Source organism: Penicillium macrosclerotiorum, assembly GCF_028827735.1.
Source record: "Penicillium macrosclerotiorum strain IBT 26536 chromosome Unknown utg000002l_segment0_segment0, whole genome shotgun sequence".
Taxonomy (NCBI): domain Eukaryota; kingdom Fungi; phylum Ascomycota; class Eurotiomycetes; order Eurotiales; family Aspergillaceae; genus Penicillium; species Penicillium macrosclerotiorum.
The window spans coordinates 2752869-3580743 of record NW_026643082.1 but is presented as its reverse complement, the minus strand read 5'-3'; the positions used below and the strand labels follow the sequence as shown (position 1 = coordinate 3580743).

At 49.8% G+C, this 827875-nt stretch overlaps 312 protein-coding genes across 312 annotated transcripts; 157 read left to right on the top strand and 155 right to left on the bottom strand.

The window, feature by feature from the left end:
- Nucleotides 1–2741: 2741 nt before the first annotated feature.
- Nucleotides 2742–4118, top strand: N7462_002430 (camp independent regulatory protein; the record flags this gene model as incomplete). Its single annotated transcript, XM_057074156.1, has 1 exon — nucleotides 2742–4118. One exon carries the CDS (start codon nucleotides 2742–2744, stop codon nucleotides 4116–4118), a length of 1377 nt encoding a protein of 458 aa, XP_056937797.1.
- Nucleotides 4119–10561: 6443 nt separating this feature from the next.
- N7462_002429 (uncharacterized protein) lies at nucleotides 10562–11341 on the top strand (the record flags this gene model as incomplete). The annotated part of the gene is made up of 1 exon (XM_057074155.1): nucleotides 10562–11341. The coding sequence occupies one exon, from the start codon at nucleotides 10562–10564 to the stop codon at nucleotides 11339–11341; it is 780 nt and encodes a 259-aa protein (XP_056937796.1).
- Nucleotides 11342–15684: 4343 nt separating this feature from the next.
- N7462_002428 (Zn(II)2Cys6 transcription factor) lies at nucleotides 15685–17759 on the top strand (the record flags this gene model as incomplete). The annotated part of the gene is made up of 3 exons (XM_057074154.1): nucleotides 15685–16220; nucleotides 16362–16450; nucleotides 16546–17759. 3 exons carry the CDS (start codon nucleotides 15685–15687, stop codon nucleotides 17757–17759), a joined length of 1839 nt encoding a protein of 612 aa, XP_056937795.1.
- A 2097-nt stretch (nucleotides 17760–19856) lies between these two features.
- Nucleotides 19857–20565, top strand: N7462_002427 (uncharacterized protein; the record flags this gene model as incomplete). Its single annotated transcript, XM_057074153.1, has 2 exons — nucleotides 19857–19986; nucleotides 20063–20565. 2 exons carry the CDS (start codon nucleotides 19857–19859, stop codon nucleotides 20563–20565), a joined length of 633 nt encoding a protein of 210 aa, XP_056937794.1.
- A 246-nt stretch (nucleotides 20566–20811) lies between these two features.
- Nucleotides 20812–22272, bottom strand: N7462_002426 (uncharacterized protein; the record flags this gene model as incomplete). The annotated part of the gene is made up of 2 exons (XM_057074152.1): nucleotides 20812–21126; nucleotides 21175–22272. The coding sequence occupies 2 exons, from the start codon at nucleotides 22270–22272 to the stop codon at nucleotides 20812–20814; spliced, it is 1413 nt and encodes a 470-aa protein (XP_056937793.1).
- A 14-nt stretch (nucleotides 22273–22286) lies between these two features.
- On the bottom strand, nucleotides 22287–25241 carry N7462_002425 (ankyrin repeat domain-containing protein; the record flags this gene model as incomplete). The annotated part of the gene is made up of 1 exon (XM_057074151.1): nucleotides 22287–25241. One exon carries the CDS (start codon nucleotides 25239–25241, stop codon nucleotides 22287–22289), a length of 2955 nt encoding a protein of 984 aa, XP_056937792.1.
- A 1517-nt stretch (nucleotides 25242–26758) lies between these two features.
- Nucleotides 26759–27273, bottom strand: N7462_002424 (uncharacterized protein; the record flags this gene model as incomplete). Its single annotated transcript, XM_057074150.1, has 2 exons — nucleotides 26759–26881; nucleotides 27073–27273. The coding sequence occupies 2 exons, from the start codon at nucleotides 27271–27273 to the stop codon at nucleotides 26759–26761; spliced, it is 324 nt and encodes a 107-aa protein (XP_056937791.1).
- Nucleotides 27274–28112: 839 nt separating this feature from the next.
- N7462_002423 (uncharacterized protein) lies at nucleotides 28113–29003 on the bottom strand (the record flags this gene model as incomplete). The annotated part of the gene is made up of 1 exon (XM_057074149.1): nucleotides 28113–29003. The coding sequence occupies one exon, from the start codon at nucleotides 29001–29003 to the stop codon at nucleotides 28113–28115; it is 891 nt and encodes a 296-aa protein (XP_056937790.1).
- A 989-nt stretch (nucleotides 29004–29992) lies between these two features.
- Nucleotides 29993–31294, top strand: N7462_002422 (uncharacterized protein; the record flags this gene model as incomplete). Its single annotated transcript, XM_057074148.1, has 1 exon — nucleotides 29993–31294. The coding sequence occupies one exon, from the start codon at nucleotides 29993–29995 to the stop codon at nucleotides 31292–31294; it is 1302 nt and encodes a 433-aa protein (XP_056937789.1).
- Nucleotides 31295–32176: 882 nt separating this feature from the next.
- Nucleotides 32177–33208, top strand: N7462_002421 (uncharacterized protein; the record flags this gene model as incomplete). Its single annotated transcript, XM_057074147.1, has 1 exon — nucleotides 32177–33208. The coding sequence occupies one exon, from the start codon at nucleotides 32177–32179 to the stop codon at nucleotides 33206–33208; it is 1032 nt and encodes a 343-aa protein (XP_056937788.1).
- A 498-nt stretch (nucleotides 33209–33706) lies between these two features.
- N7462_002420 (HpcH/HpaI aldolase family protein) lies at nucleotides 33707–34852 on the top strand (the record flags this gene model as incomplete). Its single annotated transcript, XM_057074146.1, has 5 exons — nucleotides 33707–33774; nucleotides 33888–34008; nucleotides 34077–34205; nucleotides 34288–34630; nucleotides 34698–34852. The coding sequence occupies 5 exons, from the start codon at nucleotides 33707–33709 to the stop codon at nucleotides 34850–34852; spliced, it is 816 nt and encodes a 271-aa protein (XP_056937787.1).
- Nucleotides 34853–35719: 867 nt separating this feature from the next.
- On the top strand, nucleotides 35720–39699 carry N7462_002419 (putative ABC efflux transporter; the record flags this gene model as incomplete). Its single annotated transcript, XM_057074145.1, has 2 exons — nucleotides 35720–38966; nucleotides 39026–39699. The coding sequence occupies 2 exons, from the start codon at nucleotides 35720–35722 to the stop codon at nucleotides 39697–39699; spliced, it is 3921 nt and encodes a 1306-aa protein (XP_056937786.1).
- Nucleotides 39700–42900: 3201 nt separating this feature from the next.
- Nucleotides 42901–43446, bottom strand: N7462_002418 (putative extracellular thaumatin domain protein; the record flags this gene model as incomplete). Its single annotated transcript, XM_057074144.1, has 1 exon — nucleotides 42901–43446. One exon carries the CDS (start codon nucleotides 43444–43446, stop codon nucleotides 42901–42903), a length of 546 nt encoding a protein of 181 aa, XP_056937785.1.
- Nucleotides 43447–46293: 2847 nt separating this feature from the next.
- Nucleotides 46294–49575, bottom strand: N7462_002417 (Sec23/Sec24 family protein; the record flags this gene model as incomplete). Its single annotated transcript, XM_057074143.1, has 7 exons — nucleotides 46294–46928; nucleotides 47008–47199; nucleotides 47259–47696; nucleotides 47754–48094; nucleotides 48148–48245; nucleotides 48308–48460; nucleotides 48526–49575. 7 exons carry the CDS (start codon nucleotides 49573–49575, stop codon nucleotides 46294–46296), a joined length of 2907 nt encoding a protein of 968 aa, XP_056937784.1.
- Nucleotides 49576–50540: 965 nt separating this feature from the next.
- N7462_002416 (uncharacterized protein) lies at nucleotides 50541–52543 on the top strand (the record flags this gene model as incomplete). The annotated part of the gene is made up of 7 exons (XM_057074142.1): nucleotides 50541–50687; nucleotides 50761–51161; nucleotides 51214–51329; nucleotides 51377–51554; nucleotides 51607–52251; nucleotides 52306–52377; nucleotides 52447–52543. The coding sequence occupies 7 exons, from the start codon at nucleotides 50541–50543 to the stop codon at nucleotides 52541–52543; spliced, it is 1656 nt and encodes a 551-aa protein (XP_056937783.1).
- A 675-nt stretch (nucleotides 52544–53218) lies between these two features.
- On the top strand, nucleotides 53219–54533 carry N7462_002415 (uncharacterized protein; the record flags this gene model as incomplete). Its single annotated transcript, XM_057074141.1, has 2 exons — nucleotides 53219–53869; nucleotides 53919–54533. 2 exons carry the CDS (start codon nucleotides 53219–53221, stop codon nucleotides 54531–54533), a joined length of 1266 nt encoding a protein of 421 aa, XP_056937782.1.
- A 441-nt stretch (nucleotides 54534–54974) lies between these two features.
- N7462_002414 (uncharacterized protein) lies at nucleotides 54975–56598 on the bottom strand (the record flags this gene model as incomplete). Its single annotated transcript, XM_057074140.1, has 2 exons — nucleotides 54975–56335; nucleotides 56394–56598. The coding sequence occupies 2 exons, from the start codon at nucleotides 56596–56598 to the stop codon at nucleotides 54975–54977; spliced, it is 1566 nt and encodes a 521-aa protein (XP_056937781.1).
- A 1455-nt stretch (nucleotides 56599–58053) lies between these two features.
- On the bottom strand, nucleotides 58054–59352 carry N7462_002413 (DUF2264 domain-containing protein; the record flags this gene model as incomplete). Its single annotated transcript, XM_057074139.1, has 1 exon — nucleotides 58054–59352. The coding sequence occupies one exon, from the start codon at nucleotides 59350–59352 to the stop codon at nucleotides 58054–58056; it is 1299 nt and encodes a 432-aa protein (XP_056937780.1).
- Nucleotides 59353–63449: 4097 nt separating this feature from the next.
- Nucleotides 63450–64571, top strand: N7462_002412 (Six-hairpin glycosidase-like protein; the record flags this gene model as incomplete). Its single annotated transcript, XM_057074138.1, has 2 exons — nucleotides 63450–63681; nucleotides 63751–64571. The coding sequence occupies 2 exons, from the start codon at nucleotides 63450–63452 to the stop codon at nucleotides 64569–64571; spliced, it is 1053 nt and encodes a 350-aa protein (XP_056937779.1).
- A 555-nt stretch (nucleotides 64572–65126) lies between these two features.
- Nucleotides 65127–66593, top strand: N7462_002411 (right-handed parallel beta-helix repeat-containing protein; the record flags this gene model as incomplete). The annotated part of the gene is made up of 1 exon (XM_057074137.1): nucleotides 65127–66593. The coding sequence occupies one exon, from the start codon at nucleotides 65127–65129 to the stop codon at nucleotides 66591–66593; it is 1467 nt and encodes a 488-aa protein (XP_056937778.1).
- Nucleotides 66594–66862: 269 nt separating this feature from the next.
- Nucleotides 66863–69967, bottom strand: N7462_002410 (cleavage polyadenylation factor subunit CFT2; the record flags this gene model as incomplete). Its single annotated transcript, XM_057074136.1, has 2 exons — nucleotides 66863–69755; nucleotides 69819–69967. The coding sequence occupies 2 exons, from the start codon at nucleotides 69965–69967 to the stop codon at nucleotides 66863–66865; spliced, it is 3042 nt and encodes a 1013-aa protein (XP_056937777.1).
- A 1419-nt stretch (nucleotides 69968–71386) lies between these two features.
- Nucleotides 71387–72328, bottom strand: N7462_002409 (uncharacterized protein; the record flags this gene model as incomplete). The annotated part of the gene is made up of 2 exons (XM_057074135.1): nucleotides 71387–71400; nucleotides 71476–72328. 2 exons carry the CDS (start codon nucleotides 72326–72328, stop codon nucleotides 71387–71389), a joined length of 867 nt encoding a protein of 288 aa, XP_056937776.1.
- Nucleotides 72329–74261: 1933 nt separating this feature from the next.
- N7462_002408 (uncharacterized protein) lies at nucleotides 74262–77567 on the bottom strand (the record flags this gene model as incomplete). Its single annotated transcript, XM_057074134.1, has 8 exons — nucleotides 74262–74420; nucleotides 74459–76290; nucleotides 76350–76395; nucleotides 76447–76531; nucleotides 76589–76627; nucleotides 76732–76858; nucleotides 76927–77473; nucleotides 77529–77567. 8 exons carry the CDS (start codon nucleotides 77565–77567, stop codon nucleotides 74262–74264), a joined length of 2874 nt encoding a protein of 957 aa, XP_056937775.1.
- Nucleotides 77568–77866: 299 nt separating this feature from the next.
- N7462_002407 (snoRNA-binding rRNA-processing protein UTP6) lies at nucleotides 77867–79115 on the top strand (the record flags this gene model as incomplete). The annotated part of the gene is made up of 2 exons (XM_057074133.1): nucleotides 77867–77956; nucleotides 78015–79115. The coding sequence occupies 2 exons, from the start codon at nucleotides 77867–77869 to the stop codon at nucleotides 79113–79115; spliced, it is 1191 nt and encodes a 396-aa protein (XP_056937774.1).
- A 231-nt stretch (nucleotides 79116–79346) lies between these two features.
- N7462_002406 (peptidyl-tRNA hydrolase domain protein) lies at nucleotides 79347–80083 on the bottom strand (the record flags this gene model as incomplete). Its single annotated transcript, XM_057074132.1, has 3 exons — nucleotides 79347–79437; nucleotides 79513–79811; nucleotides 79871–80083. 3 exons carry the CDS (start codon nucleotides 80081–80083, stop codon nucleotides 79347–79349), a joined length of 603 nt encoding a protein of 200 aa, XP_056937773.1.
- Nucleotides 80084–81748: 1665 nt separating this feature from the next.
- On the top strand, nucleotides 81749–84695 carry N7462_002405 (putative RNA-binding protein (Nab3); the record flags this gene model as incomplete). Its single annotated transcript, XM_057074131.1, has 3 exons — nucleotides 81749–82982; nucleotides 83059–83238; nucleotides 83299–84695. The coding sequence occupies 3 exons, from the start codon at nucleotides 81749–81751 to the stop codon at nucleotides 84693–84695; spliced, it is 2811 nt and encodes a 936-aa protein (XP_056937772.1).
- A 749-nt stretch (nucleotides 84696–85444) lies between these two features.
- On the bottom strand, nucleotides 85445–85939 carry N7462_002404 (cytochrome c oxidase subunit 6B family protein; the record flags this gene model as incomplete). The annotated part of the gene is made up of 2 exons (XM_057074130.1): nucleotides 85445–85567; nucleotides 85715–85939. The coding sequence occupies 2 exons, from the start codon at nucleotides 85937–85939 to the stop codon at nucleotides 85445–85447; spliced, it is 348 nt and encodes a 115-aa protein (XP_056937771.1).
- Nucleotides 85940–86415: 476 nt separating this feature from the next.
- Nucleotides 86416–87125, top strand: N7462_002403 (protein SYS1; the record flags this gene model as incomplete). Its single annotated transcript, XM_057074129.1, has 2 exons — nucleotides 86416–86660; nucleotides 86747–87125. The coding sequence occupies 2 exons, from the start codon at nucleotides 86416–86418 to the stop codon at nucleotides 87123–87125; spliced, it is 624 nt and encodes a 207-aa protein (XP_056937770.1).
- Nucleotides 87126–87444: 319 nt separating this feature from the next.
- N7462_002402 (uncharacterized protein) lies at nucleotides 87445–89489 on the bottom strand (the record flags this gene model as incomplete). The annotated part of the gene is made up of 10 exons (XM_057074128.1): nucleotides 87445–87776; nucleotides 87837–88122; nucleotides 88175–88490; nucleotides 88545–88682; nucleotides 88740–88770; nucleotides 88845–88865; nucleotides 88920–88988; nucleotides 89038–89147; nucleotides 89199–89268; nucleotides 89321–89489. Coding segments are annotated over 10 exons (1542 nt in total), but the record flags the coding sequence as incomplete, so codon positions are not given.
- Nucleotides 89490–90176: 687 nt separating this feature from the next.
- Nucleotides 90177–92174, bottom strand: N7462_002401 (amidase; the record flags this gene model as incomplete). The annotated part of the gene is made up of 7 exons (XM_057074127.1): nucleotides 90177–90677; nucleotides 90748–90897; nucleotides 90957–91111; nucleotides 91167–91316; nucleotides 91374–91644; nucleotides 91717–91857; nucleotides 91911–92174. 7 exons carry the CDS (start codon nucleotides 92172–92174, stop codon nucleotides 90177–90179), a joined length of 1632 nt encoding a protein of 543 aa, XP_056937768.1.
- A 658-nt stretch (nucleotides 92175–92832) lies between these two features.
- On the bottom strand, nucleotides 92833–93995 carry N7462_002400 (class II aldolase/adducin domain protein; the record flags this gene model as incomplete). Its single annotated transcript, XM_057074126.1, has 5 exons — nucleotides 92833–92907; nucleotides 92966–93134; nucleotides 93212–93344; nucleotides 93404–93664; nucleotides 93725–93995. The coding sequence occupies 5 exons, from the start codon at nucleotides 93993–93995 to the stop codon at nucleotides 92833–92835; spliced, it is 909 nt and encodes a 302-aa protein (XP_056937767.1).
- A 1353-nt stretch (nucleotides 93996–95348) lies between these two features.
- Nucleotides 95349–96785, top strand: N7462_002399 (putative Golgi transport complex component Cog5; the record flags this gene model as incomplete). Its single annotated transcript, XM_057074125.1, has 1 exon — nucleotides 95349–96785. The coding sequence occupies one exon, from the start codon at nucleotides 95349–95351 to the stop codon at nucleotides 96783–96785; it is 1437 nt and encodes a 478-aa protein (XP_056937766.1).
- An 8472-nt stretch (nucleotides 96786–105257) lies between these two features.
- Nucleotides 105258–107342, top strand: N7462_002398 (C2H2-type zinc finger protein; the record flags this gene model as incomplete). Its single annotated transcript, XM_057074124.1, has 3 exons — nucleotides 105258–105546; nucleotides 105596–107112; nucleotides 107169–107342. The coding sequence occupies 3 exons, from the start codon at nucleotides 105258–105260 to the stop codon at nucleotides 107340–107342; spliced, it is 1980 nt and encodes a 659-aa protein (XP_056937765.1).
- A 1810-nt stretch (nucleotides 107343–109152) lies between these two features.
- N7462_002397 (uncharacterized protein) lies at nucleotides 109153–109780 on the top strand (the record flags this gene model as incomplete). Its single annotated transcript, XM_057074123.1, has 2 exons — nucleotides 109153–109467; nucleotides 109580–109780. The coding sequence occupies 2 exons, from the start codon at nucleotides 109153–109155 to the stop codon at nucleotides 109778–109780; spliced, it is 516 nt and encodes a 171-aa protein (XP_056937764.1).
- A 1059-nt stretch (nucleotides 109781–110839) lies between these two features.
- On the top strand, nucleotides 110840–112282 carry N7462_002396 (DNA replication factor Cdt1 C-terminal domain-containing protein; the record flags this gene model as incomplete). Its single annotated transcript, XM_057074122.1, has 1 exon — nucleotides 110840–112282. The coding sequence occupies one exon, from the start codon at nucleotides 110840–110842 to the stop codon at nucleotides 112280–112282; it is 1443 nt and encodes a 480-aa protein (XP_056937763.1).
- A 444-nt stretch (nucleotides 112283–112726) lies between these two features.
- Nucleotides 112727–115646, top strand: N7462_002395 (mismatch repair ATPase MSH2; the record flags this gene model as incomplete). Its single annotated transcript, XM_057074121.1, has 2 exons — nucleotides 112727–112750; nucleotides 112839–115646. 2 exons carry the CDS (start codon nucleotides 112727–112729, stop codon nucleotides 115644–115646), a joined length of 2832 nt encoding a protein of 943 aa, XP_056937762.1.
- A 480-nt stretch (nucleotides 115647–116126) lies between these two features.
- On the top strand, nucleotides 116127–118959 carry N7462_002394 (phosphatidylinositol N-acetylglucosaminyltransferase; the record flags this gene model as incomplete). Its single annotated transcript, XM_057074120.1, has 4 exons — nucleotides 116127–116246; nucleotides 116654–116797; nucleotides 116861–118543; nucleotides 118615–118959. The coding sequence occupies 4 exons, from the start codon at nucleotides 116127–116129 to the stop codon at nucleotides 118957–118959; spliced, it is 2292 nt and encodes a 763-aa protein (XP_056937761.1).
- Nucleotides 118960–119830: 871 nt separating this feature from the next.
- Nucleotides 119831–120265, bottom strand: N7462_002393 (uncharacterized protein; the record flags this gene model as incomplete). The annotated part of the gene is made up of 4 exons (XM_057074119.1): nucleotides 119831–119923; nucleotides 119989–120059; nucleotides 120115–120152; nucleotides 120225–120265. 4 exons carry the CDS (start codon nucleotides 120263–120265, stop codon nucleotides 119831–119833), a joined length of 243 nt encoding a protein of 80 aa, XP_056937760.1.
- A 287-nt stretch (nucleotides 120266–120552) lies between these two features.
- On the top strand, nucleotides 120553–122832 carry N7462_002392 (exosome nuclease subunit RRP6; the record flags this gene model as incomplete). The annotated part of the gene is made up of 1 exon (XM_057074118.1): nucleotides 120553–122832. One exon carries the CDS (start codon nucleotides 120553–120555, stop codon nucleotides 122830–122832), a length of 2280 nt encoding a protein of 759 aa, XP_056937759.1.
- Nucleotides 122833–124192: 1360 nt separating this feature from the next.
- On the top strand, nucleotides 124193–124485 carry N7462_002391 (uncharacterized protein; the record flags this gene model as incomplete). Its single annotated transcript, XM_057074117.1, has 2 exons — nucleotides 124193–124271; nucleotides 124328–124485. The coding sequence occupies 2 exons, from the start codon at nucleotides 124193–124195 to the stop codon at nucleotides 124483–124485; spliced, it is 237 nt and encodes a 78-aa protein (XP_056937758.1).
- Nucleotides 124486–125365: 880 nt separating this feature from the next.
- On the bottom strand, nucleotides 125366–127055 carry N7462_002390 (uncharacterized protein; the record flags this gene model as incomplete). The annotated part of the gene is made up of 2 exons (XM_057074116.1): nucleotides 125366–126652; nucleotides 126738–127055. 2 exons carry the CDS (start codon nucleotides 127053–127055, stop codon nucleotides 125366–125368), a joined length of 1605 nt encoding a protein of 534 aa, XP_056937757.1.
- A 2693-nt stretch (nucleotides 127056–129748) lies between these two features.
- On the top strand, nucleotides 129749–130868 carry N7462_002389 (phytanoyl-CoA dioxygenase family protein; the record flags this gene model as incomplete). Its single annotated transcript, XM_057074115.1, has 3 exons — nucleotides 129749–129987; nucleotides 130053–130417; nucleotides 130468–130868. The coding sequence occupies 3 exons, from the start codon at nucleotides 129749–129751 to the stop codon at nucleotides 130866–130868; spliced, it is 1005 nt and encodes a 334-aa protein (XP_056937756.1).
- Nucleotides 130869–132338: 1470 nt separating this feature from the next.
- Nucleotides 132339–133253, top strand: N7462_002388 (uncharacterized protein; the record flags this gene model as incomplete). The annotated part of the gene is made up of 2 exons (XM_057074114.1): nucleotides 132339–132396; nucleotides 132469–133253. The coding sequence occupies 2 exons, from the start codon at nucleotides 132339–132341 to the stop codon at nucleotides 133251–133253; spliced, it is 843 nt and encodes a 280-aa protein (XP_056937755.1).
- Nucleotides 133254–133768: 515 nt separating this feature from the next.
- Nucleotides 133769–135137, top strand: N7462_002387 (tryptophan--tRNA ligase WRS1; the record flags this gene model as incomplete). The annotated part of the gene is made up of 2 exons (XM_057074113.1): nucleotides 133769–134160; nucleotides 134222–135137. 2 exons carry the CDS (start codon nucleotides 133769–133771, stop codon nucleotides 135135–135137), a joined length of 1308 nt encoding a protein of 435 aa, XP_056937754.1.
- Nucleotides 135138–135338: 201 nt separating this feature from the next.
- On the bottom strand, nucleotides 135339–136121 carry N7462_002386 (aminotransferase class IV; the record flags this gene model as incomplete). Its single annotated transcript, XM_057074112.1, has 1 exon — nucleotides 135339–136121. The coding sequence occupies one exon, from the start codon at nucleotides 136119–136121 to the stop codon at nucleotides 135339–135341; it is 783 nt and encodes a 260-aa protein (XP_056937753.1).
- Nucleotides 136122–136342: 221 nt separating this feature from the next.
- On the top strand, nucleotides 136343–138774 carry tom70 (putative mitochondrial outer membrane translocase receptor (TOM70); the record flags this gene model as incomplete). Its single annotated transcript, XM_057074111.1, has 6 exons — nucleotides 136343–136521; nucleotides 136609–136952; nucleotides 137008–137090; nucleotides 137159–137930; nucleotides 137986–138459; nucleotides 138527–138774. 6 exons carry the CDS (start codon nucleotides 136343–136345, stop codon nucleotides 138772–138774), a joined length of 2100 nt encoding a protein of 699 aa, XP_056937752.1.
- Nucleotides 138775–140154: 1380 nt separating this feature from the next.
- N7462_002384 (FHA domain protein) lies at nucleotides 140155–141882 on the top strand (the record flags this gene model as incomplete). Its single annotated transcript, XM_057074110.1, has 3 exons — nucleotides 140155–140170; nucleotides 140222–140653; nucleotides 140705–141882. The coding sequence occupies 3 exons, from the start codon at nucleotides 140155–140157 to the stop codon at nucleotides 141880–141882; spliced, it is 1626 nt and encodes a 541-aa protein (XP_056937751.1).
- A 3879-nt stretch (nucleotides 141883–145761) lies between these two features.
- On the top strand, nucleotides 145762–146218 carry N7462_002383 (uncharacterized protein; the record flags this gene model as incomplete). Its single annotated transcript, XM_057074109.1, has 2 exons — nucleotides 145762–145868; nucleotides 145918–146218. The coding sequence occupies 2 exons, from the start codon at nucleotides 145762–145764 to the stop codon at nucleotides 146216–146218; spliced, it is 408 nt and encodes a 135-aa protein (XP_056937750.1).
- Nucleotides 146219–147106: 888 nt separating this feature from the next.
- On the bottom strand, nucleotides 147107–147743 carry N7462_002382 (kinase-like domain-containing protein; the record flags this gene model as incomplete). Its single annotated transcript, XM_057074108.1, has 3 exons — nucleotides 147107–147154; nucleotides 147214–147556; nucleotides 147607–147743. The coding sequence occupies 3 exons, from the start codon at nucleotides 147741–147743 to the stop codon at nucleotides 147107–147109; spliced, it is 528 nt and encodes a 175-aa protein (XP_056937749.1).
- A 528-nt stretch (nucleotides 147744–148271) lies between these two features.
- N7462_002381 (putative MFS transporter) lies at nucleotides 148272–150033 on the bottom strand (the record flags this gene model as incomplete). Its single annotated transcript, XM_057074107.1, has 6 exons — nucleotides 148272–148857; nucleotides 148936–149410; nucleotides 149465–149506; nucleotides 149572–149824; nucleotides 149881–149955; nucleotides 150013–150033. The coding sequence occupies 6 exons, from the start codon at nucleotides 150031–150033 to the stop codon at nucleotides 148272–148274; spliced, it is 1452 nt and encodes a 483-aa protein (XP_056937748.1).
- A 1026-nt stretch (nucleotides 150034–151059) lies between these two features.
- On the top strand, nucleotides 151060–152676 carry N7462_002380 (putative monooxygenase; the record flags this gene model as incomplete). Its single annotated transcript, XM_057074106.1, has 6 exons — nucleotides 151060–151062; nucleotides 151111–151913; nucleotides 151971–152026; nucleotides 152083–152131; nucleotides 152188–152481; nucleotides 152544–152676. The coding sequence occupies 6 exons, from the start codon at nucleotides 151060–151062 to the stop codon at nucleotides 152674–152676; spliced, it is 1338 nt and encodes a 445-aa protein (XP_056937747.1).
- Nucleotides 152677–152827: 151 nt separating this feature from the next.
- Nucleotides 152828–153535, bottom strand: N7462_002379 (glutathione S-transferase family protein; the record flags this gene model as incomplete). Its single annotated transcript, XM_057074105.1, has 1 exon — nucleotides 152828–153535. The coding sequence occupies one exon, from the start codon at nucleotides 153533–153535 to the stop codon at nucleotides 152828–152830; it is 708 nt and encodes a 235-aa protein (XP_056937746.1).
- A 1203-nt stretch (nucleotides 153536–154738) lies between these two features.
- N7462_002378 (fungal specific transcription factor domain-containing protein) lies at nucleotides 154739–157008 on the bottom strand (the record flags this gene model as incomplete). The annotated part of the gene is made up of 8 exons (XM_057074104.1): nucleotides 154739–154936; nucleotides 154990–155131; nucleotides 155199–155373; nucleotides 155435–155769; nucleotides 155834–155854; nucleotides 155911–156022; nucleotides 156077–156110; nucleotides 156166–157008. The coding sequence occupies 8 exons, from the start codon at nucleotides 157006–157008 to the stop codon at nucleotides 154739–154741; spliced, it is 1860 nt and encodes a 619-aa protein (XP_056937745.1).
- A 1194-nt stretch (nucleotides 157009–158202) lies between these two features.
- N7462_002377 (cupin domain-containing protein) lies at nucleotides 158203–159307 on the bottom strand (the record flags this gene model as incomplete). The annotated part of the gene is made up of 2 exons (XM_057074103.1): nucleotides 158203–158937; nucleotides 159005–159307. The coding sequence occupies 2 exons, from the start codon at nucleotides 159305–159307 to the stop codon at nucleotides 158203–158205; spliced, it is 1038 nt and encodes a 345-aa protein (XP_056937744.1).
- Nucleotides 159308–160602: 1295 nt separating this feature from the next.
- Nucleotides 160603–162036, top strand: N7462_002376 (DUF3500 domain-containing protein; the record flags this gene model as incomplete). The annotated part of the gene is made up of 2 exons (XM_057074102.1): nucleotides 160603–160822; nucleotides 160961–162036. 2 exons carry the CDS (start codon nucleotides 160603–160605, stop codon nucleotides 162034–162036), a joined length of 1296 nt encoding a protein of 431 aa, XP_056937743.1.
- Nucleotides 162037–169717: 7681 nt separating this feature from the next.
- On the bottom strand, nucleotides 169718–171666 carry N7462_002375 (NACHT nucleoside triphosphatase; the record flags this gene model as incomplete). The annotated part of the gene is made up of 3 exons (XM_057074101.1): nucleotides 169718–170556; nucleotides 170857–171014; nucleotides 171143–171666. 3 exons carry the CDS (start codon nucleotides 171664–171666, stop codon nucleotides 169718–169720), a joined length of 1521 nt encoding a protein of 506 aa, XP_056937742.1.
- A 292-nt stretch (nucleotides 171667–171958) lies between these two features.
- On the top strand, nucleotides 171959–173386 carry N7462_002374 (beta-ketoacyl reductase; the record flags this gene model as incomplete). The annotated part of the gene is made up of 4 exons (XM_057074100.1): nucleotides 171959–172085; nucleotides 172303–172337; nucleotides 172395–172703; nucleotides 172775–173386. 4 exons carry the CDS (start codon nucleotides 171959–171961, stop codon nucleotides 173384–173386), a joined length of 1083 nt encoding a protein of 360 aa, XP_056937741.1.
- A 1282-nt stretch (nucleotides 173387–174668) lies between these two features.
- Nucleotides 174669–175427, top strand: N7462_002373 (uncharacterized protein; the record flags this gene model as incomplete). Its single annotated transcript, XM_057074099.1, has 1 exon — nucleotides 174669–175427. One exon carries the CDS (start codon nucleotides 174669–174671, stop codon nucleotides 175425–175427), a length of 759 nt encoding a protein of 252 aa, XP_056937740.1.
- Nucleotides 175428–175520: 93 nt separating this feature from the next.
- Nucleotides 175521–179797, bottom strand: N7462_002372 (CAZyme family GH18; the record flags this gene model as incomplete). Its single annotated transcript, XM_057074098.1, has 8 exons — nucleotides 175521–175886; nucleotides 175952–176047; nucleotides 176115–176363; nucleotides 176428–176694; nucleotides 176755–179121; nucleotides 179289–179442; nucleotides 179512–179625; nucleotides 179691–179797. The coding sequence occupies 8 exons, from the start codon at nucleotides 179795–179797 to the stop codon at nucleotides 175521–175523; spliced, it is 3720 nt and encodes a 1239-aa protein (XP_056937739.1).
- A 958-nt stretch (nucleotides 179798–180755) lies between these two features.
- N7462_002371 (CAZyme family GH55) lies at nucleotides 180756–185587 on the top strand (the record flags this gene model as incomplete). Its single annotated transcript, XM_057074097.1, has 11 exons — nucleotides 180756–181514; nucleotides 181573–181630; nucleotides 181688–181839; nucleotides 181907–181998; nucleotides 182092–182260; nucleotides 182313–182380; nucleotides 182437–182584; nucleotides 182642–183413; nucleotides 183462–183953; nucleotides 184021–184608; nucleotides 184677–185587. The coding sequence occupies 11 exons, from the start codon at nucleotides 180756–180758 to the stop codon at nucleotides 185585–185587; spliced, it is 4209 nt and encodes a 1402-aa protein (XP_056937738.1).
- Nucleotides 185588–187697: 2110 nt separating this feature from the next.
- On the bottom strand, nucleotides 187698–188657 carry N7462_002370 (uncharacterized protein; the record flags this gene model as incomplete). The annotated part of the gene is made up of 4 exons (XM_057074096.1): nucleotides 187698–187889; nucleotides 187985–188326; nucleotides 188385–188446; nucleotides 188558–188657. The coding sequence occupies 4 exons, from the start codon at nucleotides 188655–188657 to the stop codon at nucleotides 187698–187700; spliced, it is 696 nt and encodes a 231-aa protein (XP_056937737.1).
- Nucleotides 188658–190791: 2134 nt separating this feature from the next.
- On the bottom strand, nucleotides 190792–194817 carry N7462_002369 (U6 snRNP complex subunit PRP24; the record flags this gene model as incomplete). The annotated part of the gene is made up of 4 exons (XM_057074095.1): nucleotides 190792–191499; nucleotides 191555–191911; nucleotides 191969–192196; nucleotides 192253–194817. The coding sequence occupies 4 exons, from the start codon at nucleotides 194815–194817 to the stop codon at nucleotides 190792–190794; spliced, it is 3858 nt and encodes a 1285-aa protein (XP_056937736.1).
- Nucleotides 194818–195679: 862 nt separating this feature from the next.
- On the top strand, nucleotides 195680–196816 carry N7462_002368 (mitochondrial 54S ribosomal protein uL22m; the record flags this gene model as incomplete). Its single annotated transcript, XM_057074094.1, has 2 exons — nucleotides 195680–195764; nucleotides 195831–196816. 2 exons carry the CDS (start codon nucleotides 195680–195682, stop codon nucleotides 196814–196816), a joined length of 1071 nt encoding a protein of 356 aa, XP_056937735.1.
- A 285-nt stretch (nucleotides 196817–197101) lies between these two features.
- Nucleotides 197102–198202, bottom strand: N7462_002367 (phosphoglycerate mutase family protein; the record flags this gene model as incomplete). The annotated part of the gene is made up of 4 exons (XM_057074093.1): nucleotides 197102–197434; nucleotides 197530–197772; nucleotides 197826–198038; nucleotides 198113–198202. 4 exons carry the CDS (start codon nucleotides 198200–198202, stop codon nucleotides 197102–197104), a joined length of 879 nt encoding a protein of 292 aa, XP_056937734.1.
- Nucleotides 198203–199123: 921 nt separating this feature from the next.
- Nucleotides 199124–200627, bottom strand: N7462_002366 (uncharacterized protein; the record flags this gene model as incomplete). Its single annotated transcript, XM_057074092.1, has 3 exons — nucleotides 199124–199477; nucleotides 199566–199796; nucleotides 199860–200627. The coding sequence occupies 3 exons, from the start codon at nucleotides 200625–200627 to the stop codon at nucleotides 199124–199126; spliced, it is 1353 nt and encodes a 450-aa protein (XP_056937733.1).
- A 445-nt stretch (nucleotides 200628–201072) lies between these two features.
- N7462_002365 (uncharacterized protein) lies at nucleotides 201073–201321 on the top strand (the record flags this gene model as incomplete). The annotated part of the gene is made up of 1 exon (XM_057074091.1): nucleotides 201073–201321. One exon carries the CDS (start codon nucleotides 201073–201075, stop codon nucleotides 201319–201321), a length of 249 nt encoding a protein of 82 aa, XP_056937732.1.
- A 1829-nt stretch (nucleotides 201322–203150) lies between these two features.
- bud32 (serine/threonine protein kinase BUD32) lies at nucleotides 203151–203972 on the top strand (the record flags this gene model as incomplete). The annotated part of the gene is made up of 1 exon (XM_057074090.1): nucleotides 203151–203972. The coding sequence occupies one exon, from the start codon at nucleotides 203151–203153 to the stop codon at nucleotides 203970–203972; it is 822 nt and encodes a 273-aa protein (XP_056937731.1).
- A 214-nt stretch (nucleotides 203973–204186) lies between these two features.
- N7462_002363 (putative gamma-cysteine synthetase regulatory subunit) lies at nucleotides 204187–205116 on the bottom strand (the record flags this gene model as incomplete). Its single annotated transcript, XM_057074089.1, has 1 exon — nucleotides 204187–205116. One exon carries the CDS (start codon nucleotides 205114–205116, stop codon nucleotides 204187–204189), a length of 930 nt encoding a protein of 309 aa, XP_056937730.1.
- Nucleotides 205117–205703: 587 nt separating this feature from the next.
- N7462_002362 (oxidoreductase) lies at nucleotides 205704–206123 on the bottom strand (the record flags this gene model as incomplete). The annotated part of the gene is made up of 1 exon (XM_057074088.1): nucleotides 205704–206123. The coding sequence occupies one exon, from the start codon at nucleotides 206121–206123 to the stop codon at nucleotides 205704–205706; it is 420 nt and encodes a 139-aa protein (XP_056937729.1).
- A 1156-nt stretch (nucleotides 206124–207279) lies between these two features.
- yvc1 (putative potassium ion channel Yvc1) lies at nucleotides 207280–214805 on the bottom strand (the record flags this gene model as incomplete). Its single annotated transcript, XM_057074087.1, has 9 exons — nucleotides 207280–207739; nucleotides 207794–207930; nucleotides 207987–211275; nucleotides 211352–211509; nucleotides 212768–213078; nucleotides 213138–213278; nucleotides 213356–214290; nucleotides 214352–214679; nucleotides 214730–214805. 9 exons carry the CDS (start codon nucleotides 214803–214805, stop codon nucleotides 207280–207282), a joined length of 5835 nt encoding a protein of 1944 aa, XP_056937728.1.
- A 697-nt stretch (nucleotides 214806–215502) lies between these two features.
- On the bottom strand, nucleotides 215503–216640 carry N7462_002360 (translation initiation factor eIF2 subunit alpha; the record flags this gene model as incomplete). The annotated part of the gene is made up of 5 exons (XM_057074086.1): nucleotides 215503–215980; nucleotides 216053–216114; nucleotides 216180–216259; nucleotides 216329–216491; nucleotides 216563–216640. 5 exons carry the CDS (start codon nucleotides 216638–216640, stop codon nucleotides 215503–215505), a joined length of 861 nt encoding a protein of 286 aa, XP_056937727.1.
- A 634-nt stretch (nucleotides 216641–217274) lies between these two features.
- Nucleotides 217275–219773, top strand: N7462_002359 (SulP family inorganic anion transporter; the record flags this gene model as incomplete). Its single annotated transcript, XM_057074085.1, has 4 exons — nucleotides 217275–217750; nucleotides 217822–218451; nucleotides 218502–219021; nucleotides 219078–219773. The coding sequence occupies 4 exons, from the start codon at nucleotides 217275–217277 to the stop codon at nucleotides 219771–219773; spliced, it is 2322 nt and encodes a 773-aa protein (XP_056937726.1).
- Nucleotides 219774–220692: 919 nt separating this feature from the next.
- On the bottom strand, nucleotides 220693–221733 carry N7462_002358 (uncharacterized protein; the record flags this gene model as incomplete). The annotated part of the gene is made up of 1 exon (XM_057074084.1): nucleotides 220693–221733. One exon carries the CDS (start codon nucleotides 221731–221733, stop codon nucleotides 220693–220695), a length of 1041 nt encoding a protein of 346 aa, XP_056937725.1.
- A 330-nt stretch (nucleotides 221734–222063) lies between these two features.
- Nucleotides 222064–223474, bottom strand: N7462_002357 (F-box protein; the record flags this gene model as incomplete). Its single annotated transcript, XM_057074083.1, has 3 exons — nucleotides 222064–222682; nucleotides 222757–223272; nucleotides 223377–223474. 3 exons carry the CDS (start codon nucleotides 223472–223474, stop codon nucleotides 222064–222066), a joined length of 1233 nt encoding a protein of 410 aa, XP_056937724.1.
- Nucleotides 223475–224357: 883 nt separating this feature from the next.
- On the top strand, nucleotides 224358–225265 carry N7462_002356 (oxidoreductase, short chain dehydrogenase/reductase family superfamily; the record flags this gene model as incomplete). The annotated part of the gene is made up of 3 exons (XM_057074082.1): nucleotides 224358–224961; nucleotides 225044–225140; nucleotides 225199–225265. 3 exons carry the CDS (start codon nucleotides 224358–224360, stop codon nucleotides 225263–225265), a joined length of 768 nt encoding a protein of 255 aa, XP_056937723.1.
- Nucleotides 225266–225428: 163 nt separating this feature from the next.
- On the bottom strand, nucleotides 225429–226028 carry N7462_002355 (GNAT family N-acetyltransferase; the record flags this gene model as incomplete). The annotated part of the gene is made up of 1 exon (XM_057074081.1): nucleotides 225429–226028. One exon carries the CDS (start codon nucleotides 226026–226028, stop codon nucleotides 225429–225431), a length of 600 nt encoding a protein of 199 aa, XP_056937722.1.
- A 1127-nt stretch (nucleotides 226029–227155) lies between these two features.
- N7462_002354 (flavin-containing monooxygenase) lies at nucleotides 227156–229228 on the top strand (the record flags this gene model as incomplete). The annotated part of the gene is made up of 4 exons (XM_057074080.1): nucleotides 227156–227465; nucleotides 227543–227549; nucleotides 227609–227861; nucleotides 227942–229228. The coding sequence occupies 4 exons, from the start codon at nucleotides 227156–227158 to the stop codon at nucleotides 229226–229228; spliced, it is 1857 nt and encodes a 618-aa protein (XP_056937721.1).
- Nucleotides 229229–229495: 267 nt separating this feature from the next.
- N7462_002353 (LLM class flavin-dependent oxidoreductase) lies at nucleotides 229496–230950 on the bottom strand (the record flags this gene model as incomplete). The annotated part of the gene is made up of 1 exon (XM_057074079.1): nucleotides 229496–230950. One exon carries the CDS (start codon nucleotides 230948–230950, stop codon nucleotides 229496–229498), a length of 1455 nt encoding a protein of 484 aa, XP_056937720.1.
- Nucleotides 230951–231851: 901 nt separating this feature from the next.
- On the bottom strand, nucleotides 231852–233084 carry N7462_002352 (slipin family protein; the record flags this gene model as incomplete). The annotated part of the gene is made up of 2 exons (XM_057074078.1): nucleotides 231852–232819; nucleotides 232895–233084. The coding sequence occupies 2 exons, from the start codon at nucleotides 233082–233084 to the stop codon at nucleotides 231852–231854; spliced, it is 1158 nt and encodes a 385-aa protein (XP_056937719.1).
- Nucleotides 233085–235419: 2335 nt separating this feature from the next.
- N7462_002351 (uncharacterized protein) lies at nucleotides 235420–236520 on the top strand (the record flags this gene model as incomplete). Its single annotated transcript, XM_057074077.1, has 1 exon — nucleotides 235420–236520. One exon carries the CDS (start codon nucleotides 235420–235422, stop codon nucleotides 236518–236520), a length of 1101 nt encoding a protein of 366 aa, XP_056937718.1.
- Nucleotides 236521–236832: 312 nt separating this feature from the next.
- N7462_002350 (glycosyltransferase domain-containing protein) lies at nucleotides 236833–238778 on the top strand (the record flags this gene model as incomplete). Its single annotated transcript, XM_057074076.1, has 2 exons — nucleotides 236833–237003; nucleotides 237135–238778. The coding sequence occupies 2 exons, from the start codon at nucleotides 236833–236835 to the stop codon at nucleotides 238776–238778; spliced, it is 1815 nt and encodes a 604-aa protein (XP_056937717.1).
- Nucleotides 238779–239308: 530 nt separating this feature from the next.
- N7462_002349 (uncharacterized protein) lies at nucleotides 239309–240276 on the bottom strand (the record flags this gene model as incomplete). Its single annotated transcript, XM_057074075.1, has 3 exons — nucleotides 239309–239863; nucleotides 240098–240211; nucleotides 240271–240276. 3 exons carry the CDS (start codon nucleotides 240274–240276, stop codon nucleotides 239309–239311), a joined length of 675 nt encoding a protein of 224 aa, XP_056937716.1.
- A 529-nt stretch (nucleotides 240277–240805) lies between these two features.
- On the bottom strand, nucleotides 240806–242708 carry nop58 (RNA-processing protein NOP58; the record flags this gene model as incomplete). Its single annotated transcript, XM_057074074.1, has 3 exons — nucleotides 240806–242247; nucleotides 242304–242464; nucleotides 242584–242708. The coding sequence occupies 3 exons, from the start codon at nucleotides 242706–242708 to the stop codon at nucleotides 240806–240808; spliced, it is 1728 nt and encodes a 575-aa protein (XP_056937715.1).
- Nucleotides 242709–242976: 268 nt separating this feature from the next.
- N7462_002347 (H(+)-transporting V0 sector ATPase subunit d) lies at nucleotides 242977–244241 on the top strand (the record flags this gene model as incomplete). The annotated part of the gene is made up of 4 exons (XM_057074073.1): nucleotides 242977–243008; nucleotides 243061–243149; nucleotides 243208–244094; nucleotides 244158–244241. 4 exons carry the CDS (start codon nucleotides 242977–242979, stop codon nucleotides 244239–244241), a joined length of 1092 nt encoding a protein of 363 aa, XP_056937714.1.
- An 845-nt stretch (nucleotides 244242–245086) lies between these two features.
- N7462_002346 (ribose phosphate diphosphokinase subunit PRS5) lies at nucleotides 245087–246526 on the bottom strand (the record flags this gene model as incomplete). Its single annotated transcript, XM_057074072.1, has 3 exons — nucleotides 245087–245143; nucleotides 245208–245531; nucleotides 245603–246526. The coding sequence occupies 3 exons, from the start codon at nucleotides 246524–246526 to the stop codon at nucleotides 245087–245089; spliced, it is 1305 nt and encodes a 434-aa protein (XP_056937713.1).
- Nucleotides 246527–247415: 889 nt separating this feature from the next.
- Nucleotides 247416–248146, bottom strand: N7462_002345 (ubiquitin-like protein HUB1; the record flags this gene model as incomplete). The annotated part of the gene is made up of 3 exons (XM_057074071.1): nucleotides 247416–247437; nucleotides 247504–247642; nucleotides 247717–248146. 3 exons carry the CDS (start codon nucleotides 248144–248146, stop codon nucleotides 247416–247418), a joined length of 591 nt encoding a protein of 196 aa, XP_056937712.1.
- Nucleotides 248147–248419: 273 nt separating this feature from the next.
- On the top strand, nucleotides 248420–249152 carry N7462_002344 (PIG-H family GPI synthesis protein; the record flags this gene model as incomplete). Its single annotated transcript, XM_057074070.1, has 3 exons — nucleotides 248420–248756; nucleotides 248818–249020; nucleotides 249075–249152. 3 exons carry the CDS (start codon nucleotides 248420–248422, stop codon nucleotides 249150–249152), a joined length of 618 nt encoding a protein of 205 aa, XP_056937711.1.
- A 152-nt stretch (nucleotides 249153–249304) lies between these two features.
- Nucleotides 249305–251164, bottom strand: N7462_002343 (pseudouridine synthase DEG1; the record flags this gene model as incomplete). The annotated part of the gene is made up of 1 exon (XM_057074069.1): nucleotides 249305–251164. One exon carries the CDS (start codon nucleotides 251162–251164, stop codon nucleotides 249305–249307), a length of 1860 nt encoding a protein of 619 aa, XP_056937710.1.
- A 576-nt stretch (nucleotides 251165–251740) lies between these two features.
- Nucleotides 251741–252583, top strand: N7462_002342 (uncharacterized protein; the record flags this gene model as incomplete). The annotated part of the gene is made up of 4 exons (XM_057074068.1): nucleotides 251741–251829; nucleotides 251953–252184; nucleotides 252244–252363; nucleotides 252422–252583. 4 exons carry the CDS (start codon nucleotides 251741–251743, stop codon nucleotides 252581–252583), a joined length of 603 nt encoding a protein of 200 aa, XP_056937709.1.
- An 872-nt stretch (nucleotides 252584–253455) lies between these two features.
- Nucleotides 253456–254437, bottom strand: rps0 (40S ribosomal protein uS2; the record flags this gene model as incomplete). Its single annotated transcript, XM_057074067.1, has 2 exons — nucleotides 253456–254188; nucleotides 254268–254437. 2 exons carry the CDS (start codon nucleotides 254435–254437, stop codon nucleotides 253456–253458), a joined length of 903 nt encoding a protein of 300 aa, XP_056937708.1.
- Nucleotides 254438–254824: 387 nt separating this feature from the next.
- Nucleotides 254825–255774, top strand: N7462_002340 (mitochondrial 37S ribosomal protein uS15m; the record flags this gene model as incomplete). The annotated part of the gene is made up of 2 exons (XM_057074066.1): nucleotides 254825–254870; nucleotides 254945–255774. The coding sequence occupies 2 exons, from the start codon at nucleotides 254825–254827 to the stop codon at nucleotides 255772–255774; spliced, it is 876 nt and encodes a 291-aa protein (XP_056937707.1).
- Nucleotides 255775–256474: 700 nt separating this feature from the next.
- Nucleotides 256475–260290, top strand: N7462_002339 (uncharacterized protein; the record flags this gene model as incomplete). The annotated part of the gene is made up of 5 exons (XM_057074065.1): nucleotides 256475–256651; nucleotides 256704–258036; nucleotides 258091–258147; nucleotides 258216–259583; nucleotides 259671–260290. 5 exons carry the CDS (start codon nucleotides 256475–256477, stop codon nucleotides 260288–260290), a joined length of 3555 nt encoding a protein of 1184 aa, XP_056937706.1.
- A 242-nt stretch (nucleotides 260291–260532) lies between these two features.
- On the bottom strand, nucleotides 260533–262557 carry spb4 (ATP-dependent RNA helicase SPB4; the record flags this gene model as incomplete). The annotated part of the gene is made up of 3 exons (XM_057074064.1): nucleotides 260533–261646; nucleotides 261703–262209; nucleotides 262274–262557. The coding sequence occupies 3 exons, from the start codon at nucleotides 262555–262557 to the stop codon at nucleotides 260533–260535; spliced, it is 1905 nt and encodes a 634-aa protein (XP_056937705.1).
- A 440-nt stretch (nucleotides 262558–262997) lies between these two features.
- On the top strand, nucleotides 262998–264131 carry N7462_002337 (diacylglycerol/polyprenol kinase family protein; the record flags this gene model as incomplete). Its single annotated transcript, XM_057074063.1, has 1 exon — nucleotides 262998–264131. One exon carries the CDS (start codon nucleotides 262998–263000, stop codon nucleotides 264129–264131), a length of 1134 nt encoding a protein of 377 aa, XP_056937704.1.
- A 5921-nt stretch (nucleotides 264132–270052) lies between these two features.
- On the top strand, nucleotides 270053–272114 carry N7462_002336 (putative serine peptidase; the record flags this gene model as incomplete). Its single annotated transcript, XM_057074062.1, has 10 exons — nucleotides 270053–270229; nucleotides 270295–270412; nucleotides 270468–270622; nucleotides 270680–270802; nucleotides 270862–271031; nucleotides 271096–271183; nucleotides 271234–271339; nucleotides 271420–271579; nucleotides 271639–271836; nucleotides 271895–272114. 10 exons carry the CDS (start codon nucleotides 270053–270055, stop codon nucleotides 272112–272114), a joined length of 1515 nt encoding a protein of 504 aa, XP_056937703.1.
- A 79-nt stretch (nucleotides 272115–272193) lies between these two features.
- N7462_002335 (uncharacterized protein) lies at nucleotides 272194–273276 on the bottom strand (the record flags this gene model as incomplete). The annotated part of the gene is made up of 1 exon (XM_057074061.1): nucleotides 272194–273276. The coding sequence occupies one exon, from the start codon at nucleotides 273274–273276 to the stop codon at nucleotides 272194–272196; it is 1083 nt and encodes a 360-aa protein (XP_056937702.1).
- A 494-nt stretch (nucleotides 273277–273770) lies between these two features.
- On the bottom strand, nucleotides 273771–276556 carry N7462_002334 (crossover junction endodeoxyribonuclease; the record flags this gene model as incomplete). Its single annotated transcript, XM_057074060.1, has 4 exons — nucleotides 273771–274499; nucleotides 274589–275176; nucleotides 275227–276409; nucleotides 276543–276556. 4 exons carry the CDS (start codon nucleotides 276554–276556, stop codon nucleotides 273771–273773), a joined length of 2514 nt encoding a protein of 837 aa, XP_056937701.1.
- Nucleotides 276557–276977: 421 nt separating this feature from the next.
- Nucleotides 276978–278567, top strand: N7462_002333 (putative actin-related protein RO7; the record flags this gene model as incomplete). The annotated part of the gene is made up of 1 exon (XM_057074059.1): nucleotides 276978–278567. The coding sequence occupies one exon, from the start codon at nucleotides 276978–276980 to the stop codon at nucleotides 278565–278567; it is 1590 nt and encodes a 529-aa protein (XP_056937700.1).
- Nucleotides 278568–278919: 352 nt separating this feature from the next.
- Nucleotides 278920–280957, top strand: N7462_002332 (fungal specific transcription factor domain-containing protein; the record flags this gene model as incomplete). Its single annotated transcript, XM_057074058.1, has 3 exons — nucleotides 278920–278931; nucleotides 279015–279845; nucleotides 279899–280957. 3 exons carry the CDS (start codon nucleotides 278920–278922, stop codon nucleotides 280955–280957), a joined length of 1902 nt encoding a protein of 633 aa, XP_056937699.1.
- Nucleotides 280958–281270: 313 nt separating this feature from the next.
- On the top strand, nucleotides 281271–282172 carry N7462_002331 (enoyl-CoA hydratase/isomerase family protein; the record flags this gene model as incomplete). The annotated part of the gene is made up of 4 exons (XM_057074057.1): nucleotides 281271–281480; nucleotides 281536–281595; nucleotides 281654–282006; nucleotides 282061–282172. The coding sequence occupies 4 exons, from the start codon at nucleotides 281271–281273 to the stop codon at nucleotides 282170–282172; spliced, it is 735 nt and encodes a 244-aa protein (XP_056937698.1).
- Nucleotides 282173–282474: 302 nt separating this feature from the next.
- Nucleotides 282475–284287, bottom strand: N7462_002330 (uncharacterized protein; the record flags this gene model as incomplete). Its single annotated transcript, XM_057074056.1, has 3 exons — nucleotides 282475–282976; nucleotides 283044–283902; nucleotides 283954–284287. 3 exons carry the CDS (start codon nucleotides 284285–284287, stop codon nucleotides 282475–282477), a joined length of 1695 nt encoding a protein of 564 aa, XP_056937697.1.
- Nucleotides 284288–284655: 368 nt separating this feature from the next.
- On the top strand, nucleotides 284656–287018 carry N7462_002329 (Acyl-CoA oxidase; the record flags this gene model as incomplete). Its single annotated transcript, XM_057074055.1, has 6 exons — nucleotides 284656–285446; nucleotides 285497–286253; nucleotides 286309–286390; nucleotides 286449–286589; nucleotides 286662–286797; nucleotides 286859–287018. 6 exons carry the CDS (start codon nucleotides 284656–284658, stop codon nucleotides 287016–287018), a joined length of 2067 nt encoding a protein of 688 aa, XP_056937696.1.
- Nucleotides 287019–287252: 234 nt separating this feature from the next.
- On the bottom strand, nucleotides 287253–288506 carry N7462_002328 (aldose epimerase family protein; the record flags this gene model as incomplete). Its single annotated transcript, XM_057074054.1, has 1 exon — nucleotides 287253–288506. One exon carries the CDS (start codon nucleotides 288504–288506, stop codon nucleotides 287253–287255), a length of 1254 nt encoding a protein of 417 aa, XP_056937695.1.
- A 2321-nt stretch (nucleotides 288507–290827) lies between these two features.
- Nucleotides 290828–291562, top strand: N7462_002327 (uncharacterized protein; the record flags this gene model as incomplete). Its single annotated transcript, XM_057074053.1, has 1 exon — nucleotides 290828–291562. One exon carries the CDS (start codon nucleotides 290828–290830, stop codon nucleotides 291560–291562), a length of 735 nt encoding a protein of 244 aa, XP_056937694.1.
- A 413-nt stretch (nucleotides 291563–291975) lies between these two features.
- On the top strand, nucleotides 291976–293109 carry N7462_002326 (putative AT DNA binding protein; the record flags this gene model as incomplete). The annotated part of the gene is made up of 1 exon (XM_057074052.1): nucleotides 291976–293109. The coding sequence occupies one exon, from the start codon at nucleotides 291976–291978 to the stop codon at nucleotides 293107–293109; it is 1134 nt and encodes a 377-aa protein (XP_056937693.1).
- A 475-nt stretch (nucleotides 293110–293584) lies between these two features.
- On the top strand, nucleotides 293585–295680 carry N7462_002325 (uncharacterized protein; the record flags this gene model as incomplete). The annotated part of the gene is made up of 2 exons (XM_057074051.1): nucleotides 293585–294788; nucleotides 294863–295680. 2 exons carry the CDS (start codon nucleotides 293585–293587, stop codon nucleotides 295678–295680), a joined length of 2022 nt encoding a protein of 673 aa, XP_056937692.1.
- Nucleotides 295681–296823: 1143 nt separating this feature from the next.
- N7462_002324 (uncharacterized protein) lies at nucleotides 296824–297546 on the top strand (the record flags this gene model as incomplete). The annotated part of the gene is made up of 2 exons (XM_057074050.1): nucleotides 296824–297156; nucleotides 297280–297546. 2 exons carry the CDS (start codon nucleotides 296824–296826, stop codon nucleotides 297544–297546), a joined length of 600 nt encoding a protein of 199 aa, XP_056937691.1.
- Nucleotides 297547–297828: 282 nt separating this feature from the next.
- N7462_002323 (HHE domain protein) lies at nucleotides 297829–298551 on the bottom strand (the record flags this gene model as incomplete). The annotated part of the gene is made up of 1 exon (XM_057074049.1): nucleotides 297829–298551. The coding sequence occupies one exon, from the start codon at nucleotides 298549–298551 to the stop codon at nucleotides 297829–297831; it is 723 nt and encodes a 240-aa protein (XP_056937690.1).
- Nucleotides 298552–299122: 571 nt separating this feature from the next.
- Nucleotides 299123–300010, bottom strand: N7462_002322 (putative methyltransferase; the record flags this gene model as incomplete). Its single annotated transcript, XM_057074048.1, has 1 exon — nucleotides 299123–300010. One exon carries the CDS (start codon nucleotides 300008–300010, stop codon nucleotides 299123–299125), a length of 888 nt encoding a protein of 295 aa, XP_056937689.1.
- Nucleotides 300011–301053: 1043 nt separating this feature from the next.
- N7462_002321 (Sds3 domain-containing protein) lies at nucleotides 301054–302659 on the bottom strand (the record flags this gene model as incomplete). Its single annotated transcript, XM_057074047.1, has 2 exons — nucleotides 301054–302160; nucleotides 302225–302659. 2 exons carry the CDS (start codon nucleotides 302657–302659, stop codon nucleotides 301054–301056), a joined length of 1542 nt encoding a protein of 513 aa, XP_056937688.1.
- A 1054-nt stretch (nucleotides 302660–303713) lies between these two features.
- Nucleotides 303714–305644, bottom strand: N7462_002320 (uncharacterized protein; the record flags this gene model as incomplete). The annotated part of the gene is made up of 2 exons (XM_057074046.1): nucleotides 303714–304768; nucleotides 304846–305644. Coding segments are annotated over 2 exons (1854 nt in total), but the record flags the coding sequence as incomplete, so codon positions are not given.
- A 3197-nt stretch (nucleotides 305645–308841) lies between these two features.
- On the bottom strand, nucleotides 308842–309723 carry N7462_002319 (uncharacterized protein; the record flags this gene model as incomplete). The annotated part of the gene is made up of 1 exon (XM_057074045.1): nucleotides 308842–309723. The coding sequence occupies one exon, from the start codon at nucleotides 309721–309723 to the stop codon at nucleotides 308842–308844; it is 882 nt and encodes a 293-aa protein (XP_056937686.1).
- A 1385-nt stretch (nucleotides 309724–311108) lies between these two features.
- Nucleotides 311109–311333, bottom strand: N7462_002318 (uncharacterized protein; the record flags this gene model as incomplete). The annotated part of the gene is made up of 1 exon (XM_057074044.1): nucleotides 311109–311333. The coding sequence occupies one exon, from the start codon at nucleotides 311331–311333 to the stop codon at nucleotides 311109–311111; it is 225 nt and encodes a 74-aa protein (XP_056937685.1).
- A 1473-nt stretch (nucleotides 311334–312806) lies between these two features.
- Nucleotides 312807–314322, top strand: gel6 (putative 1,3-beta-glucanosyltransferase; the record flags this gene model as incomplete). The annotated part of the gene is made up of 3 exons (XM_057074043.1): nucleotides 312807–312945; nucleotides 313017–313228; nucleotides 313327–314322. 3 exons carry the CDS (start codon nucleotides 312807–312809, stop codon nucleotides 314320–314322), a joined length of 1347 nt encoding a protein of 448 aa, XP_056937684.1.
- Nucleotides 314323–314740: 418 nt separating this feature from the next.
- Nucleotides 314741–316929, bottom strand: N7462_002316 (protein kinase domain-containing protein; the record flags this gene model as incomplete). The annotated part of the gene is made up of 2 exons (XM_057074042.1): nucleotides 314741–315795; nucleotides 315840–316929. The coding sequence occupies 2 exons, from the start codon at nucleotides 316927–316929 to the stop codon at nucleotides 314741–314743; spliced, it is 2145 nt and encodes a 714-aa protein (XP_056937683.1).
- Nucleotides 316930–319959: 3030 nt separating this feature from the next.
- Nucleotides 319960–321751, top strand: N7462_002315 (uncharacterized protein; the record flags this gene model as incomplete). The annotated part of the gene is made up of 4 exons (XM_057074041.1): nucleotides 319960–320498; nucleotides 320556–320961; nucleotides 321033–321110; nucleotides 321170–321751. The coding sequence occupies 4 exons, from the start codon at nucleotides 319960–319962 to the stop codon at nucleotides 321749–321751; spliced, it is 1605 nt and encodes a 534-aa protein (XP_056937682.1).
- Nucleotides 321752–322222: 471 nt separating this feature from the next.
- N7462_002314 (Zn(II)2Cys6 transcription factor) lies at nucleotides 322223–324627 on the top strand (the record flags this gene model as incomplete). Its single annotated transcript, XM_057074040.1, has 2 exons — nucleotides 322223–322377; nucleotides 322446–324627. 2 exons carry the CDS (start codon nucleotides 322223–322225, stop codon nucleotides 324625–324627), a joined length of 2337 nt encoding a protein of 778 aa, XP_056937681.1.
- Nucleotides 324628–324695: 68 nt separating this feature from the next.
- N7462_002313 (uncharacterized protein) lies at nucleotides 324696–325453 on the bottom strand (the record flags this gene model as incomplete). The annotated part of the gene is made up of 2 exons (XM_057074039.1): nucleotides 324696–324958; nucleotides 325279–325453. The coding sequence occupies 2 exons, from the start codon at nucleotides 325451–325453 to the stop codon at nucleotides 324696–324698; spliced, it is 438 nt and encodes a 145-aa protein (XP_056937680.1).
- Nucleotides 325454–326017: 564 nt separating this feature from the next.
- Nucleotides 326018–327160, top strand: N7462_002312 (amidohydrolase family protein; the record flags this gene model as incomplete). The annotated part of the gene is made up of 2 exons (XM_057074038.1): nucleotides 326018–326640; nucleotides 326701–327160. The coding sequence occupies 2 exons, from the start codon at nucleotides 326018–326020 to the stop codon at nucleotides 327158–327160; spliced, it is 1083 nt and encodes a 360-aa protein (XP_056937679.1).
- A 299-nt stretch (nucleotides 327161–327459) lies between these two features.
- On the top strand, nucleotides 327460–329092 carry N7462_002311 (aldehyde dehydrogenase; the record flags this gene model as incomplete). Its single annotated transcript, XM_057074037.1, has 3 exons — nucleotides 327460–327869; nucleotides 327944–328167; nucleotides 328224–329092. The coding sequence occupies 3 exons, from the start codon at nucleotides 327460–327462 to the stop codon at nucleotides 329090–329092; spliced, it is 1503 nt and encodes a 500-aa protein (XP_056937678.1).
- Nucleotides 329093–329742: 650 nt separating this feature from the next.
- N7462_002310 (uncharacterized protein) lies at nucleotides 329743–331788 on the top strand (the record flags this gene model as incomplete). Its single annotated transcript, XM_057074036.1, has 4 exons — nucleotides 329743–330808; nucleotides 330876–331290; nucleotides 331350–331637; nucleotides 331722–331788. The coding sequence occupies 4 exons, from the start codon at nucleotides 329743–329745 to the stop codon at nucleotides 331786–331788; spliced, it is 1836 nt and encodes a 611-aa protein (XP_056937677.1).
- Nucleotides 331789–331878: 90 nt separating this feature from the next.
- N7462_002309 (NAD(P)/FAD-dependent oxidoreductase) lies at nucleotides 331879–334131 on the top strand (the record flags this gene model as incomplete). The annotated part of the gene is made up of 2 exons (XM_057074035.1): nucleotides 331879–332210; nucleotides 332733–334131. The coding sequence occupies 2 exons, from the start codon at nucleotides 331879–331881 to the stop codon at nucleotides 334129–334131; spliced, it is 1731 nt and encodes a 576-aa protein (XP_056937676.1).
- A 604-nt stretch (nucleotides 334132–334735) lies between these two features.
- N7462_002308 (uncharacterized protein) lies at nucleotides 334736–336527 on the top strand (the record flags this gene model as incomplete). The annotated part of the gene is made up of 3 exons (XM_057074034.1): nucleotides 334736–335365; nucleotides 335428–335692; nucleotides 335752–336527. 3 exons carry the CDS (start codon nucleotides 334736–334738, stop codon nucleotides 336525–336527), a joined length of 1671 nt encoding a protein of 556 aa, XP_056937675.1.
- Nucleotides 336528–337211: 684 nt separating this feature from the next.
- On the top strand, nucleotides 337212–338038 carry N7462_002307 (putative 2-haloalkanoic acid dehalogenase; the record flags this gene model as incomplete). The annotated part of the gene is made up of 2 exons (XM_057074033.1): nucleotides 337212–337843; nucleotides 337912–338038. The coding sequence occupies 2 exons, from the start codon at nucleotides 337212–337214 to the stop codon at nucleotides 338036–338038; spliced, it is 759 nt and encodes a 252-aa protein (XP_056937674.1).
- Nucleotides 338039–339968: 1930 nt separating this feature from the next.
- Nucleotides 339969–340290, top strand: N7462_002306 (uncharacterized protein; the record flags this gene model as incomplete). Its single annotated transcript, XM_057074032.1, is given in 2 exon segments — nucleotides 339969–340184; nucleotides 340195–340290. 2 exon segments carry the CDS (start codon nucleotides 339969–339971, stop codon nucleotides 340288–340290), a joined length of 312 nt encoding a protein of 103 aa, XP_056937673.1.
- Nucleotides 340291–341486: 1196 nt separating this feature from the next.
- rrp3 (RNA-dependent ATPase RRP3) lies at nucleotides 341487–342821 on the top strand (the record flags this gene model as incomplete). The annotated part of the gene is made up of 1 exon (XM_057074031.1): nucleotides 341487–342821. The coding sequence occupies one exon, from the start codon at nucleotides 341487–341489 to the stop codon at nucleotides 342819–342821; it is 1335 nt and encodes a 444-aa protein (XP_056937672.1).
- Nucleotides 342822–345584: 2763 nt separating this feature from the next.
- Nucleotides 345585–347578, top strand: N7462_002304 (uncharacterized protein; the record flags this gene model as incomplete). Its single annotated transcript, XM_057074030.1, has 2 exons — nucleotides 345585–346548; nucleotides 346605–347578. The coding sequence occupies 2 exons, from the start codon at nucleotides 345585–345587 to the stop codon at nucleotides 347576–347578; spliced, it is 1938 nt and encodes a 645-aa protein (XP_056937671.1).
- A 2565-nt stretch (nucleotides 347579–350143) lies between these two features.
- N7462_002303 (uncharacterized protein) lies at nucleotides 350144–350559 on the top strand (the record flags this gene model as incomplete). Its single annotated transcript, XM_057074029.1, is given in 2 exon segments — nucleotides 350144–350248; nucleotides 350263–350559. 2 exon segments carry the CDS (start codon nucleotides 350144–350146, stop codon nucleotides 350557–350559), a joined length of 402 nt encoding a protein of 133 aa, XP_056937670.1.
- A 1508-nt stretch (nucleotides 350560–352067) lies between these two features.
- Nucleotides 352068–354702, top strand: N7462_002302 (extracellular serine-threonine rich protein; the record flags this gene model as incomplete). The annotated part of the gene is made up of 3 exons (XM_057074028.1): nucleotides 352068–352130; nucleotides 352214–352396; nucleotides 352480–354702. 3 exons carry the CDS (start codon nucleotides 352068–352070, stop codon nucleotides 354700–354702), a joined length of 2469 nt encoding a protein of 822 aa, XP_056937669.1.
- A 496-nt stretch (nucleotides 354703–355198) lies between these two features.
- Nucleotides 355199–355654, bottom strand: N7462_002301 (RidA family protein; the record flags this gene model as incomplete). The annotated part of the gene is made up of 1 exon (XM_057074027.1): nucleotides 355199–355654. One exon carries the CDS (start codon nucleotides 355652–355654, stop codon nucleotides 355199–355201), a length of 456 nt encoding a protein of 151 aa, XP_056937668.1.
- A 560-nt stretch (nucleotides 355655–356214) lies between these two features.
- N7462_002300 (uncharacterized protein) lies at nucleotides 356215–357762 on the bottom strand (the record flags this gene model as incomplete). Its single annotated transcript, XM_057074026.1, has 3 exons — nucleotides 356215–356597; nucleotides 356672–357278; nucleotides 357352–357762. 3 exons carry the CDS (start codon nucleotides 357760–357762, stop codon nucleotides 356215–356217), a joined length of 1401 nt encoding a protein of 466 aa, XP_056937667.1.
- A 2494-nt stretch (nucleotides 357763–360256) lies between these two features.
- N7462_002299 (putative alkaline lipase) lies at nucleotides 360257–361278 on the top strand (the record flags this gene model as incomplete). The annotated part of the gene is made up of 4 exons (XM_057074025.1): nucleotides 360257–360394; nucleotides 360661–360951; nucleotides 361030–361048; nucleotides 361178–361278. 4 exons carry the CDS (start codon nucleotides 360257–360259, stop codon nucleotides 361276–361278), a joined length of 549 nt encoding a protein of 182 aa, XP_056937666.1.
- A 1070-nt stretch (nucleotides 361279–362348) lies between these two features.
- On the top strand, nucleotides 362349–363039 carry N7462_002298 (BTB/POZ domain-containing protein; the record flags this gene model as incomplete). Its single annotated transcript, XM_057074024.1, has 2 exons — nucleotides 362349–362479; nucleotides 362541–363039. 2 exons carry the CDS (start codon nucleotides 362349–362351, stop codon nucleotides 363037–363039), a joined length of 630 nt encoding a protein of 209 aa, XP_056937665.1.
- Nucleotides 363040–366503: 3464 nt separating this feature from the next.
- On the top strand, nucleotides 366504–367697 carry N7462_002297 (uncharacterized protein; the record flags this gene model as incomplete). Its single annotated transcript, XM_057074023.1, has 1 exon — nucleotides 366504–367697. The coding sequence occupies one exon, from the start codon at nucleotides 366504–366506 to the stop codon at nucleotides 367695–367697; it is 1194 nt and encodes a 397-aa protein (XP_056937664.1).
- Nucleotides 367698–368984: 1287 nt separating this feature from the next.
- On the top strand, nucleotides 368985–370246 carry N7462_002296 (DUF3712 domain-containing protein; the record flags this gene model as incomplete). The annotated part of the gene is made up of 5 exons (XM_057074022.1): nucleotides 368985–369154; nucleotides 369206–369630; nucleotides 369705–369719; nucleotides 369773–369897; nucleotides 369950–370246. 5 exons carry the CDS (start codon nucleotides 368985–368987, stop codon nucleotides 370244–370246), a joined length of 1032 nt encoding a protein of 343 aa, XP_056937663.1.
- A 651-nt stretch (nucleotides 370247–370897) lies between these two features.
- On the bottom strand, nucleotides 370898–372275 carry N7462_002295 (PARP-type zinc finger-containing protein; the record flags this gene model as incomplete). The annotated part of the gene is made up of 5 exons (XM_057074021.1): nucleotides 370898–371425; nucleotides 371488–371553; nucleotides 371649–371829; nucleotides 371895–372059; nucleotides 372181–372275. The coding sequence occupies 5 exons, from the start codon at nucleotides 372273–372275 to the stop codon at nucleotides 370898–370900; spliced, it is 1035 nt and encodes a 344-aa protein (XP_056937662.1).
- Nucleotides 372276–373572: 1297 nt separating this feature from the next.
- Nucleotides 373573–374157, top strand: N7462_002294 (uncharacterized protein; the record flags this gene model as incomplete). Its single annotated transcript, XM_057074020.1, has 1 exon — nucleotides 373573–374157. The coding sequence occupies one exon, from the start codon at nucleotides 373573–373575 to the stop codon at nucleotides 374155–374157; it is 585 nt and encodes a 194-aa protein (XP_056937661.1).
- Nucleotides 374158–374345: 188 nt separating this feature from the next.
- N7462_002293 (chaperonin-containing T-complex subunit CCT3) lies at nucleotides 374346–376259 on the bottom strand (the record flags this gene model as incomplete). The annotated part of the gene is made up of 6 exons (XM_057074019.1): nucleotides 374346–374429; nucleotides 374483–375120; nucleotides 375177–375767; nucleotides 375828–376036; nucleotides 376096–376162; nucleotides 376235–376259. The coding sequence occupies 6 exons, from the start codon at nucleotides 376257–376259 to the stop codon at nucleotides 374346–374348; spliced, it is 1614 nt and encodes a 537-aa protein (XP_056937660.1).
- Nucleotides 376260–376802: 543 nt separating this feature from the next.
- Nucleotides 376803–378388, bottom strand: N7462_002292 (uncharacterized protein; the record flags this gene model as incomplete). Its single annotated transcript, XM_057074018.1, has 6 exons — nucleotides 376803–377299; nucleotides 377364–377386; nucleotides 377458–377521; nucleotides 377580–377870; nucleotides 377921–378035; nucleotides 378077–378388. 6 exons carry the CDS (start codon nucleotides 378386–378388, stop codon nucleotides 376803–376805), a joined length of 1302 nt encoding a protein of 433 aa, XP_056937659.1.
- Nucleotides 378389–379605: 1217 nt separating this feature from the next.
- Nucleotides 379606–380974, bottom strand: N7462_002291 (uncharacterized protein; the record flags this gene model as incomplete). The annotated part of the gene is made up of 4 exons (XM_057074017.1): nucleotides 379606–379984; nucleotides 380042–380674; nucleotides 380737–380781; nucleotides 380850–380974. The coding sequence occupies 4 exons, from the start codon at nucleotides 380972–380974 to the stop codon at nucleotides 379606–379608; spliced, it is 1182 nt and encodes a 393-aa protein (XP_056937658.1).
- Nucleotides 380975–381498: 524 nt separating this feature from the next.
- Nucleotides 381499–383090, top strand: N7462_002290 (bifunctional AAA family ATPase chaperone/translocase BCS1; the record flags this gene model as incomplete). The annotated part of the gene is made up of 2 exons (XM_057074016.1): nucleotides 381499–381663; nucleotides 381726–383090. The coding sequence occupies 2 exons, from the start codon at nucleotides 381499–381501 to the stop codon at nucleotides 383088–383090; spliced, it is 1530 nt and encodes a 509-aa protein (XP_056937657.1).
- Nucleotides 383091–383667: 577 nt separating this feature from the next.
- N7462_002289 (uncharacterized protein) lies at nucleotides 383668–385732 on the top strand (the record flags this gene model as incomplete). Its single annotated transcript, XM_057074015.1, has 2 exons — nucleotides 383668–384425; nucleotides 384484–385732. 2 exons carry the CDS (start codon nucleotides 383668–383670, stop codon nucleotides 385730–385732), a joined length of 2007 nt encoding a protein of 668 aa, XP_056937656.1.
- A 779-nt stretch (nucleotides 385733–386511) lies between these two features.
- N7462_002288 (uncharacterized protein) lies at nucleotides 386512–387841 on the top strand (the record flags this gene model as incomplete). The annotated part of the gene is made up of 2 exons (XM_057074014.1): nucleotides 386512–386806; nucleotides 386880–387841. The coding sequence occupies 2 exons, from the start codon at nucleotides 386512–386514 to the stop codon at nucleotides 387839–387841; spliced, it is 1257 nt and encodes a 418-aa protein (XP_056937655.1).
- Nucleotides 387842–389092: 1251 nt separating this feature from the next.
- Nucleotides 389093–389895, top strand: N7462_002287 (uncharacterized protein; the record flags this gene model as incomplete). The annotated part of the gene is made up of 2 exons (XM_057074013.1): nucleotides 389093–389309; nucleotides 389387–389895. 2 exons carry the CDS (start codon nucleotides 389093–389095, stop codon nucleotides 389893–389895), a joined length of 726 nt encoding a protein of 241 aa, XP_056937654.1.
- Nucleotides 389896–390223: 328 nt separating this feature from the next.
- On the bottom strand, nucleotides 390224–391958 carry N7462_002286 (choline transporter-like family protein; the record flags this gene model as incomplete). Its single annotated transcript, XM_057074012.1, has 2 exons — nucleotides 390224–391570; nucleotides 391638–391958. The coding sequence occupies 2 exons, from the start codon at nucleotides 391956–391958 to the stop codon at nucleotides 390224–390226; spliced, it is 1668 nt and encodes a 555-aa protein (XP_056937653.1).
- A 607-nt stretch (nucleotides 391959–392565) lies between these two features.
- N7462_002285 (putative GTPase activating protein (Gyp3)) lies at nucleotides 392566–394728 on the bottom strand (the record flags this gene model as incomplete). The annotated part of the gene is made up of 1 exon (XM_057074011.1): nucleotides 392566–394728. One exon carries the CDS (start codon nucleotides 394726–394728, stop codon nucleotides 392566–392568), a length of 2163 nt encoding a protein of 720 aa, XP_056937652.1.
- A 1997-nt stretch (nucleotides 394729–396725) lies between these two features.
- Nucleotides 396726–398593, bottom strand: N7462_002284 (cytochrome P450; the record flags this gene model as incomplete). Its single annotated transcript, XM_057074010.1, has 5 exons — nucleotides 396726–396854; nucleotides 396934–397728; nucleotides 397791–397909; nucleotides 397992–398232; nucleotides 398285–398593. The coding sequence occupies 5 exons, from the start codon at nucleotides 398591–398593 to the stop codon at nucleotides 396726–396728; spliced, it is 1593 nt and encodes a 530-aa protein (XP_056937651.1).
- An 802-nt stretch (nucleotides 398594–399395) lies between these two features.
- On the bottom strand, nucleotides 399396–400067 carry N7462_002283 (putative ubiquitin conjugating enzyme (UbcB); the record flags this gene model as incomplete). The annotated part of the gene is made up of 3 exons (XM_057074009.1): nucleotides 399396–399716; nucleotides 399856–399972; nucleotides 400041–400067. 3 exons carry the CDS (start codon nucleotides 400065–400067, stop codon nucleotides 399396–399398), a joined length of 465 nt encoding a protein of 154 aa, XP_056937650.1.
- A 503-nt stretch (nucleotides 400068–400570) lies between these two features.
- sec11 (signal peptidase complex catalytic subunit SEC11) lies at nucleotides 400571–401320 on the bottom strand (the record flags this gene model as incomplete). Its single annotated transcript, XM_057074008.1, has 3 exons — nucleotides 400571–400771; nucleotides 400865–400901; nucleotides 400983–401320. 3 exons carry the CDS (start codon nucleotides 401318–401320, stop codon nucleotides 400571–400573), a joined length of 576 nt encoding a protein of 191 aa, XP_056937649.1.
- Nucleotides 401321–401354: 34 nt separating this feature from the next.
- On the bottom strand, nucleotides 401355–401626 carry N7462_002281 (uncharacterized protein; the record flags this gene model as incomplete). Its single annotated transcript, XM_057074007.1, has 2 exons — nucleotides 401355–401404; nucleotides 401482–401626. 2 exons carry the CDS (start codon nucleotides 401624–401626, stop codon nucleotides 401355–401357), a joined length of 195 nt encoding a protein of 64 aa, XP_056937648.1.
- A 294-nt stretch (nucleotides 401627–401920) lies between these two features.
- On the bottom strand, nucleotides 401921–404557 carry N7462_002280 (uncharacterized protein; the record flags this gene model as incomplete). Its single annotated transcript, XM_057074006.1, has 4 exons — nucleotides 401921–402847; nucleotides 402897–403024; nucleotides 403080–404145; nucleotides 404207–404557. 4 exons carry the CDS (start codon nucleotides 404555–404557, stop codon nucleotides 401921–401923), a joined length of 2472 nt encoding a protein of 823 aa, XP_056937647.1.
- Nucleotides 404558–405504: 947 nt separating this feature from the next.
- N7462_002279 (putative RTA1 domain protein) lies at nucleotides 405505–406685 on the top strand (the record flags this gene model as incomplete). The annotated part of the gene is made up of 4 exons (XM_057074005.1): nucleotides 405505–405526; nucleotides 405584–405683; nucleotides 405738–405887; nucleotides 405944–406685. 4 exons carry the CDS (start codon nucleotides 405505–405507, stop codon nucleotides 406683–406685), a joined length of 1014 nt encoding a protein of 337 aa, XP_056937646.1.
- A 166-nt stretch (nucleotides 406686–406851) lies between these two features.
- N7462_002278 (uncharacterized protein) lies at nucleotides 406852–408608 on the bottom strand (the record flags this gene model as incomplete). Its single annotated transcript, XM_057074004.1, has 4 exons — nucleotides 406852–407755; nucleotides 407810–408139; nucleotides 408277–408351; nucleotides 408412–408608. 4 exons carry the CDS (start codon nucleotides 408606–408608, stop codon nucleotides 406852–406854), a joined length of 1506 nt encoding a protein of 501 aa, XP_056937645.1.
- A 2704-nt stretch (nucleotides 408609–411312) lies between these two features.
- N7462_002277 (uncharacterized protein) lies at nucleotides 411313–411642 on the top strand (the record flags this gene model as incomplete). Its single annotated transcript, XM_057074003.1, has 1 exon — nucleotides 411313–411642. One exon carries the CDS (start codon nucleotides 411313–411315, stop codon nucleotides 411640–411642), a length of 330 nt encoding a protein of 109 aa, XP_056937644.1.
- Nucleotides 411643–412718: 1076 nt separating this feature from the next.
- Nucleotides 412719–418945, bottom strand: hir3 (putative transcriptional corepressor of histone genes (Hir3); the record flags this gene model as incomplete). The annotated part of the gene is made up of 4 exons (XM_057074002.1): nucleotides 412719–414119; nucleotides 414175–414330; nucleotides 414385–414607; nucleotides 414660–418945. 4 exons carry the CDS (start codon nucleotides 418943–418945, stop codon nucleotides 412719–412721), a joined length of 6066 nt encoding a protein of 2021 aa, XP_056937643.1.
- A 340-nt stretch (nucleotides 418946–419285) lies between these two features.
- Nucleotides 419286–421762, top strand: N7462_002275 (ChAPs family protein; the record flags this gene model as incomplete). The annotated part of the gene is made up of 7 exons (XM_057074001.1): nucleotides 419286–419308; nucleotides 419438–419567; nucleotides 419636–419760; nucleotides 419816–420096; nucleotides 420151–421094; nucleotides 421157–421531; nucleotides 421595–421762. The coding sequence occupies 7 exons, from the start codon at nucleotides 419286–419288 to the stop codon at nucleotides 421760–421762; spliced, it is 2046 nt and encodes a 681-aa protein (XP_056937642.1).
- Nucleotides 421763–422333: 571 nt separating this feature from the next.
- Nucleotides 422334–423124, bottom strand: N7462_002274 (uncharacterized protein; the record flags this gene model as incomplete). Its single annotated transcript, XM_057074000.1, has 3 exons — nucleotides 422334–422584; nucleotides 422672–422784; nucleotides 423045–423124. 3 exons carry the CDS (start codon nucleotides 423122–423124, stop codon nucleotides 422334–422336), a joined length of 444 nt encoding a protein of 147 aa, XP_056937641.1.
- Nucleotides 423125–423664: 540 nt separating this feature from the next.
- N7462_002273 (putative C6 transcription factor) lies at nucleotides 423665–425942 on the bottom strand (the record flags this gene model as incomplete). Its single annotated transcript, XM_057073999.1, has 4 exons — nucleotides 423665–424302; nucleotides 424360–425498; nucleotides 425605–425737; nucleotides 425798–425942. The coding sequence occupies 4 exons, from the start codon at nucleotides 425940–425942 to the stop codon at nucleotides 423665–423667; spliced, it is 2055 nt and encodes a 684-aa protein (XP_056937640.1).
- Nucleotides 425943–426746: 804 nt separating this feature from the next.
- On the top strand, nucleotides 426747–427700 carry N7462_002272 (SDR family oxidoreductase; the record flags this gene model as incomplete). The annotated part of the gene is made up of 1 exon (XM_057073998.1): nucleotides 426747–427700. The coding sequence occupies one exon, from the start codon at nucleotides 426747–426749 to the stop codon at nucleotides 427698–427700; it is 954 nt and encodes a 317-aa protein (XP_056937639.1).
- A 794-nt stretch (nucleotides 427701–428494) lies between these two features.
- Nucleotides 428495–429775, top strand: N7462_002271 (MDR family NADP-dependent oxidoreductase; the record flags this gene model as incomplete). The annotated part of the gene is made up of 5 exons (XM_057073997.1): nucleotides 428495–429046; nucleotides 429098–429236; nucleotides 429296–429365; nucleotides 429423–429480; nucleotides 429545–429775. 5 exons carry the CDS (start codon nucleotides 428495–428497, stop codon nucleotides 429773–429775), a joined length of 1050 nt encoding a protein of 349 aa, XP_056937638.1.
- Nucleotides 429776–429953: 178 nt separating this feature from the next.
- On the bottom strand, nucleotides 429954–432260 carry N7462_002270 (DUF3292 domain-containing protein; the record flags this gene model as incomplete). The annotated part of the gene is made up of 5 exons (XM_057073996.1): nucleotides 429954–430731; nucleotides 430792–431019; nucleotides 431099–431610; nucleotides 431681–431890; nucleotides 431964–432260. The coding sequence occupies 5 exons, from the start codon at nucleotides 432258–432260 to the stop codon at nucleotides 429954–429956; spliced, it is 2025 nt and encodes a 674-aa protein (XP_056937637.1).
- Nucleotides 432261–432702: 442 nt separating this feature from the next.
- Nucleotides 432703–434564, top strand: N7462_002269 (crossover junction endonuclease MUS81; the record flags this gene model as incomplete). Its single annotated transcript, XM_057073995.1, has 3 exons — nucleotides 432703–432794; nucleotides 432849–433018; nucleotides 433075–434564. The coding sequence occupies 3 exons, from the start codon at nucleotides 432703–432705 to the stop codon at nucleotides 434562–434564; spliced, it is 1752 nt and encodes a 583-aa protein (XP_056937636.1).
- Nucleotides 434565–434715: 151 nt separating this feature from the next.
- On the bottom strand, nucleotides 434716–438600 carry N7462_002268 (putative copper resistance-associated P-type ATPase; the record flags this gene model as incomplete). Its single annotated transcript, XM_057073994.1, has 1 exon — nucleotides 434716–438600. One exon carries the CDS (start codon nucleotides 438598–438600, stop codon nucleotides 434716–434718), a length of 3885 nt encoding a protein of 1294 aa, XP_056937635.1.
- A 1507-nt stretch (nucleotides 438601–440107) lies between these two features.
- On the top strand, nucleotides 440108–442414 carry N7462_002267 (transcription factor TFIIIB subunit BRF1; the record flags this gene model as incomplete). Its single annotated transcript, XM_057073993.1, has 1 exon — nucleotides 440108–442414. The coding sequence occupies one exon, from the start codon at nucleotides 440108–440110 to the stop codon at nucleotides 442412–442414; it is 2307 nt and encodes a 768-aa protein (XP_056937634.1).
- Nucleotides 442415–444521: 2107 nt separating this feature from the next.
- On the bottom strand, nucleotides 444522–445190 carry N7462_002266 (uncharacterized protein; the record flags this gene model as incomplete). Its single annotated transcript, XM_057073992.1, has 1 exon — nucleotides 444522–445190. One exon carries the CDS (start codon nucleotides 445188–445190, stop codon nucleotides 444522–444524), a length of 669 nt encoding a protein of 222 aa, XP_056937633.1.
- Nucleotides 445191–446563: 1373 nt separating this feature from the next.
- N7462_002265 (uncharacterized protein) lies at nucleotides 446564–446956 on the bottom strand (the record flags this gene model as incomplete). Its single annotated transcript, XM_057073991.1, has 1 exon — nucleotides 446564–446956. One exon carries the CDS (start codon nucleotides 446954–446956, stop codon nucleotides 446564–446566), a length of 393 nt encoding a protein of 130 aa, XP_056937632.1.
- Nucleotides 446957–449706: 2750 nt separating this feature from the next.
- Nucleotides 449707–451420, bottom strand: N7462_002264 (uncharacterized protein; the record flags this gene model as incomplete). The annotated part of the gene is made up of 4 exons (XM_057073990.1): nucleotides 449707–450403; nucleotides 450466–450581; nucleotides 450682–450980; nucleotides 451069–451420. 4 exons carry the CDS (start codon nucleotides 451418–451420, stop codon nucleotides 449707–449709), a joined length of 1464 nt encoding a protein of 487 aa, XP_056937631.1.
- A 1226-nt stretch (nucleotides 451421–452646) lies between these two features.
- On the bottom strand, nucleotides 452647–453770 carry N7462_002263 (uncharacterized protein; the record flags this gene model as incomplete). Its single annotated transcript, XM_057073989.1, has 2 exons — nucleotides 452647–453678; nucleotides 453726–453770. 2 exons carry the CDS (start codon nucleotides 453768–453770, stop codon nucleotides 452647–452649), a joined length of 1077 nt encoding a protein of 358 aa, XP_056937630.1.
- A 1431-nt stretch (nucleotides 453771–455201) lies between these two features.
- glfB (uncharacterized protein) lies at nucleotides 455202–456775 on the bottom strand (the record flags this gene model as incomplete). The annotated part of the gene is made up of 4 exons (XM_057073988.1): nucleotides 455202–455978; nucleotides 456062–456285; nucleotides 456365–456432; nucleotides 456648–456775. The coding sequence occupies 4 exons, from the start codon at nucleotides 456773–456775 to the stop codon at nucleotides 455202–455204; spliced, it is 1197 nt and encodes a 398-aa protein (XP_056937629.1).
- Nucleotides 456776–457340: 565 nt separating this feature from the next.
- On the bottom strand, nucleotides 457341–458023 carry N7462_002261 (uncharacterized protein; the record flags this gene model as incomplete). The annotated part of the gene is made up of 2 exons (XM_057073987.1): nucleotides 457341–457747; nucleotides 457897–458023. The coding sequence occupies 2 exons, from the start codon at nucleotides 458021–458023 to the stop codon at nucleotides 457341–457343; spliced, it is 534 nt and encodes a 177-aa protein (XP_056937628.1).
- A 2690-nt stretch (nucleotides 458024–460713) lies between these two features.
- N7462_002260 (protoporphyrinogen/coproporphyrinogen oxidase) lies at nucleotides 460714–462705 on the top strand (the record flags this gene model as incomplete). Its single annotated transcript, XM_057073986.1, has 5 exons — nucleotides 460714–460796; nucleotides 460867–460936; nucleotides 461067–461147; nucleotides 461258–461608; nucleotides 461692–462705. 5 exons carry the CDS (start codon nucleotides 460714–460716, stop codon nucleotides 462703–462705), a joined length of 1599 nt encoding a protein of 532 aa, XP_056937627.1.
- An 806-nt stretch (nucleotides 462706–463511) lies between these two features.
- N7462_002259 (RTA1 domain-containing protein) lies at nucleotides 463512–464552 on the bottom strand (the record flags this gene model as incomplete). Its single annotated transcript, XM_057073985.1, has 3 exons — nucleotides 463512–464149; nucleotides 464208–464300; nucleotides 464351–464552. The coding sequence occupies 3 exons, from the start codon at nucleotides 464550–464552 to the stop codon at nucleotides 463512–463514; spliced, it is 933 nt and encodes a 310-aa protein (XP_056937626.1).
- A 989-nt stretch (nucleotides 464553–465541) lies between these two features.
- N7462_002258 (Zn(II)2Cys6 transcription factor) lies at nucleotides 465542–467401 on the bottom strand (the record flags this gene model as incomplete). Its single annotated transcript, XM_057073984.1, has 3 exons — nucleotides 465542–467051; nucleotides 467267–467301; nucleotides 467360–467401. The coding sequence occupies 3 exons, from the start codon at nucleotides 467399–467401 to the stop codon at nucleotides 465542–465544; spliced, it is 1587 nt and encodes a 528-aa protein (XP_056937625.1).
- A 676-nt stretch (nucleotides 467402–468077) lies between these two features.
- Nucleotides 468078–470132, bottom strand: N7462_002257 (DUF4246 domain-containing protein; the record flags this gene model as incomplete). The annotated part of the gene is made up of 4 exons (XM_057073983.1): nucleotides 468078–468671; nucleotides 468728–469741; nucleotides 469797–469934; nucleotides 470064–470132. 4 exons carry the CDS (start codon nucleotides 470130–470132, stop codon nucleotides 468078–468080), a joined length of 1815 nt encoding a protein of 604 aa, XP_056937624.1.
- A 494-nt stretch (nucleotides 470133–470626) lies between these two features.
- N7462_002256 (uncharacterized protein) lies at nucleotides 470627–471808 on the bottom strand (the record flags this gene model as incomplete). Its single annotated transcript, XM_057073982.1, has 2 exons — nucleotides 470627–471451; nucleotides 471734–471808. 2 exons carry the CDS (start codon nucleotides 471806–471808, stop codon nucleotides 470627–470629), a joined length of 900 nt encoding a protein of 299 aa, XP_056937623.1.
- A 49-nt stretch (nucleotides 471809–471857) lies between these two features.
- Nucleotides 471858–472393, bottom strand: N7462_002255 (Zn(II)2Cys6 transcription factor domain-containing protein; the record flags this gene model as incomplete). Its single annotated transcript, XM_057073981.1, has 2 exons — nucleotides 471858–472271; nucleotides 472334–472393. 2 exons carry the CDS (start codon nucleotides 472391–472393, stop codon nucleotides 471858–471860), a joined length of 474 nt encoding a protein of 157 aa, XP_056937622.1.
- Nucleotides 472394–475155: 2762 nt separating this feature from the next.
- Nucleotides 475156–476309, top strand: N7462_002254 (HNH endonuclease signature motif containing protein; the record flags this gene model as incomplete). The annotated part of the gene is made up of 2 exons (XM_057073980.1): nucleotides 475156–475176; nucleotides 475227–476309. The coding sequence occupies 2 exons, from the start codon at nucleotides 475156–475158 to the stop codon at nucleotides 476307–476309; spliced, it is 1104 nt and encodes a 367-aa protein (XP_056937621.1).
- A 2019-nt stretch (nucleotides 476310–478328) lies between these two features.
- Nucleotides 478329–479438, bottom strand: N7462_002253 (uncharacterized protein; the record flags this gene model as incomplete). The annotated part of the gene is made up of 2 exons (XM_057073979.1): nucleotides 478329–479196; nucleotides 479257–479438. 2 exons carry the CDS (start codon nucleotides 479436–479438, stop codon nucleotides 478329–478331), a joined length of 1050 nt encoding a protein of 349 aa, XP_056937620.1.
- Nucleotides 479439–480290: 852 nt separating this feature from the next.
- N7462_002252 (uncharacterized protein) lies at nucleotides 480291–480566 on the top strand (the record flags this gene model as incomplete). The annotated part of the gene is made up of 1 exon (XM_057073978.1): nucleotides 480291–480566. One exon carries the CDS (start codon nucleotides 480291–480293, stop codon nucleotides 480564–480566), a length of 276 nt encoding a protein of 91 aa, XP_056937619.1.
- Nucleotides 480567–481256: 690 nt separating this feature from the next.
- N7462_002251 (ankyrin repeat protein) lies at nucleotides 481257–485279 on the top strand (the record flags this gene model as incomplete). Its single annotated transcript, XM_057073977.1, has 1 exon — nucleotides 481257–485279. The coding sequence occupies one exon, from the start codon at nucleotides 481257–481259 to the stop codon at nucleotides 485277–485279; it is 4023 nt and encodes a 1340-aa protein (XP_056937618.1).
- Nucleotides 485280–485796: 517 nt separating this feature from the next.
- Nucleotides 485797–487836, bottom strand: N7462_002250 (ankyrin repeat domain-containing protein; the record flags this gene model as incomplete). Its single annotated transcript, XM_057073976.1, has 1 exon — nucleotides 485797–487836. One exon carries the CDS (start codon nucleotides 487834–487836, stop codon nucleotides 485797–485799), a length of 2040 nt encoding a protein of 679 aa, XP_056937617.1.
- Nucleotides 487837–489781: 1945 nt separating this feature from the next.
- N7462_002249 (uncharacterized protein) lies at nucleotides 489782–490615 on the top strand (the record flags this gene model as incomplete). The annotated part of the gene is made up of 1 exon (XM_057073975.1): nucleotides 489782–490615. The coding sequence occupies one exon, from the start codon at nucleotides 489782–489784 to the stop codon at nucleotides 490613–490615; it is 834 nt and encodes a 277-aa protein (XP_056937616.1).
- A 77-nt stretch (nucleotides 490616–490692) lies between these two features.
- N7462_002248 (uncharacterized protein) lies at nucleotides 490693–493758 on the bottom strand (the record flags this gene model as incomplete). The annotated part of the gene is made up of 5 exons (XM_057073974.1): nucleotides 490693–491313; nucleotides 491370–491757; nucleotides 491807–492812; nucleotides 493134–493449; nucleotides 493513–493758. 5 exons carry the CDS (start codon nucleotides 493756–493758, stop codon nucleotides 490693–490695), a joined length of 2577 nt encoding a protein of 858 aa, XP_056937615.1.
- A 1418-nt stretch (nucleotides 493759–495176) lies between these two features.
- Nucleotides 495177–496053, top strand: N7462_002247 (uncharacterized protein; the record flags this gene model as incomplete). The annotated part of the gene is made up of 3 exons (XM_057073973.1): nucleotides 495177–495674; nucleotides 495766–495996; nucleotides 496039–496053. The coding sequence occupies 3 exons, from the start codon at nucleotides 495177–495179 to the stop codon at nucleotides 496051–496053; spliced, it is 744 nt and encodes a 247-aa protein (XP_056937614.1).
- Nucleotides 496054–499178: 3125 nt separating this feature from the next.
- N7462_002246 (Terpenoid synthase) lies at nucleotides 499179–499787 on the top strand (the record flags this gene model as incomplete). Its single annotated transcript, XM_057073972.1, has 1 exon — nucleotides 499179–499787. The coding sequence occupies one exon, from the start codon at nucleotides 499179–499181 to the stop codon at nucleotides 499785–499787; it is 609 nt and encodes a 202-aa protein (XP_056937613.1).
- Nucleotides 499788–500226: 439 nt separating this feature from the next.
- Nucleotides 500227–501237, bottom strand: N7462_002245 (uncharacterized protein; the record flags this gene model as incomplete). The annotated part of the gene is made up of 1 exon (XM_057073971.1): nucleotides 500227–501237. One exon carries the CDS (start codon nucleotides 501235–501237, stop codon nucleotides 500227–500229), a length of 1011 nt encoding a protein of 336 aa, XP_056937612.1.
- A 2985-nt stretch (nucleotides 501238–504222) lies between these two features.
- Nucleotides 504223–505044, top strand: N7462_002244 (class I SAM-dependent methyltransferase; the record flags this gene model as incomplete). Its single annotated transcript, XM_057073970.1, has 1 exon — nucleotides 504223–505044. The coding sequence occupies one exon, from the start codon at nucleotides 504223–504225 to the stop codon at nucleotides 505042–505044; it is 822 nt and encodes a 273-aa protein (XP_056937611.1).
- A 325-nt stretch (nucleotides 505045–505369) lies between these two features.
- Nucleotides 505370–505642, bottom strand: N7462_002243 (uncharacterized protein; the record flags this gene model as incomplete). The annotated part of the gene is made up of 1 exon (XM_057073969.1): nucleotides 505370–505642. One exon carries the CDS (start codon nucleotides 505640–505642, stop codon nucleotides 505370–505372), a length of 273 nt encoding a protein of 90 aa, XP_056937610.1.
- Nucleotides 505643–505860: 218 nt separating this feature from the next.
- Nucleotides 505861–506271, bottom strand: N7462_002242 (uncharacterized protein; the record flags this gene model as incomplete). The annotated part of the gene is made up of 1 exon (XM_057073968.1): nucleotides 505861–506271. The coding sequence occupies one exon, from the start codon at nucleotides 506269–506271 to the stop codon at nucleotides 505861–505863; it is 411 nt and encodes a 136-aa protein (XP_056937609.1).
- A 1232-nt stretch (nucleotides 506272–507503) lies between these two features.
- N7462_002241 (PDPK1 family serine/threonine-protein kinase) lies at nucleotides 507504–510028 on the top strand (the record flags this gene model as incomplete). The annotated part of the gene is made up of 2 exons (XM_057073967.1): nucleotides 507504–509615; nucleotides 509675–510028. 2 exons carry the CDS (start codon nucleotides 507504–507506, stop codon nucleotides 510026–510028), a joined length of 2466 nt encoding a protein of 821 aa, XP_056937608.1.
- Nucleotides 510029–511378: 1350 nt separating this feature from the next.
- Nucleotides 511379–513435, bottom strand: N7462_002240 (Zn(II)2Cys6 transcription factor; the record flags this gene model as incomplete). Its single annotated transcript, XM_057073966.1, has 3 exons — nucleotides 511379–512240; nucleotides 512302–512827; nucleotides 512895–513435. The coding sequence occupies 3 exons, from the start codon at nucleotides 513433–513435 to the stop codon at nucleotides 511379–511381; spliced, it is 1929 nt and encodes a 642-aa protein (XP_056937607.1).
- A 349-nt stretch (nucleotides 513436–513784) lies between these two features.
- N7462_002239 (uncharacterized protein) lies at nucleotides 513785–514217 on the top strand (the record flags this gene model as incomplete). The annotated part of the gene is made up of 2 exons (XM_057073965.1): nucleotides 513785–513820; nucleotides 513966–514217. 2 exons carry the CDS (start codon nucleotides 513785–513787, stop codon nucleotides 514215–514217), a joined length of 288 nt encoding a protein of 95 aa, XP_056937606.1.
- Nucleotides 514218–515976: 1759 nt separating this feature from the next.
- Nucleotides 515977–516753, top strand: midA (putative cell wall protein; the record flags this gene model as incomplete). The annotated part of the gene is made up of 1 exon (XM_057073964.1): nucleotides 515977–516753. The coding sequence occupies one exon, from the start codon at nucleotides 515977–515979 to the stop codon at nucleotides 516751–516753; it is 777 nt and encodes a 258-aa protein (XP_056937605.1).
- A 1752-nt stretch (nucleotides 516754–518505) lies between these two features.
- N7462_002237 (B3/B4 domain-containing protein) lies at nucleotides 518506–519246 on the bottom strand (the record flags this gene model as incomplete). Its single annotated transcript, XM_057073963.1, has 1 exon — nucleotides 518506–519246. The coding sequence occupies one exon, from the start codon at nucleotides 519244–519246 to the stop codon at nucleotides 518506–518508; it is 741 nt and encodes a 246-aa protein (XP_056937604.1).
- A 1273-nt stretch (nucleotides 519247–520519) lies between these two features.
- Nucleotides 520520–521409, top strand: N7462_002236 (uncharacterized protein; the record flags this gene model as incomplete). The annotated part of the gene is made up of 2 exons (XM_057073962.1): nucleotides 520520–521123; nucleotides 521210–521409. 2 exons carry the CDS (start codon nucleotides 520520–520522, stop codon nucleotides 521407–521409), a joined length of 804 nt encoding a protein of 267 aa, XP_056937603.1.
- Nucleotides 521410–521716: 307 nt separating this feature from the next.
- pex19 (putative peroxisomal membrane protein receptor Pex19) lies at nucleotides 521717–523025 on the bottom strand (the record flags this gene model as incomplete). Its single annotated transcript, XM_057073961.1, has 3 exons — nucleotides 521717–521839; nucleotides 521934–522736; nucleotides 522806–523025. 3 exons carry the CDS (start codon nucleotides 523023–523025, stop codon nucleotides 521717–521719), a joined length of 1146 nt encoding a protein of 381 aa, XP_056937602.1.
- A 3858-nt stretch (nucleotides 523026–526883) lies between these two features.
- N7462_002234 (uncharacterized protein) lies at nucleotides 526884–527685 on the bottom strand (the record flags this gene model as incomplete). The annotated part of the gene is made up of 3 exons (XM_057073960.1): nucleotides 526884–526940; nucleotides 527009–527509; nucleotides 527563–527685. The coding sequence occupies 3 exons, from the start codon at nucleotides 527683–527685 to the stop codon at nucleotides 526884–526886; spliced, it is 681 nt and encodes a 226-aa protein (XP_056937601.1).
- A 923-nt stretch (nucleotides 527686–528608) lies between these two features.
- Nucleotides 528609–529451, top strand: N7462_002233 (uncharacterized protein; the record flags this gene model as incomplete). The annotated part of the gene is made up of 1 exon (XM_057073959.1): nucleotides 528609–529451. The coding sequence occupies one exon, from the start codon at nucleotides 528609–528611 to the stop codon at nucleotides 529449–529451; it is 843 nt and encodes a 280-aa protein (XP_056937600.1).
- A 3771-nt stretch (nucleotides 529452–533222) lies between these two features.
- On the top strand, nucleotides 533223–534757 carry N7462_002232 (bZIP transcription factor; the record flags this gene model as incomplete). The annotated part of the gene is made up of 3 exons (XM_057073958.1): nucleotides 533223–533402; nucleotides 533648–534410; nucleotides 534480–534757. The coding sequence occupies 3 exons, from the start codon at nucleotides 533223–533225 to the stop codon at nucleotides 534755–534757; spliced, it is 1221 nt and encodes a 406-aa protein (XP_056937599.1).
- Nucleotides 534758–535404: 647 nt separating this feature from the next.
- stm1 (uncharacterized protein) lies at nucleotides 535405–536841 on the top strand (the record flags this gene model as incomplete). The annotated part of the gene is made up of 5 exons (XM_057073957.1): nucleotides 535405–535425; nucleotides 535560–535606; nucleotides 535746–535915; nucleotides 535988–536108; nucleotides 536271–536841. 5 exons carry the CDS (start codon nucleotides 535405–535407, stop codon nucleotides 536839–536841), a joined length of 930 nt encoding a protein of 309 aa, XP_056937598.1.
- A 1026-nt stretch (nucleotides 536842–537867) lies between these two features.
- Nucleotides 537868–540568, bottom strand: N7462_002230 (putative glutaminase; the record flags this gene model as incomplete). The annotated part of the gene is made up of 5 exons (XM_057073956.1): nucleotides 537868–538491; nucleotides 538565–538695; nucleotides 538751–539753; nucleotides 539816–540224; nucleotides 540297–540568. 5 exons carry the CDS (start codon nucleotides 540566–540568, stop codon nucleotides 537868–537870), a joined length of 2439 nt encoding a protein of 812 aa, XP_056937597.1.
- Nucleotides 540569–542320: 1752 nt separating this feature from the next.
- Nucleotides 542321–543163, top strand: N7462_002229 (uncharacterized protein; the record flags this gene model as incomplete). The annotated part of the gene is made up of 1 exon (XM_057073955.1): nucleotides 542321–543163. The coding sequence occupies one exon, from the start codon at nucleotides 542321–542323 to the stop codon at nucleotides 543161–543163; it is 843 nt and encodes a 280-aa protein (XP_056937596.1).
- A 1118-nt stretch (nucleotides 543164–544281) lies between these two features.
- On the top strand, nucleotides 544282–545444 carry N7462_002228 (uncharacterized protein; the record flags this gene model as incomplete). The annotated part of the gene is made up of 2 exons (XM_057073954.1): nucleotides 544282–544593; nucleotides 544683–545444. 2 exons carry the CDS (start codon nucleotides 544282–544284, stop codon nucleotides 545442–545444), a joined length of 1074 nt encoding a protein of 357 aa, XP_056937595.1.
- A 664-nt stretch (nucleotides 545445–546108) lies between these two features.
- On the bottom strand, nucleotides 546109–547755 carry dbp8 (ATP-dependent RNA helicase DBP8; the record flags this gene model as incomplete). Its single annotated transcript, XM_057073953.1, has 2 exons — nucleotides 546109–547168; nucleotides 547247–547755. The coding sequence occupies 2 exons, from the start codon at nucleotides 547753–547755 to the stop codon at nucleotides 546109–546111; spliced, it is 1569 nt and encodes a 522-aa protein (XP_056937594.1).
- Nucleotides 547756–548426: 671 nt separating this feature from the next.
- N7462_002226 (anion exchange family protein) lies at nucleotides 548427–550701 on the bottom strand (the record flags this gene model as incomplete). The annotated part of the gene is made up of 5 exons (XM_057073952.1): nucleotides 548427–549307; nucleotides 549365–549861; nucleotides 549915–550002; nucleotides 550067–550215; nucleotides 550370–550701. 5 exons carry the CDS (start codon nucleotides 550699–550701, stop codon nucleotides 548427–548429), a joined length of 1947 nt encoding a protein of 648 aa, XP_056937593.1.
- A 546-nt stretch (nucleotides 550702–551247) lies between these two features.
- Nucleotides 551248–553446, bottom strand: bbp (putative zinc knuckle transcription factor/splicing factor MSL5/ZFM1; the record flags this gene model as incomplete). Its single annotated transcript, XM_057073951.1, has 7 exons — nucleotides 551248–551793; nucleotides 551854–552071; nucleotides 552130–552238; nucleotides 552298–552521; nucleotides 552603–552943; nucleotides 553011–553224; nucleotides 553296–553446. 7 exons carry the CDS (start codon nucleotides 553444–553446, stop codon nucleotides 551248–551250), a joined length of 1803 nt encoding a protein of 600 aa, XP_056937592.1.
- Nucleotides 553447–553759: 313 nt separating this feature from the next.
- N7462_002224 (glutathione S-transferase family protein) lies at nucleotides 553760–554636 on the bottom strand (the record flags this gene model as incomplete). Its single annotated transcript, XM_057073950.1, has 3 exons — nucleotides 553760–554384; nucleotides 554454–554507; nucleotides 554557–554636. The coding sequence occupies 3 exons, from the start codon at nucleotides 554634–554636 to the stop codon at nucleotides 553760–553762; spliced, it is 759 nt and encodes a 252-aa protein (XP_056937591.1).
- Nucleotides 554637–555169: 533 nt separating this feature from the next.
- N7462_002223 (uncharacterized protein) lies at nucleotides 555170–555983 on the bottom strand (the record flags this gene model as incomplete). The annotated part of the gene is made up of 2 exons (XM_057073949.1): nucleotides 555170–555544; nucleotides 555621–555983. The coding sequence occupies 2 exons, from the start codon at nucleotides 555981–555983 to the stop codon at nucleotides 555170–555172; spliced, it is 738 nt and encodes a 245-aa protein (XP_056937590.1).
- Nucleotides 555984–556649: 666 nt separating this feature from the next.
- N7462_002222 (alpha/beta hydrolase) lies at nucleotides 556650–557420 on the bottom strand (the record flags this gene model as incomplete). Its single annotated transcript, XM_057073948.1, has 1 exon — nucleotides 556650–557420. One exon carries the CDS (start codon nucleotides 557418–557420, stop codon nucleotides 556650–556652), a length of 771 nt encoding a protein of 256 aa, XP_056937589.1.
- Nucleotides 557421–558616: 1196 nt separating this feature from the next.
- On the bottom strand, nucleotides 558617–560398 carry N7462_002221 (ferric reductase family protein; the record flags this gene model as incomplete). The annotated part of the gene is made up of 1 exon (XM_057073947.1): nucleotides 558617–560398. One exon carries the CDS (start codon nucleotides 560396–560398, stop codon nucleotides 558617–558619), a length of 1782 nt encoding a protein of 593 aa, XP_056937588.1.
- A 2790-nt stretch (nucleotides 560399–563188) lies between these two features.
- N7462_002220 (uncharacterized protein) lies at nucleotides 563189–565978 on the bottom strand (the record flags this gene model as incomplete). The annotated part of the gene is made up of 1 exon (XM_057073946.1): nucleotides 563189–565978. The coding sequence occupies one exon, from the start codon at nucleotides 565976–565978 to the stop codon at nucleotides 563189–563191; it is 2790 nt and encodes a 929-aa protein (XP_056937587.1).
- An 852-nt stretch (nucleotides 565979–566830) lies between these two features.
- On the bottom strand, nucleotides 566831–570776 carry N7462_002219 (translation initiation factor 3 subunit CLU1; the record flags this gene model as incomplete). The annotated part of the gene is made up of 4 exons (XM_057073945.1): nucleotides 566831–570391; nucleotides 570457–570512; nucleotides 570568–570642; nucleotides 570740–570776. 4 exons carry the CDS (start codon nucleotides 570774–570776, stop codon nucleotides 566831–566833), a joined length of 3729 nt encoding a protein of 1242 aa, XP_056937586.1.
- A 1557-nt stretch (nucleotides 570777–572333) lies between these two features.
- N7462_002218 (ATP-binding protein) lies at nucleotides 572334–574286 on the top strand (the record flags this gene model as incomplete). Its single annotated transcript, XM_057073944.1, has 5 exons — nucleotides 572334–572617; nucleotides 572699–573064; nucleotides 573126–573367; nucleotides 573428–573768; nucleotides 573840–574286. 5 exons carry the CDS (start codon nucleotides 572334–572336, stop codon nucleotides 574284–574286), a joined length of 1680 nt encoding a protein of 559 aa, XP_056937585.1.
- A 247-nt stretch (nucleotides 574287–574533) lies between these two features.
- On the top strand, nucleotides 574534–575672 carry N7462_002217 (uncharacterized protein; the record flags this gene model as incomplete). Its single annotated transcript, XM_057073943.1, has 2 exons — nucleotides 574534–574846; nucleotides 574942–575672. The coding sequence occupies 2 exons, from the start codon at nucleotides 574534–574536 to the stop codon at nucleotides 575670–575672; spliced, it is 1044 nt and encodes a 347-aa protein (XP_056937584.1).
- Nucleotides 575673–576137: 465 nt separating this feature from the next.
- On the bottom strand, nucleotides 576138–577177 carry N7462_002216 (RTA1 domain-containing protein; the record flags this gene model as incomplete). Its single annotated transcript, XM_057073942.1, has 3 exons — nucleotides 576138–576745; nucleotides 576819–576911; nucleotides 576982–577177. The coding sequence occupies 3 exons, from the start codon at nucleotides 577175–577177 to the stop codon at nucleotides 576138–576140; spliced, it is 897 nt and encodes a 298-aa protein (XP_056937583.1).
- A 1986-nt stretch (nucleotides 577178–579163) lies between these two features.
- On the bottom strand, nucleotides 579164–581978 carry N7462_002215 (putative phosphoketolase; the record flags this gene model as incomplete). Its single annotated transcript, XM_057073941.1, has 7 exons — nucleotides 579164–580057; nucleotides 580120–580740; nucleotides 580794–581103; nucleotides 581156–581330; nucleotides 581393–581605; nucleotides 581674–581748; nucleotides 581816–581978. The coding sequence occupies 7 exons, from the start codon at nucleotides 581976–581978 to the stop codon at nucleotides 579164–579166; spliced, it is 2451 nt and encodes an 816-aa protein (XP_056937582.1).
- A 351-nt stretch (nucleotides 581979–582329) lies between these two features.
- Nucleotides 582330–583896, top strand: N7462_002214 (uncharacterized protein; the record flags this gene model as incomplete). Its single annotated transcript, XM_057073940.1, is given in 7 exon segments — nucleotides 582330–582462; nucleotides 582474–582705; nucleotides 582774–583088; nucleotides 583141–583203; nucleotides 583273–583345; nucleotides 583414–583791; nucleotides 583858–583896. The coding sequence occupies 7 exon segments, from the start codon at nucleotides 582330–582332 to the stop codon at nucleotides 583894–583896; spliced, it is 1233 nt and encodes a 410-aa protein (XP_056937581.1).
- An 11108-nt stretch (nucleotides 583897–595004) lies between these two features.
- N7462_002213 (uncharacterized protein) lies at nucleotides 595005–595538 on the top strand (the record flags this gene model as incomplete). Its single annotated transcript, XM_057073939.1, has 1 exon — nucleotides 595005–595538. One exon carries the CDS (start codon nucleotides 595005–595007, stop codon nucleotides 595536–595538), a length of 534 nt encoding a protein of 177 aa, XP_056937580.1.
- A 435-nt stretch (nucleotides 595539–595973) lies between these two features.
- On the top strand, nucleotides 595974–596976 carry N7462_002212 (40S ribosomal protein eS7; the record flags this gene model as incomplete). Its single annotated transcript, XM_057073938.1, has 3 exons — nucleotides 595974–596129; nucleotides 596433–596515; nucleotides 596613–596976. 3 exons carry the CDS (start codon nucleotides 595974–595976, stop codon nucleotides 596974–596976), a joined length of 603 nt encoding a protein of 200 aa, XP_056937579.1.
- A 587-nt stretch (nucleotides 596977–597563) lies between these two features.
- N7462_002211 (putative dynactin Arp1 p62 subunit RO2) lies at nucleotides 597564–599514 on the bottom strand (the record flags this gene model as incomplete). The annotated part of the gene is made up of 2 exons (XM_057073937.1): nucleotides 597564–599073; nucleotides 599141–599514. 2 exons carry the CDS (start codon nucleotides 599512–599514, stop codon nucleotides 597564–597566), a joined length of 1884 nt encoding a protein of 627 aa, XP_056937578.1.
- Nucleotides 599515–600106: 592 nt separating this feature from the next.
- N7462_002210 (uncharacterized protein) lies at nucleotides 600107–601252 on the top strand (the record flags this gene model as incomplete). Its single annotated transcript, XM_057073936.1, has 2 exons — nucleotides 600107–600334; nucleotides 600410–601252. The coding sequence occupies 2 exons, from the start codon at nucleotides 600107–600109 to the stop codon at nucleotides 601250–601252; spliced, it is 1071 nt and encodes a 356-aa protein (XP_056937577.1).
- A 185-nt stretch (nucleotides 601253–601437) lies between these two features.
- On the bottom strand, nucleotides 601438–602070 carry N7462_002209 (actin-related protein 2/3 complex subunit 5 family protein; the record flags this gene model as incomplete). The annotated part of the gene is made up of 2 exons (XM_057073935.1): nucleotides 601438–601660; nucleotides 601712–602070. The coding sequence occupies 2 exons, from the start codon at nucleotides 602068–602070 to the stop codon at nucleotides 601438–601440; spliced, it is 582 nt and encodes a 193-aa protein (XP_056937576.1).
- A 645-nt stretch (nucleotides 602071–602715) lies between these two features.
- Nucleotides 602716–604500, bottom strand: N7462_002208 (uncharacterized protein; the record flags this gene model as incomplete). Its single annotated transcript, XM_057073934.1, has 4 exons — nucleotides 602716–603619; nucleotides 603676–604139; nucleotides 604197–604218; nucleotides 604283–604500. The coding sequence occupies 4 exons, from the start codon at nucleotides 604498–604500 to the stop codon at nucleotides 602716–602718; spliced, it is 1608 nt and encodes a 535-aa protein (XP_056937575.1).
- Nucleotides 604501–605005: 505 nt separating this feature from the next.
- N7462_002207 (lipid-binding SYLF domain-containing protein) lies at nucleotides 605006–606415 on the bottom strand (the record flags this gene model as incomplete). Its single annotated transcript, XM_057073933.1, has 3 exons — nucleotides 605006–606118; nucleotides 606174–606274; nucleotides 606328–606415. The coding sequence occupies 3 exons, from the start codon at nucleotides 606413–606415 to the stop codon at nucleotides 605006–605008; spliced, it is 1302 nt and encodes a 433-aa protein (XP_056937574.1).
- A 550-nt stretch (nucleotides 606416–606965) lies between these two features.
- Nucleotides 606966–611048, bottom strand: pmcB (putative calcium-translocating P-type ATPase(PMCA-type); the record flags this gene model as incomplete). The annotated part of the gene is made up of 6 exons (XM_057073932.1): nucleotides 606966–607761; nucleotides 607826–609254; nucleotides 609318–609463; nucleotides 609524–609954; nucleotides 610005–610913; nucleotides 610971–611048. 6 exons carry the CDS (start codon nucleotides 611046–611048, stop codon nucleotides 606966–606968), a joined length of 3789 nt encoding a protein of 1262 aa, XP_056937573.1.
- A 1822-nt stretch (nucleotides 611049–612870) lies between these two features.
- N7462_002205 (SDR family oxidoreductase) lies at nucleotides 612871–613848 on the bottom strand (the record flags this gene model as incomplete). The annotated part of the gene is made up of 3 exons (XM_057073931.1): nucleotides 612871–613315; nucleotides 613387–613512; nucleotides 613574–613848. The coding sequence occupies 3 exons, from the start codon at nucleotides 613846–613848 to the stop codon at nucleotides 612871–612873; spliced, it is 846 nt and encodes a 281-aa protein (XP_056937572.1).
- A 3448-nt stretch (nucleotides 613849–617296) lies between these two features.
- Nucleotides 617297–618460, bottom strand: N7462_002204 (glycoside hydrolase family 16 protein; the record flags this gene model as incomplete). Its single annotated transcript, XM_057073930.1, has 2 exons — nucleotides 617297–617591; nucleotides 617658–618460. 2 exons carry the CDS (start codon nucleotides 618458–618460, stop codon nucleotides 617297–617299), a joined length of 1098 nt encoding a protein of 365 aa, XP_056937571.1.
- A 2044-nt stretch (nucleotides 618461–620504) lies between these two features.
- Nucleotides 620505–621234, bottom strand: N7462_002203 (uncharacterized protein; the record flags this gene model as incomplete). The annotated part of the gene is given in 3 exon segments (XM_057073929.1): nucleotides 620505–620817; nucleotides 620831–621011; nucleotides 621075–621234. 3 exon segments carry the CDS (start codon nucleotides 621232–621234, stop codon nucleotides 620505–620507), a joined length of 654 nt encoding a protein of 217 aa, XP_056937570.1.
- Nucleotides 621235–622832: 1598 nt separating this feature from the next.
- On the bottom strand, nucleotides 622833–624756 carry N7462_002202 (MFS transporter; the record flags this gene model as incomplete). Its single annotated transcript, XM_057073928.1, has 5 exons — nucleotides 622833–622937; nucleotides 623002–623100; nucleotides 623185–623963; nucleotides 624036–624465; nucleotides 624580–624756. 5 exons carry the CDS (start codon nucleotides 624754–624756, stop codon nucleotides 622833–622835), a joined length of 1590 nt encoding a protein of 529 aa, XP_056937569.1.
- A 2154-nt stretch (nucleotides 624757–626910) lies between these two features.
- On the bottom strand, nucleotides 626911–628715 carry N7462_002201 (Amino acid/polyamine transporter I; the record flags this gene model as incomplete). Its single annotated transcript, XM_057073927.1, has 5 exons — nucleotides 626911–627715; nucleotides 627770–627938; nucleotides 627994–628272; nucleotides 628347–628423; nucleotides 628489–628715. The coding sequence occupies 5 exons, from the start codon at nucleotides 628713–628715 to the stop codon at nucleotides 626911–626913; spliced, it is 1557 nt and encodes a 518-aa protein (XP_056937568.1).
- Nucleotides 628716–629752: 1037 nt separating this feature from the next.
- Nucleotides 629753–631889, top strand: N7462_002200 (putative copper amine oxidase; the record flags this gene model as incomplete). The annotated part of the gene is made up of 3 exons (XM_057073926.1): nucleotides 629753–630087; nucleotides 630146–630719; nucleotides 630783–631889. 3 exons carry the CDS (start codon nucleotides 629753–629755, stop codon nucleotides 631887–631889), a joined length of 2016 nt encoding a protein of 671 aa, XP_056937567.1.
- Nucleotides 631890–632250: 361 nt separating this feature from the next.
- On the top strand, nucleotides 632251–634811 carry N7462_002199 (transcription factor domain-containing protein; the record flags this gene model as incomplete). Its single annotated transcript, XM_057073925.1, has 3 exons — nucleotides 632251–632330; nucleotides 632670–633393; nucleotides 633453–634811. 3 exons carry the CDS (start codon nucleotides 632251–632253, stop codon nucleotides 634809–634811), a joined length of 2163 nt encoding a protein of 720 aa, XP_056937566.1.
- A 566-nt stretch (nucleotides 634812–635377) lies between these two features.
- abnA (putative extracellular endo-1,5-alpha-L-arabinase) lies at nucleotides 635378–636569 on the top strand (the record flags this gene model as incomplete). The annotated part of the gene is made up of 4 exons (XM_057073924.1): nucleotides 635378–635644; nucleotides 635755–636231; nucleotides 636288–636373; nucleotides 636434–636569. The coding sequence occupies 4 exons, from the start codon at nucleotides 635378–635380 to the stop codon at nucleotides 636567–636569; spliced, it is 966 nt and encodes a 321-aa protein (XP_056937565.1).
- Nucleotides 636570–636950: 381 nt separating this feature from the next.
- On the bottom strand, nucleotides 636951–638375 carry N7462_002197 (uncharacterized protein; the record flags this gene model as incomplete). The annotated part of the gene is made up of 3 exons (XM_057073923.1): nucleotides 636951–637102; nucleotides 637164–638107; nucleotides 638152–638375. 3 exons carry the CDS (start codon nucleotides 638373–638375, stop codon nucleotides 636951–636953), a joined length of 1320 nt encoding a protein of 439 aa, XP_056937564.1.
- A 1062-nt stretch (nucleotides 638376–639437) lies between these two features.
- Nucleotides 639438–640486, top strand: N7462_002196 (class II fructose-bisphosphate aldolase; the record flags this gene model as incomplete). The annotated part of the gene is made up of 4 exons (XM_057073922.1): nucleotides 639438–639520; nucleotides 639588–639967; nucleotides 640031–640154; nucleotides 640213–640486. The coding sequence occupies 4 exons, from the start codon at nucleotides 639438–639440 to the stop codon at nucleotides 640484–640486; spliced, it is 861 nt and encodes a 286-aa protein (XP_056937563.1).
- A 355-nt stretch (nucleotides 640487–640841) lies between these two features.
- N7462_002195 (uncharacterized protein) lies at nucleotides 640842–642497 on the bottom strand (the record flags this gene model as incomplete). Its single annotated transcript, XM_057073921.1, has 5 exons — nucleotides 640842–640982; nucleotides 641034–641444; nucleotides 641518–642076; nucleotides 642136–642252; nucleotides 642310–642497. 5 exons carry the CDS (start codon nucleotides 642495–642497, stop codon nucleotides 640842–640844), a joined length of 1416 nt encoding a protein of 471 aa, XP_056937562.1.
- Nucleotides 642498–643317: 820 nt separating this feature from the next.
- On the top strand, nucleotides 643318–644368 carry N7462_002194 (uncharacterized protein; the record flags this gene model as incomplete). The annotated part of the gene is made up of 4 exons (XM_057073920.1): nucleotides 643318–643755; nucleotides 643809–643919; nucleotides 643982–644021; nucleotides 644100–644368. The coding sequence occupies 4 exons, from the start codon at nucleotides 643318–643320 to the stop codon at nucleotides 644366–644368; spliced, it is 858 nt and encodes a 285-aa protein (XP_056937561.1).
- An 835-nt stretch (nucleotides 644369–645203) lies between these two features.
- Nucleotides 645204–649387, top strand: N7462_002193 (LipA and NB-ARC domain protein; the record flags this gene model as incomplete). The annotated part of the gene is made up of 8 exons (XM_057073919.1): nucleotides 645204–645601; nucleotides 645657–645953; nucleotides 646019–646304; nucleotides 646981–647048; nucleotides 647111–647354; nucleotides 647408–647470; nucleotides 647528–647839; nucleotides 647894–649387. 8 exons carry the CDS (start codon nucleotides 645204–645206, stop codon nucleotides 649385–649387), a joined length of 3162 nt encoding a protein of 1053 aa, XP_056937560.1.
- A 287-nt stretch (nucleotides 649388–649674) lies between these two features.
- N7462_002192 (uncharacterized protein) lies at nucleotides 649675–650055 on the bottom strand (the record flags this gene model as incomplete). Its single annotated transcript, XM_057073918.1, has 3 exons — nucleotides 649675–649705; nucleotides 649764–649878; nucleotides 649947–650055. The coding sequence occupies 3 exons, from the start codon at nucleotides 650053–650055 to the stop codon at nucleotides 649675–649677; spliced, it is 255 nt and encodes an 84-aa protein (XP_056937559.1).
- A 1233-nt stretch (nucleotides 650056–651288) lies between these two features.
- Nucleotides 651289–653075, top strand: N7462_002191 (putative MFS transporter; the record flags this gene model as incomplete). The annotated part of the gene is made up of 6 exons (XM_057073917.1): nucleotides 651289–651494; nucleotides 651561–651737; nucleotides 651799–651912; nucleotides 651973–652170; nucleotides 652230–652673; nucleotides 652742–653075. Coding segments are annotated over 6 exons (1473 nt in total), but the record flags the coding sequence as incomplete, so codon positions are not given.
- A 1303-nt stretch (nucleotides 653076–654378) lies between these two features.
- N7462_002190 (uncharacterized protein) lies at nucleotides 654379–655392 on the top strand (the record flags this gene model as incomplete). Its single annotated transcript, XM_057073916.1, has 3 exons — nucleotides 654379–654465; nucleotides 654656–654715; nucleotides 654802–655392. The coding sequence occupies 3 exons, from the start codon at nucleotides 654379–654381 to the stop codon at nucleotides 655390–655392; spliced, it is 738 nt and encodes a 245-aa protein (XP_056937557.1).
- Nucleotides 655393–656239: 847 nt separating this feature from the next.
- On the top strand, nucleotides 656240–658048 carry N7462_002189 (alpha-N-acetylglucosaminidase; the record flags this gene model as incomplete). Its single annotated transcript, XM_057073915.1, has 1 exon — nucleotides 656240–658048. One exon carries the CDS (start codon nucleotides 656240–656242, stop codon nucleotides 658046–658048), a length of 1809 nt encoding a protein of 602 aa, XP_056937556.1.
- A 412-nt stretch (nucleotides 658049–658460) lies between these two features.
- On the top strand, nucleotides 658461–660372 carry N7462_002188 (putative MFS multidrug transporter; the record flags this gene model as incomplete). Its single annotated transcript, XM_057073914.1, has 6 exons — nucleotides 658461–658605; nucleotides 658662–658756; nucleotides 658822–659145; nucleotides 659211–659366; nucleotides 659414–659775; nucleotides 659829–660372. The coding sequence occupies 6 exons, from the start codon at nucleotides 658461–658463 to the stop codon at nucleotides 660370–660372; spliced, it is 1626 nt and encodes a 541-aa protein (XP_056937555.1).
- A 309-nt stretch (nucleotides 660373–660681) lies between these two features.
- tfb5 (TFIIH complex subunit TFB5) lies at nucleotides 660682–661049 on the top strand (the record flags this gene model as incomplete). Its single annotated transcript, XM_057073913.1, has 2 exons — nucleotides 660682–660700; nucleotides 660754–661049. 2 exons carry the CDS (start codon nucleotides 660682–660684, stop codon nucleotides 661047–661049), a joined length of 315 nt encoding a protein of 104 aa, XP_056937554.1.
- An 874-nt stretch (nucleotides 661050–661923) lies between these two features.
- Nucleotides 661924–662421, top strand: N7462_002186 (Hsp20/alpha crystallin family protein; the record flags this gene model as incomplete). The annotated part of the gene is made up of 1 exon (XM_057073912.1): nucleotides 661924–662421. One exon carries the CDS (start codon nucleotides 661924–661926, stop codon nucleotides 662419–662421), a length of 498 nt encoding a protein of 165 aa, XP_056937553.1.
- Nucleotides 662422–663064: 643 nt separating this feature from the next.
- Nucleotides 663065–663977, top strand: N7462_002185 (enoyl-CoA hydratase/isomerase family protein; the record flags this gene model as incomplete). The annotated part of the gene is made up of 2 exons (XM_057073911.1): nucleotides 663065–663177; nucleotides 663245–663977. The coding sequence occupies 2 exons, from the start codon at nucleotides 663065–663067 to the stop codon at nucleotides 663975–663977; spliced, it is 846 nt and encodes a 281-aa protein (XP_056937552.1).
- Nucleotides 663978–664667: 690 nt separating this feature from the next.
- N7462_002184 (rhamnogalacturonan acetylesterase RgaE) lies at nucleotides 664668–665469 on the top strand (the record flags this gene model as incomplete). The annotated part of the gene is made up of 2 exons (XM_057073910.1): nucleotides 664668–664779; nucleotides 664829–665469. 2 exons carry the CDS (start codon nucleotides 664668–664670, stop codon nucleotides 665467–665469), a joined length of 753 nt encoding a protein of 250 aa, XP_056937551.1.
- A 224-nt stretch (nucleotides 665470–665693) lies between these two features.
- Nucleotides 665694–668126, bottom strand: N7462_002183 (isochorismatase family protein family; the record flags this gene model as incomplete). The annotated part of the gene is made up of 1 exon (XM_057073909.1): nucleotides 665694–668126. The coding sequence occupies one exon, from the start codon at nucleotides 668124–668126 to the stop codon at nucleotides 665694–665696; it is 2433 nt and encodes an 810-aa protein (XP_056937550.1).
- A 791-nt stretch (nucleotides 668127–668917) lies between these two features.
- On the top strand, nucleotides 668918–670166 carry N7462_002182 (Ketol-acid reductoisomerase; the record flags this gene model as incomplete). The annotated part of the gene is made up of 2 exons (XM_057073908.1): nucleotides 668918–670080; nucleotides 670139–670166. The coding sequence occupies 2 exons, from the start codon at nucleotides 668918–668920 to the stop codon at nucleotides 670164–670166; spliced, it is 1191 nt and encodes a 396-aa protein (XP_056937549.1).
- A 359-nt stretch (nucleotides 670167–670525) lies between these two features.
- N7462_002181 (threonine/serine dehydratase) lies at nucleotides 670526–671704 on the top strand (the record flags this gene model as incomplete). The annotated part of the gene is made up of 2 exons (XM_057073907.1): nucleotides 670526–670862; nucleotides 670932–671704. 2 exons carry the CDS (start codon nucleotides 670526–670528, stop codon nucleotides 671702–671704), a joined length of 1110 nt encoding a protein of 369 aa, XP_056937548.1.
- A 65-nt stretch (nucleotides 671705–671769) lies between these two features.
- On the bottom strand, nucleotides 671770–673209 carry N7462_002180 (putative Rad51 family DNA repair protein; the record flags this gene model as incomplete). The annotated part of the gene is made up of 2 exons (XM_057073906.1): nucleotides 671770–673101; nucleotides 673150–673209. The coding sequence occupies 2 exons, from the start codon at nucleotides 673207–673209 to the stop codon at nucleotides 671770–671772; spliced, it is 1392 nt and encodes a 463-aa protein (XP_056937547.1).
- A 305-nt stretch (nucleotides 673210–673514) lies between these two features.
- N7462_002179 (uncharacterized protein) lies at nucleotides 673515–673889 on the top strand (the record flags this gene model as incomplete). Its single annotated transcript, XM_057073905.1, has 2 exons — nucleotides 673515–673732; nucleotides 673796–673889. 2 exons carry the CDS (start codon nucleotides 673515–673517, stop codon nucleotides 673887–673889), a joined length of 312 nt encoding a protein of 103 aa, XP_056937546.1.
- Nucleotides 673890–674112: 223 nt separating this feature from the next.
- N7462_002178 (TBP-associated factor 8 family protein) lies at nucleotides 674113–675224 on the bottom strand (the record flags this gene model as incomplete). The annotated part of the gene is made up of 2 exons (XM_057073904.1): nucleotides 674113–674888; nucleotides 674966–675224. 2 exons carry the CDS (start codon nucleotides 675222–675224, stop codon nucleotides 674113–674115), a joined length of 1035 nt encoding a protein of 344 aa, XP_056937545.1.
- A 476-nt stretch (nucleotides 675225–675700) lies between these two features.
- N7462_002177 (cytochrome c oxidase subunit VIIa) lies at nucleotides 675701–676274 on the top strand (the record flags this gene model as incomplete). The annotated part of the gene is made up of 3 exons (XM_057073903.1): nucleotides 675701–675781; nucleotides 675832–675874; nucleotides 676081–676274. The coding sequence occupies 3 exons, from the start codon at nucleotides 675701–675703 to the stop codon at nucleotides 676272–676274; spliced, it is 318 nt and encodes a 105-aa protein (XP_056937544.1).
- A 670-nt stretch (nucleotides 676275–676944) lies between these two features.
- On the bottom strand, nucleotides 676945–677736 carry N7462_002176 (NEDD8-conjugating protein UBC12; the record flags this gene model as incomplete). Its single annotated transcript, XM_057073902.1, has 4 exons — nucleotides 676945–677097; nucleotides 677183–677472; nucleotides 677566–677656; nucleotides 677716–677736. The coding sequence occupies 4 exons, from the start codon at nucleotides 677734–677736 to the stop codon at nucleotides 676945–676947; spliced, it is 555 nt and encodes a 184-aa protein (XP_056937543.1).
- An 843-nt stretch (nucleotides 677737–678579) lies between these two features.
- chsG (chitin synthase class III) lies at nucleotides 678580–681421 on the bottom strand (the record flags this gene model as incomplete). The annotated part of the gene is made up of 3 exons (XM_057073901.1): nucleotides 678580–680660; nucleotides 680746–681225; nucleotides 681340–681421. 3 exons carry the CDS (start codon nucleotides 681419–681421, stop codon nucleotides 678580–678582), a joined length of 2643 nt encoding a protein of 880 aa, XP_056937542.1.
- Nucleotides 681422–685516: 4095 nt separating this feature from the next.
- Nucleotides 685517–686874, top strand: N7462_002174 (uncharacterized protein; the record flags this gene model as incomplete). The annotated part of the gene is made up of 2 exons (XM_057073900.1): nucleotides 685517–685571; nucleotides 685637–686874. The coding sequence occupies 2 exons, from the start codon at nucleotides 685517–685519 to the stop codon at nucleotides 686872–686874; spliced, it is 1293 nt and encodes a 430-aa protein (XP_056937541.1).
- Nucleotides 686875–687553: 679 nt separating this feature from the next.
- Nucleotides 687554–689497, bottom strand: N7462_002173 (uncharacterized protein; the record flags this gene model as incomplete). Its single annotated transcript, XM_057073899.1, has 5 exons — nucleotides 687554–688497; nucleotides 688563–688920; nucleotides 688991–689229; nucleotides 689289–689397; nucleotides 689447–689497. 5 exons carry the CDS (start codon nucleotides 689495–689497, stop codon nucleotides 687554–687556), a joined length of 1701 nt encoding a protein of 566 aa, XP_056937540.1.
- A 619-nt stretch (nucleotides 689498–690116) lies between these two features.
- N7462_002172 (uncharacterized protein) lies at nucleotides 690117–690362 on the bottom strand (the record flags this gene model as incomplete). Its single annotated transcript, XM_057073898.1, has 1 exon — nucleotides 690117–690362. The coding sequence occupies one exon, from the start codon at nucleotides 690360–690362 to the stop codon at nucleotides 690117–690119; it is 246 nt and encodes an 81-aa protein (XP_056937539.1).
- Nucleotides 690363–690400: 38 nt separating this feature from the next.
- On the bottom strand, nucleotides 690401–690761 carry N7462_002171 (uncharacterized protein; the record flags this gene model as incomplete). Its single annotated transcript, XM_057073897.1, has 2 exons — nucleotides 690401–690591; nucleotides 690626–690761. The coding sequence occupies 2 exons, from the start codon at nucleotides 690759–690761 to the stop codon at nucleotides 690401–690403; spliced, it is 327 nt and encodes a 108-aa protein (XP_056937538.1).
- A 411-nt stretch (nucleotides 690762–691172) lies between these two features.
- On the bottom strand, nucleotides 691173–692523 carry N7462_002170 (NADH:flavin oxidoreductase/NADH oxidase; the record flags this gene model as incomplete). The annotated part of the gene is made up of 2 exons (XM_057073896.1): nucleotides 691173–692270; nucleotides 692353–692523. 2 exons carry the CDS (start codon nucleotides 692521–692523, stop codon nucleotides 691173–691175), a joined length of 1269 nt encoding a protein of 422 aa, XP_056937537.1.
- A 1747-nt stretch (nucleotides 692524–694270) lies between these two features.
- Nucleotides 694271–695467, top strand: preB (alpha-factor pheromone receptor STE2; the record flags this gene model as incomplete). Its single annotated transcript, XM_057073895.1, has 1 exon — nucleotides 694271–695467. One exon carries the CDS (start codon nucleotides 694271–694273, stop codon nucleotides 695465–695467), a length of 1197 nt encoding a protein of 398 aa, XP_056937536.1.
- Nucleotides 695468–696788: 1321 nt separating this feature from the next.
- Nucleotides 696789–698270, bottom strand: N7462_002168 (carbohydrate esterase family 9 protein; the record flags this gene model as incomplete). Its single annotated transcript, XM_057073894.1, has 3 exons — nucleotides 696789–697037; nucleotides 697088–697861; nucleotides 697923–698270. The coding sequence occupies 3 exons, from the start codon at nucleotides 698268–698270 to the stop codon at nucleotides 696789–696791; spliced, it is 1371 nt and encodes a 456-aa protein (XP_056937535.1).
- A 58-nt stretch (nucleotides 698271–698328) lies between these two features.
- Nucleotides 698329–698783, bottom strand: N7462_002167 (uncharacterized protein; the record flags this gene model as incomplete). Its single annotated transcript, XM_057073893.1, has 2 exons — nucleotides 698329–698418; nucleotides 698658–698783. 2 exons carry the CDS (start codon nucleotides 698781–698783, stop codon nucleotides 698329–698331), a joined length of 216 nt encoding a protein of 71 aa, XP_056937534.1.
- Nucleotides 698784–698785: 2 nt separating this feature from the next.
- Nucleotides 698786–699960, bottom strand: N7462_002166 (amphiphysin; the record flags this gene model as incomplete). The annotated part of the gene is made up of 2 exons (XM_057073892.1): nucleotides 698786–699678; nucleotides 699777–699960. The coding sequence occupies 2 exons, from the start codon at nucleotides 699958–699960 to the stop codon at nucleotides 698786–698788; spliced, it is 1077 nt and encodes a 358-aa protein (XP_056937533.1).
- Nucleotides 699961–700744: 784 nt separating this feature from the next.
- Nucleotides 700745–702625, top strand: N7462_002165 (IscS subfamily cysteine desulfurase; the record flags this gene model as incomplete). Its single annotated transcript, XM_057073891.1, has 2 exons — nucleotides 700745–701968; nucleotides 702203–702625. The coding sequence occupies 2 exons, from the start codon at nucleotides 700745–700747 to the stop codon at nucleotides 702623–702625; spliced, it is 1647 nt and encodes a 548-aa protein (XP_056937532.1).
- A 2256-nt stretch (nucleotides 702626–704881) lies between these two features.
- N7462_002164 (indoleamine 2,3-dioxygenase) lies at nucleotides 704882–706408 on the top strand (the record flags this gene model as incomplete). Its single annotated transcript, XM_057073890.1, has 2 exons — nucleotides 704882–705172; nucleotides 705245–706408. The coding sequence occupies 2 exons, from the start codon at nucleotides 704882–704884 to the stop codon at nucleotides 706406–706408; spliced, it is 1455 nt and encodes a 484-aa protein (XP_056937531.1).
- A 577-nt stretch (nucleotides 706409–706985) lies between these two features.
- Nucleotides 706986–707607, top strand: N7462_002163 (uncharacterized protein; the record flags this gene model as incomplete). Its single annotated transcript, XM_057073889.1, has 2 exons — nucleotides 706986–707087; nucleotides 707176–707607. 2 exons carry the CDS (start codon nucleotides 706986–706988, stop codon nucleotides 707605–707607), a joined length of 534 nt encoding a protein of 177 aa, XP_056937530.1.
- Nucleotides 707608–709054: 1447 nt separating this feature from the next.
- Nucleotides 709055–709730, top strand: N7462_002162 (uncharacterized protein; the record flags this gene model as incomplete). Its single annotated transcript, XM_057073888.1, has 2 exons — nucleotides 709055–709179; nucleotides 709268–709730. The coding sequence occupies 2 exons, from the start codon at nucleotides 709055–709057 to the stop codon at nucleotides 709728–709730; spliced, it is 588 nt and encodes a 195-aa protein (XP_056937529.1).
- A 1876-nt stretch (nucleotides 709731–711606) lies between these two features.
- N7462_002161 (uncharacterized protein) lies at nucleotides 711607–712039 on the top strand (the record flags this gene model as incomplete). The annotated part of the gene is made up of 2 exons (XM_057073887.1): nucleotides 711607–711921; nucleotides 711989–712039. The coding sequence occupies 2 exons, from the start codon at nucleotides 711607–711609 to the stop codon at nucleotides 712037–712039; spliced, it is 366 nt and encodes a 121-aa protein (XP_056937528.1).
- Nucleotides 712040–712460: 421 nt separating this feature from the next.
- Nucleotides 712461–713354, bottom strand: N7462_002160 (oxygenase MpaB family protein; the record flags this gene model as incomplete). The annotated part of the gene is made up of 1 exon (XM_057073886.1): nucleotides 712461–713354. The coding sequence occupies one exon, from the start codon at nucleotides 713352–713354 to the stop codon at nucleotides 712461–712463; it is 894 nt and encodes a 297-aa protein (XP_056937527.1).
- A 1097-nt stretch (nucleotides 713355–714451) lies between these two features.
- N7462_002159 (DUF3712 domain-containing protein) lies at nucleotides 714452–715888 on the top strand (the record flags this gene model as incomplete). The annotated part of the gene is made up of 3 exons (XM_057073885.1): nucleotides 714452–714711; nucleotides 714804–715228; nucleotides 715287–715888. 3 exons carry the CDS (start codon nucleotides 714452–714454, stop codon nucleotides 715886–715888), a joined length of 1287 nt encoding a protein of 428 aa, XP_056937526.1.
- A 1087-nt stretch (nucleotides 715889–716975) lies between these two features.
- N7462_002158 (lignocellulolytic auxiliary activity family 14 protein) lies at nucleotides 716976–718074 on the bottom strand (the record flags this gene model as incomplete). Its single annotated transcript, XM_057073884.1, has 5 exons — nucleotides 716976–717088; nucleotides 717142–717278; nucleotides 717344–717372; nucleotides 717422–717509; nucleotides 717572–718074. The coding sequence occupies 5 exons, from the start codon at nucleotides 718072–718074 to the stop codon at nucleotides 716976–716978; spliced, it is 870 nt and encodes a 289-aa protein (XP_056937525.1).
- Nucleotides 718075–719320: 1246 nt separating this feature from the next.
- Nucleotides 719321–721544, bottom strand: fbx15 (F-box domain protein; the record flags this gene model as incomplete). Its single annotated transcript, XM_057073883.1, has 2 exons — nucleotides 719321–721027; nucleotides 721389–721544. 2 exons carry the CDS (start codon nucleotides 721542–721544, stop codon nucleotides 719321–719323), a joined length of 1863 nt encoding a protein of 620 aa, XP_056937524.1.
- A 933-nt stretch (nucleotides 721545–722477) lies between these two features.
- On the top strand, nucleotides 722478–722909 carry N7462_002156 (uncharacterized protein; the record flags this gene model as incomplete). Its single annotated transcript, XM_057073882.1, has 1 exon — nucleotides 722478–722909. One exon carries the CDS (start codon nucleotides 722478–722480, stop codon nucleotides 722907–722909), a length of 432 nt encoding a protein of 143 aa, XP_056937523.1.
- Nucleotides 722910–723006: 97 nt separating this feature from the next.
- Nucleotides 723007–723348, top strand: N7462_002155 (uncharacterized protein; the record flags this gene model as incomplete). The annotated part of the gene is made up of 1 exon (XM_057073881.1): nucleotides 723007–723348. One exon carries the CDS (start codon nucleotides 723007–723009, stop codon nucleotides 723346–723348), a length of 342 nt encoding a protein of 113 aa, XP_056937522.1.
- A 1465-nt stretch (nucleotides 723349–724813) lies between these two features.
- On the bottom strand, nucleotides 724814–725695 carry N7462_002154 (WD40 repeat domain-containing protein; the record flags this gene model as incomplete). The annotated part of the gene is made up of 2 exons (XM_057073880.1): nucleotides 724814–725083; nucleotides 725123–725695. The coding sequence occupies 2 exons, from the start codon at nucleotides 725693–725695 to the stop codon at nucleotides 724814–724816; spliced, it is 843 nt and encodes a 280-aa protein (XP_056937521.1).
- Nucleotides 725696–725752: 57 nt separating this feature from the next.
- Nucleotides 725753–726553, bottom strand: N7462_002153 (WD40 repeat domain-containing protein; the record flags this gene model as incomplete). Its single annotated transcript, XM_057073879.1, has 2 exons — nucleotides 725753–726244; nucleotides 726269–726553. 2 exons carry the CDS (start codon nucleotides 726551–726553, stop codon nucleotides 725753–725755), a joined length of 777 nt encoding a protein of 258 aa, XP_056937520.1.
- A 34-nt stretch (nucleotides 726554–726587) lies between these two features.
- Nucleotides 726588–728833, bottom strand: N7462_002152 (uncharacterized protein; the record flags this gene model as incomplete). The annotated part of the gene is given in 2 exon segments (XM_057073878.1): nucleotides 726588–728169; nucleotides 728181–728833. The coding sequence occupies 2 exon segments, from the start codon at nucleotides 728831–728833 to the stop codon at nucleotides 726588–726590; spliced, it is 2235 nt and encodes a 744-aa protein (XP_056937519.1).
- Nucleotides 728834–728869: 36 nt separating this feature from the next.
- Nucleotides 728870–729566, bottom strand: N7462_002151 (uncharacterized protein; the record flags this gene model as incomplete). Its single annotated transcript, XM_057073877.1, has 2 exons — nucleotides 728870–728899; nucleotides 728958–729566. The coding sequence occupies 2 exons, from the start codon at nucleotides 729564–729566 to the stop codon at nucleotides 728870–728872; spliced, it is 639 nt and encodes a 212-aa protein (XP_056937518.1).
- A 3913-nt stretch (nucleotides 729567–733479) lies between these two features.
- On the top strand, nucleotides 733480–735119 carry N7462_002150 (caspase family protein; the record flags this gene model as incomplete). The annotated part of the gene is made up of 4 exons (XM_057073876.1): nucleotides 733480–733810; nucleotides 734017–734710; nucleotides 734864–735033; nucleotides 735094–735119. The coding sequence occupies 4 exons, from the start codon at nucleotides 733480–733482 to the stop codon at nucleotides 735117–735119; spliced, it is 1221 nt and encodes a 406-aa protein (XP_056937517.1).
- Nucleotides 735120–736810: 1691 nt separating this feature from the next.
- N7462_002149 (uncharacterized protein) lies at nucleotides 736811–737419 on the top strand (the record flags this gene model as incomplete). Its single annotated transcript, XM_057073875.1, has 1 exon — nucleotides 736811–737419. The coding sequence occupies one exon, from the start codon at nucleotides 736811–736813 to the stop codon at nucleotides 737417–737419; it is 609 nt and encodes a 202-aa protein (XP_056937516.1).
- Nucleotides 737420–739646: 2227 nt separating this feature from the next.
- Nucleotides 739647–741821, bottom strand: N7462_002148 (uncharacterized protein; the record flags this gene model as incomplete). The annotated part of the gene is made up of 9 exons (XM_057073874.1): nucleotides 739647–739861; nucleotides 739915–739980; nucleotides 740045–740109; nucleotides 740166–740873; nucleotides 740931–741132; nucleotides 741200–741246; nucleotides 741308–741574; nucleotides 741618–741673; nucleotides 741747–741821. 9 exons carry the CDS (start codon nucleotides 741819–741821, stop codon nucleotides 739647–739649), a joined length of 1701 nt encoding a protein of 566 aa, XP_056937515.1.
- A 1146-nt stretch (nucleotides 741822–742967) lies between these two features.
- On the bottom strand, nucleotides 742968–744382 carry N7462_002147 (uncharacterized protein; the record flags this gene model as incomplete). Its single annotated transcript, XM_057073873.1, has 2 exons — nucleotides 742968–744075; nucleotides 744141–744382. The coding sequence occupies 2 exons, from the start codon at nucleotides 744380–744382 to the stop codon at nucleotides 742968–742970; spliced, it is 1350 nt and encodes a 449-aa protein (XP_056937514.1).
- A 750-nt stretch (nucleotides 744383–745132) lies between these two features.
- Nucleotides 745133–746208, bottom strand: N7462_002146 (SDR family NAD(P)-dependent oxidoreductase; the record flags this gene model as incomplete). The annotated part of the gene is made up of 3 exons (XM_057073872.1): nucleotides 745133–745618; nucleotides 745686–745970; nucleotides 746041–746208. The coding sequence occupies 3 exons, from the start codon at nucleotides 746206–746208 to the stop codon at nucleotides 745133–745135; spliced, it is 939 nt and encodes a 312-aa protein (XP_056937513.1).
- A 5231-nt stretch (nucleotides 746209–751439) lies between these two features.
- On the top strand, nucleotides 751440–752227 carry N7462_002145 (uncharacterized protein; the record flags this gene model as incomplete). The annotated part of the gene is made up of 2 exons (XM_057073871.1): nucleotides 751440–751865; nucleotides 751922–752227. The coding sequence occupies 2 exons, from the start codon at nucleotides 751440–751442 to the stop codon at nucleotides 752225–752227; spliced, it is 732 nt and encodes a 243-aa protein (XP_056937512.1).
- A 1097-nt stretch (nucleotides 752228–753324) lies between these two features.
- N7462_002144 (uncharacterized protein) lies at nucleotides 753325–753804 on the bottom strand (the record flags this gene model as incomplete). Its single annotated transcript, XM_057073870.1, has 1 exon — nucleotides 753325–753804. One exon carries the CDS (start codon nucleotides 753802–753804, stop codon nucleotides 753325–753327), a length of 480 nt encoding a protein of 159 aa, XP_056937511.1.
- A 979-nt stretch (nucleotides 753805–754783) lies between these two features.
- On the top strand, nucleotides 754784–755758 carry efm7 (putative nicotinamide N-methyltransferase Nnt1; the record flags this gene model as incomplete). Its single annotated transcript, XM_057073869.1, has 3 exons — nucleotides 754784–754930; nucleotides 755013–755597; nucleotides 755672–755758. 3 exons carry the CDS (start codon nucleotides 754784–754786, stop codon nucleotides 755756–755758), a joined length of 819 nt encoding a protein of 272 aa, XP_056937510.1.
- A 1255-nt stretch (nucleotides 755759–757013) lies between these two features.
- N7462_002142 (putative RNA polymerase II Elongator complex associated protein Kti12) lies at nucleotides 757014–758368 on the top strand (the record flags this gene model as incomplete). Its single annotated transcript, XM_057073868.1, has 3 exons — nucleotides 757014–757019; nucleotides 757071–757424; nucleotides 757490–758368. The coding sequence occupies 3 exons, from the start codon at nucleotides 757014–757016 to the stop codon at nucleotides 758366–758368; spliced, it is 1239 nt and encodes a 412-aa protein (XP_056937509.1).
- Nucleotides 758369–758824: 456 nt separating this feature from the next.
- N7462_002141 (uncharacterized protein) lies at nucleotides 758825–759591 on the top strand (the record flags this gene model as incomplete). Its single annotated transcript, XM_057073867.1, has 2 exons — nucleotides 758825–759321; nucleotides 759369–759591. The coding sequence occupies 2 exons, from the start codon at nucleotides 758825–758827 to the stop codon at nucleotides 759589–759591; spliced, it is 720 nt and encodes a 239-aa protein (XP_056937508.1).
- Nucleotides 759592–760583: 992 nt separating this feature from the next.
- On the bottom strand, nucleotides 760584–762405 carry N7462_002140 (putative C2H2 finger domain protein; the record flags this gene model as incomplete). Its single annotated transcript, XM_057073866.1, has 2 exons — nucleotides 760584–761550; nucleotides 761630–762405. 2 exons carry the CDS (start codon nucleotides 762403–762405, stop codon nucleotides 760584–760586), a joined length of 1743 nt encoding a protein of 580 aa, XP_056937507.1.
- Nucleotides 762406–765590: 3185 nt separating this feature from the next.
- On the top strand, nucleotides 765591–766880 carry N7462_002139 (uncharacterized protein; the record flags this gene model as incomplete). The annotated part of the gene is made up of 1 exon (XM_057073865.1): nucleotides 765591–766880. One exon carries the CDS (start codon nucleotides 765591–765593, stop codon nucleotides 766878–766880), a length of 1290 nt encoding a protein of 429 aa, XP_056937506.1.
- Nucleotides 766881–766993: 113 nt separating this feature from the next.
- On the bottom strand, nucleotides 766994–768959 carry N7462_002138 (amino acid permease; the record flags this gene model as incomplete). Its single annotated transcript, XM_057073864.1, has 4 exons — nucleotides 766994–767694; nucleotides 767756–768117; nucleotides 768218–768635; nucleotides 768692–768959. The coding sequence occupies 4 exons, from the start codon at nucleotides 768957–768959 to the stop codon at nucleotides 766994–766996; spliced, it is 1749 nt and encodes a 582-aa protein (XP_056937505.1).
- Nucleotides 768960–769631: 672 nt separating this feature from the next.
- On the bottom strand, nucleotides 769632–770861 carry N7462_002137 (uncharacterized protein; the record flags this gene model as incomplete). Its single annotated transcript, XM_057073863.1, has 3 exons — nucleotides 769632–769860; nucleotides 769925–770157; nucleotides 770205–770861. 3 exons carry the CDS (start codon nucleotides 770859–770861, stop codon nucleotides 769632–769634), a joined length of 1119 nt encoding a protein of 372 aa, XP_056937504.1.
- Nucleotides 770862–772787: 1926 nt separating this feature from the next.
- Nucleotides 772788–773565, top strand: N7462_002136 (uncharacterized protein; the record flags this gene model as incomplete). The annotated part of the gene is made up of 2 exons (XM_057073862.1): nucleotides 772788–773347; nucleotides 773400–773565. The coding sequence occupies 2 exons, from the start codon at nucleotides 772788–772790 to the stop codon at nucleotides 773563–773565; spliced, it is 726 nt and encodes a 241-aa protein (XP_056937503.1).
- Nucleotides 773566–773837: 272 nt separating this feature from the next.
- On the top strand, nucleotides 773838–774815 carry N7462_002135 (palmitoyl-protein thioesterase family protein; the record flags this gene model as incomplete). Its single annotated transcript, XM_057073861.1, has 1 exon — nucleotides 773838–774815. One exon carries the CDS (start codon nucleotides 773838–773840, stop codon nucleotides 774813–774815), a length of 978 nt encoding a protein of 325 aa, XP_056937502.1.
- A 542-nt stretch (nucleotides 774816–775357) lies between these two features.
- N7462_002134 (FAD-binding oxidoreductase) lies at nucleotides 775358–776851 on the top strand (the record flags this gene model as incomplete). The annotated part of the gene is made up of 1 exon (XM_057073860.1): nucleotides 775358–776851. The coding sequence occupies one exon, from the start codon at nucleotides 775358–775360 to the stop codon at nucleotides 776849–776851; it is 1494 nt and encodes a 497-aa protein (XP_056937501.1).
- A 623-nt stretch (nucleotides 776852–777474) lies between these two features.
- On the bottom strand, nucleotides 777475–781076 carry N7462_002133 (uncharacterized protein; the record flags this gene model as incomplete). Its single annotated transcript, XM_057073859.1, has 2 exons — nucleotides 777475–780766; nucleotides 780862–781076. 2 exons carry the CDS (start codon nucleotides 781074–781076, stop codon nucleotides 777475–777477), a joined length of 3507 nt encoding a protein of 1168 aa, XP_056937500.1.
- Nucleotides 781077–782059: 983 nt separating this feature from the next.
- Nucleotides 782060–782506, bottom strand: N7462_002132 (mediator of RNA polymerase II transcription subunit 31; the record flags this gene model as incomplete). Its single annotated transcript, XM_057073858.1, has 1 exon — nucleotides 782060–782506. The coding sequence occupies one exon, from the start codon at nucleotides 782504–782506 to the stop codon at nucleotides 782060–782062; it is 447 nt and encodes a 148-aa protein (XP_056937499.1).
- Nucleotides 782507–785480: 2974 nt separating this feature from the next.
- On the top strand, nucleotides 785481–787369 carry N7462_002131 (Pal1 family protein; the record flags this gene model as incomplete). The annotated part of the gene is made up of 4 exons (XM_057073857.1): nucleotides 785481–785535; nucleotides 785773–786011; nucleotides 786077–786539; nucleotides 786612–787369. The coding sequence occupies 4 exons, from the start codon at nucleotides 785481–785483 to the stop codon at nucleotides 787367–787369; spliced, it is 1515 nt and encodes a 504-aa protein (XP_056937498.1).
- Nucleotides 787370–788662: 1293 nt separating this feature from the next.
- On the top strand, nucleotides 788663–789500 carry N7462_002130 (glycoside hydrolase family 134 protein; the record flags this gene model as incomplete). Its single annotated transcript, XM_057073856.1, has 5 exons — nucleotides 788663–788865; nucleotides 788932–788960; nucleotides 789018–789144; nucleotides 789210–789337; nucleotides 789400–789500. 5 exons carry the CDS (start codon nucleotides 788663–788665, stop codon nucleotides 789498–789500), a joined length of 588 nt encoding a protein of 195 aa, XP_056937497.1.
- Nucleotides 789501–790459: 959 nt separating this feature from the next.
- Nucleotides 790460–792865, top strand: N7462_002129 (fungal specific transcription factor domain-containing protein; the record flags this gene model as incomplete). The annotated part of the gene is made up of 2 exons (XM_057073855.1): nucleotides 790460–791896; nucleotides 792005–792865. Coding segments are annotated over 2 exons (2298 nt in total), but the record flags the coding sequence as incomplete, so codon positions are not given.
- Nucleotides 792866–794103: 1238 nt separating this feature from the next.
- On the top strand, nucleotides 794104–794872 carry N7462_002128 (alpha/beta hydrolase; the record flags this gene model as incomplete). Its single annotated transcript, XM_057073854.1, has 2 exons — nucleotides 794104–794490; nucleotides 794552–794872. 2 exons carry the CDS (start codon nucleotides 794104–794106, stop codon nucleotides 794870–794872), a joined length of 708 nt encoding a protein of 235 aa, XP_056937495.1.
- A 595-nt stretch (nucleotides 794873–795467) lies between these two features.
- N7462_002127 (MCM DNA helicase complex subunit MCM2) lies at nucleotides 795468–798423 on the bottom strand (the record flags this gene model as incomplete). Its single annotated transcript, XM_057073853.1, has 5 exons — nucleotides 795468–795564; nucleotides 795633–795802; nucleotides 795860–798168; nucleotides 798244–798356; nucleotides 798419–798423. 5 exons carry the CDS (start codon nucleotides 798421–798423, stop codon nucleotides 795468–795470), a joined length of 2694 nt encoding a protein of 897 aa, XP_056937494.1.
- A 771-nt stretch (nucleotides 798424–799194) lies between these two features.
- Nucleotides 799195–800939, top strand: N7462_002126 (putative metaphase-anaphase transition protein (Mlo2); the record flags this gene model as incomplete). The annotated part of the gene is given in 4 exon segments (XM_057073852.1): nucleotides 799195–799283; nucleotides 799340–799394; nucleotides 799448–799975; nucleotides 799986–800939. The coding sequence occupies 4 exon segments, from the start codon at nucleotides 799195–799197 to the stop codon at nucleotides 800937–800939; spliced, it is 1626 nt and encodes a 541-aa protein (XP_056937493.1).
- A 421-nt stretch (nucleotides 800940–801360) lies between these two features.
- Nucleotides 801361–803005, bottom strand: ssn3 (cyclin-dependent serine/threonine protein kinase SSN3; the record flags this gene model as incomplete). Its single annotated transcript, XM_057073851.1, has 3 exons — nucleotides 801361–802429; nucleotides 802495–802648; nucleotides 802951–803005. 3 exons carry the CDS (start codon nucleotides 803003–803005, stop codon nucleotides 801361–801363), a joined length of 1278 nt encoding a protein of 425 aa, XP_056937492.1.
- An 836-nt stretch (nucleotides 803006–803841) lies between these two features.
- On the top strand, nucleotides 803842–805376 carry N7462_002124 (putative MFS glucose transporter; the record flags this gene model as incomplete). Its single annotated transcript, XM_057073850.1, has 2 exons — nucleotides 803842–803940; nucleotides 804012–805376. The coding sequence occupies 2 exons, from the start codon at nucleotides 803842–803844 to the stop codon at nucleotides 805374–805376; spliced, it is 1464 nt and encodes a 487-aa protein (XP_056937491.1).
- A 1622-nt stretch (nucleotides 805377–806998) lies between these two features.
- Nucleotides 806999–810887, top strand: N7462_002123 (putative phosphatidylserine decarboxylase Psd2; the record flags this gene model as incomplete). Its single annotated transcript, XM_057073849.1, has 7 exons — nucleotides 806999–807142; nucleotides 807293–807337; nucleotides 807436–807651; nucleotides 807785–808226; nucleotides 808311–809831; nucleotides 809896–810647; nucleotides 810717–810887. 7 exons carry the CDS (start codon nucleotides 806999–807001, stop codon nucleotides 810885–810887), a joined length of 3291 nt encoding a protein of 1096 aa, XP_056937490.1.
- Nucleotides 810888–811687: 800 nt separating this feature from the next.
- N7462_002122 (Mis12-Mtw1 family protein) lies at nucleotides 811688–813667 on the top strand (the record flags this gene model as incomplete). The annotated part of the gene is made up of 5 exons (XM_057073848.1): nucleotides 811688–811898; nucleotides 812000–812587; nucleotides 812651–812818; nucleotides 812881–813049; nucleotides 813109–813667. The coding sequence occupies 5 exons, from the start codon at nucleotides 811688–811690 to the stop codon at nucleotides 813665–813667; spliced, it is 1695 nt and encodes a 564-aa protein (XP_056937489.1).
- Nucleotides 813668–816937: 3270 nt separating this feature from the next.
- N7462_002121 (uncharacterized protein) lies at nucleotides 816938–817412 on the bottom strand (the record flags this gene model as incomplete). Its single annotated transcript, XM_057073847.1, has 2 exons — nucleotides 816938–817093; nucleotides 817341–817412. 2 exons carry the CDS (start codon nucleotides 817410–817412, stop codon nucleotides 816938–816940), a joined length of 228 nt encoding a protein of 75 aa, XP_056937488.1.
- Nucleotides 817413–819515: 2103 nt separating this feature from the next.
- N7462_002120 (threonine/serine exporter family protein) lies at nucleotides 819516–822183 on the top strand (the record flags this gene model as incomplete). The annotated part of the gene is made up of 2 exons (XM_057073846.1): nucleotides 819516–821364; nucleotides 821426–822183. The coding sequence occupies 2 exons, from the start codon at nucleotides 819516–819518 to the stop codon at nucleotides 822181–822183; spliced, it is 2607 nt and encodes an 868-aa protein (XP_056937487.1).
- A 1368-nt stretch (nucleotides 822184–823551) lies between these two features.
- On the bottom strand, nucleotides 823552–825243 carry N7462_002119 (uncharacterized protein; the record flags this gene model as incomplete). Its single annotated transcript, XM_057073845.1, has 1 exon — nucleotides 823552–825243. The coding sequence occupies one exon, from the start codon at nucleotides 825241–825243 to the stop codon at nucleotides 823552–823554; it is 1692 nt and encodes a 563-aa protein (XP_056937486.1).
- Nucleotides 825244–827875: the final 2632 nt, after the last annotated feature.

Here is an 827875-nt window from a genome sequence, read left to right as displayed (position 1 = left end):
TTCCTGCGATCAGAGCGCCACCTTGGGAATCGGTCTGACACCAATTATTTACGGGGTCGTATGTTGCGTACGGAGGTACCGTACACCCGTGCCTGCCCAGTGCTCCGGTCGCTCATGAGCTACTCTTTACTCTCGCCTCTCAGCGCCGTCCCAAAGCTCCTGGACCAGTTGGACATTCTCGCTTTCCTTGGTTCTTAAAATTTTATTCAAAATTCTCGGGTCTCGGGTCTCTTTGGGCACATTCTCTCAGGAATGGGGATGCCTTGCGAAGGGGCAGCCAAGAAGCTTAGGACTATCCTTTACTGTGGGCTTTCCCTGGTCCTGCCGCTCTTCCTATTTCCTCCTAGAGTACCCATTATACCGCCTCCACCCCAGAGCCTTGTAGTAAGCCACCGTAAGCTTAGCCAAGGCCGTTCCAAGAGGTTCCAAGGCCTTGGGCGCTTGGCTTTCATCCAATACTCAGAAGTACATGCTTGGCTTGTGCTTGGCTTGGAATTTAGAATGACAAACAAGACAAGTTGTCTTGCTGATGCAAGCCTAGACCGAAATCTGACTTAGTACCCAGCAAATCTGTTTTTAGGATGCAAGGCAAAGTGCGAGTCATGGGGCAGGACATATGGACTCTGCTCGGCCCCCCGATCAGGGGAAGAAAGGGGCCCAATTCACTAGTCTTCACAAGGCATTGAGTGCGCCGTCAGATCCTCCAAAGTTGGCGGGGTCAGTCAATCGCCGTAAAATTCCAACGGCGCTAAATTAAAGGCCATTGTCGTCTCGGGGAGAAGCTATAGGCCAATAAGAAGATGAAGTATAGCCTGCTTGTTCATCCATCCCGCTGCTCCAGCAGTTTTTTTTGAATCAACTGAACACCAACTATAGATCTAAAACACCAAACAGCACCTAACAACCAACACTCATGTAAGGAACGACCTCATGCCCTAAGAGGCTGTCAGTGCGATCACAATGCCACATTTTGCTTCTTGAAAAGCCGCTGGTCACACTTTGGATCCAACATTACCAGATTGAAATTCCTCAGTATTTATTTGGTGCAAGACATATCCTTCATTCAGAATAGCCGCTATGCGCGTGTCTTCCTCTTATCACGCTCTTCTATAGCGAGTGTTATGAGGCTTCGGCCTTGCCACTGGCCAGCATTTCCAATGAGCACCCGCATTTTCCTTTTCAGTCTGTTGGACCCAAGGTTCGGTATAACAGTCAGGCCATGATAATGGCCGCATGGATTGCCAATCAACGACCGGTGGCTCTCTCTGCATTGGCCACGCTTTCTTTTTCTTTTTTCCTTTTTTTTTTCGTTTATGGGTTTTCCTTTTTTCCTTTTTCCCTTTTGCCTTTTCTTTCCCCCTGATTTGGCGTCTCGCCTGGTTTTTGTTCTATGTTCTATCACATCTAGATCATTTTTTGCTCTATCTGTCAACCTTAGTTGGCTGTCCCCACCCAACTCTGATTTCCCAGGCTGTCAGTTGATCCGTATTATTGCATTACTGGGAAATGATCCCTCCTGGGATGGCGAAAAATATAGACACACTGGGAAGGTGTTCTTTGTGCACAGCATGTGCTTCGTACTCCGTCGTTCTATAGTTGATTATGATATAGATTTTCTTTCACCTGAGAGGTTTCCCTGAACTGATTTGGATTTGCCTCGCCGATGCTAGGTCTGTGATCGGGGATGTGAAGCCGTCAGAACCGATCACCATCCTCGGTTTCTCCGGGTCCCATTCTTGGAATCTCGGCGTTTAGCAACTTCCGTCCGATCGTTGGCTCCCGCATTGACTGGCTCGGTTCCCTTATTTAATCTTCTTTTGACGAATCTGCCTGGTCTGAGTGCCATTTTGCCTTTTGCTGTAGAAGTTCTCGAGGGTTCTGGGTTCACCATCGTCCTATCTATATACCCCCCCTACTCCTTCTTTCCCCCTCTCTTCTCTTCTCCCTCTGCCATCTCTGCTTGCTCGCCACTTGATGGGCTTTTTCTATCTAGCCGCTTCTTGCCGCTGAGACACCCGTTTGAGGGCCTAACTCCACATCCTTCCAGTCTTGTGGGGTCCAAAAGGCCAGTGAGGCCCACTTAGCACACAGAGCCTTTTCTCTGTGTTCCTGTCGGCATTCTTTACGCCCAACCCAAAACCCACTCGGGAAAGCCCCACTACCAATCTCTGCAGGCTCATTCAGCCTTTTCTTCCCCAAAAAAGAATAATCTCAAAATTCCAAATCCAGAAAAAAAAAAGGAAAATAAAAAGAAAATAAAATCGAAAACGCCCCAGAAGATTAAAATCAAAAATACGCCCGTCTAACCCTGTTGGGTGACGTAAAAAAGCTCGGCCTTTACCCACTGGGAACCGCCGGCCCATACAAATACAACACCCACGATACTCAGCCTACCCCATACCCGATCATCACTGACTCGGATCCTGGTTCCTTTTATATGGTAGCCTCCCTCTCTTCTCTTCCCCCAATCCCGACTTCGACTCCGTCCTCGAACCCCGATTAACTACGGATCTTATCTCGCCTCTTATCTGGACCCTGCTCATCGCATTACCCAAACATCACCACTTCATCACTTGACTACTTCACTCCAGCTCTCATCGATCTTGACGCTACAACTAGAAGAACCAGCTGTCCTTGAAACTGTCCCTACCTTTCTCATCTAACATCTTCATCCTCTGCCAGACATCCTGGCCGTCAAGGCAACTCACCCATCCGGGTCTTCGGTCGACTTGCGAGGCTGGATGGAGACCTACTACGGGCATGTCCGCACCCCCGCGGACGCCATCATTTTGTTCGAGGCCTGTCGTATTGGCCTCTTGCCACGAGTGCAGCGTCGACTCTCCGAGAAGGAGCGCCAATCCATTCGATCTGGCTCCGTATTCGTATGGGACGAGCGAGAAGCGGGCATGCGACGCTGGACTGACGGCAAATCATGGAGCGCCAGTCGTGTGTCCGGGAGCTTCCTGACTTACCGAGAGATGGAAGGCAAGCGAGGTGGCGGCAGTGTGTCTCAGCCCTCAGTATCGCGAGGAGGAAAGACTCCCGAGAGCACCCGTGGCAGTGACGAAGACCGAGGTGACGGAACCGATGAGGGCCCCGATGGCTATCGGTATAAGCCTGATGGCTTGATGAAGCAGTCGTTCAGTATCACCACCTCCACTGGCCAACATCTTCACCTCATCAGCTACTTCTCCCGCTCCCACCCCTCGGCGGCCAACCTACAACAACCCTCCTCAGATCCCGCCCTTCGACATGTCCGACCCCAAAAGGGCCTGTATCCGGAGTCGACTGTCAACGACCAGCAGAACCTCCCAGTTGTGACGCGGGGGCCGATGACGGGAGCAACATATCCCATTACACCGCACCCAATGGGTACCTATGCCCGCGCGACACATCCCCCATCCTACACCCCTTCGTATGCCTGGCCTCCCACCCCGTTGGCCACTCCGCCCACAGTGGCCGTGCCATATCCCGGTGCTGCTGCCTACCTTCCCCCTGTGCCCGCTAGCAATGGTCCCCCTCCCGCCTACAGCCAGCCACAACATCAAGTGCCGCCTCATCAACAGCCTCACCACCATGCGCTACCTCCTCCACCTCCACAGGTCCTCTCCGGTCCGTATGAACGGCCTCACCCAGAACCATCGATGGCTGCTGGTCTTCCTGCGGGACCCCCATCTTACCCAGGGCGTTCTCCTCGGTTGATCCACGATGCACCCCACGAGCAGCGGAGCCCCCGAGTCTACGGTCATGTCGTTGCTGACAATCGCATGTCATCCCCACGAGTACCATCTGGTTCTTTATCACAAGCGAACGGAGCTAGCCGCAGCCCGCACTTGTTGAAACAGACTCCTCCAATTCCTGTGCGGCAATTAGCGGTTATGGGAACTCCCCCCAAGTCAGAACCCAACTCTGTTCCCGGCATTAGTTCATTGATGAACAGCGCATCACTGGCTCCGATCACATCTATCGGTAGCCCTGCGACTGGGCCTGGAAGCCCGCCTAATGCTCGGGCTTCGGTCACCGGAGATGGACCACGAGATATTCCGAGCGATAAAATTGGTTTCGGTGGCGAGGACATGAGAGCACTGCGCCAGCTGGACCGGGTCTTCACTGCATAAGCAGCGCTCGCTCGTTAACTCCTCTTTAAAGTTCATCTGAAATTGGTCTGGACTCTTAAATATGGATCTAGCGGTCATGTTTTATCTATGACACATTCCAGAGACGAGATTGTCGACCCTCTTCCCCTCGTCTCTCGCCGGATCCTTCGCTACCCCACGATTTCTTGAATGACATTTTTTCCTGCTTTGTCTCCCACCATATGCGTTTTTATCCCTTTTTTATAACGGAGCCAGGGAGTCTGTTCACTTGATATCCACCTCGTGCTTTTTGTGTTATGGCGTTGTATATCATATGCTGGTCATTCTTAGCATTCCTGCATGGGTCGGATGGGGTTTCTGCATTCCTTTCTTGTCTATTTATCTAGTATGTGTGTTACTGGGGCTCCAGTTATGGCTTGATGCGGGCTCCGTTTTCATATATTACACCTTGCATTGGGATCGGTCTACACGGATGGGTTACAGTTCTGGGCTTCGGATCATTTTACCCCGGCAAATGAACTTGCTTTACAACATCTCTCTTGGCCGTCTCTGGTCTTTGTAGTATCGTATTAGATTTGTAGTGTTGAGTACTCCCTGGACCATCCGAGGGTCGAGAAATTTATCATTAATAGACAATGTTAAAGACACCAGACCTACAACACGTTCTCAAAATTTTACATGCTTAGAAATAGCAGTACGTAGTCTTTCTTTATTCCTGCTTCATCTGGAACTCGTCACTGGCTCTTTTGTTGGTTGGATTTTCTGATCTAATATTAGATTCGGAGGTATAATAGACCTGTCACGGTAGTGAAGTCCATGTTGGCTGAAATATTGGAAATTGGGAATTTTGCCCATCTTTCCATGTCGTGCATGCCCCTGACTATCAGCATAAACTTACTTCTAGTCTATTCTATCCCAAATAGTTTGACCTCTACATATTTTAGCGGTGTGATCGAATTATAGCCCGAGAGAGACCACTAAAGTGAGGACCTACTTAGACTTAGGAGGAGTGCCAAAAATAGACAACGTGCGGCTAAACAGCTTGGAAAACAGAGAGGTAGTATCAGGTCAAATCAAAGGGGAGAAATAGGCATAGAGATATATAAAGATCGTTATATCCTGAGTTATAGAATGGCCGACCAGAAGATAGGATTGGAACCTAGTAGAGGATACAACCTTGACTGATTATGAAATAATACTTGAATACATACCCTTAGTCCCGTAAATCTTGACTATTGAATCTAAGTTTCGAAGGCGCTACTTGCAGAATTACCTAGCGGCCTATTCATCAGTCAAGGAGGAGGGTGAATGACAAACCGGAGGAATCCTGTCTTCGGGACCCTTTGCACACAGTCTCAGTAATAGAATTACTAGCAGTCACACATCCTCCCTTCCATGACAAGTATTCTGCTCTCGGGTGTGGTTTTACTTGTCATTACTCGGGATGGTCGTCTCGACTTAGACTGCTATCCGCAAAGAGATATCACAACTCATTCGCTCCGGCTTCTTGTCATAATCACTATCAAAATCGCCACCTCATACTGAAAAAGGTCCCAGTCATGCAGGAGTGCCCTCTCATCACGCTGTTCGTTATAATTTCAATATACAAATGCCGTCTGTGACAGCTTTATAAGACCCTATGAATGCTCATTACTCAGAAAAGCACTCCTTTGCAACAATGCCGAGATCTACCGGAGAGAAGACAAAAGGATGTTCAGTAGTCGTGTTTAAGCGCTTAGCTTACTAAATTGTATAGTTAGACCTCTATAAAACAGGTTGTGGGTACTAATTGTTCCTAGTAAGTGTTTAAATGTCCTTACCAGGACAGATAATGCACTCGCTCTGTGACCATGACTGCGGTATCTCATTCTGCTGACACTCGGGTGTATTTGGATATTTGGTGTTGTACATGATCTAGATGAAAGACAAAATTGATTGTTCTCTTGTATTATCTACCACAACAAGTGATTATCGACTAGTATGTCCGTCAATAAGAATGAAAGAACGCAAAGAGTGACACCAAATTCGGTATGTATTGTATGTAGTAATTTGGAATTTTGTTCTCTCATTCTACTGCATTATATTGATCCGACGAAGGCGACTACATATAATATAAAGTAACATGGAGAAGGCTGTTCTAATACGAAGGTTTTCTAAAAGAAAAAGTCAGCAGAGGCCGAGCCACTTTTGCCGATAGACCCAACATGTTTCAAAGGGAGCGTATACCGTGATGATTAATTGAGACTCATGGATCCTCACCAACCTGTAATTATAGGTTAATAGGCTAGACAACCTTGAGAAGCTCTACTTAATTAACTTGTTTCCTTCTCAAGCTGGCCATCCCCTAACAGCATACGAAACGCCATACTTTCTCAACTCTATGATTCCTCAGTCATAACCCCGTTTCACTTCACTTATGATATTACAATTTCTCTTGCGCCAGGAAATATATAATCTAGTTTTGACCCATTTAGAAAGACATTGTAGAGCATTACTTCTAACTACATCATTGTTCCGAAAATTTGACATTCGGTTGGTAATTATATATATCGCATGAAGTGATCAATTAACTTGACTAGTAAAAGGATTTTCTATTTGATTTCTAGACAAAGCATCTATGTCTTGAACAAATATGGTTATTGAGATGTGACTTTTTAATTATCCCTTTTAAGATGGTACAGGATTTTGGATATACTATACAGGAAAAAATGCATATATACAGACGCACGCAACCAATCCAATTTTTGCCTAGATGAAGGCAAAAGCCTTGGTCGAACACAGGACGTTGAATATGCAAGCCAAATCTTCAGTTGGTCTACCATAACACTAATCGCTCTACAGCCATCTAGTTGGAAAAACAGGGGAAGCAAAGCCCTACCAGCAGTTTAGAATTTTAATCTAGATCAGATATACCGATATACCACCTTTGATATGCAGCTCTCAACACTTAACATCCCAGCCTTTCTGGATCGGAGTCTATGAGCCCAAGCGGAGATTCCATGCCGTCATCAATCAGTATTTTAGATGGAGCTTCCCGTGCAGCCTGTAAGGATGGAGATATAGAAGGAAGAGTGAAAACGCACTCAAGCTGACATGGGTATGCGCGCGTGAACTGCAGATTCTGCTTGGCCCTTTCTAAAATGGCCAGACGACTGTCAGTGCATTCCGACTGTGATAATTGAAGGAGAGGGTGAGCTTTCCTTTCTGGCGCCGGTGCTTCAGACCTTCGGATAATTGCAATGGGACGAATCCATGATTATTGTATTTCGATAATGAATAGGATGGCAAAGAAGTTGCGGCCAGCATCGTCTCTCCTGTAAAGAATATCAAAAAAGAGGATATCGGCATTTTGGTTTTCCCCTTTAGTTACTGAAAATAGACCAAGTACTCGATTGATTCTGGATCAAGGAGACAATCTGCAATCTGCTCTATTGCTGTTGATTTCCCACGATGAAAGAATTAGAAGATAAGGAGTACAGAAGCTTGAAGGTAGAGCATCCACGTTCAAGTGGCACTTTCATGGCCAAAGGAATGTATGATAGGGCCAAAAAGCCTCACTGGAGGAGAGAGCCTCTCCAGATACGAGATATGTCAGACGAGCTGGCCAGATATGACGTGAATGATGAACAAGAGATCATCTCAAAGGAGAGTATGTGCTTCGGATTGCAGGAACAGTACTTTTTTCCAATCTCTGTGTCTGGCCTCCTCCAGTGATCTGATCGTGTTACTGGTGGGAATCAATGAGGCTCTGTGCTACTCCTCATGCAAGGCCATCCGAAGGAGATGTCCTTATAAGTCCCGGATTATATTATCATGTCACTAGATATCTGAGGTCAATTCAAAAGATCTTGTCGAGGGGTTGCTGTTATTTACTGAATTGCCAGCCACGTCTACTGGCTTTGATAAGGGAGTTCAGAGCGAATGTACGAGGTTGCAGCATGGCTGTCGTCTCGCAAAGTCAGGATCTGACCCAGCATCACCTGGAGAATCGACACAACTCCCGATTTCCCCTTTCCCATAGCCCTGGATCCCCCCACTCCGGTCCTGGCATGCAGCTTAGCCGGGGGACCTTGGGGTAATCTGGCGAATAGCGGAGGCCACTCGCGCGATCACGTCTTATCATCCCTGAATGCGGACCAAGATAAGGCGATCGTTGGCGGCACTGGCGACGACGAGCGTTTCCCGCATTTCCGAGGAGATGGTCGCTTTCGTCTTTTTTTTTATCGTCTGCCCAGCGTTGTTCTAACGTCGCTAGTCTTCTGCAGTCCGGAGCCGGAGCCAGAATGGCGGGCCAGGCAGGAGAATACGGAAAGATGTCTCTTGATCCATCTTGATCTGCGCGTCGATCATTGCTCAGAGGCAAGTATAGACTTGCCAATAGCCTCGCTGAATTGGACGTTCGCCCATCACCGGATTGCGTGATTTACCTGCTCGGCAGCAAGAAGAAGAAAAATAGAACCAGAAGAGAAGAATAAAAAGCAAAACGCCAGTACCGGACTGTCGGGTCAGGCAGAGGACGGACCATCGATGGCTGTGACCCGACGGTTGTTGGCTGTTCGATGTCTCCATCCCACTGAAGCTAGTTCGCTTGGCCTGTTATACCGTTAGTCAATGGTGGCACGCACGTCGAAGATCTCCCAGGCGAACCCTGGTAGTGACATCGGAAACGCACCTGTCAACCCGACGCAGCACTATTTGCCTTGCCGAACAAGAACGTCCACGGTTGACATCGATCCTCCTGCACTGCTGATCGCAATAGCCTCTGTCCGAGGAGAAAGAAGCTTCAGACGGGCTCAGACGGGCTCAGCCACACCTCACCTACTCCTCAATGTTGCCCAACTTGTCCCACAGGGCCAGTGGCCAGCTGATTCTTGCCACCGATTTTGTCGTCCCGCATGGGGCTATTGAGACCGAATGGAGAGAGAGGGGGCGGCTGAGGGATCATTCCGATGACCGAGAGACAAGAAAACGGAGGCGGCTGAGACGTGGGACTTTGTAGATCCGAAATGGGAGGCGAGCAACCAGGTGAACTCAGCTAGGGCAACTCGACGCTCTCTCCCTCCTCTTGGCACCTCCATTTCTAGTCCAGCATGGATAGTCAGAAAAGGGAAAAGCAAACGAGGAACCACCAGTGACGCGGCTGCTGTTTCAACAGGCCCGCAGACCGAGAACGAGACGGTCGTCGCGCTCGCGCTGAACACCTCCGATGTGGTCGACATATCCCTCGCGTCCTGTATCGTTAGAGGCTACAGATGCCACCGTAGACGCACCGTCCTTGCTTCGACTACGGAGTATCCTTTGAAACGAGCCATTGCGGTACGACATGCCTGTCTACCAGGCTGTACTCGCATGGCGTTTGACAGAGAGCCCGTCAGGGTTCTTGTATACAATCAAACCTACAAATCTGGAGTGCGTCCATGGAACATGGAACCCGACAGTCAATTATTTAATTGCCCTTTTAATTGCCCTTTCAATTGCCCTTTGTTTTTCAAATGTAGATTGGCTTTGGCTTTTGCCCCGGGACCATCGGCATATTGAGCGCCATAGACTAGGATCACCCTTGTCCTACCACGACCCCCATATGAATTCTCCATCGGCTGGATTGCCCTAGGCTCAAAATTCCTCACCGGCCAAGCTGACTAGAGGGGGCAGAACTTCGACCGCTCGCACTTTCTTCCATCGTCAAAAGCTCCGGAAATCGGAAGGGATCATCTGGGTCCTATTCCTCCCCTCCCCTCCCCTCCTCTAATCTCAGAGCAGGGGTCGTCGCTGTAGTCGCCTATGTCGCGCGACACCAGTTCGTCGTTCTGTTGCCCTTACTTGGATGTGATCGTAGATCCTGGAGCGTGTTACAATCTGGAAATAGAAACGATGGGCCCCGAATAGGGCCGAGCACACGAGTGGAGCCTCTCCATCACGGGCACTTGGCCAACAAGAGCAAAATCTAACGAGCGATATACATTCCGAGTCGATCGCAATGATCGCCGAGTGCGCTTGGCGTCTCTGCCGACCCCATCTGGGCGCTGGCTTCCCGTTACTTCCTGACCTCCAGCTCTAGTCTTATTCCCAATCGAAAGGAAAGGGGGGGGGGGGGGGAGGTGGTTTTTTTTTTTTTTTGGAAGCGATTGTTGAATTCGATGTTGGCTCCGATCGGTAGCGTGGTGAGAGGGTAGTAGACTCAATCTCAATGGCCCTCATACTTTATACCTCATATACCCCATACCGCATACCTCAGAGCATCAGATGACCATCCCCCGTCAACTCTGGGCAAACTCATTTTGTTTCTTTCTTACTTGCTTTTTTTCTTTTTCTTTTTGTTTTTCTCTCCCGTTGGCGCTCGCAATTCCCCTTTTAGGAAGAAATGGGGTCTTTTGCTCCTTTTGCTCGATAGTTCGGTGGATCCCCGGGGTTGTAATGAATTTTCTTCATGCCCGAGAGTCTTGAACCAACGGGGGGTTGGCTGAATGGTGCTTATGCGCAGCTTCCGGGGCCATGTTATAGGGCCGGAGGGGGGGGAGAGGAGGGGGGCCTGGGACCTGGTTCGTGCACACTTCGAGACTGCCATCGATGGGGCTGTCGAGGCTCGTGGCTGGGTTCCATACTGCGCCCGAGGAGATGTACGTAGGATCAGCGAGGACAGAAGGAAAGGGTTTCGTGGTGCCGTTTTAGCTCAGAGCCTTCCCCGGGTCATCTCCATGTCTCCACAATGGACTGAGCAGCAGGGGGGAGGGAGTCCACGGGCAGGCCAAGATCTTCGTTTCGGCAAACCTGCTGTGCTGGTACACGAGGTCAGGTGGATCGCCTGTTTAGCTTCCGGGATGGAGTCTGGAGAGCCCGTGGTGCGCGAGGATGCGAGGATGCGAGGCCGGGCGGATGGGGAGTGGATGGAGGGACGAGGGAGACGTGGGGCGGGTCGGATGGAGTTTAGCGGGCGGGTCGGGCTGTCGAGAGGCACCCGCACGAAGCGCCAGGCACGCACTGGGTTCTCTCGCACGTTAGTCTCATGCACCAGCCTTTCTGGGTCGCTGGGTCGCTGGGTCGTCTGGCCGTTCGGTCGTCTGGTCGGGTTTCCCCCTCGCGCTGTTCCCCCGGTGGCTCCAGGCACGTCAAAACCACACGGTGCGGCCGGTAAAATAACGAGCCTTTCGGCACCAGCCGATGGTTCCTCCCCACCCTCCCCCCAACGGATGCGGGAAGAACCTTCATTCGGCCCCGCTGCTGCTCCTTGCGGGCTCTGGGGTTGAGTCCATGTTCACGGAATCCTCTGTACGCGCCTGCGAATCAGTCCGGCGCGGTAGGTTTCAAATGCAACGCCTTGCCTGCTGGGCGTCATTGGGTAGCAATCTCGGCCTGGCGAGTACTTCCCTGTGGACTGGGAGATCGACTGAGTACTCTTTATAGTAGCACGGGGCACTCGGAATGAGCCAGACGCGATGCTGCGCATCATCCGGCGCATCAGACGGCGACTAGTATCTACTACCGACTATCGACTATCGACTGTCCAGCAGCCTACACCCAGCATCCACCACCACCGCCGAGTCGCCAATTCTCTCCCGGAAAAACTGCAAGTGATCCCCGTCCAGGGGGAGAAAAAAATTCATCGGCGTGCGGGTCAGCAGCCCCCCCTCTCTCTCCCCCCAATTCCAATCTGCGACACATTCCAGCGTCCCGTCATTGGCCTGTGTCCACTAGGGCCAGATCCCGGGCGATCGCGACGACGTAATTTCCTTCGTTTGACCGGGACCAGACTCCATCAAGCTGCAGTAGTGAGCTGGATCAGGGCGGGAACGTCCATCTTTATTCGCGAGCCTGCGCCCGAAAACCGACTCGGTCTTTTCTACGTACTCCATAGTATCTTCCATCCTCGTTCATAGACCGACGGGAGTATCCATCTGATTGTCCGGTGCCCGAGACTAAGAAGAGACTAAGAACCCAGGGCTTGACTCGCGGCGAGCTCGTCCACCGAGAGACGAATCACTGCGTTCCGTTCCTCTCGCATCCCCTCCCCAACACACGCATTTTGATCATGGACGGTCCCATGTTCAACCTGGTCAGCGGAGGATCCCGGTACCTGAGACCGAAACAAGAAGGCAACTAGCCAAGATCGCGGCTGAAACTTTGTCGGATTTCCCTTCTGGGGCACCCGGGGCCGCAGCTGATGCGCCAGAGTCAAAATGGCTAAAAGGCTTGTCCGTCTTCGACTCGTCTCGACATCCAGCGGACACTAGCGCAAGAGGAAGGTTGTTGCGTACAGTAGTGACCGTAGCTATTCTCGTCCCGGTTTCTCAGACGGAGAAAGCGAGTTGCTACCAAAACGACCGCGAAAGAGAGAAATACCCCCGTGAAGACATGGAGTGGCAATAGGGACAGAGAGGGTACATGTCTTTTTGCCCTCGAAGCCTCGAGGTGCGAGCACAGCAGGGCCATCCGAGTCTTACCCAGTTGGTCCAGCGGCAGGGGAGGAGGCCCGGGGGTTCCGTGGTGAATCCAAATCCGTCCAAAGCCCATCGCCACCATTCTCCGTAGTGGGATCGTGGGCTTGGACTACTCTACTCTGCCTGTGCCCTCCTGTCTCTCCGGCCCGCGTCCTCGGGGCCTGAGAAGGGGGGGGATAGCTGTCATCGGATCGAAGGACCGAGAAGAGGTCCATGGCCCTGCATCACAGACCTCCCTCCCCGGTGTCGGAATCCTTTTCCTTCTTCCCCATTTCCGCGGCGCGCACCCTCCCCCTTCAAGCGGGTCGAGTGATGGCCTGCTGATCTAGGCAACGCGACCGGTCAGGAATAGGAGGCGAGAAACCTGTCCCGCCTCATAGGTGGAACCCGCAGGAAGGGAGTGACCGACCTGGTCGATTCCCTGCAGCGGATGTCCGTGCTGGGCTCGCTGGGAAGACGATCTGGCCCACTTACCCCAGATTGTGGGTGTCGTACAAAGGGGGAAAAATTGCGTAACAGATTTCAATGTCGACGGACATGCTTCATTTTCACCGATGAGAAACGAGTCCCGAAAGGCGGGGGAGGAATGCGCTTAGGCCTGGTCTTCTAATACGGGGGGGGTTCAGTTTCCGCCGTCCACAGTGCCCTCCGCATTCGGTCGACTCTCGTCCGTGAAGAGGTTGGGGATCAAGCGGGAGCATACGTTGTTTGAGGACGATCTACTCTCGTCCCGTGCCAGGATGATGATCCAGAAGCTATGATCCAGAACCTTGAACCTTGAACCTAGAACCTAGAACCTAGCGCTGAGAGAGCGGGGCGTACGGGGTACAGACGACAGCCGTCGGAAGGTGCCAAAAGTACTGGTCAAAGAAAGGTTGAGGATTGGCGAGCGTCGGGCGTACGATGACTAGGACCAATTCGTGAAACCTGCCGCGCTTTCCTGGGCCGAAATTGGACTACTTGGGCAAAACACTAGGCGAACAGGGGCAGGTCGTCGTACCTAGGGGAGCCGTTGGGTCCTGGCGCGGACACGAATATGGAAAAGAACAGAGTCTGTTTTCCGGCTGTACGATTTGCCCCAGTAGACAACTCACTTTGTTGCCTATTACTAACCGCCCCCAAGAGGGGCACGGTGAGGGTCACAGGCTCGGGAAGCATGGGGGTAAGGGGGTCAAGGAGGGGGGCCCTCCGGGGAGGGGATGATGCCTGGTCTCCCTGGGCCTGGCGCCCCGGGAGCCCTGGCCCCTGGTCCTGGCTAGAAAAGCCCCCGAGAACCATCTATACATAGAACGGCGCCCCGGTGGCACCGAAGAGGAAAGCACATTGGGTCGGATTGGGAGGAGCATCGCGAGCATCGTGACCACAGTGAGAAGAATGATAGCATAATATGATTCATACTATATGGAGACTCTTCATCGGGCCTATAGGTTGGACCAGTTATAGGGGACCCATCCCTCAGCCCGTCATCAGAGGAACCGCTGGGACGGGACAAACACCGATTTGAGGCGTTTGCGCTTCCCTGTTAGTAGACTGCCTTCTTTTACTTCTCGTCCTGGCTGGACCTCCGGACAACTCCCGGGGCTTAGGGTTACTATAGGGTTACTATAGGTCAAACTTCTCCAGGGATGATTCTTCATAGGTCAGGATGTCCGGGGGTAAGCAGGCAGGTATTGCATGATTCGCCCCCGCTCGACCTGTAGCCTCCGCGACCTACTTTTTGGGGCCCGGGACTGAAGGAGAGGATGAAGAGCAAAGAAACAGCGACACAGCGGGATATCGGGATACAAGGATCTAGGGATCTAGGGATCTAGGAACGAGGCGCAGAGGAGGGATGGGCGTGAGCGTGATGGGCGTTGAGGGCCAGACGAACAGACAAACATCCGGAGCAGAGCCCAATCATCCTGCCAGCAGAGCGTCGGAACTTCAGAATGAGGGCCTAAGCTATGGATCGTCGCCACCAGCAGATGAGAGGGTTCATGGAGGCAACCCCCCTCAACCGGTCACTTGCCAATCGGGTTCAGATATGAAGAAACCAAAAAATAAAAATAAAAATAAACACAAAAATAAATACAAATAAATATAAAAAGAGAAAGAGAAAGAGAACGAGAAAGAGACAAAAGCCGCCATGGAAAAAAGGATACCCAAAGGAAAAGAAACGAAGGGAAAAGAAAAGAAACGAAAATCTCCATCGCTCGAGAATTAGAGAATTCAAGCATGGAGAAAAATGGGCGTGAACAGGCCACAAAGTAAAAAGTAAATCTTTCCCCAAGCGCAAACGCAGACTTAGATTGGTTTTATTTTATTATTTTACTATTTTACTATTTTGTTTTTATTATTATTATTATTATTATTATTATTATTATTTTGGTTGCGGCTTTCCCCGGTCCCCATTCTTAGACCCGTCAACGATCCTTTCGAATAGTCCCATAGCCCAATATGCCAAATCCCAAATATCCCAAGATCCCAATAATCCAATAATCCAATAATCTAATATTCTAATATTCTAATATTTTATATTTCCCGCATTGTTTTTTTTTTTTTTTTTTTCTCACTGCAAATCAGGGCGTCAGATCCAACATGCTTGGCAGCCTCCCCCGCATGGAAAGTTTAATGCTGGAAGAACGCAGTTTCAGGGCCCCAATTCGTATGACCTCAGGTTTTCCATGACACATTGAATTCTGTTGCGCAAATGCGCCTCTCGTCGTCTGTTCGAGTGCTCGAGTCCTCCAGTCCTCTTATAGTCTGTTATATCCGCGCCCCCTCCCCGCTTCGACTTAGCTTTCTCTCTGCTTGGCCTCACTTCCCCCTCTCCCTTCCCTCCCCCGTCCCCCTCCGACCTGCCTGAGCTGATTCTCTCTCTCTCCCTGACCTGCTCCGGATCGGCCACCCACAGTTTACCCGCGCCTCCTCCATCCTTCTCTGCCCCGGACCCAATCAGTGCATGCCATAACTATACCCGGCGCACCGATCCTCTTGGCCTCCACTCCCTGACCCTCTCCCCCCCTCCTCTCTTCCCCTCCCGCTTCCCCCGTCAGCAGCGCCGACTGCCCACAACTTGCGCTGGCTCCCTCCTAGTACCCGTCCTTTCTTCTAGGACGGCCCTTCAATGTTGTCCATGCAGAATCCTTCCTTCCTCGCGCCCTCAGATTTGAATGGATCAGGTCTTCAGGATGAGGGCCGCACCGCAGGCCTCTCGGATCTCCCCCACTCTGCACTCGGGGATCGCGCTGAGGGCCAGCACCTCTAGTACCAGCACCGGCGCCAGTCCCGACGACACCTCCTCCGACTCGCCAGACTGGATGGCCGACCCTTCGGATCGGTCGCCGCCCGAGGATCTCGATGCGCACAGCGAACTATATCCCCGATCGCATGCGTTCGATTGTTCCTCGGCCTCGGCGGCATTCGGGCTGGATCGGCATGCGCATTTCGACATGGACGATGCTCTACCCAAGGTGGAGGAGTTGGACGACGAAGATATACAAAGTATCAAGCCGTCGGATGTGGGGACTGAGCACGAGCATGATAATCCCGCGGGCGCTCCCGCCGCCGTTCCACGGAAACGTGGACGACCGCGCAAACACCCGCTGCCGGCACCAGGCGGCCAGGTCAAGGTCACCAAGGGTCGGTCCAAGACCGGTTGTATTACCTGCCGTCGTAGGAAGAAGAAGTGCGACGAGACCAAGCCAGCGTAAGTGCCACCCGGACCAGATCAAAGATCAACTGACCTTGGAAACCGATCCTTCCCGACCCGTCTCTGTGTGATCGATCTATGATATGAGAATCATTTTCAATTCTAACCTCTTTGTCCTGTGTTTTGCGGTCGGTGTAGGTGTCTCAACTGTCAGAAGAATGCCGTTGTTTGTGAAGGGTACCCGCCGAAGGAAATATGGAAGAGCGGACGGCAAAAGATGGCCGACGGTATGTTCCTGCACTGACCAGATTTCAATACGGCCGCGCAAGCACCCAACCAAACCTGTGACACTCGCTGACTGCATCCCTCTTTCGCCCTTCAGCCGTCCGAGGCCAGTCCCTCGTCACCGTCCCGCGCAACCTCCCCCTCCTCATCGATGGGATTGAAACCGAGATCGACCGCCGTTTTCTCGACCACTTTGTCTATGGATTTAGTCGGGTGTTGACTCTCATCAACGATGACTCGAACCCGTTCAAGGAAATCTTGCTGCCCATGGCAACCCAGCACCGCGGGCTCATGCATTCGCTCATGTGTCTATCAGGATCGCACCTGTCTGGCCTTGATCCAGAGCCCAAGCTGAAAGAGCGGAAATACTTTCATTTCCATCGAGCTATTCAGGATTTGAAGGATAACATTAATGCCTCATCATCTCAAAGCAAGGGCCAGGGCATGGATGAGGATGAACAACAGCTGCTCGTCGAGGATCCGATCATCGCATCCACCATTGCTCTCAGCCTGAACACCATCTGCGAAGGCGAGACCAACGGCGAATATCGACCACACATGGACGCGGCCCGGTATCTCCTCGTCTCGCAGCAACCCCGCAACGAAAAATTCCGGCAGTTCATCGTCGAGTTCTTCCAATATCACGATGTTTCCAATGCCCTCACATCTCTGGACCGCCGTCCCGCTCTGATGCATGGTGGGCTGCGCTTACCCGACTTCGTCCCCGGGGCCCAGGCCGGAGCCTTCCTGGGCGTGTTTGATGGCTTATTCAACTACATCTCCGACATCACCCAACTGCGAGACCGTATTCGCCAGCGTTTCAACGAGGGCTATGAGCCTGCCGTGGACTACCAGACGCTGAGTGAGGCCGTCCAGATCGATAGCGCCATCCGGACCTGGAAGACCTCGCACGAGGAAGACACCCCGAACTGGCTCCTCGCCCAAGTCTACCGCCAGTCCACCTGGGTCTACCTGTACCGCACGATCCGGCCCTCACGCCCGAGCGACAAGATTGCCCAAGTCGTCGACGACGGCCTATCCTATTTGGACCGCCTGCCGCAGGATGCCGGTGCCTACAGCATTGTCCTAATGCCGCTCTTCCTGCTCGGATGCTCGGCATTCCTCCCGCACCAGCGTGAACGCATACAACGTGGCTTTGAATCACTTAAAGCCTACTCCAATCTCCGCAACATCGAGCCCGCCTTCAAGGTAGTGGCTCGAGTGTGGGATATCATGGATACGAAAATCGAGGACAGCTGGGACTGGGAAAAGATCATTCATGACATGAACATGGACTTCCTGATCACTTAACGGGTTTTACCCCCTTCGCCCCGCAGCTCCTCTTCCCCTCTACCTCTCACGCCTTTATTTGATACCCTCTTCCTCTCACGCTTCACTTCCGTTACGCATTGTTTTTTTTTTTTTTTTTTACTTGTTCCAATCCGTCACAGTCGAAGGCGTGTCCATCTCGGTCACCTCTTCCTTACCTGGACGCGAAACTTTCCTTGAATTCCGGCTCAATATCGTGAATATCCGACATTGAGCATATGATGACCCTTTTCATCGGGCAGGCTGTACTATGTTATGTGGCGTTCTACTCTGTTCTGTGTGATTCACCATGCATCTGCATTGGAAAGGCGAGGGCATGGGAGGCCCGAGTGTTGAGCTTCTGTTTGTCTCATGGTCTGGTGTTTCCCCCCACCCCCTGTCTCTTTCTGTGAAATGGCGATTTGCAGCCGGTGTGTGCCCTACAGCAAGGGACTGTATGTGGGGGGATGGCATGCGGGGGGAGAATGGGGGGATGGGGAGGATGTTGAACCCAAGAAAAGGACAGGTCACGTCGGGTGGTCGATCATGTCCGCTTTGCGAACGCTGTCCGTGGACTGTGAACATTCTTTCTCCTTCCCACTGCGCTGGGATATGCACAAAGTCTAAAGCCTAAAAAAAGTTGGGGTGGTCGTTCTAGTTTCGCACAAGAGGATGTGTTCTGTGCTGGTTTATTATAATGATGACGAGTGGCGTTGTGTGCTTCCCTTGGAACGGTGCTATCGGTGGGAATGGAAGGAGAACCTTGAATATGTTGAGTTCTACGTGTATATCCTTTTATTGGCTTGGAGTGGCTCGTGTTGTATATATTTCCCCTTCATATTGCTCTGTATGTATTGCCAACGATTGCATGCTACGAATATTTTGTGTATTTTAAGACAATTGAGCGGTCAACATGAAAATGAAAGATGATTCCCCTTGAAGAGCCCCGTGACTACCCATTTACATAAATTAACGTAAATTGGAGAAGTAGGATCTTACGTGTCCGACAGGTCTAGACCAGGACAACGAGAGGAAAGAGCGGTGGCGGTAGACGAAAGAGCAAACGACTCGTATCCACGTCTCTGCTTCGTTTATGTGCCTGCACACATGACTATCGGAGATGAGCAATATCGAGTACTGCTCAGCGCCGTCGTTGCTCTTCGAGGTCTGCAATGCTCAGGACAGAAAGTTGGAATGAACAGACCAGCGACGATATCCAGTGCTCTTTCCTTCGTAAGAAAATGGGGGTGCAATGTTACCTTGGAGGAGCCTTTGGTAGAATGATAAGGCTGTATCTCGCTGGCTGATTAGTATCTACAAAGACCTGGGCTGGAAACCTTTCAGAATCATAGTTCTTCTCGTCAGGTTTAAGATCATACATCAGGATTGGCGGTTCGGTGGTGAATATATTTAATTTTACGAGTAGGTATTCCTAGGATTGCTTAGCGAAAATGATGACTTCCAAGTGATGTAATACATAGTCACTAAATCACGATGTCCTTCAATTGGTTGGCATTGGATGCAGTACTCGAGTTATTTGTCAGCCTGGAATTCTAAATATAATACGACTTTGTGCCCCTGAGGCTCGAGGATTAGAAGTATTGGTGACTGAGATATAAAATTCATCGTGGAAAGCCTCACAACACTGGTCCTTACTACATTGAATAAATTCACATCCAAAGCAATCATGCGATTGTCGATTCCCTTCCACCCGGGAAATACTACGTCAATGAAAAGAGAATGATCTTCTCTGCTGTCTCTTCTGGTCTCGTCTGGTCTTGCAGTTCTCCTCCTAGCGTAACTGGCATTCCTGATGTAGAGACAGATGGCAGCGAGCTTCCCTATCCGAAGGCGGGCGTGATCCGCGGGTTGACCGTCAACAGTCACTCAGCACTTGCGACATAGGGCACCATCCATGGAACCGATTAAGACGCGGCCCAGTCTTTTGAAGCTGACCAATTTTGACCTCAACGTTACACCTTAAATGTCAGTTTGTCTCGTGCTTCCCATAATCTGGAGGGTCGCAAGATCCCTCAACCCGTGAACCTCAAATATCCTCAACAACCAAGATCCATGTCAGCTTTCTCTCAATCAATGGTCATGGCGCCAGTCAACTCCCACTCGCGCCCACGGGCCATAGGATCTCCGGCTAAGATCTTCCCTTTGAAAGGCGACCAGTCAATCGGACCTCCTGTTCTCAGCGGCGGTCGCAAGATGCGCCGTATTGACAGTGAGTTTTGCTGCCTTTATCTCGCACAGAGAGTTCTCATAACCAGCAGAGCTGTTCATCGGGACTAACAATATAGAAACAAACTCAGAGGCATGGGGGCCGGCAACCTTCGCTAACCGACGTGCAAGCCTGGAACGGGTCACCGATAAGAACGAGGACCTGATCCGTACCTTCCATCCAGCCTTTCGCTCCGAGCCAGAAGTCTTTGCCCTGACACAGAAGCACTCTGGCCATCAAGTCTGGCTGATATTTCCACGAATGGGAGACAGCATCCCCTTCTGTCTAGTGGGTGGACGACCGCTTCACACCCAGCCCTTCTTCGAGACTCCTGCAGACTACGACACCAAGTATTCAACCCAAATGGCCGATCCTTTGCTCCGGAACATTGATGTGCGAGAACAGCTCACCACGGAGGATCTTACTCGAATCAAGTCGGCTCTCCCTAAAGCAAGCGGAATTCAGATCTTCCAATGCGAATGTGTGATCGTTTTCTTTGAGACCAGAGAGGATATGCTGCTTGCATGGGAGGCTGGCACTCCATCAACAATCGGAGGGCTTATGGTGGGTTATCGATGCTAGCACTTGAGTTGCCCAGAGGCCTCGAGGATCAAGATAGTAGAATTGCTATTTTGATTTTGCTGTTGATCATCTTTTTGCCGCGATACCTGATTTATGTTTCATGTCTCTAATCTTACCCTAGATAATTCTTAATAAATTCATTATGAATTCAAATAATTAATAAATGGATATTGATAAAATTTCCAGGTAAATCTGAGCAAAAATTGGGTAGCCCTGAGTGAACGAAACAAAGATTATGAGATAGCATCATGCAGGTGGATCGCCTTGTTTATCATACACGGAGTGGATTTCCTCTAGCAGCGCTTTCAAGTTCCCTTCGCTGTCCGGAGGATCATCAGTATAGGGGGGACAGGCACGAATTTCACGATATTCATGTCCCATACACCACATCACCTTCTGGGTCTCCTTCTGCTTCTCCACACAGTTTTCACAGAAGGAAGTGTCAGGACACATACGACACATCCAAACGACATCATAAAATGGCTCTTCACATAGATCGCAAAATCCAACAAATTTGAACTTCTTGGTATCGGCGTCTAACTCGGCTCTTTGCAGCATGCACTTGTTCGAAATTGATATATCTCCTAGCTGGGAGAGACACAGGCATACCTGCCACAGCAGGTGGTTTTTATTGCTGTCGGGCACATCAATCTTGCCGAGTATGCGAACAATACTTTCTCTGGTAGCCTTTTTCCAATCACTTTCATTTGTTGGTGACATCTGCTTCAACGAGGGGATGCGTTCATAGAATTTATCAGCGTCATGAAGAATCAGCCAATCGCGCGGCGTTTTACCAAGCATGTCTCTGCAATCAATTGATGCACCATGCTCAATAAGTACCGCAGCACCATCAACATAATTACTATGAATGCTCTCATGCAACGGGCTGAAGCCGTGGTCGGTGCATATATCGGGATCTGCGCGGTACTTCAAGAGCAGCCGGATAACGTTCAAGTGTTTGTATCTGATCGCTCGATAAAGAGCCGATTCGTTTGCTCGTCCCGTCACATTGACTTTGACGTTCTTGTCAAGCAGGTACTGACATACTTCAAGATGGCCATCGGATGCAGCGACTATAAGCGGAGTGAACCCGTCAGTATCACATGATTCGACATCTGCTCCTCGATCTACCAATAGTTTCACAGTTTCAAGGTGGCCATTGGACGCTGCGAGGCTCAAAGGACTTGAGCCATATTTATTTTTCGCCTCGATATTTGCATCTTGATCAAGTAGGGCCGTGACGACCTCCGAGTGACCATTGAGCGCAGCACTTGCAACAGGCGTCCACTTATCCTGATTAGCGGCTTCAACGTCCGCGTCATGACCTAAAAGAAATTTCACAATGTCAATAAATCCACTTGAGGCTGCAAGGTTCAGTGAACGCCATTTATGGATGTTAGCTGCCTCAATATTGGCACCCTTTTCCACAAGTAGTTTGACTATTTCGGTATGGCCCTTGTTGGCAGCTGTTGGGAGGGGTGTCCATTTGTCCTTATTAGGAGCCTCAAGATCGGCTCCCTTTTCCATCAGCATCTTTGCTATATCAAAATGACCATTCGAAGCTGCAAGATTGAGTGGACGCCATTTGAGGCTATTTTCTACCTCGATGTTTGCGCCATGTCCTATCAAAAGTTTTGATATCTCTAAATGGCCCTTGCTGACAGCACTAGCAAGAGGCGTCCACTGATCGGTGCTGGCGGCTTCCATATCTGCGCCCTTCTCTAGAAGCAGACGAATGATTTCCATGTTGCCTCCAATAGCCGCAAGATGCAGGGGGTGGAGCCAAAAGTATTCATTGCTTCAATGTTGGCTCCGTGATCTACCAGTATACTCGCTATGTCTGCATGGTCGTTGGTTATAGCAGCAGCAAGAGGAGTCCATTTGTCGTCATTTGCCTGGTCAATGTTTGCCCCACTCTCTAGGAGAAGTTGAACCATATCTTTGTGACCATCGAGGGCAGCCAACAGAAGTGGGGCGTTACCATATGTTTCGACCGCGGAAACATTGGCACCCTTCTCCAACAACAGCCTTGCAATATCGACATAGTTTTCTGGAATACTTGCAAGAAGTGCGGTATCATTATTTTTATCAATGATTTCCATATCCGCCCCGCATTCAAGAAGAAGTTTAGCAGTTTCCAGGTCTCCACGCGTGGCAGCATTTATGAGGGCAGTCGCTTGCGAGGCATCCTTTGCATTAATATCCGCTCCAGCAGCCACGAGGGCCTTCAAGGCTTCTCCATCACTATTTCGAGCGACATAGTGTAAAGGAGTCTTGCCATCTTCGTCGGCAGTATTGATAGCTTTGTCACTGGTCTCCTCAACGAGAAGAAGTACAATGGTATTTTCTCCACGGGCTGCAGCAATATTCAAAGGCGTTTTGCTTTCCTCGTTAGTTGAATCGCAACCACCAGTGCTTGCTCCGAGGAGGCTCTTCATGATTGCAGGGCTGCTAAACTTAGCAGCAAGATGGAGGACAGTATTTTTATCTTCGTTCGCCCCTGTGGCTTTTGCAGATCGTTCAAGGAGGGCATCGACGGCCGCCTCAAAAGAAACCCGGGCAGCAAGATGAAGTGGGGTATTACCGTCCTCATCCTTTGCATCAACATCGGCATTGGCCTCTATGAGCATTCGGACAGACCTTTCAAGGTCATCTTCCGTTGAAGTCTCCTCTTTTGCCCCAATCGCGGCGTGCAACGGTGTCCTGTCATCTAAGTCTGTAACATCAACATGAGCGCCATGATCAAGGAGCATGGCCAATATTTCCGGGTACTTCACTGCCTCGTGGAGCGGTGTTCTTCTCAGATCACCACACGCGTTCACGTCCGCTCCTTGGGTCAGCAAATATTCAACCAGTTGCACATGTCCCTTTCCAGCGGCATTGTGAATAGCTGAGTGATTCCCTGTTCGTCGGTTGACTTCTACTCCAGCTTTGCACAGCTCACGAGTGACTGCCAAGTACCCCTTAGATGCGACCGTCGCAAGAGCAGATTCAAGTTCATTATTTTTCGGATCAAGCTCTTGGTCAAGTCCAAGCAGATAACGGACCATCAGTACGTGGCCATTCTCGGCGGCAAGTCGAATATAATTGTAGTAGTTGGATGGATCAGGGCATTCTTGAAGAGCCTGGAATGTCGACAGATATCCTCCATCTGCTGCTAGTTGCGCGGGCGTCATTTTGTCGTCCTTGATTCCATTCGGGTTCGCCCCTTGTGAAATGAGGAGCCTACAGACCTCAACATATCCGTTTGCTGCAGCTCTGTGTAGCGGGGTATCTTCTTCTGGGGACAGTCCATCAATCGAGACGTTGTTATCCAAAAGCAGCTTCACCACCGCAAGATGCCCATTCTCGGCAGCCTTCGACAGAGCAAATGTCTCATTCAATTTCACATCATCGGCGTTCTGTGGATCAAGAGCTTCGAGTATCAATTTCATGATATCGGAATATCCTGCTTCTGCCGTAATATTGATCGCTTTGTGCGTGGGCTTTATGCCGTGTTGCAGAAGAAGGCGCACCATTTCTTCGTTACCGCGGCGGCAAGCACGATAGAGGGCACCTTTTTTCATGTCTTCAATACTCGGCTTCTCGTTTTCAGAAACAGACTCCTCATCTTCAGGCTCGGATTTCGACTCGACGACATCCTCGGATTGCGGTTCCCCAGCGGCTGCTTGCTGTCCACTGTCTTTGACTTCAAGATCATCCTCCTTGTCTTCTATTTTCTGGTCTTCATCAGAGATCCTCTCCTCTTGAGCTGGCGGTTCCTGATCGGCTTTCTCGGTCTCTGGCAACTCTTTTACGTATTGCAAGAGATAATCCAGAATCTCCATATGTCCCCTATCGGCTGCTTCTTCAAGTGGCAAGTCATGTACAACTTCGTACTCCTGAATTCCCTTGGTGTGGGCAAGGATCAACCGCACTGCCTCCAAATGACCATTTTGAGCAGCACTTTCTAGTGCTGCAGAAATGTCGGTTGTTGCAAAATGGAAAGACTTTTTGCGATCAATTTCGAGGAAGTGTTGCAGTATTTGGACCTTGTCCTGCTCCGTAGAAAATGGTAGTGCTGATGAAACCGAAACTTCCGTCTGAGTTATTAGGTTCACAATATTTCCATGGCCATATTTTGTCGCTAGTCGAAGCGATCTTTCGAGGACCTTGTCGTCGATTTCATCATTATCCCTGTTTTTGATAGCCTCGCCCACGATTCGAGCTAACCCTAGCTCAGAAGCCATTTCCAATTTTGTTGGGATGTCACCAGACTTGTCGAATTCTGTCAGTTCTGGGTGAACAATGGCATACCATGAGTCCCGTTGATCTTGCGAGGAAATGAATTCTTCGATAAGGCTTTCTAGCTCAGTCGAGGCATCATCTGCCTCATCAGAAACCGCATCTTGTATGCCTAAATGATAGTGCCGGGCCCATTGTTTTGCTGCATATGGAATGAACGCATCGCCTTTGTGTAATTTCTCCATGTGAGGTTGATATTCTGGAAGAAAGGTACAGAGATGTCGAACACACAGAGTTGCAAGCATGGTATGAGAAAAGATAGAAAATCCATCTTCCGCGGTTTCTTCTGAGTATTTCAGAATGGAGTGCTTCGCAGTATCGTGGACAAAGAGCATGGTCCGATTATCAACTCGCAGGAACAACCCAATGTGTTGATCCAAAAACTGCCACATCTTTGCAGTCATGTGTTTCATCACTTCTTGCTTCGACGATTTCGGTTCAGCTTGGCTGATAGCCAATGCTGCTTTCAACTCCTTCTTATTAAGTGGATGAGAGGCATGCAACATCCAGGAAAGGGCTTGGGAGCACAGGCGAGAAACTTCCGGCCCCCTGGCTGTGATCGAAGTCAACGCATGGTGATAAATCATTTCACGATTTACTGGAAACTTGTTGAGACTGTGCTCAATAGCAGCGGGGGTGGGAATGACTGTCAGACGTGAGACTAGCTCCAAATAGAGTGTTGCAGTAAGACAATCCCCAAGAAGTGGCTGAAGTAACCCATGAACCTTCTCCAGTATATCGGGATGATCGAAGACAGGTTTATTACTAATAGCCTCCTGAATAATATGACTGGAGCGAGATTTCCAAATCTCAGGGTCAGCTACATTAAATATGAATGTAGAGTCCGGGAGTTGGCTGAGATCTGGCTCTATGTTGGTGCTGATGATTCGGTGTTGGATTTTTGAAGAGGTTTGGATGAACTGCAAAAGTGGTCGGAGTGTCTGTGACCAGCTAGAGATATCAGAAATAAAGAGAACCAACTCGTCTGTCCAATCGCCTTGACATAAAAGTCGTATCAAGATCCACAAAGAGGACTCAGTCCAACCGTAGTCAAAATCATCCACCAAATTTGGCAGATGGGGCTGTAATCTAGACAATAGAAACGGTTTCTGCCAGAGAATCTGATGGGCGAATGCTTTCAAGACATAGACTGAGAGATTATCTTGAGATTTGAATTCTCTTCTTGATAGTATTAGGACCGTATTCTGCGGCTTTCGGTCTTCAATAAAAATCAGGTCGTTCATCAAAGTTCTTTTGGCGCAGCCTGTTGGACCGATAAGTTGGATTGACTGAGCAGAACTTCCTCCAAGTTTCTCCTCTAAAAGATGACGTAACATGGACTTTTCTTCTTTCAGCGTCCCATGGCCATCCATTGGTCTCCACGACCAAGACAGACCCTCTAGGATTCTCAGATAATACCGTTGCTCGTCGACATTTTCTATAGGTCATGTTAACTATGAATATGTGTATGTGTGAAAAACAGCAACTCAATGTCGATGCTTTTCTTACCGTATACTGTGAAGCGAGCAGGAGTCAGGCACTGATGCAGGCATTCTTGATCATTTATCTTGCCCCGAAGCTCGGGGGCAGTCAAAAACTTCTCAAATTCAATGTTCTTCTCGAATCGATATCCGAATATGCGAGTGTCAAAGCCATCAATCTTCACCGCCATTTCGTTAGTGAGAGAGCACAGCCTAAACAGAGTTCAACTAACTTTCAGAGAAGACTGGGGTTCCAGGAGATTTGTCATGTGGTATCTCCTTGCGATGGAGAGGAACGAGCTTGATATCAAGTCTACACAATTTGAAAGACCATCTTCAAGCTTTTGCGCATCCAGACGAGGTATTTTTCTCAGAACTGTAGCCCAGCTCGAGTCATTTTCAACTCGATGAGGTGTTCCAAGAAATATCTAGATCATTTTCGCATCAGGACGGGAGTAGCTCTGTGAGAAGGGAGGATACTTGCGAACCAGGTCTGTTATTATGCTGGACAATTCCGTGTATTTCTTGTGGGAGTTAACATGGATCATTGCCTAGAGTGGGAATTAATACGAAAATGATATTTAAGTGATAAGCATTTTTGAAACATGCCTGCTTGACCATAAAACCTGCAATTCCGTGGCTGAAGATAGTGATCTCGGGGGACTTTTCCTATAAATGGAGTTAGACAAGGCTGAATGATTTAGGAGCCATAATATAATTACTCTCTAGGATTATCACTTACACTTATGGGGGGATCTTCGTGAAGACCTTGGAGCAGATTTCGCGCACCGGCTTCGATACCTTGTTTTGACGGCGACGGGGCTGGGAAACTCAGGACGCGAACACCTGGAATGACATCAAGGAGTAGTGTCTCGATTTCTTCACCGAGCCCAATGAAAGCGACACTACATTTTAGAACATTCATCAGAACCCGAACTTGCATCACTATAACGTGAAGCTACTGACACATGTTGACAATCATCATCTCCCGCGGATAATACCCGTGTCGGATGATTTGCAGCCATTTCCAAGTCCGCTTCCCTCCAACAGACAGAGCGATGCTGTTCGCGTGGAGGAAATAAGGCAAGCAAGTGCTAGATGCGCAGTGTGTGCATGAAAAGCGGTCAGCCGCAAGAGGAGAACCTCTAGACGCGTTGCTTTTTTCAGGTCGGGGGAACTTCGTCAGCTTCGTTGCCTGAAAGTATTGGTTGTGCTCTTCTCTGGCACTGGGGTGGGGAAGGGTCAATGGGAGCGAACGTAGCTCGATTGCCTAAGGGGGGGGGGGGGCGGGTCAAAAGGAATAGCCGGTACGTCTTACCAACTGACCAGGGCCCAATGAAGTCTTAATCTCTTCTGAAATAGCCTCTTAGATGCGGGTGCTCCCACCCAAAGGGCTTCCTACGCTGCATATGCTTTGAAATCCTGCACACAAGACAAAATTTACGGTTCCTTAATATCCATCCTGAGCCTTAACCAGTTGGGCTTTCAATTTGACTACATAATCCCGCTGGTTGAAACGCTTTATCAAACATTGTTTCCTGTAACCAACTTGCTTTGGTTTACTGTGTTTCCACCTTCGCTTTTTCCTAGCCATTAAATCAACCCGACAAATGAACAGAATACTTTGTCAGCCTGCCGGCAAACTTAGTCCATGAAACAGCCCCATATGAAGTAACCTCCATTATCTGACAAGTAATAACAATTCAATACGTGCCAAGATTCATCCGTAAATAGAATGTTCTCCGTAAATTACTACATTGGTAGCCCCACTTGTGGCACATATCACGCCGCCGTTTCTTTTTGCCCGTCTGCAACACCCCGGATAGTCGAAAGAACGGTCGTGGAAATAATACTGGCTAGAGACTCTAGACTCTCGGCTGCCAAGTTCGAAGCGTCCTCGACTGCCGCAATGGTTGGTTCGCATTTGGGGTCGAACACCACAGGATCATTCAAGGGAGTCTTGCCAGAGAGCTCCCGGATCTTAGAGGCTGTTGCATATTTCATATCTGCCTGTGCTGTAACTTCGATTTGGGCAATGAAACGCTGAGTGGCATATTTGCGCTTCACCAAGATTGCTGTTGATAATGTGCTGACGATCCCTCCTTCCTGGCCACGATTCTCATCCAAAATCAAGCGCACCACGTTTCTTGCACCCCAATCACGCCCCTCAATTCGTCTCGCACCATTGATGCTGGCTCTTTCTTTCAATTGTCTACCCTGGGTTCGTGTCCAGGTGCCATTAAGCCCCATCTGAAATGCTCCAGCTCCTCCACTGAGGTTGGCGCCGCCGCTTTTACTGTCGCTCAAGTCCACTTGGGATTCATTGAAAGTGAAGTCGCCTTCTGGCCAGAGAGCTAAGACCTCTGGGTCCTCTTGAAGGGGTTGTTGCTCATCGGCAAATCTAATCTTGATCTCTGCGCTTCGAAACCGTCGCTTCTCTGTGCGGCCTTGGAAGTAAAATTTCACCACAAGAAGAGTCGCGGGATCTCCTCCACGACTAAGTGTTCCATGCACAGCACCCTGTAACTCAACTTGAAGCAGAAGCCCGGCACAGAGATCATCAATGATGGTTGGGCGCTGAAGTTCTCCTGGACCATTTCGGGTATGATAGCCAGCCCCGTCTTGTTCGGGTAATAATGGGATAGTAAGAGGGCTGTCTGTATTTGATGCCATTTCCAATGCAGATTCGTAGATTGGTAAACTCGAATAGTTCCTAGGATTACACTTGTAAAAGCAGCTTTATATGAGGGGGATGGCAGTATAACAATGATGTCTCTACGCTAAGACGATAGCCACGTATTCTAATCCGTGGAAATAAGATCTAGTCTTTCACTGCCCATACCAGATTCTACAACAAACGCCTTGAAGGGGGTCACCCAGAAGAGAAAAATGCAGCTGATCCCTCTCTCGTCTTAGTCTTGCCCTCATTCGTACTGGCAGACTTCTTGGATGACCAGGGCGTTTGGCCGTCTTGGCTTCCTTCAGCCGCAAGCCCTGGCTGCCTACTATATTCCCCCTTTCCTCCCAGTTTTGCGTTCGTCGAGTAGTTACTAAAAGGCTACTTCTGTTTGAAATTTGAGTATCGCGTCTTTCTTTTAAAATGCTTCCGTATACCTCGAAATTAACAGTCTCGGGATAGAAAGAAATTCAAGTTGGGTTCCTACCTGGCCCTCCGGGAACAAATGTGGCCTCTGCTGGCGTGTGATAGACCCGCCTTCGTGCATGTCAGCACGGCCTGTGCGCTGTGACTGCAGCTGCATTTCTTAATGGCTGGAGCGGCCAAATAAAGGGACTTGGGCCGACGGCTAAAGATTAGTACATGCTGTAGACCTTGTTCATTCCAGGAATAGTATTCTGAGCTCCGTATTTCATTTCTTATGCTTACATCGATGTGTAATATATACAAGGGGCTCTTTTTGGCGAGTTCACCTGTATTTTATTACCCGGGCGAACCTGTTCATAAGAAAACCGTTCGCAGAACGTGAAAACACCGCCTTTCACAACAATCTATTGGCGTTAATTGTGAACGGCCCAGACGTACATTCCGAACTCGCATTCATAGATCCTGGAAAATTGCTGTCGCATGCTGTTGGCCGCAGAAATTTACTCGGATGAGCAGATGAGCCTGGATCTAAGAGAGTTCTGTGGTGATACTCCTCTCAATGTCTGTCCAGACAGTTCAGCAGAATGTCCCAAAGCAGACCGCCCGTGGGCATTTTCCGAGCCATAGAGTCAACTACTCCGACTCTCCAATCTCAATCCAGGCTTCAAAGGTGGATTTACCTCTCAGAAAAGGCGATGTATCAATCCAGCCAGGCGATGGAGCCGCTTATCCAAGGAGACGAGATGATAGGGCCGACACTGATACTCAGAGCTCAACCGATGATCAAGATGTCATGATTCAACACAAGGCCCTGGTTACTCATTTCAATAATTTTCCTGACCACATGGAAAACCCCTATGCTCGCTTGGAACAGGACAAGTGGGTACTGGAAGTGGACGATGATGACCAGACCATCTTTCATCGGATGGCCAAGCAAATCAAAGATCTAGAAAAGAAGAGAGAAAACGTTCGCAAAGAGCAGTGGATAAGGGGAATCTATAAGATCATACCTTGGGTGATAGGAAAGAATCCCAACTTGCTTGATCATACAGGAGGAAACCCAAACCAGGGTGATCAAGCAGGCGAACCCAATGCTCTAGAGTTTGCTGCGAAGAGATGCGTCCCCATAGCCTATTGTATGCTGAACCTGTTGTTGGATCAAACCACTCAAGAGATTCTTCGACAACAATGTGATGGAACAGCTTGCCGAGTCAATCTAAAGCATCCACTGATCGCGTATGCGAAGGAAACAAGGCTGGAGGGCTCCGAATGCCCCCACGGAAAGGCAGATGAGATTTTGGAGTTTCATGATCAATTGAAGCTAAAATTGCAGAGAGCATCCCAACAAACGCAGTCAAGCAAGTCTTCTCTTCACTACATAATTGCCCGTTATTGTGAAGCTCCCGATTGCAATGCAGTGAAAGAGCTAGTTCGACTGAGCGGTGCAGATGTTATTGTTCCTCCAAGAGGAAACTCCAGTCAGCGATTGCTTCACTTGGCAGTCGAAAAGTTCCAAAGGCCAAAAGAGCAGGACCACGAAGCACTGAATAGTCTCAAAGATATAATCAAGACCATTGTGGAGGTTTGTCCTCAAGCTCTGTATGAGAAGGACGACAAACATAAAACGGCCTACGAGGCACTACTTCTACACAAAGCCAACCAAGAGCCGACCGGCAAGGGCATTGCCGGAGAGCTCCAGCGAAGAGTCCTGGAGGTTCTTAAGGAAGCCTACATTGGGGATAATATGGTAGACCATAACGTGAAGATCAACTCCCTGTACCCTGGTGGAGTCGAAGGTAACGTACCTCTATGTCTCCCAAGAGTAGTGTTGTTCTTTTTATGCAAGGGCAGAGCAAGTTGATATTGACTTATATAACAGAGCTTAAGATTTGCCTTGACCTCGGATCATCTAGGGCTATTGGGAAGAATTATGTCAAAGCGATCACAGATGAGAAATTTGATAAATTCCGATTTGAAACTTGCCTGAGTTATGTTTCCCTGCCACCCCGCAAATATGTCAAACTTGTTGGAGGCAAGCCAGATGACTCGGACTTTCTTGATACATACGAAGTAATTTTTGACTTTTTGGAGAGGCGAAAAGTCAAGAAGATTTTCAAAATCATTGTCAATGATCTTATTGGACCACCACACAGTGACCAATCAATTGTGGATTTGACGAAAAGGTTTCACATTGAACATTGGGAATGGAAAAAGCTTGATATCAACAGTGACACCATTCTCAAGGCAGCACCGAACGTGAAGACGGTTGTGTTACATTCAAGCGGAAACTTTTCGGCACTTCAAGGGTGGGCCTGTAAACATGGACTCGCCAAGCTTCAAAAAGTAGGTTTCTGATGTGACTCGGATTTCAAATCATCTTCTGACATTCAAACTATTAGCTGGAATCTGTTAATGTGAAAATTCACAAGGTATGTTGGTGATCGAGTCCGGGTGAATACATTGTCACTGACCGACGACCAGGGTCTTGAAGATGTCGACTCTTTAACAGACTATAGGGATGTTTTCAAAAAAAGGCTAGAAAGACGTTTCGCGAAGAATGCGAAATCTGTCAAAGTGAAAGTTGGCATTAACGACGCTGTTCCGTACAGTTCGATCTACCCCAACGACCCAGGGCATGAAGAGTTAGTGGGTCGTGCAAAGAAAAAGTATGCATCTATTTTACATAAGTCATACCCCTTGACTATTGTTTCATAAATTTGTCGATTTGCAGAAAGCTAACAGAATGCAATCTAGTCATGATTGGCTCAACCATATGAGCAAGTTTTGCGAGGGAATGCGCAATTACGACGCTCCACGGAATCCTATTGTGCGAGTGGCTCTTATTGACGATGGCATTGACCCAGAAAAGACCAACTTCAGAGTACATGAAGGAAGGACATTTGATGAAATGGGTGATACTGGTCTCGATAATTACTATGTTGACCCTGGTCAACATGGAACGATCATGGGAAGACTCATAAGTAAGATGTGTCCCAATGTTCATCTTTATGTCGCAAGGTTAAAGAGAGCTCCGGGTTCCGATATTCCGCCAACAGCGGCAAAGGCGGTATGTACTAACCTAATAACCAAGATGATGGAAGGGATAACTCTCGCTGACATTTTCCAGGCGATATATTGGGCGCTACACAAAAATGTGGATATCATCTCTATGAGTTGGACAATCCCAGCAAAGGGACCCAACCCTAAGGATACTGAAGAGTTTCAAGTTGCCATAGCCGAGGCTATCAAGCAAAAGAAACTTCTCTTTTGCGCTCTACGAGAAAGTGAAGATGCTTTAATTGAACAAGGCTTCTACCCCGTCGGTCTTGACCAAGTATTCAAGATCGGCTCTGCTACACGATCCGGGAACCTGGTGAAAACTAGCTCGGGAGACGGAAAGTCTGTGCAATTCATTCTTCCGGGTTTGGATGTGCTATCTGACAATGAGGAAAATGTCCAAACACTCAACGGGAGCTCAGTTGCCACGGCTCTTGCCTCCGGACTTGCAGGCATCATTCTTTTCTGTGCCGATCTGGTTGATCAGGATGCCGCAAGCTACGGCAAAGCTAAAAATTATAGTGAGAGCTTGCGGGACATCAATAAGATGAGATCAGTCTTTGAGAATATGAGTCGCAAGAGCAATGAAGGGAAATTCCCAGAAGTCCAGCGATATTTCAAGATCACCGGAAAAGATCCTAATATCGATGATATTAAGGATATCGTGACTTCCTTGACATCTGGTGTAAGTATGACATCTCCCATTCAACCAAACTGATACTCATAAATGATTATAGCTGCCTTGAAAACAATACTGTGTGATGTCTTACCTCTTGACTCATGGGATGATGAAAAGAGCTGCTGCGGCATTCAAAACGTCCATGTTTATGATCGGTCAGGAGAAAGGGATCCGATTAGAATAAACTTTTCCTGCAGACCTGTACATATGGGTCACTTTCTGCCTATGTCTAGACCTTTCTCTCCGAACCTGAATGTAGAATAAGTTATTGATTCAAATCTGACATCAACATTATGCGTGTGCGATTCGCAGCTCCACATTCTTCCTGTCGGCTTCGTGCTTGGCGCGGAGTTACCCCGAGTTCCGGCCGCCGACTCTGACATCCCGCGCGTACCCCATGGCGGGACCCGAGGTCGGGCGTAATTATCCCGAGTTGCCCCCCACGTTTGAAAAGTCCCCCTCTTTTTGACATCTGTGATCGCAAGCTTCTTGCGATTTCTCTTTCTTTCGTCTCCTCCTCTTAAAATAACTCACAAAATGCCATTCACTACTGCGATCCGCTCAACCTTCCAGGGCCCTTCCAAGGCTTTTGGCTTCTGGCTCACGTAGGTCTCAACCCATTAGCCTTGGACAGAATGTCGGCCAGGACGTTTCCTTCGTCATGGAGCTTAGATTGGCCTATTTGAGATCGCTTGTCAGCTAACAATGATCTTGACAGTCTTCCTAGTGCGGGCGTTGCCAAGACTATTATTCACGGCGCCTCCGGGTCTTCAACGCGGTTTAGCTGGGTTTTAGTTGACGCAGAGCACGGATTGATCTCCGATCACCACTATTATGAGGTATGGTTCCCATTGACTTGAAACTGTGCCTCTTTCATGTCAATGCAAAATTAACTCGTGATTTCTAGCTTAATAATGCCATTGGTTCCGAGGGTGCGAGCCCTATCATCCGAGTGCCCTGGGCGGAGGAGTGGATGATCAAGCGTGCCCTTGATTCCGGTGCTCACGGAATCATGACACCTATGTGTCATTCAGAAGTAAGTCCAGATGTGAAAAGGAATTCAGTGGCTCCTTAGCATCTACATACGGAACTGATCATTTCACTTTTCGCCTGATTAGGTTGATGCTGCCAATGTTGTCAAATATGCACGCTACCCTCCTCAAGGAACCCGTGGCTATGGCCCGATGTTCGCTCCCCACTCCCTTCCCGGCGTAAACCCCGGACCCGATTACGATGATCAGGCGAATGCAAGCATTACAGTATGCGTGCAAATCGAGTCACGACCCGGTGTCGAGAACGTGGAGAAGATTGCTGCCGTTGATGGAATCGACGTGCTCTTCATCGGGCCTTTTGATCTTTCCAAGCAGATGGGTGTGACCCGCGGTGGTGAAGAGCACGAGGCAGCCATTCAGCGTATTTTGGCAGCTGCTCACAATGCCGGCAAGAAGGCCGCTATCTTCTGTATGTTCCCCTAGTATCATTTTCCTATGGATTTAAGGCTTCTGTTTACTAATTAGGAGGGGCATAGGCACTGACGGCAACGATGCTCGCAAGCGCGCCGAGCAAGGCTTCGATATGATTTCGGTTAACACCGATGTTGGTGTCATTCGAACCGGAATGCTGAATGAGCTGAAGACTGCCAACGGTGAGCTCGTTCAGGGTGGTCCGCGTGAGGGTTATTAAACGACATAGAATCTAAAGAAATACCATGTGAAGTATATAACGCAACGAATGTTATCCTAAATATCTGATTCATCCAGTCCTTTGAGTAGAATTCAATGACCTGATAAATATATACGCCTTGTGAGCAATACATGTAGATACTATATATGCCTTGTTAAGCCGAACAAAAATGGTTTTTGCGAGTGTGAGGGATGCGATTCTTGACACTGATTTGACATGTCCCTGTGGTCAGCCTACAGACGAAATCTATAATGGACCTCGGATTTATTTAATATTCTCAACTTTCAATTGAACTTCCAGATGACAATATTGCTGCATGTTCGAGATGGTCCTGAGACAGCTTGTCAAAAACATGTTTTTCATCACTTCTCAAACTCCTCCCTGCGCGAATCATGACAAGTCCATGCATGCTTCCACGGTTCAATGGCACATTTTTATTGGTCAATTTATCTCGCTTAAAAGCAAGGAACCACGTGCGCTGAGTCAGTCGGGACGTAAGGGCGTCGAGCCAATCAAGTTTTTTGACGGGCGACGGGGCGGTTTATAGTCCGGGGATGAGGTGGGCCTTGGGTCTCGGGGGCTGTTTCAATCTCACTGGGGTTTTGACTGCAAGAAAGCTTTCAAGCCTGCACCAGACATACCCAGCCTGATTGCTGCTCTAGAGTCGCAAAATTTGGTTGACGGTTTCATGGTACGGGCTGGATCATCTTGTGCGCGTTTGACATCATTCGGCTGGACCCGCTAGATCATCTATTCTCCGAGATTTGATCGCGCAATTGGCCGATAGCACGGGGGGAGCGGGCATGTTGGAAAACTTCTCTGGAGTTTGCTGCAAAGCTAGCTGTTTCCTGAAAGTCCGTATCGGCGATGGATACGACCACAGACGATATCAGCACTGATCTCGCCATCCAGAAGGAGGCAGCGGAATTTGATGCAGTGCTCCAGGATGCGGTGTATAATCTTTCATTGCGCGCCGTCAACCCAGTTGATGTCGGTGTGAGCAACTTATCTCTTGATATAGAGACTGCACCGTCGCTATGGAAAACACCGCGCTCTCAATTCTGGCGTCGTCTTCGCGGCCAGAAGCTCGATGGGACTGCAAAGACCGTGCTGGAAGGCGTGGACGCCGCCATGCCAAGCGGGAGTCTGACAGCAATTATTGGCAGCAGTGGATCTGGCAAAACGTCGCTATTGAATCTCATGGCGGGCCGAATGTCTCTTTCACAAGCCACTGCGACAGGGAATACCACTTTCAACGGTAATCCCGATATCAAAAGTGTTCGCAGCGCCTATGTCATGCAGGAAGATGTCCTCATCCCAGCTCTCACGGTCCGCGAGACTTTGCAGTATTCGGCCGACCTCCGACTGCCGCCACCGACGACCCGAGAAGAACGACGTGCGATTGTGGAACAGGTAATCCTCGAGCTCGGACTCAAGGAGTGCGCTGATACGCGCATTGGAACGACAGCTCACAAAGGATGCAGTGGTGGCGAAAAGCGGCGTACGAGTATCGGCGTTCAATTGCTCGCAAACCCATCTGTCTTGTTCTGCGACGAGCCGACGACCGGACTCGATGCAACCAGCGCATTCCAGATCATCCGCACGCTGAAGCGTCTGGCGCAGGATGGTCGCACTGTGATTGTCTCGATCCATGCTCCAAGATCTGAGATCTGGCGTCTGTTCGATAATGTGATCCTCCTCGCTCGTGGCTCTGTGATGTATAGTGGCCCTACAAGCAAGACTTTGCCGTATTTCGAAAGATATGGCCATGTTCTTCCTCCATTCGTCAACCCCGCGGAGTTTCTGATTGATCTGGCGGCAATCGATAATAGAACCGAGCAACTGGAGGCTGCCTCACACATTCGTGTCGATCATCTAAGACAGACATGGAGATCTCAACCGTCGCCGAAAATTAAGGCCGATGAAGGCGAGAAGAAGGAAGCAGCGTCGACATTGGAATGCGTGGACCCTGGCGCCATGAAAAAAGTATCCTTTCAACGGCAATTCCATGTGCTTACCTCACGTACCTTCAGAACCACCCTAAGAGACCCGATGGGCATGGCTGGAAGCTTACTTGAAGCCATTGGTATGGCTGTGATCAACGGCTGGATCTTTTTACAGCTGGACGAGAGTTTGGCTGGTATCCGGTCGCGGGAGGGCAGTCTATATACTGCCAGTAGTCTCAATGGATATCTAATCTTGCTATACGAAACCTACAGACTGACAATCGACATTCGGCTCTTTGACCGTGAAAGGAACGAAGGGGTAGTAGGCGTTCCAGCATTTCTGCTTAGTCGACGAGTCGCCCGGTTCCCGCTGGAGGACCTTCCAGTGCCGCTGTTATTCACTGTCATCTATTACTTCATGGTCGGCTATCGCCTTGACGTCGGCCAGTTTTTTATTTTCTTCGCTCTGACTCTGCTCACACATTACATTGCGGTGACATTCGCAGCTGTCTCGATTGGGGTAGCTCGAAGCTTCCCTGGGGCAAGTTTAGTTGGCAATATGTGTTTCACACTCCAATCGTTTGCTTGTGGTTACTTCGTGCAATCTAATCAGATCCCCGTCTATGTCCGATGGCTCAAATGGTGTGCCTATACATTTTACATCTTCGGGGCGCTCTGTGCCAACGAATTCATCGGACCGAACGGCTCAGCGCTGGGTCAGTTTTACGATTGCCCGTACTCTGATAATCCGCTCGATGCGGCATGCAAAGAGTATACAGGTCGATATATCATGGACAGTCTAGGAATGCCATCGAATTGGATATGGCGCCCGATCGTGATACTTGTCGGTTTCACTATCGGACATTACCTCCTGGCTGGGCTGTTGTTACAATACAACCGCTTTGGAATCGATATCGCGCAAGCTCGAAGGTCAGAGGGGGATCCTTCTGGCAAGGCCAAGATGGCAGTTCGTCCTGCGGAGGAGGTCCGTCGAGTTGCGATCTCTCTGGACCAGTACGCCTTGGAGATTCGCAAGCGGCGATTGCCCTGGCAGCATACCCAGACTCTTCCAATTCTGCGTCCCATTACTGCGGAATTTCATCCGGGACAACTGAACATCATCATGGGCCCATCAGGAAGCGGTAAGACGTCGTTGCTTAACTCGATTGCTCGTCGGCTGCACGGATCGATGGGCACACAGTATTGCCTTGGCGGCCAGATGTTGTACAACGGGGCCGTACCATCGGAAAACGTGATCCGCTCAGTTACGTCGTTTGTGACCCAAGACGACGATGCTCTCATGCCATCGCTGACTGTCCGCGAAAGTCTTCGGTTCGCCGCTGGCCTGCGACTGCCAACATGGATGTCACGCGAAGAGAAGAATCGCCGGGCGGAAGAAATTCTGTTCAAGATGGGGCTCAAAGAATGCGCCGACAATTTGATCGGAAGCGAGCTGATCAAAGGAATCAGCGGCGGCGAGAAACGTAGAGTTACAATCGCGATTCAGATTCTCACCGACCCCAAAGTCCTCTTGTTGGACGAGCCGACGTCCGGTCTGGATGCTTTCACGGCCATGTCAATCATCGAGGTCCTACAAAGCCTCGCATCTGAGGGTCGCACGTTGATCATGACAATCCATCAATCCCGTTCAGACCTGTTTAGCCATTTCTCGCACGTCCTGCTCCTTGCGCGCGGGGGCTACCCCGTTTACGCAGGCCAGGGCCAGCAAATGCTCCCGCATTTCGCGACCTTGGGCCACGAGTGCCCGAAGACCACGAATCCGGCGGACTTCGTTTTGGATCTGATAACGGTTGATCTACAGCAAGAGGACCGCGAGGCCGTGACTCGTGCCCGCGTCCAGCATCTCATTACTTCCTGGACTAACGCAACGCCGCAGTTGGGCCGAGCCTCATCGCAGATTGCGACGCCGGCAGAGCTGGGAAGTCTGCGACGCCAGATGCTACCGTTTCGGGTCACATATCCGTTGGTATTACATCGGTCCATGATCAACTTTTGGCGACAGCCACCGCTGGTCATGGCGCGGTCGATGCAAATTGTTGGAATTGCTATTATCATGGCACTTTTCTTTGCACCGCTGAAGAATGACTACGCGGCCGTACAATCCCGTATGGGCTTCATTCAGGAATTTGCAGCGCTATATTTCGTTGGTGCGTTCTACTACTTGGGTGAACGGTTCATAAGAGGACTAATTTTAACCGATGAATAGGTATGCTGCAAAACATCGCTATCTACCCCAACGAACGAGATGTGTTCTACCGCGAAGAAGCGGACAACTGCTACTCTGCCGAAACATTCATGCTGTCATACACAACGATTGAGGTGCCTTTCGAGATTGCCTCGGCGCTGGTATTCGGTGTGCTCGCGGCGTTCGCCGACAACCTCAAGCGTAGCGGGCAGATGTTCCTGATTAGCGCATTCAACTGCTTTTGCATCATCAGCTGTGGTGAGTCCGTGGGAATAATATTCTGCACACTGTTCTCGCATGTTGGCTTTGCTGTCAACGTGACGTCGATTCTGCTCTCAATCTCGACAATCCTCGGCGGCGTTATGAGTCTGAATGTCAACTCTGTCTTGCAGGGCATCAACCACTTGTCGCCTATCAAATACGCGATTGCCAATTTGGCACCGTATTCGATGCATGGCCAGCATTTTCACTGCTCAGTAGTGGAGCAGCTTGCGGACGGGAGTTGTCCGATCAACACGGGCGAACAGGTGCTTGCGCTATATAACCTTGATAAAGATGGGCCCATGAACGTGATGGCCCTTGGTGTGTGCACCATAATCTATCGACTCATTGCATACTTGTTCCTCAAAGCAATGCGATCACATCGCATGATGGAACGGTGGCGTGAGTGGCGGCGGTCTCGACGATCGACATGATGTTCTTCGCTTTCTTTCAGCCTGCCCTGGTTTTATAAGATACCCCTGCTTTTGCTTTGATGTCACTTGGCTTTCTACCTTAAATATAATTACTATATTTTTCTTTTAATTTTCTTGCATATCGACCAATGTTGAGACCATTCCAAAGACAGCGCAGGGCCCGGGTAGCCATTGCGAAGGCCAAAAATGGTAAGCGACCTCGTAGGTCTCTGAATTGATGACCACCCGGTGAATATACATGACGATCAATAAGAACTCCCCTTTTACCTGACATAATCCATGTTCCTGCACCCCTCAGCCGACGGGGCGACGTGAAACCCAATAAATATATGAGATGGTCAAGAATTGAGCCCATCCCCACAAGCAACTCCAGACTTTCACCGAGTCAAAAATGTTCCACATTCTCTAAAATGATCGGAGTACATGTAGGGGGCGTCATCCATCGTGACACCGATATCGTGGAAGCTTCTTGCATGCGTGCCAAAGCTGTTATGATATACCATTTGTAGTATATTACAGACCATTAGCTCTATACAAGTGGGTACCAGGCCACGGTACTAGCATATTGGCACCGTTGAAGCTCTCTAACAAATATGTTATACGATTGGAGAATTAGACAAGAACCTCGCGGCGTCTTTATTAAAGTTGGACGGCGTGGTTGTCGATAAAGGGATAGACTTCATTTTGCAATGAGATAATTCTCCGGTACATGGAAACCCAGATGCCTGAAATGCCTGCCGGAATGATCTTGTCTGATGAACAGGCCTTGTTTCCGCCCAGCGTCGTTGTATTGCACATAGGACTATCGCAAATAGCCCCGACGGCCTTCGATAGGACATATAGCGCTGTTGAAAGATAAGCAGTTGCGTGATGAGCTTTTCTTTCAACTCTCTTTGAGTCCTATTTACTGTTTGCTATAGCCACGAGAAAGACAATAAAGCTCGTGCTTTTGGTCTCAAGGCTCTTCTCCACACTCTCGGATGTATCATATGTTCTTTGGTCCATACCGGACACCTTTTGGGAATTAATTGTCCTTGATTATCCATGTACCTGCCGGTAGATTCAAAGATGGAAAATTGGCATTACCTATTCATCTTCTGATTCTACTACCTCTGTAACAATAGGATTCATAGGTAATTCGCTCCGAGAGAAGCGCTTATAAATCCGGAAGAGGACCTGGCCATCCCTAGCTGTAACTCAACCGGCAGCAATAGATACCATAATGAGAAAGTTATAAGATCCCCCAAGACTTATTGGCAATAGTGTAATTAGTAACACTTCTACACAACGGCCTTTCAAAAGGATGAGGGAAGGACACTGGCGTTGGCCTCCTTGGGACGACTTTTCTATCGTCGCAAGAACTGCTGAGGCAAACCCAACTCCCTCTCGACCCTCAATATGAGGATAAATCACGTGATTGGGACTTCTCGAGAAAGTGCATCATATTCTCGACCCTTCTAGTCCGGCCACAAGGTTTAGACAGGAGCCTTGGCGAGATGTAGGCAGGAGCTTGGCGACGAGGCGCAGTCAGTGGTGAAAAGGGAGTAGAAACGAAGCCTATTGGATCCGACACTTCTTTTTCTCGGCTTCCTTTCTTAAAGCCCGCTCGGGCATTTACCCGATGGTCGGAGTAGGCAATTGTAATATGATTGGAGGAGCCAGTCCAACGGTTGTGGTTCACCCAAGTTTGCAATCGCTCCGAACCGAACAATTGTATTGAACAAAAGAGCAGAGTGGTCAGAACCGGGGTTTACCGTGCTGGTGGCCAGGAACAAAGTGCGATTATTGGCTGTGGTGACTAGGCGAATGGATAAACCCGGTATGTCCCAAGTTATATGTACCTTTTCTTTTTGGTTTCTTCTTTCAAGCCAAAGTGGTGGTACCATTTGTGTGGACAACGGATGTGCCATGAAAACGAAGTCTTGCCAGAGACGGCACTTCTTCGTGCCGAATTTTACAGGTTCGTTTCGGAAAATCGTGGAGGAACATCCTAGGCGTTCACCGAGACACAACCGTCGAACGCGATGGAGTTCGGCGGTGCCCTCAAACTATGGAGGACTATGGGAGCAGCTGCCCTGAAACACTGCCGGCGCTGCTGGATCTCCGATCATTCGCCCCTCCCCCTCCTTGGTGGAGCCCGCGACACGTCGCCCCCCAGCCCACCTGTAACGGTGAGGCGCTCAGGCTTGGGATCCGACTGGTCGCGGATCGACAGGGAAGCAGAAAATCGCGATGTGGGCGTGCAGCGGGTCCCTGGGCTCCAGTGGTGCCCTCTGCGAATCGGAGTCCGGGGGCGCGGTCGGGGCTGCATCGATCGAATCGCGGGCCTGCCCTGGCGGGGGTCCCTGTCTATCACTCGGTCTAGATGCGATCGTCTGGGTTTCGGAGTCTGAGTTTTCTTTTCTTCTACTTCTCAGAGGTCAACTGCTCGTCGCGCGCGCTCCACGACACACGGCGTGGGCGAATCATGCTCGTGTACCCAGTCTTTGCTTCTGTTTCTTTGTGATTTCCTGCTCAGAGCCTTTCACCCGAGGCATTTTGTGTAGCGTCCCTCGTTTGGTGTGCCGGTTTGAGTTTGCGCTGGCGCCCTTGTCCTGTGAGGGAGTGGAAGTAAGAAATCTGGAAGTAAGAAAGCCCTCTTAGCCGAGAGATTCTAGCCATTAAGCTGGACGGATAGCAGCATTGTCGACAGAAATAGGTGGTGCACTACAAGAATCTTATCAATACGAAATGGAGAAACGAAGAAATTGTGAAAGAAAGTGGGTTAGAATGTGGTCATTCAATCTCTATACAAGTCTATATCATCCCCAATAAAACTCCTGGAAGTTTTGATCTCCCATATTCCTGATCCGAGGGGGGTATTCATCAAAGACATCAAAAAAAGAAAAAGAAAAATCATAGCTCGTAAGACGACGTCCTGTCCCGGCGGCGGAAATCAACCGCGCCCAGAAGGGGGGAAAGATGATGTCGAATCAACCGAACATACAACAACGAAGTTCAACAGAGGGCCACCAACTTGGGTGGAACGAAGAGAAAAACGTTTCCAAAGGAAACAGGGATCACCAGCCCGTTAGGGTTTCAGGCGAGACGAAGAGAAAAAAAAGTAAGACCCTTCAAAGAACGAGTGCGCGGGTCAACCGGCAAGACAGTAAGGGATTCCTTCATGGGTAAGAAAAAAAGAATGTAAATGAAGAAATCCATTTACTGGCCGATAGTCAGAGCCAGACCAGTGTCGATGGGGCAGCCGTGAGTGGCATGGTCATCGGTGGGCTGGAGGTAGGCGGCGGCACAAGCAGAGTCACCAGCCTTGCAGACGGCAGAGGGGCAGGAGTCCGAGTTGCCGGAGTCCGAGGGCAGGACGGCGAAGCCGAACTCGGTGAACTTGGAATCAGACTCCATGTTGATGCAGGAGAGATCCCAGAAGATGGTGTCGGTGGCCTGGGTGTACTCGAACTGCAGGACATCGGACTGGCTGGGATCGGTGGCCAGCTTGATGGAGATACCACCGCCATTGGGGTTGGTGCGCCAGGCCTCAGTGTAGGTACCACCGTTGGCCGACAGGGTCTGCATGGGACCAACATCGTTGGACACGGACCAGGCGTAGACGTCCATGTTCAGGTTGTTGGTGATCAGAACAGAGCCGCTGGCGGGGACAGTGTTGTTACGGCGGACCATCATGCCGGAAGGAAGGGCAGACGCCAGAGTGGCGAAGGCAGCAGCAATGCCGAAGGTCTTGGTGAACATCATTTTGGAGAGTTGAAAGACTGTATAGACAATTGGTCCGGAGATTCGTAAATGTCTAGTATATAGACAAGGATCGTTTGGAACGTGAAAAGAATGTCTAGTCGATAGACTATAAAGAATGTGTCGAGACGGGATCTCGAAAGAAAGAGTGAAAGTATAGAGTGAGTGTCTTTGAAAGATTGACTTGATGAAAGAAGGCCCTCGAGAGGGACTGAACAGGGCCCTCTTATACCTTTGAAGGGACTCCCCGGTCAGGGACCCCGGATAGGTACCGATCCATAAAAACGTGTGTGGTGAGAGTGCCACGCACCTTCGATCCATGGATCGCACCAAGGAACCAAGTGGAGTCGCCAATGTCCACAGGCGAAAAAAAAAAGAAAGAGGGCCCAAACAGGCTAAAAAGGTTAAAAAAGAGAGACTCGAAAAAAACGACAAGGTGGGGCCCGTGAATGGACCTGGGAAAGCGAATCATTGTCGGGAGAATCTCAGTGACGGAGGGTCTCTCTCCTGACGTCGCATTGGGGGAGGGTGTCAGAGTCTGGGTACAAGGGTTTCAAGGGTTCGAAATGAAGGGACTTGGGTCCAGACCTACGATGATTGGCAATCGCTTGGTGCCAAATTGAGAAAGAGAAGGGGAAAAAAGAGATCCAGAATGTGTCATTTGCGCTGGCAACGTTGACCGATATGATAGGAAGGGAGATCTCGTATCTGTCCATGCAGTGTGATATACTCCGTAGACATAGGTCGATGGACGTGTCAGCCCTTGAGTGCTGATACCGGTGTACAGAGCACCATATTTCTCATTACGGTATAGTTTTTCTGTTCGCTATAGATCTGGTTGACTATCTTGTACGTGTTATACTTCGGACTAAATGGTGTTGGAGGAACCAGCGCGGTGCGTGACCCGAGGGTGTGTGAGCGGTGGCTGCGACCCAACTTCCACCCGCGTCCCTTCAAACCGACAGCCACCACCGTGGCAATACCATCGGCGCCCAACCCCAACGTCATTTCTTCCAGTTCTCCCGGGCGCATCCGCGGTTCTCCTTTGCAGAACCCAGGACCAACTCACTTGTCACTCACGCCGGGTCAGCACTTTGCCCCTGGCAAACTCGGTCGGCATGTGGCTGCACAGACTCTCCCCATGCTCTCATAGGTCTTTTTGCCCCTCGTTCCTATACTTGGATGTATAGAGTCACCTCGGGGACCAGAGCCAAGAATCCCAACCAGGGCCAGAGCCACCACCAGAACCATTGGCGTTGTCGCCTTCAAGACGCTATGTCCATCCGAAAATCTCATCTGCTGGTTTCCCGACCCTGTTCGCTAGAAATTGCTAATCCAACCGACCTCGCTCTCTGGGACCTGCAGCGGACGTTCGCCGGTCGACCTGTTCCACCGTCCTATCCAATCCATTCCCTTCCCTCTCTCCACCGCCGGGCAGGCCTATGAGATTGGACACGTCGACCTGACCATTCCCCACCATCCCGTCACTGTCCGTTTTTCATGACCTGTTCCTGAACGGGACGTGGCGGCCAAACCCAGACTTGGTGCCGGTTGGGTCTCCATCCAGATGTCAACACGACCCTCTGCGCCCCTGCCACCATCGCCGCCGAATGGCCTCTGACGTCGCAAGGCTTTTGTGTACCTTGCCGATCCAGTCTGGAATCATCGGGGCAGACGCAGGAACGGTGGTGGCAATGCGTGGTTTTTCTTCTTTTTTGCGTCCTGTGGTGGCCCCAGCTTCCACCCAAAGCGAAAACTTGAAGACCCTGAACCACTCTTCCTCACCCGGACGGAAGTCCTCCGGGTTGAATGATACTATCTCGTGTCTACTTCCTCAACTTGATGGGGTTATGTTATACACAACTAGTCCTGCCACCCCCGCCCTCAGTTGTTCTGCATATGCTGCCTTATGTTGGATCGCCCTTTAGCCTTGGGCTTAGCCTGCGTCCGTTCCACGGCCGGTGGTCACCTTAACCCCCGGTGGGCCGGGAACTAGGGCATTAGGACACTAGGGTAGTTTTGTTGACCCCATCCACGAGGGCCTGGCTGCGCTCTTTTTCCTGTCTTCTCACCGAAATGGGGGTCTGGCGCCGATCGCTCTGCTTCCAGAACGCTTGCGATCATTCTAGACCGCCTCTTGGGGCCTTGGTGATCGGTCGCCCTGACCGGCGTTGGCTTACCCTTGGAGGGGTACCTGGACACCCCGGTCTTCCGGTGCCCGCACCGCTGGTGGGCTGGAGGGGAGTGAGTCAGGGCCCACCGCACACACTGCGGGCAAGCCTGAGCTCTTACGGCGCCCGTACAACCGAACACATCACAGCCTCTATGGAGTACAAAATATACAGTTTATAGAGATTACCAATATTATTACAGAGGAAAATGGGCCAAAAAAGTAAAACAAAACCAAATCTCTGCTGTCCGACGCCTCGGTGGGCCGAAGGCCAAATGCTCAATGAATGATGACAAAAAGAAGAACCTGACCCGCTAGATATAGTCCGACGACTGTGTACAGATGCTCCGCTGGTCTCACTCGCCCCTGCTGTGGCACCGCGAGGGTGTCTGGACGTTCCCCACCACCTTACAGCGACCCAAGTCACCTTCCCCGTTCGGTGTTGCTCTTTCCGTCCTGTTTTCGTATCCTCATATGACTGATGCCCAGGATAGGACTCCTCCAGGGCCCTCCGAGGCCGTGCACCCAAGCAGCCCAATCATGTAGACCCGGAATACCAGGAGCATTAGAGGAGCCACGTAAAAAAGGCCATGTTCAATGTCCAAGTCCAGGCAGCCACTAGACAGACCGCGCACCCAGACGCCCTTACCTTACCTAGCCCTATTTCACCCCCATCTTCCTTACCAATACGGCGCTCGCATAGCCGACAGACTAGCCAATGTGCCCTCGTTGGTGGACTCCTCCTTCTTGCGATGACCGGCCAGCTCAAGGTTGATCTGCCGGTGCGTGTGTACCAGCCAGTCCACGTAGCTCTGGGCCTCGTTGTTCCGGTCCTCCAAAAGCATACGGGCAAATTCATACTCCGCCCCATCCAGCCCTTGTCGGGCCAACTGAATGACAACGGCCTTCGACCCGCGCACCGTGGAGAAGTACTGTAGCAGGTTCCGCACTTGCGCGTTTAGGTGTGTGTCCAGGACAGGCAGCGACGAGATGTTGGGGTTCATCTCTTGCAAAGAGTTGTGCCCCGGCCCGAACAGATCCTCGAGGAGATTAGGCGAGACCTGGGCATGCAGCCACAAGATGATACCTTGCCCATTGTCAACCAGGTAGGCACCGCCTTCTTCGATTTTGGAGAAACTGGCCCGCAGGGAGGGCGGCACTTGAAGCTGGCCGTGCTCGTTGGGGAATCCATCCTCGGGCTGCATGTTGTGGATGGCAATGATGCGGGGGTATAGATAGAGCGAGAGCTCGGTACAGCCGAATGATCGGATCATGCGCATGTCGTGAACGCGCCGGTCTGACGACTCAGTGCCACCTAATATAGAGAGCATAGGTCAACCAATTGTTCTCCAGACTGACCCGAGGCAGGTCGGCAGCGGGATGCTTTTACTCACCTTTGAATGCCCTCGACTTAATTAAACTAAGCATGTACATAGAGAACTCTTTGAGGTTCTCTGGCAGGACCAGTTGGCCAGGGGGGTGCGATCCAGAGAAGATCTTGCGGTATCCGCTAAAGATGTCAACGGTCTTCTCGGAGATATTGGCTCGAATGTCCTTGAGGGTCTTGTCAAGTGTTTTCGAGGCAGCTACACACGTTAGGTTAGCATGAGAACAAGGAAGTGAATATGATAATCAGTCAACTTACCCTCCTTGGCGATAACAGCCACAACGGCATCTTGATCTACGAATTTCATCGTCTCCATGCCACCGTCATTTACAGCTGCCACGACGTTGATGCACCGGACACGGCGCTGGCCATCCGCAGAGGTATACAACAACGCAGCTTGGAAGTGTGCATCCAACTTGGGGTCAAGCTTGCCATCATAGCTGAAAATCACACCAATAGCTTTCTCTGCATCGATCCCGCCAATCTCGAGGTCAGCGCCAAGAGCATGCTGCACGAAATTGCCGTGATAAGAAGACACCTGAAGGCCGTTCGAGCACCGAACCTTCATTAAGCATTGATAGCCTGTCTCTCGTTTGACAGCATGTGCCAATTCGTGCCGCACCTTGAGCAGGTCTCGCGGGGCATGGAAATTAGGGTAGAAAAAGGTCTCGCCTCCAGTGAGGCTCGACACGTATCCTAGAACATGGGTTAGTCGTGCTGCACATTTACCAAGCCGCCATGTTGCCAACTTACCGACGGTCGCAACATCCATGTACGCGCCACCTGGCGACGCAATGAAGAAATCAACGCCAACGCCTGCCTCCGCCAGTTTACTTGCGGTCTTCTTCCACGCTGCATCCTCAGTAGTGAACAGTTTGCGTTCCGCATCCGTGCCATGGAGTTTGGGATCTTCCCGCATAGACAGATGCCCAGGGCCCCACGTCGGCAAGCTTGCCACCGAACAAACAATCTTGCCTCCTGTAGGCTGTAGAGCTGAGAGGGCGGCTTCTAAAGTCGGAAGAAGAGCGGGGTCGGGGTTTTTAATCTGAGAAAAGAGATTGGGTATGCGATTCAAGAGGGAGGTAATCACAGATCTAATTTGGCCAATTAGCAAGATTATCAAGAAGCCAAGTTGGATGATGCATACTTCGACTCATATGGGTCAACGAAAAGGCCTTCGCTCAAGGGCACAAAAGGTTCTTCCAGATCGGTCATTACCATCATTTGCGCTCCATCCAATGTTGCCTAAAGGATCCTTAAGCTTCACATGCACTTCACACAGTAACGTTGAATCTTGGTCCACATACCGTAAGATTGTAAAAATGCACCTCCTTATCAAATGTAACAATGCCGATCTTGGCTTCGGCCGGTAGCTTTCGAGCTTTAGACTCGTCGCCCTCGGAGCCGTCCGCAGCCAGATCTTCGCCATATAATGCCTCCGCAATGCCGTCGCAAACACCCTTAAGGTAGCCCCGATGTACCGACTCCCGGCTTACGTCGATCAAAAAAGGGTGCGCAACCCCACGGGCTCCTTGTTCCAATATTCCTTCGGCACCAAGAATTCCACCGTGCCCATCATCAACTCCGGTCGCTGCATACGATCGACACGAGCGCCTGACGGGTCTAGGGGTGCGTAGTACTCTGCCGGCGTATCGTTCGGGAAGGTACACATGTTGCAGACAAACTTGCTACCACCGGCCCGGAAAGACATGAAGGGATTGATATATGTGCGGCATCGTCGGCATCGCGGGGGTCCAACATCCCCAAAATCCAGCACTGGGATGGGTTGCTCGCCGGGGTCTAGAGGGGCAAGTGGTTGCAGGACCATGCCCAGCGGCAGCCCAGTGGATGAAAGAAAGTCAGAGGTCGAGGGGATGTTGTTGAGCGTTAGACGGGCGTACTTGGGGGAGGAATTGCCTTGGTCGTGAGCCACGAACGGGATCGACGCGGGTGGAGGCAGATGGCGATCCATCGTCGGGTACACATGATTGAAGTAGTACTGTGCGGGCAGGTCGCGCGATCGCGGGATGCTGGGAATCTGCTCGGGATCAATCCGACCTTGTGTCGGCACGGACTCTGCTCCACTGGGCACCCCGGGCTGTGAGGCCATCCCGGGTGCTGGATGAGAGGGAACGCCTGGAGACACTGGTTGCGGAGCTTGATTCAAGCCGGTGTTGAGGAACTGAGATGTCGGTTGTTCACCTCCAGGAGCCATGGTATTGCTGAAGCCTTGTTGCGCAGGGGCTGCTGCTGTGCCAGTCCCAATTTCATGGTGGGCATGCCGATGTTTCTTGCGGTGTGTCCTCGCTCCAGCATCAGCGGCAATCCCCAATCCACTCATCTGAGAGGCGAGTCCTGCCACGTTCGGGTTTGCTTCAGCGCCATGGGGCTGATAATGCTGTTGAGGGGAGCCATAGGGTGGCCACTGGTTTGGCGACGTGTCCTGGTAGGGAGCCGGAGCTCCTGGTTGTGGAGGAGCTGTCCCGGGAGGGTAGGCTGCTGGGTGTTGAGTGTGAGGGTTGGCCGGGTCGTCACCAGCACCCTGGCCCATTGCGTGATACATCGGGTCAGCCATGGTGGATCATGCCGTACAGAGGGACGTGGTGGAGAGCTCAAAGCATGACGGGCGAAAGCGAAACACCCCGCGGTTGTTGATGATATACCGGATTGACCACCTTACCGTCACGGATTTATGTGCTTCCGAGGCCCTTCACGTGTCTTGTCTGGTCTTTATGCTTGCGAGACGTCGCTCTGCTGTTTTTTTTGCGCCAATCATCATCCACAAAGTATACAAAAAAACCAAAGTACCAGAATTGTGTTTTACTTGCTCTTGCATCTTGTTGTTTTAATTTGCTGGCCTTGACTTCACGGTAGCAGGGCTACGATGGCGGGACCCGAGTGGCCTCATACTCGGCCCTTTCCTTGAACATCCTCTTCTCCACCGCCATTCGTGTCGCTCGCACTTGATGGTTATTCACAATTCGCAATGCGCGATGCGCATCAACCGGCTTCGGGATGTGCGACCTCCGTGCTCAGGCAGGTTTAGTGACAAATTCGGAAACACATCCCTCCAATTCCATGCATGCTGTCCGATAAGCGTCCAGCCGTTCCACTTAGGATTCCCCCGTCCCCTGCCCGTTTCATCCCGCCAAACGTGTGGCTCCCCGGGTACCCTGTCGTCCACGAACCCCCTATCGCGACATCTACTGGCCCCAAATCCCGGTCGTCTCGAATCAGTTGATTCGCGCTTATCGCCTTGCACCCCATTTTTATGCTCGTCGACCGAGGGGCGTTCCAGTGGAGGGTCCCGGCTTTAGGGTTTCGACAGCGTGCGTCCTCACCGTCTCTTCTGTTTGGCTCCTCAATCGGACCTTAGCCCCTCCATCTGGCGTCACCATCTCGATGTGAAAAAAAGATCGCTCGGGGGAATAGAGGTATGTGGCTAGTCTTTAAGAAAGAGCTCCCTTATCAGAGCATTGCTATTTTGCTTTTTTTTATTCAACCTTATCTCTACCCTCTTTTCATTGTCCCACTTTGATCATGACAAACCTGACGGCGAAGGCCCCTGATCCAGATCGTAAAGGGAAGGAAAATCAGTTCGTGACCCCAGTATCTTCATCGCAACCGTCAATGGCGACCATTCAGGATGATGACGAGCGCCTGCTCGCTCGAATTGGCTATAAACAGGTATCCAACCTCTCGTGTCTCAAGGTGTATACATGACAGCGGCGATCTAACTTAAATTTCCCCCTTTTTTTAGGAGCTCAGGCGAGAATTCTCCAAATGGTCTACTGTCTCGTATGCCATCTCCATCCTTGGCGTCCTCGGCTCCGTTCCAGCGACGTTCGGCTCGCCGTTGGCCGCGGGTGGTCCGGCCACCGCTGTCTGGTGCTGGTTGATCGGCTCCTGTATGGCAATGTGTATCGGCAGTTCCGTAGCAGAGCTGGTCTCTGCCTATCCAACCGCAGGAGGGATGTATTTCGTCACAAAACATGTTGTGCCCCCGGATCAAGTCCCAATCTTTGCTTGGATTCAAGGCTGGTGCAATCTGCTCGGCCAGACGGCGGGGGTCTCTAGTGTCGCCTATACAGTCAGCCAGATGCTGCTGGCCTGTGTCAGCATGAACTCCGATCTTGTCAACGGCCAATACTCGTATTCCCCGTATGTTTGGATTACTGTAGCCCAATCCTTGCCATGTGCTAATCTGCAGCAGGTCAGCATTGGAGACGGTCTTGGTCTCTATTGGAATACTCTGCATTCTCGGCGTCATTTGCTCTCTCACAACGAAGACATTGCATCGGATCATCCTTTGGTTTGCTCCAATTAACAGTAAGGATCCCCATAAACAACTAGCACTTGTCATTAATAACGTCCAGTCTCTGCTACCATCGCCATCTGCGTTGCATTATTATACCTTACCCCAGATAAGCAGTCGGCTTCGTGGGTCTTTACCCACTTCACGGACGGGTCCGGGTGGGGCTCCAAGGGATTTTCCTTCTTTCTCGGGTTCTTGTCCGTGGCATGGACCATGACCGATTATGATGGAACAACACAGTCAGTCTTTCCTTATTCTCCAGTTTGGTTATCTTATCCTTACATATGATAGCATGTCCGAAGAAACCCATGATGCCGCCGTGCGAGGCCCAGTTGCCATCAAGACTGCCGTACTCGTGTCTGGTATCTTCGGCTGGCTATTAACCGTATGTATGTGTTTTTGCTTGACCGATTTCGAAGGCATTTTGGCGTCTCCGACTGGTCTGCCCGCAGCGCAGATCTTTATGAACGCGGGCGGAAGACGTGGAGGCACTGTAATGTGGGCTTTTGCTATCCTTGTCCAGTTCTTCACTGGCTGCTCTGCTATGTTGGCCGATACTCGCATGGCGTACGCCTTCGCTCGGGACAATGCTCTACCTTTTTCAAGCTTTCTGTCCAAGGTCAATTCGCGCACTCATACCCCCGTCAACTCAGTCTGGTTCGTGGTGTTTTTTAGCATTGGATTAAACTGCATCGCTATCGGGTCCACAGAGACAGCAACTGCCATTTTCAGTGTGACTGCACCGGCTCTCGACTTGTCATACATCTCCGTCATCTTGGCACACCAGCTTTACAAGAATAAAGTCAAGTTCATTGAGGGTCCCTTTACGCTTGGTAAATGGGGCACTCCAATCAACTACATCGCCGTTATTTGGGTGTTGTTCATCAGCACTATTCTCTTCTTCCCTTCACAGCTTCCTGTGACGCCAGCCAACATGTAAGCGCTCATTTATTCGTAAGACCCAGTCGCTTCTAACCGTTTATCAAATAGGAATTATGCGATTTGTGTTGCTGCCTTCATTGCCATGTTTGCTCTCATCTGGTGGTGGGTTGCAGCAAGAGGGTAAGAATTATTCCATGCATATGATTGATGCGAACATTTATTGACGAGCGTCGTTGTACTTCCCAACAGAAAATACACAGGCCCACAGACAAATGATATCATCAATGAAATTCCGACCGAAGACCACCAAGACAACTTTGATGACGATGATGAGATCACGGTTTAATTGACCAGAAAAAAACTTCTGCATTTGTGAAAATATGCTTGGCTTTGGAAAGCCTGTGTAATGACCTGGGCACTCTTATAGATTATTTATGGATAGACAAGGACTGGGACTAACGCATTTAATCCCATTAAATGGAGTTCTTATTTCATTTCCCTCTTTCTTCAGTTTTTGCAACTAAATTATGTTTTAACTGCCACTGGTAGTGATATTAGTGAAGTATTCCCCTGATCCTCTAATTGCCGGCTTTTATTGCCCCTGTAACCTGCTCCTCTAATTGTTCGTACTACTACTGGTAATCATGCTAGTATCAGATTGTGTGACAGCGTTTGTTGAGAGCGAGAAGTGATATAAGCCCTACTAGGTTGGGACTAGTTGTGAGTCGGATTTTGTTGAAGCTTTGTATGGGTAGAATATGCCTGTAGAGCCAAGGTGACCAACTACTTCATTAAAATTCACTCTGGTTTGTCCTCGGATGCCAAGCCTGTCGTGCCAAGACCGGCCCGGTCATCCCATCGCTATCCCATCATCTTTGCCAGTCGTCTCTATGCTGCCATATCTCTAATGTCGCCCAGAGATTCTAGTTCAAGAACTGAGTAATTATTTGATCGAGACGAAGAAAATCTCGAGTCTTGAACTTGAATCCTCCCATTTTGCTTCTTGGTCGATGTTCCTGCGATGACACCACGGTTGCTTTCTTTTCAATGCCAATTTCCAGGCTGTCGCTTGAGCTACCGCCGCAAAGAACACCTGACGCGACATGCGAAGAAGCATCTTCCCCCACAGTCTTTTAAATGTCCCTTTTGTGATCGGACTTTTTCTAGGAACGATACTCTTCGACAGCATGCTCGCATTCATCACAAGCATGAAGAACTGCAGTCCTCTCGGGCAATTCGAGCCTGTACGTCCTGTCGCTCACGACGGTCGAAATGCTCCGGACAAGACCCGTGTGATACATGCAACCAACGAGGAAAGAAATGTGTTTATTCAAACCACCCCACTAGCCGTGATCACCATGCAAAACCCATGTCATCATTAGATGAGGGCTCCTTATCTTCCCTTCGTCAGAACAGCATTAGCTCTCTCCCACGTTCGGAAATAATCGAAAACAGTCCGATTAGAGGTCTGCAATATATCGAGATCTACTTTGATAAATTTCATCCTTGTTGGCCATTCTTGCACCCTGCAACATTTGACTCTAATCGTGAACCGGCCTTTCTCCTTCAGTCTGTTATTATGATGGGTATGTGGGTGACAGGGATAAAGGATAACCAAGACGTCGCCAAATTATTGCATGAAAAGCTGTCCTGCTCGATATACGAACAGAGAGTAAGTCATGAGTTATTCTTCTTGGTTTAAACTAACAAGTACATAACAGGATAAATGGGACATATCGTGTCAGCAAACTATGCTACACCAGGAACTTTTGTTTGCAGAGCCTACGTCTTGGCCAATCGCAACGTATCAAGGCATTCTGTTACATCTGATCTTCTCCGTTCTCACTCAACGCGAGCTAGATCTGCATTTAACTCAGCCTCTTCCAGAGGTGCCGTCGCAACTCCTTGTTACTCTTGTCAGCAACTGTCTCCGACGAAAAATGTTTTTCTACCCTTCAATACTTGGCCAGTTCAAGTCAGAACTGCACCCGATTGTTCTTATTTGGCTTGGCATTGAAGAAATAAAACGCTTTGCTTTATCGCTATATAAAGTGTGCCAAAGCGCTCGAGTATATGATACCAAGCTCCTTGAGCAGAGGTCACCCTTGAACTCTGCACATCAACCCCCAACAAAGAGGACTAAGCTTCTCTCCCTCGCTGACTTACAGTTCGCATTGCCAGACAGTGATGATCTATGGAATGCTACCTCGAATCTGGCCACGAGTGTTGCAGAAAATTCAGCTGCATATGAGATGGCAAATATTGAAGACAATTGGATCTCCCAGGCCACGCACCTGTTGCAGCCTCAACATATGCAGTTTCGGTGGATCTGTTGAAACCGTCAAATAGACAGGATTGGCTCTTAATATTATTCTCTTCAAACAGAATCTAATTTGACGGATAATCAGTACCACGTTCCACAATTTCAGATCTATTTATTATTATACTGAGGCGGGATTATTTGATAGAGGTGAAATCAATAGTCAATCGGCAAATTAAGTACTGCCAGTTCCAAAGCTCTAATCATGTAGGCGAAGGGAGTATTAACAAGAGTGGTTTTTTGAATGAGGAGAAAATCAGTTCTTAGGATGACGTTATACATGGACATGTCCTATGTCGATATCTGTATAATGCTCGAATTCCAAGTTCTACATTCTACTTCAAGTAGTAGAAATAGTAGTAATATGAGCAGAAATTGTGCTTTAAAGAGATGAATTCAGTACTTCAGCTGATTGGGTCTTATAGTAAAGTTTTGAAGAATTGTTTTCCTCTGTTCATCAAATTGGTTTTCTCAAAGAAGCTTTCACTGGGTTCGGACTCTCGAAAATTTCCGACAATTCTTCAAGGGTGTGATTCTTGGTCTCAACAGACACAAAATAACTGACCGTTGCTTCAAACAAGTCCCAGACAATGAAAACAATATAGGTATACCACCCAATTCTCTTCAAAGCTACAGGAAAACAAAACTGGTTGAGCAGAGTGAATCCGTGGGCAATTGAGAACGTTAAACCAACTCCCTTCCCTCGAGTTTCATAGGAAAGAGCCTCCACAGGATAAAGCGCTTGAAGAGGAGTCATACCTGCATTATAGCAGAATCCGAAGATGAAAATGAAGGCGATACCAGCAGAGGCGGCCGATGGGGCATTTGTATGAGCATATAATCCAGAGCCAATCGTGATGCAGGCAAAGCATATCGAACAAGCCACAGCTGTCCATATGATAGTTGGCCGGCGGCCCATTCTTTGGATCTGACTAGCCCCCAAGTATGAAGCGACGGTCGAAACAATGGTATACCCAAGATTGACATTAAGCACTTGTTCATCTGCGGTGATTCCAGTCGTAAGAAGCATGGCGGGGAGGTAGTAAGTGACAACGGCGTTGCCCGAGCATTGCCCCCATATTCCGGTGACAAGTGCATTAATGAATCTCCATCTTCCTGCTTTTGTTTTGTAAAAGTCACTAAAGTCCCACCAGCGCTTATCAGATCCAGAAAGAGAAATAAATTCTCTGTATTCCTGAAGCTGGAGTTGTACTAGAGGATGATCAGGGTTTCCTTCGCCGTGGTATTTTGCCAAGAATTCTAGAGCTTTTTCTTCCTGGCTGTGTGCGAAAAGCCATCGAGGAGACTCGGGGAAAAATAATACTGTGAGAAGCACAATTCCTGGGCAAATCATCTGACACCATAGTGGGATTTGCCAGGACTTGTTACCGTCGTAGGCGGCTGATCCTCTTGTAACGCCAGCAGCAATTAGTGATCCAACGGCGTAGGTGCAGTTGTAGAAAGCCATTATTATTCCACGGTAGGCAGGCGGGCAAACTTCAGCACACCAGATAGAACTGGTAGATCTCATTATGTTCACACCAAATCCGAGAAAGAACCGCCCAGCGACGAATTGAGGCACGCCGCGAGAGAGTGCTGACACGAAAGTGGAAGCAACAACGATTATACATCCTATGAAGGTGCCCCATTTCCTGCCCCGGATATCACAGGCCGGTCCACTGAATGGCAATGAGCAGATTGCGCCAACAGTGTACATTGCTGAAATGTAACCGATTTTTGCTCCATTCTTTTCAACTCCGAATTGGCCCCTGAAGGATTCTAGGGCTGGAAGAGAACCAAAGATAGATCCATCATAGCCTAGAAGGTAATCAGTATAGACATTTCATTTATAGTGAGTCAAAGCAAGCATAGATACCATTCATTGTTGAGCATAGAAAGGCTATCACACAGAAAACGTAGAGCTTTCTCAGGTTTGGTGACCATGGCGATGGCTTCTCAGCTTGGAGAGCCTGTAGCAAATCTTGCCGTGTCGGAAGCCCTTCATCATGGACAAATGCTTTTTCTAACGGCTCCTTGAAGATACCATAGCCTCCATCCGTAGATTGCAAAGAAACCGTCATGGCAGTTAGACAATAATCAAGAACGATGGCCAGAAATTATTCTGTTGTGTGAGATAAGAAATGAGACCTTTCGGAAAAGCCATTAGATTTCGTTATATATTCCAATGGAACAGCTTCTCGATCACTAGTCAGTCTGGGAAGCCCGCATGACCGAACCGATTGGCGCGTATTCCGATCGACCCTCAATCTCGACGCTAATACGCTGCGGGCGGGGAATGCTCCGTTGCTCGGGTGAAAGAACCCTCCGACAGCAAGCAGCCTTGAGATGACACATTCCAGTGATTCCATCGGTCTACCATGGCATGAACTTGATCATATACGAAGACATCTTTGATAGGACATCATTCATGAAGATTCCTAAGCCTTTAGATATATTCCCTTTAAGTGTCTCACTAGCGAGTGGCATCAACAGACCAATGAACAAACCACCGCACATCACGCTGGAGGACGGCCTCTCAAGCGAAAAAAGAAGCTGTTGAATGACGAAAGTGAGTAAGATTTATTTCTGATCTCTCTGGGATATAGAGATAAAGCTGTTATGAATTGTGTATCAGAAATATAGTATCCAACGAGATCCAGTGCATCGTAGGTTGTTTTGCCACTATAATACGTAGATCCTTCGGTGAAAATCAAAGGATATGAGTTTCAATTTGATAATAGGCAAGAACCTTATAGGTATTTTCACAATAACCTAATAATTTAGCATCTCAACAACATTACCCAACTGAGGCTGTTGGCACCATCTTCGGAACAACTCCTCTCGCGTAAAAGTTTTCTTTCCATTAGCAATCGCAAACACTGCTGTGATTATTATCACTCGTTGACCTGGTCGAATTTTGGCTTTGTGCTCTATTGTAGGGATGAGAGCCCGAGGCTCTATCAAGTTCGTGTTAGGGTCGGACTTCAATATTTTTCCCTCAAAAACGGTTTCTGTATCATTAATGCTCTTCAAGCCACTTACACCAGCTCTGCTCAAGGCGAGTGCGCTGATGCTAGTCTCCAGAATCCCCTCATGTCCAGATCCCCTACCCCATTTCTGATCTAGAGCGACCATTTGCCTTGGGTATTTTGCTTGTATCCCAAATCCTCCTTCAACAATCTTTATGTCTTCTGGTTCAATAGACTCTCGCGGAAGACTTTTTATGCTGTGGATTCTGATGTGCCAATCTGGCCATTGATCGCATGGCGGGATAAGAGTCGTCTCAACTTCCATATGGCCTGTTCTCCATGGCTTCCATGTGCTCTGCACACATTGTAGTTTTGCGTTACCAAAAGCAATACTTCTCAGACGGGGGCTTCCAATAGTCTCCCATCTTGTGGCCCATGAATCTCCACCGTCGCGGCTAATGACAAGTGAGTTGTCTGGAGCGAGTTGAGTCAATAGGCGTCCGGTTGGAACGCTGAAACCGAATGCAGAAGAATAAGCAAACTTGCTGTATTTTGCTTCTGTTGCCTTCAAAGGCCACATACAAAACTGACCACCCGAAAGTAAGAAATGATGCTGGCCATTGCGGTGATTACACAGGATTTGAGATGGTGCAGGCAGAAATTCAACACCGGAAATAAGGCCATATTCGGGCGATGAGGAAGAAAGGGGTGCGCAATTTCAGCAGCAGTCCAGAATTCGTCGGTGCTTTCCAGGGCTAGAACCACAAAGCTTTTCATGGCCCAGTAAGGGGATTGTGGCGAATTGTAGTCCTCGCACATGAACATATTTGGATAAAGGTACCCGATGGTCAAAGTTCCATCGACGGAAAATATCTGTGAAGAGTTCTTTCCCCACCATCTCAGATGTCGTAGCAGCACCCCTTTCACGAAGCCTGGAGAAGTATAACGATTTGAACCATCATAGCATTTGGCAACAGCGAAGGCTGCATAAAAAGCTCCCATAGCGAATCGATAGGTTAACGATCTGCCAAAAGGAATGGCGGCGCCATCTTCATCGAAAAATCTCCAGAACTGAGCCGCGAATTGCCTTGCCATATAGCGATAGCGGGCTACTCGACCAGGATCAGACTTTGCAGCAACTATACAATATAGAAGCTGGCTATACTGGATTGCAAAGCTCCCTGAGTAGTAGTCCGCCTGTCGACTGTAGGCCTCCTTCCCCGAGCCCGAATCATCCCTCCAGATTCCGTCGGCGGACCACCCATTCACTAGCTCAAAGCGATCCAACATCGCAAAATCGTTGTCAATGTAGCATTGAACTTGTTCATAGGGTATCCCGCACACGCGGCTTAAAGCAAGATTCGAAAAAATTCGAAACCACCGCCAGTTATTTTCCGGCATTATCTTGCCATTGAGGCCAGATAGCCAGTCGATTAAGTGTGAGCGGCTTCTGTCTGACAGTCTTTCATAGAAAATTTTGGGTGCCATTAAAATTGCGAATGAGATTGGTTCAGCCTCCACCATTCGCTGATCCCAGTCTCCAACAGCACCCCAGTACTCGGGATGCGCTGGGTTGACTCCATTGGCAAGACCTTCTACCAAATTTTGGACATATGAGGCAATTTCCGGCTCTTCTAGATCGAAATTGCTTGCAACCGCGGCGGCTATTGCCCAGATTGGGCGCGCATAACCTTCAAGCTGCGCGGCAGTTTCGTCAAAGTGGGCGCCTGAATAGACTGGCAACTGGACGCGTGCCTTTCCAGGTGAAAAGTAAGGCTTAAGCGCGCAGGTCAGAGCCTTTGTTGCGCTCAGTATATCCTTTCTGTCCCGAAATCTATTGTCGGAAAATCCACGAAGAGGGGGCATCGTGAACAGCTTATGCAATTGTTTCGTTGTTTAGGTGCCGTGCCGGATAACGTTGGGAAGAGTAGCGCCTCTGCGATAGTATTCAGCCTGTCGCATGCCAAGCTCGAGTTCGCTTAGATTATAGCCCCGAATGCAGAAGGTTTTGCCGGTGGAATTGATACGAAACGAGTCTGGTGCGGTGAGGGGTAAAGGAGCCAGTTCGGAGGATTGACTCTCCCGGCAGGTGGCAGTGTAGCATCGCCGATCCCCACAATTTCCCCAGATTTGTGACCGTAGTACTCGTAGGCTAGCAAAACTACTGGAATGCATTCGATGTGAATTTGACCAAGGACCTGCATTGACTTACTGCACTTTACAAATTTCGTCCTTTCCCCGTGGCCCACGGTTTCTAACTCTTGCCGCACTATGGATTCCTCCGACGCCCGAGAGGGCTCGACACAGAACAGTAACGAGTCAGAAACACCTGCATGCCAGTCATGTCGAAGTCGAAAATTACGCTGCTCGAGAAATCTTCCGGCCTGTAATCGTTGCAAGAGTCTTGGTAGCCCCCACTTTGCATTCAGCCTCGCGAAAGACTCGAGATTAATCAGTGGCCAGGTGTTGAATGTCACTATGACTATACCAGAAACAAACCAGGCGTGAAGATCGGAATAATCCAAACATTGACACATAGAGTAGGTGAGTATTAGAAACTCATCAAGATATCAGTAAGTATTGAGTCTGGCACTCACATCATTACAGAGATACTGGAAGCCGAAGTGCGAGCGGTTCGAGCCGAGCAACGTCCAGTAAACAACGTTTCAAGCTCGAACAGTCCAGATAACGATTTAGATAACATTAGAGGCTTGGTATCATCATTGATGGAGGAATGGTGGAGCCATCGTTCGCTCTCGGAACAACCCCTTCAACGATCTAGCGGCCAGAATATGGAAATTGAAAGTAACTCGGAGTCAAGTCAACCAAACATTGCGGTACCAGAAAGCCGTACATCTCAGAAAAGACGACGTCATGAAGATAATGACTCAAACGAACAGGTTCCAACATCTCATCTACCTCCTAACAACTTGGTAGAAGCTATTCTTGACGCATACTTCTCCGTTGTGCATCCTTTCATACCGATTATTCATGAAATGCTATTTCGGTCTCGTTTGCGAGACCCTTCAGAAAAGTCAAAGCTAGTCATAATCCTCCATGCTATGGTGGTATGTGCTATGCGATATGTCGCGAATGAACGACTTGCGACAGAGTGGCTTGAGCTATATCCAACCGCTCTGCAGAGGTCTTTTGAACTTGTACTATTGTCAGGAATGGGGCAATTATCTGTTGAAAACGCTCAAGCACTTGTCATAGTAGCATTTGTGCATATTGGTGATGGAACCGCCAACAAGGCATGGCCAATCATAGGCATGCTTGCTCGAGCCGTGGTTTTTCTAGGGCTTCACAAAGAGCCAGAAGAAAACCATATGCAAGACCATTGTCTGAAGCCATTGTGGCACCTTCCACCGCCTCGAGTTTGGACAGAAGCAGAAGAACGAAGGCGCGTCTTTTGGAATGTCTTCTTGCTGGATCGGTTCTGTTCCATGGTTACAGGGTATTTTTCCGCACTCAATAGTCAAGGTACCTCCAATAATTCCTTCTCATAAACCAGGTGGAATATGAGCCTGTCCAGTGAGGACGTTCAAGTCCGACTACCCAGTGACGGTCTTTATTGGGTCAAGGAAGAGCCTGTGATAACTCCATTTTTGAACATTTGGGATACATCGATGGCCAAGATAGGGAAATCAGTGTCTTTTCTTCCAAGTCATTTTTTTTCCCTTTCTGACCGAGACAAGGACGATGGGGCTACAGCATCGACATCCGAACGCATCTCCCCTGTTTCCCAGTCCCCGGAAAAGAGAAATACAGACCTTTCCACTATAGGATCATTTGCCTATTGCGTGGAAGCGACAGAGTCCCTTAACCGTGTTGTCAAATACTTCCTTCAGCGGCCTGTCGATTTCAAAAACAAACACCAGTTCAGCGCTTGGCTGACTCGATTTAAGGAATTAGATCTACAGCTTATCCAGTAAGCATCAATTGGAGAACTATCGCATATTCATATAACATATCTCTAATCCTTTTATTCTTCCAGCTGGAAAATGTTCCTACCTCGAAGGTGGAAAGATTCTAACATTTCGAAAGAACCAGCGTTCGTGCATATGGACCCTAATCTCACTCTTGCACACATCACACACAATACATCAATGATACTACTCCACCAGACGATTGCGTATCCACACAACACTGTCTTTGAAAAGTTGAGATCAGTAAGCTCAGGAAGTGCTGAAACTTGCCAACTTGCTGCGTCAGAGACTGCCAACATTGTTCAAAAGTACTTGCAATACACACCATTTGTGGGACTGGTCAGCCCACAATTCTCTTTTTGTGCATTTCTTAGTGCTCGTGTTTTGCTTGGTAAGCTCTGCATTTCCTCTTAATTGAGTGCGGCTGACCCTGTGCTATTATGCAGTTCATTCGCACATTCATAATTCCGTTGTCCCCGAGGCGTATCATGTACTTCTGTCTAGCCTCCAGCAGATGTCTGACCGTTGGATATCGATGAATCCAGGCTTAAGACTGAATTGTGAGGTGAGGAGCTTTGCAGGCAATCTCTTGGATCAACTCCAGGCTCTACAAAATAGAGACGGGCCGCCCTTCTTGAGCACTTCTTCAATGGGCTATGTTGCGGAGGTAAATACAGCTCTTGGGATTCAAATGCCGGACTCCAATCTACGAGAAAGCCAATGGATCGAAGAGCGTCGAGGCCAACAACGCCATAGCATAATACCCGTTAGTGAGAGACAATCTCACTACATCAGTGGAAGTCGGTTGAGACCTGAAAACAGCCAACAGAGTCCCTTCAACAATACGTAAGCCCTCAGCTCCTGTCTTGGGATAGTGCTGTTTACTAATTGACCATACCCAAAGGCTACATACCCCATCGTCGGGTTCTTTCCACAGTACGAGGTTCGAAAGGGAAGATCATTTTTCAGCTGGACCAGGAGCAGTTCCCTCTCAGAGAGGACCAACTCCTCCACCGCAAGAGAGGATGAACATAGCCCTGGATGGCATCTTTCCTGAACCCCAAGCGACACTGCCCCTTGGAAATCATATAGAGGGACTTGGTACGTTGTCTGACTTTCTCCTCGATCCTCAGTATGTGGATATGGATCGAATAATCAGCTTTCAAGACTCGATCATGCGTAGATAAGTGCTTCTTGATATGAAAATTTCGACATAGTCGCAATATCTCTTTTTGAAAAGTAATAAAAATATTGTCAGTTCCCTAGTAAAATGAAACAAAAGGCGTTAAGATTTCTGTAGACTTGTATGAAATCCCTCGTGCGCTACCACCGGCCTTCGGGCGAGAGATCCACCCGATACACAACGCGGGCCGAGAATTGATGGTCATCTTGCATTTTGTACGACAATCCTCCATGAAATTCTGGGTAATCCGCCGCTATTAATTAGTCTTAGTTTTCCACTGACTCGTTAGGCTTCATCGTCCAGGTGTTTGACAGCTCATTCCATCCCGTTTTCGCCCTTGATATCATGGCACCTGAAATTCTTAGCCCGCGTCCTCTATCCATAGACCCAGCCATGGATATCGTATCCAAATCCTTGAGCCATATTGCAGGCGGTGGTCATGGATCAAAGACTCTCCTGGGCCTGGCACCTTTGTTCCAAGAAAATACGCTGGCGAAAGTTCTGAGAACTGGTTCGACATATTTAGAAAACAATGTAAGAAACAAGATGCACCATCGTTATTCAATTAGATTCCTTAACCCTAGTCACTTCAGAATCCACCGACCCGCTTCCCAGAAACAGTGCCTCAGACTGGTTCAAGCTATGGAAAATATCAATGCAGAGATGCTGAATTTTGGACTTGCGGGTTCTTTCCCGGTAGTCTTTACTGTCTTCTTGAGAGGTTTCGAAAGTACCCCGGATCAAGTATATCTACAATCGCCGTTGGGACCGCCCTTCCAAATGACTTTCATACCAAGCTTCTTTCCTATGTGACCAATCTGTGTTGTAAATGGTCTGAACCTCTTTTCTCTATGGCATCTCGAAAAGACACTCACGATCTCGGGTTCATTGTCCAGCCAGCTCTTCAAAGGGATTGGGAGCTTTTTGGTCGACAGAAAAGTTTGGATGCACTATTATCTGCGGCCGACAGCTTAGCTTCAAGATATGATGACCGGGTTGGGGCTATTCGCAGTTGGAACAGATTTTCAAATGCGCATCATGACATTGAAAATATGGAAGAAGACTTCATAGTCATAATTGATAGTTTGTGCAGTACGAAGTCCGAATTATCTTTTCTGTTATTAAAACATGAAACTAAAATATTATTGACAGATCTCGATCTACTCTTTTATGCTGCGAATTATACGCGATCTACTCGCCTTCTCTCCATCGGAAAAACACACGCCACTACTCTTCTGACTACACATCTTCGCAAAGAGTCTGTGCCCAATAGAGAGACGTGTTATTCAACTTACCATGCTGTCAACTTTTGTCCAGCTAATAAAGGGCATCTGAAACGGAAATTCACTGCTCAGGGCTATTCGGACAACTCAACCTGGGCAAGAGGGCAGGCCTGGGCAATCCTAGGCTACGCGCAGACATTCTCATGGACCAAACAAGAGGTCTTTTTGCAAACCGCAATGGGCCTAGCGGACTATTTCATATATCGCATGGAACTTTCGCCGAAAGTCATTGAAGCGAGCGGCCATGGACGTTACGTTCCGCTATGGGATTTCGATGCACCGATTACTTTTACCACTGTCAAAGGGATACAAACGCCTCTGAGAGACGTGTCTGCTGGCTTGATTGCTGCAAATGGTATGATTATTCTCTACGGGCAGCTTCTCAGTTTGGGCCGACCAGAGTGTGCCAGACGCTATTTGGAGTATGCCTTGGCCATTGCAAATGACACGATCGCATTAGCATATAATCGAGAGCAAGTGTGCCTGTCCTTTGACAAAAAGAGCGAAACAATCCGAGTTGTGTCATCTGGAGAATCTGAGGGGCGTCTTTTCGATTCGATTCTAGAAAGATCAACTGCGAATTTCAATGAGGATCACGCCGATCGACACTGGGACCATGGCTTAGTCTATGCCGACTACTACTTTCTAGAGCTCGGAAATCGGCTCTTGGATATGGGTCTTGCTTTATAATGAATCAAGATCTATATTAGAGTACTTATTGATAGAAATCGGGCAGCTATTGTGCCAAATCCAAGGCATTGAAATGAAATATATTCCATGGTTTCCATAAACATTCTTCCGAGAGAAGATATTAGCAAACGTCCTGAGATTTGGACATACTTGAATTTGTCGACCAGGCTCCAACTAATCATCCTAGTGAAGTCAGAAGCATCAAATCCTTCGGATGAGATAAATCACTGCATCTGGTTCCGTAGCCCGTAACCTGCACCCCGCTCCCAGAATGGATCGACGTTCAGAACGCTCGGTTCTTCGGGCAATCAATTCGACCGGCCAGGAACAACTCGGTCGAAGAAAAGGTCCGAATGATAATGTTCACAGACAAATCCACTTGCGAGGAAATCGTGGTCGCCCTTGTGACGCTGATCAATCATGTTTCCTGAGAAGCCTATGGTCGGCAACCGCACAGCCCCTATTTAAAGGGTATGATTGCTTTAATGTTGTCAACAAACTATCACAAAATATGTTTTGGAACAGGATTCTCTGCTAGAATCATTGAATACAAACATGTTCTTCCAGACTGTGCGATACGGTGTCGCCATTGCAGTCCTTTTGGGCCTCGCCCAACCATCGTTGGGAGGCAGTTTTTATGTCGACTGCAGTCAAAGTTCAGAGGGTAATGGGAGCAGGTCTCATCCTTTCAGTTCCCTTGCAAAGGTCAACGAAGCAATTTTGAACCCTGGAGACTCATTGGAAATCAAAGCTGGGACAACATGTATAGGCACGCTATCACCGAAAGGTAGTGGTACGCAGAGCAGCCCTATATATCTCACCAGTTACGGCGATGGCGCTTTGCCTATCATCAACGGTTCAGGAGCAGAGGAGGCTGTCCGTTTGACCAATCAGAATTATTGGGACATTTCCAAAATTTCAGTCATTAACCCTGCCTCGACGATTGCCTGGCGACGGGGTATTGCGGCGATATCGGAAGATGGAAATGTCCACCGCGGCCTTTATATCCACGATGTTACAGTCTATAATGTTGCCGGCGAAACGAATAAAGCAACCCAGTCAGCTGCCTTTATAGCCTCCGCGGGCATTATTGTGAACGGCACCGAGAACGGCAGTCGGTATGACGATGTTCGCATTTACGACAATACCATCTATGACTGTGGTGGAGGCGGCATCAAGGTCCGCGTCGGTCAGATGAATAACCGGGGCGCAGAAACTCATATTTGGGGGAACAACGTCTCCAACGTTGGTGGTGATGGAATAGTCGTATCATATGGCATATCCCCTATGGTTGAAAAGAATGTCTGTGGGTTCCTCGGCCACGGCAAGTATCCATATACTGGGGGTAACTTCGCCGGAATATGGGTATTAGGGTGCGAGGACGCAGTGATGCGCTTCAACGTGGTGCACGATTCGCTCATGTCCGACGTTGACAGTGAAGCATTCGACTGCGACTGGGGCAACGAGGGCACTTGTACGGTCGAATACAACTACAGCCATGATAATGCCGGAGGGATATTCTTGAATTGTGACGGCTGCGGAACAGCCGGCGGTGCCACTCAGATCGTGCGATATAATATCTTCCAAAACGACTGCCGAATGTACAGCAACGGAGACGATGTACAGTTGGAGTTCTATAATAATGTGGTCTACTGCCCAGATAAGCAATTTGAAATCTCAGTGCCGCCACATACCAACCTCTCGAATAATATTTGGGTTGGGACTGCGAACTCAACCTTACCAACTGGGGCCTTTATTGAATGGAATACGAATCTATTTCAAACAGTTGCAATGCCCTTGGATACGGCTGGAAGTACTGGTAATCCACAGTTCACCAATCCCGGAACTGGAAAGGATAGTCTTGACTCCGTTAATGGTTATCAACTGCGCTCTGGGAGCCCTGCTTTAGAAAGTGGGATCTTTGTTACTGACAACGGTGGCCATGACTTTTGGAATAACATCGTTTCTACTTCTTCGTCTTCGAAGCCCAACATTGGAGCTTACAATGGGAGAGGTTTATGAGGACAGACTCAAGAAACAAATGGCCGATTCGATCATTTTATACTAATATGATAGGTCACTGGGATTGGCCAGCTCTCGACGTTACATAAAATCAGACAAATAATTAACTACATCATTCTTGATCTTCCGAGACAATCTGGTCACCTTTATGTTTTCGCTGGAGATGCTTTACTCTAGGAAGTTTAGCATGGAAGTAAGAAAATCATGATTGATGTTGCAGCGGTTTTATTTAAAGTATAGATTGTTCCCTTTTAAAAATACAAAACATCCTAGCTTCCTGTTACAACAGCTAAACCTTCGTAAATCTTCCGTTTTACGGCAAGGAAACTGCCAACGCCACGACCCAAGGCACCCTGGTTTGCCGCCGCCTGGGCGGAGGCCTCGATCTCGATTTTACCGGTGCCGGATTTCCGCACTGCAACTGATTTATCAATCAAGAGAGTTCCTTCACCGCGGAATTCCGCTGTGTGCCCTGCTGCTTGCATGAGCTTGCGAAGGTCAGCAAGACGAAGGTCGCCAACATGGAGTGGTCGGGCCACGGAGCGGGTGCCAGCAGCCATGCTAGTAGGCAGGGTATCGAGAAGAGGCAATGCATGTGGCTTCTCAGTGCTGCTCTCAATATTCGGCGTAGAAGCGGACGAGGCAGCTTCATCTTTGATTAGCTTGACCTTCTTGCCAGCTGTTTCGACGTCGTCACCATCTCCAGCTTCATCTGCAGGGGGCTCGGGCCCTCGCAACTGTGCTGTCAAAGCAACGACGCCTAAGCTGCGAACATGCTGCCAGTTAAGTCGCCTGACAAGGTTGTTGCTCAGCTTCACAGTCCAAGCGTTCGTGTCGACGCTTGCATCAACAGTATCGCCGTTCTCAGGAGTAAAAATGATGGCAGATGCATCCGCTACGGCTGCCGAGGCGTCAACGCCGATTTTAGTAGCGAGGAGCTTCTTGCACTCGGCTGCCAATGCAAATGTTTCTTCTTTCATTCCGCCGACCAGGATGAGCTTCTGTGGCTGGATAAGAGGAATTAACATCTCTAAGCTGCGTTTGTCGTGCAAGCCCGTGAAGTCAACGAAGGCGATGCGGGCATTAATCGTGACGGACTCTTTGCTATAAATCGCCTTGGCTGGGCCCTCGAACGTCTGCCCATCAGCTTCGTCTTCGGAAGATACTGCAGCATCAGCACCATCGCCATCTGAGACAATACTGAGATCATCACCGGCACCTGCCGCCACTATTTGGCCATCTTTGGAAAGTTGTTGACGTTTGTTTCCAGCAGCACCGCCGGAAAGCTTACGCCCGCCAGCGCCGATATTCTCGTCCCACCGTCGCTTCTGGCCAAGCTTTGTCTGAGCATCAGAGTGACGTTGCTGTACGTCGATATCTTCACGCTCTTCCGCTCGAAGATATTCCTCAGGACGGATAAACTCTCCATATTCGTCGCCTTTCTTTCTCGGTGCAACATACGGAAATATGCGTTCGCGGCCTTTCTTGCCACGGACATCGTAATCGTAGACGTTTTTCCGTCGGAGGAGAATGTTGATACCCAAATCTTCATCACTGAGCGCCAGTTTGCTGCGATTCGAATGTGCAAGTGTAGTCGAAAAGTTAAGCACGCGGCCTTGTTGTTCCGAGTCAGAATCCTCGGAGGAAGTTGAGCTGGACCGATCATCAAGGGCATCCGCGGCATTCTCAAGATTTTCCTGCCCACGTGCTTGAGAGGCATCCTGGAGTTGTCGCTTGGTGGCCAGGTACTGCTGGTAAAGTAATTGTTCTCCTGCATTCAAAGGCGCGCGCTGGACATCAGTCCATGTCAATTCACGCCCGCCGCTGTGAACTTGTTCAAGTAATTCCCCTTCCGAAGACTTTTCGAGTGCCACGCCATCCCTCCGCTCCTCGTACCATTGCCAAAGAGTGGCCCCAAGAGAAATGTTATTGAAGAAATTTCCCGCTCCCTCGATTGCCTTCTTCCGGAAGGAGTCGGTCAAAAGAAGCAAGTTGTTTGGACCTTCGGCAACCCGTTTCAGTGATTCTTTCGAGAATCCCCAAGCCAAAGAGGTATCAGATGCAAGTATGACCTTGGGTCCCTGGTCGGCCAGAAGCTTTTCAAGTCGCTTCTTGCGCTCCACAGTCTTGAGGTGCTTGAAAGTGAAGGGACCAACACCCTTGCCGCTGCTCTTTTCCTGACTTTGCCCCCCGGTCTTCTGGCCGGTAGCTCCATCTACGCCCTCGGCGGCTTCAAACTCGCGAACAATGTTTTCATCCATCCATTCCAGCATACTTCGAGCAAGACGCATTGTCGTGTTGACCTTGCCTCCGGCCAGATATAGGCCGGCTGATTGAAGGACATCATCTTTTCCACCCGCCGCGGCATCGCGCCAAGCATGTTCGAGTGCATACGCCAGCTCCAATACTCGGGCGCTAGTATCTGTTGGGATAAGAACAGTGCCACCTTTCGCAAGACTGCTTCGAATCATATCAAGAAGCAGATCGTCTCTCTTTTTGCGACCTCCAGAGAGCGCAAACTTATCGCCTCCTTTAGTACTACAAATCAAGGCTGTGGGTTTGCGCAATTGTTCAATGACCTCCGTGCCGCTGGCTCCAGAACCGCCAAACCACGCAGCACCTGCAACGACGCTCTCGCGCGCCTGGTTCCAGTCCATCGCATAGACGATAGACTCCATCCCATGTTGAATATGCCAGATCGTTCCACCGACAGTATGTCCAGCGTTGTAAGCAGTAAGAGTGAGCCCGTCCAGGGGCGGCGAAAACGGAGATGGGAGAGGTTGATGAGGTTGTGAGTATTTAAGCGGCTGAATGAGAGAAAAGTATCGGGCAATTTCCTCAGTCGTAGGTGGCTGAAGAAGAACACGCCCTGTGCTGCCAGCAGCTTCGGATTTTTCTTCACTCTCTCCCGCCGAAAATACCGCCGACGCGGCCGAGGATGCGCCAGGTTCTGAAATGGAGGCCTGGGGGAGGAAAGTAGCGGCAAGGGGTGCTGATGAGTAGAGATCTTGCAGACTTGTACGGCCAAGCGCGATGATTGGGCTGGTAGCATAGATTGGGATTTGCGTGAAGAGAGGGAACGTTCTGCAGCAGTGAACGAAGGCACCGATATGCGCGGGTGTCGCGTGAGTCAGAAGGATAAGGGAAAGAGTTGGAATATGTCTATCGGAAGCAAGGAATTAGTTTTAAATTGTCAAAGACAGGGAAGATTGAACGGAAACCGACTTCTCAAGCTCGGCCAAGTCCCGGGTATCGAAGGTATCGTCCCAGCCAACATCCACGAGGATCTTGATGCCACCATCGAGCTCCAAGATCGACTGCGAAGCTCTCGAGGATGAGGACTGGGCTCCGAGTAATGGTGTGAATGTGAACATGATGGGCTCCTTTTGTTGAGTCGCGATTCATCCACCTTACTCTAGTCGAGGGAGTGTGTTCGCGACAAGGGAAGGACACGTCCAATCAAGCCAAATCTGAGTATTGTTGTTCAGGACACAGGATATCTCATGGCTTCATGATTTAAATAAGGCAGTCTAGTCCTCTGTAAACGAAAGAAAATGAGGACTGAGGTTAGATATTCGAGAAAGAGCATTTGACGTTACCGTCCGATCTGCTTTGTCCCGGCCGGAAACCCAGCTGGTGTGTTTGCGTTGTTTGGAGCTTCTGGTCATGTGATCTGTTTTGATAGCCCAATCACAAATCGAGATAAAAACTATACCTGAGATACATGGCTCTATCCTACATAGGGCCAGGAGAAAACAACTTAAGATGACTAAGTCCATATTAAAGCTTCATCCGAATAACTACAATTCATTCATGAATAGAAACGCATTTCAACAATACAAAACAATCTACCCAGAACAGAACAATTCAAGCACCATAGCACGCATATATATTTATTTCATGGCTGTCGCTTTCTCTCACCCTGCTATTTCTGTTTCATAAACCTACCTGATCTATCTCGAGTATATGCTCTCCTTGTCTCCGATGGGCTGAGGATAGAGGTATGCGAGTCAGCCGACTTTGTATCGAGTCAGCCCCTTATTCCACGAGAGCCAGTAATAGGTCAACTTACAACCGTAGAGTCCATGGAACTAAATGGGCGATAGGGGATACTAAAAGGAGGTAGAGTATTTCTCGCCTTCTGCTCAATGACTGGTGGCATGGTCGCACCTGCCCATGGCCGTATTCGACGGAAGCATTCGACTGCTGGGAAGAACTTCACTCGTTCTACGGGATCGTCGCAAATTCGCTGACATGATCGAAGATAATCCCCGTCATTAAATCCAAGCTTTGGGATTGATACAGATATTGAACGCTGCAGTGGTTCATTTTGGGATGATCCAGATTCTGAACTACACAGTTCTGCTTCCCTCGTGTCTGGATTGAGCAAGGCCCCGAAAATTCCCTGCGCTCTTTGGAAATTTGGGGCTTTATATTCAAATGAGGTCAGCATGTACAACTGCCTATTTCTTGTTTTGACCGAAAGGATTTAACTCACCTGAACCTTGATGGGGGGTCTGCTTTGATGTCTCCGGGTCTGAGAGAATGGAAAAGGTTAGCACGACTATCGCTAAGCCACCAGTAAACGGTTAAGCTTTGTTCTCAGGTCGGGAAAAAGAAGGCTTGGATATGTGCAAGGAGCCCCTCGGAAATGGAAAGGAAGTGAGTCCTTCATCCATTATCAAGAAAGCCTCAACGGCCAGCATGAGTTGCATGATAAGTGAGATTTTGCGTAGGGTCCACTCATCCAAGGCTAGGTACATTTATACATTGGCACATTCCTACATACATCATCAAATAATGTGCACTGAATACAGAAAGAGACATACGAACATGCAAATGACTAGGATTATAACGCCAACCCAAACACATTTGTACTCACCTATTCGAGCGGTTTTGGGCCCATGCTCAGGAGGCGCTGGTGACGACCCCCGTGCTTTGTGAAATTCGGTGGGATCCAATTCTTCTTCACCAGAAGTTGGTGTACTCAAGCTCTCAGTATCAAAGCTATTGTATTTTTCAGGTGGCAAGGTAGCTGCTTCTGGATCTAAGGATTGGCTGATGTGTCCGGGAAGTCCCTGGGTTCCTTTCATGGTTTTAAATATCCTCGAGGAGATAGGATGAGCTAAAGCTGACTTTGTTGGCTTGGATCGTCCACGCCTCGGAGTGACCAAAGCTGGACGCTTGTAAGAGTGGTAGAAAGTATGGCGTTTCTCAATCCGACGGGAAGCTTCCTTGACTGGTTCAGGTAAGATTCGAGCTTTAGTCGGCAGCTGTGGCATCGGCGGCAATGGGTCTGCAACATTGGCGACTGAGGCTGCGTACGGACCTCTGAAGATCAATTTGCGGAATTGAGCTCGAATTATGGGATCGCGCAGCGCATTTTCGAGTTCCTCCAGGGCAAAATCATGAAGCTGTGCGCCGTTCATGCTAACCCAAGACGTCCATGATCCTGGATCAAATACCCACTTAAGCTCGGCGAGACCGATTCTCGTATCCCCAGAAAAAGCGTGGGAGTCTGGCCGTAGACCACGAACAATAGTTCTAGCTGGATGGGTTCTGATTAAATCTCTCTCATTGTCTTTGCCAAGGCCAAAGCCACTTGGTTCAACTCGCCAACGAGGGAATGGTGCATTACTCCCAAAGTAGAGAGTTGGAGTCTTGTGCAAATTGGCATTGGAGGAAGTATGGAATTTTAGCGACGTCCCCGTGGGGTCCACAGTCCTGGGCACCATGGTGAGCCCTTGTGACTTTGATTGAGCTCCAGTGTTCTCTTTCTTGTTCATGGGAGCTTTGTGCGCCCCCTTCAGTTCAGATAAGACTCCGAGGGAAGCCATACCCGAACTTACACTAGAATCATTGACCATCCCGACAGTTGTCTTTGAAGTTGATGTTGGAGCCTCGTCCGAGTTGTTAAGTTCGTTTCTTAATTCTCGGCTGCCTCTGTTTGAAGATCGGGTCCTGCTCTGTCTCGCAGCCGGGGTGTCAGAAGGAGGTCGGGGGGAATCCCGAGTCATCTGCTGCGTCTGTGCTAGGAGAAGGGTGATGCGGTGCGGAATTTAAGGATTCGAAGATTAATTTCCAAGTGTCTGAAAATATGGCTTTGGTTATGAGTATAATGAAAAAAAATTATTTCGTTGCTTGGGATGATGCTCACTAGTTTTACAATCTTCCTAGTGGACGAAATATTATGCGAAACGTCACTATGCAAAGGAGGCAAGAGTCGAGAGAGAAACGCTTGGTCAAAGTACGTCTTTAGAGCACTCAATGACGCCTGATTATGTCTACTAATTCCCTCAAAGAAATGTGAGCGCCTGGCGGGCCAACAAAAATGGGTTCTTTGTATAGTTCTTCGCTCGGCCCCACGCAGCAGAATGCCCAAGGGACACTGGGGACAAAGACACGGGGTCAATTTTTTAAACCTGTCAACCAACTTGCTTTGAGTTCAAGACTATATTCAGTCTGACCTCTAGAATGCTGTAACTCAAAATTGCTCCGGAGACGGGTCAGAAGATCTGCTTGTTAATGTTCTCTGCTTTTGCTGATACAAGCTACGATACCTGAGTTCCTATATTGACCATGGGGATACGTCTTTCCGAGCAAGATTTGATTGCCAAAAAGACTGAATGCACCTTGACGAGATGGTCCTCTCAAGATCAAAATCTTTTCCCGAGGATCCTTAGGGTTGAGAAGAAGCTAAGATGGATTTGAGCTTGGTGGTATATGTGAAATGCCATCATCATTCATTCTTGCAAGATTAGTGGGATTACCTTTTTTTTTTCAGACCAAAGCGATAACTAACAGCGTCGATCATGAATCATAATTTCGGCGCAGAATTTGCCTTCTTTGAGTTATGGGGCGAAAGAGAGGCAAGACGGCTAGGGCGCGGTGTTCTTTGTATTGCAGTCGCTGGACAGTCCCCGAAACTTGCAAATGACTCGGTTGTTCTGTCTCGTGAAAGAATCAAGAGACCGGCCAGGAACATGTGATTAGGTATGACGTTTATCCCTTGGAATGTGAGGGTGCTACTCTACTGCCGTCATTGTTCTATTCTAAGGAAGAACTGGACTCCTGGAACGCGTTCCTAGGGGCATCGATCCAGCCTGTTTTGCGGATCTGCGCAAGAAAACAAGATCGGTAATCGTGTTGACTGGGCGGCTCGCACATCCGAGATCTCCAGACCTGATCTACCAGACCTGAGACCCCGGATTATAGTAAAAGGAACTGCCCTCGATTGGCGTACATTCCCCGGAAGGGCGGGGATTGAACACTGGCCGTTGAATCTGTTGAAGGAATCGAGAAGCGAGCAGATGAATTAGTTTCTGGATGTTTGACTACTTGATCTCACTGGCCTCGTTCAACTTTTCTTAGTCTACACCAGCATGATTTGTATACCGGTGGTCGAGCGATCTAGGTGCTTATATCAGGGTTTTTAATACTGACGGCTTTCGGAAGAGTTGGAAAGAAAACAGTAAAGCAAATAGAAACAGAGGTGAACAAGAGAAAATAGCATTAATTTGTTGCTAGTATGCAGCCACTGGGATATTGAAGTTTTCACCATTCCATTCCAATTTATTTCACCGCTAGAAAAAATCATGAGGTCTAGTCCCTCGAAAGCAACCATTTTCTGTTAACGCAAATATACCATCTTCCTGAGCTAGATACTGCTTACTGCCAGTACCGGGGCTCATCGAAGACATGGTAGCGGTGTCCACGGACACCATCGCCACGGAAGAGAGCCGGGAAGCGCCGGCCAACGGGAACCATGTCCTCTGGGACACGCATCTCGTTTTCGGGCTCGGGCTCGCCGACGACGAACTTGCCGACCTATATCTCCAGTTAGTGAAATTCAGAATAGACAGCACGTGAAGGAATGGAGAGTGACTTGCCTGTATCTCAGTATCCGTGATAGTGTCACGGCTGATACGAGCATAACCGGTGCGATGAATCTTCTTGTAAAGGACGTATTCGCACCAGCGGTCCCAATCAGTTGGATCGATATCCTTCATACCGCTGACATCGCTGACATAGGTGTTGTAGTTACCCTCGAGCGGCTTGGTGACCAGGTAACTCAACAGGATCAGAGGGCGCGGGGACGAGCCCATTAGTTTCGACAGATACTCAGTTTGGAGACGACGATCTTCGGGATCTTCCTCTTGACCGGAGTGGAAGACAACCACATCAACCATCTCACCATACATGTCCAGGGTGGCATGGATGGCAGGGGCAAGTTCACCAACAGGCGAAGGGAGCAGGTGATGGGTCGAGTTGACGATGGGGAACTTGGACAGCAAGGCCGCACCCCAGGTGTGCTTGTTGGGACCAGGCCCGAAGTCGGCGTAGTAGCCAAGATCTTCGGCGATGTACTGAGTGACATCCTTGTTACCCATGATAATGCGCTGATTGTCGGACTCAAGGAAGCCGATGACATCGAGCTCAAGCTCACCGATGACATCACGCATACGGCGCTCGGCAGCCCACATATTGTTGTCCAGGCCGAAGTGGACGGTCCAGATACCGGCAGTTACCACCTTGTCTTCCTTGTGGTGAGGGACATAGTCGTTAGTCGGGAAGCGGAGATAGGCCACCGACACGGAGAGCAGCTGCAGGGCAGCAAGGACATAGATGTAATATGAGCGTTGGCGCTTGCTGTTGGGGCTGATGGGCTTGTTACGGGAGCGAGTCGAGTTCGAGGTCGCAGCCGAAAATACACCAGCGCCGATGGCGAGCATAGTGGTGATCATGACCCAATCAGTATGTTCACGCACAAGCGGTCCACCAGGAACAAAGGCATAGGCGACAACCCAGACATGGAAGAGAAGCATGAAAACATAGAAAAGGAAGCCAACGCCAAACACGGTCGCCGGGGAGTGACGGACACCAGAACTGATCAGGACAGGAGAAACGGCCATAATATAGAAGGCGAAAGCAAGGGCTCCATAATATCCAGTCCAGTGGTGGTAGCAAGTCAAAAGAGCCGCGCCAAGCGAGCCGATTCCAAAGGCAGTCCAGCTACCAGCAGTAGTAGGGTGGAACACACCATAAACGAGACCGGCACCCATGACGAAGATAGTTACAGCACCATGGGGCACAGCAATCGGGCCACGGACGGGGTATCCCTCCCAAACCCACGAGATCATAGTGCTTGAGTCAGTGAGAAGAGACACAATGGCAAACATTAGTCCACCGAAGCCAATACCAGCCAGGATAGACGAGCCCTTCTTGCCGCTGGCAGGGAGATAGTCGCCGCCGCTAGTAGTGGTGGGCCGCTGGGAGCGAAGGACGGCAAAGACAGCAATGAAAAGACCGATCTTGTTCCAACCGCCATTATCGGCGTGCATAATCGGCCAGAGAGGATTATTGGTGGAGCACGCAAACTTGGAAATGGTGGACATGATGAGACCAATACCCCAGGCCATGATACGAGTCTCCAGACGAGGCGTGTTGGCACGCTCAGCAAAGAAGGTCGCAGTCCACGCTGCGCAGGTGGTCGAGAGAGCGAAGGCAGTGACAAAGAGCCGGTTAGCGGGATCCTGGAACTTGTAGGCCAGGAGGCCAGCCAGGGAAATCAAATGAAGAAGACGGAGGTTCTTGACGGCCAGCTGTCTCAAAGACGGGATGGCAAAAAATAGAGGCGACATGCATGCAGCAATGGCAACTTCATAACCCGAGATACCCATATGCCACAGTGGGAAATCTATAAATATAAAGTCAGCAGGGTTGTTCTCCAGTGTAAGAAAGACTGGTGTCACTAACACCACACAAGCACGGGTAGACCGGTCACAATTGTCCAGAAAACAAACTATAGTCAACCGTCAGCGAATTTTCAATACTATCAAGCTAGGCACCATACTCCGTTGTAAACGTCGGCAGCGGCGTCAATGATCTCAGTCCAGAAGAAGCCCTCGCCGAAGGTGTTGCCGACAGACTTGCCCTTCCTATACTACGTGGTTAACCTCCGAAGGGGTTTCGAGGAGCTTATGGGAAGTACACACTCTTTTTCAAGGACAGAATCCGCAGTCGTCTTCAACTGCCTGAGAAATGATAGCCAATTTAGAAAATGCTTTTTCTCATAACCAAACGTAACATGGCACTATACATTTGTTGTGGGTGTCATTTCGGAAGCCACGGTACATACCCTCTGCTGATTCCCTTCACATCGCGCACCACCAGCTCGAATCCCTCAAAGTCAAGCACCGTAATCGCATCAAAGCCCACATCGAACAAAATCAAAGACCACTCAAAAAAGGCGTATCGGGTGTAAGCTAGAGATATGTGTCAATAGAGCGAAAAAAAGTCAAGTGACAAAGATTCATAGCAGTGATTGACTTACCACCAGCGACCTTGTGGACCTTGTGCTGAATGAAGTAATAAATCAATGGCACCAGAGTCCCGAAGAACAAGCTCGCCATGATCTTGCGGTACTTTACAGCGCGGCGGTTGTTGGGGCTCAGGGCAAGGCAGCCTAGCGTCCACGGCAGCGTCGCCACGAGATACGAGATCATAAAGATGTCATGCCAGTCATGGTCATCGGTGGAAGTGACATAAGTCCATCCACCACAGGTCAAGGTACGGAAAACACCCACGCCTGCGACGATCTTGGGCAGAGTCGAGTTCGGGCGCGCGGTCAGGACGTACCACAGGAAGACGAGAGCGAAGCGAGGGCCGGAGGTAATAGCGATGAAGACTTGGAAGAAGGAACGCTCCGGATAGCGATCACCGATGGTTGCAGACACGGAGGGGAACCATTCATCGGGATAACCGTAGTGTTCGTTTTGGACGATCTTGTGGTAATGCAACGCACAACCGACAATCAATGCGCTGAAGAAGGCGGCATACGCGAAGATGGTGTGAGCCCAGGCAATCCATTTGCCATTGATCTGCATTGAAATTGAGTCAGTGGCGGAGAAGCTTATCGCGTGTCAGGGCACGTACGGCAACCACGGCATCTCCATCCTTAAATCTGGGGGCCATGGCGGCGCCGAGAGAGGGAGAACTCTTCTTCTCGGAGGTATATAGGAGACCGAAAGAGGTTACAAAAAGAGCGTCAAGAAACGAAAGAAAGAATGACAGCTTAGAGAGCGAAGGGCCCCTGAGGTAAGGAAAACATCGGATCCGCCGGTGCTCCAGAGTGTCCTTGTTGTCCGCCTAGCCCGTCTAGCCCGATCGGGTTTAGCTCAGACCCGGTGGTCGGTGCTTTGGTCCATGCGGGATGCCGACAACTTTTTTTTCTTGTGATCGTCCTGTGTTTCTGACCCTGCACTCTGTCCACCATGTCCGCCGCAACCGACAAGGCCCGGTTCTTCCTCGAGCAGTCCGTACCAGAGCTCAAAGAATACGAGCGCAAGAAGATTTTCAGCAAGGTGGGTGCGCCACTGGCGACCGGTGGAGTGGAGTTACGAGCTAACATTCATCTACCAGGATGAAATCACCTCGATCATCAAGAAGCGGTCCGACTTCGAACACAAACTCAACTCGCGGGGCGCAGCGCCGATCGACTTCGTGCGATATGTCGAATATGAAATGAACCTCGAGTCCCTCCGTAAAAAGCGAGTCAAGCGCCTCGGCATTCGGTCCGCGGGACACGGCGGTCAGCGTCGCATTTTCTTCATCCTCGACCGAGCCACTCGCAAATTCCACGGCGATCTCAACATTTGGATTCAGTACATTGAATATGCTCGCAAGCAAAAGGCCCACAAGAAGCTCTCCAACATCTTCACCGATGCGCTACGGTTCCATCCGACCAGTGCGGAATTATGGATCTACGCCGCCAAGTCAGTACTTGACGACCACGCCGACATGTCGCAGGCTCGAAGTTATATGCAGCGAGGCCTACGGTTCTGCAAGAGTGTCCGGTCGCTTTGGATCCAGTATGCCAAGTTGGAATTGATCTACATCGCCAAGCTGGTTGCCCGCCAACGGATATTGGGCTTGGACGAGGCCAGCCGCTCCCAGTTCGCCCAGGAAACGGCAACGGAGGATGCCGATGCCGATGCCGATATGATTGCGCTACCAAAAATCACGGCTGAGGACATCAATCCTACCCGGGGGGACGAGGAGGTGGACCAAGAAGCGCTACAGACCCTGAATGCCACACCCGCATTGACGGGGGCTATCCCGCAAGCCATTTTCGACGCTGCCATGAAAAACTTCCAGCAGGATGACCGGTTCGGGGCCGAGTTTTACGCGATGGTATTGGAGTTCCCAGATGTTCCGTGTCTGCGCAAGATTCTGGGACACGTGGTGGAGACAATGCGGACGCACAAGCCCGCCAGCCCCCGTACGCAGATCTGTTACATCAAGTTTCCGACCGCGGGTGTGATGGTCACGTCACCGGAGTTCCCACGCGCCCTTGGAAGCTCGCTGGCCCGCCTGAAGGAGTGCTCAATGACCAGCGATCTCGCCTCGGAGGTAGTGAGCTGGCTACAGCCAATTGCCAACACGGAGGATCTGGATCCTGCCTTAAAGAAGGTCGTTGTGGCGACCATGCGCAATGCGGAACGAGTTTCATCGAAAGCGTAATGTGAGGCATACCCGAAGTACCTTGTTTGATATAGCACTTGAGAGGCGTTTGGGATTGGATGATGAATCAAAAAAAGCAGAATGTTCGAGGGGCCCTCGAAAATTCCCATTATCTGTTTCTAATTTCTAATGTTGTTGTTGGTATCGTGAATATTAGTTCTGTAGGCAGGTAGGTGAGCGGTAAATTGACCCCCTAGAGGGGAGGCCACATCCCCCCCCCCCCCCCCCATATCAATCATCGTACTTGTTTCCCCGCCGATTACTCTTCTTGCTGCTATGAAACTTCTTGTCCTTCAAACGAGCTTCGTTCTGGGCCCGTTGTCTGTTTGTCATTGGTTAGGAGATCGACTTCCAATGTGGTTGGTAGTGCCAGTGGAGTGCATTGGAACGGGCCTACAAGTTGTGTACGCGATCCTTCTGCTCCTTGGAGGTCTCGCCGGGAATAACCTCCTTGGCCGATCTGACCAGGAGCTGGTAGAGCTTCGTATAGCAGGAGTCGACATTGATTGACTGCTGGCGCGACTCATCGGATTGGATCACCAGCGTTTGTGAGCGCTCGGAGACAAAGCGCGAGGTGCGCAGCGGGGAGTGTAGCAACCGTGGCACCAGCGGGAACAGCTCCACTAAGGGCACTTTCAAGGTCGCCTTAGAATTGACTCTGTTGGGGGGGTTTCGGGAGGCAGGGGCCCCCACGGTCTCGACGTTAGCCTTGCAGATATTACCGGAGCGCTTCGGATTTGCACCGACTTGTTCACGTTCTGTCCGCCCGGTCCGCTTGAACGGCTGAAGGAGAGCTCGCCAACCTGGCGGGGAATGGAATTGGAGTCGAAGTTCTTCAGCCACCTTCGCGCTAGCTCCAGTTCCTGCTGGTCAGATGACCCCGTCCGCGACGCCCACCGGGGCCCAAAGGGAAACGGCCGGATCCAGCGAATGGAGCGAAGCGCGCATGACCGCCATGGGAGCGGCATTTTGTTTTCCTGCTGCCCGACTCCGAGCAATAAATAATGCTCCAGTTGGAGGTGGGTTGGGGGGGAAAGGGAGATTGTGTACTCCGTCCAAAGTACAGCCGCAGAAGTTAACGGAGGGACGCTGGTGGAGATGTCCTGACTAATTGCAACGATCCTGCCGCGGAAAGGAGGTTCCCGACTTAATTGCCCAGTCTAAAACTTCTTGCCTTTCCCACCAGCCTTCTAGGACCCCGAGCTAGACGAAGGAATGCAGGAGGCGCAGAGAGGTGCAGAGAGGTGCAGGAGAAGAAATGATCATGCACCCCGCCCTCCGTCGGCACGGCTCCGTCCGGTTACATGGACTGTGTATATGGACTCTGTATATGATCTGTACTTTGTTGCTTAGAGGGTTCTTCCCGAACTCTCCATTTGTTACGAGAAACGACTCCGATCCATCCATTGATTTATCCGCACCAGTGATTATCAAACCCTCGGTATCGAAGGTATCGTCTGACGGCGAGATGTTGCGCACGGCGTTGAAGAAGCAAACATCCTATAGTGGACAATGCTATGTAGAATAGTCAGACCCTCTTGTCATGTTTTCAGCGCAAAGTGTCCGTGTTTGCATACGAGGCGTAGCAGAGTACCTCTTGGATGGAGAGCTAATGCTGGTCTGTGGAGGTCCCGATGTGAAATCTGTTTATTTCCCCCCAAGTTGAGGAGAGTATACGACCAACCTCCCGTTTCTGAGCCCGTAAAGGAATGTGTAAATGTCAAAGTGGTGGGGCACGGGAACAAGCACTAGGCCTACATCTTTTAGCTTCCCCTTCTTCGAAATTGCGGCGCGTCCACTGAGTTGAGAGGCGCAGACTTCCCATGGGTTTTCCTCTATAGTTCTTATTGGCGGGTACTAGGGGCGGGGAGAGGCAGCAATGTCCGTGAGAAAACCGGTCCTGGACACTGATCGTCGGGGACTCAGGAGCTCTGCGTGTTACAGGGGAATTGAGTAATTGAGTCAATGAGTAGTTAATGGAGCGATTGAGTGATTGAGTGTCCAGGACACCATCTCGATGGAGGGTCAACCCCAGACCATTGGCCAGAAGATCCGAGTCTGCACCCTGGTTCTCAATACCGCAATACACGATACGCGACGGTTCTGAACGGACCGGGTGGCGGGTCCTTTGTACGTGCATCCCGGCAAGTCACCATAATTCCAGTTCGTCGTCCTGCTAGTCCTACGAGTCATGCTTCTTCTGACAAAAGGAACCCACGGGCCTGACAGTTCGCCTGTCTCACGATCGCCTGATTAAACGGCCTTTGCCCTCCGAGAGCCTCCTTTTCTCTTGCTCTTTCTTTCTCACCCCCCGACCTCGTCCTGAATCCCCACCTCTCTTGCGCTCTCTCTCCACCTGCTCTCTTCGGCTTCTTTGACGCTCGGCCAGATCTGCCATATCGGGGGACCCTGACCGCCCTTCAACCGCCCAGTCCCAAACTTTACACCTAAAAAAAATCCAGCGGGCCCAGTCCATCCCATCGCCCCACCTTAGCTTGCGATTGCGAAAATTCACCTGGCGTTGGTCCTCCCCCCCCTTCAAACCCAATCCTCTCCAACACCTTCATCTACCCTCCCCTTCCCTCCCCGTCTACCACCATTTTTGTAGATGAAACGACCACCTCCTCGTCTACATGACGCCCAGTCCCCCTGATGAAGCGCTTCACTTCCGCGGCAAGACACTGACTCCGGAAAGCCCACGCCCACTCCATATCCCGGAGCCAGCCAATATCCCCGTCCTCGAGAATCAAATGGACCCCGTCTTCAACGATACCTCCACTTATGAACACTCGGTTTACGCGCAGACGCGGTTGCAGGGACAGCAGGGACAGGATGGATGGTCAGGAGCCCCTCAAGAGGGCCAGGAACTAGGACCCGGGCGGCGGCAGCAGCAGCAGCAGCAGCAGCAGCAGATCCCAGATAGCGTGCACGGTGTGCAGCCGCCGCCGACGGACCAGCCGATGAATGATATGGCTGCTTCGGCAGTGGATTTCTACTCTACCAATCCTGGGATGGACCAGCAGGCGGGACACATGAACGCAAACTTCCCTCTTTCCCATCCCACCCCTTCCCATGCATCCCCGGTTGTCCCGGCTCCGCAGGGCTTCGTCCCAGCAAGCGACTTAGACAATGCCAGCTACCCGGTCGAGTCGTCGAGGGTGCCCGATCACCTCGAGGGAGCGACCAAGGCGGGGGCTGGCGCGCCCACGGCCGGGGTCAACTTCCAAACCCTTCTGGATAATCTCTCGCGTCCACCAGCACCACCCGCGGCCTCGGGCTCTGTTGCTGCGGCCTCCGGGGCCGTCCCTCTAGCGGACAATTCGTCCTTCCATCAAGCACCGACGGACAAGCTTTTGCGGTCCGATCCCCAAGCAGCGCTGGATGCCCAGTCTCCAAATCTCCCTGCCCGCCCAACTATCCAAGACCCCTCCCTTCCCTCCGATTACGCCCCAAATGATGGCTTCGCCTATCATCAACCCCCTTCCGCCCCCACCGCTGCACCCCCCCTCGCCTATGCAGCACACTCCAGTAACAATGCCCATCAACCCTTCCCTTCCACTGTCCCACCGGTCGCGGCCCCAGGTACGGAGTCCGGTATGGGTAATCTGCCCCCGCCACCCATGCCGAGCTTCCAACAGACCCCTCCCGCGGCGCCGGAACCGCGAGGTTCCCCCGAGGCGCTTGCCCAAGCGTCAAAGAAAGGCCGCAGCGACAAGCCTGCCATGCGTACCGGGAAGGGCGGGGATGACGACTCGCCCTGGGGACCTGAGGTGCAAAAGAAATATGACGAGTTTCTCCACGATGAAAGGGTTTATGTGACCGAGGGTCTCTGGGATCGGTTCCCCGTCGGATCCAGACTCTTTGTTGGTCCGTACCTCCCCATGGCAATTCCTTAAATGACCTTGCTCGTGCAGTGAATTAATCTTTCCGTGATGTCTTTTAGGCAACCTCCCCACCGAACGAGTGACCAAGCGAGACATGTTCCATATCTTCCACAAGTACGGGAAGCTGGCCCAAATATCGATCAAGCAAGCCTATGGTTTCATACAGTTCTTGGAAGCAGGTGCCTGCCAAGCGGCACTGCAGGCCGAGCAGGGCGCTCTGGTACGAGGCCGAAAGATTCGTGAGTGCTACGAGAACGGAACGTCCATCCCGCCAGACACCGACCGCTAACAAGAAGTAGATCTTGAAATTTCCAAACCGCAGCGATCTACAGCCAGACCCGGCCCGAATGAGCCGTCGCGGGCGCCTCAACCCCGCCGTTCAAGATCCCCCGAATTCAGCCGCACTGGACCTGCGCGGAACAATCCACGCCCTGCCGGCGACCGTTATGACCGACCTCATGAGTCCAACCGGTTGCCATTCAGCGACTTCCGAGATGAGCCCTCACACCGCAGACGAGATGATTATCGCCCTCCGCGGTCTCCCTCTCCGCGACCCTTCCGCCCTCGGGATGGATATCGCTCCCGTGACAGGACTCCAGAAAGATTTGACCGTCGTGACCGAAGACGCTCCCGTTCCCCCCGCTCTCCACGCTCGCCGTATGCCCGCGATCGGCGGTATCGCAGCCCTAGCCCACGACCCCGTGGGATTTATGAAGGAGAAGCGGATCTACCCGTGCCTCGACGGGCATCGCGAGATGTGCCCGAGGTCCAAATCCTTGTTTTGGAGGAAGTCGATCGGTCAGTTCTCTCCAATGTCAATTTGATTACCCCCATAACTGACCTGTCGGATAGGAACTTCATTCTTCACGTGGAGAATGCCTTTCGCAACCGTGGCTTGCGGGTAGACGTGCTTGTGCTAGGTCCGCGCATCCCACTCGGGGCAGCAGTCCACCGTCAATATGTTGAAGGCGTCCTGGCCGTTGTGCGACTTTCTCGTCCCAATCAATTTTCTCGCAAAATCCCTCTCCAGATTTTCGACCGAAGTGCCGGTCCAGAGAATGTTCGGTTCAGTGGTGCGTATCGACCCTCCTCTGGCTTTCTCGTCTCTGCTACAGTCACTAACTTTGAATTAGACTATCCGGAAGTCGACCCCAACATCGCCGCAGAAGTCATGTTCCATCAAGCCCAGGCTATGCAACGAGGCCCACCTGCTACTTTCGTACCCAACCCGGCTTTCGGCGTGCCTCCAATGCAGGCCATGCCCATGGCTCAACCAACCTTGCCCGCCCTCACAAATCCTCCCAACATCGCCAACCTCATCGGCTCCTTGGATGGACCTAGCCTCCAGTCTCTCTTGTCGGCCCTCCAGCAGCGCCCGGGCCCTCAATCCCAGCCAGTGTCGGCAACTCAATCCCCCTTCTCCTCCCCCAATCCGCCACCCCCTGCAGATCTGGCAAGTCTCTTGACCAACGCCACTCGACCTCCGCTTCAACATAACCCACAACAACCAATTCCGCACTCACCTTTCACCCTACACCCTCCAAATCTTCCTGTGGCACAGGCTCCGATGGTCTCTGACCCAAACTTACTTTCGCTTTTGGCCAAGGGTCTCGGAAATCAACAGCCACAGGGACAAGGTCCTGTTGGTTCAAACGTCCAGAACATCATGAACCAACTGACCAAATGGAAACAATGATGTAACGATTCTTCTATTTCTTCATCACTTTATGCTGAGTTTAAATCTCGACTCTTTTTTGTCATTTGGCAGGTTGGCGTTTGCTTGCTATCGGCTTTCATGGACTGCGGTGGCTAATTTCCTCGCCGTCTTTTGTTCTCGTTTCCCACGCTCCCACAGTTACATATCTTTTCATGCTGGACTTTTTTTCCAGCCTCTTGCAGAGACAGGCGTTTTTTTTTTTTTTTCCTATTCATTTTACAGTTGCAGGGGCTTCTTAGGGTAACAAGATTCTAGATACTCAGGGTGAAGGTGGTTTCTAGGTCGGAGTTGTTGTTTATTTTTCCCCCAGTTCATCTCGGCGATTCTGACGAGGGCTTTCTCTTGCTGACAGCTTCCAACTACAAGCTTTTTGGCAAGGTGGATATAATATGACACTGTTCTTATAGGACATTGTGTTTTATAAACATATTTTTTTGATGTTGCTATCGTGTGCATTTCTCTATTCATAGACTTCCTCCAGCAGCCATGCTCTGTATATACAGCTTTGTTCTCTTTGCTCGGGTGACATAGTAAGCCCAGCTCACGAAATAGGCTGTGATTCTTGATATATTCCCTAATAACAAGGCTCTTGATATGCGAGTTGATAAATTTCACATTGCGATTGTTTTTGGCAGCATTAAATGACGGGCTCGTGTAAACCGTGAGAGGAGTGGATATGGTACATTGTGTAACAGGGTAAATCATTTGATACCAGCTCATCAAGCCATCTATTTAGCTTTCCAGCCTTGGGACTTCAGTTCCTGTACCGTGGCAGCGTCCTCCTTCTTAATGCGCTCAATGGTCATGTCCCGGTTATATTCCATCACCCGCTTTTCTTTGAAATATTTGACCTACAGAGGCGACCAATATCAGCATTCATTTCATCCAATGCATGTCATGCCCACATAGCAGAGAATTCAGAAGGAATAATATTATAATTTGGCAACCCGAACTCGAAAGAAAGAAGCTTCAGGGCCATAAGCGCAAATTAGACGTACCCAAGTTTTCGAGCAAGCTGCCTCGAACTCCGCAACCTCCTTTGCGCACTTCTGTCGTGCGGCCTTGTCATCTTTGATGCCGTCGAGAATGTCATTTCGATCCAAGCAGGCGAAGAAGGCGTCGCGGCCCTCCCAGCAACGAGCGCGACTCGTCCGATCTGGGGCAATGCGGCCGCCGTCAGAGGCTTTGCTGGAGTCGCCGGAAGACCAAGGGAGCCAGCCCATGTTGGGGGGTGAATTGAGATCGGTTCGAGGAGTAGAGAGAAGGAATGAGAGGGGTATTCGGCGGTGAGATTGGTCGGGAGTTGGAGTGGAAACGCGTTTGGCCGTGGGGTTCGTGGTACAGCGGTGGATGACGGAGTCGGTCATTGCTGGTCGTTGCTCCCGCGGACTCGGCAGTGCCAAGACTGTTGATCGTCGCCGCAACAGTGCCCCGTTTCCTTTCTCCCAACTTCTTCACGACGAGACGCTTCTATTGTTACCCCGTTTACCCCGAATATTCCTTGCTATTCCACACTCGATCACAAAGCCCAGTGGCTGGTGTGGTCCATCCTGGTGTGAGATCTGATCGTCATCGCATGTGTGCTCCGCCGCTCTAGGCTCCTCGCCTCCTCGCCTCGACACCGGAGCGCACTGCGCGGGACCACCACTCTTCCCGTTAAAGGTCGCAAAGGGGAGCTTCTCCCCTGGCTTTCTAGTTGATGCCCGGGCGCCGGCGTCTTCCAGCGGGGTCGCGAACTGACCTCCCGCCCTTGAAAATCATCCGCAAGATCGTCCTGCTCCAAGCGGCCTATTATGTCTGCGCCACGGTTCTCATTCTCTTCACGACGGTTGTCTACGGCACACCTTTCTCGCTGAACCTCGTTTTTGGATGGGATTACTTGCGGGGTGACACGACGGTTGGGTGGATGCTTGGACTGGTTTGGATGTTGAATTGCTTCATCAGGTAAGTTGCCGAGCTCGCTTTGGAATGGGGACCAAACTCCTTCCAGGTTACCAAGTCTCTGGCTGACTAGCTTGTAACGTCTACAGCGTTATCTTTCTTCTTCTTTTCGTTTCTCGCTCCAAACTAGTCCCCGACTTCGCCCTTACGATTCACTTCTTGCATCTCATTGCCACCACGCTCTACACCCACTCTCTCCCTACAAACCTGCTTTGGTGGGCTCTGCAGTTTTCCAGCGCTGCTATGATGACCTTTCTCGGCATGTGGGCATGCCAGCATCGAGAACTCAAACCCATCACCTTCGGCGGGTTTGGGAGCAGCAGCCAGGAAGGCTCGTCGTCACAAACAAATGGCGCCGATAGTCAGGCCGAGTCCAGCTTTGGTCGGGGCCGCGGCCGTGAGCGCAGCCTTCAGGCTGGAGAATACGAAATGGACGATATGAGGGAAACTGGTGAACGTGCTGTATGAGAGATACCACGGCCGCACCCTTTCGAATATCCTTCTTCTGTCTCCTTATTGGGTTATGATTTTATTTAGGTACCATTTAGGTACAAGTTTCTTTTGGTGCCGATGCTAAGCTAGCCGCCTTTTCATGCATCTCCCTCCTTTTGTATACCCTGTCACGGTTTCATCTCTATAGATGGCGTTTGTCCCGAAGATGATGGGAATGGATAATCCTCCTTTTTTTGTGTCCAATATAGTATCGCGATAATCTATTCTGGAGACTGCTAGTCTCCGTTCATGATCTAGTTCTTTTGCCGCAGCAAGAAACCCCTGCAACTTAGCATCAAAGCTTGTATCTGAAATTTGGCGCTTTATCGCCCATATCCAGCAGCTCCTCGTCCGTGTACCGGGAGGCCCTGTCGGCCTCGGCATCTCTCCTGGCGTTCACCTTGGCGCTGACAATATAATATAAACTCATACTTATCAATCCCAGAACAGTAAACACGAGTACCAAGATATGCCCGAGACGGTATCGGGGGGCATCTGAACTGCGGTAAAAATTAGAAGCAGCTGCGCCCCCCATGGTTCCGAAGCCCATCTGGATAGCCATGCCCACGGCTCGTTTTCCATTAGGGGCCCAGTTGTTGGAGGATAATACCAGCAGGCCAGGAATGGCTGGTAAACTTAAGTTAGTGATGCCCATAATGGTACTTATTTGGCGCATTCTCTGCCTACCTGGGTAGATCCCGCACGCCGCGATGAAACAACCAGCATATGTCAAGGCAGGGATGAATTTGGCCGGTGCCACAGCAATCAGGTATCCTACCATCACGGCACAATAGCAGATAAATGTGATAAAACTTCGCCGGCCGGTCTTATCCGATACATAGCCCACAGTAATACAAGCAATCGTTGCAGCCGCATAGACCGGAATCGTTAGCAATTGCGCATTGGCAGAGGTGTAGCCAAGCCCTTTGATAATCGTCGGGAGAAACAAGGATAGGGCGTAGACAGCACACGCCTGTTTATCGTCAGTTTGGTTCATATTTTATATCAGGAAGACTGCAACTCACCATTCCCCAATATCCAAGACAATGGAATATCAACTTTGGAGAGCACTCGTTAGCATACCTGGGACCCCGTTCTACACTGCAAATATGAAGACTCACCTGCCAGTCCACAAGCGCTGCACGGACGTGTTTCCATTTGAATGAATGACCATGGCCCAGCTGGGCAGTCGTCGAACTCTCCGTTCGGATCGGTTGTAGAGCATTTAGAAGCGCATTTTTCTCATGATCCGAAAGAAAGCTTGCAGTTGCCGGCTCATCCCACACGAAAAAGTAAGAAACAACTGCGACAATGACAGTGAATAAGCCCTCCAAGATAAAACTATCAAATCTTAGTATTCAATGTCAGGGCTGGAAACATCTATGCTTCGCCTACATCCATCGCCAACCTTCAAGACCGCCAACATTTTCCATTTTGACTATCAAATATGCAAGAAGGCCGGAAAATGCGCCGGCCATTGAAGCGGAGGCAAAAATCAGAGCAAGTCGAAATTGAGCGTCAGCATGTGGGTACCTGTTTGTTGTCAGTTCCATACAAACAGCCCAATATCACGAATGGGATTGAACTTACCACAATGAGACGTAAAATGCCAACCCCGGAACTAGAGAATTTGAGAAATTAGACTCATTAAGATAGAGCGTAATTTATAGTTTTCATGGCATCAGAAAGTCATACATAGTCCTGCCTCCGCCACGCCTACGAGGGGTTAGCAATATGTATAATTTGTCACCTGGTAGCGAACAGCCTCACCGAGAAAGAACCTGGCAACCATCAAGCCTGTATAGTTTTGTACAATCCCAGTCAATGTAGTAACAATCCCTATTGTGGTCAGTATTCAATGTTTGTTTATTTCGGCTGTGGTTGATACCCCAAGCGACCATAATAGACGGGAGCCAAATGCTAGGTTTGAGTCTCACAAGCAGCAAATTACACACAGGCTCAAGGAACGAATATGGGAAGAAGAATATTGTCAAACACCTGTCAGGTAATCGTTAGATTAAGCTTCTAGCCGGCTGGGTTGGCACGTACCAATTATATTGGTGGCCAACTAAGCCAAGTGAGGTGGAAAGGCCTTGGACATTGGCATTGCCGATATTACCTTATTCGATTAGTTTGGAGTTTTCAAAATCAACAATCGGGTGGCGCATTACCTCGATCCAGAAAGCTCAGAAGATAGAGTATCGTTAGTATGGGAATAATGTGTGCGTCAACTTTGCGCAGAAGCTTTTTATACTCTGCAGGAGCTAGTTCAAGGTGCGTGGCTTGCTCGTCGAGCTTCTCTAGGTTCGATTTGGTAGCCATGGATGTCAATTTGTTGAACTAAAATGGTTTGGCGGAGGGGTAAAGGGATTAAGAAGGGATGGTAGCACAAAAGCCTGGGTAGTATTATACCCCAGCTTCTTGTACCCCCACTTTCTTGGCAGGTCCATTCCCTAGTTCTCAATAGTACTTGCTTGTTTCCCCTCTCAACTACAAGAGTAATTCCGCTTCCTAGTTCTTACATAGGCAGATGAGTGGGTTCACTGTTCCGCTATTATCCCATTATCTAACCTTTTTCGGTAAGCCGATCCTGACCATACACTGACAGGCCTCGGGCCAATCTCCCTGGAATACATAAGAATATTTTGCAAGCCATGACAGTATGAGGGAGAATCAATTCAATTAAGAGGAGGTTTTACTGTTAGATACTCACATTTCACTCCTTTCGATTATTCTTATGGACGATTGAGCATCGGCTGCAATTAAATTATATATCTCCATGAGAGAAAATATCATTGACTACGTAAAGGTCAAGGAGTACATGTGAAGGTGAACGGTCATCGTCAATTGTCGTTAAAAAAGTGATGCTGACCCAGAAATAAAATAGAATAAAAACAAGTTCATTAAACCGAATTCAATCATAACTATAAAAATTAAGGCCAAGCCATGCTATCCAAAACAACAAAAATGCCAGCTCGAGGTGTCATTTTTCTAAGCAGGCCTGACCAGTATTGGGCTTAGAAGAACTCAATTCCCAATCAGTCTACCAATTTCTTCTGCGATAGCCAATGTTCTCTCTTCGCTTAGTCTATGTCCGATAACTTGGATAGCAACAGGGGCCCCATGGTATATATCAGGGTCGTATTCAGCCTGTACATCTGCATCAGTCTTGTTAAGCGGTTGGTGAGTCTCATTTTTGGGATCAAGCTTCTTGTCTGCGAATGTCACCGGCACAACAACACTGGTAAAATCAAGCAAGTTGATCACTGAGGCGTAACCATAATATCGAAACTGGTTGTGACGTATAGCAGCCGTGGCAGTGATAGGAGCAATTATCGCGTCCATATCTCTACCAAGACTGGCTTCGAGCTCACGCCATTTATTTAGATACTCCCTTTGATAGTTCCACTTTTTAAGATGTGTATCCCAAAGCTGGTTCATATCTATTTGCTTTTTGTCTGGGTTCAGGAGATCTTTGATGTTTGGTATCGAGGGCTCGCCGGAGGCATTGATGTCTTTGAACACATCCTAAAATCAAGTGTGAGTCTTAGTCTCCATAAATCATTTAAATGCATCCATATTAAACTGTTACACTCACTATGTTTCCATCTGCAGCATATATGTCATTGATGAGATCATGCCCAAATGTATGCTCATAGGGATTCCATGGCAGAAGAGTATGTCCGTTCTGTTTTAAAACCGAGACAACTGTCTTAATTCCTCTCAAAATTGGGGGGTGAGGAAGAACCTTGAAGAAGACAGAATTAGCAAGATCTGATAATAATGGTAAGCTTGATTGTAACTTACGAGACCATCACAAGAGTAGTATCCCAATACCAACCCATTGGACACCTTCGATGCGATATAATCCTCTTCTGCAGATCGCCAAGGAAGAGGAACAACCTTGGGGTCATATTTCCATGGTTCCTGGCTCAAGACAGACTTGAGAAACAATCTCAGATCTGTGACGATGAGTTATCAAATTTGGTTGAGTATGTTGATATAATACACACGAACCTGCCGCCGAATGCGCCATTGGGCCTACTACGCTATGCACAGTCTCCTGGCCTTCCATGCTATTCGCCATCTTTGCGTAAGGCATTCGGCCATGGCTCGGTCTGATGCCGTAAAGGGAATTGAATGCCGATGGAACACGGATAGAACCCCCTTTTTAAAAAAGTGATTAGCTGAATACGCGCTTATAGGTATGGCAATTCAACAGACCAATGTCAGTCCCTACTCCAATGACACCACCACGGAGACCAACCATAGCGCCCTCTCCGCCTGAGCTGCCACCGCATGACCAATTCTTGCTGCGTGGATTCAGTGTTCTTCCAATGATATTATTTACAGTCTCACAGACCATCAGAGTTTGTGGTACAGTGGTCTTGGTATAGAAAACGGCCCCAGCCTTTCTGAGAAGGGTTACTAGGACAGATTCCGTTGTGTCATACTTCCCTAGCCATGAGACGTATCCCATGCAGGTTTCAAGCCCCTATTCATAAAATTCAACGTTCCGTCCGGTTGAATTTCTCAAAGTGAATTAATCAATGAAAATCGGGCTTACCTTTACTCGTAGTTGATCTTTGAGTGAAATAGGTAGTCCGTGAAGGGGACCAATAGGCTTCTGATGTTCTTCAAAGTATTGATCAAGCTCCTTTGCCCGCGCGATCGCCATTTCAGGGAAGAATTCGTGACAGCAGTTTACCTAAAAAAGGTTAAACAACATGAAAGACATATTGGCAATGGTTTTCAACTTACTAGTTGGTGGGCTATTGCTGCCCTCTTGCAAAATGCTATTGTCACATCCACGGCTTTCAAATCTCCCTTGCTCAATTTTTCAACCAGTTCTGTAGCACTTGATTCTGTGATGAGAAGTTCCTGTGAAGATAGCATGCCGGAGATTCTTGGAAAGTCCAGAACTGAATCGGTAGTAGGTAGGTCTTTGATCTTCCATTCTTCAGGGATCGAGTTGCTGATCCGGTTTCTTTTGTCAGCTGCGCGCTCTTCCCAAGTAAGAGCCATGGTAAAGTTTGAAGAGAAGTTTGAGTAAAATCTCTTGTCTTATTTTCCTAATCAGAAGTGAATGACAATGCGCGAACAGTTGAAGAATGGTCCAGAGACGAGGAGGGACGGAGACAAAGATGAAGTTCAAACCTAGCCCCGCATCTTGGGGTCTTAAAAGTACTCATGCATTTTCTCAAACCCCAAGCTATGCAGAAAATATGTCCGTGCTACAATATAATTACCTTGTGGCGCCTTATCACTGCTCTTATCGGAAGCCTGTAGTAGGTTGGTTCACATCAGACCTCGGGTGTAAATTGGGGTCGTTGGAGTAGATGCCCCCCTCCACTCAGAAGTCTTCAACCTCAGCTTGTGTATCTCCTACATTAGGGTACCTCTTCACCAAGTAGGATTTGAAGCTCATATTATCTGATGATAGGCCTTTGCCAAGATCACATCTATCGACGAGCTGTTTCGTATCTTGTAAGTTAAAGTGAAAAGGCCAAATTAAGATGACATTTTCTATTTTGTCAGATTGTGCCTCTCAAGTCATTTTGATTTTCTCTGGACATAGGAGGTGAGACAGAGTGATTGTGATCGTATCTGCATTGGATCAACATCCTAGATCGACCAACTAAATTTGACTTATTTACTATAACGCATATGGTCTGATGAACTATTATTGCAATACTCTTCCGTTGGTCTCCTCAACAACCAAGTCAAACTCAGGTTGAAACTCAGTGTAAAAGTTGTGCTTGTATAGGTCAGTGCAGTCCTCTCTCTGTTTTTCAATGTTCAAGGGCGGCACTCACGGGGTTCTGGGCAAACTCGGCAGTATAGCGAGCCACTTCATCGTTGATGACTCGCTTGGGAATACCATTTGCTGCTGCTGCTTCGGCAAGAAGCTGGGAGTGGCAGGCATTATCCAGCATAGAATAAAGAATAGCAGCCTCATCAACAGTACGACCGACAGTCAAAAGACTATGGAAATTTTCACAGGTTAGTACCAGGCCATCATAGCTAATTGAAACGACTTGTCCGGGTAGGGTCTGGCTCACCCATGATTCTGCAGAATACAAGCAATGTTCTCTTTTCCTAGGGCTGCGGCGATCTGTCGACCCTCTTCCTGGGACAGGGCAATGCCGCCGTGATCGTCGTAGATGCCAACGCGGCCGTAGAAGTTGCATGCGTCTATTAAAAGCACAGATTAACATCCATAGATTCTTCAGTATCAATATATTTTGACGAACCTTGCGTCAGCATTTCAATTGGCTTCCCGAACGAGCTCCATGTCTTGCCATGAATGCTGTGGGTATGCGCTGCAGCAATCACATCGGGACGGGCCTTGTGAATTTCGGAATGGATCATAAATCCAGCCTCGTTGATAGGCAATTGGGCACCGCCTTCGGTAACATATCCCTCACTATCGACAAGAACCAAGTCCGAGGCCTTGATGGTCGAAAAGTGCTTGGCGAAGGGATTCATCCAGAAATGGTCCTTGAGAACAGGGTCTGGTCGGCGTGAGTAGCTGCTCGCCCGCAAACCTCACGCGAGACATTATCGAAACCTACCTCGCATAGAAATGTGTCCAGAGACACCTTCACCATATCCCAACTTGCCAAAGTAGCGGAAGGCAGCAGCCATATGCTCCTTCATCCACTTGCGCTTCTCAAGAGGGTCTGAGAAAGTGGGAATACCCCGTAGCTTCAGGGTACCCTGGCGGTTGCCGCGTGCCAGAGACTGGAACTTCACATCGTTTGCAGCTGACTTGATCTGTTCCTCGGCAGCCAGAAGAACAGCGTGCTCAGTCTGCTGCGTGGTGGTTGATGTTGAAGTCGTCATGTTGGCAGATATATAATAGAAGACGGTTGATATATGTGCGGTCCCGGCAATTGCAGTGGAGGTTTCCTGGCGGGAATTCAGTATAGACAGCGAGGAGTCAGAAGCAAAATATCAAGAAGTAGCCCGCCTTATCAATGTAGTGAGGACTGGAGAGGCCGCCGTCTTCTCCAAGGCTTATCTATTGCCCCACCCCCAAACCCCGCTTGTGTGTCATTGGAAGGCGGCCCTAGGGCAGGAAGGCGCCGAGGATTCTTTTCCGCTCAGAGCAATGCGTTTGGTCATCAGTTCCGTTGGGCTCAGATGGAACTGGCAACCGAGTCCGATGGTTGAAGTCAAATTCCTGGTAGCCGGTGTCCGCATTAATGCCTATACCCATCCATGCCGCTTTTTGTGTTGTGCGTGCGCCACGCGCTGAATTGCACCTACACTGAGAATTCCCTCGTTGCCCTACTGCGCCTATCTATCAACGCATCACAGCAGCATCTATACAGGAAGCTTGCCCATTTTGACGCGCTTCCTCTGCCCTATCTTACGATATCTAGGATTCCTGTGTAGGATCAGGTGGTGGTGACGTGCCCTACGCTTTCTTCCACTGCTGTCGAAGCCGCTTCTTCTCCGCATCAGCCTCCTTAGCATTTTTTAAGCAATCGATTAGCGCTTTTGAGAATGAAGCTGACCTTTTCTTGATTCCTGTGAGACACAGCACCCGAGAATTATGTGCGACTGAATTAAGAAAACATAAATTGCTCGTCAAGGTGCTTGATGGATGGCGTATTGGACTGCTCGTTCCCTGATCATCTGCCTTAGCTTCATCATGACAAAGATAGGGCCGTGTCAGCTCCTGTTATAAATAATTTTGATAGTAGAGAGTCATGCGAGTCGAATGACCAAGCACATCGACTTTATGATCAAATCAATGTTTACTATCGCGACTGAAGCGAACTTAAACCGGATGACTTTAATTTGAAGCCTGAGGCCTATCATGCATAAGGCCTTCACGTGATCATCTTTATCGGCGCCATGTGGGATTATCGCGGAGCTCACAACAGCTGGCTTCCAACACGAATCTAATCTCGCTGCACGCCCACAAGTGATAGACTGTGGCCCCCGAAAGCAGCATCGGTCTCAATTTTTGAATCTCTTGAATGGATCAATCCCAGTGTCAATTTTCCCAGCGCACTTATTGACATCCACCGCGATTTACGCTGCCTATCGTTCGTATCGCAATCCGCGATTTCTCCTTAATCACTCGAGCCTTGGACGTGTTTGATATGATCCCTGACCGTATTACTTGGCGAAAACCGACATATTATTGCATATAACGGGGCACTATAAGTGCCGGCGTCCTTCAACATGGCCGAAGGAGAACCTTCCTATATTGATTATGAAGCCTTCCTTGACCCCGACTTCTCACCTGCCGGCTTCGCCAACACGCTCGTGCAAAGCACCAATAATGCCACAGATACGCCATTGGATCTGTCGACACCATTGTCAAGGGTACTTTTCGATCTCCAGGAGATCGATACGCACATCCACGCCCTGACAACAAAGTCCGCGTTGCCATTGCTATCACATACACAAACCCAAACGGCCGCCGGCGAACGTATCTTGAAGGAATCGGGAACGCAGATCGCATCGGTGACCCAAGGATATGAGCGGCTACAAAAGGAGGTCTTACAGAAATGGAAGACTGCTGACGATGCGCGAATTGCTGCGGAGAATTCACTGGCGACGGTTCGGCTGGCACGGGCTGTTGCACGCTGCTTGGCGCTAGGGCGACAACTGGAGAGTCAAGTGGCTGAAATCACTGGCCGGCCAGGAGCAGGACAAAATCAAATCGGAGGTGCTGACGAGATGCAAACAGGGAAAGAGGGATTCCGAGCGTTGGAACGGGCTGCGAATACCATCCTAAACCTGCGACAAATGTTCTCGGCTTCAGACGAAAACGATGAAGGCTACGGTTTAGAGCGAGTCAGGGTTATGCGCACATTGCGCAACGAATTTGTGATCCCAGCCGAAAATATGGTGAAATCAAGAGCGCAACAGGCCATCAACCGGTTTACGATTTCGACTTCGGCTTCCAATGGTCACTCCGTGCCATTGAGTTACAAGCAAGTTCGAGATGCACGAGCACGCCTATCGACGGCTGCTAGTACACTTTATCTCCTGTCTCCGCTGCCTAGGGAAAGCATCACAGCCTCCACATACAAACCAGAGCTTCTGCTTTCAACTCTTCAAGGGTACATGCAAACCGCTATCATGACATCTGTGAATTCCTTGGCCAGGGCGTTGTCACAACTTCCCACCATGGACCGCACGCTCGGCGAGGTCTCCGCACGATGTCAGGACATCGTCGCGCTTGAGTCTATCCTGAGAATCCTTCAGCCACCCCATCATCCTTTCCTGAACTTTGCCGCCACTGCCGATCAATCCCCTTCGAACCTAGAGAGCGAGATGGAAGCTACGAAGACCAACCTTCTCCAACCCCTTCTCCAAGCATTGGACACCTCGTCCTTACCGTCCTATTACTGGCGCTCAGTGGCTTCTGCTCTCACCTCACGTGTGCAGGAGATCCTCAATCGCGGCGGCGTATCTGCTCGCACACTCCGGTCGAATCGGGACCGACTTAAAATGGAGATTAGAGAATGCGTGATGCGCGCATCCCATGTGTCTACCACCAGTCTCTTGGCCGAGAAGGGCCGGTCTGGACCGGACACCGTCAGCGTGGGTAATTGGGAACGGGAAGCCGCGGTAATGGTGAGCTCTGTTGTCGGACCCATTGGCCGGTGACGACTGGACGCGGCCCCTTAATTCTTTATTTTTGGCTTCCCTTCGCCTACGATAGCGTAGCATATACCATATAGATGTCACCACAGCACGGTTACAACCTCGAATCAAGGGAATGCACCCTCGTCTCTCCCTCACGCACACACACACACTCTCTCTCCCCCTCTCCATTTCTCTCTCTCTTTTGCGTAGTTCATACCCGCAAAGTGGACTCTACCGCGTTATAAAACCTCGCACTCTTTCCATCATCCATCTGTTGTATGTAACCTAATTGAGACCCACCCACGGTCCACCCGCGATCTTGAATCTTGCACCCGCACCACGGACCAGCTATCCCAGGAACCAGGGGAGAGAGGGAAGAAAACAAAAAGTAAAGAAAGGGCTAACCCGATTGACACAATTCCATGTCCCAGGTACCTGGCATCTCCGGGCCCGAGGCGGCGTGGTAACTCTTCAAAAGAAAGCCAAACCCATGGGGTGACACCAAGGTTACCGGATTCAGCATCGCTCACGAAGCATGGAAACGATCAAGACCTGGGTCTTGCGCTAGGGCCTCAGGATAACCAAGACGCGCTGTATAGGGTCAAGACAAGGTATCTCCGCCTTCGGGGATTAATAGATTGCTGGAGCGTGGGCGGGCAGGGATCTGGGTATTGGGTGGCCCCGGCACGATGCACCACAGATGCGAAGAGCCAAGCACAGGCAAAAACTGGGCGGCCTGGAGGCTTGGGGGCCTGGAAAGGGATGTACGAGGGCCGCGCAGACTTGGCTAGGCTGCCAGGTTAAAAAAAAAAGAAAGAAAGAAAGAGTCGATGCGCGGATGCGCGGATGAATAGATGAGCAGATGAGCAAAGGTGAGGATGCCAAGCTGGTTGTGCCGGTTCAGTCTGGAATCAGGAATCACATGTTCGCGACGACGCAAAGAGCCAGGGACCAGGAACATCCACGCTCGTGAAGAGCGGCCGGGTACCTGGGCACTTGCTCGTCTTATCGTTGCGGTGTGGACCAGATCCCATTATCTCTCGATCTGGCTGTATGCAGCTCTTCTTCTATACCTCTATACATTCTCCGTGTGTCTCCACCTTTGTCCCAACTATACCTCTATCTCACGGACCCTCGACCACAAGAGGTACCAGCACATGCAAGTCCTCTCTTTATCTGTCTCCCTGTGCACCTTGACTTTCATTCAAGTCTTCTCCCACTCCCCAAATCCCGAAGATGATCCTGGCCAGGGATCTGCTCGGCCCCAAATCTCCCGAGTGTAGCCGCCCATGTCCATCGACGCATCGCCTCTCCGTCTGACAAGCTGCCAACATCCCAATCCCCCAGCATGGAATCACCGACATCAGACCTCCTCGCGGGACCACTCAGCCCCTTGCCCCGTCGTATCTTCGTGTCTGTGCTCATCCGGAATGAGCGTACGTGGCCGCCCTCCCGCCTTGCCCCTCCCACCCTCTCTGGAGATACATGGATGCTCCCGGTCGGCCATGCAGAGCGACCGCCCACTAGAGCCCCCTGCGCATAAGAAAACACGACGGCCTTGCCAGTTGGACCTGTCATCTGTGCAAGGGAGCAAAACCCTCGACCAGTCTGACCGCTCCAAAGGCAACCCTGCGCTTCCTCTCTTTCCTTTTCCCCCGCCTTCAGCCGCCTTGATTTCTTCAGGAATGGGACCTCAGATGCACCTGACATAACCGTCAAACATGCAAGGATATAACAGCAATATACCGTCCTACGTACTACGAGACCAACCAAGTACAAATGAGGGGAGATCCCGAGCATCGGGACATCCCAGCCAGTCAGCATTCGAGGGCCTTGAAGGCGGGACAAGTCAACGACGTCAGAGAGGCGCGATCGCCGATCGGGGAAAAAAACATGATTCACGTCTTCCGCGATAAGTCGAGCGATAAGCGGACCCCTCTCCCCAGCCCCAGCCCTGCAGGTACCTGGACTTGGTCGACTCGGCCCTCGACGTGGCGCCCTGCAGCGGGTAGGGTGCCTGTGGCCAGTGAGTGGTACCTACATGTACAGGTACGGGTCCTTTTTACAGTGCCCATGCGCTCGGCCAATCAAGCGCTGGAAGGTCGTAAAGGCTCTTGTACAGAAAAAAATGCATGTACCGCGTCCGCCGGGCCAAAGGTTCCCAGGTTGCGAATACATTGGGTCCTGCTAGGAAAACGCCTTTGCGATGGGCGTGCTCGCGACTCGGTACCGCTTTCCCTGCAGGTGGTCCGAATCCTGATCTGGACTGCTGCATCCTCCCCTTTATCGTAACAATGGGAGGGGGATATTTTAGTGAAAGCCGATCAGCGGTTCGGCTGTTGCTACCGTCAAGTTAGAGCAATGGTATCCACGCGTTTCAGGATGAGAGTCGGCCATTTTGCACCCCCCCAACCCCCTCACTCTCTCCCCAGAATCCGGATTTCTGGTCTCCAGCCCGCTCGATCTACACGCATATACCGTGACTACCGGCTCGAGGAAGACGTTCCGTCTTTCTCCAGCACGAATCCAGTCTACGACATGATGTATTCAGCATCCACTGTCCCCAATCTAGCGTGCGTCTAAGCGGAGTAGTGCAGCACATCATCTACGCCGATGGTGGCGTCACGCCGGACTCTATTTCGGTTTCTTACAGAGCCAGGAGAGCATCCAGTTTCAATGGAACCACTGAGCATCGCAGCGTACAGTCGAGGGGCGAAGAGGAATGCAGAGGGGGGGAAAAGGTTCAGGCCGGAAGCCCGCGAGTCGAGTATTCCGTGGCGGAGAAGGTATACAGGATTGAGAGACGGGACATGGGACGGAATAGAGTACATTAAAGTGCCGGTGTACCGTGGGCGACAGGCAGAAGACAGCGTCATGGTCGCACCTAATTCCAGTAATCCGGGATAGCAGAGAATATCCCATAGCAAGTTGTGTATACGATGTAAGGCATGTACCAGCGTGTGCCGTTCGACTGGATTTCTGGGGGGGCAAGGGAGGAGGGGGTACATGCGCCGATCATCGAGATCAGCGTCCTGCCGTTTGCAATCAAGTCCCCGCCCTTCCTTCCCCCCACTTCGACTTGGCAGAGGCGGGGTTGGACGGCGAAAAAGAGCAGCACCTCGCTGGGAAGGTTTCTAACGACGCAGGCACGGCGCAATGGTCGAGTCGGCGGTCGGCGGGCCCTGAAGGTTCAGCTGGGGACGGGGATTGACTGGTTGAGTGGCCTGGTGATCGCTCTGAGGGCCTGAGGTGCGACTGTGAAGCACAAACGGAACGATCGGGATCGGTGACGAGGCTGGAACTCTATGTGGCCTCCGCGTTTCTTCAGGTAAGATCGTACCAGAGAAGATGCAGATGCTTTTGGTCTTGTGCAGAGGAAGAGGAGGGAGAGGAGTGAGCTGATCCCGTACAGTATTTCCGAGAAATGGTGTCACCACCTACAACTCTTTCATTGTTTCCTGAACCCCGAGGCAGGTAAGCCTCATTTGTTTCAGAGATGTAACGTAAATTACCGGACTATCTCAATAGCGGGGGATATGTTTATTACCTGTAAGGTCTGATCAAAATTCCGTCTATCCTGCGACTACTCGGTAGTGTCGAAGCCCCCTATCAAAGCTGGACTGCCACAGAGCATCATCACTCTGATTATGTTGGAAACCCTATGTGAAAATCTATTCGAATCCCCGACTATTCCCTCTTGATAGATCTGATGTATCCAAACTAAAGTCTCTAAATAGTGATGCCCTATATTGTATGAGGTATAATCTAAGAAGACAGCTCGATAGAAGGTAAAAGAGCGTGACCTAGATCTACATGATAATTACTGTTATATTAGCTTAAATCATAGCTTACACTACCTCGTCTACGTGGATAAATCGAGGTATGATAACTAGATAGAGTTTAGAAGAGATAGTCTGTCTTATTTTAATCTAACAAGTATGTAAGTATTAAGATTCTATCGCGACTAATAGTATCAAATTCTCTCTGTATATGTAGTAGCTTTTAAAATTAAGGTCTCATAACTTCTTTTCCGGGATAAATCTCTAATTAGACCTTAAATAATATTACTATTTTTTAAGACTACTTTTCTATAATACCTCTCCTCATTCTTCTGTAGCTAGACTTCGTACTAATATTTCTACAGCTTAGCTATTATTTATCTACTCGACTATATATAAAACGTAGTCGAAGAAATATTTCTTTAGATATAACGTTCTAGAAGTATCAGAGAGGCGATAAAGCCGAACGTAGCAAACTAACTGTTCTTAAAATTATAGAAAAACCTTTAAAGAATCCTAAAGGGAGTAGAAGAAGCTGGTTTCGAATAGCCCTATAGGTCCCGCGCTAGGTCTAATGCTTCGTTAGCGGCACTTTTAGTTTTAGGTGAAGTTCACTAGTCTAATTAATTATTTTTAAATAATAATTAAATTAGCAAGGGATTTATTCTAGCAGACGCTGCCTACCTGAAGCGACTATACTATAGTTCTTCGGGTTATTCTTGAAAAGAAGAAAAGGATTATCTCCTATAGTACAAGCGCCTTTCGAAAATTAATAAAAGTGTCTTAATATCTAACACGTAAGCCTAGAAATGTAGATATACCTGCTTATAGCCCCGAGTCTATCCTCGAGGGCGCGGGATAGAGAAGTTCAGATAGATTAGGTAGTAGAGGGACTACAAAGGGGATAGACGATTTTCCTCTTTTATCGCTTCTGCATAGAAGTTAATCATGCTTATGTATATTGTTAATAGTTATCTGAATTAGAAGTTTCTCGCCGAGACAGTAGAGATTAGTCTACATCAATAGCTAGAGCTGTGTAAATTGTTCGCATTTATGCTGGAAGTTCCTAGCCATCTTCTAGTACGAGCATGTGGTATATACCTTCATCCTGTAAATATCTGTATTCGCAAAAGACCGGAAAATCGTTGTTTCCATTAATTTCCCAACAAGGTTTAGTGCGTTCGAGCATGGGAAACAATGAAAGAGTGTCGGTGGTGACACCGATTCTCGGAATTACTGTATCCTATGTCCTATGTCCTATATACTATCTGCTACGTGCGAGGCCCGTGTTTTGATGTATACTGTATTCTGTATACTGTATGCTGAGAATCCCCTTCAAATCATCCAGTCTGGATGAAATGCAAGATTCGGGAATCTTGATTTCTCGAATCCGTGCCCCCTTCTCAAAGAATCCCTGCATCGATCAATCTCTACTTCAGGGAAAAATGTATATCGGAGGCGCGGGAGGCTGTACTGTCATCAACGGGATCCCTTCGACGCCTCGGGGGAGAGATCTGATATTTTGGGCTTCTCATCTACTCATCTACTCAGATACGTCCTCTGCATTTTCTGGAAGGAAGGGATCTCCCTGTATGTGCTCGAGGGTGGACTTTGGACCTCCCCGAGCCTCCGTCATGGCGAACAGGGCCCGCCTGCATCCAGGTCCAGGCGCTGCCTCTTTAACGGGCACGCGGAGATTTTTCTTTTCGTATCAGGGCGGACCGTTCGGAATTCACCCCCTACCGCGTAACCAGGCCCTCGTAATAGCCCTCGTACCAAGGAGAGGGCGCAAGTCCATGATTGTATGATTGTATGACCCTATTCTCACCAGCGCTTTCCTTCTCTTCCCAACCCTCTCATGTCCCCGGTATAGATTCCCTTTTGTTTTCCGGTTTTCTGTTTTTTCTGTTTTTTCTTTTTTTTTTTTTTTTTTTTTTTTTTCGTCTCTTATTCCCTTGGCCGCTTTAACTTTTTGTGTGTATTTTTCTTTTTTTGCTTTGCTTTTTTTTGACTTCCTAGGCTTTCCAAACGTTGCCTTCCCCCCACTTCCCTGCGAGTGACCTGCGGATGATACATCCATGCAGTCAATGCAAGGGGGCGGATGCCGCATGGGAAGGAAAATAAAAATCAGTAGATACACCAATGCGAACGGCCCTGAGCATTACTGCGCCAAACATAGAAACCAAAAGCAAAAAAAAAAAAAAAAAAAAAAAAAAAAAAGATTCATACTTCTCCGTTTCAGAGTCAAGTCGTAGTGGAGAGAAGAAGTAGAGGAAGAAGAAACTTGTGACGAACGGGTTCGGAGGAAACTAGGACTCTCTACGTCGTCCATCTATACGGGTTGGTTACTAGTTAGCCCCTCCCCCTTCGTCCCTTGTGGGGAAAGCCCCCAAACGCCCGCGGTCTCGACCGCGATCGATGGCCACGGACCCAACGACGTGGCGGGGCTGGGCAGCCCCGTCCCAGGGTCTAGGAGCGAAGTCAACGTCAAAGACTTTTTTTTGGAGAGGTTTTCCCCCTCTATGTAGTTTCCCCGGCCCCATGGAACAGTCTTCCCACAGGAGAGAACGTCTGGAAACTGGAACTAGAGCTATCACTGGAACTGGAACTGGGACTCGGGCCACCGGTCGCGGGTTGGTGGATTGGGTGGATTGGGTGGTTCCCGGGAGCTCGGGGCACTGGAGGCGCGCGCACACGCCGGGAGGACGAACGAGGACCCTGGAGAGTTGGATGGACTATGATTCACCATCCAATCTGGTGCCTGGTGCCTTTACGGGATCGCCGTGCCTGGGGATCGAAAGGTATCTCCCAGGTATGGTATTATTGCTGGTATCTATTTTCTGGTCTCCCTGGCTGCCGGATGACTGGACTGGTTGTTCACCGCTGTGGCCAGGCTATACTTCGTCGCGGGATATAGCATAGGGATGCTATCTATAGACCTGATGGACCCTGGAGAAGCCTATAGATCGGAAGAGGGCCTGCCGGGTCTATTAGCGCCTCGAGGCTTCGAGGGGGTGTGAATCACAGAGCATATTCGAGCATCGTATCATAGTATCATAGTATCATAGTATCATAGTATCATAGTATCATAGTATCATAGTATCATAGTATCATAGTTTTTATAGTACCGTAGCATCATCGCACCAGCGCATGTAGCCTCTCGCCTCTCGACTCTAGACTCTCGAATCCAGGTCGACGAGAGCCTCGCGATGGTCCGTGGATCTGGTGAAACGATGATTCGCATCGGTACGCCCGGAAGGGGGTTCGCGTGTCTATCCATGTCTGTCCATGTCCCTTCTTCGGGGGCTCTGGACTGCTCGTTTCGCCTCCCGATAAGCCTCGTTCTCGTCGTCACCATTCTGGCCGCCCCCCTCTCCGTCTCCGCGCTTACGGGTGTCCCGGGCGTATAACGGGTTTCACTGGTTGACTGGTTGACTGGTTGAACGGGTTCAACGGAATCGGGTTTCAACTCCATGTCATCGGTCTGTCGACCGGTCTTCTTTTCTAACTCCTGACTCCCTGAACTCCTGAACTCCTGAACTCCTGGACTCCTGGACTCCTGGACTCCTGGACTCCTGGACTCTTCGGCTCTCCGTTTCTTTGCTCGCCCGCGCTGCCTCGACGTGGACTCCAGCTGCTCCCTGACTGAGCGGACCTTCAGCTGTTCGCCAACCTGAAACACCTCCAACCCGCCCCCTCGACCTATCCGAACGAGTCCTTCCCTTTCGCCTCCCCCTCTTTGCCTCATTCTGACTCTTCGTCTCCCCATCTGTTCCCTCTTCTTCCCCTCTTCCTCCTCCCTGGAACTGCTTCTTCCCCTTCTGCCTCCTCTCCAGGCACACATTCGGGTTTCAGATCCTCCTCAGCCCACCGATCCTCGTCTCTATTCTCCGATCTCCCGCGTGGCGGTCTCTCGCAGGTTTTCGAGAGATGCTTGCGATCGACTAACCCGCGTTCTCTTTCCTCCTCCCCCTTCTCTCTTACTCCTTTTCTTACTCTTTTTCTTGCATCTCACTTCTTGACTCTCCCTCTTCCTCTCTCTCTCCCTCTCCTTCTACTTCTACTTCCTCTCTGCTGCTGCAACCCCCCCATCCCCCCTTCCCAACCTCCAAAGACCTCCTTGCGTCGTCGCTGCTTTGGCCCCAACCCTTTCCTTCAACTGAATCCTGCTTCAGGGCACATTCCAGCTGGCGGGTCCCTGCCCCCCTCCCCCACAGAAGCCCAGAATCCAGAGCACACACACACACACACATACACCCACACCCGTCCACCCACACATACACATATACACATATACTCACGCATACACTTACACACCTCGCCTCTTGCCCTGCGGTCCCGGGCAGGCCCTGAATATCGTATGTATGGAATATCTTCTCATCTACAGATCTTTTACTGCTCCCCCGTAGTGGCTCGGGTTACTGAACGTTCTTGCGCAAATCTGTACAGTGTCCGACCTTTCTCTCTCTGCCCTCCCGAGACCTCCGTAGCGCTGTGACGCCAGCCGGCGACGGATAGCACCCTCCCTCCAGAGTCGGGAATCGAACGGATTGGGTCCCCTTGCGACCGTGGGAGGATCGGGCGGCTCTCTTTCCCTCCCGGCTTTATTCCCCTCGGATTCGCCCCTCTGGCCCCTCCGATACGAACAACCTTGACATCACCCGCCTCCGCTCCCCTCCTCCTCCTCCTCCTCCCCCTCCATTACGTCGCCATCATGGCCTCCTTTCTCCCTGTCAACAACACGGCCACAACCGAAGACCACACCATGGACGGCGCGACTACCCCCCGTGCGACCCCGAATGGCGTGACAGGCCTCCAAGGCCGGCCGGCCCTGGCGGAGCAACGCCCGGATGCCGGCCTGAAGACAGCCAGAGAAAGTGAAGACCCCACGCGGGTGCCAGGACCGGGTCACTCCAGGACGACCTCGTCTGTCTCCGACGATGCGATGCACGGCGATTCCGACGGAGAGCGCGACGGCTCCGATCATGACGCCGAGCCGGGCAGTGCGCCACCCTCGAAGAAGAAAAAAAGGACAACGATTTTTTTGCACAGACTTCCCACCTTGCAACTTGAGTTTTACCCGCAGCGAACATCTGGCCCGGCATATTCGGAAACACACCGGCGAGCGGCCCTTCCAGTGTCATTGCTCTCGGCGCTTCTCCCGTTTGGACAATCTCCGGCAACATGCGCAAACCGTCCATGTGAACGAGGAGATTCCCGGCGATTCTCTCGCAGCCACGGGCACCCGCTTCCAGAGACAGGTGCGAACGGACCGAGTACGCCCACCGGGTCGGGCGCGAGCAGGAACTGTCGGTAGTCAAGGAGCGCACAGCCGTGGACATAGCAGGAATCTGTCAACGTCGAGTATTGCGTCGACCACCTCGACCTTCAGCCAGCCTCCCGAGCTTCGACGACGACCGCCGCCGTTGATCATGGCCAACGACCCGACGACGCGCGCACGACTCGGGCTTGACCCCATGGGAGAACCCCCGAGCACGCCGCCGGGTCAGATACGTGGGATTTCAGGACCCTCCGCCGGAGGCTCACCTTATACGCCCTCCAACGTTTACTCTACTGGCACGGGCGCCAGTCCATCTTTTACTTCGCCGATGTCGTCGGTGTCCCACGGATTCTGGGAAGGCAAGACCGCGGCCCGTCGCCTGTCGGTGCCCACCAGCAGCAATCCCTTTCTCGCCGCACAGCACGGAAATACGTATCCTCCTCCATATGCCAACTCACCCACCGCTCCTCCATATGCAACTGCTACGGGAGTGTTCGCTAGCCCGACCAGCAGCCACTATCCGCCCTCCCGAGATGAAAGTACCCTCAGCGCAGCCGAGGCCGAAATCCGGCGACGGACCTGGCATCCTTCCACCTATTCAGCATTCGGCCGGCCTTCGACCAGTGGCCTCAGCCAATATCATACCCCTGATACGGTCCAGACACCATCTTTTGCGGGTAACCACTCGGGAGAACAGCCGCCACGGCTGCCTGGCATTGAGAGCTTCGACAAGGTGGTCTCACAGCAACGACCTCTGACCCCTCCCACCCGCAAACCGAGCCCGATGCAGATTGACAGCCAGCATCGTCCACCCCCACCAACTGCTAATCATGGATTTGGCCCTGGGTACAACTATTCCCAGCCCTCCGTACGCCCGGCACCGCCCATCTCGGGTCCGGGGCATCGTCGCGGCCATGTATCATGGGACATGTCACTGCATACCAACCTGACAGGCCTTGATATCCGCGACCGACGGGCGTCTCGGGATGCCTCCCAGTGGAGCCAACAGACGATCGCCGAGCTCCAGAACGTCTCATCGCGTCCCTCGTCTTTCTACCAACCCACCTTTGGTCCAACCGCCGAACGAAGCCCCGAAGAGCACCGGGGTCATGCGCCCACCCTCTCGATCAGCAGTAGCCGCCCGGCCCAGACCTCTCCCGAAGACTCTAGTAGCAGCGAGGGTGTGCACACCCCGTCCACTGCCTCGATCGAATATCACCCTGCGATTGTGCATAGCAGTGGATATATTGAATCGCACGACTCCATGCCATCCGACCATACGCAACCGGTAGGAACTCCTCTTCGAACAGACGGCTCTCGCCCCGGTTACTAATGCCGTCATAGATCTGTGGTCGACGGGCCTCTCACGCCGACGGCTATCCGGGTCATGCTACTCAAGAGCCCCGGACCGATGTCTTCTCAGACTCTGCCGCCCCAGATTCGGGCATGGGCCGCCTGGAGGCGCTGGTTGCGGTCGCGACCAGTGAGAACAAGGGAGCTGCCAAATTGTTCTTGTAAATTGTGTATATGACCAAACCGGCCGGAAGGAGCCCTGGGCGGCTCTCTTTCTATATACCTTTTATCACTCTCTTGATCTCGACCGGGTAGATCATACCTCAGGTCATTTCTCCATCCCGACTCTCTCTCTCTCTCTCTTTCTCTCTGAGCCTCCGGGTTCATCGGGTTCATCCCATTTCTCACCATCACCTCTACCTGTCTCCCTTTTTGCCATCCCCACCTCTTTTTCTCTTTTGATTTTAGGAGGATGCGCTTTCATGCCCTCGTTTCTAGAGGTTGCAGAATCCTTTTGACGACGTAACGACAATGATGACTTTTCTCGCCCTCCTTCTCTTATACATGAACCGTTCTCTTATCAATCCTGTTCGGGAGTAATACGTGTGTGCCTTTGTGGTTTTCTGTTATCACTTCACCTGTTTGCAGGCTCCGGTTGACGTTGTTGACGTTGATGATGATGATGATGATGATGACGATGACGATGTTGTTGTTGTTCTCTCAGTGTCACCGGTTTCTCTGCTGCATGTCCTGGCGTTTCAAGCTGGAGCGTATGGATGGCATCGTGTGCAATGACGATACCCTCATGATGATCAATTGATGTTCCCTCCCACTTCCAAATTTACAACTCCATCTATTCTCACCTCTTTTCTCTATTTCCTCGGTCGCGGTGTGGTTTCGATTGTTCCCAGCACACGCTGCGGTGTCTTGTCTCTCCATTTCTGATTTCCTTCGACTTTGACGAGTTTCCTTTCTGTCGGTTCTCTGTTTTTCACTTCTTCTCTTCTTCGCGCGGTGGGGATCTTCTCGTTCCCGTTGTTGTCTTACTATACTCCCTTTTGGTGGATCCTGTCCTGTCATGTCGTTTATGTCGTTCACGGACGTTACCCGCACCTTTTGATGATATCGTTATGGCCCCTCAATGTGACTGCAAATGCCAATACCAATGCCGTTTTCTTCTCCATAAATGTAGCTCCCTCATTTTCTGCGAGTCCTGCGAACTGGGATTCTGGGGAAACGGGACCTTAGAGCAGCCACCCCTGCATTACGGTGCATTGCGGCCAGAGCTTCCAGCCCCGCCAGACCCCCGAGATCTCTCATTCGGTTCGTTCTTTCCCGTCTTCCCTTCTTCACGATGGAATTTTCCCACCGAATGTGTAGGGCTCATCCAAACGGAGCCCGTCAGTTTGAAGTGGGGGAACCTTGGTTCATGCCGTAGCACTCGGAAACTATACTAGCTCGGCGATGACCAGCCGGTGACGTCGTTGCAGGTCCGGGGCCGTGGGGCCCAGCCGGGTCCCGTCTGGCGCCGGGCTAATAATAATATTCCCCTACCCCGAACCTTCGAGCTGTTCGGGCGGGAAGGGGGAGGAGGGCTGTAGTGAAGAGGCGATGTAGAAAGGAACTCGATAGATCAGGGATACCACGACTGGCAAGGAACGAGTGGAACGCGACTGTGCAGCTGTCCAGCACGAACCCTCTTTTTCCCCCTCCCCTCGCCTGTTCTATTCTCGCATGTCTGCCGCGTCGAGCCCTGCCAGACGCAGGAATCGACCCTCGCGAAGCCGGTCTCGCCCAGCGCCCCCCAGCCCGGGAACACAGACGTCATAGGCCTCATAGTCCGGTGACCCCCAACCTCCGCGTTTTAAAGCGTTTTAAAGCGTTGATGTGCCGGCCCGACTTCTCCTCGCCATCTCGACTCGCTGCTCGTTACCACGCCTGTCATCCCAAATTACCCCAAATTACCTTCATCACCCTCCAACCACCCAACCGTCACCCTCCTCAACTCCGTTAATTCCCCCCTCGTTCCCCCATCATGTCCAAGAGCCGAACAGGCCTGTACATAGGTCTCGCCGCTGCCGGCGGCGCAGGTTACTACTTGTACCGCGCGGGCGGCGATGTGCGGGGCGCCAAAAATGAAATGAAGAGTATGTCGCCGTCCCGTCTGCCCTGGTCCAGATTGGGCCGCGAAGAAGTTCATGCTAATCAGAATCCCCCCTCCTCAGTCGACGCTGACAAGGCGCGCGAGAAGCTCCCGCGCGGCAGCGATGCAGAGAAGATGGGCCAGAATGCCGGTAAAGAGGCCGGTGCAACGGTGGATGAAGCGGTACTTGCCCCCTTTATTCGCCCCGTTCCTTTTGAGAAGCTCTCTTTGTCGTTGTCTTTCTCTCTCTGCTTTCCCACAGAGCTACATACATGTTGCTGAGAATTTCATACTAACTCCATGTTCGCCATCGAATCAGATTAACAACGCGCGCACCAAGACCAAACTGGACGAGCGTATCCCCGCAATGGCCGAAGACGGCAAGAAGAAGCTGGACGGCCTGCGTCAGGATGCGCGCGACCAGATCAACGCCACGGTGGACAAGGTCGACCGGACCGTGGAGGAGAAGGCGTCCGATGCGAAGGGCACTGTCTCCGGCTGGTTTGGAGGCAAAAAATAGAATTGGCCGCTCCTCTGTACCCATCTGAATGTCGCTCTGCTTTGGTTTTCATGTGACCGAGGGAGAGTGTATTCGAGCGCTTCTCTTTCTCGTGCGCGCTTGCTCTCCCTCCTGCTCATCCTCTGCCTCTCCCCTGCCATCTCTCTCTCTCTGTCTCCGTGATGGGTTTCCATGTGAAAGGAAAACAATCCTAAACCATAACCCTTTGATGTCTTCATCTATCTATCTTAAATGGAACTACGAATTGCAATTCTGATGGAATATACGCCCCAGTTGGGACGAAGTTTGTCTCGGGATCACAAGCGTTGAAAAGTAGTCGCAGATTACGGAGAGGAGTATAGTTAAGTTGGTCGAGTCTAGATCTTGCAGGACTGTGGAGCCGAAGTGGAGACCCGTTGCCCTTGCAGATTTGAGAAAATAGCATCAACCGCACGAAGCTATCATGCGATGCGAAACATCGTGTCATGGATCGTGTTGTAGCTTCATCGTATGCCGTCCAGCCATTATTTGATACATTGGCAAACCAATTTAATGATTGACCACGCCGGTCGGTGTGTCTTGTTCCGGTGGGCAACATTCCCATGCCGGACGATTACCATAGTGACGAGAATGCTGCTCCCCACCAATTCTGATGGTCGGTCATTTTGACATACGAGTATTTTTTTTATCTTAAATGCTCCTTCATGTTCATTGTGGTCAATTCGCGATTCACTTGTTCGTTTCTTCTTTTTTGGTGTCTCGATCGCGGTCTTAATCCTTCGACGCGTCATCTAACCGAAACGGGCCAAGGGCGTCTCACAACGCGACTCGACGCGTCTCAGGGAGTTTTTCGCCCTGTTTGAACTCGGGTCTTGTTAAACCACCTCCTTCCCTACTCCCTCTCTCACACACACTTTCTCTTCCCCATTATCCACGCTTTCCTCTTATCTCCCTCACTAATATTCGGTACCTCTTACTTGGAGTATACTTCCAGTTACATTTATCGGTCGCGATTTCCTCAGTACCACCACTCCACCCCTGAATCCGGCCCCGCGTCCACTACAAAAATTTGCAGTCGCGATGCTGCGCACCACTCGGCAGAGCAGCCTGCGCCAGAGTCAACCGGCAATTCAAAGCTTTGCCAGGGCAACCAAGGCTGGTGTCGTGCCGCAATTACCTGCCAAAAAGGTCGCATCTCTCCCCGTTTCACCGTCGAAAAAGCGAAAGCTGCAGGAGCTCGAGAACGTGGACACTGCGGGTCGACCATCCATCGAGGACGAGGAAGCCAACACCCCGTCCAAAACCTTGAAAATCAGCCAACTGTCGGTTTCCTCGCCCCGGAGCGGCCACTATGCCTCGCCCAAGCGCACCCCGAGTCGCCGCTCTCGTGTGTCCGCCGTCGCCACGATCGACGAGGCTCCCGCAACCCCTTCCAAGCAGCGCACTCTCCCCTTCGAAAAGATTGTCCCGGAGCCCAAGCTGGCACCCCGTGCCCCTTGTATCAATGAGTTCCTAGATCTACACTCCGCGTTTGTCCAGGCCCTCTCCATCCACGCAGCCCACAATGGTCCGAGCACCCCTGCCGACCTCAGAGAATTCCTCCCCAGCGTGACTCGGATCTGGAAAAAGCGCAAGGTGCAGACCAAGGATTTGCAACGCCTGTTGGGCGTTTGGGAGCACAGTCTAAAGGCGAAGGACGTGTCTTATCGTCTCGCCAATTACGGGCTGGGTAAAATCTGTCTGGAGCGCATGGTGCAGGTTAACGAACAACCTCCTGCCCTCCAGGATGCCTTCGAACAGGCCCTGGACCTGCTCTGGGCCCAAGCTGAACAGGCCCTTGAAGTCTCGAAGGAAGAGTACCGGCCAACTTGGTTCCTGGAAACCATGGATCTGGCCGTGATTCACGAATCTCTCGCCCCCTTCTCCGCATTTCAGCGTGGCCAGCAGCGACTACAGGACTTGAAAGGCGGCATCATCCGAATGAAGATGGAGAAAATGCGCGCTGACAAGGAGAACGTTGGCCCTCGATCCCCTGCAGCCACGAACACCCGTCGGCAGGGACTTCTGGACCGTCTCAAGAACAAGGAACTGCGTCAGTCAAAGCTGCCTCCTCCCCCAACGAAGAAGGAACTGGTCCGCCAGTCAGCCTCGGAACGTGTGGAGGAAGTTGCAAATATCCTAGCTCTCTTGCGTCCGGCTTGTTATAGCGGCACCGGCATCAAGGCGATGTTTGCTTCGCAGCGCAAGCCCTTCAAGCTGGAGACGATGATTGAGCATGTCCGCGATTCTGTCCGAACCCCGATTCCGCGCGACGAAGTGGAAATGTGTCTCGAAATTCTCGCGGATGCCCGAGTTGCCGGTCACTGGGTCACAATGGTGACTGTCAACGAGATGCGATCGGTCGTGTTGAAGTCCTGCAAAGACGTCGCGGCCAAGGAACTTCCAGCCAAGGTCGCTCAGTTGAACGCCGTGGCAGAGAAGTCTGCACCTTGTGTGCAGGCCCCTGTGTTGACTCGTATCTGATAAACTTGTGGTCGGTGGAAAGTCCGGATCTGATTTTGTTGTTAACCTCGCATCCGTGGAGCTGGTCTCGCATACGGTCTTGCATTTCAGCGTTTTTGTTTGATACCCTGTACGGCAGCGTAGTAGTTCACCTCTCTATTACGCTCTATTACCGCATGTTATATTAGCCATTAGCATACACCATAACTCATAATCAAGACTATCAAGAAAGATCAATCCCTTTCTTTACGAGTATGTAGGTATTTTCTGTATGACGTAGATATTGCTTGGTTACTGTCCGTCTCCATGGCCGTTGTCGATTGGTACTTAACGCGCGACGCGTCGCACGTGACCGCGTCGCCAACAGACCGCGTCTGGAGCTCATCCTAAACCATAGCCACAACTCCTAGGCCCAGCAATTATTCTCATCCCTTTGCTGCAGCGGATTGCAGAATTGCTGGCAAGATGTCTTCTCGGCCTGACCTGAAGGTAAGTAAATACTTGCAACCTAAATCCCATTTCGCCCCCCTTCCCCCAAAATTGTCGCTGATCAAACGGTTCGCTGGAACCTCGATAGGTCGACGACGAAGTCGGTTTCATTCGTTTCTACCGCTCTCTCCCCGAATCAGACAACAATGAGACAATCCGTGTCTTCGATCGCGGAGACTGGTACTCCTCCCACGGTGCCGATGCAGAATTCATCGCCCGTACGGTATACAAGACGACCTCGGTGCTCCGGAACCTGGGCCGCAGTGAGACCGCCGGTCTTCCATCCGTCACCATGAGCGTCACCGTGTTCCGCAACTTCCTCCGCGAAGCCCTGTTCCGCCTCAACAAGCGCATTGAGATCTGGGCCTCTGGCGGCACCGGCAAGGGCAACTGGAAGCTGGCGAAGCAGGCCAGCCCAGGAAACCTGCAGGACGTGGAAGAGGAGCTGGGCAGTGTTGGCGCGTTGTCCATGGATTCGGCGCCGGTTATCTTGGCTGTAAAGATTTCTGCCCGCGCCGCGGAGGCCCGTAACGTCGGCGTGTGCTTTGCGGACGCAAGCGTGCGCGAGCTCGGCGTCAGCGAGTTCCTCGACAACGACGTTTACTCCAACTTCGAATCGCTGGTCATTCAGCTCGGCGTAAAGGAGTGTCTGGTGCAGATGGACTCGACCCGCAAGGATGTTGAGCTGGGCAAGATCCGCGCTATTGCGGACAGTTGTGGCATCGCGATCTCGGAGCGGCCCGCGGCAGACTTCGGCGTGCGTGATATCGACCAGGATCTCACGCGGCTGCTGCGTGATGAGCGCTCTGTGGGCACCCTGCCGCAGACGGAGCTGAAGCTTGCTATGGGCTCTGCGTCGGCGCTGATCAAGTATCTCGGCGTCTTGACAGACCCGACGAATTTCGGCCAGTACCAGCTTTATCAGCATGATCTGTCACAGTATATGAAACTGGATGCTGCTGCGCTTCGGGCGCTGAATCTGATGCCTGGTCCACGGGATGGTGCTAAGAGCATGAGTCTGTTTGGCTTGCTGAATCATTGCAAGACCCCCGTCGGCAGCCGTCTCTTGGCGCAGTGGTTGAAGCAGCCTCTTATGGACCTCGCGGCTATTGAGCAGCGACAGCAGCTTGTGGAAGCGTTTGTTGTCAATACGGAATTACGCCAGACCATGCAGGAAGAGCACTTGCGTTCGATCCCGGATCTTTACCGGCTTGCCAAGCGTTTCCAACGGAAATTGGCCAATCTGGAGGATGTTGTCCGAGTATATCAAGTCGCTATTCGACTGCCAGGATTCGTCAATGCCCTGGGAGATGTTATGGATGAACAGTACCAGGCCCCGCTCGAGAAAGAGTATACATCCAAGCTTGGAGCTCACTCTGACAGCTTAGCAAAACTGGAAGAAATGGTTGAAACGACTGTGGACCTAGATGCGCTGGAGAACCATGAATTTATCATCAAACCTGAGTTTGACGAGGGCCTCCGGGTCATTCGCAAGAAGCTTGACAAGATGAGGTACGACATGGATATGGAACATCGCCGTGTTTCCAAAGACTTGAACCAGGACATGGAGAAGAAGCTCTTCATGGAGAATCACCGTGTACATGGTTGGTGCTTCCGCCTTACTCGTACGGAGGCTGGTTGCATTCGCAACAAGAAGGGGTACCAGGAGTGCTCGACGCAGAAGAATGGTGTCTATTTCACCACGTCGACTATGCAATCTCTCCGCCGTGAGCACGACCAGCTGTCTTCCAACTATAACCGCACTCAGACTGGCCTCGTCAATGAGGTCGTCAATGTCGCCGCTTCATATTGTCCTGTTCTGGAACAGCTCGCTGGGGTGCTAGCTCATCTGGATGTCATCGTCAGCTTTGCGCATGCGTCTGTTCATGCCCCCGCGGGATATGTTCGTCCAAAAATGCACCCCCGGGGAACAGGCAATACCGTACTAAAAGAGGCGCGCCATCCCTGCATGGAGATGCAAGATGATATTTCTTTTATCACCAATGATGTTTCTTTGATTCGAGACGAGTCCTCTTTCCTCATCATTACCGGTCCGAACATGGGCGGCAAATCGACCTATATTCGACAAATCGGTGTGATCGCCCTAATGGCGCAAACAGGCTGCTTCGTCCCCTGCACAGAAGCAGAGTTGACAATCTTCGACTGCATTCTCGCCCGAGTCGGTGCCAGTGACTCTCAACTGAAGGGTGTTTCCACATTCATGGCTGAGATGATCGAAACGGCCAACATTCTCAAGTCTGCCACCTCTGAGTCTTTGATTATCATTGACGAGCTCGGTCGTGGAACGAGCACCTATGACGGATTTGGCCTTGCCTGGGCTATTTCAGAACACATTGTGACGGAAATTCGCTGCTTTGGTCTTTTCGCCACACACTTCCACGAACTGACTGCTCTGGCGGACCGCTATCCGAAATCCGTCCAGAACCTGCACGTCGTGGCTTTCATCGGCGATGGCACTGAGCCCGAGGCTGATGCGGACGCTGAGACGAAGAAGAAGCGCCAGGTCACTTTGCTCTACCGCGTGGAGCCCGGTATCTGCGATCAATCGTTCGGGATTCATGTCGCAGAGCTTGTCCGCTTCCCAGATAAAGTCGTCAACATGGCCCGTCAGAAGGCCGATGAGCTCGAGGACTTCACAACTTCCACTGGGGAAGGTGCTGAACAACAGCAGCCGACTCCTTCGCTCGAGAAGTACTCCCAGGAGGAGGTCGAGGAAGGCAGTGCTCTCCTTAAAGACATGTTAGTGAAGTGGAAGGCACAGATTGAAGGTAAAGAGCTCTCGTCTGAGCAGAAGCGCCAGATTATGCGCGATCTTGTTAAGGGCGATGAAAAATTACAAGCGAATAAAGTGTTCCAGGGTATCAAGGCTCTGTAATGGTTATGGATTGAGATAGTCGATTATGCGGACGAGGCTTTGTCATGGAGTTTGGCGTTCAAACGGGACTCTAGGGGAAATTCATCTTATGAGAGTTTAAGCTTGAATCTCAATTTCAGGCGTTTTACTTCTTTTTGTAAACCTTAAGCTTTCCTCTATTTCGATTGTATCGTGCTTTGGACGATGTTTTCAGGTGTCGCGTCCCGCATAGATCCAGGGTCAGTCACGTGGGGAAACCTTAACGGTCTAGACGCCAACGCGCCTCGGAGCAACCAGGTCGGCGGCTTGTCCAAAGCTTGTCTGTTGTCGGTTTATTCGCTCGTTCATGACTTTCATCAGGCACACTGTTCCATCCGACCTATTTTGATGCTGTCTTGCGATCCTTTCGACCAGAACCCATAAAAATACCTCCAATCCACCTTCCACTCCGCCAGCTATGCGTGCTAACTAAACCGCGGACCGCTTGAACCACCCTGATTCATGCACCCCTTTTCTATCCTCACCCTTGGGATCTTTGTCGCGGGCTACATCACCGCCAGGTGGGACTTAGTCACCCGTCTCTACGAATTGGCCATCTTCGCCTGGGATCACGGTGTTGTGGTACGTAATCCTCGGAGGTTCTCGACGACCCAGCAGCCCCTCCTTTCCCCCCGTCGCCCAATTTCAGTTTGATGTATAGCGCTGTCAAGATCGTGTCGCTAATATTTCTTTGTCAATCACTTTCAGACAAGAACTTTGAAAGGATTCTTTTTCTTTCCGTATTCTTTTTCCTCCTGGTCCTGCCCATCAATCACCTGGCTGCCAAGGAGCGGAATCTCGTGAGCTTCCCTATCCACCAACATCGGCAGCGAGAGATCGTCTTTATGGACCAGCATGATCTTCTCGGCTGATATTTAGAGCAATGGCTGACATCTTCCCGATGAACTAGCACCCGCGCCACGTGAACCTCGGTGTCTCCGCGCGCGAACAGCTGCGCCGTCGAGGCTCGTTCTAGGGGTTGAGCGAAGGATGACAACATGCTCATGAGCGATGGCTTGTTGCGGGTATTTTGGCCATATGACCTTCCCCGATCGACGGCACCGGGCGTGATTGTCGGCTGGCGCAATTCGGAGCTCGACGTATTCGTGCTCACAGTTTTGGAAGATGTCGAGGTGGGTTTCAAATTCGGGTTCTAGATTCGGTGTTGAACGAAAGCTGACCGCCGTATTTAATAGCCGCGCAATGTTGACAATGCCCTGCGTGCTGGAATCCTCTTTCGAAATGCTCCCCATCCGATCGTTCGCATTTTCACTCTCTGTGGGCGGTCCCAAATGCATGTTCTCGGCTCAACGAACTCGGGCTCTCCTTCGACCCCGTTCAGCCCTTCCCATCTCTACGTGAAGACACCTCCGTCATCAAAGACGCCACAGATATATTGTCCCTCGGAAGCGAACATCTCAGTCCAAGTCATCATGTATGATCGCCCGCATCCGACCCGCATGGAGTATATGTCTTTGGATCCGATTTCTCTGGCTCTCGGGGATAAAGCGAATGCGACGGAGAAGGATAGCTCGATAACCAACAATATTGAGTCGGAAGAGGAACGAGAGAAAGCTCGATCTCGAGTCTTGGTTGAAAAGCTCAAACTACACACAGTTGTCAGGCACATTCCGTCTCAGAAGGAGCAGGCCCTTCCCTTGATCATCAACCAGGTCAATTGTGCCTATGAAATGGCACAGTTGATGCACAAGAACAGCCACCTCATCGGAATCCGTGCCAAGCGGAGCATGAGCGTTGGAGAGCGCGTCGTCGAATCCGCAACGACTCTGTGGGGGTTCATTGTTCTATGCATCGCTCATGTTTTCTGGCAATGGATCTGGCCGGTTGTCACCCGAATATTTGTGATAGGGCTTGTGGGTCATCGATCTGTTGCCGAAGTCGTCCTTCAAATTCTTGAGTGGCGGGCTCGACCTGATGCTGCTGCCCTGAAAGATATCTCCGCAACCGCCCAACAGGTTGACATACGGTTACAGCAATTTTGCTACTGGCCTATCCAATATGTCAAACTTCGGCAGAGAAAGGACAATTGGGAAAGTGTGACAACCAGCCATCCGGATTATATTCGGTTCTATAACAGTCTGTGGCTTGTTGCCAACGATGTGATCATCGGCATTGCCCTTGGGTCATATATCATTGACAATGCGAACTGGGTTGCCTCCCAAATAAACACTGTGCTTACTGGTTGGACTGTGGAGGGGTTGCAACGCACCATTTCCTGGTTGATGGACTGGCCCGCTGGCTTGAAGCTGAACAACGAGCTTGCAGCTTTCCTAGGTGACCTCTTCCTATGGGTGATTGAGAACTGGGCTGCCTGCATCGCCAACCTCCAACCGTACCTACCGCATGTCATTTACGTTGTTGGCTGCTCCAGCTTCGCCGGTGCCAGCATGCCTATTGCCCTCTTCTCTGATCTTCTTTCGATCCTCACCGTCCATATCTATTCCTTCTACATCGCTTCTGCCCGCATTTTCAACTGGCAGCTCACCATCATAATTTCTCTCTTCCATCTGTTCCGCGGGAAAAAACGCAACGTCCTGCGAAACCGAATTGACTCATGCGATTACGACCTCGACCAGCTCTTGTTGGGAACCATCTTATTCACCGTCCTCTTCTTCCTTCTGCCCACCGTCATCGTCTTTTACCTCACCTTTGCATCCGCCCGAATGTTGATCATCTCCATGAAGGCTGGCTTTGATACCTGTCTAGCATTTTTGAACCACTTCCCTCTGTTCGCATTGATGCTGCGCGTGAAAGATTCAAGAAGGCTGCCTGGTGGCATCCGGTTCGAGCTTCGGGAAGAACACGACAAGAACGCAGCGGGCACAATGCCCTCAACCGCTTCTTATATTCATCTCGAGGTTCGTCCGCAAGCTTAGCTTCTAAGTTTTATGACAGGTTCATCAAACACATACTGACCTCTTCTTTCCAGTCCATACCCCTGCCACTGCGTGCCATGTTTGACCAGTATTTCCAGCTGGGCCATCGACTCCGCAAGCACTATTTAGCTCCCCGCGTCATCTTCTGCCTTATGACTGGCCGCTTTGTACCGCCCATCCACCGCCGAAATCTGTACAGCATGCAGTATAGCATGCTTCCTGCTCGTCGAGCGGGCATGGTTGAGGTTTGGTCGATGCTGACCCAGCCCAAGAAAGGCAGCAACGGGGGCAGTGGCTCAGCCTCTATCGGTGGAGGTATGAGCACCCTCGGCAATCCGGTTCCGAAAGTCCCGCTGAACTTTGGGCAGGGCGATGTTCGAAGACGGAGCCATCGCTGATGTTGGGTCTGATCGGTGACGGTCTTAGTATATATATCAACCAGTTTTCCATTACTTTTTAATCAATTTCTCATGCCTTTACTGGACCAAAATATAACAAAACTCCTGTTCTGGTAACAGATAGTTTTATTGTTCTTGGCCAAGCGTTTCCCACATTAGGCTTCACTGCATGGCGAAAATATATCAACATTACGAACACAGGATGAACAACACAATCGTATGCTTCACAATTCTTGCTCATTCAAAACACTATTCCTAAAGTGGAGTCTCAATATTTCTACTCCCTCTTGGAGACTATTCTTTGGGGAGTATTGACACTTTTAGAGAATTTCAGCAAGTTGGTTCACATATATATTGAGATCTTAAAGGCTCTTCATTTGTTCTTAACAACACCCCCCCCCTCCCCCCAATTGAACATTTGAAGTGCATCTCTCTGTGGACAGTCTTGCCTTACCGACGTCTCTGGTAACTTTGTCATCTATTGATTCACTTATGGTTTCTAACGGCGTCTTGTGTTTGTTCAAAATAGTCAAGGACGGTCCTTGAGCCATAGGCTGGCGGGCCACCTTCATTTGATGGGAGTACATGCTATAAAAATCTTCCTTCATAGAGTGGTAAGGTAACTTTGCATTTTATACCGTCACCAGTGTAAGGAGGCTATCCAATAAGGGGGGTTTAATAATCCAGCTTTAGCTCGAATGCCCAATCTAAAATTATGCAAAGCTTTCTTATATGCATCAAATGCTAAATATTATACACAGGGGGGGAGAACAGAGGTTGTCTGTAGTATGCACCGAACCAATTCGCTATTGACAAACAGAAAGAGAAGAGATTAAAGAAGAGAGATGATTATGAAGAGCCAAAATAGGATTCACGACTTTTTGAGGAACTCAGAGTCAGTTTCACTGCTACTCTTTCGAGCATCATCCAGCATGGTGTCGATACCCTTGTCCTTAAGGGATTTCTGTACAAAGAAAAGTTCCATATTAGAATAATGAGGCCTGTTCTGATGTTAAAAACAGTACTCACAGTCAAGCAAGCCTTGTATTTCTTAAATAGCTCCTCGCAGTCGTTTGATGTAGTGTTGCCTCGAAGATATTCTGTGTTATCATGAGCCATAGGTAGCATATTGGAATATTTGACCCTTGAACATACTCTCACTGTACCATTTAAGGAAACAAGTGTCATATTTCCTGATAACTTAGAGTTAATCACTGGTCTTTTGGCACAATCGACAAAAGCTGAAAGATCGGCATGGAACCCACTCTTTGATGTCGTTGCACTCAGGAGCAATTGAAGCAGCCATATTGGTAGTATTGTATAGAGTTGACAGTGATATGTTTTAACAATTTTCAATCACAATAATTTCACTCCTCTCAATCACCCGTCGGAAGACTTGTTGCAGAGGAAAGTCGCCACGGAGGATGGATCGGAGGTCGGCCAATAAACCTTGGCAAATGGACTGCCACGGCCACCAGAAGGGGAAGGCGGTCAAGGCGGAGGCCTTCTTTGTTCACTTTTTTCGTAGCTGCATCGCTTTCTGTAACAAATCTAACAGTTGCTGCCGACAGTGAATCTGCAGGTTGAACTGCCATGGATTCTGCAGAGTTCAATCCCTTCCAGGAGAAGTTAACTTCTGCCTTGGTACAAGTGACCCGCACTGTGGGCCAGCTGTCGTCAGAGGATCTCAACTTCCATCGTACTTCCAGCTCGGAATTTGCCGAGTCGCTCGACGAACAAAGCGAGCGCATTCTTGCGCTGACTTCAGCTGTCCTTAAAGCTGCTACTGTCGGAACTGGTGTGGCTGCGCCAAGACTTGAAAATGAAGATTCAGTGGAGGATAACTGGCGTGGTGTGGTGGATGTGATCGACTCGCTTCTTGAGAAGGCCGATGCCTGCCTGGATGAGTTCACTGGGGTAATCAAAAAGTTGAGCCCATCGCAGGAGGAGCAGGCACCCGCAGTCAAGAAGACCTCCAAGTTCCCAACTATCTATGACTATGGTCCATCAAAAATCCCCAAGCCACAGCTGAAATTCGACCATCAACCTGACAATTCCGATTTGGGTCCCTTCCTTCCTCTCCTCAAGAACAAGCCGCATGCAAATATTCCATTAAAGAAATCGTTGGAAAAAAAGCAAGTCGGCGGTGCTTTCATACACCCTCATCCTTACGAGAACGAGATCCGCAATGCGCAGTACCCAAAGTCCGTATACCAGACCTCCCCACCCATCGACTACCTGGCTTTCAACAACACGACTGCGACCTTTGTTGATACACTTGATGGAGTCAAAGAAATGCTTGGAGAATTGAAGAAAGCACAAGAAATTGCGATTGATTTGGAACACCACGACGTTCACTCCTACCATGGCCTTGTGTCCTTGATGCAAATAAGCACCCGCGAAAAGGATTGGGTTGTTGATACCTTACAGCCATGGCGGGAAGAGTTGCAGATTCTCAATGAAGTATTTGCGGACCCGAAGATCCTGAAGGTTCTTCATGGATCTACCATGGATATTATTTGGCTACAGCGTGATTTGGGCCTATATGTGGTTGGCATGTTCGACACCTTCCATGCAGCTTCTGCTCTAGGTTTCCCAAAGAGAAGCTTGAAATTCCTTTTGAACAAATTCGTTAATTTTGAGGCCGACAAGCGATACCAAATGGCCGACTGGCGTGTTCGCCCTCTCCCGTCCGGCATGTTCGACTATGCTCGATCGGACACCCATTACCTCCTTTACATCTACGACTGCCTACGAAATGAACTCATTGAAAACTCATCAAATGACGCAAGCCTCATTGATTACGTCCAGGAGAACTCAAAGAACGAAGCACTGCAACGCTATGAGCGCCCAGTCTATGATGCGACGAATGGTCAAGGTCCTGGAGGTTGGTTTGACTTGCTCTCCCGAAATTCCGGACCTATTTCCAAAGAGCAATTTGCGGTCTTTCGGGCCGTTCATCAGTGGCGTGATGAAGTGGCACGGGCTGAAGATGAAGGTTGGCAGTGTGTGTTTCCAAAGCATATGCTTTTCAAGCTTGCTCAGGTCATGCCTCTTGACATGGGAACCTTGTTGCGTACTCTTTCGCCTGTGACTCCTATCACGAAGAATCGAGCCATGGACTTGCTAGCTATCATCAAAGAGGCGAAGGTCGCCGGGGCTACCGGTCCGGAGTGGCGCGATATTGCACCTCGCCCCAAGGCCATTCTGAATGATGTCGCAATAGATGCAGCGGAAATTGAGTTCCCTGTCGCCGAGCGTTACGAAACATCTCAGTTCTGGGGTGATGTCTGGGAGATCCAAGAAACCCTTGCTCCGAAATCGTACTCTGATATCGCATCAGCTGAAGCCCTCCGGCTTTCTCTTCCTTTGCCACCCATGCCGACAACTATCTCTGAGGCCCGCGAAAAACTCGGAGTTCAACCCAGCAGCAAGCCTGTCCCTGTCTCTGAACCAGCCCCAGTCCCCACTCCGGCGCCCGAAGAACCCAAAATTTTCACTGTTAAGGAACTTGGTGGTCCTCGCAAGAGGAAGGTTGCACAGACTGAAGTCCCGGATCAAGAATCATCAACATCCGATAGCTCAGAGAACATAAGCAACGACACCGACTCAGACACGAAGCAAAATGAGAAGTTGCGCAAAGAAAAGAAATCCAAAAAGTCTGCAACGTCCGCCTCTCAATCCGAATCAGAGTCGACACCATTTGATTATGGTGCCGCAGACTCCATTCTCAATGCACCCTCCGCATCAAACCGCGCAGTACAGCCAAGGAAAAAGCCATTCAACCCATACGCCAAGGCAATGGAAGCACCCTGGGGTGCACGCAAGCAAAAACGTAATGATGCTGGAAAGTCATTGACCTTCCGCAAATAGGCCGGTCTGGATCTGCAACTTACTTTGGTTTCACGAAAAAAAAGCATCTGTGTGGGGTTAGGTCTGATTAGATTTCTCAATATTTTGTATTTATTACAAGCATAGCGATACCCATGCGTCACCGAGAGGGTCCGGGGCTCTGTTCTTTTCATGGCACGTCAATCTAGGATTAATTCCTAAGTTCAAGCTATAGAATTGATAACCAAACGCGTAACTATCTCTTTCCGAATTTCACCGTATGAAAAAGTACTACTACTACTAAGAACCAAAATCATATTGCTTGTGAAACGAAATTGCTACTTAGTTTGGCTCATAATTTCGCTACAATTCATCTAGCTCGTAATGTACATGGATGGACCTCATAATATTGAACCTCAATCGTTGCGCAATTTTCATATGTTCGAGGTTCTGGATCTCAGCTATAACGAGGATAGGGCAGGTTTGTTAAAGTTTCTTTTCTCTAGTCGAAACAAAATACCAGGGACCCAAGCCGTCGTCCAAGAAACATCCCTGTTCCTTTGTTATACAGTTCAGAAACTTGAGAGTCTGCTGAAGTTGCAAGTCTCTCTTTTTGGTTCGCCGGCTGTTCTTCAACAGGTGAAAGTCTACCCAATTAGTGAACCAACTATTTGACAATAAGGCGTTTCCATATAGCTCATACCTTGGTCACTGAAACAAAGACCATTGTGTGACTTTTATGCCGTTTATATTTTCCGAACATGCTGCAGCAAACTTGAACATTAGCCAAGGGGTATTTTTTACAGCTATTCAATAGAAAGACCAGAAATTCAAAGTCCAACAAGAAATGCGCAATAAGATTTTGCCCACTTTGGTTTATTTTCAAGCCCGGGGCAGTTCACGGCTCGAAAGCGACACCTATCTTTTCATCGGTCCACGCCTGTCCTGCGTTATAGATTACCAAAATTCCTGGCAGCTATGATCCTTACATGGTAGACAATTAATGCCGGGAGGTATCACAAACTGAATTGAGGCATCAGACACGATTTGGCGGAATATTTTTGATGAGAAAATCCTTGACCTTGACCACGGTGTGAACTCAATTGTCGGGAACTAAGGAGTTGTTCTAACTGGCTCAGACTATGAGAATCTCGGGACATATTCATACCTTTGAACTACACCATGCGACAATAGAAGACTCGACTCTGAGTCATATAAATCATCTCGCGGTTATAAAAAGACACACATGTCGTTGAGTTCTCAACATTTTCAAAGCAACTGTGCTTTTATTCTTCATCAACCTAAGCACAAAGTAGGTGACACCTCTTTCAGCATCTCATTAAAGATGACTATCAAGTCGAGATAAATATTAATTTGGGGTTTTCAGTTTTCTGCTTGAAATATGCTGCTCAGTCACTTCTTTGTCCTCGTTGGCCTCGCAGGTACTGCTTTGGCTGTTCCAGCACCCGAGCCTGGGCCTGGTGTGTGATTCAATTCATCTCGGTACAGAGCGTTGCTGGCTAACCGAGTTCCATAGATGTTGAAATGATGAAACGAGCCGAAGAAGCTCAGCAGAACGGCCAAAATGAGAACTGGGGCCCTGGTTGGGGCGGCGGTTGGGGCGGCGGCGGTGGATGGCGTGGCGGTGGATGGAATGGTGGATGGCGAGGTGGTGGCTGGAGAGGTGGGTGGTAAAGTCAGTCAGTCTCTGGCAAGGACATTTACTTGCGTGGGATCTACTACATCAGACTACCTCGTTTATTAGTATAAGCAGGTATATGCACCAAAGCGGCAGGCACTTTGACGGAAGGAGGTGCAGCCGACTAGGCAAATACTCAACGCGTGGCCTAGTACTAGGAGAGTCTGAATGAGAAAGTGCTTTTCTTTATATTCCCAGATTGAGGCTTTTTAATTACTGTATCGATGGTACCTCTTAGGCTCATACACCGTGGCAAGAGTATCGGTTCTATTGATAGTTGAGGTCAAAAAGAAGATTAGTATTAATCACAGATTTTCTAGACTTTCGTCTACTGTGCAAATGGAGTCAAAGGTATGATACTGTGTCTAAAGATTTGAGTCTAAGACAATTGAAACTTGATCCTGAGATTCAATTTATACGCCCAATACCAGTCTCCCAATCGTCACAAACATCCTGAATTCGCAGATGAGCAAGTGGTCTAGTCATGATGAAGAGCTATCCTACAAGCTTAAAATATCCATCTGAATTGGTCCCAGTGAAGACATACATTTTGCCTTTGACTAAAAAGTTCATTAGATCACCCTAGGCGCCGTCTTCTTTGAGGCGATAGTGGATTCTGCCTCATGTAAAAGCGCTAATGAGAATAAAAGGTAGAACTTCCCTTTCTATACCATTTTTGGTAGAATCTATGATATGTCTATTTGAGATATAAACTAAATTTATCATTTATGGCCTGTGCAAAAAAAGAAAATCTCTTAACTGAATCCGACGATTCTATGGACCATAATTGGACTCGGTAGTGAATGTAGATAGAGTCATTTCAGATCTTGACACATGGAAATATTGGAAGGTGGCGTGGTCAAATATCCCTCAACTTCAATGTCCGGCGGGGAAAGACTTTTCTTGAGTCTTCAGTTGCTCCTTGATGATATTACTTCGTTCTTTGCGTAGATTTTTCGCATATCTAACACCAAAGCCATGTTCAAAGACTTCTTGGACTTCCTCCAGAACAAGTCCGGAAACTTCAGGATAGAAGAAATAAATCCATATATACCCAAATCCACAGATACCAGCATAAAAGCCAAATGCTCCAGAAGGAGTCATGGTTTTCATCATCGAAAGGAATGTGCTGGAGACAATCACATTACTACCCCAGTTAGAACAGGTGAGCCACATGGTACCCATGGCGCGCACTTCTAGGGGGAAAAAGTCTGTGCTCATCCAGGCGGTGTTCCCCACAGAAACACCGTAAAAAATAACAAACCAAACCATGAAAACAATCACGATGATTGCTGCTACCGACACTTGACCTGTTGATTCCACTTCTGCGGTGTCCATATCAATTGGGATCCATCTGAAGGAAACGGCGATCGCAATAAGCCCGACAGACATTCCCCAGGCTGTGGATAGAAGTAGACGCCTGCGTCCCATTTTGTCCACTACCATCATGTTCACCCATGTCATCACAAAATTGGTTCCTGCAACCACAAGACCAACGGCCGTGGGATTGTTGAAGCCAATGCCAGAGATAAGAGAGCTACTGTAATACATTAAACAATTGAAACCTGACAATTGGGATATTACCATCAGACCACAAGCGCTGATTAAAGCACGGAGGTTGCTAGGAACCAGGTGCAGCTGTTTGATCTTCTGGAATCGACTTCCATTGTCGTTGATCTCTCGGGCTTGTTCGCAGGCCGCTTTTATTGACATCGTTATCGACTCCAGTTGCACCTCCGATGCATTCTTGTAAATTCTCTGTAAAATAAGATTGGCCTCCTCTTCACGGCCGTTGTATGTCAAATATCTGGGAGACTCAGGGCAGAAGGGAAGAAGACAAGCAAGAACAATGGCAGGGACGGCCCCGAGCCCTACCATGTATCTCCATCCGTGATCGACTCCTCCAAATGCGGCTCCTATTGCGTATGATATGACTTGACCTCCAGTGATCGACATATTGTTCAATCCGATCAATCTTCCCCGAGCTTTGGCGGGGGCGATCTCTGCGACATATAATGGCAAGACCATCGCCGCCGACCCCACGCCTAAGCCAACCACCAACCGACCGACAGCCATTTGGGGAATTGTATAAGCTGCACATTGTAATACAGCGCCAACAAGGAAAAGGAAGCAACCGAGATATATCGCCATTTTTCGGCCGAACTGAAAGGAATCCGTAAGCGTGCGGCATAGAAGGAAGGGGGGATACATCAATAGAAAATCAAAATAGACAAGAAGAAAATCGTACTCTGTCTGCGGTATTCCCTGCAAATATCGCACCAACAAATGCGCCCCCAGAGCAGAGGGATGTAATCAACTCCTTCTCATTGCTAGTTATTGGTCTATTGTTGAGATCGTCCTTTAGGTATACAAGGACGGCCGAAATTATGCCTGTGTCATAGCCAAAGAGCATCCCTGCCATTGACGTGGTGACAGCTACCAGCCATACAAATAGGCTGACAGGAATGTCGTCAACACTTCTGACTATATCCTCCACCTTTGTTGACATATTGGTCTTTTCAATATCTGCATCATGGGGTAGTTCGATATGTTCTGAGTCTTCCATTTTGGACATGTCAGAGCAGTCGTGCATATCCCTTGTGCCTTTTTCGGTATAATTGTCGGTTTTAAACATGACAATGGATTTCATTTTTGTTTAGAGGTGCCAATTGGATCGTAAGCGTGATTTATCTGCAGAAGGATATATAATGCCATTAAATAAGTATTCCAGTAAACGGCACGCGAAGATTATATACTTGTATATATCCCCAGCTTTGCAATCCCCAATCAATTGCCCGGGTATTACTCTGACACTAAATGCACGTAAGATCTCCCGAAACCCCGCGTTCCGCAGCCAATATGCGGGGAACGTCAAATCAGCATTTCAAGGCAGGCCCGATCACTCATTTTTGAGCCCGTCAAAGTCTGTTCGTCGCCGCTAATTCCCCAGAAGGGTAATTTTGTATCCTTTATATCGGCTATCGCTATTGCTTCTTCAGGCTCGGTCAAACATCGGGGCCCGTTTTCCGAGGCAATTTTCTTCTTCATTACATCACGAGCTTGGCAGATGCCACAACACAGGGACTTTTGGGGATGAATTGAGGAGGCTTTCGTTCAGACCTACTATTCGAAGAGATATTCAATAGAAGATATGTTTGATGATCAGCAACACGGCTTTCATTCAGAGCAAAAAGACGATGGTTGCTGTAGAGCAATTATTTGTAAGTGCTTCCGTCCGAAGATTGCAGCATTCTACTTTCAGAAAGCGCACAAGGTGTGAGGGCCGCGGAAGAATTATAAGTTGTGCGAGGCTAACTCCCTATGGGAGGTTTATTTACAAAGTGCGCGGCCCATGATCATTTATTTATCATCAGTCTTTTTAGGCGAATATATACAAAATCTTCTCCTTGTTCTCTCGTTGCTCTCTCGTTTACTCTCACCTCTTCTATCACCTCACTACTATCATCATCACAATGTAAGGGAACATGTGAAAGTGAGGTAAAGGTGAGAGATACTAGGATAATGATGATCTCTGATATGGGAAGTGAGCGATAGCCATCTAGCTTCGGTTCAGGACGTGACACAGGTAGTCAGCAACCTTCTACTCCGCGCCAACCAAGTTGTCCTCATACAGCCCCTCGAGGGGTTGATTCCCGAGTGAGGATCAACGTCCGAGATACTGCTTACGCCTTCCCATGACGTGGCCTCACCAGCGCTTATCAAGGATGACGTCGACGTCGGCTCGGTTGGTGCCATCAGTGAAGCTTGGGTCGAATGTTGACTGGGGCTAGACCTGCGCGTCTTCTGTAAAGTCGGGAGTCGGGCCCGGAGCGCGTTTGAAGTGGTGCAGAGAAATGACGGAGAGCACTGCGAGCCCTGGCGGCAATTGCAGAGTATACGGGAGGCTGCCTGCCCGCTCGAGGACATTGCACCAGATATGGCCTGGGCGAGCTTCTTCGCAACTGCCGTCATTGGGATGAGGTACGAATTCTATGACGACTTCACATAGTATCTAGAAATATAAGCCGCCAGTATGCTATGCTTTTCTTTTGAAATTAAAATCCACACCAAATGACCCCTACGAGTGAGGTTTTTGACAGGATTCGGCCTTCGCATTTAGTTGCCCCTGCATATAACAACGAATTATATAAAATCACAGTAAATAGGAGAAGCTTATATGCTTTTTGGCTTTAGTATGCAAAAGCAACCACTTAAAATAGATCGATATGCCTACTTCTTAGGACTAGTTTATTTCTATAAATGGTTCAAAGTCAGCAAAGAATTGTGATGGAAACTCTTTCTCTCTTAATACACTACATTAACTTGAATTGTTTGTAGGGGAATTTTTGTGTAGTTAACTTAGTTTGGTTAATTAGTTAACCAAATTACTAGTTATTAAAAAGATTAAAAAGGCAGTCAGGATTCTACCGAGCCTTGAGATTCAGACTGTTCACAACACCAGAGTCACTTCATCTTCTCATACGTTCCTGTACTCTGGCTCCTCTATCATGGAACACTCCCTGGCCAAGTATGGGTCACCTTGCGCGCCACGTGAGGGATTCCTGCTATTTTAGAGTGAAAAGGTGCAGTGACTTGTTGTTCTATGTTCAACTTGGTGCACGTAGCTACAAAACCCCGGTTCTAACACTGTATAAACTTTTACTCAAAGTGAGTTTATATATATATATATTTCCTAAGACTCAATTTCTTGGTTGTTTTGGAGTGAGGAAATGGCCCTAGTTCAGTAAGCTCAAAGACGTCAATGTGTTAAACATTATTAGAATTGTGTACATATGCTATCTATCTATGGATATATATTTAGAAAAATCAAGTTTACCTCCGGCCCTCCGCACTTTGCATGTTTTTGATCCTCAAATGAATATGGGAGTTTGAGTGTGCTTCCCTAAAATAGGTCATACTCGCCGAATTCAAGCCAGAATAGGTAGAGTTCGGCGATTTTTGGATAAATATGGTTAGTGTACCAACGTTCCGATCGTGAAGTGGAGACTTCTCCTGCCAATGTGGGCGATCTATTATAGATTGCGCGGCACTTCCTGTTCATCCAGAACTTGCTGACCCCCTCCAAGTAGCTTATTGGTCTAGTATTCTCAAGCCTTTCAAGCTGGGTTGACAGAATGTATATATTATTGGGCAATATATAGATCGGCTGATCATACTTGCCCCGCCCAAGTTGAGTTCTCCAACCCGACACAGCAGGATGTGAAACTTTTTTTCCTTCAGATATTTCTTCTGCTCAACATGGCTGCAACATTCATTAAGCCCGCATCGGTTCCTGTTCTCAACAAATCTATAGAAAATTTTCTACCTGACGGACTGGGACAGAATGGTGGCCGAATATCCACGGACCACATTGGCCTCCTACGGCCAACGTCAACATCTCTGCCGATCGACGGAATGAGACACCGGCTGAAAGAAGACGGATACTTGTTTATCAAGGGATTGATTCCTAGAAATGATGTTCTCAGTATGAGAGAGAGGTAAATCTCTTCCAAAATCTCCGACAAATGCTCACGGCCACCCTAACAAGCATCTTTCCATTCAGCTATTTCCGCCAATATTCTCGTACTTCATTCCTAGAGCCTGGAACATTACCCAGGGATGGTATTTTTAACAATTCTGCCCATCCGGATGCTCACAAAGGAATTGGCGGACAAGGCCTTCCGGCAGATCCGGTAGAAGAGAAGATCCTCATCGACGCTCATAAAGACTTGGCATATCGACAATTCGTGGAACATCCAGCTCTGACTAGGTTCATCAGAGATCTTATGGGTTGGAAAGAACATCAAATATTGGATCGAACGATGCTTCGACACAATGTTCCATTTGGAATGGGAACCGGCATCCATTATGATAAATTGTTTCTAAGAGGAGGCAATGGATTCTTTTTGACAGCTTGGGTACCAATCGGTAAGCTTATGTTGTTCGGTTCAACATTCATCTAGTTGATTTCATTATAGGGGATATCTCTGTCAACGGAGGTGGCCTTTGTTATCTCGAGAACTCAGTCCCGCTTGGCCGTGCGATTGAGGAGGACTTTACTAAGCGGTCTGAAGCAATGACGCAAGAAGATCGCATCTCGGCCTACAACATGAGCATGCTTGGTGGGGGTATGATTGCATCGTCTCCTCAAAACTTCCAGGAAATGCACTCCGCTTACGGGGTTCATAAATGGCTTGTTGCAGACTATGAAGCAGGAGATGTAGTATTTCACGACCCGCACAGTATTCATGCTAGTGGACGGAATGAGGACCACACAGGTCGCATCCGCCTTAGTACAGATCTGAGATTCTATGAGAAGAATGATCCGGGTATTGATCAGCGATGGTTCAGAATATGGAGACCAGATGATGGGCTGTGATTTATTTGAAGAAAATTTCATAGTCCCTGGAAATTGATAGATCTCTTTTCACTAGTATCTGGCACTTGCTCCGATTATTACTTGGCTCGGTCAGAAATTTGACTTCTAAATAGTTACATAAATGGACATCAGATCTGGTGTTATCATATTCCAGTAGGTATAGTAGAATTAGACTACCGGCTATTGATATCTCAAATGTACGTTTTAATAGGAATTAACAGTTCAACTGTGAGTCTAGTCTGGGTCAGAGAAGGTCACCTGACCAGAAACATTCCCATCCCACCAGGTCATTTTACTTTCAATCAGTAGACGACTGTCCGCCAAACCCAACTCTAATGGCCCCGAGATCAAAGCCGTGGTATGTGAACTTGGATATGCAAAAATATATCCGACTCGGATTTAATATGATATACAACGCTTACTTTCTCCAGTGAGAACTGCCGCAGTAGGTCCTCCTGACCGAGTTCCCCACCGGTGTCTAGACCCTAAATTGACTCTAGTCCCTCGACAGGAAATCATTTGAAATGTAAACAGCTTTCCCTTTATGTGATATGTTCATCAATCTGAAATATTTATTCTGACAACTGATCGCCATGTAGGTGATAATATCAAGCCAAAATGCACCAGATGCAAGAAGCAAGGGCGAGCCTGCGTCCGTCAGGAGTCGAAGCTGCAATTTCGCAACAGGTCCTCTTCCCAGATAAATTCAAACCCTTCAGAATCAGGTTAGATCTAATATGTCAGGTTCCAAATGATTTCGGTATTTATATAATAATGTCTCTATAGTGCTTCAATACGTCGATGAGACCCCCAAGTTCACTGGGCATTGTCCTGAGATCGGCCCCTCCCAGCATACTTCTCGCAGCGAAAATGCCAAAATCACTGGTAATGATACTGTTCTTGATCGAAATTCGAAAGAACTAGTTTCAACCCAGTCAAATATATCCAGGGACACTGAACCGATTGTAGGTGAACTGATATAATTCCCCTCGTCCCTGGTTTTCCAGAAGATGAAAAGACTCTCACATTTGAACCGGATTCAAACTGATGTTGATAGATCCTACCTTTTTTTCAAAGAGAGGATCAATATCTTCCCTATCAGATTAACTTTGGAGAAGCATTTCTTTTAAGATATTTTGTGGAGGAACTAGCTAATTGGGTAAGTTTAGTAGGTATTAATATCAATAAGTCCAAATTGCTAATTAGTTTGTTAAGTTCGACATATGTGATCCTGAACAACACTTTGGGGTTGTTGTCCCCCAACGGGCACGTTCTTGCTCGCCTCTTTTCAATGCGGTCCTCTCTGCATCAGCCAGGCACTTTACGACATTGCCGAAAAGTCGTCAGAAGGAAAAGGCAGTTGAATTAGGCATCCACCGTGACCTTATTATCAGCGAAGCCGCGGTGCTTGATTATCATAGCCGATCTATTGCGCAATTGAGACTCCTTGCAAATAAGCCAGACGCAATTATGGACGAAAATATGCTCGCTGCGGCAGTGGTCCTTCGATTTTACGAGGAATTAGATTGTATGGTTACCCATATTTCAACAGCATTCTGTCTATATTATTCTGGCTAACACCGGCTTACCATATACGTAGCTCCATTTATGGAATTGCCTACTGATGCTGCTACTAGGGGACTGCAAGTATTCATTGAAGCACAAGCAAGCTTGGCACTGTTATCTTCTGGACTACGACACGCCGCATTCTGGGTCGGATTCAGACAAGAGTTCCATATGGCCTTCTTGCAGCAGCGTACCTTTCGTCTCTCTCTTGAAGTGTGCGATAGCTACCTCTCGTGGGACACTGCTCCTGACCATGTATTGGTCAACCGACTTCTAATTATTGCTGCGCATGTCGTAAAGTATTGCTATGAAGATCAAGATACGCAGTTACACACAGATTATGAGGAGCTAACATCAATCTATCACCGATGGCTCGAAAAGCGACCACCTTCTTTCCTTCCTATCTACTCTGACAATTGGAACGAAGAGAAGGCCAACTTATTTCCTCGGAAGTGGTACTTGAATGATTGCCACATTGTTGCCGAGCAAACAATTGGCTTGATCAACATATTACTTACAGCTTATGACCCGAGAGTGGTACGGGTTGGCCCGGGCCATCGAAGCGCAATGGAGTCTATGGATGCCAAACTCAGGTCGATTGTCTTGGACATTTGCGGGACAGCGATATCAAACAGACAAGAGCCGACCGCACTTCTGACAGCAGCTTTTGCCATTGCCATATGTGGTGATAGATTTTCTGAATTTGCAGAACAACAGGCATTGATGGACATCATTGTAAATACTGTTCGGGATAACAATTACTGGCCATCGACTGCTCTTGGGGCCAAGCTCAGAAAAGCATGGAGTTGGGATCTTTGAATGATGATATATTGAAATTCTCATTCTCAATGCTTGATCCAGCGTGGCACCCATTCTAAGCTTGCAAAAGTAGCTCAAGTCCAGTGATCTGGGAACAATCACAAGGACCAGAGCTTTTGCTCTAACTCGGTTTCCAGACGATCATAAATTCATTTTTATGACGAATAATATTTGTCACCTATCATGTTGCTGTATTGTTCTGATTTTCTTCAAGCGGGATAGATTTACTAGTCTATCTACATAAAAGCTCTACTAGGAGTCTGACTGCCTCAGGCTGAAGTGATATATGCCTCAGCTTCAAGTTAGTGCCACGTGATGTCTTATGATATAAACCAATCACATTGTGAATTGACAGCGAGTGGATCTGACTCATCGCCGGCGAGGGGCAGAAATTCCCCGCCAAATATTGAAGATTGTTGCAAGCCCACGACACGCACAAGGTAAGGATCAATTGGTATTCTTGAAGAAAATGGCGAAACTAATTGCTTACACCTAGTCCATATCGATTAAATATCATGGCGGACGAACCAGGACAGCCTCCGGCGCTAACAAACTTGAGTCTCGCCGAAAAGGCTCCTCAGTCAAAGGCGACAGGCCAAATCGTCACCCCGTTCGATGTCTCCGGAGGTGTTGATGAGTCCGGCAAGCTCTTGCCTGTTGATTATGACAAATTGGTGCGGGAATTTGGCGCCACGCCTCTGACCCCGGACCTTCTTGAGCGCTTCGAGAAAGTCACTGGTCATCGCCCGCACCGTTTCATGCGCCGTGGCATCGTCTTCAGTCACCGCGAGCTGAGCAAGATCTTGGACCGCCATGAGAAGGGTCAGCCATTCTATCTCTATACAGGACGTGGTCCGAGTAGCGATAGCATGCACGTGGGACACACTGTTCCTTTCGAGTTCACAAAGTATGCTCCTCGTGTCTCTTTTTTTGACGATCCGATCACTGATATGCAATGTTTCAATAAGGTGGCTCCAGGATGTCTTCGATGTCCCCCTCGTCATTATGATGACCGACGATGAGAAATATATGCATTCCCAGAAGATCGAGATCGACGATGTCAAGCGATTCACCAAGGCAAATGCGAGGGACATCATCGCTGTTGGGTTCGACATGAAGAAGACTTTCATTTTCAGCGATTTTGATTTTGTTGGCGGAGCCTTTTACGAAAACATTTGCAGAATGGCCAAGCGTATCACCATCAACCAGGTTCGCGGCACCTTCGGCTTCAATGATAGTAATAACATCGGAGAATTCCACTTCTGCGCTACCCAGTCTGCGACGGCCTTCGCGACAAGCTTCCCCCAGATCTTCGGCACTGACCGGAAGAAGGTTGCTTCAATTCCCTGCTTGATTCCTTGTGCCATTGACCAGGACCCGTACTTCCGGCAATGTCGAGAACACGCCGAGAAGATGAAGTACAAGAAGCCTTCGCTCATCCACTCTATCTTCCTGCCTGCCCTCCAAGGCCCCGGCTCTAAGATGTCTGCCAGTATTGATTCGTCTGCCATCTTCATGAGTGACGCCCCCAACAAGATCAAGAACAAGATCAACAAGTTTGCCTTCTCCGGCGGCCAGGAAACAACCGAGCTCCACCGTCAGCTCGGAGGCAACTCTAAGGTCGACGTGCCTTTCCAGTATCTGACCTTCTTCCTCGAAGATGATGAGGAGTTGGAACGTATCCGAACTGCCTACGAGAAGGGCGAGATGCTCACTGGTGAGCTTAAGCAGATCTGCATCGCCGAGCTTCAGAAGTATGTGCAGGGATTCCAGGAACGACGGGCGCAAGTCACTGACGATATTGTGGCCGAATATATGCGCCCACGTCCTTTGGAGTGGAAGGGAAACCCCAGCCCAGTAGTCGTTGAGAAGGAAAAGAAATAGAGACCAGGGGCAAGCTGAAAAGTCCAATATACTCCCCCAGAAATAAACATTTAGCAGTTCTTGACCATACCCAATCGATTTGTAAAATCTTAATCATGTTTAATTCGAAGTTTCTTACTCGAAGTAGAATTCTTGATTGGGTTGATATCCCAAAGTCTTTGGCCAAAAGCCATTCGTTTCAATGGGAGAGGCCCATGAAAGCTACCGGTCCAGAATGACTTTGCCACGCATGAACCCGCGGACTCCATTGCTGAGCCAACATTCATCGCCGTCTCTTAGCTGGGCCGTGCTAATCACCTCTTCTGTACAGAATCCCTGGGACAACGCATATCTTCTAGATGTTCCCGCGTTTCCACCACTTTGTAAGGGCGGCGTAATCCATTCTGGACCCGAAGCTCCACCACCGTCTCCAGTGTCGTGCCGTCGAAAGTAAGGAGTAGTGATGCTGCCTTCCATGATTTCGCCATTTGGGTTGACCACTAAAACTTCTGATGTTTCCGCTGGCGAGCTAATGCCGGCTCGTAGACGAGCTGCCGTATAGTCATTCCGCGCAGTGGTTTTGTGAGTCGTGAAGCCGGAGGGCGTTGTCGACTGTGTATCCAGATATACTTTCCACACAGGAGATCGCAGATCCGTATCTTGGGAAGGGATCACGAAGTGAAGAAGACTGCTAGCAGGAGCCGGATGTACGTCAACTGAGCCATTCCCCTCGGAATCCACCACAATCCTCAATCTCCATGGCTTGTGCTTGTCTGGGATAAACGCGTCTAGGAATTGTTCGAAATCGCCTAGGTCCCGTTGTAGAAAATCCAATGCCTTGGGCCATTGGAAGTGCTGGGCAGCACTTATAAGACGCTGTTGATGGTAGGCCAGGAGATAATAAGGCGACTGCGCTGGGTGAGGGTAGATGCTTGCATGTTGGGAGGTCACCGTCGGCAGATCGGGGTCATATCGAAGGGATGAAATGATCTGAAAGGAGGACATATTCGAGTATGTTCAACGTTGTTGCTTTGCTGCCATACCGTTAATTGTGTCCTGGTGGTTAGTTTGTAGCCTGCGTCATTCACTAACAGAGTGATGGTTGTCTTGCTTCGGAGATGCTAATGAAGCATTGGACCGGCGTGGGCTTTGAGAATCAACTCAATCATATGCACTCCACATGAGGGATTCTTTTTTCAAGCGCAGAATGCATCAGAGCCCTTTGCATGAAATGGCCGCATTTCGTTGTGCCGGGCAAACCGAATGAGTGTGGAGAAGCTACGTCGAAGCGTTACGGTCGCGCAGCGCGTGATTGGCCCGTGCCGGCAGCCGGAACTCTCGACTTTTCCTCCAAGCTTCCGTCATTTCTCCCTATCTCACACTTCCCGCCTCTGGCCAAAGACCGGTGCGTTTCATGTATCATTGGACATTTCCATCTCTTACGGCATTGATATCCCAAAGCTGACACCCTCTAGAATCAGGACTTTTACAGCATCGGTCGCCGTGTCCGGTTCCCTCACATCATGTCGAGCGAGTCGCCATTATCCACTCCCACCCAGAACATCGTGCTGGACACCGCGAAGCTTCCTGCTTCGTCATCAGCATCGATCTGGGATCGCGTGTCGAAGTGGGTGTCGGAGAACAAGGCCGTTGTCTATACCATTGCCGGTGTCGCCGTGGTCGTGACCGGTGCTGGTGTTGTCTACTACCTGTCTGACTCGAGCAAGACGACAACCACCTCCTCCTCCACACCCAAGAAGAGCAAAAATCAGCGACGCAAAGAGAAAAAGAAGGCGGAGGAAGAAAAGAAGGCGAAGACCGCCTCTGTGCAGGATGGTTCGTGATGTATCCTAATTGACACTGGCAGGGTTTGCGACTGACATGACCCTAGAGTCTACTGCTAAAAAGACCGAGGAGCCCGTCGAGGAGCTCCCGGAGGTCGATGAGGCGACAGTTGGCCAGCTGTCTGAGGAGGTTCGTATCTCATTGCCATTGGAGTTTCTTCACGCCGGGATGATAGCTAACAATCAAAATTGTGGAAGACTCGGAAGGAATATGCTGCCAAGTTGAAGGCTGCCGGCAACAAAGCTTACGGCTCCAAGGATTACAACAAGGCCATTGAGCTTTACGGCAAGGCCATCATCTGCAAGCCCGACCCCGTCTTCTACTCGAACCGTGCCGCTTGTTACAATGTTTTGTCCGAGTGGGAGAAGGTTGTGGAGGACACCAGTGCTGCAATTGCGATGGATAGCGAATATGTGAAGGCTCTCAACCGCAGAGCTACCGCATATGAGCACCTGGAGAAGTACAGCGAAGCCCTGCTGGACTTCACAGCCAGCTGCATTATCGATGCCTTCTCCAACGATATGAGCCGCAACTCCCTGGAGCGGTTGTTGAAGAAGGTTGCCGAGCAGAAGAGCAAGGCAATCCTCGAGTCACGTAGTAAGAAGCTGCCCAGCGCTACCTTTGTGTCCAACTATTTGCAGAGCTTCCGCCCGCAGCCTCTTCCCGAGGGTCTGGAGGAGTCGGTTGAACTAGGTGAAGACTCTGGCAAGGGTCTGCTCCGCAAGGGTCTAATCGCCATGGTCAAGAAGACCGGTGAGGGCTATGAAGAGGCTGCTACTTCCTTCGAAAAGGCTCTTGAGGTTGGTGACCTGGGTGAATTTGAGGCTTTGGCTCTCAACATGCGGGCCACCTTCACATATCTTGGCGGCAACGCCCAGGGTGCGTTGGTTGACCTGAACAAGAGTGTGGAGTTGCAGCCCACTTTGGTCCAGAGCTATATCAAGCGTGCCAGCTTGCACCTTGAGCTCGGTAAGAATCCGTTATAGGTCTTTAATTCTAAGGCACTGTGCTCACAGTCTACTAGGCAACAAGGAATCCGCCGCTGACGACTTCGAACTTGCTATTACTCACAACAAGGATGACCCCGACATCTACTACCACCGTGCCCAGCTTCACTTCATTCTGAGTGAGTTTGCCGAAGCTGCGAAGGATTACCAGAAGTCGATTGACCTGGACCGGTCCTTCATTTTCTCCCACATCCAGCTCGGTGTGACCCAGTACAAGATGGGCTCTGTAGCCTCTGCCATGGCCACCTTCCGCCGGACCGTCAAGAACTTCGAGGAGGTTCCGGACGTGTATAACTACTATGGTGAACTTCTTCTCGACCAGCAAAACTATGCCGAGGCCATTGAGAAATTCGAAAAGGCCGTTGAGATGGAGAAGCTGAGCAAGCCCATGGGTATCAATGTGCTGCCTCTGATCAACAAAGCCCTGGCCTTATTCCAGTGGAAGCACGACTTCCAGGAGGCTGAGAACTTGTGCCAGAAAGCACTGATTAGTAAGTCATCTCAACCCACCTCATTCCGTTCGCTCCGTTTGGCCTTGAAAACTAATGTTCATCCCAGTCGATCCTGAGTGTGATATTGCCGTCGGCACCATGGCCCAGCTGTTGCTTCAGCAGGGCAAGGTCTCCCAGGCCCTGAAGTACTTCGAGCGGGCTGCTGAGCTGGCTCGCACCGAGGCGGAGATCATTAATGCCATCTCCTATGCCGAGGCCACTCGCACCCAGCTGGAGGTTCAGGAGAAATATCCCCAGCTGGCTGCCCGGCTGAATGCTATGGGCGCTATGGGAGCTGGGGCACCTGGCATGTGAAAGCAACCAAAATCATCCCGTCTATTGCTTTTGTGACTTCCTTGTGTTCCATGCCAGCTCTCACTATTCCTACAATCTTCCCTCTTAGTTCGCTTCGTTTCTTCGCCTCCCGGATCTGGACTCGGGCGCATGTTTAATTATCCCCTTTTCGACTCTGGTCTTCGACCTTCTCTTCGTCTCTCGTCCCTGCGGTGCTCCCCCCGGCCATTTATTTTTTCTGCCCTCCTTGTATTTAGTATCCCTCTCTTTGACATATTCCCTCTTATCCGTTGTTTTGATGTTTGTTTATGGGCTCCACACCGAGATATCCGAGAGATGCGAACCGGAACGTTGGGGGCTAGCGCTGGGTCCGGACCATTTTGCATTGGGCTGTGAACATTGGAGAGTAATTTGTGTACCATAGAGGTGAATATGATGTCTTCTACTTGTTCTCTGTTGCCTTTGCTTCTAGTATCCTCAAGGGTGGCTGCAATAGATGTATAAGAAGAGAATTCACTAAATAGCTTGTCTGTGGCCGGTGATGTATTCCACCTCGTCACACCGTGGTGGGGCAGGATAATGACTCGATCAGAGCGACTATTTTCCGTCCAGGTTTACCTCCATTAGATATCAATTCACTTTTACGCAGTACCTTGTCGTGGTTAACTATAATCCGCACTCTCGTCTGAAAGCACCGGATGCTTGTAGATCTCCCCGGCTTTTTGGCCTGAGGCCTTGTCCCCACGTCATCCACGCGATAAGGAACTCGCTGCCCCACTCCTTCGCCCTTTGTATACCGCTCACATCGCCTTATCACACCGGCGCTTCTTAAACGCTCCTCTCTACTTCTACAGTCTGTCCTGTGTTGCTCCGATAGGACGAGGTCTGTTCCGCTTGGTCGGCCTTTTGACGTTGGTCCCGTGCTTGCTCGCCCAAGGGTCCCCTCTCCAAAGAAAGCCCCCCTCCCCCAACTGGAACTTAGCCTTGACAACCTGATTCATCATCACCTACCCCTCTTCCACTCCCAACCCTTCGGAACCTTCTTCTCCCACTCTTCACCTCTTAGGTTTTCTTCTGGTTCAACTGCTTTCATCCTTCGCTGTAGTCTTGGATTTGGTCTCTGGAAACATCTGCGACCATCAGCTCCTCTGTGCTAATCCAGCCGGACCAACCCGGTAAGCGCCCCTCCACCTCAGTTGCCTTGCTTACCATCAGGTAGTCTTGTGATGTCGCATAGGTCGCTATGGGCTTTATAACTCCTGATATCTCTGCTTCGTTGCCCTTGATACCCCTCTGCTAACATTCATCTCGGCAGATTCCAGCTTCGTCCATCTCTCTTATCCCGTTGAGCCTCACGTCGTACATGCAATATATCCGAACAACTGTCGGGTATCAGTCATCATGCCCGAACCACGAGGTATGTTCGAACGTCACTAAAAGCAATTTTTCGAAGTGCTCTCATATATAGCGGGTGTTGACTCCGTCTCTTCCATCAAAGTGTCCATCGTCCTAAACCCTCTCGCCTCCGGCGATTCGCTTACTCGTAATATCTCTCTCTCTTCCAGCAACCCATCCGTGGAGATCGGCCGGTCATCAAAGCGGGGAAATAAAAACCGCTCTCCGGCAGAGGATAACGGATGGTTTGATTCTCGGGTCATGTCGCGCTTCCATGCGGACCTAGGTATCTCACTGGAAAAAAGGGTAACTCTCCCTCTCCTACGGACCCCTTCTTACCCCAAGGACTATGCTGAGCGGGCGATCATCCAGAGCGTCTACATTTGCGATAACGGATCCACTCATGGCACTTGGCTCAACAACGTCAAATTGTCAACTGGAGAAAAGACCCCGTTGATCAGCGGAGATGAACTGAGATTTGGTGTAAACGTGGATCGTGGTGACGGTAAGTTTTCCTAGCAAGATTCTGTGACAAGAAATCTAATGATATCTATAGAAGAATTCCCAGCGTTGAGTGTTCAGTGCGAAGTTGAGTGGCTTGCCAGTGATGAAAAGGCTGAAGAAAGCGGAGATGTTTACGTGCCTGCCGACATTCAAGAAGTGCTGGACATCTCTCATGCTGAGCATTTTCCCAAATTCCCTGCGACAGATCCCAACTGTATCATTCAAGCCAGTACTTCCACAAATACATTCTGTGTCCCCGAGGATGATGACAGCGACATTGAGGAAATCCCAGCTACCAAGTTCAACGGCCATAAGGAGGGTTCACGCCTCCAAGGAACTTTTCTGGCAGATTATTCGGATGGAGAAATTTCCGAATCCAACGAAGAAGATTCAGATCTTGACTCAAACCCATCATCCTTCAGCGAGACCAGTGAACGTGTTTCTTATACCGAGCTTCTCTGTGTGGAGTCTAGGTCCGACGATGACTCTACTTCTGAATATGCTGAAGAGAATGAGTTCTTGCTTGGCCAAGAAGATAATGAGTTCATTAATCCGACAATTCTCAATAATAGTGATGAACCGGACTCCCCTGCGCTTGCAGGAGCTGCTCTGCGTACATTTTCGCATGAGAATGATATGACTGGCAAATCTTGCATCAAGGTGGAATCACCCGAGGTGAACGAAGTTCTTCGAACCCCTTTCCCTCAGGTTCCTATCCCCTCTGCCTTACCAACATGGGTAGAGAAGCGTGCTGAAGAGGAAGAATCTCGCCGTCTTGGCCGTCTGAGCATCAGTGATGTCCTCAACCCCTACCAGGATGGACCGTTTGCCTGTTCAGCCATGCCGGGTTCCAATGATGCCAGTGTCAAGAAACCCGTCGAATCGCAAGTCGAATCGGTTCAAGAGCCAGATATGAGGTCAAAATGCGTCTCCCTGAAGCGAAAGGCATCTGAGATAGAATTACAAGATGCTCAGATTCCCGACGTGGCCCTTTCACAGTCCGAAATGCCTGACTTCGAAAGTGTCACCAAATCTAAGGTAGCTGATGCGATTAGTTCCGCTCTTTCTGAAAACACGAGTCATGTGCCTAGCCCTCCTACGAAACGAATCAAAACTTCTCATGCTTCCAACATTGCGAGCTACACTGCTACTGCTGTGATTAGTGCCTTGCTTGGTGGACTGGGGACCATCGCCCTCCTAGCCGCTCTGCCTGCGGAATACTTCCAGTGATCATTGTGTGCGACCTCTTTCCTTCCACTGCTCGAAGTGTGGGGGCGGGGTTTACTTTTGCTGTTGATACTTCCGCCATCGACGTGATCTGGAATTTTGGGTATACCCAATTCGAAGCTTCCGACTATGTCAAGTCGCCGGCGAAGTTCATAAATTGTTTCTTTTTCGGCACGTGGAATGTTGTTTTCTCGCCTCTTTTTTTACCCTTGTGACCGTTTCAGCCTCATCCAAGATTCCTACCAGGACTCTGCTTTGTGTCACAAGGTGGGTTGGAGTTGTTAGGACTGGGGAGTTCGGATACAATGAACTCGGTGGCTACTTTTTATTCTGCCTTCGCTTTTCCTTTCTTTTTATTTCCCATTGCCCTCGTCTACCGACAATACCGACGTCTTGGGACGAAGGTATTGGCCGAATAGGCCTTTTCTGCGTCGCTTATGGTATCTACCCCCTGTTACAATCGCAATTACCTGCAGGCCATAATGAATAGCAAGAATGCCAATCATTTTCATTTTGAGTTTTTCCTGGATTATGCTTCTTGTGACCCATGATCTAGCTTACCCTGTTACAATTCTACGCAATTTCTGCTCGCTACAAAATAGTATTGATCTCAACATGCTTTCTTGCTCGTGGGATACTGCCAGGTACCGCTCTCTGCAGGCAGACTTGTTTGAAAGTGCGCCGTGATGTCATCTTGCCGGATTCATAGAATATGCACGACCTGGAGACTAGCTGTGAGTACTTGGGTTCTTCCCTCGCCCTTTTGCATGGTCCCCGAGGTGAGAAATATGCCGATAATCGGGAGAATAAAAAATTGATCACCATCAGCAAATAGGTTCTATCCCGAGCTTCATTCTTGCATTCCCACGGAGCAACTCGTGGTGTTTGGGCTGCTCGAGTGTCGTATACTGATCCCTTTCCCCCCAGGCTAATACCCTCTTCATCCAAGTTCCGTAATATCCGATCTACCTCATACCGCAAAGTAGTAGAACCCGAGCCTCCGAGCAAGCGGCGGTATACTTGCCTTGACTGGCCAAGTCAATATGGATTCGTCTCTGAGATTTAAATATGGACTACACCTCAGGCCCCTCTTAAGGCCAAATCAGATTACGTGTCCCATGGATTAAAACATCGGTGCCAAAAAGACTATCAGAACCCACCTCTTCAATCGGGCTGCAGAAAAAGGGCCCGTGGAGACCCTGGCGGTTTGTATCAGCTGACTCGGCAAGGTCCATGTGCGTTGCACCTTGCAAAGACCCCCCAGTCAGCTTCTGTGCCTCGCGAGGATGGATGGTTCCACAACCACGCCCCGTTGAAAGGGCTTCCAATACGGTAACCTGACGGGGTTCTCTCGGGCGTTCTCTTGACCTCGTTTCAGACAGCCCGTTTGAGGTATGACTCGAGGTGGGGCCATGTTGGCAACAACGTACGCTGCTGCCAGTACGAGACCATGATTCCAGTCCATTTTGAAATCCCGAACCTAGCGCGTGATGGGAAATGGATGGCTGCAGTTCACTCACACGGTTCCTCGACGCTCGGCTCAATGCAAGAACTACCTATGGGCACATTCATGCGAACGGCGGAGCTCCACGTCATGCTTTGTCCCACGAATCCAGGTACATTTCCTTAGTGCTGACTCGCTGCACGCAGCTTCCTGAACACCGGAAAATTTATGCCTCTTACGGAGTCGTCAGCTTCCAGCCATATCCCGGCTTTAATGGAAGCCAGCAACCTTGGATCCCAATGGTTACCAGGAATACCTTGCATCAATCATGATGCCGCCGAAGGTTCTAAGCGAGCTTCGATAACAGAGTCGAATTTTTTGGACAGTCTAATCCTAGGGTCAAATCAGAAGACGTCCATACGTTTCAATCCCCAATACCCACCGGTTGTCACTTTGGGCTGGGGGGATATCGGCCGTGTTGCATTTTGATCTCATGCTCGCTCCTTGGCATTTATATTGAGGACTGGCAGCGTTTAAATCCCGTATAAATCCCGAGCCGCTACTATTAGCCACGCAAGCAATTCTCAGCATCTCTTTCGGCTCCTCATTCGCTCATCATTCTGTCCTTTTCCCTGTATCCAAAATTCACATGGATCCACATCTTAATTGGAGCTAGCTGGGGGGATCTCTAAAACCCTGGTAGAGGCTACAGCTGCACCCTGATATACCACCATCACATTAGTCCCCGATCTTGTCTATTCAGGGCTGAGTAGGAAGACGCGCCAGCCAAAGCTCGCATTTTACTACAGTATACAGGTAAATGTTCTTTTCGCCTTCGACGAAAGATTTCCCGATGAATTCATGGGGCATTCCTTCGTCCTCATACGCTCCCAACTCATGCAGATGGACATCTGACTATCATTCTGACTTGCTGTTGCGAATGCTTCCTGCATCTTGGTCCACTGTCTCCAGTCAAGATGCAAAGCTATGTTTTTTCGAAGATGGAAAGCCTTTGAATGAAACCCGTGCACACAGCCCCATAAGCTGACAAAGGTCACCTTGGAAAGGTCCAGGCAGCTTTTGGCGTGTTATAGTCTACATAGTTTGGAAATGAGATCATCCACGTCCCTTCTCTGCCGCTATCCGTGGATGGACCCCCCCCGTTTGGGTCGCGCCTCGACTGCGGTATTGATCCACTTCTTTTTGCCCGGGCTCTCGAGCTTTGCTCCACTTACCACCTGGTACATGGCCGCATTCCAGCTCTGAAAAAACAATGAGTCTTGGTAAGAATTTGTAACACAAGGCTGTGGTGGCTGCCATGCGGCCGTGACTTATTTTCCGGGAAGATAGTCACAGGGGCTCGTCTCGGTGACTCGTCCCTCTCCAGGATTGAGTCTGATTTGAAGTCATAAAAAAAGCCCCGCTCTGGTCATCTCTGCTTTGTCTTGTTATTTCTTTTGGTCGCTTGGAACCCTCTAGATAGGTGAGAACAACCGAATTGCTCAGGAACACCGTTATAGTTTAATATCTACGATCGCAGTTCTCATCCGATCTGCTTTCTGAGCCACCAATTCAATAAAACATATCAATAATCAAATGGAATAAAACGCCCCCGATACCTAGCCCAAGACCGATGGCTCCTTTCCCCACCAGCTCGGTCCATTTCAGCAACCCTGGACTTGCGTCTTTGGGAGGCCTGGCTTAGTGATCGGGTGCGCTTTCTGCCGCCCCTCTGACGCACCCTGCTAGAGATTTGAAGCCGGGCTGATCCCATTAGAGCGCATATGCCGTTCTTGAATTATGCCAGATCTCTAGCTGCCGTTCTCATTGGCTGGACGCGTTTGGAAATATGTCGCCTGTCCTCGAGTGACCGGCCTCGCTATTGAACAATACTCAACATGACCTGCAATTGCTCCTTCCATTTCAACAGAGTGTCCTGCTGATCCATGGATTTGTCGGCGTTTATCTTGCTCCCTCGGTGTTGTCGATTCACCCAAATTTTTCTTTTTTTTTTTTTTTTAACAGAAAATGTAACATCCAACTTTGAGATTGTCGTGTGCCACCTCGACCTTGCAAGTATAAGAGTCAGTCCTCCTATGCCACCTATTTCCGGGCTCATTATACTTCGGCCTGGCAGGATTTTACCCTTGTCCGATCGTGGGATCCAACACGTTGTCTTTCCTTTTGTTCCGAAAGTCGTGTCTTTCAAGGACAACCTGCTAAGATATCTATTCCCTGCGGCGCCCCTCTGCCACTGCTCAGAATAAATAAAGGGAATCCCAGACGCAGAATAAAGTATCTTACAAAGTTTGAGATATTCAGTACGTTTCCCAATATATCGCCTTATCACCTTGCCCTTGCAGCATCTCCTATTCCAGCTTTGTGCATACGATTTCTCGCCGCATCGCCCCACTATTGTTTGCCGCAGTCAACACGCAATGGCCACCTCCAATTTATCTATCCTCGACCTTGATCCCAATCATATCTCGTGTATTGGGGGACGGACAGTAGTAACTTGCCGGCACTGTGCAGGAAATGCTCCAAGGTACGTACTAATGCCCTTGGCCTATCCTTCGTATGCTTATGCTCTATAGAGGAGCCATCTGCACTAGCTGCGATGGTCGAGGCTTCAATATTTTCATCTGCATGCATTGCAATCCCGCGGCCGCTGCGGCTGCCGTCCGATCGAGTTCTATTGCTGCCGCCTCGGCTACGACAAATACCACCCCGGGCTCATCGGCCCCGTCGTCTCCAGGCTCACTGAGCCGGAGTCCCTCCACCTCATACCCTTCACATCCTGACCCACGGGCAAGTAGATCCTTGAGACGTCCGGATGGCAGTAGAGATGGGACAAACTGTGGACGTGTTGAGACGAACACGCCTCGCAATCTATGATTCGGTCATTTTCTACCACCTGGTTGTGGCTTTTTCCATTCTCGAATATTACTTGGCATGCCTTTCTTGCATATGACCACACTGGATGTTCGGTCAATCTTTTTGTACATGTTATTATTTTTGGATGATCGGACTACCATATCATCTTGTGATTCTTGCTGTGACTGGCCTTTCTATCTTTTCTTTCCTTAAAAAGATTCTTTATTCAATCGACGTTCTTCACGTACTATTTTGCGCTTTGTATTCACATAGAAGCGATTGCCCTACCTCTTACCCAACGTTCAACTTCTACGCGAGTATGCTCCCATGTTTTACGTAGCAAACCAGGTGCTCTACGGCAAACCTGACATGCAGGCAGGATGAGGTGGATCCACGAACAAGCTAGCAAGGCACCACAAACCACAATGAAAGAAGGCATCCTAAAGGGTATGTAGATACTGTGTAAGCCAAAAGAATATTGAAGTGATATTTCTCCCTATCGAAGACGCGAAACTATATCTGTAAAAACTATTTGCTATAAAATATACCCTCCGACCAGAGATCACCTATCGCTTGTCCTTTCCCCACTACAATATATACTCATATTGACATCTTACCGGCAGTTCGAACGGGCGCTTGAAAGTAACGTAATATTTGTCTGTTGAATGCTGAACGCCAAATTCCGAGGCCGGAAGTACAGCCTCAGGGGCTCAGTATTCAACACATTCTACTACATACGCTCGCCCAGTTCGAAATTTAACGCAATGCAACTGCTTCTGACAGTGAAAACTCAGAACTTATCACTTTATACGCACGGACACCGCAGCTTGCGCCTACCATGAGCTCTTTGTTGTATGACCGCACAAATGCCATCAAATATTGTCAGATCATTCAAGGTCTATAAAACCCTCAATAAAATTTTGTATTCGGTAGAAGTCCCGCATCCTGGTCATCTCTCTGTATTCGTCAGTCAGTACTCTGGGTGTTTCCTAAAAAGGTAACAACGGAGCCCTTACCAGCGCATCACCAAGTCCCTTCACAAGCGCAATTTCGTAGTCACGGCGGGCCTTCTGTTCAGGTTTCAAGTTGGTGTAGGTTATTGCAACATCAAAGTCAATCCATACCAGCCTATCAGGGTTTCCATGAATAAGGAGAAGGTTTGGGGAGTAGATATCTTGGTGGTGAGCTCTAGTACTGTGTATCTCCTCCATGCCCTCAATTGCCCGGGGATACAGCGCATCTGAGTATTTCACGCAGTTTAAGCTCTCTGCTTTTGGGAGATATTCTAGCAATACTGCCCTCGGCTTCAACTTGTCTTGGGCGAAATGTTGAAAAGCAGGATGGAAGCAGTCGGATCCACTTGATTGATGTAGCCGTAGAATTTTGGAACGAAGGTACGCTCACAGGACCCAGAAGTGAAGATCTTCTTGTATGCATTGGATTCGGAGCAAAATCGATTCAGATCACGACCTTTCTCGTTATATCCAGGGTCAGCCTCATTGTAAAAGAGTATCGTGAAAGAGTATCCATGCATACTTTTGTCCATCCAGATCTACCTCAAATATTGAAGATGCATCGAAGTGCGTAATCTCCCTAATAATATTGATTCTGAAAGGGATCAATGTCCGTTAAGGGAGTGTTTGTTGGCTGCATTGTTATCCTGTTGGAAGTTATATTTCCAATAAGGAGGTTAGAATACGTAATTCAACAGGCACGGAAGGGCTTCGTTGATAATAATATCCAGACTTACGGAGATTCAGTGAGCCGATCAGTCTGCTCAGGCAGAAGGGAGGGCTCAGTGAGCAAAAGCGGCGAGAGGGCGAGCACTAATCCGGAAAGGGAAACCAAAATGTGCAAGGGAAAATCCAGTACCTAGGGCTCGTTAGGCTGAACTCATTCCATTATAGTCTTTGTACAAAGTCAGCTCTATATGCCTTAGGCGTTGAACATGTCTTAGACTAGTAGGAGCATAGTAGAGAGTCGTACACACAAAACCAAGTGAGGGAAACCTGATTTGGTCCAATTAAATTGTTGTCACAAAAACACAGATGTAAATTATAGGCCAGCTAAACTACTAAAATAATTTCTGGGTACGAGCTCGTAGCCACGGCCCAGCAAGGTAAAGTGGCAGTGCTAGTGCAATGCAGGCCCATTGGATACCAGCAAATTCGTAAAACATCTTGTCGACGCCCTGCGCCGCCATCCAGGAGTAAGCACCCTTAGCCAAGCCAAATGCAACCACATTCTTAGAAGCATTGACTAAGACAAGCGCCTCGCCGCTAACGCGTGGATAGGAGTCCACAACATAGGAGAGCATCACAGAGGGAACCAGCGTGAGGCCGGCCGCTGAGATTGCGGCGCCGACAGCAGGACGAACATAGTTCTGTTGCCGAGCAACAGTGTATCCAAAGACAATGAGGCCAATGGGACAGACGAGGAAAGGGAGAATAAGTGCGGGCAGACGGTGCTCTGGCTTGTGGACGTTGCCGTTGCGTTTGCGTAGGATGCGGGAGAGGAGATCGGTCAGGGGGCCGGCGATGGGCCAAGCGATGACGACGCCAACAAAGCTGCTGAAAGTGAAAAGACCTAGGTCGGCGGAGGAGAAGAGATATGGTGGAGGCATGAAAAGGTCAGGAGAAAGGGTGGATACAGCAACAATCCTGATCGTCGTTAGTAAGATCTTCGGATGCGAGGAAAGAAATGGTCACAAAAGTTCATGTGCGACCCGTGAAACTTACCCTCCGAGCACCACGCCATACATGATCGAAGCAATCAAAATCCCAGGGATAATCAGTAGGGGGAATGGGAGTACAAAAAGATACGCGAAGTATTTGAAGACACCTTTCTCTTTTGCGCTCTTGGTGATCTTGAATGTGAAAAGTGCCTTGAAGTAGTCTCCGTAGTCCATCTTGGCTCGGTCGCCGAATTGTGACGTGGTGGGGACAGTCTCGAGGTGGTTAGAGGTGTCCTTGCCAATGTCTTCCACGGTTTCAGGCTCGTCAACTTCATCTGTTTCGTAGATTGTCTCCGGCAGCATGAATATGGTGGTGACGAGGTTGACGGCCGCGATGATGGCACAAAGTATGAAGAACCACCGCCATCCACGAGCCTGGATGAGATAACCGGCGATCACTGGGCCAATCTGGGAGCCGCCAGAGAGGAAGGCAGCATAGGCTGCCATCGCGCTCGAGTAATTCCGCTCATAGAAGAGATCTGCAGCAGTGTCAGACAGGGTAGTGATGTATCTAAACAGTGACTAGAGCATACCTGCGAGGATGCTAGGCCCGAGGGACTCAATCGCTCCGTAGCCTTCATGTATTCTGAGTTAGCTTGCAAAACTTAACACCCCATATTCAATGCAAATCTCGACTTACCAAAACTAGCAAAGACTCTGGAAGCAAGCAGGCTATTGAAGGAATCGGCGACTGCACTCCAAATGATGCCGCCTAGGAACATCGCCATAGAGACAATGACAACGGGGCGCTTTCCAAAACATAAGGCGAGCGGCATCCAGAATAGATTGGCCAATCCCATCGACAACACGGAGTATGTGACTAGGCCAGCCAGTGTAGAGTTGTCGGCATGGAAGTATTTTGCAAGGGACTCAAAACCCGTGGCCAAGCCCGACTATGATGGAGAAGAGGTTAGAATCATCGCAACTCGATCGGAATCAGAGTATCTACCGAATACATGTTGCCCATAAAAACATATACATTGACCGTAAGCAGGGCGGCATACCGTACCCTTTGCGGGAAGAGCTGCAAAAGTTAGCCATGACCACAATATGCTTTGGTCCAGGGAGCCAGACTACTTACTCTGGGGTCCACCACAGTCATCCTAGCTATTGCGGGAACCACTGAGAGGGAAATGTTGAACGTGGGGAAGGAGGATCGTACGATAATCGGACAACCAGCATGGGGGGGAACGCGCCAAATATAACAGCCGTCGGCAGCCAAGCTCGGGAAATCAGCAAGCCACACCGGAACTCCCAAGAGAGCTATGACTGATACTAGCACGCTCTATGGGCTAGCTGCATAATGACAGGGTCATTACTGTGCCCGAAGTTTTGGCGGGTTATCCGTTTATGGGATGTCCGGATGCATTTCGGGACCTCATCCGTCGGCCCCACGGTAGGCCGGGGTACGGGGAAAGGCAGTAGGACCCCTATTAAGAACGGACCATTTTCAGCAATGGAACCGATTGCTGGATAGAAAACTAAATTATGTGTTCCATGCATTCGCTCTGGCGCTATTTTAGGAGCCTCACGATCATCGTCTACCCCTAGTATGCCCATGGGGGAGGTAGGCACATCGGCATACGGCGAAGCGGTATCAGACGAACCCAGTCTCATGACTCAAGAGGCGAACAAAGTGGGATTTTTCTAGCGAGTAGTCACACGACTCTCAAGGACCCATTTAACCATGGGCAAGGGCAATTAGATCGCCATCGAGTAGGTTCGAGATGCTGACCCATATAGACCGCCCCAGGTCTTGGTACCCCGGATTTTGAACCTGTCATCCCCACGGTGATATGCACCCCGGAGACAGAAAGTTGTAGAATCAATACCCACCGAGGGATACGCGTCCTCTCAATGCCGTGGGCTCTCGACTCGTACTGGTCCTCGGTGTTCTCGGTGTTGACGACCCACCGAAGCTGGGAATTCCGAGCATCGGCAATCCCGAGTGGACGAGGGGGTGGCGTGGACTCTCGGCCATTCCGGCGCAAATCAACAATTGCGGAGATGCGAATATCTTGAATCGCACTTGTTCTTCTCTTCCGTCTTTGCTTTATAGATTTCTCATCTGAGCCTTCATCATCTCCGAGTTTGGCTTAGAAGACTTCCTTCAATATATACATTCAAGATGGTAAGCCCCCGACGAGTGCCGTTCTGACAGTTTCACGGACATTAACAGCGTCATTTTAAGGTCCCCGAGGAAGCTCGTCTCCGCGTGGTTATTGTTGGAGCTGGTCTGAGTGGCATTGCAACAGCTATCTCCGCTGCACTCTCTGGTCACAGTGTCCAAGTCATTGAACAGGCAAAGGAGCTCGCCGAAGTGGGCGCCGGTTTGCAAATCACCCCCAACGCGTCACGTCTGCTCAAATATTGGAAGCTGCCGGAGTCACTATGGGAGGCAGCGGCAGAACCCACGAAGTTAACGGTGCACCGGTACTCGGGCGAGGTCCTGGCGCACGATAGCGCCTTTGACAAGGGGATCCGGGCCAAGTACGATGCCCCCTTTGTGGATCTGCACCGAGTCGACCTGCAGCAGGCGTTATATGCGCGCGCACAAGATCTGGGGGTAACCTTCCAGCTTGGGGAACGAATTGAGCGAATTGACTTTGATACCACCACTGTGCACTCCGTGGCCGGCAAGCGCTTCACGGGTGATCTGATCGTTGCGGCCGATGGTCTGTGGTCCAAGTGCCGTGAGGCCTTTGAGGGGAAGAAGGACGAGCCTCTCCCGACAGGGGATTTGGCGTATCGCATTGTGCTGACAGCGGACCAAATCTCGGATCCGGATCTCAAGGCTCTGGTCACAAATCCGGAGGTCCACTTCTGGATTGGACCCGGCGCTCACGCCGTGGGCTACTCCTTGCGCGGTGGACAGATGTACAACATTGTGCTGCTTGTTCCGGATAACCTGCCACCGGGAGTCTCAAGACAGGCCGGCTCGGTGGATGAGATGCAAAAGCTTTTTGTCGGCTGGGATCCGATGTGAGTACATTCGTCAAGGAATTGTTCTATTTGGTGCAGATGGTCTAACGAGGTCAGCCTCAACCGATTCCTCACACACGTTACCGATGTCGACAAGTGGAAGTTGATGCATCGTAAGTAAATTTAATTGTCGGAATGAATCGGAAGTGACTAATTCATGGTGTTTCAGATGGCGAAATGGAGAACTGGGTAAACGATACTTCCAATCTTGTTTTCATGTAAGTTCGCCTGGTTCGTACAGATCTATAGATTCAAGCTGACTCTATTTACCCAGTGGCGATTCTTGTCACCCGATGCTCCCATACTTGGCACAGGGAGCCAATTCCTCCCTTGAAGACGGTGCCGTTCTGGGTCTACTACTTGGAAATATGACCGACAAGGCACAGCTTCCCCGGGTCTTGCGTCTCTACGAGAGTCTGCGCAAGTCTCGCGGGGAGGCAATTGTGCGCGAGACATTCAAACAGAGACACGATTTCCATATGGAAGATGGTGAGGAACAGAAGAAGCGCGATGAAGTTTTTCTGTCCCAATTAGGCAAAGAGCTAAAGGGGGCTTTCCCCAGCCGATGGTATGCGAATACTCCATCTTCTGTACCCCTTGTTCTCTGCATCTCTAACCTATCTTCCACAGGACATGCCCAGAGGTCCAGCCTTGGTTATACGGATATGATGCTGTCAAAGAAGTCGAGAAGGCCGTTGCGCAGAACCCCGAGTTGTTCTCGAAACAATCACAGTCGCGTTCATCGTTCTGTGAAATTTTGTGACCAAAGTCGAATCAACGGATAGATTGTTTTCATATAGCCAAATCAATAAATATGCATCATCAATGACTGTCAATGTCATTTTCATCAGAGTTGAGTATTATATTACAGATCTCAATTACACAGTATGCAGATAAGACTATTCTCGTCCCGCTCATCGCTTCATCAACGAAAACTGCTCAGACTTGGCCCCGATCAAAGGCACAAAGTCATCGCCCTCGCAAATTCTCATCGCTTTCTGGTAAGCTGGTCGCTCTCCAATCCGTTTCAGATATGCCAGAAGATGTTTGTTCTTCTCTGTATCAAAGTCTACGGGACAGAAGCCGCGCATTGTGGTCAATGTAAAGGTGATCATGACATCCGCGGCGGTGAGTTCCTTGCCAGCAAGATACGCCCCCGTCTCGGCCAATCGGCTTTCAAGCATCGACAGATGATGATGCCATTTGTCTAATGTGCGCTTCACGATTGGGGAGTTCGGGTCAGTCGATGGCCCACGAGTCATTAGAACCCGGAATAGAGCGGGTTGAAGGCTACCGTTGGCAAAATGATACCAGTCAAGGTAGCTGGGGTAGTCGGTACCATCTTTGGGCGTACGGGCTAGGCGCCCGTTGCCGTATACGGCGATGAGGTAGTCTGTGATGGCGCCCGATTCCGCGAGGACCACCCTTGAGTTTGTCACTGGAGACGGATCATCTTCCATGACAGGGGCCGTGCCGGCCGGATGGAGATCTTTGATGGACTGTGGGGAGAAGACAGGGTCTCGCTTGTGCAAAACAAGCTGATAGTCAATGCCAAGCTCCTCTGCGAGCCAGATTATACGCTCGGATTGAGAGAGGCCCATGTGGTGAAGAGTCAAAGGCATGTTGGGCAAGATTTCTTTCGCAGATGAAAAAGTTTTTATAAAACGAATAAGAGTTTTGATATGCCCTGTATCTTGAATATGGAGAGATTGACTAATATCTCAATTACAAGACAACGGGGGAAATGCTCCCTCTTTATATAGTCTGCTATGCATCAAACCGGCTTTGCAGGCTGAGATGTGACGTTGTTTGAGTCGGCGGGAGCTGCCACGCACCACTGATTACTCAGTCGCTCGGTCCAGCCTGGGCTTGGTCTAACACGGTCAACTCCTGCTGTGCTGAACGTGAACGGCTACGAACTGTGACTAACATCAGACTTCAGGATGCGCTACCGCGACGGCGGTCATCCTGTGATTTTTGTGGATCTCCTAGGATCTCTATCAGCTGTCAATTCAGCTCTTAGTGCCACCATTCTATTACAAGTCATATTCTGCTTAGGTCGAAAAATACAATTTACAACCTCAAATCAACCGTGATATATTAATCCGCTCCCTCGCACACGGTTCACTTCTCTTCTGTCACATCTTTAGGAGCAAGGCCTCAATAAGAACTATTGATACCAAATAGACGCCGATGGAGCAAGGGCGACTCAATGTCACGATCGCATTTTGGGCGACTTTAGCGTGTCGCAGACTATTGGGGCAGCTGAAACATTGCCCGTCCAGACCATTCAGTCACTACAACAACTCGAAGGCGATTGTTGTAATTGAAATATCATTCGCTGGCTGGAAGTGGTGGTGCTCAGGAGCAAGCTCGAGGCGGCCGACCGATGAGCCACGATTATGACACAAGACCGTGGTGGATCTGAAGGATTTTCCAAAGGGGATTTGATAACCAATCAATCAAGAGATAAACTCCAATAAACACCGGAGGGGCCCTAACTCGAACTCTGACTCGGAATCAAAGGGATTCAAAAAGCAATCCTGCAACTCGCGTTGCCCAAATGTAGACGGCAGGATCAGAGTACCGCGGAGTTATCGGGGCTGGATCAGGTAGCGCAGCTTAGATAGCTCTTGTCCACAGCTTTGGCGGAGTACGGTCGCGACGCGGTGGCCCCCAAGACCGGAATTAAGTGACCCGAAAGACCCGGAGGGTAAGCGCTAGGTCAGAACGGGATCAGATTGAGCGCATTCTGTGGATCATTGATCCGTTCGGAATTTCATGGAATCATCATTAAGTAAACTACATGAAGCACAGCGGCAGCATTAACCATCGAGCATAGGCAACCCACCAATGTCGTCAAATAGGCGGGCAATGCCTTCGAAAGAGTAATCCGGGAAGCCGAAACCATAGGCCCACTCGGGAAATTCATATCCAGACTGACTAGACTCTGGCTCGGTTGATGCAGACAGCGCCTCACCCCCGAGCCAGTCCCCGATGTCTGGGTATGAGGTCCCGAGGTTCTGAAGTCCCGCAGATACTGTCTGATGATTTCCACTGACTTCCGTGCAACGACAGACTCGTCCATGGCTTCTAAAATCTCGACACCCATTTCTACGGAGCGAAGCAGCGGCATGGTATCGGCGCACATGCCAAGCTTCGACATTGGGAGGAGCAGCGTTGAAGTAGCAAACATGACATAGGTTGTATTGTACCACCTAGAAGTCGTCAGGATAAGAATTGCCGGGATCAGCAAGAGACGGTACTGTACAAGGGGTTACGTACCAGCACCGGAAGAATGTGTGAACCCGGTAGATATCATGGATCACTTCAATGGTCTTCATTGCTGAATCCAGGCCTTTGGTAATGGTTTCTTCAAGTTCACTGGGTGGGTGGCGGAGTTTGCGAGTGAAGTGGTTCAGGAAGGGCCGGAATAGCAGCATTTTCACATTATAGTAGCCTGGTAGGAAAGAAAATTGAATGAACACGTGAATCCTGACAGGTTTCAGTAGGATACTTACGGATTCCCAGTACCAGCCGCTGACGTCGAGCCCATTTCGGATCGCGAAGGGCACTTCGAGACAACCTATATGCACCAATGTCTGGTTTGATCTTCTCGGGAAGACGTGCGAGCCAACGGTCCATCTCCATTTCGATTTGAAGAGCTAACTGAAGCTTCTCCTGCAGCGATATTCTGGAGTGGTATATCTGGACAGAAACTCGCCGGATGATTTGCGCGAAGTCGATCATCCAGGGGATAATGGCGTATTCAGAGTCATCTCGGGGGGGTATGGCCCGATTATGATACTCGTCCATTCCGAGGGTATCAGGTCGTCCTACAGAGAAGCTCATTTCTCTAATAGTATATGTTAACTCTCTGGATAAATCCATAGCAAAGAGAACGCCGGTTTGATACTTACATTTCCAGTGAAAATAAGCCCCTAGACGAACAATTTCATTAGCCTCCAACCCAGGAATCACCGTCAAATCTGCTCACCACCAGGTTTTCGAGATCCAGCTCGAACGTTGGTCTTTAGGACATCGCACTTCTCGATTAAATCCAGCAGAGAGACATGTACGCACTGCCAGACCAAGGTACATATAGGCCACTCATCACGTTTAGCATCAAGTTCTCATTAAAGCCGCCCTCCAAGAAAACTCACGATTAGGGTTGAGTTCATTTTGGCAAATTTTTGCCTGAATACCCACATGTTAGCTCCATTCCCTTCTGCATAGTGCGATCTCCACATACCATCATATAAAGACATTGAACAGTTTCAAGATCGTTGGAAAATCGTAGATAGACCAAATATGCCTGGGCCTCGCTAAACAACTTTCGGCTCCACTCAAATCGGCCGAGGCCAGCGAGCTTATCTTCATCCCAAACACGTACAAGGGCCCCAATTGACAGAACGCTGAGATATAATGCCACGAAACTGGGTTCTGGAGTATGTTCCCGGTTAAACCATAGATCATTGGCACGAACCAAAAAGGCTTCCTTGTCAATGAATGGGTGGATGAAATGGATATTCTCGAAGTATCCATTCATGAAAATATGTGCCTGTTCGAAATAGTAGTTTTGATGTTCAATTGACGTTGATGTCGACTGTCCTGGCCCAGTGGTGCACGAGGGCGAGAAGCTTGGATTATGCAATGTCGAGATTAGCGAGAAGTCTGCTGGACGATGGTACTGTTCCTCATGGGTATCTCTGGATTTTTGCAGATGGCCGATAATAGCTGCTGAGGATGTGCTGCCGTGGAATTCAATGGCGTTGGTGTGGTGATTGAATTCATTGATTTCGTCATCAGCACTCTCGGCAGATTCCTCTTGCTCTGTGTCCCCCGATGCCTTTGTTATTTCCCGAGGAGTGGAGCCTGTTCGTGGCATGGAACATGGTGTTGTTTCATTCCCTACCAGGGTGGCTGGCTGGGCTATTTGCCCCTTGGTAGGTAGCGGTGAAGCCGTTATTCTAGCCTCGGCGGTGCGAAGCTTTGAGGCCAATTCCTCAACCTTCTTCTCGAGATCGATGACATAGCTGAAATGCAGGTCAGCCATGTTCCACATGTAGTAGATAGATCCATTGGTCTCATGCATTCCATCCGCATGGGCACGAGCAGGGATGCATATACCTTGCAGATCGATTGCTTTCGCGCTCTCGATAGGTCCCTTGATAGACACAGAGCAAGTTACTCTCTGAAAGAGTAGGTCAGCAGGCCGTCCTCCCACAGTTAACTTTATTCAAATGACAGACTTTTACAATGCGAACACGGATACTGTTCGTCGCACTTATACTTCTTCGTCCTGCACCGGTCGCAGGCCTGCGCAGCGCGCGGTCGCTTGGCCCGCTTGGGTGTTGGCTCGTCCACAGCAAGCGCAGGTGGACTTTGATGGGGTTTCATTATCTAGACATTGTCCTCGTCCACAGAGATCTGGGGTACGGGGTCGAAGGTTGAGGGGCCACTAGTGGGATGCAGATGATTGATGGTGGAAGGGACGCGACAACCCCGGAAATCCCGGACTGTTAGCCCCGGACCCACGTGACTCCCCCGCGGGGCTTCATCGGGTAGTGAAAAAAAACCCGGGTCCAATCAGTGAGGGGTAGTTGAGAGCCAAAGACCAAATTCTGAAATCGATGACTTGAAATTAAGAATGAGCGCTCGGCAAGCGCCCACGAGGACATGAGCCGTCGTAGCGAACGTCGCCCAGCGTAGTATAGCCGAAAATCACGACCCGGTGCTCGGAATGATCGTAGTGGCTATGTTCTCGAGCTTATTGGAAAGACCTGACTAGCACACAATTTAGATGAGATTAGGGTTTGCATTTGAGTTTCAAGTCTCTGTGATTTTTTATAGTGTCATATAAATCTCTAGTATAGTATGGTGTACATTTGCAATTTGGTCATCAATAGACTAGATTCGAGCAGCGCCTTCCGGTCGATACTTCGACCCTCTCTTCATCGCGACATGACCAGGAAGAACTTCAGGACGTCCCCATCATCCCATGGGGTGTGAATAGGCTGTCTGTGCCTCAGTACTCGGTAAATGTTTATCATAGGGCTGCTGTACATGACCCCGAGGCTAATAAATAAAAATGATCATTTTTCTATCGCTGGTGTAGTCTCAACACATCTCTGTGGGTGAAGCTGTGGTCGTTGGACGTTATTGTAGGGTCTATCCTATACTATAGCAAAAAATGGTGGATACAAGAAGGGAAATTGATAGGCGACTATTTACAACTTCGATCTATATACGTGAAAATGCTTGAGCGTCGTGACTGGCGTTATGAAGTTTAGAAGGAGACCTTCAGGCTCTCTGCGGCCGTGGCAAATTGAGAAGCATCGTGCTCCGGGGCCTGTTCCGGCAGAACAACATCGTCCACTTGCTTTCCTGCCTTGTGAATCAAAGCCTCGATGCCATCACCATCGGCGAATGAGTGGAACTTGACATATTTACTCTCGAAGCCCAGGGCAAATGCGTGGCCCGCCGGAATTACCACCGTCTCGCCCTCCCGGAAGAGAGAATCACCCGATCCTTGTAGGCTCACCTTGAGAGTGCCCTCCATGACGACGAGGCAGTGATCCACTGATTCAAAGGTCATATACTTCGAGAACACTGTTTCACCGTATTCCTTCGAGGATTCAATGCTGGAGATGGCACAGACGCCATCGCTCTGCTTCGTGGTGACGAACGGGCGAGACATCACGCCTCCCAGCATCCAGCGGGGGCCGGTGTTGGCGCGCAGGAAGTAACCCTCGTGGCCCTCGGGCAGCTTCTCATCGGCAGTTGACCACTCGCCCACTTCGGGGGGAACGTAGTGGGGCTGAAACACGACATCAAACTTCTCTTTCGCGGCCATGACCTTTGGGATCAGAATGGACTTCAGGTCGCGATTATCGTTCTCGGGGACGAGAATTCCCTCGTAGGGTTCGGAAACGTAGCGGAAGAAGTCGACCCAGTCGCCGGGTGTGATCAGGCCCTGTGTTTCCGTGTGCGGGCCAATCATTTCGGGGTTGTGAACGACTTTCTACAGCCCAGCGAATTAGCACGCATGCTCTTCCACCTCTATTTGAAAGGGGATTAGGAACTCATACGGGAGGAATATAAGCAAAGTCACCAGGAGCCATGATCCGGCACTGATCACCATTGTATAGCTTGAGGTAGCCCTTGGTGACCAGGAAGACATCGTGGGCATGATTGTGGTAGTGGAAGCCCGGGGCATCAGACAGCACCGCGCCGCTTGTGAAGACAGCCATCAACCCTCCGGTCTGCTTTGCCGAAGTCAGGATGCGAAAGACGCCTTTGCTGCCCGGGATGGTGATGCGCTCGCCCTCGAGCTGAGGGACAGCGTAGGGGACGCGCTCTGGCGGCGGTTGGTTGGAGAATGGAAGAGGCATTGTGCGAGAAGCTTCTGAGCTAGGCCTAGGCGGGATTGACGGAGAATAGTGTAGCAGGAAATGAGGATAGGAACAAGTTGTGTTGCGGCCGATCTGAAGATTTAAACTTATCGACACGTACGTCGGCATGCGGGGGACCTGCTGCCGAGCGCGGAGAAGCCGTGCCCGGAAGATCCGAGTTCGCCTGCATGACTCTCTTGTGGGTCAGAGTACCAGGGCATCTAATGGACATGGCAGTCGATAGCCCTGGGAACTCAATTGGCTACTTGAGAGAGAAAGAGCCATTAGTACACTCGGAGCTTGGCAAAGGCCGAAGGCCGTCTGCTTCATGAACAGACTTGTGTCCACTTGATGCCGATTATGCAATTGCCGTGCCGAGTCTTCGGCCGATCGGGTTTTTTGGCACTCACTCAACCGGAACAACCATGAGCTCTTCGCGTGCTGCAGTTGATACTCCATCCAGCAGGAACTATTGGATATTAGAATCACACCAAGGCATTTGACTGTAATTCGGGACTGAACCGAGAACAATGGCCACGTAGACGAATGGCGGGGTAAAAGAGGGCGGGGTTCCCCGCGTCCAGGACGCGTCGCGCAAAAACCAGGGCCAGTCGCGAGTATGCATGGGCAAGATGAGTAATATGGGCAAGATGGACAAGATGGACATGGATCTAGTCTGATCAAATTGTATGCTATAAAGGGTTGGGTTTCCTGGATGTCAATTGACTCAGGGTCAACATATGCCTCCGAACTCCCCAATGAGCTGAACAAGCATACTCCGTATTCGAGTGATCGATGCCGAGTCATTGCCTCGCCTCCCCCGCAGGACTCGATCGCCGGGATCGGTCTTTCCCACAATCAAAGTGGGAGAGGCACTAGCCGTTGGCCTGGTCGTATGGAGACCGAGGAACAGGAACTCAGAAGAACCCAGAAAACCCAAAGCCAGGATCAACCAGTAGCCACTGCCTGAAGGGCAATTACTTTACACAGGTGGCCTGGTCGGTGGCATCCAGTTCCAACCGCTGCTCGTAAATGCCTTTCCGGCGTCTCCGGATTGGTTCAGAAGGCCAGTTGTTGCCACCAAACGGCGGCCAAACCAGTGCAAACCACCGCCGGGTAAGATCTAACCCACAATCCCCACGCCGCGCGTGGGGACGCCGCCTTCCGAATCTGTGGGGTTGTGGCCAACGCCGCGGACTATAATATTCTTGGGGACTCCCGACCCCTCCGCGCTTCGTCAACTTCCCTCCATTGCTGCTTGGATTTCTGCTGCGCGGGTCCTTCACTTTTTCATCATGACGACGACCAATGCGAACGAGCTGGGAAAGCCCACGGGCGAGTACCGCCAGTATCTTCCCGACCTCAACATCCCGCGCTTCGAGGTGATGTGCACCCAGGATGCGCATGAGTATGCGCATGCCTTCAAGACCGGCAAGCAGCCCCCGTGGCTACACGCTCTGTATATGCACTGGCTGGAACTGTTGCAGGAGCCGTTCAAAGGCGTCACCACTGATGGTACGAGCCCCGATTATACAATCTCCCAGCGCATCCGCCTCACGAGGACTACCTAGTCTTGAGAGTGGGGATTGCGTTGACCGTTCTTCCTTTTTCAATTCTGTCTGAGACCTCTATGCTAATACATTGGACCATCAGGCAAGGTCCGTCCGGATCTTTTCACACTCCAGGATGAAGACGTTCCCATCCAACAGATCGTGGACACCACCCAGACCATGCTGGGCCTGCTAGACGACAAGCAGAAGGAGGCTGTCTGCTATCATATTGACTCACCCCAGTGGCGCACCTGGTCGAACCCGGAGTTCCTTCTGAGCCACAAGGGCGTCCGCCTCGACGAGGTATCCACGCAGATCCGCGACGCCGTGATGAACATCCTGAAGGCAACCCTGTCGCCAGAGGGCTACGACAAGGCCGTCAAAGCCATGCGTATCAACCACTTCCTCGGCGAGCTAGTCAAATCGCCGCGCGTCATGAACGAGTTCTCCTACAACTTCGCGCTCTTCGGCCGGCCATCCACCACCCGGCCCTGGGGCTGGTCCTTCTACGGCCACCACCTTTGCCTGAACATCTTCCTTTACAAGGGCCAGATCATCGCTTCACCGTGGTTCACTGGCGCTGAGCCGAACGAGATTGATGCCGGGCCCTATGCTGGCACGCGCATCATGCAGGTTGAAGAAAAGCTAGGCCTGGAGCTGATGCAGTCACTGTCGGCGGAGCTGCAGACTAGCGCGCGCGTCTTCGCACAGATGAAGGACCCGGCCATGCCGCCGGGCCGCTGGAACAAAGACGATCAGCGGCACCTGTGCGGTGCTTACCGTGACAACCGAGAGGTGCCGAACGAGGGCATTCTGGCGTCGACGTTCAGCGAGGCGCAGAAAACCCTGATGTACGGCATCCTGGAGCAGTACTTGCTCTATCTGCCCGCGAAGGCACGGGCCATGAAGTTGGAGCAGGTGCGGCGGTTCGAGTCGGAGACATACTTCTGCTGGATTGGCGGATTCGGCGACGAGGATCCGTTCTACTACCGCATCCAGAGCCCCGTCATCCTGGTCGAGTTCGACCACCACTCAGGTGTGTTCCTGAACAACGAGGAGCCCAAGAAGTTCCATATCCACACACTCCTGCGCACTCCTAACGCTGGCGACTATGGACATGCGCTGCGGGCTCAGATCCCAGCTATTGAGGGTCTGAATGGAAAAGAGATTGTTTGGTAGGTGTAGCTTGACCTGTCATGGCACGAAGAGAAAAAGAACAAGAAAAAAGAACTAAACATCAACTGGCATGTATTACTGTGTGTGATGAATCCTGATGAAGCATTTCTGTTGTCTATTTACCTGCGCGTTTGGGGTTTGCTGTGTTATGTGAGCATGAGAGGAGGTTTTTCTGTTACCTATCCCCCTACTTCTCACGATGTTTTTTTGACAACCGTTGCTGGCTGTTGTTATACCGGTCTGACTTTGCTATATAAAGGTCTCAATCTCGAACAATGAAGATATGATATGATTCAATTTCTGTTACAAAAAGTAAGGTGGAAGATGTCAAAGATGTCCATTGTAATACGTAAAGACGCAGCTGCTACAGAATATCAGGTAGTGGCTGACTAACTATAGGTAATCCCAACAGCCCGCCCGACGCAGCGAAATATTACTGCTCTCGGTAGTAATACTTCCACCGAGAAACAATGAAGCCTGCTCCAAGAGGGCTAGATAAAAAGATAGGCTTTTGTGAACTGTCCTGCTGCCAATACACAGCTCTCTATTACAATATCATGATTTGTCCTTCCCATTCACCACAAAAGTCTCAAGTCCAACTTCACAATTGTACAGAGCACTTCCTAGCAAGTCACATATGTCACGGGGTAACAAGTTGGGTTACCACTCAACTGAAGATGTCCATGCCAAGTTCCATCATGATGCATCACGCAGCATCCCGTCCACAGCTCCCTCCGCATTCAAAGCATTATCTCATTTGAGAAGATCGGTGATCATATGCGAATTCCTGCTGTTGTCCTGTATGTTCCTAGTCTTTTTTATTCGTCGAGGAAACTGCCCTTGCCGCCCTACTATTTAGCCCATTCACCCCCTACTAACCTTTAGTAAGGAAAGCAAAATTGATTCTATTTGAGCTCTATAATTCGTAATATCAGACGTAATCTTGGTAGATCGCTACTTAGGGAAGAGGTTCACGAGACTATATCGAGAATGGACACGCAGGCGGCCCGGTGTCACGGAGGGGTGGTTGGAAGAGCGATCTCCCTAGCATCAGTCTGTCTTAGCTGTCGCACCCGTCATGCCAAGAGAGCTAGTAAAGCTACACCGAGCGCATATACCTCAGGTTTCCGCTATTAGTATCGCCCCGGATTTAATCGCCCCGGATTTCCCCCACGCGTTACTGGACCGACTTACGTGGCACAGGAGGCCATGCCAGATCTAGGACCCATAGGCACGAATAAGGATTCGAGCCAAGTAAGCCACGCATTCCACAATGGGAATAGTGTCGGCTCTATGACCCTGGCGGACTATGAAATGACCGCTGGCATGAGCGTAAACGGTCTTGTCAATGTCCGGGATTGGGTCAGAAGGGACAACTACGTGGCCATGTATTATCGCTCGAGATGCTTCTTTCTGTTTTCTTTACGGAACAAGGGGAATATGAGTGAAACGCGCATACATTCGACTGTCTGGAGTTTATCAATCTTTCTTGGGCATCCAAGAGGAAGATAGAAGAAGGTAGTCAAGCAATCCACGGAAATTAGCAAAAGTAAATGTGAGTACTGAACAGAACAAGCAATCATCCAGACCAAAAAAACACCAGTCATAAGAAAAATATCCGATTCTTGTATGCATCCCAGCGGCTAAAGGCTTTAGTATAGGGAGAGAATATCATTATATTACGAGTGGCCGATATTGGATTTGGATCTTGAGCGTACTGCAAGTCCTACCAATTTACGATCCTAGGTGTCAATACTTGTCAGCTTCGAAAAACTCATATATGCGCTTTTTTCCTTTTTGAAGAGCAAAAACGAAGTCATAAGCTCACCTGAAAATCCCCCAAAATGGCTGCGATATCTTCATTTAAACCCAGATACACGCTATACTTAATTCCATGTCCCGGATCACCAACCCAACTGTAAAAGCCATCTTCGCCGGTATCTATCAATGGGCGAATGGCGATAATGGCGGGGCCCCTCTTCGTGACCTGGAATCCCTGCAAAATTTGACCATGAAGATCTAATGTCACTTGTTTTCCAGGGATTCTGTAGCCGAATTGTGTATCAAAGATATTTTGTCCATGGATCAAATCGAAACCAGATATATATGTCCGTTTATCCTCGACAAGAACAGAAACCGCAATTTTCAAAATCGGATAAGAGACCCGAATTGTATGTGTTTTTGTAATACACCCTTGCCGTCCACATCTACCACATTGAAGCGCACTAAATTTGGATTTAGGCAGAGATATGATATGGAAATGATCATCAGATTGCAGATGCTCCCTTTTGTGCACCATGCAATATGGCTGAATTATTTCCCAGCGAAAACTCCCATCGGGAGCTTCAACTTCTAGTGGTGAGCTGCTGTACGTCAAAGGACAGTTTGGATCTTCAAGCATCATATATCGATCTCGTAAATTCTCATTCACAAGCCATTGTCTTTTCCAGTCATTTAATATAAGCGGCCATTCGAACTTTGATGATTGAGTATACCGATATAAGAGTCTCCAGTCTCGAAAGTTCTCCTCTTCCAGATAACTGAAATAGCCTTGTTCTCCATCCTGAGAAAATCTCGTTCTCCAAAATTGCGGGCTCTCAAATAATGTGACTATGGCTTTAGATGAAAGTCTGAGACTGAAGAAATCAAGGGGGGATATGTATTGAGCGATGTTGAATCGAATTTCCAGCGGAAGGACCTGGAAACAATCTTGAGACTCCTTTTGGGAATCGACCTTCCCGCAGTGTTTTCTCAAGCTTGGAATGCAAGCTTGGCTTCTACGCGGACGGAGAAGCCTTTCCATCTCTATATCTTTCAACGATTTGATTCCCGATATGCGGTTTCTTGCCTTGCAACCTGGAAGTATGTGTCAAACGGGTGAAAGCCAACATGCTGAGAGGGTTGGTGAGATCTTGTTACTTTCTCTGTAATTTGGCGTAGGTGTCTCTTGTAGTACTTCAATCAATTTATCAAAATTTAGTGGCCTTTTAAAATGCTTTAGTAGCCTTTTCCAGCAGAAATCATGAACGAAAAACTCGCTCTCTGCATTACTGAGGTCAACTAAGATAACCTGTCTGAATAATATCATCAAACATACCGAGGGTGACTGTAGACTCTAGTGGTCCAAATGTTTGGACTGGTATCATCAGCTGTGGTTTCAATATCTGTGATAAGATATACTGACTATTCTCCAAATCGTCTATTGGATTCTGCCGTGCACACAATGCACAGCATTGCGGGGGAACCTGCATTTTGAATGATAGTTGTTGACAGACGAGAAAGACACAAGCCTTGTCTTCGAGGGAAAAAAAGAAGCAAAGAAATCTTCAGATAGTTGGACGGGTCGTATTTTGGATTTCGACATTTCAAAGTTGCGGAAAAAGTGAAATTATCATGCCAACGGCCAGGTATGCCCATCAGCGTTGCATCATCAGCTCCCACGTCATGCGATGAATAAGCCACATCTACTCTACACGACTCTTCGAACTAAACAAGCCTTAGATTTCCTACTACTACTTTCTTGGTCGACGCCACTAGCCCGTCTTGAAAGATATTGCCGTCGGGCGTAATTAATTTATCATTTTCGAATTCATATCGTAAGTATGAAAGGTCTCCAAGTTAGATTAAAAAGCTTAATCTAGAAAATGCTAAAAGCTGTTCAGAAAGTAATTGCAACAATAATTGCAAATTCACTTCTCGTAAGTACTGAAATCTAATAGATCTCGGTGATCTTACGAACTCCATGTTACAAGCCTGAGGTCGGTCCTAATCCTGAAGCCAGAGGCTGCAATTACAAATGCCGCAGGCTTCCTGTATCTGAATAGCTTCTTTTGCTTCAGTCAATATTCTCCATGAAAACACCTACTTTCTTTAGTATCCTGGTATCGTTTTTAATAGAATGACACTATAATTGGAGATTTAAAATCGACAGAGAACATGCTTATTGTAACACAAACCTAATTTCAGGTGGAAAACTGCATATATACAACTATTGGAAGTCCAAGCAACAAGTAAAAATCAAATTCATGTATCTCTTCATTAATTCCACGCGTTAGATATGAGAGTGTATGATTAATTTTACAATCTTAATTTGATTAGGAATCTGTTTCCTTATTGGTGACAAAGTAGTTTTTTGTCATTTTGATGCCTCTAAAAATAAACAATAATGACCTTCGTCTAACTTTGATTGTTGATTAATAGAAAAGTCCGATTTCTTCACGAAAAAGAGAAGATAAAAGCTATAAATTCCATCAATACAAGCCTGGAAACTCCAGGTGAAAATTATCGATATATGATCAGGGTGAGACCTCAATACAGACACGCCTGACAATATAGGGTTTTTATTTGTGATTTTAAAACCAAGTTTATATCTTTGCTTTTTCCGAGCTCGATATATGTTGAAAGAAAGAATCTACCTATGATTCAGAAGAGAAAGCTAATCCGAAGGTTAAGATCAAATTTCCTTTATTTTCAGATCAAATCAATCGATTAGACATTACCTATGACTTTATAGTTCTGTTAGTGATAATCAATATGATTTGACTTTACAATATCTTTCTCGAGGATAACGATTTGTTATGACTAAACGAGTCTAGTAACGGCTTCCATATATTCAATGTATAGGAATGACCAATAATCTATAATGTTTCATATCGTTTCAAAAAATTAATAGAGAAATCATGTTGAGGAAATTATGAAAGATCTGAATATGTTCTTAAAAAACGAAAGTAAAAAGAATTCCTCTAGTATAAAGTAACCAATATACTAGAGGCTATATTCGCACACAAAGGAGAGAAGAAGATAATAGATGAAACTATCTGGAAAAGAAGCTACCTAAATGGACGCCATGGAGGACTCAATCCTAAGCTCTAGCGTATTATAATGATTTGAATAACAATAATAATAAAATCGGCTTCGCACGCTTCATAATACATACTCAATTTCGTTCTTCATCAAAACAAGTATGGCCTGAACTTGATTTGGGTCTCTGTCAATATTCAAGGCTGTCAAATTGACCTCGAATTCCTCAAGGTCATCAGAGCTGTTTCTAAGACGATAGAATTTGGCAAAGTTGCCAACTCCAACAATCGCGTATATTCCGCAAGCCAACGGCTCTTGAGTTTGTCGATAGCTTAGCAAAAAGTTCCTTAGCTGAACTTTGGCCCCTTCCCACCTAGAAGACTGTACAAATATCACACTCAATGTGCTTGAATACCTCTCCAGTGATATTTGCCATTTCATCAAAAGATCTTCGGGATATATCTCTCATGCTATTTGAAACTGCACGGATGATGTTGGGGAAAAGCATTCCACTCTCAATCCGGCCTTGAACTATGTCGCGCTGAGCTTTGGCCTTGTCAGGGCCTTCTCGCCGTTGGAGTTATTACTTCATTTCGTTCATTCTGTCTGAAGCCTTGTTTGACTTGCCTTGAGTTGTAAATGCAGCTCGGTAAGCAGAAATCATCTCTTGCACTATGAACGACGCCTCATTAGACTGCAGAGTCTTGGCACGAATGCTTCTACTGATGATTAGTATGAAGAATGACACATTGAAGCTGTGTACAGTGGCGTACCGGATTTCTGACGTTAAATCTTTGCGAATTTTCGTATTGAAAATTGACTTCCCGCAGTCGATGGTTAAGGCTTTCAACTACTTAAGAGGAAAATCCATGGACTACAAGGTTACGTTAGCTGAGCTCATCGCTTTCAAACACAGCACGCTTATCTATTAAATGGAATTTCAAAGCCCCAAAATTGTACCGAATGGAAGCGCATAGGGTTTGAAATATTCCTGGAAGCTCATCCTCGAGTCCGTCCCATTGAAATTCGAATTACAACCGCGTTTTCCAAATCAGTTCACTGTTCCAGTCAATGGACTTGCCCGTGTCAGGGACATGTCGGCCGCTATTCAGGCAACAGGTTCGGTAGTTGACTTGAAGTGGATGTTAGCCTATGCAGCCCCTCCCCTCTTCAGAATTATAAAATTGGAGTATCTAAGTACTGTCAGAAGAGACCAATTAGAGAAATTCGTGGCTGATTAATGGCACTTGTCATTCGTCTATAATACAAGGGAATATACTACACATACAGCTATCTACCTGTATAGCAAGCAGGACGAAGGTTTTGGGCCATTCTGTGTTGTGGGTTTTCGGTCCGTTAGTGAATATTGAAGTCAGCCTCGCCGTTGATAATCCCAATCCTGGATTGGGATTCGATGGTATATGCAAGTGCCAGGAGACCAAGGTTTCGGTTAAATCAAAGTGAACCAAAATGCTACATCTGAGCAAGGTGTGAGAGGATCAGTGCGGTGGTCGCGCGTCGGAGGGTAAAAATCACCCACCATCACCCGGATTCTCACCCCGTCTATTGCGCACTCGCTCCGCTCACTTTCAGTTGTACGAAACTAGCGTGGTGCTCTATGGATTTATTGTAGTTGAAGTTACTTGAGCCATGGAAAATATAAGTATTCTCAGGGTGTCAATGAGCACATACGACCACAGGGTGTGGAGAACAGGGCTTCCCGTCCGCTCAGCCGTACTTAAGCCACACGCCGGCAGGTTAGTAGTTGGGTGGGTGACCACCAGCGAATCCCTGCTGTTGTATGTAAATTTTTTAGTTTTCGCTTTTCCTTTTTTCGCCTGTTGCTATGTATAGCGAGCATCCTGCGAGTGAGGATGTCCTTGGGTCACCAGGAAAACCCAATCAATCAGAGACCGAAGACTACCGCGAACAGTAACAACGATCTTTTTTTGACAACAATCTGCAGCATTGCAATATCATGTCGACAGTCCAAGAGGGATATACATTAAAGGCCTGTTGCCTCCTTCCTGCCTTCATACCTACGATTTATACAAGCTGGTCTTGGCTATCTAGATCAGAGATAAAGAAAGCTGGTGTATATGTCTCAACTACTTATTGAAAGCAATGGTGAGAATGTCGAGAAGAAAAAGTATTAGAGGAAGCTGTAGAAGGAGGAGGAGGAGGATGTAGAGAAGCTTCATTCTGGTCTGATATATATGGTGCCGCGAAGTGGCAAGACCAAGTCTTCCTAAAAAAAAAGCAAAATTTGTTTTCATAGAGTAGAGGCTTTTTCGCTCGTCTAAATATAACTTTGAAGGTTCTGTAGCGCGGCATTATTTAGTGACATTGTATGGGCCAGGGCGTCTTTGTAGCAGCTGAAGTCAAGAGAATCCTCGAACAAAGGTCAAAAGAAATACAAAGACATCCACTCGAGAATTCCACAGATCCCCTCCTTCTTAGGCCAAGAAGCAAACACTATTTGAATAGCTCCTCTCCTCAATCTGCTCCGTCAAAAATATCTTCATTATTAATCCATCAGGTTTCCCAAATAGCTTTCAAGGTAAGTCCCAGGATCCATCCGGGCGCTTCCTAAAAGACCGTTGAAGACAAACCCAATGACATTATGTCTTTCTACTATGTCAATATTTTTGTCAAGGACGAACACAAGATATTGAATGATTACTTTTTCCTCCAGATGATGCGAGACCAGATCATCGATCGTCGAGTGACAGTGACCTTGACCTCCTTAGCTGACAAAATCCCAGTGTGTATATCTCTCCATTTTCCAGCAGCTGATAATCCGGATGTTGCATGTGCATTGGCGTATCAAATACTCGATCTGTAGATCAAGGAGCTGACTACATCTCCTCGGATGTTTCCGCTTTCATCCGCTTCCATTCGATCGGGATGCTCCGGATCTGAGAAGATCCTGAGATAAGGACTTCTCTGTGAAGTTATGCCTTTGAGAAAGTAGTGCTGTGACCCACAATCGGATATCAGAGTCGACAGTCTGAATATCAAAGGTTAGACAATTTTGCTTTCTTATCAGTGGGGGAATGTGTCGCAGAAATTCGGGCTCAGGTCGACTGGCATAAAACAGCTTGACATGGTCTATTTCTGGCTGGGAGTCTATGTCCTTGATCCACTGGAGGACACTATCCCTTTTTTTTGACTCATCTAAGGCGTCCAGAACAATAAAGGTCTTCCTCTGGGTTGTGAGCATCCTGAAAACAGTCTTTGAGAGCACCTTCGTCTCAGGTTGATTACGGCCACCCTGGTGAGCTTCAGATAAAGCATCAAGGTGAATTGCAAAACTAGTCCTATCTAGATAAAGTTGAAAATCAAACGACCGCAGCATGCAATCCAAGCTCTGCTTTGTAATGTCGTTAAAGTCAAAGAAGAAGTTGAGGATAAGGGCATCGTTTCTGTCCGCGAGATGATCAAGCACAGTCACACTGAGAACAGTCTTACCACATCCAGCGAGTCCGTAGAGCCACACATGCTGATGCGACCCTAAATGCCATGATTGGAAGACAGCGCTTTCCAGAAGCCAAGCACCTGTGCCTTCATGGCAAAGTGTCCTTGCATGGTTGGCGTTTGTAGCTGAATCTGGGGGACTAAGCCAATGCTTGATCTTATCAGTATGCTGGCCAGACCTGATAAAATCAGTTGCAGCCTTTGTTGCAATTGTCGTCTGCGGCACGCCGTCAACCTCGTATTGAACTACTCATAGTCAGAACGTATACGAATTTCAGATTTGATTTGGTCTTGTGTATTTGCTAGTCTACCTAGTAAACAAGATAAGAACTAACCCAAATGGAGCATATCTAATGCTCTCTTAGTCTCTTGGACCTCCGTAACCGGCACAACGCTAAAACTCCTTGGCATAGGCAGCAGCAGTTGCGGAGGGATAGCATTGCTATCGATTATTCTTATGAGAATCGGCATAGTCGCAGATCCCTCGGATCACAAGACAGGGAAATTGATTCATCAGGCCGGCCGCTTCTATATCAAAGCAGATACAATCGCCACCGAGGTCAGTGACAATACGTTCGCGGGTAGCAGCATCTTTAACAAGTTTGTTGCCAGATGCAAGGGTCCCGTAATGGATATCAGGGTTGGTAGTCTCTCTGGGATCACGTTGAATATCATCAGATATGTCACATCTCTGACAATCCGGGCTAAAAATTTAGTCATATGAAGCTTTAAAGAGGCGGCCATTATCAAAGCCCTAGTGAGCATAGCTGGGATTTTTCTTGGTTCTCTTTCCATCTTTGGGTTATTCTCCAGCATCACTTGAAGAAGGAACGGAACGTCGGAGTCTTTCCGCTCGTGATAGTCCTGAATGCTGGCAAGCGCATTCAGGAGGACTGTTGGAGGACATCCAAGGAATCCTTTACGGTCACACTTATCACTCAACTTGGCCTTAATCAAGTAATACTGGCAGACACTGCCTATAGTCCCATATAGCTGGCTCAGGACAATGTCACCAAGCCGTATATCATGACCCCTGTCCGGACAAGAGACACCGCCGCCTAGGGCAACCAAGCGACCAGTACGGATAGATGGCAGAGAGGCAAGAAGGCTCGAGGCTGTGATAGCAGCAGAGGTAGTTCTATAGACACCGGAGGCGAGAGCGGCAATAACAATGTTGTGTTCTCCTACGCGACCCCACTTATAAACTTTCGTGTCGGTTTGGTGTCTGGCGAGGCCGGTTGGAGCAGCATGTTCCTCATCGAGCATTGCTTCTGCAGCGGCCCGCTCGATAGGAAGGGCAGCAATCCAGGCGATCGTATAGGAGGGGGGGCTGTCGAGAATTTTGAGGGATGCCATGGCGCAGAGGGGAGCACGAGGCCGCCAGATGAGGTTAGATGAAGGAGACACCTAACTGCAGAATATTGTTCCTCACCGTCAGTCAAAAGGGCGCAACCGTGTCAATTGTCGTATGGGACTATCTAGCTGTAGATTAATAGATTGGCCGCAGGGGCCTTCAGTCGGTCCCGTGTGGGGGGTAAAGATTAGAACGATCAGATTCAGCGAAATAGTCAGTCTGGAATATCAATCGAGCCATTTTCCTAAATCCCCTTCACAAACAGATCATTAGAGGCTCTTCTTCAAAACTATCATGCCAAGTGGCTACCAGAAACCGGCACGGTCCGTGGTGATCAGGGACCACTTCCCTTCTCACTGGCAGGTTGGGGGTGGGGGCGCGAACCACGTATTACACAAGGCGTCATATGCCTACTCCTTTGGTACTGCTTCCCCGATACCACTAATTCCTTGAGCGAAACGTCCTCGTGAATCAGAGCTTATTAGCGGCCCCTTTCAGAGGCAATGAAGAGAGCTGTACCCTGCGATTTACTGGGCTCAGGACCCTGAGGTCGTCGCCAGGTTGAAGCCTCGTTCAATTCTACGAGGAGATATTACTATGATGCTGCAAAGGACAATGACGCTAATATTCTCCACGAGTTGTCGTTGTTCCCTACCCCGGAGATCATGTCAAGGTAAGTGAACTCTTAAACTTGTTACGATAGTTGCAATTACTAACACATGTTTTGCAGGCTGTCACATTAAAGACTGGCCATGTTCTCAAGGGAGATGGATCTTATATTCTTATTGGTGGTACTGGAGGTCTTGGTCGAAGCATGGCTAAGTGGATGTCCGCCAGAGGTGCCAGAAACATCGTGCTTGTTTCACGAAGCGCATCTGTCAATGATAACGTGCAAGAGCTGATTGATGAATTGGCCGTTGATGGTACACACATCACCATCAAGGCCTGCGATATGAGCAACCGTGCTTCTGTGGAAAATCTAGTCAAGAACAACATGAAAGATCTTCCCCCAGTGCGGGGTGTCGTTCACGGTGCAACAGTTCTTTGAGTAAGTGACCCATTGACCAACTCATTTTGTTTCATCAAAACACTACTAACACGCTGCCACAGGATATTCTTTTCCAGAAGATGACTCTAGAAGACTTCCAAGCCGTCGCCGATAGCAAGGTAGAAGGAGCCTGGAATCTGCACGACATGCTCTCTGACTCCACACTTGACTTCTTCATGGCTCTCTCATCCGTGGCCGGTACAATCGGTAACAGGGTTCAAGCAGCTTACGCCGCAGCAAACGTCTTCCTAGATGAATTCATGGAATACCGTCGCTCGCAAGGTCTGCCTGGAACATCAATCGATCTCACCGCTGTCCGAGACGTCGGCTACCTCGCCGAAGTCGACAGCAAGAGTCAACAAGATGTTCTCAAGAACATCGGCACAGACGCTATGGACGAAGCCGAAGTGCTAGCCCTCTTCGCTGCCGCCATCACGGGAGATCTGACAAAATCTTGTGGCGAACACTGCATCACGGGTCTCGAGCTCGGCAGCACGCTGGACCACTTCTGGGCGCAGAACGCCAAGTTCAGCATTCTGTACGAGGCTAGGCGAAGCACGTTAGTTGCTGGTGGTGCTGGTGGTGGACCTGCCGTGCCGCTGAACACGCAGCTTGCAAAAGCCCCATCGAAGGAAGAGGCGCTGCAAATCTGTTATGAGGCGTTGGCGGCATAGCTGGCGCAGGTCCTTTTTGTCTCACTTGAGGATATAAATCCTTCTATTACTGTTGCTTCGCTGGGTCTAGACTCTCTGGTTGCGATTAAAATTCGCAACTGGATTGCCCATGAGGCGAATGCAAATGTTCAAGTTTTGGAGCTGCTGTCTAGTGGTCCTTTGATTGCGTTGGCGGAGATCATTCCGAATAAATCGCAAGCTTAATTGAGGTGGATTGTCGATTGGTCAGAGCTTGTGATGTGGTCAAGCATCATTTGTTTATTTCTTCTTATTTCTTCCTCTTCGTTTTGTTTTAAGTTCAGTTTGAATCTGCATCTCTTTGCATACATACTAGTATATGAATACCAATGAATGGAAACTGCTTTTGAAGTGATACTACTTTTGCGATGCCCAATATTTTCATCCCCACCTTTCATGTAAATTTACGGTGCACAGCAACACCTTGATGCCGTCCGAGAATTTTGGTTTCTTTTTTGCAACTATTGAATCTATAAGTACTAATATCCTTGGAAAACTAAGCGATGCTTGTGCTCATCCATTGGCTGATCTGTGTGTATCATTACAGCTCGGTTCAGTAGGCGGGCGATTTCTGAGCCAGCGAATCATATTTTCAACCTTGTATAAGTTCGTCGAGTGTCCTCGGCTATAATTAAATTCTCGTAGCTAAGACTCAGGACCAAGGGAAACCTAGATTGGCTTGAATTATTTATAGGCTACCAGTAAATAAGTATTACGGCCTAGTCATCGACAGGTGGAAGGCCTGAAGACTCAATCCAGAAACCCAAAAACAACCCAAAAAAAAATTTTGACGTAATTTTTAGACAGTATTAAATAAAAGCAAATCTTGGCATCTATTGGAGGAAATTCATAGCTCTGTTTCGGGGGACTGCTCACTTCTGCCAATGTCTACATTGTACTACAGTCCAGCACACTCGGGTGGGATCGTGTCTAATGCCAAGCAAGGGCTAGTAGCAGTAGTGACTCACCCGCCACCAGGGCAACACGACAATAAGCGAACTCTCACTGACATCCGTCACCAATATTTAAGCGATGCACCATATCCGCCTGGCTATCTGACGCATTTAATATCCCCTGGATTGTTCTACAGGAAAGCATGACCTCGGGCCTTTTCCACCACGACTCGTGGACTACACCATGGCAATCAGCAGAATTTCCCCCCGAGGAATCTCCGCGTGAGAGAAACAAACGATTCGGCGCAAAACCGGGATGGAGATCGGGTTGGCATCATCATTTGCCTCGATTTTTTCAATTTAACGCTTCGATGGAAGGTTGGCCGTGGGGATTTGTTATCTATCGCACAAGCTTTAGAACTACATCTGACCAGGACTGGACAGCCGTGATCGAAAAGATTGATCGGTATTGCCACAGGCGAATATTTCACACTCAGGAAGGATTCGGGGATCAGTTCGCACCCCAGCCAAATATTCGTGAGCTTGTTTGGGAGGGCTATCGAAATGTGATTGTCGAGGATCCAAATCTAGAATTTGCCCCAATAGATACCATTCGTAAACGACATATTGAATGGGTTGAGGGGCAGGGCTACGACCGTCATATTGGGAGGCCTCGATTTGACTACTGCATTGTTCTGGATGACCGCTCTATCCGGTCAATCTTAGCAAGTTCAGAGCCAGATGATAAATCTGACTCTGCTTTGGTCGGATACGTTAATGTGATCGACTGTGACTTTGACCCAAATGATCCTGAAAATGACTCCGGGGAGTTCTATGATGGATCATTGAGAGTTTGCTTAAAGGACATTGTCTGCTTTGCTCTCATGTGTGAAGATCTCCAAACCGGAGAACAACAATGGGGCGACTGGGGAATGGAAAGGCCCGGGAAAGTCATTTATACAGATGGATATGCGTCACGTCTTGAGGAACAAGATGTGTTTCTCTGTCCATCTGATTACGATATCAATTCCCGCTTCCGAGAACCCAAAATTCCAAGACACCCGATCGTTACGGAGTCTGAGTATCGTGAGCGGCAGAGTATCATAATTGAAAGCCAAGCTGCGCTCTAGTGATCCATGATTCATTTGTACGATCCATATTTCCATTGGAACAAACTGAATAAATTTGTATACTTTGCTGTTGAAAATCTCCAAATCAACTATTCAACTGAGTTCCTCAAGCTCGAGATCATCCATGTAAATCTCCCCAATGTGGCCTTCCAGCTCTGTAAGAGCATCGCGGACCGCACGAGCTCGGTCGTTCCACTCAACACTGGCGTCTGAATCTTGGGTCCATCTGGTGCGCATTCCCTCAATCGCTTCATTGACAAAGTTGCGGCCTGTTTCTATCATTTGATTCTTCCTGGATTTGAAAAAGCGGTCCCAACAGTCTACAAGGTCGATGTCCACTCCTTTCTGATCTTTGTATGCCTTTGAAGTGCGGTGCAGCTCAGCACGAATGCCATCATTAACCATTTTGAAGCGTTTCAGAACTTTGGGCATGTTCTGATAATTGTAAACCGAAATTGTCTAGCGATTGATAGTCAGTGAGATAGGCCTCATTTTGAGTTAGCTAATGTCATGCTGCCACATACCTCTCGGATTACACTCAATGCCCCACGCGGGTTATCATCCTGAACCCGCTCTGGCCAGGAGCCTGGTGCTCCCGGAGCTTCATTCAAACTCCAAAGCTAATATAGTTTGATTAATATTTTATGATGATGGGTTTCGGTTTATATGGACAGAAGTCAGACTTACATCACCTTTGATTGCATTGATACTTTGTTTGAGCATCCGGAATACTTCCTTGTTTGATTTGCTTCCAAATTGTTCCATGACACGATCAGCTGGCTTCTTCAGATTTTGACTGCTTCCTGGTGTGCGAGGTGCGTTTTCGATGACATCCTGGGTGAAGAAATCAAGAAAGAAATTGCAGTCAATACCACAGTTTCCGCCTTTAACAGCCCATTGCATAAACAGACTCATCATTTTAACCTCAATAAGATGCTCCGCTGTGACATATACTTGGTTAATATTGAAATTTCGTAGCAGTCCCCCATTTGATACTTACTGTTGATTTCTGGATTGCTATTATTCTCTCCAGGCGCCCGTTCCTCCGTAGAAGCTTCATGTTCCTCGACTTCGGTGTTTGTACAACTATCCGAATTCGCCAGAACAACGGCCTCTCTAACTTGAACAGCTGTTGCGGGCCACTCACTTGCTCCAGGATATGCGAACCGAGTATACTGGATTGTCTTTTGGTGCCATCTTCGTCTTCGCACTGAACGCTTTCCTTCTTTGCTTTGGCTCGTTTCCCCAAAAGTCTAAGCACGTCTCTCTGGCAAGTGAAAAATCTGTCAGCATATTAGAGAAATTGAGGGAGTCATCCATTGGTTACCTTTTCTGTCCACTCGGCCTGACGGCGTTTGAGGTCCAAATCGCTCTCATCCCGATCACACATACCATCTCCGTATTCACACAAATCTAATGTGCAGAAGATAGTGTCTTTGGAATTGGCAATCATCTTGTCATAACCTTCAGGCAATTGCAAAATGTGCATTGCAGTAACCTCATAGCCCTGTTGATAGAATTCTGGATATGTATCATTGGATGTTATCCATGGAAGCATGAACTTGGTACTGAGATGTTCAAATGTATCAGTGACCATGTTCCATATATTGGCGAGTCGATTATAGTGGCTTGTTCTACCACTCAAATTCAAGTAGCCAGCAAAAATTGCAGCTAGCTTGACTACTAGAGAATGCTTCGCGACAATCTCACAAAGATCCTCACGTACTTCGAGACCGCCACTTCTTTTAGCCAGATGCAGTTCACATTTGGCGTTCGTAAGCCAATCGCCAAGCTCATCTTTGAATTTTTGCAAATCATCTGATAGATGCTCTGTCTCCGTGTAGTCGGTGCCATCGCAGCAGTATGAGCTCGCACCGCTATATAAACATTTACCATCGCTGTTCGATGCTACCCGAATTTGACCCTCGGGACAGCCGTTCCAGCAACGGTTGTCGGTAACGGGGTGGATCAGGTCACTGCCATCGTGCCAGTCACAGTTTTCAAATTTCTTGTTCTTTTTCGAAGTATCACAACAGAGGTCGCGACCCTCTTTGTAGCACATAGAAACGCCGGTACCCCACATCGAATTGACCAGTACGGTATCCATTGTACCGGAGCACGACCCGGATGGACAAGTGGGCCAATCAGACCATTCGCAAGTGTTATATAGAGCCATGCTCTTCAATTCATTTCCATCGTCATCTGTGGAGGCGCAGCAAGCCGACTGATACTGCTGAGGCACAGAAAATTCACATCCCTCTAGTATTGAGCCAATCTCAAGCATTCCGTCAGGGCATCCAGCTGTACATTTTCCCTTGCCATAATCATACCAGCCACACTTTGGAAGCGGAGATGTTGGTGGGCAGCAAAATGAAGCGTAGCCGAGACCACCGCAATAAGTGGAGTCCATCATTGGCTCACCGTCGTATTTCCTCCATTTATCTGCTCGCTCGATCATTGACCACCCAGCCGGACAAGGTTGTGAACAATCTGTCCAGCGACATTGGCTATGATCGGTTCTCTCGATGACGGTATCGTTATCGCCGATTTGGTCGAATTGCATAGATACTTGTCTGTTGGATACCTTTGCCAAATCCCGGGAGAAGTCACCCGTGGAAGTGTCGTGGCTGATAGCCCAGACCATTATGCCACTGAGACATTGCTCGCGAGCAAAATCCGCCTTCAGGCCCAGAGTTTCTTTATCGTCTATAGAAACCCACTGGTCATCCCAAGTGACCACCTTGACGGTTGCCTCCTTATACAATTTAGGTTTGAGATTCTTCTCGTTGATGATGTCCATAATTTCGTTGTTGAGTAGGATGCCGGTTTCATGGCTGCATTTTCCAGCGAGGCCTCCCGATGCATATTCGCATCCAGGTTCGACGCAACCACCAATTGTGGTGTACGTACGGCCGTAAAAAGCAAGACCCATCACCACCTGGTCAGGTTTCACGTCATTGCGCCAAAGAAGGTCCATTCCTTGTTTGATCTCGGTAAGGTTGGTATGCGCATTGAGGTATGCACCTGTCCATGTATTTCCTTCATCCCAAGTACCATGCATGTCATAGGACATAATGTTAAAGAAAGAGACATGTTTGGCAAGGTTCTTCAAGTCGAAGTGTTGAAGATACCAATAGGAGGCGGGAAGTGTGATTGAAAGCGTGTTTCGCCCTCCTGTTCCATCTAGGGCGTTCTTCAGGTTTTTCATAAACGTCGGGAAGTTTTTATAGTCTTCAGGCTGTCCGCTGCGGTCGGTGGCTTCGGGATACTCCCAGTCTAGATCAACACCGTCAAAATCGTAGTTTGACAAGAAATTGGTCAAAGATTTGAAGAACTTCTTCTGCTTTGTTTCAGACGCAGCAAGGTCGGAGAAGACAGTAGCGGTAGAGCCAGGATCATTGAAGGTCCAGCCACCTAATGCGATTAGGATTTCCACATTGGGATCATATTTCTTTAAGGCGGTCAATCGCTTATAAAGATCTTTATCCCGATTGTCGGCTGGTAGAACTTCGTAGGTCTCAGGATCGATCGTGGCAAATGCGAAATTGATATGGCTGTACACGCCAAGTGGAATCTGCTCGGGCCAAAACCTATGGCAGGGACGCCGAGTGGACCATCCTTCATAGTAGCCTACTATTCTTGACAGATATCGATCTTTTGAGCAGGTCTTATGTTTCACGGTTGTGTTTCCGCACTATATAGAGTCAATATTAGCTTACATAGTAGCGGATGATAGTTAGGACCACGATATCGATATAACTTACAAATTCTTTAGTCGTTCCACAGAATCCCTAATTTTTCAAAGCGATCAGTATCAATTCTCTGATGACTTCCAATGAGTTGAAATCTTCCATTGCTTACAAATTCCGAGCAGCACACGTTCAAAGGGCAAGTCGAGCTTTCTGCCCACTTTGATCCGAAGCCGGGGTCACATTCCGATTTGCGATCACAATTGTTCACACAAACATCCTTGCCGCAAAAGTCTGGCCCATGGCCACAGAATCCGAAAGAGTTACTTGAAATATGAGAGTTAAGATGAAATTCTAAACTTATGGTACATCAACACAATAGTGGGCGATCTTACCAGCATCCTTTTTCGCAGGGGTTATTTGCGTCGCATCCGAGTTTATAGTCACAATTCGCGAGACATCCTTCGCCGCAATGCTCAGGTGTTGTTCCGCAGAATCCATCTTTTGAGCTGAATGAATTGTCAATAGGTACCACATACGTAAATCGTTGTTAGGTCATAAACTCAGAACCTACCAGCAACCAGTGGCACAAGGCTTATCTGCACTACAGTCCTCGGCCAGAACGGTGACCAGGAAGACACAAAATAAAGCAAGAAGCCAAACCAAGTTATGGCCTCGCATTTTGAATTAGTGGGACAATCTCTTTTCAGCAATATTGAAATTCCGGCAAATCAAGAACCTTTATACAACTAACTAGTTATAGCCCTTCAGGGTCCTACTTCCTCAATTTCATTTTTATTTGGCGTTTTTTCCCTGAAACAGGAGACTTCCGTGCTAAGTGACCATAGAAGCCAAGTACATCGCTTGCTCGGTATTAATTTTCCCACTAAACTAGCAGGGTAGTGTTCATTTTTATAGCTCCGTGGAGTGATTTTTAATCGAATCCTTGCCATATCCAATCAGAAAAGCAGTATCCCTGAGTGGATACTGCGCCTGCTTGAGTAGGGCCTTGGCCTCTTCTTCCAAAATCCCTTGGCATTAGACTAAATGCCGACCTAGTTAAGAGTTAGTGTCCGATTTGATCAAGCGCAACGATAAATTCCGCTCTTGGCGAAGCTGGACCCTTTTTTTCAACCGAGCCATTTTGTTAGCAGAGCCGCCACCAAAAATAGACGATCACCGGAACTGATTTCTATCCCCCACATCACCTACTAGATTTACTAATAATTTCAGAATCGGATGTTGTTCGTCGTTTATGTGTTAATATTTTGCCTAGTGTAGCCCATAAATGGAAAGGTGTGATTCCCATCCAGCTCGTATGCTAGCCTTTGTGCATTAAAATACCACACAAAGCTATATGCACGATCCAAAGAGTCCAAATAATTCATTCCACCGACATAAAATCAAAGACATCTCATTTCCACTCATCTCACTAGTAGTTCAAGCGATGTAACCTTCCAATGCGTGTAGGAATTAGGCTGGTATTATCACAGTATCTGCGGAAGAGCAGAGTGGTCACTTTGCATCCCTGAAAAACTTTGGCTCTTTATCTTCTACGGGTCTCCACCCTTTGCATTCGTAGATGTGAAGAATTTTTTTGGGATTGGTGGTATACAACATTTGACCTACTGCAGTCAACATGCAGGGCATGATATCAGCTGTGTGCTGCTTCCTGCTCATATGTCAAGCCACTGCTGTATGGGCCGGACATCATAAACATGATCATTTACATCGACACTTTGGCCGGGATAAAGTTACTTCAGTTGAGGTTGCTGCACCAAAGTCTACATCTGTCTCCCATGAGAACCACTTCGGACATACAGAGGCTGCCCAGAAAGTCTCCGAGGCTTTGAAAGCGCTATCGGTCATCAATAAGCTACGCATTGAAAATATCAATTTCAACAACTACACTCTGGATGATAAAATCAAGAGCTCCGAAAAAAGAGATTCTGCTCCTCCCCTGGATTATTCGAAGAATACTGTGGCCAAGCTTTCTGCTTCTCTTGCAAATGCTTCCCCCTCTGGATCCCTAAAGAAGAAGCGTGACACCGCATCCAAGAAAAGCTTTGCCTACACAATTCCAAAGGACCTTGCAGAAGCTGCTCGTGAGCTAGCGGAGTCATCACCTCCATCCCCTAGTAGGGGAGAGGAGACAAAGTTGGCCGCAAAAGTCAGAGCGAAGTATGGATCAAAGTCCAACGATACCAATAGGCCTCCACAGCGTCTCCAAAGTTCGAATGGATTGTTCGAGTATAATGAAGATGACGGCGTGAAGTATCTGGCTGCAGATGAGACCAATCAGGCTAAATTGAACAAACGTGCTACCTCCGGATCTAGCTACTGGCTGGCAAATCTTGAACAGAGAGGAACTAGCCCGTACGCTTCAGACGATTACAAGGTAATAAAGCCTAATACATCAACTTTAGGGCTTGCTTAACATCATGGTTTGTTTATAGGTCTGGAGAAATGTGAAGGATTACGGCGCAAAGGGAGACGGTGTGACTGATGACACTGGTAAGTTGACTTTCTGCCTTCCGATAGAAGAAATGTATTCTCTGATCAATTTCAAAGCTGCAATCAACAAGGCAATCTCAGATGGTGGTCGATGTGGAGCGAATTGTGGCTCTAGTACGATCTTTCCCGCAGTTGTCTTCTTTCCTCCCGGAAACTATCTTGTCAGCAGTCCTCTCATCCAGTATTACAACACTCAATTCCTCGGCGATGTAAGATCTACTCTGTTCTACCTCGGTATTCATTGATCAAACCTTCTCTAATGCATGCTTTTCAAAGCCTACGGACTATCCAACTATTCTTGCTGCTGCAAGTTTCGTTGGCCTCGGAGTGATCACCTCTGATGTCTATGTTGGAGACTCGGAGGAATGGTAAGACCAGCCTATGCCCCTCTTGAAGAAGACGATATCTTCCTACCTACTTCTAATACTAGTACTGACTTAAACGCTTTATACTGGATTTAGGTACCTGAACACGAACAACTTCCTGCGCAGCGTTCGTAACTTCAAGATGGATATTACTCGCACTGATCCTGGTGCCTATGTTTGTGCCATCCATTGGCAAGTCGCTCAAGGAACCACACTCGAGAACATTGACTTCTATATGTCTCAAGCAGCTGGAAATACACAGCAGGTACCTTTGCCTTGTCCCTTTATTTTTGTATATGCAGGCTGACACCAGGAAGGGTATTTATATGGAGAATGGAAGCGGAGGATTCATGGGCAACCTCACCTTTGTGGGTGGAAATTTCGGGTCTGAATTCGATTCAATACCACTTAGATAAGCTTTAATCTGACAAAAGATCTTAGTGCTTACCTTGGAAACCAGCAATTCACTACAAGCGAGTTGGTGTTTGTGAATTGCAAAACTGCTGTTCAAGTCCACTGGGATTGGGCATGGACGATGCAAGATGTTGTCATAGAGTCATGCGAAACTGGAGTTGTTATTGTTGGAGGAGTGAGTAAACTAATCTCTCTTGTTCCATAAGCTTGCATCATTTTTCTAACTGACTAGGCTGGTGGCCCAATGAGTGATGGCCAATCTGTCGGGGCTTATATCCTAGTTGATGCTATCATAGCCAACACACCGACGGGAATCCTCACATCCTCATACGAAGACAACTCTACCGCAGTTCTTCTACAGAATGTGGGTTTTTTCAATGTCCAGAAGGCAATTGTCTCAGACACCCGCTCAGAGCCTCTCCTAGCAGGCGGAGATGAAGTCATGCTTGACACTTGGGGCTTTGGCCTCTACGCCGACGAAAGTGGCATGCATTTTGCTCAACAGGTTCAACTACCATCTCTCAATCGCAAGAGTTCTTTAACTGGCAGCAAGTCCTATGTGGATGGGACCTTCAACTTCTTCACTAGGCGCCGTCCTCAGTATCACGATCTTGGTGGTGGGGAAGTGTTGGATGTGAAGGCCTACGGTGCAAAGGGCGATGGTGTCACAGATGACACAGCAGCTTTGAACAGTGTTCTGGCCTTTGCGGCGAATATTTCCGCAATTGTTCATATCCCGTATGGAGTTTATGTGATCAAGGATACTGTTCATATACCACTCGGATCCCGAATCATTGGTCAGGCTTGGCCGCAAATCATGGCAAAGGGTACCAAGTTTGAGGATATGGAGAGCCCCCATGTGGCTGTTCAGGTTGGAAATGAGGGAGATGTTGGAGTTATTGAGATTCAGAATATGATGTTCACTTCATCTGGGCCTACAGCTGGGGCTGTTCTCATGGAATGGAATGTCCATGAATCTAGTCAAGGGTCCGCCGGACTTTGGGGTACGTTATTTCTCATATATTCGCAAACCTTTTGCTAACATCAGAAAGATTCTCACTTCCGGGTGGGTGGCGCTATTGGATCTCAACTCCAAGCAGACAAATGCCCCAAGAAAGCTTCGTCATTAAACGAAGACTGTGTTGCTGGGTCACTCATGCTTCGCATTACTAAACGGGCTTCGGCCTATATGGAGAATATTTGGGCGTGGGTCGCAGATCACGATATGGACATAGAGTCACAGGATCAAGTCGACATCTACGTGGCACGAGGTATTCTTGTGGAGAGCCAAGGACCAACGTGGATGTATGGTACAGCGTCCGAGCACAGTGTACTATACCAGTATCAACTATCTGAAGCCAAGGACTTGGTTGTGGGGATGATTCAGACAGAATCTCCTTATTTCCAGCCTAGTCCTCCAATGCCAGAGCCTTTTACTCTTGGAAGATTCCCAAATGACCCCGTGGATGTTGATTGCGAAACTTGCACAAGCTCCTGGGCAATGAGAATCGTGGACTCAGAATCTATCTCTATTCTCGGGGCAGGTATGTTTTGATCTATTTGCCAATAGGTTTGAAATCCGGGACTGACACCTTAACCCTCTCTTTCTAGGAATGTATAGTTGGTTCAGGTCTTACTCCCAGGACTGCCTACAAACAAACAACTGCCAAGACAAGGCCTTCTATGTTGAGCAAAGCAGTGGAGTCTGGCTGGTCAATCTTGTGACAAAGGCAATTGTTCAATCTATCAGCCCTCTTGATGAAACAGCTATTTGGTCCAGAGATTCTCGAAACGGATATACCTCGTCATTGCTTGGCTGGTTCCGTGCGGAGGAAGATGTCATTGGCAAGCGCAACTTCACCGGATTTTATCTATTTGAAGATCAGTACGATGAGAATTTGCTGAACACGCTCCCGTCAGCTTGTCAATCTGCACTAACGCAGGTGATTGACTGTCCTGATAAGATCCAAGGATTCCAAGCTGCTAATTGGCAAGGCGGATTTGAGAATGATACACTCAGCAAGCAGGTGTGTTCTGCTGAATGCGAGGTTTCCATAAAGTCGTGGTTTAGCCATGTCACCGAAAACTGCGCAGACGTAAATCAGACCAATATCGTCCTTAATGCCAGGGGAGGCAGGCTCTGGGCATCATGGAATCAAACCTGTGTTCAAGACCCCGATACAGGGGAATATTGCGGCGGTAAGTTAGAAGACTTCTGTCCATTTTTTTTCCGAAAAGCTGCTAACTTCAATTACTCGGACAAACAGATGTCTTGAACAAACAAACTTCCTGGGACGAATCTACTGATGAGCTTTGCTCGTTCTGTAGAGTGGATCGTTACAAAAAGATGCAATCTAGTCCATACTCTTACTACAGTGAAATTTGGAAATCGAAATTGGAAGAAATCAACTCCAAGTGTGGACTCGATATACCTACGGATATCCCCGATCCGCTGACTCCAACCCTTGATCCCTATGAGCCTACAACGGATTTCTGTGCCTCTGATGTGACTTATACGTCTGTGAAAGGAGACACCTGTGACTCAATTTCCCAGGCTCACAAAGTCGCGTCTGCTGCTCTTTTCATGGGCAACGTCAACCTGAAATTCTGCGACAATATTCCTGTGGGAACGAAACTTTGCATCCCATTCGAGTGTGCCAATATCTATACTCTTCAAGCAAACGACACCTGCAGTTCCATCGAAAAGGCCCAGAATATCGGGTACCAGGATGGTCTTACTCTGAAGAATTATAATCCGTGGCTGGACAACGAGTGTACAAATCTGCACATGAACAGCAACGTGGCTTATGGGCATGTCATTTGTCTTGGTCCGCAGGCAGGAAATTCAACGGGGGACGCTCCAGATACAGACACCACCACGCCGGACTACAGCGATGGCTACGCCATTCCAGAAATTCCTCCTCCCGACAATGTACCCGTTGCCGATGGAACAACTCTGCGGTGTGGTAAGTGGCACGTTGTTAGCAACGAGCAGCTTGAAGAGACTTGCACAACGATTTGCGTTCAGGAATCGATACCTTGGAGTCTGTTCCTGGACGTAAATCCATCTTTGAGTGCGGATAGCTGTACCTCTAAATTGGTCGTTGGGACCGCATATTGTGTAGGACCAACCTATGGATGGGATTTTGAATTTGATGGTGCGGACGATGAATTATAAGGGGAATAGTTTGAAATTTAGACTTGATAGATTCATTGAAAGATGCTGATATACAAATTATGCAACTACACTGGGTGTTATTACAATTGTACTACCTAAATGCTAGGTAGTGATTATCGCCAGCGACCACCAAAGTACTCCAGGGCTTGTAATTGTAATGTGATCGATAGTCCGGTAACGTAATTCACTAGCGAGCGGAACAAAACACCCTACCACCTACTACATTTTGAATCCACTGTTTTTCCACTATAAAACTAGATATTTAATTCAACTATTTAGTAGGGCACCGGCTAATCGTATGCCCTATATAAGCACATCCAGAACACCGAAACACACGCTAAGTAGTAGACTCATCGCCTATAGTAGGCTGCTGACTACTACTAGTCTCCTCCTGTTGAATCTAGAGATATAGATTCGCTGAGCGTAAAACAGTACTAATTAGATACCTAGCGATTTAAACGTGTACGCTTTCTGACGTTTCTTCTCGTTGAATTCATGTAGTTGCCGAATCTCTTCTGCTTGTAAAGGAGTGTTATAAAACGCTGGTTTAGCACCTTTGATTAATTGATCTAGCGCTCTCTCTGTAGGGCTTGCGCCTCGATTGAGAGACTGTATAAACGCTTTAATATAGCAAAATATCCAATATCGAGAAGCTGTAGAAGATATAACGAATACGGTAGTATATAGATTAGTATAATATTAATTTACTAGTAGATTTAATTAAATTATAGCATTAAATAACTACTATAACTGTCTAATATTAATGGCCGATATTTGCCTTACGTATGCGGAGTAGTGGCCAGAATAAAGAGCTTTTCTGGCTATTGTAGGCCTATAATATCGCTAGTCTAACTGTTTAGTGAGATTTTAAATCGCTAATTGCTGGGAAGATTATTGAACTAGCTAGTTATATAAACCTTCGCTTTAAATATTATATACAGCGGAAGCGAGAAGCCGGTTGCTAAAGTAGATTTAATAGCTATTACCTACTCCCGATTCCCTAGTTGTAATAGAGGTTTCCGACTATAGAAATCTTTTCGTGTAACGATTCTAGTAGTAGATATTAGGCCTATTGCAAAGCCTAGTTTTATCAAAATTATAGATATCGTTTGATTAGATCCCGTTTTTATTAAAGGTACACTCTACTAGCCTAAACTACTTACGTAGGCTAGTAGGATCTTCGTTTTATATACTTTAATAGTCGTAGCGCTTAGAGAATCGTCTACGAAGCTTAGATCGTCGTTTAATATAGCATGTTATCTAATTAACACCTATAGTAGAAGGTATAGTATTACGGCGTATTACTAGTAGAAGATTCGCTATACCAGCAATTTCTATAGGCCTAGGGGACGCACTACACTTATCTAGCGATAGTATTTACTAGCAAAGCGAATCTTCTTCTTCTTGTGTAAGTTTAAGACATAGTGATCGTGTATCCTAGTAGAACACCCTTTATACGCCTTCGAAGCGTGCTCTCTAGCATATTATAAGCCGCTGCTGCTTTGCATATAGATAGGGTAGTATCATTTTGAATAGCTTTGATAGCGAGTATCCTACTCTCCCTATTTAGCGATTTTGAGCGCTTTTCGGAACGTTTTGGTGGCATAGTGTGTGGTGGAAGGTAGTAGGTAGAAGATAGGAGACGAGTTTTCAGTTGAGTGCGCACTCACCAGTGAATTACGTTAGAAACCTTATGCTCCATATAGCCCATTCGATGTCAAATATGTGACTCAAATTACTTGAGATGTCCCAGGTTGTATTAGCCTATCATTATTGAATCCCGAACAAATTCTTCTTTCTGGTAACAGGGTTGGTCGAATCAAATGGACCGAAAAGTCCTTGCACTGTCATGTACAGCCCCAACGCCGAAAGATATAACATATCGCAGAATGGGAAGGACAAACGAGAAAGTCAAGCAAAAGGAATCCCGCCAATCCAACATGTTATGAGAAAGATTAGTAAAAAAAACAAATCTGTGTGTGTGACAGAGACAAGAGGAAATCGGGTATTAATATCGTTGGCGAACCCATGAGATCGTGTGCCATGTATTTCGAATGCGCAAAATTCATATGAGACAACCTCTCTCCACCATGATCACAGAAGATCAAAATCAAGACGTAACCCTCAGAGTGTCGTGATCTGGGATCAATTCATAGCCCCCTTCTGAAGGTAGGGCATAAGCAGCCACAATGACTGCGCCTGCGCAGACAAGACTGAAGCACCAGCTGATGGTACAGAAGATCCAGGACTGATCCAGCCTCCATCCAACGAAGAACCGATCCTCGTTGTCGAAAAGATACGCCTGCAATAGGCACACAGGCACCCAAATCGTCAGTGAACATCCAAGCATCATGCTTCGATCGTGACCTCCGTGGCTCGCGAGAACTGAGAACTTACCACCACCGACATGGCCGCAGCTTGCACCACGGCCGACAAGATGATGAGCAGGCTGAGGATTCTCCAACCGTTTTCGCGGAGTCGCTTTCCGCCAGACAGGATAATGAGATAGGCCACCACGCTAATGCCCATCAGGACGACAGCGAACGACATCAAGAACCCAACAGAACGCCACATGGAGCAGAAGTACCGATCGTCTCCATGGCAGTCTTCACGTTGCGGGAAGCTCTCACAGGTATCGGAGAGGGATGAACAGCGTCGATGGAGGCCGTACGAGTAGTGATGGGCGGGCTGCTCAGAAGAAAGAACGAAAAAAAATTCAGGCGAATCAGGTCTCGCATTCTCGCAAGTTAGAGAACTGCCACAATCGGCTTGTTCTCAAGGCCCGGGGGCGACCTACCTTTTCGCTGTGGTAGCTGACCCATTTAGGGATAATGATCGAGCATAGTGTCAAGGCAAAAGCTGTTTACCATTCGATCGACTCGTTAATACGTGCTCCATCGGACCTGGTTCCCAGGACCAAGCCTTCCTGTCACGGGGTGGAACCTGTGGGGAGCGTTTTGCTCAACTTACAAGCCAGGAACAACACCAAGGTGCCGGAATAGACAATCGTCTTGGTGAGAAAGCCAGTATAATTCCGATCAGTACCCCGGGGCACCAGGTGGAAATCCATGACGGGCAGAGGTAGGAGGTAGAAAGATAGGGCCGATTGCGTCGGTGTTCAGGACATCTGGCCCGTGCGACAGGGCGGGCGGTACATCGGATGAGGCTGGAGAGGTGGGGAAGAATGCGGGAGACGCCCAGGCAGCAATAAGAGGCGAACAGCGCGAGAGTTTGATGATAAGATAGGAAAGGAAGAGGAGGAGGAGGAAGATGAGGAGTAGTAGGAGAGGAAGGAACCGAGATAAGGAGGGTCAATCGGTGTGAATGGAGGTGATGGCACCAGGATCGAAGTCGGCTGATGCAACGGGCAGAACGGGGGCGACCCACTGTCCCACTCGGCATCTTATCAAAACAAGGCAGACAACGTCCAAGCACCTGCAACTCGGGCGATCTTCCCCAGGTCGGATGCGACACGTGATCAGATGCTCGCATGCTCGTCGTGACTATAATCCGATCCTGCCCTAGGCAGGCATTGTAAACAGTGTTCTACATTTAGTAGCCTAGGTTCACGGATGTACTGCGGGTGGTCACGTCCTCCCTTTGGACAGTCGTCTGCCCTCTTACATCTCTCATACACTCCTCACCTTGCCCTCATCTTGCGCCCCTCTCTCTCACACACTTCTCAATCTCCAGCACCTCAATTCCCTCTCATCCTCCATCGGATGTAAACACATATACCATGGCAACCAGAAAGGCGCTGTTACCATCGCCGCCTGATTATGTCATAGGAACTAAGATTCTCGGTCATGAGTGTTCGATTACCGGAATCCGATCATCTGCAGACAAAATTGCAGCAATTGCAAATTGGACTCGGTCCGCAAACGAGCCTGAGCTTATGCGGTTTATTTATATGCACCTGTTTCTCTGCACCTATATCTCCGGCTGTACGGACCTAGTCCGAGTTCCCAAGAATGCAGTTATATCTGTCGGAAAAGGCTAGAACTGGAAAGTAGTTGACTTCCAATAGGGCAGAGATCAAGAGCGAGCATTTCAGCGTATTAAATATTATATTGCTCGTGCGAAGCTCACGGGAGGAGATCTAAAGATCTAATATTACCTGGCTACAGATGCATCAGGACAAGGCTTAGGTGGCGTCTTGTTTCAGATTGCAGACGTCCCTGTCGGAACTCGAGCATCGCGGGAGACACAAAAGGAGCAAACGGTCAAGTATATGTCCTACGCTCTTTCGGATCCGGAGACGCGCTATCACACTACAGAGAAAGAAGCACTGGCAGTCCTTAAGTGCTTGGGAGAATGTCGATGGTTAGTTCAAGGAGTTGAGCACCCAGTGATCTTGTATACAGATCATTTGGCGCTGAAAACCGCGTTTGGAAACACCAATTCGAATACTGGGTAACACACCCAACAGCTTGCTCGACACTGGAGATTGTTTAGGATCTCTATGTCCATTCAAAGTGAGAGTGCCATTCATGACTACTAGCCAGACGTCCAAACTTGTTTCACTTTTGCGAAGCAGCCCCCAGAATCAAAATATGGCGCAGCTTACGATTCCTGCTTGAAGTGGCGGGAATACTATCCATCGATCACGTATGAACTCATTCACAAAAAGGAAAAAATCTTCGTCAACATTCTAGAATGAAATCGTATATATGGGTATAAAATAACCGCTTATTCAAAGTGGCAGGAACCCAGGTTAGGGCTCCAAAAGAATATAATCATTTCTGAATGTTTGCGAACAATTACTACGCAAGCTCGCTAAGCATGATCAGGACTCACTGATCCAATCACTGAGCCAGAGGCCCTGTTCAGATCTACCCAGCAAGTAAAATCGGCGAGAGGGTAAGCACTAATCTGGAAAAGAAAGCCAAGAATCGTGAAAGGAAGTCCAGTACGTAGACGTAATATACAAGCAGGGCGTGCATACCCAGCAAAACATGAGGACTAGCAAAGGAACAGCAAAAAGGAAGTCATGGCACAAAATTTATATGAGAAAATGAGAAGCCAACCCGCCTGGAATGGGAAGGACTCTCAACAGGTTTGTCGGAAAGGGTCGAGAGAGGTGTGGAAGAGGGAAGGAAAGGTGGAAGAAGGGGGTGTCGAAAGAGATGGAGAAAAAGGTGTAAAATATTTGCGCCGGATACCGTCATTGCACTTGCCATAGCCCATACATAGCCATTTGCATCTTATTCCGTAGGCTTTTGCTGTAGCATCGCACGGAAATCATCATTGCTCTTCTTGGAGGGGCCACTGCCGTCGACGGTGGTGTCCATTTGATCCGAACCTGAATTGGCCGCTGCAGAAGTCGTAGTAGTGGTAGGGGCTCGTTTCATACCAAGTCCACCTCGCCGGCCCCGAGCGCTGGGCTGTTGTGGACGCTTGATCGGCCCAGTGGGCTGAAGCGTGCTTTTCGGTTTTTCCGGCTTGATAGACGTGACCCGATCGGTCTTCATCTCAGCATGCATCTTCTTCAGCTCTTCTACACTGCCAATGTGGAGTGGGCGGCCGGGGGCAATCTCTTTGCCCTCCAGGGCCAAGGATGCCTTGCCGGCATCATGCACGTCGGCATATTCTACAATGGCACCCTGATGGTCAGGTCGCAGAATGATCTTGACCAGAGTCCCAAATGGCTCCGCCAAGGCACGGATCCGAGCATCATTAACGGTGTCGGGCACGTTCATTAAGGCCAGGGTGCGGTTTGACCGCTCGCCAGTCGTTTCCACCACATCCAACCCATCACCGTTTACTTCGGCTGGCGGTGAAGCCGATGAAGCAACGCGCGAGATGATGGTACTAGCGATCCGCTTGGCACCAGTGTTTCCGCTCAGGCTTACAGTCAATTGGCGAGATCCCAATGTTTCATTGTTCATCGCGAGAGCCGCCTCTGCTTCGTCCTAGATAATATTGTGAGAATGGATAGCCTTCAATCAGATGGAGGGATTTTCTTACCTTGCTCGAGAACGTCACAAAAAAGAACCCACGATGGGCACCGTCAGTGTTTGTGGGAATATGCATTTTCTCGATGGTGCCAAATTTTGAGAACACCGCCCGGATGTCAACCTCCTTCATCTTCCAGTCCAAATTTTTACAAAAGATCTCACGCCCTTCTTGGAAGGCTCCAGTTCGATTTTTCTTCTGTGACGGGTCGGATATTTTCACCACCAGCCTGTGACCTTTCTCGTTCTCGGTGCCATCCAATGCTGTGGCCTGGCGCGCTGCACTTGGCGTCGCAAATTGCACGTAACAGAACCGTCGGCTGGTTTGATACTTGAGTGAGGGGAAGCGAACTTCAAGGACGTCGCCGTACTGAATTTTAGTGAGCAAACTGTCTCGAGGTAGAACAAGATCAAAGGAACGACATACCTGGCTGAAGAGATCGCGGATATAACCTTCATCCGCAGTGGGTGGGAAATTTGTCACCCACAAAGTCGTCTCGCTCTCGATTGTCACGTCAATAGTGTTCATGTTGAGAAGTTTTTGATCGCGAGTCATGGCGGCCAGGGCCTCTTCTTTGGTTTCGAATTCCAGAACTGCAACCAAAGTGTCCTTATCAGAGTCAGGCAGCATCTTGACGCCGTTGATTGTACCAGCCTAATCCATGCCGTCAGCCAAATGCATAATATTAAAGACAACAAAAAAAAACTCACATGGCGGAAGAATTGCCGAACCTGGTGCTCGGTGGTATCGCGGGGCAGGTTTTTGGCGAGTACAGTGGCATGCTCACGATCGCGGCGAGGAGCTTCGGGTTCGGTCGTGACTGGGGCCGCCACTTCGTCGGCACGAGCCTTTTTACTAGTAGGCTCACCATTTGCATCCTTCTCATCCTCACGCTTTCGCTTTTCCGAAGTAGACGATGCTTCAGCTGCTGCTTCCCACTGCTGCTGCTGTTGTTGCTGCTGGACGGCCGCTGCATCGCGGGCTTCTTTTTCTCTTTTGGCATTGACGGTCCTCATAGCCTTGCGGGTCTCGATCACAGCAAGCTGAAGCTCATCTGAATCTTCATAATCCTCGCAGTGTGCAATATAGGTCTGGACAATCTTTTCTGGCCAGTCGAGGTCGGTTCGCTTGATGGCCTGCTTGAGAACTGCAGTAGCGTAGCTAGGGTTGGGAGTCCGTCTCGCGGCATCTACAGTCGCCTCGCCTTGGACAAACTTGCTCCAAGAAATCAACTCCCAGCTATAATAAGTAAGCCAGAACTCGTAACTGTTTCCACGGCGAGGGACAAGGCCCTTGAAAGTCTCTCGAGCACTGTCCCAGCTTCCACTTTCGCTGAGGTATCGAATATAAATGCGCTCCAGCCGGAAGAGGGGATCTCCTTGGTAAGATCTCCCATACTTCTTCTCTCCCAGCTCTTGAACACTCTCGATGGCAGAGCGAATGCCAACTTCTGCCACATCCAAATCTTCATCGGTGGAATCTGACAAAAAGGCGCGACGGCGCAGATAACTACACCAAGTGGTATGAACTTTCAGAACTTCTTCCATCCCACCAGCATCGAGAAGGCCCGTGCTAGTGGCCTTGTGTTTAATGTTGGAAATAGTAGAGAACGACTGGCCCTCTCGCTCAGAGCTCAGGAGGTACTGCGACCAAAGGTTGCCAGACCAGGGACAGTGGCGGGTCCCACGGTCAAGAGTGGCAATAGTTGTGGTAGATGCATGACCATGCATAGACTCGCCGATGAGGAACATTACATAGTCTTCCCACAGAGAAACATCGGTCGGGAAGCGCAGAACGGCACGCTGATAGATAGCGTTGGCTAGTTCAAAGTGAAATTCCCTTCGGCGACGACTGCGATGCATTTCCCACTCAATGTATTCAGTATACACTGTCCACTCAAGGGTCTTGTCACCAGAATCCTCCGCCTTTTGCAGCCGAAGCTCAAACTCTTCGCGCGCACCATAGAAGTTCTTCGATTCGGACGACCTAGCAACCGTCTCGGACATGATCTCCTCGTAAGTGGACTCAAAGTATGTAGAAATGAACCCAGAGAAGTTTTGAAAGGTTTTGTCCCATGTAGCGTGTGGGGTTTGCAACCGAATTTCATAAAAGCTGCGAAGCTTCGTAATCTTCTCCTGGGATGGAGAACGGGTAAGATCCTGGGTGAAGAGATCCAGCAATCGATCCCAGACGAGGTGGCTGTTATTGATCCTCCACCGCGTCGCTTCAGCAGCTCGCTGCCATACATCTAGGACCGATTGCCAGTTAAAGACCTCGCGGCCAATCATTCGATCTTCCTCGGTCCACTGACCGGCCCCATGCTCACCAGCGGCCGCATTGTATAAGTACAACACCCACTCGCCATAAATGTGCCAGAGCTTGGTACAGCCAAACTCCTCCTCAACCGAGCGCTGGCATAGCTCCATCACAGCAATGCGCTCATTGACTGAGTGAGCAAGCATACTTTCATCCTGAATCCACTCTGCCCAGAGGTCTTCTCCCATTGCGAAAAGTTTGTCCATCTCCTCTCGCGCCGTCCTCAAATCCTTAAGGAGATCGTAACGGCGGGGATCACCGTGGATGTCTGGGTTATTGGGAGGATAGACATGATTTACGAATCCCGCGTGTAGTAACCCGATGAATTGGACGTGCGCGTCATAGGTGTGTGGATTTTCTTGGATCTTGTTGAACAGCTCGGTCGCTTGTCGTTGCGCATCTGGATCCAGCGATGTCTGCACATAGTTCCGCTGTGCACTTTCCCGAGGGCCCTCTGACATTGCAAGATCAAATGAGGTGCGGGGGGTCGGGGTGTTATGATTGATTGGATTCACATGAGGATGAATGGTAGACGGAGATAGTTGACTTTCGTATGTCTTGGTGTTCCGTAACATACTGGGCGCACCTGGGCGCTGTGGTTGGTGGTGCTGCATCGCAGCCAGGTCTGCCAATGTATCCATTCCCGGTGTCGAGGGTTGTCTCGATGGAGGCCGTTCGATGTTGGGGGACGATCCGTTTCCGCCAGCGCTCTCATTAGGACCAGCGAGTGGTGCCGTTACTGTTTGAGAAGACTCGGGGTGTCCGGTGGTAGTGTAGACTTGCTGGGCTAGAGGCGAGGATGTCTTCCCTTTGCGACCCGTACGCGTCCGTTGAACTGTTTTGTGGGGGGATGGGCCTGCAGCTGTGGTCGGTGCGTTGTTCGACGTAGGACCAGGCACGGGCGTCGAGTTTCCAGATTGCGGATTTGAGTCCGGGGAAAGCAAGGAGTTGATGTCCATCTTGGTAGGTTCGTGGGAAAAGTCTGCGACACGCTCCAGATGGTCAAGGAAGGGCGGAGCGATCAAGCTCTCAGAAATCTTGTCAAAGACCAGAGGTTACGGATAGTGCTAGGGGAAGCAGAGATCCAGATCAAACGAGAGCCACGAGATCCCTTAACAGGTCCATTCCCGCAGTCGTTGAACGCCGCTTTAAGTCCAGTTCAAATCCCGTAACGCGGTGTCGAATTCCAGGGTCGCGAAAAGTGCTTTTTTATCGGCGCGATAGCGATCGCGCAAAAGATTTCTGGCTGTTTCACGGCGATATGCACTGCGACTGATGAAGGGAGACTGAGGTACGGCGAGAAGTAACGTATCGAAGGAGCGGGAGAAGGCGCCAGGGTGTGGTCGGTCGACCGGTTGGAGGAGAAGTTAGAGCTCGAGACGAACGAGAAACACGGCCGGAGGATGGAGAAGGAGGAGAAACCACAGGCAGGTAGCCTGGGAAGGTATAAGGAGGGAAGGATGGAAAAAGGGAAATATGCTGATGTGGATAAAAGAGAAGGAGAGCAGTGAAGGTCTTGGAAGAGGGAAGTGAGGGCTAGTGGATCTTCACTGTGGAGATGACGGTGAGAGAGGTGAGGGAGAATGTGAAGACTCGAGAATGGCAGACTATGCATTTCCAGAGGGGTCTTCCCTACGAGTTCGGTGATTCTACAGGTTCCTGGCTTGAGCTACGGCCTCCTCTGGCGCCGCGAGTGTGTTTCCTTCTGATCGATCACGTCGCGACTGCATGGTTTAGTTCGCCGGTAGCCTGAGGCAGCTACGGCAGTCCGGATGAGCCAGTTGCGCAGCGGAAGTTTGACCTTTTTTCCAATCCCGCTACATGCCCGAGGGTAATAGATCAACAACCACCTCTGCCATGGCCACAATGGGCGCTGTCACTCCTTATGGGCAGTTGGTTCGGACTGGTCAGTGCCAATTCCTTTCTCTTCAGCTTATTTTCACCCGTGCATGATTTTGCTGACTCCCATTAGCGGCCCGGACTCGTGTTTCCTGCATCCCCCGAAGAACATTGACCTCGAGCGCCATCTGCCGTGCCCCAAACGACAATGACGGTGCCAACCAGAAACAGAGCTCTGGAATTTTGTCCTCTATGAAGGATTGGGTCCTTGGTAGCTCTAAACCCAAGGTGACGCGCACACCTTCCGCTCCCAAGCCCCAGGAAGGTGGCCTCGGTGCCAGCTCTATCTTCGCCGACGACGTGGCCACCCCGTCCGGCCCCAAACCCAGCAAGCAGAAGAAACAGATACAAGACGAGCAAGATCAAGAACCGACCTCCGTATTGCTAGAGGAACGGGAACGGGACAACCTGCAAATGGCGCTGAACCCCAACCCGCGGGCCCAGATACGGTGGGAAAAGAAGATGGTGATCCGCGAGATCCGAAAACGCGGCCGCATTCCGAAGGAAGTCCAGATCAAGCGCACAGAACGTGAATCGCTCTCCAAGTCACACTGGTTCAAGACATCTGTGAAGAAGCTGGGTCCGCTCGCCCGGCAGATCGCGGGCAAGAATATCGACGAGGCCATCCTACAGATGCGCTTCAGCAAGAAGAAGGCCGCACAGGATATCCTGGGACACCTGGAGCACGCAAAGAACGTCGCCATGGTCCGTGCCGGCATGGGCCTGCCGGACCCCAACGGCGAAAGCCCCAAGCCAATTACTGTCACCTTGAAGTCAGGTGAGCGCAAGAAGATCGCCGATCCGACTGCGATTTATATCCAACAGGCATGGGTTAACCGTGGTCCGTACGGCTTCGGCATGGACCACCGCGCTCGTGGCCAGATCAACCGACTGCGGCCCCCAGCGACTGGTCTGACCGTCTTGCTGAAGGAAGAGAAGACCCGGATTCGGGAGTGGGAGGATCGGGAGGCGAAGGAGCTGCGGAAACGCAAGGCTCAGCTTTGGACCCAGCTCCCAGACCGCAAGGTTATTGCTCAGAACCAATACTACAGTTGGTGATTGTTCGAAAAAGGGGGGTTCCTCTTTTTGGCGTTGCGTTGTACGATTTTACACCCGGATTCTCCGCACTGTCTTTGGTAGATATAGCGGTCTCTTTTGTTTCATTTTCCCTTGTTGCCATTGCCTGGACCGTGTGTCAAGAAAGTTGCATTCTGAAGTCGAGAAAGTTGGGCAAGTCGCCCTTGTACAATATACAAGAATTCAATACGAATCTCAACCCGAGACTCTCAGTTCTCTTAAAGCAGACCCTATGTATCCACAATATAATTATGACGCCTCTCAACATCACATCCGCCCGTCCGCTTTCACTATCACCGGAATGACAGCCCCAGTCTCCAATCGAAATTCCCGGTGGCCAGTTACCTGTAAGATACTTGTGATAGCGCCAGAGTGCGCGGTCAAGGACAGAAAGACATTCTCATCATTAACAAAGATATCACCAAGCAGCTCCCGCAGCCGCGCATCACGATGCTCATTCGACTCGCGGATCTTCGGGTCCCACAACTCATCCTCCTCGGCAAACCCAGGTTCAAACCGGAACTGTGGAAACTCGGTCGTGATAGCAGACCGGGCAGACCGGCGGTCACAGGTGTGCTCGCCCATGGTTTCTCGGAGAAGCTGTTTGGTACGGCTTAGTACACAATCTCTCATAGAATTCAACCCCAATGGAGGTTTCCGAAAGCAGAAACACGACAGGAGGAGGCAATACTGACCTCCTTGACCAGCGGCTGGAAGGGAGTAGTTCGCGGCATTGCCAAGCCCTCAAACGTTACCTGCGCTGTCTGGCAGCACCGATGCAACGGGCTCACATAGTAGGACTCCGGTGCCGGGATATCGTTTTCTATCTGCTGTGCCCACGCCTCATGGGCAGTCTGGGCCTGAGCGATGCCCAGCTCCGTGAGGTGTGCATCGACCCATGTGCCGTATTCGTCGCCATCAAGGAGGGACCAGTACTCCTAGAACTCTTTTAGTGAGCCACACTCTTTGACGCACAAGCGGCCTCACATACATCCCACGCCTTGGTGCCATAGCGACGCTCGGCCACATTGTGCACGCCTTCGCCGTGCCGTCCGAGAAAGAGGACTTTATACCGCGTCTGCGGTCCCGCCGTGGAGTTCAGGGATTGAATATGCTGAGCGAATCGTTGCCACTGGGTATCATTTTGGTGATCTTCGGGAGTGGAATCATATGCCCTGGAGATGAGACCGAAATTCACGGCTGCCTGGTTGCGAGATGAGTTGTTTATCTTATGTTTTGGCGGGTGTGGTTCCTGCGAATCTGGTTGGGGGGGCTTACATAGTCGAAGGTATCCGGGTCGGTAGCTGGGTCATCTTGGAGAAAGTAGCCTGTCACTGTGCTGAAACTGAAAGATTTCTTCTCTACCATGGTTATGCTAGACCTTGATGTTGTAATTCAAGGGAAAAGGGCTTTATGTAAGGACAGCCACGAAGACCGATAGGTTTGTCTAGCTTCGACCCTCGTGCGTAGTGGGGCAGTGGAGCCGCATCGGCGATGGAAAAGCACGTTCACAGCCAAAAACAGGGGGAAAACCCACTATAGACACCCTCAGAGCGCTATGTATTGTGCCAAGATTTGATAAGCTGACTTTTTCTAGAATAGAAGCAAATTGTTAAAATCATGATAACTTTTCTCGTAATTTATATATGCTATACGCGAATCTCTCGCATATTTATATGGACCAGAAGAGCTCTAAAGCCAATGTCTCTATTCGAGAAGTTGTTGTATCATCCACACCAATTGAACTCCAATTCAGGGTCTTGTCGCTGAATTTGACACGCTAACGGATAAACCGCAAAGCAAGAAAAATGAACACCATAGAGGGTCTCTTTCCTTGTCGGGGAAAAATTCCACGCCTATTAAGGCAAGGTCGAAGATGCAAACCATGCGGGTCGCACTTTCGATAAGCCGAGCCCGCCACGTGCAGACATGAGTTGCCGTCCTGCCCAGGACAGACATTTGCCTATTGACTGCTCAAGACCAGAACGGACGACCGTTGCTGGCCTGATACCAGCAGTGAGCGAGGCCACCCTCGCCCATACGTCGCCAACTTGTTGAGCAACCGAGCGAACAATCCTATCAGCGGGATACCCAATGAAGGAATTCGTCGAATCTGGTGCAGTGAATGAAGGCTGGGACATCGAAGAGATGGCCAGTGGCGTCTGGATTCTGTCTGGAATCCGGGTAGTGCTCCGACTTGGGTCAAACGCATTCGTTTGAATTCGAGATCTCCCAGGAGATTGAATTTGAGATTGAGGCGACAAAATCGCCAAGGGCTGTCTTCTGGTTTCATTTGGCGCGAAGGAAGTTGTGTCTTGTAGACGGACAGCTCCGTCTATCGCTGTGGAGCGCTTGCTGCTCAAGCTGAAACCCCTCACCGGAGCTGTTGTTGTTTGTACGGCGGGTTTCGTGTTGACATCCTTCTTCTTCTCCTCGCTGGAGAAAGAAGTAACTGTCGGAGAGAAGCCCATAAAGCGCCAGCACGTGTTGGATTGGCCATCTGCCTTGTAATCCGTATTGACTGCCGAAGGGGAAGTCGAAACTGGACGAGGGCGGTGGTAGACCGAGCTTGCGCTTGGGGCCGATGCCTTGACTGGTGATTGCGGGGTTGTACAGCACAAACCTTGTGCTGTGGATCGCGTTCTAAGACACTGCAGTTGCTGTTTACGCTGCTGCGGCTACGGTTTCTGGCCGTAGCGCTGTCGTGTGGCTGAACCACAGAGGGGCTGACAGAGGAGTCGTGACCCGGAGAGTGGTTTGTGAGTTTCTTGATCACCTTGACTGATGGGAATAGGGTTGGTGAAACAGACGACCTTTCGTGGCCTGGGATGCCAAAGGTGCGTAGATCGGGCAGAACTGGCGTGGAGTGGGATGATCGTTGCGATCGTTCTTGGAACGCGGCGTTCAGTGAAACATCATTGACGCCTAGACGGGCCGCTGCAGCCTTCTCGAGACAGTTGCACTGGTGGAAATGTTAGCGCCTGGCTCAAGAGAATGACGGGTCACCTTGCTGGGTTTGACTTACGCGTTTGTGCTGCTTCTTGTGCTTCTCGCACGCGCCATACTTTCGGGCCTTGATGTAGTTCTCCTTCTGTGCCTGAGAACGAGGTTTCTGCTTCTTGGGTAGGTTGGTGGTGGCATTCATATTCAGGTCGAGCACCAGCTCCAACCCTGCGTTGCCGGATGCCGGAGGTGGAGCCGATGGGGTCTGCGGGCTCGCACTGGCGGATTGAGGGGACGAGCTTTCGCGGATGTACTCTGACCAGGCTGGAGAGGAGAAGCTGGTGTTGGAGTCGGAGGACATGTCAAGGTCGAGGGCTGTGGCATCACATAATCGTTGCAGGTGTAGCGCAATGGCGGCTTCTCGGCGCTTCTCCTTGATGGACGCAACACGCGGGTCTGCGGCGGCCTGCGCCTCAACCATCTGTCGAAAGTCGAATGAGGGGTCATATTGGTGGTAATAACCGGTGAACATGGCGTGCTCCATGGCCGGGGTGTGATCGGGGATCATGCCCATGGCGGGGGACTGGTCGACGTAAAAGCCCTCAGACGGGAGGTCGAAGTTGACTAGGTCCGAGAAAGCGGGCTGCATCAGGTCCGGCAGGTCTGTGGCGAGCATCTCAGCCTCGTACGGAAGAGCCATGTCCGGGGAGACCGAAGTGGCGGAGGCCGAGGCGGAATATTCATCGCCATAGGCTGCGGGCAGGTCCAAGAATTGGTCGAAGTCCAGCCACTCTTCGGGCTGTTGACTGGAGCCATCGAGGTGGAAGAATTGATCGGAAACGGACGCCATTGTTACCAATCTTGCTGGGATTCCAAGAATATTGATAGTGGAGGGTGAATAGTGAGATGGCGGGATGGCGGGATGGCGGAATGGGAGGAAGATATCCAATGCAGAGTATGAGAGGGACGAGGTATCCGGGTCTCACATCCAGGGTATCTGCAAAATAGGGGGAGAGAGGGAGAGATTAAGATTGAGATTGATCGAACAAAGAGAAGAAAGACCAATCTCAGTGAAGGAGGAGAGGGAAGGAGAAGGATTTGACTTCAGGCACGAGGCCGTAGAATCCCGTGATAGTAGCAAAGCTGGAAGTGGGGGAAATGAGGGCTCCGAGGGGAGAAAAGAAAAGAGAACCTGAGACGTGAGGCAGAGGGACAGGAGCCCGTATGTATAGCGGGTCCGAGGACGTGGATGGTACTGCTGTCGAGCACTGCTTAACCTCCTGTGAATGCTCACTATGTCACAATGTCGCTCGCAGTCAACTGCTAGAAACCGCGTCCAAGACTACTGTAAAAGCGGATCCAAGCGCGATTCCCATTTGGAGTCCCCGACTTCTGCTAAGCCGCTTTGGGACCCCGACGGTGCTGCGCCGGCGACTGGCAGCGTTGCGATTGGCTGCCGGGCTGGGCTGGGCCTGCCGGGCCAGCAGGGCTTGGAGGGCGGCTGTTCTCCCTTAAGCAGCGTGCTGGGCGGGCGGCCGCGCTGACTCCCCTTGGAAGGTCGCATGGGCCCCGCTCCCGTTGACTCATACCCTCGTACGCACGGCCAACCAGCACCCACAATGGCCCCTCCCGCAGGCCGCGGCACCGTGGCGAAGCCAGACTCCGCTGACTGCGTTTCTTGCGATCCTACTTTTTGCGTCCCATTATGTACTTTGGGGGTTTTTGGATTTGTATTTGGTTTTTATTTTTGCTTTTATTTAAATTCTTATTTTTTTTTTGGCTGCTTGATGGTTGTCTTTTCCCCTTGAATCTGCCTTCCTATAAGCATCATCTCCATAAATTAACTTCCAAGTCCAGTAGCAAGAGAAGAATTTTAATTAAGTGTCAACCCATCAATGACCCCCCAGATATGACTCCATCTATCATCTAAACCATGGGACATTGTAGGGCCCTCGTCAAATCACTCGGAAATAAAAGCCACTCGACCAGGTAGACACTATAACCACAGCCATGAGGATGTCTCTGATAGCAAGCATGAACCACAACCCAGGCCAACAGGCGTCCTTTTTGTTTCGGAGTTCATGACCTCATTGCAGGGATCTTGCAGCGAACTACGGCGAAGATCCTCCCAAGCTCAGCCTCATCTGAGTGCTGCCTGCTGGCAAGGCACTCTTTCTTCTCTTCACTTTTGCTTTCTTGTCTTGCAAGCCACTCACTGGGCTCGTCAGCAGAAGAGCTTATTTTACTAGTCTGCCGAATCAATTTGAATGCCCAGCCTGATGAACTATCAGCTCAGATCTCACTGGTGAGTCAGCGTCATCAAGGATCGGCCCGGGGTGAGTAGTTCCCACGAGCTAGAGATATAGTTGACCACTCCGAAGAGCACCCACACGCTCTCGGTCGCGAGGAGGAGATTCTCCAGGAGTTTGTCTCGGACCCCCTCTTAACCCTTGTGGGGGTGAAAATCCCTTGATTTGATAATATCTATTTTACATCGATTGCGATTGGGGGGATTGACTAGCTCCTGCTTAGTTGCACAAAGCTGAAGTCAGGCAGCTCTTGTAAGGCCTGATGATGAATTGAATTAGGCATCGTATTCTATTAGGAGAATTGGAGGGAAATACATGCCGCTCAGGTAGCCCCTGCAATCATTGGTCCCTTTTCTCTTGTTTTATATATTCCAGACAAGAACCCATGCCTCGTGCTTGAAAATGTGTGCCACGCAGTATTCCCCAAGCCAGAGCTACCTCCATACTCAGATTTCGGCTGATAAGGAAAGATACTACAATCACGTCAAGACTGACGCTGTTGCCATCGGAGATATCACGGAGACGACCAAATAGAAGAGTGTTGCAGGTAGCTCTCGACGAGACTGCCTTTCAGTTTGATATGCATTCACTATTCTTTCGCTATGTCTGAGAATTTTGGAAAGTAATACTCAATGTCCATTGACCTCTCCCTTTTACCTTGCTGAGCAGCCAGATCTAGGTGGTGTGCTGTATGAAAAGAAGTAACACGTAGGCCTTAGACTGCTAGGGTTTGTCACTAAATTGATATAGTTATGAGCAAGATGTCCATAAATATCCGGACCGATAGATCTAAGACATACCAAACAACGTAAGTTCCACCATCACTAGCATGCTCCAAAGCCCATTGATTGCTCAAATTCTGAAGAACATCCACTGCGACTGTAGGAAGACTACATATACAACTTAGAACTACACTACGACACTACCCCGTAGACCGCGTCCCTCCAGTCGGGCCGAGAGCCCCACCACCGGGAACTTTTTCACCTCCAAAGCACCACCAGCTTTCCCCAACCACAACACGCTCCTACATCCATTACTGGATCCAATTCGCCTGATCCTCCATAATGGCCGACGAATACAAACCTCCGGCTCTCCCCTCTCCCTTCACCAACACCTGCCCACCCCCCACGCTTCTCGTCCAAGGCGCCGAGGCCCACCTCTACAAAACGACCTCTCTCGACCCCTCCATCCCAGCAGCCCTCAAAGTCCGCCCCTCCAAACCGTACCGACACCCTATTCTTGACCGCCGCCTCACTCGCCAGCGGATCATTCAGGAAGCACGATGTATGGTGAAACTAGTCCGCGAGGGCGTCAGCGTTCCCGCCGTGCTGGCACTGGACTGGGAAGGCCAGGGCGGCGCGGAGAGCGGGTGGGGAGGGGCATGGCTGATGATGGAATGGGTCGAGGGCCCGGTTGTGCGAGTCGTGCTTGAGAAATGGGAAGCCTGGATGAAGAAACACGCCTTGTCTCTGGATCAGACGCAGCTGCAGGCGGAGGGAGACTTGGTGCGGGGCCTGCTGCGACGCATCGGCGGGACCCTGGCGGGCCTGCACAAGGCCGGCGTGGTTCATGGAGACTTGACCACCAGCAATCTGATGCTCCGCACGCCGGAGGACAGCACGACCGAGAGCGCGACGGGCGTGTCAATGGCGGGCGAGGTGGTCATCATTGATTTCGGGCTGGCGTCACAGAGCGCGCAGGATGAGGACCGCGCGGTCGACCTATACGTGCTGGAGCGGGCGATGGGCAGCACGCATCCGCGCTCGGAGCCCTTCTTCGAGGAGCTCCTACAGGGCTATCGGGACGGCTACAAGGGTGCTGCGTCTACGCTGAAGAAACTCGAGGAGGTTCGACTGAGAGGCCGCAAGCGGAGTATGATTGGATAGAAGAAAGACTGTCTTTTCACGGCCTGCCGTCCTTCGTCCCCATTGTCCCGGCCTTGCGGATGCAAAATATCTCGGCATGGATAGATTTGATCTCATTGGATCCTCAAAAATAACGCCCTCGCTGAATCATGAAAAGAAAAGAACTGTTTAACGACCACACACACACACACACTTTAATCGATATCTCTCTCTCTCTCTATCCCCGGCGCGCATTTCACGACCGGCATTTGACGCATGTGCCGACATCTGCTAGAGCGAAGTATCCCTTGTTCTCAACCACTCCGCGATCTTTGACAACTGCCGTGTACTTCACGACCCACTGGGGCTCGACATCACCCTGGATACCATCGTCGGCCTCCGGCGCCGATGCCAGGATTCCTGCGCCCTTTTCCATGGGCCCGAGCAGCTCTCTTGTCGTGCCACATGGGAGGATATCGTTGCAGTCGTTATGGGTAAGGAGCTGGATCTTCTCCTGCTTGGCATAGAGAATCAGGGACTTGGGCACGACACAGCAGTCCTTGAGGTTGATCTGATCGACGGAGGGCTTGATCTTAGTGTAGGGCAGGAAGCGCGCCAGCCGCTCGCTGCCGAATTCGGCGACACCCAGCTGGGCGATCATGCCCTGCTCGTGTAAAGATTCGAGCACCTGCCAGGTCTGCACCATGCTGTCGAAGTCGTCCGGCTCGTTGCTGCTCGTCTCCGAACCCTCGTCGTCGCTGTCATCTTCGGCATCGAACAGAATCCCCGGAAACGACACAATCAGCAAATCGATAGACTTTACATGTAATTCCTTCAATACCAAATCAATCGCCTCGCTAGTGTGCGCGCAACGCCGGGACGCTGGGATCCCCGGTAGATAGAATAGTTTCACCGTGATATCGTATTGATCGCGCTCTTCAGCCAGACCAGGCTGGGCGAAGTCTATGGCGGGGATATAGAGTGCCCCGTCGTGTTCGTTCGTCCATGAGCGGTAGGCTTGTTCCGAGCGTGAACCGTTCGTGTCGCCGTTTGTTCCGTTCGTATGCGAGGCTGCAGCAGAGTCAATCTGCTGCGATGCAAGGAAGTTGGACCGGAGGGAGTTGATCAACTCGACGTTCGATTTTTGTGTGAGAGGCTGCCGGATCACGGATCGGCCGCCTGTCATAATATTTCTAGTCGTGCGTGAGCGCGGTTCTGTCGAGCGGGGGTTGCGCCTGGGCGACTTACGAGGTAGAAAGTATCAACTTCATGGTGGCGGCGATCGGAAGATCTGGTTCAAGACGAGAAACCGAGTCCCGATCCGAAATTCCTGGGCTGATCCGGTTGGGACGGAGAAGTGAATATTTCGAAGACGAGGGCCGCAAACCCCGCGATGGTTCGGCCGCCCCTCCGAGAGTCCCTGACAAATCCACGGCTCCACGGGCTTCGACTCTCCTCTGCTCTGCAAACGCGGGCCTGACAGATTCTGATGGGACGAATTCATTGCATTCTAGATTCTAGACACACATACTATAATCATGTCCATTGTGATGTTCCTATAATCTACTCCCCTGCTCGTTAATCCTCATCTACCGTGGGATCCCAATCCGTGGGACTATACTCCCCCGTGTCCAGCAACTTCATGTCCTCCTCCGACAATTCGAAGTCAAACACCTCGACATTCTCCTGAATGCGATGTGGCGTCACAGACTTGGGCAGTGGCACAAATCCCTAGTTATAGTTAGCCTTTGACCCCTACGGCAATGCGCTCGATCAACAACCCACCATCTGCAAACTCCACCGGATCAGCACCTGCGCCGGCGACTTGTTATGTTTCTCGCCGATCCTTTTCAACACAGGCTCACGGAATCGAGTTCCATGCGCCAGGGGCGAGTACGCCTCTACGACAATACCTCGGCTTTGCAGCCACTCCGCGATGTCCGAGTGATCCAGCCATGGGTGGAGTTCGTACTGGCCCACGGAGATCTCGCCGCCGCCGCCAGTCTGGATATATTCCTCCAGCTCCTCGAGGTGGTGGATGCCGTAGTTCGAAACCCCAATCGAGCGAGTCTTCCCTGCCTTTTGCGCCTCAACTAGGGCGCGCCAGGAGCCGAGCCGAGCTTCCTTGCCCCCATAGGGTGCGTGGATGAGAATGCTAGATAGATAAATCAGGGTCTCGAGTCGTCGAAACATGGAGCCTTCGTAAACTGGGCTTACAGATCAAAGTACTCCTGGCTAGCCTCACCGAGGCTCGTCTCCACGGCACGCTTAGTCCGCTGGTAGCCCATAGACTCGGGAGGAATCTTGGTCGTTAGAAAGATCTCCGATCGATCGAGACCAGAGGCCTGGATTGCCCGGCCGCAACCCTTCTCGTTTCGATACATGATCGCTGAGTCGACCTAGGTCATAGGAACGTGAGACCGGATGAAATTCTTTAAATATGATCGGAATTCTGCACGTACATGGCGAAACCCCACTTTGAGAGCCTCTACCGTGACCTTCTCGGTCGTGGATGGCGGGCTGCGGCTGTCAGTAGATCTCTCGAGAAGCGGATCGATTGCGCGATGCGTACATCATGTATACCTGGTGGGATGAGTCAGTATTATTGTTTCAGTGAATATTAGTCTTTATCTTCATTTCTCTTTCAAACACCACATCGCCATTTGAAAATGTGCTTTGTCAATCGGTCGTCAAAGTCACCGAGCTCCGAAGTACTCACCCCATAGCCTAGAATGGGTATTTCATGGCCCGAAAGCAACTTGTATTTGGATTGGAGAGTCTGCTTAGCTGCCATATTGTTTAAATGGTGCTGGCGGTACGGCTCCTCAGTCTTAGGTGTTTGTGTAGAGCAAAGGAGATATCAAGAGACGAGGTGGGTGGCGAATGGGCCTTGAAAGCGATGATATCAAGTGGGGTCGTGGGGTGTGGGGGTTCTCTGCAAAAGCATCCTAGCGGTGATCCATGTTTACACAGATCGTTCCTCTTGGACTGAATGATTCTTGGTAGGTGAAAACAAATAAGTAATTGTGGAATAGAGTGATTATCTGGCGAGTTTGTACGCGAGAGAATGGAGATCAAGCGAAGATACTCCTCTAGTAGCTGATTGGCACTAATATTCGCATCCTCCGCCGGAGTAATGCCAGTTTTTCTCATGAGTGAGCGATGATTTCATGAATGGGTTTGGTAACACTCTTAGTTCTAGAACAAAAAAATGGAAAATCAAATAACATATCTAAAATAATTCAGAAATCATCGACAGAACCGTAAATTAGATGTCACGCAGTTCTATGAATCCAGCTTCACCTCTTATGTATACAATACACGACGGCTCTCGCCTCCTCGTCAGCAACTAAACCTTCCTCTGCTGCTCTTTCTCTCTCTCAGCCTCGGCCTCCTCCTGAGCCTTGCGCTCCGCCTCACGCTTCAGCTGATCTGGGCGGCGAACAGCAATGTCCTTGGGCCGGAAGTCGCTGAACAGGTGCTTGAGAACATTCTCAATCAACCAACAGCCACCATAGTCAAAGATCATGAGCAGAGTCAGGGTCATCTTAAACTCATTTGTGAAAGGGACCAGGCGCAGCTTCTCGTTGATCTCGGGAACAAACTCGGTGGCGCAGGAGAACGCAACACCAGAAGCAGCCACGAGACCCCAGTACATGGCCTTGTTCTCGCGGATAGATTCACGGAACGGACGGCCCTGGTAGTTGATAGAAAAGGTCGAGATCTGCTGGATCAGTTGCAGTAGGTAGATAGCACTGTTGAGGAGAGATGGCTCGAATTCGCCCTCAAGATCAACGTCCTTGTCTCGTCTATTGGCATTGTGAGTAACAAGTTTTGAAGGCCGGAAGGATGGAAAATCTTACGGTTCAGTCTTATACACATAGTTAGAAAGATAGATCAGGGTCACAATGTGAATGGCGAACTGGCCAAGAACGGATCCAATGATATAGACATTGAAGATGTTCGGTTGCGGACGCTCCTTGGACAGGCCCTCGACAGACTGGGAATAGCAGGTCAGCATATAGCAGTTCTATCAGCAAGACAAAAAGTAAGTACCTTAGCACGGGAGATAGACAGGAAGCAGACACTCATCAACATGCCGCTGATCGTAACCTGACCATCACCGAACTTGATGCCATCAAGATAGATGACACTCAAACTGTAGGCACTAATCAAGCAGTTCAAAGCAAGAATTTTGTACATCTGGATTGTTGCGACTAGAGTGCAACGACCTTGACGAAGAATGTTCGGAATAGCAATAACGTTGGCCAACTTGCTGGTGAACGGAGCAGCAACGGAAGCATCACCCAGCTTGATGGTGGGCGGCTCGCTGTCATCCAACTCTTGCTCTAGCATAGACGAGGTAAGTTTGTCGGCGAGACCGGCCGCAGCAACTTGGGCTTGCTGCTGACGCTGCTGCTGAGGAGTTAGGTTGGAGTTGGACTGCTGCAAAGCTTGCGCGCCAGGCGAGGTGATAGTGGGAATCTGTTCTCCAGGAGTGGCCGCAGCAGCGCCCTTCTTCTGAGCCTCTCGCTCGATAGCTTTCTGGTAATGGGGGTTGGAAGGACCGGGGGGATACAAGTGGGCAATCTGGACAGGAACGGGGGGAGCAGGCTGGTTGAATCTTTGCATCATACCAACCTGCTTCTCGTAAAGTTCCTTCATCTTGGTGGTCCGATAGTGTTCAGCAATCTTGGTGAGATCGTCAGGAGAGCCGTTCAGGAGAGCAACACCAACATGGGCCTGCTTCAGAGCACCAACATCGTTGGTGCCGTCACCGCACATCAGAGTAGTATACCCAGCATCTTTAAGGCCGAGAAGAATATCTTCCTTCTGCTTCGGGGAAACACGAGCATAGACCCAGGTGTGACGGAGCAGATCAGGTAGTGCCTTCTGGTCCTTGAACTTCGCCAATGCATAGCCAGTAATACAGATGTCCTTGTTCTGAAGAATCTCCGGATCAAGAGGCTTGGTCGGGTCAACATCAATGTTCAGCTTATCGTCAATGGTACGCCACACAAGTCTGGTGCCAGAGTTGTCATGCTCAGGAGCGTCGAGAATAACGACTTCACGATCCACAATCTCAACTTGGCGAGCAACATGGACAGCAGTGAGCGGGTTGTCACCGGTGATCATAACGACACGGTGGCTGCTTTCATTCAACATACGGACGGCCTTAATTGCGTCATCCTTCAAAGGGCACTGAAGAACAAGGAACCCGGCGAAGATCAGGTCGGACTCAATCTCCTCGCGAGCATAGTTGTTCACGCGGCCTTGAGAAAGTTCGGATTCCGGCGAGAGATATTTATAAGCTAGAGCAAGGACACGAGCACCATTGCGGGTAAAATACTTGAATGTTTCTTCGTAGTTGGGAGGCGTGTTGACAAGCATGGTGCTGATAGTCTCAGGGGCACCCTTGACACCAACAAAGGTAGCCTTGCTCTTCTTTGAAGTCTTCGGATCATTAGTAGTGATGGTCGCAATAGTGCTCTGGCGCTTCAGGGCGGACGAGAACTGGAATCGCCGCTTAATCTGGACAGATTCCACGGGACGGGATGAAACAACGGGAGCAGATCCCTTGCAGCTGAGAGTATCGTTCTTGCCCAAAGACCAGCCAAGCCATTGCAGAGTGGCCTTCTCCATAGGGTCTCCAACAACCTCACCCTCGTCCAATTTCACCAGAGCATGGGCGCTGGCAAGCACAAGGGTGGTATTGGGGTCGACAGTCGAAGCCTTGGATAGCTCGGTGTGAGCTCCGTCAGCTTCAACCTTGGCATCAGAATGGCCCAGAGTGAGACCAGCAATACCATCAACCACGAGATCCTCGCCAGTCAAGGTACCAGTCTTGTCAAAGCAGGCAATGTCGACACGGCCAGCGAAAGGAATGCGGAAAGGCTCAGTGCAGAAGATGGCAAATTTGCTCAGCGCAGCGAGACTAGTGTTAACAGCCAAGCTCAGTTCCATAGGAAGTTCAGGAGGGACAACACTCGTAATGATGAGAACACAGTCCAGAAGCAGCTTGGACCGCTTGCGATCCTTAGTCACACCTTCCTGCCAAACATACCATGAAGCGGCGAGTGCGAAGATAAGAAGGAAGAGAATAAACAACAAGGCCTCAGCGTTGTTTGCAGAGACACGCTCAGTAGAGTAAATCATAGTACGCACGAGACTACCTTGGCTGGTCTCAAATCCGGTCTTCACAACGACACCCAAAGCGCCGTTGTCGGGAGGCATTGTAACACCGCTTGCGAGATTCTTGAGGGTCTCTTCACCGTTGACGTTGGGATGCGTAATTTGAAGCACTTTAGTTCCTCCGTGTACGAACGAGTTCTTGTCCAGGCCCTCTGGCTCAATCAATTCATCTCCAGGGCGAAGCTGAACCGAGTCCTTCAGGAGCGGGGTGCTCTCTCCGGACAACATGGCTTCATTGACAATAACGCTGCCCTCAACAAGAAGAATATCGCAGGCAACACCACCATCTTCCTTTGTGCGATTCACCGACATAAGATCACCCGGGAGAAGCTTGTCGCTGGTGATTTCCTGCCACTTCTTCTCGCGGAACACCCACACATCATAAGGCTTGATATTCATACCACGAAATTCGTTCAATGTTCTCTGGCGCTGCCACACCACGGTGCTTTCAAAAGCAACGAGCATGAAGAGCGTAAATAGAGAATAGTACCAGTATTCATCCAGCATCCAGAGTCCAACACAGAATATCTGGAAGACGAAGAACGGTGCCACTGCATGCTCCTGGAAGAGCTCCACAAAGCCGGGAACAGGGATGTCGAATGTGTTGTCACCGTAATGGTGTTGCACGCGGTCGATCTCAGCCTTGGTAGTAAAGCCCTTGCTCTGCTGGAAATACTTCAGGGCGGGCTTAGGCTCCGCATCAAGGACGTAGGACAATGGGGCAAAGGTATGACGTTCGGGATAGAACAAAAAACGGCGTTTCTGGAACAGGAAGGAGACCGTCTTCTTTCCACCCGAGTTGTCATGGATAAGCGAGCAGATCTCGGCAGAGCCGGCGTTGGTAATGGGAATGACCTTGATTAGGCGGGCAGAATCGATGGACTTGGCTCGGGTAGTAGTGAACAGTGTGTTGATATTAATATTCCACTTTGTCATTAGCCACAGCAGCGACTGGACCGTGATGATGGACCCGGACCACACGAAGGTCCATTCTTGACCCTGGATGTAGGTGTCGTAACGCTCAGGGGAGAGGTAGAAGGCGAAAAAGGCAGGCCAGATAACCAGGAACGGCCAGACATATGTATGAAATTGCCATGGGAGAGGATTATGCAGGGAGGCATATTGGATCTGGGGGTCATCTGCGAGTTTTGCCCTGTATAATAGTCAGCGTCGAGGGGAGTCTCAATTGAAAGAGCATCGGACAGAGGAGAGGAGCCAGGACGACGCACATTTTGGCAAGCGGACGACCACAATCAGGGTCCAGCAAACGAGAGTCTAAAATCGCATAAAGAGACCGCGCAGGAAGACAATCTAAGCGGGAATGCCCAAGTAGAAGAAGCCACCTTCGATATAATTTTGGTTCCAGAGGGTTCGCCTCCACGACGCGCTAGTCGCTTATGTAAGTAGTGGACCCTCAGCACTGCCCGGGCCTGTCGCCTCCCGGAGTCGGAGCTCCTCCTGCCGAACTATACCCTTCTTTCTCGGAAGATTCGAGTGTCTCTAGCGATATGCATGTATTAAAAATAGTATGAGAATGGCTGTATAGTTGCGACCGTCTTTTAATTTCTGAGAGGATAAAATCAGCCACCATGTACCCACTTGGCAGCTGTTGCCAATGCCTGTCATATTCAAATAGAGTGTTCATCAAACCGGACTTGACTTGACAGTCAACAAGATTGTACATTCGACATCCAGGCATGATGATTAGAATATCAACATTGAAATACAAGCAGACTTTATGCAGGAATCTCCGCAAAACTTGTCATCACTTCAGAAATCTCCTCGTTTAATTTAGAAGCGCTATCTTCGTACCCAGGTGAACCTATGCGGACTTGAGAAGATTCAAGCAAGGATTCATTCAACCAGTCCCTCAAATTATTTTTTTGGATATCTTCATGCCTGATATATTTTTCGAAGGGTTCCTTTTCTCTCCCATGTCACCTATTCCATGAAACTCTCACTGGGTGGCCTTGGCCTTGCTGGCGTTAGCTATGGTCACCGCGAACAACTCTATTCTTATGTAATCAACCGCAACCTCCGAGTCTCGCTCCACTCCCCACAGATATGATTCATGAATCAAAATTTTCATCGCCTTTCAACCAGCCCTGCCGGGCTAGCTCAATCGGTAGAGCGTGAGACTCTTAATCTCAAGGTTGCGGGTTCGACCCCCGCGTTCGGCTATTCCTACAAAATAACCTGAGATCATTTATTTTTTTATCTTGAATTGAAATTCCTTCACTACGAGTCGTCGTACATACGTATATTTTAGCCTCGGACTCATGAGGGAACAGTAAAGAATTTTGGTGAGAACAAAGGAGGGATACGGCTTTATGAAACTTGTTATCAATTTTACAATGTCGGTTTTCAAACTTGAGAAATGCAAATCTCGTGATCTTCTGTCTGATAGATCCATTGAAATATATATATTGAACTCCGAGGTACATACATCCCCATGGCTAGGATGGTGTATGTTATGTTCCTCAGAGGAAGACAGGTACACAAGCCCCATTGCAGGTCCATACGTGGTAGCATCTCCAAGACACAAAACTGACTGCTCAAAGCGCATAGGAACCCTCACCGGCCTTGTCGCTCAGTTTCTTTACCATCTCGGTTAGCAGTGCAACCTGCTCCCTTAGTTGTCTCACCTCTACAGTGCAGTTATCAACCCTGATATCGGGCGTGCTCTGCTTCACCTCTTCTCTCCAAGTTTCGTCCACATCAAAATCAACACCTTCCGCCACATTCTCCCATTCCTGGACATCATCCTCGTCTTCTTCTCCGCGGCGACGATTCCACCTGATTCGCTCCGCTTGGATCGTCTCAATCCAAGCAGTGACTACCAAGAGAGGTGAATAGAGGACGCCCATGACAAGATCATTGATTTTAGCGTAATGTTTCCGGGAAAGCCACCATTCCAATGGAATCACCAGGAATACGATCTCAATTAAATTGAAGGCTAGGTTGTTTTATTAGTTGACTTGCGAGCTAGATTTCCAATTGAAGACATGTACATACGTGGAATGAAGACATTCTCGTCGGGGGCCCGGACAAACTGCATGGTCTTCTGGGCGAAGATTGCCATGTATTCGTCAGTCGCATTTCCGGATATATCCTCGTACGCACTGTTATATAGAGCGATGAGGATATTCAAGAGAACTGTAAAGAAATAGACAAGGTTAGAAAGCGAATTATCAAAAAGGAACACGGGCAGCTGCCAGAGAGGCTAAACGAACCGATCATAACAACAAAGTTGAAGACGTAATACAGTATGATACCGAACGGGAAGGCAAAGTCCTGAAAGGTTTCGAATTCAGGACTCTGCATAACACTGTTGGCCATGCCTTGGATAATAGGTCTGGTAATATCAACATCAGAGTCCACCTGGGCCATGCCAATAAACGCCTGGAAAAAACCAGCCAGGACCACAAAAAGGAGAGCGAAGAAAATCAAGCTCTCCTTCATCATGACCCGGAGCACAACAAACATGGCACCAAAAAATCGGAATGAATCCAAGTAGAGCATCATGCGCATCCAGAACATGGGACCTGCAAAGGCTAGAAAATTATAGCTCAATCCGTTGAACATTTGTCTTTGTGCGTCATGGCTTGATGGTGAATGTGCTAAGGCGACACAACGCAAGATGAAGGATATCACAAGAAGCGCGTAAAGAGTGGAGTTGAAGGCGTTCCAGAATTCCAGATAATTCCACCCGACCTTCCAGAACTTGATCACCTCATCGCAGATGAATGCTAGCGTCATGCCATAAAGAATGCATTCGACAGTATCCAGATCGCCAGTAGGATTGACAGTGTTAATGACAGCAGTGTATAGCGCAAGGTAGAAAAGTGAAAATAATATCTGGCAGATATTCTGGTATAGGGGGGTTCTCATTCGATCGGGATGAAAGTGAACCCAATAGTCATTGTTGGACTTGTCCTTGTATTCGACAAAGTTGGTCGGATTGCCTTCCTCTTGGCAAATCCAGCCACGCCACAGATACTGTATACATTTCTGATACCCGGCGGAGCTGATGATTCGCAACGCGTGGAGGTCCACGGCACGTTCGATGACGTTGGCAGGGTCAGACTCAACTCCTTCGCTAAAGATCGAATACCGTTTCAGTAGAATATTTTTGAGTAAATAGCCCTGGTCAGACTCGGATTCAATACTTTATGTGGATCAGCAAGGGTGGCTACCAGAACACTGAGTGTAGGAAGGATAACTCATACATCCGCTTGGCGATGACCTCACAGGCTACCGCTCGGCCTTGGTGGAGATCAGCATCCCATAGCTCGACATTGGCCTGCATTTTGAACCATCGTAAGCAAACCAGAAGACAGTAGACCACACAGGCCTTGAAATCCTCGCCGCCAGCCCGCTTGGCCGTATCAATTACATCCCGAGTGATGATTCGACTGTTTGGGTCGGTGAGAACACCTTCGTCGACCTCGCAAGAGACCACCTGCTCGATTTGATACTTCAGTCGCAGCGCTACTTTGGCAATCTCCTTCGATGAATCAGAAGGCTGTGCCTCGTCAGCGACATACGCAGGAAGAACTGAAGCGTTGTTAGTGCTGTTACACGGCTTTCTGTTGATCATGACGTACGTCTACGTCTTTCGATCTCCACGTGGTGTTGTGACCTGTGTCGGCCAAAAGCAAAGATATCTTTCCATTGACCCATTTTTAATTGCAGATTGAAGCCCGAGGAATCGCACGAGCTGTAAAAATTGTGGGAGGTCCGAGGGTGAAAGAAGACCGCGCGGTGAGGAGGTCGGCGGCTAAGAGACCCAAGCGCAAGATTCCCCACTATCAAATCACCCCCTGCTGCCCTAATAATCATTCTACTCCGGACTACGCTTCCATTACCAACATAACCGACAAAAATAAAGCCAGACACCAACACAAAGATATTTCAGCATTTAAATGCCGAGAAAAGAAAATTGTCAAACTTATCACGAGCTTAAATGGTTCTAAAAACATCATTGGCATTGAGCGTCTCAGTTGCGTCACAACATATATACATCAGAACTTGCACCTCATGCTGTCCAAGCAGCCATGGAGAATGGCGCCGGAGCATGAGGGCTTCGCCAAATGGGAGACAGCGCCTGTGTCGAGCATGGATAGATCACAGATCACCCCCGGACCCGAGGTGCAGGCAACTGCCCTTGGATGAAAGGCAATTTCTGACTGCAATCGTACCCCGTAGCACATGAAGCCATCAAGCCTTATTTTTCTTCTCATTGATCGCGTAAATGTGCTCAATTTTCTCTATCCATTTTTGCCCACTCCTCTTCGATTTCTTCGCTTGCCTTTTTGCGCTTGTCACCAGCGCCGATGCAACATTGGGCGCTCTGTGGTATGGAATAGTGATGCATCGTTTACTCAGGAACGCCCTCATCGCTATCCGACTGGCTCTCATCTCCGCTGACCTCCATGTTCTCCCGCTCACGCTTGTCCATAAGTTCCTGAAGGATAGCATCGTCATGCTCGGTGACGGCCTTGGGCGCCATCTTGACGGTGCAGTTACCACCAGCCTCCTTGATCTTGGCAGCGATCTTCTCAATCGCGACCTCCAGCATCTGAATTCCCTGGTTCTTGTCCAGGCTCTGGTTGGTCAGGACGTAGAGAGGAGGGGCCACTAGCTTGACCTTGATCTGGTTCTCCGGGGTGTTATCGGCCTCGGCGGTACGCAGAGCGTCCTTAACGGCATCGATTCCTTCGTAACCGAAGCAGGTGACCTCGATATCGGCACGGACCTTAGTCGGGTGGGGGGTGAGCTTTTTGCTGATGTACTCCTGCAGCTCCTTCTTGACGGGGGCGCTGGGGAACTCGATATCGTTCCAAACATCGGGGTTACTTTGGGGAATGTAGTTAGTATCGGGATGTTCCAGGGGATCAAAAGAGAGGAGTCTCCGATATCGAACATACGTGATGGAAATCTTGAAGGCATCGTGGGAGTGACCGTATTTCCGGTTCAACGGCCAGGCGATCTGCTGGTATAAGTCCTCAAGGGGGTCTGGGTTGCCTCGGCGACATGGCGCATGATAGAGTGGACAGCCTTGCTCTTGTTGTACCGCTCCTCGCACTTGATGACATCCTCAGGAGAGACACGACGCTTAGACAGATCGATATAACCTGTACAAGAAAACCATCAGTCAGCCTCTGAGCCCTCCTACATTCACATTTCTATCAGTGGAAGCTTGCCTTTCTCCTTGTCGACACGGAGCACAATCACGACCTCGTTGCGACCAATACGGATGAGTTTCTGGATACTGCGAATACGTCTTCGCGAAAGTTCGGAGAGCAGGATCATTCCGTCGATGTTGTCGTACTCCAGCAGCTTCACATATGCGCCCATCTCGGCAATCTGTCCCCGTCACCCGGATATGTCAGTTTGGAGAGGTCTAGAGTCTAATAAAATGGGTTCCCTGCTCATACCTGCTTGACATTGACCATGACATAGCTATCCACCTCAGGATACTTCTCCTCGTAGAATCGACAATTTGTTAAAGACATCTTGGCGGGGTTGCGCTCTAATTTTTAACGGCGAATTTTGCAGATCAAAAGGAGGACTGGTGAGACGGCAATCCAAGAATAGCGATAAGCTCGAGCCTAGAGAAAAGGATCCGGGCAAATCGAGGTGAAACAGGGTCGAGAGCGAGGGACTTTGGGCGGAAGCACAATCGATTCAAATCGCTTTGTGGCGGGCTCAAAACCCACATTGCTCTATGCCACGTGACTAGCCAAGAGGACCGGCATATGTCACACACGTGACTCACCACCCAAACAAATGGCGTCGCGCATCGACGTAACTTAGCAGCGAATCAAGAGAGCAGGCTGTCTCATGGTCGCTATGTTGGTCCGGCACTGTGGCATTTTGGCAGATTGTACTGCTTAGCAGCACTGACTGCTGCTACCGGCTGCCGATCTGCATTAAAAAAGGCCAATGTTCTTGAGATTCCTTCCCTTTGGCCCCGCTTATCAGTTTCGAGTCCTAAGTGGCTACCGCCCTTGCTAGTCGATAAAAGCAATAGTTTCCTCCGCTTTACCCGAAGCCTGTGCTTCTTCCGTCCCTTCTCTTACAGATGGAAGCCAGTGCTGTTGGTCGTTGAGCTGGGGTTGAGACCAACGCATTCTGGACCAATACACCATGTCGGAATCCAGCCCACTCCTTCGCCAAGAGTCGGAAGGAAATCGTTCCCTGCAGGACCGAATTGTCAACATCTTCCGCGCTACCAACAGCTCGAGGGTCGAATCCAGCGACGATGTGTCTCGGAATTCCCAGGGACTAGGAATCGCCGATACCAGTGAATCGGATGCGAGAACTAGCCTTCTAGAGTCGTACCATCGTGCGGATCCCATATGCGGTGAACGGCGCTGCAGCCATGGGACTTTCTCTCCTCGGCCAGATGGCGCACACAGATCCCAATATCATGAGGCCCTGAGCGAGCAGTTTGGATACAATAGTGATGGAAACGTTGGTGCTGCAGCGTCCAGTCATTCCCACGGTGGAGACGAACCCCCCGGGTCGCGTCCAGATTCTGAATACATGTCCCAAATGAAGTCGTCGGGGCTTTCGGTCCTCTCCATGAACGAACATAAGAAGCTGTACGCCTACTCCCATAAGTATCCCTGCAAAAAGAGTATCTTTGTAAGCTCGTCGGCAGACAAGTAGAAGGACTAACGGGTGCCTACAGATACATTTCTTATTATATTCCCTTCCTGAATTGGATAAGACAATATAGATGGTCATTCCTTCGCGGAGACTTGATAGCTGCACTCACAGTCTCTTCTATCTACATCCCAATGGCCTTGTCTTTGGCTTCGAATCTCGCCCATGCGCCTCCCGTGAGCGGTCTCTATTCCTTTGTCATAAATCCTTTGGTCTATGCAATCTTAGGAAGTTGTCCGCTCTTAGTGGTCGGACCTGAAGCAGCTGGCTCGCTGCTCACTGGTGCCATCGTCAAGGCCAGTGTAGGGAAGGGGAACACTGGGGAAGATGATCTCATGGAGAACGCCATGGTCATCGGCATATCTACCGCCATGGCCGGCGCGATGATTCTGGTCGCAGGTATCACTCGTCTAGGGTTTCTGGACAATGTTCTCAGCCGGCCTTTCCTCCGAGGATTCATCACGGCCATTGGTTTTGTGATCTTCGTGGACCAGTTAATCCCCGAACTAGGCCTTTCTGAAATCGCGAGCGAGGTCGGGGTCAGCCATGGCACCACAGTTGAAAAATTAGCCTTCATTGTCCGCAATGCGCGAGAATGTCATGTCCTCACAGCAGTGATTTCGCTCGTTAGCTTTGCTATTATTATGTTTTTCCGGTGCGTACAATGGTACAATGTCCCCTTGCTGCTCCCGCTAACCTTGCCAGAACGCTGAAAAAATGGCTCATGCCTCGGTTACCTCAAGTGATCTACTTCCCAGATCGTTTTCTGGTTGTTGTCCTCTCGGCAGTCTTGGCTTACAACCTCGACTGGGAAGATCGTGGGCTTGAACTTCTTGGTCACACCGAAATTAGCTCCAGCAAACTTTTTGCTTTCCAGTGGCCGTTCCGATTGGCGAATATGAAGTACATCCGAACGGCTATGAGCAAGGCTTTCATCATTACCCTCTTGGGCTTCTTCGAGTCTTCCGTTGCAGCCAAAGGTCTAGGCGATGAGAAGCCCGATGGTATCCAGGGCATGCATATGAGTGCCAATCGAGAAATGGTAGCGCTGGGCGTTGCTAACTTTGTCGGCGGATGCTTCATGGCTCTTCCGGCATTTGGTGGATATGGTCGCAGCAAGGTCAACTCCCAGACCGGTGCACGATCTCCGATGAGCAGTATCTTTCTTAGTATCATTACTCTCATCAGTATTCTAGTGCTTCTGCCATACCTTTACTATCTTCCGGTTTGTTCTCAGACTCTCTTGACATTATTAGGGATTGATTTTCTAACACTGAACAGAAAGCCGTTCTCTGCTCCATGATCTCCGTGGTTGCTTATTCTCTCGTCGAAGAGTGTCCGCACGACTTGATTTTCTTCCTTCGCCTCCGCGGCTGGTCCGAACTCATCCTGATGCTTCTCATTTTCACCGCGACTATCTTCTACTCGCTCGAGCTTGGCATGGCCCTTGGCATCGGACTTTCAGTCATAATTCTCATCCGCCACTCGACTCAACCTCGCATTCAAATCATGGGGAAAGTCCCCGGCACCGCAACCCGCTTTGAAAATGCCGAGCTGCAACCCGAAAATGTGGAGCTCATTGAGGGAGCTTTGATTGTGAAGATCCCTGAGCCTCTCACTTTCGCCAATACAGGTGACCTCAAAAACCGCCTGCGCCGCCTGGAGCTTTACGGCTCCAGCCGGACTCACCCATCTCTACCTCGTATGCGCCCTGCCGAACATAACAAGAACATCATTTTCGATGTGCACGGTGTGACTAGCATCGACGGCTCGGGAACCCAGGTTCTGTGGGAGATTGTGCACGCCTATGTGGAGAGCGGCGTGCGAGTTTTCTTCTGCCGACTGCCGAACTCCAGTGTATACCGCATGTTTGAACGAAGCGGTATTGTTGAGCAATGTGGGGGTCTAACGCATTTCGTGCCCAGCGTTGATGAGGCACTACAGTTAGCGGAGACAGAAGGAGAGACGGGAATTTAAGTGATTATTTGGTGATCCATTTTTTTTTTCTATCTAGATGATCTTGCGTTTTGTATGGAGCCGAGCCACCTCTTGCTTATGATCAAACTGCTCTGCGCATAGCGTTGGCTTCTCTCTTTTTTTAGGGCATATGTGTGTATCAGTTGTGCTAGCAAGTGTTCGAATTTGATTTGATTTGCTTTTCATCTGGAACGGTGATTTATTTCATAATAAGAAATCAGGCACCCAAGAACTATATCCAGGTCCCGTGTTCGTGATAGGGGAGTTGTGTACAAGATTGCGAAAATTGTAGATCTGTAAACGGAGGAGCTGTGCATCACCACTCCAACCAAATTTCGTTGTAGCTCTGACACAGGTGAAAGCCTCGGCTTTGCCGAATTTATCCTCCCTAATTCTATCGATTCGTTCTATCTTGCACTCATCGCGTTCCCTTTGTTTCTTTCCTTCATCGACCTCGTCCACCCTCTCCTGTATACCCGGTAGCCAAATACACATTTTCAGGTTCGTATTGAGCTACCTATTCCAGGTTGTTCATACTGACTGGGAGTGAAGAGCGCTCTACCGACATAAGCTTGCGATATCGACTGCCGAGCGAGATTTGTGCGTGTATGATGTATCGGGTGGCAAGGCTGCCGCCTCTAACACCGATAACCATCATTTTGGAGCCCGATTTCACATGCTCCTAGGCTCTATGCAGAGAACCGACCGCTCCCATGACTTGGGTCCTTTTGTATGTTGATTGAAAATGTGGACATGGCCAAAATGCACAGCGATCATGGGCTAGCGGCTGCTGGAGTATCGCTGTGAATCACTTTTCCAGCAGCGTGGCTGCATAAGTAATGTAGCGCCTTGTTCATGAGTGTCAAGAGCCCATGTCTCGAAGCAAAATAGTGTCAATTTGTCAAGCACAGAGAGCCCTTCATGTACGCTCTTGATCGCCAATTACTGCTTTGCCGATCACCGTTTGCAGCAAGGCCTCACCTGCGCGGAAGATAGGCGAATCTTGGCCTTCGTCGCCCTCAGCCAGCCGTGCGTCCACAACCAACTTCATGCGCCCTTCACTCCCGAGCACAAAAGAAGCGCAGGCAACCTTCGAGAGCCGCACATGCTGCTTTGCCACTTCATTCTGGGACAAGCCATCCAGGTCCAGCTTCATGGCCAGGTGAGTCTCCAGATAAGCAGTGAGGTTTGAAACCAATGGGCTCCGCAGCTTCTGCTTGAGCGAACGCCCCTTGGGGTTACCTGGTTCATCTTGCAGGAAGTCAGTCAATGATGTACGCGGTATACCGATATTGAGAGTCCGCAGGGACGGTGCGATAGACGAGGAGAATGCTAGGGTAAGCTGTAGCTCTTTCATAACTTCTTCGACCATATGGTCTGCCACAGAACGACCGCGAGACCCTCGTGTACCACGCAGCTCGTCCACAAAAATCACCAGTCCTTTGCAGAGCAAAGAAGGCGGGAGACGGAGATTGGAGCAGTACGTGTCGAAATTTGCAGATAGGAAGGTGATGAACGTCTGCCGCAATGCAGTGGGAAGTTTGGTCAGCAATAACGGTAGCAGCGTCGAGCCCTTGCCATTCTGGGCACTTGAGAGACTCTCAGCAAGAAGGGCAGCTTTGTAGCTGATGTTCTCGTACACCAATGTGATCAAGATTCCAGGAAACACGATGCCAGCACGCGCCTCGCTGTCCGGCGAAGAATCGGTGGAGAATGATTGCCAGTGGCATTCTTGGAGCGCTCCAGTCTTGGAAAGCGCATCGTCATCTGCGGCGCTGGCGGCAACATGAAGGCCGGCTAGGACATTGCCTGTAAGTTGTTCGCGCAATCGGGTAGCATAGGTCGTTAAGGCTGCCGGGTTGTCAAGGAGCGTCTCGCAATCCTTGCCATGGTGCAGAGGTGAAAGACGGTGAAGTGTCCACGAAGTATTGAATAGCTGCCATGAAGATGCCGGCTCCATGATTACAGACAATCACTCAATTCATGGGCAAGACTTTGTTTATCCTGATTTGCGCTCTTTTACTTGTACGGTTGGTATTTGGTTTGGGGGAGACGCGCCGCATTTGCAAACAAAACAAACAGCGATGGAATTCCCGGGCCCGCTAGGATGGAACTAGGGTCGCGACTGCTAGATTAAGTTTCACTAGATGACAATCCATGTAAAAGTCCAAGGTAAAAAAAGATAAAGTATGATAAAAAGCTATGTATCCTAAGATCCAGAACGCCTAGAAAATTCGAAAATGAGTTCTATAGATCCGCCCCAACACCATCAACGCTGGCAACCAATGCATCATGCCCGCCATCCTTCAACAGAATAACAATCCGGACATCCAAACAAAATAGGAATACCACCCCAGCGCCAGACACCCTCTGAATCATGAGGCATTGCCCGTCGAGCATTCAATTCTATAGTGGCAGCATCAAACCAGAGATCGCGCACAGAGCTATGCATACTCCGGTCCAAAGCGCGCCCAAAGATAACAGAGTTCATCTGATTCTTCTCATGCGCTTTGGTATCCCGGTAGAAATTATTCATGAAATCCTTCCGCTGCCTCCGCTGATCACCCCCATCCCCAATTTCGGCAGAGAAGAACTCGACGATCCGCCCGAATGGCGAGACGGTTAGGAGAGAGCTGATCCAGGAATCGTCTATTTCAGATTCCGGGGCCATTGTGTACCGGATGTAGGAGACGAGAAGATGCATGCAGTGGTGGGTGGCAACCAGTGCCATCGTGTTGGTAAAAGGGGGTTGTTGGAGGATTCGGATCTGGAGCTCACGGTACATGCTTTGGCGCACTTCTAGCGGAATAGGAACGGAGAGGCGGCCGGCCTCGTGATCCCGGAAGAGCATATTCAAATGCTCCCGCCTGGCTGAAGCGTATGATTCGAGGAAGTAGAGGATATAATACCTGGGTGCGGGAAGCATTAGTATACCGGTGGCGGGATGGATTCGGATTGCGTTGTGGTCGATTATCAGACTTACATGAGCGGCGCAAGATGGAACCATATACTGCCTTTGCCGCGTTTCACGAGAGCAGTCCGGTCGGCTCTCTTCGTGGGAAATGAGGTTCGGAGGAAGATGTCCTCAGTCTGGACAAACCGCTCCATAATCCGATCGGCGAGATAGTAGGAGAGCCTGGAGCATTGTTTCTGCCTCTGGCGCAGAGTGTACAAGTATCTAAAGGTGTAAAGGTGCCCTCCCCTGGCGCTTTTGGATGGTGGGAACAAGTCTGACAGAAGCACCTCATCGTCTTCCGGGTTTCGGGTATAGATTCGTTCGTTGTCGATGGGAGAAGGGAGGGTACCGTGACGGCGCTGGCGAAGGAATTGACGAACCACTTCATGTTCGTTTGAATTCAGGATGTCGTTGAAAGCTTTGCAAGCTAGCTTGAGCGACAAGAAGTCGGCGGTGCCGCAGTACCCAAAGATTTTGATTTGGATCTCGACTGGCACGGGCCAGGGAGATGGAACGAGGGGGGGATCAGCATGGTTGTCAAGACTGCAGAAGGAACAATTTCGTCAGAATCTATGTCACTGTAGTTTCCCGGGTCCCAATTATTGGACACAAAGAAAGAGAGGAAGAGAGCAAAAGCAAGCACATACTCTAGCCACGACGAGGAATCGGGGACGTCGCGCTTTCTTCGGTTGATTGCTGCTCGAAATTTGAGCACGGCTGGCAGTAGTTTGGAGAAGCCGGTCATACTGGGGATTTGGACAACATGGGGGTCGGCCAGCTCCGGTGAGACCACACCGTGGGGGAGTTAGTATTCAAATATGAAGTCCTTGTTCGAGGTCCAAATTAAACTGTCTAGCCTCGTGGCTTTGGCGAAGCTTTAGTTATGACTAAGCGTTGCAGTAGGCACCGCCCGCGTCTGGGGAAGCCCCCAATTCTCTTCATCGCCCATCCGCTTCGAGGGGGGGGGCCATTTGACATGCACCTGTGAGGTCTCCGCCTGCTCAAGACTCTTTTTAGATTAGTGGAGGGGTAGAGAGGACAATGTCTCGGTTTCTGGTTACATCAGAGGCTCATTATCTTCGGAGTCCATAGGAGACAGATTAGGCGCAATGAACCCGTCTGAGCTACGGGGACCTTGGAACACAGAAGGCTACAAATAGTCAAAAGAGAACACAGTGCTGTCTGCAGAACTTCATTGATGGTGTTGGTGCGGTCTATGGGACATAATCATGGTCTCTCTGTCTAAAGTATACGACTCGGAAGTATAAAAAGATCGCCCCGTTGACAAACTTCTATTTTCGGATGCTGCCACAGCCCCCATAATGTTCCACCCCAACGGGTCTGGACGGGTCTAGACGAGAATCCGATGTTGTTCAGGCCAGGCGGGCCATCTCCGGATTTACTATTCATCTTCCAGAGGGTGCAGTACTTCACCAAACTACATGAACTGTCGAGTCGACGAAATTGCTTTTTGATTTTCCAAAAACAGGCATCGCTTCAATTACGTCATGTTGCTCTTGCGTCAGACTCGAGGAAATCCACGACCACAAACCTACCAGTGCTTAGCTTAATTGCGAACACTTCATAATTGTGAAGTTTGACCAGAGAAGAGGCTTGAACTGCTTGAAATGACCAATAATATTCTCATTGTGGGCGCTACACGGGGGCTCGGCGCAGCCCTGGCGACGCTGTACTCGAACGACCCCGCCAACCGTGTTTTTGGGACCACCAGATCCGCCTCAGCCCCGGCGAACGAATCTTCAGTGACCTGGCTCACAGGCATTGATGTCTCTCGGCACAATGTCGGCCAGAACTTGATCGCGCAGATCCCGGCGGCGACCACACTCTCGACGGTCATCATCACCGCGGGATACTTTGGCTTCGAGACCTTCGATTCCCCGGACTGGGAGAAGCAAGTGCAGATGTACACAACATCTTCCATTGGCCCGGTCTTTGTGGTGCATCATCTAGTGAAAGCTGGTCAGTTGGATACTGGGAGCAAGGTCATTCTTGTTAGCAGCGAGAGTGGCAGCATTACTCTCCGTCATGAGAAAGAAGGGGGAGGCAACTACGGTCACCATGCGAGCAAGGCAGCTCTGAATATGGTCGGGAAGCTTCTGAGCTTGGACCTCAAACCTCAGGGAATTGCCGTTGGATTAATTCATCCGGGATTTATGCGAACGGAGATGACAAAGAGCGTGGGGTTTGACAAATACTGGGATGCTGGCGGAGGTATGTCTTCTCCTCCATCACATCTAGATCCCTGAATTGCCACCATAAAAAGGATGTTTCAACTGATCATGTTCTCGCGCAGCCGTGAATCCACAGGAAGCCGCTCAGTCTCTTGCGCTCTTTATTGATCAATTTGATCTCAGCAAGACGGGCGAATTCTGGGCTCCACGAGGACCTGGGTAAGTTACGGAGAGCTTGGAAAGAGACCTACAGATTCTGATGATTGATTACACCTAGGGATATTGGAACTGCAGAGAGCGTGCTAGGGAAGAGCCTGCCAACTCCCTTACAGTTGCCATGGTAAACAACAAAAAAAGAAATCGAGAATTTCAAGGGTTTCGTTGATTGACTGGCCCTGATCCGACCTTGCCTTTCATGTCTCAATTTCTTTAAGCGGAGATCTTCCTGGTATTGCCCACATCACAGTATGAGATATACATCTTTTCATTCCTGAAATCCTGCGCCTCCTACTTTTCCTCTGACATCGGCTTTGTCTGTGGTCTCGCACACATAAAAACCAAGTCTCGGCCCGTATCCGGCCGCGGCTCACTTCCGACCACCTTCATCCCGAAGATCTTTGCGTAAAAATTCTGCATATGCGGCTCATTGGTGAGGAGCATGATGCGGCGTAGATGCGGCATATTTTCTTTCGAGAAGATCTCCGCTACACAGTCAAACAGCCACTTCCCGAGTCCATGGCCTTGGTACTCTGGGAGGACATAGACGTCCGTGACATAGCCAAACGTACAGCCATCCGTCACAATTCGTGCCAGCCCCACTTGCTCTGTGTTATCTGCAGTGGCCGTCAAATCTATATTTTGTCTCTGCGCTTGAGACTCTGGCTGGGGCTGAAGGCGCCTGTAGACTCCAAAGCTCATGGACCCGTGCAGCATCTGCCGCATAACGTCTTCGGGGAATGGTTTGCCCCAGTAGATAAAATCTCGCCCAAAGGCCTCATTGACGGCTTTGACTGAGAGCAGTGCTGGGTTGTTGGAAATGAAAAAGTCGCTACCTTCTCGAGTCCATGTTCGAGGGGCTAACGAGGCCGGGGGTGAAGCCAATGACATGGTGATAGCTATTTCTTTCAAATTGGCCGCACGACGGGAGAAAGGTTTTAAGAAAATGTCTTACAACTGGTGAGTTCGTATAGATCTGTCCAGGCAGTTGCCAATCTCGCCGGGCCACGTTGTAGGGGGTGAGTCATGCTGCAGTGGCCGATTGCCCGAGCAGCGCCAGGCTGTCTCGTTCCGCCCTCATCCACTTCGATCGAAAAATCTCGTATTTCAGCCCCGTATTACTGGCAAAGATGAAGCTGAGACGTACTCGCAGAGGAAATGGACCGAATGAACTCTGTGACTGTTTCCACTTGCGAGTTCTCAAAGGGACAGATTGCCCACTTCCTGCCATCGGGTTCGTCGACACGAGTTGTCCTCTATCAAACGAAATGATTATCAATAACCACAACCCTCCTTTCTCTCACGGCAATGGCATAGCCGGAGCCTTTATTGATTTGGGAGATCAGGTCGGGGCCACACAACCGCTGTGATCCAGCTAGAGCCGAACAACGGCGTCCGGGCTGCGGAGGATCTATATTGTGAAACTCCCATAAAAACGATAAGGAACAGCGAAATTAGGTCCATGCATGTTCTACGTACCGTTAAAGGTCGCCTGGAATCGGCCGAGAGACTATCGAACTATGAACGCCCCAGACTCGTGATAGAGCGCTGGTCGCATATCGTATCTGAGAAACCCCCGCAATGGCGTATAGAGCGGGGCCGATGGTGTTGGATGTTATGGATGTGACGTATGGAGTAGTCCGGACTGTTCTGCGATGGGACTCTCGGAGCATTTGGAGTATTTCCTGCGTGGTGAACAGCCGAATTCCTTCACGGTCTCCAACTCCCGCACGCCATCGCCATCCGCAATGAGGTGAGCCGCGGCAAATCAAGAGAACAACAGAACCAAAACGCCTAGTCCCCGATTATGATACTCCATACAGCATCCCTGGAGGGGTTCGACCATTTCGGACCTATGCCACACACGTTGACGTCTGATCGATTCCAGATGGCGTGCAGTCAGGATGAGGGGTGGGTTCTGGACGTGCCCTGGTGCATTAAAGACAAGCACAGTCCCAATGGCACGGATGGGATATGATCCATGTTGACTCGGGCCCAGCCGTTCACGATAGTTGGTCATGGCTCTACTCGAGACCCCCGATGTGTCGTTACCAGCACGGCCGGATATCAAGCAGATCACTCACCCGCTCAAGAGGCCCTCGGTGACGGTTCACAGTACCGAGACCGAGGAACTGAACTCAATCGGACGCCAAACACAGCCCCAGTTTGAGCTGGAAGAGCATCCTGTCGATGTCGTTCGGCCCATCAAAGTCGGCATTATCGGAGCGGGCCTCTCAGGAATCACGGCTGGCGTCCTGTTGCCCGCGAAGCTGCCCAATCTGGACCTTCGGATCTATGATAAAAATGCGGATGTGGTAAGGCACAGCTGTTTCTCTTGAAGCCTTTCTCTCTCTCTATCTTTGCTTTTTTCTGCACTTGAAGCTAATAACCTGTTCCGTAGGGAGGCACATGGTACATGGTCTGATATCGCGCGTAGTTCTGCATAGATACTAATGATCTTGTCCGGATAGGTTCGAAAACACATACCCGGGGGTCCGGTGTGATATCCCCGCCCATGCATATCAGTCGGCCTTTGCTCCAAACACCCAGTGGACGGAGGAGTTTGCCCAAGGCAAGGAAATCAGAGAATATTGGCAAAGCGTGGCCCGCCGATACAACGTGTATCAATATCTCCGCCGGCAACAACGCGTCCAAAAAGCCGAGTGGCTGGCCGAAGAAGGGAAATGGAAAGTCACCATCCAGCATGTAGACGGCACAGACAAGGTCAGCATGATCATCCACAGTTCCTCCCCCTCGCCTCCGGCAAAAGTCACTCACTCTCTCCATTCTCTTGGATATGCTAGGTCTATGAAGAAAAGCTCGACGTGCTCATCAATGCTATCGGCCACTTCAATGCCTGGAAACTTCCTGACTACGACGGCATACAAGACTTCCAAGGACCTCTCTTCCACTCATCCAATTGGGATCACTCAGTCGACCTCCAGGGCAAACGCATCGCGCTCATTGGAAACGGGGCCTCGGGCTTGCAAGTCCTGCCATCCATCCAGCCGCTCGCTAGCCATATTGACCACTATGCCCGTAACCCAACCTGGATCGCAGACTCATTCAGCAGTGGCAACAGCGGCGTGCGGCGCCTCGAGCCAAACCTATTCTCAGAAGCACAACTAGAATTGTTTCGGGATCCCAAAGCCTACCTCGAGTATCGCACTGAAGTGGAAAGAGGGTTCTTCCAACGCTTTGGAGCCATCTTCAAAGACACCCCCGAGAACCAGTCCCTGCGCGAGAAATGGACAGCACTCATGCTGCAACGAATCACCGACAAGCCCGAACTCGCAGCTCACATCCTTCCAGACTTCCCTCCAAACTGCCGCCGTCCAACCCCGGGCCCGGGCTACCTGGAAGCCCTGACAAAAGACAACGTCAACTATATCCGCACGCACATCCAGCGATTCACTGCAAACGGTATCGTCACTGAGGATGGCGTCGAGCGTCCCGTCGATGTGACTATCTGCTCGACCGGTGCCAATGTCGACCACGCCCCGCCGTTCTCGATCATCGCACACGGCGTCGACCTCCGAACCGCCTGGAAGAAAGACGGTGCCTTCGGTTTCCCCTATTCCTACCTGGGCTTCGCCACCCCAGGCTTCCCCAATCTGCTCTGGCTCGGCGGGCCCTACTCCTCCGGCCACAGCGGCACCGTGCCCAACAGCGTCGAGAACCAGGTTACCTATATCGCCAAAGTGCTGCGCAAGATCCGCACCCAGGGCATCAAGTCCATCGTGCCGTTGAAACGCGCCGCCGACGACTTTGTCGAGTATTGCGACCAGTTCTACCCGCGCACGGTGTGGTCCGCGAACTGCAGCTCTTGGTATAACGGCGGAAAACCCGGGGGGCGCATCCACGGCTTGTTCCCTGGTAGTGCAGCGCATGCGAATTACATTCGGCGCGAGCCGCGCTGGGAGGATTGGGAGTACGAGTATGTCAATCCGAGCGGAAATCGGTTTGCGTATTTTGGGAATGGGTGGACTTCGAGAGAGCTTGACCCTGAGGCGGCGGATTTGACGCCGCATCTGAAGCTGCCGGAAGATATTGATTTGCGCGCGCATTTGGAAGGGTGGTGGGATGTTTGAGAAGATAGATTAAGTATGTACAGGCGTCATATAGGTCTGAGCAAATAGACTTGTTACAATTCCAATTTTGGGAGCCGAAAATATCTATGTTTCTGTAGGGGTCTTTGTTTCTGTATGGGATCGCCTGTCCGAATCAATAACCACTTGGACATTTTCAGGGTGCTCTATACCTTGTCTCCATTGCAAAATAGCGTATTACAGCATTGAATATCATCAATATTTCTTTTATTTTTACTCATTCTATAATCAAGATCAACCTTGTCTAATTTACTGTGACTCGGCCAGCGAGTACGCCGGGGCTTCCTCGCCCGCTCGCCAGAAATACTTCGCTCCAGGATGAGCATCGGGCAGTCGAGACTGGCCCGGCCGGCCATACATGTTCTCGCGGAACGTGCCTCCCTTCACAGCATAGTCGTCCCAGAACAGGCCTCGTCGTCGTAGCTCTGGTAGCAACAGCTCGATGATATCGTCGAACGTCTCCGGCAGACTGGCATAGCTGAGATTGAACCCGTCTACATCCCCAACCTCGACCCAACGCTCCAGCTCATCCGCAACAGTCTGCACACTTCCGATAATTTTGACCCCATTGCCCCCAAGAACCAGATACTCCGCAATCGTGCGCTTGTCCCACTTCTTCCCCTCGGTCCCAGGCACCGTGCTCGCCCAGTGGTTCACCATACTCCGCACCGCCGGAAGCTCCACGAATCGAAAGTCCTGGTCATCCGCATACGTCGACAGATCATATCCGGTCCACCCCCCAAACAGCGCCAGCGCACCTTCCATATCGCCGTACCCCTTCAGCGCCTCGAACTTTGCCAACGCCGCTTCATCAGTCTCCCCTACAATCACCAGCGCCCCCGCCACCACCTTGATAGCCTGCGGGTCACGTCCCAGTGCCGCCGCCTGCGCGCGGATACTGTCGACAGACGGACGCACCAGCTCCGGCGCCTGCGCGTGCAGGAACACTGCCTCGGCATGCTTCGCGGCGAACGCCTTGCCAGCCGTCGACGTGCCGGCCTGCAGCAGGAACGGCGTGCGCTGCGCACTGGGCTCGCACAGATGCGGGCCCGGCACGTTGAAGTACTTACCACGGTGGTGGATCTGGCGCACGGCGTGAGGGTCTGCGTAGGCGGCTGTAGAGGACGCGCCGGGCGCCCAGGTCACTGCGTCGTCACGCCACGACGCCTCCCACAGCTTGTACGTAACGTCAAGGTATTCGTCAGCGATGCGGTAGCGCTCGTCGTGCTCGACCTGCGTGTCGAGGCCGAAGTTGCGCGCCGCTGAGTCCAGGTACGAGGTGACGATGTTCCAGCCGATGCGGCCGCGTGTGAGGTGGTCAACGGTAGAGAAGCGGCGGGCCAGTGCATACGGCGCATCGTAGGTGGTCGACGCGGTGACGCCGAAGCCGATGCTCTCCGTGGCGGCGGCCATGGCCGGGACACTGTACAGCGGGTCATTGATGGGGAACTGAGCGGCGGCCGGGATAGTTGGATCTAGGTTTGCCGGGCCTTTGTAAACGTCGTAGCCGCCGAGCACGTCGGCGAAGAAGATCGCATGAAACTTGGCAGCTTCGAGCTTTTGCGCCAGGGCGACCCAATGCTTGAGATCCTTGTAGGCGGCGCCCTGGTCACCAGGATGCCGGAATAGGCCGGGATTCAGGTGGCTGGGCGATTGCATGGCAAAGGCATTGATGATGAGCTGTTTTTTAGGTGGTGAGGACATGTTGGCGCTGGTTCTTTTTTGACTTTAGATCTATGAGATTGAGGTCGAACTCGTGGCGGTTGGAAGGTAAACCAGAGCGAAGAGAGATGTTGCACGCCTTTTGGTTTTTTTTATTTTGGCAACTGCCGCTCTTTGTGGGTGGAATGTCTTCATATTTATTGTTCCTGCATGGTATCGACTTCTATCAGAGGCGCCTCCCCCGTGCGATGGCGTGCAGGGCCCAAGACGTGAAGTTGGGGTTGGATGGCGTCAGCATTGGCAGTTGCCAGCTTGTCATTGGAAGAGAGCTGAGGTCAAACGTGATGAGGGGGAGGGTTAGCGCCATGAGTCAATGGGATTTGATAATGCCAGTCACCCTTGGTTGGGGGTAGTTCCTGGAAGTGGTGGTTGATGGTGGTTGAAGGTCTCCGTCCCTCGGGAGTGCCTTTAGACTCGGCCGATAAGAGTCAACCACGAGGGTTATCGCGCATCCCCGCAATCAAATCAATCGGTGTTCTTGACAGGAGTCTGCAAAATCTGCTACGAATAATAATTACCAGGGATTTAAGATCATGAACAGCTCAAATGATGATATAGAGGCAATTAAGCTAAATGAGAACAGGCAACCAGCCAAAATGGGGGGGAAAAAGGAAAAAGGAAACAAAAAAGGTATCACACGCAAAGGACAAAAAAGAGGGTATCGTCATGGGTCCAGATCGAGCCATAAGAGCCATAGTACAGGGCATTAGGAGTTCCCTTGGGGTATATGCGAAGATAAACAAAGAGCTTCCTTCTTCGAGCATAAGGCCCCTGGGTGACTTGAAATAAATCACAAACCAAGAGGTTGAAAGGTCATAATATCTTCAGCGAAGCAAACCGCGAGCACACCAACCACCCTGCGTTACCAAGAAGGGTGATACGTTTAGATGTCCTCTACCACACGGGCGTTCATCGCGCGCTGGAAGCCATCATCGGTTTGGCCAGCCGGGTTCCCATAGGTACTTGGGCCCTCGCCGGCGGCATCGGCAGCTGCCAGCTGCTGCTGAACGGTCTGGTTCATAGCAGGCAGGAAGATGACCTTGCTATTGGCTGTCTTTGCCATGGCTTGCATGGCCTCGAGGTAGCGGATCTGCATGGCCGGGGCTGACGATAGGATGTCGGCCGCCTGGCGCATCAACTTGGCAGATTCGACCTCGGCGCGGGCTGCAATAACCTTACTCTCACCGATTCGCTTGGACTGGGCAGCCATGGAAAGCGAGTCCTGCAGGTCATTGCTGAAGATAATGTCCTTGATGAGCATGGACTCGACCTGTACACCCCAGCCGGCGGCGACCTCCTCGATGATCTCCGAAGTGGATTGTGCAATCTCCTCTCGGCGCTCAATCACGTCTTGCAGTACACGGGCGCCGATGACATGGCGCAGGGTGGTCTGGGTGCGCTCTACGAGGGCCTGTTTCACATTGGAGATGCCAAAGGCGGCCTTGTGAGGGGAGGTGACTTGGTAGTAGATAACGGAGGTGAGGTTCAGGTTCACGTTATCCTTGGTCATGCAGACCTGCCGGGGTACTTCGACAATCTGGATTTTGACATCGACGGTGGTCAGGTGCTCACTGAGCGGGTTCACCTTGACCAGACCGGGGTCCACCGAGCGTTCGAAGCTGCCAATCGAGGTCAGTATCAGGATTGTCTCGGCCTTGTTGGTCAAAGGAGCACAGGAATAATAAACGACCAGAGATAAGACGATGAATCGCGGAATAGGGGAGTGCACGAACCGTCCAAATCGCGAGACCAGGCCCACTTGACCTTGGTTGACCGGCTTAAATGGGTTGGGGCAGCAAATGCAGCAGGGCACGGCACCGCAGAAACCGATACATTCGCCCAGGGTGTGGACTAAATACAAACGAAAAAAAAATGATGATTAGATTGGGCGGAGACAGATCATGTTACTTGGGGAATCTAACGTACCGAGTCGCGCATACCAGCCATGAGCCTCTGGGTTATCCTGGTCGTGCTGGATAGTGGACGCATATCGGGGCTGGAGATCATCCAAGCGAGCCGGTTGCACCTTCACCAGCCCGTGACCATTGCGGGCAACATTCGGGTTATCATGCTCCTGCAGGGGAGCTTTGCTGTTGCTGGCGCCGTTGACGGACATAGCGTAAAGGTGTTGAATCAGACGAGAGGTGCGCAAGTAAACGGGAAATTTTATATGAAGGCCGATCAGCGATGGAGAAGTTCTGGAAGAGATGGATCGCGATGACAGGTGATGATTAAATGATAAAGAGCCGAGAGGGGGAAGGGAGGGGGAGGTTTAAATACAAACAATAAACAGAAGCAACGACGATCGGCCGTGTAGCCGGGGATTGGGCCAAGCCCCGAACCATGTTCGACGAAGAGAGAGCGAGAGAGACGGAGAGCTTTCTCCGCAGTGGGTCGGGGTCACAGGCCGCAGACAAATCGAGGGATTAATCAAGGCTCATCAAGAACCCAAGAAGGCCCAAAAGAGGATCCCGAGAGCTGCCAGCCCGCCAATCACCCCCAGAAGTCGTCTGAGGAATTTGGAGCAGTTCACCAAGTTCGCAACCTTTCTTAGAGTTCGGCTTCTAAGCCTCCCATGGCTGAGTCCTCCCGGGCGCAAAGACCATGGTCGACCGTGCACAACAGGGTAAATGGACATGGGACGCCTGGTTGCCGACTATCCGATCCTGAATTATTCGATGTCATAATTAATCAATCCAATTTTCGAACACTTTCCAAATCCTATCAGAGATTCCGATCGCGGTCGTCCTCATCGCGTGGATGGGACATGGTAATACGAGAATCACCGACCGTCAACATCGATCGCCTCGATCTATCGCTCTCAACTCGGCCAGCCCGAAGTATGTGCTGCAGCGCAGGCATGAGCAATGCTGTCCCGGCCTAGACCGACAAAAGGTTATGCTTGAATGTAATCCTTCCATCTGCCATGTGCATTCCTGGATGCTTCCAATGTTGCGATCGTTACCATAGTTGTTATCGTTGTATCGGCGTGGTATGTCGCCCCTTGCCACCAACCGCGGCGGAACGAGAACGACGGGCAAGTCGGCCGGGCTGCCGCTTTTCCTGCATAGATTGCATGTCTGGGCAGGGCTCGGCCATCGTCATGAGGCACGTGAATGGGCCCCACAACCTTCCAGATGTTTTCTAGCTCAGCCTGATGTGCAATGAGTGCCCGTATAGGACTCCACCGGAGGGTCGCAAGGCAGATTTGTCCAGGGCGTAGAGGGGAGGCTGAGATCAAAAGGTTCCGAAGCATCAACCTTCGCATCCTGACCCGCCATGACCAGAACTGGATCATGCCGCCGAGCCTCAATGCTCCATAGATCCTTCGATAGATCAACGTTGTCACCACTCTGCACCAGTCGGAGTCCCAAGGTGCTAAGGGAGGCGCAGGATGACCTCTTCCCCCCGGTACGGGCTTCGCCAACGGGCAAACGAGAATCCTCTGAGGGACGGGCAATGGAGGGCGCCCATGACGCAAAACCCAGTTCACGAGCTAACCTAGCGACTTGCCTGTTGTGGCCCCCAATCTTGACCACTGATAGTTTGGGTTGGGGGCAGTGCTGGGCGTCCCAAGTCCGCGGGGGTGGACGGGCTATCGATATCAATGGTATTGGAAATAGAAGAAATGGTTCATTTGAGATTTCTTCGTGTAATGTAGAGGGCTCAGTAATTTCAAGCATGTGGAGGTCAATGAAATGTATGAAGTTGAGAAGTGAAAGGAGCAACAGTCTACGAAGCAAGCGATTCATTGTGAAGAGTTTGGATCATATTACATCAATTTGCAATCCTAGACATCAACTAGCATCATTGGTCTAGTGGTAGAATTCGTCGTTGCCATCGACGAGGCCCGTGTTCGATTCACGGATGATGCATCTTTCTTTTTATTTTTTCACCCCATCTTACCAGATGATTCCAGTTAGCAAGGCCCTAAAGCTTTTGGTTCTCGTTTTCTTTTAGGCAGCTGGGTCGGATTTTAATATTTTATTCCACTCTCATGTCTATTTTCAACATGATAAATAGACTACTGGTTTTAAAGAAAGAAATATATATAGAGGAGTAAAGCGCTGTCGACATACGAACGAGAAGTACCCGAAGATCAATATATATTCATCATACCTGATCATGTATCTCAGATGGATAACCCTTGACGTATACCAGGTAGCATCTATTTCAATCTCCCATATATTCATATCCAGATTAGAGAATTGACTGGACACCTGAACTGCATTGATCCATGTACGCTCAAGGTTACTCTGCTATTCGGCACAAGGCGGTGAAACGGGCAGTTGAACATGCACGTCTCAAGAATGCCGCAGTCAATGCCGCCGATTAATTAATTGTCAAACACTCGAAACTCATTGTTCTCGCACACCGTACTGGGTAAGGTCGAATTAGTCGGATAGAGGATAGAAAACTCGAGACAGCAAGATCCCAGCGCAAAGGACCGAATGGCGTCCTCTCAAAGCTACAGCTCAACTGCCCGAGCTGGCGTCAAGCCTCCGCACCCCTCCAGCACATCCGACATAGCACCGAACTTCAGCGACCCCAACTTCGACCCTGCCGAGTTCCTGAATGAATCGCTCTCGCCGTTGACTGTGGCCTCCACACAGCCGAATGCCTCTCGCGCACCCGGCTCCGTGCCGCTGACCGAGCTGTCGGCCCAGGTCCAGTCGTTGCTTTCCCAAATCAGTGCACAGAACGTCCGTCTGTCAAGTACACTGTCTCAGCTCAGCGATGAGATTCTTCGAAGTGGCGGACGGCTAGCCTACGAGGTGGAGGTGTTGCGAGGAGAGACAATTGGATTGTCAGAGACTCTGACCGAGGTTCTGCGCGAGGATATCACCAAGTTCGTCCCAGACAACGCGACGGACAAAACAGTCGCGGGCAGGAATAAGGAGCAAGAACTCGAAAACACCGAGGATTCCACTGCTACTATGGCGGCTACAAAGGATGCCGAAGAGGGCCCACAGGAAGAAACCGAACAGACGGACCCGGCAGTTGCCCCGAATGAACCTGAATACATCACCAACCTCCGGACCCTCAATCGAGTCCGATCACGACTCGAAGACGTTATCCAAACCTTCGGAGATGCCATGGAATGGCCCTTACCCCCATCCGAGATATCGTTTTCATCGTCTTTCATTTCCGTCTCCGGCCCCGAGTTGGGCGCCGAGGGTCATAGCCAGGAGGAGAAGGGCCAGGAGATTATGAAGAAACTACGCACCGAGATATCTGAGCTCCTCGACCGTGATGGCGGTGGGCGCTCCGGCTTAGACGCTGCCACCGCTCGCGTGGAGGCTCTCCGAGAGCTAGCGATGGTATGGAAGGGATCCGCGGAGGAAAAGGCCCGCCAACGATTCGTGGACGCTCTTGCCCGAATTGTCGATGAGCGACGACGGAACCTGGAGCATCAGCAGGCTGTGGCCGAACAGAACCAACGCGGGCCCAGGGCACGGACAGAGCAACGTCGAGATAGTGATAGCGGAGCCCCCGCGGGCGGGCTGTTCCGCAACCTACAGCGCCTACGGGAGGAGATCTATTTGGAGTAGAACATAAGCTAGAATCGAAGCGCTTGTTGGCGAGACCCTTTCCCCAAAACCCAATTAGAAAATAGAGCGAGATGTTATGTTGCGACCCTGGAGGCCCTAACGAGCCAACCCAAACGTGCCGGAAACGGGGCGGAGGCGCTGATCATCCCTGCGCGGCTGCATATCTCCACGTAGATTGCGTACTTCCCGCGTGGTCCTGGTTAAGTATCTGAAACGTCCCGCCATCGCCTGCTCGACATTGTGCCTGATATTGTATCTGCTGCAATGTGCACCTGGTTGTCACGTACTTGGATTTGAGATCTCTTGGTCAGGATGGCGTCGCCCAGCCCGCCATTCTCGAACCTCCAGGACGCTAAATCAGCCGCCACAACTCTACTGTGGCAGGTCTACCACCAGCGCCCGCGCTCCCAGCAAGCCAAAACCGTGGCCTACATAGCCATCGCATGCCTGCTGTTTCTCTGGATCCTATTGTCGTCTTCAGCGGTGAGTGAAGATCCTTATTTGGCCCCCCTAGACCTCGAACCCCGCTGTGGACTGGCACATGCATGCCTGGATCGGCCACGTTTGCTCGGAGATGCAGCCCGGTGCTAATACCAATTGTCCGCCACGTCTAGCAATCTGAGCCAGACTTCTGGACCAAATTCCCTTCGCGCCCATATTTTCCTGAACGTCCCGAAGATGCGCTGGTCGCTCTTCCTCGAAAGCCGGGCCTCACGGCCAATGAGACCCTCCCCGTCGACCCGGAAAAGAACGTGTCGCACCTCCATGTGCTCATTCCGGCCACCAAGGGTTCCCGTGGAGCTTGCAGAACGATGACATCGGCGATGATCCTTGGCTACCCTCCCCCAACCCTTGTGGGATATGATCATGAAAAACCCGGAGCGACCGAGTTCGAGCGCACGGTGGATCGAATCACCCGCATTCGGAACTACCTGAAGACAAGCCGGACCGTGAACGATCGAGATATCGTATTGATTGTTGACGCTGTGGATGTCTTCTTCCAGCTCCCTCCTCGAATCCTAGTGGAACGCTTCCAAGACATCCTGCGGACGAATAACCGAAAGCTACAGAAAAAGTATGGATTCGCCACGGTGCAGAATGCACAAGGTGCCCCTCTAGAACAGGTGCAGAAATACTCCCAACAGGTTATATTCGGCGCCAGCAAGCTGTGCTACGGCGGACTGTTGTCCGATCCCGGCTGTGTTTCCGTCCCAGAATCCTCTCTGCCGCCGGATGTGTATGGCTGGAAGACGGATGTTTACCCAGACGGGCATTTGAACCGGCCCCGATGGCTAAATCCCGGGGCAGTGATTGGTCAGGCTGCTGATCTGAGACTCATTTATGACGAAGTCTTGCGCGTGATGGAGCAACGCCACAAGAAGCACGGCGACTACCAGGCTCTCACGCAGATTTTTGGCAAACAAGAGGTAGTCAGAGAGCTGGAGCGGCGTCGCACTGCCAACAGGCTCAAGGAGAGCCTCTACGAGATGCTTGGTATCTCGGATGCTGTGAATATCACCGGAATTAGTGTTCGACTGGAGGCTGGACACCGCTACGAATATGGCATAGGCGTCGACTACGAGTCTCAGCTATTTTTCAACCAAATCCTCTCCCGGAACGATGTCGAGTGGGTCAAATTCAACAACATCACGAAGACGTCGCTTCTGCAGGGTCAATTCGGTGTGCCACGAGAACACCGTCTTCTTCTCCCCGAAGATATCGCGTCCCTCCCCAATCCCTTCAACCAGACTCGCTTCGCCAAAGAGCAGACCACGTCGCCAGAATGGAATGCTACTCTCGACAAGCTGCCCAACCCAGACGAACACTCGTGGCACAATGTCCCTCTCATGACAAACCCCCATTCCGCCTCTGTTCCCGTCCTCGCTCACCTCAACGGTGATCCAAAATTGCGCAATGCCTGGTGGGAGCAAATGTGGTTCTTCCCCTGGGCCCGAGCTTTACTCCGGCGATATGTCCGTTCCTCTCACGGGTTTGATGCCGCGCAGTCGGCTCTCCTGGGAGGCCAGGACTGGTGGGAGATGCGCGGTGGACGCGGTGGACTGTGGACGGACGAGGAGAACTGGGTCACACTTTCTGAGGTGTGCGAGGGACAGGAGCGAGATCTCTTTGATGACGACCTCGGACCTTGGGCCAAAGAGAACGGGGACCCGGAGGATCCGGTCTACAACCGATTTGGGAATCTCATCAGGGGCAAGGAGAGGGAAGATGAGGTCCCTTTAAAACGCCATGAGTCCTGATGGTCCGCATGAAGGACCTCTGTTCGTGACCTTCACTTACTGAAGCCAGAACATCTGGTCTATCGGATCATCCACCAGTCATCTGTTCTGGATGTTGAATATCTGAGCATTGTTGGTATAATTCGTTCAACCTCTGCTGAAGAGATATGCTCAACTATACTGCGTCCTTTCGCGAGCCGCAGCGCTCGATTGCCAAGTTGTGTTTTTTGATCCTGCTCGATACCATTGTTTGATTTTGTGCAGGCCATGGCATTCCAAGCATGGCCTATGAATGTTCTGGCGTTTATGGGTTCGTCTGTTATGTATCATAGATCAAAGATTTCCATAAAGACCAGACCAGCTTGTCCATCCAAGGCTGGTGCACATACAACCTAAACGAAGGAATCCATTTCTTCTACAAATCAATTATCCACACTGCACAATACGGTCAGGACACAAGAAGTCCACATAGAATTGAGGTACTCAACCTCGGGATATCAATAGAATATGTAGTAGTATAGACAGCATCAAAAGCGAAAAGAGACCAAGCATCAGCTTCCATAGTCCTCTACTAAAGTCTCCCGAATAATCGCCAGAATTTCAACCAACTGTTCGTCAGAGATCCGATACTCCCGCTCCTCGATCACTGAGTCGAAGAGTGCCATCGCGCCGTAGTCCATGCCCTCCTCGCCCTCAGGTTCGGCCTCGCCCGCCTCTGCGTCCCCGTTCACAGCTGGTACCTCGCCATCCACCTCCATATCCCCGTGGCCGTTGGTCATTTCCTCATCTGCGCGCTCTTCCGATTCGCCGCCTGCAGAGAGGCCAATGCCTAGGTTTAGGATCGTCACCAGCTCGGCCTTGGTTAGGCCATAGGGCTGGAGTCTGGAAACGATATCACGCAGCGCTTTGTCCATGGGGGTTATCTCATTAGATGGAGGTGGTGGGGGGATGGTGGAGGCGTCTGGCTCGGTAGTATTGGTAGTGGTAGTTGGTCTCATGGTCCCGGTCATGGCTGCTTGAGTTTGGGACTGGGAGGATGACGGGCGGGAGGTGAAACGCGGGTATTTGAGGAGATGGGGAGAGATACGACTGGCATAGTTGTGAATCTGATGAGATTGATCCGTTAGCTATTATGAAACTTTGATATGCTATTCAAGGATCTTTGGTGCAGGCTTGTAGCGGCATCTAATTTGCGGCAGTGACTTTGCAGTTGCTATTGCTTTTTCGACAGATGGCAGAGGAAGGTAAATGTGCGCTGACCCTTCAATAGAGAAGATTGAAGCACAACGAAGGGTATCTTACTTCTTTCACGACTGTGTTATGGTCTCGTAGATCTGGACTTGGTACCCAGTTCCGTGAATTTGGCGGCCGGCTCGGTGGCCGGCGGGGGGATTGGATGAGAGGTAAGCCAGTACCTCGACATTGGTGAGGACGGCAGATTGGGGGTCAATGATCTTTTGTCATTTATTAGTATATCCTAATGTATTGAAAACTTGAGAGAAAAACCTCTTACCCTCATGATGAGTGAGTCGACTGGGATGTGAAGGAGGGGGATATACGAGTCGCCGAGAGGGAAAATTGCTAATTTTGCCGGCAGTATTAGGCGGTACAAAAAGCGGCCTACCCTTAGACTATGAAAGATGCATGCGGAGTGACAAGTCTAAAGTAGAGGTGCTGCCCTACTACTGTAGCAAACCTCACTGCCATGGTTTTCCTAGATGAAAGTTCAAGATTTGAATTTCGGTGACATGTAATTGACCGGATGCCAGAAACCGAGGCATAGCGGGTTTACAACTAGGGTGAAACAGTATGGTATCAAATCATTTACAAGCTACTTAAATCGGATGAACAGATTATTCAGATGAATTGTACTGCCTTATACCATCAAGCACCGTCTGCGCCAGTAAAATAAAAAAAATAGGTAGAGCGACCTTAAATGACCCCAAACATGCGTAGCGAGCAGGCCGCGAAACAAAAAAAGTGATATCATACAGATCCGCGAAAAGCCATCCGTCACCTTGCACGAAACTTTTGAAAGAGAAAAACATTTACTCGCCCTTGCTCTTCTTCTTCTTCTTCTTCTCGCTGTCGTCACCGTCATCACGCTTGCGCTTCTTGCCATCCTCCTTCTCTGCCTTCTTGGCGTCCTTCTTGGCCTTCTTGAGATCCTTCTTGCTAATGGATGTCGGATTGCCAGCGGCATCAAAGGAGATCTCACCTCGCTCCAGCTTACGCTGGTACCGCTTGACGCTGAGACCAGCCTTAGCGGCAAGCTTCTCGAGCTCGGAGTCACCAGTGCCATCCACCTCATCGTCAGAGTCGGCATCGGCCATCTCCTCATCCTCCTCATCTTCCTCAACCTCCTGCACAAGCTTCTTCTTCTTGTCCTTCTTGGACTTCTTGGCAGATGTGGGCTCCTCGGGCTCCTCGGAAGCCAGAGCATCGGCATCGGGGTTGTATTTGCGGGCCTCCTTGAGGTCGAACTTCTGGGGCTGGACAGCAGCGCCGTTGGGAGCAATGGCAACACCACGGGGCTTCACAGGCTTGCCCTCCATAGCGGCCAGCTTGCGCTCCAGGTTGAAGCGAGCCTCGGTACCAAGAGCGGCTTTGTCCTCCTCGGTGACATCGTCATCCCACTCAGCCAGAGAGTCAACACGGATACCAAGCGATGCCTTAGCGGCAAGAACACGGGCCATCTTGCCCTTGTTGCGGCCAGTGGCCTGGCCGATCAGAGAGGCGTGGTAGATCAGACCGTACTTGGGGGTGTCGTGCTTCGTCTTGAGGGCACGGAACAGGGCCTTCTCGGCACCCAGAATCTGGAGGGTAGAGGCGGGGCTCTTGGAAAGGCTGGAAAGGCTACCAGCGTGGGCAATAAGACGGGCACCAACGAGCTCGCCAACAAGGGCAGTCAAGTTGGGGGCAATGGCGTTCATACGGGAGGTCAAGTAGCTGGCGAGACGCTGGCGGTAGTCGGAGAACTCAACAACCTGAGTGGCCAGGGCCTGGATGTTCTCCAGATCCTCCTCACTGATCTCGGTACCCATGGAACGATCAGCAGCAGACTTGACGGCACCCTCAATCTCCTCCGGAAGAACCTCAGAGAGATCGGCGGTCTCCCAGTTAGAGCGCATGCCCATCTTCAGAACAAGTTTGGAGTAGGCAATGTTGTCGTTCAAAATCTTGGCAAGCTCGGGGAAGTGCCAGCCGTACCATTCCTTCACACGCATGGCATAGGTGTTCAGCTCCTTGTCGAGATCATCCAGCAGACCGATGGCCTGGACAATCATAGTATCAATCTTATCCGGGGAGAACTTGAGCTTGTGGCGAGCGAGCGAGTGAGAGAGACCAAGAGACATAGCGGACATATCGCTGGGCGCAAGGCCGGGAATAAGAGTGGTCAGATGCTCACGAATGGCACGGAAGGCATCGGAGGTGGTAGAATCGGCGATGAGCTCGATAGAGAGACCGGGCAACTTGCCAATGGCATTTCCTAGTAGTAAACACGTCAGGACACAGCCCAATAATTGCACAGCAAACTGTACATACCAAGCTTGGCATCGGCAACGGCCAGAGAGGCCTTCTTCTCATCCTTCAGGTCCTCCAGAACGCTGGTCAGAAGAGGGGTAACCTTGCCCTCAATGATGGCAGAGGCCTCCTCCACAGCTGTAGCGGCGCTGTCGAACTTCTTGAAGTTCTTCAATTTGAAGCTGTGGGCCAAGTTAGTATCACTGTTGGCTGCGACAGAAATTTTTGCGCCGGCTTCGAAGATCGTGCGATCTTCCTACCCAGGGGTTTGCCCGAGTAGAAAAAATAAGGAAGAACTTACAGGTTGGAAATACCCTCCGCAGAGGAAGCATCTTCAGGGAGCTGGTCCCGCTTGAAGAGCTTCTTGTCCTTGGCCTTCAGCAGGGCATAGCCGGCGCTTGTCTCAGTGAGAATGAAAAGCGACATGGTGGGCGACCACGGCAAGGGATCTGGGGGAACAAAGAGGTTCAAGTGAAAATTATAGGAGGCCCAGATCGAAAAGAAAAAGAAAGACGAGGACGTTGTGGACCGTGGACGCAATCACCGTTGAGGAGAAATCTAGAAATTTTGCACGGAAGAAAAAGTGCAAAAGTGAAAGCCACACCTGTGGCGGTGGCTTACATAACCACCACCGGCATACAGCGTCGAGGGAGCTACAGCTGTTCCCCCAACCCATCGTCACACTTCGCGCACCATGGAGGGCCTGTTCTTCAATGTTAATGCCGGGTAGGTGGATAGAAGGTGTTTCAAAATAGGTGTCTGACTGACTTGCCTCAAGATACGTCGAGGGTATCGTCCGAGGATATCGGAACAGCCTTTTGACCGGCCAGAACTACTCCAACTTGACACAATGCGAAACCATTGATGGTACATACTTTCTTGTCCTTTGAATGATCGCTCTGATGTCTAATATTGAATACAATAGATGTGAAGCTGCAGCTAGGGCCTGCATATGGCGATTTTCTTGCCGCCCTGCCCCCGAACCCCTCCACCTCTTCCCTCGCTGGCAAGATGACCGACAAGCTGGTCTCTGAATTCCGATACCTCGTCGCCCAGTCTACCGGCTCAACAGCCAAGTTCCTCGAGTATCTAACCTACGGTTACATGATTGATAATATCGCCCTTTTGATTACCGGCACTTTGCACGAGCGCGACACTCGGGAACTCCTAGAGCGATGTCACCCGCTGGGCTGGTTCGAGACTCTGCCTGTCTTGTGCGTCGCTACCAATATCGAGGAGCTCTACAACTCAGTGCTCGTGGAAACTCCGCTTGCACCGTACTTTAAGAGCAGTCTCAGTCACCAGGACCTGGACGAACTCAACATTGAGATCGTTCGCAACACCCTCTACAAAAACTACCTAGAGGACTTCTATAACTTTGTGAACAGCCATGCGGACTTTGCTGGCCCGACCAAGGATATCATGTCGGAGATTCTGCAGTTTGAGGCCGATCGCCGTTCGATCAACATCACGCTCAACTCGTTTGGCACCGAGCTGTCCAAGCAAGAGCGAAGGAAGCTATACCCTGAGTTTGGCAATCTCTACCCTGAGGGGAGCCTAATGCTCTCTCGTGCCGAGGACGTTGAGGGTGTGGCCTTGGCTGTGAGTGCTGTTGCAGATTACAAGAGCTTCTTCGACGCTGTAGGTCTGAGTCAGGGTAGTGGTGGCCTTGGTGGCATGGGCGGCGGCCCTGCTGACGGGAAGAGCCTGGAGGATCTCTTCTATCAGAAGGAGATGGAGATGTCGAAGATTGTGTTCACTCGTCAGTTCACCCCGGCGGTGGTGTACGCGTGGATGAAGCTTAAGGAGCAGGTAAGGATTTCCCTCAACTAAAAATTACCTCATTCCTTTAAACATGCAACTAATAGGTACCAGGAAATCCGGAATGTCACCTGGATCTCGGAGTGCATCGCCCAGAATCAGAAGGAGAGAATTGGCAATTTCATCTCCGTCTTCTAAACCTGGACATCTTCATTACTTGACTCTTGTTCTCCTTTTCCATTATTTGTACTTACCATCTCTCCATGGCTGTGTGCTTTTTTTGCTTGCGGGCAGCCGATTTCGTTGTATCGAGTACCCAGTTCGCTTCTTTTCCGAGTCTTGCAGTGAGCGCATCACCCTTTCCCGGCCAGGGTAATGGTCACATCTGGTTTCGGCTTTTTTTGACTTCTTGATTTTTGAGGCGTTGGGAAATTTCTTGATCTCTTTTTGTGATATAGAAGAGCAAAATTCATCAACCAGATGAGTATTACTTGGTATCAATTAGTCCTTCTGATCAAAAGGTTGTCTAGTCATCTATGGATAACTTCTTGATGGATGAATGTTTCTTCTAATAGTCCAGACCTTCTGGCTTGTATCTTGATTTGGATGGTAAGAGCGTCCGGCAAAGCATCCAAAAAGGTGAACCCCCCCAAAAAACATGTCCAGCCACCGGAATGTTTGTTTAAATTGTAATTCAGACGTATATGTGCAGATGACGGTAGAGCCAAGTAGAAAACACCAAAAGTCCGGAAAGTCCATCAGACCCAAGGACATGAACGAGGGTGATCGATACACAATCGCATGTACGAGAATATTTGCTCTCGTGGTACCAAGTCTACTTGGGACCAAAATTTCTATAGCATGAAAAATGGGAGGATTGTGGTAGAAAATAGATAGGAAAATGACGTCAAGCATGAAAAACAACGCCAGTAGGTCCAACGAAATTCATTTGAGATGCCAGTCGAAAAAAACCCCAAATCCAGCATTGAGAGTGTGTGCGATAATTTTGTCTGCTGAATTCCCCATCCAGATTGAGTGTTAAATCAATCATACTGGAACAGAACGCTGATACTCTCACCGTGGTGGACTCGGCGGATGGCCTGGAATGAAGCGGTCAGCAAAAAAGGTCTGGTGGCGCTAATTGAACGGACGTATGTAACTCACCTCAGCGAAAACGTGGCCGACCTCTAGGACCTCAAGCTTCGGGCAGCGGCGCAGGTGGTCGCTTTGGTCTACGCTGTTGGTCACCACCACCTTGTCGAGTGAGCTGGCATTGATGCGCTCGATAGCGTCACCGCTCAGAATGCCGTGAGTCACCAACGCATAAACCTGGGAAGCACCCTCCTTCTTCAGCAACTTAGCCGCCCGTGTGATTGTGTTTGATGTGTCCGCCAAATCATCAATCAGAATGGCTATCCGATCGCGGACATCACCGACCAGCATCATGGTGGCATTCTGTCTGTCTGTAATCTTGGTAGGGCGTCGTTCCTGTGTTGACAGTCAGATTATTGCGCATGATGGTTCAGACTCTGCAGAGCCTCAGAAAAAAAGAAGCTCACCTTATGGATCAGGGCAAACTCCATGCCCATAGAGTCGGCAATGGCTGTGGCACGCTTAGCACCACCAGCATCGGGACTGACAATGACAGCCTGCTTGTAATTGGGGATATTGCGCTGAATGTAGCTCTTCAGGAGAGGGCGTCCGTAAAGGTTGTCAACAGGGATATCAAAGTAGCCCTGGTACTGTGGGTCGTGCAGATCCATGGTGATGATGTGATCCGCACCTGCGCAGGTGAGCAGGTCAGCCACCAGGGTTCCTGCCTGTGCAACCCACTGCTTGTAGCCAGGACGCGGCTGGAAAGAGTTGATCTTGGAAGATGTAGAGCCATTACTGGAAGTGTCTTCCGGCACAACAGGGTTGGTTAAGGACTTGACGGAGTCGGTGGTGTCGCTCCGGGGGAGCCCGTTAGCAGGGCGCCGTTTTACTGGGCTGCCATTGCTTTCTTCAATCTGAGCCTTGGCCAAACTCCTTTGCAGGTTGTCCATGCCGTTCATCAAACCCAAGCCCTCCGTCTTTGCGCCAGGGCCGGGGGTAGAGGGAGTGCTCTCAAAGGTGTAGCCGTTGTTGAGGCGGTTGGTCACGGATGACTTCACAAGAGGAGCCCCGGCCTTGTCGTAAGGGATGTCGCTTTGGCGGGAGTAGGGAAACAAGGGAAGGACTGCGGTCACCCGGCGCGCGGAAGCAGTCTTGCAGGCAGAGATCGTGATGAGAAGTTCCAACAGGTGGTCGTTGACCTTGCCACCACCAGACTGGATGATATAGACATCTTTCTCACGCACGGACTCCTGAATCTCAACCCGGGTCTCGCCCACGGCAAACTTAGACAGCAGGACCTCCGCCGGGGGAATGCCAAGGACACTGCAGATGGTCTGAGTCAACTGGGGGTGAGAGTTGCCCCCGATGACGACGATATTGCGGACCATGGCGGTCGAATGTTCTGATGAAATGGGTGCAGAGGAGCAATCGAAATGGAGGGGTCGGGCAGCGTAGGGCTGAGCGGAGGAGAGGGAGGTCGAGGAAGAGGTCGAGGGTTCCGGCGGGATAGAAAATCTGGAGAGGGAGGCAAACGGTATGAGACGGGCAGTTCGAGGCCAAGAAATCAAAGAAGAACAGAGGGCAACGGAGAGCAGAGAAACAAGCAGGAGTGGAGAGTGCAGCGACTACCTCATCGCGGGGGAATCGAGACGGTCGAGGAGAAAAAAAGAATTGCCAGCTCGTGTGAGTCCCGCGATCGAAAAAAGCCTCTTTAGAGAGTGGAACGGGTCGTGGCCTCGGGTTGGTCGCCGCCGTAGGCCTCAGGCGTTCAGGTGTCGAGGCATGCCGCATTTGGACTAGCGGTATGAAGCCCCGCAGGAAAACGGCGACGGAAATGCAGGCACTGGCCAGCAGCTCCAGTGCTTTTCTCCGGAGACCGGCAAATGGCCAGCATGGCTCCCGAGGTAGCGACGCAACGATGCACCACTTGGCCGCAGTACCGCAGTACATGGAAACAGCTCCTCGAAGAATCCGCCTTTACTTCCATTTGCCGATAGATACACATGGGTGCGGAATGCAAGGTTGCAAGAAGGAAACATGCGAAAATTGGAAGAAAAAGGAACCCAGGGGAAAAAAAGGGAATAGGAATAGGAATAAAAAAGAAAAATAACACAAGACATCATCACGCTCCTATGCTCCGTTTCCGTTGATTCCAGGTAAGACGAGAGTAAAAAAAAAGAAAAAAAAAGAAAAAAAAAGAAAAGAGACAAAGTAAACACCGAACCGTCCTGCCGAGATACGCTTGAGGATGTTTTTGAGTAATGGTGTTGACTGCCTCTAATCGCCAGTGCCAACCTCCCTAGAAAGCAGTTAGCACGCTATGATACTCCGCGGACATGGCGGGTCGGGGAATGCTGAGGCTCACAGGTCAAGTTGTACTCCGTTGCTCACACCGTAGTCCTCGAGGGTTAATTGATCCTTGAAGGGACGTTCACCTTGGCGCTTAAGGAGGATCTCGTGGGGCTCTCGGCCAATTCGAGCGGCCACTTGGGCTTTGAAGAGCTCTGTTGATGGCGAATCGTATGAGTATGGTTGGCCGACGGGCTGCACCACACGCCCGCGGGAAGGGAATACTTACTGATGGGATCCGAGGCTAGGCAGGGAATTGCAGCTTTGGTACCCAGACGATCATTCACATGGACGACGATCATGGGCTCAGAAGACTGCGGTGCAACCGGCTTCTTCTTCTTGTCCTTCTTTTCTTTCTTTTTCTCGTCGTCTCGCGGCGTATCCCGATCGTCGCGTCGTCCGCGCTCCGGGTCTTGTTCCCGACCACCGTCTCTGTATCGGTCTCCGTAGCGGTCGCTGTCACGATCTCGACGGGGGGAGCGTGACCGACGTCGTTCTCTGTATCCACGATCTAGTCCGCGCTCGTCGGGGCGGGCATTCTCGTCGCGCTTCTTTTCCTTCCACCGGAAACCACCTGTCTTTTTCGGTCGATTCCGATCACCATCCTCGCGTCGGCGGGGGGACCGACTACGAGACCGGCTTCGTGAGCGGTCACCCATGTTGGAGGGGTCGAGAAAACAGAGGTAGGTTGGTGCCCGACAGTGTCAGTCCAGAAGTGAATGGAGGGTAGGCTGTAATGCCGTATGCACGTGACTAGGGGTCTCCAGGTGCTCGTATTCCAAGAACGGCCTAGCGTGTTTGGCTCGGCATGAGCTTCTTTCGTGATTTCAGTCTGGGCCTCCAGGGTCATTCAATTTCCGGTGTCGATTGAATCGCAAGGAACACGGTCTTGGTGGATTGTATTCAGATAAATCCCCCGCCGCTCATCTACAATGCCGGGCCGCCTCAGAGTCCAGCGGCCTTCTCCAACAACGGTCAGCTTCACTGTTTCCAATGCGCCGCGCCGCGCCAACTCCCCCGCGAAGATCCTCTTCGGCCTCCAGATCCTCCTACGCGCGATTCTCTTTTGCTGTGTGATCCTCGTCATAGTCGTGCAGATGCGAAATTACTTCTTCTTCAAAGAAGGTGGTTGGCTAGAGTACTGGAAAGCCATTTGGTCGACTCCCCTCGGGGCTCGTGTTTGCCGTTCGGTGGACTCCTATAACCCATGGGTTATCACCGCACTAAGCCCCCTGGTGATATATGGGGTTTTCAGGAGAGGTTATACAGGTATGCGCGCGAGATAATTCCCCAGTGAGACTACCCTGTGTCTTGTCTAACATCTTCGCAGAGGAATCACTTCTAGTGATTCGAGGCTTCGGGATCCAGACTTCCACTTCCTCTTCCACTTACCTCTCAACGGCTGCCACGCGCTTTATCCCTACAACACAGATCCAAGACATTGTGATACATGAGGCTTTCAAGGGCTTTGAGGTCCGATTCTACCTCGCCGTTATTGTGGAAGGAGAGCCGGAGGTGTTGGTAGTATTTCCAGTAAGTTCTATCCTGACTTCAAACGTTCCAAGGCTAAGACACTCTGTCTACCAGAAATTGTTACCGAAGCGAGAAATCTTAGAAGAAGTCTGGAGGGGTTCGCGCCGCTGTCTCTATGATGCGAAGTCATGATATGTCGAAGAGCTACAGAAACATCTTTTACTAGGCGCACAGGCGCAATAGAATGACATCGTGGTCTGAAGGAGGATCAGACACAACATTCTTTCATGACGTCGGCTTCCAAAAAATGCCGTGTCTAACTGGTAAGTATATGCAACCTATCTTTATAATGTTGTTTCCACCTTCGCCTCGGCAACTTTAAGCGCCGTTTTGCGTTCTTTTGCCACCAACCACTTGGCATTCTGGACTTCAACGGTCTCCAACTTGTTTTTTTTCATGACGGGGACATAGTTTCCCCCAACGCGAGCTTCATTCGCCCCAAGCCAGACCTTGGCGCCCCTGCTTTTCTTCTTGCTGCTTCCTTGTTTCCCGTCCATGTTCTGCATCAAGCTTTGATCGCCCTGACTGACAACCAAGTCTAGAAGTGCACCAGCCAAGATCTCGTCCATCTTGCGCTGTCTCCATACCGACCAAAGGTCATCAACGACACCCTTCATTCCAAACTTGCCATCGCCTTTAGCACTGCGGGTTTGATTGTGTTGAGGGTCGCCGACATAAATCCAGTTGAGGGCATCTTCCCGTGCATTCTTGCTCTCATCCGGGAATACCGTGTCCCACAACACCAGAGGTGCGTCGGAGGCCATATCATAGGCAGGCTTCCTTGGATTCTTGGTAACGTCCAGAAGCTCAGCGACTAAGGATGGAGATTCAAGCCCTTGGCCGACCAAGAAGAGAATCGCCACCATGTGTCGAACCTGGTGCCACAGGAAGGCAGAACCATATAGATTGAATGAATAGACTTGAGGGGTATTGGGAGCCGGGAGCTCCTCCGACATGTCCATATTCTTTTCATAGCCCTCGTGTAGCTGGAATCCATCCTGACTAACATAGCCTAAGGGGTTGGTCTTCGGATTGACGAGTTCTATGTCAGAATGGTGAATGATTCTTTCGAAGTTTTCGATCTGCTTGCTAGTATCCAGCTTGCAGAAGTTCCGAAAGTCATGTGTTCCCTCAAAAAGTTTTGCAGCTTCGCGCATAGCCTCAATATCTAGCCAGCCCTCGCGGTACTTGGAAGGCAAGCCCTTAGCATTACCCATGCGGTTCTCCAACCCAAATGCGCCGGGTGTTGGCGAAAATGCAGGCTGGGTGAAGAAGTATCGATACCTCCGCTCGCGGCAAGAGAAACGAGCATCGAACCCAGGTGGAGGGTTGGGACACCAAGCAAGGACTCGAATATCATCAGGAAGCACCCTATTCAGAATTTTGGGGTAGGAAATTTCGTCGGCCACATCATCCCAATCCTTGTTGGCGGCTGACTCCTCGACCTGCATCGCATCCTCGCAAAGTTGACTCTCCTGGTCAACAGAGACGTTTGGTTTGGGTTTAGGCCGGTTACTTCGGACCCGAATACCAATGACCTGTCCGAATGCGCTCACACCACGATCTGTCCTACCTGCCTTTGAGTAATCACACCCATCCCAGTAAATGGAGTAGGGACGGAAAGCCCGCGGCTCAACGTCATCTGGCTCATCCTCAGATGTAGTCTCTGGGAGAATCAGGCGTGTGCGACGCAATGCCTTCCATATAACCTCCTCAATGGTTGGAAGTGGTGTGGCGTTTCCATTGGTATGCTCCAAGCCATTGTACCGCTGCCCCAAGTAGGCAAATTTCAGCGCAATGAAACGCGTGCTGTATTTCGACGGATCGAAATCACGATGCTCCTTCTCCTTAATCCTCGCCTTTATGGCACGCATAGCCCCAGGTGTATGACAAATATCTCCTTCTGGGGAATGCTCCCGCTTCTTTTGGGGTTTGTTCGAGGAATCGGCGAGAGGAATCGCAGGCTCGGCGATATCAGTGGAAACGGGTGCGCAGGGTGCCGCTTCTGAAGAATCCGAGGCTGGGGCTGTTAATTGTGTGGCCTGGGACTGTAGCTGTCGTTCAAGTTCCATTATGCGCTCAATGAGGCTGGAATTGCTCCAGGTGGTATAATCGGACCCCATGTCGTCGCTGGTGCCCGCCATGATTTGCGGAGTGGGAGCACGGTAATCGCTGACTGATCGCACTTGCGATTTGAGAGAGTGCTGTCGAGACCTTTTTGCAAAAGCGAAAATTCTGGCTGGTTTCCTCCACATACCACCGGACAGGTCCGACGTGCCACCTGTGTGAAGGTGGGTTGATCTGATGGTGGTGGAATTTTGACCTCCGCGGAGCAGTTTGTATTTAATTTAGGTTAGGTAATATTACTGTGGATCCTATGGTAATCTATGGTGTTGGTTGCTAATTTTGCCAAATGGTGCTGAATTTGACGCATTTAGATTGATTTTATTTCCTGAATTTTTGATTTAAATTGAAACTTACAATCGGGCCTATCTAGAGACTGACAGTTGGTTTTGACTTGGGAGTATATTTCAGTGTGCTGGCGTCATGCATATGACCTGTAAGGCTCTTACAATTTATATTTCAGTGTAGATCCACGAACTCCGCCGCTCTACTCATCAACCTTATCTCTGCCATCTCCTTCGTCTCAACTCCACTCCCAACGATTGCACCATGATGGTGCGTGTTTGAAGAAAAAGGTCTGAATATAAACAACCGAGATGTCTGAAGCACAAGGCCCAGATGCGGAAACAACGGTCACCTTGTTGCTTTTGGGGGACCCCGGCTGTGGGAAGTCCACATTTCTCTCGTAAGTCTTCAGATCCCCCACCATCGTTTTTCCAATGGTAGCGAATGGTGCTACTTATTCCTCAAGAGATACCTTCAATTGCACATTGAATATCTGATGAAACTAAGACTGATGTCTTCTTAGTCGTCTGAAGAGTGGGAAGAAACCCACTTCATCACAGCCCAATACTCAGCTTGATCTTCTGCGGGACAGTGACCAGCCATTTATTTATGATGTCCGATTCTCCAAAAAGAAATTTACTTTGAAGCTCTATGACACATCGAGTCCAAACCAACACTGGACAAGCCTACGACCCGATCTCGTCGTCCTTGCATTTGACATCTCCAACCGAGAGTCATTACCAGGCCTAAGAGGGGTATTTGCAGAATGTCAGAACATGTTAGAGTTCTTTTGGCTGATCGCATCATGAAATAGTGGCGCAATGATATCATTAGATATTTTCAACACGGTCATGGGGAACGTATTCCTGTTATGATGCTTGGTTTGAAAAGGGATCTGCGAAAAGAAGGCGAAAACATTATCTACCCACAGGAAGTGCGTTTGCATGAGATCGAGTGATGCCTTTCAAAATTTGCTGATATGCCCTGTGCAGACTTATGGCATTGCCCAAGAACTTCGATGTGATAGATATGCTGAATGCTCCGCAGTGACTGGAGAGCTGCTCGCGGAAACCTTTGAGGATCTCGCAAGACTTGCCGCTATGACTACAACCGAGAAAGGGGGACAAAGTGCTGGTGGATGTAATGTTCTCTGAGATATTTTGATAATGTTGGGAATGAATTATCAGGCCAAGCGCTCTTGGAGTTATTAATATAGGGCATTGGAAGGAGAGCAAAGCGAGAAATTGTGATATTGCTTTAAGAGCTGTCAAATACAGCAGGCTCTTTCTAAGATCTCGAGAACAGGTTGCGCGCTACCACTCATTCAATACACTTTGACGTATTTGGTCTTCTGTTCGTTGCCTTTTTCTCGAAAGGATAGTAGGACGAGGTATAGCAACAGATATACGACTAAGGATTACAGTTGTGGTTACTTATATTGCAGTTGGCTAATTAAGGTAGTACAGTCCAAGAGTCCAAAGCAATACACATCTACACGACTAAAAGATACCGAGCACAACCATCTTGGGATTACTAGAATATACATACAGGGAGAAACCAAGGTAACGATTAAGTCCACCTTGTAGATTGACAGCACAGGGCTTTCCCCCAGTCACATAAGTAACTGGATATCTTTCCCTCATGAGCGCCAGTCAACAGATAACGTCGCCATTCCTCCCCGATGTAAACAAAACAAGGGAATCGAAAAGAGTGCTGGTAAGAAAGGTTGAGACCACTGATGCAAAAGGATTTGAAGGTTCCCGGTGAAAGCTCATTTTTCTTCTGCTTTTTTTCAGTTTCTTGCTTTTTGAACATTGACAGAAACTAGGATAGACATGTGAAGGGGATTTGTGGAAAATGGGTTTATTCCATTGTTGTCAATGGATTCGGGAGATGAAAGAACAAACAAGAGCACTTTTTCCTCGTATCCTGTGCCCTACGAACACGAGGAATCGCCATGACTTTTTGATTTGAGATCATACTTCCCACTCCCTCAACGGCTATCCTTGTTACCCGCAAAGTTAATTTACCACTTGGTCTCAGTGGTGGCGGGCTGAGCCTCGGCCCACTCACCACCCTGGGGGGCGGAGCTGGCGGCCCAGTCGGCACCGTCAGCCTCCCAGCTGGTGGCACCAACAGCGGCGCTGGCGGCAGCGAAGGCAGTGCCGGGCTGGCCAGCACCAGGGGCGGAAGCATCCCAGTTATCGCCGGCGAAGCCGGACTCAATAGCACCGGCGCCAACCTCCTCGGCGCTGGCGACCTTGGCCTCCTCAGCAATCTCCTTGTTCTCCTCAGCCTCGGGGTCGCGGTAGAAGTAGAGATCAACAACGGTGTCCCACTCGGTCTCGCGGGTGGCGAGAGTGCCACGGAGACGGAGGATCTCACGAGCGAGCATCCACCAGACGAGACCAATGGAGTGACGGCCCTTGTTGTTGGTGGGGATGGCAACGTCGACGAAGTCGGTGGGGGAGTCAGTGTCGCAGAGGGCAATGACGGGGATGTTGACGTAGCTGGCCTCCTTGATAGCCTGAGCATCGGTGCGGGGGTCGGTCACGATGATGAGACGGGGCTCCTTGAACGAGCGGGTGATGTAGTTGGTGAAGTTACCGGGGGTGAAACGACCAGCAATGGCGGTAGCACCGGTGTGGGAGGCGAACTTCAGGACAGCACGCTGGCCGTAGGGACGAGCGGAGATGACACACACATCAGCGGGGTTGTCGATGGCGGCGATGATACGGGCGGCCAGGACAATCTTCTCCCTGAAAAATCGCGCAAAGCAAATTAGTTCTTGATTCAATTGCGCTTTGCGCAAAAAATATACTGGTTCTTTGAACATACCAGGTCTTGCCGATGTTGATGACATTGATACCATCGGCACGGGTCTTCCAGAGGTAGGGCTCCATGTGCACCTGCAAGTTCTTGGAACCCAGGTGGCACTGAGCAGCCAGGAGCATCTCAATGTCCTGGGAGGTAGGGTTGAAAACCGGGGGGAGCTGGGAGGGGGCCATGGTGGGCGATTGATGGATTGACGAGATGGGAAGATCAATCGTCTGGCTCTTGTCGTGGGATGGAGGGAAAAGATCGAAGTTCGAACCACGAAATGTTTCACACCGCGCTTCGGGAGAATTTCGCTTGCGGGCTGTGAGACTTAGGGCTAGGGCAGCGTTGGATTACCTAAAGCATGATCTGGACAACCAATTTAGTCATCAAGATCATTTCTTTTGCCTCAGGCCGCAAACAGTTTCTCCCAATGCCTGAGGCATGAAATAACTCAATGGTAGTTGACAGATTCGGCCTAGCGTGCTTCCTTCGGGCCGTGTGATTTCCCGATCAAAAGGTTGATACGAAGAACTTCGCAGTCGTTGTCCGGGGGTGATCAAGCACCATTGACCACCATGCGTCCACGTTTTTCATTCCAGCCTTCTTGGAAGGCCTTGACAGGTAAATTGCAATTGTTCTATTTCCTTTCATATATCTTTTACGCCATGCGCTGATATTGGTCAACTCGTGAATAGGCCCCCTCTCCGGACAAAGTCCCTTGAGAGCAGCTTCCTCCAAGGCCAAGCCCCAGAAACGGTCGGACTTTTTTATGATTGCCCAAGCCCGTCAAAGAAAAGCGGCGAATATATCCCGTCAAAAAGAACTCCAGGCGGAGCGAGATGCCTCGCTCGGTGACCCAGTTGAAAGCAAGCCCACTGCTTTTATTCAAGAGATCCAAGCGGTTCAAAACGGATCACAGGTCGCCGACCCTAGTCTGGGGTTGAACTACTACTTGAAGGCCGATGATCTCATCGGCGCCCTCAAATTGTCCCAGGACCTGACAGAGCCGCTTCAGAGCGCGGATCGGGATACTGCGGATCCCCAACTCGAGAAGGAAGCCGCTGAGTCACACCAGGAACAGCATCGCAATGCGGAGGCTGCGATTCAACGTATAGCAAGCTTGAGCAATGGTAACACGAAAGACCGCCTTCGAGTGAACGTACAGAGGTGCATCGAACAATTCGGCCGACACAGCACCGACTCCTTCCTCCCCCCCAAGCCTTCGAGTGTCCCACACAAGTCTGCACCAACACATCCCGAGAAAGCGCCGCGTGTGGGTCCCGATACAGGTTCTCCCGAGGTCCAAGCCGCGATCTTGACTGTCAAGATCATGAATCTCTCTCGACATCTCCAGACCGCCAACAAGGATAAGCATAACAAGCGCAACCTGCAAATTCTTGTTCACAAGCGACAGAAGTTGCTTCGTTATGTTCGCAGGAAGGAACGAGGAGGTCCTAGGTGGCAGAACTTGATGGAGAACCTGGGGTTGTCTGAGGCGGCATGGAAAGGAGAGATTGCTCTGTAGAGCGCTCATACCATTATCGCAAGTGTTGTATTCCTAGGGAGACAGGTAGCATATGTACAAATAGCATTTTTTTTTTCATCCATCCATTCTATCGGATGCTAATGCCAAATTGATTCTGGGTTATCAGAGCTTTGCATGCTTGACAACACCCATTGTACCATGTCGTAGAGTAAGCGCCATCAAGCACTTTGAAATTCCGAATAGACTACAGGATTGTACTTGATCGTGTTCGAATTAGTCTCGTCAAGAAGATCATTATCAACAATACCTCGGAGACAATGTAATCTTATTCATGCCTGATGTACGAGGAACAAATTTAGGTGTTGTATGTTTCACCGCCTAGTCGATTTGAGATATTCTGCCATACCGGCGCGACGATTTTTGGAACGTCACAGCACCGACACCCTCTGGTGGGTATACAGCGGCAACAAAGGGCCTTTTCATATGAGGTAGGAGGGGCGTGGCTGCGTGCCTTCCAAATTCAGCAGAACGAGTTGTGGTCACGACCCGATTCGGAAGATATAAAAAACAACAACCTCTATTTTCTTTCGCTCCTTCTCTTCGTCTCCTCTCTCTCTCTCCATCACTGTTCGTTCATTTGCTTCCCAGAAAGCCCTTTTGGGAAGCTCAGATTTGATCGTACGCTGCGCTTAACAGCATTCAAAGTCTTCCCTCCGCCTGGTTGCCGTGGCCTATCACCATGCGCACCCGCTCCCAGCCCAAGTCGCCCAACGGCCTCCAACAGCTGGAGGATCCTGAGCCTCGACGTCGTCGAGCCACGCGCAGTGTATCTGCGCAGCCTCAGGAGATCCAGACCACCCAGCGTAAACCTGCACAGGTGCGCAAGACGCGGGCGAAGAGCACCCGCGGGAAGAAGGTAAATTGGCAAAAGAGAAGCCGAAGACGCTGGTGGCTGACTGTTATTCTAGAAGGGGACTGCCCGTGCCACTTCGACCTCCCCCGACCCTCAGCAGGAGGCCGATGACGATATCACATCTGGTGCCGACAACGCGCTTGACACACAAAAGGTTGAGTTGCCCCAAGGAGGAAACATTCCTTATGCAACCACCATTAGTGGGCCTGCAATTGCGGAGATCCTCAAGGACCATGAAATGCAGCTGCACCCTGAGCTTCTGGTTTATCCCCTGGCTCAGGAGCAGTCTGATGCCCCATACCATGGCTTGATTGATGGACCCAGAGCTAATTTGCCTACTACTGAACAGAGCGCAGACCGTGAGATGCAGGACACGGATATTACAGTGCCTGTAACACCTTCTATCGAGATCCCTGCCACTGTCCTCCCCTCTGTCGAGACTAGCGAGTTTGAATCGATGACCCCTACTGCCCGTACTGGAGCCTGTGAGTTGTCCGGTCCCTCCGAATCTTTGCCAACTCTGTTTCCTGCGCGCCCCCTTTCTTTCTGCTCCGATTTTTCTTCCACATTCGTGTCTGCGGACTTTCTCTCCACTACTCCTGTCCCAAACGAGGATCTCCAGAGCCCGCCGCGTAGCTGGTGGATCTCCCGGCTCAGAAACCTCTCTCCATTTTGGAATCGCAGTCTTGTGGTTCCCAATGCTACTGCCACTTTTCTTGCGGCACCAATCCCTGCAAAACCCCTTGGCGCCTTTTCCACTTTAGCCGACCCCATTACCAAGTTCTATCAGAGATGGACCCCGGACCTGTCCATTCTTGGTCTCGAAATCGGCCCTTCGAACTCAGCCCTGGATGGCATTGAGCTGATGATTCTACGCTTAGTGCGCACTTCCCGAACTGCACCCACCTCTCGCCGCCGTCTCCCTGCTGCCTCCTCAGCTGGGCGTTCTCCTTCATCTACCGAACGACCTCGCGTTTTGGGATCTCAAAATGCCACACCCATCCACCGCTCCCGTACCTCATATGCAGATAGGTCTACATCTCGCCGTACCCAAGATCGTGGTAGCTTCGGTCGTACTTTGTATCGTCTTCCGGAACTTCTGTCTTTCCGCAGCAACTCGGACTCCCTGAGCGACACGAATGTTGGACAATCTCCTCCCCCCGAGGGGCCCCAGGTTGGTGAAGCTCAGCAGATAGCACCAAAAACTCCTACTCCTAAAACACCAGAGCGAGCCGCTCCTGAAACCCCTGTGATCCCAATGACTGCCCCTGCTGCTAGCTCTGAAGCTTCTCCTGGCTGGAGCAAGTGGATTTTCAACAGTGTTTCTCGAAAATGGACCAATATCAGAGATCGATTTGGAAACCATTCGGAGAATGAAACTACACCAGGTAATTGCTCATACGTCATAATTGATCGGACTCAGTGCTTACTATATGCTATAGCTGCTACATCTACTTCGGACACTCAGCCCAAGGCTATTGAATCAACTGATTCCGCTGGTGCCTCATCTTATGCGCCGAATCAGTCGGTTTCTCTCACCGGAACTAATGAATACCCCCCGTTGCAGCCACACCGAGAGCGGGCATGCAATCTCGCTCAGTCCCTCGCTCACGATACTTCCGTTCGCACTCTTTCGTGGACTGCCATACACTGGTCACAGAAGAACCCTCTTCTGGCGGATTCACCTCTACGTCTGCAGCAGATGCGCGTGCACGTAAACGGGAGCAACACAGACAGGTAGAGGCCCGGCGAACCGTTCGTCTTAGTGCTCGTGCAGCAGAGTCTCACGCTCGAAACCTTGCAGCTGCCGAGGCCAAAGCTGCAGCTGCGGCCGCAGCGATAGCAGAAGCTGCAGCCGCCGAGCGTGAGCGTGAAAGCTCTTGCCCTCGCTCCGAATCTGGATTTGATCCAGAGCTCCTTGCGAAGTGTTTTCGGAGATCTTCAGGCGTGCAAGCCTCTACTTCAAGTACCCAAATCTCTCAAACAACGCCCAACCGACTGGGTTCCAATCCCGTGTCGAATGCATCCCCATCTGGCTCACCTCGTCCAAAAAAGCAGAACCGTGGTTATGGTCTGACTGACGAGGAATGCATTTTCGATTCCGACGATTTCGCTCCTGGTGTATGGGAGCAAATGCTTGAAGAAGGCCGAAGACTTAAGAGGGCGTATGACGAACAAGATGCGACTGAAAGCACGACTGGAGAGGTTGAGCTCCCCCCAACTAAGAAACAGCGTGTTGATGACAACAAGAAGCAGCGTCGGTCCAACCGGTGGAAAGCGCCCGTTAATCCCATCGACAGGGTCCCCCCTGCCCTTCGTCCTGAGTTCGTTCCCAATAGCCGGCAAACCCTCCAGGCCCCGGACCTATCTCCCCTCGAATCAAGTCGACTGATGACTGACCCGGCCGCAATTGACAGTGACGAGGTTTCCGAGATGAATCAAGACCCCGCAACTCAAAACCCACCCCTTCAAGCCTCTGGTGTCCCTACCTCCCAGTCTCCGAGTTCCCAAAACTCAGCCACCCAGACCCAAAAGCCTGCTCGTCATCGCGATGGTATGTACATGAATGGCTCCACTTTCGTTCCCAAGCGTTTTCTGTCCTTCATGCGAAGTGAAAACCCCAATGCAATTTTCACCACCCAACCCCATCCTCATTATTCTGCCCCCGTTCCTGCGACCACTTCGGATGCTGCGAATGCCAGCCATGTCGATATGCGCCAGAGCTCTGGCTTTGTTCCAAATGTCCATGGTACATTTCAGACTCCATACTCCTCGGACAGTCTGGACTCGACAAACTCGGGCGATATCGATATGCAGCAGGACGTCAAGTTTGCTCCAAGTGTCCATGATGCGTTCCAGACCTCTTCGTCTTTTTCACCTCTTTCATCACATTCTTCAATCCATCCCCGGGAAAAGCCCATTAGAGAAATTTCAAGTTCGCCAGAGACAGCCCAAATCCTGGATTCTTCCTACCCTTTGATACCGTCAAGCCCTCCACTGCGTTACCTGTGACCACTCCAAGCCGAAGAGACTCGTTATCTCGCGGTTCAGTTGGAACATGCTAATTCGAATATTTTTCAAGTCATCGATTCGCCTCCAACCCCTGCCGCCGCCGTTGATGCTGATGATGATACCATCCAAGATCCTTCTCCATTGACCCGTGCTCGCAACAAAGCTGAACAATTCAAGCCGAAAACCCCAAGTCGCTTACGAGAAAACACTCGCTTTTCAACCAACAGCAATTCCTCGACGCCGTCAGGAGTGGCTTCAGGAACCTCCCCTTACATCTCTGATGGTATGTCCATCGATGGAACGTCTTTTATCAAGAGTCAAGCCACAAGCTTGGCCAAGCCTCAGCCTACAACCCTATTCACCGAGACTACAACTCCGCCTATGAGCCCGGCAGCGAATCAGATCACGGATCAGATCTCCAATGAATCTTCCGATGATGAGTACGATGATGTGTCAATTGATCAGACAACAAACGAAGTCCAGTGGCCAAAAAAGCATGGCTTGATTGAAACGCTGGACATTAAGCCTCTACCTGCTGGACTCAAAGCCAAAGCGACTGTTGATTGGGATGCCATATTCGAGGCCTACAAGGCAAGTGAGGACGATTTTGATTTACAAGAGTGGTTGTGATATTTGAGTTTGAATTTCCTTTGAATTTTCAGGTCCTTAGACCCATGTGTTATCAACATCCGCAGGTTGACTATTATTATGACTCATGTTATGGAAGCTGGATCACAATTACACTGTTTGGTTAAATTAGATGGATTTGCTCTTGAGAATATTGGAATTTTCCAGATTATTTTGGAATATTCGTTGTATTTTGATGAATCCTGGCCGCAAGAGTCACGGGGAGGTAGTAGCAATATGAACAACTAGTCAAAGCCCTTGAACTCATCATCTTCTCCATTACCCGAGGCACCTGTTTTCGCTGCATGATCCGATGCACGTTGCAGCTCATTCTTGGCACGTAATTCCTCAACCATGCGTTTCGTCTCAAGGGCTTTTTGTTTCGCCTCGTCAGGAAGCTGTTCCCACCTCTCTTGTTCCTTCCGGGCCTTTTTATGTTCCTTGCGACGGAGTTTCTTCTCCCGGGTTTCCTGGTTATGACTCCAGGATACGGTTTCGACTGCTCGTCGTTTCTTTGAATCTTGTTCTAGGTTGGCTCCCTGGGAATTTTCTTCTAACACCTCCTTGCGCCGTTTCTCTCGTTGCTTATCTTTGTATGCATAGTTCTCCCAATCCAGACTGACTCCCAGGGTTTTATCACCAGTGAAGGTCCGTAGCTCAGGCATCTTCGGCAACTTAAGGAGCCCCCATGCTTTCCCTAGAGCCTCCCAGTCCAAGTCTGCCACGCGAAATATGCTGCTTGCTTGATGCTTGCTATAACTGCGAAGCCAGCTGACAAAGGCTTTTTGGCCCTTGTCATGGAAAGCCCGGTCTTTGAGGACTGCGTTGCGCACTGCCTGAGTTGCAAATGCGGCATCTGCATCAGTTGAAGGATTGGAAAGATTATAAGGTGCGACCGGAGTCTTGCGCACTTCCAGGAACGAGACGTAGTCTTGTTCACGTCCAGGATGAAGAAAAACGATACTGAGACCCCGGCGGCCGGCACGGCCAGCTCGTCCACACCGGTGGATGAAAGTCTTGGGGTCTGATGGTGGGTCAATCTGTACAACGAGGTCGACAGAGGGAATGTCTAGTCCACGAGAGGCAACGTCGGTTGTTAAAAGGATAGAAGGAGTAGTGGAAGTAGTGAAGCGGGTGAAATTCTTTTGGCGGACATTGGCGGGATGCTTTCCGTGAAGAGGGACCAGAAGGAATTCATCTCCCAGTACCAAAGGCAGCATCATCGAAAGATAATCAACGCTGTAGCATGTTGATACGAAAAAGATGGTTTTTTGGGGTGTTGGTTGGACGGACGAGAGAATCTTTTTTAGAATAGAGAATTTCTGCGCCGGGGGAGTTGTCAAGTAGGTCATTTGAAGACTGGAGATGATGTTAGCATAACTCGTCAAATCGTAAAAGCGTGCTTGATGCCATACCTTGCAGGAGTGCGCTTGTCTTCGGCTCCCGAACCGCCCTTCACCTTCACAGCTACCTTGACGGGATTCCGAAGTCCCACACGGACGATTTGATCAACAGCTTCGCTGATACTGGCACTGAAAAGACCGGTTCTCCGTTGCTTAGGAAGATGTCGCAGAATTCTCTGAAGGTCCTCCTTGAACCCAAGATCCAAGAGCCTATCCGCTTCATCCAACACAAGCATTTCAAATGATGATTGCGGACAATGGACGTGGGGCGATGAAAGGAGTTCTAGAAGCCTCCCAGGCGTAGAAATTAGCACATTGGGAGATCGCTTCAGGAACCCGCTCAAATCTTCGGCAGGAGATGTCGAGCCGCCCAGCAGGAGCTGTGGAACGACCTTCAAAATGGAGGAGGATGATTTTGGACGAGGCGCATCGTCTTCTGGGGGGTGGATGGCTGCAGCAGATGGAGGGTGAAACTCGAGTAAGGACAGGAGCACTTGGTAAATCTGCGAGGCCAATTCTCTACAAGACAAAGTTAGCGATAAAGCGTTCAATTCCCAGAGCATATTCTCAGGCTAGGACTGACCTTGTTGGAGAAATAATAATAGCCCCGACATGATGTTTCTTAAGGGGTTCTTCAAGGCGCAAAAGCTTTTCAACAACAGGAATGAGGAAAGACAGTGTCTTTCCGCTGCCAGTGACTGCTTCAACAACCACATCCTTGTGCGCCATGAACAGCGGGATGGCGGAGGCCTGAACCGGTGTCATGCGTGTGAAACCCATCGAAGCCACGGCATCGAGGGTCCATTGCGATAGCGACGGCGTGAGACCATCCCACGCCCTTGAGGAAGAGGAAGGCTTTGGAGCCATTTCCAATCGATGTGACTGGGTGTGGTTTATGGACTGAACTTCGATCTCAATCTTCAGGTTGCCAGGAAAAAAAAGCCGTTATCGATTAGATACGAGGCACGTGATCGCGGCATTGCCCGGATCGGGCAAATCGCGAACTACTTTTTCTAACTTTCACGCCAACACTGTCTTGTTCATTCACTGAAAGCAGATTCGTTCTGTCTTTTTTGTATAAAGGAGGGCAAATAATGTACTGAAATAAACACTTGTGCCCCTGAAATACATATCGACCGTCGATTTCGCTCAAGCGCTCCAAACATTTGCCCATCATTGAGTCGCTAGGAAGGCGACTGATCCCCTGCGGCAGTCTTGCCTTCGACAGCGCAGAGACGAGTCAACGACCACTTTTGGGATTTCTCTGGTCTCCAGTTTTGCCACCCTTCACTCTGCGACAAGTCAATATGGCCTCGCCGATGTCCGTTCCAGAAACTCCTCGAGTCATCTCTCCGTCGCCTTCTCTCTCCGATAGAGCTGACCCACGTGACGGGTATTTTGCGCCGACAACGCGGTCGGCAGCGCGTCAGCAGCGTCTTTCAGAGGTTTCAGAAGAAGGATCTGGCTCAGGGAGGTCGTATAGCCTGCATGAGGCGACACCGTCTGGTCCATCGCAAAATCGCCGCCCCAAACGCAGATCGAATCCGAAAATCCCAGCCTCGCCCCCAGCGACCAATGGAAAAGCCTCCAACGGGTTCCTCTCACCTAACTCAAAGCTCCCTGATGCCTTGCGCGACATTTCTCGATCACCTTCGCCTCTCGGTCTTATCCCCCTTCATACTCGTTACCGCAGTTTCATCCACCGCCATGAAATCCCTCGCAAGCTCTTGCATGTGTCGATTGGATTCTTGACTCTTCATCTCTACAGCCGAGGCATCCAAACACTACAAATAACTCCGGTTCTATTCTCCGCATTAGTGCCAATTGCGGCTACGGATGTTGTTCGGCATCGGTCCGAGAGATTCAACAAATTCTATATCCGTTGTATGGGGGCTCTCATGCGCGAGACGGAGGTTTCTGGCTACAATGGCGTGATCTGGTATCTCCTCGGCGCGTATGCCGTATTGAGATTTTTCCCTAAGGACGTTGGTGTCATGGGCGTCCTCCTTCTCAGCTGGTGCGACACAGCCGCGTCCACATTCGGCCGTCTTTACGGCCGTTATACCCCCCGTCTCCGGCCGGGCAAGAGCTTGGCGGGCACTATGGCCGCCTGTGCCGTTGGTGTTGCTACGGCCGCGGCTTTCTGGGGCTGGTTCGTCCCAACCATGGGCAGCTTCCCGAATGACCCTGAAGGCGCCTTCATGTTCACTGGCCGCTTGAACCTGCTGCCGAACTGCGTCCGAGGTCTTTTGGGCTGGGAGAGTGGTGACTCTTCGTCCACCACCATCACCGGCCCACTAGCCCTCGGGGTCATGAGCATGGTTTCTGGCGTTATCGCAGCTGGCAGCGAGTTCATTGATCTCTGGGGCTGGGATGACAACCTGACTATCCCTGTTCTGAGCGGTCTTGGCCTCTGGGGATTTCTCAAGGTCTTTGGTTAGATCTTATACCATAAAGTAGTACAGCACGCATATTTCCATTTCTCTTATATATTGGAGTTTAATGTCTAGATGATTGGATGGTGTTTTCTTTGTTTTTTCCTATCTTTTCGGGTATATGGCATTGCATCAGATCTGATTTTTGGCTTAGAAAAGGCGCTCACTTGATGCTTTCTGGCCTTGATGGACCTCTTCTCTCTTCTTTTGCTATATCTGGGCGTTTTTATTGTACTTATCTTTCAGGATGGGCAGACACGTGCCCGCATTATACTCTCAACTGATTCTTCTTGCTTTTTCAATAAGAGCTAAATCCTACATTTTGGGAATTGAACAAGGTGCTTTCACCTCGGCGATTCTCGTCTTTTAACACAATTGAGATACAGCAGGTGAAACAAGTGTCTGCTCTTCTATCGAAATACTTTGATACACTCCATTTTTGTTGCAGTCTATATCTCTTTCTATAGATCTGAAGTGGGCTTAAACTGGGCCGAGGCCCACGGCGCTGGAAACCCATGGGGGGAAATGCGTCTTGGCTTCCTTATTCGGAATAGCGTGATATCGGGGATATGGCACACCGTCATTGACAGGATCGGACTGTCTTATTCAATTTCTTTTTGACGAGGATGCGGCTACTCATGCCCTCTGGTGGATGATGAATGAGACTTCATCTCGCCAAGCTGGTGATGCCTGCTGGACTTGTCGTCGCCGACGTCTGAAATGTGACCGGACACTGCCGTTCTGCCAGAAATGCACTTCGCAAAATCATTCCTGTCTGGGATATAACAAAGAGAAGCCCTTAAGATGGACCAATAGTGTTGCAAGCCGAGGAAAACTCATGGGAAAAGCTGTGCCCAGCCAAGAGGATCCTGTCTCAATCGCAAGACTGCTTCTCGATCCCGGCTTACAGGATTTGTCTCCTGCCACCCGGGGCTACATAACTTACTGTAAGTAACCTGTTCCTGATAAGAGCGTAATAGTCCGCTGAGAAGTGGATTAGTTGAGCTACAATGCTGCCAAGAATGTGTCCTGAATAGTTGCGATTCGAACAATGCATTCAAAGAATTCATGCGACTTATTCCATCATGTCCTGGATTGTGTCACACTGTGGTTTCAGTGGCAGCTCTTCACCAGGCCCAAAGATCCGCAGCAAATGTTCTCCGAGGACACGATAAAAATTGGGCTTTTGCACTGATTGACTCACAATCATCTGAAGCTATGAAATGTCTGCAACAACTCCCGGCGTACCATGATGCCCTTCACCACAAACAGAAGACACTAAATTACCTGAGGGAACAATGCTCCAGGAACTCCTTAGATAATCCGGATGGAGTCTTTGCTTCAATTTTACTCTCAATATGGCTTGAACTCATGGATTCTGGGAGAAACTTCTGGAAGTACCATCTTCATGGGTTGAGGGAGGTCATGCAGAAGCAAAGCTTCAGAGGAAGTTTAGCGGCTTCATTTTCGTATTTTGCAAAATATTTTGAAGCAAACTATGCAATGTATGTTCTGAATTTTCTGTTACAGTTCAGGTGTCTAATGAATCACCCTGACCTCTAGTTTTGAGATCATCGGCTCAACTTTCATCAACGACAAACAACCTTATCAACCACTGTTTACCAAAATTCCCACACTGGAGATATTGAAACTTTCAGAGTCCCAGACTTGGATTGGATGCCCAGCGGAACTTCTTTATACACTGTCACTGATCAACTCGGCTTCTTCCAACACGAAGCAGATGGCAAACTTGGTACAAAACATTATCTCTCTCCTTCAAAACTTTTCCCCAATGAAATGGGCTGTAAATAGCCCAAATATGGCCTATATTACGCCTCGATACCATGTTGCGCGCATATATAGAACGGCGGTGGAGATATATGCGTCGCAGACCCTCAGGCCGCACTTGAAATACCATCAATTAACCGAATGGAGTACCGAAAACTCTCTTGATTCAATTATCTCAAGCATCAGGTCTATCGACCCCATGGATGGACATTATAAAGCGCTATGCTGGCCGGTGTTTGTTATTGGCGCTGAAACCGAGACCTCTGCTCAACGAGAGTCAATAGTGGAGTCCTTTGAACATCTTTGGACAATTTGGCGGTCTCAGAATGTGAAAAATGGCTTGAGAGTGTTGGAGAAGATTTGGGCGCTGCGTGCTACTCAAGAAGCGAGTTCTTCTAGGTGTTGGATTGACTATGTGTATGAATCTGGGGAGCAATGGATGTTTGTATAAAATCAATATCCTATGATGATGACAAAGATGAAATGAGATAGCCTTGCGAAGGCTTTTTCCAGATCCTCCTTAAGAGGTCACCCAGGAAGTCACCAAAAGAATTCCATTACCTAATCATCGCATTGAAAGCTAACACGAGGCTATAACCGGGCAAGATGACACATCAAGACCTGAGACTTTTCTAAAATTTCCCTTTTGTTTATAACTTGAATGTCAAGCAAGACTTTTTTCAAGGTCAGAATTGATGGAGGCTTTTTCGTGGAAAAAATACATTCGGCAGCTCTTATTACTTCTCTCCAGCCAGATTGGAATTGATTGCTGGAAAATTGGTATTTACAGAAAAAGCAGTCAGAGATATAAGGATTAAATTGAGAAAAGATATTTTCACTTCAGAGTTATGCATTGTGTCGTGGAATGGTTTGGTGCAAGTTCGATTGCTATTTTGGCTTTTTGTAAGTAGCTTGTTACGGAAACTTAGCTGCCAATTATCTGACGCTTTTTATCGCACACACAAGAGAGCACAACCTGTTATCACACACACGTATGATGATCATTAAATTATAAAAGGGATACATATTTAAGGTGATACAGGATATGTCTAAGTTTATCTTTTGAGCTCGTATCTATAGTCAAGGATTATTAGTGGTTGTTAGCAAAAGCAAAAGAAGGAAAAGAAACATAGTTTGTAGATCATGCTGGGATTTTATTATCCAAGGCTGATTTATGGGATTTGGGGGTTTTGCGTGAACTTCAGGTCAAGAAATAGATATTTTTTAAGAATGAACATGAAATATCCAGAGCAAAACATATGTATAGTTTGCGAACGGAAAAAATAGTTCATTCTGTAACAGAAAAATGATTTAGAAAGAAGAAACTGGAAAGTAGAAACACGCGCGTCATAACAGAGTTCGTTGCCACGTAGCTTTCATTTACATTTACGAAGAGCCATCCTTGTAGAGACTATTCATGTTCTACACTCTGGTTTTAGCCCAAGACTCAATCAACATAAACTGAGGGACTCACTTGGGCCTGTTTTGGTTCGACAAAAAACCCTTTTGCCTCCGCGATTAGCGTTGCTTGTTCTCCATGAATGGGTAGAGTCTCGATTCGCCCATCCACCCAAGCCTTTCGCCCCTGAACCTGAATTGTTTCTGCCTTCAACACAATATATGCATTTGCCTTTGCAGGACTTCGGTATTCAATGTTGAGGCTAGCTGTTACTCCAATATTATTCTCAAATGCGGGAGAGCAACATCTCACAAGGCATTCATCTAATATTGTTGCTAACAGGCCCCCATGTACAACTCCATCATGACTGCAGACATTGCCACCAAGGTGCATGATCATGACCATGCTCTTGCCATCATCTTTGAAGCAATATGGAGGTATAGTGATTTTCTGGGACCCCAAGAGAACCCCAGTCAGAAGGTTCTCAGACCTTCGAGTCTCAGGAACTGAGAGGTGTGGCCGGGACTCGGCAAGCCTGGAGTTTCTCCGGAGCTCTGCTGTTAACGGATGGAGGTGAATAAACCGGTCGATTTCCTTCGGTGACTTGTGTAGGGGCATGTTGACTTGATAAACGTTTATTTTCGGGGCTGAGAGCGTAGTTGCCATGGTGGTTTTGTGGCGCTTGATGTGATCTGTATGGATTGGTCTTGCGAAGAACTAGACATAGAACTTTTTGAAAGGTATTTTGTGATGGGGGAAGGAAATGAAAAAAGAGTAATATGCAGAAAATTTTCAATCAAATATTTATATCCCCTGCCTTCTGAGAAACACCTTATGGTACTGGGATATTCAAGTTTCGCTGAACTGCCGCCAAATGATTAGATCAACTTGACGAGTCTGGAAGCTTCACTTGACTCACACCTTTTCCGTAGAGCTCATAGTCAACATAGATTGTCTCTAATTTGCCATGGTCGATCGATCACTTGCATATTCAAAAAGAAGATCAACCCCTTCTGTACCACCCCAAATTTTCTGGCCATGTTGATCGGGGCACTTAATATGCGTCGAGATTAAAGTAGCTCTTGATCAGCATCAATACGATAGGCTTTTAGTCCTCTGCCCAATCAAATTTTTTCCTCTATATCCTTCATGGAAATACATTGCTTTGCCATCGAATAACTCTCAATATGAAGAACTGCACACCTCTAAAGCTATGCACTATGCATGGACGTGCAAGACATGCTCCCGAGGGCCCGGGTCAAAGCATGGATGCCGAGCATAGCTTGCAGACATAAGGTGGCTCGGAGAACCCAACCGGGTCGGGCCGACCTATGGGAAGATTCCAATGTTATCATAATTCGCCCCTTTACAGCAATTTGCAGGGATATGGTGTGTAGGACTAGACCGAATTTTGAACGCTGTTACACAATGCTATTCGAAAGGAACGCTTACGTAAAATGTAGCATTCTTGAATCTATCCCTAGAATACAGAATTATGATATCCAGCGAGCTGATCATACGAGCCATATGACATGGACAGAGAAGAAAAAGACAAAAATAGGACATATTGCTTCGATCAAATGAGAATGAATGAGCTTGACCTGAGACGTCAAAAAACCAGAAAGAATGTGACTACCTCGAGCTAATAGGATCAGTTAAGTCCATTTTGTGTCATCAATATTCTTGTCAATTATCAGAGCATGAGTTCATTAATTTGGAGTAGCGTATTCAGACAAACCGTTAATGGATTTTCGATCATTTGACAAAGCCAGGGGCTTGAATACGCTTAAGCGGTATGGATAATGGGGAGACCATGCTGGAATGCGACTGACATAGGACATTGATCTGATTGGGGTCATGGTCATGACCCATGGTAATGTGGGTTCATTTCATTCACAATACATATGGAAATGATGAACACCAAAGGATTCGTGATCAGCCTGAAGATACTTTGTCTAGGAATTGTGTATCTAGCTCTTGAGGGTCCGGTAGACCTTGCGGAGTATTCACCTTCAAGTGCGGGGTGGCATTATGAATGCCACAGTCGTAGATAATTAAGTAATCTAACTCACAGGTGCATAAGTTGGAAGATACGCTAGCATTTATCAGTGACCATTGAGAGGCCGTAATCTGGGCTAGTTTATCTATCGGTTAAACATAATCTCGGGCTCCCGACGGTGGTACCATGGGTTACCTGTAGCCTAATATTTGCCGAAAATGGAGTGCTACACAGCCCTTGAACCAGGCCCAGAGAAAACATCCTGATGTTTTGAACTGATAGAATGTCTCCAGATCTTTCACAAAGGGCTCCTTGATCCTCTCGTCTATCGCTCTATTGCCTGACAGATTCTTAGATAAAGAGAAATGACCATGGAATTCGGCTCAGGTGAACAGCATGCAGCTAGCCTCGCGCTAGGAATATCGCGTGACGAATGCTTCTCGATTTTAGTTCAAGAATGACTACCATCACAGCTTCCCGCTCCGTCGCCATCCCGACACTAATCTTGTTTTGAAGAATCGGGATTATTCGCCAAATTTCGGTGGTCTGGAATAGTATTATAATTTCTAGTGCGGCAATAGCGACCGGGATGGCTTAATGACCACTATACAGGTATATAAGGGGTGCCAAATGGCGCTTCCTGGAGTCTAGACTATGTAATTCTTGCATTTAGGCTCTGATCGCGCCCTTGTAACAATGCATTCACTATTTAGGGTGACATTTTCTATCCTTTGTGCTTCTATGGTCCAAGCGGCCATTCCATGGAAGCCCGTTCCACCACCATCAACAGCCGCATCCAGCGCGACATACGGCGAATCTACCTTTCAACAACTGCTTGATCATGAAAACCCAAGTCTTGGAACCTTCTCCCAGCGTTACTGGTGGAGTTCACAGTGGTGGGGTGGTGAGGGATCGCCAGTACGCCAACCTTTCTAGTATTGTCTGAACCTTCGGGAAATCTAACGAGAAATAAAATTATTTAGGTCGTACTCTTCACCCCCGGAGAGGAAGCAGCCAGCGGATATACCGGATACTTAACCAATAAAACTATCACTGGTCTTTATGCACAAGAAATTAAGGGTGCAGTGATTTTGCTTGAGCGTAGGTTCTCTGAGCCGCGGCGGCAAAGATGAAGCTAATTGTTTGAACATTATAGATCGTTATTGGGGAGACTCTTCACCATATACAGAATTAACAACGGAGAATTTGCAATATCTGACTCTAGCTAATTCCGTTGCTGACCTCACTTACTTTGCGAAAAATGTGAAACTTCCATTTGACACCAACGGAAGCAGCAACGCTCAAAACGCAGTACGTATACTATAAAATGCCAACGAAATGATCAAATAATAATAAGATATGTAATAGCCTTGGGTTCTCAGCGGAGGGTCTTATAGTGGAGCTCTGTCAGCTTGGACTGAGTCGACTTCTCCTGGCACATTTTGGGCCTACCATGCATCAAGTGCTCCTGTCCAAGCAGTTTATGATTACGTGAGTATACACCAATTTGAGGTGCGATTATGCAAATTTCTAACTTCTCAAAAATCTAGTGGCAATATTTTGTGCCTGTCCAGGAAGGAATGCCGCAAAATTGTAGCAAAGATGTGTCTCGGGTAATCAATTACATTGATAGTGTCAATGAGACGGGCACAGAGAAGCAACTGCTCAGCCTCCAAGAAATGTTTGGGCTGGGAGATCTTGAGTATGATGACTTTGCAAGGTAATTCAACTTCAATGCATTTCACTGAAAATTGACGTTACCATTAATTGTCATACTTTCTTAGCGCGCTACAGAATGGGCCCTGGCTATGGCAGTCCAACTCATTTTATTCGGGTTACTCAAACTTCTACCAGTTTTGTGATTATATTGAGGTATGCATATTTCGTATATAGCTGCGTTTCACACACTAATATTATCCTAGAATGTTGAAAATAAAACGGCAAAAGTACCGGGAGCAGATGGGGTCGGCCTTGAGAAGGCTCTCCAAGGCTATGCAAAATGGTTCAAGAAGATTTGGCTCCCTGGATGTAAGTTAAAAACCAAAAAATTGCAATTGTCAAAAATTGTGATTGATGATGTTGATGATTCTAATGGGGTTTGGTTTCAGCATGTAATAGCTATGGATATTGGGCTGATTCTCTCACCACTGCTTGCTACGACACTCACAACGCATCCAGTCCCATGTTCACAGATATCTCGGTGGACAATGCAATTGACCGACAGTGGCAATGGTTTCTTTGCAATGAGCCCTTGTTTTATTGGCAAGAGTAAGTCCCTCTTTAACAAGTTATTCAATGTGGCCTCTTGTTTGACTTTTCTCACTCAGTGGTGCACCATCCGACCGGTCATCGCTCGTTTCTCGGGCAGTTTCAGGAAACTACTGGCAAAGACAATGCGCCCTCTACTTTCCTGAAGTAAATGGTTACACCTATGGTAGTGCAAAGGGTAAAACGGCATCTCAGGTAAACGCATGGACCAAGGGTTGGTCTCTTACTGACACCACCCGGCTGATCTGGACAAATGGGTAAATTTAAATATTCCAAGAAGCTTTGAATCCCGCTAACTTCAGCACCCATGTACAGTCAATTTGATCCGTGGAGAGAGGCGGGTGTCTCCTCCGATTACCGGCCCGGGGGCCCTCTTGAGTCACGATCCTCAGCACCATTGAACGTCATACAAGGGGGGTTCCACTGCTCTGACTTGATTTTGAAAAATGGTGCTGCAAACACGGGCGTTCAAAAGATTATTGATGCTGAGGTATCGCAGATCAAGACTTGGGTGGCAGAATACTACAAACACTGAGGGCTTAAAAGAGAGCCAGTAGGCGGTTTGCATTGACAATTGCATTTCTCCGATAAATATTCCGAGCTGTACTAGTTCATTATCCAAATTTTTGCAGCTTGCGAAACTCTTCTCCCCAAGGGAAATTTAGATGCCTTGATCCATCTTGGTTCAGCTGAACTGTCGACGGCGAGTAGAGACCATTCAGCATCCACGGCGTATCTATTGCCAGCAGCGGCCGTTTCCTATTTCGCATCGGAGAGAGAGCGTAAGTTGCAACATGAAGCTTTTTTGTTGCCTTATATATATTCATGGTATTTGCCATGAAGTTCTGGTATTCCATATACCAAGGCTCATGTCTAAGAAAGTCCTCCCACTGAGCATAGGGCATAGGTGTCTGAAATGCCGCGTTTATCACTTGGTAAACTTTGACACCAGGAGAAAAGCCATATTTCTCGCAGAAGTAGATTGACGCTTCATCAGATATGTGATTTTTCCAATGCCATATCATTGAGAACTCTGTTGCTAAAAAGGTCTGATCAGGCCGAATTTTGGACAAAGCGTAATTTACCATAGCCTTGTGAGCTGCGATATTTGGCATGTGCATATGGAGATCGACGCCATCTAGCTCTGGTTTCGAGGCAATGAAGCTTAAGAACCTTTCAATTGCCGGCGTGCGCTTGACTGGCAAATCGAGTCGGTTCAATGCCCCCATATATAGCCGCGTTGCCACAGGGAGATTGTTGTGCGTATTGCGAAAATTGATAAAAAAATTGGCGAGAGACTCATAGAAGACGTTGAGGCGCTCATCAGTTTGTTGAGCCTCAATAAAAGGTTCGTTTCCGATGACCAGGATATCAACCTTTCCCATTACGATTTGGAGAAGACGATCCAATCGTTCCAGCTCAGTCGCGTGGTTAGGACTACCCGGTTCAGGGAATTCAGCATTTGGGTAAGCCCATTTGAAGCTGAGAATAGTTTTACACCCAGCATCTGCGACACTGAATAGGGCCTTGATATTCGGGTCCTCCTCCGCATGAGAGCTGTCTACTTGGTGCATATCAACGAAGCCTCTGACCCATTGAGCGCCAACTTGCTTGATCTCATCATGATGAATCCAAGTCAAGCTCTCATTGTAGTTCACACCGAGTGCCCCAAGACAATCTGATTGCTGTGCTCGCATTTTCTGTCGCTTTTATTCTGCTGATGGGATGGTTTCAAGTGGAGACGTTTGCCAAGTGACCTCAACCGTGCTTGTGATCCCACCGCCTACTATCTCGACTCTAGTGTCCACTTGGAGGACCAGGATATGTGTTAGCTGGTTTTATAGAGATTTCACGAATGGCAAATGCAAGGTGCGCGTTCCAGAGACGGGATGAGTGCAATTTTTACACGAATAAACTCAGTCCATGACAATCATTGTTTTTTAGTCGTTTTTGAGGCATCGGATTAAGAAAGCTTGTTGACTCGGCAATCTGATGGCTGATACTTTTTTTGGCGAATAGTCTATATTCATCTCTGAAAGTCCCAACGGCATCTCGTCAAATGTTCAACCATCCTGTTCCACCTAGTACGTTTCGCCATATAAATGCTTCTATGAACGCCGGACGCTGAATGAGACGGGAAAAAGAAGGGAAAAAAACAACGATAAAAAGTGAAGGGGTATCTAATGGTAATTCAAATAAGGTCCAAGACGCTCACACGCGGGACTCGTTTCTTTCCTTTGTTTCTCTGACGGGCTTGTGTATCGGTTCCAGTTCCGGATTGATTATTACCAGTATCCGAAACAAGCATGTCATCCTCAGCGGTACCAACCGCCCAGAAGCCATTTGAAGTCACGATGTTCTCAACATACCCCTTGGCTTGCTCGGAAATTGGGTTCTTATCTTGGGATTCTCTGGAAATCTTTGGCTTAAGATTCGATATATGCGACGTGTCTAAAGAAGACTCGTGTTTCGATGGTGAGGGGTCATCACCACAGGGTGCTGATAAGATTGTGGATTTAACCTCACTTTTCGAGTCATGATGTGGAACTTCTTTTGGATCAGACTCTTGAGGCTTGGGGAATTCTTCTTGAGGGTGCCGACGAGCAGTATACTTTCGTGTTCTTGAATTTGGCTTAGAATTGCACAAGGGCCGCGACGATGAACCCTTGGGCAAGTGAATATTGGGCTCAGTTGATAATTTCAAATTATCAATGGACTTCTCGAGATCTTCAACCTCGTATGGTTTTTCAAGGCTGCTGTGAGAACTTGGATCCCTTCGTTTTTCCGCATGTGGAAGTTTTTGAGGACGAGACAGGCTCAGTGCCAGATCATCCTTCACAAATCGGACCTTTGAGCTCCTGGCCTCCGAGATCAAGTAGCTTATTTCAATTTTCGGCAACGAAGGGGAGAGCAGGTTGCACTTTCGATAAATCTCGGATTGGCGGGCCCCGGGATGCCATCGTCATTTGCTGAAATCGCCGTTCGAGCCGGAATGCGCATTTGATCGACCAAGGGCTGGCGCTTCACGGCAGCAATTGATGACATGGTACACAACGACGAAAATGTACTAGTGAGTTCATCCAGATCAAGAGCGACATAATGAGGCTGATCTGAGTCCTGCTGAGAGTACATACTAGGAGCGAGAGGGTCATCAAGACCGGTAATTGGAGAGTGGTGTGAATCAACTGTAGATGCTGCTGTTCGACTTTTTGAAGCAGTAGCTTCCAGCATATGTGCCATCTTGGGAGCAGATAATTCAGATCTCTCCTTTGTGAGAGTTCCATACTTCAATATGCTTCCTCGCTTCATTCCGGGATCGATAGGCCCCTTCTTCTTGGGGCCCGTGCGTCGTGTAGTTGATTTCTTGGGAGCAGCAGCCTTCCTAGCCTTTTCAGCCTGTTCGTCCTCCCAATTCTTGACGACACCAGGAACACCGAGCCTGAGTACAGATTCGAAAATCCAGACTTTTTCGATAGCGTAAGGATCATATCGCTTTGTGACCCGCGTTTTCGACGGAGTTTGTGGTGTTTCAGCCACAGCTTCTTGGTCTTCCTCCTCTACTCCAGATTGCGACGTATCTTGGACAGATACGATCTCCTGTGTAGGAAGCGGGGGTTTGGCTCCTCGGCCATGAGATCAAGGCCCACAACATCAATGGGGAGAATATCCATTTGGAGCTCGGGCTGGCCATCTGTGCCAAAACTCGTACGACATCGGTAGACCTTTTGAAACCATGGCGTATCGCAGCTAGGAGCCAGTGAGCCGCCCAGTACACCTAAAATCGGTTTTTGGAGGCGGAGTCTGTAGGAGACGAGAGGCTCTGCCAAGAGCTTAATGACTTTTCTTGCACCTGAGCGATAATTCCACTCAAAATATTCGGCAACAAAGCTCCTGACTGCCTGAGGGTCGATCTCACGATCCCAAGCCTGCCTCAGCTGGCTTCTCAAGGTGGCTAGTTCATCTTCAGTCGACACCTTTGGCTCTGCATAGTACTCGAGGATTGTGCGATCGGGGAAAGTTTCCGGAATGCGAACAGCTTTGTGTTTTGTGCTGAACCAGCCGCTCTCATTTTCGTCCAATTCGTACTGCAGCCGCTCTCGCCACTCAGTGAGTCTCGCATCTAGATCAGGTTCTTCCTTGCCGAGTTCTTTTAAAAGATCATCACCAAATTGGGCTTTGGCGATCTCTGCAGCCAGTTTGCTACCACACTTTGGCACTCCAGACGGAAGGTAGTCACCTCCACTGAGCATGGCAAAGAGAATCATCCCGGCCCGGTCGAGAGGCACATTTGACAAATGTTTTGACCTCCCCATGTGGTAGCAAGTGACATGCGTTGCAGCAGAAGTGCCACTTCCCGACTCTTTTGAAAAATTCATTATTGTCATTGTTGATCCAAACATCAAAGCATCAACATCATTGCTCATTACTGCGTCCACAACACCTGCCTGTTGTAACCGTGCACACTCGGCTTCTGCCTCACCTGGTGCCTCATGCCAGGGGAACCGGAATCGCTCGATGAGGTCCTTAGAGCGACGTATGATCGGTGCATTGCCATAGCTGCGGCTTGATATGGCCTTTCCACGCTTAAAGGGGGGCTTGTGGTGGCCGTCGTAAACGAAGAGAGGATGTATTGGTAGTGCTAATAGTTTCAGAAGCCGATAAAATAGTGTTCTTAGCTCGGGGTTTTTCCCTCCACGACTCGCTTGGACTTGGAACAACCAGATCGAAATGTCAACCGCGACGCGAATGGGTCTTGCTGTTCGTTCTAAGTGCGACACGGCCAACTTGGCAAGGGATATACGTTCCCCTGTGCCAATGGCATTGATGAGGCTAAATGCAAAGAATCAGCAGCGTTCAAAGCCCGTAGCGTGAATGGAACTTCCTCCTGCATTTGGCCGTTGCTAGGCGGCAGACCCGCAGGAACATGTTGGCGCACAAACGGCTCTGGAAGTATTGAACATACCCTGGAATCCCCATCGAGCCAAGTTTGGTTGTGACCGGGTCTGTGACTTATAAACTGGGGGAGACTGCCATGTAATGCGGGAAACGTGCTTGGTTGGTGATTGAGAGCACAAGTGTTGACGGAGTAAATAAACCACGGCCCGATGTAGATCCGCGGCCATGGAGCGGCCTTTGTTGGAGCTTCAACAATTTGACCCGTTCGCGCCCCGCGGCTTATTGACCTAATCGCGGCCAGTGTTCACATCTCGCTGGCTGAAGATCTCATTTGCAAACTCAAGTGACTCTGATGGCTCTGCCTTCTTGATTGTAGAGTCGCTGAAGCGTGTTCTTTATTGTCGCAAATTCCGGTTGCTACGAGGGGCAACCCGCAACACGCGCAACACTTGAGAATAGGATAGCAACCATCACAGAGTCGGCACTTGATCCCAAACGCACAATGTCAGCAAATTCAAGTTCACGATACAATCAATCTGCACGGCCCTCGTCACCTCACACGCCCCAGCAGCAACTTCGGTCGGGCAATACGTCGTTCGCCAGTACCACATCACCAGGCTCCTCCTTTCGAAACGAAGACGATGCGATCATATTTGAGATAGGCGCACGATGGCTACGGGCTGGATTTGAAGGAAATTGTGCTCCGGCTTGTGTGTTAGGATTTGGACCCGAGAAATCAAGAAGAGCAGGGGACTATCGTGGCTGGATTCAGGGAGCTGCTGGGGTTAGCCCACCACCAAAACCTGTCACCCCTGAAGAATGGGTACAGGATTATGAACTATGGCAGCCAGACATCCGCAACATCGATCTGGGCTTGGTGGAAGACAAGATTGAACGCGTGTTCCGGGAAACCTACAACCAACACCTCTTAACGGACGCCGGGTCGTCCCGCCTAGTTTTGACTCTTCCATCTCTCATGCCACACCCAATCCTATCGTCATTGCTTTCTACGCTGTTCAGTCGCTGGCGCTTTCCTAGTATCACGCTTCTCCCGAGTGCGACCATGTCGGCTACAGCCGCGGGCTTGCGGTCTGCTCTCATAGTGGACCTAGGGTGGGCGGAAACCACGGCGACAGGTATTTATGAGTACCGGGATGTCGTCACAAAGCGAAGCACAAGAGCGATGAAGTCTCTCCTGCAGGAAATGGGCCGGCTCCTCACAACCCTGAAATCAAACGAGGAGCCTCATGATATTACCGACGGTCAAATTTCGGTGGGCCTTGCATACTGCGAGGAAGTTGTCAGCCGATTTTCGTGGTGCAAGTCGACGTCTGAAGAAGGCAACAAGCCAGAAGAGCTGGAAAGGACTATCTTGATTCCATCTCCTACCAACCCGGAGCAAGAATTTTGCGACATCGCATTCTCTCGTTTGGCAGAACCCGTTGAAAAGATTCTCTTGGCGTCAGGATTAGCAGAGCATGAATTGGATGACGATGAAACACCTATTCCCCTACTTGTCTACAATGCCCTCTTGGCTTTACCGCCCGATTCTCGTGGAACATGCATGTCACGTATCGTCTTCGTGGGCGGCGGAGCTCGAATTCCGGGGCTGCGACAGCGAATTCTGAAAGAAGTGTCTTTGTTAATTCAACGGCATGGATGGAGTGCCATCCGCGGCAAGGCCATTGAACGACAACGCCGGCGATTGGAAGACCTTCGTGTTTCATCTCACATCAACGGCGAGAAGCCGACAAACAGTGATAAACCATTCTCAGGCGATGACGACAAGCCCGACCCTTCACAGGAGGAGCCTGAGATTGATTTCGTAGAGCAGAAGCTACGTCGTCAAAACAGGGACACGCCCGCTCCTGTCCACGGTATTCTACGCGAAGTTGAATCTCTGGGGGCCTGGGCAGGCGCTAGTCTAGTGACAAGCCTGAAGATTCGTGGAATGGTCGAGATCGAGCGTGAGAAATTCCTCCAGCATGGACTCGCGGGAGCAACCCGCGACTTGGATCATCCTGTTCCCGATCGTCGATCTGGTCTGAGAGCTGGCGATCGGTCGAGCTGGACTCTGGCAGGCTGGGCATGATGCGATGCATGTAATTTGCGCTACATAGTGAACATATTGTAATCGATACCCCTTATTGACTTGTTTTATTTCGGCCTCGGCAGCCTCGGACTGGAAAAGGCGGGGGAAAGACCCACATTCGGCCACTGGATACTTGTTGTATCTCAATGACCGAGCAGACTTGCATGCCATTTTACGATGACCAGATTTAGTCCGCCGCCATTGCGCGCACCCAAGGCGTGTGTAGCGTGTAACAAAAAAAAGGTAGCTCGGGAGCTCACAAAAGAAAGCTTCGTTCTTACACTGACTCTCGTCAGGTCCGGTGTAATTTTGAAGGTGGCACCAGCACATGTGTGAATTGCCAACGTCACCAATGGCCCTGCTTGTGAGTTAAAAGCTCATTGGTGCGATCCCGTACAAAGTCAGCAGGTAGTAGCTCACTGAAATATCAGTCAACGAGAGCGAAAGAGAAAACATCGCCGGTCCAGTGAAGGCGAGGCCGAGTCTGCCATTGAACAACTGGAAGATAGACGACAGAAACGCCATATTATCTGGAAGACCGCCGAGCCAGTGTGTCTAGAAACCTCTGGTGCTGAAGTATCTCCGATTGAATTTACCGAGCGTGAGCAGGATGAAACATATGTCTCCGTCTCACGCGAATGGTCAAGGCTAGCTGAAGGATCTCGTTCTTCCAACCCATATGCATCGAGCCGAAGCCTGAGTTTCATGGCTCGATCTCGGTACTTTGAGGATACAGTAGTCATCAACGAAGACCAGGCTCGATCTTATCCCATCGGAGACGCAGATGGCCCTTCAGAGGATGATCTTCAATTGCTTCGGCTTCAAGGTGCTTTCAAACTACCCCCGCGCGCAGTACGAGATGGGTTGATCAATACATTTATGGAGAGGTGCGCACCATGGATGCCAATAATAGAGCGCAATTGGTTAGAAGATAGCGGTAGCCAAAAGCCTTCAATGCTCCTTCTACAGGCAATATTTGTTGCGGCCAGCCGCGTCACTTCTGCTCCAGCGGTCATCTCATATGCATCAACACATCAGTTCTATCGCCGTGCCAAAGCCCTGTTCTGGTCGGGATATGAGAAAAATCCATTGACTGTTGTTGCCGCCGTATGTATTCTACATTGGTATAATCCAGAAGGCCCCGAGCATGTTTCTACGAACACCAGCGGCTTTTGGCGGTATGTGGGCGTAGGATTAGCTCATCAGATTGGACTGCACAAGGAGCCCACGAACAAGAGAGAAGCCTCATTGAGACGCAGGCTTTGGTGGACTTTATTTGTAGGTGAGACGGTAGAAGTCAGTCCCGAGAAGTTTTCACTGACTTTTCCAAGGCTCGAGATTGCTTGATTTCCGCCGGGCAGGGGCGACCTCTTGCAGTTGGGATTGATGATTGCGAATTGGCACCTCCATGCCTGGAGGACTTTCATGATTCGAGCGCAAACGGTTCTCTTTTCATAGCATATGTTGAGATCAGCTCCATTCTTGGCCATCTCACCCAATGCTACCGCCGCAAGAGCTTCTCAAGGCACATGCGACAAGCTATCGAGAACCGTTTGTACCGGTGGACAAGAGATCTTCCAGCATCCTTGCGACTTTATCAATCTCCTGCTTCTGCAGAATGGGAGACTGCTTCACAAAGCATCCCATCTGAGTATAGCTTTGAAGCACGCCAGCTTCATATCCCATATTTCATTTGCCTTGCAATAATGTGCCGGTCTAACCCCGGCAACTCTCCATCGCCAGCAGTGGTACTCTCATCTTCCTTTGTTGCTGGAATTTTTGAAGACTTCCTGGCTCGTGATGAGATCCAGTTTCTGGGGCCGATATTCACATTCCATTTGCTGGCAGCTGGAATCGGCCTGCTCTCCTGCAACAATGTACCAACATTATGGGGCAAAGCCCAAGTTAGTTTACAGACAATATATTTGTCTCTAGATGTCCTTGCTAAACGCTGGTCATCTGCCAAAGGAAGTCTGATGGCCCTGAAAAGCATCGCAGATAAACAGCAAATTACAAGAAGCAACGCGACTGCCTTGTTGACGCTGCCCCGTGAACACCAACCATTCTTCGCTGACTTTGGACCGGATATCTCGTGGGCATGGTCATATATTATGACTTCGGGCTCTATATCGAGTGGGAAATACCCTGATATTTCACTACCGACCGGGACTCTGGACGTTCCACTTGATGGATTCCCCGAATCCCAGGCCCATGAGGCGATTTCATCTGCGGATGAATATCGGCCATTGACAACAATTTTGGATCCACATATGGGATTTAACATGGGAGATATGACGCAGGGATTCACAGACGACTTTTTTCACAATCAATATCAGGGAATGGGTGACTGGCTATTCAAGGACTTGGACTGCAATGGCGAGTTTTCGTAACTATCTAGCTCCACGTAGGTTATAGCAGGCGCCCTAGATTGAATTGGGGGTCGCTATCATTTAGAAGCGATCAAAAAAATATATCCAATGACTTTCTCACAAATAATTGTCAAATGTTAGTGAGATACGGTACTCGGCAATCGGCAAATTTCGGTAACGACGTTAGGGGGTTCGGGGAATTCTAGAATGCGGGGGAGCGTAACAGTCGGTTACTCTAGATCTGTGTGACATGCCTCCCTAAAGCTGAAAACCAAGCATAGAGCCCTCTCAGAATCTCCATCTCATACTCTAATCTAATGCAGGATTGATCAATATGCAGGACATCCCGAAGTTTCGTAACCTCTCGCTAGAGAGGCATGGAAATGTCTTCATTTTGACTATGCAAAAGCTTCCTGAGAATCGCTTGAATTCTTGGTACTGTCAGGAGATGATTCGAGCCTATCGCACAGTTGAGAAGCTGCTAGGCTCGAATTCTGAAGGAGCTGTCATTACCCGGGGTAGCGATACCAAATTCTGGTGTACTGTATGTGATATAAGTCCCTTGTCGATGGATGGGCTCTGAGTATTTTTGAAAATAGGGATTGGAACTGGATGAATCCGATACGAATCCCTTTGCTAATACAGATGGATTCTACCCGGTGGGTATCTCCTGGTTTTCGAAGAATTTGAAGGAAGAAGATTCTAAGGCATTCACAGCTCATTCACACGATCCTTGACTTCCCATTTCCTACGATTGCCTTATTAACTGGACATACATTTGGCGGCGCTTGTCCCCTTGCTTTGGCACATGATTACCGTATCATGAACTCGCGTCGGGGGTTTATCTCCATGCCACCGGTGAACCTCGGTTTGCACTTCGATGGAATTGGTTCACTTCCAAGACTGAAACTTCGTCCTCAAGTTGCGCGCAAGATGCTCCTGGAAGCACACAAATGGACAGGACAGGAAGCTTTAGAAGATGGTATTGTAGATGCTATTGCTGAACCAGAGCAAATGCTCAATGCTGCCCTCGAGCTTGGGGCAAAGTGGGCACCGAAGGCGAAAATGGGGTAAGTAGTATAAGACTCGGTTGTTGAAAATGAACTAACAATCTTTTTTTCTAGGGTATACGCACTTCTACGCCAAGAGCTCTGGGGAGATGCAATCAAGAAATTTCAGCGTATCAGCTATGTACATAGTCGAATGACCTCTGCTCCCGCCAAGGCTAAAATATAATACTATTTTAACCACCGGTTATGGGCTTTTGATTTTTTAAGCAAAGCCTACCACGTTCCGATATTTCAAAAAGAATTCATGCAATACAAGAGATAATAGGAATTCCTAGACAAACGAATAGGAAGTAGTTGAAAAAGTGGACAAGGAAATTGTGGAAGAATTTAAAACACATGCTTTATATCATAGGGCTATATATACTTCGAATCCTACAAGTTATACGTTTTCCCATGCTCTATCTTCAAATTTTATACTCTGACACAATGACAAAAAAAGAAGATATGTTGCCTATGATTCTAAAGATACTAAAATTTGGCCTTAGCTGCTTTGCTCCAGATCTGGACATCTGGAAGCTCCTCGTAATTCGGTGGAAAGAATTGCGGTCCTAGTATCTTTTTTTGCACCTTGCCGGTTCCTGATTTGGGAAGCTCACCCTGAATCACTCGCAATATAGTCGGCATTTTATATCCAGTCAGCTTGCTTCGCAGGTCTTCTCTTAACTCAGCTAGTGTTAGGCTCTTGCGAGCTGTGTTCTGGTCCGTCTTGAGGCTGACTGTAGCGGCCACCCGCTGTCCATATTCTTCGTCATCGACACCGACGACCATGACTTCAGAGACATAGTCTAAGCCCAAGATCTCACGCTCAATGTCTAATGCGGATATTTTGTAACCGCCTGATTTAATTATGTCGATTGATGCACGACCAAGGATGAAAAAATATTTGCCTTCGCGGCGAGCAATATCACCCGACTTGAAATAACCATCTTTATCGTGAGCTGCCGCGGTTGCCTTTTCGTCGTGCAAGTATCTTATAGGAAAAGGGTGTTAGAAAATGAGATTGATATCTGGATTTTTTAAAAGGACGCATCACATACTTTGAGAACATGAAAGGACATTTCACAAGCAGATGGCCGTCATCTTCAAGCTTGAGAGAAACAGCCTCAACCACACGACCCACGCTATTACGGGGTGTACCTGTAGAATCAAGGTCTGTTTTAATGACAGCACCAAACTCCGTAGCGCCATACCGAGTGAGAATTGGTTTCTGTCTTAGATTCTCCCAGAAGTCCTGGACAGGACCAGGGAGGGCTGACGAGCCACACAACATCGTACGGATGTCACGCACGCCAGCAACGTATAGATCACGTACGTGAGGGGACTGGTTTGCAATATTTTCTTCATAGTAACGCATCATTCGCATGTATATGGTGGGAACGCCAGAGAAAAAGGTCAATCCTCCCTTGCGCCAGCGCTCCCATGTCCAGGCTGTGTTGAAGCTGCCACTTCGAAATTCGATACAAGCACCAGCAATCACAAAAGGCAAAAAAGTAAGACCAACACCTGAGGCATGGTGAACCGGTAGAACATGAAGTACAACGTCATTTTCAGTTATGCCATAGAAATCAGCGTCTGTCTCGGCATTTCCTGTGAGCCACGTTCGACGCTGGACTGCCCCCTTGGGACGACCGGTTGTGCCCGATGTAAAAATGACTGCACTAGCATTGTTGATGTCAAGAACTTTGTTCGATGATATGACTACCTCCTCAGCTGGAAAGGATGTAGCACAGAAGACAGATGCAATTGGGGCGATGCATGGGATATGGAAATCATTTTTCTGGCTCATGGAGTGTACGATAGATCGTCCTAGGACTTCACTTGTTGAACTGCTCACCAGAGCAACACACCGTGCCTTCAGAAGGAAATAAGATGCTTCATCTACAGGAAGCCCCGCAGCTTGTACATGTCAGCGCTTACCTCTCTCTATATCGATTGGAAACAACTCACCCATAGGAACAACTGCAGCACCCATCGCAATAATTGCGACGAACCCAACGGTATACTCATATCCACCAGGTGCTAGAAGCCCAATATACACTTCTTTGTCTTCAGATAGATCATGAAGAGTCTCGCGACTGAGCGTGTTTTCAATCTCAGTGCGAAGAGATAGTGCATCTAGCAGAACATCTTCATATGTCTTTTCCATACCAGCGTTCACGTCGCGTACTGCTATGCGGGGCGGCTTACGCTGAGCATATCGTAACAATTTGTTAAAGAAAGGAAGATTAGGAAGCACATTGCGTCCCACATGTGAGGGTACGAAAAGAGTTCGGTCACCCATTGCGGCTGGGTGTTATCAAAGATCAATCGCCGCCCTCCTGGCCAGGTGATGAAGCAAGAGAGGGTATTTTTCCTAGTTGACAACGCCTTTCAGAAGGCTAAATATGGTAATATAGTAAATCTATCGGAATTCCTCCGCTTTGATCTCCTTATGTGTATTGATCGCCAAGTCGGCTACTTCCCCACGATCTTCCCCGCAACAGAACTGCCGGCCGGCAATCGGCACTCGGCGATTTTTGCGGCCGACACAGCTATGAGCCTTGGTAAACATGATGAGGAGCGATGGGTTTATCAAAGAAGCTTTTGCTGATCAATGGAAATGAGAAGCTTTCTCAATCAGTTTATTCTTTTTTGAACCGAACAATCAATATGCCAGACTTCACTGATAAGCTCCGCCCGAGCCAACCAGATGGTTCTGTAACCATTACTCGTGAACGTGAGCAGTCGAATGTCTCTGTTGATGAATTGAGTCATTATTTATTATCCTCAGATGGATTTCTAGAGCGCCAGGCTCGCATTTTGTCCATTTTGCTCAAGGAGCCGCTCTTCTCAAAAGAGAAACAGCAGAACCTGTCGCGGCCGAAACGATTCAAGCTAGGACTGGCGCGCGCGAAATTGTTGCGTCGTATGGCCGATAAATACCAATGGAACTACGATGACTATAAGATGGCTGAATATTTAGTCGATGACGTCTCTCCATACTTCCTACACATGGAAATGTTTATTACTACGATCCGAGAGCAGGCAAGCAAAGAGCAGCGTGAATTTTGGATGCCTCTGATTGAGTCATGGAAAATAATCGGGGCATACGCCCAGACAGAACTTGGACATGGTAGCAATGTGCGTGGTTTGGAGCTCCAGGCCCGTTGGGATGGCCATGCAAAAGAATTTGTTCTGCACAGCCCAACGTTGACGGCAAGTAAATGGTGGAATGGAAGTCTAGGTCGAGTTGCAAACCATGCGATAGTTGTTGCCCAGTTACTTCTCCCCAAGTCTGAATCGCCAGGCGAATACGTACCACATGGTCCTCATGCGTTCATTGTTCAAGTGCGCGATATGAAGACGCACTTGCCTCGAGACGGTGTGGTCATAGGAGACATTGGTCCGAAGTACGGATACATCACCATGGATAATGGCTATATGCTCTTTAACAATTTCCGGTAACAACCCTTCCCAAGGCGCCTTGAGATAGCTTTTTGACGGTGGCTAGAATCCCTCATTCTGCGCTGTTGTCTCGGTACTCCAGCGTCGATCCTCAAACTGGCAGTTATACCAAGCCAGAACAGCCGGCTTTAGTATATGGATCTCTGACTTATGTTCGAGCAAATATTGTCCACCATGCCAGGCTAGTTCTTGCACGAGCAGTTACAGTTGCTGTTCGATATACTGCGATCAGGCGCCAATTTCACGATCGAGACGGAGATAAAAACGGGCCAGAGATGTCAGTTCTGGACTATCCCACCGTACGAATTCGCATACTCCCATTGCTAGCTACAACATTTGCACTCCATTATACCGGTATGGCTATGCGTAGTGTGTATCAAGACACACGGAAAGACGTTGAACGAGGTGACTTCCGTTCCTTGGCCCATATGCACAGCATGTCATCCGGTTTGAAGAGCTTATGCACAATGCTTGCTGCCGATGGTATTGAGACTTGCAGACGTGCATTAGGCGGACACGGATTTGGCGGTGGGAGCGGTCTGATTCAACTGAATAATGACTATCTCTCCAAGCCTACAGTCGAGGGCGACAATTGGATGATTACACAGCAAGTTGCAGCATATCTTATCAAGAAGATGACATCTGCAGTACAATCGCCAGATACACCGGGTGTAGATGAAACCGATGCTCGGTTCAAAGAGTTCGTCCGAAGCAAAAGGTCCAGTCAAACTCACACCGCGTATAATCCTTTGGCAAACGATCAAGACATCGTCAAAAGTTTTGAACTTCGCGCGACCGCACTTGTAAGTTAAGATTGGCTTTGGATGAAGCTAATTATTTGCGGCTGACAGCCAATAGGCATATGATGTTTATCAGCAGCGTGTCTTGAAAAAGCGAAATTGGAATAGTCTTCTTATTCAACTTCACAAGCTAAGCAAAGGTCACCTTGGAGAGAATCTTTCATTGATCTCGTCAATAAAACTGATTTATCAATCTAGCTCAATCCCAGTCTATCTTGGTTCGGAGTTTCTTTGAGGCCCTGTCTGCCGATAACACGCTTTCGGATCCCGTGAAGGCCGTGTTGTGGGACCTATATCGGCTATTCGCTTTTTATACCATGGAAAATGACGGCTACGAATGTGAGTCAATATTTTGAGCGACACCCTTCGATCTGACTACTCAAATTTTGGAGTTGATACTGAACAAAAAAGTCTTGCGTTACAATGCCGTCTCCCAGTCTGACCTTGATCTCCTTCCACCTCGAGTCCAGGAATTGATGGCGCAGGTGCGACCTCATGCTGTCAAATTGGTTGATTCGTGGATGATTCCAGACTACTTGTTAGATAGGTAAGACAGATAAAGGCCTAGCTCTGATGAGTCAAGTTTAAGTGAGCTGATTTGTTCATAGTGCCCTTGGACGGTATGATGGTCGAGTATACGAAGATCTCTACAATAGAGCTCATCGATTGAATCCATTGAACCGAATCACTTTCAACCCCAATTATTGGGAAGAGGAGATTATCAAAGGGACTGGAGAAACGGGACTTAATATACTGTCAAAGCTGTAGATTTTTGTACGGCTATTGTATCTGCACGGCGGTTGATTTAATCAATGTCAAATTACTAAAAGTATAGGCTGGCCAGACTTGCATAGCAAGACCATGTGCGCCTTAGTATATACATGAGCCAAGAAGGCTTCAGTAGAGTGACCTATTGACAGACCAAATAAGAGATTAGAGACTAATTATGATTTCGACGATTTAGAGAGTGTATTGAGCACTGAGATCCAACTCTAATCGCTCTTAAAAGGTACCGAACTGATAGGTGGCCATGTTGTTGACAGGGCCATCATCGGGACCAAAGATCTGGTGGGGCCGGCGACCCCATTGGGGCTGGTTGATACCGTCAATCCAGTCTTCAGTCTCCACCACAATGCAGCCGTATTTGTTGACGTGAGTGGCACCAGCGTTGCCATCCTCGGCCTTGTTACGTTTGGCCTGCGACTCCTTGGTCGCGATGGTGCCGTTCTGACCATTGCAGGTGTAGATCTGGATGGCAGCCTGGTTTGTGGCAACATCTAGAGTGATACCCGTCTTATCAGATGCCAGACGCACAGAGGGGACAATTGAGTCCTGGGCGGCGTAGGCAGCAGGGCGGTCTAGGAGCCAGCACGTATCGTAACCGGTGCATCCAGTGCCACAAAGGCCGGCGGTCTTATTAATATCCTGGCCGACGAGCTTAGGCTCGGTAAAGTCCAGAGCAGCATCATAGGCGGTGTCAACGTCCAGAATCTCACCAGTGGGAATTAAAATGCCGTCACCTGCAATAAACCTTTGTGAAATGGGCAGCTGCAGGTAGGTATCGTCTAAGATGGTAGGGTTCTTAAAAGCGTTCAGGTTCCAGTAGATGTGATTGGCCAGCATGATGGGAGTCTTCTTGGTCAAGGCCAGCGATACAAGCTTGGTGGTTAGCTGTGGCAGGCCCTTGGGGTTCTCAGCCGACTTCTCGGTGGAGACGCTGAAGGTTGCATGAGAGATCACGTCGCCAGGGAAATTCTCCAAGCCTTGGTCCAGTAATGTGAACGTGATAGAGGAAGAGCTGTGAGAAGTGACGGTCCAATTGCGCATGTCATAGCCCACAGGGCCACCGTGGAGGGTGTCCAGGCCACCATGCTCATTCTCAGGAATGTGGTAGGTGTGGCCATCAATGGTAAAGGTCCCGTTTTTAATGCGATTGGCATAGCGGCCGACTGTCGCACCAAAAAAGGTGCGATTGGTCTCGCTGTCTTGGAGATAGTAATGGGGGTCATCGTAACCCACGACAACATCTTGTACGTTGCCATTACGGTCCGGCACCAGCAATGAGGTCAGACGCGCGCCGTAGGGGATGAGCTTGGCTGTGATATTCTCCGCCTGGATTGTGTAGGTTTGAAAGTGAGGATCATTGGAGGTTGAGGACGAAGCAGCCGATCCAGATCCCGAGGATGGGGATGGGGCCGCTTGCGCGAGAGCAGGCAGCCCATACAGGGCAGCCGTCACGTATGATTTAAAGTGCATCCTGATTCCTAGAAGTAGGGTGACTGAAAGGAAGAGGGCGCAGAAAACAACTAGCAATCGAGACGTAACACGCGTCGGGCACAGGCTCAGGAATGGGCGAGGGCAGCCGAGGGGCAGGCTGGGCATTTTATGGGGTTTGAAGCTCCTTTCCGATCCCAGTAAACATCGACGTCCAAGGCTAACCTACCTCCGCATGGCTGGACGCTAGGGGGCGGGGCCACGGCTGGGAAACCGGGGTAAGGGTCGATAGATCACGAATTATCCGAAAGCAGTGGCGTGAGGGGATTCCTGCTCGCAATTGGCCTGGTCTGGCAGGGGTGGAGGTTGGGATGGATGAGGGGAAAGATCCGAGCCCGGTGCAGATGAAGTGTGCGGCTGTGAAAGAGCGGAGAACGCGCAGGAGTCGTGCAGGAGTCACGGTGGTGCAAGTGCGCGGACCAGCTAAAGCCCAGTCGAGGGCCCGCTAACGCCCGGTGGGCTCCAGACAAGCTCTGAGAGGCGTGCTTCCCGTGCGAGGCCACGGATAAAATGTTACCTCGACCACCGTTCTGGGCACCTAAAGTGGGTATGAGATCCAAGCGGAAGGCAAAACTCCGGTGGGGAGGATGGAATGTTGTCGCGCAGAAATGAAGGGGAAGACTTGGACATTTCCACTTGGGCGAACTTCGCCGATCAGTTAGTCAGCTCACAGCCAGCCTGAGTTGTAGTCAGTGAATGACCATGAGTCGTTTATTCATTGGATTCTTATCCTGTCGGTTATTAGGTTATTGGGTCGGATCCTGGTCGTTGGATTCCTCTTAGGGTTTATTGACTGCCACAGACGTCCTCCTGCAGGCAAGAACAACCAAATACGACATCTCTCGTTGCTTTGTTTTGCCCCTCCCCGTACGCCCAAAGACTCGACGGCAGCCTGGATGATGGTTGATAGGGGGAATACTTCATTCTATCCTAGTAGACTCCTAATAGATTCTGTGTTCAATAAGCGAGGCCATACCCTCGTTTGCGATTGAATGGCCCGATGAGGGTAGGGCGTCCGACTTCTGACCGGAGTATACCCTTTTCGGGGCCACCGGTCGACGGACAATTAACTGCTCCTTTCCGGAACCCCTAGTTGTATGTGCACTCGGTCGTTCACAATTTCCTCGGTTGATATCAGCAGAGACGTTTTTTTCCGAGTTGATACTTACTCGTCCTGATCAACTTATGTAAATCCTTCCAAACTCCAGACCATCCCATGGTCGGTGGTATGTTTATAAACGATCACTGATGATCGCTAGGTGCAACTGCTGCCAGGCATCAAATCTCAAAGACATCACAGATGTACAAAATATTGTACCTGTATGGCAAGTGCGGGGAAATCCTGGAAATCTCACTGAAATTAGCGGTAAAAGGTAATCAAAAGGCCAAGGCGCCCATGTGGTTGTATCCCTGCCCGAAGGTAAGATGAAAGGAAGTTAGAGCTATAGTGCGGGCGGGCCTTCTGCCGATCGCTGAGTTGAGATCAATCTTTGTAGCTGCCAGTGGCAAAAGGACGTAATCTTGGGGTCCGGTCCTGGGCATTGGTCATATTGATGGCAAGCTGCTAAGAGGCTATGTATTGTTAAAAGTAGAGCCCCTTGAATCTTCAAAGCCCAGGAATATTGTCGCAAGATAGTAGTGAAATGGACCGGCCAGGTTACTAGAATTTCCAGTCCCTGCACGCTTGCTCGGCATAGGCGCCGACTTGAAAAGCATCCGCCAAGACGTCACTAATGTCTTCAAAATATGTGGGGGACGCAGGTTCGCTCAGGAAGCAAAAGGCAGATGCATGATCGACAATCTTTCTTCTTCTTCTTCTTCTTCTTCGTCTTCTTCTTCTACTTTGTGCATCGATCTGCACGTACATGGATTGGACTAGGAGAGGGTATTTAATTAGGAGCCAAGACTTCAAGTTGGACAACTAGTCTAAATATATACATCTCTTAATACACCGTATAATTGTTGTCAAGCAATTTTGATCGGAATTCGAGATAGGTTCGAACTGAAGTGCTGCATTTAAAGCTATCCAAATTATTCGAATATAAAATAATGGCGCGCCCGTCTCATAGCATCCAAATCAACTCATCATCGCCACGAACCAATGGATTGAATTTGGCTCTGCGAGAGGGGTTGAAACCCGTGGATTGCCACCTGCTGAACCGAGTCACTTCAATAATGCGTCATTGGTAGACGGGTCAAAAACTATTGTTCCTTCCATCGTATTTCATCATGACAGGTATCTTCCAAGGTTAATGGGCGAAGAGCAAGAAGAACAATCCAAAAAAATAGCACCGCTTCATATCATGACATCGAGTCGGGTTGATCGCGCTTCTGTCCAGCCGCACTGCGATGAACTCTTCCGGAAAATCGAATCGAAATTTCACTCATCAAACATTCCCACTGATAAATGGTACCTCACAGCACTCAGCGCCCTTACAGCGACCTCCGAGCCTCAGTTGGCTGATCAATTATACCTATATCTGGTCAGCCAGCCAGCGTATACAACAGCCAGTGCACGCATGGTCCTAATCCGACGCCTTCGCGAGGTTATTATCAAAGATATCGCACTGCTAGGGATCCCCAAACCCGCAGAGGCTATAATTGCTATCAGCAGGGTAGAGCCGGAGAATGAAATGGACACGTCCTTCAGCCGGGAAGGATGGCAATGCGACCATAAAAACCACGAGCGTGGCATGAGCTGGCTGCAAAAGATATATGCCCAAAATACCGAAGCTCTTTTTGATCTCTTCAAGAGACACCGCGACTTTGGATTCATCGTCAGCGAAGTTGCTTATGGGCTCCATCTGTCTGATCGCCAGGAACTGGGTGATATCGAAACCGAGCTGGTTGTTCTTCCCGCAGTGATGGCACAAAATCTCCCACGGATGACATACTGGCATGTCAGAGGTACCCGGCGACTAGGAGTCTCTAAAGAAGATGTCCAGATGGTTTGCGAATGTGTGCGCGAGGTGGCGCGTTTTTGTGGATACGAATTAGACCGGGTGCCTGTGGTGGAGACAGTGGAGGATGAGCTATAAATTGGGGATAAACAAGAAACAAGTCGCGGGGATGACATGGCCGTCGATTTCCATAGAAGACTCCGATAATTCACCTCTGGGGGGGTTCTAGAGAGATGAAATGTTTTAAAAGCCTCACGGTCTAAATGCTGAAACCATAACCTAAACAAACTTCCCCAACAAGCTTAAAACTCTCATCGTCACAAGCTCCAACTCGCCTTTTTGGGACACGATTACCTAAGCATATCACCGTCACCGATCGACTCTCGTGCCGCTTCGGGAGACTTGTTTATGCCTTTGCCCCGCCGTGTTTTTGTTGTCTCGTGTACATATTCCCTGCCTACTGTGCTCTTTACTTTCAGCGCATTCCACGGGGCTCACCCTCTCCGCCCCCCTAGCGGCACTCGTGCTGAGATTCCATCGAACAGCCCGCCATGTCAATCACGTCGCGCAGCCAGAGCTCCTCTCCCGATATCCTGGGCCCGCCAGGCGATGTCGACTACCTCATTTCGTCCCCTATAAAACCGTTCGCTGGCCGGCAAAGCTGGCTATCTCCTGCCACTGTGAAGCGCCAACAGACTCCGGCGAAGCGCCCGCGCGTGAGCCTCAGTCCCGGGAAGAGCGCGCACTCGATCCGCTTCGACGATATCCTGCTCCCCGGCTCGCCGACGATGAAACTTAATGGCCGTCAAAGGTCGCTCTCGCCAGAGAAGGTCCAGCAAGAGGGCAACGTTAGCCCATGGCGCATCCGAGTAACGCTTGAGGCGACGCAAGATGAGGAAAACCAAGTCAGCCCCTCGCGCAAGCGGCGACGACCCTCGACTATCACAACAAAGATTCCATTAAAAGATGAAAGAAGTCCGTTGATGGAAAAGACGCCTGCGAAAAGACGTGGTCGCCCCAGAAAATCGGACACACAAGCACAAAATGGATCGCCTTGGCCTGGCAGTCCCGGCAACACGCCAGGGCAGATGGGTACTACTCCAGCGAAAAGGGGACGCGGGCGACCGCGAAAAGGAACCCCGAAGCCGAATACGCAGGAGATTTCTGTGGTTGAGGATGAGCCAACGCCTGTGGCGGAGGAGCCTATGTCACATTTTAGTCCGATGGACCTCACTGCCGACGTTGGCGTAGGTCAGGGTCGTCAATGGAGCCCGATCAACCTTGCCATAGATGAAGGAGGGTTAGACAGCGACTCTCTTGGCGCAGACGATTTGCCGGTCGCGAATCTCCGTGCGCCAACGCCAGCACGCCCAGAGACTTGGGAGACCAACACGACTCATGAATATGGCAGAACAAGCTACGATACACCCGTTATTGGAGCCACCGAGCATCATTTCCAAGACAATGACGAGAACATACATTCCACACCTTCCAAAATGCCGTCGCCCACTCGAGAAAGACTAGGATCGTCTGCCCGATCGTCCCGGGATAGTGGCAGCGCCAGATCGCAGCGTACTTACCCCTACTCCTACCCCGACTTCTTCGTTGGCCGAGGAAGAAAACCAGACAAGGGAAGCACATTCACGTCGCTTCCGGACGACAGATGGTCAGGACCCACTGATTGAGCCGCTGGCCGACCCAAACGACGAACATGAGGAGTTCGATTCAATCATGGAAAGCGAGGGGTTCACAATGGTCTCTTTGGACACTCTTCCATCGGCTAAGCAATATGGATTGGGCTCGAGCGCCAAAGTCACTACAGATGGTTCCTCCAAGGGACGAGAAAATGGACGCATTGGCGATCGTTTAAAACGCCAATTGCCTGGAACAATCAACGACCTTCGAAGCGATAGCCGCCAAAGCTCAGCGAAACCCAGTCCTGTGGCTCAAAAACCATCGTTTGCGCTACAAAATGATTCAAACGCACAATTACAGCCTGAAATTGCAAATAAACAAAGCCCCGCTCACATATCTTTCCCAGAACTTCCTGCTGCACCTTCTCCTCAGGAACCTTTACCCGAAGAAGATGGTGATGTGGAAGTAGAGGCGCTGGAGACTGAAGATGCACCGTTTGGAGACCATGATGCATACAGTGATCAAATGGAAAATGAAGAATGGGATGACCGCGAAGAAGTTCATTTTATCGATCGCTCGCCTCAACTCGCGCAAGAAAATCCTGCACAGTTGAATTCATTACGGGCGCAACGAGAGGAAGAATGGCAGATTGAGCGAGAGGCCATAAGCCGGCAGGCTCGGGATCCTACGAATTCGCAAAAAGTCGTTCTCATTGACAGTGATGATGCGGTGCGCGATGAGGGACTTCAACTCAATGATGAATTTCATGATCAATCCGCGTCCGACGTTGAATCTGCTGCCGAGGTGGTGCCTTCCGACACTGAACCGTTCGATGAAGAGCCACTCGAGGAGCAGCGATACGATGACAAGCCATTTGAGGAAATGCCAACTGACGAGGAATTCATTGACGAGCTGCCCGCAGATCTGAAGTCAAATCTAGGACTTGAACCACGGTCTATCAGGACTCAGGCAGGCCACGAGGAACTGGAGATGCTAGACGAGCACGACGACAATGAATCCGTAGATATTTGGCGGGAAGAGCCTCAATATGCCGAACCTGAAGCTGTGCGCGAGGTGCTGTTACCCGATGCACAAGACTTAGAAAAGGAACCGGAAGAAAGAGTATTGGATGACGAAGATGGGTTTGATATATGGCAACAAGAGGCCCGGGACCACAGTTATCTCTCGCAACATTCAGATCCTCAAGCGCACGCTCCTTTGCAAGAGTCTATCAGTCCTTGGAAAAGAATCGCCAGCCTTTCTGCGAAAGGAGATAACTTGAGTTCATCACCAGCTTACGTGAACATGGAACATGGCGACTACTTGGAAACAACACACATACGAAAATTGCGCGATGAAGAGGTTGACCTATCTGCTGTCCTCGCGGAAGAAGACACACCCAACCGTGCTCGCTATTACAACGGCACAAATACCCCACGGGGTATTCTCAGCTATCGATCTAGTGCCGCCTCTCCGTCAATCAATGGGACTGCCATGAAATCTGGGTCCACGCGGAAGGAGGTAAAACGCGTTCGTCTACAGCCTATTTCTCAATCAAGCCCAGAAATAAGACCAGAAGCACAGTTCCATTCTCCTGCAATCGCGCACAAGCCATCTTCCCAAGAGGCTGTTGTGGAAGAGGCCGAAGATATCGAAAGTGTCTCTGACATGGCTCACCAGACCGAGTTTCCTCCCACGCATTCTGCAGCTGCGACTCCCGAACTCCCACGTCACTCCGACGGGGGGCCCCTGCCTCAACATGGTTCCAGAAAATCACTAGTCTCACTCCTAGGTGGCTGAAAGCCCCCGCTGGGCACCAAGATGATAGTTCAAGTGTCACCTCCGAAAGCGGAGTGGAGACAGACCAGGATGACCAGGAGGATCAAGAGGAACTCGCTAGCGTCGAATCTGCGAGAGATATCCATCAAGTCCTTGAGCATGCACCTTCGGATCGTTCGAGTGAATCGCCCTTAAAATTCCTGGAGGAGTCTGCTAGTCCTCCACAACTAAAAGGATCCCACTCATTCCACTTGGCAAAAGGGTCTGGGGAAGAGCCAGATGACGTACACTTTGCTGGGAGAAGTGATTTTCGTGATATTGTAGAAGATGAAGCCCCACAAGCTGTGGAAGATTATATTCCCGAATATGACTCAGTGGGGGATGACCTTGTGGTGGACGTGGACACTGGCGACAATATCGCCGTCGACTTGGTTGACACAAATTACGGTGGCAACCCTACAAAATCCAGGCCGCTTGCGGCCTTTGGTTATTTCTCCGACGAACATTACAAGGCTCTTCGGCGCATCTACCAAATGGCAAAGCGATTTCCAGAGCGCTTCTCTTACCATGACGCGCCAGGGCGCGCCGAAATCATCGGTGATTGGATTTGGACCTCGGACGGCCATCACGGGGTACCCATCACCGAAGTGCAATTTGCTATTATTGATCGCTTTGTGCATGACCTCTCACGCGCCGACATCCAGTACGGTGGAAGAGGGCAGGTCAAATGGTCTGAAGCTGACCTGCACCGAAGGTTGATCAGCATCATCATTGGTGAGCAGATCCGAGAGGAGCGAAAGGCTAAGTCGGCCCGAGGGGTGTCTGTTGATACCTGGCGATGATTGCAATGTTAAAATTACCTTTGATCTGATTTGTCTTTTGGCGTATACTTGGACGGTTGGGCAGGTATGATGGAGTCGAGACGTTTGGTCTATAGGGCTGGGTTTTCTTCTTTGCCTGTTTATTTTATGATATCCTCACGGTTCTTGGATTCGGTTTGTGGGAGTATAAGCTGTCTTGTGTCTGGATTTCTGATCTTGTGTTTCTTGCATCGCGACTTTGCTCTTCTAGCGTGTTTGTACATAAACATAGTTCTAACCCAGCGCTATACAATTGAAAGCGAAAGGATCCCCCAAAAAGCTTTTGGGCATAGATGTAAAATCCGGTACTTCGATAACAGAACCTTACCAAAAGGTCTAGCCACGCACGCCGGATGCCCTGTGCATTGGGCTTCCTTGTTTTCCCGATGATTGAACCTGGAAGGTGGCGAATGGATGTATACAGATTGCCGCAAGCTGGAGACCATCTGATACACAACATACAATTTTCAAGCACACGCTGCGAAGCATTCGACCATTCAGAAACAACCCTAGTAGTAGGTTATCCTCGTATAGAGGGCTCATTGCTGCGATTTGTATAGCTTGGTATTTAGACGAACGCATGTACGACCCCTTTCTCTATTGAGGTACCTTCGCACAACGTCCGCACCGGGTTCTGGTTGGAGTCTCGACCAAAGCTGCAGGCGTGACCAGCTCCACCAACCAGAAAGGTTCGGAGGACTCGTGTCTCTCGCGTGGCCAGCCAAGCAAAAGACGTATCTGATCGATCCCCCACTCTCGTGTGAGTTTGTCCTGCACGCTCGTTTTCGTTTCCTAGGGTTGTCGGTCTGGGCGGCAACTAAAGTACAACCCGCGAGTGCCGCAGACGACACTATAAGAACGCCCGGAGTCCATTAAAAAAAGAGTCGTAAATGCAAGATCAGCGTTTATTTTCCCCTAATACTAGACCCCACGCGGCATCCATGTCCACACGGTGTTCCCATGTCTGTCTTTACTATAGTCCAACGTGCCCTCCCCGTCTCACTCCCCTGGAAACGACGAAACTCAACAGGCAAAGGGAAAGAAAGAGAAATAGAGACAGATCCCGACAGCTCAACCCGTGACTCAGAAGACCATGAGGCCAGAACCGCCGGCAAACATGCCGAAATGTCCGGCACAACGCTGCATTGTGACGTCTCCGACAGCCTGCATATAGCGGTGAAGCAAAGCTCTGACCCAACCACGAGTTCGCAACTACCTCCAGATACATCATCTGAAACGGAGTCGGACTCAGACCCGGGGTACGAAGTCCAGAATCAATCGGAGGCTAGCAAACCCCTTGCGCGACCCCATCTTGCCAGGGCTGTGAGCTGGTCTAGTATTGTCCGAAGTCGATGTCGGTGGACGAGCAAGCAGGAAAAGGAGCTTTTAATGGCAGAAAAACAACTAGCAAGATGCCAGAAAGCGTGGAGCTCAGAGCAGGAGTTATGGCTCGCTTATGTACGTTCTCTTTTATTCAGTTTCCCGGGGTCCAAGTAAGGTAAATTTGCAAAGGCAGCATGACTATAGCTACAACACGAAAGAAAAAAAACTGGTTCTAATGTGATTGTTCATCTAACCAAGATCCAAGCCTTGAGTGAAGAGAAAGAAGCCCATGAAGGGTTCATGATGATGCGGATGAGGCAGCAGGAAGAGGAACGATGTCAGTTCCGTAAGGCCTGGAAGCGGCAACGGTCTGTTGAGACCGCGCCGCATCTGAAACAAGATGATAGTCCGACAACTGCTAGTGGCAATAATAGGTTTAATAAGTTGCGACGATTACATCGGTACGGGTATGTAGCTCCTGCACTGACGACGACGGAGACGACCGCGCTTGCCTGCCAGGGATAAGGAATGAAAGTGACGAGAGGGCCTGAAGATAGATTTTATTCTGTCAAGACGAACAACGATTTCTCATAATGCATAGGCCCTGTTCAATCTATATAGCAATTCAAAGGTCTGCTGACAGAGTCAATATGTAGTTCCTGTAGTACATCAGTTGTATCCTGATCACTACCTTGAGACCATGTGAAAAATGGTGAGGTAGATATACCATCCGGAAGCCCCAAAGACTACTTCAAATACATTATTCATCATGAAAAGTATAATAGGAGCCCATTTAGCTGCAGACACTTATCGAGCAGCCGCTAACTTCCCCTTCCGACTTTCCAGCTCCCCAGGATGGGGCCACTTCCGGAAGATATCCGCCACCATATCAACTGGCGCGGTCAGCAGTCCGACAGCAGTATCAAAAGGCGGCGTCATCGGTGCGAGTGGATGCGCTCTAGACGGCACAAACATTTTCGTCCGATCTAACGAGCGCACTAATGCCTCGCTGTCCGCCTGCGAGAGCGCGTCCTCTAACTTCACCAGGTCCTCGCCCTCTTCCTGCTGGATATGGCGTTCCAGATCATCCATCAGGGCTTTGAGGGTGGGTATGAAACGCGGATCCGTGGACGGCAGCCCCTGGAAGTTCTTGAGTTGCTGCTTGACGTCTTGGTGCTGAAGGCGGTTCTTGGCAGCGAGGGCGTGGCCGTCCGGAACGTGCTTGGCGAGGGCGGGATAGACGACGAGTTCTTCGCCCACGGCGTGGCGGGCCAATTCCCAGGTAAATTGGTTCTGGTAACGGGTCTGCTCGTCCGGGTTGGTGGAAGTGAGGATCTTGTGGCTGTGTGCCTCGAGCTCGCGGTGATCGTGCTTGACGGCGGGTAAGAGCCGAACGTGGGAGGCCGGGGCGGCAGCTGCGTCTGTGAAGGTACGCAGAGGAGGCGCAATATTGCCGCCGAATAGAGGCTTCTGGGAGGACCCAGAGGCGGGCGTTGCGGCCGTGAGAGAGTGGCTGGATGTGTCCGGCATCGGGGATGGCCGCGGTATTAGACGGGTGTAGATGCGGATGGAGGTATACACAGGTGGAATCAATCTGTACATAAGGAATGCATTAGGCTTGCTTCGGTTATAGTTGCAGGAGGAAAATATGTCGGTGATTGCATGTTGCAAAGGGTGGCCACGTCCCCGGCCCTTTTCATCATGATGATATAAATAGCCCTAAAGGAGCCCTGGCGGCGAGCTCCTAAAAGGAACAATACGGTGGCAACTCAACGCCCCTGCTCCCGTCTGAGATCCGAGGATAGTAAAATGTGCGCTTATTTTCATGCCCATTTGAACGACGGCAAATCGATGTTGCTAGCCCGTCCACTTACTCTACATGCCTCAGCTACCGCCTATAACACAACTCAACTCGGATGTCAAACTAACAATATACCGAAGACGAGTACTAATTTCAACACTTTCAATCCAATATATCTCAATCTTAATTAATATTACGCTAAAACAAAATCCCTGAGAACAACAAATGCATCCATGGAGAAAAAGAAATAACGTCCCCTAAGACCAAATCCTGATTCCCCTAAAATAGAAGCTCTCCCAATCACCCAAATACCAATGCTCGAACTTCGATGCTCTCCCTAGGCCTTGCGCCCTCCGGCGTCCGTGGATCCCAAAACGCCGAATGCGGCACCCACTGCGCAACACTCCCATCCGCCAGCCCCTTCGAGTCCGAGCACTTCAGCAACAACCGCTCATCCCCCGTCATTCCCGACCAATAATGCCACTGATGAGCTGGGTTGAACCGCACGCCCATCGTCTCGCCTGTGCGGTGCGGATAGCGGTGTTGGATGGGAACAAGGTCCCCTGGGCTGACGGAGGCTGCGGAGGCGAACGCCAGCGGAGCGGACTGCACGGGTTCTGCACCGAGAGGGCGCCATACGTTTACAATGCGGTAGCGGCCACGCAGGAGCGCGGCAGCCTCGTCTGGGTCGGTGATGTGCAAGGTGACGCGGGCGGCGGCAGCGGCAGCGGTTTGGTCGACGTGGGCACGGTTTACGGGCTGGCGTGGGCTGCCAGGCTTTGCGCGGCGGATGGTGTGGTCAAAAAGGACGACTTTATGAGCGCCGGGGAGTTGTTTGAGAAGCAGGGCTTCAACTTCGGGATAGTAGGTTGCGCGGATGGCCGCGTCCGAGTCGAAGGTGGTGTAGGTGGTGGCGGAGGGGACGTGCTGAAGGGCTTGGAAGGAGTCTTTGTCGAGGTTGAAGGCGGATTCAGTGCCACGGATATCTTTTAGAGGAACCTGTTGCGTTTCTTCTCCGTAATTGCGTTGTGGATGGCCGGGGGGTGGAGTTTCGACGTAGTTGAATGGTGCGGCGTTGTCCGCGGGCGGGGCGTAGAAGGTGAGTTCGGCGGTTGTTGGGCCTCGCGGGATCTCTGTTAAGAGAGACGTGGAGGTAGTAGCCGACGTGGTGATGGTTGTAGTCGACATGGTCAGACGTTTTATATGTTTATATCGTGTGACTATGCTCTGATATGTAGAGAAATGCGGGTGGAGTCGAGTGAAGTATAGAAGTGGAGTCGGGGAGTACAGGATGCAAGCAATGCGCAGACGCTCGATGCTGGATTCTGGAAAATCGTCTCGTCAACTCAACTCGTTTATATACTGCTGGGACTTCTAGTAGAGCCCTGCAAAAATCCACGGGATTATCAAGAAGTGAATTAGTGAGCAACAACCGTCATCGACCCCATTTTCCATTTGTCATCTCGGAGACAATTGCGGAGAACCTCGTCCACTTAACGTGCATCCTTTTCGCAACACGGACAATGACCCCATTTCACTTCAGAATCACCTCATTCTTGCAAGTTTATTCCAGTGCCGAGACCAACCGCGCTCGGGAGACCCATTTTTAATAACAATGAATTTGTGTCTGTCGCTGGGAAGTGTAGATACGAAAGACGGCTACTAGTTAAGCGACTGAGAGGTTATGCCCGGCTTACAAAGCGAGTATCGTCATGCCGAGGCAATCCTGATTATCCAGGTGTCCAAGGTCGACAAGGCATGTGTATGTTCGAAATAGACTCAGTAGCAAAAGCCCGACTACAGATTGCGTACTGCCATCGGAGATGAACAGGGTTTGGGGAAAAGCGTAGACAGATGCTCAGAACCAGATGGAAAGATCACGCGACAAGCTCAACGCTCTCAAAATGCTCTCCCGGAGCGAGCATTGCGAAACGGAATGTACGAGGATCAGAATGACTTTCAAAGATAGAAATAACCATTTAGGTTCCTATAAATTATGCCAACTGGACAAGGGGAGAAAAAAAGAAGCAGAGTGCAATAGACATGAAAATCCGAGCGCCGTCTCAACGCCAGCCCGCATCCTAGAACCTAACCATCCACGGAAAAAAAGATACTAGAAGAAAAAAAGCCCTGATGCCCCACTGCGGACACCTCTCCAGTTCAGTCCCTAAGGTACATGCAAAAATAAAGAAGAAAAAAAAGTCTCGTGTGCTAATGTTCCCATTGCGGGATCAGTGGTTGCGGGTGCGCTTGTTGCTGCGCTCGCGCTCCATGCTGACCGGCGCGAACATCTCGGCGCCAGGGTGGGACCGGGTTGGTTGCATCTGCATGCCGACGATGGGAGGGAAGTCAGGGTGCAATGAAGTGAAGCGGTCCGGGTTGGGTGGGTGGCCGTCCACGGGGTCCACAGGCAGAGGAGAGGCGACGACCTCGATCAGGGTGGCGTCGATCCAGCCGGGAGGCTTGTTGTGCAGGCGCTCAAGGCGAGCGCAGTCGTCGTCCACTTCCTCGGCTATTAGGGAGGTGAGGGGTGGGGCATTTCCATTAGGTCGGGCGTGGTAGTTGGAGAGAGTGTGGTATGGCAGCGAGGGACGAGTGGCGGGTTTGTCGGCCAGCTCGGCCAGAGCACTGAGGGCGCTGTGCGCAGCGGTCGTGCGGGTAGAGCGGGTGACATGGAAATTCTGGCTGGCAGTACGCATCATGTCAGTCGCACTAGGAGTGCCGTTGTCTTCATGGCCAGTGGCATCAGGCGTCTCTTCTGCGTCAGTGTTGTTGCCGTTGGTGATGGCACCCGAGCCTTGGTCGGCGCGCTTGGAGGTCGAGAAGAAGTGCTGCGTAGCGACATGAGCCTGATTGGCGTGTGCGCTAAGCTCCTTGTCGGTGAACAAGGACTGAACCGAGTAGGTTGGGGCTGTCTGCTTCTCCAGGTATGCCTTCGAGCGCTCGGCCGGGGTTGTGCCGCCCGCATCCCGCACGGGCGACCCAGCCTCCTCTTCCGGCGCTTTGCGCTTACGCTTGTTCAACTCCGAGACAATGCCATTGCCCAGCTCGTCCAGGTCTACACGATGCCGGGTATGTCTGGTTTTGCGGTTGCCATGAATGCCACCAGGGCTGGCCGGGTTCGTTATGCTGAACTGATTGGGGTGGAGAAGGAGCGCGTTGGTGTCGGCAATGTCAAGCTGTTCTTTCTCGCGCATAAGACGAGATCGTTTGCTGGAGATGCTCTGCATCAAGCGCTCCCGGAGTGTGCCAGTCAGGTGGTTGAATTCTTCTTTCGCGAAGTGAACGCGGAAGTCATACTCGCGGCGGTGGCGCTCTAGATTGTTCTGGTGTCGGTTCTATAGCAAGTAATAGTCAGTACGATCTAATTTTGCCATTCAGTATATGGGACGAATGGATTACCATGATCTGTGCCAGGTCCGCATCTTTTTGCTCCTTGACATTATTGACCTCCTGCACAAATTTGGCATACCAAGTACCGGAGAGGCTCGCCATCTCTTTGGCAAACTTGCCTCCGCCAACAGTCTCCTCAATCAACTGTGCAATTTCCTCTGACGAGTCTGGCAAAGGGCCGGTCTGGTAGGGATCAGCATTATTGATGAGCGTCATGTCGCACTGTAGGGAATGAAGCTGTTGACGGAACTGGGAGTCGCGGTTTTGGGAGAAAGTTGCCGTCAAGTCATGCAATCGTTCTTGAAGTGCAGTGCGGCGTTTGTCTCGCTTGGATAATGGACCAGAGGCAGCACCAGGAGGGCTTGTTGACCGCAGCCTAGCAGTCAACCCACCATGATAGGCGCCCCCAGCGCCGGGGGACGGAGGCCCTGGTGAATAGGCCATGGATTGGATTAAAGAAGGTCTTGCGAAATCAAATTTGAGGGTGCAACAGAGAAAATATATGCTTGCAAATGGGAGTAAGAGCCCGCCAAAGGGCTCCTAAGCCAAAAAGTGATTTGATGAAGAGGAAGCTGGGCCAGTCGTTAGAATGGCAGACGATGTTCTAATTGCGGTTTGGTGCCGGAACATTATTTCCCCGACCCGACGAATAAGTATGAGGCGGATGCGGTCCCGAGTTAGTGTTGGTGACGACCGTGCATTTATTTGGGGCGGAAGGAGTGAATCAGAATAGAATCTTGCAATTATGGAGTGATTTGGCTCTTCTAGCGTCCTGATACAGGTATCTCTGATCAATCAAAACGGGTATTGGTGGAGGATAGTTGCCGTAAACAATAGATCAAATGAATGCATATTTGCGGTGTCAAGCAGATGCCTGTTGTTCTGATTGGGAGAATACTGCATGCATGACGATACCTATGAGCACTTATACTTTTTTTCCAGTGTTACCTAGACATTAATTCTGCAGATTGAAAACAATATAGGTTAGAAGTTGATCAAGGAACGACGCATAGTGTTCCCTGGCGCAAGGCTACGGCGCTACAACGCAGCCTACTTCCTGGACCCATCCAACTTATAGCCATAGACAATAGAACAGAAAACACTTGAAGAATTGAAGAATTGATATGAGAAGGATTTTATAATTCAGTCATATGTATTTATGGATATTTCCATTATCAAGAATCAAAAACAAGTCATCAGTTTTTGACCGCCAAAGAAAAAAGCAGGACCAACATCATGGGTATTCACGTTCATTTCCAGCCAAAGCAAAATGCACAGGGGCACGTGAATCACGGCCGAGAAGAAAAGCACAGGGATTGAGAACCAACTCCGGGGGCCGCTTGCCACGGTCCCATATGATATCATTACAGCCCAAGGCCCTGGCGCTGCAGAGAGGGGGAGAAGAAAAAAGAAAAGTAGGGTGTTAAAAGATGGTAAGGTTTCAAGGTGGGACAGGATAGAAGGCAAAAGAATTTTGAGGGAGGGATGGGGAGATTGATCAGTGAGTTCGTCGGATCACGAAGACGCCAAGCTCGACACCGTCACGCGGCTCGCTGTCATCACCGTAAGGGCGCTTGCGGATACCGTCGAATATCTCGCTGAGTAACATAGCGGAGGTAACTTCTTTATCGGTCATAAGACCACCAGACCCACCAGTTGACATGGCCTTGTTGACGGGCGGACGGCGACCATTCTGCCAGTACAGACTGAGGACTTCCTTCATCCGGGCCTTTTCCTGGTGGATGAACCATTCCACCCACAAGTTCCGATCCAGGTGAGCATTCGCTTTACCGGCATCGGCAACTTGGAATTGGGACGATGGAGAGCTCAGGGTTTCGCAGAGAGCGACAATGTTGGCCTTCATGGTGGCGAAGTCATCCATTTGGGAGACAGTCGAGAGTTTGCCAAGGTAGCGGCCAACATCGGCAGAGAGGCCATTAACTACCACAAGCTGACGCAGCAGAGGATCAAGGATGGGGCCAAGGTATTGGGACTTGAAGGTCGATGCACCCTTCTTGGTCGGATAGATGAAAAGAAGGGAACCTCCGTCGGGGGATAGTTCACAAAGTCGGTCAACTAGGAAGGATGGACGGGTGCGGCAGAAGATATCCCGGTATTCTTGTGCTGAAGGGGGAGGGAGATACCGCTCAAGAACCGAGATGTGAACGCTGTGAGGTGGCACGATAGGCATAGGAGCGTGGGCAAGCTGCCGTTGGAGCGGCCCCCGGTAATCATGGTAGGCTCCCACCACGGCAGCACTGGAGAAGACGGTCGCGTTGAAATAATCATCCGCCGCGGTTGGAGAGCGAGGTGTGCTAGGGGGAGAGTGCGGAAGGTTGGAGAGACTGAATTGTTCCGGCACCGCATGGGTGACGTTGATATAGGGCGATTGACCAGGTTGTAAGTGGTTGTGCACAGCCTGGACAATCGAGCAGAAGACGCTATCATTTGGTGGAAGTGAAATTGATTGATCAGATGTTCGTGGATATGGAAGGGTCTGCGAAACAATCTTGACGGCGTCTCCTCGCGGGTTCGACATTCCGAGTGAAGATACTGCAAAGATTACCATTAATAAAGATGAACAAAGCAAAAGAGGGAAGATAACTTCTGGCCACAAAGGTCTGACATACCCGTTACGTTGATGCCATGGTCCAGCCATGATCCAACGTCTTGTTGAAGATCCATCTCGTCATGGGGACCTGGGCTACCATCTGAGCTGGACGATCCATGTGAGAGGCCATCTGATGGGCTGCTCAAGGTGTCGGAAGGTCCGGTCGCAGGCGAGGTATTCATTCTCGGACCCTCATCCATCATGACGGAGGAGCCAGGCTCCTGGTGTGAGTGTGAGTCGAACAAGAGCATCTCAGACTGCGGGTTCCACGCAATGTGGTTATCGTCATCCGGCGGGGTCGGCGGCAGAGTGGATGGGTAGTCGCTCTGGAAGGATGATGGCGGGGAGTTCCACGGCGACGAAGAAGAATGCGAATGGGCCGTCAACGGTCTCGGCCCGCGAGACACGGTCGTCGACAGGCGCAGACGAGAATCTGCAGACCGGGTGCGCGACTCCACCCGAAGCGGCGAGCCTGGTGAGAAGCCGCGGAGTTCCCAAGACGGGAAGTTGACGGCCACGCTGCCCTTGGAGAGAAAGCGGGAGACAGGAGAAGGCTTGGTTCGCAGAGATCCTTGTGAGGCTCGTCGACGGAGTTTGGCTGGGCTGGGACTGTCGGGAGATCGGTCGGGCAAAGACTGGTTGGACAAACGTCGAGTGGTCTCAATTTTCAGAGGGGAAGCAATCGGGGACATGGTCGAATCGTCTGGACGGCCCATGACTGGCCCACACCGTCCATTGCACTGCTGAGGATGCATCCAATCTATCCGGTCGAGGGAGCGAGGAAAGATCGTGGACGGTATGGGAAGGGTGCCAGCTAGCTATCTAGCGAAGCAGAGCGAGGAGGAGGAAGGGAGGAGGGAGGAGAGGGGGAGAGAGAGGGTGGTCGATTGGGTTGTGCGTTGCCGATAGGTTGATGGGTTGAGAGAAGGATGAAGAAGGAGAGTTGGAGAGTTGAGAGTTGAGTAAAAGAAGAAGAAAGAAGAGCGTGAGTAAGGGGAGGTGGTACAGCTGATGGACGAGCCGAAGTAACGGGTACGAGGGCAGAGTATGCGAGACACGCAAGAGTACCAAGTACTTGGTACACCGGGTCCGCAGCAAAATACGGGGGGCGAGTCCAGACTCGGGCAGACGGCGGGAGTCTAGACTTCCAAGTCTTCGAGTCATCGGATCCACGATTCACTGGGTCTGGGAGCCTGGGACTGATCGGGCAAGGTGGATGCAATAAATCCCGTTTCTTTTTTTTTTTTTTTTTTTTTTGAAGGGTATTTAATTTTTATTCCACTTCGAGGGGCTTACAGAGGGGGCTATTGGATTTGTGGCCTGGTTGTGTTCTTCTTTGGCCCTGGTGCAGGACTTGCAGTTGTTTACCGCTGAGGGTCGTGCTAAAAATGTGCATGGGCGACGGCAGTCTAGACGGGTCGGTCGCGGGTCTTGGGCTGGTCGCGTTGGGTCTCGGAGGGGGCTGCTTGAGGCCTCTTGGGGCTTTGGCGGGGGCCTTTGGGTTGGGTGTGCCCCCGCTCGCGCCCCATCATTGGTGCATCCCGCCCACTGGCGCCCCACGCGGCTGGGGCGATCATTTGCGCTGCATCGAGTTGATGAATATCCTGGGTTTTTAGGCCTTTTCTCCAGACCTGGCAATTACCGGAACCACCCATCTTCCCCCAGAGTCCCTTAGCCCAGCTCCTATCATTCGACCATTGAGATTAAATAGGTCGCCGGGACCTCTGGGGACCACGCTGGACCACGCTGGACCACGCTGGCCCTGGTTTAACCCTCGGGTCATCAAGTCGCAGGTCTCCTCTCAGACACCCCTTCCTATATCCCGTACCATATATACCATCATCTATACGATATTATTGTACCGGACCCGAGAAGACTCTGACCTCGGAGCCGAAATTCCAGGAAGAAGGAACCATCCAGTAATCCCAGTGATGAGTTAGTCGTGACATAGCACTTATGATGTCCATTGTTAACAGATAGGGAAATACCCGTTACCCGCTTACGTACTCGTGACCGCGACTCTCCTGAAGGGCAGTTGTGTTGGATGACTGCCCGAGGACCACGAGAGGGTCAGAGGTACCACTGACCGCGAGACAGGAACATGGCCTCTTCCGTTTCCGGACACTTGTCGCCACCGGGGGTTTTCCCATCGTTGCTTTCTCCCGCTTCCCTGCTTTTCCCCCCCTGCTTTTCCTTTGGCCAGGAGAAACTTTTGATTTGGAGGCCCAACAAAGACTGTCCCAGACAAGTGAGGATTCGGTATCACCAAAACCACCGTGACCTTTTTTTGACTGCCGGGGTCCGGCTTGGGTCAACTGGTCAATCCAAATCTATACCGTCCAACCCCATTTTACGACTTTGCTTGGAAAATGACTAGCAATGTAATGCGACCCTAGATTTCAATATTATGATTATTATTTTTCAAATATAGAGCACCAACGAATAATTCAAAAATTCACAATCCATAATTCAACTGAAAATTGAATGTGCAAAACTCCCCCTAACCCACCCAACAACCCGGCCTGACTGTTTCTTCCCGTTGATTACGCCTGCATATCCCATTGAGATTAACAAATTAGCAAACATGACCCGGTGCTCTGATTTGTCGGTAAGGCACAGCAACCTAGCACCACCGATGTCCACCAGAGTAGATTGTCCCCCCCCGTCATGTACCGTCGAGATGTCGAGACGTTCGCATCGGACCAGCATGATCCCTCACATAGCATTCCGAATCGCCCAATACCCTAGACCCTGCCCCTCCGATCGCCCGGATCAAAACCGACCAGGCTCACAGAAATGACAGACATGGCCCACCCTAGATGGGCTGCGACACCAGGGCCCGTTGGCCCGGTTCAATTTCCGCCGTTGGCCCCGATCTGGTTCGCTCGTGGGAACTCCACCGAGGAGGGGGGAGGGGGTCTCAGGTTAAGTGCTTGCCACGCTTCCCCTCCCCTCTCCCTACGCCAGACAGGAAACGTGTCAGCTCCTACGCAGGCGTCTCCGGCATACGATCGGGTATACGGGGATATGGCTCGATAGATTGAAAGCGGGGATCAGGATCTGGGCCTTAGGTGGCAATCGGGGCGGCTTAGGACTTGCTAGTCGGAACAGGCGTCTACGTAGGTATGAGGGGAGGGGACATGGAAGTTACCTCCCAGGTACCTATGTGCGACCTCAGGGTTGCACAGTCATGGGAGTCTACAGCATGTTTCCTGTGCGTGGAGGACAGCATATAGTGCACCTACGGAATCGGGATAGACGGGATCGCGGGATCTCGATACAAGAAACAAGAGCCAGTTGGGAGTCAACTTGAGTAAGATTTTGGCATTATAATTAGAATTAGAAATCATCGCGTGACACGATAGGTTAAAATGAGTTATCGTCATCAAGAGGGCGATCCGCCGAGGCAGACTGCACCGAGGAGACTTGCACTGGTTTCATCGATGGGCCGCCCCTCCATTCGCCGGTCGCCGGTTGGCAACGGTCTGGACGGTCTCTAAGACGAGTGCTGTGCAACAATGGCATGCCGCCCTGGTCCATGCGTTCCAACGGTTTCCCGACGTCCACTCTTTAACATGCCAGTCTGGGCTGTGGGACGCCGTGGGGAGGTGGGATGTATGGCTACCCGGTCCTTGCGTGGCGAGGCATCGCTCGGTCGCAGGGGGGCGGTTCGGTCGGTAAGGGGGTGGGAGGGGGGCGGGGAGGTGGAGGGATGCAGGGCAACGGGAGGGCGTTTGATGCCATGTGTCGAAAATCGAGACAAAAATAACATCTGCGATAATTGCCCCGCTCCTCTCCCTGGTACTGCCGGTCTCCGGTTCACTCGACATGCCGGCCCATCTTCTTCCAGTAGAAAGACCACTAACATGAACTAGATGTGCACCTGTTCGAAAGGTGCTGTGAGGGTCATTGTGGAGGCGACGTCAACCATGCGAAGCCAAAGTGGGAGTTTGGAAAGATATATGGTCACTCATAATATATGGACCATCTCAGCTTCACCTTTGAACTGGAGTCATCAGGAGGTCATCGAGCGGCGACGCGCTTGAGTCGGAGTGCTGCCGCCCAGCGGCTGGCGAAGCTCCCGGGAGCAATTATTCCACGAGTTCCACACCAGGGAGGAGCGATATCGCTGCTCCTCGCGACTTAGTCGGACCTGCTTGCGGGCAAAGCTTGATGGCTTGAGCGCGATCGTGCAGGTCCCTGTAGACCGTTCGCAGACGGGAGTTGCCACCTTGGCGAGGGCCGGGGTCGCACAGGCCGAGCTGTCGAGAGTGACGCGCATCTCGTGGCACTGGCGCACCAGCTGCTGGACCCCATCAGTCAGACGGGCTGCGCGATCCTCGATATCGGGCCAGAAAGCATCGCCCCAGAACGGGTCTTCACGCACGGCGGTCTCAAGCGCGGCGAGCCAGCAGTCGAAGCCGGAGCGCGGGCCCGCCAGCTGGGCGGCGACGGTAACAAACCGGATGGTGGGCTCGGAATGGAGAACGTGAAGGACGATGCAGGCGGGACAGCGGGCCGTTAGGTACCAGTCGTGTTCCTCGGTGAGGATGCAGTGGAGCCAGGCAAAGGCACTTCGGGCCTCGCCCCTAAAGGCCCGTTCTGGCTCCGCGCCCTTTTTGCTGGGTAAGGCCCTGGAGGCGACACGCTCCGCTTGGTGGTTGATCAGGAAGAGAGGGACGAGGAGAGTGTGGATGATATCTCGGTGGAGGCGGAAGGATTCCTGGTCGGCGGCGGAGCACGAGTGTCGATGGGTTGCGCAGAAGCTGTGGCCATCCATGCCGCAATCCTGACGGCGAAGTTGTTCGCGCATGGCGCGAAAGGCCTCATTTCGCTCCAGCTGGAGCTGATCATGATAGGAGACCCGAAAAGGGGAGGTGGTTTCATAGGTAGACATGGTCGATTGGTTGTTGTTTATCGATCGCTATAGATATGCAGGCTTGGGAGATGATGGCGCAGTGAATTGGAAGTGGCGAACTAGATTAGAGCACCATGTCGGCCCGACTGCGACCATGAGTATTCGAGAGGTTCTTTGATCAGGGGGTAAAGGGGGGGGGGGGGGGGGGACGGTTCAATATAAACGAGGCGAAGCTCTCCGTCTCCTTTTTTGTGTGTGGGGGAGATCCCGGACGCCGGATGCGGCCTGGACTTGGATTATAAGGGGACCTTCCCTTCCCCCTTTGCGGAAACGTCATGGGGACAACAGGTTGGGGGTGCAGATCGTAGCAGGGCCTTTCGCCTCTGGAACGGGCCAGCGTCCAGGGTAGACGCAGTCGATCGCAATGGACCCGGATCCACTGCTGACGAACACAACGCCAGTGCCGGTGATGATTGGCGGGCTAGGTCGGAATGGGTGGAGATTAGTGGAGGGTCCATCAGAGTCTGCCACAGTCTGGACTGTTCCTCTCTCGCCGTGGCACTGGCCCTGATTGCAGGTCAGGATCTCAAAGGAGAGGTTCCAGGCTATACTTAGGTCTGGAGGTCTGAGAGTGCTTGTTGTTCGTCGTTCGTTGTTGCCGGTTCAGTGTCTCGGGGGTTGATAGGAGAAAGATTGCGGCGTGCAACGTCGTCCATAAAAGTCCTTATCTGGTTCTTTCTCTCGCCCCGTTCCCGTCACCACCGTTTTCACCATCGTCGCCAAAGTCACCGTCACCACCGTCACCACCGGAGATGACCGGGTTGGTCCAGGTGTCTCCGATCCTCGCTACTTTGATGACCCTGATCACTCTGATACGGGCACGATTGCAAGCCCCTCCCGATCGGCAGCCCATCGCGGCCCAAGACCCCCGGGCCCAACAAGCTAGACCGTGGCCGATATGCACCTCCCAACACCGTGGTGGGGGTCTTGAAGCTTTTGGGGCTTCCAGAGATCTGACCGCTGCTGTGATGAAGACCAAAAAATGAAAGTTTACCAAAAAATGAAAGCCTCGAGGTCCCTGGGAAAGGGGAGCAGATCGTTCCCGTCTGGAGGAAGCGGGTCGACTGGAGGGTTCCATCGCCCAATCGAGCAAAAGACTAACCGGGTTTCTTTCTTCCCGATCGGAGGAGATGAGGGATGGCAGTTGAGACGGGATGGAGAGACCAGGATCGACCTGTTCACTCTTTTGTCTCGCGATTCAGGAGGCTTGCACAAAGTCAGTTGGAAGCTTTACGTGCATTGTTGTAGATGTCTCAAATTTGACGGTTATAGATAGTTTGATCGTTCTATAATTCTAGGCCCCGTACTCCGTCCATATTGGACATACTACGGCCCGTAGTCGATGGGGAAAGGGGGGGGACGACCTAGTTGGTTAAACCATGTGGGCGCTTGTCCTCCATTCCGATCCGTGGAGCAGCAAAGGGAGGGGCCTCGTCATGCATTGCTGGCATCGTTCGGTCGGGGTTTCCCATTTTGCACATTGGGATTCTCCATAGCCAGTCCGGAGTAGATGTAGTGAGGTACTCTGTCCATACCACAGTGCCCCGAGTCGCGGCCAGGACGGAGTAGTGGTGACTAGTCGGGCGCATAGTGCAACTCGGCCACCTCCGCGGACATCAGTCCAGGCTTCATGATGTTTTGCGCTATCGCCCGTCAGTTTTCTAGCGCGCTGCTGCCGCCATCGACGGCCGCTAAGGCGAGAGCGCACTCCACCTGGTTCTACACTCACCGCATTCTTGCCGGCTTGGAAGGGTTTCATCAATATGAACATTATGGGCAGACCGGCGATAGACACCACTGTCTCTGGACCCTTGGGTAGTGTAATTCCCACCCTGATACGGCCGACCATTGTCATCTACCCAAGATGATGTTGTGATATTGGGAGCGTCACCATTCTGCCCAGTCCAATTGTATATATACGCGGGATCCCCACGTTTCCTGCAGTCTGCAGTCTGCAGACCATGCCAGCATTCATGCCCACATCCTCCCCAGTTCAGCCGGGACACAGACCCCGGAGTCCGGATGCCGTACCACCACCTATGGAGTCTAGGAACTCGATAGCCCGGACGAGGTGTTGGTAATTTCTCTCACAAAAAATTCTGTTTAATGATTCTCTTCTTATACGGTTATTATTAGATCATTCTTATCATTCTTATCATTCCATCGTTCCATCATTCCATCACTGTCGCGAAATGGTAACTAGGGCTAGGGCTCTCCCCAAGCGGGGGCAAACAAACTTGCACCCTCGGGAGCCAATCGGCGCCCCGGACGGGGCCCTGCTTGGCCGAGACTCGAAACGGTGTTCGCACGGGGCCAAACAACCCCAACGGGCTCCGCCCCTCTCGGCTGCCAAATCAAACACATCGTATCGTAGAATGGGTCCAATGTCTTGTGTCGGCTTGGCTTCGGCTTGTCCTGCGATCTGTACGCAGTTTATACTGTGGTCCTTGTTGATCCCGGCCCATTATCCTCGTTGATCCTGTTCTAGTATCCTAGTAATCCAATTGGCTCTGTGTATAGACTCGGTCTGCTACTACAAACGGCGTACCGTACTCTATATGCTGGAAAAGGGATCCCGCCTCGGCTGCTGCCCCTGGTATGTCGCAGACTGGGGCCGGAATGAAAGCCGGCATCGCGCTAGCTGTACCTGCAATCTACGGAATACCGGTTTGCCAAGGTCTTCAATCCAAGAATTTGCCTGGCCCTGCCAACTTTCTGCATCGTCCCGGTGCCCGTTCCTTTTACATTTTTATTTTCTGTTTTGTCCCTTTGGGGTTTCAGGTTGTATCTGGATGAAGTGTTTCTGGGGATCGTGCTTGCAGTCGCTCTTTCTCAATTGACCAGAGGCACCGCCCTTGCCCTTTTATCACCATTGCCCCCTTGAACCGACACGCGTACGACGCCTTCGTGGTCTAGCGTGGGCTTCCTCTCTTTCCTTCTTGCCAGGACCATCTCGAGATCTCCTTCTCTCCAGTCCCAGTCACGATTAGACATTACACGAGTGTTACGACAATCAGGAATACCGACTACATTCATATCCAACCCTCTGTCCGGACACCATCATGTTGTCCTCCCTTGCGCTCTCCGCAGTCCCGCTGCTGCTGGCCGGCCTGCAGGCTGTGACGGTGGGCGCCGTCCCGACCATCTCGGCTGTAGGGTCCAAGTTCTTCTTCGAGAATGGGACCCAGTACTACATCAAGGGTATCGTGCCCGCTCCCCTCGGTCCCACCGACCGAGATCGGAATGGAGATTGAGATGCTGACGGGCCACAGGTATCGCCTATCAGCTGACCCCCGACGATCCGCTTATCGATACCGCCCAGTGCAAGCGAGATATCGTGCGTATGTCTGAGTTGGGCGCCAACGCGATCCGAGTGTACCACGTCGATGCCAACGGAGACCATTCGGGCTGCATGACGGCATTCGCGGATGCGGGCATCTATCTTTTCGTCGATCTTGATACCTTTACGACCCAGATTGAGCAGGTAAGCAGCCCGGAGTCCCAATGGGGAAGAAGGAGGAGGAGGAGGGCGGAAGAGAACGAACACAAGAGGGTCCACAGGGCTAATCGTTGGGTTTCTAGACCTCACCTCACTGGAATGAGACCCAGCTGGACCGCTTCGCGGCGGTCCTGGATGAGTTCCAGCAGTTTGACAACACCGCCGGCGTCTTCGTTGGCAATGAGGTTTTGACCACCGCCAATGGCTCTCACGCCGCACCCTACGTTCTGGCCGCTGCTCGCGATATCAAGGCGTACCGCGATAAGAAAGGCTATCGGGAGATCCCTGTCGGCTATTCGGCCGCAGATATTGCGGATCTACGACCCATGTTACAGAACTACCTTGCCTGCGCGACCAACGCCTCCGAGCGTCTAGACTTTTATTCTTTGAATGCCTATGAGTGGTGCGGCGATTCCAGCTATACGGTCTCTGGATATGACATGTTGCAGAAGAATGCGTCGGATTATAATATCCCTATATTTTTCTCGGAGACTGGCTGCAACACCCCGGCACCCCGGACGTTCGACGATCAGGCATCCATCTTTGGCGACAAGATGTCCGGCACTTGGTCCGGAGCCATCATCTACGAGTGGATTGAAGAGACCAATGATTACGGCCTGATCAGCTACGGCACATCGGCCAAGACGGCGGCGGCCACGAACACCAACATTGAAGATGGCTACACTCGCAAGGGCACACCAACCCCTGTCTCACCCGACTTTTCCAACCTCAAGTCTCAGTGGGCTACGCTGAGCCCAACTGGCGTGTCTCTCTCCGAGTACCGCAAAGAGACTGGTAGCATTTCCGTTGTTGAGTGCCCGGCCTATACTTCCGGTGGATGGGCCGTGGATCCAAGCTCCGCTCTTCCGACCCTGGGACAGACCTACAAGGAAGAGGAGGCGACAGCATCGGGAGACTCAACTGCCTCTGGTACTGCCTCCGGCGCCAGTGCCACATCGACCTCCAAGAAAAATGCTGCGAACGCTGTGGTGGTCACTGGCTCTGTCGCCACTGAGCGTCTTCTATTCATTTCCATGCTCTTCTCCGGTGTGATTGGAGCGGTCGCATTGTGGCTGTGAGTCTTTTTGTATTATCCGAACTTCGAACGACACTGTTCGTCATGGCCTCACGACGAGGTATTGTATCAATATGCATCCTTGAAACTATTGGATAGAAGGGAGTTTTTTTTTTCTTCTCTTTGTTTTGTCTATCTTGCTTAACCGATTGGAGGGGGCTTCTAAACTACAGGTTGGAATTTTGTTACCTGTTTGTTCCGTTGCGTCGCCGAGAGTTGCACGATGTATAAACAAACGAAATGATTATTAGTCCAGTCCCTGGTATCACAGAATTAAAATAACTCGTCCAGTCGTGCAGATCCATCACTCCATCCATATTGTACAAGTATACAGGGTGCCAATGGCTTCGATGCGCTATCAAAACCACCAAAACAGAAGATTTCTGCCGAGTCCCTCATGGGCAGGTAAACGAGGGACCTTCTCACTCGCCACGGAATGTCAGTCCTTCAATCCCCGTGATGTTCACATCGAGATCCGGCAACGACAACTGCGGCGACACCCGATCCACCTGAATCGGCATCTCCTCATCCTCTTCCATAGCCACTTCAACCTCGTCCCGCCTGTCCGAGCTTTCCCCCGCTTCACTCTCACTTCCCGCGTCCGAGAACCCAAAGTCAAACTCCGACACCGACGAAGAGTCCATCACCAACACCTCTTTCTTCCCTCCCTTCGCCTTGACAACCTCCTCCTCCTCGACCCCTTCGCATGCATTCTTCGTCTTCGCCTTCGGCTTGGCCTTCTCCACACAATGCAGCTCCAACCCGCCCCGCCCCCCACGCTCCCTCACCGCCGCCGCAAAACACCGCACCACGCGCCGCGCACTCGGCCGCCGCTCCGGCTCCGCACCCAGCATCGCCCGCACCACCATCAGCATGCGCGGCACCGCCCAGAACGCCGCGTCGCTGCCGCGGTCGCGCCGGCACCGCTTCAGCGAGTCGCCTTCCAGCAGCGCGATCCACGACTGCACCTGTACGCTGTTCCGCGCGAGGTGGAACGACGCGTCGGCCATGCCGCCGCCGCGGCCGGCGGAGCGGTTGCGCGCGGCGCGGTGGGACGTGAAGCTGGTGGAACTGCGTTTGCAGAGGTGCGTGATGATGTCGAGGGTTACGGCGGCGAGGGAGAAGAGGTCTGCAGCGAGGGGGATTGTGAGGGCCGGGGATTTGAGCGGCGCGAGGGAGGAGGGAGCGGTTGACGCGGCGGTGGAAGGGGCGGTTGACGCGGCGGACGAGGAGGCGGAGGAGGAGGAGGCGGTCGTGGTGGTCAAGGAGGAAAGCGAGGGCATGGCACGGAGGGTGTTTGGGCGTCGGGGCCAGAGGGGCACGCGCTTGGAGGAAGGTTGGGTGTCGTGAGTGGTTGTGGTGGTTGAGGAGGCGGCGGAGGAGGAGGAAGAGGAGGAGGTCGAGAAGGCGAAGGAGAAGCGGGAGGGCGAGCCGGGCAGTCCGATGCGGATCACGGTACCCTTGGAGGCAGCGGAGTCTGGGCGTGGGAGAGGCAGATCCGGGGACGACGGGGGCTTTCACTGAGGGTTTGTAGGGCGAGCTGGACAGGTTTCTTGCGGCGGCCAGTGCGGCCGCCGGAGGGGAGGAGAACGCGGGATGGTTGGGGGGGAGGGAGGTTTGGAACTGGAGCGCGGATCCAGCGCTCCGGGGCGGCGTAATTGTATGCTTCAATGTCATTGACGCGAGGTGGTGCAAGGAGTGAGTCGAGGGCTTGGAATTGGCCCAGGAAGATGTGGTGGTTGGAGTCGATGAGGATATTCGACGGCCGGATGGCGCCGTGCGGTTGGCCTCGCGCGTGTAGCCAGGACACGGCCGAGGCGAGGCAGTGCGGCCAAGTGACCAAGATCTGCCGGCGATGCTCCTTGGAGAGACGCTTGAAGGTCTGGGGCTGGTCCGCAAGAAAGCTGTGCAGCGTGCGGTCTGTCTCGGCGCCGGTGAAGAGCGCGCAGACGGTGTCGTCCACGAAATAGGAGCCGTAGAGAGAGACGAGGTGCGGGTGCGCCAGTTTGCGAAGAGCGCGGATTTCGTTCAGGACTTCAGCAGAGGAGAAAAAGTGTGGCGCACCGCCGACTTGCACCTGCGTGCGCATGTATACACGACAGACGGAGCCGGCGAGGATGACTCGGTCGACCGTGTCGTCGCGGCCTTGGACGCCACTGCCAGCAGTGGTGCGGAGGACCTCCACCGGCACTCCCTCATTCCCAGTATATGTAACATGCTCGCCCTCCGCAATCCCGCGGACGACAAAGCGCCATTGGGCGTTGAAAAACCGGTTCTCAAGGGCGAGGTCTTCGCCGTCGGGGCACAGACGCAGACGATCCATGTTCGGCTCAGCAATCGGAAGGTCATCGTCGTCCCAGGACTCGTCGACGATGCTAAAGATGCGATCCGGAATACCAATGACATCAAGAATCAGGAACAGCCGGCCGGCTTTGAGCAGAATCCATTCCATGTATGTCTCGCTGGTGAGGCCCTCCCCCCAGCGCGGGAGGTCGAACAGCCGCGGCACATTCTCGGGGCGCAGGCGACTCACAATGAACTTGGTGTCGAGGGTGGCCTTGATCCTGTCCTCCGGCCACCAGACGGAGGTATGGTCGTGGGAATGGGTCATGATCGGTTCATGGCTCATGGAGAAGCAGGCTGCAGGATAGGTAGGATAGTGGGGCAATGGATCATTCGCGTTGAGCAGCAGAGGCAATGGCAATGATAGCGCTTCTAGGGCACTGCGCCAAGTACCAAGAGACGATGAGATGACGGGGGTTATAGGAGAAAGAGAGCGCAAGAGCGAAAGCGCGGATGGTCCCTACGCAAAGAGCAAAGACAGATATTCTGTGATCCCCGGCGGTGGATTTGAGACTAAGTATGAGAAGCCGAATGAGTGAGTTTCATGGCTAGGGCTTGTCCAACGGCTTCCGATGTGTGTTCAACGCCGACTGGTCGAGCTGATGCTTATCTTCACCTCCCCGCAAGCCCGCAAGGGGAGACATCGTTGGTTCAATAGTTTGGGACAGGGACTGGAGAGACTGAGAGACTTAGGGCAAGCTCCGGGAGACTTCAACGTCAGCACTTGTCAACTTTCTTTTGCCCGAATCCATTGAATCTCGACCAATCGCTCCTGTTGGAGCAGGGCACAGCCAAGAGATGATAGATCGAGTTGCTGGCGAAAAACAATCGATTCACTATATTATGCATTGTTAGCGTGGCGAGGGTCTGCATTGGCCTATCGCGGGCCTGGAGCTTATCAGCTGAAGTTGACGTTCAAGGGTGAAATTGCCCGCGCTTGAAGCGGCCGAGATAAGCGGCCTGACGGCGGCAGGATTCCGGCCAGACTAGTTGAATCTAGTTGATCAAAATGGTCGCGTTGCTTGCGTTGTGCTTGCAAGGGCGCCTCATTTGATAATCCGATAATTGAACGCCATCGCCTCAGGCTGGCTGCTTCGATTCTCGAAACAGTCAAAATCAGAGGATGCGGCTGGTCCACGGAGAAACTCCTGGTCCATGCAGGTGGATGATCCTGATCGTCATGGAAGGCCCGCACCAGGCAGAATTCATGGATAGCCGTGCGACACTTGGGGGACTCTACCAAAAAGAGCAAAACAGAAAACTATCGCGACGGGGCTTACTGCTCTCGGAGATGAATCTATACTGGGCGCATTTCAGTCAATCGAGTCGCGCTGCCGAGTGATCCGTTCGCCTGATCGGAGCTCTCCGATAAACAAGACCGAATGGACTCACTGGCCTTGATAGTTTGTCACGCGACCCCAGGTATCATCGATAGGATCCACCATCTTTTCTGTTAGTCGTCAAGTCATGGATTCAACTTGGCCGGGAGACTGAAAGTACAAGGGTGGGAGGCCGAAGCACCGCCGAAGCACCGTAAAAGCAAATTAAAGGAGTCTCAGCCGGCGTGAGAGGGTTAGATATATATTGGTGTTTGCTTCTCGGAAGGCTGAGGCATACCGAGAATAGGATTGGGTAATAAAAATTGCCTATGCGTCAAACTTCCAAGAGCCGCCGCGTCACAACCTGCTTCAAAGGACTATTGCGGACAGGACTCCGACGGAGCAAAGGCACTATAATTACGGAAAAAAGAAGGCCCTCGCCAAATATATGCAGCAAGGAGGGGTCATCGAGAGCTATGATGATAATTCCAAAAGCCTTCGAGACCGCTTTATGCCGAGGAAGATCATCGGCTTGAAAGACGGAAGAAAAAACCCAGTTAAATCTACTTACAGAGCGACGTATCCTCCATTTCTATTTCATCTCCCAGCTCAGTAATCCCAGGCGTCCATCCCCATAGCTGCGGCTGCTACTACTGCTGAATTCATGAACCCAACTCCCAAACAAACTGACATGATATTCATGGGCTTCTTTACATAGCTATCAGCAAATATGTTACCTAGCACCAGTCATCGGTGAGCAGTGAGATCTTCAGAGAAAATACCTCGAAAGCCCGGGATGTGGCCCTTGAAAGTTGTCTCGACCTCAAGTAAATTCACAAAGATCAACATCCGGAATTTTCAGTCAAATACGGCGTGAAAGTAGGAGCCGTCCGGCAGTTCGTTTGTGGCATCGCCCATTAGTTGAAGCGACGTGGAAATGGTTCAGGGTTTAGTTCGATCCCTCAGGACCGCACTTTTTGTCAAGCATTGAACAAATTCTTGGCAAAAGGGGTGAGAAACAATGAAACGGTGTAGATGGTGACACCGTTTCCCGGAAATACTGTACCTTGCCTAAGCCTGAGTGGTCGTGATTGGCTTGTATGGCCCAGCATCCTATTGCGGGAGGTAACCCCGGTGTATCGGCTTTAGCAGGACCTTTTGAGATCTATCCTACTCCCTCTTCCTCTTCCCTCTTTGCCTTTTTCAGATCCCGGTCGAGGGAAAACGCTATTGAATCTGCACCCCTGTAGATCTTCCTACTTGCCCGAGCTTGGTGACATCCAGTGGCAAGCTCAGCGCCGAGAGAAATCTACAAGCTGTCAGATCCATTCAGGTCCAAGGAAAAAAGATCTCAACATCCATTTTGTCGTTGCTTATTTTCAAGATAGATGTTCTTTGACCTGTCCACTCAGAATCCTGTTGTGGAACTTTGAAGCGATCAATGCAGCATTCCTTGTTCAAGATCCCATGGGCTTTCCTTGCCTGGTGTCCTTGCAGTTCAAATTAAAGTTCTGTAGTTCTTTATTGCTGCTTATGCAGTCAATAGTCCATAATCCGACTTCGAGGTCAACGCGACTAACATGACCAACTCTCCCCCCTTCATTGCACCTTGGGAATCAGTTGGAATACCGGAAGAAAAGAGAAAAGTGTCTGAAAACCAGGATTTCAAGTTGAAGCCGGTTTTTCAGGGCTGTCTGTGAGTTTAGCATGGCAGACTGAAACACACGGGCCCATTGCGCATCATAGAGGGGCTTCTTCTTTGTTAGACCTGGTTGCTAACTCCCAAGATATCTCAGTGCTCCACCAGGTTGGGCTCTGTGGCTCAAAAATTCACTGGAAGGCAAAGGATGTCAGCCTCCCTAGGCCTCGTTCACTTCTTCGAATGGCCAGTTTGTGAAAGAAAGTCAGGCAAAGTTGATTCGACTGACTGAATCAATGAATGTCTGTCGCTTTCACTGTTTTTCCATATTGTACATAAAATGCACCGTGATTCCCAATACAACATGATGTTCTACTTTTCAAAACATACATCGTTCCTTATCACTCCACAAAATACCCGAGCTCTCATCATTCAGATGGGTCCACGGAAGCGAAACCACATTTTTGAGAATTCCTCGGAGAATGGTCTTGCGTATGAATCCTTCCATGCTGCTGGTATGTCGTCCCAGACGGTGGAGTTTCCACCCACGAAGAAATTGAGAACTTCACCGAGGTTCCATACAGCAACGCCCACCGCGGATGCCGCGGCCGCAGAGCAAGTGGTAACTCCGATGTGGTTTCATGATAAACAACCCCCCAAGGGGCCAAAAGCGAGCACTCTGTGGGGTCCGCATAAGCCAAATGCCAAAGCAAAGGGCAAAAATCAGAAAAAGAGACTCTCCCTAGAACCGTCTGAATTGAGCAAGCGAGCTCTTCCAGAACATAGAATCTGGCCGGTGCAGGACCCCCCAATTACGGATATCAACGCGGTGCCAGAGGAATTAAATTGGACTCCGAATGATTATGATCTTGATGAGAAGTAAGAATTAACTGAAAGCAAGTCTAGTCAACTTGAAACTAAACAAGCCGTGAACAGGGACATCGAAGGCAATATCAAGAGATGCCAGGAGCGTATTGCGACTGGTATCATACCGGACTTTTTTGAAAGGAAACTGGCAAAATATGAGAACATGCTAGCCAAGCGTCAGGAAGTCATGTCTCGGGAGCCTGGCGTGAATGACTCAGATGTGAAGCTGCGGCTGGAGTGTTTAAAGCTCATTGAAGCTGGCCTTGAGAAGAAAGGAGACCGGTATGACCAGCTCCCGAATGTCTGGGCGATCATCGAAGCCTACAAGGCAGGCGAGCTGTACTGGCACGCCGAAAAGATGGTCACATACTGGTCCAAAGGAGAGCAGATCGGGAGACCAAGGAAGTTTGACTGGGAAGATTTCAGGAAGACTGCGGGTGAAAATGACGGCCACACGGGCTTCTGGGTTGAAGGCGTAAGTATAATAAGAGGCCGATGGCCAGCCATGGGTCATAGGTCATAGCTAATTGTCTTTGTCTGACCTAGTTAAATGGCCCCGGACCGACACATATGGCTTATTTTGGTAGACAGAGGGCTCTTCACGAATGGGATAACATGCATTATGTATGCTCTTGAAGTATTATTATATAAAAGAAAGAATGTACTAATCGGGATGCCTGTAGATTGAATACGAAGCCGCAATCGCCAGTTCCACTAAATTTGGGGTGAAGATGCAATTTATTGATGATACTGCGTCTTCTGTGACAACCATGTATGCCGACGACGTGGAGATGTTGAGGACCGTGGCTGGTCCGGATCGGCCCCAACCCTATTGTATGGGGGAACTACTCGTAGAGAGCGCGACTTCGATTGAACCATTCTCTACCATCGTCCTTGCGCTGAGAGTGTTAGAGTTTGATTCCTTCAAACCTATGACTCGCTGGGTTTACCGCCAGATCGTGGAATGGCCAGACGCAAACCGCTTGGCAGGCCCTGGCATTGGTATGCCTCGTCTCAGTGGTTCCTGGTGGAGAGAAATGGTCTTCAACGGTCAAGTCCCGGATAATAAGCGAGAGATGATCGTGGCTACTACCGGCCGTAAATTTCGTTCCGTTATACCTAATGCCAATCGCAACAAGGCCGTTCTTGGTGGAGAGTCTCCAATCATTAGACAACTCCAAGAAGAGCCCCAAGAAGATATCAAACAAGAATCCGAAGAATATTCAAATGCGGCCGGATTCGGCAGATTGTCATTTTCTAGTTGATTATGTTGTTGTTCAAGCCTGTTGTTGTTTTTTGTGATGGACATGGTCAGACCCGAATTGATCCTTTTGGCTTTTGTGTTGTCGAGTGTTCTATATTATGTTGTTGACCTTTATGCTTTCTGATGGTTACCGCTTTTTATGTCTTTTGTCGAAGCCAACCTTTTGCTATCAGAGTAATTATCATCGAAACATCTGGGGCGGCAGGATCCTAGAGCCGAACTGTGTAGAATGGCTTATCTCAAAGCCGCAGCCAATGAAAGCGCCCACGATTTCTGGTTATCCCCAGGCGCTCCAAGTGGGTCTGTCGAGGAGAGCGACTCGTTCTTCCCCACGCTTCCGTCGGTAGAAATGATTTCCGCTTGAGAGCGGGGGTTTATCCGACCGCCCAACCGCGCTGGACGGCGTCCTGTCCTCTGTCCTCCGCGACATCTTCCATCTGCTCCGAGGCTGTCAGGAACCTCCTGCTGCGCCATGTACGAGCGGCAACGAGTGTGGCGGGCATGTCAGGCATGTCGTCGCCGGAAGATCAAATGCGACGGAGAGCACCCGTGTCAGAGTTGCAGCCGCAACAAAGCAGAATGCGTCTATGTCGAACCGCATGGTAATGGAAGAATGGTAGATCCCCAGTGAGTTTCGCGCCTGTCACGACTGTGTCTTCAAGATCCCAGAAAAGAGAGCTTATTCTTTGTGCCAGATACGTATTGAAACTCGAGAACCGCATCTCGCTCATGGAAAAGCGATTGAAACAACAGGCGCTTGATCTCAACAACAGAGAAAATGGCGTCGCACCTACACAGCCGGAAATAAATTGCATCGTAGAAAGCAGCCACGATCAAAATGACCCGAATGGCCAGAATGGCCAGAATGCTCCTCGTTACACTCACAGGCATGAGTCGGCTGCCGCTCCCGACGAGAGTGCTCCACCCGATCCGACCACTAGATCCATGCCAGCACCAGGACCTTTCAGTGATGCAGCAGTCCAGACGCCAGAGCTGCCATCACTGCCAGCAGCACCTTATTCTCCCCCAGTCGGTGAAAGCCCTTTGCCGCTACTGGATCCGTTGAGTTTAAACAATCAAAATACCGAGCCCAATAGAGCTGACACTATCGACGTGACACAAATGTCGGAATCTTTGATGGAAGTTCTCATCGACCATTTCTACCATTCTATCTATCCGATATTTCCGGTTGTCAGTTGTCATAACTTTCGACGGCAGTATGACCGATGGTTGTCGACTCGCCAAGGTGGTGAACTCAACTACGCCGACCATGATAACAGTGAATTCCCGTTGCTTCTGTATGCGCTTCTCGCCGTGGCAGCATCGGTGATTCCAGAAGACCATGTGGCATTCGAGCGATCAGACCTGCGAGTTTATCGACGAGTCGACCTAGGAGACTTGCTCTACCGCCATGCTATATCGATCAGCGCATACAAACCGTATCAATGTAACAAAAATGCTGCGATCAACGCGGTTGCCTCTCAAGGCTTGTTGAGCCTGTATCTCATCGAGGTTGGGAAGGTAAATGATGCCTGGGTGACTGCTGGCCACGCAATTCGCTTATATCAAGGCTTGGATGTCGAAGATGAAGCCAGCACACTCCATCAGATTGGCGATATTGGAAATTCACATAGCAACCTCTGGTGGTGCTTATATATCCTGGATCGCTCCTTATCAACAGCCCTTCTCAAGCCTCTGGCAATCGATGATGCCGAAAGTGATATCGAATCCTGCGATGACGAAGATCACTTGCAGCCTATTCTAGAAACTCGAACAGATCCATGGTTTTCGGTAATTGCAGACTTCCATATAACAATGGGCCGCATATATAGGTCGGTGCGATGGATTCGCAAATTTCAACCCTCCCAGAAAACCAAGTCGAAAGATACCCTCCGCTCATATGTCAAACGACATGATGCAGAGCTGGAAAAGTACTATACGAAACAAGTCCTGCCTAGGATTGCAGCTTCCCACCAACAAGTGGGACCCGTCGCATTACAGACAGTCGCAATTTCCTCCTACTATATTGGTGTTGTGCTACTCTACCGAACCTTCATTGAGAGGTTCAATATTGCAGAACCGGAAGCCTTCCTCCGATGCGCTGAAGCCGCATCAAAATGTATTAAACTCACGCCGCAAGTCATTGCCACCGTGCCTGCCAGTCATTTTGTCATTCAGCAAAGCCGTGCAATATATGCGAGCGCGAAGGTCCTTTTACATTGTATGCGATTGGCACGGAACTCAAGTTTTACTAATCGGGCCTGGCCTGACGTGGAAGATGGCCTCAATATGCTGCGAGAGATCAAGATCCAATGGCCCGAGATCAAGAAATACCAGCTACTCACGGAAGAGGACATGTATATGACGCAAAATGATCTGAATAAGCATGACATGTTCTATAGAACATTCAATCGCTATGGTCAAACAGGCTGCGTGCTGGTACGACCTGAAGACCGTGAGATTATTCATCAGGATCGCACAGGTCAAAGACGAGATCAAGGGGGCTTCCTAGAGTCAATGGAACACACCAACACACAGCATAAGACTGATATATTGGATAATCGGAGATTGTGTATGGCACATCCAGAACAACCTTCGAAATCACGCAAGCAAGGCAGAGATCATGAGTCTCTCGAAGGTAGTTCTAAACGACGAAAGTTGATACCAACCCCTTCACAGGCTCCTACAAGTTCCGAGATTCCACTCGCATTGGACATGTTGCCAATATTACCAGATGGGAGCGATTTTCCGATGCTGGATCATTTGATCACCACTGGAGATATCCTTCCAGATATCTCACCTCGACAGTCCGTGTCAGAGGACTTTTCTTCGAACTTCTTTAGCGATTGGAGGTGCGATGTTAATGATTTCTATTAATATGACGTTATCTCAATGTTGTGTATGCGATAGTATTTTATCATCTTTGTATGTACAGGGCTTTGACCTCAATGTGCTGGTGCAATCTGTCCACAGACACCACATTTACGATTTTCTTCATTATTCATCCAATTCTCAATCACTTCCTTCAGCTGTGTCTCAATATCTTGACAGTAGAACGATTCTTCCCGAATAATTACCGGGGAGTCTTTATGGGCGTCTTTGTTCTCACAGTACCATCTGATACGGTCGATCATTTGCGGAGGCCGAACGTGTTCCATCACAAGGCCAACAGTGTCTTTCACTCGCCTTGGAGAATGTGGAGTATTGGCTAGTCAGCAGAATGGTGAGCCAGATTATTGATGGGAATGGAAGATATTGACTGGAGGTGGTGCGAATCACCTGGCAGAAGAAAAGTTTCCCCTTCTCGAATCACAACATCACGGAAGTCATTGTTCTCTATGATCTTTAAGTTCATGTCTCCTTTGATTTGATAGAACCACTCCTGAGAAGATACAGTCTGTTAGCTGGCATACATATAACTTCAAAATATTGCAACCGTTGTAGTTCTACCTCCGTTTCATTAACTTGTTTTCATCTCTTGTGTCAGCAGAACTCAAGTGTATCTTTTTCTCTCTAATGACAACGTACTGTGATAATCATTTCTGGTGTTGGGGCCCCCAACCGCCATGAGTATGAAATCCTTGCCGGAATATAAACACATGTTATTTACCGGGGGCTGCAGCTTCTCCGAATTGGCATCCAGCCAAGACGATAGGGCAATAGGCCCCGGAATAGACATTGGAGTTGCAGTTTGGCCGTTCATGATTGTATCTCCAGGAATAAAGATAGAAGGATTGTATTGTATACTAGAATCTCATACAGAGAACTCACTGGAAGGAAATGTTAATATACAGATACCTTCAGATGGCAATCTCGGGTCTCAACCCACGTTCCCCGCACCTTCAATGCTGGTATATACCGCATCTCGCTTCGAAGTATGTGGTCTTGGCATGGAACGGGTCTATCCGCCCCGCAGCGTCGTCCGATTGAACCGCCGGATAGATCCGAGATAGTACTACGCGGTAAAAGTATCATTGTAATTAATTTCAAAGACTAGAAATAAGTATTGCCACCGAATCATTCGAAAATAAAATCAAATCAAAGGTATTGGTGAATGAAGTTTGGCTCTATCTACATCGACGAGAATTCGACCTGATCTACACTATTTTAACAAACCATCGCTTTTTGGACCATACCCTTCAAAGATCAAACAAGGATGACTTTCACTTCAAGCTGTTGCGATTGTGTTCCTGATAAACAAACATACAATTTTGATGGCCAAAGTGGCCTAGGATCGCACTTTCGAATTGACATGCACACCCATATCATGCCGCCATGTCTACCGGATTTCTCAAAGTCCCATGGATCACCGGAGGAGAACGGGGGAGATTGGACAAATCTCAGACCACGTTCGACTTCGAGTCACCTACATAATGGACAAGGTGCTGCAGCCTCCACCCAAGTCGACATGTACGTGGGTGAAAAGTTCTTTAGGACCGTGGAGGCGAACTGTTTCGACCCGGCAGTTCGTATCAATGAAATGGATGCAACTGGTGTGAATGTTCAAGTACTGAGCACGGTACCCATTTTGTTCTGCTACGACAAGCCTGTTAAGCCAGCCTCTGCATCAGCCCGGTACTTGAATGACCACATCGCCTCAGTTTGTCGAGATAATCCACGCCGGTTTGTTGGGTTAGCTACTGTTCCATTGCAGGATGTAGCGTGCTCAGTGGCCGAACTCCATCGTGCTAAGAACGATCTGGGTTTGAAAGGTGTTGAAATCGGAACCGAGATAAACGGGCGTTCCCTCGATAATCCAGAGTTTGAACCCTTCTGGGCTGCCTGTGAAGAACTTGATATGCCCATTTTCGTCCATCCTCTGGGATATGAACTCGAGCGGGAGAACAAGAGTCGATGGAGTAATTACTGGTCTGCATGGCTGATTGGAATGTATGTGATCCTTGAAGATATTTGGAAAGAATGAGTTACTAACTCGTATCGTTAATCAAGGCCCAGTGAGACGGCTCTTGCAATCCATGGCATACTCTCGTCAGGCGTGCTGGTACGACACCCGAAACTTCGGTTGTGTTTTGCCCATGCTGGGGGTGCATATTTGCCTCTTCTCGGCCGCATTCAGCACGGCTATGATTGCAGGCCTGATCTTGTTGCTCATAGTTCTCAAGGGGTGTCCCCGAAAAGTTATCTCGAATCTCAGCAACATAACATTTGGATTGACAGTTTAGTTCATGACCCTGACCTGCTGCAACTTATCTGCAAGAAAATTGGGCCGGAGAAAATTATAATGGGAAGCGATTATCCATTCCCACTTGGTGAAATGCCCATTCCAGGAGAGATGTTGTGCAGCGATAAACGAGTGAGAGAACTATTTTCTAGTGACGAAAGGGCACGGATGCTTGCAGGAAACGCTATTGAGTTCTTAGGCTTGCACGACATGTTTCACAAAGCATAGGATCTATTATGCGCAGTCACAAAATTTAGCCGAGAATATGGAAGAGTCTTATCGTAATGAAATGAAACCGTGCATTTGTAAAAATTTAGGTCACTTTGCATTGAAGCTCTATATTGTGTATCGCGGGAGTAGATGAAGTGCGGTGGCCGAATCGGATGGCTATCCGAGGGCGTTACGGGGGTCATTACATACATACAAGTATTAAAATGATCGGGAGTCTAGAATAAGAATTAATCAACTGCCCATTTATCTCCAACATTCAAAGCTTATGCGACATATACATCATCTTGTACCCCATAATGGACACGATTTCGAAGCTGTGGGAGCTCGATGCCGCAGACCGGATTCATGAATACGAAACCAGTCTAGCAAGCAGCCCCCTCATTTTGCAAAACTTCATAAATAATGAGTTCGCTCCTCACTCAGAGCCAGAAAACTGGATTGAATCCTTTAATCCTCGCACCGGAACAAAAATTGCTCGTGTCCCTCGCAGCAGCGCAGTTGATGTTGAACGCGCAGTTGATGCCGCCGCCCAGGCGTTCCCATCTTGGTCCCGGACTTCGAGACAGGAGAGGTCTGAGTATCTGCTACGCATAGCAAACATCTTAAATGAGAAAAAAGATCTATTTGCTATATGGGAGAGTATTGATCAGGGGAAGACATTGTCTCGAGCTCGAGTAGAAGTTGAGCGCGCCATTTCGAATTTCCGGTCAGTCCTTTACCTTCGTCATGCTTACCTGCATCGTTTCAAGATATGCTTTCGGGATACTGAATGGTGGATAGGTATTTTGCGACATATATTCTCCATGAAGAGGGGGCAGTGCGCTTTGTCGATGGACCTGTATCTACTATGACTTACGAGCACCGTTCACCGATTGGAATTTTTACTTTGATTTCCCCTTGGAATATGCCACTCTATCTATTGACCTGGAAAATGGCTCCCTGTATCGCGTTCGGATGCACAGCTGTGGCAAAGCCCAGCGAAATTACAAGCATGACCGCTTTCTGTATGTTGAGACCTTTCCCTAGAAGAAAGATTATAGCAAGCTGACGTGTCCTCCAGTGCTCGGCGAAGTTTTCCGGCAAGCCAAACTTCCCGGTGGTGTCATGAACATTATATTTGGTGATGGGCCTGGTGCAGGCTCGGCGCTCGTTAAATCCCCCCGCGTGCGAGGCATCTCGTTCACGGGCGGAACGGCTACGGGTATTCGGATCCGGCAAGACACCGTGACTGATATTGGCAAGCATTTATCGCTAGAACTTGGGGGGAAGAATCCAACCCTGGTGTTTAACGACGTTGACCTCGAGCAAGCAGTTCCTCTAGCCGCCCAGGCAGCGTTTGAAAACAGCGGACAGATCTGTCTCTGTGGTTCTCGGATCTATGTACACCACGACATCTACGAGCAATTTCAATCTGCCTTCGTGAAGTATGTCCAGAAACACTATCGACTTGGAGAAACAATTGGACCCGTTGTGTCACGAGAGCATTATAAAAAAGTCCGGTTTTATCTGCAACAAGCGCAGAAAGAAGGTGCAATATTTCTGACAGGCGAAGTCCCTGAGGAGAATCCATCAAAGGGCTATTGGATCAGTCCGACCGTGCTTAGCAACTTACAAGCTGATAGCTGCGTCATACGGGAAGAAATATTTGGCCCCTCTGTGACCATTTCTTCCTTTCACACGGAAGAAGAAGCGATTGAACTGGCTAACGACAATCCGAATGGCTTAGCCAGCATCCTCTTGACCAAGGATATATCGCGGATGCGACGTGTGGGAGAGCGGATTGATGCCGGCTTGGTGTGGGTAAACTGCTGGTTGGTGCGGGAACTTGGAACTGCATTCGGGGGCATGAAATCATCGGGCATCGGTCGTGAAGGAGGCGCACAGAGTCGAGATGTGTTCACCAATCTGCGTACGCTACATGTACGATAGAAGTGTCAGTTAGGGGCTGGGGTCAGGAACTCTTCCGTGTTGGTTCATGTTCAATTGGAGCGGAGAGCGATTTCTTGCACTGGAATGGACACATCAAAAAGGAAATCGCCATAATCTAAAGTAAATTGAGAAGATCAAGATGTCTAACTACTAGAAACGCCCTATCTTAGCATTGACAAAGGGGTGAAGTTATTACTGAGGAAACTATTTTTATGTAACTGCGTTAATACCAACAGATAAAACACATCGCTCATACTCCTATGTCTCTCTTTAACTACTGTGGAGGTAGCTCGATGGACACACATAATTATACATGGAGGTATACATTACTCTTGTGATCTCATATCGCTATTGGTATCTCGCGGCGGGTCTTGGGCGGTTCGTATCTGCCGCCTTTATCGGCTCTAAACTACGCTGTGTATATTTCAGTCCGGGTCATACAAACAGATATGTTGGTTATCTCAGGCTACCATAGCACCCAATAAACAATCATTAATCTGCACCTCCCTTGAAAGCATCGTCTTTTATCACTGTGGATCAACAGGTCCCGGGTTTCTTGATCGAGTCATGGGGAAGGCATGACAGACTTCGATGGAATCTCGAGTCGCGCACGATCAGAACGCCCTCTGCGAACGGTGTGGTAGGACAGAATGCTTACAGGGCCCCGAAGACGCCATAATGGCCAACCGCAGGCCTGCGAACCATGTCGCAAGGCCAAAGTTCGCTGTGATCATTCCAGTCCGAAGTGCGCGCGCTGTGTCTTGCGCAGCCTGACTTGCGTCTATCACCCAGCTCCTATGACCAAACGCCGCCCGCCGACCTCTCCGACAACATCAAGTTTCGACGCTGTTCGAGCTACAAACATAGAAGCTATTTTCAATACCCCCAGCGACACACAAATGCGTGTTGAACCTCAAGTAGGTGCAGAACCCTCTCCCTCTGTTGCAGATCCTGGCTCCGCTGCGAGTTCGGGTCTAGTCGCTCGTTCCCATGCATCAAATACATCGAAACGGAATACGCTCTTCCGGAAGGAAATGGGACATAATGAGACAACACGGTTCTCTGCTGTCTTTTTAGAAAATAAAGACAGCTTTGGCCCAGTGATTCTCGATGCCACGAGCTCCAATGAGATGCTAGAACATGAGCCTAATGTCACTTCGCCTCGCCTCGAGTTGGCCGTCAGGACGCTTCTTAACTTCCCTACAGCTCGTACATGTGATATGTTATTGACAAGCATTCATAATATTTATGACCCCTGGGTATCTCCAACTATGATCAAACAGTGTTTGGACCAAATATGGATCGAATATGGTAGGGATCTGGAAGGTCGTCGAACGCATGAATCCGTGTTGAGAATGGCGAACGATCTCCTCATAAATGACAAAAAACTTAATCCTATCTCGGAAAATGATAGTGACGGCAGTTTTGAACCTTCTGGTTGGATGAATTGGTTTAGTGGACCGTACTTGAGATGGGAAATGATTGGGATTATCTTCAGCTGGGCTGGAATGGCTTTCCGACACAGACAAGAATGGGATCCAGTTTTTGATCTACCTGAACAGCATGGGCGAAATCGCAACACAGCTGCAGAAAATATGAGAGAGTGCACTGCGGCATGTTTGAAGCTTTGCCAGGAGAATCTTGAAATCAGTGATCTCCTGGTCATTTGCATGAAGAATAGTAGCCGTCTGCAAAGCATCATTATCAGTGACGAGAGTAAGTCGCATATTGGTCAGACCAAATTATCCGCACGGAGTCAGATTAAAAGCTCACCTTGGCATAGGCGATCGTATACTGGTCGACTTTGGCACTGTTCGCAGTGCTTTCATAACTGCAGGATTACACCGTCTGGGCCCGCTCAAGGAAGTAACACCATTCTCGCAACACCGAGCATCAGTCGCCTCATCTATGTACTACTACGACAAATGCCACAGCCTTTTTAATGCTCGGCCGCCCATGCTGATTTCCCGTTATTGTAAATGTCCACTTCCGCTCGATCTATCAGAAGAAGATATTTATGGTGGTCGAGAGCGACTGGCAGCGGCTGTTGCCAAACTTGATTCGAATGGCTGGAACCGTGATGGGAATATCTTCACAGCTAGCTGGCTTCGAGCGCTTGCGATGCTAAGTCCCATTCGAGAGGGCATTCTGGAACTTTCACTGAGTGTGGGCATACAATTTACCAAATCCCAAGTCGAGTGAGTTGATATGGATTTAAGATTTTGCAAATTTCAGTTACTAACCTTATTTTGGATAGGGATCTCATCTTCAAATTAGAAAAAATAGTGATTTCGTATCCTCCACATATTCAGTATCACGGTGACTCTGACTGGTCCCTGAAATCAATGTTGTACCCACATGGGCGAAGTGCTCACGACATCTACATTACTACTCGCATTCATCTCGATGTATTGCAATGTCAATTTCTGTTACAACGCCTTCTTGTTTCACGACAATTTTGTGGCGGTCAAGATTTATTCGATGTTGCGCAAGAGACAATGTCTGTTATTCTGACTCTCTGGCTTAAGCGGGATCAACTACCGGAGTTTCACCATGCTTTCGACTGGATTGTAAGCCTTTGAATATTCATTTACATGGAAAAGATATCTTCAAGCTAATTCTATGTTAGGCTGTATCATACGGCATGCCCTGTGCCGGAATCTTATGCCTGGAGCTCCTTCGGGCGACTAACCTAGCCCAACCTCCCCCAACTATGCCTTCATCCCCACACACTGTCAACGAGCCCGTTCAACTTTCCCCGGTCCAAGGTCGTCCAAAATCTCGTTATGTTTAAATCCTTACTCGACTGGATAAGGCCTACGGACAACAATTCATCCCTAAGTAAAAAATTCAGGGAAGTTCTCCAAAGAATCATCGATACAGTGCTAGGTGCTCTTAGCTCCCTAGGTGCTGGGCAAGCACAGCACTCACATATTCAAATCAGTTGTCAAAGGCAGTATGGCATACAGAATCACAATCTGGGAAACGAAAATTCAGAAAATCTTACGGCGACTGACATCCAGCAAGATCTCAACCCTGAATTGACCGCCATCAATGATATGGACTGGCTGAATACTGTCGACTGGACGCAAGGTGACTGGCTCGAGCAGAGCAACCCGTCTCTTTTGATATGATTCTGGAGGATTGGCTTGGCCTTACTGCAACAGAAGTTAAAGCGGCTTTCTTTGCTGCTTTGGTACAAGCTAGTATATTGAATAGTGGTTGTAGGCTTCTGTCACCTTTGCCATTTGGCACAGACCCTACTCAAGAGTCGCATCCTCCAATTCGCATCCTCCAATGATGCAATAATTTGACTTGTATTGGCTTTCTTTATGCCGAATGCCTTATTTTCACCTGTGACGACTTTCCGGAGTGCTTTCGGAGTTCCCGGGGGGGGGGGTTCGGAGTGGGGCCGGGCTGTTAGGCTAAGGACCACCGGAGTTGCGGAGTTGATAACGATCACAATCAATAATCGTCCCGAACAAGTAGACTCTAGGTAATAAATTAATGTTTCTGAGCGAATTGTCTGCATTGAGCACGACTCAGAGTTACATCGCCGCTAAACCAGGCTTTGACCTCGACAAACTAGGTCATTCGACATCCTAGCTCATCGACATTTTGGAATTTACCCATGCTGAAGACTTGTAACCGACCACAGTCTTCTGGTCATGTCTTCATCAAATAATCCAGGCCGTCTGCCTGTTGAAAACTCCACTGTGCCATTCTGGCATCAAGAAATCCATGAGCTACATGATCATAGGACGACAGAAGAACTTCCAGCGTCGAGCGATGTCGTCATTATAGGGGCTGGATACGCTGGTATCAGCACAGCTTACCATTTGACAAAGGGGGAATTAAGCGACAATGATCTGTCTATTACGATATTAGAGGCTCGTGGGGTCTGTTCGGGTGCTACGGGACGCAATGGTGGCCATCTGCGGCCCGATATGTACACACCCATGTCCAAGCTCATCAGCCGAGTAGGTCATGAGCTCGCATTGGAAGTACCGCAATTTGAAATCGCCCACATATATGCCATCAAGTCTCTGGTTGAAAAAGAAAAGATTGATTGCGACTTTACACTCACAAGGTCAATTGATGTCTGGTGCGAGGAAGAGGCTGCGGTTAAAGCTAAGGCGATGTATGACACGCTTGCCTCCCGTGATCTGGATTATATGAAGGATGTCTTCTTCGTACTCGGCAAGAATGCGGAGGGTATATCAGGAGTCAAGGGAGCCAAGGCATGCGCTTCATTTACCTCAGCAACTCTGTGGCCGTACAAACTTATTCTCCACCTAACGAAGTCAATTCTGGAAACCGGCCGAATCAACCTCCAAACCCACACTCCGGTGACATCTGTGACCCGGCGACCGTCGGGAGACTTCCTCATTTCAACACCACGAGGCGTGATAATCACGAAGAAAGTCGTGTATGCGAACAACGCCTATATCTCGAGCCTTCTTCCGCAGTACAGCCAAGCCATCGTCCCCTGCAAAGGACTGTGTACTCATATTTCAGCCCCACGAGGCACAAAAGTTCCACATCTCAACAACTCCTACATAGTGCGTGAAGAAGATCATGTTATTTCATACCTCATCCCTCGCGCCGACGGTAGTATTGTTGTTGGGGGAGCCAACTCAAAATATCGCCCGTTTCTAGATCAGTGGTATAACAACGTGGATGATTCTGTTCTCATCCAAGAAGTCAAGGACCATTTTGATGGGTACATGCAGCGAATGTTTTATGGCTGGGAAAATAGCGGTGCTAGAGTGGACAAGATTTGGACCGGGATCATGGGCTACAGCTGGGACTCCAACCCACATATCGGTGTTCTGCCTGGCCAAGAGAATGAATATGTCATTGCGGGCTTCAATGGCCATGGAATGCCTTTGGTATTCTTGTCTGCTCTGGGGATTGCCAAAATGATACGGAATGGCGAGAAGTTCGTAGATACAGGCGTTCCAAGAGTATTCCAAACAACGAAAGAGAGACTTGAGGGTGCAAAGAATGATGATTCGGGAGGGGACATTCTAGGTTGAAAGTGACTGATGTGGTCCAGCGAATAGACAGGTATAGTCTTGTTGCAATTTTATTTCACACTCAATAGTAACTCCGAGCCTGTGGGGTCATAACATGCAATCCCCGCCTTATCTAACGGAGTGAATTCCGGCTCCCCACTTTCCATGGACTCGAGCTTTGCTATTTTGGACAACCCAGAAATGCTAATCTTCAGTATTATTCAGTAGCCTTTTGTTTCCGGGATATACATGTCACTTAATTGGGTAGTTGCTACCGTGTATCTCTAGCCACGTCTCCATCAATTTTTCGATCCGCGTCTTTCCCCGCTCCCGACGTTAGCATCAATCTGAAGGTTATCTTCGCTTGCAAATCCCATTACTGTCTTATCCGCATTGGCTAGCTCTGCCGATAACACGGCATGGCAAGTCAGGGGTATCACGGTCAGATGGACGCCGACTTATCCTACTCCGTATGTCCGCTCTATGTCTATAAACAAAAGCTAAACTGTCCCTGGTCGCAGGTCCATCTCATGCTTTCCTTCATATCCAGGCTTCAACATCTCCAACAACCTAGTCTCCCCTTTTGCAGGAAAGCGAGGGGGAGAAAGTATTCTAATTGAGCAGTATGTCTACAAATAATGGTTATTTTGATCAAGACGGTTCGAAGGATGCCATCCACGATTTGGAAAAACAGCCTAAGTCTGTCATACATGGCAATGAACCACCTGTCATGTTGGCCGATGAATCTACAGGGCAGTTTGAAGAGGTTTCGAATGTGCGGCAGGGCCTTCACCAGCGACATATTCAGATGATTGCTCTAGCTGGTACTATAGGAACGGGTCTCTTTCTCAGTTCCGGTCGAGCGATTGCTCACTCCGGCCCCCTAGGTGCGTTTCTAGGATACTTGATTATGGGCTGTGTAGCCGGTACTGTGACTCTTGCGATTGGTGAGATGGGCACACTGGTCCCTCTGAACGGTGGAGTAGTCCGCTATTCTGAATATTTTGTTGACCCTGCATTGGCTTTCGCCAATGGATACAATTTGGTATATTCCTACCTTGTTTCCATTCCCTCTGAGCTTGTCGCTTCGGCTATCCTTGTGCAATTTTGGTCCGAGCTCAACAGCGCAATTTGGATCACTATATTTGGAGTAGTGATGCTGTGCTCTGCATTTGTGTTTGTTCGGGTCTATGGAGAGCTCGAATTCTTCTTCTCCATAATGAAAATAATGTTAATCATTGGAATCAATCTAATGGTGAAGGCTCCCCAAGCCCCTGCGAAGAAATAGAAACTAGTTTACTGAGAATTCTATCCTAGGCTCTTGTCATAACGTGTGGCGGTGGCCCGAACCACAAGTCCATCGGGTTTCAGTATTGGCGCGACCCTGGACCTCTGGTCCAGTACCTTGGAATAACGGGCGTGCTTGGCCGTTTTCTGGGTGTTTGGACATCCTTGAACAGCGCTCTTTATGCCTACTCGGGAATCGAGACCATCACGGTTGCAGCTTCAGAGACAAAGTCACCAAGACAAGCTATCCCAAAGGCCGCCAAGCGGATCTTCGTTCGCATCTTGATATTCTATAGTATGATGTTCCTATGAAACGAGATAATTATATCGTGCTAACACCATATTCTCCTACAGTCGTCTCAATTTTCATGGTCGGCCTGGTTGTCCCATCAAATGATCCAAAGCTCAGTAACGACAGTGGCACAGCTTCAGAGTCACCATTCGTGATTGCCGCTACCAACGCAGGAATCAAAGTAGTCCCATCCATTATCAATGCTGTTATTATCACTTCAGCTTGGTCCTCAGGGAACTCCAATATTTTAGGAGGATCTAGAGTTTTGGTCGGACTGGCCATGAACGGTCATGCCCCGAAATTCTTTACTCGACTCAATAGATTCTCGGTTCCCTGGATCGCAATTTCTCTTTATGGTCTATTCATGTGTCTAGGATACATGTCGCTTTCCTCGACTGCCAACACCGTGTTTGATTGGTTGCAAGACCTTGTTTCCATTACAACCTTGACCAACTGGCTCAGCATCTTGATTACGTATCTTCGGTTTTACTACGGTTGCAAGAAACAAGGGATCTCTCGGAATTCCCTTCCATGGGCTACTCCGTTTCAGCCATACATTAGCTGGGCCTCGCTGTTTCTGCTCTCTCTGTTCCTTATTACAGGCGGCTATTCGACATTTATCAAAGGAAATTGGGATGATGAAAGCTTTGTCTCATCGTATATCAACATTCCGCTTTTCTTGATATTTTACTTTGGATACAAGCTCTTCCGCAAGACAAAGATCGTTCCCCTGGAAGATATCCCTATTCAGCCCTTCATTGACATCGCGAATCGTAATCCTGAACCTGAACCAGCCCCAAAGAAAGGTCTTCGGAAACTTAACATACTGTGGGATTGAATGCAACTAAGAAATAATCCAAATTATAGCTTATGTGGATCTCTGAGCTAGGAATAGTTGTTAACTATCAAATCGCTGTATTAGAAATCTTAATTGTCGTTTGAAGGTTCTTGAAAAAGCAGACTGCCTTACCTTCCTCAAGTCCTCTCAACAACATTTTTTCTGAAACGCAGACTCTCTAGTATGTAATAGTGCTCTGTTGAACTTGAAAGCTTAATTTTTTAGATATTTCAAGCGCCGTCATCACGTAAGACAGCTGCAAACAGAGGACTCGATGGACGCTATGCTCTATACCCAATCCAGCATGCCCGGGATTCCGGAGTGGGGCCTGCCTTTAGATAGGGGTTTTACGGAGTCCTAGTAAAGATATCGTTGGCTCCGGAGTGCCGGAGTACCCACATCGCCCTATTCCTTGACTCCGTGCATCATATCAACAAAGGCCTCCATCCACTGAATGCATCTCATTATCAACTTGATTGGTTAGAGAATTGTTAAGCTGTAGGATGTCGGGGTACTCCGTTCCGCAATCAAAAGATAATGGGAATGCCGATGATGTACTCCGTAATCCAATAATTTTCAATGAATCTAAAAGAGCCCTGAAGTTGGCTGCCTTTCCAAAAGTTTCCTACCAGTGAATTGAGAATAGCACACGTTTCATTACCCCAGTCTTCCTAATTCAACGATATGATAACTCCCAAGAAACATGCCGTTTTCGACGTGGTCGGCACCTGCGTGTCATTTGATGTTTTTCTGAATACTATCGAACAAGTCCTCGGCCCACGGTTGCAGGCGCATAATGTGTCGGCCAAAATATTTGGTTTTGCATGGATGCAGTCAGCAGAACTCGAGTCGCTTATGCTTCACATGTCCCGACGAAATGTGCCATACAAGGAGGTTTTTAAGGCTCTTTTCTATCGTGTCTTATATATGTCCGGAATCGAGAATCCGAGATCATTCGCGACCGATGAAGAGCGAGACATATGTCATGGCGCGTATTCAAAGTTGGAACTTCGCCCAGATTGCCGAGCTATGATTGAGAAATTGAGAAATAACGGCTTCACCGTTTGGTGTCTGACCACAGGCGACGCGGAAAGGGTTGGCGGTTATTTCAAGCGCGCAGGCTTTGAAATGCCTGCTGAAAACCTAGTCAGCTGCCATCAATTTATGAAACACAATTCTACGTCAGAATCCCCTCTAGAAATGGTCAAGCCATCAATGGGATCATATCAGCCCATGTTGGATAAATTTGCCCCTGAGGACCAGAAGTGGTTTGTCGCTGCTCATATGTGGGATGTCAGTGCAGCTGTCAAGGCCGGGTACGTTGTTCTCACTCCCAAGAATCTGGAGTGACATATTGAGGCTAATATGTATCCTATGTGATTAGATTCCGTGGTGCTTACTGCTCGGTGTATGAGAAGGAGTCTTGCATCGAGATTTTTGACACGAAGATGGAAGTCATGGCTGACAATTTGCTTGAATTGGCCGAAAAACTCATTGCCACATCTTCTTGAACTTTTAATTATGATAAAAATTCTAGAAATCACAAAATTATACGATTCAACCTCCACTGCAAGTTTTAGGTACACTACTTACCGAGCAAACTAGTCTTCCAGCTCATGAGGTGTATTCATGTCGAATCTTTTAGAACAAAAATTCTCTCCTTTCATGGAAGCTGGCCAATTTGAAGGTATTGATGAATGATAAGCTCATGTTGCTTTACAATAGTATAAGAGAAGCACAGAGAATCATAGAGCGGAAGGCTTGTAGCTTCCCTAGAGAGATCTAGCTTATTGTGTAGCTTGATAATTCAATAAAACCAGGTAATCCGTTTGCTCGCTGGCATTTTCTCACTATAAAGCTATCTAGATCTTCCTTTGCTAGTGAGCCTTGTTCGTCTCTGATTGCGCCGGCACAAGAAACGGCTTATCATTGTCCGTAGAGGAAGAATATTTATTGTTGAAGCTTAGGGACGAGCAATATTTCGCCTGTTAGAAGGGGGCGAGACTATCTAGTCATTTAATAACCTTTGAATTAATTGATTTGAGGCGCGTCAAAAATATTGGATTGTTCAGCTTCCAAAAGTGTCGTCTGTGACTCAATCTCACCTCAGAGATCACCTTTCAGAGCTACGATAGTTGAGGTCAATCCTTGGTCATTAAAGGTACCCGGTTTTAATTTCATTCCGAATCAGATAATAAGGCCTTGAGGCATTGGTGGTCGATAAAACAGGCATTCTGATCGTGGGAGCCGCGCTAATGCTCAACGTGGCCTTGTTTAGTAATTCGCACCAAAATCAACATGGTCATTTTCTACGTAGTAATTGTTTCTATATTTTTGAATATAAAAGGGGAGCTTGATCCTCACAAAAAGTCCTTGTATTAATTAATTGCTCAATTGAGAGTCGGTAGTGGCGGAATCCATCCATGGTTTATAGTTCTTGAGAGGCACGTTAGACCAGAGCTTCCCTTTCCCGGCACATGACGTTCGTAGTGCTTTATTCGTCGGAACGCAGCAGAAATAAGGGTCTCCGGAAGCAGGATATACTATCTTTCGTCAAGATTAGTCATGCATTGAGCCCGTCTGAAGCGTAATTGGATCATAAAGTGTTGAATTCTTCTTAAGTCTTAGGGGTTAGCCCCCTAAGATATTGAGGTGCGAGTCACGTGTGATGATCGCACTTATGCATTGGCTACATAACACCGTCCAAATTGCCAGATGACTCTCATGGGTGCACCGGTATGATCCACTTGCCTCTGTTCCGATGTTATTCAAAACAGAGAATCATGTAGGGCCGAAGGCAAGGGTTGTGCACTCTCGTTCTCGCCTCTCGCCTGTGAAAATCAGATAATATTCTGATGAAGGTCTTAAATATGCCACCGAAAACAGCAGCAACAAACGTCGATCTTCTTCCGCCAGAGCTACTGCTTCTGATATCCCAATATCTCTCTCCGGTCGATTCCACTTGCCTGGCACTTTGCAGCCATCGCCTCTTCACTTTACCGTTTGGGAATACTTTGTGCAGGCCATTTCCTCAAGGTGGCCTTGGAAGTCCAACGGATGTTCTGCGTATCGATCTGTTGACCAGACTCACTCGACATTTGCCGGAATACTATCCTTGCTATGCTTGTATGCGATTGCACCTCTGGCGATACGTCAACTTACCAGGCTCGGATATCAAACCCAGGAAGTGCCACGATGATTTACCCTGGGACAAAAGGAAGAGCCTGTGTCTCTCACTTTTTCAGGTTCAATTCCCCGCTTTCTCAACCTATGGATTTTATTGGTTACACCTCTACCTTGCAATGCGGCGGTTCTACCTGGGTCCTTCATTTGGTATTCCATTAGAGTCACTATTCTATACCGAGTGACGACGCATAGTGAAGATTTTATACCGAGGTGACGACGCATAGCCTTCACTCTACTTATTACTCCCAGGAACGGATGTCAGAAACCCATTTGCATCCTGGCAGGAGGACCGGTCTTCGATCCGTCGAGGCACGAATTTGCCTAAAGCCCCCAAGCCTCTGTCTACGCATACAGGAACTTGCGATAGCTAGTCGACAAAGTGCATCACATCTTTTCCCTGGGCAGCTTCCTGTCGAAGTGTGCCGGCATATTGGGACTCACTCGTCCAAGTTCATTGAAATGATCGACTCGGTATTTGAAGCCTATCACCAACAAGGACAAAGTGCTGCCGAGCTCTCGAATCATGGGAAATGCCATGAATGCAACACAGCTTGGAATTTGGATTTACGAGAAGTAGAGGTTGACGACGTGTGTCTTGCTCTCACACGCTGGAAGGACCTAGGACCAGGACTAAGCCCAGAGGATCTCCGGTGGAGAGTTCAGCTTCCATGGGGGCCCTTTTTGTCGTTGGTGGACACAGATATGTTAAATGATCCGTGGTTACGATTCGAGATGCATGCGACAGATCCTCAGGGTCATTGGTCTCAAAGGTTGTCAGTCGATGACATGTTGGGCTCGAAATTTGGCGCTTTGGCGAGATCAGCGTCATCGACGTATTATGAAGCAATGGGGGCCTGGGTGGTGGTTTCTACAGGGCCATGAAGACGAGACCAAGCGTTCTCGGTTGCAATGTGTTGTGATCTAAGTTCTTAAGCTTGCTTAATGATATCCACCCTATGTTTAGGCATTGACGTGGTTGGACATTGAATTTAAGAATTCTACCTCAGGTTTTGTGCCCTGGGCGTACTATATAGCATACGTGACAGGCCCTATAGGCTATCCCTACACTGAAACAAGGCACTGCATATCTCTCGTCCTCCGGAGCACAGGGTTATATGCACGTAAGGGATCTTTAAGTCCCGTAAGCTCCGTGAAATCAATGGACACACTGGAAGTCGGTAACGGCCATCATCGTGCCTTCCCGTTTCGTCGTGATCCCCCATCTTGGCTTTTGTCTCCCACGCCTTCATCCCCTTCTCTTTCTTCTCTTCTTTGCGCGCTGTCGCCATTCTTATCCTGTCCGTTTACTATGAGCTGCTCAAGATACACCATGTCAGACGCCAAATCAATCAGTTCAAGCCAAGTTGAGGTTGCCACTGCCATTATGACAGCCCTCGGGTCGATTCTTGGCTCCATCGTAGGCGTACTTCTAGGTGGCCGTTTCTGGCGCCAAGAGCTGTCATTTTCGGCGTCAATTTCATGAGGTCCTTTATACTTTCTAGTTGTAGTGTTTCCCAGCTCCTCACCGCCCGTTCCTCACCGCCCTTACCGCCTACCAAAAACGCTGAAATAATCACTGTATTCACTTATGTAATCCTCTCGGGCCCAACCAGGACCGGCACTTGGCAACCAAAAAAAAAAAATCTTGACCTTTTGCACCGTCCAATACTCGGGGCAATAGACTTGTTCATCTGACTCTCGTTTCGCTTTGTTGATTGCCAAACTCTCTGGTTCGAAAAGTCTGTCAACTGTTTGATCGGCCTTTTACTTGCCATGAAGGGTCCTCCCAGCGAGGCTTCCTCTGTTGAGGATGCATCTTCGGACACCATACCCGCGCAAACCTCCGACGCTACCCCCCAAACATTCAAGGAATTAGGTGTGATCGACCCATTATGCGAAGCATGCGATTCCCTTGGATTCAAAACTCCAACGCCAATTCAAGCGCGTTGCATTCCGGTCGCTTTACAAGGGCGAGATCTCATTGGTCTCGCTGAGACTGGAAGTGGCAAGACCGCTGCCTTCACGATACCTTTGCTCCAAGCGCTTATGGAGAACCCGCAAGCCTTTCACTCCCTGATCCTAGCGCCCACGCGTGAATTGGCTCAGCAAACTGCTCAGACCGTTGAAGCCTTGGGGGCTTTTATAAATGTACGATGCACATTGTTGATTGGAGGAGTGGACATGATCCCGCAGGCCATCTCTCTAGGGAAGAAGCCTCATGTCATTGTCGCAACCCCGGGCCGTCTCCTTGATCACCTTGAAAACACCAAAGGATTTTCTCTGAAACACTTGAAATATCTGGTACTGGATGAGGCCGATCGACTCCTGGATCTCGACTTTGGCCCGATCCTAGATAAGCTTCTGCGACTTCTGCCAAGTCGCAAAACATACCTTTTCTCCGCCACCATTTCCAGCAAGGTCGAATCTCTCCAGCGGGCATCATTATCAAACCCAGCCAAGATCTCGGTATCGAGCAAAAATCAAACCGCCACAAACCTCATACAGTCATACCTGTTCGTACCGCAAAAGTTGAAAGACATCTATCTTGTCTATCTGTTAAATGAGCGGGTCGGCCAGATGGGCATTCTCTTCACCCGCACAGTTCTCGAAACTCAGCGATTGGCCCTTTTCCTACGAAACCTCGGCTTTCCTGCCATCCCCATTCATGGTCAACTGTCCCAAAGCGCTCGTCTTGGAGCTCTGAACAAATTCCGGTCACGATCTCGGAATTTGCTCATTGCCACTGATGTCGCAGCTCGTGGATTAGATATCCCAGCTGTGGATTTCGTTGTCAACTGTGACCTTCCTTCAGACAGCAAAACTTATATCCACCGAGTAGGACGAACTGCCCGTGCAGGCAAGAGCGGAAGGGCTTTCTCCTTTGTCACTCAATATGATGTGGAGATCTGGCTTCGGATTGAGAACGCTCTCGACAAGAAACTGGATGAATACAAGACGAATAAGGATGAAGTGATGGTCTTTGCAGACCGAGTCCATGATGCACAACGGATAGCTATCATGGATCTGAAGGAACAAACCCAAAATAACCAACGTGGCAGTAGGCAACGAAAGCGCGGCAGAGATCAAATGGACCAAGAAGAGTCTTGAGGTCTTAGTCACCAATTTGATAGTTCAGAGAACAAATGCTGCCCAACACTCTAGTACTATTCTTCAACGTTTTCATACGACCGGTCTATGTTTTGCCATATTTCCATGCCATGGTTTCTACCTGTATCTTTCCTTATATTTGAGGACTTTTTCTACACGATGCTATGAATGTCTATTAGTAACAAGAGTGAGCTAGTCATTACAGTATTTTAGCTCATTTTGGATTTCTCTGAGACCTACCTCTGATCAATAACAACACGGCCAATCATTTTTTTTCTTATGGATTGTATACCAACTTGCTGAGATTTAGGCAATATTGCTTTCCATCGACTCAGTACGAATAATAGGGAGCTGTGACGATAAAAGTCAGACGATGATATGGACATAGTATTATCGATTGCGACGTTCTGGTGGCGATTTATTGGTAAAAATGTCCACAACATATATTGGCAGCGGACCAACTGCTCATCTCCCTTTCGAAGAAAAAGCCGCAATAGCCAATGGCTGCCCGTACAGCGAGACGCTAACAGGTCCTTCTAGAAGACTGTAATCTGTAATCTGTAATCCCCGAGGAACTAAACGTGGACTACCAATTTTTTCTGGCGGGCCAGAGTGGCCTTTCTAGGCCCTTCCCAAAGCGGAACGCCCGTGTCATCCTGGATTCTGCTGCCAGCATCTCGATGCATCGATGGATGTTGCTCTGTAACCAGAACCTCGGCCTTAGACGTGACGATAGATCCATTTATTGTGGCTCAAGCACTAAGACATCATCTCGACTTTAGTAGTCTTCTCTTCAATGACAGGCCAACAAGGCCAGCAACGTTTCTCTCTCTCTCTCTCTCTCTCTCTCTCTCTAGCAACGACTTAAAAATAGGCTAGCGGCGTGAGGATTTTCTTCCGGTGGAGCCTGATTGGCACTGGGAGAATTTTCTGGGCCCACTCTAGCCACTGCGGGGCAGAGATGATCTTGCAGCAGACCACGAGATGGGGACGGGAATGGCCAGAAGGCTCGCCCTTGCGTGGAGTTGGATTTCCTCGAGGGAAAACACTTCCCTCCTGGGTGGTTGGGGAGGGGGGCAAGGCGCGGGCCACGATGTGATATAGATTTCGACCTCGGTCGATCTCTCATCTCTCTCATATCTATCTCATGCAGTCTGCAGAGCCACGTTGTCTAGGGTATTACTCCCCTGCTTACCGCCTGTGATCCCCCTCGATTATTGAGGGGGGCGTGCCGATAGTTAAGGCGCTGCAGGTTCCCGGGCAGCAGACTCGCCCAAAGGGGGCGGCAGCTGTGCCGGAAAGGAGAGTCCCGAGTTGCCACCGCGGGAAAAATCCCAGTCCCCAACCAATCGAGGGCGATCGAATCGCCCGGATTTACCATCTTCTCACTTCTTTGGTCGGAGCTGGATGCGGTCGAGACACAATATGATTCACCTTTTTCTTTTGTGTTCCTATGTCATCTATGGATGATTGTGATCGGGCGATGAATCATAGGTCGGCATGGAGTCAGCTCCTGCACCTCGCGGCTGCCCAATGCCATTGATTGTGCCGACAGTAAGCCACAGTAGCTCCCTCACATGTCGAGGATCCCCTTTTCTGTTCTTCTGCTTCGATGGAGGGGGGAAAGGGGAATTGGGGGGGGAAATGGTTCAGTGGTCCCTAACCCGTGCCACAATGGACCCGCAGCATCAAGTTTTGCGCTTGTTGTTCTTTGCCTGCGTGGACTAGTGGAATGATTTTTTTTTCATAGTTTTTCCCCCTCTTTTCCACTCCGTCATCTACTGTTGTTTTTAAACTTTGATTTCATCATCGTCGTGATTCTGGTTCTGTTTCGAGGGTTCAGTAGGGAGTAGATGTGAGTCATGCTCGATGACTGAAGTAGATACGAGAGTATACACGCCGAGGAGTCAGATTCCTCCCTCCTCCCCCAAGTCGAGTCCCTCCAGGCTCAGAGGGGTCAACTGTATGGAGTAGATGGTTCGGAGATGAGCAGCGCATTGCCATTTGCAGCGTCCCATTGGCGCAAAAGATGCGGTGAACTGCCGCCAGCGAATGGGCGCGCGTGGAGAGCAGCGCCAATCACCGGCCGGCTCCACTTCCTGCGTTTGCGTTGCGGGAAAAATCGATGGCATCCCTTCACATCCTCCCCTTCTTCTCTTCATCATCCCACTTCCCTCGACTGACCCCTCGTGCCACACCTTTGACCTATTACTGTCTACCCCCCCCCCTTGAAAAGATATCGTCGTGAATTCCTGCCAAATGGCTTTCGTTGAGCTGTAAATTCTCTGCTGGGGAGCCCTCTACGCTGCCGGCTCCCCAGTCCAGCAGCTCCGACCCTTCAATTCCACTCGACGATATCTGTTTCTCTTTCGACGCCCGCTCTGAAGCGTCGAAATTGCCCCCCAGTACAGTCCCAGAAAGAGCACTTCAGCGTCCCCCTATTGGACTGCAGGTGCTTTCGTGGTTACGATCGACAAACAAAAAAAAAACACCCCCTCCTCATTTCGCCGTCTCCTCTCATCCCCATTCTCGATTCGTCTGCCAATACCCCCTCGAACCCCGGGATTATTCGACCATATTCGACTCTCTCCTTCTCTCGACCTTGATAAGAAAAAAAAAACCTTGACGTTGCTTCACCCAACGTAATCTCATACCATCAACCGCATTTGGGAGTATCTCGTGAATATCCCATTTCAACGAATCATCTATCACCTTCCATACACATTTACAAAGACACCAAAAGCGACGATTTCGCTCACCAAAATGCCGCAATCTCCCTACGCCTCCAAGCGGGCTCCGAAGAGCTCTTTGAAAACTCCTCGCCCCGCCACTCCCGAGTCCCACTTACTGCGGCAACTCGATATCTCACCCAAGACCGCCAACCAACCAAAGAAACAGAGCAATGGCCGACTCGATAGAAAGAGACGAGCTTCTTCTTCCTCCGTCTCAAGCGTCTCCTCCGTGTCCTCGCTGGAAGAGTTGAGTGACGAGGCGGACGACTCGGAAGATGATGCGGACGATGAGGAAGATCGGCCGCTAGCCCAGGCCCCGTCTTACAGTCGCCGTCAAAACAGCGCCCGTAAGACGGGGCGCCAACCCGCCAAAAGCAAGCGAAGACGGGTTTCCGATGATGAAGATTCCGATGATCACTTCAGCAGTGGTGCCAGTGATTCGGATGAGAGCTCGGATGATGTATATGCCGCAGTCGACTACATCACTGATGCTGATGATGAGGAGGGTGATGTCGAGAAACTGGAGGAGCTCATGATCATGGAATCGGAGAATGAGCACCGTGTTCTCCCCTCATCCGAAGTTCCTGATGGGCAGTGGCATGGTTCCGCCGAAATCTTTGGGGATGCGATGCTTCTCCCCGCTGCATCTTTCTTTGATGAGGAACAGCTCTACAGTGCCATGGATACTTTTGGAGAAACCGATATGGCTAGTGAAACCGTGGAGACTCCCGTGGCTCGTCGAGTTCACTTCGAGGAGCGATCGGACTCCTCTTCGGACAGTGAATCTCACACCGATGATGAGATCCCTAGCGATTTCCTTCAGCAGGATTCTTTGGATCCCCAGTTGCGTCGGATGATTGAAAACGACAATGAATACCACCGCAGTAATCGCCGACAGTCTGAGGAGATGTTCGGTGATGCGGACTACGGCCATGGAAATATCTACCATGTCGAGTCTGACGGAACCTCCGAGGGCAGCTTGAGTGGATACGAGAGTATGCTAGCTGCCCGTGCATGTTATATTTTTGCTTTGCTAACCCTCCTCTTGCAGCCGATGACGGTGACACCACCGATGAAGACCTGCCCCCGCCCGCAACGATCACCCATCCTCGTTCCCTCCTCCGCAGAGATTCCACCGACTCCCTAGCTGCCACTGGTGATGACAAAACTGATAGCATCCCCCGTCGCCGAGGCCCCATTATGGGAACCTTCGTGGCTGACCCTCACAAGCCTGTTGCTCTGGTTGACTGCACTGGCAAGCACCTCGTCATTATCCCGGCCTATGCCTCTTCTCGACACGATTGGCTGGACTCGGCTGCCAACAGCATGCCTGGAACTGCCAACAACAGTCCTCGTCAAACCACCCTGCAACTGATCGACGAGAGTGACACCGATGCCCTCGCCTCCCCGAACCAGACCGACTTCAGCCCTATGCTGGCATCCAGTGCCAATTTGATGATGACCGCTCTCGGCAATGACCTCACCCCAGGTGGGCAGGTGATGGGCCCCCCCGAGGCTTTTTACCCTTCGCAAGACTTTACCATTGACAGCTCCTTTGAGGACGATGACGACGATGATCCCGAGGCTGCTCTGAACGTGGATGACTTCATTGACTTTGGCAATGGATCCTCGGATGAAGAAGACAACGGCAATACTTTTGAAGACGAGGCCCTTATTTCCCCAATGGCCACGACTTCAGGCATGCAAACTCTGGGTACCCCTACCCCCACTCGCAACCAGCAGCCGGCCAACAAAGAGGAGCGTTTCCTCAATCACCTGGACAAGGGCATTGTCACTGCTTTTCGTCGCAACCACAATCGGTATCAGGCATTGCTCCGCCTCCCTCAACACCGAGAGTTCATGCCTGCCAACTCTCCCTCACGGCCCGCGAGTGTGTTCCGCCATGCCAAACATACCGATCAACGTACACCCACGCGGAAGCGTAAAGCGAGTGGTTATGCGGGTGGCGAGGCGGTGCGGCGAAAGTTAATGGACGCGCACCGCCGTACTCAGCTCCCGTTTTAAAACGCAGCTCATGGGTCTCTACACGAACTCCTCGAGAGAGGAGGTTTCTTTTCGAGATCCAAGTCCATGGCTGGAACTGCCCAGCCCCCCTTTTAACGAGTTCCACGAAATTTGGATTCCCCCCCCCCAAGATCGCATGATACACACGGACGTTGTTACATGTTCTGAGTCGCTGGCAGACTTGGCTACTCGGGAGGCAGTTGATGATTTTTTTTCCCATGATCTAGAGTTTCGGACATGGTTAAAGAGTTTCATTGTCATTCTTTTGTCAAGGTGCAGTTAAAGCTATATTGTTTCTCTTGACCGGATGGCTTCAAACCTACCTCCCTCTCTCTATCTTCCCAAGAGGCTGGAGGTGGAAGAGTCATTGATGTACTCCCCGGCATTCTATGTTGTTTACTGAAAGAATGATTGATTGATGGACGATGGCTCATAGCCGCAAAAAGTTGATCCGTTCTTGCGTTAGCATTGGATGTTGCATGTTGCTAATATTCATTCTTTTCCTTCTCTTTTGATTTCCTTTTTTTTTTTTTTGCTCTCTTCATTTCCCATGATTTCTTTGGCTATCCAAGGGATATGGTGATACCTGTGGTCCTGTGATTATCTATGGAGTTAAAACCCATTTTGCACTTTGTTTTTATGTCATGAATGATGGATTGTATTTTGATTATTTTATCTAGCCCATTTCAAGTCTTTACAAAAAAAAACTTCAAATCTTTTCAAAATTGTTCGCTTGTATAGACAATCTCTTCTTGCAGCTCCCCCTTCAAACCATCAACTCGTATGTCCGGAACGTCTGCCCCCTGTCTATCGATTGATTTGACTAGAATGCCTCGTACGAATCATCCTGCAACGAAACCCCGCAGTCCCAAGCCAAAATAATCAGCATGGTAAACAACCCCTGGTGGATAGATACCAAAGCAAGTCAATCCGTCAACTCTCTCTGATACCTTGCCCCCCTCCCCTTTCCCCCTCCCCTTGGCGCGATTCCCACTCGTCTGTCGGCTGGACTCTAAACAAGACTAGAACAATTCACCAAGATATCGGCCGGAAAAGCATAAAAACAGGAGCGGCATACACATAAAGCCACCAGGAGAACAGGGGAACAGGGGAAAACAGTATCGATCTATCGAATCCCTCCGCCTGAAACCTAGCCTCTCGAGAGACAAGACACATCGCCCAACAAGCTAGCGAGGGTCTAGCTTCCCCATAAAGCCGGACATGGGGTAGTACGACCAGGCTCAGAACGTACTGTCTCCGAGGGCCGCCCTCCGAGGTACTATTGTCGGCGAGAGCTCTCTTAACTCTCTCGCGACAAGCCTCCTTGGCACGACCTAGCTGTAGAGAGAGACAGCCAGGGGCAACTAAAGAGGTCGCAGCTGGATTGGGTCTAGCCCTACCGTTCGCAACGGGTCTCAGGTTTTACGGGCATTGAACAGGGTCTCTGCAGGGAGCAACAGCTGAAACTGGGCTTGACGAGTCCACAAAGCCACGGGCCTGCAAGGTTTTTGTGTGAACAATGCAACATGGCACGAACCGGGGGAACGCTGGCTGCGCTGGTAGAAGCAGGGACAGGGGGCCCCGGAGAGGGGGGGGGGGGAGGGGAGGTATACTATGCAGCTCCCTCCTATTATACTCCCCGCAAGTATAACCATAATCCTACATTGGGACACATGGGGGAGAAACATGATATGATCGGTACGCGAGAACGAAGCTTGACCCCTTGACCCTAGCCGAAAGCGATACAATTGAACAAATGGCCCCGTAGCAAAGTGTAGGAGAAGCTCTTCTTTGGAGCGCCAAGGAGAGAAGTGGGCGCTCCTATTCGCTCGTATTTTTAGGGGGCTGCAAGACAAAGCCATCGTGCGACCAGCGGGGCGCCAACAGCTGCCCAGTTGTTTTGGGAGAACATTGGCATATGTGCCGGGGCTTGAAACAGGAGAACGAGAGCAATCAATTCATGCGAAACGCAACCTCATTGAAAAGGTTTATGGAATTATGGGCTTTGGAGACGGGGAGGCCGGATCTTCCTACGGAATGCACCTGGTATTGTTGGGCTCTCAGAGAGTGGGGAGCGAGATCGGGATGTCGAATAGGGTTATAAATCACTGCGGAGTCACGGAGAGCCTATGTACATCGATTGCACAGACCGGAAGGCTAGTTCGGCCGATGCAAATGCAGGAACGAAAAATGCCGGGACGGGGATAAGGGCCGCTTAGTGGAAGCCCATTCTACCCCATTGCGGGCCTCGGAGAACGTGGTCGATGGCGCTCTTAGAAGCGACCCGTTTTTGCGATAGTTCCAATCCGTCTGCTCCGTCTGTTCGGTGGCTGCTCTTGGCACAAATCAAGCCCAGACAAACCACCCCCCCCTCCTTGGTTCTCCATCTCCATCGAGAAAGGAACGATCCATTCCACAGGGGCCGCGAGCAACGCCACAGGGGGCAAGTCGTGGACCTGTCGAGAGCCCCTGGTTTGAACTAGGCAGAACTAGATGCAAGCTGAGTCCGAACCTCTTTCTTACTGCCTTGCACCAGCAACAAGACCAGATAGACTGCCGCTGGCCATGCTGATGCCCGTGATGCTCGATGCTGTTTGGCCTGTAGATCGACTTCGGCGCGAGGGACGCTGGTTGGACAATTGCAATGCCGCCCGGCGCTACGACTCCACCGTCAGCCTTTCCAGACGATCTGGGAGGGGAAGCAACACCAACAAAGCATAACCATAAACGCACAGGGCAACTCGCGGACAGCAAACTTTGCCGTCATCCGATCAGCCGAAGAGAATCCTCCTAAGGGCGTGGGCCAGTCTCGAGCCGGGGCCTTGTCCATCTCTGACCAAAAGGTCTCAGGGCGAGACGCCGGCGGCAACACTGGGCTTGCAGGTTCCCAGTTGCTGGATTGGGCCGTTTCGGTTCGTCTGATCGATTCCCTGAGTCGACTGCACCAGGACGACCCTCCAGGGTACACTATCGCTGCATGATCATCGACGGGGGGATGCATCGAGTATAGTAGAACGGGTCCCGGTGGACTTCAACCCTGCGTTCTAGCTACAAGTCTTGCGCCGATGCCTTACGAGTCTCCATGCCTGGCTGTGGAGTCCACGAGCCGACCCAGAGACTAGACAACGCATCTCGGGAAACGAGCGACGATCGGAGCCTGACCCGGATCGAAGAAGCTCACACGTCGGCATTCGTCTGCGGGCTCAATCGTGGTAGAGAGCGTCTGTAGGCCATCGTAGTTTTTTTTACCATTTGCAGTTTGCCGGATCCTTGGTGGTTTCTGCAGATGTGATCAACCCTGCACCCGGCGTCGATCCGGCGCCTGTTCGTCACCTGGACTGAGTCATCCGAATACAACTCGACCGCGAATGACCAAAAAGAAACCCTCGTTCCTGGTTCAGGGAGACCGGTTGCCATGCAGCAAATAAGCAATGAAGCAACCGCGGGCTATTTTTACCTTTGAACTTCTCCCCGGACCCGACGGGAGCGTTGACTGGCTCGCATGGAACTCGCTAGAGCAGGCTTGAGTCTGCTGCACGGATCTCACCGGAGTCGCTCTAGCGGGTTGCTGTTTACAAGATGTCCCTCATTGCTCTCCTGACGAAACGAGGGTCTTGGTCCCGGCTTAACCGCTTCGAACCCTGGCGCTGCAGCGGCTCCAGCAGGTTCCTGCACTAGAGCGCCCCCGTTCGCACAACAGCCCAATCCCGGTCTCCTTCGGGACACACTCCGTTTCAGCATGGCGAGCAAGCGGCCGATTGGCAGCCGAGTGGGCGCTCTCTGACAAAATGTCTTACCATTTGTCCCTCTGGCGGCGTGGAGAAGTCTTGATCAGTCCACTGGAGGTCCGCTCGAGAGCCCCAGGTCCGCAGGGGCCGAAGAAAAAGAAGGGTCTTGCTTTGTGGTTGCATTCAGGACACTGGAATCAGTGCAATTGCAGGACTAATCCTAGAGTAAAAAATAAAAATAAAATAAAATAAAAATAAAAGTGGGAAAAAAAGAAAACAGAACAAAAAAACCCCCATCCAAGTTGCGAGAGACCCTGGCGTCAAGGGTCTTGGCTGCTCCCATAGATGGTTTAAATGGCCTCCTCTTCCCTCGCCTTCGTGGATCTTTCCATTGCGTAGTTTGCTTCTCTTTTTCCGTTTCCGTTTTTTTCTCTTGTTGCCTTGTTCGTAGCCAGTGGTGCTACGCGGTTACTTTCCGCTTCATCGAAGACTAAACACACTCGTTCAGGGATCGTGATTCCTTGTCCCACTCGCTTTGCAGCCTGATATCACCTTCGCTTGATTTCATTGTTGCCGGTTTCCAACAATACAAAAGAGACTCATCTCTCAGGCCTTTCTGACTCTATTCGTTACTCTCTCTCCGTCATCTTACCCACTTTCGTTCCCTATTCCCCCATATTGTCACTCGTTGACCCAATCGACTTCCCTCACTACGATATACACATCAACATCACGGCCAACCACCACCACTTCCTTCCACGATGAAGGCCTTCGCATCTGCTACGTTTTTATCGCTCCTCGCGGGCACTCAGGCAACCTCCGGGGTATGTGGACATGCCTCCTCGCGGCCTCCCGCTACGCATTGTTTACAGTTCGTGTTCTTCTGGATAGCTGACCCTCGATATAGTACTGGGGCTCCGAACAATGCTATTCTAGCCCAGGAAGATCCTCCAACCAGTGTAACGACTACCAGAAGTCCGGCTTTGACTGGTCAAGCCTGTCCACTGGCTCGTTCTCTTCGTATGGTGGTTTCGACTTCTCCGGTTTCAGCTGCTCCAACAGTTTCGGATCCGGACTCTCCAAGCGCAATGTCAGTTATGCTTGTTTATCCCGGCCGGTAAAGGGCGGCCTACTATAGGATGGTCTTTGCTGACTATCTTTGGTATTTTATAGGAGAAATGCATCGTCGGTACCGCCTCTCGTGGCGGAAGCTCTTCGGGAAGTTCGTCTTCCTCCGGCAGCTCCTCTTCCTCTCGAGGGTCTTCGTCCTCGGGCAGCTCAAGCAGCAGTGGCTCTTCTTCCCCGTCCTTCTCGTGCGGCTCTTCCGAGAATGATTTCTCAGTCACCCACTTCCACATCTCCACCTCTAAGGATACGGACATGAACATCATCTACAACATGCCGGATGGTTCCCAGTGTCACAATACCGCCTCCTGCACTTCCGGCGGCACAACCGTCACCAATGACCAGTGTGGTGGTGCTACCTCGGTCTCCTTCGAGCTGCCCGAGGACAGCGAGCACGAGAGCTGCGATTTTGGTATCTACAGCATTGGCTTCGACTGCACTCCCGGCACCACCTCGGCCTTGCCCTCGGGGCCCTCCAGCACTGCCGGCGTGAGCTCCTCGGTGCCTACCGTGCCGGCCATCTCTAGCCCTACCGGCTCCAGCCCAGTTGGTTCCACTGTGCCTGTGGTGTCCAGCCCGTCAGTGCCCAGCATCACGCCGGGTGCTGGCTCTTCTACGGCCGTCAGTGTCCCGCCCAAGATGACTACCTCGACCGTTCTGATCACCAGCGAGATCACCATCACCAGCTGTGCCCCGACTGTCACGAACTGCCCCGCAGATTCCACTGTGGTGACCTCGACCGTTTACGCCTCGACTACCGTATGCCCTGTGACCGAGACTTCTCCCGCTGGATCAACTCCCACTGGATCTAGCCCGGTGGAGACTTCTCCTGCTGGCTCGTCTCCTGCTGGCTCTACTCCTGCTGGCTCTACTCCTGCTGGCTCTACTCCTGCTGGCTCTACTCCTGCTGGCTCTACTCCTGCTGGATCGACTCCTGGCAGTTCTAGCCCTAGCGGTAGCTTGCCTGCAACTTCTCCGGCTCCCTCTGGCTCGTCTCCTGTCACCACCCCCTCGGCACCTGCTGGTGGCGCCTCATCTGTTCCTCCGGAGTCGACTGTGACCATCGTGACCTACACGACTACCACCGAGTGCCCTGTTACTAGCACTATCAGCTCTGGCGGCTCTTCCTCTGTGATCACCACCAACACCATCTCGACTGTGATTGTGACCTCGACCTCGACCATCTGCACTCGATGCACTGCTGGCTTCACCACCGTTCCCAGCGTGACTGGCACTGCCCCTGGTGGCACTGAATCTAGCCCGGCTCCTACTGTCTCTGCTCCAACCACCTCGATTCCTACTGGTGCTAGCGCTGGTTCTACCCCCTCGGTTCCGGAGGACTCCACCACCTTCGTTACTACATACGAGACTGTCACTACTTGCCCAGTGACCAACACCGTGACCACCGGTGGCTCGACCATTGTTGTCCCTACCAGCACCTTGTCCACCATCACGGTCACCGAGACGTCTACTGTTTGCACCAAATGTAGTGCTGGTGCTACTGGTACTTCTGCTTTGCCAACTGGCGCTGGCGCTGGCTCTGTCACCACTTCGGCAGGCTCTGGCTCGACTGGCTCTTCGTCCGTGCCGAGCTCCATTCCCTCGTCTTCTTGCCCTAACACTGTGCCCCAGTGCATCAACACTTGGCTCTCTCTGGTTCCCAAGTGCACCTCCAACAGTGATGCCAAGTGCTTCTGCCCCAACGAGAAGTTTACCGAGAAGGTCATCTCTTGCATTCAGGCATGGGGCTCGTCCAAGAGCGAGATCCAAGCCGGTCTCTCCTACTTCACCGGTATTTGTGCTGCTTGGGTTGATGAGAACCCCGGCATTGTGACTGGTATCCCCTCGACTATCACCCTGGCCCCGACTGTCTCATCATCCGTTCCTACCGGCGCCAGTGCCAACGGTGTGACTTCTACTCCCGCGGAAATCACCTCTGCCCCCGCGCTTCCCTGCACCACGATTACTTACTCGACCTACACTGTCACTGTGCCCCAGGTCACCTTCATTACCACCACTGCCATTGGCTCTTCCCCGACTGTTGGCCTTGTCCCTGCGGCTCCCAGTGGTGCCTCGCCTGTCAACACAGGCAACAGCCCCGTCTCTGTGGGTGCGTCGTCGACCATCGCCACTAGCGTGGCATACACTCCTCACGCCACTGCAGGTGCCTCCGCCAGCTCCTTGCCGGTCTTCAACTCGGCCTCGACTGTGTCGATCGCCTCCAGCCTTTTGTTGGGCTCTGTGGTCGCTCTCTTCAGCTTGATGCTGTAGACACCGTGAACCCCTACTCTTTCTCGGGCATCCCATGCCCCATGTGACCATTGCGATTTCACCATCTTTATCTTTTCCTTTACCTTCTTGTCTCTATCAAATCGAATCGATATTCTGATCCTTTGCTGATACACATATCCTGTGCCATTTCTCTTCCTTTCTCAATTTGTTTCATGCCTTCACGACCTGACTGATCTGCGTTCGTGCCTCCTCCAGGCGCTTTGACCAGATTCATGACGGGAAACCAGTGAACGGACTGGGGTTTAATGTCCACCACGAGGGATTTGATTTTGTACTTTAATATTCGCTCCCTAATTGCATGCCAATAGACCTCGTGAATCGATAGAGCCCGTGTTCTTTTCCATAATAATAAACCCTATACGTAGTTCACCCAGTCCCGGTAGGCTCTGGTCAAGCCACAACATCTTCTTTCCCTCCATCCTCCCAACACAATATGTACATCTGCCAGAACTGATAACCATCCCCTTCACCACGCTCATACGTAGTACACCGTACATTTAATCTCAACCAAAATTTCCTCGCGCGGCAAAGCCCGCACCTCGACCGTCGTCCTCGCTGGCGCCGCCTCCCGATCGGGCCACACTCGATTCCACTCCTCGTTCATCCCGGCATAGTCGCCCTTCATGTCCGTCAAGAACACCGTCGCATCCACCACATCACGGATGCTGGCTCGCCCCTCCGACGCGCCCTGAATAATCGCGTCAATGTTTGCCAGCACCGCCTCCGTCTGCGCCCGGATGTCAAACGTCATAGTCCCGTCCGTCCCGCGCGAGGCCCCCGCGAAGCTCCCATCGCCGCGCCGCGAGGATGTGCCCGACACGTAGATGTAGGCGCCGTGGCCCGAGGGGCCGGCCACGGTGCGTGCGTGCGGGTAGTTGGCGAGGCCTTGGGCATGTGCCGCCGGGCGGAAGTATGGGGTACTGGTGGACATGATTGGGGTTGGCCGGATGGGCAATCGGAGCAAGGATCTGGTGTAGTGTGGGAAATTTCGGGGTAAAGGGTCTGAGAGTGAAGGATCAAATTGGATTCGGGGGAAATGTGTGTCTTGCTTCAGTCTTGTTTGTTTCTGGTCGCCTGCTTTATTGGTGATCTGGGTTTCGTCGTCGTAGGTCGGGTACATCCGAGCGCGGGCCGGGATCCGACTCGGCGGACTACCGGCCGGTACTGGTTGGTCTACACCGGAGAGGAACACGATGCCTCGCTTCAATAGTGGTCGGATCTATTTATTGGCAGTTTTTGTATACAATTTGGAGAAGAAAATGGTATTCGCAATGATTACGTATGGCTTTATTGCTACATACATCCAAGGAGTCGCTTAGCTGTTAGCTGCATGGGTATCAGATATTTCAGAACCGTTTTATAGTCGCGCACTCTCACAAGGCGGCAACCCATAAAACACACAGTATAGACTCTCTTATGTCTATCCCAGAGCTGGCAGACAATTCTCCCAACCGAGATACATGGTGGAGGAATATAAAGGGTTTACCAATGTCATGTCCCAGGGTAAGGGGTAATATTGGTCGGAATCGGCTCCGGCTTCGACCGCGACCAGATAGAGAGACGAGACTTTGACCGGGTAGGAACAGGGGCCGGGCGAGTATTTTCATCGCTCCGATTCACTTCACCTGGTTCCGAAGCAACGACGGAGACTGCGGTCGAAGATCGGGCCTCCTCTGCTCTCCGTACGCCTGCGCGAACTTCATCGGCCGGCGCACCCCGAGGGGCGGTAGTGGTTAAGGTCTCGGTAGGGCGAATTCTGCCCTCGCCGGCATTTTCGTTCAATTTTTGGATCTCTTCCTCGGTTACAAGGCGCTCATTCTCGAGGCGAACCTCACGGCCACGCTTGTGGCAGTACCAGAGAACGAAGAGTAGGACTGAAACAAAAACAGTGTAAGTAGAAATGACGGAACAGGGTACTGAAGCAGAGATTGCGGGGGTAAAAACATACTGAACAAGGCTAGCGACCACAGAACATTCATGCCCAGGGCAGCCGGGAAGCGAGCTCGGAGGAATGCCATGATTGATCGCAGCATCCCGACAATCGCCGCCGGCTTGGAAACCAGTTCCTTGAGACTTGGGACATTAAGGCCCATCTTCTCAGCGGCAGCAGCCGCCTTGCCCACATTCTCCATGTTGACACCACTCTGCGCGGCTCGTTCACTGGCCACAGCGAGCATCTCGGGCGCCAAAGACTCGGTCCACCTTTCAGGAAGCTTCTCAATCAACTTCTGCATGAAGCTTGGAAGTTTGGTGTAGGTATCTTGCAGTTGCCTATTGCCGTTGGTCAACAGCATCTCCAGGTCTTGATAAGCCGTGGGAACCCCATTAACCAGATCCTTGAAGATCAACTTGAACTTCCTGAGGAGCTCCTGCGTCTCATCGCTGATCGAGAAGACCCGGTTGTTATCCGCCGCTAGGTTCAACCGCTCCAAAATATCCGTCATGTCCTCCTGGTCCTTCTGAGCATCTTCTTTATTTTCGGGCGAGGAAGTGGTCCTCGAAGCCGGCGCAGGGCTTTGTGACTTCCCTTGGTCAGCTGTGCCGATTTCTTTTTCCTGTAAAGGAAGCAGATCTATAAGCCTTGTACAGAGAGGAAAAGAAGCTCGATCGGTTGGTGGAACTGCATACCTTTTTCAAATCTGGACCTTTCTTCCAGAACATGCCACTCCATCTTTTCTTCTTCTCTGGGCCCGGTGCATCCTGGGGCTGGGTTGGCTCCGATTGGGTTCTGACATTCTCCGCCTGATCACGGGTTTTCCGTTCCTCTTCGCCTAATTTCTTTCCAAATTCCTCTGCGGGCGATGCGGGTAGGGGGACGTTCTGGGGCCCATCCTCCAAGATCGGCCTTTGAGAGCTCCCTGCAAGTGCTCCTTGATTTTGAAGGCTGGCTTGACTGTCCGAGGGAGGCCTTTGCTCTGGCTGGGAGGTGACTTGCTGCAAGAACGCTTCGTCTTCGGCGGTTAAAACGGGGTTTGGAGGCTTCAAAATCTGTGACGAGCGCCGGCGGTTTTTGATTTGGTTAAAATACTGCATAGCCATGCTGGCCTTGTTTGGCGAGATACGCTGCCACTTCCGTTAAAGAGGACAGTAATGTTCAGGTGGTTGAAAAAATTGAAAGAAACCAAAAACACAGTAGGTTGGGGAAATACAGTCTGCGCGCGTTGTGGAAGCAGGGGGTTTGAGCGCCTGCGGTTGACAGGTCAACAGCTGCAGAGACTGCGTCAAGCCGCAGAGCGATCGGGCTATGGATCGCAATCTTTCAGTATGATGGTCTCGGTGAGTCAAGAAATGAAAAGAACAGGCGCGAGGTTTGTAGAGTCAGCTGTGATCCCAACATCGATCGATGATATCACTGGGACCGGGTGGCTGGCATGTGGAGCGACCCCACAACCCCTCGAATGCACCGCCACATCCTAAATGGCACCGCCACCGAATCATCACTTGCTCATGTGGCTCATGAGATCACGCAAATCATGTTACGGCCAAATCTGCATCTCCGCAACAGGTGATATCTGCTGGATTTCGTTTGGCTGTGATTCATTTATTATCTAACTGCGAATGGTGGTGAAATCCTATAGTCGTGGTTCTATCGATGGCTGAGTGAATAGCTGCGTATGGGACAGTCTCTAAGTCTACGGCGTATAGAACCATGGCCTGTACTTCTCGCAGCGCAGGATTGGGTGAGGATCGACGGTTTAAAATAATGAACTCCCGAACAACACTCTCACAGCCTGGCAGTTCATTTGATAGCTTTTGAAATATCTGATGTCCGCTATACTTGACTATATTGATCTAGCGTCTTACTATGTATTCCCACCTCCGGCGGTTCACTCACATTAGCTTCCAGAAAAGAGAGGCAGTCAAAAATGGTATCCAATTTTTACAAGGTATGCACCCTCAACCTCAGTTGGATGCATTCTACGAACTGATTTCCTGTGAACCAGATACCCAAACTTGGCTGTTTCGCTATCCTCGATTGGGCATGTCTGCCTTCGGGGCATTGTCCGTCTATTAACGCATCGGCATTCATCAAAGGCTTGACCTCGGCCCACAAATGCCGATTCTCTAACTGCCGGCTCGGCAGCTGCTCTAATACGCTCAATTTCGGGCTCTTGGGCCTCGTCTTGGCCTGTTTGGGATCCGGGATTCTGCGGAACTAGATTAATAGGCGAATGACGGAAGTATTTGAACGACAGTCGTTTCAATTTTGATCCTGTTGCATCCTCGAGGGACTCCCAGCAGGGCTAGATCTCGGGTCTATGCAGGGTCTTTTTAATTTACAATCAGGGTCCCAGGGTTTTGATCGAGCCTGGTAATAGTTGATCCATCAACTCCGAAATTCTTCTTACGTGCGGGGTAAAGCCATGAAGCGCGTGGCTTATTGAGAGGCGCATGACTTCTCAACTGAAGAACCCGGCATCTGAAGCCTATTGTGTACAGATTTCATCAAAGCCATTTTCTCGGTAATACCTCGGAATGTCTGGAATTTGTGCTTCATGATTCATGGGCCCCGCTCAAGCCCAAAAATGGTTGTACAGTAGTGGAACTTCGCGATAGCAGTAGCATTCGATAGTGATAATTGCATCCAAAGAGCCGAACCCCTCTGGTCCACCACTCCATGCCATGCAGGACTAGAAGGTCAAGGTCAGATACCGAAACTGTTGTACAGTAAAGAGACTCATTTTTGAGACGGGACCCATCGGGGCTAAAGTTCCCCACACTAACTGTTCCTCGGACCGTTCGAGAAATAAGTTAGGCTTGTACCCTGAAACAAAGTGGATTAGCTTACTAGCATGTATTTGGCTACCATAGATCAATGCTCCAAGTGCGAACAGGGCTAATCAACGCCACAGAGTGGTCCATTCGCTGACCGAGTATGCGCCTAGAATTTTTGGGCATCTGTGCCCGTCACGCTAGAAGTAACAGCGAACCCGGGGAAACAGCGATGCACCAATGAGCTCCTCATTTCTAGTATATAATTCAAGTGATTGAATATGTGTTTACTGCCTCGGCTTCTCTGAATTCTCTGGCTGCTCTCCAATTCTATCCATTTCTGAGCCCTATACTACCTTCTCCACTTTTCGTAGATCCGAGGTATGCCAGAACGGAGATTGCCCCGAAAGTCTAAATGCACCAATTTGTTTGATGGTGAGACGCTTTCCACTTCTCACACCGGATCTCATTGCTAGAGACGAGGAAAAGTCGGACATGCTGGCATGTAGTAAAATGACATCGCCAAAAGGATAGGCTAAGCAATGACCCTGCGAAGCATTTAAACTGAGAATAATCCCATCTCAATGTCAGCTTTCAGAAATTCAGAACTGGTTTCTGCCCAACTATATTCTTGTTATCTATCTTCATTTTGCACATTATTCTGCCTCAATTTCTACTCTATTCAATATGCATTCCAATAGCTTTACCTTGCTCGCAATTGTGCTTCTAGCCTCTCAGGCGACCGCCATCCCAACGCTCGAGTCGCGGGCAACTCTTGGTAGGTGAAACAATCCAAGTATCAGAGCTCTTATTTATCACAATGGCACTAGATTCTTCTGCCTTCGCGTCTCTCCAGCGTGCAGCTAAGCTCTCGTCTGCGGCGTATACCGGCTGTATCGGAAGTGCTTTTGATGTGACTATCACCAAGCAGATATATGACATTGCGACCGACACCCAGGTAAATACAACAAACTTCCACAATATTTGAAAATATTGGAAATATAGAGCTTATATATTCAGGGCTATGTGGGATACTCGAGCACCAAGAAAACAATTGCTGTGGTTATGCGGGGCTCAACGACCGGTCAGTATCTCATAAAATTGTTATTCCTAGAACCAACTTCAATTTACTGATAATCCTCAGTCACGGATATTCTGAACGATGTCGATACTACTCTGGTCACCCCTTCGCTGTCAGGGGTGACCTTCCCGTCCGGAGTACAGATCATGAAGGGTATTAGCAGCCCTTGGTCTGCGGTGCACGATACTGTAATCTCCGAGGTCCAGTCACTCATTGCGAAGTATCCGGACTACACCCTAGAGTCAACTGGTCACTCGCTAGGTGGCTCGCTCACCTATCTATCCTACGTCGCTCTAGCACAGAACTTCCCAGGCAAGAAGATTACCAGTAATGCTTTAGCAGCATTCCCGATCGGAAACACAGCCTGGGCCAACTTTGCCAGTTCGCAACAAGGCACTTTGAACCGCGGCAACAACGCCCTGGATGGAGTCCCTGTAAGTTCACTCAGTGTAAATACACTTGCCCATACTTGCTGACCCCATATAGAACATGTATGTAAGCTACCCATACAGCTTCGAGCACTCTGGAACCGTACGTTCTTCGCTATTCCTACCACTCAGAACCCCCATGGCCGAATAGTAGAAAAGCTAATATCCTTCTGCTGTATCTAGGAATATTACAGCTCTGGCCTAGCCGCAACTTGCCTGAAGTGTTCGGGAGAGCGTGATCTTTCTTGCTCCGCCGGAAATGGTCTCGTTGGTGTGACCGCCGGCCATTTCCAGAGCTTCGGTGTCAGCCTCGGTTATGCTGGTTGCTCATAAATATTGTAGAGCAATGCGAAGCGACGATGAGACTGGCTACGTCTAGTATCAAGGCACTTTTGCAAGCTTGGGTCCGAGAATGGTTCTAGTGGCTATCTTTTTTTCCTCGCAGGCGAGGAAAAAGTGTTTGGTGATGTATCAGCGCTGACTTGGAAACAAACCGGATGCCTAGTCATTCAACATGGCTGACAGCCTGTGAGCATTGTTGTTTTTTTTCTCTTTTGAAATGATTTGTACATAGGCATATATAAAAATCGTTGTCAACGTAGGTCTCTCTCTCATTTTTGTATCTTGGACTTCCGGTTACCTTGCGGGTAGCCTGCAATAAGATGGGGTAGGCGGCCAAACTACCGTGCATATACCTGTGCGTATACTGTGCATATGCCTACGTCGATCGCCGAATTTTCTGGCCAATACAAGGGCCGCCTTGGACGCCACAGTCCGAACGCCGGGTGCCGAAGAGGCCAGGCAGATTCCAATCAGAGGGCTTGGCTTGCACCCTGGTGACGGGCGCAGCTGCAGTTGATATCACCTGACCCCGTGTGATAAATAACGCCCTGTTTCCCCTCTTCTCTGCTTCTTCTCACGCCTGCCAGAGTCGACAAAGCCGCGCCCGTGAGTCTCATCTGGGATTCTCGAATGCAAAGTCATCTTCCGAAATTCGTTTCGTCCCGTCTCTTGATGATACGGGCAAGCCGTTTCGAAGGAAGACTTCCAGACTCTCACTCTCACATGCTCGTGTGATCCGCAGCGTCGACCCTTCTTTTGGACCAACTCGTATCACTCCTTCCGATTTTCTCAGAGTTCCTCCGTAGGTATCGGATGAAAGATCTTTCATTCGTGTCGTGATGTTTAGACGTTCCTTTAATTCGAAGAGCCGAGCGGGAAAGTCCGCCAAGTCCTCCAGGAAGAAGTATGATGAGCAGGCGAAAGAGAAAATGCAACAGAAAGTGGAAGCCCATGCAGAGACTCCGTCGATGGGAAGGTGGTAAATATTAAGAGGCTGAGATCCAGGAATCTAAATCGAACTAATATACCGTCATAGTGCTTTGACGAGTCCTATCATCACTATGGTGGTGGGCAGCGAACAGCGTCTTTTCGCTGCGCACGAGGATGTTCTGTCTACTTCGCTGTACTTTCGCACTGCTTTGAAAGAAAAGCTCCTGGAAGACGGTGCTAAGCAACTGGCTTTACCTGACGAGTAAGAACTTGGAAGAGTTTCCGCTCTTATACGTAATGAAATGGCCTAACCGGTTGAATAGGGAGCCTGAGATCCTATCCTGTGTGCTAGAGTTCCTGTACAAGGGTGATTACTATCCACGCTTGTTCCACAGCAAACATCGAGACTCTTGGTACCTCGAAAATGCACAGGATAGTGACGAAAATGGTGGTCGCGGGTCGAGTGAAGCGACATTCTTCCACCCTGGAGTGGGGGATGTCGTGCTCCGAGACACCGTGGTATACTGTACAGCGGAGAAATTCGGCCTGGAAGAGCTGAAGCGTATTGCACTCCGAAAGCAAGGCCTTCAGGTTGGTATTCCAGCTGATGTGATCTTACGATCTGCCCGGTACGCGTATGACAACACCCCGGACTCGGAGTCCCGACTTCGCGCTCATTATCTGGCTCTCATCATCCGAAGTCGCAAGACTTTCAAAAGGAGCGGGACTATGCAAATGGAAATGCAGAACGGTGGCAAGTTATTTTTTGACCTTTTTGTTGCGATGTGCAATCACATGGACGACCTGGCGGAGCTCCGGTAGGCTCTCTCTCATTTCAAATTATAGGATGTGTCTTTCTCCCTTTGCAATCTGCCTTACGCATAGTCCTCATAGGTCAGAGATAATTGCTTACTATTTTTTTTCATTAGCAACAAGCGGACCCCAAGGATATTCTAGTCGATTGCCTCATCGTCACTCCTTTTTTTTCTTGCTATTCAGTTCAAATGACATTGAGATTGAAATTGAAATTAAATTGAAAGGGAAGAATTATTATATCAACCAGAATGGCTATCTGACTGCGATTTTTGATTTTGAACTATGAGACTTTGCTTTGACAGCAAGTCTGCTTCTTCTCTTCTTTCGAGGTTGGCCGCCACTTATGGTTTGAAAAAATCAACCCTATTCATTTTAATGGGATCTTCCCGGCGTGTTTTGAGTTGCGTTGTGTTGATCGATCCAATTCTTTTCACTCTCCGTTTCCACTTCTGTCTTCATGACTCTTGGCTTTGTCTTTAATTTGTCGACATTGTGTCTCCACTCCTTAGCACGTTGTGACAGGATAACGCGTGCGATATCTAGGGGCTTTATGCCCAATATTGATTGAGAATCAAATGAGAAATCCGGCCACCTCATGAATGTCTCTCGTCTTGTAGAATGTCCCCTTTATATTCGTTGAAGGTTTTCAATGCTCAGTTGAGCATATTTGAAAACTCGGGAGGTAATTGAAATGCTATTCAATAATACGTATATCGTGAAACGAGATCACTGCATTTACCAGACCACTCAACTCTGACCGTCTCACTAGAAAGCTTTCTTGACCTATTCCATCATTCTTCGCTTTTGTTCTTTCTATACGACTCATGTTACCTGAGGTAACTCCTTTAAGAACTTCCACGTCTCAATCCTACGCTTCATCATTTCAACCAAGTAGTAAAACCTCGATGTGTCATACTTCGTAGGAAGTCAGCATCTTTCCGGTCAAATCCATTCTGCATTCACAGCCCACTGCTACAGTAAACTTGTGACCACCACCCTTCGAGCTTACGCCATATTCTTCATTGGTCATCTCTCAGTCTCAAAAGTCCATCTAGTTGTGCCTCTCCACCTTAACTGAACGCCCTACTCTCCTCCAATGCTACTACAAAATTACTGCAGATAACTATTCGGTAGGTGCTACCTATCAGCTAGTAAGAGCATGAGGTCCCCTTAGGGAGGAGTGTTACGGGGAAAATTCAATCCACTCCAAATCTAGAAGTGAAGAACTGGAAGGATCAACACAGCAGTCCGATCTATCAACTTCTGAGAAATCAGATCAAGGCTCTATACAAAGCATTTTTCGAGAGAGAATGTCATAGTTGAATAGTATGACCTCAAAAGGGCATTCAACTCCACGCGCTTTACTGCAAGGTTAAGGGATTGAAAGGGTTTGAAGGTAAGGTTAGAGAAATAGTGGATGGAAATCAAGAATGCAGTAAACTTCGCAGTGAAAGGAAGCCTGGAATGAAAATGGGAGGGGAACCAAAAATAATATAAGCCTTCAATGTGAACGAAGAATATTCATGATTATATTATGCGTGACCAAGGCTCCTTTACGAAAAGTTGGTATCAACTTGGCGTCTTCAGTCGGTGGATTCCGGACTTAAAGTGAAAAGCAGGATTTCCCTGGAGTAGCCCAGAAGAATTCCGCCCAGCCCTAAACCACTTGGAGTTCCGGGCCGGAGCCCTGAGATCTTCAATCTTTGTTCCGCTATTGGTTTAGCCTACGCGATTTTATCGTATTTTTCAATATTGCACCTCCAAAATTAAATACCACTACACTTACGCACCGGAGTCGAGGCCCATTTTCCGTGTATTGTGGGTCGCCAAGAGGGAAGTGGGAATCTGACTAGCGCCCTGGCGGCCCAACCCCCTAAAATGATGCCCTTTTGCTCGCCCCAACGACTTCGGAAAGATGGTCTGGCTGATCGATCAGCTGGAATACGGGCGCTTCCCTACGTTGTCGAGAAAAGACAAGATGTCCCTAAACCCATCATGTGAGAAATTCGGAAGAGAGATGAGATATTAAGGGCCAATTCGGAGCCCAGATACTACCCACCGGAATATTAAGAAGCTAAAGTAACGACCGGATCGGTCGCTACCTTAAGACTAGAGCTGTAACAGCGTGCCGCTTAGGGGTGGGCGAATCCCCTGTTTATATGATTCTATCGAATCGAAAGAGGCTATGGCAAGACTGCCCGAAATATGTTATATACTATAAATTATCTACCTCTAGAAATATCCTAGGGGGCGGGGATAGGCGGATAGAAGGAAATCTATATCATAGAGTATCGAGGTATCGATATCCCCTAGTAGCATAGCAGCTATGAAGATATAGGCCGCAGCTTAATTAGAGAATAACCATTTCTATTGATCGGCTAATTTTACGGAGGGTCGCCTAAGAGACCGAATACTCAGTTATCTGGACTTAATTACCTAAAGGATATAAAATAATATGTATTATTTTCACTTGACAAGGAACTGGTAATATACTATCTTATCTATAGGAACCTAGACATTATATATTAACGGCTCGGGGTTGGTAGCTGCCTCTGATGCAGCTTGCAAGGGCAAGTTTCTAACTTGCCTTGGGTAGTTAGGTCCGTTCCGCTCTGGCTAGCTGAAGTAATTCGTCTAGCTGATAACTAACTAGAGCCCGACCACGTGAAAAGTCGCCACGATTACAAGAACCAAGTTGGAGGTCGACCCACCATCGCTTATAGGAGTATGGAAGGTAAAACACCAACTGATCATCTTCTTTGGACAGATCCGTAGTATTGATTCATTGGCATGTTGTAAGTTACTTAACTAGTGAACCGGGGCGCTCGGCGGCAAGCCTGAGAATGCAGGCAGGATGATATAGCTTCAACAAACCAGCTAACAAACTACCACACACCACGATAGAGGAAGCCTCCCTGACAGGAAGCAGAAGCAGATAGAGCGAAGAGAGTGTAAGAGTTGATTCTTCTCCCTATTGGAGATCTGAAGCTATATTCTGTAACGACTGTGTATGAGGAAAGATATCCTCCAATTAGAGGTCTCCCTAGTAGGCCATTTCCCCACTACACTAGTTACCGGGTAAGATTTTAGATTTTGAGATGAGCGGAATATTACGATCGTACAGGATCTAGGGGGTGCGCCACGGGTCAAATCCTGCATGAACCACTACGTAGATACGTTCCAAACCAATAAATCCTTCCAGCCCACTTTTTACACTAAACCGTTCAGGTCTCTAGCTGTGTGGTATTGCATGGATGCTATCGACGATCCTTCCCAGCAACTGGGAATATTTCGACCTGGTTTGAGATGTATACAATACCAGCTGAGTTACGAGGTCCACCTAGTGCGAGATGTGGCGCTGGACGAGGATTTGGCATGAAATCCCAATAAGAAGGGGTGTATTCCACCTGTGTGCAGAAATCTTAAGCCAAAGCTTCAAGCAACAAACGCCAAAGCAGACAACAACAAATATGTTGTACAATGCTCTCAAGTCGCTCGTGGTCGCGCTGGCGTTCAGCGCCCAGGCCACGTCGGCACAGAAGTCTACCAATTCCCTTGTGAGCCGCCGTCTCACTGAGTATCTGATGCCGGTCGCCAAGGAGACGCACGAGTTTGCGCGTGTACCCAACTCGAACTTTGTGCTGTTGACCCAGATGTCGGATAGCGAGCTGATCAAGATCGAGCTGAATCCAACCACCGAGGAGCCCATCGCGTTCAACTCGTTTCCCATGGGAAGAAACAGTAGCTCTCAGCTACATGGCGTCTGGCCATCGACGGTGTATCCCGGTCTGATGTGGCTGTCGCTTCAGGGTGACAACAAGCTGCTGCTCGTAGACCCCGGCAAGAATCTCTCGGCTGCTCCGATCATCAAAAAAACAATCAACATCCCGGCGCCCGGAAACGGTCCTCATTGCGTGTTTGAGATCGGCCACCGCGTCTGGGCTGGTCTCAAGGTGGCATCCAAGCAGACTGGCAAATACTACGTGTTCTCCGCCGATATCAGAAACTCCACCGACCAGAAGTTATACCCGTGCCTCGACAGCCCCGTGTTCATTAAAGAGGAGCCTACCACCGGCTTGATCTATGTCACGCAAGACGCCGACTCGTCCATCATGCGCATCAATGTCACCAGTGGCGCGACCGCGCAGCTACCAATCCCGCCCAGTGTCGGCAATAACGCCGTCGGAATGATGACTGGCTACGGTGCCCTGAGTGGCGTGTGGTTCACTCTTGCTGGTAATTCCACTGGTGGCACCGGCACCTTTGGCCATATCGGAGCTTCTGGCGAGATGAAATTTTTCAAGCTCAAGCATCGTATGCTCGGCTCCAATTCTGGTCTACTGCATATCGCTGATGCCTCGACCGCATCTGGCGGTCCAGCCTTGTGGCTCTTGTCGACGTCCCTGCTCAGCACCGAATCGCCCGATGCCCTGATCCGCGTGACTTTTGATTCCGCCATCACATCCGTTGCCGACGAGGAATACGTTTCTATGCTCACTCAAAACGCCATGGTGCACCGTGTCCTTCCCCTGGATGCCACAGTTTTGGTGTCCGAGCTCCACACCTTCACACTTGCCCAGCTCACATATAATAATACCGTTGCCGGGAAGTGGCTGCCCGCTGAGTCTAGCAGTAGCACTACAAGCTACTCCAAGGCCGGTTGAAAAGGGCTTTTTGCGGTCCACCCCCCTACACATATCTACCTGTATATAGCTACTATGATTGTAGACTTTATACATCACTTAAACACTAATTAATTTGATAACAAATGACATATTGGTCGAGTTTTGCAGCAAGTCTGGTGAAAGAATATTCCAGGAGCACATACGTAGCTTCAGCTGGCTATCAGAGTTGCATTTACAACAGCCATGTTTGCTTGTTTAATCATACTGAAACTTGACGAAATTGTATGTCATTCAATGACAAGATAATCTATACATCTAATGATTTGGTGGCTGTCACGTATATCTAACTTTCTTATCTTTGTTTACAATTCAAAGAAATCCTTATATGAATGTTACCATTGTGAAAGTAAAAATGAGGGTCACATTTTGGCGATTCGCCCATATACGTATATTGTCTCGGGGAAACCAGCCAAACCAGCCAAGCAAATAAGGAAAAGTTTTGAGATTGTGGGCATGATGGATTCCAGAGGCGAAAACGTTGAGTAGTTACTGAAGACAAGAGGATCCTGCCTGTGGTGAAATCGCCTCTGTCCGTTTCATGGAGAGCGTGTGGTTCACACAAAATTTGAAGAACAGAAAATGCCGGCGGGATCTCTCAGCGGTCATGCCTATCTTGATGGATCACACACTATTGAGTGTGTAATTTATCTGTTTGAAAGACTTCAAAACCCGTGACAATAATTCGCTTCTCAAAAGCGGCAGCAGCCCAGTTCAAGAACCTTTACTTGGCGGCACCATCCTGAGTATATACGTATTAGTATATGATAGGTTATCAAGTCTTTTTCGCATCGTCATCGAAAATCGACATGAAATTTGCAGTGCCCCTCAATTTAGTGAGGTTTCGGAAGTGGTCATATCATATGCCTATTAAGTCAAGTCGCTCGCCCATCTCTCCTGAGCCCGCTTCCACATGGGGTGCTGACTTTGTCGATCCGTCGCGTACTCGGCTTCAGAATACGAAATCCTAGGCATTTCTATCATGTGAAGTGGATCCGGGATTAACACCAGCGATTCCCCATGGGGTCTTGCGACCCTGACATAGCTTAAAATAAAATCTGGAGAAAATCTCAAAGATCTTGTATTTTGGTTCCTCTCCGACTTTCTCCCATTCTTGGACAGGCCATTGCACGCCTAAAGATGGGAAGCTCCTATGTCATCTTCGCTCAGCCACCCCATTATATTTGATCCTGATCAAGTCACCGAGCGGTATTGAATTTAATAGACGCGAAGAAACTTGTTCAATATCAGTATCAGCAGTACTCCCTTATGTCGAAGTCTGACCTTGAAGACAGCTCTGGCTCCGATAGCAACGGTGCGACCGAAGCGCCATTGTCCAAGCCGAAGGTATGGCAACGATTGGGAACGCATATGAAGAAGTGGTGGTGGATATACCTGATCGCATTTTGTTGTATCTTCTTGGTCGTGTTCCTTCCAATGTAAGCTTTGGGATTTCACAGCCCGGTCAAATCGAGACTAATGCCAAAAAGAATCTATGTCGGAATACCCCACTTCGCGAACAAATATATTGATGGCTACCAATATGACTACCAAGGCCTCGCAATTACAAACCCTCGACCCATGGCCTTCCATATAAGCCAGTCTAAAAAGATTAGTATGGGCGGGGGGTTCAGTGGCAGTGGCCATCTATCCGCTTTCAATGCAACTATTCGAGTTCCAGGCACAAACGAGGAGATCGCAGTCTTTCCAGTGCCGGAAATAAAATTCGACAATGGTGCAGATCTTAATATCGATCAAGATTTCGATATGTCTTGCGTGGATTGCCTGTCGAAGGTGGCCGTCGCCGCAGCTTCGAATGAGAGCTTCGCGATTTTGGTTACCGGAAAGCCTGACTTGACTTATGGCGGCCTTCCCACTGCTCATTTGAATATTCATAAGACCATGAACATGAATGGTAAGTTGCGGTCGCACGAAAATTATGTAATGTGCCGATTTAATATACCATTGCTGACATGCTTTTAAATGCAGGTTACAACGTCACCGGTAAGAATTGATATAGCAAGGTCCACTTTATACTATTCGCTAATACAATTTAGAATTCGTAAATTCTGAAGGCGCTTTCAACATCACAAGTTTAGAACTCTTAGATCCGGAAGTGGACGGATACAACTTCAATGCCACCCTTTCTTTACGCAATCCAACCCCTTTCACCGTTGAGATGGTAAGTTATTCAATGTTCGTCCAAGAGATTTCATCGAGGCCGACATATTTAGGGCCATGTCACCTTCAATCTTAGCATGGGAGGCACTTCACTAGGATACGTGGACCTGCCTCACCTAATGCTTGAACAACATAACACGAGTACTTTGGCCTTGGGAAACGTCAACAAGTCAATGCTCATCCAGGAAGTTATATGGAGTGACGGCGATAGTGGAGAAGTTACCATCGATGTTCGTGGCCACAGCTGCGACTACAATGGACAGGAAATCCCATACTTTGCCGCTGCCATCAAGGCTGTGTCTGCGTCCGCGAAAATTGACTTGCTGAGCTACGTGTCAGATATATTATGAAAGATGAACAGATAATCTAATCATAAAATACTCTGAGGGAATAAAGATAGGTTTACTAGATCACAAGTCGCAATTCTAATGAGCTACCAGCTCCTTGGCAACTTTTTCTGTATGGTGGAGAACCCCTTTGAGCAGTCACATCTCAGGCTTTATTATATATGCGCATGTGTCAGCCTTCAAATCATCGTGGATTATCGTGAGCTCCTGGTGAACACAGGAAGGGTGTGTGGCTTCACTATAACTACGAGCGTGGAAGCAGTGAAATTCAATCATACTAGATTATATTCACTATTACTCTCTTTTCTGGGAGGCAGAATACAGGCAGAGAAGTCATTGGCTCCCATGATTTCACTGTATATGTATCAACTGCTAATGTTGCCAAGACAAGTTGAAGTACACTAGTGTTTCTCGTAGTCCTGGTTAAATTGGAATTTTCTGGCATGAAGCGCGGAACAGACAAAGTTAAGAGCAGATTTCAGATAGGTATATATAATGGATCCATGTGAACAACTGATTATCTAGCACAAGCCATCAACAATCCTAAACCAGCTGAAACCAGGATGGGAGAAATCGTATTAAAATCAGTACATTGAGAGAAGATAATTATTCGCCATTCGACTGGAAATACCTGGGCAGGAGCTAGAAAAACGTTCAGTTCTCTTGAGCCTTCTTGCGTCCTCTCCGCTGCAGCCTCTCAGGAACCAAGTCCTGCTGTTCAGCCTTCGCGGGCCTGCCACGGCTGCGCTTTGGGTTTTCCACAGTACCATCAGTTTCGGCAATTTCCCTGGTGACCTTGCGCTTAGTTCCCTTTGCAGCACTCTTAGTAGTCTCAGTGGTACCCGTCTTGGCGGGACGACCACGCTTCTTTGGCTGAGCAGTAGTGTCCGTACCCTCGCTGATAGCAACAGGGGCCTTGGTTTGAGATGCACGCTTAGCCTTCGTAGCAGGCTTAGATTCCTCCTTGGGATTTTCAACGGCAGTGGCTTTTTTGGTGCGGGTGGCACGCTTGGGCTTGACAGATTCCTCATCTCTGTCGTTCATCGCAGTGTCCACAACGCCATCGGAAGCCGCCTTCTTGCCGTAAGAGGCCTTCTTATTTTCCTTGGTAGGATCCTTATCGTTACGTTCATCAGTCTGTGCAGTGTCGTTTTTGTCGATGGCGGTTGCCTCGTCCTCTTCCTTCGCTCGTCAGAGAAATCAGTGGTGAATACAAAACCGAAATGTCAAGACATATCACATACAGGCTTGGCCTTCTTTGAGGCACGGACCCGGAAGCCGTGCTTTCCGGGGCGGTTCATCTCGATATCCTGTAACACCGAGTCAGAATGATCATTGGTTTAAAATTCGGTGTCAAGAACACTACGGGGGGAACATAAGAAACATGGGTCAAAAAAAGACATACTCCTTTCCACTCTTCATCAGGGACGTGGCCATCGACTAAAGCCTGGCGGACCTTCACTCTCCATTCCTCAGGCAGGTCCTCCCAGCCATCGATATTTTCAAAGTTTTCATTGCCCGTGAGCTTATCCACCTGAAAAATGTCCATGATAGCATTGTGAATGATACGGGGAGTCACACAACCCCTAAAAATAAGTCAAGGTTAGAGTACAGTCACTGAGTCTATTTCCCAGGGTGAGCAAAGGCATACCAGTGGCGCCACATCCAGGACTGAAAGGAACTGGACTCGACCCAAACGCCAACACGGAGTGTACCCTTCTGGATCTTGTCCTTGTTTTTCTTGCACTCCTGATTTTGACAACCGGCACGGTTATTTGCTGAGATCTCTGGAAAAGGATTTAGTCCAATGGAACAGCTATCAGTGTTATTTGAATGTTTAATATGAGACGACATGGGGGAGGTTGTATCTCGATTTGTTCAGTGCACGGACCAGCTAGGGAGAACTCGAGCACCTGGCAGCCATATTGCACACTCACGCGTGAAGTTCCAAGATCATGTCAGGCTTTCGGAGCGCATATGTCGAAGGCCAGAAATGACAGGAAATAATCAAAGCAACGAAGAAATCGAACATTGTGCAAGAATGAGTGAAGAGGGAGTCGACTTACCAAAACGGTGAGGCATGGTGGGAGTGGATTCAGGATAGGGGGTTACGAGATAGAAGTGAGTGAAATTCTAAGATGAAGCCGGTGAAGACTGGCCAAATATGCAGGAAGATAGAGGTTGGTGATGCTGTGGATTGGTGTGGTCCCAGGAGGTTGGGTTTGGGTGAGAGAAAGTTCCGTGGGACTGAGGAGCGGCAGTGCGTGATGTGATGTCAACGCGTAGCGCAGCAGAATCAGAAGAGATAGAGTCCACCACAATGCCCTAAAATGATCGGGAATGTCAACCAGGAGGAATACCACACTAACCTTGATCACAAATAAACTATAATAATAGTTGCCCGTTAGATTCTATATTTTATTTTAAGTTAGGGGGGTGGCGCCTCCTTTCAGACTCTTTCATGGCTACTATGACTGCTACGCGATTTGCCGGCTAATAATCGCCCAATTGATTCTTTTTTGTCCCCCCAAAAACATCCATTTACATACCTTTGGAATTTGTGCAAAGAGAGCATTCTTTATTTTTGTGTAATCAAAAGAACTCTTATTCCCGAGAGTGCGAGGCAGATGATCGGTGAGCATAACATGCTAGTTTAGGTGGTGTTTAGGGTCTCGCTCTGCCAGGTTAGCGGTGCTATGGCTGAGCTTTGCAAAAGGCAACATTCATCAAGAATAAAATTCATTGTCTATGTAGAACAAATGTAAACAGCCTCAGCGAATTGAGGAAATCCTGAATATTGTGATTCATTCCTACCAAGATGAACATACGAATGTATCTTTGACCATGTAGGCGAGCATGCTAATAGCCCATTGACTGGGAGAACTTGACTATTGGACTTTAATCTTCAGAGACTTTTTTCTTGCCCATGATTAAAACATTGAATTCTACGAACTATCATCGTTGACGGATAAGTCCATGGTAAAAGTGTTCATATACTTCGGGCCGAAACATCCGGATACGGTTTAGCGTGTCGCAAGTTCGAACTTGGTCTCGCCGCGGTCTTTTTCCCAAACTCCGTGACTCCCCATCTCATTTCCTCATTTGAACCCTCTTCTTGTGAAGGATATACATGGGAACAATCTAATTCCAGCACGTCCTTTGTTCATATTGATCAACTGTTGGCTCTGTCGGAATTGCAAACCGTCTTTGCGTCATCCTGTGCCGAGGGGAGAAAGCACAGCAACCTACCTGGAATCGCCCAAGCCTCTGGTTTTATTCTCCCTCGAGATCTCAAGCGACAATCTGTCCAGGTTCTTAAAAGTGCCATCATGTCTGAGCCAGGCCCGGAGTCCATCCCTACCAGCGCCGACCCTCGCAGTAAACGGCCCACCAAACGACGTGCCATCACACCTCTTTCCGAACATGCAACCCAAATTGAGACCTTGTTCAAGGATCCATCGAAGGAGATTCAGCTCCCCGGGGTTTCAAAGCAGCGGACATCTTCTTCGCTCGCTCCCCCGCCAGAAATTGTAGCCAACGTGCAGGGTTCGTCGGCCGGTGCTGGCTCCGGCGAGTTTCATGTTTATAAAGCCAGCCGTCGGCGGGAAAATGAGCGGTTGCGATTGATGCAGGCAGAGGTGGACAACGAAAATGACGATGCGGCATGGGAGAAGGAGCGGGAAGAATCCAAGCGCAAGGATGAGGAGAAGACAGACAAGAATCGCCGGAGGCGCGAGAAGAAGCGCGCTGCCAAAAATAACAAGAAACCAGCTGGGAGCGCAATGGACGTCGACAAGGCCCAGTCCATGGAAGAACCCAATCCTTCGGTGCAGGAAAAGAATGCTGATTCAGAGGATGCGGAGGGTCAACCGGCGGCAGAAGTTCCCGGTATAATTATTCACGATGAAGACTAGATGAGAAGCTTTGAAGACATGGCCTAGATCTATGTACGATATAATACGAAGATACCCATATGACATTTCATTTTGGTCTAGGATATTCATACACATAAGAAACACCCCAGAGGCAGTCGTGTAGCATTATGTACGGACATGAAGTCCTGAATCATGGTCTCTTTTCTTTTCTCCCCTTTGCTCGTCTATTACTCCTCGCCACCACCGTTTCCTGCCTGTTGCGCCGACTTGCCGCTGCAAATGTCATCGACACGAAGGAGCAGGCATGCGGACTAGGATAAATTAGTATATTGTATTCATACATGAGAAAATAGCAAAAGCTTACCTCGACAGCGGTCTTGATGCTCTGGAGCTTGACCGCTTCGGGCTCCCAGACACCGTACTCCTTCATATCGACCAGGTTGCCAGAATCGCCATCCAGACCCCAGGTGGTATGGCCCTCAACGTGCTTAGCACGCAAGCGGGTCAGAACGCGAATGGGGCTAGCACCGGCATTCTGAGCCAGTGTCCGCGGAATAACTTCCATCGCGTCAGCGACGGCCTTGTATGGCCATTGCTGCACGCCCTCGATAGAACGAGCCAGCTGGCTCAGCTTGACTGAGACAGCCATTTCAACAGCACCACCACCAGGGGACAGGCGAGGGTGGAAGATCACGTTACGGGCGACAGCCATGGCATCCTGCAAGTTTCGCTCGATCTCGTTCAGAATATCCTTGGACGGGCCACGCAGCAGGATAGTGCAAGCCTTAGGGGACTGGCACTTGCGCATAAATGTGAAATATTCGTCACCGATCTTCTCAATCTCGAACAGACCACAACGGGTACCGATGTCAGACTCCTGGATATCATCGACACGGTTAACGATAGTAGCGCCGGTAGCGCGGGCAATGCGGTTGTTGTCGGTCTTCCGGACCCGACGGAGGGCGGTGATGTTAGCCTTCATCAAAAAGTGCTGTGCGAGATCTAAGAAAAATCAAATGTTAGACCAGAAAGTCCTAGCTGAGTGTAGTTCCACTTACCAGAAACGCCCTTCTCAGTGATGACAACATCAGGCTTGAATGCCAAAATAGCCTCACACATCTGCTTCACCTGCTCCTCCTCAATCTGCAGAATACGGTTCCAGTCATCCTCCTTCGACACCTCAATATTGGTCTGTGACTCGCCCTTCTTGTACTCCAGTGGGCAGTCAAGAAGCAAAATACGAGGGTTCTCAATTCTCCTCCGCATCTTAGGGTGGGTAATATCCTTGTTGACCATGACGCCATCGATAACCTCGGAATCCTCAATCTGACCACCAGGGACTTTCTCGATACGGGCGTACCGCTTGATATCCACCTCCTGCTTGCCACCACCAACGTCGAAGGACACTGTCCGCACCGCACTCAGGGCCAGGTTGCACATGAGTTCAGACCACCGAGAGACGAACTTGGTTCCGATAGAAGACTGAATCAGAGAGTACATGGCCTTGTCATCATGGATATCGACGGGCAGGGAGACCTCCTCCACGATTCGGAGAGCATCGGCGAGCGCACGCTTGAAGGCAGAGATGATGACGACGGGGTGGATGTTACGTTCCAGTTGGGGAAGGGCCTGAGCAAGCATTTCACCGGCTTCCAGAATGTCAGAGATCTTAGGACATCGTTATATAGGGGGAACAATGGGGCTCGTACCCAAGATAATAACCGTTGTAGTTCCATCACCGACCTCCTCATCCTGGGTACGGCTGAGCTCAATCATGCTCTTTGCCGCGGGGTGTGACACCTCGATTTCTCGCAGAATGGCGTGGCCATCGTTGGTCAGCACGATGCCGCCCATTGGGTCGAGCAGCATCTTCAACATGGCCTTGGGACCGAGACATGACCGGATAATATCGGCGACGCTGGAGGTATTTCATTAGCATAGGGCGCAGAAAATGTTGAGGTATGAGGGACAGCGAACGTCTTAGCTGCGGTAATATTGGACAATTGCGCCCGGCGACCAACCTGTCTGTCGCCGGCATTGGTGTCTGTTCCGTATTGTTAGCAGTTGCCGCAGTAGGAGAAATGGCGGGAGCGAAACGGAATGAGGGGTAGCATACTCATCACCACCACCGGAGCTTGCATGTTGGCGGAGGTCAGGTAAGGAATCGGGAACAATAAGAGAGTGAACTTGGAGGTCGGTAGAACAAGAACACACCGGATGGACACAGAAAAGGAGCCAACTCGGATCCACGTTGAAGGTTGCCCGCATCCCAAATTTCCAAAGTGGGAGCTCCTGGCACTAAACCGAAACGGGCGCAGAAATAGTCAAACCAGTCAAACAGATCTACACCGTTCTATTGACAGCATGGAAAGCACGCATCCATGGGGATTTTCAATTGCTTCTCTGCTATTGACCAAGTTTGTTTATTGATTTGGACTTGTTTCAATCTATGTGGTCACTAATATAATGGTTTCTGCGTGGAGAAAGCTGAAATAATTGGGTACACAGTAATTTTCAGCACCGTGAAGATCTTACCCGTGCTTCTGTTCCAGATACAACATATATAAGCATACTGGATGGGTAAAGTTCGGTTTCAGTGACATGTGCACTAAAGAGAAGAGAGGATAACAGGCCACATATCACTGAGCGTGAATATATTGCTAGTGAATCATTGCATCTTCAGATCAACTACCATAAACTCGAGCGGTCGCTGGTGTAGCCCCTGGGAAGAATGTATTTGGAACAGTCGGGATCGAAATGGAAGTGGTAATTCCCAACCCAGCAGTTAGCTGACCAGGCATAGTCGTCGCTGAGTACCCCGATGGTGCAGAAGTCAATGTTGAGGTGACTGTGCCATACTCTGTATGTGCCGATCCAGAGTGCAGGCAGTAGCCAGATCCCCAGGCATCGGCACACTTGTAATACTCGGTGCTTCCTGATTCCGTCCACATGGCAAAATCTTCAATGACGATATTGGTGCATGGCTGAGTTGAAGGGCATAGTACATATAAAGGAGGTCGAGTCGCACCGTTTGCGCATGTTCCCTTCCAGTTGCTGAAGGTAATGGAATTGTAAAGGACGCCATCTCCGTCTGCCAGAGTCTCGTCGGTCCAGTAGGCATCTATATAAAGCGAATAGGCATTCTCATGTCCAATAAAGTTCTCAAGGGTCACCTCGGTTACTGTAGTTAACATAATGTCATCAGTTAGTGGAGTTCAATGGGCTACGTCGATACGCTTCCATACCTGATCCGTTGCCTCCATTGCTTCTATATCAATGATTAGCAATTCTCTCATTCATGAAGTGCACCGCGCTCAATATAAGTTAAAAGCAACTTACTTGAACATAAACATCTGGTTCGAATTGACTGTGTAAATATTGCTGTATGTCACCTTTGTTATATCTTTGGATTCCGAAATTAGTCTTTTCTTCACTAATGTCTGAGAGCTCCGTTGACGTACCGGTGTCAGTTCCCAATGAGCCCATGGCACAGCCTCCAGACCAGTTACAATAGATATTCTCAACGAGGATATGATTGGCAGGACTCTTTACGGTGACACATTCATCCTTGTTAGTAACCTCGACATCATGCACCCAGATGTCAAACCCCCACAAGTCGATGCCATCAAGCCCTCCCTCATTTCCACCCCGAATGATCATATTGTAAACCTCGCCTTGGTTGCAAGTATCGAGGGACAGATGGAAAGCCGGCGAGTCAACAAGGGCAATGTCATGGATGGCGAAATTTGTCACTTCGGATTGTCAGTAGTTGTTGGCTCTGATAAATTGCAACGGGACATACCATCGTAAAGGCGCAATATACGTGGGCCATACTCTCCTTGAGAGTGAAATTCGTAACCATAGCCTTGGATGGCACCCTCGCCGCGGGAGGAGTAAATCTCAAAGTCCGTGCTGTGCTCGATATAGATCATATTGCCCCCGAAGTTCCAGTACGAACAATGATGCCTTCTAAATTGATAGCCCATGCGCTTCCGCCGCTCAATGTCACCCATGTTTCCAAGGCAAAGGTTCCTAAAGGAATATTGACCACACCACCGGAGGAACAGGCATCGAATGCATCCAAAATAGCAGGTCCGGCATCTGTCTCCCCATCTGCTACAGCACCGTAGTCGGTGATGTCACAGACCTTGACAGCCCATTTGGCATCAGACGAAGTCAATGGTCCAATTGGATAGTCGGAGGTATCCGCGAGTTGTGCCAAGGCGACGGTGAAATAGCCAAGGCCGAGAAAAAGCTTGCTCATAAGCATAATGCCAGTCGATGATTGTCCACGCGGAATAAATCAGCGAGAAGTCATTTGGGTTGGTTTTATAGAAATTGAATAATGAGGGATTAATCTGCTTTAAATTTTCCATTTAATCGCAAGAACCGGAAGAATTTTGCAAATACACTTTGACACATCGCCGTGAATCCATCGGGGCTGTCCAACTCCTGAATATTCCCCAAGTTCTAAGCGCTCCTATTGCATGTAGCTTAATTTTCCTCAATTAAGAAAGAAGGCGGAGTATGCTAACTGCCGGTAGAGCATTAAAAGCAAGCCAATTCCTCAACACTGGTATATCATTCATGGGAAAATCAGCGGGACTGTTTCATGTGACGGCATTTTGTTCCGTTTCTGCTCAAGTGCCGCGGAGGATTTGCCCTTCTCAAGACGGAGCCCCGCAAAGCTTAAGAAGTCTTAGCACAGGTAAGTGCACGAATAATCATCAAAGGAAAAAAGCCAGTGATCATGAAATACGCGGAAGAGGAAGGGCAGATGATGCACTACCGAAAGCTATGAACCATGCAAAAAATGACATGATATTGTTGGAAAATGTGATGCATTAAAAAAACCTGTGTTGGGCTATCCGCCCTTTTTCACATAAAGTCTTTGTAATGCACACCCCAAAGGACACCGTTGAATCATATAGATATAGATAAGCAGAATCTGTCTGATACCTCTTAGTACCCTTGCCCTGCCCACTCTGGCTATTACCTAGCCTCAGTTCAACTCCTTTCGGGTTTTGCTCCCCACTTAGTCAGCCAAGTAGCGCTACATTTATTCACCCGTGATCTTGACTCGTTCCCTGATTCGATTATTGCACAAGGTGTGCCGTTTAAGCTGATCTAATCTGGGGGGAGGGGTCTAAGGCTATGACAAAGTCCCATAGTTTCGGCTTCCCCGTCAGATTGTGGAACTGCCATGTCGCCTTTTTCCAAAAATTCTGGCCGCTGCATACTTTGGAGGACATATAAGGCACATTCAATACCAATTAAATGATGTGAGAAGAGGAAAGAATTTAACTTTCCAACTAATATGCCACCTTAATCCAGATATTGTACAAAAAATTAATCTCCACTATGCATGCCAGAGTGACGTCCACTTCAGTGCCAGACAGGTTCCACAGAAGTATAGACTCAATTTACTGCGGTCAAATGCGCTGAACTAGAACACAGCGACCGGGAAATTCAGGTGAACCCCAACTTCTAGAATTCTCGGCTTTCGCCAATATCAAGCACGTCGAAAATACCCTTCTCCGGGAGCCCGTGTTTCTTCAAGGCCATCTTGAGCTTCTCAGGTGGCTCGAGCACGTCTTCCTCAGTCAGAACCCAGGTTCCCCAATGCATGCCGAGAGCCTTCTTGCACTTTGTGTCCTGGAAAATCTCCACTGCATCATGCGGATCGACATGGGCAGGGCTAAAGATGTGTCGTGGGGCATATGCTCCAATAGGGATCAGACCCAGGTCGAATGGACCCCGAAATTCACCCACTTGCTTGAAAGCAGGGCAGACGGGAAAATTATGCTTGGGATCGTGATCGTCCTCTCCCTCGGGTAACTCAGACACTTTCCGATATCCGGTATCTCTGTTTCGCGTGTTAGTGAGAAGACTGCATCAAAGCACGAAGAATATGAATCGATACCCTGTAAAGTAAAGTTTTTTGCCTCCAGATTCAATAGCCCAAGAACACCATAACGTTTGTCCTTTGTCAAACGGAGTACGAGCGCTAATGTGTTGACAGGGCAGGGAGCCTATCCGGAACTTGATCTCTGCAGCAGGGATCGGTTCGCCTGGAGCTAAAACCTCCGCACCCTTTTGAAGTGAAGGCGACATTGTTATCTCGCGCTCATCCCACCAATCCAACTCAGTAACATGATTGATCCCACAGCGGCCGAACCAAGACTTGTTACCCAGTGGAACGAAGAAGTGGCAGTTTGGATGTCTCTTTGCAATTTCCATAATACCGGGGTAGGATAGATGATCATAGTGGTTGTGAGAGATGACCACTGCATCGATGGTCGGTATATCCTGGATTCTGCAAGGCGCATCGGTAAAACGTTTGGGACCTAACAGATTGTAGGGTCCACAGCGTTCCTCAAGGACGGGATCGAACAGAATGCGCAAGCCACCAGGGAATTCGACATAGTAGCACGCATGACCAAGCCATGTTGCGCGCAAGTTAGGGGTATCGCGACTTGGAAGGAATTCTGGCTTGCGGACAGGGACTGTAGGTGGGGTGGTATTGGGAACATTGGCTTTGCCGGTTATGCGGCGCCTGGACAAGAAATTCTGACATCAGGTCGTGCCGTCGCAACTATGGTCTTCAAATGGACTTACATGATCATCTCTCGCGCAATTCCAAGACTGATATCCTGCCATGAGCTGCCGATAATCATTCTCTGGTCAGAATTCCGTAACAGACGCGATGAGAGACGCTCCGCTCTACTTACTCCCATGGATTCCGGAACCCAGATTTCGCGTGATGACTCTTGGCCGTAGCATCTTCGGGGGCTGGTCGAGAAGGGGTAGTAGCGACAGAGAGGGCATACAGTACTCCGGTGGTGGTTGAGCTCATCTTGCGGGTGGGAGAGTAAGCGTGCCGGTGATTTGTCTTCAGCCAAAGCCGAGCGCGCTGCAGAAAGCTACGCATAGGCGGAAGAGGAATCGCGGTGCTATTTAAAAGCCCAATCTAATCAGTCAGCCCGAATAGATCAGGCGCACCATGCGCAAAGGGCTGCTTTTGTGATAGGGAGACGGAATGTTGGGGGCTGGAAAAAGTCATTTTGTCGTCTATGCCCGGTATCTCCGCACCGGCGGCATCAACTCCCCGACGGCTTCATGTGAGTCCGATTGCCGGGTATATGCCGAGAGTGGTACAGGCGGTAGATCCTTCGGAAAACAGTAGACTCTTGCTTGAGACATGGTCATGGATTTATAGACCCAGTAGATGCTTCTATGGACTGACTAAGTAGTGTGCAACCAAGGGTCCCGTTGCCTGCGAAGCTGATCGGCCCGTTGTAACTCCGATAACGATTCTTATCATCAATCCAACCTTCCGATGATTTCGCCAACCACCACTTCCACCTTGACTCGGTTGGCATGGAGCCAAATGGTGCTGCCAATGCGGCGCCGTCTGCCGCAGACTTGATTCTGCTCCAGAGGACCGAGAGCCCGCAGTCCGTGCAGCCAGCAGCGCAACAGTTAATACCCAAGGGCGATGGTAGCCTCTGGTCGCAAGTGACCAGCAATCCCCTGTTCACAGCGGTATGGCCTATTGCCAACAATGCCAGTTGATTCAACTTGACTGACAACCTTTTTCTCTCTAGGGATTCGGTCTTGGAGCGCTGGGTGCGGGATTGACCTTTGCGCAGAAGGGGGTTCGTCATGGCGCCGCTTTGCTGCGACGCCGCATGCTGGTGGACGTTGAGATCAGCATTAAAGACGATTCATATCCATGGTTCCTGCATTGGATGACACTCTATCAACAATCACAACTAAACACAGCCCGTGCAGCTACAAGCAATCCTGGTGTCGTCGATCGTTTCCTCCAGAAGATGACCCCCGGCATGCGCCACCTCTCCATCCAGACCTCGAAAGTTGAACACTCGAACGGCGCCATCCAAACCCAATTCTCCTTGGTTCCGGGACCCGGAAAACATATTATCCGATACAAAAATGCGTTCATCTTTGTGAATCGCATACGTGAATCCAAATCCCGCGATATTCAAACAGGAAAGCCGTGGGAAACGATCACCTTGACCACTCTCTACTCTCATCGACACATCTTCGAAGATATTTTCACTGAAGCCCATGCGTATGCCGCGAAGTCTCATGAAGGCAAGACGACGATTTACAATAGCTGGGGGACTGAGTGGCGACCATTTGGAAACCCACGTCGCAAACGTCCGCTGGACTCGGTGGTTCTGGATGAAGGCGTGAAAGAGCGGATTGTGGAAGACGTGGAAGATTTCATCTCGAGTTCATCCTGGTACAACGACCGGGGTATTCCTTACCGCCGTGGGTACTTGCTATACGGGCCACCGGGGACCGGTAAAAGTTCCTTTATCCAGGCATTGGCAGGCGAACTGGACTATGACATTGCGATTCTAAATCTCAGCGAACGTGGCTTAACCGACGACCGGCTCAATCATCTTTTGACTATTGTACCAAACCGGACCCTGGTCCTACTCGAGGATGTCGATGCAGCATTCTCTAACAAGCGCATGCAAAGCGACGCGGACGGCTATCGCGGAGCCAACGTTACTTTCTCCGGCTTACTGAATGCGCTTGACGGCGTCGCCAGCGCCGAGGAGCGCATCATTTTCCTTACTACCAATCACGTCGAACGACTTGACGAGGCCTTAGTCCGACCTGGGCGCGTAGATATGACCGTGCGCCTGGGTGAAGTCACGCGCTATCAGGTCGAGCGCCTCTGGAATCGATTCTACGAGGAGCTCGACACGGATGGCTCCCATCGAAAAGCATTCCTCGACCGACTTCAGCAGCTGGGCTTGGTTGAGGATGAGAATGGTCATAAGGCCGACAGGTCCAAAAACACCAGCGCTGCTGCTCTACAAGGGCTGTTTTTGTATAACAAGGGGAATATGGAGGGTGCGATTTCGATGGCCGAAGGGCTCACTTATTCCGTGCATGAGGAGGCCTTGGTACACGACCAAGGTCGAAGCGACTAATAACTGTACCATATGATGTAAATACGATCTTGCAAAATGTATAGATTCCCTGTTTGATCTTGCAGATCTGCAGAAATTCTTCAGCGCCTCCTCGGGTCTGTGCTGCCAAGGCCGGCTGTATGCGCTGATGGTCAGCCCCGAACTTACCGGTGTGACTTCTTGACTTCTTCACAAACGTGACCACCAATGTTCATCCAGAATGCCATAAATGCAGGGAATATCAGGGTCTCGCTGCCAATCAGCAGTCTTGATCGAACCGCCGGTCTGCCCGTTCTGCAGTCACCATCCCCGTCCCACCCTCAACGGCCCAATCACATCCGCTAACGGCTAAGCGCCCACCCCAAAAATAGGGCTGTCACATACTATGCTCACGGGCCATATGAGCGTCTTCATGCATATCTGCATTAATTAGCAGGGCTTGCTGAGGGGTCATGGACTATATGTCAATGGAAACATCCCTCCCCTGTCTGCAATTCTTTTGCGTTGGTAAAGCTCGTCCGGGATATTGACGAGCTTATAGCTGCCCTCTGCTCCTTTTCTTTGGAATATTTGTGGAAATATTGCAGCAGGCATCGCAATGAGTCAATTTCATTTGTTCCCGTCGCCTTCACTGGAGGTGAAAGCAGCCAAAAATCCCTTTCGCAAAGGAGTCAAACGACCGATGAACGATGTTCAACCTAGCTCCCCGCTCTCTTTAGAGGCGACTAAGGAATCAGCCAAAACTGAATCGGTATTGCTCCAAATAATTGAAGACACTCGTCGTATTCCTCCACCTCCAGCATTACCGGCGCCTGATTCACGACCCCGAACTCCCTCGTTGCCAGAGGCATCAGCTAATTTGAAGTCGTCGTCGCCCCCGCGCACCGATAGCCGTCAATCCAACAAGCCTTGTCATCGAGCATTACCCTCGCAGGCTAGCTCGAATACTAACAGCAGCAGTGATGCTCATACAGTGGGCTCAGGTGCATTGTCACAATCATCAAAGTCGTCTGCTCCACCGGAGCAGATGAGATCAATGTTTCCTCGGCTAGATTCGAAGTTTTTACCCGCCATGCACGATCACACCCCAAAATCTAATAATAGTACATCGCCTCCAATGGGCTCTCACAATGTCAATCTAATGCTTGCAAAGTCTCCAGAGACAAGCTCTCCAGATATCGATCATGTCCTTGGACCAAAGACTGTCCCCGCCAGTGTGTTGAACTTCCCAACGGGGTTTTCAGAACCAGAGGAAATTAGATATTCTTCTAAAGAAGAATTAGAGACTTTATGGGAAGCCGCCAATGGACAAAGACCGCAGAGTCTTGTTGGTAAATTTCATCTACGCCTTAGAAGGTAATTTCTTTCCTTATTAGATTGACTATGCTATCAACTCTCGTTAATTTCCATTAAGGACTGGACCCGCAACATTCACATTCGGTGACTCTGAGCAACCATTCTATACGTTACAGACCTATTCAAATGATGAATTGGCTATTTCCCGTGCAATGCCATCAAAACCAAACAGCAATGTGCCGATCATGACACTGAGCCTCGAAAAGCGAACGAGACGAGACCAGCCCAATGACGGTCTTGTTGCTCTTCTTTTCTCCAGACTAGCGGCGATGCTTGCCATTGATGAAGCTGGTGAACTCAGCAAGCTTCACAAATTCGATCCATCTGAAGCTGCCGATATTGAAAAGAAAGTATTGAAACGAGCAGCAGCGGAGGAATCTTGTCGCTTATCCTGGAATTGCAATTCGAGACTATATGAGCTTCGGCACCCATCACTGTCAAAACGCCAGCCTCCAGCACTTGTCGGGGCCGCAGGCATCCCCCTCTCGCCCGTCAGGTCTCAATCATCTGGGCTTCTGCATATCACTGTTTCTGCACCATCCAGCCACTTCACTCCTCATCAACCACCAACAATTATTGTTACTGGCCCTATGTCATCGACGGCTTTTAATGCCTCGCAGCAAGCCGCAAACGTACGCACGTCAACTTTGCCACTATCTGATTCCGACGAGACGGATGAGCCATTGGCATCTCTCGATTTTGCAACACGAACACTGTCTATTTCCCCTGCAGCTATCATTGAAACCATTCCCTCGCTCTATGCGATTGACTCACTGATTGCGGCCATGCTGGCAGTCGCAGTCTCTGATGAAGTCACAAATCCCATACTGGCAGACATGGTACTAGGATCACCCGCATTACCGGAGGAACGCAAGGTGTCTGAGCCCGCCTATGGACTACCCTTCCGTGGGCAGCTCATCACTACTCTAGCTGAGCGCGAGGATTACGCTGAGAGTCTCCACTTAGCATCTCAAATTGAAGCCTCGAACTTCAAAGCCGAGCGTGAATCGAAAAACAAAGGCTTTTTCCAATTCTGGAATAATTCAAAATCTTCTTCGAGGGCTGGCTCCCGATCATCAAAGAAGAATCAGGAGGTTGTGATTGAGGAGTTTGATTTAGAGAAGTATGGCCGCTACGGCAAGAGCTCATCGCGCAAGGACGAGAAATTACCTAGCATTACCCGGACCCTACTGAAAGTTTTGTTCTTCGGGCTAAATTTGATTGTCAAAGGATTGACTCTCTTGGTCAAATTGCTGGCATGGCTTGTTGTCAAGTTGACTCAATGTGTGACCAGCGAAAAGTTTTGACCTGTCTGTCTATATCGTCCTATTGTGCCGACGCCCTAATTTATTTATCTTATCATGAGACATCATGCCGGAGTTATGGCCTATGTATTGAGCGATGGAACTGTCTATTAATTTTTTTTCGTTATACCCAATGGTCAATCTTTTCCCCCCTGCTTCTTCCATACCTGTAATATCGGAATTATTATCTCCTATGTCATTTTAACAGCACCAGACCCTCGGAAAAGGCTCTCAATCCTCATTTCCCACAGCTCAGCTCAGCTTTCATCATTGGCCGATATGCACTCATTTCGTGGAGGCTCTCCAAGTGGGTCGGGCTCAGACCATTTTAGAACCCTGTATATAATATAGTTCGAAGTCCAACATGCCTCTTGTGCTCTATTCGTAAATCCAGAATTTGGTGAGAAAGTCGAGCTGAGATTAAAGAGGTTGACAGAGGATTTAATTCCCGAGATTCGGAAAAGCTCTCCCTTGAGACCCATCCAATGCCGTATTCATTGACCTCGTATTCGTGAGGTTGTTTCGGATACCAAGCCATCGGCTCACGCTACCACGATTCGTGTTCGCCAGTCAAAAAGACCCTCAAGCGAAAAGTGGGTAATCCCAAGACTGAATCATCAAATGTGGTGCAGGGTCGTGCTTTGCGCAAATGCAAGAAAAAGCGGAGGGGAAATGAGGCACACGTCCGTGGGCCGGAAGCATTTTTTTAGCGCCTGTATATGAAGGCCCTGAAGGCCGTTCGCGAGGGTACCCCAATAATTAACCAGTTTCTTGTTGCCAAAATGGGTCAGAAACAGGCTTTGAGGCCATATTTCTTATTTATGTTCTCGTTAGCACGCGCTTTGATACACCCAGCTCTTTCGGTCACAGCAACAGCTCATGATGCCTTACAGCCCGGCCTTCCTGAGGAAACACCGGTCCCTGATGCTGATATCGAAAAACTACGCAGACGATCTGTGTATTACGACTCGTACGGAGCTTCCGGGGGGTCTGTGACAGGTGGAAGCGCAACAACTACATACACATCTTGGGCAAGTGCCAGTGTGTGCGGCTTCGTGGACGGTGTCTTGGATTATTGTATGTAGCAATGGTGCTCGGTGTATTCCTGTCAACTTTATTGTCATTTTACCATAGCTAAAGCTCTTGGCAGCTTCTGAGATCGCATGTTACGGTTATACCCAATGCGTGTTCCATACTGCCAACAATGCATTTCCCGGTATTGTGGGCTGCTGCGACAATTCCTACTCCCAAAAATGTCAATTCGAAACCACATGTTACGACAGAAACGAAGTGGCCGCAACTCCTACTCTTACGGAAGAGCCCTTTGCTATTTTATGCACAAGATCATCGGCTCCATCTTGCATGACGTGGACCTACCCCGAGCTCTCAATCACAGACTACGGATGCTCGGACATCGTTACGATTCAGACCTTATACCTTGAGGCCGCCCCGTACTCGAACAACTTTCCGAATCCCAGTAGCTTGAGTTACTTGAACGGAATTCCAACCGTTGCCTCTGTAGTTGGATCGGTGATCGATGATGCCTTTGTCTCAGGCTACCTATCTAACGCCGCGGCAGCTACATCACAGAATAATATGGACAAGTTTATATCGAGTGGCATAACCTCCACTTTTCCCAACTCTGCTACTTCAACCGGATCATCCTCAGGATCCGGATCTGGTTCAGGTAGCTCAAGTTCACATCACTCGAGTACTGGCGCCATTGCTGGTGGTGTTGTGGGTGGAGCAGTGGGCCTAGCAGGTATTGGGGCGGCAATTTTCATGTTTTTCCTATTTCAAAAGAAGAAGAAGAACAAAATGGACCCGGGTATGGTATATCAAGCTGCTCCAGCAGATAATGCACCTACAGACAGCATTGTTTCACCGACAACAAGTTCTCTTCCCCCTCCATCGGAGGTTGATGGCGCTTCAATTCAAAGATTTGCCCCGGCTGAGGTATATGGCACAGAACACAAGTTTCATTCCGTTTTACCAGCCCATGAAATGGATGCAACCCATTTTATTGCGGAGCTACCGACTCCACAAGCAGAATCACGTCCTGTTTCTCACATGTACCAAGGGAAGACATCATACTCAGGGGGATCCAGGTGATGACTAAGCACATAATGGGTTGCTAGATTTATCATATTTTATGTTTCCATGTCTTTCAAGCCTCGCATATAATTTTTACATTCTTCATCAGTTTTGATTTCTCGCAACTTTCTTCCAGCAGAAATATTTTGTTCGTTTATAATAATTGAACTGAGTTTCAAGATCGAATATCCAGAATAATTACATCTCCGTTTGAGCCTTTACCTACGTTTTCTGTATAGGATTTCTTTTTTTTTTTTTTTTTTTTTCTCAAATCTGGCAATTTGTTTAGATATGGCTTAAAGCGACCTACTCACATCATGGATTGCCATTCGTCCTTCCTTCATTCTGCTCTCCCACACGTAATTGCTCTGTCATCTTTCTAGTGGATACTAATCAAAAATATCTCTCGAATTGAATTGACTTTGACCCAATGGGTATCCCGGAGCTAGAATCCCTGGTTATCTCGAAGCACATCACTTTGCCACACATAAAGCATGTAACCCCGAACCAAAAGCTATCACGTTACACCGGAGGATATACACGGTGGAGCATTCATAGGTTTAAAATAGCACATTGTCCAAGGACTCAAAATCACCGATTAAATGTACGTTCGTTCAATCCATATTGTGCGTCAGTGATGTAGCTATTTGCTGGCGTCATTAACCAGACCAATAGACACCACCCTATTGATGAATATAATATGACCAGATGAAGCAGTCAATGAGTTTAGCCACTGGCTTTAATCACAAATCAGCAATACATGGATCTCAAAGACTGGGCGAGGCGGTTCCTTGACGTAGGCATTCTTCGGGGTAAAGGGTAACTAGGGGCACGGCCAGGAACAAAACACAGGGACATGGCAACTGGCACATTCTTACATCATTCCATAGCGATCAACATATGAGCTCCTACTTACGCGCAGCGCGTAATATGTGATTTTGGAGGCCTGAAACCTGATTAAGATGCCAGTTAAAGCTTATCCATACATTGAGAGCGTTGTCTCCTTTCCAATACTGGATTTTCATTAGAATGCTTGCACGTCACAACTGCTCGCTCAGCCATACCGAGGGAGATCAAGGGATGTTGAAGAAGGGCCAATTATTTATCTTGTTTATTGTTCTTACGACATTTTACTTAAAGAAGCAGCGCATCCTATGGCCGGGTGCACGGCTCAGACTCATCCTCAATTCTCTCGCTTGCTTTGATACTGGACCGAATTCCCTAGTTTCGTACCCTACCGTTTAATAAAGACCTTCCAAATTCTTCACAATGCGCTCATTTCTCGCTGCTCTTTTGATTGCCGGTGTTACCGCACAAACTACGTCTGACTACCTGGCGTGCGCCGAGGCTGCTCTGGACGGCATTGACACGTCCAAGTTCAGCGACTGCACCGATCTGAGTAGCACCGAGTGCGTCTGTGCCAACAAAGATGCCATCACTGACCTGAGTGACTCGGCTAAGGCGGCTTGTAAAGATGCTGGTGTTGGTAAGTCAATGGACTCCTAGATGAGCTATAGCTCCATGAAAGAAAGAAACCCTAACCGCATTCTTCTGTGCTCCAAGACCTGAGCAAGCTCAGCTCCTCGATGTGCAGTGACAGCGACACGTCCACCTCTCCCGCCCGCCATGCCAGCAAGCCCATGGAGCCGGCCACTGGATTCGGCGTCATGGCCCACAAGCGTGCCTATCGGCCGGAAGAGCCTGCCCTTGTCGAGACTGCTGCTCCTCGAGTCATCTACGTGACTGAGACCCGCACGGAGTGCAGCTGCAAGAGCACACCGTTCCCTCACGACCCTATGCACGTCTCTCAGATCCCCGTCGATGTCCCTATGAGCAGCAGCATGGGTGCCATGGTCGCCGCCTCCTCTCCTGCGTACTCTAACGGGATTATGGTTGGTGCCTCATCGTCTGCCATGTTCGGCTCGCAGATGTCTGCCGCCACCCCGACCCCCAGCGGTGCCAGCGCCAATCGTTTCAACACCTTCAAGGGTGCTGCTCCCAAGACTAATGCAGTCGGCGGTGTCGCCGCGGTTGCTGTTGCTGCTGTCCTGGGCCTGATGGTTGCTCTGTAAGGGGTCTTTGCTGGATGACTGACGGATATCTTTTCATTTCTCAAGAATACTCGTACCTTATGATTATTGTTTTGATGGGGCTTCCTTTCTATGTTTTTAGGAGTTGATATTTGTTATAGGCTATACTTTAGTCTTACATGTAAGATTTAGGATCAAGATTGTAATGATGAATGAAAAACGTGCCTTTCCTTTATATACTATGAACACTATTCATAAAAAAAGAGGATTTTTCTCATGTCTCATTCTATAACCAGCCCCACACTCATTAACGAGCTGATATAATTATTATTTCGCGGGTGCAGCAAGGCTGGTCGGATTTTAGCCCCACTCAAGCGTGAATGGCCTCTTGCACGCGCGGGTACAGCTGAACCAGCTTGTAGTATATTTCTGGGTGATCATTGATCATAACTTGAGGATCCCAACCCATAGCGACGAAGATAGTTTCCACACCGCTGCCAATAGGTGTCATGAAAACCTGGCAGACTTGTAGACCAATAACAAAAGAAAAGGCCATGATTACCGGAGTAAATTCTCCATTCGAGTTGTAAGCCGGCTTGGTGAACTGCAGATAGAGATAGGCCAGCAGCGCACAGACGTAGGAGACAAAAACAGAGCCCATGGTCAGAACCGGGCCCATCAGGCAGTCTTGTACTAAAGCGTCAATGCCGCGGTCTCGCATCATCTTCCATGTGTCCTTGGCCGCAGGAATGTAGGCCTTGCCATACAAAGCAATGTGGCAGAAGGCATATCGATTGAAAAGCGTAACAAGCCAGTCAAGGAGCGAGATGAAGCAACCCAGGATCCAAATAAAGATGCTTCCAACCAGGTTGCCCTGCGCCGCTTCTTGCCGCTGTGCGACTGAGCAAGCCTGGCGAAGCATGTTGATAATCGCAATGATCAAACTGCCAAAGCTGATACTTCCGAATGAATACGTAGTGGCTCGTCGGAACGCGCCACGGGTCGAGCCCTTGGGCATCCCACCGGCGGACTTGCTCCAAAAATACCACGACCCATACACGCCAGCAATAGTTGTGTGCACGGTGTTCTTAATCCACTCACTAAACCAGTACATGGCGAAAGTCGCATACACGGTCAATCCAATGACCTTGGCGGTACTACAGCCGCCATTTTGGCATGAGGGATTGGTACCTGTCGAGTCAGGCTCGTAAGCCACATAGATCGAGACCAGGGTGACGGAGAACCAAGCTGCGAAAGCTACAGTGACAATTCCGCCAAGAGCGCTGACGAGGAAGACATGACCGTAGCCACGGGCAACATCCATAGTAGTCTGCAGCATGAAAGCCGTAAATGGGATGCGCGGAATCCAGCTGATAAAACAGATGATGGCGAAGACTCCGAATAGTAGGAATACAATGCCGCCTCCATATTCTTTGCGCGCAATGTAGTAAATGCCGGTCGCCAGGGCAAAAACGATGTTCAAAATACCCGTCGCCCAGATAAATGTCTTGGTAAAATACCGCGCGCCTAGGAAATAGGCCCAGGAGAAGGCGAGAGCTACACACAGGACAAAAATGAACAGCACCAGTGTATTAGTGTTGAGGGAGAAGTCGTTGGACGAGTCATAGATTCCGCCTCCGCTGAATCCTTTGTTCGTGGCATACTTGTGAATGGTGACACCCGAGAGTGCTACATAGCCCAAGAAAACAGCGATCAACTGGGACAAAGAAACGGTTTAGAATGTTATTTTTGAAATGTGTGGTTTGCCGCAATTAAGAGCTTACCAGCAGACCTGCCCAGATGTCGTTATACTTGGGCTTCTCGATTTTAAAGGCATCGTCAAATGTAGTGTATGGCGGAGGGTTATCGGGATAGGTTGGCGGCGGCTTTTGCTCAGGGCCGGGCTGTTGATAGTTTGCAGGCTGTTGATAGTTCGCAGGCTGTTGATAGTTTACAGGTGGCTGGAAGTTGCTTGGCTGCTGATAATTGCCATTGCGATCGTCATGGCCCTGGGTATACTTGCTATTCGTGTTGTTTGCATAGGAAGCTTGCCCATCGTCAAAGCCCTGGTTAGGGTTATAGTAGTTTGCTGCTTGGCCACTCATCGTTGCATGCTTCGAAACAGAGAGCCAATAGTTTTGAAGAGCAAGACAAGTCTCTGTCTTACGAACGAGGAAAAATAGTGGGAATCTCGAAAGATCAACGAGGGGGGAATGCAAGGAGCTTTTATTTCCGCTTTTGAATCCATGACGACATGCAAGTGCAACAAGCGGTCTCGCGGGAGAAGCGCGATCGGCCCAATGATGATCAACGATCAGCCCTGTAAGGTTCAGGTCGCAGAGGGTCAACCCCAATTTTGCGGCGCCAAGCGATCACACCTGCATTGCCTGCTGGGCATGCACACCTTGGCGGCTTCATTGATGCTATGTACAAAAAAAAATAAAGTAGAAATGCAGACAGGATATCTAATATGACAGGCATGATGTGGGCCTGTTTCCCGACCTAGGAGACGCCCAAAAAAAAATGCAAGGGTTCCCCCGCCAGAGGAGCTGCAAGGGGAACCGGAAAAAGTCCTACCAGGAGGACAATTAGGATTACAGAAATTAGTAGACAAGGGGTGTCTTGTCGCAGCTGTATGATGATAGGAGCCATGGATGCCAGCGGCATAATTATTCGACGGGCGGATGCGGTCGCAAATGCGCCATTAATCCGTCAACGAGTCAGCTCTCTGTGGAATGCGTGTTGCTTGAGATGGCGCCAGGAGTGCACAACACGGTGCTCGATCCCAGTGCCTCCATTGCGGGGGCGAACAAAGTCGTCGGTCGCAAGCTGGATTTGGCCTTTGCTGAACGCGACCGATCGCCGTAGTTTCTCCTGCCGCACTGCGGTTCGTCGAGCAGCTCTCAACTCGTCGATTCGACCTTGGCCAACTCGATGTCGTCGCACAAAGCAATCTTCGAGTAGAGAGTTGACATCGAGGAGTTTCTTAGGGATAGTTTGGACCACCTGGAATACTTCCATGGGGTCTGAGACTCCCAGTATTTCGCGCTCGCAGGCTTTGAAGATCGCAAGGGACACGCGAAAGAAGGTTTTGGACCCTTCATAGAAGAAAATGTCCCATACTCTCAAGGTGGTTTCAAGAGGCAATGTCCCAATGAAGACAGACATGAGCCAGTTGGTTAGACCCAGCGTGATATCTGGCAGTCGTGAGTTGACAGTAAGGGCCGGTGCTTTTCCACGGCCAGATGGCGTTCCACCCATACTAGCGATTTTGGCATAGATGCCCGGCATTGAATCTCTTAGCAGCACCATCAGGATCCAAAGATCTATATTCGCCCCCTCCAGGCTGATTTCATGGGTCCCTGGCAGGTACACGGAGGTGATGATATGGAGCATCCAGAATGTCTTCTCCTCGGGAAGGAACAGGAGAAGCATGCCGGTGATAAAATTCAGAGACTGCGTATAGCCAATCTTGGGGGCATGGAGAGCAAAGGCATACAACACTCGACGCAATGATTGGATCATCTGAGTCTCAGTTGGAATGCCCTGATCATGCGGGTGGTTTCCAGTAGTCCCCGCGTCGGTGGGTTCCGGTTTGAAATGGACATTGTCCGGGAACGTGCGATGTAAATCTCGTTCAATATGTTCTTTGTCGTCGTTGCTGGGAGATGCCATAACTTTTTCCACAAGCTGATCATACAGGCCAGGATTACTGTTCAGTAATTCGTACCCGCCGGCATACCAAAACCATGCTGCACCACGGAACTCTGACGGGATACCTTTTCGAACAAACCGCTTGACTTTGGTGGATTGAGCAGGAAATACTGAGGGATTATTGGTCTGTAGACCATGTTCCTTCAGCATGTCATGCCATTTGATTCGACGATGAGAAACATAATTAGCATACGGGCCTTTCCAGGCGTCATATTGCTCCTGTGTCACATATTGGGTTGCTTTGCGGAATCCGTAATCATCTCGCGTACCATTTCCAGACACGAGTGGGGGAGGGACTGGTCCAGGTATAATGATACGCGACGGCTCTCGTTGGCGATGAGGTTCGCGATCGTGCGATGATTGCTGGGAAATAGTGGGCTCTGGGGAAGCTGAATCAGATGGCAGACATGGTATCGGCGCTGATGGTGATGGAGGAGTTTCTGGTGAAGTGGTATCGGGTGAAGGTTGTGGTGAAATCGGCGGATCCGATTGTGGACGTTCAAAGGATATTGGTTCTGGCAGATTGGATTGGGGCAGTGGAGGAATGGGAGGGACGTCTTCCAGCGATGTCGTTCGTGGTGGGAATACCACTTCCTCTAGATGCGCATCTCGTGAAGGTGGGGGTGTGATTGATGGCGCCTTACTGTCTGCATACGACTTGGGTGACCCGGGCTCTTCAGTCACGTCGCTGAACCCATCGAGATACATCGAGATCGCATCCTCGACACTCATACCTGCATCGATGTCATAAGGAGCGTCGGGCGTGTCCGGAGAGAAATCCGTAATGGAGCTGCTTTTCGTCAGGACACTGCTCCGCTCGGTACCCGACGTGTGTTCAATACTAGACCGTGAGGTCATCGCGGAATTGACGCTGGTCCTGAGGGTATTGTCGTCTGCAGGTCCATTGGAAGGGAAGCGCGGCAAGGGCAGGCCATGAGTGTTCAGACCCTGTCGGCGGTCGGGGGATTCCTGCAGCCTTGGGCGTCGACTATTTAATCGAGACGTCGACATTGAAATTCGCAGGCCACCTCGAGCTGGCGGGGCTTTCCGATGATTTGGTCGGTCATAATCGTTGTCCCGAGTATACCAGACCGGGGGTTGTCGATCTGGGGGCGGCGTGTAAGGGGGAGCGCGAGTGGACGACTGTGTAGCTTTCCACATTTCCCTCCCCTGTGGCGACCCTGCTCGAAGAGACTCTGGCAACCAGGGACGGTCATCGGTTGTACTGTGCGCACTTGGGGGAACTGGCGAACGCGCGCGGGATGATGGTGCGGCGAGTGGGGAGAGTGCGGCGCTGATCTTGGAGTCGAATGTATGGTTCGTGGCGCACCGGAATCGATCTTCAAGGGATCTAGACGCGGCGGGTGCAGGGCTTTTCGGCGACCGTGCAAATCCGAATCAGCCAAGGGAAGAGGATATTGAGGGTTTCCATTTTCTGTGACCATGGCCACGAAGTATCACCCAGATCCCGCTGGACATTGATCGTTATGACTGGTAAAGGAGTGGTTTACAGGTTCTGTCAAGACCCTGCGTGTGAAAATAGTAGAATTGAAGGGTAGAAAGGTCGTGAGCAGGTTGGAATAGTCGAGTGTACACGGTACACGAGGCGGTTGCAGTTGAAGACGTAGTAGGCAAGCAAGCAGATACGGGGTGTTATCAGAGAAGGAAAAAGGGTTGAGCGGTTAGCTCCCAGGACGCCGAAGGTCGGCCGTAGCAATGGGCAAACTGAGGAAAACCAAGCAAAGCGCAGAACAGGGCAAAACGAAGGACTGAAGATCACGACCACAGACACCACCTGCCAGAGGAGTGGGAAATGGGAAATGGGAAACAGGAAACAGGAAACAGGACACTGGAGGGCCAAAAGAAACAAAACGCCGAGACAAAAATCAACAGAACCCGATCGGGGCTAGCGTCACATGACGTAAAGCGCAGCGCGGCGGTTTCAGGATTTCGCGGATTTCAGGATGCCCGAATTGCCTTTAATTAACAGCCCTCCTCCGGTAATCAGAACGGATTAAATTAGGGTCATCTTCATTTGTGACCCATCTCGTCTTCGGCTCTGCAGCCCATGTAGTTTTGGTTGACCATCATGCGGGATGGATGTGCGTATGATTCTATAGTTCGGTCCGTTCTATAGCTTTGGAGGTGCAAGGTATCTTTCCCTCTCCCTTTGGGCTTTCCCCCTTGCCCCCGGCCCCGGGGGAGACTCTAACACTTCCCCCAGTGCCCCAAAGAAGCTCCCCCCGGGCGGGAGGAAGCCGGAAAGAAGCCGACCACGGATGCGTCGTCGATCAGGGACCGGCTAGAACGGCTCCTTTTTCTAGTCTCGGACTACCACAACCCCTCACGGAATTAGCTCTTCTTCCGCGAGATCAAGCTAGATTGGTCTGAAACTCGGCTAGATGAAATTTGATCCCACTATGATGAGTAGCGACCAACCTTTATCGCTGTGGCGGACCTTCCGGTGCTCTGTCCCCGGAATGTTAGTAAACACACCAAACGTGACCTGTCGATGTTCTATCCTTCTGTCTCCAGACGACAGAACGGCCCGTCGGCTTTAATTGCCGCGACCTCATTCCTTCTACAAAAGATGCACTCCGTACTCTATACAGACAGGAGGGGCCAGGCCATCGGACGTGTCGTAACAGCGATCTTGGTTTGTTGGAATGTCATCAACGATTGGTCAACTATAAGTGACGGGCGCCTTTCCGATGCATCAGATGCATTCTATCTACCTGGAACCGGGGCGGCGGGAAGCGGCGGGAAAACGCCTGGGGATGAACCAATCCATCCCGGCCACGGTCGCGTTCTCTCTCAATGCTGATTCTGATAGGCGGGGCAATTTCATCTTCCATCCGCTCTACTGTACCCGTAGCCAGTCTCATCGGTGCCAGCCGGGTAGTTCAGACGGGTGCAAGCATCCTGTCCATTTCCTACACGAAGGATGGCGCCCACAGCGGGTCGGGGCCAGCATGCTCCATAGTTCTAATTTTTTTCCCCCAGTCTACGTACGCACTGGTATTCGTAATGGTGCATTTTATCAAATCCTTGCTTTTATTACATAACCAACTAGTTGAAAGTTTCCTTATAGACTGAAAAACAAAGGAAAAAAAACCAAATGCGAACTCGTGAGAGCATCTTATCACTAAACACAATCTTTATTTTTCGCCTCCACAAACTTCAAAGGCCCCAGGATTGTGACAGGTCAGCCGAACATCCATGTGTTTCTGCCGCACAAACCACGCGTTAGTAGTCTCCCACTCTCGCTTAGGATGTTCGAGTTCTATCTTTAATGTTTTTCTGTCAGTTCAATCTCCGTTTGCATAAACTACACTTCATTCTGTGGAATAGATGCCTCAATCTCACCTGGTAATTTAGTATAAGCGAGGGTATGAGTTTATAGATCTCTAGCAGGCTGATATTCTTTCCAATGCATGTCCGGGGCCCAGCCCCAAAGGTGAAGGTCGCCCGTAACATCTGCTGTCTGCGGACCTGGAATTCGAGCTCTGTCTCCCCATCTACCTGCATCCATCGCTCGGGGATGAAAGAATCCACATCATTGCCAAATATAGCATGACGATGAATGATCCAGGGATTAGCGCCAACAATGGTCCCAGCTGGTAAGAAAGGCCCATCTGGAAGTTGAAGCCCCGAGGGTGGGACGATACGTTCGAGCAACAGCCCAACAGCTGGGTGCAGACGAAGCGCTTCCCTGATCACCGCATCGAGATACGGAAGTTCCTCTTGACTTTGTTTCCACGAAACAGGCATGGTGATTCGTTTTTGCTTGTAAGCTGTACTGAGCTCATTAAAGAGCTTGCTCTTAACTCTGGGACTCTTCAGTGTGTAGTATAAAATAGCTCGTAGTGAAATTGCTGTCGTATCGGAGCCCGCGTTCATATTGCTGACAGTATAAGAAAAGACCTGATTGTCATTCACAATATGCGGGTGCTCTTTTTTCGCTTCCAGGAAACGCGCAAGAAAATCCCTGCGCAGTGGTATCGGTGCAACTGGGCCTTTTTTGGCTGATGCTGACTCTTGAAGTCTCTCGTTTAGTCTTGCTCGCGCAAATCGCGCCACCGCTCCCGTTGAGCCACCCTGAACAAGCTGTCGCAATGGATTCTTTATAAAGAGATAGTCTAGCCATGGCATTTGTCCAATCTGAAAAACTGATCAGTAAATTCAAGCCTGCAGCAGCAGCGATATGTGATTCAGAACTCAACCTTTCCCGAGTAGTCTAGCATTTTTTCAAGTGCAGCGATAATTCCATCCACGTCGGCCCCATGATCGAGGAACCCGAGTGGCTTACTGAAGGTCAACTCACCAATCACATCAAAAGCATCTGTTCATATTCAACAAGGTTAGAAAATCGATTTGAAAGCTTGTTACGCCATCCGCCGCCGCGCTCTCCTGAAGACACATACAGTATTGCAGCCATGTGGCAATATCACACACTTTCTTCTCTGCTACGAATTCATCTAGCTTTCTGAATAGTGTATGGATAGTAGTATCCACGAAGGGCTCAAACTCAGTCAGTGTACTCATTGAATAGGCCGATGAGACGGGTCGCTTAATGGCTGCGTGGAACTCTTCATCTGTTGTGGTAAATAGCGTGGGTGTCGGCTTGCCCTTTGCTAGCTGTTGTTGTACATGGTAGAAGTTCGTCTATGGTGGAAATCAGTTGATTGCCAACCCTGACTAGATTGCTGTTGCTGACCTTCTCGTACCCCTTATTAATTCCGTATATTGTTTTCAGCGCATCCAGGTTCTGTACGCTCACTACCCTCGGACCAAGCCGAACATAGTCCCCATGCTTTTGGTGCAATTCATACAACGTCACTTCGGCATGACCATTAGCTACGTCGATGAACCTCCACAAATTGGTTATCTTTGCTAATAGTGGGCCCGGAATGGACGCCACGCCCGGCGTGAAATAGCTTCTTGTAAAATGGAGCACCAAAACAGAGAGGAGGAAAGCCCAAATATGCTCTCCCAGGAAAAGCAAGGAGTCAGAGACCAAAGCCATAATCGCTTTCGTATTGGCTCGCCTAGGATTGACCGTGTTTTATAATTCACATCATTCCTTAGAAATGCTTTCTAACTTAAATAGTCCAGCCTATGCCCAAGGACTTGGAGAAGGGGGTCCGGATAGTCATGAACAACTGCCGGGGCATGACTGTTATGCGGGGCTATCTGCGGGGAAGGAGGACCACCAACGAGGGATAATTCCGCTGACGAGACTGAGGTTCGCTATTTAAATGATTACTGTTAGACCCCCAGGTTCTTGGATAAATAGTGGGTACTTATTTTAAAAGTGTTTAGTAGAAACCAGCTGTCACTGATATATAATCTGGGTAGTCTCTGCTTCTTGCTTGACCCATGTGTAGACTTGGTAAGCACCTTTTAAAAGACGTTGGACTCTTAAGAGGATTATCTTAAATCTCATAATTAAAGAGTAAAGCTTTCCTTTGCAATTCCTTCGATTGGCCAACGGGGAGATGATCCGCTGGCGGAATCGTGCCGCATCAACCAGGGGAATAGGGTCTGGAAATGAGATCTAAGGGGCTTTCTAGAATGAATGCACATAACTGTGGACATTAGTAGTATACGTTTCATTGTTTTGTGTCTATGTTCCAAGATTGAGGGCAATCACATAAACTTCGGCTCTCTACTCGTCCCTCGAAACAATGTCAAAAAGAAGTCGGACGCAGAAGATACCCCATTCCAAGTGAGATCCTGTTCGAAGATTTGATAGCATCAGGTCGTAAAACGTGGCTTATACATCATCTCGATCCCTATCCTTCTTCCCCCGTCGCTTTCATTCCAAGCTATTGGGATGTCGCCCATTTGCGAGTCCATTCGCGCGCTATCTCATCATACCGACTCCGGTCGTTCTTGTATTGTTCTGCAATCCTGCCCTCGATAGCGTCATCAGGCATCGGTTCAGATAGCAGCTGGCGTGCAAACTGCAGTACAGCGGCAATCTTGGAGCTGGGCTTCCACTCGTCTGCGCGCAGCATGCCTAAGCACATGCTCCCCTTTTCATCGTTTGTGACATTTGGGTGATAGATCTTGGTTCCGAACGAAACGGTGGGCGGTTTGAAAGGGTATTCGGTAGGCAAGGAGAGTTTGACGAGGAATTTTCCACCCTGCGAAGATTGTTGCGGGTGTCAGTTAAGTGTTGAGTGAGTGTCAGGGTCTTCTTAGTCTTCGGCATTCCGTCCTGGACTTCAAATGGGCATGTTGCAACCCGGTAGCATAGGTCCAATAACCCAGTGAAGAACGTACCTGGTATGGTGATCCTTCAGGCCCTTCCATGAATACCTTCCAATCGTATAGGTTGGATTCGTCGGCAAGCTCGACCGTGATTCCCTCTGGGGGAGATCCGACGAGCTCGGTCAGTTCCTATCAGATCGTCCGAAGGGTCAGCTGGCTCGTGAGATGACTGGAAAGAACCTCGGCAGACACCATACCTTCGCTATACGCTTCTGGCTCCCCATGTTGTGAAGTCCGGTCAAGTTGTAGCGGGGCGCGTGATGGGGGCGGGGTGGTGGCGGAGGTGGCAACGACAGAATACGCGCTGCGGTGGGATCGCTGCAGAAAGATGCAAGGGCTCAAGAGTCGACGATGCAAGCACCAAGAAGGAACAAAGAGGTCACGCTGAAGGGGTGTCAAAGGGAAGCCGGGAGCTTTTGAAGCTTGAAAGCTCACGGAGTGGGGTGCCCGAAGACGTCAGTGTGGCCAGCCCCGTCCGCCCATGGCCGCACAGCGTGACTCGAGGAGATGACTCTATACTTCCCACCTGCAGCTATACAGTTTGCCTGGAACGCAGATTGAGAAGACAAGTACATCAACAAGGAACTTTAAACTAGCCTATCTCTATCGAAAATCCTGGTGACGCGGATTTTTTCTGGTGAATCATAAAGTAATTTTGATTTGCCCAGCCTATTCTATCGACCCATAAGGCTTGTTTTGTAAATAAAAAGTGATAGCTGTGAGCAAATTACTCGCGCTGAAGCATGACCATCAGGCCCATCAAGCCCAGCAGAACCGTCTTTAGCCAAGGATGCTCACTCAGCATGATCGTCACATACCCAACCCCAGGAATATACCCGCGCACGCTGCCCACGATATCCTCTTGTCGGTTCAGGTAGTCTTGATTATCGGCGTAGAGCATAGTATCCGCAGCAACGTTGTTATCGCCCTATGCGTTGGGAACCAAATGCGATTAGCCCGGAACCAAGCTGGAAAGCAGAAAAAGGTCGAACAGAGAAGATTGAGGACTAGCTGAACGTACCTTGGTCAAGAGCAACTGGGAGCTCGAATCCGAGTCACTAGGTCGTTCCATTAGTGGAAAGAGCCTCAAGAAGACAAAAAATCTGCCTCGCAAAGAAGCTGTGTCGGCCGTCACTCACGCTGTGATCTCCTTGACCTTCTTGGCCTTGCCTTCCACCTCGGGGAAGCTCTGAACCACCCGGTGCACAATCGGAATATCCTTGCCTCGCACATTATACACGACAATCTCCCCCACTTCTGTCCTCGGGCTGCGATTCCATAAGAAAAGTAAATCTCCTCTCTGAAAGGCCGGCTCCATGGAACCGGACAACACGACAACAATAGGCGAGCTACTCGCGGCAGCTACTGACAAGCCCTTCCACAGCATGAAAGCTGTAGACAAAACCAGTGCAAAATTGAGGGCCTGAGTCAACGAGGACCGGACTCCTCCCATGCTGGAGAAGAGCGACGACAGCATGATGGGCGATTGAGCGAGGGACGGAAGGGCGGAATCAGTTGGGCACCGTCGCGCCGAGGATGGCAGGCTTCTGAACAACAGCGGCTGGAAGTGCCTGGCAAGGTCAGTGCGATTAATGTTAGATCTGCTAAAGCGACAATAAGTCGACAGACATAACTCACGATTAGTATCCAGCTGCGCTGCTTGGGTGCTTTGTTGTGGCCGAGTTGAAGATTGCGGAGAGGTGGCCTCCTCGGGACGGCCGATCTGCTGCTGATTGGGCGACCCGCTTAACCAACTCGATCTACAGTACGTTCCAGAGATCATCGCGACGAGCTCCACGGGAAGGGGGAATTAATGTAACGAAATAAATATTATGAACAAAATATAACAGAAAGAAAACGGACAGGTAATTCCAGTGCCTGAGCCTTGAATCCTGATAAACTAAAGACTGAGAACGCCTCAACCGAGAATTCCTTGCCCATGGGTGTATCTAAACCAATCCAATATCCGCCAAATGAGAAGAAACACCCCCAGATATCCTGGAAAATCACAAAACAAATCATGACGGTCATAAAAATGGAAGATTTCAACGGAACGGAGTGTGGCCATGGAGCTTCTCTACAACTCGTTCTCCGAGACCAAGTCCCATTTCCTTCCTCCGAGTTTCCTTGTTTTCTTGCCGGGAGATGCAGTAGATGTTTGGGATGCAGGGTTGAACATCGTGTCCGTGAGGTTCAATTGGTTCATTCGTTGAAGAGCATTCTCAACATCACTCTCCCGACCAAGAATATGAGATGATGCGGCGGCAGTGGGTTGAGCATTCTTCGATCGCGGTTTCCGGGTAGGTGAGTGAGATGTCATCTCACGTTCAAGAGCGGCCAGGCGACGACGCAGCTGCTCATTCTCGTGTTCAAGCTCTTCCACTCGGCTGTCCACAGATGACTCGGGATCCTCGTAAATATTAAAACCGCGGGAGACCAGCTCGATCTTTTTATCGATATGCTCGTCGTTACGGCCAGTCTGTTCATCCCATGCATTCTGCCAGCGTCTCCGTTCTCCTTCCATCTGCTCGTCCATTTCAGCCCAGCATTCTTCACGGACTTCTTGCTCAATCATCACGCAACGATCCTCGGCCGCCTGCAGCCTGATCTCAAGTTCTGATCGCGCGATCTCCTCCTCTGCGAGCCGCACTGCAAGACCATGGCAATCTTTGGTAAGTCGTGCTATCTCCGTTGTAGCGCGATCTAGATCCTCGGTCGGTGCATCATTGGGTGATGTCCGTCCACTCACAGAACGATGACTGCCAGACGCAGCGGACAAAATCGATTCTGTTACAGATGGGACACGAGGTACAGTGACTTCCCGGGCCAACGCTGAGTAACGCAGAATTTGGGAGGTAGCATTAAAATCGCCCAGAGGATCAGCAGTGACAACCATGATAGCCTTCTGGGGATGCTGGCCCCGAGACATCTGGTTGGACGAGGGGAAAGAGTTAGAGAACAACAGTTCCGTGAGCTTGCATTGGCGGAATGGAACAAGCGCCGTCTGTGGTACATTAGCATTAATTCTCGAACTTGTTTAGATAACAGCATACTTTAGCTCCGTCTTGGACATTACTTTGCATCTGCAGACACTGGCCCAGATACATGAGACTTTCGTTGATCTTACCAGCCTCTGCAAGAGTAGCCCCTGCCGTCTTCGCAGTTCTCGCTCTTTCGGAACCTAATCCTTGTTAATTGACAAACATCCAAAGCTAGAAACAATTTCCAAAACTCACCCGCCAAATCAACAACTGTAAGGGTATTTCCTACCCAGCTCGCTTCCCCGTATCGCTTGCTATGGCACAGCTTCTTGACCTCGAGACAGAAAAAGCCATGACTTCGGGAGCTGACACTATTCGCTCCAGTTCCAGTAACTTTGCGTTCCGTCAGGCCAACATCCAGAATTGCCAATGCTTCCTCGTAGGTGCTGCAAGCAATCTTGCGTAAACCTGCAACGAGCTTTCGGTCCGGCGAGCCTTCTGTGGGTTTAAACAATAAAGGGCGTCGTCTGTCCTTTTGAGTGTTTCCACGGGACATAGTGTTACCTTGGCCTGGGACCAGAGAAGGCGACAGGAGATCGAAAATGCGGTCATTATACACTTCGTACATAGATACCAACACCACGTAGTCGGAGCTTGAATTTAGATCGACCGCCAGGTGACTGACATCGGGTAGCCTTGGTGCAGTGACGGGCTTTTCGCGGGGCTGACGGCGAGGGAAAACCAATGCTGGGGTGGGCTCCTTGAAGACATAAAGTCGCGATTTAGCTAAGCGGGTCTCAAACGTGCCGGGGCGGATAAAGGGGAGAGGAGTGAAGGGTCTTGAGACAATCCTTCCAGACTGGTCATTTGATAGTGATCCAAAGCCGGTTTTATCCGCGCAGTTGGGACTCGACATCCTGATTGGGTCCGCCCTCTGAGGGTCTCCACGGGTTGTATATGGCATTGGAAATCCAGTTCCAGGGGTGGGTGGATGCTTCGCTGGCGATCCTTCATGGGGGTTTAGGGTATGAGGGCTCCGTACCGTGAGTGGGGTGTGTGCGCGGGATGGACTCATGGGAGTCTGTGCCCTTGAGTTGCGGCCACGGTCACCACCGTTGGGTTCGCCGTAGACGGCTTCCAGAAATGTTTGAGCGGAAAATAGCTGTGCCTCCGAGGCATCTGATGCGGCGAGAGATGCAAGCATCAAGGGACTGATACTACCATCCTCGGTCTTGATAGTCGGCTCCAGGGATCGGAAGATGACATCAAGGGCCATTTGGGTGATACCGCGCTGGGACTTGGATCCTAGGATAGTATGGCTCTGTAATAATATAGGCCATTAGCTTTCAAATCTCGCCGTATCACACGGCAGAGGTCCGAACCTTTCCACTACCAGTCACTCCCAGTGTCGCAACCAATCCATCCCGGCCCTCCTTCAAGACACCTCTGACTAGTGATTCCATGCCAGTGTCATGAAAGATATCCAATTGTGATGCGCTCTCTTCAAACACTTTGGTGAAGCCAAACCTCTCAATGGCGCGTTTTCGAGAGTCGCTAGGTGGCTGAAGCGTGATGTGTGTGGGAGCTGATGCAACGATCTCTCCATCATCGGAAGATGTCTCGGGGATTTCGACTGTGAGAAATCGATCGGACTCGTCGGGATTCTGGGCCATCGGCGGGCGCAGGCGCAAGTAGACTTGGAACAACGAAGTTTGGGGCTGTTTGGACGGCATCTTGACTTTGTTGTCTCGCAATGAGCCTCCGACGATAAGTTGGATGTGGAGGTCAAAGATCGAAAATGGAGTCGAGGCATTCGAAACTTGGATCCTCGTCCACAGATCAACAACGGCGAATCCAAATCGGGTAAGCCTCGTGTTGCCCCGGCAATGAGTCAGCCACGTGATTACTTATTGTTCGCCGTTCGATTCCAGCTTTCCGTTCGTATAATCTATTTAGTTGCGCAAATGTCGAACACTTGGCAATTAAAAGTGCCACAGTTGACTGCATAAAGTTTAACTCTTTTGTCTTGTCATATTGGAACCCTTTTGCTTTTCTGGAAGCACGATGGTGAGCTCCGCCACGGCTAAGCGGCCCTGCCTCATCCACCAATACGAGTTTACCGTTCCGGGAAAAGCCAACTTTGATCCACTGCCCTAGCAAGATGATCTTCCATCATCTTTCCAGACGCCCTACGGTCAGCTAACTAGAGCCGCATTTCTAGTACCAAGCATCTCCGGGCTTCCTCTAGCGGGCCGCAGAGGATCAACGCTTGGACCCAATATGACCTCGTATTGGGGCCCCGAAGAAGGCTTGCGCCTTGCCATGGTTTCCAAGTTGCTAGGCGAACCTTACTGGCCACTGCCACCCATTCCATCTTGGAGATGCGGGTTCTCTGTCTTATGATTTGCTCATGCCAACCTGGCCCTACTTAGCTTTCGTGACTAGTGACCCGATCGGGAAAGCTCGTTTTCGCTTGCTAATCTTGTTGGTTGGCGTGTAGAGAGCACGATGAAGGTCATCATTCTCACATCGTATATATAGTCGTATCAAATCCATCAAATAGCCATGCCAAATACTCTATTCTGATCATCATACATCAACCTTCTCCATACTTTTATTGCTCTATACCTCTATACTGTGAATACACTGGGTGATATAACTTCAATTACAGCCATCAGCCATGCTCGCGACTCGCTCATACCGTGAGTGCTTCCTGTAATAAACTCCTCCTTGATCAGGTCACACCTAATATTCCATAGAGGAAGGGAGCCTGTGGTTCTATGCGCCAAATAAAGGAGCACCGATCGCCTTTGCCATTCTCTTTGCGCTCTCGGGAGCGATTCATTTTTATCAAAATATGTGTGTTCAATTGGGTTGAAAACCGTGTTTACTCCTGGCTAATACCCTCTACAGAAGATATAGGTCCTGGAAAGTGACTGGTCTTTTGCCATGGTCTGCACTCCTCTTTACCGCAGGGTTTATCATGCGAACAGTAGGTGCGTTTGGCCAATGGGGCAATATCAATGTTTATATTGCCAGCACCGTTCTTCTTCTAGCTGGCCCGTATGTAACCTTTCGCAATGATGCCAATTCCTTGACTAATATTTTTTTACCTCAAGACCTGTGTACGAAGGTGCGAACTATTTTATCCTAGGTCGCATTCTATATTATATCCCATATCACTCCCCTATTCACCCTGGCCGTGTATTCACGACCTTCATTGCGGTGGGTGTGGCTATTGAGTCAATCACTGCCAATGGAGCTGTGCGGGTCGCAAGCGCCGATTCTACACCCAGTCAGCAGAACACTGGTAAAGCATTACTGAAAGCGGCACTCATTTTGCAAATCGCCCTCATGGTTGCCTTTGTCGCCTTGGCTGCACGCTTTCACCACAACTGCCGAAAGGCAAAAGTGTTAAATCACAAGATCAAGCGTGCCCTCATCGTGCTATATTTTAGCTGTACACTCATCACAATCCGCACAATTTACCGTACCTATGAGTATTTCAGTGCAGCAAGTCTCAATGCGTACACCGACATCCAGCATATCAGCCCCGTGCTCAAACAAGAATGGTATTTTTGGTTCTTCGAAGTGGTGTTCATGTATAGTAATACAACACTGCTCAATGTCTTCCACCCCATGAGGGCACTTCCACGTTCCAACAAGATCTTTCTTGCTAAAGATGGGGTGACAGAGATTGAAGGACCAGGGTATCATGATCCGCGACATTGGATCTTGACCGTGGTGGACCCATTTGATCTTATTGGTCTCGTCATTTTTCGGGGCAAGAAGGAGAATTACTGGGAGCGCAATGAGACACAGCAGCAAGTTACTACTGGTCAAGTCGAGCAGAAGGTCTAGGATGCCAACAGTACTAACAATTGAATGCTTTCTATTTCATTTGTGATCAATCTTTGTTAATCTAGCGAGATTTTCCTGCGATCGTTCAAAATGTGCATTTTTGATTGATATTCAGTAAAGAGCATTCTCCATAGAAGTTCTCACGGGAGTCCACGGCTAGTGACAATCACATATCCATACCTTTCCCCATCTCTGCCTGAATTTCCCAGCTGTATCTTGCAAACCGACTTCGCCGCCGAATATTCTCCCCGTAACATAAGAGTAAAGGTGGCACAACACAAAAAACTGTTGCCACACTTGCCAGAATTGAAATCGCAATGTTGGAGCCAAGTGAACCGAACATTTGATTTGTGAATAAGGGGAATGTGCCAGACAGCATCCCTCTAAGAAAGGCCACCGCAGCAGTTGCGCTGGCAGAGTAACTCAAATAGCTATCTGAGATGTACCCGTAAAGCACGGTGTCTAGCTCCGTCAATGCATATCCAACTAAAACAAGGGATAATGTCGGCACAATCCACGATATATCACGGCCTATAGTATAAGGCGGAATAGTCCAGCCAAACCACCATAGACCTATAGCGAGAAATGGGGCACCGAGTGCCAGGCCCACGAGTTTATCTTCAGGTCTGATAGGTTTACCCCTGCTTCTGCGCTTATTGAAGATGTGAGAGTCAAGAATGCGAGTTAATGTGCTGACACATGTGCCCAGGCCAATGGCCATGAAAATGAGGGATGACTGGGATGCAGAAAAACCCATGGACTGATAAATAGGCTGCAGAGCCTCAGAAAATATGTATATAAGCGACATGGCGATAGAGATCATTATAGCGATGGTGAAGATGATAGGTTCTCCAAAGAATAGTTGTACGGGTCGGAATAGGGCTTCTTTCATGAAGGCGCGCAGATCCGGTGAGTGGTCATGGTTCAAAGCAGGAGGAATGGTCGGAACTTCGTTCTGCATTTGGCAAACCTCGCGAGTTAACAACAGCGACGAACGGGATTCCCGAATTAAACAGAGGAATCCAGTGACTGCCCCGAGAATAATGGCATAGACATAAAAAACCCATCTCCTAGATATCGAATCAGCGCTTGATCAGTTATAAGTGGTCAATATAGACTCATACCAATTCAGGAGCTCAATAATATGGCTACTCATTATGGGCCCAATGATCAGTCCAATATTTGATGCAATAGTCCAAAAAAACACAACCCAAATGCGAGCCTGGGAGTTGAACATATCCTCGATACTACCGCCCACGATAGTACCTGGTATCGCGGAAAGTAAACCAGCAATTATCCGCATAGAAATCGCTCCGCCTAATGAATGCACAAGTCCAATTAAAAGACAGCAAATGCAGCTCAAGCCACTGCTAAAAATATACATTTTTTTTCGACCAAAAGATTCGGACCAGGGAGGGAAGATTATGGTGCCTATAGATTGTCCAAAGAGAAATCTGTGCAATCATTACAAAGTTAGAATTTGTGAGGAATTCATTTCAAAAAATAGGCTCACAGAGTCACAAAGCAAAAAGTTGCGAATGTATGGCTTAAATGGTATTCGTATTTAGCCTGTGCTGCGGCAGCCGCCTACAGATGATGCGTTTCAGCCGGTGTCAAAACCATATATGACTGTTGATCACTTACGCCTGCCGTACTGCTTGCCGTTCTATAGAAAGATTAAGGTATCAGCCTTGAGCTTATAAAACTCCTTGAAATTGATCCTTACATGAAAAGATCTAGAGCGCAAATAACTCCGACATCGTAAGTCTTTCGAAAGACTGACCAGTTTCTTGGATGCCTCGGGTTATCACATCGCCATCGCACAAACTTGCCATTTGATGTTAACTCAAATAGATGATCCTGCAAATATTCTTGCACCGACTCCTTGGGTTCGTCTGTCGTGTCTGAACAACTGGACTTCATCTTCGGGTGGTGTTTGATGTAAATGCTCACGCAGCGGGTACTGACAAGAGCAAATAGGACATTAATATCATGATGAAAATTCGTGCGCTCCAGAACCATATGACGCGTCCAGGAATAAATAGCCTTTCTCTGATTTCACAATGCAAGTATAAGAGAAGAGCACAACTACTCCGAGGAATGAGGAGCTCCCCTTGTGATCTACGCGCGGCTCAGAGGCTATTTTTTGATCTACAAGCTTGTACCCACTTCTAAACGCAGATGTTTGAATTTACGCTATGACTTGGATTAGAGTGAAGATTGATTCACTAGATAGTCCTGGCGCAGTTCCTTTAAAGAACGTGGATAAATATCTTTTAAACATGTATTTAACAGTTTTCTACGACGTAATTTGCAATAAAGATGCTTACAGTATGTGCACGGACCTTTGTCGCATGACTGAATTCCAGGGATGGAGAATTTTTGCTTTCGCGGAATCAAGGGAGTGCGTCTCCCTGCTTCGCAGCTCATTGGAAGACTGATATCGGAGTATTAGACTTATCAATTGGCAGTTTTAAATGATGTGTGATGTAAGAGCACTCCGGGCCACATACTTGTATCGCAGAACTTAGTACATTGGAGCTTATGTAGTCGAATATGATTGGATAAGCTCCATCTACAAGCCTCACTCGCAAATAAACTTGGGTGATCATGAAAATAATCTAGAAATTACAAATATAAGTCCATTTGTTCATGTTTCATTACTCAAACTAAGTTTTCAATTTCGTTCAAGCCCTCCCGAAATTCGCGTCTTATAATCTTACACCCCGACGCTGACGATCAATCTGAGGCCAAAAACGACTATTTTTAACCCTACGCTAAGCATCCTTTTTATCATGGCCTTACTCATGAATTTTCAACATGATTTTACCCGCCCCGATTGTTCAATATGCCCCCTGAGTGCTCCCAAAGCTTCCCAGAGCACTCCGGGGGAACCATAATCGAGGAGGTCTGGTGACTGATAGCTGTTTCCATCCATATATCTCGTCCATTCCTGCCAAATCACAATGTTCTTGTGAGTCCCGGACTGGAAGATTAGCTAATTACGAGCCATGAAATTCATCGCGTTCGAGTAAAAATCAAAGCCGGGTTAGTGACGGTTATAATTCTCAGCAACGCATATTCGAACGTTGTAAGACCAGGTCACGTCGTGTTGCCGTAATTTCCGGAGTATGAGGACCCGTGTATACCAGCTTGATTCACGCCTCCGCGATTGCGCGTTTGAAACCCCACAAAAGCTGAGGGAGCATAAGTTGGTAAGCTTCACTCAGCTTGGCAGCTAATTCGTTTGAAATGACCCGCAGCCCTGTCAGATTGGAAGGCCGAGTGTACTGGCGGTACTAATTAATGGAGTGGTCAAAAGCGAGAGTTTCACACTCAGGTGCATCGACGAGAGGTATGTTCTCGAGCATATCTAGCGACCAGCCATAGGACAATTGCGCCAAATACTGGATACCAAGGTAGTCATTTGCCCATTTCGTCAAAGTTTCAAGGTAGACCCCGCATAACCGAGCGGTCTAACCAAAATTAGTTTATCATTTTATGTTGATTGAGTGGCTCATTTTTACGGTGGCTTTATAATCCTAAATGTGGCTGTTACCAGCATCGGTCTCATTTGTTGTGTACTCATCTAGCATTGGCAGGAACAGCAGAAAGGAATATCCATGATCGCTTTGGAACTCTGCTCTGGTCCAGTAGTATGGTTGTTGAATTTCGATGCTGTCTTCTCAGCCATCGTTTCAAACCTCCTGTACAAGCTCTCTGACAGAGTCGATGAGCACGTGCTGCTCTCAAAATTCTGTCATTGTATTCGCTCCTGCAGCTGAGAAATGATCTACTGCCAACAATCCATTCTGGATCCACGTTTTTGGAGTTGATTGAGAGCTTCCTATATCAAGCGGGCTCGCTTGTGCCCGGTATTCAGAGTGAATAAGGTAGACGTTGAACAAAATGCTATTCGAACTGGAAGATTTTAGACTGATATGGCCAGTTCTGGTCACTTGTGAGGAGAGATCAACCATGGATGAAGCGCTGAGAATGCCACAGTTCTTCTATGAAGCAAGCATGACCGCCTGCAACTCTCCTTATCCCCAACCAGGAGCTTGTCCAGTGAATGAGCCATTGAGAACTCTTGAATTAATGATAAGATCCCAGGCTTTACCTTTCGAGTTGTATGGTGCGGGGATGCCTTGTCCTTGATTTGGTCCCATAACGAAATCCAAGATCGGGCTATAGTCTTTGTGTGCTTGAGCGGGAGTCTTAAAGGCCTGGACTAGGATTTACCTCCCTACCCTAGCGCCAAGGCTAGAGTGAAAGTTTTTTTTTGTATATTGGAAGGCCTCCATCGAGAGGAAGAAACTACTGAATACCGATAGGATTCACATGTTCCTACGTACGTCAGGGCATTACAGGATTCAATAAATATGTGGTCTGCTACGAAAGCATACCAAGTAAACCTTTTTGTTGCCATTGGCTCCGAAATCGATACAATAGCAGGGACAAGGCAGCCTGGAGCATGGAGATACGAGATACGTTGCATTTTCCCTTTTCCACTTGGAGACCCTGATCCACTCAACTAAGCCCCCACCTGGTTGGTCAGCAACTAATATTCACCACTCTGGGGGCCAATTTAGGCTTCTCTGCTGCAGCTCGTCAACAAAGGGTCATCATGACCATCCAAGAAACTACCCGGAAGGAGACTGGAATCTCTGGTGCGGAGACTGCGAAGACAACGTTTATCGAAGAACATACGCCCAGCTCAGACATTCTCGAGCCGCTACTACTTTTGCTTGCTGCTCGTCGTGGAATCCGTACAGACCCTTTATTCACGAACCTGACTATCCCTGATGACCGGGCTGTCATGTTTGCTGGGCCATCGGGGGTAGAAGCTATCAACCGATCATCCTTGGGCACTCGAATTTTGCGCTTTTGGGGCTATCGATCTAAGAAGTGTGTTACACAGCCAGTTTACCATAATCATTTGATACAGTGCATTTGATAGGAAGCTTCCGTCTGACCTCGTGTGTTATATCTAGAACAATATGCGCTTTTCTTTTTCTAATCTTCCAAGCGATCAGTTTGTGTACTGAAATGATAGTCCAGACCGAGGACGATACGAAAGAAGGAAAGCGGAAAAGACTAAGATTTGGCTTAAAAATTTCGGCTTTTGGTACCAGCGTAATTTGCATTTTACTTGTCGCTCTAAGGATGCATTTCAAGAAAAATATTGTCCCGACTGTTATACCTCCCCATTTTGACCCAACATCTTACCAATATCGCCTGGTTGATGCGATGAAACGACGCGGGATCCATTTTCGGGAGGTGATGACTACTCCGCTCGCTGATATGGAGCGACTATGGGTTGAAAATTACAGTCTACTTGAAAAGTTCCATATTGAGGGTCTCGCAGACCCACTGGGTACCGGTTTCTACGATGTGGTAGTGAGATTTTGGAATAATGGCCGAGTCACTTTCCAATTTGCTCCAGGAGAAAATTCGTTGAACTCCACGGCCGGAGTCTTGTTGGAACAGAAATAGAACAATGCAAAGGTGGTTTCACACGACTGGCCCAAATGAGAGTGTAAAAACAAAATTGCTGGGATGATCCGTATTTGTGACAGCAGAATAAGAGGTGAAATTAGTGGCTCCGAGAGGGACCAGATCTTTTTGACACGAGTCTATTGAAAAAATCGCAGGAATAACAATTGCGAGAAAGATGGATATGGTGCTGTGCTGGAGAGGACTCATAGACGTACTGCATGTAGGAAGAGCTATCCAGGTCGGCATTTACGTCGTATATATAACTTCAAAGGATTCTAGACTAGACCAATAGTCCTTGAATCCGCAATAAAATGTAAGTCTTTTGAATATTTGCCCCGGAAACAAGATAGACATTGAACAACCAAGGATCATAGGTAGTATGCTTAAGAAAATTATAGGTATCAATGAACAGACATGACTTGTCTTTGATCCGTAGCCCCAGAACGCCTTGCTTTGAAAAAATGTAGCAGACCTTAGCTATATCAAGGCCAATCCATCAAACATCATAAGATCCGAAGTCCAGGCCAAAGAGCATTAAGAGAGATATTGAGAAGACGAGATATCCATGGCATCTTCCAATTTTTCGGTATTCTCATCTTTTATTTGGTCATTGGAGCCATGATCCTCGGACTGGTTCAAAATAGGCTGTGCTTGATTTGGAGCATCATCCTTTTCAACATCCTTTTCGGTGGTTTCTCCGTCACCAGACCTACCATCATCGGCATCCAGAGGTTCCTCGTCTTCCTCTGGCAGTTCTTCATCCTCCTCATCTTCATCACCCTCCTGAGCCTCTTCGCCACCAGCCTCAGCTTCAATAGCGCCAGCATCACCGTCATCCTCGCCTTCATTGTCGTTCATATCTTCTTCTTCATCCTCTCCTTCCCCTTCGTCAGCACCATCGTTCTCAGTTTCCGTCTCATCCACTTGTTCGTTCTTGCTCAACCCAGGGAAAAGTGACTTGCGCATCGATGGTCTGTCGGGTTTTGACTCATCGAGATCAGTAAGTTCGCTTTCATCAGCGCTGTCATGTCCGCTATTATGGTCGCTCCTTTGAATTCCATTTTCCGTCGAAGATGGTTGTTTACCCGGCCCCTGAGGTGCAGATGTAGGTGCGGTAGAGGTATTGGGACCGCGTGAAGCCGATGATTGTTCGGTTTCAATCGTAGCACAGAATTTGTTTGCCGTCCGAGGCCCTAATTTGAGATTGACAATGGTGTCTGCGCGTTTCTGGATATCTCGACGGGCAATTCCCTTGGTTCGACCGCGAGGCGCTGGGGTATCAGTAGCAGGAGTAGATGCCTCAGTAGTTCCTTCGCCAGTCATAAGAAGATGATCAACTTTCATCTTTTCTTTGTTCTCTTCATTGACTTGCTCAATGAGCCGAGGAGCGTTAACCTCGTAAAGTCGAGAGTAAAGATCAGCGATAAGATCCTCGAACATTGTAACTTTCATGAGGTTATTGTTCAGCTTTTTGAGCTCCAGCGAATCTCGAATAAGCTCAAGAAGTGGTTGACTCTCGGCTGCAAGCTGTGATAATCCTTCTAGACGAGCTGTCTTTGTGGAGAATTCTTCCCATCCAATAGGTCTGAAGACACTTTCCTCGTATCCTTCGGTTATCTGCGCGGCACGGCGAATCATCTTCGCATATGTTAAGCTTATATCTTCCCATAGCTTTGTGTGGTTGATAAAATCACCCTGTTTCTTCCTCACACGGCGAAGCAACTGGTCCAAGCTTCCGCGATCGTCAAGCTGATCGAGGAGGGAAACAAAGAAGTATACGTAGCGCGTAGTATAAACAAAGTGTCTACCAGGTCTTTCGTACTCGGGCCGCCATACTTGGATAGTGAGCGTTTTCGTGAAAATCTGGGAAAGTTCGTGCTTGGCAGCAGCAGCTGCAGTGGCATTGTTCTCATCGTCATATATGACATGTGCAGCCTGTCATTGCTCTTTAGGAAAACAGAAATAGAAGAATGCGGATGATATCACATACCTTGGCACTCATCCGATGATGCCAATTAGACTTGTCGGCACTCTTGAACTTTCTGATAACTTCAAGGATGTAAGGCTTCCATCCCTCAATGTCTTCAGGAGAGTCCACTTTACGAGCCCAAGGCGTGGCTTGTAGTGTTTTGCTAGCCTCGGAAGGCTATGTTGCAGTCAGGAAAATGGAAGAGGATCAAAAAGCGTGCATGGGACTTACAGTCATGCTCCCTTTGACAACAAGTTTATGGACCACAGATAGAAGCTTAAAATGAGGCTCAAAGATTGGATCAGAGCGCGAGTCTTTACGCTGGGGGAGACTTGCTATAGCATCTAGAAGCGCATCCAGAACGTCTTGAATTTCTACACTTTTTGATGTCGTTCGCATTGAATCGTCGCAGTTATACATCTTCCAAAGGCATTTTCCAAGGAAGTAATGAGTCCTGCACACAGGTTAGCATCTTCAAGTAAATGGTCACAAAGGGGGATACAAACATCCACCGTTTCGGTTTATCAACGAGGGCCCTCTTGAGAAGGTTCTTTGCGAAGTTCCACACGGAGAAAAGGGACATCTCTTTGAATGGACGGCTCTTATACATTTGCTGGCTTTCTTCACTGCTGAAGTGCCGGGGGAAGTCCTCCAGGCCAAAGGCGCCCATTGTCAGCGGTTCGCGAGAGGATGAGTACAAGCGGATTCCGAAATCGGTGTAGAGATCCGACAAAAGTCCTCGTGTCTCAGAACTGGGTTCTGCGGTCCTGATAGCTTCTGAAACCGCCATTGCATAGCAATGAATGGCATATCTCTGAGTAGCTGCGAGATCTCCGCGGTTATTGTTGATCTTATCCGCTGCCCATGTTATGTCCTCATCAAGCTTCGTGTCATAAGCCTGGGCGAGACGATACCAGGTTTCCCACCGGCCTGATCCATGATCTAGGTCTTGTCGGAAGAAGTTGATGGCATCGTCAAGCTCCGTAGTAGAGCCGGGACTAAGACGTTTTTGGGAGCGAAACTTTGTCAGTGTGGCATGACCAAGGAGGAAATACCAACCCTTGGCGGCAATCCGTGCATTTTCGCCAGGAACAGTTCTCATTGACAGTTCTGATACTCCTTGAACAGCGCGCAAAAGTCCTGAAGGATTGATGGGAGATTTGATATAGCCATTGAAAATACGCCGATTGAAAGCCATCTGAGGTGACTGAGCAAGAAGTTTCGCTGGGCCGATCGCCTGTTGCATTTTCTCGATTGTTGTCTTCAACTCGGATTTTGAAAGATCTTTCATATTCATTTTTTGTGCTTGTCTCATCACAAAGTCGATCATCATAATCGCTGTTGGGCGGTCCAATTTTTCGGGGGAGCATCCATGGTCTGTAGTACCATCCAGCGGCGAGAACTTGATGCCATGAAGGTCAAGGAGTACCTGACAGACGTCGAGCTCATAGTCGCCCTTCGTTTCAAGTTCAAATATTTCAGACTTCATGAGTTTGAGAAATCTCTTCTGCGAGTATCTGCACATGGATCGGACGCCTAGAGCATTGTGCACAGACCGAAGAATGTGAATTCGATCTTCCAGGGGTTCGTTAAAAAGATCTTTGTTTTGGTCGACAGCTTCCACGAATAAGGTATACTGCAATATCCAGCAGCGAACATATAGTTCTCGCATTCTTTCTTTGAAGTTTTCTAAAGACTTTGCCAAAGATCCACGAAGATCACGGCCAGAAATCTGGCCCACACGAACCGAGTCCTCGTACATAATGAGGCTTTGAAGAAGTCTGGACAGCCTGGCGACAGCGGACATAGAAGCTTGCAAATGATCCATATCTACACACTCATATGCTTTTTCCAACTGTTGTGTGATGAGAGGTATAGCTTTCCCCATGATTGCATCAAGTGATTTGAGCCAGCCCAGTAGACTGAGCTGTCGATGCGCGGTTGTTTCCTCGAGATGTTTCGCATCGTCGAGTTCCGTCATGATAGTCTCAATGCTTCGAAGATAACATGAAACTACCTTTGGTGGGTAATCAATTGATTGGTATGCCTCCCGGAGTCTTCGCCATAGGAAGAGTCGAAGTGTTGCATCCCCTCGGTCTAGAAAGGCAGCCATTTCACTTGAAGTTGATGAGGAATCATTTGACTCATTTTTTTTGGGAGAATTCTCTGCATGCTCTGTTGAGGAAGGTTCAAGGATCGGTTCAATGGCCTCAATCAGAGACACGGGATCCTCGTCTTTAGTATTGAAGACTTTGGCGAAAAAATCCATGCACTTGAGCTTGAGCATCTCCTGATCTATCATCGCAACAGACAGTTCTGAAATGATGGAATTGTTTAGGAGAGTCATGGTCCGATCTCCAAGGGACTGAAGAATAGTTTTGAGGTCCTGGAGGCACAGCAGGACATGCTCACGTTCAGCTTCGCCAGCAAGGTTCATATGAAACGTCGACGTCCATAAGTGACGAAGAGAAATGTTTTGTCTGCAATCTTCGGAGGGACAATAATCAATGAGTAATTCCAGTGATGACCGGGAAAGAATGCACCATCTAGAAAGGCGATCGCTTTGCATTCGACGCTTTTCTTGATTAGCCTCATTCCCCTGACTATCAAGAGATCCAAACGCATCCAGTTGGAGCTCATAGATCGCTTGGATCATTTCAACCTGGAAAAAATCGATCGGATGATATTCAAATGGAGACTCTTGGTCACACTTGAGAACACGCCGTTCAACGGCAGCAACAAGTTCACTTAGACGAGTATAAATGTACTCATCCTCCCGAAATATGAGTTCAAGAACAGTGTCTTTTAGTTCTTGTGGCCATAGTAGAGACGCATACGTTGATTTCATCACAGGCCATTCTGAAGATACCTGCCCAAATTCAGGCATAAGAAGGGATCTCAGCCACTCGTATGAAGCTTCGTGTGGATGAAAGCAATTCTCATTTATCATATCCGAGAATCGATACAGCTCGTCCTCAGAATAAAGCTTTTGCTGGATTACCGGCTTCCGAGCGCCTGTTCTTGAGTGCTCAAGAAAGACAGATAAACCAGACTTGCTTGTGCCGCGGATATCTTTGACAGATGAGGAATCATCCTTTTGCTGCATCAATCGAGACTTTTCATCATTCCAGCCTTTGATAATGCCACGTATATCCTTGAACAGTCGAGCTTCAGGGTCTTCCGGCGCATCTTCGGAGTCGTCGATTGCTGCGGCTTTCTCCCTAAGATCTTGAATACTCCCTAGTGCTTCCATTCCAACCTTGGAAAACAGAGAGTCGAGAGTATTGAACATCCAGTCATCGGCATTGATAAAGACTTCCAGGCGGTCTTCGTAATATTTCTCCTGATCAAATGCGACTTCTTCCGGCTGTACAGGGTTCTCGGCAATGGACTCCCGAGCCCGTGTCCGCCTGCTCTTCATCCTCCCTCCTTCTGGCTGATCCTCATTCGCAGCCGACGCAGACGATCGTTTTCGAGTACTTGAAGGCGATTTTGGCTCCGTTTCGTCAGCATTCTCATCAATGGCTTCAGGATTGGCTTCATCAGCCGGGACATCAGTTTCGGCTGGCTGGACGGATTGACCCTCCAATGATTCCATAAGTTGTTTTTCTGCACTCTGATCGATGGAAGACTGTTCCTCTCCCTGTTCCGACAGAGCTTTCGGTGCTTGGGCAGCAGTATCATCGGGTTCTGCCTCCTGGTCTTCTTCCTTTTCCATGTCGATATCTTCCTCCTCCACTTTCGTTTGTACGCCATCCTCAGAAAGTTTGTCTGGCTCTTCCATCATTTCAACAGAATCTATTGCCTCTGCACTCCGAGTAGGAAGGATGAGACGTATAGATTGACTAGGGATAGTCGTAATAGAAGTATCGTCCTCGGCATCCAATGTCTCGAGCATGGCCCTGCCAACTGATTCCCAGGTGGCATCAGACGACTCTATATCCCGACGGGATGTTGAGATGGCGAGGGTATTCTTAGAAGGGTCTAACGCGTGTAGTTCCACAGGGAGGGTAGGCAGGTAAGGATAAAGGTCGGCGTGCTGTTTGAGATACTTCACGAGGGCTTTCTTCGGCTTCTTGACGGGTACTTGGGACGCAGAAAGCTCATCGAATAGGGAACGTAGAATACTGCGCAAGCGCTCCTCTGAAAATATCTCTTCCAAGCCAAGTTGTTCCGAGCGCATCTCGAGGCGATTCTCGTCATCGGCCAGGACGCTTTCGAGACAGAATCGATTTAGGCGATAACTTTGGAGAGCGCTGCTGAGCCTTGCGCTCTGCCTCCATAGATTCAGATCAGTATCATCACGTTCAAGAGCATCTGCGAAGGATCCTAATGCTTTCTTTGTTGTTTTTGTGTTGCGTGTGGTGACCGAGGCCGTGTCGGTATTCTGAGGGACATTTCGTAGGGATTCATGCAGGGAATCGAGCAGGTATTTTCCATGGTTTTTGTAGGAAAGGTAGAGTGTCTGGAAGAGACTGGAGGTAGAATCGTTAACATTGAATTCAGTGACCACATCTGCTACTGCATCGTCAACTGCCCCCGCCTGTTGCGCCTCTAGGGGCGCAGGTCTCCTAAAATCGGAGATGGACTCGGGGTATTTGAAGATCTCGGAGTTCAGAAGAGCTTCGTATGCTTCTGCCGCCTGGGAGTAGAACTCTGGGCCCTGTGAATGGAGCTTTAAAGCATTATGATAGAGCTTCAATGCCTCCTCAATCTGAAGCTCCTTCGTATCGTCAACCTCATCTTCAATACCATCATCCGGCTCGACATTCAATGCGACCCAGCTCGCCATGGTGTCAGCGTCGCGCGATCTTTAGTCAGGGATGTAAAACGAGTAGATGTGTGGCCACCAGCATCGCAGAGAGCTCCGACGAGATCGCGAATCATTAGGTCCAGGTGTAGAGGTAAGGACCGCCGCGGAATTAACTTAATCGCGGTTCACGCGTTGGCGGCCAAATTAGGCAAGGACGCTCTCCGCCTTAGTTGCCTGATGGCCTGAAGCTGTTGGTTGTTCAGCGACCAACTTCCCCTCTGCAACTTGCGCCGAGAAAAAGCACTTTTCTTTTCTTTTGCTTTAATTTTTTCCTTCAGATACCCTTCCCAGTTGATTCCGCAGCGCTTCAGCAGGCGCTATGGTCGCGCCCGCTGTCCCAGAGTAGGTACTCCTGAAACCCCCGTTTACGTGTTCCCCGGGATGCATGCGCATGGCCATTGCGGGCCTGTCGCGGGGAGTAGGAAATCGCAGCCTGCAGGATATATGACTGACTGGGTATCAATTGACTAGAATCCATGAGGAGGAGGATATCTTTGTTGCAGTCGATGCGCGAACAGAGTCGTTGCAGAGCTTGAGAGAACTCGGTCCCCCAGATTTGGTCTACTTAGTCAAGCAGCCCAAGGCCAACTCAACCCGACAGGTATGCCTCAATATTTTGCTTCAAACAAAACAGCTTCGTATCTAACAAGAGCTGTCACTGTTCTCCAGACCGGTGTGTACCACCATGTCACCGGCATTGACGCTTCTTCGTCCGCTAGCCTAGCCGCCTATGTCAACACCCTCACATTTTCGCCCCTCGACAAGACGCACAAGGTGGTATCGGGCATTTATTGGTAAGAATAATTTTCTTTCAGAATCATATTGGCTTTTTCACTGATATACGCATAGTTGCTACAATGCATTCTCCCACCTGGATATGCGAGTCGAAGTCAAGATCCCTGGAAGCTTGGAAAGCTACTGTATTGATGAGCGAGGAGACAAGCGCGTGGCAACCGAAGCTCTCTGGCTGGAAACATTCCTTTGTGCCGTCCTCAGGGCCTACCTGTACGCAGATGATGGCAGCGGAGATGCCATCAAGAAGATTGTGGGCGTCCGGCGCTTTAACCCAGTCACAAATACCGAGATGGAGCACAAGTTTTTGGATGCCGCCGAGAAGTTGTTTTTCCTTGGTAGGTTGCTCTAATACTAATGGGCTCTGTATATCTCTGACAAAAAGCATCTAGGCCGTCAGCTCAGCTCGGACCCCGAAACCCAAGTTCCCAACACCGTCAGCAACCACCTGACGTCCGGTATACTTAAATACATATATACCACTGGTCGCTATACATCTGGTATCAATCTTTTCGAGAAATTGCGCACACGGGATGTAGAGGTCTCCTCTCTTCTGGCTCGGGTACAAATCATGGCGGATGAAGAAGTGCAGGCTGTGCGGTTGATGTACGATGCTCTGCAGGATGTTCCGATGGATTACGCTCTTCTCGATTGCCAAGCAGCGTTCTGTCAAAGCAAAGGTGAAGGCGACATGGCTCTTGAGTGTGCGAAGCGAGCAGTGACTGCCGCACCCAGCGAGTTCAGCACTTGGGCTCGGCTGGCGGAGGTCTATGTCGGCCTGGAGCAATGGGATCTCGCACTTCTGACCCTGAACTCCTGCCCCATGTTCACTTACCAGGATAAAGACACCCCGCGTATGCCACAGCCATCGCGCATCATGCTTCCGATTCTAGCTGAAAGCATTCTGGACGAGATTGACGAGGGACAACCCAAACAGGGAGACCCTCACGATTACGTCCACCCCTCTCTCCGGAAATTGCATGCTGCTGGGTACCAAGGAACTTTCCTGAAAGCCTACAACTTGTTGACAAAGATTGCTGCTGCAATTGGATGGGATCAGCTTCTCAAGGTCCGAAGCGAGGTTTTCGTGATGGAGGAGGAATACCGTGTCGAGCGGCAGCACGTGCCGAAGCCTGCTCAATCGCTCGGAGCGGAGACAAATGGGGAGGCTGTCGAGGATGAAGATGATGACGAGACTGGCTCTGTATCGGGATCTGGAGACGTCGCTCCCGAGGCTGCCACCAACGGCGACAGAGAGGATTCACAGGTTGAAAGCGCTATTGAACGCCCCGAGCAATCGATGGCCTCCGAGGTTGTCAAATCTGGGAATGAAGATGTATGTTGTGTTCAAATTCATGGGAAGTTGATAATCTACTTGACTAACGAATTCTTAAACAGCCCGATCCCTCTCACAGCACATATACACAGTTCCGCAACAAGCGGCTTTGTGAGCGTTGGCTGGACAATCTGTTCATGGTTCTTTATGAAGATTTGCGCATATACACTATTTGGCGGACTGAGATGGCCCAATTCCGCCAACAAGCGATGGAATACAAGAAGTCTGCCACCGAATGGGAGATTCTGGGTGAGCTTGCTGAGCGATTACACCATTTCGACGAGAGTATCGAGGCATACCAGAGCTGCCTGGGCACTCGATTTTCGCCCAAGGCGATGCGTGGACTTCTGAAACTCTATGAGAAGCGAAATGATACTCGGGGAATGTTAGGCGCTTTGATCCGATTGATCGCATGGCAGTACCGCTGGTACTCGGAGGTACGACTCTTTTCTCGACTTCCCTTCGCATCGTTTTATGTTTCTTTGCTGACTTTGACTTAGTTCTCCCCCGACCTCCTATACCTTATGCGCAAGCTGATCGAGGATGAGGGTGCTGTCAAGGTCCGAAGCATCGTCCAGGCCACGAATCTGCCCCAGCCCGTTCTTGACCTTACACACCAGTACTGCCAGCTTTGCGCAACCTTCCGCAGCAGTGGTAGCGACACTTGAAGCTCCGAGTCTTGTGAAGTTTAGGTGCGGAGAGCCATGTTCCCGGTTCTTCGCATCGATCTGGGTGTAAAGATATGCGAGCGTCGGCAGGGTTAATGACCATCACTGATGAGGCGTGTTCTTTTCAATATCATTCTTGCCAATCGATTGTTTCTACCTAGCTTAGAAGGTATATAAGGTGTTTCTCTTTTCCTCTTTCTCTTCTCATCTTATGGTGCTCTATTTTGAAGTCCATTGTTGCCCATATCCCCGACGATCTCATGTACCTCCAGGTAAGAGTCAGACCGGGGCCTGTTGTAGCCTTTGAGGTCAAAGAATGACTGCCAGCATCCGACTTGATCTATACTATTGCGCAGTCGCGGCTGCTTACGAGAAAGGACGAAATCAAACCCGAAGGCAACGTCTATGACTATACCTCCGCAGGGTGCTGGCTAGAGATCTTACATCAGGACCGATACCACCTATCAACTCAGGTCCAATCATACGCCATTCCGTCACAAAAGAAGGCGAGCATTTTAAGTTGAAAATGTCCCACGGCAAGACCGCCTTGTTTGATGCAAGGACGCACAGCTTACTCTGCATCCACCTCAGGCAGGTCCGATTCCTTGGGAACATCGCCGCCCTTGGCCTTGGCTGCCGCGGCGGCAGGACCGCTCGTCTTCGCCGTCTCGGTCACGTCCTCGTCTTCCTCATCGGCCGCCTCCTCTTCCTCTTCCTCTTCCTCATCATCCTTGTCGCCATTGGCGCCGTTCTCCGCGCCCTCGTCCTCGTCGTCGACTACCGGGACGGTCTTAGTCTTCTGCCGCTTGGCGGCGGGAGGGCCTGCGGCGCGTGATGTTAGCAGGCGCTCCGAGTATCATCGCAGATGGGCCATTGGCGATGGGGATGGCAGAGTAGGGCGATGATTACCTTCTTCTTCCCCTTCGTCTTCTTCGTCTTCCTCGTCGTCAAAGTCCTCCTCGCCCTCTTCTTCTTCGCCCTCGTCGCTTACATCCGAGACTTCGGGTTCTGAGTCCTCATATCTGAAAGACGCCAGGCGCAACAGGTTAGCCTAGATCTTAGATACTGAACGCTTGATGTGTTGGGTGCTGGGGACGCTCTCGGATCCGGGGGGATGGAGCGCAATGACATGCGCGAACCCCCCGGATGTAAGCAGAAGGTCGGATATAAGGGTCCGCGCAGAGGAGTGCGCACACGGACTGGAATTGCGAAGGGACGGATTCCAATCGAGTCCGCTTGGGAGAGATGAGGTTGGGGGGAAGGGGGAGGATGAATGACTTACTCCTCCTCCTCTTCGCTGTCGTCACTAGGAAGCGCCTGCAGCTCCTCCTCGGGATCTTGCTTTCTCTTGCGGGTAGACATGGTGGTAACGGGTTGGGAGGGATTGGCGCAAAAGGGTGTGGGTGGGAGAGAGTCGAGGGAAGGGAAGTATAGAGAGAGGAATAACGGGATGGGGTTCGGCGAAGTACAATTTATAAGGTCAGAAAAGGGGAGTAGTGGCAGTAGGGCTCCGGGCAACAGTCACGGAGCTCCCAAGGGGGACGAGTGAACCAAGGGAGAGGGGGCGCAAGCACCGGGGGGTGACGACATGGAGGAGAGCTGACACTACATTACCGGTGGAGACGTGCGTGGCCATGAGCACGCGGGTGCGTGTGGCCACCCGGCATGATTTGCTTCTATTTACATTCCAGACTCCCGCTTCCTCGCTGCAGCCCGCCATCCGCAGGCCGTCCGCAGGGGCCGTGATAGGCGGACGAGGCTGGCCCGAGGCTCTGGACCTTTGGGGCTGGAGGCACTCGGGGCACTTGGAGGACGCAGGCTCATCACTCTCCCCGCCCCCTCACCCCAGGGTCTTCTTCCCAGCCTGCTCGGTTTTCCTCCCACTCTCACTTTCCTCCCGGCTTACTGTGCCAAGAAGTCAAAGTTGGCCATGCTCGGGTCCAACAAGTTCTCGTCAAGCCCAAATCCATAAGTTCCGACCATGTCGTAGATCAGATCCGGCGGCGGGAATCCCTGGGCCATCGCATTTGCGCCCCCAGGTACTTCGCGCCCGTCAACACTGCCGCTGTTGGCGCCCACCTGCCAGGCCGCCTCCCAGGAGTCGAAGCGCTCCAACATCTTGCCCAACCCACGGGCAATGTGCCGTGTCAAGTGTCGCTCCCCGGCCGAGACGCAGTTCATCAGCTCAATCACCCGCTCCACCAGCCGCCGCACCTGTCGGGCATTGATGCTCAGGTATGCCGAATTCCAATTGATGGCCACCTTCAGTAGGAACACGGCGGAGAAGGTCACCATGGTGTGGGTGAAAATAGGGACCCCGACGATCGCATCCCGAATATCCGGCTCTTCCAGAACCATGTTCAAACAGGCCATGGCCGAGGAGATCGCGATATTGGCCGACTCCTTCCGGTCCATGGAGAACACAGGAGTGTTCGATGGAGTCAACGCTCGCAACGAAAGCGAATTCAGCTGGAATTTCGCAAAGTGGTAATGCAGCACCACTCCCTTAGAGGGATAGGTGCGCACGTATGGGCTGTCGGCTAATCCCCTCCCTGTCAGTCAAGAGGATGCATGGAGGCATTTGAGAGCGGACCTACCGGATCGCGGCTGCCAGAGCAATCGCCACTGATCAACAGCGACATTGTATACTCGCAATTGCCCAAAGTCTTCCTCCGTCAATGCCTGTTCGGTGTCGCTGCCAAACATTCGATACGCCTCGGTCAAAATCATGAACAATGCGACCTGGGCGAGCAGCCGAATATCCCCGGGGACAACCATGGGCAACTCCAGAAAGGCTTCGTAGTTTCGGATCGCAACGTCTTCATGAATGACGGGCGGCCGCCCGTAGGCAATGCTGAAATGATGATCGCACACGTAGAGCAGATACCACAGTTGAGCGCGCGCATACTGATCCGTATGCCCACGGGTCAAGCGCTGGTAGCTTTGATGCAAGCCTATTTCGGTCGCGATACGCACCGCATGTCCGGACAACTTCCAACTTAATTCGGACAGCCAGAAGGCTCCCACACAGAGGCCGCGGATGTCGTCCAAGGTATGTGCGCGGGTGAGAGCCATACTCGACACAAGGGATACATACTCGTTATAGCAGCGATTCAGCGTTTCGGTACGATTGGGAATGTGCAGGGCTGCGACGGTGAGGACTGCCGCCGAGAGGAGTGTCGAGGCACGGCGAACTGAGGTTAGATCGCGATGGACTAAGATGATCCCACCCCAAAGTAACTGATTCATCGTGCGACTGAAATACGCAAACAGCTCCTCGGCTTCATGGATGGAAATCAGTCCCCGCGTGATGAAATCCTCCTCTAGTAATGTCTTCCTGGGTGCCTCAATGTGGTTATTTCGAAGGTTGCGTAGCTTAGTGACTTCGTATAAACTGCGCATGGGGGCAGGCACTAATTCGGGGTCTTGGAGATCGGGCTCCTGGGACGGCTCGCGAGTGACATCCATTACTACCCCTGGACCCTCATGATGACTAGCATGATGGGCATGATGGGCATGGTTGGAATGATTGAGATGGCTGGTGTGATTGTTTGGCGTTTGCGATATGTCGACCGAGATCGAGGATCGATGGCCATGGGGTGAGGCGGCCGGACTGGGCCCATTGCCACTGTCACCGCTTGTATATGTCGAGAGATCGGGCAGACCTGCCTGTCGCAACAGTTGGGACACCGCAGTCTGCAACTGCTGCATCGTCGCGGTCGCCTGGGACTTCCATCTACCAGAGATAGGAATGGTGTCAGCCAATGTCATTCATGCCAGTTTGAGAGGGCTCATCTGGCAACCAAGTTGGCGGCGGAGGCGAAAGGTCCGGGGAAACATACATCCCATCGTCATCGACGAACTTCTGTGAAAAGTCGTTCACCACACATTTGATGCCGCTACGTGTACATTTGGTGCAATTCGTTTCTCCAGGACGAAACTCACACCGGATCTTGTGTCGCTTGCATTCTGCGCCTGTGGAAGGGGGGATACTGGGGTCAGCGATGCGACAGTGTGGGGAACAGCACCACTTACAGGCTCGGGCTTTAGATATCCTAGGAGCTGCAGGACGTGTATCTCCAGAACGATTGCTCGCCCTGGGTGATTCCAAGCCCGCCTCCGTTGAGGACCTCTTGAGTGGAGTGGAGGCATCCATGAAGAGTCGGTGATGCTCCGGCATGCGGTTGGGGGCAAAATTCGGCGGGGCGGAGGGGGGAAAGTCGGGGGAGACCGAGGCGGTTACTCTGCTCGCCTTCTCCTCGGAGTCCGACCACCGCGAGCAATCTTCCTGGTTGAGACGGAGGGGAAATGCGCGGCCCATAGATCATGAATATTTTACCACTAGCTCCCTTATGAGACGAATATGCACAAATTTCTCCCTCGCTAATTCCTCTTCATTCTCTCCTCCTTTCTCTCTCCTCACTACTCCCACTTATACCGCTACTACTACTACTACTACTCCTACTACTACGGCTGCTATACTTTTACTTGGATGCAGCATTTTTAATTAGAAGGTCGGTGTGCTGCGCTTTGAAGATTAGACTCCGTAGCCACGACATCTTTGTTGTTTAAATCACTCTCTGACTGTCACCAATCTGTACATCAAGCTCTACCGATTTGGAAATAGCGCAGTACTCTCCTATGATCATTCAAATACCAGTCCTGTTCCTTTTGCCCATCGATCGGCTTACTCTCCGGGGATCGAATACTCCCTGTCGCTGGTCAAGCATGCCGGTCTTCAGGGTGGTGAAGACACTGAGGCGTTAATGACACTGGCCCAGCGATCCGTGCCTGTCTGTAGATCCACCCTGAACGCTGTCCAGCCGGGCAAAGTCCGGTGCGGAGGAGAATCAACGGGGCGACTCGGACTTGATGCGAATGCGGAGAGCTCGCCAGGGACTCTCCACCAGCTATAAACCCACCATCACGACAATCTCGAGCGCTTTCTGTTTCGGCCCATTATTATATGTCTTCCTCCACCAAAATGCATATTCTAATTACCGGTGCCGCCGGTTTCATCGGCCAATTGCTCGCCAAAGAACTGCTGAACGACCCTGCCTACCGCGTCACTCTCACTGATATTCATCAACCTCCAATCCCCGCGGGCGTTCGCCACCCCGAAAACGCGACTGCAGTGAAGGCGGATCTGCTCACGAGTGTCAAAGATGTGGTCGACTCCTCACTGGACGCTGTCTACGCTTTCCACGGCATCATGTCCTCCGGATCAGAAGCTAATTTCGACCTGGGCATGGGTGTGAATATCGACGCAACACGTAACTTGTTGGAGGCACTCCGGCACGCATGCCCTGGAGTTCGGGTTATTTACTCCTCAAGTCAGGCTGTCTATGGCCAACCGCTGCCAGAAATTGTGACTGACAGCGTCGTGCCAACTCCCGAGTCCTCCTACGGCGCTGAGAAAGTGGTCTGCGAAACACTCGTTAACGAATACACCCGTCGCAAGTTCATCAATGGTTTCACGCTTCGATTCCCGACAATCTCAGTCCGCCCCGGCGCACCTACTGCCGCAGCCTCTTCATTCTTGTCCGGTATGATCCGCGAGCCTCTGGATGGCAAGGAATGCGTGATCCCTATTGAAGATCGGTCATTCAAATCATGGCTTTGCTCCCCCAAGACACTCGTGTACAATCTTCTTCTTACCCTCCGTCTCCCCATCGACTCAATTCCTCCCCATATTCGCCAGATCAATGTGCCTGGAATTTGTGTCACCGTTCAAGGCATGATGGATGCCCTGGAAGCGGTGGCGGGCAAGGACAAGTTAGCTCTTCTCCAGGAAAAGAACGACCCAGCGTTAATTCCCATCTTGAAATCTTGGCCCACCCAATTTGATAACACCCAGGCTATCTCTCTTGGATTCAAGCGTGACGAGTCCTTTGAACAAACTGTGAGGGACTACCAGGAGAGTGTCAAGTGTTCATGATTGTAGAGATATATTTGAGATTTGTTTCAAATGTTTGAAAAGATAATACGTATATACCTTCCAAAAATGATTTTCATGATTTTCATGATTGCAATGTCATTATTAATTGTGCTGTACGTAATAGTTCCTCTCAGAGGAAAGGCAAGTACTTTGGGTGTCCAGGCACCAGGATATGCATATAAATGTACCTAGGAGTCGCTCCAATCACTGCACTAGTCCATGCATTATTCGGGGTGGACGTAATCGCCCCCTCTTGGCTAGTCCACGAAATCGGCTTATCTCAACACCCCGGGGCTTACAGCTGCAGCCTAAAAGAACAAATAATAAATCTACTACTTTGAAACAGTTCGTTTGGGAATTCTATAGACTTTATTTCTTTTCGTATGGAATGAATGGTAATATGATCACGGACCTTAGCATGAAGAATCTCGCTTCTTTTAGGCCGCCTGCTTTGTCCGATGTACGTACATCCCCGCTCGGAGACAGATTCCTCCGATCAGCAGGGGCTTGATGGACTAAATTGTTTGAGATGGAGAATTTTGATTCGGTGCGATACTATATTAGACGCATTAAACCAAAATAGGGCATTCAGTGCGCCGCTGAGGTTGCGAGACAACACATTAGGGTAGATTAATAATTGAAACATGCATTTGCCGCTTATAAACCAAATGTCCCCAGGTAGATGTCAGATTGATCCCCCGAATTATTCTGATTTCATCGTTCACCTTCCCAGAAAGGTTTTTAAAGCTCACTTCTGTCTTGCATTAATCTGCTTCGAACCAAGCCCTGCTAAAATGACCTCTTCGTTTCAACGTTGGGTGCTCCGCGAGAAGCCATATGGCGAGGCAGTCTTGGATGGAGACAAAGCTACCTTTGCTTTGGAGAATACTACCCTCCCAGCACTTCAAGATGGTCAAGTATTGCTGAAGACCCTGTACTTGAGCAATGATCCTGCTCAGCGAGGATGGATTTCGCCACTGGTCGACCCCAAGCGCCTGTATTTACCACCAGTCCAGATAGGAGAAACCGTGAAGTCGATAGGGATCTCGCAAGTCGTGGAGTCACGCAGCGAAAAATTACCTATTGGTAGCTTGGTTACGGGCTTTCCAGGGTGGACAGAGTATTCTATTGATGATGCCAACAACGTTTTTCCTATTGAGTCCATTCCCGGCCTACACGAGACACATTTCCTGGGTGCACTTGGGCTTCCCGGTCACACGGCGTACTATGGTCTTACGCAAATTGCCAAGGCCACGAAGGATGATGCCATTGTGATTAGTGGTGCTGCTGGCGCTGTTGGCAACATCGCCATCCAAATTGCCAAGAAAGTCATTGGTTGTCGGAAAGTATGTTTGCCTTCTCCCATAAAATTTTGCCTAATTCATTGACATATGAAGGTGATTGGCATTGCGGGAACGGAAGAGAAATGCCGGTGGGTGGAGAGCTTAGGAGCAGACGTTTGCGTAAACTACAAATCGGCGTCCTTCAAAGACGACCTTTCGAAGGAGACTGAAGGCTTTGTGGAAATATTTTTCGGTTCGATATTGACATGCTCATACAGAATTTGGATGAAGTCTAATCAGAACGTGATGTAGACAATGTCGGCGGCGAGATCCTTGATTTCATGCTGACCAGACTGGCCAAATTTGGTCGAGTTGCAGCCTGGTAGGGTTCTGGAGGCGGCGAATTTAATGAAGGAAGACAATTGTTAACCCAGTACAGTGGCTCCATTTCGAACTATAATCGTGAAGGAGACATCATCGGCATCAAAAATTTCTACGTACGCCCCTTATCCCCCCATCGCTATGGTTTTAGCCGGTTTCTTTGGTACTAAACCTGTCTAGGACGTTATTTCTATGCGTATTCAAATCCTAGGATTCGTCAACCTTGATTGGATTGAGCATCTTCCCAAAGTGCGGTCAATTTTGGTAGATGAATGGAAGAAAGGTAATCTGATCATTAGTGACGAGATTGAGATGGTCATTGAAGCCGATTTTACCGAAATTCCGCGCACCTGGATGAAGCTCTTTTCAGGTGAAAACACGGGAAAGCTTGTCACAAAGCTAAAGATCTAGGTTTGTTCAACAATTGGAAGTTCATTCCATGTTTATCATAAATCACAGAATAAATTTAGAGTTTAACTCTCAACACCGATTTAAGCATGAATCACTGCTTTCAAAGCTAGATAAAAAATAGGGGTACTCTACCTCCAAACCTGGGATTGTCTTAGCATTCATTCGCAAACAAATAATATCAGCAGCGCTCCCAAACCTGTCCATCGATAGAAACCAGCCTATTGAATAACTGGTTCCTCATAGCCATGGCCGTTAATTGAAAGGATTGGTGAGGTTCTTTGCCGACAACAAGCAAGCCGTCAACAACTTCTTTTCCACCAATAGCCCACCCAACAACCAGCTTTCCTTTCCACCCCATACCACCCAGCTTTTTCAGTTCCCGAATATCTGTAACTGGAATGGTGAAGAGAACAGAATTCTTCTTTCGATTGTCCACATGAAGATCGTTGCTTTGCGGAATATCTGTGGTGAAGTATAGTATGGGAGGCTCCTGAGACGAGTCGATCACGGCAACGCCGCGCTTACCATGATATCTGGCATCGAACTCGACAGGTCCAACTGGTGTTCTGGTTTTCCCTTTGCGGCGTAACACACCGACTCTATTTTTAGCATGGCGAGAGCCAGCTGTTGCCCACATACGATCAATAGCACGTTTGCTTTCAACTCCTGTTGCGGTGCCTCCACGAAATAGGCTGAGAATCCCGGCTGTCAGTGTCTTTTTCTGGGCTCTTGGAGGATTTTGGGGGCTGGAATTCTTGGTTTCGACAGAAGCAGCTTGTTGAATTTCCTCGCGAGTCGCACCAACGGTAAGGTCCTCATGGCGTAACGAAGCAGGGCGCGAGGGAGGTTTGCCATTGGATAATGGTGGAGGTGGCAGAGGAGAGGCGTTCGCCTCGCCAATACGCAGTAGTGTCAAGGTCAGTTGAGCATTGGTTGGGATTCCCTTGAGCAGGGAACTATCGAATAGTTAGTAACTTTCTTTCTTGATTCTCGGGGATTCATTGACAAATACTTACTTCTGGAGTTTGAAGATGTCCTGCCAATGAGGGAAATCACGATTCAAAACCGCAATCCCGCGCATAATGATAGGATCTCCAAAAAAAGCCAAGCCAACTGAAAATCCTATTGCTTTAATCAAGATATAGCTAGATATCCAGGTGGAAAGAAGAAATGCTGGGGTCAGCAAAGCTAACAGGCGTATACGCGGTTTCATGCGCGGAAATGGTGGAGTAGCAGACAGAGCACTGGGATTATGGTATATCAGCACCAAGTAGTAGAGAGGTATAATAGCTGGGGTGTAAGCAATGCAATCATCGAGCTTACTTCCCGAGTTTTTCATATGTGTCAGTGACATCGCTGATAACCTGCATTGACAGATTCGCAATATCTAGCACGTTTTGTTTCATAGGTTGCCGCGTTTTATCATGGGAATCTGATGGTGTCAGGCCATGGGCTTTGCTCTGAGCATCTGCAGTATCAGACACAATGTCCATCGGATCTGGAACGGTCTCCTCTAGTGGTGCCTCTGTTGGAACCCCTTGATCGTGCTTTCCAACGGCGCTACCCACAGCAACGCTAGCCACGCTCGCTACTAGATTGCTGGCTTCTCGCTCGGCTGCTTCGCCCTTGAAGTTCTCGGGGGCCCCAGTAACACTATCATGGGACCCCAGAACACCAGCTTGGGGCTTTTGAATTCCTCCAGTGTCTTTGTCGATAAGGGCAATGGGTGCTGGAGGGAACATCATTGGGCGAAGTGGAGGATATATAACCAAACCGATCAAGACCGCGAAGAATGCTGGAATCAGCAGATCCAAGATCCAAGCGAGAAAATAAACCTAGACCAATTTTCTTTCAGCGCCCACTTGAGAACAAAAGATGGCGAAATCTTCGGTTGCATAGCCATACCACACAAAATATTGCCGTGCGACGCGACTCCTTCCACGACCGTAGCCGAGCAATATGTTTAACAAAGCTTGTCAAACTGACAACCACAGTCGTGTAAAATCTTTCCAGCGTAGCACGTAATTTGTCAGGTGAGAACTCATCTTCAACTGCCCGAGTGAGGTCAAGCCTTTGCATTGGGGCTTCTGGCACCGCTTTGACATTGTAGACTTGCTACATAGAGATGAAAGATTCAGTTCCGAGCACTTGCTCAATCAGAGACCCTTTTGTTTAGATTTCTAAATACCTTGTCGAAACGCCTCAAAAGCATCCATAGATCCTCATTCGATAAGCCAGAAATCAACTGTTCTTCGAATTCGTCGGGAGATATGCTCCATCCTACATCGGTGGTCTCCGCCGTGTCGTCATTTTGCTGAGACAGACCTTTTCTCTCCGGTTCAATTTGAGAGAGAACATGGCTATCCGTTGGTCCTTCTGGAACTTGGATGGATTCAGAGTTATTACTGCTAGTGGTGGTGGTTGTTGTTGTAGCGCCACTGCCACCCAATGGTGGAGAAACAGTAATCTCGTCTCCTTCGCCCATTGGAGAAACAGTCAATAGACTGAGAGTAAGGTTAATGGGGGCAGATAAATAAGGAGGCCTGAAAGAGAGAGGAGGAATCAGGAACGGGCCAAGTCCGGTTTTTATCCATAGATGGTAGAACCATTTTCCTGGCAACCCGGGGTCAGCGGCATGTCGACGTCATCAGATGCATGTTGTCAGATAGCAGGACTGGCGTCGGTACTAAGCATGCTATTTGGGTGCTAAATCGAAGACAATATAATAAAATGGTATTAAACAATGTGTAATCTTTAACCTGCCACCGATCATATCTGTCACATACTCGGTCGCCTATCTGAGCATTATCCTATCCTGCTTCTCTACAACAAGTCACATGACCATTCGCGTTCCGAAAGGGAAATCCACGTCGCGTATGGCAACTAACATTTCGTCCCCCTCTTAGCCAGATGGCCGCAAGGTCAAGATGAGCGAAGAATGTGCAAATCCGCTGCTGTTGGGGTGGATCAAGGAGTGGCTGGATCAAGCTCGTGAGCGCAATAGCAAGGGTGTGACAGTGTGAGTATCCGCCTATGTCCTGTTTATCTACTCCGTCGCCCTAACGCTCCTCAGGTACAAAAAGGCCTATGAGTCGATGAAGGCATGCCCTTTGGCATTTGAGCATCCATCCCAAGCCCAACAGTTGAATGGACTCGGGCCAAAACTTTGTGATCGCCTGACAGAGAAACTCAAAGCCCACTGTGAGCAAAATGGGCTTCCTATGCCAGAGCTGTCTGGTCAAGGTGAGAAGTCAACCGATGCATCTTCCTAGACCCAAGTAAATTAACATATACGTCAGCCAACAAAAGGTTGTCGGACACTGGTGTTGCCGATCAGCCGGCGAAGAAGCCTCGAAAAGCCAAGCCATACGTACCGGCTCTCCGGTCCGGCGCATACGCGCTTCTTCTGGGTCTCGCGACTCTGGGAGAACACACAAACCAGGGGATGACCAAAGCGCATTTGATTGAAGTCGCCCAGCCTTACTGCGATAGCTCCTTCACAGCACCAACGGACCCTACTAAGTTCTACACCGCGTGGAATTCCATGAAAACATTGATCCAGAAAGACCTCGTTTATGAGCATGGCCGCCCGCTTCGGAAGTATGCGCTTTCAGAGGATGGCTGGGAAGTTGCTAAGCGCATCCAGAAGACTCTTCCTGGATACACTGAACACCCTAGACCCTCTGCAGCCAGCGCCGCCGGAATCGGCGGCGGAGCCACCCAAGACGATGACGACAATGACCTGATACAACCAATTACCAACGCACACCTTGCTCTTAACCGTTCAGCTGGAGCAGACGGACCGGTTGATCCTATCATTCTGCCTCCAAACAGTTTCACGATACAGTTGGTGTTAGATACTCGCGAAGTACGCACGTCAACGGATCGAGATTATATCGCCAATGAGCTCATGAAACAGGGGATCACTCCTCAGGTGCGGGCTCTCGAACTAGGAGACGCGATGTGGGTAGCTAAATGTCGAGACCCGGCATTCCTCGCCCGTCACGGCGAAGAAAGTGATGAAATCATGCTGGACTGGATTCTCGAGAGAAAGCGCCTCGATGATCTTATTGGATCCATCAAGGATGGTCGATTTCACGAGCAGAAGTTTCGCCTGCGGCGATCTGGTATTAAAAACGTTATCTACTTGATAGAAGAATTCTCCGTTACGCATCCAGATGCTGGCAATGGAAGCACTCTCAAGTACCAAGAAATGGTCGCCTCTGCAATCGCCTCGACACAAGTAGTCAACGGATACTTCATTAAGAAAACCCGGAACCTTGACGATTCAATCCGCTATTTGGCCCGCATGACCCTGCTGCTTCGCAATATGTATGGAGCTCACGATTTACCCAGCAGCGAGTTGAATTCCAGTCAGAGCGGCAAGTTCTCGAATTCTTCAAAAGTTGCTCTCATCCCCAGCCGATGCCTGTCTTCTACACAATCCTATATCAATCGCCTAGACGATCTTCGTGCCAGAGATCCGTCTCTCACGTATGGTGTGACTTTCTCGACATTTTCTGCGCTCACCTCTAAGTCTGATGTGCTATCACTACGGGATATTTTCTTGAAAATGCTCATGTGCACTCGCGGTGTCACGGGCGAAAAAGCGCTCGAAATTCAACGGAGATGGAAAACCCCCCAGCATTTGATTGAGGCATACATGGCATTAGATCCTAAAGCAAGGGAAACTATGATTTCAGATCAGTTGCAGTCACTGGTGGGACGCAAGAAGGTCGGCAAGGCTCTCAGTAAAAAGATCGCAGAGGTCTGGGGAGAAGGTGGATAAGACACGTAATGCCTTCACGGCGGTAGCTCTTCCATGAATGCAGATGCATAGATTGAATATGAAAAATAATTGGAACTATTAAATAAAACTCATGGGATATCTAAACGCAAATACGCTCAAGTTGCGCTTGTAAAGTGAGCCCCCAGCTATATCATTTCTTCCAGCCACAAAATCTCTTCACGCTCTTCATATCAACACGTAAAGCCAGACTACTCGAAACAACGGAAATGCTGCTCAGTGCCATAGCCAGAGCTGCCCAGACTGGACTTAGTCTCCAGTGGTCATTGACCATGATGACTTCGCTACCTGTGACTTTCTGGTGGTGCCCACTAACGATAGGGTAGAAGACTCCCGCGGCGACAGGGACGAGACACATATTGTAGACCACCGCCCACCCGAAGTTCATCCGAACGCGATTAAAAACGCGACGGCTCAGGAGTACCAATTGGAGGATCGTGCTGAGATCCGAGTTCAGCAAAATGAAACTAGCAGAGTTCATGGCGACATCCGATCCAGAGGCCATGGCGATGCTCACATCGGCGGCGGCGAGGGCGGGAGAGTCATTCACGCCGTCGCCAACAAATGCAACAATAGGCCGAGGTGTCCCCTTACCGGGGACAGCCTCAGATCCGGCAGTAGTGGTGGGTATTGCCCGCGCCGAGCCGTCTTGGATCTGGCGGACAAAACTTGCCTTCTCAGCAGGGAGGACATTGGCCATGACGTTGGAACGTGGAATAGCCAGCATGTCTGCAACAGCATGTGCCGTTGTCTGATTATCGCCTGTACACATGAAAACTTCAACATGACGTTTGTTGAGCTGCGAAATGACCTCAACTGCCTCTGGGCGGATGGTATCTGACGTGGCGAAGACAATTGTAGGGATAAATGCAGAGGGTTCGGCAGTTTGGGAATCGACACACCGCAGTGAAAGCACCGCAGTCGATTTGCCGGCGGATTGAAAGTTCGAAAGTAGGTTGGAGACGAAATAGGTGTCTGTGTTAGGAGGGGAAATGCTTTGCAAAAGGCGCTCATTGCCTATCGCAGCTTCGTAGCGTTGGCCTTCTTCCGTTTTCTCGTCAGAGACGATAAAAGTTCCCTTCATCCCTTGGCCGGAGATTTCATGAATATCAGAGCTAAGTACATTGACGGAAGGTTGGGATTCACAAAAAGCGGTGATAGCTTGTGCGATTGGATGGTTGCTGCTTTCTTCCAGGCTTCGAGCCAAAGTCCATGCAATTTTTAGCACATCACTGTCCTGTGTGAGAAACTCATGGTCGGACACCTTGAGACTTCCTCCCTCTGTCAGGGTTCCTGTCTTATCAAATACAATAGCATCTAGCCGGCTAGCTTCTTGGAAAGCTTCACCACCACCCTTCACCAGAATGCCATGCTTCGCTGCAAGGCCGCCCCCAACAAATAGCGCAGTGGGCGCGGCCAATGCCAATCCACAGGGGCAAGCGACGACAAAGACCGCAATGGCAAATTCCAAGCTCCAAAAGGTCCAGCCACCACGCGCAATGTCCAAATAGTCATTGGGAAGCACGCCCGAGTGACCAAGTGCAAGCCAGATGAGGAAAGTTAAGACGGCAATCAAGGTGATGACAGGGACGAAGTGAGACGTGAGAAGATCTGCTACTCTTTCAAGCGGCGCACGCTTACTTTGACCTTCGCGAACCACGGCAATAATTCGGTCGAGCATAGAGGATCCGCCGAGTTCTGTGATTTTGATTTGCACTGGCTGACCAACGTTGACCGAGCCGGTGAATACTGAGTCACCAGCTGCCTTCTTGACGGGACGTGACTCTCCTGTCAACGAGCTCTCGTCAAACTGGTACGAGCCTTCCCCAACCACAACACCATCAGCCGGAGGAGATGCACCGTGGGGAATACGGACCGTGTCGCCAGCCTCCAGAAGATCCACATTGATTCGGGTTGTTTGGTCTGCTCTGAGGCTGTCGGGACTTTCCAGATCGGGAGAAGGCTGGCTCTCGACCAAGAGCGCCTCCGACGGACGTAGCTTGCCTAGAGACAAAACAGCATCGCCAGTTCGTGCTTTGCTATATGCCTCCAGGAACCTCCCTGCAAGGATAAACATCGTTAAGAAGACAACCGAATCAAAGTAAGTTGTGCTATGAGCGCTAGTCTTATCTCCGGCCACCGCATCAACAATAAGAACAGCCAATGAGGAGAAATAGGCAACCGCGGTGCCCGCAGAAATAAGCAGATTCATACTACCGAAGCGATAAAATCGTCGCAAGAGTGGTACTCGGCTTCCGACGCGCCATAATGCATGAATCTCTTTCAAAGCACGGGTGTGGAACACATCAGTCCCGTAAAACATGACGGGGGTCGACGTGATGAACAATGCCCATTCCGTGCGGGTCACACTGCCGGACCAGATAGTCTCTTCCAAGTACTGTCGAATCGGATTCTGTGCAGACACTAGGGACATAAAGACGATGCCGATGATGAAAGTCGGGATGGCGGCGGCGAATACAAAGAGCAGGCGACTGAGTAGACGGCGTCTTTCATGCAATTGCATCGCACGAGAGCGATCTTCAATGCTGGGAGGGTGGTAAATGTGCGCGCTGAAAGCATCGTTGGCCTCAGAGATTGTCTTGAGAATCGAGCGGACGGTCAACAAGGGCGGCTGGGGTTTGTATGTGACTCTCAGGATTGGGTTTTTCTCCGAAATAGTCTCTTCGACAGTGACGTCCTGGAGTGATTCCAAGGAAGCAAGGACTTTTTCGGGGCAGTGATGGCAGAACATTCCATCAACACGGATCGAGATAGTTCTTTCCAGGACAGGGATAGCTTGGTCTTCGCTTTCGGAAACTGGATTAATCGAGTTGACTTCGGCGTCGTATCCCATGTCCTCAATCTTTTCCACGATTTTATCCAGGTTTTCTCGCCCTTGGAATTCTACCTTGCCACTATGAGACAGTAGATTGACAGAGACATTGCGGATGAAAGATAGCTCTTCTAGCCCTCGGGTCACTGCCCCCACGCAGGAGCCACATGTCATACCGGTTATGGCAATTTCAGTTTCGTATAGTGCGGGGCTTGTTCCCGGCGCTGAGGCCTGCAGGACAGGATGGACCTCTTCAAGAAAAGCCTCGAATCCGATATCCTCAATTTGTTCAGTAATGAGATCGATGTTCTCGCGAGGTCCGTTATATACTATGGCTGCCCTGTTGGTAAGAAGGTTGACTGTGACATCCTCGACAAAATCGAGGTCCTGAATTGCAGCAGTCACACTATTCACACAGGATGCACAGCTCATACCGCCAATGGTTATCTGTGCTACAAATTTAACGGCAGGCTGTGGTTGCTGTGGAGGTGTTTGGGGTGTTTCATGAGCAATTGTAGAAGTTGCATCAATGTCTATCCGGGTTTCAGAGGTAGCAGTCGACGATAAGCGGTGCAGAAACGCCTTCTCTGAAAATGGATTGAGGCCAGCTATATTCTCATCTTCTTCGTCCCCCTCGTGGGCACGCCCAATTGCACTTTGTGATGACCTCTCGTGTAGAGATGCGGTGTCGGTCTGGGGAGCACAGCAGGATAGCTTTATAGCTTGCTCCTTCTTGCAGGCATCGCAATTGGCGATATGTCGCTTCTCCCGGCTGGTGTGCAGCCGTTCTTTAAGATTGGATGAGATGCTTGAGTAGGAAGTGCGAGGTGTGGAAAATATCACCGAGCCACGATGGTTCCACGAAGTGGTATCCAGATCGGCAACAACCGTTCCCCGATCGTCACAGGTCGTGACATGATGGACCTCAAAAGCGGCATGAATCAGAGCCGTTGCAAGGTCAGCCGGCTGTGCGGTGATGCCATGAGAGACGCGAACCTCGTGCGTCAGGATTGAAACATCGATATCGGTCACTGTAGGGATTTCCGATAGCACTTCTTTGACATACGCAACACAGGAGGAACAGTGGACATTGCCCACCCAGAAAAGACTTTTCCTGGTCTCCTGTCCTGAGCCATGGCCCTGCATCTTTGGAGTCTGGGGAGGGCTCCTCTTCTCCGGCGACATGATCGGCTGCGACAAGCTCGATTGCCAAGGCCGGGTAGGTAAAGAACCGAGGAAAAAATTATAGCAAGAGGTTTAAGCACAGCCGAGATCGACTTCTGGGGAATAGCCCAATAGGATAGAGTGACAGAAAAAAAGAGGAATTATCTGGACTGATATGACAGCCAGCGAGAGGAGTTGGGTTGGGAGGTTCTGAAACTTGTTCAGGGTGCCGCGCGGGTTCTGGGTTGGTTGATATAACAAATCACCGGGAGAAAAAGAGCAACCACGAGACGGGCGATTACATCATAAAGGACCAGGAGGGAGGGAAAGGATAGATAGCATTGGCTGGATGCAGGCTGTATGGATCAGAAAGGAGAGAAAGAAAGTACAAAATCGTGAGCTAGAAGTGGGTGGACAAGGCGCGAAAAGCTAGGATGCGACATTTGTGCGTGGTGGCAGGCAAACCACGCACAAATGCCGCACCGCGAGAGCACATTCCAGCCGTGGACATGGCCATGACCCTCTTGTAGTATGTAACTAGCTGGTGGCTGGATCAGCCAGGAATGAGAGATCCAGCTTTGGGCGGGATATTGCAAAGCCAACTGCCCTTCCAGGTGCTTTTGATGGCGTTCCTCCCCGTGCTAGGTGCTGCTGTCTTGCACGTTGTTGGACCGATTGTGAATTGTGTGCCTGATTGATGCCTGGTCGATGCCTGAATGGTGCTTGAGCCACTATTGGTTCCTTGTTTATCAGGCACTAACCAGGCACCAGGCCGCCACCAAATGTCGCTGTCAATATATCCGTTCTGGGACTAGTGCAGTTTGACTCACTGCGAACGCTGTCACGTGGAGATTGCCGGGCTACTCACAGTTTCCCCCCCCCCCGACTCCCACTTTTCAAAGTGACCTCTAAAGATGTCCAAAAGGTGTCAAAATATCCGTTCATTTTCGTTCTCCTCTACAACTCTCTTCTGCCCCTTTCTTACTCCCCCTTTCCTGTGATTTCCACCATTGTGAATGTGGGTCGACAAACTCGCCCTCGCGAGTTGAACGCGTGCCGAGCAAGTCAGATCTCCACGTGACTGGTCCATTACGCCACGGGCGATCACAGAAAAAACTCCTCCCTCGATCGCCAGCCCCGCCACTCGCGATCGTTTCGCGTCTGTTCCGCGTGCCTCATCTTATCCCTTATCTTTCCCTTTTCGTCGTGACTTTGTCGAGCACTTTGCAGCGTCAACCCGGTGGGCTCAGAGCGCATACGCGCTTGGACGGCATATCATACCCTCTCGGGTCTCTCATCTTGATCCACATTCACCATACACCGACTGAGACCCCTTCCTCCCTCCTCTCCGCAACTTTTTCCTCTTATCATCAGCACATGTGCTGGCGCATACCATTGCACTTCCTTGGCTTTAACAACAGCCATATTTGAACTATCAAGAGGGTTCGCATAGTCTTCTTCCATCACCGGCCTCCCGGGATTTTGCAGCCTTGCCGTTGGATCTGCAATCGTTCTTGATCTCCTAACCATGTCGGCACCGAAGCCTGGCACGCGGATCTCGGTGACGCCCCGTGGTCCCCGGGCGCCAGTCTCGCGTCTGGCCAGTCTTAAGCCTCCCAATCCAATTCCGATTAAGCGTCCGCAACCGATTGGGCGCCCTCAACCTGCACGCCCTACCACACATCCCAAAACCCAGAGCTGTCCCAACCCGGGCTGTCCAGCCCCGCACATCGTCGAGGATGACGGACAGAAGGTCTGCTCAGGGTGTGGTACAGTCATCAGTGAATCAAACATTGTGTCCGAGGTCACATTCGGTGAATCTTCCTCTGGTGCAGCTGTCGTCCAAGGAACATTCGTTGGAGAAGGTCAGACCCATGTCCGCAGCTACGGTCCTGGCTTCCAGCGCGGGGGAGGCATGGAAAGTCGAGAGATGACAGAGCAGAATGGCAATCGGTTCATCACCCAGATGTCACGAGCCTTACACATCCCCGAAAGCGCTACCAAGGCCGCCGGTCAGGTTTTCAAACTTGCTGTCGGCCTGAACTTTATCCAGGGTCGCCAAACTCGAACTGTGGCCGCTGTGTGTTTGTACATTGCCTGCCGTCGCCAGGACGGCAATACTGTCATGTTGATCGATTTTGCCGATGTGCTCATGAAGGACGTTTTCCAACTAGGTCGTACTTACAAGCGACTTCTGGATGAGCTTCGGCTGGGCGGCAATGTCTTCCTGATGAATCCCATTGACCCTGAAAGTTTAATCTATCGATTCGCAAAGCAACTCGAATTTGGATCGGCTACCATGCCAGTGGCTGGTGAGGCGGTTCGCATCGTGTCACGAATGAATCGAGACTGGATGACAACTGGTCGGCGCCCAGCTGGTCTCTGCGGTGCCGCCTTGATTCTGGCAGCCCGCATGAACAACTTCCGTCGGACCGTGCGCGAAGTGGTCTACGTCGTCAAAGTCACTGAAGTCACGATCAACCAACGTCTAGCTGAGTTCAGCACCACAGAGAGTGGTGAACTGACCGTGGACCAGTTCCGCTCTGTACAACTGGAGAATGCGCGAGATCCCCCTTCCTTCACCCGAGCACGTGAGGGGCCCAATTTCAATCGACCTACCAAGAAGCTCACCGAGACTGCTGCTGAAATTGAAGGTTCGGTGGCAGATAGTGAAGCAGACTCTACTCAACCTCCTCGATTTGATGCTGATGGCTTTGCCATCCCAAGCCTCCCCATTGACCCGTCTTTGAACGACAGCCTCCCCCGACGATCCTCTGTTGGCAAAGTTGTCCAGGAAATCATTGAAGAGACTCAGCGAGATGCGGTCGAGTCTGAGAACGTCAAAATCAAGGGCACTCGACGCCCATCCTATCCTGCCCCGTCCGCGGATCAGCTTGCGTCGGAGGAGGCTCTGGAGGCCGAGATGCGAGACATGCTAGCTAAGGGCTCAGATATGGTCCAAAGCGTCATTGCCTCAGAGCCGGCCAAGTTTATTCCGGACAGCACCGAGATTGCTGAAAGCGAATTTGAAGACGACCCTGAGGTTTCTAACTGCCTCCTCACCCCAGCTGAAATAGACCTCAAAGAGCGAATTTGGGTCCACGAGAACAAGGAGTATCTCCGCACTCAACAAGCAAAGGCCTTGAAGCGTGCGCTGGCCGAGGCTACGGGAAATCTAAGCACTCGCAAACCCCGAAAACGTCGCAAGGGTCGACTCGGCGATGTTCGGTACCTGGAAGGTGATGGGGAAGGCGAAGATGGTCGCAGCTCCCGTGCCTCGACCCCAGCTGAGGCCACGCGGCGCATGCTCGAGCGACGTGGATACAGTAAGAAGATTAATTACTCTCTTCTGGACACCTTGTACGGCCAAGAAGGTTCTGGTGAGACTGAAGAAGCAAAACTCGAGGGTCGGAGCCACACTCGAAGCCGAAGCCGAAGCCGAAGCGTCGTATCACGCCGGAGCGTCAGCACGCAGCCAGATCGTGCTTCCCGCCGTGCGGCTCGGCTGGCCTCTCGAGCCACTCCTGCTGCTACCCCTGAGGCTACTATTAATCCTATCCTTCCACCACCCTCTGTTCCAGTCCCGGCTCCTGCGACTAGATTGGCTCCTCAGCCTACTCCACCACCCACTGCACCTCAGTCTACCGCCAAGGTGACCCCGAGGCCTGACGCCCAGGCTGAAGATAATCCAGAAAACCGAGACCCGGATGATATGGACGAAGATTATGATGACGCGGAGGATGATCAAGTCGATGATGCATTTGCTGGCAATTACAATGGCAATTACGACGAAGACGACTATTATGCGGCGGACAGCGATTACGAATATGACTAAGCGAAAGCTATCTGGGGCCTCAATAGAGATCCCCTCACGCTTGTCCTTGGTTCACCGAATGCTTCATCGTAAATTTAATAGAGGAGATCAGTCTCCACCGTCGTGTATCGGAATAATATCATGTACGATCAGAACAAACGAGTGTCACTTGCATCAAAAAAGGGCTCTAATCTAAGGACACAGTTCCAACCCATATGATAGGTCTATCCATTTAAAAGGTCTACCCATATAATAGTAGATTCTCATTGGACAAAGCTCCATTCGCGTACACTAAAGACGTCGTATTGTCTCTTCTTTACGCTGGTATATAAGGGACACTTACTCCGCCCTCTAGGGATGCGAACCAATCAATCAGTCATAAATCCTATATGTCCCCTGTTCTCTTTATTTCCCTCACCACCCCTAGTAGTTATACAAATATAGCACAATCGTATTATGAAACCCCACATGTACGACCTGGGCCTGCCGCTTCGTATGGCGATTATGTCTACATACCAACCAGTGTTTATTTACCCGGCTAGAGTCCTTTTGTGTGCCCTAGAGGTCGTTGCAAGTGTAGAGCTCACGGCTAACCAACTGCCACTAAGGCTATGAGCAAGTTGTGTTTACACTATTTTGGCACTGACCTTCTGCGATTTATTGCACCGTTCTACAACTCAGGCTCATTTTTCAGGCTCTATCGTTGTCTTTAGGCTGGGTGATCGGCTCAGGATATTTTATAGATAGTTTTAAGGTACTATCTAGCTTAGTAGTTAATCGGATCTCATGATAATAGAAGAATAGGAGGAATCTAATAATCGGAAGCGAGGTTTTATAATAAAATCCTATCTAGACGCGTTATTCTACCTATATATAGGCCGGGGATTATATTCTCATAAGATAATACTAGGATTTATATTGCGAAGACTATCTAAGAGTAGTTTAAAATATATAGGGTTTAGGTAGAAGGTCAGCCTCCGTACTTACCTAATTTACACCCTATTAATCCTATCTAGCGGTATTTAAATTAAAGCTCTTTGAATTATATCTAGAGCTTATTAATATAGGAAAGTCTAAGTAGGATTAGTGTTATTCTATGGTATATATAAAGAAAGCTTAGAAGATATTAGTTAAAGGAAGATAGATAGATTAATTTTAGGGATAGGAAGAAGATTAGAAGCTATACGTAGGGTCAAGGGTTATTATACAAAATATTAGTAGCTACTAAGTGAGTTTAACGATACCCGAATTTAAACTTTTTTCATTAGAACTACGTATATATTAAACTATGGCGCTCTAGGGTAAACCTGCGAATGCAGGCAGGATGATATGGGTCAGCGAACCAGCTAATAAACTACACCACACCACGATGATATGAAGCCTCCCAAGGAGGAAAAAGATGCTGCTTCAGCGAAAGATGTGTAGAAGTTGATTCTCTCCCTATCGGAGATGCAAAGCAATATCCTGTAAAGACTGTGTACTAGGAAAGATATCTCCTAATCAGAGATCACCTATCGTTGGGCATTTCCCCACTGCAATATCTAAAAAGATGCCAGTGTAGTGTGTACTGTAACAGATATATATATTTAATGTTGGGTAGTGAAAGTGGGGATCGGAACAGACTTTTGAAACGTTATGTATTACTTGAGATAATAGGGGACGTTAGTGACTGAAAATTCGTGATAGTATAACCACATAATAGTTACTCACACCCTCAAGAGCCAGAGAGTAGCAAGAGATAGTGGAGAAGTTATTCATTCCGACTACAGCAATTTGAAATGAACTTGATTCTAAATGATTACGAGTATTTACCACTGCCAGTTCTCCGGGTGGAGGTACCAGTCTCCTTCTTCACTCGGCTCCGCCAGTTCAAATTCAACGTAACGAGCATCTGACCATTCAATTTTACCGATAATTGGCCATCCCATTCGGAACCCCGAGATATGACTCAAATCCGTTAGTACATATTTCCAAGGTATTTATAGGGAATCCCTGACGTACAGGTTGCCTGTGGACTGATCAAAGATGATTTTCGAGATCCTGGATTGGCCTGGTGCCATTCCGCAACTAAGTAGCTGTCTTTTGAATATGTCAACATCCCACCTACCTGCCTGAGATTTGCAGAGACTTACTCATAGGCGTCGCGGAACTTAGCACGGATGTCTTTGCGCGCGGTGATATCCAAGCCCCAGAAGAATTCCTTTGTTAGAGGCTCCCCTGGAACCTTTTCCCACACAAGGTATCTGATATAGCCGCCTGGAAGGAGGTCGTTGTCTCCTTGTGTACTTTCTGCGTGGCCAAGAAACCGAGGAACGGCTCCACGGCCCCCACTCTGCAACTTTTTGAAGGACTCAAGCTCGCCACAAACTCCAGGAGCAACGGCTTGTCTAGCTAGAGTGTTGTGGTCAGCGTCTTCCGTTCCAGTGATAGGAATCTGTTGATAGATTCGCATGAACGCTATCTGATTTGGGTCCCCTGCAGAGTGGCACAGGAACTTGCCAACTGTTTTAGCTGAACCGCGGCCCATCTTGACATCGTGATCTGTCATAGGGGCTGCCCTCTCCGTGAGTTTCTTCGTTATGACCCACGTTCGGGAGACTGCTGAAGAGTTAGACACGACGGTCATTGGAGATGCCACCAGAGTAGAGGGTGTGGTGGGGGAGGTCGTAGCGCGAGAAGGCTCAATGGAAGGAGCAAGGGAGGTAGATTGTGGTGACGCGCCATCCGAGATAAGGTCGTATGTGGTGACCGTGGTACCTACAAGGCCGCGGAGCAATCGAGCGTCGAAGCATGTCATTCTGGTATTAGATGCCATGGCGAGGACTGCAAAAAGTAGGATTTTGGAAAGCAAGATGGCTTGACAGCGATGGGTGTTCAGCTTAGGGGAAGAAAGAGAGAACACAAGTGAACAAAACTATAAGTGATAACATGGATGGTCAGGTGATCAAATGGCAGTGTCGGAAATACGAAAATGGTCACCCAATTAAAGGCATCAAGAACTCTGGTAATATATGATCCCAGAATAGACAATTTAAAAGGGCAATACAAATGCAAACGAAACAAACATATAAGGAATATCAATTTATCCATCTCTGGGGGGATGTTCATGGTGACAGGCAGCTATCACTCGCTGACTTCGCTCGATATTTTTTCTATCTCTAGGCATCCTGCTTCTTCCTTCCTTAGTAGCTTTACTTAGTAGCTTTAAAATATCCGCTTAATTTCTATCCTTGTTCTGGCCCTCTCTTTTGCTCCCCGTGTATCGTATGTGCTGATATCTTCCATCGACATCCATATACTCCACATTGGGATGGTATGGGTCACTCGAATGACGCTAATCTTGGTATGTACCTCTTTTCTCCGCTAGATTCACGGATGCCAAGAAGTTATCGATGGTAGCCAAGCCTCTTCTACACCATCGATATATCTCCAACCGTAACCTACTTCCAAAATATTCGATACCATATATACTTCGGGTACCACTCATGGACGGGGAATGTCTATTAAGACTCGATTTCATCCTCTTCTGCGTTCCTCCAGGCTCATGCAGTACACATAGGAGTTACGGCATACACTTCAAAATTTGGAGTAGAGGGTAACGAATAGCTTTCACTACGACCAAATACGTCGGAAGCCTGTCTGGGACAAAGAAAAATCTTATTTGATAGTCACAGTTGAGGAAAGGGGTAGATCTATCCGGAGCCTATAAACAATGTGTCCGAAATGGACACAGAGCATACCCAAGATGTGCTTAATTCGAATGTGCAGAAGTCCTGAAACATTAATTTCTACAATCCACTCTGTTGACATGTTGTTGACCGACCCCTGATTCAACGCATTGACGCCCACATAGAAAAAAACATTGCTTCACAGAAACAACAGGGGAAGTGGTTGTGCTTTTATCATAAGTGGTGGATGACGAGATCACAGGAGAATACTCAATACTCCATCCGCCATTATTGTCCACAACTTGTCGCAAGAAGATCGTCTTTTCGTATGTGCTAAGAAAGCCATACACGCAGCCCAGATCCTTCATATACATGATAGGCTGGGCCAATATCTCTCTCAAAAGCCTCTCATTGGTAATTCTCCGTTTTATCTGATGCTCGCCAATCCAGGGTGCCTTGAGCTCCCCCACGATCTTTAAGGCGTGATTGCTGTCTTTCAGGATCACGTCAGGTGTGCCGGGGTATGTAGACTGGATACATTTAAAATCTGCGAAACAGAGGTTGATGTTTTCCTTGGTGGTCGATTGTGACTCGAAGATGGTAGTACGTCCCCAAAGAATTTTTGGAAGCGGCCTTGGACACCGTGTTCATCGCCAACCTCGACATTTCCATACGCATACAGATCTCGGGCTTGAATCATGTAACCCAGTGTCTGTTGTCGCCAGGTACGGTTCTCATGGCATATCTGAACAGCACTGAGGAAGCCTGGCCATGGCTGAATATCACCGACAAAGTAGATGCTATGCAAAGCACTCGAGTTTGTACGGTACTGGGACGTGTTAAGAGCTAGAGCAGCGGACTCGACAGCTTTCTTCGGGTTGATCGTGCTTGGCATTTTGCGATATGCGACGCAGTTGACGAGGAAGACTATCAACGACGTACTATGTTAGCAGTCCACACTTGCGCAAATAGTGCTCTATCTATGTAGTGCGTATGAGCTCGAGCGGACTCAAATTATTGAAAGTTCAAGGCTAGGAGAAGAGACGGGAGTTTTCTGTTAGTTGCTCAAGTGAGAGAAAGAGAGTATGCGAGCGTTGGGCGTGATTTCATTTCGAGAAAATCAGTTTCAGCTCTCCTTTCCCTTCTTTTCCTTTCCTTTCCTTTCCGTTACCTCTCACTTTCAAATCAAAGCTTCACGTGTGTTAGCAAGGGCCCTTCTAAATGCCCGTTATCTCAGTCCTGGTAACATTAATCAATAACCCACACTTTTCCCAAGACACCTGCCTATTGCGGTGACAATGAGCTCTTGGCTTAACATCATCACACGTGAGCTTCTTGCCCAAGGATTTGCAAGAATCTGAGATTCTCCAATGATTTTCCCAGCACTCGATATGAAGAAGTGGACACATAGTAAGGGAGAATCTGGATATAGAATAGTTTCCCTTGCGCTGCCGTCGCCTGCAGCGGCGGGGACCCCATTATTTCTAGACCAGCAAGACGTATGAGATAAATCTGGATCTTGATATTGTTATGTCTCGAATATCGGCCCCTGCAGAGAAATATAGGCCTTCGCCCGTTAACGTGGTGAATACTGTCCTTGGATGCTCGTCTGGCTCGCAAAATTCCATCCTGAAGTATATTAAACTTCCTTACTAGTGTCTACATGGCTTAGCTTATATTGAATGACCTAGCTCACAGGAGGCGCTTTAGCGAAGTTGACTGGGAGTAGACGGCTCGCTCTATAATAAGAGGAAAAGGTGGGGTATCCTCCCTAGGTAGACAATGAAGCGCTTCCTATAGCCCCTTCTTCGATAGAAGGGTGTTAAAGCTCCTATGGTGCGATCTCACTATTACTATATCAATATTGCTCTCAGCAAACAAGTCGGGTAAGTGTGGTGTCTAGTGTCGACCAGTCTATACTAGGCTGCGGCAAATCTTCTCTCCATTGGATATCGAGTCATGTACCACATCCTCAATGAGGATATTTTGCGGATATCCGCAGTAGCATAAATCTCGCTTAATTATCTACTTCGGTGTAGCCATGTTTGTTCTATAGCTCGAGACAGTAGACGAAACACGCAAGACTGGACCTAATAAGGAGACACACATTCCCTCCGTCTCCAGTCCGTATGACGAATTCCTTGTCCTTCTTTCTTTTCCTCTATTTTAATCGGTCGTAAAGCCAAGGAGGATTTTGTTTATAAGGCATTTTGATGATACGAGTCCCGGCGGTATAGATCTCTGTAATCGACTGCATGATAGACTGGTTTAAATCGAGGGAATGGATATTTACGCGTAAACCAACGGCGCCACCCCATGGCTTTGTAGATCTAAAAATCGTTGAGGAGTCTGGACATGCCCGCCATGCACTATTGTGGTCATTTAAAGCGAAAGGTTTCATCTCGAACGCAATGGTACGAGCTGGGAGAAGACCGGGCCGGAAGAGGGAGGTCAGCGCAGATTGCAATCGCGGGATCGCAGAAGAGCAGACAAATCACACGAGGAAAGGGGTGGCGGAGCTCAGGAGCTCGGTGGTCCGGGCCAATAGCAAAAATACCTCGCCTGCGAGGCGTCGGAGAACAAGGGAAAAAAGAAAATCGGGACTTGGTTAGAGGGGGAAACAGCAGGGGACTATATAGACACAGGCACGGCAATACTTAGGGCAAGGGACGCTAAGCCTAAAGCTATGAACCAAAATTCGAACGAGTATTTCACAAGCACAGTCCGATATGGTGTAGTGGCTAACATCGCCGTCTCTCACACGGCAGCCGGGGGTTCGATTCCCCCTATCGGAGTTCATTTTTTTTCTCTTTCTTTTGGCGGTGGCGGTCGGTGTATGCAATTGGGAAAAGCAGCTACTGATAGCACCAGACGGAAGGAACATCAATCAACTGGGCTGATTACTCGTTTTTGAGGTCGTAGCCACATATTGTCGCTATCTCAACACCTACCATTTCCTTAGATCTAGCTCTTCCTAATACCCAATACTTCCCTGGCTAGCTAAACCACAATGCCAGGGCATTCGGGGGACTTGGTCAATCAACCTAACGGCGTCTGCTTTGTAGCACAAATTCTGCCGCCCGCAGGTCCGGCCCAAAGAGAAGAATTTTGATCATTCTGTGTGTCTTCAAAGGTCGCTCTTGGGTATAGATCCCTGCTTGGCATATGGCATATGCCTACACTCTTGGGGTGCCATAGGGGAATTCGGCTGATTAGTACTGCTTCGTACTAGTGGTAGAGATGTGAACTCCGCCCAATCTATATATCTAGAAGAAGTGATGGTGGGAACTGGAAGAGCATATGGGATCGAAGTAGTGATTTTTCTAGTGTCCGTCTTAGTACAAGGATCGCAGGGCTCCTCCGACCTTCTTGAGAAGGTATCCAGATTATGTTTGTAAGTATTGACTCTTGGCGATCTATCGAACTTTTCATTCTAATCTATACTGCTGCCACTAACTGGTCCAAAGCAAGGACCACATCACAGAGGAAGGGATAGACACATAATTCAAAAACCCTCCACGACTCCAGCAAGCAAGAAGTGAACAGAGAAAGGACTCGCTCGCTGATTCTACAAAGCACATGTGACTTTCCCTTTCCCTCCCCCCCCCCCCCCCCCCCCCCCCACCACACATATATATATATAACTTACCCCCTACCATCCTGCTGCAATTGCATCCATAAGAATTTCCCCGGATCACCCAGGGGCAGGCTCACGTAAAAGAACCCACATAGAACAGCCAGCGCATCAGGCCAACTCTGCAAGTCGAGCATGTGTCGGGCCCGCCCAAGCTGTATCCGGAACCACGCCGCACAGCTCGGCTCTCGCGCAGTTAATGCCCCTATGAAAAGTACCCAGAAGAGCAGTTTCGGGTCGGCTTTTACAGCCGCGAAGTTCCGAATGAGACTACGCCGCAAGATGCTGGCGCTGATGTCGGCGACGGGCATACCGTATAGAGTCCACAGCTGGATTAGAATTTGCATATGGACAGCATGCCTGACAATTTCCTCGAACGGTGGAAGCACCGCGGCGTGGCCAAGGGAGTGGAGCTGGTGGACTACGAGGACCAGGTAGTTGATTTCGCTGGGGCCGGCAGCTGTGGGTGGGAGCTGTGCTTGGCGTGTCTGGAATATGATTATGCGCCTGAGGGCATGAAGTACGGATATCAGGGTCGGGTTGAGGGTTGAAGACCAGGGAGAGGTGAAGAAGCGAGTGCCCATGGGAGAGTCAGTGCAATAGGTTTTGTCTTGGAGGAAGGCGGATTCACGGAATAGTTTGCGGGCCCATTTTGGTGATATGGAGAATATGATAGGGGCACCGATGGCGGATTTGATGAATTCGCAGCTGTTTAAACGGCGTCAGCTCGGGGTACAGATGACATGTCTCTGGATGGAGGAATGGCTTACCAGTGGACGAGGGTCATTAACGGATATGCAAGGCTCTCAAACCCGCCCAGGACTTCGATGATTCTTCTGACCCCATCCATGTGGGCCTCGGCTGCTTCTAGGTTTCCCTCTGCGCCCTGAGGGGTAGATCTGGTTAATAGGCTTAAATTCGTTGAGTTGAACAGGGCGGGAACAGGCTTCGTCGGACAAGAACACAGGGTTGTGGGAGATGCTTACCTCAACGAAGACAAGATGCATCACCACCAGCAGGATAGCCTCGGAAGGGACATGGACTGGGTTTTCCAAAGCTTGTCGAAGTGACTTGATTGCCTCGCCACGCAGCTGGAGCCCGTCCCGCGTAGTCGCTTGGATAGTCCCGGGGTTGGCATCGCGTATAGAGAGCCCAACTGAGCGGTGGAACGCACTGATAGATAGAATGATTTTCAGCAGAGCTGGCTGGCTCAGTGCCAAGCGTATGAACCAGATGGTGTGCTGATGGGATAATGGGAGATAGGATTTGGAGCAGTGGGCCTCAACTATAGAGTGGTGGTCAGCAAAAGCATGGCAGAAAGACAGGGATCTTGCAGCGCCCGGGAGCCAGTGAGCGCTCTGGCAAGCACTCACAGTGATCAAAATACAAATTCAAGTCTTGATCAGTATTCAAAGGCAGATTCAAAACGCCATCCACGACGCCCATCCGGGGCCCGTGGCTCAACGGCGGACAAGCAACCCTCGTCGTCTCGGTCGCCCCCGGATTGATTCCTGATCTGTTGTCGTGCGACCACGGCCTCACCCACGCCTTCAACTCCTGTAACTGCGCCTCCTTTTTGCGGCGGTGAGTTCGTGCCCTGACAAAAGCTAGCCTCGTCTTGAATGCAGTGCGGTCTGGCTCGTTTGAGTCAACCCACAAGAAATCCGACGTGGTTTGCGCCGTGACCTTGCCTAGACGGCTGTCAGCATGCTTGGCACCAACCATAATCGTGACATCCAGCGGTAAGGCTGAACCCCGGTGATCGATGGTCTTGGGGTTGGCAAGGGGGGAGAGCGCCCGGAAACTCGCCGGGCAATCCGTGCTTTATTTGTCCAGTTAGTCAACCGATTTATTGTGTAACTAACTAATCCGTTAGTAAACTAGCTCAGTCGCCTTTTTGGATAGAAGACGGATTATCTCAAAAGCACTGCGCGAGGGAGGCGGAGGGGGGCAGTGCGTCTCTTCAAGATCCCCACTAAGTTACATAGGGTGGCCCCCCGTTTGGGGCAGAGCCACTCAAGAGCCATGCGTGATTGGACCATCGTGGCCGATCAAGAATAGGCCACGACAGGAATTTGCAGGTATACGATTCGATCGGACTGGTCGAGGGCTCTGCTGACTGATGCTGAGTTGGGGGTTGAGGAAGCTTGCCCAGTAATGGTGTTGAGATGTGGAGAATGTTGAGAGAGGTGTCCTGCAGTGATCTGTTGAAGTCCAAATGAACCTCTTGAGCTTTGAGGGTGCTTATTACCTATGGACTATACAATTGAAAATGCCCGTGTCTTCCAACCAGTTCTCCAAATTTGAAGATCCATGGGAAACCAACCCAATGTAGTGCTTCTTTCTTGTTCTCAAAATGCGACATGGATCACACCTCGACACCAGCCACCCAACAAGATAATCATTTCTCCAGCTCCGGATACGATTAAAGGATGACACAAAGCACGAGAATCACAATCAAACTTATATGTCATTGTTTCATTGGCATCATAATAGAGAGATAAGAGTAGATAGTAGATACCAGGAGCCACCGGCACAAAAAAGAAGAAAAGTGGCCACGAACGAGGAACTCCAGACATTTACGACGCCGGAACCAGATCCCCATAATAACCAGTAAATAACACCAAACCCACCAACCCTCCTGGGGCGAGACCTGAACTGAGATGCCGAATTGGGTCAGTGAGGCGTGAGAGGAGCGGAGGCAGAACTAAATCCAGTAGTGATGAAGCAGATCAAAATATAAAAGAGAAAGGTAAAAAAGAAAAAAGAACGAAGAAAAAAAAGAATTGAAGAATGACGCGGAAAGTGGCGACCGCGCGACCAGGCGTGAAAAGTCGAGTCGACGATATGGGAATGGCGCGGATTCGATCGAATTGACTATTTTTGTAAAGGCGCGGAAAAATAGATCAGAGAAATAACAGATAACGGATAACGAGAAGCCGAAATCGCGGTTATGAGTCGATCTCCATCCCCATTCCGACGCCTCCGTTCAGCTCCACTCCCGTATCTATGCCGGTGATGGGTGAATGGGAGTGCGAGGAGAGAGCCTGCTGCAGGAGAGGGACACCAGGTTCGACGATGGTGCTGAAGGGATTAGCCGCGGGCTGTGGGCGGCTGGCAGCGGCAAGAGGAGTGGCACCCTCGAACACGAGAGGGGTGCAGCGCAGGTTATGCAGGCAAGTCTCCCAAGAAGAAGCCACCAGTTGGGCTTGCGTGAGGTCTTCGTTGAAGAGGTAGAAAGCGGGCGAGAAGGCGGAGACAGGAGTCGCGGCGACGAGATAGGCGTTCAGAGCACGGCTTTTCATGAGCATCTGCGAGCCACGCAGGTGGGCGGCGTATTGGTTGTCAATATACTTGGTCCAGCCACGGACGGCAGGGGCCATGTCATTGTCGGTGTCAAGGCGTTGCCAGCTGATGCCCAGGAGGCGGGTGGCATCGTCGATGAGTGGCTCGGCGGGTGGTGTGGATCCTCCGCTGAGGCTGCGGTGCTGATCAGCCATGTCGGGGCCATTTAAGCGCTGGTTGATCGAAGAGAGCGCAATGTCGTCGAGGCCCGGCGCGGAGGTGTCGAGCCGTTGAGCCTTGCGGCTGAGGTCGGCAGCATCAGTGTGCAACGCAATCGACCGCGACGAGACTGGGGCCGCGGCCACCTGTTGCGACTCGGCCGTTTCTTCGTACCAAGTGCCGGTCTGGCTTTCAGCAGAAATGGCCATGCCAGTTTGTGGGTTCAGAAGGACCATGCCCTCGCCGTAGATGGGCTCTTCCTTGGGAGCGGGAGCTGGTTGCGCTTCCGGCCGCGCCGGGGCAGCGAGGATTTCTTCGAACGCCGCCTCATCACGCGACCTCTTGCGAGATGGCTTAGGGGGAGCAGGAGTCTCTGACAAGCTGGAGCTCAGAGCCGGCTGGAATGAGCCTTTTCCCGCGAAGGCCGAGCCTGGGTGCGCCGGGTAGCTAGAGAAGCTCCCGGGGGTGTCGAGCAGAGACTGGGAGGGGAGCTGCGCGAAGGCGTGTTCTTGGGGGGAGCAAGGACCATGGCGGGACCGTCGGATAGGCGATTGAGAATCATGGGACACATGATGGGGTGAAGGGGGTCCTTGCGACGGGGAGGACGAGGGACACTGTTCTGTAGGGTTAAGTGAGCAGCACACGATAAGCTTCAACCACCTATAGATCACGAAGGAAAACGGCCGTGCGCGGATTGGGAAGGATGGGGAGAATAGAAAAGGACGAGAGGGTAGATTGAAAGTAGAAGTAGAGAGCGAGGGAACAAACGGTCCTGATGGCGGTAGGACAGAGAAGAGTGGGGAGGGGGCAGATGATTGGCAAGAAGTTCGGAGAGGAAGAGGTGGGAAGAGGAAGAAGAGAAAGAGCAGCGAAAGAGACGATCTGAGGCGATCGGAGGATCCATCTGCAATGCGGAGGTTACCGTACCAGACGGTAATACGGCCGGCGTGGACAAGGATTCCGATCACCCATGACCGTACGCGTACGACGCCGGGTGGGCCCCTAGCGGTTTGGCGCAAGCGGCGTTGTTTGGCTGTGCGTCGGCGTGGGGCGACGTTCAGCTGGGGGCGATTGGCCAATGGCGGGGCCAGCCCTTCAGAGGCCCTCGGGAAGCCTTTTGGGGCTGTCAACCAACGGCGGTTGGACGCCCTCACCTGCACCTTCGGGTCTCCCTCGGTCTCTTGGCCCCCCCGTTCCCACCCTCTGCTGCACCCCGACCTGGCTCCCCCCCCAGGTTCTCCTTCCGTATACCCAGGTACTTTTGGCGCACCACCCAACCACCCACACTCAATCACATTCATCAGGTCTAGAACCGGGAGAATCACCCCCAAATAGCCGAGTACAACGTCAAAGCAACCCTCGAAAAAAAATTCTATTGCCAAATTATGGAAACACGAAGGGAAGAAAAGGGAAGAAAAAAGAAGAGAACCCCAGAAAAGAGTCCAAAGCAATCCGACACCAGATCTTGTGCAAGTTTTAAACATTCAAACCAATGTTTGTCGAAAAAGAAAGCGAAGCAGCAAATAGAAAAAAAAAGCAGGAAATAATAGAGAGAGAATACACCGCTAGTAACCCCTAACGTTCTAGGATCAATGTATACCGCTCGGGAACGCGGTCGAGAAAGCCACGGGGCAGAAGCTACCGGAGCTCTCCGTTTCCCATTAGCACTGTAAGGACGCCGGAAACGAAGCCTAGCCACCGGTTGGATTGCCTGCACGTCGCCGGGGCCTGCTCACGATAGCCTCGCTTGAGGAGCAGAAAAGAAAACAAGGGGGAAAAAACGGAGGGATGTCGCTATGCTCTCTTATCCCCTATCAACAACTTCACTCAATTATTCCAACTGCGCCGATACTGCAAACTCCCAAAAACAGCAAATCAAGCTTGTAGATATCAAGCGCTCGCCGATCAAAGCAGATCTATCTTGATCGAGATGGGCCATCCATCCCGGTGTCCCGAGATTATTTTACCAATGCTCGAGGGCACAAGGGAGCCTCGGGGGCATTTAAGCGTTGCCCGAAGCCGCACCACCCAGCATGGTCTTGACCCGGTCCACAGACTCGGGGGCATAGCTTGGGGCCAAGGAACCAACGAAGAGGAAGAAGATGAGGGCGGCGGCGCCGAAGATGACGAACTTCCGCTGAGCGGGGTGGGTGTTGCCATACTCGGACCAGGCACGATTGGCCTGACCAGTGTACTCGCGGATCTTATCACCACCGAGCTTGTAGTAGACGAGACCGATGAGAGCTAGGGAGTAACCGAAGAACTGGAGGGGAGTGACGGGGGTGTTCCAGAGCATCATGGAGGCGGCCACCAGCAGGATATCCTTGAGGACACCGCAGAGAGTCATGACCAGAGACGAGGTCTTGCCGATCAGGAAGACGACCGAGACGTTCAGCAGGAAGGCAACCATGGCGTTGGCAATCAGGACCCAGATGCCGACGCCGTAGATGTGGTCCATGGTCACTCGGGGCACCTCGAGGAACAGAGCCACAGAGCCGTTCATGATGGCACAGACAGGGGCGAAGTAGTACAGCGAGACCATGGGATCCATCTTAAACTCAGCGGAGCTGAGCAAGCGCTGCACCATGACCAGACGGGTGGCTTCGAAGACGATACCGCCCAACTGGAAAAGGAAACCGACGAGAACGAACTTGATCTCACCGAAAGAGGCAATGATGACACCGACGACGATGATTGAGACGTTCATGAGGGTCTTGTAGTTCACGGGGGCCATGCCCATGCCCCAAGTGGCAAGCAGAACAGCAACAGGAGTAGTAGCCTATAAAGAGAGGGGAAAAAAAACACCCGTTAGCCTAACATTCAAGGGCGACCTGACAAGTTCATCTGCACGATCAAACATACCTTCAGCATCTGGATGAAGGCCACGCTCAGGTACAAGTATGTCATGTTACCGCAAATCAAGCTCAAGCTGAACATGAGGCCGATTGGGACGATGGCGCGGAGGTAGACCCGGCCGGTCATCTTGACGCTCTTACGGCCATCGAGGAGGGTGGTGGTTCGGGCGAGGATCTGGGTCATGAAAGTTGCGAAGGCCAGATGCCATGTGGTGAGGATGATGGGAAAGCCTGCGGAATAGCGAGTAGGTCAGCATTGACGGATCCCGAGAGCTGAAATTGAGGAATGGAGGCCGTTGCGACTACTTACGGAAGTTGGCATAGTCGAGGAGGTGCTTGTTGAACAAAATGACGGAGGAACTGAGAGTGATCCAGACACTGCGCAACATCCAGTATTAGTGGTGACTGTCTCTTGCTGCCTGGCTCGGTGTCTACCTTCGTCTCTCCTCGTCTCCCATCGTGCTCGATATCCGCTGGGTCGCGACATCGAAGAGAAGACAGGAAGGGGAAGGGGAAGGGGAAAAAGGAGAGAGAGAGAGAGAAAGAGAGAGCCCGAATGCGACGATGGAAAAGATCCCTGATATCCGACTCACCTCACGTAGACCGCGGGGTGGAACGCGGCCTTGGGCGGCTCCTGTTTCTCTGCCGCCGGGTTGACGGTGGGCAACGTCTCCCGCGGGGTCTCGCCAGAGGCGCGAACCTTCTCGCCTTCAGAGCTCATGGTGAATGCTCGTGTTTGCTCGGAAAAGAACTGTCGGAATTCGAAAGGCCGCGGCCGAGTAAGGCTTCCTTGGCTAAAGGCGGAGGACGCCACGAGGGGTGGGAATGGACGAGATTACAAGATAATGCAGGCGAACACTACTTGGGGTCAACAAATGAACCGATGGATCGGGGTGCCGGGCAGTGAACGAGTGGGATCCAACAGGTCCCGGGGGTCAACAGGATTGGAGGGGACGAATTGATAGGAATGTGCAATCCCCACGAGACGCCTAAGCAGCAGCGAAAAAGAAAACCAAACGAGTGACTGGGGGGGAGGGTGTTGGGGGGTGATGAAGAAATGATGATGGAAGGAGAAGGGATGGAATGGAGTACGTACTTCGACGGGGAACCGTGAACGCTCGTTTTTTTTTCTTTCTGGGAGAAGCTTCGGCACCAGATTAGATCCCGGCGAGGTCGGTATACGTCGCGACAGTGCAAGACCACGGGAAATGAAAGGAAATGAAGGAGTGGTCCAGGTGGTTCAAGTGGTTCAAGTGGTTCAAGTGGTTCAAGAGATCGTAAAATGGTCAATTTGGTCGAGTCGAGGCCCGCTTGGGAGCGGCTGCAAACAGCGTAACACCGGCGACGGTTTGGTCAGAACGATACGACGCAGGCTGCAGGGCGGCGTGAGGCCACTTGAGGCCACCTGGACAGAAACACACCACTCGCAGGGCGCGGCGGGGGCTGATCGTCTGGCCGCGCAAGACTGGCAGGTGGTAATTCCAATACCGGTACGGCCAGGAACCGCGACCGCCAGGAGGAGATGCACCTGTTTCGGGGGCGGAACAAGCGCGACTCGTGGCGACTGCGGTTCGGCGCCAATCAGCACAACCACTGCTGCCCACGCTCCACTCGCCGCTTCTCTTACCCTCTGCTTTAATTTCAACGCTATTCTTAGTCGGTCGTTTCCCACGGTTCGGCTGCACCTGCAGGCCTAGAGTGACAGGGCTAGTCTAGTCCAGCGCCCCTCCCCCCCCCCCCATTGCGGAATCCGATCACTAAATTGCTCTTCCCGGCTGGCCCAATCCGGGGACGCGCCCGGAAAGGACCAACAAGACCAACAAACGAGACAGGGGATGTTACCTATCCCGGCCTCTGGCGCTAGGCCCTCCGCCATGCTATCGCCATCCGCGCAATGGTTTGAGATAGAGCGAGACAAGACTGCTGCATCCAGGCCCGTGCTGATCCAAATTAACCGGCCTCTGGCCATGATACATCTGTAGAAGGCCGCATTACGCAAGCAGCACTGGATCCGGCCCCACTGAGCCCGCGTTCAGCGACCCTCCTGTCCTCTGGGCTCTGCACTCTGTGTCGAGGCTGCCCTGGTCCCTTACGGGTGGAGAATGCGGCGATCGTCTTGGGAGGCTGTGTCTGACGCCATCGCCCCATCCAGGGACTTCCTGTCGACTCCACCTCCACCAATCCTGGAGAGCCAAAAGGGCAAAAGGGGAAGAGGGAAAAGGGAACGGCGAGAAAACAATACAGAGGCGCCAGCCCATGGAAAAGGCACGAAGGACTCCTCCATAGGACCCTGGGAACCACTGCGAACCAGCCCCAACCACGAGAGATGATCCGGACAGCTGGCCCTTCCCCCTACTGCCTCCTCTCCTCTCTCGGCGGCCAAGAGTCCAAAATAGCAACCAGAATTGAGTCTTCCGTATTGGGACCCATGTCGAGACTCCGTTGGGCGGGCGGCGCGCAAACGGGGGAGACCGAACCGCTGCGGAGTGGAGGCCAACAAAGAAGCTTTCTTGAATTTTCACAGAGCCCGGGGTCTCTGCAGCCAACCACTGTAGCCCCAGTGCAATCCATTCCTTCAATACACATACTCTTGTCGGTACAAGGTTCTTGGTGGTCGTACAACGACCCAAGCTACCCGTCGACTCTATCCACTACTCGAGCAGCGTGCCCGGACGAAGGGGCTGGGACCAACTGTGGGTTCGAGAAGTCTTCTCGGGGAGAGGGGCCCGCGACTGTCGATCATTGAGATCAGTGCCCTGTTTCTCTGCGTCGCTGGTGCTTTGGGTCCTGCAATGGAGAGAGATCCTCGTTGATTCTTTCCCTCCTCGGGACAACCATCAGTGGACCCTGGTTGGCTTGCTGCTGTTCCTGCTCTCTCGCACAAGTCAGTTGGATCCCAGGTGACGGTACCCTGAACGCTATCTCATAACCGAGTCTGCGATTTCTGGATGATCTTCAACGGATGTTGCTCCGGGATAGGGTTCAGGTCATGCAGGGGCAAAAGGCAAAAGAAAGAAAATATTGGCCTCTCCCGATGATCCCGAGATCTTCACCGTAAACCTGGAGCAATCAATTCTGATCACAACTCCCCTGCCAAATCTCGGCAGCCGTTGCATCATGTTCCGTACATGGCACTGATAGGCAGCAATGGATCATTTGCTCGGGAGGGGGCGTACGGAATAGAGTAATAGAGTGACCAGACCGAAACCACCTAGGGACGATGCCGATATCTAGCGGTTTAGCTGTGTCTCCCAGTGTCCCCCGCTGGCAGCATTTCTCTTTACACATCGAGTGGTCCCGAGCTTCGTCACTGCGGAGGCTCCCAATTTCTCGAAACGCACCCGTGGTCCTCCAACGTGCTGGACGACATCGGTGGCGTTTTTTAGCCCGTTAAAGGGGCCGATCGGGAACTCGCACCTTCATTGCATTTTGCGTTATGGGGTTCTCGAGCATGGGCTTTTCTTGTGGAAAAAAAAATTAAAATGAAAATAAAATAATAATAACATAATAATAATCATAATAATCATAATATTTTCATTTCACACCCCCTTTGCTCTGCGTCCCCTTGTAGTCTCTCCTGATGCGAATCAAAATGCTCCGAGATGGGAGTCCGATAACAACATTCCTGATTCGTGCCGGAGCTCTGAAACTCCCTGCCAAGACGCTGCTTCTGGTCATCGGCCTGTGACTCGGGCCGCATGCAATGGATGATCCTTTGGAATCCCGCGCGATAGGCGGCTCTCTGTTGTCTTTTACATACGTTGTGATGGAGAAAGGGGTGCGAAGATCCCAACGGCCCGGGATGATTTGTGATAGATTCGATAGATCCGGGAGTGTCTGCACCCTAGGGGCCTCTCCAGTGCGGATCATGGCAGCCAGCATACAAACATGCTGGAGTGATTTTGTAATTGTGGCGGATTTCCCCCGTCTTCTGTGTCGCGCCTCTTGCACTACGATGTATGTATCCTGAACTCGGTCCTCCCCGGGTGGACGTGTCCTCGGGGGCGGCGTGGTGGGTTGCTCTGGACCTGGGAGTATAGAGAGGATGGAGGGTCACGAAGGGAGAGACTTGGGTATGCCGAGTCTACACCTGGTCCGACGCGGGCGGGTCCCTCTGTAACTCTATAATCATCCACATAACGATAGGGTGTCCATTATGGGGTGCAGAATCCCGCCCGATTGAATGCGCTGCTTGCAGCCCCTGAGAGCCAGTGGGGATGGTTTCGGGCACAATGTGATATCTTTCGCGAGAGGTCTGGATCGGGTCTTTCGCTGGGGTTGGCCGCGACCAGGGAGTCCCTTCTGTGCTCAGGTCCGGCGAATACCAGAGACAATCGCTGGATGCCGGAAGATGGGCTCGATGCTGCGATCTCAATGGCTGGATTGTGAAATTTCAGAAATTTCAGAAATCCAAATCCCCCAATTGCCCCCCTCCCCCCGAATCCATGAAGCAGATGCTGGGCGTAAATCTGAAACAGGCACCGCAACTCCACTTGGCGACACCGCTCAAAGTGCCGGGTCCGTTTTAACCCCTTCCCACGGTCCGCACTCCACGGTCCACGTCTTCCCTGCCCTTCCTCCTTCTCCCCTCCATCTCTCCTCCACCTCCTCTCTCCTTTATTATCCTCCCCTCGCAGTTGTTTTGCTGCCACTGCTTCTATGCTGAACATCGCTCGCAAGACTTTCAAACGTGTGCCCAGCTTCCAGGACCTCCTTCAAGGCAGGATGACCCACCCCGACATGTAGGGAGCCCCCCCTCCCCAAGTTCCCCTCCGCCCACCACGATTCACCGCAACTGACTACCTCTTCTAGTACTGTTGACGTTCTCGTCATTGGTGCTGGCCCGACTGGTTTGGGTGCGGCCAAGCGTCTTAACCAGATCGTACGTCTCTCCCTCCCCTCGGTGAAACCGCGACCGCCAAAAGAAATAAAAATAAATAAATAAATCAGGGGCTTAGTTTGGAGGGGTAAACACGAGAGAATGCAGAGAAACTAACTCCAATGACGCATAGAATGGACCTTCTTGGTTGATTATCGACTCGAACGAGATCCCCGGTGGTCTGGCTTCCACTGATGTGACTCCTGAGGGCTTCGTACGTTTTTTTTTTTTTGCCTCCCTGGTCATTCTCTTGACCGACAAACCCCCTCCCCCCCTCCCCGCCGCGCGCAAATCACTGACAATCCCCGTTTTTCGGCGTCACAGTTGTACGATGTCGGTGGCCACGTTATCTTCTCCCACTACAAGTACTTCGATGACTGCATCGATGAGGCCCTCCCCAAGGAGGAGGACTGGTACACTCACGAGCGTATCTCCTACGTTCGCTGCCAGAACGAATGGGTCCCCTACCCCTTCCAGAACAACATCTCCATGCTTCCCAAGGAGGAGCAGGTCAAGTGCATTGACGGTATGATCGATGCCGCTATGGAGGCTCGTGTCGCCAACACCAAGCCCAAGAACTTCGACGAGTGGATCGTCCGTATGATGGGTACTGGTATCGCTGATCTGTTCATGCGTCCCTACAACTACAAGGTCTGGGCTGTGCCGACCACCAAGGTACGACCCTGAATTTGCCCCTTCTCGAAGCATGCGAGATCAGCTTCCTTGAGTGAGAAGATCCCGGCTGACAAGGATGACAGATGCAATGCGCTTGGCTCGGTGAGCGTGTCGCTGCCCCCAACCTCAAGGCCGTGACCACCAACGTCATCCTGAACAAGACCGCCGGTAACTGGGGTCCCAACGCTACCTTCCGTTTCCCTGCCCGTGATGGTACCGGTGGTATTTGGATCGCCGTTGCCAACACCATCCCCAAGGAGAACACCCGCTTCGGCGAGAAGGGCAAGGTCACCAAGGTCAATGCCAACAACAAGACCGTCACCCTGGCTGATGGCACCACCATTGGTTACTCCAAACTCGTCTCCACCATGGCCGTCGACTTCCTCGCTGAGGCCATGGATGACAAGGAGCTGATGCCCCTGACAAAGCAGCTCTTCTACTCCTCCACCCACGTCATTGGTGTTGGTATCCGTGGCGCTCGCCCCGACCGCATCGGTGACAAGTGCTGGCTGTACTTCCCCGAGGACAACTGCCCCTTCTATCGTGCCACCATTTTCTCCAACTACTCCCCCTACAACCAGCCCGATGCCTCTAAGAAGCTGCCCACTCTCCAGCTCGCCGATGGCTCTAAGCCCAAGAACACTGAGGCTCAGGAGGGCCCTTACTGGTCCATCATGCTGGAGGTCTCCGAGTCTTCTATGAAGCCTGTCAACCATGAGACCCTCCTCGCCGACTCCATCCAGGGTCTGGTCAACACCGAGATGCTCCAACCCGGTGATGAGATCGTCTCCACCTACCACCGCCGCTTCGACCACGGCTACCCCACCCCCTCCCTGGAGCGTGAGGGTGCCCTTACCCAGATTCTGCCCAAGCTGCAGGAGAAGGGTATCTGGTCCCGTGGTCGCTTCGGTAGCTGGCGCTACGAGGTCGGCAACCAGGACCACTCTTTCATGCTGGGTGTCGAGGCTGTTGACAACATTGTCAACGGTGCTGTTGAGCTGACCCTCAACTACCCTGACTTCGTCAACGGCCGCCAGAACACTGAGCGACGCCTGGTTGATGGCGCTCAGGTCTTTGCCAAGAAGGCTCAGCAGTAGATAATTTTCTCTTTTCTCCTTTAACCCCCCTTTTATCTCATCCTTTTTTTTCATTTCTATTCTCTGGTACAATTGCACGAGGTCACACTGTCACGGGAAAATATACACGCAATGGGAGCATCTGAAGCGGCATCTGGGAGACGATCTTTATTGGCGTTTCTTGTGATTCAATTCCTCCCCCATTCTATCTAACTCCTTTTTATTTCAATCTCTTCACCCCATATCTCCGCCTTCCCCCTTCTGTCACTTAGAGCTGGATTTGCCTGTGGCTGTTCGTTTCTCGATACATCTTTTTTAGACTTGCTTGATGTGGTGTTGCTCTAATTGAATCCTGTTGACGAATATCGATATCCTCTTTTGTTACTCTGGTTCCTAAAATATAAACCACCGTGACCCGACTATTTTCCGACTATATCATGCTCGCCACTGTAGCTAATCAGCGGTATAAATTGAATCATGAATCCGGCAAAGCACTTTGGGATATTTGGACTAAGTAATGAAGGGGTTATGCACCGTTGCTCAGCATACATCTACGTTCCGTCTCATCTATTTGGGAGCTCAAGTCTTCTCAAACAACCGTAAACACGCAATCTCAGTATCTGTCGGATTTTTTTCGGCATATTGCGGTCTATAAGGTGAAGTGATAAAAGTCTCAAGCTAAGGACAAAGTGGAAAAAAGAAAGCAAATTTAAGTCAACGTGCCGCTTAAATTCTATCAAGGAGACCCACAAACCCCGGTCTCAACACCTGAATTTCCCATGCATATACTCCGAACTCAAAAACAGACGGCATGTCGCGTCGCGCTCTTAGCGATGCCCATATCCCGTGTACTCTGTGCTGGTATTCAGCTTCTGTGCTTCGGGCTCCCTCAACTCAAGAAAAGTCTCATCCTTCGGGACAGGAGAAAGGATCTCAGAAGGAAGCAGCCATCCAGGGTGAAAGATATTGAACACGACAACTGCAATGACCATCATGACACCATCCAGCCCGATGAAGTAGGACTCGTGGGTGATCAGGTAGCCTGACCAGCCCTGCGAGAGCTCGATGGTACGGTAGATACTACGGATGTAGATGCAGACAACCGAAAGCACCATTGCGCCGAGCTGGTAGCTCAATTTGCCTGTGGTGAGTGTTCGGAGGTGCCCAAGGTGCAGCGAGCGGCGGAGAAAGTCGGCAGCGCAGACGACAAATATCGTCAAGGAGACGAGCTGGAACACAATACCGGCGACCATGGTGTTTGTGCCGGGTGCGGTGTCGCCGTTGACTTCGTTAGACTCGGAGGAAGCCATGCCTCCGCCAGCGGCTTGGATAATCAGGGAAACGACGTCACAGGTGCAGAAGATCCAGAGGTATAGTTTTGGCGACAGCATCGAGGATTCAGGACCGAATATTTGAATAAAACGACCAAGGAGGATGTAAATTCCGGCAGTGAAAAAAGTTGGTGCTATTCCAATGGTATATTAGAGTCTGTTTGGGTGGAGATAATCTAGTGCGGTTCGTACCAATGATCAGTGTTGAGATTTGGATCATGAACGCGGTCGAGTTGTACGGGCAGTCAGCTGCCCAGGTACGACCTGCCCATCCTAGTACTTCCACTTTGTGGCTATTAGTTGAATGTTTTGTCAATGCGGACTAGACAGCGTACCCATGCACCCAATACTAAATAGACTGCACCACCACGCTCGTTTCCAGCAGAATTGAATGATGTGGAGGACCATTGACAGTCCGAACAGGATGCAGAATGCAATACCGGCGCCTTTTGTCGGGATATAGCCGTAAGAGGTGCTGACGCCTTCTACGTAGGCTTTGCAGCCAACATAAAGGTCGTCGTTATCTGATGATGACATCTTTGGTCGAAAGAAACGTAAAGGCAGGGGAAGTCGAAGAAATTGTATATATAAATATATAACGGATAAAGCTTAGTAGAGAAACAAATAATCCGAGTATTATGCTGAACCGTAAGTCGAATGGGAACTGAATGTTTGAACGGCTCGACGACGAAACCCGCTTATATAGTCAAGTCAATTTTGACGGGAACTTGTCGCCGCAGTCAGCTATAAGCGTTCATCAATTCCATCTAGAAAGGGAATTCAGCTCATCGAGAGCTAAAAATAAGAAAACCCGAACCAGCCAACCAAAAGTTGGAGCTATGTGCAGCCTGATCAGGCTGTGATAATGGACAGCTTCTCAAAGGGTTGAGGCTAAACATCTTTAGATTGATCCCTCGTTTTGAAACTAGCCCCACCTCAAGCGATCACTCAAAAGTCAAGCTCCCTCATTGGAGTGCTCGTAACTCAGGAGCTCTAATATGCAGATGTTCACGTCGCAACTGGGTGATATCTTACTTGCAAACCCACTCGCCTGTCGGGATTGGGCGGGCTGCCAAGACCTGAGTAATATTATAGTCAATGTTGGCCCCTAAACTCAGCCACGTTGGCAGTCGGTCGGTGATATGGTGAGCTTTGATTGGCCTCCTCGTAAATTTGACAAAGTGGGGGCTAACATGAAATGGTTTCCATATGCGGCAAGCATGTCATGTCAAAAGCCAAGAGGACTTATAAACCTATCGATTGAATTTAATCAAGGCAGTTTTTTTCTGAAGAATTATCAGGCAGAAATGTTTATGAGTATGGGATCAGCTTTGTCTTGTGAAGTGACGCCAGTGCGCACCGAAACACCTTCCCGGCATGGCTACGAAGGCCTCGACAAGAGTGGGGATAAACTAAAATATTACGGTTCGGCTTTTGCAATCTCAGATGTGCATATTTGACTAAAGGATTCAATTCTTGGCAGAAAGAATGTTTATTTTTTCATTCTATGGTTGTCATATTCACTCTCACCAACACACGTTTTCCCAGTGAGCGTCCCAGGGTCCCATAGGCCCCTGCGACTTGTAGTGGAAACAGACAGGACATGGTTTGATAATCGACTCCATATCAGGGCTAATCATCGCGTCGTATATTCTTTGGCGCTCGCTGGGAACTCTCTGCTCAACGGGGAGATGCACAAGAGCTATTTCTTCGAGTTCAATAAGTCTTCTTGCAACGGCGAGATGCAATCCTTTATCCCACAGCCCTTCTCTAGCTGGGTAACTTGATAGCGCGCTTAGGGCTCTTCGTCGCCATATTGGGTGTCGACACCGCAGAGTAGTCCAATACAATACTGGCATGACCTCCGCATCCAGGAAAAAGTGCTCCGTGGCTGCGTTCGATTCCGCCTTTGGGCAAAGCTCGACCAGCTGTTCTCCTGCTGATACAATATTTTCGAAATACACATTGAAGTTGTCGAAATTCATCTCGTCTAGCGAGGTGCACGTACTGAGCCATATCTCTGCAGCGTAACATTGACATATCATAGAAAGCGGCGCACGTGGATCTGATACACCAATTGTCTTCGCTGACCTCTTTCTCAGTCTCTCAAAGGATTTGCGCCAACCTTTGACCTCCTCCAGGTGATTAGCTTGCTGCTGGATTTGCTGCTCAGACAATGGCTCCTGCGGGGATGCCCAAACTTGGGACTGTACTGAGCGAATGAAGAACATGCCCCGAGTCATGACATTTGTCAAACAGTCTCGTGCTTGATCAATATTGTGGAAAACAAGCGTTCCGTCCAATGCTGAAAACATATCTTCGTTAGAAACCATGTCCGTGGATAGGACAAGCTGCCGACCGAAATACGACAATTGAATCCTTTGGCGATAGAAAAACTGGGAGAGCTCTCTCCCAGGTCCACCCTGGGCTGCAGGCTTGTTATGCTGAAGCTGTCTTGTTAAAATTTTCAATCCACCCTCGACGTGATCCATTGCCTGTTTGATATTTCCATTCAACATTTCGAGGCAGATGAATAGAACGCATTGAATCAGCATCTTGTCGATCTCCATGTCGTTCGGTTTGCCCATCTGCTCTAGAAATTTTTGGATGGCTTTATTATATTGTTGCAGTGCAAACACTTTATTCTCGCCCGAGTCAGCATTCGCAGACAAAAATGTGCCCCGTAGTTGACGCTGGTGCAAAGCACCCACGGCGGCCACGGCGTGCCGAATGGCCGGGTTTAAATGGCTTAATTGTGGGAGGAACTTGGTCCAGAAATCTGATGGGAAAAAGCCTGATAGAGCATGCGCCGTTTGCGTAGAGAAAAATTGTACATATTCGCGCTCTTCTCGTGTGCCCGGGACGAGCACAAGGTTCCGGTCGTGGCTCAGGCCCCAAGCATATTGAGAAGCAGACGTAACGATCACTTGGTGAAGTTGTTTCTGGGATGCTTCTGTGTAGCCATCGCATTTCCGTCCTGTGGAGGTGCATTTATTGCACTCTGGTTTCTCTTCTCCGCATTTAACGTGACGGATCCTATTGAGTTAGAGACATTGGAGTCGTGGTGAAATTGGATGAGCTTCACCTACTTGCAGGTTATGCATCCTGTTTTGGATTTAGGTTTACCAGTCCTCCTTCTCTGGTTTGATGCGAATGCTGTTCTAGATTCTGACATTGAAAGGTATCGGCTGAGCCGCTCATTCGTAGATATGAGGGAAACAATGAGACTTGAATGCGCCGAATGCGCGTACGTAGTATTCGGTTTGTATGTCGGCTCGGCTTCAACCTGTTCTGCAGATCATCATCAGCTTGAGCCCACTGAGGAAAATACAGTCAAGATATACCAAGCCCCCAAAGGGAGTAAGAATGAGGCTGAAGTCTCCCATTGGGGGCCTTTTGCTAAATTTGGGCGTCGATTATGATTCACGTGACCTTATGGCTGTACATCTGGAAGTATATTTAGAGCCGGCATGTCATCTACGTAGTGTTTAGGTGGAGGCAGCTTATGAAGAGGACCTACAATCTAACACAGCTACTACATATAGATTGAGATTTATAATTGTAATGGCATTTTAGTTTATTTAGTAGATGTCAAGATCGTTACATGAACGTTCATCTGTCCAATCAAGAACCAAGATAAGGGGGTCTGAACACCTAACACCACTGCTTTCAACGAAAGCAGTTTTTGAGTGGAAGCTTGCACGGTTATGGAACATATGGGTTGAGCAGCTGCTGAAGGAAGTGGGTGATTTACAATCGAATACAAGCCCCTTCGCCTCCCCCCAAAATAACAATTTATGTGGCTTGGCAATCTATTTTGCATATGTTTTAGGCTACCTTCAAACATTCAAGCCATAAGTGCCCAATTGGGATCGCACTACTGCATGGATTGATGCGTAGCCCTGGTTCTAGAATCGCTTTCTCATTCAGACTTGGCTATATTGCCATGTTCTCATAAGATGTCTCATTCACAAAGGGTGAAGCCCGAATGCTAGAAGTAGGTCGGCGTTTCAAGGTTCCAAACAACCCCAGAATTCTCAAGAGACTACCTGATTCTTAGTGCTAGATGAGGTTGAACTCCCCAATTTCAAACTTCTCATTGTGTGCCTCAGACAGGAGACTCCGTTCAGCCATCAGCTCCAACCGGTAATTTTTCGCCTCGTCCATTGTCATTAGATACTGAGTAATGTCTCCGGTAACCGTATATTCTAGCTCTGGCGGAAGTCGTTCTGAAAGCTCTCTGTGCAAGACTTCCTGCATCTCTCGGCCCCAATCCTCCCTCTGCGGTGGCACGTTTGCGGACGAGATGACTCGTCGATGCGGGTCAATGAGAAAAAGTGCAAGCATCTTGCGATGACCTGGCTTGGTTCGATCGGAAAGCGAAAAAGAGGTGACCCGATGCTGAAGTGAGTTGGGAAACGTGAGTAGACGGCCTTCTTTACATGTCACACTGCCAAGTTCCTGAGTCACATTGACGTTCGAGTACCTGGTGACGGGATCATCAAAGCCATAGACCGCTTGAAAAAATTCGTAGCGGCCTTGTGGGTAGTCGAAGTCCGTAAAATCGTATGTTCCATGCTGACGGAAAGCAAGACTGCTGGGCGTGATGTTCTCACTGTCGTAGTAGTATATCGCTGACGCGGCAATGCGCTCATTCTGCTTTCAATTAGTGGCTGGCTCTGGATGGAGTCTGTCCAGATGAGTTCTCTTACTAGCTGCCCCTCAATACGCCAGCTGCCTCCTTCATATTCCGGGTGTTCGGGTGTCAGTTCAATGTTGGCGAGCTTGACAATGATCTGTAGTCTTTTACGAGGGAATTGGCCCAGCAGGTCGGCCTTTTCTCCTTGCCGTTTTTTATAACCTTCAAAATCCTCCGGCTCTGGGAGAATGATGGGATGAGAAGCTCTCCAAGCTTCACAGCGCTCCCGAAATGCTGCTTCGTCAAACTCCTCCTCTTCACCATCATGCTGTTCTTTTTCGCCCTGCTTGCTCTTCTTTTTAGGGTGGACTGGCTCTGGCTCTGGATGTTCTCCATACTCAACCTCGGTATATTGGATCCGCTCTCCGCTAAAGGTGTTTTCGGCCAAGCTTTGGTTCCACAGCGGGATTGTTTGTGCGATAATTCCCTCGATCGCTTTATATAGCGCACGATTTTTGAACGGATGGACATTGTTGATATAAGAGACGATTTGAGTTCCCCCGCCCTCGGTAAGTTCCACGTCACACGGAAGCCATTGAAACTTTGGACTATAATGTGGGATTACTTTCTGGTAGTAGTAGCGGCGTATTGTGGTGTCACCTGAGCTCACTTCTTTTTTAGAAGGTACTGGTAGCAATTCCCCTTGTCCAATGCTGGATAGAGAGTCTTCGAGGCCAATGATTCGGTTCGGAAGAACACGGGATATACCATAGATAACCGGGAACAATGAAGGATGCACCAGATTAACAACCTTCTCATCGGAACCAGGGTGGTAATCCTTTTTAGCTTCTGGAATGTCTTCCAGAGGAATGACGGCCTGCTTTAATTCATTCTGCAGGTCTTTGGAGATGGCTGTATCGGATTTGACAACACCAGCATCAAAGACACGTACGAATCCTGTCTCTTTCATGACAGTGGATTTCCACTGAAGTTCCTTGATGATAAAATCCATCATCTTTGGCGTAATATCCTGCTCACTCTGGACAACCTCCTCACGCCACTTGGACGTAATTTCCTTGTCAAAGACCTGTCCGATGTTAGTAGATGTCCATCATCAGAGGATGGGATCCCGAGCCCGGTACCTTTCGTTCCCATTCGGGCTTGTCCGTAATGGAATTCATCACCCGCATCATGAGAATCTCACGCCGCGTGACCAGGAAACTGAACAGGAAAATGGTCAGCCAATAGCTTGATGCCTGCTCATCTTCCTTGAACTTACTCTAGAGCTCCAAACTCATAATGCTCTGAGTCAAGAGCATTGGGAAACCCGCATACCACCGAATAAAACACAAAGTCCTGTTTGGTCAGCGAACCCTCGTAGGAAAAAAGCCCTTTGAATGCTAATTTACTTCAGCAGGCGTATTCAAAGGCAAATTGAAACCCGGCATATCCAGGTGCGCATTTTTAGGTGACGACATCTTCTAAATCTGCAATAACTGCAACATCGACCAGCTAAGTTGAATGTCTACCGTGACTCATATTGTTCTCCGGTTGTTTCCCTCCTTTTTGTAGCCATCGGAACTCTGCGGGGCCAGGCAGAAATTCAGGCAGAGCCGCCTCTGCTTCGCTTCGCGCCAACCTAACAACACCGCACCACCTGATCAGAGTCCTAAACGCGAGTGTGTTTACCGCAAAATGTGAGTCATGACCTTTTGGACCAATGCAGATGACCCAGTATCCTTAGTTGAGCGCTCCTCATCCTTCGGCGCTCCATATAGGGGAAAGGTCACGCTAGGGAGGACGATGAGGTTGTCTTTCATGAACCCACGTCCACCCGCCACTCACTTGATGGCATTCCCATTCGCTCTTTTAATCAGTTTAAAAATGTTACAGATTTAGACTATCTTTCATTGTGTACTCTTAGCTCTCCGTGGGATCTCTTTGTATGTACACTTTCGTCTCTCGAAATGGCCTACTGTTCAGGCCATTTGAATCGAAGGGGCATTTTACGAGACAAGGATTTCTCATGGGGAAACCCTGGCCTCAGGGATAGATAGTTGATGGGATTGGCCCCACTTGAAGCGGCAGCTTCTTCGGCAGCATTCCATCTTTGCCAAAACACCTCACTTAATCGAGTCGCCAATTCATGCCCCAAGTTAGCGATGATGCCATATGCCTGTTGACCCCAAAGAAATTTCCTATAGTTTTGATGGTCTGTATATACTTTGCAGATTTGGCCCACGCCCATGCTCACAATATGAGTGTTCCACAGATTGGTGCAATCTTTGAAGCAATATGGGATTGCCCGGCTGATCTCATCTGCGAAAAATTCGGCAAGCAGATACTCTTTATTCCCTGACCCATCCTCTGCGGAAAATTGATAGGTATAGGACCGGGCTTTGGATATCAAGCGTTGCGTCATAGACATCGCTATCCAGAACAACACATGTAATCTCGCATTATCGAGCGAGGAAAAGGAATAAGGAGTGCCGAAGATTGGGTCCATCGATAATCCGCTGCTCTGAATTTCATCAGGTGAACATGTCCGAGGACTCCCGCCGATAGTATTTTTTCTCCAAGCGTACCATGCCATAACATTGGCTTCATGTGAGAGACATTGGGATAGCAATGACTGGCAAGCGTTCGGATCCGATTCGTCAATTTCATCTAGGTTCTTGAATATGATGGAAAAATCAGCTATTAATTTGAGCAGCTCGTCTGTGGGCTCATCATTGCTGGACTGCATGAAGTAACTATATTCGTCCGCCGTCAGGTTTATACCTGTCGTTGCCCATATCTAGAGAAGTAGTGATAAGTAAATGATATGATAGTAACGAATTTATAGGTTCGAATATTGGTCATTTCACGTCACGCACAATTTTGAATTTATGAAACCTCTGATATATCATCTTCATGAGAGGACTCCCATGCGCTTGGGTATAGCACTGATCTAACAGCTCATTCATGCCTGTTATATGTGCAACCCACACATGGATGCCGTGCGGACAGTAAATTTCCTATAGATCATCCTGAATTCAGGAAGAAAGTCTCGAAGAATGAGATAGAAGAGCAGACTTACTTCTAGCGCCTGGAAGATAGCAGCCGTATAGACCAGGTCATCGTAGTAGTGTTTGCGACTTATCATGTGCGACATGTACCGTATAGCTGAATTGTATAGTCGAAGTCCATGATAGAAAAGAAAATCATCCCTGTTTTGTTTCCCAAGGAGTATGCAAGCCTGTGCAGATAGAGCACTTTCCAACATCACGGTCTTGTTCGGGAGTGCCATGATGCCTGAGATCATAGTATACCATGGGTCTATATCGGTGCTTCCCCCTAATATCAGGAGGGAAATAGACGGTAAAATATGATGAGAACAGCTGTTCGCGTTTCATGGGTCCGCTATCCACAACCGCGTTGACTGGGCTCAAAGAAATCGGTTGAGCCCGGAGACAGAATTGAAGCTGAGTCACTGAGTGCCTGTTCAATCCTCCCCGACTCTTTGCTATTGTCATGGACTGGGCGGTCTGGTGAATGAAGATACGATCTTTCAAATAACCTTGGCATTTAATGCCGCGCTTGAGGCAATTGCCGCATTCTGGCTCTTGCAGATCGCACTAGGGATTGATCGTTAGGGGACTAGGCGAAATCCTGGAGAGGGCAGGTGATTTTTGACTACCTTCACTTTGCGCTTTCGACATGTCACACAGGCTTTAGATTGCCATGGATTACCAACCATCTCTGTAATGATTCTGGTTCTCCCGACTACGTCGAGCAAACTGGATAAGACCGTGTTGGCATCAAGAGAATTCAGAAGAAATTGAGAGGTTTACATGCGACACTTGCGGGGCCTCAACTATTTGGCCCCCAAAACCAGTGATGATATATAAGCAGCCTCCACTAAATAATTAACCAAATCATCTGTTACTGCTGAGCTGAGGAGCTCATCGACTAGCCTGGCAATGTACATGAATTGACCAATATGATATGAAAAAACCACACAACCACCATAGTCTCGAAATCACACGTAGCGCAAGGTCGTGGAAGTTCGGAACGACCCAGGGACTTGAAGATTGCGTAAGAGACGGGGCGAGGAGCCCCGCCCAGGGCCCGGGTGGTCGGATTTCTGCCCTTTGCTGTTTTTCTGTGCTTAACTTTCTTGTTGGTCCTGATTTGCAGGAGCTGGTAGGCTCATTGCGGCCTGCAGCTAGAAAATCCAAACCCCATCGTAACTGCCTTCGAATTGTGAGATACGAGAAAGTCCGTTTAATTATAGATAATGCAACTTTCAATCGTTCTAATCGTGTTGCGTGAATATGTATCGAAGCAGGAGTAAAGCTCGCGTATCTACTACCTTTTTGACCCTGACTTGAATCCTGTCGAGGTGTTTTTCTCTCAGTTGAAGGCGTATATTAGACGTATTTTGATGCGCTATAAAGAAGACATAGAACAAGGGTCTCAAACTTTCCTCAAATGGCGTATTGAGGTAATTGGATCTTGAAACAGAGTGCCTTGTGTCATTTTCGACATTCTGGGGTGGTCATTGACACTCATGGCTAATTGGTAGCGTTGGAGGCGAACTGAGGCTAAGACTCTCAGTGAAACGGTATATACATACCAACAGCCACGCAAAATGCTCGATCGTCTGCTAGCTCCACTTTTTGTGCATACATTTGTATTTTAGTCATCTACTTAGGGACTTGCATAACGTATTTCACTAGCGAGTGGAACATCCCATCAACAAAACGCTTCCCACGCGTCACCTACTATCTTCCACCATACACCATGCCACCAAAACGTTCTGAAAAACGCTCAAAATCGCCAGATAAGGAGGGTAGGATCCCATTAGCAATTAAAGTTGTTCAAAAGGATCCTACATTATCTATACGTAAGGTGTTATGGAACAACCACATTTGATATTATTCCGGCCAACCGGCTTGTTTCGGATACGAATCGTGTCCATGACGATATTTGTTTGTGTATTTCCCTTACTTTACTCTTTAATAATGGCCTAAATTTGAAGGTATCTATTTAGTAAGCTTACTAAAAGGCGTATTTGGCTATAGGAAAGGAAAGTTCTTAGGGGCAAGGAGATATAGTATAGCTTGATTCTGACCACGGTCAGAAAAGAGGTGTATTTAGTTATAGAAAGCACTAATGATACGCCTATTGATCATTCTCTTGTCGAGCGCGCTTTCGTGATCGAACTGACTGACGTATTTGAGTGCTTCCTTCTACAGAGACTGGTAGAGGAAGAACTTTATCCTCCTGTTCTTTAGTAAGATCACTCGTCTCTCTCTATCTCTTCTTCTTCTGCACTGCCTGTCAAGGTGCTACTTGCAGGGTAGCGGCCTGTTGGTCAGGTAAGGAAAAATGAATACAATATTGAATCGTGATTGAATCAAAGAAGAATATTAAAGGTAGATTATTCCAATACCTGGATCTTGAAGAGATTCAGTTCGAAAGGAAGGGGATTCTCTTTCTATAACATAAATGTCGTCATTCCACTGCTTGCCGAAGGAATGACGGTAAAGAGATCCGATTCCAACTTGCTCCTCGTGGTGAATAAATATCATCACGTGTATGATTCATACCTGAAACGAGCCGATCGTGCAGAATATTAACATCAAATGCGGTTATTCCATAACATCTAGCTTAGGAAGCTAGAGGTTTACGACAATTCAACAAGAAGAAGCGTTAGCAACTGACACGTTCTAATCGCCAGATATCTAGTCAATAAGATTTAACGGTCAGTGAATCTATATCTATAGATTCAACGTTGCTAGCAAGCGTTGAAGCTATTCAAAACGATGCTATAGAGCTGGCTTAGCAGCCTACTGAGGGCGCTGAGCCTACTACTAGGCGTGTTTTTCGATGTTCTGGATGTGGTACTATAGTAAATAAGATTAATAAATGTAATACTAGATAATTGAATCAAACATATGGCGTTTTGGTGGAAATATAGTGTTTGATAAAAGTAGTGGGTGGTAGGGTGTTCGGCTCAGTAGTGAATTATGTTACCCGTTCTGGGTTTTGATAAGCGCCTAGTAAATCAGGCATTGACAGAAAGGTTTAGCAACACCAAAACGGACTGGAGTAACTAGTTGTCCCATGGATCTCCTCCCCACTGAAATGTCAAGACCAACAAGGTCAGTATTGAACGGAAACAGATGAATTACAGGGTGGAGACAAAATCAAGAATGATTGGATGATATTGGCTGAGGGTTGAGAAGGATGAAAGTTCCTCTCCCAGCAAGTAGGAAGGGATTCCGCCCCACTACCGCCCAGGCTAAACTACTTATGGAATGATAATTACACCGTGCTGGGAATAATGTGGAACGCCCAAAATATAACGATTTTAGTCAGTCTTGGGTTAAAGCTCCCATACCACCACTCGAACTTACCATCTGCAACGCCTACGTCTGATCATCAGCTGTTCCTTACCTTTACTGTCATCCCACTACATCAAGTTCCTAGTCATCCCGTGCCCGAGATTGCAAAATGCCGCCTTCAGATCGCTCGGTAAGAACCATGATGAAGTTCGGTCATTGTGATGCTTATTCCCAAGCTAGATACTAGAGCGAAGATTGAGGAAGTATGTCCCTCTAAATGGGGAGGACCCGACCGAACAAGGGGGTATACGACATTTCCTGCAGAGCTTTTTTACTGTTCTACCCGACGATGGCAAAAAGAATCTGGCGGACAATATTGCTAGGTGCAATACCGACGCAGAGCTTCGACAGCAAGTAGACTCCATTCGGACTGGGTTGTTGTACCCCCTCAGGGCTCTCGGGGGTAAAACCCCATCGGAAATCACACCCGCTCCACGTGCGGGTGTGGAAGACTCGATTGAAGAGCTCCGGAGCTTGAATGTGAGACCAATTACGCGAGGCCCACAGGCCCAACTTCGTGACCACTGCCTAGAACGAGATGGATACCGATGTGTTGTGACTGGTCAGTACAGTTCTAAACACAGACATCCCCCAAATTCAATCACCACCATCTTGCAAGCAGCTCACATTATACCATTTGCACTTGGGTCCTTCAATGTTGATAACTCCGAGCCAATAAACCGAAATGCCATAATTTGGGTAAACTTGCGGCGATATTTCCCAGTTCTTCGTGCCATGGCAGCAGACCAGCAAATCATTAATCACGAAAGCAATGTTTTAATGCTTGATCCGGTCACTCATTTAGAGTTCGGGCAATTTCATATCATTCTTGAAGCTACATCAGTGACCCATCAATATCATGTGAAGGCCTTCCCAAATGCCGCAACAAATCCCCTTACCTATCTGTCAAATGATAGGTTAATCAAATTCAAAAACCATGCCGGTCACTGGTCGCTTCCTGACCCTGCTCTCATCCAAGTCCACGCAAGCATTGGCAATTTCCTACATATGGTCGGAATGGCGGAGCTACTCGATAAAATTGTGGATGACTATGATGACTGTGGAGGTTTGAATCCTAACGGAAGTACGAATATCGCTGATATGCTCGCGTTGAAAGGTCTGTCACGTCGTGTTCCAAATTCCCTGAAGCCGGCATTCAGGAAATCATCAGAGGAAATGTTGAAGAAAGACCTTGAAGGCAAAGAACATAAGAATTATCCGCGGACCACCTCTCCTGGAGAGAATAATCAGCCTAACTACTAGGATTTTCATGTTTGATTTTCTGTTAGTTTCCAGAGACTAGGTCCTGGAGAACATGCCGAGCATTTACTAGCTCACAACAAGATTAACTCATTAGTGAAAGTTTCACTATTTTACCATCCGGAGCTTAATAGCCACCCACGAGTGACTCCAAGACTAAGATATCCCGTATAAGTCACTTTGTTGCCGCTCCATTGAGAGCTAGATTGAAATTTTCTCCCTACCTACCTACTAATTCTCAATTCCACTCACTTCTGTTCCTCACATATCAGTCTCTGTTACCACCTGCCCCCTTCGGGCAATTCCTCTCTCTCTCTCTCTCTCTCTTCTCCCTACAGTGCACATCTTATATTCTATTTAGCATTGCAGCCAAGCTCTCTTTTTCAAATCGTTTTCATAATTAAGTTTCTTTTCTTCGTCCTTACTAACGGCCGCACAGCTTTTATCCCGTTTACTTTTTATCTTTTCAATCCTGCCTCGCACATCCTGGACCCCGTCCGCGTATCAGGGACCCCCGGAGGGCCGACCCCACCACCAATAGATCCGACTCATCCAGACGCAACAGTGACATATCCTATACACCTCACAACATGAAGTATATTTTACACCTCATATCAAAGAGTTCTTGCTAAAAGTCGGCTTAGCTTCAGTGCCCTCCAGCGAGAACGTGCACTTTGGTCTCTCTCTTATATCCCGACCATTACTAGTAACAGATTTGCGGTACACACACCACCTGGTGTCTGGGCTGAATTTATTCGCCATATACCCTTTGAAAGTGCCTATATTGGGAAGTCGAATACGCTCAATTCGGATCTTCTAAATATAATCAAAGATTTTCCCGCCCACGGGGAACTTGTCCTGAATCTAGAAATATCTTGGAAATGTGGACCAACAATTCGGGCTTCCCGCCGACAACTATTCAGGGCCCGATGAAGTGGAGCTCGTTTAACATTCGGACCCCGATCTTCTTCTGCCTCAGGGATACGCAATTTCGCCATAATGGGAAATCGGTATGCTGGATTTGAAGTTCCCAGTGTCGATCCGACTCCACAAGGCCAATGTCAAAATCCGCCCCCAAATCCGACCACTCGGTTGACCACACTGGCCCCACCGAAGAAGCTTTAGTCTCGCGAAATGCACTATATGGGGATGTTTCATAGTTTCATACGTTAATCGTGATTATACCATCTTATTCATCTTGCATTGCAGATCGTGTTGTCATTTACACGCCAGTCCCCGGTGCTGGCCCCCTAAGCTAGCATTTCAGCCCCCAACATTTCCACAGTCTGGCGGCGGCTTCTGGGAGGCGACTAGCAAGGCTATATTGGGATCAACGTGCTTGCTATCTCCGTAGATATGCCGCCCACATAAAGTGGCTCTTAAAATTCCGACCTTTCTTATTTAAGCAAAAAGAAGCGGGGTGCATGAAAAGGCCGTTTCTGGATCCTGAACTATGCTCTCGTGGGATACACCGCAATTTACACGACTCAAGGGGCTCGAATAAAGAAACTTTGAAAGATTTACCCATTAACATCATTATTAGCAAGTGAATTGAGAACGCGGGCCCTCTCTTCAAGCTCTCTATCTCTTTAGACTAGTTCTATGTTGGTTTCGGCTCCGGGTCTTCAATGCAGGATGCTTGATGTTGTCTGTTGATATGGATTTCACCGCTCCTCCTATGATTGATTTGAACCACATGGGCTGAAGGCGAGCGGTGTTAGCATATAATAAATTCAAGGACAGAAAAATCTAGCCAGATCATGTCATACACTCAAGTCTGAAATTTACTGTTTACCGGCGTTGCTATTTCCACAGGGCCCATCAGGGATTTCTAGTGCTTGCGCAGATAATATTCCACTGGTACTCTAGGACAACTAGAGTGGATAAAGTTGAGGCCCATCTCTTCACAATGCCTCGCTTCTACCATCATCCCACACCTAGTTTCAGGCCACTCTGCTCAGCAACGGGTGGGTCATAGAATGACAATTGCAGCGGTGAAGCCCAAACTTCAGAGCAGAAGGCCTATTGACCTGAGATGCATTCGGTGATTCCCTGCTTTTCATCTGATGCTGGCAAGATGCTCAATTCCATCATTTGTTCGGTTATATGCGGTTGCTTATTAATATTTCCATCGTTATCACGGGGCGTGGAAGCCGATGTCTCTGGCGTATCTCTGATGCGAGAGCGGGGAATTTTGATTTTTCGTGATTCCATCTGAGCCTCAGAAGCAGGACGCCATATTTCGGCCTCCTCTGTTCTTCGTGGTAACAGCGTTCCTAACCTGTCGCCCAATGGAGGAAAAACTTTATAATCATCCTCAGCGAATGTGCAGACCGTATCTGGTGCACCCCAATTATCTCTTTTTCTAATGAATCCACGACAGAGGTCTTCCAGAAACGACCGTGGGAGTCCCTCTCGTCTTCTATCAAACTCAAGAGAGCTTGCATTTCGCACCCATACATCCACTGCTAAGGAACGCATTGGGGATTCGGGCAGAGTGTGGGTATAGATGTCCTCAATCACGTCCATGCCCACAATCTTGTTTGTCGATGCGTTGGTCTTTTCTGTGCAGATCCGCATCACCTCATTCTGAAGGTCGACCATTTCAAGCTTGCTCGCGAGAATCCACAGTCGAACCAATACAGCTAGTTTCTTTTCACCAAGCGGCTTGAGAGAATCATTGCCACGGTACATCCAAAGAATAACCTGGGCAAAGGCCTGTGCATCATCTTCGGGGAAGCGAATGATCGGATCGGCCAGAGGCTGGTCAAAACGGCACTGGAATAGCGTATCAAAGTAGGGTGAACAGGCACATAACAGTTCCAAATGAACATCAAATGGAGTGTTGGATGCTCCTACATCGAGCTTCACTATACCACTGCTCAAGTCTCTACCTCCTGGGGTCAGAATATGATGCAATACATCATGGTCGAAAAGGTCGATTACTTACGCCTCAGCTAGCCGGATAGCCATCTTGGTCGCTCTTACTGGAGGTCCCACCTGTGGAGGGCCGCTGCGATCAAGTAAAAATTGGATGCTCTGGGTACACTCTGAGGCGAGCTTATTAGAGCTGGCGGAGGCATCCCGAGGGCTGAAGTCAACTTGCTCGAGAGGAGAAATGTCTAGGCGCATTGGACTAAGCCCAATCAAGATAGTTCACCACTGGCAACTGCATCACACTTCAGCACCCCCTCAGCCGACATGGTCCGTGTTGATTCTCCTTTATCCATACATCAGGCGTCGTAGGTCTTAGGTTACAAGACTTGGAACTTTAGCTGAGACTGCCAACCTCGACTGGAATGGCCCCTGCCTAAATACCCTGCGCGCCCGGTCGAAATTCTAAGCTCGATCTTGCTGCATTAACGGATACACGGCGCCCAATGCAGCCCAAAATTAGTCAATAACCACTTATTTTGATCCCCTGATGGCTCTTGTACACAACAGCTTTTCCTCCTTCCTACTGGATGATATCACCCAAATGGCTTCAAATACATAGATAATGAATGCAAATAGACCGAATACTCATATTCGATAAGGACAGACAGAATATTTCGATTCATCCTGCTGAAGGTTTCGATCCGAATTTCACACGACAATTAGTATTGTTATGGATGTCTTCTATTTCACGGGAAGCCTAACTCTTTGTTCTGGCCCGAGGTCTTCTCCTCAGTAGACAATGTCCATAAGGGTTCAATTATCTGGCATTGTTAGAGCCGTTGATAACCCGGTTGAAAGGGCCATTTAGGCCTCCTCATGTGATAACAAAGAAGCTCAAAAGTCTTGCATGGTGATTATAGACAAGTGTCTATTCTTTCATGTCTGGTGTTCTGTGAGGGCTAAAGTTTATTTATTTCTCTTCTCCAGCCTTGTACTTTGATCGTCACTATGCTCCCGATTTATGATTCGCTCTCCAAGCCCTTGTGAACGAGTTTTAAGGGATCTTTACCTTTGCTATTTGGTAATCTCGCTTCAAAATCAGTCATCATGGCGGTCCAGTTCGTGAACGTCAAGCTCTTGGCCTCTGCAGCTTCTCTGAATGACCATGAGCTCCTCCAGTATACTCAGAATATCATGTATCTTCGCGGGACCATTACCCTCAAAGCAGAACAGCGACTCGGTAATAACGTTGTTTCAATTGAGGTCGAAGGTGGCTATTCTGGAAAGGAAGAAATTTATGAAGCTGCAGATTCTTTGATCCAGCGGTGGCTAATTCAGTTGCCTCGCTCCGGATTCCCTTTTGATCGCAATCTAATATTGTAGGATAATAGATTGATAAACGGATTCTGCGTTGTCGAGAGTTTTCTTAGCTAGGTGCCTAGGCTTACCAAGAACTCGATGTATCAGAAAGCCTGTTTCGGTTTTGAGAACACTATTATATAGTTTAGCAATGGTTAGCATTCGAAAATCAGTTAGGAATATCTATCTAGGCTTACTGTTCCTTCTGATACTCCCTGAACGCCTCTAACTATGCTTTTCTGGAGCTTGATGTTTACCCTAGACAGATTCTATTTTATCGATTTTCTGTTCTTCTTATGTCTTAAATAGTATTACATTGTAGAAGTTTATTTTTAGAGGGTTTTTTAAAAGTTTCAATTTCACTCAAGCAATATTGGAAGGTTAACGCTTCTAATGCTCGTATACCCTTTCAGGGGTTCAAATGTTGTGCTCGGGCCATCCTTGCCAAGTACACGGCCCGAACCATACCCCCCGCCCGGCGCCTCCCGAAACGAACGGATGGGTTAAAATTAGCCATTCAAGCGATAAGCAATAATTTCAGCTACTCTTGCCGTGTTTCTCCCAGATGAGAGGCGTTCCCCTGTTAATATGCCGCGCAAAGCTGATCCTTCCCCCTCCCCCCTCCCTTGCCTCGTGCCCCATTCTCGCTCGACTCGCTTGAAGAGACATTTTTGATCAGTGTCTTGTTTTGGATACCATGCTAACAGCTTAAAAATGGCCTCCCGAGATGACTATACGGTCGGCTGGATTTGCACTCGTCCTCTGGATGTGATCGCAGCCAAAGCAATGCTTGACCGCATCCACAATAACCCACCTACGGACCAGAATGTGGATGACAACAACAACTATGTTCTTGGAAGTGTCAGCACTCATAACGTCGTACTCGCATATCCACCGTTCACTGATGGAGTCACTCCGGCCATTGTAGCTGCAACCATCGACACACAAATGCGTACGAATTTCAAGTCCATTCAATTCAGCCTAGTGGTTGGGGTGGGAGGAGGAGTGCCAAATATGAAAGAGGACATACGCCTGGGCGATGTTGTTGTGAGCAAACCAACGGCAGCCCGACCGGGCCTCATTCAATGCAATTTTGAGAAGACAGATTGCGTAGATGACCAATTGACCTGCAAGGCGGGGCTACACAAGCTCTCGACCATATTACTCACGGCCACGAGTAAGGCCGAGACAAATAATATTCTCAGGGAGAGTCGAATGGCCCATTACATCTCTCAAATTGTCCATGAAGAGCCTATGGCCTTTGCTAGTCCAGGCCCGGAGCGGGACCTGCTCTTTGAGGAGGACTATGGCCACATCACCACCGCTCCCGCAGAAAGTGGGTGCGATCGTTGCGACCCACATAGAGTCCAACACCGACCACCGCGAGATAACCAGAATCCTGAAGTTCATTATGGCCTGGTTGCGTCCTGCAACCAATCGATGTGCCAGGCCGCGACCCGGGACAAGTTAGCGCGCCGGTATGGCGTTCTTTGTTTTGAAACGGACGCGGGCGAGTTGAAGAACAATGCGCAATGCCTCGTCATCCGTGGAATCTGTGACTATGCAGATTCTCACAAGAGCAAGATCTGGCAGGGATATGCCGCCGCAGCTGCGGCTGCATATGCTAAGGAGATCCTGTTGGTGATCCCAGCGACGCCAAAGCCAGCATTGGCAACATCGGACACAAACGGAATGGCTGCAACTATTCTCGATGCATTGCTATTGACCAGACCTGAGGTTGACAGAAGCTCTCTCATCGCATTAAAAGGTCGGAGGGTCGTTGGCACTTGTGAATGGCTCATACGACATCCAAGCTATCAAGAATGGTTGGAGCACCCTGATTTACCACTCTGGATCTCAGGCGGCCCAGGAAGAGGTAAAACTATGCTGGCAATCTATATCACCGAGGAGCTTCAGCAAGTGGTCGACTCATTCAGCGGAGTTCTTCTTTATTACTTCTGTAGTAACCGAGACCGGAACCGGAATACAGCAGTGACTATCATGAGAGGCATCATACACCAATGGCTCAGCTTTCGTCCCCATCTGGCGAAATATATAAAGAACTACTTTGAAGGCTCTGAAACAATCAAATATACGACTTCCAGTTTTTTAGCTCTATGGAGGATTTTCCTAATCCTGCTTCAGCAGACCAGCTCTTGCAGGGTGGTTTGTGTGCTGGATGGCCTGGATGAGTGCGAGAAAGAATCTTTAAGGCAGCTTCTGAACGCCCTGGAGGACTGTTTCTTCGGCTCCGAGGAGACAAGAAGACCCAACTTTAAGCTTATTCTCCTCTCTCGATCCCAGCCAGCAATTTTGGAGAACAAACTCAGTCGCTCTCGTCGAATTAAGCTCGATGACGCTGATATTGAAGTTGCGAAAGATGTGGAGAAATATGTCTCCGCTAAAGTAACCGAGCTCGCATCCCAGAATACTCTTTCAGAAGAAATGCTTGCGCACATTCGGCAAGCACTGATGGCTGGTGCCGACGGTACTTTTCTATGGGTCGGGTTTGTTGCGAACGAACTCAAAGGAAGAAGTTGGCAAAAAATTCAAATTGTTCTTCGTGGTGTGCCCAAAGGCCTGGGTGGGATCTATCAGCGTCTGCTCCATCAAGTTGAAGACAAAGAAGAGCTGGTTCCCATACTTCAATGGGTCGTTCTCGCCGCTCGACCTCTGACAATAGATGAATTGACAACAGCAGCAGATATCAAAGCATCAAATGGTCAGACACCAGCCGAAATAATGAAGAATAAACTCGATTCCTGTGGACTATTAGTGAAAATTGATGGAAAGGTAGTGAATCTTGTTCACGAGTCGGCAAAGGAGTTTTTTCAAAGTGACCAAGTCAAAGTTCAAGGGATCAGTATGTTTCACATGGACCACACGACCCATCGAAGTCTTCTGCAGACCTGCCTAGCACTACTCGAAAGATGTTACAAATTTCCCGGTAGCATTCGAGAAGAGTCCCTCCACAATACTCTATTGGCCTATGCCTGTAAATACTGGCCAGACCATTTTCATCACGCATTCGACCCTTCCAACTCGCCGCCTGAGCTATCAATTCAGTTCTTCCGAGCTAAGTCTCCGGTGCGAGAGGATTGGTGGACACTCTATTGGGACCAGGAGCAATACGGTGGCGCTCCACCTTCGTTCACGCTCTTACATCTCGCTGCATTCTTTGGGAACCTAGGCTGGGCAAAAGTTTTGCTCGAGCATTCCTCTTTCAATCACTTCCCTTTTCGACACATGAGCTCGCAAAAGGATAATTACGGTCGGACTCCACTTTTCTGGGCCGCTACCAGAGGCCATCTAGCCGTGGTAAAGCTGTTGCTCGATCATGGTGCACGAGTTAATTCAAAAGACCGGAGTAAACTGACCGCACTCCATATCGCAGTCACTGGAGAACACAAAGAAGTGGTCTCCCTGCTACTGGACAGGTCCGCTCGAATCGAGGGGAGAGCAAGCTATGGAGATACGCCGTTGGTTCGAGCTATTCAGGCGAATTCCGAGGATATCATAAAGCTGCTTCTTGAGCGCGGAGCTCGGGTCGATGGATTGCCCACTCCCGCAGGGGGTGGTCCCCTGAAAGGATCCACGGGTCCGCTCGAGGAGCGAGCCAAACAGTTGCTGGGGCTTCAAGAGCAAATTTTTGCTTCACGATACGAGAATTCGTCCAGACGAGTTGAATTCACAATAAAGACCCTTAATGCTTCCTTTAAGTTCCCACCTATTCTTCAGTTGATGACGCTGTACCTGAAATACTCTTCGATTGGCCGCTGGGAGGTTATGCACGTGCTGCAAGACCTCGTCAAGAATAATAGGACGACTAAACTACGGAAGTGGGCGGAGGCATACATCCAGTTCGGCGTTCAGTTGGTTGAGGCCAGAAATGCGAAGAATTTGGCAAATATGACGGGGCTATCGGTCCTTATATTCCAGGTAGTATCTACCGCAGACCTTGAGGCCCTGCTAGTGATTGGGGTCCTCGTAGGCTCGAGCGTCATTCTGGCAGCAGCTCAACACGCATGGAGAGAAGGGGTCGATATCTCAGCCAGGACCTTTGCACAGTTTGCCTCCCTCGCTTACCACAGAGACGCCGAAGAGTCATTGCACTACGGAGTCCGCGAATTTTTAATCGATTTTGATGCCTGCATTTGGAGTGGCAGAAGGATGGAAAATGTGGCTCGGACCGTAGTTCTGTTCAGTACGCACTTTGCGATCATCGATACCAAGGATCAGCGACCAATTGAGTACTTTTCAACGGTGATCGCGGAATATTTTGAAGGCTTTATCGGCGGCAGTTATGAAGAACAACTGTTTAGTGATGCGACCCAAGCATGTGTCGATGAGCTTGAAGCCATCAGCATGGATCATGATTCACACAGATTACTTCTCTTTCTTACTGCTATTCTTCAATTTGCTGAGCGCTCGAAGGATAAAGGACAGGAGAAATTCCTCAATATGACTCCCATGTCATGTCTGATTCTATGCCAGAAGAACCCTACTGCCCACCGGTGGTTGATTACCGATGCAGTTCCAGGAACCTTGAGTGCCTTAGTATCTCAGCAACCAGAAGGAGCGGTCCAGAATCGCGCCTTCAAAGCCCTCGTGGAACTTCTGGTCATCGGAAAGCAATATGAATTATCGCTGCCTGCGGAACTCCGAAAAACGCTAGGAAAAAACCTCAACTCAATTTATAGCGTCAAGGAGTTGCTGCCTCGAATTATTGACACATGATACTGTCCTCTTCTGCGGTCTGATATCTATATCTGGAAAACGTTCCACGGTAACACATCATTGCGAAACAATTTTGCCTGCGCGAGCCTTCTCTTCATTGACCGTCTGTATGTTCTATGCACTAATACGTACTTTCGACATTTAATTTATAAGTACTTGCCAATTGGAAGATAACCTTGCAAGCAATTGAGGCCCTTAAGTGCTCGGATATGTGATTCAATTGAGCACTTGAGAGTTGAAATAACTTGCCGTCCTAGATTTTGCCCTCTCCGCGCTGTGCGTAGATATTTCAAATGTTTGATTTGTTCAGGGGTTTCAAGTTCGCTGCTCAAACGCTTGAATGTTCTGACAGATCAGCCCTTCGGATCAGATATGTAAGCAAATATATGGATTGTTCTTTTCACAGTATAAGCTGATTGATCTTTGTAGGTATCTATTCTGCATCAACCAGTATTTGTTCTATTAGCATTTGAAGGCGTCTCGTCATTATTAATCCAATGTGTTTCTTGTAATCCTATTATTTTTCGGTCCCAGTTTTCTTTTCTGGGGTGGTACTCTTACGTCTTCCCCAGAAAATGTCTCTCAGCCTGCTTCTGCTAGCTGGCTGCAGGGAAAGGCGCGAGGGTTGCTGACTCAAAGCGTGATTTCGACCTCGCTTCAGGAGCGCAAACCTTATCTGGTAATCTATCTCCGGATCAAAAGTCATGCCCTGATGACCAGCCCGTCGAAGTCGCTGCATTATTGTATCGTCGGAGATGAATTCTTCCCATGATCTGTACCCATCGGGGATTATATTGGGATCCGCACCACACTGCAGGAGCATATCTACTGTTGAAAGGTCGCCTGCTGTCGCAGAATAGTATAAAGCGGTCCTGTTTCCCGAATCTGTACCATTGATATCGCATCCTTGATTTAAAAAGACTTGTGCAAGAACAATGTGGTTGTCCCGAATAGCTTGCCGTAGCTTTGTGACTGCCCTGCAGCAACGAGATTTGTCGAAAGCTAACTCACGGATGGTTTTGTATGAATGACTCTCGAACTCAAGATCTAGCCACTCTTCCGCAGTGAGGCCACTCTCATCACACTGAGCATAAGCCTTTTGAATGTCAGAGTTTTCAAGTAGGGCTATAACGGTATCTAGTTGCCGTCGGTGAGTTGCCAAGTGCAGGGCTGACCAGCCATGGTTATCCTGAGCGGGGCTTGATGTTATTCGGTTGCTCTCCAGAAGCGCCCGTACAACACGGGAATGTCCCATGAACGCAGCATGGTGCAGTGGAGTCCATCCGTGGCATGTTGACTTGTTAGGATCGGCCCCATGTTGAAGAAGCTCTGTCACAATGTCACTGTGGCCTCCATTTGCAGCACAATGCAGAACGGAAGTACCATAAGCACTGACTGCATGGATGTCGGCCCCGTGCTCGAACAGTAAAAGCAAAACATCACGATGACCTTGTTCAGCCGCCCAATGTATTGCGGACCATCCATCGCGATCACGGTAGTTTGGATCTGCACCGAAGTGAAGGAGAAATTGCACAGTGCGAACGTCACCATATGCGGCCGCTTCTTCCAAAGGAATCAGCCGAGCCTTCGTGGTCGCAGACATGACCTCAGCCCTCATCTCCAATATCAATTCAACAATTAATGTGTGGCCTAAGCTTGCTGCCCAGCTCAACGCGGATTTTCCATCTGAGCTGGTGGAGTTTGCGTTACTACCGTGGGACAAGAACAGACGAGTCGCGGTTATATCTCCAACAATGACAGCCCAGATGAATGGTGAGAATCCAAACCTGTCAAGGCTGTCTGCAGAGAGCCCAGACGCAATCAATAGATCTGCCGCGTCAGCGAAGCCTGCTTTTGCGGCGTAATGCAGGGGTGTTTGGCCATCTTCATCGACCAAGCCCAAGGCCTCTTGAGCATTAGAATTCAACAGCAGCTTGATCATTTCCACGCCTTTAGACCGATCTATCGAAGCATAATGTAATACGGTTCTCCCATCATTCGATGTGCTGCGTAAATTTGCACCTTGCTCGATGAGAGACTGGACTACCATAAACTCATTATCACGTACTGCGCGGTGAAGCTTCGTCATTCCCTCTAGATCTCTGTCCTCAAGACCGAGCCTACCAACAGATGACATGATGCGATCTTCGAGAGTATTTGAAACTCCATCCTCAACTGTATCTTCAAACTCTAGAGTTTCATCATCCAGTAGACTGTACATAGATCTGCGCAGTTCTGGAAATCTGACATCGTCCAATGGGGCGTCACTAGCGACATCCTCACAGTCTTCCTCATCGCCGTGTGGTAATTTCTGCAAAGCAAGTAAGGCTATTTGTTTCATATGGGTCGCGACATGTTGATGGAGAGCCCCGTTTAAAAAAAGGTTGCTTTTGTCTGCATTTTCCGGGGCTGAAAAGTCATCTCCAAACGGGCATTCCAGTATCTTCTCAAGAGCCGGTCTTCTGGCTGCACCACTTAGCGTTCCAACATGCGCTTCAGGGACGCCATGTTCGTTACAAGAGTGTTTCTGGAATTCGGCCTCATCCTCATAGATCATTGGGTCGTGAGAAGGGGCTCTACATTCCCATACATATCCGTGGGCACTCTGCATGTGGCTCATCCAGGCATTCGAGGTTTCGAATGTCAGAGACCCAGGCGTGGGATTGGCTGAGTCGATGCAGGGAGGAAAGAGACAGACAAAGGGCTCCAAGTCCCTAAGGACATGCTCGCTACAATGAATTGATTAGACTTGATATTATCCTAGCCGGACTGGTAAACAGAGTACTTACTTCCACACAGATAATTTTGCAGTCTTCTCAAACTCAACAACTACACCACAGTACGGGCACTCACTTGTTGTTGGTACTGGGGGGAACGATAGCTTATTATTGACCAGGATAGACTTTGCCCGCGGAACCTCCATAACGGAGTTAGCGAATATATCTCTGACGGCGGTTTGTCGAGCGGTGGTTGCATATGTCATCGGGGCGGGTGGAGGGCCGGCTTGTTTCGGGTTCAAGTTTTTATCAATAATCTTTGGTTTTGGTGGTATGCTTTGTGCGGATTGAATTGCTAAGTCGCTAGCCAATGGAATAGGTGTCTGGACATGTGTCGGGCCTGATTGTGGATTCTGAAAGCTGAGTGCAATGCGTCTCCGATGTGATCTTTGGTAACATAGTCGTCGAAGTCGCAGTGCATTGGCCTCGACTAAAGCTGAGCGAAGGGCCTCTGGTGCCTGGGGAAATCGGAAGCGAATGTAGGACTCGGTGTAATTTCGCAATTCTGCGACAGCATTGTTCGTTTCTTCATCATATCTGTACCCGTCTATTCTGGTTGTCCTTGAAGCTTTAGCGGATTTCCTAATAGCATTTGACAAGCGGAACAGTCGCGTCACAGTGCCTCCAATAATATCGCTGATTAAATAAACATTTTTTTCGCCTTGATCATAATCACTTTCTTTATCACTTGAATCATCATCGGCTCTCTTAGTGACCTCCATATTAGCCGCTCCTAATATGCGTCGTTTCTTCATGCTTGGACTCAGTGGTAGATCGTCGATTGGCTGGACTGTATAGTATTGACACTCCCATTAGGTCAAGGCTCAGTTTAGCACTTTATTTTTTGAGTAAGTACTTACGATAATTCAAAGAATCAGAGATTACGTCCAAGAGCTGATGGATAATCTCCACTATCGTTGGACTGTATCTTAGTCTGTAATCCAACGAGACGTGGGGCGGCCCAAAAACATCCATGTTCGATGCCCATAACATAAAACGTGCGTGCTGATCGTCTATCAACGTCGGATCTGATAGAATCGCAGGCATGACCATGTATTTCTTGAAGGAATTACTACACTTCAAGCTGTGTTCTGCGATGGTCGGGCCAGCATTGTCTCGAAGAAAGACATCTTCCATGGAATCAAGCTCCATGACTTGGTAGTAAAGCCCTGGCGAGGAGACTATGCCGTTGATCGTTACTTTTGGCTGCGCTAAACCTTGGAATATCCACACCGTGGGGTGCTTTAGGTGTCTTGATAGACTTCCTTTACTTTGGACGAGACAAAGGCTAAGTTGGAACTTGGAAGGCTTCTAAGATGCCGAAGTCAGGCTCAAGAGTACGCGAATCACTAGCGCCCACGTGACGAATCAAGGCAGAGCGTTCTAGGTAAAAAGGTTCTTCCCCTCATTCAGCAGATAAGACAGTAGACACGTACGTTTGACTGTTTTATTCCTTGGCTTTGTATTACTGTATTACAACATCGCTCCTGTGGACGTGCATTATTCGTCTTTTTCATATAAACTTACCGTCATCTCGGTACGCACCCCAAGGCCTTGGGCGGTTAGGCATATTACCAGTCACATAATCCTTTGATCACACAGGGCTACAGGTGCCTGCTGCTTTCCTGGCGCTAAGTGGAACTTTATTAACCCAAACCTTGGCCCCGTACAATACAAATATATACCCCAAAGAAATTCAAATGTTGAATCAGAAACCCGCGAACCATGCCTTTCACCAAGACTTATTTTCTTTGCCCGACGTCCGACTTCATTCATCCTCCTTCAGCTGGCCCCCTCTGCCTGGGCTCTATAATTCGGTCGACATCAACCCCGCAGTTCCCCCTCAACCGTTCAAATATCGTTCCGGTGGTTAATGAAAACCCACCAGTGGTGGAAACTGATTGGAAGAAGACTATTTCAGCTGAGACAGGAATCGGGTGTGGCGTTTACGCGCAATTCCTCCAGCTTGCTACAGGAGGGTTGGGTTTGCGCCCTGAGGTGCAATTTGAAAAATCCAGTCAAACTGCGGATACATTCGCGTTTGACACAGTCACGACTTTGTCATTTGAGCCGACGCCGCAGTTTATCGACGATGCTGTTAAGGCGCCTGCTGTGCAGGCCTACCTACAAGAGCCAAAGCAGCGGTTCTCTCCTGTTGTATCCCTTTATCTGGTCACGGGTATGAAGCTCGTTAAGGGCGCGAAAATAAAGTACTCAGTGTCGGGCACCAAGGGAGTCACCGGAAACATCGGCATTGATGTAGCTCCGCTTGCCATTACTGCAGGACCTAAGGCGCACTGGACCAAAACCAATGGTGATGAGACGGAATTCAGTCGAAATTCTGAGTTTGTTTTCGCCTTTCGCGTCAAAAGACTCAGATTTGGACGGAAGGTTGAGGCTAAAGAATACAATAAAGGTGCTTTGTTGGCGATTGGAGAAAACAGGACTAGGGGAATAGAATGTGTCTTGGTGGACGATTTGGATGGCTCTGACATCCCGAATGCGACACTTGTCCCTGATATAAGCGAATGTGATAATATCTACTGCATTCCAAGCTGATTTTTGTATTCATCCAAGTCCGTTGTTATACGGGAGAAGCTCATAATTCAGGGGTCAATGAACTGAAGTCGATCCTTCTAATTATACATGTGGGTTTTGATATCTTTGATTTTGTTGTAAACGTGCTCACTTGAGCAATTCGTATCAAGGAGGAGATGAGGGGTGATGTAGTCATATCCCACTCCCCTCCGTTGTCTTACCATGCTCTTCAATACAGCATCCATCGCATGAACGTCCTTCAACCACAACCCCAGCAGATCACTTCCGTCAGGTATACCCTGGTCCTGCTGTCGCACAAATGACAGAATCGAAGCAGCAAGCCCAGCAGCAATTGGGGTTGCCACTGAAGTTCCAGACATGATATTGACAATGTCGTTGTGCCCATTTTTGCCAGCGGGCCAGTGAGAGCGAACATGTTCTCCGAGCAGACTAAAGTTGACATCCTTTTCCTCCGCTGTGGGATTAAATGCAGAAGGATTTCCGTTTCCATCGGTCGAATGTATACAGAAAACGCCTGGATATTTGGCGGGAAAGGCGCGTCCAAAGTTTGCTCCATCATTCGATGCCGCAGCGAACACCAGTGTTTGATTGTTTAACGCATTCGATATTGCTGATTTCATAGGCTCATAATATTCACGGATTCCAAAAGACATCGATATGACGTCCACGTTCCATTCACTAACTGCGTGGTTGATGGCCTGTTCAAAGGATTAGCAGTTGTATCATTCTAACTGGATAGTGAGCCATGTCATACCGCGGTGATAGCGTCGTAGCTGTCGCGGCCCAATGTTTCCTGGTTTACAATTTTGGCAATGTAAATGTCGGCGCACAAGGCCACTTTGAGGAGAATTCCAAGAGCATGAGTGCCGTGTCCAATTTCATCTTGCATGTCCATCGGGTCTGTTCCATGTACAAAGCTTCGCACACCCTTAATGCGCGGATCAAGTTGTTGGCTATCATCGATTATGAGCGGGTTCTTGGTATCAAATCCACAGTCCAAGATTGCTATTCGGACTCTCTCAGATGCCCACGATTCATTAATGATAGATACTCCTGATGACTGCGTCAAAATTTCCATCGGTTCAACATGAGAATGAATGGACAACAAAAGACTATTCATCCATCTTTCGGAAAGCTCAACCCTGATAAAGTTTTAGCATAGGGATCCTAGGAAAGCGACAGGTTCCTTACTCTTGCTCGGAGGCTATGGGTTGACTTGCATCAAAAAGGTAGAGATTTTGATTAGATGGTCCCATAAGATTCGGGTGCTTTTGAACACATTGAGAGTTCCGAGTCGGCACTCTCATAAGCATCCTCGCATCTTCCAAGGAATGGTCCCAAAATTTCATATCAGAGGCGAGCCCAGAAGATGCCACCATCTCGTAATTACTGCTAGCCGAGGATCCGTGCCTTATCGTTTGTCGGTGGACTACCTCTCGGCCGATTAGGCCCCAGCAGCGTTCGTTTTCAAAAGAGTCGAGAGAATTCAGATCTTCTAGTCGAATGTTCCATGACTTGAATATCTCAGACTCAAGTCTTTTGACAACCTTTTGGTAGAATAGTTTCTGAACAGTAGCAGATTCAAAGCTAGTAGATTCACCAGTCGGGAAATACTCCCATTGCAGACATGCTTTCGTCGCGAGATAATAATCGGCGCCTACATCGCCTTCCAATTGTTTTAGAAGATCAAGGCTAGTATAGTAATCAGTGTTGATATTTCGGGCTGTCTCTGTCCTTTTTTGCCAGGACTCCACGGGCTTGCAATAGTGAAGCTCACACAAGAGGATCCCTAGCGCTAAGACACTGGCATTGGGATGCACCATATGTTTGTAGCTCGCCGTCTCGTTTTGGCTGGTTTCAGAGCCCGCCGTCCTCGCCGAGATGACTGGTGCTTTTACCATAGAAAGGAAAGGCTTTGTGATATCCGGTAGCTCTCCGTCATGAAGTGGCTGGAAAAATTGAATCTTTGAGTGATCAAAGGAAGGCTGCACCCACGGGGTCTCCAGCAACGGAAGTAATGCTGTGGCAAGTATGACTGCCAATATTCTCTTCCCCTTAAGCGGCAAAACAGATGAACCACCGTGTAATTCTTGTTGACGCTTGAACAGGGCTGACAAAGACACCATCATGGGTTTTTGAGAGTCGTCGTAGGTCTTTGGTTGTGGGCGAAGCCTCTGGAACTGGCCATCCTCAAAAGCTAGGTGTAAGCAGTTTTGCTGATTTAGCGATTCTGTGATACATTGGCAGATATGTGCAAACTCTGGTGCCTCGGTCATAGTCTTGCTGTTCTGTACGTCTCTAATCCGAAAGTCTCAGTGAAATTCGTTTCAAAAAAAAAAAAAAAAAAAAAAAAAAGACTCAAGCCTTACTTGACCGTGATTTTTGCCTCTTGTAATGTTATTGCAAGAAGGGAACGTATACCAAAAAAATACTTCGAAGGAAGTTTCTATCTGAGAGCTCCTTTTCCGCTGGGGCAGTGAAAGTCTCACGCTCAAGCCCGAGCATTTCTGACACACACAAGTCCAATGGGTCCGCAACGCCTGATGCAATGAGACCGAGTGTTTGCGCATCAAAATAGCATCATCTGCTTCAGGCTCATCCATTTCGTCCGCCATGTTTGGTTCCTCGCGGGGCAGCACTCGGCGCTTTTTTGCCTCCGTTTCAAGGCGTGAGAGCTCTTCAATAACAGCATCATTATCTCGCTTGCGCTTGCTTATGCGAATATTTGATCGTCTTCTGGCGTACGCATCATTATTTGGACGTTGGATTATGTGACGAACCGCATGAAGCTTTGGATACGGAACATCGGTTTGTACGCTCTTATCCCCGGTCTTCTGTTAGCGGGAGGTGAGAGAAAAGTTTAGAAAGGGGAATTTCCATAAAACAGAATTACTTACAGAGTTTTCTTCTATATCAGAACCATACTGAATAAGATTCTCAAATGTTGTCAATGTTCTTTCTAATTGCTTGGGGTCTGCTTCGTCCAAATCATCGGTTTCGTGCTGCAGATACGCGTCCGTTCGCACCCAGGCGTCGCGCGCCTGCGACCTCAACGAGGGGGGCCGCGTCGACCTTTCAGATGGCCTTTGAGCAAAAAAGCCAAGAATCGTCTTTAAAAGACTCTGAGGCTCAACTCGATCCATATCCTCAAGTCTATGGCTCACTGGTTTAAGATTCAAAGACGTAATAAACGCCAGTCTTGCCACGAGATTCGAGAGACACGTCTTATCTATTAGTCGTTTCCGAGGGGAAAAGGGGGGCGGGGCGTAAGTAACTTGCAAAGTGAAAGCCCTTCTTCAGGCGAGGCGATATTAGCCTTTGATCTGGAGGGACTCCGTATTACGAAGTATTCTGTACGGCTCTTACGAGTCCTCTTGCAGGGGGTGGGCGAATCGCCGAACTCTTGAATTCAAATCACATCCCACGTTAGCCGCTCGCATCACGACAGGCATCTCTCGTTCTTATGTTCTGGATCTTCCTGGCATAGCTCTACAACATTGGATTGACTTCATTCAAACTTGCTTGAAAGAGCACGACGATTTTCACGCTGGCGGTATCCACTTGGACATCCGTGCTCAGTTTGAATACTTTTGAAGCAATCTGTCAGTATAGTAGGAAACGGTATCGGCTAGGGAAGCTGGGATCCAATGGAACGAGATGCTCAACCTGATGATGCCTTGGATGACTGAACTATCTCCGTGTGTAGCCGGGCGAATGTTAGATATCCCCTGCCTGGCTGTCTAGCGTGTTACGGCGCTGGGTTTTCGAGTATACTCGGATTATCATACAAAATGTGTAGTAAATCGAGTATCCCTGTAACAATCTGACGCACACGGGGAGAAAGTGGGTCTCGCCTGTGTTATGCGGTCTTCCCTCTCGACACAATCTAAGCTGAACCTTGCCCATCTGAAGTACGAACGAGGTGATTGCAAAAAATGTTCCGTTGTCTGACGCCATGCACATACTGGCATACTAAAAATAAAATGGATTTGAACGCGTATATAGAGGTACTTAGTAACAATGTATGTAGTGTTTTGGGTTCCGGGACTACTCGGCCAGGTGTGGAGCCCAGGTGCCTGTTGTCCCCACCTTTCACGGTGCCTTCGACGTTTGAACTCTCCAGGCGCCGCTCCATTCAGCGTGTTCAACCAAGGTGAAGTAGCTTTGATTCGCAACCCAACCTTGGGACAGACACTTAACCCACGGAATTCAAATCTTCCCGACCTATATGCTGACCAGGCTTTCAAAAGATGGCTCTTCGCCCAACCCACTGAACAGCTGAAACGTCCCAGCCCCTGCAGATACAAATGACTCGCGTGTCCCGTACTAATGCATGTTGAGTCACATTTTCACATCTTCGCTGCGACACGTGTTCTTTCTTCTGTTCCCCTTCCAGTAAAAACCAGCCGCCCCCAGGAATATCTGCCCTTCGTCCCCGGGCCACTACCTAAGTGCTCCTTCCTGGACGGTAAAATCGTCTCATATTAAGGTCCCGTTTGGAGAGATAATGGCTGGGCAAGAAATTAGGAAACGACACGTGCAAGGCGACTGTAACGGCGCCATGGAGGCACCCACAAAGCCCACCACTCCTCCGGGCACTAAGTCACGAACTGTGACCTGGCACGAAATATCAGAGAGGCAACGGGATAACAAATATATTCTCACTGGTTATCGCCCGGACAAGGCAGATTACCTGGAGATTGTCACCAGTTTAACTTTCCTGCACAACGAGACTTGCAATGTGTACACCCACCTCATTGGGGCTCTACTTCTACCATTCATCGCGACCGTCTTCATGCGGGCCGTTGGCGAACCTCACTTTCTCAATGTGTCGGGGACAGACTATGCCATGTTCCGAATTTTCTTTTGGTGTGCGGAGTGTTGTTTGGTCTTCAGTGCAACCTACCACCTAATAGGACCCCACTCGCATGGCGTTGAACAGTTCTGGCATCGAATGGACTTACTGGGAATTGTTATTGTCACCGTGGGCACATTTATTCCGGGTATCTATTATATCTTCTACTGTGACCCGGGCCTGCAAAAATTTCATTGGGCAATTGTTAGTCATTATGAACACCCCCAAAGCTACATTTATTTTCAAATGTTGGGTTTTGACTCTGCCGTATGCCAGATGCTGACATGAATTCTAGATCGTAGCCTCAGGCTCAGTCACCGCTGCCCTGATCTCGATACCTACCTTCAGAACGCTTCGCTGGAGGAAAGTGAGGGTAGGCGCTTATGTTGCACTGGGTGCATCAGCATTTATTCCCCTAATGCATGGAGTTCAGCTATTTGGGCTCGATTACATGCTGAAATATTCTGGAATGAAATGGTATCTAGTGGAGCTTGTCGTCTACGGCGGTGGAGCTGGTCTTTATGGGGTAAGCTGACCCCTTTCCCCCTTCCTCCTCCTTTGAGTGTAGATCCAGAAGATCTAATGAGCGAATTAGTCCCGAACTCCAGAACGTTTTGCTCCAGGAAGATTCGATATTTGGGGCAGCTCACATCAGATATTTCATGTCTGTATCTTATTCGCTATGTACATAAACGCCGTCGCCCTTTGGCAGGCTTTCACAGCATGTCATACAATGGAAATATGTAGTGTCCAGGCCGCTCATATAGCAGGCCGGAACTAGCAGAAGGCTCAGGTTTCAAGCCTTCACCTAGACTTGAAGTGCTGGCATCAACGGACGGATTTCTTGTCACCATACACCTATGGGTTCAGATATGTCGCTGAACTCTCTCTGAACTAGAGAACCCTTCCTCGAGATCTACAATCCTGGTCGAATGAAATGCCACTATACCCAATCTCTATAACCTTCAGGCAAGAAATGCTTCATATATACCTGTTCATAATGGGAAATCAAAGTAGTTCTGACATCGAGATAGTACTAGTTTATAAGCATATTATACACCTCAAAATTTATAACTTAATTAACATATTAACCTTTTCTATTTTTATAGCCGTAAACTTAAATAACGTTATTTTTGAAGTTAATTTGCGGGTACTTTATATTTAGGAAGAACTTAAGTATCGATCTTAGCTAAGCACTATTCTATCGGTAACTAGTTAACTAGTTAACCTTCGATAGAATTAGATCAAATATATCCTAAGATCTAATTAAAAAGTACTTTAGCTTATATAGGCCTCCCTCTTTACTAATAGATTCTTTATAATATACGTACTTCTTCCTTTTTATCTATGTTAAGGTGCTACTTGCAGGGTAACTAGCGGCCTGTTGGTTAGGTAAGGTAAAATAGATACAATATTGAATCGTAATAAAATCAAGAGAGAATAGTAAGAGTATATTATTTCAATAATTGAATATTGAAGTGATTCAGTTCGAAAGAAAGGGGGATTCTCTTTCTATAACCGTAATGTTATCATTCCGCTGCCTGTCGAAGGTATGACGATAAAGGAGTCCGATTCCAACTTGTTCTTCATGAACAAATATCGTTATGCGTACGATTCGTACCCGAAACAAGCCGGTCGGCTGGAATTATATCAAATGTGGCAATTCCATAACAATCTATCTCCTAAAAATAGAAAGTAAGTAATCTAAACCTAATAGAATATAGAAACGTAATTATGACAGTAATAATTAAAATCAGATTTACCTCTATATACTGTAGTAGGGAAAGAGCCTAGTAAAACTTATTAAAAGACTTGTTAAGTAATTAGAAAAGTTTAGCTTAGAGTAACTTTCTAACTATTATCTAAAAATTTGTTAATAAGATTATTAATTACAGTAAAATAGCAAGTAGCCTAGTAAGAAGTTATGAATCTAGGATATAGAAAGGATATATTTACTAAGATACCCTAGTACTATATTTTACTAGCATAGTAGTTATAGAGTTAATTAATTCTATAAATTATACACTGAGCCTTAAAATTCCTTTAAGGGCAGGATCTTAAAAGAGTATATTGAAAAAGAGGCGCTTCCTAAAAACGTATCGATAATATCCCTAAAATTAGCTTTCGAGATAGAAATAACAAAAGTAACAGAGTCTATATTTAAGATTCAGAATTTTGTATCACGGGATCGAGTTTTGAAGCTTATGATAGTCTTAGGTAATATCTTGGAGTTAAAGAGATATGATAATGCCATATAGTGAGCCAGGGTGCTCGGAGGCAAAGTTTGGCAAGTAGACAGGATGAGAAAATCGGCGAACAAACCACCTAACCACCATACTAGGAGGGCGGCATGCCCAAAGAAGAAACAGATACTGATTTTGGTAGAAGTGTGTAGAAGTTATATTTCCCTCTATCTGAGATCTGAGGCTATATTAGTAACGACTGTGTATGGGAGGAAACACCATCCAATGAGAGATCGCATAGCATAGTCTGTATTCCCACTACAATAGGTAGTAGTCTAGGCGTAATGATCCCACTCTAAGCTATTATGTACTAGGTAGGGGGAGGGGAAGTAGATATGTCACTAAGACTAAAATGAGATGGGAGCATATAGAGTGGCGTATTGAGAATTATCAAACGTGTCGCTGTACTACGTCGCTTCCAGGCTAGATATTAGTCGCTATTGAGAGGGGTTAGCGCGAGTCGGACTATTAAGAGAAACTCAGGCCAATCCCTTCCCCTCTGGCCTAAGGCTGCAGAAAACCGAGTAACTGCAAGAAAGTCTAATGTAAGGATTGACTAAAAAGGAAGGAATCAATGGCTCGTCGTTGGTAGATCAGCATGATCACATTCCACCGCAGTCACCAGCTATCTGATGAGAGCTAGCCACAGGACTACATCCATTCAAGAGGGGATATTCTCCTTTCCCTTTTGTTACTAATAATGTGAAGATGTGTTGCCCAGAAGTAAGGAATATCCTTGGAAGTCCCCATAGTCTGGCAGCCTTACGTTATAAAGTACGTGTCCTCAGATAAGAGAACGAAAAGCTAGTTCCATTTTGCTAGAAAGATCATCGCTAATATAGTTTAAAGGAAGAAGTTGCGCACAAACTAATGATGTTGTCGATATGGCTGTTGAATTAAACCAGAAAATGATGTGTGCTATGCAGAACCTCTCTCAGAAGAAAATTACAACTTACATTCCTCCCGCCTTTCAACGAGATCTACCCTATTACATCGACAACGAATATATTTCTTTCAGACATGAAAAAACCGACTTAAATCTGAGGTTCTCAAGTAGCCACGAAAAGGCTCAGCTAGCAATGACTGATTCTCCCAACGATTGTGTTATATATTTCCCACCTAACATCGGAGTTTCATTTGATCGAGAGATCGAAGGTCAACTTTCTAATGATATCCGTGCATGGAAGTTTTTCAAAACACTTCCCCAGCACCTCGCTCAGTTAGGGATTGACATGTCTCGCTATTGTTCTCTTCAAACTAATATATCATACGACCGGAGAGTTCTTCTCCACCGACATTTATCGTGGGTCTTCTTGATGGATGAGGTCTGCGAGAAATTACCAATTCATCAGTTACACGAAAATCTCGAGAGAACGTACCTTGACAATCTGAAAAATATCATGAATGGGCTTCCTGTCACTGATTTGATGCAATCGAGAGACTTTGTCCTAAGGAATTACTTCAGATGGCTATAAATGCACAAGAAATCCTTGCCCAAGATCTTATGCCCCTTAAGAGGAAACTGCTTTCGGCTCGGCATGTCCAGTTGTGTGTCGACACACTAAGCCTTTTCTTCGATAAACAGTATGAAGAAGGTAACATCTTCTGCGCGGAAGAAACATCACAGAACATTTTGCGGACAAGAGGCTTCACTATTGGTACCTCTATGATTTTCCTTTTATTTCTTCAACCAGCCCATGTTGAACTCTACCTTCCGGAGGACCCGTGTCTTATTCAAATCTCTATTTTCATTGCTCTCTTTCACGATATAATCGGGTTACACAAAGACCTTGAGTCCCTCGAGAGCCGCGATGATGGATCCGCTTACTTGAACCTCGTTCGAGTTATTATGAGAGACAATGCGTGGAGTGAAAAATATGCCTCGCGTGCCTTTGCCCAGAATCTCAGTCATCACTTCCAGAGCTTTGAGTTTTTCATGGCAACATACACGCCCGTCCGACAAGACTACTATCATGAAATTCTGAGATTCGCACTTGCCCTCTTCGATTACCATCTCATGGGTATTATGGAAAGTGGTAACCAACAGTACGGCTGGCAAAAGGTTCAAGGCTAAGCACCTACAGCTTGGCGGATTTCCCAACACTATATATATTTTCTTATGCACTTCAGATTGGTGGTTCTTTTCGGAATTAGGGCGAGCTGCCACTATTTTGCAGCCTTGGTTTCTAAAGACGTTTCGCACTGCTCTAGTCATATATAATTTACCCTAACTCGTGTATTTTTATGCCGGTAACAGTGCCAGCATAGTGAAAATCAAGGCTAGTACCAGGTCTAGACTAGTATCATACTGTGGCGCTGAGAAAGAGCGATAGAGTGTAAATCTTGTGAAGCCTAGCCTTTCGCCTACTTTAATAGAACTTTGTCTCTTGGTGAGTGGAGGCACGAGGGTACTGACTGTAGTTAGAGGAATAATACTTTTCAGTCTCGTGTTGAAAAGGAATTTGTTGGTCTTTTTCATATATTTAGAACCCGGTCTCGGGCATTATTAGAACTCAGCTTGACGCCGCACAAGCTCCAACAACCTGCTTCCTCTTCACAATGTGCGTAACCTTCAGAACATATTTCTCGGCAGATATTCCAAGCTCATGATGAACCTTGCGAGCGAAAACAGCAAAAGAACAATGTGAACGACGATGACGAATTTCAGTGCTTTGTTCCTCGTGTCGGATATTCCAACTATGTTGAGAGCCACTTCCATCGACCAAACTCGAAACAGAGCATCGTGATCTCTGGACAAACTCAACCAAACGATTCAGAATTGTGAATTCCAGCTTCAACTTCACGCTGTATATAAATCCTTTGACTGCAGTCTGTGACGTATATCGGCCCACATACTCGAGTACCAATATGAAAATGTCCAATATAATCACCGTGACGTTAATCAAAATCAAAAAAAGTAGGAGTCGTTTGCCAGAGTCGCCATTAAGCTCAACAAATTCGCGCTCACAACGAAGTAATTTTCGTGTTTCATGGATGTAAATATACGAAATGATGGTTTCTTGGACGAAAAATATTGAGACTTGAATTTTTTCGTACACCGAATATGGTGTTTCGAAGCGGGAAAATGATGGAGAGTTGGCTCCATAACAAAGCACTATGGTCGGAATATGGAGTATTATCGCATTGGTGATGATCATCCCAAGGACCAAACGGAGTATGAGACGACTATGCACAACTAGGTGAAGCCGGGAGTAAAGGACTAATGACTGGCCTGTGACCATCATGCACCAGCCCACGACGATTAAAGTGACGTAAAAATATGAGATCGACGTTGCTAGCCCAAAGTCTTTGAGAATGAAACCGACGGCATAAATGGCAATCCCCCAGGTTGCGACGAAGAAGCTCCAGAAATAGAGACCGCGTCGACGTTTGAAGGTCAGGAAGAGAGTAATCGTTAACTCGATCACATTGTAGAGGGCGACTGAGAGAAAGGACGCGACGATATAGGAGACTGGGAGGGAAATCTTCGACCCGAGCGTGAGGCCAGTGTCATTGAGAGCCATGCTGCCCCTGGATGACAGGTCGGGACAATGATCTGGGGAATCGATTCGGTTCCTCGACAAGCGCTTGCCTAGGACGAGAATCCTGCATTACCCTCGGTGGCTCCACTTGAGGTCATCCAATTAGTCAGTACTTCTCCAGTTTAAAAAGGACTTCTGTCGATGGAGATATTTCTTTTTTTACTGAGGAGTTAGAAAAATCTTAGGCACGATGCCCATGGTAGGATGGCGACAACGAGTCATCGACTCGGCGTGGTAATTTGCCACGAAGCCTTCCCGTCATTTGAATTACCAGTCCAATAAACATTTCGGCTTCGTTTCAACAAGAGCTTACCTTAGCTCCTAGGGTAGCTACCTGCTTTGTCGGTTTGAACACACCGGTCGCAGGGTGTTTCCGGTCGCAAGAGACTTTTCCGTGGCTGAGAGGCTTCAACGAAAGCAACTCCATTTGGAAGATACAATCGCGGCTCCCACGGCTTGAAATGGCATATTCGCCAGCCAGCGAAGAATATTAAGTTTCAAAAAAAATATTGAGCAAGCCTCGTTGGGTATTGACACCCATGATTGCATAAATTGGTTCTGGCCTGGAGATTATTGTCCGTTGAAAATTGGCGATAACTTCTCCTGTTGAAAGAACAGAAATCATGTTCAAGCAGTTGCAGGAAATATCCATCATGTAAAACGAACCAAGCTTAGAAACGAGAGGCTAAGATTCCTTATTCAAAGAGTCTCTTGGCTTAGATATCACCAGAAAGCTACGTATGTAGCGGTCGGATTTATCGTGGGATTAGCCAAGACGCTGGCAGGGTCATCTCGCAGAGCGAGCAAAAATTATCAAGATAGTAACGAGTAGACATCGAAACCTAGCAATAAGCGTATGTATTGATGAACCAAATCTGTATGTATTATGATGGTTGTATGTGACAGTGTTTGAGCTCAGAAAGTCTCTTTGAAAGATAGGTTCGGGAACGGCAAAGGTGATATGATATATTCGTTGCATGCGACGCCTGTATTTGATTGTGAGGCGATCTTGCTGTCTGCGATGACGATGATGCTTGTAAATATATGCATTTTCATAAAAAAGCTCTATGTTGAAATTCATACTTTGGTCTGATCGATGCAATCCTCGCAATCAATCCCCGAATCAGTACCGCGTCCGACCGACTGCATAATAATCCTACAAAGCCAATCCAGACAAGCTATAAAATGGCGTTTTGAAGAGCAAGTCATCGAAAATTTCATGAATATGTCTCTCTTGCTTCATTGCAGATACATTGGATTTATTTCAAAGCCGTAATCTGACCTTGGTCTCCATCAAAGTCCTCAACGTACGCGGGGAGAGACTCCCCGACACCTTCCAGACGCAACAGTCTTCATTCCCATGGCCATCCAGATCTGTGTCTCAAGTAGAATGAAGCGAGTCTAGATTAATGTCAACGGAGCTTCTATTCATAGTGAGTTGGCAAGATTGTGTCACGCGAAGATTGTCAGCCTCAAAGCCAGCGGCGATTGTGAATCTGACCAGGTCAAGATCGTCGGATACACCGCATTGCATATGTTTCTCATATTTTTATGTCAGAGTGAGATAAATACAGCCTTCTTAATTGTCTTTCATTTCAACCGGGCATGTCTCAACCTTCGTATACTGCGCTGTCCATTTATCCAGAACAGGATCGGCATTTCAGCCGGGCCCATTTGTGGGGTGGGCAGACATGCCTTGGCATTACTGTTCAGATCTGTGTTGCAGGTTCCACTTTTCTATTATTACCTTGCAAGCTGCCTCTACTCGCGCGCTGTTATATTTATCAGTCTGGTGGTAGCCTGGAAGGGTACTTGCATGAAGAGAGACAACCAAACAGGCTACGATAGGTCGAGCTGGGATCGATCGAAGTCTGATACTGCAAACCCATCATTATCTCCGAAATCAGGCATTTACGGAGCACTTAGAATATCAAGCCACCAAGGACAAAAATAGATTTGCATAGGGATTCACTGTTTAAAATTTCTTCATCTTAATCCGTAACACGGTGGTTGCCGCCAGGCCGCGTCAGTCGCTGGGTCAGCAGAGGCTGCCAAATTCTGGGCCTCGGCGATTTTTTCCCGCCCGCCTAACTGAGTCTAAATGTAGTTAGTTAGCTTGGTGGAAAGGGGGAAGAAGGAAGGGAGGGGGCGTCTCCGGGCCGGTTGTTGCAGCCCGCATAGCCTAGGCCCTTGTGGTCCAGCGCAACACCTTGGTTGACACCAGACCAGCAATTCCAAGCTTGACATCACGTGCCAACCAGCACCGGAGACACAGCGTCATGTCGTCATTGGCCAGTTGACCTTCTTACACTTATTATATTTGGACAGAGCCGTTAAGCGGAGTCGTCATCTCGTGGAGAGGCAGAGAACGATACTCATCTTCCACGGCGTGCACCTTTAGTTCGGTAAATTGGAGGGAATTCTATCCCGGCCTGGTAAATATACCCACCCACATTCATAAATCTGATAGTAAATTAGAGCGCCCGGGATCCTGAACGTGTGCCTATTCAAGCCAACGCTGGACGACCAATAGATCAGGGCTATCCAAGACTATGTTTCGGTTTGCACAGCCTCATCTTGACTAATACTATAACAACATCGTATTGAGACCAAAACAGCCTTGATATGCGTCACATGATCTATATACTTGGTCTTTCAGACAAAGCATTGTTTTATTGGCCATGTCACAATTCTGATACTTGCTAACAAGATCCATCTGAAGCAATGGGATACTTTAAAATTAAACTTCATCGTAGAAGAGAGTAGCGTATAATATGACTCCTCGGGAAATTCGTGAAAGTCGGACTCCGAATCAGGCAAGTTCAACCCCACAGACGTCGGGACGTCGGACGCTCATCGTTTCCGCCGCCCCAATAAAAATATCGTCTATATGGGAGACGGCATTGCCAGGTCTCCAATAGTCAGGTTTTCAGTGCCTAGAAAGTCACGTTGTTAATCCTCGCCATCATGTTCTCCCAGGCGCAGAACATCTACGATGACCCTCAATTCTTTTCCGCATACAGCACCCTTCCACGCTCTCAGCACGGATTCGCCGCCGCACCAGAATGGCCCACTCTGCAGGATATGATATTGCATCCATCCGCAGGCTCCGACGAAATGAGGCTGCAAGGATCCCGGGTTCTTGATCTTGGGAGTGGCTATGGCTGGTTTGTCCGCTGGGCCCGGGAGAACAAGGTCGAATTCGTGAAGGGCGTGGACATTTCAGCGAAGATGATCGAACGGGCTAAGTCTCTTGACGAGAAGGAGAACCAGGTCCAGACTAGAGAGAACTTCTGCTATGAGTTGCACGACATAGGAAGCATTATTCTTGATAGTGCCGCCGAGCGCGAATCGTACGATCTGGTCTATAGCTCGTTGACCTTCCACTATATCGAGGACCTTGGGCGGCTATTTCGCCAGATTCACGCCTCTTTGAGGAAGGGAAATGGGCCAGGGAGAGGGAGATTGGTATTTTCAGTCGAGCACCCCATCTTTTCTGCGCCTGTCAACCCGGAGCCAGATTGGACGTCTGTGAAGGGGGACACAGTGTGGCCATTGAACTCCTACAGTGAAGAAGGGTGGCGAGTGACCAGCTGGCTGGGGACTGAAGGCGTGAAAAAGTATCACCGAACTACGGAGACATATGTCTCCTTGCTGCTGGAGAACGGGTTTGTCTTGACCGGCCTTAAGGATTGGGCACCGTCGAGGGAGGATGTCGAGAAGAATCCGGAATGGAGTATCGAACGGCATCGGCCGTTCTTTTTGCTTATCGCCGCCGAAGCACTTTAGTACGAAATCGCAAGTCCTCAAAGAAGAATTGAAAGGCACGATCAAAGACGAGCGGTCGAACAATGAATGTTTTCGTACTCAACCACCCAATACATTGATTGATGACAACAAGCCAAGCAAGGAGGAAAAGATGTGGCAATCGTCCCACTAGCCACTAGGAACATGGGCAACTGCAGCATGACCCACCGCCGCCACGTAAAGACAAGCAATCCACCCGTTAGACATCACTGGGGTATAAATAAAATGACAGGGATCAGGACGACGGGGCGTTCTCCAAGCATAGAACGCGCGTAGCCCTCGACTTGCTGGCTTCATCATGGCTTCATCATGGCTGTAGCACTCCTGGACCAGCCATCGGTGGTTCGAGCACAATATCCGTACATGCCCTAAAGATCAAATCCGGTTGAACAGCACCAAATTCCCAGGGTGATTCCGCGATAGGTGGTGCAGACTTGTGGCCAGCCGAGACGGCCTCGTAAGACTCTGTTGGCGCTAAGGCTAGGTCCCGCAGTGGGACAGTGTCGATGGGCATCTTCGGAATCGCCGCGGGCGATAGGCGGGCTGTATTGGGGAGGGAAAGCCGCGATTCATCGTTCATCCGGGTCCAAACATCCTGCGGATGATTCCGTTGACTGTTTTCTGTGAGAGGGGGAAAGCCTGGTCAATGACTTCTGATCCTCTAGCCTTGCAAGACGATCATTTCCTTCTCGGCCTCTTCCTCCATCTTTCCTCTCTCCCCAGGCCGATCAAACCAACCTTTTTTGCCATACTGCGGAGGACGAATGCGGTGTGAGAGAACTTCATGGGGTGGAATCGTCAATCGCTGCCAGGGCATAAAGATCGATCCCGACGCTGAGATGCTCGGGCGCGGGTAGATGATATCAGCTGTGTAGCCGCGGGGGCCCTGTTTGGGTCAATAGTTCGGTGGGTCGAACCATTGATCGAAGCAGGGAGCGAGGAACCCGCGTCAGCCAGCGACGCATGTCCAACGCATGATGGGCCTCCACGAGGGCGATGAGAAGCATTGAAGGCCCGGTCCCCATCTGACTGGTCGGACAAGTCATAGGGATCTTCTGAGGAAGAGGCATCCCGAGGGCGGTTTTGATCGGGATCGTCCAGGTGCAGCCGGTCCAGGTTCTCGGGGAGCGTCCGGAGAAACATGCGGTGCAGATGCGCTTGAAGATCCTCTTCTCCGAGGGCAATGATAGTCGGTGGGCGTCTAATCATGACTGTCCTTAATGAATCGCTGGAGAGAGGCGGGGGGAGGGAGGGGAGAAGAGAGAGAGAGAAAGGGAAGTGTTGCACAGTCTCGGAGAAGGAGGGAAAGTGCCATGTTAAACCCCAACTACATCATCTCCAGGGAGAACATGGGAGACCGATCCCCAATCCCCCAGCCCCAATGATTCAGATTGCCGTTACTCGGGCTGCTGGTCGATCTGGTGTAAATCAGTGGAACATTTGGGATCCAAGCCGGGTCGTATCGGAGTCGAGAATAGAACGGTCGATATAGATCTCGACATCAATAGGCATGTCAACAGATGGACATCCCGACGGTCAACCCGTAGACAGTCTCGATTAATCACTGTCGATATAGATCGATGACTCTTCCTTTCGATCCGAAGCAGGCGAGTAGATCGTGAGAAAAGGGACTCTGGACCGTGGCGTTAGAAGAGTCGAAGTATAGATGGACGCGATGTATGAGGCTGTATAGATCGGGTCTCCGGTATGTCGCCTGGGTTAATCGTGGTTCTGGAGACCCGGCAAATCAGCAGGAACCCTGTTATTCTGCTATCCTGCTATTCGTCCCAGTTTCTCCTTTCCCTGTGCCCTCTTCGCCGATGACGACGCCTGGGAGGATTGCAATCCAGTCCTGATCCGCCCGCCCATCATCATATCATAAGACCATAATATGAGAGGAGAACGCGCAGCGCGGATCCTAGTTTCACAATCACCAGCATTTTGCTCGGCGCTCTTGGTCTCTATTCTTGGGCTTGGGGCTTGGGGCTTGGGGCTTGGGGCTTTGAGCTCTCGGCCTTGGGTTTTTGGATGCCCGCTTCAACGTCTCCGAGTCCCCAGTATTAATAGCTTGTCATGCTCCGCCCCCCTCGACACTAAGCCCAATTGCTCCTTAGACGAACCTCCTGTTGATCCTTTTCTGCCCCCCTCCGTGTCTTCTCTCTCTCTCTCTCTCTTTTCGTCCTCTCCCCCTCCCCTCTTGTTCTCTCTCTGCTCTTCGATTCCTGTTCTTTGGCCTTTTCCCCCTCCTCTCCTCCTCCTCCTCTCCTCCTCTCCACCGCTGGATCATGCCTCCCCGGTGTCGACGATCGCCGTCTTAGTTCGTCGGCTTCCTTTCGTTTCCCCTGCACGACCGAAAACCCTCCCCTCCAACCCCCTGCGCCTCGCGCCCGATTTCCTCTCTTTTCCCCCTGGCTGTGTCTCGACCACTCCGCTGTGTCGCCATGAACGGAGATCTGAGCCTGTCCCAGTCCCTGGGCGGGCTCCGCATAGCGAATCCGGATGACTCGCCCCTCCAGTCGGAGGATGCGACCGCGGATTCGACGGGTCCAGCCGGACCACCGGCCGGTTCGGTATCAACACATCCACGCCTGCCCCCGATACCTACGCTGGACGACCACGCAACATCCTTCCCTCCCGCCCCGATCGATGCGCCCGCCACCGAGAACCGCTCGTCAGTCATCTACTCGTTTCCCGATGCCCCCCAACCCGCGTCTGCCTACCAGCCGTACTCAGCCCAACCACACTCCACGCCCCCAAACCCGAACCGCCCCCTATCCTCCGTCTACACCAACGGCTCCGTCTCGTCCGTGCTCCCTCGGGATAACTCCTATCGCATGCGAACCGACTCCGGCGCCTCTTCCACCTCGACCTCCCATTCGCGCCTAATTGACACCCGTGGGGGTTCGGCAGCGCTGCAGGCAGGCGTTCCAGCGCGGGATAACTCGCACAGCGACCGCTCCTATCGGACAGCCCAGATTCCGACCAATGGGCCGGTAATGCGTCAGTCATCTCGTGCCCACGCCCGCGGAGGAGCTGCGCCCCAAATGTCACGATCGCCGTACGGCATGGAAAACGGGCCGACCCCAAGCAGTGAAGACTGGCAGGATCGTGGCGCTGCGGTGGCTGTGAGGCAGGAAGTCGATGCCAACGGAAAGACCGTGGCTCGCTACATCAAGAAGGGCGTGCGCGATTTCTCCTTCGGAAATACTCTCGGCGAAGGCTCCTACAGCACCGTGGTATTTGCGACGGATCGACAAACATTGAAGGAATATGCCATCAAGATCCTCGACAAGCGACACATCATCAAGGAAAAGAAGGTCAAATACGTCAACATTGAGAAGGATACTTTGAACCGCCTGACTGATCACCCGGGCATTGTACGACTCTACTACACCTTCCAGGATGAACGATCGCTTTACTTTGTGCTGGACCTATGTAAAGGAGGAGAGTTACTCGGAGTCCTCAAGCGGATGACCACCTTTGACGAAGAATGCACCCGATTTTACGGCGCCCAGATCTTGGACACGATAGACTATATGCACAAGCGCGGGGTGATTCACAGAGATTTGAAACCGGAAAACGTCTTGCTCGATCACCAGATGTATGTCAAGATCACCGATTTCGGAACCGCGAAGATCCTTAAAACACGACGACCGGACGAGAGCACGAGCTCTATCCCCCCGCTCGACTCGACCGAGATCCCGGAGGAGGAGCGCGCAAGCTCCTTTGTCGGCACCGCGGAATATGTCAGCCCGGAACTGTTGACCGATAAGAACGCGTGCAAGGCTAGTGATCTGTGGGCTTTCGGGTGCATTATTTACCAGCTTCTGGCTGGACGCCCGCCATTCAAAGCCGGCAATGAATACCAGACGTTCCAGAAGATCGTTGCCCTGGATTACGAATTCCCGGTCGGATTTCCCGCCGTTGCTCGAGATCTGGTCGAGCGTCTACTGGTCCTTGATCCAGCTCGACGTTTGCAAATCGAACACATCAAAAACCATGAATTCTTTGATGGGATTTCGTGGGGTCCGGAGCTATGGAAACAGAAGGCACCTCGCTTGAAAGCATATGTCCCGCCCCCACGTGAGCCCATCAAACTCAATGGTGAAGGTGGCGATGCTTTCCCCCCAAGTATCTCTACCGCGCCGCCCAATGCGACGAGCAACAACTCTCGTGCCCTCCCACGAGTGGTAACTGAGCTACCCCCACCCAGCCAGCTCGACATTGAGTGGTCGCCTGTGCTGAGCAAGTCCAATGAACGCATTCTAAAGCTAGGAAACATGGTAGTATTGTCTTCTTCGGCATCTCATAGCCCAACCTCGAAGAACAATGGTGAAGCCGAAGCCCCGAAGAAGTTCTCTCGTTTCTTCTCCGGTTCGGCGACCAAGAAACGCTCACGTCTAGTCATGGTCACATCCTCGGCGCGGATCATTCTAGCCGCGGCTGGTGGTGATGAGAAGAAAGCGAAGCTGGAAATTTCCCTCTTAGCTCCCGGGACTCACTATCGGAGTACGACTGACGCCAAGGGACATTCTTCCTGGATTGTGGATACGGTACGTGAACTTGTCCGAATGAAAAAGTGTTGTATTTGCTAACCTGAGTCTGTCTCTAGAGGGATAAGCATTACGTCTTCGAGGATCCCAAGCCGACCTCAAGCAACATCGGGAATGCGGCCGTGTCAACACAAGAATGGCTCGATGCACTGGACCGGGCACGTGAGATGGGTTCGGCCCAACAGAGCACTGGCCCTTACTCTGCCGAAGATGCTTTCCGGGACATCTCCTCGGGCTTCTCCAGCCATGCCAATACCCTTGATCGCAGTACAGAACTTCAGAATGAAAGCAATGTTCCTGCTTCCGGCCGCAATCACTTGGTGAAACATCAAGGCAACGATTCAGATTCAGTAAAAGGGAAGAAGAGGTTTAGCAAGCGGCATTCTAAGAATGGACTTGCTGCTGTCTTCTAATATTGTTGATTTCTCCCCCTGGCCTCTCGAACTCGCTTCTCATTGCTTTATGTGCGCCATTTCAGCAATCTGCCTTCTCTTGTCAATGTCGACCACAGCATTTGTTCGCTGTCTCATTTCATCTCTCTCTCTCTCTCTGCTTCTTTTACCTTATCATCCCGGGGCCCTCTCCCCCTACCTGCAACACTCACACAGACAGGACGGGCGTTTTCTGCATATTGGTTGTCCTACCTCCCCATTGCATTTTACCGTGATGAGCGTGTTTTAATCGTGTTGGGAATATGTTTTCTGCATTTAGAACTGGAAGGGAGCATGCGTCTTGTTTTCTTTTTTTTTTTTTTGCTCCTCTTTTGCGTTGCGCAAGGCCTTCGTCTTTTCCAGCCTTTCTTTGCTGGTCTTTTGATTCTTTTTTTTGTCTCCTTCCTATCCCGTTATATATCCTTGATTTGATCCGAAGCATACTGTCAACAACGTTATCGAGGCTTTTTGTCTTCTTTTCCTGTCTGATGATCAGATTTCTTTCTGATTTTGCCCTAAATGTCGAATTCTGTCTGACTGGATCGTTGAGCTGCAGTAGAACTCATGCGCTGTGTCCACTTCGCTTTCCCTGTGCTATTTCTGCAAAAAGACTTCCGGATAAGAACTTCCGGATAAGAACTTTCCTTCGTTGCTTTCATCTTTTTTCTCTTTTCTGCTCCTCATGCTTTTTCCCCTCTATCTACATTTGCTTCCTTTCTCTTACCTCTCCGCGGCTACAAAACATCCTCCCTTCCCCTTCGTTGCGGGCCAGATCCTTTTTTTCTTGTGAATTTTTTTTCTCCCACATCTCCTCTTCTCTTCTTATCCATACCTCCTTCTCCTTTGCAGTCCTCTCTCTGTGGGTATTCGGCTTCTCTATGTTCCTTTTGGCTACCCCCAAAAATTGATATACCCTGCTTTCCTTTCTTCAGTCCATGGAATCTCCCCGCTACTCTCCTTGTCGAATAGTCCATTTTCTCTCTGAATGCAACTGATAATTGCAGTGAGTCCTGCAGGATGGTCAAATTGCCTCCATTTTTACCTTGTAACACCAAAATTCATACACTAGTTTCCCCGGTAAGGGTCAATGAATAGATTTCCTAATATATGTATGAAGATTCACAGGCTTTCAATGAATCATTCCGCCTGAATCATTAAGAACTTCCGTCAGATTATGTACAAGTATGCAAGGCATTAATCGTGACAAGTAAAAAGAAAAAAAAGAGAGAAGAGGGAAGGCAGAAAGCGCCTAAAAATATCCGATATCCGTTGCTTCGTTGCTTCGTGCACATACACCAAGACCCCACTCCGCTCCCACACCAATCCAGAAATTCAAATGAACAGCCAATCCAGGCGCGACTCGTCCAGCTGATCGACCCAGTCAAACGTATCATCGTAATCGTCATCTTCGCACGGGCCAACACCGAATGTATCACTCCCCGCATCTGTCTGGCTATCACTATATCCAGATGGAAGGTGCTCGGTGCGCGCGTCCCGTTTCTGGTCGCGTTTCTGCCACATAAGGCGCAGCACCCATGCGGCATTCTGGACGTTGACGCTGGTGACGGCTTGATAGAGCGCTCCGAGTGTCTCAAGTATCAGGCCGCGCTGTGAAGAGCGGCGGCATTCAGCGCCGGCGATGAAGGTCGGCCAGATCAGGCATTTAAAGTGCGGGTCGGAGTGAGGCACGGAGCATATCTGAGTGAGGAGGTCATGCGCAACGGCCGAGTGGTCGGAGGGCAGGGCGACGTTGGCGAAAGGAGGCGAGTAGCCCTCGCGTGCGCGCGACAGCACGCGGCTGGTATAGAGGTAGACGGCGGCTTGGTAGGCGCGAGCGAGGCTGGCGCGGGAGGACACGTCGGGGAGGAAGTAGAAGGCTTGCATTTCGTGGGCCCAGGCAACGGGGTCGAAGTCGCGAATGCCTTGGAGGAGTGCGAAGTAGGACTCCAGGGAGAGAGGTTGGCCGGGTTGCATCGATACGGGGAGGGAGGTGGGCTGGGGTGCGGCAGCGGCGAATTCGGAGTCTGGGTACCAGAGAGTATGAATGAAGAAGATGACTTCAAGCAGGTAGGCCGGGCAGCCGACCCAGGAAGTTTGCTCGAGGCGCTTGAGCATGGCTGGACCCATGGCGGCGGAGTAGAATGGTTTGGAAAGAGCGCCGGGGCGTGCGAGGGTTGATCCCATGATTTCCATGCTTCGGATGGGTTAGAGGACATTTTCTTGGGGGTGATAGGGGTGATAGAGGAGATACGCACATTAAGCATCCGTCAACAGCGAAGCTTTCGAGGCCTTGTAAAATGCCCTGCCCTAGCTCGTTCTCTGGTCGATCTCTGAGGAGTTTTTTGGCACCTTCAATGTGATAACTCCATGCCCCACTGCCCGACTCGATCAAATCGAGAAGAGCAAGAACGACGATGGCAGCCAAAGTTCGGTCATCTTTCTGCATGACGGGATTCGACAGGTCTTTCGACAATTGGTGAAGCGTACGTTGCTTGAATTCGAGGAAATGTTGGAAAGCCTTCGAGGACGGTCGTCGCGCACCAGCTGGGGTCACAAAACTTTCAATTTCTTCGGATGACAAGTTGGAACCATCTGACAGAAGATTGGAAGACCATGGCATTTGGGTCGAGTCTGAATTTGACCGCAAAGAGAAGTGCAAAGCTCCCATGGCAGATAAGACATTTGCGAGAAGAGGTGAGCCGCCAACCAGCGATATGATATTGCGCCACGGGTTGTTGGACTCGGAATACACCACGAAGTCACCGGTCATACTCTGATTGTCTAGATTTTCGCAGTTAGCAGATGTGTCAGAGACTGAAAACATCAATATATAAAGGCCAAATCATACAATGATAAATGTAAAACCGTGACAATTGCCCGAGATCTTTGAGCACTGGATCTGCCAGACCCCATGGAGTCGGAATATATTCAGCGGATGTGCCTCGAGGCACATGCACAACCATCTGATCAGATTCTTCGTGCAAATTCAACCCCACAGAATTGTCCTCTTCCACGAACGCGCATGGGGCAACCTCTGGCGCCTCTGTGGCCCAAGCGTCTGCCTCCGGACTTGTATGCACGCCAGAGCTTGGTGAACTAGTATCGGAGGATGATTCAGCCACGGAAAAAAAGCCAAAGCTGTCTGTCGGTGCTGTCGGACTGTTCGGTGCCGCGGATTCCTGGTGTTTGGAGACACTCTCTGGTTTCATCACGTCGTCGAAGCTGCGCCCCATCATCTTGCCTCGACTGGCCACGCCACCTTTAACCCAAACCAACGGCTTCTGATAGCCCAGGCATTCTTTTCCGGCGTCGCGGCACTTCCTGCAGGTAGGTTGGCCATTATCGCAGATAATGCGACGGCGTCGGCAGGTATAGCAACCCTTTGTCATGATCTTGTGTGTCAGAGGAAATCTGGATTTTTGCGAATCAAAGATAAACCTAGCCACTTAGAGAGTGCAGTGTCACTCGCCATCGCGGTCAGGAATGGGGGTTGATTGAGGAAGCCACTCAGCCATCACAAGACTGCATCAGTCGAGTGTAGAGATTCAAAGAGCCGGCCAAGCAACGTCGATCTTCCAAAGCAGCATGAAGAAGCGATTCCCCGGACGCGGTGTGTCACTCGAAGAAATTCGGTGCGGGGCTTACCTAAGAAATGCTGGACTTTGGAGTCCAAATCCCCTCACGACCTTGTCTGCACACCTCGTTCCCTCATCACTTTGACAACAGAGCCACAACAGCATGGTGTTCCAGCTGTTAGCATTAAGAGAGCTGGAGGTAAGTGCTTCTTGACATGGTGAATGTTGATTCCTGGCGTTGCTGACAAGTCCAGCTGTGGTTGACCCGCAGAGTATGTTGAAACCTCCGCCTCGCGTCTTTCCCTCCTTCCGATCCTCAAATCCTGACATATTTCTTCTTCCAGCTCCTGCAGAGTCCTTTTTCCATCAGATGGTCGGTCGAGTCCACCGGCGTGTGCAGCAAGTCCGTCATGGGATCCCACCCGAGGAATCCCGGACCACCCTGGAGGGTAACGGTATGTCGCGGCAGAGGGCCAAGCCCTGTGTTGGAATATCCATTGATTTCTCGTCCAGAATCCAACATGAACAAATTTGTGGCATACTTCAAGGAGGAATTAAAGGATCAAATGAAAGGCAAACCTCCGAACAAGCTGTGATCGCTTTATGAGGCATCAACATCGACATTTTGCTGGCGTTCATGGATATAAAATCGACGATACCCAAAATTCCAATAATACTTTCCATTTATATCACTTCATATTCTCTCCTCTGTCCTTCATCCCGGAGGATCTCTCCCGAAACATGAATTGGGCGTTGATTTAGGACGCGTTTTTTTGCCATGGGATGTGTCTTTGACTCGTTCGGAAAGTAGTACTGTTCCTTCTGCTTGTCCTGATTTATTCAAAGACCGTACGATTAGGATTTGAAATCCGGAATATACAGAGTGTAAAAAAAAATTTTTTTTAAGTGACTAGCAATGTTTTATAGCAAAGACTTAAAAAAATACCTTTTTTGACCCATGATGATCGCTGCAAAGACCTGTGCCGAAATCAGCCCGGACTACAATTATTGGCTCCAAATAAGGACGCAAGGCCGGCGCGAATCAAACAGAAGCGGCGCGTTTCGACGGGGTCTCGGCTCAGCAGTTGGAAGTCAAGAGATCAGAGGCATTATGTGATTCATATAATCGCTCGGTAATCCCTCACTTGAGGCTGAGCACCCAGATAAAGATTCCAGGGGTCTTTGTAAGCGAGGGTCCTGGTTTTCAGGGACAGAGGGAACAGGTCCATCCGTGGTGTTCCGGGGGAGGGATGAAGAAGTCCACCCCGAGTGACCCTGGTATGACCGATCCAATCAATAATATGAGCGCTAAGAGGTGTTATGAAGAGAGCAGCATCTCCTGTGACAGGGGCAGCGAGATAGATGCCCCTTGTACCCCCTCTACGCCCCGGGTTTGGCCTGGCAACGATGCTGCTGTATTATGCCGGCGTGAATCCAGACCAGCGCCAGGCTGGCGATTCTCAAAGCGCCAATACTAAGAGTGAAAGCGGGAGAGCGATGTCGCAAGCAGAGCGCCACCCCGTCCAACTCGGGGCTAGTCGGCCAGTCAGTCGGCTGCAATCTCCGCTCGAGAAAGCCCAAGAGATGAGGGCATTATAGGGTCATGACATGGAACTGGGCAAAGACGGTGAAGCTGCAGAACACCTGTCATGGCCCTCGTGTTTCGTAGAGCACCGCTAGGATCAACGTTGACAGAGTGAGGGTAGCATTTCATCTGCACCAGGGTCGTTTCGGGTGACGAGGGAAGGGCTAATTATGGCAGAGGGACAAGAGCGGACGAGCGGGTCCTGGGCGGTCCATGGTGGGTTCGCAGTGGATTGGCTGTTCGATGAGTGGAGTCTCTACTGTACATTTTTCAATATTTCAGACCTGGACCGATGATGGAGTCCCGTGATTGGCGTGCCTGCACACTCCGGTGCTTATGTCATCTGCGCGGCGTCAGCCTGGCCAAAGGAGACCCAAAGGCCACGCAAACAGTCCAAGGGAGGTTTTCGCCTACAATCATGAATAGGTCGGGGGTCAAATGGGCATAAAATCTGGTATTAGGGCTATAGAGTCTCCGTAATGTTGCACCATGGTTGCAACAGCCCAATAAGTATGTCCCATGCCCAGAAATAGGCCTAACGCTCAGCCCAGCTGGCCTGATGCTCAGTGGTCGCCTAACAAAAACACTGAAACTAGGGCCGGCTAGCGTGCCATATCGGGTTAGCGCTGCCCGCCCACCTGTGTTTCTCTTTCTCTTCGTCTGTCACGCCCTCTCCTTTTACCCTTTCTCATCCCTCCAAACCCGGTCACTCGTTCGCTCTATATCTCGTCTTCTCGCCTCGTTCAGAGAAGACCAACAACTTGCCCACCATGCGTCTCTCCAAGCTCACCTTTCTCTTGCACGCTCTCCTCCTGACCGCTGTCGCGGCTCAGACCAGCGATTCCAGCGATCTCCTCAGCGATCTGACTGGCGAGTCGAGCACCAGCAGCCAGACCTCGGCCGATCCCACCACTTCGACGACCAGCGAACCGACTTCGACAAGTACCACTAGTACCAAGGAATCTACCACTTCTTCTACCACCAGCACTACTACTAGCGAGTCCTCTACAACCACCACATCGGATACCGCCCAGCCCACGACAACCTCGACAACCTCTTCCAAGAATCAAGAGCACAACTCTTCCAATGCCGACAAGACCACTTCAGCTGAAAGCTCTTCGACTACTCATTCGAACGTAGTCAAGACGATCACGGCCGAGGTCACCGTCAGTGGAACCACCAAGGCCACCGTTATAACCACCACATCCCCTCAGGCTGCCGAAACTACCTCGCCCTCACTCAACGATAACAGCAGCAGCTCGTCCAGCAGCGGTTTGTCGTCTTCGGAAAAGAAGATTATCATCGGTGTCGTTGTGGGTGTTGGCGGTGCAATCGTGCTGGGTGTTCTCGGTGTTGTCATCTGGCGTATCCAGAAGAAGCGCAACGAAGCCTACAACGACGAGGATGACGACCTGATGGGCGGCACCGCCGTCGGCTCTGGCCCTCGAGAGAAGGCCCCTAGCCCTGCGGCTAGCGGCACTCCGTTCAAGAGCACACTCGACCAGTATCACAATCCTGGCCCAGTAAACGCTGCATCAAACTTCTAGAGACGGTACCATTCGGCTCAGGTTGATGTTCTGGGCTCCAAGCCCCTTGACCATGATGCAGATTTTCGACGCAACTGCGTTTGTCGATGTGTAAAATTCCATCTCTTGTACGATCATCATGCAATTCTTCTCAGGCGCAATGGGCAGTTCAGGCGAAGGTCACGACTGCGATTTCTTGTTTTGTTTTTTTTTTCGCCTCCCATCTTTCATCCTCTTTCTGGTTGCGGGCTGCTCTTTTCATCTTGGTTCAGGCAGTTTTTCTCGGCCGCCCTGCCCCTTCATTGTCCCTTCAGCACATAGACACAACTTGCTTTGTCCACTCCTTTGAGCGTTATTACCAGCAACCTTCACATTCTTTACCTGATCGAAGTTTCTCAGTCATTTCGCGACATCCAACCCCACTCGGGATCTTTCCTGCTGGTTTCAGTCGTTTTTCTTGGGCTCTGTCTGCTTTTCTCGTTTTGATTCCCCATGTCAAAGTGCTTGGGTCCACCTGCTTCTTCGAGATATATTTTGTTACTTAATACATCACTTCCCTTTCAAGTTTATCCTAGTCAATTTGGATTTCTTGAAGGTGTACATTCCTAGCCTAGCGCTCACAATATGAAAAGTTCCGTCCGATCTTTATGTCCTTAGTAAATTACCTACTCCTTATATTCCCTTTCACATAGACCAATTCCCTCATTGAAGGATCTAGAACAGAAACAAAAGAATCACCTTGGCACCCTGATTCTCCAGAGAGCAACCACCCCACTCGGCACGGCTTTCAGCATCGAGGAATATGCAGCAAACACTTCGTATAGTAGGGGAGCAAATGATGTGTGCTGCATATTCCACGAAGTTGAAAGCCATGCCTAGTGGGCTAATTGATTTTTCAAGCAGGACCATGTTCCCTTTGAAACACTCTTGACGGTCTTAAATATCCAAAACATTCCAGACTTTCATCCAGAGCAGAACACAAGAACAGATCAGCCAAAAGAAAATACATTTCACGGGTTAATAGCTCGATGAAATATCCTTTATAGGAGTATTTTTTAGTCGTGTCATATTTCTTGGTCACCTTTTCTCTCTGTACCGGTCTCAATTCGTTAATTTCTGCAATACTTTTCAGACGGCCACCCGGTGATTTCATGCACCAGGGTTTGAAACCAGGGCCAGAATTACAGAACCTCTCCCTTCGACTTCCTTTCTGAGAAAACCTAAATAAAATGCACAATATTTCGGAGCGACCCTTGCTTCCATTACCTTGATCTCCACGTCCGTTTATGGAAGTTGACCGGAGCGGGGCCAAAATATCGCCTCTACCAAACTTCGGATTTCTATCTGTGCCAAAGATGACTTAGAGATCTTTTTCCGCATGGGATTTTTTCCTCCCATTTCTGTAATTTGTCAATCAGAAAAAGAAATTTCCATAAAAGCACCCTCACGGAGCAAGCTTGAACATAGCGCTGGGGTCACATGCCTGTTGCCACAATGTCAGCCAAGCTGGTGCAGCTTACAGTAGATGCAAGGGGTTTTGGCGGGCGGAAACAGTCTATCTGTACACTTCTGAGAGTGGAAATGTCTATACAGATCATGAATTTCTCATACACTACTTATGTACTTCAATGTAACACCCATGCTTACCAATGAAGTTAGCTATATTCATGATATTACATTCTATTGTACACAAGTATACTGGAGAAACAGCATCTAAACAAGAAAATAAACGCGGATCTTTCTTATTCTACAAGACTCGACACCCAATTTCTTTCACAAAACAGTATGATCAGGGGCCGAGGCGCCAATGAGGCGGTGAAATATTTTCACATCTGGAGACAGCTGTTTCAATGCCGAGACAAGCTCATCAGCTGCCTTGAGGAGTGCATCGTAAGAAAGCGGCTCTAATGCGTCTAGAATGAACAGTACACGAGTAGTCTCGTCAGTCAAAGCTGTGCGAGGGCCTTGTCGCCAATTCCACCGCCGGCAAGTGATACCAGTCTCGTCGCACCATATCGGCTCTCCAGGAGCTGCGAGTTCCATTTGGGGCTCGCCACCAGAAAATGTCAGAAACGGCTCCTCACCAGTGGCGCGAACTAATAGCGGTGCACCATTGTACTTTTCCAGGTCCTCGCCGCCCAGGGGGATCTGATTCTTGACTGAGACAGCGTTGTAGATATCGGTCAAGCGATTAACACGCGGCAGGCCTGCCTCTGCGCGGCGAGTGAGGGCCTCTAGGCTATTGCGGGTCTTATTTGGTTTCGCTCCAAAGGCCTTGTATGTGTCGCGCCATGCGGCAATATGTGGGAAATCCACGATGGGGGATTTGGATAGAAGTTGTTTGACTGTTAATTCGGCGTCGTGGAGAAGGGCCTCGCTGAACTCATCGCTGGGCCCTGGAGGGATCCCTTCCACAACAATTAAGAGGGCGCGGTAATCAGGACGTAGTTGGAAGATCTCAGGGGCTACATGAGCAGCTTGGAGAAATTTCTGGACGATCTCTGTTCTGCTCATCGTTGAGTTTGAGATTCAGATAAAAGCGTAATAAAGTTGCAGGGCTTTAATGAAAGAGGATTCTTGCTAGGTAAGGAGTCGTGATTAGCATAAAATCTTTTGGCCAAATGATAGATTAAATAGTCCAGTAAAGCGACCCCCGGCAATCAATAATAAATGCATGCAACTATACCACGTGAAATAAAATCTTTTTTGGTTGTCCTTAAAGTATACGCCTCCCGTTGGGTCCTACCTGAACCGTGGATGATTAGTCCGTTTTTGGCAGTTAAATGGGAAGTATTGTGGAGCCACGCCCTTGGCTGGCATTTACTATCCACTGGGAAGCTACCTCGGGCCTGACAAAGTGACCACAAGAATCAATTGGAGAAATTCTACAGGTTTCTTTACAAGGATTTCTGGTTGTGACCAGTTTCTGAAAGCATTCCGTTAGGAATCGCTTGATTTTGATTCGCCTGGTAGTGACGCGTTAGCCCTAATGATTCATACTCGATCCAGAAATGGGTTTCTCTATTTGAATCAAGTATATGATCTCTTTGGCCTGTATGTACATCTGCAGTACTTGGATCTCCGTCCTGTGAAGCACCTTGTACCAGATAAATGAATGACCTTGTACGAGATATCTTAATGAAGATTTGTGCACTACTTCGTCCTTAGTACATCGAATCTAGTAAAATGAATGTTTCTGGGAACTAAATCTAAGCACTTCTTCCCACTAGTCAATGCCGTCGTTATGACTTCTTGGGGGGATTTCCAACTCAGGCTATATGCCTATGGACAGAACCATTGACAATTCCGTCAATCTGGTTGCGATAAAAATTATACGGTAGTAAGATCCTAATATCAGGTGTATAACAGGGGAAACATATCGTCATTTCGCAAACGATATGTGTGAAAAGCAGTGACTTGAATATCAAGCGTACTTCAGCGATTGATTAGCCCCAGTAAAAATCGTAGATCGATTCCGCGATCGCCAACTGTCAAGTGCCGACGCGACTTATCACGTGGCGCTGGAATGCGCGTCGCGATGCGATCAACGCTCCTCCCAGCCTCCAAGCGCCTTCAAAAGCGACAGTTCCGACTCAATTGGGACCCATAATCAGCCAATACCCTGAAATCCTTCTCACTTTTCAAAAGTGGATCTGCATCTAGACCCGACATCCTCGTTCACCCACAGAGACGACATCCGGACCTAGCAAAACCACAACAGACTTCCCCATCCGAACCACGGAACCCACTCCACCCTCAAGAAAACCCTCCAACATCTCATCTCATCATGTTCGCCTCACAAATACCCTCGTCTCCCTCCACCCCCTTCCGCCAAACCACCCACTACTCTCCAGCGCGGCCCTCGCCCCTCGGCCAGCGCAACTCCAACATCGTCACCCCCCCATGGACCATGGGTTCTCCGACGCGCGCGGGACAATCGCACAAGCCCACCGAATATGACGAGAATGCGCCTTTCTCCCCCGTCTCTTTCCCACGCTTTTCCATCCAGAGTGCGCCCCCACCGCAGCGCCAGCACCAACAGCCAGTCTCGTTCTTCGCGTCTTCGCCCTTGCACAACCAGTCCCCGGCGCCGATGTCACCGGCATCGCCATCGCCGTCCACCCGCCCCCGCTATGCGGACCGCTACGTTTCAGAGATCGCTAATCCGATGAAGACGACGACCTCGCTGGCGCGCTCAAAGACGCGTAAGATGTTCCTGAACCGAATCCGCCAGGACCGCGACACGGGTCGGTTTGAGGCGCGCGGCGAGCAGATGATGATGGCGGAGCACTTGGCTGATAAGCGACGATGGGAGGAGTGTATGGCGCGGGAGGCCGATGGGGCGATGCACGGCGTTGATGCAGATCTTGAAGAGGACAATATGCTTCCTGGTAAGTCTCGAGGGTCGCTCTAAAAGTTTGCTTTTAGTGGCTGGATTGGCTTCAGAGGGTGGGCTAACTTGGTATTTCATTTATAGACGAGGCTGATGTCCGCGCGCTGGATGAGTATGTCTTGCAGGAGCAGGCGATGGAGATGGCCATGCAGGAGAATTTGGGATCTGGTTCGAATGCGCACCATCAGCAGCCGACGGAGCCGAACGTTTCGTTCAGCGATGAGGATTATGATGACATCTTTATGGGCTTGTCGGATACCAACCAGGACATGGATATGTCATAGATGTGGTGCGACAACCCTGTTGCTTTGTCTGGGCTTCTTTCAAAGTTTTCTGTTCTTTGTTCCAGGTTTCTGTCAGCGTGAGGTTTTGCATCCGGCGGCGTTCAGGGTTTTTATTTATTTCTTACGATGGGCTGGAATTCTCGGACAAAGCCAATGCGTGGATATCTCGGTGTAAATAAGGGTATCGACGCGCGTGTATATAGTATGTACAAGTACAGCAAGCCGATTGAACATGAATGGTATATCTCTCATGAAGACCAAGGTCTCCTTTCTTCTCTTCCCTCTATATTCCCTCCACACTCTTCTTTCATTGCTGCGGACAATCAGGCACGCCACCTGGTCCAGCTCCGGCAGCAGCAGCAGCACCTCCCAGATCCTCCATTAACGGGTTTGATACAAGTTCCTCCGGCGGGCTGCCGGCAGCTTGCATCTATAAAAAACAAAAAACAACACCAGTCAGCATAAGATCTCTCTCTCTTTAAAACACACCCAGCAAAATCCGGGTAAGCTCCCCGAAAACTCACCTCCTGCATCCTTTCCCACACATACTCGCGACATTTCGCATCCTCGTCCGAGTACCCCTCCTCCTCAAACTTCTCCACAATCTGCTTCACCACTCGCGCCTGGGTTTCATACCGTTCCATATCTGCCGCGGCGACGGCTCCACTCGCCCGGTTCTTCTCCAGCCATGGGCCAAACTTCCCATCCAGCTCCTTCATCGGCTCGTACAACATCTCCTTGTTCGAGAGCTGCTCCATCATCCCCATAAACATCTTCGTCAGGTCACCGTCCTCGCCCGCGCCCGCTGCCCCAGCTTCCACCGCTTTGAGTAGCTGTGCCAGCATATCATCCGACAGTCCGTCGTCTGTGCTCGCCGCTTCCGTCGCCCGGTCCCCGGATTGCTTCATGCGCTCGATAGTGCGCTGGATTGCATCATTGAACGACTCGGGCTGCTCGACATCCGCTGCGGGCGCGGGTGCGGGCGTAGGCGTCTCCTCCATCGCCGAACCCGGCCCGTTCTGGCCACCTTCTTCCGCCATCACGTCTGCCAGCAGCTGCTTCAGGAAGTCGCCAGGCGGGATCCCGCTCTCCTCAAGCTGCTTCGCGAACGCGTCCGCGCCCTGGTCCACCGTGGCGTGCAGGCCCTGCATGTCAGCGGGCCCGCTGGCACCCGGTTTGGCCATCATGTTGGCCATATCTTGCTCCAGTTGCTTCAGGAAGGCATCTTCGTCGAAGTCGGGCGGGGCGACACCTGTGGTGGGAGCGGGGGTCGCCGCGGCGGGCGGTGCGGGCGGCGCTTTAGGCTTGGAGAAGTCATCTAGAACATCTGTAGGGAGAGATTGTGTCAGTTTTCACTTGTGATGGGGGCAGAAGTTTGCGGGAAGTAGGTTCGCACCGTCCAATTCGTCAAAGTCCGAGTCTTCATCATCGTCGGCGGGTTTTGGCTGCTCCGACGGGGTTTTCTGTGCGGGGACTGCTTGCGCCGTGACAGACGCAGTTGCATCCGATTGTTCTGTTGCAGCAGGAGCAGGAACACTTGAGGTCGCCGTTGAGCTGGCCGGTACAGTGGCGGACCCTTGCGGCTGGTCGCTTGGACCCGAGGCAGTGTCGGTCATAGTGCAAGTTTCGGGAGGGGCTAAGCACGGAGAAACAACGCGAGGGACCGAGCGGAAAGCTTGTCGGCGAGGTGCTCGGAACAAAAGTAGAGACCGATGGGAAGGCAAACAGAGGTGCAGGTTTGTGTTTTTGGAGATGAACGATAGTGATTGTTTGAGGGTGCTATGGCATGTGATGGGGTTAGGTTTGGCGGGGAACCGAACGCCGATCGCCGAGGGAAAGCCGTCGCATCGGCATTTTTATGAAAGAAGCATAATCCTCGTAACCTCTAAATCGCCGAGGAGGTTGAGTACAAGAATAGCGAAAAGAAAAGAACGGGGGGAATAGGGAGAAGGAGCGGAATTAGAAAAGAAAAGGGAAAAAAAAGGCTAGAAGTAGTGTAATTGATAATCCTAGCAACATTTTCAATGGAGTTACAGAGATGATCAGTGACTGGATGCAGGGTTACCGACTAACGAGGTTTTTCTTGTCTGCTCCGTCTGCGGCTTAACTAGGGTTTCTCTCCACTGGTCATGGTATTACCTCGCGTTCGTCTACAGTGTCAATGGAAGTTATAGATCACTGTCGACCGGATAGACATGTATTCATCTAGTGAGTACAGATACCCCATCAATCCATACCTCGAGGGCTCCGTCCGTATACTTGTGGTTTCCGGTCTCGAGGCAGAGCAGTGACCTGACTCGCGCGTATAATCATGTTTTCATAGTCTGGATGCTCCGCTACATTGTAAGATGAGTTCAGATATCCCATCTTATTCCTCTTACGTTCCTAATGATATTCTTTTATACTCCTATTCGACCATATCCCTACCCGTATGAGGTTACCATTACTATCATCACCCGATCACTCCACATTGCCTCTGATAGAAACCGAAGGATTCAAGCGAGCGCCGGACCAATTGAACCATCTGGATGATGGACAAGACGTAAGGGAGCACGAGCATCTGCGGGGGTTTCCAGAATGTCTGAGGATCTGGGGGCCGGGGGCCGAACAGACGGGGTTCTTGGATTGGGGCTTGGTGGTTCGCGTGATGAGGGTCATGTGGGTTGGGCCAAGAAAACCCTTGAACCGGTCTGACCTGGACTATGATCTGTCCAGAGTACCTGTGCTCCATAGACACAGGATACTGTCCGACAACACTTGGCCTTCTCTTTCCGTGCTCACTTCTCGCCGCTTTTGGATCACTGAGTAGAGTTGAGCACGCCCCTGATCAACTTAAGCTGGTTATTAATCCTTACGTAATCAAAACGATAAGCTCACTGGGCCTGACCTCAATATCGCTATTCGATTAATGAGTGTAACCCGAGACTAAGCGATGTAAGTTAGCAAAGTTAGGGGAACTAGAACCGCGGGGCGGATGCTTTCATCCCTTCGTTCCTGCTATTTTCTTTGGCCAATATTGTTTTCTATCTGTTCGTTCCAACAGCTGTACATGGGCCTTATGTTGCGGGTAGCACCTCTAATACGCACTGGGCTAGAACCCAGAAGGAGCAAATTCCTGTATGACACCTTGTATATATAGAAAGCTCTAACAAGAATAAGAATTTTAATTGATTAATAATGTCCTTTTTCTTTACTATTAGCTTCTTTTTATATGTAGAATAATTTAACTCCGCGTCTAAAAGCTTCCTAATATTAAATATGACTAGATATAAATTCTTATTCTGAATTATTTAGAGTAGAGATACTCCGATTATCTATTCTACATATCACGTTTAATGATAAAAGATTTTCATCAGTTATTGTGAAAATCAGGAAGCGAAATCCAGATTTCCTGGCAGAAAGCCTTGTTCCGACCACCCACAACTCTACATAGCAGGTCGGATTAAGTTTGACACGCTGGCCACTGCCAAACGCAAATTGTGCATCAAGTACCAAGTACCGGGGAAATGGTATGAAAGTAAGAGTTTGTCCCTCGCCCGCACTCCAGCGAAAGATAGACACCTCTTAGTAGTACTGCAGACTAATACTATACTCGATTGAGATAGCTAAGGAAGTCAGGATCTATCTGTTCGATATTTATAAGACCTGTGCTATTCTCAGTTAATATAGTATTTGATAGTGGACTTGTACCTGTAAGGGTCTTTGCATAGTCGACACTACCCTGGGATTCTAATCAACTTAGTATTCGATGTGTGATTGTGGCTAATTTCACTCGTATTTCGTGCCTTCTTATATACGCAATCCTGTCAAGGTAGTATAGAGTGTGACGTAATAATCAGGTTGACCATCAAGTACACTTCACTTATAAAAGTGAATGGCTGATTAGATATAGCTGAGCCCCTCGAGCATAAGACCACGGAGTGTATCAACGCGGGTCAAAAAATGAACCCTTTCCATTTACTCTCATTGTATCTTCCAAATTAGTTATCAAGGCGGCATCGGTAGACCTAGAATATTTCCAAGTATAGAGATTATTAGATGGATCTATCAAATTTTTCTGAAATAGGTTGGTCGGGTGGGAGTGAACTGCACCCATTCAGATAATCTTAGTAACATCGTAGTCGCGCGCATCCGCATTTCTAGCAATATGACACACGATCCATACAAATAAGATGCATGAATAGACTCTCCTGTGCTCTATAATCCCGAGTTGACAGACGTGGTAGTTGGAGGCTAAAAATAATGACTGATTGGGACTAGCAGAAGTCTCTATTGATAAAGTGCCTCTGCTTAGCCTTCCTTATGACCGTAAGACTTCTCAGTCTCAATAGATCTTTTATTAATTTAATCCGTAGAGTATTAGTGGGTAGCTTTGTAGCGTATATCGCTGGCATTGAGATACCTCTTGCTTCCGCCAGAGGAAGCGCCGACATAACCATTACGACATGAGCTAGGCTGTATTAGGTTAATAGAATTCGGTTTCATTTGATTTGATTTGTGGAGTGCAACAACTTGTTGGGATTAATAGAAGTCCCAGTGATTTAAACCGCCCCCTGCTAGAAAGCTCTAGGCCATGAAGGTTGCCTGAGAGAAGGCTGGATAATCCCCGCATGGTCGAGTCATCAACGATATGACTGACCAGTCACATAATTAAAGATATTTACCTGCATGCCCTTTCAGCTTACGGCCCCCAGGCAACATATCTCGTGGCAGGCGGCTTTTTGGAAAAATTCGTCGGTAAAAACGGATGTCTCCTTTAATCACGCTGTCTAATACCGAGTGCCAGTCGTACCTAATATTAGTGATTGTGGTCAGCTTAAAGAGCACGATTAGAGATGTGACCAGATCCTGAGACCCACACTAGTTAGTCGATCGAACAATGAGTGATCAAACCCAGTCACTATAGCCCTATGCCTTCCAAATCCCACTTTCAGGCCCACCACTAATTGCCCTATCTAACATCAGTGGACAAGGCTGTTGACATAAAATATCGCCCCCAACATGCACCTACCTTTATGGACCAGATAATGCGTGACGGGTGGGGCTTTCCTTTCTCGCCCACCGCCACTTTTATGGTGTCAGGTGTTGGGACACATTTCGAGTAAAAGTTCATCTAACAAGTGTGAAAGCCTTAAAACTTTCCGGAAACACCAACCATGGACTATCAGAGTTTACAGCGAAAACCAGGTGCCAATTTAGACAATGGATGGCCACCAATTGAGCCCCACACAAACGACCCACTATTCTCACTATCAAAATCAAAGTTACGGAGAGATATTTTGAATTAAATTTCAATCAATTTCTAATTCAGAGAAATGCAGTGCGTTCATTTCCCTGGGTAGTAGAGCATCCTTTCCTGATACATACGGCTTGCATTACAGTCCGAGGCAATGATTGGAGGCCCTCGATATCATAAATTAAGAAATGATGATGCAAGATTCGGACACAGATAATGGCGCGGGTTCGAAGAGCCACTAGGCGTAAAAAAAGAGAAAGGTCTTATTGATCTCTCCATTCTGGTAATCGGCTTCCTGGTAATCTGGTTTAGTATGTGGGGGAAAACACTAGTATGAAGGTTCAAAGGGTTTCGATCTCATACCATGCCAACCCTGAACTCCTCGAGAATCCGGTCTTCGGCCCGGAGATATTCTTCTTCTTCTTGTTCGGTGATGTGGTCTTCATCAAAAGTCCTCGCCCGATCAAAATCGAGCCATACGACTCGGTCGGGAGAATCTTTCACGATCATCATGTTGCGCGCCTGCGGGTCATTATGGCAGACGAGTGCCTTATGTATTTCTCTCATACCGGATACGAGATTCTCAACCCGTTGCGGGGTATAATTTGTTAAACTGATCATTTCTAGACCAGGAATGTATTCTAGGAAAAGGGCGCTGGGTAGGTACTCGTCCTCTTGAAACATAGATAGGTGTGGTTGGCATTTCGAGGGGTCAAATTTGCTAATTGACCCGAGATATTGAGGTACAATGCCACGATCGCATATACCCCGTTCTTTCAGTCGAGCGTAGGCCTTCGTTTCATGGATATGTATATCTAATTCCCCTTCCCGTTCGTAATATTGTCGGGGTCCTCTCCCCCGATGCTTTTATAGTTAATAATTCGTAGTGGTTCTCCTACCTCGCTTGATCGACTTACTACTTTCATAACACATTCTAGATCACGGACCCTGACGAGAAAGATAACTGCGTAGTCGGAGGAAAAAAGGCGTTTGAGGAACTCAATCTTCTCCAAATTGACATCACTTAGTTCGGACGCCATGTGAGTGGCTTGCTGGTCAGTAGAGTCCAGGATGAGAGAGAATCGAAATTGAGGACAAGATACCGTTGACAAGTGCCAAACGCGGACATGGTCATGTGACGGAGCCGAAATTGCGGGCCGCGAATGCCAGCGTGAGATGGCAACGGGCTGCTGCGGCGATGATTGGCCCAGGCGACTGAGGCGTGATCGTTGGTAAGCATGGATAAGAGGCGGCTGCTATTCATCAGTTCATGAGTCGTGCGATATCTGAAACAGGGTATTGTCGACCAGATAAATAACGAGCATGAATCGAATCAACTTCCAGGGCCAGCCATGAAAAGTATCTTTAAAATATCAAGTCACTCAATGTTTTGTCCCCGGAACATGCAAAGCCAAGGTGCAGGTGATTAGCTTCGACTTCTTGCTAGTGGCTCTTATCCGCCAAAAACTCGACTCAATATTCACCTTTCACCTCTCATAAAATCGAGCTGGCGGTATATGGACAGCTTAAATACCAGGAATCCCCTCACGATTACCAACTAAGGGCCTGAATTCGCTATTGCTTTGTTGTCCATAAGAGTCCAGTTCTGTGTTGCTTCCCATTGGGAGGTAACTCCACTCTGTTCTGACTTCGTGCCCATGGCTCGCCTCGCAACCTTTCTCGGAGTCCTATTGCACCATTTTCCGGTTCTCACCACGCTGAAATGAAACCTGCAAGGCCACCAGAAGAAATGTGTGCAACAGTTTCTTCTCCTTGGATCTATGTTGGTCACTTTTGAGAATCACCAAAAACTGTTGTAGTGTTGTAGTGCTAGGCGGCCTACATACTAGATGATCATATTTTCTAGTATTTAAGGAGCTTCTGGCCCGCCAGAAACAGAATAAAATCATAAAGCTTTCGATTTTGCAATTCAAGAGGTTCTTTCTATCTTATTATAACAACTATGGCTGCCGCAAACGCTGTCACGCTTATGCAGTATCTGCAAACAGCTCTGCCAGCGCTTAACCCGGGACCTAACGTGCAACCTTCTCCGAACACAACCAATGATGCATACAGTCATCGACAAATTAGAAATCTAACTCCTTGGAACAGCTTCGATCCTCAAGTTATTTTCAATAGATATGGTGCTCTTCTGAATACTGCACAAATCGCCCCCGAGCCAGCGACCACGCCACCTAGACCGATCACTTCGGAGGATGTTTTGAGACAGAGGCTCGCCGTGTATCTTAACCCAAGAGTTTACCGTGCTCTTCGCTCAGCGTTTCTCACATTGACGCAGGCGAATCGGCTGGGTGGTATGACGGTGGTGACTTTTGACGCCGGAGACTCTGCCGCTCTCATACAGAATTTCAGACCTGATCTTGCTTACTTTGATGAAACTATTGCCAACTCGCAAAACCGACCAAATCGCGCACCCGGTGACGTCAAGGTGTCCTGGAAATGGAGTAGTGCCATGCGAAATAGTCAAAGCCAAAGGGAACAAAATGAATTCAAGCAAGTGTTGAGTCAAGTCTATTATTATATGAAGCAGCACCGTACTCGGTATGGATTCGTTATTTCCAACCGAGAGATCATCGCTGTTCGACGTGTGTTCAACAACCAAGGGGTGGAGGATGAAGGCCACTTGCAGCTTTCGGCTCCTATCAGCCTTCGAGCATCAGGAACTGTCGCAGCCCCTGTGATGACGCCACTTTTGGCCTTATGGTATTTGGGAATGCTCGCTGCGCGGGATGCAGTGTCTCCCGGAGGAAATGGATTTCCCGCATTGCCGCCTTATCACGTGTAGACATTTGAATTTCCTATTCCAATAAATTGCTATTCTTTTCTTGTTTTGGTATTTAGATTGAGGCTGCCGGTACGTAGAGAGCGCTAGCTGCCTTGACAGGACTTGCAACATAATAGCAAAAATAGCCGGATTTCTCGGCCAGGCCTAACCGTGGGCTAGACATACATTTGTGGGAGTGTGTAGCTGTAGAGGGTGTCGGATCATGTACCTCGGAGTTTTGTGTTCCGATATGAAAAGAGATAGGTAACCCCCCTTATAGATTATATCAGGAAGTGGTCACTTATATAATTCCGGTGCTTTTATATATACGCATTTAATAGATAAATCGAACTTGGCTGATTTGGCAAGATTTAGTCTATTTCTCATTCATAACCTACCCTCTTGATTAGTAGACCCTTCAGTTAATCTTCGTTCCTTACCTAGCCTCCTTGCACGTATATCGTACTACGCCAATATAAAAGAGCCCTGCGCCTCGTCCTGTTTTTTTATTCCTTAGCTACGATGGCTCTTGCCTTCAGGCGAGTCATCTGCTTATTTGCCTTTAGAGTTCTTCCTATACGGTCAAGGATTCTCGTAACCTTAACTTTGAAGCTTTCATATGCTTCGAGGACTCGGGCAGCCCAAAGCAGGGGTCTCTGCAAGGAAATCGAGGCCCTGGTTTCCAAGGTGGTATTGAAGTTGAGCTCACTCGCTTAGCCCCGCCCTAAGTCTAATTAAGAAAATACAGTAAAAAGTATTTCTACTTTCAAAGAAGGATTATCTTTTTTTTAAATCAAGCTGTTAAGTGAATTCCAAAAATACCGGTCTCGCGTAAGTAGGATTCAAGTTCGCTAAGCGATCTTTGATTGTAAAGATGCTGTATCTGAAAGTGGGACGAAACTATATGAACTAGACCTTCCCCAGGTCAGAAACTGAATATCACCCCCACACTATAGCCTGAAACTCGAAAAAGGGTCGAGGTGAACTGTATTCTCGCCCCGGTTGCCTTCGTCCAAGCTAGAGATGATTTGCGATATGATAGATTGCGAATCCTTGACCACGTCACAGATTGCCGCGGCTACTAAGTGCTGCGAGGTTTCGATAATCAGTCTTCGCAGTAATCTTCGCCTGTCCGAAAATTTTAGGGCTTCATCAACTCGCGTCCGCCGCCGATGATACAAACTCTGTGTGACCATCTTCTCGAGAAGCCCGGATTATACGTGCATGAGATGGTACTATTTCTATAATATGGAATTCATGCTTGGGTGACAGGCTCCAATTTGAAGCGAGCTCTTGCTTCAGTTGGCTGGTTAAAGAAGGCGGCTTGACAGAAAGCAAAGGAACAGAATGCCGACTTGCGAGATTTCTACCTCCATAATATATCAGACTTCAAGTCATACCACCTAGCCTAGATGGATGACTCTGGATGTAATATGTACACTTCTCGATTGAAGATCTTGAAATCTCCTTGGCTGGTGTTTAGTGCCAATCAACGAGGATCAAAACGAAATACTGATGCCTAAAAGATATCAACATACGTAACGGGCTGACGGGTGTAGACACTAGTTGGAAACGGATCTCACCTTTTGCAGAGAATGCAACAGCTTGATTTTAATTTTCAAATATGACAATTTGCCCAATCATGACCCATACTCGTGGAGCTAGGTAGTTTCGCTAAGTGTATAGATCTTGTCTCGTATACTCCCATGTAAGCGATTGTAAAAAGAGAAATAGGATAAGTTTCATAAAGCAATAAGAATAGGGAATAGATTTTGATTCCATCAACAGTATATGGTCTTGACCGAATCCTTCTGGCTATGGACCTAGCCTTAGATACTCAGCCAGAGGTCTACAAGGCTGGGAGTCGCCCAACTGGCGTCCAAGGTAGGTTTGCAGTTTTGACTCCCTGAAGTCTGGACTAACTTCAGTACACGCCTTCAATCTTTCGACTTCTATTACTATTATATCCCATAAGCCTACTGTCGACGTTTCACAGGTCGAGTATGAGCGATGGCAATGTCCGATGCGCTCCTATGAGTGGTTAGCATGTCTCACTATGTTGCTCAGTAATACACTAATCACGAAAAGGAAAGTAGGGCTACTATATACAATACGACGGGATCACTGAGGGACCACCGAGTATTAGTCATTGCTCACATGACTTCGCTTTTGGTGTGATCACTGGAGACTGAGCCCGTGCTGACATCTACTCACTGAGCCTGAGCCCGCGGAATCCCCCTTACAAAAGCGGCGGCAGCCAGGATAGAAAAGCCCCACCCGACATCATGTGGTCTACATGAGTGCATATACATCGTCGAAATACGGGATGCGGAGTACGGAGTACACGGGGGGAGGATGCGCCTAGAGATGAGGGGAACTTGGAGAGGGGCCATTAGGTACAGGAACCGGATGACGACAGAAAAATGGCAGGATCCAGCAATTGCCCTGAAGCCGGCCCTGTTAGCCCCACGGTGGAAGGGGGACTAGGCGCGGAATGCGCCGAAGCGTTGCTTTGCGGAGGGGGCACAGGCTGGGCTGAGGCCAAGCCTGTGGTGGTTAAAGGTTGGTTCAACTGGCCCAAGTAGGTTTGGGGCAGTTGGAGGTTTGGAGGCGACCCTCGGTTCGCCCCGGTATCGGCTATGCGGCCTCTGGTTTTTCCAAGTCGCCCCTCGTGTCTTTTGCAGTTTCGAGCATGGCGCGTTCTGACTGTTGCTCTGGTACGTACTTTTGGGGGCTTTTTTTGCTTTTGCGGGAGGAGTGTGTAGGGTGGCTCGTCTGGGTAGCTAGGTGGACATCGGGATATATTGTATACTCCGTTCTATTCAATGGTTCGAGGGGGCCCTCGAAGCCCAGCCCTGCCCCCCCCCCCCAAATGATCCATGACTTGCAGCCCAAACCCACCCCCTAACTGCCTCCTATAGGCCTACAGGAGCCTACAGGTGCCTATAGGCAGCTGTCGGCAGGCCACTACCCCTTCTCCGCGGAAGCCGGCTGCGCCCGTTCGAATTTTTCTTGCTGTTTCTCCACGGCCAGATCGCCCGTACGACACGCTAGAGGGGGACCTGGCGAATTGGCCACCAACCATGCGGCCGTGGGTGGACCCGTGCCGTCACCGAGAGGCGGCCACTCACGAAGGTGGAGCAACAGAGGAGAAAAAAAAATAATAACAGCCCAGTCGCGAGAGGCGAGCCAAAAAGAAACGAGAAAAAAAAAAGAGGGGGCTCGTTTTGCCCTCGTCTGACCCTCAAGACCCGCCAACAAGACCCAGCGGAAGACCGTCTTATTCGTTTAGTCAATCCTTTTACCTCATCTCTTCCCTTCTTCCCCCGCTACCTCCTTTTATCTCGAATTCTCTGACTCTTCCTTTCTCATAATCTACCGTTTCTTTTATGTCACTCTCTCGCCTCTCCTCGCACGTCCCCTGCTAACCGCCGAGCCGCGCGTCTCCTGCGTCTGTGGCCTGACCCGGTTGCCCTGTCCTTGCCCTCCGGTTCCCAAAGCCCGTGGTTCGGCGGGGGGAGATAGCCTAGACGCCTGCACAGAGGTCGTCGCAGCATCGGATTCCAGACGAGAAGGTCAGATTGGCCCTCCCTCTCTACACGCCCGGGACTGTGTTGAAGGTGCTTGCGCCTGCCCGCCGGCGTTGCTGCGCGTCCCAGTAACTGGGCCATTGCGAATGTCGTTGGATGGGTAAAAAAAAGAATAAGAAAACCAAAAAAAAGACAAGAGAAACCACAATCTCTCCATTATTTCCCTAACAGCAATTTCCCGTGTCTCTTTCCAATGGTCTCTATGGTCGAGACCGCTTCCCATCCCGATCAAAATGACACGGTCATGGACTCCGTTGTCCCCAAGTCCGAGCCGCTGCCGGATGGTTCCATCTCCTCGACGGTTTCAACCCCCGATGCCGAGGCAGAGCCCTTGACGCAGGATCCAGCCCAGACTCAGAAACGAAAAGGTGGCCGCAAACCGGTACGTGAATGATCCAGATGGGAGGGTTGCGATGGGGGGTGGTTCGGCGTTTCTTCGTGATTGCATCTGATCTGATGCACTAATCCGGGGCCCCGCATTCCTCTCTCTCCCAACCAACGCTTCCTTTCCCATGTGCCTGCCCGCTCCCCCACCGTCTAAAAGCCCCCCCCCCCCCGGCAATGTTTGCTTTTTCTTCGAGTTTCATTGTTTAGATTTTGTGGCAGTTTACTCATTCGTTATCTTAGATCTATGCCACCTCGGAGGAGCGCAAACAGCGCAACCGTCAGGCGCAGGCAGCCTTCCGAGAACGTCGTACAGAGTACATCCGTCAGCTCGAGACTACCATCAAGCGTAATGAAGAGTCACTGCAGAGCCTACAGCAGAGTCATCGTAGCGCCGCGGATGAATGCCTGATGCTGCGGTATAAAAACTCCTTGCTGGAACGCATCCTACTAGAAAAAGGTCCGCTCTTCGTCCTTTCCACCCTTTGCGCCCTTCTCTTAGCACGACTGACCCATGCTTTCTATCCAGGCATTGATGTACAAGCTGAGTTACGGCTGAAAACCGGCGCCCCCGGAGCGGCCAAGGCAAATCCAGGGCCTCCCAAAACCGCCCCGGGGCCGACGGGACCTCGTTCTGTCCAAAGACATTCGGCCGGCCTGGCCTCCAAGCCCGATGCGTTCGGTCTATCACAGCGCGATGGTGCCTATGGGGTCTCTTCGCCCCAGTTCCAGGCCACCCCGACCTCCCATGTCTCCTCGCCGTCCCATGCCAAGTCTCCAGGCTTCGGCTTTCAGGGCATGTCCCCCGTCGGAGTGGAGGCTCAGGGCGCTGGACGTCCACAGTTGCTCCCGCAGCCCCGAGCTTTTAGCAACCAAACCTCTCCTCCGGCGATCAGTATGCCGCAGACTGATCCCACGGATGCGAAGCTTCGGGGTCCTCGTGGTGCTGCTCGCGTTGCCGCGGCCTATTACCCATCTCCTTTCCAGAAACATTACGACCAACTTGGTAAGTTCGTCTTGGTCCCTGAGTCAACCCATCGTCCAATTGACTAGAATGCTGACGGAACACGATTAGAACAAGAATACGATGCACAGGCCGATCTAGTGGACGAGGACCATGAAAGTTCTGCCAATACGTCCTACGTCCCGGGCTTCACACCGCAGTCAGTTGCCTCGGGCCTGTCCGGGTTCAACCCACCGCCCGGCGGGGACGGAGCGCCCGGAGACTACGCCAGTGCCAACCATCTCCTGGGCCAATATGAGCCCATGCTGGACGCGGACCCTTTCGGCCTCAGTGCCAGTATGCATTTCCCCACTCCGTTTAACTATGAGCAGAACAATTCTCGCCATTGAATGATATTCGCTTTACATGACACAGTGAGTGAGATGGGAAGGAGGAAAAATAAATCGGTATCAGCGGTTGATGGTATCATTCTTCTGTTTCAAAACTATATTTGTTTTTTTCATCTCATGCCCTCCAAAAGTGCTTTTGTTGAGCATTGCCCGGCGTTGATTGGGGAATTTTGATACCAGGGAATACCGTGGTAGGGAAATGTATTGTGTTTTGTCAATTGAGTTGCATGGCCCTGTACGAGTGACTGAGAGACTCTTGGCAACGAGCCACGTAAGGAGCTGCCAATTTATGAACTGTACCAAATGTGTGAACTCTACTACGTATGAACCGTACAACCTCTCGTGTCGTTGTCGCAATGGGAAGTGTTGAATGTATGATGCCGATGCTCCGCCAGTGACGCCATGATACCCTAAGCCCTAGCCTGATTCGCTTAGTAAATGGCGCCTTACCGGATTCGGGATGCACCACAAACCTCTCCTCCTTTCCCTTCGACATCTCGGTTACCCGGTACGATCAACCCGCTTCATCATCCCTCATAAAGGCCGGATCTGCTGAAGGTTCTGCCTTGTGTGCACCCTCCCTTCCACACCCCTTTTTTCACAGTCGAGCGCCTTCCCGCCCGGAAGGACTCACAACACCAGGCGTCATGGTGGACGTCCGGTCCAAGGTACGCTGAACAGAGGACAACCTGGGGAGAGCTTGCCTGTCCGCCTCCCAGCTTCATCAAGCTCAGCGCAGGCATGGTACACCCCGGAGGCAATGGCTAACGTGTGTTTGGCATGATTCTTTGTTCGGTAACAGAACCTCTATGAGCTTCTTGGTAATATCCACCCTTTTGCTTACCCTTGGTCGTTTTGTGTTGCGTTGGAATTCATGCAATCCCTGTGGCGGATTCTGGCGGAATGGAGTTCCTCGCTCCAGCATCACTCAACAATCCAGTTCTTTCAATTCAATCAGCCGCTAATCATGGATTCTTTTTGTTTACAGGCAACGATCCCGAGCTCGACCCCTCCAGACCTGCCCCCCTCCCGCCCGGGCTGTCGACCGTCCCTCCGACCGCATTGGCAAGCGTGATGCCCCCAAGGAGGCTCCCGTCACCACTCCCAAGCCCAGCTCTGGCCGCCGTGGTGGCCGTGGCCCCGCTGGCAACGATGGTGGTATGTGTTGAACGATTGGAGGGGCAAGAGATAATATGCGTGGCATGGAGCTGATAAACTCCGGATATATAGCCTTCCGTGACCGCAACGCTGGCCGCGCCAACAACCGTGCGAAGCCCACTGATGAGGCCGAGCAGCCTCCTCGCCGCAACCGTGCCCCCCGCGGTGACCGCCAGTCCCGCACTGGCCAGACGTAAGCCATCCTCTCTTAACCCCCCTCCCCATCATCAACAGTGGATGGTATATGAGTGAGAAGGCTATATACATACCCATGTGTTTGAATGGGCCACAGTCTGGAGAGAAGGACCATGGTTGGATGAAATAGTTGAAACATCAAAACTAATGACCATCTCAGTGACACCCGCAAGCAGGTCCAGCAGGGCTGGGGTGGTGAGTCCGGCGACAAGAACCTAGCCGATGAGCAGGCTGGTGAGAAGATCGCCGAATCCGATGAGAAGGAGCCTCAGACTCCCGCCGAGGAGGAGGAGCCCGATAACTCCAAGTCCTTCAGCGCCTACCTGGCTGAGCAGGCTGAGAAGAGCAGCCTCGCTGCCAAGCCCGTTCGTGTTGCCAACGACGGCGTCGAGGACTCCAAGTGGGCCTCTGCTGTTGAGCTGAAGAAGGAGGAGTCCGATTACTTCCAGCGCACTTCGGAGAAGAAGCAGCGCGAGAAGCAGCGTAAGGAGAAGAACTTCCTCGATGTCGACATCCGCTACACTTCCGAGCAGCCCGCTACCTCCTCCCGCGGTGGCCGTGGTGGCCCCCGTGGCGGCCGTGCTCCCCGTGGCGACCGCCCTGCCCGTGGTGCTCCCCGCGGTGGTGCCCGTGGCACTCCCACCACTCCTCGCGGCCGCGCTGCCAACACTCCCGTCAGTGCTGGCCCTACCGTCGACGAGAAGAACTTCCCCAGCCTGGGCGGCAACTAAAAATTTTGCCCCTAGCGCTTTCGACGGGTGCCAGGTAGCTGCCCCGCAAGACTGCTTCCCTGCTCTATGTTCTGTTCCCAGCCATTTTCTCTTCCGCGTTCTGTCTGTGTTCGTATCTCTCTCGCCCGTTCTCTGGCGGTGATGTAATACACCATCGAGAATCGACCCTATCTATCGCTCTAAGTCGTCCATGGGAAAACTTTCAATCGCAATTTCAATCTCTGGTTATGACGCTGATGGGTCTTTTTTTTCATTCGTGTTCACGCGCGGTCTCTTGAGTTTTCAAGATTCCGTGAGTGTTTTGAGTAGATTGCCGACTGCAGTCGAATGGAGAAGAGGAACCGGTTTGGGGCCAGGTCATATGAGTCGCATTCTATGTTCCAGGGAATGCGCCTCTTCCCAAAAAAATCTTAGTGCCCCCTGGGGATTTACCTTTCTTCTCGTGTTGGATGAGATCGAGCGTGGAGAGGGAATCTCGGGGTTCTTGTGTGTTGTGTGCTCTTGACCAATTTTTTTTAACTTCGGATGTGGATGTGTGCAAATGTGAATTGGATGAAACTGAACTTCAAACGGGCCCCATGCGTAATTTGATCCGATCCAGAAGTCTGGCTTTAAGAGAAAAAAATAAAAGAAACAAAACAAGGAACGCAATGAAATCATTCCATCTGATCTAGTTAGTCCTTGGGTCTTGGTGATAGTCAATATCAACCCCCCGGGTAAGTCTTCTGGCAGCCGCCTCCACTTTACCTGGCTCTCATTCATTTACAATGTGAGGTATATCTCGATCCTTTCTGTGGGTGTAGGAAGCCTAGATCGTTTCATTCGAGATAGCTACTCGCATACTAGAAGCAAATGCGCTATATATAGGCCATGTATGAAAAACACAGCCTGACTTCGACAGGAACTATGAACAAGCCCTTCCTTCCCAAGCAAGACAGGACAATGCTCCGTTCCCACTCAACCCCTAACGCAACCTACCAGCAGCCAAGCACCACTTCCCCCAAATCTCAGCTAACAGCTCACAGCTCACAGTTCATCATCCCCAGAATGCAGCCTCCACGGTCGCCCAAACTCTGCCACCGCAGCCTCCGCACTCTTCGCCCAGGCCCGCTCCGTCTCCCCATCAACCTCATTCAAGAACGACAGCCCCGCCATGGCCCGCCCCCCACACGCCCGCTCCAGCGCCAGGAACGCAAAGTGGCCGCCGATCACCGGCCGCGCAAAGAACGTCACGCCGGGGAAGTTGCCGTCGCCCTCGGTGTCGTGGAGGTCCGTGAATGGCTTGTCCGTGACAGTCTCATTGACCCAACGCGCGACAGACTCGAGGATCTCCGCGCGGACGGGCTCGGAGGCCACCGCCATCGCGAAGAACTCCCAGTCCGTCTTCGTGTACAGGTGCCGGCTGTCCAGCGGCAGCCCATATTTCTGCCGCACGTAGTGGTACCACAGTGACTGCTTCTGGTAGATGTGGCGCGGCACGAAGCCAGGCTTGGTGTCCGTGCCGTCGAGGTGGAAGCAGAGCTGGGCATCCGCGTAGAGGTTGTAGATCGTCGTCCATGAGCCGTACCAGTTGTAGGCGACCTTGGCGTGCGTGCCGTCGCGCGACATGCCAAATTCCTCCCACTTAGCGATGTATTTGTCGGCAATGTCCTAGACAAAGTGTTAAGTCTGTAGAGCTATGCTAGTTTCTTTGAAAGAAGGGAGCGTTGCTGCTTGTACATACCTTGAAGTATGAGGCCTCTGAGTCGTGTCCGGTCAATTCGGCGAGTTTGCTCATGGCATTAATGCCAACGATGCCCTTGAGGGCTAGATTGGTCTGGAGCGCCAGCCAGCCGGCAAAGTCATCTGTAGACACTGTAGAATTGTGAACATTCGGCCAGTAAGGGAAGATATGTGCTTCGTTACTCACGTTGGTTGGCCGGCTCCAGGGAAAATTCGACCAGATATCCGGTCCATTGTTTCCAAAGACGGTAGCTGCGCTGCACCCATTTCTTTGCGAGACGCTGACCATGTACGCCACCGCCCCATTTGCTGTCTTGGTGGGCGATGCCCGACCTCACCTGGAGGTCGTCAAGAGGGAATAGACCAGACGATAGGGTGGAGAAGGCGGCACGTGGGGAACCCTGGGCGGCCCAGATAGAGGAGGCCTCAGAGCTGTCCTCGTACTGAAGGGAGTTGGCGATCGCCAGGCCCATGATCAGAATATTGCCACACTCCTCTACCGGCATATACTCATCGTTTCCGTCGGGATGTCCCGTGGCATTAGGGAAATGGGTGCCTAAGTCGTGCATGGCATAGGTGTTGGGATACTGTCCGCTCAACATATGCTCGATCAAGGGCTCCAATAGATAAGCGAGCCATCGCGGATTGGTGTATAAGAAGAAAGGGAAGGAAGGGAAAATGACATCGATCGTCTGGAAGTTGCCGTTGGACGAAATCTCCTTCAAGAACAGGATAGGGTTATCCGGGGTGCCGGAGAAAGTGGTAGCGCCCATAACCTGGCGTGCACTAAGCGCAACTATATCGACATAGTCGTCGGCGCCCGAAAGATACGCATCCTTGGCCACTTGTTCCGAATAATTGGAAGCTAGAGCACTGGCCGCAGCATAATCGTGATAGTGGAAAGTCAACAGCTCCTCAGTGGTGGGAAACCACGACTCCCACAGCGGACGCATCAGGGTGAGTCCACGAGCGGCAGCATATTGAACCACGGGAATTTGAATGAGAGCGACAGTGAATGTGACACTGTCTGATGTCTGCCCGTGCCCAAGTTTGAAAGACTTGGAGAATGCGACAACAGGCGACCGGTCCCGAATGGCCCGGAATTGGTCATCATTCTTGTTTCGCAGGGCTCCGTTGCTGGCGAAGTGCCGTCGCACCTTTGATGCCTCGCCAGACTCAAAGTGGGCATCCTATGTAGGCCAGTATTAGAATGTCAGACTGGTTCCCGAAATCGTGTCACTATGCCACTCACACTTGGGCCAGTAAAATGAAGAGTACCCCATTCGGCGCGGTCGCGGATTTCAGATAGCAGAAGCTCCGACTCCCGTCGTAGCTGCCATCTTTGAAGACCGGATTTCTTCGTCGTTGCGTCTTCGACCTCCACAGAATCCCGCTCCCAGTGAAGACGACTTCCATCGTCTCCGCTTACCCAGCGCCCATCCACATCCATATACACATCGACATCGACCGAACCATGGACGTCGATTGTCACATAGGAGGCCGGGATCGACTGCCGCAGAGTCGATGTTGGAGTGATAGGCGAGAGGAACGAAACGGTGATATGTAGAGGCTTGGAGGACCCAGTGTCAATATGATAGGTAAAGTTGGTTGTCGAGGCATCGTAGTTATGTCCAAGATATTCGGGATATTTTACATTGTACCTGTTATTCCTCGTTAAAATTTATCTTGGTATCTAGCAAGAAAACGCTCAAGAGCTCCCGAGTCTGTCTCACCCTATGTCCGAGGCCAGGGAGTCCTGTGGCTTGCCCACTAGTGGGTATACCGTTCCCTGGCTGGGGACATGGGCCATCAAAGATAGACCCACTTCCTGTCCAGTATAGAAAATGGGCCATTTGGTCCAGGGAGCTTTGCGAGCACCTCCCAGCCAAGTACTGAGGTAGGGGTTTCGCACAATTAACGGTAGAGCCGGCGGAGTGAGGGAAGAGGCGGCACAGACGGCAGCCTGCGCCAAGGCCGTAGCTAGGACGGCTAGTGGTAGCTGCATCGTGACGGCTTGGTTCCAAGGAACGGCAGTGATGATAGCAGTACTTGTAACAGTATAACCAGAGTCCAAATGAAGGTATGTAGCGATGAGGAAGAAAGGTGTACTTAAGGGGACCGAGGGAATGTGAAATGCGGCGCGGGGGGGGGCCAGGGTCAGTCAGCTCAGCCAAGATCGAGATCGACTGGAGACTTGGTTCGCCTGCAGTTCGGGGGGAGGGAATTGCGGGGAAAGCTTTAGGATTGGTGGCCCGGTGGTACTTTGTGCTGAGTGACCGCTAGAGTCTCTAAATGGGATAAGAGATTCAGGATCTATATGATCCGACTTGCTCGCTGGTCCTCGAGGCTTCCCATCCCCGATGACGTCATGCGGAGACAGCTCCGATCGGCGATTCTACAGGACACAGCGCAGCTGGAGGTATCTGGTACGGTCAATATGGATCGATGTCTATTATGGAGCCATATTATAGATGAGTCCTTCTGGTCAATGAAAATCATCAAAGGACTTGGGAGGTTGATATTTGTGCTGAAAGCTATATATATTATTCGGACATGCCAGCCCATCCAAGTTCAGCGACTACATGCGGCTATAGGATCATTATAGCACCTCCTTCACCATATAGCGGGTCAATGTAAATTAACCGTATTACTCCCGACAATCAAATGATAATCCAGACATTATGTTTATTGGACTACGAACGATATCTAATATTGGTTTGGTTTGGTTCGACGGGGTCGAGTGAACGAACTTCTGAGACCAGTAACTGAAGCCCTAGATTGCGGTTCGATTGGGAAACACCCGCGCGTCACTAAAGTCAAAACGGCACCTGAAGCCGTCTCAACAGGAATCTACGCGTCTTGACCATTGAATTTAGATATCAGATACCATAGATTCCACGCGTTCGCAAAGAATCACAACAAACACGATCAACCAGATTGCCAATTGATCACGTGTGCCTTTCTCGTGGAGACCTTTAGTAAGATATCCTACCTATATAATTAATTTCACTAATTTGATATCGTGAAGTGGTCGTACACGACTCTACCGATACCCCTAAATTAGGTACAACGTATTTCACTAGCAGTGTCTCCGCCCACCCACACCGCTTCCGCGTTGTGGGTGTGCCACGCACAGATTCAACACCACACACAGATTCAACACCACACACAGATTCAACACCACACACAGATTCAACATTTTTCCTATTTCCCCTATCTACTACTGCATACCACTAGTATCTATAAAGAAACCTAGCCCGTTCTGACGTGCTTCCTCTGCTCTATCCAATGATGCCTGGGATTCCTGTGTAGGATCTGGTGGTGGTGATTTTCTATACGCTTTCTTCCACTGCGTCCTTACCCGCTTCCGCTCTGCCTCCGCTTCCTTCTTATTTCTTTTAGCAATAGAACGATTTACATCTCTAATAGAGAGTACCCCTGTTTTGCTAAGCGGCGTTTTAACCTAGCGCTTAGTGATTGGGCGCTGTAGTAGTTGTTGAGCTTCCCTAATCTTGCGAATAGTATCGTTCGCTAGATTTAGGTTCTCTATAGCAATCTTAAAGCCTCTTCCAGTCACAGAATCTGCTGCTGTTGCAGCCGTTCAAAATTCCGAACATGGCGCAGAGTTCCTGAAATGCTTCTGCAAGATGCGCCCCTTAGTATACTGACTGACAAGGTCTTTGAAGAGGCATGTGAAAACAAAACTGCCATGGTAGCACTCCTGAATCGACGCCAGAACAATCTACCTATTGAGTCAATGCTACGCAGGATTGCGGACTTTAATCGTTATGCTTGGAACGACCGTTCTTTGTCTAGAGAGAACCTACAAGTGCTTCTGGAGCGAAATCTCGTTAGCATTGACGAAGCCGTGGTGGAAACATTGGCGATCAACTTCTACACTTTGGACGGTTTACTATCCTGGAAGTCAGATGCACCAATTACTGAGAAGGCCCTCATAGCTGCTGCAAATAACGATCGCTCGATGCGTGTGATGCTGGAGGCTCGAGGAAGTGATTTACATATCACAGAGGATGTTTTAGTAGCCGCAACGCAAACATACTTCGCTAAGGACGTAATGAAAGTTATCGAGCATCGGTATGGGCCGATCGGCGTTACTGAAAACATCCTGAGAGGGGTTATCGAGCTAGGTGATCGCTCATTCACGATTTGGCTTGTTGAGCGAGCGCTGGAGTCTTTGATTGCAAAGTTTCTTTCGCGGGACACTTGGCAAGACGCCGACTTGTGGAAATATGAATCCAGATGCATCATCCTGGCAGGCTTCTTCAAGCAAACAGTCTCGAGAATCTCCAAATCTATGCAACTAGATTTACCGTTTGACCCCGAGCAAGAGCGAATTTCTCAGCTTAAGGAGTTGATTCTCCATAGAAAGGCTGAGCTATCGGAGCTTCCTCCTACTGAACTTGCCGCAGAAGTTGTGGTGGAACTGTGTTACAATGAAACAATTGAGCAATTCTGTAAGGAAAACCAAATCGAAGCGACAGCGCATTTGATTGGAGTGGCCGACAGAAACCGAATTGCGGATAAAGAAAAATTGAAGTCGTTCTTGGGGCAGAAAAGATTGTTCAAGCAGGAGTCTTGACCGTCTGAGGTATCTAGCAAACAATGTATCATCGTAGTCTTAATTATCTTTTGCGACTTTGAATTTTGCTTTCGGTACGTTACGTCTTAGAAATCTAGTCGAAAAGGTTCATATAAATTGCTTGATCTTCTGGTAGAAGATAGTCTACGTAGTCCTGGTTTGATGGAATATAATACCCATTCTATATTATTCTCCACGAGGCATGTATTTTATTAAGGGTGTACCTACTTCCGCTAGTACCGTTCGACTACAGCAATTCCTATCAGCATTCTTAGCTTGAAATTTGGAGGAAGGCTAAGACTACGAGAATATTTCAGTCTAGCTCGCGTTTCCTTGCAAAGGATAGGATCGGCCCAAAATTAATGCTTATTTCCTTGAGCAGGGGGTAAAGTTCGAACAGCTATAGGAGCTATCGGGTACAGGGACCAAGGTTTAGACTCTGTGATCAGAGGCCTGTGATTCAAGGTCGGTTGAGGCAACGGGGTCGGGACGAGGAGAGGAGAGTGTACAAAGTCTCCGGATGAGAGGGCGGACGCTGCATGTTATAGGCGCCCGGCCAAGCTGGGCGAAAAGAAGAGGGGGTCGGGTTTGGATGCAAAGGTTGTCATTTTCGGCGTCGATTTCACAGGTCTCTAGATTCTAGTTGTAAACCCTATTTACCCCCCAACCCCTGTTTTTGAGTGGGAATTCCGCGTTCTGACACGGACCTCTAAAATTGCAGAGGGCACGACGGGACATTAGGGTCAGAAGGGCAACCCGTGGACGCGTGCTCAACACGACCACGCTGTGGAGCCCGTGTCCGTGCTTCTATACAGAGCTAGTAAGGTATCGTGGCACACACTATACGCGATTGACGCGCCCGTTTTTCGTTTCAATCCCTTCACCTGGCGAGTAACAGCCCAACTCTCTCAATCTTTTCTTCTCCCTTATCACTCTTGCCTCTCTTCCCTTTGAGCGTGGTCTGCTTGAATCCTGGGCCTAGCCTTCTACATCCCCACGTACCACACGCCCACTTTCTTCCCCGCGCCGCGGTATCTGTGGACGTACTCGATTCTCAACATCTGTCGACCTTCACTCATCCCCCCAACACCCCGGTGACTTCCCGGCATATTGTAAAAATGCAGCAGGCCTCGGTCTTATTCAGTCCCATCAAGGATGGACGCCGGATCCTGGGCGAAAAAAACTCCAACGCGTGCATATCCCCCGCCCATCATGGCAAACAGATCCTCCCGGATGCCCGAACTCCCGTGAAACGGACGCTGTTCATGGCAGCTTCGCCAAAGAAACTACTTCCCTCGCCAATCTTTGCAGGCCAAAAACGGACGAGAGAACAGGTGGATGAGACCGATGAAAACAATGGACACGGGCAGCAGCCGCGGGGCCTCCACGACGAGAGCCTTCAAGCCACCATGACACCTGACAGCGAAGAGGTAAGCTACTGTGGATGTAGCCCAGATGTGTTGACGGCAGTATTGAGTCAAATTGAAAGCAATTGGCTAATTGAGATGTCGCTTGACAGTTGAATCATGATTCGGACGCGCTGGATGTCCGCGTCGCTACCCCATCATCACAACCAGAACGCGACCAGCGGGATCAAATGGACCCCGACCGATCCCCTAACGCGTCGCAGTGCTCAGAAACATCCTCGATCCCTGAAGATCCCAATGCACGAAAGATATTCATTCAAGAAGTAAGCGGGGCTCATACCTGTCTTGCATGCCTTGCCCGCACTTCTCTAACCATGATACTCCAGAAAGCCGCACTCCTCCGAAATACCCTACAAACCGCCATGCGTAATGTGACCGATCACCAGATTGATCGACGCGTCTCCGAGCTCGAGGCCCACAGCCGCAAATGCCCTCGTCTTTCCTTCTCCGCGCTCTCTTCTTCTCCCATGTCCTTCCGAAAAGCCCTCACCGTCACACCTTCTCAGATGAAGACCCCGCGCATTGGCTCGGCTGCAGACTTGAGCTCGACACCTTTCCAATCTACGCCCGATCTTCCTGCACGACCATCAGTCATGATGCACACTTCATACTCCATAAAGACCGGGCACCGCACCCCTCCTCGCACCTTGGGATCCCCCATGCAATTGAGCAGCCCTCCAGCCACAGTCCGCCAAAGTCGCAGTCGAGAATTGGTGGACGGAGCAGAACCCGAGGGAGATCCGGCATCACATGACGACTTGTCTCCGTCCCAAAGAGGCGACGCGGTAGACGGGCTGCTTAAATTGATGAGCACCTCGGACAGGCATGACAACCCGGATGCATGGAGTGGATAATGCTTGCCACTACTAACCACGCAATCCCATGCTTGTGACGCGTCGTGACCTGTCCATACAGCCTTGATGAAGGTCGAATTATATGGAAATTCGTGTGAAAATTCTCAAACAATTGCTTTGCCACAACTTGTGCATGGCTGGATATGACGAGGTGTGCTCTGACGAACATGTTTCTTTTACTACCATTGCATTGAGGCTTTATCCTCGGGCCCCTAAACATGGGCACTTTAATTTTGGACATGCGCGGCGTCTTTCTAGAATTCTGCTGCTTTCCCCTTTGCAATAAATGATACCATTTGTGTCCTCTCAAGGCGTTAAATCTCCCATTGCCACAGCGAGCCAAACATAAATTCTCATAGGATGTCGCTCGCAGAGAATGCGAGTCATTACACCTTTTTACCTTAATTTTTCATTAGTTTGTCCCAAGACCTGAGAACAACAGTCGGAATGAAAATGAGTGGACAAGTGATATCTCAAAGAATTGCTTAGGGGGTAATTATTCTCTGGTGAATGATTCAATGAACTTTATTTTATTTTATTTTATTTTATTTTATTTTATTTTTTGAAGTATAGAAATCTCACGAGAAAACAAACGCTAAAAATTCCAATGCTTCTAAACATGGTATCAAGTACGCAGAACAGTATATAGAGAGAAAGATGTGCTTTACCGGACTTTCTTCAACTTGTTGCGCTTCCGGCCGAGTACATCCCGACCCTCTTCGATCTCACCGAGAGCTTCACGCTTGGCAGCGCTGACCTCCCTCAGCACTGCGGTGCGAGTCACACGGCCCTCGACACTAACGCCCTCTTGGGCCCACTCCTCCATCTTTCGCCCCACGCGCTCCTCAATGGCGAGTACAAGCTCGACATCACGTTGACCAACCAGCGTGACTGCTTCACCAGTGCGGCCAGCACGTGCAGTACGACCAACACGGTGGACGTAGTCGTCCGGGTTCCGGGGCACATCGTAATTGATGACCAGGCTAACGATTGGGATATCGAGACCACGCGAGGCGACATCCGTGGCGACTAAGACGCGGGCTGCCGCAGCACGGAACCGGGCCAAGTTAGAAGTGCGCTCTGACTGGGGAAGTAGACTGTGGAGAGAGGTGGCGCGATGGCCGAGTCGGCGGAGCGTGCGCTCCAGCATGTCGGCGGTTTTGGTGTGGTTGCAGAAGATGATGACAGGCTTGGTGACGTTCTCATCAGTGGACAATAGGACGTGCAGGAAGGCTTCGCGGTGCGTCATGGGAACCTGGAGGTATGTCTGCTTGAGAGTCGGCGGGATGTTGCCCTGGTTCTCGGTCGAGATCTCTGTGACGAAAATCGGAGGCTTGTTCTCAGCGCGGGGCAACGACTTCAATGCCCGCACTTCGGCTGTCAGAGTGGCAGTAAAAAGAAGGGTCTGACGCTCTGAAGAGGGAGGCAATGCCGAGAGACAGGTTTCCACATCAGGCAGCATGCTGCCCTGTCCACTGGCAAGCAGTCGATCTGCTTCGTCGAGTACGACCATCTTCACTCGGCCTAGTCCGGCAATTGTGTCTTGTCCGGAGGTCTTGATGTGATCGGCCAGACGCCCCGGGGTCGCAATGACGACGTGTGGCCGTGATGCGAGCTCAATTGCTTGCTGGCGCATGTCCGTACCGCCCGTAATGAGAATGGGCTTCATGCTCTGTGGCGCAGAGATGGCCTTGAACTGTTCGAAAATTTGTAGCGCAAGCTCTCTATCAAACAGAAGGTTGCAAGTTAGTATAAATTCTTTACATTTCATCTTCGTCAAGTTTGGCCCAAGATGAACGTACCTGGTCGGTGTCAAAACCAAGGCAAAGATGCCAAATGGATCCTGCGACCATTTTTGCAAGATCGGGACAGCAAAAGCCATAGTTTTACCTGAACCAGTCCGGCTTCCACCAATGCAGTCCCGTCCCTTCAAGATCTCGGGAATACAAGCCTGTTGAATGGCCGTGGGTCGTCGAATGGCCATGGTCGACAGTGACCCAACAAGCCATGGGGAGACATCCAAGGCACCAAAGGTAGATGCCTCGCTGCGTAATCCAATTTCAAGTGCATCGCGAATCGTCACAGGTACCTCCTCCTCTGGGACCTCGGGCTTCTTCGAAGTATCATCCTTTTTCTTGATACGAGAGAGAGCGGGGAGCGGTGCTGGAGCAACATACTCCTCGTCGTCGTCGTCTGACTGGGAGAGGCGGCGACGCTTGGCTGCACGGTCTTGAATATCAGGTTGGCTAGTATGAGAGTTATCCGAAGCATACGAGTCCTCAGACTCGAGATCAGCTTTGGGTGGTGCCATTGCTTTGCTGCTTTGTTCTTGGGCAAATAATTTTGCGGCAGAAAAAGTGATCTCAATCTGGCGGTGAAAATTTTAATGCCTTGTAAATATGGCACTAAAGCTGACACTCTACAGATCAGGTGACGTCAATCAGGCCGACGATGTTTGGAGCGGTCGATAAATACCTCTGGATAAAATCCCAGGTAGTTGGGGAACTACTAGATTAAACCCCCTAGCTCCGAGGAGAACGGTGGGAGACCACCAAAAACTGAGCATCGTGGTTGAAGCCATGAAAGTTGACTAGAGTCTATGCGACAGCACAGGTCTCATCCTTAACACTGTCCACCGTATTCTCTTTTGAGACTCGCTCGACCAAACACGGTCCAGGAGTGGGCTGATATTATATTTAAAGTATCATAGTCTGACAACCTTAACTACTTGAACCGTCATCTTTCGTTCGGCTACCGCTGATGCTCAATATACATACCAGCAATTCCGAGAATTGGCGGGGCAGTTTGCGCTACTATTATACTTGAATATAGTATTTAGTAGTAAAGGTGATCAGTATGCAACGCATTTATTTTAAAATGGATCTCAGTATATGCATGTTATGTCCAAATGGATGTAGAGTCTGAAATATCCCTCCATAATCTCCGCCATGATCTTGACCAAACTCCACAGTCATCAAATAATTAATCCGCCCGGCTGGTGGTACTGCGTCTCCGAACAGACGAGCGAAGTTCGTATGACTCTCCTCTCTCCAGGTCATTGTCTTCCAAGGCGGAGTCCGAGGAAGAAGAAGGGCGCCCCCTCAGAACGCCATTGCCGTCGCTTGAAGAAATATCGGCACCACTGGTGGTCGCATCCGGCGAGTCTCCTTCTAGGCCGTGAGTACCGCCGACACTTTCCATGGTGAAAGGGCTGGCAGTGGGTGCATCCAACGCACTCAACTCCTCGCGGGTAAACCATCGTGGAAGCAAGAAGGACCGCACGGGAACCAGAAGGAGAATGATGACAGGGAAGCCAATAGCAGCAATCGTTTGTGTAATCGCAAAAGTGGCGCCAAAACCAACCAATTCAAGGAGGACAAATGCCCAAATAGCCGTCCGGCGCTCAAGCCTCTTCAGAGGGTTCGATGCCGGTGTAAAGTTCTTGTCTTGAGCAAGGAATATTAGCTTCTGGGTAATGCCATTGCCCTGAAGGGCTTGAACACCCATGATGAAGAACAGGCCAGCCATGACACCCTGAGGAATCAGGTGGAGGACAATGAGGAGCGGTCCTGTCATTGTTCCGAGAGTTAAAAGTCCCTGTGCAAAGTTGCTCACTCGTTGCTCGACAACATGGTCTGTAATACGGATGGCCTTTCCTTTGTTTGTATCGTCCTCATCAGCCACCTGGCGGGTGACACATAGAGCAGCGGTATGGAAGGGAGCTTGTGGGATGAGTCCGTTAGGGAATGGAATTCCAAGAAGACCGCCAACAAACGTCGTTAGACCTAATAGCCATAGATCCCAGTGGAATCCGGCGGGTTTCCGAAGAGGAAATTCGGTGCCTTGGGCAATGAGAGAGGATACTGGAGACTAATTTTAGTCGAGACATACTGGCTTAACGAACTCGTAGGGCCACTTACCATTGTGGTCAAAATAGAAAAGAATTGTCAGAAGTATCGCAAAGGGAATGGCCAAGAATACATCCCCAACATTGATATCCCAGAAATGTACCAGCCATGGCCGATCGAGAGTGGGAAAGAACGCCTTGCTAGTCGGAAGAGTGGCAACATCAACATCCCGCATGTGGCCAATGTGGACGAAGCCAGTGAAGAAAACAATGGTCAAAGGGGTACCATAGTCCTCGAGAAACTTGCGGATAAACCGCTTGAAGAGATTGCTGTTACCCAACTCTCCGCATACCCATCCACTCATCAGAACAAGGAGTGCCACCATGATGGCTAGATACGCCGAAGTCTCTCCGACAGTGCCCCATTGGCGAGTCAAGACCTGGATACCTTTTTGGAGATAGATGAAAGCAACATAGAACCCAAAGATGTCGCATGAGAAGCGAGTAACATAAGTCAGAGCGTTACAGGCATTTGCAATTGCCAGCAGCCAATGCATAATTAATGACCAACTACAGAGGAGGTCAATAAGAGGTCGATCGAGATTCAGGGAAGGCCAACTTACATGCCAATCCAGCACATGAAGGGAAGGTAAGGCGTGCCTCGTGGTGTAATGATATCATAGACAGTATAATTGAACACAGTGATAGGACCTAAATAGATTCTTAGTCCGCCCGTTTTGAGGAATTCACGATGGCCAAGAAAAAGCAAACTCACCAGTCACACCAACAATGACCAATGGCTGCGCCGCGAAGAGTGAAAACACCACAGCGCCAAGGACGGAGGCAAGCAGGACTTCATTGACACCATAGCTCTGGTTCGTCTTTTCAAACATGTCCAGAGAGAAGGCCAGAGCCGGAAGGATACTAAAGCATTCATGAGTATAGGAGCCATGACATGCATGGACAATTCAACTCAATTACGTTGCCCCCAGAGAGATTACGAGAGAGAATAGAAGGCTAGTTGGAAGAGGGAAATCCGGGGTTGTTGCAACACGTGTCGAGGGAGAGAAGCACATACTTGGCAAAGTACATATATACAGTGGCAGGGACAATGCGATAGTCCCACGCATCGGTCCAATCACTCCAGTAGAATGGCGCTCTTCGCTTCACATCTTTAATCATGCCCCGAAAAAAGCGCACCCGCCACCATTTGGGCTGCGACGACTGCGCGGATGCGGTAGTCGACGCGCGGCGTGGCTGCGATTCTTGCGGTGCGGTTTCTTGGGCTCTGGCAGATGAAGCTGAATGGCGGAGGGAAATAGCATGGCCCGACGTGCCTGAGCGAATGGGCGATATACGCTGGGACTGCCAAGAAGGTTTCCGCTGAGCGGACGAGGCGGGAGCGTGCATATTGGGATCCGAAGATAGGGATGAATCCGCGTTTGGCGGTCAGTGCATGTGTAATGCGGGGGGGGGGGGGGGGGGGGTTCAACGAGGCAGTCCAACTCTAAGGGGGTTTGACCGGTTTGATAATCGAAGAATCGATATACGAACAGGCGAGCGTGCTTTGCAGGGGAGAAAAAAAAGTCGGGGAGCTGGTGATGGAGCCAAGCCGAGCATGTGGGGCCTGAGGCACAGCCGGTTTGAACGTTTGACACTTTGTCGACAAGTTCCAGTTCCCACTAAGTTTGATTATGTAGTATTACATATGTACTCCCGAAATTTACACGGTAGGATTGCAGGATCCAGGGTCCTGTAAAGGGAGGAATTCCGAGAATCACTAGACGTATCGAATAATAAATAGCAATAATTATCACTCCACATAAGAAGATCAAAGTTAAGGCAATCCCCGTCGGTATCATTGATCACAACCTAGAAAACGCAAGTACCCCATGAACTAGGACTTTTTCTCGCAAAAAGCTCAAAATAACCGGATCCAGACCCTGCTCCCCAGTTTCACGCAGGAGGGGGAGGGGGAGGAGGCTGATCGCTGGGGGGAGGAGGGGGAGGTCCATCGACAGGAGGCGGAGGAGGAGGGTCGTTAGCACCACCATATCCACCCATCGGAGCCATCCCAGGAGGTGGCGGCGGAGCAGCCATACCGGGAGGATATGAGTAACCCCCATAGCCTCCGTAGTTGTATCCAGGCGCCTGACCGCCAGGGGGAGGAGCTTGTTGGTGCCAGGGAGCCGCACCCGGTGCGGTGCCAGGAGCAGAGTAGCCACCCTGGCCACCCTGGGATCCGTAACCATAGTCGTTACCACCGCGGCTCTGGGCTGCCCAAGGAGGTGCGGCACCGTGATCACGGGAGCCATAGTCGTCGCGAGGACGGTGCTCGCGCGGGGCTCTCTGTTGCCAGGGAGCCACATCGCTAGCGGGGGGCCCACGCTGCCAGGGCTTAGCATCCCGATCATCAGGATAACCACCCTGATCGGGGCCAGCCTCAATACGACGAGGTGGATTCTCTCCAGGAGCTCCACCAGAAAGCTCATTCATGAGTTGCTAATGATTTTGTTAGTATCTTAATTTCAAGCCCGGTATGAAGAAAAAAAGGAAACATACCTCCATCTCACGGTCCACAGCATCACCAGTGCCGATAGCACCACGAGGGGCACCACGGCCACCGCCACCATAGCCGCCGTTGCGCCAGTCGCTGCCTCTTTGGCGATCAGGACAATCGCGAGCCATATGACCGGCATTACCACAAACGCGACAGATAATGTTTGCAGTAAAGTTGCGCTGCTCGGGGCAGTCATACTTTCGGTGCCCAATTTGACCACCTAGACAACGTTAGAAATGCTATCAAGACCATGGCAGATAGGAAAGGGAAAGACTCACAGTTCTGGCAGGCCTGGTTCTCATCATCACGAAGAGTACCGTTGAGGGCAGCCAACTCTCTGAGCTGGTTACGTTTGAGCTCATTCTGTCCCTCGGGAATAGAGGCGGCCTGCAACATTCGTTGAGCATACATTTCAATTTTCAGAGCGGAATTCAATGGAAACTTACAGTCTCAATGACGTTGTGAACCAGCTTCTTGGCTTTATTAACCTTTTCCTCGGTATCCGCCATGATAAGACAGTGAAGGTCTTCTTCCTGGTTGCTAGCGTGGGCAGCGTCAGAGCGACCTTTTCCTTCCTTGACGGAACCTTTGCCTCGAATGGCAATCTTAGCTCCAGATTCAGTCTCCATCTTTTTAAGAGTGTTTCCACGGGGTCCTATGAGTAAGCCAACTTTAAAAAAGATAGCAAAGAGCTAAGTGTTAGTCATCCGGTAATTGTGAAACAGATTTAGCAATGTGCAGCATTAAGCACCAAGGGTTAGCAAGAAACGGGCCGAGGAGATCAAAGGAAATGTCTCGTCAGCTCGAGTCGAGCAAGGAGTCATGGCAGACATGGTGGAGGGATAGTTAGGAGTTAGAGGGTTAGTTATCATACTGAAGTTAATCTCTGGATAGTCATTCACTGGGACATAGACCTTTTCCTGGGTCTTTGTGGGGCGTCTGTAGTCAGAGGGCGGGTGGTAGTTAGGAATGGTCTTCATGGCCTTTTCGACCAGTTTGTGGCGCTCATCCTCGAGTCGCTTGCGATAGCGGTACTCGCGGGTATTAACACGTCTACCAAAGTTGTCATACTGCGGCGGTGGCGAAGGAGACCTGCTAAGTGTTAGATAATTCCAGTCCAGCGGGGGGAAGAAGAGAAAGTGAAAAAAAAGGTACATACCGATCACCATCAGCCGGAACCACATCATTGATCCGCAGCTTCTGGCTGATCTCCTCGACGCGCAGATGCAAAGTATAGGCCTCGAGCTGCTCGCTAGTGAAATTTGCCATGATCATGGTGGGTAAACCCATCAGACCGGCGGCCTTGTTCTCCTGCTGATCTCCCCAACGGTTACGCTTCTTGCGCCTCTTAACACCATCCGCGGGAGGATCGGCTGTTTCAAAGACGCGCATCATTAGCATCGATTTTGAAAGAGTTTCATACGGTGTGGGTGGCAGGACTCACCTCGAACAGGGCTGCGGCCACGTTTCGGGCCATCGGGCATGGAAGAAGGAGTCGCGGTGCGACTTTCATCTTCTTCCTCCTCACCCGTAAACCGGCGGCGGCCCAGGGGGATGTTGTTGGAGCCTGTGATCCCTTGGTTGCGCCAAGCCATAGCTTCTATTTGAAGTGGAATATGGCAAGTTAGTTGGTGCGAGAAACCTCGAGATGAAGGGAAGTTAAGAGCTCCCATCCTGTGAAAAGTGGCAATCAACGCACGTGATTTCAACAAGGCGGTGAGATGGGTTATCCAGGTGGAAGGGTAAGACCGTCGAATTCAGAAGGCGGTGATATGATACGCCGATAAGCCCATTACGACTTGGTTTACTGCCGACTTTATCGGCCCCATGAATCAGGTATGGAGTCGATATTTTCTGGAAATAGTTGGATTATGGTATCGAAGCTAACATCTCATCTTGTCACACTTTTCAAATTTTGTTCTTTGCATCATCCTTCATTCCCTGCTGGATCCACGCTCTCGACTCAGCCGCATGCTTCTCCATGGCGGCCTTGTCCTTGATCAGGTCCTTAATAGTGTGCGGGGTGGGGACATGCCGTCCCTTCTCTGTGCCTGGTCTCGCCGCCATAAGGTCTTCCCACGCCTTCACATTAGGAAACTCCTCAATATCAATACCGGCCCATCCGGCAGCTGCCACCCAGCCCCAGGTTGAAATATCAGCAATGGTGACATGGTCACCGACAATGTAGCCGGACTTGGACTCGGCCAGGTGTTTGTCAAGGACACCATACAGACGACGGGTCTCATTCACGTATCGGTTCACACCATACTCAATGCGTTCGGGCGCATATCGGGAGAAGTGATTCGCCTGACCTTGCATTGGGCCGAGGCCGGCATTCTGGAAAAAGAGCCAGTTGTTGGTCTCGTAATACTCGCGGGTGCCCTTGGGGTACGAGATTTTGTGGTCTTTATCATACTGCTCCGCCAGATATTGCAATATGCTGCCAGATTCAAAAAGACGGATTGTCTCACCGTCGGCAAAAGTATCGGTTAAGGCCGGAATGCGTCCATTGGGGTTGATCTTGAGAAACCACCTGAATACATCATCAGACTCAAAGCTTCACCAGATAGCTCTCAGAAGAGGGGACTGTGGAGGCACATACTCTTCTTTCTGGACGTTCTTCGAGATATCGATCCTCTCGGCTTTGTAGGGAAGTCTGGCCTCCTGTTAGTGCTAGTTTGACTATATGCGACTAGGTTCCATACCCCAATTCCTCCAGGGCCATGGAGATCTTGATTCCATTGGGCGTCTGGGCCGTGTAAAGCGTGATATTTGGTTGACTCATGTTGGATGACAGTGATGCGACTATCTGATTATTGTGGAGATGGTAGAATCGACTGAGCTTCGTGCCGGAATCTGCAATGTTTTTAAATCGATGGGTCCGGGTCACAAAATACTAGAAGCTACTAACTTCAACTTCCCCCACTTGGATTTATAATCGTCATTCTGCCGCGTTGGGCAATTATTCATCTTGCCCCGCCAAATCTCTCCGTCTCCGAATGACGGCACCACAGAGGCGCAATTTGGGCCCACTTATTGGCATGTTAAGCTATGTAATGTCTCACCTAGGCTTGGCGCGAAAGCTGGATTCCTCCTTGAGCATGCCTGAACAAGAGTATGCCTCCATCCCGGGGTCAGCAAAAGCCCGACGCCGAGTGCTTACTGGATGAGAACATCATGATGATGGGAATGACTACAGAACAGTAGAGGAAGCTGGATCATCGAAGAAAACTGGACGTCGATCCAAAGATGTGCCTGAAGAAAGCAATTCGCTATGCATCACTAAGAACTAGACCTGCTCTATCAATATCAATTACATCAAGCCATAGCTCCATTTACCCCCACGACTTGACCAGAAATCCAACTACTATCTTTGCCACACAAGAATGCCATAACAGCGGCAATCTCATCAGGTTCGCCAATCCGATTGAAGGGACTAAATCCGGCCACAGTCTTCAGGACGTCCTCCGATTTTCCGTTCAAGAAAAGCTCCGTAGTGGTGGGGCCAGGCGCAACCGCGTTTACCAATATGCCCTTACGCGCTAGATCTTTGGCCATGACTCGTGCCATCTGCTCAATAGCGCCCTTGGCGGAGACATAGAGCAGGTATTCGGGTACGACTCTTGAGTTGCGCGCAACTCCAGTAGAAATGAAGATGATCCTCCCTCCAGGCGGCATATGCCTCGCGGCTTTCTGCAAAGATGGTTAATTTCTAACGCCCAAGGTTTACAGCAGCAAACAAAGTAGCAGTCTGGTAGTGGGTACTCACCTGCGCGAGGAAGTACGGTCCTTTCACCAGCAGATTGTAGGTCTTGTCAAAATCTTCCTCGGTGGTTTTCTCCAGATCTCTCATGGGCATAATTCCTGCGTTGGGAATCACGACATCGATCTTGCCGAACTTTGCGACCGCGGCATCAACAAGGCGATCGAGATCGGCCAGATGAGAGGCATCGGCTTGAACAGCTAGAGCACGATCATCGCCAATTTGTTGCACTAGACTAGTGGCGGCAGTTTTATCATTGAGATAGTTGATGACGACGTTGGCACCGTCATTAGCTACACGAAGAGCAGCAGCTTTGCCGATTCCTTTAGAGGAGCCGGTAATCAGGACAACCTTTCCAGAAAGAGACATGATCAAATGATGAAGTTATTAGTGCAGCCCTGTTGGAGTGGATGCGCCCTTTTTGATGGAGAACGTATTTTGTCTTTGGTGGGTTGGAACACTTCAGTGGCTCTCAAGATCGGCTTATATACGTCTGCATGACGCAGAAATCGAGATCGCATCGTTCATGAACCGGATTTAAGCCGAACGGGTGAATCCATAATTCTGGTGACATGTCTCTAGCTGATGAAGCCACTCGCAAATTCCAGACGACGAGCTGAAGAAACGGCGACGGATTGAGGGTGGTTCTATCGAGATGGCCCGGACTCCGGGGATTTAGGCCGAAAACCCATTGGAAATGCGGGCGCGGCGAACGGACTTAAGCGCTTTAACCTGTGAGGTCCGGGGCACCCGCCATCCCGCGATTCGGAGATGGGGATAGGGCCATATTGGTCGTAAAAAATGGGTCTTCTCGAGTCGCAAATAGCCAGGCCCGAATAATAGATCGAATCCCATCCATGTAATCAGAGCCCCTCAAAGCAGGGGGGAATGGGTTCCGAAACTTGATGAGTCGGAAGCATATTATGTTACTACTAGGTACAGGGTTAAAGTTAGCAGCCGTCGGTAACTAACTTAGTTATATACTTCTCGATTACATCATAACATGTTTGTTTATGTACACTGGACACATCCGAGTCATCGGCTTAACTCATCTAGCACCCCTTCCAAAACATGAATTACAGCTTCCGGTCTACTCAAGAAAGGACAGTGAGCCGAATCAATCGTTGCGGTTGAGAACCTGGCCTTGCCCCCGGCGTCCATTGCATCCTTCACCATGGACTGTTGCAGGGGCAGCATAATTGCAAGATCACGAGTGGTGTGTATGTATGTCGTGGGGATATCCTTCCACGGTGCTCCAGTGATTTGACCTGATGCAGCGACCCGGTTGTAGGTGACATTGAGATCCCTGGTGAGTTCGGCTGCCGCGTCGGGGTCCATGTCGTTGTAGAATGACTCGGGTGCATTCTTGACAAAGACCGTTCCATCCTCATTCTGGCCTAGGTCGACTTTACATTGGAATCCATATTTCTTGATCACGTCCTGGAGTGATTCCCCTGGCTGAATGAGCCAGGCGCTGAGCAGGGCGAGGGAAACGATGCCTTTACGACCGCCATTCGCGTATAGATCTTCTGTGATCGCTTCTGAAGCGACCATGCCACCGTAGGAATGAGCCAGCACGAGGATGTTGTGTCCACCATCAATAAGCTCTTTGGCGGCGGCACGAACGATAGCAACGTCATCGTCTCGAGTGGCCTTTTGTGGCCGTTCATCACCACAGCTGGGGAGGCGGGGACAACGAACGGCCAGGTGGGACCAGGCAAAATCCGTTCTCAGAATGTGCCAGGCCGAGGGAAGGAGGTAGGCACCATGGATGATGAGAATCGCGGTCGGGCTTTGGTTTGCCATGGTATGAGATTGGCAGCGCTAGGTAGCTCTATATGCAACGTGTTTGGTAATTGCAGAAATAGTATGCGGGGGCTAATACAACAGAACTCACAAGTCCGCTGTTGATTAGATTTCTCAAAAACCAAGAGTGCGATTACTTAAGAGTGTGCATAGGAGAACTGCGCGAGACAATGATGTCAACGCCCCCGCCAGCATGTTTACATCTCGGGCTGGTTGGTTGTTATTTGGTTGTTTTCGAGGGTCCACACGAATCACGGGGGCCAACATGGCGATGCGAGTGGAACGACCTCGTCTTCAAGGCCAGGAGAATGAAAGCCAATGGGAAAGGAACGATATTTTGAACGTCTTTTTTATGCCTATACGCTGTGATTAGATAGCTAGGGATGCATCCACACTTTTCAAGTGCGTCGAATGCAACATATGTGCAGTGTTCCTTGATCTTACCATGGGCAAATAGATGCGGGAGTGACTGCATGATTAGCGCCTCTAGTCGCAATCGATGGTATTAAATGCTTGGCCTTCCTGGCCAAGTTGCTACCGAGATTACAGGGGGCCGGATGGGGGCCCAAAGGAGGCGGGCGCACGGCAAGCCGAGGAAAAAAGCACTAATATAACGTGAAATTTTAGCGTCCGCATGAATGGAAATCATAGTAAGCATATGAGGCTCTGGAAAAGAATCAAACATTTCGACTGTGTTCCTGTGTGTAGTTGCACACTAGCTTTTCATCCCGACCGGTGAGATGACATGGAATCATATTGCTCAACATCTTTTTTTTTCATTAAAAAAATGTTTGTTTTCAAGAAAGCACCCCATATCTTGCATTCGCAGGGAGGAAAGATATGTACAACAACTCTCCGTAGACACGGCAGACACAAGTATCAGAAAGCTGATGAGTCGCAGTCGAAGGGAAAGAAGACAGCCAAGTACTAGAAATAAAAACACCTTCAAAGGCAGAAAGAGTTCAGAAAAGGGATATAGAAGTACCCAGGCCGAGAGCTGGGATGACTCTACATCAAGCACGAATGATAAAAAAGGATTCGAGGCAGGTAAGCCAAAAAAGAAGGTAAGAAAGTAAAAAAAAAAAAAAAAAAAAAAAACCGAAACAGCGACCAAGACATGAGAGCTCTCGCACAAAAAACATCAAAAAATTTCGTCTTCCTCCGATGCAAGACGCGTGCAGAACATATGTTTAAAGTTACCAGGAGAAACTCTCCTCAACGTAGTCAATATTGGAGGTGGCCTGTCGCCTCCGGCACACCTTGCGGACATCGTCGCTCAGGCTGCCGTTGCCACACACCAGCACACCCATAGCCCCAACCTGGCTCTCAACCTCCATCCCGACTAGTGTGTCGATGTTCGGACGACCTGGGAACATCTGCACGGTCGCTGATGGGCTTTGGATTTCTTTGGTATTGCGGGGTCGGGTCACAAAAAGCATGATGCGAAGAACTTCGCGGCGTCGGTCCATGGCCAGAATGTTGGTCATCCAGGGGCGGATCCATTCTAGATGTTCTGGGGACTGGATAATCCAGACGAGGGTCAAGCGGCGGGTGGCCACGGTACCTTCAGCGAAACCGGCAACCAGGTGACGGACGAAGGGAACGTGGTGGGTGATGCCGACACCACCAGCAAATAGCATAACGGTGCCATAGGAGTCCATGGAATGGATGTTGCCATAGGGGCCTTCGGCGAAGGCACGTAGGGTTACGCGCGAGCCGAGGGCATTTGAAGCGCGCTGGAATAACTTGTCAGTCATACCCGTGCGCCGGCGGACCAGGAGAGAGAGGGTCGTCTTTTGGGGCCCGCCGAGAAGATCTTGATTGGCAACTGGGAGAGACTTCTCGTCAGACAAGGTGTCCTCAGATTCGCTCCAGCCGACGGAGAATGGATGTGATGTCCACCATCCAACGGCTGGAATGTATAGATAGATGTGTTGGCCAGGCTTGAACTTCCACGGCCGGGCCATACGAAGAGTAATGCGCATCGCATCTCCTGGCATGGCCTCGACGAGAGCAGTCGTAGATTCACGGCCAAGGTTGCGATATAAGATTATGAAGAGACGAGTGGCTCGCTCCAAGGCCCAGAGAATGATGGCAGCCATCAAATAGGTCTGGGCAATCATACCATTCAAGTGCACCCACAGGAAGCCAAAGCTAAGGGCAGCGATGGCGATGTGGAGATGGAGGAACGTTTCATAGAATGCGTGTCGGATGGGCGAGGGCGAATGAATCAAAAGCGCAGTGAATGCAGCCGTGGCCACTAGACCCGCGAGCAAGAAGCTGCTTGAAGAGATGGCTTTCCCAACAATATCCCAGCCGGCCTCCTGGGCCTTGGGAATCGCCCACGCAAATGTGTGCGCAAGAGCTTCGAATACCACCATACGGCCCAGCCAGCGGTGGAGCAGGTTCCATGTGTCGTAGGGAACATGAAGCATAGCTATCAGCGGGTTGTTGCGACCTCCCAACAATACTAGTGGAATCAAGTTGACAGTAGCCATAGTACCGGTACGGTTGCGCACGATCCCAGCAAGGGTATCCTCCTCTGACCCATAGGGAGTAGTCACTGTACAGAGGGCGACATTCATGGCAACCACAGCGGCAACCAGGAGTCCATGAAATCGGCTGGGCAAAGTGCCCATGTTGATGGCCGACGATACTTGGAACTCTCGGTTATGCCGGGTGCGAAATAGCGGTGCATAGATAATATGCTCCTTGAGCCAGCAGAACGTATCATGGGAAGGCACAAAATACCGCTGCTTGTTATCGGTGAAGCTGGCGAGTCGCCGTAAGTGACCGGAAAATCGGAACGCTAGAGACCAAACATAATATGCTGCAGCTGCGCAACCAAAAGCGAGGAGAGAGTAGCGTGCCAGATCATCGTTAATTGCCTCATATATGGAGTTTCCCCCGTGTCGCTTTTCGAGTTCTTGAGCACTGCTCAGTCCCGCCAGGGATAGTGCCAGAAGAAAGGGTTGCATGATGTGGAGTTCTTGGCCTCTGGAGTCTAAATGCAAACCCCGGGGGTTTGAGGAGACAAGACCAGCTTGCTATGGTAAGTGAATTTGAAGAGACGAGTTCGACCAAGACCACAAAGCTGCCGTGATTTCCTTGCACTAAGGGTTGTTAGAGACCCTATGTAATACCTAACAACACCAGGCTGCTCGGTTCAGAATGCAGGGTTTTGACAGCGATATAAGACCCGCCGAGTCGAAGAAGTGCGGTTTTGGGTCGCAGCAGCCGAAGACAGGACCTGCCTAGGTTGAAAGTATTGGACGAAGAGAGAGAAAAACGACAAGGCGAAAAAGGCGTGAACCGATAAATCGTTCCAGGTTGAGTCGGTTGCTCCGTATACAACGCCAAGAATGGCCGACCAGCTCAGATATTTGACAGCGACAGTGCTTGTTGGCAGGCAACGAAAGGAATGCTCGGTGACCCTGTCACTGGCGAAAAAAAAAGATATAGAAATGCGAGTGGAACTAGTCCACCGCGTTGAAGGCGGTTGTTCAAAAACGAAGGACGAACAAAAGCCAAAAGAAAGAAACGAGCGGAAGACAATAAGTTTTGTCTCAACAAGAAGGAAGGAAGAAAGACAAAACCCCAGCACCTCCACAAAGGAGCACAGAGCACTTTGTTTCCTTTTTTTTCTCTCCCTCCTTTTCCTATTAATTCCCTGCATCCACTTTGGCCGGAAAGTGGGGAGATATGAGACAAGGCCAAGTCGGCGTCAGAGCCAGAAAGCGAAAGGTCGAAACTAAGCAAGGCTGGGCCGGGATGGAACAGGTACTTTACTCAGGATTTCCACGAACCACGTATCATTTCGTCATCTAAGAATTGCGAGATCAAATCCAACCCAGCTGTGCACATGGCAGTGTCGCAAGAGGAGGGGGCAACAGGAAGATTGTTTGTCGCCTAGTCCGCCACCCTCGCGGCAGGAATGTTTATCAGTTCCCCATCGATCTGAATTCTAGGGGAGAGGAAGGGATGGAGGGTATAGCCCATGTCACAGCTCAGGTCCGAGCAAAGCCCCGTTCACTACAGCAAGACCAGTCCGAAGCTGGAACCTGTCGCAGATCTCGACTTGTGGATCGAATCGGGTACCTGGATTGACCTGACGGGGAAAGCTGCTCGGATGGGTCCTCTTGGCCGTCAACAGTAACCAGACATGCGACATGCGACAGGTCGAGGCCGGCTGGACGCAAGCGAGTGGTGGGACGTGCGACGCTGGTGTGAGTGGTGTGAGTGGCTAGCGCTGAAACGTCCCAGGCAAAGCTGTGAACCAACAAGCGCCCGCCAGTATTGAATGCTGATCTCCGTCATCACTCCGCATGGCGACGACTGGTCGCCAACTGGCGGTTTGAGAATCGCCCTTGCTTGATTGGTGGGCCAATTGATGTCCGCGTGGTGGAGACCAGGGGGTGGTTGTCGCGGGACACTCTGATACTTCAGTGGGCTTAGCTCCTGAATCGTTCCATAGTGAACTAATGATAGATCAAGATGGCCTGAGTCATGCCTCCCGCGATCGATTGCCGTCCCCAAGACTTTTTTGGACTTGTTGGAGGCGTCGTGGGGTGATGTTGGAAGGCGCAAGTCTGGAAGCGCCCATCGGCCAACCACGCGATCGCTGTCACGGGCCTTCGATTACCAGTTAAGCACTTCGAAGGATTTTCCATGCGCCTCATCCTTGTTCTTGAAACACTTCGAACCCGATCAAAATTACTTACAGTGTGTGTAATAGCCGGCAATATGACCTAGTCGCTAGCGACTAGGTCAGGCTTGGCACTTTTCATCTATGTCAGACTCTAATCTCCCCTGGATGGATCTAAATTTCATTCCGCTATCCTCGCAAGGCAATCCAACCATGATGCCCAGATAACCCTGTGAGCATGGCGTACCACGGCGTCTCCGCCCGATAAGTATCTCATGGCGAGGCGGCTGAAACATTGCTTTCTTCATGCAGACTGCGCCGGAGACGGCAATGCTTAATACAGTCTCTGCACCGAAGGGCTTGCCTCATGTCTCTTCAGACTCGCCAGCCTCTTCTTATCTTCTCCCTGCGTGCACTAGAGGTTGTGTATGCGATTAGTGAACTATGCAGGAGTGGCCCAAGAATCTACCCCAGCACTGCCCTTGAGACAATGACATGTTTCGTGATTCTCGATTGACAGCTGTCAGTGTACTCTGAATGTATTTCTATTCCTCCACAGGACTATGACGCGACATGGCTGTTCCAAATGTTTCAGCCAATATCCTCTTTTTCGATCCTGCTCTATTGTTGTGGGGTTTTTGTCCATAACAAGGGGATAAGAAATAATATGCGACGAACGAAGACAATTGAATGGGATTGTTAGTTCCAGAAAGGTTGACAAGTCCAGTACAGAATCAAGGAATGTGAAAAGAAACACCAGTTCAAAGCCAAGGGTATCAATCATATCAAAAAAGGAGAAACAAGAAAGAAAAAAAAAGGGGGGGAAAAACTCATAGACCGAACGAGCAAGGGCCTCCCCACGAACAATTTAGCGGAACCGCCCATCTCCACCACTCGTTTCATCTAGTAATTTGGAAGATAAACACTGTCACCGGGTCGGGACCTCGGTTGACCCGCCATCCATGAACACCTCCATTCAATCAAGGTCCGTTCGCGATGTCAAAATGCGATAGGCACTTGAACCATGGGTGGGCATTGAACCCTGATCATCAACGGGATCTCAATGTCAGTTCAGCCGGGAGATTGAGCCTGGTTCTTGGCATAGAAGGCCACGCGGAGAAATTTAGAGAAAGCTCAGCTCGTCCTCGCTATCCTCCTCGGAGCAGGGGACCACTATCGAACTCCGCCTAGGGGACACTCGCGTGGTAGCAGCGGGGACGTAGGAAGTTCGAGGTCGCCCGGACCTTCGTGGCACCGTTCGATGGATCTGCTTCTCGACCAGTTCTTTCTCTACTCTTGGTGCCGACCGGGCGCCTGATCCTGGGATGGACGGCCCAGAGTCTTCGCTCATGTTCTTTTCTTTTCTGTTGATAACCACCACCTCGACCTTGGCTGGGCGCTTGGTTCTCGGGGGCGCAGATGGCTGGATTGAATTGTAATTTAACATCTGGCGGAGGACCCGACGGTGAGAAGAAACCGGTTCTCGTGACGGGGAGATGGGGGCAGGAGCAGCCCAGGATCCACTTTTGCTATGGAGGTCTTTATCGGGATTTTCCACAATAACAACAGGTGCCGGTCGTCGCCGTTTCGCCGGCTGCAAAGGAGAGGAATCAATCACATCAAATGTTCGTTTGGTCCCAATCGATGGAGGCGAGGACGTCAAGCTAGATGCAGCCTCTGTCGATCGATCTGATAGTAGCGGGCTACTGTCCGTCGAGCAGGGAATACATGAATTGGGCCTAGAGGTGGCCAAGACTCGCTGTCTCGGCCGAACCATAGGCACTGGATGAATCTTGACTGCTGGCGTGCGAGCAACCCACTCCCCGATGCTCTCTTCCCAGCGATATCCTCGTCTCGGTCCTTGATCTTCGGTGTCATCCGCAGATTCTGAGCTGACATCCTTCTGGCCCTGGAGAGAAATGACTGCCTCCTGGATTTCAACGGCCCACAGATGATCGTCGGGTTCGCCAGTCCCCTCGGCGAATTCCATAGCTGCCTCAACGGCAACGCGCCTGAGTAATGACGACAGTCCTACAGCATTCGTTATATAAGGGAGTCGTGAGACCATCTGCCTCACCTCTCGACCCATGTGAAGACGTTCATTATCCGTAGCGCTTCCAAAGCACCGGAAACTCTGTCGCATAAATGATGCCAGTTCTTTGATAAGATCCGAGCGAGATGCCAAAGCCTCGCAATATCGTTCAAGACATGCACTTGATGCTATCAGGAAATTCGTATCGCCCTTCAAGCCTGTGTCGTTACACTGTACAAGCCATGATGCCAGTAATACGCATCCACGTCGTAATAGTTGATGAGGTGTGAGAGAAGTCACATGGGAGAGTGGCTTTGATTCCATATCTCGCCCAAGCGTAAAAGAAAGGTAGTTGATAATGTGCCCAGCCTTTGTGCCATCCATGGTCTCAGCTACACCGGGCTGTCGCGACCGTGAGATATGCATGCCACAAAGCGCTGCCAAAAGGCTTGTCACATGGTTGCTCAATGCATCCTCTACTGGCACAGGACAGGGTCGGAAGGGGTCAGGCGTGTGTCCCATAGAAACAGACGACGCCCGGGTCTTTCTTCCACGAGGAATATGATTTTTAATAGAAAGCATTTTAGGCTTGGTCACCGTAGCTGTTGGGCGAAGATCACTTGCCGAGATGAGCACAGATTCAATTAATCTCGAGGCCGTTGCACAATCGTCATCTCCTTTTGAAAATGATATTGTGGCCCTAGTCATCCAACTAGTCCATGACTTAGTTGCCATCCACTCTGGGGGTAAGACTCCACGTAAAAGAAGTTGAGTGAGTTCATCAAAAATATAGGAGCGATGGGCTGGACCATTATGGGCATATTTTCGCAGCAGCCGCACAGGGTCTCCTGGCTTGATAATGTCAACGGAAGGCTTAAGGGCAGTAGGATGTGGATAGGTCGTGCATGTAGACAAAAATTTCGAAAGAAGGGCCTCGCATGCATCTGGTTCGTGATATCGACACTTTTCAATCAACATGCAGGCAATTGGATCGGTCAGCCATTTGTTCGTTATCATCATGGACACTAGGTAAATGCCTTGAGCTCGAACTGCCTCACGAAGCGGTTTCCATCCTTTCCCGTGAGGTGCATAAAATGATTCCAATTCGGTAAGGTATGCATCGCACATGTCTTCATCTCCATCTGCATCCTGCTCGTTTTGTACATCCTGCTCACTAGCAATGAATTCAGGAAGGCGCCGAACCACCATAGACATAAGAGAACGTGCACCAAGGTAAGATTTATTGGATTCGATATTGGGTTGTTTGGTAATACGTGTGTTGCAAAGAAAATTTTGCAGGACGCGATCAAGGTTATGCGCGATGTTGGCGAATCCTGAGTCCCCGGATTGGTCGAGGAGTTCTTGCCAGGGACTTCTGTGAAGGGGGTACCGATCACGAAATGCTTGCAATTGTCCTTGAATTTTTGTTGACTTGGTTTGTTCCGCCGACAATTGGGATCGAGCACTTGAAGGGATGTCCCATCTTTTCCCGGTAATCACGGGTGTCGCAAGCTCTATTGCGCCAGGCAGAGTGCGAGAGGCCTCTGGGCTGTGCATAGATAGTCTAGATCGCCTCCTCCCTGCGTTCCCCAATCCCCGAGCTGAGTATTTGTGTCTTGTTCGCCGCTTGTCGGGCTTCTGGCCTGGAATCCAGACTGGGTCATCTTCGTCCGCGTCTGATCCGCAATAGTCGTCTCGCGCCTTCGTAGTCTCGTATGTATTAGGTTCATGCGTATTTACGATTTTTGTCGTATCTGAATTGCTCGATTCGGTCGCAATGATCGATAGGGTTTCTTGGTGCTTCTCTAGTCGGCGATAGATAGAGGTCAAAGGTCGCAACACGCGGTTTGCCCATCTTGCCGTAGCTTGGACGTCATCCATCGAGAATAAAAGAGATAAGTATGTCGAAATAAGTTATAAAAATGCCAACGAGGTTATCAGCAACACTATCAAGGGATTCAGGAGGGATTTGGGAGGGAGCTTCAGGCGTACTCGAGCAACCAGGTCTTACCACCGACACTTCAATGAGGCATGCATGGTAACCACGGTACGAAGCCTCTAATAAGTCCCTACGACCCCACGTAATTGGCCAGCACTTAAAAAAAAGAAGATACTATCAGCTGCATCTCAAAGAACATAAAATAAAGGTCGTGATAAGGAGGATTCAAGGTGGAGCATGAAATGCGACGATCGGACGGAGAATCGGAGGAGCAAAACAAAGTAAACAACGGGGGGCTCCCGAAGGCGGTCAGGCGTTAAATCCGTGCCCCATGGCCCCCTTCAATCAATGCTCTGCACTTCGGTCAAGCGACAGAGCCATGACGCTCTAGACTAAAAAAAAAATATCGAGACGAAATTGAGATCGAAAGAATCTATTAATAGCCCCAAGCCAAATTGCAATAAGCAAATTTCTTACGTACAGGGAGCCGTCGTATCGTAAATGCACGTCAAGATGTTGGGGCATATAAATACAACAAGTCCACGCTCCCATTCACTGCCCAGGACAAGATCAACAGGTCCAGAAAACATAAAAACAAAGAGAGGAGAGATCTAAATAGTACAAAAGTTTTCCGTTCATCAAGCCGAACCGGGCCGCCTTCCGAAAACGATCATGGAGTATTTTATTGTTAAGACAAGAGATGGCCAAGAAAAGAAATTGAAAAGCTGAAAACCCCCGGAGTTGGGTTGGGTCAATTTAAACCCTTCAAAAAACACATAGACCACTGCTTACATTTAAGCCTTGGACTGCTTGGAGCCCCGGAGCTTGGGGTTGGCAGAAGTACGCTTCTTCGTCTTGGACCGGGAGGAGCTATTGTCACCACCCTCGATGAACTTCAGCAGCTCATCGATGCTGCGCGAGTCCAAGGAAGAACCTGAGGGACCAGCAGTTCCGGCAGTCTCAGGTGCAGTCTGGCCAACCTGGGGCTGGACGCGGGTGCCCATGGTAGACGCACGGGGGTTAATGTTGATACGACGGAGACGACGCGCCTGGATGTCCTTGGCATGCTTCGCGATAGAGACAGCATTCTGGGTTAGCTGCTCGAGCCAAGTCTCAGCTTCCTTGGTGTTGCGGTCCTCAGGACCCAGCTGAGCAAGGAAGATGTTGTAGGCATCGCGCATCTTGCCAACGGCAGCCTTGGAGTCCTGGTCAAGGGCCAATGCCTGAGCAAGCTGGAAAAGGATGGTGGCAGTGTTGATGGACTGTTTACCAAACAGGTCCTCGCAAACAGAGAGTGAGGCCTCGAACCACTTGCGAGAGTCGGAGTATTGCTTCAGGTGCTGCAGCATCACGGCGGCGTTGTTCATAGTGGTGATCGAGTCGGGGTGGTTGGCACCATAGATGATCTTCCACAGATCCATAGCATGCTTGATATACACCAAAGCAGTCTTGGTATTACCGGAGGCATGCTCGAATAGACTCAGGTTGAGGTAAGCCAGGATGGTATCAGCCGAGTCGACACCCAAGGTGCGCTCAGTGACAATGACAGCCTTGCGGGCCAGTTCCACGGCAGCCTCCTTCTCATCGGTCTGATAGTAGAGCATGGAGAGCTGGTGGTACAGCTTGGCAACCTCGGGGTGAAGGATGCCGTAGATCTGTTCATGAAGAGACAGAGACTCCAGAATGAGCTCCTGGCCCAATTGCTTCTGGTTCTGCATGAGTGAGATACGACCAGCCTCGAGGGCCTCCTCAGCTAGGGCGCTACGCGGAGCGGCATCCTTGACAAGGGGTACGACATTCAGAATGTCATCCACTGTGATGGAGGTAGCAGGCAAGGTCTCCACCACAACACGGGTCGGGGACTTGTTGTCACCGCCCTTCTTTTTCTTCTTCTTCCCATCATCCTGGTTAGTCTTGGGGGCACCGTTAGTGGCCGGAGCCTGCTCCTTGACCTGGTCCTTGGAGAAAGGGAAGTCGCGAGCACCAAGCTGGAGACCCAGCTTAATAGAGATATCGCGCAGCAGCTGGAGGTGGCGCAGGGAGCTAACCCATCCCTTCTCCAATGAGTAGCGGTAGCGGATAGTGATCTGCTTCTCAATCTCAGTGCGGAGGGACTCGGGAGTAACCTTCTCGAATGAGAAGTCACCCTCAGGGTAAATCTCACGCAGAGACTCGTCAATCTCAGGGCGAGGGGAAGAGTTGACATCAGTGCCCAGCAGGCAGTTCAGCAGATGAGCAATGCAGGAGGTGACAAAAGGAGCCGGGACATTGCGGAGGTAGTTGTTAGCAACGTGCTTGAAGGCACGAGCAATCATCTCCTGAGTCAGAAGAGTGGAAAGAGCCTGAAGGCGGGATCCCTTCTCACTCGATAGCTGTGCCAGTTTACCCAGGTAGCGAACGTTGATACCGCGCTTGTGCAGCAGCTGAGTCAAGGACTGACCATCCATAGGGAAGCCGACATCGCCATCGTGGAGGTCCTGAATGAGATCGGGGATGATCTTGGAGCGAAGGTGGTCGCAGGCGTCACGCACTTCCTTCTCATCCTTAGCCCACTGTTCCTTCTCCTCCTGAGTCTGAGGAACCTGTCCACTGAAAACGTCAGGGTTGAGAGAGAGGTTGAAGCCGGAAATGTCAACCCGCTCCTGATCTTCGCTCTTTTCCTCGGCGCCCTCTTCAGGCTTCGGTTCTTCGGCCTTGGCGGCACGGCGCTTCTCAACTTCAGCCTTGACATACTGGCTCATCTTGTTGCGCCAGTAAGACTCAACCAACTCCAGTCTGAGCACCGACATGCGGTGTGGATAGGCCTCACTACCTTCCTCCTCTTGCCAGAGAGCATCCAGAGGGGCGACACGATACAAGTCAAGAACGTACTTGCGTCCATCGGTGCCAAGGAGACCCTTGGTCTCAACGCTGCCTTCAAGATCGTGACGCTTGCCATCCTTGTCCCAAACCGGGTGCTGCTTAATCCGAAGAGCCTTAGACAGCTTCTCGAAAACGGGCACGAAGTCGGAGTGGGTTGCCACAACCTCCTTGCCCTCAACACCACCATAATCGATCTGGTGTTCGCCAGGCTCACGCTGCTTGAAGATACCAGGCACAATGCTCTGTCCAACAATACGCTTGCCGAGGTAGTCAACGACGACAGTTCCGGGAGTGAACAATCCCTGAATATCAAGCTGGTTCACGGCCTTAATACCCAAAACATCCTTACCCACAGCCACACGAGCAGCCTCATCACCACCCTCGGAGGTGAAAGTACCAACGCCGTCGGCACCGAAAGAGTAGAAGATATTGTTGTAGACAAAGATCTGAGCATCCCGGGCCTCGGTAGGGTTCAGAGGAGCAACCTCACCTCGGGCGACCAGGATGGCACCACGGGCAGCAGCCTCGTTGTAGTCAGCGAACAGCTTCGAGGTAAGGCGTTCACGGAATACGCGGTCCTGGACAGTATCACGAGGCAGCTCGCGGGTTGTCTGGAATTCCTCATTCCAGTCACGCAACGTCTCGGCGTTGTCCACGCCAGAGATCAAGTAGCTTTCCTGAGACCGGGTGATGTCAGCCTGGTGGGTGTTTAGGCTGGAAGAGGTCGGAGTGACAAGCCATGGGCTATTGGGGATGGCATTCTGGAATGGGAAGGTGGTCAGGAGGTCCTTCTGATTGTTAGACTCCTGCAAAGCCTCGAACGAAGCGTTGAATGAGGGAGACAGCTTGGAGATCAGAGTAAGGAGAGAGTGGGCACTGCCGTTCTTGGCAATGGTCTTCGGGAAAGGATCGAAACGGGTGTTTGAGCACTTGTTCACAAAGAACCCAGAAACGTGAGAAGTGATTTGGAACTGTTCACCCTCGTTAGTGGTGACCTGCAGATAGAGCAGATGACCCTTCTGTCGGAGGTGATAAGGAGCCGGGTTCCATGGCGAGAGCGAAATCGACTTCACGGTCTTGGGGAGAGGAGTCTGCGACTGGGGCAGGATAGTCTGAAGAGAGGAGGGACCAGTCAAGTTGTACTTGGTGAGCGAATGATCCTTCTCCGATTCGCTGGCGCGCACAGCCTCGGCGGAGATCACATCGTGAAGGGACAGACCGGCAGAAATACCGTGCAGTGTGTCAACACGGTCACCGGCAGCGCCAACGAGCTCCCGCATCCGCACAACGTGCATCCGGGCCTCCTTCTCGGTGTAGGGATCCTCCACCAGCACAATCTCGGAGTTGGCCTTCAGGTCGGGAACCTCGGACAATTCGACAAAGTCGTTGATACGAGACCCGTTGAACTCAAGGTGGAAGCACGTGTACTGGAAAGTACCGGGCAGCTCGACAATCGATTGACGGACATCTTGCACTTGTTCTTGGCTCGAGACCTATAGGAAAAGGGACAAGGTCAGAGGGGATTGTCCGTCCAAGTTTGCCATGATCGAATACTCACCATCACCTGGATCTTGTACGGTTCATGAGGAAGCTTCACAGAGATCTGGAAGAGACCTTGACACTAGTCAGAAACAAATGCCCGCGCCCTAGCTCCGATGATGCCACATACCACCTGCATTGTCATCCTCCGCAGCACCTTCGGTGTGGTTAACGGCAGTCTGATCTTGCGAATCCAGAGCAACCTCTATTGTACGATTAGAACTTGTCATAAATGAGGGTTGCCATGGTTCTGTATGCTTCAATCTGAAGGCATGTATGTGTCGAGGGGCGGGCGGACGGACCTTTCGAGTGCTCCAATTCCCCATTGGTTTGAGCCATGGTGTCTAATAGATGATTAAGATAGCTTGAGCAAAATCAATTTGCGATCAATAGCTATCTCACGGCCGCGAAGCGGAGAAGAGACACAATAATGGATTTGGGCGGGAAGAGAGGATGAGGACCTGCGGGAATTCGGCAGAGAGAAAAAAAATGGAAAAGAAAAAAAGGGTCGCTATGGTACAATAAGGAGCAGGGTAATTGAAGCAATAAAGCCAAAAAACCCCGTACCCCAGAGAGATGCAAAAGAAAATCGTCCGGTGTAAGTGGGAACGGCGGTTGAACGGAGGAGAAAATTTCGCGGATGCGGCATACCCTCGGAAGTGCTCGGGCGGTGGGTTCGGGGAAGTCACCGCGGAGATTCTGCTTCTCCACACAACTTGAGAAAAAACCCACGTCATGGTCGGGGGGTGCAGACCCTTGCACAATTCATATAAATCAACCCAATCAAAGATGTCCCATTCCCTCATGAATCTTAACTATGGAATTCTACTGCCGGATGATCGAGAAGATGGAGCATAGTAGTTCTGGCCATAGTTCAATATTGGTGCCTCAGGCTGAAATGGGCTGAGAGCTGAGACGCGAAATATCCTGCTGATTGTTAGGGTTTAGCTCTAGTACTTGAACAGCTCTTTTCATTGTATCCGATAAATCAGTCCGTTCTTCAATTCATAAGATTTTGGGACTGAGCCTGAGTTCCAGATGGACCATTCCTTGCGGTGCAAAGAAAATCTCGTTTGATGTCGGAGGTACTTCCCACAGATCAACCCTTTCGGTTGACGGCCATGGAGAAACACGCTAAAATCCTCAACATAAGTAGTCATGATTTGGAGAAATAAATATTCACTAAGAGGGGATGTAAGGATGAACTGGCGATTTTTATTACATTATGTCTGCTCTTATATTAACTTGAGTGATATATGAAAACTGGGGTTAATATATATAATCTGTCCGGGATGGCCCCTACACAGAAAAAAAAAAAAAAAAAAAACAAATTATAGGTACTTGCATTCACGACATTGCACAGTCTTTCGAACTGGTATCTATTATCCTTGAAGCATCCTCGATCAAACAAAATTCAAAAATTCTCGTATTATTCAACAGTTCTATCAAGTCAGAGGCGCCACCAAGTGCCCAAACTATTGCCAAGCCGCGCACTGTCGAGGCTGGACTTCTCCACTGCGACTAAGCCACAATGCCTTCCACTCCACCCTTTCCTCTGTCGCTTCCATTCAGCTTCTCTCCAGTCTTTCTTTACTTTTGTCGTTTTGATTCTTCTCCTTGTATCTCTTTTCATATACCAACAATTTTGGGGTTCTTATCCCTGTCCATTCTCTTTTCCCTTTGACGTGGACCCCCTGGCGGTGTGGCATTGACCCGCAAAGCGTCTATAAGCGCCTAATATTGCTGTGATCGTTGAAGAAGCGCATCAGATCGACATCACCTGCAGATTGACGTGCCGTGGCGTGTTTTAGGACTCAAAGCACTGGAGCATCTATTCTGTCATTTGGACGCAAAATATTACCGAGTCATTTTGCCTAGATAAACATCGAATTCAAGATGCCATGGAGCCGACTTGCACAGCCCCTGGCATCCTCTGCCCGACAGGGCCTGTCCAGACCCCTCAAGTATAGCGGAAGATATGTGCCGTATGGGTTGAAGCGGTTCAACTCTTCCAGCCCGCAGAACACGGGCCAATACACACCTGATCCGACTGACCAAAATGACGGGGACGATGACAAGGGCAAAGGTCGCAAGAATGACTCTGACCCCAATTTGAAGTCCACAATTCTGAAAATGCTTGAGACGGCAGCTACAACCGCAGCGTCAATTGCAATTCTGGGGTAAGAGTTTCCCCCAATCTAATATATGGCTACCTTACCTCGAAAAAATCCAGGCTAGGCATACTGACATGGACCGTCTAGAGCGGCGGGTTATTCATACCACCAATACTACAAGTACTTGATCCTGGATAAAATGGACAATGCATTTAAACCAGGTGATCCAGCCCTTGAGGTTGCCGGAGTTGTGTCCGGAAAGCACCAGTACCGCCATGAGGAACACTGGGTTGTCAGAGACGAGCAGCCTCACATTGATGACATTGTATCCGGGAAAACTAGTGGCCATTACTATCTGATAATCGGCGAAAAGGGCACTGGAAAGACCTCCATGCTCCTTGAGGCCATGCGCAAGATCAACGGCAACGCCTGCGCAATGTTTGAGGCTCACGCCGATTTGGAAATCTTCCGGATTCGACTGGGCAAGGCTTTGGATTACGAATTTCACGAAGAGTATGCCCATCTTTGATTTCAATCCGATTTTTTGATGTCTGGTTCTAACAAATATCTCCAGCTATATTGGCAGTTTGTTCAGCATCCGTGGCCCACGGGATACTACGGCACTCCTAGATATCGAGCGAGCTTTCAACAAACTGGAGAAGGTCGCGTTAGCAAGAAGACGACAAGGCTCGCAGCCATTGATCCTCATCATCAATAGCACTCATCTGGTTCGGGATGATCATGATGGGCAGGACTTGCTTGAGATGATCCAACAGCGCGCAGAGCAATGGGCCGCGAGTGGCCTAGTCACAACTAGTAAGTCGCCCAAATAGTCCTTCCAGGAGAGCACGAATCGCTCATTAATCACCTCCAAAGTCCTTAACAGTGATGATTACTGGGTCTATGAGCGGCTGAAGCGCTACGCGACTCGTATGGAGGTTGTTCCGGTGACCGATTTACCCAAGGATAAGGCGATGGCTGCGTTGAAGAGATACCGCAAGCAGTTCTGTCACGAAGACCTGCCAAGTTCAGTGCTCGAGCAGGTTTACGACAGAGTAGGCGGTCGGCTTTCCTTTTTGAACAGAGTTGCCAAGTCTCCAGACGTGATGAAGACCTGTCAAGAGATCTGCCGCGCCGAGAAAGTCTGGCTCCTCAACAAGTGCTGGATTCTCGGTAAGGAGATGGATGACGATGTGATGGATGAACAGAAGTACTCGGTATGTAGCCGATTTCTACACAGAGTGTCATATCGTTGGCATCATACACCTTGCTAACTCTTTCTACCCAGTCTGCGGCCATGGTCCTCGCCAAAGCCTTGGTTGACCTTGAAAACAAAATGGAACAGATCTACGACCCTGAAAAAGGTCACATTCTCCCAGAGATTCCTCTTCATGAAGCCCGTGAAATCATGACCCGGGCCGATTTTATCCAGTCTTATGATCACGAGAATATTTTCACCATTGATTCACGTGCTATGGTGCGCGCGGATTCTGTGCCCATGCAGCGTGCATTCCGCGAGATCTGCGCAATCGATGGATTCGACAAGCACTTGGATGGAACTCTGGAGCGCATTGGTGACATTGAGAGTCTCGGCCGCACGCGTGAGCTGACTATCAAGGACCTATGGGACCAAGGTAAATATCGGATCGTGGTTAAGGACCCTAAGGGACGGGAGAGCGGGACCGTAGAATTCGCTGTGGCCGAGCGTGAAGCTGGAGATGAGGAGGAGGATTGAGCCTTTGGGCTGTGAAGTATGTACTATTAGTGTTATGTTATCGCTTTGACGTTCATACTTGGAGGTTGTACACTATTGTAACTTGCCGAATTTGACGCGACCTTGGAAACCTCCAGTAGTGACATCATCACGCCCTCACCGCCGACCACAACATTCATCTTTCTTACCTCTTTCTTCCTTGCACTGGGCTCTCATTTTTACCTCTTCAAGTGCAATACCTGCAAGCGATCCCGTTAAAGCTCGACAAATGTCTCCGAAGAAGCGCACATTATCCGCCGGGAGCCAGGTCCGTCCAACCCCGGACCCCAAAGACCCGAAGGACGCCTTGATGGTCCTTGCGCCGACAACTCGGTTGGCGCGCATCCCCTCTCCCGCTCGATTCCTCCTCGTCGCTCTGGGCAGTCTGGTTGTGAGCTCGGTTCTCTTCACGCTTACGGCCAGTCTTACTCGCGGTGACCTTGGTCTGGTTAGCAAACACCTAGAGGAATGGTGGGAAGTGGGGGGCTTGATCGCGTGGAGGGGCGTGGAAGTAGGATTGGCGTGGGTGCTGGGCTTTGACAGTAAGTACAGGCTTCCTCTTCTAATGAGCTTTTTGATGGCGTCCTCGGAGAGGAAGGATATGGTGCTGATCATGGATGTTTTCAATCATGTCTAGGCTGGGATGTCGCTTCGTACCTGTTCTTAACCCACCTCCCTACCTACTCGCTGCTCTGGTTCTTCTACAAGGTGCGGCCCACCTCGGTCCTCGCCTCGTATGCGATTACAATCCTCTCGACCGTGATTCCATTTGCATTTTTGCGCCGATCCGCATCGGTCCACGATTTGTCTCATACTCCCTCCGACGCGATCGTGAACCGCGGGATTCTGCAAGACCGGCTGACCACCATCTATACTTCTCTGGCCGCGACCTCGATTTATAGCGTCATTTTGTACGCAAGCTATGCGTCGTGGCTTCCTGCGCAGCTTGTCGTGCATTTCGAGAGCATTCCCGATATTAGCGCTGCCCACGCCGGCCCTGCCGGCCTGCCAGCTCTCTTTCTGTCTCTAGTCCCGGCTGGTTATGCGGTACGTGATTTCTTATTCGTGAGCTCCACTGGTCGCTCTACGGCAAAGGAAGCAAAGCAACCTGCGAGTCGAGAGGGAGAATACTTAATTGTTGCTATCTATCGCAAGACGTGGTGCCAGCTATCGATGAAGACCAGAATTCTCGTGTCGCGTACTCTCATCCTAGCCACCGCAGTGCTGCTCAACACAACGGTGCAGGTAGCGGGTACTATTCAGAGCGTGTCTGTCGAGGGTGCATCCACCTGGGGCGCCATCTGGGCTGTCGCAACCCTGGCGACCGGCGCTACCTTTGGTTGGATCGAGGCTGTGGACGGTGTATAATATACGGGGTCCCATTTCCACAGGGTATTGAAGGGCTGAAGGAATCGACACGTCTTGATCGATTATTTCAGGCAGTACCTGTTGCTTGATGCAATTTTGTTCTATTCGGAGGACTTCTGTGTTTTACGCCTTGAGCTTTCTGTTTGGGTGAGCACTGTGGGAGTATACCAATGGCCCTGTTTTCTTTTTCTGACCCGCGTGATGTGTATTTCCTGTTTTGGATTTGTTTTCTCGGATTTTGTTTGCGAGCGTCAAAGTTGGCGCTGGTTTTCATGCCCATGTTATTGAAATTCGATACCAGTTCACATATGTATGATTTGCAATTCTATTTAACAACAGTATATATAAGCAAGGCCGCTAAAACTCTGAACTAAGTGACCCTATTCCACCCAGAGGGTATCTCTATCTGCGATGGGCGCTCGCAATGAAAAGCAAACAACTCAAAAAGACATAGACAGCAGACTCTTAGCGCAATCCCTCCGAAACCGGTCGGTTCATCTCCACTTCGTCGGACGAAAATCGCCGCTTTGATGAAGGACTCTCCGAGCTAGCGGGCAGCAGCCAGCCAGGATGAATGATGTTAAAGACCGCAACAGCAGCAATCATCATAGCTCCATCCAGCGCGATAAAGTACGACTCGTGGGTAATCAGGTACCCAGACCAACCTTGTGACAGCTCAATAGTACGATAGATACTCCGGACGTAGATGCAGATAACAGAGAAAAACATGGCGATCAGCAGAGGAGTCGAGCCAGGAAGGGTTTGAAGGAGGCCACGGCGCATGGTTCGACGAAGGAAGTCCGCGGCGCACAGCACAAAGATCGTCACTGAGAAGAGCTGGAACACAATGCCCGCCACCATGATATGAGTACCGGGTGCCGTATTGCCGTTGACCTTATCTGCTTCACCAGATGCCATGCCACCGCCGATAGCTTGGATGACTAGAGAGATTATATCGCAAGTGCAGAAGATCCAGAGGTAGAGGCTCGGCTTGAGGATGGACGATTCGCGGCCGAGGATTTGAATAAATCGACCTAGCAGGACGTAGATGCCTGCAGTGAAGAAGGTCGGGGCTGGCATGCCGGTTAGTGAGATGGGCCACTTAGGCAATGGGGAAAGGCTTGCGTGTGTTCGTCTGTTACTTACCAATGATCAGTGTAGAGATCTGCATTAGGAATGCTGTTGAATTATATGGGCATTTGGAAGACCAAGTACGACCGGCCCAACCGAGTATTTCCACTTAAAGCAGCATAATGTTAGTTTGATCGGATTCACATTCAACACCAGTATCAGCAGTGAAAAGCCCTACCCAGGCAGCCGATGCTGAACACAGAGCACCACCAGGTCCGCTTCCAGCAAAATTGCGCCGTATGGAGGATCATCGAAATACCGAACAGAGTGAGGTAGGCAATGCCTGCTGCTAGTGTTGGTACATAGCCATACGAAGTGCCCACGCCATCGATTTTGGCATGGCACCCTGTCGCTAAAAACTGTCGTTCCGACATAATGGGCGCTCGATTTATAGATACGGGAAAACCGCGCGGACCGGAATAGTTGATCAGAAGAAAAGGAAAGAAACGAGAAGTCGGTATGGCCTAAGCCAGAGTATGGAAATTGAAGTATGTCACGAGAAAGCGAAGGAGACAGCGGTGGATTCCCGAATTGAAATAGGCAATGAGCGGACGGGGAAAGCCGTTTGAATGTGCAGGGTCAGAGTTTGATAGGTCGTGGAAAGAGAGAAAGAAATCTGGGGCTGAGAAAATACGAAACAGTGCACTATAGTAAGAGGAGACAAACGAGAGGCGTCAGCATCCAAGGCGCAACGGCAGAAGTATTAAGGTTTGTATAGAGGCAGGCTGAGCCCCAAGGATGACAACCAAATAAGAGAAGGCTTGCGAGGTCGTGCGCGGCCGGAGGAGCCCCATGGATAAATTATATTGCATTTCTTCTGACACGTCCCACTATGACTCGCAAGATCTACGGGATTAGCACGACGCCCACGCACCGGAGGGTCCTCAATCCCGAACGGCGCTGGGAGGTTGCGGGCATCTCGCAAATGAGTGGCGGAGAAAACCTGAACAAGTGGGGGAATTCGCCAAAAAAAACATGGTGGCTCGGGGCGAGGCGGTGGCACATTTGGGATCCCATGGGAAAGTGACACCAAGCCAGGAACCCTGCGAAATAGCCTGGATCTGATAGGAATTCGGGCCGAACACCACGTCCGCCGGCGAACACAAGCTTGGACCTCGCAAGATCCTCTCTTTTGGGTTTAGCTTCACTAGAACAGGGCGGAGCCTGGTAGGCCAAGAATATCGGCCGCTAGACCGTCTAATTCCGATCCGACGCTTCCGCGTAGACTAAGCCTCGAAATTCCTGAAGGCGCTGCAAATCTACGGAGTGCATTTCGGAGATTGGTTGCCGGACGCCAGCTTCGGGTGTAACTCTGCCAATTACTGAGTGCTGACTTCGGATTCGGAACAAGGGATGAATACAAAAGCCTATCAATACCCTCCTTTGCAAGCTCTGGTCTCTGGTATTGAGTTGTGGCTTTTGGCTGACGAGGGCCGAAATGTGCTGCGCGCTCAGGCATCAGGCTGCAAAAATCGGTATTCGGGCTAATTGCTCCATGTGGCTGGTCGTCTAGGCCCCCCCGCGATTTGTTGGATGGATCTGACCGTGTCAATCACAAACAGACCCTGTCTCTGCGTGACGCCAAGGACCAAGTATTTCGAGACACGACGGTGAAAATCAAGATTATTGGGCTTCAATAGGGTGTAAGCACAAGCTGAGTTTCAAGGAGATCATTCCAATCAAACAGAGATTTTCTCCTCGAGCGCATTGATGTGCTGGTTCAAGACTCCAGTGCATTGCAAAGTATAAATGTCCAATATAGGATACGAAGGGGGATGCAGATGGAGATGAAAATGGCATCTCGGAGGACGGAGACCTCTTTGCGATGCTTTTCATCTGGACCTTATACCTACCACTGATGGGCCTGGTTGGTGGCTACGTGTTGCAAGCTTCAGAATCTTCAAATCATGGCTGGTTCTGGAACGTATTGGCCTGACCGCCCGAACCATGTTGGTAATTTGAGATAAACCCGACCAACGACTAGTCGAGAACCCAAGATCAATCTTGTCATTACAATTGTGCCCCGGCTCAGCGCCAATCAATTGTTGAATGGATTGTTCCAGCTGAGTTTTATGGGCTGCGCCGTGGTCTGGACAGAAATCCCACTACCAATGCGCAGGTTGAAATTATGTGATGCTCGAGCCCTCAGGTCTTGTTGCCTACACTTAAAAAATAGACCAAACACGCAAATTAGAGCTCTATAAGCTGGACTATACTGCTTTGAGCACGGATGGATTGGACTCAAGAGGCTATATCCGGGGTGAAAATGTGGTGGCAGCATTTTGCTCGTTGTTGAGATTGAAGCCTTGCTTTCGGAGAACGTTCTTAACTATTACGTGAATGGTGGCAGGTCATACGTATCATCGGGGTCTGAGAATCAGGTCAGTGCTGCGAAATGACCACATCGACTTCTGGGGCGGGAACTTGCCCTCGTGGTGACTCATGATATACTTCCTTGTCTCAACAATGTTGTGACCCAGTTCAGAATCCAGCTCCTGCTGGTGAATCCTGACTTTCTCATTACGTTTCGCCGCTCCACGCACTGCTGCTTGTGCAATGTGAAAACGTGATGTGCCGTTGACCAGCATCATATCAAATGGCGTTGTAGTGCTACCTTCCTCCATATAGCCTGCGATTGAAATACGCTCTAGGCGAGGTCGACCAAAGAGTAGACCTTGGAGCTCAGTTGGATAACCGTGATAGTTGAAATGAATGGGCTTGTCCGCTGTGAAGAGGTTGTCGAAAGCCTCGGTGGACAAGGCGTGGGGGTGATAACCTGCATTCTCAAGGATTAATAGGTCTGTGACGTTGACCACCCGAATACGCATGTCTGGCGCTCGCCGTCGCAGAATCGCTGCGGCTTTGATCACTTCAAACATTACCTCGACGCCAATACCCACAAGCACAACATCTGGATCCAGTCCATCATTGGTGCTACAGAACTTCCAGATTGAGGCGCCAGAGCGACAATGGTTCTCGGCTTCCTCTGGTGTCAGGTACACTGGGGTTGGTTGCTTGGAGCCCACCATCAGATTGATATAGTTCCTCGACTTTAAACAATGGTGCAGGGTCGTCAGAAATGTGTTTGCATCTGGTGGTAGGTACACCCGGGCGGCATTGGGTTTGAGCTTTAGCACAGACCCAATGAACGATGGATTCTGATGAGAGAAGCCATTGTGCTCCTGACGGGCCCAGGTGCTGGTCTCAATGTAGTTGATGCTGCTCACAGGGCAGTGCCATTTGGTCTCACGGGCCTGGGGGAAAGCAAATCTATAATGAGCAAGGTGAACCCAAAAGACACCAGACTTGAACTCACCAACTTGATGAACTTAGCATACTGCACCATCATTGTATGAATAATGTTAAGGAAGCTCTCATAGGACGGAAAAATGCCCACGCGGCCGGTCAAGGTATACCCTTGCAAGAAGCCCTGGCACATATGCTCACTGAGAACTTCAATGACTCGACCGCCGCGTGCATTGGCAAATTCGTCCCACTGGAGGTTACGGTTTGTGTCTTGAAACACAGCGTCGAGCTTGTTACTCTCTAGCTCATCTGGAGAGAACAGTCGAACGCTGTGCGGATTCTCTTTGAAGACTTCATTAATGAATCTTCCAATCGTCTGCATTGCACTTTCCCCGGCACCTTTCTTCGCACAAAACTTTTTCCAATCTGGCAGCTTCGGCGGGATGTATTTGTCGTACGCTTCAACACGTTGACCCAGCTTCTTCTCATTCTTTACTGGGATCACAGATTTGATCTCATCGATGATTTCGCCGTTCTCCGTAAAAAGCTCATTGGGTTTGTAATCCGAGAGCCATTTTTGCAACAAGCTCAATTGCTTCTTGTCGGATTTGGCTTTGGGTAACGGAACTTGGTGGGAATGGAAGGAGCCTTCGATGAATTCTCCATTGAGCTGCTTTGGCCCTGACCAGCCCTAAGACAAGGAGTGAGAAAACTAGACCGATGAAAGCTATGTTCTCAGCATACCTTTGGAGTTATCAGTATTAGCATTGGCCATCGAGGCTTTATTATTGGCTCTCCCGATCGAGCCGCCTTCTGGATATTGTGGATTTCATTCACTGCCCAAGTCATGGAGATATGAAGATCAGTATCGATATCATTGAGATTTTCCACAAACCGAACTTGATATCCATATCCGGTGAATAGGGCTACAAGCTCTTTGTGGTCCATGCACCCAAATATAGTGCGTTCGCTAATTTTGAAACCGTTAAGATGCAGAATTGGAAGGACAGCGCCGGACTCTTTTGGGTCTAGGAACTTGGTTGCATGCCATGAGCTATCAGTTGTCAGTGCTACTCTCGTCCACGAAGAGCATTTGTTGGACATACGTGGCAGTTGGTCCGGATTCGGCCTCTCCATCACCAATGATACAAGGAACAATCAAGTCAGGATTGTCCATGGCAGCGCCGAAAGACACGGCCAAAGCATAGCCCAGCTCTCCGCCCTCATGGATTGCACCTGGAGTCTCGGCATTGATATGGCTGAGAGAGATCGTCAGTGGCGCTGATACGTGATTAATTCAAGACCAAAATGATTGCCAGACCTTGGAAATCCAGATGTCGTACTAAATGTGGAAATGAGCCGATGCAGACCCTTGCCATCACGAGGATATTGGGGGTAGAATTTCTCCAGTGATCCCTCCAGCCACAAGGCAGCTAGAATGGCTGGTGCTCCATGTCCTGGTCCCACGACATATAACATGTCCAGATCCATTGTCCTGATGAGGTAGTTGAGGTGGGAATAAACCAAAATGAGACCTGGGCACGTTCCCCAGTGACCTATGAAATACAGTACATCAAATCAGTACGCATACGCAGCATTGTAAGACATTGCAAAGCACACATACCAAGCAATCTCGGCTTAATATCATCGGCCGTAAGCTCTCTCGTAAGCAGCGTGTTATCCTGCAAGAAAATCATTGCTGTGCGAAAAATCAATGGTCACCACAATGGACTTCTCTGAATAGCTACTATACAGTAGTTTCTTACCAGCAGCGATATAACTTGCCGCGCTTCGGAATTTGAATAAGGCATTACAGGCTTTTTGATCCAGAGACCTATTAGGAAGCTCAATTGCTAGCCTCTTTAGCTCATCAGGCAAATGTGACGGCAGAGATTGCGGATTAGGTCGGTCGATAACCTCGCCTGGCATATTTTCGCCGTTGATGGGATTTGAGTGAGCTGAGCAACACGCGATTAACACAAGTTTCAATGAAATCAGTCAAGTATCGCACGATCGAACAATTGATATGCAGAAGAGAGAAAAGGGTAAAGGGAAAACAACCAGCCGTGCCGTAAACAGAAGATTACCGAAATAATGGGTCATGCCATGCCAGCAGGGTATATGTATCCGCCGTGTTCCTCTCAGCTTCACAGACGTCACAACTTGTTCACGCCGTCCTGACGTCACCCCTCAAGAAATTGGCGACTGTCGCAAAATACTGGTTCAGTAGCAACCTCATTCTTGCGACAAATCATATTTTCAACGAAGCCGATCGTTACCATGGGGAAGTTTATCCTTGCCGTCAACGCCGGCTCGTCCTCCGTCAAAGTCACGTTCTATAGCTTCGCGAACCCCCGCAAGCCATCGCTGACGCTCAAGTCTCCGGTATCACTGCACCGCCACCCTCATTCAAGTACCAGAGAGGGCCTGTCAAAAGCAAAGAGGAACTCAAAGAGCCGCTGAAAACTCCTCAAGATGCGTTCAAATACATTTTGCAGCGTTGTTTCAATGATCCCGAACTATCCGAGGTTGCCAGTGACCATGATCTCGCGTACATCTGCCACCGGGTAGTTCATGGCGGAGACTATCGAGAAGCAGTCGAAATCAACGATGAGACTCTCCATCATCTCGAAGCCTTGGAAGACCTTGCACCATTGTATGTTCGGTTTCTTCTTTATCAACGCATCACTGATACACCCGTCTATCCATTCTGACTCCACTTAGACATAATTTCTCTGCACTGGAGATCATTCGGCTCTGTAGAAAAGAGCTCCCAAGTGTGACAAGTGTCACTTTTTTTGACTCCGCTTTCCACCAGACTCTCCCTGTCTACGTGCGCACTTATCCGATCGACCAGGAAGTCGCAAAGGCAAATGGGTTGCGAAAGTATGGATTCCACGGAATCAGTTACTCGTTCATTTTACGCTCTGTTGCCCAGTTTTGGGGGAAACCACAGGAGCAGACTAATTTGATCGCTATGCATATTGGAAGTGGTGCATCGATCTGTGCGATCAAGCAAGGGAAATCCATTGATACCTCGTAAGCGAAGTCTCAGGTGCGATAGTTGAGTCGAGAACTGACACCTCCATAGCATGGGCCTGACTCCTCTTGCTGGATTGCCTGGCGCAACGAGGAGCGGAGACATTGACCCCTCGTGAGCAGTTTCTTCAATTTTGGCTTGGGGCCTCGTGTAGAAGAATGCTGATGAAGCTCACGGTGGCAGACTAGTTTTCCACTATACCAATGAGGCGGGCAAGTTGAGCCCCGCTAGCACCAAGGAAATGCACATAAGCACGGTATTCAATCTATAAACTCGGCCTGTTTAAAGCCAACGCACTGACCTAGTCCCCCTTGGGGGTTTTAGGCCGAGGAAATCCTCAACAAGCAATCCGGTTGGAAGGCGTTGACCGGCACAACCGACTTCGCTCAAATCGCAGTCGAGAATCCACCGACCGAGGCGCACAAACTTGCCTTCGATATCCTTGTGGATCGCATCTTGGGATACATTGGTAACTACTATGTAAAGCTGGGTGGGCAAGTTGATGCCCTGGTCTTTGCTGGTGGCATCGGTGAGAAGAGCGCGCTCCTGCGCCGTGTTTTGTCAGAGAAATGCCAAAGTCTAGGCGTCGCCATCGACTCGGAAGCTAACGACAAGGGGCCGGGAGATACTGAAACTGTAATGGATATCTCCAAGGAATCCGGTAAGGGGCCTCGGGTGTTGATCTGCCAGACCAATGAACAGGTGAGCTACCCCATCTGGAGGCGGGGGAGGGAGCATATTGTTTGCTAAGCTGATGATTCCTCGCAGTTTGAAATGGCATACCACACTGTTTGTTCGCGATCTTGAGAGGAGTCGATTTGGAATGAGAAACAGTGTATGTGTACGGCGCAATCAACTACAGTCCGAAATAATAAAAAAAACCTTCTGTAGATAATTCCAAATAAAATGTGATAGGTTCACATTTGATTTTTGACAGCTGCCGAGAAGAACGATGACTGGTGGACAAAGTACATGTCAAGAACTGGGTGCGTCCAAATGGGTCTTGGGAGGGCTTAGAATCTATCTTCAAGAACGCGCGCAGCGTCATTCAGGCTTTTTTGTGCATCTGTCAATTCCAATTCTTTGGTCATTCCTCATGTCGGCACAGCAGGGCCCTGCATACCAATGCATGCAAGCTCCGCCTAATCAGCGTATCTTGCTGAAGATCCAGGCGGTCGGAGTCGCCGTCAATCTTGTTCCTCGGGCTGCAGAATGCGAAAAAGAGGAATGATATGACCCATCACCTTGCACCTTGCCCCGGTTGTTCGGATTCGACAGCTTGCATCGGGGGGAATCCTGTTCCCCGGTCCTCCAAGGTTCGCTGATCCCCTAGTGCAATGCACGATGCGGGAAGGGCGATTGCAAGTCAGGATCGCGATCGGGGAGGAGTAAAAAAGAGAATGGGGTCGATCGGGACCTTTGGTAGAATGTACTCTGTACATATGCCGCTGGACGATTACGGACATACTTTGAGGCGGCCAAGAGAAAGAGTGTACACATTTTAGTTGATACCAAGAGGTTTCAGAACGACATTGCCCGCAGCCATGTATCATCCGACATCAACCATCATCTTCCTCGTACAACTCGACCCTAAAAAAAACCCTTCTCCAAAACCAGATTATCTGGATGGCTCTTTACAACATCCTGCACCCTGATACGCCGGTCACTGCATGGATAGGGCAATGAGATTCAATGATGCAGAAAGGCACCATATATCAAGTCAGGCCACTACTAAATCTCAACAGGGGGAATCCCAAATTTGAGGCGATCAGCGCTGCACCCCGTTAAAGTGTTGTGCTTTGCTAAGAGAAGATAAATATGAGAGTGGGCGTATGTCATAGTGCAGAAGGGCTTTCTGGATGGCGTTGATTTGGTGATAAACTATGGAATAAGCCCCGAGGAGATATAGCGTATCGAGTGGTTCAGTGACTTTCCAGGGGATGCCAACCCAGGCTCCATCACAGAAAGACGCATCTAAAAAAGCGAATCTCCACTCACGGGCACTAGTGTGGCTGGAAACATCAGCCGTTATTTCTTGACTGGCTGCGGAATCCCTGGCGAGAACCCGTCCGGCCCCAAAAAAGCACTCTGTGGGGCGCTATGCGTCAAGTGTATCCGCATTGTACTATGTATGGCCCGATCTGAGTGAGATAGTCTGCCCCCCGTGCATCCCAAGGGGGGGCTGGGCAACACACGATGTGATAGACACGGTAAGATGCTCATCCAGGGGCGGTTGACCCGGCAGGGAGGAAAAGGAAGATGATCGCACCCGACAGGGTGGATGATGGGGCCGGCGATCGTCATCTGGCGGTGGCTGTTCCCTTTTTTTTTTTCTTCTATTTTTTTTCCCTCCTGGCACCTGCGGGCTGGTCAACTGCTGGGTCCAGGAAGGCGACACAGGAATCAGGAATGGAAGGCTGGAAGGGTGGGGTTAGGAAGATTGAGGCTGTCTCGTTTCCGAAAATTGGTGGACTTTATCCACACGGCTCATCTGGATGCTTTCCGGCTGGCTCATGATAGCAAGACGGATCCTTGCTCGCGGGTCTCGCCGTGGTGGTGTCAAGGGTGATCAGTTCCTGCCAGTCTATAGGAGCCAAGACAACAAGACAAGAAGAAGAAAATGAGACAGGGAGCATGAAAGAACTGAGTTGTGCTCCAAAAAGGGAACCGGCAGATCCTAGCGCTTATCGACAAAGCACAAGATGCCGGGGTGGAATGATCCCAATCAGCAAAAACGACACGGACCAGCCGGAAGTGACTGCACTCTAGGCTCTTCTATCGGCCTTCCAGAGACACACATCGTGGATCATAGACCATCCATCATAGGCTATCTAAGCAGAGGTTCCAGATCCCCGGGTGAGTGCAGCACTCTACCCCGTTAAGTGCAGGCCCTTGCGGAGTGCGGCGTACAGCGGAATACGCTCCAGACCCAAGCAGTGGAGGGCAAGTGGAGGAGAAGGGGCTTTCCGGTGGAGGGGCTCTGGATTCCCACTATATGCCCACTATGTTCCAGAAAGCTTCTGCAAATGGAGCTCTGTTTTGGCGAAATCCTCAATTCACACTAAGATCGGCCGGCTTTGCTTCCGCGCAGCCCTAGCACGCCACGCACAAGAGGACTTGCCCTATCCTAAAGGTGGAATTGCGTGTTGGGATGTTGCGAGGCGTGCTGGCGTAATTGGTGTATAGAGTCAGGCCAGCCCGGGCGTCAGGGGAGAAGCCCATAGGACAATGAAAAGACCGTCAAATTTTTGAGAGATTGACACATCGATCGACGTCTGTCAAAAAACAAGCAGAGGCCCCCAGTCGCTCTATTCCCGGCGCAAACATCCGGAATGCAGCCCCCCCCCCCCCCTCTATCCCATGTCTAGGAAGGATGAAATATTGTTGTTGTCTTTCTTTTTTCTCACTGCAACGCAGCTATCCCAAATCAAAGTGGCCGGCTGGGCTTCCGGGATCAAGTTTTCCTTCCCCTCGCTAACCCCTGCTCCAATGAGCGCCACCCTGTAGGGGTACTGCAGGTGTGCACGGAACCTGCGTTGCGGCCGACACTGTGTTATGCGGCGGTATATCGATCGGAAAATTGATGTCTATCGATACAGTGCATATGCAGCACAGGCGTCGAGAAATAAGATCAAATACAATAGATTCTCGTTGGGGAAGCGCTATAAGACACAAGACAAAGTATATCGCCCCAACCTACGAGTGCGTACCCGATGTTCGACGGATTAGGGGAATCAGGAAAGGCAGTTCATGCAGTCCAGCTAAACCTTGTTTCCGGGGAGAACTAATGCATCGAGCCGCACTCTGGAGACGCGTCGTTCAGGAACCCGCTGTGGCAAGCTCATCCGAGTGGATTGGTTCAGGGCTCGGCTGGAGAGCAGAGGAGGCAAAAAGAGCGACTGAAGGCCGAACCAAGGCCCTGGGTCAGGACCGTTGTGCCCAATGGATCACCCTCCGATTCCTTCAACTTCCCAAAGTTTCCGTGAACTCTGTATACATACGGGTCCCGTACTCCCGCCTTCGTACAGGTCTCCAGTTCAGCTTCAGGAACGGCTGAAGGTCCCCAACGGGGAAGACGGAGTCTGAGTCCGGCGCGGACGATGGAGTCCGTCAACTGGGGCCCGCCCCCTCTAATTGTCCAATAAGCACACTCAATGAGGTGATTGAGGGGACTAGAGAGTTCCAAGCACTTGTTCTCCCGTTTCTAGGGCCATTCTAGCTGTAATAGAGACGGGGTGTTCCCAACGTAATGGAGCCAGTTGCCGGGGGCCCACCAGGGACGAAAAGGAAGCTGGAGGGAGGTGGTTTCCCGGACAGTCGTAAAATATTTAATTTCGATCTCCTATTTTGTTGAAACACCCCGGCGGAGAAGCGTGGCGTGTCCGCATCGGGGAGGCTTTCAACCTAGTGCACTATTAAAAACCGTGAATTCCATCATTATTTGGGGGTCGGGAGGCTTGTCTCCCACGTACGACCCCACTGGGGATCAACCTGGATTCCCCTTCTGAAAGTCTCCGTTCTTCCCTGTCTAGCTTGGTGCTGGGCTATTGAGCCGATCCACTACGAATAGGAAATGGTCCCTGGGCGGAGAATAGGAGATAGAGGAGCGAAGGTGGAGGCTTGGGGGCAACACGAGGTGTGCACCACGGCAACCATTCAGGACCATTCAGGACCATTGATCATTCCAAACGATAGTGGACGTGGAGCCGAAGTATCACCACCCGTGTCTTGATGCTCGATCTCGCTAACGGCCCCGGAGGATATCCCGCGGTAGATCCCCGGGCCCGATTTCAATAGTGAGGGGGCGTGAAGAGACGATTGAACCCGATATCAGAACCATGGAAACGCAAAACAACAGTACGGGGTATAGTACGGGGTACGGAGGGACAACGGAAGGTCAATCTGGAGAGAGCGTTGCGTTCACTCCCATTTACGTCTAGGACATGGCTGAAACACAGCTTGCGAACCAATGGAGCAGGGTTGTTGGGGACACCTGGCGTGTAAGACTCGCACCAGGGCGTGACTGAGACTGTTCCGTCACGTACCAGGCCGGGTTTGGGGAGATGGGCAGGACGTGGCTGGATGGAGGATGACCGTAGCCACTCGCGCGGCTCCAGTGTGGCAAAATTCATAGGCTGACGCAACAGCTAGTAAAACACCCAAATCAGAATAGTAAAAAAAAATACCATACCCTTAATAAGAATAAGGGGGGGGGAGGATTATGGGGGTGGGGCCGGGGGGAAGCACCGTTCTTTGCAGCTCCCGGGTTCCTGGTGAACGGAGACAGAGAAGGAGTCCAGAATGTTTACAAATGGAGAATTTACTCTATGCTATCGACTGATGTTCATTATGGGGGCAGGGCCAAGTGGCCGTAGAATGACCAGAACTATATAGAGACCTGCCGTACATGCCGGCACAGCAGAAGTACGGGAGACTGATGGAGACTGATGATGGGCGGACCCATTGTACTACATACATACCTCTCCCTCTCCACCGTTCCAATCATTTGGGAGGCTAGAAAGCCTAGAAGGCCAAAAGAATGTTCATACGTAACCGAGACCGGGAGTGGGCGTGCTGAGGGTTCTGATTTGGTACATCGACTTGCCGTAACGATGGAGCCTTCGGTCGCTGGTAGCGCCCCTGGAGGCCCACCCCCTATGATGGAGCCCTTTGTTGCTCGCCCCAACGGGATCGGAAAGATGGTCTGGCTGATCGATCGGCTGGAACACGGGCGCTTCCCTACGTTGACGAAGTCAAGACAAGACATCCCCAAACCCATCACATGAGAAATTCGGAGGGGAGATGAGACAACAGGGGCCAATTCGGAGCTCAGAAACCACCCATCGGAATATCAAAGAAGAAGCAAAGTGACGACCGGATCACGGTTGGTCATCTTTAGACTGGACTTGTGACAGCCTGCCGCTCAGGGGAAAGGCGAATCGCCCATTTTGCTCGTCTCCCCCATTCGGACGATTCCATCGAAGGGGGCCAGAGTAAGGCTCCCCGAAATAGATCACACACCACAATCTATCTACCTCTAGAAACATCCCGGGAGGAGGCGGGGGCGGGCGGATGGAGAGAAAAACTATGTGATGGAGAGTTTCAAGGTGTCGATATCTCCTGGTGGTGGCTATGAAGATGTAGGCCGCGGCCTGAGTGGAGAGCAATCATTTCCATCAATCGGCTGATTGCACGGAGGACCGCCTGAGAGACCGAATGTCTGGACTTGATTACCTAGGTGATGTGAAATTTTGTCTGTTAGTTTAACTCGACGAGGAACCGGTGATGCACCATCTCATCCATGGGAACCTAGGCATCATATGTCAACAGCCCGGGGCCGGTGGCTGCCCCTGTGCGGCTTGCAAGGGCAGGTTTCCAACCTTCCTTGGGTAGCTAGGTCCGTTCCAGTTAGCTGAAGTGATCCGTCTGGCCGATGGAGCCCGACCACGCGAGAAGTCGCGACGATGACTAGTATAGCGCTAAGTTTACCCTACAGTTCGGATGGATCCGTTTTTTTTTCTTTTCTGTTCCTGCGGCTGCTCCCCCCGTCTGTCTCGCGGTCGTTTTTACCCCTTCTCCACTTACGCAGAGGACTGCCCGGAGACTCGGTTCCTCGCTGCCAGTGGAGAGCTCGCCTGGGTGTAGGTTTGAGCCTGCTCGGAAAAAGGGCGCTGCATGGTACTTTAGAGAAAGAGGAAAGCGTATCCGCAAACTATATAAAAATCAATCTCCAGTCGAGACTAATGTCTGTTGGATGTATCTCAGAGCCGATTGTGATGGATCGAAGATGGGATTTTGATTGATAGCAGCACTAAAAAAAAATCTAAAAGAAAAGAAAAGAAAAGAGGAAAGTAATCAGGCCCCGATCGGCCCTGGCGCTACTGCAATACTGCTGGGGTTTGGACGTTGGAGAACGCAGGAAAGGGGGGCTTGGATGGTCGCGTTCCTGTTCCCCGGGACCAGGGACGGACGGGAGAGCCGCCCTGCTAAACAAAAAAAAAAAAAAAAAAAAAAAGATAGAACCCATAAGCTTATGAGGGCGACCTCTGAATGGACGAAACGATCAAGTGCGGGAAAACCCATGAAATATGACTGAATCCTTAAAATTACACTAATCGCTGGTGGTCTTTTTGGGAGCTCTGGTCTTTTTTGGTCTTTTTGTTTCCCCTTTTCAAGGGGATTTTCCGTAAAATGATTTTTCTCGATTTATTGTTTTTATTGAATTATGGGTTTTTGAATGTATGAGCTCATTGGCTTGGGTTAATTCTCTAGGATTATTATTCTTTTTCTATGGCCCTTTAATGTGATGCGAAATAAAATCAAATAAATCCAAAAACACAAAATTAAATCCCCCAAATTAAATTCTCCCAAAAAAAATAAAGAAACTGAAGGGAAGATCACCCTAGTTCTTTTTTTTTCGTCGTTGACGACAAGCCCATCATGATCCTATATCTACGCAATCAATCCCCCTGCGCCCCCTGGTAGGATTCTGGTTTATTTATTAATTTGGCTTCCCTCAAGACCTTCCGACATAGCCTGGTCCTCGTCTTCCTATCTTGCTTTCAACCTCCTCCGCCGACAGCTCTCCTGCGAACCCGCCTTCCTACCCCTACCGCCCTGTCTTCTCCCTTCTCCCTTGCGATACGTCGCTGGTTTTCAACCGGATCTACCGGGTCACAGTTCCGCGGCACTTCTCCTTTCCAGGGTCTCCCTTGCCGGCCTAGCTTGAGCATCCCTTCTGCCCGTTATTCCCGGTTTAGATCGCGATTTTATGGCCTTGACTCTGCAGCCACCCTCGCGCTTATCATCTTGAATCACTATTTTTCGGTCCCATTTTTTTTCCTTAAGGGAAAGAAAGTACCGGCCCTCACCCGACTTGCGCAATCTTGCAGTGGCACAAACCAAATAAAAAGCAACGAGCGACGACCTGTCGAGTCCATCCAGTTGGAACACACCCGCCCTTTTTACTTCTCTCGGGTCTGTGTCATCACATTCCTGCCCTACAATCTGCTGGCGCCCGCATTGTTCCAGTAGTCCTCTTTAAAAAGGATCGTCTTTTCCGATCTTGACTAAACCTGCATCCACATCGCCTGCGCCGCCCGTCCCGGTCGAGAATATTCTATCTTTTCTTTTTCTCTCTTGTGCGCTTCGGGGGGTGGATTGGGAGTTCGTTTGTCAAACGATTCTCGCGGTCGAGAAATTACTATATAAGAACCCTTCGTGGTGGTATTCAGTCGGTAAGTTCTTCTCATTCCAAACCCAGTTCCTCACAGTCTCTCCATATTCCAATTTTTCGCCACACCTTGCTACTTGATTTCACTCGGCCTAACAATCATGATTGCCTCTGCAGATTTCAACATGATTCTCCGAGACTTGTCCGCCTTCAACATGGGCCGAGGCGCCTATGACACAACGGGGGTCAAGAAGCCGAATGCTCCCCCTCCACCGAAATAGTTACTTGTTCAAGATACCCTCGGTCGTTCATCCTGACTTCCTCCCGCATGATGCGGTATGACATCTGGAATTTTGCGTTCTAGCGCCCTCGGATGCTGGAGTTTGACGCCTCTACGTTTTGGAGTTTGCACTCTCTTTCGGTGAGTCATGATCTGGAGGTCGCAACGCCATACCTCAGCTTGGGCACCAAACTGACAATTGAACCAGATACTTGTAACACTATTTTATTTTTACTATGTTGATTTTTTTTTCCCTACCGCTATTTCGACCATACTTTTCTGGTGTCCTATTCGCCACTGGACTTGCGCGATCTCATATACCCTTTTAATTCTTCTTCTCTCTGCATCGGTTTCGGATTTTCAGCGTCGACGCTTTTTCAATTCTTTTACTGCTATCCTCGCATGTGCGCATTATACCTCCTCATTTCGGATTCTCGACCTTTCTTCCGACCTCTTACCTATTACCTCACTTCTCTTCCAACCTCCCACGACGCTCTGAGATGTTACTGTTTTGATTTTCTATCTTTCCCCTCTATTCAATCTCTCAAAAGTGCCTTGTCTTTGTTGTTGTCTTTTGTGGTTCTTTGAATGGTTTTGTTTGATCTCCCACGGCGTTTTGGCATAGATGGGACGGATATTGTTGCATGGGATACATGGGCTGATACCAGAAGAACCTAGACTTTCGACCTCGCGGTCAATAGCACGTTTATTTTGCTGATATTATTATTTGGGCGTACAGTGCTCTTGAGAGCTTTGTATTTGTATTTACCTCTGTATTTCGATGTTGTCATCTGTATAGTATTTTGTGCGCAGCTGAATCCAAGCACCTGCTGATCTTGTCCTTGCATCCAAAATCCCCTCTCTTGGTCTAGACCGCGGTCTAACCATACCTGAAGAAAAAGTCTGGGACAAGTTCGCGAGGGCAAACTGTCGTGTCCCCCAGGTTTGACAGGTGCACTGGGCGAAATGCGTAGAGCGTCGGGCAGATTTGCTTGAGGACTAACGCCGGAGCCAGAAGCCGCCCGCCTGATTTTCGATGCTGGCCCCTGTCGGTGCATCGGCAGACGGGCCCTGAGCCCAACAGGAGCTCCTCTAGCGCCCGATATTATCTTTCAGAATCGTTGGGCACTAGTCTTAACTTTACTGTTGGTTTTGGTCAGGAACGAGAGACTCTTGGCTGGCTACAATGCAGATAATTTCATCTTTCCGCAACAAGACTGGTCATGAGCTCGGATTTGTTTTACCACTTGCTACCGCCATTTGACTTGTTCTAGACCGACATGATTTTCTGAATTGGACTTGGTCAATCACGGCTATTCCCAGTCCAAATTGTGTCATATGAAAGAAGGCATCTAAATTGGCGCAGATAGCGCGTATAACTTAATGGGCGCAGTCTCCGATCACAACAAAAGCAAGAATAATATCAGTGGAAAAAGTAAACTTCCCAAGATAAAGATCACTTGGGTTAAATATCATGTATGGGAAAATCAGGCTGATAAGACTATCAGTAAATGATGATAGGATGGTGAAAAATTCCCAAAGCCATAGGGCTACCAAAGAACGAAGAAATCATTTTCATTTTCAAATTGGACGTATACTACATTGCTTCTAGGTTAAATAAATAATGAAAGATCTTCATCTGAATTTTGCTTGTGTCATTACCATAACTTGAACAAAAAAAATGCAAAATCACAAGTTATAAGGCAGAAGTTTTCGAGTCACTCGCTTACTTGCCTTATTTCTAACCAAGCTCCTACAGGGCGATTACTGAAGTCAAAATCTGTTCGATTTATCTGGCTTTAGATTTTAGATAAGAAGTCTCAAACTACAAATAGTTGTACAATGCATTGCAAGCCTCTTGATCAGTCTTCAATATGAGAACACCAGATAAGCTTCCGACATTAGACTACTTGCAGATCCATGCAAGAGCCTTCATCTGGAAATACCCAGAAGCACGCTGAGTGTTCCTGGACCCAACTGCCAATGAGAGCCTTTTAAGAAAGCCAGTTAAAATCAAAATCTAGGAACCGATCTTGAATGTGCGATCGCTTGGTATGTATATAGGCCTTTTTTTTCTTCAAGTAGAGAACCAGGTGACGTTCGGAACGTAAATAGTGGTAGTGTATCTGGTGCATCAATCATTGGAGCTTAAGATATCACCCAAATTCAATGTGTTAAAAGCTTGAACAAATCAATGATAGAGCCCCTGGGAGACTCTCTCTTTGGACCCTTTCGTGATTTTTCAGGGAGTGAAATGTCCCATCATGGCACAGTTATATCTTTGGATTTTTTTAGATTGAATTTTACTAGTATATAGTACATGATCTAGAACATAGGGAGAACATGTCATCTTTGATCAATCAAAACTAGCAACTTCTGTTGTGCTTTCAGTTGACTTTTTGTGAATGAGAACCTCATTTCTACTGCAAGATATATTAATTCATGAATGCCAGTACTTGCATATCAATTTTTAATATTATCGTAACATTCATGACCACCAGAGCTTTCAAATTGAGAAGAAAAATCGGAGTATTCAAATAAAGCAAACTTTAAAAATGCAATTTCTCTCACTACCTTGATCGCTTTTGATACATTCTCACCGGCTATGTTCGTACTCCCTTTGTTCCTACATAGTAGCATCCCGTGACCTCTGGGACCTTCCGTTCACGCTAATCCGGATTAGGGCCACCAACATCATCATCGACCTCCACCTCCAACTCCCTCAGCTTCCCCCGTGGTTTGCGACATCATTCTTCACTCTCATTCCGTCACCACGGATAGACTCAAACCTCAATTTTAAACTTCAGTCTTACATAGGGCCCTTTCCCGCAATACAGGAGCTACAGCGGAACCCGCCCGGCCCATCCTTCTGCCTGATTGCCCGGTTATTTGACAGGCGTCGCTTGCCGCACGACGGCCAGACCCGTGGTCTCTTTCAACGTTACAATTCTCTCTTCTTCCAGTCATGTCTGAATCAACTAGCGCAAATGCCCCAAAGCCAAGCAGCAGTGTCAAGCTTGTATTGCTGGGTGAGGCTGCTGTGGGCAAGGTAGGCTTGATATTATACCGTGTTACACCGGACCTATCGCTGATGACGGGTTTCCTCTTCACAGTCATCACTTGTACTTCGTTTTGTGAACAATGATTTCCAGGAAAACAAGGAGCCCACGATCGGCGGTAAGAATCATGACCCATTCCCAAATGAGCACTTAAGGCCTTAAAGAAAGAGAGCTTCTACCCTGCAAGTCTGCCTATAAGACGACAGACTTACACGGTCCTACAATGAGTCAATCTCCAAATAAAGCCTTACCCACCGATCGGACTCGTTCTCACCTCAGCATGGGTTGCTAACGTCATCATTCAGCTGCCTTCCTGACACAGAAATGTTCTCTTCCCACACGCACAATTAAGTTTGAGATCTGGGATACGGCAGGCCAGGAGCGATTTGCGTCGCTCGCACCTATGTATTACCGAAATGCCCAGGCCGCCCTGGTCGTCTACGATGTCACGAAGCCGTCCTCGTTGACAAAAGCGAAACATTGGGTGGCAGAGCTGCAGCGTCAGGCTAGCCCAGGGATCGTCATTGCCCTTGTCGGCAACAAGCTGGACTTGACCAACGATGGCGGCGATGCTCCGGCTGCCGCGGCCGTTCGCGAGAGTGAATCCGAGTCAGCTGGACCTGATGATGAGAATGGGGAGGAAGGTGAAAGCCAAGATGCCATCCCCGGCGATGCTCGTAAAGTCTCGACTCGGGAAGCGAATTCATACGCTGAGGAAGAAGGATTGCTGTTCTTCGAGACCAGTGCAAAGACTGGCACGAATGTGGTGGATGTCTTCACTGCCATTGCCAACGCCATCCCGGAGAGCAGCCTGAAGACTGGTCGGGGTGCCGGTGGAGCCGGCCAAGCTGCGCTGGGATCCAGGCCAGGAGAGGACTCGAGGGTAAATCTGGGTGACCGGGATGCCGCGACCGCCAAGGAGGGCTGCGCGTGTTGAAGGAGGATATAGGTTTGTTTCGTACCGTTGCAATTTTCATGGGTCTAGGCGTCTCCCGTTTCGTGTCATCCCTTGTTTTTGTGTTGCGCGCCAGGTGCGACATTTTCGTCGGTTGCCTTGCGCCTATATCCATCGTCTCCCATGTGTCGTCTGTAGTATCGCTTCTCTAGAATTGTACATCGTTTTCTATCATCGAGCCTTGAATCGTCTCACCTGCTCCACACCAATCAGAGGCCGCAGAGGGCAGACTGGTCACGGGACCTGACAACCCCCCCCGAGAGCGATATTGCGCTAGTCCCAAATTAGCACTAGCGCACCCTAAGCGAATGTGCCGATCCCACAGCAAATTCACCATCTCTTGGACCGCGAGAGAAGAACCACCTCCCCTCCGCCGACCTCAACCAGCACCTTCGCAGCACCTCGTCGCTCGCAATCATGGCTGCCGTTAACAAGATTGCCCTCAACTCGCCTTCCCGGCAGAACCCCTCCGAGCTGGAGACTGCGATCGCCGGCGCTCTCTTCGACCTCGAGAGCAACACTCAGGACCTGAAGGCTTCCCTTCGTCCCCTGCAGTTCGCCTCTGCCCGTGAGGTAAGAATTGATTATTTTTTCGACAACAACATCTGGAATCACGGCATGAGGAATTCGGCGTACGGTGGTTTGGATCAAGGCAGGGATATGGAAAACTGGACATTTGTGACATTCGTCAATTTTCTTCTGCGGATATCGCACAACACATGAAGATTGGAACAAGCCATTGGAAAAGAATGAGAAAACCACCGACGACGCAATTCCTCAACGCTGCCCCCATTGGATGTCTTGAATTTTGCACTTTGTGTGCGCGCGCACTTTTTTTGTCCGAACCGAAGTTCTGACTTGCATTTCCACTTCTAGGTCGAGGTCGGCCACGGCAAGAAGGCCATCGTCATCTTCGTCCCCGTTCCCCTTCTGCAGGGCTTCCACAAGATCCAGCAGCGGTAAGACGATATTCAACACCCGCCCGGGTTTTTTTTTGATGATCCCACTCAGTTTAGATCACACGGAAACTAATCTGGATTTTTTCATCTCAAACAGCCTGACCCGTGAGCTCGAGAAGAAGTTCTCCGACCGCCACGTTCTCTTCGTTGCTCAGCGCCGCATCCTGCCCCGCCCCAAGCGCTCCGTCAACTCTCGCTCCAACCAGACCCAGAAGCGTCCCCGTTCCCGCACTCTGACCGCTGTCCACCAGGCCATCCTCAGCGACCTGGTCTACCCCGTCGAGATCGTCGGCCAGCGCACCCGCACCAAGGAGGACGGCAGCAAGACCCTGAAGGTTGTCCTGGACGAGAAGGAGAAGGGTGGCGTTGACCACCGTCTCGATGCCTACGGCGAGGTCTACCGTCGGTTGACCGGCCGTGCTGTCGTGTTCGAGTTCCCCCAGAGCGGTGCCGAGTACTAAGCACGTCCTGTTGGGGAGGGAGAAAAAAGGAGATGACGGTGTATTTTGGGTTTGCTTGTTTCTAGGTCCGAAACTCACTAGATTCAAGGAGAGAGCATGACGGGTGAAAGACCAAAAAATGCATTCACGGGTTTTCTTTGAGTTATGTTGCCCCCCATTGACTGGTGCATGGTTTTTTTAGGCCTCCGGTTCTCTAGACCTCTGGGCGAGGCGAGGCAACGGAGCTGAATCTTCCATCCGGGCCGTGTTTCTCTCTTAATGAGGATGGGATGGGATATGTGATAAATATTCCAATTGCACAATTCGACTTTTCAATTGTTTCCCCGGCGTAGAACCCCATGTAGATTAGTAAAGTTCGGGGTACCTGGGTATCTTGCTAATGGCCCGAATGATACTTTGCGATCTCTGCATCTCGAGCATCTGGCGTGGAGTTTCCAAATGGAGACCAACTACTGTTCAACATTCTCAAGATGTGAAGCACTTCAATACTCGATGCTGCTGGTTGGGTATGAACAGAAAATCACTAATTACATTTGGGGTATGCAAAAATACAACTATCAGCAAAATCGCTGACGGTCTTTAGTCATCTAGAGCGTCTGCTGGATTCTTCCAACTCCCAGGACCATCCAATATGCAAGTTCTCGAGCAACCAGCTCGTCAGGCTTAGATGCCTTCCCCACATTTTGCTGCTCGAGTTGGGCCTCAGCATCCCATTCCATATGCACAAACACCGGAATCTCCAATACGTCTTCATCTTTTTGCACTGCTACAGCGACATCATCCCCATCCCCATCGCCTGTCGCCGGACCACTTTCAGCCTCAGAGCCAGGTAGCGTTCCCGGGACTACTTCTAAGACGACTGTTGTCCAGTTGCGGCCTTTGTCCCAGACCTTACCCGCCTCAGGGACCTTCTCGCCACGCAAACCAGGAGCCCGCAAATCCCCAATAGGAGCAGTGGCGCCCTGCAAGGCCTCGTCCCAAACATCGCTGTTAGCCCCGATCTCAAATTGCGGGCTGAGAACAGTAACCTTGCTCGCCACTCTTCCTGGCGTCACAGAAGGCGTCGCAAGCGTGATGCGGACGGGGTCAAACATGTGATTTTTCAAGGTGAGCAGGACGTGAATTGGTCGGAGAGGTGTCAATGCATCTAGGTCCGGGGAAGGTGTTGGGTTTGACACCATGGACGATGAGGAAGCGAGAGGGCGCAAGGTTGGAAGGGGGATGTAACTGAGAGCAATCAGGCGGATGCGGAAGCGAGTCGACTGGGGTTTGGTCTCAGGCTTCACGAGAATGTGCTTGCAGGATTTGCATCGCTTTGCGCGCTTAGTACGCAGAAGAACAGGTAACGGTAGCACCTCATCGACAAACCGAACATCCGGTAACTGCTCAGAGCGTTGGGCGATGGATGCAACGCCGTCCCAGCCGCAGTCTGATGAGGCGAGTCGCTCGATGATGGCGCTGTCTTTGCCCTCGGGAGCAATGCGCAACCCTTCACTGGCGGTAAGAGCTTCACGCATGACAGGTGGCTTTGACTTGGACTTTTTATTACCACCGTACAGTCCGCTCAGACGTGAGGAAGAGGCGTAGAGGGACATGAGTCGGTTCAGAGCCCCAGGGGAAGAGAATCCAAAATCGGACCCTAGCGGATCACTGGGCGATGTTGAAGTCTCCGACAGTTGGGTACGATAAAATGATTTCAAGGCCGCAAATCGAGCTTCGGCACCAAGATGAGGCGAGGATGTCGAGTCTTCTTCCTTGGAGACAGATTGACTGGCATCATCGTCCTTAATAATGGGCGGCTCATCAATAGACGCCAAATTGGACAATGGAGACTTCAAATCGCCAAATGCGCGGGAGCCCTGACGTGATCGCGCATCAAAAGTAGGTACGGTCGTCGAATCAGTCATCTTCTGCAGCTGGCTGCGGATATTGGTTGGCTTGTCAAACTTGATGCCAATATCGAGTGTTGTCCATAAACAGTAACCACATGACAAGACCCAAGGTCCTTGTTGATTACCGTTTCCTGTAACATTCTCAATAGTACTAACGGCCAGCGGAGCTGTGCAAATAGGACAATTGAAGCAATTTCGACCGCAGCTGAGAATTGCAGGTGTTAGTTGTAGTTGACACCAAGGTGTATAGATGGCGAGGAACTTATACATACCGGTTCCCATCACTTCGTACCACACTGCTAGGTGTCTCGAAGAGGCAATTGGGACAAAACCAGCTCACAATTTCCTCAGTGATGCATCGGGGGCATTTGATCTGGTGGCAGTCCTCACAGTAGAGTAGTTGCTCAGGTGGATACAGAGAGAAATTGGACCGCGGTGATCTGGGATCAAATGTTTGCTCATCCTGTTCATTTTCATCTTGTTCAGCCCGAGGGTTTGAGTCGCTTTGGGCCTTATCGGCTTTGGTTTCCTGCTCGGGTGTCGACTTTTGTGGTGACTCCCTAGACCTTCGCTTCCTGGCCGGGTCAGGGACCGGTGTATCGGCACAGGGACATGAAATATAAGTGTAAGGAAATGGCCGAGACATTGTTCTTATCCTGGCCAGCGGGGTATTAGATGCGATGGGGGGTAGTTGGACTCAGGGCGCGCCGCTCGGTCAATTCATGCTTTGTGTCGGCGGGGGGATTTGCTGCTGCGTGAAAGGGGCGGGAAACATGCGGCATCTGCGGGCGCACAATGAAAGGCTACTTGATCTAATATCTCCAAGCTGTCTTGGGCATTAGCATAAGCGTTTGCAAATCGGGTGGGCTGTGTTCAGTCAGGCATGGGCATGGGCAACAAGTCCGCGCCCTTACACGTAACTTACGAGGAAAAGGCTTGAAGCAATTGTGTCAGTGTCTATCTGATACAGGTTTGCAATCAGAAGTACCTGTTTCCGGATTGCCCAGAAGAGCCGAGTGGTCCGGAGGCCAGCAGTAATAATGGCGGGCGTGGATGTGTGCGCGCGCGGAGAAAGTGAGGGAGCTGCGGAGGTTCCGCGTCAACAATCGACGTCAGAACAAAAATTGGGCCTCGTCATTTCTCCCCTTGACCTCCGACGCTCCAACATCCCACCCCGCAGGAATGGCCTGAGAAACTCTCAATCAGGCATATAATCAGTCCGCAAATACACAGTAACCATGATCTCTCTTCACTCGTTCCGCGCCAGCCTGCCCCGGCGATGCATCGCCGCAACCTTCGGCATCCGGACCTACGCTAGCCAAACACCTGGCAATCCCATGCTGGAGATTTTCAATCGCAAAGCCAAGAATCTACAAAAGGAGCGAGCGGCTCGGAATAAGGAAGAGAGCCGGAAGACGGACTATTTGAAGGATGAGGTGGCATTGCGGTTATGCGAGCGTCTGTTGGTAAGATCTGCTGTCGAGCTAGTGCCGTTTTCTTGAAGCGAAAGGCTGACTGGAGCTTGTCTTTGCGCAAAATAGGATATCAAGCGTGATTTTCCTAATGTACTCGATCTGGGTGCAAACAGCTGTAACATTGCGCGGGCATTGACAACCCCAAACCTCGATATGGCTGCCCCAGAGGGTACGCCAACACCACCGCTGGCAGAGCGGATTTCGAAGCTGACATGTGTTGAATCATCGCACGCATTGCTGCATCGTGATGAAGACTTGCCTTTCAATAAAGAGATCAACATCCATCGCGACGTGATTCCGGACCTGGAGACATTGCCGTACCAGCCGAACACATTCGACGCCGTCCTGTCGTCACTATCGATTCACTGGATTAATGACCTGCCCGCCATGCTCGAACAAGTGAACACTATCCTCAAGCCCGACAGTCCGTTTATTGCAGCTATGTTCGGTGGAGACACCCTTTTCGAGCTGCGCGGATCGCTTCAATTGGCGGATCTGGAGCGTCGTGGAGGTGTCAGTCCTCATGTGTCACCCCTGGCCGATGTCAGGGACGTGGGCAATCTTTTGAACCGCGCAGGCTTCAAGATGCTTACAGTTGATGTCGAAGATATTGTGGTTGAGTTCCCCGATACCTTTGCTCTCATGCAAGACCTGCAGGCGATGGGAGAAAGCAATGCCATCCTCCATCGAGAAGCTGGTCCTTTGTCACGAGATGTTTTATTGGCCAACGAGGCCATCTACAAGGCTATGCATATGGAAGATGATGCGCCTGGTATTCCGGCGACGTTTCGGATGATCTATATGATCGGCTGGAAAGAGGGCGGTAATCAGCCACAGCCATTACAGCGCGGAAGCGGCGAGCTCAATTTGAAGGACCTTCTCGGCGGCGGTGATTTCCAAAAGCCATAAAAGGTGTGACGATTAAAAAAACAGGGCAGTATGGAGGTTTCAGCATAATGTCATAGTATATCGATTGTAAAACAACTACGCTGAAAGACACAGGAGGAAGATTGTCCACAGAAGAAATGTATGAAATGCAATCAAGCCTCTACCAGAACAGTAAAGAAATCAATAACCCAACCAGTTGCCTCCGCTTAAACCGTCCGGCGGTCTGTCATGACCCGGACAATCGATCCAGTCCCTGCCACCTCCACCAGCTTTTCATGCCAATTGAGCAAGACACTCATCTGCTGGCCACCACCGCCCTCACCCAGGTTCCGGCCCTGGATTTGGGAGAACCCTGTGCTCTGCGGCGAGACAGACTTGCGCGGAGATTGAGCACCACCACTGGGTGCGTGCGAGGCCATTCCTTTGTAGCTGATACAAGTTAGCAGAGATTTGGATAGGCAGCTTTCAACAGTCACATACAGGTATTTCATCAGGCAGTCTGCCCGCTCTGCCCCACCGTCTCCGCCACAAACACCCTCCAGGACACGAGCCATCTCGCCTTGCCGGATACCCTGTAGAACTTCGGTCACAGTAGCAAGATGCACCTCCTTGGCGCGGTCGTCACCGCCGAGCGGCGCTGTGTCCAGAGCGTGGCGCAGCGCGCCCTCGGCATCACCGCCGCGCAGCAGCTGGCGCACCTGGGTCGCGACATTGGCCGCGTCACTGGAAGTCTCGGGCTGAGGCAAGGTGGCAGGCAAAAGGGTTGCCATGGGGAAGCTGGCCGATGACTCGGGATCGAGCTGGTCGATGTTGATCGTGCGGTAGTTGAGTTGCGACATGGTGGCGATGTTATTCGGAGATTAGGTGGACAGCAAGCTGAATCTGAGCAGAATTGACGCAGAGCGAAGAGTTTTCACAGAGCTGAGGCTGTAAGTTTCAAGGCCGGGTGACGTTGGGCGTGGCTGTTTGGTATGGCGGCGACGCAGTGGACGGAAAGCGGGGAGGTCGGGAGCGAGGGAAGGCTCCGGGGCCGTTCGAGGTCGGAGGGAAGAGAGGGCGGGGAAGAGGGGTTGACAAGGTGCGTGGATTTGCCCTATTCAGTCCCAAGGCAGTCGGCTTTTTGAATGGCAATGTGGTGTTGTTAATTGCGGCGTCGGATGGGGGAGGACGGAGCTGGTCGCTGCTGTGGTGTGGGGTGACGGAGTGTTGCTGCCTGAGGCCATAAACCCCAAACAGCTGCCTACAACTGAGGTTCGACTAGTATTGCAGGTCTAAGGGCCTCGATGGGACATGGAAGCTTTCTATGATCGTTCTTGAATCTATATGGTCCTCATGAAATGTCTTTTATCTAGTAGAATCTGTCCTGTTCATCCGTCAAACTCCATAAACGGATACCACTCATTGAGGAATTGAATCTCTCCTCAGGACTATAGATATCTTGGCCGTTAAAGACAATTTCCAAAAATTTCCAGTCTGAAATTTGCTTAATAACCGTTTTTTTCAACGGTATTTTCCTGGTAGACCTTCAAACTATATTTTGCGAATTTACTTCGAGCCCGAATCTGCCGACCATATTTGGTGAAGAATGGGGGCACAACACAGAATAGTGTTGCCAATGCTGCAAGAATTGATGATGCAACATTTGCACCCAATCCATTAAACATTTGTGTGGCAAACAGCGGGAAAGCGGCCGATAACGAAGCACGCAGGAGGGCCAAGGCTGCAAAGCCGCTTGAGGCATAGCTCAAGTAACTATCAGCGAGATAGCCAGCAAGTACTGCATCAAACTCGTTCAATGCATAGCCGATGAGGACTAAAGAGACAGTGGAAACTATCCAGTGAACATGGGTGACAAGAGGTGGGATGGTCCAAGCGAACCACCAGAGTCCAGCTGCCAGCATGGGGGCGCCAATGGAGAAGCCAACGAGCTTGTGCTCCGGTTCAAGTGGTATACCTTGCTGTTCATAGTTGACAATTACACGGTAATCTTGAATCCGAGTAAGTAACCCTAAGACAAGACCAACGCAAATTCCCAGGAATGGTAAAACAGACGATGTGCTTGAGAAGCCCATGGATTGATACACAAGAGGCAGCGCTTCTGTAAAGAGATAAATCAGAGCAAAAGCGACTGCACTCATCAGTGAGACCATAAAAACAATGGGCTCTGTGAACAACAGTTGCAAAGGGCGGAAGAGAGCCAGACGGGCAAAGGTCTTTATATCGGGCGCATGATCCGGATTCAATTCTCTAAGGGTATCAATACCGCTTTCTTTGCGTAATCTGGCCACCTGTCGCCTGAGAAGCAAAGACGGCCTTGATTCTCGCAGGCCGAAGAGAAGCACAGTGACCACAGCATTAACAATTGCAGCAACGTAGAAAACCCAGTTCCTGTGGAGAAAACTTAGGAATAAGACTAGAATAGAGAACTGGAATCAAGGTCTTACCATCCTAGGTGTGCAGTGATGTAAGTACTCATGATAGGTCCTAAAGCGAGGCCCATATTTGCAACCATAGCCCACATGAAGATAAGCCAGACACGGTCTCTTGAGTTGAACATGTCTTCAATACTCCCTGCCACGATGATACTGGGAATGGCTGAAAGAAAGCCCGAGAAGAAGCGACCAATTGTCACCACAGCCAGAGAGGGAGCAACACCAATTACAACGCAAAATATGGCATAGAAAGCTGTGCTGGCAATATACAACTTCTTGCGACCGAATGCTTCCGAGTAGGGCGGAAAAATGATCCCACCGACCATTTGCCCAATGAGATAGCTGCGAGAAACTGAGTTAAGAGAGCCAACCACTGGCAAATATAGTAGGTAATAAACTGACATCGAGACAAAGAGAAATATGGCCAACGTCTGTCCGATTCCAAATTCATCGTGAGAAGAATTGGCGGCCGAGCTCTAGTACCTCCCTTCGGTTAGAATTATTCTATTGTTACAGGATCATGTCTGACTCACACCAGCAGTACTGATCGCTGTCCTATAGCCGATAGTTTCAGATTAGTATAAGAACAAGATATTCTAGTATTTAAGGTTGAACCAACGTAAAAAGATCGAGAAAGATGATTAGACTACTATCAAATATCTTTCGGGGCAGAGGCCAGTTCCGGGGATGCTCCTTGTTCGAGGCTGACCAGCGAATGAACTGCCCGTCTGGCGTGTACTCTAAGCCATATTCATCCAGAAGTGATTGAATATTTGACTGTGCTAGTGGTGAAGGCAAGACCAAGACACCTTTTGCCGGAGAGGAATTCATCACCATGAGAATTATTGAAACGTGAGGAAGATCGTCCGGAGACTCCAAATTTGAAGGAGGGGAAGAATCTGAAATAACTAAAAGAGTTGCTGAATCTCAGATGCGGTAGACAGGTGGATTTTTTGCGCACGTCTGATTGCTTGAGGTCACAACTTTTGTGGCCGTTCTCCACTTGAACCACATGGAGTCCCTGGGCCCGACACCGCCGAGCCCCGATTCTTGGGGCTTGAAAAAGATGAGATTTTGCCTATTCTTAAGGTATTTAGGGTACGCGACTGTCTGTATATACAGCAGCACTGGCCAGGCTCCCCTTGACTGGTTATGAGAACATGAGTGTTAGGCGATTTTCACAGAAATTATGTCGTTGCATGTATTTACCGTAAGGCTTGTATGTACTATGAGATACAATTTTTTTGAACTATAGGCTCTAAGGCTAGGCATATTCGAAATTTCTTTGAAAAGAATCAAGAATCGATTCCGAGCAAAAATTTTTCTCCAAGAATATGAAGATCTAAGCTCGAGTTTTTGGTCCTTCTGTCTGTCCAGATCCGTCATTCACGTCTCCAAGAATCTTCTCGGGTTGGGCTTGCCCAGTCACCTCAGAAGCATTGCTTTGGGGAGCAGGTTCGCATGGGTTTTGAATCATTTGATCGACATTGGTGGTAGATGATGATTCTTGAAGTGCATCGTTCTTATCACTGAGAACTTTCTTTTGAGTTTCATTCGCTTGACCCTCTTTACATAGCGTATGGTGCTCTGTAGTAGTTTCAGAGGCGTGGGATATGCTCATTGTCGGTTCTTGGGATGATTGACTCGCAGGGATGACGGTCAAATCTTGAGATTGAGGCTGCGTCTCTGACTCTGCCACAAGATGCGACCCTGTTTCAGGCTCCGGCGTCTCTTGTAACGTATCCTGTGCATCGGTGGCAGGTAGCTCTTGAGATGGATGTGAAGTACCTAGCTCCGCCACGGCAGGTTGCTCAGATGGTTGCTCAGATGGTTGCTCAGATGGTTGCTCAGATGGTTGCTCAGAGGGCCGCAAGGCCGGCTGAGGTGAAGGATCAAGACTCGGTGAGACCAATTCGGCCTCTCTAGGAGTTTCACTTGTTGTCTCTGGGCGAAAGCGCTCTGAGTTGAGGATTTGCATCAGCGGTTCAGCTTCTGGCGGCGGGGGAATTTCTCCAGTAAGCAACTGCTTGGCCTTGAGTTTCCGCTCGTATATCTTCTTGTTTGCATGAGAACGTTCCGCAATGATGCTACCCTCAAGAGTGAGACCGCCATACACTCCACGAGCTTTGGAGTAGGCGAATATGCCGGCTATTCCTTTGGTCCCGATCATAGCGGCAGTCTCGGCGCTCCGCCCAGACCCGAAAGCGATGGAGATATTCGTCCCCAAAGTCAAGGTCCCGGAATCAATAAACGTCCGGACTGCTGCATCTGTGTTCAGAACAAAGACAAAATCAGTCAACTCCATCCCGAACTGACCGCCAGCACCTAAGCCGGCAAGAGAGACTGCGGACGGAGCCGACCAACTGCCATCGGGAAGACGGCATACAATGAGCCCAGAGCCGAAGCGAACAGACCCAAGAAAGCCGACTTTGAAAACAGTGCAAATCACCAATCCCTATTGAGCTATTCTAGCATAACCGTTTTAGCCCGGGATGGGAGACAAGAATTACCTTGGCTGGCGCGAGAATGCTGCGGGAAATCCGATTGTCAACCCCGACATAATTTGGATTGACGAAGGAATCAATAATCTGCCCTGCTTTTTTACATTCACCTACGGAGTCGAGATCAGTTAGGGACGGTGTTATAGAGCGAGGGTAAACAGACTGGACAACGAAGCGGGGAAAGGATTGTGGATCGGGTTGCGGAACCCCTGTCGACGGGGGACCGGGCTCTCTTGCGCGGCCGCCGACATTAGGCGCAGAGAAAGAATTGGCGACTGACTCAGACCGAAACTCCTAGGCGATGATAAATGCAATGTACACCGGTCAAAGGCCTTTAGTCCTTCTGCTCGGTTCTGTGGGAAAAGCCAAGGGACGTCGTGCTCGGAAGTCAACTTCTGCGACCAAAACGGGGATAGCGGGCTTTCAAGCCGATCAAATGGGGGCCGAAATGCTGTGGAAGATATTTCGTCAAATAATCTAGACGGGAGAGTATCAAATCATGTACCCTCCTCATTCAGGGTAGTGCTACAGAATATGAGCTATAGAACGCGACCTTATCAATCTTGGAAGTCACGAACTTTAGATTGTCCGTTCAGTCTGCTCTTTAAAATGGTTGCACCCGAAAATTGGGACCACTGAAAAGCAAGATCAGAATTCGTGAACATTCATATACATTATGAGACTTGCTCGTTGTATCTGTCTATGTATGGAGTGTATCCACCCTTATATTTACAATCCGTAATATTCCTGTAAACGCCACTTTCCTCGTAAAAATCCAGGGGGAAAAAGAAGAAAAAATCGCTAAGGAGAAGTCGTAACCAAAATTGGAGGCACCGTGATTGCTGGTGGCGTTCGAGAGCGTTCAGGGCTTTCCTCTCGTACAATTTTCGGCGGAGTAGGGGCTTCTTCATCCGCAACAAGCGAGACGGGTTCGATTTCAATAGATGAGTCTGTAGTTTTGGAGCTTCGGTGAGAGAAGACCCGGCGGGCGAACCGCGTGACTGGCCGAAACAACATCACAGCGCCGTTAGAAATTGCCTTGCTTGCCTTGACAATCGGGCGCAAGACAACAGTCATACCGCCAACCACGGCATTGAATAACAGACCAAAGTGGCGATCGGGGATGATGCGGAGAACGACAGCCCACGGCAGACATCCCACGGCACAGATAATGCACACTGCCCAGAGAATGCCGCTGAGTCGTGTCACACCAAAAGCTTCGCCACCAACATACACAATCATGATCTGACCGCCGACCATGACGGCGTTGATGCTCATGAACCAATAATTTCGGAGCATTCCCTCGAAAATATTGAACTTGTTATCAAGGCGACGGTTGTTGAACTCGTTGAAAATCTGCATCCACACGAACGTGTTGAACACAACTGTAGATAGCTGTTTAGATCGATGGTCGGGATTGGTATCATCAAGTACAGAGCCGAGTAGCTTTTCTCCAGCAAAGTAGAGCATGAAAGTCACAGCTAGTTGATATACCGCCTGCCCAAGTATCATTTTCCACATTGTCAACGTGAAGAGTGATGCACTTTTGGGAACAGGCTTCCGGTCAAGAATTTTCTCCGTCGGAGCATCGGTAGCCCTGTTAAAAAAATCATCTTGTCAGCGAGAGAACCAAATATATCGGAGAAATAAGGAGCTCTTACAAGGCTAGAGCCGCAAAGGTGTCCATGATCAGATTCACCCAGAGCAACTGCACAGCAGTCAGAACACTGCTGTTCGAGCTACTGTAAACAGATGACACAAATGTTAGGACCACGGCGGTGATGTTCACTGTGATCTGGAACTGTAGAAATTTGGCGACAGCATCATTGACCGCTCTCCCCCAAGAAATGGCAGTAACGATGGACTTGAAGTTGTCATCCAAAAGAATAATTGAGCTGGCTTCCTTGGCCACTTCAGTGCCAGCAATGCCCATGGAGAAACCAACGTCTGCAGTGCGCAGAGCAGGCCCATCATTAGTTCCATCACCGGTAACGGCAACAGTTTCCCCAAGGGCCTTAAGTCGCTCGACAAGTATGCGTTTATCATCTGGTGAAGAGCGAGCCAAGACTTGGAGTCGAGGGACCACTTCATCCATCTCCTCATCTGATAGCTGTCGGAATTTAGGGCCTTCCATTACCAGCCCATTCTCAGTTTTGATGCCACAAGAAGATGCGATAGCTGTGGCGGTCGCAACGTTGTCCCCAGTGACCATCTTGACCTGGACTCCAGCTGAACGACATTTTTCAATCGCCGGTGGAACTTCAGGTCGAAGGGGATCTTGAATTCCCACCACTCCAACCCAGGTCATGTCGATAAAAATCTCTTCAAAATTCACATCAAATAGATCATCTTCTTGCTTCTTAGAATTCGCCGGAGGCCAGGCTGTCAAGTCCTTATAAACGATACCGATCGTGCGAAGGGACTGCTGGGCATACTTGTCAATGATGTTCAGAATTCCCTCCCTCTGCTTTTCTGATAAAGACTCCGTGAGGGTTTCATCTTTGCACATATCAATATCCGTGATTTGAGTTTTGCAAGCGGCGACCATCAATTCCGAGGCTCCCTTGACAAGAAGGCGATACCCATTGCCTGGACGGCGGTATACAACGCCCATGCATTTCCGTGAAGAATCAAAAGGAATGATTTGACAAATCGCAGAAGAGCCGCGCTCAGCAGCGAGATCCAAGCCTAGATAATTCTGAGCCATTTGGAGGAGTGCAACCTCAGTTTTACTCCCCACAAACTCTCGCTGGCCGTCTTTTTCTTCTTGAAAAGCCGTGGAATTCAAGGCAACACTTTTGACAATGAGATCTCGCACTGGCGCAGAGCATTTTTGGAAAATGGTTGATGGAGCCGTCGACTGTTCACCGACTTGAGTTTCAGGCAACTGGCTGAAGCTTTGACTTGAGCCCCATGTGCCTGCGACCACGGTCATTTTGTTTTGTGTCAGGGTGCCTGTCTTATCAGAGCACACTACTGTGGCATTTCCCATTGTCTCACAAGCCCTCAGAACTCTAACTAGATTGTTTTCCTTCACCATACGAGTAGTCGCAAAGGCCAAGGCCAAAGTTACCGCCAATGGCAACCCCTCTGATGACGAAAATAGGTTAGCTACAAGGAGTGATAATTGTAATGGGAATCAGCAGGACCAACCTGGAATGGCTACGACGATAACAGTCACCGCGACAATCAAAATGTCGACAAATTCTTTGCCTTTTTCTGCTGGACTCGTATTGGGATGATTTGGAAGATCCGCAACGAATCTGAAAAGCAGGACAAGAAACAGGATGATGGCGGCCCTGAAAGACACTATTAGTTGCAAAGGCCAGTATGCCCCTCCCAAAGATTATGAGACTTACCCTGATCCCAGATATCCAATCCAATTTGCAAGACGACCCAGTTTCACTTGCAGTGGTGTTGGATCATTAGATGTCTGTAGCGATAACATGATTCGACCATATGTGGAATATGGGCCAACGCTAGTCACCAGGTAGGTACCCACACCTTCAAGAACCTTGCTGCCAGAGATCAAGAATGGATCAAGCTTTTTCGTGGCGTGACCCTCAATAATACGCTGCCACACTTCATGGCCAGCCGTTTTTTTCATTTGGTCTGATTCGCCAGTAGCAGAGGACTCGTCACACTTGATACCATGGGCTGAAATCAAAACCCCATCGGCGGGAATGGAGTCACCAGGATCAAGATGGACAACATCTCCAACCATGATATCATATACTGAGATCATCATAGATTTGCCCGACCGAATGACTTTCACCTCACGATCATCATTCTATGAGATATTAGCCTGAAAATACTCAATCAAAAGGGTTAGATACTGACGCGTTTGTTGAGTTTGGCAAATTGTCTTTCTTTCTGCCAGTCATTGGCAGCGGTGACAACAGTGACGATGAGAATCGCCACGCAGATAGCGACACCCTCAACCCAGTCTACACCTGTTCCACCATCAACGGTCTCATAGATACCCAAAGATAATGACACAATCGCAGCGATGGTCAAAAGTATAATAATCTTATCGTTATAAGCAATCCAAAAGAGTTTCAAGAACCCGGTAGATTTCCGGGTCGGAAGTCTATTCTCGCTGAAAATTCTAAGCCGATCCTCGAATGGAGAACCTTCGCCAGCTGATGAGGGTGGTATTGGCGTTGAATGTGATTCTAAAGAGGGCTTCGTTATAGACGGTCGATTGTGATGTAAGGGTGGCGTGACTTGTTGGAATTCGACAGTGCCTTCTAGGCGAGTTTCGTCCACAGAGAGTCCAGCATTCAGATCTGTTCGTAGACCTCGCTCCAGTCCCTGCAAGCCGCCGAGGGCGTGAAAGGCTGCGAGGGATTTGGGGTTTTGCATCTTATTAAGTTGACCGGGCGAGAACGCAAATCGGTTATCTTGAATTTGAAAATCGGCCTCGTTACGAGGGTCAGGGTTGAGGGCCTCGAGAAGAGGCACGTCATCATAAAGTTTAGCAGCCGAGATAGGGTCAATAGAGTTGGCCCTGGATCGTATTGTGGTGCCCTCGGAAGAAGCGAAAGAATCGGAGCGAGGACGTAATGTATCGCCATCTATTGACTGTAATGGTCGGTGTGAGGGATAGTGAACCCCCAACCGACTAGGATCTTGATTGCCTGCCATGTCTGGGGAAAAAGAAGATCTTGGTGACGTCGGACTATGATCGGGATCTGTCGTGCCGGACCATGATGAAGACACACCGGCGGATGAAGCGGATGGAGATCGCTGAAGATAAAGAGTTAGCAACTATGTATCATCTAAAAACCTTTAAGGATTGATTACCTCTCTACCCAGAGGGTTCGTCACAACCAAAGGACTCAAAAATGATCCCTTTTGGGTAGAATCTTGTGAGGAAGCCATGAGTGCTCAAAGCACCGAACTAGCTCAAATTTGTTGCTTGATATGCGGGGAGAATAGGATGTGAACTTGCTTCCAAGAACACCTCGTCTAGGATATAAGGGTATAAGGGTATATAATCTCTGTAGTGGGTAAGTCCCATGGGACGCTCAAGGGGGCTGTGTTCCAATGCCCAGGCTTGCCGAGGACTCTCGGGGTGATTGACAAGGAAATGGAGATTGGTTCCGAGCAAACCAGTCAAGACCTCGCCAAGCAAGCGCGAATTCTGCTAGCAAATAGTGCTATGGAGATAAAAGAGGGGAAGGGTGATGCTCGGTCTTGGTGAAAAGTTAGGGGGAATTTGCACTCGGGAGGTGGCTACAGATTACGTCCGATTCCTTAGCACAGCCTCGGGGGCGACTTGATTGCATCGAGGCGCTTCGTTGCGAGTGAGGTACGCAGCAGGCATGGATCTTGAGAGGCAGATACATAGTCGAAATCTTCAGCGGGGTAGATCAATGTCAATCACCAGGGTGGACCAGATGAGCGCAGTATAGAGATTAGGCACGCGACTCGCGTTGGTACGAACCCAGGCGCCGTGTTTTGGATCTGCGACTCTAGCTGCGTTTCCTCAGTGATTCAAAATGGACTGTCAGCTCCAGAATTTGACAGACCGGGTGCAGGGGCTCTCCGCTACGAGCGTTCGGGCCAATGCGAGTCTTGATTAATGACTCTAGGCTTGCCGCCGTGTGCCACGGGTGGGGAGCAAAATGTGTGCTGCGCCTCGATCAAGACCCAATAACATTGCAGTGAAGGGGACCCCGCTGAAAGTTTGTATCAGGTAGAAGGGAGATGGGAAGCTTCCCTTGGATAATTTCTGTACACTGCCGCGCCATGCAGATGTCTCCCAGCAAGGGGTTGGGGATTCTTTCGTCAAATGCGTCATACTCTTTCTTGTTCTGCACGGTTCGGAGTTCCATTGAAGATGGATAATTTGGCCTGAGCGGTCAAGCCATAGGCGTCATGAGCCATTAATCAAGACTTGAACGTCATCGCTTTGATTGATTGGTATAGTGACGTGATGCGAAATCCGATTCTAGTCAGATTTTTTTACTGCCTCACCAGTCCTACACCAAGTATTGTGTTGAGTGCGCAACCTACAACACCTGGGTTCACAGCTGCGCCACATATGTGGCGCAAGTGCTTTTCATTGGTGGGTAGATGAGCGGTAGAAACGACGAACCATCTCGAATGACCGTTGAGTGGCGGTGCTGTGAAGTCCGCCTCGCCGGACTTGTCATGTGACCCAATTCCAGCCACCCAACACCGAGAAGATGGGGAGGAACAGGCATCCATCGCGCTTGATTGAGCCTCAAACACGAAGGAGATGGAATCAGCCACAGTCACTGCCATGGTTGAGGATCTATTAGTGTTTGGACTAGTATCCGGGTGAAATCTCAATATGATATTGAATATGCCAGCTGAAAGATCAACCTCATGACTATACTTTCAAGCTTGTTGAATCATGGGGCGCAGTTGAGAAAGAGGCGGAGAGAAAAAGTAAAGATATCTGCCTAAACTGCGGCCAATAGACTTGTATATCTCCAAGCGGGATGGAATAGTTTTATTATGAGGGTCTGTCTATCTAGATAGCTCTCAGCTTAAGGTGGCCATTCACTGAAGCTATGCATGTGAATTAGAAGACAAAGAATATGAGGCTCAAAAGAAGTCCTGCTAAAAGGATATCTACTTCTTCTTTCAGTGTGATCTATATCACGAGGAAAAGTCACTAGATTGTGGGGATTGTATGTCTCAGACTGAAAGGTATATGAGTTGCCCAATAGACTTATGAGATATCGGTAGACAGTGCGATTTTTCTGGTTTTATCAAGATCACTTTTTAATTGTGCAATCTTGGTTTCTAGTGCCGAGACACAGTCGGAACCTAATGGAAGTCGAAGATAGTCGTGACCTTGTTCAACGGCGTTTATGATAGCCTGTGCGGCCTTCTCAGGATCACCCTTGACGTGGTCCGACATAGAGCTGATGCTACGGGTTGCATCAACCATTTGTTCAACCGGGGTTCCTTTGTACGCCTCGCTGAAGCCTCGAGGATTTTCAATTTGAGCTGGCGTTAGAATCCGACTAGAAAAGGGTGTACGGAAAGCACCCGGTTCTACAACCAGGACTCTCACACCAAATGTCTCAAGCTCCTGTGACAACGATTCATGAATGGCTTCAATTGCAAATTTACTTGCAGAGTATGTTGCACGAGCCGGTCTCGCGATAAATCTGGGACCGAAAGACATTGTTGTCAGCACATCTTTTACTCTTATTGACAGGGTTTCAGGCATTTAGTTCACCCTGCTCCGCTGCTGATAAGAACAATGTTTCCTGAATTTTTGGCACGCATTTGAGGCAGGATAGCGCGAATCAGACGAAGCGGTCCGTAAAAATTGACCTCCATTTGAGACCGAATCTCTTCCTCACTACCCATGATCGTAAATTCGATATGCCTTAATATATCATCCTGGTGGGGATTCCTCATACCTTGTGTCCTCAACTCCTCCGATGAATGCATAGCCGGCATTGTTTACCAAAACGTCAATGCTATACATGTTTGAAAATTCTCTCATCTTATCAAAGGCATCTTCCTTTCCAGGATCTAATGAGAGCCACATGCCTCCGTTTGATTCAAACTCTGGGAAACCTTGTCTCGCCTTTTCTTCGTTACGTGTGGTTCCGATGACCTTGTATCCTTCTTTCAATGCGTTTGATGCAATAGCTTTGCCTAGACCTGATGAGGCACCGGTAATCAGCCACATTGACTGTCGTTTACTGTCCATCGCGCAGAAAATTAAAGCAAAGAAATAAGAGTCGATTTTTTCTTTAATAATAAAATATGGCCAAAAGTTTGCTTGGAAATCATGGTGAAGACCTATTCTTAAGATTTGTGAGGTTATGTTGTTGGGGGAGGGGGGGGGGTGGAATTAAGCGGACTTAAGATTGGCTTGCCCCCTGGCCGGATTTAAGAGGTTCTTAGAGACCAGGCTTTCCATTATGTTTCTATAATTCTTGAGTCCAGGAGAAATTGTGAAATGAGCAGCTTTTACTTTGATTGAATTTTCAAAGGAATTCTGAGGATCTGAATAATAGCCTAGTAAGAAGCCGTCTATAGCTACTTAAATCTCCGTGTTCGAGGGAAAGTGGCTTCTTTCAAGAGAAACCCGAATCTGCCCGATGACCCGTGTTGGGTTGAGAAAGTTCGCTGGTTTTCATACAAAAAGTCGAAAATTCGAGTATTTCTTTATTTTGGTGACCCTAGTCATAAGTCAGATGGATCTTTATTTCCATATCTAGTTGCCTCCCGTGGACAGTTCCGAAACTTCTAAAAACTGTTAATTTCACTCTTCCATCGTGCTTAAAGGTAGGATAACCAAGCATATCACACATCAAAGACTCAGGTCCTTTCACACAAGATATTACAGGGCTAACAACTATTTTTGGCTTAGATTTTCTTAAATCGTGTTATTTCTCTCTTTTCTCTGCTTTCCTTTTAAAGATAGCTAAATTTTCATCGAAAGAGAATTTTAATCTACTTTTAGTCGCCACATTAAATATAAGATCTTCCGTAGATTGTAGGTATAGTGGAATAAATGGATTCGTCTTATCTTCAGGCTTTTCGTCAATAGAAGGCCTACTAGACTACACTTCAAAGGTTGTTCATGTATAGAGAATGAAGGTTATATTGCACTGGTAGATTTGCATGATAGTTGCCTGTTTATTTGGCAAAAGGCTCACGCTTCGTTATCTTCCAGCGGGAACAGATTAGATTCATCATCAGCAGACTCAAAAAAAGCAACCAGAGGAGTGAAAGAATAGGACTTTGAACTCAGGACTTCGGCTAGAGAACAGAATCGAATTAGAACGAGCAAAAGAGAGAGAAGAAAATAGTAAAGAGATTCCCTAGGCCATACTCAAGTGTGTCGTCCTCCAACCGTTGATGAAAGCATTTTATCCATAGATCAGCAGGTGACAGAGTATGCAGGACGAAGCTCCGGCATGGCAGTCAGTTGTAAATAGCCATGCCAAATTCCTCCATGATGAAACGTGCAGCAGCCCACTGTGGCTCCTTTGCTATGTAAATTTGTTGCGCATTTATCAACAGCGCTAAGAGTGGTTTTCTTTTCCGCTGTAGTGTTACAGCTTTTCCCCATCGTTGTTGTTTTGTACGCTTAGCCATAAAACCACTCACCGCTTGTATCCGTACCATAAGTCAATGTACAGGAATCGGCATCTGATTATGACTTTATGATGCTAGAGACAGACTCTCATATTTCAATGCCTTGTGACTGTAGCGATCGTCGCCATTCCGTATTTGACTGCTGTCACGACTTTTGTCGTGCTTCCAGTGCGTTTACTATGGTCGCTCGTGTAATTGGCATATTCCCAAGCATAGTCGGCATTGATGAGTCTGAAGGTCACTGTCATGTTGGAGGCGCCATTATCCCACTATTCAAAAATAGGAATTATGATCACATGTGTCGTCGCATTGTCTCCAGCAAGTTATGGATCAATAATCCCATATGTGAGAATGCCACACAAAATAATGCTGAGTCTTACCATTGTCGCTCGGTAAACCTGTCGTATAGTGCGAGGAGATCGAGGGTCAGGATACAACACAGATCAGTCAAATGCATGTATAAGTACGATTTCTGTGTTTATGGCTTGAATGCTGGTAAGAGCCTGTTAGAACAGTTCCAAAATAATTCCCAAGAAAGTTGTAGTTCAATTTGGGAGTTCAAAGCTCACGTAAAGTATAGTAGATGATTGGAGACTATGAATCGATGGCTTTCTTGGGATACAGGAAGACGAAACGTTAGCATAGAAGAATTGGGGTTTCTTTAAAATATGTCGGTGGAGCTCATCTATTCTTTTCGCAAGCAGCGAATTCTCACCGTTCATGCCACAAAAGGCATGTGCAGAGGCCAAAGATATTTCACGCGGCAGTCACCTATTACAGTTCTACTTAGTATAGTATAGCGATCGACTTCGCGAGCCTACTCCGTGGCTTGGCTCGCATAGACTGGTGCATACGTATGTCTCGCTCAGGCTAATCTAGGTGCTAACAGGAAACCAGCCTAATACAACTAATTCCAGCTCGTTTGGAAAGGTATTTCTGGGTGGGTTGTCTAAAAGCTATCCACCATTGTGAGAAAATTGATCTAGGACGGGCTGCTAACCGTAACGGGGTAAGGGGCGTTATTCTGTGGACTTCTGATTTTCGATGACTGTTGTGAAAGCCTGTCTTTTCCCGACCTAAATTAGGGCTATTTTAAACTAATGGGACTAGTCTTGCTTAGCAAGATGTTTAAAAACGAATGTGTGCTTAAAGGACCGGATGATCGAGAATCTCGGAAGGTCGGGACGACACAATCCATTGTTTCCTATCCACTAGGCTCAGAGTGAACCAATCCAAGCCAGGACCTCCACATTTTGAAATTTTTATTTGGGATTTACACCCGAAAGGCCTAAGTGTATATGGTGAATGAGGCTTGGAGCGTCCACTCGGGGGCTAAAAACGAGTCCACAGCCAGCTTACCAGTCAGTATTGTCCGCGGCTCCCTCTAGAGTGGCCCCAGAGTCACAAAGAAAGCCACCATCTTTGTGAAAAACCAGGCAGCTATAATTTGTCTTGCAATATTGGTACCAAATAGAGTATATAAAGTGGGATTTCCAACGTCTGAAAACCTCGTTTACACTAATAACAGAGAATATTACATTAATATCGCCAATCGATTAGATTATAGATAAATTAGTTACTTTCTAGCTAAAATTCGGGATATAATTAACTAGCGACTATGTATATAGTTGAGGAATGGAAAAGGGAGTATTTATTAATAATTGTAGATCTGATCTGGCTTAGAAAATCCCATATATTCACATTGATTTAAAACAATTAATTTCCTAGGTACTCTAAACGATGTTTTTTTCTCTTGAAAATCCAGTATCTAATTGCCTATTACGATGACTTATTCAGCGTCATGGTGTATGCTAGTATGAGGGTTGATTGAGTGATCCGATCGGCCTCTCTACTTGACGAATCCAGCTGCGAGCTTCGGTAGTTGAATATCAACATGAAAATTTGAAATTATGAGTTCGTTAAAAAATATGTGTGGTCATAATTGTACAAACCCGGGATTTTGTGCAACTCAATTAAGTTAAAAAAGCCCGAGATGAAAGTCCTACCCTATTATTCCACCTAGAGCCCGCTCAAGGGACTTTTTGGTAGCTTTGTCCGCCCCACTGGCTGTGCCTCCAGTTGGCATTATAGTCCTGCATCCGCTTTAACTCTTCGCCATTCTGCGCATCATTCAGAGCACGCTGTAGACGACCGGACTTGCGCTGCCGGATACACCACCAGGCGAACGCACCAATCGCTGCGGCACCGACAACACCGGCCGCCACATAGATACCTATGTGAGCACCCTCTCCAAGGTCGTCCCATTTTTCGGCTAAAGTCTCGGCTGCTTTCTTATTAATCTCTTTCTCGGCTGTTGAATTTCCACTGTGGTACGAATTAGTAATGTTTCAAGTTACGTATTTCGTAATTCTTCAAGTTTGATGACCATACCTGATGACTTTAATGGACTCATAAGAGCCGGTCTGATCGGTGTACTCGTACTCTTTACCCGTATGGTAGTCCTGAACACGGATTCTTTGAACAGTCATGATAAAGGGTAGATCATCCCAATTGACATAGCCGCCACCCCATTCAAGATTTCCTACAGATTGTCCTTTGATACCAACAGGCCAGTTGCTGACCTTAACCTGGCAAGGCGTCTGGGGATAGTTTTTGCCGTATAGAGTCAGGGATTCGGAGTAGTTCACTGTCCGCCGAAGTTCACCATCGATCCACCATTCCAGCTTTTCCTTCGTCCAATGGGTTGTATAGTTGTGAAACTCGGTATCGGCGTTCATGACGGTATGATTGCCTCCACGATCACTGGTTGTAGTATTTCCTTTGCCGAAAAAGTCGGATTGCACGCTGTTCGTATTGTACCCAACCCATTCCCAGTCGATTTCGTCCTCATCGTCGGACTGAAGGATCACACTGCTGATGATTCCAGCGCCTTTGGCCATTTTGACGTGTGCTTCCATCACCCCGAAGAAGATATAGAAATTGGATACCAAAAGAGTGGACGCATTCTCAGCTCTAATCGCAAATATAGCTCCATCATCCGTATAATTGTAAGTGCCGGTCTGCATGTCCCACAAATTTTCGTTGAGGGACTGGTTAAACCACCACGTGTGTTCGGTACTGAGGGCCGGGTCAGGCGAACATGTGGTGTTCTTGAGGGGATTACAATCCGCTGCAGCGTGATGTGTGAGCAAGGCGACGAACGCCAAAAGAATGACTTGAAGGGAATGCCGCATGATGAATAGAGTCTTGAGAAAGGAGCCTGGCTAGATCAAAGTCCGAAGCGCCCAAACAAGCCTCTTTTTGTTGCTGCCGCCAGCTTTGCGGTCGAAAAAAAGAGCGGATTGATTTAAGGAGAATGGAGAATGCCAAGGAAAAACCGTGAAGGCCCGTGGAGGTGCATTATTCTTATCAAGGAAAAGGACACCCCCTAAATGACGCCGATGGAAGAACTAGAAAAAAGACAATAAGCGAAGCTAAGCATTATTCATCCAGTGAGGAACCGGGAATAGAACTATCTAGCCCAGAATAGGTTTAGTGTGGAAAAGACTCGATAGGAGCCGAAATTGACTCTCGGAGATACCGGCTATCTCTTGGCTATGTCAATCGTCTAGTGCCACCTCCTTCAGTGCCAAAGGGTCATTAAAGGGTCATTAAAGGGTCACCAAAGGGTCGCCAAATAGTCGGGGCACGCATCTCAGTGGCTTGCTTTAGCATCGTCATCAGTCATTCCCGTTATGAACCTATGGGGAATTGCTCCTGAATTTTGAAAGTGGGGGGAAAACGCAATTGAGTCTTCCGCGGGTTCAACTAGTTAAGTTAGTGAACTAATTACTGTGATGATTTATTACTAAGCGGGCTTTGAATGCGTCCTTTGGGTTGCTCGCCATTTTGTGGTTGGCGTACCCCTGAGATACGGCACTATAATAGCAAGCACTTGCCGAGCCTTTGATTGCTCGAGTTTTTTTGGACCTGACTCAAGCTATGTGGGACAGATACAGAATGATAGAAATGTGATCAGGCAGCAGTAATGCTGCCACCCTAAAGAATACTAAAAATATTATGTTTTCACAAATAGAGGCAGTCAAGCCATATGTCAACCCCCACAAGTCTTGAAATTGCAAAATCGGAAAAGGGTACCTATTTGAGCATGACTCAGTGAAGTGGAAAAACACTAAATCTTCTGGGGTCGTATGATTGGTACTGATTTCACTAGGTCACCACACCAAGGAAATCACTAGAATCCTAAAATAGTACCACCTCATCCTTTCATCTGGAGTCTCGAGCAAAAGAAAAAAGATTATTGCAGTTTCGCTAGCGGTCATGAGCCAGCAACATATCATCAAACAAGATTGATTCCATTTAGTCCTTCGAATAGGGCGCTGGAAGAGACTTTCTGCGTGTCTTTCGCATGGGTAGTGTGAAGGCCGCGCGTATCTGCGGATCTGCCGGCCAACTAATCTCCACCGGCTCCACCATGTTGACAGTCACTCGCTTGACGCCCTTTGGAGGATTTGGCCCCGTGGCGAGATAGGTGAACATGCACGAAAGTATACAGCATTGATTGTTTCGGCCATAGTCACTACAAACCCCCTTACTTAGCTAGAGTCGTAGTTGACAACTCGAAGGAGTTTCAATCCATTACATAAGCAAATGGAATAGGTTTGATTCATGAACACTAGTCGATAGCTAGAGTACTTCGCAAACATGATCAAGTAACTCATTCCCCACTGTTCATTGCTCTTCTTTTGATCTAGAAAGAGAGACAAAAGTGACCAAACTTGAAGAAATATTCTGGTGAACAGCCTCCTTGTCAGACTGCTTGGGCACGCTCATCCTACGCAACGGATTAAGCAGTTGTTTGATGGCAAAGATGTGCTCAAGAACAAGTCTCTTGATAAAAGAGACACGCGACTAAGCTAAATCGGGACTAACTGATCTGAATTAAGTACGTAGTTACATGATGAGTAGTGACATGCCATCAGCCTTTCTCGACAGCACGACATGTCTAAGAATCAATCAATCAACGTCAAAGTTCCTTTCTATAGCAACCGAAAATATAAGGGAAAAAAGGAAAACGAGCTACAATACAATTTCATTCGTATATGGTATAACCTTAAATTTTCCCTCTCTCCGAGGACGGTTAAATACATGCATTCAGGGCCGATCTTCCAGTGAATGAAAGAATCCGCAAACTTGAAATGAAAGCATCGTGCCAAGCCTCGATAGCTCCATATTTCGCCAATGTAATAAAGCAGCTCAATAGGCTCATCGAAAATGCTAGCACCCGTGTATCACGACTTTGTGCGATGGGTCAAGCTCATACACCACTACAACTCGAACCAGGTCTTCTTGAAATAGAATGAATACGGGGCCATTTGCGAATGGGGTCAAGTGATGAGCCGAATAGGGCAAGAACATATTTGGAAAGCCGGGAACCAACAAACCCATAAAGCTTGATACTCTCTCACGCCAACGAACCTCTAAATCTATGCTACTTATATCCTTGATGACCATGTTTTTGATCCATTCAGTGCTTGCATCAAATCCAATTGTAATGGCAACGATTTCAACATCGAGAAGAGGCATTGGTCTTCAGTGAGAACCCCCTCAGCCGGAGATTCCCGGCATGAGCTGAATCCAGGGCGATCAAATGAATGTTCGTTTGGTGGAACTGCGCATGATAGTCCTTCTCTAACGAGGGTCGCCTTGTACCGAAAGGATGTGGAGGGTCTAGAGGCGTATGAATATCCCCTTCTTCAAGGTCTTGGACCTCGCTTGCGTGTCCTTTTTGTCAAAAAATCATAGGCAACTCGATTACCTTCTAGGTTGGCGAGGAGATCATCGTACTATCTCGACAGAATTTGGGTTCACCTTGATTGTAGAGCTCTCCTAGTGTTTTTTGACACTCCTTCGGAGAACAATCGGAGTCCATTTTTGGCGGCGGTGAGTATGGAAGTGCGTCGTTACTTGTTCGAGCACGAGCGAAAACTTGGGTCTCAGCGCGCATTCTCTCTTGATCCCCCACGCCAAGCCCTTTTTTTTGTCAGATTGGACTCCTGGATGATCTGGATAGCTGTAGGTCCAGTGCCAATGACCGCGACACGTTTGCCTTTGATCTCAACGGGCTCGCTTGGTCAAGTCGACAAATGGTGCATTACCGCTGGAATAAATCGACGCCCTTTCATATATGGGCATTCTGCCGTGTCGCGAATGCGACATTAGGGATGAAACATTCAATGTTTTGCCAGAATGGGTTTCGCGAAACAAGTTCGGACCGTCCATTGTACCTATTGCCTATTCTGGACCGGTATCGCGTCGTTCACAGTTTTTTCAAACATACACTTCAAAATAAGCTTGCAACTCCGCCTGCTCCGAATAAAGCTCTGACCATGTCCATGTTTTCCAGACCTCATCGATGGTCATACCGTATATAAGCGCAAGGCAATCTGTTTGAGCACCATAAATATTCCAATGCCAACCGACTCCAAAATCTGAGCCAGTGTCGATGGCTTTGACATTTAATCCCAATTCCTCTTCTAAGCGATGAAGGAAATAAATGCCAGAGAAACCAGTGCCAACGCTTAGCGCATCAGGTTCAAGATCAGATTTAGTCTGGTTCAATGTAATTTTGAATATTGATTGAAAACAAGAATCAAATGTGAGTTTCAGAAAGGTGAAAGGGGCAAGCTGAAGAGATATACAAGTTCTGAAGAGGATGATATTCGAAGTAGACAAAGAAAATTTGGAAATGCCCCGGCATTTCGTCCTCGTTTAGTGTTCGCTAGTCAGTTATTACTGCAATCATGGGAATGATCATCAAATAGGCCGACAGGAGTTATGTTTGATCCTCCATCTCAAGTAGTTATGCCCACTAGTGCCGAGGAGATGATTTCGGGTTCAAAGGATTTTAGAAAAAGGTGATGGCCCTGTTGCAGCTGCCACCTAAAGAAAATGGAAAAAGTTTATGAAACGAACAGTGGGGCCAACACATGACTTGCCCCGTTAAACTTTCATAGGGATATATGACATTGAAGAGCAGAGCAAACGGAAATGAGGTGTGTGGCCGATCGCGATTCTCACTCTTGATAATGAGTAATGAGGGCTCAAATATCTTGCATTAGAAAACTTACACATCCCTCGAAAATATCTAGATCTCTTATTCATTTGAAAATACTGTCCGTGATTTGGACGCTGTCATGCATAGAAAAGGTGCATTTCTATCATGAAAGTCACCAGATTGCATGGTTCCAATCGTTATCAGATTTCCAGCGTTCTATACTTCTTTTCACTTGTCTAATGACCTGTTCTTTCAATGATAGGTCATTAGAAACAAATCATCAATTTGGTGATAAACGGAGGCTTTTTACCTGCTTCAACGATCATGATATTTGGGCATATAGAGCCGATAGAACTTTTTGGAACAAATCCTTTACCCTTGACAGGATTCTGACCCAGTGTCATACGAGAGGAGTCCAATCTGTGCTAGGCAAGCCGCACAAATGAGCAAAGATTGGTCTGCCAGATTTTGTGGGCATTTCGAACAATCAATGTCAAACGACACCATACTTGATAGGTATGGGTTTGGTTATGCCAATTATAGCAAGATTAGCTACTTCGTCGTCCGTAAGGTTCGAAAGGCAACGCTGCTGAAACGATTGCCATCACAATGTACAAGGCGGCGCAGATATAAATCGGCACAGGTGTACTCGTCTTGAGGCCTAAGTCAGTACCGATTGGGATGATTTGATGGATGATGAAACAGGGCATCACTTACATCCGCCGCCTCCCCGACCACCGCGCTCACAATTCCCATAATTCGATTCAGTCCAATTGCGACTCCATTTCCGGTTCCTCTATGGGCGGAGGGAAATACCTATGTCAACGTTATTGTTAATAGTGAGGTGGGAAAGAGGGACTAGATCCCATTTGCAGACTGAAATTGAAAGAGGGCACAGACTTCGGGAGTGTAAGCATAGAGTGTGCCATAATAGATGTTGAGACAGAAGGAGATGGCACATGTGAAGCCAAGATTCTGACTAGCAGTGCGCACTTGAGTGTAGCAGAAGAAGAAGACCATCGTGACCAAGGCACCAATAATCATGGTTCCACGTCTACCCCAGAACCAGGGAGACCGACACATGAAGCCTGCCAATACAGGACCAAAAATACTGCATGTGTTATTGATTGCGTAGTTGCGCCAGGTCACATACTGGCTCGACTCTCCAAAACTGGCACCGCGGGAGGCAAGATAAGTGGGCAAGAAGACATTGTAGAGTGGATAGGCCAGACCGATGAGAAGCCACGAGAACCACACAAGTGTGGTGGAGAGGGCCATCTTGCGAGTTGCATAAAGTCCCTTGAAGTGGAAAAAGACCTCCTTTGGCGAGAGAAGTCGCTGAGATAACTTGACCCCAGTTGTATCGCGGGTCTGAGTGATTCCACAAGCTTGCAGCCGCTCAATGGTGAGACTACAGGGCCGATGATATTTGGTCGCAATGTTTTCGAGGACACGGACGGCATCTGCGTCTTTCCCTTCGGCGACAAGAAACTTGGGGGTCTCTTGTAGCCGGATAATGGTGACACGTAGCATGGACAGAACAAACACAAACGCCCCAGAGGTATACCAGACATACCGCCAGCCCTGATTGTTGGCTCGGGGACAATTGTCGGCGTCAGCACACGAAAAATTGGGAAGGAACGCCCAGGCGAACAGGCCGGCAATGAGCTGACCAAGACCTTCAGCGAGGAGAAAAAGACATCAGTCACACAAATTTTCCGAGGAAATCAGGAAAGAAATTCGCGGCTTACCCCACCAAGCGGCCATCAGCGTCAACAACCATTGATGGCGACTGGGCAAATACTCGAGAAAGACCGTCGTATCCAGCACCAGGTTTCCTCCGGCCCCGAATGCACTCAGGCACACAAAGAGCCCCAGTGTGATCCACGAAGGAGAAGCGCCGGCGACAATCGTGAAGACCGAGGAGACGAACAGGGAAACATTGAAGGCGAACCGGCGGCCGATGATGTCGGCTGAGAAGCCCCAGAAGATGGCGCCCACCAGCATCCCGACATACACCGCGATAGTTAATCCAGTCGAGTATGAAGGATGGAATTCCTTTTGCGCTTGGGTCGAGATGATCGACTGGATCAGCAAAATCAGGGAATCGACGGCATATCCAAATCCGTTAAGACAGAAGAGTTTCCAGTGATGGGGAGTAAATCCAATCTCATCGATGGCCTAAATGCGATCCGGTCAGCCGATTTGCGACTCCAGGAAAAGCGCAAGAGCACCGAAATGCGAAAGACGCGATGCAGGATATGCGCGCTGTTGCTCTTTCTCTCTCTCACTTACATCATTCACGAGAGCCATCTTGGCCGCGAGCACTTCGTCCACCTTCTCCCCTCCGAGCAGGTCCTGTTCTCCATGGCCGATCGAGCGATCTTCGGCGAGTGAAAGGTCACTTTGCTTTTTAGCTTGATTCGAGGCCTCTGCCGAGGCAAAGGTGCCAGCCGATTGTTCCACGTCCATGTTGACTCGAACAGGTGATGGCGTTAGAGCGTCGAGCGAAGAAGCGTTCGGCGAGGTAAGAGCGACAGCGAAATGGCCCAGCAGGTGGGGGAAGAGGGGTCTCTTCCATGTTTTAAATTGTCCGAGCTGTCGAGCTGGCTTCCCATCCTGCTCCCATCGTGTCGCTTGTTTCCTTCCTTGGCAAGTGCCTCAACCCTCGTGGCTTGAACAAGCAAAGACGGACAACTCGCACCCACGATGTCCACTGATTGGATCTCGACGAGGCCCGTGGCCCTGTTGTCAGCCGGGGACCCAATCAACGCGCCGCATCCAGGCAACGGGGCGCGCTCGGCCGCCTAACTGCATCTAGAAACAATCGGCCCTCGCTGTCCGTGGGTACAATCACACCCATCCGACGCAGATAAGGTGAGGCCCAGTCGCATATATACCGGATTTGTCTGGCAACCCTTGGCGGTCTCTTGCCGTTCTGATAGTGCCTTTTCCATATCTTCCTATTTTTACTTCCCTATCCAACGCCACTACCTAACTATGCCCAAATTCGATGAATCCCGTATGGATGAGGCCTGCCTAGCTGCATCACCTGTTGAGAAGCCGAATATCACGCGTTTAGCGCGTGAATTTAGCGTGCCTAGGCGTACGCTTTCAAATAGAATCAATAAACATACAGGGCCTCGTACAGCGAGAAACGGGGTTAGATACGCTCCAGAACCTTATCAGGAAGAAGCCTTCATTCGTTAGATGTAAAATATAAACGATTGCTATATATCTATTACTCCTAGGATACTAGAATCGTGGGCGAATCGTGCATATCAACTAGACATCGCCAAAACCCACACGGGCCCGAGCCCAACCTAACTCAACCCGTAAATAGGTTAGGCTTTAAGCCCGGTTCTTGAGCCTATAGTGGGCTATAGGCTTTTTATAGGCTCTAGAAAAAGGAAAAATAGTAGTGTCTTGTGACTATGTATTTTATATAGTTTTCATGTTAGGGTGTGCTACTTGCAGGGTAGCGGCCTGTTGGTCAGGTAAGGAAGATGAATACAATATTGAATCATTCTTGAATCAGAGAAGAATAGAAAAGGTGTATTATTTCAATAACTGAATCTTGAAGAGATTTAGTTCGGAAGAAAGGGGAAATTCTCTTTCGATGACCTTGATATCGTCATTCCGCTGCTTACCGAAGGTACAACGATAAAGGAGTCCGATTCTAACTTGTTGTTCCCTGTGAAAATAGTATATCGTCATGCATATATCCTGCCCCGGCGATTCGCTGCTGTCGGCCTCTGGCTGGTTAGAGTCAGAAGGTGGGAGATAGGAGTAACTCTCTACGCATGTGCCACATACGGATGGCAGGTGATCCAAGCTGTTCTTTAGTTTCCCGGGGTCCTCATATCACACATATTGATGTAAGCTTGATCTTTTTGTATTACTCAGTCCGCATGACGATACTTATAGTATACATGGCAGACACGAGCGGCTAGTATATATCTTCATTGTGAACTCTTTTTCCTGCCGCTTCTCGATCATACCCTAATAATTGACATATGTGGAGAGAACATTAATCAAAAGTATTCTAGACAACTGTAGTTGATATGCCAAAAAAAAGACTCATAGTGTTACCCTCCAAGCTAGGTCACCTGACTCAATGGCACCTTCTTAGCTAGTTTAGAGGATAGCCAATATGATCACCTTTACATCTTCTGACTCTGTCACACATGGAGTCATCAAGGTAAAGAAAGAAATGTTGGTGCTTTATCGCGAAAGTCAGGGTTAGAAGTCTATTCAGAAATTAGACATTATTTTCTCGCATCCTCGAAACTACTCAGCTAGGAACGTTCAGATATGAGACGGGCATAGATCAATTCTCGTAAACGGATTCGCAATATCAATGTACATGCAGAATTGAATAGCTTTTTGAATATCCGTAGGGCGAGTCCAATCCGCCAAATAAGAATTTATGCCAAGCCACTCCATTTAGAGGAAGTTTACGAATAAAAAGAAGATGAGCCGAGCAACAGCATACTTCTTCTTTAAAGGCAATGCTTGCCAAATGTATACAAGACGGTAGGATACTGAGGGGGAAAGATCATCGAGAAAACTGGACTCGGACTATGTTGACAATTATAGCAGCGAGTTGAAAAAGACATGTCACTCTCATATTCCCTCAACAAACTCTACTTTAGGGCCTGTAAAGCGTCTCTTTCCGGCGAAAATATAATAATAAATACCTCCAATCACGACCCAACCCATCATGACTACCACACAATAATTCATGTTGTCAGGCGTCACTGGCTCAACAGTAGGAAAAGTACTGAAGACCATTGCTAGAACGAGCCATATCAGGGCAAGCACGTTGATTACCGGACCCAATCGTGGGCCCAGATTGAACATTCCAGAGCCGAGTCTTTGAGTGACAGGGCCTGATGACCGTCGACCATATAACAGCATGAATAAAATAGGTGAGAAATATGAGGCATACATGCCCAAAATGGCCATAGACAATACCGCGTTGAAAGCAGTGGAGCTGCCAAGATAGATCAACCCCAAAAGCATCTGCAAAAATGATACCACTAATACCATTCTGACTGGAACCTTTGCGGTCGGGCTCACAACCGACAGAAACTTCGAAGCGGGTAGCCCGTTATCTCGGGCAAATGCCCACGCTGTACGACTTGTTGAAGTCAATCCAGCAGCGTTGGCAGCAACTGCAATTAGAGTGATACAGAGTGCGAGAATAGAAGCCCCGGCTGCTGAACCCGTAACATTCAGAAATAGTTGCATGAAAGGAAACCCAATTTCAGATTTAAGGAGGCTGTCGAGATCTCCAAGCGCAAAGAGTAGCACGATAGCATATATCAGCCCAATGAGGCCGTTGATTGCCACGCTGCCAACCATAGCGAGCGGGACATTCCGAGATGGTTTCGGAAGCTCTTCGCTCAAATGGCAAGCAGCATCATATCTAGTACGATAAAGTTAGCCAAAATAGCGTAGTGAATCCGGGAATGGACCTCACCCAAGAAATGGATACACAGCGCTCAAAAGTCCCACTAGCCAGGAGACCCCATCATTGCTCCAACCACTGGTATTAGAGAACTCTGTGAAGACATAGCTGGCTGAGTGCTTTTCAGACATGGCGCCCAAAACGCACACAATAACTATAAAGCCTATAACATGCAACACTCCTTTACTGTGGTTTAGTAGCTGGAACATACAGCGGTTTGAGGTGTATTGACTTACCAGCAGCAGTGTTAGTATGTGGTAAAATCTTGGACCCCCAGATATTCACAGCGGCTGAGTATGTCAGAATCAACCAATAGAATAACATCCCCTGCCAGCGTGTGGGAATATATGTGTCGAGATGGTTCATAGTAATCAGAGCTTGTAGCTGCAGTCCAGCGGCGAAGGCAGCAGAAGCGGCGAGCACGAGTTGACCTCCGATTGAGATCCAGCCAGTGAACCATGAAGCTGTGGCTTGGTAGGATGATGGGGTCAGACAATGGACCCAGTGATATTGCCCTGGAGGGAGATGATCAGCATCTAGCTTATCCAGGAGCAGTTTGGGGAGAAAGAGCATGGAAAAGTCCACAGACCTCCCGCGGTAGGGTAGATGGAGGCAATCTCGCCAAGCGAGAGTACAATAAAAATGGTACCAATTAGGGCAATTATACTGAAAACGACGTTAAATCGTCAGCTTTTTATTTCGGGACGTATGTAGTAGAGCATGCAACATACTAGTTATAAAATAAACATGGGGCTCCTCCGTTTGTTAAGGCCGTCGCTACAACAGATGAAAGAGCTTCCCAGGTGGCCATCAAGGATATTTGAAGGCATACAATGGACCACAGCGAGAACTCCCGACGGAGTTCCTGCACATGTCCCAGTGCCGCCAGCTGTTCCTCATCGCTGAGAGGCTTTTCTGGTGTAGCCACCTTGGTATCAGGATCAGACGAAATATTCATTAGTGCACAGCATATAATATTCCCGATACAGTACGGCAGTGCGAATTGAATTAAGTGTTTAAAGGGGCTTGGTTGCCGAGATTGTAGGAGGCGGGTTCCGGTGAGATTATATAGGCCATGAGGGAACCTAATGAGAAATACGACAGAGTTTAAGGGCGGCTCATCACTTTCTTTCCGCTCTTTGCACAATAACCTTGGTTATCATACCAGGGGGCTTATCTCGACAGACCTACTCCAAGTTAATTCGCCCCGTTCTCCACGCGGCGTCTTCCCCGCATTTTTTTCCTCGGCAGAATTCCGCCCCGTTCAGCAATAATAATGGAAAAGATAGTTCACAGGCTCGTCGCTAGTTTCAGGGTTCAATGAAATTCGGTATATTTGTTTCTATTTCTTCAAACTTGACTCTTGTATCAAGAAGATCGTCGACATTATAGATGCCAGGAGTTTGCGACCTATTCTGTCGTGCAACACTGCCAATGAAGGGTTGACTGGGGTTCCGAGACTGCCCATGAGATAGCAGGCCTTATCGAGATATCAGTGATAGCGCGTAGAATAATTCTGGGGCCTGCGGCGACTGAAGTAGGATCGGCATTATCTGCAATGCAGGCAGCTCGGAACAAAGGGCGGAACTAGGTGATGTGCAGGAATGGAAATATATGCACGCCCCTCGGCATTATGTCCACGCCTATTCCCAGCAAAACTCAAACACTGAGCGTAGACAAAAGATTGTTATTACATGCTGGGGAATATGCCAAAGCGCAGAGTAAAGTATGTACGAGGATAAATGACACTGAAATTTACCGCGCTCCAGTTTCTTCTAGGCATCATCTAATATCACATTTGGAGATGAGAGATCAAATTTGTCTTCTAACATGAGCAAAAACCGCCGCGATGGAGTGTCGGAAAGTGCGTGGAAGCAACCTGGCCCTCGGAAAGAACCGAGAGGCCCACAGGAAGCGCGGGGAAGCTCTATTTAAATATGAAATCCTCCGAACGTCCTCTCAATCATGCTTCCCATCTACCAGAAGTACATCAAAATGTCTGTAATGCACCCGCTTGCCATCCTTTCCGAGACTGAGACCAACTTGGCCCGCGACGTCGTCAAAGCTGCTCACCCAAACACTGTCATTGATTTTCGGGAGATCTTCTTGCAGGAGCCGCCCAAGACACAACTAGTCGAGTTTCTTGCCCTTGAGCATGCCGGTCGATTGAGCCCAACTACTCCCAGGCCTCCTCGCCTGGCGCTTTGTCAATACGATGTGATTGGCACTGATCGCATTCCTCAGTTCCACGAGTCTGTGGTCGATGTGGTGTCTCGCTCACAAGTAAAGCATACTGTGGTGGGCAAGCAACACCATGCAAGTTTGACCTTGTAGGTTAACCATTTCTCCATTGCATATCTTCAGACAGAGCTAACCTTAGATTAGGAGTGAATTTGATGTCCTAGTGGATCGTTGCATGAGCTCGCCCTTGTTCAAGTCCGCTCTGGCCGACTTTAAATTGCCGGAAGGATTTGAGGTTGTGATCGAGCCATGGCCATATGGGGGTCTCGACAATACAGATGAGAATCGCCGCTATTTCCAAGGTCTTTGCTTTGCCCAGGACAAGCGATCGGGTAACCTCGACTCGAACTTCTACTCCTTTCCCCTCCCCATCATCCCCGTCATGGATGCGCACACCCAAGAAATTATTCGGGTCGACAGACCCGCAACAGGCGGCAAGGGAGATGGACTCCTGGAGCAGACATTCAAACAAGACATTATAGGTCACTGCAAGCCTTCAGAATACGTCCCGGAGCTTCTCCCCGAAGGGACTCGCAAGGATCTCAAGCCTTTGAACGTGGTGCAACCGGAAGGTCCTTCATTCAAGGTCACCAATGAGTCCCTGGTGGAGTGGCAAAAATGGAGATTTCGAGTCGCTTTCAATCCTCGAGAAGGCGCTACGATCCACGATGTGTGGTATGACGGCCGTAGTGTCATGCATCGTCTGGCAATTAGCGAGATGGTATGTCTTTGGCCACCCAACAGCCCATCAGATTTGCCATTGGATTAACATAATATTACATAGACTGTTCCATATGCCGACCCTCGGCCACCTTTCCATCGCAAGCAGGCCTTTGACTTTGGCGACGGCGGCGGTGGCAACATGGCCAACAATCTCTCTCTAGGCTGTGACTGCCTGGGAGTTATCAAATATTTCGATGCCGTGATTACTCAGGCAGATGGTACCGCTCAGACCTTGCCCAATGCTATCTGCCTTCATGAGCAGGACAATGGTATTGGCTGGAAGCATTCCAACTGGAGAACTGGTCGAGCTGTGGTAACTCGTAACCGAGAACTGGTCGTTCAGTTTATCATCACTCTGGCCAATTATGAGTACATCTTTGCTTACAAGTTTGACCAATCGGGCGGTATTATCGTGGAGGCTCGTGCGACAGGTATCCTGAATGTTGTGAATATCGATGCTGGCAAGGTCAGCGAATACGGCAATGTTGTGAGCGGCGGAGTACTAGCCCAAAACCATCAACATATCTTCTGTGTTCGCATTGATCCGGCAATCGATGGTCAAAGGAACTCTGTGGTTGTCGAGGAATCACATCCAGTACCCATGAATGCAGTGACAAACCCTAACGGGAACTTCTATCAGGTCACCAAGAAGACTATTGAACGAGCTTCCTGGGTCGATGCAGCTCCGGAGCATAACCGAACTATCAAGATGATCAACCCCCATAAAATCAACCCGATTAGCGGCAACCCTGTTGGCTACAAATTTATCCCGTTAGCCACACAAATGCTCCTAGCTGATCCGGAGTCTGTGCAAGCTCGCCGGGCACAATTCGCTCAACATCACGTCTGGGTGACGAAACATCAGGATGGGGAGCTGTATGCAGGTGGCCGATATACCTTACAAAGCCAACATGAAGTTGACGGTGTTGCGGATGCAGTCCGTAGAGGTGACGGCGTGGCTGACACAGATGTTGTTGTTTGGAATTCATTTGGCATCACCCATAATCCACGAGTGGAGGATTGGCCTGTGATGCCCGTTGAGATTTTCCAGCTCATGATCCGACCTGCTGACTTCTTTGTGGCCAACCCATCTATTGATGTGCCTTCTAACAAGAACGGATCATCACGTTTGGCTGATGCGGAATGTTGCCGGAAAGCACATATCTAGGCACCAGGATTCGGTAGAGAACTTGAAACTGTATATACTATTAAATACTGCCGCCAAGGCACTGAGGGATTTAATGCATGATGATATGTTAAAAAAAGAAATACCGAGTAGATCGTTATCTTATTTGAGAAGCTATATTTTCAAGTCAAATTCGAGACAGATGTTTGCAGGGTAAAATCTTCACCCTGATTTGGTTGATAAATAACTTTATTTCTCCACCCTAACAGATAAGCCGATAAGACAGGCCAATTCACCGTCCTTCAGTTCCGAGCCACATCTAAAACTTCCGAGCTTCAACTTCCGACACTTACTGTCGCTCTTCGCTCACAGTGCGCTTGACGGTTCCCATCCGGGGATGGAAATGGACTCAGACCACCCAAGACCAGAGAACAATATTTCCACACAACGACGGAAGAGGGCAAAATATACCGCTGTCGCTTGGTATGTTTCGACTCACAATCGTGATCCTGTCTTCATTTCCTTTCTGTGGCTTCGCTGATCTTTCTAGCAACGAATGCAAACGACGCAAGCTCAAATGCAGCGGGGATGACACATGTGCACGATGTGTACGGAAACAAATATCATGTATCTATAACTCTCAACGTCCTTCTGCACCAAGTCCACAAACTCTTGAAATCGAAATTGAGACTAAGGAAGTCGAGGATGACGGGTATGAGGCATCGCTTCCCGGTTCCGAAGGCATTCCGCGTTTGGGACCCAGCTCTTGTTTCCCCGCGTTTTCCGCGCCAATCTCTTGTTACATTTACTAATTTCGAACAGGGTGGATACTCGGTTTGACACTGTTCATCACCAGATCGAGACACTACGGAAGGAAGTTGAGGTTCTTTCCGCACGGTTGCGTAAAGTGGAAAAGGTCACCCCTGTCTCTTCGCCTAAGGCAGTGACATCTTCAGCCGGTGCAGGGCTACACCGAATTTTGAATGCGCCAAACTCGCCTTCCTACATCGGACCCACTAGCGCTGAATTTGGTCTGAGTCAACCATACAAACACCTGTCACACGAATCAGACGTTGAGACCGAACTCGGGGTGGATGAGGACGATAGGGATCTCAATCAGTCGACAGCTGCTCAAAGCCTCCCTCCGGCGAGGAAAGTGGGTACGCTAGAAACTGATGATTCATTAAGACATCTAGGACTGGAGGAGGTTCTACGACTGCTGCAGGTGTACGAAGATACAGTTGGAATAATGTATCCTTGTGTCGATCTGGCTAGCGTGCGCGCTTACAGTGCCGAATTCTTTCACTCAACTACTTCTAGCAGTGGTCAATCAGCTAGTGCTGTGCCCACATTGTCTGATCAGGACTGGTTTCATGCACGAGACATCCAGGTGCTAAGTATTCTACTAGCAACGGCTCTTTTAGTCGAATCTCACGGGCGGAGTGAGCTTGCAGCTCGCCTGGCAGATAATGTCGAGGACCGATTTGCCAGCCGACTCAAAATCGCTCAAGTGGATATGAAGGAAATTCTTATTCTCACCTTACTAGTAAGTTTTATTGGAAGACGAATGTTCCTTGGGGTACTATCTGACAGTCATATCTGTAGTCCATTTTTCACTCCTATCGTGATGATGAAGTGATTGCTTGGCGGCTCACGGGTATGGCAGCCCGAGGAAGTATGGAGCTTGGCCTACACTGCCAAGAAACATGGGAAAAAGCCGGCGGGGTATTCCCAGGCGCACTGGAATTGATGTGGGCCAGTCGGCTATTCTGGTGCATTTATGTTTTGGACCGCAAGTGGTCATTCGGAACCGGCCTACCATTTGCTATTCAGGACTCGGATATGGACACCAACTTACCAGAGCCCGGTCACTCCTCGCCTTATCTTACTTGTATGATTTCTTATGCTCGGCTAGGTACAAAAATTTGGGGACTCGTTGTTGGATGGCCGAATCGGTCGCGAGAAGCGATTTCAGAAGGATGTGCGCTTCTAGATGCGCAGGTGCAGCAATGGGTACGATCTATCCCCCGCGAACTACGTTTCGACCCAAACTGGCGATCGCCAGCAGGGTCGGAACAGACTGATCGTGTCATGATGCTTCAAGTGTTACTGGCGCTCCAAGCCAATCAGCTTCGAATCCTCGTCTATCGACAAAACCTTCTAAGCAGTGAGCGAATTGCCGAGGATCCCTCTGGAGCTTCTGTTGCCGTCGAGACTGCAAAAAGCACAATCCATATGCTGGACTATTTCAGTCGCGTTTCAAACATATACTTCCAGCGACCAGAGCCCTTCAATTACTTCTTGATATCTGCTCTTGCTGCCTTGTTCTTGGCAGTGCTACATGCTCCTGCGCGGTATAGCCATACTTGTCGACCGGAGTTTTATTCTGCAATCGATATGGTTCGTCGCTCGGCAACTAGGGCCCGCACCTCTCGGCGCCTTCAGAAGATCATTTACAGTCTGAAGCGAATCCAACTAAATGTGCGATGGCGAAATGAGCAGGGCGCACAATCTCCAACAAAGCGCCATAGAGCGCCAAAACGAATTGCAGATTCCCGGAGAAATCCCGGGGTTCCTTCCAAGCCACCTTTACCACCGTCTCTTGCAGCAGGAAGTTTATGGGGCGCAACTCCGCTATCTTCGAGCACAGAATCCCCACCCAATCAAGGCATGCCCGGTCTGTATCATCCATCTGACATCAATACACCGCAGACATCATCTGGAATATCCTGGCCACGATCACCTGGAACTGCCGTGGAAGCAGAATCGAACGGTTGTGAAGATTTGAGTAGTTTTTTTGAGATTGCGGGTGGTCTTTATTTCGACCCTGGCGCAGATGCAGAGTTGACGACGGGTGTAGATTTCGGAATGTCTCACTTGGAAAATGGACGGATGTCTGGTGTTCTTGATGCGTTTCAGGCTTCGGATGAAGCGCTCACAAGGGTGATGGCTGGCTTGCTGTGACGGTTCATCTTTGTGGGGCCGAGGTACGGCGGTATGAACTGTTTTAGGCACGACTTCGTTCAAGGAGTCGGTTAAAAATATTTTCTTGAACACTAGACGGTAAATGAGTCATGGAAAATGCGATTTGTGCGGTTGTATATTCCTATTAGCCGACTGAAGAAACTCCCCCGCATTCTGATCTCTGCAAATACTTGAATGGCGTACCCCGGAGTCTATCAAATCTCCCACCAGTCGGCGGCTTGCTTTGGCCATGTTTCATCCATCTCCACCCATCCACCCACATGTTTCTACACCCCTTTGAAATTTCATTTTTCACGGGAGTAAAACCCCACAAGGCTTTTATCCCTTTTCTTTTCTTTCCTTGGATATTTGGGGGACTCTTTATGCTAAGGCATCCCACCCGTGTCCCGCCTATGAGACTGTCCCATTTCCACGAATGGATACTCGTGAAACTATTTCCACATTTTTGTAAGATATTCAGGGGTCAGAAATCTATATAAAAGGATGGTATCCCTTTGAACATCACGTATAAATCACTGAGTTGCCCTTTAATCTACAGTCTTGCCATGGCTTTTCGTAAGCTTGCTATCCCTTCGGCACTTTTTGCTGCTCTAGTTCACGGATATGCAAATCCCGGCAGCTGTTCGGGCGCTTGCAACGTCCATGACCCGGCGTTAATACAACGATCGTCGGACAGTACTTATTTCCGATTTTCCACTGGAAATAAGATCTCATATGCTAGCGCATCCTCTATCGCGGGGCCATGGACAACAATCGGATCCGTGCTTCCTGATGGCTCTTCCATTGATCTTGACGGCAACGATGACCTTTGGGTATGTAAGCATGACGGACGAAACTTGATTTACAGTCTTCGAAATGATACCCATTCAGTTGAAAATAACAGAATTATCGCTGTAAACTGACAATACACTTCGCATGGTAGGCTCCCGACGTCCACATTGTGGACGACCTCTACTATCTCTACTATTCCGTGTCGACTTTCGGGTCCCAATCTTCGGCCATTGGACTTGCAACGTCTGAGACTATGGCACTCAATTCATGGACCGATCATGGTTCTACTGGCATTGCATCAACGTCGGCGAAGCCTTACAACGCCATCGATGGCAATTTGATTGATGTCGATGGAACTTACTATATGAATTTCGGATCCTTCTGGCACGATATTTATCAGGCTCCGATGAATTCTGCTGCGACGAAAGTGTCCTCTTCCTCATATAATTTAGCCTATAACTCGACTGGCTCTCATGCTGAGGAGGGATCTTTCATGTATAAGTATGGCAGCTACTACTACTTGTTCTTTTCTTCAGGTATCTGCTGTGGGTATGATAGTTCGATGCCCGCAAGCGGAGAAGAATACAAGATCAGAGTCTGCCGATCAACATCACCGACGAGCGGATTTGTAAGTTGAAACTGGTCAACCTTTCCGAATAGATTCTAATGTCAAGTTATCTCAAGGTCGACAAAAGTGGTACAGCTTGCACTTCTGGAGGAGGTACAGTTGTTTTAGAAAGCCATGGAACAGTCTATGGCCCGGGTGGACAGTATGTGATTCACATATAACGATACGCAATCTGTGCTTCATGATCTAACGACATATACAGGGGAGTTTATACCGATCCTACTTATGGTCCAGTGCTTTACTACCACTATGTTGATACAACAGTTGGCTACGCCGATAGTCAGAAGCTATTTGGGTGGAATGCGATCAGCTTCTCTACTGGGTGGCCAGTAGTGTAAGGCTGATTTACTGATTATTTTGACAACTCTTTTCAGTCCTGTCTCATATGGCGATATAAGTGAATAAATAGTATTTCTCCATTTTGAAAGTGGCGTTCGCGTTTTTTCGATAGCCATTAAGCGCGACGTTCGCCGGCTTGACATTTAGTCAGCGCAGGTCCGAACTTGTCCACTGCGTCGGACTTGGGAGCATATCTTACAGGAGAATCAGCAGATTGATGTCACCTTAGTGGCTATCTTGGAGTAAAGAATCTAATGATGACTCCGTAAATATTCTCGTTAAACTGATCAAAATATAGATGTTTGGCTTTGAAAATTGGTATAGAGTGTTTTGTGGACAAAGAGATGAATTATTGCAGGGCCTTGACGCATTTCATATTATCATTTTGCGAGATTGGCAAATTCATCCTTTCCATATTCCAGCTCGAGTTCTTTTCTCAGAGATGTCAATGGCCACCGAACAGCTTGCTGGCAAGAATCAAGAAGATCCAGCAAGGCCAATCGCTCATTGGGAGTGTAAACACACATTCCAGCTATAATATGTTGTTAACTTCTTGCACCTAGTTGATTGGCAGTCGGTGTGCATGCACATACCTCCAAATAGACAATGGATGGAAACAAGACTTGCTGCATCATCATTCTTGTCGATAGTGCGAGCGATTCCACATATAATATTGACCGACAATGTTAAAAGCTTTTGGGCTGCTCTGTAGTCCTGCAATCCTCCTGAGGATGGTCGATGAAGGATCACCAAGATACGAGCAAGGCTATGTACCTGCAATGCCGCAGCGTAATGAGATGGATGAACCCAGATCGGAGGGAAGATGTCGACTTTTGAGCTTGTCGGAAGAGAATTGTACTCTGTTGGCAGACAATCATACCACTCCTGAAGCATGAAAAGCAATTCGCTACCCCTTTCAAGGCGACGTGAGATATCCGTAGTCTCTTGCTCCTCCTGAGAAGAATAGTTGACACACTGTGCGAGAAGGTAAGTGGCACGAGTCGCAAGTTCAGAAGGCGTCAAGGCTGACAAAGGCTTCTTCGGTTGCCAAAAGCTGAAGACACGTCGTTTTTCACGCATAGCAACCCAAACGTCTTGCCGAAGCCATGCCCACCATACAGCTTGCCGTAATCCCCCAGACTCTCCATCATTGTCTTGAAACCTCTGAATCCAGAAAACACCCTTCAGATGCCTCTCCCAATCTTGATTTGAGCCATCAATCATTTCATAGGTACTGATAAGAATGGAAGTTGCAATGACTTCATTGCTGCGAGCATATGAGGGATGTTGCATCGCCTGATTCAAATAATGCAGCGTTTCGTAATAATATTGAACCGCCAGGTTGCGATTGATCGCGCACGATGATTCCTGTGCATTCCCAGGTGATCCCGATGATCTCCCTTCTTCAACCGAGGAGTGAGGTATGGATGCGGATCTTTCGGCCTCTATGGACATATGTCGAGCGGAGAGAGCAAGCAGCGCCCTCATCAGACCAACGTTTCTAAGAGCTAGATGGGGAACTACAGATCCAAATTGTCTGGTTGGATCGTAAAAGTCAAGCCACTGACTCAAGTCTCGTACAAAATGGTGAAAGAGTCGGTGTTCAAAATCCGACAGAGAGATTGAAGAGACTGTGCTCCAGGAAGCCGGGTCATCAGATACGACTGATTCCGTCTCCATGGCACGCGGCGCCAGTCGGCGCTCAAGTTCAGGATCGCGAGAAAAAGCCGCCGCATAGAAACTTTCACGTTCTCTGAGTGTTCGGGGTCGTAGATTTGAGCTATTTCGGGGGTCCTCTCCCCCATAGCTTGGATGATTACGGGTGAATTGGTGTGGTGGCGACAATAAAAATCGGTCGTCAGCGTTCGCAGCATCGGTGGCTAAGAGCTCGAACCAGCTCAAAGGTGCCGCTCTGGTTGAAACCGAGCTATCCGTTCCTGGAGAAGGGACATGGCTATAGGGTGAATGGGATGTAGGAGGAATCGATGTTACTGAAAGAGTTTCCGCAGATGCAATCGTCACGATCGGCGGAAGGGCTGCATGGGGTCCACGAGAGAGCAAATTTTCTTCTTGGGAGGTTTTCTCATGGTCATAAGCATCGACTAAATCCTGTAATGGTTGATGGAACTGCTGCGGTGAGCTTCGCTCGTTTACTGTCGGATTGGAAGAATTAGCCAGCCTAGGATGTCGCCTAGCTGGTGCGGTTGAAGGTGCATAGACACAGGGACGCTGGCCTTTGGTACAAGGGCCACATTGAGGCCGAGCCTAAATATTTGATTAGATATCATTCTCACAGAGCCTGATAGCTATTGCTACTTGAGAAGATCCGACCTCGTCGCATTTCACGTGGCGTTGCTTGCAGATGATACTATCGTAACCATCGAAACGTCAGTCTCGATCCATGAGGCTCTAGCCCGAAAACCCTCCCAAATCCGGGGCACAGGCGCCAGAGCACGAACCAACCAGTTGTAGCGCGAAGCCCTCGACTTCGAGACTTTCGTTTATGGCGCAAAGCCCCCTTTACCTTTTGCATGGCGCAAGTCAGGCTCGCACCCGAGGACAACGACTGAAAAATGGAAAGCAATGATCGCAACGAGGTGCTTCGGTTGACGTCCGTCCCCATGACCCACAATCTCGAAGAAGGAGCCACTGGGAAGGCTTTCGGACGGTCATTTGTGGGGCCAGCGGGGAAATACCAAGATACAGCCGAGCGTGCCCCGGCACGAGACAGGAAACAATGATGAAATTGCCAGTGTGGACGGCCTTCCCCGCAGTAGGCAAGCTAGACCTGCATCTATCATGCATAAAACCTCAAGGCATACGCATAGATCCTGTCGCAGAATGATTTGATCCTTTGTTACTTCAAAATGAACTGGCAAGATAGCAACCGGTCATGTCAAATCTTGACCGCGGCCGAGAAGGGCGGATATGGAGTTCTGGCTGCAATTGTGTAAGTAGTATGAAACCTTTCAACCTGAAACAGTCCCATGCCTAGAGCAAGAATTGACAGATCTCAGATACAATGTCGAACACATCACTGCGTTTGTTCGAGCGGCGGAACAACGGCGTTCTCCTCTGATCCTCCAGTTATTTCCTTCAGCCCTCAAGCAAACCCCTTCATTAATTTTTGCCGCTGCCGCTGCTGCGAAAAGTGCATCTGTTCCCATTTCGGTTCATCTAGATCACGCGCAGGATTATGATCAGATTAAATATGTGGCCGAGAACCTCCCATTTGACTCAATCATGGTCGACATGAGTCATTATGAAAAAAAAGAAAATTTGGAAAAGACCCGAATCTTGCGTAATTTTTGTCATGCACGGGGCATTTCAGTAGAAGCCGAGACCGGCCGTATCGAGGGTGGTGAGGATGGAATCATGGATACAGGCGACCTTGAAGGTATATCGAACATATGAGGATGCAGCCTTCTTAATTCGAGATTATCGAGTCTAACGAGCCTAGGAATTTTGACAAACCCCGAAGATGTAGAGGAATTCATTTCTGTCGGCGTCGACTTTCTTGCACCAAGCGTTGGAAACATCCATGGAGATTATGATGCCAAAGGGCCCCAGCTTGACTTCAGCCGGTGCGTACACTGTGCAGCGCTTCCTGTCTTTCATCTCACTGATAGCAGAGTAAATCAGACTACAGGGGATTTTCAAGGCGATGAACGGTCGCGTTCGACTCGTTCTGCACGGCACCAATGACTTTTCCCCAGACCTAGCCCGGGCCTGTATTCAGGCAGGAGTCACGAAGTTCAACGTGAATAAATTGGTTCTGGACCCTTGGCATGCTAATCTTAGAGCGAACGCCACCCGTCCCTTGACCGACTTGATGAGAACGGGTATTGAGATCTTGACAAATGAGATGAAGAGATGGATGGATATTTTGGGTAGCAGTGACCAAGTAAAAACTTGAATTACTTTAAACGAAATCAGTTTGCTTTAATCATGAGTGAATGGTCATGGAACTTCTGCTTTATCTATATAGAACATCGATCATGGAGTTGCCATACTTGATGCGTATCCCCATTTCGAAGTCGAGCATTCGATGGAAAATAGCTATAATGAAAAAGGAAATCCACTTGCTAGTCGTACACCTGATTTGCCTAGCCTATATTTTGGCACATTTGAATAAACATGTACTGAGAATTTTATTGTTTACAGACCAAGGCAAGCTTATAACAGGTGATCCCATGAGTTGTTGTTCAATGAAGCATAATATCTAGGTGAACAAGTATACATATTCAAACCCGGCGATGCTCGCCAAATGATTACTTATTCATCAGCGACTTTGCATGGCGACGGAACCAGACATGCAAAGCGCCAAATACAATGACTCCCAATGCCAGCATTGTGGAGATGACCGAAAATCCCATGATGTACTTCGGACTATCAGAGTCAGGGAATAAATACTGTATGTCGATCAGCCTATATTCTTGCAAGTTGAATGAAAAAGTGCGTACCGATCCATATATTTGAGCCAAATTTCCCAAAGCATTCACTAAGGCCAAGCTAACGCCTCGGGCCTGGGGATGCATCCCAGCGAAGGCAGAGGAGGCATAAGCTAGAGTGCCTCCATTCGTGGCCCAAAGACCAGCCGCCATCAAGACCAGTAAAACATACCTCGCGGTGAAGTTATAGACCGCGCAAACGGTTATTGAGCATATCAGAGAGAAAGCTAGCCAAACAGCGATCACTAATCCTCTCCAACCTGGAATTTTGTCACTGAAATAAGCCGTGATGGCGGTGCAGACAAATGCTACGCCGTAGATTGGGATTGTTAAGAAATTGACTTTTTCGGTGGAGGCATCACCAAAGAGCCCCTTGACGAGGGTCGGGTAGAAATAGGTCAAGGTACTAGAGCCGACAATGACCTGCAGTCGTGAGATAAATAGTAAGTGATCCATTTTCAGAAGGAGCGGCAAAAAGTAGATACACTGCACCTACCATATATCCTATTACAAACACCCAGGTGCGCCAATCCTTGACCGATACCTTGATGGCTTGGATGTTACTCAACCGCTCACTATCACTGGTAACCGCAGTGACGTTTTCCGTAGCCAGGCGATCGACAGCAACCCTCTTCTCACGTTCAGATAGTCGTCTAGAAGTGGCAGGGAAGTCGGGTAGGATGAAGAGGGATATCAAAGCGAATCCAATAGTCGCGGCACCCTCGACAATGAACAGCCACCTCCACCCTCGGATCCCATGAACACCCTCGAGATTATCCACAATGACAGCTGCCAGCAATCCTCCGAACGCCCCCGAAAGAATAGCTGCTGAGATATACACACCGAATCTTTTGGATTGTTCGGTGCGCTTGTACCACGAGGACAGTACAAGCAGCACACCAGGTGCAAAACCTGCCTCAACGCATCCGATAATGACTCGAAGGGCCACGAGATGCTTGAAATCCTTGATAACAGCCATTACGCAAGTTAGAGTACCCCATAGGATCATGATTCCTGGGAGGAAGAGCGACGGCCGTGTGCGAACAAGTATGAGACTATACAGTTATACAGTCAGAGGATAGACTCTCATAAGAGTTAGCATAGGTGGACTTACTTGCTAGGAACTTCAAAAACCACATATCCTACAAAGAACACAACCAGGGCAATAGAATACTGCCCGGAACTCAGATTGAGATCTTCCTGCATTCCAGAAATCTTCGCATTCCCAATACTGTGAGTTTGTGATAAGCCTCATTAATTCACGAACAAGTAGAGGGAGATCGCTTACTTCGTGCGATCCAAGTACGAAAGCAGATACATGATCCAGATCGTTGGTAGTAGGGTAAGATCAACCTTCTTGACCAAGGCCTTTTCTTCTTCGGCTGAGAACGAGGGTGTCTCCTGAAGACTGGCATGTTCAATCTCTTGGGAAGATATGCCGGCCTTTGCCTGGCTCTCGATGTCGGTAGAATCCATAGCTGATAGTCCTGGCATTTCGAGAACAGATAGAGGCCAAGTTTAACTCGAGCATTTCCTGACTTCTAACCAAGGATATTTATGCTCTCGCAACTCCCTTGAACTTCCCGCCGCCCAGCCGTTTCTATGATTTGGGCTATGACGGAAAGTTCAGTAGAGCAATCGATCATTCCACAGGATGGTCCGAAGCCGAGAGCCGGTTTGAACCTGGGGTTGATATCCACATCCCCGGAATCAATTCAGGAGCCCCACTGGCTGTAGATTGATAGCTTCGATACGAGGCATGAGGGATGACGACACAGTGTCTCTCGAGATAGCAATACGAGTCCTCGGCAGGTGGCAGCAAGGGAGGTGGTAAAAGGGGAACCGCGTGTTGAGAGTCGTAATACAATGACATACCGGTCCGCTTAAATGCGTAAATCCCCGCATTCCGCGGGTGTTCGTCAGACCTTCTGTGTCCCGGGAGCCAAATTGAAGTAAGCATGGATGCGTTAGCGTTCCGTCTCATTCTCTGGTTGAAATTCAAATACAATTATATTCCACGTGACTGCCAACGACCTCGGCACGAGCCCTCGGGTCGAGGACCAACTACGTCGCCTCTATGTCTTCTTGCGAAAAGCAGGGATCAGTGTGGAGGAGCATCCAAGGGAGGAGAGGGGCTTGGAGGGGCCGTGATGGTGCGGGGATTGTTGAGGTAATGCCAAACTTTTAGCTGGGGCTGTATATATTTCTAGAACGGGCTTATGGTACGCGATTTTCTCGTTTCTCTCATTTATCACTTCATTCCTCAAGATTTTCCGCTTCGCCTGATCATCCCAAAATGCCTCCCGTTGCTATAGAGAATGGCGCATCGGACGACCTCAAGTCTGAGGGCTCTGCTTCCTACCGCACCACGATGCCAGCCGGTGATTTCAGCTGGCAAATCACGCTGGCGCAGAAGGTGGTTGTCATCACGGGTGCCAACCGTGGAATTGGGCTTGGTATCGCCGAGGTCTGCTTAGCGAATGCTGCAAAAGTGGTTTACTCTTTCGATCTGATGGAGCCGGGCGAGGATTTTGAGGCTTTACAGAAGCGTTTCTCCAACTTGCGCTACATTCAGACAGACGTTACCTCAGAAGAAAGTATTGAGAAGGCCGTCAATCAGGTAGTAGAGGAGACGGGTCGAATCGATGGCTTGGTGGCCAATGCCGGAATGACAAAACACCAACCCGCCCTCCAGTTTGAACGACCCGAGTTAGAGAAATTGTTCAATCTCAATGTATGTTTCCCGTATGACTTGGTTAATGTCACATAGCTCATGTGCCGTCTTAGGTATTCGGTGCCTACTTCTGCGCTCAGATTGCTGCTCGCAAATTCATTGAGCTCGGTATCAAGGGTTCGATCGTCATGACATCCAGCATGACCTCCTATCGGCCTAACAGGGTAAGTTTGGTCTTCACTGGCTGCTTTTTGAACTGAATGCTCACATCTGGTCCTTGACTTAGGCTGCCCCCTCGGCACCCTACGGTGCGACCAAGGCTGCCGGTAAGTAATGATGAAAGCGTTCCCTGTGAATTAAAATAATGGGCGTGATCTGACCTTTCTCTTTGATCTTCCGTTTAGTTCGCAACATGTGTCACACTCTTGCCATGGAGTGGAGCAAGCACGGTATCCGGGTCAACAGCATTTCACCGGGCTTCGTTCGAACAGCCATGACCTACTATGTCGAGAAATCCCCCGATTGGGATTTGAAGATGCAATACTATGGCGGTATGCCACGTTTGGCCGATCCCAGAGAGCTTGGTGGTGCCTACGTCTACCTGCTAAGTGATGCAAGCTCATATACAACTGGCATTGATATTCCCATTGCTGGTATTGTTGGCGCATGGTAAATATGGTGAAGTCTGAATTTTATAGGAATGTGGTCATATCTGGCGTTAAAATTCTGATGGGGCTCAGGAAGACTTTCTGAGCAAGAACATACACTGATTTGATACTATTATTTTAAATTGATCGGCCTTTTCTTGTAAACGTTCTCAATCTTCGCTTCAAGTCTTCATTACTTGTGATAATAACCTTTTTGGCCCAATTCCAGACGTAATGTCTCGACAATCCTTTTACTGCCCGATCACAATAACCGATTAATTTGGCGAAGTGATATGCAATCAAAGTAAATCAATCTCATGGGGAAACTTGGGTATGAAGGACGAGTCTACTCTCATGAAAACCCTCACCCAGTTGCCTGCCCTGATCTGCGAGCTCGCTTTGGGAGACACCAAGCTTGTCGGGGATAAAGATTCGGATAGTAAGGGACGATTCCTTGCCAGCAGCACTGGGTCATTATAAAGCTTACTTCTTTTAGTTATCCTTCTGTACTCCCTATTGGTCACTAATCATAGTTAAATATTTTAGTTAAAATATTGAAAGCCGAAAAGCGATGCTTTTCTGGGTCTTGAGCGCCAAAATTCACTATATACGCCAGCGGCGTCATCCGGTCGCACTCGGCCGAGGCTGACTCAGGCAAACAACAGCGATCGCCAGCCGGTACTTGTGGTTCCGCGCAACTCCCTTTGAATGCTCCTCTTTCCATTAGACGGCTGATTAGAGAATGGCAAAGACCGAAAGAGCTAAGGCTAAAGGCCCTGCGAAGTATAATACTGGCTGGCGACGAGTGGTCCGCAATTTCAGCCCATCGTACGCGTTCTCTCCCCGCAACTACACACATGCATGAACATTCCACTAAGATGGCAGGGCAGATGGTTTGCAGTTACAATGGGCACCGGCATTGTTGCAGTGCTAATGAACTCGGTGCCTTTCCATACTCCCGTTCTCTACTATCTATCGATTGTCTTCTTCCTGCTCAATGTCGTCATTTTCTTCCTGGCATTTGTCACCTCGGTTCTGCGATACACTTTGTATCCGGAAATCTGGCGAGTTATGATTCAGGATCCCACTAATTCACTTTTTCTGGCTACATTGCCGATGGGGTTTGCCACGCTGATCGAAATGTGGGTCTTCATCTGTGTTCCACGATGGGGAACATGGGCCACGTCCGTTGCATGGGCATTATGGATGGTAGACGTTGTCGCTGCAGCCTCAGTGACCATGTCTCTGTCCTTCATTCTGTCAGTATCGCTTCGCCTCAAGTTCAAACAATTGTCTCATACGTAATTGAAACAGAATTTCTCAGCGCTACATAACATCACTGGATCGCATCACTGCTCTGCAGCTCCTTCCCATTGCTGCAACCATCGTTGCGGCTGGTACAGGCGCCGAGGTTGCCCATATCCTGCAAAATAAGCAGCATGCGATGGGAACTCTCCTTGTTTCATTCGTTCTTTGGGGAATGGGAACACCGTTGGCAATCTTCGTGTTGGTGATCTATTATCAACGCCTTGCAGTTCATAAGCTTCCTCCGCGGGAGGCCATCGTAAGCTGTTTTCTACCATTGGGTCCTCTTGGATTTGGTGGCTTCGGGTAAGATCCGATCTTCAGCTTGATAAACACCCAAAAATTTTACTTACATTGTATTCTTGATTAAGCATCATCTATATTGGAAAAGTGGCCCGGGAACTTTTACAGAATTCGAACGTTTTAGATCCGATCGCGGGATCGATGGCTTACGTCCTGGGGGTCTTCATCTCCCTCCTCATGTGGAGCTTTGGGTTGATCTGGCTTGTATTTGCACTTGCGACGATCTTGTACAGTTCACCTTTTCCTTTCAACATGGGATGGTGGGGTTTTACCTTCCCCTTGGGAGTATATGCGGCAAACACGATGGAGCTGGGAAAGGAGCTAGATCTAATGTTCTTCAAGGTTTTCGGGACGGTGCGTTGATTCTTGATTACTATGAACATTCTTGGCTGGTTACTAATCGAAGCCTGTTTTTACAGATTCTCAGTGCTGTTGTTGTGTTACTGTGGGCCTTGGTGGTATCTCGAACAGCAGTTGGCGCTTGGAAAGGAACCCTATTTTACGCCCCATGCTTACAAAACCTAACTATCAAGAATGAGGATGGCGATGGCGATGGCGCCCAACATACAGCATGATAACAATGAATAGACCCTGGTCCAAATCAAACCCTCATTTATCTCATTTCTACCAATTCTGTCAGAGTTTGAGAATTATGCAGGGTCGTCGCCGGGCCGCCACCCATGTAGGATTGTCGACCAACCGATGATCGCAAATCCCTCAGCCGAGATCCAGAGCAATTCCTACCGACCAATATAGATGCAGGTTATTGGCTAACAGCCCAGTTAATATCCGCCAGTTGTAATGCCAAGTGTTTGTCAGACGGGATGTCACATGGAGTGCCATCTCGTATTTGGTATCAGCAAGCGAGACACAGTGTGTAGCCTCACCTGCAGACAATAGAAACATTTCTCATCTTCAACTATTTCTTTGGGCGAAGAAACTGTCCGTCTTTAATCTAATATAAAGGATCAAAATGGTAGGGAAATATCCTCCTCCAGTAATTTGACTCGAAGTCTCATCGTACATCTAGGACTCGGCCGAGCATGAGTTTCCGTTTTTGCAAGAGGTCTATACTCCTCGAGAGTCCCACAAGGTCGAGTACGTATTATCAGATCCCATCAATAAAGGGCACTCTTTGAGCTCACACAGATTCTGGGTAGCTTCGTTTTTGTTCACGGTCTCAATCCCCGCGGTCGCAACGACCATCCGTTCGAAACATGGACTCATGCCAATGGGAAGTTTTGGCCTCGAGACTTCCTCGCAGAGGACCTTCCCTACTCTCGAGTCTTTGTCTACGGCTATAACTCCAACATAACCAATCCTCAGACTATGTCGACAGCTAGTATCAAGGACCATGCCAATACACTGCTGAACCTGCTGGATATGGAGCGGGGGCCACAGCTGGTACGTTGGCAAATTGTACCACACTCTGTTGCGCATTCTGACTTGTTTTAAAGCACTCTATGCCACCAAAAATCATTTTCATTGGACACAGCTTGGGAGGCTTGGTAATTAAACAGGTTTGTTGCATGTTGACTTAACCTGGCATCTGCCTGAACTGATGAGTCTTTCTGCAGGCACTTCTCAACGCGAAAGAAGATCCCAAATACAACTCAATCCGTACAGCAACATCTGGTCTGGTATTCTTTGGAACGCCCCATCGAGGGGCGAAGGCTGTCGAGTTGGGTAAAATTGCCGCTCGTGTCGCGCGTTTCGTCTCAAAGGGTCACGCCAGTAATGACCTACTCGATTGTCTCGAACACAACTCCCTGTTCACAAGACAAATGACAGATCGCTTTCGGCATCAACTAGAAGACTATCGTGTTGTCAGTTTTATCGAGGGAAAGGAAGTATTACTAGGAGGCGTTGGGCCGGCATCTTTGAGCCACGTAAGTCACTTCTATATTTGTGGATAGGGTTTAATTTACAACTGACACAAATAGCTGGTCGTTGACGAAGAGTCAGCTGTTCTCGGTTTGTCTGGTCTGCGCGAGACTCAATTGAAACTCGATGCAGACCACTCCCAGATGTGCAAGGTGGGCAGCCGAGGGCCAATGTACCGGCTCATTAAAGGAAACATCAAACAGTTGGTGGATCAGGCTCTTTTAGCAGAGCAGGGATTTATCCCTCAACCATCCCCTCATCAAACAACCGGGCCAACGCCGCCCCCGGTTCCCCCACGAATGCACTCTAACAGTAGCGCGCCCTATTCGCCTCCTGGAAGGCCACCGGCTCCTGCGGAGAGAGTGGTAGGGACCATATTCACTCCGATCGATAACGATCCACGCTCTATTCGGGCCGCAGAGTTAAAGAATAGGGCCAAATGGGATGAAGCTCGAAATGTTGAATATGAGATTTTTCAGGAACATTTGCGAACCCTTGGTGCTGATCATTTGAGCACTTTATCTGTTGGATACAATCTCGCTGAGATCGAGCTGGAATCCAGCTTCCTCCAGAAAGCGAATGAGTGGTGCCAGTGGGTGGTGGATAGTTCACGCCGGGTATTTGGGAACAGCCATGCGATGTCCTTGAAAGCCGAAAGTCTCATGGCTGAGACACTATGCCAACAGGGGAAGCATCATGAGGCCGAATCGATCTCTGCCAATGTGCTTGCTCGTCAGCAAATGAGCATTGGAGAAGATCATTTGGACACGTTAGAAACACGACGCCGCCTGGGGATGGCATACAACTCGCTCAATCGGCGAGAGAGCGCGTTAATGACGGCAGAGAAGCTCACTAATTCCATCAAACGGTTGCTGGGAGACAATCATATTCGTGTCTTTGCCGCGGCTTTAGATCAGCTGGAATATATGATTTACAATCACGGCGACGAATCTGCTGCTCTGATTACAGTTTTTGCTCCGGAGGTCCAACAAGCGTTTGAATTGCTTCCTTCTGTCTACGAAGAGCTCCGGGCTGCTCTCGGGGATCGACATCCTCTTACCATCCGTTCTCTCTCGTTACATGGCCGTGGACTGACTCGTGCACATCAAAGCATGGAAGCCTCTGAGGTTCTTCGGCGGGCACTCGCTATCTCTGAGGAATCCATGGGACCCGATCACCCGCTTACCATCGATATTGTGGGAAGCATTGGCGTTATGTATACCCTCCAGGACGCTATGAAGTTTACAGCCCACACTGGCCCACCATCCGAAGCTATTCCGTGGTTGGTACGATATCTGAACTGGGTCGAACGCCGAAGGGGTCTGGATAATCCCGAAACTCAATCATCTCTGGAGATGCTGGGTAATCTTCACTTTGCAGCCAAGGAGTATGAAACCGCGCAGAAATATTTCGAACGTGCTCTCGCCTCCTGCCGGGAACCCGGTGCAACTGCGATGCAGCAGCGCATTAACAATCAACTGCAGCTATGCCGTGCCAATACGATGTTGTTCACAAATCGGCAGGGAATGGGTTCGGGCCTTGGGGGTTTCTAGCTGCTCTGCAGCGCTACTAGATGTAACGATCATTTGGCCGGGAAAGGAAGTTTTACTTGATATATAGTGGGATCTAGGAGTAGGAAAGTCGGGTTCATGCATAGGATGTACAGGATCGATGTCATATCTTGAATAGTTTGGACATTCACTTCATTATTCGCTAGTGCACAACTGTCTACCTTGGGTATTAGGACTGCCATCATGTCTTCACTTGACTGTAGCCGGTATCCAATCCAGATGAATGCCAATCATTATGAGCAGCGAGTAGCATCATATCCATATCTAGCCTAATTCGAGAACTTCTCTGGGACTTCCTTGCTATAGATAGAAAAGAAGAATCAGCACAAGTCATCAAAAAATTGTCGAGGTTTCTTACCCAGTCATTGACTCAAACTTTTCCCGAACAGTATCGGTGATCTTCTCATTGGTGCCACGCATCTTCTCCGGATCGATCTTGCCGCCACCAAACTTGCGCTCGACGGAGTCGAGGCCTGTCCGAGAAGTTAAATAAGGGCGCGCAAAACATGGAGAATCCCAGTGGTTGTAAGAAATTACTCACCCTTGTCCATGTAGTCCTCTTTGCCACTAGTGTTTGCGTTGGAGGAACTGCCACTGCCACTGCTGCTGCCCCCGCCAATCTTGGAAGCAAGACCAGAAAGCTTATCCATAATGATTGAAGAAGATGATGGAATGTGAAAATAAATGTCTTGATGTATCGAGTGGTGGAGAATTGATGAAGTGTAGAAAGGAAGAAGAGGAGGAACAAGCCACTGGGCTGCACTCCGTTTATAAAAGACCAAACTCCGCTTCACCAGCTCGCAACCCCTCCTTCTCACCCCCGGAAATTGATATCGTCATGGGCTGCGCTCGGATCAAGCCCCAAAGATGGGCTGCGGCGAAATGCATTGGACTACATGCCCCACAGCCATCTTATCGATCCTATGGCTGGCTCACGGCCGCTAGACCCAAGTTGTCCATCCGGATCTGAGGTCATCGACGCCGATCTGATCTGGCCTGTGACGTGCCGGTGCGATTGGCTTATGGTTTCTGTTATGACATCATTGTTTATTTCATCTGCTGCCTCAGGCATAAATTTTGCGCCCGGTATATCAGGCCGAAATAATGTTTTTCACTGGTGCCTCAGGCGTCAGTGCTGAGGTAACATTCCTTCACCGTTGACTGGAGCCCCCAAGCCTTCTGAGCTTCAACCACCGCTGGAAGCCACACGGCATATTTGCGATGTTGATTTCCCTGACCATTCATCCTGCTCATATATGAGCCAGAGGCTGTGAGGACGGAACTCTGAAGCAGGGACAGATCTTTCTGCTAGTAGCTGATCAACGGACCACAAGCCCTAAACAAAAGAATGCTTGCTGGCAGAAAGAAGTAATATCGAATTAGGAAAATCAATCGTGTTGCACAATATCCTCTTCTGAGCTCTGCAATTTAACGGAAAAACTCCGTCCATTCGGTGTTGTTCTTTGACAGCGTTTTGTTTCCGAGCCAGCACCCGCTCCCCAACCCGCTCTCAATCCATCCTGGTTCCTGCTCCGTTGTCGTACTGGACTGATGTCCATCCTCACCATATATATGCCATACAGCAGTAGTTCATTGTGTCTACGTGCTAATTTCTAGCAATGAAATGATCCTACCTCTAAAATAAATGACATTTTATTCGGTCTTTCTTGGTTCGCTTCTGCTATGAAATTTCCTAATGTAGGGAGCTGGGTCAGGGTCTTCTCGGGCTATCTCGCCCCGACTCCATCCCCCGCCTTCTCCGCCCCCGCAAGCACCCTCTTGGCTCGGCTCTTCTCCGAGTTAAGGGTCAGGAAAATGGATCTATAAAGCAATATGCCCCCCCCTTTTATGGATTTTCGAGGGTCGCATTCACTACCAACGCCATGGCTAAATCAACCACAGAACAGATTGAGCACCAAGTAACCCCCAGCAAGGATCTCAACCTCCAACAGGATGTACTATATCAAGCCTATGTGGCCAAGAGCCCAGAATGGCATCAAAAGATGACTAAGTCTCTTCTACGCAAAGTAGATCTGCATCTTCTCCCATTTCTGATTCTCATGTATCTTCTGAATTTCTTGGATCGCAAGTGGGTATCCCCGCTAGCCAAACAATAGCTGGATTGAGTTCACATATTAATGTCGAGCCGTATCAGTAACCTATCCCAGGCCCGTCTCGGCTCGCTGGAGAAGGATCTGGGAATGAAGGGCACAGATTATAACCTGGCAACCAGCATCCTGTTTGTTGGCTATCTTCTCATGCAGTTGCCTTCTAATCTGCTTCTGACACGCATTCGTCCTTCGCGATTTTTGGGCGTTGCTATGGCTATTTGGTACGTCGTGTTCGATGAAAATCGCTCATTATCCCGACTCTTGCTCAAAAAGCCTACATAGGGGCGTCATTTCGGCGTGTCAAGCAGCCACCACGTCTTTTTCCGGTCTTGTGGTTTCTCGGTTCTTTCTCGGGTTTGTTGAAGCCCCATTCTTCCCTGGGGCTATTATGCTGATGTAAGTTCGAACTTGCCTATGAGAAAGAATGTCGACATTAAATAACCCCACTTTACTCAGGTCGAGCTGGTACACGCGACAAGAACTTAGTCATAGGATTGCCTGGTTCTATGCAGGAAGCTCCCTGGCCAATGCCTTTGGTGGCCTGATTGGCGCCGGGGTTCTGGGTAATTTGAATGGAGCACACGGGATTTCTGGGTGGCGCTGGCTATTTATAATTGAGGGATGCATCACAGTCGGTGTTTCCGTTCTGGCGGCGTGAGTTGCATGTTACCTTTTTGGCGACTCGTAGCCCCGAATTGGCTAATATTTCATAGCATTTTCTTGCCAAACTACCCTGCGACAACCTCGTGGTTGGACCCCCAGGAACAAGCTTATGCACAGTGGCGCCTTATCAGCGATACAGGTGAAGCTGATGATGCTAGTTCTGCCAGTATCAAGGAAGCATTGACTCTCGTTTTCGTCGATAAGAGGATTTACCTGTTCATTTTTCTGCAGCATACTTCTCTTCTGTCCCAGACGTTTCAGTACTTTTTCCCATCCATCGTGCAGACGCTGGGGTATAATAATATTGAGACACTTTTGATCACAGCCCCCGTCTGGATTGCCACGTTTTTGGTCTCGCTCTTGGTCACTTGGACGTCTGGAAAAACAGACGATCGCAGCATACATATCATCTGCTTGATGCTTGTCAGCGTTGTGGGCGGGATTATTTGCACTGCGACAACAAACATCGGTGCAAGATTCTTTGGAATGTTTCTGTGAGTCCCTTGCTACTCAACATGGGTACCCCTCTCTGAAAAATCACAGAGCTAATCTCAATATTCAGAATGCCAATGGGGGCTGTTTCTGCATATCAAATCATTATTGCTTGGGTTGCGAATTCGTTTCCTCGACCTCTAGTAAAACGGTCCGCTGCTATTGCTCTGTCCAACATGATTGGAAATACTGCTTCAATTTACGGGAGTTACATGTGGCCATCTTCTTCGGGTCCTCAGTATATTCCTGGGGGAAGTGCAACTGCGGCGATTGCTCTCCTAGTCGCACTATTGGCCTTCATTACCCGCCTGGTTCATGTAAAGATGAACAAACGACTGGAAGAAGCAGAGTCTCTACAGGATATCGGCTCTTCGGGTGATTTGGAAACTCGCATTACCCGATTCCGGTATATTCTTTGAAATGCTGTTGAACGAATCAACGAATCACGAAATAATAACAAACAATGGGAGACTCTGGGGGTAATAAATAGTCATAGCTACTAACTAGATCGAATAATTGAACTCAACTCAGTCTGTTCAGTCCTCTTACCAGTTGTCTTGTCAGATTAGATTTGGTTCCTCGGGTACCTATGTTGCTACGAGCGTGAGACGCCCTAAACATGCGAGAGTCCCCAGTTCTTCGGAATTTAACATCGACATGGTGCGCTCAATCGCTCAATTTCTAGAAAAAGACACGTAATCAATTCGAAAAAAAACTTGTGTCCTCCGGCTAGAAGAAAGGGAAACCGATATGGATGTCCATCTTCACCCTTGGGTCTCAGTACCCGCGGGCGGGGTATGAGGGGTACAGAACTTTCACCACAGCATTCAAAATCTTCATCTTCGAGATCGCCAACCGAGAACCCAAATCGCATTCAAGATCCCGTGACGAAATTGTGGTTCTCGTTTAGACACTCCATCGGAGCGTGGGTATCAAGCTCGCCATCATAGTCCAATCGGAGGATGCCTTGTCAATGCTTAGTACGAGCGTGCCACCCACATGATTCCAAAAAGGCTTCTTCCTCCAGCTTATGATTTCAATCTCCACAAGACTTTTGTCCTAATATCCAAAACTTATACTTCATTTGATTCGCTCCTCAATCAGTTCATTTTTCAACGAGAAAAGCCTAGCCCGACAGTAGGTTTCTGGCAGTTTTCCATACTGTATGAACAAAGTCCTCTGGTTCTAAGATCAATCTCTGATGGCAGAAAAGGAGTTCGAGAAAACAGAGTATCGATACTACCTCTCGACTAGCTCAAAATTAATTGCTGCTCTTGCCTGACGCAGAAACCCCCCCCCCCCCCCCCCCCCTTCCCCCACTTGAGGGAAAAGCGACCTCAGCAACCGCGAATACGCCTCGAACCAAATTAGAAGCTCGTTATCTGTATTTTGGAACTCTATGCACCAAGATGGTAAAATCGATTGATTTCGAGCATGTATAACCCAAAAATTGCTAAATCCACGTAGGTCGAAAATACCCAGTCCCCCGCTCCGGCCATCTTTACATCGATTCCCGTTCTAGATTTCTCCGAAAGTCTGTCCGCCACATCGAAGCCTGCTTTCCTCAATAAGCTTCAAGAAGCGTTAATTAATGTTGGATTCTTCTATCTTCAAAATCCTCCTATTTCAGCCGAGATCCAAGATGATTTCACAAGCAAGGGACTGGAACTTTTCCAATTACCCTTAGAGAAAAAGCTGGAGATCGAAATGGTCAACAGTCCCCATTTTCTTGGCTACTCCAAGCTGGGTGCCGAGATAACTGCATTGAAATTGGATCATCGCGAGCAATTTGATGTAAGTCTTCTCGATCGTTATCTTGGTGCACTTGACGCGGTTCTTAATTTTTCTCAGTTTGCGACAGAACTCCCAGCCCCAGGTTCAGAGGAGCCATTGTATAGGAACATCTGCGGGCCGAATCAGGTAATAACGCCATTCAATACTTGTCTTGATCAATCTTTCTGATTCACCTTTCTTTCCCATTCAGTGGCCTGATGAATCAGCAATTCCAGGATTTCGTCAAATTACAGAGAAATACCTATCTCAAGTCAGCGGTTTAGCATCGACATTCACTAGTCTTATCGCGGAGTCATTGAATCTTCCCCCGGCTGCTTTTGATAAATTCTTCGATAGTCCACAACAACACAAGTTGAAGCTAATCAAATACCCCCTCCCCCTCCAGCTAGCGGTGATGCTGCCAATTGCCAAGGGGTCGGCCCTCACAAAGACTCGGGATTCCTCACGTTCCTTCTTCAAGCAACTCCTCACCGCGGCCTTGAAGTACAGAATAAAGCCGGAGAATGGATTCCAGCTCCTCCGTTGCCGAACACATTTGTCGTGAATATTGGCCGGGCTCTAGAAGCCTTGACTGGAGGCATATGTACCGCGACCACCCATCGTGTGAGTCTACGGGAGGAGAACTTCATAGATTCCGAAGGCAACTCCCTGGGACCTCGATTTTCATTCCCAGTTTTTCAGGGCATTGGCCTTGACCTCTCGTCAGACAATATTTCCCTAATTGTTCCAGACAGCGTTCGGAAATTGGTTCAGGATGACAAGGTCAAATCCGATGCCGAGGCGACTTTCAATGAGATGTTCCGGACCAGCATTGGTGAGGGCACTTTAGTTGCCCGAGTAACCAGCCACCAGGATGTTGGACAACGATGGTACCCAGAAGTTTTAGCTAGGGCGCTGGCGGGCCAGCGAACGTTCGCGTCACGATGATCAATGTACCTTTTGAGTTAAACGGTGCGCCTTAAGACATGTCGCGCCTGAACTTCAATACGACTCAATAGTCTTCCGCTAAAAGTGGGGATTCAATTTCTAGATGGGCCACACGTAGCATCAGATTGTTGTAGTGCGTGCGCCCGTAGTGCGGGGATGTAAGCATGCGTAAATGCAACAGTCGCAACTCGCAAAAGACTCAGGGGGCTCTAAGGAGCTATTCCAATATTTTAAACAATTCCCCTCGTTTTCTTTTTTTGGCGTGGCCAGTCTTCAAACGACGTATCTTACCCATGCGCTGGGTTAATTCGCTGCTCTGGCTTTATGCCGCCACCTCTGTGGCCCAATCCACAGAGGGTCTTTACAATCTCGTTAGAAGGCGATTACCAAGTCATGTCGACATTTTCCATTTTGCAATTGACTCCTCTAACTTCACAGAAAGTGCGGGTTATGATCAATTCTTGGTCCAAAGTGCGCCGAATGGAACCATCTTGGTGAAGGGGAACTCTATTAGTGCGTTATCTTCAGGGTATGCAGATATCACATTTTGAAAAGATAAATATGGCTGAAATTACATACCAACAGACTTCGTCGATATCTGACGGATATTGCTCATGTCGATATTTACTGGTTTATTGGCAGTCGCTTGAACCAGGCGCCCTCTAAGCTCCCTCGCCTCGCCACCCCAATCACAGGATCCAGCACTGTTCCCTGGCGATATCACTTAAATACAGGTAGATTTCTTGCAATATTTCATAAATCTCTAGTATTTAACTGGCAAATAGTCACATTCTCGTACACCGCATCCTTCTGGACATGGGAGGATTGGGAATTGGAGTTGGACTGGATGGCTCTTCGCGGAGTGAATCTGCCCCTTGCTTGGGTCGGTTACGAAAAGATCTTGATCGAGGTCTTCCAGGAAATTGGACTCACTGATGCTGAGATTGCACACTTCCTCAGTGGCCCGGCCTTCCAGGCCTGGAATCGTTTCGGGAATATCCAGGGTGCGTGGGGTGGTAAATTACCTCGAGCCTGGGTCGACCAGCAATTTGAGCTTCAGAAGAAAATCATTCCCCGCATGTTGGAGCTAGGTATGACTCCCGCCATGCCATCTTTCCCTGGGTTTGTGCCAGAGAATACCACTCGTGTGCTCCCCAATGCGCAGATCGTTCGCGGATCTCAATGGGGCGGTTTCCCTGTTCAATACACCAACGACTCCTTCCTCGAGCCATTTGATGAGAACTTTGCTAAGCTTCAGTTGAGCTTTATTCAGAAGCAGCAAGCTGCTTATGGGAACGTCAGCCATATATACACACTGGATCAGTACAACGAAAACTCTCCTTATTCAGGGGATCCGGACTATCTCCGCAATATCACGCGTACCACATGGCAAAGTCTCAAGAAAGCAGATCCCGACGCGATCTGGCTGATGCAGGGTTGGCTTTTCTACGCACAGTCTGCATTCTGGACAGACGAGAGAATCGAAGCCTTTCTTTCTGGAGTCGAGGTCGACAGTGACATGCTCATTTTAGATCTTTTCTCGGAGTCAAAACCTCAGTGGCAGCGAACCAAGTCTTACTACGGCAAGCCTTGGATCTGGTGTCAAGTGCATGACTATGGGGGCAATATGGGCCTCTATGGTCAGATTTCCAACATTACCGTGAATGCCACACAAGCATTAATCGAGTCGCCATCAATGGTGGGATACGGTCAGACCATGGAAGGCCAAGAAGGTAACGAGATCATTTATGACATGTTACTTGATCAGGCATGGTCATCGTCTGCATTAGACACTCAGCTATACTTTCACAGCTGGGTCAGGAGCCGGTATTCGGGTTCCGGTTCAATCCCCAACGAACTATATGAAGCCTGGGAAATAATGCGAACCCCGGTATATGACAACACGAACGCATCTACCTATTCGGTGGTCAAGTCCATCATTGATCTTCGACCTAATATTGTCGGAGTGGCCGAGGTAGTTGGCTTCCAGAGCAGCGCTCTCACCTATGACCCCTCGGTTGTAGTCAAAGCCTGGAAATCCTTATACCGGGCTTCCAGCTCAGAGCCAGACTTATGGAAGAACCCTGCCTATCAACATGATTTGGTAGATGTCACTCGCCAAGTCCTTGCCAATGCGTATATCCCGTTGTATCACACTCTCGTGAACACTTGGAATAGCTCATCGTCAAGCACGAATGCCTTGACACAAGTGGGCAATAATATGGTCCAGCTTCTCGCTGATTTGGATGCAGTCCTTCTAACTAACAAAGAATTTCGGCTCTCGAAGTGGATCAAAGCAGCCCGGAGCTGGGCACAAGATGACGACAGCCGGTCGTTCCTTGAATACAATGCTCGCAATCAGATTACTCTTTGGGGGCCGAACGGAGAGATTCACGATTACGCATCCAAGCACTGGGCTGGTCTGGTCTCTTCGTTCTATCTTCCTCGCTGGCGCATATTCATCAAGTATCTGGAGACCACTCCTCCTTCATCATTCAATACCACCGCCTTGACAGAGACTCTGATAGACTTCGAGCTTCAGTGGCAGACCCAGACTTGGGATGAACCCGAGCCTACGGGAGATGCTGTTGACCTTAAAAAGGTGCTGAAACGTATTTATGACCGGTGGCCATCTATTTTTGAAACCACAGAGTAAACCTTCAGGGTCAGAAAATCCTCTCGCCGGACAGCTATATGGATATCTGCAGAGATGGGTGAGAGCCAAGATATAGAGATCCTCCATGTCATTCATAGGTTTATTATTTAGATAAGCTCCAGTATTCTGCAAGACCATTCATCCAAATAGCCAACGTAGTTTTCTATGCATTGCTGGTACAATGCCCAACTATCGCCTTGTCGGGTTAAGCTTCTCCACATTTTCCCCGGCAAAGCCAACGAGCAATCAACAAAACGGCTGCAACGTGCTTATCTCCGCCCTCCGCCCGCAATCGATGATTAGAAATGCGCCATCCGCCCTTCTCCGCAAGGAAACTCCCTGACCCTCCAATGGATTCATCGTCGATGGCCTGTTTCTCTTCCTGGTCATCTGAATTCTCTAATTATCCAATATGACACACGGACAACGGTCCCCGTCTGAAGAGACACCGCTTATCGCGCCCTCCCACCAACCCCAACATGACTCGGAGGTCACCCTCGGTGTTCCGAGGGGACTGGCAATTGCAATTATTATGGGGCTATTGATTTTCATTCAGTGTGAGCCTTGGAGAGTCCCCATATACCAAGGTTCAGCTAACCGAATGGCTGTACAGCAACCAACATGTCAATGATGACAACCGCCCAGTCCGATATTGCCGCCGATTTGGATAGCTTTGCAGAAGCAACTTGGTTCACCTCTACTTACATGGTATGTCAACATGAATGAAATGTCATCTAAGATATATGGAGGGTCTAATGGATAATTGCTGGCAGATTGCCATGTCTAGCGTCACTCCGTTGGCTGGCCGACTCTCAAACATATTCACCCCGCGTCTCTATGTGGTTTTCTCGAGTACTCTGTTGGCCATTGGCCTTTTCATCACGGCTGCCGCCCCGAGCCTAACGGTTTTCCTTTTAGGACGTGCCGTTGCAGGATGTGGTAGTGGTGGGTTGATGAGCACCGCGATCATACTGGCTCTCGATCTGGCAAGCCCAGAACGTCGTGGACTCTGTATCGGTCTCGTCAACACAGGTTTTACAACCGGTGTGGCTTCAGGTGCTGTTCTAGCAGGACTCTTGACGCCGATCTTGGGATGGGTACGTCCAAAACACTAACATGATTTTAACATCTTCATTGTATACTGAACTTAATCCGTCTTCAGCGTATATTATTTTGGATCCAGGCTCCAGCCGCACTAATCCTGGGCCCTTCGTTATTCCTGGTTATCCCTGTTTCATCAAGGGGCCTGGGTCTGGTGAAGACCCGTGCTTTGATGCGTAATCTTGCCAGAGTAGACTATGCGGGTGCTTTGACTTTGGTATGATTCCCTGATTTAGTCTGGAAGGAAATATGCTGATCCATCAGACACTCTCGGTCACCCTCCTGTTGTTCAGTCTGTCCTCGCCTAAAATTGTTGTGTGGCCCATTCCGGTCTCCCTCGCCTGCTTTGCTAGTTTTCTCTTCATCGAGTCCCAAAGGGCTAATGAGCCCGTTATACCTGTTCGATTGCTCCGATCTCGCAGTATTCTGACGACTTGCCTTGCAAGTCTCGGCTTGATGATGGCGCGTTGGTCCGTTCTGTTCTTCACGCCGGTCTATGCCATGGCGGTTCGAGGCTGGTCACCTGCATCCGCAGGACTTATTCTGGTTCCCACGAATGCGGGCTTTGGAATGGGAGGACTGCTCGTTGGCTGGTTACATATTCGCAAGTCGAGCAGCTATTATTTGTACGTTCACCCTCCCAGAGTCGCCAACTTCTCAGTCTCACCCATTTTCGCAGTTCATGTCTGGTCATCTTTGCGCTTTTTGCTTTATCGACGTTGATTCTGTCGATTATCTCTTCGCCCACCTCTTCGGCGGTGCTTTATCTCATGACTACCTTTCTGAACGGGCTTTTTGCCGGGGCGCTTATGAATTACACGCTGTCGCATGTCTTGCATCTCACAGACCCTCGGATTCATTATATAGTCAGTTCATTGGTGGCAATGTTTCGTGGATTTGCAGGGAGCTTTGGATCAAGTATTGGGGGCGGTTTCTTCACCCGCATTCTCAAAACATCGCTGGAGACGAGCTTCTTGGAGCACAGGCTGCCACCGAAACCAGACTTGGTTCGCACGCTGCTGGGAAGTCCAGCGACAGTCATGCATCTCACAGGAGCTGAGCGGTTAGCTGCCATTCAGAGCTACCAGCATGCTATTCAAATGCTATTCCTGGCTGGCAGCCTGTTAGCTCTGGTAGCTACCGCAGTACAGGCTGGGACAGGATGGACACCAAAGGTTGAAGAAAATGAGCTGGAGGACAGTAGTGCCGAACAAAACGCCTGATCAATAGAATAAGGCGCATTCAGTGATAGCATGCTTATTGAGAATAAAAGACAAGTACGGTTTTAAATCCCACGAGAGATTTCTAAGCATAATCCGCGGTTCGGTGACAATGGCGTTGGATACTTAGTTCACTGGAGTTTATGCCTTGATGCCTGAATTGGTGATCGGCCCGATACCCGCTCGGTGAAGCCCGCGATGTTTCTCTTAACCTTTGAAGCTCCCTTCCCTCAACCCGATCCACCAGCCCCAGCCGTCGCCCTCTTTATATCTATCTGATCAACAAACGGAACCGTTGTCATATTTTCCATCATGCCTCGCGCGGTCAAAGGTAAACACCTGCCCTCTTGAAGCACCAAGCGCAGGGCTAATCACAGTCCTTAGGTCTGCTCATCGAGTGTGACCCTTCGATCAAATCGATGATTCTCAAGTACGATGAGGAGAGCCACGATTATATTGTAGAGGACCTCGATGATGAGAACCACCTGGTTATCAAAGAAAGCCAGCTGCAGAAGTTGAAATACCTCCTGGACCGTGTACGTCCACTGATGAGATCAGCTATCCTGCTCTTCCGTTACGGCCTCGGCCACTCTGGCTTCACCCTGCCCCTGCAGAATACTAATATCTGGCAGGACCTTGATGAGAAGATCATGCAGCTCGATGAATCGGAATCTGAGTAAAGTGGCCGTGTTCTGCCTGCGACCCGCCGCACCGTTTGCCAACCGAAGCCAAATCGAACGCCGAAATATCGCTGAGCTATCACTCCTCCTCCATCGACGTCGTCCTACTATTTGGTGTTATTTGGCGACTTCCCAGTCCCTGAGACAATTTTTACTATGGACATTCCATAGTACAATAGAGACGTTAATGTACAGATGAAAAAACTGCTCGATATCACGCCCATCTGCGTGTGCCATCCCGCCGACTCAATGTCTCTTCGACAAAGTCAAAAAGAGATATATCCATCAAGTCAAGGTGGACTTGATCGCCGGGTATAAAGGAATGGGGGATTTGGACAACATCATCACCAGCAGAATGCTCGGAGCCCGTTGAGATTGGTCCTGACATGATGTATATGCTAGCTTGGTCGCTATCAAGAGACTCTTGGATTCTCCCTAATATCTCTGGAGGCACGGAAAATAATTCAGATGCTCCAAAACACAGTTCTATTGTGCCGTCAATATTGTCTGCATCACTTTGTGTCCTGTGCATGAACGTATCTAAGTCACGTGACATATAGAAACGCGGAGAAGCATCCACACGCTACTGGAAAGTGCCACCGCCCGCCAGCAGCTTCCTGCGTAAACTAGCAACATCAGGCTATGACCAACAAATGTCAGCAGCTTCTAGATACATCATGATACCAACAGGGGTATGCACATTTGCCGCAGCTGCCCACAGCAGTCTGTGCTATAAAAACCTCTTCCTTCCCTGACTTCTGCTCTATCACTCATCTTCAACTCACACTTCCAAAGCTTTACAGTCTCAAAGGCCAAATCTTCCACCATTCTCTCAAGCTCCTCTTCGGACTTGTTCAAACACCCTCAATAAAAAATGTCTCTTTTCCGCACCAGCTTCCCTGCCTCGGGCGACTTCGCTCCCCTCTTCCGTCTTCTCGACGACTATGATGACCACCGTTCCAGCCGTCGCCAACCCACCCTGCGCAACTGGTCTCCACGCTTCGATGTGCGCGAGACTGACGACTCCTACCACCTGGATGGCGAACTTCCGGGCATTGCCCAGCAGGATGTCAACATCGAATTCACCGACCCTCAAACCCTGGTCGTGAAGGGTCGCTCCGAGCGCGAGTACCATACCTCTGATCCTGAGGACAACGTGGCTGAGAGTGAAGCCCAAGACACCGAGAAGGCTTCTCAGATCACTCACCGTTACTGGTCCAGCGAGCGCTCGATCGGCGAGTTCCAGCGCACTTTCACATTCCCCAACCGCGTCGACCAGGACAACGTCAAAGCCAGTCTGAAGAACGGCATCCTCTCTGTCCAGGTCCCCAAGGCGACGGCTCCGACGACCAAGAAGATTACCATTGAGTAATCTGGTCTCTGGACACTGGATTTTCACCGCTGCCGATTCCTCTGGCATGCACGAGATATGATTTTTACTGTTTTCGTTCCGGATCTTCTTTCACCAAGTGTGGCCTGACACTGCTTTCAACCCGAGACTCACACTGGAGGATCGCGCCGCACTGTATTAGCTAGCTTATTACCCAATTTAATTCTTGGTCCAAACTCCTATCTATCAAGCAATATTCTTCGTAGATATCTTTTCGCTATGTAGTGAATTGTAAATACCCTTGTAATCTCGTCTATTTGTTAGTCTGAACCCTGAACCCTTTCAAAGGACGATGCGCCCGAAATGCTGGGGAAGCATTTTCTTATCGCGGCTTATCCGAACCGAGGCATGTGAGACGGTCACCACGAACCGGGGCAGCCTTTTGACAACCGATCAATACCTCTGGCGGACTTCTTTTGTTCTTTCTCCAGTATCCTTGACTTTGCGGCAGAAATTTGAACACATACGATTGCATCTTCTGCCTTGGACCACCCGACATAGCTAAGCTGCCAGCCCGCATCCGCGATCGACTTGCCGAGGTTGCCAGCTTGATCCAACCGTGTCCATCATCTACTTTGGCCTCGTCGCTCCCACTTTCCCCAGACTCAACACCAGGCATCCAGTCATGGCTCAAAATTACTCTCCCAAATACTTTACTGTCCAGTTCCCGGCAGATCACCCACATGTCGCCCATGTGGAGATCAACCGGGCAGATAAGATGAATGCGTTCTTCGAAGCGTATGTTGCCCACCAGAATATGCCCAGTAGACATACCAACTAACTTAATGTTCGCCAAAAAAAACAGCATGTGGCTCGAAATGGCACAGGTCTTCTCCCAGCTATCGCACGATCCGGCGGTGCGGGCGATCGTTCTTAGTGGAGCAGGCGACAAGGCTTTCACAGCCGGCCTAGATGTCAAAGCCGCGTCGCAAGGTCAATTTTCGGAGGACTCTTCGATCGACCCAGCCCGCAAAGCTGTCCAGTGGCGGCGGCATATCGCCGAATTCCAGGACTGTATCACTGCCGTTGAGCGTTGCGAGAAGCCCGTCATCGTCGCCATGCACGGTTTCTCTTTGGGCCTGGCCATCGATCTGTCCACGGCCTGCGACGTGCGCCTCTGCTCGAAAGACGTGCGCTTCGCGGTCAAGGAAGTCGACATCGGCCTGGCGGCCGATATTGGTACCCTTAGCCGACTGCCTAAGGTGGTGGGTCACCACGGCTGGATCAAGGAGGTTGCGCTGACGGCGCGCATCTTCGGGGCGGAAGAGGCCCTTCGCGTAGGCTTTGTCAACGCAGTGTATGAGAACCGGGCGGCCACGATCACGGCTGCACTGAAGATGGCTGCGCTGATTGCATCGAAAAGTCCGATTGCGGTGCAGGGTACGAAGGAGATTCTGAACTATTCGCGTGACCACCCTGTCCAGGACGGCCTACGGTATACCACGGTCTGGAACAGTGCGGCCCTGCAGACGAAGGATGTACCCGCGGCGCTGCTTTCCGGGCTTCAGAAGCGTACTCCGACATTTGAAAAGCTCTAGTTGGCTTGGCCAGGTCCATATTTATTTCCATCGTGTTTCAAGCTACATCGCATGCTTCATGTAAATATATATTTATCGGTTCCAGAAGCTCCGTGCTCGACAATTTTAGTCTATTCGATTTAAACATGTCAGGGATTCTCCACCCGGCTCGTCTGACTAACAGAGAGAAACGCCCGAAACACGGTCAGTTTCACTTATTTTAATCTTCAGTGTAAGACAATTCCACAAAATATAATATAATATAATGCCGAACTCCGCACGTTGACAATGGGCAGCAGATAAGAGTTGGCACATCACTCCCGTGGCCAAATAGGAGAAACCGAATGTCTCGCGGAAATGAAGTTTCCATGAATCACAAATACCGCCGATCACCGCGTCCCCGCAAATTTGAGAGCGCCCTGGTTTCGCCATATGCATGCTATACCCTCTTCTCCGTTGACCCGAGCGTCCGGGGACTCGACGGAGATCTCCCGCTCTGGTCCTACAGTCGTGGCTTTTTCCACGTATCGTGGGCCCCGGCCGGGGCTCATATCCCGGCAGGGGTTTACATTCAGATATATATACATCTAGAAGAATAGAATCATACATGGAATTATCGTGAAGTCTAAATTCCTACTTATCCCTTTGAACGAGCTCAATACACGAGCTCAATACCTATCACTGGAGTTCTTGTTTACTTCTTCAAACAATATGAGGTCGACTGTGCTTCTCTCCACCTTGATCCCCAGTGCACTGGGCACGACAATCTATCTAGCTGGTGATTCTACAATGGCAAAGGGTGGCACTGGATCAGGAACTGCTGGTACGTTTCTCTGCAGAGAGATAATGATCCAATGGCCTAATAATCTCAGGTTGGGGTGAATACGTGGCTCCCTATACTCCAGCCGATGTATCCAACCAAGCCGTAGCTGGCCGGAGTGCTCGGTCCTACACACGCGAGGGCCGATTCGACACCATCGCAGCCGAAGTCCAATCGGGAGACTGGGTGATCATTGAATTCGGACACAATGACGGCGGCTCCCTTTCCACGACTGACAACGGCCGCACTGACTGCTCTGGTACGGGAGATGAGACCTGTACCACGACGTACGACGGGGTGACGGAAACCGTGCTGACGTTCCCAAAATACCTGGAGAACGCAGCAAACACGTTCACGGCTAAAGGGGCGAATGTGTTGATCTCCAGCCAGACGCCTAACAATCCATGGGAGACGGGGACTTTCACATATAGCCCGTCGCGGTTCGTTGGGTACGCAGAGCTGGCTGCCGAAGTGGCTGGCGTGTATTATGTGGACCATGGAGCGTATGTGGCCAATATCTTCGAGTCTCTCGGGGCAGACCTTGTTGATTCATATTTCCCGCTCGACCATACCCATACAAGCCCGAAAGGGGCATTGGTGGTAGCCCATGGATTCTTCAAGGCCGTGCTCTGTGGAGATATTCCGCTGATGGACTTGGTGAACTCGACAACGTTCCTGGGAGAATGCCTATGAGAAATCGGCCAGAAGAACCCAGTTGCAGAGCCTGCAGAGCCTGCAGAGCGCCGACCTGTAGATACTTAGCTATAAATAAAAGAATAAAAAATATGCCATTGATTTCCAGTTCAAATCGTAGTGTGTCATCATATGTTCAGGGCTAAATGCAATGCGTAAATGTCAGATAATAAGCCAGTCTCCGGAGCCATCCCCCTGGTACTATATGCAAATCCAGTTCGGTCTCATTGGCAACCCTCCAAAATGGCGCGGACGATGCCCCGTTTCTCAACACGATAGTAATATTGGTTGAGATTCACGAACCGCGCATCGAAAGGACCCTGAACCTGTACCATCGCCCGCAAGACGGGCCAGAACGAGCAGTCATCGATGGTGAATACAGAGCCTCCCAGGTAATGCTTTCCCTCCAATGCGCGCTCACAGTCCTCGAGGTTGGCTTCGAATGGGCCAGCAGAGGTATTGGTGCAATGATCACGCCAGCGTGCCAAAAAGCCATCAATCCAAGCTAGCTCGTTGCCACCCCGCAAGATATCCACACCCGGTCGTCCTGCCTCGACAGGTCGCTCACCCAGGTGCGTCAAAATAGCCACGTCACCGCAAATGGCCCTTCCTTCGGAACCAAGGTACATTGGTAGTTGGACTGAGTTGATGTCTTGAATGCCTACTTCGGAGCCCTCCACAATCTCGTATCGGAGGCCATTCTCCCCTAGCCCAAGCTGTACTCGCAGATCAGCCACAAGGTCTCCACTCAGCACTATCTTACTCGTAGATGCGGTAACAAAGTTTACAACATCGAAGCCTGTGCCGTAGAAGGCATTCCAATCAAACTCAGTTGCCCGGTTTTCTTGACCGAATGCGCGGATCAACCGCTCAGTCTCCTCGGGGTCTCCATGGATGACCGGTCGTGCCATGTCTGGTGATTTGCTCATGGCGCCTTGGCCCCAGATGGTGTTGGTGGATTGATTAAGATAAGTGCCGATGTGACGAAACGTAAGAGAGATCCGCTCGCCGTTGAAAGCTCGCTCTTCAGGAGATTTGGTGGACTCAGGCCGTTTGTCGGGACGGATGCCATGGAGCCATCGCATATTGGTCTTTTCACCGAGAATAAAAAGAGAACGATGGGGGAGCGGTATTTGCTGCTTGGTACGGCTGGACTCGGCTTTTGCACTAGACTCAGAAGCAGAAGCCTTTGTGCGAAGAGTCATGACACGTTGGGCGCCCAAGCTAACATTGCAGATGAAAGAGCCCCGTACAATGTCCAAAGTTTTGTCAGAATGCTCAGAGATAGAGTCTTGCCCATCTCGATAGAGCTGAATAAGTACATGATTGAGAGGATGGCCAAGGATTCGCTCCACCAGGACTCGGGCTTCATCCACGGCAGGGGTGAAAGCACTCAATGGGGGCGACTCATCCGCGGGGTGTCTGTAAATGGGGATTGAGCCATCAGGCTGAATGTGACCTTGCACGGCCACCAATCGAGGTACCTGGCCAGACAGATGATACATTTTCTGCCAGCATACTTCAGCCCGAATACGTTCAAAAGCATCCGTGCTCAGATCGATCTCGGGAATGAGGCGAGAGTCGCCTTCACCAACACTATTCTGCGGTGTTTCTCCTTGTCGACCTACTTTGTCTGAATCTGAGGCTGGTTCACGACGTTTGGGGCGGCGGACTCGCACGCGAACTTGCTTCTGTCCTTCACCCGAAGCTCTCGCTCTGGCAGTAGTAAGTCGCTGGGTTCGGGTTTGAGATGCGAGCTCAGAAAGGCTGCGGCCGTCTTCGTCCGCTTCTGCAGCCTCTTCGATCGCTGGTTCCTCGGGCATGACTCCCAAGCTGTCCATGAAGTCTTCAATGCCCACCGGAGCACCTGCGGTTAGCGATCGCTTGGGCGGTCGAGTCGAAGTATCCCGAGCGATTGCATCCGTCTCCTGCCACTCGAGCTCTTGAATGAGTTCTTGGGTTGTGAGACCCGTTGCACCGAGGATATCGGCCATGCGGCGCATTGCTTCTCGGTGTCGCTGGAAGTCACGGTATGCTAAACAGTCCTCGATCAGGGTCACTGAGAAGCCGTTACGCACTGCATCCAACGCCGTGGCATATACAGATATATTCGAGAGTGAGCCACATAGATACAACTCCGTGATGAACCGAGTACGAAAGGACAAGACGAGGCCTTCGGACTCCAGCGCCGAGTACCCCGTCTTGTCCAGCACGGTATCCCGGTCCGGATCGATAGCCGCGAGAATCGGAGCTGGGAATTGGAATCCGGGAGACTGCGCGACACAACAGAAGGCGGATTGGGCGGAAAGGAAAGCTTCGGGGTCGATAGGTTCTGGAGAATCACGATCCGAACCAGCTTCAATCACATCGAAGGTTGGAGGCGGTAATTGTTTCGGAGGCTCTGTTTCCAAAACCACGCGATCCCCGAAGTTCCAGTCGGTCATCTCCTGAGGAGATTCATACTGCGAACGCACCCAGATCACATCGCCGGCACGGCGGAATGCGGAGGCGAGCGAGGGTAATACCTCGAGGATGTCAGCCGCATTGGGGACATGCAGGGCCCCCGACGGGCGAACAAAGTCATTCTGAAAGTCCAGGAGCAGCAGGGCCTTGCGAGTCTGGATCGTGGGAAGATCACCAAACGAGAAGAAGCTCATCATATAGACATGGTCTGGCACGGCGCAAGGGGGAGGGTCCAGTGATCAAGGAAGCGCCTTTGTTTGCGGGCTCGCGAGTCGTGGGGCAGCGACACCTGCGGGATCAGGCAGCAACACGGGCAGCACAGATCGCACGCAACGCGGGGGAAAACGTTATTGAGGGGGGTTGGAGGCCGCTCCATGCAGCTAGGCTCTTCTGGATATGAGCTATGATTGTGCGTATTGTCCGTTGCTAGATTATGTCTACTGAAGTATGGCAACTACCATCCCACATATAGGCCTATCTCTTCCCTCTTGGTCCAATTGAGTGTCACTGGAAATCTCGAGGAATTCCGTGTGTCCGGAACAGTGCGACGAGTCCGTAGACTTCCCGGATCTCTCGCCGCGTCAATCCCATTCTACGAATGTAGCACAGGAGACTGCTCCCCGTAGTGATTGTGGTCCCTTTTGGAGATGAGTCAATCGGATACTACCCAGAACTCATCAGACCGGTGCTCGTCTGGGTCAGATTCGTCGGAGCTCTGGCACGATCGGCGGACGACCCAGCACCGGCTTCGGCGGCCAATAGGGACCTCGCTGCAAACGGGGCCCGGTGTCGGCCACCCGGGGAGCAAAGGCGCTTCTCCGTCGTCCGCCACCCAGTCATGTGCAAATGACTCGACCCGGAGTCCATCGAAGCTCTCTCCACCCCAACTTTCCCGCCCTTTTTAAATCCTTCTCTTCCCCAATTGTTCCCTTTCCATCTTCATCTCTCCACTCTACCTTCCTCCCCCATTCTCTATACACACACAATGGCTTCCCGTGGTCTTCCCCGTGCCCTCCGCCTGGCCCGCGTGGCCGCCCCTCGCTCGGTTGTCACCGCCGCCCTGCCCCGGCCTGCTCTGGCTACCGTTGCCCGCCGTGCCATCGCCCCGGTGACCCCCGTCCGTGGCATCAAGACCATTGACTTCGCTGGTGTCAAGGAGGACGTCTACGAGCGTGCCGATTGGCCCCGTGAGAAGCTCCAGGATTACTTCAAGAACGATACCCTTGCCCTCATCGGCTACGGCTCCCAGGGTCACGGCCAGGGTCTGAACCTGCGTGACCAGGGCCTCAACGTCATTGTTGGTGTCCGCAAGGATGGTGCTTCCTGGAAGGAGGCCATCCAGGATGGCTGGGTCCCCGGCAAGAACCTGTTCGATGTCAACACCGCCATTGAGAAGGGTACCATCGTCATGAACCTGCTCTCCGATGCCGCCCAGTCCGAGACCTGGCCCGCCATCAAGCCCCTCATCACCAAGGGCAAAACCCTCTACTTCTCCCACGGTTTCTCCCCTGTCTTCAAGGACCTCACCAAGGTCGATGTCCCCAAGGATGTTGATGTCATCCTCGTTGCCCCCAAGGGCTCCGGCCGTACCGTCCGCACCCTTTTCCGTGAGGGTCGTGGTATCAACTCCTCCATTGCCGTCTACCAGGACGTGACTGGCCAGGCCAAGGAGCGCGCCATTGCCATGGGTGTTGCTGTCGGCTCCGGCTACCTGTACGAGACCACCTTCGAGAAGGAGGTCTACTCCGACCTGTACGGTGAGCGTGGCTGCCTGATGGGCGGTATCCACGGTATGTTCCTCGCCCAGTACGAGGTTCTCCGTGAGCGTGGCCACTCCCCCTCTGAGGCCTTCAACGAGACCGTCGAGGAGGCCACCCAGTCCCTGTACCCCCTGATTGGTGGTAACGGTATGGACTGGATGTACGCTGCCTGCTCCACCACCGCCCGCCGTGGTGCCATTGACTGGTCCAGCCGCTTCAAGGACAACCTGAAGCCCCTCTTCAACGAGCTCTACGACAGTGTCCGTGACGGCACTGAGACCCAGCGCTCCCTCGACTACAACTCCCAGCCCGACTACCGTGAGAAGTACGAGAAGGAGATGGAGGAGATCCGCAACCTTGAGATCTGGCGTGCCGGCAAGGCTGTCCGGTATGTACCCTTTCTCCCATATTCCCATTCTGACACGATTGCTAACCCATCCCTTCAGCTCCCTCCGTCCCGAGAACCAGAAATAAATAATATCGTGATACCCGTCAAGGGAGGGCCTGGACAAAAAGTTATGATGTACTATGAACCTGTTTTTTTTGGGCATCGGCAGAACCAAATTTCATACATGGCGAAAGAAAATGCCAATTTGTTTAATCATTCATTCTCTTTCCTGGTATGCTTGATAATTCGTAGAACCATCTTCAGCCTCGTATGTATAGATAGAAAGCCATTTATCTTGTCATTGCGCGATCCCGCATGCGCTTCTCGGAACATCCCCGATGACGGAGAGGCACCCGAAAGGTACATCAAGTCGCAAGGGTTTTCTTTTTGACTCGCTGTTCTCTGGCTCCCACTTCCCCTCTCCCACCCCAAACACACAGGAACCATGGCATCGCCAGCAGAGCAAGCGCAATTGCTAACTCCGGCCGCTGTTCGCGCCGCGTACAGCTTGATCCGGCCGTACGTGCACCGGACCCCTCTGTTGACCTGCAAAACCCTCGACACCATCGCCTCGACCCCGCAGACCCCAGAAGCGCTGGTCGGCACCCCCTTCGAGGGCCAAACGCCCGCAGCCCCACGATTCCGGTTCTTCTTCAAATGCGAAAACCTGCAACGTATTGGCGCCTTTAAGGCCCGCGGCGCCTTCCATGCTTTGCTGCGGCTACTTGAGGAACGCGGAGAAGAGGAGGTGAAGCGGCGCGGGGTGATCACGCATAGCTCCGGTATAGGCAACATTCCCCAACTACAATGGCCCGTAGTTTACCTAGACTGACTATGGTGTCTCCCTTTAGGAAACCATGCACAAGCTCTCGCCCTCGCGGCCTCGACGCTCGGCGTCCCGGCCCACATCGTGATGCCACGGATCAGCACGCCGTCGAAGATTTCCGGGACCCGCTCGCACGGCGCGGAGGTGATATTCAGTGGATCGACCAGTGTTGAGCGGGAGGCTGTGGTTGCAGAGATCCAGGCCAAGACCAATGCCATCCTGGTCCCTCCATATGACCACTTCGATATCATTTGCGGGCAGGGCACGACCGCACTGGAGCTGGAGGCGCAGTATGCCGAGCAGGTTGGCTCTAAGTCCCTCGATGCGGTTATCACACCGGTTGGTGGCGGTGGGTTGAATGCCGGCGTGGCCACTTATTTCTCAGATAAGCCCGAGACGAAGGTGTTCGGTGCAGAGCCCAGCTTCGAGGGCGCAGACGATTGTCGCCGCGGGTTGTTGGCTGGACATCGTGTGGAAGCTGTTTCAACTCTGACCATTGGGGACGGGCTTCGTACACCTGTGGGACTACTGAATTGGGAGGTCATTTCGGATAAGAAGAAGGTAGCTGGTGTTTTTGCTGTCACGGAAGAGCAGATCAAGGCTACAATGCGCTTGGTGCTAGAGCGCATGAAAGTATTCGTCGAGCCAAGTGCAGTTGTTGGGTTAGCCGTATGTCTCTTCGATGAAGAGCTCCGGCGGCTTGTTGAACAAGAGGGCGGCGAGAGTGGATGGGACGTCGCCATCGTCTTTAGCGGTGGGAACACCACTGTGGAGGCGATTGCGAAGTTATTCGGTTAGGCTTTACGAGTTATAGACTGCTTATAGAGTTTCAGCACATAGGGTAATCTATCATGCATTCAATCTCATTGGCCACCTAGATACGGTATTTGAACCCCGGTTTCTCGCACATAGAAAGAGAAACACCCGCCATTATGAGCATTGATACCGTCCACTACCCGCCGAGGCCATTCTTCACGTCCCCATGAGTTGACCCAAGCCGAGAACTTACCCTGGCGAACAATTTTCTGTCGGGACGGAGCATCTTTCCTCGAATCGTGAGCGCTTATCGCGGGTGGAAATGGCCGCACAGTATCCCGATGCACGACTATCCGAAGAACAGGAAAAGCCCCCCAGGGTGCCGGGAGGGCGGGCCGCAAAGACGGTTTCTGAGATGGACCCCGGTCATACGAATCGAGGGGACCGGAAGCACCGGTGTCCATAGCGGATGGGCGGCCCCCAGAAACAGTTGTCGTATATACGACACTGCATCCGAACAGACTTTGTAGTCGCTTCAACTCATTGACTAGTTCCGCGTAGATATCAGAGAAATAGAAGCTCTGCTTTCGTTCGCGCTCCTCGTCAACTTCCGCGCGAGGGCGCCCGATGTCTTCAGTCCGGGCAACCTCGTCACGCAGCTTGTCTTGCCAGAGAAACGCCGTAGCACTGTCTATAGCAATCATGTGCAGAGGTCTCGAGGCAGAAAAATGTCGTTTAAGATCATAAAGGTAGGAGTCAAGTCCGTATAGTGTAGCGAGGAGCGCCGAAGAGGACTGTGGGCGAAAGACATGGACATGTTGCAGCGAAGAAGCCAAGATCATCCCAATGTCCTCCTCAGATAGCTCTGTAGAGTCCACATCTGATGGCTCTGTATTGTCATCATCCGATGATTCGCGGTCTGGTTTGAGGATTCCATGAGCCACAGATCGGAGCCTATCGGCATTGAATCGATCATCTGTATCGATCCAAACCACGGCAGACTCCCGTCCGCTCACATGGACGTTGCCATAGTATTGCGGTAAGATGGCCCTTGCTGTCAGATAGTATAGGAGCTGGGATTTACCAGCTCCTGATAGACTACTCGATATCTCGATGACCGGACTAAGCAGCTTGCTCCTGGCAGCAGCACCCGAAAAGAAAATGTTAGAAGGCTCGGAATCGACCATTTGTGCCGGCGCCTCGGTTACCATATTGTCCCAATCCGAGTTGTCCCCTTGCAGAAGCATTTCTTCATCCTCTGTTAATATTTGCTCTTGTTGTAACATTGTATTTGCGGATTGTAGATACCCAGAGCTATTTGAAGAGTCCCACATTCTCATCATGAAGATTTTCAGCAATGCGTCGAGGACAGGAACGCCCAGCGGCTCCAGCTGCCTATCAGCACTGGTAGGATAGACATTGGCCAATTCATGCAACAGCTAAGAAATCAGCTTGTGGGACCTGGCTTTTTCATGAGATGGAAGTACCTGGTCTAATCCTTCATGGTGTACTTCGGCCAGTGTAGTTGCCCCGAAGCTTGCAGCCATGGCGGGCATGGTCCTGCAGTTTCATGTAGCATTCATCCCACAGAATATTCAAACACAGTCAATCGATTTTTCAGAGAATATTTTATGACAGCGATCACACTACTCTGTGCGGTTGATGTGCAGCACTACCGACATGAGTAGAAGGAAAAGCGATGTCAAAGTAGTTCGGAGACGGCAACTCGGCGGCCGGAAGAAGCTTAGGAATTTCGGCACAACCTCGACTGCACATCCCCGACATCACGACAACACATAACCCTCTCTGCAACCAGTTCTTTGTCACCAGTTGGCTACCTGGTACATTCAACATGGCCCCTCTTGTTCCTGTGTTCTCGGTAGAAAACCTGCCGGACCATGTCCAAACCGTGCGCCGCAATTTCCAAGACAAACGTCGCAAAGGTCCAGCCGTGGACCTGAAGGAGTGCCAGCTCCTCGAGATGGTGCAGTATTCATGCAACCCGCCGCAAGACGACGTTCCACAACCCGGTGTCATTACATGCAAGCCAATAGTCCGGCTGTTTCGGCGGTAAGCCTGGAGTTTCATCCTGATCAGACGAAGTGTGCGCCCAGCTAAATGACAATGCTACAGGTGCGCCGGAGGATTGACCGTTGAGACGACAGCATGGGAGCCCATCAGACAGGCAGCGGAAGAGAGTCAACAACATGCGACAAAGAATAATTAGTCGGGAATACAAGAGCCGCAGACTGCATTGGGTGGAGTTTTTACGGATTTTACAATAGCGAACAGAGAAGCATTGAATCAAACAATCATTTGTCAGGCTGGTAATTGCCATGGGGTATCACCTCAAGAACGACTCCGAAACATACACAAAGCGCCAGCCCAAATAACATAAAAGGAAAACGCCAACGATCGTTCCAAGTTCTCCCGATCGCCCATTTCGAGTCTCAAGAAGGGCCTACCCGATCTGCTGGCTCTGCGGTACCAGTCGCCTTCGCTGTCTTGTCATCCCCGCGCTTGCTGGCTGCCGTTGTCCGTCGCCAGAAGTCCCGTTCACAGTTAACGATGGGTCCCATCTCTAGATTCCATGAGACTTTGGATCGCGCCTTCAGGTCGCCTTCGGCGAGAAGGCCCGAGTCAATCTCCATTGCGGAACCCATGACAGCGCTCATAGGAGCCAGTGGGTCTTTTTGTAGCTTCTTCGTCAACCCCTTCACGGTCTTCTCAAACATGCTCTCCATACTCTCTGCTCGCCGGCCCCAAAGCTTCTTGTCCCGACCGCTCGAGCTAGTCGGGTTGTCGCGGAAGGCAGCACTTGCCAGCTTCCGCAGTGCCTCTTCACCATGCCGTCCATCTTCTGCGGCACGCTCTCGGATTTTGCGAGGGTCGCTATCGCGCTCCGTGAACACTGCCGTGGCAGAGTAGGTGTGTTTGCTCGGAAAATCAGGGAAGTGCTTTGGGACATATGAGCGATTGGTGACGCTCTCCTCGCCCTTCAATGCATTCAAAAATGGAAGCTTCCGTGCGATGGCGTCTTCGGGAGGAGGGGATGGAAGGAGAGTTGGGATGGAAGCTACTGTTTGCGGCGACTTGAGATAGGGGCGGAGGTCATCGGGGGTGATGCGGTGGTGGCCCAACGCGTATTCAAAGTCTTGCGGGATAGGTTGAAGACGGCGAGAGGATAGCATCGACTGGCGAACGTATTTTGAGATGTGTAGCAGGTCTAGATCAAAACGGCCGTTTCAGTCAAATCTCTTTCGCATACAGACGAATGGACACCTGGTAGATGCTAGCACATACACTCCTCTGCAGCGGCTCGAAAGCTTGAAAGAGCCGCCGGATCGGCCAGGTCGAATCCCGCATCTCTGATGAGTTGCCCCATTGACCGGTTCATCATATGTTCGATGTTGGCATCATCTTGCACAGCAGGCTCACAGCCTGTCGGCAGGTTGATTGGTTCCGCGAGGTGGTGGTGATGGTGATAGAGATGTCTAGGCCGTTTGTTTTCAGCCGCTTCAAAGATTGATGCCGAGCGCTTGACTGGGGCCGACGATGCCATGGCCAAAGCAATGCTGCAATCGAAGCCGCTACTGGATGCACGACAGCTTGTTGCTCGTCGGGAGATAGGTCACGTGAGAGTGACTCTATTGACACCTGAGGCAGTAAATTTCTGCCTTGCTTTCCATGATTCATGAGAAATGGCACTGTATGTTAAGTATATCTAATAGTTAGGATGAATGAAGGGTAGGTCATCAATTATCTGCTCAGAGCCAAGTTTCACAAACAATCACATTTCAATCTCGTAGACAATCCCTCAACTAAGTCAATGGCGTGAGGTTCCGGTCAAGTCTATCGACCAATCCGGAGCCTCGCTTAGTCCGCCCGAAAGCTTCAACTTCACTTCCCGTCCACCTCATCCCGTCGCTCTCTTCTCCTCCTCCTCTGCCCACCCCACAACTCCCGAGGACAGGTTTTCTTCGGTCTCTTCTGTCCAGTGTCTTGTCGAGTCTCGATTGACACCGTTCATACCCTACAATGGCCGCCGCTATCCCCCCCATCACCGGCGTAGGTGCCCCTTCCCTGATCGCCCCGGTTCGCCCCGAGCGGGCTGGTCGGGTCCGCTGCTGTCTGTAGATGATGAGCTAACGGGCGGTTTTTTTGTACAGATGCTTCGCCGTGGTCTCGTTCTGGACCTGAGCACCGCCTTCGGTGAGTGACTGAACGGCAATTCAATTAGAGAAGGCAGCGGGTGGCATGATCGTATAATGATTGACGAACGGCCGCGCCTGAGCTGGCCTTCTCGTCACGAAAAATGCTTCTGTTCCACTTCTCTCCCTGCCCATTGTTATATTGATATCCATCCACGGCCTGGTCTATTCCTGAACACACAACTAACCGCGCTCCGTGTCATCCAGGCTTCGGCACCACCTTCGGCTACCTCTGGTGGTACGGTACGTATCAGCACTCCCGCATCCCTCCACTTAGCCCGATGATGACAAACATCCCTAATGCGTATATCCTCCCTTCAGGCTACCACCTGCCCCGCGTCCGTGAGCGTGATGCCTTCTACTCCCGTCTCGAGCAGGAGCGTGCCGCCGAGCGCGCATAAATCGCCCACCACCAGCGACCCTCGTCTTGACCGTTTTCCCACCCACCTGTCGGCCTCAGTTCGTTCCCTTTGTTAAGAAAATACTCCAAAAATATCAAGAAGTCTCGTTTGCAAGAAAGCTCGTGTTCTTGTAATCTCTCTTGGGCGGGATGCGCTGGCAGGCCATGGCCGGGCGTGGGTGACTTGCGTGTTGGAACCGATTGTACATATACACCTGTGATCAATGTGTTTCCTTTCAACCTGGCTCTCCCTGTGGAATGAGTACCCGCGACTGCAGGTCCTCCGCAGCTCTCCTCGTATTAGGTCTTTACTAGAACCGGCCTGTTGGCCTGGTTCTTTCATCTAGATTTCTCTCTGCCCGTGCGCCAGATCACTGCCCAGCCACGATGGACCAACATGTGGATCTATTGAATTCAGATAATCGCTAATTACGCCGGTTATATGTACTGGAAACTCCCACCCAACGGGGATGACGTGAAAAGTTCACCCACAGTAGAGCCATATGCCATCATTTCGCATCTCTCGTAATAGTTCTGGTCTCGACAACCGGCCCCGATACTCTCACCGCGAATTCGGACCCAGCTCATCGAGGGAACATCATAGCGAGATCCATTCCACCGGTCTTTTTTTGGTCTGCCTCGAGGCGCCATCCCAGCAAAGTCAAATGGTTCTATTGTAGCACTCGCTCGAAGGTGACACCCCGGACGGACCCGCCGGCCATGGAGGAGCGCACATTGCGTTTGAAGCCGTCGCGGTTCGTGCGGAGGTCATCAGCGGCGTCTTTGTTCAGGGGATCCGAGGCGTTGGGCTCAAGGAAGAGGAACTATATGGATCAACAGGCGTCATTTTAGCATTTAGCATATCGACTTTGTCGACGGTCATGCAGGAGAAGAATGGGAGCAGCGCACCTGCATGCCAACAATCACGGCGTTCAGGTTCAGCACGGGCTTCCAGTCCTCGCGCAGGATGTTCAGGCAGACATTGCCCTCAAGGTCGATGTTGGGGTGGTAGATCTTCTGCGTGCACTTCACCTTCGGCGGGTCGTGGGGGAAGTTCTGGTTCACGGTGAAGTTGAAATTGAAGACGCCGCCCTTGTACATGCCCTCGTCCGGCTCGATGGTTAACGTGAAGTTCAGGATATCGTCGGGGTTGGGAAAGGACATCTTCATAGTATTGCCGAGCGTTAGTTCCTGAAGGTCTGCCGAGGTTCGAAGACACCGTGGTTAGCCAGATGAAGCGAAATCGAACTAGAGAAAAGGCTCTCGAAGGGAGGACCCCGGAAAGATGTTACCTCGTTGCACGCGCAGTTGCGCGGCGGTGACCTTCTTCTTTTTCTTCCCAGCAGCACCTTCGGCATTTTCAGCCTGCTGCTGCTGCTGTTTCTATAGCAGACATAAGTAGATGTCTTTTGTAAGTGTGGGTGGTCTACAAGGCAGCCTACCATCGACCAGATCTTCAACATCTTGGATTGGGCCGGGGAGTCACCACCCCACCTGATAAACGATTCGAGTTATCGACGAGGGAACAGGTGGATGACGGATAAATTAAGAAGTGAAGCAATGACGCACAACACAGCGCTTGTCTGCAACAGGCCAAATACAAAAACTTGGGGCTGTGTTGGGGTGAGAAATGGTGTGTTCACGAGCGGAGGAGGAGCGAGGCAGAGAGAAGTCTTGCGGGGGGCTCAGCCCGGCGGTGGCTATTATTGCGGAAGAATCCACTGTCCGCCTTTACGCATGACGTACAGGGCAACTACATCGGACGGACATGCAGATGCTCCCTCAAATGGGATTTTTGGAATCTTTTTCCTATAACGGCTCAGATCTACGAGGGTGAATTTTAATAACCAGATCTGGAAGAAAATTTATTGCGCCCCGAATGCATTCCCATTGCCTCGCTGGTCCGACAAAGATCACGGTAAGGGATTGCTAATCAATCTCCACGACAGTACATAGTGGCATCACAAAAAACAGGTCAAGGAAACGGGCATCTTTAAGTAGAATACAGATCGCGAGAGTAAAAAGAAGAATAGAGAAAGGAACACACTAGAGAAGAAAAGAGGGAAGCATGTGCCAAGAAAGAGTGGTTCGTCAGAAAAAAAAAAAAACAAAAAACGCATTTGATGAGTGTATGCATCTGAGCCTACCGGCGGGCGAAGCAGCACTTGATACCTGTGCGGCCCAAGAACCAACAGGCACCAATGAAACGGAACAGAGCCATGACTGCATTCGACCAAAGGAGAGCCTGGAAGAATCGGGCGGTACGAACAGTTGCGGTGTTCTTGTCAATCATGTTAGCAAAACAATCATACTCTGGCAGTTAAAAAGGTGTCTCTATAACATACCGTGAAACCGAACTTATCCACTGACTCGCTAGTGATACACACTGCCAGGAAGGCATTGCTGAAGATCCAGAAGGTGACGAGGCGGGTACGGAAACTCTTGTAGGAGTCCTCCAGAGATTTCTCCTCGTGCTCCGTGGGAGCAACGTATGGGGTCAGAGCACGCTTCACAGTTGCCTCAAATTGACTGTCGATATCTGCCTGAGGCTTATCAATTTCCTCAATGACAGCGTCCTTACTGCCTTCATCCTTGGTTGTCTTGGCCGAGGGAAGTGCATCAGCCTTATCAGAACCCTTGGTACCCCATGAGACGTCATGCCAGTTGCTGAAGGCGTAGACGTTCAAGATGTTGATGTAAGAGGACTGCAAGACGATGTAGGCGGGGAACGAAGTAAACATGTGCCATGGATCGGCATACATGAATGAGGCAACGAAATAGAGACCGAAGGTGGCAGCTAGAGCAATGATAATGATACCAGCACCTTGAGAGCCAAAGAAAGATCGCAAAAACGCGCCAAGGCCTTCATTGGTGACGAAATCCATCGGTGCGTTTCCACTAAAGGCGCGAATCACGAGGTATAGTGAATCGACCACGATGTAGACCTGGATAATACCGAACGCGACAAAGGAAGCAAGATAGGAGAACTTTGATCCCTTGGGGCGATTACCAAGTGCAAGGATGAACTGCAGCAGCAAGAATCCCAAGTACAGATATTTGACGATTGTGTTGACGATAGGAGTCGCATCGTGGCCAAAGGGAAACGCCTTATCACCATTGCTTGTACTGGGGGTACCGACGAGGTCAATAATAACCGTCGTGGTCAGCCAGTAGGAGGCGAGAGAGAACCAGGCAAGAATGGTGTTGAAGATGTTATACAGCATCTGGATGTGCAGGAAGAACATGCGCACGATGTTGTGGCCACTCTTGTACATACGGCCGAAGTGCATCAGGGAGTAAATACCGGCGGCGAAGGAACCGTTCAGCCAACGACGACGCTGAGAGATAAACTCTGGAGCACCCTCGGGCACATCCGTCTCACCCTTGGAAGCCTTGACATAAGACAAGTGCCACTTGGAGCCCGCCTTGGCAACCAACTCGAAACACAGAATACGATCCTCGGCCAAGAACATGTTCTTCTTGAAGATATTCATACCCTCAATACCCTTCTTGCCGAGCTGTTTCGACAAAGTGTGATCACCGTGGAAGTACTGTTCCAGGGGGCGGCCCATGATCGCGCGGAATCGATAGGCAGAGAATGCACCGGGCAACACACTGACGTAACCGAAGGAGCTCTCAAGCGGCTTGTCCAAGATATTGCTGATCTTGTACTCGAAGTTCTGCGCTGCCACTAGCGGGTTAATGAGATTCCGCCAGCCCTTGCCCAACATAGCGTGGATTTCACCGCAAGCACCTCCAAGATCCTTGTCGTTGTAGAAGGCCTCCCAAAGAGCTAGCAACGATTTCCCACCGGGCTTGGTACCTGCATCAAGCAAGATACAAATCTCGGGGTTAAGAATCCGACCAAAAGCATTAAATAGCCAACGGTGCGAGTTGATCTTCTTGCTGTTCTTCTGCTTCAAACAAAACATCATCTGCACAGGCGGCAGAGTGCTAGGACCATCGTCAGTTGGGCGAATCAGCTGCTGGCTGGGGGTCACAGAGAGCTGAGTCGTATATTCGAAAATATGGGCGACCGTCTCCTTGCCATCGACATCACGCTTCATGACACCATCCTGGTATATACCAATGGTGGCAAGGACGTCCAAGGTGTCCTTGTCACAAGGATCAATACCATCGAAAACGAGCGCCACAACAATCTTCTGCCACGCGGGACCACCCTTGTTCCAGAACTCGGATTTCTTGAGGTTGACGATATCACGAATGTTCTGCATGACACCGTGCAAGGTACGTGAGGTCAGGGTCTTGTCCTCATTGTAGTAGGTAATGGCGATCAGCAACTCGGTATGCCGGTTGTACATGGCCGGACGCAGATTGTAGCCATTGTGGAGAGTGAACTCGTTGGGGTCACAAGTTGCCGCAGTATCTAGATATAGTTCAGTGATATTAGTGCGTTGTTAAAGCAGAAACCCCTGCATCAAACCCAGGGAAACAAGACTACGAAAACATACATCGCATGTGGGTGAACTCCTCGCTGCCACCCTCCAGATCATTGCGATATTTAGCCTGGATGGCGTTCTGAATGGCACTGGGAACGGGGTAGTCGACACTCAGGACGGAACCTTGAACCAGCTTCACCTTACGGGTGGCATAACGGCGCAGGTTACCGCCGCCGTTGCCGCCGCCAGGGGCTTGTCGCTGGCGCCAGGCCTCGGTGGATGAGGTTTCACTGCGCGCATAAGGGGATGCCACTCGGCCGGGGACACCAAAGGCGGCTGCGGGGTGTTCGGATTGGCCTGAGTAGACGGACCCTGTCGCATACGGATCATGATATGCGGGAGCGGCCGTATCGGTGGCATAGGTCTCGGTCAGACTGTATCCCGAGGCGGGGCGCACTGGCGACATTCCACGCGAGTGAGGGTCATCGAAGGGCGTCGCAAAAGGACCCTGGCCTTGCTGGTGGGCCAGCAGTCCGCGCGATGCATCCTCATCTTCGCGATACTAAATGTATCGTTAACAACGGATCTTGCACAGAGCCCCGACGGAGTTCAAACAAAATAGTAAAACACAACAAAACAGTGCCAGGGTGATGGGAGGGCAGGTACGGACTTGGGAAGGGGGAACATCTTCCAGGCGATGGTTCCCATCGTAATTAGGCGAATGCGCGCCGGAGCCCTGGTAGGCCATGCTGGTCACGCAAGTATTTCAAAAACAGGGGAATCACTGGTGGTTGATTGTATTTCAGACGAGAGGGGGTATCGCGAAACCAGGACAAGGAAACACAGGGAGATTAAGCCACCAGGGCTGCAGGTCGTAAGGGTTGATTGGGTGTCCCAGTGTTTTTTTTTTGGTCGTGTGGCGACAAGATACAGGGCTCGAGGGATGAACGAATGTCTTGACCCAGTCGAGGCAGTGAAGAGGAGGTCGATGAAGGCGAATACAGCTCGAAGTCGAGCTCTACCTTGTACACGATCCAGAAGGGGGGGAGGGGATGGAGGGGAAGAGACAAAGAGAGGGGGAGGTCGAAGAAAGGGAAAAGGAAGAAGAGGGAGGGGATGAGAGAAAAGGAGCCCGTGAGACCACTGGAGTAAAGGGCCAGAGACTTCAGGGACTCAGGGACTCGGACACCTGGGACCAAAGGGACAGGTCGCGCGCGAGAGAGAGAGAGGCTGTTCGGGCCCTGTTTGGACGCAGCTAAGCACCCCAAAACCCACGTAAAAAAACCCCCCTCGGGCAAATAAACCGAGCAAAAATAGACATCTCTAATCCCAGGTGGGCCTAGCGACCAAACCCAAACACCCCCAAGTGCTCGTCTAAGATTGGGTCTCCAGATGCACGCTGTACGATTATGGGATACCAAGATACGGGATACGGGATACCTGCGCGAGGCGTGTACTCAGTGGCCTGCATGATGCAACGATGTACATACTCCATCCCTTTGTGGGAACTGCAAGATATGCGCGGTATGGAGTCGATGGAGCCTGTCAGGGACAGGGACCGCGGACCCTCGCACCCTGAGATCCTGACGACTTGGCCACCGCATTCTCATTGCATCAATCCCAAATACATGGCCATGATGCTGTACTCTATACTCCGTACTTGGTGAAGACAGACACCCTAGTCCCCAGTGGCGTCTTGTCTCACCCAACGAGGCTATACAGCAAGACTAGTCGATCTGTCTCGTTTCTTGCTGACCCTGTTACCCCTACCCTTTTTTTCTCTGGAACTTTTCTTTTTTTTTAGCCTGACTAGCGTTTCTCCAGGTCCTCCACACACGCTTGTTGTCTTAGGGCGAGTGGAACCCGCTAAACCCAATCCTCGGGGCTCCACCGATGAAACAGTCGGTGAGAGAACCAATCCCGTACAGCAAGACACAGCCCTTCATTTGACGGGGATGCTGGAACGGGAAGATGAGGTGGAAGGAGAGAAGACAGAGAGAGAGAGAAACTACAGCGTTCTCTTCCGACAGAATGGACAGGTTTGAAGTCCATGCCAACACAGAACTATAACGACCGAGACGTAGAGACGTGGGGTCCCCTCTTTTGAGCAGAACGTAGGAAGCTTAATCATCCTACTCTCTCCAAATGATAACCGTAACCATAACCATAATCATTATCTGGATTATCATCAACATCATCATCAACATCATCATCAACATCATCATCATCCATAACAAAGCTACACACTATACTGTTACCATGATAAGCCTCATAATAGAGCTGGTCGACCAAACGACAAAAGGACCCTCATTCCACATTCTTCACGGGAGATGATGGTATGTTACCCGTGAGATCGACCATTGACCGCCAACCCTTCAGGCGCAAAACGAAGAGTACACTGGACCCGAGCCGAAAACTGCGCCAGGGACCAGCTGAGCGGACCGAAGCGCAACTTGCCGAGAGAATCTCTTGCGAGAGACCGTCACGCCGGAGCCAAAGAGGTCACTGAAGAGAAAGAGAAAGGAGTTGGTCTGGGTGACCCGAATTGTCGCCGCCGATCCTGGATCGCAGGTTAGAGGTATACTTCTCCGTAAGGTCATGTAGAGTAAGATGTAACATGTAACTATGCGGGAAGAGGAGTCCATGGAAGACATCGGCGATCCTCTCCTTCCCTACCACCTTGAATCATGAATGGGCCGATCGGAGGAAAATACATATAGAACCTCATTCGTCCAATCATCAGCGATTCAGAGATCTGAAAATCTCCCACCCTTAGCGGGTCTTCAGAAATGAATCTAAACGAATAAACAGACACAAAAACAACAGATCATAGAAAAGCAGGTCGAGGGCCCTGCAGGCCACCCGCCGATGTACGTATTTTGACATGCATTTTGCACGTCCATCCGTCAACAGTGTAACTCCATCTCTGGATCGACGCAACGGAAAATATGAAAACAAGCACGTTGTTCCTTTGATCGGCGGTCAGCTGACTTCAGGGCTGAGTCCTTCCTGTCCTGCTTCATTGTGGCTTCATCCTTTCATCCTTCATGCTTTGATGGGTCCGGCCACCCTGTCACCCCACGTAACAACCTAACAGCCTAACCACCTCCACGGCCTTGAACAACCTTGCATCACGCAATGGCAGCAGACTGCTGATCCTGCACCAGGGTCGGGAAAATAATTAGAATGAGGAGCACTAATCAGCGTGTCGCACGGACAACTCCATCGCCACCAAGGCTGGTTTTTGCGCCTCCCGTGTCTCAGGTTGGGGGGCCTCATCTCCCGCAGACCAATACGACCCTGGCCCGACCCTACACGAGGACCAGCCAGTCTGCAGTTGACAGCCGATGAAGGACGGTTGCTTGTTGTGAACAATTAACAAAACAGAGTCCGGAGGCCTCCGTCCATCACTAAGTTGCTCCTGGAAGGACCACCAAAGGTACGGTACTGAGGTCGCAAGTGCCCGATCGATCCAGACCGATCTTCCAGCCGCGCTTATCCAGAACTCAACGGTCACCGCATCGGCTGGGAAACATCTGACATGGCCCCGGCAATGGATGATTACCTCTGGCTGGCCTGGATTGGGATTTGAAAATTGCAAGCGTATCCAGTCGTACAGTAGTAGTCGGCCATCCTACCAGTCCTTCAATCCTTTTCCTGGCTGGTCGGTCGCTATTTGCCTCCGAACTTTATAGAGCCCTTGTTTAGTCATTTCATCTCGACCAGGCTACTTTGCTGGACTGCCAGTAACTCTGCTAGGACAATCAACACAGAATCCAATGCCTGTTCACTTCCTAAGACGAGTTTCTCACGGTGGTGCTCCGGCATTGCATCCAATACCCGATCCCATTGGCCTGGGCTCCTCCTGAGCGCAGCTAATTTCCCCGTCCCGGTCCGATATTGATCCGAGTCCAGACCGTGTCTCTTTTCGTCTGGTCGGGCGGTTTGGTGGCTTGATGACCCGCTCGAACCAGCCAAGCACTCTGGGTTTGTTATTCAGGTACCGGGTCCAAATGTCAGATGTTGGATGTTGGACGTCTCTGTCAGGTACCAAGTCAAAAGGCCTGGCGGACTTGTAGAAGATGGGGATTTCCACGATGCAAGGTACTCGGACAGTTCTCGCAGCAAGGGAAAAGGAGGCGGTTCAGATGAAACATGAGAGGGGGGCATGGGTCCGATCAAGATCTCGCCTGGATCGCAGAAGAGATAAAATGAATCCACTGGACTGACTGAACGGGTTGAACCCTCATAGAACCTGTCGAACCCGTAGAGAACCTGGCCGTGATTCGCGTTGCTCAATCTTTGTGTGTTCTCGATCTTTGTTGGAGTGGATCCCCCGGCCACGTCGTGCTTAGGCCCCTCCCGTGACTGTCTGGCCCCCCCCCCTCCCGTGCCTCATTCCTCCCAGGAGAAACATCTCTTCTCCTCTTCTCCTCCATTATCTTTTCAACGTCTCCCGTCGCCTTCGACCCTTCGATCTAGTCAAACGGGGTTGGAGCTTGGAACCGGTCGATTTTTCTTCCTCTGCTCTCTGACCTTCGACTCTCGACTCTCGGCGACTGGACGATGCCTGTCCACGGTCCCTGATCGGACTACTTCAAAACCACACTCGTTACTTGCCGGTCGCATTCCGCTTCCCCTCAACTTTCATGATCTAGCGATTTTCTTGCTCAATTGCTCACGACTTGACGCCGACTGAGCCTCTTACACTCCTTTGTTTCTGTTTTTCACATCGATTCCCTTGTCGCCTCGACTTGTTCTACACATTCTTTGCCGCCGTTGACCGGTCGCTTTGTTGATATCGTCTTCTCTCTCGCTCCCTTCGAATCCCTTCTCGCCCATCATGTCTCTTGACACCATTCTGGATCCCACCTCTACCTCCCCTTTCTCAGACATCGGTATGCATCTTCATCTAATGGACCGATTTGGTCGTGGCGTTGGCTGACTCCTGTTTCCTCGGTAGATGGCTTCTCTCCCTCCCGTTCGCTCTTCCTCAAGAAGCGAAGTTGCGTCTCATGCACATCCGTCCCAACATGTCCAGCCTGCGCATCCGGCTACTCATGTACCATGACAGCCCAGACCTGTGACAGCTGCTCGACCACCAAATGTATCGCCAACACTAGCAGCTCCAGCTCACCCCCCAAGAGCAGCACCAATGTGGGGGCCATCGCCGGTGGTGTTGTTGGAGGTGTAATTGCTCTTGCCCTCATCCTCTTCCTGATCTGGTGGTTTGTTATTCGCAAACGACGCAATCAGCAAGCCGAGGAGAAAGATCATAGCGCCTTCAACGCCACCCGAGATAGTCGCAAGTCGACCCAATCCATCGCCTCGACCGTCCTCACCCGTGCCTCCAACGTCATTCAGATTGCGTACATTCCTGGTGTCACCAACCGCTCCCCTCCGGAAACTCCTGCAACGCTGGTGCCCCCTGTACCCCCTCTCCCGGGTGCAAGCCCTGACCAACATTTCTTCATGCCGGGTGATCTGCGTGACTCGTCTTGGACCACCATGACCGGCCACCAGAGCATCTCGCCCACCCTACGGAGCAGTGTTGCGACCACCATCTACCGCAATGACGCGATTGTCAGCGCCGTCCCGGCACAGCAGATCCAGCGTTCTCGGGCCAACATCGTCAGCGTTCACAATGGTCCCGGCTCCGGTGACAACGCTCCGGACCAGCCTGTTCCAGTCATGATCACCCCCAAGGATGCCCCCGCCGTCCCAGCCATCACCTCCTCCCAACTAGCCCGAGCGGAAGCTATGCAGCCGGGCGGTAGCTCGATTGTGGCCCGTACAGTGATGGCCAAGCCAGTGATGGTCCGTGGAGTTTCAGTGAAGAAGAAGGACGGTCAGGGCAAGACAAATGTGTCTGTCAAAGAGGTGTCGGCGGATGAACAGTCGACTTCAGCAAAATCCACAGAAACTAGCCAACAATTCGACCATCAAAAATCTACATTCGACGGCAACTCGTCAGATGAAGAAGATGACGAGACTCACCCCTCATCCACCACCGTCATTTCAACAAGCGCAAAGACCACTCCAGTCAACACCGTGTCCATCCCTAAGAACCCCAGCCCCTTCCAAGACGAGCCCAGCTCAGACTCCACCTCGGCAGACAACCAGCGCAGTTCCAGCCACAGCGACCGCGTACCGCCCGCGCGTGTGCAGAGTCCGTTCTCCGATGCCAATGAGGTCAAATGAGGAGCGAGTTCGTCAGGCGCACTTGCTCTTGTTTTGTTTTGATTCCTGTTTTTCATTTATTTTATGGGAATATCTCCCCACCTGTCACTTTTTTCTCCACCTTTTTCCATTCTGTGTACGTATGACTCCTCGAGACTTGGTATATCTATTGGCGTCGGTTTCGTGTTCCCCCGGGTGCTCTGTATAGCGAGAAAAGCACTCGCGGAGGCGGAGCAGTCAATTAAAGTTTTCTATATACAACAATCACTTCGACCAGTGTCCCTTGCTGGGAACCGTAGAGCGGAACGTCATAGCTCATACCGACATTTTAGTAATATTCTGATCGACAAGAAAAACCGTTATTCATCATCGCGCCGCACGTACATCATCGACATGGCCAGCACTCAGATCTCTGCAATCCTTGCGATTTCATTTAACTAATCTATGCCTATTCGGGCTTGTGGAAATACGTTTGACATATATGCGCGCGAAACTTATCAACTGCAAACCTCAACATGATGAAACACTGAAATATTTATTTATGCATCGCGCACTTCCTCCACCTCACATCTCGAACTGATCACATGCAAGAAATTTAAAGTCAAAAAAGAGGGTATCTCCGACGCGCGCATCGCAAAAGCAAAAAAGCCTTTCCCTGGGCCTCAACCTCCCATCCTTACGTCCTACACTGATATTTCCATCAGGTAGTAGTCTCCTCCAGGCCCATACCGCGCCCGATCTTGCGGATAAGCGCGCGCTTGAGGAACGCCTCGCGTGCGAGGCCGCGCGTGTGCCGTGACCAGGAATCGACGCCAATCACGCCACGCACCAACGCAGCCTGCAGCGCGTACAACGCGTGCTGAAGACCCTGCTCCTCGGCGACCAGATCATAGAGCTGCTTGCCGACGACAGTCGGGGCAACGAGGACGTCGTCTATAGGGGGCAGGCCGGAGGGCAGGTCTGCGGAGGTGGTGGATGAGGATGGGGCAGACGTGCGGGTTTGGGCGTCAGCGATGGTGGCGTCGGCGCGGTGGATGGACTGTTGCAAAACGGTAGTGTTGGACTGGAGGGTGGTGTGGAGGGTGTTGAGGGCTGTCAGTTCGCCTTGGAGGGTAGCTAGCGCGGCTTGCAGGGAATACGACTGCGAGGCGAGGGATTGGGCGGCAGTATCGGTTTGCGTGGCGTGGCTGTGGAGTGTCTCAGTGAGGGCTTGCGAGACTGCATGCAACAGGGCGTCTTTCTCGGGATTTGGTGGGATTGGCGGTGCAGGCCCGGTGGGAGTAAATGAGGGAAGCTCGACCTCGAAAGGAGATGTGAGGAGATCTGGTGGCTCTTGCTTGGGGGCAGGTGCAGCAGGGGGGGGTCTTTGGTAGCTCGATGGATGAGGAGATTGTATAGGATACGGTGGCCCGCTTATGGGTTGTTGAGAGGGCTGAGGTTGGTAACCCGGGTGCTGAGACGGTGGCACTGGCTGGCGGTACGGTTGTTGCTGCGGGAGCCCTTGAGGCCCAGGCAGTGGGCCATCTTGGCGAGGAAGTGACACTTGCTGAGATGATCTAGGACTTGCTGGTCCGCTAGCATTTCTGTGATATATATTCTGCTGGCCCTGATGCGCATGAGCTGACAAGGGGGTCCCATGTGTTGCTGTATTTGGGGGTCAACCGAAGTAACTGGTTGGGATGCTCTGTTTGCTGTGCTAATGTTCATACTCGCCGGCATGGATACTTGCGAAGGTCTATTCTCTTTCGGTGGGTGTGGAGGTAGTGGTGGGGGAGATCGATATCGATCCGCGGTCTGCGTTTGCTGTTCTGTGTGTTCAGCGCCTGGACTAACTTTAGGTGGGAGCTGTGGGGGACTTTGTATTGGCGGATTAGGAGATTGTGGATGGGCAGGACTTGAAGAATGATTCACTGAAGCCCTCATGCCAGGCGGAAGAGGCGGCAATGGTGGAGGTGTCTGGGTCTCTTGTGGTTGAGGCTGAGGTGGCATCTGTTGTCGGTATCGAACCGGGGGTTCTTTCGCGAATATCTCTCGGAGAACGGAGAGAAGATCAGAAATGGTTGATCTCTGTGTTTCATGGACAGTTCTGTCAGCTTTGCCTTTCAATTTTACTTCAACAATGGTGGGCGCAACTGACATCCCATGCCTCGGCCCAGTGAGCCAGATAATGATGGTACACCCGCCCCTCTAGCGTAACATGCTGGCCCACGCGAACAGCCATATCTTGGGTAGGAGTCACATATACGATCGGAGGTTCGCGAGGGTAGGTATTTGGTATCCAAAGCGCGATTGGAAATCGGTAGGTCGTGCCCCGGAAGGCAACAGGCAGCGTGCCCACAAGGTGGAGGAGGAGAGCTGAGAACCCATTCTCGTAGGCTGGGAGAATGAAAGTGTTAGGAGTATTATTTGGCCCAGCATTGATTTATTCCACCTACTGTATACATCTGTGCGAGGAGAGAGTGAGGGGTATTGAGCCAGCCCGTTGGCAACGTCGTGGTAGGTACGGTTGGGATCGTGGTAGGTCTGTTTGGGGTCGTGGTGGTCCTGCACGGAGAGTTAGATCCCGTTTTCTTCTTTCAGCGAATGAGCTTACCTTGGTTAGTACTGAGTACAGCCAGTTCAGCGTCCTCTGGGGGACCGCCATGATGATGGAGAGGTTGAGGTGGAAGGGTTGAGTCCCAGGGTTGGTCCTCCGCACCCACGCTGGCTTCCCCGCAACGTTCTTGGCAGCGTCGGAAGACTCAAGTGGGCTGTTCTGCTGTACCACATCAACCGCACCAACACATCGTCACAACCTCATTGGTCTATAAAGATTCTCTAGAGGGGAAATATCCCTCTTTGGTTCTTGTGGCCTATCTCTGATTCTAGAAATTCGGAACTTGAACTCAAATTGTTATTGAGGTTGCCTGTAGGCGTAGCTCTACCGCGCGATATATATATACACGAAGCTGAAATATAGCCGACCTTGATTCCAATAATCCCTAATGGCCTCTGCCAGATTTCAAAACGATTTCCACTCCATGGCATTGGAAATAGGCAAATGGGGACAGGGAAATCTATTCAACACCCTCCGAGTGTCCTCAGAGCTACCAAGATACAATTGATCATTTAAAGAGTCGAATCCATTAATAACTCAGAGACGACCTGTTGAGGCGGTTATGCCTCCACCTACCACAATTTTCTACCTCGTTATATAAGAAGTTTCATCTGATGCTAACATAAGTGCAGCTCCTCATGGGAACCTGTGTGTTTCGAGTTTGCATTTACGCCGCTTCATCACTGCTTTGGGCATGGCGCTTCGCTAGATCTTTGGTGTATGGAGTATATATCAGCCCCGGGACCACAGTATTGAGCCGAATGCTCCTTTCCGCATAAAGGACTGCTGTTACTTTGGTGAACTGCATGATGGCCGCATTTGTTGCTGAATAGGCTACTTGGGGCTTTCCAATACACCGCATTCCCGCGATACTCACAACATTGACCAACACGCCGGAGCCTGGATTTTCCATGATTGGAAGGACATGATGGCACAGAAGATAGAAGCTATTCAATTGATATCGACTTGGGTATACCAAACTGCTTCAGACATCGTGGTAGGGCAGCCAGGCTCTGACAGGCCAACAATGTTGACCAAAATATCTATGCGATCATATTTTTGGATGCACTGATCCACGAGAGCCTTGACAGAATCAGAGCTGGTAACGTCCGTCTCGATAACATTGCAAGCTTCGTTCTCCTCTCTGATACGTTTCTTTGTTTTCTCAGATGAAACGAGAGATCAATTTTCTCCAAAATGAAAGCTCCTTGACGAGCGAAAAGCGGTGTGATTGCGGCGCCAATCCCCATCTCTCGTCGCTTGTTTGGCCGAGACCAGTGATAAGAACAAATTTTCCTTGGAGGCTCAGCATAATAAAGTATAGCAACTCTTGTATATGTTACCCCGTGTCTTCTTGGCTAGTCTATAGTAAATGCCTTCAGAGCTCGAAACATGGATCGGAGGCCTCTCGCATTCCGTGGGGTGGATGGCCGGCAGATATCTCTCGACCGCTTGCTTTGAGCGGGTATGGCGGATCAGTCTCATACTTGGCATGATTACCTGCTTCACAGTCTAATTCTTAGAGTAGGACGTTGATTGGCACCAATTCTCTAAGGTTGTTTGATTCCATTCAGTCTAAAAATGGAGGTCAGGCATACAAGAACATTCGGGGTGCATTGTCAGGGGTTTGGTTTGATATGATATATCGTAGTATTTGTCTATCATGCATTCGTTCTATGGTATCATGAAGCTTGGTAAAAATTTATGCGAATCACGCAACTTTTTAGTCAAAAATGGACGCCTTCATAGAATTGGGCTGGATATATTCCGAGGCATTGCGGAAGCTTGTGAAGCCCCAACGAATCTGGGCGGCCATAGCGATTTCAACGTCCAAGTCCTTGGCAAAGGCCCAGGCCAGGCCGCTATCACGCTGGAAGGCACGGCCAACAAGGATGACGTCCATATCGTCCTCGTTCATAATCTTCTCAGCCAGTACACCGCTGTTGATGGTGCCCACAGCCGAAACAAGGAGCTTCTCACCAACGGCCTGCTTAACAGCCGTGGCAAAGGGGACCTGGAAACCCACACCAGAGGTCACCTTTTGCGCAGCATGAACACCACCGGTACTAATATCAATGAGGTCGACGGCACCCTGGTCCGCCAAGGCTTTAGCGAACTCGATCGTATCCTCTAGCTTCCAGCCCTTCTCATTGGGCAGGCTGTTCTCGAGCCAGTCGGTAGCAGAGACGCGCAGGAAGACGGGAACATTAGGTCCGACAGTGTCACGAGTAAGCTGAGCAATCTCCAGAGGCAGGCGAATGCGATTCTCAAAGCTGCCACCGTACTGGTCGGTTCGCTGGTTGGATGAAGGGCTCAAGAATGACGACAGCAGATATCCGTGCGCGTTGTGGATTTCGATAAAGTCCACACCGGCGGCCAGGGCACGCTTAGTAGCCGCAACCCAGGCATCCTTCACTTCCTGGATATCGTCTTGGGTCATGGCCTTAGGAATAATATCTCCCTCGGCAAAGGGAATTGCACTAGGGGCCTTCACATTGTCAGTCCAGCCACCCACGGCGTTCGTGGCCGTGACGCCGCCCAGCCACGGGGGAACTGTCGACGCCTTGCGGCCCGCATGAGCTAATTGGATACCGATCTTTTGGCCCTGGCTGTGGGCGAACTCGATCACCTGCTTGAGCGGGGCGATCTGGGAGTCCTTCCAGAGACCGACGCAGGCAGGAGTGATGCGGCCTTCGGGCACGACACCGGTGGCCTCGATGATGGTCATACCAGGGCCCCGCTGGGCGATGCCACCGTAGTGAGCAATGTGCCACGCAGTCATATGACCATCTTCGGCACTATACTGGCACATGGGCGCCACCTATGGATAGTTTAATTATGGTCAGCCTAGGTTTCGGAAGCGGACATGAATACGAAACAGAGACGAGACAATTGACACTTACTCCGAGGCGGTTTTGGAAAGTGGTCCCCCGAATAGTCAGGGGCTGAAAGAGCTTGGGAATGGGCTTGCCGCTAGTCTGCGGGTTGCGAGCAGTTCCGGCTGGGGGCGTTTGTGCCGGGGTGTAGTAGGAGATGCCCTCCGCGGCTTTGGTGGCGACATCGGGCCAAGTCATGGTGTTGAATAGTTAAATAAAATATGCTTAATTGATGCAAGCCAAGATGGAAAGAATGGTTTGAAGGGACCCAATGCAGACGGCGCTCAATAACGAGTGGGATGAAGACTATTGAAGTTGTATTGAACGAATCAAAGGAATTTGACTCGAGTTTAATTGAGGGTCAAGTAAAAATCTCTTGATTTACATCGCGACTTTATATCTTCCAACAACCTTCATCTGTTCTCCAATTGGATTTCTAAGCTCGGAAAGAGTTTTCGGCACGGTGAAGTTGACCCGCTGAAAGTCTCCGCCAGCAACTATGAAGCCATCGTGGATTTCCAAGACTGTGCCCCTGGAATAACGAGACCGTGGGTCGGAGCTGAAAATATATTCCGTTCTTCTCGGCTCGATGTCCTATTCGTGCAGTACAAGGAGTGTAATTGTGCAATTGTACAATCCATGTCACGTATCTACAACAGGGAGCAATAACCTATATTTGTCAGCACCTTAAAATTGCCACACACGAATGGAAGCCACGAGCACCGCGAATTGAAAGTCTCCGAGCAACGAATAACCGGCTTAATTCGCCTCCGAGCCACAGGTCAACCGGCCCGCCATCCTCCGCTTTTCGTACAGAGGGCTATTGGAATAACCCCGCAACAGTTGCAAGATTGTTGATCGTAGAATATTTCGACAGAGCACCTGAAAAAACATTGCTTGATCTGATAATCTAGATGGTAGCTGCGCAGGTTAAGCTCTCCTCTCCGCTTCTGTACGCTCGCATGACTCGGTGGAGTGCCTCAGAGTGCCTCAGGCATACATTTCTGACATACTCCTGATCGATATGGCAAAACTCGTCGACTTGGCAACTTTCTAGTTTCGACAAACCATGCGCGTCTGTCGCGTTCATTTCAACTTTTCATACTATCATCCAGCAAGGGATTTCAATGGCAGGTAGAAAAAATAGAAAAAAAATAGTGCCAAACGAGATGCCAAGGACCTTCAAATTTCGGCAGGGAACCAGAGATCCTGGGTGCTTCTGAGGAATGTTGAGAATGTTTTGACCGAATGAGATGAGAATTGATTTTCAGCACGAAGCGTAAAGCCCTATCTTGGCTCTAGTTCTGATGAACTACAATGGACCAGACCATCTGAATCTTGCAACTTCATCCAAGGGGAGGCAAATAACACTCCTACACCCTCACCTGCGGGCACCAGCACCACGCTAGAGCACCGAAAAGAAAGGAGAACGAAGTCCCACCATTTCCCTCAAAGTCTCTCCAACACGAGGAATGAGAGGCTGTCGCAGAGTCTCGTCGTCATATCAGAGCCTAGACGACTCGATCGCCCAGGCAAATGACTACCATGGTGGTGCAGCCTGAGGGCGAGTGTCTTTCTTTGTCTGAAGTTGATATTGTTATTCAGCCCGCTTAGTATTGTTCTTCTCCACTTGAGCTTCTCACCTCCAAATAGAACCGCTTCCAACTCACCAAGTGCACACCTCCTCTTGCTATTGTTTGTTTCGGCTCCTACGCCATGTCACAGAAAAGACAGCCCGAAGTGTCCTGTTGCGGCCTACGCTTCATGACATTTCCAAAATCTCAGGCTCCCAGTATGGAGCACGATCTGGCCTTCTTATACAGATAATTTGGAATCCAAACTCTTCGGGGTGGTATAAATTGCTTCTCTACTCTGCAACCTTTTCCCCCTCTTTCGAGCTTCATCAATGGTCAGATCATCGTTTTCACGATTTCCGTTCTCCGGGATGTCGTCTGTGGCAACCTTTGAAACGTACACGCAGAAGCACCCCGACCGACTGCCGGGCTTTGACCCTTTCACTCAGATCTTTAACTTAAGTTACCCGGACGGGACCATTTTCCAAGTCGGGACCAAGGACGTGGATGTCTTTATCCAGTACAATGTTCGAATTTGCATCAATTACGGGACCCAGCTCGGGGCATCCATTCTGCTTTTTGTGATGCTGCTCCTCCTCACTCGGTTCGAGAAACGCACCTCATCCGTCTTCCTCCTGAATAGCTCGGCTCTATTCTTCAACATCATCCGCCTGCTTTTCCAAGTCATTCATTTCTCGACCGGGTTTGAGCACTTCTATCCATACTTTTCGATGGACTACTCCGAGGTGGGGCGCAGTGCATATGGAATCTCGATCGCCGGTGCGGTCTTCCAGTCCCTAGTTGTCATCTGCGTCCAAGCATCGCTGGTTGTGCAGGTCCAGGTCATCTGCGCCACAATTCGTCGCCGCTATCGTTGGCCGCTCCTGACCCTCTCAGTCACAGTAGCCTTGGTCGCCATTGCTTTCCGTCTCGCCTGGATGGTGAAGAATTGTATTGCGATCATGGAATTGTCATACATGGATTCAATCTGGTGGCTGGAAAGTGCCTGCAACATTGTTAATACTGTCGCCGTTTGTTTCTTCTGTGCCGTGTTTGTCGCCAAGCTAGGCTTTGCGCTGCGTCAACGAAGCCAACTGGGAGTGCGTGAGTTCGGCCCCATGAAGATCATTTTTGTTTGTGGATGTCAAACTATGGTAATTCCGGCCGTCTTCTCCATTACCCAGTACTTTGTGGTTGTTCCAGAGCTGTATTCCAACCTTCTGACCCTGGTCGCCATTTCATTGCCACTGTCGTCCATCTGGGCTAGTGCCAATCTGGATCAGCGCCGGCGTGACAGTGATGCACCATCCCCTCGCCGTCGTAATCTATGGCAAAGCCTTGCGGTTGGTATCACTGGTACCACACTCAACAATACCATGTCAGAGAAGCAAGCGTCCACATCGACAAAGAGGTTGACCAATAGTGCAGCCGCCCAGACCTTGTGCTATTCCGATCACCTCATGAGATCCTTCAGCAAGCAATCTCAAGAATCCGAGACTCCACTCGCGATCGCAGTCGAGTATGACATTGCCATCGATAGAACCCAGCAAAAGAGCTCGATTGTTTGAGAAGAGGCGTGATATTGAACAAAGACCAATGCGTCCATAGTATTGCTGGAGGGCGGAATCGCCGGTCAAGCGCGATCTGGTGGCCTTGTTCCTTTGTTCTTTCGCTCAAAGGAGATCCCTTGCTGCATATGGGTATGACACCATGACACAAGGCCACACTTTGTATTTCTATCTTCTTCCACTTCAAGTTTCTTTAATTTTAAAATTCAGAATTTAATACTATTCATTCTAAGACTGAAGTGTTGCATCCTTTCTGTAATATTTGGTGGCAATGGAATTTCTGAATCACTCGGCAGCGAAGTGTAATTCTAAAAGATGTAACTGCTCCAATTAGCTCTCCTTTGCCATGATTATTTCATAATTTTACGTCCTCCAAAGACTCTCATCCTACCCCGTAGAAAGGTGCCTTTTTTATCTCTTCTTATTTGATGTACTAGCAAAAACAAATTCAACACTATTTGTAAAACACTTGATTCTCTTAATTGTGTTCACCTTTATAGACCGCCCTACCCACAGATCTGCAAATTACGTCTCTTTGGAGACCAAGATCGAAAATTCAAGTTGTCAATTGTTTTTAATACTCAGACTGTCGGTTTGGATTACCTACAGATTGTAGTTATTACAAGAAAATGCTGACCCTTACATCACAGGCAACTTGGCGGAGTGGTCTAACGCGCTTGACTTGAATGTCCTCTTTCTTGATATCAAGTTCCCTAGGGAGCCCAGGTTCGAACCCTGGAGTTGTCGATTCTTTTTTAGTTGCTCAACTCCATCCACATACATAGATAAGGTATGCTGGATTGATTGTGTTACTTTTCTGACTATATTTTTTATTTATTTATTTTAAATATAGCCTCTATAGCTTGTCTTGCCCTCAACCTTTATTTACATCATCCGTCGTCAAGAATCGGATGGACTTCACTATCTATCGGCAGGCGTGCCTTTCCCAGTCGTGTCAAAAGCCCCTCCGGAGTCGCTGTCTAATAGCAATCGCCACGACAATATGGTCATTTTTGCTCACTAGATTTGCTAGCCAACATGGTACTGAAAGAGAAGAATGCCAAATTTCCTTGACTAACTAAACAACGTGACAAAGCACATTACTTGGGACCATTGTTCTATTTCTCACGCCTTCATCTCACTCAAAGTTGGGATTTTATTTATGAGGATGATCCTCTGGAGGCCTGCGACCGTAATGCAATTCCACAGCTAGGTCCTTGACGCCCTGGCTTAGCAGAATTGATTGTGGCCAGTTTAGTGTGGTCTTCGTTTTGTGCACTACATTTTCGGCCAACAAACCCTTTTTGCGTGTTTGATCGTTTCAACCTGTCTTATCACTGCTTGAGTCAATTACCTTCACCCCAAATTTCCATACTTGATCTACTGCTATCTCCGTTGTCGACTGCCCCGACACATTTTTCTCATCCAAGACCACAAAGTCAGCATCGGCGCCCTCTTGTAATGTTCCTTTAACGCTCTCCAGCCCGAGAACCGCAGCCGGGCGCGAAGTGATCGCTTGAAGAGCAACAGGGATAGAAACACCTGTCCATCGACGGAAATTATTAAGGCACTGCAATAAAGTCACACAGCTAGAATGGCGATTATGAGAATCCAAATTACACAAGAACCAGAGAGCAGCAAAGCGACTAACCTTCCTGCAATGATGTCTGTGCCTTCGAGCTTCACCGATACTCCCTTCTTTGTGAGGCGCCGAGTTAGCCAATCAATAGTCCCGTCTTCTCCTCCCAGAAGAAGCAAAGCATCGGTTACAAGAACAAGGCCGTCCGGATGCATGGAATGTGCTAGCCGCACACTGGCCGGGTGAACGTGACTCCCATCAGCAATGATTCCGAAATAGGGGCGGCTATTCGACCCTGTCGTACAGTCCACATCCAATATCTTTGTTTCGTTCCTCGGGTTGATATCTAATACTCCACTTAATAAGCCCAATGGCCCAGGTTCCCGGTGATGGTGTCCGTTCATCTGATTATACAGATGGGTAATCATGGTCGCTCCCGCATCAATCCCGCTTTGACTTTGCGCGTAGCTGGCTGCCATATGGCCAATGCTCATGGTGATTCCTTGGGTGCTGAGCTTTCTGATCGTATCCAGGGCACCTGGTCTTTCGGGGGCGAGGGTGATCATTCGGACATGTGATGGAATCGAGCCACATTGTTTCTTGGATGAAATGCCTTCTAACTTGATAAGGTTGACGGCTCCGTACGTCTCAAAAACTTTCTCTGGCTCGCTGGTAGATCCAGTCGCAAGTATGGCGTCTGGTAGATGAACACCCATGCGGTTATTGGCAAAAAAAGGGCCTTCACAATGCGCACCGAGCGATTCAGTACCGTCGAAAGGATCGCGAGACCTCGAAGGTCCAAGGAACGGCAAGTTCTGAGATTATCATTAGAGCATGGAAACTGCATCTGCCTTTGGTTGAGCATGCAGCACTCACCTGGTGATATCGGTCTGGAAGCTGACTTGTCATTGTAGGCAAGAAGCTCGTCGTCCCCGTGGCGATCAGCTTCCGCCGGACTTCACGAAGCCGCTCGTCATAAGACTCGCCAGCATTGTAAGCGGTGGTATCTTCTGAGAAATCAAAACCATAGGCTCCATTTATCTGCAGATCCAAGAACCCTGGTGCCACGATGCGGTTCTGGAGATCAATAGTTGACATCGATGGAGCGGGGTTGTTTGGCGGGGAGACGAAGACCCCTAAAACAGGATCAACCCATAAGGCTCCAGGAACAAGGTTGTCACCGATTGCGAGGCGAGCGTTTGTAAGTTTAATGAGATTGGACATGACTAACAGAAAAAGTTGATGCAAAACAGCGCCGGCCGGTTAGGACAAAGCTATGTTATTATTGTCGGATTGGAGTGGTCTCACCCCCAGCATGATCGCCGGGTCCAAGGTAGCATCGGCTCGATGTTACCATTTCCATAGGGCTGAGCTAGTAGAAGAAAATTAAAGAACAAGAAAATATTTACACACGGAACGCTCTATGTGATAGAACCAAGATGCGCCAGAGCAGAAAAAAAAGTGAAAAGGACATGAAAACAGGTAGTCATCAGGATTCGATGACCCCCCATACTAAGTTAGCTGCACGTAGTTGGCTAAAAAGTAAGAAAACACAAATCGTTAGTGAAAGGTATGGAGACGTTTGAAAGAGATAGAATGATTCTCTCTTACCAGGAAATTGGCCTTCTCGGCCATCGACCCGCCCAGTCCACCACTCATTCTGGTTGTCAGTTCGGTGAATGATTTCAATTCGATCACCAGCAGAGAATCCGAGGTCACCATGAGCCTGTGCCTCATAGTCATAAAGAGCGGTGACCATTTCGACTTGCTTGCTGAGATGGGCGGGTTTGGCCCGTGGGGGGAGGGGGAGCCGGTTTGCTCTTGGCGGCGGCAGAGAGGCTTCCGGTTGGGCTTGGACTGATACCAGCACTGGAATAAGGGGGAGGTGGGTTCTCATCAGCGGTTGAGGTGGCCCGTCCACGACCGACAGGGCTCTTGCTGTCCGATAACTTGCCCAGCTTGGAGTTGCTGCGACCCAGCCCTTTTGTCTTGAAGTGAACAATGACTAGCTCCTCGGCACGCTCTTTTACGTCGCCTCGTTTCTGTTCAAAGGCCTCTTCGACGTCGAGGGCCAAGTTAAAATAACTGATATTCATGCCTTGCATCTTTTCGTGTAGAGTGTAGAAGACATTGAGTTGCATATAGTAGAAGGACTGGAACAGCGGGCGAATGAACTCGGCCTCCAGGGTAAATAGCTTGGGCAACTCCTCCTTCAAGAGATCGTTGTAGTAGTTAAACTCCTGGGTGGCTTGCTCGACATCATTCTCAGCCTTGTAGAGGGCCTTCTCGTCTTTGAGGGATTTGTCCTTCTTGTCCTGCAACTTCTTCAGGGAGGCACGATGACGGTCGTAATCCAACTTCTTGTGGTCGCGTTTGACAGCAACCTTGCGAATCACCTTGATGACCTCCAGCAGCTGATCGGCAGGGCTAATCACACGGCTTTCGATCATATCCAGCTCTGGTGCCAAGGCCTCCTGCAGCTCCCGCACAATTACTTCGTAGTCCTCACAGGCCTGGATGCCCTCGGGGTTTCCTTCGAATTGGTAGGAGTTGGGATCAGAGGCACGGCCGGAAATGGGTTTGTAGAGTTCGGCGATGGCTTTGGAGAATTCAATCTGGTGGTTCAACATGCCTGGAGGCCGTGGTCAGCAATTTTTCCTCTCTCGTGGGCCTACCGAGACCGTGGGAACCTCCCCAGCCATGGGAGCTTTCGCTGTGGACAGTACGTACCGTTAATAGCATCGAAGTATTTCTTGGACTCGTCGTGCAGCTTCTTGGTCTCCTTCTCGAGCTCCTGGAAGCGGCGTTCGGCATCACTATAGACGGCATCTTTGGTGTGCTCGCCAATGTTGAATTTGACCTTAAACTGCTGCGGGGCGCGCACGATGCTCTTCTGAAAGCCCTTGAAACTCATCTCGACGCTGAATCCAGAGGATTGTGAAAGAGAGAGAGGTGCTGAAGAGGAGGAAGTGCCAAGGCGGGGTGTTCGGGCTTTCCGTTCCCAAGTTTCCTCGCTTCAACTATGACATAAGACTCGCCCACACGATGCGACCAGGGCTGTGGCTGTACCCGATCGTCACGATGGTTCATCCGCTGCCTTATTCCTTTTTCTACTACGTCGACGGTGCATTCGCCCCATCGTGGCGCATAGCCACAGTCTTACATCTTACTTTTTGGGTAGGCACCAGGATTCCCGGAGGGTTGCTCCGGTGGGCCATCAGTCAATCACCCGAGGAGCATACCGGATACTCCAGCCCTACCGAATGAGTGCCCGAAGTGACCCCGGGGGCTTCGGCCTGGTACCTGATTCAGAAGGTCAAACGGAGGATTTATTGCAAACTTGTTGGAAATTTCAGTTATATTTATTTAGTTATTCAGCTACCAAAGTAACTTCCAACAGCATTAATAATTCTGGGTCGTATAGGTCCACTTCTGCGGAACCTGCGATCATTGTTGGTTTATCGCTGTTGGCAAACCCAGATGCAACAGCTAGAAAATTTAGCGTAATTATAATGCAAAGACGAGGCAGCAATCATATATCGGACAAACGGTTTGAATAGAGTCTAGGATTGGCGATCGACTGTCGAGTGAGAAAAGCAGTTCCCCTTATATTTCGTGACTGAGAATCAAAAAATCACGGGATCCCCCCCCCCCCAGATTTCGGCCTTAGGCTGACCGCCGGAGAAATCGGACTCCGAATGACCTCAAACGGGAAATTCCCGAGTTTATCGGAAAATGTCACCGCCCGCGACTGGCTTTCTCCTCCTTCCATCCCTCCCCATCAGCAGTTCATTGCATCTTCCTATCTCATGATGCCTGCTGCTACTCCTGCTGCTTGGAGACAGGCCTCCCGTGCCTGCTCTCGGCGTTTGTCCGCCTACGGTACCTGGACTGCCCCCCACCGAGCCCTTGCCACTGGCGTGCGCCCTGCCCGATCTTATGTCACCGAAACGAAGGCCGGCCATGCGCAGGTCAACGTGGAAACCGCCATCAAGGAAGAGCAGAAATCCTTCATGAAGCAGGCCGGTGTCGCTCCCCAGAATGTGAAGCTGCCCGGTACGACTACCTCCGCGGACGCTGCGATGAGCCCGTCCGCTGGTATCCTGAAGCAAGCCACCGTAATGGACCAGGGAACCCGACCGATCTACCTCGATATGCAGGCCACCACCCCGCTCGACCCTCGTGTTTTGGACGCCATGCTTCCGTATCTGACCGGTATCTACGGTAACCCACACTCGCGCACGCACGCCTACGGTTGGGAGTCGGAGAAGGCCGTCGAGGAAGCCCGTGAACATCTCGCTAAATTGATTGGTGCCGACCCTAAGGAGATTATCTTCACAAGCGGTGCAACCGAGAGCAACAATATGAGTCTGAAGGGCGTGGCACGTTTCTTTGGACGCTCAGGCAAGAAGAAGCACATCATCACAACCCAGACCGAACACAAGTGTGTCCTTGACAGCTGCCGTCATTTGCAGGACGAGGGCTTTGAGGTGACCTACCTTCCCGTCCAAAGCAACGGTCTGATTCGCATGGAGGATCTCGAGGCTGCCATGCGCCCGGAGACTGCCATTGTCAGTATCATGGCCGTGAACAATGAGATTGGTGTGATCCAGCCCATGGAGAAGATTGGCAAGCTCTGTCGATCCAAGAAGGTCTTCTTCCATACCGACGGTGCTCAGGCAGTTGGAAAGATTCCTCTGGATGTCAACAAGCTGAACATCGACCTGATGTCAATCTCCAGCCACAAGCTCTATGGCCCCAAGGGTATCGGCGCCTGCTATGTGCGCCGTCGTCCTCGTGTCCGCCTGGAGCCCATTATCTCTGGCGGTGGCCAGGAGCGTGGTCTGCGCAGTGGAACCCTGGCCCCGCATCTGATTGTCGGATTTGGTGAGGCGTGCCGCCTCGCCGCCCAGGATATGGCGGTAAGCATCCCTTCCCCCTTCTTAAGCAATTTCCTTCATGATTATACACTGCGTAAAATCGAAAGATCGACCTTGAGCGGTAGCTTCATTCCTGAGAGGAAATGATGCCCAAGGCCCATGACATCGATATCTGCAGGGGTAATGAGAAATAGCCGTCTACTTAACTCCGTGACGCATGGATTATCTTGCAGCTTCCAGCCGAAGACACCTACTGACTTTCTTTGCCATCTTTAGTATGACCGCAAGCACATCGACCGGCTTTCAAAGCGCCTGACTGATGGCCTCTTGGCCATGGAGCACACCACCCTGAACGGTGACCCCGACCACCACTACCCCGGTTGCGTGAACATTTCGTTCGCTTACGTTGAGGGCGAGTCCCTCCTGATGGCACTGAAGGATATTGCCCTGTCCTCTGGCAGTGCCTGCACCTCTGCCTCCCTGGAGCCTTCCTACGTTCTGCGTGCCTTAGGCAGCAGCGACGAGAGCGCCCACAGCAGTATTCGTTTCGGCATCGGCCGATTCACCTCGGATGCCGAGATTGACTACGTGCTCAAGGCCGTTCAGGAACGGGTGCACTTCCTGCGTGAGCTGAGCCCGCTCTGGGAGTTGGTGCAGGAGGGTATCGACCTCAACACGATCGAGTGGAGCCAGCACTAGGCTCGCCTGTCTCGCTCTGTTTCCTTCGTCTGCATTATTCCCGACCTGGCATTAATACCTTCGCTTGAGAATACCAAAAAACAATTCTCCCCGGGAATGGCGTTGAATTTATTGATGTAACACCAACTCTCTTGTACAGAATGCAAATACTCCGATCATCTTTTTTAGTAAATCACCCCTTTAACATCCCATGCGTTCCATATGAATCACATTTTCCCTCCCTTTGGCGTTGAATTTTAGTTTCTTCGGTTACCATTGAAGAAAGGAGTAAAATATTAGCATCGACTGAGTGTTAGTGATTCCGGCCATTATGAAGTCGAGCCATTCGGCGAACAGTAGCAAGCATCCTGGTCCACAGCGGCGTTTGCGATGTACAGTACTACCCAATCCAGCACCTAGTCATACCACCAGGAGCCGTTAAATCGCGCGACAAAGTATAGTGATGTCAGTATGCCCGAGTGGTTAAGGGGTTAGACTGTTAGTACCCTTTCTGGACTGTTCCCATTACCCCTCGACTGACCATTTCCCAGTGAATCTTCTTCAGGGATCTAATACATTCGTGTTCCACGGTTCGAACCCGTGTGCTGACGACTGTCTTCTTTTTTTCTTATTCTTTTTGTACCTCCATCTCGGTCCTTGATTCTGATCCCTGGCCACAGACCGAGCATCAGGTATCTAGGAATATAGCCTTTGTCTTTGATGGAGGTCTCATGAGGAATGTATCAAGGGGAGTGATACATCCGCCACGGAATCAATCTGCTCAGAGAGGTCCTCCGGTCTTCCCCGGTCTACGCCCTCGGTAACGCACCAACCAAACGGGCAGGGAGCTACGAAGAAAGAAACCGAACAGCCAGCAGTTGCCAGACATCCGGGAAGTTCGGGTTTTATGCATCCACCTGGCTCGCATAAACAAGATATTTAGCGGGCGGAATGAAAGAGGCAAGGCTAAGCCAGGCCCGGTAGTTACCCACTCAGATAGTATATCTCATATTCACGGGGTAGAAAATACGACATACTAGTTACAGAAGCAATCCTTGTATGAGCTGCCCTGAGATCGAGAGGTATAGAGAGTATAGACGTTCATCGTTAGTCATCGTTGGACGTTGGCACTGGAAACCCCAGGATCGGCCTCCGTCCGACTCACCGCGGACCTTTTGGGGTAGCGTAGGTGAAGGCGAACGAGCTAAGGACTCGCTTAGCGACCGGCCATCGGAGAACGCACTCGGTCGCCCACGCTGGCCTGCGATCACCGGGCCTCCGGTTCATTCTCTAGCACTCAACCTAGCGGGCTTAGCGGAGGACCCCATCTCGCCGTCACCCAATCTAATTTGGTCACCCGCCGCCTGCAGGCTTAGCCGGGGCCCGTTCCCTGGGAATCCGCCCGGCCGATATAAACTCCTTTAAAATGAACCTAGATGCTCTCGTGTGCTCCCTGGGTCCTTCTTGTTTTCCGCCTGGGAAACTTGACCTGGGGCCCTCTAAAGATCCAACACCCCCCCCCATCCTATATCGGACCCGGACGGGCCCAGGACCTAGGATCAGCCCATGATCAGCCCGAAACCCAGGCAAATCCACGCTCCAGACACGAGTTCAGGGCGCTGGTCGGATCTGGTTTGACCGGGTTTCCTCCGTGCTTAGAAATGCCTCCTCACGATGGCTTATTACGTGCTCTTGCGGGCAATTATCCCGCCGGTCCAGAAGGGGAAAACTCTGTGCAGACCCAAAGCCGCACTCCTCCGCATTCCCGTAGTCAATGAGAACCTCTCTTGCTTGACCTTTTAAAACCATTGCCATTTCCTCTTGAGATCGGGGACATTGTCCGACTGAAAGTCTACCGCTCCCTTTCCCTCTGGTGCCGCTCCCGTTCACAGCCGGTCAACCATTAATCATTAACCTTTCGGAGAGCCAAACGGGGTCTTCTGGAACGCCACTCAATCTGTCCCTCCCATCCTCCCCCCTCCCGACCCTTGTACCTGGTATTTCACGAGACCACCTGCTCTGGCCCTGGACACAGCGTCTGCCCACTGTTTCTCGACCGCGACTGCCTCCGTAACACCCGGACAGACGTGCCTAGTCCTGCCTAAATCTCTCGAACCCCCGGCACCCGGGGATCTACGGGACTGAGATCCGGATGGACGAGACGCCTCCTGCTGTGGTACAACGGCCCTGAAAGAGCACACGTGCGGCCTTACCCTGTCTTGTCGTCTCTTGTTTCTTGGTCTCTTTTCTCTCTTCCCTCGTTATCTGATCGCCAATATGTTACCACCGGTCCCTTCTCTGGCAGACTATGGCATCTCTCCAGAGCATGGTTTTCTCTCCCCCGAGCCGCCACTGGAATCACTGCCGGACCAATACTATGCCAAATGGGAGGCAATTACTGCGAATTTGCAGCCTCTTTTGTTGAGTAAACGGATTCGAGGAATCATTGATCATCTACCGATCCTATCGACAGATCACCTGCAGACAGATGCCGAGTGGCGTCGGGCTTACGTCGTATTGGTGTTCATGCTGCATGGCTATGTCTGGGGTGGTGATCGCCCAGCCGAGGTATGTGAAGCTGGCCCCTTCGGCACGAGACTGCGAGCGACAATGCATATAGACTGACCATCCCCTCCTCAGCGAATCCCTCCACAGTTAACGGTGCCCTTATTCAAGGTCTGTGACCGGCTGGAAGTCCCCCCGGTAGCAACCTACGCCGGAGTATGTCTCTGGAACTATAAACCAATCTTCCCAGACGAGCCGGCCGACGACCTAGACAACCTGGCATGTCTGCAGACCTTCACAGGCTCACTGGATGAGCAATGGTTCTATCTGGTCTCCGTGGCCATCGAGGCCCGCGGGGCCCCCTCACTTCCCCTCATGCTGCAGGCAATCACCGCCGCGCGTGTAGGCAAAGCCCGAGTCGTCACCGAGTGCCTTCAGCGGCTGGCCGAAATCCTAGACGATGTCACGGCACTCCTGCAGCGTATGTATGACAACTGTGACCCCTACGTCTTCTACAATCGAATTCGCCCCTACCTGGCAGGGAGCAAAAATATGGCCGATGCCGGACTACCCAAGGGCCTCTTATACGATGATGGCCACAACACTACCGAGTACCGCCAGTACGGCGGGGGCAGTAATGCCCAGAGCTCGTTGATCCAATTCTTCGACATCGTCCTAGGCGTTGAGCACCGACCAACCGGCGTCACGCGCAAAGACCAGGCTGCCTCCCCTGCCACAGAGGACGGTCCCAAGTCACGACATGGGTTCATTCATGAGATGCGCGCCTACATGCCTGGCTCTCACCGACGATTCCTCGAGGATATCGATTCTATTTCAAACATCCGCCCCTTTGTCGAGGCTCGGCGCGGAGACGCGGCACTGTGTCTTGCCTACGATGCCTGTCTGTCGATGCTACGTGCCATGCGTGACAAACACATCCAGATCGTCTCTCGGTATATCATTATCCAGTCTCGTGGCGCTCGGCGGGCCTCACAGTCTGCTGGCTCAGGCCAACAACCCGCCACAACCAACCTCGCGACTGCTGTTCCGTCCGATAACAAGAAACTCCGTGGTACCGGCGGCACGGCCCTCATTCCATTTCTGAAGCAGGCCCGAGATGAAACGGGCGAGCCCGCCATTGATGCATGGGCGCGACGACTGCTCAGCAACGGCCCCGCGGATGCTGGATTCGCGGCGTTGAGTAAAGTCGGCGAGCAGCCCGATGGTCACTTGGAGGTTGTTGGTCTTTGCGGGACATGGACAGCAGACGACAGTGAGGGCGGCATCTGCCACTGGTAAGCGGCTTGACGTAGTGGCAGATGTGTGATGTTTCTATCTTTATCAGCGTTTGCATTATCGCATAATGATCTACATTTATTGAGTAAATTATTGGGTGTCAGGTGTCGGGGCAAAATCTTAGCATGGAATCATTAGTATTTTATACCAGTACCAGTACTACCGTGAAGGTGTGGAGGTCCAATTTCATCATTCAGTTCCATCATCCTTCTAACATCGAGTCACAATCCAACATCTTCGCATGAGACGGCCGTACCACCTGTGCCTGGCTCCACATCGTAGCCTGTAGAAGTTTCCAGCCCCGTTTCATTCTCCTGAATGACGCACGAATAGTGTGAAGCTTGGTATACCGAACGCCAACCACGTGATGTGACATCAGAACATGATGTCATCGATCGCGCGAACTTGCCAGAGACATGTATATACAAATTATATAAACAGTCAGGACACCACGGTTTCCAAGTGTTTACAATTCATCAAACAACAACCAAATCACCATCTTGAAATCTGCAACTTCCACCCTTGAAAATTTCCATCTACAACTCTTCACTACTTCAAACTTCCAAGAACACCATCCAACATGTCTGACGGAAACTCTTCCACCCTCGGCTCCTACGTCAACCAAGCCACTGGCATGGCCCAGCGTGCCTTTGGTGCCGTGACCGGCGACTCCTCGACCCAGGTAAGCCATCGCCAAAATCAACCCCAACATCTCTCCCTCTCCCTAAACCGCCAACCGTCAACAAACCAAATGACTAACAAGCTCTCAGACCCAGGGCGAAGCCGCCCAAAAAGAAGCCCAAGACCAGCATGAAGCCTCCCACACCGTAGGCAAGCTAGGCCCCATCTCTGCGGACCCCAACACTGGCGCCACCGCAAAGGACAACTCCAACCGCTCCACCGGCTCCTGGGACCAGACCATGGGTTCAGCCAAGGAAGCTATTGGCAATGCCATCGGCAACGAGAACCTGCGCCGCGCAGGCGTCGAACAGAACGCTGCTGGCAAGGAGCAGGAGGCCAAGGGCCAGCTGAAGGACTGGGGCGAGGGCATCCAGAACCGCGCGCAGGGCACCATCGGCGGCGTCGCGGCTGCCATCAGCGGCGACCGCGAGGAGGAGCGGCGCTTCCAGGATATGCATGACGAGGGCAAGGTGCGCCAGCGTGGTGCAGAGGCTGATATGTCCAAGAGACAGGGTCTGTGAGATGTGTTTGAGAGCGCCCGAGTGTTCACCTCTTTTTCACGGGATCTAGTGGGCTTCGAGTTTCTCAGCCGTTGCCTTTTTTAACGACTTTTACTTATGACGGACTGATTTATGATATCCAATTTGATTTGACTTGAATTTTGAAATTGTTTTATATTTTGTACTTGAATATCGGAGTAGAAGAGTGATTTGTGGTCTTTCCATGCCCGTCATGTTAAGCCAACAACTAGACACCATCTATCTGCCTTGTAGTAAAAAAAACCCAGGAACTAACTCTGAAAAGGGTTACATCATGAAAAAAATGGGGCTTGCACATATTTTTCACTAAGTGTTTCTATCTAGTCACCTGGAGAAGTGAACGGATATGCTTGAGCACGGCGGGCCACATCAATGAATGGCAGCCAGCTTTTCTGCACTTTTCATTTTCCATGAGTAAAATTCCATGATGGTCATGATACGAAAAGGATGGCTGAGTCTCTAACAGCTGCTGTCACGCTACTATTTTCTCAATAAGAAAGTCATTCAAGATATGCTCCACGAATTCATTTAGAGTTTGATCTTAATGACAATTGTCCTATGCCTGACCAACTTTCTTATATCCTTTTGTGTTATTAGACTGCAAGCGTATACTCTCCCGTAATACGATAAGTTTAGATTGAAGAAAGACTTGTTTTGAAGAAATTAGGAGAGTTCTTTTTCTTACTGTCTTGAAAATGATAACCGCTGAAACCAAGGTGAAGTAGTATAGGATGCACATACTCTTGATCACAAGTCAGTGTATTTCTTGGGAATATCATGTTTTGTACACTTCAATCATTCTTGAAAATCGGGAAAATGGTCTCTCTTGAGCATCCAGTGAAAATTAGATTTCTCACTACCAAGCCCATAGGTATTCATCAAATTCATATTCAAAATCCACAATTCAAAAACCAAAATCTTGATCAACAGCAGATCTCCTTGATTCAATAAAAGCTTACGGTTAAAATTCAAACCTAGTAAGTATCGATCACTATAGATCGAGCGTAAATTCTCCGAGACACCGTTGCTAGCGTGAATATGCATTTGATCCTCCCCCGCCTGGGATGCAGAAACTGAATTTTGCCTACTGGATCCGAGGTTGAAGGGAGAATGCCTAGACCCGGGGCATGAGCTGGACAGCACTAAGCAGGTTTTACCAAATCCTTGGATGTTCCCGAGATCCGTTACTTTCACTGCGTGTCGGTTTCTATGCATCAGACTGGTACAAGCGGAGAAGAATGGCGCAGGTTGCCGAGGAAGACCGGATCGGCGGCCAAGAGGGGGTCAAGCATTTGATAAATTTGATATACTCTTCCAGGGCCTGGGCGCAACCGTTATTGGGATTGGTTTCCCTTTCTTCTCGACCTGGAGATTTGGTACTTTTTGTCTTCTTTCGTTGCTTTATTCTTTCTTGCTTTAGGAATCGACGATGAGAATCACGAATATACTACTCTTCTTTGCGGCGACTGCCTGGGGTGCAGACATAGGGCGGCGTGATGACACTACAACAGCCAGTGAAAGTGGCTTCAATCTTGCTCAAATATCCAGCGCTCTGTAAGAAATGCATTTTGTGTTTGCTTCCTTGGGCTCTTTCAATCTTTTATCTAGAGGAAATGCACATATACTAAGGTCAAAAATCCAGTGCAAACCTCAAGCCCAACACCACCGCGTCGGCTAACTTTGGCAACATCTCCCCGCCACCCAAGTCCTTGATCTCGGAGATCCTTTCGGTCGTCCCCTTGACCGTGCTCTGGGAACTCATCAACCAAGACTCCCGCAGCTCGCTGGCGAGCCAATTCAGCGCTGGCACCACTCCCGCCTGGTATAGCAGTCTGCCGGCCGATGTGAAAAGCTATATGTCTGTCGTAAAGTCGCAAATCTCCGGCGGCGCCTTGACGGCCACGACGGGACTGGCCTACGAGACCACCAGCACCAGCACCGGGACCGGCACCGGCACCGGCGCCGGTGCAAGTGCAACAGGATCAACAAAGACCGTGAGCGGGTCGACTTCAACCTCGAGCGGATTGGGAGTATCGCAGCCAACGGTACTGACGGCATCAGTGGTCGGGGCGTTGGGTGTACTTGGGTTAGCTTTGGTATTGTAGGCGGGTCCTGCTACCTATCTTGCAGCCCCCAGGTGCAGGGTTTCCCACGACCCACGGGCTGAAGTGGGCAGGCGTGCAGCCCCAGGTGCTGCAGTCCTGCGGGGACGCAGGTCAGAAACACAGACACGGGCCCAGACCTGCAGCGGTGTGTGCAGCCGGTGGACACCGTGGAGAATGAGGAACTGCAGGGGCCCAGCCCCAGGACCTGTGTGGTTGATGATAAGTGTAAGGCCACGATAGTGTCTTTTCATGTAGTACATGAATCGATAGTTAGCCCATTACTGGCTAATGAGCATTCCCCACGGATGCGTAGCTAGTCCATATGTTTGATAGTTCATAGCAATGACCGTGATGAAGATTGCATGAAATCGATGACTTCTCAATCCAACAATTGCTCATGGAGCCATCGCGTGTTTTCCCCCTCCGTTTGTGTTGTTGGTGGCTGATTTTTCGGTTCCTGATGGTTCCAAGGGGCGCCGACCCGTGGCGTTGTCTTTCGCCCCGAAAATCCCCCAAACCCCTCCACAATCCGATTTTCGCCATCCGCACATGCTTTGGCTGGTTCCTCGGTGTTCTGGGGCATATACCCGCAATATCGCAAAGGTCGAGCATGCCTGGGGATGGAGACTGAGACTGAGATTTCCCCTCAAAATATATTAAAGATCCTCGCAGTATAGCCCCAGTGGTCTCCACTAAATGATTTTGATGGCCGCCATAATGGGAGCGCGATCACGAATCCTTGAAAATAGAGATCGCTGCATACTTCGAAGCATCGACGACTGCCGATCGCTACTGAACAGAAGAAGTTCTCCGGGGAGTGGATCACATGGATCGGTCGGTCCGAGAGGAGGGGGGAAGGGGGCTCTCCAGCGGCAGGACCAACAGGAACGAGCAAGGACCAGCAAGGATCGGGCATGACAGGTCCAAGCCAGTTCAGGCCCGTCGAGCCCAAAGCGAAGGGAATGTATCCCGACTCGGCCAGCGGCGCACGAAAAGCAGAGCCCATTTCTCTGTTACAAGGACCACGGGCACGAACCAAGTGGGGCTTTAACCAAGTCGGACGCCGCGCTAAAGCACACAACGCCCAGCTAAACAGGAACTGCTAGCCCACAAAGGGGGTCAGATCGCCCCGGAGAGCCGATCATTTGCCCTATTGAGGTTTCCGGGGTGAGACGTAAGGCCGTGGGATGCGGGGATCGTGTTGCACTTGGGAATGGACCAGTCGTTTGGACCGGGAAACACTCGAAGACGACTTTCTTTTTTGGCTTCTGGCCCATAACGCTGGTTCGAGGCTTGTTCTCCCAGCATAGAACAGACGGCTTCACATGGAAAACCACCATTGAATGTCTGTCTTGCCGCGATCGACCTCGGCGTGGCATACCCGATCCTCGATCGCACGGAGATCCATGACAATCCGGCTGGAGCCTGTCTGGCTTGTGTTGTAGTGCGAGCTGTGTATTGGCTAGAATGAGAAGAGCTCCATTCAGCCTCGGGGAATTTTTCGAAAGTTGCGAGAAGAGGAGAGGAAGAGGAGGTGGTGGTGGAGGGAGGAGAAGAAGGAAAAAAACGGCGGTCTCGATCAAAGTGGAGAGTCCCCCATGTCTCTTGTCGATGTCCTATGTGTACTGCATGGATGGCAGAGCTCGGGTCTCTCGCTTATTAGAGGATTCCGCGTCCATGGAATTGACTCTAAATCCTTATGCTAATCGCCTTATTCCAGTGCTGATACTTTCGTGATTCTACTCCGTTGTTTCTTCTTCACTTGATCTCTAGAGCTTTCTTTCCTTCCTTTCCAGCCCTTTTGATTGTCTGCTACTTTAATCAATCCCCTGGGATCACCCTCAATAAAGAAGAGAAAAAAAACCACAGAATCAACATGCGCTTCCAACGGTTCCTCCTCCCCCTCGTGGCGACTGCGCCCTTGGCTTTCGCGGCTCCCGAGCCTGCTCCTAACCGTGTTGCGCCTCGAGCCCCTGAGAGCACCAGTGGATTGTTGTCTGTTCTCAGCGAGATTGAAGGCTTATTGTCCACGGACACGATCAACAACCTGGAGACCATTATCTCCGGCGCCGCCAAACTGCTGTCCTCAAGCAACATCGATATCCTGCAGGATATCCTGACCAATGCCCACTCCCTTTTGACTAAGGAGTTTGTCGATAACACAACGACTTTGATCGGCGATGCTACACCGGTATGTGATTTCTTCCGTTCCATCGTTTCTTTTGACATAGACTAGATAAATCTAACTTGGTACCTAGTTGGTTGAGGATGTGTCGAAGCTGTTGGGCGGTGTTTTGGGCTCCCTATAGTAGACATGGAAGGAGTAGTAAATGCCGATGTAAACGAGGTTACGACATTGTTTTTCTTTGGATTCAAATGCATATATTTCAGCTACAGCTTTCTCCATATTCCATCCTAGCATATGAATCCCAGGGTTGGAAAGGAAGTAAAGGGGGTTAGTCAATTACTCCTGTCCACTCTATAGCCCCCACAACGGCACGAATATAAAACAAAAAGTCCTGAACATGATCACATTGGAAGCTGTACTCAAGCATCGCACAGGCACAGAGCGTATCTCATAGAATGGGTATATACACATGAAACAAGATTGAAAAATAAGTCCCAAATCGAACGGATGGTGGAGGCCCTCCCAATTCCCCTATTTCCAGATCCTGTCGCCGATCCCCCCCCCCCGGATTTTCCGCAATCCCCGACGGTCCCTCGGAAGGTTCAAACCACATTCAACTTATCGCGCAGGCGATCCTTATAATATTTCAGCGGAAAAGAACGCCATTTATTTGGCATGGCAGGGTAGACGGCCACCGAGAAGCCCATCCACGTGCGATAGAGGGCGCGAGTGGAGGCTGACGAGCGCAAACCATATGCATCCCGCAGCTTGGGTGGGAGCATCTCAATGGTGACAGCACGCAGGAACGGCTGAATCCTCTGCACCCAGCCGGGCAGCTCGGTACTCTCACGCAGATCCTTGGCGAACTGGGCGGCATCGGTCGAGACGGTCAGCTTGCCGACCTGGTCGTCCCAGTAGGTCCAGAAGGCCTGACGTGAGTCCGGCCAGGTACCGGCAGGCACGCCGAGGTAGCTGATGAGGAGGGTGAACTCTGAGTAGGCGCGTTGGGCGGTCTGATAATCGACGCGGCCGTAGACGCGCTGGTAGAAGTCGGTCGCGGTGGCATACAGGGTGGCCGCCATCCATAGCTGCAGCTCCGGGTGGTGGGTAAACCGGTTATTACGGCCACCGCCCAGCCCGGGGGCATCGCCTTGCTGCAAAAGGTCCAGTAAGGCCTTGCGCTCGGCGCGAGTTCCAAAGACTAGAGTCGAAATGTAGCTGATATGGGCTTGGAGCGCGTCGATGAGCTCAGTGGCCAGCGCTTTATGACCCTGGTTAGGGGCTTCGGTTTCACGGATCGCAGGTAATGCAGCCTGCAGCAGGAGAGCGGCACCAGAGCCGGCAAACAAAATGCCCTCTCGGAGCATCTGCGGAATGATCTCCAATTGTTCGAGGGCGTGGAGACGACCGGAGTCGTTGGGAGCCACATTGAATTCGTTGGCGCTGGACGAAGCCTCGAGCTGCTTCTCGTCCAGAGGAGACGGTGGAGCGGACATAGTTGAAGGCGATGTGGTTTTTCAAGGTGGAGAAGGCAGAGCAAGAGGGAAGGAGGGAGAGAAGGAGACGAAGAAGAAAGTTGCAACTAGATTATCTTGTGTCTAAACTGAATAATTACGACAGTGCATGGACTGCAGCAATGCCGCTCAGCAACCTCGGAGGTTTGCGCACGAGACCGATAATGTGAACAACACGAACGACGACTTCGTCATCAAACCCAAAAAATACTCTTTGCTCCTCCATTTTTCTTCACATTTCCATTTTCACCTTTGCCCACATTTTCGCCATCTCCCCGCAGCCGAGAAACCCCAGAAAAACAAGTGAAAAGCGGCAAGTCCACTCGGGCCATCATCAGCACTGCCATTCGTCCAATCTGTCCAGTTCAACGGGTGCGATTGCTTCGACCCTGTTGACTGGATCCTGCAAGCCCCGATGGCGGACCACGGACGATAGTTTGTAAGGCTAGCGAAGCACTCGGCCCATGTGAACCCCCTTTTCCATGACGACAAGCCGCGGTTCGCAGCAGATCGCCATCTCCTCCATGCTGATCCTAACCACTCAGAGGGCCCTGAACCCTGTCAGAACCACTCCGACGCCTCTCCAGCTGCAGCAATGGGCTCGTGGATCCGCGTCCCACTTATCCCAGTTAGGGAATAGTGCTCCGGCGCGCGAGCTTGCCCTGATCCACTCCAGTCCCGTTTGGGACTGCGGGTTAGCACCGCATTCACTCATTCTCTCCCCCGCTTGGATCGCCCTTCATGGGGAAGCCAGGATGGGGGCAGACAAGGTCAATCACCACGACTCGTGACGGTCTCCAAGATCCACTGGCACTGTCCGGGGAGCGCACCAGGAAGCCACTGCAAAAAGTGGATTTCCTTATTTCGCTTGTGTTGCCATAGGTCGGGCGCTGGTGTACCCCGGAGGCCCGATACCCCCATAAACTCATGCTCGTCCAGCCGACTACTAAACCTAGTGAGCTAAACCTCGGGCTCCAGTTGCGAATACCACTACATATAGGTGGCGCGTGCCCTCGTCAATTCTCTTCTTCCCCTCGCTTTTTTTGTGTCGAGACTCAATCTGCCCCCCTGCCGTCATCATGGGCAAGAAAATTGACGACCGGCCGGCCTACCTGAGTTCTGATGATGCCAAGTACTCGCTGGGTCTCCATCGGGGGCCTTTGCCTGCGTCAGGTATCGATGAGAACTCCAAGCTGGAGCAGGTCGAGTCGGCGGGTGGCTTGTCATTAGCCACCACGCATCGCACTCGGAAGGAGAAGTTCGCGCGTCATTGGAAGCGTTTCTGGTGCTGTTACTTGATTGGCAATGTGATTTTCCTTGCTATCTTCCTTCCCATCTTGTAAGTGTTGCTATTTGGGTCAGAAATTTCCGCATGACTCCCCGCTCTCGGTGAGCTCTTTCATGGTGATACTAATTATTCCCAATTCGCAGCTTCCTCGTCATCATCCCTGCTATCTCTCAACTTGTCGTTGACAAGTCCAGCCTGGTCCTCGTCAACGCTGCAGTCATGCAGCCTCGCCCGGATTCGATTAAACTGACGCTTCAGTCCGCCCTCGATCTCAAGGTGTTACTGCATGTGCGCATTGAGCCAATCACACTGGACCTGTTTGTTCGCGATACAGGAGCCAATAACCCCTGGGCCACCATCGACCTCCCCGGCATGATGATCGTTGGGAACACAACCTTGGGTGTGTCAGACCAACACACGCCGCTGATAAACGAGACAATCTGGACCAACTATGTCCATGATGTCGTGTTCAAAAACGAATCCGCCTTGTCCGTCAAGGGTTCGACCAACTCCTATCTTGGAGTACTCAAGTCGCATGTGACGATGGACAAGGATATCAAATCTCAGAGTACGTCTGAAAATATGGAATCAGAGCAAAATCACAAATCGCTAACCTCAAATTCTAGCTCTTGGCAAGTTCGCCGGATTCAGCATCTCTGACAGTACCTTGCTTTTCCCTTCGCGCGATGATGGCACCAATCTCATCGGCAATGCCACCCTCCCCAACCCCTCTGTGCTGACCATTGAGATTGGTACTCTTGTTCTCGACATCAAGAGTGGCGACCTGGTCATTGGAAATGCTACGCTTACAGACATTACTTTGAAACCGGGCAATAACACCTACCCTCTGACCGGCGTTTTGGACCTGAAAAAGGTCCTCAAAAATCTGGGCTCCGTCCTCGCGTCGCAGGCGTCGGCCCTCAAAACGGGTAACCTGGCTCTTGACACCATCACCCGCAGTGTGGTTTGGAACGGCACCGAGGTGCCATACTACACCAAAGTGATGTCTGAGCTCACACTAACGGCAAATGTGCCCCTTGTCTCTACCTTAAAGAACACCCTGAGATCTCTGCTCGACAACAGCAGTTCAACAAGCAGTGATAACAGCACAGAGCTGTCCTCTGTTCTGAAGCGCAATGTCCATCTTATGGATGCCTTCCAAGACGAACATCCTGTCAAGCGTGATGCGATGATTGAGTCGTTGGCCGATCTATACATGCGGGCATGAGCAGGGCAGCCAAATTCGCTGCTGAAGGTTGCACTTTTTTTTTTTTTTTTTTTTTGTTCTTTTGTTTTTTGTCTTCTCGGGCGTTTATGTCTGGTAGAAGGTGGCTTGGGCTCCCTTGTATATACATTACGCACCCCGCCACGCTTTCCCGCTTGACGCCAACACGATTGTGACTGACTGTGATTGTGATTCCCCCGGATTGGCGGCTGCCTTTATTCTCATGGGCTACGGAGTTATGGATTTATCTGACTGAATGTTTGGATTATATTCCTGGTCAGCCTGGGCCAGATACCTGAGTTTCTGGATATTCCCTGGTTTACTGGGCGCCAGTGCGAGGATCGGCTCCTGGTGCCTGATCCAGAAGATAATATATATAAAGTTATGACCTCTAATACGCAACTAACGCATGATGCTTCATAAATCGTTTGTTCTTTATTGCAATACTTACGTGATGGTATAACTCGAAAAGAGCTAGTCGTGTAGAACAGAAACATGTAAGCCGTCATCCTTCACTAAAATTGCAAATTCTGGATCCGTCCGATTTTCAGCTTATTCTACTTCGACTATTTATAATCAATCGGTCGTCCATGGAGTTCGGTCTCGTGTAACCTCATTAGAACGGCCTTGGGTCCGTTTTTCCGCGGGCTGGTAGTTACCAAGGTGACGCAATACTGGGCAAGAACTTCAAATGTCTTCAATTTCAACCCGTTACCAGGGGATTGCTAACAGTCTCTCTTAAAGGAACCTGATAAATATCCCTGCCATGGCATTGACTAGCCCAGGCAATTAGTGCTGGCAAACTTGAACTGGCGCGTGATACACTGGCCAGCGGAAACCAGCAATCTAGGTTATACATGTAGTTCTCAACTTAATCTCTATACTCGGCTTCCAGAGAGGCCTTGATCAACGAGTAACGAGTAGCGCCGAGTACACCCTGCGTTCAGCAGAAGCTACTCCATTAGGAACCTTACATGCCGGACGATCTTGTACGATATATTCCACCCTACTTGATTGGCCATATTGCTTTGTACCAAGGCCCTGACTAAACAAAAATATCATTCTGCGCACCTTTGGCAATGATCTCCAATTAGTAATCCTCTGAGTGTATAGTAGATGAAAACATACCATTTTCCCACCCCCATGCCATATTGTACATCGGTGTCTTGCCACTAGGGACTTCGACATTGTTTCCGGTTTGCTCTATTACCTCAAGTCATTGCTAGCTCTAAAATCTAGGGAGATAATTGACTTACGATTGAAAGCAATCATTTGCTTAGCTCCCTTGACGCATTTGCTGGTATCATCCTCACAGTACGAGGCAACTTGAGCGGTAGCGACCTTTTTCGATGAGGTCGATCCAGTGACGTTACATTTGTAGCCAGCCATATACCTGGTTCTCCGGTCAATGGGGCAGACTAGAAATGAGAGGGGTCGGACTAGAATATAAAAACTTACATATTCGGCTGTCCGCAACCGTTCGGGACCTATCTAGTGTAAGTTCGGTACAGCCCAGCTATGTCTTCGTATACATACCCATAACCAAGCGCAGGTGCATCCACTAGGAGGACATTCAGGGAGATCCTTGGGCACTTCATAGGTAGCGATTCGCTTCCACGGTGTGCTTCGCACGGACATTAGCAACACAGGCTGACCTAACGCGAAGCTCTCCAGGGAGACACCTACTGTTCCAACACCGTAAAGACAACCAAATTCTCCATAGTGACCGCAGCCAGGTCAGACTGATAACTAATTGCAAACGCGGTGCCAGCAGCCATGGATTGGTTGTTGGTGTGCATTGCCCCATCGTCCTGGATACAGTCCGGCGGGCTTCCCGGCCCGGCCCAGTCTTCGGGGTGCTCGTTCCCATCTGGCCATTCTGAGGTGTATTTCCCATCGTATGAAAGGGTCGTCTGTGCCCGGTTGTGTGCAAGCTCCACGGTGAAGCTGCCGCCGGCTGGGAGTTGCAGAATGTCGCCGTCCGAGGGAGGGGCTGTATCGCAGGCGCGATCGTGTTGAAACCACCAATCTTCACGAGTGAGATTGTACAGAGGGGCGACGGCTGTGTTTGTATTCGCGTTGTCTGTCGAGAGGTCGGGACCGCCTAAGCAGTACATGCCTTTGACCCATGCAACGGTGTGTGCCCGAGCAACAGCGCTCAATGCGAGCAATAGAACAGCGCGCGACATGATTGAAGAGGCGATAATTCCAAAAGAGAAAAAACGCGAAACAAAAGAGTGTAGAACTTGAGCAAAAGAAGAGAAGAGGGTAGCAATAAATGGTACTCCCTGGAGAGAAACCCCAGTAGGGAGAAACGTATTGGAATTTATACAGACAGCACAAGAACACGAATATTTCTCCATATCCCACCCGGGGTACACTTGCCATGGCTCTGAAGTAGCTATTCTATTTCTGTTTCATATTCTCTAGTAAGCGGCAATTGCAGTAGCATCCGCACGGTATAGATGAAAAGGGTCCACGAAGATGAAACAGACTAGCCTGGATAGGAAAATGGCCTCTCAGAGTCCAAAAGGGCTTGAGGGAAATGAGAACCCTGGGAAATGGTTTTCCAAATCAAATATGGACATTGGTTTCGACACTAAGTCAAGACTGTTGAATTGTTGAAGGCGATCAATCGTGAGGCGCGTTTATGCCCTCCCGAGAACATGATTGATCGGGGCGGGAAACGCCTCGTTGTTCCAGGATGTCCGATTTATACCATTGCATAAATAGCTTGCTGGTTGTCTAAAACAAATTTTCTACTTTGATGTCCCACCATCAAACCGAAAACGCAGAAAAGTTTTCTACGCAACAACCCGGGCGTCAATATTCGATCTACATTGGTAACAGCGCTTTCTGGATGTATTCTCCAACTAAGTTTGAAGCCATGAGTGTAGAAACCTCTTGCATAAGCCCTAGCCAGAGCCATAAATTAAGTCGATTTTCAAGGCGCTGGCTCAGTTCTGTCTTGATGACATAGTGTCGCGGGTACATCTCTTTTCCAGCTTCTGCTCGGTATTGAAATTTCTGGAGTAAGCAGATTTCGGCGTAGAATGGAAGCAATGGCCAACCACACGTTTTCCTCAGAGTAAACGGCGGCGAAGCAAGATGATGGAAATTCCAAACGATACCCGTGATGACTGGAGAATCTTCAAGTTCAAGAGTTCGCAGACTAGGATAATACTCATAGCTTTTCTTTCTTCAAAAAAGACTGACACCGGAGATTAGAACAGAGAGAATGAACAGTTTCTAGAGTCAATACATGCTAATTATTTAGATTTACGAGGAAACTGTAAAGATTCAAGAATGATTTTATTATTATATTGGCCATGCGGGAGCGACCTGTCCCATAGGAGCTAATTAATATACTACGTTTAGGATATTTAGCAATCGTAGATGGACAGATGAATAATATAAACCGATTCCTCCCCATGGTCATCGCAACCAGTACCCGCGCCGAAGAGCCAGATAAAGAGCCGGCGCCTCTCTGATGAGAGAGCCGTTGGCTGATTTCGCCTTGGGCAGTTCAACTGGCAAGATATGTTTCGTGGTAATGGGCGTCTTCAGCGTGCGTAGAGAGGATAGGTAAGGGAAGCGAATGGCTGGATCGAAACTGATTAAGACGATTGCCTGATGACCGACAGGCAGGCCGGCACTCGCAACAGAGTACACCAAGGAGCGTTCGTCGGAGACAGCCTTGATCGAACCCATACGCGAGTCAGGGCAGAGGAGGCGGTTGAGCTCTGGTGGGGCATCTTCTGGAGGCCAGAGATAGACACCACGTGAAGTGAAGCGCTCCTCAGAGCCTTCGACGGGGTGACCGTCTGCGTCGGTCTGGGTGTGGCGGAAGAGCATGCCCGGGGACCCGGCGAAGCCTTCTTCGTCTATGGGGCATTTGCGCTTACGCGAGACGGTGCGTAGACGCAGGCGATCCAGAGATCGGACCCCGTCAGCGGGAGGTATAGGGTCATTGACAATATCAATAAAGGTGGCCGCAGCGAGATGATAGGTGCGGTGTTTGGTGCGCACAGCGATGAATTCCTGGCGACTTTTTGGGTCATGAGTACATTCGTACTCGGCGTGATAATTGCGACGAAGGCGTTTTTCCGGCCGATGATTGTGTAACTGATCAATCTCAGGGTCTTTGATCTCCTCCTCGAGCACGGCAGCAATTGTATTTCCGACTTTGGCCTCATGGGCCGCTCTTGCTTGAGCGGGTGAGGGTAGAGGTTCGATATAATTTGTGCGGTGGTTTTCACTCTTGCCATCGCGCCATTCGCGTCGACATTCGAGTATGACGGGTTGTCCGGTCGTTTCGTCCGTCCGAATTGATAGGTCTGTCCACATCTCATTGATAGGACCCTCGCGATGCTCTCGTCGCCAGATGTGACCGCTCCATTTGGAGCCCTTTTCGCGGGGTGGGTGGCAGAACCAATGGTAGAAGGAGGAGAAGCGGTCATCCTCGTCCGAGGAGACTTGGGTAGAGACGGCATATAGATGTTCTTGATGCATTTCAAAGCAAAGGTTCTGGCCGACCTCGGCATCGATAATGCCGTCCAAGCGGAAATGGATTGATTCATCGGTAGCGAAGTCCACACCGCAGACGAACCAGCAACCATCTGAGCCCAGCGGCGCATGGTATGTACCATACCAGATATAGGAGCGGCTATGCCGCACGAAGATGGGGGCCTCGGCTGGGATCAGCTTTTGCAGCAGGAGGCGCTTCCGCCTGGTCTGTCGTGGCTCCATATCAATGGCCAGCAGGCGGTCATCGTTCGCCCCGACACCCTCCAGGCGGAAGACGACGATACCATCGGCGTAGTGGAGGAGCTTCACCCGTTCGGCGGGATCATGACCAGCTGCTGGCCCTGTTTCCACTCGCGGGATGACCTCGTGGAGATTCAAGACCCGTTCCTGATGACCGGGGCGGTGCACATTAAGCAGCCGGATTTCGGGCCCAACGCGGTAGCACAGAAAGCCTTGGTGATAGAGAAAATCGGCGGCATAGGCCAACACCGCGACTGCGTACGGTGCGGCGGTGGCGACCGCCTCATGAATGTCAAAGCGATGCCCAACCGCCCTGCGGTAGCCCGCCTGAGCCGCCAAGGCGGCCTGACCCTCCTTGCTGAAGGATAGGACATTCTAGAAGAGAGATTCGCCAATTAGCCTTTTTGCGCTAGGACATCATCTGGCATGAGGGTCGGGGTCCAAGGGCGCATGAAGCGAAAGCAAAGGAGGGGAAAGGATCAGATCTGGTTTTGGAATGGCTTTGGCCCCTCGTGTCCAGGAACCGACACCGACCTTGACAGTCCAGCAGAGGCTCTTTTGGCCTGTCTTTTTTTTTTATTTTTATTTTTCCTTTTTTTTTTTTTTTTTGGGGGGGGGGGGAGGGGCAGGTTACTTTTTCGGACCCTTCTCTTCGGGATAGACCAACAAGTAGACCGGTGAACTAAGGGCAATGGGCCATGGGCAGTGGAGGAAATTGGGGCCATGCGGCTCTTACCTCAACGGTCTTGCGCGCAATGAGGTCACTATCCATGAAAGCATGGATAGCGCGGTTCGTGCGGCTCAGGTGAACACAATCGACGTCGTCCAGCGACGTGGCGATCTGATAGAAGACATCGAAGGGGAGGGTATCGAGTGTGGGAGGGGCCGGCATGGTTGAAACATGTGCCTGCCCCGGGGCCAGAACGGCGAATGGGTTGGGATGGGAGACTTGGAGATAGGACGATATTGGGGGTATTGAGGGGATTGTAGAGATTGCAGAGATTGGGGAGATTGAGGAAATTGGCATTGATGCGCGCATTGCAGCGAAAAGAAGATAGCGTAGTTGTCCGGACGTGGTTGGGCGAGTCCGCGCAAGTCGTCCAAGGAAATCACCAGGGACCGATCCAGGACGCCATGATGAGGACTGGTCTCAATGGGTTCATGGAGTTTGAGTTGGGGAATGGAAGCCGGTGTCGGGAGGGGAAGTACACAATTCCCACGGGGAGAACGGGTGGTGAAGAAGTGAGGTGGTGAAGCAATCAAGAAGTCGAGAAGTCAAGAAGTCAAGAAGTCACAAAGTCACAAACCACAAAGGCGTTCGCACGTCGAAGTCGAAACGATCGACGTGCCGGTGTCGAGGAGGAAGTAGGAAGCCACAAGCCGCGAGGGCAAGTCTGTCACGGTTGGCGGCTTACCAGTTGGCCCAACTGGGATGGAAAGGCTGGTTAAAAAGGGCGATGGGAAACCAACGGGAGCCGCTTGAGCCTCATCCCGGCCTGGTTGCTAGGGTTCTCATTTTCTCAAGGGCTCTCGAAGCGCCAAAGAAATAAAAAAAAAGAAACACCACTAAAAAGACTCTTTTGAGGCTCAAATCAGCTTTGGCCCCGACTTGAATCACGGCCCCACCGCCGAGTGATTTGGAGATGCTTGGAAACAGCAGTGGATGCGACGCGTCTGGAGCCTTACAGGTGAGCATCCAGGTATTTCCTCCTTGGCTCGACCCAGTCTAGTCGTTTTCGCCATTCTAATCATTCGAATCCATTTGAATCATTCTAGTCAGTCTAGTCATTCTAGTCATTCGAATCATTGGGTGTCATGCGGTGTCATGCTGTGTCATGCTCGTGCTTCTCTCATGCGGGAATCTTTCTCCGCGCCGACTCGACCCCGTCCTCGCTTTGTGGTTTTGTCACGATCGCCAGCTTCTCCCCTCTTGCTCGCCTTGCGTCGACAGACGATCTGGCCAAAGGCGTTGCGCCGCGGCTCGATCGGCGTCCGGTGCTCGGGGCCTCCGATCGAAGTCGCCATCACCAGAGCCGCATTGTCCACCACTCATGCTGCGATGCTCCCTATGGCTGTCCATGGCTCCCACACCCTTTCATCCTCATGGCCAGGGCCAATCGTCCACGGGCAATCTCACCTGGCGGGAGAGACCATCCCATTTTCAGCCTCGTTTGGCCGCCACCCTAGGCCGTTCGCCAGCCGACCCACCTTCATTGCGCCTCCATCCGCTCGTATCCCGCTGAGCCATCGCGCCTGACGCACCACCGGTCCCCGGAGATTCGCCGCCCATCTCGACTGCCCGATACGGTAGTTGAGGCTCTGCAGGAAAAGGGGTTGGAATGAAAGAGCGCAGGATGACGATTCCGAGTGGCACTCCAACTCGGCCGTCCAATGTTGAGTTTCCAGGCAGTGGTATTTTCGTCCCGGGGACTGCGACCGCGCCCCGCAAAGGATCGCCCATGCAGCTCGCTTTGGTGGGCCATCAGACAGCCCGCCAGCCCCTCCTCACCGCAGTTGTGCCTCCAAAATCGCCTTCCTGTCTCGATCGGGTGACCCCTCAGCAGAGCTCGTGGGCTCTTATCAACGACATGCTCTGTGCTGCCCTTCGCGACCCCCCCTCTGGCATGCCCTCTCCCCTGTCCGACCCCTCTCTGAGTGGCCGCCCCCAGCCCCACGGCTCGGCTAGCCAAGGGTGAGTGGTTTTACACGAGTCGCCCATCCAGACCGTGGGGTCCCGATAATACAGCAACATCCAGAATGACAGGAACGGCATTGGAAGGAAGGAGGCGGAGGGAGGCTTCCCCGCATTTGCACTAGACCACGCCGATTACTTTCAATTTCGCGACCAGCGCAACATGCAAAATCCCGGGCACATGCAAGTCTCCTGCAAACATGCCCTTCCATCGTCTCGTGTCTCCACTACCATGCGACGAGAGCCCGGGGTTTCGGGATTTCGGAGCCCTCTGCATCGGCCTAGACTCAAGATTGACTTGGAATACGGAGCAGGCCCATTCACCTGCAGTTGGGAATCAATCCGAAACCAGAGAACAAAATGATGCGGCCCAAACATCGCAACCAGACCAGGGAGATCCCGTACATTCCCTATATCCTGCAATATATGGCACTTCCTATGCTCCATTCAGGATGACCGCGTACAGGATGCATTGACTGCGGCCTCGAGACTTCAGTCGTACACCGGACTGCTGCACGAGGTACCCTTTCTAGTGGCATGCTACAGGGGAAGATCACTTGCAGGAAGGTGCATGGGCTCCGGAGGGCGGAGGGCCTTCTCCGACTGGAAAGCCGAGAAAGCCGGAAAGTTGAACCATTCTCTCAATTCGAGGAGACACAGCCGCTGCTTACACCGGACGCCATATTTGGCGGTTGGATATCCTACATTCGTTGCTCTACCTGAGGCTATGATCTTCTTATCGTCTGATCTCATCATCCCATTTTCCGTCGTCTTAGGTCACCTTCCCCTCAATCCATTCCGTCCGTGATGAGAGATGAGACGACGATGATCTTTGCAGAAAGCCTGGGCCATCTACCGAAAAATCACCCAATAAGAAAATGAACTAAATAATATACATGGCATCATTCTTGAGGCTCTTGGGAGGGCGGTGAAGGGTGATCTTAGTCATGCGCTCAGGTGACCACCGGCTTGAAGCCTTGGACGTGCATCATCATTGATGGATCACGTGCGATGAATCAGATCACATCAACGGGGACTGTCAAATCAAGTCACAGGATCCGGAGGGGGAACTGGTGGACGCGTACCCTAGGAATTTAGCACGCGTACCTAGAATTTCGAAGTTATAATTCCTTTGAGATTCCAAGTACGCGTTACCTTGTGTGTGTAATACGTAGTGCCCAGATGACTAGTTCCGCTGAAAGCATTCATGGAGGCTGTAGGTACATATACTATATGCTGAGCCTAACATCTGGGTGTACTATGTTCGGACTGGAAAATAGAACACTGTAGGTGTGAACAGCCCGCCCAAAAGGGGAAATCTTCTTGCCTGATTTACTCTTTGTTCACGGATGTCTTTATCTTAGAACTAGAAGAAATCAGTATTACTGCTCATCAAGGCATGCCTCGCTCAAGCCTGATGAAAACAAAGATGCATTTGATAGGTATTGACAGAGCCACAGTGATAGCGCTCAGCTCTCAGAAAACTCCCCAAATACAATCTGGCCCGTATAATCCGTCAGGGCAAGCGTATCGTGCCGCACCGCGTCGGAAATTTCTTTGTAGCCAGGAGGCAGCTGGAGCAGCTTCTGACCATTTCTCATAACCCATGGCCCATTGACATACAAGACTGATCGCCGTGATAGCTCCGAGTCAGGAGACGTATCCAGCACGCCGTTGCTCATTTTGAACCGCCCCTGATTCGTGTTCAGGTACTGATTGTCATCTGAGAATGAGAAGACCTTGATAACACTGCCTCATTCAATGGTCTGTTGACAAACCCCAGTACCGACATCCCAGACTGATAAAATTCCGAATCGTGATGCTGCTATAAAAGATTTTCCATCAGACGTGAGGGCTATTGAGTTGGCATCAGTGCTGTACTCTCTGCTTAGCTCCTTCTGCGTTCCTGTGGCAAGATCCCAAAGCGGAATCCCCATATAACCTCGAAGTATGACAAAAACTCGGTTGTCTCTTGAAATGGCGAAGTCAGAAAGACCTATGCAGTTAGCATCAAAGGTTCGATTGCATGTTCCATTGGTAATGTCCCAGAATTTCACCACTCCGCCAAGTCCACCCCCAATGAGCTCTGTCCCGGATGGTGAAAACCGTACGCTCACTATGGGACCACATCTGCTATCAGAAGCTGTTTCACAAAGTATCATCTTGCATGCACCTGTCGTGATATCCCAGAGCCGGACAGAGTCTCCTGAAGAGGCTGCAAGAATGCTGCCATTTAGTGACACAGCCAAAGACATGATCGAGTCAGAATGGCCTTTTAGTTGATAGCGACAACTTCCATCAGTGGGATCCCAGATCTTCAATGAGCCATTATTTAGCCTGTGGCAAAACATCCATCAGGCAAGAATTCTTTTTTCGATATGGCTTCATCGTGGCCGATGGTATGCTGTTCATCGGAACTGGCAAGATCGAAAATTCGGATCATTACCCCCCGATGAAGCCAAGACGAAAAATCTTCCATCCCCTGAGAAAGCGAACCTATGGGCAGGAATGCCTTGGTTAAAAGTTTTGGTGCAAGTCCTGGTTGAGACATCAAACAGGTGCACTTTCCCAGTGAAAAACCCTGCAACAAAAATGGCCCCATCCGGTGAGAAGCCTGCTAGGGATGTGCCTCCTTTGAAATTGCCAAAGGCTTGCTCGGAATTGCCGCTGGCAATATCCCACAGATGAATACCGTCCTGAGCGACTGCTAAAGTTTTGCCATTTGGCGACAAGTGCGAAGTCGAAGCAAAGGCAGGTGGTTCAATGACTCGTTTGCAGGATCCACACATAGCATCCCAAACCTTGATTTTAGAGGCCCATGATGAAGAGCTTAGTGTTTTTCCATCTGGCGATAGGGCCAGTAAGTGACGACCCTCTTTACTGTTCTCGTCAATACTGGACTATTTGAGACTTCCAGTAGAAACGTCCCAAACTTGTATGGCATTTTTCAAAGCAAAGGCAACAACACTCGCACCGGCGGAAAGTGCTATATCGTGAACTTCTTCACAATGAGGCTCAAATTCTCGTATGCATTTGCCTGTAGAAACATCCCAGAATTGCACCGCTCTTCCAGATGCCGAAACGAGAGAATCGCCGTCTGGTGTGAAATTAATATCGATCAGACTCTCGCAGCTTCGGGTGACGAATGTTTGGATGCACACGCCGGTAGCAGAATCCCATATATATACCGTCCCAGGAGTTTCAAACATGGAATATGGCTTCGAGATTGAAGCTATGAGTTGACTATTGGGGCGAGAATTTGATTGCCCCCAAGCCTTGTGGGGTGTCCAGTGTCATAAGACAGGGATCCCAGCTCCTAGCCACGCCTTTGATATCCTTGATGAAATCAAATCTTTCCTCCCAGTGTCGAGCTCTGATTTGGCTTGCTAAGGGGCTCAGGATCAGGGCAGTGCCATAAATTTGCAAAGGTGCCTGCTCCATGACTGACAAATTTTTGAGGGCAAATCGGTCCGCATCCTTCAAAAGATTGATAAGCTGAGCGCTCTCGTTCGATGTCACCTGAAGCTTGTTAGTAATGAAACATCTGACAGAAATAAGGCCACATAACTCGGCTTTTTTTAAGAGGTCTCGAATGGATGGTATCGCGCTTGGAAGCTTCGATTTCAAGCTCAGACTTTCGAACCAGTGAAAGAGATGCATTTCCAAGAAACCGAGGACCTCTCCAGCGTCGGTAAGCTTATCTCCACTCTGGCAAAGGTGCTGGGCCCAAAACTCGCAGGAGTAACCCAGGGGAGCTAATGGGTCGTTTTCGGGCGCAATGATATCCTGTGATTCGACACCTGGTTCGAGACCATACATATTTCTCTTCAACTTTTGCGACATAACACCTATTGAGCGTTTGCTCATATCTAAATGGCACTGGCCAATACCCCCTGGAGTTGCCGAAAAGAACTCGTTCAGGTATTCTCTTGTAGAGTTATGAATAACATGTATGATGCCATTCTCAACAGTCAAAAAGGAACCACAAATCCGAAGGAATCGGTCTGGAGATGCACGAGGATGCAGCCCAGCGAGGATGTGAAGCTCAGCATAGGCTAAAGGTCTGTATGCAAAGCACGAAGCCGCCATGACTGCCCCACAATACTCGCGATCATTTGCCGTGATACTCTGAATCTTGGCCATTAAGCGATCATACAAACTCTTCAACGAAGGCGGACTGGCCTTAATATGATCAATGGCTTCGTAGTCAGGGAGATCATTCTCAATGATGTCCTTGAAAACGAGAGATACCCACAAAAAGGTATTTTGGGCTCGCTTGCGGATCTCATTTGACATGTCGTCCAGAATGTCTTGTGCATAGTTATGTTCATTCTCGAGCTCAGCGAGTTTGTGTTTGATATAGGCATTGACAGGCTCTGGTCGACTATAAACGTTAACTCCCACCACCGCACCCGAGGCTTCCTTTCTTAGGAGCACATTGACAAGGTTGATCTCCGGCCGACTAGATACCAGCCATTTCACCTTCTTGGAAACACTGAGAGTTTCCGAGATGAGTGATATGACATGTTGAATTCTAGGTCCACCGACATGATCATCGCATTCATCAAGCGCGTCAAGGGTCAGATAAACCGGAGACATGTCTTTATCAGCCAGCATCTGCTTGAAGATTTCAGCTAGAGGCCAGAAATTAGCTGGAGTATCGAAGTAGCTTGCGCCTGCATTTCTGAGAGTCTCTCGAAGATAGGATAACAGATGTGGCTGCTGAATTAGATTAGAAGCATCCAGATCAACGAGCGCAGGGCATCCATCGGGCTGGTCATGTTGCGTTGCGATGCCTGAAAGAAGAAGTATGACACGCCAGGGGCTGTATTTGACGGCTGTCTCGCGAGTTCAGAGAGAATGCCGATGGTCAACATCGATTTTCCTGTTCCAGCAGGTCCAGTCAGACAGAGTACTCTGCATGAGTCTGGATCACTCCAATTGGTAAATTTTTGATACTCCGGAGTGTCAAGAATCCACTCGTATGCGGCACGGAGCAATTTGTCGTTCTTTCTCTGAATGATCTCCATCACTCCTTGCGGATCGCCCACAAAGATATCTCGAAGGTCCTTGGAATCTTGCTCGTCTCTGTGAATATTCTTCTGAGCCAGGATATAATCCTGAAGCGTCTGGTGAAAATCACCTAGGATCTTCTGTTCCTCTTGGCTCTGCTTGACAAGTGTGCCGAGGGCATCCTTCGAATAGAGTGTACAGTATTGATCCGTATCCTTCTGAACGGCTTCCTCGGAGCTCTTGATTGCTTCCAGCTCGCCATCCCAGTCATCCAGATTGATCGTGTTGCGTAAAAAGACCAAGCCTTGGTTCTTGTAGTAAGAGCATACACTCTTCATCTGGTAAAGAAGCAGGGCTTTGTAGAGCGCAACGACTGTGCCTTCTAGCTCATTGAAAACATTCTGGTAGGATTGTGATCCAACTTCGATATTTTCTTGGTTCAAGAGACGATCGGTAAGTTGGCAATACCAATCCATTCTAGTGATGACACAGGCAATTCCATTGCTTTGGGACTACGACTGCTGGGCGGGATTCAGGAGAGACTAGGGCACTGGATTAGCGCCCGGGATCCAAAGGACGTCGTCAAGAGAATGAAATTACCTGCAACCCAATGCAAACGCCAGCCCATGGCAGCGCGGCTTGTGGGTTGGTTGATACCGCCAAGTCGATCACATCCTTGAATTTGTTGACGAAGCCTATCACATTGCCAACTGTATTTGTGATTTTTTCCGTCTTGGCAATCTTTTTCTGACCAGCTTGAATGGCTTCTTTTAACACGGCCTGTCTTCTGACCGGATCTTTCATTTCAGTCGCAAAGTCTTCGCCAGCTGGAACTGTGACATCTCCATCTGGGTTGGTCGCCGTAGGCAATAACTTCACGTAGTCCTCAACCAGACCAGATGTTCCCTTGTCTCCTGCGAGCTCATCATATGCGCGATTCCACACGCGTTGGGAAATCGAGAGCTCGGGGGATTTTTGGGTTAAAGTGTCGGTCTTGTTCTCGACACGGTTGGAAGGATCGGCCACGGGCTCGCCATGACTCGAAGGGTTGGTGACAGTAGGCGAATCCACAATATTTTCTGATTTCTTTGCAGAAGGTTGCTCCGCTGCAGCAACTGGCTTGGTGTTGTTGATCGAGGTACTTCTCTTTTTAGCCTCCTCCTTTTCTTGGCGGCGCCGGCGGCACGGAAGCAGCTTGGACAGTCCCATTGTATGGCAGCTAGCGGTCGCTCCGTGTGATATTAGTACGATCCCAAGCTTGAGCTTGAGCGAAGATGAGTGACGATACCGCTATCCTTCACGGGCGTGCGACGAAGCAGGATCGAAGACGAAGAGTCCGCAGAACAAAATCCAGAGGGCAGCGAAACATCGCAGCTCGCCTATGCGGTGCCCCGCTTGAGCATAGGATCTCCATGGACATCCGGACAGCAGGGGAATCATGTTGAGCGCTTCGATCCACCACTTCAGCTGAAGCCCATGCTCCGTGGCGTCGGGTTACAGTCGCCAATGATCCGTTAGCCTACAGCGAGAGGATCCTCTTTTGTGTTGAGCTGTGGGGCAATCTGCATGAATGGAACGGATCCAACCTCGTGATATGGAGAAGATAAACCCACTTAAGGGATCTTATTCTCATGACACGAGTATAGTCCAGTGCTCCGGATGCGACAGTACTATGTATGTTTGCCATTTATAGAAAGAAAGCTGAGATGCATGGGGAGTATCTCAATGCGATTCATTGTCTAGCTGAGTCCTATTCCTATCAATTCGACCTCCGACCTCGAAGATATTTTCCATGGCCGACGCCAATCTATTTCTTTGAGCTGATTCAAGCCATCGAGCAAAAAAAAAGGCAGAGATAACGGCCTGGGATAAAGCTAACAAATAACGATGACACGGTGAGATGGAGGCCAGAAGTGGCCGCTGAGTGCACCCATGCTTCGCGTTGACCGTGCCTGGTGCCTGAGCCCCATGGACGGAGCGACGACCATATTCATTCGGGGGCTAGCGATACGCTCTTTGCACGCTCTTGGTAAAATCGTGGCTCCAATGTAGCTGGCTGTATCTAAAAATATTGCAAGATACCTAACGCCCCCTCAACTATGAGAACGCGGAAGCTTCACTTTCAGTCAGCATGAGGATTGCGCAATGCAGAATGAACCTTTTCTATTGCCTCCACAGCCTTCTCATTCAGGGCGCGCGACGCTCTAGCAGCAGCGCTCATCCTGATCTCATTTGAGCGACCCCCCGCTCAAGTGATACTTGCCGCGTGCCAGCAACTTAGGGGTTGGGAGTCTCGTCTGCCCGGCTCACCTCCTCTGATCACCTGGTCATTCTCCGCATGGCTATCTAGTCCTAGACAGCTTGACTGCCGACTTCCAGATAGATGCAGATTTTGCATCGCACTAGTTCAGCCAAGGATCAAAATCGAGCTCCGAGCTCCTGCCTCACTTTGTTCAAACGTATCGAAGGACTTTGAATCAGCGCAAATCACCAGCACCTGTGCAGCCCGGCACGTCAACGGGAAAACTCGGACCTCGCATACTTTATACCTTGCACTGGATGCACTCTCTCATCAGTAGCAGCACCCTCAATATGTCCACGAGGGCCGCCATGGGGAGGGGGCCAGACACTACTAAATATCCTGCGAGAAGGATCCAATGATAGCGCAACGCATGAACAAGCGTTCTTTTTACCAGCACCGTTACGACTAAACCAAAAAAAAAAAAAAAAGGCGAATCTCAGAGGCCTTGTATGCCCTGTCACCACATCTGAGTACTACACTCCGTAAAAAAATTCGATCCCCTTGTGAAAGAAAACTCGCGTTCAATGGATTGAAAGGTTAGAGATAATCAGGTTCATCCTTCGATCAGTGAAAACCAGTCCTTGTTTGAGGAATCCCACGCAGGCTCCCAAGGTAGTCACTTCATCGCGCTACTTTTGTTTCTTCAGGACCCACCGCCAGGGCCTCAGCGCTAATAGTCTACCGATTGGATCGTGCTTTATTAAGGTCGGTGGTAGTGAACTCCTGAAGCAAATTCCATGGCACTTTATGTTTCTCGCTGAGTACTCATAGTACGCTCTTATTGAGCTATTCTACTCTTTGCTATTAAGACTCGACGCTTATTGGGGTACAATATAGATAGAGCATTTCCAAAACCATTCCTGCTCTTAAGACCTACCTTGAATTTCCTAGCGCCCCACTCTGATATACTAATCTACAGTAGAGGCGGTAACTCCATCTTCTTAAGTGAAATGAATCTGGATAATTAGCGAGATTAAACCCATTGAGGTTTTGTAGTGCGACAATCTTTATCAAGCTAGCAGGATCCCAGGAAACATAGCGTTTGTATCGGCAAATTGTTTTTGCCATCTCCTAGACTTTGCAAGCAAGCGGTGTGAAGAATCTAAGCTGACTATGTAGAACCTCCGGGCGATCTCTCCCTTGTGGATCTTGACGATGATATTACATGCGGCCGGGCTGCAGATCAGGCTTTTCTGCCAGGTATAAAGCAAACTCCATCTGTTCTTTAAAGCAATGTTTCTCTCAGCCCAAGTCTTCAATCATTTTATTACGATCACTATTCCACAGTCAATTTTTTTCTCCCTGGTCTTTTTTCTAATATGAAGTACCTTCCGGCTTTCCTCTTCTTGTAATCTACCCGTGATCTCTACACTTGCTCCGATTCCAGAGGGATCCAGATATGTCTGCTGCAATGATATCTTCAGTTGTCTGATCATCTCGCAAGAGGAATGGTGTGGTACCGAGCTCTATACCTGTGAAACCCTCAAATCAGTCGTAAGATTGCTTTCCTGTAGGGATCTATAGCGTGCTGTATTCAACTATACAAGGGCGAATTAACCCTTCCCTGGAAGTTCTTCAGTAAGTATTATAGCTATTATAGATTTGCCGATGCCTAGATTGCCGTTCACAGCAAACAATAAGTTGGATTCGGACTCCTTTATCGTCATGCATACGATTTATACTCCAAACAAGCTGGTCGACCGGAATAACATCCAATATGGTTGTTCCATAACACCAAGCGAGGTAGGACGGGTAGGGTATTAAGGTCGCCATGGAAGTATACTATGAGGAATCCTTTCTAGAAAAAAAAGATAATATATATATATAGAGAGAGAGAGAGAGAGAGAGAGAGTATAATAGTAGGAACTAGTTATAAAAGGAATATTAGAGATTATAAAATATAGTTTAACTTTCTAGGTAGGCGTTACCTTGTATACAATCCATACCTCGAAACTCGGAGAAATGATAATTCCGGATTTCTGGATCCGCGTGCTAAATTTCCGGGAGGACGACACAACCTCGCTGATTGCATGAATTATGGCCACCCGAAGAAACCTCACCAACCCAATCAACCCAAGTCAGTTCAATCAGTCCACACCATCAAATTCTCATGACATCTCGACCACAGACAGGCTCGATGACGGATCCAATGCTGAGTCATCCGACCCGAATGGTGCTGCCTGCAGCCCTACGGCCTTGCGGAGGAGATCATTGGTGGCCCGGTCACTAGTATGTGTTTGGTGACAGACTCCGGACTAGTGGGGATAGTCGGAAATTCGGCCTTGTTCCACGGTTGGAGTGGCGGTTGAGACTCGGCCATCCCTACGGGCCGCGCAACTCTTGTTCCTGGATTTTTTTGCCTGCAGGTTGATGCGACTTGCTAAATTAAAGACGATCCTCCACCAATATTGATCGTCGAGAACCCTGCTCACGATCCTTGACAGTTGCTCTTCAGCTGCCTGCCTAATTATGCCGGGGCCCTGAATCCCGCCCATTGCACACGATCTGCACCGACCCCACCGGTCAGCCAGCCGGAAACTTCGAGTCGGGCAACGGTCAAAAGGACGAAGAGGAAGAGACTGTGCGTCACAGCCTCAAGGGGAAAGGGAAAGGGCCAAAAATCGAAGCCCCGCAAATCTCGCTTCGTATTCTTCTTCCTGCTTCTCTTAAGACTTTTTTGACTTTCTTCGCCCGGGACTTCCTCGCTCCATCCTCTGTTTCTCGGGCCGCCCTTGACTCTTCCCTGTTGGCTTGGGCCTGCTGCTGAGAATCCGACCATACTCGCCCCAATCACTGCAACTCTCACGGTCGCTCAGTCTCATGTACTATCCTCCGCCAGGACCACCACCACCCGGTCCGCCGCCGTGGACAGGAGGCTATCAACAACCGCCTCCCCAACGGCACCAGCCCCCGCACCCCCCGCCTCAGCCCTACGGGCAGCCGCAGCCCTACTACCATCAACCCCAACCGCAATACCCACCATATCAGCAGCATAGACAATATCCCTCGTACTCGGGGCCTCCTCCGCCTGGTTCCTTCCCGCAAACCCCTCATTCGCCATACGCAAATACGCCATCGCCGCAATCTCCCTATGGCCACACCCCGTCGCCGCCCGCTGGTCACCGTCACAACTTGAGTTCCCACCGCAACGGTGAGTAGTGCTCGACCATCCCTCGGCTAGTTCCATGTCTACGATTGGTCTGGTGAACTAATCAATCCCCCCCTGCAGGTCCTCCCCCGACTAGTGCCCCGACCAGCGCCCCCAATCCCAATCTACCACCGGCGCCCCCCAAGCCCTCCAGCAATTTGGACATGGTGCTCCATCCAGCTATCAATTTCAGTACTCGGCATGTACAGGACGGCGCAAGGCCCTGCTCATCGGCATTAATTATTTTGGCCAACCGAACAAGTTGAACGGCTGTATCAATGATGTCACTAACATGTCCGCCTTCTTGCACGAGCGCTTTGGGTATCGCCGCGAGGATATGGTTATCCTTACAGACGATCAGCGCAACCCGATGAGCATTCCTACTAAACAAAATATCATCCGCGCGATGCACTGGCTGGTCAAGGATGCCCAGCCTCACGACTCCCTGTTCATCCACTTCTCCGGCCACGGCGGTCGGACCCCGGACCTGGATGGCGACGAAGAGGATGGCTACGACGACGTGATTTATCCGGTGGATTATCGGACTGCGGGGCACATTGTGGACGATGATATGCATGCGATTATGGTGCGACCCCTTCGCCCCGGTGTGCGCCTCACGGCCATCTTCGACTCGTGCCACTCGGGTACCGCTTTGGACCTCCCCTTTATTTACTCAACTCAAGGGGTGCTGAAGGAGCCCAATCTTGCCAAGGAGGCGGCCCAAGATCTGTTCAGTGCGGTGACCGCGTACGGACAAGGCAATTTCTCCAGTGTGGCCTCCACCGCTATTAATTTCTTCAAGAAAGCGACCAACGGGGAACAGGCACGCGAACGTACCCTCAGGACCAAGACTTCTCCGGCGGACGTAGTTATGTTCTCCGGATCCAAAGACACGCAGACGTCGTAAGTTACTTCACTCCCGTTACAACCTGGAAAAGGGGGTCCAAACCCTTTCTTGTTGGGTTGGATTTTTTTGTCTTGGCCTCAGGCTCCAATATTTTTCTATTTTGATGATGTGATGGGCTCTTTATTTTCCGACTAACCCAAAAATAATAGGGCGGATACCTTTCAGGACGGCCAGGCGCGAGGCGCCTTGAGTTGGGCGTTTATTAAATCCCTGAAACAGTGGCCCCAGCAAAGTTATCTGCAGCTGCTCAACACTATCCGGGCGGAGCTCGACGGGAAATATTCCCAAAAGCCGCAGCTCAGCTGCAGTCATCCCCTTGGTTAGTTGATCTGCCGTGCCTTAGCTCTAATCCCGAGCTCCGTTGTGCTGACGTCGACAGATACCAATCTTCGGTTTGTGATGTAGATCGTCTTTTATCATACTTTTATGGGCGGCGTTAGCCGCCTTGTACATACAGTACCATAGCTTTCCGAGAAATGAGCCACGATGTCATGGACGACCTGCCCATTGATTTCCGTAGGATCCGCCACGCTGCGTTGGGCTCGGGAACCGCCTGAACCCCCGGTTTATCACCCAAGACACTGGGTCACCCATCTGGCGCTCTCTGTCCCCTCTGGATCGCTGCGGGGAGTGAACGAGAGCGAAGGAACTGATGATATGGAATCCACTCTTGTAATTTGGTTACAACCTCTGTGGCCGTGCATTCGACAATACCACTCTGGGGGCGGAACAAATCTGCCCACCAGCGATCCGAAACCCCTCCCCGGGCCTCGTGTGCTGCGATGCGTAGCTGTGGTTTGCCAGGCCCCCGATTTTTCTCCACTGGCCAATTTCTCCACCACGCAGTCGCTCAGGGTCATGAAAGGTCACTGCTGTTCCGGCTGTTGCGTGCGGGCGTGTTTTTACCCGAGACATTCGGCGGCCCTCCAAGAACAAAAAATTGAAAGGACGTCAAAAATGGCAATATATTTACCATCGGGAGAGCACTCGACGTCAACCTTTCATTTCTGCATGGTCGGCCGCATCGGTTCCGTCTATTCTTTCTTTTTTTGGTGGCTTTTCTCTTCGGCGCTAAACCAAGTCTCGTTAGGAATCCAAGGTCCCTAATCGCGCGAAGAGGGAACCCCCCCCCCTGAGCGGGAATCGATCCAATGAGAAGCCCGCCTCAGAAGATCCCGGTGGGAACCCGTGGGTGCACCACGGCTTTCTCCCCCCCTTGAGAGTCTTGGAAGCTGGAGTGGGTGAAAGGGACCGGAACCCTGGTAACGATGGAAGTGTCCACGTCGTCCCAACTCGATTTTCTGGCGGTTTGGATGAGGAAATGGAAAATTGACAGCAGAAGAAAGATGGGGGAGGCTTGGATCAAGTGCCGCGTCACCAGCCAACAAGACTACGGACGCGCGCAGGTCCCAAAAAAGAATCCATCCATGATGTGTCAATCCAAGACAAGAGAAGACATGGGACGATCTGATACGGAGCATCCCCGCTCGGAGCAGAAAAAAAAATTCATTGGTTTTCGGCTGGGGCAGCTCCGGGCATAGCAACAAAACCACCGCTTCGACGGAACTACGGAGGAACTAGGGCTTCTGAGCATGAACTATGGGAAAAGAAAAAACCACACAAGATGACCCCAAATCAACCACTACTCGAAACGCAGGATCCAATGTATGCCGCCGCCTGCTCCACATGGATTCCCATCCCTCCGCGAGCAACAGAGGAGTATACCGAGTAAAATGGAGAAAGAGGGGGCCCGATGAAACATTAAATTACAGTCATCTATGTGTTACACGGGCCGGCGCCGCAGTAGCTTGCGAACTAAAGCGCTCAATGTCTTGATCCACTTTTACTCTTTAGTCTTTTTCGGAATGCGATCTCAGCCTTTGGCGATGGCGCCTTCTTTTCTTTCTCTCTCTCCTTCACTCGCTTCATCCAAATCTATCTACCGGTCAAATTCTCACCCCTGTGTCGGAACCCCTCGATATACTTTCCTCCTTCGCTCCTCCTACCATACTCTATATTGCTCATTCGAGATCCCTGATCTCGAATCTTCCTCGGCTTTGCGCTTTCTTTAGTCCTCAAACATCCCACATCCAGCCATGTTGACATCATCCTCCGCCACGAACAGCTCCTACTCCTCCAGCGTCTCATCCTCGGATCCTCATCTTCCCTATCAATACCCTCAGCCTATGTCCACCCTCTCTTTGGGCTCCCAGCATCCTCGCCGCAACCCGATGTCTGCCAAATATCCTCGCTACTACTCTTCACCAGTGGACGATGGCTCCGAGACCCCGCTGCAGATCTACGGTTACGAGCAGCGCGAACCCTCGATCTATGAGAAGCCCAAGCTCATGCGCAGGGTCTCTCACGCCCTCGGCAATATTCAAGAAGATTTCTCTCTGCAGTTGGATGCCCGTTCTACCGCCAACAAGATCAAGCGCCGGTCAACTCTGATGCTGGACGGTAACATGATGGCTCCTCGTCCGGAAACTGCAGACAGCCCGATGCCTCCGCGGTCGCGCCCGATGTCCATCATGTCGGCGTCCTTACCGCAGCGCGGCCTCAGTCGTCGCTTGTCGCGGCGTCTGTCGATCTTCTCGGGCCGGAGCAAGTCTTCAATGGGCTCGAAGTCGGCCAGCATTTCGTCGCCGAATCTGATCGGTTCGTCTACTCAGTACGAAGAACGCAACCAGGCCAGTTTCATTTAAATCTGCCTCAAGGCCTACATACAAAACTGAAAAGAGAAAGAGCAAGGAGATGAAAAAAGAATGAGAGAGAGCGACCGAGATTTGCTACGAGTCTGAACGAACCAACTCGCGTCCGAACAGAAAAAAGAACGAATTCGGCGTAGAAATGTCATCATTGAAGGAGGAGATCGACGACATCCAGCCACAGCGACGATCACACAATGCACACTACATATAACCACATGCTAACCGCGCACGCCATCGGGTCCCTGAAACGGTGTTAAATGGAGCCTTTGTTTTTTGTTTTCTGTTACTCGAGGGGATAATTTTTGCCGCCTCTGATTTTACCAAGGAGTTCTTTTTGCGATCCCTGTGTCAGTATATCCTGGAGTGGACTGGTTCCTTTTTTTCTGACTGCCTCCATTTCATTTCTTTCCTTACATATTGCTCCTGCCTATGGGCCTTTTTATTTTCTTGGGATTTCGACATCTAATCTGCCACTGCAAGCTTTTTTTTCTTTTTTTTTTGTATTTACGTGTGATCTCTGGTCGACTTGCGCATAGCTTGGCGTTTTTGTGGAAATTTGAAAATTGGATTGCTGCATTTTTTTAGCTTAAATATACACTTTGACGAAACATATATCTATTGCCCAATTGGTCCATCTCCCCTGCTCTGTTTATGCTGAGTTCCTCATTATTACTATGTATGCGAACTGTTGAGGAAATGCAAGCCACCAAAGACGTTCAGTTCTCCAAACGGTCGATAGATCGCCAAGAACGCCACATGCGAACGCTGGGCGCCCTAATCTTTGTCAACTCGGCACACCCGCCCCAAACGTCTCACTACCGAGTGGACCGACGTGCGTCAGCTGGCAGCGCCCGGGAGCTGAAAATAAAAGGCTAAGGTGCGGTTAAACCCTGTTTAGAGCCAGGGTGGTTGCATTTTGGATTTCTTAGGGCTATTTGTTCGAGACATCGATACTGGCTGCCTAAATACCTCGGGTAATCGCCTTGGCTGCTCGACGAGACTTGATGATCAGGACAGAAGGACCTTCGTTGTATTCTGTTAACTAGTGAATGTGACTGTGCTAGATTGTGGGAATTGCATACTCGTACTCCGTATAGGGAGACTATTGACAGCCACTTTTTCTAGCCTTGGCAGGTAGTTTGTGACGTGTCTCGAAAATGCGCGCGAGGGGGGAGGCGGTCACTAGATGCATTCCCAATAATAGTCCTATAGTCGCATCGTCTCTTTTGAGTATGTGTGGGCACACGTCCAAAATGACAGAATCCGGTACAGTATTACCGGATTGGTGGGGTCGTGCTGGATTCGATTCCATTCGGTTCCCATTCGGAAGCTGTTCAGGCCTGTGCTGGAACTCCGGACGTCTTTTTTGATTTTTGATGGGTCCCACGGGATAAGTTCGCGTCGAGAATGGAAGACAGCGGCTAAGCAACATGGAGCTTGTTTCAGATGTCGTGTGCTCGGCGGGGTTGGAGCGTGGGCCGCGTAGGCGGTTAAAGTTGCCGACGGATTGGCTGATCATGGAGACACGCTGCATCGCGGGCCTATCAAGTTGTGATGATCGGGAGGAAATGCGGTCCTCGTGAGGACTTTCGTAAGCCCCGTGACTTGAGAGAGCCCTGAGACAACGAACTGGGGTGATTGACGATCAAGGCGGTCTTCCACGTCATCCACACTTCTCCACAGAAGCGACCCCCACAAGGTCCCCGTCTTGAGCTGGAGAGTCTGGCGTCTCGCTGGAGATATCGCTTGTTGGTGTGATGGACTGATAGCGTGGATCGATGCGCAGGGATGCCCACTCTATCCACTTTTTACGAGGCTTAGCAATGTCTATCGTCATATGTGATAGGTTTTGGGCAATCACAAGGGCCCGGGGGATCTCTTCATGTTTCAGATTTTGTCAATGCGATAGAACTGCGCAGCAGTTGAGTCTTGCGTATCGATGTCTTCTCGGTCTACCTACTCAGTTGGGGATGGATATTACGTTCGCCTACGAATTGCCTCAATAGATCAGGCCGAGTTGAAATCTTTCTTGTTTTGGACATGCTCTTATTGGGCTCATAGCAGCTAGTATCTCTTGGGACACAACTGCAGAATACGCCGAACAATATAAACGGGCCCTGTCAGGATTGGAGGATAAGTGAGACATTGTGTACTAAAATTCGACCACAACGTTCAAAATAGCACTTCCACGGCCACTGTGAAGCTTCAGACAGAAGCCAACTTAGTCGATTGCTTCTGCGTTTGTTTCATTGCCCCACTCCACATGTGTTGTGGTCACTGGCGGAACACTTTTACCAGCAGTCCTCTCAATTTCTTCGAACTCGCGATCGATGTACTTTTGAGGCCGTCTCCTAGAGATGGCATCGGGGTCTCTGACAACAATGAGAGAAGGGTCGGTGCGGTAGTATGCATCAATATCTTCGAGGCTTCGATTGGCTGTCCTGTGTTAATGCAGCCCATAAACTAGTCAGTAATTGGTTCAAACTTACCTGTTTCGGGGTAAATGAAATATAGGATGGGGAGAAAAAATGCGTTTGTCACAGTCCAAACAATCCCTTGGGCAATCAAAATTGATTAGAATAAAGCTGACAAGAATGTTAGAAGCATTCAGTAACTCACAGAATTTCCACCCAATATTTTGGATACCTATCGGTGTAATTTCCACAATAACAAAATTTGTTATCCTTAAGGAGTATGAATTAGCTCATGGAGGCTTGATTTTGACTGAGGCTGCTCTCACCAATCTGTCGCAGTAGCAACTGCTGCGGCCTTTGTTCTCATAGGTAACGAGTTGATCTCAGTTGGATATAACCAGGGAACGCCAAGCATTCCAATTCCAAAGCTCCCATGAAACTGCAAGCCGTAAAGTGAGTACAATATATCATCGGAGAAATTCCAGCAGTATATAAACAAGGAGATAATCACCAGAAAGAAAAAAGCCACAGACGCCGAACCCCAGGCCTTGCCGTTGTCGGAAACCTCTGAAAATCGAAGCAGAATCGTAATTATCAGGAAGCACAAAAATTGGCCCGATGTGGAGAGAATCATCAATCCACGGCGACCAACTCGTTCTACTAGGAGCACTGCAAGTCCGGCGAATATGAGATAGGAGATCGCATTACAGGCCGTCAATAGACGAGCCATGCTTTCTTCAAGGCCAACAGACTTTTCAAGGACTGTCGGAAGGTAATAAGACATAATGTTGATCCCACCAAACTGCTGCATGAACTGACTTCCAGCGCCGAGGAGTAGTCGTCGCAGAGTCTTCGTGTCATTCTCCCGCTTTTTCATGAGATCCCGCCATCGCACGGAATTTTCACGTTCATAGCGAAGGGTGAATTCAATCTCATTAACCTGGGCAATTACAAATGGATCATCCTGAGGCTTAGCTTCGAGACAGCTGATCACCTCGATAGCCTCTTCCTCCCTTCCGTGGGCCAGAAGCCAGCTACCAGTCATTATAAGTCAGCCTTTCCCGTTCTCAGAAGGAACCAGTATTGCTTACCGTGGTGACTCTGGAAGCCATGGAGTTGTAGACCAGAGAATAATGAAGAAGAAAAATTGGAATGCAAGAGGAAATCGCCATGCTACAGCGCCACCTGCAAAGGAAAGGCCGTAGTTGATCCAATTGACAATACAATAGCCCGCAATGTTCATCATCATCTCGAAAATCACCAGTTTGCCGCGCCATTTAATCTGTGATGTTTCTGTTGCCGCCGTTAGAATTGACCCGGAATGTAGGGAAAGTAAGGAGCAGGGAAGACAGCGGCCTACCGGTTTGCCAAACTGGAGCCGTAGCGGTATTGACACCATTTCCAATGCTTGATTGCTCAGCCAGTTAGCTCTTAAGTATAATCCAAATGCCAGGACGGATATACATACCCTACAATTATACGGCCAACAAACATTTGCGGTAGACTAAAGGATGTTGCCTGAAGGATAGCACCTACTGCCATTATAGTCGTGCCCATCATAATGGTCTTCTTTCTCCCCAGTCGTTCGCCAATTGTAAATGCAAAAATCGCCCCGAAGAAACATCCGACGTCGTAAATTGCGGTGACAGTAGATAGTGTTTTCGTTTTAGTCGGGCCAACAAGATCGTGAAGCTCGAGGAAATCCTTGGTAATCACAACGCCGCCTTCGATGAACCTATAAGCTCTGCTGAACTCATAAAAGAAGACCTGCTTCTCACTCACTGAAAACGCCCTGATCGTACCCGAAGAGGGTCATGTCAGTCGCACAAGCGACCTAGGGTGATGACAAAGCACTTTTTAGCATACACTCTGAATCTACTGTAGCACTCGTTGTCACGGTCGCATACTGTTACCCAGAAGGTGAGCCATCCGCCGGTCAGCCCGAAGAATGGTTTCCTTGTCTTCTCAGTTGCGACCCCCATGGTGGGAGAGGCTGGTATATTGTTATGAATCAGATAAGGGAAGTAAAACCTTGATCCGATCAATAATGCTTCCTTGTGGACGTCCCTGGAGCAATTGTTGCTTGAAAAGATAAAAATACTGTGGAGAATGTGAGGGGTACAAGACCGGTTTTATACGGGCATTTATTCTTGTACCCCCTAATTCAGTACTCCAATCTGCTAAAATTGTACATAAGGTATTATCGGCCGCCGGCTAAATGCGATTCTATTAGGTATCGCGAAGAAGTCCGGGGTTGGCCTCATGCGGGGGGTGGGGGGAATTTGGATCTTTAGCTAGGGATTAGCAACTCTTGCGAGCCGTCTCTCGCATGATTCTGTATATCAGGAAACGAGACGGACCGGCTTTCCAGATATGGTAGAAGATCAGAGCATACTCAATTTTATTGGCGGGCTTGTTGATCGTGCATGTTATACCCGAGGGAGTCGTCATTGTTGTTGCGTGCGTGGGGGTTGGGCGGGAAATCCGGGGGTGTGCCGATCGCTATTTTCCCAGCTGAAAATACGCATATGCTAGCAATTATGTAGCGATCTTTTTCATTATAGTCCTTGAAAATGGATCCAACTTGAACCAATCAGTACACCCCCGGAGGAGCAAATGGTCGGATACCTAGAGTGGAAAGGAGAAGTATTGCGTCGACGGGAGAGCCAGGTGAGGAACGGCTTGACTGCTATAAATCGGATTCAAATCTAGTGTCGTATTATTAAAGAGTTGAAATCCGGCCAGCTTCAGGTTCAGAAGGAGCATAAACGGCACTTGGAAGGCAAAGCACTCTCGATGGTGTATTGATAGGATTAAGCCACTTGCCGCTAGAAGCGACTGAAAGTAACGGGCCGAAAGACCGGCGCCATATTTGGCTTTTTTTCATTAGCTTTGTAAAGTACGGGCATATTGAATACGCTGAATTGACGAAAAGATTAAAACTTGTTATTTATCACGAAGTCATATATCGACACATAGAACCTTAGACAAAATGAAAGACAAGGAGTGTACATCACTATGGGATTAGATATAGAATAAGAAAGAGGCGTTAGAGGAGTAGAAAGAGGACTCGAAGGAGGATTATAAAAGCAACCGGAACAGTACCGAAAAAGGACAAGACAGACGATTCAAGGTGCCGGACAAACGGTGACGAACGCCGTCCTTGTCTCGGTGACATGGGCTGTATGGGTGATATTATGGGTAATAATGTATGTCGGCTGCACAGGTAAAACACTTGTTGACACCAGCACTATCTCAGTAATGACTGAGGTCTTTCTCTGGGGTAGTGGACAGTGCTCCATGTGTCTAGGACAGCGCGTGATAGTCTCCGTCCGAGTGGAGAAGATACTCGATGTTGTCTCAGTGGGGAATGGATGATCACCTTTTATAGGGCTCACAGGGCATACAGTTGTATATGCAATCACCGTCTCAGTCATGACAGAGGTAGTGCGGGACCGAGCAGGGCAGTTGGGCTGCGCTGAAGGACAGGCAGTGACGGTCGACGTGCGGGTAGACAAGACAGTAGACGTTGTCAGGGGCGGAGGTGTCGTCTGCTGAGCAGGGATAGTAACCATCGAACCTGAGCCGAGGGTTTTCGAAGAGGATCCGGAGTAGACCAGTGTTCGAGAGCCCACGCTCGAAAGGACTTGAAGAGATGAAGGGCTAGATGATGTGGACGAAGATGCCCTCATTGAAGCCGAGGAAGATAGAATGCTCGTTGAGGTGCTAGTGACTGCGGAGCTGCTGGAGAGTGTGGAGCTTGGCGAAGCCAATGGCAATGACACATATTGTGAGCTGACTGCACTTGAGCTAAGGACTGGGGTTCTTGAGCTCAGAGACAATGTGGCCGTAGTAGTCGTGGTTGTGGTTGCGGTGGATGAAGGGCAGACTGCAACTGATAGCTCAAAGTTGTCAAGACTGAGGGTCACGTCGCTTGTCTGGCAGTTCCAGATGAAGAAGACGGATTCGCTTTCGGCAGTTGGCTGCCATGAGGTCGAGAGATAAGACCAGTCGGGATTGGAGCCGTAGGAAGACGGAGTAATGTAATCTCTCCCAATAAAGTTGCTCCAGGTGCTCTGAGACCATCCCAAAACGCAGAATTGCACAAGAGCCTCAACTTCAGGTTCACCATCGACCACGAGCTTGTACTCGACCGACGGGTAGTAAGTTTGGCTTAGATCCAGCCCGGACACAGCTTGTTCTATATATCCCCAAGAATTTGTAGTCGCAACCTCGCTAGAGGAGGTGTTAGATTAGTGATTTGCTGTAGAAGATGATGGAACGAAGATAGAAGCACCCACTAGTAGTAGCCTCCATACTCAGCATCCTCGACTACTTCACCATTCACATCAGCTCCTGTATCGAGTGCTGCAGTCCAGCCCGTCAAATCGCCGGTTTCAAAGGCTGGATTCTCAAAGGCATTCCCCTGGGTACATCCGTTCGAGGCTGTCGACGCTGCTCCATCACCCGACTGCGCCCGAGCTGGGTGTGAAATGGCGGCTGCGAGAAGCAGTGCATACGAGAGAAGACTTTTCAGAGACATAGTGAGGACGGACTCTAGGTAAAGGAGAGACGACACACCCAATAGAAAACGAATGAAAAGTAACACGAAACAGAAAGATTGCTATGAGAAATACGAGCGAACTAGGGAGCAGTTCCTAGAAGTATAGAAATCGAGAGATGGCTCGAGACCACCTGCTATCTCACAGTCTCCCAACAGGAAGACAGGAACAAGAATTTCTTTCATGTCAGTGGCTCCGCGATGCGCTAGACAAAACATAGCTTCGTTGATAGTTGAGTAGCGCAGCTACAGGAACCGACCCTCTTTCATTGGCCGGCCGGCAGTATAGTGCTGGCGAACGAACGGGCGAGGGCAAAAGATGCCGAAGCCATCGTGGCGCTAAGATCGCCCTGGACCTATCGACGCGGAGCGATCTTCTCATGGCGTTGTGATAGTTCGCGATTCGGAAATTGGATCTATGGGGCCGCAGATTTCTCCGTGAGTCTAGAATTGCCGATAGGGCTCGGGGCTAAAGGGAGTCAATTTTGGCGGTCGGAGACACCGTCTGGGTCAACCATTTCATGCATGGTGCTGGTCAGTAACCGATTCTGGTCTAAACGTGGAAAGAGGAGTGCGAAACGGGAGGAATCTAGAGGGAAGAAGGATTTCAGACCGATTTTGATTGCAGACGGAGGGGGAGGGAGTTGCAATAAGCTACTGGAATGTCAGGGTCAAATACGGAGCATATCTGGAGAGTTTGTTTACTTTATTTAGTCTCCACTGTGGCACGACCTAGTTATATTTATGAACAGTCACATCAGGACCTCCGAAGTCTCCCTTAAGACAGAACGTGAGCAGTCGGCTATCTTTCAAAATCTCCTCTTTTCTTCGTTCGACTTCCTCCAGGTCCCAGTTGACGGACACATACCGACCCGACAGGTAGGCCTTGTCGCCACTGCAGAGCCATACTGCGGTCCCACCAGAGAGCTCTGCAGTATCGTGCATAAAGGGTGCGAGATAGGGCACACTGCACCCCATATCGGTAGCGACAATCCCAGGGTCAAGCGCAACGCAGGTGATGGTCGGATGCTCCTGGGAGATATATAAAGTGAGTTTAGTCACCGCCATCTTGGCAGGGGAATAAGAGTTCATTCCCGGTGGGGTTCCCTGGGATGCGGCCGATGTCATATTAATGATTGTCGTCGGGGCTGCGGGATTACTTCCCGTAGCTTTCAAGAAGGCTTTGGTCATGAGGAATGTTCCCTTTACGTTGACTTCCTGTAAAAATATAAATCGTCATCAGCAAGATCTTAGTTCCCAGATACATGCAGGACTTGCAACGAACCTGTGTTCTCCACCATCGATCTATATCCACTTCTGCAATCGGCTCCAGCGAGTCAAGAGTGCCCGCATTGTTGATCAATACATGGGGCACCCCGAAACGAGTCACGATCTGTTCGAAAGCAGTGTCCACTCCATTCTTGTCGGTAACGTCAAGGGGGATGCAAAGCACTTGAGTTTCAGGGTTGAGCTTGTTCACAAGACTTTCTGTTTTGGCCAGCGCATCAGAGGAACGGCCAATTAACACGATGGCAGCGGCTTTGGCATGAGCGAACGAAGTCGCGAATCCCTATTGATCATCAGTATCGTGTTACATAAGAACGACTATCTCTATAATCTGAAATTTTGCTAAATCATACCAACTGCCCAATGCCACGGGAAGAACCAGTTATTATAACAACCCTTCCGGCCTGGGAAAGCTCAGGGCGATGGCGAGGGTCAATCGCAGGGTAAACGTCTCGGTAGGCTGTAGCTGTGAAAGAGATTGCCTTGACACCAGCATCAGGATCTAGGTCGGGGGTCGACATGGCGAATGTTTTTCGGGATGTCCACAGTATGTATGAGCGAGGGAAGAAGTAAGGAATAAATAATTGAGAGGGGGGAATCCTATTTATAAGCTTTGTCCTAATCTACCGCTCCCTGGACAGGCTCCTTCAGATTTGGCCCCCCGAGGTGGGGGGCGTGGGGCGAGTTTTGTTACATGAATCCAGAGTGCTATTCTATCCCTCTTAGGTCATGATCTGTCCATAAAGACGGATTAATTATCTCAAATTTCCTTTGTGAGTCTGTTGAGATGCTAAAATTTGCACAAAATTCCGCGTCTATCCTCGCCCTGAAAATTTCCCATTCAAGCTATAACTAGCCCTAATCAGTTCACCTAAGAACTTCAAACATAATTAAATCTCTCATTGACCTGGAGGACTTTTTGAGATGGAACAAACTCCGAAGCCGCACCGTACAGGTTATATTTCAATGAATTCGAACTCTCCTTAACTTTGTATGAGGTTGCGTTAAGCACAGCCAGAAAGCTTCGTTTATCTCTCACACACAAATTTTCGTGGCACGCCAAATTTAGTACGAAAACTGAGAACGATCTCTGCAGGACGTGTTAAATGACAGCCTATCTCTTGGATTCTGGTGGGAACGATATGTTCGGTCTCCATTTCAAGACTTGTTTCTGCATTCACGACATGAGTTCTACTCCAATACATAGGCATACGTATTCTACCAGAGCCAGGAAGAAGTTGCAGTGTTTGTCCGATATTCAGGGATTGAGTTTTGGATCTATACACATCACTCCAAGCTCAAAAGAAGAGCATAGCAGCCTCACTCGCAGACACCTTGAGTTGTAAGTTGTCGCCGTCTACAGAGAACTCCTGAGTGCCATTCGTGACCCTTTTTCCAATAGCCTTGTTTTGAATGTCCACTCAACGCCTCCCCAGGTGATTTGGTCTGAACTCACTGCCGTACCGCCGGATGGACTGGTCAACGTCTTTGATTTAACCTTCCTCGTCCCCCCAGGAACTATTACTTCAACAGTCCTTTCGGGTCTAGAAGGCTTATCTTTTGCATTGCCATCCCAGAGCTCAAGATTTACAATCGCCATGCGAGCGAGTGTGTCCCCTCGTAAGCGGCGTAAGCTGACAAATGTGGCATGCCAAGATCGATATTGGCAACTGTGACTTTTACCATGTGAACCGAGAAATTCAGCAATGAAAATTAGGCCATAGTAGGCTGGAAGAACTATGCCTGCCTTTTTATCATAATCCGGATGCCAAAGCGAGAAAGAAAACTTGGTGCTCGATTGCATGTTGATTCCTTTCACGCCCTTGTGAAGATATTAGCCAAACAAGCTCCTAGAAGGAACCGAGCATTCTCACTCACCAAGTACATAGACCATAAAGAAAAGTCTACCTGCCATAGCGCAGATCCTAGAACACCCTCCAAGCTAACACCAGAGGAAGAGTTTCCTAGTGTGTTGCCAACTTCACTGAGGACTAAAGGGACATCGTATTTTTTGATGGCTTTCAGAGCATCTTTGATGAACTCGGTCCCTTTTACTACTGCGGTATGATTCATCAAATCCGCTGATCGATAATTAAAACCTGTAACAGATAACCTAAGGGATTATAATACTCATTCTGTAGATCTGATGCACTACTTGCTTTGGTTTGATAGCTAATTGTGTCATTTTATGAGTTACTCTCCATAAAAAAGAAAAGGTGGGGTGGTGCGTACTAGCAGTGTCTCCGCACACCCACACCGCTTCGCGTTGTGGGTGTGCCACACTCAGATTACCACCCACACTCAAATTTCCACTTTTTCCTATTTCCCTATTTTTTGCTTCCCTATCCAACACTACCATCTAAATATGCCTAAATTTGATGAATCTCGTATGGCTGAGGCCTGCCTAGCTGTATCATGAGAGGAGAAGCCGAATATAGCGTGTTTAGCACACGAATTCGGCGTGCCTAGGCGTACGCTTTCGAATCGAATCAAAAAAGGAGCAAGCCCTAATATTAGCAAGAATACTAGTAAACGCGCTCTAGAACCCTATCAAGAAGAAGCCCTAGTTCGCTGGATTCAATATATAAACGATTACTATATGCCTATCACTCCTAGGATACTAGAATCGTAGGCGAATCGTGCATGCTAACGCGTCGGGAAGCCGCCGATTAGCAAGATGTAGGCGTATCGCTTTATTAAAAGGCTTCCTAAACATCTTTAATTAGGGCCTACTAAGCAGTATACGAAGGAATCAAAGCGAATACTAGCAGAAGATCTAGCAGTATTACAGCACTAGTATAATCTACTAGCCTAAACAATCAAGAAGACTACGCCTACACGTCTAGTCTACAACTTTAATAAATGCGGCTTTTAACTAGGCGAAGGAAGGTCTAGAAACGTTATATCTACTACTACTACTAGTAAACTACTACTAGTAGTAGTAGTAGTAGGAAGATAGTAGACCTTCCTCAGCTAGACTAAGGCGAAAATATTACGTCTATCGAGTGTATAGCTACCGACGGGTAGCAGATAGAACCCTAGTTTATCTTTAAAGGCAACGGTATCTTTATAGAATCTTAGTTTAATCAAACAGAAAACCTACTACTAAGAACTACTATTACTATATCGCTAAACGGTTAGATAACCGATAATATAGCAGTTTAACAGCTTCGATTCTTTATAGAATCAATATACGACCGTACGAAATCAGGTGAAAAACGTATCCTAATATTCGACAGTTACAGTTCGTATCTTACATTCGAATTCCTACACCTTTATAAAGAGAATAATATCCTACCTATAGGATTCCTACTATATACTATATATCTTTGCTAGCCGCTAGACGGTAAGCCGTTTCTAAGCTATAAGTAATACTTCCGCTTAGCGAATAACGACTACGCGTTTTAGGGTAGAAGCCCTATCGGAAGATCAGAGTTCCTTCGAATAATCAGTAATATTCGGAATAGAGCGTTTAGCTAGCGAATTATTCGTGAATCGTTTAAAGATCGTAGGATATATCTAGTCGATAGTAGAAAGGTTATTAATAGCTTTCCTATCCAAGATCACCTAGGTCTTATAGCGCTAGATCTACAACCGCTTTATTCGACGCTTTATATAACACCTTCACTACTACCTATATCTTCTTCTAGTATCGATAAATCGCCGCCTAGATCTATATAGGATCTAGAGAAGAATCAAAGATTGCTAGATATTAATAAGAAGATCTTACACCTAGGCAGCAACGCAATCTTGACCGGTTATTTTATCATAACAAGATTGCTATAGAGAACCTAAATCTAGCGAACGATACTATTCGTAAGATTAGGGAAGCTCAACAACCACTACAGCGCCTAATCACTAAGCGCTAGGTTAAAACGCCGCTTAGAAAAACAGGGGTGCCCTCTATTAGAGATGCAAATTGTTCTATTGCTAAAAGAAACAAGAAGGAAGCAGAGGCAGAGCGGAAGCGGGTGAGGAAGCAGTGGAAGAAAGCGTATAGAACATCACCACCACCAGAACCTACACAGGAATCCCAGGCATTATTAGATAGAGCAGAGGAAGCACGTCAGAACGGGCAGGGTTTCTTCATAGATACTAGTGGTATGCAGTAGTAGATAGGGGAAATAGGAAAAAATGGAAATTTGAGTGTGAGTGGTAATCTGAGTATGGCACACCCACAACGCGAAGCGGTGTGGGTGTGCGGAGACACTGCTAGTGCATTGATACAGTCTTCATTCAATCTTTGTATTGAGCTAGGCCATGATGGGATATATCGCCTCTAAATTCGTTAACTCGGAAAGTGCCTGTATTCAACATTGAACACGAAAGACAGACTTACAAATTCCATGACTTACCGGTGCCTCCTGGGAATCCTGTCTTACCAGTTTGAGAGGGCAGCGCCACAGCTTGCCAAGTCCTCTGATCCAAAGATATCTTCAAATTATTCGAAACAATGGTAGTCCAATTTCTCCATTGTGAACTATAGTCTTCTTGGGTCCAGCTCGAAGGTCGTTTTTGGCCGCTAGGATAGTTGTCTACCTCATTACCAAGCTCGAATGCGTGGATATTTGATGCTCCAACAGATTTGTAAGCTGACTCTGCCAGAAGAAGGGAGTTGCTTCGATTGTTCTTGGCGAACGGAATATCAATCACATATTTGGCTGCAGGGAAGTGCAAAAATAGGTCGAAATAGGATGGTCCTATCTTCAAGTTTTTGGGAATGCCCTGCTCCGGCGTTGGATTTTTAAGTGGCGCTGATTGATGGGGTTCGAATATGGCCAGGTCTCTGATTTCTCTTTGGTTTATAGTCTGTTAGAAAATGTCGTTGTTGGATTTATACAATGAAGATCCTCCTACCCGAATGACGGCAGGCCCTTGAGTCTTGTTCGTAATAGCTTGAATGAGATTTTGTGAGAACTCATTAGGACTGGATTTATTGCCTCGTTTGGATTAGAACTTGTACATTATTTGGGGCCAACAGTGGCAACTACCTGTGAAATGGATTAATGATGCCTCTTCAAATGCGAACCCCGGAAACGTAGAAGGTATGGAGGTCGATGCATTTGCTGGCTTTGTCGATGGGGGAAAAATAGAAATAATGTTGGATATGCTCGACTGCCCGCTGGGAGGAACAGCATGTAAAAAGGCGATTGCAGGACTAATACGCATCTTGAATGCTGAATTCAACTATTATTTTTAGCAGGTGGGTAGATTCAGCCTTCCGAATGATAAATGGCGTTATGTATCCCTTTAATACCCTTTTCCGTTGCCTATCAAGCTGATCTGCACCTTGCTGGGTGGCCTAGGCGGGCCAGATGACACCCTGAATTGGATTAATTTGAGAATGCTGCTGTCGTCGCTGGAGTATACGAAAGACGAATCAGGACGAAAGACATTATTTTTGGATGCGACTGATCTACGTGATATTTACTATTAACGCTTTTGCCGCTATCTAACCGCGTTTATCAGCCTACCAAATATGAGGCGGTGCAACGTGCCTAGCCAGCGGTTTCAGCGGGGAAACTTGTGTACTTGGAGCCTCACGTTATTTTAATAACGTCGTATAGGCTAATTGAAAAGCATGCTGGCTTTACGATCACTCAGCCGCAATACCCTAGTGGCATCAATATGACATCACACAGATGTGCCTGTTGCGTAGCACTCTTAGGACTAAAAAAACCAACTTCAACACACAACTCGGCCAAATAATTACAAGCATATTATTGTAATAGATTCGGACATTTAGAACGCCATGACTGATGCTGATCAGTCTTCCTTGACTTCTAGCGATCATTCAGTTCACAGCCAGGACAATGCAACTCCCGGGTGCGGAATCGGCCCGACTGATTCTTTGGACTCGGCATTGCTAGATGAAGAAGAAAATCCACTTGAGGGAGGGCTTGCCGATAACGTCGTCGTGCCTTCAAAAAAACTTATGTCGGCCAGCGAAATAGGATATAACGCGTTGAAAACACATAATGGACAGCTGTACTCCGGCATGGCAGTTGGGGGATCTCACACATGGAATTATGATCCTGGGGTATGGAAGGAAACGAAGGAAGAGCCGGACTTGTGGCGGATCGACTATCAGACCAACAAAAGGAGAGCACGCAACGCGCCTAAAGGCAGTGGTGCCCCGGTGGGAACAGAATACCACTGGCTTGTAGTGGGACACCAGGTAAGGGTTTTGCCTTTCGGAGAAGGGCGGGCGGCCAGTTGATCACCGAGTCACAGCATGTCCGCAAAGTCGATGCCAATACATATGAGACGCATCTCACGGGCGCCAAGTACAAGCTAGCGCACAAATCAATTACGTCTAATTCCTGGTCGATTCCGACCGTACGGGGTCAGCGAGACCGAGAAGTTGAGTTGCTAGAAGATGCAAAGCGCCGTACTCAAGGTCTGCCGCCCGTGCTGGGGAATGAGAAGGTTAAAGTTGATCACCTCGAGAAAGGTCAACAGAGTCTGGACAATCTGTTCCGTCAGACAACCCGGAAGAAGGAAGAGGCCATGGGTATGAAGAAGCGGAAGCGTGGTTGACCTGATGCTTTCTTTCCTGCTTTCCTGCCTGTTATTCTCGACGGAGTGGAGCTTTAAAGAGTCCGAATAAAAATTGAAATTCTTTGGTCCATCGACCAATAACAATAATTATAAAAAAATCCAAAATTTGGAGGATACAAACCGACCAGTGATCCCGCGATTCTGGGAGTCGCGCTCAGTGCCTACAACCGCACGTCATGTTGACCTGGGCCGAGGGACTCCACATGAGCCTGCGCAAATTGAGATCTACATCTCGAGTTACCAAAATCTGACACCTGAAGTATATCTCCCAAGCCACAAAATCAAGTCCTATAAAAGACATAATAAACGTCATATGTATTTACCAGCTTCTGGTTTGTCCAATTTCATCAACAGTGCGTTGATCCTATGCAGTGTTCACATTTATTTAAATGCGACATATTTAATTCATTCTCTATCGAAGGCTGTGAATGTTATTACAGTTGAATGTGGATACATGGAAAAGCCGTGGGTGAAATCTGAGGTCGCAAGACGGCAATTTCGACAGTAGCTTTCTTTCCAGTCGAGTTTCGTTCGAAGGGGCTTTTACCAGATGGAAGTGGAAGCGACGCAGGAGAATCGTAGGGCATCTAAATAGAAGCGGTGTGATTACCATGCAGAACTACATAATCACCATGAACAGAATGACCATCACATAAGGAATGGCGACCGCAAGAAGGCATTGAGAAGACAGGGTAATCAAAGGGAGTATAACATTGCAATGTCTCGTAACTATATCGGTGGTATAAGGTCTGCTAGGTGATAGAAATATAGAAAGAAAAAGCTCTTGATCAAACGCCCTCTCAAATGAAACGCCAAGAACCAGGCAGTGGACACGAACAGCTTTCGAGATGCTCCCGTCAAGGATTGATCTTAGCATAGCTGTGGCGGATCTCCTGTCCAACCCCTCAAGAACCACCGCAAGGTGAACGCCAAAAAAAGCAAAAGGTCGGATATCACACGTATAGCTCGAGCATGAAACCAGTTCATAACTCGTCAAGAAGGTGCACGTGCCAAAGTCACTGCCTTCGTTCGGGGACCGGCCCATCACCAGTGACTACTGATGCCTCGTATATGGATTATAGGGTCACGCTTTCCAAGTCACGCATGACTATGGACATTTGCGCTCGTTTGGCAGCTTCGGCCACAAGATTAAAATCTTGTAGGAAGGGTGCCGTGGCCGTCGGTCCACCCAGTCCGCTGACCTGATGAGGATAGTCACCAGCAGGCTGGGATGTGGGGAACCCCTCCGATCGCGGTACAGACTGGTTAATTCCCTGAGGAGCGACTGGCAGCCCGGCGGAGTGTGAGGGGTTACTCAGCGAATGGGAGAAGGTTTGTGTTTGCGGCATGGCGACTTGAGTGCTCGAGGCGGGGGCAGATTGAAAAGAAGCTGTGAAAGCTGGGTTGACAGGATTGGGGGGGATGCAAAGTTGCGGTGGTTGGCCTGAGACACTGGTCAGGTTGGTAGAAGGGTTGAGAGTTAAAGTCGATGAGGAGAAGGTGGAGGGCTGAGTTGGGGGTCGGGAAGAATGGGCTGATCGCAAGGTAGTATCCATTTCTTGAACAAGTCGTGCCCAAGTAGGAAAGTAGCGTAGCCGAGCGGGAGAGTCCGGGGAGGTGCAGGATCAGGGGATTTGTGAAAATCGAGACGGAGCCACTGTGAAGGAGGGAGAGATCGTAGCGTCACGACTCCACAAATGACGGCGACGGAGTCCGCAGAGGATCTAGCATCAAGCGCACGGGAGGGCCAAGAACTGTAGCGGGTGGGGAGGCGATTTCCCAGATCGCTTAGAGAGTGACGGTCTGGGAGAATGAAGGGAGAGAAAGTGCTGAGGGGCGAGGGAGACCGATGAAAAAGGAACAAGGTGAGGCATCCAGGAGAAAGCCGATCGAGACGAGGAAAATCGCCTGTTCATCCATTCCAGCCGATCCCGACAATTACCCGCGCTGGTAAAATACCGTATCTCCACTTGTCTCCGCACGAGTTTGTGCGGCGCTAGTGGCAAATGACAGTCTTGCATTACAATACGCTGCCTCGGCGCACGGTCACATGACGAGCACATGTATGTCTCGTTGGCGGTTTTCGAGCGTCGATGGACATTGGCCGAGGAGAGAAACAGCTACGAGCGGGGAACTGAATCATGAGGGGATTGGAGCGGGTGAGAAAGCTGGCAGACTCGAGTGATCCTTGATTGGCAAACGAGGTCCTATTGGTGGTCGAGGGAGTATACTATCAGACCCCCGTGTGCACCGGAAAAACTCCGTTCCCTCTTACAGGATACGGGATAAACCATCCGAGCAGCTTCGATGTAGGGAAATGAAATAAGTCCAGATATTTGCATATATCAAGAGAGCACCTGACTATTCCAATGCAGTGTCCCGCGTCGGATATCATCGGGGAAGACATGCTCGCGATGACTCTCTTGTCCACAGGCAGATCAAGTTCACTGCCTCAGGCATTCAATAGTCCCCGCCTATCAGCCCGATAAGCAATATTTTTCTTCCTTCTCGGAGGGGCATCTCACACAGCGCGCCATGGCTGAAGACGATTTCGACACTGGGGACTTGTTCCAGGATCCCGAGGGATTTTATCCCGAAGAGGCCCCGCCCTCCTTCGCCGAGCACCAGATGCTGTGCGGGAAAATGGTCCGCGTGCGTCTCGTGGGCAGCCACCCGCTCTATGTACGACCCCGCGCGATATGCGCCCACCCTGTTCAAGTCCAATTGCATAGAAACCACACTGACAAATCGCCGCTGGTCACAGGGAAATCTTCTCTGGAATGCAGGACGAACTAGCTCCCACTATATCGAGGAACGGACCGACAAGCTCCTTCGCGACAAAGATGTCCTCGAAATTGGCGCCGCCGCCGGCGTCCCTAGTATCGTCAGTGCCATTCAGGGCGCTCGGACGGTGGTAATGACCGACTATCCAGACCTGGACCTAGTTCAGAACATGCAATACAATGCCGACTTGGCGATCGATATGATTCCAAAGCGTGCCGACTCCCAGAAACGATTACATGTGGAGGGCTATAAATGGGGCAACCCAGTGGAACCCCTCCTGGAACATCTGCCTCCAGCCACGGAAGATACACTGCCTGGCTTCGATGTGCTCATCATGGCCGATGTCATCTACAATTACCCCGAGCATGGAAACCTCGTGAAAACCATGCAGCAGACTCTGAAGAAAACACCAGAGGCCGTGGCGCTGGTTATCTTTACGCCATATGAGCCCTGGCTCCTACCGCAGACCGAACGATTCTTTCCATTGGCAGAGACAGGGGGATTTACAGTGACCAAAGTTTTTGAAAAGCTCATGGGTACGGTGCTTTTTGAGAATGACCCTGGGGTGAGTGACCCTTCCCCGTCCTAACCTAGGTTCAATGACCTCGATCTAATAACTCTTCTTTTTCACCCCTTCAGGATGAGCGACTTCGGAGAACGGTGTTTGGTTATGAGCTGCGTTGGTCACCAGATCAATTGAGTGGCAATGCGTCCGAATCTGCATAAAAAGTTGTCTTGATACCCCGACATTTACAAATAGAATTACTGTTATCGAACGCTACTAGCGAAATTAGGTTTAGATATCTCTAGAGCTAGGTTTTATAGGCAGGGTTAGATTGAGAGAATAGGTTTTCAATTTATTTAAAGAGAGACTGGATAGATTATCTTTATCTAAAGCTTTAAGTTATCTATAGAAAATTCTCCAGAGAGGAAGCTATAGTCTTATAATAAGTACTAGTGCGGCCTTTATTTGGTAGTTCTTTGAACTATTTACCTGTTAGTATATTAATAAAGAGGCCTTTAAATAGATATAACGATTATAAGCGTTTCTTGGACATACAGAAATATTAAGCTAACGGTAGTATAATTTCTAGATAGTCCTTCCCGATCGAGCGTAAAATCCCGTGACGAACGAAGGATAAGAATTCCCTAGATATGGGTATCTTCTAAAAGATCTATTAGTGCCTTACACCCCTCCCCCATCCCAACGCTTCCGGGTTGTGTACTCTCTTTATTTCCTAATGGTTTAGTGCCATTCAATATTCACTATTTTACCACTTCGTTCCACTGAAAAGTTAATCAATTCATGAGAGCTCTCAGTAAACAATATTCATTCTAACTGTTCAACAGTGCAATTTCTAGCGGGAAGAATATAAGGCTACTATAATATACTTAGTGAGTTAATAGGGTGTCAATTAATCCGGACATTACTTCAACCCTTACTATGAAAGAGTCAGGAGATATAAAGGTGATCATATTAAGTTATCTGCTGAACTAGCTAGCGGGAACATAGTTCGGCGATCCAAGCCACCTCACCAGCGAACCTCGCTTGTTTTATCAAAGCGAGATCCGAGCGAAATTATTTAACCGGTTAAAAATTCCCTTGCAAACACGCCTTATATCATCATATCTCCAATCTTAGCCTCTCAGTATAGAACAAAAAGTTAAACCAACTTTGATGTAAGGTACGGGTAGAGGTGCAAAGGAATTTGTGGGTCCTCGCAGTATTCCAAGACTTCTCGACAGAATATATATGGATCATTCTTGCTCGTTTATGGTCTGTTCCTACTTCAGCCTTGCATATCATATAATTGTAACTTTAATAAATATATAGAATATAGCTTGATGCAAATGCAATGCCTGATGAATGAACACCAAACTGTAATTGTCCGAACAAGAGAGCCAGAGTCCGGAGTCACATGTCCCAACCCCGCGGGAAAAAAAAGTTCGCCCGCTTCAACTACGTAACAAACTGCCCACAATGCCGGTAAGTATAGCTATTAACGCTCTCTTTGGCCCTGGCTGATCGGGATTTCAGCTCGTTATTCTGACCGGCTACCCTTGCTCCGGCCTGACATACAGAGCCAACCAGCTTGCGGCCCTCATCGAGAAGGCACAGGACGAGATCTTCGCGGCGGGCGACAGCGCGTCACCGGTCGCCCTGAAGTCCCGCTTTAAGGTCAATATCGTGCCCTCGCACGACAAATCATACCCACGGACAGTATACGACCATGCGCGAACGGAAAAGGAAGCGCGGGGCATGGCCTATGCGCGGACGAAGCGCGTTCTGACCCGAGACAGCATTGTCATCCTCGATGGAATGAACTATATCAAGGGATGGCGATACCAGCTCTGGTGCGAGGCCAAAGCTGCCGGTACAACATGCTGCGTGGTAAGCTCAATGGGACTAAAACTTGTTCTGTGTTTGGTGGCTAATTGAAAATGATGGGCGTCTAGGTCCATATCGGTACCCCGGTCGACCAGTGCATCGCAAACAATAACGCTCGGTTACAACAGGCTGAAAAGAAGGGCTCCAATCCTGATGAGGCACAAGAAGCTTCGAGTGTCGAGAAGGCCCAGACCGAGTCGGAATCGTCCTCCGCCGACGAAGAGCCCTACTCCTCTGAACTCCTCAACAATCTTATCTTTCGCTACGAGGAACCTAGCACTCACAGCCGATGGGACAAGCCTCTCTTCACAGTGCCCTGGTCCGATGCAGAGCCCCCGATAGAGGATATTTTCCATGCGCTTACTGGAATCGTTCTTCCTTCGGCGCAAGCGCCCGCCGAAGCTCCAGTCCTCAGCCTTGGCGACGCCCTTGCTACATCCACAATTTCCGACACAGCCAGCACAACGACGACTGGAAGGGCCTTCAATCGCAGCACACCTCTCCGCCCAAAGATTGTCCCCCACCAAGCGACCGTGCAAGCGGTCGCTACAGACTCCGGCGCTCTGTACGATATGGAAAAGCGCACCACGGCCATCGTGACCACTCTCCGCAACTTCACGCAATCCAACCCCTCTGCTGAAACAGCACTGGCCCAAAGTACCAGTCACAAAGGCATCAATATTGAAGTGCCTCATTCATCAAACCCGATCTTCATCCCTGCTCATGTCGCTACAACGGGCACTACAGATGAGCTGGCCGGCGCTGGCGGCATCCTCTCACTCCCGCGACTACAGCGGCTCCGGAGACAATGGATCAGTCTTAACCGTGTGCATATCGGCCGCGGTCATGCTGCAGGACGAGGGGCCCTGGGACCAGAGCAGATTGGCGATGCGTTTGTGCGGTTTTTGAACAATGCCATTGGAGGAGAGGAGGAGGCTCAGCTGTAAAAATCCGGCGTCATTTCGGAGGATCTCCTGCATAAATACCATTTATCGATGTTTGATAGAGCTTATAGAGTGCTAATCATGATTTAACGATGTTATGATCTGGATCTAGATTTTTCGATAATTGACGGTTCCTCCAAGAACGGGCTTATCGACAGCCCGGAAAAAGAAGAAATCCGCAAAGAGCAGCTGGTTTGCTGAAGCAAGACTGATGTACATTTAGCAGCTTTAATAGTGGAATGTGAGTTCCAAAAAGGATCCCCCGCGCGCATTTGATGTAAACAGAAAGGCTCCTGACGTCACATCGTGGAACCCCGCCCTACATTGTCCATGCAGAAGGCTTTCATCACGGATGATATCACAAGCAAGTCTCTCTCGGTGGTACTCTGATATTCAAACCATTTCCATCTTACCTCGTAAATTCTCTCTATACTTGGGATCCCCACTCTATACCCTACCATGGCCCGTATATTCATCACCGGCTCGAGCGACGGCATCGGCCTCGCCGCCGCCAAGCTCCTCGCAGACCAGGGCCACGCCGTCGTCCTGCACGCCCGTAACGCAGATCGCGCCGCCTCCACCCGCGAGGCCGTTCCGAAGGCTGAGGCCGTGCTCGTCGGCGACCTTCGGTCTATCGTCGAAACCAAGGACCTGGCCGCCACCGCCAACGCGTCCGGCCCGCCCTTCGACACAGTCATCCACAACGCCGGCATCGGGTACGGCGCCACGTCCAGCCGCGAGATCACCGCCGACAAGATCTCGGCTGTGTTTGCGGTTAACACGCTTGCACCGTATATTCTCACCTGCCTGATGGCGAAGCCGCGGGCACGCCTGCTATTCATGAGCTCAGATAGCCACTACGGCGGCGACGAGACACTGCGCAATGTGACGCAGTCACATTCGTACAGCGATAGCAAGCTGCATGATGTGATGCTGGCCAATGCGTTTGCACGGCGGTGGGGGGAGATATACAGGTGCTCAGTATGCATCCTGGGTGGGTGAGGACGAAGATGGGAGGGTCGATGGCACCCGGAGGTATGGACAAACCGGCCAAGGTGCTGGCAGAGTGGGCGGTTGGGCAAGGGAAACTAGTTGGTTTGAAGAGTGGTGCGTTCTGTACAACGCGAGGTGAGGAGTCGGCACATTCGGGGGCTGGGAATGTTCACAAGCAGAAGGAATTGTTGCAGGTTTGCAGAGGGGTGTCTGGGGTGGATACCCCGGAATAGATCTATAGATTGGGGTGGGTTCGGAGAATATTGAAGGACTATTTATTAAAGAAATGCAAAGATGAGATATGGCTCGACCAAGCCACCCAATTCAAATGCCCTGGTTGCTATCAATGTTATATCTATGAATGAAAACAAAATAGGGAAACCCATGTTGATAACAATACCACCTTGAAGATCAGAAAGGAGCGCAGAGGATGACAAAGGAGGGCCCGCACTTGTTACCAAGAATCTGTCATCAATCACCACTTATTACTCCAATACTACAAGAATCTACTTACAGGGGCGGACTGATTTGAGAAAAAAGAGGTTTGATATATTGATATATTTTCTTTTTACTTTTCATGATTTTTAACAGCAAGACAATCCACTAAATCCAAACAGAAGCCAGAAAAGACAAGCACAAACAAAAACACAAAATCAACAAAACTGCAATCTATCAAAAACAAAAACATATTCAATCTTGAGCACACTTCTTCTATTGTTGTGTTAATTCCCAGTGTTTCTGAGAGAAAATGATGGCACCCGGGCCACATTTTCCTTTCTGATCCCTCCTGGAGAAAAGACTCCATGTTCCAGGGTTAGTCAGTTCACATACGTGAAGGAATGAGAGTTCAACGAAATCCGGCTGTGCGACATGAAATGCCCAATTTCTAGCACATGGCGGGAGTCCCTTCTGATCCCTTCACAAACAGGGGCGAGCCCCCGTCGGCATCGCCCTGAGCGTGTCTAGAGTCGATTCGGGGTGGGGTTATCTCTGGGATGGGTAGAGGTGGTGCAATCCACAAGGGTTTTGCAAGTTAAACGGGTCCTTTCAAAAGTTGAAAAGCAGCGCGGCAGGAACGCAGCTTCAGCCCTGGGGGTTGTAGATCACAGTGGCAGCAAACGATAAGAAATCCTCCGCAGATTCTATTTAAGAAAAAAGACTATCCAGACTGAATGCCAGTCTCCAGGCTTGGAAGCCGGTTGTAGTCCTTGGGGAGTCAGGTTTTTCATGCGGGACGTCCATTGGGCATCTGAGAAACCGCCTGGCTGGCCTCGATGTGGCGATAGTTCAAGCCTAGGGTGAAGAGTTCCTGAAGGCTGGCATTGACCTTTTCGTGCATGGAAGCGTCCTGCGGGGTGATCTTGCCGAGTTCCTCGAGCAGACGAGTGCGGCAGCTGTAGTAACTGCGCTCTGCGCTCTGCAGGCGCTGACCAAGCTGGGCAGTGCTCTGCGTGGCCTTGACCGGACTGGCCTGGGAGTGGACGGAGCGGGTGCGCTTCATGGTAGGGGCTGGAGTGGGACCAGTAACTCCTCTTCTTTTGCGGCCGGCGGATGAATCCTTCTTTTTGGTAGGGACACCGGGCGGCGAGTTCTCGGGCGAGCTGTGACGCTCGGACGAGTTGTAATCGTGCACGCGGCGCATGTGGTCATGCAGGTTCCATCTACGGGGGAATCCGAATCCAGGCACGGATCGTTCACATCCTTCGAAGTGACAGAGGTGGGGGTTATCTCCATGACCATGGAATCCGTGGGCCTCGCGCTCATGGCGGAACAGACATGCGTTCGAGGAGAAACGCAGCTGAGATTCCATGCAAGCTGCGACCTTGCAGCGGTAGGGCTTCAGGTGGGAATCCAGGTATTTGCTGTAGGGTCGACTGTTAGTTGTTTTGATCTTGCGGGACAGCAAAAAAGATGGGAGAACTGGGAGAACTTGCTGGTAAGCGCATTTTTGCGTGGTGGGCGGGTGGTTGCATGGTTTCTCTCGGGTGGTATACGGGCAATGGTATTTTCCATCATTCTGGGTTCCCAGGGCATAGTAGGGATGCTCTCGCGGATTGCGGGCATCGGTAGTGTCCTTGGATCTTTGTCGGACGGGCTCTCGCACAGGCAGAGGGTGGAAAAACTCCGATTCCGCCTTGACACCTGCGGTTGGCACGGTGCCCCGACGGGATTGCTTGGTTGGGCGGATGGTCCTATAGGGTTACATGATTAGAGATCTTGCGCGGGTGGTTTGGTGCTTCAAAGACGGCTTTAGCTGCCTACAAGACCTACCTGTTAGGGTCCTTTTCACTGAGCGGGCTGACGCTGGGAAACAGGGGCTCGGCCGGGTTGAGTCCTGGGTTACCGATGGGCGAATGGGTGAAGTCTCCGAGAAGGGTATCATCCGGGGCCAAAAAAGAAGGAAATGCCGAGTGAGAACAAGAGGAAGTCACAGAAATGTCATTACTAGCCTCTGTCAGTGGGGGAGAGACGGGCACAGCCTGGAAAATGCTGGAGGAGAGTTGATCCAGAGTGGTTCCAGGGTATTGGTTATCATGCATCATGGCATTCCATGTTAATTGGCCATCCTCGGTGTGGGAACTGTGAGCCACAGACAGAGCATCATCCGGGGTGCTCGTCTGGACGCAGACATCATTATCCATGGCAGAAAGGTCCACATAAGAGTAAAAGTCCCGTGGCAAGTCATTATGATCATGCAGGTCTGAGACTGCTGGGAAGTCCACGCCTGTGTACATCACATCATTGGGTCCGACCGTGGGGGTCATCAGCTGTTGAGACAGGGAGAAAGAAAGCATTTGCACCTGGGGAGAATCCTTGGAAGACATGGCCTGATCGAGAGAGTCTGGAGCAGACAAGCTCCAGTCTTTCATATCCTGGGGGTTTCCATGGGCTGATGGTAGAGAGCACAGCGAGGAGTTGTCATGGCTTGACAAATCATCATCCGGAATGGATCTGGAGGTCATATTTGAGATTCCTTGAACCCCGGAGCTGTGTCTGGACTGAGAAAGAGAGACCCGCTCAGGGTCATTGTTGGTCCTTGAAGACATTGTGGATGTGAAAATTGTGGAAGGGGTATTTGAGTCACTGTAGAGAGGAGAAGCATCATCAAGTCAGTTAATCTACACCACAAACGCAAAGAGAGAAAAAAAATCGCAATCAGAAAACAAGTAAGCAGGAGTCCTTGGTCCATGAGAAATTTCGTAACCTGCGAGTCGTTAGCAAAGACAAAAGGAATCGTTCGAGTTTGGCGATAGGTGACGCACCAAAATCGACTTTCCAGAACAAAAGTAATCCAGAGCCGAGGGGAGTGACATTGGGTCCATAGGTAACAGAGGGAATAGGGCGCGGTGCAGATAAATTCCAGGGAATTGGTGGTGTAGTCCTGTTGCCAGTAGTACATGGTCGCATGTCAAAGCCAGGTTATACGGGAGCCGAGGCCAAAGCTACTTGGTTGCCAGGAAAGGTCAGAATCCGTTGTTGTCCAGGAGAGTTAGAGCATCACTGCATTGCCTTCAGGCCAGCAGAGAGGGTCGCGAGCAGCCAGGATAAGGTTAGAGTGACGGGATATCAGTGGCCAGTATTTATTTCTTGAAGCGGACGCTTCGAAAATCGATTGGGAGAGCAAACATAAATGCCCTGTAGATATAAGTCCTGAGGTTCCATAGACGCTGAGAAGCAAAGACAACAGAGGCTATGCACAGTAGCATCCTGATTAGATGGTTTTTCTGAAACATGGGGGTCCATAAGGTAAAAGTCCGGCAAGTTAGAAAAGGGTCCAAGGTTGTCCAGTAGAAAGTCATCCAGGGTTAATTCATCCGCTTCGGTCCAGGCTTGGACCTTGGCAATCCAGGTGGAGGGAAGATCCTTCAGTAGTCCTTAGGTGGCAATAGGAAGCGAACAAGTGTGCAACATTAAACACACTCATTGAAGAGTTATCCAATCACCCAGCGGATGCCGGGTGATGACATGTCCGAGGCAACATCATTTTTTCGACTGCCGAGAACGGCAGGGGCACAAGAGGTCCTTGCAAGGTCAAGGTCAAGGCCAAGGAGTTTCTAAGATCCAGGGAGTCCAGGGGCAATTGGTTGTTGAAGGGCGTCGATATCCGGTCGGCAACAGTTGGTCGGTAATACAGGTCCAGCAGGAGCAGAACACGAGAAGCAACGCATGGGAAGAACAACGGGAAGCATATAAAGAAAATGTGAAGGGGACTACCTGTTGTGTGCGTGTCGGCAAGTATAGCAGATGCAGACTAAAGAGAAGCCTTGGCAAGAAACAACAAAAAGCAAAAAGATCCTGTCCGGGAGAATGTGGCAGATAATCCTTGGGCAAGAAAAGAAAAAACCAGGGCAGTTTTAATCAACGTCGTCCACGGTCCAGGGACTGTTTGCGTAGTAGATGAAGGGGTGATTGGTTGGAAGGGAGAGGCAGCATATATAAAAAAGGGCAGGAGAAGAGGGTATATAGATTTGAGGAGAACAAAAGGTCGCGATGCAGGTGACTCGGAAGCGATCGTCGTCAATCAGAGGGGTATCCAGAGTTGGAAAAGAAAGAGGAAAAGACGAAGAAGGGAAAGGGGGGATCCTCGGCTTTTTAGTAGCGGCGCAAAACCACCGTGCTTTTTTTTTCATTGCAATTGTGTTGTGTGTGCACTCAAGGGACAGGGTGGGACTATCAGACATGGCGTGTGCCAGACTCGCAGGGTGCAGCAGCACGCTGCCTCGCTGGCACCCTCGAGAGCCAATGCTGGGAATGAGCGGTGATGGCATCTGCAGACCCCGCTGGTCCACTGGTCGCTTCCGAGTGGAGGACGCTAGAAGCAGTTCTAGCGGTGAGACTAGGCCAGCGACTCGAGTGCTTGGCACCGTATGCCCACCGCGATGATTGGCGCAGCCCCGACGCTGACGCTGCAGGATGATGTCCATTTTGGACGATCGGCAGATTCTCCGTCGCGTGTGGACGGGGGTTGTGTGGTGGAGAGTCGACCACGTCGGCGAGTCGCGGAAGGTCATGCAGGAAACGGATTACGAGTCCAGCTGGCCACCAGGAGCAACAGGAACAACCGGAGCAACAGGAGCAACAGAAGCAGCCAGGAATCACAGGTCGACAAGTGGTCGGGGATCAGGGCCGGATGAGGAGGGATTCGACCACGTCTACAGGGAAAGTACAGACAACAGGGGCCATGCAGTGCCCGCAATGGAACAGAGGACATGAAACAAGGCAGATAGATTTCTATGAGCAGTGGGGATAACCATAACCATCAACCATAACCAGCATCGGCACCTTCACAAACTCGTTACTGAGATCGTTAGGGAACGGGCCGGGGCGGGCCATTCAGACCCACGTTGGGCAGCCATGCAGCGGATCCGGTGCCCAATCCTGGAAAGGAGACGCTCGTCTCCTCCGAATTGACCAGGTGAATTGTCAAGCGAAGCCCTCCTAGAGCCACGGACATGAACAGCACAGACACCACACAAGGTGGAGGGGACTGATTATAGCGAATCCTGTGGGTTCTCAAGTTAGTCACTAGTGAACTCTCTCGGTAACAAAAAAGACGTTTCCAGTAGATAATTGAAGGTGAAGTCAGATAAAGAATAAGATGGATAAAGGTTGTCGTTCAGCAATCCGAAGATTTCAGGTGAACTATGCTTTGGGTAGGTGTGTTCATCATCCAGAATGAGGCCGTGGAAACACGAGCCAAGGATCACGGGTCTCGAGGACGCCAGCAAATCATGCACGAGGAAGGGAAGGCTGCTTACCTGTGGATCCGAAGGTGGTGGTTGGAACGCAAAACAACCTGGCCGATTAAAAAGACGTCATGATCTGAGGGCAGTTCCTATGGAGAGCACCCATGCTGTCGGGGACAGGTTAGTAGGTGAACCAGCAATTCCAATTCTCAGGTTACGGGGTCGAGCTGTTGTTCATCAATCCAGCTGACGCTAAGAGAACCCGTCATGAATTGCATTGTGGGCAACGAAGGTAATCAAGGCACAGAGAGAGTGTGGAAGTAGACCAGAAAAAGCCGAGAAAAATCGCGGCCATTTTGTGCGCTTTGTCACGTGCATATATTTGCAGTGTTTGCACCAGAGCTGTGCTCCATTCATCACGTGATTACGGGCCGAAGCTTTTGGGAAGCCCCACTTGTGGACATACACAGCTCCAACGGCCGACGCCATGTTCCATGGTACTCCCAAGATGCTCTTTACGATCTAAACCACCGATTGTCTCCACTATGAACTGGACGGGAGGCCAATTGCAACGACATGCCACTCATCAGGGTCTCCTCTCTAAGACCCAACGGCAGCATTTTGCACGCTCTCGTCAGCTGGCTGGCAATAAAAGCCTTCGCCAACCCTCGTCGTTGCATGCAGGACCTGATTCAAACGGTCCCGGTGATGACTCGATGACCAGAAATGGACAAGAACCAGCTCAAGAAGAAATCCCGGATCTGTCAGTTCGAAACGGTCAAACACTGCAGCTCCAAGTCCTTGCTTCTCATGTGCGCGTTGGCGAATTAACATCTCCTCGTACTGACTCGGCGCTCGTCGCATGTTGCAGGTCCACAATCTCGAACCAATCCACAATTCTTAAAGAAATAAACACCGATCTGGACGCTTTAAAATATCAGCTCTTGCAAGAAACGGATTGGGCAACTACATCGGCTGCACGCCCGCTAGAGATTACCTTCACGCCAGTTGAAGACATCGAGCGGTTTGGGAAACGTCGAAGACTAAACGACGCAGACCGAAAGCGACTATCGACTGATTTAAAAAGCCACATTCCTTTGGCGTTTTCAACCTCAAACTGCAAGGCCCGAGGTATTTTACCCTATGACAATCCTCGCCCTCAGCAGGTCCAGATTCCAACACACGGAGAAGGTACTACGATGGAGTCCAATAACACCCGAGATGCGTCGACGAACAAAACCTCATCTCATTCAATGCTTCTGCAGCAAGATGAGGCTACGGTACCTCGAACCCCATTGGCCAAACCCCCAGCAGATTGGACTCCTTCCGGTAAGCCCGTCCTGAACAGAAGATTCTGCATCAATCCCCGGCGTCAAAACCAAGTCAACTCCAGCCAAGTGGTTCTATCGGCTCCTGTTTCCACAGGATCACCAGTACCAAGGCGATGGGGCTCTACTATTGATAATCAAGTGCTTACCAACGAGATATGGTTTAACTCAAAATCACCTTCTGACCAATGGCAACCCCATGAAACCCCTCGTAGACCCAGAGAGACAGTGTCTCCATCACCCACTCTGATTGTTACCGACATGTTGTCTCCCCGTGAGACACCTACCTGGTTCTCGCAGCGGCTTCCCCGGCCATCAAGGACTAACTATGCTCCAAATTCTCACCTGCAACGTCCTGGCGTAATTCATCTTCAAGAACCAAGCTCTCGTGTGGACTCCCGGTTTAATTTGTCAAATTCACTTCTGAGCAGCATGGATCCGTATATCTCAGCGACGGTCAAGATCTTCGGGCAAGCCGTTTACGCACGCGATCCCCAGGATAAATAGGAGTTAGGATGAGTGGTTTCACGTCCACTCCCACTATGAAAACGGCTATTTTGTTGCATTACTATAGAGAACAATGAGGAGTGATTCTTCAATCCGATCGTTCTCCACTTTGTCTAGCAAAAAATCTTGAACAATTTTTTCCAAAAAGGACGGTTTCTCTGTTCTGCCATCTCTTGTTCGATCATTTGATCGACATCGAAAACACGACGTCCCACCGTGAGGTCTACCTCACAACTTCGTACGATTCTTGTGCGAAACCACACTTTGTAGGCAGCATACAAGAAGATAGTGACAGGAGCTGCGAGATAGTATGAGAAGAAAGTACTAGCCCGATAGCTGGGACTCATATTCCCGTACCCAGACGGCCAAGCCGCAGTCCAGAATTGTGCCACCAATACAAGGCAATTGAATCCAAAACCGAGCCAAGAACCGACCACGCCCGTTTGTGAACAAAATGCAAGTTCGCTCAAAGTGCGACCTTGGACTTTCCAGGCTTGGCGGAATCGGATGTGACATAAACAGATTGAGGCCCAGATAAAGATCTCAGCCAGGCCCGCAATCGCCATGAGCCACTCAAATACTTCGGTTTGCTTGTCAGTCACCGCGAGGAAGCATAAAAGGCCAAACGCCGATGTCACGCAAACAGCGAATAATGGGCGGCCTTTTCGATCAATGTATCCCAAAAACCTAGGGGCTTGGCCTTGATCCGCAAGAGCGGAGAGAGTGCGAGACGCTCCGTATACGGATGAATTACCGACCGAGAGAACAGCAATCAGAATGACCACATTAACAACAGAAGGAAGACCCAAGATACCTGTACAAAGTATTAGATATATACTAGTGGTGGGACAAAGGAGAAGAGGAAGTAGACATACCTGCATTTTCAATGGCGATTACGAATGGTGATGCATGTGCATCGGCAGACGATGACCCAGTCACGAGCTTTTCGTCTGTATATGGAACAAGGAGGCCAACAATGAGAAGTGACACAACATAGAAGATGAGTATCCTCCAAAAGACTTGCTTGATCGCAGCAGGCAGAGACTTGCGAGGATTTTCAGTCTCCGCAGCGGCAAGACCAACAAGCTCAGTTCCTGAAAATGCAAAGGCAGCTGTAACAAAAACATTGCATAGACCCTTGAAGCCGTTATTAAAAGCTCCCGGGTCTTGCCAATACTTGCCCCCGATATATTCACCTTGGGGGCCTCCGCCGCAGTTGAGGATTATTCCAAGAATACTACCCAAAATGTTAGCGTGCTCAAGCCGAAAAAAAGAGATGTTGATATCCAAAAAAAAAAAAAAAAAAAAAAAAACGAAACAGAAAGGCAAAAGCCTACATAAAACCAATCACTGCAATGATCTTGATGATTGATAAGACGAACTCTGATTCGCCGTACCCTCGGACCCCAAAGAAGTTTATGCCAACAATAAGCACCCAAAAGATAGCGACCCAGGCTGCATTAGAAACGCCAGGACTCCAATAGTCAATAGTGATTGACGCAGCAACAATCTCCAGTGGAAGAGTGACCATCCATGAAAAGGCGTAGATCCAACCCATGGCAAACCCCCAGGCGGGATCAATAAAGCGTGTCGCATAATGGGCAAAAGAACCTGCCACGGGAAAGGCAACTGCCATTTCCCCTAGAGCCTGCATCGTGAAAAACAGCATACACCCGATTAAGCAATAAGCAATCAGGACCGAAGCAGGGCCTCCGGCAGCCAGAATACTCCCTGAGCCGACAAAGAGACCGGTGCCTTAGAGAATCAGCAGGGTCGAAAATAAGGACTCTAGGAGGGCTATGCGACTATACCAATTGAACCGCCAATGGCAATCATTTGTACATGGCGAGTTTTCAAGCGCCGCTGCAAGGGCGACACTGAAGTATTATAGGTGGCGCTTTCAATGTCAGCGCCATTGTGTCCCTCATAGCTTTGCTTGATACAGGAATTGGGGTCTCTCTTGAAACTGTCCCAAATTCTCTGCCCGAATTGCGTTGAAACAAGTTCCAAATGGCCCACATCCGGCTGGATGAGGTCGCCCGAGGGGTTAGCAGAAGTGTCTTTTTTCTCTCCCGACATTTTGAAAGTTATTGACACGCCTAAGACAAGTATGTCTGCATTTTCCCAGACTAAGGGAGCAGAAACAGGAAATGGATAAGTGAAAGGACGTCTCGGTACAAGCAAAGGCGACCCAATTTATTGCCGAAGCCCGAGGAACCCAGAATAACCACTCTGTTCGCGCCCTCTGTGCTTTTGAGCTCTTCGGCAGCTAACAGTGTGCTGGTTTAGGGGTACCCCGCGTCTTAGTCCGGTCAAGATGCAACTTTAGGCGAAGGCTCCGCATTTTTGAGCCTTTAGCGTCTCGAGTTTCCGAGGCCATTGTTTACCCGGCTGCGATTTTGGCCCCTAAAATGAAATTCTGGGATTTACAGACGATTAATCATGTCCGTTAGTGCTGCTGCTCCATCGTCTCTCTCATCCTTCTCTCGACCTGAGATCTACATGACTTGCGTGTATGTAGGCACTGTGCATGGATTCGCTAACCTCATCTTCTTCCCTGTTTCAAGAACTGTTATTCTGTATAAAATACGTCTCAGTTCCGAGTCTCTCTGCGGTTGAGAAGATTACGGTGTCTAATCTATTGATCTTGCTAGTTATACTCATGCTTGTAAAGGGTTCAAACAAGATTCAAGATTTAGAGAGGGGGTTTATTTAAATACCCAAAGTTTAAACACCCTTTCCCGTAATGGATTAGTACGGGATAAAGTCCAGGAAATCTAGGGTTCCTGTCACGTCGCAAATTCTTTTCCTGCTATCTTTCCCGCTGATCCGCTGCTGTATATTTCTAAATTTATCTGTGACCCTCCAGTTATGATTCAAAATCTCGATCGCCCTCAGAATATTACGAATGCGAAGCGTGGAGTATAGTCCGAGGAGAAGATCTTTAACCAAATCCCTATCTTGACCAACAGCTTCGCAACTATGAAAGAGGAACAAAATCAACGTCTTTAGCCCAGTGTATCCAACAGGATTAATTGACTTACCCAGCGGTATATATTGGTGTTGTTAATAGGATCCACGGCGAGAGCGTGGTGATCGGGAGAATAGCGTAAACTGCATCTAGAATCGTTCTAACACACCCTTGAACTTCCTCACTGACGGTTGGCATGTTTCGAAGTCGCCTATAGAGGTGTATCAAGCCCGCATTCTGGTAAGCAGTGTTGCAAGCCTCAAACTGGCGAACAGTGTTCTTGTCGAGTACGACATGGCTCGGAAACTTCAGTCCAATGTCATTGTCACGTTGAATCATGGCACGAATAGTACTCTCAAGCTCGCATGCCTTCTCCAGATAATGAAACGTCGAGCTCTCCGGGGTTTCACCCCCGCTGGTATTATCGATTGCTTTTTTTGTGCCATGGCGCCGATTTGCACCAGGACAATATTCAGATCGGAAGAATAGCCGGTGTAGGTGTCAAAGAAATAATCTTCATGGTTTTCTTGCATGGCTGGAACCTCCAAAGAAAGCTCTGACAACGTTCCAACGTCCGTGACAGCAGTCAATGCTTGGATGGACCAGAACCACCTCGACCAAAGCCAGAAGCTATACTCAGAATGGTCCAGGTCTCTCCTGGAAGCCACGGCTGAGAACATGGCCCCCGCACCTTTGACATGAACCCGCCAGGATGAATTCGCGCGCCCGGAATATATCTCGCAATGGCAGAGTGTCCTGATAGTGTGGAGGAGAGGCTGGGTCGGGTGGCCTGGGGTTTCAAGGTCCCGCCGCAGGCAGTACATACTCGCCAATATCAGTTCTGATACCAGGTCTTCCGGCACGAATTGATCGGGAAGTTCGTTCAATAGAGTCGAGCGATGAAGCGCGGAGAACGCCATTGTTGCGTACAATAAGGATTCGGACTGGTAGGCCATGGGAAGGATGTCCCGACATATCTGATTTCGAATATCGGCATGGCTGGAAATCATCGAGGCCTCCGTGATGAAATGATGTAGAAGAAGGTTGGCCGTGGGAGATAGCGTAGAATAAGGCTGTTGAATGGGAGACAACCAGTGCGATAAACGAGAATGAAGACGCCCCTCCTGGTTTGCCAAATCAGCTAGGGAGCACTGAAGTCCGACATTGTTATCAGCCAATGTCGAGAATGTCGATGGTGAATCTTTTCCCTCGCGAGGTGAATTCTTGTCTCGTGGAACCCGGCCGTTCCACTTCAGAACAATTCGGTACTCGCAAGAAACCCCAGCGTCTGCACATCGACCACAGGTCGGCTTTTGCTCGTCACATTTTTGCCGACGCCTCTTGCACCTGGCACATCCATGACATGAGCGTTTCACACTCCTCTTCATGGGGTCTTGGTAATTGGACGGAGTGAAGTGGACAGCCAGCTGGGAAGAGATCCGCACATGATTGTACCCCGCTTCACTCGTTATCAGTTCGCGAGTTTATCTCGGCAAAGCGGTTACTTAGCGCATAGTTTCAGAAAAGAGAGAGAAGGGAGAGCAGGCTCCGGGTCAATGAAGGGATCGTTATCAAGCAATGATATGGGACTATCGTCCTGTGACTGACTCAAAGCAGATCATTCAGCAGTGCTCCAACCCCGACTCGCAAAGCAGAACCTGCGGGGGAAGCCTGGTTCCTGCATCTCCTCGACTTCCCAGATTTGGTCTAGCGCTATCGGGCTCGTGCGAAGTCGGCGGATTTTGTCGCAAAAGCAGAATGGCGGGAATCCATCACATGGGATTCGGCGATTGTCGTCTCCTCCACTTGCCATACATGGGGGGATAGAGGCGATGGATTTATGTGCATTCCACACGGGGACAATCCACGAAGATACCCGCAAAGATGACCTGTTATCTATTCTCCACATAGACAATTTAAATAAGAGCAGCGATCCCTGTTCTCCCTGCTTCGGAATTGTACATTGAGCAGCCGGACTTCTCTTTTCTGTGTGAATTGCTGGTTTTTCTTGTAATGTATGCGATCTATGCAATTCTGTGCGTAGGGCTCGCATACCTACTTGTACCCACATTCTGCGCCCTGCAAACGAAGGTCCCTGGACCATGGTATACAAATTTCACCAGCCTGGTACTAAAGTACCACGAGTTTCATGGTCGGCGCCGGGTCTGGATTCACAAACTCCACGAAGCATACGGACCTGTAGTCCGTATAGCTCCGGATGAGGTGGCCTTTGCCAACCTCGACGGAATAAAAGAAATATACCAAAGCGGCGGAAGCGGATACGATAAAACCGAGTTTTATGACCTTTTCAAGCAATATAATCGCCGGTAAGATCTGCATTTGAAGAGAAGTTGAATCCCAGGGTCACTAATAGTAGCACCAGTCCAATGTTTGCATTATTGAATAAAAATGAAGTAAGGCTCAATAAATCAATATCTCACCGGGACAAGTAGCTAATTGAGGCCAAGCATTCACAACGAAGAAAGCTTTTTGCAGAGCGCTACGCAATGACAAACATTTTGAGCTCGTCGATGATGGAAGGGATCAAACAGAATGTGGCCAAAGTTGTTGAGAAGTGCACGGCATCTTCAAGAACCCCTCTTGATATTTATGTAGGAACCCGAAACGCTTGCTGCTGTTCCTATTGTTTCTTTGAGGTCTGTGTGCTGATAATTCAAACAGACTGTTCTCCATTGCTATGCCCTTGATTGTGCTTCACACGCATTGTTCAACCCTGGGGGCACAAAGTCGCTTGACGAAGGCAAGGATCTCCAGTTGATGCAGGATCTTTCCTATGATAACAGACTCCAAGGTAATTCTTCAGAAAGGTTTCCCTCTTTCGAAGAGACATTTGCTGATGGGAAACAGCGAGGCTGGTACAACACCACTGGCCGCTCTTACACAGGATCAGAACCTGTTTCTCCCCGAAGCCGATAATGTCTATCTCCCAAAATTATGTTCTCGATCGGGTATCTTATACTAAACCACAAGAATCATCGCTTCTTCATCGACTACGGAGCCGATCTGAGCAATTGGATGAAATTCAGATGGCAGCAGAAAGTATGGATCATCTGGCTGCCGGAATCGATACTACCGGCGACGCGCTCTGTTTTCTCATGCATGAGCTTTCATTACCAAGGTCGAGCCATATACAAAAACGACTCTACGAAGAAATCACTCTGAACCCCAATGCTCGACTTGATGAGCTGCCATATTTGGATGCTGTCATCAAGGAGGGACTCAGGCTATTTCCACCGATTCCTATGAGTCTGCCGAGATATGTGCCACGAGGAGGCCGAACGATTAGTGGATATACTCTACCTGAACGGTCAATCGTCAGCTGCCAGGCATGGTCAGTACATCTAATGGACCAGACAGTGTTCCCCAATGCATCGTCATTCTTGCCCGAACGATGGCTGGAAAAAGAAGGCGAGGCGGACCGAAATCGACTGTTCTTTGCATTTGCAGCAGGAGGGAGAGGCTGTATTGGCAAAAAGTAAGTCAAATCAGAACCACCTGAATCATCATTTTATGCTAACGAGCTATAGTCTGGCTTTGGTTGAGATGAAATTGCTTATGCGGGAGCTATACGGGAAGTTTACGACCAAAATAGCCCCAGAAATGACAAGTGACATGTCAATTGATGATCAGATCATCGCCTCTCGGCCCAAAGGCCAGAAGTGTCTTCTTTGTTTTGAGAAGGTGGATGGTTGAGAGTTTCTGTCCTGCTGTAGAGTCATAATTTCATATAGAATTTTTTTCGATTTAGTTGCTCGATGCCACCTTATCACCTCAAATGGGTGTACTCTTGCTTACCAGCGCTGAAACACTTTAAAACATGGTGGCTTGGCCGTTGGGGGCAGTAAATCTTGCCGATCGCCCCATAATGACATAGGACATCACGTGGTGATAGACGCATTCCCCGGATGCGTTTGCCGCCGTGCTGTCCCAACCTCCCATCAATCACAACTCTCGTCAAGAGCATCATGAAGTGTCTTGCTCCAATCTGTTTATCTCTTGCCACTACAGCTCTTGGCCTGGTCATCCAACAGCCATCGTCGCTTGAAGAAGATGCGACCCAACTCCCACTCATCATCTGGCACGGCCTCGGCGACGACTTTGAACGGGATGGACTGCAGGAGGTGGTCTCACTTGTTGAATCTGTGAACCCAGACACCTATGTTCACATTATCCGGTTGGCAGAAACAGGTGGTGGTGACCGCCAAGCAACATTTTTTGGTAATGTCAGTGAGCAGATCCAGACGGTTTGCGAGCAACTTGCCTCAGAGCCAATCTTGAGCACAGCACCTGCCGTTAATGCACTCGGCTTCTCGCAGGGTGGACAATTCCTGCGAGGCTATATTGAGCGGTGCAATAATCCCCCAGTCCACAACCTTGTCACGTTTGGCAGCCAACACAATGGGATCTCCGAGTTTCAGTCCTGCTCGTCAGGCGACTGGCTCTGCAACGGAGCCGAGGCGCTGCTGCGATCAGGCCGATGGACACAATTTGCACAGTCACATGTTGTCCCTGCACAGTACTTCCGGGACCCGAACGAGCTCGATGCCTATTTGGAGCACAGCAACTTCCTCGCCGACATCAACAACGAGCGTGAGTTCAAGAACGAGACGTACAAGAAGCACCTGGAGTCGTTGAACATGTTCGCCATGTTCATGTTTGACGAGGATACGGTGGCTGTACCGAAGGAGAGTGCTCTCTTTGCCGAAGTCAATGCCACGGATGGGACTGTCACGCCTCTCCAGGAGCGGCAGATCTACAAGGAGGACTGGTTGGGACTGAAGAAGCTGGACGACCAGGGGAAATTGCACTTCAAATCCGCGCCAGGTCAACACATGCACTTGTCTGAGCAGCTCTTGAAGAAGGCCTTCAAGGAGTATTTCAGCCCCATTGAGGAGTCACAGTCACCTGCCTTCCCGGGACTTGTGGTACAATCGGCCCTCTGATAATGGGTTTATAACAATTTGTTCTATATATGGCGTTCACTGTTAGCTAGCGATATCCTGTCTGTATTTTCTTCTTTTTTCAAAATTCAGCACCATATATCCAAGTCGCTTTCGTCAATCAAATCTCGCATTTAGCTTATGTATCACTTACCGTCTTCTTATTTAATCGTTCAGTTTTTCTTCCCAAGTGACTGCGAACCATATGATGGGCGCCTAACTTGACAACGGCAAAAGCCTTCCGGCATTCATCAGGAATTTGTATCTTGGAGAAGCTGGACTAGGCTTTGGCATCTTCCTGTTTGTCTCGCGGAACCTTCTCTTATCGGCCTGGTTCACCTCCCGCTTCGTTCCTCGTCGCCATTGGCTGCCCGCTTCTGATTCATCATGATGCTGACGCTTACACTAGACACCATTCATCGTTTATCGCCATGGCTGGCACATTCTTTTCTTTCGAGAGCACGAAGCCGTCAAGGTCTCTCTAATCTTGTGGATCGACTCATTTGCGAAAGTTAGTCAGCAGTAGATTATGTGCCACTGCCACTATGGGAGATCTTACGCAACTGAAGGGCACCGTTTACATCCCAGATCCCTCGACGCCCCTCTATAAATTACTCTCGCGATGGTCTGACACGGGAGTCATCGCCTGCCCGGCTGTCATTGTGGTTCCGGAATCAGAAGACGATATCAAGATTGCCTTGGCGTATGCAAGGGAAAATAAACTTCAAGTCTTTCCCGCTGGCGGGGGTCATGGATCATTTGTTCCTATCACGTCCCGAACGCTCTATCTCGATTTGAAGAAGTTTGATCAAGTCCAAGTGAACCGCAAGGCTCAGACTGTGACTGTTGGAGGCGGTGCTGTGACAGCCCAATTAATTAAGACATGCACTGCGCAGGGCTTCTTCACGACATGGGCCAACAGCAACACGGTTGGGGTGGTCGGGAGCATGTTGGGGGGTGGTATTGTAGGTCTTTGCCTCCTGGTTTCAGTCTACACTTTCCGTACGGTATACTTAGTATATCAATCTAACTCAATCAACCCAGCCAACAACAACTGGATTACAAGGACTCATGATCGATCATGTCCTCCGCATCCGTCTCATCACCGCTGGGGGGATATCGCAGAGGTCGGCCCGTTTTCGACCGGCGAGCATCTCGCGTTGTTCCATGCTCTTTGTGGAGCAGGAAACGGACTTGGCGTCATCACCGCATTAACAATGAAGATCTTTCCACTCGCCGATCTAGACCTGTCACCAGATGGGGTCTGGGTTCGCAGATTGATATTTCCTGCTCCAGCAATCGATGTGGCGGCAGACACGTTCAACAAACTCCATCCGCTCCCGCCAGCCATGGCCTTGACTCTGCTGAATGCGAGAGCTCCGCCAACTGCACCTCAGCCGGGCGCACCGATGATCATTCTTACTGTGACTTATTACGGGTCCTCCAAACACGGGGAGCAGGCAGCTTCGCTGCTATTCGAGGCGGAGCTCGTGTCTCAAACCATCACCGCCCAGACCATGTTCACACCGATGGTCAGCATCAATGACAGTCTCGAGCCCCTCAACGCCCATGGCGGGTTCAAAGATGTCCATTCTGCCTGGATAAGGAGCACCAAGGGTGAGACCATTCAGGCCGCATTCACAAAATGGCTCGACTTCACCACCACCCACGAGGACGCGACGCACACTACCTTGGTTCTGAGCAGCTGTAACCCGCAGAAACGGATGGAGATTGCCGAGACAGCCGAAGGACAAGCAAGATTCTTCGACCATCGAGACCGAGGTATCCAGGCTATAATTGTGAGCTGGGTTACGAATGAATCAACCCAGTCTGCGGCAACGAACTTCGCAGACGAGATCAAGGCTTTGTATAGACAGAATGAGCTGCCTTCAGACCCACCAAGAACTATACTGAACAATCTGGGGCCTAGTACTAAGCTAGAGGAGTTGCATACCGCGGACAAGATTGAGCAGCTGAGAAAACTGGCGAGGGTGTGGGATCCCAGTGGTATTTTTTGGCAGCCGTGGGACAGGGAATGAATTTTCTTTAATGTTTGGTTTTCGGCCGTGATACATTCGAACATTCGAATATAAATTATTATGATAAGAAGAGAACCCCCTTTCTTCTCATCTACCGCACAAGATGAGAAAAAGGTACACAGTTTACCAATTTAAAAGAGATGTTTGGATTCTAGTGCCGTCTATTTTGTGTCTACTGACAAGGAAGCTAGATACAGGGCCCTTGCATCAAACGCATAAGCAGACAGCAAACGCATCACAAGGGGCACGAAATGGTTAGAAGGATAAGCATGTGCGAAAGAAAATAGGACGAAGAAGGACAGAAGATCAAGCAGTACGAAAGAGAAAAAAGACCCACAAGAGAAATAGAATGAGAATGAAAGGAACACATATACCGGACCCTGGATGGGCTAAGGAGTAAACAGCGCTAGTGACACAAGGCCCGGGGGAAATCCGAGTTCACAAGATCAATAGGGCGTTAAAAGACAGGGTGAAAAGGGAAACCATTATAGACATGTACACTGTAGGCACGAAGAAAGAGGGAAAGAAAAGGCTGGAGCGAAGTATCCGGGATAGCCATGCTCGCCGGACCCGACTGTACAAAGTGGGAAGCAATTGGTAGAGAAAGAGAAAGACAGGTTAGGTTAGTAGGGAGGTCGTCCGATGCCCCCGCCGCTGACTTGCCGCCTGCCAACGGCGTTTCCGCCCAGCGGAGTTTTGGATGAAGGTACTACAGTTGCGGGGTGGTCTCCGTTGGTCAGAATGCTATCATCAGGTGAGAGAAATCCATCCAGCAGCATGCGTAGTTGGTCTCGCTGGCTGCTGTCTAAAGATGCATTTCCATTGGAGTCGCCGTTCTGGAAGAAATCCGAGGCTCCGGTAGAGAGATTATGGCTAGAGCGGCTCTTGTCGCGGCTCAGGGATTTGCGGCTTCCAGAGTGTTGAGGCGTTTCCGATTTTGTTTTGACTGTTTGTTGCGGGGCATCAGGTGCAGTGGACGGCCGATCGAATACCAAAGACCGCTGAGAGTCATTCGGGAAGCCACCAGGAATGGACAAGCTTGCAGGAATGGGCGGAACAGGAGGAATTTCTTCGGAGTTTAGCCGGCTTAGTGCCTGGTCTGTTGAGGTCTGATCAGCAACACCAGGGGCGCGGGGGGTCTCCGCACCCTCCTCTTCAGGCGTCTGTTGACCCTCTTGGTCCTGGATCGAGGCGGAATCTGCTTCCATCTCAGAGATAGAATATGCCCCGCTAACCATGCTTTCGCTGCCTGAGGATATAACACTAATGTTTGAAGCGTCAACAAGACTGCGTAAAGGACTGCGCTTCCGTGAATGAGACTCGGTGTTCACGGAGAGCACACGCCGCAATTCGGTGACACGAACGGGCGATCCCCGGTGGGAGCTATGTTCTGAATTGGTGGAGATTTCAGGAATGCTCATACGACGGTTTTGCGTAGACCCAGCGGGGGATCCATTGGCCAATCCATTGATATTGCCGTTGCGAGTCATGGTGCCTCCACGAGAGCCACTGATGGATGATGTTTTGATGCTTTCTTTCTCCACGGCCGCTAAGCAGATTTCTCGAGACCAAGAAGATAGCATTTGTTCTTTGACAGGGGATGGAAGACCGCTCTCTTCCTGCAATTGAGGTGCTGCATGTGCATAGTTCAGAACAGGGAAGCTGAATCCTCGGGCCGGAGCCGAAATTGGTGGGCTCTGTGGGGGCGAAGAGATGGCCCGACGATAGGACTCATCGATTCCGTCAGCAAGGTTGTCGACATTCCGGAAGGATGTCAGAGTAATCGAATGGTCTGAATCATTGTCGTTGATACCCTTTCTATCATCCACCGCAATCCCATCGAGACCAGTAGGAGGCAGCTTGACCTTGGAGAGCCATTGCCCCTTGCTCTGGCGCTTTTCGATCTCATTTCGAATCTCAACTCCTGCATGCGTACCTTCGAGATTGAATTTTTCTGATATAGCGAGGAGATATCCATGGACCAAGCTTCCAATGTTGATACGGGCCACAGAGGAACCCAAATCAACGGAGGTAACCAAATCTTCCTGGAGCTTCAAGACCATAGGCAGACCAAATTGGATAGCATTTACTCCAAGATTCTCCACAAGGGTAGCCAGAAGAAGATGATGCACTAGAACCTCTGACTCCACAGTGGGGGAGTCAAGAGCAGCGTCATAAATAGCCAAATGCAACAGGCGAAGGAAATTGGACTGGGCCGCCAGGGCCGCCAGCTCTCTCTGGTTTCCTGGAGCGGAGGTATTTCGCCGACTTAGCTTGTCTAGCTGCTCATTGTCACGCCTTGATGATGGCTTAACGTATTTGGGTGTATCTGTCCGGACTTTGAGGTCCTGTTTGTTGGTTTCCAGGTGCAACCATGACAGGAAAGCATCGGCGTAGGCATGACGGACCTCTTGATCAGAGTCCCGAAGAAGACCTTGTGTACCTTCCCAGACATGGATGCCAACTGGGTTTCTAGAGTCTGATCCAGACTTGGACGCAGGTGCTCTAAGGTTCGCCACGACAAGAATTGCCTTGACAGCTCGCAGGGCAGTCAGCTTGGCAGCAGCATGCGAGAAGCTTTCTCCCTGGGCTTTCTCTGGATTACTGGGGATCTCTGCCACCGGCACCTGGACAGGAGCCGACGGGATTGTGCCAGATTCATGGACCGTGGCCAATGAAGATTGGGCCACACTATCTTGGCTAGGACTGGGCTTGAAGCGCCGCAGAATAGCCCGCATCATATCAGCGACCTGGTCGCTATAGTAGATATGGGTCGCCAAATTTCCAATGCACTGCTCCAAGAGGCTGAGTAGGGCTCTCCTCCGAGGAGAGATGAAAACCGCACTATCGGAAGAGGGATTCAGATTCTTCTCCGGCTCTACTCCAGATTGGTCAGTAGGGGAGAGAATATCGGAGACGTATCGCATCAGGCCAAACAAGATGTCCATGACACTCAATCCGATCATATTGACGGACGACTTCAGAAGCCAGTCTACGACCGAAAGAATAGTGAAGGCCGAATCCAGGGCATCCTCCGTGGGAGTAGTGTCGTGCAATATCTCCATTGCCGCCATCAGATTGACAAAGCGGACCTGAACGGGGCACCATGTCGCAATCAACTCAATAAGGGAAGTTGACCAGTTTCCATCCTGTTGATTGATACCGTTTGACTGACCCCCGGTTGCGGGTCGTGGGAATCGCTTGTTGGCAATGAAACGCAGGACGACAGTCGCCGCAATGCGGATCTGGCCGCGGTTGCTGCCTGAAACAATGATTTGCTCCAGACAGCGAAGGGCCATGAGTCGCGCATCCATCTCCGCCTGCCGATCTGCATCGGCTGTGGACTGCGCGGCGAGGGCAGGGTCGCCATCTGCTGTGTCTACCGTATGCACTGTCGTCACGCTCATCCGTCGGGGTCGAGCTCCGTCGCGATCCCCTTTCTCGGTCTCATGAAATCTCGCCTTGAGGGGAATGAGGATATCTTCATGAGGCGAATACAGGTTCTCCAAAATGACGGGGAGAATGAGCTTCACGGATGTGCCTCCATCAGCCGTCAGGCTCTCAGAACTGACGACACCTCTGATCGCACGAAGACCGGCGTTTCTCCATCGAAGGGCCACCGGGGGACTAATTTTAGCAGGCGAGTAGGAGGGGGAAGTTGGATCCGCAAAGCTGGCGTAGGTGCGAACGACTTCGCGGTATTTTTGAGCGAGGCCCTGCTCAGCGGCGATGATAGCAATATCCTGATGACGGCAGAATGTTTCAAAGGTGTCAATGGAATCCTCCACCAAAGAGATATCGTTCGATCGCAAGATAGTTTCAATGACGGAGAGGACGTAGCGCGCGTAGATGGGTAACTCGCGAGGGACCTTTTCGATGAGTGCGGTCAGGATGTGCAGCGCGACCTGGACATTTCTGTTCAATGGAGTTGTCAGTGATTCCATTTTGCTAGTCATCCTCGAGGCTCATCAAGCCGAAGACCTCATCGCAGATAATTCCTTTTCACTTACCCCAATCGACGCCTCCAGACATCCTTAGCCACCCTTTTCTCCAGAAAAGCCCCGACCTTGGTCAGCTTGCTTCGACGTGTGCTCGCATAGTACAGCAGATATGAGAGTTCACTGGGGTTTGGTTTAACCTCCGCAACGCCTTTTTGATACCGAGGAAAGCACTTGAGGGTCAGGACTTGATGCCGCGGGCGACACGACTGCCGTACGGACTCCATGGGCGACAGATCTAGGTACGCCCCGCGGGAGGTCCGCAAAGGAGTGCGAGGTTAGAAATAGGACCCAAATCGAGTTTCAATGCGACGCGGGCCGATAGTTCACGACATTCAAAGGGCGAGGGGAAGAGAGTCGGGCTGGTCGGAGGCGTGGACGGGTACGAGACTGATGAGGTCGTTCCAGGTCGATCACCAGGGGGGCAGTGGGGCTGGGCCAGCTCACACCCAACAATGACGAATCCAGAGACGAACCCCTTGGAATCTCTGGGGGTAACAGAGGAAGAAGGTCTCCGTTGAGGGTGATGGAGAGGGGAACAAGATGACTTTGGTAGTGTGGGCGAGAAAAAAAATGCCCCCAAAGAAGGCGGAGGGAGGGGGAGGAGCTCCGAGCGTTCGTTGAAGGCGATGTTCTTTCTACGGTTCATTTTTGGGGGATGCGCACTACGTGGGGACCCAGGCTCTTTCAGGAAACTGGAACTTCAGAACCGAACAAAGTGTGATTGGTCTTGAATTTACGTCAATTGCCTTGGATCGCAGAAGGGAACAGGTACAGGAGCACCACATGGACCAGGGCCGCATGCGGTACCTTGCGCTCTTTCTAGGCGCTTGGTCCTTCACCCCACAAATCATCCTCCAACAAGAGGGGGAAAGCATAAATATCTCGAGTTCTCATCGATTGCTTTTCGACCGGCGACCGGGGTATTTTCCTGGACTCGGACCAGCCTCGTTCCTATGGTTGTTCGATCGACAAACCCTCCGGCAGATCGGCCCAATACCTCGGTCGCACATGAAGTCACGGCTTCCCCGCGATGAGCCCTGGGATTGAAAATGCCGGCGTGACGGCATTCAGCTGGTCGTTTGAGGCAAGCAGTGGTGTCGATCTCCGCAAGATATATCCCGGTCATGGCTGTCTGACTGTCAAAGGTGGTGGACGGAAGAGTGAAGAGAGAGCAGAGGATTTTAAGGTCCAACACAAGTGGTGGAACTCAGGTCTTGGAGCCATTCGGTTCCTGCTTTTCCACCTCAGCAGTAGCATCGCCCTCGGTGACAGGTGCGGCTTCTGGCATAGTATTAGACCCAGCCAACCCTTCAATCACCTGAGGCAAGATGATATCTCGGCGGAAGGTCTCCTCCTGAAGCAGGCGAAGTGCGCGTAAGGTTGGACCGGGGTGGGTTAAGAACTGCGAGTATTCCGGGGTCTTCCAGTAAGAGTATAGGTAAGCCAGGTAGGCGGCAAAGGCCTGCGCATCTGGGGCAGAGGCAGTGTCGCCATCGTTGTCTTCCGAGCGCGCGATCCCCAGCAGGTTCGGATAGTTGACCGCCAGGTGAGACAGGTAGTAAGGGTTGGCCAGCGAGGAAACGAATTCGAGCTCGAGGGTGAAGCGAGGATTTGTGAGCGCAGGAGGCGGGGGAGGCTGGGATGCGGTCTCCATGGTTCTTATCCAGGGAGTTCCAGGTGATTCAAGGTAGTGGAAGTGGTGGAAGTGGATGTTCGTCCCTGTGGAAGAGGCGCCGCTTCACAAAGGCGGAGTGCCAAGACCGGGCCCAGTCGTGCTTGTCTACAGTCCCAGCTGAACCCGCTTGTCCAGTTCTTGAAGTTCTGATGTATCTCCAGCTAAGCATGGATGTCATTGTACTGATGTTTGTCTGGTGGAAGAAACTTGTGTCAAAAATGACAAGGCAGAAGGGGGGAAAGAGAAGAAGCTCTGCAAATGGTCTCCTTATTCTGGGCTTAAGCCTAAACATTTACAGTCACGACTGGGAGGCTTAAATCCTGTCCAGTAATGCAAAAAGAATAATTCACTCTAGGTCAGTCAAATGTATTGGGCTGTCGAGACATCCTTTGCTTGCAATCAAAGATCAAGGATCAATTTGCAGACTATAACATGTATTGTTGTTACAGAGATTGATCATTATGGTATATATATATATAAACCGCAAGCAAGACTTCTGACGCTATCTAGCCACCTTGAAGGTCCTCTTGAGCCTAATAGGATGTTTTCTAGGTTACTAGATCTCTTCCAACATTCTCCAACCATATAAGGCCACTTTAGTGGAACGCGACCGATATATGATTCGACATCTAGCTACTCAGTCGGACTAAAGGCTGGGAGCAGCATCCAACCGCCTCCCGGTACATCACCTACTTCATGCTCTCCTGTTGGCCCAAATGCCCCCGAGGAACCGCCCGGAACTGATCGGTATCGATAATTTCGGTTACGGACCGAGGTAATTCTTGGTGCTGCATGAGCAAACATCAATCACAGGTTCTTCCATACTGTCACGTCAATGAGCTGCTGATGCCAGTTATGTGGCATCCACAAATGGCCCATTGGCTTGTTCTATTGGGAGCTGGCTGTTGCGATTCAGACGGTAGGCACTGTATGATCGAACGCAGGATTGATTCCAGGCAGACTTCGGCGGTGTGCATGGGTGGATAATTGTGCTGTACAGTCATTATTGGCAACACTCCTGATTCAGATTCTCTAGAGTAAGCCCATCATTTAATTCTCCGCCATCCATGAAGACTCAGATGGAAAGAGACACTTTTCGTCAACCTCTATTCTCTATAGAAACTGAAGTGTGCCATCCTACCCCTGTTGGGACGTGCAGGCATCCAAGTTTACTGTGCGATGGGTCGTCATGCAGATGTGGGTCTGGGTTCTACTGTATGTACATTTGCCATGCGTTCCATGGACGAGAGAGGGAAGCGTCGTCGTCCCTTATCATGAAAATTATGGGCTCGGCGTTAAATGAGACATTTGACGTACGCTGTGCTGTACTCGTCACCTATCACAGCTGCAGTGTATTGATAGATCCTGAGGCAAATCGGTCCGAGATCTATTGGCAATGCGGGAGATCACATTCGCTAATGTCACAGGGCCAAAGACTAGTAAAATCGAGCGCCCGAGAGCATCATCGCAGATCCTATCAAGGGCGACAGAAGAACTTTGACATACGTAGACGGAGCATGATATCCATCTGCTAACCAAAAAAGAGGAGGAAAAGAGAAAAGCATCCAGGCCCTTGGCAGGATCCTCGATGACGCGCCTCCTGGAGGTCAGGGTGTTCGCATGGGTGCAACCCTTCCCCTTCGGATCAGCGTGACAGGCCGTTGTCGGATCTCGCGTATGGGCCGTGTGAGATCGCAGTCAACAGTCAGCAGTCGGTATGTATTTCGTTATCGAGCACCACACCCACCCTCGCGTGTTCATCGAAATTGCTGTCTTGTCGCTAGCCACGGTGGAAATCCACATTCCAGTCTATCCAAATGACATCAAGTTTGTGATTTTCCGGGCGGCTAGGAATGCGAACGTCATTCCGAACGGCTGGGGCATACAGCGTTTTGGGGGCGGGAAGGAATCTTGGTTCCTCCGCTACGAAGGATGAAGATGCTGACCGTATGGTCCCCCTTGGGATAGCGAGCGACTGTGGAATTAGGATGATCGCGATGATGCGATGCCGACTAAGTATGCTCGTCCCTTTTTTCCTGATCGGGGCTGCTCGGGCTGTCAGAGCCAGGGGAGTTTGCTTGTGCACATTGGCGCGAGTCCACCGGGTGGAGCCCTGTCGATCCCCAGAGGGTTAAACCCAGTTCAGCCCGTCCAGTGGCTGTCCTTTCTCCGTATTCCGTCGTGCGTCGGCCCCTGGATTTCTTTAGTGTCCCCTTTGGGCTCCAAAAATTGGGGGGAGAAGTAGTCGGAGGTCCGTCCGGGGCAAGGTTTCTGCAGGTCGACTGGATTCCCCCACGCAAGATTCTGCGAGCCCTGCGGACCGAGAGCCAACGGGTGAATCACGAACGAGTGAAATGAATGCTAGAGAATGGTCATCGAGATATCCCCTCATAAGGTACGCTTAGTTGTTAAAAAAGGGGGGAGGAAGTCTTGGATGTGGAGGCGGGTGACGGATAGTCGAGAAAAGGTCGAATCTCGAAGACATTCATGGCCGGGTGTCTGTCCTGTGTCTTCTATACCCCTCGAACAGAGGGCCAGCCAGGGATAACCAGGAAGAAGAATAGAAGAATCGTAATAATGCCAATCATCCGTCCGGACGGAGTACAGAAGGGGCCGGCTCTGATCGTGTAGGAAGAGCAAGTCATAGACTGGTGGATCGTTGATCCCGTGTCCCCTCAAGTTGCCCCCCTCCGTGAGCTTCTCCCCTTCTCTTCATCTCTTCCTCCTCCACTTCTTTCCACTCCCTCCACTTCCTCCGCTCCTCTTTTTCGCGCGCTTCGAACTCTTCTCTTCTTCTTCCTCCTCTTATCTTACCCGCGACTCTTCTCTCCTGTTTCATCCTTCCACCCCGACTCCTCTTCTGCGCAGTCGTGCGACACCCTCTCAGGGCCCTCCCATTGACGCACGCAATCATCCTCTCCACTTCACCCCCGTTTCATCTCTCACAGTCGCTATGAATGCCCCTCCAGCGCTCGGGTACCCGCCCGGCGTGTCACTGGCGCCCCCAGGTGCGTAATGCCTCATCAATCCTGGCCTCTTCCCGCCCCCTAATCGCACGGTATCGTGTATGCTCTGCGCGTCGTTGGAACGATGTTTGGCGTGGGATTTAAAACCGACGTTGGTTCCCGTGAAAATCCAGATCTGATTAAATCCCCCCACGCCCTTTTCGATCCAACTCATTGGTCTGAAGTGCTGAACTGTTGGACTGTTGGACTGCTGGACTGACCCAACCCGACCGTGATAAGACCAGGTGTCCCCGACAGCTGCCAGTTTTGGCTCCAATAACCCTTTTCGCAATCGCGCCTTGTCCCCCTCGGTCGGCTCGAACACTAGCTCTCGACCAGAACGTCCACGATCGACAAATCCATTTCTGGACGAAACCGACGCCTTGTCCCCCCAATCAGCGCCTGGCTTATCTACTGGCGCCATGTCGTTCTCTCCGACCGAGAAACCGGACATGACTAACAACACCCGAGATCTCTTCGTATGTGGCTTCCTGATGCCTTCTTCTGAATTTGGAGACAGCAGGGTGATACTGACCTGCCATAGGAAAACCTTTCCCTCAAACCGGCTCCGGCCCCGGCTCCGTCTGCCACTACAACATCCTCTCAAACGAAAGGTTCCCGCTCTGCCCCTGATGGTGCATCTCGCGACCCATCCAGTCGCCATAGACCCCCGAGAGAACGATCCGAGAGATCGGAAAGGCGCCCGGCACAGCCGCGACCGGAGGACCCTTTCGACATCTTTGCCGATCCCCCACCTCCCCTTTCCAAATCGTCTACTATGGGTCCTCCGGGGAAATCCTCCCGCCGTCCGCGCCGAAACTCCGAGTCATCTGTGATGGAGCGAGCCTCTAAGCTTTTTGACGATGATGACGAGAAGCGCCGACGGGAACGGCGTCATCGTGAGCGCGAAGAGCGCCGCCGCGACGGCAAGCCTCGCTCCTCGCGTAGGGATCGTCGGTTGGACATCATTGATAAGCTGGATGTGACTAGCATCTACGGAACTGGAAGTACGTTGGCCTTGATTTTGGCTTTCGAGACGGCAGAATTTTATCCTCGTATACTGACTCAATATCCACTAGTGTTCCACCACGATGGCCCCTTCGATGCGTGCAACCCTCACCGCAACCGAAAGGGCGTGCGCACTGCGCCCATGCAAGCCTTCCCCAAGGGATCCAGCAATATGGCCTTGGGTGGCGCTGGCCCCAACAACTCCAACATCGACCTTAACCTCTTTCACGGTAGAATGGAGGAAGCACACCACGATTTCGCCAAAGTCCACCGCCCTGCCCCTGAAACCGTCGAATTCAATGCCAGCGCTCGCATCGAGCCCGTTCATGGACAACAGACTATGGGCCTTGGAACCAGCACATTCTTAGACGGTGCGCCCGCTAGCCGCTCAGCCATTGCACGCCGCGAAAGCGAGGGCGTCGAAGAAAACGGAGGTCTTCAGCGCAAGAAAAGCTTGGCGCAACGCTTGCGCGGCCGGAGTGGCACTAGCCGCCCTTACGCTTCTCCCACCGAGCCAAATTTTGCCTCTCCAGCCAAGGAACCAGGTTCTAGCCATTCCGCCTCCTCTCGTGGAAACGAGAGGAACCCGTTTTTCCAGGATTATGATGAGGAGTATGATAGGAAAGCTGCACGCATCCAGGAGTCTCGATTGGAAGGTGGAGGCCGGACACGCTCATCCAGTAGCCCCAAGCAGTCGACCGGTCTGGAGCGTAAGTCGACCAACGAGCGGGGCTACGACGAGTCGAAGCTTGGTGCCGGGGGTGGTGGGTTTCTGAATCGAATGAAAAGCTTGCGCAAGCCACGGCCCGAGCGCCGGACTAGCGACTAAGCTACCAATTGGAAGCAAGGAGAAGAGCTTCTGATATAAGAAACCCCAGGAGAGAAGACTGATGGAAGGTAACGAACGGGTATCAAATTTGCATCTGTGGCGCTGGTACGAACCGGAATTCTGACCGGCGTCTTACGATATCCCTGTTCTTGATGATTTTTCCTATGTGTAATACCCAACATTGTTCGCTGCCAGCATTTGGCACCCGAAATGGCGTTGCTTTGACTAGAGTCCATTGATTGACTACTACTTGATCTCTTTTGCTCTTTCTCTCCTTTTTGTCTTGTGTGCCGGGAGGTCCCTCGCATCAAGATGGTGGCTAGATGTGGGGGTACGTCGCATACTATGAGCGCCTCCTTTTCTTGTACTTTCTATTAGCTGCTGTTACTTCGACGCACGGAATGTATTCTTTATTTAGGCCTTTGTGATTGGCGTGTCCGGTTCCAGGTAAACTGATATCAAAAAATTTAATTATTGGTGAACGAAACTCATCTGAAGGCCACTAAGCCACACATCCAGACAAGTAGGATCGAATCCCCGGCCAATGGTATAACAGGAGGAAGATCAACAGGTGGGTTTTGTGTCAAAGGCCAAGAATTCTCATGAACGACTCTCCTGCCAAACAGAGTCTAGTCACAATGCAGACTGCCCTGAGAAGGTGGTCTACCATTTTTGGCTTTGAGGATCAGAGTGAAGTAAGCGTTAACCTATCAATTGACATGCTTCAGAAGAGGGTAGATGGATCAATAAGTGCTAAGCCTTCGGCCTTTTAATTTCCAGTATTAAGCAATTGTCTAGAACAGATAGATATACGTTTGGTGAACGGACAAGCCAAAACGAGACAGTAGAGCCCTTTCTGCACCAACATCCTTAATTCTTTTGTCGGCAGCCTCGGAAATGTTCAAATTGAAACCTCTTTGGTGTGTGTTGTTTCATCATGTTGCATTTCTATTTTCCCAAAAAGGACCTGTAGGGCCCTAATGTAAAACAGTGGCTTCCTCTTCAGGAACGGATACGGGGAAGACGGAGTTATGTCTTCGAACATGGCGTAGAACGAAACCAAAACATACCATTTCTACAGATTAGCTATGCTAATCTTTTCTACATTCTCCACGGCCAAGGTGGAAGAGGTTCAATGACTTCACCTTTTCGGCCTGAACGAGACGCGGATGCTCTTCGCATTGACAATATAAAGTCGATCAACGCTGCCGTTCTTATACACCAGAATTCACCTTCATCATCACTTGAGACAAGCAATTCACCAATCCATACTTCATCCAGCATATCTTCACGATGCAGCTCCTTTCGATTGTAAGCGCAATGGCCCTTGTGCCAGCAGTATTCTCTGCTCCCGGATCGGATTTCAAGAGAAACGAGCTTAAATCTCGAGATAGTGACCGTGGAAGCTACACAGTTTCTGGGCTTGGGGCTCGCAAGCAAGCTGTTTTGAGTGCTGGTGGGAACACTCTTGACATCGCCATCGCGATGCTAGAGACGTTAGTAATATCCTGATTTCTATGTCGAGCTTCCTTCGCCTGGGCTATCAAGCTGATTCTATATAGGGAGACAATGACCACCGATTATACATACGGTAGATTCTGAAGTTGCTCTCTCAAAAGAAACACTGTACTCACGATACGGTTTGCAGGTGACGGGAAGACGGGAGACTCCACCAATTTTGGCATATTCAAACAGAATTGGTTCATGTTGCGTACATCGGCCTCAGAGTTCTTGGGAGAAACCACAAGCCAGGTTGCTGATGGTGCTATTCTCAAGTAAGTTCATTTTCTTCATGCTTTCGCATTCTCAAATCGAGGGTCGTTGACATCGAGTCTGGTAGTTCCGATCTCACAAAGGATGTCACAGCCCGTCACGATAGCCAGAATCATTATGGCTACGATGTTTGGTTCGCGGGACACCGTGACGGAGAATCGGGCATCCAAGATCCCAATACGGCAGATATTACAGGTAAGGCCGGCATAGCTTAATATGATTCGCTTTCTGAAATAAGTCACTCATCTTGTGAATAGCTTACAAAGAGGCTGTGGAGTGGATCCAGCAACAGGTCGACAGTAATGCGGTGTATCAGACTGATGATACCCGTTTCTGGGTTGATATTCAAGCTATTTAGAAGAGACAGGAGGAGTTGTGGTATGGGTATATTCGACTGGTTCCTGATTAGCTGGCCAGAAGACTTTTCGCAGAATGCTCCTGCAGCTATATTCTTTGCTCTAGTAAATTGTAAACCGGTTCCCTGCTGCATTGCCTCTTTTGTTTTGTATTTAAGCAATTTATACTCTGTAATCCAGAGTCTCACTGCGAATTTAGTAGCATAAGAGTCCAAATATGATGTCCATTGGATCTCTCCCCAGCCTATAGACATAGAGAGCAAGCATCAGGATAGAGGTGAGGTTGTTTGTACCGTATTTATATGAATATATTCAATTAAAGAAAGGCTATAAAAACTGGAGGCAATTATCATTGCGATGTGGCTCTGTTCGTTCAGGATAGGATCTCGAGAGTTTGTTGCCAGGTTTGGATTTGATCATTGTGGGGAAGCAAGCCTGTCCCGAAACGATCCGGAAGTCCGCTCCCGAGGTAGTAACGCCTGGTTGTGGAGACAAAGATGGTTCTACGGGTGCTTTTTTGCCCACCCGATAGGATCCTAATTCTAGTCCGGCAGTGCAAATCAAAATCAAAATGATGTATGATACTAGTCAGGCCCAGTAGCTCTCGTTTGTTGATTCCCTCAGGGGTACCTACCAAGGACCTCCCCCGCATTCTCCCGCATCGTCTCGGCTGAAAATAATTGGACCACCGGGAAAGGATGCCATCAACTGGTCGGCATGAAGTGAGTCCCGACCTCGAATTGCAATCGCGAGGATTTCGAAACCGAAAAGAAAATTTGTAACAAAATCAACGTACGATCTCCAGGGGACCTGGACGACCCAACTACCTAATTGTTCCAAGAGGCTCTACCCGATGTTTGTTTTATTCTAGGAATCTCCACTTCTACCCCGGTTTATCTCCACCGAGACTCTTCATTGCTGTGACTGCACTTCATCCTTCACTCCACTTCACCCCCGCTAGCACGAGCTTGGAATTCCCTTTGTGTGTATTGCCTCGAACAAAATCATCATTCTGTGGTGTGCGATGCGTCTGGGTTATCGGCCATGTTCCTCACCTTCGACTCGGCTCAACCCAGCGAGGACGCCCCACGCAATCCCAAGTACACAAAAAAGACCGACCGGATTACCCGACGAGGATCAACACCTCGAGCCTGTACGTCCTGTCGTCGTCGAAAAATTAAATGTGATGGAGAAAAGCCCTGCGAAGCGTGCCGATGGTATAAGAAACCGGACTCGTGCTATTACCCGGAAGGCCGATTATCGCAAAGGTGAGCAAAAGGGGCCCAAAGACCTTTGTTCCAGGTCAAATACTGATTATTCAATCAGCAGCCACTCGGGAAAGTCACCAGTAGCAGCCTCATTTGACTACAGAGGTACTTTGGAAAAGTTATTTCCGGACACGTCCCCTGAAAGTCTTGTTGATCTCTCCCGGGAGAAGTTATTAGAGTTGATGACCACAGGGGGATCCCCGTATGTGCAACACCAAAGCTCGCCAACAATGACCACATCTATGGAGACACATGTCTCTACCATGACAATGGAGAGACCCGACCTGGAGTCTCTACATTCGATGCCAGCAGAGGAACTCGACGATGGCCAGGCTGCTAGCACCTCGAGCTCAATTGGACACATCTCGGACGATGTGAACGCTTTATCCCTCACGACTCGACATCCCACCTCCTACCTGGGTATCTCATCTATCCAGGCTGCGCTGAAGGTCATTGCATGGCTTCACCCAGAGTTTGAATCGTATTTCGCTCGCACCTTATCCCAAGAGCAAAGTAATCAGTCAACCAACCCGATGGCCCAGCATCAAGGCACGGATCAATCCCGACCGTCGCTCACGGAGCTACAAATGCTCGATGCATATTTTATCAACTTCCAACCATTTACGCCCCTTCTAGATGAAGACTATATTCGAACGACCTACTTGACAAGTTTGCGGAAAGATAAACGATGGCTGGCACTGCTCAACATCGTCCTCGCTTTGGGAAGTATTGCTGCAGCGGGGGCCGACGACAACACCCACAAAGTCTACTTTGAGCGTTCAATGAGTTGTCTAGACCTTCCTACATGTTTGGCAAACCCTAGTCTAGAGATTGTTCAGGCTTTGGGATTAATTGGTGGCTGGTATTGCCACTATGTTAGCCAACCAAACCTCGGATACTCGCTCATGGGGAATTCTATACGCATGGCCGTTACTTTAGGCCTACAGCGAGAGCCTTATGACAGCCATCAGATGTTGAGCCCAACAAAAGTTGCAAACCAGGAGTTTAGGCGGCGTGTTTGGTGGTCACTGTCTTGCTTGGAGACGTGGGGCCTTGAGACGCTCGGTCGATTGAGTATGGATTGCTTCGGCCCAAGCATCACTGTTCATCAACCTCATCTGCTCGATAATGTGTGTACAAGATTCTTCTTTCATTTTTCTTCGGGGCATCGTGATTGGTTTCTTTTCACACTTGAATGCAGACATAAAGTCGTGTTGCTAAGAAAGATTCAATGGCAGGAAAAATATTTTGAGGCGCTCCCTTTGATAGAAAACGTTCAATTCGTCAAGATTGCGTCGAAAATCCAACAAGCGCTGGCGACATTACCGACTCTTCCACACGAAACCATTCTACAGATGGATACAGAGTTACTTCGTTGGTGGGATAACCTACCGCCAGTCATGAAAGACTACGACCCTTGCCCAGAGCCACTGTACGCAGTGCGTACTGTCATGCGATGGAAGTTCTACAACCAGCGCATGCTTCTTTATCGCCCAATGCTCCTTACCTATGCAATGCGACGAATCCCACTCATGGCTATCCGAGCCGAGGAACGCACCGCTATAATCAAATGCCGCGAAATTGCAGAGTTGACTATTCGAGACATCTCGATGACCACTCATTTAAACCAAATTGTCGGCTGGAACGCTGTTTGGTTGATATTCCAGGCCACTATGGTCCCTTTGATTAGTCTGTCTATTGGATCCATTGATGATGAATCGGGTGCCTCGTTTGAGGCCTGCAAGTCTCAAGTTGAGAGAGCTATACTTACTCTTGCCCGCCTACGGCCGTATGGACATACTGCGGCACGCTCACTTGAGGTTGTTTCTCGAATTCTTGAAGCCAACATGGCGCATTCAGGAGTACATCAATCTAATACCAGTGATGGAGGCTTTGGCTACCAAAAGCCTGATGGCGAACCTTTAAATAGCAATGACACGTTCGCCCGCACCTCAGATTGGACGGCTTCGGCATTCGAGAACTATGGTTCGCACTCCATGTGGGAGTATTTGAGTTGGGATGCTAATGATTTGTGGCCCGAGATGTCTAACATTAGTTCTCAGAGCGCTGTGACGTCTTTCTCAAACCCTGCTGGGTAATGAACATAAAAACAATCTTTATCTGGCCCTCAATTAATGCTCAATCTCCATTGAATTATATCTCTGATAAGACTTTCACGACTCGAGGAGTTCTTTGCCGCAGCGGAGTGTACAGGATGATCAAATCCCGCTTGGCACAGATGACCCTGAGAAGCTGAACATCGTGGTTAATAATAACCACGAGGGGGTGCTTCCAGTAAAGGTTGCACAGGTCATGTTGCATATCGGTACTTATCTAATAGGGTAATGTCAGTCAGATTGTTGGAGGTCGCGACGGTCCTGCGCCGGTGAACCACAATATTCGGATGATCTATCTATACATGTATGAATACATATTTCTAGTCCATATTTTTCTGACTGACTTGTTGGTAATATATCCGCTATACGTTCTATCATGATGACCGATCCACCGTCAGTTGATGTCGATCTCCGCCCATTCCCATGACCGGATCAAGCTCTGAATCACTGGAGCTTCGTTCATTACACCAGTTCCAATGCCTCCAATATTATAATGACGGGAAACAAAGCTCGGACCAAAACAGATGACCCCAAACCATAGTGGTATTTTACTGATGCCGGTGTCATCACATTGTTCCTTTTCGGGATCATCTTAACTTTCCTCCAACGGCCCGTCATCCACTTAGCACCTTTCGACTCCACATCTTCCTTCTTCGCTCTGAGACGAGCTTCGCCTCAAGCCATGGTGCCGCCCACGCCATAGCCTACTTTGCATCTGGCTGTGGCATGGCCTCGATCTGGGGCCAGCTGACCTCACCCAGGTATATTCAAATATAGAGGTTCTCAAGGGCACCCAAGAGGGGGGCAAGTACGAGGGAGCTCAACGGGTGTTTTCAAAGTTTCTCGCGCCAGCTGAATCAAAGTCGCTCAATGTAGTTCAAAGGCAGCTTTTTCAGCGGTCGAACCGCCGACGGCTCGCTCGCATGGCTCACATGGGTTGGTAGTCCTTCCTCAGACGCAGTTTTCAACGTCCCTGCATTCTATCATTTATGCTCAAGAATACAAGCAGCCAGTCAGGGGGTGATGGCACCGCATGACAATTTATTTCTCACTATCACAACAAAGCGCGACCTCTCTTGGCCCCATTCTGCCATACGCCACGATACATGGTCGAATGGGGCCGAAGCTAAATAAATACACAGTGAGACCCCCTGCGGGTTTTATCTCATTTCATCTCAATTCCAAAGTTCAGCTCCCACTTGCTCCCCAGTTGTTCCACAATGGCACCTAAGATTCTCTTTGTTCCCGGACTCTGGGAGGGGCCAACGGTGTTCGGCCCCATTTCTACTCAGCTCGCCATTCAAGGCTTCAGCGCTGAAATCGCTGAGCTTCCGAGCACAGGCACTGTGTCTCCAGGAAATCCAAGCTACAAGGATGATGTACAGGCTGTGCGGTCGCATATTCAGCGGCTCATACAGAATGATGATCTGTTGCTCGTCCTCCACTCTGCGGGCGGTTTTATCGGCAGCGAGGCGATGGAGGGACTAAGTAAGAAAGACCGTGAGTCGCAGGGCCACAAACACGGGGTAGTTGGGATTTTGTTTATCGCAGGAGCGGTGTTTCCTGAGGGGTTTCAGCACCAACCACTACCTTTTGCGCGAATTGAAGTAAGTTTTGGGGTTGTGCCTTTAAGTTGTTCAAAATGGACACTGATTATCTGGTTTCTAGGGGGGTGCCTCCTACTGTGCTAACCCCGCAGTGATATTCTTCAATGACTTAACGGAGGAAGAGAGGAAGAAGTGGGTGCAGGTGATGAAGACACAGCCTGCAGAGGGCTGGGACGATGTCATTTCTTATACTGGCTGGAAGGATGTTCCGAGTGTGTACTTGATCTGTGAGAACGATCAGCTCTTGCCAGTCCCGTTACAGGAACAGTTGGCCGCATTAGCGAATAGTAGGGTCGAACGATGCAGTGCTGGTCATCTCGCGCAGCTCAGTCAGCCTGGAAGAGTGATTGAAGTGATTCAGGGTGCTATAGAGTCACTTTGATAATAGAGGCAAGCGAGCCATAGTGTTTCCAGGATAATCTATAGAGATCGACAAGATCCTAAAATCGATCAAACCAGAATAACTTCAATAAAACGTCGATTTGGTGAATACTGTACGACTATGTACCAACATCCTGGCGGAATGCAAATTGGAAATCCAAAGAGTAGTGATGATGATTATCACAATCATCTGGAATCCCTTCCCTTCCTCCGCTCACATGAGTCTCTGTACATGGGCTGCTCATTGTAGTCGTAGGTTTCGTTGCCATTTACATTGGTCGATGGCCCTGAGTATCGGTCATTCCCCAGCATGCGCTGCATGGATTGCAGCTTCACTTCAGTCTCCATATCCGTCAGGTCGGTCAATAGAACTACAGAGCAATCGGTAAAATAGGCGCGAGGTGGTTTTGATCAACAGGAAATCATGTTCATTCATTAAATCATGGCCCGATCTGGGAGGCCGCCAGAATACAGGATATCAACTTCAACAACAAATAACGCCCCACACACCACATGCAAACAAAATGGTATTGGAATTAAGAGATGCAAAGCCTCGCCCAGAAAATAAAACAAGAACAACCAAGACATCTAACAGCTCACCACGGCGTCGCAACAGTCCGGTGGAGATGCGGGTTGGGTGCGGGGATGCCAGCACGACGCTTAGATTGGGGTTTGGGCCGGGAGAGGGTGTACCTGCAGTGAGCACCGTTAGCACATGGTGCTTGATTGAATGGATAGGGCCACAGGAAAGGATGACATACTTGGCAAATGCACGTGAGAGTGCCTTCTTGCAGCTAACCTTTTGGCTGCCAATGAAAGACTCGACTGTCACAGCAATGGCGCGATCAATATCCTGGGAGGAGCAGTACTCTGACAAACGCATCTTGCAGAAGGCTTCGGCGATACGCATGATGGCTTCCAGATGACGAACCTGAGTCATTAATTAGTATAACATGCCGAGACGGGTACGGGATTATGAGAGACAAACGGTGATAGGGTAGGCACCAGTGGCCAATGACTCGCGGCGCATGTCTGCGAAGAGACGCGCGACCTTATCCTGATCAATCTGATACAGCTTGGGGTGGCATCGCTCCCGCGCATAGAGAATGTACTTCCGCAACAGTTCCTGTGGAATTTCACCTTCCTTCTCTTCATCTTCTTTCTTCTGCTCTGCCGCACGACGCGCAATCTCTTCCTGGGTTGGAGGCAGACGTCGGCCTTCCATATCAATGCGATACCCCTCAGAATCAATGCGATTGCCGTCTTGGTCGACCAAATGACCATTTTGGTTTCGTAGGAGGCGAGCCGGGTTAGCACGGGAGTGGGACTCGATCACAAAGTTGGCCAGACGCTCGTCCTCGGTGGGCTCAACCAAATCGCGTACCACGCAGAGGATATCGAAACGAGATAAGATAGGTTCTGTCAAATCGACATTCTCCGAGAAAGACTTTGTGCCGTTGTAACGACCCCCATTGGGGTTGGCAGCTGCGACAACGGCACAACGGGCCTGCAGGGTGGTAACAATACCGGCCTTGGAGATGGAGATGGTCTGTTGCTCCATGGCTTCGTGGATGGAAGTACGGTCCTGGTCGTTCATCTTATCGAACTCGTCGATCAAGCAAGTTCCACGATCGGCCAACACCAAAGCACCACCCTCCAGAGTCCACTCGCTAGTCAGGGGGTCCCGACGAACACTAGCGGTCAAACCGACAGCGCTAGCACCCTGTCCAGTGGCGAAGACAGCACGATGAGCGCTCTTCTCCACGTACTTGAGAACTTGAGACTTGGCAGTACCAGGGTCACCAAGCAACAAGACATTGATATCACCACGAATGGACATTTTACCCTGGGCCTGCTTGCTAACGCCGCCGAATAACGAGAGCGCAACAGCAGTCTTGACATCCTGGTGACCATATATGCTGGGTGCAATAGACCGCACGATCTTGTCTACGATCTCAGGGTCGCGGGAAAGAGCCCGGATTTCGCGCTCATCCTCTTCAGTCAGGTGAAAACCTGCCAGCTGGTCGTGCGACTTGACAACGTGGTTAGCCTCGATGATGGTCGCGAAAACGGGGAAGCCATTCTTGTTGTTGAGCTGAGCGTCATAGCTATTGCGGTAAATACCAGTGATCTCGATCTCGTCACCAGGTTTGGCCGAATCGATCAGATCAGCCAGAAGGATAACCTCACGCTGGCGCGGCAGACGCCCAGCCGGAACTGAGCCGGGAGACTCCTGAAGCGTCAACTTCTGGTAGTTGCGGTAGACGGTCTTCTCCGAGTTGACAGTGAAAGGACCACGAGACTGGCAGTTCTGACAGAAAGAGATCTTCACCTCGGCGCTAGCCTCCTGCTGGAAGGGACCAAGAGTAACGCCACATTTCTGGCAGAGGAACATCACATACTTCAGCTGGGGGAAGACCCCGGTGCGGCGGGTGACCACACCATTAACGCGAACCAGACAGTTGAGGTGTGACTGACGCAGCTGGCGAAGAGTGTAGATGATGGGGACATCGGTGATGCGCACGTGGATTTCGTTATGAATATCATGGTATTGCGGGTAATGGAAGAGGGTCACATCAAGGGCAACCTGATCGAAGACTTTCAGGACCTCAGTGGGTTCGTTGGCGAGGAAATATGAGAGTGCAGCCTTGGTCTCACTTAAATGAGCGTATGAGACCTCCAACGAAGCCGAGTTAATTTCACCGAGTGTCTTAATTCGGTTACCGTAGACGGATTGACCGCTTGGATCGATAAATTCTGTCAGGAATGCCTTGAATTCGCGGTAGATGGAGCGAAGGACTTGGGGCTGGGTCACCCAGTCAGTGATATTAGCGGCCTTCACATCAGCCAACTCTTCCAGAGACAGCTCCTCCATTCCCTCATCGGCCATGTCAATATCTTCACGGTCCTCATCATAGTGGTGTCGGCGACGTCGGGGCTGGCGGGACAGGTCCATCTCCATTTCATCATCGTCTTGCAAAAATGCAGCAGGCATGCGACGTCGGCGGGCGAGTTCTCGATCTCTCTTGTTCAGCCGAGCATCCAGCTGTCGGCGTGTGGCGGCATCAATTTCATCATGGTCTCCATCATCATCGATGTACGCTTCGTTTGCGTACTGGTCGTCCGCGGCATCTCTGTAATCCCGCTCGAAGTTGTCGCCGAACAAATCAATGCCATCTTCATCTTCTGCCAACTCATCGACGTCATCGATATCACGAACAAGGTCACCCTCATCATCTTCATCTTCATCCACATCGTCGAAAGGCATGGGAGGGGGCGATGAACCCAATGCGGTCGCTGTCGAAGTTTGTCAGTCGGAACCTGGCCCCGCAATTTCATTTTGATATGAATGATAGTGTTGATTTCACATACGGCTGGAAGGAGGCAATGGAGCTGGCGAGGACATGTCATCTGGTTCTCTCGAACGTTTGCGAGTGTTCGATCTCGGTCCGCGGTTTGCGGCCGAATCGCTCGGTCGGAGGGGACTACAATGGTTTTAGTTTGGGGATGCTTGCAAACATACAAATAACAAGTAGGGAATACTGACTCCATGGTATGTGTGAAGCTCAATCGTCAGTTGTGGGCGAATTGAGTGGAAAGGGGGTAAAAGAAAGAGAGGTGGTGGGTTGCTTGGGAGTTGGGGAATGTATTTTTTCTCACAGGCCCCGGATGATTGAAAGGGAGGAAGGGGCGGGAACGGGAAGCTGGCAACCGCGTGTGTTTGACGCGTCCAAACGAGTCGCGTCGACGCGTTTCAATTAAACCCCGATCGGGTTAGTCACGTGTGAGATACTTGATGCTTATACTTGTTCTATCATAGACATTCGCTTTTAAGAATCCTTAAAGATCATACACAGTAGTCTGATCTTGAAGATTGAGATTCAACACTATTCAGTTCCGAATTATCTGGTTTTTATTCCAGTATTTTGACTTCGGGCCTCAAAACGAACAGCGTACGACCCAGAAAGACCTGAAAGTACGAGTTAGAATGAAGTCACCAACCCGTAGAAGTAAATTGTGCCACATAAGTAGGACACAAAAGCATAAAAACTCAAGATGATAGCACCCGTCTTGCATCATCAATGCCTTCGGGCGCGGGCTTTCCTATGGAGAGTGTTGACAGCGCAGACAATGTCACTGTTCTGGAGCCACAGAAGGGACAGCGAACACTGGCCCCACACCGCCCGCGCATCGTGTTTGCCCCCGGGCTGCGCAAACGCCAACTTGGAGACGACAGCCTGTAATACTGCGCAAGTCTGACGATTGTGTTTCTACCTGAAACTTTAGACTATAGGAGACACGTGACAACTTGAGACTGAAATGATGGATCCCACAACCAACGAACTGCGCAAGAACGACGACCCCCGGCGGCGCGAGAGCTTCGGATCACAGAACTCGCAAACCGCAAAAGAGTACGAGAGAAAGCAGCCCCCGAAGTGAGCTGAATATGATGGCTGACTGGCATTAGATTTATTGAGTCTCAAATTCGACTGGAAGCAGATGCGCGCGAAGTTCTCCCCTATGTAAGTGATTTTTTCCGTGATGTTCGCCTGCTCTCGGGCTGACGAGTGAGCAGTCATTCGACTCATGCACCTATGCCCTCGGCCCATTACGCCAACAACTCTTTGCTTGTCTGACATGCAATCCACCTCCTGCCAATTCTGATGGCGAGTACACTGCTGCCGCCGTCTGTTACTCTTGCTCGATCTCCTGTCACGGAGAGCACACCCTGGTAGAGCTCTTCAATAAGCGCAATTTCGTTTGCGACTGCGGAACCACTCGTATGCCCTCAACATCGTCGTGCACTCTACGTGAAGATTCTGTGACGGGACGCAAGGGTGTCCACTCGCAGGAGGCAGCGTCAAGCAACAAATACAATCACAACTTCCGCAACCAGTTCTGCGGCTGCGGCGAGCAGTATGACCCGCACCAAGAGAAGGGGACGATGTTCCAATGTCTGGGCCTTGGTACCATTGAAACTGGGGGCTGTGGTGAGGACTGGTGGCATCCTGAATGCCTCATTGGTCTTCCAAGAGATTGGATCAAGACTCAACTGGCTGAGAAAAGGCCTGTCGCTCTTGGTGGAGGAGATGCCACTGGTGATGTCGAAGAAGACGATGAGACCCCTCTGCCCCCCAGGTTTCCCGGCTGAAGATGATTTCGATCATCTGATTTGCTTTAAGTGCATTGATTCCAACCCGTGGCTAAAGCGATACGCTGGAACCCCAGGATTCCTTCCCCCGGTGTATCAAGCGGGTGGTTTGAACAAGAAGCAAGAACAAGAATCGACCAATGAAAGTAGTGACGAAGGAAAGAACACCGACAAAGCCTCTACTGATCAGAAACCCCAGGCAGATACCTCCAAGAAGCGCAAGGCAACGGATGATGAGCCCTCTCAGGGGGAGCCCTCTACGAAGCGAACCAAAGAAGAAAAGGAAGTAGAAAAAACCGCACAAGAGACTCAATCGGCCAAACTCGCTACTATTGACGAAGAACCCTCTACAAATCCAATTACGGAAACAAACACGTCGTCGACTCCACCCAAACACTCTTCTCTCCCCATTTCCGTCCCTTGCGAATCCTTTTCTCTCTTCCTCCAAGCAGACTTCCACCACCGCCTCTGTCGCTGCGCAGAATGCTACCCCCAGCTTGCGCCATATCCACAACTACGCGAAGAAGAAGAGACCTATGAGCCGCCTCTCTCCGAAGATGGTGATGCTAACGGCGCTGCCAGCACCGGCACCGGCAGTCTGTTGGAGCGCGGGGAGGCAGCCCTCAGCAACGTGGATCGCGTCCGAGCGATTGAGGGCGCGATGATCTACAACCATCTCCGCGACAAGGTCAAGGACTTCCTGAAGCCATTTGCAGCGAGTGGGCAGGCTGTGAGTGCAGAAGATATCAAGGCATATTTTGAGAAGCTGCGCGGTGATGAACAGGGCATTCGTGATGCGGCAGGTCAGGCTTCAGCTATGGGTGATGGCGATAATGATGCTGGAGAGGATAATCGCCGTGAACAGAATGGTAAGCTTGGGGTCTACTGTCGGATCTTATGTTGGATTAGTTGCTAATTTTGATGATAGGCTACTGATCGCGCATGGCAGTCCCAGGAATTGCTTGTCATTGTATGTGTCTCTATGGATTATGGGTTACAATTTTTGTATTTACACACAAAGGAACCACATTGTAATGTGGTGTTCATGTTCAGGATGGGTTGGGATGGACCAATGCTGGGATATGGGAAACAGGGTTTAGGAACTAGGCACGGCGCAATATGATATCTTCTGGATTTCTATTTACGACTTGTGAATCAATCAATGTTCAATATACATGCATGTGCAAACATGTCAAGACAAGAAAAGGTATATGAAGAGAGCATCGTGAAAATGCCTCATTTAACGCCAATAAAAACCGAAAGAAAGCTACCAATGCACCCTAGAACCCCGCTCCTACGCTCTTGAGAATCATGACCTGTATAATTGGGGAAGGAAATTATTCCTTCAGGCGCTTCGTGGCTCTCATCAAAGAATCGTCGGGTAGACCGCTGCGCTTAGTGCCAGGGAGACTGCCGGTGCGAATGTCATTGTCATCTTGAGTGACCCGGCGATGAGGGTACTTATGTTCAATGCCATTAAAGCAGTCTCCGCTGATGGGACCACCATTTGCAAAGTACGGATGCTCCAAGGCTTCTTGAGCTGTGATGCGCTTGGTCGGGTCATATTCGAACATGCGGGAGAGGAGGTCGAGCCCATCGGCGCCTGGCGTGCCGGCGGTGGAGTTGACAGAATATCCACCATTCTTCAAGCAACTCTGATACCAACCCTCAAGATTAGGGCCGCGGTGGAAATGAGCCGGTTGCCGATGAAGCACGAGCGACTGCAGTTGAGCATACTCGGGCATTGAAACGAGGCCCGGCCATGTTTCCTTGCGTGGAAGACCCAAAATCTCGACGATCTTCATCATCTGGTTACGTTGGAAGGGGACCGTCTTTTTGCTGTCCATCTTCGCTTCCTCACCCTTGAAGATTGGGCGCAGGGAAAGCAGCTCGGCAAAGATGCATCCCACGGCCCACATATCGACAGCGGGGGTATAATGTCGACTGCCTAGGAGGAGCTCCGGTGCACGATACCATATAGTGACAACTACCTTGTCTCCGGAGAAAAGGGAGTTCAAAGGTTTATAGAAAAGACGTGCGAGGCCGAGATCGCCGATGCGGATGGCCCCGCTTGATGTGACCAGGATATTGGCTGGTTTCAAATCACGATGCAGAACCCAATTCGTATGTAGGTAGAGTAATCCGTTAAGTAGCTGGAAGAGAATAGACCGGACCATGGTGGCCGGAATTGCGTGCCGTTGGGGTTGGGTGTGATGATGAATGATCTGAAGCAAGTCATGCTCCGTGTATTCAAACACCATGAAAATGCATTTGTCCTCTAGAATGATCTCCTCCAGTTGAACGACATTGGCGTGGGACAGCTCGGTGCACAGAGCCATTTCCCGGATCGCAGACTGCGACAGTCCCGTATACTGGATCGACTCGCCTTCCTTGTCCGGCTTGAACCTAGCATGTCGCTGATGATTAGTGGATGTTCGCAGGACGATCCGAGCGAGGGGCACTGCACGCACTTCTTGATCGCAAACTCCCCCTTCTGACCATTCTTGCGGATGGCCTTGTATACCCGGCCATAGGTTCCACTGCTGATGAACCCGACAATGTGATATCGATCGCGCACGCGAACTTTGCTGGTGTAGCCGGCGGGTCTTCGGGAATCGAGTGACTCTGTACATCAGGCGATTCGTTAGCTTAGGCACCGAGTCGCCGCGGTATTGCGAGGCAAGAAGCACGCGGAACGAGCGGAGACAAATCAACGGATCCAAGCGTCTTTCCCCCCAAAGCCCCCGGGAATTGAAGATCGCCCAACCAGAGATATCGCCCTCCTTTTTCTTTTCTTTTTTCTTTTCTTTTCTTTCTTTCTTTCTTTCTTTCTTTCTTCTTCTTGCTGTGTTCCCGCACAAATAACCCGGCGCGACGACAAAACGAGTCCAATCTTCAGTGTTTGGTGGAAAGAGACAGGAAATTACCCCGAGGATAGAAGCCTCCGACAGGATTGTGGAACGGAAAACCTTTCCCAAACATCGTGGAGAGAAATGACAGGACAGGCTCGCATCCAGTGACGTTAACCCTGAATACAGGGCGCGGCGACAACAGGAGTAGCAGCCGAAGGTGCAACAAACTTGAAGCCAAAACCCAAGAAGATTAAATAATTACCGTCGGTAGCCTGGAGACTCCGTTTCAGCTGGTTGACAGACCTGGCTCGTGCAGCGATCGAACCGGAGGAAGGCGGGTTGGTCAAACTCATTGGGTCGTCAGTCCATCGGGGGAGGGAGGGGGGGGGGAAGGAGGCCTCTCCACTTTGCGGTTGGAGCGGAAGGTAGGAGGTAGGAGATTGGAGATTGGAGATTGGATGTTGGAGATTGTGGAGCGGCGAAACCAGTGGACGTTCGATGCGGCGGCCGTTCCGGGCCTTAGTCAGCGCTGAGCCCGGCGGGTGAGCGGGTCACGGTACGACTTTTAAGTACTCCAGATTGCGGACTGGTCTAGTACGAAGGGATAAATGCGATAATACAGTCGTACAACATCTCCTGTTGTCGTTGAATGAAGTGGACACCCGGCCGAGCACCAGGAAGAGTTGGAGCAAAGGAGACAGTGAAGCTGAAGCCGCACAGGGCCTCGATTAGCCCAGCAGACTGCAGGCGCTGGATGATGTAGTCCCGTAGTCCGACTCGGCTCTGCTTGACGAGGTCGTCGTAGCTCCAAGCCAGGTTCGCCGATCCTCCCCCGTCCTTTCCCACCTGGAACACTTCACCCAACTACGTCCCTTCCTCGCTCCTACGACAAACGGCCAGTGTCGTCGTTCTGTTCTCGGCCTGTGCGGTGTCTCCCATGAGCCGAATGATCTGTCTGGTCTCACCATGAGTACGGGCGAAACGCCGCAGTCGCGGGTCACGCCCTATCTGATCTATCTCGTGTTTGTTGCGACCTTGGGCCCGCTTCAGTTTGGCTATCACCTGGTACGTAACAACAATACCTAGATATCAATATCGTTCATCGAAGCCTCGACTCTAAGCAGCGTCACCCATAGGCCGAACTCAATGCTCCTCAAGCAGTCATCACCTGCGAGAAGAAAAGCATCCATGCCACAGGCGCGCCAAATGGCCTGCCGCAATGTCTCCAAATGAACCCCTCCCAATTTGGCCTGGTCTCATCCATCTACACGCTGGGCGGCTTGGTCGGTGCCCTGCTGGCAGGGCCTGTGGCAACCACGTACGGGCGGCGCCTTGCGCTCCAGGCTACCACCGTCTTCTTTATCCTAGGCCCCGTGGCGGAGACTCTCGCCTCGGCCATCTCACTCCTCGCACTGGGCCGGTTTCTCTCCGGTATTGGGTCGGGAGCCGCTATTGTGGTCGGTCCCATCTACGTCTCGGAGATCGCGCCGCCTGATTCGCGCGGCTTCTTTGGCGCCTTCACCCAGGTCATGACCAATGTCGGCATACTGTTGACTCAGTCGTTGGGGTATTTCTGGAGCCATGATAGTTTGTGGCGACTGATCTTAGGCGTAGCCGGTCTCATCGGCACCCTCCAGCTGCTGGGTCTCTTCATGGTCCCTGAAAGCCCGTCCTGGCTGGCGGAACACCATCAAGCAGGTCCCGCCCGACGTGTGTTACAGCGCATTCGGGGCAAGGATGCCAATATCGAGGCAGAGGTCCAGGCATGGAGGACGGAGGGTGCAGCCTCAGCCTCCGGGGAGGAGACATCCCTACTCGCTCCACCGACAGGGGATCCGCCCTCGAAACAGGCCCCGGTCACCATCATGCAGGCAGTACGGAACCCTGAATACCGGCCGGCGATTGTGGCCGTGGTGGGAGTGATGATTGCCCAGCAATTCACGGGCATCAACAGCATTATCATGTACAGCGTCTCGCTTCTACAGACTATTCTGCCCACCACCGCCGCCCTCCTTACAGTGCTCATCTCCGCCATCAATCTCATTATGACATTGCTGTGCTCCCCATTGCCCGATAAGATTGGCCGGAAAACCTGTCTCCTGCTCAGTATTGCGGGGATGGGATCCAGCTCCGTACTCCTGGCCCTTGGAATCTACTTCACCCAGCCGATCGCGTCCGCGATCGCCGCGCTACTGTTTGTGGCATGTTTCGCCGTCGGGCTAGGTCCCGTCCCCTTCATCTTGGCCTCGGAGCTCGTGGGGCCCGAGGCGGTCGGGGCCGCACAGAGTTGCGCGCTGGCAGCCAACTGGATCGCCACCTTTGTGGTTGCACAGTTCTTCCCGGTGCTCAACGATGTGCTCGGGGGGCGCGGGAAAGTATACTGGGTGTTTGCTGTGCTGGCGGGGGTCCTGGGAGCATTCATCTCCCGCTGGGTTCCGGAGACCAAGGGCAAGGCGAATGCGGATGAGGTCTGGGGCCGAGTGGACCGTCGCCAGGACTAGACATGTTTTTGACTTTCTCTACTTGGGATTTGACTTTTTTTTGTCCGTTACTCCTACAATTCTCCTCTTTTCTGTGCTTTTCGATGCTAGCTTGTTGAGGCGTTGCGGTGTCCGGACTGGTCTCGGCTACTCGATGCCGTAGGGGTGGCCCACGCGAAAAAACACCATTTGCTCGCTAGCTCTCAATCAATCTCTTATTCATGCAATCGGTCTCCTCGCTTTGCTGTCCTGGATCAGTGGTCGCTCTCTTCTCCTGTCTTGTCGTAGCATGTTTTCCTGAGTCGGGTGTTGGATGAGGGTTTTATAGATCGCAGTGATCTCCCAGCCGCCCTCACGGAGGGTATATGGGAGCGACTTATAGCTAGGTTCTTATTGATAGAAATCGTTCTTCCTGATGCGCCTCTCAATGGCCCATTTCCGGGGCTTCGGAAATACCAATGAATGTTTTTCTCTCTCTAGAGTCCTCGGCGCCTGGGCTTCATGAGTGTTGTGTTTCACCTCTCCATACATCGTTCACTTCCCCTTCCCCCAAAAGGACAGTGTTATCGGGCTATTCTCGACGCCAAACTCGCCCAATTGATAACGTGTTCTTCGTTTTATTTGGTATGGGGCTTCTTCTATTTTTTTTAATGCCATTTCACATCATTCTCTCAGACAAGAACTGGTCGGCCTTGGGATGATTGCGGGGTACTGCGAGTCGTAGCGGGGGAGGAAACCCTTGCAGGCGAGCAATGAGCCATGACATCGTCTTCAGTGTTGGACGTCCTGTGTCCTGTGCCCTGCCGCTCTGTCTCTCCTTACGACTTCCTGGTTCTGACACTTTTCATGAGCAGAATTAGGTCTCTCTCAATAGGCTCGCATTCGCAGCGGTGGACAGTGTCTCACGAACCGGCGGACACTGCAAGGCATCCAAATTCCAGTCCTAAGCCAACCGACGGTGGGGGGTGGGAACCAAGTGGAGCAGCCTTGCCAGCCTGACGTCGCTGCATGATTATTATTTTGAATCCTTCTATTTCCATGTTTTTTTTTTCTTTCTCCCTGGGCTCATTATCAGCTCGTTCATTCGTGAATTCGTTAACCCCGTTCGCCCGTTAACCCACCCTGGGCTCGTCTCGCCTGCCCCTCCGCCGTGGGCTCTCGGGCCTTCTGTTTCTCCCTCAAGGCCTCCCCAATCCCAACCCACTTCAACTTCCAACTCCCAACTGCCAACTGCCAACTGCCAACCGAACCTCCAACAGAGTTCTCGGCGACACGCTGGACCTCAATTGTTGCCCGTCCCTGCTCGTGACAGGGTTGGTTCGGGCGGCAGCTTGTCTTGGCTCCCACGATCGACCCGAGCAGATCGCAGATCCACGACCTGGGGGGATTCCAGACTAACTAAATCAACCCCATCCACCAAATTAAACCCATCCCAAGACCCTCCCCAACCGCCACGTCAGGGACCGGCCAACACGGGCCAGAAGCCCAGACGCCCACCCACCGGCCAAGCCCACAAGCCCTTGCCCTCCAGTTATTGAATACGATCTTGTTCGGCCGCTCCCGGCTCCTTTTCCATCCTCCCACCCTTCCTGCCTCGCCTCGTGAACCCTGAGCAGCCCTGAACAGCTGGCTTCCTGTCCGTCATGGTCCGGCTACCGCTCCCGCAGCGGCTCAGCTCGCACCTGTCCGCCCGAAGCGCGAGCTCAACCCCCGGCCAGAGTCGCAGTACAAGTCCAATGCGCCCGGTGGAATCAAAGCCTTTGATGATCAAAATCACTGTCCTCCGGGTGAGTGCCCTTCCCCGTCCCTTCCCCCTTTCCCTCCCGCGGCCCCAACCCTCCATCCGTCCTTTTCTCCCCGCGGCCCGCGAAGCCATTCACGACACCTGTCAACCAGAACCTCGCCTGCTGACCTGCGCTCCCATTGCGTCTTTCTAGGGTCAAAATCTTGCAGCAAAAGATCGAGGTGGTACGAGTGATCCGGTAAGTAAATGAATTTGTCCTTGGGGCCTCCACCACCAGGGGTAGACTGGAACGGCTTCGCCAGGAATTATTGACTGACGCGGAACGCGGGGAAACAGTACCTGGTAGTGAATTTAGGCGATGCGAGACAATCCACCCCGACGATCTCGAAGACCCTGAACCCGGAATGGAACGTGTCATTTGAGATGCCCGTGGTGGGCGTACCCCTCTTGGAATGTATTTGTTGGGACCATGATCGATTCGGCAAGGACTACCTGGGCGAGTTTGACATTGCGCTGGAGGACATTTTCTCGGAGGGACAAATCACCCAAGAGGTACGTGGTCATAATGGGGAACAATGGGGAAGGAGGACCCTCAAGATAGCAAGAAGAGCTTTCTTCCGAGGCGCTTTTTTGTGGTTACGACACCGACACCGCATGAAATAAAGGAGCTAACTGTTCCACGTAGCCGAAATGGTATACCCTCAAATCAAAACGGCTGTCCAATCGATCCAACCGCAAGAAGAAGAAGAAGAAGAAGAAGGACAGTAATGTTTCCGGTGAGATCTTGCTCATGTTCTCGTTGTCCGACTCTGCGAACCCAAATGCATCCGCATCAGAAGTCTACAGAAAATTCAGAAGCCTGGTCTGTGCGGGCGAGGAGGAGGACCAGGTTGCGTATGATCAGCTCCCGCAGGCAGAGCTAGATGAGGAGGAAACATCGGATGAGACCGACGATCTATCTAAGACCGAGGTGGTCGAGAAGCGCCGACGTCGGCTTCGTTTGGCGCGTCTGAGACGCAAGTCCCTGGCAGCCCGTGCATATCAATTCTCGGGCTCAGGAACCGGCGTGCAGGGTATTGTGTTTATCGAGGTGGTTCGGGTCACCGATCTACCTCCTGAGCGGAATGGTATAGTGCCTCCTTCTCCTTCCTCCTGAACTCTCTTTTCGCATGAAATGTAGGTGGAGGTTACTGACCCATTCCCCCTTCTAGTGACACGGACATCGTTCGACATGGACCCTTTTGTGGTGACCTCTCTCGGACGGAAGACCCTGAGAACCCCCGTTATTCGCCATAACCTGAACCCCGTCTACCATGAGAAGATGGTCTTCCAGGTAATGAAACATGAGCAGAGCTATACAATCAGCTTCACCGTGATGGACCGTGACAAGTTTTCGGGCAATGACTTTGTCGCATCCGCAAACTTCCCCCTTCAAGCCCTGGTCAAATCGGCCCCGGAGGCCGACCCGGAGTCTGGTTTGTATCATTTTGTAGAATCAGAAGAACCTCCCAGTCCACCAACCAAGTCTAGTCCTCGGTTTTCTGCCAGTCCTTCGGCTTCGTCACAAAACCTCTCCAAGATGACTCGTCCCACTTTGAAATCTCGCACCTCATCAACCTCTCTTTCAAACAACTCGTTGTTTGATGTGGCTCCTCGACCTCCGCCTACCTCGGTTCCTGCAGTAAGCGGCCTAGAGACGGACAGTAGTTCTACTTTACAGGTTCCTCCATCCAACATTGCCACTGAAACCAACGATCCAATTCCCCCAGCCGATGAGGATGGTTTGCGAGCCTATATGATACCATTGACCCTGAAGAACCGAGACCGATGGGAGGATAAGCACTCACCCGAGTTGCTAATCAAGGCCAAATATTTACCATATAGCGCGCTTCGCCAACAATTCTGGAGACTGATGCTCAAGCAATATGATGCGGATGACAGCGGCCGCATCGATAAGGTGGAAATGACCACAATGCTCGACACTCTCGGATCTACCCTGAAGGAATCGACAATCGACAGCTTTTTTGAGCGTTTCAGCGCAGAAAACCAGCCCAGTGAGACGGCCGATCTGACCTTTGATCAATGTGTGACCTGCCTTGAGGACACCCTACAGGCCCTGCAGAAGAAGAACGCGGTGTCTGCCATTCCTTCGATACCCATGCCACGGAGACCCCGACCTGGCCCCTCGTCCGTTGGAAGCCAAGAAAGTGAGGAGCCATCAAGCAGCGATGAGCTCGCGAATGAAATCAGCAGTAGCATGCCGGCCAATGCTAATTTCCCTGGAATAGGTGTGCCAACCATCAGTAGTGACGATCAACCCAGTTCCAACGACGACGACCTTCGACCCGATGATCTTGTCGATGAGCGCGGTGAAGAGCATGTCGTGGAAATTCGCGAGTGTCCGCTCTGTCATCAGCCTCGTCTCGCGAAGCGCTCTGATGCGGATATCATCACCCATATCGCGACTTGTGCGAGCCGCGACTGGCGACAGGTTGACAACCTTGTTATGGGTGGCTTTGTCACTTCAAGCCAGGCGCAGCGCAAATGGTACTCGAAGGTCATCACCAAGATCTCGTATGGTGGATACAAGCTGGGAGCCAACTCAGCCAATATCCTTGTGCAGGACCGGATCACAGGCCAGATTAATGAGGAGCGTATGAGTGTCTATGTCCGTCTTGGGATCCGCCTGCTCTACAAGGGTCTCAAGAGTAAGGACATGGAGAAAAAGAGAAGTAAGTTGTGTTTACGATGTAATTGGGGCATCGTTCATGAGCTAACGAGCTTGCTCTCTTTCAGTTCGTCGCGTATTGCGCTCCCTTAGTATCAAGCAAGGGCGTAAATATGACGACCCAGCATCCGCCAGCCAAATCCAGGACTTCATAAATTTCCACCAATTGGACATGTCCGAGGTTCTTCTGCCCATTGAGAAATTCCGTACCTTTAACGAGTTCTTCTATCGCGCCCTGAAGTCCAACGCGCGCCCGTGCTCGGCTCCTGATGACTCTAGGATCGTTGTCTCGCCAGCCGATTGTCGCTCCGTGGTTTTCGACCGCCTCGATGAAGCCACAAGCGTGTGGGTGAAGGGCCGAGAATTTTCGATCGAGAGACTGCTCGGCGATGCATACCCCGAAGACGCAGCCCGGTACAAGAACGGCGCTCTGGGTGTTTTCCGTCTGGCACCTCAGGACTACCACCGTTTCCATGTGCCTGTCGATGGAATCATGGGCGAGCCCAAGACCATCGAGGGTGAGTACTACACCGTCAACCCGATGGCCATCCGCTCCGCGCTTGACGTGTATGGCGAGAATGTCCGGGTTCTAGTTCCCATTGACTCTGTTTCCCATGGCCGTGTGATGGTCGTATGTGTTGGCGCTATGATGGTGGGCAGCACCGTTATCACTCGCAAAGGGGGCGAGAAGGTCTCTCGAGCCGAAGAACTTGGATATTTCAAGTTCGGCGGCAGCACCCTTCTTATCTTGTTTGAGGAGGGCGTGGTCAATTTTGACAAGGATCTGGTGGACAATTCCAAGGGCCCTCTTGAGACATTGGTAAGGCTTTCCCCACCTTGCCCCCCCCTTGGTTTTCAGTTCTGGGTATTGACTGAGTTTGTCTATTAGATTCGCGTCGGCATGTCTGTCGGGCATAGCCCTGAGGTCCCGCAGTTTGAACCCGACATGCCCAAGAAGGCAGAAAATATCACGGCCGAGGATATGGAAGATGCCAAGCGTCGTATTTCCGGGAGTTTCGCTACTCCGAGCGACTCCTCGACGCTCAGCGTCAATCCTTAAGTTAATTCTTGACCGATTGATTTTCGTACTTGTTCTCTTGCACCAAATTGGATTGGACTTATCCGATGATTATTTGTTGGACATATTTCCTTCTGTTGTTAATTACTTTTTTTGCCTGTGCAAAAATGGCGTTAAGGATTGCTTTGAGGTACATAGCGTTTTCATCTAACAGCATTTATGCATTCTGGGGACACCCCCAACTGGATCTGACCATCCATCATGCAATGTCTCGGTTCTTGACTCTATATATCTTCATAATCCGTATGCCTTTTGTAATAGTAAAAATCGACTAGAAACACATTGCACGGTTAACAAGAGTCAAACCCGAGGCCGCAGTATAGAGAGGGGATTTCCTAAAGCGGACTAGCGCCCCACGCGCCCCGACCAAAACAACCGCGTGCCCGAATCCCTCCAACCCACCACCATCTGCGCATCCTTGCCGCCCGCAGCTTCTTTCGCATTGCGGGCATGATTCTTGAATTGCAACATAGACTATTGTCTTCAGATGCGCCCACAATTTTGAACTTGCAGACAGGTCCCGTCCCGCGAACCCCGATCGAGGAGGCTACTTAGACGTTGAGGAACCAGGCGGAGATCAATCTAAGCCCCAGCAACCAACACGAAAAAAAAGACGGGCCCAACGGCGCAGTACGCCTGTTTTCCCGACGAGAGTCTTCCATTCACTGGTTCAAACACGCGCTGGTTCTCTCAATCGGTCATTCACCCACAGCGGGTGTCCGCAACACAACCCCTCTCATCAACCCTCGACACCCAGAGAACCCGTGTGACTCGCTCCTGACATGACCATCGCGGTCCTGGCGCTTCCGACGACCAAAACAAAGCGCCGCGAACCGCTGAGGACAATCGGAATGGCGGCTCCTCAGGCGCAATCGCGTCATGGGGCCGCGTCTGGCGGTGCCGGCAGAGGAGGGGAACGTCGAAGCACGCGCCTCAGCGCGACACAGCAGGGACTCGATGAGATGACGAATCATGAAGCGAAACGGAAAGCAGGTGAGTGTCTGCGAAGCTGCCTACGGCGCAAGACCGTGCAGAGGATTAGGTATCGTATGAACAAACCGCTAATAAACTCCCTTTTGTTTCTACGGTCTCAGGTTACGAAGAAGACGAAGAAGGATTCCAGTTCTCACGATTGCCTGCGAAGAAGTCGAAGACAACAACCGAGAAGAAAATGAAACCGGCAATTGAGCCGATTCCTGAGTTCGCCCATTCAGATGTCGAAAATGCGCCACCAATGCCGTCGCCCCGGAGGGGGCGACCTCCGAAGAAGCGAGCGAAGGAGGATTCCCAGGGGAGTGCGGTGCCGGTGAAGGGGATGAGCACAGAGCTTCCGACAAGAAGGCCGACAAGGGGTGCTACAAACTCTGTGAATGCGGGAATGGAGGCTCCATTGGAACACTCTACGCGCGGATCACAGCATCGGGAGTCGCTGGATGGTCAGCCGGAAAAGGGAAAGAAGAGAAGAGGGCGGCCGGCCAAGTCAAAGGCACCGGAAACCAACGGATTCCAGTCCCCGGAACAACCACCTGCGGGAACGAAGGTGACTTTGCCTGTGGCGGACACGCCCGTGATTGAGAGGAATAAGGAGTTGCGGGGTGCGAAATCGAATAAGGGACGGCGGAACAGCTTGAAGATGCGGGGACGAAGAGCAAGTTTCTTGATTGAGTCCGGAACTTCAAATGGTAGGGAGTTGATATGAAAACCAGTGATGATGGTACTGTTGCTAATCTGAAGCCGTTTTGCAGCGTTACCGCATCGAGAAGTCGGGACTGCTGATTTCTATAAACACATTGCCGACGAGGGGCTTTCTGAGACACGGAGGATGCGACAGCTTCTGATCTGGTGTGCAACGCGCGCGTTAGATGAGAAGCCAACTGGGTCTCCATCTCATGATCAGAGTGCGCATCTAGCAGGTAAAATTCAATCTGTGTATTGGCTTTGTGTGAGACTTGGTGATGCTAATTCGGATTTCTAGCTCTTGTTATCCAAGGGGAGCTATTGAAAGACTTCTCTTCCGTCCCAGAACTGTCAGATTGGAGCAGTCGCGAGAACGTGGCCCCCCCAACAGTAGTCGTGAAGAAACCGAACCCGAAGAATATCCAGAACACCGATAAGATCAAGGAATTGGAAGAGCAAATACAAAAGTATGGAGCTCTCGGATCCACTATCAAAGATGCAACTGTAAAGCTAATTTCTGCAACAGGCTTCAAAGGGAGCGACAGGCTCTGAACGCACTCCTGAAGCAACCGACAATCCAACGCATAGATGCAGAGCAACCATCCAAGAGATCTCCCAGAACCAAACGACAATCTTTAAAACCACCTCACGACCAAATCGACATCTCCCTCCTCGACCCTTCACAACACGCCATCTACACATCCCTCAGTTCCTCCGCCTCTTCGACCAAACTATCACAGCCGGAAGGCGACTCAGCTTCATCTATAAACCGACCACCCATGACTCCTTCTACTGTTTCTTCTCGTCTCTCTCAAATTACAACAAGTCTCGCACCTACACTTGATCTTTTTGCGGCCGGTGTGCATGATATCGAACTATATCGGTCTACAGCCGATGCTGTCTCTTCCCGGATACTACGTGTTTGCGCGCAGCAACTAGAAGAACGCGATGCACAAAACAGACAGCAACGACTCGCAATCGAGGGTGAAGATAGCGACCATCGCCCATCCAGTGCATCTGGCCGAGGCTCCCGAGAAGACCTAGGCCTTATCCTGGGAGCCCTCAGTCGCGTTGAGCGACGATAAGATCCTCGCCACTGTCTCAAATGTCATTCACCTTTTTTTTTCTTTTCAGCGAGTCTCTCTGTTTTTTACTTCACATTTGCCGTGTCATTTTTTTCCTCTTTCGTACTCTCTGCGAGGGTAGGGCCCGTGGCTTGATTGAATTCGATGACGATCTTGACGAACTCGCCTCTTTCGCTCGGCGGGGCCCTGGGCGCGGCGCATGGCGCAAATTTCGAGGTTCTGGGTACGGACATGGACATGGGTTGCATTACACTTCGCTCTGCAAGCACTGGAGTTCCGGGTGTTGTGTTGTCTAATATACCGCGCGAGGGGGCTTGGGTATTAGGGATTTCTTTTCTTTCTCCTGTTTTCTTTTACCTCTTTTATTACTCTCACTTAGGTATGTACGGTGGGCTAGGAATATAGGCGGCGAGAGGTAGTAGTTCCTGAGCAAATTCAGATGCCATTGGAAGACATTGATGTGCTTTTATCCGCGTTGTCTGTTTTGTCTTTTTTCTACGTAGCTGTATATGTATATTAAAAGCAGAAGGTTCATGCAGTGATCTAGTCCTGGAAATGGATTGCAAGGATCTGGATGGGACCGAGTATCCTACCCCTGTGTAGACAACTTGGCTCGTTATAGGCTCTAACAAGTTCCTGCATGAAGTTGTAGTGAGCACTGGAATAAATAATCTACGAGGTTTGTGCAAGTACAGATACATATATCTGTACTTGTTGGTACCACTTGTTTTGATCAAGCAGTTCATCTCTTATGAAGGTCTATTTTAAAAGTATTTGAAAAGCGTGACCCCTTAATCCTGATTATTCGACTACCAGTATTTTTTGCGAAGCGGATATAGACAACCGCCTTTCTCTTATCTTGTTTTCTATCACGTCCATACTACCACAGCAATCACTATTTGAATACAATATTAAGAAATATGGACGATGAATATGCTGTGCCTCTCTTTGGAATGAACCTCTAAATATATAGCTTCCTACCAAACTTGACTTTCAACCCTATCAATATAGTAGTATACCTCTGGTCTGTTCGTGCTCTCTACATACTATTTTCTCTTGCAACAACAGCCGATGGCAATATCAGCGCAAAGGAGGCTATGTATCTCGAAATTCCTTCCCGCCAAGCTGGAAGAACTCTAAAGAAGCGACTGCTTTCTAAACCATTGTTAACAACTCTTCGACCTAGGCCGTAAAACATGATATGTTTCTGGAAAAATACGATAAATTGGCCGATAAACAGGAATTTGGATAATATTACCTGGAGAGGAGTCAAAAGAAGATAAGATAAGCAAAATATCTTGGTAGAAGTCATTAATCGAGACTAGCAAGACAAGGCATGACTCGGAAAATTTATTGCTACAAGGTTAGACATGAGGTCAGTTGGTCGGACGACACATGCACGATGCAAGATAGCTGGGTTTGTGGCAAGATTCAGTTTATCTGTCGCGACAGGGCTGTCGGCTCCAGTCTTGCCCTTGTGGAGAGCCGATCGAGGAAGGACTCGGCATTTCATACGTATTTTTTAGTCCGGTGGGTTGGACTTCGGGGGTTGTTCACTGGGATGCTCGGGGAGAGGTTGGGGTTTGTCCGGCCTCATAGTTGATGTGGACATGACGCATGGGATTTTTTTTTTCCATTTAGCAAATACCGTTTTGGACTGGCTGATTATAATTATTGGATTAATCTATTTTTCGCATGAAGAAATGGCTATATATAAGCTGCCGCTCGGTCAAGATAGATATCATTGAAGAAGATTCCTCTGAAGATTACGATATCCTGCACACCGCTTGCAATGCAAAAATATACTGTGATGGAATCCATAAACAATCACAGACCAAAGCTGAATGGGAGCGCTTCTTTGTATTTTTTTGCCGTGAAGCGAATGACTCATTAATATCTACTGATGATGGTCCTTTTCTTTCTTTCTTTCCTTTCCTTTTGTACCTGATCAGCAAGAGAGAAAGAAAGTGAGTTACAAGATGAATAAAGCTACTAGTCAATAGAATCTTATGCTTCTTATGTAAGGCCTGTCAGACGAAATATCGCTGGAGACTACAAGGAAAAATGTGAGTAGAGCTAGCTGCTCGGTTCAAAATTCTAGTCTACTGAGCAGACAAATTACAAGATAAGACTTCAATTTATTGTCCTCGGTTTATCCCACAAAGAAAATCGTCCATATTGTCAGTCGCATGTTATTTAAAGGAAGAGAACTCTAGGATCCTCCTTTATCTGCCCCGATCTAGATATCTCAACTTGACCTGAACCTGACCCTCCACTCAAAGCTCGCTCAAATCTATTTAAGGATGGTCAACCTACCTTTGTTCAAAAGCTTTGGGATTGGCAGGTTGAGAGATCGCTGGGTTGTTCCATGGGCGATCATTCCATGGAAAAGCTACCCGCGGACAACCATAAACTCTGACGAAGCTTTTCGTGTAGTTCATCAGTAAATCGCTAAATGAGACGTACATAGAATCTGGGTATCCCATTAGAAATTAGCTCACATTCACGAGGAATAAGAAGAAAGAAAAGTAAATCAGTGAGTTAACACGGATCTTTCCAACCCCGTCTGGCGTTTTCATCCATGGTTCCTCTTCACAGGCCCAGCTCAATGAGGGGGGGGGGGGGGGGGGGGGGTGTGACGATGACGGGCGGAACGTGGCGGTGGTGCCGCCGAAGATTAGGTATTGGTCCCTGCATTTCTCCAAGTTGGACGGTCATCCTCGGTGAGCCTGGCTGAGAAGGGGTTGTATGACAGTGACGGGAAAGGTGTGGGTAGGACGGAGTGGTGGTGCAGTCGCATCGCTGCAGCGAGGACGGAAGAGAAGTGGGGGGCTGCATTTGAGTATTCGGTATTGTTCCGTAGCAAATATACTGGTAGTCAGCAACAAAATTTTCATTATCTCAAGAAGGTGAGACATAATATGGAGATGATTATGGTGGAACTTTGTATAGTTTGAGTTGGGTTCGGCATCCCGACAAGTCAATCGGGATCCAGGCAACAGCTCCCTTTGATACCAAGTATTTTGGGTCTTCATCTAGCTGATGGAGAGCATATGCGCATTCTGGCTACTTTTTACACGAGTGAACAAGGAAACGCCAAGAGGGAGGTCAGTGCATGTTAGGAGTATCGTCGATCTGCCGTCTTGCCAAACCCAATTACAACCATTACTGGGTCGATCAGGGCCGGAGGGATCACAGACCCACGGGAAGCTTAATGCATTCCAAACAGAACAGTGTACAGGTCTATAATCTAGGTCTCTGGCCGTTGGTCTAGACTGGCCCTTGCTGAAGGCAAATATGGGCAGTGAAGTGGGTCACACAATGACGCGCAAGGAGCCCCTCCTCAAAACACTCGCTGACATCATGACGGGCTTTGCTCGAACGCTCGACATGTGCATTGCCATAGGAGGCGTATTTCGTCATGAACTAGCTGTTTGTGAGAAGAAGGGACTTGGGCCTATAGAGCATGCGGATCTGTGAAAGATAACAAACAAAATTTACCTATCAAATGGTACGACTTGCACAAGTGCTTCCTCTACAGCGCTAGGCATTGATAGTAACGCGCAACAATCGACGAATGGTTTGCTTCGGGGAGGAATAGAGGGGAGGACTAGAGGTCTCGGAATCCGATGTTTCCATTCTTCCTTGTAGCTCGGTGGTTCTAGAGACGTACCGTCGCCAGGATGAAGGGGTGAGGTTCCTTCCGATGGTGTGCTTTCTCGACCCATGAGGCCGAAACAGCCATTTCTATAGGCCATATGTATTGCATAGTGGGTATAAACAGGATGAAAAGCAGGGTTGTTGGGTCTGGAAACAGGGGCATACAATGGGGGTCAGTTGGGGTACGTAAGCCTCCATTGATCAGGAACGAGACATCCTGCATGCAATTCTCCTGTTGGGTTAATTAGATGAGTTACCAAAAGCCAGAAAGGTAAACACAAGGGATGGGCTAGGTGGTTTGAAAATCTAAGAGTTTTGGACTCCTGTTTGTGCCAACAAATATCTTAGTGATGGGGAAGGGGGATATTCATTCCTCCCTGGATCTCCGGGCATGGGATCAAGGTACGACCTCTACGGGCTCTAGGATCTCCCTTAACCTTTCATCCAAAGCGGTGATCTGCAATGGAGTCTCGGGTATGCTAAATGTTAATCTTGGGGATTATGTCGATCAGATAATAATAACAACCACCGTATTTTTTAAACGACGAAGGATCAATAAACAAATGAAATTGCGGGTTTGTAACCCCAAATAAGCCCCAAACACCATAGACTGCTGATCTTTGCCAGCACCAGGTCTCATCCAAATTTATTCTTCCTTTCTTTCCTGTCCCAAGCCTCCGACCCTGAAACCCTTTTCTGAGCATAGGCGCCCCACCACGACTTCACCACCGCTCTATAGGTATATATATTCTCTTCAGAAGAGCTCTCTCTCCAAATTTCTAGTCCAGACCCATTCTGTCCTTGGTTCCCTATAGGTTGCCTCCGTTGACTTGTGGTACCTCATGACCCCCGTGGAACCGGCATGGGCTGCTGGTTCCTTTGCCAATAGGCTCTGACATCGCCCCTCCTCCCCTTTCTAACTTTCTCCTGACCTGCTACCTGAGAACATGATCCTGATTTAACTTTATTTGATTTTTTTCCCTCAATAATTTGGCGTTATTTAGTTTCTTCTTTCGGCGTGCTGCTGATCCGGAAAGCTTCGATCAGCTACCATGTCGATCCGTGTGGCAACCTAACCGTTATCCTTGATAGGTCTCGAAGCTCCGTAGTATACAGGGGCGGTTCATCAAGGAGACTGGTAGTGGAAAGAGACCAAAAAAAAATCAATCTTGATGTTATTCTTGTCATTTGTATCTTGTGTCTGATGCTTTCCTTTTTGTGCTTGTCACAACCCCGGTGACTTCTCTTCATGGCGAGGACCCGTAGAATAATAATCCAGGGGAAATATTAGAAAATTCGAAAATGAATCAGAAAGAGGCGCTGGAAACCGGCACGGAAATGTCCTTTCCCCCTTATTATTCTGCCCCTCCTTCTTGACGGCTACACGCCCTCATTTGTGATCCCAGCAGGATTGTTTTGCCATTCCGGCACCAGGGTATTCCCATTATCCCATCATTACACTACACCATTACCGAAAGCCTCGATCGTCTGGTTTGTCATGTGGGCAGTATAGCTTGCTGTCTTAAATCATGTAAAGAGTGAACTTCCCCAGAAGCCTGCGCCGATTCGCCGAAGCCGAAACAGTCACGATATTTTATACCAACCAGCTCCCCCTGAATTTTGTCTCTTGCCTTTCCTCCATTCCTTCGGATCTTTCCAAATACTGCTCCAGATAGGGTATTATTACACCAATCCAAATTGCGCAACTGCTAATTATGTATCCGTGACATAACTCTTCATTCCTGGCAGCGGGCCCTCGCTACGATCATCTTCCTCTTTAGGAAGTGCAACATAAACAAGCTCCTACCGGCGCAAGACGCCGCACCCGCCCTTGGGTGGCCAAAACCTCCCATTTGTTCCAGAGATTTGACAAAGGGTGAGTGGATAGGCAGATAAGATCGATATCTTGAGCTGGTGCTGCCTCCTGCCGGAAGAGACCACTCCCGTGTGTCCTACTCTGTTAATATTGTGGTCTCACATAGTTCATATGTTGCTAGGTGAACAACTTTCCATATAATCCATACGCCTTTGCATCTTCAGCTTTGAAAGTGACGAGCCAGTCTGTTTGAAGTTGATTGGGCGCGTACTTGGTGGTTTATATTGTATAGTAGATTGAACAAAAAAACACCAAAATCCAAGCGAGAAACCGAAGCCCAGAGGCAGATATCAAGAGTTCGAAAGACCAAGAATGGCGGGGGAGTTTCTCGAGCTCCCAGCCTCACGTCTTTTTGGTACTTCTGTTGCTATGGGATTCTCTCAAGCATCGAGTGAAACCTGTTCATCGCCATCTAACTCGTCCAGTGATACTGCGGCAGACCCACGGTCCTATTGCACCTGTCCACCACACACATTAATTGACGTTGACCTTCCGGCCAAGAATCGGAATGCAGGCATCCTCAAAAGGACCAATCGCGTTAAATTCATTGTGAGCGAGCTCGAGTCTCAGGAGCCCACTGGCGGAGTCCTGGGCGAATCCCGACTGGACCGCAGGGGCAGATCGATGCTCCCCCAACGACCCCCACCCGCTGCTAGCATTCCATCCAGCCAGGAAAAGAGACCCTTGGGAACCCAGCAAGGACATTCAGTGGAGGTCAGGAGCTATGGCGCGTCAGCGGATGTCACTGGCCTGTCGATCTACTACCGGACCAGCTCGCCGGGGACTGTAGGGGACGATGAGATCAGTCTTGGTGCGGATGACAAGGGGCGCGCGATATCCTGTGCTCATGGGCAGACCCAGCGGCTTCTATCCCTTCTGAGCCGATCCCCAAAATCTCCGAAGCCAGTCTCAGGCTCAGGCTTAGGACTATCGATTGCTTCTTCTCCCTTTGAGGTGGTGTTTCCGTCTGATTATGTAGACGAAATCCCTTTGATCAACTTCCCTGACAAGCGACATCTCGAAGACTCATCTTTGACTATAACCGATGAAGAAGAAGCGGGTGCTTTAGACGGGCGATCTATATCGCACACTACTGAAGCCCAAGTTACCAGGCACCAAATGTCCCGACCCGACTTCTCCTCGTTTATAACTCGAGTGCGGCCACCTTCTCCAGGGCCACTTTCTGGTCAGGTTACTCCATCAGAGAGCCGGGACTCAGAGACCTATGACGAACGCCCGAGGGGCTCTCGTGCTGGCATTTTATCCTCCATACTCAAGCTATATGACCAACAGCATGGTGGGAATCGCCATTCGTACAGCCAGGGCCAGTATGGTCACTCCAGACAGGGCAGCACCTCTGAAGACAATGGACATGACGTCTCCTCAGATACTGTCTGGAGATCACACCGGCCCAGGAAGTGGTACGAAAAGTCCCTCAGCCAATCCACGGCCTCCCTTACTGGCTCGACTAAGAATACTTCCCCTCATAATATGCTGAAGCGCTCCCGCAGCAGTGGAGCCATCGGCACTCACGGTAGCGGCGGAACGTGTCGTCGTTGGGCAAAGCCTCAGCTGGAAGACGAGATTCGCATCACAGTACATATTGCAGAACTTCTTTCACGACAACGGTATCTAATCACGCTTTGTCGTGCCCTCATGAAGTATGGGGCGCCAACTCATCGCCTGGAGGAGTATATGCGGATGACCGCGCGCGTCTTGGAAATTGATGGGCAGTTTCTATACATCCCCGGATGCATGATCATTTCGTTTGACGATGCCTCAACACATACCACAGAAGTGAAAGTTGTGCGGTCTAATCAAGGCATCGACCTAGGCAAGCTAGCCGATGTCCACGAAATCTACAAGGAAGTAATCCACGACGTGATCGGAGTTGAGGAGGCAATTCAACGACTGAATGAGATAATGAAGAAACGAAGCAAATTCCACATCCTATTTTTGATATTTGCCCATGGGTGCGCAAGCGCATCTGTCGGGCCTTTTGCTTTCAATGCACGTCCAATCGACATGCCCATCGCCTTCCTATTGGGCTGCCTTCTTGGGGTTCTGCAGCTCATTCTTTATCCAAAGTCTAGTCTCTACTCCAACGTGTTTGAGATCTCTGCGGCAGTGCTCACATCATTCCTGGCTCGCGCCTTTGGAAGTATCCGATATCAAGGCGAGCCGCTTTTTTTGTTTTTCTGCGTTGGCCCAGGCCGCAATAGCCCTTATCCTACCAGGGTATACCGTCCTCTGTGCCAGTCTGGAGCTGCAATCACGCAGTATTGTCGCCGGCTCTGTACGGATGGTCTATGCCATTATCTATTCCTTGTTTCTGGGATTTGGAATCACCATAGGCACTGCTGTCTATGGACTACTGGACTCCCAGGCTTCAACCGCCTATACTTGTCCAGCCAGTCCCATCACTAACGAGTATCTTCAGCGCTTCCCATTTGTTTTAATATTTACAGCATGTCTGGCTATTGTCAATCATGCCAAGTGGAAACAAATTCCTGTGATGCTGGCTATCTCCCTTGCAGGATATGCGGTCAGCTATATTAGCTCGAAGCGCTTCTATTCAAACACCCAGGTATCTAATGCTCTCGGTGCTTTCGTTATTGGTGTCATGGGGAATGTGTACAGCCGTCTCCGCCATGGACTTGCAGCAGCAGCTATGTTACCGGCTATATTCGTTCTCGTTCCATCCGGACTCGCTGCGAGCGGCTCTTTGATTTCTGGAATTACTTCAGCCGAGGAGATGACCCGGTCTCCATATGCGGTGGTGGCCAATGGCACGCAGGGCTTTGTTGATGCAGCGAAGAATTTATCTTCCGCCGAGGCACGAAACCAAAGCTATGGAGTTGTATTCGACATCGGGTACGGAATGGTTCAGGTTGCTATCGGAACCACGGTGGGGCTCTTTCTCGCTGCCCTGGTTGTCTATCCCCTGGGCAAGAAGCGCAGTGGACTTTTCAGCTTCTAGTGCTCTTGTCAAGAAAGAGCCTGCATTTTTGCTCTTAACGTCTCAAGTTTGCAACCGGGAGAGGAGCTGAATGCTGATATTATACACCTGTTTGTTGGAATTTCCGTGAAGGGAACGGAGTTGGACATCACTCGCTACATGCCTTTTGGATCTTTATTTTGTTTTCTTTCCCTAGGACCGTTCATTGTGATTCGGTCCTTTTCGTCCCTCGCCGACAAAGTCTATATTGACTCCTTATCAACCAGACACTGAAACCATGTCTGGGCATACATAGTAGCCACGATTCTCACGAGTCACGACCAAAATCACTGAGGCCCCCTTTTGCGTGTCTTTGCTTCTTGTCTTTCCCTGAATTCTTTTTGCCTACTTTGTTCTTTTTTTTTTTCTCATTCAATACTTTGGCTCGCTCTCTGTCTAGTTAGCTTCGTGAATATGTGTATCAGCCGCGGCATGTTGGGCTTGACCTTAGTTTTACGCCCAGGGTCGGTGGATTGCCCGTTGCTCCTCTGTTTCTAAGCGCTATTTATTTTATTTTGCTCAATTTTTTGCATTCTGGGGTAACATTTATTGATTATTTTCTTTATATTTACCAGTCCTGTTTTGATTTTTGCATCTCCTTTTCTTGGTGCTGTATACACGCTATCCTACTATCACAAGATACCTACCTAGTTTATACCGATTCATTTCTCAAGTTCAGAGGTCCATTTCAAAAAGGAGGAAAACGCACAGCATAACGAGCGCCCGGTACTTCTAGACGCCGTATTCAAATAGTGCACAGGCTAGTAGTGGGGGCTGTGGTGGTACTAATCGTGGAGAAAGGTCAGAAGGAAAGGAAAATTAGAGCTTTGTAGTAAGAGCTTTGCATTGATATCACTAAAAGGTCCCGTAGAAACAACGGGTACGCCTGGGTAGACTGCTTGTACATGACCGGATGTACGTCGGAAACCCGAAAAGAACAAGAATGAGAGAAGACAGTTCATCAACGCTGCCAATCGACCTTGAAGCGACTTCGAAGCGACCTCGAAGATCACGATCCGTAGATCGTGAATAAAGATAGATAGAAGCGTTCTGCGTCAAACCTCGATACGAGGGACAGCAGAGCCTCATGGTAAAAAAAGACACAAAAGAAGATAGAAAAATGGGTTGGATCAAGAAAAGAGAAAAAGGCAAAAAAACAGTCATTGCGACTGATCCAGGTCTTTCATCACACGAACATCACCACTGACATGGGTGGTCAGGAATAAGGGAGAAAGGAGTGAATTGGGCGGGGCCTGGGCAGTAAAACAGGAAAAATATCAGAGTGCCCGCCCAATCAATAGAGGAAAATAGAAAAAAAAGTCATACGTCGCTGTCACATGATGGTCGGCATTACATGAGAGGGGTCTTGCGTTTTTCAGCACTGGACAACACAAGCATCGGCGTCTTACGACGCTCGGGTGCTTGAGGCCCTGGCCCCTGGCCCGCAACAACGGCTGCCACAGACGGAGAGGTAGTGCCAGAGGTCGGCGACGAGACATTATCGGCGAACTTCGAGCCGAAATAGCCGTCCTCGCTTGTGGGGGTGGTATTGGTGAAGGGGCTATCCGGGGTCTTGCGATCGCGGCCAGTCTTCTCTTTGCGCTCGGAGCCGATGGCGCCGTTGGCAGCTGCACGCAAGCTTCCCAAGCTGGGCTTACTGGAGAGGCTGCCGCTACGCACAGTCGCATCATCACCGTCAGAAAAAGTAAATTCCTTTTCGCTGGCAGGAGTGTTGGTGCCACCGCTGCTGTTGTAGCCAAAGCTACGAGTGTCGCCCCGACGTTCAATTCCAGCACGAACGAGGTTGTGCACTGCACGACGGCGCTGGCGAGTTGCGAAGTTCTTGCTTCCCTCATGTTTGGATGTCGGCTTGGCGACGAGGTCCTCTAGCGAAGGAGGACCACGAGGCTGGCGGATTGGGTGCTCACCAGCACGGCCTTGGCCTGGACCGAATGTTCCAGTAGCCGGGGTAGGAGGCATAGCAGCAGATCGGGGGCCAGGCCCCACATTTGCTTTGACTGTGTCAATGTTTGCCTTCGAGGTCGGATTGAACGAGGAATTCTTCCGATTGTTTCGACGATAGGCCGACTCGTTTGGAGGAGAGGGAGAGCCGCTTGGCGGGGAAATTGGCTGGGAAAATGGCATCTGCGGGGGAGCAGAATCGGCAGGAGGAGAAATCTCAGCACGGAACTGAGGGAACTTCTGACCGGCAGACTGTGGCATGTTGTATTGCTGGGCTGAACTATCTTCCTGGGCGCTGTTGTCCATGATATAGCTTTGCTGACCAGTGAGGGGATTGAAGACTGAAAACAAGCCAGGCTGGCCAGGAACTGGCTGTACAATTGGCTGTACACCCTGCTGAAGCTGCTGCTGGTAGAATCCCATGCCAGGCATTGACATCGAGGGAATATGTTGCTGCTGGTGTAGAGAAATTCCACCTAAGTTGAGACCCTGGAACTGTTGAGCTGCGGCGGTAACGCTTATGAGCTGCTGCTGCAAGCGCTGCTGCTGAGCTGCGAGAAACAGGTTGGTTGACATCAATTCGGCATACAGATTCTCATCCATCCCATTGTCGCTGCCAATGTCAAGGGTCGGAGGTGCAAGCACCTGCTCCGGCAGCGTGTACATGGGGCGATTCTGATTCTGGTGCGCATTCATCGTCTGATGCTGCGCGTATGCATGCTGCGGGAATCCAGCTCCCGTAGCTGTTTGCGGCACGCGATCAGAGCCCCGGCCAGAATGGCCATGGAATCGAGAGCCATCCATGCTGGTGCGTTGTTGATGCTGTGAAGGTATTGTTGCCGACCGAGGCGCGGTCCGAAGCCCGGCCAAGAGATGCGAACGACTGGTACGCGGTGTCGCCATAGGCGCAGTTACCTGCGACTCATCAATGGTGGCAACCTGCGGAGGTACGCTCAACCGTTTGATGTGCGAGCCTTTTCCTCGCGAGGCAAAACCAGAACCCGGCACACCAAGGGAAGAGCCATTATTGAAGGAATTGTTGTAAGTCATTTGAGCAAGACCGCCAGCGTCAATACTCATGGTCGTAGAAAGAGACAGTGCAAGTTTGGCGGGCGAATGATTTATGTGCAATCGAAGGTTTGGAGACGGGCGTCAAGTCGCGTTCAGCTTTCCGTCAGGGGATTTGCGAGCGTTTGGGATCAACCACAAAGCTTCGAGCGTTTTTTCCCGGCAAGATTAAGTGATTATGAGGGATCTATGACGAGAATGCGATGGACCGAAAAGATCAGAAAGATCAAGATTCAGTCAAGGTGTCAATGAACGGATCGTGGTAACGACAAGTCGCGATGTCTGAGCCCAAAGTCAGTTTGAGGCCATCGTGAGATCAACTCAGGGACCAACGATACCTACCACGAGAGAGTATGCAGAAAAAGAGCTAACAGTAGGCTCAATGAGAATGGCGAATGCAAAATGCCAGTATTATCCAGCTGTACAGGAGAGCGTGCTTGATTCCGAGGGCTGGTCGGGGTCGAAAATCCGAGGAACCGAGGGATTGGGCAATAACGAAGAGAAGCGAAGTGTCGGATCACTGAAGTAAATTATGCGAATAACAACCGTTCTCTCAAGAGGGACCAAGAAGCAAAACGAAGACCGAGGGGAGATGCTCTGCAAATCCCCGAAGAAGAGAAGGAGGCGTAGAAAGGTCGACGCGAGCACTAGAAAGCGGGAGTCGGAGCTCGGGAGGCTGAGAAAAACACGAGGTGCAATAAGACCGAGCACTGATGATCGAACTGGATGATCGAACTGGTGAATGCGAAAAAAAGACGCCTCAGCACGATGGCCCTAACGGGACCGGTGGGAAGATGGAAAGATCGAAGGCGAAGCGAAGTGAATTCGGAATTCGGGTCTCGGCCAGACGCGAGCAACCTTTTTCTCTCTCTTTTCAGGGGCGGAACTAATCGGAAGAACTATTTGCAGGAGGATTTTTTTGACGAATTTTTGGGTTAGGGATGATTTCTTCCCAATCAACGACACGAGCTGCTAATGAAAGAATGCAGGGAAAGAAAAAGAAAGAAGCGAAGATTAAGATCGGGGGTGGGAATGGGGTTGGTGAAAGGAAGAAGATTGAGCGAAGGTGCGGATGTGGGGAATAATCGTCCACGGGCGCGAGCGCCTAGGTGCCTGGATGCCTTGAAGCCATTTCTCTCAGGCATAAACAATCTGGTTCTCAGGCGTGAAAGAAAGCTAGGCAAAATAAGGACTAGCGCCAGTCCCGTGCTGCCCGCTGACTGGGCGAGGTCGTGCAGGTGGGCCTCGATCGGTCCATCCGGTCTTGTTATTGTCGCCGCCGCCTCTATGCACCAGTACAATCCGATTCTTGAGTCGTAAGTGTGATTATTATTAGTCCGTGAGTTCTAATTCGACTTTTTGACAGCTCCACCGTCATGCAAAGCAGTCTCTGCCAGTCATTCAGCCCGACGGCGCCAGAGACACAAAGGACTCTGGCCCCTCGTCCTCCACCAATGAGCGCGCCTTCTGCGTCCGACAAGTGATGAGGGTTCTGGGCTCGTCACATCCCGCGTGCATCCATTGGTTGGGGGCATTCTCTAGCGGCGTCCCCAGGTTGCAGTCCTTGGGCCCGTTCAGCGTCTCACAATGTCCCTGGAGCCGCCCGGCGCTGATGCCAAGAATCTGCCCCTCAGCCAATGGTTTCAAGTCCGTCGTTGCTGAGAGCTCTCGCCTCTTTTCTCGGGGCCCGCTCACTGTTTCAGTAGCTCGCAAGTGTGGCAACCCAACTAGGCGGATGGACTTTCATACTTGCAGTAGTAGAAAGATGGTCAAATGATTTGCGTGACCTGTACCCGGCGATCAGGCAGTTCGTGGCTGGTGGATAATGGGCGATGGCCGTTCTGATTGGGGGTCCTAGCGTGATTGTGATCTACGATGGCCCATGTCGATCCACCATGTCAGCGCAGGGAAATCAACTGGCTCCTGGGCTCCTAGCAATCCAAAATGGCCAAGGCAGAAGCCGTTGCCCTGTACCACTCTGAAGCTATGCCGTCGCTACTTGTGTAGGGCGACGCATGTAATGGTTTACAATGGGTTATTATTAGCCGGTGTCATTCGTCTGCCTCCAAAGCTTACTGCATCATGAATTATTTTAAGAAATTATGTCGTGCATTATCACACATGGCCAAGCAAGGGTTGGTTTGATGCACCTATATAGACCACATAATGTCTGCCGGGTGGGGCTTTCTTGTTCCGGATACCGTCGCTTTTATGAGGGCGCTCATGCTCATGCTCAGTGAGCAGATCTCAGCATGGGCTCAGACTCAGTTATCATGTCAGTAAGGTCATACGAAAGATGAGATACATCAGCGTTGAATACAGCGTTTTCGCAGTGAAAGGCTTACCACGATGGCCATGATGCTGGATTCATCAACTCAATGGAGCTTTGGTGTCTCTGAAATGAGTTGGGATAAGCGAAGTAGTAGGTCAGAAATAAGTCACCAACAGCTGCGAATAGTAGAAAGCGATCAGTGTGACGGGATTTCGGAGAATCGGGGGCCTGAGGCAGAAATACGCTGTACGCCGAATATCAACACAGGCTCAAGATCAGTGGTCGTGGTTACATAGTCATCAATCAATCAATAATCTTATTCCGGTTGTAGCCTCCTCTGTATAGAAGGTGCTATGCAGGGATTTGCGCCTT